Raw genomic sequence first — 1,153,433 nt, 5'->3', positions numbered from 1 at the left:
GGGCAGGAGTAATGTGGTCACTACTGGAAGGCTGAGGACGCCCACTACCGCGATTTGTCCATAGCTAGCCGGGGTACTCCATCACACAGCCCTGGGGATATAGGGGATGGTCGGCTGGTATAGGGACCAAGGTAAGGCCCGGTTTGCCAAGACCCAGCTCCCGATGGGTGCCAGGGGGAATCCCTGTATTGGGTGGCTCTGGCATGTTTATTTGGGTGTACAGGTGTTATGCTGGCCCAAGCTCCCTCTGTCTTAAGGGGGCAAGTGAGTTCGCCTTGTAGAAGACAACTTATGGAGAGACCAGCAGGGTGTTGTCCTGGGTCCAAGTCAGTTAGGTCAATTGAATCAGTCCGCACCACCAAGGGCCTGGGGGGTGGTCAATCATGACTCCTTAATTTGATATTAAATTTAATGTAGTCATGTATTAGCTATTGAGTGTATTTGACAGGAGATTTATGTATTAGATACACTCATGTGAACACTATGCTGTACTATCCTTATTGTGTTATTTTTTGTGAAAAACAAAACATTTTGGGGGTTATTCTAACTTTGGAGGAGTGTTAATCCGTCCCAAAAGTGACGGTAAAGTGACAGATATACCACCAGCCGTATTACGAGTTCCATAGGATATAATGAACTCGTAATACGGCTGGTGGTAAATCCGTCACTTTTCTGTCACTTTTGGGACGGATTAACACCTCCTCCAAAGTTAGAATAACCCCCTTTGTCTTGTTTATGAATTGTAATAAATATGGCCGGAGAATGTGATATTCTCTAACACAAGAAGCTGGCTCGCATTGGGTCATTCTGGTATAATTTGCTATATATGTTTGGTGGAGATATGACCGGTTTCGCTACGGTCCCCCACCTGTAAAAAAAAGGCAGTTTTAGAATTTTTGCAGTAATCCATTGGCACCAAATGGTGGTGTCCTGAAACGTTCCCTGGTCTTATGGTAAAGCGCTGACCCTGTGCTAGAAAAAAACAAAAAGAAAAAACATTTGATAAATTACAAAACCTTAAATGCAAACTGGTACACGAATGTCTAAGACAAATATAAAATAATGGAAAAGCTATAGAAAAAATGTGCAAACATTCATCTAAGACTATGTGTACATATTTACAAAGGGAGAAGTACGTTTGTAAAATTTTGCAGAAGTACATCTACCACTGTGTGTAGTTTTCCAAATATACAATATTCACAGAAATCAAATGTATACAGATGTCTAGGTTTAGACATAGATGGAATTTTCCTTTGCAACTATGTAAAGCAGCGGTATTGTATACATATGCCAGTAACCACGACCATGAGTCAAATTTGTCCTGTGCCTAGCATTATGTAGGAAGACCTATGTTCTCGCTTTGCTGTTTTGTAGTCTGAATGTGGGTAGCAATAAATCAGCCGCAATCAGAAACCAGGCAGCAGTAACAATCTGAAGCAAATAAATACAACCAACAGCCAGTTTCCTGCTCTCTTCCCTTTGTGCAGTGTGTTGATTTTGAGTACTAATGCAATTAGGATGCAGACTATCACATTAAATAGGGGGATACAGTTCAGTGAAGAGGAGGCAGAGTTTGTGGTCAGTTTTGTAGTTCTGAAGTATACAGTTTTGAAGTTCATCACTTTAGTGAACTGCGAGGTCCGTCACCACAGATGAGCAGAGAAGTGGGCAGCATGGGTGGACCACAATGACAGAATTAATACATTTGGGTTGAAACTACACACGCCTAGGGTGATGTGAAAAAGGAACGTGTGGAGGACAAGCTTTCCAAGATAGTGATGGCAGCTGTAGTAGTAAATTCTACAAAGAAATACCAAATGCATATGGTCACAATTTGCTTTATTTTTTCCAGAGTGTACAGTCACAGTTATAAGGACCAATATCAGTGGTCACCTTCATTGTGGCGAGGGCACACATAGGACAGACACAACACCCCACCTATTGCACCCAGCGAGTTATGTACCAGAGCAATGTCTGTTACACCCACACACCCTGTGCCACACTGTGGCGTAACAAAACTTGAGGGAACCCCCTGCAAAGTACATGTTGGAGCCCCCTCCAAACTCACTCAGAAGCTCTCAGTCCAGGGTACTTTGCTGAGGGGGCCCTCTAGAGCTCGGGACCCCTCCCCCCGCACCGCAGGGACTGAGGGGCCTTTGTTACACCACTGGCGCCACAGGGTGTGGTCACTGGCGCTATTAACTCAAAACAACCCAAGTCTGTCTGTGCACATCTTATACTGTCCCACTGTATGTATGTATATGGTACTTGTTTAGCACAAACCCACCCAAAAGACAGCAGAGCCGCCTTGTACATGGTCAAAAACAATCATATAGTCAAGGGGTGATAGGAGCTGTAGCTAGGTTGTGGATGATTAATGCATTGTGAAGTTGTAAAAAGGTGTGTCTTAAACTCTTTCCTAAATTGAAGCAGCGATGGGGCAGTCCTAGTGGGTACCACAATATTCTTCAAAATCCTTGGTATATAGATGGAAAGGCCTGCTACCTTGTTTTTCTTTTTCACACTTCTTAATTTGCAATCTGATTGTGTCCTGGCTGCTAGTCTGCTGATAAACACCAGAGATGGTGAGCTTGTCTAGAAGAGAAGAAGATGTGCTGGTCATGATGGGTTTGTAAGTGATGCAGCTGTCTTTAAAGTTGGCACAGGTCAGGAACGGGAGCCAATGGATTTCCATCAGGGTGGGGGTGATGTAACAATATTACTTCAAACCTTGACGAGCCGTGCTGCAGTGTGCCTTTTAGGGATGCCGGTGTGGGGTCTGGGAGGCCATGGAGCAAGACATTGCCACCATTCAGAAGCAAGGATACAAAGGCTTAAACAGCAGTCCAAAAGTCCCTTTATGAAATAAATTGTTTCAATTATTTTAAGAAGAGAGAGCAGGAAGAGGCCAAGTGTTTGTTTTTTTGCACTGTATTTTTTGATGGTGGGTTTGGTGTCCAAGGTGAATCCAGGTGACTTGGGTGAAAATTTGAATTCAAAGCTGTCAAGGTCAGCGGTCGAAGTGCATTAAAAAAAAGTACTGTAATGCTGCATGCAGTGGGGGCGGAGTCAGTGACCACAGGGGCGGGGTCAAAGTTGTGGCTAAAAAAATTAAGTATTCTGTAAGTGTTTTTGGTCTTTCACTGTCAGGTAGCTACATATAAAATAACATGCAGCTCAAATGAAAAATAAATAAGAAAAGTTGATATTCATTGGGAAATGCACTATAGTACATTATGAAACCTCTGTTAGTTAATGCACTGCAGAGGTCTGTGTGTAACCAGAAAGCCAAAGGATTAAGTCTTGGTTGTTGCAGTGGTGAAAAGTGACTTTTGTTTTTTTTGTGTTACGAGGTCACAGCCTGTGACAGGAAGCTCTGTGAATATGAAATTCATTATTTTAAACTTGCATTACACAGAGTATAAGATAGACTGCTACATAATGTGCAAAATGTTTCAGATAAAATGGTTCTACCAAAATATAGATTTAAGTAACACCGAGCATGTACGGAATGCATTTTTTTACATTACTGTCCCTTCAACCCCTACTGGTGTAGTAAGCATGATATAAACACATTTAAAAAGCATGCACTTTTTAAGTATGTGTTCTACCACTCAAAAATAAATCGTTGTCATCACAAAGCTTGGAGTGATTAGTTAAATTAAAGCCAGTACGGGCTCTAAAACATCCTTTACATTTGCAGATTAACTCGCAGCTCACATTTGCATTTTTTTCAGGCAAGCAGGCACCCTGGCAGGGAATCTTCTTTAGCTGTCTGCCCGGCTTCAGTTTCACCACACAGGAGACTCACTGAATGACACTTCAGTTGAGGCATTTAAACTGTTGGTTGCCTTTTTACAAAAACTAGGGGAACGGTGTTTCAGAAATCATAAATGTATCGGCACGTCGTGCCCCTCCGATCCCACCCACTTCTACCAGTGGTCAAGGTTCGTGCCATTGATCCAGGTTTGGACGATTTCCTGTTTGTTGTTCTTGGCAAATAACGGGAATTCTGTATGAGTTGGATTGAGCTTGAGGAAGGCCATTGGAATATCTGACAAAACATAAAGATATACTCTCTGTCTTTGTTACCATTGTAGAGCCTATGCTGCCTACTCCTCAGCCACCTACCACCACCTCCAATGCACACTTTGATGGAACAGTAGCTTATGCAATTCATGCCTCGTATAGCAGTGTTGTGTGTGCAAAAAGCCCTAACGGGCTTCAAGTCTACATTGCCCACATACAACACGCACCATTGTCATAGCAGTCACTAGTGTCACCTACCACATGGTATGCAAGCAACAAATATGGTTGTAACTTACAACATTGATATCGAGAGTTATGTTGTTACGTACGGCCAGCAATTTCTTAAGCTCCTGACACGCACTGTGGACTGTGCAGCTGTGTAGCTATCATGGCATGTGATTTCACTGTATATGCTGTTAAAACCCTGATAGTGTCACCTAATATACCACTGTAAAATGCCAACTCCACCGAAGTAAGCAAATGGCCTCAAAGTGGCAGTGTCAGGCAGACAGGACACTGCATGGAGAAGGAACAAGTCTAACTCCACATACAAGCTGTTATTTCATCTTTAAGACATTAACTCATTTTATCACATATTTACCTCAATATACAATTGGTCACTGAGATAGTCACGCAACGTCTTCAGATCAGAACATTATGATTCAAATATAACCTTTTGTCGAGGGACGCTCAGCACAAGCTGTTGTTCATTCATCAACCAGGCACACCAGCAACCCTTTTCCTCAATAGCACTGTGCTATTATTTATGGCAATGCCAAATGACAACTAACACATTTATGTAAAGCAACACGGGGTGTAGATGCAAGTTGTGGAGCAGCACTTGAGGAACAATACATCCATGCATCAGGACCAACGTCCTCAAAATTGGGTCTGATATGCCATATTTGAAAAGTTGGCCCGTAGTATCTTTTTCTACATCTCTATGACAGTTGCTTCTTCCAAGTGTACATACCCCAACCCACCTTGTGCTCCGACAGAGTGGATCTGACATCACATGGTCTGTCCAGACAAAAAACATTTTTGGCACTGGCAGGTACGACATGACCCTGCAAAAAGACACTAGACCCAGGCATTGATGGCCCCGTGAAGCCAACAAATCGGGTAGTCATGTATGTCGGGATCACATTATTCATCCTCACCAATGGGCCAACAAGTGCCTCTCTTAAATCATAGCAGCTTGCAAATAGCCTGTGGATGGTGTTCATCCTGGAGTGGAGACCTGCATGCAATTCCTAGAGAGAACTTGCTCTTGCAGGCCGCCATCATGGCACCACACATTATTGATGGGGATGCTATTGATGTCCCTGCCAGGCATAAGTCTCCCTCGTAGGACAGTCCTCCAGAGAGCAACATCTGCAAATGTCATTCCAGCACAAACCGCCATCTCACCGCTAGAATGGTCGCAGGTTAGTATAGCGCCAGCATTTTATTTATAGGAAGGCATGGCCACCATCTGGAACCTGCTGATTTTCCTTGTGGCCACCAGAGCACTATCAATGCCATCTTGCTTAGCCCTCTCTAGTGACCTTCCTCAAAAATGTTTTTAGTGATGTATAAATGGACACAATTGAACAAATAACTATTTACAAATGAAAATAAGAGTCGCTATACCCCAAAGAACTGCTATTCGAAAATAGAATCCTTTTGTATTAAATGCTTCATTAATGCCTTTCTTGGCGTGATGGAAAATGATTCTACCCCTACCCCGGAGAATGTGGTGAAGGGTTCCTGAGTCTCCCTTACCTCATAGATACTCATTGTATTTTTTTGGGGTGGGTAGGGCCCTCGTGAAGGGTAGTGACCACCCGCCCGGCTGCAGCACTCTGGGTACTACAGAGCCTCAAAAGCAAATACCAGAAACGCCATTTCTCAGGCAATTGCGCAATGACAGTAATTTATCTTGCCACTAGGTATTTTGCTTCGAGACTCCATTACATCCACGAGTTTGAGACGGAAGGAGAATGTGAAGCATGACTGAGGAGAAGCTTCCTTTTTTATGAACATTAAGGTCCATTGGAAATGTTGCTGTATAAGCAGAGCCTCTGAAAAAATGCGATTCCGCGCATTTGGTGTTTTCCGCATCATTATGGATTCACCGTATTTGCCACTTAATCCATCATCTGCTGCACAGTCAGCAAATTTAAAGAAAATATGTGTTCCTATCTTTATGAGATCAAGCGTTGCTGAAAATGTGGTGACTCGTATTTCGTCTCAGTGGAAGGCCCTCTGCAAAGGCTGACTTGGCATCCTTCCGTAGTTTGTTACTGTATTTGTTTCTTGAACTGGCACTTTTGACGTGAACTCTTGCCTATACAGTGTTACCATGTGTAAATAAAAAACCTGGCGAACCAGTACTATCACAAATTGTGCTTCATTACGCGGTATAATTTGCCTTTTCTTGCTGCATATTTTTGTCAACTATGCAGCATATTTTGTTTCTCCCATGCAGCCTAATTTTGGTTGCCCTGCCTGTAAGAATTCAAATAAATAATTAGCTAACACTCGGGATAGCCTTAATGGATTAATTTGTCTTGTTTAGCACACAACTTCACGTTGAATACGGGACCTAACCCCCGGAAGTGACAACATTTGTCTAGAGTTACAGAATTACAGCGAGGACGCTGTAACTCAATTCTAGGTCTCGTGTGCCCAAAATGGTTAAACTAGCAACTACATCTACCCTCATTCGTGGTACTTACATTACTGACCTAGGAAAGCGAGGCCACTTGGGTGACTGAGATGTTTTGAACCCAGACAGACTGGTTTCATGATGGTTTCCAGTTGTAACAGGTGTATTAGGCCATTTAACTTTCTTACTGTCTTTAGTTTGTAGAGTGTTGTCATTCATAATATATATTCTTCTTGGATGTTTCAGCGTTAATATGCCTGGATTAATTTTGTGCTGGGAGCTGCAGCATGACTAGGTTTACGTTTCCTTAATCTATGCATGAATAGCTAATGAATCCAGGTTTTTTATTTGCATTCTGGTCATTTAAGACCACAAATTATAATGGGATGAAAAAGCTATAAGAAGAACCATGTTACAGGTGAATTGGAAAATATAAATAGTAGAGAGGGATAAAGTTAAAAGCTACAAAGGTTCCCAGTGTGGAACTTTCACCCAGACAGAAGTAAGGTGTTTATTGTCTCTTACTTGCAGCAGAGGACATCATTCTAGGCCCTTCGCACCTTGAGAAAGAGGCCTCAATGTGGGTCCAAAGGGACTAATGGAAGTGACATCACACACCCTTTAACATCAGAGATTGCAGGAAGTGATATCAGTTGTTGAGAAGATGGAGAGGGAAGGTAACAGGTTTGAGTGCAGATATTTTGGGGGCATTTTCATATCCCAAACATCTACCATTATTCTTAACTATCAGGGCCTACTCCCTCTCTCCCAGATCCACTCTGGATTTCTAAATCTTTCCATCTTATGATGCTTTCCTCCTTTTCCTTCTATATCTTTTGCTTTCCAGCCTCCACTTTGATGCCAAGCCACTAAAATGACTATGTTTAGCTACCCACAAAGAACTACTGCCTCCATCCGGTGAGATGCTAGTACTTAGGCAAAGGCTACTCCATCCACAGGGCTCCTTCCTCGTGCTGTCTCTCTTGTTACCTCCATCAGTGCTTAATTTGTAAATATAAACATGGCAGTGCCCAAAGCTCTCCTTTGAAACACTCGCCTGCTGCATTTGAATGTGCAAGCACTGAATGCTGAGGCAGCGTAATCCTCAAAACATCTCGGGCTTCTTTAATCCATTTACCGCCACTCCCTTCCCCTTCAGCTCACTCTTGCAGCTTTCTGCTTTTTTCCTTTGTGACGCCTTTGAGTTTTTCTCTAACTCCGCCTTTTCAATATATGCCTTTTGCTCACAGTATACAGAAAACTAAGTGCCAGTCCTCAAAAATAAGTGCTGGAGCTCCGCACCGGAAACCACCGGCTCAAATTAAGCACTGCTTCACATGTTTCTGGTTCCTCCACAGTATGTTTATTGTACCCCTTCAGCTCCACGAGGCAGACATAATGCAGAATTAGGGTCAGACTGGAATCAAAAATAGACCCAGGCACCCCCCAAAAAGTGGCCCCCATTCACCAGTCGCATCCTTTCGCAAACATTTGTTGGTCCGTGTCACAGGGTTAAATGAGGAAGATGTATAGGGTAAATGAATAGCCTGCCAATAATCGGTTTGATCAGATGACCAACATTCATCTCACTGAGCTATCTCTTGGGCCTACTGACAGATAGTTTGATGGCTGATAAGTGTGCAGCATGATAGAGCTCAAAATATTTTCTATAATTTTTGTAATAAGGCCATTGCCCATGAGCTACTGATCTAAATGGGATGAAAAACATGAATGGGGTCTCTACAATGGTTGCGGCCAAAGAAACGTTAGTAGGAATCTTTTATAAGAGACGTGTTAATGTAACTATGGTCTATAGCAAGAGCTCAAATCCTGTGCTTTCTGGGCATGCCACCTGATCAGTATTTGAATGCTTCTGCTGTTAGGGAGTCCAAATACACCAAGAAGGAACACATAAACCAAGTCAGGCTATTTGAATTTACCAGTGCTTGTTACCACTGTTTTTTATTCAATATATATAAAATGAGTATTCTTCCCTTCACATCGGTTTTCTCTGTAGTTTCCATCTCTGTGTTAGTTGCTTACTTCTTCCTTCTGACGTCTATTCCTATCTGCATGTCTCACACTTCACTTTCTGCCCTTTCTTTTCACTTTCTCCTTCTGGATACTATCTTTTGCCACCTTCACTTCCCCATCCCCTCTCTTACACACACATAAACAGAAATTGTAATTATTTTTGACGTATATACAGCTATTGCTCTGTGCTCTCAACAGAGAGGCCAAGAATTGGTTGAGTTTTACACCTCTATGACCTACTGAGAAGCACTGCGAAAAACACGCACCACCTTCAGACTAATCTCTGCAGCAGTGAATCACGCACTGTCTTGAACTCCCACCAACAACCTGAATTCACACAGTTGACAGAATGTTGATAGAATGTGCTATGAAGAGTCATAGGCATGGCCGTCAGAATAAGTGACAGGGAAGGACCAAACTACGTGACAGGGAACACTAAACTATGTGGCTAGAGAAAACAAATTATGTAGCATAATGCAGAGCATTTTGAAGCAGTGAGGCTTCAGTTTTTTGCAATGTTACAAATCAAAACTAGTAGACATGCGGTCTCTAGTTAGCAGTGGTTTGTACCTTGTCCAAGCAGGGACCCTCACTCTAGTAAGGGTAAGGGAGCCACACAGCTACGATAACCCCTGCTCACCCCCTTGGTAGCTTGGCTCAAGCAGTCAAGCTTATCTCAGAGGCAATTTGTAAAGTATTTGTACACACACACACAGTAACTCAGCGAAAACACTATAAAAAGGCTCCACACCAGTTTAGAAAAATAACCAATATTTATCTGAATAAAACAAGACCAAAATGACCAAAATCCAACATAAATCTTAGTATAGCGCTTAGAAGCATGATAGCTCTACTTGGGACTATTACGACATCTTGACGAAGTCGTCTCCAACAGTAGCTTGGAAAAGAATGGGGAAACAAAGATGCTGCATGGAGTCGGGGAGGTAATGCGTTGCTGGAGCCAGTGCGGTGTCAGTTCCTTATTGCTATAGGGGAGGTGAGGCATCGGTTCCTTACTGCTAGGCAGGAGAGGTGAGGCATCGGTTCCTTGTGGTTGCAGGGGAGGTGATGCGGCATCGGTGGCAAGGCGTTGGTTCCTTACGACAAGGCGGTGTCAATTAATTCAGCAGTTAAGACACCAGGGACCATATTCATATGCAAAAACGATTGTATTTTGCAAGTTTGCGCTGTTTTTGCGTCAAAAAATGACGCAAATGCAGCGCTAAAAAAGTATAAATATGGGCCTAGGTGCGACTTTGCGGTGTTGCGATCACACCACGGGGGCATAGGTGCTGCGTGGAGTCGGAGCCGGGTGCCACGGACGTTGGTGATACAGTGCTCTGGACTCACTCTGTGGTGGGACTTCGAAGGCGTTGCAGCATCGGGGCTGCGGCATCGGTCGCAGTTATTTCACTCAGTGGGGACCACGGCTCCAGCGGCACGGAGTCAGGCAGCAGCTCCTGTTTCGAAGCCATTCTGGAGTCGATGTACTTGGTTTCTTCTTGGTTGCACCAGAACTCACTTCCAAGGGCCCAGGAACTGGATTTGTCCCCACTTAGTAAGTCAGGGCTAACGGCAAGAGAGCCCAGGTGCTAGCAGATGAAGTCTTTAATGTCCCTGGTACTTCTTAACAGGAGGCAAGCTCAGTCCACGCCTTTGGAGAACCTTTGAAAGTAGGATGTTGAAAGCAAAGTCCAGTCCTTTCACTCCCAGGACAGAAGCAGCAAGGAGCAGGCCAGCACAGTGAAGCAGCAGGCAGAATGGCAGTCCCACCTATAGCATTCAGCTCTTTCTCCTGGCAGAATGTCCTCAGCCCAGAAGGATTTTAACTTTTTGGTGTCAGAGGTCCAGTAGATATACCAATTTCTGACTTTGAAGTAGGCCAACTTCAAAGAAAAGTCTTTGTAGTGCGCAAAACTCTGCCTTTCCTACCTTGGCCCCAAACAGGGGGTTGGAGACTGCTTTGTGTAAGGATATGCACAGTCCCATTTAGGTGCAAGTGCCAGCTCCTCCCACCACTCTAGCCCAGGTAGACCCATAAGGATATGCAGTGCACATCTCAGCTCCCTTTGTGTGACGGTCTAGAGTGAATTTACAAATAGCCCAACTGTCATTGTGACCCAGACGTGTATTCCTCAGACAGCAGAGGCACAGAATGGTTAAGCAAGAAAACGCCCACTTTCTAAAAGTGGCATTTTCAAACTTACAAATTAAAAACCAACTTCACTAAAATATGTATTTTTAAATTGAGAGTTCAGAGACCTCAAACTCTGTATCTCTATCTGCTCCAAAAGGGTAATTACTCTTAAAAGATCTTTCGAGGCAATCCCCATATTACCCTATGGGAGAGAGAGTCCTTGCAATAGTGAAAAACGAATTTAACAGTACTGCACCCTGCCATGGCAATACCTTGGCCTACCATAGGTGTGACTTACATGTAATAAAAGGGAAGGTTTGGGCCTGGCAAGTGGGTGCACTTGCCAGGTCGAAATGGCAGTTTAAAACTGCACACAAAGACACTGCAGTGGCAGGTCTGAGACATGTTTACAAGGCTACTCATATGGGTGGCACAATCAGTGCTGCAGGCCCACTAGTAGCATTTGATTTACAGGACCTGGGCACACATGGTGCACTATACTAGGGACTTACTAGTAAATCTAATATGCCAATCATGGATAAACCAATCACCCATACCATTTAGACAGCGAGCACTTGCACTTTAGCACTGGTCAGCAGTGGTAAAATTCCCAGAGTCCTAAAGCCAGCAAAAATGAAATTCAGCTCAGGATCAAAAACAGGAAGTAGGTAGCAAAAAGACAAGGGAAACTATGCCAAAAGCTGTCAGGTCTAACAGAAACACTGTATGATCCAAGGGCACCACCTAAATACGTCTATTAGCAACAGAAAGATGACCAGCCTCTACACGACAGAAGGCTTGCCATTGCGCTTGAACACATGTTATAGTGTATTTAGTAACTTTTTATCTGTTTGAGCTAGAGACAATTTAGTTTGGTTAAAATCTGCAAATTTCACAGGAGATGATAAACTATGTGAAAAGTGTGGCAAATTATTAATTACGAGGAAAAGAGTGCAGAATCACTTAACTGAAGGGGCCTGGTTGCTTGAAAAACCAAACTACAGAATTGCACCTGGAAAAACAGGAACTAGGTTTTTGTACAAATAAAAAGTGTGAGATGTAATATGGTCTACATCAGTGGCCTTGACTACTATGGGTTCTTGCATGTCGAGCAAGAGATCAGTGATTTGAAATGTCTGAACTCTCTTCAGTGTGGGTTAATTTTCAGCCTGGTCTCGTGGTCCGCCCTAGTACAAAGAAGGAAGTAGGGACAAAATTTGACCACATCGCCTAGCGTGTCCACTAATGAGCCAGCCCAGCAGGGGGGAGAAGTGAAAAGGGCCCACCTGGTCTCTGCTTTTGGTCTCTGGAGAGGTTGTTCAGCCGTCCCAAGCCCCACCTGTGCTCAGTGTGCCCACCTGGCTGGTAGAGGAAGGACACAAACCACAAGCAGCTCATTTTTCCCACAGGAGGACCCATTAACCCCTGACCATCCCTTTAGTACAAGCATCTAGGCCAACCCATATGCTTCAGTGTGCCCGAGGCCTCTGTATGGACCTTTGGTGAAGGCGCACAGTGCAAACTGAACAACAATTCACCACCACACCACACAAAAAACTGGCCCACAATTGCTTCTCGTGTACTGGCCCATCGTCCCATGCCAGACTTCCAGTCTTCCCAATCCGAGCCTGGGTGGAATAAAACACTATGGTCCTTATTATGACATCGGCGGTCTATTTCTTAGACTTCCGAAGTCGCGCCCGCCACATGAGCGCCAGTGTTGCCGGTCATCAGACCGCCATATTATGGCTGCTCACCGCCACTATTTGGCGGGCAAGTCGCCAGCAGCCATACTGGCGGTCGGCGGTCTAGTGGAGCTTGCTCCTTCACCACCACCACATCATCACAACACCGCCTGCCATATTACTACATTGTAGATGGCGTAGCAATGTTGTTTTGGCGAGGTGCTGGAGGCGGAGCAAGTGCCTTGGACCTCGTTCCCTCCTGTACGACCACCAGGTAAGGTGATCGACCGACAGGGGAAGGGGGGTGTTGACTGTTGTGTGCGTGAAATGGTGTGTGTGTGTGAATGGAGGGGGTGGGGGGTGTTGTGTGTTTTTGTGTGTGTGTGCAAGTGTCTGTGTGCTTGTGTGAATGCGTGCATGTGGCGGGTGGGGGAGTATGTTTGCGTGTATGCGGGGTGGGAGTGTTGTGGCCGTGTGTGCATGTGTGTGTGAATGAGCAAGTGTAGATGTGTGCTTGCATGTATGCACGTATGGTGTGTGCGTGCATGGATGAAGGGGGGCATTGCTGCTTGGTGGGTGGGGGGTTTCTGAGGGTCTGGGGGTTGGGGGTCCTACATGGACGCAGGTGTTCGGGAGTCCTGCAGTGGCAACAGAAGTGAATACTCCTGTCACCAGTATCCTTACCACCAGAGATTTTGTGGCGGGGCTGCCACGACAGAATCATTGGTAGTAAGGATACTCAAAATACCGCAGGCGGTGTTAGGTGGACCGCCGGGTCGAAGGTGGTCAACCTTCGGCCAGGTGGTCCCACCCCCCTGGCGGGACAAGTGGTGAACTGGCTGCGAGGTACCCAGTTCACTTGCGAGGTCATAATTTGTGGTCCTGCACCACCGCGCTGTTGGCGGTCTGGCCGCCACCGCCGGCGTGGCGAGGTAGGACCGACAGGGTCATAATGACCCACAATATGAACAACCCACACAGTGTACTTATTAGTATTAGGAACAACTTTGTATTTATTTAGTGCCACTTCCTCATAGTAGGATGAATTCTTATCAGCAAAATAAAAAAGACGACCATGAAATGTTGTGACTCTAGAAAGGGCATCACTTCTTGTTCCACTACATAGCTTCTCTTTATACCATATCTTAATATCTTAATAACTTGAATCAGCAGACTGGCCAAGGGGCAGCTTTTTTTGGAATTCCTTAGGCAGAACAAGAGGCCACCTAGGTACAACGTAGTTGGTGAATTAAATCCCATTTTCCTTTTAGAGAAGATACATTGAGCTTTTTTTAGTTGTTCAGCAATTGTTGCACTTTTAAGCTGAACTAGTTAATCAGTCTTCTTATTATTAAAGCTTCTTTCTATAGTATATTGGCTCTTGTATGTTGAAACAAAGGCCTATTTGAGGATTTATTTGAATCTTTGGTCAGTTTTTAAGTGGGACTCCATGAAAGCTTACCTAAGGTGAATTTGCAGCTGTAATCTATGAACATTATGCATGAGCTCATGCATCAAGTATTTTTTTTCTTTTTGACAATGTTGTTTAGCCAAAGGATCGACTAATGCCTTTCAAAGGTGAACCCAATGGCTTTGTCAATGTTTGTTCTGACTTCTCACTTCTTGCATAACTTCAGTTTTGCTGACTTCTAACCTTATTTCTCTGTTTTTTTTCTGATCCCTTTCTTCCTGGCTCTCTACAGTTTTTCTGATCTCTGAATTGCTTGTTTTCACTGTTTTTTCTTTATGTTTGGCTCCCTACCTTCCATGGCCCCTAAAGATCAGCTGAGATCAGGGTGACTGACTGAATGGCAACCATATTGAGTTTTTTAAATGTGTCTGCTGTTATCATTGTTCTGTGTTAGACCTGTCAGCCTTAGTTTGCGCATGTTAGACCTGCCAGCTTAAGGATGGTCTTCCCCCAAACTTTTTGCCTTCACCCCTCTTTTTTTTGCTGAATTCGTTTTGTTGGTCTTAGGACTCTGTGCACTTTACCACCACTAACCAGTGCTAAGTTGCATGTGCTCTCTCCTTTAAACATGGTAACATGTTGTTACACCTGATTGGCATATTTAATCTATGTATAAGTCCCTTGTAGAGTGGGGTACCATAAACCCAAGGCATGTTAATTAAATGCTACTGGTGGGCCTGCAGTACTTATTGTGCCACCCAGTTAGGTAACCCCTAGAAACATGTCCCAGTCCGGCCATTGCAGCCTGAATGCAATTTTAAACTGCCAATTCATCTTGGCAATGTATCCCCTTGCCAAGCCTTAAGCTCCCCTTTTATTGCATATAGGCCATCTCTAAGGGAGGCCTTAGGTAGCCCATAGGGCAGGGTGCATTGTAAATAAATGGTTGGACATGTACTTTTAAGTTTTATATGCCCTGCTAGTGAAAACTCCTAAATTCGATATTCACTACTGTGAGGCATACCTGTCCCATAGGATAAGATTGAGTTGCTTTATTACATTTAATAAATGCAAACATTTGATTGAGAACCAGTAGGCATTTCATGTTTGGTGTCTGAGAAATTGTAATTAAAAATCCTCTTCATTGGTAAAGTTGGGTTTTAAGTTACAATTTTAAAAATGCCACTTTTAGAAGTGCTCTAATCTATTTGGTGCCTGCAGCATCTCCTGGGTCACATGGCTGGGTGAAGTTGGCAGTTGGACTTTGTATATTCCTCCTAACGACCTTACATTAGAGGGATTAGGTATGCCTAAACGGGCCATCAACCATCATGATGAGGGGAAGCTGGGCACAGCCTCACTTGCAACTGAATAGTCTGTGGTCTGCCTTGACACAAATGACTTGTCACCCCTGCATTGATCATGCAGCCAGCTTACAGCCAGGGCAGGGGAGTCAGGAAACTCCAAGCACTTCAAAGAGAATTCTCTAGAAATGTCTCCTACATCAAAGAAGGCACCATATATAAAAGGGGGATCCTCAGACTCATTCTTTAGTTCTCTTTCTGGACCAGTGGAAGGACTCTCAGAGGACTGCCTGCTGCTGTGTGCTCCACAAGACTGTTTTGCTTCACCTGGAAGGTCTGCTTTGCTGCCTGGAGCCCACCTTTAACCCTCAGAGGCCTGCCCTGCTGCTTGAACACTGCTTCATCACTTGAACAAAGGACTACCAGAGAGATGCCAAGGGCTAGTTTGCTGGCCTCCTGATCAGAGTCTCAGAGGCATAAAAAGCTCCCACGATTTTGAACTGGCACCTGAATTCAGTCTGAGCGAGTCCCAACCCACAAGCGGTACCCCTCTAATCTTGGACCTTTGGTAGTGGTGCTAACGGTGTCCAGATAGCCAAAATACAAAATTTGGGACCAACATGCTTGTCTATCTTCCCAAGGTGCATCACCTAGTGGTCTCATTTTGCGTCAGCTCCTGCTGCATTCTTCTCCATAGCAGCAAATCCTATTCAGCGTCCTCTCGTGTAAGGGGGATCCAACCTCCTGAAACTCTCATCAGCTACAGTCTCCAGCTTTGTCCCTCTGAGGATTTTCGACTTCCATAAGAGAGACTAGAGTGAGTTTGGAGGTTGGACCACCAGACTGCCATGTTGGTGGTCCTAAAAAGACCACCATGTTGGCAGTCTCTCAGACCGCCGTATTATGAGTCAAACAGGAAGGACCACTGACCACCAATCAAAAAAGGCAGTGGTGCGGAGTCCCAGAACAGACGGTCCAACCTCCAGCCCCGAAAGCACAGTGACCAACAACTGACCGTATTACAAGGCCAAAGTCATAGTGCTATGGCGGTCAGCCAATGGCAGTCCAAAACACGGCGGTTCACGGTCAGCAAAGTAATACAGAACAGCACATTGGATGGACTTGAAAACAACACAGCTGACACACATTGTCACACTGGACACACCTGCAAAGGACACTTTTAAACACACCCGTCACATATCACAAACCTCTGCATTTACAGCCAGAGTCAATAATTCAACAGGGCAGCACACATACTGAGTACCACTTTTTTCTCACCATTCCTTTGCACATCCAGCACACACTTTTGTCCAGTCACATCCTTTTGTACTTCCCCTCTCTAGTAAGTCACTGTCACTTTTTTTCAAATTCTACCACGCCTTTTTCTAAAAATTCATGTTTTTCTGAGGATGATTTGAGAGTCATGGTGGATGAAATCATAAGAGTAGGGCACAATTGCTTGGAGCACAAGACCAGCACACTCCTCTCAGTAGGAAAATGGAAATGTGGGACAGGATAGTCAACAGAGTCAATGCTGTAGTCACCACCCTGTACAAAAGGGAGGACAATAGGAAGCGGTGGAACGACTTCAGAGGCAAGGTCCATTCCCTGGTCTTCAGGCACCAGCTGCAGGCCAAGAAGACTGGCAGTGGCCCTCCCAGTGCCCCATTACATCTCTTTCCATGGGAGGAGAAGGTCTTGGCCACCCTGCATCCAGATGGCTTAACAGGAATTCCTATCGGAGTGGAGTCTGGTAAGTCACAACACTAAGAATGTTACCAAAATGCAATGTCATGCATGCTCATAGGTCACCCTTTACCACTTTTACTGTCACTCCACTCACCAGCCCAGTGTTCACCTGTCCAAAGACCTGTGTTTGGCAACTCTCTATTGAAGTGTACTCACTTTGAAGGATCACATTTGTGTAGTGTGTGTACTAAAGAGAGTGATATGACTGCAACTCCCGGCAGGTGGCAGGTGGCAAGATGGCATTCTCCAAAAAACGATCTGCACATTTCATCGGCTGCTTGACTTAAATGAAATTGGCATGCTTCACAAATGTCAGGTCTATACAACCAACAGCATGGGTACCTGTCACAATAGGATAACCTGCAAGTCAACTAAGTACAAGGGCTTTGTGAAATGTCACTGTAAACTTTTGGATGTAGATGTCACAATACAACTAGTAACATTTTATGTTTCACATCAACAGGTCGAGCTGCCACTGGCCACACAGATCCCCCATAAGAGACTGCCACTACCCCCATGGACAAAGTTCTTGGTGATGATGATACTCCTGGACAACAGGATGTGGAGGACAGTTCTGGTCCATCTGGAAAACCTGGTCAGATCTCAACAGTGAGCCTCACTGTGGCCACTACATCACCTCCCAGCCTTTACATCACAGGCAGCCCTTCGCCCCCCAACCTGCGTTCCTAGGACAGTGGTAACCATCTAGTGCCACCAGTGCAAGATCCTGAGTCACAGTACAACACCTCTGACAATGATGGTCCAGGAACCAGTGGGAGGGGCAACCCTGTGGCAAGGGCAAAGGGCCGTGGGGGTAGGGTGCATGGGAGGGATGCCGTGGGCCAGCGGGGTGAGGCCACTGGAGATACTCCTGGCCAGGGCACCATAAGCCACGTTTGGGGGTCCCAAGCCATGATGGGCCATTTACTTGCTGAATTCCAGGAAATGAAGCAGCTGCAGAGGGACTTCCATTGGTAAATGTGTGAACAGTGGGAGGCTCACAATACCAACATGGTCTCCCTAACGGGGGTGCTGAGGGACATTAACACCACCCTGAGCAGAGATCGACAACAATACACTACCCCTTGTTTTGGTGCATCTACAACAGGCCCTTAATCGGTGCCAGCCCTGTCAGGTGAAGAACCTGCCCCAGACACCCCTGCCTGTGTAGCAGCAGATCCCCCACCACCACACATGTGGTGACCACCAGCAAAGACTCCAGGAGATGTGAATGGCAAGGCACCCACCACTGCCAGCAAGTGACCTCTTCCAAAATGACTTCATTTGTGTGTCACATATTCACTCTGTGCACTGTTCTTCAACCACCTTTCATTTCCAATGCGAGGCGTATAGTGGACTTTGGACTTCCAATGGTGTGGCATCTACTCCAATGATTTAATCCACCTTGACTGAACCCTTCACTTTTCTTTTCCATCATGCCCCAATTTTGTTTTATGCACAGATTCTCAATAAATCTACTTATCACAAAGTCATTGTTTGCTTGCTTCTGTTCCACATTTTGCTACGTAGAAATGTAAGACCATGTGAAGCAAATGAGGAAGATGCAAGATACTAATGCAAGAAGGGATATGTTACAGGTACAGTGTCCTGCTGAAGATTACTACCAACACACACAAACACATTGCTTCAAGTGTCTGGTCAGACCAAACATTTTATTCCAGTGTACAAGCTGTTGAACTGTCTGGGCTGTCCTAGCCAAGAATAGCTGACTCATATTGTGTCAAGGTACACATACCAAGGTACAGCCCTCCACCCCCACAGACCACAGAAGGGAGGGCATTGACAGACATTCTCCTGTTAAATGGGCAAACAGTAAAGTACCACCAGCCTGAGCCTTTATCACATACCAAACCAAAGAAATCCAACATCACATAAACCAAAGTACAGACAGGGGGCAGTACAACAGTCCCTGATCACAGGCCCATCATAATCCAATGGCCATGCATCTGTTGGTATGACACAAACATATGTCAGTGTTGTGGCACAGGCACTATGGCCTGCAATGATGAAACACATCTACAGCAACATATAGGTCATACTAAAATAGAGGTTATCCTATGTGAAGAGTGATTGCCTTGCATGCAATTGATGACCACATATTTCATGCCCACATGATCACACATATGATGCAATCATCCTAACATAGCACAATAAACAAGTACAATATGCACCTCTGACCTTCCACCCAAAAACTGAAAAACTGCCTTGGCACAGGTCTCATACACCCCAAAACTGTGACCTACATTACCTGGAGCAATCCATGTCCACTTCATATGTCAGAACTGCATCAGATACCTGCGAATGTCACAACTCTGAAATGGCCACATGAGGATGTTATGGTGAAGTACCTGTACAAAGACAAAACGAGGAGTATAGGCTTGAAAACATACCTATTACACAAACCATATAGCAAGCATCCGGAAAGGAAATTACATTGCAATGAGACCGACATAAACAAACTAGCTACATCAAGGTCAGAATATGTTAAAGGCTAACTCTTCAAGCACACTTTGGCTGAATATTGCAGAGTATCAGCCCCTTAGCTGTTGCTAAAACATTAAATTCTACACATTCTCACAACTACAGTTCTTTGTACAGTCACAGTCATCACATCACATGACATACTTACACTCATGAAAAGAAGCTATTGATGAGGTCTTCCCGCAAGTCCGCTCCTTCCTCTTCACCACTGTCATCCTCACTAGGTATTTCATGAGTCTCATCCAGTGGCACTGCAGGCTCCCCCTCCTCTGGGATGTACAGGATATTCCTCCGCAGGGAGATGTTGTGGTGCATGCAGAATGCCACAGTGATCTGATACACATTCCCAGGTGAGTAGAGGAGGGCTTTACCTGTCCGGTCCAGACACCTAAATCTGACCTTTAGGAGACCAAAAGCCCGCTCCACCACCAGCCTTGACCCCTGGCATAGTCAGATTCCTTACTGGCATCAACAACCAAGTACAGTTTGGATATGCAGAGTCGCCTGTTAAGGAATAGGACATCTGTCCAACAATGAGTCTCTCACTTCATGATTGTAGCACCTAACATTGCACACACACAAATAGGACAGATGTGACTTACTAACAAGCCAGGCCCTCTCTGGGTACAGTTGTGACATCAGCTGTGGTATGGTGCTGTTCTGCGTAATGAATGAATCACGGGCTGAACCCGGATAACAGGCAGAGACCTGTGAAATATATAGATCCACCAAACAGACAAGTATAGTTGCGCTATACTTGTTCATTTGCATTTAGTAGGACCAAGCTAACATGTGTGGCATCAATGGCCCCACCACATGTGGGAGGCATGCAAAACCATAAAAGTCAGCCTTCACTTGGGCTAAATCTTGAAGTCGGGGAAACTGGATGTAGATGTCCAGGTGTTTCAACACTGCTGAGAGGACCTCCTTCAATATCAGACTGAACATAGGTTGGGACATGCCAGCCGATAAGGCCACTGTATGTTGGAAGAACCTTGTGGTTAGAAAGTGCAATACTGAATAAACTTTTACAATGGGTGGTATGCTGATTGCATAATTAATAGCTGGCATCAGATCTGGTTCCAACTAACAACATTAGTCCACTATTGTTTGCCGATGCAGACGGTAAAGAAGGATTATGTAGTGTTCTTCCATTGTCTGAAGGTCTGTCAGTGGACAGTAGACAGGAGGTTGTCACATCCTTCCTCTCCCTGGATACCTATATGTGACAAGAAATGATTTCTAACATTAATCATTGTGTTCACAGCAACATACATGATGGATGTCAATGATATCATGTGACAAGGCATTTCAGAAGGGATAGACATGACAACCAATACACATCACAACTGCAAATAACACAAGGGTCACATGTGACCCCTATGGTTTTCCATACATGTGTACACAAGTATCTGGACCAAACTCAAACATGTGCAACACAATTACCCCTCAATATTCCTAAGTCGGCAGGGGAGGACTGTGCCCCAATGTCAAGGACGGCGTTAGCGCTGGTGGCACCCTGTGTGAGACTGGTTGTTGGCACCCCCCAATGACCACCTACACCACAGATTCACTCACTGCCAACTTTTACTGGTGCCCCTCAAGTCTCCATAACTACTCTCTCTCTCAGATGATTTTAATTAGTTTTGTAGCGCCACTCATTTCAGTGTAGGGTGTCAGAGCACTTTACTTCACACGCACATTACACAGAGACAATCAGTCATAAGTTTGCACATCAGTCTTTAAGAAATGTTACATAAGACAGAACACTTAAAGATGTAGGAGTCACATGCCATCCATACTGGTAGGTTGTATAGTTTAGGAGTGCTTAGTCTGGAGAATCACAAACTCAGAATTTTAAATGCAACACCATGGTTGGGGGTTCTTTTTAATAAGAACAATTGATTTAAACCCAAATGAACTCTTTTTGCAACATCAGGATAATGAAAGACTGGGGAAAAAAAGAATGATGCTTTAATCTATACTTTGAGGAATACATGGAGTTCTTTGGCGATTGTTATCAGCTTTCTGTTCTATATTAGGATTTTAACTCATAAACTATAAATAACAAAATGACCTCACTGACAAAAGCAGTAACCCACTGACCCATTTGCGTCACATGCTCTTTGTAATCTAAATGGTACATGTTCTTGGCAGGAGGCATATTAACCTACTGTGCTACCCTATAACTTACACTAGAGAATACCCCGAACTTTCTCCAGGAAGAACATTAACCTTCAGTTATCTTGACATTTTTATTGTTGCCTGAAAATTCCTGGAGGCGAGGAACTCTGCAGTTGGGACTTTTAAAACTATAATATGGTTGCAGACACAGTGACCTCTCCCAAAGTCAGCACCCGGTTGCACCGCCCTAGACCTGCCCTCCCCATTGTTAAATGCCATCTGTGCCCTGCAACATACTACAGGGGTGTTTGATTAGTAGGGCCTACATGAAAAGACAGGATAAGCATGTATCTAAGCCCAAAACAACATTTTCGGAGGTGTGATGCAGTTTGTGAAGCCTATTATAGCATTTCAGGCATACAAAATGGCAGCTGCCTGACCTACTCCACTGGGAATTAGGAACCGCCTGCGATCACCAGCGAAAGTTGTCATGGTGGTAGGCAGTCGCAACTGTGGCGGACACAGCCATAGGCTTACACTGTTGCCAGTGCCGGACCAATGGCTGTGTCCGCCAGTGGTGACAACTGGGTACGTGGGGGACATGACTGCCACGTTCTGTAGATTCACTTGATTCCTGACACTGCTACCAGCAAGACCTCCACTATATGAGCTGCTGTGTACCGCCTCTGGGAGCAATCATGCCATGTCCAGCAGGTGATAGGGTCACTGACTTCTCTCCAGAGGAGCTGGAGAGGCTAGTGGATGAGGTCCTACCTGTGTACGGTGCACCAGAGGAGCAGGTAAGTACCTCATGTCCACAGTTGTCTCTGTACTTCACCCTCCTTTCCCTACTCACAGGATGGAATGTGGCCATGTGTGCCAGGCTGACTACTCATGTGTCTGTTGCTGCAGTCTGTGTGGAATTAATGGGATGTACAATGTGCAGATATTTGTGGCCAGTGCCATATGTAAAGTTCAGTCACATTGTGTTGTGTGAGTGTTTTGGGTTCCTAGATCCTCAGTGTGTTGGGTGCACATAACTAGATGAGGAGACACTACTGCCATCCACTGACGTGTTTCCTCATGATTGTTGTAAATGTCAGACAGCATGACAGCATGAGCAGAGTACGCATGTTGTATGAGTCAGCTGAGGGTAATGTGAGCAATGTTTATGGTGCCACAGAGATTTCTTAACATATCTGCCCTTGCTAAACTGTTGTTCGGAAGGCATATCATGACTCACTCTGTCCTTCAGGCTGCCACACACAACACATGCCAATTTGCTGTTGGCTACATGATGTACTGTCATGCATGGAAGTGATGGACATGGAGTGTCATGTAGGTTCTGTCAGCTCAGCCCGCAGAGACCAGGGTCTGTCAAATGTATCTCCCAGTAAGGCTCCTAATCTAGGCTGGGGGAGAGTCACTGTTGCTATGCAACTGTGGCACTATGCACACTCCTTATACCCTATCAGATCATGTCAAATGGCCAATATGAGGCTCTGGGGGCAATTCCTGCAGAGAATTACTAATTACTTTGATTAGATTAGGAATGGGTACAGAGGTAAATTATTAATCTAAGCCATATGTGCACTTAGCATCATTATTAATGTGTGCCTTTGACTCATGACAGGTCCCTTACTCCTACAGTCCTGTTGTCACCTTCCTATGGGTCATATTTGTCCTATACAGTGCAGTGTGTTGATCCCAGGGAGGCCATGATATGGGACTGAGTTGCTTGGTCACATAGCAGAAACTGTACAACGCATGCCTTTGTTTGTTGAATGCCATCTCTGTAGGATGGACACATATGTCTAAAGGAGTGTTCTGTGGTACAGGTACATAGCACAGAACCCCACCCCCTGAAGTGGCATGAGTCTGCATTGTTATGGCACATGTCCATACATGGACAGGGAAGACACATTCTGTACCCACCATGTCAGTCCCTTCATTGGTACTCGTGTAATGTTTGAGTTTATACTCTGGCAGTTGCCTGTAGGAACTGCATGCAGAGAGCCATTCTCACAGAGTGTGAATGTGTTGGTCCACTCATTCCTAAAGACTTTACCCTTCAGAAGCCATATAGGTGTGATGTGTTTCATATTGACTCACGTCATAGTCAGGTTGCTAGAGCATGGGCTACATGATGTCAATAAGCTTGCTAAGTCATTGTAGGGCCTGAGCAGGGTAGTGTGTTAGTCTGCAGATGGAGACATTTATGCCTGTAGTCATGTCCCTGTACTTATTGGCTTGAATGTTTCACATTTGGGGAGTACTGAAAAATAGGAAAGTCCTAGCTTGATGTTACTGACATGTACGTGACTCAACTATTTGTGATGAAACTTGTGATCATGATCTCATGATTTCTCTTTTACATTCATGCAGGTCAATGGCTATCAAAGAAAGGGATTTTAGAGAGCCATTGCCAAGATGGTGTGGACAGTGGGGGTACACAGTCGGCAGAGTGCCTACTGACAGAAAAGGCGGGATGACCTGAGATGCTTGGCTTGGAAGATCACAGAGGCCCCGCTGGGGATTTCCTCCCAGCGTGGGCGGGGTGCCTGTCGGACCATGACCCCCCTAATGGTCTGCATTCTGGGTTTTGCCTATCCGGAGCTTGATGGGCATTTGAGAGCAGCACAGCAGCCACAAGGGGGTGAGTACAGGGCATATTTCTGCCTGTCACATTGCCAGGTGAATGTGGACGATTAGGGATGTGCCATGTGCAACACAGTAGATGAGTGATTGTTTGTGTAGACATGTCATGTGGTGCATTCTGATGTGCCTTGCATATTGGCCCAGGGACCTAGGACACAACTGGGTAGAATCCACAAACCACTTGCTCTGCAGGGACGACATATGGCTGGGTACATTGATCAAACAACTACTGTTTGTTGTTGTGTGTGTAATTTCTATGCAGCAGACCACTACTCCTAACTGTTACAGGTTAAAGGTAAGTAGATGATGGATCACTGTCCTCAGCCATGTGTCTGGCCCAGAGGCTAGTTGTCTTCAGCGAATGATGGGTGCTGCTGCCTCACTGCAGTATGTAATGTGAAGATGTATAACATACAAGTGACAGAGCTTACATTGTTCTTTAGATGGAGCTATAGGTCAATACTTTCCCTTGGTAAGTGGGGAATGTCCATTGACATGATTTATGTGCCATCAGTGTTGCCAACATTCCTTGTGCCTACATGTGAACATGAGTCCCTTTCTCTTTTGAAAATGGTCTATCTATGTTGATGGGATGATGTCTGTATTTCCTCACATATAACTGCATAGCAAACTGTTTGTGAAATAGTACATTTATGATAGGGGTACATTTCATGTTGTGCCGCAGACAGGAGGGTGTCACCATTGTTTATTGGCTGACATATACCCTCACCCGTCATAGCATGTCATTTGACATGTACAACTGCAGTAGCAATGAGGGATATGACAGGTAGGTCTATAGTTTAGATTCACAGTGTAAACATATCTGACCTTGATGTGGCATCAAGTGGAAAAGTGCATTGCACATGTGTAATGGGTAAGGTTTGTGCCCTGACAGTTGAACAGCATCATGGAGTGACTTGCAGTTATGTTGAAATCACATGTGTTTGGCTACAAGTATTCAACCACAGACAGGCATCTGGGACTGCATGACCATAATGTAGACAATAATGTATCTTCCAATTGGGCAACATGGTGAGGGCTTTCAACAAGTACATGCAAATCTCAGGGCCTCTACAACATCCATGGGACTAATGCCATCTACTAATGCACTCAGAGTATGCCACTGTAAGGGGTGTGAGACATTAGTGGTGATTAGCCCGTGGCTTGTTGATTCATTGTGTTGTGTATTTTGGGGACATTTCTCCCTGACATATTGCACATGATGACTAAAGTGTCCATTTAAATGCCACATGTGTGGCATATGTGAACAACATTTATACTATCTCCATGACCCTGTTGGGACAAATATCACTTGGTGAAGTGTGCATTGTTGATATGTTTTTAGAGTGACATGGGTATTTCCATATCACCTTCTCCAGGCTATTGTACTTTTGTCATCAATATGGCAGGATTTTGTATCATCATTTTTTAGTGTTTGGTCATTATGTATGTGACAAATAGATGTGTGCATGACTTTGTGTGGGATCTGTGAAAATGCATTTGGCATTGGCCTACTAGTGTATTCCAACAGGCACCTGAGGTCTGCACCATGGGGCAAAGGTTTGATGATGATGGTGTCTCCTACTTGTTGAATTGTTATTGTGATTCCACAACTTCAGCCATGGAAATGTAGTTGTCTGAGATCCTGATTTTTCTGTGGGCAACTGTTGATAGTTCAGATGGCATGCATGCATATTGTATGGCACATGTATGGGCCAATTAGGTGGAGTTTGTTGCTGGGGCCTACTTGATATCCTGGTAATGTCTGCTGATCACAACTGTTGTTCAAATGTGATCATGGCCATGCGATGACCCTATTTCTCATTGTATTTGCAGAATCAGTACCGGCAAGCAAAGGAGATGGGGCACGGTCGAGTGGGGAAGCATCTGACCACAGGACCTCGGGGCAAGACACCACTGACACAGAGGGCCCCAGTGGCCTGGAGGGTGAGGGGAGTGCCACGGGAGAGACTAGAACATCCTTCTCATCATCATCAGATTTTTCATCCAGTGGACCTCTTCCAAGTTGTGGCAGACCCATCGGGGCATCCCCCTGTACCATCTTTGTCCTCCACCCACCTTTCTATTGTTGCCCTCCCTGTTGCTCTCCACCCAGTTGGCTGTGCCCGATCACCCAAGAGGGCTGGCTTTTCCCTTGCCGCAGGCACCTCCGCCCCAGCCTCTGTCACCCCTGCTGCCCTCAGTGAGGAGACTATTGACCTCCTGAGAAGTATCTTTGAGGGTCAAGCATTGCGAGTGCCATCCAGTGATTGGCAACTCAGCTACAACAGACACATGCATTCCTGGAAGGCCTTCATGGTGCAATGGATGGCCTACAGAGATCTTTTCAGGATCATCAATACAGAGCAGTGAGCTGAATAGACCACTGCACCTCCCCTTTGTCCGAATGTGTCATACTGTCATGCTCCCAACCAAAGCACCTACTTCTCCAAAGGTGCAACCAAAAGATGTCAAAAGTCCATATACTACAATTGGAGGACCACCAACAACAGTTTCATAAAAGTTGAATCATCCAAGCAGGTCTCTTTCAACACAGCCTTTATTTTCTTCTTACATCCAAAAGCACCCTGAGCATTTCGTTCACCACAAGTGAACTTCCTCAGAGCTGTAAAACAGATATATATACAATGTACGTATTCCTCATTAATAACATAATACAACATCATAGCCTAAACATATGATAAAACAACTGTGACACTACATTTGACTGTTCAAGGATAGGAGTGAAAAATAATACCCTAAACACCCAAATACCACGTTGAAAAACATTAAAAAAAGACATAAAACACCATAGTGCATAATAAATATTAAGAATTAAAAAACAAATATCCACATAAGACTCATAACAATGAAGAATAAACAGTTTTTTTTTTACCACGGGTCCACTTCATAATTCTAATTGAACGATCGGAGTTCCTCCAAAACCTGGGTGTACAAATATTTCCTACATCATTGCATTATTACATTCATACATTAGGTGTATGCTCTCATACTACTGTTTGATCGGGATATATTACCCCTAATGACAGCAACCATATTCCCTTACTACTATAATCCAATTTGAAGTCATTGTAATGAAAAAAAGGGCTTAAATGGAAAGGGCTGTCAGACATATTATGAGTCGCCAAAAGATACAGCAAAGAGATACATATAAAAATATGATGTAGCTAAACCCTGCTAAACATTATTTCATTTGCAAAGTCTTATCCCTAAATCATGTCTAAAGTGAATTCAATAAGCATATACCACCCCTAGATGTGACACAAGTAGACTATTTACATACCAATGTTGATTTTTAATAGTGAGGAATGTTGCAACCTTCACATATATCTGCTCCATAAATTTCGGCTGAGTAAATTCAGTCACAATGTCCATTTGTAACACATATAATACCTCCTAAAAACATTGCAAAACATCATATGAGATATGGCCCCAATTCGTCATCCCTCACGAGACATTCAACATGAGATAGATACAGTTGCAAGCCTAAACATTACTGATTCTACATTGAAATGTACGTGCAAATTGGACTAGTTTGTTCATAACTGCTTAACCATCTAGATATTACAACAACATGACAATGCTTTCCTGACTTTAATAACCAGTCCTTTAGAGCAGATTAGTATGCTGCCAGGAATCTCAAATGTAGTGACATGTCTTGCCAAAGTGTAATATAACATCACAAATTCTTTGTTAATCAGACGGTGTTTAAACCAACAAGTTCAAACCAATTTTATTTGCATGAACTAACACATAATAGATTGCCTGTTGCTGCCTAATAGCAAATTATGTCCAAATCAGTAATGTGACTTTTAAGCATGAAATAACATTGTCCATAAATCTATCCACAATGGAAAGTTCTGGGTCAGACAACACTCAATATTATCTTGTAAATTAATACTGCTTTATGTTCCAGTCAAAACAAAAGTAGGCTTTTTATTTTAAAAAGATTTCCCCAGTTCAATGTTAGGACGCTAACAAATACTTTCCAGCAAGTATAAAACATGAATTATAGAAAATAAGGACAGAAGGACTGTTTACGTCCCGACTCACCACTTTTAAAGCAACTCCAATCTAGATCGCCATGATAAGCCCCCTCAAGCCTTCTTTCTAGTCATCTAGTAAAACGCCATGGTAAATTACTTTGTCTGCCCAAATCAACTCCTATTTAATTCTTCAATGGTAGTCACATGAATGAACCTTTTAAACTGAAATCCATGAACCGTTGCAAATCAGCATTTTTTTAATATTAAACCTGCTAATCAGACTCCCCCAAAAGCAATTCGACTAACATTCAGTTAAATTCGTTCATACACTTAAAAATATAGTGACAAAAAAACTATTACTCGGTAGGCCCTCATGGGGCCAATAGGTCATGTCATATTGAAATCACCTAAAGACCATTCTAATGATAGACCTGGCCAGTGATCAATATAAGAAGATCCGCCCGTTATAAATATTCAAAAGTCACTTTAGCTACTCAAAATTATTTTAGAAAGACAAATTAAAAAAATCCATTATTAGGAACCAATAGATTAGACTGGATTCAAACCCTGCATTGTTCTTGCACATTTAAACAGAACACAGGGTGCAGTACCCACTACACCTCAGAGTTCCTACTCTGCATCACTCCCACATGTTCAGATAGAGTTGATATGTCATTACCCATATTTACATCCAACCACTAAAGAACAAGAGTAATCTTGGGCCAAAACCTCAAAACCTTCCTAGCTCAAAACAGATGTATTCTCCACCACGTTAAAAATAGCCGCAAACAATTCCAATAGTAAACATCATGGGTTTGTTTGCATAGTCCAGACTGAGGTAATAGAACATGTCATTCAGAACAATAAAGGGATTTCAAAGTTGAATATTCATACCATACAAAAGAGATATCATATAAAAGGGATGTTAAAGACAATAGTGACACCCATTCTCAAAGTTGTGTCTCATCTCAACACAACAAAGACGGCGGATCCAACCTGCTTCATTGCGTCTCAACATCAGTTCCCTATTACCCTAACATTCAGGGGAACATGGTCAGTTCTGTGAATCCACACATCAGCCATACATGCATGTTCTTCAGCCATATACAAAGACATAGGATACCTATTGTCTTTGCTGCGTATAGCATGTATATGTTCTTGTATGTGTGTCTTGAGGGATCTCATAGTGCTACCAACATATTTTAGCCCACATCCACAGCCAATAACATGCCACAAACTTAGTTTTGCAGTTAATATAGTGGCGTATACTGTATTTGCATTCTGAATTGTAACAAAATTCCTTAATCTTGTTTTTGCCATACCCACACGTTACATTTACTACATGTGTAAAATCCCTGTGATTCACACAACCAAGTGTTAGATACTCTAATGTCTGCTACATAGCTTGGGCATAACCAATCTCTTCTTGTTCTGCCTCTACAGTATATTACCTTAGGTTTAGAGGTAATATTTTCTTTGATCCCCGGTACATCCAACAGTAAGTGTGAATGTTCCAAAGGATTTTATATACATCGTTACTCATTCCAGTATACTGGGTGATAAATGCCAAATTATGATCCGGATTCTTAATGTTCCTCTGACTATTACCCAGGGTACTGGCTTTAGACACCTGATGACTTCTGTCCTCTGCCTTTTGTAAACTCCCGTACCCATAACCTCTTGCTAAAAATCATTGTTTAGCCCCTTGTATGTGTTCGTCAAATGTTTCCATTTCACTGCCATTGCGTTGAACACGCACCATTTCCCCATATAGAATATTATTTATCATTGCAAAAGCAAGGTACTGCGATGGGTTCCAGGTTTGCTCCCTCGTACACTGGCCTTTTTATGGGCTGGTGGGAGAGGGAGCATGCCTGTGGCACAGGTGCCTCCAGATGGACGGATTACCTCATCCTCTGGGGGGGGCGATACATCAACTATACTATGGTACTTTGGAGAGGGACAACTGATCAACTGATGAGTTATTTGGAATATTTTAATGACAATCCTTACAATGTTAGACTGACTATGGCATGCAGCAGAGATAAGATTGACTTTCTGAACCTTGAGTTTTACATCAAAGATGGCAGAGTTCATAGTACCCTGTTTAGAAAAGTGACTGCCTACAATAGTGTTCTTCATATGTCTAGTGCCCATCCTAGGTCAACAATGAATAATATTCCATATGGGGAAATGATGTGTGTTTGAAACAATTGCAGTGAAATGGAAAAATGTGATAAACACATTCAAGCGGTTAAACAACTATTTTTAGCGAGAGGTTATGGGTACAGGAGGTTACAAAAAGCTGAGGACAGAATTTATCGGGTGTCTATGGCCAGTACACTGGGTAATAGAGAAACATTAAGAATACGGATCATAATTTGGCATTTATCACCCAGTATACTGGTATGAGTAATGATGTATATAAAATCCTTTGGAAACATTGGCACTTACTATTGGATGTACCGGGGATCAAAGAAAATATTACCTCTAAACCTAAGGTAATATACCGTAGAGGCAGAACAATAAGAGATTGGGTATACCCAAGCTATGTAACAGACATTACAGCATCTAACACATCGTTGTGTGAATCAAACAAGGGATTTTACACATGTAGTGAATGTAACATGTGTGGGTATGGCAAAAACAAGATTAAGAAATGTTGTTACAATTCAGAATGCAAATACAGTATAGGGCACTATATTAACTGCAAAACTAAGTTTGTGACATGTTATTGGCTGTGGATGTGGTCTAATATATGTTGGTAGCACTCTGAGATCACTCAAGACATGCACACAAGAACATATATATGTGATATATGCAGTGAAGACAATAGGTATCCTATGACTTTGCATATGACTGAAGAACATGGGGGTATGGCTGATGTGTGGTTTCACGGAATTGACCATGTTCCCCTGAATGTCAGGGGTGGTAATAGGAAACTGATGTTGAGATGCAATGAAGCAGGTTGGATCAGCCGTCTTCGTTGTGTTGAGATGGGACACAATGCTGAGAATGAGTTTCACTATTTTCTTTAACAGCCCTTTTATATGATATCTCTTTTATATGATATGAATATTCAACTTTGAAATCCCTTTACTGTTCTGAATGACATGTTCTATTACCTCAGTCTGGACCATGCGAACAAACGCATGATGTTTACCATTAGAATTGTTCGCGGCTATTTTTAACATTGTGGAGAATACGGTTGTTTTGAGCTAGGAAGGTTTTGAGGTTCTGACCCAGGATTACTCTTGTTTTTTAGTGGTTAGATGTAAATATGGGTAATAACATAGCAACTCTATCTGAACATGCGGAAGTGATGCAGAGGAGGAACTCTGTGGAGTAGTGGGTAATACACACTATGTTCTATTTGAATGTGCATGACTGATCTGATGCAGGGTTCGAATCTGGTCTATTCTATGATTAGCTTCTAATTATGGACTTTTTTGATTCGTCTTTCTAAAGTAATTTTTAGTAGCTAAAGTGACTTTTGAATATTTATAACGGGCGGATCTTTTATTGATCACGGCCAGGTCTATCATTAGAATGGTCTTTAGGTGATTTCAATAAGACATGACCTATTGGCCCCATGAGGGAGGGCCTCCAGAGTAATAGTTTTTTGTCACTATATTTTTAAGTGTATGAACGAATTTAACTGAATGTTAGTCTAAATGTTTTTGGTGGAGTCTGATTAGCAGGTTTTTTATATAAAAAATGCCGATTTGCAAGGGTACCTGCATTTCACTTTAAAAGGTTCAATCATCTGACCACCATTGAAGGCTTAAATAGGAGTTGATTTGGGCGGGCAAGGTAATTTACCATGACATTCTACTAAGTGACCAGAAGGAAGGCTTACAAGGGAGCTTATTGTGGTGATCTAGATTAGAGTTGCTTTGAAAGTGGGGAGTCGGGACGTAAACAGCTCTTCAGTCCTCAGTTTCTGTAATTCATGTTTTATACTTGCTGGAAAGTATTTGTTAGCGTCCTAACATTGAACTGGGGAAATCTTTTTAAAATAAAAAGCCTGCTTTTGTTTTGACTGGAACATAAGGCAGTATTCATTTAGGACATAATATTAAGTGTTGGGTGACCCAGATTGTGTGACCTTTCCTTTGTGGACAAGGTTATTTTATGCTTAAAAGTCATGTTACTGATTTTGACATAATTAGCTATTAGGCAGAGACAGGCCGTCTATTGTGTGTTAGTTCATGGAAATAAAATTGGTTTGAACTTGTTGGTTTAAACAGTGTCTGATTAACAAAGAATTTGTGATGTTATATTACACTTTGGCAAGACATGTCACTACATTTGAGATTCCTGGCAGCTTAATAATCTGCACTATAGGATTGGTTATTAAAGTCAGGGAAGCACTGTCATTTTGTTGTAATATTTAGATTGTTAAGCAGTTAGGAACAAACCAGTCCAATTTGCACGTACATTTCAATGTAGAATCGGTAATGTTTAGGTTTGCCACTGTATGTATCTCATGTCGAATGGCTCTTGGGGGATGACGAATGGGGGGCCATATCTCATGTGATGTTTTGCAATGTTTTTAGGAGTTATTACACGTGTTACAAAGGGACACTGTGACTGAATTTACTCAGCTGAAATTTATGAAGAAGATATATGTGAAGATTGCAACAATCCTTACTATTACAAACCAACGTTGGTATGTAACCAGTCTCCATGTGTCACATCTAGGGGTGGTATATGCTTATTGAATTCACCTTAGACATGATGTAGTGATAAGACTTTGCAAATAAAATAATGTTTAGCGTGGCGTATCAAAATAATATTTTTATATGTATTCCTTTGCTGTATCTTATGGTGGCTCATAATATGTCTAACAGCCCTTTCCATTTAAGCCCCATTTTCATTACAATGACTTCAAATTGGATTTTAGTAGTAAGAGAATATGGTTGCTCTCATTAGGGGTAATATATCCAGATCAAACAGCAGTATGAGAGTATACACCTAATTAATGAATGTAATAATGCAATGATGTAGGAATATTCGTACATCCAGGTTTTGGGGGAACTCCGATCGTTCAATTAGAATTATGAAGTGGACCCATGGTCAAAAAAATAGTTTATTCTTCATTGTTATGGGTCTTACGTGGATATTTGTTTTTTAATTCTTAATATTTAAGATGCACTGTGGTGTTTTATGTCTTTTTAAATGTTTTTCAAAGTGGTATTGAGGTGTTTAGAGTATTATATTTCATTCCTATCCTTGAACAGTCAAATATAGTGTCACAGTTGTTTTATCATGTGTTTTGGCTATGATGTTGTGTTATGTTATTAATGAGGAATACGTACATTGTGTTTATGTCTGTTTTACATCCCTGAGGAAGATCACTTGTGGTGAACGAAACGCGTTGGCTGCTTTTTGTTGTAAGAAGAAAATAAATGCTGTGTTGGAAGAAACCTGCTTGGATGATTCAACTTTTTGAATTGTTGTTGGTGCTCCTCCAATTGTATTATAGAGATCTTTTCAGGCTCTGGCTTCCTCCCTGACAGCAGCCAGTCTCCCCCCACCTTTAATCAATCAATCAATCAATCAGTTTTTGTAAAGCGTGGCTACTCACCTGTGAGGGTCTCAAGACCCTGGGTGGGACCTCATCTCATCTGAAGAGCCACATCCAGCTCTTTGCTGCGATGTAGGTGAAGGATCGTTCTCCGGCGGTGGTTTTCCGAATGCGAGGGATGGTGGCCAGGGCTAGCTGAGCAGAGAGGAGGGATCTGGCGGGGTGTGGAAGGAGGCACGGTGGTTCAGGTAGGCTGGTCCTGCGTTGTGTATGGCTTTGTATGTGAGGGTGGAATGTCTTGGAGGTGATTTGTTTCTCGACCCGGTGCCAGTGGAGGGTCCTCAGGTGTTGGGAGATACGCTCGGCATGGGAGGTTCAGGAGGAGTCTGGCGGCGGTGTTCTGGATGAGTTGTAGCTTCTTGATGTTTCTCGTCAAGGTACCGGCGTACAAGGCGTTACCATAGTCGTGCCTGCTTGTGACTAGGGCGTGGGTGACTGTTGCTGAAGTCTCCTGGGATCCATCTGAAGATTTTCCAAAGTTTGTGGAGTGTGTGCCAGCAGGAGCAGGCAACTGAGTTTACCTGGTGGGTCATTGATAGGGTTGAGTCAAGGTTGATGCCTAGGTTACGGGCATGTTCAGTCGGTGTGGGAGGGTGCCGAGGGATGTGGGCTGCTGAGAGGTCGAGGAGTATGAGCGCTGTGTTGTGGCCACGGTCTAGGAGCGATCGGATGTCATCGGTATCTTCCATAAGGGCTGTGGTTGCTGCAGAAGCCGGACTGGAAGCTGTCCAGGGAGTTGTTGGCCTCAATGAAATTCCGTAGCTGAGTTTTGATTGCTTTCTCCAGTATCTTGGTTGGGCAGGTCCCCCCTCCACCTCCCTCTTCCCAATCCAAATCCACCCTTCTCCTACCTACCCAAAGCACACAGACAGATCTGCATGCATCCATATCAACACACAAGAGCAGCACACACAAACACAAGTACCACAAAACACACTGGCATGCAAGCAAACAACAGACACCCACAGACACAACAATAGTCACCACCTCTCCAGACACCCCCACCACCCCAAGCATTACACACACACAACATACAGCACACCCACAGGCACCACATCAACAGTCAGTGACACACCCACCACACCCAACATACCCACAGACACCACCCAAACAGACCCCAGACATCTACTACAAGCACCATACCCACAGACACAAGACACACATACATCTACCACATACAACATACCTGCAGTCACCACCTCAACAGACACACTCACATCCATCACTCCATCCCCAGCACCTCCCAGCCCCGCAAGACAGACAAATGCACTCACTCACCCACCCAACAGACACCCACCAAACAAGCATACCTCCCAGAAGCACGTTCCCACAATATCCACAGCAACACATCAGACAACCACTCCCTCAACCTCCAAATCCTGACCCCCTCTGCTGACGATCCCTAAGAAAGTTCTTTTGTTTAACCTTAACCATCCCCCTGTTCCCTCCACCCCGTCCAAACCAAGATGCCCCCACCCACCTCCCAGACCATCCTTTCCACCTCCTTGGGGTGCCTGCCTTCCCAATTGATGCCTCTTCCTGTGGAGGTTCCATGGCAGTTAGAAGTCAAGCGTAATTTATGGACTGGCCAATGGCCTTCAATTATTTTAATTTGGATGTTTGAATAACCCAAATAGTTGTCTTTTTTCAGGTACACATTTGTCCTGCAATTCCCTTTCTACTGTTATGTTGTTCCTGAGTAACTTATGTTGTCTGCCTACAGTTATGTGTGTCTCAGCCTGCCTGCTGTTCCTATTGTTTGTTTGCAGTATCTGACTTTGTGGGCAGTGCTGTTGTCTCCCAAGACAAGGGTATATGTTGACTGTATGGATATGTGGGTATAAATGCAATTGTGGTGTCATGGCATTGTGTACTGTTTGGTATGATACGTATTTCATCTTGGGTTGTTCATTGTGAGCATGTATGGTGTTAGACTTGTCCCCCTGATATGGATCACGTATTCATCTGTGTGTCAGCTTGAGATTTGTTTCTGCAGACATGGAGTGTTTTCAGTTGTGCTACATTTGTTTGCAGTTGACTGTGCATGTGTCCATTTAGCGGTGTGTACCTTGCAACTAGTTCCTGTAGATGTATGTCCCAAGCAGTTGGAGTTATATGTGCTTTGTCGACTTGCACTTCCAAGTTGTGCAGATAGGCATATCATTTGGGTCTAGTATTGTTTGTCCCTGAGATACAAGTCCAAAGGTAAGCGCTGAATGGACCAAATCCACTTTCTGTATCCAACCTGCTCTCTATCATGATCCTCTATTTTTCGACTTTGATCCCGTCTCTCACGATTTGATGTCCACAGCAGGCGCTTTCATCTTTTAGGTGCTAGATTTTACAAAAAACTCTAAACATTCATAACTCAGATTCTAATGATAAGATTATTGTTGTTTGGCTATCAAATAATTTATTAACATTTACTCTATTTTTCTAAATTGATGTGGGATATTTCTTGTGTTGTGTTGTGTTTCCTTTATTACTACTTGTGTGCAGCATAAATACTTTACATATCGCCTCTAAGTTAGGCCTGACTACTTTTGTGCCAAGCTACCACATAGTCAAGCACAGGTTAATTTAGGACTTCTTGTGATTCACCCTGATGGGGGCTATGACTATTGCTTCAATAGGGGTCAGCCCCCCTTCAACCAATAATCTAATTTCACACTCTGTATAACATTACGTTATTTGCGGCATTGTGCTACTGCACACTTCTCTTGTGTAATAATTTAGATCTACTTAATGATACATGTATTAATTGTTCATATTTTTTCTGTGGCATAGCATAATGTGTATAAGTGCTACTCTTAAAACGTTTACTGCCCCATGGCCAAACGAGCTGGGGAATCATGGATAAGAAAGCACGTCTAACTCACATGCATGATTACACCTGCAGAAGTGCACGCCAGCCGCCTGTGCTGGCAGAGACATGCCGCACTTTCCCGATAGGTGGCACTGCTGCACCCATGTATATCAATCCCCTACCCTGTCCCTGTGTGTTAAGGGCCTCTCTGGGCAGAACAGAGAACAGCCACCACTTCCTGGCTTGCCACGATGAAGGATAAAGCCTCGGCGCTGACCTTCACATCTACTCTGCTGCGCGCCCTAGGAGGTGTTTGGAGAGCTCTCTGGGGACTTGGATTGACTGTAATTCACTTGCCCAAAAAATCATCTGCTACTTACCAGATTCCTTTATCGCCCTGTGCGTGAAAATTGGAAAAAATTAGTTATGGAGCAATTACAAAACGTGTAAAAACGTATAACCAGACACGTGTATTTCCCCCATCACGGTTTGCGTATTATAGTCTGGTTTCCTTGAAAATATATATTGTGTGTATCTGACATTCTCTCTAAAATACTATTGTGAATTTGATCACTTATGTTGTGTAGACCAAAAAGAAATGGTAGGATGAATGGCAGAACCCGCTCTAACACCCCCCCCCCCCCCCCTTCGCTGGCATTCAGGCCTACCGATCGCAAACGAGTCTCTGTAACAGGCACTGAACCCACTGAGATATTTTATCAGCTGAGTCTGACTTCCTCGCGGGGTTGTTTAGTGGTGGGCTGCCAATGCCAGAGCTGGTTGAGACTCTCCTTCATTTATGACTTTGAATCCACTGGCTGTCGGGATATGGCGCACATTAGAAGCTGGGCTAGAATGACTTCCTAGGGAGAAAGAGGTATCTTTGAGCTGTAAAACCTACGAATATGTATTTTCTGTTTTAAATCATGGGTTTTCATTTCGTACAGCCTTTGCTCGCTCTGTTGCTGGAACATACATTCGCATGTGTATTAAAAGATGTATTGTTCACCTTAACGCCCCTTCTTAGGTCAGGTAACAGCAAAAGTAGAACGTGTATTTGTTATGTGGCATTTCTATAGCACACAGTTTGACACTAGCGAGACATTGCAGTGCATATATCTTTCATCCTGAAAAATAAAAAGTGGCATTCGATCGAGGCTTAGGTAGATTACTGTGTATCTGTTACTACACAATTATAGACTAAACAACAAGCCATGCTTCTCTGCTTATCCGAGTGGGTTGCTGGGGTGGGTGTTGTGGTTTTGCTGACCAAGTCTGCAGGTGTCAGTATCCTGCCATTGACTTGGGATTGCTGGCCTACAGAGACCCAGTGGGACAGAAAATAGTGGCGGGCACCAACTTAAAAGTTGCTTACATTAGTGAATCACTTAGCTAAAAAAAAGTGTCCCACGTTTGGAAATCAGGGGAGTTTTGAGCTGTAAAGACAAGCTGTACAGGTATTTTTCAAGGTATGGGAGACTACATGCATTTTGGCTTAGTAAAGGCAATGTCTGTGGCAATATCAAAGAAACCAACAATAATAACTGTCTCACTAAACCATAAAACAGGTCAACAAACAGCCAAAAAACAGCCAGTGCACTAACCTGTCAGACCAGTACTGCCCGATTGCCCAATAATCCAGCCCGACCCTGCCAGCCAATATTTCTAAACGGATGATGCCACTTCATTTAGAGCAGAGGTCTTCAAACTGGGGGGGGGGGGCCCTTGGGGGGCCTCAAGTGATCCCAGGGGGGGCGCCAAACTCTGGCCAAAAGAAATATTAAACAGATAACATGCTTTTGTTTTAAGCAGAAGCATGTTATTGCAGTTTTTAAAAGGTAACAGTACTTAACTGCAATGTTTAAATAGGTATGGACCTATTTAAACATTGCCATATTTCTAAAATAATTGTGAAAAATTCTGAGGGGGGCCCAATGCTTTTTTTTTTTTCAACTGGGGGGGCGCGGCATTAAAAAGTTTGAAGACCACTGAAGAGGCATGCACTTAAGAAAAATACTCTTGTTCATGTGTAAAGTTGTGGAACAGGTCCCAGAATATGAAGAGTTTCAAAACGGGGGTGATAGAGCCTCTCTGTGGTGATCTGCTTGGAGGCTCAGGGAGCGTAGGAATAGCCATGGACATTCCATGTTATACTTTGGAATGTATGGCTGTTGTAACAGGCAGTTCACGCCTGGTGCTGTTAAGGTTTAAACATGGAATACATATCTTCCCGAATCTACACGACAGTGTCTCTACATTACTACCATATAAGCCTCCATAATTTGGTGATGAGTGACAAGAAAGAACCCACATTTCGGTGCATCTGCACCACTGGCTATTATTGCTATCAGAACAACCTGACGCAGTGTTGTGAGTAGATAGCATATTCCCAAGATGGTTAGAGGAAAAGCTGTGGCAGACTCAAAAATATTTCTGCGAGGCATGGTCTTGATGTGTTCGATCAGCATTGTGAGTGCACATTGTGTGGCCAGTTTAACAGACTAAATGCAACCAGGTTAATGTTTAGCTGTTGAGGTAGGTAGCAGAAACATTACGAGCCAACTGGTGGTAGAGTTTGCTTGTGCTTGCGCAACTGGTGGATCGCTAATTGGTGTATTGTTTATTCGGAAAAATGAAATGGTCAGTTTTTCCCTCACCAGGGCATATAAAACATCTTTTATAATGCACCTGTTTATAGTTACATGGCACCCCACCCCTGGGGCATCTAGGTGAGTCCTTAGGGGTGACATATGTAAAAATAAGATTATCGCTTTGGAAGTACCTTTAATTCCAAAGTCAAATTTGCACACATTTTACTTTTAAAAGACAGTCTGCAAGGTAGGGCTGCCTTTAAAAATGACAGGCGGCAACATAGCAGTGCACACTCCAGTGTAGGAAATCTACTGGGCCTCTAAACCTCCCTGCTCTATTACATACTAGGGACTTGCAGCAGTCTGTCATTGCCAATTGTAATTGTACTAAATTCCCATTTACCTTTTGATCAGAGCACTGGCTCTGTGCCTGGTTAGCAGAGCCCAGGACACAGTCAGGGTCAATTACCCCCAGTATCAGTCAGAAAAAAAGGGGGCAAACATGCTAAAAGGATGGCTTTCTCACAATAAGTAACCCATAAAAATTCACTATTGGCAAACTACAATACAACAAAATGATAATCAATTTCAGATGCATCAAAACCTGAACAATGATCAGTTCAATGAAGACTGGTAGTCACAGTCACTCATATATCCTGTAACTTTTTGGACATGACTGAACTTTCCTAATTGCCTTTATCCTTGGATAGAACACTGAATATTATATAGCACACTTTCCGACATTACATTACATGCTATACCCAAAAGTATAGTCTGACTTAACAGTATAGTCTGACTGGCCCTCATTTAACATCAGCGGTACATACTGCCTACAGCTGCGGTGATGGCTGCCAACATACCGCCACTGCGGCTACCATCCGTCCGCCACATTATGAGCACTGCCTGACTTCATCTACAATAAGGGTGGAAATCCGTCAGTGCTTATGGTGGTGGGCGGTGGTAAGTTCATGCTGCTACCACCAGCACGGCAACGGCAGTAGAACGCCGCCAGCCGTATTATGACCAGTAATACGGCTTGGCGGTGTTCTGCTGGCAGGGCGCTGCTGTCGGTAGCAGTGCCCCTTCCTGTTCCCTGCCGGAAGACCTTGTTCCCCAAGGTAAGTCGGGCTTCTGACAGGGGAGGGGGGTGGGAGGATGGGGAGTGTTGTGTGTCTGAGTGTGTGCATGAATGTCTGAGTGTGTGTGTGAATGTGCCTGTGTGTGTTGTTTGCATGGGTGTATGCGTGTGAGTAAATGCGTGTAAGAATGGTGAAGTGAGTGCGTGTCTGAGTGATTGTGTGTAGAAATGTGTTTGAGTATGTCTGGAAGTATGCATGAATGAATGCGTATATGTCAGTGTGTGAATGAATGCATGTATGTCTAAGTGAATGGGTGTATGTCTGGTGCATGAGGGTGTATGTGTGCGTTTATGCGGGGAGGGGCTTGTGGTGTGAGGGGCGCTGTGACTGTAGTGGGGTGGGGGAGAGGGTGTGATGTGTGCATGCGTGGGTGTGGTGGGTTGGGTCAGTTGTGTGGTGTGTGCGTGTATGGGGGTGAGTGGATCGGAGGGGGTGGAGGGTGAGTCTGGATGGACGGGGTGGGAGGCGTCAGGTGAGTGTTGGGGGGGTAGGGGAGCCGCCTACCGGTGACAGGGCAGGAATTCCCTGTCACTGTAGGACCTACCGCCATAGTATTCATGGCGTGGCTAACGCCAAGAAAATCATGGTGGTAGGCCGGCTCATAATAAGCGGTACTATGTCGGCCGCCGGTGGCTCATACCACCTTGGCAGTATAAGCGGAGAAGTGGCAGGTTGGCTGCTCCTTTATTTTCATTTGTGATGTTTTTGCCTTTTTACGAATTTCATTTTTCCCCATTGAAGATACCTAGCTCTGTAGGAGGCTGGACTGGCTTGTAGTGAGTACCAAGGGGTACTTACACCTTGCACCAGGCCCAGGTATCCCTTATTAGTGTATAGGGTGTCTAGCAGCTTAGGCTGATAGATAATGGTAGCTTAGCAGAGCAGCTTAGGCTGAACTAGGAGACGAGTGAAGCTCCTACAGTACCACTAGTGTCATATGCACAATATCATAAGAAAACACAATACACAGATATACTAAAAATAAAGGTACTTTATTTTTATGACAATATGCCAAAAGTATCTCAGTGAGTACCCTCAGTATGAGGATAGCAAATATACACAAAATATATGTACACAATACCAAAAATATGCAGTATAGTATTAGAAAACAATGCAAACAATGTATAGTTACAATAGGATGCAATGGAGACACATAGGGATAGGGCAACACAAACCATATACTCCAAAAGTGGAATGCGAACCACGAATGGACCCCAAACCTATGTGACCTTGTAGAGGGTCACTGGGACTGTACGAAAACAGTTAGGGTTAGAAAAATAGCCCACCCCAAGACCCTGAAAAGTGAGTGCAAAGTGCACTAAAGTTCCCCAAAGGACATAGAAGTCGTGATAGGGGAATTCTGCAGGAAAGACACAAATCAGCAATGCAACAACGATGGATTTCCAAACGAGGGTACCTGTGGAACAAGGGGACTGAGTCCAAAAGTCACAAGCAAGTCGGAGATGGGCAGATGCCCAGGAAATGCCAGCTGTGGGTGCAAAGAAGCTGCTACTGGACAGTAGAAGCTGAACAATCTGCAGGAACGACAAGGGCTAGGAACTTCCCCTTTGGAGGACGGATCCCTCACGCCGTGGAGAGTCGTGCAGAAGTGCTTTCCTGAAGAAAGACCGCAAACAAGCCTTGCTAGATGCAAGTCGTGCGGTTAGGGTTTTTGGATGCTGCTGTGGCCCAGGAGAGACCCGGATGTCGCCAATTGCGTCTGGGGACAGAGGGGGTGTCGAGCAAGACAAGGAGCCCTCTCAGAAGCAGGCAGCACCCGCAGAAGTGCCGGAACAGGCACTACGAAGTGGAGTGAAACGTGCTCACCCGAAGTCGCACAAAGGAGTCCCACGTCGCCGGAGGACAACTTAGGAGGTCGTGCAACGCAGGTTAGAGTGCCGTGGACCCAGGCTGGACTGTGCACAAAGGATTTCCGAAGGAAGTGCACGGAGGCCGGAGTAGCTGCAAAAGTAGTGGTTCCCAGCAATGCAGTCTGGCGTGGGGAGGCAAGGACTTACCTCCTCCAAACTTTGACTGAAGAGTCACTGGACTGTGGGAGTCACTTGGACAGAGTTGCTGGATTCAAGGGACCTCGCTCGTCGTGCTGAGAGGAGACCCAGGGTACCGGTGATGCAGTTCTTTGGTGCCTGCGGTTGCAGGGGGACGATTCCGTCGACCCACGGGATATTTCTTCGGAGCTTCTAGTGCAGAGAGGAGGCAGACTACCCCCACAGCATGCACCACCAGGAAAGCAGTCGAGAAGGCGGCAGGATCAGCGTTACAGAGTTGCAGTAGTCGTCTTTGCTACTTTGTTGCAGTTTTGCAGGCTTCCAGCGCGGTCAGCAGTCGATTCCTTGGCAGAAGGTGAAGAGAGAGATGCAGAGGAACTCGGATGAGCTCTTGCATTCGTTATCTAAGGAAATCCCCAAAGCAGAGACCCTAAATAGCCAGAAAAGAGGGTTTGGCTACTTAGGAGAGAAGATAGGCTAGCAACACCTGAAGGAGCCTATCAGAAGGAGTCTCTGACGTCACCTGCTGGCACTGGCCACTCAGAGCAGTCCAGTGTGCCAGCAGCACCTCTGTTTCCAAGATGGCAGAGGTCTGGAGCACACTGGAGGAGCTCTGGGCACCTCCCAGGGGAGGTGCAGGTCAGGGGAGTGGTCACTCCCCTTTCCTTTGTCCAGTTTCGCGCCAGAGCAGGGCTGAGGGGTCCCTGAACCGGTGTAGACTGGCTTATGCAGAAATGGGCACCATGTGTGCCCATGAAAGCATTTCCAGAGGCTGGGGGAGGCTACTCCTCCCCTGCCTTAACATCATTTTCCAAAGGGAGAGGGTGTAACACCCTCTCTCTGAGGAAGTCCTTTGTTCTGCCTTCCTGGGCCAGGCCTGGCTGGACCCCAGGGGGGCAGACACCTGTCTGAGGGGTTGGCAGCAGCAGCAGCTGCAGTGAAACCCCGGGAAAGGCAGTTTGGCAGTACCCAGGTCTGAGCTACAGACCTGTGGGATCATGGGATTGTGCCAACTATGCCAGGATGGCATAGAGGGGGCAATTCCATAATCATAGACATGTTACATGGCCATATTCGGAGTTACCATTGTGAAGCTACATATAGGTAGTGACCTATATGTAGTGCACACGTGTAATGGTGTCCCCGCACTCACAAAGTCCGGGGAATTGGCCCTGAACAATGTGGGGGCACCTTGGCTAGTGCCAGGGTGCCCACACACTAAGTAACTTAGCACCCAACCTTTACCAGGTAAAGGTTTGACATATAGGTGACTTATAAGTTACTTAAGTGCAGTGTAAAATGGCTGTGAAATAACGTGGACGTTATTTAACTCAGGCTGCAGTGGCAGGCCTGTGTAAGAATTGTCAGAGCTCCCTATGGGTGGCAAAAGAAATGCTGCAGCCCATAGGGATCTCCTGGAACCCCAATACCCTGGGTACTTCAGTACCATATACTAGGGAATTATAAGGGTGTTCCAGTATGCCAATGTAAATTGGTAAAATTGGTCACTAGCCTGTTAGTGACAATTTGAAAGAAATGAGAGAGCATAACCACTGAGGTTCTGGTTAGCAGAGCCTCAGTGAGACAGTTAGGCATCACACAGGGAACACATACCTATAGGTCACAAACTTATGAGCACTGGGGTCCTGACTAGCAGGGTCCCAGTGACACATAACAAACATACTGAAAACATAGGGTTTTCACTATGAGCACCGGGCCCTGGCTAGCAGGATCCCAGTGAGACAGTGAAAACACCCTGACATACACTCACAAACAGGCCAAAAGTGGGGGTAACAAGGCTAGAAAGAGGCTACTTTCTCACACAACCCCCTCCCAAACGAAGGACAATAAGGCTAACCTTGGCCAGTTGAGACTTTATTGTCTAAGTGGTGATAAGTAGAGAGTAGTTCTGCAATAGACTGGTTACTCCCTTTATCATCCACTATATGGTTACTTCCCTGTGGGGATGTAAACCACCCTGTTTGAAGTTTTTTAGCTAAGCAACAATGTGAAGATGTATTTTCAGAGTTTCTATCAGTAAGTTTTAGTTTAGAGCAGTGGGAATTGTCCACTGAACCTATTTGTAGTGATGGAAATGCCAGACAGGGATGCTGTCTCAGAAAAGCCATAGCTGGGCAAAAACTTTGTCCAAATGGCTGGAAGAGAGAACAGGGATGCTGTTTCTCTTGGGTTGGAGCAGGGCAGGGATGCTGTCCTATCAGCTCCACACTAGGGCAGGGATGCTGTCCTAAGTGTTGTGAGGCAGTGCAGAGTTTCTGCACTAAAGTTTCTCTGGGAGGGTTGGAGGGATGCTCCATGTTAACTAAAATGGTGCTCTTTTTCTCACCAATGTTAGTTATCCCACAGAGAGGTACTTCTACCTCAGGGAGTACAGCTTTGCCAGCTGATGATTCCCTTGGAACAGGTGCCACCCCAGGAGAGGTTTCTCCTACCACAGGAATTATATCCTGATTGGCAGGGTGGTTAGGGGATACTGTGATACCCTTTTTACATGTTGTTGGAGAGGGATCCTGAGTTTTCAGGCCTTCTCTCCTTTGCTTTTTCATTTCAGTAGAAATGAGAGGGAACAATTCCTCTGGGATGCCCAGCATGGCTGCATGGGCATAAAACTCTACATCAGCCCAACCTGAGGCCTCTAGGTCATTACCTAAGAGACAGTCTACAGGTAAGCTAGGTGATACCACCACCTGCTTAGGGCCAGTAACTCCACCCCAACTAAACTGAATTATAGCTAAGGGAAGAAACTTAGTGGAGTTATGGACATCAATAATTTTATACTGTTGTCCAATGATGTGTTGTTCAGGAGTCACTAGGTTTTCAGTCACCAAAGTGATACTGGCACCTGTGTCCCTATAGGCTAAGGCCTCAACACCATTTATTGAAACTGTCTGCCTGTACTTATCCATTGTAAGGGGACAAGCAGCCAGTGTGGCAAGGCCAATGCCACTAGGTGTGACAGAAACTGTCTTGGGACTGACTACCCCAGTTTCTATTATGGACCCATAAGTGAACCCAACTACACCATTAACTTGACTGTTGCCAGCAGTCCCACCACTAGTACCACTACTGCTAGGGGCACTAGAGCTTGATGTATTAGTGGTGGTAGGCTCAGGGGGTTTACCTGGACAGGACTTATCCCCTGGCCTATGGCCTCTGTTTTTACACACAAAGCACCAAGGCTTTTTAAAGTGTGTGGGTTGAGAAGAAGAGGAAGAATTTGTTTTATCCCCACCCTCTGAAGAGTGTTTAAGATTTGAAGTGGGATCTTTGGTTTTACCCTTATCCCCATGCTTATCTTGAGATTTTTCACCATCTTTCTTCTTGCCATCCTTGTCACCACCTGTATGAACTTTTCTGTTCACTCTTGAACTGACCCATTTGTCTGCCTTCTTTCCCAATTCTTGGGGAGAGGTCAGATCAGAGTCCACCAGGTACTGGTGCAACAAATCAGACACACAGTTATTAAGTATATGCTCTCTCAGGATCAAGTTATACAGGCTTTCATAATCAGTTACTTTACTGCCATGTAACCACCCCTCCAAGGCCTTCACTGAATGGTCAACAAAATCAACCCAGTCTTGTGAAGACTCCTTTATGGTCTCTCTGAACTTCATCCTGTACTGTTCAGTGGTTAAGCCATAACCATCCAGGAGTGCATTCTTAAGAACTGCAAAATTATTGGCATCACTTTCTTTTACAGTAAGGAGCCTATCCCTACCCTTTCCACTAAATGATAGCCATAGGATAGCAGCCCACTGCCTTTGAGGGACATCCTGTACAACACAGGCCCTCTCAAGTGCAGCAAACCACTTGTTAATGTCATCCCCCTCCTTATAAGGGGGAACTATCTTGTGCAGATTCCTGGAATCATGCTCTTTTGCAGGATGACTATGGGGAATACTGCTGCTGCCACCATGGGTTTCTAAACCCAACTTCTGTCTTTCTTTCTCTAGTTCTAAGGACTGTCTATCCAAATCCAGCTGTTGCTTCTTGAGCTTCAGTCTGGTTTGTTCCACTCTCAATTTATTGAGCTCCCTTTCTAACACTCTGTCATCAGGGTGGGTGGGTGGGACATTTCTTGAAACAGAAGTATGGTGAGAATGTACAGAAGGAGAACCATCCCTTACAGAGGGCATCCTAACAGCTTGGTTAACAGAAACATCACTTCTACTATGATGTGAAGGAATACTCTTGTTAAGATGTGAGACAACACTATCAGTATGGTGTGACTCTACATCAGTACCAACTATGCTAGGCTGTCTTGTAATGGGCAGGCTAGGAAGTTTCTTTCCTGACTCTTTTTCTAGGGGTGTCCCTGGATCAGATTGTGAACCATTAGCTACTTTTTCAACAGATGGGGCACCTCTAGCCTTATCCTGTTCTATAAGCATGTTAACCAATAGTTCTCTGGGGGGATTCTTCCCTACACTTAAACCTCTTTCTATGCAGAGACTCCTTGCTCTGCTCCTTTCCAGCTAAGGTGATCATAAGCAAGTTTGGACAGATCAACAGTTTGGCCTGTGCCAGACATTTTAGAAAGTGTTTTAGTGACAGAAAAAGGAAAAAAAGTTTGTCAGAACTTTTAGAAAGATAGGGAAAAAAACTTTTTAAGAACTTTTTGAAGGTTTAGAAGTACTTTTCAGCACTTTAGAAAAGAAGTGAGAAAAGAAATGCAAAACCTTTTGGTTAGGTGTACATACACTGAACTTGTTTTGTATATTATTCTCTTATGAAAAGTACAATGACAAAAGTGGTAAGTAGTTACAGAGCACTTATCCCACCACTGCACAACCAATGTAGGAGGCTGGACTGGCTTGTAGTGAGTACCAAAGGGTACTTACACCTTGCACCAGGCCCAGGTATCCCTTATTAGTGTATAGGGTGTCTAGCAGCTTAGGCTGATAGATAATGGTAGCTTAGCAGAGCAGCTTAGGCTGAACTAGGAGACGAGTGAAGCTCCTACAGTACCACTAGTGTCATATGCACAATATCATAAGAAAACACAATACACAGATATACTAAAAATAAAGGTACTTTATTGTTATGACAATATGCCAAAAGTATCTCAGTGAGTACCCTCAGTATGAGGATAGCAAATATACACAAGATATATGTACACAATACCAAAAATATGCAGTATAGTATTAGAAAACAGTGCAAACAATGTATAGTTACAATAGGATGCAATGGGGACACATAGTGATAGGGGCAACACAAACCAAATACTCCAAAAGTGGAATGCGAACCACGAATGGACCCCAAACCTATGTGACCTTGTAGAGGGTCGCTGGGACTGTAAGAAAACAGTTAGGGTTAGAAAAATAGCCCACCCCAAGACCCTGAAAAGTGAGTGCAAAGTGCACTAAAGTTCCCCAAAGGACATAGAAGTCGTGATAGGGGAATTCTGCAGGAAAGACACAAATCAGCAATGCAACAACGATGGATTTCCAAACGAGAGTACCTGTGGAGCAAGGGGACCGAGTCCAAAAGTCACAAGCAAGTCGGAGATGGGCAGATGCCCAGGAAATGCCAGCTGTGGGTGCAAAGAAGCTGCTACTGGACAGTAGAAGCTGAAGATTCTGCAGGAACGACAAGGGCTACGAACTTCCCCTTTGGAGGACGGATTCCTCATGCCGTGGAGAGTCGTGCAGAAGTGATTTCCTGAAGAAAGACTGCAAACAAGCCTTGCTAGCTGCAAGTCGTGCGGTTAGGGTTTTTGGATGCTGCTGTGGCCCAGGAGGGACCAGGATGTCGCCAATTGCGTCTGGGGACAGAGGGGGCGTCGAGTAAGACAAGGAGCCCTCTCAGAAGCAGGCAGCACCCGCAGAAGTGCCGGAACAGGCACTACGAAGTGGAGTGAAACGGTGCTCACCCGAAGTCGTACAAAGGAGTCCCACGTCGCCGGAGGACAACTTAGGAGGTCGTGCAATGCAGGTTAGAGTGCCGTGGACCTAGGCTGGACTGTGCACAAAGGATTTCCGCCGGAAGTGCACGGAGGCCGGAGTAGCTGCAAAAGTCGCGGTTCCCAGCAATGCAGTCTGGCGTGGGGAGGCAAGGACTTACCTCCACCAACCTTGGACTGAAGAGTCACTGGACTGTGGGAGTCACTTGGACAGAGTTGCTGGATTCAAGGGACCTCGCTCGTCGTGCTGAGAGGAGACCCAGGGTACCGGTGATGCAGTTCTTTGGTGCCTGCGGTTGCAGGGGGACGATTCCGTCGACCCACGGGAGATTTCTTCTGAGCTTCTAGTGCAGAGAGGAGGCAGACTACCCCCACAGCATGCACCACCAGGAAAGCAGTCGAGAAGGCGGCGGGATCAGCGTTACAGAGTTGCAGTAGTCGTCTTTGCTACTTTGTTGCAGTTTTGCAGGCTTCCAGCGCGGTCAGCAGTCGATTCCTTGGCAGAAGGTGAAGAGAGAGATGCAGAGGAACTCGGATGAGCTCTTGCATTCGTTATCTAAGGAAATCCCCAAAGCAGAGACCCCAAATAGCCAGAAAAGAGGGTTTGGCTACTTAGGAGAGAAGATAGGCTAGCAACACCTGAAGGAGCCTATCAGAAGGAGTCTCTGACGTCACCTGCTGGCACTGGCCACTCAGAGCAGTCCAGTGTGCCAGCAGCACCTCTGTTTCCAAGATGGCAGAGGTCTGGAGCACACTGGAGGAGCTCTGGGCACCTCCCAGGGGACGTGCAGGTCAGGGGAGTGGTCACTCCCCTTTCCTTTGTCCAGTTTCGCGCCAGAGCAGGGCTGAGGGGTCCCTGAACCGGTGTAGACTGGCTTATGCAGAAATGGGCACCATGTGTGCCCATGAAAGCATTTCCAGAGGCTGGGGGAGGCTACTCCTCCCCTGCCTTAACATCATTTTCCAAAGGGAGAGGGTGTAACACCCTCTCTCTGAGGAAGTCCTTTGTTCTGCCTTCCTGGGCCAGGCCTGGCTGGACCCCAGGGGGGCAGAAACCTGTCTGAGGGGTTGGCAGCAGCAGCAGCTGCAGTGAAACCCCGGGAAAGGCAGTTTGTCAGTACCCAGGTCTGAGCTACAGACCTGTGGGATCATGGGATTGTGCCAACTATGCCAGGATGGCATAGAGGGGGCAATTCCATGATCATAGACATGTTACATGGCCATATTCGGAGTTACCATTGTGAAGCTACATATAGGTAGTGACCTATATGTAGTGCACGCGTGTAATGGTGTCCCCGCACTCACAAAGTCCGGGGAATTGGCCCTGAACAATGTGGGGGCACCTTGGCTAGTGCCAGGGTGCCCACACACTAAGTAACTTAGCACCCAACCTTTACCAGGTAAAGGTTAGACATATAGGTGACTTATAAGTTACTTAAGTGCAGTGTAAAATGGCTGTGAAATAACGTGGACGTTATTTCACTCAGGCTGCAGTGGCAGGCCTGTGTAAGAATTGTCAGAGCTCCCTATGGGTGGCAAAAGAAATGCTGCAGCCCATAGGGATCTCCTGGAACCCCAATACCCTGGGTACTTCAGTACCATATACTAGGGAATTATAAGGGTGTTCCAGTATGCCAATGTAAATTGGTAAAATTGGTCACTAGCCTGTTAGTGACAATTTGAAAGAAATGAGAGAGCATAACCACTGAGGTTCTGGTTAGCAGAGCCTCAGTGAGACAGTTAGGCATCACACAGGGAACACATACCTATAGGTCACAAACTTATGAGCACTGGGGTCCTGACTAGCAGGGTCCAAGTGACACATAACAAACATACTGAAAACATAGGGTTTTCACTATGAGCACCGGGCCCTGGCTAGCAGGATCCCAGTGAGACAGTGAAAACACCCTGACATACACTCACAAACAGGCCAAAAGTGGGGGTAACAAGGCTAGAAAGAGGCTACTTTCTCACAAGCTCCATAGGCTAACATTGGAATATTTCATATATGCATAAATATTGCTGGGAAGGAGCTAAATGAGTCGAAATGACTCAATAATCCAACAACTTGCCACTATTGAATTTATCATAACTAATAAAGAAAATAAGCTATAGGACTTTCTCTTCTATAAGCCAGAATCCAGCCTAATAGTGGTCTCTCCTGATTGCTCAACCTTAACATGATTAGCCAGGCTGCTTTGATGAGGTGATATGTGGCCTGCATTGAGCAGAGGTTATCTGATGGGGGAGTTCTGCAGCTGCAGAGGCCAGGCCAGGAAGGAAACTGGGTAAATCAAACGGCTTTAAAGAGAACAGGGCAGAAAGGAATGCCAGCCAAGCCTACACACTCATCCTGTACCCCACAGACAGCAGTCCCAGGAATGGAATTTGCAGATGGTTTGGAAGAGGGGTGTTAATGGAAATGAGCCAGGCCAGTAGGTTGGTTTAGCCAGGTCTTGCTCCTCTGGAGAGAAATTGTCCATCTTGGATTTGTGTGACAAGAAAATGCCACACTTTAGAGGAAGCTGTCATGCTTTTGGGTGGCACTCTGCATCTCATTGGATAAGGGTGCCCCCTTGCTTGTCCCCCAAGATGATTGAATAAATATCTAGGAGCTGCATTGAAACTCAGATCAACTGCCTGAAACCACAAGATGAAGAATGACTGCCCTGCTGGAACCCTGGTTTGCAACTCAAAGGACTGCACTCTGAAGGACTGTGCCTGTTGCACACTGCAACAACCGCCCTAAGGACTTTGACTTGCTTCAAAAGGGGCTAAGGAGTGGACTACCTGAAAGCAGCATGTTAACAAAGCTTGCCTGCACCAACTGTCACAAAAGTCCCCAGCCTAGAGTGCATCCAGTGGACTTTTAAGGATTTGGCCAGGTACATTGTGGGAATTGTAGTCCAAAGCTTCTAAGAACCATCTTAGAACTTCTAGGCCCTTGGATTTGTGTTTGGGACACGTTGAACCCTCAAGAGAAACTTCAGGAAGAAGTTCCAGAACTTGAAACATTTGGAGAAGCTTGGAGAACCGTTTTGAAAACGTTCCAAAAGGTGACTGACCCGTCAACGAGAGTAAAGCCGCCACCAACGAACCGTGTCCCGACCCGAACTTCAGTTTCGTACCGCTGAAGCTCTGGGGCTTTTCCCCTTCGACAAGACTTCCAGGAGTTGAATGGGGCTTCGCAGAAACTCAAGCTGATTACATCGCATTGGATCCTGGTCTGACAAAGAGCATCACGGATGACAAGACAAAAAGCTCCAGTATTGTTGCATTTAAATGCTTTACGTATCTGTCTCCTAAGTTAAACATGCCTGCTCGCTGCCGAGATACCTGGGGTTGAGCCAGGGGCTGATGTTTTGAGAACTTGACTGGACTCTGCATTGGATTGGTGGCCTTTCTGCTAGTGGTAGGTGTGTACTTACAGCTACTAATAATCCACCTTCCAACACTTATAATATTTGAGGGGGAAGATGTTTTGGGGCTCTACCTGTGGGCTCCGGGAGAAATGTTCATAGACATTCCATGTTCTAGTTTGAAATATATGACTGTTGTAACAGGCAGTTGACGCCTGGTACTTTTAAGGTTAAACATGGTATAAATATCTCCCTGAATCTACATGACGGTGGCTCTACATTATTAGCGTATAAGCATCCACACCCTCTTTGATCTACGAGTGTTGATGCTGGTTAGAAAAAATCTCTTCTTCCAAAGCTCAGAAAGGTGAAGGCCTTGGCACACCATATCCAGTGTAGAAAAGCCCAGTGCCAGTTCTAGAGTATGACATTACTAGGCACCAGCTCCGTGCGCTGCCAGCATGGGGTGCTGGTTACTCCAAGAAACTTGAAATGTGGCCCAATTGTGATTGCACGGGAAACAAAATGTCACTTTGTGTAGGATGGAAAAAACTTGTCTCAGCACTGGTGCCCACCACCAGCTCTTTCCAGTGGGTCGGCGCGAGGAGGTTACTTAAAAACTCTCAGTATGTATTACTGCACCATCTTCCCTGTGATGGTACTCCCACGTCAACTCTGAAAATCATTCTCCAACACCCGACATAGGAAACTTCGTAAAAAGTCACTAGAATAGCCGGGAACAGAAGGCGCACTGTTCACAACAAAAACCTGGCAAACGTTACTGGAGGACATTTCCCAGTAATTAAGGGTGCATTCTCACTTTGATGCGGAAAGTACTAAAATCCAAATGCAATTCTCTATTTCAAAGGGGGGAAAACAAAACAAGTACATCAACTTATCGCACCTGGTAAATTCCGAACCTCAAGGCATTAGATTTTACTGGCTGCAATAAATATTAACTCCTAAACTCCCAATACATGCCACTTGTTTTGAGACCCTGGAGTGCCAAACACTATTGCAGTGTGACACCCACTTGGAGTCACAGACCCCTCAATAGCCCCGCACTGCTGTGGATCCCCTTGATCTCCGAAGCCTGCCTCAATTCCTTGTCACGTTTTATGCAATCCTTGCCCTCTTCTGTGATCCGTCCCCCTCTCAAGGGGGCCGCCCTGGGACTCAATTACTGTGGACGTCCGCCGCATATTTCCCCCCTCTCTGTATTGATTTCTAGTTAGCGTAACTACTCAGTGCTCCTTACTCATTAGCCATAATTTACCTGTCACCGAAGCAGTGTCGCTCTGGTCTTTTCTGCTGAAGAGACCTTAATAGGAATCGACCGCAGATAGAGTCTCGCCAGGATCCTTGGGAGTCTGCGAAGGTATCCGTTTGCTTAAGAATTGATGCACATTAATGCCCGTAAGCTCTTCTTTGGGACAGCTGAACTACATTATAGACCTTAGGGCCCGAACACTATTTGCACGATAATTTCTGTCAAATTTACGATGAAATTTACAGATGGAGCAGCAAAAACAAATCCACCTTCGTTATAGTAAACATATCCACACTTCATGTTCATTGTGCTTGTGTCTCAATGCAAATTTTTAAATATAATGTTTCGCAATCCGCTGTATCTGTAACCGCAGAATGTTTTCTCTGATAAGCTCGTTAACTTGATCCACGAAGGGATGCTTCAGAGTCATGGCTGAGTCTCCAGACGTGGTCTATGTTAGGTCTTTTCTGTGGCTCCTTGGGCAGCAGACTTAACACGCTCCTACCCCTGAAATGTCTCCTGCAGGTGTGCAGTCCTCTTGTGCAGCCCAAATCTTCAGGTGGCTTCTGGTACCCAGGGCTGTAAATAGAGCTTAAGAAGCTCACTTTGTCAAAGAGACCTCCGATTGGGCTTCGGTCAGCTGGCCCTAGCTGTTTGTCTTCTGTCCAAGGTCCAGCACCTCTCCAAACACTATACACACATACTGCTATTTCTGCAGGACAAGGCAAAACACATCACTTCGCTCAGATACCTAGATTTGTCCCAAACCTTGAAGAAAATACAATTTCCAGAGTCCTGTCCCTGATCAGACATCACGTTTATCTCATGCAACTGAACTTCTCCTAAGGTTCAGACTGATACAGCACATTGCATCATTTATCAAAACCTGGGTCATGGGCAGGAAGCCAGGTCCAATCTGGATACCAGATCCAAACATCATAATTCCAGCCAAAGTATACACCGTCTTTGTGAGCTTCAAGTTTCATCTGTTATTTTACAATGGAGGGAAAAGGCAGGAACTGAGTGGACAAGAAATTATGGATTCTCCAGCGACAGGACAGGCTCCCTGAGTGTGGTCTCTAGAATGTTCAGACAGTCCTTAGCAAAGAACGGGGGATGGGCCAATAGTCAAAGCAAGTGCATTAGGCTCCACACCTGCAGTGGAGGGAGTCAGCTTATCCCAAGGCTGAACAGAAACTTATTACAGATCTTCCAAAGTTTCAGAACCAGTATTGGTCAGTCTAATATGTTAAGGGAGATCTCTGGGCTGACTATATATTGCAGGCCTTCCAAAGACCTTCCAAAGTTTCAGAACCAGTATTGGTCAGTCTAATATGTTACGGGAGATCTCTGGACTGACTATATATTGCAGGCCTTCCAAAGTTTCAGAACCAGTATTGGTTAGTCTTATTTGTTAAAGGAGATCTGCGAGCTAAATGTATATTGCAGGCAGTAACTTTTACATTATGTTTTGGGACATACAGACTCTGGGTGTATCCAGGGGTCTGAAAACTGGTATGGCCTTAACCTGTGCAAGAAAACTACCATTTTCCACTGCTTGCCATTAGGTCTGGCCAAACACATCCATCAAACCACACCTGAAGACAGATTTTTCAAGTCTTTGTGCTGTTTAAAGGTATGTAAGGTAATCGGGTCAAAAACTATTTGACACTGGAAAGTTGCCCTTTTCCCAATGCAAATATCACTTTATGCTGCTTTGCACTACATTGTGCCAAGGGGGCTTTAAATGGGTGTAACTTGGATATTTTAGCACATGCATATGTGTTTTTTGATGCAAAGCCTAATCTTCTAGTATTACCATGCTGGGCTTTGTATCAAATAATATTGTCACCTGGAGGCAGGTCAAAGCTGGAGAAATCTTTTTATTTCTCCTAACACTTTGCATGTGCGCTGCAGTGTATATTACACATCCGACTGTGAAATGTTTTAAAGTTTGTTTAGGCTTAGGATTCTATTCTGGAAAGTTATATTTCCAGTGCAATTCCTAAACTACTTTGGGCCATATTTAGTAAATCTGCTCCCTGGCCTCCAACCAAATTAAGACACCTTAAAATTCGTATTGGGTTCAGTCTGGAGAGCGAATTTCACTGTAAATTAGCTTAAAATACTCAATTAAAAGCATGGATGTGGGGTAGCTGTATATTTTGTGATGCTCTAACAGGCAGCAGAAGTGTGCTGGTGGCACGTCACTAAGTAGAAAGCCTGGACCTAAGCTCATCTTGTAACAAACCTTCTGAGTTTCTAGGAAGAGATGGCGATCTGCCTGTTTTACTAAACAGACGAACATTATCCACAGCCACTGAGGAACTTGACCCTTAGAAATGGTGCTGTTTATCAAGTTGTTGCAACCTGCATTTCTCCATTAGATGAAACCCCCTGAGATTCCTTAGGGTATCATGACAGCATTATATGTTTGCACTGGCTTCGCCTTGAATCTTTTTTTTTGCATTATGCTCCTGCTAAGCTAAAATAAACTACAGGACCCCACCCCTTCTCAAAGAGAATCAGTGTTGAATTAAGGTTAATATAGCCAGCTGCCTTGCTGCACCTCTTAGATGGTCTTGGGCCATTTTGAGACAAGTAGCTTCAAAAACGGCAGTATTGATAGCAGTGCTCAAAAATGTAATTTGATTTGTGGCAGAAAAAATCGTCATGTAAATGTTTCCGCTTCCAGAAGTGCATAAAGGTCTGATGCGAACTTTTTGCGAACCTCAGTTTTCTCATTGGACTCCTCGTCCTCAGGCCAATTGCCCTCTATTCTTAATTGTTAGTCCGGGTGTTGCTTAAAAAGGCACCAGTGCGTGCGGAAGAGGCGGCGCACATTTTCTCTTTCAACATATGCCTGACCTGGAATTAGGCAGATTCTGCATCTCAGATCTCCTGCTTTGATACTTTTGCTTCTTTTATTTTTACTGTTTGCCTTGAAAGTCTCCTCTTTGAATGTGATCCTCTGGATATAAAAGCAAAGGTAGAGAGAAGGAGTAATGCAGGGTATGCAATGTATGCATGTAGCATAGGCCTTGTGGGCCTGATCCATGCCAGTCTTCCAAGATATCCCCAGCAAACTTACATGCAATGGATCTAGATGGAATTATTTACATGATCTGCGGCTATCCGGAAAATCTGGGAAGGATACATCCCTCCTGGGCCTACACTGGACACCAAAGGAGTAGGCAGAAAATTAAAACATCGCCCACTTTGAAGCAAAGCTCTAATGGAACCATGCATGCACAGTAAAACATTGTGATGCACCCAGAAGAACGTGCTTGTCTCTTCCATCCAAGCATCTATCCATTCACCCTTCCATCCACCCTCTGATATTCACCACTTTTTACAGTCTGTCATTGATTCAATCTTTCTTCCATAAATCTGTCACCATTTCGTCAGCCCATCCATATCCAAACCCATCCATATTGAATTGTATCCATCCTTTCAATCATCCAACTACTCTTTCACTCCTCCATCCACCCTTTCAGTCAGCCATCCATCCTTTCACTCATCTGTCCACCCTTTCACTCTTCCACCCATCCATCCACCCTTTTTCTCAGACTTCCATCCTCTCACTCATCCACCCATCCATGTATGCTCTCAATCATCTATACATCCTTTCACTCACTCATCCATCCACCCTTTCACTCATCTGTCCATCCATTCACCCTTTCACTCATCCGTCCACCCACTCTTTCAGCCATCCATCTACCCTTCCCTTCACTCATCCATCCATTCTTTAACTCATCCATCCATCCTTTTGCTCATCCACCTGCCGTTTCACTCCATCCATTAATTCATTCCATCCATCCGTCCATTCATTCCATCCTTTCATCTATCCACTCACCCATCCACCATTCATTCCATCCATCCATCATCCTTTCACTCTCCCTCTCACCCTTTGACGTTAATTATGATGAACCTTTGTCTGCCGAGCTGTGGACAAAAGAGGCCCATGAAGAACCCCACCCGCGGAGTAGCTTCTAAAGCGCGTTGACGCCAGCCCTGCTGGACACCTCTTTGCTAAATGTAAACCACTTGAAGTATTCCCTTTTTAAAAATGCGCTTGCAGGATTTACATTCTAAAAAAATGATATCATCTTTAATTTCCATGTTGCCTATCTTTTCAAATATAGCAAGGAGTTTCAAAGCCAATAGGTTTTACCTTTGAAACCTATTGGCATGCCAAGGCCTTTTGGCGAAGATGTGGTGCATGTCCAAAAGGCAAAACAAACGCAAGAATACGGCGTGATGTGAAAGCTGCAGAAGCCACGTAATTTTGTAGACATGCCAGGCGTCATTAAGTATGCATACTTGCAAAATAATTAATGTGTCGTTTTTTTTTTTTTTTTTTTAAATGTACTACTCCAAGATGGATGCGCAAGTAAATAAAATAAACAGAAGTGGTGCCAAAGCGCTTTTTTAAGGCAGAAGGACAAGCAGCAATCTGGCCCCACATGGTCCAGCCCCCAAAAATTATAAAAATAAACTTTTTTTTAAATACCGCTGTGGTGGGGGGAGGCAATGGAGGAATGGGTGTGGGAAACAATGGGGATTCGGTGGGGGATTGAAAAAGCAGCGCGCAAACGGGGAGCAGAGAGTACATGAGGGAGAAAGCACCACGGAGCGCGTTGAGGATGGAGTTTGGTTGGAGAAGAAGCAAATGAGAGAGAGAGCTTTTTACACGAGGGAGACAGCAACATGAACTATGGAGGGTGAATATTGGAGAAGAGCAGCAGGGAGAAGCAGCGGTGGCAGTCGCAAATCTCAAAGAGAGGGACGTGGGGATAAAAAAATAAAATTAATAAAACGTATCTGTTCCAGTCGCCTGCCGCGTTGCTCCTCTGCTCTTGAGCAGGGGCGCGCATCAAGTCATAGTGCGCCCCCAGGACAGGTGTGGGCTGGATCGGACCGGTTCCGGGCGGCATCCCAGCAGTGCCCACTGCGTAAAATTTGAAAATCACGCTCACCCTGAGGGATGAGCCGGTTGATTGAAGGGGATGTGGTGGGAGCTCCTGAGGTGACCAGCAGGGGCAGCCAGAACTGTCCTAAAAGGGGGCTCAAGTCCCTCGAGGGTCAGGTTGTTTACTGGACCCTGGCTGCCCCGGACGATCGGTGCACACCTCCAGAGGACTGGAGGAATTTTTCCCGCCCACCCATCCCCAAAGAATAGCAGGAGTAGGAATACCTTAGGAGGGAAGGAGTCAAGTTTGGGCACAAAGCAGGTGGATAACCTTGGCATCAAGAATACTAGTGCAGGTGAACTCAAGACGGTATCAGAAGCTTTTTGGCTCAAACCAGGGTGGCGATACTGTGGGTGTAGGAAAGGGGCTCGGGACGACCACTACCGCGAATGTCCATAGCTCCCCCCACGGTACTTCATTACATGGCCCTGGAATTTTCAGATTTGGGGGGATGGAGACTGCGCCAGGGGACCAAGATATGGCCCGGTTGCCCAGGCCCATCCCCATCGGGTGCCAGGGGGATCCCTTGTTTAGGGTTGGCTCTGGCAAGGTTGGATTGGGGGACAGTTTTCATGCTGGCCCGCATCCCCTCTATCTTGAGGGGGCAGGCGAGTCTCGCCTTGTGAAGCGTAATTGGTTTTGGGGGGAACATGGCCCCCAGTCTACAGTCAATGCCACAGGTGCCTGGTGGGTGGACAACCATGACTCCTTTTAAAGAACTTAAACTATGACTTGAGATGCATATTGTAAATAAATATTGAAATTTAAGGATGAAAGAAAACACAGTAAATGTGATGATGTTTTTTATGTTGTGTTTATGTGGTTGTGAATAAATACGGCCTGAGAATTGTTATATTCTCTATCGCAGGAAGGTTTCAGTCTACTTTGTTTACTGTAAAAATTAAGTATGCTCCTCCAAGGAGAGAATCATAGATGGGAACTAGTGTGAACTGTTTGGCTACTTGGTTGGGGGTATCGATATGTTCCCCCACCTGTCTTCTGTTGTCCCAGCAATCCCTGGGACAGCAGCACAGGCACCTCAGCAATTCTGGTTCTGCTCTCATGCTAAACCTAGCATGAAAGATAGGTTTGTCTGAGCGGCTTGGACTGCCGCTCAGACACTGCCCTGGGGTCTGTGCAGTTTCTCCAGCACACAGCTGGGTTGGAGAAACCTAAGTGTGCATGTGTGTTTGGCCGGACTGAGTCAGCCAGCCAAACACACATCCACACTTAATGCACAGATTCAACTCCCATGGCCAAGCCCTGGCCCTCCCTGCACCAGCCGGTGGCTGAACCAGCAGCTGAAAGATAAAACAATAATGACATATCATTTTATCTTTCAGCTTCTGGCTTAGCTGGGGGTGGGGGCTTGGAGAGGGGGTGAGGCTCCTTCACCCTTGCGAGGGAGCTGCCCCTGGGGAGAAGTACACAAGGGAAAGAGCTTGAAAAGTCGTACTGTCATGTAGTGCTTAAGCACAAAGAAAAAGGTAGTTAAAAGTGGGCAGTGAAAAGATACAAGTTAGCCAAGCCAAAAGATGGTAGAGAAGGGACAAAGACAAGGTGAACAAGGAAAGTCACCAAATAAGGAAGCAAATGAGAGAGAATATAATGCCAACCAGTGATGCGCAATGGGCAAGCTATAAGCCCACTGTAAATTCTTGGTAAGCTTACAATAGGACTTTTCCAACCAGATGCATGCTATCTGCTAGACTCGACCTAAAAATAGCTGCAATACAGATATACATTTCAAAAAATTTTCAAGTCAATGCTGTGCTAGGAGTAAATAGGCAATATAACATACTTCATCAACTACAATAATATAGGGTGATGAATAAATGCCTGGATATATTTTAATGTGTTACGTTTTGCCCACTTTGACAAACTTTGTTCTCACTAAACTTTGTGAAGTTAGTCAATTTTTCAAAACTTTACTTGCCAAAACAAATGCCTGCAAAAACATAGAATTTTCTAAACAATTATTCTGAATAAGAACACATTTTCGTCAAACTTTACATACTTAGCAGAGGATAACTTTGAAACTTCACACAGGCACGCAATTGTTTTTTTTAGGAAAAGGCACAGCATATGCTCATTGGATCTACGTGAGATGCACACAACTAAATTACATGGCACTTCACATAATTTAAATGTAACATTTATGAAATTTCTCCAAAAAAGTGACCTGAGTTCTCACAGCCAGTTCTGAAGACTGAAGAGAGGAGAGTGGATATGGTGCTGTGTGCTTCGATCGTAGACAACTTTGACAAGCTGATGATGAACAGACGTGGCAGGGCATATTCAAAGCCTAAATATAGTGCTGCATCTTACACTTGGCTGCCTCGGCTATTTTGTGCAAGCGTTTACATTGACAGAGTTACATCTGTTCCTGAAACATGCTGTGATAACTCCATTTCTCGTTTATCGCATTTATACATTTTGTGTTCACAGAGACCAGAAGTAACAGAGCATGCATCATATTCTTCAGCATGCCATAACTTGGGGCAATCCTCAGCGGTGTGGCCACATTCACTCTTTTACAATAGGCCACTGTTTCTCTACTAGGGTCTATGTGTGGGACACTGACCTCGAGTTCAAACCCCCTTTTCCTACCAAACAAAGAAGCCCTTCAAGTTATCATTCTTGCCTCTCCTCAAGATGGCGCTAGGATCGTGTCGTGAGATGACAAGTTGTGGATATCATGATGCCTGACTTAATCCCTTTCCTCCCTATTCTAGCAGTGGTTCCCAACCAGTGGTCCGGGGACCCCTGGGGGGTCCACGAAGCCTCCTCCGGAGGTCCGCGACTGCTTGAAAAATGAAATAATATTAACAGATTAGCTCGACAACTTTCAGTAATGACTCAGTGAGGGTTCCCTGGATTCCAATAAATTCAGTGGGGATCCCCGGGCTCTAGTAATGATAACGTTGGGGTCCACAGAAGTCAAAAGGTGGGGAACCACTAATCTAGCCCACTGAGTCAGTAGGGAACAGCTAGGCAGGTTAAGCAGTGACTGATGGTGTGCTGGTCGATAAGGGGAGACTGAATGAGAGGAACCCTACGGCTGGAAGCAAATGTGGATTTGTTCAGCCATCCTGTAGGTACATGGGTGATGCAGGAGTATCTCAGCTGATCCTGACTGATATAAAGACATTGAGGGCCCAATCCATAAACATTTTTGTGCATTTAAATGGCAGTTTCATGCACTCCTCGCCAAAACCGAATCATCTTCCGGTTTGTGATGGAAGAATTTGGAAAGTTATACCTCAGACTACTGAAAGGCACTTCATACTAAAAAACGGTTGAAAATATGGCCTTGCATATTTCTGCCAAGCGTATTCTAGTGGATTGTACACTATGAGCAATGATCCCTGGAACACACACAGTGGACCCTGAGTACACCTGGACGTCTATGATGCAAGTACATTTCTAGGCATACCATCATGGGATCCGTGAACTCCCAAAATGTGTACAACGATGTAAATCATGGGCGTGAGTCTACTGGGCCAGAATCTGAACATCTTCTGTGGACTGGTCCATTTTGAACATGGGACCCCCACGTTTTAACAACAATCACTGATAAATTGTATTTTTCAAATGCAATGATAACAAAATTGTGATATTAAATAAATTAATTACTTTAGGAATCCACTAGACATTAATTATCAAAACTAAGCCCTTGCAAACTTGTTTTGTGCTAGGCTGTGCAGTAGGTGAGGGTAAGGAAGTGGCCTTTGGAAAATAAGTGCTGACCAAGCAATGTTCTGGTTCAGCCATAAGGCACAATGAATGATGATGCCTCCAAATCAAATGTAATGTTTCCTTGCGTTTTATTTCAAGTTTAGCAGCGACTTGAAAAATGTGAGTTCTGCATTTTCATTCTTTTAAAACGTGGGGAAATCCCTCATCCCTGTTTTTCATTAGAAAAACCCTTATAAATGTATGGTGCAGTCCTTTGCTGTTATTTCCGAGTACAGATGACATTTACCTAAAATCTTAGCCTTTAGCCTGTTGTTTTATGAACCCGTTACTTGATCTTATAGCACCATAACATGTGGTTATTGCTTATGCATTTTTTCATTATTTTCTGTAATAATATAAATCTATAATAGTTTTAGGATTAGTTTTCTATTCCTTTCAATTTTCACTCGCTCGTCGTCAGGCATCTGATTTTTTTTTTTAAATCCAATCCATGTACCTGCATCTTCTTTTTTATGCATTTTTTATTGTATTGTAATATATTTTATTGAACGTGCTTCGGGTGAGAATGGATTGACAATGACAAAGCTGCACACGCTTCCAATGATCTCAGATATATTGTTTCGGAGTGTTTTTCACTTTTGTGGAGACCATATGCATATGAAAGGTCAGGTGTCCCTTGGAATCTATCTTCCTGGGTAGCAGTCCTCGCCAGAGGGCCTTCTGTGTCTTCTGATGCCTCACTGGCGTGTTATGCTTTAAGGTGTATGGCTAGAACTGAGCCTGGGAAATCAAATTTGCATTTAATGCAAATGGTATGTAAATCAGCTAAGCCAAAGTCACTTCACAGTTTTGAACAGGTCGTGAGGAATAGACCTACAGGCACCAGAGTCTTGCACTCAATGGATTTTGATATTCATCAGTTTTTTTCTCATGCTTTGTGTGGTGTAGAACGGAACATCATTAGGTGGTTTGGGACTTGTAACTGGTAAGAAAGTGCTATATAAATCACAATACAAGCTATAGAAGGCAGTATGGGGCATATTTTGGGAAAGTGGTATATATTCATTGTGTCTGTAAAGCATGCCGAGCACCCGAGACCCACCTGAGAGCACTATGGGCATTAAAGGGAGGTGGTTGCCTGGGCAGGAGTAGCCCTTCGGAAGAACAGTTTAGCTTACTGCGCAGGTGCATGTTGACAATTCTTCTTACGAACACATGATATGGCGGAAACGTCTTAGGAAGGGCCAAAGAGGTCTGACGCCATCCGGCATGTTACTGAGCGGTGGACTTGGTCTCACGCATCAGACCAGTCTTAGTGCATAAATGTTCCAGATGCACATACTGGTGAGACCACGACATTGGTTAGAAGTATGCCAGGGTTTTCAGGTTTCTACAGAAATTCAGTAAGCCTTTCTGGAATCTTGGGGAGCATGGATTTTATTCAATAGCAAACGTTTCTATATTTGAATGGGTCTACAGGTGAAGGATTTATAACTGACAGGCCCATGGTGGGTAGGTGTTGAGAAGCTCACTTCAGGTTTGTGATGGTTGTTAGGGGAGAGAGATCTCAGCTAGTTGTCACTTAGGTATCCAGGGGTCTGGGAGAGCAGTGTGTCGTGGACCAGCAACTGTGTTCTGAAATATGATCTTTCATTGGAAGGGATCTAGTATAGTGCTTTGAGGACAGGAGTGATGTGATCCCAGCCCGAATATGAACTGAGGTATGTGTTTTCTCTTCGGAACATGGTGCGAAGTTCATTTTTGGGAGGCCCCTTTAAGATTAAGAAGGCATTGAATTCAGCGGCCTGAGAAGGAGCAGTCGCCTGTTTTTGGTATGAACAGCAGAAGACGGAGATATTTTTGTGTTGGCTTAGGAGACAGGACACATTCTTGGTCACTGCATTTACTTGGTGTTGAGACCGAAATGTAACTTTCCAAAAACACTCCAGCTGGAACCGGAACCAAAATTCACATATATCTCTGATAATAATTACCACTGAAAATCAGGATTGCACCCTATTGAGCTACAAACGAGTTATAACCAGCTTGAAAAAAAGCTTGAACTCGTGCAGAGAGCGGTAAACAAGGTATCAGAGGGACACTGGGTGTACCCAGAAGGCCACGCAAAGCTAGACGCAGAAATTATGCAGCAGAAGGAATTCCATGCAGTATTCATCGGTGATGCGTGAATGTCTTGGTTATGTTAAGGTGTTTATTTGGGAGAAGGCTGAAGAGCGTCATCAGGACAATGGGAGGAAATGTCACAGAGAAATATATCAAGGTGAAAGAACGCCCTGAACCGCTTCAGAGAGTTGTAATAATGAAACCTGCTCACTGCCCAACCAAAACTCTGTACGTGAAAAAACGAACTCTGCAGGAACATGTTTCTGCAGAACTGAACATCCGCTGGATGTCAACAGTTGAACTACTTCCCGAGTGAAGATAAACAGTTTGGAAAGTTCCCGAAAGGTTGTAATCAAAAACGTGATGTTGAAAGGTCAGAACCGTAAAATAAAGCAGATGTTTGTGTACTGATTCCAGAGACATAGTTAAACTGAGCAGGCTGGAGAGATTGCAAGCTCGCGCTGGAGGAAGAGAGGAAAAGGGATGGAGGTGCCATTTAGTGGGCACTGGTTGTCTCCTCCAGACTGGTTCGGACGTGCTTGGGATGAAGTTTCTTGCTTGAGGGCAAAGCATGGCATAATACATTTTATTTCAAACTACTTAAAGCTAATTGCAAATACATCAACCCACATCTGTGACAGCAAAACTATAAATAAGGTCACTTGAAACTGATTCAACTCATCCTGATTTTCATACACCAATACTATATTTAAGGTCTTATACAAAATAACTTGAGTAAGTTTCTACGGTTTGTTGGCGCTGTTTACTGCCGTCTACTTGCTACAGGACCCCACTTTCATTGTAAGAGTACCACACACTTCTGTATACCGGAGGCTGGATACTACGTGTGGGTATCCACTGACTTCTTCCAAAAACATAAAGCAATTTTTTCCAGATTCCTGTTGGCCATGATCCATGCTAACCAACCTTTTTCTGAAGATCCACAATGGATGACTTACCAATAAGTGACCAGAAGGTCATTATTTCGCTGTTTGAACCTGTTGAATGAGGGAAAAGGACTTCTGTCTTTCATGTGAACCAAGTTAATAGAGGCGTTTTAGTCAAGCAGGAGGACGCTCACATATAAAAATTAGCACAGCCACTTGGACCAGGCCTGCATCACCAGAGTCATTTTTCATGGTACAGTGTGACTAAAAACGCATAACGGTGCAATCACTGATCCCTACTGTTTGCAGTAACGTTTCACATGCTTCCTCATCCCTCTTATAAATAATCTGAATCTATATTCTGGCAGAAAGTAACCCGTGCAGGTGCTACTGTGCATCGGCTCGAGAAGTTCTAAAGTGTAATGTGCACTACTTTGTACAGTAAAGTGCCTCAAAGTGGTTGCAATTACATATGCTCTTTCGAAAGCACAGAAGTGATGGATGGAAATGCTAGAACCAGTCTGAACAACTGGTATTTGTTCTGGGCACAATCCATCGCACTGTTTTGAACTCGCCTGTGTCCTAATAGACAAGAACCAACCATTTGGAAAATAACCTCATAGGTACAGTTGAGCACAAACTGCTGTGCACGTTGGGGCGCTGTCCTCGGTCATTAATTCTGCATGTTTTTTGCAATGGTGCCAAACTTAGAAGGTGGGTGGTTGGTGTGACAAGAGGGAGGGATTGACGTGAGGTTGACAAAACTGAGGGAAATCGAGGGCGCCAACCAGCCTGCCATCCGACAATGCAGCTCCGTAGAGACCCAGTCCTTGTACTGGTGCCAGAAAGCAACGTGCCAGATAGTCCACACCCCAGAACATTACTTATTCCTATTTCTTTGCTTCACTGCCTCTTTTATAAGGGCCTTGGAACATGGTTGTCATTTATTGTGCAATGTTCCTTTGCCAATGGCAGTCTCCTTTTACAAGATTGCTTACAGTTCAGAAGAGAAGCACGACATAGATATGTCAGCAGGTTTGGGTACCTACCGGTGTTAAGCCAGTGTATTTTTACCATCATTGTGAGAATTAATAAAGCACTGATAAGCGTAAGGGCATGCGAACCAGCAATATCTCGGTGCTTACTAACTTTACGGTACTTGACCCTGGAGCGGCAAAGTGAAGCCAGTGGCGTAACCAAACTCGAGCCCCGCCCCCTGCAGAGTGCAGAGTGGAGGCCCCTCCAGCCACACGCAGGAGCTCCCAGGCCAGGGCACTGCGGTGAGTGGTCCCCCTAGAGCTGGCTGCCCCCGCACCGCGGGGACTGCGGGGCAGTGGCGGCCGTCCTTTGGGGCAGAGGGGCCGCAACCCCCCACCTTTTGCCCCTCATGAAGAGTGTCTGTCAGGCTGAACAAAGGCCAGCCGGCAGACACTCTTCATGTTCAGCTCAGACAGCCAGGAGTGATCCATGCACGATTTGCACACACTCCTGGCTGCCTGAGCTGAACTTTGCTGGGCTGCGGTCACAGCTCCTATGGGCATGACCTCCTCGGCTCAGCAAAGGTGCCTCGAGGCCCTCCCCTGGGTGACGAGGAAAGCGTCACCCATTGACATTCGCCCTGGGCGCTTCAGGTTTAGGCCCTGAAGCGCCCAGGGCGTGTGTCAATCAGTGACACTTCGTCACAGAGTGGGGTGGGGTCAGCCATCTTACTGACCCCATCCCACTCTGTGACGAGGCTGGGACTGCTGCCTTCCCTCATTGGCTGATCTCAGGTCAGCCAATAAGGGAAGACAGCAGTCCCAACCCTCCTGGGACCTGGAGGCTGAAGGTAAGTGTGTGTGTGATGTTTTAAATTGAATATTTGGTGCGCTCGTGCATGTTTGAGTGCTATGAGCGTTGTTAATGGATGTGCGTGAGTGTGTGAAAGAATGAGTGTGTGCGATCTTTTGAAATTAATGTTTGGTGCACGCGTGCATATTTGAATGGTATGAATGTTGCTAATGGATGTGCGTGCGTGGGTGTGTGAAAGAATGAGTGTGTGTGATGTTTTAAAATTAATGTTTGGTGCGTGCATGTTTGAATGGTATGAGTGTTGTTAATGAATATGCGGGCGTGCGTGTCTGTGTGTGAAAGAATGAGTGTGTGTGTGTGTGCCCCGCTCGCCCCCCTCCCTCCTAAAGTTGCCGCCCGCCACTGCTGCGGGGCCTTTGTTACGCCACCGAGTGAAGCTTGAACGAATTTTAGAGAAGGGTGCAGGCCAATAATGCCCCCTCACAAAGGCACAGAGAGTATTTGGCAGTGATTCATAGAAAACAAAAAAGTGCTGCCAGAAGGAAACCCGATTGTTCATTATCCACCTAAACAATTTCAAGTTTTATGGGCGTGCTGCAGCACCTCCCGCAACCCTAGGTCCACTGCTGGGGTCCTACTTGCTTAAGAACTTAACTACAAGTTGCTCCAGATGTATTAGACATATTAGCGCTCATTAGGATTCGTGAATATTTTATTCTTTCTCCGGTATTTCACCCCCTAGAATTCATCTTTTGCAGTAAAATCCTGGGAGCACTTTTCTGTCCTGCTAAACTTATAATTTATTCCACTTCCTAATTGCCCTCTTGCAAGCCGAATACTCTTTTCGAACACTCCAAATCCTTTAACAGAATAGCAAATACATTTATGAAGAGTTTGACATGCCTGTTTGTTGGCTTAAAAACAGGGGCTTCAAAGTAACTCCCAGAAGACCATCTCACAAAGACACCATTCTAAAAAACCTTGACTGAAGTACGCCCTTGCGTCTGAAACGTGATGATGAAAGCGTCAAAATCCAAGTTGCTGACACACAGGTTCCATTGGTGTTTTGTTTGGTTGCACCTGAACAGATCGTGCACAGATCCAGGTAATCGTCTACGCCAAGTCGCTGTCCGCTGCACAGATGGGCATCTCAGCATTTGGGGTTTATTAAATCTCTACGAGCTCACCCCCTCCTCCCAAAGGTGAGTCGTTCCCGCTTTCAACCTCTTCCCGCACCCAAGTGTGTGGTAATAGGCAGGTGAGAGGCTCTCCGAATTGCTGGAGTTTAATTAGCTCTACATATGTCAGGAGAAGAACAGAAAGTCCCACGGCTGTACATTCTGGAATGCTGAGCCCACACTTTTGCTCTAGTTAACTTCGGCTTTTTTCCGTAGCTCTTCTGATGCAGATTAGAATAGCAATATCACCGGGGCAAGACCGTCCCGTTTACACCACCAAGGGTGCTTGCATCCAAGCAATACCTGGGGGCCCGCCTGGTTCTTGGAGGTCTCAATGTTGTGAGCGCCCATTCAGCACCCAATAGGTATGGTACTGAAATAGCATGGTCAGTATATCATCTGACGTAAGCAGACCTGCCAACCCGCAAGGCACCACTGTGTGTCACGCAATATCGGCTTCCTTCAGACGGACACCAGGTGAGCAGTCAATATCACAAAGTGGCTGAGAAAAGCTGGAAACCACTGCAAACAGTGGATTTCCAGCTTGTCTTCCGAGGCTTTTAACAACCGATGTCGATTAAGGGGTGTAAAAACACCCCAGGTAATTGTCATTAGCCTCAGCAAGTTTTTTGTTTTTGAGGACATACCTGCTCCTCACACGGTGATTTTTTTTGTCGATTTGGCAGGCCTGCATTAATATCATGGCCAAAGAACTGTTTACAAACATATTACCCTATTGGTGTTAAAAACAGAAAATATACACAAAAAAAGACTATGGACATCTTTCTCAGTTGATATTTCTGTCCACAATTTTAGCATGTACAACCACCTAAAGGCCTGCCTTTGAGCACTGTGCCACTATGCCACCAGCAACCTAAAGTGTGCATGCATCATCGGAGGTTCATAAGACACTCACCTTCACCAGAGAGACCTCAAGACACAAACTCAGGCTTAGAAACCTAATGGGTTGTTAGGCAGACTTGATGAGGTTGCTCAGTATGGCCTGACCAATTAGTAATAAAAAATCATAGGCGACTTACTGACGTAAGTAAGCAGAGGTCTCAGAGAGAGCTTTGGATTAAAAATATACACCATAAATTTATGGAAAGTGTGAGATCCAGCCAGCAAGGGGCCAGTAGAGGTTGGGGAATAAGTAACAGAAATTACATAGCAGATAGCCAGAGAGATGGGTGATAGAAGGAACAATCAACAGAAAGACATGCAAGTGCACAGATGGCTAGATATACAGCCAGATGGATCAAGAAATAACACAACTTATAGATAGATAGATAGATAGATAAGACAGGATACAGACAGACTGATTGATTCAGGGATCAAACTAGTTCTAGACAATCTGTCAGGGACACTAGTTGATCTCAGGACAAGGTAATGCAGTGGGGGTGCTTGCTCTGCTCAGGGACGCGTGATTTTCAGAGAAAAGATAAAATATAAACCAGAGAATACCTGAAGGCTTGGAGGGAAGCAGGACAAAAGCAGGTTGGAACAGGCAGTGAATAGGGAGCCGTAAATCTGCAGGGTAAACTATGAAGATAACACAAGAACAACAACAGGAAGGATAAAGCAGGGAAACGAAAGACAAACTAACATAAATAATAATTGTCTGCTTCTTGGAAGTAATTTCTCTGTGAGGTAAAAAGATCTTATAAGAAGGCAAGGAGCAGAATAATCTGTCAGGGAGATGCCCAGCAGCTTCTAGGGAGAAGGAGTGCTGGGTAGTTCTCTGTGCCAAATGCACAGGCTCTGGATTATAACCAGCACCCTTAGAAGCAAAGAAATCAGGATAACAATATAAACACCCAAAAAGACAAATGAGAACAGTATAAGGTACACAGAAACATGGACTGGGCTCAGGGAAAATCTGGACTGAGATAAGGGACAGGCACAGAACTGGAATACACAAAGCTGAAAATACTGGAAACCTCAACACTAACTGAGACAGGGCAATACAAGAAGTCTACATATACAAGACAGATCTAGATGCAGGCAGTCAGAAATAGAGTCAAAGCAAACAGGGGAATTAAGAGTCAGGATAAACAAGAGACCGGCAACAGAGACAAATAACTCATCTGAACAGGAACATAGCATCAACAACAATGAAAACTGAAGTCAACAGAAGTCCTGGAATATAGCTGCACGATCAAAAGAGAGCACAGCGACACTGCAGCAGCAAAGTCGGTTGTTGCAAGCCTCTGCACTCTAGGCTCATCAGGCAGAAATAGCAGGAGGCTCAGAGGAGAAGCGTTAGTGCAGGGAGAAACCCCAGTGCAAGGAATCAACCAGGTGCAAGGAGTCAGTGAACCTTCAATGAAGGGAAGGCAGAACTCGGATTTGGAAAGGGACAGACCGGGAAACCAGCAGACACAAGACAGGATCTGGGAAATCAAGGAATGGAGGATGGGTCAGAGCCAAGACAGTGACAAGTTCAGAAGGCTGGTGTAAGTAGGTCAGAAAGGGCGTGGGATCCAGGAATCATGTCAGAGAATAAAATACCAACATGAGGGCGTGATTGGGGTAGGGTTCGGAGATAGAAAGGACTACAGGGACCATGATGGATCAGGACAATAGTGTGGACTGGAATTGGAAGTGTATCTTGCAATGCAAGGTTTAGAAGTGTATACTATCATGTTTAGGGATAAAGGCAAGACTCCAGAGGGCCTTCGTGGACACCACCTAGTGGCCGGATGGTAAAATTCTATCTGATTGATGTGTGGAAAGAAACTTTGCTAAACAGACACATGGCTAGATGCAACAAATACAACCGCAGCAGGGGTGTTATCACCACAAGCAGATAATTCTGTGAGAATGCTACGCAACGTCGGATACTGCCTTGCCCTCTGGGTTTTAAAATGAACACCTAGAAGACCTTGAACATGTAATACTTCTAAGGTTGTTCAATTACCTAGGTCACTGGTAAACCATGTTTTCAGTCGTAGGCATTTCTTTTACAGGTCAGTACAATTTTAAATACATATTTTTGATTGCATTAAATTGCACAATGAAAGCCTGGGACTGGGACACATTGCCCAGGCTAACATAAAGTTCCAAACATTATATAGTTGCCTCTCTTATTATAAAATTCCTTTGCGGAAAGCAGCAGCTCTCTTTGTAGTAAGTCTGCTGCCCTGTCATGCATCGAAGAAAGTAGGGGGGTGGGTATCATGGCAAGATGAAAGAAAATCTAAGGGTCCGGTTGTGGCTTGGATTAGTCTGGGATTCTACTCTGTTACGTTAAACAATAGAAAGTCAGTAATGATGGAGTAACTAGGAGTGGTGGGATATCATTGGGGTTTGGACAGCTGAGATAGCTGTAGAGTGCCCCTTGGTTCTCCTCCAAGCTCTTTATTGGCTGCAGGACTTAAGCCTTTAGCCCCGCCTTTAGATGACTTTGGATGGTAATGTTTTCTTTCCTACTGTAGCCTAGTCATTTCTAAACTAAAATAAACACAGAACATCAGCAGAGTGCAAAATGCTATGTCTTTAATCATGTGCTTCATGTCTTCAACAAGTTCTCCTAGTCCTCAAACCACATGGTGTTGTTGACAACACCCCTTGCTATGGGTTTTGGGGCACCTGTATTATCATCCACTCTGGGCTCCCAAAGAAATTCATTGGCGGCTATAAAGGCTTCAAAAGCAGACTGTGCCGGAACCAGGAACAACGACCACATTACACGCGCCAGCAGCACTGCACAATCATTTCACCCTGGTGAACGCTGTTCACCTGCAGGGTGTACTTTACAAGGTGCACAGTCGTGAGCGAGTTTGAGGCTTCATTGGCTCCAGGGGCTTCAAGCACACTACAGAAAAAGGAGTGCAAATCTCCCTTATGAGAAAAACGGTAAAATAGTTATTATTTACTTTTAAGACTGCACTCTCCTAAGGCCTGAGTAATAAAGGAAAGAAAGTTGGGTTCGAGTCTGAGTGAGTTCCTTGTTCTGCAATCGAAAGTTCTACTCCATCAGGTTTTTAGTAGAATGAACTGTTGTTGCTGCCAATACATTGGCAATTTCCCCACACTTTTCTGTATATTTGTCACTTCTTGCTATGCATTTTAGCAGTCAGTACTGGTCTTTATCATGTGCAAGGTGGGCCTACACCCAGGGTGCCGAGCTCCAGAGGGGCGCTGGAGCTCCCTGCGGCAGTCTCACTACATCGTAGCTCCAAAGAAAAGCGTTTTGAAACACTTTTCCTAAAGAGAGATTTTCTTGTCTGCTTTTTGATTTTTTCTGTTTTGTTTTTCTTTTCATAGTGCTCCTTTATGATGCCTATCTCAGATTCTCCCGACTCCTCACACATTTTCAATACATAGACAATTTAAAAGGACGAATAGGAGGGGGCACAAAATGTGGTTTTGTCAAGGGTGCTCTCTGAGTAAAGGCCACCCCTGATAGCAGGGCTGGCTTTAGCGCAGGTGGCGCCCAGCGTGACAGTCTTTTTTGGTGCCTTCCCCCAATGACTTCCTCGGATTCCCTCCCTACCACCCAGCAAAATTGTCCCTCTTCTGTCCATAGCCGCTTTCTCACATACATGTAATTTGCTGTAAAGTTCTGGTAAATGCTGGCTTTACTCATCCACTGAGCTATCCACATAAAATTTAGATCTGTTTTCTGCAGCCGGCTTCTAAACCCTATGTGCTAGTTTATGGAGAGTCAAAACCTGCACAAGACATCTCTCTCTCTCTAGCAAGAACATTTAATCACAATAGTTATCTTGACATTTTAATTTCTGCCTAAAAGATGGACGGACAAGGAACTCTGCAGCAGGTGCTTTTAACTCCTAGGTTATTGCTAAACACAGCGCCACTTGAGGTTAGAGCCCCCCCCTCCCGGTCAGCGCACTGCCCTAAAGCCGGCCCTGTCTGATAGCAGTCTCTATAGTTCCCCCTATCCTGCTCTTCATACGCCCAAAGGGCCGGGTATGAATAGGCTGGTATTCCCTCCCAATCCTGGTGTTACTAATGCGCGTATCCCCAGAGGGAGGGGGCGGACGGAATAGTCCAGGATCACAAGCTGGTCCCAGAGGGTCCACTGAGAAATAGAGAATGTCTGTGAGTTGAGAAGACCGCAACTCATTCTCCCTGTAATTCCCCACTTCCACCCAGCATTTCACCTCCATATGTCACCTGCTTTCTAACTTGTGGTGTTATTTGTGACTTGTAAATTGATCGTGTTTAGATCCTGTCTAGTTTAACTAGTCTTCATAATGAGAGCCAAAGGCCTGCACTGTCCCCTGGTCCAGTGGAGTGTGGTTGTGAATCAGCTGTCTTCTACAATTGTAATTCCTCCCTCATCCAGTCCATTGTTTCCGACAAGGCTCATGGAAGGTGCCTAGCAGTGACATGCAGGGTTTTACAACAAATCCTAAATAATCTTTGTCTCAGTTCTTAAATTAGGGCTCAAGGCCCAGAAGCCTTCATTTTATCCTCAGTCCCTTTTCTGGAAGAATGACGGTCTGCAGAACAAAAACCTCTTTTTTGGCAAAGGCCTTTTGAAAGACCCATGCTGCGTTTAAAAATAAAACAAACAAAAAACCGAACTCCCTTGGGCTAGATATATAAAGAATGCTTCGATGTCGAAATTGTACAAAAAATAGCAGCCACACACAGAATCAATTTTTTCATTTTTATTGCTTGTTAATTTGCCCTGTAGGGATGGTTTATTTTTAAACTTTGTTTTCAATGTGTTTATATGCTGTTGTGTTCTGCTTGTTACAGAGTACCAATGGTAGTAGGGCCTGATCCTCCTATTTTCTCTCAGATCCGCAAACAATAGACGATGCAGACTTTCCGCAGATCACCGGGAGGAATTCTTACACATTCTTTGTATTTGCCCCGCTCTATTACCCTGGAGAAAGCTGGATCTGAAAAACGTTTTTAACACCAATGGTATCAGAACATGCTGGCAGGCTATCCTGTTTAGTCTGAAAGGATTGACTCCACAACACATCCCCTGTTTTGCAAAATGTATTTTAAAAACAGAACATTCCTTTAAACATGCCACAAAAAAAAACATGAGAAAACAAGCCCTTAACTGGCATAGAAAATTAACACTAGCAGCCCCTGGGCTTAACTGGACTAAAAATCACAAAGAAAGCAAGAATGTATTAATTGTTTTATATTGTTCCTCAACGTCTCCGCTTGTACGATTGCAATGATTTTAAGTAATTACGCAATAAAGCATAAATCTAAATCTCCTCTTTTCTCTAATTTTTCGTGTTTGTGTCTAAAAGCTTTCAGCTTTGAACATGCAATTACTTTTTCCAAAATAAGAAGACGTGTCCAATTGTTCAACATAAATTTATATAACCTCAGAAGTCAAAGATGCTCATGGTTTTTAGCTGTACAGCAGTTGCTTCAAAAGTATTGTACCATGTACCCTTTATATTAAAAGGGTGAGGCCACCCCTTAGGACAAGGTATTTGTAGGTATGGTTAAAGAAACAAAGTACTGTAATTATGATCGGCAGCAAGTTCTTACACTAGTTTTCATCTTCGTTTCTACAAGTTACTTATTGTTCTCAGCCAAAGCGTTCCATTCTTTGAGCACCTGCTCTGACAGCTATGGACTGGAAAACCTACAACCTTGCTCAGTGATGGCACCAAACATCTGGCTTAGGCCTCGATTACATGTGCTGTAGTAAAATGAGACTTGGAGGTGTCCACTCCACTCTGAGTTTTCCCCAAGTAAATATTGGAAGATCAAATTTGTGCATAGCTGCTGGCGGAAAAAGCCCATTAAATACAAGAGCATCCAGATTTAGTGTTAAATGCGCCGAAATTGCATGTTATTCCCATTCCAATGGGGAAACTTGTAGTAGGCGCTATTAAACGCACAAGTTAAATTCCAACCCCAGGGGTAAGGGCATTTAAAGGGTTCGATAAAAAGCACCTGGCACTCAGGATCAGGACCTTAAAGTAACAAACACAGGCTCTCCCGACAAAGATGCCCGCCACCAAACATTAAGAGTAATTACGAAGGAAATGAACTGCAGCTTCAAATAAATAAAAAAATGGAGCAATGAATTGACGTCCTGAAAGGCATAATGTTAAGATCACTATTTGAATGGATTTGGAGCAGGCACATGTACACTGCCATATTTTCTGCTCAGGGCACTCTGTATATTTTCAAACTATTTTGGGGAAACCACAACGTTTTAATTAACTTTAAATGTAACAAATTTCAATGACAGACTGTGAGATCAGAGGTCAGGGAGTAGAAGACCTATGTAGTGGTTTACCCATTTGACTATAGGTGCAGAGCAGCTGCAGCAGGGGTCGAGTTCTTGATGGGGGCTCTTCTGTCTGAAACTCAGTAGACAAAAGCTCATGGGGAATACGAGCAAGGAAAACGACAACTGGGTAAATAGAAAAGAGAAACGAAAGAACGAGAGAAGGAAGGAATATTGGAAGGAAGGATGAGAAGAAGGAAGTATGGCTGAATTCTGTGTCTCTGCCTGCTTGTGTATTCCACGCCTGGGTCAGACTGACAGTTGGGCTAATGTGAATATTCTATAGCCACTGACACAATGGGACCTGGGATGTAGCCTGCATATCCTGATGAGTCTCCTGGGCTAGCATGGGGAGGGAGGAGCTGACACTTACACTTGAAAGGGCTGTGCCTGTCCTCACACAGTGCAGTCTCCAATCCCCTGGTGTGTGGCCGGGGCCAGGCCTGTGCAAGGCATGATCTTGTGAACAACAGAGACTTTTGTTTGAACTTTGCCTACTTCAAAGGCAGAACTGGTTATAAGTAGTGGACCCAAAAACCTAGATTTTCTGATTACTTCCGGATCAAAAGGAACTTCTGCCAAGGAGAAGAGATTGATGCTTGAGGAGGACCTGCCACTCTGCCTGTTGCTTTGCTGTGCTGGCCTGCTGCTGCTGCTTCTACCTTAAGAGGTAAAGGACTGGACTTTGCTTTTTGAAATCCAGCTTGTGAAGTTTCTCCAAGAGCTGGGACTGAGCTTGCCTCTAGTTAAGAAGTCTCAGGGACATCAAAGACTTCACCTGCCAGCACCTGGGTACTCCTGCTGAGGACCCTGACTTGCCACGTGGTGCCAATCTAGTTCCTGGGCCCTTGGAAGTGAGTTCTGGTGAGAAAATAAGAAGATCCAGACACAGCGACTCCGGACGACTCCAAAACCAGCGGAGCTGCACGACCACGTGCAGCTGCCTGGAACCCGAAGCCGTGGTCCTCGCTGAAGTGCGACGACCCTGACCGACGCCTCAGGCCCGACCCCGCTTTCGCCTCGCCACAGTTCTGCAACTCTGTGGGTCCCCGATGTCTGTGATATCCGATTCTGCAGTGGAGACAGCAGCCCCATAGCATGACCGCGACCCCGTGAGGTCATCCAATGCATCTTGACCCACTGGATTCATCTACCCCACCAGATCGTCAGGGACCGACGCTTCGCACCAAATCCAGCAACGCCTCTCCTCCCTGACTCCGTGCGCAGGCTTCTTTCTTCGTTGCCAAAGGTACTGTACCTGGGGATCCATGTGACTCTGTGACTGGCACCATTGTCATCAGATTGCTGAGAACGACTCAGTCATGATGCCGCGATAACTCTAAATTGAAGCATTTGTGTTTCTAAGCACTATACTCAAGTTTAATCTTTAAAAATTCATAACTTTGCTTGTGTGTGTTGGATTTTTGTTGTTTTGGTCTTGTTTGATTTAGATAAATATTGGCTATTTTGCTAACCTGAGTTGAGTCCTTTGGGGGTGTTTTCACTGCGTTACCGTGTGTGTTCGTACAAATACTTTGCACTTTGCCTCTGAGGTAAGCCTGACTGCTCATGCCAAGCTACAAAGGGGGTGAACAAGGGTTATCTGAGCTGTGCATCTCCCTTACCCTGACTAGAGTGAGGGTCCCTGCTTGGACAGAGTACAAACTGACTGCCAACCAGAGACCCCAGGAAAAAGGGAAGGTTTAGGCCTGGCAAGTTGGTACACTTGCCAAGTCGAATTTGCAGTTTAAAACTGCACACCCAGACACTGCAGTGGCAGGTCTGAGCCATGTTTACAGGGCTACTAATGTGGGTGGCACAACCAGTGCTGCAAGCCCACTAGTAGCATTTGATTTATAAGCCAGGGGCACCTCTAGTGCACTTTACTTGGGACTTACCAGTAAATCAAATGTGCCAATCATGTATAATCAATCACCAATACAATTTAGACAGAGAGCACTTGCACTTTAGCACTGGTTAGCAGTAGTAAAGTGCCAAGAGTAGCAAAACCAGTCAAAACAAATTGCAGCACAGGGTCTAAAAACAGGAGGTCAGAAGCAAAAACTACAGGGAAACCATGCAAACAGCTGCATGTCTAACATCACGAAAAGCATTGACAGACTACACATGAATTCTGCTGGTGTCATGTAACTGTGATATTGATGTGGTAGCTCTGAGGCCGAAGTCCCTTAAATTATGGCACACGGACAGCGTTCAAGCTAATTGGCAATAGTGCATGGGACAGACGTTATTTTCCATTCTTCTGACGTGTTAAAGAAACAACCCTCGAATCACAACAGAAATTAAACACCTTCCCCCGTTGAAACTGATGTGCGCAGAGTCTTAAAGCCAACAAAAACTGCTCAGAAAAATTAAGAGGAAGGAGGCAAAAAGACTGGGGATGATCCTGCAAAAAGGGCGAGGCGCAACAGTTACCTGGGCCAAAAAATCTCCTGTGGGTCAATACTATGGAAGAGCGCCCCCCCAACATGGGGGGAGCGCGGCCCCTTAGGGATCGGGGGCGCTGGGGCCGAGCCTCGCACTAGTTGTGCGCAGGCTGGCCATGGGCTTCCGCTCGCGCGTCTCGCGAGACGCGCGGGCGGAAGTTCGACGCTGAGAGAGCGTCGGTGGTCGGGGCAGCGCTGGACCGGTTTGGGCCGCCGCGCACTGGTGGGGGGGCATAAAAGCGCCCCCCCCAGAAGGCTTGGCCTTCTTACTTCGTGCGCGGCGGCCCAGGGACAGGCAGACCCATCGGCGATTGAGGACGGACCTGCGAGAAGAGGAGCAGGATTACCAGAGTTCTTCGGGTGCAGCAAATCGGCGTAATTACAGGCGCAGGGGAGCGACCTCGTCAGTTTCGCGTGGACAATAAAAGGAAAGCGAGGTGAGTGAGCGCACGGAGGCTAACTCCGTTGTTAGGAGGTTGTTCTGTGCGCGCTCTCACCTGCTAGGGGTTTCACCCCAGGGTAGTTAGTTAAAGGGTTTCTCCCTATAATTTTAATTTTGTGTCCACCCCAGGTCAGTGAGTTAAAGGGTTTCTCCCTACTTTTAAGGGTTGAAAAATTTTGTGTGGCACGTGGGAGAGGGCTGTGGCGCTGGGGCAAAGAAGTGTTTGTGCCAACAGATATTTGTTCTCCTCCCATTTCACTTCAGCAGTGTGGTAAAGCGAAAGGGGGTCATATAGTCAATTGTGGAAGGTGCTTATTTAATTGTGATATAATTTTGTCATTAATTTGATTGTGTTTGTTTGCGCATTGCGTGACAGTGTCCTAGGACTGATATCCACTGTACTGTGCAAAAGCGTTGGTGGCATTGGGCTAACAGATTATTCCTTTTAGGTTAATAACTTAGATAGTTGCCTTACCACTGCTTACAACTTGTTTACCTAATATTGGCATTATGGCAGCTAATAGGGTGAGAGGAGGTAAGAGGAAGGGCACAGATCCGGATCTTGCCCAGCTATTAAAATTGGTCTTAGCTAAGTTAGGGGGCGGGGATTCAGAAGGTGACGCTGCTCCTTCAGATGGAGATGACGGTGAAGTAAGGGCTTCCCGCCCGCGCCGCGCGAACGTAGCACCACCCGCAGCTTTTCCCCCAGTTAAGCGTAGGAATAAAAAACAGACTGGGGAGACAGTAGTTCAACAGCCTACGCCTCAGGCAGTTCTGACCCCTCCCCCACCCCCTGTGATTGAGTTAGTCACAGTGGTGACCCCCAGTATTGCAGCGGCTGCGCCTTCTGAAGAAATTGCTGGGCATCACGCAGGGGTAAGGTCATCTAGCACGGGTGTGGCGGGAGGTGTGGAAGCTATGCTGGCGGATATACGGCGTTCTGTAGCAGCATTAGCAGCACCAGCCAGTGATGTACCCACACAAGCATTACCCATTGCGCAGGGAGTGGCACCAGGAGCTAGCGCAGCCACAGAACAGGGGCAGGCGGCTAGGGCCCATCCAGGGGCATCCCAGGACCTGACAACCCAAACATTGGCGTCAGTATCACAGATGTTGGCCAACCTCACTGTGCCAGTGCCAACACCACTCCCCACGACCCCATGGGCTAGAGACCCATTGCAGAACTCGGTACTTGAACTTAAGCGCCAGGTGGAGGCATTGGTAGCAGCGCGTAATGTTCCTTCATTGCAGGTGGCGACCTCAGGCCCCAGTGTCAGCCAGGCACCGGGCCCGCTGTCACAGACTCCTCCAGGTGGAAAAGAACATGGTAAGGTGATAGAACAGGGTGGTAACACCGTAGTAACACCAGCTGAAGTCACGGGTGCAGACACATTGCTATCTAGGCCGGGGAAGTTAGCTGCACATGTGGCTTCTGAAATCAAGGAAAGAATTTGGAAAGGGGATTTTGTGGACATTTTTAGCCTGGTAAGGGCTAAGAGAAGGGAAGTAGAATCAAAGGATAAAGATACTAAAGCTTCATCATATACAGATAAAAAACCAAAGATAGAAGAGAATATTACAAATTGGTTATTCGGTTTTAATGTGTTTATGTCAGTCATGCTGGAAAAGAAACCTGACATTGGTCTGTCAATGATATTTTATGCAAACAAAATTTTAAAAGCTCACCATATGTACGGTGGGAACGCTTGGCTGGAGTATGACCGTGATTTCAGGTGGGCAAAGTTAGAGGATCCAGCAATTGGTTGGGACCAGACTGAAGTAAATGTTTGGCTGGAGTGCGTGAACAACAAATTACCCAGCAAGCAGCCCTTTCGAGCACAGTATACAGGCGACAAAAAAGGGTCCTGCTGGGCGTTTAACAAGAAAGTATGTTCACGCCCCCCTGGGACGTGCAAATTCAGGCACTCCTGTGCATTTTGTGGACACCCCTCTCACCCCGAATTTAAATGCCTTAAAAAAGCAAAGGACAGAGCTAAGGAAGGGAGTAAATCCAGTACCTAGTTCTTCCTTGCCTTCTCCCATTCACTTAGAGTTTTTGTTGCCTTGGCTGAAGGTTTACCCAGTCAAGGCTTCAGCGGAACTACTAATTAAAGGTTTTTCACAGGGTTTTAGAATTCCAGCATCCCAGGTCCCCCCCTTAGGTCACTGCAGAAATCTTATGTCTGCCATAAAAAACCCCGGCGTGGTGGCTAGAAAAATTGCAAAAGAATGCGCCCTAGGGAGACTGGCTGGCCCCTTCACTTCCCCACCCACAGCTAATTTTGTCTGTTCCCCATTAGGAGTAGTACCCAAAAAAGAGCCGGGACAGTTCAGACTGATTCATAATCTATCAGCGCCACGCGGCGCATCAGTGAATGAGGCAATAGACCCGACTTTATGTTCAGTGCGTTATGCTACCGTAGACCAGGCACTAGTGTTGCTGAGGGGTCTGGGGCGGGGTGCGCTCCTAGCAAAAACAGATATCGAAGCAGCTTTCCGGCTTTTGCCAGTTCACCCTGCAGATTACCATTTTTTGGGATTCCAATTTGATGGGGAGTATTTTTATGACAAATGTATTCCCATGGGATGCAGTGTGTCCTGCAGTTATTTCGAGCAGTTCAGTTCTGCTTTGCAATGGATTTTCACCAGGCGTACAAGTCATGCAAATGTTATACATTATTTGGATGATTTCCTAGTGTTGGGCCCTCCTGAGTCAAACAAATGCCTTTGGGCTCTGCAGTCTCTGACAACCATGTTCAGGGAATTCGGGGTCCCAATAGCCCAAGAAAAAACAGAAGGCCCCTCCACTTGCATCACTTTCCTGGGCATAGAAATTGACACCGTAGCGGGGGAGTGTCGCCTTCCTCTGGACAAGCTTCAAGTTTTTAAGGGGTCCATCAGAACTGTCTTATCCCATTCCAAGGTCACCCTGCACCAATTGCAAGTCCTGGTGGGTCAATTAAATTTCGCCCTGAGGATCATTCCCATGGCCCGCCCCTTTTCCAGATCCATAGCTAGGTCTATGGCAGGGTTGACCGAGAAACACCATCACACCAGACTATCTGCGGAAGTAAGGGATGATTTGAGAGTGTGGGAAGCATTCCTTCAAGACTTTAACGGGGCGGTGATCTGGCCTCTTCCCCCTGCCGACAGCCCTTCTCTTGGCCTATTTACAGACGCGGCAGGCAGTGTGGGCTTTGGGGCTATACTTGGTCCTGCATGGTGCCGAGCGGATTGGCCAACTGGTTGGGTAGAGTTGGGGCTCACCAAAAATATTGCATTCTTGGAATTATTTCCCATCATTGTAGCGGTTTCTGTTTGGGAGGACACTTTGAGAAACAAGACAGTAGTATTTTGGTCAGATAACATGGCAGTCGTGGAGTCAATCAATAGACAAAAAGCTAGCTGCAGATGGGTGCTGAGACTACTTAAGTATCTGGTGCTGCAATGTTTGAAACTCAACATCACCTTCCGGGCGAAACATGTTCCTGGGGTAAATAACAATGCAGCTGATGCCTTGTCTCGATCATTAATGCAGGATTTTCAGAGGTTCCACCCACAGGCGTCGGAGAGGATGACAGAGTTTCCAACATCACTGTGGAAGATTGGTGTCCCGCGCTGTCAGCCCTAGTAGGGGCTTCTTTGGCGACACGAACAAAGGGGGCATATGAAAGGGCCTTCTTGAATTATAGACTGTTTTTGAAATCAGTGAACTCCTCAGATTGGTTTTCATCCGAAGCAATCTGTGCCTTTTTGCAACATTTAAAAAACAAGGGAAAGCCGGTCTCGTGCGCCAAGGCCAACTTGGCAGCCATCCGTTTTTTCGCCAAACTAGGAGGGCAAGATGCGAAACTCAATGCCTTTATTATTAAGCAGGCTCTGGTGGGGTGGTCAAGAGCGGAGGGCCCCAAAGTAGACTCCAGGCGACCTATAACCCCCCAGGTATTAGAGAAATTGCTGGGTGCAGTTGCTGTAGTTTCTTCCTCCCCTTTTGAGACTGCCTTATTCACATCAGCTTTTTCAGTGGCCTTCTATGGGGCCTTCCGTATTGGGGAAATGTTAGGTACTTCCAAGAACGACCATGCAGGGGGTCTCCAATGGCTAGATGTAATAATCAATAATAACTCCGCCACCATACTACTGCGCAAATCAAAGACTGATCAATTAGGAAAAGGGGCGAGGATTGCTCTTCGGGCAGCGCAGGGGTCTCTTATCTGTCCGGTTGCCAACCTGGACGCTTACCTAAAGGTGCGCCCTTTAGAAAAATCAACGGCGCTATTCATACACGCAAATGGGGACTGTTTGTCGCGCTACCAATTTACAGAGGTAATGAAAATATCATTAAAGGCAGCAGGCATAGAGCCTTTAGGTTACTCTCCTCACTCGTTCAGGATTGGCGCGGCTACGTTAGCTGCGGGGGCAGGCTTGCCCATCTCTGAAGTCAAGGCCATTGGCAGATGGTCATCTAACTGTTATAAGCGTTACGTTAGGCCAGAGCTGGTCTAATTTGGAGTGTTTGTGTATCTTAACATTCTGTATCATTCCTCACACAATTTTCCCTTTATTGCAGTAGATGGCTCCGCGTGTGGTTTGGGTATTGGGGCATTCATTCGTTCGTCGGGCGGCGTACCGGTTGCAGCAGCTCCGTAAACCGAATCCGGCGACAAACTTAGACGTGGCCTTCAGGTGGTGCGGGGTTGGCGGCAAAGGAATTAAACAGCTACAGCAGCTGGTTGATTTGGCTCGCGGATGTGCAGGGCTCCAATCCCCGGACCTCATCATCATTCACCTTGGGGGCAATGACCTGGTACATCTGGGGCGAAAAGCCCTCAGAGAGGCAATATTCCTAGAAATAACAAAGCTTGCTAAACAATTTCCTATTGCAGCCATCGCCTGGTCTCACATGGTGCCACGGAAAAGATGGGGCCCAGGAATCAAACCAAGAACAATCAATGTGTCAGTCAGGCGGCTTAACGCGGAGATGGCAAAGCTTTGCCCGGGTCCAGGCCGTTTGTGGAACATCCCACATAGACAATTGAAAGGACCTGAAATGTTCCATAGGGATTTGGTTCATTTATCTGATGCAGGTACTGACCAATTCATGGCAGACATGTGGTTTTTCGCTAAGTGTTTGTTTTCTGGTGGGGAGGGCGTAGGACCCTGGGGCCCTGGTCGCCCTCGTGGCGCAGAAAGAGAGAATAAAGTAACCGGAAGCAACAGAGGGGACCCCAAGGGTGGGGCCCCGGTATAACAACAGAGATAGGATCCTGAAGTCCTGGACCAACCTGCGGATGGACACACCTGTTTGGGGGTAGGGAGCCCAGATCACTGGGGTGGTCACGGGGCTCATGCCCTGGGCCGCCCTGGTACACCCCTTGGTTGAGTGGTGTTTGGAGAGGGGGCGGAACCCTGAACAAGGGGTCAAGGAACAGAGGAAGCAGGGATACCGCCCCCCCTAAGGATACAGGTGACGATCAGTCCCTGTGTGGTCCAAAGGAGGTTCAGGACAGGAAGGGATCCTGTCAAAATCTATGGTTACAAAGTAGCGTCTATAACAGTTTATATATATATTAAAGTTTGCAGTGAAATGTTTTTAGTTGAGTAAAGTGCATATGATGACTTCCATAAATTGTGTTTAGGAATGTTTATAAAAGTATATTTGAAAATAAATACTTCTTCCAACAAACAAAACTGTCTTGTCGGTTGGTGTATGACCGGTGTTGGGGTGAGGCCCCTATGGCGGCCTCCGAGTCCTGTGTGATGGAACGTAATTAGGGAGAGGGTGAGTTTGAGGAGCCTACTACACATGTGAAATAAAACTGGGATGGGTATGCTAAATGCGTGAAATTCAAGAATCAGGATTTACTGTGAGATTTCCCTCACGCTCCAAAAATGTAGTGTTAGCCTAGATAGGGTGCATGTGGTATTTGTCAAGTGCAGTGGTGTTTGTTGTTTAGCGTTTCGGTTGATCTCAGTAGTAGTTTCCCTTGATTTGTTGCCGCGCTTTTTTGAGTTTTTAAATTACAGATACACTTTTTGGAGGTTTGCATACTGTTTCCTAACACCGGTATTTCCAGTACTGGCAAGTGGGGGAGGTTTCGGCGACTTTAAAACTTTAAAAACAGCAGCGGATTTGCGTGTGGGGGAAGAATGTGCGGGATTCGTTTATCACCTCGCGTGTTCTTCAGGGATTCCACGCTCGATGTTAGTAAGTGGACCAGCTGATGCCTGCCTTAAAGAGGCTGTTGAAGAAAAACCTGAGACATACCTCACTCTAGGAATACCGATTACCCGCGCGTGCTCATGCATACTGCAAGCAGCGTTATCCCTTTGTGAGGCGCGAGTCTCAATGAAACGTAAACATGAGGGATGAATATAGTATTCATTAACATGGGTGCCTTCCGTTACCGCTAAAGTACTCCCAGGTGGCTCCATGCGCATCAATCATAGCATTTCCATTTTGCCCTCATTATGTTATGACTCCTTGGGGGACTTCGTGGTGCAGTGCAATTTTGTGCTGTGCTCTTCAGTCTCTTTTAATATATAGTGAATATGTAGTCAATAAATACTATGTTTTGTGTTACATTGCACCACGCGAGTACCCGAACAAAAGTTAATATATGTATCTCCTTTTTTGGCTTTTAGGTTAGGTGCATTTCAGCTAAAGAGGGCCTTGGCAATCCGCGCCTGTGCAAAATATAAGCTCAGCCTGCCCTTAAGGATAAAACTGATCTGACAAGATTTGCTCAGTGCATGAGGAATCAGCTCTAGATCTCCTTGAAGTTATAAATATTATTTTCATATGATGCTGCGATGAACATGCCTTCCAGCCATGACTCCTAAGTTACTGAATTAATTATTTAGGCATTCAATGCAAAGGTCAGAAAGCTGGCATTGAGATAATACTGGAAGCGACTCCACCTATCAAACAAGAAAACCAGCTAAGGCAAGGTAACAAACATTCCCCTAATAGAAGTGAAAAGTTCTGTACACTCTGTAGAAGGACAAGTGGTATGCATATTCAGTTGGTCATGTTGTCACCAGAGAAAGACAAAATGGACATATGATGGAGAATTCGTCCAAGACATGGGTGCTCGGTGTATGTCTGTGAGATCTGGATCCATTACACATTTTTCAGGATGTCATACCTATTTTGGGGTGAGGGGGTGCAGCGGGGTTCATGGGGCTAGCAGGAGCTTCTGGGCCTCAGCTGTCGGACTGGGATCATTTGACTATAATGCCCTTGAGTTCATCCTACTATGGCTCTATGGATTTTTCAGCACATTGCTTGTTTTTTAAAGAGAGTAAATTCAAATACTTAAAGAACTCAGTACATACTACAAAATGCAGTTAAGAATAATCACTGGTGCAGGGCCACTGTACACAGAGTTCAAGGTTCCCCTTGCTCCCCCAACCTTCCTCTATCATAACAGGAGGGGTGTGTAGTAGTTTTCATGCACAGAGGCAGTGCTACCCCTTTTATGCAGAATATCTTGTACCCTTCTCACCAATGCATGTCCTTCCTGCTGTTGGTGGTCACGCCTGCGACGTGCATCAGTTCCAATCTTCCTTCCCTAGGAGGAAGACCTGCCGACTGTGGGTGCATTGGCACTCCGGTCTCTGGCCTCTTGCAGCCGATGCAGGGGCCGCTCTTTGGAAGCTTGCTGACAGCAAGCTCTGGTTGGTGTGGCTAGTGGTATCCAGTACTTTGCAGGCTTCACACTGGTAGCAGGGTGAGCCAGTGGGGTCAGAGGTCATGGGCCAACCACAAGATCTTCTCAGGTGGTGGCCTAGGTAGTGGAGATGCACCTCTCACACCACACACACTATACTGGGTCAATGGCTTGGGTTCCAAAGATCCCACAGTTCCACACTGTGCACTTGAACCAGCTCAGTCAGCTCTAAGTCACAGTAGTTCAGGTCATAGGAGCGCAGTTTGCTTGGGAAAACCTTAAGTCATTGCCACAGGCTATTCATGGTCATAGACACAGCAGGGCAATACACTCCAGCAGCCTTGAGCACAGTGCCACAGGTTAGCTGCTTTATTGAGAGAGGCAAGATTCAGGTCCAGGAGCACACTGCTCTCTCTCTTGAGTCTTTGGTGGACTGACCCTTGGCTCTAAGGTTAGCTGCTCTCGTTCACCCTGATAGTCCGATCCTGCAGCAGAGTTGGCTCACTGGTTCCCTTTTCTTTTCAGGCAGGTCGGTTTGCAGGTGATGCAAGACAAGAAGACAGCTTTTTCTTGTCTAGGTCAGACTCCAGGTGATGTCCTATAACCTCTGGAAAGCTGCCTGTCAACAGACACAACTGTAGTTGTACAGCAGTCCTCTGAGTACTCCCAGGCGCATAGGTTCAGGGGGGTGTTAAGGGTGTTACCCCCCCCCCCCCAATAAATGTATTTTCCAATAAACAGTTGGGAACAAGTGCTTTCAGTTGGGCATGGTGAGGTGTCTGTCCGATTTCTCCAGGGATTTTTTGAAATGTACACGGACAAAAACGCGCACACACACGGTCTCCCTCTCTGTTATGAAAGGCTTCAGAAATGTTATTTATTTTTCAAGATATTGTGTTTTCTCTAGCATAGTACCACTACCAATGCACATTCCTCTCCTTGTATACTGCCCCATAAGCTCCTCTCTTGTGCAATGCTTGTCATATAAGGTATTTTGGGATTATATGTCAGTGTAATTGTTGGAAAACCAGAAGCTCACCCCCACCCGCAATCTTACTGACCAAGCTCTGCCCCTGAGTACTTTGCAGAGCACCCCTTTCCTTTGTCAAAGAGAACTTAGAACTAGAACCACAAGTGAGTCAACAGCTCCCACTTTCTTACAGGTGCAGCAGAAAGAAAATGTGTTTTCAGTGTCTGCACTTTTAGAACTACTTGGTTCTTCTTTTATGTGTTGTTTCTAGGTTTTCAAGCTGACACTGACTCTGTATAGAGTAATGCCCCTCACAGAAGGGATGTCTTCAGTTTGGAGCACCCACAACGGAGGCCTAAAGAAGTGTGAGTCTTTTGCACCTGGCTACCAACATTCACATTTAACATTGAACAGAAGAGAGATAAAATGCATGCCTTTGCTAAAGGGTATTTCACACTCTGAACAATAGAGACTGCAGTCCCACCCATCAAACCACCATCTATCAAATGACAATGTTCAGGCACACTTATCAGCAGCTCCTTGCAGCAAAAGGACCTAATTGAATTTCAAAACGAAGCTCTATCTCCTCTTTCTCACTATAATGTCTATGGGTCTGATTTAGAATTCAGCAGATGGGATACTCCATCACAAACATGACGGATATGCCATCCACTGTAAAACAAATGCATTTTATCCTATTGCACTCATAATACCGTGCACAGGATATTCGTCACATTATTGATGGAGTATATTGTCTGCCAACCTCTAAATCGGGTCCTGCGTCTCCATCCTCCAGTTTCAGGAGTGTCAGCCATGCACTCCTCTGTCTGGGGCTTCCAAAATGGAACTCTTAGGCCTCAGTTACGCTGGTTCACTCATATTTGCTATTTAAAGGCCACTCAGGTCATACACATACATACATGCAATCATGCAATTGGATGTTTCTGCTTGGACCTGGGCTAGCATGTAGAAGTGAAATTTTATACAAGTGGGAGAACAGGCCTCAACTATGGCGACCTAGATAAAAAAGGTCTGGTTACAACCACTGAGTCACAAAACACAGTATACTGCCACCATTCCTCTACATGTTAAAACCACGACTGGGACGGTAATACAGTCAAACAAATCAAGGCACACTTTGTGCACCCCTTTAGGTCCAGCACAGGTCCAGGACCACACTCATGTCAAGGGACAGGCCTAGGCCTTCAATGCATGTGGTAGATTAGCCTCAGGCTGGGGCTCAAATAAAAAAACAGGATACCAGAAACTCACAGTTTGGCACTTAGTGTAGGAGAATACAATTGTACACCATGCAAGGGACATTTTCATTCCAAAACAGGGCGATCCTGTTATATGCAGTTGACATCAATTTCTGGTAATTGTATGTATATTTTTATTATATGGATAGCCTAAAAATTTAGCGCAGGTCATTCCCTTCTGGACTTAGGCAGTCATTATGAACATGGCGGTAATGATCGCCACACTAGCGGTGATGGTCATTGCCGCCAACTGCATGGTGGTCCAGACCGCCATATTCTGAACACAGTAGTACGCTGGCTGCAAAGTAGCCTGTTCACTACCACCTACCACCAGGCCAGAAACGACTGTCGAGCCGACAGTAGGCACATTCGACCCGGCGGTGGGATTATGATCGCATTTCCACCAGGGATTTCCTGGCGGGATACCCAGCCAGGTAATCCCTGGCAGAAAGCATACAGGTGACAGGAATTCTAATTCCTGTCACCTGTATGTGACACGCCTGCCACTCCCGCCACGTCCCCCACCCACCCCCTCAAGCCCCTAGAACCGCCCCTACCCCCGTACCCTGAAAACCGACCCCTCAACCCTACTCCCCCAAATCTCCATGTAGGCCTCCCAGCTGCCCCACACTCAGACACACATCCCCCCCTTTACAAACACTCACGCACACCCCCATGCACTTACACACACACACACCTCCCCGCCCTTCCCTTCCCTCTCGGGCAGCACTTACCTGTTCAGTTGCGCTGCTCTGGGAGGGAACGGGCTCCTTGGATGCTGCTCCACCGGCATCACCGCATCTTATACACCGCCACACCTATAACTGAATCATTATAGGCGTGGCGGTGTCTGGACTGACGTGGCGGTGAGAGTGGAGCAGCATCCACTCCTGCCACCAACCGCCAGCATGGCGGGCCTCACCTCCATCAATGGCGGTGAGGTTCCATGCGTCAGAATATGTCGGGATGCCTACCGCCGCCACTGTCGACCGTCAGCATGGTTGGCGGCGGGCAATCCTGCCATGTTCAAAATGACCACCTTAGTCTGATCTAATACCCAAATATTAGTGTGCCAATGAGTTGTGAGGTCCCCTATTTTAACCTTTAGTCCTTAATCTCGGTCCCACTCCCTAGTATTCTGGAATGCTTTGGCTGGCAGAATTGTTGGCCATAGGGTGCCTCTGCGTTCAGGTGGGCAGACAATACAAAAGGAGAACAGGCCTTATTGATAAGAGTCTATTTTATATTACTAGCCTTCTCTCATCTTGCACTTCCCCCTTCTCTCTTCACATTTTCCATTACCTGACTAACCTAACACAATCTTCATTTAATTAATTTCACTGATATTTGTAATATTCACAACATTTTATTCTCAAATGTTCCATCCATGGAATTCTATGTAAAATTAAAAGAAAGTGTGTGCTCACCTACAAAGTGTCCTAACTAATAGCCTTCATGATGCTGCCTGTGCTTCTTGCACATGGACCTATTGTGCGGCACACATTGGTGTCTGTGACACAAGATCACCTCAGCTGGGCCCACTACAGTCCTTCACTCTAGTTCTTCTCCTGTTCATTCTTGCTCTCCAGTTTGGTGGACGTGAGACAAGGTGACTTTCCACTTGAGAGCCCATCTTTGGCTTGGACCTTTGAATGAGACCTTGTATCCTCCAAAACTCACCAATACATTTGTGTCTATTTAGTCTTCGTTTGTTTGCGGCCATGGTAGATCAGTTCGAGATGTGCATTAGGGCTGCAGCCAGTGCTTGAGGTGATTTAGGATTCTGGCATTCAGCGTTAAAAAGACTTCAACCTACCTAACGGCAGAAAATGTGCTCTCTAGATGTTAGGACTAAGCTCGGGCTCAATTATTTTGTGCTAACTAGCAAAATCTAGAAATGTTGCGTTATGCAAAATTTGAAAAAAATCTTAAAATTTACATGTTTATTTAATTTTGTGCAATGCTCATTCACGAGAGACTAATTCCAGCAGAAAACGTCTCACAGGAACAGTAGAGCGGCGGTCACAAGTATACATTGTACCCCCGAAGCAGTCCCCTGCTGATATCTAGCGAGACTTTGAACACGTGCTAGGTCCTCACGTTACATTTTCTTGCTAGCTACTTGCCATGAAAATGACGCTTATAGCATATAATTTTACATAATGTTCAAGAAATTTCACAAAATAACGAACTGTAATTTCACTCACCCCTAGTTAAGAACAGACAACGGCGGAACTCCTTGAACAACAGGGCCTACATTTTGGTGCAGTGGGTTGTTGCACCTACCGTTCTAGTCTACTAGGAAGCAAGCCGAGGGCGGGCGTGACGGGGGACGTAGGGAAGGGTGATAGGTTGTCAGTGATTGCACTGACAGGAGAGTAGGGCTGCGTCCCAACTGTGTCAGAATTTTGTAAGTAAGCTTGCGATTGATGAGCCTGGCAAAGCATTTCCAATTAGCTTCTACTTACTGAGACACGCCGTGATTAACTGTAGCTGTCACGCAGAATTTGTACTGTGCTAACGCATGGTATGGTGTATTTATTTAGAACACACAATTTAGGTCCTGCAAGTCTACTGGTAAATAGTTTGAATAATTAAACAGTAATGAATGCTATGATTGACGCCTAAACATACGTTTTTTCCATGGCAACAAATCGACTGATCAGAAGTCGCCAAAAGTCTCCAGCACTGCTGCACAAAAACAATAAGCGTAATAATTGAGTAAGCTATCTTTTGTTTGGTAACCACAACATATTGTCCTGAACTGAGATATTGTTATGAGTTTGGAAAGCTGGTTTTTCAACATGCGTGACTAGTGGTTAATCTCAGCAATTCACGCTATTGTTTGGGAATTTTTTTACAACGTCGCAATGACAAAATTACCACAGGGCCTGTGCTACAAAAACCTCAGGTATCATCACTAAACCCTGCCTTCCCTGCTTCTGTTTGTGGCTTACCCTACTAAAATGTGCAAGGAATGGGACATGCAACAAATCTGGTTGCTCCTCATCTTGTTAGCGATTAAATTCTACCCCTGCTCTCTCCTTTCTCTCGCTGTCTTAGCCTTACAATGTTTCAAAGTTGGTAAACTTGAGACCCAACACACTGAGATACTAGAAACACCTGGCCCTGGCAATGCTTCGAGACATCAAAAGTGCAGAAGCAAGCATTCTTTCAAAAATGACCATTATCGCTTTATATTTCTCATATCCCCTCCTTCATGGCTTGGTTGCCAACGAACAGCATCTGTACCTTGGTTGACATATACTGTGACAATTTAATTTCTTCTGGCTATTTTTACCTCAGACTGGTGTTAAAAAGCAACATCCAGCAAATGATGCCCCAACTCAAGCCAATATTATCAAACAATGGAACAGTCTGGAATGGATGAAGAGAGCAGAATTTTACTTCTCTGAATGACCCTGTTAAGCTATTTTGCTCTGTACTAGCTAATCTTTGAATTTTGTAAATATATCTAGATGTCCATCCATCCACTTATGCATCAGACCAACCACCATACTGTCCATACAGCAAGCACCCTGGCTATCTATTTATATTTTTCCTGTTATGATCATCCAACGACTTGAGATGAAGGCCTAGATTTACAAAAAATACACACAACGCAGCACCGAAAAGCTGCTGTGCTGCGTGAAAGGGAGAGAGCAAAACATCAATTTATCTACTAAGATATGGCACCGTTTTCCTCTCTTTCTGTGCTGGCTCACTTTAGGCTGTCATGCACCAATGCACATGCCCTTGCGCCATAGTGTAAGGGTGTGTTTGTTCTATAAGGAATAATATTTGTACTGCAAGTGGTCCCTTCAGTAAAAACTATCCTTTATCACTTTCTTCATTTTTTTTATGAGTGATGTACAATGCAGCATGAATGCAAAGCAGTAAAAATAAGTTGTCACACGTGCCTCAACGAGGAATAAGATTTTGGCGTAAATTCCAGTCTTCAAATGTTTGTAGATAGGGATTTGTGTCAAACGCCATGGATGGCTGCATGGGGACACCCATGTTCCACACATTAAATGTCCCCTTGAAGCAAAGCAGCACACAGCACAACTTTGCATTACTTTGGGAAATGATGCATCACATATTCTGACTTGCATTGGATAGTACATCCTAGCATAACAACTTGCGTTCCGTTTGCTTTACAAAAGTAATGCAAACTCTGTGCAAAGGGTTAGTAAATCTGGAAAGGAGACTGCGTATACATTGGACATTGACGTTTTCAATATTATCATCACTGATGAACAAAATGCACCAAATCAGCATTATAACACACAAAATGTTCTTGGAGGAATGATTTAAACATCAATACATCAAAATGGATATACACACTTGGGCCCTCATTATGAACACAGCGGTAAACACTGCACCGCCAGCAGTGGTGGTAACAACCGCCAACAGACGTGCGGTCCGAACCACCAAATAATGAACCAACTGAAACACAGGCATCCTGAAAACCACTCACCGCCAGCAGAGGAGTGCCGACAACGACGGCAGAGCCCGCCCACAGGTCGACAGAAAGGCCATACCCGCCCATCAAATAATGAAGCACTAGACCGCCATCAGTTCCGGGGCGGGAACCACCGCCACGCAAAGCCAGGCAGAAACAAACCAAATATAAGGAAACACTCACAGGAGGCTCACACAACACGCCTAAGCAGACAGGGAGAGAGAGTTGCAGATCATGCCAGCCCTGCTCCTTGCCATATACCTCCAAGAGATCACGTCCTGGGCTGCAGCATCAATCCTGAGGCCTCCCCCCTGGGCCACTGATGCCCTCCCACTGGGCCTAGCCCCCTGTGCCTGTGTCCTCTGCACGGGTCTGGCGGTACCACTTGTACTGGGGCCATTCCTGCCTGTTGGTAGGGGGTGACTGTGGCCCTTTGTCCATGTGTTCCACCAGTCTGAGGCCTGGATACACAGGTGTGGAGAGGGTTGCCCTGGGCTGATATTGTTGGCTGGGTGGTAGGGGTGTCAGTGGTGTCCTGGGCGGGGCTGTTGGATGATGATAGTCCAGGACTGGGTGAGGGTCCAGGGTGATCGTCAATGTCCAGGGTTCCATCCCCTGTGTCCTGGGAGGTGCGTCTGTCTCCCTGTGGGGCACTGCCACTCCTTGTCTTGTCCATCAGGGTGGCATGGGTGGTGGTGCCTGTTGGGGGGAATGAACATGTCTGTGACAATTACATGATCGGAAGGGGTGCACAGGACTGGGCAGTTTTGTGCAGGTTTTCACACTTTGGGGCAAGGCAGGGTGCTTTTGTGAGGATTGCATTGCATTTTGCTTTGGATGTGGAAGTGCATTGTGGGTGCTGTAGGCCATTGTGATTCCTTGCAGGGGTAGGTGGCTGTGCACAGAGGGAGGGATGTGGGCTTGTTAGTGGGTTTGTGGCCATGCAGGGGGACTGGATGTAGTGATTGTGGCCTGGGTGGGGTAGTGGTCCTGGTGGGTGTTGGAGGGATGGGGTGGTGCATGCATTACAGGTGTGATGGATATGGGGTAAATGTAGACGGCTTACCTGAGTCCATACCTCCAGTTAGTCCAGTGAGTCCCTCAGGGTGCAGGATAGCCAGTACCTTTTCCTCCCAGTCAGTGTAGTTGAGTGGTGTTGGTCGAGGTCCTCCCCCAGTCTTCTGGACTGCAATGTGGTGTCTGGATGCCATGGACCTGACCTTCCCACGCAGGTCGTTCCATCTCTTGCGGATGTCGTCCCTGATGCGTGGATGGTGTTCCACTGCATTGATATTGTTGACTATTGTCTGCCATAGCTCCATCATCCTAGCGATGGGTGTGTGCTGGACCTGTGCCCTGAATAATTATGGCTCGACCTTCAGTATCTCGTCCACCGTGGTCCTTAGCTCCCTTTCTGTGAAGCGTGTGTGTTTGGGGGGTGCCATGGTGTGTGTTGTGAATGGTGTCTTGTCTGGATCTAGGTGAGAGTGCTCTTGTGTGGCTGGGTGTGCGAGTCGTGTGATGTGGCGTTCAGTGTCTGCCTGTAGTGTTGTCCGTCTGGCTTCTCCTATTGGCGATGCAAAGTATTGTGGGGTGTGTCTGTGAGTGTTTTATAGTGTTGTGGATGTGCGTCAGGTGTGTGGGTTTCAAACTTGCCAAGGTATGCATTTCTTACTGTTGGGTCCACTTGCCGCCCGTGGCGGTCTGTACCGCCAATGGTCGTTCGGCTTCCACTGACCGCCGCAGTGGTTTGTGCTTCATTATTTGGAGGGCGGGGTGTTTGTGTGCTCGGCGGTGGTGGGGTGGAAGGTCCAGCATTTCCGCCGACATGGTCCTGGCGGTGACTGGTTGCAGGGAGATTTTTGTCTGTTTCTGATTTTTCCATCATTATATGGCAGGTTTCTGTTCACCGCCAATGGCGGTCTTCTGTTTGCCGTCGCTACGGCAGTCGACGGTGTTTTCCGCCGTGTTCATAATGAGGGCCTTAATGTTATAATCAACCATGGCTACCATATAGGAATAATTCAGCATACAGCATGTTGTTTTGAAAAAAATCACTTATTTTATATAGTTACATATTTACTTCAATTAACAAAGCAACAACCATTCTAACATAATTTTCCATACATCAGCACTGTTAACCACTCTGGCCCCACTTCCTCTACATCTAGGGGACACTCCAAGGGCACCAATCCCCCCAACCCTCCAAAAAGAAGATATTTTTGTCAGTCCTCTATGATGCTAATGAGGCAGTATATCCATTTTTGATGTATTGATGTTTGAATGATTCCTCCAAGAACATTTTGTGTGTTATAATCTAGATTACCCAGATCAGCAAGATTACCAAATCAGCAAAAGGCATTGACTAAAGCCTAGTGCTACATGCCTGCCTAATCTTATATGTTTTTGTTCAGCTACGTTTTTTGAAGAATACCTGTATGGAGAAAGGCTCATGCAAACTTGTACTTTTGACCCAACCCCCTCGCTCATAACTTTGTCATGCCTATACCATTCTGCTACAGTTTTGACATACTCAGCAATCTGCTACTATTGTACTTATTTTATTATTGTTGGATATTTGTTTAGTGCAGACAGGATCAAAGAGCTCCTGGGAGGTTAAAGCAAAAGCGTTTATACCAGGGATTCAAGTCTTTCAAAAACTCAAAAGGCTAGAATTTTATGAACTTCTAAAATTATTTTATTATATAGTTGGGCAACAGCTACTGTCAACATTTTTCCACCCCACTTTTTCAGTTTCAATCTCGAGATTGCTGTGTACCAGAATTGTGGTGAAGGTTCATCATTTTGGACAGATATCTTCATGAGGATTGTGGGTCTTACACCATAGAATGCTCGATCTACTATACAGGCTGCTTTGAACTGGACTCTTTTCTGACCAGCAACCAATGAAATGATCAGAAAAATTATCCAATTTGTTCAGGCTAAGCAGGAGTCAGTCTGCAGAATTCTGAATGTGGTATAATTTGGAAAAGCTACGGGCAACCGTCCCTAGGAAGATTGTATCGCCTTAACCCAGTGTGGAATGGACAAAGGTACTTGTGGTAGTTATTCCCTGTGAACAACTGAGGAATGATAAGATCCTTCGAAAGACACAGATGGAAGAAGCATATTTCAGTCATCCTTGCAGCATGTGCTTGTAATTTAAATTGAGAATCTAGTGTTATATCGAGTATACGAATGTCCTTGCTGGCCTGTGACATGGCCCCATATTTTTTTTAGGGCATTTAATATTTGAACGTTGCTTTGCCTCCAAGTCTGAATTTCACTTAATGTTTGAACTAAATGTATTTGATTCTTCTGGCACAAGCAAAATGTTAACATAATCTGCCTTTCATCTGCAAATAGGCGAGGGATAATGTTGAACTCCTGGTGTATTCTAGCCAACCAACTGACATTGAGATTAAATAACAAAATGGATAAAAGTTACCCCTGCCATGCTCACCATTCTGCTGGGCAGAATTTAGATCAAGAATTCCCTATTTGGACAGCTTTAGTTGTACATGTAAGGAAGGGCATTATCAATTTTAACACATTTTCTGTGGAATTAAAGTGTTTAATATAAATCAAAAATAAAGTGTGGTCAATGGTCTTGAATGCATCATTGAGGTATAATAGTGGTACAGCCATTCTACCCTCATTCGTAGCTTATAAACTGCTTACATGATGGATTTATTGTCATTTTGATGCCTGAATCCTCCGTGGGCTTGTTCTAATAAAGAAATCCTCTATTACACATTGTAATTGCTGTTTTACAACTTTCTCTGTGAGTTTGGAAAATTATAGGATTAAAGATATTGTTCTGAAATTCGTTGGGTAACTAGAGTATGTATTAGTTTTTTTCAATAGTGGGTGTGTTATGATCGTTTTAAATGTGTCAAGTGATGTTCTAGTACAAAACGTGAAATTAAAAAATATCTATCACTATTGGGAAATGGGATTTCTGGTCTCTTTGATGATTGTGTTTGGGCAAATGTCTAATGGAGCAAGTTTTACTATATTGCATGTGTCCAGCAACCTCTTTCATAAAACAAGCACTGGATAGTACTAAATGTGGCTGAGGTGTTGATATGGCTCTTTATGCGACATTTTGGTGTGGATTGTTTAGATTCTTACTGATTCTTTTTTAAAAAAATAAGAGATTCTCTACCAATTCTGATACTCGTTTATCACGTTTTGACTTGCTGCTGGACTGTGCAGAATGTTAACATTTAAAAAACATTAATGGTATCATTGCCTACAGACTGAATCTTGAAGGAGAAGTTTTGGCAGCCCTAATCCTGTAGATATTTTCCGCTCTTGCCAGGTGTACAGATGTTTGTCTTCCCCCTAGAATGTTTCATCCAATTGACTTATTAGGACCTTGAGATTTTCCCTTGCAAAAAACTGAAGAGCACTTGACCTTAATAGAGAGAAGCTTTCTGGACAGATCCCTTTAGTACCCTATATGGCTTCCCGGACAGGCCTAAGGAGGCCTACGTTTCAGATATTATATGACCCATGATGGACATATAGGACTCCGTCACAAGGACTACGCAAATAGCACACCTTCTGCACCACTCTTTAGTAATCCCGACCTTACTCCAGCCCTAGAAAAGACATGTTTTGCAGCCTGGAAGGCAAGAGATTGCACCATGCTCTAAGACTTATTTTGAAACGGAACAATCAAAATATTCCTTTTGTGTATATCAGACTATAAGCTAATTTAGGGTGACCGACTTGGCTACTTCCAGCACAGACACTGAGTAATGAGGCCAGGTAATAGAGAGACGGCCATAAGGGACCTTACACCCTTCAAAAACTGTTTCCCACTTTTGAGTAAACAAGGGGACTTTTATCTGCCCTATACAACATAACTTCACACAGAATAAACCTAAATGGCACTAAATGCAGAAGTGGGAGAAACAGCAATAATAGAAGCAGAATAAGTGAAACTATGGAGAGACATTCCAAAAAATGGTCCGCAGTATGGAGAGGAGAGAGACTTGCTACAAATTAATGTTTGATTGGCATTTGACTTCCTACAAACTGTAACACCTTTACCCTGATGGAAATTGTTGGAAGTGCTGCCACATAGAGGGGACAATGATGCATATTTGTTGGTCCTGCCTGATACTGGCTGTGTTCTCGAAGGAAGTGCTCACTCACGTAAAAAGGGGCTGGGCTTACCTATCCCCGAGGATCCAGCAGTGACTTTCCTGGGACTTCACCCAAGCAACCAGAGTTGTTTGAGGGGAGTAGACTGGATGCTCTTAACACACATGCTAACAGTGGTAAAGCAAGGAACTGCTGCAAAATGGAAGAATCATGATCTTCCTGATGCATCATCCTAGTTGTGCAGGTTACGGTGTTTGTTATGGATAGAGACACTGACATACGAGATCCAAGACAAAAGCAGAAAAGTTGATGGATTATACCAGACACTAATACATTTCCTACAAGGAGAGTCTTTTGGCCCGATCAGGCTGAGAGCCCTGAGATAAGTAGATGCGGGTGAATAGTTCCTCTCTGCTGGCAGAGTTCACAAAGTTTTGCCCACTCCATGCTCTGCTTGGAGCATGGAGTTCCATCAAAGCTCCACCAACCGCTGTGTGGTGGAGTTATTTCTTGCGTGCGGCTCGTCACAGTTAAGTTGGTGAGCATGAGCAAGAATTTGCATCCACTAGTGCAATTTTTGGGCACTAAAACACCTCCTGGTGAGATTTCTTAACGCAGACAGATACTGCAGGTGGCGACCATTCGCACTGAGAAAGCTAACGCTGGAGTAGAATATCTACTCAAGTGGCAGAAAGGAGCAGTAGTCTCTGGTGCACCGTGTGGTGCCATTCGCACTGATTTTACAGTGTCAAATAACCTCCTGGTGCTAAAAATTTGCACGATGTGCCCAAATTCCGCCCGTCACTGAATTCCGCGGAATCTCGTGAGTTTTTATGTAACTCCATGGATTTCCACATAGTGAAACTCCGCGAGGTCCGCCCAGGCCTATAGGGTAGATGGCCATTAAGGTGGAGAAAAGGGAAATAACTTGGCACCAGGAATAACTTGCATGTTTATCCTTGTGAACTGAATAAAGGCAAGTAGTTACAAAGAACTTCAGGGTTGGCAAAGATGGGTGGGTAGGCAGGAAGAAGGAGGTTAATTTTTTCATATGTACTGTTTCTTTTCTTTTCTTCTTTTCGTTTTTATTAGTAATCGTGTCTCTTTTTTATGGCCTCCTTTGAATTAAGGAAGACATGTACTAGTGTTTACACGCTTTGAACTATGTACTGCTAAATTAATTGAAGATCAGTCAAGGAGATGAAATGTTATCATTAAACTAATGTGGTCTTTTTTACATAAAATCTTGTTTGAGCCTCAATCACTGGGGTGTGAATGTTGCCTCTGTTACATTTTAACAGCTGCGAAACCAATTTCAGCTCCTGGTTCCAAGAAAGCTACTAGATGATAGTGCTGTGTCAGATCCTGTGCATTGACACTAACAATAGTTTTTAGTGACTCAGATCAACAGTGTGGGAGAGTATGGCATAAACAGCTGTTTTACTGCCAAAAACAGGCAGCCATGAATCTCGATGGGACACTGAAAACAGTATATAGTATTCTATTTAAGGATGTGGAGTTATGGCTATAGCTGCCGACTTTGGAACTGGAGAACCAGGTTTGAGTCTTAGCGTCCTGTGGTTCTGGAAAGCTAACTATAACTTGCGTCCCTGCCATGCACTGCATTTGAGATATCACTAGTGATGTCATAAATTATGTCATAGAACATGTCATGAGTGATGTATAGGTCATAAGCAATGCACAGTAATATTTCATTACCAAACATAAAGCCAATCTCCCGCTGAGCACTGCCAGGTTAGGCACAGGGCCCGATTTTTTTTAAAGGGGAGAAGTCCACATAACCCCCTACCAGGGGCTAATAAAGCCCATCAGGACCAAGAGACCCCAAGTTCCCATGTTTTTTAAAGTGGAGGGGGGCCAACCAGACCCTGCTTCCGAGCCCTATTAGGCCCTGAGAACCTCATCCCCCAGGGCCTTCTTTTACGAAATAGGAGGGGGGGACGTGTGGCCCCCTCCCCGAGCCTTGTTAGGCCCTGGGGCCACCATCCGTCAAGACCACTTTTTCAAACAAAAGGGAGGGGGACGGCGCAGCACCATCCATAAGCCTTGTTGGGCCTTGGGGACCCAATCTCCCCGGGCCATTCACTTTAAGTAAAGGGAAGGGGCCGCACACCCCCCCCAACCCAAGCCTACTTAAGCTATGGGGACCCCCTCCCTCCAGCCATACATATTTGTTAAAAGGGGAGGGGCTGCACAGCCCCCCCGAGGCTCTTTAGGCCCTGGGGATCTCATCTACCAGGGCTGTACATATATGTTAAAAGGGAAGGGGGCTGCACTCAACCCTGTGATCGGCCTTGGGGACCTATCCCACAGTGCTCACATCGTTAAAGATGAGTGCCCTTGTGCCTATTGAGGGTACCCACCATATGCTTGTTGAAGGCCGCAGGGAGAGCTCCAAGGCCCTTGCAGCCCCTGCTGAATCCCCGCAAGCAGCTGACATTGCTCCCGCCCACAGGGAGCAGCAACTAATGCTGCTCCCTCTAGGTGCGAGCATTATTTTGATCTGTTTCCCTGCCTGTGTAATCAGGCAGGGAAACAGATCTAAAATCCACTCCTAGTGGATGGAAGTGTTTTTTAATGTTCCAGCCTGCTGGGAACGGACTCCCCAGCCACCCCTCTAAGCCGATTTCTGGCCCCAGAGACATCTTCCCCAGGAGACCACCCATATCAAGAAGGGGGAGGGAGGAATGCACCCCCCTCTCCCCAGACCAATACTGGCCCTGCAGACCCCATCCCCTGGGGCCTGTACTATTAATAATTGGGGAGGGAGGCCAAGCGTTCCCCCTCCTCGGGCTCATTTTGGTCCCAGGGACCCCATCTCCTGGGGCCTGGCCACATTATTATGTAGGAGGAGGATACACAGACCCATCCCTGGGCCAACACTGACCCCGGGGAGCCCATCTCCTGGTCGAAATCATTGAAGCGGGAAGGGAGCCACAAGGGCCCCCCCCGAGCCAAATATGGCCCAGGAGACCCTATCCACCCAGGCCCAACTATTTGATGGTTGGTGCCCTGGCCCTACCCAGGGCACCCGTTGTGTTTTTGTTGGAGGCTGTGGGGTGCTCTAATGCTCCTGCAGCCCTCACCCAGCTCCCCACCTCCAGAGGGAGCGGGTATTACTCCCACATGCAAAAAGTTTGTTTCCTGCATGCTGGAGTGATTTATTCATCTATTTCGCTGCCCGTCTCACAGCATTTTTTATGCTCCTGCCCGAGGAGAGCGGACTTACTGTTTGCTCTCGCTTGGTGGGAGCTTTAAAATAGCTCTCACCAAACGAGAGCGAACAGCTATGTTCTGATTGTGGGCACCCTGGCAGGTAGCAGGATCAGGCCCTGGGGGGTGGTGGTCCCCAAGTCCATTAAAGGCTCTAAGATGGGGGCCGCGCAGCCCACCCTTTCTTTTAAAGTGCACAGCCGTGCCCCAGGGAGGTGCCAAAAACAGCCTGAGAGGGGCGGGGCTTGCGGCCCCCTCCCCATTTTAGTTTTCAGCCAGGCCCTAGGAGGTGGGATCCTCTGGTGCCAAAATAAGCCTCGGAAGGGGGCTGCACATGCCCTCTTCTCTAGTCATATAAATATATACTGCCCCTGCAACCTGGCCCACCCTGGTGGGCCAATAAAAAGCAAGCACAGGAGACTATGCTTGTTTTTTTTGTGGATTTGCAGATCCTCTGCAAATTCAATGCAAAATGTTTTTTTGTAAAAAAAATGTTGCCCTGGCACCATTCCTGTGGGATCCCACTACCAGGGGGTCAGGGTATTCCGACGTTGCCCCCCCCCTTTTTTTTTTTAACCTTTTTTTATGGACTCGGTTGAGTCAGAATCCCAAGTGGCTGCCAACACTTCCTGGTTGAAGTGTTGGGAGCCAGTCAGATTTCACTATGAGATCTGTTGGATCGGTGGACCCTTTGCGTCCCTAGGTATCTACATTTCTTTTTTTTTAAATAACTCCAAAACTACTGAACGGATTTACACCAGATTATAAAAAAGGCTCTTTCTGGACCAAGATGTATCTTTCTGCCAAATCTGGTATAATCCCACCCTGCAGTTTGGACTGCAGTCATGTCTAAAATCCCTATGGAAATTGCATAGAGAAAACGTGTTTTGAGACCCTCTCCCTTTTTTTCCAGCCCCCACTTGACGAGTCACTTCAAAGCTGTCAAGACTGCAGCTGAAGTGAGTGCCAAACTAGTTTTTGATATTATGTAATGAATCCTCAAATGGCACCAAAGTTAATTGCAGAACAAAAAAACGCTTCATCTATAGAAACTAGGTCCGACCTATAACTACATACTGGCGACCGCTAGTAGATAATATATACACACACACACACACAAACACACACTCATAAATTCCTTTTCAATCCCATGAAATGTCAGAGGTTCACAATAGCTGGGTACTGTTTGGCGTAGAAGGCGGCTAACTAAAGCGAACTGCACAAAGGAAGGAATCTGACTCACATGCCAGCATTGTATGCATGCATGTACGACAGCCACAATCTCACTGTGCTGTGGAGTAAGAGATAACAAGCGAGCCATATCCTCCCCAGCCGACTCTCGACCCCAAACTAGAGACATTGACTCCTGGCAGTCCCTTCTGTAAATGGCTCAGGTCTCCCTTGCCCTCTCCAACTTTTCCTCGGCGCCCCCCTCCTTCATTCCAGGCTTCCAGTGCCAGTTGTTCGGCCAGGAAGTGTGCCAGGGCAGAAAATAGCCGGATGTGAAAAATAATACCTTCGAAGTCACTTGTTATGGATGGCAGCCGGCCGTGTTCCTGACCTTGGGGGTCTGAGTTGGATGATAAATGATATTGTGTGATTTCACGCAATGTTTCCCTGATATTGATGACACCCGCCCCCTGCAGCCCCGCTTTCATATAAAAAATAATCCAGCTCTTGAAAATGCGCCTATTGTTCCTTCTACTGCTCTTGGATGCTTTTAGTGCGTGTTTACACCAAGATCTCACTCAAAACCCGATGTTAGCCAAATGACGCAGCTAGCAGAAGGAGAGGAATACAGAGGCTTGAGCCTGTGTACAAGAACATATTTATTCATATCAAACTTTTTAATACTTCATACTACAACAAGAATTGTCAATTGCTCTTTAAATATGGGCATCAATGTTCGAAGTGAAAGGAAGAGCCAGGCCTCTCTGGACACAAATGCTCACCCTGCACGTCAACCACAAATCACTGCAGCAGGCCTCAAACCCAACCCAATGAGCTAGGCGACTAGCCGTGGCTCTGTCATCTGTCTGTAAGGTCCACTAGCTGTTAGTATATTTTAATGTGTAAGGCTGCAGACACACCACTTCAAAGACAGAAATCTCTACACCGTGGATTGCCTCTTCCCCTATCGCTGCCCCTCCACACTGTGAAAATACGCTCTTTTTGTATTCTTCATTCCTTTGCTCCATTTCCTCTGTCTAAGTTTGCACTACATATATACCACATACATATATGCATTACATTCTACATAGTTAGCATGAACGCCAATTCACCAAACAGCCAGGGGTAGCGGAATTGGCATGCCACACCATTTGACCTTTACATTCACTCACACACACACAATCACACATACTCTCTTTCTCACAAACATGAACGCACTCCCAACCACAAGCATTCAGACAATATACACTTAGAAGCATGTTTACTTACCCCAGCTACAAGGGAGGGTAATATCCCAGCTAATTGTACTTCATTTTTTAAAACTCTAATAGTGAATATTATAATTTTATTCACCATTAATCTAATAGAAAAATGACAAAAAACAAAGAAAGTGGAGCCCAACCAACATCCACAAGGGTGAGCTGCCACTGTGTTCTTGGCGTTGATTTTGCCACATCTGAGGCCTGGGCTCACAAATGCAGTGCTAGGGGCCACAAGGAATAAGGAATAAGCGGGGGGTTGCAGCTGTGGCATTTGGCAATCCCCTAAATGACGTCCATGATGTTTAGCAACAGCCATTGGGGTAAAGTAAATAGCACATTGTTGGTAAAACTTAGCCCGCTGTCAGAAAGTGGCAATCACTCAGCACAGTGTGCAGACCCATGGGGCAACAGAATTAGTCACCTCTAGTGGCCATATCATGGCAGTAGCTAAGGTTCTGTCGTCAGCAGATACTGCAAAAGTGACACCTAGTGGTCAGTCACAGTATGGCACTGAGTAAACATGAAGGAAGGAAGACGCAAGGACTTAGCCCGGGTGGCTAAACAGAGCTTCAGATTAAATGTGTACTTCTTTCCATGTGGCAAAAAAATAGTACCTCCTGCAAGCCTACAAACAAAATTCACTAAGAAATGGTGAAGGAAGGGGACTGAGTCTAGTGATACTCCTTTAAATCTGGGGGCTATTCACAAAGGCTTTTTGGATTACGTAAAGTAGTACTCTTTTAGATACTCTTACCTGCCTTTGTGAATGGGTCCCAAAACATTTAAAATGAGAATAAAATTGGACTACTCATTTACAGTTAGAACAAATAGAAAAGACTGTGCACTCTTTGCACCTCTAGTAAAAGTGGGTTTAACGTTTCGGGACAATTCACAAAGGTATGTAAGAGTACAAGAAACAGTTTTCCTGTAGCGTTACTTTCTGTTTCAAAAATTATTTTGTGGTGTACCAAAGAGGATTCCTGATAAAATACTGCACTATTTGTCACAGGTGGGTTATAAGTGATCAGTTCTTGCTGGGAACGTGACAATAAATGAAAATTGTTGCAGTAACCACATGCTTTGTTCGATTAGATTGCAATGGGGTGTCCCTGCCAGTCCACTGCCCCGGAGATACTTTTGTCTCTCTTTGCTTTGGATCCCTTTTTCATCCTTACCTTCTGCCTGCTGCTCCTGGCGTTTGCTCCTAGAGGCAGTTCAGCAGATTTTTGTGCAGAACATCATATTCTCTCCTTGCTACTGTATTCTAATCTCCTCTTTCCAGTGTCTTGATTCCCACTTGTATACCGTCTTTACAACTGTTCCCTCTTTCTTCGCCCTTGTTCCCTCCTTTCTTCACTTTCCTTTACCTTCCAACTGTTTCTTAATTTCTTTTCTTTTCTCTATGTTTACTTTCCTCCTGCAAGCTTCTTCTCATCCACGTTCCTTCCCTCTCTCCTGCACCCCTATCCTTTCCCATGTTCCTTCTGACTGTCACCTTCTCCCTTTCCCTCCACCCTTCTTTCTGGTTCACTTCCCTTCTCCTCTATCTATCTTTTGTTTCCCACACTCCTCTTCTTGACTCCTACTCGGTGCTTTGAAGCTGTTTTATGGCATCCGAGGCACTATATACCACTGAAGCACTTTCATTGTGGTTTAAGCAACTATGTGATTGTGAAATGATGTTTGCTCTCCTTTCACTAATTCTCTTCTAGTCCAACATGGAGGGTGCTTGTGGTTCAGTGGCACAGTGTTTTATGCAAATGTGTTATGTGGGCCTGACACCCAAAATGTTGTGTGTTAGCCTCTGCAACCCAGTATGAAATTGGGATGATCCCATCGCCTTGCTTTTTGCAGTGATGAACAGCTTCCGTACAGGAGTAAAAGGGTGTTGCTGTTTGCTTTATTGGGTGGGGTGTCTGACAACTGGATACAGTGCTGGGTGGTGGATTACCTCGCAGCCTGTAGCGTCTGAGGAGAAGTAGTTGTTGAGGGTGTCTTCCATTGTAGAGAAAGACAGTACTTGAAAAATAGAAGTGACGGTTCTCTATATGAGAGTGCCTACTTGCTTCTGAGAAATGCAGGTACTACTCTTCAATTAAACGTATTGCACCCCTGCTCAGAAGTGCAGGTACTCTCCGTCTCAAAATTAAAACATGCAGGTACTCAGTACCTGACAGTACCGGCCCATTTAAAGCACTGTAAAAGGTTTAAATTACACCCCCTTATTTTTCTGCAGGATTAATGGTGTGAAGTGGATAAATTATAACAGCTTTGGCAAAGCCAGTCGGTTTAATCTCTGTCAATGTATTTTTAGACATGTTGCACAGCAGCACGACCTGCTGTGCAACAAGGCTTAAAGCTAAAATGGAGCTATGTTAAAGAATACCAATAATAATCTGTGTAGCGGTATTCCAGACTCTTACACCGTCAAAATCAAGGCCAATTCAATTAATGACTTATAGATTTTGAAACATGGTATTGTTGACCCTAAAACAATGTTTTACGATCTCTTTGGGAATTTAAGCTTGATGCACAGCCATCCAGATTATGTAAAATTAAGCAGTACCTTGCTGTTCTTGCAATAGCTCCTTTCATCATAACTGGAATATCATAACTCATGTTGTGACGGGATTGCATCTTTTACCACAAGCACATTAGGTAAATGCCATAATTACATTGGCACTCGGTGTAGCTTCAGAAACTTATTAATAGGGCATTATAATAGATGATCTTTTTTACAAATTCAGTAATGTGTTTCTCTTCCATTTTATATTTATGTGCTCCTCATGATTCTCATTTCCAGACCTTTATTGAAATAATTTTTAAACGCAATGAGGGCAAGGAGTGTGTTATAGCGCTTTTTTCTTATAACAAATGTTGCACAACAGCACAGGGGACAGGGTAGTTAAGCAACACGAGGGCAACATGCCTAAATCCTTTAAAAAGCACTATGATGTGTCGTAGTGATTTTTGCTTTATTTTGTGCCATGTTGCCATCATGTTGCTTCGCCACCCCCTTCTCTGTTTTTACTCATTTTTCATAGCAGCATGAGCTGCGATGCAATATGTTTCAAAAGAAAAAAAAGCACTATGACTCATCATAACAACAATGGCAACACAAAGGTTGGGGACTAAAACGACGGGGTTTTGGGTGAAAACAGATGGCAGGGGGAATAGACAGCAGAGGTGGGTGGGGGTTAAAACAGGCAGCATGAGTAAAAAGCTGGTGGGGAAAGGGGTGGAGGTGTGGGGAATACAAATGGCAGGGAGACAAAAGGGGGGTGGTGGGTGGGAAGACCTTACAATGCCATGTGCTGTGATAAAGTGCATGTCCAAAAAATGTTTAAAAGCACCTTCAGGAGAGTGTGGCCAGTAGAAGGACACTAGACACAAACAGGAAGCTGTGATAGGTCCGTGTTCCACGTCAGGGACAGAAGAATGCATGAAGAGGTGAGCAGCTGGTAGGAAGCGGGACGCGTGACCAGTAAGAGGCAAGGAAACGAGTGAAGTGGAGGCCATCCAATGGTAAGTATTGGTAAACAATGGATGTGCGCTAAGTCTATTTTTTTAGGTCGAGGATTCTGGCCTCTTGTAATCTATCTTTGGGCTTTTAACCACGCCCACCACACGCCCATCACTATCACTCATTTGTGGGCTTTCCTTTAAAAAATCTTTTATCATTGCTAAATGCTTTACATTTGTCCCTCCTTGGGGCAGTTTTGGTTCCACTTTGGCCATCGACCCTGTTACAAGGATAATTGCATTCTTGAAGATACGTTTAACTGCAAGCAAACTTCTTTTTCCTTTTGTGTCTCTCCTCCATGCTCATGGCTGCCATAGCACTTTGAATCGGCTCACTCATTTCAACTCTTTAACTTTTCATTTTCAATTTATGTGGCAAGAAAAGTCCAGTTAGGAATATTCACAGCTAATAGCTCTAACTCAAGCAAACGCATTGCAAATGCTTGTTAAGCTTTTCTAACAATAACTTTCACTGACAGCTTATGTGCGCTGTAGGCAAAACCATAAAATGTACAGTCCAATATTCTGCGAGGTGCTAAACAATTTCCCCAAGTCCTACTTACTCCCTTCTCATCGGATTTCCGAATTCTTTTTTTTTTTCTTCGGTCTAGTGGCACTTGGCGGGGTAGAAATAAACTATTTTAAAACATGAGGTGAGGCGGTGCTCCTATTGTGGTCCCTTTTCTGTGTCTAGGTCATTTGAGGATAGTAACAAGAGATTAATATGGGGCCTGCAATACAGGGGAACGTTCTATTTGACCCTCACATTCCCCATTAGGGCTAGCTGCTGAAACTTCATGAAGCCCCAGCAGGAGGGGTGTGAGGGGGGTGTGGTGCCTGTTTTGTGTGCTTTACCGAAGTTGGAGCAAACTTTATTAGCACATAATAAAACGAATGGGCTCGTGTTCGCTTGTTAGCACTTCTGCCGCCTTCACGGGGAAATCCAGTCTCCGCTGCAGTCAATCCCCGCTCCTTCCATACAATACTACACTCATATGTGAACTATATGCGCATTCGAAAAGAGAGGCGAGTCCCCAATTAACATTTCACAGTTCAACATTTTTTCACATAAAAAATGGATGTCGAATTTAAAAAAAAAGGTCACCTGTAATTTAAATTTCTCAGAAAAAAAACCTCCTTGGCTTTTTGCATGTTGTCTGTTGTCCACCTGTGGGCCGTGAGTCACTCGTCGGGCCTGCGCTACGTTGCGCAGCGTGCGCTGAGAGGCGATACTCGAGGCGGGCGGCTCCTGGAGCGCTGTGCTGTGGCAGTTACCGTCGGTAATTACAGTATAGCAGGCACTCCGGGATTGATTCAGAAATAAAAATACTTGTGCGTGGGCGGCCTGTGATTTCGTCTTGGAGAACCTAATGTGGGAGTGTGTTTTTTTACTGCGCCTAGCGAATGCCCGATTCGAAGAACAGCGCCATTTGGCTGACGCAGGGAATGTTGCAAAACAAGACAAAATGGCCGGCCGACGAGACGAGGCTTCTTGAACTGCTGAGGTCGCACCCAGGTGTTGGATTCTGTTCATTTGTTGTGTTGTTTTGGATGGTGCACCGCATGGTTTGATAGTGACCACACCTCGCCAGTGAGAGTATACGGGAGGCACTCCTCAGTACTCTCTTGATATGCCTTTGAGAAAGGTTTTCATGTGTAATAGCATTACCACAACAATAGATAATAGATATGTGGCTCTGACTGCATCTATTTTTCCTATGTCTAAGAAGGCCTCGATTTCAAAATGGTTGGTGCTGCTTGCAGACACGTTTTCAGTATGTGGGCATCTTTTGATTTTGTTTCACACTGCCTGCAGACTATCCATGCACAAGCAACTTTGTAAATGCGAATTTGAGATGTATTGTCATTTTCCCAGAAACAGAATGATGTTCCTTTCTTAACAGTTCTGTAGCACAATGTTCCACAGAGAGTTAATCTTCTCAAGCCCTCACCTTTCGGGGGTCACTGTAGCTTCTAATGAGAACCTGTCTTTGTACAATAAGTAGCAATATTTGTACTGACTATTTTGATGTCTGGACGTCAACTGGAATGGAACTAAATTATGTGAATCTGTGGGAAGTGCTGAATAAAGTGATGTAAAAAAAAAAGTCTAGTTCTTTCTTTAACGTGGTTGGTTCAAAATGTTTAACCAGTATTCAATCATATAATAAATCCATTCCTGAAGTTGTGGGCTCACTCTCCCCTGAGCTTTAGGAAGCAACATTATGTCTATCAGACCTCTGATTTATGACTTATTTTAATTTAGCTGATTATACTTTGGTTTGTCTTTCCATTGCTTGCGTTTTTCCTGAGGCATGCTTTTATTTGGTTTAAACGGTTAACCTACTGACTCATAACCATATATTTTGTTTTCTTTAATACCTTAAATCCTTCAATAAGCCTTCATACATTTATTATAATACTTGTCGGTCTTCATTGTAAATTCTTGTGTGTTACATTTAATTTTGAAATGTTAATGAATATCAAATTACATTGTTGATCAGATTCAATTAGAAGTAACAAAATCCTTAGGGGGTTACCACTGCTTCCGACTCATCAGCAGCGCATTTATTTGACAGAAGGAGAAAAATCACTATCACATTTTCGCAACTAAACCTCACTAAAAGTAAATGTTTGTTCTTTGAGTCCATCCTCTTCCACAAGTCGCTGTCACATTGACTAGTATGCCCGTTCCTCACTTCCTCATTTTACCTCTTGCTGCAGCCTCTAAGTGATTTCGATCCCATCTTTGTTCTTTTCCTGCTCAGTTTCTATGTTGCACAGTCCTGCTTTTTGCACCTCTGCTGCCACTGTAACATCTGGCCTCTGCGCTTTTCACACCCCATGATTCTAGGTTTGTCTCCAATTCATTCTGTTTTTGGATTACTGCTCTTCTGTCATTCTTGGACTCTTGGCTCACTTGTGTCCTCTCTTCCAATCCATCTTTAGTGCCTCGATGAGACGTCGTGTTTCTTTTATTTCCACTGCCTCTCCTTCTGCATCTCTTGCCTCATCAGGCTTATTTTCCAGCAGAGTATTTTCTTCCACTTTGAGTCGTTATCTTGTGTGTCTTGGTTCACTTTATGTTCCTACTCACACTCCACTTTTCTCATCCCGGGTCCCGTTTACTACCTTTGCCTTCCCCAAGCTCGGTCAGGTTGCTGTCATTCTCTCTTCTTGCTTCCAAATATTGGGATATTATGTGAGGTTATTTTCATTTGTATACCATTAACTACTGTTGCTATGGCATCGTGCTGCAATCTTTTTTTGGTCCTCCTTTTATCCAGAACTGCCGATCTGGGAAACCTATCAATTAAACTGGAGGAACCATTGTTTGAAAGTGTATAATGATATTTGGTTGTATATGGGTAGTGGAGTTTGTTAAGAGTAAAGTTTGAAATGGTTTGTGTGAGTTAATGCTAAAGTAAAATGAAGGCTATCTAGGGAAATCTTTGTTGTGTTGTGTTTAGTAATGGTTCTACCAAAGGACTTTCCGTTTTCTCTCCATTAAATTGGAACAATTATCAATTGCTTGTCTAGAGGCCAGTATTTATTATGTATAAAATCAAGGTTTTTGTCTTATAAGGTGAGGCTGAATATGAGAGCTTGTTATCTTTATGCTAGTTTTTTATCTAAATGTTTGTGAGGTATATGCTAGTGTGATGTGCATGTTGTTGATTTAGCCACACTTTGCCAAGCACTTGGGTTTTGTTCAGTGTTGTGAAATGATGGAGGGGGTGTTCTTTTTAGCATCTGTTATCTGTGTATCACTGTTTGTTGATGGCATTGGAAAACTGGAGTATATACTATTATTACTGGCTAGAATGCTTCTGGATGTATAACTAAATATGGGATGTATGAGAAGTGTCTCGATTACCATTGACAAGAGGTGTGTACAGCTTAATGATTGCGGGGTTGTGTTTTTTTTTTCTTCCTTATTGACAGTCATTTTAGTAGGTGAAACAAGCATTGACAAAGGCAACAGCTTTGGTGTTGACTGTCAGTCTTTTGGCTTTGTTAATGATTGTTTTGTCATGTTTTTTGTAATAAAACACAAAAGGAGAGTGCTGGGAGTGCTTCTATCCCACACCAGCTCCCAAGAACAATCTATATAACCACTAAAGGTGTGGGATAGTTGGGGTTGAGGGTGAAGTCAGACCAGTGTTCCCTCAATTGTCAGTACCGGTTAGGTCGCGTTTCGTGAGAAGAGGAGCATATGTGGAGAGTGTCTCTGGAACGAAAGGCTGTGTTGAGTAAGGTGGGAAGGGGGAGTCCCCTTACGGACTAGGTGGTCTCACACACTTAATAGTGTCTTGCTTCATCATTTGACCACCCAACCCCACCCAAGTAAGATGGTACTACTTGGGCGGACTCAACCTCTTAGTTAAAAGAACAAGAGGGAGTGCTGAAATTAAACTGGCTGGATAAATGACAGGGATCCAGATAGGGTGAAAATAAAATTACGATACATGTCACCTATATCAGTTAGTTAAACTTTAATGGAGGTGCATGTTGGTAAGGTTAAGATCGGGGAAGGAGGCTCACTAATGTTTTTTGTTACACTTTATTGTAGTGGGGGCATCCGTGCCTTTGCAAAAAAACTGCTTACCATAAGGCTAAAAGTTTTTTTAATCTAAAAAAGCATACATTTCTATTGTAATCCCTGACCATGAAGGAAACTACTTTGTCTGCAGAAGTGCCGCTTGCAAATGAGTAGAATGCATTCACTTACATTAAACAAAGAGAGAAGTTAGCCAATGGCTAAAGTGGCCTGACACCTAAACCCATGATTCATGCTGTTGTGTTGGAAGAAAAATATGAACAACATAACAATAAACGAGTTAATGAAGAGGGCTGGCTGAAAGCCCTCAGTAGAAAGTATATTATATATGCATATCATTTTAGTAAAATCCAAAGGTCTTGGCTGTTGCCTGACCTAAAAATGGGAGTCTCCTGTCCAACCTACCTTTGCTGTATTTTGATTGGGAGTAGGATGGGTAGCATAGCAAAGAGTGACCTGGACTCAGGCGCAAACAATAACAATGGGCCAACCTGTCTGCTGTTTGTGTAGTAAGCTACAGCCAAAATGGGGGTACGGTGGGCCCTGGTACTTTTGCCATTGCTCCCGATTCAGGATTGATTGCTGCAACCCTGGTATCGCTGTTGTCTGATACCTGTTGGAGAGATTTGTGTGAAATCTTGAGGCGACAGCCCAGAATCCTAGCTCGGCAGACTCAGTTAGTCAAAATGTTCACATTGACAGATTGAGTTCCGTAAGTCAAAAAATAATTGCCCTTTCATTTGAAGTATTAATATGTACAAACAGGTAAATAAGGTACCTTTTACATACAAAGGGGTAAATGTGAAAAATAAACTTATTACTCAGATGTGCTCATCTAAGCCATAAAAGCAGTGCTTTACTTTGACAGCCATCAAAGCATGAAGGTGTCCAGAAGTGTCTGCTGCTGTTAGTGCCTTGCTATAAAAATGGCTCCTTTATGAAGAACATTATTTTCTAGGAATGTCACCATATCCCAAGTCTGGGCTTCATGCCAGTTGGTTGTCCCTGCACATTTAGGAGCAGTGCTGCTCCTCTGCCTTTCACTTCATTTACCACTGATTTCCTGACAGATAAGTAATCAGTGTTCATCATCTGTAGCCAGAAGAAAATGGCATTTTAACTGTATTAATCCCTTGCACACCCACACAGCCCTCTCCAAAAAACATAAAAAAACGACTGAGTGAAACATCTCGAGGCCCGCAACGGAAGCGACTGTGGAGGTGCTAACTAGGCCTGGGCCAAATTTTAGTTATGCTTGCTTAATTCACACAATTTTGGGATTTCATGTAACGTGTGCTGCAGAACATTCTCGAAAGTACGCCACCATTCCCGATATGTAATTGCATTGTCGTTCGTTGCAAAAATATAGCGCAGGAACAATGCAACGAATCAGCTGTTTGGGTGGTTGTGCTTTTTGCAACAAAAAAAATCGCCCAAAACGTGCTGTTGCTTCAGGCATAGACACAAGGACTACATGTTGTGCAAAAATATAGTGCTAAATGGCAGACTTCACAATTACACATAATTTTGGGTAAGTGACCCGAAATTTCTCATAATTATGCAAGCGTAATCTTGCAAATGCCCCCAGACCCCTAGTGTTGACAATGCATAGCTACAAAACTGACATGAGGAACATTAGATAAGGTCACCTTTTGAAACAGCTCTAGCACACAGCTCCAGGTTATGAATAATTGTATAAAAAAACGTTATTATGTTACCTCATATCATGAATCATTGAACAAGGGGCACACTGACTACTGGTAAGTTTTAAAAATCATAGAATTTCGCACTCCATGAAGAAACAGGAATTTACGCGAATTTTCTTCAGAATGGCATTGTCACCCATTCACCCATGCCATCAGCCATATTTCCTCTCCCAGCACTGACACTTCAGGCTTCAGACATCTGTGTTTCCCCCCTGTCACTTGAGTAGTTAGCAGGGAAAACAAAATGGAAAAAACTCGCCCATTTCATCTCCCAAACCAGCTCCCATAAGCACTGCCCTGGGGCATCCTGGACTAGTAAAGCAGAAGAAGTCATGTGCTGTCATGATGCTATTCGACCTTTTTGGCAGCTGAAATATGGCCCTGTTTCTCACCTTATTTTAAAGGTGACAAACTTTTCTTTGTCACAAAAGTGTGAGGTTGCTACCTGTTAGGGGTCTCAGCTCTCACAGCCCTAACATTGATTTGCCAGGCCCGAGTTGGCCGAGGTGATAAATGCCTCCTTCCTGCATACTTTGTCGTGACAGCTCTCAAATATCTCAACTACTACTTCTTAAAAAAATAATCAGATCCAAATGTCCTGCCCAATCATCACCCAACATTCAACTCCCGTTCCTGAGTAAGCTCTTAGAGGTGTGGCGTTCGCTCCAAGGTGCTCAAATAAAACTTTTCATGACTGCCAGTCAGAATTTAGACTCAAAGGGTACTGTATCTCACCAGAGATGATCCCCTTTCCTCCCTTCACACAAGTACGTCTGAATTACTGTGATCTTGGTGGCTGACCAGTCTGGATCATGACAACCTTCCTCGATCAACTGGAAAAATGAGCTGGTATCTCAAGAACAGCATCAGTACGGCTTTGATCCTTCCTTTTAGACTCCTGCATAAGGTCCTAATGGGTCCTTTCACTTCACAAGATTATGTCCTTGTCTAAATGTATCTGGACAACATGCAGATCCACATCTGTGTGAAATTTTCTTGGAGACTCTGGGCAGTCATAGGTTACTGGACTCAGATTGTATCAATCAGAGCAGTTTACCACTGGTGTCCAGATGTGTATCCTTACTATTAGACGAAAATGTGATCACTAAGTACACTCCTTTCAGCACCGGACCTTCTAAGGTAGCGCAGGGTTAGAATTCCTGGACTAAATAGGCCACAAATACATGTCAGTAATGGAATGTCCAGCCAGTGTATGGTCTTTCAAAAAGGAGTACTTTGATATAAATCACATAAAGCACAAACTATGAATAAAGGGTTTCAGAAGCAACACATTAGTACGGGGTTATCATCACTCCTAAATGATACTGTCCACAGTGAAAGTGGCCTTTACCACCCTTGTGGGAGACACATTTTGCAAGGTGCTTTAACCTTACAGTCTCTGGGATTCCCTTTGGTCAAGCAGGGTAGCTCAGTAAGCTGTTCTAGTATTTCTGGAATCACACTCAATTCTCTGTTACCAGGAGGGTTGGCCCTCACACTGTCAATGCCCTTATCTGGTTTCCCTGTAGTTCACCATACATTCAATGTTGCCTGAAATTCCAACATAGGTCATGCCTGTGTTGTGTTCCTCGCTGCTCAAAAGGTATGTGGGTCATGGCCCCCAATGCAGATAGATAAGTCCTTTCAACAGCTCAACAACTGGTATGCAGTGTTGTAGGAAGTTGGCTCTGTATATACTATTTTAAAGTAAGAAATAGTGTGCACAGAGTCAAAGGGTTCACCTTAAAGGTAAGATAGTGGCAAAATTAGATAATTCTAATGCTATATTTTGTGGTACTGTGGTCAAGCAGTAGGCTTATCAGAGGGTAGTGTTAAGCATTTGTTGTACACAAACAGGCAATAAATGAGGATCACACACTCAGAGACTTACTCCTGGCAAATAGGTTTTTATATTGAAAAATATATTTTCTTAGTTTATTTTAAGAACCACAGCTTCAAGATTTACATGAAACACTTTAAATGTAAGGTACTTCACTTAGATACTTTAGGAACTTTGAATGAAAACAATATCATGTACAGTCTTTGTAAAAATGGCAATAAGCTATTTTCAAAGTGGACACAATGCAAAAATCAACAGTTCCTGGGGGAGGTAAGTAAAGGTTAGACAAGGAGGTAAGTAAAACACTTATAAGTCTCAGTCCTGGGGCATAGGCAGCCCACCGTTGGGGGTTCAAGGCAACCCCAAAGTTACCACACCAGCAGCTCTGGGCCGGTCAGGTGCAGAGGTCAAAGAGGTGCCCAAAACACATAGGCACCTATGGAGAACAGGGGTGCTCCAGTTCCAGTCTGCCAACAGGTAAGTACCTGCGTCCTCGGGGAGGTGACCAGGGGGGTTTTGTTGAGCTCTGGGGGGGGTGGGGCACAAGTAGACACACAAAACTCACCCTCAGCGGCACAGAGGGGCCAGGTGCAGTGTGCAAAGCAGACGTCGGGTTTCAGGTAGGAAACAATGGAGGGCGGTGCAGGCAGGCACAGGGGGGGCTTCTCGGGCCAGCCACCTCCTGGGCAAGGCAGAGGGTCGCCTGGGGGTCACTCCTGCGCTGAGGTTCGGTTCCTTCAGGTCCTGGGGGCTGCTGGTGCAGTGTTAGTTCCAGGCATCGGGTCCCTTGTTACAGGCAGTCGCGGTCAGGGGGAGCATCTGGATTCTCTCTGCAGGTGTCGCTGTGGGGGGTCAGGGGGGTCGTCTCTGGTTACTCACGTGCTCGCAGTCACCAGGGAGTCCTCCCTGTCGTGTTGGTTTTCTGCAGAGTGTAGAGTCTCACGCTTCCGACGGGAAACATGAAGTCTTTGGAAGTTGCTTCTTTGTTGCAAAGAAGTTGCTGGTTTTAAACAGGGCCGCTGTTCACAGGAGTTTCTTGGTCCTTTAGTCCAGGGCAGTTCTCTGAGGCGTCAGAGGTCGCTGGTCCCTGTCTGATGCGTCGCTGGTGCAGGTTTTCGAAGTTGGAGACAGGCCGGTAGGGCTGGGGCCAAAACAGTTGTCGTCTTCCTCCTTCTCTGCAGGCTTGTAGGTCAGCAGTCCTTCTTGTTTCTTCAGGTTGCAGGGATCTGATTTCCTGGTTTCTGGTGTGCTCCTAAATACTAAATTTAGGGGGGTGTTTAGATCTGGGAGGGCAGTAGCCAATGGCTACTGTCCTGTAGGGTGGCTACACCCTCTTTGTGCCTCCTCCCTGAGGGGAGGGGAGCACATCCCAATTCCTATTGGGGGAATCCTCCAAAATCAAGATGGAGGATTTCTAAAGGCAGGGGTCACCTCAGCTCACGACACCGTAGGGGCTGTCCTGGCTGGTGGGTGACTCCTCCTTGTTTTTCTCAGTATCTCCTCTGGACCTGCCGCCAAAAGTGGGGGCTCTGTCCAGAGGGGTTGGCATCTCCACTAGCTGGAGTGCCCTGGGGCATTGTAACACGAAGCCTGAGCCTTTGAGGCTCACTGCTAGGTGTTACAGTTCCTGCAGGGGGAGGTGTTAAGCACCTCCACCCAGTACAGGCTTTGTTTCTGTCCTCAGAGAGCACAAAAGCTCTCAACCCAGGGGGGCAGAAACTCATCTCAGTGGCAGGCTGGCACTGACCAGTCAGTCCTGCAATGAAGGATTGGGTAAATTACAGGGGGCATCTTTTTAGATGCCCTCTGTGTGCATTTTGTGATAAATCCAACACTGGCATCAGTGTGGGTTTATTATTCTGAGAAGTTTGATACCAAACTTCCCAGTATCCAGTGTAGCCATTATGGCACTGTGGAGTTCGTTTTTGACAAACTCCCAGACCATATACTTCATATGGCCATACTGTACTTACAATGTCTAAGAATTGGCTTAGACTCTGCAGGGCATATTGCTCATGCAGCTATGCCCTCACCTGTGGTATAATGCACCCTGTCTTAGGGCTGTAAGGCCTGCTAGAGGGGTGAATTACCTATGCAACAGGCAGTATTTTTTAGGAATGGCACCCTGAGGGGGATGCCATGTCGACTTTGCCTTTTTCTCCCCACCAACACACACAATCTGCAATGGCAGTGTGCATGTGTTAGGTGAGGGGTCCCTTAGGGTGGCACAACATATGCTGCAGCCCTTAGGGACCTTCTCTGGTCACAGGGCCCTTGGTGCCACCGGTACCTTTTACAAGGGACTTATCTGTGTGCCCAGGGTGTGCCAATTGTGGAAACAATGGTACATTTTGAGTGAAAGAACACTGGTGCTGGTGCCTGGTTAGCAGGGTCCCAGCACACTTCTCAGTCAAGTCAGCATCAATATCAGGCAAAAAGTGGGGGGTAACTGCAACAGGGAGCCATTTTCCTACAAGTGTGATCTGTGTTCCTGTCCAAATCAAGGCTGAGCGGCGGCAGTGTCAGCATCAGTCAGAGAGGCATTGTGGTGGTCACTGAGCTCAGGTTTTAATGGATCTGACGGTTGAAATTTCTTCCTGCGGACCAGGGACATACACACCCATCAAACGGCTAAGTGTCCACTCCTAGGCAACCTCTTGGTTGCTTGCACTGATCTCTCCTTTATAGTAACTTGGCTTCTTCATGATGTCGGCTTCGGACAGTCATCCAGCTGTTGTAGGGCATCAAGGCCTCGCAGCCCCAAACCTGGTAAGCACTGGTGGCCTTGGAAAACCTAACCTAGCTCAACAAGCTTCTTAATCCCAATGGTGTGGTGACCCTAGTTGCAGAAAATAAATAATACCGTAGTTTCCAGCACATCTTTAGAGTTGAAGGCAGACTTTGTGTATTGCAGCAGTTCAGTTCTGTGACTAGTTCTGGGCAGTTTTGTACTTTTGCTATTTCCATACAATCTGGTCAAGCCATGGTGTTTTATCCAGAGTGAGAGGTCAGGAAGGTGGGTGGAACAGGGAAGGCAAAGCTGGGCGTCTTCAAGAGACTAAAACGTACTATCACGTATCCAGATCACATAACTTGACACAAGTATAACATTAGTCAAAAATTATACTTATTATTCCAAATCCCATACCAAAATAATTAGAGCCGAGAAATTAAGTTAATGAACACTGTTAGAAAGTAATAGACACTGTACCAATACCATTGATCCACATGTGAAAAGTAATGAGAATAACTGCATATATTAGCACAATTAACCTGAAAACGTTCTTCAAATATTTAAATGCCATCAAAAAGATGGTGGTTATACTTGGACACGTGCAGTCTGGGAGAGGGGAAATGTGGCCAGGGACATGGAAACAAAAACAGTCGGGACGCCTATTACTTGTTGCTGTTTAGACCTCATTTCCTCTGTATTTTCAGATTAATTTCCTTTTACATCCGACAGCGCACGTACTCTGGTGACTTCTATTGTGAGTATGACTGAGGTTTTCGTTATGCAAGACAAATAAGGAAATAGCCACTCGGGAAACTTGCAGTCGTACAGCCTCCGTGAACGGTGGGAAGCATCCAAGGATTGTTCAAAAGCTAGGTGCAGATTTGGTCAGAATTCCACAGTTATTTTACAGTTATCGCCCGATGTATGATCCGTTTTATTCACGCAAGTCAAACTAGCATGAAGTAAGAGTGGGATCTCCACTCATGAATCCCTCACCGTAATTGCATGCTTCTAAAAATGTAGGAAACGTCTACAAAATTCCCCATTTTCCTAGTGTGTGTGGCGGAGGAAAGATTTTGCGTGGTAAATAAATTTCCATTAAAATATAAACCCCCCTGCATTGCATATCTCTATTTTCCCCGCCTACGCAAAAGGATTAGCAATTTAGAGATACTTAAACATCTAATATTTGCTACCTTTTCAATTAAAATTATTTTGTGGGACGACTTCTCCTTTCTCTAATTCCTGTGATGAAAGAAGCGAAACCTGGTGCACTTTCTCACGTGGATTACGCCGCTGAAACGCGGGCCGTTCTGGTGCGAACTGAACAAGGTAGTGTACGAGCATGCGCAAAAGCACAACTGTACATTCCAGGAAAGGGCGGGGAACTGGAACCAAAGGAAAAATGTTTAGCACTTGGTGGAAACAAAGGTAAGAAGACATTTGCGACTATCCCGGCTGACAGTTGAGGAATTCCCAGAGTGCGTTGCTAGCGTTAATGACTCGGGTGTATATGCGACTAGATGACGTGTGCAAATGTAAACTCTGCGTCGAGTCCTTTCTGCATCAGATTATGGGTTATAAATCTCGTGGTGAGTAGATGTGAACTATTGACACCAGGACTGGTGTTTTCGTGTCAGGCCCGTTGCTTTTTAAACCACTGATTTTGCTGCGGAATCGATGAACCCGTTTAAGGCCGTTGGTATGCCAGTATATACCAAGGTGGCTAGGTCAGCCCCTGGTGGCTGCACAGCAGTATGTATAACATATGGAAATCGGGTCCCTTTTAAAGCAGATATCACATCAGACCTAGAGAGAACACTGTGAAGTAGCTAACACGTAATAGAATAACATGACTCATTTAAAAAAAGTTGTACTACTGAATACCGAGCCCCATAATATCGACCTACACGAATATCAGAATATCGAAGGGCAAAATACTGAAAGGAAACTGCATAGAGGGAAGTAAAACTTTCCTGTTTATAACCCCACATCTATGTACCTTGAAAATATATAGCTCACCAAGGTACATATGCGTGCAGCTAGTTATAGAAAATGTATACTTGTCAATATTTCGGTTTCAGCATTTTGCCCTGGATATTCAGTGGCATCAGTATTTCGGTTTCGATAGTCAGTGTGCACATCCTTTGCAAAGGGAGGGGAATGTGCGAGTAGGAAAATGGGTGGATGCTGCACACTTAGACTTTGGAAAACATTTCAATCAACAACCTATGGCCAATTAAAAAAATGAAATGCATTTTGGGGTACATTCGAGGGGATTCTGCCGACCATTGTATTAATGTGAAGCAGAACGTCTTGTTATCTGCCGCACAATATGAAAGATATTGGAAGATGTAAAGAAGTTGAAACACAACAGTCATTTCCATGTAACCAAGTGTGTGCTTGGGATATGAAAAGCAACAAACAATTTGTGGAAAAGGAAAAAAAAATTGACTGTACCTTAGCATCACTCGGCTTCACAGCCAACAATCAATAATTTAGGACTACTCACTCAATAGAAGCTAATTAAAACAGTGACTATTTACAAAGAGCACACACCAAACTAAATTCTCTCCACTCTTAAATGGCAGTTATCACCACTACAAAGCCAACAAGCATTTGCAATGCAATGGGACTCGCATTTGCTTGAGAGAGAGCTATTGGCGTAGAAAGTTCATAACTGGACATTTCTTGCCACATAAATTGGTCAACCCTCCCTCATAATTTGATCTTTTCCTGCCACATAATTCCAGTGGCCCTGCATATAACTAAAGCATTTCCATTTTCCTTCGTCCTCTGTCTGCCGCAAAACATTAAAATATTGCCATTTAGCATCCCAATTTAAATCTGCAACGCCAATTCCAACAGAATACCACTTTTACCAGCCCACCATCAGAGTTGCTGGCTGGCTAATACAATTCATAAAAAAAGACACAAGACAGCCACTGAGGAGTAATAAGAGAAATAAACTAGAAGGGTCACCCAAACACATCAAGAGTATTTCAACAGTCTGTGTAATAAAGATGTTAAGTTGCCCTGGATCATGGTCATAACTGCAATAAAGAGCAATCAATAAAACATATACAATCATTATGTAAGCCCAATAAAACCTTTAGCAGAAATAAACTTTTGGCATTAGACTAATGCTCAAAATAGCCTCTAGATGGCACCAGAACAAAAATATAATTTGGAAGAAACATGGTCTTGTAACCATACAGTCAGCCCCTAGAGGGCATAACCACATGGAAAGAGAATGGCAGAAAGTAATGCAGTGCAACCATATATTTAACCCCCTCAGGACGTAGTACATTACACAACTTCAGGGCTTAAAAAGACACTGAATGGTGGGAGGGTTATTATTTTGGGGTCCTCACGAACCTAGTGTAGGGGCCCAGAGATGATGTAGACAGAAAGAGCAAAATTGTGGTGAACGTTATGAAGGGGGTCCCATTGTCCTAGGACCACCACGGGCTGAGTTATGGGCAAAAATGTTTTGTAAAAGTAATGCCCGCAAAGTATTATGGGGCAAGTTTCCCTAAAGAGTATTGTAGTTTCGGCTTGCTGTGTCAGGATCGCCGCTTTTAGGATTTCAGTTTTTTTAACATAAAGCATTTACCAATTACAAGTGTTTTATTTTCATCCATGGAGCTCGACGGGGAGAGCCAAAAGCAAAATTGAAATGACTCTGATTAGGTAACTGTGTGAACAATATGATCAAGCTTGCGCTGTGGGCGCGCCAAAGCTCGAAGAGGAGAGAGAAAATAAAGAAGTAGTTTGCCCACACTAAAGTATATCAGCAATCGTGCAGTAATCCATGTAACAGGGTCAGTCTACAAGGCATAACAAAACAACCTCATGGTGGGACAAACGTAAAGCATTTTTCAATGACATCAAGGGGTTTTTGAAAGGCAAGCCCAGGAACGAATGAAAGTGATCGGGTGAGGAGGGCATGGTTAAAGCCCACAGCATAGATTACAACAGGTTGAAAAGCAGCACTTGCGCGCTGCTATGCTCAGCCTGAAAACAGCACTTGCCCTTTGCGGCATGCAAAACTATTTTAATTATTGTAAAGTATTTGCTAGCCTTTGTGCTCAGACTACATGCTAGTTGGTTGATTCCCTAACGCAACGCCCCTTTCTCACATCCGTAATTAGGCAGTCCCAGTGCTGAGGCCAACTGGGTAAGCCAATGCTTGTTTAGGTCTGGCCAAGAGACAGCTTTAACAATCTCGACAGCTTTATGTTTTCTAAAACATCCATACTAAATATACATAATATAATTTTGCATACATTCGGTTTCCGTAGCCCAGTTCACCCTTTGGTCTGTTCAACATCTTGCTTTTGCCCACCACAGTATAAGCATGTTGTAATTGGTCAACTGACATCCTTTGGATGTGTTTGTAACAGACCGTGTTTCACCTGATTAAACGTGCGAAGATGTCTGAATAGGAGTGCTCTTCCTTACCTTGGCTGCTCGACATACTACGTGTGAATGTAAACAAATAAATGTTTTGTTTTCTGATTGCCTTGTTATTTGCTAACTGTCCTTGAATGCTGCAAAAAACGTGGAATCCTACACAGGGAAAGAAGCATTTGCAAAACATCAGTGACTATGAGCACGTTAGAACTTCCTTTGCAGGCGGGTGCCATGTATTTCGCTAGAACTTTTCTGCCACATGTAAACACAATAACTTGGTAATGTTTACATTTTTATAGAAGTGTAATTCTGCAACATCGTTCTGATGCAGTTTATGAAGCAACACTAAGGAGTGAGACTTTTGGACGTCGTTCTGTGCAGATCCTACCCACGTTTACTACAGATGGTTCTGTATGTCCAATGAGTATTAATGGCAATAGGGTGAAAAAGAGAAGTTTAGATATAGGGCATAGGCAGCTGCCCTTGGGAACAACCCATTTACACCCACACAACTCACCACAGCAACAAAATCTCTCCCACAAAGGAGCTCCCTTTGAGATCTGTACAGAGTCCCTAAGCTAAAGTGCACAAAATACCCATTGGTACTAGCCCTAGGTCTCACCACGCCCACCTCGCAGGCAGTGATACCAGATATCATGCAGTCTTTAAAATTACAGGTATTGCGTGCTAGCACTGCTGGGCAACAGAAAAGTAAAACTTTTTTAAAACTCAAACACACCACCACAGGGGATTTTGTGAGCAACCCAGAGCTTTCGCCGCGAAACAGTAGGTGGACACGTTCTGGAACAGGAGACACGCTTCCAACTTACCTCATATCATCTGCTCCTATAAAATGGAGGTGGGCGAGCCATGCAGAACGAAAGAAAGGCGTAGCCGCCATATGTAAACATAAAGCACGGAGTGCCGCGCTGCAATAATTAAAGGAACTGGAATGCCTCATGTGCTCCACGAGAAGCTGGTACAAAAAGAAGAAGGTGTGGCGCAACGACTAGAGCTGCTGACTTTGAAATCAAGGACCTGAGTTCAAGTCACAGCATCAGTTCAGCATCATTTAATCTCCCTGTGCCTCCAAAAAAATGAATATGTCCTTCTGTAATGTAGCTGGTACTCATGTAAAGCTTCCAATACCTTTGCAAAGTTAAAACAAGTAACTAACTCAACAAGTAATTAAGTAAACAAGCAATCCTCAGAGCCAAGGAAGGTCGGGAGCCAAAGACCAAATGTGACCAAGAGAACACCCTGATTTATAGCCTTGTTTACAGCTAAGCTAAACTCAGAGCAAGAATGCTCTGCAAATGAAAAGGAAAGCTTCCCTGGACACAAGCAGGAAACAAAGTAAAAGGAAAAGTCCCCCACGGACCAGATAAGCAGTACAAAGTGTAATTATACAGTACTTGGTCCCTGCTCCCGCACAGAAGAAGGAGGGGCAAAGAGGCATGACTGACCACGAGCAAGAATGATTTTTAAATGACACTGAAACTAACAAATGAAATAACTGGAAGCCCACAGAAGAAGTATACTTGAAAGTATAGAAGAGGTCGTACGCTGACACTCTACCTAAAAAGGAGTACTTTTATTGACATTGGATTGTTAATAGACTGAGTCGCCCCTGCAGGAGGGCAACCAGAGGCTTTTAGGGTGCAACGTGTTGCCTTCAACCCTACTCCTGCGATCCATATTATTTCAACACTTGCTTGTTTCTTGAGGTCTTGGAACAAACCTCCAGGAAAATGCACCCTTTTTTACATCTGGCTTGAATGAAGTAACTGATGGCAAAACACATTGTTGTTAGTCATTCTTTCAAAAATAAGTAGAGTGGACCTTAGCTCCATCCAGAGGATTATACTTTCTTTCACCTCATGCTGTTGGGTATTTAAATTATCATTCCTCCTCCCTGGAACTCCTTTAATTGGAATGCAAGGGGGGTTAGTTTACATCTTAAAAGTGTACTCAGTCAGTTTGGTGTGTGTCACATCCAGTTCTTTATCTCCCCCTACATGCATTGTATAAAGAAAGTAATCTTTTTTGCTACTTTTTTCTCTAAAATTGGCAAAGCAAATAGGGCAGGCCATAATGAGATAAGTGCATGCTATCCATGTAGACAGCGTTTTCGAATCCCTGTGTTTACAATGTTGGCACATTAAATTAAATCCTGATGAATTTGCTTTGCCACTGCTTGTTTTTATTTCACTCCTTTCCAGAGGCAGGTAAAGGAGACATGGTGCCATTTTGTAGTCGGTGCAGCAGGTTTTACTTGTTTGTCAAGTGTCGCCTCCCCCATACTGGAGATAATCTGGCAGAACTACAGGGGGTCCCCATTGCAAGACACAAACAACCTCAAACACCACTAAAACACAAAATGAGCGAGATAAGGGTGTTGGAAACATCTGTGTTTGAAACGTGCTACGATTAGGAGAGCGGGAATCTGAGCTCACTAGGAGGGGGCAAACTTATGTGCGCCTTCTGGGAGAAGGCACCTTTGTTCTGTTCTAGGACGGCTCCCAAGTGTGCAGCCACATTCCTAGCCCTTCTCTTCCTTCTGAGATCATAATCTAAGAGGTGTCCAACGGGGGACCAAGAAGCTGGAGCGAAAGACTATGTTAATCATTTCGATTCATTGTATAAATATTTACCCTAGGTAGATAACCAGATGATCTAGAAAGGCTCTGGCCCTCCTGGGCCGACGTTGACCTCCCCTGAATTAGACAATAATAGAGTTGAAACCGGCACATCTAATGCTTCCCTGAAACCAGGGGTGGTGCAAGGATGTTCAGCACCTAGGGTCGCATATTGCTGCTGCAGTGGGAAAAAGTGGATTTTTCAGGCCACTCATTTTTATTTGGCACCCTGTAGCAGTGGCATCCCGAGACGTCAGCATGACCAGGGATGTGACGCAGGCGGCCACTGCAGCTCCTGCGGAGCAGAGGGGCTCCGCCTCTCCCATTGGTCCCCCAATCAGCATCAGGACTATGAACATCTGTGATGTATGGGACTCTTAGGAGCCCCTCAACATATTCCTCCCAGGGTACGTGGGATCATTTTGCATTGCTCAACTGAGCATGACCTCGCGTCATGTGAGTCTGAGTCCTGCCTGCTCCAATTCTTCTGTTGTTTTTCCAGTTCTCCAGGAGGGCTGCTGTGGTGAGTTTCTGAAAGTAAGGTGGGACATGTGTAGCCGATTTGAAGTACCCTCCTCACTTATTGAGTGTTTGAACAAGAGTGGCCTATTTTTACGGGTATTGCATCATCATCTTAATCGTAACCAACCCCTGTACACCCAGATGCATTCTCCATCATTTAAGGAAGAAGTCACAACTAAATAAAGCCTTGGCCTCCAAGGTCAAGGCATATTGTTTGGTGTCAAGGACAACAAGTTTACATGTTTATATTTGACTGCTGGACAAGCAGGCCCAACCTCCTGCAACATGAAACCTTTGTCAGTTTGCTTCACCCCAAGATGAATTTATTAATGAGGATTGAGCATTAATGCTAGGCTTGTATTGTTCTTAAATTATCGGACTTGCATGACTCTGACCCCTGTAAGGAGATCTGTGAAAAGTTAGAAGAACCAAGACTTTGCTTGAATCCAAATCTTTATATAATATGAGTCCTAACATGTTCAGAGAGCCTACTATAATGACTGTTATAATTTGTCTCCTGACTGCACGGCACCAGATGGCACAAGTAATTTTTTTAAAGGACGAGGAGACTACGGAAGCTACCAGTCCATTGGGAATGATGACTTTATTTCTTTATTAATAAAATACGTTTACTGGGGCTCTGCTAATTTGACTTACTTTGCTATGTTGCTGTTTGAGTAAACTGGTAGGGTACTGTCTTAATTTGCGGGAATTTTCAGGGCCCGACCCCAGCGGCGGCTGCTGCAAATATCAGGGGGAGGGGCGGAGTGACAGTGATGAGGTGGGGAATAAATTGTTATAAAAAAAAGACTTACAGTTCATCTCTGCCGCTGTCCTCTCCTGCCACCTTGTTCATCCTCCTTTCCTGTTCTTGTGTCCCAGCATTTTCCGGGACACCAGAAGAGACTCCCCAGCAATTCTGGTGCTGCTTTCATGCTCAAGCTAGCATGAAAGCAGTGTCAGGATTGGTCTGAGTGGCTTGGAATGCTGCTCAGACACAACCCTGGTGCCTGTGCAGTTTCTCCAGTCCGGCTGTGTACACAGCCGGGCTGGAGAAATCAAAGTGCGCATGTGTGTTTTGACGACTGTCTTAGGCCGTCCAAAAACACATGCGCACTTACTGCAAACAATTCCTCATCCCCGCTTCCACCTCCTGTGGCCCAGCCCCACCCCCCCATCACTTGCTGGCTGAGCCATCAGCAGAAAAGTAAAACGATATTCAAGTATTGTTTTATTTTTCTGCTGCTGGCTCGTAGCCAGTGGGGCGACGCTCCTCCGCCATTTCGGAGGAGCTGCCCCTGCCAGACCCCATTCTCATAATACTCTGCTTTATTACCTAACCTCCGATGTTCACAATCTGCCCCAAAACCTTCACTAACTTGCTATGTCGACAAATGTAATTGTTTTGGGTTTGGTTTACTGTCTCATCTTCCATGTGCTGTCTCGCTACCAAGGGTCTCCCTGTATTCAACCAACACTCTCTCCATTTCAGCACCAGACCCTTAAAGTCACTGCAATAATTGTTTCAGGGTCTGAACCACAGACTTAAGGTTTTCTCTTCTTTGCTCATATGTTAGGGTCTACCCACATTTTAAGAACGTGCTGTACTATGTCCCAGGACCCCGAACCTCAATCTCAAAGTTTGCTGTTGTTGCTTGAGTGCATTCTTAGCACACTTTTGGTTTGCTGTCCCAGTGGGTCTGAGCCAGAAGCTTTGCTTTGCCACCTTCACAGGTCATGTTGGTTGGTAGCCTTGCAGGGGCATGCCTTGGCTAGGAGCCACCAGGGGGATGAGGTCTCTGGTAATGCCTGCCTCTCCAGCGCTGTCAACATACTCCCCCTCCTGCCAGTGCTTGATTTGTAAATAAAAACATGCCAGTGCCCAAAGCCCTCCTCTTAAACACGTGGCTGCTGCAATTAAATCACAGAATACTGAGGCAGTAAACCTGAAGCCATCTCGGGCCTCTTCAATCTATTTGCAGGGACTCCTTGCCCCTTCAGCTCACTCATGCAGCTTTCTGCCTTCTCCTTTTGCGACGCTTTTTCTTTTTTCTCTTCCTCCGTCTTTCCCATTTGTGTTTTTTGCTCGCAGCAAATGCTTGAGGCAGAAGAATAAGTGCCGGACCTCAAAAAGGGCTCAGCACCGGAAACAACAAGCACAAATTAAGCACTGCCTCCTGCCCTCATCCACTCACACTGTCAGGGACAGAGGGTGGTCCGAAGGTCTGGGCAAACCGGGCTGGGGGAACGGAGACCTCCGAACTCATCCGGAGCAAGTCACTACAGCTGCTCAATCTTCTTTATTTATATCAGGCTAGAAGCGACGTCAGGACTACTCGAACACCAGTCCACATTAAACACTACGTCACTGAATCCTTTCTTCTTGCGACCCTGCAGTTGGAGGGTGGGCACGAGAGGTTCGTGAAGATATCGGTCTTTAAAAATTGTTTTATTTATTTATTTTTATTTACTAAGCCACGTTATAAGGCGACATTCTAGTTAGCTACTAGCACAACGAACCGAGTGGCGTCTGACTCGCCCACCCACAAAGCTTTGGTGCCTCTCCAGAGCTATGAGGCACTATTTAAATTCTCATAACAGTTGAAGTATGTGACCAGTTTTTATAACCCCTAGTTCTTGGCTGGGTTGTGAAGCCCCGTGATGTGAGAATGTGCAGCACACGTCAGCCAAGGTTCAAACGTGCCTCGGTTCCACAGTGTGAATGTGTGACCACATGCGATTGAGGGTGACCTTTGGAAGCGCTCTGACTGCGAGCCCAAGTCCATGGCAACAGCTCCCATCCTTTACTTGGTAGGCCCACACTCCCCCCACCCCACAGCATAGAGATAACCCCGCCAACAGCCCATAGCCGTACCCTTTCTGCATGTTTTTAATATCTGTGTATGTTTTTAGAATGACATTGGAAAGTGTATAGTAAAACTGTACTGGGCATAAAGTCATGGTAAAATGAAGTCACAAGTAGCAAACGTTTAACTTAGTTTCTAAACTGTTATGATTTAGAAGTAAATAAATATTTTAACGTGACATGTTTATTTTGATTTTTTTTATATTAAAATTATTTTTTGGTAATGAACGAGGATAATTGTTAAGGTACAGCAGGCAGAGGAACAAAATTGAACATTCTTACCACTTCCTCTTTGCAATTCACATTGAACTACACTTAAACATTGCTATTTTTTACTGAAGTGTTTTACATCTTGAGTTTTGATTTTTCTACTCTCAACTCACTGGAAATGCTTATGTTTGTAACTCACCCAGCCCCCAAAATTATGTGGCCTGGTACCGCCGAGGCCTTCCGCAAAATTCTCACTCCACCCTCCAAATACTCGTCACATAGACTTACTTTGCCCTGTACAGAAACACACTCATGTGGGTTTAGGGGTCGGGGACCCACGGCTATATTTTTATTGACAAAAACACATAAATCAATCAACAATCATCAAATTGTATGCAGTAACCCCCCCATCATATTTACATTGTATTCACAACTTTTCAGATGCCTAGGCTTTACAGAGCACGCTGATATATCTGATTTTCCTATCACTAACTAAATCAGTTTGTTCCTGCATATCCCAATGTTGGTGCCCGTGAATGAGATCATGACTGATTGCTAAGACACCCAGTCCCTGTCCCACCCCGGGAGTCACTGATAGCCTTAACTGACAGACTGCCCCTCCACTGCAGACGGGGGATCATGTTTGACCAGGCAAGCCCCGCCTGTGGAAAGTTCTTGGCTAACCAACTGAACTCTGAAATCACCAACTCATTTAGCTGCCGATGACTCATGGGAACCAAGTCATTGCCCTCAAGATGCAAAATGATGATGGTTGGTAGTGGGCCCCCTAGAGGAAGCATTGGGTCCAGCACCAGCCTCAGATGAGTGAGGCACAGTAAAAAGCAGTATCCAGCCTGTGAAGCGTGTGACGCAAAGGCACTCCTTACATACAGATCACCTGCCGTTTGGACATGAGAGTTGCCAATGACCCATACTTCAGTGACCCCTGCAGCTCCTGCATGAACCGGAACCCTTTGGACCCTCAAAAGACTGTCTCGACCAATTAAGGAGAAGACACAAGGTGTAAGAGACTCACACCATGTGCAATCTCACATACCTCTTGTTGCAATCAGAGGACCGCTTGCCAATCCTCCTAACTGCTGCACCTGAAAACCCTATCACCACTGCCACCATGGTTGTCCTGATCCTAAAGGAGCGAGTACTGAATTCAGAAGTGTCAAAATCCACAGAGGACAGAGCACGCTTGAGTACTTGTGAAAACAGGTACCTGGTCAGTGGCAGGCAGTCAGAATAGACCAAGACCGTACCATTTGATCCCAGGGGGTGCTGTGCTAAGAAGACCTCTAAATTATAGACCAGACAACACATATTACGAAGAGCTCTTCACAAAAGAATGTGATCACCCCTCCCCTCCTGGCCTGTTTTAGAACGAGATATGTTGATCACCAAGGACCCTGACCCTTCCAGGCCAATGAGTATCAAGCAACTGCAGCCCCCCTGTTATGTCCTTCTCGTTTCTCGCCACCAATTCACCCAGTCTGAGGGCCCTATAAAAAGCCAAGGTAAAGGCCACCCTAAATAAGGCGACCTCCCAAGGAGAGGTACAGATACGCTCCAGAGGCCAAAGATGGATCCCAGCTTTACCGCGTCAAGGGGGCACCTAGAATCAGGTTAGGTACCCTGGTGCCGCTGCCTTCCCTGGAGGGCCCGTCTTACCAGGAAGGATTTTGTTCCGTCAGGCACCCCCACAGTTGTGCAAAGAAAGAAATGGCAGCAGTGTGGTTCCTAGCACATGTAACAGACCTCCCTTCCTCTTGCAGAGTCTCCAAAAACAACAAGACTGATGATGTGTGAAGCCAAGAAAACAACCCTGCCCAGCCAAGGAAATTAGTACAGACCGTAAAATCCCCTTCACAAGCCTTTTTTGTCCTGGATGCTAGATTGGCTGCCATGAGGTCTGGTAGTCTTTGGCACCAATCTGCCACAGATGTTCCGGGAAGGGCGTTGGGAACTCCTCTACTTTCGGGTAGTAGAACCTGAAAACCTGCATCTTAAAATGGGACAGGGCATTAACAGTGTTATTCAAGACACCAGGCACATGCTTTGCTCTAAAAATTACCTTCAACCTCAGATGCAGCAACACAATCTCCTTCAGTAATCTCAGGATCATCTTGCACCTAGCAGTCTGCTGGTTAATGTATTCCACCACTGACATTTTATCAAACCAGAAGATCACAGACTGGTTGCAATATCTCTCAGACCAGATTGACAACGCCACAAGAATCAGAAATAGTTCCAATAAACCAATATTAGTTACTAGCCCATATTGGACCCATTCCATGTGTCACCTCTGGGCACACCAAGCCGTACCAAATATAGCACCAAAACCCTCACTGCCATCCATAAAGAGGCTTAGCTCCTCATTGGATCTAGGCGGACTCGGCCACACGACTGTCCCATTAAAGTCACACAGAAAAGTCTCCCAAATCCCCATATCCTGTTTGACCTCACTAGAGAGCCTGATGAGGTCCACCTTCAACCCTGACATTACCTGAGAAATGGACCGAGAAAAGGGCACCCCATGGTGATCATTTGCAGAGCGAAATTGAGCTCCTTAACCAAACATTGCAACTGGTGGAGAGTGACCTTCATCGCCCTCAAGCTCGCCTGTAAGGCTTGAGAGAAGGCGACTATTTTGTCCCTCAGAAGCTTGGACACCCTGCCACAGAATCCAATTCAATCCCCAAGAATTCAGTCGTGGTGTAGGGCCCCACCATCTTGCCAGGCGCAAGTGGAACCCTGAATTCACCCATGAGATTCTGAAAGACTCCCAATGCACCGGAACACTGAGTGGACCCGGAGGACCAGGAATGAGGAAATCATCCAAGTAGTGGAGTACCATTGATGTTGTGATTTGTGTCTAAAAACACACTCCAAGAATGTGCTAAATTTCTCAAAATAGGAACAAGATACGGAGCAGCCCATTGGCATACACTTATCAAAGTAGTACTTCCACTCCAACTGGAAACCCAGGAGATGGAAGTCGTCCAGATTGTCCGGTAGCAGCCTAAAGGCGGATTTAATGTTTGACTTCGCCATAAGAGCTCTAGGCCTCAACTCCCGCAGCATCTGAAATGCTTGATCCGAAGACACATACCTAACAGAACATAGAGTCCCATCAATAGCTTCATTCACACATTAACGCATTGCCACACATAGGTTATGTATTAGTCTGAACTCCCCAGGCTCTTTCTTAGGGACCACTCCTGGGGGAGAACAGACAAAACCCAGCATGGGAACTTCATCAAAAGGACCCGCTACCTGCCCTAACTTCAGCTCCTAGAAAATCTTAGCCCTATCCACTTCGGGGTTGATCCTCAAAGCCAGCTGGTTTTTATAATGGGGTGAGCCTACAGAGCCTTGAGCCGGGATCCTAAACCGTCCCTAAAGCCCTTATACAGTACCTGCGCGGCTGTATGGTTGGTGTAGGAATTAAACTAAGGGACCATAGCCAATAAAATAACAGGGGATGAAGCCTTAACGAAAACCGAAATACCATGCACAGTTCCTGCCGAATCATCAATCTTGCTTCTTGCTACCTTTATCTTGTGATTTTTCGAAGCATTTAAATTTGGGGTGGGAGGCCTGGTCACAGAAAGAACAGCAGTGTGTGAGACGTCAGGACCCGGGGATCGTGAGCACATGGGCCGGTTTAAATCCCAGCAGGCCCCTCTCTTGGCTAAACCCCCGCCTGAGGGAGTTCCTGACACCGCCCAAAAGGGCTGACCTTCTACCCCCTGTGGTCGATTTGTGTACTGCAGCCATGTGATTGTATGGATCTGATCCCATCCTAGGGTAGGCTTACTGGCCTTGACCCTTCTAAACTCCTTATCGTAATCTTTCCATGCAGTACCACCATACTCATCATGTGCCACCACAATCTAGTTCTAATAACAGGCTAACTGGGCTCCCAAGTCATTAAAATGCTCTGCTAAAATGGCCTCATAAATAGAGAAAGCTCTCACCCAGTTAGTCAGTGACTCCTCAACCTTCTTCCTCTGAAGCCGTGCGTGAGTGTTTTGCACCTCTCTGTGCGCTAACTGCTGTGCTGTAGAGAAACCAAGAAATCCACTATAGATATGGGCAACTACACTGATGGGGCCAGGACATGCCACCCAGCCCACTGAGAACCTGAAAACTACACACAGAATGCACACCCAACTATCCAAGATGCACGCGATCAAAAACCAAATCCCAACATACACCAAAGGCACCATGGTGAAACCCATTACTCCTGGGAATACCCAGTGATAAAAGGAATCACCTCCCTGAAATCACATTGAAAATAAGCCCAAACTGACCAGAGATAGGCTAAACACCTTGCCAATATGCCCCACTGAGCCCCAGACGTCCCAACAAATTGCACAATAAAGCTTTCAAATATGCCTCACTTGCCAAAGATATGGCCAAAGAGGCCCCTTACCTATAGCACCAGGGTCCCCACCGGAGCCGCCACTGAGAAAACTCAAGTTGGATGCTATAGCTTGAACCCGTAGGGCTCCCAGTGAGGCACGCTGGGCTGCTTGTCAACACAGCTGGCAGAAAGAATCACAAGCTTGCACGGAGCGTCCTTTGTGGCGGTATCTGCACCTAAGAAACAAAAACAACAACAGGCCCAGGAGTCTGAAGTACCCAGTTGGACAGTGATGCACCGTCTCTGGTCATGGTCAGCGGGTGGCAGCAAGAGACCTGCTCGCTGACCACGACCCTTTTAAGGTGGGCCTGGTGCGTCATCACAATGTGCAGCCTGAAAGCACAAGAAGTGCTTCCGGGACTGCGCCAACACCGCCCTCCAATGCCCGGAGCCCTTGTTGAGAGGTCAGGGCGCATGTCTCCTCCCCCTCACATTCCAGGCCCTGCAATATCGCCATACGCGGGGCCCTCACGAAGGGCACTTTGTTCCATCTATAGGAAGACAGGCTGTAGTTTTGGCCACTGTCAAGACATGCTTTCTGAAAAAGGTGGCCCTCAAAGCTAACCTCAAGAGCAGAAATTAATTGTTTTTTTGTCAAGTTGGGGGGCGGGCTTCTCTAAGTAACCTGTAATTGGAAAGGTAGAGCTCTTGAGGGACACTTCTCTGTTCCTACTAAGCAAGTGCAGGAGATGTTGCTGACTATGATTTAACCCCCAATAAAACTGATGCAGGGTAGCCATCTGCAGTATTGGTGTGAATAAAACTGTGGCCAGTAACTTCCAAATTATGCAGCGTACAGTGTTTCAATTATGAGTGGGAGTGGCCGTGTGCACAATTTATAACATTGACTTGCAAGAATATTGACTTGTCCTTATGAACTAATTACATTGTGACAGTAAATGCTGCTTGTGTGCTCTGGGACGGCAGAGCCCTTCCTTGCACCAAATTCGCTGAGTGGTCGCTGCCCCAAGCAGTGTTACCAGCTAAACCTATGCCCATTTCTAGGCTTCCATAAGAGCCTAATGCCTCCTCGGAGCAGTAGAGATGATTCCCTTCAATGTGACAACTTTTCATTGCAGCGCTGCTCAGAAAATATTGGCAAGCAGTACTGAGCTGGTCCTGACCAGGTGAACCATCAGGGTTCCTGCCCTTTTATTGCCCTAAAGGGTGCATTCTGGGAGCTGTAGTTCTGGTGGGCCTCATTTGAATTGACCGACTTTCCCCTTGAGAGTGGCAACATGGTGAGTGGGCTGTGTGGACGCTGCTTCGATAACAACCAATAGCTGAATGCCTTATTTAAGGGACCTTATTTACGTGCTTTCACTCACAGCTCATTCATGGCTTCCAGGCACTCATAGTAATTGAACATGGGTAACTCATTATTTCCAAGAAGCCTCCTGTTATGGAGCATATGCGAGCTGCTCTCTGTAACCCCAGACACTTCTGTCCCCAGACTATCTTTCCCGCTGTAGTGTCACACGTACATAGGCTACCTCACGTGGTGGTCCTGCGTAGGGGAAAATACCCGACCCCCTTTTGGAACATGTATATTGGTCGGACCGACGTGGCGGCAGCCAGCAAAGTATATAAAGCCCGTGATGTAGATAGGCGGGCAAGTGACAAAGAGAATAAAGCGTATGTGCCACACTAGCGCTGACTGTCCTTTTTATCACCGCAGCACGCACAGCACTGGCGATGAGGAGGGCCTCACTGCCGCCCTCGTCCACCTCCTCACACGGCACTTGGCTTGCGCCACATCGATAATGCTCCTCCCGGTGGTGCTAGCGGCCACAATGCAAGCCCGCAGCAGATCGCGGATCTGTCCAGAGCGGCCTATCGTGTGCCGCTGAACCACTCAGTGTATGTCCGCGCTTGTGGCCTGCCTGCAGCCTGAATCCTCCCCAGCGCACACACCACGCCCTGCTGGACGCCGCTCCCCGCAGCCACACCCATGTTCCTCAGCCCAGTGATTTCCAACTGCTCTGGTGGATCATACCACGCGCTCATGCCACTGCCTGCTGAGCACTCTGCAGCCTTGTTAACGTACAGTGCTTGCCCCATGTGAACTTAACTACTAGCCCCTGGTTCAGTCCGGTCTCTGGCTCACTTGCACACCCACCTGACCAGGTGCCACTGCATTCAAAGAGGGCGAGTTTCTACATACTACAGGGAGGAAGACACCACCTCACGACGAGCAGCCACACAAGACACAGGACTGGCTGTGCGACTCAGCCTTTATTTCCCCATTGCAGAGTGGGCAGAACTAGTGTGAACAGAGCCACCTCACACGCACGAAGTCCAACATTCCAGCTCTCGAGCCATTCACCATTACTGCCCCCCCTCCACCACGAAGGCAGCACGATGGAAGGCCTGGCTTGAGTGCCTTGAGACCTATTTCGAAGCCCTGGAGGTGAAGGATGAAAGACGATGGCCTTTCCTCTTACACCTAGGCGGAGCTGAGATTCACAAAATTTCCAAGACAGTGGAACTCACCTCTGCAAGGCCATGTCACTGGCACAGCAGACACACTTTAGCCAGTAGGAGTTACACACTTGGTGCTAGCGGCACACGGCTTTGGATCACTACCTCGGGCATTCACAAAGAAGCTAATAAAGGTGTTCAAAGAGTCCCGGGTGCCACCCTTGGATATAGGAATGTGGTATTTTACCTGACAGGACACAGACACCAGACAGAGAAGACCCCGGCAAGGACAGAGACAGGGGTGAACAGGCACAAGCAGGGATAGGGGGCACACGGGCACAAGCAGGGGCAGGGGTCCACAGATAGGGGTAAGGGTACACGTGCACCGTCAGGATAGGGGTACACAGTGCCTAATTTGTGCGTGTTGTTTCCGGTGCTGAGCACAGGCACTTATTTTTTAGGGCCAGCACGTACTCTTCCGCCTCAAGTATTTGCTGCAAGCAAAAGACAAATATGGAAAAGACAGAGGAAGGGAAAAACGAAAAGGCATCACAAAGGGAGAAAGCAGAAACCTGCAAGAGTGAGTTGAAGGGGCAGGAAGTGGGTGTAAATGCATTAAAGGGTCGGAGATGGTTTCAGGATTACGCTGCCTCAGTATTCCTTGTTCCTGCATTTAATTGCAGCAGCCGCGTGTTTAAGAGGAGGGCTTTGGGCACCGGCATGTTTTTATTTACAAATTAGGCACTGGGGGTACACAGGCACCAGAATGGATAGGGGTACACGGGCCCCACAGGGGTACACAGGTAGGGGCAGGGGTACATGGGCACCAGCAGGGATAGGGGAACACGGACACCAGCAGGGTTATACAGGCAGGGCCAGGGGCAAACAGGCACTGACAAGATAGGGGTACAGAGGTACCAGCAGGGTCAGGGGTACACAGGCACCAGCAGGACGGGGTATACAGGCACCAGCAGGGAAAGGATTACACGAGCACCAGCAGGGGCACATAGGCACCAGCAAGGATAGAGACACACAGTCACCAACAGTTATAAGGGAACACGAGCATCAAAAGCTACAGGGCACCCACGAAAAGAGGACAAAGCCGAAACACTACCCTGGGCTGCCCTACCACGGTATAGGTTTGTTAAACGTCTCATTTGAACAGCTTCAGCTCAGCTCCCTAGATGTGAGCTGGCGCCCTGTGAGGCTCCGATCTGCATGACAGTCATCTCAGTTGTGCAGGTGGGTGGGTGAGTGTGTGTGTGGGTTTAAATTGGTCTGCAGCACAATAGAGAGTAGACTCTTTAGAAGTGCAGTCATCAAAGGAATGCAATTCTCCTTTCCTCATTGAAGAAGGCGCCCCCTGCTTCCAGTTTCGCAGTGCCTGATAGGCCAGCACAGGCTGCAGAACAGGTTTTAGTTGCTGGGTAAATAGAGGGTTGCGAAATTTGCCTAATTTGTATTCGCATAATTAGTGAAGTTTCGGGAAAATTACCCGAAATTCTGGATAATCACGCAAAATGAAAAGCCAGAATTGCTGCTATATTTTGGAACAAAATGCTTCCGTTTCAGACACGAGGGTCGCATTCCACGGTAAAAAAAACATAGTGCAAAAACACATGAAGTTCACGCAGGAGGAACTCAAATTGTGGCTGTTTGCGTTGGTTCTGTGCGCTTGCGCATTTTTTTTGCCATGAATGTCATGTAATCGTGGGATATGATGTGGTGGAGTAATTTTAGAAATATTGCATAACAATTTTAAAACGAAATGAGCGATATTATGCAATATCATGTCAGCATAATGGAAATGTTGCCGGGGTCTGGTAAATCCTAAAAAACATACGATTCTGACTATTGAACTGCACACAAGGTTGGGGATCTGTAAATCTGCAAAATATTAGACATTTCATTTTTTTTTTTTATCTTCACTAGCTTTCTGAAATTGGCAAAGTTTAAATTAGAGAGGCGGAAAAGGGGTCTTCTGCTGGAGCGAGAACGATCCCTCTGACGCTTTTTAACAGACCTAAGACCCTTGCCTTTCCCAACTGACAGAGGCCTCAGTCTGGACTTCCCAGCAATGAGGAAAGGGAAGCCTGAGCAACTGCGTTTCCCGCTGCCCCAGAGCGGCAGAGCAGCCTTGAGTAACATTGGAAAACACTTGTCCTTGCAATCTGATATTCATTCATGTTTGGTGGGACGTTTGGTACAGGGAAAGAGGCCACGTAACTGAGATTATGCCCCAGGCTGTCAGGGAACTTCAACAAATCCAGGCAAAAAATTTCATTCTGCTCACAGAATTGGCCGAATTTGGGCGACTCCGTGTTACTGTTGTAATGTGGAGTTCCCGCCAAATTCTAGGGGTGGGTGGTGAACTCCGCTCCGCTCGCTGATTTTGCAGAGTTTTTCCCACTCCGTGGTCCGCTTAGAGTGCAGAATTCCGAAAAACTCACCGTAGCTGATTTTATTTCCAGGTTCGCGCTCCCCAACGTTAAATTGGTGAGCGGGGAAAATCTCAGGCCACCTCCAGGCGAGATTTCTTAATACGGGCGGTTGCAGATGGTCACTGCCGCTCAAGTTGAGAAACCACCTGCTTGCGTTGACGAATTTGCCGCTCAAGTAGACAATCTACTTGAGTGGCAGAAAAGAAACAGCACCCTCTTACACTGCACGGGTGCCATTCATGCTGATTTAATAGCACAGGACAAACATCCGGTGCTAAAAATCAGCGCGAACGACTTGACCTAAATGCATTCCACCGCTTGCAGAACTCCGCATAGCGCGGCATAGGTTTTTGGCCACTTTGCGGAGGTGCACTACGCAAAACTCTGCATGCTCCACCAAGGCCTACCAATTTCCAACAATCGCCACATGGCGGAATTTTTACTCCCATGAGGTTCCAGAAATGCAAGTTGCGGAGCGAGCGAAAGTGAAATTTGGCACTCCCTAGCACAATTTCTGGTCGGTAGGAGGAATTCTGCAAGATTTTCTAAACCTCACACTTCTTTGGGACGTGCCACGTCAACCAGACTCTGTGAATATAGGGCTACAATTCATACAATTCTAGTAACAACTCATATTCACCACACTTAACTGGTTTAACACAGTGCAGATGGCTAATAGCCTGAAGTCATTATCATCTTATACACAACATGGTTCAGTCTTTTCTGCGGGCCTGATTCACAAGGTTTTTTTGTGTGCATGTATGTGTCTTAATCGTGGAAAGTCGGGAGTAATACACATGTACACAAAGAAGAGGCGTAAATCAGGACCTTTTAAATTTATTCCTTTGTCCTTGCTGTTTACCATGCTTAACTTTTGTGTACTATGCAACTCTGATGCGGGGCCAGATACTGCATCAATAGTTGTTAAACCAGCTTTGAAGTCCCGTTCTAATGTGCCTGTGTGCATCATGTGTATGCATTTCTCTCTAGCTGCATATGTATTTATATGTTATTTCTAAAGTGCAAACATAGCCCACAAGGAAGCACATAACTTTGCCGCCTTCTTATTCCCGTCATTTGGTGTGGACCAGAATCTTCTCTTTTTGCACACAGAGTGGCAGATTTAATAAAAGTAGCGCTGCACTACGTGCAGCACTACTTTCCTTGTGCACCTTAGCGCCCCCCTACCGCCAACTTGTGTGCGCCATATTTAAAATACGACACACCATTGCAAAGGCTAGGGGGCAAAAGCTTCTTTTTTTTTTTTTTACGCTATTGATGTACTCTGCAGGAATGGCACCAAAATTTTGGCGCTACGTCTCCAGAGTCCATAGGGGCCCATTACAAATACTATTATGCCCCCTTTTAACACCTGCTCTGAGCAGGCATTAAACTGCCAAAAAAAATGGCACAAGGAAATCTCTTAGACTATGATGGCGCTAGGGGCTATTAAAACTGCCCCAGAGTCTTCCTATGTTGGTTCACAGATGCTATTTTCTTACTTATGTTTTATATGTTGTCTCATCCACTTTCCTGAACTCGGGTGGCTTCTGCTCTTGCTGTCTCACTAATCATAAGCAGCTGGCAGGAGCGGCTCGTGGTGGTAACAGGGGGCGGGGCGGCGCACACCAGGGGAGGGTGAAATAAATAAAAAAAAAAAAAAAAAAAAAGAAACTTACCTTAATCGTCGCCGCTGCTGCCGTCAGGACCACGCTGCTCCTCTCCTATCTCTGCCAATAGCCTGCATGCACAGGCTCGCAGCCTGCCCTTTGGCCAACCCTGACACTGCTCTAAGCTGCATCAGGATTGGCTGGGCACTCCCAGGCAGACTGGGAGCCTGTGCATGCTGTCTCCAGCCCAGGAACTGTGTTTCTGTGCTGGACAGAGCCTACTGCGCATGCATGTTTGGCCAGCCTGAGACAGCCGGCCAAACATACATGCGAAGTGAGGGGGAGTACTGTGCACTCCCCCTCAGAGCTCATAACAGCCTGTGGCCCCTTTTACTAAAAACTTAGTAAAAGGTTGCAGCAGCTGCTGCTGGTGGGTGGGCGACGCTCCTCTGCCATAGTGGAGGAGCCACCCCTGGCAGCAGGTAACCCACATAACCTCTGCATCTTTCTTTAACAGAGCAGTTGGTGACTGTTTTCTCTGTATTGCAATCTCTCGAAGTGCCAGGTTTGCACACAGGTTAAGGGTGCCTCCCATCCTGCTGATGATGTTGCGTTTCATCTTGCGGGGAATCAGGAAGTGAGAACTGTGTCTTGAGCACTAGGCTTGAATCAGAAAACTGTTTGAGCCGGAGACATAGCTGAGGCTCTACCCCCTGTGGCCTGGAGGTTGCGTGACTAGTCCTAATCTAGCCAGTAGGCCTGGTTTGGCCTCACTTGCTGATAGTGAATCATCTTCTATGTGCTTCAGTAGGAAAATCAGAACGAGCGATGATCTCTTACTTCTGATGGATAATTTTAACCTCAGATTACTCACCTTTAGAACATCCACAGGCGTCAGACATGACCTGTAAAGTTGTACACATCATTACCCCTGTGTGCTGCTAGATGGTGCGTGTGGCTCTGCATTGACTTTGTTCTGTGTGGAAGTGATGAACTGAGACACATATAAGCATTACCCTTGCGCGCTGTCACTTCCTTTCTTACTGTGTCTTTGAACACAGATCTTTAACTCCCTCCCTCTTTTCCTCATCAGTTTGACAAGGTTTTTTTCCCTCAAAAAATCTCCAAGCAGTGAGCAAGGGATCTATGTCCCATCATAAAAGTACATGATTAAAACCTTGCCTGGACTATCACAAACATATGTCTTTGACAGATTTGCATAAAGGATGTGTTTGGCATTTGGGCACAGAACATGGCTTGAAGTCATGTGAAAATGCACCCTCATGAATCTGAAGGTGACATGGGAACCTTAAGAGAAGCTGTACGTCGTTGAACCCCACACAAGTCCTGCTATTAAGTCATTCCTGTAACAGGACATTCTCACGGTCAGAGTCTTCTGGTAAGTCAAAGTCAAAGATTAAGCACAAGAAACCAAACTGGACCTGTCCCCATGCTGCCACTCTCTCTCTATAAAAGTCTCATAGGCATCAATGTGCCACTCAGTCTCACTCCCAATCCACTGAGGATCTACTTCCACAACTGGTCCTGGTACACTCAGAGTTCCCTGGCTCATCGGCAATGTCACAACATATAGAGGCAATTGGGATGTCATGTTGCACATCTTTGGCACTCTTCTGGGTCCTTCTGGCATGTGTTCAGGCCATTGTCGATCCGCAAGGGCCTCCACTTGAGTTACAGCTAGCAGATCCATCCTCAATGCCATCTGTGTCTCTGAAAGATACATTCACAGTATTTGGGCAGGTTCTGCACCCGGGCCTGCAAATTGTACACCTCCATGCATGGAGATTGAGCAGCAGCAGTTGTCTTTCTTTTGAGGTTTTTGAGGTACAGATGTTATCCGTGCTGGATGGCATCCTTCAACTAAGTCCATTTATACCAGGCACTGGGACAGATATGTAGCCTGGTATGGTGTCTGCACTATAGACCTGTTACAGGCCAATCTGTCAGATGTCTTATTGTTTGATTTGTCTTTGGTCCAGCAAGGACTTGCAGTGAGCAGCATTTAACGTTCTTTTCAGCCCTTTGAACCTTTTTTGAATTTGCCAGACCAGCTCTCCTTGTTTAAATCACCTGCTGTGATAAGGTTTCTGTAAGGTTTACCATGTATGTTTCCTCCTAAGCCTTTTGTGATGCCAAAGTGAGATCTCAGTTTAGCCCTGATGTTCCTCATGTGTACTCCTTTCTAGCCAATGCACAGCTACTCATGGTCTTATGAATCAAAACACGGTGCTCTTTTTATTGTGATTTCTTCCGCTTGTCTTGTGAGTAAAACTCAGGCTCCCTTGGTGCAGCAGCCTCACAATACCTTTTCACAGTCAAGCTGGTGTTGAGGACCAAGGCAGCCTTTTGCCAAAAGTTGTGACTCCTTTTCTTGTTGGGCAATCAATGACTCTTACAATGTTCCTTGCTGCTACTCACTTCCCAAAGGTCTCTCAACTCAATCAGCTGGACCTCAAGAGAGCCATGAGCTTTTAGATCTATCAACACGCAGACAATTGGGTACGGACAATCAGCTTTCAAAGGGTTTTATGGAGAAACGAAAGGCAAGGTGGTGCAGAAAAGGGCTTTGTCAAGCGGAATATATCTGCTATGTATTGGCCAAGAAGACGACTTTGGAAGGGCTGAGGACTCATTCTATCAGAGTAAACGGCGCTACAACTGTGTTGGCACGTGGAGCGCCTGTTTTTTTCATTTGTTAGGCTGCGATGTGGCATCTATACACACGTTCATTAAGCACTGCTGCCTTGAAAGCCTGATCAAACAGGAAGGACATCTTACTCTTTCTGTCCCAGAAGACATTTTAGTCTAAGCCCCTTCCACAGACCCTTCAGTGCGGGAAGTACTGCTTATGTATCTGTTCTAAAAGTGAGGACTCTGTGGTTAGAAGTATCCATCATGAGAAAAAGTTACTTACCTTTGGTAACGCTCTTTCTGGTGGATACTCTAACTGCAGACTCCTGACTGCCCTCCCACCTTCCTGCTCTGTGGAATGGTTCCTTTTTCCATCTAAATAGGTCCCAAGCTAGAGCTTTGCACACTGGAACTCTGATTGGCTTTTGGGCTCTATGTCTAAGGGCTTGGATAGAGTCTAGAAAGAAACTTGAGTAGGCACCCAGGGATGGTGCCTATATGTGACTCTGTTCATTACTTCTGGATGGAACAAAGTCAACAGAGGGTTGGACAGCACCAACTAGTGGCACGCAGGAGTACTGCTCTGTAAAAATTTCCAGATCATGTCTGGCAGCTGGGGATATTATAAAGGTGAGGAATTTGAAGTTACATATGAAACTTATTTACCAAAGGTAAGTAACTTGTTCATGTGGCCTTCTCCCACCCAGATATATTGGTTTAAGGATTCTAACACTGATCCTGATGTTGATACTAGTATGGAGGAGGGACTGCCCTCCACCTATCAGTACCATGTGGTGCTGGATATGTCATGAAAGTTCTGTGCATTGAGTTTCTATTGTCACTAATGGTAAATGAGGACATCTATGCACTGATGGCTACTATGCCACCAATGGCACTTATGGTCATTGAGCTCTGTGTCTTTAGGAAGGAAGGCATCACAGACCCATGCTCTGATTACAGAGATGTTTTGAAGGCATCAGCAAATTGAGCAATAGCTCAGGGCACCACCTTCCAACGGAGCCCCTCGAAAAGTGAACTATTAGTTTTTTTTTAGCCATATCTATTGTTTTAAATCTACCTAAACTTCCCTTCCTCTATGTCAGCCTCACATTTTACTCCCTCTACGCAGTCTTTTCTTGAAGATTTTTTCACACAGACATATTTCACCTCTTTTTGTGTGAGCCTTTTTCTGAAAATGTATCATATAATTTAGGTTTATTTGGCATCCTGCCGGTTTAAACTAGCAAGAAATGGGAAATATAATTCAAGGTTGTTTCATTATAGCTGCCACCCGAAATGTCTTGCACGGGGCCCTAAAATCTTCAAGTTGACACTGAGTAGGGTATGTCAAATTCCTCAGACAGTAAGTATTGGGATCCCAAGGGAAATCTAAACTTTGTCTCTGAAAACCCTTTACCTCAGCCTGTTTTGATGATGGCGGCTTCCCTCAGTGACAAAGATTCTTCCTTCCGCATGGGCAAACAGGTAAAAGTGCGCAAATCAATGAAATAGGCTAAAACCAATCCTGCCATAGTGAGGTATTGGCTACATTAGTGGAAGGATTTACCTCTTTGCCAAAAGACTAACCCTTGAAGACCAGTGTTTTATGCACCCACAGACATGGCTGAAGCCTTTGCGCCTCAAGCTGGAGGCGTGAGAAAGTCATAGCCCTCTCGTTTGTTGAAAAGGACCTCCTTCAGCCCTGCATCAATGCTTCCCTTCCACGGTGCATCACAAGAATGGTCAAAACTAAAAGTACAAAGTGCCGTCCAGTATAACCAGCCAGACAACAAACCTTTCTCCAGCCGAGGAAGGCTTTTCAGCTTTTCAGTTTTTGAAGCCCTTTTATACCTTCTTTTCCTCTAAGCATCTTATAAAGCTGTGGTGTCTTCCTAAGGCTGTAGTCCTCAGTCCAAGAGGAGATGCTTTACGGAAACAGTTTCACTCACTTCCCCAGCCCAAGCCCAAAAAAGCCACAGATGCTTCCTTGGGGATCCACCACCCCCTGTGCACCATCTGGGGAAATCTGCTCCACTCCTCGTGGCAGTATTTACATTTCCTACTGCATTACTGATCCCAGGCAACGACTCATGCATGGATTTCCTCACCACTACACATTGGCTATGCTTGATAGGTTCCTGAGTTGCGTACATCCAGGCCACTGCAACCTCAGTTGGTGTTGCAAAATATTCTGCAGGAAGCCGAGAGGCTCCACTTTTTTGTAGAAATAGGGGTTGCTCTGTCCTCAGAAAGAGAACACGGATACGTCCCCTGTTGTTTCCTTGTAATAAGAAAGGATTGAGTTCTCCACTCCATTCTAGAGTTATATGATCTGAACCAGGCCCGAGATTCTTATTTTGGCTGAGTCCTAAAGAATGGCCTCAACAAATACCTGCTGTGTCCAGAAGACGTGCTGGAGACGGGTTTCCACACACACGTCTATAGTACGCAAGGTTTTTACAAAGAAAGGTGTGACACAAACACTATTAGCATAGGAAGTTATTGTGCTGCCAACGGTCATCTCCAAGCTGCTGGCCCCCACATCTGTTTGTTTGTAGCAACAGAAGGTCCACTGTAACTCCTGCCAAGACGACGCTCTAACTAGAGCTTCATCAAGTGAGACAGTAGACACTAGTTTAGCCCTAACTCTCAGGACAGTATTCAAACTTGGGTTATACAGGAACTTCACAAAATTCTCTTGTTTTGATAAAAAAGAACACAGTTCATATGAGTGATGCTGGACTCCAGTTACATATGGGTTTTGCGCATCAGTCGTTCTATGGGCTACTTAGTGAACCACAAGACTTTTTTGGTTGGTGGTACCAGTAACTTGCGGCATTAAAGGCCACCTGCACATGGGTGGCTTTTGCATTCAAGCTTAACAAGTGTTTTGTGCAATTACAACTTGCAGAACAGTGGGATAAGTTGCTGCCCAGCCAGTTTAAGCCTATTTCTGTGTGTCTATCACAGACCTCTAGGCTAGTCAACTCAGAGGCAGCAAGTGATGTGGGGGCATTTTTCAACTGCTGTAGACAAAGCACCTCCACCTTCTCCAGAGGGGTTGACACATTATTTCAGATTAATTAGACTTTGCCCACTTTGTGCCTTCACAGCGCGCCTAAGTTTTAAAGCTAAGAACATACATTCCAAGTATTTGTGATGCCAGCACAGTATGGAGCAGGGGTGAGCATGACAAAGAAGGAACCGTGGTCTAATGAGAAAGTAAACATCAAGATGGCAAAGTGCAATTAAATTGTATAATCAGATGAATGTCTGTTCCATTGAGATTACCAGTTCCAGAGCGAGTTCCCAGATAAAGACACAAACCAGGCCAAGAAAGACAGGATGCTATGCGATGGATATATCTCTGGTTGAGCATGCCAAGGGAAGACACAGCAAATCTCATGTGGACCAGCGCAGGTGAGCAGATCCCTAGTTCTCCCCCTGTGTCACCTAGGGCATTATGCCAGCCAGTTGAGCCAACAGGCGCTGGATAAAGCGCTACTGTGCAGAAGATACACTCTTGCTAGAGCTCACCAAGAGACAGACAAAGCATCTCTCATGAGGACCCGCTCAGGAGAGAAAATCCCTAATCCTCTCCTGGCTTAGCAACATGGGCATCATGTAGGCTCGTTGCTGATGGTGCGTGCACACAACCCATGTCTGAATTCCTCTGGGGTCTCTGACTCGCGCTCCATTAGGACAGTGACTCAGTGGAGTGCCCAAATTAGCCTTAGCTTAGTGAGCTGTTAAGAAAAGTTTGCTAGCTAAACATTATAGATCCTAAACTCTTTCTGCTGTCTGTGGTAGGGGATGTGGAACAACGGTGTTGTACCAGAATAGCTTAGCTTGAATATTATCTGGCAGAAATATAGTACATTAGATATTATTTACAGAAATATCCCCCGCTAGAGTTTATCATTCAGAACCTGTATCCGAAAGAGTTATATTTTTGTAAATGAAATACACAGGGTAGCTTTAGATTTAAGTTTAGCCCAACGAAGTCCAACATTGTTGATTAACTGGTGTGTGTAATTGGCTAACGGGGTAAATTCTGAGGAAGATTAACTGTGGGCACATGAAAGCTAACAACATCTGTTTCTGGCACACCAACCTTCAATTTATAAGAGATACTTTTAGTAATATACGATACATGACCCCATATTGCTATGCTTCCTTGAACAGTTTCAGTTACTTTTTGTTATACTGCCCAATAATGTCATGCAGACACTTGGAGAATTTTAATTCTATTCTGGTCCTCTTGGATTTGTTGTTTTGTATGATTTCTGTCACACCTCATGCTCCTAAGGAGGCTGCGATTCCACTCCCATGTTGTAACTCCTTCAAGCATTGATGCTCCCTCTCTCTAAGAGCTGGTGTTTGAAGTTCTATCTGTGTTCTATGTTTTATAAAAATTCAAAGTATGTAAAGTTGTGTGAAATACGCTCCTTTGGGGTAAGCATTGTAAATTCTATAAAGATTGTTCTTCAAGGTTTTGTACACCTTGTTGTCCAAAGTTCTAAAACAGTTGCCAGAAGCTCTGTAGTCTTTGGGGTTGTACATTCCACTATCGTTGCTAGTGGAAGTGAATCAAACGGCTACACCTGCCTGTTACCTGTTTTTGGCATGTCTTGGTGGCATCTAATCTAAAGGACCACCTTGTCATGACTTCAGTGCTTCCCAACAGGGCCCTGGGCTCCTGCTTAGAATGGGGTGGGGGCACCAAAAGAACCCTGCAAATCATCCTTGGCCCATTATTAAGAAGATGTTGACTGGTGGCAGAAGATATGTGGGTAGATATGTAAAGTTTGGTGACTTTTCTGGTAATAAGCACCCATTGGCACCACCTGAGAGAAGTGCGGTGTATATGGTAGGTAGGGAGGGGATGTTGATGGGGTAAATGAACTACTCCCATATCTTATGCACATCTTGGAGCTGAGGGAGGATGTCAGAACCTCAATGGTGGAGATATTTGATTTAAGCCAGGTTATGTCAGTGGGCAGGGCCGAAGCAGCTAGTAGTTTAAGTGTGATGAAGGACAATTGTTTTGACGTGGTGAGTCCTGAGTTCTTTTCTGAACGGTGGGAGATAAAACAAGCTTTATGAAGCAGTGGATTGTTTTTTTCCTCAATTTCTTAGCGTGTAGAATTGGAAGACATACTTTGTTTTCCTTTTTTTGCTGCTAGCAGTGTAAATTCTGGAAGCATTGCCAGAGTTTAAGAAAATCAATACTTCTAGAACTGTAAAACCAAATATCACAAACATCATACAGAATGTAGATCAGGAACTCTTCTAGAATGTCCTATGTGTATAGGGAATGGCCGCTCCCACGTTCCACCATCGGTAGCGTTCTTGTGTAGGGGTTCGCTCAAAGTCGTGTATTTTGTTCTTGATGGATTTTGTGAGGGTATGTTTAGAGGAGAGTCTAAGACGCAAAGCGACTCATTCCAGTGGGATCTCAGCAGCGTCACCTTGTTATGCCATATGCATGGAATGTTGTGATTTTGGCAGGCTACAGTTTGGTGTTTGTTTTTTCCAAAATCTGTGTTTGCAGCGCAGGCTTTCACATGTTTGGGTTTAACTGTTAAAACATGGAAAGCATTGTCCCTTCACAGGATCTGGAAGACGACTTGATAAGGTGGTCTGCCTTCCCACTCCTTTGTAGCTGAAATGTAATTTGTAAGGCAAAAAATAATACAAATTGGGACATTGACTGTGACAGCGCACCGTTGAAATAAATATGGTTGCTACTACTTGGCTGCTTGCCACGAAATGTGCTGAATGAGTTTAGTACAAAAAATAATGTTTTGATGAATGACTAAAAGGCGATCATGTGAAAATATTAGGGTTCTTAGATTTTTGGCCTGATTGGACAAGCTACCCTATTGACTACACACAGCTACCATACTGGTAACTGCTCTGTCCTCTGAGCTGGCAACAAGCAGGCAGTGATGTAACGCAAAATGATGGAACCTCATTGCTGACTGCGGAGAGGGGAATCTGAGACTCCTATGTCTCTCAGATTCTCGGAGGACTTGAGCTGGCTGGGCTCCTCTGAAAGGTAGTGGTCCCCCTGCACTGCTACTGATGCAAGTCCTGTATTATGCTCTTACGAGCAGGCATTACACCACTAATCCTTGGCTGCCCTTTCTGGATCAGTGCTCTGCTAACTGACTTGATGACAAATGGGAGACTCCTTTCCTATAGCCCCCTGTGCATCACCATACATTCAAGGCCGTGTGCTTTCGTTCAATCCCACCCGCCTGGCATAATCTTGGTGTTTCTGAGAAATATGCAGTGGTTTTGGGAAGTGTAAAAAAATGTTTTCAACAGTGGATCTTTACACATTTAATCATTGTTGGTTTGAAATAAAATATTTAAAGAGCCATCATCATCTTTTCTATGAAAAAGTTTTAAACTTGAATGTGCAACCCCACAAGAGGAAAATGGCAAGCCAGTAAAGTTATTTGGTGTAAGGGGCTGGAAAGGGGCAGGCCTTGATGCATATTGATGATCCAAGGCCTGGAGGCACCGGGTTCCACTGGGATACTGCTGCAGCAGAGAATGTCTGTAACAGACCCAGGTCCCCAACACACAGGCAATTAACGGCTACCTCTGTAAGGGGGGGGGGCTAAATATCAGTTCACTTATAAAATACTTGAACGGAAGGGCTGTTACTCAAGATTTTGTTTCGTTTTTCCAAACTATGATTTACGTTTTAGGCGCTGCTTGTGGAGCACCGATCCTAGGCCGAACCATCTGTAATCTGGTCATAGTCAAGGTGTCAAAGAAAGTAAGACACCAAGTTAACATGAAAAGGATTAACGAAACGAGGAAGGTGTCAAAGGAAAAAATCATGCCTGCTTGGTGGAGGTGGGAGAAGCGAGGCAATACTTGCATTCCCTCACACTGGGGACTCTATGTTGTTTTCTTGGCTGAGGTCTAGAGGGTGTGCTGTAACATTGTGGTTACTTACCACATACCTTCAAACAGGCCACTGCAAACCTTGTCAGGGATGAATTTTCCTCCCAGTTTCTTTTTGGAACAAACTCATTTCATTTTTTACAACTAATCAGATTTGCTGTCCTCCCAGTCATGTTTTGCAAGTACCATCAGAACTATCTAGCCGTCCATCGCACTAAGGATTATTAAATGCGGGTTGAACTGTACTGGCCAAGGTACATTTTGCCGCTGGATCACTGGATTTATTCAAACTAAGATTAGAAAGGGTTCTGATGTAGAGGGAAGAATGTGATTTCCTAGGAAAAAATCTCATACAAATGCTCGTTTGTTGTTTGCCTTAGAATGCTTAAGAAGCTCTTTGGTAACAAATACATCGTTTTCACTCTCCACTGCCTAACACTGTCCCCGGATGCATGCCTTTGTACCTCGCCCACTGTACAAATGGTTGTCATTACAGTACATTTCTACGTTTCCAATTCAACACGTTGTTCAGCCGCAACAGATTCAATTTAGGGAAAAAAGCAGCGCAGTAAAGTGCAGGTTCCTTGGTTGCCGGTAATGTATGTGCAGAAATAAAGTGTGTGAGCGCCATTTACTGAGCTCATCAGAGGCTAATCGGTGTGGGGAATGAGACTGCTTCACGCACAAAGGAACGTCGATAGCAACGACACAACCAGCCAGTGGCGTAACAGAGGCCGGGGGGGGGGGGGGGGGGGGGGAATCCTGAGCTTCAGAGGCCCCCACTCAGCCAGTACCCTGGCCTGAGAGCTCCTGAGTGAGTCCGAAGGGGGATCCCTCCATGTACTTTGAAGGCGGCCCCTCAAGTTTCGTCACGCCAGTGCAACCAGCATTAGAATTTAGCGCAGATCAAGACATTACTGTGGGCTCGAAGGCGCGTGCTGGTGCCAAGATCGCTGGCACGATGCTCATATTACACAGGGCGAAAAGGAGAGAGCGTCAGTGAAGTTCATTTAACGGGCTTCACAGGTTTACTTAAAGCTTCTCCCCAGCCTGCCAAGACAGCCCAGTGGATCGAGAGGCGTCTGGCTTGCAAGACACTGTTGTTAACAAAAAGGGCTTGGGGCCCGCTTGTTGCATACCATATTGTGGCTTGCGTGGCACTCGTTCCTCTCTGTGGAGCAGGGACCAAGTACTGATTGATTCAACTCAATCAGTGTCCGTCTGCTGCTCTGTATGTGATTGAGGTAGTATTTTGCTCTTTTTAACTTTTAGCGCCATTCAAACAGCAGGCGTGTGACTGGCAAAAATGTGTCCAGCAGGACAAACAAAGTTGCAAAGATTAATTTTCTATAGTTAACTTTCTTTCATCTTGCCAAGTCTTTGTTCTCACTTTGCACTCAGGTTTTCTTTTGTTTTTGCTCTTGGGCACTGTTTTCAAAAGATTACATCATGTTGTTCTAAATATTCCATAGTTACATTGTTTACTTTTTATGAGTAATTTCTGAAGTGGTGCTTTAACACATAACCGTGCAATACACCCCAATCCACTGCACTCTAATCCTCCCCACGCCAATTCACCCCATCTACCCCACATCAATTCACCCTGCTCAAACCAATCCACCCCAGACCAGTCCAATCCACCCCACTCATCCCAATCCAAGCCACATTAATCCAAAACACTTCAATCTTCCCACCCCACCCCACCCCAATCTTCCTCACAGCAGTCTGCTCTACTCCAATCCAAAACAATCTGCTGCACTCCAAAATAATGTGCCCCATTCCAAACTTCCCCACTCCAATCCAAAACAATCTGCCCCACTCGAATCTACCCCACTCCAATACAAAACAATCTGAACCACTCCAATCTGTCCATCCAAATCCACCCCACTCCGATACAAAATAATCTGTCCCACTCTAATCCGTTCACTCCATTCTGCCCCACTCCAATCCAAACAAATCTTCCCACTCCAGTCTGCCCCAATCCATTCCAAAACAATCAACCCTACTTCAGTCCATCCCACTCCAATCTTCCCTACTCCAATGCAAAACAATCTGCCCCAATTCAATCTGTCCCACTCCAATCTGCATCACTCCAGTCCAAAACAATCTGGCCCATGCTAAGCCGTCCCACTCCCATCCACCCACTTCCAATCCAGTCCACCTACGCCATCCAAATCTACCCCATTTCAATCCACCACAATGCACCCCACTCTAATCCAATCCACCCCACACCAATCCAATCCACCCCACTCCCTCTCCTATCCAACCCACCACAATACACCCCACTCTAATCCAAAACAATCTGCTCCACTCCAATCTGCCCCACACCTCCCACTGACCATACCCGCTGAGTTGCAAATGTGGCCTGTGGGCATCAGCACTGTGTGTTTCATAGTGCAGGTTGTGATTACAATGACTCCTCCTGGGAAACATGCTGCATATTGACAACCCCGCCAATAGCTTGTTGTGGGCCTGCCACTTCACCCCTTCCCCTCTGAGGCTGGTGAAGAAGCCCTAAGAATCAAGGGTTGTATCACAATATTTGATGTGAGATACCTATATTCCTGAGAAAGACACCTGACCCACAGGGGCAATTTTCAAACACCAAAACAAGTTGATGGAAAAGAGAAGTGTCCGTTGCTTGCCCTCCTGTTCCTAATCTTGTGGTAGGGAGAGGCCTGTAAAAACATTTTGCTTAGACCAACTTAGAATTTTAATATAGATCTAACAGCTTAACAAAGGACACAAATAAATGTTGACACAAATGACATAACCTCAATCAAACTAGGGAACCCATAGACTAGGAGACGATACTGCAAGTGGAAAGTAGCACTCTTGACTGTGTCCCAGCGCAAGACAAAGAACCCACTGATTAAGCATATTACAGGATGCAGGTGAGGGTTCACCCTATTGGAGTACATGAGGGTTACCAATTTCTTGCAAGAGTTTTGTACTTCCTGTATGTTTATGAAATTATACAACAACCCTCTAATGCCTTTCACTCTTAAGTTCATTGGCTATCTGTGTTGTACCCGTCCTACATATTGAGAGAATTATGTGACATGTTATTTCTACTGCTGCCACCTGTCCTGAACGTGTTATTTGTGTTAAAGAAGGTTGCCTTGCAGCTGTCCATTCTGTACCTTTACTGTGAAGCTTGGAAAAAACCTTCTACTCCACATAAGAAAATAATTATCCACATTGCCAGTACTTGTTTTAATGCATGATATGAGTAAAGGAGTGAACACTCACAAAATATGTGAGCCGAGTTAACGTTTGTTTTATGTGTGAAACAAGAATTTTTTTAATGGAGTAGGTGACTGTCAAATTTTTTTAAGTTAGCTGAAAAGTGGCTTCTCGTCATATTTAACACCTCCAGCCAATTTCGGCATTTTGGCAAACAGCACTTTGCTTGCCTGGGATTTGATCCCATAATGAAACTGTTAAAAGCAACACTACAAAGCCCACAGTGGAACCTGCTGTTGGCTGAATTTACCTTATGTTGTAGTGCCAAAGTGCTGAGTTGTAAAGTGCATGCTTCATTAGTTCAGGCTTTCTGCCTTTTTGCCTGTAGGCAGTCAGTGGTTAAACTTCCCAGAGGGTGAGACGGCAGAGATGGCCTTTCCATGCAAATGGCCACAACTCGCCGATTCCAGCTGCCGCGCAAACCACAAGGCCAAGCACCTTTGGAGGGCGCTTAAGTAGCCCCCCAGCTGGAGCACGGCGGCTGAAAACGGCTCAGGGAACGCTGCACCTACGTTTACCCCCTACCTAGCTTCCGCCCCCACACCTCGTGAAGCGTGAGGGTGGAAGTGCATGGGCCAGCCCGACGCACAGCTGTGCGACGGGTTCGGGCCTCGGCAGCCCCAAATCCTAAGGGGCCACGCTCCCCCCCATCTTGGGGGTGGCACTTTTCCCAAAGCAACAGTACAAAGCCCACAGCGGAACCTGCTGTTGGCTGAATTTACCTTATGTTGTAGTGCCAAAGTGGTGAGTTGTAAAGTGCATGCTTCGTTAGTTCAGGCTTTCTGCCTTTTTGCCTGTAGGCAGTCAGTGGTTAAACTTCCCAGAGGGTGAGACGGCAGAGATGGCCTTTCCATGCAAATGGCCACATCTCCGGTTAATGGGATAACATTAATACCTCTTGCCTCACGGATCTGTTTACAAGAAAAATGCCAACATCGGCAAGTTGGAGTGTCTAGATACAGAGAAAAGAAAAATCATGCAATTTCATCCCTCTCCTCCAGCCCATACTCGGGTTTTTTGTGAAGGTTCGGTGGCATGCTCACAACATCGCGGTGAATGTGATGCGCCCTGCCTCAAACTAGCGTAGCACAGACAGCGTACACACAGCATCGCACCGGCAAGAGCTCCAGTGACATAAACCAGAAGCGCACATTGTAGCCACGGTCCATGCCAAAGAGACACGAAAGGAGGAAACAGCTGCGGGGGAGCTGCGCCAGGGGTGTGCTGTCAAGGCTCACGGTGGTTTATTTGGTAAAGCTTTTTTTTTATTCCAGAAGCCTTAGCTACTGCCAAAATTCAAACTCCTAACTATGAAAACTGTTTTTATTCGCCTCGGTTCTCCTGCAGGAAGCGAATCGTCATACAGACCTGGAAACGTGGAATCACGGAGAGGAAAATGCGGACTGTATAAATATTTTTGTAATGTGATGTGAAAATAGCGGTCAGGTAAGTCATCTGACCGAGAAATGCTTTTTCAGTCTGGCTTAGAGGCCACGTTGGTTGTTCACCGGCCTCGTGTTTTTTCACACGATCCTAATAGGAATGCGTAGATGGGTTTGGTCACCTGTCTTCTCTGACTGATCGGGTTTACAGTCGTCCACATTGTGCTTCTCCCACCACAAGGTCCGTGTGCCAGTGGGCCAGCCCCCTCGTCCATTGGCTCTTCTGCACTGCGAGCGATGGCATTCTGCCTCATTGCACCAGAAAAGGAGTCCAGTTCATTCTGGGGCTCGCCTGCCTGGGTACTGGGACACTTCTTCAATTCTGTATGTTTGCCAGTAGTCTGCATATCTTTACAAAATAAATAAAACAATGTGTGCCTGCCAAGGTCAGATCTGTTGGCTTTGGCTAGGCTGCTTCAAGGTAGAGGCTGTCCTGCTTTTTCCTGCAACAGAAACCACTGGGTGGAGGCCCCTGTACTTAAATGGGCAGCTTCTCAAAACCTGTCTCCTCGACATATATAGCAGTGTCTTATTTTGTTCAGTTACCGGGACAGTGGGTTCCAAAAGTGGCCGAGGTACAAATGAATCAATATATGCATAATAAATGCAGTAATCTTCAATGTATACAACACATTGCATCAGTTATATGCACAGAATGTCCCAATTACGCTGCAGTTTCAAAGAGGCTTTGTAAATGAGTAGTGATTTTCAAGTGTGCACCTGCCCAGGCGCTGGTACAGGAGCAGCCTGCAGCGGGTAGCCTGGGGTAGTGCACAAGTGGTGCCAGCTAGTGATTCATTTGTTTAAAATACAAAATCATTAATTAGTACAGTGCCACCGTTTTATTTAGGATCTTCAGATACCAAGTGCCGGGCTTGCCGAAGACCAAGGCTGACTAGTTTTGATTCCATATCAGGCTCTTTCTTCCACCACACTACACTGACTGTTCCTTTATCTCACTCTTACAGGTTTTATCATCTTTGCTTTTTCCCTGTGTCACTATTTTACTATCTTTTTCTCTTCCTCCACCTATTTGTGCCTTTCTCTCGCTTGCTCTTGTTCATAGGACTCGGAGGCCGCCAATGGGCCCTTACCCCAACACCGGTCATACACCAACCGACAAGACAATTTTAGTTTGATGGAAGAAGTATTTATTTTTATATATACTTTCATTAAAATTCATAGAAACAATTTATGCAAGTCATCATATGCACATTACTCAAATAAAACATTTCACTGCAAACTTAATATATATTGTTATAGACGATACTTTATCATTTGTAACCATAAATTATTTTGACAGGATCCCTTCCTGTCCTGAAACTCCTTTGGACCACACAGGGACTGGTCGTCACCTGTATCATTAGGGGGGGCGGTATCCCTGCTTCCTCTGTTCCTTGCCCCCATGCTCAGTGTTCCGCCCCCTCTCCAAACACCAATCAACCAAGGGGTGTACCAGGGCGGCCCAGGGCATGAGCCCCGTGACCACCCCAGTGATCTCGGCTCCCTACCCCAAACAGGTGTGTCCATCCGCAGGTTGGTCCAGGACTTCAGGATCCTATCTCTGTTGTTATACCGGGGCCCCACCCTTGGGGTCCCCTCTGTTGCTTCCGGTTACTTTATTCTCTCTTTCTGCGCCACGAGGGCGACCAGGGCCCCAGGGTCCTTCGCCCTCCCCACCAGAAAACAAACACTTAGCGAAGAACCACTTGTCTGCCATGAATTGGTCAGTACCTGCATCGGATAAATGAACCAAATCTCTATGAAACATTTCAGGTCCTTTCAATTGTCTATGAGGGATGTTCCACAAACGGCCTGGACCAGGACAAAGCTTTGACATCTCCGCATTAAGTCGCCTAATTGACACATTGATTGTTCTTGGTTTTATTCCTGGGCCCCATCTTTTCCGCGGCACCATGTGAGACCAGGCGATGGCTGCATTAGGGAATTGCTTAGCAAGCTTTGTTATTTCTAAGAATATTGCCTCTCTGAGGGCTTTACGACCTAAATGTACCAGGTCGTTGCCCCCAAGGCGAATGATGATGAGGTCCGGGGATTGGAGCCCTGCACATCCGCGAGCCAAATCATTGGAGCCCTGCACATCCGCGAGCCAAATCAACCAGCTGCTGCAGCTGTTTAATTCCTTTCCCGCCAACCCCACACCACCTGAAGGCCACGTCTAAGCTTGTCGCCCGTTTCGGTTTACAGAGCTGCTGCAACCGGTACGCCGCCCGACGAACGAATGAATGCCCCAGTACCCAAACCACACGTGGAGCCATCTACTGCAATAAAGGGAAAATTGTGTGAGAAATTATACAGATTTTTTAGATAACACACATGACCACAGATTAGACCAGCTCCGGCCTAACGTAACGCTTATAACAGTTAGATGACCATCTGTCAATGGCCTTAACCTCAGAGATGGGCAAGCCTGCCCCCGCTGCTAACGTAGCCGCGCAAATCCTGAACGAGTGAGGGGAGTAACCCAGAGGTTCTATGCCCTCTGCCTTTAGTGATATTTTCATTACCTCTGTAAATTGGTAGCGCGACAGACAGTCCCCATTTGAGTGTATGAATAACGCAGTTGATTTTTCTAAAGGGCGCACCTTTAAGTATGCATCTAGGTTGGCTACAGGACAGATAAGAGACCCCTGCGCTGCCCGAAGAGCAATCCTCACCCCTTTTCCTAACTGATTAGTCTTTGATTTGTGCAGCAGTATGGTGGCAGAGTTATTATTGATTATTACATCTGGCTACTGGAGACCCCCCGCATGGTCATTCTTGGATGTACCTAACATTTCCCCAATACGGAAGGCCCCATAGAAGGCCACAGAAAAGGCTGATGTGAATAAGGCAGTCTCAAACGGGGATGAAGTAACCACAGTAACTGCGCCCAGCAATTTTTCTAGTAATTGGGGGGTTATAGGCCGCCTGGAGTCTACCCTGGGGCCCTCTGCTCTTGACCACCCCACCAGCGCCTGCTTAATAATAAAGGCATTGAGTTTAGAGTCTTGCCCTCTTAGCTTGTGGAAAAAACAGATGGCTGACAAGTTGGCCTTGGCACACGACACAGGTTTACCATTGCTCTTTAAATGTTGCAAAAAGGCACTGATTGCTACGGATGAAAACCAATCTGAAGAGTTCACTGATTTCAATAACAGTCTATAATGCAAGAAGGCCCTTTCGTATGCCCCCTTCGTTTGTGTCGCCAAAGAAGGCTGACAGTGCGGGACACCAATCCTCCACAGTGATGTTGGAAACTCTGTCATCCTCTCCGACGCCTGTTGGTGGAACCTCTGAAAATCCTGCATTAATGATCGAGACAAGGCATCAGCCGCATTGTTATTTACCCCAGGAACATGTTTTGCCCGGAATGTAATGTTGAGTTTCAAACATTGCAGCACCAGATACTTAAGTAGTCTCAGCACCCATCTGCAGCTAGCTTTTTGTCTATTGATCGACTCAACGACTGCCATGTTGTCTGACCAAATATACTACTGTCTTGTTTCTCAATGTGTCCTCCCAGACAGATACCGCTACAATGATGGGAAATAACTCTAAGCTATGGATCTGGAAAAAGGACGGGCCATGGGAATGATCCTCAGGGCGAAATTCAGTTGACCCACCAGGACTTGCAATTGGTGCAGGGTGACCTTGGTACGGGATAAGACAGTTCTGATGGACCCCTTAAAAACCTGAAGCTTGTCCAGAGGAAGGCGGCACTCCCCCACTACGGTGTCAATTTCGATGCCCAGAAAAGTGATACATGTGGAGGGGCCTTCTGTTTTTTCTTGGGTTATTGGGACACCGAATTCCTTGAACATGGTTGTCAGAGACTGCAGGGCCCAAAGGCATTTTTTAGACTCTGGGGGGCCCAAAACTAGGAAATCATCCAAATAATGTTTTACATTCTCATGACCTGTACGCCTGGTGAAAATCCGCTGTAAAGCAGAACTGAACTGTTTGAAATAACTGCAGGACACACTGCACCCCATGGGCATACACTTGTCATAAAAATAGTCCCCATTAAATTGGAATCCCAAAAGATGGTAATCTTCAGGGTGAACTGGCAAAAGCCAGAAAGCTGCCTCTATATCTGTTTTTGCTAAGAGCGCACCCCGCCCCAGACCCCTCAGCAACACTAGTGCCTGGTCTACGGTAGCATAACGCACTGAACATAGAGTCGGGTCTATCGCCTCATTTACTGACGCGCCACGGGGAGCTGATAGATTATGGATCAATCTGAACTGCCCCGGCTCTTTTTTGGGTACTACTCCTAATGGGGAACAAACAAAATTAGCTGTGGGGGGAGAAGGGAAGGGGCCAGCCAGTCTCCCTAGTGTGCATTCTTTAGCAATTTTTCTAGCCACCACGCTCACGGCAGACAGAAGATTTCTGCAATGACCTAAGGGGGGGACCTGGGATGCTGGAATTCTAAAACCCTGTGAAAAACCTTTAATCAGTAGTTCAGCTGAAGCCTTAACTGGGTAAACCTTCAACCAAGGCAACAAAACCTCTAAATGAATGGGAGAAGGCAAGGAGGAACTAGGTACTGGACGTACTCCCTTCCTTAGCTTTGTCCTTCGGTTTTTTAAGGCATTTAAATTCTGGGTGAGAGGGATGCCCACAGAATGCACAGGAGTGCCTGAATTTGCACATCCCAGGGGGGCATGAACATACTTTCCTGTTAAACGCCCAGCAAAACCCTTTTTTGTCATTTGAATACTGTGCTCGAAAGGGCTGCTTGCTGGGTAATTTGTTGTTCACGCATTCCAACCAAACATTTACTTCAGTCTGGTCCCAACCAATTGCTGGATCCTCTACCTTTGCCCACCTGAAATCACGGTCATACTCCAGCCAAGCGTTCCCACCGTACATATGGTGAACTTTTAAAATTTTGTTCGCATAAAATATCATTGACATACCAATTTCAGGCTTCTTTTCCAGCATGACCGACATAAACACATTAAAACCGAATAACCAATTCGTAATATTCTCTTCTATCTTTGGTTTTTTATCTGTATATGATGAAGCTTTAGCATCTTTATCCTTTGATTCTATTTCCCTTCTGTTAGCCCTTACCAGGCTAAAAATGTCAACAAAATCCCCTTTCCATATTTTCTCTTTGATTTCAGAAGCCACATGTGCAGCTAACTTCCCTGGCCTAGATAGCAATGTGTCTGAACCCGTGCCCTCAGCTGACGCCGGTGTTTTTATGATGTTAACACCCTGTTCCTTGACCTTACCATGTTCTTTTTCAACTGGAGGAGTCTGAGACTGCGAGCCCGGTGCCTGGCTGACACAGGGGCCTGAGGTCGTCACCTGCAATGAAGGAACATTACGCGCTGCTACCAATGCCTCCACCTGGCGCTTAAGTTCAAGTACCGTATTCTGCAATGGGTCACTAGCCCATGGGGTTGTGGGGGGTGGTGTTGGCGTTGGCACAGTGCCACCACGCACGAAAGAAGAAGGCAGAACCTTCTGGGGGGGGGTGCTTTTATGCCCCCCCACCGGTGCAGGGCGGCCCAAACCAGTCCGGCACTGCTGCCGACCACCGACGTTCCTAATGTGTCGGACTTCCGCCCACGCGTCTCGCGAGACGCGCGAGCGGAAGCCCATAGGCCAGCCCGCGCACAACTAGTGCGAGGGCCAGGCCCCGGCGTCCCCGACCCCTAAGAGTCTGCGCTACCCCCATGTTGGGGGGGCGCTTTTCCAAAGTCTGATGATGAAAAGTAAGCGCTGGTCCACAGAAACCAGTGCTGGTGGTCCGCAACCTGAACAAATGAAGCACTGGTGATCTCCCTCATCAAATTCTACGTCTTTTGGTTTGGGCGATCAGAGCTCTTTCCCTGCTGTGTCTCCAAACTGTTTACCTCCTGAGTGCTATGATTGTAAGGCAGAAGTGCAAACAATTAGGACCTCATTTATGAGGCCCTTGCACCACCATAGCGCCATTTTATTTTGTGCTACGGCAGTGCAGAACAGTCCCCCACCCTGCACCAAATTTACAAACTGGTGCAATAGGACCATTGCGCAAGTTAATAAAACCTTGTGCCACATTATGCCTGTGCCAGGTATAATGTATGTAAAGGAGGCGTTGTCCCATGAGTAGGCCCTTAGGAATGGCACAGTGAAATCTACAAGATTTAACTACATCATTCTAGCTTCATTTTTAACGCATGTTCAGGACAGGCGTTAAAGTGATGCTGTGCCTTGTTCTATGGGCCTCCCCAAGCTTTGCTAGACTAGAGGCAACATTTTTTACGCTAGTCCAGCAAAGCGCCACAACAGCATCTGAAATTCTGATGCAGCTGTGCTAACAAGCACAATGGTGTGCTGTATTTTCAATACGGGGCTACCATGGTGCCCTTAGACGGCGCAGGGCTGTAGTGACTCTGAAGGTCGCCACGTAGGAGCTTTTAGACATTGACCACCCACTACAATTCAGTAGCCCTGCCTGTACTTTCTTTCTTGTGTGAAGAGAGGGCAGGGATGTGGGAGCGCCTACTCAATTACTCACCGCTGTGTATGGAATGTGGGGGACCTTACAGCCGTGGACCCACATCAAAACCTAGTTCTCTTAGGGCAGAAACTGTCTTCTACATGCACAACGGTTAAGACTTTCCATGGAGCCACTTGCCCCTAAATGAGGCAGCTCTCTGGTGATATTTTCTAAAATGAGGAACATTTCCCTTTCACGGCTCTCTGTACCTCATCTTCCTGACCCTCCATTCTTCACCTCTATCTTCTCCTGTCCCTTCCTCTTATCCATCAAGGCTTCTTCATCTCCTTCTCTATCCATTCATGATTCACAGGCACTATCTCGCCCATTCCCCCAGTCCACATCCCTTCTCTTCTCACTGTCCATCCATCCGTCACTGGCTCTACTCTCCTTGATCTTTTCCATGCATCCATCAGGTCTCTTTGCTTTCTGTTTCCCACATCTTCCAAATACTCTTCGGACCCCTCTCACCCTGCCCATCCACCAATCACAGCTCTGTTGGGGCTTCTCTTCCTTGCCCTGTCATAGTGCCACCATACGTGCGATGTTGTGGGTCCTACCATTAAAAGCATAAATTATGAAAGAAGCAGACTTGACACGTTTATTATATTCAGCGGTAGAATGGGTGTAGCTTAGATTCACTTCCCAACATAAAATTAAATATACAACTTACAAATAGGGATGTGCGAAATTTGTGTAATTTTCTTTTGCAATTTTTACGTAACTTTTGCAGTTACGGCAAAGTTATGTGAAATTATGCATAATTATTATGCAAAATGCTAAATGTAATGTGTCCTCACAAACATTTTTGGTGCAGGATGCATTTAAACAAAACCACCACAAACAAAAGCCATTTGTGTTCTGCAGTTCCTGTGCATTTGTGGTAAATTTTACTACAAATTTTGCATAATTATGTTAGATGATGTAATGGCGTAATTTTAGGAATTTCATGTTACACGTCCACTTCAAAAATTCCTGAAATTACTTGAATTTCCCCAGTGAAATATATGTTTTTCCCAGTGAAAACAGTTTGAAAATACAGATAACAAATAACACAACTTACATATCTTGTCATCACACATAAAATGGGCATAAAATGTCACACATGTACAATAGTTATATCCGTCATAGGTCCTGCAGCCAAGAAATCTTTGCATAAGTGATACTCCAGCAAGCACATGACCACCACTGGAACAAAGAGTTGCGCTATTCCTGACAGACCATTGGCAAAAATAAAGATCTAAGTGGGTGGGTGTTTGCACTGTCAATGGAGCCACTGCTCTAAAGAAAAAGGACAAACCTCTTTTTTATTGTTTTCTCATAGGGGTTGCCGCTTGTTTTTGAACCCTTCACCCTGCACCCCATGTGCAACAAACCCCAACAGAAGTGACTGCACCCAACATACAACTGACCCCAAATCAAACTACATTGCAATCTAGGGAGAGGAAGTAAGTGCCCCTTCCTCACAAGTCCCTTTCCCTGCCTGGAACACAACTAATGGTGCCCTTCTGTGAGATGCGGGTGGCATTTGCCATCACATTTGATGTCCCTCTCACCCCCACACTCTCCTCTTTGCAGGCTCTGTCTTCCCTTCTCTTCAGGTTCTCTATCTGTTATAGATTCTGTCTTCCCTAGACCAGCCACCAATCCTAGCTTGTCTCTCTGATCCTCTCCCTTTCCTCCACCCATCAAATGCTTTTCATTGCCTTCTCACCCTGCCCACCCTCCTATCACATGCTGTCTCCCCAATTCATCACAGGTTGTAGCTCACCCACTCCACCTCTCCCCGTCCATCACAGGCTCTGCCGCTTCTTCTCAACCCATCCCGCTATTCACCATAGACTTTTCCTCTCTCATTGTGCCTACATTTACCACAGACTCTCTGTTTCTCTTCCTTTGCCACATCCCTCACAGGCACTTTGTCCCTCTTCTTCTGTAATCATCTCCACATCCATCACAGGCTCTGTTTCTCCACCTCACCCTGCATTTTCACCCATCAAAGGCTTGATTTCTCCTTCTCACTAGGCCTCGGTGAAATGTAAATCGGGCTACTCTAGTTATACGAAATTCCCAAAACGAAACAATTAGACCACTTTGCTTAATTTTTTGCGGTAAAAATGTACTGCAAAGCACACCATTTGTGGTAAAAAGTTACAGCGAACATATGGGAGCAACAGAGCTCAAGTGGCTGTTATACACCGGTGCTTCCATTATAATGCGTCCTCACATGAAAAACTGAAGCAAGAACATGTTTCTCATTAATATGGAGTCCAAAAATAAGGTTTTGCATAATTGCATGTAATTTCACATAACTTTGCCGAAATTTCTCATAAGTACACAAAAACTAATTGTGAACATTTCGCAAACCCCTGCTTCTCATGATGGATTTCTTCCACCACATGTACTGTTTGTCCTATTCTTAGGGTGACCAGAATTTTAAAGCCAAAAACCGGGACATTTCACAAAAATAGAAGAACAACAACAAGTTTTCTTCAACCGAGCGCCGAGAATGACAGCGCTTATCACCACAGAATTACAGAAGAGGCACTAAGAACACATATCAAATGCCATTTTTAAAGCAGTATAATGCCTGTTAATTAAATGGCTTTCTAATAACACCTGCTTTGTATTTCTGCTTTAAAAAACAAACAAAAAATCACTTCTTACAGTTTTCAGGCGACTCTCTTTAAAAACCGGGACATGAGCTAAATTTCCCGAAATCTGCGGGGACAGCTGGTGAAAAACCAGGACTGTCCTGGCAAATCCGGGACGCCTGGTCACCCTACCTCTTCTTCCCACCATTCTTCCTTCAGGAAGATGCCGAGACTGCCTCTTTTCAGGCTGTCATAAACCACAAACTCGGCCCCCTCATCCTCTCTGCAGAACCATCAAGCAGAGGCCCTCTCTATTCGCTGTCTCTCCATACATCAAGAAATCCTTTTCTGTTTCCTCTCCTTCCATCACACCCTCGAACTCACCTCTCCATGCCTTGCGGCTCTCTCCTACCCTGACCCTGCATCTTTCACTGACTCTGAGTCACCTGACTGATACCCATCCGACATACTGCAAGTTCCATAGGCTATAATGCAGTTGTAGTAGATGTCCCCTTTATGACGGAGTAAGCCCCTTCACCAAACTCTAAACAGGCCCTCTGCCCGTCCTTCCTCCCGTCACTGCTATCACACACTGTCTCTCCACAACCTCTCTTTTCATCTGTCACAGTCGCCGTCTTTCCTTCTCTCCGCGCGCCTCCATTTATCACCCTCATGCGCTACCAGCCTCCCCGCCCCCGACATGCTCGCTCTCTGCCCTCCTCTTTCCGTGCACGGTCTCTGCCTCCCCCGGTTGTGTACCGCTCTTCCTCTGTCACAAACCCCGTCTCTGCCTCTCAGCCTACCCATCACTTAATGACGGCCTGCCCCTCCTCTCACCCTGTTCCTTTATCTATCGCAGCCCCCCGCCTCTCTGCCTGCCCCTCCACCCATCCGAGGCTCGGTCTGTCCCTCTACCGCCCCTCCCCATCTACAGTCTGTTTCTCCCCCCCCCCCCACCCCGTCCATCCACCGTGACAGGCTCTGTCCGTCCCTTCACCTATCGCAGGCCTTCTTTTACCCCTATAGTGATGTTGTTACCTCAATGCCGCCGGGGCCTGCGTGCTTGTATAAATATTTAGATCATAGAACAGCCCACAGTCAGATGTTAATTACTGCTTTGTTTTATTGAGTACATTTAGAACACGTTTCCGGCAGTCCTGGGCGCCTCCGGGCACAGTGCACATTAAAGATCCGAAGCCGTGATGGATTACCTGATGATCAAAGTCACTCAAGGCGGGACCTGGCACGAGGTACACGCGCCACCTGACAAAGCCACACTAACCCCATAACCCGAGAGAGCGTGAATTACATCCTTGGGCTGAACCCGATAGTGCGGCAGGTCTAGTGACACCGATCCAGAGGCCTGAGGGGTCCGCTGCTCTGCAGACCGATCAGAGCTGTTTTCATACCAAGGTAAAGGATGGATACCCACTTTACTTGCTTGAATTGGAAACCACAGGTACTCTTGCTACGATTTTGAAGTAGATTTAAGGGCTGAGCCTGAAATTTGGAGTTTGTTTAGATTGCAGGCCATGCGACTTCGTTCTCCAAAATTCACACAACTTTCATATGTGGCTATACATAGTGTTTTATTATCCACATGTAAAATTAAAAATTATGTACAGAAACTGAAAATTAAAATTCAAGGCTGCCACTACCATTTCTATAAAACGTGAACAATTAAACATTCACAGATTAAATAACAGTGTGTGGAAGATCTTTTCAGTTATTCCATGCCTGTTGATTTGGTGATCGCTGGTTTATTGGCTGCTATAGTTACCGGTAGAGGAAAAGCTCAGTAGCGGATATGTCATTAGAGTCTAAGGGCCAGATGTACGAAGCTTTTTGCATGGCGCAAACAGCGAATTTAGCTGTTTGCGACATGCATAAAGCACATCGCGATGCTCATTCCCATTTTGCGAGTCAGCAACCTGGTTACCGACTCGCAAATAGGATGGGGTGTTCCCCTTCCTATTTGCAATTCGCATCGCGATGCAGAATTGCTTTGTGACCGCAAACGCAATTTGCAGTTACCACCAGTGTCACACTGGTGGTTACCCATTCACAAAAAGGAAGGGGTCCCTATGGGACCCCTTCCTCTTTGTGAATGGCCCTGCAAACATTTTTTCAGAGCAGGCAGTGGTCTTATGGACCACTGCCTGCTCTGAAAAAATGAAACAAAAACGTTTCATTTTTTCGTTTGTATTGCAACTCATTTTCCTTTAAGGGAAACGGGCTGCAATACAAAAAAAAAACCTGCTTTATTAAAAAGCAGTCACAGGCATGGTGGTCTGCTGTCTCCAGCAGGCCACCATACCTGTGAGTGCTGCGACACGCAAAGGGGTCGCAAATTGCGACCCACCTCATTAATATTAATGAGGTTGGTCTTTGCGACCCCCTTGCGCTTCGCAGATGGTGTCAGGGACACCATCCTGCATCCGGGTTTGCGATTTGCAAATTGTGAGTCGCTCAGACTCACAATTTGCGAGTCAAAAACTTAGAAGTTGCTACATCTGGCCCTGAGAGTGGTAAATTAGAGTTTGATGCTGACTGCTGAGTGTTGTAGTCTTAGTATTAGTGATTGGTAGAACTTTTAATATTAGTCTTAGTGTGGATCAGAAATCTTATATATCTATTGACATAACTAAATAATACCCAGGCAATCCATATGTCTGCCCTTCTTATCTTACCTGCATATAGAATGAAGTTTGTTGGCTGGGTTGTTCCCTATCTGTAGGTTGTAAGGTGAAGATTGAACTTGAAGGTATGATTGTCTTTCTAGGTTCTGTCCCATCATTATGGGATGACAAAGTTATCTTGGAATATGGCATGTTTTCAACTGTCTTTGGAAGTATGTATGTTCCTGGATGCTTCAAAGGTTGGCTTATAGTGACTTATACTGCGAAAACAGTGCCTCCTATGGATTTCTCATGGTAAGGTGGTATGATGATGAATGCTGCAAGACTGGAGCACAGTATCCTGTTTTGTTTATATTGCTTCAGTGTAACGTGTAGGTACAGTTGTCCTTTTCCTTGTGAGGCTCTGTGGACAATGCACAGTGCCTGGAGCTATACGTAGCCAGTAGAGTGTGTCATAGATTCTCTTGGGTAAATGCACAGAAGGAGTGTTGCACCAGTTTTTTTGGATGAGTTGTATTTTGCATCTGATAAACCTGGGTGGGCCAAGGTATAGACTGTTGACATAGTCATGCGTGGAGATGACAAGGGTGAGGATAACTTGCAGTTTCTGTTAGTATCCAAGGTATGGGAAGATGTGTGCAGTGCTTTAATTGTTTAGAAGGCACCCTTTGTGACATTGTTAAAGTGTGGTATTAAGGGCAGTTCTGAATCCATGCTTAGCCCTAGGTTTCTGACAGCACTTGGTGATGTTATTTTATGTTCTTTCGACCATATAGCAGTACGTTGGTATTTTTGCCACTGTCCCAAGTCTGGATCTTTGTTTTTGTGGTGCTGAGCTTTAGATTGTTATCATCATCCGTGTGTTTATGGCACAAAGGCATTCATTGAGTTTTGAGTTGTAGGCGTCTTCGGGGCTATCCATTTTTAGAATGATTTGGGTATCATCTGTGTAGTTGTAAGAGGTGAGGTTTGAGTATTGTATTAGGTTTGGTAAGGGGTTAGGTAGATGTTGAATAATTGAATCTGGAAGAACACCAGTGTTGGGTATGAGGCACCAATGTGAAAGGTGGCAAATAAACTAAACGTTTTCTCTTTTGGAGATAAGAAGCAATCCATTTTAGAGCATTTCTGATGATGGAATCCATAATAGCATGTGGTAGTGGATAGACTGAAATGCAGCCGAGAAATCCACAATCAATAGGGCAGTGACTCCTTTCTTGTCCAATATGAGGTTTATATCATTCTAAATGGATATAATGGCTGACTAGTCTGAAGCCGGACTTCTGTCTTGAAATTAACTCATTATCTTCTTTAGGATTTTAAAGTTGGATAAATATTGCTCTTTCAAATATTTTTCCTAAGAATAGTTCATTTGATACAGGCCTGTCGTTTGCTTTGTTGGATGAGGATTTTGTTTTTGAGAAGTGGGCTAACGTAGGACGTTTTCAGCTCGGGTGGGAATGAACCTAGTTATAAGGACTCGTTGAGTAAGCATCTACCTACCTACCCTCTACAGGTTGTGTGAAGAATATCTTTAAAGATTTTTGGAGGTGTCAATTCTGAAGGTGTCCTGATAGTCTGCTTGCCATGATAATGGCAAGGCAATATTTTTCTGACAGGTTATTGGAAGTATGTTGTGAAAGAAGCATTTGTCTCTTTCTGTATTGGTTGGGTTATGTGTTTTGTTTGTGTTACCCTTAAGGCAATGTTCTATCATTTTACTTTTTGAGATCAAATCCATGGCGATTTTGTCACACAAGTCTTGCAATTGTGGTGTTTCTGTCGTTTGCCTCCGTGGATTGTGGAATTCTGCTACATGGACTGTGGAATTCTTCTAGAATCTTGTAGAGTGTATTAGACTGGTAATCAGCTCCAGGAATGAACGTGGAGTAGTGTTGCTTTTTTTTGTAGCTCTGGTGGCTCTTCTGTAGGCTCTGCTATGGTGGCAGTGTCTTTTTGTCTGTTTTATTTCTTGATTTTCTCAACTTGCTTTGCACTGTGTTGAGTTGTGTTTTCATTCACATATAAACAAGAGAAAATACAACTGAAAATAAACTCAAATTACCACTGCAGTCACTTACATCTTCAGGGCCGCTAGGAGCTCACAGATTCTGAAAGCACCACAGGTCCATACAGATGGCAGTAAGGGGCTATAGAAATGCACATAGATTACATCCATTACTAAAGCTGCACAGTTTGAACCAGACTGAAACCTGGAGAGGTGTAGTGAAAAAAAACATTTCAACCCAAATCACAGAAATGATCATACCACTGAAAATTCACACTAGTCAGCACGGTTCCTCACAAACTTTGTTGAATGTTCATTCACCTAATGAAAGGATTGTCACTCTGGCAGCCTTGTGTCATTGGTGTACTGCAGAGGAAGAGACTACTGGAAGGAGCTGCCCACCCCTGTGTACTGGTGCTAACACAGACACAAGCCTGGCCAGTCTTGGTGCAGTTTTCAATGTGTCAGAGTTCTAACACTGGGCATGCTAGTTCCACACACAGGTATGGGGCACATTGTTTTTTATGAATTCTTTTTAAGGTGAGAAGGGGACAGTTTTTCTTCTGGTTAGTTGGTGACCACTCCATAAACCCTAGTACACCCTGTGACTATTCAAGTACCGCCCTACTCTGATTCAGTAGCGCTTGGGTCCATAAGGTAGCTGTGCAGATTCTTATAGACCGGGTTACAAAACTTTCCTCTATTAATAGGTGTGACGTACTCCTGGAATATTTAGGAGTACGTCAGGACAGGAGTAAACCAAATGTAAGCCACACCTAATACAGACAGATCTTTGTGAAATGAGCTCTCTGTGCCCAGGGTCACAGAGTGGAACAGATGATTATCAAGCTTTAGGCTGGGGACATACCAGGGCAGCCCACTGGGTTCAGCCATATTGTTCACAGTCTGCAGCCCATCTCACACCTAGAGAGGTCAATGGGTGGCAAAAAGCAGGGGAGGGAAAAACAGGGCATGTAAAAGGCAATTAATAAATACATTCAATTTTAATTGTGTAAACACAAGAAGAGGATAAACAAAGTATGATAATGATGAACAGAATTTGTAAAGCACAACAAATACTCCATTGGTATGTCCAGGTGCTAACTAACTGAAAACACGTTTTTAAAGTATTTGAAAGAGCCAAATCTTTAAATTCCTCCAACATTTCCAATAGTTTGTTTCGGCTCTCAAAGGCAGTGGAAGGTATTCAACACATTAAGAGTTCAAAAGGAAAGGGATCTACCACCCTTCTTCCAACATTTGATTTATGGCGATATAAGGAGAAAAGCTTCTCAATCAATCAATCAATCACATTTATAAAGCGCGCTACTCACCCATAAGGGTCTCAAGGCGCTGGGGGGGAGGGGGTCAGTGCTCGAAGAGCCAGGTCTTGAGCTGCCTTCTGAAGGGGAGGTGTTCGGGTATGGCGCGAAGGTGACTGGGCAGGGAGTTCCAGGTCTTTGCTGCCAGAAAAGAGAAGGATTTTCCTCCGGCGGTGGTTTTGCGGATGCGGGGAACGGCTGCCAAGGCCTGACCGGTGGAGCGCAGAGTGCGCGGAGGGGTGTAGAAGGAGACGCGGGAGTTGATGAGTTTGGGTCCGAGGTTGTAGAGGGCTTTGTGTGCGTGGGTGAGGAGTCTGAAGGTGATCCTCTTGTTGACCGGGAGCCAATGGAGTTTTCTCAGGTGTCCGGAGATGTGGTGGTGGCGAGGTATGTCCAGGATGAGTCGTGCTGCGGTGTTCTGGATCCGTTGAAGTTTCCTCTGCAGCTTGGTGGTGATGCCGGCGTACAGAGTGTTCCCGTAGTCCAGGCGGCTGGTGACGAGGGCGTGGGTGACGGTCTTCCTGGTGTCGATGGGGATCCAGCGGAAGATCTTGCGGAGCATGCGGAGGGTGTTGAAGCACGCTGAGGATCCAGATCGTAAAGGTCTGTTTGGTATATATACTCTAGGATTCTCTGAAATACAAACTGGTCCAGTTCTATAAAAGTCTGTGTGAGCAAGATAGGCCCATTTAAACAATACTATAAATGTCATGATTAAAATCATTAAAACATTACAATTATTACGCTCCTGCCAATAACAATCTAGAGGTATGTATCAATTGCAATACAAAAATTAACAAAACATCCCCCTAAAATCTTACTAGGAGGCGATTTCAATCCCTATCGGGATGGAATCACAGATATGATTTCTAACTGTTCCTTTAAATCAGACAAATCACACACACAAATGTTAAATCTGTGTCCCGCACACAAACTAAAGGACATATGGAGATTAGGCATCCCACCTTGCAGGGATAGCATGTTCTATTCACACCCATTCCACACTGTATGAAGAATCAGCTATATTCTAGTTGATGAATTTTACGTATATAAAGTCACTGAAGCAGCTGTCAAACCAATATCAGTCTCAGATCAAGCATGCATCACTAGTTTAAACAATATATTGCCTGCTGCTCCCAACCAGAAACTATGGAGAATGAATGATCTTCTAATTGAAGAGGAAACACACTCAAAATGCAAATCAAAGGATATCTACTACATAGCACTCCTTCATGCCATAACGCTCAAATGCTATTGGATACACTTAAAGCCATGATAAGAGGCCCAATGATTAACCAGATGGCAGTGGAAAATAAGTAAGATAAGTTAGAACTAGAAACTCGAAAAAGACATTAGAACATTCGAAAAAAATCACCAATCATAATAAACACATAATGATAAAATTGAAAAAACTAAAATATAAATATAACAAAATCTTCTTGAAAAAAGCTAATTTTGTTTTTGCCAAATATAAAGGGCTAAATGTCTGTAGTCTCAACAAAGCAGGTAGACGATTGGCAGCCTACCTTAACACTATTAATCATACTTGAAAATTACCTCTATTAAAATCTCATAAGGACTTCTATCCACAAACAAGAATGATAGATTATCAAAACGTGAAGCATTCTATCATAACCTATTCTCCAAACATACTTTTTCTACAGATGACAAAAATTCCCAGTTTCACAAAAATATCTCCATACCATCTACAAACCATCGACATAGGAAAACCCTCAATGTTCCCATAAATGTGCAAGAAATTGAAAAAACATCTCTATAAAACTATGAAAAACTCCACGTCCCCGTAGCTTCTCAGGCTCCTCTTTCTGCTGATACAAATCCATTTCACAGCCTTTAGAAACTCTTTTTCTTCATTATTCAGACATGTGTGAATTTTCTTGCACCACATCACATGCAACAACCATAGTATTTCCACAGGAAGGCGAAGATCCACAGGAACTTAGGGCCAGATGTAGCAAGATCAGAATTTGCAATTCTGAAATTGTGAGTTGGTGCAACTCGCAATTTCAGAATCGCAAATCCTGATGCAGAACGGTGTCTCAGACACCGTCTGTGACTCGCTATGGGGGTCGCAAAGACCCACCTCATAAATATTAATGAGGTGGATCGCATTTTGCGACCCCATAGCGAGTCCCTGCACTCACAGGGATGGTGGCCTGCTGAAGTCAGCAGACCTCCATGTCTGTGACTGCTTTTTCAATAAAGCAGTTTTTTAAATTTATTTTGCAGCCCGTTTTCCTTAAAGGAAAACGAGTTACAAAATAAAAAAAATAACGAAACCATTTGGTTTCGTTTTTTTAGAATAGGCAGTGGTCCATTGGGGACCCCTTCCCTTTTGCGAATGAGTTACCACCAGTGTGACACTGGTGGTAACTGCGAATTGCTTTGCGACCGCATTCGCGGTCACAAAGCAATTCTGCATTGCGATGCGAGTCGCAAATAGGAAGGGGACACCCCTTCCTATTTGCGAGTCGCATTCAAAATTTGCGAGTCGGTACCGACTGGCAAATTGTGAATGTGCATCGCAGAAGGCTGTTTGCATGGCGCAAACTGCGATTTTCGCAGCTTGCACCATGCAAACGGCTACCTACATCTGGCCCTTAAACACTACTGCCTCGTTTCCCTAATTAGCATACAATTTTGAACATACTCTAGAATCATAGTCCATCAATTGGAACCCCTTCTCAAACTATCATCCACCTTTCGAAAACATTTATAAAGGTAGCCATTCGGCTTCTAAAATATGTTCTACTCATGCCCTCCCATACTGGGCAGGTAAATTCATTCCAATCCAAATGGAAACTTTTACTCACTAACTTAAACTCACGTAACACATCTCACTAAACTGGGAAGAAATTGGGCATAGAATCCCATAAAATAATATTACCCCTTCTCCCGTGCAATGTAGACTATGGTGAACACACATGGCCCACTGGCCTCGCTTTTAAACCATTCAAACTAGGACTCATTAAATCAGACTATTGTTGGTCATGCAGGGTTGATTAAGGATCCCTTAAACACATGTTACTTGACTGTCCTTTTATCAAAACCTTTTAAAATGACATTAGCCACTACATAAACCATATCTTTAACACAGGCTGGTGTCCCAATCTAGCCTCTTTAACTCTTGTGTACTTCCTACATTACTGTTTTAAACAAAACAGACATAGGCCCTCATTACAACTTTGACGGGCGGCGGAGGCCGCCCGCCAAAGTTGCGCCGCAGGAATACCGCACCGCGGTCTGAAGACCGCGGCCGGCATTCTCAGTTTCCCGCTGGGCGGGCGGGCGGCCGCCTTAAGGCCGCCCGCCAGCCCAGCGGGAAACAACCTTCCCACGAGGACGCCGGCTCGGAATCGATCCGGCGGAGTGGGAAGGTGCGACGGGTGCAGTGGCACCCGTCGCGTATTTCACTGTCTGCAATGCAGACAGTGAAATACAAAGTGGGGCCCTCTTACGGGGGCCCCTGCAGTGCCCATGCCATTGGCATGGGCACTGCAGGGGCCCCCAGGGGCCCCACGACAAGCCATACCGCCATCCTGTTCCTGGCGGCCGAACCGCCAGGAACAGGATGGCGGTATGGCTTGTCAGAATCCCCTCGGCGGCGCAGCAAGCTGCGCCGCCTTGGAGGATTCAAACGGGCCACGCGAAACTGGCGGGAGACCGCCAGTTTTCCTGTTCTGACCGCGGCGTTACCGCCGCGGTCAGAATGCCCTGCGGGGCACCGCCAGCCTGTCGGCGGTGCTCCCGCGTGCCGCGGCCCTGGCGGTTCTATACCGCCAGGGTCGTAATGAGGGCCATAATCTTTCTGCGCCTATTATTAACTATAGAAGTCCAATCCATTCTTTCAGAGTAAAAGGTCTTTTTACAACTTTCCATCCATACACGATGGGCATGTATGCAATTTGAAAGTGGTGCAGACAATACTCAAACACCCTCCTATCTCAAACTAGTCCCAAATACTACATTTGGGCCAAATTCGACATATGCAGAAGGAACTAAGTTACCTAAAAAATCCAGAACCGCCACCCAACATTGAAAACGGACAATAGCAATTAAATTGACCAGTCACCAGTGCATTCCTATCCGAGTGGTTGCCCTCTTCTCGCCATCTCCTCCTCCACTGCCACCCTCCCCTGCTCTTTTTACCACCATCCCTCCTGTTGCATCTCTTCTTCCAGTCTTTCCCTTTCATCGCTGCTCATAAACTCAGCGTGTAACTTCTCCTCCTCTACTGAATGATCATACAATTTGAATTCCCAAATTATTTGTCTTGGTGTCCCCATGTCTTACTATTACAAGGAATTAAAGACTCCTCTTTCAGTGAACAATGTTCTAATATGCACCATTCTTACTCATTTCATACTACTCCATGTATCATTTAACTTTTCTGTTTTTGTCTATGTTTATGCAAAACTTATATAAATACATCTTTTTGCAATACAAACATTCTATTTCATAGCTAACTGATGTAGTTCTCTTAGAGCTGATGAATCTGTTTCGTACTTTTTTCTTCTTGTGAACAAATTGCGTGCAACAAGGGACATTTTTAGCAACATTTGACTACTCTACCACTGGCACCACTAACCCAGTGTCATCGTGTGTGACAAGGGAGACAGTCCAAAATTCCAAATTACAGCAACCAGGGAATAAATGTAAAGTTTAAATAAAGTTAGACTCAAGATGGAACCTTGGGGTGCTCCACGTGCCAGTATTGTGGTTTTGGAGGAAAACTAGGTCTTCTTTAGCGTATGAGTGTGGTTTGGGAGTCTATGGCTCTACCTTGTATTTCTAAAGCTTTTGATCTCAGGGTTACAATAGAATGGGAAAATGTGTCAAAAGCCACGCTAGGGGCACAGAGTACTAATGCAGCGCTCTGACGCCTGCCTAAAACAAGTCCAATGGCATCTACCAGCATGGTTGTTTCCCACAAGGCTAATGTCCTAAAACTCATTTGAGCTTTATCAATTATATTATTCACTTCCATATGATGTTTAAGTTGATGATGTATTTCCTTCTCCAGTGTTATTACTGGAAAGGGCACTCTTCAGATAGCTCTATAATTAGACAGTTGTTACGGATCTGCTCAGTTTTTTTTCAAAATAGAACTTATCTGTGCATCTTTCCAAGAAGGACAGGAACCGAGTGGTCATTATTTATGTATCAGTGTGTTTGAAAGGCTTTTTGAAAGGCTTATCCAGACACACTGTTGCTATTCAGTGACGGAACGACACTTGAGCTCCCCTCTGTCCCCATGCAAAGTGCAAGGAGGGCCCCCCTCGGCGCCTCGGGGTTTGCGGGGGCCTTTGTTATGTCACTGATCTTTTACTTGTATTCTCCTGATCCCTGGCGGGCAGGGTTAGCACGTGTGACCTTCAGGTTTACAAGGGTGGTGGAAATAGAGGCGACTGGCCTAAGGATAATTGTGAGATTTGCAGGTAGGCCGATACCTCTGAAGGATTGAGGACTCGCTCCTCACCAGGCCTAATGGCCTTTCAGGGACACTGAACCCCAGCCCTACTAACCACTCCGAGGCGCTCGTTTAGTATGTCAATGGCACTTTCCAAGCCAAGCTTGCCTTTTAGGGTCCCTGGCCTGGCAAATGACTACCCCTTAACTCCTGAAGGCTTTTCAGTACCAGTTGCCACCCTTGTGAGGGAGACTTCCTCAGTCATTATGGCCCTCATGAGCACAGATCCGACGCGTGACTGACTGTTCCCCAGAGCTACTGGCCTTTAAGCAGCAACTGTCTGGTATGCGTGACTGCTCCAGGCTGCTACCCTTTCCTGGGCACTTGGTATGATAAAAGACTGACTTCGCCAATCCTAAGAGTCTTCTATGTGCAGTGCCCAACACGTGACAGATTCTTCCCAATTCAGCTGCCCTGGACCATGACTGACCGCACTTCAGGTCTGTACTGCTTTCAGAAACACCTGTCTGGCACGTGACTGACTGCTCCCCACCTACTGACGTTTCAGAGGAACGGGTATGTGGGGGTATCCGGATTTCCCTACTATGCCAATCTGCTGCTGCCTGTAATGGCTGCATTGATGACTGACCACCTCCCCAAGGCCCCCCCACACACCCACTATGAAGGGCTTGTAGCCCGCCTACCGCTGACCATTTGTTAACTTGCATTGCACTCTTCTTTACAGCCTCGTAATTCTTCACTGCAGTGATTGATTCAATTTAATCAGTGCCCATCCGCTCCTCCCAATGTGATTGAAGTACTATTTTGTTTTTTTGAATTTCTAGTGCCCTGCAAACAGAAGGCTTGTGACTGGCAAAAAGGTGCCAAGCAGCACAAACAAAATTACAAAGTTTTAGTTTTTAATCTTAACTTTCTTTTATTTTGCCAAGTCCTCTTTTCTCAATTTGCACTCATGTTTTCTTTTGTTTTTGGTTGTAATCGTGGTACTCAAAAAATTACATTATCTTGTTCCAAATATTGCACAGCAACGTTGTTTCTTAATTGTGTGTAATTTCTGAAATGATGCTTTAACACACACATAATAGTGCAGTACACCCCTATCCACCCCACTACAATCCATCCCAATCCACCCCACTCCAAACCACTCACCCTAATCCAATCCATTTCAACCCACCCCATCCCTCCCAACGCACCCCAATTTAATCTGCCCCACTCCAGTCCAAAACACTCTGCACCACTCCAAAACAAACTGCCCTACTCCAGTCCAAAACAATCTGCCCTACTCCAATCCAAACAATATGACCAACTCCAACCAAACACAATATGCCCCACTCCCAACTACCCCACTGCAATCTACCCCACTTTAATCCAAAACAATCTTCCCCACTTCAATCAAAAACAATATGCCCCACTCTAAATTGCTGCACTGCAATCTGCTGCACTCCAATCTCAAAAAATCTGCCTCACTGCAATCCAAAGGAATCTGCCCCACTCCAATTCAAAACAATCTGGCCCTCTCCAATCCGCCCCACTCCAATCTGTCACACTCCAATCCAAAACAATCTGACCCACTCAAAAACACCCCACTCCAATCTGTCTCACTCCAGTCCAAAACAATCTGCCCCACTCCAGTCTGCCCCACTCCCATCCAAAACAATCTCTCTCAATTCAAGCCGCCACACTACAAACTGCCCACTCCAATCCAAAACAATACGCTTAACTACAATCCAAACCCCTTTATCCTAATCCAGTCTATCCCACTCCATCCCAATTCTTCCCACTCCAATGTCCCCACTTCCATCCAATTCACCCCACACCAACTCACTCCACCCCAACTCACTCCACCCCACTCCAATCCACTCCACCCCAGTCCAATCCACCCTAATACAATCTGCCCCACTCCAATCCAAAGCAATCTGTCCCACTCCAATATGCTCCACTCCAGTCGGCCAAACTCCCATTCAATACAATCTGCCCCACGCTAATCTATAACAACCTGCCCTTCTCAAATCTACCCCACTCCAATCCAAACCTGTCTGGCCCTCTTCAATCCAAAACAATCTGCCCCAATCAACTGCATTTCAGTCTGCCCCACTGCAACCTGTCCCACTCCAATTTGCCCCACTGCAGTCTGCCCCACCACTCCAGTTCATTTCATTTTGCCTCACTCCAACCTGCCCCATTCCTCTTAGCCCCAATCCAATCCCAAACAGCCCACTTGAATCCAAAACATCTGCTCCACTCCAATGCGCCCCACTCCAATCCGAACCACCTCACCCCATTTCAATCCACCACAATCCATCCCATTTTTTCCCACTCCAATCGCTCACGATCCACCCCACTAAATTCCAGTCCACCCCACACCAATCCAGTCCACCCCATTCCAATCCAATACACCCCAATCCAGCCTAATCCACCCCACCCCAATCCACCTCACCCCAATCCAATCCACCCACTCCAGTCCAAACCACCCCAGTCCAATCCATCTGCTCCAGTCCAATCCACCCCACTACATTCTGATCCACCCCAATCCAACCCAGTCCAACCCACCCCATTCCAATCTACCCACCCCACTCAATCCATCCCACTCTAATCAAATCCACCCACTCCAATCAAGCCCAATCCACTTCTGTCCAATCCAATCCACCCACACTACCCGAATCCACCCCACTCCAACATAATCCACTTTAATCCACCCCACTCCAGCCCAATCCTGTCCACATTAAACCTCAATACTCCAGTCCACCCCACCCCACTCCAAACCACCTTAATCTACCCCACACCAATCCAGTCCATGCCTCTCCAATAAATTTACCCCACACCAATCTATTTCACCCCACACCAATCCATTCCACCCCACTCCAATTCACTCCACTCCAATCCAACCCAATCCAATCCAACCAACTCCAAATCAATGCACCCCACTCCAGTGCAATCTACCCACCCCACTCCAATCCACCCCAGCCCACTTTAGTCCAACCATCCCAGTCCAATCCACCCACCCCATCCAATTCCCCCAATCCAATCTACCATACTCAATCCAATTCACCCACCCCACCCCAATCCACCCCACTCAATCCAATCCACCCCACTCAGTCCAATCCACCTCATTTCAATCCACTTCTCTCCAGTTCGATCCACCCTAATCTGATCCACTCCAATCCGATCCACCTCACTTCAGTCCACCTCACTCCAATCCAGTTCACCCCATGCCAGTCCAATCCACCTCACCTGTGCAATCCACCCCACTCCAATCTACCCCAATCCAACCCACTCTGCCCCAATCCACCACACCCCACTCCAATCCACCCCCTCAGTCCATCCCAGCCCAATCTACCCCACCCCATTTCAGTCCACTCCAGCCCAATCCAATCCACCCCAATACAAACCACCCTAGGCCAATCCACCCCACCCCATCCCAGTTCAGTCCACTCCACTCCAATCTATCCTACTCCACACCAACCCTCTCCAGTCCACCTCACTTTAATTAAATCCACCCCACTCCAGTCCACCCCACCTTAAAGAAATCCACCCCACTCCAGTCCACCCCAGCTTAATTAAATCCACCCCACTCCAGTCCACCCCACTACAATCCACCCCAATCCAGTTCACCCCAATCATTCCATCCCACAGCACCCCACCACATCCCACTCCAATACAATCCACCCCATTTCATTACACCCCACTCCAATCCAATTCAACCCAATCCACTCCACCCAACTCACTCCAATCCACCACACTCTTCTTCAATCTACTCCATTCTATCCAATCCACCCCTCCACAGCACCAGTTCATTCTACCGTACTCCAGTCCAATCCATCCAGCCTACCTACTCCAATCCACCCACTCCAATCCAATCCAATCCGCCCCATTCCAATCCAAATCAGTCCAATCCACCCACTCCAGTCCATTCCACCCCACTCTAAACCAGTGAGTCCAATCCACCCCACTCCAATCCAATCCACCCCACTCCAGTACAGTCGACTCCACCCCACTCTAGCCCACCACAATCCAATCCAACCCACCCCAGGCATATCACTCCAATCCAAATCACCCACCCCAATCCAATCTAATCCACCCCACTCAAAACCACCCTAGTCCACCCCACTCCAATCCAGTCAACCCCACACAAATCCACCCCACTTTACTCCAATCCAGCCAGCCCCACTATCTCAATCCACTACAACCCCCTCCACCCTATTCCACACAACTGCGTTCCACTCTGCCACTCTCTGCCACTGATCCACTGAACTCTACACCCGCTACTCAACTCTACGACACACTATTTCCCCTACTCCACTCTAAGACAATGCAACAAATCCACTCTACGACACTCTACTACCCCACTCTACTCTAACACTCCACCCACTAACTTTTAGCCATGCTGAACAGCAGCGTGTAGAACATGGTAAAACACATTGCCAAAGCCAATACCTCTTCTACAGGCAAGAACTATTGGTTTGTGCCTATGCTTGTTTAGTTTATTTGTGTATCTGGTTTGATAACTCAAAACATACTGGAGTCTTTTGTGCAAACTGTATTCCCAGTTCCTTTGTCCTGAATGAAGATATACATGTTCATCAACTTCACAGTCCATTTATGTTCACAGCTGGAATTATCTCATTGCAGAATTGACTTAATAATGCCATCTCCTTTGCTTCTCGTCCTATTCGGTGGCGGACCCAATTGCACTCATCGCTGACTGGACCAATGCCAGATTTTCAAGTTATACATGAGATTCCTTTTTTCTAAATCAAAAATGGAATCATTACATCACATTGTTGCGAGAGCTGCCAGGTCCTCACTGATATTAGAACAAAGATCAGAAACAAGAAAAAATATTTTTTGATCTCAAAAAGCGCACTTTGTCATAGTAGTTCCTGAAGGAATCTGCTTTGTGAAAGGGCAGAAGGCGAGCCTGTAGCTGAAATGTTGAGAGAGCCAACAGCAGCCAAATGGAAGAGGAGGGCTGGCTGAAAGTCGTTATAAGTATGTCTTTTAGATATCATTCCTACCGACCACTATCAACACTCATAAACCCTGTTCATCCCCTTTCACATGCCACACACACACACACTCTCCTCTAACATACATCACCACACTTTTTCCCCTTCTACATCCACTTCCAACCACTACTTTAGATTCAAAGCCTATACACAAATTCATTACACCAATATCACATCAAATTATTCCAAAAAACAAAACATAACACACACAAGCACATCAAATCTCACTCACACACAATTTACTACGACATTCTGTCACAACATACAAAAGCACACCCACTCTGACCCTCATGCCTACAGAGATAATGCACATCATAAACCAACTTTACTCCACAATTTTCAATCAATACCAACACCAACCACAAACTCATCTAATACACAACACTCACTCACCCACCTTTCATTTATTGCATAATTTAGAGCCTTTAAACATGACACGCATGCAACACCATCATCCAAACCCATACACCTTTCACTGTCAACATAAACAAGCAACATAAACAACACACCACTCTTCACAAATTTGAATCTCTTTGTCTATTGCAAAACAAGACTACAATACAAAAACAACTACACAGGCCACCACCTCACTCTCAACAATCCCTACCACTTGCACACCCAACAAAATGCCTTCTAAGCTTGTTGGGTGAGGATAACGATATACACAAACAACACTATTGATGTCTAATATTGTAAACACCATCACCAATAGTACACCTACTACAAGTTCAAAGGGCACTACTCACTCTTGTGGAAAACAAATGGACACCACCACAAAAACACAATCTTTAAACTGCCTACTTATTAATGCTTGGTCCCTTTCTAAAACAAGTACCACATCTCTGAACTACTCATAAACACACAGCCAGACTTACTATTCATAACTGAATCATGGCTGAAGGATGGCATGGCTCCAGTACTGCATAAAGCTGTTTCTTCAGGTTATCAAACTGTCACACAAAATTGCTTAGACAAAAGACGAGGTGGACTAGTTTTTTATCTTTAAGGAAACACACAAAAGGTAATGGCACGATACTTGGAATAGGTCTAACCACTGCCAGTCACTCGGGTAGCTTTCCAACCCATCTCTCCTTGGTCCACCATGGCACCTCAGATTAGACCCAGCTATATGTAAATCAGTCTTGCCTTTGCTTTAAAAAGTGAACTCTAGCCCAAACTGCAAGGCCAGATCCTGCCTGAACCAGAACACAAGTCACCCAAGAACGGTTTTGCGCCCACTGGGGCTCTTCAGTCAGGTGTACCTTAGTTCCGGTGCCACAGTAAGCCAGGGACCCACATCTGGGAATACCCTTGGCCACTTAGGGGGTTACATCAAACAGACAAATGGTGATGGGAGGATGCTTACAGTCAGTCTAACCACTGGCAATCACTTGGGGTAGCATTCCAACCCATTCTTATTACGCCCACCATGCCACTTCAGATTAGACCCAACTACATGCATATCAATCTTGAACCTGCTCCAATAGGAACAGTCCAGCCCGAACTGCCAATCCAGGTCTTCTGTGAAGCAGAACACCTGCAACCCAAGACCTGTCCATCCTGATTAAGGTTCAAAACCCTCTGGGTCATTAAGGGGTTCCAAATATTTGCTCAATAATTCCTTGACCTCTCTGAAGAGCACAAAGAGTAATGGTTAGATGTGCCAATTGTAATTGTGACTTATACAAAAGTGTATGAAGGAGGTACACAGCTCGCAAAATATTGACCAGGCGGAAGTTTAAGGAAATGCAATGCATACAGGTGAGTACACTGTGTATATATTGGGGGATTGGTGAAGGAGATGCAAGGAAGTGTGTGCATAACAAAGTAAAACAAAGGTGCTGAAGAGGCAACAGATGGGGTGTGAATTACACGGGAAACATCGTTTACAACGATGCATTTACTACAAAATCCATTTACAACTATGCCATTACTACAAATATGCCTTTACCATGCATGTCTTTACCACACATGCCTTTACTACAAATATACCTTAACCATGCATGCCTTTACAGCAAATTTCGCTCTAAAGGCATGAATGGTAAAAGTGCATCCGTGGTAAAGGTTTTTTAGGTAAGTACAGTTAAGTATTAAGTGGTTTAAATATATGGAGGGTTTATAGGTTTTAGGGAGGGTATGGGTTTTGGGGTAGTAAGGTCATTTTTATGTTTTAGGTTGGGTATGGCTTTTGGGGTGGTAAAGGCATCTTTACGTTTAGGGTGGGTATGGGTTTTGGGGTGGAAAGAGCATTTTAAGGTTTTAGGGTGAATATAGGTTTTGGAGTGGTTAGGGTGGTAAGGGATTTTTTTAGGATTCAGGTTGGGTATGGGTTTTGGGGTGGTAAGGGCATTTTTAGGTTTTAGAGTGGGTATGGGTTTTGGGGTGGTAAGGGCATTTTTTGGTTTTAGGCTGGGTATGGGTTTTGGGGTGGTAAGCGCATTTTAGGTTTTAGGGTGGGTATGGGTTTTGGGGTGGTATGGGTATTTTTAGGTTTTAGGATGGGAATGGGTTTTGGGGTGGTAAGAAAATTATTGGGGTTTAGGGTGAGTGAGGTTTGTGGGTGGCAAAGTGTATATATATATATATATATATATATATATATATATATATATATATATACAATATATATATAATATATGTGTAGACATATCCACAAATATATACATATATATATATACATATATATATATATATATATATATATATATATATATATATATATATATATATATATATGGGTTATACTTACCATTTTATTTTCTACTAAGGATATTTCTGTACCAACCATGCCTCTACCACGAAATATTTGTGGTAAAGGCATTTTCGTGGTAAAAAAACTTTCGTTGTAAGCGCATTCGTTGTAATGACGAATGCGTTGTAATTACCACGTTGTAAAGGCAATCATGGTAATTGCATTTGTTGTTCTGTCATACAACCAAATGCACAGGTTAAAGGGCATATTTATGACTGGGGTTGCGTCACTCTTGCACCATGCATTGTGGTGCATGTGTGACGCAAGGCCAAAATGCAATTTATCAAGCCATGTAAGGCCACCTTGCGTGGCCCTGAGTGGCTTGATAAATCTGAAGTAAAGCAATACAGTGTAAATAGCTGCATCAGGTTGTTTTGTTCCAGGAAGGTATTCCATAGGTGTTGCGTGGGTGTTACCTTGGAACACCCATCGATTTTGACAGCATTACCAAATTTACCAGAAGTGATAGACCTAGTAATGCACCAAAATACTACGCCATCCCAGGTGAGGCTTAGCAAGAGGAAATATCTTTATTTTTCCTTGCTTCTTCCTTTTTCAATGTGTGCTGCATTTTGCACCACACATAGAAAGCCAGTGATTGCCAGTGGATAAACCTACAGCTGTAGACTTGCCCAGTGGACCCTATCCTCCTACAGCCTGTCCCAGCAATGTCCTGGGAACCCCATCTCCCGGGACACTGCGGTTCCCTGGCTGGGAGAGTGCAGGCATGGCCTGCCCGCACTCTCCTGGACTGGGAAAACAACTTTTCTCCCGCCTGAGCAACAGCAAAAAAAAAACCTCCTCCAGCCTGGGCAGGAGCAAAGTAATGGAGCCTTCACTCGCCAGCACACAGTATGGTGCTGTCCATGGAGCCGGGTGGTCCCTGGGGCCCTGGGCCTCCCATATAGCCCCCAATGAAGGAGACATTGTGGGTGTCCTGAGTGGGCACTAGGGCACCCACCAATAAAGTAAGTGGACAGCTTTTGCCAGGGGAGATTGCAGGGGCTGTGGGGCTACTGGGGATTCCTGTGGCAAAGTATATCAAATTGTGGGTGCCCATGGTGGGACCAGGGCACCCATTGCTAAAAAACATAATGCTGGTTCCCATGTTGTGTGCCGGCTAGGCGCTGGCAGGGGTTGTCGGGGCCTTGTGGCTCCACCCCATATCCCCCATCTCAGACTATAACAGATGTTGGTGCTTCGGGTGGGCACAGAGGCACCCAAAAATATATATAAAAAAGAATAACTTGAATAATAAATGAGCGTGGGAGTCACTAATTTCTTATTCACTGCTCTAGAGAAGGAGCGCCCCATAATGCCCTGAAAGGGCTTTTTACTTAGATTTTGTTTATCCTGGTGGTGCCACAAAAGGGGCAGGGACACCACCAACCATTTTTTTTTATGTTATAGGGGGGTGCAGAGAGTGCAGCAGCCCCTATCAACATTTTTTAAATCAGTGAGCCCAGGAGAACTTACTGTATTTTTTTAAAGCACTCTGTACCGGAGCTGTATGCTCTTCAGCTGGAGTGAAGGGTCCCCTTGAGGTGGGTTCTATGGTTGCAGTTTGTGACCTGAAAAATGATATAAGAAAAACTCAAAGACATGTTGATTTTATTTTTTTGATAAACTCTAATAAAAACATATAATCACAATCAATTTTGTCAAGTATTTTAATGGGTGAATTTATGAAATGTACATTTGATTACAATTATTGGTCACTTTTCTATAAAAACAACAGATCTGCTTTGTATATGTTGAAGTGCTGACCCCTTGATAAGGCCAAAACATCTACTTTTTATATTTTGTTGTTCTGCCCCTTTCACAAAGTTAGCGGGCCTGTCTTACTTAAAATTATACTCTTCATACTATTAAATCACCTGGTGTGCTTGCCTATGGGGATTATGGGACAGCAGCTGGCCACAGGTGAGTCATATTCACGTCAAATATTCAGGACAACTACTAACAAATTAAGTGAGTGTAAACTGAATTTGTTAGGTCTTAGGGTGACGTACTAACATTAGTGTTTGTTATTATCAGGTAGCGAATCTTTGCAAATTGGTAATCGCAAACACTAATGTATGAAAGCGTGTTCAACACTTTTTGTGATTCCCAACTGGGTCGCAAATAGACCTACCTCATGAATATCAGTGAGGTAGGTCTGAGTTTGCTGCCCATTGGAAATCACAAAAATCACAGGAATGGTGGCCCGATGGGGTCAGCAGACCACCATGTCTATGACTGCTTTTAAATAAAACAATTGTTTTTTTAAAGAGCAGTCTGTTTTTGTAAAGGAAAACAGGATGCGTTTCAAAGAAAAACTGAAAACAATTCTTTTAATTTTTTCAAGAATAATCAGTGGTCCATGGGACCACTGCCTGCTTGAAAAAAATATTTTTACAACCATTCTAAAAGAGGAGGGGGTCTCTTGGAGACCCCTTCATATCTGTGGTAAAATGTAGAATGTTTTGCGGTTGGGAAACATTTGATCATACCAATGCAAATTGGTTTTAGGAAAGGATGCCCTTAACATGTGTAACAATTAGTCCTAAACACAGCAACAGCTATGCCAAACTCCAGCCTGGGGAATAGAATCCCCCTTACATTCTACATTCCAAAAGTGATGTAATACATCGCATATCCCACACACCTTCCTCCCAATACATTGGAACATTTGGAAATAATTAACTTGAAATACAAAATAAAATACCATAAGACAGAACAAAAAATATGAAGAAAACCTTCGTAAAGAGGAAAAAACGAAAATTAAGAAGACAATTTCATGAAACTCTTTTTGATATCACAACACGATCGAGGTTCCATAGCCTCCCATCCTTAATTTTGACAGCATTTCTGAAAAGTTAAATGACTTCGAATGGATCCAGGAACTTACTTCTACTCTTACATAAAGAAGGCTTCTTCACCAAAATGTCATCCCCCACCCTTATACCAACATTTAATACACTCTTCTTTTCATCATAATATTCTTTCCTTCTTTCCACACATTTTCTCTCACATTAGTTTTCCCCTTTCATCCCGAACCAGGAAACACTGTCATTTTTACCCCATGATACCCAACCAGGAGCCAACTGAGTGTAACCCTTGCAACTTCCAACTGTAAACATTCTTTCAACCATTTATTGAATCTCTCAACAGTACTATTTCCCACAAGATGATACAAGAACATGCTTTGTGCCCAATGCTCCTGCACTTTAGAAATTCCTTCATCTCAAAAGAAACAAATTGTGGAGCATTATCAGTCACAATTGTATTAGGCAAACCTTCACAACTGAAAATCTAATTAAGAAACTTGATAACTCTCCTCGTCTCAATATTGCCGACAATGCCTATTTCAGCCCACCTAGAAAATTGATCTATCAAAACCAAAAGATAGTTAGACCCTCCTCTTCCATGTATCAGTCCAACAGTGTCGACCTCCACTACATCCCATGGCTTGCTAGAAAATTCTCTAACACACATCGGAGGTACTCTAGTTTTGTATACTTTGTCACTGTTGCAACAATCCGGACATTCTCTGCCCATCCTTTCAATCATCAGGTCCATGCCTGGCCACCAATAATTGAGAAGAATTCTGGCTTTCGTCTTACTCATCCCTTGATGTCCCACATGTCCCAACTCCATAATTTTGTTAATCAACTCCGATGGAACAACTAATCTCAACCCACGCAAAAGGAAGCCATCTGCTACTGACAATTTATGCTTTACTCTCCAATATCCTCCTAAAACTTCATCACACTTCACATTCGAACTTCACGCACTCTTTAGTGCCTCCCAAACTTGCTGTAAAACAGAATCTTCCACTACAGCTTTCAACCGTTCCGCTTGTTCCACTATCCCTTCCATAACACTGCACACTCTGATTACATCCTCCTCATCTTCCTCACAGCAGATTTCAGAGCTGAGTCTTGACAAATACTCAGCAATTTTGTTGTTTGGTCCAGGAACATAGAAAATTTAAAAACAAAAATCTTGAAGACCAACAATCCATCTGCTAATCCTATCAGAGATCATGTCTAGTCCCTTCCTCGTAAAAACCTCCACAAGTGGCTTCTGATCTGTGAAAATAGAAAATTATCTTCCCCACACAAAATTCTTGAACTTGTTAATTGCCCAAAAAACACTCAGAGTCTCCCTTTCAACCGTGGAATAATTCATCTCCGCTCCTCGCAAAGTCCTAGAACTATACACCAAAGGCCTGAGATCATCACCACTTCCAAAATCCTACAACTCTACCACGCCCAGACCTTTCATACTGGCATCTGTCATAATTACACATCTTTTCCCAGGATCAAAGGAATTCAAACAATGGGCAGCAAACTCATTCAATGCCTTTCTTAAGCAGTCTCCACATGTGTACTGTTTTGGAGGCTAAATTAGGCAAAAACTTAGCATGAAATTCTACCATCCCAAGAAAAGACAACAACTCATCCTTTCCTTCAGGATTATGCAACTGTAAAATGTTTGCAACTAGATCATCCTTTGGATATAGACCCTTGAAAGGGGGTTTTGTGACTTAAATTTTGAATCTCTGTTTTATTGAAAGAACTTTTTTTCAGTTTTGGAGTCAAACCATGATCCCTCAATATGGTTAAAACTCTTTTCACCCTCACTTCATGCTCCATTTCAGTTTGCCCATGAATCAATATGTCATCTTGAAAATATTTAACCCCTGGTTCTGATCCTAATAAACTATACAACATGCGCTGGAAAACAGCAGCAGCTGATACTAATCCAAACGGCATCCTTATGAACCAAAATGGCCCAAAAGGGGTGATAAATGTGGTATAATGTCTTCAGTCAGAATGCAACATGACTTGATGATATGCAGAGGTCAAATCTAGGGTACTGAAAAACTGTGATCCATGTAGAAGCGAGACCATCTCAGTTATGTTGGTAAGGGGAAATTGATCACTGAATACACATTTATTGAGACCCCTCAAATCAATGCATAACCTGATGTCGCCAGATTGTTTACGTGCAATGACAATTGGCGAAATCCACTCAGAAGATTCTACTGGCTCAATCACTCCATCTTTGCATAGCCTTTTAATTTCATTTTCAACATCGTCTTTCATAGATCTAGGAATAGGACGTACCTTAGCAACAACAGGAATAGCCCCTTTCTTGATTCTTATGCGATGTGCCTACCCCTTTAAAAATCCTAATTTGTCACTAAATACTTCCTTAAACTCGTTAACAAATTCAGATATTGATGCATACTTCTCACTTTGTACCGAAGGTTCATGCACATCATTTACCCGTAACATCTTAACAAACTCACTTTTAATCATAACGGGTGTAGGAGAATTTGGGTCTAGAATTATATTGAACTCCCTTTGGTGTGGCCAACTTAGAACACTATCCCCTTTCACAGGAACATATACCTTTCCAGAAATGGTGTTAGAGTTAAAAGAAATATCAGATACAAAATATCCTCTAAGTTCAAAAACCTGCCCACCATAAGCAATGGGAATCACATCTGGTTCCCTCAAACTCACTTTGTGACTTAATTGTTTATCAAACAAATCAATAGATATCAAAGTCAACCACACTCAAGAGTCAAACAAAACTTCACTCTCAACACCCAATATAGTAACTATATTTCTTGGGTGTTTCTTTTGTTCAGGTTGCACAATCACTGATAAAATAAAATCTTCAATCACCATTACTGGTGCTAGACTGGTGCATTTGCTCGACTTACAACATTTGCCAAAATGACCCTTTTTGTTACATATTTTGCAAATTATATTGAGAGCTGGACCCTTCTTATACGAAGCGTAATGGCCAACATTACCACATCTAAAACATTTGGTATCTCTGAGTTTAACCAACTGGCCATGAATGATTTTCCCTTCATCTTTATCTCCATCTTTACATTTACTTTGTTCAGTCTTTGGACAAATTGTATCCACTGCCGTAATTTTGTTTTTTTTCCGATTCTTCAACACACCCCAAAGTATGATCCACACTTTTGGCCAAAGGGATTACTTCATGTAGAGAAGGATCATCTTTACCGCATAGTTTCTGCCTTATTTTCTCACTGCTGCATCTTAACATGAATTGATCTCTTGTACGCTCTTCTAATGCAGACCCAAATCTGCATGATAAAGCTAATTTCCTCAGAGCTGTTACATACTCTTCTATACTTTCATTGGGTTTTTGTTCTTCCATACCAAAGTGATAACGTTCCAAGATTGTACTAATTTTAGTTAAGTAATGTAGGTCTCATTTTTTTAAACATATTTCAAACTCATTTAAATCAGTGCCTTCATCACCTGGATCAGGTAATGTTTCAAAAACATCCTCACCTTCACTCCCCAAGCAGTGCATAAGTAAAGATGCTTTCATTGGATAAATTGGTACCATATACTCTAGAATAATGAAGGAAAGATTTGTTTCCACTTAGACCAAATTATAGGTGGATCACTAGGCATAGTCAAAAAGAAGGGTGGAGGTGGAATACTTTGCATAGTCACTGTGGGTTGGATAGATAGCAAATGCAAAAAAAAACACAATTTTACATTAAAAGAGAATTACTTAGCACATTTTAACTGTAATTCTACACATAATTTCTGGATTGTAACACAATTTTTCTTAAATATGATTTCACAATACCATAATGTGTAACTTAGAATTGACTTGCTGGTGAGTATTCTTGTATTACTCCTTGGCAGACATACTAAAAACTTCAAACAGCGTGCACACCGTTGACGAGTTTAATAGGGTGTGAATCGCTGCAGTGTATTTCCGGGTGCCTATGGAAATAAACAAGTATAGAAAGACAAAGAGGATGATTTCTAAGGGAAATCCTCCTGTTTTGTGATGTGCAACGTCATACGTGAGAAGATGTTTTCCTGACATCCAACATTGCTTTCTATGGGAAATCCTCTTGTTTTGTGATGTACAACGTCATAAGTCAGAAGAAGTTGTTTTCCTTGACGTCCAACGTCATACACGAAAGTAGCAGAAAGCTGGGTAAAATCACCAGCACAGCGAGCAGAAAGCATTGCGTTCTTTGAATAAAACTTTCCTTAATGTTTGGAGTCACGAGGAAACAAACGGTGAGTTGATTTTTAAACTTTCAAGTCTTGCACGTTGATAAATATCTGAGATATCATTGCAAAATTATTTTTTTAAACAGATTGGCTCATCACTTCAGCTCAAGTTCCAGAGAGTTTGGAAATGCTGTATTTACAAATTATAAATCCAGCGCTTCAAATAACCAGTTCCTAATCGCGCTTCCCCTGGAACAGAAACTCTGTTAGTTTCCAATGTGAAGATTCACTGTATACAATCCTTAGGTAGATCCACAGTAGGAAACAAACTTAAAAGTCGTTATTGGTTTCCAAGGTCACAAACTAGAATGTTGGTTTCCCAGATGCAAGGTGTTGGGATACTCCAAGAGTTTTCCTCAACTCTTCTACAGTGTAACAATTAGTCCAAGATACAGCAGGGTATATGTTGGTTCTTTATTCTGAGTATCCCATCCACTCTCACATAGCAACAGCTGTGCCAAACTCCAGTCTGGGGAATAGAATCCCCCTTACATTCCACATTTGAAAAGTGATATAATACATCTTATATACCTCGACATGCACATACCGATTCACAATTCCAAATTGCAATTCGGTAACAGGTTACCGAATCGCAATTTGGGCTTGGTACATATAAAAATGCCTTTTTATATTTGCAAAAGGCCTGATTCTGCGAATTGGGCCATTTGCAAAGGCAAAGCAAGATTTATAAATCTGGCTCAAAGTCACAAAAGAGTTGAGAATCTGCACCACAACCATAGTTGCAGGGTGCAGAATTCAAACTTTATGGAGTTCACAAATGTTGTGCAGGTTACATCTGGAAACCTGAAGCAATCTTTAGTTTCATGAATGCTGCTAGACAATGTTTGTGAATTCCATTTTCTAGACAATATTAATGTCTGCTTCATTCCTCTCGTTCATCTTAGATTTACATATTTGTGTGTGTACATCTTTTTATAAGGGTAAAACCAACTTTTCTGAATTTGAAAAGTGGTTTTGGTCTTGTAAATAATGCTATTTTCTCAGAAAAATCTTATTTACACACACAAATAGCTTTGAGAATCCTAATACACAGGATCAGGTTGCGGCGCAGAAAAGGGATGAGGTGGTGCTCTGCTTGGCGGGGTGGGGGAAAAGAGAAAAAATTAACATTTAAAAAAAAACCACATACCTGATTTCGTGCCGCCGCACCGCTCTTGAGCCTCAACTGCAGGCACAGGCTCCCAGCCTGCCCTGCAGCCAATCCGAACGCTGCTGTCATGCTACTGGCAGCATGAAAGCAGCATTTGGATTGGCCGAAATGCCCTGGCTTGGCACTCCTACGCAAGCTGGGAGCCTCTGCCTCCTCTCCTCAACCTGGCAAGACAGTGCCGGGTGGTAGAGAGTCCAGTGTGCATGTGTGTTTGGCCAGCCCGCGATCCCATTCCTGCCCCCATGGCTCTGCCCCTTTAACAATAAAATTATATTAAACATGCTTTATTATGGTTTTATTGTTAGAGGTTTGTAGCTGCTGGTGACAGGGGATGCGACGCTCCTCCGCCATAGCGGAGGACCCGCGCCTGCTAATGCATGTAAATTTACCATATATGGTTATTCTGACAACCTGGCCTGGATTTCGTCCTCCTAGACCAAACTTCGACAGGCCTTCTAGTACCAACCATCAGGGTGTCTGACAGTCTTTAAGGGAAGTCTCTGACTTCTTACTTCTAATGTCTTGTTCGTTGGCCTCCATGAAACGCAATTCTCATGGCACCTACTATGCTAGAAATAAAACCTGGACCACAAGCTTTATGGAAAACAATAAAAACTTATTGTCCAGTACATTTCCTCAGGCACACTGAATTAATTTCTTTCTTTTGAAAATACATCTTTATCTCATCTCTATTAAACCAGCCTTGCTTGACCCATTGCCAGCCCTGAACCATCCTGCAAAACAAATTGGTAAGATAATGCTGTCACCGTGTAAGTGATAATTTTGCTCCACTATTTTACTCTCGCCAAAACAATACTCTCACATTTATTTCAAACTTCCGGTAGATCATGTGATATAATTTGTGAGGTAATGAGCAGTGCAGGTTGTGGGTGGATGATATGTTTGTACAGCTCACCTTCACAAGGGAATTATTTTTGCTTTTGGATCTTAACATACTGTCTGTTGAGCTGCAGCTTCTCAACCTTTTATAACGTTTGTTAGTGATTTTAGTTATTGTGTGGCTAAGGTTATATAAAGATATACCCTACCAAATTACTTTATTTTGACTATGCATCTGCCCATAGTGTATGTGGAGCACTGGCTGTGGTTATGCCCTGCAATCACTGGGCAAATTGCAAACCCATACCCTGAGCTCGGAGCATGGCTTCCACTGGTGCAGCAGGTGCAGTGGCACCGGAGCACAGGGACCTGAGGTGCCACTGAACCCTGATTGTTGCTGTATTTTACAATTCAAACAGCAAACACTAATCCATTTCCTTTCTTACACTAGGGTCCAGAACATTTATGGCAACACCACTGCCAAAAGCCCAGCACTGCTGCACCCCTTACCTGCTGGGTCACACCTTGTTCCTAATATATCATTACAACCTAGATCTGGAGCTATGCCAAGCATGTCCTGGGTACTGGCAGCAGCAGCTCCTCCGCTATAGCGGAGGAGGGTCACTCCCCCATGCCTCCCCCGCCAACAACAGCAGCTGCAAACATTTTACTTTAAAACCAAAATAAACTATGTTTATCATCGTTTTATTGTCAAAAGGGTGTGGCCATAGGGCGTGACAGTGTTGAAGGGGGAGTGCACAACACTCCCCTCAGTGCGCATGTAAGTTTGGTTGGCCATCTCGGGCCACCCAAAAACACATGCGCACTGGGCTCTCCCCAACCCGGCACTGTATTGCCGGGTTGGAGACAGCAGGCAAAGGCTCCCACTCTGCCTCTGAGCACCAAGCAGTGGCACTGGGGCCAATCCTAATGCTGCTTTCATGCTGCCAGCAGCATGAAAGCAGCGTTCGGATTGGCCGCAGGGCAAGCTGAGAGCCTGTGCCTGCTGTGAGGACCGAAGAGCAGCGCAGCAGAGGTGGCGAAGAAGATAAGTTTTGTCTTTTTTATTACTATTTTTTTTGTTCGTCCTCCCCTGCCACGCGCCACCCCCGCCCCCCACAAGCTGCAACTGGTACTAAGCATGGCAGTGTTGTCTCCTGTAGTTAGGTCCCTGGTGCCCACTGGTTAAGGCTTGCAACCATTCCAGTGGACACTGTGGCCACGCCCCCTACCCTTACCATCCTATGACCTTACTTTTATTTATTTATTTTTTCCCGTCCAGTATTGTTTTTGCTGTCCTAATTGTAAGGACTTACAACCGTTTGTTTAGCGATTGACATGAATTAGTTGAATCATTTTACAAACGGGGCTAAGCGGTCCATGGACCTCCCATCCTGAATTTGATAATTTTTCTTTCAGGAAGAACACGTCTTTGACTCGGCCCACGGAGTGCACCATGCTCTGCAGCGGGGGTGGGGTGTGCTACTCATAACTCGATAACACCGAAGCAAAATACGTGTTCACATTGAGGTCTGTAATGTGGGCCTCGCCTACAGGAAGCTGCAATAGAGCTAAAATGATCGGTTCTTCGGCCAGTCCGACCCAAATCATATTTCAGTTTCCTAGATCTGTTCACGAGTCGAACTGTCAAGATATAAAATCAACATTCTGTGATCAATATTTCAAAGCCTGCTGCCAAATACACATAAAATTACAAAAAAGGCACAATAGATGATGAATGTTCTCGGGCAGCATGCATGCAAACCTTTGTACAGATGTGTCAACCGTTTTTGTATTATCTTTTGACAAAACTCTTAAAGAAACTGAATACTGAACACATATTTTGGGGCTCTTTTTATTTTGTGAACATTAGTCAAACACCACCAAATTAGCAGCTTTTAAAAAAGCACTAAGTGCATCTCAGCCATAGGTACAGGGTAACCACAGCCAGCTTTCTAATGTCAAGTGATTTAAATTCCTGGAGTCAAGTCATACCTGCTGCAGTAGAGAATAAGAGTAAGTGGTCAAAAATAATGCCTTATCGTGATCCACAAATGAGATTTTTTGATATTCAAGCATGATAAAAGATGTCATATTTTGTTTTTTTAGCCAGGGTCCTTTCAACCATCGAAGCTGTTATGCTACCGAAGATGAAAGCATTGAAAGAGAAGGAAGAGATTTTACTCTACGCCCTCGGTTCTTTTCATTCAACAAATTTAAAGTCCTTCCTTTTATTCTATTTATCCTTTATTATTTTAATCGCCAACTCTTTTCATATGTTTTATTTATCTAATTTGTTATATGTTTTGGTAATGTGCTGTATTTAGGTCTGGCCTAAAGACAGCCTTAGTTGTTTCGCTTAGTTCAGGTAATCAAAGAAAGTCAGAAATAATTTAAAAAGAACAAATGCCTATGTACATAAATAAGCTTTTGGGTTATTCCGCTTCATCTATTGGTGTATTTACATCATTCACATTTTGCATCTGCTCTAGGGGTGGGTGAAAAATTCCACTCCGCCAGCAGAGTTCATGGAGCTTTGCTCACTCCACCTTCCGCTTGGAGCGCAGAGTTCGGGTAAAACTCCGCCAACCGCCACACGGCAGTTTTTTCTCACATACGGCTTTGCAACATTAGGTTGTCGAGCATGAGCATGAAATTGTGTTCCTTTGTGCGATTTTTGGGTGCTAGAATGCCTCCAGGTGGGATTATTTATCGCTGGTGGTCAGAGCAGGTCACGGCCATTCACCTTGAGAAAGCTGCCGCTCCCAGTGCTATACATCAGCGTGAGCAGCGCAGTGTGACCGGATCCCGCCCACTCGCTGAACTCCCGCAGAATCTCTCAGAGTTTTTATGTAACTGCAGAATTCCGCAGAGTGAAACTCTGCGAGTCCTGCACTATGAAGCATGGGGCGGTAGGTCAGCCCACTTCAACCAATGATTTTCTTGCACATTGCTATTTCTCCCACTCACTGTGCACATCTGCCTAAATACTTCAGTGCTTGGACTGGTTGGCGAATACTTTGCAGGGGATTTTTTTTCTTTCTATTCTGTACAATAATTCAGAGTTATAAGGCCTTTCATTTGCACCTAAAGCAATTATAAAATTCTGTAGTGTACAGTACAACTACAAATGGTGTACATACCTGTTCTAGGTACACCTGCCTGCTAGGAAGCACCAGACCTCCCAAATCACACGGTCTCCCGGTGTCAGTATCATTTGTGCACCAGGTGGGCTGATGATCTCTGCACATAGAGGGTTCCAGTTCATGTGTGGAGACTTTGCACTGCCGAAATTCATCAGGGGTTTTGCTACCTACCTAGGACATCGGAGGCAACCTCAGAAGCTTTTGTTGGTGTGTTTTGGCAGGATTAGGAAGGTGCCTTCAAACCACACCAGGCTCTAAGCCCATATCCTACACGGCCTGGTACCTTCCAAAGTCCCTCCATGACTGATGGGAAGTGGTGAGCTCAATTACCATCCCATAACCTGCCCCCTTCAATGCCCCTCCTCTTCATCTCATACCGTAAAATATTTTCACGTTTGCAAGTCTGAAGCACCAATACTGTTAAAATCCTATTCAAATGGTTTTATTTGTATTACAAGCAAATGGCTGAGGGCTGTAGACAACAGTACATTTCATTTTTTCTTTTATTTTTGTGGCACTTCCTTGCAAATAAAACAAATAAGAATCATGCCCCCTGCCAAGGGCAGACCTATTGGCTTTGTTTCGGCTCGTTTTAACGTGTTTGCAAGAGCGGCTCACACAGAAAGTGTATTAATAAAATCCCATCAGGTCTCCGATGCCTTTCCATACTGCTTTGCGCACGCAGGAGTGAGGCTGGCTGACAGCCCCCGCCTGTCAGTATGTGGGTGTTGTTTGCAGGGCGCACACATCTGTGATCGAGTTGTTTTCGCGGTGCCCTCTCAGCCTTGTAAGAGGAAACACCAGCGCTGTCTACATTCATCAGCCAAGATTTTTAGGAGGGGACAGGGTGTATTTCTCCAGTTTTTAGGTTCCCCGTCTTACCATATGCCAACAGCGGCCTAATTTACCTGCTGTCTAGGTCTACGTGCATTCTACCCTGGGGCCGACTCAGCGTTTAATCCTCCGGAGTATAAAATGGTGTAGCGCCTTGAGACCCTCACGGGTGAGTAGTGCGCTTTACAAATTCCTGATTGGTTGAAAGATTGATATCCATGATATAAAACCATTGGTTCAAAACAAGAGAAGAGTTGCATGATCCCACTTTGCTCCAGTGTACCCTTTCTTTACAATAACCGGGCTATGCCCTTGATGAGCAGAGTGCATGTGCTGGAAAGAGAGGGAAATCAAGTCATCAGTCCTTATTTATCTTCGTGTGCCTGTCCCCTCGCCCAGAACACTTAACTTGGGGGCCTGGAAAGGCCCTACATGAATGGCACAAGTCCGGGACTGATCCCTGGCATTTGGGAGCTTTCTGGGTCCCAGACAGTGACATGGGTGCAAGGTCTGCCTGTAGGGACACTGACAAAATTGGAAACAAAGGTTCTGTGGGTCTGGTTCAGTCAAAATAGCAACACATTCATTGAATGAAAGCACAGAAGGCCTCTCTGGATGCACAAAGTATATTATTGTCATTTCCTTTTGGTTTATAACATACTTTTTAAAGCAGTGCAGATGGTGCAGTGCCCATAGGTAAGTGCAGTTAATATGAATAATAAGATATGATACTCATTTGTACCCGACCGGGATGTCTCCAGTTTATCAGAACTGTGTAGTTCAATCCAAATATCTTTCCTTGTGACAAGTTAATTCTTGTTAAGGAGAACCCCATGGTTGATGGTGACTTGTAGGCCCAAAATATTAATTCACTGGGTCTCCCCAGGGTGGCATATGCAGCCTGGCACAACCTATGGTTAAAAATGGAAAAAAAGGCATTTCAGAAACATTCTAAAAGCAAATGTTCCACCAGCCAGCACCTGTTCACCTGTGTTCCACATACCTCAATACTGCAAAGCACAACTTTGCTTGCTGGGTTCGCCCAACCCCGGGATCGGCTCCTCGCAAAATACGCTGTAATTGAGAAATTTCAAATAAGTGTCACTTCGGTGCTATGGTGTCACTGTAAGTAACACCGCCTCCACAATGAGGAGGTATTGCAAACGATTCAATGTTCATTTATCCTATGCAGACAGTGGACATCCTCAACACAGGCTGTTCGTCTCCTGTGTAGATGGTGAACAGGGCAAACCGCCTCGTGCTCTCCTACGGATACATAGGTTATTTAGAGAAACGAATAAAGCTGTTCCCTACAGTGTATCGCCAGTCATTTCAGTGTATGTCTTGATAGTATAGTTTGACTACTCCTATGGAATCTTTGTTTCCAAACTTGTATGCTATACCCTAGTTCCGGTTGAGGCTTAAAGGGTGTTTCCCCTGTTTGTGGTTCTCTGTCTCTCTGCAGACGCTGACAGGAGGGCCAGGTTGGCCTTTCATTTTGTCGGGCATTTGTAGGATAGGGGGCGGGACCACTAGAGGCCGGCTTTGAAGATTTGAAAAGACCCTTTCCGCTGTGTCCAGCTCCCTGAGGTTTATGCCAGCAAGGACGAAGGGAGGAGAGAGAATGAATGAAGTAATTAATGTGAATGAATAGAAAGAGTGGAAGGCAGCCGGGCTGGCTGAAACAGTGTGCCAGTGCCGCCGCCCAGCCCTGACTGACAGCCCCTCACCTGCGCACCGGTCGCTGTCTCCGGGGTGTCCAGTGTGTGACTGCGCGCCCCGTGGGTGGCCCCGAGCCACCGCCCAGATGGCGCCTAGTTTGCTTGTTCCGCGAGGGTGAGTTTGCCCACGTGCTTGTGCAGGTGAAGGTGCGCAGGCGCAGAGGCGAAGGGGTTTGCATTTGTATGCAGCCAGCCACTGAAACCGAGGTCGTTGGCCTTTGCGCTGCGCGAGCGCTGAATTTGCATCTCAGCATTTCAGCACGAGGAATATTCATTCAGCCGTGCTGCTGCTTGAAGAGAGGCAGCTCTGCAGCTCTACCTACACGTTGGCGGGCCCGACCCTTGCTTGATGAGTAACATCCCTTGTGTGTAAATTGAATGTGTAACCACGGAATACTGAGGCACCTAATCCTGAAGCAATCCATTTAAAGCCACTCACAGCCCCTTCAGCTCACTCTTGTAGTATTCTGTTTCTCCCATTGTGACGCTTTTTCGTGTTTTCCTTCCTCCGTCTTTCCATATGTCTTTTGCTCGCAGTCAATGCTTGAGGCAGAATAATAAGTGCCGGCTCTCAAAAATAAGTGCCGGTGCTCTGCACCGGAAATAACAAGCACAAATTAAGCACTGGTTCAGAGAGCAGTGCCAAAAGTGCTAAGAACAGGCTTTCATGCATTTATAGGGGTAGGTATAAACCACAGAACACTGCAGTCATTGCAGTTCTTGGGGTAGGAGGGTAGGGTGAGGCCCTTTAGGGGTCCCACTTCAGCCCACAGCCAACAAATATCTGTGAGATATGGGAATGTACCAGCATCCTGCTTCACATTTTGTAGGGGAGGCCCATAATTTTGCATTATAACACTGCAAAGGAGCTAAAGCTTTTTATTTAAAAAAAAGTGACAGGCCCACTCGGCTTGTCATCCTTAACATGTCGATGATATATTCTGTCGAGAAATAAAAATAACTGTTACAGAGACTGGCAATAGCAAGCTTGCTGCAGTTCGTACATGCAGACTATGTTATAAGCAGCTTGCTGTTCATGGTAGGGTACCCAACAAAATTACAACCCCAAAATAAGGCTATAGACATTCCGCAAGAAATGGCTCACATCGGAGAGGCTACTGGCCTCTTTACCTCAGTGATAAAAGTGCACTGCACAATCTCTGGTGCAGCCCCTGTGAGTAGCAAGTACAGTGCATAATGTCAATAACTTGTTATTAGTACTCAGTGATACTTGTTTCATGGCTCTTGGGAAGATAAAAGGCTGAGTCAGCTCTGAGAGGATTCAAACCTGTGACAATAGCTGTATACAAAAGTCGGTTTCAATATTTGCAGCAGAAAAATCTCTGCTGCATGGTTCAAGTTTATTTCCTTACTTCCCAATATTATATATTTTATTCTCGATACATTTGTTGCGTAAATTCAGTCAACCAAATCAATACACATATTTTTTTAATTTGATAACAATGTCAACATGTTTCATGGTTTTCACAATTGCACCTTGTTAGAAATGGGGTATCTAGTTGCCAGTCGGTTTGCACCCTGTCCAAGTAGGGACCCTCACTCAGTCAGGATAAGGGAGATACCAGCTCAGATAACCGCTGCTCACACCCTTGGTAGCTTGGCACGAGCAGTCAGGCTTATCTCAGAAGCAATGTGTAAAGCATTTGCACATAACACATAGTAATAGGTGAAAACACTACAAAAGGACACCACACCAGTTTTAGAAAAATAGCCAATATTTAACTGTGTAAAACAAGACCAAAACAATAAAAATCCAACATACAGTGTTAAAGATACGAATTTTGCAAGATTTACTCAAAAATACACTTCCTTTAAGTCAATAGCTCCACCTGGGGCTATCACGGCGTTGTGACCAACAAAACCAACAGTTCAGGCTGGCCGTGGCATCGCGGGCCATCTACGGTGTCTGGAAGACCCGCAAACAGTACCTTTGGAATTGCAGGGAGTCGTGATCCTCGCAGTGAGCTCTGGAGAGTCGTGTCGCTGGCGTTGCGGTGTCGGTTCCGGAGGTTGGTGCGGGGGTCGTCGGGTCCTTGAAGTCACACGCGGTGCGGATCAAACTCCGGGCTGATGAAGTCAGGAGCGCTGGCGTGGATAACGTCAGGGCTGCGGTGCGAAGCAGGACGATGCGATGTCCAGTGCCCACAGGTCACGGCGCAGGCAGTGGCTCGGTGACTGCATCCAGCGGTGTCAGTGAGAGCAGGGCTGCGGTGTGAAGCTGAGTGGTGCGACGTGCGGTGTCACCAGGTCACGGTGCCGGTGGTGCAGGATGGGACTGTGCTTAGTGACCCTCACAAGCAGTGCCCACTGGCCACATTGTAGGCAGGGATGCCTGGTGATGACACTGGAGTCGATGGTACTGGTGTCAGTGGATCGGGGCTGGGGTGCGGGACGGGACGGTGCTTCGTGTACCTCATGAGCGGTGTCCACAGGCCACGGTGCAGGCAGCGGCACTGGTGTCTGCAGGAACGTCATCGTCAGGGATGCCCAGGCAGCGGTGTGAGCAGGCAATGCCAGAGTGCAGAGCCCACTGGTCTCGGTGCAAGCAGCCACTCGATGAAGTCACCTGATGACGGTGTCGGTGAGACCAGGGTCGCGGTGCAAAGCGGGCAGTGCGGCTCCGTGCAGCATCGGCAGGTCACGGTGCAGGCCAGCGGCATCGTTGGCGCCGTCACACTGGTTTCTCCTCTTGAACAGCACAAATCACACAGTTCCCAGTGCTGCAGGTCGAGGAAACTGAAGTCTTTGGTGTCCCTGAGACTTCCAACAGAAGGCAAGCTCTACTCCAAGCCCTTGGAGAGCTCTCTCAAGCAGTACACACAGCAAAGCTCACCCTTTGCACTCTTTTCAGCAGAAGCAGCAACTGCAGGCCAGTCCAGCAAAGCAACACAGCAAAGGGACAGTACTCCTTCTCCAGCTCTTCAGCACTTCTCCTGGGCACAGGTTCCTCTTGATTCCAGAAAGATTCTAAAAGTCTGGGGTTTTGGGTCGTCTTCTTATACCCCTTTCTGCCTTTGAAGTTGGCAAACTTCAAAGCAAAGTCTCACTTGTTTGTAAGATCTTTCTTTGTCCAGGCCAGGCCCCAGACATACACCAGGGGGTTGGAGACTCATTATGTGATAGCAGGCACAGCCCTTTCAGGTGTGAGTGACCACTACTCCCCTTCCTCTCAGCACAGATGGCTCATCAGGATATGCAGGCTACACCCCAGCTCCCTTTGTGTCATTGTCTAGAGGAGAGGTATAAACAGCCCAACTGTCAAACTGACCCAGACGGGGAATCCACAAACAGGCAGAGTCACAGAATGGTTTAAGCAAGAAAATGCCTAATTTCTAAAAGAGACATTTTCAAACTCACAATCCGAAACCCAACTTCACAAAAAGATGTATTTTCAAATTGTGAGTTCGGAGACCCTAAACTCCTTATTTATATCTGCCCTCAAAAGGAATCTGCACTTTAAAGTTACTTAAAGTCAGCCCCCATGTTAACCTATGAGGGAGATAGGCCTTGCAACAGTGAAAACAGAATTTGGCAGTATTTCACTGTTAGGACATGTAAAACACACCAGTACATGTCCTACCTTATAAATGCACTGCACCCTCCCCATGGGGCTACCTAGGACCTACTTTAGGGGTGCCTTACATGTAGTAAAAGGAAAGGTTTAGGCCTGGCAATTGGGTACACTTGCCAAGTCGAATCAGCAGTTTAAAACTGCACACACAGACACTGCAATGGCAGGTCTGAGCCATGTTTACAGGGCTACTTATGTGGGAGGCACAATCAGTGCTGCAGACCCACTAGTAGCATTTGATTTATAGGCCCTGGGCACGTCTGGTGCACTTTACTAGGGACTTACCAGTAAATCAAATATGCCAATCATGGGTAAACCAATCAACAGTACAATTTACCTAGGGAGCACTTGCACTTGAGCACTGATCAGCAGTGGTAGTGCGCAGAGACATTAAACCAGCAGAAATAGGCCTGAAAAAATAAGAGGAACAAGTCAAAATGTTTAGGGATAACCCTGCAAAAAGGGCCATTTACAACACATCTTCAAGCCATTTGACAAAATAAAGATATCCATATTGTACATGAGTCTGCATGTTCGGATATGAAGTTGGTAATGCGCTTGCGAATATTAGAGTTTTGAATACCTATTGCTAATGACGTTTTTAACGTATTATATCAGTTTCTTCTATGTGACATTGGAGGTGGGGTTGTTACCATGCAGCCCATGCACAAACCTGCCTTAAGGCCTAATATATATAATAGATGACATCTTTTTAAAGGCACTAAGTATGCACTTCCCAATAACCTGTTAAAAGGCGTTAGTGCTGCATAATACGCATCATCTTTGTATATTATATACACATAAGATGCACCTATGAATGTGTCATATAGCTTTTCGAATTGTGAACACATTTCGCATGAGAAATATATAATATTTTTTCCTGTTTGTAAGTCACACTTATACAAATTGAAACATTTTAATCAACTTGATTGTGTTTACAAAAGAGATCATTTTAGTTGTCTCTGCAATAATCAAAGGCTATGGTAGTGGCCGTATAGGTTTTTGGTTAAGTTTGCTGGTTTTTAAGGCTAATAAGTCTGAGCTTTAAACCTGGCTTCTCCATTTGACCACATTTTGTGATATTATACAGCGGATAGTTTTCTGAGATCTCAGCAGCATAATATAAAATCACAAGCAATCTTTCTTTCGGAAGAGACTTTTTTGACAGCTTAGAGTTTGAGTTTTTCTCTATAAAAGATTCAATTGATTTTTGTTACACATTTTAGGATAAATCCGTCAGGAGGGGTGAAAATACATTAATCATCTTGCACAATACAGTTACAATTCTCTTTTCCTAGGGGCATAGCTTGGCCAGTAAGATTGAGGGGTGTGAGCCTCAGATTTCCCAGTAATCATGCTGGCATTTATCATGTTAATAAACATTATCTGAGAAGCAGGACATGAGGAGAACTTAAAGGGAAATGGAAAGGGACAGCAGTGCGGATTGTTTTTTGTTTTTTTTAGAGTTATTTTTATTGAAAGTATGCTCGTCATACAACATGTCTAGGAAAAGATTATACAATCGTATTTCGCAAACAGAATAATTATGTAATACAGTTGCAGAGTAAGTGTCAACAGAAAGGCAAGAATGGCGCTTTTACCACCCGTCATGACACTGATTTAAGTCACTGCTCTCAAATACTAAGGAGCAATATATGTTCCCCTCATACAAATCATCCCTCCTCAGAAACCCCTATTCTTGTTCCAGGCAGTGCAGATTGTTAGTCAAAATATTTTGTTAAAAAATATATATATAAGAACTTCATGATAGAGATTTATTAGGGGATAGTGACACCCCAAACACCCCCCTGAAGCTACGTCCCTGTCTTTTCGCTCTAAAGTCTCTCACTCAGAACCATTAATAATAGCATCCATTTCCAGCACAAACACACCACAAACTGGACTGTGTCAAGAGCATAACTCATAGGTGCTATTTTGTCAACTTCAGAAGGATGTAAGGCTATATTAGCCTGTTTGAGATTTATCCTGTGATTTGGAGGTCTTTAGGCATATACCCAGCCCAGTGATCAATAGCTTTTGCAGCCTTTCCTCACTTACCACAGTCTTGCAACTTCAAAGGATGAATGCGTCTTAAACCTAAAATATAACATCTCAGTAGTGGGTGGATGAACCTTCTTGAATCTGGCAATGGAGGTACAGAATCCACAGTCTCTGCACCTCAAGTTAATATCAGTTTATTTTGGATACAAGATTCATAAAACATTAAAACAGTACTCAAGTTAATATCATGTGCCTGATGGTTTTTATTTTCTTTGAGGCAGGCGTAAAGGTTAATTGTTTCTATCTGTAAATATTTTGATTGTGTTGATGGTTTCTGGGAAACTAATGCACAACTAAGTGGGTATTATATTAGAGAAAACAAATTGATGAGCTACCCTATTCAACTACTGATGAGCAGAATCTGACAAGACCTAAGCAAATCAACGGTAATTATAAAATGGATAGTACAACTAAAGATTCACCGAAATTTTGCTCTCTTACATATAAAATTCCAAAAGTTGTGTTATTTAGGGCTACTGGAATTATACAGTTCTGCAGCCACCGCATTTTCTGCATGCCTATGAATTTGCCACATTTGTCACAGAATCCACTATCTGCTGCATAATCTGTAGATTTTAACAAAACCTTTGTTTGTAACTCAAATGAACCAAGGGTTATTAAAGATGCAGTGACTTATTGTCTGTGCAGTGGAAAACTCTTTGTAGTGGTTGATTAGTCACCTCTCAGTTGCTTATTGTTGTACATTGTGTTAACCTGGTGCTGGGGTGACACATTTGCGCAAATAATGTATACAAATAGCAAAATAATAGAATATAACTATCAAAAGTGTGCCACATTTTGCCGCATAATCTGCCTTTTCTTGCTGCACAATTTAGTCCAGCTGCCAAAAATGTGATCCTCCGCTGCTGCATATTTCCAGTGATCCTATATTTAAATTAAATCTCAAAGTAGGTTGAGGGGATCTTGTTTAAATGTGGGTCTTATAAAAGATATTACAGACAAAGTGAAGGAAAAAGAAGTAGACTTCATCACTTTACTGAAAAGGCTTTTTCTAAGTTTTAGAGTTCATCCTTGGGTCCTAAGACTGTGACTCAGAGTCAGGGAGGCCTTTCTTTATCTGTTTCCAGTATTAAAGAAGGGGCTAGTGAACGGCACAGCTGGTAGATCTTGTATTTGTGATGTTAGCGTGACCACACTGGTGTCAAACTCAAGGTAAGAAAATTAACTCCCCAATAAATCCAACTGACTCAGATGTGTTTTAGGCAGGCAAAAGTCTGATAACATTAAAAGTAAATTTGAATCAAGAAGCTCAGCAGAAAACAACTGTCTGTAAAGAAAAAGGCATTTAATCAGGTTGATTGGTAATCCATTTTTCTAAAGACTAAGGTTAGATTCACCGAAATGCATCACCGCTATATGAGGTTGTGAAATTTGGATAAAATGAAATAAATGATTTGATGGATGAAGACTCCGAATCCACCTTTGTTGAGAAATATTTCTAACATTTATCAGCAAAATCAAGTTTGTTAAGTGGATAGTGTTGGTGTTGAAGATCTTTCAGTGCATATTATAAAGAAACAAAAATCTAAGGTTCTGAGTAGGGCGAATCAGGATATGTTCTTTCACTAAAGTGAAAAGTTGTGCTGTATTCCTGAGGGTCACAAACATCAGGAATAGTGAAGGTGTAGATGTTTTGAGAAATGGAGAACAGTTTTGAAAATGGCATTCTTTGATGATGATGGTCTATTGATGATGAAAGATATAGAGACTTCTTTACCAGGAATAACGACTGCACTGAAGCAGTTTTGGATGGCATTAGTGCTCAAGATAAACTGTCAAAAGGTTGACATATTGCAGAGACTATGGAAAAACACCAATGTATTTCATGGTCCTACGCATTAATTAAATATACAGAAAATCAAGTTTTCCATATGTGAGATACCAAACCTGACGTAATGAGGTCTATGGTAATGGCAATGCAGCTCTCTCCATATTGCTATGAACATTGCATGGCCATCAAAAATCTCGGACAGGTCCTTAAAATGTGTTAAGCAGATACTGTTTCCTAGACTATTGGACTCTTTTCAAGTATCCTCAGAATCAAACTTAAAGAAATGCTACGGCAAATTTGCAACTGTGGAACAACAACTTGTTTTTGTATCAAAAGATCCCTAAGATTTTGAGAAAGATCTGGTACAGATGGAAACATCATGCAGCACACCTGCAGCCCTAGCAATCAGTATCACCAGGCATTGCAAAATGATGCTCTGTTTGATGATGTCTGCTTGGGTTTGGAACCTATTGTAACATCATTGCCCAGATGATCTTTTTAAAGTCAAATTCCCTTTGAATGGCCCAGTAGTGGATAAGAAATAAGGAGACTTTAACCTTGCACACATTGATGTTTCAGTTACAGTCTTAATATGAGCCAAATAAAAACACACAACAAAATACAATAGTCTTCTTGACACTACGAAAGTGCAATGCTTCTTCTCGTATTGCTGACCTTCCTTTCAGATTAGTCTGGAACCTGAACCTTACCCAAAACATGAGACTCAGACCTTTTACTGTGAGTGCAGTTATTCGGTATTATGGATTCCTTCATGTGTTAGACATAGCTTAATGGTGATGACATTCCACTACCATCATTTCTCATATCATTCTCAGTTACGATTATTAAAAAGTAGAGATTCTGCATTAGCGGTCCATTTTGGACATTACAGGGAGCGCAGAATTATTAGGCAAATGAGTATTTTGACCACATCATCCTCTTTATGCATGTTGTCTTACTCCAAGCTGTATAGGCTCGAAAGCCTACTACCAATTAAGCATATTAGGTGATGTGCATCTCTGTAATGAGAAGGGGTGTGGTCTAATGACATCAACACCCCATATCAGGTGTGCATAATTATTAGGCAACTTCCTTTCCTTTGGCAAAATGGGTCAAAAGAAGGACTTGACAGGCTCAGAAAAGTCAAAAATAGTGAGATATCTTGCAGAGGGATGCAGCACTCTTAAAATTGCAAAGCTTCTGAAGCGTGATCATCGAACAATCAAGCGTTTCATTCAAAATAATCAACAGGGTCGCAAGAAGCGTGTGGGAAAACCAAGGCGCAAAATAACTGCCCATGAACTGAGAAAAGTCAAGCGTGCAGCTGCCACGATGCCACTTGCCACCAGTTTGGCCATATTTCAGAGCTGCAACATCACTGGAGTGCCCAAAAGCACAAGGTGTGCAATACTCAGAGACATGGCCAAGGTAAGAAAGGCTGAAAGACGACCACCACTGAACAAGACACACAAGCTGAAACGTCAAGACTGGGCCAAGAAATATCTCAAGACTGATTTTTCTAAGGTTTTATGGACTGATGAAATGAGAGTGAGTCTTGATGGGCCAGATGGATGGGCCCGTGGCTGGATTGGTAAAGGGCAGAGAGCTCCAGTCCGACTCAGACGCCAGCAAGGTGGAGGTGGAGTACTGGTTTGGGCTGGTATCATCAAAGATGAGCTTGTGGGGCCTTTTCGGGTTGAGGATGGAGTCAAGCTCAACTCCCAGTCCTACTGCCAGTTCCTGGAAGACACCTTCTTCAAGCAGTGGTACAGGAAGAAGTCTGCATCCTCCAAGAAAAACATGATTTTCATGCAGGACAATGCTCCATCACACGCGTCCAAGTACTCCACAGCGTGGCTGGCAAGAAAGGGTATAAAAGAAGGAAATCTAATGACATGGCCTCCTTGTTCACCTGATCTGAACCCCATTGAGAACCTGTGGTCCATCATCAAATGTGAGATTTACAAGGAGGGAAAACAGTACACCTCTCTGAACAGTGTCTGGGAGGCTGTGGTTGCTGCTGCACGCAATGTTGATGGTGAACAGATCAAAACACTGACAGAATCCATGGATGGCAGGCTTTTGAGTGTCCTTGCAAAGAAAGGTGGCTATATTGGTCACTGATTTGTTTTTGTTTTGTTTTTGAATGTCAGAAATGTATATTTGTGAATGTTGAGATGTTATATTGGTTTCACTGGTAATAATAAATAATTGAAATGGGTATATATTTTTTTTTGTTAAGTTGCCTAATAATTATGCACAGTAATAGTCACCTGCACACACAGATATCCCCCTAACATAGCTAAAACTAAAAACAAACTGAAAACTACTTCCAAAAATATTCAGCTTTGATATTGATGAGTTTTTTGGGTTCATTGAGAACATGGTTGTTGTTCAATAATAAAATTAATCCTCAAAAATACAACTTGCCTAATAATTCTGCACTCCCTGTAGGTAGATGAAGTGGGAATTTTGAAATGCATTTGATCCAATATTTACAACATTTTTACACATGGATTATATTAATACCAAATATCCTTAGATGAAAGCTCTCCAGAGGGAATTAAAAACCTAGAGCTAAGATTGTATTATAGTTAGTTTAAGACAATTTTTATACAGCCTGTAGGGCTGCCTCAAGGACAATTCTCATTGCCCTTATTGGTTTGTGGCTAGGACAGTACTTTTCTCAATGTGTGCCAAGGTTAAGTGAGTTTGAATACAAGATATTTTGAGGGTGGTGCCATTTGTATTCAGGTCAACCCTATGATGGAAGGAGGATGTGGGTGGAGCTGCCCTAATTGCAAGGGTTTTGGAAGGACATTCCTGCTTACAAGTTAGCATGGTTTCAAACTCGGCTGCCCCCAATGCTACAGGAAAGCTCTCAGGTTGTACATGTCAAGTTTAAGAAGTTTCTCTTGTTCTGATACTCTCTATTACTTTAAAGTTTGAATTTTGGCACTCTAAATAGAGGTCCACTAGTACCCCAAAAAACAGGACTGAACGAACTACTCGGACCTGACATGAGGCAACTTGAGATCTTTGCCCTACGCAGGCGTATTTTGTGGTTTACTAGGAGAAGCCACTGTTGTCCTATTTAACCCGATCTTTATTTCAGTGCTTGCATTAATATCAAAAGTGCTTGCTTGCCCTCTTTTGTGAACCTATGATTGCATCGTCACCCATTTAAAGAGAATCCCCTTTTGTCAGTTTCAGAAAGGTGAAAGATCACATGCACCACATACACATATTTTATGTTTTTAAATAAATTGCCTTACTCAACGCCTTTATCCTTACAACTTCGCAGGCACCAAATGTTTTTAACAGTTCGGTGCATTGTGGGAGTTGTAGTCTTCCCTCGATTCATCTGAACCAAGTGGACCGACACACCTGATAACGGTGGTTTGTAAAAGGAAAGCCAGCGCTGGATACCTGGTGTTCGGCAGACATTGCGGACCCAGCGATGCTGTTCATAAGTTGCGAGCTTCTGTATACAACTCTTGGGAGATCTCGCACAAGCCCGGGCTCGAAGGAGTTTCCCTCTCTATTAAAATTCAAGTTATTAATCCGCGTCTTCCCCGGGGTGGTGCGGTGACACATAGTCAACATTCAAGGCTGATCCGAGGTAATTTTGGGGGCAAAGACGCTGGTTTTCTGATCAGGCTTGCTGGAAGAGGAGGAGGGGAGAACAGGCAGCCGGAGGAGAGGCGCGCAGAGGGAGGGAGGCAGGCAGGCAGCGGGAGAGAAATATCGCGCATGAAGTGGAGGAGGGCTGGCTGTGTGCAGCTCCGGCTGCCGATCTGGGCTCCCACCGCTGCCTCCTTTCCTGCCGGACAGGTCCGCCTCCCTCCCAGCAGACTAGGAGCCCTCCACCGCAGGACCCTCAGCCGCCCTACCCAAGAAGGGTCGAAAGACAGAGGGGGCTGCGACGGCTGTCCTGTCCCCCGCCGGACGGGTCAACCTCCCTCCCAGCAGAGCGGGAGACCCCCGAACCCGGGACAACAACCTCCCGGCCAAGAAGGACCAGGAGACGGAAGGGGGCAGAGAGGAATCTCCCCCAGCAATAATACACCCTCCCCATCCTTTTCCGGACTCTGAATTATTCCCTTCCTGCAATAAGAAAAGCCATTTGTTTGTGAGTGCTCTTGTTTTTTTTATTGATAGATTTCACCCCCTCTTCTGCTTGATTTCACCCTCCTTCATTTGCATTAGCAATAATTTAAGCCTTTTGTGAGGGGGTGCCTCGGCCCCTACCCTCCTAGCCTTGGCACCGGGCAATGACTTGGAGCGGGGACCCGCAGGGCGCGTCCTCGCTGCAGTCCCCCGGGGGCGGCTGCCCCACCTGCCGGGGCTGCTTTGGCCCCCGACGCGCCCGGACCCTCACTGTTGCCTTCTTCGAGGACCCCTTCGTGCCGGCGTCTGTTTTTTCGGACCCTCCCTGCAGACTTGCATTTCTTTAACACTGTGACCTCGTCCTAACTTTGGTGGCACGTGCCTCCACTTAGCATATTTTTTATTAGAGCTGTTTAAGGAATATATAGAAATATAGTTTATATTTTTTTCTTCTGGCGTTGTCTATCGCTTAAAGAGTTATCGCTTATTTTTGCGGACCTTTGTCGGTTTTTTTGAGTGGCCTTTTATCTATTTTTTGCCTGTTCTTTGGAAAGTTTGCACTATGATGGAACCCCCAGCACCACCGCCATGCTGCAAGAAGAGCCTTTCCCTCTCACTACCCGTGCCCCGGGAGGGCCAGGCCACACTCAAGCCCCCCCAACACTTGTGGAGGCAGCCCCGGACACCCATCAAGATCAAGCACCGGGGGTACTCGGACACTGACCGGCACCCTCACCGGCAGATGGAGCGCGCCGACGCCATGGACACGTCAGACCGGCCAGGCCTCAAGAAGTCGCGCATGTCCTGGCCTTCCTCGTTTCACGGGACCACCAGCAACAGCCACCACCACACCACCACCAAGCGGTAGGCTGGGGGACTGTGGCATTGGGGGTGGGGGGCTGCTGCCGTCACTAGTGGCGTGCCAACATGCATGTCAGGTTGGACTGGGCTTCTGCCATGCATGCTGCTTCTGGGTCAGTTGAGTGGGCACAAGGATCGATATTTTTAAAACGTATTATGCAACTAAAACTATGCAACACTGCATTGGTATCTCGTGAGAGCCCTTAATGCACTTCACTTTTTGTTAAATGATTGTGGAGTATTCACTTGAAGTCTGTCCCCAGGAGTGACTGAGGCTCATTCTGCTATAAGAAAAATGTCTGGCTCATTATGTCGCCTGATCAGGCTCCAGTGCAATTTGTGTCCTGCACAAACTTCAGTGTATTCTGTCGCAGGCATACATTGCAATACATTACGTCTGTTGCAGCAATTCAGGTGCATTCTGCCCCTTGCACATATTCTGGTGCATTCGGAATCCTGCACAGATTTCAGTGCATTCTATCACAGGCACAGATTGCGGTGCATTCTGCGCCGTGCTCTGATTGTAGCCCATGCTGCCCTGGCAGACAGTTCAGTGCATCCTGTCCCAGGCACAGATGGCAATACATTACTTCCACTGCAGCGCTTCAGGTGCATTCTGCCCCTTGCACATATTCTGGTGCATTCTGAATCCTGCACAGATTTCAGTGCATTCTATCAAAGGCACAGATTGCAGTGTATTCTGAGCATGCTCTGATTGTAGCCCATGCTGATCCGGCAGACAGTTCAGTGTCCCAGGCACAGATTGCAATACTTTACTTCCACTGCAGCGCTTCAGGTGCATTCTGCCCCTTGCACATATTCTGGTGCATTCTGAATCCTGCACAGATTTCAGTGCATTCTATCAAAGGCACAGATTGCAGTGTATTCTGAGCATGCTCTGATTGTAGCCCATGCTGATCCGACAGACAGTTCAGTGCATCCTTTCCAGGCACAGATTGCAATACTTTACTTGCACCGCAGCGCTTCAAGTCCATTCTGCCCTCTAGACATATTCTGGTGCATTTGGAATTCTACACAGATTTCAGTGCATTCTATCACAGGCACAGATTGTGGTGCATTCTGAGTCCTGCTCTGGTTGTAGTGCATGCTGATACCAACAGATACTGCAGTGCATTCTGCCCCATGCACATATTCTGGTGCATTTGGAATCCTGCACAGATTTCAGTGCATTCTATCAAAGGCACAGATTTCAGTGCATTCTATCAAAGGCACAGATTGCAGTGCATTCTGAGCGTGCTCTGATTGTAGCCCATGCTGATCCGGCAGACAGTTCAGTGCATCCTTTCCAGGCACAGATTGCAATACATTACTTGCACCGCAGCGCTTCAAGTGCATTCTGCCCTCTAGACATATTCTGGTGTATTCGGAATCCTGCACAGATTTCAGTGCATTCTATCAAAGGCACAGATTGTGGTGCATTTTGAGCCGTGCTCTGATTGTAGCCCAGGCAGATCCGGCAAACAGTTCAGTGCATCCTGTCCCAGGCACAGATTGCAATACATTACTTCTGCAGCAGTACTTAAGGTGCATTCTTCCCCCTGCACATATTCTGGTGCATTCGGAATCCTGCACAGATTTCAGTGCATTCTATCACAGGCACAGATTGCGGTGCATTCTGAGCCGTGCTCTGATTGTAGCCCATGCTGATCCGGCAGACAGTCCAGTGCATCCTGTCCCAGGCACAGATTGCAATACTTTACTTCCGCTGCAGCGCTTCAGGTACATTCTGCCCCTGCACATATTCTGGTGCATTCGTAATCCTGCACAGATTTCAGTGCATTCTATCAAAGGCACAGATTGCGGTGCATTCTGTGCCATTCTCTGATTGTAGCCCATGCTGATCCGGCAGACAGTTCAGTGTCCCAGGCACAGATTGCAATACATTACTTGCACCGCAGCGCTTCAAGTGCATTCTGCCCCTGCACATATTCTGGTGCATTCGGAATCCTGCACAGATTTCAGTGCATTCTATCAAAGGCACAGATTGCTCTGGTTGTAGTTCATGCTGATCCCAACAGACACTGCAGTGCAGTGTGTACGCTGCACACACTGAGGTCTGTCGTGTCCCCTGACTACACATTCTTGTGAATGTTATCTCTAGCACACATTTTAGGGGGCTCTTTACCAGCACAATGTCGGTTCGCTTTGTCCGCTGAACACATTTTGTTTTGCATTCTGTCCCTACCACAGGTTATTGTGCAAGCCGTGGTGTTTGTGTGGTGCTCACAGATTCCAGTATATACCCTTCCCCGCCTCCCTCCAGATTCCATGCATTCTGTCCGCAGCCTAAATCCATGTACACCATGCAGTGCCTTCTGGCTCCAGCGTGGGTTCTAGGCACTTTACCCTCAGCACACATCACGGTGTCTTCTGACCCCAGCAGACTGTGGTGTATGCTGCCCTCTGCATCTGTCCTGATGCATTTAATTCGCTGTGCAGTCTTTCTTCACGTTTGTGTCCTTTGCATATTGAGTTGTTTTATTGAGCTTGATCATGACAAGAGTCGTTTGCATTGTATCACTGTTTATTCATGGTGCAGATGTTGTTGCCATTAATTTCTGATGCATATTCGGTTGCATTTCACTTTCAGCTCAGTCAGTGTACTTGTGTCCTATGTAATATCAGCTGTGCTTTGTTCTCTATGTTCTCTAGTGCACTTTCAGTTGAATTTTACTCTTAAATAAGGATTCAGGTACATTTTATTCCCAGCACAAATATAGTTTTTTTACCCCCTAATACAGTTTCTGATACATTTTACCCCCGGCACAGATTCAGTTGCACTTTACTACCAGTGAAAATTAAAAAGCTTTTTATTTGCATGATATTACTGGCTGGTGTTCGGTTGTGTTTTGGTCTTGCTGTAGACTCAGTTGCATTATATTCCCAGGGAATGCATTGCATTTTCAGCGCAGACCCCGATGCATTTTTTTCCAAGGTGAGGTTTCAACCTGTTTTAGCACTGTTGCAGATTCAGGTGCCTTATCATCCATGAGGAGGCTTTAGTTGCCTTTCGTTCCCGGTGCCAATAATTATATGCGCACTTTGATTCGGCGCTTTTTTCCAAAGTCTTCCGAGACACGCCACAGCTCCCAGCGCCGAAAAGCTGCATTTCTTTGTCAGGTAGCCGCCGAGATGCAGCTCTTTCGAGGTGTAGCGATTCCTGGGTTGGGTCCGGAGGGGGGGGGGGTCTGCAAATCTGACGCGGGATAATCGTTTCTCGGACGTGTGCATAGACGTTCATTCACCAAAATGCCAGGGGCAGCGGAAGTTGCATCACACACCCTTTGACCTCCACTTTCACTCACACACATACACACACATTCACAATTACACGCACACTGTCACATAAGCACACACGCAACATTAAGCACGCACACAACATACATTCCAGCTAATTGTAGCCCATTTTTATTACCCCAATATTGAATAATAACACATTATTCACCTTTAGGGCATTAACATTGACAGACAACAAAGAGTGGAGTTCCAACTGACGTTCACGAGGACGAGCTGCACCTGTGTTTCTGGCGCTGAATTTGCCACCTCTGTGGCCAGGGGTCGCGAAGGCAGTGCCAGGGGTCGCAAAGGGCAAACCACGGGTCGCAGCTGCGACCCCTGGTGACCCCTAACTTACGTCTATTGACGTGTGGGTGAGGGGCGTGTGGGTCGGGCAGGGACATTTTGCACCCAGTACACTTTGAACCAGTGAAAGAGCATCTTCGGATGAAGAGTCCCGGAAGTGGGGGGGGGGGGGGCGTGGGCGCGTGCATGCACATCCTGCACGGGACGAAGTTTTTGCTAATGATTGGGCTCTGTTGTGACGCACGTGCCCCCTGTAGCATAGTTTTGAAACAGTGTGATTATTTATTCTGCTCTGAACTCGTGGTTTAAGACGTTGTGACTTTATGCTGTGATGTTTAGCTGTGAAGCCTTGAAACGCCGTGACTGGCGTTTTCTATGTGACTATGTTTTCAGCATCAGACATAACTGTGAATGTTTGTTTTACAGCCGGGTTATATTATATTGAATGTTCTGTTAAATAAAATAGCGCAGGAGCGAGGCTGTGCTCCAGGGACGGCTGATCCAGACAAGAACACGCACGTAGACTTACACAGACACTGCTCCTGTGCGTGAGGCTCCTATGCTTCCTCATATGGTGTGTAATGCAAGCATGCAATGTGTGACACTGTGCTCCCAGGTGTGAAACCCAAGCAGAATGAGTGAGGCTGTTCTCCGGGGTCTGGCGGACACATCTGATGAGTGACACAATGTTCCAAGGTGTGAGACTGTGCTTCTTGGTTTGACACACAGGCACCTAAAGAGTGACACCGTGCTTCGAGGTATGGGACTCATAATGAATGAATGTGACGACCCTCACGGGTGTGTGACAGACACATGCAATAAATAAGGCGGCCCACCAAGGTGTTAAGACTCACACTGAATGAGTGAAGTAGTGAGTGACACTGTGTTCCAAGGTGTGAAACCCAAGCAGAATGAGTGAGGCTGTGCTCCGGGGTCTGGCGGACACATCTGATGAGTGACACAATGTTCCAAGGTGTGAGACTGTGCTTCTTGGTTTGACACACAGGCACCTAAAGAGTGACACCGTGCTTCGAGGTATGGGACTCATACTGAATGAATGTGACGACCCTCACGGGTGTGTGACAGACACATGCAATAAATAAGGCGGCCCACCAAGGTGTTAAGACTCACACTGAATGAGTGAAGTAGTGAGTGACACTGTGTTCCAAGGTGTGAAACCCAAGCAGAATGAGTGAGGCTGTGCTCCGGGGTCTGGCGGACACATCAAATGAGTGACACAATGTTCCAAGGTGTGAGACTGTGCTTCTTGGTTTGGCACACAGGCACCTAAAGAGTGACACCGTGCTTCGAGGTATGGGACTCATACTGAATGAATGTGACGACCCTCACTGGTGTGTGACAGACACATGCAATAAATAAGGCGGCGCACCAAGGTGTTAAGACTCACACTGAATGAGTGAAGTAGTGAGTGACACTGTGTTCCAAGGTGTGAAACCCAAGCAGAATGAGTGAGGCTGTTCTCCGGGGTCTGGCGGACACATCTAATGAGTGACACAATGTTCTAAGGTGTGAGACTGTGCTTCTTGGTTTGACACACAGGCACCTAAAGAGTGACACCGTGCTTCGAGATATGGGACTCATACTGAATGATTGTGACGATCCTCACGGGTGTGTGACAAACACTTGCAATAAATAAGGCGGCCCACCAAGGTGTTAAGACTCATTGAATTAGTAAAGTAGTGAGTGACACTGTGTTCCAAGGTGTGAGACTCAGATTTAAAAAGTGGGGCTGTGATGTAGGTTGTGACACAGACACACACACTTATCTAATGACGGACACTGTGTTCCAAGAAGTGAGACTCACACAACTGAGTAAAGCTGTGCTCCAAATTATGACAACACAGGAGTGATACTGGGCGGCAAGGTGTGCGACTCACAGTGAATGAGTGATCCAGGGCAAGCCTCAGAGTGAATACTGTGCTCCAGAGTGTAATATTCACACTCGGTAAGGAACACCACATTCGCAGATGTGAGCCACGTCTTCTGAGTAAGTTTGTGCTCCAGGGTGTGAGAATGAAAGTCAGCAGGTGTCACTGAGATAAGCTAAGTGTGGGGGTTTTCTCCCGAGTGTGAGATCCCACTTTAGTTAAGAGGAGGTCACAGAGTATTGGGTTATACGTCATGTTTTGAGACTCCATCCATGGTACTAGGGGCCTCTGGAAGTGGCTTGAAGTAAAACTGCGCTACAAGTGTCCATCGGGCATATGAGACTGCCCAAGGGTGAGACCCCCAAGGGTGAGACTGCTCAAAAGTGGGAGATGTCATGGAATTCAACATTGGGCTTTGAAAACGAGTGGAGCAATAGTGTGCTTAGAAGTCGGAGCCCTAGCCAAGGACAAAGCTCACTGAGTGTTGCTAGGCCTCTGAGAGCACCCGTGTGAGATGGTGCTACAATACGTGGACTTGCACCAGAGAGGACGTGAGCTTCCAGAACATCAACTGTCAGACTGTTGCGAAACTCCTACTCCCGAGTTGACTCGAGTTGCTGAAACTCGCATCCCAGCTGTTGGGACCCGACTGAGTGAACGCTGGTGCAATAGTCCTTGCCTCAGAGGCGCTAGAGGGCAGTAACGCATGCAGGAATGGATCTGAACAGCTGTACGCTATGCCTAGTTGAATGTGGAAGGCGTCACTGCATGCATCAGGAGTTGCACGTGTGTAGTGCGGCCGCAAATAAAGCTAGATGGCTGCAGTGCATGCCGTAATACCCGTGGCGTAACAAAGGCCCCCGCAGCCCCAGCGCTGCGGGATAGGAGGAGGGGCGAGCTCCAGGGAGCCCGCTCAGCACAGTACACAGGCCTGAGACCTGTCGAATGAGTTCGGAGAGGGACCCCTTCATGTACTGTGAGGCGGGCCCCCTCAAGTTTCGTTACGCCACTGTGCATTACATTGTAATTACTTTTATATAGCGCTTAGTACCCACGACGAAGCCTTGCAGCGCTTTATATGCTGTTGCATTTTTGGTTGTTCTGTTCGGCTGTCTATAGTATTGACTCAGTCATTAGTCAGAACATGATTGAGATTGTTTGACTTTGTACACGTTTTTTTTTAATTTAGTTATTTATTATGAGCTACTTAGCTCTGCGGGATGTCCGGAGAGCGAGCCCTTTGGTTTGCTTGGTAAGATTCGGAGAAGTGGACAGTCTCTGGGATTGGCACTGATCACTCTGTAGCGTATTTGAGATAGATGGATAGAAGGGAGTTGTGTTTGAACTGTAAGGCAGCCGTATATTCCTCAAAGGTGCTGTTGTACATCCCTACATGGACCTAGAGAACAGCAGGGATTGTCCAGACGAGCTGGGGAGCATTAGTGCAAGCCCCGGTGGCAGTGGTGTAGGAGTCCCTGAAGCCACAGGGCCGAACTGCATGCCCGACTGGAGCCGGAAGCGCGTGCGCACTGAAGGCGGAGGGCCATAGTGCATGTCACAGAGGAGCCAAGGGCAGTGGCACGTGCCTCACCAGAGCGGCAGTGCACGCCCTCGGAGGATGTGGAGCACACTGGAGCATCCTTCATCGAAGCTGATCAGCATGAGCTGCATCCCAGACTCTGGGGCGGCGCTGTATGTCGCAAAGAAGCTGGGAGGGGCCGATGTAGATTCCTTCGCAACAGAGGATGAGGCATCGGGTGCGTTCTTTGCAGTGAATGGAGCAGCTAGGAGCAGTAGTAACACTAGTACGCGCAGAAGCATCCCTACCACTAGCATCAGCATTTGCAGCAATAGTGATGTCTGTACTGGGAACCTTTATAGCGATAGCTCAAGTGGTACCAGTACTAGGAGCCGTGATAACAATGGCACCGCTAGCAGCACAAGCAGCAGTACTTACATCTCTAGCAGTGGCACCCGAATGTATTCTATGATTGCTGTTACTTTTACTTCCACTGTCGGTGATACCGTTACTAATACTCATATTAATCGTAGTGCTACTAGCAGGCCCACACCTACACCTAGCAGCACCAACAGTGTAGCAGTAAAGTTATCACTTACAAACAATATTAGTAAAATGAATATACCTCCGGTATATGTTATTTCTGCAAAGTTTAGCAACTCAACAGCAATAATATTAACACTCTGCGTAGTACTGTAAGAGTATGAGCTTGGTGTCACTCCTCATTGTAGAGGCAATTCTTGTAACCGTAGCAGTGATAATAGCATGAGTAGCCGCACTAAAACCAGTTGTACTCTGAGTACTGATAAGGGTATTAGATCCAGTAGTTCTACTACTGCTAGCATGTGTAGCATCAGTATTACTACGGCTAGCAGTAGTAACAATCACATTCATAGTAGAACCATGAAAAGTGCAGTGATACTACTGGGGTTTTATTATTGCCCCGTTATTTGCTGCGGTAATACTACACCCGGTAATTGACAAGACCATGAAGTGCAGTATTCTTTGTCCGGCATTACTGCATCATGCTGGGGTCCGCACCTCAGATCGGGGACTGACGGTGTACTACTGATGTGCATGGTTTCTCCTCTTCCAAGCTGCAGAACTCAGACTGGCCAGGCTTTTTCCCCAGGCAAACACTACCAGGTTGTACCTGGGAAAATTTGCACGGGGGAAAAGGGCGGTATTTCATCACTATTCGTAATTGCGATTTGGACCACCGTGCAAATTATCACGGGCTCTGGATGAGACCCTCAGCCGCAGAAGCCTCTTCGGTATTTGCCGTGGGGTAGTAAACCACCCTGTACTAAAAAGCATTCTGATTTCCAGGCTCTCCTGAATGAAAATGAATGCGGGGGTTTAGAGGCAATTGACTTTCAAACCCACTCGTAATCTCGAGTTCTGATTATTGGAAATAATTTAGCGATCAGACACACCTGTTTAAGAAAATATCAAAGAAAGTGCGCCCTGTGCCACGAAAACACGCTGTTTGCGGACATCTCTGCATAACATGGATGCTTTTCATATCTGTAGTCAGGGGTGTCTAGACTGGATCCAAGATCCATGTCATAGCTTCAATATGTTCACATAAGGTACATTTGCATGCAATGAATCTAAAGGGAATTCATTAATAGTGGTTAGTCTGAAAATCTGGCACGGATCCGGCCCTCACTGAGGTTGGCACTCTTGTTTAGTAGAAACAAAAAAACAACAACAATTAAGTGGCCATAATACATAGTTAACAGAAGGGCTCATCCATGTTAATTGATTGTATGTGAATGAATCTTCAGTGGATATCCTGAAAATCCGGCCTGGATCCGGCCCTCCACGGACCTCCACCGTGCATGCACCCCTGCGGCATGGTGCGTTCCCCGCAGACAGATCACCCCTTTCTGCCGCTTCCTGGGAGTGAGACTTCCGACGTAGAGCCGGGGTCCCAGGAAAAGCTATTTTTTCCCTTCGTCATTAAGCTCTTGTTTTACCCAAACAACATATGCTCTCAGGCAGTCGAAAAATACCCGTGCTGGATGCTTTTCAAACAATAGCGATCGCAGATAATTCCTGTTCGTCGACAGGAGGTGATTAAGCGCTCAGAAACAGCTGCTGCTGTCTTTATTTCTCTAAATGCCTGGTAACAGTTTTAAGAAGACAATTTTTTTTTTTTTATCCTAATGAGCTGAGGAAATTCCTTGTTTTGTTTTCGATTTTTTCCCGGTACGTACAGAGCTGTATAAACATAAGCCTTCCGGGTTACGAATCATTTCCTCCTTAAATATCTTGTGGGCTGGAGGCCTCGAAGTGTCTACTCTCGGGTTGGGCAATGTTTTAATTACGTATGCACAGCTGGAAAATTGAAGACATTTTGCAATGCGAAAACGTAGGACGTACTCCCGATTTGTCGGATGTTTGCCGAGTTAAATTACTCATTTCCTGCAGCAGAATGACCTACCCAACACGGACAGGATGTCAGGATTCGGGAATCTGTGTTTTCCCACTTTCACCTGAGTGGCAGCAGCGAAAGACTGTTTGGGGCTGTTTTATCTCCTTTCCTTGCTCCTGGAGGGAAGGCCTCACCCTGTTACTTCAGGCAGAGAGAACATGAGACAGTGTGAGGCCGCCTAGAAACGAGCATTGTGAAACCTATAGCTCTGCTGTTAGCTGCCAGCCTTTTTGGCTTTGTCAGTGCTTGTTTTTTTTGCCAAGGTTTTTGTAATTTTTTTTTGTTGGGCCCTCCCCAATATAAAAAAAAATGGGTAAAAGCAGACGCAGTTATTTGTTTCAAATAGCGTGCGTTCCATAGTGGTCTCTGACACTGAAGGGCACTATTATGGTTCTGGGGTACTTGTGAAAGAAGTGTGTACCGTCGCTCACAGTAACGTTTGACCAGTTAATGAAATGGGCTAACTAGTTGCCCCATGCGTACTGAGGTGGCGTTAGAAAAATCTGAATGACAGGACAATAGACCTACAAATGAAGAGGGCTGACAGAAAATGTCATCATTAATTATGGTATACATTACATTTTAGTACAATCTAAAGGTCTTGGCTACAACCAGACCTAACAAAGGTAAGTGACTGCCACTTCCAGCCCTGACTGGCAAAAGGAAAATTGCAGCTCCATTTCAGGACCATTTCTTCCAGCTTTATGTTTGTTAAAAAATCATTGTGAGCTTCCCACTTAGCAAAGCTGGCTACCGTTTTTCGAAAAGCTTTTGAGTTTGCAAGCTTCCATGCCTTACAGCTTTCCATAGATGTAAGATATCTTCTTGGTTTCAGAGTGAGGCAATAACTCTGAGCCTCCTGTATGGAGGCTAGCCTTAGGAGTGTTAGTATATTAAATTATTGCATGCCTTTGTGTATTATAGTTCAGCTTTCATAGAGTGCTTTAAGGCTCCCAACCATCTAAGGATGCTCAAAAGAGATTCTGTTCTTAGCTCCTGAAGTCCACGTGGTCTTTTTGGCAACTTCCTCAGGACCAATAGACCTGAATGTGAGCTCTGGCTTCCCCACTTCCATCACAAGTTGTGTGATTCTGAACTAACAGTTCCACTTCCCAGACCTTTGTGACTTTATTCACACTATGGTGGAAACAATGTGGTTGTACATCTTCAATTTACTCGAGCATCTGCATCCAGGACGTGGGGCCAGCGTGGATCCAGGGGCTAGTGTCTTTCCAAAGTCTAGATAAGTGAATAGTATTACTTTGATGGTGGACCTAAAGTATAAGCTTGGTGTGTAGGAGTTTTTTGATAAAGGAGAGGAGGCACCAACTTGGGATCTATTGGATGTCTTGGCTATTTTGGTTGTGGAGGAGAGGTCTCAGTCAACCATAAATCAAGGTAACCTTGAGCTGATAAAGAGCTGGGATGTGTATCCATTCACCTTTAATTCTTTCAGTCTTTCCTGGATCTGCCCTTGTTTTGACCGCAAAATGATTTTTGTGGGGTTTAGCTCCAAATTTGACTTCAAAGCATGGATAATGACCTGGTAATGTCATTGGAAGAACTACATCAATTTTCATGTACTTATGTATTTGTTTTTCTCGGCAACGATGAACAATGAAACATAGCGTCAATTCAAAGCTGGATTAAATAAATAATCTCTTTAGATCGCAAGTGTGTCTTTAACAGATTAAATCCACACTTTGTCTCACCACACATTTGTACTATGCGGTGTTCATGTTTTAATTGCACATGGTGGAAGGATGAATTATGGTAAATGTTACATGGTGACGTACAATCACGAGGGGTCTTAGTGCTATGATGAAGCGTTTCTGACAGATTTAGAACTGCATGTATGTGCACTTACAAAGTGCACCTCTCTTACTTATAGCTTTAAAGTGCTTTCTTTGCTCTGGTGTTTGCAGGTGGTGGGCCCCTGTACTCAAATCTGGGCACTGGGATCCATAGCAAGATAGCAAAAGTCAGAAAAGAGAGGAAAAGGGAGGAATAGGAAGAAAGGAAAACAGTGACAAAGGAAGAAAGAGGGTTCAACAATAACTTTGGGAGTGCTATAAAAAGGCAAGCAGAGGTAGCAGAAGAACAATCAAGAAGTGGAATCAAGACTGGACAGTCTTGGTAATTTGGCAATCTTGGATTCTCCTGCCCTGATGATGGTGTCCTAGGAAAAAGTCTGTTCCACTGCACATATTTTTTTTAAACATTAAGCTTGGAAGGAAGATTTAAAGAAGATTAAGGGTGAACAAAAGTGTAACGTACCTCCTTGCAACAGATCTGTTCATCACACAGCATCTAGGATGTGGGTGCGGGGGATCCCATTACCTGTGGGTAAGGTGTTCCTTGAAGATGTGGGTCTTGAATTCTTCTTCAGCTGAAGTTCTTCGCAAACCAAATATCCCTGTATTTGGATTAATGCCACACTAAATAAAAGTGTTTGGCTGCTTATGACATTTTAAGGTCTCATCTGTTGGATCTGTTGGTAAAGACACCTCTAGGTAGAGACTTAGAGGGGATTTGGGTTCAACACCTGCTCATGATTTGATGACTTTCTTGTCTATCTCAGTTGCTTGCTTCTGATTTAAAGGCTTTCCTTCCTAGTCATTTGTTTTTCCCACACATGGAACATTTTGGTCTCATAGTGTTTTGATTAGTTAAGTTGTATCTTTCCATGGCTGACATCAGGAGACTATTCTTTTATTTTGTTTACACCACTCCATGGGGATTGGGTATAGCATTGCTTTCCTTACTCTCTTACCCAGCGCTCTTGCTTCATTTTTTTATTTACATATTGTTTATTTTTTATTTTTGCAAGGGTCTTGCAGTTGCACACTGCTATGGGGCCACTCATGTTTGCCAATCTGCTCCCCATGCACTCCACCCTCTTAGGGATGGGTTTGTACAATGACTTCTACATGTGTGTGCATGGGCCCGGCAGCTGTATTCTAATGTGTTTTCTTGAAATGAAAGAAAACTCATTTAAAGATGGCCATCACATTTGCGCATGCACCTGTGGAGGCCATCTTGGCAGAAAAAAGGATTTGCACAGTCATCTGGTTTCACATGCAACACCTATTGGTTTTGCAAATACTTCTTCGTACTTGTTGTCACCCCATGCTTCCCAGTGCAGAAATCTACAGTGGGCTCCAGTTTATTTATTTGTATTTTTATATAGCACAAAGGAGGCCCAAAACTGCTTCAGAGTTATTTAAAAATCCAGTTACAAGTTGGCCAAATCATGCAGCAGGATTGACTAAAATATGTGGCAAGGAAATTAAAATTATACAGCATAATCCAGAAGATTCGATAGTAGTAGAAGTTTTCCACATTTTGCTAGTAATAGAGTATAAGCAAAAGTTCTACCTCATTAGTACCATTGTAACACCTGAATACACCAAACAGCAAAAGTTAAGGATGACCAGTGAGCTTCTGAAAAGTGTCTGCCACCACATGTGGCACTCTATCTTTCAACAAAAGTGACAGCAGCAGTTGATTAACAAGATATCACAATAGACAATGTGGAAGTGGATAAAATAATATATTAACTATTTAGAGAGTTGTTACATAAAGAGATATTAACTTATTATTTACATATTATTTATGTCACTTTTTTCAAATGAGTGTTATCTGTAGCATACTCTGAAGTTGATTTGCAACCAATATTATGGCAAGAGATACTATCTGTAATAGGGGCTTTCAGAGAGCCCTCTTCATCCATTGGTCTGTTAATGTCTCATTCACATTTTTCTTCAACTGACTACAGCATGAGGCAGTGGGTACCCCACTTCAGTCATTGGCTAGCTTCTCTGTGAGTGATGGCATTCACAAGGAGCACATCCATGCACAAAGTAGTTCCCTTCAATGTGACAAACAACCTGGACAATGTATCCTTTCCGTGTCCAAACAAAGACTTTCACTTCTGTGCATTTTTTTAGTTTGATGACCCCAGAAGCATCCCCAATAATAACATTTTGAAACAAGCATTTGCAATGCAATGGGTCTTGCATTTGCTTGACTTAGAGCCATTAGTGTTGTAAAGTCCTAACCGGACTTTTATTGCCACATAAAAGGAAAAGTAATACAGTTAACATAAGCGAGCTGATTTAAAGCACCATACCATGAGCGTGAAAAAGCACACAAAATGAAACATAAGTTCGCTCCCAAACGTATTGGCAAACGTGCAGCAAGAACGCGCTGCTTAGGAAATAAAAAGAACAAGCATTTGCAATGCAATGGGTCTCGTGTTTACTCAAGTTAAAGCTATTAGCATTGTAAACTCCTAATCGGACTTTTTTTGCCACATAAATTGATAAGTAAAACAGTTTCATAGAAGTGAGCTGACGGCTGCCATAAGCGCAAAATAAACACACAAAAGGAAACACAAGTTCGCTCGTAGTGAAACATATTGGCAAAAGTGCAATTATCCATGTAACCTGGCAAAAGTGCAATTATCCATGTAACGGGCAAAAGTGCAAATATCCATGTAGCAGGGTCGATGTCATGCAAAGTGGTCTACTACTGCCCAGCAAGATCATGCTGCCTACGAAATAAAGAAAAAATAGTGCAGAAACCATATGGAAAACATGGAGCCTCATATGTTTTCAGTAGTTGGCTGGTGTGCTCGAGGCGGGCTAAGCACCGGAAAAGGCATGACGTATGCATGCCTTTCACTAATTAAATCAAGCTAATTTTAAAAGGCAAGCCCACAAACCAACCAAACTGATGGGCTTGACATGGGCGTAGTAAAAAGCCCACAAAGAGATTACACCAGGGAGAAAACGCTTTGTGCTGGGCCCTAAAAAGTAGTCCAGAAACTATGCTGAAAACATTGAGCTTCATATGTTTTCAGTAGTTGGCTGGTGCGCTCGAGGAGGGCTAAAAACGGGAAAATGCATGACGAATGCATGCCTTTCACAAATAAAATCAAGCAATTTTTAAAAGGCAGGCCCAGGGACCAACAAAACTGATGGACATGGTTAAAGGCCCACAGAGAGATTAAAGCAGGCTAGAGCGCTTGCACGCTCGACCCTAAAGAACATGAGAAAACAAAATAGGAATTGGCCAAGCCAAAAGGCAGGCTGTCAAGGTCAGACCCACAGGCTTTGCTAGTGCTTTTTTGGTTAACGCACTGGGGTTTCTCACCACGCTGTGCTGCATCACTTGATTACAAAAACACAAGAAAAAAAATTGAATACTTCAGCTAGCTTATTAATGGTGGATTTCAGTATCTCAGCACTCTCAAGTTTTCCAGGCACATGTGTGAGTAGCACGTCCAGTCTAGGTGTTTTCGTCGCCTTCTGTGACTTATAGTCTGGATTTTATTATGGGGAGTGCAAGTAACACCCCGGAGTGGATAAGACAGGCATGCATAGACTTGGTAAACTTGACACCTCTGGTGTCTTGATTTCAACATGTCGCGATGGTCGAGGTAAGTAGGATTCAGACAGCCTGGACCTTGTTTGAAGTGACAGGTTTCCAGAACTTACCTCAGGCTGTGGAAAATTGTAGGATACTTTTTGCCAACTTCATGAAGCTCTGTGGAACACTTGCAGACTTCGGTAGTTTGACAGGGTTTTTGCTTTACCACTAAAGCAAGGCAAACCTCATGAAAAGACAGACTTGCAGAGAAAACATCTGCAATCATGCCATTGTGCCTAGGAAAGCTTCACAAAAGGCAGACTACTGGACGTTTCTGTATCATTCAATCAGAGTGAATATCTTTTTATTTTGTGCCAAAAATGATCTCACAAAGAAATCTTCCCTCGGACAAGACGAAGATAAAACATAGTTCATCCCTGTTTTTGTAAATACTAAAGACGCACAAAACTATAAAATAAATGAGTGCACCCCTACATATGTTGTATATGCACACTTTAGTATGTTTTGAAGCGCACAAATCGAACGTTGGACTTTGTTGAACAGACACGTGGGGCTGTTTTGAATGCTTTACTATGAAATCAGACCTTCTTGTACAAGAAGTCACAAGGAGTGTGGTTCTGACCAGTGGCGTAACAAAACTTGAGCGCCCCCCCTGCAAAGTAAATGGAGGGACCCCCCAAACTCACACATGAGCTCTTAGGCCAGGAGACCCTGGAGCTTGGGGCCCCTCTTGCACAGAGGGAGCTACAGGGGCCTTTGTTATACCACTGGTTCTGACGATCCTCATGGTCTGGTTTTCACACCAAGACGCGGATTGAGTTGAGACCCATACGTCGGGATCCTAGGTTATGCTGAACACCCAGTGCTACCTCTTGAGCAAGTTTCATACGCCTACCAGGGTTTTCTCTACACTGTTTTCATAAACTTTTCATTCTGCGTTCAAGTACTTTCTGTGGTGAGTATTGCTGTAAGATGCAAATATTTCTCACAAAACACAGGTCAACTGATGCTTAAAGTTTCAGAGCCAGCGGAGGGCTCTTCTCATGTATCCTGACAATCTGCTCATACCCCCAAACTGCTGCACATTGGGGCTGAAAATGTACCCCTGGTTTTGATGGAGATCATGTGTTGTGGTAGCACCACCCCTTCCAACACTACCTTCTGTCTCACCAACATTTCCTTTCACATGACTTCCTCTCCTGGCTTATCCTAGGTTTGTGATTTCCTACTCACCTGCCTACGCAAATTCAGGACCACTTCTGCCTTCTCCACATGTGAATGCATTATTGCCGCACACCTAGGATACATGTCCAGTGTCTTCAGATGACTTTCACCTTCAATATTTTCATTTCCGCTAACCGGGCAGAAAGTTATTTCTACCCAAAAACTTTTGTCGTCATCCATCTTCCACTTTGATGATGTGTTTGTTTCTGCATTTCCCCCATTTCCTCATGGTACTTCACTGACATTTTATTCATGAGCTGTGTTTCATGGTGCCTCCTTTCTACTTATACATGTGATTTTCCACTTCCATTATTGTTTACAGGCATGTGACAAACAGTGCCCTTCTTTTCCTGGAGCTCCATTTGAATCCTGTATAGCAAGGCCCAAGTTTCCCAGTGCTGCCACTATTGATATCAAACTCCTGGTAGATCTAAGGATCACCTTGAAGAAGCCAATGATCTTCTTACTAAAGTCCCAGAATCACATCTGTTCCCATGAAGAGTGTTTTTAATGCCACTACCTCACTGGTGAAAGGGCTCAGGAACTTTCACTGAATTCCACCCACCCTCAAAGATCTCCACTGGCTCCCGTACCACGATCTGCAAACATGTGAAAACGAGCATTCCACTATGTGTCAAAAGGAAAATTAGGTTCTCCGGTGGACAACTTAACACCCAATTCAGGGATCTCACCAGCAAGTCTCAAGTCTACGGTTCAGAAAAGCACTTCCAGCACCCTAGGTGTGAAGAGTACACATTTAGATGGTACCTACCCGTTTAGGTGGTCTCTCCGTCTGCCACTTCATCCCAAAGTAGGACAGTCTTGCCTTTGTGCTAAGGGTGCTGGAAACGCACCCCAGTTTCACAGGCACCGAAAACCTTTCTCTTTTCTTGAAGGGTTTTGTGAGGATAGTCTGCCCATTTGTGTCTCATGTTTTTTTCATTTATAGCCTCTATCTGGCCGTTCCTGATGTCTGGATCCTGCATGGTCCCCTTACGATTGTTTTGACTCGGACTAGTGCTGCAGATTTTCGCATGAAATATTAAATGTCTAGCTCAGTGGTTCCCAACCTATTGACTTCAGTGGACCCCTACTTTATCATTACTGGAACCCAGGGACCCCCACGGAATCATTATTGGAATCCAGGGACCCCCCACTCAGTCATTACTGAAAGCTGGGGACCTAATCTGTTAATATTATTTAATTTTCTAAGAAGTCACGAACCCTAGGGGTCCGCGGACAACAGGTTAGGAACCACTGGTCTAGCTCCATGATGTCTTTTAGGCAAAACGAAGCTCCAGTAATGAACAAATAGAATCGATTAGAAGGACACCAAAACCTGAAACTTTTGTTAAACCTGAAAGCACATGTGCATTAAATCCTCTCAAAATGTTTACTCTGGGTAGGTTCAGTGACCCGGTGTGCCTGGTGTACAAGCTGTCTGCTGGCAGCGCGTGAGAGCGCGTACCTGTTTGTCTCCCTGGCAGCGGGGAAGGTTTTCCATCCAGGCCCAGAGTCATTGTGTTTCAACAGGACAGGGATCCGCTAGATCCTGTTCACAGCAGCCTAGAGACTCCAGGATGCCTGTTTTTATCCTGTTTCGAAAGACATTAAAGCATCCCGCTCACAGTAGGAATAATGATACCTCTAACATTAATATTAATACATGAACGTAAGTGATGTTCTTCTGAAATGTAGGGGTCACCTGAAAATTGCGTCTGTGTACTTAAATAATAAGAGCAAATTGATGTGAGCTGCTTCCAAAATAGACAAAGACATTTTAATTTAATTTTCTAGTAAAAGCTATTTATAAGCCACCCACTCACCATACACTTCAGCTTCCTTAGAGGTGTTTTTTTGTATCAAGAGGATTAAGAACAAGTGCAGATAGTGGACTGTAAAACCGGCTTCCACGAGATCAGCCACATCACTGGAACCACAAAACTCACAAGTGAAATTGCTTTTGTTACTGGCACAGATCCTTACATGGTACTTTGCGTGTTAACTGCATACATGCTGAAGCTTAATGAAATGCCCTGGCATAGGCTTATAGGAGCAATGCTACCTAACCATGTACATTCTGTGCACCCACTAGGGACCCAGCACCAACCACAAGGTTACCATTTTAATTTTTCCCAAGATTGCGTACACAAGGGTTGTTTTTAATACGGTGCATCCTAAGGGGGGGTCAGAAGACCTGTAGGAAATTCCGGATCTGGATATATCGGAATGGTGGCACAAAGCCCTTGTGATTGAGCTATGGAGGGTCTCTGGGCATTCATCAGGGCGTTGGATCCCTGTTGCAAATGCTTATTGCGCGCTGCAGAATTAATCGCAATTAATCGCTAGTAGCCTCTGGTATCCTGGAGAGGGAGCGTCCCCTTATAGTCAGACTTGCATCAAAGGTGGGCGCTCTCTGTGCGCCTATACCGACCTCTCTGTCAGGCGGTCCTCCCTCTCCAAGATACCAGAGGCTACTAGCCTCTATTGTTAGGGTCCTCCCCAGGTATTCCCTTGGTTAAGGTAGGCCCTTCCTTCCCTTCCCCTTTTTCCTACTGCGATTCATTCTGCAGCGCGCAATAAGCATTTGCAACAGGGATCCAACGCCCTGATGAATGCCCAGAGACCCTCCATAGCTCAATCACAAGGGCAGAAACATGTCGGCTACTTTTTCTAGATAGGTTACCTTGTGAGTCATTGCTCTCACACTGGTTCCCCACTTCTTTTAATCACACCACACAGAACCTTCTATTAAACTCACCCTGGTATCTGAGTAGGTGTTTTTATTCCCATAGCACAGCTGGATCCCTTCTTTCCAGAAATCAAACTAATTTACGCACTCCCTCCTGTTCTTTTAACAGTGAGGTTGAGTCCGCCCAGGTGGTATTATCCTACCTGGGTGGGGCTAGGTGGTCATATGATGAAGCATGACACTATATAGTGTGTGAGACCACCTAGTCCGTAAAGGAAATCCCCCTCTACAGACCTCATACCACCCCACGTTGCATCCACATTTTACCTTTAGTCAAGGTACAAGATTGGTCTAGTGTTGCAACTGGCACACTATCAATCCATTTATAGTTAAAAAAACCCGTACTCTCTTTTGTGATTTAGTATTTTGTTTGGGGAGTCGAGTACGGTGTGTGTCCTTTCCCGCTCCCTCATACTCTCCCGTTGTGTATAACCTTTTAAAATGTAGCCACTAGGCCATGTTGCTACAGAAGGCATGACTTTTCTAAGCGTTTGGCCAAGAGCAACTTTGTCTGTTGGTTGTCTTACAATTGCCCCTAGTTGGTGGTATAGGTACAATGGTATGTCAGTTGTTGCAGAGCTGTGTAAGTTAGCAGTCATAATAGAACACAGCTACCACTCTGGCACTGTCCTACTTCCCACTGTAAAGTGCTTAGTGAAAACTCTGGCTGGCGTAGAGACCATCGCTGTACACTGCAGATATAAAATCTGGTCAACGTCATCATCAGAAATGGAATCACTTCTACTTTTGTGGGAGTATCAGAACTATGGGCCTGATTCTAACTTTGGAGGACGGTGTTAAACCGTCCCAAAAGTGGCGGATATACCACCTACCGTATTACGGGTTCCATAGGATATAATGGACTCGTAATACGGTAGGTGGTATATCCGCCACTTTTGGGACGGTTTAACACCGTCCTCCAAAGTTAGAATCAGGCCCTATGTGTCATATTAAAAACCCTTAGCATTAAAACAGTATTTGAAAAGTAATATGCCTGAAGGAAGGACCATACTAAACAAAAGTTCACCTTTTCTACAGAAGAAGCACAATCTCTCAAAGTCAACCTTAGGACCTCGTCTGACTCGACCATCTATTTCAGAGTGTCCAACATAGGTCCTGGAGGGCCAGGTCCATGGCAATCGTTTTTGGGATAACCACTATGTTTTTCCAAATTGGATCGATTTAATGTAACTTTATCATATGGGGATATTTAAAAAATGTTCCCCGGATCTGGTACTGGTGGTCATTGTTGGATGGACTTCCTCTGTCGAATGGCCGAAGTCTTCTGTTAGTCTATGCAAGTTTCCATACAAAAGTACACTCCTCCTCTTCCCAAAATATCACTCACTAGCCACACAGGTAGGACCTCTCACTTGACTTGAAACCCTATTTTCAGAGAACCGAGACTGATACCTGCTCAAACCTCCGTGGGTTAAGCAAGTGATGCTCAGAATGTCTCAGAAAATGGATGGAAGAACGTCTTTCTGCGACAGTGCGCCCCCTTGCACAAGCTTCCTATTAATTAAATCCTTTCCTATGTTCTGTAGTGTTTCTGTTATCTTGGCAGCGTTTAAACCCAGGGATAAATTGATGGCTTCCTTTGTTCTATGTAGAACACAATCCATCCAAGACATAATGGCCCTCATTCGGACCTTGGCGGGCGGCGGAGGCTGCCCGCCAAAGTCCCGCCGTCAGGTTACCGTTCCGCGGTCGAAAGACCGCGGCGGTAATTCTGACTTTCCCGCTGGGCTGGCGGGCGGCCGCCTTCAGGCCACCCGCCAGCCCAGCGGGAAAGAGGCTTCCATGATGAAGCCGGCTCGGAATCGAGCCGGCGGAGTGGAAGCTGTGCGACGGGTGCAGTTGCACCCGTCGCGTATTTCACTGTCTGCGCAGCAGACAGTGAAATACATTTAGGGGCCCTCTTACGGGGGCCCCGCGACCCCCCCTACCGCCATCCGGTTCCCGGCGGGAGAACCGCCGGGAACTGGATGGCGGTAGGGGGGGTCGGAATCCCCTCGGCGGCGCAGCTAGCTGCGCCGCCTTGGAGGATTCCAATGGGCGGCGGTACACTGGCGGGAGCCCGCCAGTGTTGCCGGTCCGACCGCGGCTTTACCGCCGCGGTCGGAATGCCCATTGGAGCACCGCCGGCCTGTCGGCGGTGCTCCCGCGGTCCTCCAACCCGGCGGTCATGGACCGCCAGGGTTGGAATGACCACCAATGTATTCTTCCACACACTGCATGTAGGCAGTGCGTGTTTGGTGGCCAGAGAGAAGATGGTTCCCTTCTCTGAACTAAAGTGAATCAGTCTTCCAATGAAGGGGCCTTTCAAGTTCAGGGTTGCGCTGGGTGGAGCTGATGGCTCAGGGTTCTTTTATTTGGAGAGTGCTTTATTATATAAGAGGTCTTGGGGTAGAGGGGAGGCTCCTGAAACTAGTGTGATGTTGATGATGCTTCTTGCTATTTAGGCAGCAGAAGTGACAGATGTGTTTGGAAGTTTGTGCCAGGCAGGTGTCTGACAGAAAGGCGAATGACCCTCCTTCCCTCACCAGCGCCTCAAACTATGCGTCTTAGCGCTATTTTAAGGAGGCCAGAGGCAGATTCTGTCTGTGCATTTTATCTTTTTTTGCTTATGGTCTTAGTAAGACGACTTTTTTCCATCTTGCCCGTAAGGTAGTTTTCAGGTTCTTTCTTTTGGATGAATTTGTTAGCAGTGCTGTAGCAGGAGGCTTGTCAGCAAAATACTCTCAAGAGCTAGGCACTGTGAAGGGTTTTTCACAGTCCTTCTTGATTGCCTGGGGAAAGAAAGGCTACTGACTAGCTGTGGTGCCACCCTGCACTGAATAGTACATGTGAAATGTGTTGAGGATCTCCTTTAGATAGTCCCCCCCCCTTGGCAGATCAAAGATCACGATAATGTAGAAATAGATCTACAAAGCATCAAGAAATCCTTGTTGCCAGAGAAGAGGAAAGTGTCATAGACATCCAGTAGACAATAAATAGCAAATTCAAGCTCAAAGGGTGAAAAACAGGGATAAAAAGAGTGGCATAAAAGTAGGCCTGGGTGGAGCTCATGGAGTTCTACTCCACAGAATTCTGCGGCTTTGGCTTAAAACTAAGTGGAATTCTGCAGAGTTCTGCGTGCTGCAGAGTGCCTCCTGCCCTACTGGCACCCTGGCCCGAATGCGCCTGATCTCAGAAGCGCTAAGCAAGGTCGGGCCTAGTTAGGTAGGCCCACCCTGCTTACCACGTCTGAGATCGGGTGCATTCAGGTCAGGGCCCTAGGCAGTAAAATCTGCCATTTCAGGCATCTTGTGCTGACACAGCCCATCGGTCTGGAGCCAGCTGCTCTCCACACCTGCACACTTTCCTTCACCAACCCCCTTCCTTCACAAACTTGCTATGGAGGGCCAAGCACACCCCCTGTCTTGCACCAGCCTTGCAATCTCTTCCTCTGCACTAACACACAGCCTCAGACTGCACTTTCTTTAGGGCCCAGAACTAGCAGCAGCAAACCAGCTTGACACCACCAGCAGCATGGTATTTTCACAAAGTGCCTAGTCTTGCATAACACTGGGCTCAAAGGCACTCTCTCATGCCACCCACATCTCTATCTTGCGGGGGCTGCCGGACTACCACTCACCTGATCTCCACCTCTCCCTGATGGCCTTAGCACCGTACCTCATAACACCACTTCCTTTCCCAGGACTCTTGGGAGACAGGTTCTTTTCAAGTGGAACTCTGACTGCAACTTTCCTTTTTTCCAAGCACAGAGCCCCTTCACCCCCCTATCTCCTCCTATGCAAATACTGTCCATGCCCAGAGCCGGCCCCCATGTGCACACAGAAGAGAAAGTGTAACAAGGATCTTAACGGGTCTGACTCCCCGGATCCCCGTTGACAGTGGCCTGGCTCTCTGCCTCCCTCTGTACCCTGGTCCCAGCCGGGCTGCTGAGGAAAGTGAAAGGAGGCAGGCCTGGATCCGGAGCTGGCGCCGGTGCAGCCCCGCAACTTGCAGCAGCTCCACGCCGCCGATGTCAGGCCGAGTGCGCACTGCACCCCAATTATGGGCTACACAGTGAAAGCACAGAATGTCTGCGTTGCGCTGTGTGGCCCATTACTGGGCCGCAGTGTGCACTCGGTGAGCTCCGCTGTTGGGGTCAGTGGAGTTTTTGGCTGAACTTTGTGTGGAACTTCAGGCAGAAATCTCTAGGCTGACCACTGTTGTAAAATGGCCCTCTCTGGAGGGTCACCACAAACTATTTTTGCCTTCTTTCACCTCCTTTTCTGACCTCATTTTTGTTGGCTTTAGGACTATGGGCACTTCAAAATTGCTCTCTCCCTAAAATATGGTAACATTGGCTCATACACAATTGGCATATTTAATTTACTTGCAAGTACCTAGTAAAGTGCACTCCATGTACCCAGGGCCTGTAAATTAAATGATAGTAGTGGGCCTGCAGCACTGATTGTGCCACCCACATAAGTAGTCGCTTAACCATATCTCAGGTGCATCATTCCAAGGCCTGTGTGTGGCAGTTTCACTGCTACTTCGACTTGGTATCTAAAACTACTTGCCAAGCCTTAAATTCTCCTTATATTACATATAAGTCACCCTGAGGTAGGCCCTTGGTAACCCAGAGGGTGGGGTGCTATGTAGTAAAAGGCATGACATGTAAAACTCTCAGTCGTTTTCCACTACTGTGAGGCCTGCTCCTCTCATAGGCCAGCATTAGAAATTCCCTTATATACTTTTAAGTTGTATTTTCTGATCTAAGATGAACATCCTCGTCACGTTTGGTATGGCTGGAATGGTAGTGAGAAATCCTACTTACTGATGAAGTTGGATTTTACTTTACTATTTTAGAAATGCCACTTTTAGAAAGTAGGTATTTTCCTGCATTTACTGCCATCTGTGCCTTGCAGCCTGTTACCAAACCACGTATGGTCTGTGCTGGTTGACAGCTGCCCTGGTGCATTCCACCCAGACAGCCATAAACACAGGACACTAAGCTGCATCTGCAGTCATCTATATTCAGATGGGTTTCCCTGAGCAGGAAGGGGGAAGGGTCTCTCTCTTACACTTCAAAGGCCAATGGCCTCGCACAAAGAACTGATAGCCCCCCCCACAGGGCTCCTGGCAGACAGGTCTGCGCTGAAAGGCGAACTTGTGCACTTCAAAATCACTCTTCAAAGTTTTCTCCACTTGAAACTCATGTTTGGGTATATATACTGGGTCTGTGACCCCACCAAATCAGACACTTGTAGACCTGCAACTGGACTCTGTCAGAGGGAATGCCTCGCTGCCCATAGGACCCACCTGGGCTGCTTTGCTGAAAAGGACTGCCAGTCTGTTGTTTCCTTGCTGCCTGCTGCTCCTGACCCTGCTGGAAGGACTCTGCCTTCCTCCACAAGTGCTCTACAAAGACTTGGATTGAGCTTGCCTCCTCTTCTGAAGTCTCAGGGCCAACAAAGACTTCACCAAAGAGAATAAAATCCCTGTGCATTGAAAAATCGGCGCAGCGACTGCATAAATCGATTCAGCGCCTGTCTCGCGGCTGGGAAATCGCTGCATTGCCTACCGGATCGACACAGCACTTGCTCTTTTCTACCAGCGCATTCTGGATTTTCAACGGATCGTCCCTGGGTGTCAACATTTTCCTGCATCGCAGTGAGGAACCAAGGCTGCGCTCCTGGAAATCGGCGCATCACCTTGCAGCGTGGAAAGAAACAACGCATCTTCTTTGCCACACCAGAAAATCCGATGCATGACCTTACTTTCTGACACATCTCCCCCTCTGCAGCCTCTCTGCGTCTTTCTTTTTGATGCATCCCAGGTACAGTGTGTTAAAAGGATACAACCACTAATATTTAAGGATTGAGATCCTCACAACTTTAGCCAGTCATATCTTGATTTATGTACATTGGATTTTTGTCTTTTTGGTCTTATTTAATTTAGATAAATATTATCCATTTTCCTAAACTGGTGTGGAGTACTTTTTGTGGTGTTTTCACCAGTCGAGGATCGCAGAGCACGGAAGGGGCAGGGTGGCAAACGGGTGGGAGAATAGACAATAAATTAATTTCATACAAAAAATACTTACCTGTGCCACCACCACCGTCACCACCGTGCTGCTCCTCTCCTGCAGACAGGCTGCGGGCACAGGCTCCCAGCCTGCCCTGCAGCCAATCCTGACGCTGTTCAGAGCAGCATCAGGATTGGCTGGAAGCGCCCAGCCAGTGCACTCCCAGGCTGACTGGGAACCTGTGCATGCTCTCGCCAGCCCACCAATGCAGTGCCGGGCTGGACACACATGCCAGCCAAGACGGCTGGCCAAACACACATGCGCTCTGAGGGGGAGTGCTGTGCACTCACCCTCACTGCTCATCACCCCCGTGGCCTTACAACTTTACAAGTAAATGATAATAAACACAGTTTATTATCATTTGCTTGTAAAGGTTTTGCAGCTGCCGCTGCTGGCAGTGGGGGAGCGATGCTCCTCTGCCCTAACGGAGGAGCCGCCCCTGGTTTCCACTGTGTTACTGTATGAGTTATTGCACAAATACTTTACACATTGCTTTCTAAGCTAAGCCTGCCTGCTCTGTGCCAAGCTACCACAGGGTGAGCACAGGAGCACAGGATATAAAGGGGAATTATAATGGGACTCTAAATGCATTTTCAACAGAAACAAAATTAGTTGGCAGCACTGGATTTTTTAAAAGTGTTGCCCCACTCTTTCCCTATCTTGCCCCCAGTGTGAAAAAATTATGTGTGGTGACTTACCCTGACTAGTATTGTGGTCGATGCTTGAGCAAAGGTGTATAACTCTGCCAACTAGAGACCCAATTTTTAACAACCGCCTTCTTGGCTGACCTCCTTCTTGGAAAGGAATATTCCTAATGTTTGATCACACCCTCTCTTCTAACACATACCAGTGACTAAACACATGAGGAAGAAGCTCAAGTTTGGCATATTTCCTTCCTTGTAGTACTTCCCAGCCTCACTGCCACCTTTCCACATGCTGCTCCTTACAGTTCATGTAGCATCTCTCAGGGTGATTGCATCAGTTGAAACACTAGTGTGGTCTAGGCAGCAAGGATGCCCAGTGACACACAAAGCATGGCATCCTGCAGAAAGCTTCCTGACAGCAGACTGAGCACGCTGTCCTCCTCCAAAGGCTGGCTGCTTATGGTACCCTCTTAGCGTGAAAGTAACATCTGTTTTGTTGCCAGTACCATCTGGATTGCAGAATACTATCAGAATTCTCTGTAGCTCTTTGATAGGACATCTTGCACTGGCGATGTGTGTGGAACGACAGTCTTTTGGTTTCTTAATGTATAATTTTTATATCCTTGTGTATATTTGGAGGTATGTTTGTCATTTTTATTTGATTTTTGTCCTTTGTCGTTGTAAAATAAATTATGTATTTAGTTTTCTTTCTGTGGTTTGTGCCTGTGGAAGTCTACATAGTTTGGGCCTAATCATTTGATCTTATATGCTTAAAATCACTTATGTCCAAGAATTGGGGGCACTGAAATGGAGGCTCAAGTATCCTGTATGGGCTGATGTTATACAGGGCACACTTTGCTGGGGATGGGTGGTCCTGTACATCATGGTTAAAGAGAGAGGTCAAGGTCACGGTCAATAATTAGGGATGGTAGGCAAGTGGGTGAATGATCAGGCCTGTGGAGACCCATACCCATGACTGGTGATGAGGTCCCCGAAGAGATAGATCTTAAGTTTACCCCTGCGCTACAAGGTCAGTGGGACAGCTTAAATATGCTGGGATCATTTATCGCACAGCATGGCCTCACAGTTGGAGAATGCTTGCCTCCTGCCTTTTGGCTTACTATCACAATTAATCACTAGGGAAAAACTGTAACATTTACGATGAAGATAGTTTTTGGGGAACCACATTTGCTTTTTTTTTTATCTTGTGATGACTCTTGCACCACTTCAGCAGAATAGATAGATTTGAAGTTGGCAGGGACAACTCTGTATTTTTCGAGGACTGATTTGCCGTTCTTGGAGCGTCAGTAATTTGCGTGGGATTTCACTTACATTGCTATTTATTTTGAATTGCAATCAATTTTCACTCTCAAGTCCCAAATTGCTCTGTCTATCCGGTGAGATCAATACTGATGCTTTCTTTCTTTCCCCGGGGTCCTAAAGCTGTCCATTGTAAGGGAGCACAACCTGTCAGATTGGTCTCAACTTGGCTCTGCTGAGAACACAGCTTACAGCATCAGATGCCAGCCTCCCTTGAATCATCTCACTGAGAGAAGGAGTCACACCTCGACTTTTACAATAAATTTAAAATTAAGAGGCTGGATCAGTGGCCGGGATTTCATGTGCAACTTTAGCGTATGTTTGTAAAATGATCATATAAAAGAGAATTATAATGGGACTTTAAATGCATTTTCAACAGAAACAAAATTAGTTGGCAGCACTGGATTTTTTCAAAGTTTTGCCCCACTCTTTCCCTATCTTGCCCCCAGTGTGAAAAAATTATGTGATCGGTAACATTCTACATTAGTATGAGCTGTTGTCTGTGAAAAGGGAGGTTTCTATTATAGAAACGTTCTGGATCATTTAGGCTCTGACAGATGATCCACTTGTCTGCTGGGGGCAGAGGTCATGACGTTCGGAACTCTGGCGGAAGAGCATCCTTCCTGTTTAGAGATCCTTGCCTGTCTGGTGCTGATCCTTGTCCTGCAAATGGAGTCACTTCCATGACGGCCCCAAGTACAGGACTGAAAGGCTGCTGTGTATGTTCCACGTTTTACTGATCGCAAACGCTTTTCTTCACCAAAAACAATCACCCAAAGCAGGAACTTCTCTTTCTAAACACAAATAAATGCCCCAGCTTGTAGGGATTCCTACCCAAACATTGAACCAGTCCTCCCACCCTGTCAAACTCCAAATGAGACTCAGTGTTCACAAAACAAATTTCTAGATACGGGGAAATAAAGGCTTGTTCTAGATTATGTGCAGGGAAATATTGAGAAGTCTAGGCTAAGCTTGAAGGAGGCAGCAACATTGTGATCAGGGGCGACTGGTGTTAATGGGCGTTGCCCTGCCACCCTCGGAGAGACAAGAACAGGGAAATAAACACAGAGCAGCTGAAAATAAACCACTGCTCGAGACACTGTGCTGAACCTGCACAAGCTACAGCAGTGACATCATCGAGGAGGGGGTGATGAATTAGCAAGCAATTGATCCTGTTGTTTTTAGGGCGCAAAAACAGTGGCCCTGGGAGGAGTTACAAAACGTCATCCACTTCAATGGCTGGGGGTGAGGCAGGCTGATGAGACAAGGAGGGAGTGGGTGGCAGCAATTTGTTGGTCATCACAAAATGCCAGGCTGTAGAAGGGGTGGGAGCTGCTCTCCTGGCAGTAACGTGTTTAGTACTGCATTTGGTTTCACTATGAAAATAAACATTATGGAGCTGAGCAGAACAGAGACTGAGTGCTCCTTATCTCCACCGTAGAAGCCCAAGAGAGGGAAGTAACCAGCTGCGGACAACTACTGCCCTAGTGAACTAATAGGTAAGTGCAGTTACGCTTCTGCCTGCATCCCTGGCATTGTCACCCCTGGCCTGCTGTAGCAGCTACAGTGGGATGGGGTTCTTGATGGGCCTCTTCTGTCTGCAGCTCAGCAGATAACTGGGTGAACGGATGGATGGAGTGAAAGCATGAATGGATGAGCGAAAGGTTGCATGTAAAGATGGATGGGTAAAACAGTGGATGGATGATTAAAAAGCATGGTATATGGATGTCTGGGTGAAAGGATGGATGGAAGGGTGACTGGATGAGTGTAATGGTGAATTGAGGGATGGATAAATCGATGGATGAGTGAGTTAAAGGATGGATGGCTGAGTGAAAGGGTAAGTGGAGGGATATATGTATGTATGGATGGATGGTTGACTGGATGGGATGAATCGTGGATGGATGGTTGACTGGATGGATGGCTGGGTGAAAGAGTGGATGGCTGGGTGAAAGGGTGGATTGATGGATGAGCCAAAGAGAGGAAGATGGATGGCGTGAAAGGATAGATAGATGGAATGAAAGGGTTGATGGTTGAGCAAAAGGATAGATGGATGACTGAATGGATGGATGAAAGGCGGATGGATAAGTGAAAGAATGGATGATTGAGTGGATCGATTGGTTTGATGGATAAGTGCCCCTGGACCATTATGGGCTCCATAGTTACACTATACCCTCTTTGTTTTGTGGTGTATTTTTATTGTATCGAGTGAATAATTATTCACTCTTGGTACAATGAAAATAAAATGCAGTCTGTACTCGGGTCCCGCAACAAACTGAGGCAGCTAGTGACATTGTTGGATTGCTGACACAGGTCCATGAAGGTGCCTGCGCCAGCCATCAGATATACTGTTCAGAGCTGGTGAAATCCCAGCACTGTCAGCATGTCTGAGTGACTATGCGTGTGAGTTAAAGAGAGAGAGAGTCAGTGACAGAATGAGTGAGAATGAGGGACAGTGAGTATGTGTGAGAATTAAAGTGAGCAAGTGAGGGGGAATGGCAGTGAGTGTTACTCTGTGTGAGACTGTCACATTAAGACTGAGTAATTCAGAGTGAGTGAGAATGAGTGGAACTGAGTGAGACAGAGTGAGCCAGAGTAGAATGAGTGAGACTGTGTGAGTCAGAGTGAGACAGTAAACTTAGTGGAAGAATGTGTGAAAGAACCCTTCAAGAAAAAGCTCTTTGGAATTAGCGCCAAGGATTATGCCCCACCACTTTTAAAGGTCACCTGCCGCCACTGCAACAAGGAGGGGGAGAGAAGTGGGATCCCAGATCTAATGCAGTCATCAAGTTGCAGCGGGTGTGCAGGGGTTGTAGGATAAATGAGGTCCGGCCTAACCAGTCACCTGAATCCTCGCAGGTGTCGTCGTTGTCCAGCAGAGTTGGGTTTATTCTGTCAAATATTTTAAGTGTGTACCTGCCCCATGTAGTGCTTGTAACAGCACCCCCTCGGGTCCTACAGTCCTGAGCTTTAGCGTCTGCCTCTGCGAGGGCCCACTTGAGCATCACTGTGAGCCAGCATTTCACCATTGACAGTTGAGGGGCTTTCCAAGACATGGCTATTAGCCTCTTACATAGGGTCAAAGCCAGGTCAACCAGCTCCAGATAGTACTTAGTGCCCTCACTTTGTTTTGTGACTCCCAGGAGACAGAGGAGAGGGTTGCAGGGTAGTTTGCCATCTATTATCACTGATAAATGCTCTAGTAACTGAGTCTAGGTGCGCATTAGAGGTGAGCACTCCCATACAATATGGAGGAATGTGGCATACGTGTGTTCACATCTAGGGCACATCGATGAGGTCGTAGGGAACATCTTATGTAGGAGATGTGGCGTAAGGTAGGTTTAGTGTAAAAAATTGAAGTGGGTGAATTTTAGGCTAGCATTTCGTGAGATCTTTTTCACTAGTTCTAATGTCATGGACCACTGTTTACGGTCAATTCCATGTTTAAGCTTGTGTCCCATTTTCTTTTGCTTCACCCCCCGCCCCACTGGAACGTTACCTGAAGAGGACTATGATCTGAGAGAGTCTTGCCCAGGTATTCAGAGGTCCGTATGAGAGGCCAACAGACCGCATTACTAAAAAAAGTAATCTGAGTATGCACTGGATGTCCTGGGGCGTAGTAAGAGTATTCGCCTCCCCTGGATGTCCCATACACCAAACATCAATCAAATCAGATTGTCTGAACCATTGCTGAAAGTGTTTTGTCGCATGAATGTCAGACCTCCCCAGGGGTGGGGGCAAAGATCTGTCAATGTGTGTGTCATGTATACAATTAAAGAAACCTCCCCATAGTCTAGGTGCCTGGGAATCTAAGTGCATAGTCGAGGAAAGAGTGTCTAGGAAGGCACCTTGTGCAGTGTTGGAAGCATACAATGACACTACGAAGAAGGGGCATCTGTTCAGTTTCCCCTCAAGAATAACATATTGACCGTCAGCAATCTGGAGGCTACCAAGGGCACATCAGAAACGATCCAAAAAAGCATCCCTCTAGCATAAGCTGAGTAGCCGGACAAATAGATTTCCCACTCCAACGTCTCTTTAGTTTGGCTAACTCACCCTTTGTAAGGTGTGTTCTTGAAGGCATGCTAGGTGTATGTATCTGAGTTGCTGATACACATATATCTTATGCTTTCTGGCAGGGGTCGCTATACCCGGGAAACATCCTTTTTTACGACTTTTTTATCACGAAAGTCGTGGTTAACGAAAGCGTAACAATGCTTTTTTTAACCACGACGTCGTATTTTTGTGCCTTAACTACGTATGTTCTGAACAACGAACATGCGTGGTTAAGGTACAAAGAAGGGAGTTGGCGAAGGTAAGTGGTGGGTGTAGGTTTTGGGGTGGGGGTGGGGAGTCAGGGGGTTTTAGGTTTTGGGGTGGGTTTGGGGGGGTGGGGCGTTTTTGGTTTTGGGGTGGGGTTGGGGGGTCAGGGGGTTTTAGGTTTTGGGGTGGGGTTGGGGGGGTGGGGCGTTTTTGGTTTTGGGGAGTGGGTGGGGGGTCAGGGGGTTTTAGGTTTTAGGGTGGGGTTGGGGGGGTGGGGCGTTTTTGGGGAGTGGGTCGGTGGTCAGGGGGTTTTAGGTTTTAGGGTGGGGTTGGGGGGTGGGGCGTTTTTGGTTTTGGGGAGTGGGTGGGGGGTCAGCGGGTTTTAGGTTTTGGAGTGGGGTTGGGGGGTGGGGTGAGGGATGTAGGGTGAATGGTGCCTATTGCTAATGATTTTATCAGGAATGCCTTTACAATGAAATATCGTTGTTAAGGCATTCGTGGTAAAATCATTAGTAGTAAGGACGAGGTCGGTGTTCCGACCTCGTTGTTAAGGTTAGTAGTTGTTTTTAATTCGGTGTTCCGTCATATAATCGCTATACCCCGCATATTTAAAGTTAATGCTGTGAAAGTAATGGTCATGGGCATCAGACTTCTAGTACCATGCTTTTGTAATTTCCGGTCCTCCTGTCATCTCCTCCACCATCCTTCCCATGTCCTCCCCACCAGCCAGCATAACAAGAAAAAAACATTCAAACAATTGTGTAACATAACTCCCTCATTCCTGGCCTGAACACCATCTGGTCTCATGCCACAACCCCATAAACAATGTAACTGGTATATAGTAATTGCCTGTAAAGTAAGAGTCAATGCGAAACAGGTGGTGGAGAGGGTGCCAAGTACAAATAGGTAACATAAGTAACTATTGAGTCGATCTCCAACTGTCAGCCAAGACTGTTTCAGCTATCAGGACATCCAGACCCTCTGCAAATGTACTGTGTTTCAAAGTGAATTGAAAACATAAAAAAAAAATGTAAACCCCTATAACTTGTACATGCATGCGATCTGATGCTATGTTACATCAGAAAGTAGCACTGTTAACATAGTACATGATTTCCCAGATCTGGCCTTGTTCATAACGTCTTCCATCCTTCCGCCCGCCACCCCCCCCCAACAAAGCCCCAGGGTGATCACATAGTGTATAAGGCGGAGCGTGTCCACATTGCCGCCCCAGGGTGTGCAGCGAAGTGAAATAATTAACATGTGGGAAGGCCCAAGAGTGTATCTTCCGCTCCCCTGTCTGTCTAGCTAATGTTCCCGCTTACCATCAGGTTGTATGAGGGCATCAATGTGTCAGTGGATGAAGTATCTTTTATGAATTACTGCAGAGTGTTTCGTGAGTCATCTGCAGTTCTTGGTGTGATTTGCGGGCCTTGAAGGGTAACTGTCTGTGAATGCATTGTTTCACCAGTGTTTGGCTCGAAGCTAATGGGTCACTTGTATGTAGGAGCGCAAAGGAATTCACACCATTTTGGGAGACTTCTGTGACAGTTTGCGCTTGTTCTGCCACCATCAGGTCCCGGGGTGGCTTTGAGGGGACAGGTCGATGTCTGCGCCTCCGGGGCTTGGGTACCATCCAGGTTTCTGTAACAACCTCTGTCTCTGGGGTGGGTGTGGAACCCTTGGTATACAGCCAGGTCCAAGCATCTTCAGGGTACAGAAATATATGGGACTTGTCTCCATCGATAACCCTGAGTTTGGCAGGGAACAATAGGGCATATTTAAGATTCAGTTCCCGCAGATGTTGCTTAATTTTCTGATAGGAGTTCCTTTGGCTTTGCACCTCCATGGTAAAGTCAGGGTAGGCCGTGATGGGTACATTATTGAATTGCCAGGGACCCTTGGTGTGGAACCAGCTCCTTGTCCTGATAATTGAGCCGTCACGCCACAATAGGTCAAGGGCGGGCTCCCGGAGGTGGTGGCTTCCCAGGTGTTCAGTGCTCTCTTTCTAGGGAGAAGAATTTCAGTACCTTGTCTGCCAGCACTTTCTTCATCAGCCAGCCTTCCAGAAACAGCTCTACACTAGTGCCTTCCGAACGTTCAGCAAACCCTATTAGTTGAATATTATTCCATCAGGAACACCCTTCTGAGTCTTCTGCTCACTTTAATTTTCCATAGTTGCTCCTGAAACCCCTGCTCTGTGGTGTTCAAGGTAGCCACCATAGATTCTGCTTTGTCTACCCTTTCTGATAATTTGCGATGGTCAGCCCTTAATAGGTTCATGTCAAGGGATACTGCCTCTATTCGGGCTTCTAATGATGCTTTGGTGTCAGAGATGGCTTGCAGAATTTTATCAAATTGAGCAGAGTGAGTGTGCAAGGTGGCGTCTAAATGGCGCAAAGTGCCCAGGGTGTAGTCCATGGGTGCGGGAGTCGAGGCAAACGGTTCTCCACCAGTTTGCGTGAGCAATTTATTAGTTTTGGGTTTCACCAAGGCGATTGCCCCACTACATGCCCTCAGCCCCTCAATGCAAGGCTCACAAGTCTCTGAAAGATTGGGTTCAAAACCCCGGACAGAGCCTCAATTGGGGTCACCTAGATTGTAGGTCATTGAAATGCAGGCAATGAGTCCTCAGCTATGAAGCTACACAATCTGCTCACCTGAGGGCCAGAGTCAGCAGCCAAGCCAGCCTGTCATGATGTGGGGACCTCCTTCAGTGGGGCCCTGGCGTGGATGACGATGGCACCAAATAACAGCCTGGGTGTCCTTTATTGGTATATGAGGCATGCAACCCCCTGGGGTCGCCAAGCAGAGGGGGTTACTTGTCCCAGGGCTGATGGCCAACGCATCGTGCAGTGAATGGGCAGAGGGGTCCCCGTGTCACACTGTATAATCAAAAGTCAGCAAGGGGGGAAGGTCCCAACGATACCCACGGCCCAGCACATACAATGATTGGGGTGTTGTCTGGGGGAAGAAGCAATAAAGGGCGGTAGAATTGTAGGCCTCAGTCTCCCGGATTAGGCAGTTCAAAGCATGGAAATGTTACTGGGCCAGGAGGGTGATCCCCATGAGTCTTCAGGGCCTGCTATATCCATGACTGGCGTTGGGCAAGACCCGTGGTTCCCCCCTCTGCCCTATCTTCACAACTGGCTGGGGAAGCAGTCAAGTGGAGCGGCAGGCAGTAGGCCCAGTTGACGTCACAGGAATCTATTCTGCACCCCCAGCGTTCACAAGTCCCCAGGGCCCCATCCCAGGCAGGTGCGGGCAGTCGTTGTGGGAGCGGGGGAGCTGATCGCCTTTCAGTATGGCTCGTACCTCATTAAGGTGGCTGGCCAGGGCGGCGGCAGCAGGCTGGGTCCCACTCCACATGCCTTCCTCCTCCTTGATGTTGTCCAGGGCCAGGTCGTTGCCTCAAAGGAGCCCCTCCGGGTGAGATCCTGTGGTGGTTTCTGCGGGAGGTAGGCAGCCTCGTCTCCCAATTATTTAATTGTTTTAATAATTTGAATATTATACTATGGTTTAGTTTTTTGTAAAATAAATAATTATATAGTGTTATTATTGGGATTTTTAAGAATGTGTATGTGTGTTAATTTCCATTCATTTAATTTATTTTTGTGATTGTGAGAATATTCAGGTAATTATGTTGAAAGTGTGTGCAATTTTTTTTTTATTTATATAATTTTTTAATAAAATGTTATGTTTAACTTTATTTGCTGACTTAATGTATTTATTTTTTATTATTTTGATAAATTATATAATGTTAAAAATATTTTTCTTTGTTTGTAGAAATATTATTTATGTTTCTTTATTTTATACTTATTTATTTGATTTTGTAATAATTTATGATTGTAAAAAGTAAATATGAGCTTTCCAAACTTTAGCATTTTCCCTACTGTTGCTTACACTGGAGTAAGGATAGTAGCTCTGCCCCTCCAAAATCCAACACTTCCTGTACGGATCCTTATGCTGATCTTGGAATAATGAATCTAACTCCACCAGAGTCCGACACATTTCCTACTGTTGCTTATGTTGCAGTGGGAATAGTAAACCTGACCTCCGCAAAGTCCAACACTTTCTCTTATGTTTCTTATGTTAGAGTTGTAATAGTAAATCTGACCTGTTGGACAAGTTGGAATGGAAGTGGGAAAACTGAACCCTTCAGGTGTAATAAAAAACAAAATCTAATATTATTTTAATATTTTTTGCTATGACTATAGTAATATGTTTTAATTTATTTCCTAATTGCAGTATTATTCATTAAAAATGTTGATGTCTTGTGTTTGTAATTATAATTATTGTTAGTATGTGTATTCTTTTTATTTTATTATTAGTCCAAAACATTTTATTTTTTTAAATGTTAGGTATTTTGTGATTAAATTAAAGTATATTTTGTTTATGTTTGTGATTTATACATTGTATATCATTTTGGTAATATACATTTTTTAAATGTATTTTTGTAAGATTAATATCATGTATAATCATTAATATTTTATATGCTTATCAATTGTATGATGATATTCTGGTCTTCTTTATTGGTGTTAATCCATATTTGTCTCTGCATATTAAATGGACAATATTTTTGTATTGGCGATATTTCATCATACAAATATGTTGTGTGAGTCTGAGTACTAAGGCTAGTGGAATCCCTTTTGGATGCCTCTGGTTTAGTTTGGCAAAGGAAGGAGAACTGAAGTATATTGCCTGCATTCTTTTAGCTAGGTGGTGGAGACCCAGATACTGAAGTGAGGAAGATGGAGACTGGAAGTGCTGAATTTGAGCCCAGGTGTTCAGGCGGGGCCCACCCACACCTAATTTTGGGAACGGTCTCTTATTTTTCCCTCCACAGAGTTTGATCCATAACATGACTGAGAAAAACACAAAAGAGGAAAGAAGAAGAAACAGAAATGCAGAAAAACATTGACAAAGACAAAATGCAGGGGAAAAGAAACCTTCAAGGGTGAGATAAAGAGACAGGGAGAAGGATTAAAGAGGCATGAGGTGGAATTAACACCCTACAGACTTGATATTCGGCACCCTGACCTTCAATAGCACTGACTGTGGGCTTCCCCAGCAAAACTTTGGGCCCCTGCACTTAATTTTTTGCATATTAGTTACTGGAGACAGAGCTACCTATAGAGCGAGGGGCTTCTGATTAGTTTATCCTGAGCACTGGCATTTGGTCGATGGGAGAGGTGGGGGCAGTACTGCATTTTTTGTTCAAGGATGTATGCTTCTCTGCACTCACACATGCTCCTACATGCACCTGCACATGTGTTAAATTATCCCCCATACACAAATCTTGGTGGATTTATGCTTCTACAGAGGTATACATGTGAATTTAAGCTCCTACATGAAGTCATGTGATTGTGAATTTGTTACTCTATGTATTCATTCATACATGAGTTTATCGTCCCATATGCAGTGACACACACCTTGATGTTTTGCTTCAAAACATGCCTTTATTAATGCTCCTATATGTACTCACACCTAATTTGATTTATGTTCCTATATGAAATCATCTGTATTTTGTACTTATATAGTGCTTACTACTCCAGACGAGGCGTTGGTGTGCTTTGCCACAAGTAGAACACAACACTGGAACCCAAGATTAGTGTTAAGTAGGTAGTAGATTAAAAATACTTGTTTTTTAAATAAAAAAAATCATTTTCTTTTTGTGGATTAGTTGTGTTAAATGTATGCTCTTGAGTTCTTGTGTGTTCAGTAGTGTTTTGAAGTGTGGATCTATGGTTCTAGACTTGATGTTCCTTCATGCATTCTCACAGGCATTGCCATGGTCACACCTAAATGGATCCATCATGCTCTTCTATAGATCCCAGCAGATACATGTCCGCAAGTGCATGCTGCAGCCTAGCCTCCCTCACTTCTTTGCATTGTGTCTGCTATTTTGAGTTGGAAAAATGACTTCTGAGGCCTTTGCAAGTGATCTAAGGAGTGCTTAGCAGGAGTCCTCTTCCACCCCCTGCCTCTGGCGAGCTAATCCACGGATATGTACCACGCGCGGATTGTTCGTCTCGCGGCAGGCTGCGGGCGATGGCGAGATTTCACACTCCAAGGAGGCGCGAGATATCAAAGCCTCGAGCTTCCTTTTCATGTCTCGCGTTTGAACAAAGTTCAGCCAGGATTACAGCGGAGAATCAAAGTGTGATTGGAACCGGAGCCGGGGGAATTAGGATGAAATCTCCTGCGATGTCCACTAGAAATTGCTCTCCTTTCTAATTTATTCCGTTTTTTCCCACCTTTGTGACACTTCTTTGATGCTTTATTTTCGCTGGTCCATGTGGATTCAGTTGGGAGCGAGGATATCGGATCACCTCTGACCCGCTCGTCTCTCAGTCTAAATTTATTTTTCCTCTCAGACAAAAAATATGTGTAAAAAAGCTGGCCGAAGAGTGGGCTAGAAACATTTTCCATGCGTTTACGAAATAACAGGACGTTCTGTGTCTATGCGATCCGTCGAATGATGCACACTCGAAGAAAGTGGGCAAAGTTCAGTCCATTGGTGAGAACTGAGCAGTTAAATCATTTTTGGGTGCAGTAATTCATTTTTGATGATTTTTGGGAACACTGGCACGTCACGGCGTTTGACCATGTAGCTTCATATGTCCACTTTGCCAACAAGTTAAACGTCCTGTAACGCAGAATAGTGCAACTACTTTGCTCTAAACGTCTACATACATTATTATCCTGTTTTTACACACCTGTCTGTACACATCATTGCTGACAGCTGTTATGTTGCAGGTCGGCTTCACCTCTTAAGGTATGTGCAAGGGATTTAGGGGCAGATTTATGAAATGTGGCACTCCATCTAGTGCAGTGCCACATTTCTTGCGCCCCTTATCGCCCCCCCCCAATGCCACGATGTGTGTGCCATATTTAATATACGGTGCACCATGGCGGTAGTTAGAGAACTAGCGTCAGAATGTTTGACGCTAGTTCAGCGCTTTGCAGGATTAATGTAAAAAAATCTGACGCAAATCCTGCAAAGCACTCAGAAGCCCATTTAAAACCAGTGGGAGGACCCTTTTAACGCCTGCTCCAAGCAGACGATAAAAGTGCCTAAACAAATGACGCAAAGAAATCACTTAGATTTATTTGCTTCACTTTTTCGGTCCCCCTATGTGGGAACCCCCCCTTTGCATACTTTATTCCTGATGCAGGCATAATGTAGCGCAGAGGGTCGAAAAGTTGTGCAGTGCATCCATTGCACCACTTTGTAAATTTGGCGTGGCAATTTTGGCCACATTAGCGTAAAAAATAATGATGCTAATGCGGAGCTCGGAGGTGCTATGGGCTCTTAAATCTGCCCCTTAGTCAGCAAACTTTTTGAAGTTTCCATCAAAATTTAAGGTCGGTTGCAGAGTTTATTTTGGAGAAAACACATCTTGTTGATGTCAAAGGAATAAATCTCGGCAAAAATGGACTTTCATTGTCAGAAGTGTCTGGCTAAAAAAAGAGGGAAAATTCTCCTGGGGATAAAAAACTTTTTGCAAGAATTTTCATCTGGCAGTTAAGTTTTTCAAAGTTGCTTTGAAACAGACTTTAAAAGCTTTGCAAAGTACAAAGTTGGTTAATTTTTCATGAAAATTTTAAATTTCATTCAGCATCCTCGATGGTCTAACAGCAGTATGTTATAAAATGCAAATGACCTTTGGTCTTGATACTGTACATTGCCTCATCTCTGTACACTGTCCCTGGATCCGTCAGCATATTTTAACATTTTTCAGTTGGGCTGTTTTGTAGGTAATTTATCACACCTTTACCGTCACAATTCCGGTAATTGAGGTTGCAAGTGCTTTGGGGCGCTCAGTACATTTTTTTTTTAGAACACTTGACTAATTCTCACAAGGCGCCATAAACACAGCGTTCAAACCGCCTTAATTGGACCTTTAATGCCCTTTCCAGGGCATAGTGGTGTTTCCCGCCTGTGCCACTCCAGCATCTTTAGGCTTTAAAAGTATGCAGCTCATTAGAAGGCAGCTCATTAGAAGGCACCATTGTGGAGGCATATTGTCAAAAATAGCTCCAGGGGTCACTTTTCGAAGAGCTAGCCCAATTTCCACCACAGTAATATGAATACTGCTTTCATTACATCTGTGAATAAAGTCTATTTAAAATATCAGATTCCGCAACTTGCTGAATATATGTCAATTTCACGCTAGGTGTGTAGTCAAAATTGAAGACTTAATTTATCCTGATAAAAAATACCTCTAGTAAACTCTTAAAAAACGGGGTGTTCGGTGTATGCACATGACAGCAGGATCCCTGACAGAGTTTTTGCTTATTCCGTAATTTATCTATTTTACTTCAATGTATGCAACTTTATCTTACATGGATACCCTGGAAATCCTGCATTGACCTACGTTGGACACCCCGCTTGATGTGGAGCCCTGAGGACATGGACTTCAAGACTCAGCTGAGTGACTGATCAGCATGCCAAGCTCTCCCAACTAAGCAGCAGAATGTCCCTCACGGTGACCTCAGACGGGTGGAAACATTGCTCACCAATTTCAGCCTGGATGGGAGTATTCTCCCTCCTTATGAATCCCAGCAAGGCTCAGTTCCTGCTCCTATTTTTAGGTTCAGCCAGCTTGGACAACCACTGACAAGTGTTGAGCAACGTCAAGAACCTGATGCAGCACCTGTTTTAGACAATAGCTTGATTGTCCATATATTGATGTTGCAAATTGTGCCTGCAGCCAGTAGTGTGGCCATGGAAGATAAGGCAACCCAAACAGCACACGCTAGTTGACACAATGAATGCTGAAGCAACATTCTTGGTGTTCCATCCTCTGCGTCAGCTCAGCTACCTTGGTGTCCCTGTTGACTGGTGACCTGTCTATAATATACAGGTTATTCTGACTAATGATGAAGCTTAGCATGAGTTTTGTTTGATGGACAATGAATCCCAACATCAATCTTGTGTCCTGATGAATTTGGCTCCCTTATAGTTCCGGATGACTTGGTTCAACACACAGAGTAGGAGTCACTAGATGTGATGATTCTTGCAATGGCAGAGTTGGGTGCAGATGGTCAAGAGCTTGTGCATGTCACCCAGCACATTGAGCTTAACCATGCGTTCTGCTGGGAGACAGTGCTGTCATTTCAAGGTAGATGTAGACTTAAGGCCTTGATGTTCCTAAGTGCAAGGTCGACCGGCTCCCGCAAGGGGGAAATCATTTCTTCTGCCTCAAGCAGCAGTAAGGTCACTATATTGATTAGGTGGGCCTGTGCGGCTGTCCGGGGGAGGAGAGCAATGAGGTGAGTACTTCCATTCCTTGGGGTCGTTTTTAAACCCTGCACCCCCCCTATGTCTCCAGAGCCTCCATCCTGCATGGTCAGTATCCTCTGCAGATTTTACAGCTGCTTTAGCTTTTTGAATGAAGCTCTTTGTACATTGTTGCAGTGTAGCCTAAGTTTCAACTCAGATCTTATGAGAGCCACACAATGAGCGAGTGTGGGAGCCGGTGCAACCTTCAGAGGATGTTTAGTGGCAGGGTTGATACCTTGGCCACTGTGTTTACCTCAATAATGAGCAAACCTTCCAGGTCCAATGTGACTAAGTGGACTCTTGATCTATATTTATAGCTGGTTCATCCCCTTTAAGTGGGGGCAGAGAGAAAATTAGTATGTTTATGCATAACCTTTGTATGAGACAAAGTACCCTGAGTACCTCTATTTCCAGGCCTCTATTTAATCCCTGGATAGCTCACGTATGGTCTGACTGCAGTCAGTTGCTGTTTCAAGGAAGCTCCACTAGCTCAAAGCAGAAGAGAGAATCTGTTTTTATGAACCTGAAGGGCATAAAGCCAATTCCTGTAAACCAATATTTATCCAAGTTAGTGCATTATTTTGGAAAGCAGAGCTCAGAAATAGAAAGAGGCAAATCTCGCTCACTGATTTTGAGCTGTACCTTCTGAAAATAAAGCTCTTACTCAGAGAATATTGAGGTAAATGAATTGGCTTTACACACTGCAGGCGCATAAAAACTAGGCCTGGGCAGAACTTCAATTATACCAGTGTAACTCTTGATGCAGAATTACCGATAATTATGCGATTGCTTCTCATTGAGTAATTTTATTAGAAAAAATCCGAACGCGAGAGCACATTTAACAAGCGTGAACGGGTGCTCGTTATTTGTGTTCTTCTGAATGTAGCACTGTTTCTTAGTGCAGAAGCAAGGGTGCATTTTGTGCCTTGAAAGTAGTGCCAAACATTGATAGTATGTTGGGGGAAAATCCAACCCCAAGAGCACGTTTAGCGAGCGTGAGCAGCCGGTCTCACTTCCTATTTGTGTTCTGTTACATTTAGTCCCATTTCTTAGCTCAAGAAATGCATCCTCGTGTCCATTTTAGACCTGAAGGGGCATTTTTACGTTGAGACATTCTACTAAATACAGAATTACTCTTCTTGCATAATTCAAGCGTAATTTTGCAGAATTTTGGGGTAATTCTACGTGATTACGCTACAGTCACTTAGGCGAGTTACGCCTACCTCTCATAAAAACAAGTGCTCGGCTGCGCGCTGAGGCAGCAGAGGCCTTCATGATACGGGCAAGGAGTGGAAGGGGTGGTGATGGATAGTGTGGTAGTGCTGACATCTTGGGTATCTATAATATGGTAAACAGTGTAAACATGCGCGTACTTTCTAAGAACTGTAGACAACTCACATGTAAAGTACATTTTTCACAGCAGCGTTTGCTGAAATTAATCTCTTGTAAAGTGAATTGATTTATGCATCGTACTCTTATCAGCGGCAAAGCAGAATGTGTTGCGAGCTTAAAATGTATCAATATGTCACACACAGTTGCGTTAAGAAAAATACGTTGCAGAAAGAGTGTTCTGTCTTTCTTTTGATAAAAACTTACAAAAGTCCTCTTTGCTCTGAAGGCCTTGAGTTTCATGACCATTCGGTGTACTTAAGTGACTACAGGACTGGATTACGAAGGAACCGGATTTAGGTCTGACGATACCTTGTGGCCAGAATTACTGTTTCTGGCTGTATCCACCCACCTAAATTTGGCTATTCCAAGGTATTCCTCCGAGAATGTGGAATAGCACGTGGACCGTATAATACCAGGCCAAAATCTGCATGTGTCTTCCCCTCCTGGGCTGAATAGTGTGTCCATGTTTGCGTCCATTTTTTCACTTGCTTGGAGCAGGCAGAAATTGGGCGAGGGGGCTGCCGAGAGGCTATTGGGGCGGCTTGGAGAGGGCAGGGGCAGTAGGTGGGGAAATGGGTGCAATGAGGGTGGACTAGGGCCAAGTTGGGTGATGCTTTGTCTCTTCCCTGCATGGGTGGAGGGGTGTGTGTAACATGGGCTTCTCTGCATGCCCTAGGGTGTTCCTGCTCATGGAGTGGAAGGTGGGCGGGGTAAATCACCTATCAGCCCTGTGCTCTGCCAACGTACATGGCTGCTGCTGCAGGGGATGTGTGATTCTGAGCTGTGCCCCCGCTTGAAATCCCTGACCTACCACCACGTGTCCTCTAGTATCTCCAGGTTCAGACTCTCACCCAGTGAAAGTGGCCCAAAATTACTGGTATGGAGTCTGAAGACTAGGTAATTATAGGTATGGAAACACCAGACGACATGTAGTATGGCAGAACAGTGTCCAACTAGCAGATACCATTCCACCGTAAACATAGTCAGGCCCTATGTAGCGCTGCTAGTGTTCTGGCATGGGTTTTGTACAGTTTTTGAATATTAGCAGGGTTGAAATAGCATGGAATGCACTCCCATTCCCCCCAAAAAGCAACTTTGTTAATTGCCCATGCTCTTTTTATTCCCATGTCTTTAATAGTTTCTAAATCTCGATCTATGCCTCTGCCTCTCAATTCTAACACAGTGGGCAACGATGTGTTATTGTGGGACATTACCAAGCTCCAGCAAGGAAGAGCTTGAGAAGTAGCTTTGCACAATTTTCCATTGGTAGTTCAGAGTCCCTGGTAGGCCGGAGATCCCTTCCTCACACTGCTCTAGTTAAAAAAAACTGTGCTTAAGGACTTGGAGGGCAATCAAAGATAAACAATTTGAGCTGCGATCTGACTGATACTTAATATAGTGCTCTAGTCTGTTTTCCAAATCTTCCTTTGTATTACAAGCGTTGTGTTTAGTGTTTCCACTCAATTTTAGTACCACTGAAGAGTGTTTTATTTCTGGACGGTGCATTTATAACTGTGCATTTTGTCAAACCTAATCTTCGGTTGGCAGAGCAAAAAGTAGGTTATACTGAATGCTGCAACGTCCCCATTTTTAATTTGGCCACCGAAGACGGCTGTTTATTGATAATTTCCTAAAGAAACTGCAGCGGCTTCCGATCAAAGGTCAATGGTGTCCTTTGTCATTGTAAGTGCCCTGAAGAGGTTTGAAGCCATATGTTTCTCTGTTGTGAATGGGATGGAGTTTCACATTATAGTGTTCCACTGAATATGTTCTGTTATTCAGTTCGGCCAAGTGGTTTACTTAAACCAGGAAGCTCTTTGGGACCATCACTTGGAGTGTAGAAGTGTGGCACAATGGTTAGAGAGGCAGACCCTGATGCAGAGATGTGGTCTGGGACCAGGGTTCAATTCCTGCCTCGGCGGTTCTTGGGCTCAATTTCTCTGGACAAGATATTTCTCGTCTTGGTGCCTCATCTAATTCATGGGTTGCACTCTGCAACTCTGGGCAATAGCTTGCTTAATCTCCACAACAGCGCTGGGATGCCTGGCTTCACCTTGGGGGTTGCCCAGGTGTAGGCACCTCACAGGGAAAAGCCAGGAGGGGTTCCACAGCGGTATGTGCTCAGCACCTTGATACCTTAGGGTCGGAGTGTGCTTTACAAGTGCAAATTTACATTATTTGAAGTTGAGTAGATAATCTGAATTACATGTTGTTGTGACCTGTAGAAACAGAGCTTTGTTTACAAGGAATACCGATGTGCTCTCCAGTTTGAGAAGGTCAGGCACCAGACAAGTGAGCCCATGAAGGGCAGTTTCATGTGAAAATATTTGGGTATGTGTAGATTAATAGTTTTTCTCGTCATACTTAACACAAACACTACTGTTGCAGTCAGCGCCAGAAGCACAGTAGTCGGCTGTATGGGCAATATGGGCTAGACCCCATGGTTACTCCTCCATGGAAGGTCCCCCATGCCCCTCTGCCACTGGCCTACTGTGCTCCCTGTGTTGAGCTACTTGATCTTTAGTCAACTCTGGTTCTGTAACCTATACATGTTGCAACACAGTCTTTTTCCTTTCTAAACTACACCACTGCCCCTCAAAGCAAGGTATGCACTGTAGAAATGCCGTCAATAATTATATTAGAATTATGAAAAGTATCCCTTTCTTATAATCGTTCTTCCATCTCCCCATCACTGCTTCGTTCGGTCACTGTTCAAGGATGTTCTTGCTCCCGGCCACAGGCTCCTTCGACTCCCCATCTCTAATCCTGCCTGCCACACTTTCTGCTTCCTGTTCTCTGCTCCGCCTTGCTTTCCATCAATGTCTGTGCTTTGCAGTACCTCCCTATTATTGTTGTGATTCCACCCCCATGCTTTGCTACCTCAAAGAGTTGATCCTTTACACTGTAAGTACCACTCAATGCCACCCCATCTCTGTACTGGATCCTGTTAATGCAGATCAGAATGCGCGAGCTGTAGTCGTGTTTCTAGTGTCGGATTTAGGCCCTGATTTATACTTTTTTTGCGCAGTATTAGCGTAATTTTTTGATGCAAAAGAGGCATAAACTTACAAAATACTATTGTATTTTGTAAGTTTGCTCCGCTTTTGCGTCAAACCATGACGTTAATACGGTGCAAAAAAAAGTATAAATCAGGGCCTTAGTGTGGGCAGGGAATCCGCAGCATCCCTTTAGCCTTTTGAGGTGGCAGTATCCTGCCCCACATCCTTTTCTTTCTTGTCCCTAATATAAGCCCATCTCGTGAACCAAGCATAGCACCTCCAATCATGTCATCAACATGTCATATCTCCTACGAGTCTTCCATGCCCTATCAAAGAGGTCATTGGCAGGGAGCCAGAGCACGCTTGGCGGAACTATCAAAAAATGAAGGCTTAAAAATGATCTTGTACAAGCTGTAGGAGTTTAATAGAATGCTGCTTATCTGGAATGAACTGTACTTGGGAATTGCCTCTCACCTGGCTTCTGAATGAATTAGAAAAAATACCATTACGTTTTTTTTTTTTGCATGATGACTTTTTAATTTTGTCTGATTGGTGTTCCTGGGCGCCTTGGAATTCCTGCAGGTAATTAAATGATTCCTCGCCCACTCACAGATGCAGCATCCTACTCCCAGGAGCTGTTTCGTGCATTTCTTATGATTGGTGTTGTCGTGTCCCCATTTAAAGGCAGCGGTTGACGTTTTCCGCTGATAGGCAAGACGTTAATTTCTAAGCATAATACAGCACAGTTTCGCTTATGAGGCCGGTGGGACTAAAATGGGGAGAATATCCCGCTTACACTGAAAAGAGAAATCACCTGTGCATTTGAAATATTGTCTATTCATTTGTAGGCAAGATGGCAGCTTGCGGGTTCCATTCTTCATACGACTCGGTGTTTGTGATTGGTTGGGTCTTCAGTATGGGTCTGCCCTTGCTCGCACCTGGAGCTGCGGGGTTGTCCTCCTCAAAATCCTCATTGTCTTACTAAGAATTGCAGTTCTCCATGCATGGTAGTTGAGTTTGCCCCCAACAATACTTACTTCATCAAGTGTCTTTTTAGGTTGAGCATAGCAGCGCGCAAGCGCTGCTTTTCCGACCTGTTGGTATGTATCTGGGCTTTTAAAAACGCCCACATCACGCCCATCACTACCACTGGTTTGTGGGCTTGCCCTTCAAAAATCTTTTGATGACATTGGTAAATGGCTTACATTTGTCTCTCTTTGGGATTTTTTTGTTGCCATCTTGGCCATCGCCCCTGTTACATGGCTAATTGCCCTTTTGCCGATAAGTTTGAGTGTGGGCGAACTTCTTTTTCCTTTTGTGTGTATCTTAACGCTGATGCTCATGGCGGCCGTGGTGATCGGCCCGCTTATGTGAAACTTTTACTTTTAATTTTCAATTTATGTTGCAAGAAAAGTCCAGGTAGGAGTTTACAACGCTAATAGCTCTAACCCGAGCAAATGCAAGACCTGTTGCATTGCAAATGCTTGTTTTGTCCGCCTACTGTTTTGCTTGATTCCTCTTCCTTTCTCGTGTGATAAATCTATCCTTAGAAAGAGAGAGTGTGTCTTCCCCTCCGCAAGTAAACCAGGCACATATGAAATAAGAAAATCTGTCACTTGATAGGATTTGAATAATTCAGGTTTGTGGCTCCTTCGGCTCACGGAGTGTTATTAACTTCCTGAGCCTCGAAGCGCACTTGTGCGAGACCTTCTGACTCTACTGCCTGAATAATCGCCACGATTGCTGGGTGGAAACCATCTTTTAAGGTTTTTTATTTTCTTTTTCTCCTGTTCCTTGCAGTTTTTATCTACTGACACACATTGTCATGGGCTTAATTGACAGAACGGAAAATGAAATACCTTCTTGGCAGACTGACAAGCTGGACCATGACAAGAATTATCTGTAATGACAGGCATCTAAAGTTGGGCGCAAACTATAAAAAAATACATTCTTGTAGAAAATAGGATCCATGCTGCTGCCTTCATGCTCGTATTTGTGATTTATTCCGAAGAATGTGCAAATAGTAGGAAAGGTTTGGGGGAGGTTTAACCCCATGTCGGCTCACATTTTTTGTTAAACTCGTTTGTTGCATTGGTACAGATTAACTTGTCTGAAATACACTTCCACACCCATTAATAAGACTCCACCTGAAGAAACAACATCCACCCACTTGGTGTGTACAAGCCTCCATCTGAGGGCACAGTGTCCATCCTCATCATGCACAGAAAGCTCCATGTGAAAGTAGGACAGACCAACATCACAATGTCTACAACACTCAATGAGAAAACAACCTTGATGCTATGCAGTCCACAAACCATCTCCTCTCAAATTACTTGTTGGATGTATCTTTGCCGTTAACCCTCTACAGTGCTCTGTTACCCTTTGAATAGGTGCACACTGTACAGATACTACATACATACATTTAACAATATCCATAGAATGTTGTACATGCTCTAGACAAGGTCACACCATAAACACAGGGAGCGGGAGATGAAACAGCTTACTTAAAGCAAACATTGTCTCTTCCCGCCTCTGAAGTTATGAGAAATAGTGGTCCGTAGTCCAGTGGCCCAAGATGAATGGCCTTTGTTAGGGAAAGCTTCCTTCCAAGATGCTTTTATCACCAGATCGAGCCCATCTGTATTTGCAATGTACTCTAAAGTAATTTTATAGCAATGACTGTCAATGAGCAACCTCACAGATATTTCCACCGATGCCTGTTAATGTACGACATCATATACATTTCCTCCAGTTCCTTTCAAAGTAAGGATCTACCTGATTCCTGGCAACACATGTCAATGTGAGATCTTCGTCATGCTCCCTCCCCATGTGTCAATGTAAGAGGTCCCTATTATTTGCTGAAACATGTCAATGAGTAATCTACCTCATATTTCTGCATATAAATGTTAAATCTCCCTCATGTTCTTTAATCAACTGTAATTGCAAGATCTTGCAGATAATCCTTTCGGTACCTGTGAATGCGAGATTGCATGCAAATGTGATCTAACTCATGTCAGGGTGAGATCTCTCTCATATTGTTTCCAACATCTCTGTGAGATCTCACAGATATTTCCTCTTACGTCAGTGCAAAATCGACCTCATTTCATTCCTTGCCTTTTAATGCGAGATATCCCAGATATCCCTTTCAAGGTCGGTCTATGCAAGGTCTCACAGATATTTCCTCTAAAACATGTCGAAGAGAGATCTACCTGTACACAAGGTGCCTCTCAGTGTGTGATTTTTCCCATTAAAATCAAGGTAATTGGAGGTCTGAAATTTTGTGAATATAAATATTGGATGATTTTATTCTTTAATAGATGTTTGGGTCTGACTTTCATTTCCCCATAGCCTTTACCTAAAATGGAACATTTTCAGCTGTGTCCCTCCAAAAGAGGCCTTATCTAATGCACTTTGCATGGTTAATTCCGCTAAACTTTCACAAGACATATGGAAGGCATTGTGGCACACGGTTACTGTGGAAAACCCTGCACCAGCTGTTGTGGTATGTGGTAAGCCTTAATCATGAGGCTGATGTTTTAGCACTATTTATGGCATGTGGCAGTTCTAGTGGCAAGTGGTTGTTCTTGTAGTACAGTGTTGTTAAAAAAAGAAAAACATTGTTTCAGCCTTTGTTTTCCATGTTGCCTGAGGCACTTCTTCAGCTTGTTTGCCGCATTGTAAATCAATGGATGAGCTATAAATCCAGTACAATGTCTTAGCGCCTCCTGGCGATGAGCCAGTATCTACCTCATTTCCAGTAAATGTGAGATCAGCTCAGATAATTGGGTCCTTCAAGGCATCACCAGACCAAGCAGCCTCATTCCACTGGTCACTATTCTTCCAGGCACCTCTCATCCAGTGCTTAATTTGTAAATAAAAACATGCCGGTACCCAAAGCCCTCCTCCTAAACTCACGGCTGGTGCAATTAAATGTGGGAACACAGAATACTGAGGCAGCGTAATTCTGAAGACATCTCTGGCCACTTCATTCCATTTAAAGCCACTCCCTGCCCCTTCAGCTCAATCTAGCAGCTTTCTACGTTCTCCCTCTGTGACGCTTTTTCATTTTTTCCCCTTCTTCCGTCTTTCCCATATGTGTCTTTTGCTCGCAGTAAATGCTTGAGGCAGAAGAATAAGCGCCGGCCCTCAAAAATAAGTGCTGGTGCTCAAAAACAAGCACAAATTAAGCACTGCTCTCATCCCATTACAACACACTTGCGGTCCCATATGCAAATAATGAGTGGCACCCAGAGGGGGTTACTTAGAGTTTTGTAGATAGAAGAACCACCTTAAGCTGATAGATGTACAGCCTCAATAAACTTGCCCCCCCCCCCCCTCATCTCTTATAGAAGTGGGGGAAACCGCAGATATGCTGCTGGTGTGACCACCACTCTCTCTACTGATGGCCATTCAGTGGCAGGAACCCATCTACCACAGCATTGCTTTTATTATTTTGGGAGTTTTGCTTTACTTGGGGTGCATGGTGTCCCTAGGCAGCGAAAGCAAACAGTGGCCTCCACGTGCAGGGAAAAAAAACCTGCACCATTGTATTTTAGATTTTCAGAAATCAAATCCTGATTTGGGTTTCTGAGTTAGAAGAAAGAATGCTAAGATGGCTAATAAACGTGGCTGAAAATCGGCATTAATCTCTGCTGAAAGTGCAGTTCCCACCAGTTGATGCACTTTTGGCAAATAGATCCCTGCCAGGCTCTGCCAGGGGGTGAAGGCGGGGGGGGGGGGGGGGGGGAGGGGAGGAGGGAACAGGTGAGGACCTCCACCTACCTGGTGGGTTAGGAGGCGGCCACTTACTATTGTCAAATGTTTTTAACGACTCTAACTCAAGGTAAGTCTGTACTTGTTGAAATATGATGTGGTCATGTGGTTACAATGAAGACATAAGAATGAGGAATCCTGGGTTCCATGACTGTCTCCCCGACATGAAAAAAAGTGGTTTCCAACTTTATGTCCAAATGTTTTAGTTTCCCCTGATTGACACAATCTGGTGGCCCTACAGGCCCACTCGTTTATCTCCACGTGCCAGAGTTTAAAATAGTTAGAAATTGACAAATTTTTGCATTGAGCACAATTTCGAGAGGCGACTCTCCGTTTCTTTTCGGTACTCTCTGATGGAGTCCCGCCTTCCTAATGTCCACCGTGCCCGGCTCGTTCTCTGTGAGGAATACATCACAGCTGCTCAGCATCGGAGAGCAGGATTTTTGCAGAAACATTTACATATGACTTTCTTGGGTTCCCGCTAACAAACTGTCTTCATTATAGCTAACACTATGGGTGATTTAATCTTTTGTTTCTCGTTATTAATTCCGGGCCACGCCGGTTGAGAGCTAACGTGCCGCTGGGCGCCATTTTCTCTCTCTCTCTCTTGACTTTTCAGCTGTCTGGGGATGAATACGGCGCACGCGGGTCTCCCCTGTGCAATAATGAGAAACATGAAAGCTTGCCTTCTTCGGTTTTACAATTGTATATTTGGAAAGGGCAGCAAAACAAAAGTGGCATCTAATCTCTCAAACGGCTCATTTTTTTTTTTTAGACGCATAAATATCGACTCCTAAAGCTGTTGGGAGGCACAGCGGGGCGCCTGAAATAGCAGGTGAATACTGCGCGGAAAGCCTAGTATATTTGTCCGAGTTGTTGCAATTGTATTGGATTTTTTCCACAAATATAAGCGTGCTTCACAAATGCAAGGACTGTGTTAACCACTGATTCGAGTAGGACTCCTGTGACTGTTGTTTTCTTGCTTCGTACCGACTGGCGCGTGGCAATGCGGACTGACTACTTGACCAGTCTCACATAAAGGGCAGGACACTGTAACAAACCGAGATACGTGCTTCACTGAAGGAAGCTGACGAACCACCAGCTGATAAAAAAAAAAGCAACTGACACCCACACACAAAACTTTCTAAAAAGAACCTCTAGGAGAAAATCAACCCAGAAGGGCTACTGGCAATCCCAAAACAACTGAGAATGCAACCTGAACAGACATCATGCAGACCGGTTGCACAAATAACCTTATCGGCATCCGTCAAGTCCTGAAGAAGTCTTCTCAGTATCAGTAGGCGGACCAAACAATTGTAGGCATCGCCGTTCAAAGACGCTCTTAAGTGGTGTTGCTTGCAGTGTATTTTAATGATGAGAAACCTGCTGGCCACAGTGATCCACACTTCATCATATTTTCCCAGTCATGTCACGTTGTTTTGCCATTAAGGTTGCAGGTCAGAGGAGAAGCTTGATTTTAATAGTTTGTTTAGGACTAGTCTGATGTTCTGTATAGGTGGGCGTGTTGCTGAAAGCTCGAGGCAAGCGCGCGCCCATAACTAGACAAGTTTTCTTGTGGCTTCTGGCTGCCTCCCTGGCTCTACCTTCTTGCACAAAGAGGTAAAACAAAGCATTAACATTTGAGGTAAAAAGGAGAGAGAAATAGATACGCATGTAGTAGCTGATGTGTTCAAAGGAAAATCAGAAAAGAGAAATCATTGTTTAATTGCTGCTTCTTCTCTTAACCAAATTGTGTGATCTTAGGCAAACCTCTTATGTTACACATCCTCTTTTTTCTTCACAGTGGCACATGAAAGCAGCTTCGTGTACGTGAGTTTAGAATACCATACAAAAAACATATTGTGTTTGAGTTAATAGACTATAATATTGCCCAATCGCCCTAGTTATAAAACTTTTGGACACACACAGGGTTCAGATGACAAATTCCTGGCGCCTTAGCTCACGTACGGCACTGCCGCCAGGGTGGGGAAGGAACAGCTCTAAGTTCATGTTCAAAACTATTAATGTCAAAGCTTCTACTCATTAAAGAAATGCACTTTTGTAATTTCGAAGCAACTTTATCATATTTTACGTGATGATTGTTGTATAATTTACATCACAAACGTTTTCAGGGCTTGGCTTTTGCATAGGCTTGAACAGCCAAGCCAGACCTTTGGCTCGACTCTGGCCCGGCTTTCGCTGTTAATTTATTGACTCACCCATCTCTAATATTCAGGCCAGAATGCTAAATCAAGGTAAGTGTACTCTGATGTTTACTTTACTAAAAGATGCCTGTGAGCCTTCACGTGAGCACACACCGCCTGACATCCACCTAGAGAACCTTCAAAATGACATGTATGAAATAAAATCTACACAGAAACTGTTTCTGACACGTCAGTGCTCCAAAATGAACCGATAATGTGAACTTGAGAACTAATATTACAGGACAAAAAAAGCTACAGGCATTTGTCACATTCTAAAGAACTCCTCTGACCATCAGGGATCTGGCCAAAACTATTGCCAACATGACCATTAAAAGACTCTACCTTGTATGCCAGTAGTGTCCACAGGGAGCTCATCCCCACAAGAAATAAGGGAGTCTTCACACTGAATTCACAATTTTGAGTATTTATATTGAGAAGCATCTATTTGCGCATGTCTGATACCATAAAAACACATTTTTACCCACATTTGCCTTTACAGTTATGATAAAGTAGCAAAATATTTTTAGTAGCAAAATATTTTTAAGACTCCAGATGTAAACCGGCTTTGTTGCATTACTTTAGTATTACCACACACCCCCTCAATAAAATCCCTTCTGAAAGCATTTTTTATACAATTTATTTTTACGTTGATTCGGTATCTGCCAAACCTTTATACAGTTACTTATTGTGTAACAGATGTAATAAGATATATGTCACCAAAGTAAGTGGATGTGGAGTTACGAACAGAAGAGGTATTCAAATTTACCTTTTGATATTTTGTCCCTTGATAGTTTGGTCATGATATTGTGACCTGTCGATTTTTCGGATATAATATTTCGAGCCTATACCATTCTGTACTCATGTGAGTACCCCAAGGTCATCAGAAAAAGTGCTCCCCTTACTAGGCGGCATATAGAGGACATTTTCATTTAGAGGTGCAGCACTCCGGATAGTCTCATTCTAAACCAAATGGAAATTGACTGACTTCCTCCCCTAGAAAGAGTGGGTTTTTGGTGTGGTTCAAGGCACCTTTTCCATCAATAAGAACTGACCTCTGTGGTATGGTGTTCTGTGACACTTTACACTTAGCTGGTTCAGTGTGCTACGTAAATGCTAATTGCAGTCTGTTCTAATGTCTCATATATGACTTTGATGGCACTGTTCTGGTTGGCATTCTACATGTGCATACTTCTGTGACTGTCCCATTTGAACTGCTTTGCTGAACCATGCAGTTATCCCTCCCTTTACCTGTCATTTGTGAGAGGTGTAGTGCTGTTGGGTGCCTTTCCTCATGAGTGGGTAGAGGTGTGCTGGCCACAGAAAGCTCGAGCCAAGTTCGAGCCTAAAGCCTGGCTGTGCTCGAGGTCCTGTTGGAACCTCAAGCCCATAACGAGCTGAGCTTGCAGATGGATTCTGCCTGCCACACCACCTCTACGAAGAAGGTGACATTACGGCTGGAGCTGCCGGCTTTGGAACTAGGGTACGAGGTTCAGTCTCAACGTCATCTCAGCGTACTGTGATTCTGAGGAAATCACTTAATATGCCTGTGCGATACAAAAATAAATGTGATCTGGTGTAAGATAACTGGTGCTCATGTAAAGAGCTCCAATATCTTTGGTGTGAGTTTACCCTATATAAATACTGCAAAAATGCAGAAAGAGTTAGAAACAAAGAATTTATATAAAAAAGGATATGCAAATAGGTACCTATTAAGTGGCTGATTTGCGCAAAGTGAAACCAGAAAACCTGGATAAATTGTGGCTTTCAGCTTGAATTGTGTTACCTTAGGCAAATATTTTATTTAAGCCAAACTCTTTTTTTCTTCATTATTGCTTAATAAAGCACTTTCAAATATGTAAGTTCGAAATGCCAACTGTAATGTTGCTCTATAAAAATCTGGGCCATGTACAGTGTTTACATGACAACTGTCTTGCCTCTTAGTTCAATAATGGTTCATCTTTTAAAATGATTACTTTTAATAAGTAGTTCTCAGCCCAGTGCTATAATGTGATGCATTATTGTCAAAGCTTCAACATGTCAAATACTTTTTTTTAATTTTAAAGAGGGCTTGTTACATTTTGCGTGATGCATGGTTGTGATTTGTATATGATTTACACAGCAAACATTTGCAAGGCTCGGCTTGTGAACCTGTAGACCTTTGGCTCGGCTCAGTTCTCCATGTTATTTTGAAGGTTTACCCATCTCTAAGAGTGGACAGCGTGCACCAAAAACTTCATGTTTGATAGACTCTCACCTCCACCTGATTCCTTCATCCCTGTGGTGTTCTCATCAGCATTTTTGGGCCTGGACTCCGGCCTTTGCCCTGCCTCATATTCAGTGTACTACTAGGGTACCTACTGCTGTGGGCATGTGCAGTTCCAGGGTATGCCTGACGTTAACTCTCTGTTGCATCCTTTTGTGAATTCTTGCAAATCAAGCTAGTGGGTTTAGTCACTAACAGGTACACACAAATATTTAGGGGCAGATTTAAGAGGCCCTAGCACCACCTTAGCTCTGCCATAGCGTCTTTTTTTACACTAATGCGACACTAAAGAGGCATTTTCCCAGTGCCACGTTTATAAAGTGGAGCAATGCATGAATTGCACCACTTTGTAAACCCTTGCGCTACATTATGCCTGTGCCAGTTAGAGAGCGGTGAAAAAATGTGGCAAGAAAATCCAAGAGATTTCCGTGCGCCATTTGTTTTGGCACTTTTAACGCATGCTTAGAGCAGGCATTAAAATGGGGCATACCATTATTTATAACGGGCCCCTATGCACTCTGTAGGAGTAGTGACAACATTTTGGCACTAGTCCTGCAAAGTACATTAATAGCGTAAAATAAAATTACGCTATTGCCACCTACCCTGCGCCATGGTGCGCCATATTTTAAATACGGCGCACACATGGTGGCTGTAAGGGGGCTCTAAGGGACACAAGGAAAGTGGTGCTGCACTAGGTGCAGCGCCAATTTTCTTAAATCTGCCCCATAGTGTCTGTGCATGTGTGTGTAAAATTTACAAATTGGTCTCTAGTCATGAGTTTGTAATGCAGGCAGAGACTGTCAATCCCGCAAGTCTGAAACACATCATAGTTGTGGAAAAGGAAGGACCTTACTAGCTGACAAGGGTGAAAATGGGATTTCTGGCAGAAACTTGAGTTTACTGCTTGGTGTTGTATGGCTCGAACTGTGCCAGATGAACCACAACTCACATGAACACTGAGACGTCTGTGCCCCACAATTTCACAGTCTGCTTTCTAATGCTAGCAGGGAACCCCTCAGACATTACCAATTTTGTGGAGTAGCCTCAGACTTTTCCGCCAACCGGTCACACCTCTGCATTCCTGCTGTGAGTGAAAAAGGTTCAGTTCTTATGGTTTACATCCAAACATACAGCAGGTCCTTAAAAGTGGCAGGAGAACTCCAGGAACGATGTCTCAAAGACCTTGGGCTACTGAACAACTTCGCCAACATTGAGCATTAAGTAAAGCCACAGCTGGCTAAGATGTATGCTCGAGTAGCAAGATGACTTAAACTGCTACTGTTTCAACGTCAACATGATGAGCAGCCCTTAAATCTGTCACTCAAAGCCTGCTCTATCAACCTGATGACCTTAACTTTATGTTTTAAATTCCTTTTTAGGCCTGGCATAATCCAAGGCCAAGAATAATTAGGGTGATGAGGCTATGCGCACCTGCTCCACTCGCTCCACCAGATGCATTAACATGAAGAATTAGCACTGGTACATGAACTGTGTTTAGGTCTGGCATTAGTCAAGACCTTTTGATTTTTTTTTTACAATTATAGCTATAATACTAGTAATATGGGCTGTCAGGCAGCATTCTCTATCAATTGGGCTGTAAATGTGTCATTGATATTTTTGTTCCGCCTACCACCGCATACATCATAGGCCATAGGATCAACCCACTCAAGCCATTTGCTTACATCTCTGTGAGGGTCAGCATTCTGCTTTTACACACGAGGTGTAGCGTAGGGGGTGTGTGGGGTGCTGCGCTCCCCTAATAAATGAATTTTCTAATAAATAGTTTAATACAGATGCTTTCAGTTTCAGATGTCTGCAGGATTTTACCAGGTATTTTTGCATACATTCAGACAAAAACGCACACACTCTCTCCCTCTCAGTTTTTGAAGTAGTCGCAAATATTGGTAACTTTACAAAATATTGGCCCAGATTTAAGAGGTCCTAGCGCCATGCTAACAACACATTACATTAGTGTCACTCTTTGATGCTAATGTGGCGTTAGATAGCCAAAAACACCACACCATATTTACAAAGTGGCGCAATGCTTGCATTGTGCCACTTTGTAGTCATTTGCACCACATTATGCCTGCACTGGGCATAATGCATGCAAGGGGGGTGTTCCCCTGCTCTAAAAACGAGACCCATGAGAATAACCAAACTGTTTTATGAAACTTTTTTTTGGCAGTGATCCCAATCTGACCCTACCCACTGTGCTAACAGAGCCACAAGCGGGGATGCCCTGGAGATCAGTGCTTTTCACATGAAAGGCTGCAAAAACAAAAAATAGGGCTTGTCATACCTTTGGCGGGGCTTGAACCTTTTTCGTTTCCTTCTAGGCAATTACTGCCCACTGCCAGCTCCATGAGCGCTGCACAAGGAATATCAAGTGATGCGTCCCGCCCATGCCCTTGCTTCTCCTTCACGCCATTCATTCAAAGATACCATTAAGAGAGGAAGGGGCGTGTCAGCATGCAGTACTACCACCCTCTAACATGCTGAACACTTGTTTTGTAACAACATACAGGCGTGCAAGATCACAATTACTACTGGCCACCCGCAAAAGCTTTTAGCAACTGAAAGTATGCATTTCAACCAATTCTTAAATGTTCCCATGTTGCTTCGGGTAAGGCTGGAGGCAAGCAACACCTGTCTTCAGGCAGAGATTTTGCAGAAAAAAAGACTTTTGTCCATTCTTTCCCATCAGGCAGCATTTTTAACACCAACTCTCCACCCATGAAAACTTCAGATAACTTACATTTTGCTATTTACCTAACTTATTGGTGTGCGTAAGTGTCAATCAGGTGTTTCTTGGCTCTTTGGCGATGAAAGAAGCGATTTGATGGGAGGATTGGAGGAGGACGCCCTCCGACCCACAAGGCCACTGCCATGTGGAAATCTATAGAAAAAGGCTACATGGGTTTGCAATTTTCTTTCGGCGGCACACACATAATTTTTGATTGTTTCACAGTTAACACTGATTTAGCAAAAACATGTATAAAATCATCAGGATTTGTATATGAAATGTGCCATCTTTCTGCAGAGAATGAGGCCCATTTTGCAGCTCTCTGTGAAAATTTGCTCTGGCATTGAATATCATTTAGCCTTATATATTGAGAGTGAGTATTTCTCTACGTTGGCAGCCGGTCGCAGTCCTTTGTAGAGGTCGTCGAGACAACAAATTAACAGGGAGAGTCGAGTCTGGAGTCTGGCTTGTCTCTAGGAGCCCAGGAACAAACCAAGATGAGCTTTGAAAATAATGTGGCATGTAAACCACGCAGAAACATCATATAAAATATGATAGAGTTTCTTCAAAATTTAAAAAAGGGTATTTCTTTCACGTCAAAGCATTTCACCTAAGTGTTTCAGATTGTGTCACACCATTGAGAGGCAGTTATTGAAAGTGGCAGTTCTTAAACATGAGTTTAGGGGCATTCCTGTCCCCTCCCTACCTTGATGACAATGCAAGTTTGTGGTCATGTGTACCCTATATGTGTCATGAATTGTTATATATGGAGGAACATTACAAATCTATTAAATCAAACATAGTAGATTTTTGCACATCCTGAACTCACAAGTTTGAAGGTGCTCTCATAAGTGATAATGAAGGTCACACAGTTTGGTCAAGCAGATGAGCTCTGATTGATCACATATTTTCAGATTTGACGTCGTGCAATTCAGTCAATAGATGGATATTTTTTTCTCTCCTTTGTGGCAAACAAAAGCCACATTAAGGCTCAGCTAAGTTTGGGTTGAAGGCACAAGAGGACATTGAATGAGCATCTGCTTGAACCTAGCTTAAGCTTTCAGTGGCTCGCCCACCTCCATCTATTCTCATTAGGTCTGGCTTGTCAACACAGCTGTATTGATGATGTATTGTTACCATTTTTAGGTCTCGTCTGAGACAGAACATGTGCTGTCGCTTACAATGTCTTTTGTTACCCAAAAAAAAGAGCTTAGAGACAGCCCATTACTTACCATTGGTTGGTTTCATCGTCATTCTTATTTACTTGCTTCTTGCTGGTCAGTGTGTCCCAGTTTCACATTCCATTTGTGTGTTTCTCAATTTGATGAAGCATGAACCAAGTACTGAAAAATTACTTTATCAGCATCCTTCTGCTGCTCACGTGCGAATGCAGGTACTTTTTTTTTTACTTTTCGTTCAGCGCTTTATCAGAGTGTATCTGTTTGCAGGTCATTTCCATGCTCAGCATCATTGCTTGACCGATTCCCCTCCCGATCTATCTCCATGGTGTTTCTTGCCTCCCTCCCGGCCTCCTCCCACTGACTGTTGTGCTGCTGCCCCCTCTCACTGTCCGTTGTCTTGCTGCCCCTCCCGCTGGCCGCTTGCCCTCTCCAGCCTTCCACCCGCTCTCTATGATTTTGGCCCATCCCCACCCGCCATCCCCCAAAAAAAGCACTGTGATGTGGCCAGCGCTGGCTTCATCATAGAGCTTTGTTTTGGAGCAGGCATTGAATTTCTTGTAGTCATATAGGTCTCCAGACCCTTCCCAGGAGTGTCCAAGAGATTGAAGCCATGAAGTTTAAACGTGCTATTGTGATGATGGTGGGCAGGCCTGTGACATGTTTAACACAGAGTCCTGCATCTTCAATGGCAGCCCATGAGAATTTTGTCACATGGCCACCGTATAAGCAGCCTCTATGTTATCTGTGTTCCTATTTATTTCTATGCGTCATGCATCCAGGGAGAAATCTGACAAGATTATGGAATTATTGCTCATGTGGTAATTTTGGTGAACTTCTGAAAGTGTTAGACCACTGTCCCAAAAATGTACATTTCGTATTATCTGTAGCAATGCTTAGCTGCAACTAAGAGATCACATTCAAACCTACAACAAGAGGAGGATGAGCCTGTAGCAACTGCAAGGATTCAAGACAAGCCACTTCTTCTCTAGCACCGGCAGATTTGAATAAAGCTGGTCACTTGCTGGATATGTGACTGACTCTCCCTAGCCTTACTGGCCTTTCAGTTGCAGGAGCTGTCAGAAAAATTCCAGACCAGACTTTTACTAGCTTACTACACTCGATCACAAGATAACACAGGATTTGGGTAGCCCTCGTCGTGGGCATGCCTTCTTGTTCCATGCAAGATACCTCCTTCCAAGGTTAAGTTCAGTGTGTTTCTGCTCTCTTCTGTTCTAGTACTAGACTCCTACACATCTCTTTCCCAAATGGTTTCAGTAATGTAATGCAAGACCACAGCTCCCAGAATGCATTGTGGTGACCATTTAAAGGCAGACGATTGGAGTGTGGTGACCTTAAGTTGAAGGAATCTGAACGCATTGCTGTCATTACAACTAAGAGCTGGACTGCAGTACCTCGTGCAGCCCCTCCAACCCATCCTTCTGTCCTGGCATCTGCAGTCGATCCTGTCAGCACTCCCAGCCTTGAATTCTAGCACGACTGCAATAGGAGTGTGCCCTCTCTGATCCATCATGATCTTTGGCCTACCGCACCCCATGCTATGTCAGGGCTTGAGGCTAGACCAGGATTCTGCCAAATCACCTAATCAAAAATTCTGTTAATTGGCTCTTCCAATGCCACTCGTTCCCAACTTGCACCACCTAAACTAAAGATCGGAAACCTCAACCCATGCACCCCTGCCAATGCATCTCAGCCCCAGGGCACTTCTCAAGGATGGGAAACTGCCCACTGTCAACTCTCTTGATAAACCCCAGCCCTGGAAGTGCACCTCATTCAGCCTCGATCTTCAGAACATCTCTCAGGGGGCGGGGGACTACAAAGCTCATACAGTCACGTTTCTTGATCAAGAGAATCCCACAGAGCTCTGCCAGTGCACATTAGCACTGGCCTTCAAGACACTTAAAAAAGTTGAGCAATTGCCCATCTCTCACAGCCAGCTTTCCTGAACAGAACACTCCACAGGGCTAGTTGGCTTTCTCAATGTGTTTTTTAGCCAGGCTACATAGCAGCACAGCTGCTGGGCAATATGCCTGGAAGTAAAAAAAAAAGAGCTATGACACAGTCAGCACTGACCATAGCATAGTGCTTTTAGTTATTACTTACATCCTTGCTACTGTACAACATGACTAAAAAATCATTAGCTAATCCAATAGATGACACACAGGCTCGACCTACTGGCTTTGCCAATGCTTGTTTCAAAATATAGATAGAGTGGGCTTTGGCTCCACCCAGAAGACTATTACCTCATACTTTTAACTATTTGTTGTAGAATTCTGTTCTATAGAAAGTGTTTCCATTGGAATGCACTGGGAACGTTGCACATTGAAATCTTTATCTCTTATATGTCTTGTACTTTTTCCTGTTCTGGCAAAGGCTATAGGGTGGGCGTTAATGTAAAAAACAGCATTTCTGCATGCATCATATGTGAACAAATGTGCATTTGTGAATGCAAATGTTTCCATGTGTTAGCACAGTGACGCCAATCCTATTGGTTTTGCCAGTGGTTGTTTTTTGACAGTTTTCTATTATCAGGGCACAGTGTGAAACATAGCTCCAAAATGTTTTTATTAATTCCTTGTTCAAAAGCTCTTCTAATTCCTCCTTTGGTTGTTCATGTGTTACTGAACAGGGATGTGGAATTCCTTCCCGGTTTGGGGTCAAGGGCAACAAGTTTTTATGTTTACTTTGTCCTTGGGGCAAGTAGGCCCAACCCTCTGCAGCACAAACCTTTTGGCTGTCTGTTTACAGAGAGTGGAACTCTCTGCAGTTGAGGTAATGTGTTTCCAAAAGATAATGCTGTTCGAACTTGTATTTATGGTTCATTATTTGAAATCCTTCATTATTAGGGTGAGTGCTGTAAATAAATGTTTTAAGGTCACACTTCACTACTGATGTTGGTTCCAGTACAAAAAAGAAAAACGTGTATACACGTTTGAAAAGTTTAGGCTATGAGGCTAAGTATAATGCTCCCAGAATGCTCTCTGATTAGATGCAAATGAAGTGTCATTTAGTAAAATGTGTTGGTGCATGCTAGTATTTCCCAAAAATATTTCTAATGGAAAATCAGTGTAACCATTTTCAACACGATTATGGCAAGCATGAAAATAAACAAACACTGACAAAGCCAACTGATCTGACATATTTTTATAAGTCTTTTAGTTTCATCAATGCGTGTCTTGTTTTGACATGGCTTTTGTAACACTTTATTGTTGTGGGAGCTATCAGGCCCTCAACACTGTAACAAACACTGGCAAAAACAACAACAAAAAAACGTTTTTGAACTCTAAAAGCACACATTGCCACCAGTGGCATAACAAAGGCCCCGCAGCCGCCCTCCTGGGGGCCCCTTCAGCACAGCACCTGGCCTGAGTGAGTCTGGAGACGGGGCTCCTCCATGTTCTTTGCAAATGGGGACCCTCCAGTTTCGTTACGTCAATGATTGCCACTGTAGTTCCTGACACTGAACAAAACTACTTTGTGTGCCAATTTCCTCCTTGTGGAAGAGCAGAATACGATCGCTCACAGTAAAGCCAGCCGAAAGAGAGAGAAATAGAAGTTTAATAAAAACAAAATGTTTTGTTAACACCAGACCTAATTAGGGACCAAGACCCACATGTAGGTAGCTTTTTGCATGTCGCAAACAGCGACTTTCGCTGTTTGCGGCGTGCAAAAAGCACATTGCGATGCACAAACCCAGTTTTGCCATTCGGTAACCTGGTTACCGAATCGCAAAACGGGTTTGCGACTCACAATTAGGAAGGGGTGTTCCCTTCCTAATTGCGACTCGCAGTGCAATGTAGGATTGTTTTGTGACCGCGAACACGGGCGCAAACCAATCGCAGTTTTCACCCATTTCAAATGGGTGCTAACACTTTCGCTAAAGGGAAGGGTTCCCCATGGGACCCCTTCCCCATTGTGAATGTCACTGTAAAAAAATTTTCAGAGCAGGCAGTGGTCCTGCGGAACACTGCCTGCTCTGAAAAAATGAAACGAAAACGTTTCATTTTTCGTTTTTGTAATGCATCTCGTTTTCCTTTAAGGAAAACGGACTGCATTACAAAAAAAACAGCTTTATTAAAAAGCAGTCACAGACATGGTGGTCTGCTGTCTCCAGCAGGCCACCATCCCTGTGAGGGCCGCCATTCGCAAGGGGGTCGCAAATTGCGACCCACCTCATGATTATTCATGAGGTGGGCATTTGCGAAGCCCTTGCGAATCACAGATGGTGCCATCCTACATTCGGATTTGCGACTCGCAAATTGCGAGTCTCTCTGACTCGTAATTTGCGGGTCGCAAATCTGAACCTACTGACATGTGGCCCCAAATTCTTAAAGAAAGTCACAAAAGTGCACCCATGGTATATGTCGTACCCCTATAAAATATTTGTGAACTGTATTTTAGCATGGGTAAATACGATGTGTAGATTTGCTTATGTGAAAATCTATTGAGCATTTGCAAGTTCATTTTCCCTCCAGCCACTTTCTTCCCAACCCTGGAAGAAGTTCTAATTCTGCCATTGTCAGGAGTAAATGTCCAACCTTTCTTATTATGGGAAAATATTAGAGAGAAGCTGGTGAAAATCTTTAAAACATGCAGGTTAGTAGGTTTGCAGACTCAAAGGCATTTCAGCCCTGGAACTATTGCTTACTGCTTCCTCCAGCCCCAGTATGCAGATCTGCAGAAAGGTGGAAAAATAAGGAAATTGCTACAGTAGGGATTGAAACTGCAAGTATTCAAGCCCTACTAAGGTAGTAGCCCTGGCATAATCAGAGAGGCTATTATCAGAGCTCTTACATAATGAGATTGCTGCCATAATTTGTCGCCACACTACATGGCACCAAAGGGACAAGTAGATCTTTTTACAGGACAAGTAGATTTGAGAAGCAACCTGTCCCCTGGACAAGTAGATATTTTAATAAATTCCACACCCCTGCTGAACATTTATGACTTTCTTTAAAAACTGGGCCCAGTGTTTATTGTATGACTGGCCGTGAAAGGAAGAGTTGGCCCTGCTAGATTTCAAACCTGTGACCTCCAATTTACAAACAAATCTGTTAAGGTAATACTCAATGAGTACTTAAAGCTCTGTTCCAAGCGTATCCAAAAAAGTCAGTTTTCTATTGATCGATCAACATAATCCGAAGAGATAACACGAGCTCACACTACAGTCTGAAATATCTTTCTGGATTTTTAGGTCAATCCTGAAACAACGCATGCGCTGAATGCGCTCTCACCTGCAAGACATCTTGTTTATAATAGAGGGCTTGGAGCCCACCTATTGCTTGCCATTTGTTAATTTCAGTGTCACTCTTCTTTGCTGACTCCAAATTAGCCAGAGCGGGCCAAGCGTCAGTTCTGTTCCTTTTTGTGGAGCATGTACCAAGTACAGTCTGATTCAAATTAATTAGCGCCCTTCCGCTGCTCACACGGTGACTGAGCTACTATTTCATCTTTCTCCTCCCACCCCTCTCTTCTCTGTGTTGCTGCCCCGGTCTGGAGCTCCCTCTCCCCTCCACTGTACCATACCTCCTCATGTGGCTTTTCCCCTCTACCATTGTTGCTGCTCCCCCCCTCCTCCTCTTCTCCCCTGAGCCTCTCTCGTGTGCTTCCCCCCTGCTTTTTTTTTTAACATACTGCACAGAGGCGTGGGCTGCTGTGCAACATGTTTAATTAAAACATTGACAAAGCCAATAGATCTGGAATAGGCAAAACCTTTTGGCTTTACCAGTGCTTGCTAAATTTGTGTACTAGATTTTAGAATGAAGAAAGCAATTTGCGGATGTTCTTTTCCATCACCCAAGCAGCAGTGTCTGCATTTCATGTATTCAGAGGCTTACTGAGAATCGCAGACCATCGAAGACAAAAAAAGACCTTCTTGCGTTTTTTTTCTTGGAAATTAAATACCCGATAATGACAATACCCTGAAATAGAAACATTCTCCCCAGGGACTGTTTTACATGAAGAAGGAATAATAGCCTGGATTGTCTGTCACACAAGATGCTGAGAAAGGGCAGAGTTTGCATCTCAAAGGAAAGTCATCTCAGTTGGTGCTGAAACACGCTGAGCTTGTGGGCGAAGAGTGACGTATACATTGCCGACAATCTCTTTTAAAGCCAGTTTCCTTAGAATTCCTTAGGATGAATTTATGTTCTTCCAATGTGCTGTGGTGAATAAACTTATTTATTAATAACATTTTTGAATCAATGTAAATTGATCGAATCCTGCAAAAGTTAATCTTTTTTTAATAATCACATGCAAATGGCTTAGAAATGGGATGTAAACTCCTTTCCAGAGTAGGAAAGGGAATGGATCACCTCCAAATTTGGTAGGGTTGAACTAAAGGGGTTTCTCCTAGGGTAAAATATTTTCCCCTTAAAGAAAAAAATGTACGTTTGCACAGTAGGAAACCTATTATCCCTTGTGGAATTATGTGTCGTGGAGAACTCAGTACCAGGCGCAGCTCCTCTGCTATGGCGAAGCAGTGCCCCGCACCCGCCAGTAGCAGGAGCTGCAAAATGAAAAATAAAAATAATAATAAAGTGTTTATTATTGTTTGTATTTTTCAGTGGGGCGGGGCCAAGGGCGATGAACGAGACAGAGGGGAAGTGCACAGCCCACCCCTCAGTACGCATGTATGTTTTTGCTGACCGTCTCGGGCTGGCCAAACATACATGCACATTGGGCTCTGTCCAACTCGGCTCTGTGTTGCAAGGTTGGAGAGAGCAGGCAGAGGCTCCCACTCTGCCTCAGAGCGCCAAGCCAGGGTGCTCTGACCAATCCTAAGGCAGCTCTCATCGGGAGAGCAGTGTTAGGATTGGTCGCAGGTGGAGCAGGAGCCTGAGGAGCAGCAAGGCAGCGGCGGCGGCAGAGGTAAGTTTCTTTTTTTTAATTTCTTTATGTTGTTGTTCCCTGGCCCCACCCCTTTGTCCCTATAGGAGCCGCCTCTGCTCTTCCCATTAGTATGCCTAGAAACCTGCAGCTGTCTCAGCTTTCCATGTTCCGGGTGAATGTTTGTGCACAAGAAAAAGTAATAAATCATTAGCTGCACTTAGAATCTGCGGCTTTCGATTGACTATTTTCCTGTGAAGAGGCCACCATACTGCCTCATTCTGAGAAGCCCAGAAACTGGAGGTGGAGATAACATGACGAGATTAACAATTCCGGTCGGTATCCCCACTCCTGGTTCCGGGGGTCGCCAGTTTTCGGCCCTACGTGGGTAGCAGCATGTCGGACCTGGAGTAACCACGTCTCATTTCCGCGGAGGAGCAGGCGCAGCTCAGACAGCCACAGGCCAAGCGTCCTTCCGGTTACAACACATGCAGCAGGACAAGCTTCCCTTGTGCACAGCAAAGTAAAGTTGGGTGCCACGTGTGACTTTCAGCTCCCTTGAAAGCTTGGTATTTTGTTTCTAAAGGTAGTCCTTTTAGGCTGGGTGTGTGTTTTCATTATTAAGCTTACAGAACCAACATATTCAGCCATTCAGGATGGGGTTAGCAATGAAACCTGCGGAAGACGTATACCTCTCTTGCAGGGACAAGGTTCTATGCTTTTAAGTATTAATGAAGCTTGGATGCACCCCCCCCCCCCACCAATCATTGTGATTTGGATTTTCAAGTCATTAAGCCTTAGATGTTTTTATATAGTCACTGTGACATCCCCCCTGCGTTTAAGCTTCTCAAAAGATGAGAGGTTCTGCTGGAGCCGGAATTAATCAGGCTGTCTTTGTGATATGAGTTTTTGGGGGTTGGTTTATGGAGTGTGAATGCCCATGATGGAGAATGAATATAATATCTGTCGCTGTTCCCGCAGCATGGGTCCTCGAAGGCTGCCTGTTCCCCCCCCCCCCCAGCGGATTGTCTAAGACACTCACTTTCATTTATTTTCCTGGAGACATTATGAATAAATGAACTGCATTTAAAATAAAACTGTATGCTCAAAGATGACACAACGCCGAGGGAGGCTTGCGATCAGTCTTTTGCAGACAGGGAAGAAAAACACATATGCTCCAGAAATTAACAACTTGTTTGAGCGGTGCCAGAAGGTCAGTCTATTGTCGCAAAGGAGCACACATGCCAGACCCAGTGGAAGGATAACACACTGTACATTAACAGTCATTCGTTCGTGTGAGATTTGTGCTGGCCCTCGATCAGTAGCCCCTGAGATATAATGCTTGTTGAAGCTCAGGAACCAGTTTGAGAAGAATGTATGAGATGGAGGCTTGATACTGAGCATGGGCACTGGGTTAAAGCTGGAGAGGGCTTTGTGTTGTGTTTTATGAGGATTTAGAAACAAGGTAAGCCTGGAAGGCAATGGATTCATTGTCATTTGCTATCAAACTCTAAGTTAATAAAAATTGAAATTTTTATTGTTTGGTTCTTTCAGAGTGCTGCAAGATCTTACTGATATACAGCTCTAATTTCCAATAGGAAATAGGTTTTTGGTAAGTATTGTGCCTATGCGATAGCAGGGCCACTGGAACCACGCAATCCCACATGTGTGGCGTTTCCACATAGATATGGATTTTTTGAATTTGCCTCATAATGCACCATTGACTGTATGATTTGCAGGTGGCAATACAAAAATTAAATCAAAATGGTCAAAAGTTAGTAAAAAAAACACAAAATCGTTTTTCCTCACAGTGGCACTCTTTTGTAAAGGAAAATTGATGACCTTTCAGTTGCTGATCTCTGCATTCAAGTGTTAAACTAAACTAATGAGGCACAACTTTGCCCAGACAGGATTAATATATGTTGAAACAACTAAATAATGCTGTCAGAGATCTTGTCACATTATGGACCACAATTTTCCTTTTCATGCTGCACAATTTTGCTGCACAATTCAGTCTTCCATTGTAGCATTATTCCAGGGGCCCTGCCTATATCTCACTTTTGATGTCTTGTCTTTGGACGTCCCTGCTGCTAAGCCTTCAGAACCAAGGCCTGATATAACCAAATGCACTGGCACAGCCCAAAAGGCCTGAGTTTAATGGGCTAATGCATGCAGCATTAGCACATTAGAGCTAGACACACAGGAGGGAGCCCAAAGAAGCAGACAAAGAGGCTATAATTGTAAAAAAAAGTCCCTCATGCAGTTCAACGCAAGGGCGTGAGTGGGGGCAAAAGGATACATACAAAGAGCCAATAAAGTAAGGTGAGAGGTGTATACTGCACTGGGCTGAACCATAGCGTGACTGATGAAGTCTCAAGCCAATTAATTAAAGAGGCTAGTCTAGGAAAAACAATGGTTGGAAGTGGGTTGTCCTAGAGACCACTCTTGTATATGTTTAGTGTGTACACGTTATCCTAGGCCTAAGAGCAGTTTGTGAATGACGTATAGTGTGCTACTTGTACCTTCAATGGGCCCTCTACCCTTCAGAAATGTGGTGCTTTCTGCTCATGGCCAAGCACGGATTTTTCTCGTGCTAGACAAAGCGACATATTGGCATGTCCTTCTTCACAGCTACAAAGGTCAACATTTAAAAACAGGAGGGCAATCTATGGTCCCCCAGGGGTGTCACCCCTGAGGCTGGCTAACATTATCTCTGAAAGGAGCAGTACGTTTTGTTGAAGTTAAACCTATCAGGTGGAAGTCATTCAAAACGATTTAATTACATATTGGCCATTGAGACCATAGATACAGATATTTCAAAGGAAAGCAGAATCAATTTCTTCTGTCACTCACAAAGATTGCACTGTGTTGCTGGCTAGATACATCACAGAGTTTAAAATAAATCAATTGTATTTTGCAGGTCAATTGGTGGAGTCGGAGGTGTGGTGACCGTGAAATTACTTGACCTGTGGGTCTAGTTGCAATTTTCAGATGTTTGAGCATTTGTAACTTTATCGCAAGAATCTTAGTTCATCGGTATCATTGTCCGTCCATCCGAATGTGCCTTTTTTTAGATCCAGTATAATTTCGATCTGATTCTTAACTTTCAAAAGATTGTTGTGAGCCCGAAGAAATGGAGAAAAGACAGTGATTTTGAAAGTGCACACAAAAGAGTGTACTATTACAATCACTTATTTGTGTTAGATAATAGGCCATATTGTGCATAGCTGTTAAAAATCACTGTAAATAACTCTTATGGTTACCCAATTAATGTACTCAGTTTACTGACCCCGAAAGAAAAGCGGTTAAGTCCACCTTTTCAGGTTTCAAATTTGTGCCATCCAACAGCAGATATCAGTGACGAGTGTTTAAGTCACTGAGGCATCTTATTGGCTAAATGTATACATTGAAAGCTTGTTTTTAATTCTTATATCCTCTCTTAATGTCTGAATGCGAAGGAGTTTAAGTCTGATTAGCTTTCTGGATTTGGTTTTGGGATGGCAATGTTTGATCCAGCCCTGAGATGTTATGGTGTTGTGTTACAAATTACTCGTGTCGTCAAACACCCATAGTTTCTTGGCATGTTCTTTGTGTTTGAAATCTGATCCCTTGCATGCAGTCTGTTTTTCTGGCTTGTGCTTTATAAAAATAAATGGTGTCCACGTGTCCTTTGAAATGACAGTGGCAAGAGTAATACACATTGCCTCATGGGGAATTGCCAGTTGTATCCTGGGATCAATACTGGATTAGTAAACAGTGTCTGTAGGGATATTAGGCCAGTAATTGGAAACTACTTAAATGGTCAATTATTCGGAAGACTGGTGTGTAATAAGATAAATTAACAAGCAGCCCACCAGGGTCAATCTCATTGCAGTTTCTCTGTATTGGTTTAGTAAAAAAATGCAATTGTTTAGTCTTCATGACATATTTAACGTAAGTTATAGTTTCCAGTCTCAAAAATATAACCCCTTTTAATGTATAGTGAGATTAACGGCTTCTCAGTCATACAGTGATTTTTTTATGATAACTTTTACTCTGTGTCAATCAAGGTGGAGTAATCTACAAGCCAGAAGCCAGGCACTGCTGCTTGGCCGTGCACAGCATGAGAGTAGGCTGAATATGATAAAAAAACACACCAGAAATTCTTAGAAAAAAATAAAGGTTAATGTGACGTTATAGTTTGGTGCGGTAATAAGATATTACCTTACATTAAAAAAAAAAAAATCACTGAAAATAACAATGGTTACAGGAGCGGTATAATTAAGTAGGGTAAGACTTTACTATGTTAAAAAATATATATATATATTTAAAAACAAGGTTAAAGTGTTATTATAGTTAGGTATGGAAATTAGATCATAGCTTTCATTTAAAAACCCTAGAAATGTACTTAAAAAAAGGTTAAAGTGTTGTTATAGTTAGGTATTAAAAGAGATAAAAATTAACATCTATAAAGCACATAAAAAACTGAAAATCACCAGTTGTAGTTTACTGAGCTGACTATAACTTGTACTCCAACAAAGCAGTGCTTATGACTTCACATATTACATCATTCGTGACATTTTAAATGATATCACTGATGACATAACACAGTCATTGTAAGATCATCCTATAAGATCTATGGACTTGAAGTGATTCCACGTTCTACACTAGTGACCAATTTTCTATTCACCTTAATGGGATTACCCCCCTAAAGACTTCTGCCAGTCCCTGTGGACAACCTTCTGTAGTTTAGTAAAATACATTACACATTCCTGAGATGGGCACAATGGCATATTGCCTTAGAACTATGGGTTCAACACCGGCGTGAGATACACCAACTCTAAGCGGGACACCCCTACATTATACATTAGTCAACAATCTGCAGTGCATCAAAATCTTCACTGAAGTTATGAAAATAAACATCAATACCTTACAAACATACTTGTAACACAGAATTTGTCTATATCATGGTAATACAACTATTTAACACAGGAATGTGCACAGATATCCATTTGGGGATAATCTATTATTAACAAAAGTTTAGACTTGTCTCACAGATTTTTTGCAACAGGTTTTGGTTTTGAGCAATAACCTAATTTGGAACATACCTCTGCAAACCACATCAGGTGTGCTCGGCCTTTACCTTCTTCTTTAACATGGAATATTACTAGAGTACTACTTGCACCCCAAGCATTAGTCATTTATAAATGATGCATCGTACAACTTTCAACATGCATGATCCCCCTTTCCTCCAAGACTTATGCTATTTTCATGTTGTGGACCCCCACGTGCACACTCAGCAGCTCTGTGCTATAAATATAACTATAATATTATCAATGATGTCGTCAGTTATGTTATCAGTGATGTAATTTGAGATTTCATCTGTAATGTCATCAATTATGCCATGTAAGAGGTCATGAGTGATGTAATATGTGAGGTCATAAGCAGTGCATGCACTGGGGTGCAAGTTATAAAAACATAAAAGGATGATGAACGGAGTGCTGAAACTTTTCAAACACTTACACCCTGTAACAGATCTAGGTTTAATCCACCTTCTTTTGCTTACCTTGCAACCCAAGTTTGGACCCAGCCATACGCAAATCAGCCTGGACCCTGCTCCCCATGGGAATAGTCCATCCCGAACTGCCAGGTCCTTCCTTGGTGGTGCAAGTTATAGTCAGCTTAATAAACTATAAATGGTGAATTTCATTTTTTTTATTTTTATCTTATTTCAACACATAATTATAGTATCACTTTAACCTATGAATTTTTCATTGAATTTCAATTTTTTTTAACACAACCTAAGCTATTATTACCATACCTAACTGTAACGTCATTCCAACTTTTATTTTTCAGTGTAATTTTGTTTTGTTTTTTAAGCAAGGTAACTACAGTGATTTGTCACATAACTGTATTGTAACAGGGTATATATTTCAGTGTACAATCAAACATGTCTCTTATAGAAGAGAAATGAATACTCGTATACCAAAAGGTCCAGCTGTTTCAGTTCACATAGATTTATGCTCCTTATATTTTTCTAAAATTGTCTTCCCAGTGCTTCAGTGATACTTGAACCCCGGGATTCAAATCAAAGGTGAATTATATTTTAAAATTTGGAAATTCAAAACTCATTCAGGAGCTGTCCCAAGTTCCGTGTGCTTTGTCTTTATTCCATTTCACCACTCAAGAGTCATTCTGAGTTATTTTCTTAACTTGTGTTCATTTCCACTTGACAATCTATCACATGTTTTTTAGGCCCTGCTGATTGGCTGTCTTGTATTTATTATCCTTCTATACATGCTTGCTTTGTCTGGGAATCTGTTGTCGTGTTGGCTCACCCAATCTCCTTATACCCACTCTTTGCTGAGCTATTTGTTATGAGTCTACAACTCTACACTGCTCTATTTCAGATTCCTTAATATTGCACCCCTCTAAATGGTTTGAAACATCCCTCCTTTTCACCTTTTTTTGTGCAGATACTTTGAGGTCATCTTCATTTTGGAATTCCCATAGTTCTCTGTGCTTTGATTGTCTCTTTTCCATATTCAAGAACTTTTGGTGTGGGATAGCCAAAGAGCTTTTCTACTTATGACCTGTATTGTTGTTAGTAAGCTAACAACAATACAGGTCATAAGTTGAAGCTTCCTTAGATCAGAAAATGGACCGGGGAGAACATAGCGGCACAGAGATTGTTCAATACCAATTTTGTTTGTGTGCTGTTTTTATATTATTGCACTTCATCCTTTGTGTGTGCCATAAATTGTGGCTTCGGACCCTAAATCAGGTGATGATTATTGATAAGCATTTCTGACTGCCTTCAAAGTCAATTAAGTTATAGTATTTTTTCCAACTTGCAAACTTACGTTTTCTGGGCTTTTCTTTTCTTTGGGTGTCATTTTACAATGATAACGATAACTTTGTATTTAATCCGTCACTTGTGCTCATAGTCTTGTGGGTCTGTTGTTGCTGTTTCCCAACTTGATGATCCTCATTTCTTTAACCCCTGAAAGAGAAAAGGGTTGAGTCAACCTAGTTGTCATGTAAATGTGTTATCTGCACTTGCACAGGGATTTCTGATGTTTTTATGTGAATTCACTCTTATCTGTTTTGCGTTAAATATAAAACACCCATTCCAGAGTGATTTGTTCAATCTTAGATTAGTGAAACACTCCAAGAAAACTACACATTACTTGTAAAAGCTGTACATTGATCTTGCAGTGTTTTGGTTAATGACGGTTCCTGTGTAACTTTTCTTGCTATGTGTTAATGCAGCCTGGGAAAAGTCAACAATGTTGGAGAATATATATTCCAACTCGCCCTATCAGTCATGTTTTTACACCATGCCCTTTTCATAAACCCTTCCAATTACTGAGATCTCAAACTCAAATTATTGAAGCTCTAAACTCATCCAATTTGCCTGTCTCCAGATAATGGTTGGGTCAGTGCCCCGCCTCCTTTTTTACAGGATCTATGAAAAATAGCTCATGTAAGGGAAATAAGACCCCAATGCTTATGTAGGGTAGGCATTGATGCAGATACATAAAGTCTGACCATGTTCTTCAATGGGAGCATCGTTGCTGGTTTATGGCTCTTGATCTCTTTCTTAATGTTTGAAATAACAGAAATATCCTCTGAGAAGGGTTCAGAGTACTTGATTAATGCAGAGTGATAGAGTCCAATTTACGGTATGCAAAAGCAAAAACAGCATAGGTTAAGCTGTAGGTCTCAACATATCTGAGCACTTTTCAATATATAATAGACAAATGACAGAAACTTAATAATATTCGTGATGAATACTCAGCTTTTACTGTTTTAGTCTTTTTCACTACTCAAACATTCTATTGCTATCCATGCTGCTGTTTGTAACACTCCATCTGTAATACTCCTTCTGTAATATCTTCTTAAGTGTTATATTGCTGCTGTATACTGCATTCCTGCATAAAGGTCTAGTGAATTTCAATAAAAACAGACCTGCATCAAAACATGTTAAAGCCAAATTTAATTTGTAAAAATGTTTTGACTGAAGGTTATATGTCCAGCGGTCTTCTTTGGGTCTTTTATTCAACAAGGACACTCAACAAATAGAAGCTATTCTTTTTAGTTCCTGCTATTGCCATATTCTTGTTTTATAGACAATAGTGTTAGACATTCTTATACATTTCTGGATCACCTCAGTTTTTTTCTTTGATACTACTGTTGAAATTAAGACACATAGTTTTCCTCTGTTTTTAAAGTACATATCTGTTTCTTGTTTAAATCATAAAGGACTCAATGTCTTCTTAAAGGGAATAGCGAAAAAGAATAAAAAACAAGTTTTAGATCTCATTTCAGGACAACAGACTGTGGTTTTGCTGAGTTATCACCAATCACTGAAAAACTATGTTTGGTTCTATATTCAGTTGCCCTCGCAGCAGATATTTTTTCTTAATGAAAACTGGAAGCTGGAGTTGGAACGCATCTGTGAGCAAATCAATAGGTGGCGTGGAGCTGATGCATTTCTCCTATGGGGGAAAAAACATTTTTTAACAGCGCTCCTCAATCTGTAATAGTCTTACGGCAAAAGCATTTTTTTTTGCCTGAGGGATATTATTCGCATGAGTGTTCAAGGTAGGAGGCTCATGGTCGGAAGCTAAAATAAGACAGTAATTTAAAGCAAGATTGTAGATTGCTTTACGGATCCCCAAGCTTTTCATGGGGAGCAACCAAGATCACTTTGGATATGTTGTTTGTTGGGTCCCTCACACTCTCCTTTTTGTTTTCCACCTTCTTCGTTTTCATACCTCAGAACTGCCTCCGGTGGCCTCCTTATGGTAAAGATGCTCAAGCTGTTAGATTTGCCACCCACGTGTTTAACTTCTGTGATTCTGGGGAAATCACTTTGTGTTCTCTAGTGTTGATTTAGAGTTGGGTGGTAAATTCTGTGTCAGTAATCTAATTAATTAAGATTATTATCACATTAAGGAAATGCATTATTGTTTAATGGTGTAGAGTCCTATTGGAAAAAATAAAACAAAAACAAAACTGACTTGCACTGCTGTAATTGCGTATCCCCTGTACAGCATACTTGGATCCACCAGTTTAAATCTCTTCCTCTTTAAAATGGCACATTCTTAAGTAGGACTCTGGTTCCCGGGTGATATACATTCTGCATATGGGATGTGTAGGCTGGTCTCTCTGTAAATGGGGGAGGAGTTAAAGGTGCATAGGGGCCCTAAGGTAACTATAACGTGCACCTTCGCCATGCACAGCTAATTACTCCATGCATTCTATGCATCTTTCATACTCTCAATGCAACATTTGCAGTAAACTTATTGATGAAACAACTGTGCATTGCAAGGGCGCAAGTTATAGTTACCTTAGGGCATGAGTTATAGTTGCTTGAAGGAACTCTAACTCTAACTCTAACTTCTGAATTTCTATAGTTTTGTACAAGTAAATTCAATACCTAACTATAACGTCCCTGTAACCTTTGGTTTAAAAAAAAATTATATATATATATACACACACACACAGACATAAACACGTATACACATATATACATATATATCTTTTTATATATATATATACACACACACACACATATATATATATATATGACCATACACAATACATACGTTTGGTAAGCAGAATTAAAGACTATCTATGTATTTTTAAACCCACAGGTAGTGTATATATATTTGAACAAAGAGATGTACGTACATGTCTAAATACATAAATATAATAAAAATATAAACGTTTACACACACAGACATATGCTGAACATTTGTGCTTGAGTACGGTGGAAAGAGACAACTCTTGAATAGTCTTCTGAAGGTAAGATAGTTATCGGTGGGTCTTATGTTTGGAACTAATGTATTCCAAAGTTTGGCTGATTGAACAGAGAAAAATGCACCACCCACTGTGTTTTTTTGTATGCTGAGGTTTTGAGGCGAGCTGCCAATCTGGAGCAGAGGGTCCTTTGTTATGTGTATTTGGTGACTTTATTCCTGATGCAAAATGGTCCTGTTCCAGGTTTTGCTTTGAGGGTGATACAGAGCCGCTTGAAGGTGGATGATCTGGCAACCGGTAACACATGTATGTAAATGTACGGCATCAAGTCATAATCAAAACTATTTCTAGGACTTGCTTCTACAAATTACTACGTACATTTGGTACTTGCTTTGTATTACATTATTTGTTTTAGTTTGTTTTGTGTCTGGAGGGATTGTGGGGGCTTCCCATAAAGAAAGTTGGTGGTCAGTGCTTAATAGTGCGTGGAATGGGAGTTCCACCACCTACCCATCAAAGTGTTACTATGTCTGCCCCCCCCCCCCCCCCCCAAGCCGGAGAGTGGCGAGGCCTGCAAGCAGCTCCCGGGTGAGAGCATGTGTTGGCACCGCCCAGGCGCCCTCTGGCACGGAGAGGCAAGTTATCCCAGGCGCTGTGTTGTGAATTAGGTATGCAGGAAGCACGCTGTCACGCTGTCTGCTGCTTAACAGCCGATGCCAGGCTCCTGCGGCGGCCCTGCCGGGCGCACAAGGCAGGGGTGCTCCTGGGTCACAGTTTGCCAAGACTAGGCCCCGCCTCGGCATGGCTTGCCCCCGTCTCCACACAAACTGGCTGCAAAGCCAAGACGCCTCAGAGCAGACCCCTGCTCCTCCCTGCGCTCCCAGACTGCCCCTCACACACACTGCGTTCCCCTGGCTGCTGCCTCCACCGTCTCCCTCCCTCCTTTCCTCTTTCTTACGCCGGCCGTCGGCATCGCCTCCTCCTGCATGCTGCCGTCGAAGCCACCTGACAGCCTCCTCATTTCTTCATTGCTCCCTTATTTCGCCCCTTCTTTTCTCACGTGCTCCTTTGTTGTTCTGCTTCCTACGTTCGTATCCCTTCCCTTTCTTTTCCTTCTTTCCCTCTCCTTGATCCCCCTTCCTTCTCTCCTGTCTTCTGTGCTTCTCTCTTTCGTCCCTTCCTCTGCTGCCTTCCTCCATTCGTTTCCTCCTTTCTTTTACTCCATTTTTTTTACCTTCCCTCCCACTTTCCCTCTCCTTTTCTTCCCACCTCTCCCCGTCCCTTTCTCCCCATTCCCTCCTTTCCTTCATCTTCTCTCCTCCCTCTATTTCTTCCTCCCTGCCCGTGCCTTCTTTTCCTCCCGCGTCCCTCTTTCTCTCCTGCGTTTCTTCACACCTTTCCTCTCCTTTCCCCTTTTCCCTGCCTTCGTACCTCCTTTCTCCTGCCCCTTTCCTTCCTCTTCCTCCTTCTGTTCCCTCTCCTCGCTTCTCTCCTCCCTTCCTTCCCCTCCTTCCCTATGTTTCCTAGCTCACTCAGTTTTCTGCTCACTACCTTCCCTCCCCCTCTTTAAGTTGGCATCCCCGGTGCCCTGGTCCGCTCTTTCCTCTCTGCCAGTGCAGACCTTCCTTCCTTCCCAGCAGCCGCCCTCATTCATTTATCCTCAGCTAAGGGTGTGATTATAATGGCCGCTGACTGTAATGGTTATTAATGCCCGGGCTCCTGCGGCAGTAAATGGATTACACGGAATCGCCTGCCTGCAGGATGCGCACTGAAACAGGCCTCTCCCGGCGGCAGCAGACGCACCGTTTAATTCTCACTCTTGCCCCCTCCTTCCACAGGTGTGTGCTGGGTGTCCGATGTGAAGGTGAACATGGGATTCAAGGTCACGGGTGCGGTGGCCCCGTTTGGTGCTGCTCGAACATCCTAGCATCACAGTGATACCTGACACTGAGGACATTTGTGCAAAAGGCTGCTTAGCCATCCTAACTCTAGTCCAAAACCTCACCCACCCCTTAAGGCACTAAGGGCCAGATGTATGATTCTGGCCCATTGCGATTCGGTAATTGCGAATTAAAAAAAATCGCAATTACCGACTTGCAAAGGACCATGGGCCAGATGTAGCAAAGGATTTGCGCGTCGCAAATGGCGAAAATCGCCGTTTGCGAGGCGCAAATGCCTCTTTGCTATGCAGAAATGCATACTGCGAGTCGGGACCGACTCGCAATATGCATTTCAGAATCGCAAATAGGAAGGGGTGTTCCCTTCCTATTTGCGATTCGGAGTGGCATGCAATACCATTTGCGACCGCATATGCGGTCGCAAATGGTGTCGCAGTTACCATCCACTTCAAGTGGATGGTAACCCACTCGCAAATTGGAAGGGGTCCCCATGGGACCCCTTCCACTTTGTGAATGGACCCAAAACAATTTTTTCAGGGCAGGTAGTGGTCCAAGGGACCACTGCCTGCCCTGAAAAAATACCGAAACTAAAGGTTTCGTTTTTTTTTTTTAAGTGCAGCTCGTTTTCCTTTAAGGAAAACGGGCTACACTTAAAAAAAAAAAAACTGCTTTATTTAAAAGCAGTCACGAACATGGAGGTCTGCTGACGACAGCAGGCCTCCATGTTTGCGAGTGTCTAGACTCGCTATGGGGCCGCAATTTGCGACCCACCTCATGAATATTAATGAGGTGGGTCATTGCGACCCCATAGCGAGTCGCAGACGGTGTCTGAGACACCGTTCTGCATTGGAAATTGCGACTTGCAATTTGCGAGTCGCTCCGACTCGCAAATTGCAAGTCGCAATTTCCAACTTTGCTACATCTGGCCCCATGTATCACATTTGCGATTCGGTAATTGCGATTTCTTAAAAATCGCAAATGCAATTGCCGAATCGCAAATTGCGATACTGGCCCCATTCACAGCTATGGGCCTGCTGGCCCATAGCTGCAAATTTTTTGCATTTCCTAAATTGCGATTTCTGAACCAGAAATCGCAATTTGGGAAATGCAAAAGGCCAGGGTGCTGGGGGCCTAAGTCCCCCTCTCCTGCACCCCATTTTTTTTTTTTTACCATGTAAAGTACACACATGCCAAAAGGGCATGTGTGCTTTACAGATTAAATTTAAAAATGCAGTTTTACTGCATTTTTAAATTTTGCACCAGGTTACCACCTGGTTGCAGACAATGGTATTTTGCATGTGCAAAATACCATTCTGCGAAAAATCGCAATTTGCTCTTTTTTGCAGAATTGCCTTGCGGCCTGGATTTTGCAAATCGCAAATTGCGATTCGCAAAATCCAGGTCGCAACGCAGAAAATCGCAATTTTTGCGATTTTCATTTTGTGGTCTGCAAATGCCTTTGATGCATTGCAGACCACGATTTTGCACTGGCAAACGGCCGATTTCGCCGTTTGCGAGTGCAAAATATTTTGATACATCTGGCCCTAACTCCTCCTCCTCCCTCTATCAGTGAAACACTCTAAACCGATCCAAACCCCGGCATCCTATTCATAATTACCAAATCTCCCCCGACGTCTTGTTCTGCCTGCCTACTCTATTCTTTGCCTCTGCATTCTCATCTTAATCTGAGCTCTCTTGTAGTCATCAGAAAAACGTCCCCCCTGAGTGTTCTTTCTGTCCACCACCCCCCCCCCCCAAAGGCACATAGTCCCTTCCAAATTTCGCACCACTCTTCCAGCAGTTGCATGGCCTTTATTATATAAATTCTCTTCTCCAGCGAAGACAGATGACCCCCATCATGCCAAAATAGACTGGGTCACTTGCATCCTAACTCAAAATGCCTCACATCCATCCCCTGGGCCTTGCAAAAACCCAATTCTCTCTATTTAAATCCTTGCTAGCCCTGTTAATAGGTGCCGGCTACTGAGCACCACTTTATATCCTCCTGGACAAGAGCTGAATCCAATAAACCTCCATATTTTCCCATTTATGCTCTGTCTCTTTTCATCATCTTTAAAAGCTCCAAACCTGATGATTGCACCAAATCGTTTCCACCCAAGTGGATGAAAAAGTGCAGTCATCTTCTCCCTTCTCCCAGTTCTCATAACACAGCCAACAACTGGCCCCAACTCCCCAACACTCGATTTCAAGACCTCGCCACCATCCTGACCACCCATTCTAAATATGTAATAACAATCTCAATTCTCAAACATTGTTAATGCAACAAAGCATCTCATAGGCATGGCCTTGTAAGAAAATGTCTGATTGTTAAATTCTATCCCCAACAAGGGAAAGGTGTCAGGGTATACTGGTAGTTAACTCTGGCTTTCTCTATCTCAGCTCCTGAGCACATCTGCATACCATCTGAAATGAATCCTCAGTGCTGACGTACGACACTGAGCCTTCTCCTTGACTGAGGTAGACGTTCAACAAATCATGGTGGTGTATCGTGTGGCATTCTCCCTCTGCCTTCTTGGGTACAGTGCTCTGTGGTGGTATTACCAGCTCCCACAGTGGAATGCCTTCAAAGAGTTCCGCCATCCTTCCTGCCTCAACCTCTTTTGTTAATTCGTTTCGTACTATTTGTCCTGTTTCTCACTGATGCAAGTTCTTACCCCGGGGCTGCACCTCAGACCATTATAAGGTATCCTAAATCCAAACTGAACACTGTCTGTCAATATCATTGCAGCGGTTCTGTCCGGGTACACTTAGAAGCACACATTACAGGTTCCACCTTACCTGGAGTACTGGGTCTTTCCCAGCTCCCATTTCCTGCTACCTCTACCTCAACAATACCTCAGGCCCACTTACCTCTGAAGCAAGGAACAAGCACACACTTTGTATATGCAAGGAACTTACACGTTCATATGCAATGATTTCAAGCAAAAGACCAGCGTTAAAGGCACCACCATTATAAAAGTCGCTTTGCCAGTCACAGGGGGATGTCTCACAAGGAGGGCCCCGTGCGGAGGGAAGGGAACTGCTCTGTCCATGTTGGGCCCTCTTTGTGAGTAGTCCCTCTGTGACTGGCAAAATGCTCATTAAAAGTCAATGCTGTTTTGATCTTTTTCTTGAAATCATTAAACATAAAAGTGTAATTTGATAACCCTGAATATTCACATTGAATGCATGTTCCTAAATTCTGGGGTAAAATTCCTCAATAAAAAGTCTCCCGGGAACCATGTGCTACATAGTCATTAGCAGTAATGATTGTTCACTGCTGCTGCTTGCTAGCATTACATTTAGAAATGCAGTTCTTTGTGAGCAGTACGATTTTGCAAATGCATTTTGACAGCGTATTCCAATCAAGAGTTCAGCGAAATAGTCAAATTGTCTTATTTTTCATCCCAAGACGGATGAAGATACCGTCATACGACGGTCTGAGTAAGGGAGCTTAATTGCAAATTCTCCCAAGTGGATCGAACACACAACAAATGGTGGATGGGTCGCCAGGCTATGGGTTTCCGTTGGTGAAGCTGTTCCCGTTGGTGAAGCTGTTCCCCTTACTCTTAATGAGGATCAGCAATGGTGGAGCAGAAATGAATCCCAAAGTCTACACCTACACAACTTGAGTGCTGGCACTGCTTCACAGAGAAGTACTAAAATGCTCTTTGTTCTGCATTAGGCTGCAATAAGCGAATAAGTCAAGGTCTTAGAACCTGGACTGACTCTTCTCGAGGAAGACCTTTCCCATCCATAGTGGTTTTTCTCTGGGTAAAGCACCCTGGTAGCTTTTCTATTACAAGGCCAGTGCTTAAATTGTAAAAGAAGATAAACATTAAGTGTAGGGGCACAAAGTTTTTCCTAGAAGTTACCGCCTGTGTCAACAAATGCCAAGAGTTGCTGAACACCAAGGCTGCCTAGTTTTGATTCTACCTCATGTCTCTTTCACAATTTAACACCGTCTGTCTCCTTATCCCACTTTTGCATTTTCTTTCATGCCTTCTTACCCCTTTTTGCCATTTTCCCATCTTTCTCTGTCTCCCTTTCTCCATTTTCCGCCTTTCTTTCTTATGCTGGGGTCAAAGCCTAAATCAGAGTCCCCAAAAATGAGAACCTGTGCCCACCAACTGCAATCCATATTACAAAAATCAAGCAGACCAACAAAGCACATTCTCCAAGACAAAAAATGCATCATTTCATGGTAGGTGTTTGTGGCCAGGTGAGGAAATGTGGTGGTAACTGAAGAATAGCTGGAATGTTGGAGAGAGCCTAGAAGACTGACTGTTGTTTTGAGGGACCTACAATCATGTACTAAGTGATCAGTGCTCTGTCGAGACAGATCTGAAACATTGCAAGAACTGGAAATGGGATCTTGAGGCCCGTCTTTAAACTAAGCCACTGAACTAGAAATTGGTGGCATCTCACTCACGAAACACATCAGATTAGCTGATTCAGACCTCCAGTCCACTGATTCAGACCTTAAAATTCCGCCACCCAGTCTATGACAATTCAAGCCTCCTGCTTGAACCCCTGTCCTCAAAGACCAGCACCCGAGTCCATGACCTCTGCCACTGATTTGACCTCACACCTTGCAACGGCTCTCAAGTTCTTCACCCCTGGAAACTTGACTCTGGACACAGCATAGGTTGTTTGGTAAAACTACCAAGTGCATCGTGGGTTCACCATTCAAGGAGACAGATTTTTCTAATCTACAATAAGATATGGCAAAGGTGCTGATGATGGGTCTCTACAAGGACAGGATTTCTTATGGTACGGGTGTGGGACATCCAAACAGCTAGAGAAGCCTACTTTAACCTGAGAGTTTTGGAACTCTTACAAGGGCTTCACCTTGAGAAGGTCCTGGAAAGGGTGGTGATTTAATACACTTTTGAGTCAAGACTTAAGAATAAGAAGTAGATGTTGGAGAGAACCAGAGTCTCGGGCAAAGGTTTAGGAGCCTTGGTTCCTGGTTTTCTCAAATGTGTACCACACTTAAAGCTGTTTGGTTCAGTCTCTGAATTATATGTTACTGTGGAGAGATTGGTGAATATTTTGAAAATTTGGGGCCATTGAAAGCAGGCGAAGTTGTCCATCTTATAGTGCGTGATACATAAAAACACTTTACAGCTAGAGATGTGTAAATACACGCAGTTTGTTTCCTCATCAGATTGCGTGAAATTTCATGAAAATGTCAAAAAACTAAACTTTCATGGTGAAATGCTATTGGCCGGTATCTCACATCATTTTTTTTTTTACCTGAGCAGACACCTAAAATAATCTGCCTCGATAATAGCAGGAGAGTAGGTTGTGAGACATTTTCTATGTGAACCAATCTCCTGCTGATATTTCATGAGACATATTTACCTGGGGATCCGGTAAAAAAATGATGTGATATTGCATAATGGAAAATTACAAACATTTTAGATAATGCAAAATTTGAGAATGCCAGTGGCGTAATAAAGATTTCGCAAAAGCCTTCTTTCAACACAGAGGTTCAGCACATTGCCATAGGTCCAAATACTGACATATTGACCTACACTCTGACGTCCAAGTCTTCAATTAAGAAAATATTTTCATTGCAGCCCAAACAAGATGGCTGTCCTTTGTCATCGGTATATTATCCACATCTCCCTGAAGTCGCCTTTTCATGCATCTTCCGCTTTACCTCTCTCGTACATTGTGTCACAGATAGTTTACATCAAAGAGAGAGAAATGAAAGCATCTCACATACGACCACCTCGCTCTGTGCCGACGGGTGACTTCAATAGAGTCTTTCGCTTAAAAGCTTTTAAAGAAAGAGGTTCTCAGCTAAAGCACAATGTGAAAAAGCCTCACAGAAGGAATGTGAGTTTTGAAATGGGGACATTCGAGCGAGGCCCTGTGATAACATTGAGCCAAGTCCTCCAGGGATGTAGGCCATCCCATTGAGGCAGGCTTTTGTGCACTTGTGCTGTTTGAAAGAGGAGATGGGGCAAGTCAGCAGAAACCCTTGCATGGTCTACGTCTGGCACGTCCTCATGCACAACACTGGTTTTGTATTTTATTCCGAGCTCTCACGTTTACCCATTTTGTTCATGAGTAGCCCATTAGGTCTAGGTTTTTTCTTTGCATTTCGGTGCTTGTGGCTCTGTCCATCCTATTAAAATTTCAGTTTCAGAACTACCAGCCCCAGAAAGCAAAGAAAAAACCCTAACTGGAAGAGCTATTTGTGCATTAAATTGAGAAAGTGGATTTTAATCTGAATTATTATGGTACATTAGCTTTTGAGGCCGGAGGGACGTCCGAAGCATTCACATTGTACTGCATTGGCATACTATCTTCACTTAAAAAAATATGTTCAGTAGATCTTGGAATGTTTGACTGCAATTTGTTTACGTGCATTGAATGCGTATCTTACATCTGTGTAACTTGTTACAATATATTCAGACACAGCGTTAGTTTAACATCTCATTATATGCCTCTACCGTTTGTAGAAGTTTGAATTTGCACCTCTGTAATTACATTGAAAACATTTTTTCCAACTCTAGGTATGAAATAATTGGGTTGTTTAAAAAACAAGAACTCTGAGAAGTTAAAAAAACACAGGGAGAGAAAAATCCCGCGAATGTTAGGTGTAATGGGAAACTATCCTAAACCACCCTTTTGTTGAAGAATCCCACCAAAAATAGTTTTATGGGAAATTCAATGTAGGAGAATTTGAGAAGGTGACAAATTTAATGAAATGTGGAGTTTGTCACCTTCCTCAAAATGATTTTGTCAGGTAATTCGAGTCAAGGAGAAGTTTTTAGAAGGTAACAAACTTCACAATTTAGTGAAATTTGCACATTTTTTCACTGTGGCAAAACCTTATTACGATTTTAGTATAGCATTTTTTACGGTCAAACATCGTTGTATTCACTTTTTTTTAGCAGCACTTACTCACTACAAAGGTCTGTTTATTACTGTAGATTCCAAGTATTCAGAGTGGTCTTTTCAAGGGTTTGTGTCTCTGAGAATGGTATTTGTAGACATGCTCTCTATCTAGTACAATGTTCCTCCCAGGTAGTATCAGAATATAAGTTTAATTTAATTCCCCTGTGTCCATGATGCTTTCTCGCCTAGAGACCTTTGTGATGTGTGACTGTGGATTTCATTCCCTTGCCTTTGCCATGGTGTCATCAGGATGGTTGTTAGTTACAGTGGACTGACTTTCACATTAGGCATGTCCTTGGTTGTGAAGTGCTGGCAAAGTTTAAACTACTGCTTTATAATAACTGCGGGCCAAGGTTGGCTACCTGCACCTTCTTATACTGGAGTCAGCGCACCAGTGGCTTTGCCTTGATGCCATTTGGCCAAGTTGTCTGACACTACAAAGGTGATCTGTGGTACTTGGAAGAGGAGTCACTCTTCAGCTCTTCCCTCCATCATGCCTGGTCTCCTCTAATATTTGTTCTCTCTTGCTCTAGCATGTTTGAGTTTCAGATGAAGTGGCTAATTTTTGAGGCCCTAATTTCTCTGCTATTTGATTTTGTACTAGTTGCCCATGGCAAAGAGGTTTGGCCTAAAACCATTTCCAGAGACAAACAGATATTTTTTCAGGTGAGGCTGAGAGTTCCTCAGAAATAAAGTGCAACCTTATTGCTTAAGGTGGATATTTTGATTTCTTCGATGCCTGTCTCGTGAAGCATCCACTGCTCCTTGATGTTCGTTGTTACTAAGACACTGAAACCAAAAAACATTTACTAAATACACATTTTCACCAAAGTAAATAGATTTTGGCTTGTTCGATATCCCCAACACGTTTTGTTCATCAAGTGCCGAGAAGCAGCTCTAATGGTGTTGGTGTTTTATAAGTCACCATCACATAACAGCTCAGCTGCTTTTTCTTGGCTAAATTATGTCCCCTTTTCTCTAAAAGCCACTTGACGGGTCCTCCTTTAGTTAGATGTCACAAGCATATGTGAATTGCACCAACAGGCCAAGCTTTAGCACTGTTGTATGCCCTGAATTCATAGGATATAGACAGATGTCCTTTGGGCAGTGCTTAATTTGAGCCAGTGGTGTCCGGTGCTGAGCACCTGCACCTTCTTGTCAGCACCGACACCTATGACAGTCTGCCACATGGTGGCGCTGTTTCTCTCATTCAGAGATAAGCACAACAGCTATATTATTATAATATGCATTAAAATGGCTTATAGCTGCCATCCAAGATCTTGTTACGGCACTGGGTGGCCTGGAAGAGTCTGAATTGTAACACTTGTAGAAGTGTGATGGTTAAAGTCGTGTTGATACTGCCATTGGTAGCGCTGACAGGGGCAGTGGGTAGCGCAAGCTGTGGTGGATTCCTGATAAGGGTCCTGGCCTTTTCTTCCCACAAAGTATGCCTCTGGGTGACCTCCAATCAAAGCACCTCATCTTCTGTTCCACTGTGGCTCAGCATGTGCATCATTGTGAGAGGGCAAGAGAGATGAGTATGTCCCTAAATATCTAAACCCTCCCAGTAAAATCTCAAATTGACGACATCTCTTCACTGTTGACTGCCCTGTAATGTATTGAAAATGCTTCTTCCTGCAAAAACACTAACTTCCGAAAAAACGCTGTCCCTGCAATTTGCGTTGGATACTAAATTGAGCATTTCACCAGACATGATTGCCCATAGATTGCTTTACAAAGTCTTTCTAGAAGGCCTCACGCTGCAACTTTTATTTCCCTCCTTATTGACGCTGCCAAAATTGCACTATGTGCTGTAAGCATGCTGTGTGTAAGATGAAAAGGAAAAATGGCTTGCAAGACCTTTAGCATCGTTCTTTATTCAACTGATTGCGTCGACCAACCCCTTTTGTTGTTTTTAATCTCTACTCTAGGATAGCATGTCTATTTTTCCCCTTTCCAGGGCCATATCCCAGTGATTATCTGTGCTAAATCTTCTTTAATCATTTCTGTGAGAATAGGGATTAGTTGGAAAGGTTGTTTTTTGATTTTTTTTGCTTCTCCCACATCTGTGTGACAATCATGACTTTTGGAACAATTTATGTAGCACTTATCCTTATTCAGCACTAACAATTGGCTCCTGTGTGATGCCATTGTGCGAACAAATGCTTTATAAAGGAAAGAATTGCACAAAAAAGTTCTGCATACATTTTCCAGCTCAGTGGGTTTTGATTAGAAAGAAAAATATCTCGTCTATGCGATGAAAAGCATTTGAAAGAAGTTCAATAGTTAATTAGCTTTGCATGACCGGAGGTGGATGTAAACTGGGAAACTGCAGCTTTACAGAGGGCAAAAACTGAGAACTTTGGAAAACCTTGCTGGCAAAAAAAAACTTTGCAATCCCTTTCTTGTGGCTAGGCTACCTTCTGTGAACCCAGGAGATGTGGATTCGAGTCCTTGTTTCCTCAGTTGACCAGACTCTTTTGTATGGAGAAAATTCCTTCAGCTCCCTTTGCCTCTTTTTCACATCCCTACCAAAGCCAAAATGTAGAGCTGCATCATGCCAGATATTCAAGATACCCACACAAGATAATGATAGATACAATGAAACTAAATGAGAGAAATGCGCATTCTCAGTAGTGTTTTTTAAATGTTCTTTATTGAGATTTTAACAAATATAGGAAGACATACGTTCAGGTCATACAGTTCTTTGTTGTAATTCATTTACATTTAGACATTGATACAGTGGGAGAGTGGAGAGAGAAGTGAACTGAAACCGCAAACTGCAGAGTTCCATGTGGCATGAACGTCCAATGGCGCCGTCTGAGGTCATGCCTTGAGAAAGAGGAAGTCGGGGGTCAGATAGACCTCCTTCTGAATTTTCTGGTGTTGCCGGAGAGGATCATGTGGTGTACCAGAGGCCTTGTCTAGATGACATTTGGCCAAGTTGTCCTACTGAGCCTGACTCTACCAAAATAATTTGTGGTACTTGGGAGTGGAGATGCTCTCCAGCTCCTTCATCCATCAGTTTTGGCGTTCTGCCTCGCGTTAGGATGTTTGAGTTTCAGATGTAGTGGCTCATCTACTGAGGCCAAAATTTCTCTGACATTTGGGAATATATATTCACTGCTTCTGACAAAGAGGTTTTAAAACCATTGTCAGAGACAAACAGACTTTAGTCCGACCAGGCCCACAGGTCCTCAGGAACAAACCTCAACCATATCACTTAAGGTTGACATTCTGGTTGCTTTGATGCCTGTCTCATGAAGAATCCACTCCTCCTTGATGCTCTTTGTTACTCTGATCCATATACCTCTGGTACTGATACAATAGAACTAGTGGTCAGTGGTTACCTGAAAACCTGCTGTAGCAGAATCCCTTAATCACAGAATTGCAATTGCTTGGACTATGACCCTCGGTTTATCAACTCAACTTGAGTTTTGCTTCTGGAGTTTAATCTGTCAGGCCTTGTGCCTTATTGTGAAAACAGGTGTATTATCTAAAAAATATATCTCTTTGTAAAGTACTTACAGTTTTCCTTGAATCACAAGCAAATTTTACCGCTCTGTGCTACGATACATGTAATGGCGTGACATTATAGAGAGGATGTGTCATATGTTCAAGCAATGACCATTCCCGGTGACTACTGTCAAAGATATTCACTGCTAGGAACTGGCAGGGCCAGCTCTAGGATGGTGTGACCAGTGCAGCAATATCTGGCACTGACCCAGGGGGAGGTGAGGGAGGGAGGGAGGTACATGTTTAGAACTAACAGAGGGTTTAAAAGCACCTGCTGCAGAGTTCCCTGTGTGTCCAGCACTTTTAGGCAACAATAAAAATGTCAAAATAACTCTGGTGATTATTGTTCCTGCTGGAGAGCAGAGGTTTGTTGCTTTGTCTAGCGGCAGTGTCCGCTCATGATAATGTAGAGCAGAGAGTTAATATGCCTGCTGCAAAGAACATGTACCACGCAAATCACCAAACTGTATTTTGTGTTGACCACTCAGTAGGTTACTGTTTGGTCACAGAGATCCTTTTGTTACTTGCAGTTCGTGAGTTACTAACCTAATATAGCACATTGACCTATGAACTGTTATCAAAGAGCTGCTTGCAAACTGCATGGTAAAGGTTACAACATTATGTTTTTCCCAGTCTTTCATTATCCTAGCATTGCTAAAAAGGGTTAATTTTTGTAGAAATACATTGTTATCAGTAAAGCCAACCCAAGAACGGTGGTAGGCTTTAAACCCTGAGTTTGTGCTTCTCCAGACCAAACACTTAAAATATACTGCCTACTAGTATAGGTGCCGTGACCCCTACACCTTGCAATCCTCATTATTTTATGTAACATTTCCTATAGAGTAACTTACACACATATGATTCATTCACTTCAATTAATGAGTGTGTGATGCATAGTGTTCTGGCGCCCTGCACTGGTATGAGTAGTGCTATAAAACAAATGAAATGTATGTGAGAAAGGGGTTATGGAGAGATGAGGGGCACTGGTGGAGAGTGGTAGTGAGAGACTTTGTGGAGAAGGAGGTTTTTGGGGTGGAACACCAACAAAGATTGTCGATCTGGGTGCAACCAGCGCTAAAACCGGCCCTTTGAAAGGGGTTGGGGTATTCAATAACTACTCTTCAGTCGTAGTATTGCTACTACGTGGCTTCTGTCATAAGTCTGTCATAAGCCTCCACTTTTCAAAATGTTCATACAAATTTATACATGAGAGGCGTGTCAAGATCCGGTTTGACATCCCGAATTCAATCATAATTGAAGAATTTCTGACAAGGTTTAGGAATGTGGCTTTTCAAGCTTTGTGCATATCAGGAGGGTCACGTAGTAAGTATCTCAAAGCCAAACTAAATAGATCTCTGATGCTTTATTTTCAAATTAAGATAATTCCAAATGAAATGAGAAACACGGACAGAGAACTTGGTGAGTTGCATTCTCGGGATTTAGTGGAAGAGGCCTGGAAGAAGCTACAACACACAAACTTGGTCAGACCATTTACACACATTTGTGTACCGCCAGATATACTAATACTTGGTGTTAGATGAGCGAGTGTAGATATTAAAATCTGGTGACTTGATGTATGAATATACTTTTAAATAAGCACATCATTTGACTATTAATAGGGTGTTTTGATGGAATATGACAACAGTCCATGGAAAGAGAGATGGTGCTAGTGAACTGTGGCACTGTCCAGTACAAACCTTTTGATACTGGTCATCTAGTATGTTCACTAGGGCTGGTGTACTTGACTTGAGGAAACATTTTAGATTAGTCAACATTGTGATGTTGGTCCCAAAAGGACTACTCTTGGTACTGGGTGGCTACTCTTGTTGATACGTGACACCTTCAGCCCTTTGCTTTAAGTGAAAAAGAGTTTGCCTACTGGGACTTGCAGTTCCATACTTCTAATGGGAAAAGCCAAACAGTTGTGCCCAAATGGCAGCTACTTAACAGCGTTCAACAGCGGTGTGTGTTCAAGGTCAGCATGGTTTTCTGCGCACAGCTCTACTCGTTTCTTCTCCTCTCCACAGGACACGTCCTTCCTGCCACTCGTTTTTAAATGCATACTCTGGTTACACGATAAATAAATGCCCAGCGTGGGGAAAATTGAATTTGCAGCATTAGCATCTGTACACCGAGCCACCTCTTGCCTTCCGCAGAGAACGCGAGAAATGAATTATCGACAATAAACAGCCTGACAAATATGAAATTATCTGTTGGTAAACCAATAATGCTGATTATGTTTGTGTGTATGCAGGTAATGTGTTTATATCGCTGCTCAAGGGAATGCCTGACGCAGACTAGACATCTTCCAATACGCAACACTTTGTTCCAGCCCCTCCTTCCTTTGCGCACTCCGCATGCTGGAATCTGTGGAGGAGAACCAGAGGGTAACAGGGTCTGAAGAGAGAGCTCAGTTCCAATGTCCAATGCTGGGTAAGAGGACATCAACTTTAAGAAAGGCAAGTCCAGGAACAAAACCTCAGATAATAATGAGAAGCGCCACAAACATAGCACTGCAGATAATGAGCATAAGGCCCTTGGCCCTGGCAGCAAAGTGTCAAAACATCAAAAACAACAAACAACATAGCTGATGCAGAGCTCTAATATTTCCTTGATGCAGGCCATCCTGTAGGGAAAGCACGTGCGCAATTAACACTTACTGGGGTTATGTTGGAAGGCTTCAAGGTATGTCCCCAATGACCTCAGGGGAAACCCTCACTCCACAAACCACATCAACAGGGCCGGACTAAACCAAAATCAGCCCTGGCAAAAATGCATAAACCAGCCCCATTCTCTTCGTCTCCTCACGGTCTCCTTCCATCCATTCATTCTCTTGCCTTCTCTCCTCCTTCTTCTCCCTCCGTAATTTATTCCTCATCTCATCTCTCCCTTGAAGCCCCCTGTGCCTGCTGCAATTAATCAAGTGGAGCTGGGAGAGGGACAGAGGCACCAGCAGCGACATTGGGCTTTGGAGACCAGCGTCCAATGGCCCCACCTCACAGGGAAACTACACAGTGGTCCTGTCCTGAACATCACTACACACAAGCCAGAGGGTGTTTTTTCAACCCGCTACCTCAATGGAGACTCTCCATCAAGCGAGATCACATTTACAACCAACTGTCTGGCCAGCAAAAGAAAAAGCCATGTAGGTTAAAGATTTGGGAAAGGCTACACAAGAGACTCCTCAAGCAGCTATGGAATGGTGAGACAGCGTGGATGGTTTAGCGGCTACTGTTGAAGCTTAGGTGTGACCTGATAGGTTTGACTCAGTATTTCATCTTCCTGGGGTGAATAAAGACAGACCTGAGTTGGATAGATTTTTTTTTTAATTGAGCATTTAGTGACAGTGTTTTCTTGTGCGGTATATGGGCAAATCAGAGCCAGAGCTGTAGGGAGGGACTCAGTGGTGGGTAAAGTGTCCCTTTTAGTTAGACATTGAGAAAATATTTTAAAAAATCACAGCCTGGTCTTTGGTGTCATTCCACAATATGTCTACAAGTCATGTGGATATCCTTACCTAAATGTTATTTGTTTTAAAGATCGGAGTGGATTCTAGGCATGTGAAATTTTATGGCGCAGACTTATTTACAAAGTCACTTAGGGCAGTACACTAGTAGATCGAGGATGCAATGGGAAAGAGAGTAGGTGAACAAAGAGCTGAACCGGAATAAGTAGAGGGCAATGGGGAGGGCAAACGGGATGAAAGTGATCCAGTGTACCCAGGTACTACAGAACCCTTCTGGCATGTCACAGAGTTGGGAGGTTACCCAGTGGTTTAGTTGTTGTTACTTGAAGAGTTGGGTGCTGAATTTCTTTCTGAAGTGGAGAGAAGGTTCTTGGTGGATTTTGCCATGGATAAAGTTGCACATGCCTGGTGTGAGAAGACCTGGTGTCTTGTCTGATCTTTTCTTCTGTTTTGCTTTTACTAATGACCAAGCAGACAAAAATCTCTGGAATGCACTTCTCGGTTCAAAGAAGACATTTATTATTATTTCATCACGAGGTTCCTAAAAAATGAAGGAGATTAGTAGCTTGAAAGCACACGTTTAAAAATAGACACAGCAATGAAAGGAAAATATATCAAAAATGATTCTCAACTGCAATGTACACAGCAAATATATGTGGTTATATTATAGAATAATTGCAAAGCAAAGAATAAAGTAAATATTCATCACAGTAGGGCCTGCCAAGCTCTTCATCTTTCTCATGCCAGCAAGAAGGTGACCCCGTTCAACTGCAAGAAAGAGATAACCGCCCTCACGGGACAAGTGTGTGTGTCAGGCATTCGACGTCTAATCCTGACCGAGGTCTTGGGAATTCCCTCGTTACTGAGCAGGGCCACCTTTTTTATACCTTAAAGAACCGAAAGGGCTTTCTGGAAAAAAAAACTCCCATGATAGAGAAATATTCAAACATGCTGGCTACTGTAGGTCAGAGTTGGAAGAAAAATGTGAAAACTGGCCAGATTCTCAAGGCTATCCTCCCAAGGCCGCACCGTTCTCTACACTGTACTTTCTTATCATGTTGACTGACTAACTGTTCGGTCAGAAAGAAATACGAAAAACAAGCTCAGTTTACCATGTGGAAAAACACAGATCAACTGCAATATCTAACACCTCGATAAAGTCAATAGGCAGCTAAACTGAATACAAAATATAATCTGCAATTGGTGAACACTGAACAACTAATATGCAAAGTGGTGCAACACAAAGTCAGTGGTCAAGCATACATATTTTCATTACACCTTCATTGTTTGACCTCAAGTCTAGCAATGCTACTGTTCCATGTCTTGCAAAATCCTCCAAACGTTTTCAAGTGGATATCTCAGAACACCTGCTTCTCTTTTCGGTTAACCAGAAACAAGAGCTTTGTCTCCTTAACTTCCTTACATCACTCTTAAAATGTAAGCTCCATAAGTGTGTACATTTTGGGGGAAGGGGGATCAGTACATGGAGGGAGGAATCTGTGCCTCTCATCAATCTGAACTAGCTACAAACTGAAGAAACTACAATCAGTATCTTCTTCAGTGCACATCACCTATAAATGCTTAAAGAGTTCTCTTGATTACCCATATCTAAGAGAGCTTACTTGAAATGACCCTGGCTAACAAATTGAGCTTTGTGGAAATCAGGCCTAATCTACTTCATGGCAAAAACCACATGACAGAGCAGCACCGCAGCTAAGATCCAGGGACTTTGCAAGAGTTAATTCTCTAGTACACAAACGCCTGGGACAGACAAGTCACCCAGGCACCAATAAGCAAGACTTTGGAACACACGTCATCCTGCCATTCACCATATACTGAAATACCTGCAGCTCTTGAACAAAGGCTTGTCCAAGAACTTACTGGTAAAAATATAACAGATACTTGGTCTACATTCTTCTCCCACTTCTGCAACCTTGTTCCCTCATTTCCCCATCCTCCTTTAACAATGTTTAACTGTTCTGTGGTCCACTGCACCCTTTCCCTCTTCCACCAGTGGCTATTGTGATGTATGGTACTAATTTATTCAAGAATATAAATATACTCTGTACCTCTAGTAGGGACTTGGGAATCAGCAAATATATAGCCTCCTGGAGTGAGGTTGCTCACTTTTTGTTGACCAGTAGCATTGCAGTGAGTAAGGTCGTGGCCTGTTGACCAGTGTTTAGACCGTCACATACTAAGACGGTTAGTGATTATGAGCTGTAACCATCATCTCGGTGATGTTTATAAATTGGGCATAGATGTAATCTAGTGATGACGTATATTGCATTATGTTGTTGCTGAAGACCTTGTCCATGTGCGTAGCACACTAACCATGTGAGTACTTGGTTGGAATTGTGTGTCTTCGCTTTGATCCTGTATGGGAAGGTTTTCCAAGTCAGGCATGGTGACCAACAAAGTGCAGTTACTCTGTTACAGGATGCAGGAATTTGTAGTGTGATGGATGAGCAAGTGTGAAAGACAGGCACATGTTTTTATATTTGTATTAAGCTAGCAGGTCGGATTAGCTTGCAGGTCCCTTTATTGTGTTGGTGGTTTAGCTCGTATGTTCTATCTGATTTTTTTAAGCTTTCTCAGGGGTAGTCCTCTCTATGATCTTACGGATCTGTAAGTGGCAACTGATGTGACAAAGAGTGATGGATATTCAGGGATCTGCATGGATAGACTGCCAACCAGGTCCTTTTTTATATGATTGTGATTATGTGATGTCAGTGGAAGAGATTTGCTAAGACTGGCTATATTATCGTTATCTTTTTTTACCATTATAAGACATTAGTGCTCAGGACATGTGACTATTAGGGATCTCCAGGGTAGACTATTTTAGAATCGTCTGTGACCAGCAATTTGTGGCGGCTATCTGTGGTTTGGGCAGGTTTCTCTAGTTAGTATTGAGTGATGATGTAGCATGCTAGTATGGCCTGCATCTGTGCCATCCAGTTGCTAACAAGGTTGCACGTGCCCTTTCTTACATTATATGCCTGTCATCAGTTCGTGCCAAGTTTCCCCACTTCACTCACATGGTATGACTTGGGGAAAATTCCTGATTTGTACATTACCTCGCCCTCCTTTTTCTCGGGAGCTGTTTGAAGCAGGTTAACAATAGTTTTATGCATCACATAAAAACAGGAGTGAACACTAATTCCTGCGCAAACTATCAAATATTTTCCCCGTCAATTGGCATCTTACGTTCCTTTTTTCTCCCACCATAAAGAAAGATAATAGTGCAATTGGGTACCATAAATGTGCCAAGTGCGCAACAGAAATAGAAGCTGGCTGATGCATTAACTCCCACAAATTGTCGTTGGCGCAATTACAAGGCAAACTGCTAACCTCTCGTGCTCGGCGCGGGCTGCCGGCAATGATAGTAATTTGTCGCGAGCCTTCCTATTCATGGTGGCGGTTATTATAGCTGCCGTCACTCACTGCCACTTGGCCAGCTGCCCGCCTCCACATCTGCAGGGTTCACCGGGGCGGGTCTGTCGCAGAAGGCCCCCGCGACCTGCAGATCAGGGGTGCGCGCTTCGCAGTGATGAGCGTGTTCACTCCTTTGTAAAGTGCCTTATCCTGGAGTGTAGCCTCTTTGTAAGGATTGGCAAAGTTGGCGGGTAAAGGAGTCGGGGTGCAGGATGACGCAGAAAGGGGCCCAGGGCCCCACAGTTCGGTCACATTTAGAAGCAGGGATGCAAACTCCAGTTTGCTAGGTACGTAGCAAAAACACTAGCCTGTACCCCCGAAACTTTTTAGGCAGCAGATATTCTAATTAAATTAAATATAGATTTATGAGCGTGAAGCATATCAATAAAATTGCGTTGCGCCATTTTTATTTCTTGCTCAAAAATGTACAATTAAATTAGTTTTGTTTCTCGGTCGTGCTACAAATTTCTTTTGCTGTACTTGAAACAAATACATTGTTTCTTAAATTTGCTAATATTATGAATTGAAAAGAAGGAAACTCTTTGGATTAGTTCTTTTTTCCTTGCTTGAAATAGGGAGCAACATTTTTGCTCTGTTCATTCAACTGGTGCTAAATTAATTTGTCCCATGTGTCCCAGTAAAATTCAGCATAAAATATGGTTGACAAATCTTGTTGCCTATTGGAGTTCCCAGGTGGTTCGATGGAATGCTGTTGGTCGGTATCATTACTAGACAGATCCGTTTGTCATCGTCAAACTAACTGGGTTACATTTAGTGAGCTTTTTTTTGTTAACCCTGCCAAATTTCCCTATGAACTTATCTGCTACTTACTCTTGAACCATAAGAAAAGCTTGAAACAAGTCTCTCACAGTAACATGAAATAAAGGTAAACAATCACATTAGAGCCGAGGGCCGCCGAGCTGGATTCAAGTACCCACTTTGTCTTCAGTTCAGCATTGAGAGATGAGTCCATCCTTCACCATCTCGTGGCAGCCTGCAATGGCCAGGACTCATTTTACCTCTGGTGCGTAGCCGTGGGCTTCTCTGATGAGCTTGAGAAAAGCAAACAAAACAAAGGTGTCTGGACCCAACATCTAATCACATTTTTTAACAAAAAAGTGCACAGAAATTTTCGAAAATTTAAATATCCAGATGAAACTAAAAATATTAACAAAGTAAGCGCTATTAAGCTTGGCTTCACTAACTAGGAGATATAACAAGTGGGAAGATTAGCTAGCTTGACCAGACTGCATTAGGACAGCAATGACTGTGCTTTTCTAAAAAGCAAAAGCTGACAGTAATATATGTATGTGTGTGTGTGTGTGTGTTACGCAGTGGCAGTCATCACTGTAGCTATGGTTCAGCCGCACTTCCCATTCAAAAGGTATTTTTTGTTTTGCCTACAACTTATGTCCCCACTAATGGATCGGGGTCAAATGTAGTATTTTCATTCAGAGGAACATTTTTTCCCCCATTTTAGCTCCTATTGGAAATTTCGCTTGCAGCTAACCCCGGGACTTCCGGGTTTGGCTCCATTTCTTCTCCCGCGGCCGCGTCTCCCTTGTGATTACGGGAGCGCGACCCGGGGTAGGTGCAAGTACCGTCTGCCAGTCCTCACCATGTAAGTGTTCCGTGAGCCTATCTACACAAATGTTTGGCTGTGGAATAGATTTCCGAGTATCGGCTGTTACGAGGGGCCGCGCTTTTTTTCACACTCGGCTGAATGAGCATTACTTGGATTGCCGCATATTAACTTTGACCTTTGCTAACAACGAGGCAACTTTTGGTAGCGATTGTGATTGCACAAGATAATGAATTCACCGACTAGACAGTTCCGTTTCTTTCTCTTTTTTTTGTCTCCTCTAATTAGGTGGATGTTTAACTTGACTATTAGGGACACAACTACCATTAATAGACCTGTATTATTTATGTTTATGACAATTGCTCTGTAGTCTGTTATTGCCTGTTTCAATTGAGACACTCACAACATAATGATGAGAGAGCACGCAACAAAGTGGGGCGACTCTCTTTTTGATTGTTTACCTTTATATGTTGGGAATCTGACTTATTTTTACCCGTTCTAGGGTGTTGAAGTGTGTGTTTTTCTGACTCTCATATTTGTTCTTTTATTATCTGTTTTTTCCATATGACAAGTAGTGTGTTAAATGGACCAGGCGTATGGTCCGCGTGATCCCATGAAGCCCTGTCTCAAAGTGGGAGGGTAAGCACAATTTGTTTGTTTTACTGGCATGGGTGTATTACCTCTATCACGATCACCGTGTGCCACACAACTTAATGTACATTTAATTAAATCGAATTCTATTTACATTGACCGGAGCATTAACCAATGTTGTGATTTTCATACATTTTCAGGGCGACGAATAGGAACGACATACTGGGTCATAATGGACTCATGTAAGTGACTGACAACACTAAACCCCCTTTTTTTTGATTGTCAGTTGTTATAGGCAAGAGCCATTTGAGTTTGTATTTGGAGAAGCGTTATTTCATTAGGTCCTGAAGAAGCGCCATTGGATCCTTTTGGACCGTATAGACGCAAAACATGTCGACCCGATTTTGAGGTGGGTCTTGTAGTTTCTTGACCACCCTGCTATGTGCGATACAGTTTGAGAGTGGTCGAACATTACTTCGAGTTCACCCTCCTGGTAATTGTTTTAATCATGGCCTGTACCCCGCACTAATAAAGATAGCTCTTAGCGAGGGTCTTTGAGCCAATTTTATTCTTCGTTTGCTTTTTGCTCTCTCCTCTCTCCCTCTCTCCCTACTTACATGCGGGAAAGTGTGGCATCATCAAAAAGAACTCCTGCAAAGAGCCCCCCGAAAGGGTGGTGCCCGTCAGACATTGCAGCGCCAGTCTGACGAGGAGCTGGTCCGATGATGAAGCATGACACCTATTTGGGTGTGTGAGGACTCTTGCTCCTACTAAATAGGACCCCCTAGTACTCACCCTGTTTTCTTCTTGCTCTTTAGGAACAGTGTATTACATTATTAGTAACTGTTATTGGAGGCTATACACTGGACCTCTAAATCCTCTGAATCCCCTTATTTTTTGATGTGTTCAGCACAGCACAGCAGTTTTGCTGCAGGATTATTTATTAGTCTATTGTTAGACTCCCCCGATATGGATAATTTCCAGGGGCTAAGCTTCGACGATGACATTGTTTCTGCGATCCTACAGACTCCATCCATTCTGGTAAATGATGGTGCTGGGCCTTCGGGCCCCACCAAAGCAGAATGGGATAAACTATCCGCACTAAAACGAGATTTGGTAAAAACAGTCCTTAATGGGACAATTATGACGGAATATTTGAGAGCCAACATAGCCCCCAATGGACTACTCGTGTCAAACATGCCGAGGATTTTCCTACAAGACTTAGGGGGTGATTCAGACCTTGGCGGACGGCGGACGCCGTCCGCCAAGGTTCCGCCGCCGAATGACCGCACCGCGGTCAAAAGACCGCGGCGGCCATTCAGACATTTCCGCTCGGCCGGCGGGCGCTCTCCAAAAGAGCGCCCGCCGGCCCAGCAGAAATGCCCCTGCAACGAGGACGCCGGCTCAGAATTGAGCCGGCGTAGTTGCAGGGGTGCGACGGGTGCAGTTGCACCCATCGCGTATTTCAGTGTCTGCAAAGCAGACACTGAAATACTTTGCAGGGCCCTCTTACGGGGGCCCCTGCAGTGCCCATGCCATTGGCATGGGCACTGCAGGGGCCCCCAGGGGCCCCGCGGCACCCCCTACCGCCATCCTGTTCATGGCGGGTTTCCCGCCATGAACAGGATGGCGGTAGGGGGTGTCTGAATCCCCATGGCGGCGGAGCGCGCTCCGCCGCCATGGAGGATTCATTGGGGCAGCGGTAAACCGGCGGGAGACTGCCGGTTTACCCTTTCTGACCGCGACTGAACCGCCGCGGTCAGAATGCCCTCGGGAGCACCGCCAGCCTGTTGGCGGTGCTCCCGTGGTCGGTGACCCTGGCGGTCACCGGCCGCCAGGGTCAGAATGACCCCCTTGGTCTTTAGGAAAGACTGGGCTCAAATTGCCTGGAAATGCACCCGTGATTGGTTGGTATTGATCATCAATACCTCCAAACGGATAGCAGAATCCATGGCCGTACAGATTACCTTCATGGAAAACACATTGAAAACTACAGTTTCCATCACAGCATTTAAGAATCGATTAGCTGAGAACAATTCTGATCTAAACCAGTCAAAATAATTTTTAACTCAACAAAAAATTACGAAATTACAAAAAGACATTAGCAGACTTAGTCGAGAAAAAGTCTACCCCTATATTAAGGAAGACTATTTAGCCGATTTACAATCTGTTTCATCTGATGATTCTTCTACGTCATTCAGGAAACCTCGCAAATATAGCCATAGCTCTTCATCCGATGGGTGGAGTACAGACGATGAGAGACCACAACCATACTTCAATTTTCCACAATTTCATCCTAACCAACCAATTGGATGGCAGCAACCCTTCCCGTTCTACCAAACCCGTCCCATGCTTCCATATGTGCCTTTTTTAGGCAACGGAAGGGGCAGGGGAAGAGGCAGAAGGCGAGGAAGAGGCAGAAGGGTCCACTGGGCACAGAAGGAGCCCCAGATGGTCACACGGAGCCATGGCAAAAACCAACCACCAAGGACTTAGTCATCAACCTTTCTGCTAGACCCCTCTCCCCTGAAGAATCGACCGTTCTCAATAAGGGTCTGGGGTTTGTACCTACTCCCACAGAAGACTTTTTCCGCATGCAAAGTGAACTAACACAGTTCTTCAGGAAGATTCGATTACAGGCTTTCTTTAGTGACAGACCTCTCGATACGGCACCCACAGATTCAGGCCTCAAAAAACCATCCAAATTCATGCCCCCCACAGCTGCTACACCCTGCGAGATCCTGGCATTTGAAAAAGCAGTCAATACTGACCTCAATAAACTACGACCAAAACATAGCTTTGTTAATATACCTAAAGTAGAGAGTGACGCTCTTAAGAGGTTGGCAGCTGATAACAACATCACTATCAAGCCAGCAGACAAGGGCGGCGCCATAGTTGTTTTGAATTCATCAGACTATAGATAAGAATGTCTTCGCCTCTTGAGTGACTCAACTTACTACACACAAATTGATCACGATCCAACAGCTAGAATACAAACGGAGATTAGAGGAATGATTAATGAGGCCATTAGCAATTCTTGGATTTCGCAAAAAGAAGCGGATTTTCTAGATACTGCTAATCCTAGAATACCATACTTTTATTGTCTGCCCAAAATTCACAAAGGGAAGATTCCACCTCCGGGTCGCCCAATCGTGTCAGGGATAGGATCTATCCTTGAGCCGTTGTCCACATTCTGTGACCACTTTTTGCAACCCCTTGTGCAGCAGTCCTCTACATATCTACGGGACACTAAAGATGTCCTTAACCTCATTGAATCTATTAATTCTGAAGGTGATGTCCAGGCATTGATCACCTTGGATGTTGAAGCATTATAAACCAACATCCCTCAACAAGCTACTTTGACAGTAGTAGAATCAGCTCTTCTATCGACCACACTTGATTTAACTACTGCGGTGCATTTCATTATGCATTGTGCAAATTTAGCGATGAAATATTTTTTTTTTCAGTTCGAAGACTTGTTGTTCCACCAGATTCGAGGTACATCAATGGGCAGCACTTTTGCTCCTAGCCTAGCATGTCTCTACATGTATGATTTCGAGAAACGATTCATACTACCTAACTCTAATCCATATTTTGGTAACATCAAATTGTGGCGTCTATATATTGACGACATTTTGGTAATCTGGCAGGGTCCCACTGAGGAGGTGACAGCCTTTACGACGTGGGTTAACAATCTTGATCCTTTTTTTAATTTAACCTCCTCGGTCTCTACCACCACGATCACCTTCTTGGATCTGGTGATCAGTATTGATAGAGGCACACTAATGACCTGCACACACCAAAAAATTACAGACCGTAATAGTTTATTACTCTACGACAGTTATCACCCAAAAGCACTCAGAGATAACCTCCCTTTTGGCCAATTTTTACGGTTACGCCGTAATTGTAGTAACATTCACTCTTTTGATACACAAGCTACAGAATTGAAACATAAACTATATGACCATCACTATCCCACAAGAGTGGTCAATATCGCCTATAAACGAGCTAAATATAGTGACAGGGACCTATTACTACAAACGGTGCCTAGGCGTTCAGATAATAAACTAACCTGTGTCACGACTTTTACACCACTGTCTAACACAGTCAAGAAAATCATCAACAAAAGATGGGAGATCCTTCTTAGTGGGGGTGAGAACATCCCCAAACCACTGTTTGCCTTTAGAAGGACCACTAATTTGAGAGACATACTGATCCATACAAGACCGAGACCCCGGGTGACGTCCAGCAGACAAGGCACCTTGTGGGAGTTACCACCAGTTATGGGACATTTTCCATGTGGAAATTGTAACGTGTGCTCCCTAACTAAACGAACAGATTCATTGGAGCTACATTCGATTGGGCACTGGCGACTACTTAGACATACCAACTGCAACACCCGAAACTGCGTATATTTGATAACGTGCCCGTGTGGCTTACAATATGTGGGGATGACCACAAGAGCGGTCAAATTAAGAATCAATGAACACCGCAGTAATATTCGTTGTGGTCGAACTTCGACTAAACTAAGTATTCACTACATCGAAGTACAGCATAGTCCGGATGACACGTGGTGGGTTGTACTACAGACATGCCCATAGAGAGGCGTCGAGTCTCTCTTTGAGTTAGAACAACGTTGGGTATTTAAACTTGGGACCCACCGTAAGGGTTTAAATGATGACATCCCATGGATTAATTTTTCCCCTTGATTTAACACTAGTATTGAGAAATCAACATGGTAGTTTTTCACACATAAGAGTAGTGATGCCACCATTTGTCCTCACACTCTCTGAAAATATATTGGATATTTACTAACTGTTTTCTGATATCCAGTGTTATCCCGGGCCCCTAGATGACTTGACCCCATCTTTACCCGACAACAGAATGATTGTACACAAATCAAATTGTGCTGATGGCGAACACCCATTGACTTAAATGTAGGAATATCCAAGACTTATGACTGGATCTGCCAGCTCTATTTCATTATACCGTGTTGATAGATTTTTTGAAAACTGGCATTTTACTTTAATTGGACGCGTTTTTTCCACCCATCAGTTCATTTGTATTAGTTATAACTCAAATGTAGACGCTCCATCATGGCCGCCGTGTTGCTTACCGGCATTACGAATGTAGTCCGTCTTTCATCTGTAATTGACGATGAGCGCATTTCCTGAGACTCGCACCCGTTGCTTAGCAACGCGCGAGTAAGCCGACTTCCGGGTTTGGCTCCATTTCTTCTCCCACGGCCGCGTCTCCCTTGTCATTACGGGAGCGCGACCCGGGGTAGGTGCAAGTACCGTCTGCCAGTCCTCACCATGTAAGTGTTCCGTGAGCCTATCTACACAAATGTTTGACTGTGGAATATATTTCTGAGTATCGGCTGTTACGAGGGGCCGCGCTTTTTTTCACACTCGGCTGAATGAGCATTACTTGGACTGCCGCATATTAACTTTGACCTTTGCTAACAACGAGGCAACTTTTGGTAGCGATTGTGATTGCACAAGATAATGAATTCACCGACTAGACAGTTCTGTTTCTTTCTCTTTTTTTTGTCTCCTCTAATTAGGTGGATGTTTAACTTGACTATTAGGGACACAACTACCATTAATAGACCTGTATTATTTATGTTTATGACAATTGCCCTGTAGTCTGTTATTGCCTGTTTCAATTGAGACACTCACAACATAATGATGAGAGAGCACGCAACAGAGTGGGGCGACTCTCTTTTTGATTGTTTACCTTTATATGTTGGGATCTGACTTATTTTTACCCGTTCTAGGGTGTTGAAGTGTGTGTTTTTCTGACTCTCATATTTGTTCTTTTATTATCTGTTTTTTCCATATGACAAGTAGTGTGTTATATGGACCAGGCCTATGGTCCGCGTGATCCCATGAAGCCCTGTCTCAAAGTGGGAGGGTAAGCACAATTTGTTTGTTTTACTGGCATGGGTGTATTACCTCTATCACGATCACCGTGTGCCACACAACTTAATGTACATTTAATTAAATCGAATTCTATCTACATTGACCGGAGCATTAACCAATGTTGTGATTTTCATACATTTTCAGGGCGACGAATAGGAACGACATACTGGGTCATAATGGACTCATGTAAGTGACTGACGACACTAAACCCCCTTTTTTTGATTGTCAGTTGTTATAGGCAAGAGCCATTTGAGTTTCTATTTGGAGAAGCGTTATTTCATTAGGTCCTGAAGAAGCGTCATTGGATCCTTTTGGACCGTATAGACGCGAAACATGTCGACCCGATTTTGAGGTGGGTCTTGTAGTTTCTTGACCACCCTGCTATGTGCGATACAGTTTGAGAGTGGTCGAACATTACTTCGAGTTCACTCTCCTGGTAATTGTTTTAATCATGGCCTGTACCCCGCAGTAATAAAGATAGCTCTTAGCGAGGGTCTTTGAGCCAATTTTATTCTTCGTTTGCTTTTTGCTCTCTCCTCTCTCCCTCTCTCCCTACTTACCTGCGGGAAAGTGTGGCATCATCAAAAAGAACTCCTGCAAAGAGCCCCCCGAAAGGGTGGTGCCCGTCAGACATTGCAGCGCCAGTCTGACGAGGAGCTGGTCCGATGATGAAGCATGACACCCATTTGGGTGTGTGAGGACTCTTGCTCCTACTAAATAGGACCCCCTAATACTCACCCTGTTTTCTTCTTGCTCTTTAGGAACAGTGTATTACATTATTAGTAACTGTTATTGGAGGGTATACACTGGACCTCTAAATCCTCTGAATCCCCTTATTTTTTGATGTGTTCAGCACAGCAGTTTTGCTGCAGGATTATTTATTAGTCTATTGTTAGACTCCCCCGATATGGATAATTTCCAGGGGCTAAGGTTCGACGATGACATCGTTTCTGCGATCCTACAGACTCCATCCATTTTGGTAAATGATGGTGCTGGGCCTTCGGGCCCCACCAAAGCAGAATGGGATAAACTATCCGCACTAAAACGAGATTTGGTAAAAACAGTCCTTAATGGGACAATTATGATGGAATATTTGAGAGCCAACATAGCCCCCAATGGACTACTCGTGTCAAACATGCCGAGGATTTTCCTACAAGACTTGGTCTTTAGGAAAGACTGGGCTCAAATTGCCTGGAAATGCACCCGTGATTGGTTGGTATTGATCATCAATACCTCCAAACGGATAGCAGAATCCATGGCCGTACAGATTACCTTCATGGAAAACACATTGAAAACTACAGTTTCCATCACAGCATTTAAGAATCGATTAGCTGAGATCAATTCTGATCTAAACCAGTCAAAATAATTTTTAACTCAACAAAAAATTACGAAATTACAAAAAGACATTAGCAGATTTAGTCGAGAAAAAGTCTACCCCTATATTAAGGAAGACTATTTAGCCGATTTACAATCTGTTTCATCTGATGATTCTTCTACGTCATTCAGGAAACCTCACAAATATAGCCATAGCTCTTCATCCGATGGGTGGAGTACAGACGATGAGAGACCACAACCATACTTCAATTTTCCACAATTTCATCCTAACCAACCAATTGGATGGCAGCAACCCTTCCCGTTCTACCAACCCCGTCCCATGCTTCCATATGTGCCTTTTTTAGGGAACGGCATGGGCAGGGGAAGAGGCAGAAGGCGAGGAAGAGGCAGAAGGGTCCACTGGGCACAGGAGGAGCCCCAGATGGTCACACGGAGCCAGGGCAAAAACCAACCACCAAGGACTTAGTCATCAACCTTTCTGCTAGACCCCTCTCCCCTGAAGAATCGACCGTTCTCAATAAGGGTCTGGGGTTTGTACCTACTCCCAGAGAAGACTTTTTCCGCCTGCAAAGTGAACTAACACAGTTCTTCAGGAAGATTCGATTACAGGCTTTCTTTAGTGACAGACCTCTCGATACGGCACCCACAGATTCAGGCCTCAAAAAACCATCCAAATTCATGCCCCCCACAGCTGCTACACCCTGCGAGATCCTGGCATTTGAAAAAGCAGTCAATACTGACCTCAATAAACTACGACCAAAACATAGCTTTGTTAATATACCTAAAGTAGAGAGTGACGCTCTTAAGAGGTTGGCAGCTGATAACAACATCACTATCAAGCCAGCAGACAAGGGCGGCGCCATAGTTGTTTTGAATTCATCAGACTATAGATAAGAATGTCTTCGCCTCTTGAGTGACTCAACTTACTACACACGAATTGATCACGATCCAACAGCTAGAATACAAACGGAGATTAGAGGAATGATTAATGAGGCCATTAGCAATTCTTGGATTTCGCAAAAAGAAGCGGATTTTCTAGATACTGCTAATCCTAGAATACCATACTTTTATTGTCTGCCCAAAATTCACAAAGGGAAGATTCCACCTCCGGGTCGCCCAATCGTGTCAGGGATAGGATCTATCCTTGAGCCGTTGTCCACATTCTGTGACCACTTTTTGCAAGTCCTTAACCTCATTGAATCTATTAATTCTGAAGGTGATGTCCAGGCATTGATCACCTTGGATGTTGAAGCATTATATACCAACATCCCTCAACAAGCTACTTTGACAGTAGTAGAATCAGCTCTTCTATCGACCACACTTGATTTAACTACTCCGGTGCATTTCATTATGCATTGTGCAAATTTAGCGATGAAAGAATTTTTTTTTTTTCAGTTCGAAGACTTGTTGTTCCACCAGATTCGAGGTACATCAATGGGCAGCACTTTTGCTCCTAGCCTAGCATGTCTCTACATGTATGATTTCAAGAAACGATTCATACTACCTACCTCTAATCCATATTTTGGTAACATCAAATTGTGGCGTCGATATATTGATGACATTTTGGTCATCTGGCAGGGTCCCACTGAGGAGGTGACAGCCTTTACGACGTGGGTTAACAATCTTGATCCTTTTTTGAATTTTACCTCCTCGGTCTCTACCACCACGATCACCTTCTTAGATCTGGTGATCAGTATTGATAGAGGCACACTAATGACCTGCACACACCAAAAAATTACAGACCGTAATAGGTTATTACTCTACGACAGTTATCACCCAAAAGCACTCAGAGATAACCTGCCTTTTGGCCAATTTTTACGGTTACGCCGTAATTCTAGTAACATTCACTCTTTTGATACACAAGCTACAGAATTGAAACATAAACTATATGACCGTCACTATCCCACAAGAGTGGTCAATATCGCCTATAAACGAGCTAAATATAGTGACAGGGACCTATTACTACAAACGGTGCCTGGGCGTTCAGATAATAAACTAACCTGTGTCACGATTTTTACACCACTGTCTAACACAGTCAAGAAAATCAGCAACAAAAGATGGGAGATCCTTCTTAGTGGGGGTGAGAACATCCCCAAACCACTGTTTGCCTTTAGAAGGACCACTAATTTGAGAGACATACTGATCCATACAAGACCCAGACCCCGGGTGACGTCCAGCAGACAAGGCACCTTGTGGGAGTTACCACCAGTTATGGGACATTTCCCATGTGGAAATTGTAACGTGTGCTCCCTAACTAAACGAACAGATTCATTGGAGCTAGATCCGATTGGGCACTGGCGACTACTTAGACATACCAACTGCAACACCCGAAACTGCGTATATTTGATAACCTGCCCGTGTGGCTTACAATATGTGGGGATGACCACAAGAGCGGTCAAATTAAGAATCAATGAACACCGCAGTAATATTCGTTGTGGTCGAACTTCGACTAAACTAAGTATTCACTACATCGAAGTACAGCATAGTCCGGATGACATGTGGTGGGTTGTACTACAGACATGCCCACAGAGAGGCGTCGAGTCTCTCTTTGAGTTAGAACAACGTTGGGTCTTTAAACTTGGGACCCACCGTAAGGGTTTAAATGATGACATCCCATGGATGAATTTTTCCCCTTGATTTAACACTAGTATTGAGAAATCAACATGGTAGTTTTTCACACATAAGAGTAGTGATGCCACCATTTGTCCTCACATTCTCTGAAAATATATTGGATATTTACTAACTGTTTTCTGATATCCAGTGTTATCCCGGGCCCCTAGATGACTTGACCCCATCTTTACCCGACAACAGAATGATTGTACGCAAATCAAATTGTGCTGATGGCGAACACCCATTGACTTAAATGTAGGAATATCCAAGACTTATGACTGGATCTGCCAGCTCTATTTCACTATACCGTGTTGATAGATTTTTTTAAAACTGGCATTTTACTTTAATTGGACGCTTTTTTTCCACCCATCAGTTCATTTGTATTAGTTATAACTCAAATGTAGACGCTCCACCATGGCCGCCATGTTGCTTACCGGGATTACGAATGTAGTCCGTCGTTCATCTGTAATTGACGATGAGCGCATTTCCTAAGACTCGCACCCGTTGCTTAGCAACGCGCGAGTAAGCCGACTTCCGGGTTTGGCTCCATTTCTTCTCCCACGTCATTACGGGAGCGCGACCCGGGGTAGGTGCAAGTACCGTCTGCCAGTCCTCACCATGTAAGTGTTCCGTGAGCCTATCTACACAAATGTTTGACTGTGGAATAGATTTCCGAGTATCGGCTGTTACGAGGGGCCGCGCTTTTTTTCACACTCGGCTGAATGAGCATTACTTGGACTGCCGCATATTAACTTTGACCTTTGCTAACAACGAGGCAACTTTTGGTAGCGATTGTGATTGCACAAGATAATGAATTCACCGACTAGACAGTTCAGTTTCTTTCTCTTTTTTTTGTCTCCTCTAATTAGGTGGATGTTTAACTTGACTATTAGGGACACAACTACCATTAATAGACCTGTATTATTTATGTTTATGACAATTGCTCTGTAGTCTGTTATTGCCTGTTTCAATTGAGACACTCACAACATAATGACGAGAGAGCACGCAACAAAGTGGGGCGACTCTCTTTTTGATTGTTTACCTTTATATGTTGGGAATCTGACTTAGTTTTACCCGTTCTAGGGTGTTGAAGTGTGTGTTTTTCTGACTCTCATATTTGTTCTTTTATTATGTGTTTTTTCCATATGACAAGTAGTGTGTTATATGGACCAGGCCTATGGTCCGCGTGATCCCATGAAGCCCTTTCTCAAAGTGGGAGGGTAAGCACAATTTGTTTGTTTTACTGGCATGGGTGTGTTACCTCTATCACGATCACCGTGTGCCACACAACTTAATGTACATTTAATTAAATCAAATTCTATCTACATTGACCGGAGCATTAACCAATGTTGTGATTTTCATACGTTTTCAGGACGACGAATAGGAACGACATACTGGGTCATAATGGACTCATGTAAGTGACTGACGACACTAAACCCCCTTTTTTTTGATTGTCAGTTGTTATAGGCAAGAGCCATTTGAGTTTGTATTTGGAGAAGCGTTATTTCATTAGGTCCTGAAGAAGCGTCATTGGATCCTTTTGGACCGTATACACGCGAAACATGTCGACCCGATTTTTAGGTGGGTCTTGTAGTTTCTTGACCACCCTGCTATGTGCGATACAGTTTGAGAGTGGTCGAACATTACTTCGAGTTCACTCTCCTGGTAATTGTTTTAATCTTGGCCTGTACCCCGCAGTAATAAAGATAGCTCTTAGCGAGGGTCTTTGAGCCAATTTTATTCTTCGTTTGCTTTTTGCTCTCTCCTCTCTCCCTCTCTCCCTACTTACCTGCGGGAAAGTGTGGCATCATCAAAAAGAACTCCGGCAAAGAGCCCCCCGAAAGAGTGGTGCCCGTCAGACATTGCAGCGCCAGTGTGACGAGAAGCTGGTCCGATGATGAAGCATGACACCCATTTGGGTGTGTGAGGACTCTTGCTCCTACTAAATAGGACCCCGTAGTACTCACCCTGTTTTCTTCTTGCTCTTTAGAAACAGTGTATTACATTATTAGTAGCTAAAGCAAAAACCCCAGAATAAATGTACGCCACACTTGGCATGAAAGTAGACCGTTACTCAGAATGTTTGCTTTTCTTGGGTTGCCATATATCCCTTCAATAGTTTTTGAGTTATACGCAATGAAAAAAGGAGCCTTGTTGGCTTGAAAAGGTTAGCAGTTTTGTAAATTTTTCTGAAAAGCCACTTGCTGATTTGCTTATAATGCTTGTGGTGAATATGCGTGAGATTTGGCAGACAGTATTTTGAAAGTACTCTGTGTGTTTTTAAAATAATGTTGATCCAGCAAAGGGGTGGGGCGTTCCACATAAAAATGGGAGAGACAAAAACGTATGCGTTTGGTAATAACTATGTCACTGTGGAAGGAATCTTCACAAAATGTAACAGACCCATGAATTCGTTTTATATTGATTTGTAAAATTTTGTATGAATCTATCAATGGAGAGGCAAAGAAAATGGGGAGCAGTATTGTTTTCGTTTCTTTAGAACTTTATTGCTGTTTGATGAATCTGTGTCAAATATGCCAGACAGTTAGCAAGTTACTCCTAAAGAAGCTATATTATGTATTTCCTGTAGATCCAATGAGGGCAAAGTTATGGTGAGGTCAAAAGAATTTTGATTTACTAATATATTTGGGCACATTTCATGGATCTGCACACATTTTTACAGAGACTTAGTATGTTTAACATGTTTAGCCTACTTTTGGCTTTCTCAGTTTCATGAAGGTCCATCAAGGGTGGGACAGATTTAAAAGGGAGCGTTAAACAAATGTTCAGCTTGTAATGAATCTGACGCAGTTAGATGGCTCTGCATGATATTTGGCAGACCTATAACTGGCCATGTCTTTGTTAGTTACATCAAGTTTTGAGGTGATCTGTCAAGTTGGTGGTAAAACACAAATAGGGGTAATGGTAAACGGGGGCAATAAAACTTAAGTCATTAATAACTTTGCACTTTTTGTCAAATATGCATGAAAGTAGGCAAAAAAATTCGCATGTTGGGATCGCGTCTTGTATTTTCCAATTTGTACAGATCCATCCAGGCACTAGCAGGAATGGACTGGGACACAAAATAGGCCAGGGTATGTATGTGTGTATCTATCTATATATAAATATATATATATATATATATATATATATATATATATATATATATATATATATATATACACACATATATATATATATATATATATATATACACATATATATATAGATACACACATATATTCACAAAAAAAAACCAAAGGTCCCAGGGACGTTATAGTTAGGTTCTGAATTTGTACTCGTACGAAAATGCATAGAACTTCAGCAGTTACAGTTATAGTTATTTCAAGTAACTATAACTCATGCCCTGAGGTAACTATAACTAGCTCCCCCACCATGCACAGTTTTTTCTTCAATATTTTAACTGCCAATGCTTCATTTATATTAAAATAACGTTATTGAAGTGTAGTGAGTACTGTAATATCTGAGGTAATTAGCAGTGCATGGCAAGGGCGCAAGTTATAGTCAGTCACGGCTGGCGACTTCAAAAAGTGGTGTGGGCCGGGGAAGTAAAATAAAAAAAATAAAAAAATGTAAAAAAAACTTACCTGGATGTTTCCTCCGCTCTCCACTGCACTGCAGGCTCCCAGCCTGCTCTGTGGCTAATCATGACGCTCATCAAAGCAGCGGTATGATTGGCTGGAGCGCCATGGCTGGGTGCTCCAACGCAGACTGGGAGCCTGGGCTGGCTCTTTCCAACTTAGCAACACAGCGCTGAGTTGGAGAGAGCCTTTTTGCGCATGTGTGTTTGGCTGGCCCAAGACGGCCAGCTAAACATACATGCACACTGAGGGGAGTGCTCTGTGCACTCCCTTCACTCTCGTCACCCCCATGGCTCTGCCCCCTTTAAAAATAAAACGATAATAAAAGTAGTTTATTATCGTTTTATTTTCAAAGGTTTTGCAGCTCCTGCTGCTGGTGGAGGGAGAGGGGGGCGGAAGGGTGATGCTCTTCCACCCTAACGGAGGAGCCGCCCCTGGTTATAGTTACCAGGCACTGCAGCCATGCCACTAAAGCACCTAACCCTGCACCTTGCACAGCATTCTGCTATGCGCGGCAAGAGTTGGTGAGAGAGCCACGCTACCCCTATAACCACCCAACGCCGCCAGTCAGCTGCCCAATGCAGAGTGGGGGGAGCAGGTGTCACGAAGAGCAGTGAGGCCTCATTGGCTGGCACTGCAGATGCAATCAGGGCAACATCGCGGCCGTCATCTTGCTTGCAACCGCGCTAAGCCACTCTTCCCAGAAACTCTGCAGCAGCCAGGTCACCCACTGTAAAAATTGCCTCCTCCTTCTGCCGCTATGGTGAGGGAGCAGCCCTGAACATTGTGATGAGGCAGGGAGCCCTTAAGAGAGCCGGGGCTGCCACTGCCAGTGTTCTCAGCTGCAGAGCTCCGTGAAGGCATGTCCTACATGGGTGCCATGTTGGACACGCTCCCCAGGTATTACAGTTTTGATTACATCAAGATGACATCAGGCGTGCCTCACTTTTGTAATAAGTATAGAATGTTAGCAATCTAGTTGTTCATTACAATACTGTTAGGAGGCAGATGTCAGGGGCACAGACTTGAATAACTGAGGGCACAGAGGAGGGTGCAGAGGCAACAAGTTGACCACACTGGCCAGGCGGGAGGGGCAGTGGCAGCACAATGCACAATGGAGGGCAGGGTAAGGGGGGTGCAGGGGCAACAAACCAACCAGACAGGACAGGCAGGAGGGGCTGAGGCAAAATAACAGACCATTGGGGGGAGAAGGAAGAGGTTGTGGCAGTACAACCATACATGCCAAAGGACCCTATACAGGCAGGAGACTCCCAATGTTTTTAAGTCCAAAAGAGACTTATTTTATCTGTCTCCTGCCTAAAATCTCCACTTTTTGAATGTAAGTCAATGGGGAAAATCAATTCCCCAGTTTTTTTTTAAGAATATCTCCCTCTTACCAAATTCAAAATGTTGGCAATTATGGTACATTGGATCACAAAGGCAGGTGGAATTGGGTAGGGACATGGACTCGGATAACAGAGAGCAAGAGGAATATTGACAGGGGCACCAAACCGACCTTACAGGGCAGGTGTCAGGGGTTGCAGCAGCACAATACAACACATAAGGCAAGCGGAATGGTAGTGCAGCACAACGGACTTTAGAAAGCAATAGAGAGGCGACAGGGCTATGCACATAGACAACAGAGAGTAGAGGGGAAAGAGGCAAGGGCAGCAAACTGACCATACCTGCAGACAGGAGGGACAGTTGCAGCATAACAGACCATGAATGGCAGAAGGGAGGGGGCAGGGGCCCGACAACGGACCAGACAAGGCAGGAGAGAGAGGACAGGGGCCTGCATATGGAAAACGGAGGGCTGGAGACAAGGAGGTAGGGCAGTAGCAGTAAGCTGACCATGGAGGGCAGGTGGGATGGGCACTGGAAGCACAACACACCATGGTGGGCAATAGTGAGGCTATATGGCATACCCACAGACAATAGTGGGAAGGGGGTCAGGGGCAGCACGCTGATCATACAGGGCAGGTGGGAGGGGCTGTGGCTGCACAGAAGGCCATGCATGGCAAGTGGGAGGGTTAGTGTCAGCACAACGGCCATTAAGGGCAAGAGGAAAGGGGTAGGGGCATGCACAAAGGACCATGGAGGAGAGAAGAGATGGGTAGGGGCTGGACACAGACAAGAGAGGGCAGGGGAAGGGGCTTCACAACAGACCATGCGGGGTAGGCAGGAAGAGCCGATGCAACACAACGGAGAGCAGAAGGCATTGGCAGATAAATGGACGGCGGAGGACAGGAGGGAGGGGAAAGGTGCATGGAACTCAGACAAGCAGGGTGGAGGTGGCAGGGACAGGCAGCAGTCTTAAACTAAATGGAGGGAAGCACATCAGGCCATGCTGGGCTGGAGGGAGGGGGCTGGTGCATGGACTCAGACAACAGAGGGTAGGGAGGAGCTGGATGGAGCAGCAAGCTAACTGCTCAGGGCAGGTGGGAAGTGCAGCATCAGAACAACAGCCACACAGTGCTGTAATGAGGGAGCCGGGGCATGGTCCTGGACAGTGGATGGCAAAAACGAGGGGGACAAGGTCAGCGAGCTTGGGTGGGGGCAGCACAATGCCAGGCCAGGCCCTGCGTCCCACAACCCTCCCCCACGTGCATTGCAATGGGCATTTTATTTAACATTTAAAAACCCTAGACATTCACTGAAAAAAACAAAGGTTACAGGGACATTATAGTTAGGAAATGGAATTTTTTAAAAACCTGAGAAATTCACAAAAAACCCAAAGGTTATGGGGATGCTATAGTTAACTCTAGATTTTACACACACAAAACCATAGAAATTCAGCTGCTATAGTTAGAGTTTTTTTAAGTAATTATAACTTGTGTCGTATGGTAACTCTAACTTGTGCCCCTGCCATGCACTGCTAATTACCCCAGATATTACATCACTCATAGTGTCCTCTATGACATCATTGATAATATCACTGTAACATTTGCAGTAAAAGTATTGATGAGAAAAGTGTGCATGGTTAGGGCACTAGTAATAGCTGAATTTCTATGGTTTTGTGTGTGTGAAATCTGAACCTAACTATAACGTCCTTGTAACCTGTGTTTTTTTAGTAATATATAAGGTCTGGCACCAATATATATATATATTGAGTGCCATGGACGGGGAGGGCAGTATAGGCCAAGTGACATTTACAGATACAAGGTTGAACGAATAGGCAGTGTGTGTTAAAAGGCATTAACAAAGAAATCAGCTTCTTAAAACCTTAAACTCTGCCTCAGGTTTCTGTCTCCTATATGGATGCAAGCCCATACTTCTTTCATATTGGAGGAGGGAAAGTGAAAACAGTATATGGAAATATCAGATTGTTTTTTCTTATTCACCCTAAAACAGATAATCACAGATGGGATCATGCATAGCCCTGACAACAACGCCTCCCTCACACATTTTTAAACAATAAGGATTCCAGATTTGAAATGCTGGTTGATAGTTGGCATGTGGGTGTGATTTAAAGATGTCTGCTGCCAGAGCAGACCTTTAAAGCTCTACTGTTTGCCAAATTAACGTAACTCAGATACCCAACTTTACACACATGCCAGAAAGTGGTGACTCAACCATTAGACCTTCAGCCAACCATGTTATCGGTACCACTTGGGAGGATGGGTTCTAGTATGATTTATTGGCAAGGTATGGACACCTAGAGATGGAAACTATGCAATAGCACGTCATAATTATTTGCCTTTTGCGAGTTACCACTCCATACCCAAGATACCTTGATGTAAATGGAAATCTTTTCATAATTATTATTATTGTGAATGTTATTACTAAAAATTAAAATTACAGTAAATGTGATTATATAACTTGATGATAATTGTGATAGTAATTATGATGATGTTAAGGACACCAAGTAAAATATATACATTTTTTAATTAACTTCTTTTTCCAGAGCTGGTGGTGAATGACCGAGCAGCAAGAAGACAGAAACAAGCACACCCTATCCCTCTGATACCCAGTGTATAATTCATTTATGGTCAAATGTCCAACATAGAGCTACTCTGACAAGCCCACAGGACTACTCACCATGGAAAACTTTGATAGAGGCAGCTCAAGTAAGGAGTCATATTCCACTGTTAGACATTGATAGAAATGTGGAAAGCAACACGATTCTCCAGGTATTTTCCCACAGGAAGTGCAGGATCCTGTTTACTATGAAGAGAGATTCACAGACTATTAAGAGAAAAGCTCAAGCAAGTGTCAGTTATGTTGCTGAAACAAGTGCATGCACGAGTAAACGCTTAAGCAGAAGAACATCATTAAAGTCAAACATGTATGCTGAAGAATGTATATTTTGTGGAAAGATAAAATGCTACAAGTGAATATCAACGCATGAGAAATTAATTGAGGCTACGGAACTTGGAGTTGACAAAAGGCTTTGAGAGCGTGCAACCATTAATTGTGATTCAAATATCTTAGCAGTTTGTAGTAGGGCCATGGTGGCTGCAGAAGCCCATTATCATGCATCTTGTTATAGGAATCATACAAGGGTTAAAGCAAAGGAGGAAGATCATGCATCAGGCATTCAACCAGATGATTACAACAAAACTATGAAAGATGAAGCATATGATGAACTATTTCAATACATTAGAACTGGATTATTCCTAACTGGGAGGTAATACATGTGACGACTCTCACTGAAAGGCTTGACACCCTCATGACACCCAGAGGAATATAGGGAATAGAAGAATCAACCAATAAGCATATTAGAAGAAAATTGGACTCCGAGTTCAGTGACAGCCTCCACATATTCCTAGACAACCAAGGAAATTTATTGGCCTAACCTGATAGTTTCATGCAACAGGAAGTTGTAAGAGAAAACCAAAGTTTTTAAAAGAGAATTATCAGTTTGAAAGGTTAAGGCAACAGACATGAACAAGATCATTGGCCAGACATCATTGCACATAAGGACAATGATTAAAACAAACTTGACATCAACACCACGGGCGTATCATCCATCAGATGTTGATAAAGATTCACTTACAGTGCCTGATTAACATAAACGGTTCCTACTGCACTTCTGACTGGAGAGCCAGAAAACACAAAGCTGTCCAAAAGGGTCTCTGTACTTATGCAGTCATTCAGAAAGGACATTGTACATGCAGTCACAAATGGCCAGCAGAAACCCCCAAGCAATTGTTGCTCCCATTCACTGTAAAAACACTGACAGGCAATTTTGAAATAATTTGCACTCTAAACAGACTTGGTCATTGAATTTCATACTCACATCTGAAAGAAAATGTTACTGCCTTGTGTCTTCAGAAACTTGCTGCTACCTTAAATGAGCAAATTGTTCTTCCAGCCGACATTCAGCCTCATGTCTTCACTAACTTACTATGGGATAGCATTGATAGGCTCTTACTGGTAAGAAGACAACTAATTGACAGTATAGCTGTGCAGCACAAGTTGTTTGGTCCACAACCTTTTAAAGCTCCTCTCCCAAGAACTGAGAAACAAAAGCAAAGAACATTGACAACCACAAATACTGAAGAATTGTTCATTTATGTTTCTCGTGAACAAGTTGGACCTCAGCCATTGATGACAAGTACCGATGTCATGCCAGAATGTGTTGTCCAATTGAAGCTTGCACAAAATAAGGACATGATCTGGGTTGTTACAAGACCAGAATAGATAACACCAAGTTGGACAGGATTTAACATCAGTACTAGAGACCTAGTTAGTGTATCACAGGATTCGATTGGCCACTTGCCCACCATTAATACCCCTGCAACTAAGTTGACAACTGTTTCTGAAATTTTGAAAAAGTCAGAGCTGATAAGGAAATCACTGCATTTGGCAAAAATTGTAGTAGTCGTGGATCAAGCTCTCTACGCAAAAGCAACTGAGATTGTATTGAAGCATAAAGCAACGTACAACAGAATCATTCTTCAAATGGGCACCTTTTACACCATTTGCAATGTCATGTCCATCCTTGGAAAATGCTCTAGACGCTGGTCTTTGCAACCTTTATATTGAAGCAGACATGATAGCAGAAGGATCAATATCATCAGTACTAGAAGGTCGTAACTACAGTCGTGCAGTTTGAGTACTCAAGTGCATGTATGAAGCTATGTTGAGACTGGCTTGGTTGGAATTTATCCCCTGGGTGGAGAAGAATTGCGAAGATTGAGGATGTTAATGACTTTGCAAAAGACCTATGCAACAGATATTGGACGACCCTTGCAGAATGCTGCCTTTGCTGAATTAAAACAGCTTCGGGATGTATTCCGATAATATCTTCGTCATGACAATTGCGATCTCTCTGTGTTTTGGATGTGATATGTGGATATTGTTGAAAATGTCTTGCTGGCTCTACTGCGTGCTGCTCAAGAAGGAAGTTGACATCTACATCTTACTGCCATACGCTCTATGATCCCATTGTGTTTTGCGTATGACAGGACGAACTACATTAGATATCTTCCTGTATACTATGCCAAAAGGACATTACTTGCAATGAAACATCCATGGATACGCCACAACTTCATCAAAGGATGTTTTTCTGTTCATCTGTCAGATGTTAATCCATTAGGACGAATCCTGGTTGATCAAGCAATAGAAGTAACAGTCAACAAAGACACACAGACTCCGGGTGTTACAACGTGGTTCAACCTCAAGGAGGGTGTTGTGAAAAGATATTATATGACAGCTGAACAAGGAAGCGCCTTTTTGGGTCAGACAAGGGAAATGGTTTGTAACAACAGATCAGATCTTACTCACACAGACTTACATAAGTCACAAATTGAAAAAGACGAAGATACTGTTACGAGAGCTGTTAGTCTGGTTCAAAGCTGGACAAACCCATTTGTTGGGCCACATGATCTCATTAGTCTCTCAATGGCAAAAAAGGCATCTCAAGACATAGGGTCAGATTACAACCTTGACGGAGGGGCTTACTCCTTCCCAAATGTGACGGATATCCCATCCACCGTGTTACAAGTTCCATGGGATATAATGAAACTTGTAATACGGCAGGCGGGATATCTGTCACATTAGGGACGGAGTAATCCCCTCTGCCAAGGTCGTAATCAGGCCCATAGTATCCGACATAATGAAGGTGCATGAAATGGGTGAACAGTGCTATACAGACTTCATCCTCGAGCGACTTGAGAATAATCCACCTATTAAAAAGTTTTATGACCCAATGAAAATGAACAAACTAAAAACCTTCACTAAAATGTCCAAGAAGAAGGCAATGAGCAGCAATGGCAGGACAGGCATCATGAAAGCAGAGAAAGCACTTCAGCCATGCTGATTGATGGTATGGTACTTGCTCAGAAAATAAAAGGAGAGGAATCAAACTTTGGTGAGGTGGCTATTTCTGTCTTGCCCATGGCTTTGCGGGAAGGAAAAAGGAGTCAAAGAATAAATGTTGTGTTTGATTCATACAATGAGACGTCTATTACAGAGCATCTCACTTTCCCAGATTGTCAGACAGTGGAGGTGATTCCTAAGCCATGTAAGGAATAAAACAACTCTCATCGCATTTCTTGTTAACAAATGGAGGAAACCAGACTATTTGGTAAAACTTGAGAATAAAACACTGTTCGCAAACTGTGAAGATACATGCTACAAAATCACATCTGAAGGGAACCACGCAGGGCCCGATCTCAACAGCACACAAAGAAGCAGATGGTTGTTTGTTGATATGATAGGTCTCCATACGTTTACCGGATGTGACACAGTAAGCGCATGTGTGGGAAAAGGAAAAGTAACTGCATTCAGAATCCTGTCTGCCAACAGACATACACAGGAAACATTTTTGCAGCTCTGAGACAAATGGGATCTCTCTGAAGAGCTAATGGACAAATTGGAGCAATTCTCGTGCTTGATGTATGCAACAAAATATTCAGTTCATCATGTGAATGACTTGAGATATCACCTATTCTGCGCAAAGAAGGGTGAGATGGTCATCAACTTTCACCTTGTATGGACTGTCTAAAGAAACATGCCAAACATGCAAATGATGAAGCCGCTATAAGCAAAAGATATCTTCTGAATGATCCACAGACACCTAGTTCAATTGGGAGAGGGTGGAATTTGGAAAAACTCAAGGGAGCAGGGCAACTGGTAGTGGGCTGGATGGAGGGGCAGCTAGCACCTAAGGCTCTGTTAGGTCTAGTAGCTTGAAACTGCATTAGGAACTGTAAACCGCCAACATGTGTCTGCTGTCTAAATTACCTCAAGTGCATTGACGTGCAGACTTCCCGCCTGTGAAAATCAAAGAGACGATGAGAATGATCACACCTGTTTAGAAGATGAAGATGATGACGAGGAATATGAATGATAAAATTGTGTTTATCTTCACTCATGACATACATTCCCTATGTAAGATGTGACAACTATTATTATTTGAAATCATAAGTGAAAATTATGCATATAGTTTATATCAATACATGATGAATACAAATAAGTTTTATTGTTATTATTTTAAGGACCATATTGTTATGATTGAAGTTAATAATCATAATTATTTTTTAATTATATTGAAGTTAACCAATCTGGTGGAATTTGATTTATTTTTCTACATAGTATGACGAATTTGTATGCAATTTATGAAAAATATGAAAACCATTACTTCTTTCGGCTATGGTTGTTAATCCAATATATATTGGACTAAAGGCAAAGAGTGATGACTTGCTAGCACATATTTTCCATCACTAGGCATCCATACCTTGCAAAAAGATCATGTTAAAACCCATCCCCGAGTTTTACCAATGGCCTAAATTTGGGGTCCTGGCCCATCAATGGTATCCTTTATACTGTATAAAGTTATTGTTAAAGTCACAGCTCTCCTTGCTTAAAAATGAGTTTTATTCCAATGTCTTTTGTCTCCGGTTGTCAGTGTGAGACTCGTGTTGTGCATCATTTTCTTTTCTTAGCAAGTAGATTTTATGGGATCTGTGCCTTTGCCTCCTCATCTATCCTACGGAAATAGGTAAACTCTTCACCCTATGTCATTTTGAAAACTTGAATTTATAGTTTGCAAACAAGTGGTGGGCTTCTGGATCTAAAGCTGGAAAATCTCTATATCCACAGAGCTGACACTATACGCTGTACAGGTAGCCTCTATGCAGATAATGCCCCTGAGACTGTGAAAAGGCACCTTTATTGGGAGCAAGTTTGCCTCACATAACATATCTTATGGCTGAGCTGCACACACTCACATGCCCTACTCAAAGCTCTAACAAACCAATAATACTCTGTTTTCCCACCCTCCAAACAATTCCCACCCTGTTCTGCTTAAACAATATACCTATTAAAAATATTTGTCAACTTTAGCTCTGCTTCTCCGTCTAGGGTCTTTTCCTTTTCTCCATCCAGTTCAGTATGTTGTCCATCCTGCCCACCCCTGGACCAGACTTACTTTTGGTTGTAACTTTTCTTTTCTCTTATTCTCTTCATTCCATTACTAGCTCCAATTCTTGTTCTTTGAGTCATAACTCTCCCACAAGAAACCCCCCCCCCCCATAGGTGTCCTTTCTGCCCCCTGCCCCACTTTAGTGCTAATTCTCTAGCACCTCTTTCAATTTTTCTAACAAACACCTGTTCCTCAGGAGAAAAAGGTCAACTCTGTTTTGCTGCAATAGCACTGAGTATTCAAAAACTATATCCTTATGACCAGTAATTATTATTCCTTTGGCTTGCAGAACCCTGAAACTTCCATGTCCACCTCCTTCCTTGCCCTATTAATGGCTGCTGGCTTTCTTGCTCCCCTCCACACCCTTCTGGGAAGGAGCTGTGTCCAAAACACTTTTGTTGTCACCCATCTCTGCCCTACTTCTGACATTGTGCCAAATCTATCTCACCAAAAATAGATTTGGCCTTTCCCCCTTTTTCATCATTTCCCACAGGAAAGGCTTCAGTTGTCCCTTTCTCATAGCGCCTATAGAAAGACCACTTCCCCAAATGGCATTTCTAAGTGTGCCCCATAAAATTGTCTCCCTGTGTGTTCCCCTGCCCAATTCATGATGGGTGGCAATATATTCTTAGCACCGTCTTCCTAATCCTTCATCTACCCGGTCTGCAAAATAAACGTTTGGATAGCCTCACTTCTCAATGCCCTTTACCTGGCCTCAAATAGCCCCACACACTGTTGGTCCTCCATCTCTTAAGGCTCTTCACTTTGTCCTCACTGAATCCCAGCATGTGAGCCTTTGTTGCTGCCCCTGTCTTGAATAAGTATGTCGCAAACCCTGCCCCAATCCCTCACTCTTCAGGCACAGTCCCAGTACCCCCAGTAGCTGCCTATTAGTTATTGTTCTTCCATTCTCAAGCACAAACAACTTCCCATTACCTGCCCTTCTCATATGTGGAAATACACCTCATGGACCTCACAGGCATATCTCCACCACTCCCAAAGCTTCCAGTCATACCTTGCAATCATTTTCTTGCAAACGTTTTGCAGCTGCTGGCGGGGGTCAGGGAAGCTTGGGGGTGAACTCTCCTCTGCCATAGCAGAGGAGCCACCCCTGCCGCCTCCCTGCCTATTAAGAATTTTTTTAGCCAGGGCGGTACTTGCTCAGACCTCGTCACTCATCTTACAACCCATCCTAGAAAGGCGCTTCATGTTTCAAAACTTGTTCAGACTATTGAGCACCCCATGGACATGGCATTGTCAACAAAAAATGGATCCTCAAACTGGATACCCAAACGCTGGAAATCGCCTGCATGTACCGGTAGCATATGAAATGCAGGTTTCAGGTCCCATTTCTGCTCTTACCCCCAACACACTCATTATTGCAATTGCTCAGTCAGTATTGGCATATTTAACTGTGCAGTCATCATGGTCAGTGTAGTTGCTCACAGAGCCTCATTTCGGCTACAATGTATGGTGATTTAGCTGGAACTCTCCTTCTGCCTTTTAGGCGGTATGTCCAGTGGTGATATTAGTGACACCTTCATTATTATTTTTTTATGTGCTATTTCTGTCTGTCCTTTGCATGATTTTACGTTCTCTGCCCAATGCCCCACCCCCTGGGCTCCTGTAGGGAATTTTAAGTCTGTATGTAAACTTTTCACGTAAGAGCCTCACCACACCCCTTTCAGAGTACTGACACAGCCACCCTTCATCTTGTCAACCTTAACTGGAGTTATTGCCCTTTTCCAATGTTCCTTGTCCTCCACCTCACCGTTTTCCCTCGTTGCCAGCCCCCTTACCCACACATTTGGAACATTATTGTCAAATGTTCATGCAAGCTTCCATGAGGCCTAGTCTGTATGTTCCTCCCGCTATCTCCGGGGTGGGTCGCATCACTTGCTGTGTGCTTCGCCTGTGTGAGCTTAGTTGATGTCATGTACTGCAGGTATGATTCATCACTCCAATCACCCATGTTTTCACTGGCTTAGCATTTCTCCTTGATTGAAACTCCTCATCGTGCCTAAGCCATGCCACCAAACCTAATGCTAACTATCCTTATTTCATCCATGTACTTGAATGAAGCCACGCTACTATAAGGAGCCTTTTCAGAAATTATGCTGGAGTAAATAGTGAATTGTGCCGTCCATGTGCCTATATAAGTCTATAAGTCAAGAGACTCTACGTTTCCAACTCCCTCTCTTCTGCTTTGGATTGTTCCTTGTGCCTGCTCTCCCTATGGGGCAGTTTTAATATGTCCAAGTATTAATGTGGCCATATCTTATATTTGATAGCAAATAGAAAGTGTCTCAATTAATGGGCCTGCTTCCCCTGTGTATTGCATTTTCACATAATTCTCTGCTTCCTTTTCCATCCCTTTGTCTGCATCATGTTATTCACTCTCCTTTACTCCCCTTTGTCCTCGATGCGATTGTCACTGCTAGTCTTGCTGGGCTCTCCTTGGCTGACTGTCCAGCTCCTACCACTTGCGTCATGACTTCAGTCCTTTGTCAACCCCACTCAACCTTTGTGCCTCCTTGATCACCTTCTGTCTTCTCTATCTCTTCTCCCGAAACATGCCCCATGAGTCCCACCATTCTCTCCAGAACCTTTCAAACTCCACACTTTGAACTTGCTCCTCCGCTTGTATGTCTGCTTTAGTCTATTGCTCCCCATATGCCCTCCCTTCCTCATTGCCTCGTTCCAAGCCACCCACCAACCTTCCCTGTACTCCGACTGGGCTTCCTGATCATCCATCGTCATACCTTCGCTGTCTGCCCTCCTTGGCCTCTTATAATTGGCCCTGTATTCTATCCTCCAAGAACGGTCTTGTTTTCAGGTTTGGTTCCTTCCAGTGCTGACACTGGGGACCCTCCTTGGCCTCCTGGTCCTCCTTTTGCTGCTGGATCCAGATTCCGATGATGGTTCCATTATTCCCTGTCTCTTCATACTCCGGTCACTTTCTCCCCAGTCCTAGCTCTCCTGCTACTCCCGCTCTTGACGGACTCTTCTTTCTCTGACTGGTTGATTCCTCATCCACTATCTCCCCACCTTCCTGCTCGTCTCCATCACACATCTCTTCTGGTACCATAGAGGCCCTCTACCATCTCCAGGCACCATGGCCCCTACTCCTAGCTGTGTACCATCACCACCATGGATCTGAGGTGATGGCTCCACCCCAATGTTGACACATTGCCTGACAATGGCCCCCCTATGTCTTGTCTGTCTTATCTTTGCACCGACTGTTTTCTTGAGGCGGGGGCTGTCGCATTTCCTTCCACCTTCTTTTCAGTTGCGCAGTCAACTGCCCTCTGATAACCATCTGTTTTCATCATATAGGGGTCACCCTTTGGGATTAGGATCCATAACCAGACGCCTTCCACTCCCATTCTGGAAGATGTTCCTTGCTCTTCTGCTCGCTCCCTTTCACTGACTGACGTCCCGGTTCCCCCGCTACAATGCTGCACCTTGTTTCTCCCCTCCGGTGCGACTCTCCTCCTGGCACATTTCCTTGTAGTCTGGGTCCAGCTTCTGCTGTGTATGTCGGTGCTTGTGTCTCCTGCCCTCCTTACACCTTCTTCTGCCTCCTTTCCGTACCATGCTCCTGGGCCACCTCAGTAGCCTTCCTCGGACCTCTGCTGCACCTCCGTGTCTGGTCACCAACCTTGCTCCCTTCTGTGTCCCGCCCGGGGCCCCTTCAGTACTCTTCTGTCTCTCCCTGCCCCTTGTTTGCCTTTCATGGCTCCTCTGCTGAACCATTGCTCTTCCCTCTCCTTAAGGTGGTGCTGCCCCAGCAGTAGTGGCCCGTGAGGGATCCCTGCTATCTAGTGCCCTTTTTGTTGTTGCCTTTGGGGTTGATGCCAGTTCTGAAGTGCCTAAACTGCCCGTCCCCTGCCGTCGGTGGAGCAGCATGCCGGTATTGCTCCCTGGACCCCAGCAGGTGCTCCCTACCTGCCTCAACTTACATTTTCAAGGGGATCCCAGCAACTGGTGCAGCAGCCTGCTAGCCTCCCATAGCAGCGCAAAGGCTGCTGTACCCGGGTTGCTCTGAAGATCCACCATCCGTCCGGGCCCCACAGTGACAACCCGGCTGCACAATTCTGGCTTTACTGTTTCAGGTCAGCTGTGAAAGGATGTATTTTTATGGATTCCACTAACACATTGAATTATTGCTCATCTTCCACGATGAACTGGATGTAATGTGCAGTACAAAAATATTGATGAAGAAATTCCGGTCCATCTCTTGAAAGACTCATAGTGACTTATTTCCTTTATCCCTAAAGTTTCCACAACCCTGCGCTTGTCCATCTATTTCCTCCCTGACAGTGTAATTTCCTCTCTTTCTGCTACGAGCGTTATACGTTCATCTTACATGCATCGCCGCCATCACGCCTTGCATCCTCCCTCGGTTTTTGAAAGATACGTTCTCTGAACCCAATCCCTTGGGCCAGAATTCTCATTAATTGTATAATTCGATGGAAAGAAATCTGTTACAACAGTCCCCTCATTGGCCTTCTGGTGTGTTCCTATATGCTCCAGCGAGAAAGGTGGACATGACCTGCGTTTATTAAGGAGGGCCCAGCACTTCTCAGTTGGACCGATGTACTTTTCATGGGTTTAACCTGCATCTAGCACTTGCATTAAGGAAGACCCAGCACTTCTGAGCAGGGCTGCTGTACTTTTCATGGGTTTAACCTGCATCTAGCACTTGCATTAAGGAAGACCCAGCACTTCTGAGCAGGGCTGCTGTACTTTTCATGGGTTTAACCTGCATCTAGCACTTGCATTAAGGAAGACCCAGCACTTCTGAGCAAGGCTGCTGCACTTTTCATGGGTTTAACCTGCATCTGGCACTGCAGCCTGACTTGCATTAAGACAGAACAAGTACTTCTCAGCAGGGCTGCTGTACTTTAAATGGGTTTAACCTGCATCTGGCACTGCAGCCTGACTTGCATTAAGATAGAACAAATACTTCTCAGTTGGACCGCCACACTTTTCATGGGCTGAACCTGCATCTGGCACTGCAGCCTGACTTGCATTAAGAAAAACATAGCACTTCTCAGCAGGGCTGCTATATTTTTAATGTGTTTAACCTGCATCTAGCACTGCAGCCTGACCTGCATAAAGGAAGACCCATCACTTCTCCACAGGGCTGCTATACTTTTAATAAGTATATCCTGCATCTAGCACTGCAGCCTGATTTGCATTAAGATAGACAAATACTTCGCGGCTGGGATGTTGTACTTTCAATGGGTTTAACCTGCATCTAGCACTGCAGCCTGAGTTGCACTAAGACAGAACAAGCCCTTCTCAGCAGGGCTGCTGTACTTTTAATGGGTTTAACCTGCATCTAGCACTGCAGCCTGACGTGCGCTAAGGACGACCTAGCACTTCTCAGCAGGGCTGCTATACTTCCAGTGGGTTTAACCTGCATCTAGCACTGCAGCCTGACGTGCGCTAAGGACGACCTAGCACTTCTCCGCAGGGCTGCTATACTTTCAATGGGTTTAACCTGCATCTAGCACTGCAGCCTGACATGCATTATGGAAGACCCAGCTCTTCTCCGCAGGGCTGCTATACTTTCAATGGGTTTAACCTGCATCTAGCACTGCATCCTGACCTGCACCTAGGAAGACCTAGCACTTCCCCGCAGGGCTGCTTTAGTTTTAATGGTTTTAACCTGCATCTAGCACTGCAGCCTGACTTGCATTAAGGTAGACCTAGCACTTCTCAGCAGGGCTGCTACTACTTTCAATGGGTTTAACCTGCATCTAGCACTGCAGCCTGACTTGCACCAAGGAAGACATAGCACTTCTCTACGGGGCTGCTTTAGTTTTAATGGGTTTAACCTGCATCTAGCACTGCAGCCTGACTTGCACCAAGGAAGACATAGCACTTCTCTGCGGGGCTGCTTTAGTTTTAATGGGTTTAACCTGCATCGAGCACTGCAGCCTGACTTGCATTAAGGTAGACCTAGCACTTCTCCGCAGGGCTGCTATACTTTCAGTGGGTTTAACCTGCATCTGGCACTGCAGCCTGACTTGCACTAAGACAGAACAAGCACTTCTCCGCAGGGCTGCTATACTTTCAGTGGGTTTAACCTGCATCTGGCACTGCAGCCTGACTTGCACTAAGACAGAACAAGCACTTCTCAGCAGGGCTGCTGTACTTTTAATGGGTTTAACCTGCAGCCTGAACTGCTTTAAGGAAGACCCAGCACTTCTCCATAGGGCTGCTATACTGTCAATGGGTTTAACCTGCATCTAGCAATGCAGCCTGACGTGCGCTAAGGACGACCTAGCACTTCTCAGCAGGGCTGCTGTACTTTTAATGGGTTTAACCTGCAGCCTGAACTGCTTTAAGGAAGACCCAGCACTTCTCCATAGGGCTGCTATACTGTCAATGGGTTTAACCTGCATCTAGCAATGCAGCCTGACGTGCGCTAAGGACGACCTAGCACTTCTCCGCAGGGCTGCTATACTTTCAATGGGTTTAACCTGCATCTAGCACTGCATCCTGACCTGCACCTAGGAAGACCTAGCACTTCCCCGCAGGGCTGCTTTAGTTTTAATGGGTTTAACCTGCATCTAGCACTGCAGCCTGACCTGCATTAAGGAAGACCCAGCACGTCTCCACAGGACTGCTATACTTTTAATGGGTTTAACCTGCATCTGGCACTGCAGCCTGAGTTGCACTAAGACAGAACAAGCACTTCTCAGCAGGGCTGCTGTTCTTTTCATGGGTTTACCCTGCATCTAGCACTGCAGCCTGACGTGCGCTAAGGACGACCCATCACTTCTCAGCAGGGCTGCTATACTTTTACATTTGACATGGCCACATCTTCTTTCAGGCCTGTGGTGAGATGTTGAGTTTAATGTGGCAGGCTGAGCATTCTTAATAGGACAGATATACATTTGGCAAAGATGCCATACTTTTAAAAGGACATTTATTTTAAATGGGACCGTGCCATCCTTTTCTGCAGGAGTGAGTTTCATTCTAACAGGCCAGTAACAACACTTCTCATCGAAGATGCTTTGCCCTAAGAAGGGCAGTACTTTCATTTCTGGGCTACACTGTTTTACATTTAATGGAACAATGCAAACCCTTCTCAGCAGGCCAACTGTGCTTTCCATGGGAAACCTTCCTTAGTGAAGATGCTACATCGTTTTTTGACATTACATGAAGTTTTTAGGAGCAATGCTGTATTTTTAATCGGGTAGCACCAGTGATTTTATGTGCAAGGTAATAAGGACAGTGTCAGCACTTTTCAGAAGAGTTGCTATATGTTTAATGAGAACGTTCCAGTACTTATCAAGAGGGCCCATGTGAATATGCCAGGACAGTGTTCACATTCTCCAACATGCGTAATAAACTTCATAACGGACAGTGTCGGTGCTTCTCAGCAGGTCTGCAGCACATTTTTAGGAATTGGTAATACTTGTATGGAGGTAAGGCACAGAGTATCCGGAAACTTCTTTTTATGACTTTTATTAGCTAATTAAATATTGCTATTAAACTGGGAAGGTAATAGTGAACAGACCTAGATGATAGACGTTCCTCTAATATGAGACCTTCTAATATCCATAGAGCTCTGAGATTTTGCCCACTCTCAATATGTGGTCAATTATTCACAGTAATAACCCGAAGGCTGAGATAATGTAATGAAATACTAAAGTAAGAAATATGTCCCACATAAATGTGAAGATACCTCCTCATCAAGTTATTCATGTAGCCTGTGAATCCTTTTTTTTAATTTAACCATGATATCTTTTTATGTAGAATTATTACTAAATGTTTGTGTTTTTAGAGTGGAAAAGTAATAGAATAGTTTTCTCTACCGTGAAAGAGAGAGCCAGGATATTTGATTACCCAGACATTTGCTTTGATAAACCATTTACAATAAAATTGCATTACCTCAGTGAAAACAAAAAGTATTGAGAGCGACACACTGAGCGCCGGTGCATTTCACTCTTCTGACAGGCGCAGTTCCTCCGTTAGGGCGGAGGAGCGTCACCCCCGCCACCAGCAGCCGCTGCAAATCACCATTAACAAACAAATTGATAATAAACCATGTTTATTATTGTTCATTTTGGTAAAGGGGCGGGGCATTGGGGTTGACAATGATGAGGGGAATGCACTGTGCACTCCCCTCACTGCGCATGTGTGTTTGGCTGGCCGTCTGGGCCGGCCAAACATACACCAGCAGTAGGCTCTCTCCAGCCCAGCAACACAGTTGCCGTGTAGGAGAGAGCATGCACAGGCTGCCGGCCTGCCTGGGAGCACCCTGGGTAGGCGCTCCCAGCCAATCCTAATGCTGCTTTGAGCAACATCAAGATTGACCGCAGGGCAGGCTGGGAGCCTGTGTCTGCAGTGCAGCGGAGGAGCAGGGCGGCAGCGGCGAAGAAGCAAGTAAGTGATTTTTTAAAATTAATTTGCCCCTGACCCCCCTGCGCTGCCCCTCCCCCCACCAAAGCCCCACGAGCCACACCTATCTTCTGGTGGAGTCTGACCTTACGGAAGAAGGAGAAGGCAAAGCAGCTGCTGCTCCCGGTCTGGATACCAGCGAGACAACTTGTCATCCTATCATATCTATGTTTTTTTTTAATTTGTTGTCTTCTATTTATGTTTCTCCACATATGATATGGGGGAGAGCAAGAAAAGGTTAAGGTTATTATAGGAGTAGAACTTAAGACGTCTATTTGCAGATAGATAATTTACATCACTGTGTAAGAAAGGGGACAAGCAAGTGATCCTGGGAGATAATGGATGTTTTTGCTCAGTTTGTGTCAGGGAACTAGCTAGGTGAGTTAGGGACAAACCTGGATAAGAGGGGGTATGTGAAGGAAAAGGGATTTCAGGGAAGAGAAACAGGGAAACATATACCAATAAAAACTGGAAAAGAAGAAAGGACAAAAGCTGAGGACTGGAGCAGGTTGCGATCAGGAAACTGAAAGTCTGGAAAGGGAACTACAACATAATACAAGTGCTACAACAAAGGTTTACAATGGAAATTATAAAAGAAACAATCATGAATGATAGTTTGTGTGCTCCTTGGATAGTGATCTCTCTGTGAAGTGAAAAGATATTGAAAGAAAGCATGGAGCAGATTAATCCCACAGAGACCTGGGAGACACCCAGTAGTTCTTATGTAGAAAGAGTGCTGAGCTGTTCTTAGCACTGGCAATCACTATTAGAATATAAACAAATAAGAAGATAAAGAGGAGCTGTGGAGGGAACACAGGCACTGGGCTCAGGGGAAAGCAGGACTGGAATCAAGGTCAGGTGCAGAACTGGAATAAACAAAACCTAAGGCAAAGAGTTGACATGTAATAGATCAGGAAGAGTGCAGACATGACTGGGAACAATGACTGCCATAGAAAGAAAAGAGGCAAGATAACAATAAATAGATACAGAATCAAAAGGCAGGCATGGAAACACAGCAGCAGGGATGCAACAGAGCACAAGCAGACTCAACACCAAGTCAGTTTCTAGCTGCTGCATTCTGGGCTCATGTGGCTGAAGGAGCCTGAAGATCAGGGGAGGAGCAAGGGGGAGGGCATGGTCGAGGTACAAGGAATAAACCAGGTGCACGGAATCAGGAACTCCCAATGAAGGGAATCCTGAAATTGGGCTTGTAAATTGGAAGACTAGGAAAACCATGAGACACAAAGCAGGGAATAGGACAGCCAGGAATGGAGTGTGGATCAGAGCCAGGGGATAGAACAGTCCACAATGAAGATATAAAAGCATCAGAATAATCGTAGGATCAGGAACCAAGCTAGTGAACAGAGAACATCTACCAGGACATGATCTAGGAAAGGTCTGAAAACAGCGGAACCTATAAGGACCATAATACATCAAGAAGTGGAACAAAACCTGGACTGAAAGGTGAAGAGAAACTAAGAATGCTAAGCACAGATCTGTCTGTAATCCCTTATGGATGTAAAGTTTGGGTGCCAAAGGACTTTCAGGAGTGACACCTAGAGGCAGGAATCTTGACACTGTTTACTTGGGGTATTGTTGAGCTTGTTTGGTACTTGCCTAAACTACTTAAAGGAATGGGGTTTGTTGCAATACAGGGCTGTGCATATATGCCTCAACTTACAGGGGTCTGTTCGGGTACATATGCATATATATAAGAACTACTTATTCTTCCAGAGTTTCTTCTGTTGTAGCATGAGGATGGTTACTATTATGACACTGATCAGATATATAAGATGCATTTTGAGAGTGAGAAATAAGCGGACTCCACTATTTAATATTAAAGATGATGTGCACTTAAAAAAGGAACACACTTTTTTACGTCTGCTGGCTTTGCAACTCAAGATTCATTATTATTTAAACCATTTCTGTTTTTTCATGAACATTCTCTTACATAATGCAAAAAGTCATCAACTGGGTATGTGTAACCTGCTGTTGAACCAACAAAGTGGACAAAAATTACAAGTTCTTCATAGTTAAACAATGTGATGTACTAATTCAATAACTTATATCTTAAATAAACAGGGGATTAAGAGAACATAATTTGAAGAATACAATGGCATTTACAATATCATACAGTTTCCTCAATGAATCTCAAAACGTTTCATTTTTTAATACACAAACACAATAATGGCAAAAGTTCTCCTTTTTGGTTTCCTAAAGGTAAATAGCTGTACCAAAAATCCTTAAAACAAAGATTATCACAAAAAATAATATAGGCTTTCATATATGTCTGTTGTTGAAAACCTATTGTCTCCAATACATGGCAGATATTGGGCTTTAGGTAAGCCATTTGCTCAATGTTGGATGGCTTTTTTATCTCAATTCTTTTTGCCTTATTTGATGACTTTCTCCATTTTTGTATCTGTCTAGCTTTTGGAGCGTTGCTGCTTTGCATTGATTCTGACTGATGAATGGTATCCTTTCACAGAGGATTCATTTTTTATGTGTTGCCTACTAACAGTGCATGCACTGTGTGCTATGAGACATATTGTGGGCTTACCAAAGACATATAGGGGCTTAGAGCCCGCCCACTGCTTACCATTGGTTGGCTTTCCTGTCACTCTAATTTGCCTGCTTCTTATTTGTGTTCCAGCGTATTCATCTTGTGTTTGTCCCTCCTATAGAGCATTTCCTCTTTATTTTCACTTTTGAGTGTTTCCAATGCTTGCATTTCAATCACTATTCTTTTCGATTAAGCAATGAGAGTGCACATTTTTCTGGCTGTCTCGCTTGCCTGTTTTCTTACCCCTGCACTTGGTGATGTTCTCTGTCATCCGTATGCTTTTCCCATCCCCTCTTCATTTTGATCTTAGCCTTGTGTCCTTCCCTTATAGGTTTCTCACCCATGTGCTTTGCCCGTGCACTGCACGTTGGTCTCTTGCCAGGGTCAGACTAGGATAAAAAATAGGCCCAGACACAAAAAGAAAAGTGGTCCTGATCAGCAAACCAGATAAGCTAAACAAGCATTTACAATGCAATGGGTCTCGTGTTAGAGCTCTTAGCACTGTAATTTCCTAACTGGACTTTTCTTGCCACATAAATTGAAAAGTAAAAGTAAAACAGTTGACACAGTGCTTAATTTGAAAATAAAAACATGCCGGTGCCCAAAGCCCTCCTCTTAAACATGCGGCTCTGCAATTAAATGTGCAAACATGGAATACTGAGGCAACGTAATCCTAGAGCCATCTTGGACAGCTCTAATCCATTTACAGCCACTTCCTGCCCATTCAGATCACGCCTGCAGCTTTCCGCTTTCTCCCATTGTGTCACTTTTTCGGCCCCTTGCTTCTCCTCTCCACACCAGAACCTCCATTTTGCTCACCCCACATGCACCCTCCTCTCTTAACCATTTCTTCTTCTCCCAATCCCCTTACTCCCCCATTTCCGGATTGCCTGTGTGCCTCTCCTTGCCCATTACACGTTGCTCTTGCATTTGTTGCTTGTCATCCCATCACCCATACCTTCTATGCTTCTTTCGTTCCCCCATTGCTTCTCCACCTTTATTTTTATGTTTTATTTAATTTTTTTTATCTTTTGTGTGTTTTTCTTCATCTCGTTACCAATCTAACTTGGATCGATAACTAAGCAGAAAAAAACATCTAAATCATTTTCTGGGTATCTACAAATTAACGTGAGTGGACGAGTCAAAGGTTTTTATTTTTAATCTTTAACAATACTGCACAAGGATGCTGTGCCAATAAGTCTCAAAAGTGAGACCTATTGGCTTCGCCAATGCTTCTGTATTTTTCTTTCAGCAGTCCATGGCAGCCCTTTTCTTCTTTCTTTCTTGTCTTTCTATTTGCTTCTTCTCCCACCATCTCGAGCCCCCCTCTTTCTTTCGGTTTCCACTCCACTCCAGTCCATTGTTCCCCAGTTCCACTTCCTGTTTTTTAAAATATTTTTTAAATTTTTTTGTATGACTGTACCAAGAAAGTGCTATCTGGCTGCTTGCTTCTTTTTTCGTGCTGCAACTCTTTAAGTTTAACTTTTAATATAGAAAATGGGCTTTGGCTAAGTTGGAGTGGTAAATGTAAATTAGAAATATTAAAAAACCCTGGACACACCACAAATAGGGGTGGGCAGTAAACTCCGCTGCACTGGTGGAATTTTGACCACTCTGCATTACGCACATGGAGTTCCAGCCAAACTCCACCGACCACCGCATGACGGGGTTTTATCTTGAGGGCAGTTCGCCAATGTCAAGTTGGCAAGTGTGAACAAGAATTGCCGTCCTCAGTGCGATTTTAGAACACTAGCAGGACACCCCAGCGAGATTTTCCCAAAGCGGGCAGTTGCGGGCGGTTGCAACCATTTGCATTGGGAAGGCCCTCTGGCATACTGCGGGGTGTCATTCGTGCTGATTTCTCAGCATGAAGCACGCTCCTGGAGCTAAAAATCAGCGTGACTTACTGATTTCCACCCAATCGCAGAACTCCACGGAATCTTGCAGAGTTTTTATGTAAGTCTGCGGAATTCCAAGGAGTAAAACTCAGAAAGTTCTGCCACCCCAGTCTCAAAGCTACCTCCGCCTGCGCTTTTGTTCAGTTCTAAATAAAACACAGAAAGACCCAGCAGGAACACACAATGAAACAAAAAACATGTAAAAGTACAAGTGACTTACATGTCTCAGTGAATGTAGTGGCTCGAAGCCAGAAGTCGTCTTGCTTATAATTCCAGTTACCAAAGCAGGCTTCTCATGGATTGCCCTCATCACTATTATGTGCATTTCATAAAGAACCACATTTGTCATTTCTTGGCCTTCTGGTGCTTTACCTTCTCACAGAATGATTGCTTTCTGTAGTTGTGGGTTCTTTCGAAAAAGGATGGCTAACTCTCTTCTCCTAACCTATGTAACTGTGGGTGATGTAGCCTGCACAACAAGGAGTTTCCCTACTTTCCCAAGTGGGAGCAAAATCTCACGAAACTGCATGTGTTGATGAGAGTTATGAAGCCCTCCACCTACTCCATGTCAACAGCAGCAGAGCCATGTAGGGGTGGGGATTTTTATGTCCACAAAGGATCTAAGTACGTGTGCGTCTGAGCCTTTGAAGTGCAGTTTGTAACTCTTATCTGTTACTTGTATGGGATGTATTGTTCCTGAACGAGATTCTAAAAGACACTCAGGGGCATATTTATAAGCCCGTAGCACCACCTTACGCCACATTAACGTAATTATTTTTTACGTTAGTGGGGCCCAACGAGGCCGAAATCCCCACGCCCCTCTGTAACCCCTTTGCGCTACATTATACCTGCATCAGACATAATGTATGCAAAGGGGGCATTTCCCCCTTAGGGGAGCTGGAAAAATGGCGTAAGGAAATCTAGATTTCCTTGTGCCATTTTTTACGGGACTTTTAACACCTGCTCAAGAGCAGGCATTAAAAGGAGCCTTCCATTCTTTAGAATGGGGCCCTATGTACTCTGCAGGAGCAGTGCCAATATTTTGGTGCTACTCCTGCAGAGTACATCAATAGCGTCACAAGAAATGACGCTATTGCCCCCTATTCTGTGACATGGTGCGCCGTATTTTAAATACGGCACACACATAATGGCGGTAGGGGAAGTGCTAAGGGGCGCAGGGAAAGTGGTGCTGCTCAGTGCAGCACCACGTTCCATAAATCTGCCCGTCAGTCTTCCTGAGTTCTCTACATGGTTCTCCACTGCCTGGGCGCTCGTCTCACAAAGGCCATTGAACGTCAAATGGAGACACTGAGGGGCATATTTATACTCTGTTTGCGCCGGAATTGTGTCGTTTTTTTTTACGCAATTCCGACGCAAAACTAACTCCATATTTATACTTTGGCGTTAGACGCGTCTAGCGCCAAAGTCCATGGAGTTTGCGTCATTTTTTAGCGTGGACACCTACTTTGCGTTAATGATATGCAAGGTAGGCGTTCCCGTCTAAAAGATTGACTCCGAGGCATGTGCGCCGTAAAATCACGCCCGGGAGTGGGCGGGTCAAAAAAAATGACATCCAGACGCTTTTGCGTGGTTTTTTAGCGCCTGGTCAGGGCAGGCGTTAAGGGACCTGTGGGCTCGGAAGGAGCCCAGAGGTGCCATCCCATGCCCCCAGAGACCCCCCCTGTCACCCTTGCCCACCCCAGGAGGACGCCTAAGGATGGAGGGACCCATCCCAGGGAACATAAGGTAAGTTCAGGTAAGTAATTTTTTTATTTTTTTTGTGGTATAGGGGGGCCTGATTTGTGCCCCCCTACATGCCACTATGCCCAATGACCATGCCCAGAGGACAGACGTCCCCTGGGCATGGCCATTGGTCAAAGGGGCATGACTCCTGTCTTTGCTAAGACAGGAGTCATTTCAATGGGGGTTGGGAGTTGAAAAAAATGGCGCAAATCGGGTTGAGGCGATATTTTTGCCTCAGCCTGACTTGCCCCATTTTTTGGCGCCCAAGCTCCATGTTCCCCTACGCCGGCGCTGCCTGGTGTACGTCATTTTTTTTTATGCACACCAGGCAGTGCCGCCGGCTAACGCCGGTTAACGTCATTGAATAAATACGGCGCCCGCATGGCGCTTCAGAATGGCGCTTCAGAATGGCGTTAGCCGGCGTTAGATTTTTTGACGCACAACTGCGTTGGCGCAGTTGTGCGTCGAAAAGTATAAATATGGCCCTGAAGCTATTGATGGCATTTCATTGGCTGCGTCATCTGAAAGAGTCTACGCCTTGGAGGGTGTGGCGCGAGGCAAGCAGGCTTCTTTGTGCTTCTCCAAATTGCATGATCCTGGGCAAATCGCGTAATTTTCTTGTATCTTAGTTAGTTTACATGCTAAAAAGTGTAGCTTGCGGTCGCCAGCTAGCACCAGTGGGAAGCATTTTATAAAAAATATTCTACATTCTGCTTCAAACAGAAGGTAATCCACAGTGTTAGATTTGCTGTGTAACAGTGGTTTTCAACACCTCCTACACGTTCCGCGTCAACAACACAAAACAATCTGTTTTTGTTGTCTTTCGGATGGCAGGGTAAACCCAAAACAGACACATTTACTTATAAATAAGGACTTCTCAGGATAGATGCTCTGGCTGTATGTTAAGCTGGTGTTCCTGAAGGCCTGTAAAAGAGGGATGTATGATGGAAAAACGCATGTGTATATCAACAACGACTGCGTCTTTACCACGCATGCCTTTACAACAAATTTTGTTGTAAAAACATATAGGGCCAGATGTAGGTACAGACCAATTTGCGACTTGCAAATTGCGAGTCCTTCCGACTCGAAATTTGCAACTCGCACACTGGTATGCAGAAAGGTGTCTCAGACACCTTATGTGACTCGCTATGGGGTCGCAAAGACCCACCTCATAAATATTTATGAGGTGGGTCGCAGTTTGCGACCCCATAGCGAGTCTAGGCACTCACGGGGATGGTGGCCTGCTGGAGACAGCAGACCACCATGTCCGTGACTGCTTTTAAATAAAGCAGTTTTTTTTTTTCTCTTTGCTGCCCGTTTTCCTTAAAGGAAAACGAGCTGCAAATAGAAAAAAATACCGAAACCTTTTTGTTTCGGTTTTTTTCAGAGTAGGCAGTGGTCCATAGGACCACTGCCTGCTATGAAAAAATATTTTTGTGAGCATTCACAAATGAGCGTTTGCAAATGAGTTACCATCCACTTCAAGTGGATGGTAACTGCGAGTTGATTTGCGACCGCTTTCGCGGTCACAAATCAACTCTACATTACGATGCGGTCGCAAATAGGAAGGGAACACCCCTTCCTATTTGCGAGTCGGAAACACATTTTGCGAGTCGGTACCAACTCGCAAAATGTGTTTCTGCATCGCGTGAGGCCTGTTGCGCCTCGCAAACTGCGTTTTTTGCCGTTTGCGAGGCGCAAAAGGCTACCTACATCTGGCCCTTAATTCGTAAAGGAACATGTGTGGTAAATTCTCCCCCACCATGACCTTTTACACCTGATATCATACTCCACCCCGCCCAAGCCCTTAAAACTGCCCATTCCACCCCCTGCCCTGAGCCTAAAAACTACGCTGATCCCCCACCCTGAGCCCTAAAACCTACCCTGTCCTGTCCTAAGCACAACCCCAACCCCACCCCCACCCTCACCCTGAACCCTAAAACCTACTCCACCCTCTCCTAAAAACTACCCCGATCCACCCACCCTCACCCTGAACCCTAAAACCTACCCCACCATGTCCTACAAATCACCCTCCACCCCCACCCTGAACCCTAAAACCTACCCCTCACTGTCCTAAAAACTACACAACCCCTGCCCTGCAGCCTAAAACCTATCCCGCACTGTCCTAAAAACAGCCTGACCCTCCTATCCTGCCTTGTACCCTAAAACCTACCCCCCACTGTCCTAAAAACTACCCCCACCCTGCATCCTAAAACCTACCCCACCCTGTCCTAAAAACTACCCCCATTCCCGTCCTGTACCCCAAAACCTACCCTGCACTGTAGCCTAAAACCTATCCCGCACTGTCCTAAAGCTAACCTGACCCTCCGCCCTGCCCTGTACCCTAAAACCTACCCCACACTGTCCTAAAAACTACCCCCACCCTGCATCCTAAAACCTAACCCACCCTGTCCTAAAAACTACCCCATTCCTGTCCTGTACCCTAAAACCTACCCTGCACTGTCCTAAAAACTACCCCAACCCCCGCCCTGAACCCTAAAACCTACCCTGCACTGTCCTAAAAACTACTCGACCCCCGTCCCCCGCCTCCTACCCTAAAACCTACCCTGCACTGTCCTAAAAACGACCCCAACCCCCAACCTGAACCCTAAAACCTACCCCGCCCTAAAAACTACCCTGACCCCCTGCCCTCAGCCCTAAAACCTGCCATGTTCTGATCTAAAAACTACCCTGACCCCTCGTCCCTACCCTGAACCATACCCCGCACTGTCTTAAAAACTATCCAACCCTTCCACCACCCACCCGAACCCTAAAACCTACCCCACCCTGTCCTAAAAACGACCTCAACCCCCTGTCCCGCCCTAAACCCTAAATCCTACCCCACCCTGTCTTAAAAACTACCCCTACCCCACCCTGAACCCTAAAACCTATCCACCCTGTTGTAAAAACTATCCCCTACCCCTGCCCCAACCCTGAACACTAAACCTACCACCACCCTGTCCTAAAAACTACGCCAACCCTCCCACCTCCACCCTGATCCCTAAAACCTGGCACTGTCCTGAAATTGACCCCAACCCCCCCACCCCTGCCCTGAACCCTAAAATCTATCCACCCTGTCCTAAAAACTACCTCACCCCCCCACCCTGAACTCTGAGACCTACCCCGTCCTAAAAACTACCCGACCTCCCCACCTCCTTGCCGTGTCTTATAAACTACTCTAACCCCTCCGCCCCGCTCTGTACCCTAATACCTACCCCTCCCTGTCCTAAAAACTACCCAGACCCCCCCATCCTGTCCTAAAAACTACCCCAACCACCCCAACCTAGCCCAACTTACCTCTCTCTTCTCTGCTCCTTCCTGTTCTGCCCGGACTCCTAGACCGCTTTGTCTTCCGTTTCCACACATATGCGTAGTAAACACATGCATGGTAAACACATGCATGGTAAACACATGCGTAGTAAACGCTTTTGCGTGGTCAATGGATAGCGTTGCATTGACCGCGTTGTAAGTGATGTTTCCCTGAAAGACTAGTGCGTGACAACAGTGTTATTCGCATGCCAAAACATTTATGACAATTTAAAAAATAATTTATGGTAATAGAATACCTTTTAATCACTGTCTGTGTCACAACACTGGTGTAACATTAGCCCCCTCAGTCACTGCTGTGCGGGGGACTCTGAAGCTTCAGGGGGGCCCCCTCAGCACAGTACACTGTGCACGTGCCCTTCGCCTTAGAACTACTGGCTGGGTTCGGGGTGGGGGCTTTTATGTACTTTGCAAGGGGGCCCCCTCAAGTTTTGTTACACCCCTGTGCCACCTGCATCACGAGCCGATAGCTGAGTTCACTTTGTAGACTCTATATCTATTTTGTTGCCAAAGTGCTGTACAGAATTAAATACAAGAGTCTGAAATTTCTAATTTAAAGTTTCAAAGTTCATTCTTCGATTTCATAATCAAAGTGTGCAAAACAGCACGCATAAATACATCACAAAAACAGTAATTAATTGCAAGTAAAAAGATTTTAAGAATACACTGCATATACAGATAAAAAGCTAAAATTGTAAAAAACAAAAATCAACAGATGTTCCCCATACACATCAGCTAGCTAATATTTTTGCTGTCAGTTTTTGTCCCCGGCAGACCACGAGCCTATAGGAATTTGGAAACCACTACCATGGGCGAGGAGTCACTTACAAATTCTATTGGCATGGATATGATTTGTCATGCATAGACTTCGGCAAAGAGGAATCATCCACCTGCATCTAGGGTTGGCATATCTAGGACAAAAACACATGAAATGTTCCTCTATTCCCTCAAGAGAAGTACAAAAACTACAATACAGGCTTAGAGGAAACCCATTTTGCAGTATGTACGGCAGTTAGTAAAGTCCCATAGATAAATTGCCGGAACAGTGAGCGTGTGCACAACAGGTGAATATAATCAAGGTATTCCTCTGCCTTGGGCATGAGTTTATGTATTAGGAAACACCTAGTAAGCCTGCCCCTTTAATTAGATAGTTTGGTTTGGGCAGCAAAGCTCCCCCAGTATCTTTATTTAAGCATTGGACCTGCATTGGCCCAGATGGACAAAAACGCTTCCCAAAAGTTAGCTAGGCCCAACTCCAGCCATGCTTTTTTCATGTAATCCAGCCACTTAATCTTGTTGGAAGATTGGAGTTTAATAATTTCAAAAAGTCCCACTCTATAGTCATGGAGATCACTAGTAGCCCAAATACGTAGCCAGTAGAGCAGTGGTCTCCAGACCATCAGGTCAGTTACGGGGTTATTGTCAAGGTCAAATGATAATGGCACCAAGGGAGTTCCCCTCCCTACCCCAGTGAGGGCTCTGATACAGTTATTTCCTTTAGTACCCAAGGTACCCAAATTGCAATGGCCCCATAATTGAGCCCCATACAGTTGTGCACTCCGCGCTTGCATCTTGTAAATTTACGTTACAGAGAGAATTGGGAACCAAGAAGCCTTCTTGCAAGCCTAAGGGTTGCCCTTGCTCTATGGGTTCCCAAATGTGAGCTTTTGTTAATCTGTGGTGCCCAGGAGCTGACGCCGGCCAAGTGGATCCCTAAATAATCAAGTGCTCTGGTTTTTTACAGTACTTCACTTCCCAGGTTTACAATGCCCTTCACCCCTTTCTTCCTGGAGTAGATCATCAGCTTAGTTTTAGATGCGCTAACTTCGAGGCCATAATCTGAATAGAACAGACTGAAGTTGTCTACAATATTTTGGGACCCACCTTTGTTGTGGCCTATATGAGGGTGTCATCAGCAAAGAAGAAAGCTGGACCTTTCTGGCCTGCAGGGGTAGGGGAGACGTTAGCACAATTAGTAAATAACATAAAACAGTTGTTGATATAGAGAAAGAAAAGGGTGGGAGAAAGGACACATTTATCGCTGTGATTTGGCTCAGTAAGCAGTCCTTTCGTGCCACATCAAACCCTGGCAAAATAGTTATGGTCTTTAACAAGTCACACGGGAACCCAGCCTCACATAAGACCTCCCATAATTTCTTCCTCTGTACCAGGTACCAGGTCCAAAGCGGCAGGGAGATCAACAAAAGCCACAAAACGTTCACCCCAACCTATAGCTGCCGTTTTCCACTTAATCAAGAGGAAATGGAGGTCCTGATCAATTGAGCTGGGTTTGAATCTAGAGCCTGCTTGTAAATTAGATAGAATATGGTTGTCATGAATCCACTCCAGTAGACACTCCAGGACTTTCTGAAGGTTGTTCAGGAAGGCTAATTTAGCAGTAGTTAGAAGGGACACTGGGACTCTCCTCCTTGACTACTGGGACAATCTCTGCCCCTCTCCTTGTGGGCGGCATTTCTGTCCCGCTGCAAATTGCATTTTTGACAGTGTTAATATGGGGAACCCAAATATTGGTGTCAGATTTGAAAGGTCAGCTGGGATCTGGTCTAATCCTGGTGCCTTTGCTTATTTCAATGATTGCATTGCAAAAGCATTATCTGCTAGAGAGAACACTACAGGGTTGGAAGGCAAGTTCAGATTAAATACGCCTTCAAATCCAGTAAGGGCCTGATCGATGCTAGTCACACATAAAAAAAGGTTTCCAAAGTGGGTGACCCACTCACAGGGCAATATATATGACTCAGGTAGAGTACTTGAGTTCCCACCACTTACTAACCCTAAACACCAGAATGTCTTCAGTTTGTTGGCAGACAATACTTCTAGGAGATCAAACTAAGTTTTACACTCCCAGGCAACTTTTTGCTTGCATTATATCAAACCATTACTGCACTCCGCATGCTCTTATTTTTAGGCTAGGTCCCTTTTTGATTCCCTTAAAGAGAGTACTCATAGCCTCTCTACAGGGTTGAGCAAACCACTCATTCATGGTGCCCGCCACCAAAGATTTAGATGACCTCCAAGGAAAGAATCTTTATGCCTGTCAAAAAGTTTAATGCGCTCAGCAATGATCACTTTGCCATTCCCCCATTCATTGTACATAACCTCCATCTGTGCACCTAGAGCTAAGTACGTGCTTAATAGAGCATTAGAAGAACAGCGCACTGCCTCCCACTTCACTTTCTTGTGATTAATAGTGACCTTCAACTGTTGCTCAAACATTTTAGTGGCGAAGGGAGGAACAAAATACATCAGCTGCCTCATGTTTAACACTAGGAAAAGTGATCACTCTCATCCCATTCTATTACTGCCATGTCTTCCATTTGCCTCCATAGCCTAAAGCCTAAAATAATGTAATCAATAAAGCTTACATATGGACATCTTTTGAATGTGGGAGCAGGTGTGGCATCAGAGAGCGCGTGGCCATTACATGCTTGCAACCCATAGGCTTAGGCAAGATCCACAACTTGGAGGGCAGCCCTTGAAAGATTTCTCCTTAGGTGGAGATGTTTACTCCGGAATTCCCCACATGCAATCCTCATCATAAGATAATTCCTGGAATATAGTATTAGGCTCATAAGTGAGGTTTAGATCACCTGCCACAATAACATTGTGGGAACCTGAGTGCTGGCCAGGATCCTGGCCAGCAAGTGAAGAGTTGGTGATTCACAACATTTCCCAAGACTTCAGTTGCATATATTGATTAACAAAAGAGACATACCCTTTGAGAAGGAAAAAATTAGCCCTTCGATGTCCTGGGTTTCCGTATGGAGTTCAACTACAGAGAATGAGAGGAGTGTGCTCACCCAGATGAGCAACCCACCCGATGGATTCCCAGCTGAGGACCTACTTACTGGATTACAAAAACTCCTAAATCCACTTCTAAATGTGGGGTTGATTGCCCAGGATTCCTGAAAGAGACAGATTGCGTCTTTTTCGATAAACTGTCCCCATGTGGGATTGTCACGCTTAAGCTTGATTCCTGCAATGTTCCAGCTAATAATAGCTGTAGAATTATGTAACGGAGTGGCAGACGGAGCACTACTACTCAGGGCAGGCGGTAGTTGTTGGTGGCTAGGAGACGTGGTCAGAGCACATTCACCAATAGGCGGTTGAGTTACAACAGCTAGAGGACAGAAAATGCCAATCTTAGGATTGGCAACACAATCAAAAGGTATCATGGGTGGCAAGAGCTATGACCTACAAGAAGACAAAGGTGGGTTTGAGAGAGCTGGTGTTGTTGAACCTAGGGTTGGAACAGTTGTTCTATGTGCAAGGGCCAGAGTATCTAAAGAACTATCGTGAATCAGACATAAATCTAACTCTCTAAGGGTAGAAGAGGCCTGGATATGGGCAGGTGGTGCCTGGTGAGAATTGACTCTATCCTCAGCAGAGGCCATCACACTTGGTGGATGGGACTCAAGAACAGTCTTAGGTTCTAAAGTGTGTTACTCCAGAGATAACAAGTGTTGGCAAAGCTAATAAACCTGGCCTTGGAAAAAAGGGCAATGCTCATTATCTTATATTTTTCCGTACATATGCAATATAAAACCAAATCTAGCAAAAATATAAATAAGTAAAAATAAAGAAGTGGCCCAGCAGCCTATGCACACCAGAATGGAGTGCTTTTCAAGCAGCTGTGCATATCAGACCAGGCAAAATGCTAGAGCACACAGTGTAAGACAACCAGTGGCTGAAGTGGGCAAACCAATTCCCGTTGCTGGGAGGGCAGAAACAAACTGTGAATGGCACTTTAACAGAGCAAATGGAATGAGAGGGCGCCCCAAAGCCCCTGTATGTTTGTAGATATGTATGCATTTTTATTATATATTTTTTTAGGCTGTCGAGACGCTATTGCTGTTTCTTGGATAATTTAGAAAAGACTAGCTTTGACATATTGAAAAAAAGGGGATGATAAAGGGAAGGTATAGAAATTACAAAGCACAGTGGTAAGTGGAAAATTACAAATTCCAGTGTTTAGAAGTGAGAAAAGGGCATGCAGGAACCAGTGACTGACCACAGAAAGGGCAGTGGTGGGAAGAAGATCTGAAAGGAGGAAAAAAAGGTTGAATATGTACATTTTAAGAGACAATAGGAAAGATACGATGAAGTGAGGCCCGGAGTGCATTTGATGATCAAGACCATATTTTACAGTCATTGTAGGATTGTACATGGCACATGTGTGCAATGCTGGAAATAGGCAGAAAAATAACAGAAGGACTAAAGGTGCTGCTGAGATTGTGTACGTATGGAAAATCAGGAGAGAGGTGGGGGTAAAGGAATACATATCAGTGAAGACAAGAAGATGGGGAGGGTGAAAGAAACAAATACAAATTTAATTTAAGAGCGGTGGAGTGAAGGGATATAGAGAGATGGACTGGAGAGAGCTAGTCAGTAATAGGAGACCCAAGTAATGCGGCCTAATAATTGAAGAAATGACCATCAGAGTCATCCACATAGACGTAACAAGAGAGTCCAAAAGGATTTAAAGACTGATGAGAAGGACAAGGAGTGGTGTGTGCAGGGAAAAAGATCCCATAGACTCTGTAGAAGAAAGGGAAAGCTTGAAAGAGTTGCCTCCCTCAAACCACAGTGAAGAGGCATCAGGAACCAAGAGTAACTACAGCCAGAGATATCAAGGGTGGAGAGAGTAGACAAAAGCTGCTGCCAGTTCAATGGAAAAAAGAGAGAATTGTTCTCTGTGGCTGGATGAAGTGAGTGGGTTAACACCTATAAGGAGAGCAGCTACAAAGACATTCACAGAGCATAATCCAGAGTAAAAGGAGACAAGTGGGAGTATGATTGAAAAAAAGAGAGTTGGTGAAGGGCATCTTGTTCGAGAAGTTTATAAAGAGAGCAGGTGGTGGTTAGAAGAAAGAAATGGACCAGGAGCAGTTTTTAGGATAGGTACTGGCAGGGTTAAATGAAGTACAGAAAACCCTAGCGGCAAAAGGCAAGTTGAAAAAAGAGACCCGAAATAAGGGGCATTGGGATAGATATTCAACGCACGAGAGAGAGTGGGTTAAAGTGCTCAGGGCATTGCCTAGTCTTCAGGATTCACAAATATCTGCAGCAAAGAGGATAGTGAAGAAGACAAAGGAAAAGAGGAATTGCAAAATCTGTGGTAACTCCACAGACCCGCTCTATTTCACCTTTGGCTCTTGAAAGGAGCTAAGCTATCTATCTGAAACTCCGGTGAGAAATGAGGAATTACTGGAGGAATCAGGTGAGGCATTCCAAATTTCCCTGGTAGTTTCTCATTTTTGAAGGAACTCATGCAGTACATCTCATAAAACTCAGAAATCCTCAGTCACAAAGTTACTAATGTTGGCAAATCCAAGAGGGGAAAAACAGGCTCCTACCAGTGCATGCATAATGAGACCATAGGAGTAGGGATCGAAGTAGGATCCGGAGGGTGAGGAGTAAAACTTGAAGCAACAAACAGAAGTGTTTGAGAGGGTGGGGAGAGAAAAAAGTTAATCTAATTTCAATAATGGTGGCTCTTGAAGGCCACCAGTGCAGGTCATAACTGAGGTCAAGATACACCTTTTATGCTGAGTCTCAGAGATGACGCTGGTTGTAGAGTGGCAAATCAGAGCCATGCTTAGGGAGATTTGTGGTAGGAAGTGAAAAGGCGCATTTTAATTTTTAACTGATAAGGATATTAAATTGACAGGCAGCAGCCCTCCATGGAGGAATGTGCAATGGTTATTCTTCTTTTGTGGTAGGAAGATGACAGACACATTTGATCACATATGCTCAAGAAACATTTTCATGTTTCCATTTAGGTCGGGTGTGTGGTTTGCACTTTTTAAATTCTGTACAGATTCCCTTTTTGGGTTTTGTCAAGATACAACATTAGCTGTTTCACGAACTTCTTGTAATGAAACAAACCACAGATAAAAAATACATACACACACACACACATAGATGGGCTTTGGGTCAGACCCCTTTATCTGTTGGTCTGCTCAGCTATCATTCACACTTTGCTTCCACCAACATATTGAAATACAAAATACAAAACAATGTTGTATATGACAAAAAAATAGACAAAATAGGGTGGCTATTAATAGAGCCTTTTAGGTAAACATATTTATATTTGTTTGTCAAGTCAACTTTTTATATTTGCAATGAAAATATGCTTTCCATAGGTTAAAATATATACACCATCACGATGATACAGTGCTTCATTACCAAATTTTATATTTAAGTGAAAAAGTGAAGACATTTTATGATCACGAAAAAATGCTGACATTGCATTGTTCACATGTCATAAAGTCTTTTCAAACTTAGCAGCATTTTCAGTTTTGTCCGGACAAATATTTAAGAACACAAAATATGTGGTTGGAAACATTGATATTAAGATAGAAAAAGTCTCGTTCATCTCTATTTCTAGTCTACCTCCAATTAAGTTTCCTATAGCATTGCCACCAGAGTGGATAACCATAAAGTGGGGATAGTCACATCTATGAATAGAAGTAAGTAGAAAGAGTGACTGCATCCACTTCAAACCTCTTACCCCAAACTGTGCTAGTTCAACTCCTTTCAAACATAAATCATTTTCAAACCCTATTCTCTTAGCATGCTGTCTGCCTAAAAAAATGAAATTGCGCCCAACAAACCCAACTCTAACCATCTTGCACATACTTTCACATGCAAGAATAAGGAACACACAGGCAGACAAAGAAATATCTAAAGTGGTAGATGACTGGCTATCAGGAAACTATATCATACCAATAACCTAATTTTGAAAGGAGGACAATTATTGACTTAAATGCAATTTGGGCTATTAATATTGCACAATGCTACCAAAAGCAAAAGTGAGGTGAGAAAATCAACTTCTGTGCAGCAATGATATTCAACAAGTATTAGAAGAGCATTTTAAATGCACATTTTTGGTCACAAGCCAATGAAAATGAATAGAAAACTAGATAAGAAATAAAATTAAGAAGTCAATCATTATGTGATCAGTTAATAACACAAAGTGGGCTGTACATGCAGCCCAATACTACTAAATACCAACAACAACCACAGATACTCTGGTGAATGTTGGAAAGCAATAGAACTCTATTTCAATTGAACACAATGCCTAAAAAACAATATCTTCAGAAGCACAAAAGGAAAGTATGCTTCAGAGAAAGGAAACAAAATTAACAGAAAGAAGGAGGACGCCCAAAGACAAACATAAGTACTGCTAACACTACAATAAATTGTTTTGTTTCTATACACCCTAACCTTAGTAGTAAAAGGATTAATAACAAGCAATTTAGAAAGTTGACACCTTTATCAGTTAGCTATTCCAACAAACAAAATGCTGCCTCTTCAAGAAAAATATACATTAGGAGTATAACTACAAAGCATTATAAAAAAAGCCGTCCTGAACAATCTTCTTTAAAAACTTCCTTTCATAAGGAAAGACAAGGAATCTGAAACAGAAACAATATGCTTAACATATTGTTGACAAAACATTTCATGTCAAAATAAAACTCTTCATTTTTTTCAATGAACCATGTCAAAAGCCTTAACTATTTAATTTCAACCTATAAAACACATTAACTGGGGAATATACAACTAACAAGACTCCCCTCCTCTAAAATGTTTCAGGGGACTTAGACGCATCGGTTAAACACTGAGCCATACTTTAATGAAGAGAGTTACTATCAACAGAAATATTATGTGCTTTCATTCACACATAAAGACCGGTGTTATGAAGTCTTACATGGAAATGTAGTAGAGGAAGACAAAAGAAACAGATCAAACTAAAAATATCTAGTGAAGATGTATGGGAAGGAAAAAAATTGAACCCTGTTTATGAATTGAAATGCATTCCCATTTGTAATATCAGAGACACATCACATCTGAATGTATGGACATTTCTAATGACATATAAAATGACATCACTACCTAAAACAATCAAACTTCTCCAACACTTAGACGACTGCCCATTTTGGACGATTACTAACCACCAAAGACGTTCTTTAGGTTGTTTGAGAAAACACTTGTGTGACAGCACATTCCATAATATCAGAATGATTTCGACATATCTTTCAACAATAAGAAAACTGGTGCAGACATTATACTGTGTCAAAACACCATCGTTACAATTGAAAGCACTAAATTATGCTCTATTTCACTCTAATCCAGGTCAAGTTAACAGACTATATCCAATCTAACTACTTTCATCTGCTCTCTGAGAACAATATTTCTCTAGACGTTGCCTTTACTCAGAATGAGTCAGAAAATCCATGAATGGACTTAGCGAATTACAAAAGTGATACTCTCTAATTCTAGGAAACAATTTCTGAAATCCCTAATCAGGTTTGCATTTGTTGCCGAAGAACACATTATTACAAGCAAGTAAAATAATTGATTCCCTTGAAAAAAAAACTGAAAATGCGGATAACATTCAGTGGAGAATTTTAAAACATAAAAAGTAAAACAATTAAGGATTTGCTTTGTGTTATGTTACAAACACATTTTAATACAAAAGACATTCAAATTCAATGGACAAAGGTTTAAACATAGTTATAGTTAGGCAAACTTAATTTATTAGTTCTATACAAAACCTACTTAAACTACACAAACGTAAGAAATTATAATGCTATAGTTATAAGTTAAAGTTATAATTTACACTCCGGCCAAATTAACTATAACTTGCTCCTTCATATTAGATCACTTATATCTTGTGATATATTAGTGTTATACCCACACTCATAACATTTCAAATAACATTATATATAAGAACAGTGTGCATGTTAGAGGGCCAAATTATAGTTAATATGGTCTGGCTAGTGACTTGACAGCACTGTGTATAAAGGTGCATGAGTTATAGTATTTTTTGGCTGGGGCGTAAAAGATAACTAAGTTATAACTATAACTTTATCATTTCTAAGGATTTCAAGTTGGAGGTGGCAAAATGAAATATGGATTGAGAGACAAGAAAAAAAAGTTTATTGAAATATCTAATATGTTTTCTATGTCTTCTCTGTTGACACTTGAGCATGTTCCCTTTAAATGCTGTTGTTTGAAAATGGCAGCCATCCGTGAACAAGGCTCATGGAAATTAGCTGAAATGTGCTGGGTCCATGATGTCTTTTTATAATGGATTGAAATAAAGCACTAATTACACCAGTATCAGGCCTGTGGTTAAAACTCTTGCTTCATATATATATATATATATGTTCGATGGCATGTGTAGCTGCAGATACACATGCTGTGCACATCCCGCCATCTGGTGTTGGGCTCGGAGTGTTACAAGTTGTTTTTCTTCGAAGAAGTCTTTTCGAGTCACGAGACCGAGGGACTCCTCCCATTTCAGCTCCATTGCGCATGGGCGTCGACTCCATCTTAGATTGTTTTTTTTCCGCCATCGGGTTCGGACGTGTTCCTTTTCGCTCCGTGTTTCGGGTCGGAAAGTTAGTTAGAATCTCTGAAAAATCGTCGGTATTGTTTGCGTTCGGTATCGGGTTAGTTACAACAGATCGACACCGACTTTTGAAGAGCTCCGGTGGCCCTTTGGGGTTTTTTCGATCCCCCGTCGGGGCCTGGTCGACCCGGCCACGTGTCTCTTCAAGGCTGATGGAACGGACCCCATTCCGCTTCTGCCCAAAATGCCATAACAAGTATCCATATACAGATCAGCATCTGGTCTGTAACTTGTGTTTGTCGCCGGAACACAAGGAAGATACTTGTGAAGCCTGTCGAGCGTTTCGGTCCAGGAAGACACTAAGAGACCGAAGAGCAAGAAGACTGCAAATGGCGTCGGCGCCGACAGGACAAGAGCGTTTCAAGGAGGAGGAAGAAACATTCTCTATCCATGAATCGGACTTGGATGAGATCGATCCCAAAGAAACGCCGAAAACCGTGAGTAAGACGTCCAAACACAAAACTCACGAAAAACCACTAAAGCCCAGGGGACGCCACCGCCAACAGGCCATGGCTTAACCCGAAAAATAGGTGACCGATCATCGGCACCGAAAAAGGGCACGCTGGGGGCGAAGTCATCCGACTCCGGTCGAGATACCGTCACACAGCAATCTCGGGCTCGAGATAGTGGCTCCGAGCAGGTTCGGCACCGAGATAGCGGCACCGAAATGGGTCGCACCGAGAGACCACGACGCCGAAAGTAAAGAAGGTTTCGTCCGAACAGAAAAAAGCAACCGAAAGGGTTTCGATACCGAAACATCCGGCCTCGGAACCGAAAACAAGTTCCTACACTGAGGAACAAGGACTGTCCACACAAATGAAGACACATAGATTTGGACAGGAATGGGAAACAATAGAGCCAGACTATACACAAAGAAGGCTCCATATCCAAAAAGAAACAGGGAAGATCAGTACTCTCCCTCCGATTAAAATGAAACGTAAACTTGCCTTTCAGGAAAAAGACAAGCAGCCACAAGCAAAGGTGGCTAAACAAGTAACCCTGCCACCATCTCCACAATGCTCTCCGCAACCATCATCGGTAGCCACTCCACCAATGATGCAATCCCCAACTCATACAGGAATGAGTCAAGATGACCCTGACGCATGGGACCTTTATGACGCACCAGTGTCAGATAATAGTCCTGAATGTTATCCAGCTAGACCGTCGCCACCAGAGGATAGTACAGCCTACGCACAGGTGGTGTCGAGAGCAGCAATATTTCATAATGTCAGCCTGCATGCTGAGCCCATTGAAGACGACTTTCTTTTTAACACACTGTCGTCCACACACAGCCAGTATCAAAGTCTTCCTATGCTACCCGGAATGCTAAAACACTCCAAACAAGTGTTTGAAGAGCCTGTAAAATGAAGGGCCATTACTCCAAGAGTGGAGAAAAAATATAAACCGCCACCAACAGACCCTGTGTACATCACACAACAGCTAACACCGGACTCAGTTGTAGTAGGGGCTGCGCGCAAAAGAGCGAACTCACATACTTCAGGAGATGCACCACCTCCAGATAAAGAAAGTAGAAAATTCGACGCAGCAGGCAAAAGGGTGGCGGCACAGGCAGCAAACCAGTGGCGTATTGCCAATTCACAGGCTTTGTTGGCCAGATACGATAGGGCCCATTGGGACGAAATGCAACACTTTATAGAACATTTGCCCAAGGAGTTCCAAAAGAGAGCGCAGCAAGTAGTAGAAGAAGGACAGAGTATCTCCAACAATCAGATACGGTCAGCAATGGATGCTGCAGACACAGCTGCTAGAACTGTCAACACAGCAGTAACAATAAGGAGACATGCATGGCTGCGTACATCAGGATTTAAACCAGAAATACAGCAAGCTGTGCTGAATATGCCATTCAACGGACAGCAGTTGTTTGGGCCGGAGGTGGACACTGCGATCGAAAAACTTAAAAAAGACACTGACACGGCCAAAGCCATGGGCGCACTCTACTCCCCACAGGGCAGAGGCACATTTCGAAAAACACAGTTTAGAGGGGGGTTTCGAGGACAAAGCACAGAACCCACAACCTCACAGACAAGACCCACTTACCAGAGCCAGTATCAGCGGGGAAGTTTTCGGGGACAATACAGAGGGGGTCAATTCCAAAAGAATAGAGGAAAGTTCCAAAGTCCCAAAACTCCTCAAAACAAACAGTGACTTCCAAGTCACACATCCCCAACACATAACATCTGTGGGGGGGAGACTAACCCAATTTTACAAACATTGGGAGGAAATAACAACAGACACTTGGGTCCTAGCAATTATCCAGCATGGTTATTGCATAGAATTTCTCAAATTCCCTCCAAACGTCCCACCGAAAACACACAATATGTCAAAACAACATATAGATCTTCTAGGACTAGAGGTTCAGGCATTGCTACTAAAAGAAGCAATATAATTAGTTCCAAAACACCAGAAAGGAACAGGAGTTTACTCTCTGTACTTTCTCATACCCAAAAAAGACAAGAGTCTGAGACCTATATTAGATCTCCGAACATTAAATACCTACATCAAATCAGATCACTTTCACATGGTGACATTACAAGACGTAATTCCACTACTCACACAACAAGACTACATGACAACACTAGACCTAAAGGATGCATATTTCCATATACCGATACATCCTTCACACAGAAAGTACTTAAGGTTTGTATTCCAAGGGATACATTACCAATTCAAGGTGTTGCCATTCGGAATAACAACTGCGCCAAGAGTTTTTACAAAGTGCCTAGCAGTCGTAGCTGCACATATCAGAAGGCAGCAAATACATGTGTTCCCGTACCTAGACGATTGGTTAATCAAAACCAACACGCTAGAAAAATGTTCACAACACACAAAGTATGTCATGGAAACCCTCCACAAACTAGGTTTCTCAATCAACTACACAAAGTCACACCTTATACTGTGTCAAACACAGCAATACTAAGGGGCGACAATCAACACAGCAAAAGGGATTGCCACTCCATGTCCACAAAGGGTTCAGGCATTTCACAATGTAATACAGGCCATGTATCCAAAACAAAAAATACAAGTCAAAATGGTGATGAAACTCCTAGGCATGATGTCCTCATGCATAGCCATTGTCCCAAACGCAAGGTTGCACATGCGGCCCTTACAACAGTGCCTAGCATCACAGTGGTCACAGGCACAGGGTCAACTTCTAGATCTGGTGTTGGTAGACCGCCAAACATACACCTCGCTTCAATGGTGGAACAGTATAAATTTAAACAAAGGGCGGCCTTTCCAAGACCCAGTGCCACAATATGTAATAACCACAGATGCCTCCATGATAGGGTGGGGAGCACACCTCAATCGATACAGCATCCAAGGACAATGGGACACTCACCAAAAACAGTTTCACATAAATCACTTAGAACTATTGGCAGTATTTCTAGCACTGAAAGCATTTCAACCCATAATAAGCCACAAACACATTCCTGTCAAAACAGACAACATGACAACGATGTATTACCTAAACAAACAGGGAGGGACACACTCAACACAGTTGTGTCTCCTGGCACAAAAAATATGGAATTGGGCGATTCACAACCACATTCGCCTAATAGCACAATTTATTCCAGGAATTCAGAATCAGTTAGCAGACAATCTCTCTTGGGATCACCAACAGATCCACGAATGGGAGATTCACCCCCAAATACTGAATACTTACTTCCAGAGTTGGGGAACACCACAAATAGATCTATTTGCAACAAAGGAAAACGCAAAATGCCAAAACTTCGCATCCAGGTACCCACAAGATCAGTTTCAGGGCAATGCGTTATGGATGAGTTGGTCAGGGATATTTGATTACGCTTTTCCCCCTCTCTCACTCCTTCCATATCTAGTAAACAAGTTGAGTCAAAACAAACTCAAACTCATACTAATAGCACCAACATGGGCAAGACAACCTTGGTACACAACAATACTAGACCTTTCAGTAGTGCCCCATGTCAAACTACCAAACATACCAGATCTGTTAACGCAACACAAACAACAGATCAGACACCCAAATCCAGCATCGCTGAATCTAGCAATCTGGCTCCTGAAGTCCTAGAGTTCGGACACTTAGACCTTACACATGAATGTATGGAGGTCATAAAACAAGCTAGGAAACCTACCACTAGACATTGCTATGCAAATAAGTGGAAAAGATTTGTTTATTACTGCCATAATAATCAAATTCAACCCTTACACGCATCTGCCAAAGACATCGTAGGATACTTACTACATTTGCAAAAGTCAAAGCTAGCTTTTTCTTCCATTAAGATACATCTTACAGCAATTTCAGCTTACCTGCAAATTATGCACTCAACTTCTCTATTTAGGATACCAGTCATAAAAGCATTTATGGAAGGTTTAAAGAGAATTATACCACCAAGAACACCACCAGTTCCTTCATGGAACCTCAACATTGTCTTAACACGACTCATGGGTCCACCTTTTGAGCCCATGCACTCTTGTGAAATGCAATACTTAACATGGAAAGTTGCATTTTTAATTGCCATCACATCTTTAAGAAGAGTAAGTGAGATTCAAGCATTTACCATACAAGAACCATTTATTCAAATACACAAGCATAAAGTAGTTCTACGGACAAATCCTAAATTTTTACCAAAAGTCATATCACCGTTCCACTTAAATCAAACAGTAGAATTACCAGTGTTCTTCCCACAGCCAGACTCTGTAGCTGAAAGAGCACTACATACATTAGACATCAAAAGAGCGTTAATGTACTACATTGACAGAACAAAACTAATTCGAAAAACAAAACAATTATTTATTGCTTTCCAAAAACCTCATACAGGAAATCCAATTTCTAAACAAGGCATTGCTAGGTGGATAGTTAAGTGCATTCAAACCTGTTATCTTAAAGCAAAAAGAGATCTGCCTATTATACCAAAGGCACACTCAACTAGAAAGAAAGGTGCTACCATGGCCTTTCTAGGAAATATTCCAATGACCGAAATATGTAAGGCAGCTACATGGTCTACGCCTCATACATTTACCAAACACTACTGTGTAGATGTGCTAACGGCACAACAAGCCGCAGTAGGCCAAGCAGTACTACGAACATTGTTTCAAACAACTTCAACTCCTACAGGCTGAACCACCGCTTTTGGGTAGATAACTGCTTACTAGTCTATGCACAGCATGTGTATCTGCAGCTACACATGCCATCGAACGGAAAATGTCACTTACCCAGTGTACATCTGTTCGTGGCATTAGTCGCTGCAGATTCACATGCGCCCACCCGCCTCCCCGGGAGCCTGTAGCCGTTTAGAAGTTGATCTTAAACATCTGTATATTTGTAAATATATTACTTTAAACTACATTATGTACATTACTCCATTGCATGGGCACTATTACTAGCATACACAACTCCTACCTCACCCTCTGCGGGGGAAAACAATCTAAGATGGAGTCGACGCCCATGCGCAATGGAGCCGAAATGGGAGGAGTCCCTCGATCTCGTGACTCGAAAAGACTTCTTCGAAGAAAAACAACTTGTAACACTCCGAGCCCAACACCAGATGGCGGGATGTGAACAGCATGTGAATCTGCAGTGACTAATGCCACGAACAGATGTAAACTGGGTAAGTGACATTTTCCATATATATATATATATATATATTTACACTTAGTTATATTTATAGTACATGGGAGCCTGCAATCCTGTATAAAAGCCCGTTTCCAGTACCGGCAACTTGTAGCATGTCTAGTCACCTACAGTAAAGATATAACAGCTGCTTAACTGTAATAATACTTCAGAATACCTCCTGACAGAGCCAGCTGCCAGGGTGAAAGGCAGGTCACAGAGGGTAAGTAAAGTTGAAGTTTAAACAACAAAATCGAAACTTGCCTTTTCTCTCCTTTGATATATTTTTGTAGAAATAAAAAATGATCAGCGGAAAGGAGATATTTATGACAACACGTTGTTTTCCCTTTTTGGCTAATTACTGGAAAGAGAGAATCTCTACACATGGTTCAACATATTCTCAGCTAGAACGTTTTTCAAATGTGAACTACATTAAACTGATTCTAATATCGCGTTGCCACAAATCTCTAAATACGTGTGTGTTTAACTTAGAAGTACAGATTCTTCCTGTCTGCAAACATCCTGTGTTTCTCATATGAAAGAGAAACACACTAAGGATTTAAGCAGTTTGTGAGAAGGTTGATGGTGTAGCCATGTAATATTAAGAATAAAGTACCCCGCAATACATTATAAGGAGATTGCAAGTCACCTCGGAATTCCATGGCCTTTAAAGGGAACCTCGTTCCTCTATATGGCCAGGGAACTCCTTGGTGACTTATAATATCCTTATAAGGTATGACAAACGGTTACTTTAGCTCAAATATAGTTCATATATTTTAAGTTATGAATCAACGAAAGAATTCTAGACATAAATCAGTTATTTGCCATCTATTATGAAAATGTGGCAAGAATCCCAACCTCCTGAACCTACCTTGGACACCCATCTCCTAAGACACCACTCCTCGTGAAAAATGGCCACCGACTGTTTGTTGACTTTGTGAGCAATAGCAACTGAGGCAGGGCCGAATGATCAATTCTCCACACAACAGTGACAGGAGCGGTGGCGGGAAGGCTACTTCAACCTGGAAACAGATGAGATAAATCCTGAATGTTCATGTTCTGCGACGCAGGCCATCCATTTCTGTAACGTAACTGCCAGCTTAGACACACTCTTAAAGCCACTCAGCCTATGAATTCCATTACCCAAGCAGTGAGCGATGCTATTAAAGGCAGTGCAGTGAATAACTTACCTTGCCATTCTGCTTCCACCAGCAACTGAGCATTCCCTTAGCGTGCGACTTGTGTTGCAAAGCCTTAGTACCCTGGTCCTTAAACGTTCGATAGCGGTAACACAGTGTAAGAGCCCTCGCAAAGATCTGTGCAGCCCGCAATCCATAGATTCAATTTTTGCTTAGGTACTCACCCTCTCATTGTCCTGAAGTTTTGAATACTGGATTTGCTGTACACAACATTTAATTTGATTATAACAAACCTGGATTCTGGTACTTCGTTTTTAATGTGTTTCTCCCTTATTATAGTTTTATGTATCATCAAATGTTTTTATGGATAGCTACTAGAAATAAAGCAAAAATAAAGCAGATTGGGGGACTATTGCTAGGAGTAGGAATAGTGACATAGAATGCCTAATATCCGAAAAGATAGTACAATTTGTGGTGTGCACTTCATCAATATTATATTAAAATGGTATGCTAAGAAAATATCTTTAAACTTAAAAAAAAAAATAGCAAATGTATGTTTTTCGATAGCTCTTGCTAACATACCATTGTGATTGTTGACGCTGTATCAGTCATTATAGTTTAAATTATTGCTGATATATATTATAAGTCTAGTAACCAGGGCCCACAAGGAAAATCTTCTTTCAGAAAGCACTCTTGTACATCTCAAATCAGAGAAGCAAGTAGTCATTTTGTCATTCATCCGTACAGTGAGTCATTGATGCAACTTTACATTATATAAAATCGTCGTTCATGCAAAAACAGACTGCTCAGCATTGGTTGAAAATCTTTCGAATTGCGTACGGTGTCATTTGTTGTGGAAATTTGCACATACTTTATTCTGACGTTCCCATCCCCGTATGTCAGTCGGTCCATCCATCAGTCTGTTGTTCAGACAAAGATTCAGCCTAACCAGAGTTAGTCTATAAATGTGTTGGTCCACCCGTTAGTAAGCCCTTTCTGTAGACAATATATCTTGCAGTCAGTCATGTTTACAGTCAGGCTGTTAATGGATCAGTCCTTCCTGTAGTCAGTCTATTTATCTGTCAATCCTGTCTGCAGTCCGTCCATCTCTTGGTCAGTCCTTCATTCATTCAGTCCAACCGTCGAAAGTCCTTATTCCAATCCGTCTATTTGTATTTCAGTCCTTCCTGTAATCATTCTACCCATCAGCCAATCCTTGACCATCTGTCGGTCAGTCAGTCACCCAGCTGCTTAGCCTTCATCACTGCATGGAAAGTGAGACCACTGCCTCGGCCATTCTAACCAGCCATGAACTGGTTGATAGTTTCGCTGCCTTACCCCTGCGTCATCCTCCGCCTTGCTGCTCGCGCACTTCAGTGGTTGTCGACATACTGAAGCAACGCATCCGCCAAGAGCCGACTGGGCCATTCCAATTTCATGTCCAAGCCCTTCTCCTCAAGCTGTATCTCTCTTCCTCTTCCAAACCTTGACTTCTGGCATGAAAACTGGTTCTCGTTGCTGGTTCCGCTGATTGAACCCTGAGGCGGGGGAGGGGGCAGAGGGGATGTAGGGAGGCAAAGGGGAGAGGCTTTGGACAGCTTGTCTCTCCTCACTGGGACGTATTGCTTTAGTTGCACTTTACTACCAACCTCCATTACAGCAACACTACCTGCCATGACCTCGACCGGGCATGACCTTGCCCTGTATGTCCTAAACCTGACACAACTTTGACCTGGCAGATATACTATTCTAATTCCAGTCATCACACTTTGGGCACTTTCACTGGACATAGTTTACACTATGAATGAACGCACAAGCACTCAACAGGGACAAGCTCATGGATCACTGAGGAAATGTTTATTTGGGTCTTAGGTCAATGTGAAAACTTTCCCAGGCCTCTAACTCACAGATGAAATCTCCTCCCAGGGGCCTAAGGTCACTGGGGAAAACTTAGTCTAGTCCTTAGGTTACAGGATAAAGCTAGCTTTTGACTCTAGTTCACTGGAGAAATCTCCCTTTGGGCATAGGTCAGTGATGAAAATCTGCAGGAGCTAAGATCATTTGGCAGAACTCTCTCAGGTCAAATGTCCTTAGTGAAACTCCTACAAAAAATATTGACTACTCTCTCAAGGCCCTGTATCGCTGGGGAAAACTGTCTCAGCAAATCTGGTTACTTGTAAAACCCTCTCCATGCTACACGTGATTACTGGAAAAAAAAATCCCTCCAGTTCATTGTAACTGGAGAAGACCCACTCTGGACAGCGGGTTGCTGTAGGAAAGGTCCTTGGGGCCTTCCATCACTTGCCCAATACACCCTTGGACAATTCTTGACTAGATGCATATATTTCACTATAGCAATACAGTGAGTTTATGACTCGCTTTGGAAAACCTCTTCGGACCCTGTGTTGGCACCAGAATACTCTGTGGGGAAAATAGATCAATTTAGATGATAGTAACATGGCCCATGATGGGCAGAAAGGCTGCCTGACTTAAGGTTCAAATAAAGATGTGTGGATGCATGTCAGTGGGGTGCAGTACAGAGTTTGGGGACAGGGTCAGCTGGAAGGGGAACTCTCATCTATAAATCATGGAAAGGGGGAATGACATATTCCCATTCTTCGGGTAGCACTTGTGTTGTAACATCATATTAAAATGAAACACAGTGCTTGTGATGGCCTACATTTGCTGACTAGGCCTGTACACTGAAAGGGGGCTTTTAATAACTGGTATAGCCCTCAGCAGCAGACTGTAATGCTAAGAAAGCCTGCGCATTGGGGTTTTTAAAGCAGGACAGTCAAGAAGATTGTTCAGAGCGCAGTCTGTAAATACCAACACAGACCATCAGGAGCAGCTCTCTCCAGTGACTTTGAATACAGCTGGCACATCCATGTGCAAATAGCATGAATGACCTTGAAATAAGTCAAGAACGCTAGTTATTGCTGGTTTGTGGTCCTGGCTCAGCCTTTTCATATCTCATCATTGTTGTTTCCAGTTGTACAGATAAGTATACTTTTATACATAAAAGGTCCCTCATGTTTATCCTCCCTCCACCCCGCCCCCGCCGGGCAAGATGCAGACACTAAGAGCATGGGCGGCCAGTGCCTCGTCCCATGCATGGGTTGGCATCTTCTTGACAAGTCAGGCCTTCCAGGCACCGCGCACATCCGTCCCGACTCCCTTCTGTTCAACTGATGCACATAAATGTATATAAGTATAAATATGGATACACCGCGCATCTCCACGAGTGGCGTGCTGTGACGTCAATGGGCTCGGCCACAATGTCCCTTTAAGGTGAAATGGAAATCGAGGTAGATAGTTCCAGAGCAGGTCCAGGAGTGCTGGATCAATACCGCTGTTTCAGGCTAACCATAGACTATGCAAACGAGTTTTAGTGACATAAATGTTATGTACATTTATCTTATGTCAAAATCCTAAATCTCCGGCACACAGACTCCATGATTAATTATAAGGCACTCGCCTCCTAGCTGTGTAAATTTGATGCCACTTTTACCTCAGTGGAACCCCAATGTGGTGCACGTGTTCTTGAATCACATTCCTTTTGCGGAGACAGCACACTGGTCTGGCAATGGGCTCGAAGCTTGCTAGCTGTGACAAGGGACAGAGGGCAATCCTTCAGGTGAGGGGGGAGAGCCCTTACTCAGAATAAGATGGGGTCAAGGGTGAATTCATGGGATGAGAATTGGTAGGGTCCAATGTGGGCATCCAGAAATGGTGCACGGATAGAGTTTTTACAAGGTGACGAGTCAATTTAGAACCAGCTGGCTTTCTCGCCATTTTTTACTTTAGGCTGGGCAAGTTGCAAAATTGTAAGTCTGAAATAATTTATATGTATATTTAGGGTGGTCATTTTCAGTATTAGTAAGTTTAGGTTGGCCTTGGTCAACATTTGTAAGTTTAGGTTGGACAAGTTTAGAATTTGTAGGTTTAGGCTGGGTGAGTACAGTATTTACAAGATTAGGCTGGGCGAGGTCAATATTTGTAAGCTTCATGTTCTCAGTTCATTATTTGTAAATTAAGCTTGGCTAGGTTCAGATTTTATATTTTTAGTCTCACTGAGTTCGATATTTGTAAGTTTAGGCTGGGGAATTCAGTATTTGCAAGATTAGGCTGAGTGAGGTCAGTATTTGTAGGTTTAGACTGCTGAGTTCATTATTTGGAGGTTTAGGTTAACTAAGTTCAGTTTTTGTACGTTTAGGCTGACTGAATTCAATATTTGTCATTTTAGGGTGGATGAGTTAGGCATTCATATGTTTAGGCTGGGCGAGTTCCTGGGTGGACAAAGTATTGGTGGACACATTTTAAGCAGGAATATTAGTTTTGTTTTGCGAGGAATGTGAGCAATATTATGCTCATGATATTGGGGCACAGAGAGCCATGTCTGTTTGCTTTCTCACAACAAGTTTAAAGTGAATTGCTTTTTTACCTAGTTTACTATTATGTGACAGGTTTGGCGGAAGGTTGACTTAATGCATCCTGCATCCTTTTCCAGCTCTTCAGTCTTTCAGCAATATTTGTTGTACCAGTACCAGATTGTAGAGCAATCCTTTTCCAACACAAAAGGATGATGGACGGAGTGCTGAACAAAGCAAACACTCACCCCCAGTCACAAATCTGGGTTTAATCCATCTTTCTTTTGCCCACCATGCCACACAGTTTGGACCTAGCCATATGCAAATCAGTCTTGACCCTGTTCCTCATGGGAACAGTCCAGCCCGAACTTCCAGGCCAGGTCCTCCCCGGACTGGAAACAAGCAACCTGGGACTGGTTTCAGGGTATCACCCTTCATAAGTCAGGCTAGCTTGAATCCAGTGGCACAGTGGCATATGGCTGGGTCCAAACTGGGGTGGCGTGGTGAGCAAAAAAAACGATGGATTAAACCCAGATCTTTGTAACTGGGGGTGAATGTTTGCACTGTTCAGCATTATGTCCATCATCTGTTCTTTGAGCAATCCTTTTTACCATAAAATGAATTGGGCTTGAGGCATCTTTATAGATGCATTTCTACGAATTACTCATAACAGATCAGCAACTAACACGTTTCGCCAGTGCCGACTTTATCTGAAGCCTACATCACATACAAAGTTTGAACGTTTGAGATCTGCAACTACTTCTCAATGAGATTCTATACGAATTGTTTTTCAAACTGTTTACAATTATGTATTTATATGGGATTATATATTTATGAATGAGAATATTTATAAGCAATTGTGGTTTTTATATTATGAGTGTTTATATTTATAGCACATTTGTAAATAGAACCAGTAAAGATAAATAGAACTTTAAAAGTATACATTCTTATGGCTATGTATTGACTTATCTCTTTCATTTATTTCCTTTTGTGTATGTGTACTTTATGTGGTCATAACAAGCACTGCTCCACAGTTTGATGTTAAATAATTGAGTGATGGTATGCTCCACTATCTCTTTGTTTTCAGGCTTTATCAAGGCTCATGCTTTCACACAAAAGTGAGGAAGCTCATTAGCTAAGGAACTGGTGTGGAATGCAACAGATGCATATATCAATAAGCGTGCAACTTCTTCAGGTTCTTTGCTTCGGATGTGTCCTATCGCCTTTTTAAGCATTTGTACTTATTAATGACGGCTTGTTGAGTAATACTTCTCATGGCCTACATCTGAGGGCATTCGAAATGTTGTTGCAAATTGCAAAGGTATATGTAATGGTTCACTTACATTTTTGTCCCTAACATCATATAAAGTCACATAACATAAAGTGGAAGTAGTTTTCTTTTGGCAGTGCCTTGCTGTTTGCGTATTTGTGAGCGGCCGAAGGGGGTTAAGGACAATTGTGTAGTGCAAAGAGAGGGACGTTAAGGCTCTACATCCCAAAGCTAGAGAACTTCTTCTGGCAGCTGAATTTTATTCACTCTGATAGACTTATTGCAACAGCGACCATTGTAAAGCATATTCTAGATATCTTATAAAGGTAAATACCATTAGGTCAACTAACAACACAGGCAACAGTAATGTAGCAAATAACATAGAGTGTTTGAAGCACCCTACACTACTTGCTGTGTTGAAAGCTATAGGATACAATTTGATATCTTTTCTCTTTTCCAAGTTTCTTTACACACAGAGTTTGCTCCAAAAATAGAGTTGGAGTGAAAAAAATAGATGACAACGTTTTTTTACACCAGTGAGGGCTAGATTAGCTGTGCCCAGCTATCCTATTTGATGCCCTCTTTCCTGGTGTGGTTGTGGTTTATGGGTTGCTGCTCATAGGCTCGTGCATGTCCTGTACTAAGCAAAATGTACCCCTTTGTGAATCAGAAGTGTGTTACTTACATTTGTCGAAGAAAGTGCTAAAATTCTTTCTGAATGAGTCCGAAAATCTTTACTTACAGCCTTTATTCCAGGATCAAAACTGGAGGACAGATTACACCTGCCATGAGTAGTTGACATGTTTCAGCATTTGTTTGGACTTCTTCAGGATTAATTGTTGCCAAACTTGTTGCAGTCAAGAGAACAAAGCAGTGGACAGCTAATCGCATGGAATGTGTGTGTTTTATTCTCACGTCTGCAGCAGTGTGCTGATTGAATAAACAGATATATTCTATTGGGCAATGTGGTTTTATGAATTGACCACTGAAGGAAATTGACGCTTATAGAGTCTACCTGACTGGTAGGAAATCAAAGGAACTATTTATAACGAAATCACGGGTAAACCGACATATCCTCGAATTATCCGTTTGTGGAAACCACCGCGTTGGGCCCACAAGCAATAGTGGAACATGTGAGGTAGAAGGAATACAGCTCCCATTGCCCCCTCCCCCACCGGGGTACTCTTTCGGGTTGGGATTTGGCCGTACACCAAATGGGTATTTGCCGATTACCCCCTTCCTCCCTCTAGTAAGGCCCGCTCCCCTGTGCCGTGTATTGCCCACCTGCAGGCGCTGCTGTGTTTGGCACAAGCCCGCCCCCTTTGCCAGCGATGCCCTGCCTTAACTGTCCTCGTGCCCTGCTTTCAGCCAGCTGATGCGTTTAGCACAGACCTGCCCCTCTGGCCGGCGAGTCCCTCCCCCGTACACAGCTGCCCTCGTGTCCTTGCTTTACCCATCTGCAGAGGCCCTGGCAGCGGGGCGAGAGCGTGCGCTCAGCGGTACCCAGACGCTCATCCCGACGCTGTGAAGATCATCTGGCAGACTGGTTCCTGGGGCTCCCCTCCGGTCCTGCTGAGGTCTTATTAATGTACAATCAGTTTTTGCATCTGTTTCTCACCTCGTATGGGGCTGGGGGGAGGGCACTCGGCCCGGTTTTGTCGGACGCAGGGGGTGCACACACCAGCGGGAACACCTGATATGTTGGCGTAGCCAGGGCTGTGCTTCTTGACTCGTAGGCCCGTAAGGTCGTTAGGTGAGCTGATGCGCCCACTGCAGAAATCTTCTTGCCAGCTGCAGTTTCCGGATTCTGTTCTGGAGGATCACGACAGCCACTTTCTTCCGAGCTGCTGTCAGTGATGACAAGAGCTTTGGGCTAGAAAATTACAGCCTGATTACACTTTTGTGTAAGTTAACTTTCGTTTTGGAATTCACAAACACTGATTTAATGGTAACTTTCCTACTGTGGAGACTCCGCACATAAAATAGTGATAGACATGACATTCATTTAAGTGGGGAGTTTTCTTCCCCCTCTGCGTAGACTCCGCAGTCCTAAACATAGTATTAACTCTGTGTTTGTGAATACCAAAGCAAACTTAAACACACACAAAAGTGTAAGTTTCCCTTTGTTAAATAGGCCTCCGTTTTCCATTCGAAGGCAGGACTGGGTCAGCCATTCTTCTTTCCGAGGTCCCTGAGTTTGCCAAAGCCAAGACCTCCTGCTTACAAGAGAGGCCCGTATTTATACTTTTTTTAGCGCCGCATTTGCGCCGCTTTTTGACGCAAAACGGCGCAAACCTACAAAATACAATGGTATTTTGCAAGTTTGCGCCGTTTTTGCGTCAAAAAACGACGCAAATGCGGCGCAAAAAAAGTGTAAATACGGGTATGTATGCGCCAAGTGATGAGGCGGCAGCGCTTAGAACTAAAAGAACTGGTTTCGAAGCCTGGCTTCCTCACTTCAAAAAGTTGTGTGAACTTGGGCAAATAAGTTCATTTCCTCACTGCCTTGTTTGTCTTACCTAGCACAAAATCTGAAGGCCTACATGTGGTTCAGTATGAAGTTCTGTACACCCACATTGCTCTGAAGTTGCACTACTGAGTGCAAGCATTGTAAACAAACATGTTTTCATTTTCTGTTCTTCTCTCCACTGTCACTAGACTCTCAGTCTGAGCATTTCAGTTTGCCTTTTGGGCCAGTCCTTGTAAAGAGGAATGTCTATACCATTTGTCGTGCCCTTTAACCCCAGAACTAGATGAGTCCCTTGCTCCTAAAGTGTCTCCATCATCAGTGTTCCAACTAGGCAGCGTTGTTTTTTCTTTCAAGAGACCTCCTGTTCTAAACTGGGCAGGGAGCTGTCATGACTTTCTTTGTAAAGCTATTGCAGTTATGAAACTATATGGAAACCAATTTTATTTACATGGAGGATTTGGCTGAGAAAAATATGCAAAGAGAAGTGAGGGTCGGTACAGTGCCGCCAGAATCTGCTTCCCCACTGAACATCAGATGAGGGCATCACATGACTGCTGAGACAATTTTGTAATTGTAATTGTATTTATGTAGCACTTGCTACCCCTGATGAGGCCTTGAAGTGCTTGTCGGTGAGTACCACGCTACTCAGGAACCCAAAATGGATTAGTGGTGGATAAGTATCAGGAAATGTATGTTGTTAGTTCGAGCAATGGCCACATGAGTCTGTTAGTTGGATTTAAGAGGAAAAATGAGGGATAGAGGAGGGAGTAATTTAGGAAGTGTTACTTGGGAGATGATAGTAGTAAAATGAAATTTGGGATGAGTCAACAGAGGGATAGAGGAGGGAAGAGTCTAGAAAGAGTTAAAGGATGATAATAGTAAAATCAGGTTTCAGAAGAGTCAAAGAAGGGATAGAGGAGGGAAAAGCCTAGAAAGTACTATTTGGGGGATCATAGTAGTAAAAGGAGTCTTGGGATGATTCAAAGGCGGGATAGAGAAGGGAAGAGTCTAGATAGAGTTATTGGGAGATAATAGTAGTAAAATGATGTTTGGGGTGAGTCAAAGAGTGGAGGAAGAGGATATACTGACAGAGATATAGGATGAGACATAGAGTAGTGCAACAGAGAGAGTTTCTTTTATTCTACTGTAGGAGTAATATAATATATAGATACATAACTACATAGAAAGGTATACGTGTATTTGGAAAATAATAAAGAGATATAACTATACCTAAAAATATTTTATTGTGTATTTGTGTATTTGTATAAATTGTTTATACACTTATAGATACAATTGTTATGATCATATTTACACATTGTAATGAATTAAAATAAATAAAGCAACAACCCATAAGTATATAATCAAATAACATATGTATTGTATGCAGTGATGTATATACATATTAAGCATAAACGATGTATATATACATAAATATATATTCTAAGCATACGTAATATATACATATGCCAAGCAAGTCTATAAGAATACATATATATATATATGTATTTATATATATATTAGGACAAAGAAACAGACTTACCAAAACACATACATATAACCAACTTATACATGTTTAACGTACACTGACATATATTGTACATTTGTATTTTGAGTATGTTGGTCAAGTAGGAAAGAGACAACTCTTGAGTAGTCTTCTTGAAGATGAGATAGTTATCTGTGGATCTTATGTTTTAGGGTAATGAATTCCATAATTTGGCTGCTGGAACAGAGAAAGATGTACCACCCATGGTATCATTCTTGTATGCTGGGGTTTTGAGGCGAGGTGCCAATCTGGAGTGGAGATTCCTGTATTGTATTATTTGGTTATTTTATTCCTAATAAAAAGTGGTCCTCTTCCATGTATTGCATTGGGGGTGATACAAAGCAGCTTGAAGGTGGATCTTCAGGCAACTGGTAGCCAATGCAGGGACATCAAGGCTGGGAGATGTGGACTTGTGGGTTTACATGTAGGAGTAGTCTAGCAACAGGGTTCTGAATTTGTTGTAGTCCTTTCATAGTTGATAAAGATGATCTGTGTAGAGGCCATTAGCACAATCAGGTTTAGACAGTTCAAGAGAGTTAGTAGCCTGGACCTTGTATGGAAATACCAGGTGCGGAAAGAAGCGTGGCAGAGTTTTCATATTAATGTAGCTTGTCTTGCTAACTTATCCACTTGGGCATTCATTGATGGCTTGGAGTCCATACTAATTCCAAGGTTTTTACTTCCTCTGATACTTTAGGAGGTAGTCCAAGATCCTCAGGCCAGGGCAGAGTGGGTAATAGTTTTTCCAATCACCACGTGTGAGTACTTCAGTTTTGGACGCATTCAATTTGAGATGGCTCCGTGCCATCCACTGATCAACCTCTCTGAGGCAACTATAGATTTGTGAGTTTCTCATGTCTTTGGGGCTTTCTGGTTGAAGAGTTATTTGTGGGTCATCTGTATATTTATGGCATGTGAGCTGAAATTCGATGATCATTGCTGGTAATGACGCTATGTAGATGTTGAAAAGCATGGGTGGGATGATAGAGCCTTGAGGGACCCCTGCTTTTGTGAAAAATGGTTTGAATGAGAAAGGGTAAGTGTGGATGACATTGGTTCTGTTTTGAAGATAGAATGAGATCCGATCAAGACCAGTCCCCTCTATCCCAGCTTCCTGGATTCTTTGGATTAGAGTGTCATAGTCAACTGTGTTGTAGGCAGCTGAACGGTCCAAGAGAAGTAGTGCAGCGACCCTGTTCCATTCTACTGTGCTTTTTAGGCCATCCCAGATGGCGATGAGAGCAGATTCTGTGCCTCTTCCTAAACAGAAACCTGTCTGGAAGTCGGAAAGTATGGAGTTATCTTCAATGAACTGTGACATCCGGATGAATGCCTCTCTTTTTATCAGTTTGCTAAGGAAAGTCCATTTGTAATCGGTCTGTAGTGTGGGTAAGGCAGATACAGATTTGTTATCTTTAATAATGGGCATATCTATTCCATTTTTGAGTCTTCTGAAAATACTCTTGTATTAAAAGACTTGTTAATGATTGTTCTGACTGGTGTGGCAGCAGAGGTAGTTAAAAGAATGTTCTTGAAAATGTGTGGTGGACAGTAGTCAAAAGGGCAGCGGGCTGGCCTGTTTGCTTCAACAGGATCCATGTATTCAGTTTCAGGAATGTAGAGGCTAGGGTTGCTTACCCATGGAGGGGATTGTTGGAAATGGGTTGGTACTGGTGGTTTTCTTTTTTGTAAATAGGAGCCCAACGTGTCTGGTTGTGTTATGATTTGCCAGTTTGTCAGTAAGTTCTTGAGAAATAGGATAGGTTCCTTATGTGCACTTAGGTATATGAAATTCAGTGAGAATTTTATAAAAACTCTTTATTTGCACATTTAGCATTTTGGATTCTGTTTGAATAGTACTTTTTTAGGTTTTGTGATTGTTGACATGTATGTTCTGTTAAGTTTTTGTAAGTGAAATTTGTCATGATTGCTATTTGTTTTGAGCCAGATGCATTGCAGCTTTGCAATTTATTTTATATTTTTAAGTTCTGTATTCATACAAGCTGCTTGTTTTCTATTGTCCTATTTATAGATTGTGAATTGGGTAATTTTTTAGGGTTCAGGCATAGCAGGCAGCTCTGTTCTGCCCTTCCTTTAAACATAATAAAAAAGAATTATACTGTCCTCTAATGATACTATGCATTTATAGTGTTCATAGCAAAAAGCGAAGCTTGTCTTTATATGATATTATTTCCACAATTTACAGTGCTGATTTTTTTGGACATGTGGATGAAAGACTAGGCAGCAGGTTGTACATAGATCGATGCAGTGAAGTGTGTTTTGAGGTACCCAGCACAAACAACTCCTCCATGCTTTTACCAGGAAAATTTGAACTTTTTGGGGGTGAAATTTTATTCAGAAAAACAAAGATCCCAGGCTACCAAAACACACAAATGGTAGGTTTAGTTACAAAGGTTTAAGAGTGAAGTGCACATAACTTAATCACAAGTGATTCCAGTAAATCCACAGTTTGGAGGCAGATACAGGAGATTTCTCAGTTATCTTAGTTACAGAGGCTTTTTGAACAGAGACCAACCTTTCCTTTGTATCCACTTGTAAAACGCCAAATAATTGGTGAGCAAAGCAATAATTCACCTTCATGACCCCAGCAGGTTTTTTGTGCTTTTATTTAGCTTGAAATGTCTTGAAATTGGTCTGAATGCATTAGCGGTCTTACAAGAGAATCAGATAAGGTGCACATTTTTAGGGGCAGGGAAATTAATAGGGGTGTGTGAAATATGCATAATTTGCTCTCCTGTAGTTACTCAAAATTTCAGCAAAATTATACAAAATGACGTCATTATGCAAATTTCAAATCCTTCATTTAGCAGTGTATTTTAGCATGAATCCTCTCCTCAGTTGTAGACGTAAGAGTGAAAAAACAAAAGCAGTGCAAATCACAGGCACTTGCTTACTGTTGTTTCGGTGTGTATGTGGTATGTATTTCTGCAAATGTCACAAAGTGAAATCATTTTAGGAATTTCGTGTAACAGGTGTGATACAAAATTCACAAAATTGCACCACCCTAATTTAAATATCACCCAGGACTAGAAATTCTGAATTACAGGTTTTTGAGGTGAGTCAAAGATTCCGTCCCCAGGTTTCAAGTTTGCTTTTCCAGCCTCTACGCCACATCTCCTCCCTGAACTCTATAACTGAGGCCTAAAGGTCCCAGCACATTACACAAAGATTGCTTTTCTTTGAAGCTAATGTGTACCTTCATTGAATGGGCCCTGTTTCAGATATTGGGATGATCACCCAATTCATATGGTGTCGATGACCAGGACAGTTCTGTAAAGTGGCCAGGGTTTCCTCCATACTCCCCTTCCACCCACTCCCCCTTGGCCCCATATGATTCTCAGAATGAGGGGAACCGCCTAATGACATTTGTAATATTGGAATCAGCCACTCTGCGTCATCAGGAATTGCACATCACCCGGAGTGGAGGAGAAATTACATAGAAGAGGGACTAGCCCGGAAGACCAAGCATTTACTTGTATGTGACACTAAGGATGGCATGACTTGTCAACCTGATTATGTATCCGTCCCCTTCTTTCCCGTTTTTGGCTTTTGTTAACTTTAACACAGGCATGTAGAGCAGGTGCCCATATGCTTCTGTTTCATGACTGCAAGGAGGAGTGAAAGATGCCAATACTTGGCATTGGAGCAGGGAGGAGAGACGATGCTACTGCTTGTCAAGCATTTGCTTTTTAGTGGCAAAAAAATGCAGAATAAATACGTCACAACTGGCTGAATCACTAGTACTTTGAAATCCAAACAATACAATTTGAATATTTCAAAGCCAGCTTTATCAGTGTGCGTTTGATCTGCCAATTCGCACAGGGGTGGATTGCCCAAAGTGGGAAATGTAATAGGCACAGAAGCCTCAGAAGAACTTTCATCTGTGGATTATCTGAAGATAAATTGAGTTTAAACTCATTTGGGGTGCCTCATTTCAGTCTAGTTTCTCAAGCTGCAAACCATTGCAACCTAGAACTTTAGTCCACTTGATTCAATCGAGATACATCTGAACTACAACTCCAAATATGCAGCAATTTGCTGAAAAAAAAGTCCAACGATGGGTTGTGGGTCCCTGATGACATGGAGTTCTCTGAGAGTCCTCATTATAGCCACTTAGTGGGTGGTGTCTGGGTGTAGGTTAGGAATAGGTATTTCACCAAGTTTGTGGAGAAGGGTATTCTGTTCTTTTAGCCCTCCAATCAATGTTTTCTGACACTCAACAGAGTAGAATTTGGTGTGATAGTAACAGGATTCTCTGATGTTAAGGTAGGCTTTTCTGGTACGACTGTTGGAGTATGTTTTTTGGTGCCCGAGTCTTACCAGTAGGATGTTTTTATATCAGAGTTCAAGGGATAGTGTTTCATGCTATCAGGCTTTAGGAGCAGAATTTTCCTATACCTGAACATTTAGACAAAGTATTTTCTGAGGTCAGAGTATTTGGGGTAACATTTGGATTTTCCCCTCCAAACTACAGGAAACATTTTATCTCTTGTTAGCTGCAAAAGAAATCCTTTCTTAAGTGAAATTTATGGAAGAAGGATTTTCTGATGTCATAAGATTTTTTAATGTTAGAGGTATTTAAAGAGCATTTTCTGATGTTGGAGCGTTAGGGTTACGATTTCCCCTGGTAAGATACAAGAACTAAATTTTCTCTGGTTCGTTACAAAAGCAAGACTGTTTTTAGCCAGAGTTCGACGGGTAGGATTTTCTGATTTCAAAGGTATGGGTCTAGAATATTTTTGTTGATAGACGTTTTTGGAGTAGGATATGATGTCTGAGTTTTAGGTGGAGAATTTTCTTCTGTTGGAGCTTTAAAGGACGGATGTTTATTGTTAGGGGTATTTGGAATCACATTTTCTGATGTCTGAGTTTTAAGGGTAAGATTTTTTTATATCAGGCTTTTAGGATTAGGAATTTCGCTTTAAACCACAGAAACAGAACTTTCTATTATGGGCTACAAATGCTGAACGTTATTATTTGAGTATAGGGGTAATGTTTTCTGATTTCAGAGATACAGATTAGGTTTACATCATCTAGGAGGTATAGGAGAATGGATACTGGTAGCAGTTCAAGCAATGTTCTTTTTGAGGTGTAGCAGTATGAAGACTTTGCCACCACCGAGAGGTGAACAGCGTTCACGTGTACATAGAAGCAGGCATGTCTCAGGATAGCTTCCAAGACAGACCAGCCAGTAAGTACCTGAATATAAAGTTTTCTCATTATGTTCTTTAGCAAAGAAAAGTTATTCATTGGGCGGGATGGACACACCCCAGAGAACATTGTATACAGTATGTGTGTCAAAGAGACTGCTTTAATGAGAACAGTATACATTACATCACCAACTTCAATCTCTTGGCACATTGTATACGTACTAACATTAGCGTCTCACTGTACATAATTAAAACCCACCCTCCGATGTAACCAACTGGAAATGCATCTCCTTCTGCTTAAGCCCTGCATAACTCAGCTTATTAACTAAATTTTTTAATACACAAAGGCCTTCTGCCTCTTGACCTATGAACTCTGAACTCTCCCACTTGCCCCCCTACCTCCCCAGCTGATTTGCCCGACCAACAGAATAAGCAACTTAGGCTATGCCCTAAAACGTACTGCTCTTCCGAGGTGCCGCGTTTACTGAAAAGAGTACCCTAAAAACCCGACCTTCACCTGTCAGCCCCCTAAACCTGCCCCTCAAGCCCCTTGCCTACTGCCAGCCCCAGCATCACTGGACTGCGCCACCAGCCCTTCAAGGTCACCTGTCCCAAGTCCCCAGTGTGACAGCTGAAAGACTTTGCTAGGGCCAGGCACAGGCGGAAAAGGGATGGAAGGCGGGCATCGGTGTTTATCGCAGAATCTCTGTGTGCCCGAAAGGATTCAATTAAATAGGTTCACATGTAGCAGCGATGGAAATCAGGAACTCCATTTAGCTGGAAGAGTCGGGGCCCCAAGGGCCAGCCCTCGCAGTACACAACGGATGATAAAATCAATAGACATGTCTCATCCAATTTTGTCAGCTTCAAGCCGCGCGCCAAACAAAGACTGCGAGAAGGTAGGGCGTGCGTTTGACTTCAGGGATTCTCGTGCATTGGAAGATGTTGAGAAGAACGCGGTGACTGGGAATTGTCAACAAATTTCTAGCAGAGCGGTTTCCATTTTCCTTGCTTTTTAAGGGGAACAACCGTGTTCTTCACAGATAAAATGTTATTAACAGCTATTATTTTAATTCCAACCTGGTGTATAAATCAAACACTTTCAATTCATTTTCTTGACGAAAGGACCTGTTATAGTTGCAGGAAAGGAAGAGGAAACGCAGCCTTGAATGTTGCTACTGCATGGCCACGATGTACTTCTCGTGCTTGCTCTGATTTTACTTCCTATGTCAGGGTTTGAAGCAAGCTCCCAAGATGGCTGACAGCCCAAAGAAGAAGCATTCGCATAAAAGCTGAAGACATGGTAGATGGGTGTAAATACGTTTTTACTGGCGTTTTTTCAATGCCATTATTTGTCTGCCCAATTGAGAGACACTGATGTAAAGCTTCAGTGTAATAATATATGTCTTGGGGTCTTTTTGTTTAGCACTAGATGTACTTCAATAAAAGATTATGAAAGGCTTTTTTTAAACTAAAAATTGCCTTTTGCCAACTGGCACAACTGCACATAATACAAGGGCAACGAATGGAGCCTGGAGGATTTGTAAATGAGTTTTGCTGTTTGCCACCAGTAAGATACAGTGAGGACTGAAACTCACAGGGGTATCCGGAAACTTGGATATATGTATTTAGTTGTGCAGATTTCTATAGCTAGACCTACTAGCTGTATGGTACTCAAAACATTTGAAAAGACAGAGAGGGTTGGGGCAAGGTCAGCGACAAACCACCTGGACCAGAACATCTGAAAGACTTTTAAAGGAAAATGAAGCATCTTTTACCTAAGACCTGACAAGTGACCAACTTTGTCCCATACCCACGAACCCTTAGAGGCTCTGGCCCCCATGACATGTGATCGACTCTGCCCTTGATCTCTAGTCCTGGCCTATTGGATAAAAAGGCTTGTTCGTAAATCTCACACCTTACCTATTGGCCAATATTTCTATCCTTTCCTTATATGTCCACTTTATGCAAGAGGAATTGCAAACTTTTAGACCTGGCATCTTTAGAGTGGTCTACTGCAGACATTTTGCCTTTATCTCCTGTTTTGTTGCTGTGGCTTTGTGTTGGCCTTAGGTTTCTGAGCACTTTACCACTGCTAACCAGTGTTAAAGTGCATGTGTTTCTCCCCTAAAACATAGTAACATTGGTGTATCCATGATTGGTATATTTATTTACCTGTAAGGCCCCTCTAGAGTGGTATACCATATACTCAGGGCCTGTAAATGAAATACTGCTAGTATGCCTACAGCACTGTTTGTGCCACCCACTTAAGTAGCTCTGTAAACATATCTCTGGCCTGCCCCCACAGAGCCTGGGTGTGCAGCCTTGCTGCCACCCCGACTTGGCATCTAAAACCTCTTAATGAGCTCAGAACTCCCCTTTTCTTACATATACCTCACCCCCTAAGTTAGGCCCTAGGTAGCCCATAGGGCAGGGGGCCATTTAAGCAAAAGGCAAGACAACTCCTAAAGTCATTTTTCATTGATGGTGAGGCCTGCCTCTCTCATAGACCAGCTTTGGGAACCCCTTATAAAAAGTCTTCAAGCTGTAATCCCTGATCTGAGAGGAGTAGCTGCACCATGTTTAGTACCATTGGAATGGTAATAATAAATCCTCTTTACTGGTAAAGTCTGATTTACTAGTAGTATTTTAGAAATGCCACTTTTAGAAAGTGGATATTCCTCTGCTCTTTCTGCCCTGTGTGCCTACAGCCTAGCTCCAGTACATGTCTGGTTTGGGCTAGGTAACAGCTACACTTGTGCATTCCCTTCAGTCACCCACAACCCAGGATACTCGGCTACATCTGCATTCATCTGCTTACCAATGGGTCTTCCTGGGGAGGAGGTTGGGAAGGGCTCACACTTATATTTCAAGGGGTAGTGACGGGAGTCCACATAAAGGGGCTGATCACCTCACACTGGCAGACTGCAGCCGAGACGGACCTGAAAGCCCAACCTGTGCACTTCACAAGAACTCTTTTGTACTCACCCCCACATCAAAGGCACTTGTCGGTATAAGTACTGGGTCTCTTGACCCACTCAGTAGTACATTACCAGACTAAGAAGAAACTCTGCTGGAGTAAAGGCTGCCACACTAAGAAGATTGCCACTCAGCTGTGACTGACAGTTCCCAGGGACTGCTGCCCTTCCATGCTGTGTTGCCCTGCTGACCTCTGCCCTGCAACCAGAAACCTAAAGTCTCCTCCAGAGTGACTACAAGGACTTTCTTGTTTGCCCTAGGCATCATCTACTTGGGTCAGCAACGACTTTGTAAGCAGCTTGTGGTTTGACCTTCTGTGCACCCCGAGGCTAGGGTGTCCAGGACCTCATCATCAGATCTTTTCCACAGACATTCACACCACCAGAGCCCCCTCTATAGGAAAATTGTCCAGCGCCCGATTTGCCGACAGCATCCTCCCTGTGTTCATTTTGCAGAGCCTGAACTGTGAATTGGTGCTTTGCTTCCTGAGCAGTCCTGACGGAGAGGAACGTGCTCTGTGCTCGGAATGAGCCTGACCCCGCAGGATTGTATGCGTAAACCACGGCTTCTGCATCTTGCCTTCATAAGCGAGGAGCAGTACACTGCGACACGGCTTAGCCCAGCCCCGCCTTCATGCACCATCACGTAAAGACAGCGCAACTCACCGATCGGCGGCAGCCGTCTACAGAATAGGTACTGTGGTTACAGGGGTCCTATGGTCGCACCCACTGCCCCTGTGGCATCGCAGATAGCTGGGTGGTTTACTGGGCGGCATTTCAACCTTCTCAAAACAAGGGACGAGCTGGGTTCCAAAGTAACTTTGCTATTACAACACACTTGCCCTATAGAAATTATTGCAAAGGTTCTAGATGGTAGCACAGTTGATCTAAAGTAAAGCACTGATCATATTTGATACAGATAAATATTCAATATTTTTTTTTGTGAAAACTGGTGTGAAGTCTTTTTCTTGTGGTGTCATCATTGGGTTACTATACTGGAAGTGTTGCACAAATACTTTACACATGGCCTCTTACGTTGGGCCTGTCTGCTCTGCTCCAAGCTACCAGAGGGTGAGCACAGGTTAATTTAGGGTGTACCTGACTTACTCTGACTACAGTGGCGGTCCCTACTTGGACAGGGTGCAAACCTCTGCCAACTAGAGACCCCATTTCTAACACAAAACAGTTAGAGAATTAATAATGCATTGGTGTATAGTACAGATGGTATTCCAGAAAGCCTCTGGAAGGGATAGCAAGGTGAGTAGGTCACTTGGAATAACTCATGCAGGAGGTCTGAGTGATGTCATGGTACATAGGATCTCTTGAAATAGATCTTGAGCACTCTTGTGGGCAAAGGAATAGCGCAGAGATCATTTGAAATATGTTATGCAGGAAGTCTTGTGCTCTCTTCTGAGCAAAGGTATGGCTTGAGGGTCACTTGCAGAATTTTGCGAAGAGATTTTAAGCATTACCCTGCGTTGAGAATCTCTTGAAGAGATCTTGAGCACTCCTCATTGTGAAGGCATGACTTGGGGAGACCTGGAGAATCTTATGAACAGATCTTGAACACTCCCCTTTGTGGAGTCTTGGCTCAGGGGTCACTTGGAGAATCTCATTAGAAGGTCTAGAGTGCGCTTGAGAGTACAGGCGTGACACAAGGGCTGCCTGGAGTACCCCATGCGGGGATGTTGAGCTCTCTTCTGTGGAGGTCACGTTTTCGTTTGGCTGTGAAGTGCTTAGACAGAAATGGACCATGAGTGATGCATGAAATGGCTCCCAGCCGCAAACAATGCAATCAGCTTCAAGCAAGTAAGGCAAAGTTCTGCCTTGGGTGTCTACAGTCGTAGTGGCCACTGCCCTATTTAGCGATTTACGGAGCCCTCCTCTACTGGCGAGTATGACGTTTCTACATCTGTCTCTTACCCTATCAATCTTCCACAGTAGTACACACCATGTCCACTTTGCAAACTCTGGCAAGCATATGAGGTATCTGATTGCTCTGAGAACTAGGGTTTCTGATTAGGATTATTATGATTTCTGATTATTTCTGATTCAGAAATACTAACAATTTTGGCCCATTATGAAGCACAAGCTACGGAAACTGAAATCTTTCTTGGTACCGAAATACATGGTGTTGTTATTACTCAACTTAATTGGGTTCATTTTTCTTCCATATGATGTTGAAAGGAGGAATCAGCCTAGTGAAATTCATTGCCTTGATCTCCTGCCTACACAGAAGTTTCTAAAATTGTTGCTCAGCGGACCGAGCTGCCCTCTTTACCTTACTCGCTATATTACTAGGTACGTTTACTGTTATGTATTTCTTATATTCACTCTAGTTTTTTCACCTAATTTTCTAATGTAATTCAGCAAAAAATATATACTTGTATTTCTTTTATTGAACTTTACATCCACGTCAGTCACCTTACTCCCTTTATGCGCCTGACTGCTTTATGTGATAAAAAAAAAAAAAAATGACCTTAAAGGGAAGTTTTTTAACAGACAACCAATCTTTACATTTTCTCCACTAATACGGATATTTTGAAAATGAACCCTTGTTCTGGTCTTATGTGTACAAATTATTCATTGTGAAGGATTCGAAATAAAGCAGCTTCATGACTGGGAATATGGACATAGTCCCAGGTGCAGTGTAGGTATTCCTAAAGGGGGGTTGCAGCACAGCTGGTTCTTTCTATGCAAGACTCCTTACGTAAATGGCAACCCTGGAAATGTTATAGAGTTCATACAAGTAAAAGAATAAAAAGTAAGTAAAAAGTAAAAGAAGTAAAAGAATCTTCTTCCTTAGCAATTATCTGACTAACGCTGCCTAATAGCTTATTTACGTAACACTATGTTATGGAATCGCGGGCGATGACTGGATGCCATACACAGAATGGGATTTTGAAACTAAGTATTTCATATGAAGGTTGAACATCTTACAGTGACTTTAATCTAGAAAACGGATCTGTATATATTACAGTGGACATATTTATATTACATACCAGCATCAGTTCTCTGGACGTCTGTGACCTGTGTGCTTTCGGTGTAATCAGGGAACTAAGATACCAACTAAACAGCAAATTAGGGTTGGCATCTTCATGTATGAAAAACATACCTATATATGCCAGTGAACTCGATTCCATCAGCAACACTTCAGAATGCTAGTAAATCATCAATAGAAAGTTGCATCACATGGAAGAAATTACATCCCACAATATGATGATACGTGTTGCTGGAATATGCTCCAAGACTGTAGTAAGTGATCCTTGAAGGAGGTAGGGCTCAACATGTTTCGATCATTTTTAGCTAGCTCTGACAGATATCTTTAGGACTTCAACTGCTTGGATTACGCTCATCCTTGCGAAGAATACCTGGGCTACACCCTGAATGTGCCTTGTGTGCTTATTGAACACCATGTTCGTTTATAGTCAAAATAATACGGGTGAACCAGATCTCTGCACGTGGAACTTGCACCCTGGTTAATGTGAAGCTTGGCTGCACAGACCTGTGTGCTCCTGATGTCACGTTTGCCTGTCACAAATATTTACCACCTCACGCCCTGAATTGTCCTAGTTTGCTGAAAACATGTTTCCAAATATCTGAAGTGGCTCCGGCTGCCAATGGGCGGCAATATACCATCCACCTACTTTTCTTAACTTAACTGAGGAGTGGTGACTTCGACGAGGCCATTGTTCAACCCATCATCCCATAGCTCCGACATGGATGTTTCCAAAACAGTGCGCCTAGAGCTCACTTTGCCCTTCTTAAGGCGGGCTGACAATGACTGAACTGAACTTCCAGTCCACTTCATTGCGTGCCACCCAAAAATATTGTTCCCGCCCGAAACAACCTTCTTATATTCTGCCCCTGTTAGTTTTCTTGATCCGATAGAGAGACCTACATTAAAATAGCAAGAACATTATACCCGGCTACTTGGCCGACCCTGCTGGATGCACGGGTGATTGTGACATTAATGGAAAATGACTTTAGACAAAAAGAAGCATTGATCTGGGTCTATTACCACTTCAGCCATCACAGACTTTTACAATAGTTTTGACGCGGAAACCTGGACAGTCCAAAGATTCATTAAGGCATGGACAACCTGGGCAGTTACTCGGACGCCCGCCTTCCTGTGGGTCTCGGGGGGAAGTGGTGCATTCTTTCAGTCTCTCTTTCTCATATTCAGTCACACACTCAACTCGGCCTCTCTCTACCTCTTTGGCTCTATCTGCCCAACTCGATCGCTACCTACCTTGAGTCGACACTGCTTCTCAATCTGCCCGTTTCTTTATCTATTGCTGCGTCATCATTTCTATCCCTTCGTCTCTCACCCCTTTACCTCCCTCTGCTTCTTTGCCTTCATCCTTCTGACTAATCCTTTCCTGCCGTCTCCCCTGTCTCACTCTTGTATGTTCCTCTCTTTCTGCTTCACATTTTGTAGTCCATCTCTTTCTTCTTCCTCACTATCTTGTTGCGTCTCATCTCTCGCCAGCCACTAAATCTCCTCTCTTCTCAATATATCATTTGTCTTTCTGATTACCTCCGTCATGTACTTTCTTTCCTGGGACTCTCCTTACTTCACCTCACCGACCTCACTCACCTCTGTACCTACGCTGCTCTCCATCCGTCCCACGCCCCTCTCCACCACTCTCCTTCACCATCCCCACATCACTGCCTCCTGCCCTTGTACACACAGTGCTTAATCTGTAAATAAAAACGTGCTGGTGCCCAAAGCCCTCCTTTTAAACACGTGGATGCTGCATTTAAATGTGCGAGCATGGAATACTGAGGCAGCGTAATCCTGAAGCCATCTCGGGCCTCCTCAATCCATTTGCAGCCACTCCCTACCCCTTCAGCTCACTCTAGCAGCTTTCTACTTCCGTCTTTTGTGACGCCTTTTCCTTTTTCCCTTCCTGCGTCTTTCCCATATGTGTCTTTTCTTGCAGCAAATGCTTGAGGCACAAGAATAAGCCCCGGCCCTCAAAAATAAGTGCCGGTGCTCAGCACCGGAAACAACAAGCACAAATTAAGCACTTTGTACACATGAGGAAACCCCAGATAGCGGCATCTGCATCCACCAGCGGGGTCATTCCGGGCCTTGGATTCCACTCAGCACCAACAGAGCACCCTCCCCATGGCTGCTATGCAAATAGAAAGCTCAGGCAGAAACTGTCTCAAAAATATTGAAATTCCACTCATTCCATTAGCATTTCAATCTAAGGACGTATTGTTTATTTGTGTTTTTTAATTATAGCTGTCTGCGGAGTTTAACACGCTCATGTTCTGTGTTTCTGTTAAATGTCGGAAACAGGAGCAATGAAACCAGGGCTTTTTGTAATGTCATCAGCTGGAAACATAATATGAAACTAATGTGTTTAATGGAAGTGCTTTTTCCCATCGGTCGCCACGTCGGACAGCCTATAATTTCTCTTTAGATGATGTCCTCTGGTACCGGCGAGAAAAGTTCCCAGCGTCTCGCTGCCGCCCTAGAAGAGCCAACTGATAGAGTGGTTTCTCCCAAATTATGGAGTAAAAGGTGGCAGTCCCAGGCATATTTGACCAAGCAATCTCTTTGGTAGATTGGGTTTGCCTTCTTGCAGGTGATCAACCTTTCAAGGGCAACCGGTCATTGTCCGTAACACACCGGGTGTCTTACACAGCACCTGCTAATTTAGTTGGCTTCCCCATGGATAATTATTTAGCTAGGTATTTGTAGAATGGGGTACACTGCAATGGACATACCAGAGGTTGTGCACAATACAAATATTCTGCTGGTTACAGTGACTAGCTTAGCCTAGTGAAAGACAACTTCAGCTAATTCACTTTACATTTAAAATGTTTATTTTGTACTTCCACATCGCTAAGACCACCTTTCCGTGTTACTAGTTCTCGCTGGAGTTCGAAATTCATCCAGCTCTATAGCGCATGCGGGATCTGTCTTTAACCTTGAAAACCCCACCACTGCTTCTTCCTTTCTAAGCTGTAAGCATCCTCTTCACATGCAGGTAGAGTGACAGTAGCTACCACCAAGTGGCCAGAAAAGGTAGTGGCAGCCAGATCTTCACATACCACGTGTCTCCCCTTCAAGTGTCAGCCATTTTAGATGTATCCTTGACATAACTACAAAGCTAACACAGATAATCACACGTTTTATGGGAGGAAACAGTGTCTCTTTTTAGAAGAGACTGTTTCATGCTATTAATGAAACTGTAAGAAACTGGGTTACTGGTTGGGGGGAGTGAAACCCATCTCAAGCAGCAACCACACTTCTTTTCAGGGTGAAGCAACAAGCAAACTCTAAATTAACCTGTGCCCACTCCTCAGGTAGCTTGGCACAGAGCAGTCAGGCTTAACTCAGAGGCAAGGTGTAAAGTGTTTGTGCAACACTTCAAACGGTAACAGAGTGAACAAACCACAAAAGGATCCCTCACAAGTTTAGAACAATACATTAATTTTTAATAAATTGAACCGAAATGACACGTATTCAATCAGTAGAACCAGAGATATACCCTTCTAAATATTTTTTATGAAAATAGCGCCAAAAAGCACAGTGTGGCAATTGTAGATATCTGGTTGTGCTGGTCTAGGACAAAGTCAGAAGTTCAGGCCCACCGTGATGGGGATCAGGCCAGCTACAGGGACCCGGTTAGGTTCGCTGAACAGATTACTTGAAATTTTGGTTTGCAGAGCGAAGATGCATCGGTTCCAAGATGGGGCGAGGCTGTGATGGGAAGTCCTGCATCGTTATAGAGGAGCTCATCAATGGGGCTTGTGCTGTGAAGCCCAGTGTCAGAGATGCACTGTGAATTTGGCACAATAAGTCGGTTCTAAAAACCTGTGAAGTGGGTTCTTGCGACAGGCCTAATCCACGCAGCAGCAGTGATGCATCTGTTCTGCTTGGAGTAGCGCAACACAGCATTGGAGATTTTATGGTTTTGCTGGATCCACAGAGGCTGGCAGGCAACTTAGGCCCATGTCCAAGGGTCAAGGACTGGGTTTGCACCACTTGACAGGGCAGACTCACAGATGGCAGAGTCCAGGTGCTAGGTCAAGGTTGTTGGAACCTTCTGTCCCTGAGGATGTAGTCAAGAGGCCAGACAATTAGCCCTTGAAGTCCATCTGGGGTGTTGGGTTCAACAGATGGAGGTCCAGTGCTTCTCACCCAGGCAAGAGGGCAGTAGGCCGCAGGACAGTAGAGCAAGGCATTAGTCCAGCAGAGCACTAGTCCTGCAGAGTGGCAGTCCTTTCAGCAGCACAGCAGTCCTTCTTTCTGGCAGAGTATCCATAGGTCCAGAAGTGTACTGAAGATTTGGTGCCTGAGGTCTAGTATTTATCCCCAGTTGTGCCTTTGAAGTAGGGGAGACGTTTCTAGAGGTTTTCCTTCGAAGTCCCCAGGCATCCAGCCCTCCCTGTCCTGTCTTCAGACTAAATACGGGGGGGGTAGGCAGACATTTGTGTGGAGGCAGGCCACAGCCTATTCAAGTGTAAGTAGTCCTGGGCCCTGCTTCGTCCTCCTACGCTGCCAGTGATGGCCGATCCAGGCACACCTTATCTCTCTATTGTGTGTGGCTGCCTGGAGAAATACACAAAGCCCAACTGTCAGCTACACCCAGTGATGTGTCCCAGGGGAAGGCTGCAGGCACTAAATGGCTAAGACAGGAAAATGCCAACTTTCTAAAAGTGGCATTTTCAAAATTGCAATTTTAATTACCATGAGAGAGAATGTTTCATTGCAATTTCAAAAACACAAAACATAATCTAGTTACCAGCTTTCATTCAGAAATTACAGCTTATTAAACGTAATAACTTTTTCATGCTATTAATGAAACTGTAAGAAACTGGGTTACTGGTTGGGGGGAGTGAAACCCATCTCAAGCAGCAACCACACTTCTTTTCAGGGTGAAGCAACAAGCAAACCCTAAATTAACCTGTGCCCACTCCTCAGGTAGCTTGGCACAGAGCAGTCAGGCTTAACTCAGAGGCAAGGTGTAAAGTGTTTGTGCAACACTTCAAACGGTAACAGAGTGAACAAACCACAAAAGGATCCCTCACAAGTTTAGAACAATACATAAATTTTTAATAAATTGAACCGAAATGACACGTATTCAATCAGTAGAACCAGAGATATACCCTTCTAAATATTTTTTATGAAAATAGCGCCAAAAAGCACAGTGTGGCAATTGTAGATATCTGGTTGTGCTGGTCTAGGACAAAGTCACAAGTTCAGGTCCACCGTGATGGGGATCAGGCCAGCTACAGGGACCCGGTTAGGTTCGCTGAACAGATTACTTGAAATTTTGGTTTGCAGAGCGAAGATGCATTGGTTCCAAGATGGGGCGAGGCTGTGAAGGGAAGTCCTGCATCGTTATAGAGGAGCTCATCAATGGGGCTTGTGCTGTGAAGCCCAGTGTCAGAGATGCACTGTGAATTTGGCACAATAAGTCGGTTCTAAAAACCTGTGAAGTGGGTTCTTGCGACAGGCCTAATCCACGCAGCAGCAGTGATGCATCTGTTCTGCTTGGAGTAGCGCAACACAGCATTGGAGATTTTATGGTTTTGCTGGATCCACAGAGGCTGGCAGGCAACTTAGGCCCATGTCCAAGGGTCAAGGACTGGGTTTGCACCACTTGACAGGGCAGACTCACAGATGGCAGAGTCCAGGTGCTAGGTCAAGGTTGTTGGAACCTTCTGTCCCTGAGGATGTAGTCAAGAGGCCAGACAATTAGCCCTTGAAGTCCATCTGGGGTGTTGGGTTCAACAGATGGAGGTCCAGTCCTTCTCTCCCAGGCAAGAGGGCAGTAGGCCGCAGGACAGTAGAGCAAGGCAGTTGTCCAGCAAGGCATTAGTCCAGCAGAGCACTAGTCCTGCAGAGTGGCAGTCCTTTCAGCAGCACAGCAGTCCTTCTTTCTGGCAGAATATCCATAGGTCCAGAAGTGTACTGAAGATTTGGTGCCTGAGGTCTAGTATTTATCCCCAGTTGTGCCTTTGAAGTAGGGGAGACGTTTCTAGAGGTTTTCCTTCGAAGTCCCCAGGCATCCAGCCTTCCCTGTCCTGTCTTCAGACTAAATACAGGGGGGGGGTAGGCAGACGTTTGTGTGGAGGCAGGCCACAGCCTATTCAAGTGTAAGTAGTCCTGGGCCCTGCTTTGTCCTCCTACGCTGCCAGTGATGGCCGATCCAGGCACACCTTATCTCTCTATTGTGTGTGGCTGCCTGGAGAAATACACAAAGCCCAACTGTCAGCTACACCCAGTGATGTGTCCCAGGGGAAGGCTGCAGGCACTAAATGGCTAAGACAGGAAAATGCCAACTTTCTAAAAGTGGCATTTTCAAAATTGCAATTTTAATTACCATGAGAGAGAATGTTTCATTGCAATTTCAAAAACACAAAACATAATCTAGTTACCAGCTTCCATTCAGAAATTACAGCTTATTAAACGTAATAAGGTAACTTCAATGTTATCCCCCAGGAGAGGCAGGTCTTGAAGTAGTGAAAAGACATTGAGTTTGTCACTACCAGGACATATTCAACTTAAAAGTATATGCTCTTCTTTTTACATACATTGCACCCTGCCCTCTGGGATGGGCAGAGCCGATCCTAGGAGCGACTGATATTTCCTAAAAAGTAAGGTTTGGGCCTGGCAACAGGTTTGTTTTGCAGGGTCAAAATGGCAGTTAATGCTGCACACATTGGCTGCAATGGCAGGACTGACACATGCTTAAAGGGCTGCTTTTGCGGGTGCCACAATAAGTGCTGCAGGCCCACTTGTTCCATATAATTTACTGGCCCTGGTTACATGTAGTACCACTTCACTAGCCAATTATCAGTAAATTAAATATGCCAATTGGTGATTATCCAATGTTACCATGTTTTGAGGAAAGAGCACATGGACATTAACACTGGTTAGCAGTGGTAAAGTGTGCAAAGTGCTAAGGCCAGCAAAACCAAAATCAGCAAAAAATGCAGAAGAAAGACAAACAGTTTGCGGAAAAACCATCCTAAGGCTGACAGGTCCTACAGAAACAATCAAATAATTAATAATTCAGACCACTTGTAACGCACACACTGCCCAAACATGGGTCCGCCATAGTTACCTTTGAATGGGTAGACTTTTACTGCTTCATAAAGAATATTAGGATGACGAGTGTCTAAGTTAGAGGTGGGCGGGACTTGCGGAGTTTCACTCCATTGAGTTATTTAAAAACTGAGCAAGATACTGTGTAGTTCTGCCAATTGGTGCAAACATGCATGTCGCACTGCTTGCACTGCAATTAAGCACCAGTAGCGCAAACATCTCTGAAAAATCAGCACAAATGCCAAATTGTATGCCAGAGTGCGCTGCCATTCGAGTTGATTTTGTGGCGCTTATGTAAAAAATCTACTAGAGCAGCAGCAAATCTACTCAAAGAGCAGCCCTTTGACCGCAACCAACCGAGTTAGAAAGTGGCGCTAGAAGAAGCCAAATCTCACTTGAACCTGCTCGTAATTCTAGAGCCTTGCAGGTCTGTGATTGGTGGAATTTGACCGAAACTCCATGTTACAAGAGTAATGCAGAGTCTCCAAATACTGCCAATTCCGGGGATGGAACGAAACATTCCACCCACTCCTAGTCTGTGTGTGTCTGGTAGGGTATTGCAGAAGACCATAACACCGGAAGTGCTCTTTGTTTTTAGATATTAGCTTGACTCGAGGAACACAGTCAGTAATCTCTTATTTTAGCTTCAGATGTCTCATGCACAGATAGATTATGATTCTGCGCAACAGATTTGGAGGGTCTCAAATCAAGATTGTTAGTGTGCTTAAATATCCACCAGCCAAGTTTGCCACTAATCTTATCCAGGACCCATTTTCACAAAATTCTGTTGATTGCTATCACTGCATTTTTTAATTTGATGCACAGATATCGACAAGGTGCTTATACAGTGACCATAAGGCAAGAGCACTCCATACCCTCTGCTTGAAATGCATGGCCCTTTGTCTGGCAGCAGTTGTTAGGCTCATCCATTTTATCTCCATTCCCTCCCCCTTCTGAAATGTATTATTAAAGTCCTGATAAACAAGCTGGGACATGATTATAAAGGAATCCAAATCATTGCCTCAATTATATGCTTTCAATCGCCTGTTTAATTCTGGCGGTGAGTAATGCATTTTTAATTTGGCGCTGTTTGGTGGCGCGTGAAGGACATATTGAAGAGCCCTTTGGCTTTCTCAAGAGTCGTCCACCTGTCTGCTGCGCAGGCCCCTTCTGTGGGTTTGCTCAGAGATTTCCGTTTGACCCCTCGCTGACGACCAATCGGCATCGCTAAATGAAGTGATGTATACCTTAAGAGACGTGGTGACGTCGCCACAACCGCTGTCTAGTTAAATCTCCATCCAGTGGCTTCTTATTTGGACGTCCCCTCGAGTAATGCGTGGTTTGTAATGTATTTATTAATTCATCTGTCTGTTAATCTACGAGACCCCAAAGGGCACTTCAGCACTTTGCAACATGTAAATCACAGATTCATTTAAGAGAAGACGTCAAACATTGTTTACGCTTGGCGCTTGTTAAAATGCATGGCCTAAAAGACGTCATCAGGGTACGTCATCAAATGTGTAACACAGTCGAAAGGAACTCTGGGATTTCCCCCACTTAGGTGGAGAGCATTGGCAATAAAAGACACCAGCAATACACCACAGACACTCTGAAATGACTGCTGGAATGTCTGTGATTCAGCAATTTCTGACACGTGTTTCACTCCTGTTCAGGCTCTTCCCAGGAAGACAGCGAATCGTTAATTCTTGCTCAGAGGAAAAAGTGTGCATCTTGTGAGGCCCTGATATCTAGGGTCATCTGTGAGGTGGAGATGAGGCACACCCCCGCCCCAAGCTGCTGCTTGTGTTTTGCCCACCTTCGGCCTTTTCTCAGATCTGTGCAGTTTAATGTACCACCCACAGTATCAAAGGTGAGCTGTGTTCCGTACTTGAAGGGCTGTTAGAAACTTGATTTGAGCTGAGATTGCGGCCTCTGCATCCTCCTCCTTGCTCGGTTATATCCAAGGCAAGCAGTGAAGCCCCAGCTCTTACAAGGTGATGTTGAGGGTAAGTCTAGTCCAACCCTCTATGTAACACCGAGTATCATTTTAGTAATGCTTTCAATACATATTCATAGTAAAAAAGTGAACCGAATACTCTTAAAATGAGACCATCTGATACACAAGCAAACAGTGTTAAGTGTAAATACAGATACCCAAGTTCTGATCATTGATTATTACGCTTCATCAGGATTCTCCTGCTAAAGAATTATCACCCCCTCAGACCTGTTCACAATCATTACTTGAACACTGTCCTTAAGAAAATTACAAGGAAAATGCAGTACAATAAATGCCAGCGTTTGGGAACCCCAACATGACGCTAAAGTGTTACTGTGACAGTTCGCCATGTCCATGGTCCAGTTTTATTCCCTTGGGACCCTGCTTCGAATCCTGGGTTAGAGTTTTCACAGTGCCCTACCTTAAATGTAGGAAACCTCCAAACCCGCCGGTGCTAGGGACGCTGAGTCCCAGTGAGGAAAGTTGTTGGTACTGATGGAAGTCCGACATAGGAAAGTAAGATTGTCAGGACCCGAAGGTAACGGGCACAAGAATATCCAGGGCCTGGGCCGAGGGAGTGTGTGCTCACCAGGCTAGTTACCACTTGGCTGACCTGCACTTGTACATAGATCTAGGGTCGCTCTTGTTCCATCTCTGGTGAAGGGCCAGAGAAGGTTTCTTGGCACTCTGGATCAGTGTCTCCAGAATCCTGCGAGCAGCTGGGGATTTCCATCCCGACAAAGTCAGAGGCAGCAGGGATGTCCCGAAGGGATTCGGCTAGAGACCCGAATTATTCATAGTTTTGAGGCAATGGGCAGTACTCGGGAAGCACTATAGCAAGGTACGCATAGATCTTTGTTGGCATGGCTCTTCAAGATGCTGGAGCAAGGCTCCAACTTATATCCATGATCATTGGCAGAAGGGGTGGGCACATTCCTTTTCTTTAAATCTGTGGTACGTGGATGCAAACCTTCGGGCAACTCCACCCGTTAGAGCTAGTACCTCGTCACCTGCCCAAATGGAAAAAAAAGTGAAATGCAGGAAGAATGTCCTGCAGCACAAGAATTTCTTGTTTCACTCATGAAGGAATATATATAATGAGGAATTCTTGTCTGTCCAGCACTGCGAGGGGCTGATAATATTATTACCTTAATGGTAATTGCACAAAGTTAATTACACTTTCCAGCCTCTGACAGTGCAGCAAATCAAGTTACCAAACCCGTGAGCATGTGTGTGGCACCTGTCGCTAGAGCGCCAGGAGGACCCTGCAGACGGGCGCTGCACACAGGCTTCCATGCTGGGGAAGTAGCTTTCAAAATCACTGTCAGGTTTCTGAATAATGTATCTACCTTAATGGAATTAGCATTAAGGTAAACACACCTGCTCCTAAAAGCAACTGAATGATGCTTTCTGGTTTCTTTTCTGTCCGTGTAGTGGAGCAGCCCTAATTCTACTTCACATATGGAAAAAACTAAATTTTGCTGGTTTTAAAATTGGTTCAGATATATCACCCACCCCAATTGACAGCCCGCTGCCAATCACAAGCAGTGCATGTTAAAAGTTTGAGGGGCCCACCCCTCAGCTAGGTTCTGAGATTCCAATTTCTGTACAAGTCAAGCTTACACTGTTGCCGGCATAAACTGCAAATTGTGCAACTATCTTTTACCATACAGAGGGCTCGCCCCTACTCAGGGGGCTGCTGTGAAAGGAAACCTTACATAGCCTAGCAAGACAGTCCCTGGGGGTGACGAAGTGAGGGATGGCATATCCTGGTAGCTTCTGTGGGCAGCCTCCATCTTGCGTACACCACAGGACAAAAAAGATATTTGTGATCAGATGTGGGTGACACTCATGTCTTCCATGGGTTGTGATCGTTATTACATTTCTAATTACACAATGACTGTGAAAATTGACATTCGTTAAAAATAAGAATAAGCACAAAGGTGCCTTGATCATTCAACTGTACTTCCATGGGAGCTAATACCTTCCTTCGTGGTCGCAGCTACTTCTTCACAAACCATAAAATGGCTGCCAACAACCGGCACTTGAGCAAAGAGTGCGCGATGCCACCTGAGACTGTTGGGTCTGTAGCTAGTTTATGACTGTAATCTGGGAACGACCCGGGACAACTCAAACAGCTAAAAAGGGAAAATACAAGTGGGCTCTAGTAAGTAATGAAAAAACTGGCAATGGAACAAATGGTAACGTTGATAGGGGTTTGTCTTCACTTCTCCTCACTCTTAGTGGCCCCATCTTGTGCTTGGATGATTCACACCTCAGCCGGCTTCTGGTCATGCTCATCTCAGTGAGGTATCTGCAAACATCTGTTGCCTTCCAACAACCAAACAACTTCCATCGCAGACTGCCATGCACCATGGCTTCTCCTGCATCCGCAGAGTTTTCAGGTGCTGCTGCTGCTGGTTCTTGGTTGTGGTAGTCATGTATATGCAGAGGAAATGTGGGTGGAAATTTCAGTTGATTCTACACATGATTCCTACTGGATGGCATTGCAGGAATATGAGCCATTGGACTTCTACTGAACATCTACGGAAAAAATGCCTGCTGATTCAAGCTTCACCATCTAACTGGATATTGATATCTAATAATGCCAATTTGTTTCTATTCAGAGTTTTATTTACCAGTGGAAATATCTTTGCTTTTTCATTTCAACACAATATTCTGACACCCTTATGCTGATCTTGAATGCATATAGAACTATTGTTAACTGGCCCAGTGAAAATTACACCTCATGGTATAGTAAAAATTTACAAAATAGCAAAAAGAAACCTGAAAATCATCACACCTTAATTGAAAATTTTGGATGGATTTACCTTTTTTTGATGTAAGGAATGGGCATTTTTTAGGAATATGAAGGGACTAAAAAATACTTAAAGAAGCCAGAAGGGGCTGAGATTATCACAAGAGTTGAATAGAAGAGTGGGGCCCACTGAGTGGAGGAGAAATGTGTTTGGGTTTGATGGCGAGATCTTTGAAAACATCAATGGGTATTCCTTTGGTCTTCCTCCAGAAGGCTGACTGTAGACAGCGGTTTGAGATTACCTCTTTGTCACCGCATTGATTTCTTTTGTGCAGTTTCCAATCTGATCAGTGTCTGTTTCCCGCTCCCTGTCACATCTGACAGTGGGTTACAAATCTATTTGCTTTCCTTGGTCTCAGCTCAGCTTTTACGTTGAAGCATGCCTGGGTAAAGGATTCCCTTCTCCGACCTCTTGCTTCTGCTTCCGATGGGGGCTTTGCTGGGCAGGGCGAGACGCAGCAAGTGAGAAGTGTCTCTCTTTATTAGAAAAGCCCACTAAAACCTATCAAAGAGCGATGCAAAGTGCCATGCTCGCTGACTTCATGCATGCCGTCGTCTTCAGTCAGCCATCTTGTTTCTGGTGTTGAAGGTCTTGATACATTTTCACAGGTATGCATTTATTTTAACAGATCTGTTGAGTGTGGACCGAGTTAATTCAGGTGTCAACTCACTGTACAAGATCTGTAGACCGACATAATAAAATGTGCCATTTTACATTACCTGTCATAATTACAGCCCTGTTCATTGTCTCAATTAATTTACCCTCTAACTGATCCATTTGTTATTGATTTTTGTATTTGCCTGCTGTTGGCATTGTTCTGAATAATGCTATGTGAATTGCTACAGTAAACAACTGTGGCTGTATCCTATGCCCCCCTAGATATCCGTGGTCTAAGAATGTGTTACATTTGCATGCTCGGTGTCATTGCTCCCTCTCTGAAAAAAATCTATAATATTGCAGAGTGCAAATCATGTAAATCAAATGTTGCCCTCTCCAGGATTCATTCACTTAAGATAAATTATTGTTAAGTTTTCCCCACATCACGACTTGAATTCCACTTTTTAAAGGGAAAGCTACACACGAATCAACTCATCGGTGTACAGTATTTTTTCGGTGGCGATCTTTGAATAGAAGTACTAAGGCCCAGTAGGCTGTTGTATTCAAGCTTTTGATAAGTGATTATATGCGTGACAGGTGGAAATAGTCAGACATTTTATTGTCAGATATTTGTGAACACTCGAGGTTACCTACATAGGCATTTGGTATATAGTGCTAATGTGCAGAATTACAATGGACATTTAAAGATGCAACTAGATACTATATTGAGACATTGAAAACACTTCCAGGAATTTGTACTTAACTCTGTGGGTGCCGGGGCCTATTTTAACATGCTTGCGGGTACGTTGGTGCATTGAAATGGTAGGGCACACAACAGATTCCCACCTCCTCAGATGTTTTGGAAGGCCATTGCTATTACTCTATTTGGCATCACTGCGCCGTGACATTTTTTTCCTTACCGTAGGCGCTGCCTGGGTCACAGAGGATTTCAGCCGGAACGCCACTCTGGGGTGCCCAGGGAAACCCTTCTATCTCTGACGTCTCCACAAACAAAATGTATTGACATTGCTTGGTTATCTGGCAGGAGGCACTCGGAATTAGGCACATCTTTTTATCCCCAGGTAACCAGAGTTTCATTGCTGATCACACAGATAGGGTGAGATAGGCTGGTAGTTTTTTTAGGGGTTAGATTCAGTGAGCTTCCTTTGTCTGAGCGGAATGCTCTCTAGCGCACTGCATATCCGCGCTCGGCCAAGCACTCTTATTTTCCGTGGGTGAGAGAATTGATTGCTTTTCAAAGAGGATATTTTTTCCTGCCCTTGCCGCGACCTCCTGGGTTACCCTTTTGTAGGATGTTTAGTTCTTGGCTTCTGCTTTGCCCGCCAGGTCGCAGGCTGAAAGCGACATTGCCAAGAATGAGGCCATGGATGACATCACAGAGGTTGAGCCTGCAGGCTGACAGTGACGTCACAGAAGATACCGCCAATGGGCAGTGTGACGTCACAAAGGATCCGGTTGGATGCCGAATGTGACTTTACAGAAGAGGAAGCGCCTGGCTGATTGCGACATCGCAGAAGATGCGGCCATTGGCCGTCACAGAGGATCATGGCGCAAGCTGAGCGTGACACTACTGAGAGCGAGGCAACAGGCCCAGTGTAGCATCGCAAGGGACAAACCCGCAGGGTCAGTCTGACTTCACAGAAAATAAGTCTGGGCACAGAGTCTTACATCACAGAGGGTGCCACTAAGAACTAAATATTAGGCCTGGGCGAAATTTTCACTATACCGGAGTAATTTGAGTAATTTCAGTAATTACGCAATACCCTTGTGATGCTAAATTACTTACGTTATGTCATTACCCCAGCTTGAGTAATTAGGGGTGAAAGTCCTACCGCAGGAGCACAGGAAAGAGCCCCTGCTAAATAATACATTATAGAGGGCACAGCCTCTGTTTATATGTGACATCACCGAGGATGCTACTCCGAATTTAGGGCAGATGAACTAAGATTCAATTTGCAAAAGGCAGTCGCAAATGGTGCTCCATTTTTGCAAATTAAATAATATTTTGTGAATCAATTTTTGAACTAATATGTCGGATTGCAAAATCCGTTCCCTTGGAGACCCTTTCTGCTTTGCGAATAGGTAACCACCTTCTCAGAGGCGCGAGTAACCTAACAATCGCTTGCTACTGAAACTGTGGTCACAAACCATGGGTAAATGTATCTTCCAAATTCAGATTTGTAACGCATTTTTGCACTCATTTTGCAATTTGTTAACCTGTAACCGAATTGCAAAATGGGTTTTGCACATTTGTACAAGCAATTTAGTGATCACAAAACTTGTGATTTCGTGAACTGCATACTTTGTGACTACTAAGGCCCGTATTTATACTTTTTTTAGCGCCGCATTTGCGCCGCTTTTTGACGCAAAACGGCGCAAACCTACAAAATACAATGGTATTTTGCAAGTTTGCGCAGTTTTTGCGTCTAAAAACGACGCAAATTCGGCGCAAAAAAAGTATAAATACGGGCCTAAATGTCTTTGTACATCTGACTCAAAGGGTTATATCACAGAGAACGAGACCTTAGACAGCGTGTGGCTTCACAAACGCTGGCCAGCAGGCTGTTTCTGACGTCACATAGAACAAGACAACTGGCCGAGTATGATGTCACGGATGATGAGGCCGTAGACTGAGCGTGGCCCAAGCTCTTACTCATAGTTGAAGCTATCAGTATGTGATCGGTTTTCAAGGAGACCCTTCTCTCCTCTCTAGACTACAGAATTGTGATGTCAAAGGGAGAGCAATACCGAATAGCATCTCTTTCTCCGGTCAGAGCAGACTTCGCATCTGTCGTTATGGGTTTTAAAAATACCACAAATTGCCAGTCTCTTTGGTGTGACAGTTCTGCCCAATTTGGCCCTTCCGGGACTTCTCTCGTGCAAGTAGCAAGCCTCTATTGGATCTTTCCAGAATTTGCGCAAACGGGAGCAAATGTAATTTATGCACTCCCACGCCCCCCTGGCTGTACTGGCATCCGGCTGCAGCTCCCATCTCGCCCACGGTCCCCACCCCGACTCCCGAGTCCATGGCTGATAATGGCCTCCTCGTGAAAACACTTCCAGTGGCGCCGGCAGATGACAGATACCCCGGGATATCCTCCGCCTCCCTGCTCAGATGTACAAAGGAGTCGGCGGATAAACGCTGCCACTTGGCCAAGAGAGGAAATTACATTTTGTGCGCAGAATAGACCGCAGCTCTTTATCAGCTCTTTGGGTCCAAATGGACCTGTCGCAGGAGACGGGCCTCCTCCAAACACCTTCAGAGCTACTTCTTTTTTTCTAATTGTCAAATTTTACTCGAGAGCGCACATTTCGAGCGATAAACCCTTGAAGTGATACTTGGCCTGGATGGTTTAGTGGAACATGTATAAGGACTTTATTTAAAGTCAATGATGAGAAAAGGGATTTATGCGGTTATAACTCTCATTTAGCTTTGCATTGTGTTCAAGCACTGTAGGAGCCATCATGCAGGTTGACTATTCTGAAAGTGGATTTTTTTTTTAAATATTGGTTATCCAGGCCTTTTGAATCAAATTTCAAAGTTACGGTCTGTCCATAAAAATACATTTAAAGAGGCAGGGCCTGGTTTGTTTGCACGTTCCCACTGTGATGGTTCCTGGTGAGATGTTTGCCCAGAGTCCAGGTTATTCACTTGAGGTTTGAGAAAGGTCAGAGGGGCTTCACACTGGATGGTATGTCAGAATATCAGGGTGAAAAATATCGGTTTAGACAAATATCGAATTCCACTATATTGTCATGGTTCATATGGTGCATAGGGAGGTGTAGATTTACTACCCTTAACTACTGTGTGTGTGTGTGTGTCTGTATATATATCGATGTATAGACATATCTTAAAGGTAAGGAGGTCTACAGCTACACTTCCTTATATATACTTGCATGCATCATCAAGCTAAAGAGAACTGGTGTAAGAATAGTAAATGTGTACTTCCCTTAAACTTCCATTGACATTATAGGCCCATTTCTAAGTCAGGTGGAGCAAAATTACCACAATTTTGCTCCTCCCAATTAGGAGTATGCAGAGTTTTCTCCACTTTTGTTACCCAGGCGTGAGAGCACCATACTGAATTTTCTGGGTGGAAAAAATACAAGAGGATTTGGCTGCTATAGTCCCCAGGTATCATTCCTGGTTCTTTTTGTTTGGGGGGGAGGGAGGAGCATGCACACTGGTGTAACAATTTCCCCTGCAGTGTGTGGGGGGTCCCCCTTGCTCCAGGGGTCTGCACTGTGCACAGGGCCTAAGAGCTCCTGACTGGGTTCAGAGTGTGGTCCCCCCTCCATGTATTTTGCGGGGGGGGCCTTCACGTTTCCCTACGACACTGAGCATACAGTTCTCTCCCTGCCAGAATAAAACGTAACCTTCACTTCCCTACTCCGCTCACCTTTCTTCCTTGACCCCCATCATACATTTATCACATACTTGGAGAAGGTGGTAAATGTATATGTTACACCCCATAGAATTGAGACTTCAGTGTGGTGTTAAGACTGGAAAAATTGGTCAAACGCGTTAATTCCCCATTCACTGGGATTGATTAGTAATTGCCCAGTACTGGTATGGATTATTTGCATGCACTTGCGTGGATTTACTTCATAGACACAATCAATTTTATCATTACCGCCGTGCAACTTCTAATTAGACCCATAATGGTAAATGACCTTGTGGAGTCAAAAATGTTATACTTCAGTTCTAAAATCTGAAATTTTTTGTACCACAATCTTAGATAAATCATAAAGTTAGCATAATCTTTAAACCTGGATTTCACTTCACACCTCTTACATAAATTCACAGGCCTAGGTTAAGACAGCAAGTACGATAACATCCACTAGGGTAGCATCTAAAATATGCTTTAGCATTTTTAAACCTATTTTGTTCAATGTAGACCCACATTCTAAACATGAGACAGGTAATGAATTAGTTCAAATGATGTGCAAAGTGTGTACCTCCTAAATCCTAACACTAACCACCGCCATCTGAAATGGGACAATCACAACTGATTTTTCCACCGGCTTAGTCTTTTGATTGAACAAGCCCTATGATTGGTCTATCATAGGGGTGGTGTAACAGAATATCCTTGTCACAATATTCTTCGACAGAATTATTGGGGTTATAAATATCATTTACAAAATGTATCACCTCATTAGAGTTAATAACAGATTGCAGAATAGGTATGCAAAAATATTAATAAACAATGAAATAAACAAAATACTTTCTATAAATATTGTCCCATTGCACGTAGGAGCAATTAGTCAATATTTTTTTTATTTTTATAAATTATGTGTAAAACACAATATTAAAGTCAGACAATATTTCTACATGTGATATTCTGACATAGAACTGCAGTGGAAGGTAATCTTTGCGAGATCTGAAGCTCAGTGTTTTCACACAGCCAAAAATGCAAACAAAGTGATATTCGCCGCCCAGAGATTGAGGTCAGCGGATTGTAAATTTTGGTTTTACTTTGAATATCTTGATAACATGTACCAGCCCCCTTTGACCACCACATAACCTGTGTCTTTAAGGGGCTTTGCTTGTATGTAGATCTGTATGTCTCGGCAGCTGACTGGTCCTGATGTGGGGAGCTGCCAAGTGCTCGGTGTGGAGATGCAGCTTTTCCCGTAGCTCTGAAGATGCTGCAGACATTTCCCCTGCAGTCTCCTCGGCCCTGCAGTGTGCAGTCCTTGTGCTGAACCAGTGCCAGCGATGGTTGAATAATTAAGCATGGGAATCTAGCCATTATCTGATTACCTTCTTCTGTCAGAAAGTACATTTAGGCATTCATTTCCATGACAGCAGTTGAAATTAGAAATGCAATCACATACAAAGGACAAACGGATCAGGGTTTCTTCAACTCTCCATTGTATTTATTTATTTATATGTATTGATGTAACGCGAACCATATCACACATGGGTGCCAGAGTGCTGTACACCAGATTGGAAGCAATAAGAGTGCAATGGATTGCTGCGAGACAAGAGAAGGTCTATAATGTCAGCAATGTTATCAGTGATTAAAATAACCCATGGTCGTTTAACAACATAAACGTATAGATAATATAGGTCCTAGAGACATATGTAGACTCAGACTAAGAGTAGTAGTATGTTAGGTGATGGAGGACCTAGTTAAGGGACTTAATTCTCCTTTAGTGCAAGATGTTCCACTGTGGGGTCCAGTTATATCCATTTTCAGTGTAACTAGATGGGCTTTCGCTTGTAACTGGATCGGCCATTGAGACAAGCCTATACCAATTCAGCCTTTTGTCATTCACCCGAATGCCCCAGTCCAGGTGATTCAAACACCTTGTTATAGGTAATCTTTGGAATAATGCTACCCATTGTTTTTCAGTAGTTTGATTCTCTATATCCTTACGTCGGGACACAAGTGTGGTTGAGTTAACATGATATTACTGCTCGGAGCGACAACAATTCCAGTTTCTGATATCAGTAGTCGACTTTCATAAGAAAGCTTACTCCACTCACCAGAATAGACTCTTGCCACCTATTTAGCGATCTAAATCAACTTAATCACGACTATCAGAATTCAACCACACTAACCCATCCAAACAACCATCTAGGAACTATAGGGCCCTATATACAAAGCTATTCGGCGGTCGGAGTTCAGAGCCTTTTCGACTGCAAACTAGCTTTTGGGTACATCTTGAATCAGAAATTGAAAGGGGCGCATTTACAATGTCACGTCCAATTTGCAATTCTCAAGTTACGCATCAATGGATGCGACCACAATTGCGGCCGCAAACCATTGACAGGGTACAGACAGGAGGTGGTAACCAATTAACAATTTGGAAGGGGTCCACAAGGAAATCCCTTCCCCTTTATGAATATTGACAAAAACATTTTTTAGGAGTAAGTAGTGGTGTTTGGGACTCCCAAAAATTGTTTTGAAACTCATTTTTTTCAAATGCATCCCATTTTCCTTTATCGAAAATGGGCTGCATTTAAAACATTTTTGCTTTATATTAAAGCAGTCCCAAATATGGTTGGGTACTGATCCCAGCAGGTCGTCATCCTTGTGACTGCAGTGAATCATGGTGGATCACAATTTGCAACATACCACTGTAATATTCATGAGATAGGTCGAATTATGACCCACTCACTACAGTATTTTGGAAACTGAATGAATAGTACATAGGTTGGTTTACCAATTTCCAATGCATTCGGTAAAAGTCGGTGTGCAAATTGCGACCCCTTTTACCAAACGGAATCTTTGTACCAGGTCCAATTGCAACTAACCGGTAAAATAGACCTCAAACTAAGGAACCAGGGAACACAGCAATTAACCTGCACAACACATCTCAAACTAACAAACTAGACAACACAGCTATCAGTAGTTTAGATGACGGTTCAGTAAATCCCCACTGCGATGATTTTCACAGGGCATCCCTGAAAAACCTTGTACCTTCTAGGTTTGGTTACGAGGCCACAAGGCTCGCACCTCCTTTGAAACCTAGGTTATAGTCCTTAATAAAATATCCCCTGGTGGCAAACCCTTAGCCATAGACATGTACAGTTGCTTCCAAGAGCTTTAAGGGACCAGGTAATTGGCAAGCATTTGCTTTATAAAAATTGTGTGACCTAAGCATTAATTTAAGTTCCAGACTTTTGTTGGTCAGACAATCAAACACCTAAGATCTGAACCTACCATTTCTAGTGCTGCTTAAATCTATTATGCTATCTAAAATATTGATTTAAAATCTATTTTGTTACAAAATAGTTAATGAATATCTCATATTATTTCTGCTCTAGCGGTCAATCTGTGTTTGTGTGTTTTTTTTTTTCAAAAGTAGTTAAGAACTAAGGGTTGGGATATGCAGGAAATGATGTCCTCGTAGATTTTGCTCAAAGGATATTCGGAGGACTGAGATACAAAGGGTGTCAGCAAGTAGTCGACATTTGCTTTTGCATGATTTTGCAAAATTTCAGCTAAATTATGAGTAATTATGTGAAGTGCAAATCCATCATTTACTGTTATATTTTAGAGTGAAAAGGGACAAAAGTTGCTGCGAGGAGGCATTTCAGGATTTTTAAAAAAGTGCAAAAAAACAACAGCACTGACAACAACCACTTGTGTTCTGTTGTTCACATGCATTCAAGGTAAATTAAAGTGAATGGCACGTCCACTGTGAACTTTTACTGTGAATGGTATGTGATTACGCAAAGGGGCATAATGTCGTTATTTTGTTAATTTTAACTAGCATATTGCAAAATTCTCAAAATTGTGCAAATTAAACCCGGGGTCATTTAAGTTTTGCCCAGGCCTACAAATGACGTCACAGCAGATGGTACTTTGCAACAACATGCAACATAGTATTCATTCTGCATGGTCTGCACATGCTGCCTGCTGTTAGCTTAGGGTGCCACGCTGCTGGGCAGATGTTGAATTCACAAGGAACACCAGTGACCGCTCCAGAGACAGGAGAACCTTAAGGACTGTCATACAGAAGTTTTTCAGTGACATTTCTTCGTACCTTCACTAATTCTCTGTGAAAAAGCTGAATTGTTGAGCATCAGTGCTGACATAATTGCCATTGCAAAACTCCAGTTCACCTAACATGGCATGAAGGACTATGCAAAGGCTAGCATTCTTGTTCTCTTTGCTCTTACAAAGATGTGCCCTTCATTTGGCTTGTGTGGGGAACATTGTTGGATTTGTAAAAGAGTGAGTACCGGCCCAAGATGTTGCTTAGAAGCCCATGGCTGGTGCCGCTGAGTGCCAGAGGTGCCAAATAGCAAAGCTGCGGAGTTTTGATCCCACCTCCTGCTTCCTTCATCCACCTCAAGACACCGCTTGCCCTTTCAGCACACTGTTGCTGATTCTTTTTCTTTCCTGCTTTCTCTAACTATTTTGCTGTCTTTCTCTTCCTACTTCTTTCCCCTTTTGTCTTTTTCTCTCTCTTGCTTTAGGTCATTGTCTAATTTTGAAAAATAAGTGCTGGCCCCAGAAAAGGAGTGCTGGTGTGCCCTTCTGCAACCACAAGTTCAGCACTGATGGTGAATCAGGGCAGGAAGTGAGCAGGAACCTCCATCTTGAACAGAAACAGTTCTGCTGATTTGCTGAAGCACACACTGAAAGTGAATGTGGTGTGAATGAACCCACAGTAGCACACTCCCACTGAAGTGTTCTCCTTCGGTCTTAATTATGCCTTGGAAATGTTTTGTAGAAATTGTAAAGCTCTAAAAACAGCAGTTGATAAATATGTGATGTCACAGAATGTGAATGTCTAGTAGACAAACCAAAAGGCGACCCCTTGAAGGGGTAGAAGAGGTAAGTGCTGTGAATCACAGAAAACACTAGCTGGATCAAATCATTAGCAGAGAAGTTTAAAAGCCAAAGACGGCTGTGCTTTTTACACATTGATGGCATTATCCCTGGTTTCTCTAGATTACCAGTGGGAACAGCGGGAAAGTGAAATGAGTCAGAAGGTGATATGTCAGAATATAATTTCAGTAATATTTTGATACTAGAATAGTGTGGGAAAATTAACTTGAGTTTTCTAAAAGTTTGTAAAAGTTCTTGCAGTTCAGAGGCTGGAACACACTGGAGTGGCTGTATTTCCATCGCACCGGGTGGCAATCTCCATGTCATGTTCTGCTCTCTGTTAATTAGGAATATTTTGCTCCGAGATGACTCCAGAGGAGAGTTGTTCTACACTCTATGCATTTTGAGTGGATGGTATGGAAATTGGCCCTTCCGGGAGCGTTTCCCTTCCTGCACAATGAGAAGACCTGTGCCAATCAAAAGGCTGTGTTAAGTAAACCTTCCATATTTGCAGTAGATTGAGAGGTGTTTGTTCATAATTCATCAGCGTGCCTGGAAGCCCGTCAAGTCGTGCTGTTGGATTAGAACTGGTATCTTCTCCGGTACAAAGTTCGCTCTCTTAGGAGGGCTTGAATACATAGGTATGTGTAGCCTTGGCTAGAGGATCTTGAGAAGGCAATAGCTCTACCTGTGAGCCATTTTCAGTGAAAAATAAATTTTTGCTAGAGTCAATGTTTGTGCAGAAACAACTTCGGATGATGAAGTGATTTCATCCGAATTAGCACAAAACGGATCCGGAGTTGGCTTGACATCAAACAAATATTCAAATGTAGACAGATCAGAATTCGGCATGCAGAAGACTTCCCTGTGCCTTAGACCTGCAACAAATTCATCAGGGCTTGCAGTGCTCAGTCATTTTAGTTTCTGTTTATTAAGCACTGCATGTAACCAACCAAGAGACAAAATATTGCACCAAAAGAAGTTGGAGAGGGTGGCAAAGGTTTCCCTCAAACATGGGACTGTTTTCAGCCTGGCAGGGAAGAGTTTGTAGAGTTTGTAGTGTTGATCCTCAAGAAACTTCCCCCGGAAACCATTGCAAGTCGGATGCCCACTTGGGTACGTCCCTTTACTCGTTTTTTTCCACAAAATCTGAAGTGTGGGGATGGAACGACACACAATGTGTTGTGGTGGTGTAGCTGGACCTGGGAGCCAGGATTTTCTTTGGCTCCAGTTATGCACCAGACAAATTATCATAGTTTTAGGGTGACATTCAGCGGCGCGGTCTTTACTCCCCTCTAGTCTTTGTTTCCGTCGTCGCCCGCATCTGCTCCTCACCGGGGGCGCCTTTTGAAAGCAGATGCGGGGGGCATCTCGTTGTTGAACCTGTGATTATCGGGACAGTTTTGCGATTCTGAGCAGCAATCAGCTTACATCAGAGCCTCTGCAGCTGAGCCCATAATGAAGATTTGTCTATTTTTTCTCTGACAAGTGTTTTGGAATCTGTTTTTACCCTCTCTAAGTTTAATTGTCTTTTTCTGTGGGTTTCTTGGAAAATGGAAAGCGTGAGGAACAATTTTTTTTAATTTCATCAGTGATACTATATGAATCACTGATAGTTTTTTTTTTCACATGCCTATTTTCTTCACGATCCTACATCAATTTATATGTTCTATGACGCTCTTCTTGTTGAGAGTTTTTTCTCCTGTGATTTTCGCTATTCGCTTTGTACTTGCGCAGCTCACTTTTCACACCTCTCTCGTTTCGTCCAGTCATAATATGATCTTGCGTCTGCTGTAAGCAGCAGTCTTATGTTGATTGGATTGATGAAATGTGGTGTCTGTCCTCGGCGCTAAGTGACAACCCATCAGCACCGCGTCGATTCAGATGAGACCAAACCACTGGGAGTTAAACTTACAATGAGTTAATTTACACCAGCTGCCGATAAACCAAAAAAAAATAGGACTCAATTAACTGACCATGGTGGACAAATCCAGATGAAAGATGTGGCTGTTATATGGCACTGAAAGACAATATTGCCAGTTGCATGCCAGGCGCAATTTGAGATTTTCCAATGAAGGCATGATAGTGACAGAAGGATGTTCGAGGCTGATTGTTCTCTTTTTTAGAAGATCCTCAGATGATGCTTTGTAATTGAATTCTGTGGTTGTGGACATTTGGACCAGGCTAGATTAGGAAGGCTTTTCAGAGTAGGTCATCTGTAGATTGTTTAGGTGGCCATCTTATAGCAGTGTTCTAATCTTTATGGATCTTCTCTTGTGTCTATAGTTTGTTTTTAAGTGGTTTGAGAAAAACAAGGCTCTTTCGAGCAGAGCAGTGTCTGCCTGCAATCACAGACAATGGTTTATATGTGTCTCCAAATTTTGTTCTGAATATTAAAGGTCCCTCTGAGCGGCAGTGTATGGCTTGGCCTGGTCGACTTCATTTGGACCCTATTATCTGTGCTGCATCGCTGATCAGAGATGTTTAATCAAGCTCATGCATGCTGATTCATGTTTGAACAATAAGATTAAATCTGGTTATTTCAGTGCAAAAAGGCATGTCACTTTGTTGTTTCTGCACTTCATAGGTTGCCAAATTCAGGCACCTACTTGCCAAAAATCAAGGAGCAGTCTTTCCTCAGCCTTACTCAGAAGTCATTTTTTGGGGCGATACTGCTTTATGTCTCGGAAATGCTTCATGATCCCATGTGGCACCAGGACTTTTTGATCCAGTGCCGTATATTGCTTAGATACTCCCAAAGGCCACCTGAAACAATCCAGGTACTGCATTCTGGTGGTTGGAGATGCTTGCTTCATGGATCATTCAGAAATGATTGGTACTTGGCGGCCATTTCACAAACGGTTGACATTTTTGGCTTTCAGTTCTGAATACCTTATTATTACCCTACAGGTAATATGTCTGCACACTAAAAAAAAGAAGCCCAGGAAGCATGTGTAGCACTTAATTTCTCTTAACCAATTCCATGAGCATGCAAAGTTCAGAACTGCTTCAAGATGCTGCTTTGCCATTGTGCCTTTAATATAATGAGGCAATGTTGGGGGCGCTTTCATACATATACTTTGAATCTTTATATTGGTGTTCAACAGGATCTCTCACAGATTCCTTTAAGTTTGGGAATATTGCAAAGCTGTTGAAAAGTCAAATGTGAGAGACAAAACCGTTGTACTTTCTCTAGTAAGAAAGCTTACATCTCATAGGTGGAATATTTTTGCAACTGACAAAGTTACTTTGTGTTAAGTGGGTATTTCCTGAGAATGGAAGTGAAGCTGCCAGGGTACATCTAGTGAGGCACTGCTTATGCCAAGAGCACTCACAGAAGCCACAGCTTTGAGGGCATTCACAAAACTACAACCATGTATTGATTGGGTTCATTGGCGCATGTAAGTTGCACCCAAATTAAATAGACGTAACTGAGAGACATAACCGATGCAGATAAATTAGTGCAAGATTTGGAGGACAGCTGTTGGAAGGGTTGTATGACAGAACCACGCATGCCAGAACAACGCATGCCAGAACAACGCATGCCTTAACAACGCGGTCAGAACCACAACTGCGTCTTTTCCACGCATGCCTTAACAACGCGGTCAGAACCACAACTGCGTCTTTTCCACGCATGCCTTTACCACGCATGCCTTTACAGCAAATTTTGTTGTAAAAGCATGCTTAGTAAAGGCATATGTGGAAATGGCATGTGTGCTTCTGTCATACAATCCCCCTCTTCACTACCCACCCTGAGGCCCAATACTATCCCCTCCCCTAATAAGTAAGCTACCCAGACACCCCCCACCCACCCTGAGCCCTAAAACCTTACCCCACCCCTAATAACTAAACTACCCCGACCCCCACCCACCCTAAGCCCTAAAAAAAATGACCCGACCACCCTTGCTTTTAAAAACGAAACTACCCGACCCCCCCACCTGCCCAGAGCCCTTAAAAAAAATCCTGACACCCACCCCTAAAACAAAACCACCCCGACCGCCCACCCACCCTGAGCCCTAAAAAATAAACTTCCCTGACCCCCTATCCCTGCCCCGAAAAAGTAAACTACCCTGACACCACCAACTACCCTGAGCCCTAACACCTTCCACCTCCCCTAAGATCTAAACTATAACCCTAAGCCATAAAAAAATTACCCTGACCCCAACCCCTGCCCCTAAAAACTAAACTACCTTGACATCCCCCACCCGCTCTGAGCCCTAAAACCTTCCCTCACCCCTAATAACTAAACTACCCAGATCCCCCAACCCACCCTAAGCCCTAAAAAAAACTATCCCGACCTCACCATCCCATCTCTAAAAACGAAACTACCCCGACCCACCCATCCTGAGCCCTAAAAAATACTACCAGGACCCACACCTCGCCCCTAAAAACGAAACTACCCTGACACCCCACCTGCTTTGAGCCCTAAAACCTTCGCCCTAATAAGTAGTCTACCCGGATCCCTCTCCTACCCTAAGCCCTAAATTCACCCCATCACTAAAAACTACCCTCCAGACCCTGCCCCAACCCCACTTACCTCACCGCATCCTCTCCCGATTTTTCCTTCTTTTCTCTCCTCCCTCCTTTCTTTAAACCGTCCCCACCCAGAAAAAATAAACTACCCGACCCCCTACCCACCCTAAGCACCAAATCCAACCATACTTATCTCAGCGTGCCCTCTCCCGATTTTTCCTTCTTTTCTCTCCTCCCTCCTTTCTTTAAACCGTCCCCACCCAGAAAAAATAAACCACCCCGACCGCCCACCCACCCTGAGCCCTAAAAAATAAACTTCCCTGACCCCCTATCCCTGCCCCGAAAAAGTAAACTACCCTGACACCACCAACTACCCTGAGCCCTAACACCTTCCACCTCCCCTAAGATCTAAACTATAACCCTAAGCCCTAAAAAAATTACCCTGACCCCAACCCCTGCCCCTAAAAACTAAACTACCTTGACTTCCCCCACCCGCTCTGAGCCCTAAAACCTTCCCTCACCCCTAATAACTAAACTACCCAGATCCCCCAACCCACCCTAAGCCCTAAAAAAAAACTATCCCGACCTCACCATCCCATCTCTAAAATCTAAACTACCCTGACCCACCCATCCTGAGCCCTAAAAAATACTACCAGGACCCACACCTCGCCCCTAAAAATGAAACTACCCTGACACCCCACCTGCTTTGAGCCCTAAAACCTTCGCCCTAATAAGTAGTCTACCCGGATCCCTCTCCTACCCGAAGTCCTAAATTCACCCCATCACTAAAAACTACCCTCCAGACCCTGCCCCAACCCCACTTACCTCACCGCATCCTCTCCCGATTTTTCCTTCTTTTCTCTCCTCCCTCCTTTCTTTAAACCGTCCCCACCCAGAAAAAATAAACTACCCGACCCCCCACCCACCCTAAGCACCAAATCCAACCATACTTATCTCAGCGTTCCCTCTCCCGATCCTTCCTCCTCTCCTCCCGCCCTTCCTTAAACCTTCCCCTACCCCTAAAAAAAAACTACCCTGCCCCCACCCTAAGCCCTAAAAAAATACCCCAACCCCTAAAAAATAAACTACTCTGCCCCCCACCCAAAGCCCTAAAAAAATACCCCAACCCCCACCCCTAAAAAATAAACCACTCAGTCCCCCCACCCACCTAAGCCCTAAAAAGTAAACTTCCCAAACCCTCCCACCCCAAGCCCTTACTCCACCCCCACTGCTAAAAACCACCCCTTAACCCTGCCCCAGCCCCACTTACCTCACCGCGGCCTCTACCGATCAACTCTGCCTTTTTCTGTGCTTTAACCACGCATATGCGTAGTTTGGCACATGCGTGCTTAAGGCACAAAAAAAAGGCCTTGTTCCGGCAAACGTTGTTTCCCGCTGCAAGGGATGGCACATGTATTTCTTAAAATATTTTGGGAGAAAGAGACATGAAACAAATAGTAAATATGTCATTTTCCTAACCCTAAAAGGAAATATAACGTGGAAAATCAGACAGTGCACGAATCCAGGTTCTGAAAGCAAGCTAATGTAGCTATGTTGGAATATTTCCGCATTATTTCAGGAGTGTAATTTGCTTTTGCGTATTAAGAAAAATTATGCAAAATGCAAATCTGATATTTGGTGCTATATTTTAACATGAAATACATTTTCCCCTCATCTATACTGGACTTGCTAAAAGAAAGCACAAAAACTACAAATGCAGTGATCAAGGCCTGCTCTTGTTTACCCACACAGACTTAAAATGATGTGCTGTGTGGTAATTGGTAGGTCCAGGAATTCTGCATAACAAGAGCAATGTGAAATGCCAGCAATTAAGCAAGTGTACCCTGGCATAACAAAAATGTTGCTGTGTCTACATCATACTCATAAATGTGACATATGTAATGTATTCAAACATCTGGCAGAAAAGTCTCAAACTACCCAAACTGTATATATGTAGGCATACTCTCTGCTTGTACTAACTGCTAGAGCTGGTGAAAAATCAGCCTTTGTCAAAAGGTTAGAAAATGGCACTTAAAAAAATGACAGAAAAGTGCTTGAGAAAATGTGTTATCCGCGTGTGGGGGTCAGGATAGGCGGAAGCAGAGGTCTAGCCCCCTCTGCCCGCCTTACGCTACAGACAGAGTTTAGAAATAGAAACAGCTGGTGGGACGGCGAGGACGCTAACGTCACTGCGCGCGCCTGCATCCCGCAGCGGGAGCCGGTATTGAAAAGCTATCTGTCAGGCACACATTACTGTAATTGCATTAAACCCACCGCTGTGTGATATAGTTTCAATATCTGGCATTAGGGCACTTCTCGTGGCCTATTCTTAGCCAAGATCGGAATACTGAAGAGGCCACCTAGGGGCTTCCGAGGCACTGAAGTACCACAAGGGCAAAAACACAACTTCTATTTTTATCAACAGACTGATCCCAGGAGGTCCTGTTTGAGCCTGGACGTAAACAGCCGTCATTAAATCCGAGTTCTCCGGTATAAAAACCATTAATATGAAAGTGTATTCATCATCCTTTTTATCTGAAATCAATGCCGGCGGGGGCCTTACCTTGCCATCAGCGGCCTATCATTGCAAAGTCGCGTGAAGCCAGGAGTTCTGGGTTTCAATACAAGGCAGGTTTTATTCGCTGTCTTTCTTCTGTAGGCGTGGCTATGTCAGTGACGTTGTTATCTAAATCGGGTGTTAATAAGACAAACTGTGGCTTTTAGGGCTAAATACTTCATAAAAAAATGCATGGACTCCTGGCATTACCTCAGAAAAAATTACTCCAGTTTCAATATTCAATTTTATTCAATCGATATATCACTCTAATGCATACATGCCTGTATCTTCTTCCTCTGTGTTGCATGTTTACCCTGCACACTCTGGATACATTAACCAGGTGTCTTATATTTGTACATGATCTTGTACAATGCCTATAGATCTCGCCCATGTAAGAGCTATTGGCTTTGCTAATGCTTTTTAGCTATGTTGTACATCAGTGTGGCTGCTGTTCAGCCTGGCTAATGGTGGTGTGGTATAGAGTGGAGTGACGTAGAGTGGCATTCGAGTGGAGTAAGGTAGAGTAGTGCAGAGTGGAGAGATATAGAATGGAGTGGCATAGAGTGGAGTGGTGTACAGTAGAGTGGCATACAGTAGAGTGGACTAGAGTGAGGTAGAGTGAAATGGAGTAGCGTAGGTTAGAGTGGCCAACAATGGAATGAAGTGGCATAGAGTAGAGTGGCGTAGGGTGACATTGTGTGGAGTGGATTGGCATACAGTGCCACAGACTGGAGTGGAGTGGCTTAGAGTAGTGTTTTGTAGAGTAGGGGTTTGTAGACTAGAGTGGAGTGATGTAGAGTGGAGTGGTGCAGAGTAGAGTGGCGTAGAGTGGCATAGAGTAGGGTGGTGTGGAGTGGCATAGACTGGCATTGTGTGAAAAGAATGAGCATAGATTAGATTGGCATACAGTTGAGCGGAGTGGTGTATAGTGGGGTGGCAAAGAGTGGGGTGGAGCAGAGTGGCATGGAGGAGAGTAACGTAGAGTGGCGTGGTGTAGAGTAGAGTTGGGTGGCGTAGAGTAGCATGGAGTAGAGTAGCATAGCCTGTGTAGGGTGGCATTGTGTAGAGTGCCATAGAGTAGAGCAGATTGGCATACAGTTGAGTGGAGTGACATAGAGTGGAATGGAATGGCATAAAGTAGAGTGAAGTGCCATATAGTGGAGTTGCATACAGTGGCATAGACTAAAGTAAAGTGGCATAGAGTAGACTGGTCTAGAGTAGAGTAGGGTGGGATGGATCTGAGCGGTCTGGAGTAGAGTGGCATGGAGCATAGACTGGTTGGGCGTACCACTGAGTGGTGTAGAGTCACATAGAGGAAGTAGAGTGGCGTGGAGAGGTGTAGAGTGGTGTAGGGTGGTATAAAGTGCTGTAGAATGGCATTGTGTGGAGTCGAGTGGCATATAATAGAATACATTGAGTAGAGTGGCGCAGAGTGTATTGGCGTGGAGAGACAAACAGTGGCATTGTGTTAAATAGAGTGCCGTGGAGTGGCATAGCATAGAGTGGTAGACAAAAGAGTGGCATAGAGTAGAGTGGCGGGGGTGATGTGCAGCAAAGTGGAATAGTGTGAAGTAGAGTCTGGCGGCAAAGAACAGGGTGAATTGCAGTGGCATATGTAGTCTTTTGCATGATTTAGAATGGAACCTTTCTGGTTCCTTGAGGGGTATATCAGTGTGATGGAATCACTAGAATAGAATGTAATGAAAACTTGGTTTAAAATGTTGGAGTTCACAGATACTCGCAGAGTAATAGAGACGTGTGATTCACAGCTGTGGGCGGATTGTAAACCCATAGAAATATAAAAAATACATCTTGCAACACAGCATATTAGCTGTGTAGACGTGACCTTAAAAAAGGATATATCATTTTTCTTAAACTGCTATCCATTCATAACACAATTTCTCACAAACTGTTCAGTGGTCATTTCTGTGAGTTTGGAGACTAGTAAATGAAAACGTTTAAAGTTCTTTCTCCAGCAAGCCCTTGTTTTGTCATCTCTTTTGTAACTGGTGGTGGGAGATCATTCAGAGCTCAGATTGTCTACCAGACACCCATGCAAAGTGGCCATCCATTTAAGATGAACTCATCGAAGGTGCCCCTTTTGGTTAGCTAACCATCACTGAATGGAAATAGGACACTTTCCTCTTTTCTGAAATTAACACTGTTGGCAGCTGCAACTTAAAGATAATTTGTTGCTTTCTGTTGATGGGTTTTGCTGCAAGCAGAAAAGAGTGAAAGACTAACACAAGTAAGACCAAGAAAAGGCCAAGTATTTAGTGCGCCAAGCATCCACGTGTAGAACTATATCAATAGACCTGCATAGCCAAGGCCACTGGAATTATGAGGCAATCGGTCTGAATGATATAGCAGTGTTGACTAAATTATGCGCGATCATGCAGCACATTCCGTAGCAGAAGTGCTTCATTGTTTCAGCACACATTAATGCAATCAGGTCAAAGGTTTGTCACCTGGATGCAGCATTCCGCAAGTGAGGAAAAAGACAAGTTACCTTTTGATCCATTTGAGCTACAAACATTTTTTGTTTAGGTTTGCAAATATTACACCGCAGATTGTGGTTTGTATGGCAAGCCTGGCAAGCCCACAATTAGGCAGAAAATGCTGCGAATGCAGAATTGCTTAAGTCTGGTGGCCCTGGATATAGCAAACATTTTTTTTCTTTTGCAAGTACATTCGACCATTTCTTCATAGATAGATTATTTCACACCCAGAATCAGATTTTGCCATCCATGCAGTTAGTATGGACTTCGTGTTCGGACTTACCAGGGGTCAAAGTTGCAACCTTTGACTTGTCTCTTGTAACCCCATCGCATTACTTTGCGACCACTTGGCCTCAGAGGTGGCAAACTAAGCACCAAGAACATATGGTCGGCTCATCCTTATGAAGGTTTGATGCTCCATCCTCCTTGTTTTTTGGCCATTTTTAGTGTATTGACAAGAAATCAGGTTTTATTACTCACTACTAGTGAAATACAAAATGGAAAACTAGGAGCTGGAATGTCACCTTAGTGGGCAAATCAGGTAAATAAAAATAAAAAATATTTTTAAAATATGTTGTGTGCATGTATGCAGGTGAGAGTGTGTGTGTGAGGGGCCAGTGAACCGTGAATATATGTGTCAAAATGTGCGAGCATATGTGTGTGACTGAAAGTGTGTATGACTGAATGATAGGTATTGAGTGAGAATAAGTGAGATCGAATGTTAGTAAGTAAGCAAGAGTGCATGAGTGAAAATGAGTGACTGCGAGAAGATGAGAAATAGTGAATAGAAATGAGTGGGAGTGAGTGACAGTAAATGAGTGTAACTGAGTGAAAATGATTCAGTTAGAGTGAGTGAAAATGACTGACTCAGAGTGTGTGAGAATAAATGCAACTGTGTGAGAAAGCATGAGTGAAAGTGAGATTGAATGCAGTTAAGTGTGAGTGAATGTATGAATGAGTGAAAACAAGTGCGAAAGAATGAGTAAGTTTAAGATTACATGCAGGAGGATAATAGAGACTGTAAGAATGAATGAGATCAAATGAGTGATAATGATTAAGTAAGTGTGGGTAGAGAAGAATGAGAGTGAGTGGGTCAATGTAAGTGAGAGTGAGTGGAAATTGGTGTTATGCCTGCAAATCTGCCATTAGCCCTGGCATTCTGATTGTAATTCTTAGCTGATAGAGGCACCCATCACAAATACTTGTGGTGGCATATTGTAAGCAGTTCTTAGCATGACACACACTTATGACAAAGTAATGGTACTAGCATACTATGGGAAATACTTGGCACTAGCAAAGACTAGCATGCTAGATGGAATGCCTGGCACTGGCATACTTGAGGTTATACTTGGCATATGAGATGCCCATAGAAAAATGCTGACACTGTAGCTGGAGGTACGTCTTGTCCTGGGGCATCCCTGGAAAAAAGCTGGCACTGGTATACTTGAGAAATTCTTGGCATAGGGTACACAATTACAAAATGATAGTGCTGGCACTTGGAGGAAATTATTGACACAAGGAAGAACAACTCTGGCATATGAGAGGGGGGGGGGGGCAACCATGACAAAACGCTGGCCCTGACATACTAGTGGTAATTTTTGACATAACAATTATCTATGGCAGTGGTCTCCAACCTGTGGCCTGGGGACCCCTGGGAGTTCGCGAAGCATCCTCAGGGGGTTTTCGTTTGCTTAGAAAATTAAATATTATTAACAAATTAGATCCCCAGCTTTCAGTAATGACTCAGTAGGGGGTCCCCGGATTCCAATAATGATTCAATGGGGGTCTCCGGGTTCCAGTAATGATGCAGTGGGGGTCCACAGAAGTCAAAAGGTTGGGAACCACTGATCTATGGCATGTGGACAGCATGAATGGCAACATACTAGCACTAATGTATGTAATTTTATGGCCTATGGGGGCACCCATGGCAGTGTGCTCACCCTGGCACAAAGGAGGTCATTTCTGACATATGGTGGTACCATTTGAAAAAAAAACTGGGTTCATTCCTTGGGATTATTGGGCTCCCTTGGCTTGGCATGACATGAAAAGACTTGCATACATAATGAGAGCCCTTTCAGAGTCTGTGGCTTTTGAGTACATTTGTCTGAATATTGTCAATTAAAATGCACTATGCGATCCCAAGATTTCCAGTTTTTCTTTGGAAGTGAATCCACTTGAGCCCTCTCCAAAAGAGGTTTGGGGTCACTCGCTTCGCATGGTCACTGCGTTTCAGGACACGTCTTAGGTGCCATCATTTTCAAAGCTCGTCTGCTGCCAGTGAAAGAAGAGTAGATAAGCAATGTCTTGAGGAGCACTGGCTGCCTTCTGCTGCTGCACTGGGGCTTTGACTTAGCACTCATCTAATCAAATCAATAATGAACTACAAAGCAAACACATTTTGAGAAAGTTATTGCTATATTACATTGTTGCAAAAACATGAAAAACGATGTGGTTCAGCAAAAACTAGACCTTTGTGCTTCACACGAGTGATAGCGCCTTGCAAATCACGATGATTCAAAATGTAGGAAAAAAGATAAATAAAACAGTAATAGATATGTCCACATGTATTAGTTTATATTCAATATATATTGGATATGAAGTATCTTATGGGCTTAAATGTCCCTGTGATTTATCATTATGGCATGCTTGAGGGGAGCTATTAAATCATGACAGTGTGTGGCGTAAATCATTTAGGTTTGCAGTGCAGTTTTGTGTTTTGTCACTCTGTCCTCATCAGACACACACATAATTGCTATGTAATTGAAAGAGAAAAGGGTCATGTTCCCTGGCATACCATGTCAGCTCACTAATGTAAGTGGAATCTACAATAAACATTTGTCTATGTTGTGTTATAGAAATCATGATGTTATTATGGAACTTCAGCCATGCCAATTAATGTGTTGCCTTCAGTGTTATGGTCACGTTTTTTGGGGAGAGATTCAGAATCAAATGTCACAAAATGTAACTTCCTGTGGTATCATTAAGGTCAAAGGGGTTTGTGACTCACTTCCACTACCTATAGCATTTTTCATGAATCAATGTCCATGGCACTTAAGTAATGAATGTGTGACATTTAAAATAAAAAAGGAACTGTTTAAACATCTTTTCACTGGTCTAACGTTCTGGGGGCTCATTTGATCAAAAAAGGCGTTTCTAGCTAGGGATGTCAAACCCTTCCTCATACTGTATGTCAATTGTGCATGTACATCACACAATTTTCAGTTTCTACTACCTAATACTCTGCTGCGATCGAAGCATTGTAAGCTGTGTCACAGGTGCTGGGCAGCCTTGAGTTTATAATATCCTTCTTATCAGTCTAGTTATGGATATGAACTGCTGTTCCACCATAAAACGCATTTGGTTAGGAGTAAATAGTCAATTTTTATTGCATTTGCTGTGATAGGAGCGTGATCTGAAATCAATAGTTTGTAATCTCTGGGCAGCCAAGTAACTGTGTGATATGCAGCCTGGATTTCAAAATACGAGTCCTTATGTGTGCATCTATGCAGTGCTTAATTTGTGCCGATAGTTGCAGGCGGGGACATCTACATTCACTTTTGGGGACCTGGACTTACTGTTTATCATCAGACATTGAGCCAGAGCGTGAAAGAGATAAAAATAGAAAAGGAGGAGGGTGAGAAAGGTAGGAAAACAGTGATGGGGAAATCAAGGATGTAAAAGAACCTGCAAGGGTAAATTAAAAAAACAGGAAGTGGAGAGTGGTGAAAGAAAGGGGCAAGAGGTGGAATCAAGACTAAGGGTCTGATTTCATGAGATTTAGATTTTGGCAGAAGTAATATCTATCACTGTTGTGAATGAGTAACCCATCCTCCGAGTTCTAAATAAGGGCCTAAGTCATCTTGAAAAGATGGAATCCTAGCATTTGGGAATGCAAGCAGTTCACTCCTAAGAAAACTTTGAGGACTTTCCCTGAGGAAAGTGAGGCTGGGGGGGTTAATTTGTGGTCTACCAGAGCTTTAAAGATTCAGCTACAACAAGGATGAGCAGGGCATGCAAGATTTAAAGAGAAGAAAGAGTTTGTGGGGACAGGAGAACACTTATGTGAGCACAGTGGTGTAAGACAAAGCGAACAGCCTTGTTGGGATTTCCAGGTCCATGCGTGTTGTGGTGCTCCATGCCAGGTTTTTTCCTTGAACTCAGTGACTTGTAGTCATGTGTATTCCATTATAAAAACAGGGCTACAATTCCAAGCATTAGAAGAAAAAAAAACGGTATTGTAGCAGCACATCAAGCATGGGTCTTGCAAAACTTGGCAGCTAGGACTGATGGGGCCCTGCAGAATGTGGTGAGGCGCCCTGGGTCTCCTATGTCTCACAGATATTCATGATCTTTAGGGTGAATGGGGCCTCCCTGAGTGCCTTTCTTTTGGCACATCTCACGGCCACTCGTCATTTCAAAACCACTCCCCCAAGCACCCTCCCTAAAAGACCTGTTTTTCTTCAAATACTTTGATCCATGGGAGTGTCAGGGAAATTTGGCAAAACCTACTTGTTTGAGAATAATTATCCCACCATAACATTTTGTGGGAAACCTACCCTGCAAAATCTTTGTTTTGCAGCCACGTTTACCCAAAGACTGGCGTTTCTGTTGATGGGTGTTGGAAAATGGCCTTCTCTGAAGGGTCACCCAAAACTTTTTTCCTTTCCGCCTCTTTTGTGGACCTTGTTTTTGTTGGTTTTAGGGCTCTGAGCACTTTACCACTGCTAACCAGTGCTAAAGTGCATGTGCTCTCTTCTTAAGGCATGGTAACATTGCCTCATACCCAATTGGCCTATTTAATTTACTCGTAAATACCTAAAAAAGTACACTACATGTGTCTATGACCTGTAAATTAAATGTTACTAGTGGGCCTCCAGCACTGATTGTGCCACCCACATAAGTAGCCCCTTAACCATGTCTCAGGCCTGCCATTGCAAGGCCTGTGTGTGCAGTTTCACTGCAACTTTGATTTGGCATTGAAAACTTCTTGCCAAGCCTTAAACTCACCTTTTTTTAACATATAGGTCACCCCTAAGATAGGCCCTACGTAAGCCTACCCAGGTAGGTATTGGTCATAGGGCAGGGTGCTACATAAGTAAAAAGCAGGACATGTACTGGTAAGCTTTACATGTCCTGGGAGTGAAAAACATCCAAAGTCATTTTTCACTATTGTGAACCTGCTCTTTGCATAGGCCAGTATTAGAAGTTCCCTTACATACTTTTAAGTGGTCATTTCTGATCTGAAAGGAGTAGCATTGCCATGTTTGGTATGGTTGGATGGTAGTGTGAAATCCTGCTTACTGGTGAAGTTGGATTTAACATTGCTATTTTACAAATGCCACCTTTAGAAAGTAGGCCTTTCTCTGCACTTACTGCTGTCTGTGCCTTGCAGCCCATCTTCAGTCCACATCTGGTCTGTACTGGTTGACAGCTCGCCTTGTCCATTCCACCCAAACAGCCATAAACATAGGGCACTCATCTGCACCTGCATTCATCTGCATACGGATGGGTCTTCCTGGGCAGGAAGGATGGAGGGGCTCCCATTCACACGTCAAAGGCTAGTGGCCTGTCCTCACACAAAGGACTGATAACCTCTGCAGATCTCCTGGCACACAGGACTGGGTTAAAAGGGTAAATGGTGCACTTCAAACCCGTTCTTTTAAGTTTCCTCCACTTCAGAGGCACATTTGGGTACATATACTGGGTCTGTGATCCCCCCCAAATCAGACACTTCAGGACCTACAACTGGACTCTGTCAACGGGACTGCTGTGCTGCCCAAAGCACTCATCTGGATAGCTCTTCTGGAAGGACTGCTCTCTGCTTGTTGCCCTGCTACCTGCTGCTCCCTGACTCTGCTGGAAGGACTCTGTCTTCCTGAACAAGTGATCTCCCAAGGATTTGACTGAGCTTGCCTCAGTTTAAGAAGTATCAAGGCCATCAAAGACTTCACCAGAGAAAGTCCACTGCATCGGAAGATCGACGCAACGTCTTCAAAATTTTACGCAGCGCCTGTCTTGTAGCTGAAAAATCACGGCATTGGCTACCGGATTGATGCAGCACCTGCTTCATCCTCCCAGCGTGTTTTGGGTTTTCAATGCATTGTCCCTGGGCAGAAAAATATCCCTGCACCGAAGTAAGGAGCCAAGGCTATGCACCCAGAAATCGATGCATCACCTTGCCCGTGAAGAAAGAATCGATGCATCACCTCCGCCAAGCGAGAAAAATCGACGCCTCACTTTACTTTCCGATGCATCACCTCCTCTGCAGCCCTCTGTGTCATTATGTTTTAGACATCCCAGGTATTGTGTGTTAAAAGGATACAACCACTCATTCTTATGGATTAAGACCCTTTTAAATCTTTAAAAAGTGATATCTTGACTTGTACATGTTGATTTTTTGTCGTTTTATTCAGATAAATATTATCTATTTTCCTAAACTGATGTGGAGTACTTTTTGTGGTGTTTTCACTGTTACTGTATGAGTTATTGCACAAATACTTTACACATTGTCTTCTACGTTAAGCCTGCCTGCTCTGTGCCAAGCTACCAGAGGGTTAGCACGGGACAGCTTAGGTTGTGTTGTGACTTACCCTGACTAGGATTGTGGGCCCTACTTGGATAGGGTGCATACCTCTGCCAACCAGAGACCCAATTTTTAACAATGGGTTTCCCTGCGAGCAGAAAAGAGAGAAAAGGTAACACAAATACAACCAAAAAAAGACCAGGTATTTAGTGTGCCAAAAAATCCATGTGTAGAAATATATCACATTACCAGGCCTGCATAGCCAGGGACACTTTGAATTATGAGTCAATCGGTTCGAATTATGAGAGAAGTGTTGACTAAATTATGCAGAATCATGCAGCACATTCTGAAGCAGAACTGTTTCATTACTTTGCGACCCCCTGACCACAGAGGTGGCAAAATCAGCACCAAGCACACAGGGTTGACTCATCCTAATGAAGGTTTGGGGCTCCATCCTTCTTGTGTTTTGACCATTTTTAGTATACTGACAAGGAATAAAGTTTTATTACTGACTATTAGTGAAATACGAAATAAAAAACCAGGAGCTGGAATGCCACCTTACTGGGCAAATGTGGTAAGTAAAAACATTTTTTTTTACTTTTATGTTGTGTGCATGTATGCAGGTGTGAGTGTGTGTGTGAAAGGGGCCAAGGGGCCGTGTAACAATGAACATATGTTTCAAAATGTGCGAGCATATGTGTGTGCCTGAAAGTGTATAAGACTGAATGATAGCTAGATGCAACGAGCTATCTATCTTCTCTCAGGCAACGGTTTGAATTTCTATGACTCATTATCAGATAACCTTGCCCAACCCTCTCATCAGATACTTATTTATGCGCTGCCTGCTGTTTCAACGCATCTGGTAGCTATTCCAGAAGTCGATGAGGAGGAGATCCTTGAAGCCACGAGGAAGGATAAATCAGTCCCCGCTCCCACCCCCTCCTAGACCCTGGTCCTCCACAAATTCTGGAACAAGACCTACAAGTACTACTCCCAACCATAGTGGAAATTTTCGGTACCTCGCTGGAAGCAGGGGAAGTCCCTAAAAAATGAAAGCATGCTATTATCAGGCTCTCCTGAAGGAACCTCACTTAGACCCATTAGTTCTGGACAACTACTGGCCAATCTCATTCTTACCTGTGATGGGAAAGATTTTAGAGAAGCATGGCAATCAAATTTTGTCTAACTATCTTGAAGAAAATCAGCTCCTTCACCCCATGCAAATTGGCTTCCATGTGCAACATAGCACAGACTCGGCTCTCTTGGCAGGTACGGGAGAGCTCAAATGCATTTTAGACCAGGGAGGTGCTGCTGCAATCATTCTACTAGACATAGTGCAGCATTTGACACTGTAGATCACCAGACTGAGAGGCTAAAGGAAATAATAGTTCAAGGCAAGGCATTGGATTGGATGTCCTCCTTTGTAAAGAACCGAACTTTCCAAATTATGGAAAAGCCATGCCTCTCGATATTATACCCTCCCAGTGTGGGGTACCGGAGGGTCAGCCCTTAGCCCCACTTTTTTTTTAACATTTGTATGAGGCCATTGGCAAACCTCGTACAGGAGCACAGTATGTCTATAGTTTCACATGCAGATGATACACAACTAGAGGTAACCTTGGCGAAGGGTCAGAACCTGGAACAGCAACAATTGGCCCTTGGTTGGAAAAAGTCACCAGTTGGATGACAAATTGTTGCCTAAAACTAAAAGAAGATAAAAAAGAGAGAATGTTCTTGAGCAATTACATTATCCCAATGATAGAGAAAAGCTGGCTAGACTGTCGGGCGAATCCTCCCGCCCCAAGTCCCCTATAGAAAAACCTGTGAAGTGGCTAGACAAAGCTTGAACTATGGATTCTCAGGCAATAAAAGTGGCTGACACCTGTTTCGGCTTATTAAGGACTATCTGTAAAATTCTGGATCTTATCCCATAGCACGCCAGACGAACAGTGGTTCAACCCCTTGTGATTTCTCATTTGGACTATGGTCACTCCCTTTACCAGGGCTTGCCAAAATGTAACTAAAAAACTGCAGGTAGTGCAAAATGCAGCGGCAAGAATGCTACTGAAAATACCCAGATCAGAACCAGTGAAAGAAGCCTTAAGAATGTTGTACTGACTGCCCATTGAGTCAGGAATTAAATTCAAAACGCTATGCCTGGGACACAAAGTACTCAATTGAAAGGGCCCCCTGAAGTTGAGAGGATTGTTTTCACCATATTTCCCATACAGACCCCTTAGATCTTCACAGGGCTGCCTATTGAAGATCCCAAGTATACAGAGAGCCAGGTTGGGGGGCAGGATGGGCATTGGGGGGGAAACAGATCATTTAACTATTCGGTCCCCAAGCTATGGAATGTGTTGCCCTTTGAGTTAAGGCACTTGGAAGAGGAGCCTGGGTTTAGGAAGTTGCTTAAAGCTGGTCTTTTCCCACAATAATCCTGACATACTAAATCTGTAACATTAATCCAACATTGCATTGATGCTCCACATACTCCACGCATTCTACCACCTAGCGCTGGGAAGCCAGGGTAGCCATCCTCTTTATAAATGTGTAAACATAAACATAGGCATTTAATGAGGGTCACTGAGATTGAATGTTGGAAAGTGAGCAAGAGCGCATCAGTAAAAACGAGTGGCTGAGAGAAGATGAGAAATAATGAATATGTTATTACTTTCAGATATATTAAACAGCAATATTCATTGCACCTAAAATAAGCCAGTCCTATTGGCCTTGTCAACGGTTGTTAGCTACATAAAAAAATGAGTAACGAGTTTGTTGTAAATAATATTACACATGCTTCCATTCTGAAATTATGAGATTGTGAAGAAACTCCCTTAGGGACGTTAAATCAAACTCTTTCTAAAATATTTATTTTATTTATTGTGAACTTAAAAAATATCTCGAAGCTGTTAAGATTTGGCAGCAACAGCCCATTCCATGGCTTCAGACCTGTTACGTTTAGAATCTGAGCGCTGCCTTCACCCCTCCTGCCCCCCTGGTAGGCGCTTCTAGGATTCTCTTTGATGGTTCATCAAATGCCTGTGATGGGTGGTGCTGCCGCCCGATTGAAGATTTTGTTTTCTCGCCGAGGACAGGGCAAAATAGAGAGCCCGATAGGGACCTGTCTCGCCACCCGGATTATGCTGGGACCGAGGACCGACAGGACCCGGCTCACTTAAAGCCATGTAATATATCTTTATTTTCCTTTTTTTACCACTCACTGCCTGTCCCTAACTCTCTGCATCTTTTTTCTCTCTGTTTCTGTCTTCACCTTGTCTCTCTCATCTGTTTATCCATCCCTCCCCTTCTCCTAGCAACCCTCACCACTTTTCCCCATGCATCTTTTCCTTCTATTACATTCTGTCTTTCTCTTTATGCTCTATCACGGGCCATCTTTCTCTCATCCCTTTGCGCATTCTTTCACTTTTTACTTGTCCCTGTTTCTCCCTTTCTCGCGTGTACTTTTTCCTTTTTCTTATTCCCGCTTCCTTCTCCTTTTCCCTTCTTTTTCTCTCGTTTCTCCACTCTCACGCACTCGTTCTTTCCCTTACTCTCCACCTTCTCATTCTGTCTCCCTTTCTCCATAACCAACTCCCTGTCCCAACACCCTCAATACCTCTCTCTCGCTAGCTTTCGCCCCGCCTCTCTTATTTTCCTAGCATTTCTCCTGTGTCCCTCTCATTGTCACTCTGTCCGTCCCTTTCTCTCCCCTATGCCCCCCTCATCTCGTTCACCCTTCTCTTTCTCTTCAAGTCCTCTTTTTTGTTTATTCTCTCTCTTTCCTCCTCTCTTAACTCTGTTCGCTTCTCCCCCAGGCCTGGGAAAGTCTCCAGCTGCGGTCCATGGATGGCACCGCCACCATGCCCGAGGCTGGCAGCAGCTTGAATAGCCGTGTTTCCCTCCTTGCTGCCCCGTGTACCCACGGTCCTGGTGCACAAAGCCCCCCTATGTGGACAGACGCCATGTTAATGTTGGTTTCCGAGGCGCAGGTGACCCCCCCTCTGCAATCATCTGATTCACGCGCCAAGAACTTCTTTTCTCGAGAGGACCCCTTCCCCCATTCCCTCTCAAGCTGCAGGTGTCAGATGCCGCCTGACAGCCCTGATAAGCCAGGGAGGCAAGGAGAACACGGGGGCGAGACCCTGGAGAAGAGGTTAATCAAAAACGGACACAGCAATTATTACCCGAGGCCCTCAAAGCGAAATAAGGGTTATTTATAAACGCATCCTCACCAGTCTCTGCAGGCGCTTTGTAGGGTTTTAGCCAGCTTGCCACACAGACCTGAGGCTTTTATTCCTGCCTGAGCCCTCGGTGAGTCATCGCGCCTTTCCAGTTTCCCGCGTAAACGCTCCGGGCCTTCGGGAGCAGAGGGGTCCGATGGGGAAGGCAGCGTTGAGGCGAACAGCCGGCTGTCAACATGGCTGCGAAAAACACGGCCCCTTCGGAGCTTCCTTCCAAGCCTTACGTCCAAAACCTCAATGTGTCAGGGCTCAGCCGAAGGGCCATCCCAAAAACGGGGGCTTACTCTTCCCTCAAGAAGCAGAAGATTTGCCTGGGGTGGGGGGTATTCCGGCGTGAGACTCCCTGTTTTTTGAAGTAAAAAACGTCGGATGTGTAGGTGATTTGCCTGATTTTTAACAGCTGTCCTGGTAGTTTTCAGCAAATTTTGCTCGTGTCCTGGTTTTCAGAGAGGGTCGACTTCATTTCAGCAGTCTCCACATTAAATTGCCTTAAATTTCCTCTCCGTCAATAAAAAGTGAGTAGGGTGAATACGTTCTTGCGATTTCTATTTTAAAATCTCCCACTTTTCTGTTCAGAAATGTTAGCATGTATGCTCTTCACTGGTGTTGGGGCTCAAATCCTGATGTGGGAACTTATGGCTAGACAGAAGCCCCAAATCTGTAAAAATGAGCCGCAGTAATGAGTGAATCACCCATATGTTGTGACTTTACTGCTATACTTTGAATGTAAGTTCCTGCGATTTTCTAGATCCAGGTGGCATATAGGGACCAGCGAAATTGACTCCTCGTCTTAAGCAACCCGTGGGGTGGGCAGCACTGTGGCAGCAGGCCACCACAAAATCGAGCCTGGCTAGGCTCAGCAGCAGGTCGGGTCTCAAAACTAAAAACGTTAGTTGATTACTTCAAGAGAATCTTAATATCTGTGTATAATACTGACCTGGACATAGGTGGGCATAGCACTCTGTGCCACTGAACTCTATTCCACTCTGAACCATTCCACTCTATGCCACTGCACTCTATGCCTCTTCACGCTACACCTCTCTACTCTACATCATTCTACTCTCTATCACTCTACTCTTTATTACTGCACTCTGTGACTCTCCATGTGACACCACTCCAGTCCACACCAATCTACTCTGCACAACACCACTCTATGCCACTTTGCAACACTGCACTCTACACCACTGCACTTTATGGCAATACACTCTACGCCAATGCACTTTACTCTGTAAATCTCAACTATGTCCCTGCACTCTATGCAATCCACTGTACATTACTGTAATCTACTCTGCACTTCTGCACTCTATTCCACTGCCCTCTATACCACTTTACTCTGTGCCATTACATTCTATGTCACTTCATGCAACTGAACTCTACCCTGCACCACTCCACTCTACACCACTTCATGCTACTCTGAAACAATCTACTCTATGTTGCTGCACTCTACACCACTACACTCTACACCACTACTTCACCCTACCCCACTCCACTCTATGCCAATGCACTCTACACAACTGCACTGTACCCTACTGCAGTCTACTCTGCACTACTGTACTCTCTTCTACTGTTCTCTATGCCTCTCTACACCAATGCACGCTATGACACTCTACTCTGCAAAACTGCACTCTCTCCGCCACTGAATTGTACGCTACTCTGCTCTGTACTACTGCATTCTACGGCAATACACTATATGCCACTGCACTCTATGCCACTCTACATCAATCCACTCTACACTACAGCACTCTGCAGCACTATACTCTATTCTGCACTGCATCGCTCTATGCTACTCTACACCACTCTATGCCATTGCAATATATGCCACTTGACTCTATTCTGCGCTCCATGCCACTGCACTCTACACCACTCTATGCCACTGCACTCTAAGCCACTCTACTCTGCACCATTCAACTCTGTACCACTGCACCCTACTATGCACCACTGTAATTTATGCCTGAGCATTCTACGGCACTGCATTGTACGCCGCTGAATTCTATGCCCCGCAATCTATGGCACTGCACTCTACTGCACTATATTCTGCAGCACTGCGCCAATGCACTTTACACAGGTCCACTCAACTCTATGCCACTCCAGTGTGTGCCACCCTACACATCTCCCCACTATGTCACTCCTAAACACAACACTCTCTGACACTCTTCGCCATTCCTCTCTATGTCACTGTGCGCCACTCTCCTCTGTGGCACTAACTTTTAGCCATGCTGAACAGCAGTCACTCTGGTGTACAACATGGCTAAAGGCAATAGCTCTTGCATGGACAAGACCTATTGGCTTTGCTAATGTTTGTTAGTACTATGAGGTCCTGAGGACCCTTAACCACTTCGCTGCCAGGCCTTTTCCCCCTCCTGTGCCAGGCCTTTTTTTGCCTATTTGGGGCAGTTCGCGCTTAGGCCCTCATAACTTTTTGTCCACATAAGCTAACCAAGCCAAATTTGCGTCCTTTTTTTCCAACATCCTAGCGATTCTAAAGGTACCCAGACTTTGTGGGTTCCCCTGAAGGAGGCCAAGAAATTGGCCAAAATACAGTGAAAATTTCGTTTTTTTCAAAAAAATTGGAAAAAGGGGCTGCAGAAGAAGGCTTGTGGTTTTTCCCCTGAAAATGGCATCAACAAAGGGTTTGCGGTGCTAAACTCAGCAGCTTCCCAGCTTTCAGGAACAGGCAGACTTGAATCCGAAAACCCAATTTTTCAACACAATTTTGGCATTTTACTGGGGCATACCCCATTTGTGCAATTTTTTGTGCTTTCAGCCTCCTTCCAGTCAGTGACCGGAATGGTCATGAAACCAATGCTGGATCCCAGAAACCTAAACATTTCTGAAAAGTAGACAAAATTCTGAATTCAGCAAGGGGTCATTTGTGTAGATCCTACAAGGGTTTCCTACAGAAAATAACAGCTGAAAAAGAAAAATATTGAAATTGAGGTGAAAAAAACATCAATTTTTCTCTACTTTTTACTCTGTAACTTTTCCCTGCAATGTCAGATTATCGAAAGCAATATACCGTTACGTCTGCTGGACTCCTCTGGTTGCGGGGATATATAGGGTTTGTAGGTTCATCAAGAACCCGAGGAACCCAGAGCCAATAAATGAGCTGCACCCTGCAGTGCGTTTTCATTCTATACCGGGTATACAGTAATTCATTTGCTGAAATATAAGGAGTAGAAAAATAGCTATCAAGAAAACCTTTGCATTTCCAAAAAGGGCACAAGATAAGGTGTTGAGGAGCAGTGGTTATTTGCACATCTCTGAATTCCGGGGTGACCATAGTAGCACGTGAATTACATGGAATTTCTCAAATAGATGTCTTTTTTACACACACCCCTATATTTGGAAGGAATAAATGTAGAGAAAGACAAGGGGCAATAACACTTGTTTTGCTATTCTATGTTCCCCCAAGTCTCCCGATAAAAATGATACCTCCCTTGTTTGGGTAGGCCTAGCGCCCGCGACAGGATATGCCCCAAAACACAACGTGGACACATCACAGAAAACAGAGCTGTTTTTAGCAAAGTGACTACCTGTAGATTTTGGCCTCTAGCTCAGCCGGCACCTAGGGAAACCTACCAAACCTGTGCATTTCTGAAAACTAGAGACCTAGGGGAATCCAAGGAGGGGTGACTTGTGTGGCTCGGACCAGGTTCTGTTACCCAGAATCCTTTGCAAACCTCAAAATTTGGCTAAAAAAACACATGTTCCTCACATTTCTGTGGCAGAAAGTTCTGGAATCTGAGAGGAGCGACAAATTTCCTTCCACCCAGCATTCCCCCACGTCTCCCGATAAAAATGATACCTCACTTGTGTGGGTAGGCCTAGCGCCCGCGACAGGATATGCCCCAAAACACAACCTGGACACATCACAGAAAACAGAGCTGTTTTTAGCATAGTGACTACCTGTAGATTTTGGCCTCTAGCTCAGCCGCCACCTAGGGAAACCTACCAAACCTGTGCATTTCTGAAAACTAGAGACCTAGGGGAATCCAAGGAGGGGTGACTTGTGTGGCTCGGACCAGGTTCGGTTACCCAGAATCCTTTGCAAACCTCAAAATTTGGCTAAAAAAACACATGTTCCTCACATTTCTGTGGCAGAAAGTTCTGGAATCTGAGAGGAGCCACAAATTTCCTTCCACCTAGCGTTCCCCCACGTATCCCGATAAAAATGATACCTCACTTGTGTGGGTAGGCCTAGCGCCCGCGACAGGATATGCCCCAAAACACAACGTGGACAAATCACAGAAAACAGAGCTGTTTTTAGCAAAGTGACTACCTGTAGATTTTGGCCTCTAGCTCAGCCGCCACCTAGGGAAACCTACCAAACCTGTGCATTTCTGAAAACTAGAGACCTAGGGGGATCCAAGGAGGGGTGACTTGCGGGGCTCGGACCAGGTTCTGTTACCCAGAATCCTTTGCAAACCTCAAAATTTGGCTAAAAAAACACATGTTCCTCACATTTCTGTGGCAGAAAGTTCTGGAATCTGAGAGGAGCCACAAATTTCCTTCCACCCAGCGTTCCCCCACGTCTCCCGATAAAAATGATACCTCACTTGTGTGGGTAGGCCTAGCGCCCGCGACAGGATATGCCCCAAAACACAACGTGGACATATCACAGAAAACAGAGCTGTTTTTAGCAAAGTGACTACCTGTAGATTTTGGCCTCTAGCTCAGCCGCCACCTAGGGAAACCTACCAAACCTATGCATTTCTGAAAACTAGAGACCTAGGGGAATCCAAGGAGGGGTGACTTGTGTGGCTCGGACGAGGTTCTGTTACCCAGAATCCTTTGCAAACCTCAAAATTTGGCTAAAAAAACACATGTTCCTCACATTTCTGTGGCAGAAAGTTCTGGAATCTGAGAGGAGCTACAAATTTCCTTCCACCCAGTGTTCCCCCAAGTCTCCCGATAAAAATGATACCTCACTTGCGTGGGTAGGCCTAGCGCCGGCGACAGGAAACACCCCAAAGCGCAACGTGGACACATCCTAAATTTTGGAAAAAAACAGAGGTGTTTTTTGCGAAGTGCCTACCTGTAGATTTTGGCCTCTAGCTCAGCCGGCACCTAGGGAAACCTACCAAACCTGTGCATTTCTGAAAACTAGAGACCTAGGGGAATCCAAGGAGGGGTGACTTGCGGGGCTCGGACCAGGTTCTGTTACCCAGAATCCTTTGCAAACCTCAAAATTTGGCTAAAAAAACACATGTTCCTCACATTTCTGTGGCAGAAAGTTCTGGAATCTGAGAGGAGCTACAAATTTCCTTCCACCCAGTGTTCCCCCAAGTCTCCCGATAAAAATGATACCTCACTTGCGTGGGTAGGCCTAGCGCCGGCGACAGGAAACACCCCAAAGCGCAACGTGGACACATACTAAATTTTGGAAAAAAACAGAGGTGTTTTTTGCGAAGTGCCTACCTGTAGATTTTGGCCTCTAGCTCAGCCGGCACCTAGGGAAACCTACCACACCTGTGCATTTCTGAAAACTAGAGACCTAGGGGAATCCAAGGAGGGGTGACTTGCGGGGCTCGGACCAGGTTCTGTTACCCAGAATCCTTTGCAAACCTCAAAATTTGGCTAAAAAAACACATGTTCCTCACATTTCTGTGGCAGAAAGTTCTGGAATCTGAGAGGAGCTACAAATTTCCTTCCACCCAGCGTTCCCCCACGTCTCCCGATAAAAATGATACCTCACTTGTGTGGGTAGGCCTAGCGCCCGCAACAGGATATGCCCCAAAACACAACGTGGACATATCACAGAAAACAGAGCTGTTTTTAGCAAAGTGACTACCTGTAGATTTTGGCCTCTAGCTCATCCGCCACCTAGGGAAACCTACCAAACCTGTGCATTTCTGAAAACTAGAGACCTAGGGGAATCCAAGGAGGGGTGACTTGCGGGGCTCGGACCAGGTTCTGTTACCCAGAATCCTTTGCAAACCTCAAAATTTGGCTAAAATAACACATGTTCCTCACATTTCTGTGGCAGAAAGTTCTGGAATCTGAGAGGAGCTACAAATTTCCTTCCACCCAGCGTTCCCCCACGTCTCCCGATAAAAATGATACCTCACTTGTGTGGGTAGGCCTAGCGCCCGCGACAGGATATGCCCCAAAACACAACGTGGACATATCACAGAAAACAGAGCTGTTTTTAGCAAAGTGACTACCTGTAGATTTTGGCCTCTAGCTCAGCCGCCACCTAGGGAAACCTACCAAACCTGTGCATTTCTGAAAACTAGAGACCTAGGGGGATCCAAGGAGGGGTGACTTGCGGGGCTCGGACCAGGTTCTGTTACCCAGAATCCTTTGCAAACCTCAAAATTTGGCTAAAAAAACACATGTTCCTCACATTTCTGTGGCAGAAAGTTCTGGAATCTGAGAGGAGCTACAAATTTCCTTCCACCCAGCGTTCCCCCAAGTCTCCCGATAAAAATGATACCTCACTTGCGTGGGTAGGCCTAGCGCCTGCGACAGGAAACACCCCAAAGCGCAACGTGGACACATCCACAATTTTGGGAGAAAACAGTGCCTACCTGCGGATTTTGGCCTGTAGCTCACCCGGCGCCTAGGGAAACCTACCAAACCAGTGCATTTCTGAAAACTAGAGACCTAGGGGAATCCAAGGAGGGGTGACTTGCGGGGCTCGGACCAGGTTCTGTTACCCAGAATCCTTTGCAAACCTCAAAATTTGGCTAAAAAAACACATGTTCCTCACATTTCTGTGGCAGAAAGTTCTGGAATCTGATAGGAGCCACAAATTTCCTTCCACCCAGCGTTCCCCCAAGTCTCCCGATAAAAATGATACCTCACTTGTATGGGTGGCCCAGGTGCCTGCAACATAATAAGGCCCAAAACCTGAAGGGATAGAAGGGATAGCACAGCAAGTTTATAAGGGCATATTCTTTTATACATCTTTAGACGGACTCTGCATTGGGGACCCACATAAGTGAGGTGTCATTTTACTTGGGAGACTGAGGGGAAAACTGGGGAGTAGGAATTTTGTGCTGGAGCGGTGATCCTACTAAGAAAAATCAGGAAAATATGCTTTTTTATGCAAATTGTGAGGTTTACAGAGGAGTCTGGGTAAGAAAATGTTGGGGGAGCCACACAAGCCACACCTCCCTAGACTCCTTGGGGTGCCTAGTTTTAAAAAGTTTCTGGGTTTTGTAGGTTTCCCTACATGACGGCCGCACCCAGGACCAAAAACATAGGTGGGCCCTCCCCCCCAAACACAGGTATTTTTGGAATATATCACTTTGATGTGTGCACATACGTCCGTGATGTGCCAAACACTAAAATTGTGAAAAGAAACACACTTAGGTTATGTGAAGAAGACCCCTCACCCACCAACCAAGTTGGTGGCATGCTTCATCATCGGGGTCCCACCTGAGGCACCTAGCGTGTCTCAAGTGTGCTGCGACGCCTGATTACAGCAGAGCAGGTTTTGTCATTTGTACCACACATACTGGTTGGATTTGGCACGAGGGTGAGTGATGGTTCAGTAGATCAAATTTTATTAACAAGAGATTTCACAAAAGTGAAATGCACTGGTAATAACTGAAAGGCCAAAAAACTGAACCAATGACTCACAGCTCGTGAGCTGTAAAGCCACGACAAGGCACCAACCGCTTTACAGTCCATTCACACACCTTTCATACATGACATGCACTAGACCATTCACGCCGCCAGCCACGGGCCCAGCACATTACAAGACTCGCATCCACAGACAGCGCCAGTCAAGGGCCCATCACTTTCATACGCCCACATGCCTGATACAGCAATCACACCAGCTGATGAGTGTGTGGACTGGCGTTTGGCCGGCACTGCCAGCCAAGCGCCACCCCACCCACACCACCAGCCAAGCGCCACCCCACACACACCGCCAGCCCAGCGCCACCCCACACACACCGCCAGCCCAGCGCCACCCCACACACACCGCCAGCCAAGCGCCACCCCACACACACCGCCAGCCAAGCGCCACCCCACACACACCGCCAGCCAAGCGCCACCACACCCACGCCGCCAGCCAAGCGCCACTCTACACATGCCATCCCCTTTTTTTTGTTTTTAAACAACAAAGAAACCACTAATCATAAATTAGTACAAAACTACAAACACAAAAGCTCTAACTGAATACATGACTAATGCCAACCGTGAAACCGAACATATAAAAATATAAAACACCAGTTTACGCTCACGGAATTTCCCAATAATTCTTCTGTGTGTGGTAGCTCCTGAAACAGCCACCCACACACAGCCCAGGCTTTGAAGGACAATCAGGGCAGTACATCCTAGTCTCCTTCCTGATACCTCTTCGAGCACAGACTCTACATCTCTTAGCAGGAAAGTTTTTTTTGGCCGTGGGAGGAATGTGCTCAGCAAAGTCTTTCAATCTAGCCACATCCTCCACCACTGCTTCTCTAGGAACTCTTGCCTGTTCCAGCACAACAAGGCTAGCTATGATAGACTCCTGAAATTTCACAAATGTCATCCTTGACTCTGGAGAACTATCCTTAAACACAACAAAAGCATTAAAAGTTGCCAAGTGGAACAAGTGAAGCGCTAATTTCTTATACCACACATAAGACTTACGAGCAGCAGTGTAAGGTTCTAACCTCTGATCTACTCTATCAACACCACCCATGTGCTTATTATAGTCTAAGATGCACACAGGTTTGCGCACTTCGGCAACCTGACCCCAAACAGCCACAGGTGAAGTACTCTCATCATGGATGGTGCTTAGCATGTATACATCCCTCTTGTCTACAAATTTCAGAGCTAGCAGCTCATCATTCCGCAAGGCACTGCACTGTCCCTTCTCAAGTTTTTTACAGACAAGCTCTTTTGGATAGCCTTTCCGATTAGAGCGGATTGTGCCACAAGCAACAGTGTCCACTCTGAACAACTCCTTGAACAACCGAACTCCAGTGTAGAAGTTATCTACATATAAATGGTGACCTTTGTTAAACAGTCGTCTACCAAGTTCCCACACAATTTTCTCACTAACTCCAAAAGTGGGAGGACAACCAGGGGGGTCAATATTGGAATCCCTACCAGTGTAGACCCGGAAATTATAAACATATCCTGTACTACTTTCTGACAGCATATACAATTTAATTCCATACCGTGCCCTCTTGCTAGGAATGTACTGCCTAAAAACCAAACGACCCTTGAACAGGACCAAAGACTCATCTACAGATATTTCTTTCCCTGGAACATAGATCTCTGAAAACCGATCTACCAAATGATCAAGGACAGGTCTAATCTTAAAAAGACGGTCAGAATCAGGATGATCTCGTGGCAAGGCTAAAGCATTATCTACAAAATGCAACATCCGAAGAAGAAGCTCATACCGGTTACGACTCATGATGGCAGGAAATATAGCAGTTGCCATCAAGGGACTAGTAGACCAATATGAAGACAGCGACGGCTTCCTTATCAGCCCCATCAAAAAAGTTAAACCCAAGAACTTTTTCAACTCTTCCAGATTTGTGGGAATCCACCGGCTAGCTCTAGAGTGTGGCCTAAGTCTGGCAGCGTTGTCCCTCAAAAACTGCTCTTCCAAAAATATATCGTCCATAAACAACTCAAAAAAGTTGACGGGCAAAAAGTTTTCCGTATTAACTCGACACCCTGGAAAACCAGTAAATGCAGGCAACTGTGGCTGCTCCATGTTTGGTGCAACCCATGCGTCAGGTCTTCCAATGGGAAGCCTTTCAGCCGCTGGCTCCTGCACCATTGGCACATCACTGTCCTCCTCTAAAACAGGCCCTTCATCAGCACTGAGAGTGGCTTCATCATCAGATGATTCATCTCTGACAGAAAATTCACTTCCAGAATCCTGCACTTCCTCCTCTGCCTCAGATGCAGAGTCAGTCTCATATTCATGGTCAGAAGATGACTCAAAAAGCACACTAACAACCTGCTGAGCGGTCATCCTACGGCTGGCCATGATCCTTCCTACTAAAATTAACTGGACAAATACACCACCAACAACCAGCACTGTGTAAGATAAGTAACAAAGTATAGGTTTATCACTAAGAATTATAAACTCAAAAACTATACTGCTCACTTGCCTGAAAAAGCTTGACTCACCAGCAACTACTCTGCACAGCCACAGCAATCACCAACGATATCCCACTAAAAAGAGAAAAAAAAAAGCAAATTAGACATAAGACAACACAATAATCATTGTGCATAACTCTAAGGACAATTTCACACACAATCCTGCATTCAGTACACCACCTACAAACATGTCATTCATGCATTGCAACAATACTCACTTGGAGTAAATTTATTTACTTACCTAAAACATGCAACTACGCAAACCGCAGGACAACTACTGCCAAAACTGCAACAAGCCACAGCAAAGTCAGCAAAAGCTTTGAACTAAAACAAAAAGGAGAAAAACTGTTATTATCATAAAAGTAAATACTTCGCCAGTTGACAAACACTCCGCCACTAACCATTTTTTCATTTTCCCGTGTCTAGTCTTCTCTGCTTGGGGGAAGATGGGCCTAAAAAAAAAATAGGCCAATCTACCCCCAAGGGGAGGGGGCAGAAATCACCCAGATTACATTGCACCCTTTGGGGGGGGGGCGACCCTTGTCCAAGGTGCCACACCCCCACACAAAGCACACACACACATACATAGTATCCCTGGCGCTATGGGGATTCTGCCCCCCTTGGGGACAGAAAGGCCTAAAAAATAGGCATATCTGCCCCCTAGGGGGGCAGAACTGCCCAAAAATACATGTGGGCCCCTGGGGGCGACCCTTGCCCAAGGGGCCACCCCCCAACACAAAAAATAAAAATCAACAATAAAATCCCTGGTGTCTAGTGGCTTTCTGCCCCCCTTGGGGGCAGATCGGGCCTAAAAATAGGGCCAATCTGCCCCCAAGGGGGGCAGAAACGACAATAAATACATTGTGCCCCTGGGGGGAGCGACCCTTGCCCAAGGGGCCACCCCCCAACACAAAGCACACATACATACATACTATTTCTGGCGCTATTGGGATTCTGCCCCCCTTGGGGGCAGAAAGGCCTAAAAAAAATAGGCCTCTCTGCCCCCAAGGGGGGCAGAACTGCCCAAAAATACATGAGGGCCCCTGGGGGCGACCCTTGCCCAAGGGGCCGCCCCCCAACACAAAAAATACACATCAACAATAAAATCCCTGGTGTCTAGTGGCTTTCTGCCCCCCTTGGGGGCAGATCGGCCTAAAAATAGGGCCAATCTGCCCCCAAGGGGGGCAGAAACGACAATAAATACATTGCGCCCCTGGGGGGAGCGACCCTTGCCCAAGGGGCCACCCCCCAACACAAAGCACACATACATACATACTATTTCTGGCGCTATTGGGATTCTGCCCCCCTTGGGGCAGAAAGGCCTAAAAAAAATAGGCCTCTCTGCCCCCAAGGGGGGCAGAACTGCCCAAAAATACATGAGGGCCCCTGGGGGCGACCCTTGCCCAAGGGGCCGCCCCCCAACACAAAAAATACACATCAACAATAAAATCCCTGGTGTCTAGTGGCTTTCTGCCCCCCTTGGGGGCAGATCGGCCTAAAAATAGGGCCAATCTGCCCCCAGGGGGGGCAGAAACGACGTAAAATACATTTGCCCCCAAAGGGGAGCGACCCTTGCCCAAGGGGCCGCCCCCCAACACAAAAAATACAAATCAACAATAAAATCCCTGGTGTCTAGTGGCTTTCTGCCCCCCTTGGGGGCAGATCGGCCTAAAAATAGGGCCAATCTGCCCCCAGGGGGGGCAGAAACGACGTAAAATACATGTGCCCCCAAAGGGGAGCGACCCTTGCCCAAGGGGCCGCCCCCCAACACAAAAAATACACAGCAACAATAAAATCCCTGGTGTCTAGTGGCTTTCTGCCCCCCTTGGGGGCAGATCGGCCTAAAAATAGGGCCAATCTGCCCCCAGGGGGGGCAGAAACGACGTAAAAAGCATGTGCCCCCAAAGGGGAGCGACCCTTGCCCAAGGGGTCGCATCCCTACACTAATATTCACTCACACACACACACATACAGAAATCCCTGGTGTCTAGTGGGCATTCCTGCTGCCCGATCGCATCGCGATCGGGCAGCAGGAATGCTCAAAGAGACATCGAGGGAAAGGAAAACCCTTTCCTTTCCCTCGATGCCTCTCTGAGAGCACCCCCACCCCGCACGAAGGTGAAATACTCACCTTCTCCCTTGACGCGCTGGAAGCAAATGGCTTCCAGCGCGTCATTCCCCGTTTCCATGAAATCAGCGCGCGATCGCGCGCTGACGTCATGGGGGGGGGCGGGGGGGGGTGGGCGTGAAAGGGGAAGGGATTCCCCTTTCAGCCCTGGCCTGGGGGTGTTGGGGGGCGGCCCTCGGGGGAAGCGCTAGCGCTTCCCCCGACTGCCAGTCCCTGGACGTAATGGTTACGTCCATGGCGCCACACGGGCGCTGCCATGGACGTAACCATTACGTCCGTGGCGGGGAAGGGGTTAAAGCACTGTGGATGTGGAAGTCATCATTTTAAACATGCATTACACACAGCATAATATAGACTGCCACAACATTTAGGTTAAAGATAAAAAGTATAGCTTTCAATAACATACAGTTTATCCATAGTGCAAACATTTTTTTATAACTGTCCAGTAAAAGCACACACTCCACAGCCCAGCTTGTCTTTGCCACCAGAAGGCTTCAAGTGAATCTATCAAATAAGCCAATGCAGGTTTCTAACCAGTTTACATTTGCAGATTTACCAGTTGCGCACATTTGCATTTCTTTCCCAAAGCCGGCACCCTGGCAAGAAGGCCTGTTTCTTATCTGTCTGCCTCTGTCTGGATCAGGAACATGAGACTCTCTGCCTTTCATTCCAGCTGGAGAAACGTGAATTGTCCAAAATACTTTTGTCTTTAGCTGAAAGGCTAAAATTACGGACAAATGTCTCCGTTAATGCAAGTATCACGGACAATGTACAGTGGGGCTAAATTACGGACCGTCTGTGAAAATGAGGGTGGTCACCCTATTGGTGAGAGAATTCTCGTGGCATGGAGTGCTGTATACTGTAGTGGAAAGGTGGAGTGCAGTGGTGTGGAGTGGTGTAGAGTGGAGTGGCATAGAATGGAATATGCTTCGTGTGGTACCACACTGCCTTTACAGACTACACGTTTTTCATTGAAATTACCATTACATTTGCACAGACATACAGTTTTACTAACAAAACTGTACAGTGCACAGAGTTTGATGTGTTGAAATTTCATCACCTAGTATTTGTTTCCAACACAGTTTCGAATTAACAGAATTGTGGTTCATTTGTGTTTCTAATTCTGATACATTCTGAAATACTTGTACAGTTCATTTAAATGTTGTTGTGTCATAGAAAAAACATATCTTACCTGCCCCCAGTACCCAGCAAGATTGTCACATAAATCCTCTCACTTTGACGTCTGAGAAAGAAAAGTGAACACCAAGCTCCTACCAAAGACAAAGCCTGGCACCTGACTTGTTCTTTGAATACACAGCAAATAAGATGAGATAAGAACAAGATTTACAGGCCTGTTTACAGAACGGGAGCACTCAGAAGCATACTGTAAATAAGATTTGGGCAAGTGTAGTGACGAACTCCTGCTGGACAGCATCAAAAAATAAAACCAGCAAATCAAAAGCAAGGAAATGTGAGTTACAAACCGCAAAGTGAATGGCAAGGAATAGGTGGAATGCATTTGTGTGGAAGCTCTCTGAAAGTACTTAAAGAGGCAGCCGCGGGATACTTTGTGGGGATAGGCCAGTATTTTAGTCCAGTCCATATCTTGAAGAGATTTGGTCACATCAGTCTCCCAGATAGTATGGAGAGAAGCCCTGGAGTGGTCTTCATTTTGCAGGAAAGATCAGTACACCTATCTTATCAGTTTGCCACCAGTCTCTATGGTGTAGAGCTTCTGACACACCTAATGTGGGGTTAGTGCTAGGTGGCGGACATGATATTGGGCATTTAATGGTAGATTAAGGTGTTTGTAAGTAAGGAGTTGATCCAGGGGAAGATTTTAGTCTGCTATAGTGGTATGGAAATCTTGTAGCTCAACGTCCACAAACAAATCCCCAAATTTTAAGACCCCGCAGCATGCAAATGATTGAGTTGCCTTGAGTGCAGCTGTCCTGTGTAAGTGCGAAGGCACAGGCAAAGGTAGTGCAGGAGTTTAGGGTTTCTTTGTGTTGGTGAGTTTACACGTTCTAGACAGGCAAGAGAAAACTGTGCAGGATGACCTGGATGGCGTTCTGTAGAATGGTCAGTAGGAAACAATGAGTAGTGCAGTAAACCCTCCTTAAAGTCTTTACAGATAAGCCTCATCTCATGCAGGGGGCAGCGAGACAGCTAGCAAGCCACCCATTTGAGCTGTGCAGGTTGATAACAGTATTCTAAGTCCGGAAGGGCTAATCCACCTTCAGTCACAGGTAGCTTTAGAGTCAAAAGAGCTACCCAACAACGCCTCCGTGACCCAATCAGATGTGGGGCATGTCTGAAGAAGGAATGAGGGATGAGCAGGGTAGGTTTGCAAAATAATACAATAACCAGGGTAACACAACATCTTCACTAGTGCTACATGCCCCATTACAGAAAGCGGAAGAGAAGACCAAAAAGCAAACTGGGCTCAGAGGGATCATGTTGTTTTTTCCAGATTTCCATTTGTGCAGATCAGTGGGGAAATGGTAGATATTAATCCTTAGGTATTAAAATGTAACTGGTTCCCACACAATCTCAGGTGTAATTGCATATAAAGGGAAAAACACTACCATTTGTTAGAGAAAAAACAATTGCATTTAAAATCTTTCTCATGTTCTTACATTTTGTTTGTGCAGTTTACATCCCAAATATTTTGAAGATTCTATGTGTACTTTGACACTTAGGGATAATCCAGATCATAGGTTTGGCCTTGGCTCAATTACAAGACCATTTTAAGACATGGACAGAGTGGGCACTTACCCAGCACAACCTTACAAGGGGTCTGGCCCCTTCTCACCCTTCACAAGCATGAACAGCTTTTGTCAGGGTGCTTGTTCAACCACTTGACAGTGCCTCTTCTGTTTCTCTCTTGTCTGCTGAGACAACTTCCCAGGTACGCAATACTTTCTGTTACTCTTGGTGGACACATCTTGTCTGATTTTAGGAATTGTCTCACCTTGTTCTTCTCCTTATGTATTCATTTCTCAGCAACAACCCTTTGAATACGTTGCTGTGGATCTCCCATCTGATCTAGATTTCATCCTCCTCTTCAATTATCTTTGTTTGGTAGTCCAGGATCCAAGCTCTGAAATAAATGTAGAGTCCCAGACATACACTCTAGTGCTGTGAGACTACTGACAAGTTGTGGGTACCACACATTAGGTATGAGACTGTCGCCCACATCATCTGCTCTGCCTCACTTTGTTTTTTAGGTTTAATGTCCACTGGAGGTTAAAGTGAGCCAGATGTTATTGTTCAACTTTGTTCAACTTGTTTAAGCTAGCATAAAGTTCCTTACTTTAATGTCTCCCAAATGGTTTGCCATAGGATTTGAAATGTTTAGAAACGTAATCAGTACGTTGTTGTTGCTTATTCTCCAAGGAAGATTGGGTTGATTTGGGTAGGTGTGATGGTGTTAACCTCGTGCTCAAGGGCATCAATTTAATACCGAACAAGAATGTAATGTGCCACATCAATGTTGCATACCAGGAGGAAATCACAAAAAGACCACAGTGAATAAATAGTGCTATGAGGAAATAGTGAATAAATCCACTGATAACGTAGTGAGATATAGCCTCTCCATGGAGTGTCTGTGAAACTGACGTTTGTTTTTTAATTTTTGTCTGAATTTTGATCCTTCAGCTTGATTTTGTGTCCTGAATTTTGATCCTTTGTCTTGGTTTTCCTACGGCCTGTCCAGAATTTGTCTCAATGCCAGGTGGTCACCTTACTCACCAATCATGACTTACCAATTCCCAAAGAGTTGCACACTTAACATTCCCTGCTGCTGGGACTCCCAGAGGGGGATCTCTGCTAGCAGGAAATAGGAAGTACACATGCTCTTGAGTGACAGCTATTGTGTTTGCCCATTGTGACGCAGAGCTGCAGCTTTGATTGACAGCATGAAAAATTATTCCCTTTAGCTCGTGTTCATCAGCAGAACTTAAGTCGGCATAAACTACGACATAGGTAGGCACATTCACTTCCAGAGGACGTGAAAAGCTATGCTTGTCTTTGTGGATGATGAACTTTCCCGACTAAGATAGATTACGCGGGCAACATTTTTAATTTGTATATTTCTAGTTACTTTCCATTCCCTAGTCAATATTGTGGTATAAACATATTAAGAGCATGTCTAGATAATTCCTGCTGTCTTGCAAATATTTGTGTTGGAGTTATTTTTGTTGAATAGCTTATGTTGTGAAACTGTGATTTAGGCAAAGGTAGGAAACTGTACTTTTTCTTCTTATAGTCAGAGACCTTAAGTATCTTACCACAGCTCAGATTTCATATGTCAAACATGTTCATTGCTTGAAAGTTCTCCATGTGCTCTCTGCCTTCTAACTGCTAACTCCTGGTGGTGGGTTATTGCTTTGGTACTTTCTATGTTGGTGTCGGTGTTGTGCTGTACCACCAACGGTGTGAATATGCGGACTTGGGGGGAGCTACTTGTGATTCTGGCTTATTATTGGGATGTGATATGTCTCATCAATTTCTTCATGTACCTTTATAGTAGCCCACTGATGTTGACTGGGGTTGATGTTGGGTGCCTATGTAGTCATTCATCGTTTGGCAGTGGACGGTCCCTCCATGATCACAGATTGGCACAGATCCATGTACAAGAATCGGGTATGCCTTGTGAGCTTTTCCATCCACTGGGTAAAGTCTTCTCTTTACCTTAGTAAAGCTAATTAGCCATTTCAACCTAGTGTCCAACTAAGTTGCATCAAATCTTAGTGGGTGCGAGAAGCGAACGTTTGACAGTTCTATTCACTTGGGTGAGTTCCGGTGGCAGGCCTTCCAACTTTGTGTAGGCCAAAAAGCCCTCTCAGGCAGCATAAGCTGTATTTTCAGTATCGTTATGTGCCCTTAATATGAACCTCGATTTCGGTATTGCTATCTTCGATAATGCAGGGGTGCTTTATACCTTCAGGGAGCAGGCCGATACCATGGGCAACTCAGCTGGAGAAATTATTTATCACCAAATTATACCATAACATTGCAAGCTCCCATAGCTCACATACAAGAAGATGAGATGTTTAAGCGCTACATCGTGCAGTTTAGCTGGGGTCTATGTGCTTACCTGAGTGTATGTGCACCCCTCCAGAACTCACTTTAAATAAACCCTATTAAGTTTTTACTGCACCTATTCCTCAATCATGCTCTTTGAAGTATGATATCTATAGCCCAAAGCGTTGACCCACTTCTTAGAGGAAGCGAGAATGGTTTTTGTTGATTAAACTAAAAAAATAACCCTCTTTTATTAAATTTCATGCTTCAAATGATCAAAGTGAATATTGTTCTACTTTAAGTTGACAGCTAATTCACGTTTAGACACTCGTTTGAAATGTAGGGTGAGGTTTACACGCTTTGTCTTTGCAATAAGGTAACAGGTGGCTCTCCACGAAACTGACATCATAATCATGCAAATAAATGCATTCCCCTCGTGTTCCCACGTCATTTCTTGTTTCGAAAGCGTAAAGTGGTTCACAAAATAGAAAGGTAAATGCTAGATTGAAAAAACAGTAGCATTTAAAATATGACTGTAGGAACTGATATTTCATTTCTAGAAAAAAATATATCAGTAAGCTCAGAGTTCATACTCTCATTTTGCTTGTATTGGGTGGCCTTTGCACACAATCCTCCATGTCCCAAATGCCAGATTTGGCTTTGCCTGCGAAAACTGGTTGGTATTCTCATCTCTCCCCCTCCAATCTTTTATGTCATGTTAGCTCTATACATAGACTGGGTCGGTCTGGGACATAAAATAGGCCCCAAAATAAGAGTGCTCTCCATTAGTGAATGAGATAGCTAAAAAAGTGGCCCAAGTTTGCAAATTGGGGCAGTTTTGAACTTGTAGGGATACGCTGTAAAAGTGATTTGTCAGGTATGAAATACTGCATGGATTTTAGGGTGAAATCAGAGGAGTTAACATTAAAACCGGCGCACCAGACCATAAAACAGTCCTGCACATAGCCAAAAAACTTCCACACCCTGACCTTTCAGACCAGCCCGTCAAGCGCTGCATGATTGCCCTATAGACCGAACCTGATTCTATGTAAAACACAGAAGACCTGATGTAGTGTTTTGCTTTCAAGTTACTCCATCACAAACATGATGGATATCCTGTCAGCCCGATTACAATTGGCATAGGATAAAATGCACTTGTCACAAGGCAAAAGGAAAGGGGTACTTGACACATTTGTGACTGAGTGACCCTTCCACAAATTATAAATCAGGCCCAGAGTCTAGTGCCGTGGTGTTGTGCAAGGGGTACCAGGGACTCTGTCTAGGGTATTTGCAGAACAGACACATCTCTGTGGAGTTCCTAAAGTCAAAATGGTGGTTTGGACTTCTGACACTGATGGGCTGTTGGTTCCGCAGCATGGTTGCAGTGACAGAGAAGGCTCAGCCACCTGCTTGAGTTTTGGCATGACAGGGTACTCCGAAACGTTGCTTATGTTGAGTTTTGGTATATGCTAACGTGTCTGCATTGGCAGGGGTGCTTTTGTGGTTAATGCAGATAGAGTTGAACTCCAATGTCTTTAATCTCTGGGAGGTAGGCTAGAGTGCCTGAGTTTAGGCATATGTGGCTAATCTTCCAGGGGGACAACAACAGGCTGGCCACATAATCTTTGGTATTGGTGCAGGAAGGCCTAGGAGTGGGCAGAGCAGTTTCTAGATAAGACCTGGTCTTAGGGCCCATAGCATTGACCATACACTGTGTCTTCTGACCTTTGAACCTTGAGGGGCTTAAAGCAGAGATGTTCGCCTGAAACACCTCCCTCTGCATTCATGCTCCTGTAACCTTTATATGGATCTTAATAAGAGGACAGGCTTCCCCTGAGTGGTCAAGTCTGACACACAAGGAGAATGCAGCACAGAGAAATTCACAGATTTGCCCAGGATCGTGCAGTTTGTTCAAGTGGAGAGGAGTTGTTAGAGAATCTCAAGCACCACACAGCCAAAGGCTTCTCCATCAGACAATGTCCCCTGAGCCACAAACACTGGCCATCCCACCTTAGCCCAACAATTGCCTTTATATGCTATCACTAAAATATTTTCTTTCCTTGCCACTGTTGCCCACCTCTTCTTTTCAGGATTGCCGCTAAAGCGTCCAACAGCAGTAAATTGTGAGTTCTGTATTGTTCAAAGGAAGAGAGCGTGGAAGGGGACTCGACATGTAGTCCTTGTGTTGTGTGAGCTCCCTTGCTTTCCCGCTCTGCCCCCACACACTCCGCTCTGAATCGCCCCCTTTCGCCCATTGTGTGTTCGCTCTGGGCATCCTCCAGTGAAGGGGTGGCTTCCTCTCCCTTTATCCTTCTATTTTTAACCTCCTATGTTGGTGGAATTTGAAAGTCTTTATTCAGTAAAACAACAGTGCTTTGTTAGCATGCCCACATGAATGTAATGTTGCAGCACAGATGCACACTGGATTGGAATTCAGATAATATGAATATTATAATTTATCCTAAAGAGAAGGTAGAACGTTATCCGTTCTTTAAGGCATGTGTACAAGTTCTAGTTTTCTTTAGGATATTTTGCAGTGTCTTTAAGACCACTGGTGACAGTTGCCTTAGTGTCACACCACAAGTTGCCTCAAGATGGAGCCAAATTGTAACAGATCACTTAAAAAGCCTTGTTTCTAGGGCATATGGAGCAACTGAGCAGCAAAATGTTTTTACCTTGTGTTATTTGTATGCTGGCTGTTTCATGATCTTTAACATTCACTGCTCAATTTGTGCCAGAGGTTGCAGGCAGTGGACATTGGCACCGAACTTTGGGGTCTGGTACTTGTCTTCCATTTTGAGATTTTGATGCTGAGCAAGAAGGAGCAAGGGAAAGAAGGGAGAGAGGAGATGAAGAGAAGCGGTAAAGGGAGAAAGTAGGGATAAGAAAGAACTTGCAGGAGTGAGTTAACGAGGCAGGAAATGTAGGAGGAGGAAAAAGAGGATTGTGGTGGAATATGGAATAGCCAGGCAAGTTTTTTTTGGGCAAACCCTGCTTTTAACAGTGCAAGAACAACTTGGAGCTTCTGCACGATTGATTGATTGTTTGTTTACGGATGTATGTATGTATGTACAAATTAAGCACTACTAATATCTCATCGGTTTGGGGTGCGATGTGCAATATTGTTCAGCGTGTGCACACTGTGGATATAAAGTTTCCTTTCTGATGTTCACACTCCCGGGTTTGAACCTGAAACCAGACACAGTGCAGGTGGCGAGGGAAGAAAAGCCGGAAGACGCGCAGGGAAGCAACAGGAAGGCTTTTCGCCCTGAAAGCGTAGACATTCTCGGCTTCTAAAGGGCGAGAAGTGCGTCCGAGAGAAAATGTGCTAAATATGGTTCCAGGGGGCACAGCAGGGTCAGAGCGACATCGCTCAGCCACAAAAAAAACCTGCTAGAAAGAAGTGTTAATTTGTAAGAGCATTAGCGCAGCTCGGTGGCTCTGAAGCTCCGCTCTACGGCGATGAAACAGTCCAGTGGCTTTAGAGCTGATTCCGGTCTACCTGCAGGTGCCAGGTTCGACGGCTGACACGTCAGACCCAAGACGCTCATATGGTTTGTAAATGAGTTTCATTAATTTGGTTAAGAATAATTCATACATTTAAGCACACTAAGATGGAGTGTTCTTTTGACCTTCAGTTATGATCACAGATCATATATATTTGCATGTTAAACGAAAATTACATTTTCGACGACATAAATGTGGGTGCTACTGGAGGTATCTATCTATCTATCTATCTATCTATCTATCTATCTATCTATCTATCTATCTATCTATCTATCTATCTATCTATCTATCTATCCACCCACCTTCTTTACTGCTACGGTATTTTTGTTCCCCCTTATTTTATTTTTATTTTTTGTAATTCTTTCTTCTGTTGCCCTTTTTCTTTATCATCCATACACCATATTTCGTTGTATTCCATTCTTTTGGCCTTAACGTTCCTGCTTTTTTCTGGAGAAGGGGCTGGAATAGACTGAAAATATACTGAAACTTGTTTTGTCTCAGAGAAGTTATGTACTGGAAATACGTCAGTGCCAGTGGGTCTCTAAGTTCACGCGACCTGTAGGTGATAGCTTTTAGGGGATTGCGTCTCTCCAGGTAGGCCGAAGTTGGCCAATAGATGTGTGTAGATACTCCAATGGTGGCAGAGTGGGGGAACTGAAATGTTTCTCACTCACTTACCTCCTGGGTATTCCACAGTATCGGTCATCCTAGACCAGTGTTTCCCAACCCTTTGACTTCTGTGGACCCCCACTTTATGATTACTGAAAGCCAGGGACCCCCACTGACTCATTATTGGAGTGCATCTTAACCTAATCTGTTAACAATTGCGGACCCCCTGAGGAGGCTTCGCGGACGCCCAGCGGTCCCTGGACCACAGGTTGGGAACCACTGTCCTAGACCCCTGTAGAGCTGCCAGAGGTTGCAGCAGGGTTATTTTATATGCCCCCCTCCCCCACTGTGACTCTGAGACATCATGAAACACTACAATGTAGTATCTACAAATTCTTATTATACTCTGCCCTGTAGAGAATATGATATGCAACTACTACAATGATTATTAGAGCACTAGCAGAGATGGATAATATAAAAGAAAATGGGAAAAAGTATCTAACAGATAATAACATGAGTCCGGCAGAAATCCTGTATTTTTCCTGTCTCTGCGATAGAAGTGTAGCCATCTCCACTTACCCCTCCTCTGATGTCTGCTGCCCGCTCAGCCCTCGCATTTGTTCCGAGTCCATGGGCTGAGCGCCCGTCCTTCAGAGTGCCTTCCAGCACAGCAATTCTCCTGTTTCGCTTCGAGCTAAGAGCTGTGCTTTTTAGATTATATTCCACTGAATAAAATGTGCAGGAGACTGACTCTCTTCCCAAAGTGCCCAGGACACTCTGACTTGGGCATGTACACATGTAAGGTACAATTTAGGCAGAGAGTATTCTCTTTCCCACACGGCCTCTGCACACTTACTAAACAAATCATCAACAATAATGCACACATTTATACAAGCACACTGAAAACATCAGAAAATTGGAGGCTTTCATTGCATAAAGAAATTTTACATTAAAAGCTATGGGAGCAGCAGCCAAAGACGATAGGCCCCAACCCCTGAGTTAAATATGAAGCTGCAACCTCAGCTCGTGCCCTACTCAAGGCTCTTGTGTCGTGCATGTTGCAGAGCATGTGTGATGGCAGGTCTTCGGTTGTGTGTGTGACACACAGGACACACTTGCAAGGCATGACCAGCTCAGGTCGTTTCCGTGGTGTATATGTGAGTGTCCTGTCACCTGCTATGGGAATATGAAAATTATTCAGCATCTTAAGAAAGATATTCTTCGGAACAGCAATGTGGTTTCAATGCCGGGCACCCACTTACAAGTCCATCACTGATTAAAGGTTCATCATCACCAATAAAACTGTATTTCATGTTGTTTAAAACCCCATTGAATAAAGATACATTTTCTTCTGAGGTTAACATTGCTATTTCTGTATAAACTACACAGAATATCTTCAATTACAGCTTCACTTTTTTACATAGCTTATGAACACAATCAGACTTTATGCGAATGTAATGTAATGTAAATGTAAATTAGCACTTGTATAGCGCACTACTTACCCGTTAGGGTCTCAAGGCGCTGTACTCATACCGCTTTGGAACCCCTCCTGGCTTTTCCCTGTGAGGCGCCCACTCCTGAGCACCCCCAGGGTGAAGCCAGGCATCCAAGCGCTGTTGGGGCCATTGTGGAGATTAAGCAAGCTATTGCCCAGAGTTGCAGAGAGGGACCCATGAATTAGATTAGGCACTGAGGCAAGAATTATCTGGTCAAGGGGCATTGAGCCCATAGACCTGCCGAAGCGGGACTTGAACCCTGGTCTTGAGCCAGATCTCTGCTTCAGGGTCTGCCGCTCTAACCATTGAGCCACACTTCTCCACATCGAAGCATAATAGAAAACATAAAAGACAACAAATTGTAAACAGAACAGAACAAAAGTGGATTAGGAGTATCATGTGCTACAGTCTCCCTTGTCGGTACCTACTTTCTGCTTGTCATATCAATTTGAATTTGGCATCTCTGCCAGCAGTGTCAGAGCACATTTCACGTAAATGTCTATACCTGCCTTGATTCCCAGCTCAAATTGGGGGTAATGGCATTTCCTCCAGCGGTTCTGCACACACCTGGAATATTGCTGCTCCTGTGGCCACGCCCTCTATTGTCCAGTTTGCGGAGTCTCACCTTCTAGCCCTGCCCATATAAGCACTTCACGTCTGCAGCGGTCTGCAGCTGGTGCTCTGGTCGGCTTCCATATCTGCATAATATTCCTTTTTGGGAGTAGTAAAACGAGGTCAATACATTCACTGTCCTCCCTCCTAGAGTGTGGTTCTTTCTTCCTTTCAGAGGGTGGCATCAGGAGGATCAACAGACACATTTCAACCTTGAGCAAACGCTTCCCTTCCGTTACTTTGCTAGAGTATTGGCCACATATGTCTAGAAGTCTGCGATCACCAGGTATTTCCATGGCACATGGTAGAAATAAGACAGAGAGCCATCCCACCATGGCCAATCTGGCCAATCTGCACTCGGGGGTGGAAATATTTTATTTAATGAATAGGGGGTGTGGTTATGTAGGTCATGTGCAATACATTAAACTGTAAACTACACACTCCTGGAACCTTTAGGGATGTGCCAATTCTAGGAAACATTCGGGATGTGCCCATCAATCAGTTTCCAGTCAATCTCGTCCAGCTGTTTTCACAGATTCCCAGGCTATTTCTTCCTGAAATATTATCTTCAAGATTGTTGTATCCAAGAGTGCCTGATACAATAATATCACTTTTTCCTTTCTCCTGTCATGACCAATGCTTGTAGCACCTTATTCATTTGCACTTCCAGTCCTTCCCTGTTCCATTTCTGTGTTCCAATGACTTTTGTGTGTTAGAAACTGTCAACAAGAGATGTTTTTTTTAATCAAGTGAGTGCATATGTACCTTCCCACTTCTTAAAATCTAATATTCGTCTATCCCTCCTTCAAAGTTTGCATGGCCATGTGGGTCATGTCAACCTAGGAAGCCTTAGTATCTGGGCCTTCAGTCCTAAGCTGTCTTTGTTTGATCTTTTTAAACATCGTTCCCAGCAGTTTGTAGCAGCGTTCTGTATTCGGGATAATCTGGATGCAAGTGTCTTGGGGTCACCAAAGAAACTATTCAGTTGACCCTCATGCAGACCTATGGATACAATCTTGGTTACTAGAGTTTTGGCTCGGAAACCACCCACTTACCCATTGACGCTGTTCTGTGCGGTAATAAAGCTTTTACTCCAGGGACCCTACCCCACCATCGAGTGGTGGCAATCAAAGCTTCTCTAGTTCTACTAATATCAAATCAATTTCTTTAAATATGTGTGCCAGGTAAGGTAATATAATAAGTGTGGTAGAATCAACATTTCCACCAGTTCTATTCCTCCTACTACAGATAGTAAAAGTGTTTTCCAAAACTCCACAATACTCCTGAGGGACGCAACTGTTTTTGCAATACTACCCATTATGATGTCTTAATCAGCACTATACACTTGGATCTCCAGGTATTTAAAGGTTGTGGGTGTCCTCCTCATCGACCTTGATACCCCCAATAGTTCATTAGTAGTGACCCCAATGTTTATCGGGAATATGCATTTATTTTCTCTATTAGCTTTCAATTCTGATGCTTTCCCCAAATCGTTTATATATATTAATGCTATTTTCAGCCTATCAGACATATCCCTCTGGTATAGCAAAAGGTTGTCTGTGTACAATAATATTGTGTAAGTTGTGCCATTTATGTCTCTAGTATGTTGAGTCTAATAATGTTGGCAACTGTTGCATGGCCAGTGCAATAATCAAGGGTAACAGCTGGCAGCCCCTGCTCAATACATCTTTCCGTTCTGCGGAGGCCTGATATTTCCCATCCCATATGGATCCTCACAATACAATTCATGTAAAACAGTGGCATCTACGTACATTATTCCTGTCCCATTTCCATTTTCTTCACTATTGTCATCAAATATCTCCAGATTACATTATCAAATAAATTGTTTCGAGATCCGTGATCTGCAACAAAGATATTTTGATCAGGGTTTATGGGAAGAGGTAAATAAAGTAATATGTGGCTTGCTATTACTTTACACAATATCTTATGTTTAGCATCGACATGGTGCAGAAAATGTTTGCGTTTGTCGCATGTTGATGGAAATAATCAATATTGCATTAGCCGTTAGTGGCAGGGATCCCTGATGATTAACTGTTGGATATAAGTCTACCAGTTAGGGCTGCTAAAGGTCTCCATATGCCTTATAGGATTCTGTGGGAAAACATTGGACCCAGTTCACTTGCCATTAGCCAGTCCCAACATTACATCTTTTATTTCTTAGACACCTAAGGGTGCATAAAACATGTCTCTAAGTATCAGATAAAGGTTTCTTTATGTTAACTATCTCTTATAATAGAGATAGTAGTGAAAAAAATCTTGCTTTATCTTCTACTGAGTGTAAACTGTGTTCCCATTTCTATTTTCAATGCTCGTTATCGGGGCACTGTTAGCCAATTTGATTGATCATGCTGGAAGTCAATCAGCATAATCTCTTTCTTTGTTCTTTCATGTAATCACTAAAGTCATAAGATAGCCATCTCTCCATAACGCGTGCCTTTTCCTATTGCCAGGTGTCACCTTCTCTATTCACTGTAATTTCTATTTAAGGGCTCTGATCTCCCTGGTTAGCTCTTTCCATACAACATGGGAGGTTCTATTACAGTATCTCCTTCTAAACACCTTGAAAGCCTCGGACTGTAAAAGGGGGTCGCTGGCCGTCTCCACATTCTCCTCAAGATGAAGTAGAATCCACTTGTCTATGGAATCCGCGTAAAACAGATCCTGCGTTGTGATATTGTGGCTTTGTGTGTTCCCCAGTGATATGTCTAGAATAAGCTGATATGGTCAAATACAGTTCTGACAAGGTTCTCCATGTGCATTATGCGTAAGTAGCAATGGGGTGCAAAGTAGCTTATTAAGTCTAACATGGAAGGCATGTACATTTGACTAGTACAAATACTCACATATGATTGGATAGCATTTTCTCCAAGGTTCAGATAGATTCTGTTTCCATGAGCTTTCTTCAAGTGCCTTCATCATTGTAACAAGAAGTGACGCGGGCAGAGGCAGTGGAATCTGTCCAGGACAATATCACTTACACAGTAAGTATGATGTTGGGAAGATAAGAGACCACCATGCTAATAGTTCAGGTAGAGTTGTCAAAAAATGAGCTTGATCATTATTAGGGGCTTACAAGCTAGACAGGGGCACTTCCATATTATCTAGCTTGCCCCTATTTAAGGCAGACCGGTCCTTCCTACCCACTGCTAACCTTTTGGCCTTAATTGACACACCGGATTTTATCAATTTAAGGCACCTCTGGCGTATATCATGAAGTCTTGAAAATCATCTGGCCATCCCTACTTCATTTCTCAGTTCATGTGAGATTTTTGTAAGAAGACTACCTAGGCACCTCTTCTTCCAGGATAAATGAGCACTTTTTTATCTGTTGGTGGTGCTGTTCATGCCTTCATTGTTCCTTGTCTGGAACGTAAACTCTAGTGATTGCATCATGCCTATTTTTTGGTACAAAATGGCACTCTGTAGCAGACTTTACGTGGGCAGAACCTCCTGAGTTTTCTAATTACTTTGGCACCATTGACATGAATATTGTGGATATGTCACCCAGAGTGAAACCAACAAGATAGATTCCACACCAAATTCCCTTCCCAGAGGAGAGAAGAAACGGCCTCCGGCACAAAAAAACAATCAGCATTACAAAAGAACGCTCTTCACTCACAGTGGCATAACGCAAAATGAAGGAGGTACCCTGCAGAATGTTATGAGGGCCCCCCAGATTCTCCCATACCTCACATATACCCATTGGTCTTTGGCTGAATAGGGTCCCTTGAAGAATGTTAGGACCCGTGAAAGGTTGAGGGCCCACCTGTTCTGCAGTGGCCTAGGTTACATCCCTGATCACTCACTATAGTGAGATAGAGGTCAGTGGAGGATGACTATTACACTATGGTCTCCCCATTGGACACACTTAATAATGTATCCAAGCAGTGCCAATTATGTCCCTCCAGCAGTTAAAAGATACTGTGGATGCCCTCCAGCTATCTCTCGGGTCACCTTTGACCAGGTTGTGTAGCCCATGAGGGAGTAGATCATCTGGTGCCTCAGGGCGAAATCTGGCAGAACACCTTGATCCACCAGGGTAAAACAAGTGTCTAAGTAAGAGTCAGCTGACCACAGTGTCATTTCTCTATCACCATTTGCAGGATCCTCTATTGTGGCATGCTTCTACAACACTTGCAGCGTCTCTAGAAGCTTACATCTAAACCCTGCGGGGTTAGCATGCTGGCACTCAGTGCTCTCTCCCAGTGGCATAGAACCTTAAGGGCCCCTGTGGTACCACCTGCTACGCAAGCCATGTTTCCAGGCTGCCTGCTGTGTTTGCCACTTCTTACACCTCAGACAGTCCACTCACTCCTGTGCTGTTCCACTGGGAACAGCCTCAGTCTTCAACTCGCGTGCCCTGGATTCTCACCCTCTCAGTGTGTTCATTAACATTTTCCTTCAGAAAGTTTGTGCTCGCGTGCAATTCCTAGAGAATGTTTCAATTCTTCCGAAAGTGGTCAGACATTTTTTGTTGTCGCCTCTTGGCAGATCCACGCTGGTTCCCCGGTGTCTCTCTAATGCTTCTCTTGTGGCTGTTACTACATATTGTCTTGTTTTTGTTTATCTAGTTGAGCTTCTTCTGCTTTCTTATTTCCTTTAGGATTTCTGCCTTTGGACCCTGTCTTTTTTGTGGCAAACCTTGAGCCCACACTTGATCCGTGTCTCCCGTAGGTTTGCCATGATTCCTCTACAATGATTACTCACACTTTATAAGCGTGGCTGTAGTCCTTAAGTGCCCTAGAGACCCAGGGCCTCCCTTCTTGTCTCAAAATGTCAGCATGTCAGCAGCTTCATTTATTTTCATGCCTTTGACTTGGAAGCTATAATTAGCTCATCCAATCAAACAGCTATACATACTTTTTTCAAATATTCTTTGCAGTTGGCCCTTATATGTTTCCTTGACTGTTTTGCTGCAAGAAAGATACCTGGGCTTTAATTAAACATGCAGGAATCTAATCCAATAATTGAATACTCTTGTAAAGTGAGCCATGAGCTAAAAATTTGTCAAGAAGGTACACATATTTGAAAGTGCTTTGTATTTTGCTATAAAATGGCCTTTAATTTGAGATTCATTTGTAGTTTTTTTTATTTTTGTTCTGATTGAATTAAAAAAAGCTCCTGGTGAAGTATTGTACTCTTAAATACCGAGTACAGGAATATTGTGGCACACTAATATCATGGACAGAATATTGAACGGTAAGTACATAGAGGGAAGTATAGATTTACTATTCCTCACTCCACATTTCGGAACCTTTATGATTCACATATCGCCAAGGTCTGGGGTTGAGCTTCAGTGTGGGTGTTTGAGGTGGTACATCCCCCTAATAAATGTATGGTCTGAAGTATAGTTGGGTACAGGTGCTTTCAGTAGGGTAGGGTGAGGTGCATGTCAGTTTTCACCTGGGATTTTTGCAGACACATACTGACAAAAACATACACACAGTCTTTGTCATCTAAAAATGTTGATTATTTTACAAAATATTGTGTTTCTCTCACTTAATACTCCTAGCAATCCACATACCTCCTCCTTTTCACTGCCTCTTAAGCCCCTCTCATGCGCCCTGCATGTCTTATAATGCATTTCAAGATTATATGCCAGCGTGACTGTCAGGAAATCTGAGGCTCACACCCCCTAATCTTACTGACTAAGCTGCGCCCCTGGCCAAGTTACATAAATGTGGAGTTAAGTGCAGATAATCTACACATACTTTTGCTATTTTGTCCCTCGATATTTTATCCATGGGATTAGTGGCCCATGAGATGCTGTCCTGGATCTTCCGGAGCCACACCTAGTGAAGCACTAACACATGAAATGAACAGTCAACTCTCTATCGAAGTGCAGGGGAAATTTACTTTGCAAAGTAACTCATAAGGAGAGAAGAATAAATAAAATAATATATTTAAGAGGATTGGTATTACGAAACAACTGTAAGACTGAATCTAAAGTAATTTAATATGCAGCATCAGTCAAATAATAATTATACTGAATTAGAAATAGGAATAGGGCTTAACTCGCAGATAGTTTTTAAGCAATTAGGACCAATGAGTGCACAACAGAATCGGGTATGGACTTCTGCTGACTAATAATCTGAATACCCTCTAGTCATTTCACATTCAAGACTCTTTGATCTTTGTGAAACGACCCTTAGGTTTCAACACATTCTCACATTATTCACCTGTGCTCACTAAAAAAATAATGGTAAATACCACTCACTAGCACCCTTCGCAGAAGTACTGAGGGGCAGATTTAAGAGCCCCTAGCGCCTCCTTATGCTACATTAGCGTCATTTTTTTATGCTAATGTAGCCCAACAAGGCCAAAATCGCTGTGCCAAATTTACAAAATGGTGCAATGCTTGCATTGCGCCACTCCTAACCCATTGCGCTACATTATGCCTGCCTTAGGCATAATATATGCAAAGAGGGCAATTCTCCCTTAGGGGGATGAAAATATTTCATTTTTTTCAGCACTTTTAACACCTGCTCAGAGCAGATGTTAAAAGGAGGCACACCATTGTTTACAATGGGCCTCAATGGATTAGCGTCAACATTTTTTACTCTAATCCCGCAAAGCCCTGAAATTTTGACGTTAATTCCCTAACTTCCGCCATGGTGCGCATATCTCAGATACGGCGCACACCTGGTGGCATTAGTGGGGCGCTAAGGGGTGCAAGAAAAGTGGAGCTGCACTGGTTGCAGCGCCACTTTTCTTAAATCTGGCCCTAAGAATCTAAGGTAGAGTCTGAGGGGCCTCCCATGTTAGGATCCCCTTGGTATGATAGAGCCGCCTTCCCTGGGAGATGACCAGGAGACTGACCTGCCTGCTGTCTACTCCCGCCTTGCTTTGAACACTCTTCTTTTAGGACTCTAGATTACAACCTGGCACTCAATTTGCATAGCCTTAAAAGGAAATGAAATTGCATTACGCTGAAAAAAGAAACATGCATTACATTAAAAAAGACAAGCTGTCATTTGTCAATTTTTCTGCATGCGCATACTTTAAGCTGCTCGCTGCTTGCCGACCTCCTCAAAAGAGGGTTCATTTTTCCGTGTTCACTTTGCTTCACTCAGTCAGAGGCCCATGTAATGCCCATTTCTAGGATTATTTGAGGTGTCAACATCTCTTTTAGATACATAGGTGTCCCTGCGGGCTTAAATTTAGCCTAAAATATACGCAGGTGGTATAGTGTTAAGAGACCACCTTTGTCTGACCAAGACCATTAGTTATCAAAAGACATTTTCCCATAGAAATTCACTTGAAGCTGCCAATTCTTAGTTTTGTGCTTTCAGACGCACGATTCTGTTTATAAGTCCCTTAATTCCTCTTCGCTCTGCAATTCATGAATCAGACCTGAATGAGATGCACATTCCATGAGTTTCATTTTTTTAATTAAGTATTTTTAATTCATCCAAAAGATATTTTCGTTTCTGCAGTGTAGAAGAAAGAGTGTAGGTTGCTTTCTTTTTTCGAGGTCTCACCTACACCCAGCTTGTAGCAGTTTGCTTGTGAAATACCTTTTGTGGACCACAGCAAAAACTCACAGGGGTATAAAGCCTGCCCATTGTCTACCATTGGTTGGCTCTGCTGTCACTCTCATTTGTTTGCTTTTTGTTCAGTGTCTAGACCAAAAAAATGCACTGATTTGCAGAGGGGAAACATCTTTACAACTTCGAACAACTCCTATCAGACAATTCGTTAAATTAACAGACCCAATTTTAACCAGATTTGTAATGCGCTGAACTAGTGTGATACTGGTCCTTCACAGAAATAATATGCAAAACGGTACCGTCATTTTAGAGAAAAACTAACAAAGTTAGTTGAACAATGTCCCTCATTAGTTTTGAGAGCCCAAAGTGGAATATGGGTCAAAACCAGAACACCTGGGTTGCTAGCTGACCTTATATTTTCATACCATGTTAAAGGATCGAAAGAACAAATATGAAGAATGAGGCTGAATACCCATTATTTGGCCTAACAAAATAGATTTTTTTTTTTACAATCTGTTGTGATAAATACTAGAATAGTTCACAAAAGTGTCTGTTTGAATTATGTCCGTCCATTTACTAAGGCCAATGTTTTTCAAAATATGAACGTTTTTAAATGCTAAAAAACAATTACCACTCACTGTTACGTTGCCACGTGTAGGTGGCGTGGTACACATGACTTGATGCACATATTGGTTGCACAATTACTAACATACATCAGTCATTAGATCTGATCCACATACACATATCTTGCCACAGCACCATCGCCCCTCATATGCAATATGCCAGCACCACATCCCATATGGAACACTGTCCTGAGTGTAGGAAACTAACAAATCCCAAGAAGACAGAGGAATGAATATTCAACGAAGCTGCAGGAAATAAAGAAACTTATTTGAAAGAAACGAATTAAGGTAAGAATTCTTCCACTTACAACACGCATCCTACCACAGAAAACAAATGAATTTCATTGAGATCACCACAATGAACACTTTGTAAAGTCAGGCAGCTACTCCACCTGAACGTAACATAGTAAATCTTGTATAACATTAGTGAACTCATTGATGAAACACTGCCTCTTTCTCACGTTCAACAATTACCTAAACCAGATACACGTTGAGATCAACTAGGACTACAGCTGCACCGCGTCTACCTACTGGACTCTCCAATGCTAATTTTAACATTCTCTTGCTGCCCACCTGACTGATGTATCCTTGGTGTGGCGAGTGCTTCTTCTATGTCTCTGAAGTTAGCGACTTTAAAGAAGGCATGAAAGAGATACTTTGCGGCATCTATCAAGACTTCACCAGCTACACAACCAAAGAGGTGTATTGTGGTTTCCTAATATTCAGAATCATTCTTTTGGCACAGAAGTGGTGCTGTTCAGGGCATGGCAAAGGAGTATTTATCCATCAAACTCTGCTACAAATGGATGAACCGGGTACTGGTTTCTGCCAATATATTTTTACTGTTGCCTAGAGACAGTTTTCGGTTTCTGAGCAGGCTAATGTAGTAATAAAAAAAAATCACAAATAAAAAACGTAATAGATATCTACGTATAGAGACTGTGTGTAAGCCCTCGCCCTCCTTTGCATGTAGCAATTAGTCAGACCACTCCAGCCACCGGCTCAGTTGCATAGTAATTGACTGCATCGTGCATGATCATGTGAGCCGATCACACTTTAGTGTCAGGGTTGGTGTCTCAAATCTTAACTTTGTCATTTTTTTATTTTTCAAACTTTGTCTTGAGGTTACAGTAATTTAAAGGCAACGGTACCTCTTATTTTCACATATAAGCTTTGTATTTTCCTGTGATTTGAATTAAAACTAAAGAGTTTCTGTGCCTGTTCTAATTACACATGCCTTTCTAGGAAGCACCTACATTGTTCTATTAAAATTGTATGAAAAATGAAAATGCTTATTTTTCAATTATATTTTTTGCAAGCATGTGGCCACCATGTCTAGGCACAGTGAATGTTCCTTTTTTTCTTTTTGTGGCATATGCTTGAAATAAACCTCAAAAAAGTGAAATCATCGCACCAGCTTGCCAAGGCCAGACTTACTTGCTTTGCTAATGTATATATATAATTGATTCTTATGAAATGCCACACCCTTCCTAGGGAGCCTCGGGAAACTCTAGACTGTGGCTCGGTAATGCGAAAACACACCGGGAGATAAACTGACATCCCTATAAAATAATTACACAACATAACAGACCTAATAACTCAAATGATAAAATGGAAAAACAAAACAAACTGATTTTCAGTGTTGTCCTAGGGCAGCATGCAACGAAAGTAATACACTGGTGATTTAGGCAGCTTGTGACAACGATCTCTGTCACCAGTTGCTACCCACACCCTTTGAATCTTAGAAGGTGAACTCTGCCAACGGCTAAAGATGTCTTGAACACATGGTGAGTCCATAGAATTAGATGTCTCTGCGATTAACTTTGTTTTTTTAGCTGTGTGAAAGGTTTTGAGGATTGTCGTGGTATGCTTACGGCTGTTGAGAACACTTCTGCAGTGTCTTGGGTGGACATTGTCAGTGAACTTAATATTTTGAGTTGTGGCAAGTCTGGTTTTAAGGAAGGGTGCTTTGATGAGCATTTCGACCAAATGATTCATCTCTGGGTGATTTGTTGGATGTCGATGGGAAAGTTATTTGCATGTTAGTGAGGGAGAGGTTGTTCTTGCCAAGTCACTGATGGTGGCAGTTATAATGGTTACCAGGTGGGTGAGAGATTTACATATCTTCTTAAGCCTTAATGTGGATCAGCCGCTGGACATTGGGAGAGTATTGGACAAAAAGGAGGTGGTGAGATTCTGAGGTGAGCGGCTGTTACAAATTGACTGATGTGATATCAGCCCCCACAAGGCAATAAGTGACTATTTTATAGAGTAGATTTTGATGAGAATGTCAGGTAAAGACAGGATAGGGGTCAATAGTTCCCCTCTCTGTAACACCATGCAAAACCACGGCACCAATGTGTTGAACGTTGCACACAGTATGTTGACGACTATGCTTGTTAACAGTTGAAGTCCTCAATAAGTGCTTCACATATTATTTAACATTTGAAGCTTTGTGTTGACGCCATGTTTATGTCGATACAGCCCTATCACAGAGGTCCTTTTCAATACGTAAGGTATTTTGATTGAGGTTTGCAGTTGTCTCAGATGATGGTGGGTGGAATTTGAAGTCACTTGTTGAGGAGTCCTGCATGTGGGTAGGATCTCCTATGGTGCAAGGGTTCTGTTTCCTCCTTAGAAAGCTGTACTGTGTGTATCTTTAGAAAGCTTGGCTTGTGAATATCAATGTCTTTTCTTCCCACTCCCCTGCGCTCGCCTGTCTCTACATTCCAAATTTAGCGTCGCTGACGCATTTTGCATGCACACGGGGTCCTCAGAGAATACTCTGGAACTTTTTTGACAGTTAACACGCTTTTGCCTGCAGACAGGCGGTGCTAGCTCTAGAAACGGAGACTCTTCTTCTCCGAGGGGAAGAGATTTGGCAAACAAATGCAAATACTGTCATAAAAAAATGCATCTGTCAAATGTCATCTGCGATCCAGGGGTCTGCGGGATCCATAATCAAGGAGTGTGAAAAACAGGCTGTGTTGTCATCGGCACAAAAACAAATGCAACATGGAGGGACTAGATGGAGAGGATAGGTTAATGGTACCAAACCCCATGGGACAGCCCTGTTGAGTGTCGATCACTCAGAAGCACATGACCTGCCCGCCACAGGCTCTATTCCCGTAGGACCTTCCCAGCCTTCCATTCGCTTGGAGGTCGATGAAACTTGTACCATTGAGTTGAATGACATTTGGTGTTTACAGCAGTTGGAAGGTCGTGACCTGCATTTGGTGCTCGTATAAATATTTGAAAACCCTATAATTTGCGCTTAAATTTTTCCAAAACAAAGTTAGATGGCCTGCAGGTTTTGCTTATATAACCAAGAAATAAACCATTACATTTAGATAGTACATTGTCAGTTAATTAGGTTTTTTCCATCTAAGATGTACAAGTCACAACAAATACAGGCTAGGCCCCACCAATGTGTCAACATGTTAGGTACTAGACTGCACCTTCAGTGAAGAATTGTTCACAAAATCTCAAGTTACTATCCTAACCACATCCAATCATCATTCCACCACCTCTCTGTCCTGTCTCCCAGAGTAGGTGCCAATGTTTAAAGCATATGTGCTCACTGTACACCCTATGGGTGGGCTGTTGCCCGATGCTTCTTGTTTCTTGCATCCCAAACTCGGAATAGGCATCTCGGCTCTGGCAATTTTTTGGGTAACTTTTTTGTACCACCTCTTTGTCTGACTCCGTCTATCTTCTGACTAAAATAATTGGGAACTTCGCTTATTAAACGCCACAGCACAAGAGAGCTGTACATTTATACGGTATGTAGTGTGGATTGGGGGGTAAGAAAGAAAGACTGTTGCATGAAGGCACCCATATCGTCCTAAACCCCCACCCCCAAAGCCCGAGTGGTCCGCTTCAGCAGTGCCCGTATTTGAGGGGTTTGCATCCCTCTTCGCCATTACTCTTTCAACAGTGAACGACGAGTTCAGACAGGACAGAGGGTGGACTACAAATGTCGATTCATGTCAAACTAAGTTGTGCAGTCTATGTTCAGATTCCTTGTAGTCTCCACTGTCCAAACCCAGTGACATCCCCCAGTGCTCAGAGGCAAAGAATCAACCAGGCATCGTACTCATTAAGGTGTTCCTATGTACACGCTAAACCTGACCTCGTTGGTAACATATCCCTCTGGTAGGGCCAGATGTATGTCTCCAGCCTGCCTCAACCTCGTGGTAGTGGAATGCCAGGAGTACAAGAGCAGTCCAGTAGCATTGAAGGCAGTTCACCTCTGTGAAACCATGAGCCACCGCCCCAGATGGAAGACATGCTTCTTTGGCCTGACTCCCCAGCTGTACTAGTAAAGGATGATGTTTTGTGATCTTCTAGAATGGCTTCCTTGAAATCTTCCCTTTCCCCATTCTCAGTGATAACCAGGAGCTCCGTGACCAATATCTTGGGTAGTCATTGTGCCAGTGTCTTCTTGAACTGCATATCAGGCCCAATTCATTGTGATTTCTCTGCAGTGACTCGGTCATCAGTTATTTCTTTCCAAACAAGTCACTTTTAGCCAGGGCTGGGGCAGCGCCCTGGGTGAAAAGGAAATTTGGTGTTTGTTGTGGGGGGGTCGTTGCAGTGTAACTGCAGGAGGTGTGAGGAAGATGGGAGAGGGGCAGGGGGGTTTATGGGGTACTGAAGTACATTAAGGACAGAGTACAACGTCTTTAACCGGACCGGATTGAGACCAAATGGGATGGGCGAGCTGCTGTTTGCTTGGCATTAAGTCAGACAGCTCCCAGCTGCACCAATCGGAATATTGGTGCCCAAGGCCTGGGCCCAGCTCGCCCATGCCGGCCCTGTTTTTAGGCTCCATTTGTAAGCTTTCTACCATACATAGTGTTAACCATCAGGGCTAAAACCCTTATGGTGTAAGCGCTTCCCCAGAATTATCATCCCTAGCAGATATTGGGTGGGAAGGGAATGAGGACGTGGCACTCTTTGAAGAATGACCCTTCCCTGTAAAACTAGGAGAGGCATTGGACAAACACTGTATTCTTTGTGAAAGCAATTTACAGAGAGGTTAATGGCCCCAGAGGCCTCATTGTATTTTAATTTAATGATGAAGTGTTACCGACCACAGAGCTGGCCAATAATTCGGTTTATTGGCCCTCTCCTGCTTTATGTACTGAGGCTGTATGCAAAGGTGCAAAGGGAGCAGTAACTGATGTTATTGAGAGTCTCTGACTTTTAAATACTGCAAGAATCTATATGTAGGTAGCACAGCCTTCCCATCCTTGCCCCGCCCGCCTCTCTCCTTCGAGCAGTTCTCCCTCTGCTCATTGTCCGAGCTTTAACTGACCTGTGTTGTGCGCGAGATTCCAGAGGGTCTATTACTAGCAGATATTGAATGCATTCTCAGGAATATGATTGGCCAGTCTCAGCATTCCACTGTGTGTGTGTGTAGATTACAAGCCGAACCAGCAGCAGTTTGATTTCAGTTTTCCTGCTGCTGCTTGGTCTTCCCATCACTCCCAGAATCGTAGGAATGCGCGGCTAGCGCACAGAAAGATGGACGCCAGAATTCTGTGCAGCGCATGGAGAACCTTCTCCATGGCCAGAAACGATATTTTAGCCCCCCCGCGAGGAATATCTTTACCATTAGTCAAACTCCTCTTTCACCAGCTATGAATGTTAATGGGAATGAAGAGTCCTCGGTTTCTGAAAGGCAAAGAGGTTTTTTTTTTCATCGGTTTCTAAAATTAACGGCGGTGACTCACTCCTCGCCGCCAAGGCAGCTATCCTTGGATGGGTATGAAGAATTGAAGCGCAGCGCAGGAACCCTGCCAGCTTTGACAGCATTTAAAGCGGGATCTTCTTGTCAATTTCACTCTTATGTTATATTTAAGTCTGCGCTAATGGTGATGATTACGTTCCAGCAAACATCGCCACTTCATATGCAATTTGCGATGAGCAGCATGAACATGCTGCAGAGGGCTTCGTCATTTACTGCAACTCCCATCTGAGATAATTTGGTCAAAGATGTCTGGTTTAACTCTGCAACGATCAAGGTATCTAAGAATTTTCTCCAAACTGTGTCAACCTGAGGGATGGAAATATCCATCAGTGGCAGAAATATATAGTCCTTATGCTTTACGAGTTAATGAAGCTATGGCATGTGTGAAGAGATGCTGTTCTTCATATAAGTATCAATTAGATGCTGTGAGAGCAATGGCCTGGTGTGAGAAATACTGATTAGTCGCAAAGACTGTGAGTCCTTCACAAGCAATAGGTCCACAATTGTGTCTTTATGGGGAACAGGTACCGCATTGTATCACTGACTTTCTCAGGGTAGCAATGCAGAGCAGACCGATGCTTACTTAGAGGAGGTGGTGTGGGATAGTAAACTCCATTTTCTGGCATGTAACACCAATACTCGATAAATTATTGTCCAGTGTTTTTCCTTTTAAAAAGGAAAAGTACAATTATTACTCACACACCACTAAATACACCTTAAATTACAAATAGATACCTAAGATAGAATGAAGTACCTTTAGTTACACCCTTATACCACATCTCATTGTTATTGGGTCCTGAACCCCATAATCATAAAGTCTCCAACCTATAACAAATGCAACATAAAAATATAAGGGAGTATCTTTTTATGTACAACAGACCTATTGGCTTTGTCAAGGTGTCACCACATTACTAAAAACAGTAATCACATATTAGGATTCACCGTTAAAACTAACACACTCAAAAATCATAATTAAATGCTTTCAAAAACATTGTACTTTTTCATCAATAATCACTGTCAGTGAAATATTTTCAATAAAGCATGGCAAATCACAATAACATTAGCCTCTCTTTCATAGTTCTCATGACATATAATGCAGCCACAGGACCAATGGCAAGGGGTCCACTCACTCGAGACCCAGCTCCCAGAGAGTAGGAAATCAAAGCAAACCTCTCTTGTGGTCATGTCTATAAGGCTCCAAGAGATTCAAGGTTTAACATTGTAAAATATTGCTGGGGGCTGCTGCTCATGTTAAAAACTCAATGGTGGGACTTCCAAAAGGAGGACAAATTTTCAAATTAGCACTCGCAGGGCATTATTGGGCTATCCCTAAACTGGAAACGTGAATATCAAAGTAGTGGGTTTCCCTGCTACTGTCAGCTACACGGCCTTGTGGCACGTGTTGGTTTTCACAATTTGTGTTTTTCTTTAATTGAGGGTACCAGACTCACCTGGGACATCCACAGTCTTTAGTTTTAGGAGCCCGCTCCCGCGCTGTCTACCTAGCTCTCTGGGCTTCCCCCTACCTGCTCTCCTGATCCCGTGGGCAGGAGACCACGTTCTTTCTCTTCACCCGCCTAAGTGGAGCACCGGTGGGGAGCAGGTGCCCTGACCTTCTGACTACCTCAGGCATGAAGGTGGAGGAGGTGTCCTCCATTGCTCCAGGAGCTCTGGCTCCCCTGGGAACTGACTAAGTGCGGCCACGCTCAAAGTTGTTCCCTGGTTTTTCTTCTGTGTTCCATGGGGTGGCGTCCTGGGACACTGATTTATACTGGGACTGGCAGGGCTGCTTCTCTTCTTGTTACGCGGGTCCCTGGAAAGTAGTGGCTCCGGGGGGCATAAAGCAGTACGTGCAAATGGTATCAAATGCATGTTGCACCAATCCCAGACTCTGGTCCATCCTGGCGGGTAATATCCTGGCGGGTAATATCTTGAAATTGCAGTGAGGGCCACATACTTAGCTTCTAGTTTGGCATATTAAAATGAAAAAATCATTCAAAGAGCATATCTAAGGCCTTGTGGGGCGGATTTTGTCCAGTTTGGGATCATTTTGCTCCTGGTGATTAGCTAGAGCAGATAGGAGTATTTCCAATAATGTTCCTTGCCTCTGAAAGTGTACACTTTGTTGATTGCTCGGTTTTCTGGCTCCCTGCGCCACCCATCTCCTCTGCTGGTCTCCTGATGTTCTTCTCTTTTTGGTGGGGCACCTTCCATAGGCGCTTCGTGTCTAGCCACCAGAACACCTGACTACCTGGACTCCTAAACCCTATAGCTTCCTGGCTGTCTTGAAGAGCACCTGTGGTGGCAATGGATTCCAGGTCGTTGCACAGTAGGTCCTTAGAGGGAATAAAAAGACCAGAGCCACCGGCCCTGGAGAGACCAGTCCTAGTCCTGTGTTCAGTTGGAGTCAAACTCCTTAGTCCATCTTTGCAGGGCATCAGGTGGCTTCTCTTTCCAGCAGCACATTCTTCCCCTGTTGTTGCCTCCCAGGTCCCGAATCTTCTTCCCCCTCTCCTTTCTGCAGGGGATCTTAAGGGGTGTGTGTGGAAAGTTTTGGATACCAGGAAGCCCTGGTCAGTCCTAGATGCCACATCATCCCCCATTCCTGTCCCAACCACCCTGCTTGCTTGTCATGCATGTTTTACTCCAGTTTGACATGTTGCTGGACTGTGTAGGCCTTAGTAGTGCGAAACTGCACTTTAAGTTACTTTTCACCTGTATGTATAGTAAAGTACTACAGATTTTCCAGTACACCCTACTGACCTGTCTTTGGACGTCCACTAATATTATAAGGCCTATCCAGAGTCAGCACCTACCTTTGTTTTTGACTCAACATTTCAATTTTGAATGATGACTGATCTTGAATTCATGGTTATGATCTACATACTCTTAACTGAAGTGCTACTAGTAGTTCTTTAATGGCGACCCCTCCCTCCACCCTGTGCTACATTTTTCATCACCCAGTCCTCAGACAATATTGCAGAGAACTTATTTCAACCCCTGTAAATCTAATACTGCAAAGGTTCATTTCCTCATAGGAAGTTACATTAGCTGGGAAACAAAACATCTAATTTACTAAACCTGTTTCAGGTTTATTTGTGGGAGAAAATAATATAATTTAAAATGCCTTCTTCCCGATTTTTCAAATCCATTTGCTTGGCAAAACTGAAACATGCATATTTTGCTGGTGATGTTCTGTGTGTGAGGGATGCTTGCACTGCTGCTGTCTTTGCTGTATTTCTCTGTGAGTGAAGGAAGCTTGCACTGCTGCTGTCTTTGCTGTACTGCTCTGTGTGTGAAGGATGCTTTCACTGCTGCTCTCCTTGCTGTATTTCTCTGTGTGTGAAGGAAGCTTGCACTGCTGCTCTCCTTGCTGTACTTCTCTGTGTGTGAAGGAAGCTTGCACTGCTGCTCTCCTTGCTGTATTTCTCTGTGATTGAAGGAAGCTTGCACTGCTGCTGTCTTTGCTGTACTGCTCTGTGTGTGAAGGAAGCTTGCACTGCTGCTTTCTTTGCAGTACTCTTCTGTGTGTGAAGGAAGCTTGCACTGCTGCTCTCCTTGCTGTACTTCTCTGTGTGTGAAGGAAGCTTGCACTGATGTTGCTCTCCTTGCTGTATTTCTTTGTGAGTGAAGGAAGCTTGCACTGTTGCTGTCTTTGCTGTACTGCTCTGTGTGTGAAGGAAGCTTGCACTGCTGCTCTCCTTGCCATATTTCTCTGGGTTTGAAGGAAGCTTGCCTCTGTGTGAAGGAAGCTTGCACTGCTGCTCTCCTTGCTGTACTTCTCTGTGTGTGAAGGAAGCTTGCACTGCTGCTCTCCTTGCTGTATTTCTCTGTGATTGAAGGAAGCTTGCACTGCTGCTTTCTTTGCTGTAGTGCTCTGTGTGTGAAGGAAGCTTTCACTGCTGCTTTCTTTGCAGTACTCCTCTGTGTATGAAGGAAGCTTGCTGTGCTGCTCTCTTTGTAGTACTGTTCTGTGTGTGAAGGAAGCTGGCACTGCTGCTGCCCTAGCTAAACTGTTATATGTTTGATGATTCTGCTGTCTGCCCAGCTCCTCTTCTGTGATTGTGTTATGGAATATCAAGCATAGGAATATCATGATATCAGAATATTGTGGACAGAACATTGAGGGCCATAATATTGAAGGTAAATGGAAGAGGAATTATATGGATGTATTATTCTTAATTCCACATCTATGCAGCTTGTAGATATATATAGTGGCAAAGGTACATACAAAGGTAGTAGTAGTAGGTATAGAAAACCTCTACTTACTTTAGAATATTTCAGACTCAATATTCTGGTCACGATATGTGGTGCTATCTCCAAATTCCGGGGACACACTCTGTTCTGCTAAGGGGAGATCCTTGACGTCTAGAAGGTTGGAATATACCTGCTTTGACAGTGCCTAGGAAACTTGCAATTCTCTTGCCTGTGCTGCATAATACTATTTTTTGCCAAACAGTACATGTCAAAAGTGCTCATGGTTTTGTACCTAATCTGTAAAATGCCTAAAAGGTATGCTCCCACGTGCACCTTTAAACTATAATGTGGGCTTTTAGGTTCCCACTCACATTTCTTTTTTATATCACCCAGGCATGGTGCATGTACAACACCCACACAATACTTCAGCTGGTAATTACCATCTGAAGGCCACACTGTCACTAAAACAGACAGCTACTGCCACACATTGCCCCTCAGATGTATTGTGGAAGTATTTGTATAGCGCTTTCTCCTCTTTGAGGAGGCACTAAATCTCTCTGCAGACAGGTAGTACTATACCCATCCATGGGATACTAGCTTCTCTTCCTCGCCTGTTGAGTCTCTGACTCAGGGAAGCAAAGGAACATTTCGGACTCCAGTGCTTTCTATCTGGTTACCCTTTGGAGCACCAACTGTAATCTTCAAACTCTTCCAAGCATCCAGACGGGACTTCACTTTGCATTGTTGGCCATAAAGGAAAACTCACTCACACACTGAGCACAGTAGCATGACATAAAATGATGGAACCTCGCGGCAGAATGTGATGAGGGGTCCCGAGTATCTCACATCTCACAGATATACATTAGCTTTGGGATGATTGGGGCACCCCATAACGTTTGGAGTCCACTTCAAGAATTGGGCCTTTTCCCTGCACCACAGGGGCATGCGTTACGCACCTGATTGCCTTCGTAGTACATGTCTTTAGTACAATCATGACAGAGGGCCTATTGCACCCAGAGGCATATGTGCACTACGCTGCAGTGATACACACCATGAACGTGAACACAGGCATGCAACAAAAGATCTGAATGGCTGAAGGATCCCTAAGTGACTGCCAAACACAGAGTTGTGTCCACCAAACACAGGAGACACCGGACAAGTTCAGAAGGCCTGTTTGGTAAAGACATTAATGATGTCATCAGTTCATCAGTGATGTAATTTGAGATGTCATCAGTATTTGCCATGTGAACTTTTTATGAGGAATGCAGGGCAGTCGGGAGTTACTTCTTGGAACAGAGCACCCCTCCAGCAACGTCTGGTTGGTAAATTGCAGCACCTTTCACAGAGAGAGAGAGCATTGAGTGGCAGCTCATGTCAGATGATGCCGGGGAGACACTGATCTAGCACCAGGCAGATTGTTTTCTGCCCTTGTAGAGAATTCGACCAATTAGAGCTCGAATATGAGTTGTAACATTGATGACTCTGTCATTAGTGCATGCACTCACTCTATCTCGCTTAATATGTCGGTATCTCTTTTACCTCTCTTTTTCTACTCCCCTCTCTGTATTTCTGCCCTTCTCTCTTACTCTTGTTCACTCCTATACTGCTTTCAGTGATTGACGGTTGTATTTTTCCTATACCCCTTTACCTACTTTAGACTGCACAGGATGATTATCTCTGCTCTTTGATTTTAGACTATTTTTTGCGTAAATAAAGGATATTTGCTGAATTGGACAAGAGCTCCAGCTTATTGTTTGATGAGATTCTGACCACACAGTTTCTGTACAGATCTAGGTGAGATAGGACTTTGCCTTTCAAAAAAAGAGGGTTTGCCATGAATCTTTCTGAGGCAAAATATTGGAGAACACAGAGCAGGCTTTTCAGGGTCAGCTCCTCCGCTATGGTGGAAGAGCGTCGCCCCACCACCAGCATTAACAGCTGCAAATCTTTTTCAATGAAATTATAATAAACTATGTTTATTATTGTTTTATTGTAAAAGGGGCAGGGCTATGGGCGATGACTGGGATGGACGGGGAGTATACAGCACCCCCCTCAGTGCACATGTGGGTTTGGCCTGCCGTCTCGGGCTGGCCAAACACACATGAGCACTGAGCTCTCTCCAACCACTGTGTTGCCGGGTTGGAAAAAGCAGGCACAGGCTCCCAGTTTGCAGCCTTAGGATTGGCTGCAGGGCAGGCTGGGAGCCTGTGCCTGCCTGCATTGGAGCAGAAGAGCAGCGTGGTGGTGATTTAGGTAAGTTTTTATTTATTTTAATTTTTAAATTTGATGTTAGTTTTTTGTTGTTGTAACCACTCCACCCCCTGCTGCCGCCGCTCTGCCCTTTACCCCACAGCGAGCCATGACTGCGGCTTTTGGCATGGGCGCGCTGTGCCTAGGCCCAGGGTGCCAATCTTCCGAAGAGCAAAGAGACCTGCCTGCCTTAAGGTCACGCACACAGCAGTGGCCTTCTCACTTGGCACCAAAGGTTCGGTTTAAAGTGCGGTGCTTTTATTCATCGTTAAGCTTGTTGCTTGTGCCCCCTCGTATCACTGTCAGCCCCTTTCCCTATTGGCTGGCTCTCAGCCCCTGAAACAGTGCTGCCACACAGCAATGCCCTCCCTCTTTGCACCAGCCACAGAGTTTGGTTGTGAGTGTAAAGAGTGAGTAGGGCGAGCTGTGAAGGGTTTGTGTTCAGAGGGACGTCACTGCTCTGACGTAATCGGCCAGGGACTGGCCTGTATGCCGCCTTACTTTGTTCACCAGCAGCCCGCAAGAGAGAAACTCCTTCCCGCCCAGAGCTCTGGCGGAGTGGCTCTGAGAGAACACAAAGAGGGTTAGAAAGGTGCCGAGGGCAGACAGGAGTTGGTGCACGGCTCGTGGACAGTGAAAGGCTGAACACTCTTGCAGCACCTTGGACAGCAGCTGACAAAGCCGTGGCAACAAGTACTGGCAAAGTCAATGTGCTAAGCTTGCATTGTGAGCCCTGGTTAAAGCATTTTAATAATTATGCTCTCCATACAATGCATTTATGAGAGAAATAATTTAATGTGTCATGTTTCCGCGTACATTTGAGATGTAAAATAGTCCCTCGTGCAAGACAAGCATTACATGAGGGAGAATCTTAAACCAAAAGCCAAGAGTATTAAGGGAGTACCTCTGGACGGAACTAAACCCTTCTATGTTGTAAATGTAAAGAATTGTTGACAACGGCTCCTGTGGGCAGACAGTGTCCCAGCGCCACATTTAGCAGCAGAAACAATATCAAACACTGTGTTTACCCACTGAAGAGCAGCAGTCACTACAATGGCAAAACTCCGTGGCCAACAGCGCACTCTTTCAGCACCATGAACAGCGGTAAACAGCACAATATCCAAGCTGCGTCAACAGTAAGAAAACTATTTCAGCACCATGGTCATAATGGGCAGCGATGTGCTCAGTCACCATAAACAGCAACAGGCAGGGCTTTAGCATGGGTGAGCTGGGCCCAGGGCGCCAATATTATGAGGGGCGCGTGGAGCTGTGTGCGTTAAGGTTATGCCAACTGCAGCACTCTTTTCATCTTGCTCCAGCCTTGTCCTTGTCCCTGCCTGTTCATTTCTGTCTGATTTGCCAGTTTAAAGTGGTTTTAGTCCTTCATTATCATACCACGGCATTGTTTTTGTTTTTAGCCCACTTCCTTGCTCTCCCTTCACCCTCTGACCCTTGATGTCACACATCAACAAAACCATCATCTGCATGAGGCAGCTGAGCTGTTGTTGATTTAGGTGAGCTGGGGGAGCTCTGGGGATGTTTGTGTTCAGGGGCCAGTCACTGCTCATCCAGGTACTGATAAATTAACATAAAAGGAGCCCCTTCTGCCTCATTTAATTCACTACCATTAGCAAGGGCGCAAAATTTCTAACGCCACTATCTTAGCAAAGGCCGGCTCTGGCAACAGGTAATGTTTCAGCACTACAGACAGTGAAAAAATACTCTCAGCATCATAAACAGCCACAGGACGTGCAATTTTTCCGCAGTCTGGCCTGCAACAAAGTGTTACAGCACCAGATGCACCAAGAAAATAAGGCTGTGTTTCTAAACAATGGACAGCAACAGGCAATACTGTAAAAGCTCCAAAAGCAGCACCATTACCGTACTACTCAAAAATGGGTTTCTCTGGCCTTTTCCACTTGTAGATTTGAGCAAAAATGTCTTGGCTGATGGTGTGAAATACCTCTGCCAGTCCTAAACCGACCGAGTGCTGACACCATCTGTGTCCACAAACATCCTCAGATTATCAACAGCACTTGTTTAGAGCCACCGACTCCCCTTACCAGGCCTACACCCTACCTGGGCTGGAAGGAGCCGCCATTAGTTTCAAGATGAGATCAAGCAGTGCAGAAGGTAAAGCAGTTCGGAAATTGTCCGACAGTTTCTTAGTTCTAACAGATGGAGATTTTCATTAAAAGTGGAGTAATAAATAGCCCTCTTCTGCTGCACTGTTACAGGATCCTGCTCAAGAGAGTTGTTGACTAATCAACGCACTTAGTGCATCATCTCTACTGTGGAGTTGTTTAAACATGTCTTCTGGAGCAGGTCTGATGGCGGATGCAAGATTTTATTAACTTTTAAATGCTGGAGGGCCTGGGCCCCATTTCGATGATCAACCGAGGCGACATGGGTCCATGCACTGTTGAATAGTCACTGGCACCTAAACTAAACATGGATATACTAGTAATTAACGTATATTTACACATTTTTGCCATTTTGGAACATATGTCTAATTGTTATTGTGAAGCATATAGGTTGTGGTCTCCTCATGGCTTAAGAGATTGATCAAGTTCCTGGATCAAGGCCTTTCAACTGTGGACATCACCAATCAGGAAGCATATGCCCTTCTAAAGATTGGTGGCTATATGTATTCTGTTCACTTAACAGTCATGGTCAACTGCTTGGATTAGATTGTTATACTTGTGCTGATGTTGTTTCTAGTATAAAGACCTGTCCACTCTCTAGTCTGACAGCTACTTAAGTTCAGGGCATTTTCTTTTCTGACATAGGTTTTTTAGAGTGCCCTTAAGGTATTCAGTGTGTTTGGCAGGAGCTTGGGGGGAGGGGGGAGCGTGAAGCTTAACCCTATTTCTTCCCTCTTTTTTCAGGTATGAGTGGTTTTAAGGTGTAAAGGATTTCAGATGTGAAAGAGCAAAGAAGTTCTTCACAAACAGATACTATGGCATTGACGGGTCCACTGTAGCTTGTTAGCTTTAGAGGGAAGTTCTTCCAAGATTCTTCAATGGACTTTATCCACCACTGCTTGAAAGTTGGGTGTTGTAAAGTGGTCTGCAATAGTCAAAGAGGACAAAGTAAGAGCATCCACCAGCCTTAATCTGATCTCTTCTGTATTAAGACACAATACTAACGGTAGAGACAGGGTGCAGTGATTTTCTGGGAGAGTAAAGACACACATTGTATCTGTGCTTTTAAAATTCACTTTTAACGTTGTTGTCTTTTTATTTTTTATTTGACGCTTATCTATTTTTATATGCTCCCTGTTTTGGAAGATAAGTCAAAAACAAGTTGCTCAGATCCCAAAGTGTGGGTAAAAGTGGTAGTCGGGATTAAACCTCAGGTATCTCTATTGTGTTTCGACAGGTTATATAACAGGCCCCACCTGCTTTTCGAACATGGCAGAGTTTAGGGTTTCTTTTCAACATTTACGGTTGCGAAGCTTGTGTAGTAAAGAATAAAAAAACATTTTACAACACACCAAAATGCGAAAAAACAAAATGAACAGACACTTAGGGAAAATAAAACAGGAGCGTTTGCAGATGCGAATTCGAAGATAAGAGAATGAAAAAAGTAATTCGAGGCTCTTAGTTGGCGGGTTAATCAGACACAGATTCTTCGCCCCAATGACCCTCCGCTCAGAGGAGTATTGGTGTGCACCACCCACCACACTGGTAGGATAACTCCCTTGCAAACACAGCAAAATGGACACCCACCTTCATGAATCCCCAATTAACTGCATAATTCTGATTGATGGAGACATTTCTTTTTTTTTCAGGTCTTTATTCTGCCACTAACTTTGTAGAAAGTTTGCACTGAAGCAACCATGACGATGCAACCTGATGAGTGTAAGGTTCCGTTTGTATTGTTACACCGTCCCCCACCCCCACAAAGGAAGCACACAATAGCAACGACCAGTCAATGTCAACACAACAGGGATCTTACACCAAAATGTACCCCTTTCCGAAGTGTCTACTCCTTGCGTGACCTTATTGTTGATGAATGAAAACCTAATTACATATTATTTATTTGTACGAAAGTTAAAAAAACAAAAATGGAAAATGATGCTTATTGTCAATCTGATCCCATTTTAAATACTCTGGGTGAATTCAATTTTTAGTTTTAGACTTGCCCTGAAAGGTACAGCTCCGTCTGTCCTAAGTTATGATCCCTTTGTCCAGCAGCACAAAACGTTCCAGCCTCACTGAGTCACATGCATGTGAGTTAGCATAAAACACTCTGGTGCAGTGAACTTTGTACTGGGCTCACTGAGACAATACAAAAGTGATGGATGCAAATGTTTGAATGAACTTAAAGCAGTGGTAACTAATCCAGTAAATACAAGGCTTGGTTTGGCCCGGTTGCAGATCTCAAATAGGGCCTCATTAGGAGTTTGGCAGTCCCACCACGGGACTACCAAACTCGTGGGGTGGAACGCCACCACCATGGTGGTGCTGTCCCCCTGAGCATATTACATTGTTACCGCTGGGCTGACCAGTGGGAACAATGCTACGGTATTGGCCTTGGCTCCTTTAAGGGAGCTGAGGCCAGTATCGTAGCATGGAGCACCCTTGGAATGCGCACTGTCTGATGGTGCTGGGCAGTAGAGGGGTCCCCCTGTGGCCCCCAGCACTGGCTTACCACCAGCCTTTCCATGGCAGTACAAACGCCATGGAAAGGCTGGTGGTAAGTGGGGTTGTAATCAGTCAGGCGACGCTGAGTTCAGCGCCACCCTGGCTGAGTACAACCCCGACCGCCATCACCACATCTGGAACAATGTTCCTGGCGGGGACGGCGGTCCTTAGGTGGGTCCGCCCCCTGGGTTGTAATGTGGCGGTTGGGCAGTCCGACGATCACTGTGAGGACCGCCAGCCTTGTAATAAGGCCCTTACTGCCCAATAAGGATTTGAGCTGTGTCTCACTGATTAGGAAATAATTTTATAGATATCACACTCCATCTCACAAGGGATCTCTTCACATGTTTTACAAATCTAGGTAACGTGATCTCAACAACGAGCCTCTGTCACAAACTTGACGGATATCCCATCCGCTGTATTACGATCCCATTACATCCTATGGAGGTCGTAATACAGAGGACAGATTATCCGTCACATCTGTGATGGACTAAACAGGTCCTGAATGTTTTACCTCACTGTTACACACATTATAAATAGTCCATGAGAGCACCAAGTGTAGGTGTTACTCCAGTCTTTTTTCTACTTAGAGGAGCAACAGCCCCAGTGCAATAGTTATCCTATGGAGCAATGGCACAATTCACTGAGCATTTCCAAGCTTTCCAGAGTGCACTTATTGCCCTCTTTGTTTTTATTGCGCCCTTAGAGTGGTTTAACTTTACCCTGAAGATGGGACTGAGGGTAGGAGCCCGAAACCTTGACCTGTGGCATGGTAGAAACTATTATTCTCACTCCCTCAAACTTTTCCACTTCATAATTTTGGGAATTGGTATATATATAATCTTTTGGTTGTGAGGTGAAATAATCAGCACCTGACGTTGGCCTATAAATCCGCTTGAACTCTAACGGATCCTTCAGTATTCCAGATGAATGATGAATACCATTGTATTTTAAATGATTAAGCTTCTCCCTTATAAATATTATTTATTAATCAGGAAACTTCACACTCAGAGCCTTATAAGGGAAAATCCAATGACCTAACTGGAGTTGAACGACTAGTGAGAAGCCTGGATTTTGCGCCTGGAGCTTTGCTCTGATGAGGAAACCCCGCTAACCCAGTGGCCCCGCAACGGGCCGTGTCCACTGCGCATGCGCACTGCTCCATCGCCAGTGTTTTGTGCGCCGGGTCGAGGATACCGGACCGAAGGCTGAAACAATGTTCCAGACGGCATTGAAGTCCCCCAAGGCGGGCGAAAGGGCGCGGCGGGGAGCCACTGCAGGGTCGGAGCCATCTGTCTTGCCGGGCCTGTTCTTTGTGTTCAGCCAAGAAACGCTGTTGGGTCATAGCAAGGTGACCGAATGCCCTCGGTGGCTGCATTATGTGGCAGCGCAACTGGGAAGTTCCAGAAATGCGTCCGTCTTCTTTCAACCTTAAGAAGAATCGATGACCGGGCCAGCCACATCCAGGCCCTGCAGAATCGATGAGCGGTTCTTTGTTTTCGAACGGTTGTCACCAACTGTGACTTATTTTCCAGAGAAATGCTCTCAGTTTCTCTCCAAACTCGATAACATCAAGTTTATGGACATGAAGCAGTGACCCGAAGCTGAAGTTTTTTCGCGTGATTATTTCCAGCTCCATGCATCTTAAGGAAAGCACGAAGAACCCGAAGCCCACATTTGATGTCCTTTAAGAAAACGGTCACAGGACTCGAGAGCGTGTTTCGCCCGAGTATGCTTACAAAAATGTGCACTAGATTTTACTGAAATCGAGTTTAGGAAAGTAACACGATTTTCACTGCTATATATGAGACATTGCTTTAAAATTAAAAATGGTAAAGTACTTTAAAAACCAGAACAGTCTTACGGTACATGTCTATTTTAAAAATTGTTGTTTAAAAACGTAGGCCTGGATTTAAAGTATGAATGACAGGTACTCTGCCACAAACATAACAGAGTACCCCCTCCATCAAACTTGTTGTCCATCAGCTTTCCGTCAGCGAGGCCCTCATTGGCTCCATCGACGGAAAGCTTGTGCCAACAGCCAATCAGAGTGCTAGCCGTCCGAGTGAGGGGTGCCCATTTTTCTCTTTATCACTGCCAAGGAAAATCTGGCGATGACTAACAGACAAATAAAAATAACCCTCACACCCAGGGAAAACTCTCAGGATGTAGGGATCATTAGTTATCTATTTTTCAGAAACAAACTCCCAATTTGCCAGTTTGTGTTTAAAAACAAAAAGGTTAATGGGCGGCTGTCAAAACTGGCTGCAGCTGTCCATCTTCCACTGAAAGCAGAGCCCGCCGCTGTGCAGATGGTGATCTCTGATTCTGGAGGGCGGCAGTCTGTCAGGGTGAGAGACGTAACGTCCTCCACCGCCCTGTTGGATGAAGGGCCACTGCTCAAATCCTAAATCAGGCGCTTAATGATGAAGGTATTTTGTTGAATACATTATTTGATATATAATAAATGGGATTCTCTAATACCTGTATGAACGCCAGTCTCTAATTTCTTTATAATCAGCGACTTGTAATGCACCAGGGCACCAATTAATAAGAAAAGACGTGTCCTGACGTCACTATGCCTGCTGCTAGAGCCAGCAGCCGAGGTGAAAACAGGTCGGGTCACAGCATAATTGAAACAGCTGTTTAAAGCAACGAAAACTGAAGGTTGCTTTTCTTTCTTTTTGGCTTACAACGACAAGCAGAGAGAACATGTTTATTTTTTGCAGTCCTTCGATAGGTAAGGAAAATCTAGAATCTTTCTGCATATTTCTTCACATTCTGAATTTTAAAAAGACTGACTTGTATTGAGCTGTTTCTAATATCTATGGCCACAAATAACTAACAGGTTTCTGACGTGTTTAATTTTGCGCTAGAGTTTTTTTGTATTCTTCATGTTTGCAAGCATGCTTGCTCTTTCGAATGAAAGAGCTATGCACTAAAGTTTTAAGTAGTTTGTGGGAAAGGTGACGATTGGACTATGAATTATATGGGATAAGGTACCCCCTTGCGTACATGAAAAGGACATTGCAAGTCACCTCAGAGGTCCATAACCTTATAATGGAACTCAGCCTTCAGCCTTGTTCCTCTATATAGTTATCAAACTCCTCAGTGATTTGCAATATCCTTCTACTCTAAAGCAGGGGTGACTTTATCCCTTATGTACCTGTCTCTGCCCCAGACTAAATAGCCTTGAGATGCATTGCCTAGCAAAAAGTGTTCCATTTACAGAAGATATAATAGAGCCAAATATGCATTTCATTAGAACACAGGACTTTCAGTTTTATATGCCGAGACCCTCCTTTGAGAAAACAGTTTTGTCGGATGACTCTAAATGAAGGAGGGCATAGAATTTATATATATTAACATTTCAAAATGTCAAGCATCACAGGTCACAACAAATATTGTAGAAAAGGTGGATGGCATATCACCTAAAATATATAAAAATTGATGTTAACGGACAGCTTTTAATGTCTAACATTAAATATATTATATGTTAATCATTGACAGTGCTCAAGTCAGAACTATCTCGCAGGAGTTAGCAGATATCCTTGAAGAAGGGTGATTGGTGGCACTCATCACTTTTTCACAATAAATGTGAGAAATATAAAACATTGCGAGTGAGCATAGTAAGCATGCTAAAATCTTTTAAGGGGGTGTCCTAGGAATGGGGGAGGGAAACGAGGCACATTGGTGAAATAAATCCTTGTCAAAGCCAACAGGTCTTGCAGCTATAATGTGAGTGACAAGCTATTGACATTTCCAGTTCTTGATTGTAAAGCAGTGTGTACAAAACGTTTTTAACATTAAAAAATACTAGCAACACATATCTTAAGCTTTCCCAAAACTGAACATTGAATCCAATATTTTTAAACTTCATAAACAGTGCAGTTTATTTTTCAAATGCTTTTTGCATTGGACATCTCTGAAAAGAGCTTAAAAGGCCTAATGCATGTAGTCCAACTTAAAAATAACACTGAAGTGTAGTTGCAGTTACTTAAAAAAGCATAACAACTGTTTGGGGTCTTGAATAAAGAGGTGTCTGAATGTAAAAGAAAATGCTTGCCAAGGTCTTATTTACTTTCCATACAACTCCAAACTGGAAATATGCTCAGGCCATTGAGCGCAGAAGCGCATGGAGCAGAAGATAAGCCAATGCCAGAGGAGATATTGCCGGCAGAGGTGAGTACAGCTGCCCACTTTGGCACCCCTGCGCGAGGAAAGAGGGCACCTTTGCGCACTAGGGCCTGGGATCCATTCAATATTTCAAAAGCAGCAGATGAAACAAAATGAACCTGTTGAAGTCTGGTCTTTAGTCAAAATCTACTCGAAATATATATGTTGCTGTGCTTCTATAGCGGAGCTAGGAGAGCAGTGGAAAGCAACACATGGAGTGAGGGGCAGGAGAGGGAACGGGAAGCAGCACACTTGGAAGACAGCAACAAAACACATGCACTCCCTTATAGTGCTCAAAGGAAAAGACAAAACGAGTTCCCTGATGTGAGCAGTAGAAGGATACAAGTCATCAAATGGAAAGGCTGGTAAAGAAGCTATGCTCCACAGGAGGGAGAAATGCAAGGTTTGGAAGGAAGGCTTTAGAATAAGCCCCAAGGAAGTGAGATTAACAAGCAAGCCTGGAATGGGGTGCCCAAAATCTCCCTTTAAGTATTGGTACTCTACCCACTAGCTCTTTGACAACAGCCAGCTTTAAGCTGTTGGTGAGGCCTAACAAAGGTTCAAGGGAAGCTAAGCTGACAGTCTTGCTGATCTGCATGAGCAGTTTGTACATCACTGGGCAGAGTTAGGTTGATGTCAAGATCCCTGCGTACTAAGGAAGTCTGTTTCTGTCAGTCGAGTTCTTTGAAAGGTTCATAATGGGTGTCCTCAGAAGAGATGTATCAGTCTTCTTTGTTATAGACTAATTCTGTCAAAGCTTCTTTACAGCACTTACAACCAGCAATGGCTGATCACTTATAACTGAAATTTAGATTACGTAATACTCTTCTGAATCATCATATTCCTGTAATTTTGTCTTGAGTGCTCGCATGCCCCTGTGAATTAACACCACACTAAATTTAATTGTAGAGCCAAGAATAACAAGGAGGAAGCCCAACTTTGAACCATAGTGACATTGTAAGTCTGCCAATGTATAAAATATTGATTGTTCCTGCCTGGTTCTCTGACCCTCTGGGAATCCCCCCACCCACCTTTCTGCACTGAGCTGGTGCTTAATATTAAGATAGGCTCATAAATGCCTTCTCAAGCTACTTGGCCATGGAACCCTGTAAAAAAAGCCAGAAGTAATGTTACTGAACAAAGCCACTCCCATGATCAGTTCACCAACTCGAAGATAATTGTCTGACGGCGCCAACACAATAAATTTTTTTTAAAAAAAACATTTTTTTCTCAGTAATAATTTCCTTGTGCATTGCTACTTGATGCCTAAAAGAATCAAGTCCTACCTAAACCAACCATTGGCAAATCCAGTAGGTTTGGAATCGGGTGCCTGCCTCTTGATTTTGTCAGTGCTTCTTTTAGTTTTAATGGCTTTTATACAGCGTTGTTGTTGAAGGAGGTGCCATGTCTTCACCAATATAAAAAAAATTGTAAAAGCTGAAAATATATTTAAAAAAAAAATGGTTTCACAAAACCTGCTTTGCCACAATACAAATTGGTGTGAGGTTGTGCTCCCTGTGAAAGAGGGGAATGCTGTCAATCACAGCTAAGTCAGCCAGTGGCTGAAGTGGGCTGAACCATTGACCCACCCTCTATGCTGTAGTGGGTAGGATAAAAATGTTAATGACACAGCCAATGAATGAATGAAAAGGGCTGGTTGAAAGCCCTATAGGTATAATCTACATATGATTTTAGTTAAATCTAATTGCCTTGACTAACCCCAAACCTAAAAATCGAAAAACTCTACGCATACAGATATGTGGCATGCAGTTAGGTGTGAATAATCTGGAGAGTTTGCTACGCTAAAGGGTCAAAATTACGGGTGCTGTGAAGGGCAAAAAGAAGTGCGCTCCCATCTGTGGTGGCGTTTTGATTAATGCAGCTGTTTTGTACCTCATTTCCATCCCGGGCCCTGCGTGGCGCCGATGACTCACTAGCACAGAAGGGCTGTCACTTCAGTTTGCAAATGATTCCCTGCTACTCAGTCAAGCTGGAAGCGCCATGACGCGCCGCTCCGCGCCCACATTGGACTAGCGGAGCGGTTAATTAATGAGGAACGAATTTGATGAGTGACAGGCGGGAAGGGGGCATCAGCAGCCCATTTGCCCCTCAGATGTCAGTGGGGTGGGATCAGAAATATAAATGTCTATTTTTATGTTGGTCATGCTGTCGTGTTCGGGTGTTGTTCATGGCGGAGTGTAGCATACTCTCCTGGAGTAAAGTGGGGACGAGAGGAGTACTCAGTCAAGTGCTTTGTGGGTTGCTGGGGCTTGCGCCGCTTATTATGAACTTCAGTGGAAAGAATCGACACAGAGAAAAATAAAAACACAAACCAAATTAACGTTTAAAAGAAATACAGACCGCTGGGGAGGTAAATAACTAATTGTAGCACACTGGCACTCCTTACTATCAAACGTTTTGATTTTTTACGCCTTGTGATGCGGAAAATTGTGTGGTAAAGAGAACAGCGGAAGATGCAGAGATGCTCGGGTCGGCGTTTGCAGTCTCGGGGTCCAGAGCTGACTCTGTCGTGGGCAGCTCCTCCCTTGTTCCAGAGTTTTTGTTTTGGTAATCACGTAATTTAGAACAACTTCCATATGGGGGTTACATTGCGGAAAATCGTATTTGGGGTCCCCGTGGTCAATACGTATTAAACTTAAAAGGTTCGCAATAAATTAACAAAAACATCCTGTAGATTAGTCAAACAATGGCAGAGGTATTAGAGAAAGAAACAACATTTTTCCCTACTCATTGCTTAATATCACAATATCTCTCTGGTTTATATTTTATCTCTTCTCTGGAAATCCTTCATCCCTGTGGAGAGCAAGCACCCCCACCGTGTTACCTTGTCCTGAGATCAACTGGTGGCCCTGACAGATTGTCCAGAACTAGTTAGAACTAGTTAGTCTATCTATCTATCAATCTATCAGTCTCCTGTCTTATCTGTTTATCTACTAGTCTTTAAGTCTTGTTATCTCTTGATCCTTCCATCTGTCTATCTATCCATCAGTGGCGTATCATTGTATCCTCACATCTGTATGTGCATGAGAACCACAGCTCCACAGGTATTGTGGCCTGTGAAATAAAGATAATAAATATTAGCAAAACAAAGTAGGGTTTCCTACGAATATAGACATCTCAACCACACCCAGAGGGGGCTGCCACTCTCTATAACCGACCTGCCAACTTGAACATAACATTTGCCGTATGAAAGGGGGCGTGACCTTCCAGGGGCAAGGCTTTATGTAGGGAGCTACCTTTTGAGGCACGTCTGCCACCATGGCCCCCATCGACCTCCTCCCCCCTCCCATAAAACAAAAAATAACAAGTTGCTCGGGCTGCAGCCAATGTTATGGGGTGTTTTCACACCTCTTAATAGACATTGGCTGCTGGCAGGTGCCAAAGAGGAGCTGGAAATTCACACTTTTCAGTAATTTCCAGCTCCTTTTGCCTGCCACCGTGTGATTTTGACTCCTCACTGGGAGATTTTGTGAAGAGAGCCGAGATCATGTGACAGATGGTTGCACTGTGAGAGTTGGCAGGGCTGCTATAATACATGTGTGTACATTGATGTATATAGACTTGCTCCTTCATTCTGTCTCTCTCTCATTGTTAACATGCATGTACCCTGTCGACTAGTGGTGGGGCAGAAAACTGTTGCCGAAGCTGTGCAAAGAGAGGCTTATGGATCAGTTATCGCATGGGTGGTCGTGCGTCACTTACAGCCATGCCCCCTTGTCCGCAGATATCCATCAGCTGCGTTTTTTCTACCCATCGGTGTGGATCAGAATCTGCTTCTCTGGTTCTCAACAGTTTCTGCATCGACCTTGTTCACAATTTTTTCTTCTAAATTTAGACTATTTTACTCTAAATGTTCCTCTTGTTTTAGGTTGGGCAGAGGGTTCAGCAGTGCTACAAGTGCAGCCATGTGCGTTGAGTCTGGAATGTTTGTAGCTGCTGACTTAGCAAATCTCTGCTGTGTGTGTAACTGTCCTCTGAAGAGTGCCTGGGCCATGGGTTCTTAGAGGTTTCCTTGCAGCTATCCAGCGCACATTATCTCTCTTCAAGGGATCCTTCGCTCTCCCCTGTGTGGAGGTCGTCCTCACTGGCCATATGCAGGACGTGTGAGGAAGGAGGTGTGAGGAACCCTGGGGAAAATAACATCGGACCGGCCTATCTGAATTATCGCATCTCCTTCCATAATCCCACCAGACCCCTCAGATCTGCCCAGCAGGCACTAGCCACCATTCTACGCATCCGGAAAACCACCACAGGAGGAAGATCTTACACCTTCCTCGCAGTCAAGAGCTGGAACAACCTACCCACACACCTCAGACAAAGCCCATTACTCACCATCTTCAAGAAGAACCTTAAGACATGGCTCTTCAAATGAGGCCCAGACCCAGCACCAGTGCCTTGAGACCTTTACGAGTGAGTAGTTGCGCTTTATAAAAACTGATTGATTGATTGATATGCATACTCCCCACCATCTATTCCCTCAGCCACATTATTATCCTTTCTGAAGGGGGGTGGAGGAATTACTTCAGGGCATGAAACTGAGTACTTTCTTTGAACAGGAAGCTCAACAAAACAGAACAAATTAGTGGAAATTGTGTCACAACTCCCAAATATAGTCAGGATACAAATGGAGGCCCTGTGATCATTGCTAAATGACTTTAAGCAGCAACAGATGAGATATGGGTTAATGCGAAAAAGAATAGATCTGGGGGAAGATTGGTAAATCCAATACATTTTTGTGGTAATTTGAAATCATTTTCAATGTTATCCTCCGCACAAACACCATAGACCTTCTCGTTTTTAACACTGCATAAGAGAGACACCAATTAAAGAAATAATGCCTATTTGAAGGCAGTTTTAACCTCTCTGGTCTCATTGGAAGCTAGGAAGAAGAATCAAAAGAGTACCTCTTACTGTACACAGCCCACTGAGGAGACAAGCTACGCTACAAAGACCTCTGAAAGGGGGAGCCCACCCCAGACTCAGCTCACATCTCGGCTGAGGAGTGAAAACGCTGTGATGAAGCATGCCAGAATAGTGGGTGAGGGTTTCATGTCCTTTTAACATACGCACACACTATAGAGTGACAGTTAGACAAAAGTGGCAATGCAGCTCTTCTTAGGAACCACAACTGGCCAGTTTCACTTTGTTCTATACAAATTATATAGGGGTGGGAGGGTGGTGGACAGGACTGAACCGTTTCCCTCTCAACACTTCCTTTCTGAAAGGTTAGGGAGATTGTACCCTCATTCAGTGCTGCTACTTCAGAACAGCTTCCAGAAGAGTTGGGTTTTGTTAAAAAATACTGGGCAGGGTTTTATGACTTCTGTAGGTTGCAGGAATACATGAACTAAACTCTTTTAAGAGTGTTAAGATTGCTATGAACTCTTGTAAGAATGATAACATTGCTACAGAGCTCTTGTAAGATTGCTATAAAACTCTGGCAAGAGTGATAAGATTGCTATAAAATTCTTGTAAGAGTGGTAAGAATACTACAGAACTCTTTCTTTTAAGAGTTATAAGATTGCTATAAAACTCCTGTAAGTTGGGTAAGATTACTATAAAACTCTAGCAAGATTGATAAGATTGCTATAAAAGTCTTGTAAGAATGGTAAGATTGCTATAAAACTCTTGTAAGAGTAGTAAGGTTGCTATAAAACTCCTGTAAGAGTGGTAAGATGGCTCTAAAACTCCTGTAAGTGATACGATTGCTATGAAACTCTTGTAAGAGTGGTAAGATTGCTCTAAAACTCCTGTAAGATTGCTCTAAAACTCTTGTAAGAGTGGTAAGATTGCTCTAAAACTCCTGTAAGAGTGATACGGTTGTTCTAAAACTCCTGTAAGAGTGGTAAGGTTGCTCTAAAACTCTTATAAGAGTGATACGATTGCTACAAAACTCTTGTAAGAGTGATAAGATTGCTCTGTAACTCCTGTAAGAGTGGTAAGATTGCTCTAAAACTCCTGTAAGAGTGATATGATTGCTCTAAAACTCCTGTAAGAGTGGTACGATTGCTATAAAGCTCTTGTAAGAGTGGTAAGATTGCTAAGTGGGGTGGCCATCTTTTACAAAGATCGATGTATATGTTAAAGATTTACGTGTTTGAAGCCTCACGGACCTCTCACTCTGCCTTCATCACTTTCAGATGAATGAAATGAGGAGCACTAAGTTGGGTAAAACCACATCTGGTATTTTAGCACCAAGGAATATTTAATTTTCCGGTGGCTTTGCATCACTTGCCGCCTAACTGAGCAAAACCATTTTGAATCCTTTTTTTTCATAAAGAACAGTATTGAAAAGAAAATTACATACATTTAGCAATGTTTTCTTTGTGGTCCCAAAAAGCCCGCATTTGCAATCCCTCCTCGCGACAACATCTTAATTAAAATAGCAAAATGAATGTGATTAGTGTTTCTTTTCGAAGTGTCTGCAGATGGAAAACATTATTTGTCTGAATTTTGTACACAGTAATTTCTTGCTCATCTGTTTTGAATGGGTGAGGAGTCTCTCTCACCAAGTGTAGCTCCTCCAAGGTGTGGTGAGTTGTGTTTATGCTTAGTGTAGGAGTACAGGTGACTCTATGCCACCAGATTCACCCCAGTCTGATTATAAATTGTGCTGTTTCCTTTTAAGAAGTGCACACTGGAAGAAAATAAAGAATACAACTCCCAGAATGCACTGGGCTCTTCTACAACCCTGCTGTGATGGAGCACTGAGTCCCTGTAGTCACTGCTTCATCTAGGAACCCACAAAGAAGGAAGAGCTGCATGAGGCAGATCCTTAAATGGAGGGCAGACTTCGATCCCAGACACTGGTGTTCACCCAGCATGTCATCCTTCCTTAGTTGGTCAAATGAGTGCCGGTTTCATTGTAGAGTAACACCCTTGGATGACGTTCACGGTACATAAACCTACAAAAAAAAGTAAGACGCTTTCAATCCTAAAATAGCCACACCCAGGGTCTGCTTCTGGTCCCAAACTTCGCGGCTCCTCCATAGGTGTTGAGAATTTGGCCCTCAGAAGGAAGCTTTTGTGTCGCTCTGTACCTCATCAATGCTTCTCCCTAGGGGTTCATGATCATAGTCCCCATCTGAGGAGGGTACATTTTCAAAAAGTTCCCATTACAAGAAGCACGCAGAAGGTGGTGCGGTTGCTGCATTCCCAGGCCGGCATGAAGTTCCTGGAACTCATTGGATGAGGTAAGTTTGTACTTCACTCATGTCTACCTCTGGGCTCTACTAGAGCGATCCTGGTGGACATCTGCTCCTGTCTCAAATACAGTAAACTTAGGACTCCAGCACGCTTTGGAGCCACCAAAGGTGATTGTTCAACATGTTTATTGGAGCTACACCTTTTAGGAAGCTGTTGTATGGAGCTGGGAGTGTAATTTGGTATGCTACTTGGTTGTATCACGCTGTAAGGGAACCGTGGTGCTGAGGCACAAGCTGAACAAGATATGAGAATCTGATAGTGTATTAGATTGACTACAGGGAAGTTTTCACATGTTCCCTGAAGAGAGGTGATGTTGAGATGATTAAAGGGGGAGAGTTCCACAGCAGCAGTCCCAAACTGGAGACGGAGTGGCTTCTTCTCAGGACTGACATGGAGCAAATGGCCCACCTAATGCTGAAGAGGTCCAGGAGGCCTGATCCAGTGGAACCTCCCTGTCAACAGATGGTTCTCCAAACCCACCTCTTCAGCTTCCCATTCAGAGAAGCCACCGAAAGCAGGACATGTTCTCTGTCTGCTACCTTTACCTACCCAAGCTTCTTCTCGAGTGGACCTTTGTTCCTCGTGCGCATCATGCGCTACTGGCTCCAGTGGTGTTGCTAATGTACCTCAGTGAGCTCATTAATGGCACCGTCCAGGCTGCGCCAGTCCTGCTCTTTACACGCACCATCGTGGAAGGCGGGAACGGACCATCAGGCATCCTGCGGAGCACGGAGAAGCAACAGGATAAATGAGGGGTGCTGCGGGACACAGGCGAGCAGTGACAAATCTGCGAGGCCTCGCAGACAGCGACAAGGACACATCTGTCAGTTAGCATGCTGCTGTTCATCTGAAACACGGGCCTGCCCCTGGCACCTGTCACTGTGTGTATGAGCACTGCTGTTCCCCAGTCCTTGCTGAAGGGACATGGAGAGAATCCTGTGTGTGTGTGTGTGTGTGTGTGTGTGTGTGTGTGTGTGCACGCGCGCATGCGTGCGTACGTGTGCATGCATACGCGCATCTGTGTGTAAGGGAAAGATGGTGTGTGAGTACGTCAGTGACAGGGTGTATCTGAGTGAGGGTGGGACTGCCTGAGTGTGCATGCCTGGTTGTTTGTGTGATTAAATGCATTTGTATGTGCACCTGTGTGTGTTTGTGTGTGCGCGCGCAGGCAATGCTTCTGAATTGTGCTATGTGCATATGTAGCGCCGTGAACCGTGTTGAAAAAGACCCATACAAATTGAAATGTGATATGCATTATCAAGACAGGTACTTATTTCCACACACACATTGCATATGCAAGCTTCCTGCACACTATAAGGTACAGCAGACAGAAGCAGTGTAGGCTGCCCTCTCATGCACAGAAGTAGGTGCAACATGGTAAACACTAACCCAGGCTTCCCCAAGGAACAACAGGTACAGCATAGGCAGCTTCATAGTAGTCCATCTCACACATATACCCACTCTTCTCACACAACACGAGCAGCAGCAGGGCAATCTTCCTTCATGCCCAGGACATCTACAGCATGAGCAGTGGTATTGGTATATTCTGAACATACTTTTGTGTTCTGCCTTTTCAGTCCAGCCGGTTGAATAGCCAAGTTCATCTTACCAATCACTTGCATGTCCATAAACCACTGAAGGTAAAAAAAAACATAACAGTCGCAATCCACCAAGGGCCTCTGCTGTGGGCCTCCACATGACTCAGTGCACCACCGTGGTTAAACAAGCATTTGCAATGCAACCGGTCTCGCATTTGCTTGAGCTGGAGCAATTGCATTGTAAACTCCTAACTGGACTTTTCTTGCCACATAAATTGAAAATGAAAATAAAACAGTTTCACATAACTAACTGGACTTTTCTTGCCATATAAACAGAAACGTAAAAGTTTCACATAAGCGAGCTGAAGGCCACAATCAGAGCAAAGCAGACACTCAAACGGAAATAAAAGTTCACTTGCAGTGAAACCTATCAGCAAAAGTGCAATTATCCTGTAATCGGCAAAAGTGCAATTATCTACATAACAGGCAAAAGTGCAATTAACTATGTAGCAGGGTCGATTTCATGCAAAGCGCTCGACTTCTGCCCAGCGAGATCATGCTGCGAAAAAAGAGAAAAAGTAGCGCAGAAACCGGACGGAAAACAGCGAGCCTCGTACGTTTTCAGTACTTGGTTGCTGCGCTCGAGGAGGGCTAAAGACTGGTAAAGGCATGACTTACTCATGCCTTTCAATAATGAAAGCAAGCAGATTTTAAAAGGCAAGCCCATGAACCAATAAAAGACACTGACATGACATGGGCGTGGTTTGAAGCCCAAAGAGAGATTACAACATGGGACGGGGCGCTTTGCGCTTGCCCCTAAAAAGGGCTGAGAAGCAATGCAGAATACTGAGGCAGCGTAATCCTGAAGCCATCTCGGGCCTCTTCAATCCATATAAAGCCACTCTCTGCCCCTTCAGCTCACTCTTGCAGCTTTCTACTTTCTCCCTCTGAGACGCTTTTTCCTTTTTCTCTTCCTCCGTCTTTCCCAAATGTGTCTTTAGCTCACAGCAAATGCTTGAGGCAGAAGAATAAGCCCCGGCCTTCAAAAATAAGTGCCGGTGCTCAGCACCGGAAACAACAAGCACAAATTAAGCACTGGGGGCAGCACATGAATACCCAAAGCTGAGCATCACCAGAAAACAGTGAGGTGGAAATAAAAATTGAAGCTAAGAGCAAGAGCAGAAGTGTCCTATATAAGTGAGATCTGGGCAAAATTTAAATTACACATTAAATCACAGACATTGTCATTCACTTTGCATAATTATGAGCAGTTAACTGTATACATTTACTGTAAAAGTAGCAGAACATGAGCAGATGTTGTTTGCAGTGCTTCTGCCTTTTTCACAACGTTTTTGCCGTGAAATGCAGTTGCATCAAAAATTGATGTGACAAATTTCACTTTACAATTGGCACGAAATGACGGGTGTGCATTGTGCGTAATTTTACATACTTTTGTACAGTTTTGCCAAAGGTTAATGAAATCACACACAAATAAATTACACCCATTTTTCTCACCTCTGTAGGAGTGATATCAAATGCTTCATAGATCATTACTGTTAGAATTAGGGGGGAGGGAGTAATTACATAGGATGTTATAGAGAGCAAAGGAAATTGTATTACACTATAACATTAAGATGTTTTTCAGAGAGCCTGTAGTTATGAACTAGAAGAGATTAAGAAGTTGTGTAAGCATTGTCAGAGAACGATCACCACCAGAGAGGGAATTTCATCGGGAAATGAGGGATGGGGAGAGTTCTTTGCTTTTGGACTGCAGGTTGCTCTAACAGACTCTATAGTTGAGGCAGCAGTTCTCGTAGTGCGTTTGGCCTCAATAGAGAGCCTTTTAAGGAAAGCAAGATCTAGTCTTAAATATTCACAGTTTTTGAGTTAGAAACCTTTCCCATGAAGGACAATACTAAATGGACCCAGTTTGTTTTTCGGAAGCCAGTAAGGAAGGTAGAACCATAGTTGAAACAGAAAATTACTAAAGGTTCAACTGCTAATTTCAAGTTTAGTACAGATAATATCTCCTATTCTGTTTTTTTTCTGTGTTTGAAATCCTGGGCTTGAAATGCTCCTTGAGGTGAAGATTTTCATCCAAAAGGAATTGGAGCAATTTGGCGGCAGCAGCAAGTTTCAGAGTAAGGAGAGCATTATTAGTGGTTTCAATCCAGATACTCTGATATTACATTTAGGCCCATATTTGTACTTTTTTTAGCGCTGCATTTGCGCCGCTTTTTAACGCAAAAGTGGCGCAAACTTACAAAAGACAATTGTATTTTGTAAATTTGTGCCGCTTTTGCGTCACAAAATGACGCAAATGCGGCGCTAAAAAAGTATAAATACGGGCCTTAGTATTGAGAGACAGTAACAGAAATTCACTCAAAGTTACATTTTAAATATTTTGCTTGAAGCAGTTATGCATGTCTTGCAGTATCAGCATGAACGTGGATAGGGATTAGGGAGATGCCATCTTAAGATAAATGTTGGTGCCATCTCCGTTCCACCAACCCATACTGTGTTTGAAGGTGCCTAAGAGGGGTTAGCTTTCCACGGTGTCGTACGATCCGGGAGCATGAGAAGATATTGGTGGCCTTCAACCAAAGTACAGATAATATCATCCATTACCATGAGTGTTGCTGATTCTGTTCTGTCACCAGCCCTGAATCTTGATTGGAGCATACTGAAAAATTAATTATCCTGAGTGCGTTTGACTAATCGAGAAGCAACCACATTTTCAATTATCTTAGAGGCGAAGGCGAGCCTGGAGATGGTGTATTGAGCATTATAGGAATAATTTGAATCATGTCATCTTTAAACTTGTTCCATACAGTGAGATCTCATTCTTCTACCCTTCCAAATCTGAGCCTTTAATTTATAAATGGTTGATTTATTTGTCTTCTTTAACTGTAGCATTGATGCATCCAACAAAAAGAAATACCAAAAGCAACCTGCAGACTGCGACCATATGTTGTGTCGAATACCCATAAACTGGTACAGCAATGCTTTTAATGTTCATTTTACCTTCCAAATCACACATTTTCACAAGTTGGCCAGTGTTGTTTTTTTTATTTATCTTAGTTTGACATCTGGTTTAATTTTCTGTTGATTTCCAAAACACAAGGAATTCTTAGGAATTCTACTGTGTGCATTGAGTGCAAATTTGCCAAATAAAAGATACACATCTTTTTCAACATGTCTTAGCCCTCTTCATGATCGCAGACTAAAGAAATATATTTTGCAAATTGCAAAATACAAATTGCAAAAATCTACATTAATATTTTTCTACAAACTTTTCTGCTGTCTTTTCCTTACGGACTCCCTCTGCGTTCCCCCTTCCCTGCTGAGGATTCACATTGAAGGAGGACTGTGGCAGAGGGATGCTGGGTTGCACCCCTCATTTAATTACAAAAAAAGTGAGATATGGAAGCACAAACTACTAAAAAATAAACAAGCAAAAAATGGATTGGAGGTGGGCCACTGAAGCCCAACACTTCTGTGTTTCTGGGTTGCAGCTCCTTCTCATAAATACTGTCAGCCACTCATCCCACGAATAAGAGTAAAGGTCCAGGAAAGGGTGGTATTTTGGGAGAGAGAGAGGTTACAGCAGGCAGTAGAGGAAGGAAAAAGCCCTGTAGATATACATACAGACGTGGACTTGACTTTGGGGAACTCATCTGCAGGCCAAGTGTTTCTGTGAGTTCCTGTTGCAGAAAGAGTCTTAGCATCTTTTGGAATCTATATTTGTGGAAAATGTGTTTTTTCACTCTATTTTTCAGAAGTGGCTGCTGTTAGCGAAAAGTGGTGGGGCAGCACGAGGGACAGTAACAAAAAAAAAAAAAAGATAACTTATCTGCCTCCCGCTGCCTCTGTGCTCTTTTTCTCCTCTGCTGCTGGTAAACAGATTCCCAGACTCCCCTGTGCCAATCCAGACACTGCTCTCATGCTGGTAATGCTATTACCCAGAAGCACCAAGATTGGTCTGAGCAGCTTGGTTTTGTGCTTCCACAGGGACTGGGAATTCTGTGCCTGCTGTTCTCCACCTGGCTGTGCAACACATCATGGGTTGGAGAAATCTTAGTGTGCTTCTTGGTTTGGTCATCCTAAGACATCCGGCTAAACCAACATGCGCACTTGCAGAGCCCACCATTCCTTCTCCATGCTTGCTGCTGTTGTCAGGCTGGCCCCGTCCACAAGACTTGGCTCCATGATGAAAAATAAAATGATAATAAAATTGTTTTATTATCATTTTATTTTTAATGTTGGCATCTGCTGGCTCTCATCAGTGGGGCGATGCGCCTGCTCCCGAAAAAGGAGCTGCTGCTGCTATTTTTACATGCCACCCTCATCTACTAGTGATATATGCTCAGACAAATTTTGGTTTTAGGTGCTGATTTAGCAATCCAACACAAAATAGGGGAACTAAGGGCTTGATTTATAGTTTGGAGGTATTTACTCTGTAGATCAGAGTGCAGCGGGACATTACATCTGGCAGCCTGATGGACTGAGGGGCTGCCATATTTGTGGTCACCCTCAGCCCTGCAGTGATCTTTCTACCTTTACTGAAATGCCAATTCCTTTGAAGGTAGTTAAAGTTTGTTGAACAGCTGCTGTTGGTTTTGACAGCTGTCCACCAATTTTTTTTTTCTTTCAAAAACAAATTCTCAAGTAATAGTAAAAAAAACAAAAAACTAATAGACCTCAAACCTAGGGAGTTTTTTCCGTGAGGATCATCATTTTTTATTTTTCTCTTCCTCACCACCAGGTGATGGAGAGGAAAAAAAGAAAAAGCACATTCGGGTGACCAGATGTCCCGGATTTCCCTGGACAGTCTCAGTTTTTAGAGGACTGTCCCGGAGTACCAACGCTTTTGTTCATTTTAAAGATATGTCCCGGTTTTTGAGACACAGGTCAGGTTGACCTGTAAACCTTTTGTTAATTTTAAATAAATGTCCCGGTTTTTGGGACAAAGGTCAGGTCAACGTGCGAGTCACAAGTAAAAGGTATGCACTCCTTTCATGTGCAACGCTAGAGTGTTAAATAATTGAAGAAGTGGTTTATGGGCTTCTGCCCGTCTGCTGCTGCCTGCGCGGGAGCGCGCGTCTCACGCACATTTACAGAAAAGGCCAGATATAAAAGTGAGACTAAATGCTTTAGTCCTACTTTTATGTCTGACCTGTCCCGGTTTTTGTTTTCCTTAAAAATCTGGTCACCCTTGTTTGCGCGGGTCTGAATATTCTACAGGACAAGGGTAGGTCGTGTGCTGCCGTGCGTGCAGTGCTACTGAAGGAGTGAATTGCGCGTGTCCGCGCGAGTTGCACCGGAGCAGATGAGTGTAGACGGCCGCATTAATAATTCAATTCGGAGAATCCTGGGCTGGCCCTCTCTTTTCATTAGCGCGCTTCTTTCCAATCTCTCCCTGTCTAACGGCCCAAGGGGACCAGTGATGCAGGATAATTTACTGTTCCTTCACGACCTGTTGTGCAAAAAGGTTTTCTTTTGTATGATAATAGTAGCTATTACGTCGCAGGAGAAGAACCAGTGTAGCTACGTAGTTCTGTTGCAATTGCTTCTGGTTCAATAATATAAGAAACAATGACCTGCTGTGGTCATTTTTTATCGAGATGGTGCGCCCTTTTGCACAGGAAGCCCGTGATTAATGGCCAAGGTCGCTTGTGGGTTAGTCTAGCGGCTTGAGGCCTGCTCCATAGACAGCCCGCAAGTCACAGTTGCAAATGTGTCTGCGCAATAATATCTCATTTTCATGCACAACCTAGTGAAGGCTGTGTGCAGTGTACACGGTCAATGACACCTTCGCTTTGTACTTGCTAGCGTCGGGAGTCACTGTGCCTTAAATAGAAAAATATGGAAGTAAATCTCGAACAGTACGTCTGAAGTCTCATAGGTTACATTTTTTATTACAGTGTTAAAAAAGTGCCCTACTCCTCTTCGAATTACACAGAGAGGTTTGTTCTTTGTAGAGAGAGGAAATACAGGGATTTCTGGACTGACGTCGCAGTTGGTTTCGTTCAGTGATGTCATTGCCTAGCGCCAGGTTTTTGCAGTGATCTCAACTGCTGGTGTCAGGTTCTTGGAGGGAATATCAATAGCTTTCAGTGATGCAAGTGGCTATTATCATTTTCTTGCTGTGATGTCCAACTCTATCCTTAGGCGCAGTGCTTTAAATGGGCCGGTACTGTCCGGTACTGGGTACCGGCACATTTTTATTTTGAGAGGGAGAGTACCGGCACATCTCAAGAAAAACGTAATACTTTCAATTGGAGAGTACCGGCACTTCTCGGAAACAAGCAGGTACTCTGGCACAGAGTACCTGCACTTTAATTTTTCCATTTCAAGCACTGCCTTAGGGTAATGCAATAACGCCACTGGCTGACGTCAGGTGCTGGGAATGAGATCACATATGTCAAGGTCTTCAGGTCACGTCTCTGTCTGATGTAACATTTTCTGAAGTGATGTCACAGTCTGGATTCAGTCTCCGAAAGTGACTTTAATTCGAGTCAGGTTCTGTATTGCTGTCGACCTTTTCGTAGGTTTCTGGTGCGATATAAGTGCTTGGAATTTGGGTTCCTGAAGTAACTTCACTTTCTGTTGTCACAGCCCTGGATGGACACCACTAACTACCTCAGGGTTCATGAGGCAATGCCGTAGTCCGTTTCCTGAGCAATGCAAAAAGAGTCTGTGACATCACTCCATGATCCTGGCAACAGACCCGTAAAGACATATCTCGCATCATGTTCATGTTTACTGTTCCCTGCCGTGACCCTCTCACCCCTCTGTGGTGCCCTGTTCCTATTACTGCGCTGTGGTGCCAGTAGTCCCCTGAACCCATCACCCTCTGTGTGTACCACCGGTACTTCAGAACATTTTCCACACGTTGGTGCCTGTTGTGCCCTGCCTCTATTACTGCCCTGTGATGCCCTGATCCAGTCACCCCCTCTGGGTTGCCAGTGGTGCCCCCCCCTTCCCATCCTATGTGTTACCAGAGTTGCTTGGAGCTATACCTCTTCTGGGGTGCCAGTGGTGCCCCCCCGTGCCATCCCTTTGAGCTATACCTCCTCTGTGGTGCCAGTGGTGCTCTGATCCCAATACTCTCTGGTGCAGGGTGAGCGCTGACTCTACCAGTCTACCACCACCCACGCCATGGAGACCGCCAGCCCTCGCATGCTGCAGTGGTGCCAGGCCGCGCACCAGTCTGCGGCTGGTAATTCAGCAATGTTGACCTCAAATGGAAGTCAATACTGGGAGACCATTTACAACCCCCTTGGTACGTGCCACACGATAGAGGTGTGTGCACGCCTACTACAGAGGAAGATCAATATGAATCCCGCGCTATCGATCACCACCACAGCCAGAAGGATGGGTTGGCTGAAGAGCATTTTTCTTACAAACACGTGGGTTGTGACTTATGTCAGAAATGAAGAGGGCCTGGTGTCTGGAGGAGCCACTTGCCTGCCAGGGAAGAATGTTTGGGTTTTATGGAGAACCCATTGGGTACTTCACAGGGTTGAGCGCTCACAAGAGAGGTCTGCAGGTGAATGGCATAGCACAGCGTCTTCTTGAGAGGGCCAACTCATCCACTCACCCTTCTGAGATGGAGCAACATTAATACCCATGAAAATAAACCTGTGAACAACCATGCTGAGGGGAAACAGCTGTATAAGACACAGCTACACTACGGATGAATCAACACAAAATTTAATATAAGATGAATTGCGCATTCTAATGGAGAAGGAAGGGAACACCCATACAATCAGCAGAAAGAAGGTGAGACTAAAGGACTTCTGTTGTGGGATGATTCAAAATCTGAGTGACAATGCCTCAAACCGGTGGCTGCAGGTTTCAGAGCCAATTGCAGGGAGGGACTTAACAAAAGCCCCTTAGACTTCTGATAAAACACAGTAAGTTCACCTTGAATGGTGCAAGCGCACGTACATAGGATACCTATAGAAAGTGCTTACTCGTGTTTTGTAATGCACGTTTAGCATCATGCGAGAGAAAGGTCAGTGCATTGGCAACCACGTACACACCAGGTCCCCTCCCCTCTAGGGCAGTGTACAAGATGGACTCTTTCAGGCAATGGGCAAGCTGCCACAATTTCTCTTACCTATGATTCCGGAGTCAAAGGTCATCTGAACTTTTATTCCCCCTCAGATGTTGAACCTTTTTCTTACTCTGTCTTGTTATCCCCTTCCGCCTCTTCCTTGGGGCAGCTTGTGAGCTTGCTTTACACAGAGGTCTAGGCATATCCATCGTCCTGTGTACACTGTCGCACAACAGGATATTTGCAGCAACAACGGCTGTTTGCCTCCTCATATACTTCATAAACATTCAGAACCCGCCTTTATTCTGTTTTCCACATTTTTCATCGTCAATTGACACAACGTAAGTTCAGGCTTAATTCCTCCGTTGTTCACTTGAATGGATGAGGAAATTGCTCTGCTCTCTGCATGTAGGCTTGGAGGAGTTCTCTAACCCAATGACCAGCTGTTTGCTTGGTCCATTTTTACAGAGTCCATTTACACCGGAAATACTGCTTCCCAGACATCTACATTCCTAACAGATGGGGAGCTTCAACCATGTTGTACCCCTGACATACTAAAGATTAAGAGACACTTTAAATGTGCCCCAAACTTTTCATCAGAGGTTGTCGCTGGCTAACTACTGATGCCTTATTTTGAAGATCTGATCTCTATTCGATTTCTCGTGGCCTCTTAACACGAAACCATGATGTTCCCCTCCTAATTTCCTCATTGAAAGGCACAGCATGTACAGTGACCCAATTTGTCCAATGACAAGCCCAACGAACAGGAGAATTGCTACATTCCTGGCTTGCTGGCCCAGAGATGTTGACAGCCTCCTGAGAAAATTGATGCCACAGCATGCAACTTGAAAACGGTTCCAAGAGCACACGAGGATCCCATGTGTTGATAGGCGGAAGAAGATGAAGGAGAGCGAGCAGTCAATATGCCGTAATGACTGCAAATTACACTAAACTGCTGTTCTAGTTTTAAAAGATTGGAATTGTTGGTGTCTGTACAATGGACGGGTGCTTTGGATGTTTGTGGAGATTAGATACAGTGTGTAACGTATGGGAACTGAGCTTTAATGGATTTTTTTTCTGGCTTTTGCGTGAAGTGATCTGCCACTGACGACTTGAGATAGGTGTGTGGGCTAATGCACATCGGTACTCTAGAGGACAGACCAGATCTGGACTGGCAAGGGTGAGGGGTAAACCAATACGGTGCATGTGCTGCTTTTTTGAGGCCTGACTAAAACATTCAAAAAGCTTGATGCCGTTTAAAAACAAAAACGATTACTTTCTGCATACATTGCATCTATGAAACAGAGAGTGCAATGTGTAAACAATTCAGTGTCCTTTTGAGATGTAAAATAGTACCTTGTGCATTACAAAGCAACCTCCCCATAGAAAGTGGAATAATACACTTAGGAGCCAATAGAATGGGGTGAGATGGCAATGCTCCTCTGGGAAGAGCCAAAGTCCACTCTGCATATATTTTAAAAAAATGATAACAAAAGATCTTGTGGATCACAAACAAAACGTGACTGGGGCGACGTGTGGTGGGGCACCCAGAAGAACAGATGAGTTGGTAGAATGATGGCTTATGCCTGGGCCATATCTTTAAAGGCACAGAAGTGCTAAAATGATTGCATGGAATGTACCGAGAGTAATTATATGTGGAGTGAAGCATTTTCTTCCATATTGTTTGCAGTGCCATTAGATTTAGGGTGGAGCCAAGGAGCAAAGGCTCTATGCTGTGATACCCAGCAGTGAAAGCATCAGTACTGTCATACCGTGCAGTGCATATATTGCTCCTACGCTGCCATACCCTTCAGTAATGTGCTGTCTCTAGGCTTAGATGTCCTGCTCTACCATTATACCTGCATTCGTTAATGTTCTGCAATGTAGTGTTTGCCCTGCAACATGCTTCCGTGCAATGCTGTAAACCACTCAGAGCCATGATACACGGTAGTGCATTTGCATCGCTGTCCCAAACACAGTGCAGTAGTTATGGGGCCCTCCTCCCAGGACTCAGTCTCAGACAGAGGTCTGCTGGCCAAGTCTTCATCTTCATGAGTCACCCTATGCAATGCCCTTGACCTCTTCAGTTTGATGTAACTGTGAGACCTTGGGTACCAGTCACATTGCTCACTCTGGATTGACCCCAGAGCATGAGTGCTGCAAGGCGAAATTCCAAGGGTTTCTGCCAGGCTTTGCACGTGTGTAGGGGCAAAAAGTTGACATTTGATGGTCTTCTTAGCGCAGGTCACGTCATCATTGACCACAGTACACTACACATCATCACAGATAGGATTGTGCAATGTTGCATAGCTTTTTTTCACGTAACACCCGTAATTCTTGCAAAAATGACATAAATTGCACGTGGTGGACGATGCCGCCGCTGTCGAGTCAGTTGTGTAAAAAAGGTACTCAAGAGAAGAACTCGTACACGAAATTCTAGGCAGTTACCTGAAAAGGCTTGTGGTGAAAAAAAAGATGCAGCACACATCCGGTGTCTGAGTTCTGGGAGACGTCTCTGCCCCAAACTGACCAACTCTCACGAGAGAAATGTATCTGATGGGCGCAGGCGTAAGAAAGCCCCAGTAATGGGCAGCCCAATAATGGGATTACAATAGATTATACTTACTTAATAAATATTACTCACAGCCCTAATCCCAGCTTTGCTCGCACCTCTGTTGCCTCTCCGGTGCCATTATATACAACAAAAAGCAAATCTTTGTTTCCTTCTGACAATTTTTATCATTCGTTTCCTTTTTATGCATTTTCCTTTGATCATCTTTCAGCCATTTTTTAATAACTTTTTCCCTTTGCTTCATTCAATTTAAATATTTGTTTTGTAGATTTCATTAAGTCTGAATCAACTTTAGTTATTTGTAATACTGGGAGGGAATTTCTAAGGTTTTAAAACAATTATATTTCCTAAGTATAATCTGCCTGTAACCTTTGTTTTTTTCAGTGAATTTCTATGGTTTATTTAACGTATAGTAATTTCAATTACTGTACGTTAATCCAACCACCGCTGCGCACAGCCTTAGGCAGCGCATGGTGGAGGTTGGCCTCAGGGCCTGACGCCAACTCCCTATAAGCACCCAATCGTGCACGTCTTCACCCATGCACAAGGGAGGTTGCCCGCAAGACCTGGCCTGCAGCCAGACCCTGCAGACAACACCCCCAACAACCCAAACCCATGCTGTGTACAACCCTTTCGCTGTGCGTGGCGGGAGTTAGCCGTAGCTTCTCTGGGTGTGAGAATAGGTGTGAGAGGGTGCATCTGGGGGTGAGAGTGGCTCTCAGATTGTCTGTCTGGGTGTGAGAGTGTGTACATCAATGTTTTAGTGGGTGCATCAGTCTGTGCACAGGTCTGTGAGTGGCTGCATGAAGGTGTCAGCGGGTCTGTGAGTGGGTGCGTGGGTGTCTGAGTGAGTCTGTGAGTGGGTGCATGTGTGTCTGAGTGGGTCTGCGAGTGGGTGCGTAAGTGTCTCACTGCGTGAGTGGGAGAAATTGATTGAAAGAGATAGAAAGAGAGAAAGAAAGTGAGAGAGAAAGAGAGTGTTTTTAGGCTTTAATATCTCATATACTTAGAATGAGATATTTTTGTTCGATTTAGCAAAAAATGTATTTAATATATTTAAAGAAGTATAATTTTTTTATAAAAAAAAAAAGGTAATGAATCCAGCTGGACTCAAACCTGCATGGCTCAGTGTGAAAGTCTGCGACCTTCACATTAAACTATGGGATATTTCATTTTTTATATTTTTTTAGCCCTTTGTGGGATTTGTATCAAAAAAATTAAAAATTAAAAAAGTAGGGGTCACAGGGGGAGCCCTCAAGGGCTCTCCCACGGTCCCTACTTTTTAAATTTATTTATTTATGTTTTTTTTAATTTTTAATTGTTATTATAAAGCCCTTTACGGACCATGTGGGGCCATCAGGGAGCCCTTCCCTACTTTTTAAAATTATTAAAATATATTTTTTTAAATACAAATCCCTTACGGGCTACCTGGCACTGCGGGGGAAGCCTTAAGGTGTCCCCCGCAGTGCCAATGCTTCAGCATGCATGGAACTGCTTTGACAGCAGCTCCTTGCTTGCTAAAGCACTGAATCTCTGGCGGGCAGAGGACAGAGATGGAACTTTGGATTTTGACAGCAGGACCTGCTTTAAAAGTCCCACTGTCAAAACCCGAAGTGTTTGCTGTGGCTTGGCTGGCCACAGAAAACAGCTATGTCCTGGGGGTGGGCACTCCCGGGGCATAGCAGAAACCAGTCCTCGGGGTGGCGGTCTCCAGGACCATCAGAGGCTCCTCGAGGAGGCCCCTCTCCAACATTTACATAGCCCCAGGGAGGTGGTGGTCCCACAGGGACCCCTTTCTTTTTGTAAAAATTTTCCATGGGGGTGATGGTCCCCGGGACAGCAGGGGAGGGGGGCAGGAGCCCCCCCACACTTTCTTTTTTTTGTTAAAATCCGCCAGGACTTGGCCCACCCAGGGGCACTCGGTTAACGAAGCGTCTGAGCCTGCGCTTCTTTTTTTTTTTTTTTACGAGCAGATACACGGATTCACCACATCTTCGCTCAGGAAATTTGAAAAATATGTTTTTTTAGCCCTGGGGGGATCCCTTTGGGGCTGCACCACCAAAGCTAAAGGGTCAAGTTGTTCGTACCCTGGCCCCTTTTGTATTTTTTGTAAACTTTTTTTTGGGACTCAGTTGAAGCCGAGTCCTAAGATTGTTCACAACACTTCAACAGCTTCTGTTGTTGAAGTGTTATCAGCCAATCAGATCTCAGCAGGAGATTGTTAGGGGTTGCAAATCCTTCACGTCCCTAGATATATAAATTTGTTTTCTTCTTCAATTTCTCAAAAACTACTGAATGGAATTACACCAAACCAAAAAAAAAAACTTTTTCTAGACCAGGACCTACCTTACATCCATTATTTTTTGTGCTATCGCTGTTCAAAATCCCTATGGAAAAACTAATTGAGAAAACATGTTTTGGGACCCCCATTTTTACTTGGTCCCCCATGGACGGATCACCCCGTAACTTTCCAGGCAGCAGCTGAAGGTACTGGCAATTCTTTTTGGAAAGTTTTGTGAAGATTTGTCAAGAGGTGCCAAAGATATAGGCAAGTAAAAAAAAACCTTTTTGTATAGAAACGAGGTCCTACCTATAACTACTTAGAGGCGACCACCCGCCACTACTTAATATATATATATGTATATATATATATATATATATATATATATATATATATATATCAGTGCAACATTTTTGGGGGGAAATTGCGACAAGATTCATCAAACGGTGCCAAAGATAAAGGCAAGTCAAAGAACACTTTTCCAATAAAAAAATAATATATATATATATATATACATATATATATAAAACCTAGTGGCGGTCACCATAGGTAGTTATAGATAGGACCAGGTTTTCATTGGAAAAGTGTTTTTTGACTTGCCTATATCTGTGCCACTGTTTGACAAATCTTGTAGAAATTTTCCAAGAAAAAGTGTTGCAGTGATTCTTGTTGCGCATGGGAAGTTTTGGGGTGATCCGTTAAGCGGGGGCCGAGAAAAAGGGGGCTCAAGAAAGGTTGTGTTTCCCTTGTTAATGTCCATGTTAACATTCCATTTCAATACTGGTATGCAGATTACGCTTTTGCTTATTTGGTGTGAATCTGTTCAGTAGTTTTAAAAATATTTAAGGGAAAATAAATTTGTATATCTCTGGCCGCGAATAATGAGTGAAATTCACAATTTTTTGCGAATACTCATGCAAAAAGCAGCATTGCAATTGGCTGACCGCAACCTGGCTACAAAATTGCAGGCGCCATTTTATTTTATGGGACACGGTCCCCGGGAGTGAAAATCCAAACTGAAAGTGGCATAAGGGGTCAGGGTGAAGGGGTGTGATATAGGTGGGTTGTAGGTGCAAATTATGGGTTTAAAATAATTTTGCATCATCATGTGCGATATTCATGAAAATTCGCAAATTTTCACATATATGGAAAAATTTTAAAGAAAAACCACACACTTATTCATACACTAATTCATTCACTTATACATGCACTCAGAGACTCATGTGTCCACTCACTCACCCACTCAGACACTCATGCACCCCTCACCCCCACTCAGACTCACACACCCACTTTCAGACCCACTCAGTCTCACACACACACACTCACAGATCCATTGACAGAGACAGGCCCTGTTTTGGCCAACCTGCGCTGCCCACAGCCAAAAGACATGCGTGGTGTGGGATTGGGTGGTTATAAGGGCTTTGCTGCAGGCCAGGCCTTATGCCCAACCCCTGATAATGTATAGTAATTAAAATTGCTTTACATCAGTGGTTCCCAACCTGTGGTCCGGGGACCCCTGGAGGTCCGCGAAGCCTTCTCAGGGGGTCCGCGAGAGCCTAGAAAATTAAAAAATATTAACAAATATTGACAAATTAGGTCCCCAGCTTCCAGTAATGACTCAGATGGGGGTCCCCGGTTTCCCAAGATGATTCAGTGGGGGTCCCTGGGTTCCATTATTGTTAAAGTGGTGGTCCACAGGAATCAAAAGGTTGGGAACCACTGCTTTACATTACAAAACCATAGCAATTCACTGAAAAACCCAGAGGTTACAGGGACGTTATAGTTAGGTTCTAAATGTATTCATACATAACCATAGAAATTCAGCAGTTCTAGTTGAGTTTTTTTTAAATAACTATAACTTTCACCCTAAGGTAACTATAACTCTCGCCTTCCCTACACACAGATAATTACTCCACATATTATATAATTGATGAGATCTTGTATGACATCTTTGATATTATCATTGCAACATTTGCAATAAAATTATTGATAAGAAAACTGTGCTTGGCAAGAGTGCAAGCTATAGTTAGTTGAAAGAACTCTAATTAGAATTTTATATATATATATATATATATATATATATATATATATACTTTAAACAATGTCGTGGTTGTCTGGTTGTTCCTTAGCACATAAATAATTTTTTTTCCTCCTGACATTACTTTCATAATTCCCTTCATGTACCTGCTGAAAAAGGAGCTCTATATGCTAGTTGCCTACAGGCTAGACCAGAATCATTCGGTCAGGTAGGACCAAATTACACGCAGGGACATAGCTACCAGTGATGTGTAGCAACAGTGACACTAGGCCCTTTGAGTGTAAGGGGGCCAAGGTAGCCCAATTATGGCTCCTTTTTTATAACCGAATGAGGTGTAAGGGCCCAGTTTCCTTGTTTGCACTGGGGACCATGGCATCCTTGTTGTGGAGCTGGTTACCCAGCATGGTTAACTAAACAGTGCAGCAAGAAAGGACTAAATACTGGTGTAATGTAACACATTTTGTGGTGTTACTACACTGTTTTGTCATTTTTAACACACTAATACTGTAAAAGGTTTCCCCCCTCATTATGACCAATGTAACATCTGAATAGAACAATCATATGAAAGGTGACCAGTGTACCTTTGCAGAAGGTCTTCTACCACACACAACCTCTGTTTGAGTTACAAACAACATTGCATTTTGTAAAAATCTACAAATTACACAGCAAAGGATGGATTACGCAGCAAATCAATATGTGCGTGGAAAACGCCACAGTTGAAAAATTGCTTAAATTCATTGGCTGTGCATGTTGGCTGTGGTCGATGATCGATTACATGGAATTACTTTGGTACCAAGGAAAAATAGAGACATGTTTTATTGCGCCAGAATGCAAGATGATTTACGACTTGCCTAATTCTAACCAGGAAGTACCTCTTGCGTTTGGCAGTCGGACACCCTTTGTCATTTTATACCTCCCCTTGCCATGCTGGGCAGCTACCCAGGGCGGTATTGATGACTTGGGGCAGGTCTCCTATTCCAGCTGGAAAACAGTCAATCGTTTCAAAGTCTGAACAGAGAAAGCAGTTTTCTGCCACAATGTCGGTTTTGTTTTCTATCCTGGAGTCGACTGCATATTGACTCCAAAACAATAACTACCAACTCATCCCTAAAGTATGTAGATTTCGAGTTAAGAAAAGTCAATGTATTCTTCCCTAAACATGCTCACCTTCACAGAATGTTGGCAGTGGATGCTGAGGGATGGACCATCTGGAGGTCGATAGCATGGACCTCCATATTGTGAGACTTTTGTATTTGGAGATGTCAGTGCGTGGAACCACCTCAAATTAAGGGGGGTTTGACTTATAGTAGGGTTTGTTTATGAGGTGGTGAGCTTAGCTGAGAAAGTTCATCTGGCTTTTCCTAAACCCTGATCTTATAAGCAGCGCCTCCCATAAAGACCTTAAGACCACTTCCATGGCAGGAAACGCCACTGTACACAGGTCCAGTTTGATCGTTTAGGGTGTGCCGCTTTCCACTTACGGGTAATCCGATGTAATACATTAACAAGGTTCTTCCAAGCTGCGAGGAGGTGAATGGGCACGCGAGAGATCTGCGACCATACACCATGTATAATTAGGAGCCTTTACTGTTTCTGACTGATTACAGAAGTCTAGGAGACATAATTGTGCGTCCTAACGACACGGAATCGGAGGTAATTGGCTCGCATTTTCCAGGTCAGTGAGATGATAAATTTGCTGCTCGAGGCAGACAGGCCTTTAATTAACAGGGAATGCTGAGGCGGCATCTTAAACGTATTGATCTGTGAGGTCTTTGGGCTGGAAGTTGGAAGGAAACTGGCCCAATGGTGTGCAATCAGCCCCAATCTGTTCAATAAGGTCTTGGTGAGTATGGCTTGCACTGTGTGGTAGGTGTGGTCCAGTCATTAGCACCATGCATGTGGTACCTCCCAGTAAAAGGAAGTAAATACAATATGAACTATAATATGTGCACAAAAGTTACGAAGGGGTCTGCAATAAGGCTGAGGAAAGATTGTTATTTAATCGGAGGACACTGGTAAATAATGCAATAAGGCCGGGGGTGGGGTTTATATTCAATAAGAGGGGTGAGGCAATGGGATGGTAACCCATCAGAAAAGCAGACTGCAATCCTAAGCAGGTGTCAAATAGAGCTTTGGACCATGAAGCATATATTAATATATAGATGGGAATGCAGGGCCTAATGTGTGTGGTTTTATGTTGTGGTGGGATTGTTTTTACTGTTAATTTCCCTGATATTACCATAAACATTGCCTACAACAAAAGCAAATGCATGCAGTTTTCTACAACCTGCAAAATGCCTTGTACAAGTGGGTTTTACGAGTTCAAAACTACCCTGATTTGCAAACTTGGGCCACTTTTTTAGCTATCTGGTTCAGTAATGGGGGCCACTATTATTTTGGTGCCTGGAGCTATTTTCTATCCCCGCCTGACCCTGGGGATAGTGCACTGTCATATTCTACTGTGAGGACTTTGAAATACATCCAATATCTAAATGGGTGACATTGAACTACCTGAGGATTCTAAATATAAATCTACAAATCAAAGTGAGGTGGAGTGGACCCTGCTGAATGAATTCTACTCGACTTCTATCAATGACTATCAAACAGTGGAGAACAATTAATAATGACAAACCATAATGGAAGATTAAACATATATGAAAATCGTGCCGGGGGGAATACACACTGCCAAATCCAAAGGAGAAATCTAAATAAAGATACCAAGATAAACAACAGAGGTGAGAAGGCAACACTGACAATTTCTACTGCAGCAAAAGAAAAATCTAACTAGAGCAATGATTAATGGCAACATCAGGCAAGTTCTGCTGAAGGACAATGAGACTTGTCCTACTACAAACCTATAAAAGTATATAAAAGTCGCTCTTGGTTGGGGGGCATTCTATTGAGATGGATTCAGATTCTGTTGTGGTGGTGAAGTGGACATAATCAGGGTCTCCTCCCCTTGCAACCTACTCTCTTTTGTGTAGCGCCCCACAGTTTTCCCTCCTAGCCTTTAATTTGGATATTTAGGGTTGAATTATAGAAGTCATTTTCTGCACAACGTTCTGCATGCATCAGTTCTCTTTCTGACATACGTATTGTACAGCAGACTTCATCCACAAGCAGGTTCATCACGGGCTGTTCTCCTTTTTGCGTGGGTGCATTTCATATGCAGGAGAGGAAAGCCTGGCTTCTAAGGGCATAGTCCACAATACAGTTGATTTGCCATCAGCCACCACCCCCACTAAGGGGAATACTTGCAGGTACTCTTGGATGGTGAGCATGCAGTGTGCCTGAAAGGGACCTTGGCCGTGAGTCAGATGTAAAACATGCATCATCTGAACACACTCATGGGGAGAAGTCCTCTGTCAAATTCATCCAGCTGAGCTCCAGCACCTAGAAGTAGAATAGCAACTTTCTCCTCTTCTTCATGGATTTCCATCCGTTGGACGGACTGAGGACCCCAGAGAATGGGTACAGTCCTAGAGTGAGCACTTCTTCCTGGCACCTTAGGTCTTAACCTAAAACTAAGCGAGGGAAGTTACATTGGCAAATCAACAGAACGAAACTGGCATTTTGGCGAAACGAAAAACAGTTCTGATGCCGAATGCTTGGTAGTTACTTTATTAACAAACTCAACCTGCAGCTGTGCCCCAATTTCTGACCAAACATCCATCATAGTAGTAGAATTCACCTAAGCACACCCCGTCTGGCGGGTTTGCTGCATGGAGGAGCGGCTAGGGTGGCAAAAGGGAGAGGGTTCCCTTTTTGTCTGAGGTGGGCAGAGACTGCAAACCTGTGCTTCTGGTGAAAGTGGTCTGGACTGGGAGCACAGGGTCCAGAGGCAGCTTTGGGCATGCCCAGCTTGAACCTTTAAGGTGTCATGTGACCTCTTTCATCCTTGACCTAACTCCACCTCTGGCCTCTTGATCCTAGTTCCCGATAATCTTTTACCTACATCTTTTGGCAGGAACTTCTGTTTCCTCACTCCATGCTACTCCTGGCTTCTTGGCCTCTCAAGTGGCAGAGTTGAGTGTCGTCGGTTGCACATCGTTTGGTGGTTTGGATGCATTGTTGTTTCTAGTGCCAGAGTGCCTGGCTGCAGTTTTCAGCGTACATGACCCTCTGCAGGGATCGTCACCCAACTCTGCTATATTAGTTAGGTGAGGTGGTTGAAGGCTGCTTGGTGGGCAGGGACCTCACAGGTAGACATTGACAGCCTTTGGGGTAGTGAGGCTGCTCCTTGGGCTATGTGTGTGCATGCCCCTTCCACACAGACCCCTTAAAGGGCAGAGGGGCTCTCTTGTGGTCATTGAGTGGATGAATCAAAGGCCCTGAAGGACTGAGGCCGCTGTTTGTGTTTGGTTTTCAGGGTCTCCAGTTAAACTGAGGGTACTGCTTTGTGGCTGGTCTATTACCAAATGTCCAAACAATTTAATCACATATGACTTTCTGAGGGGAATAGGTTTTTACACGTAGATGCAGTGCACCTTTCACTAGGGGGTAATTTGTTTTGTGAGCCAATTTTTTTTTCTTGATCTACACTTAGGCCCTCATTATGACCTAAGATCTGACCTCCGTGCGGCCGCCAATGTGGCCGCACTCCCTCTGTGGTCATTATGAGATCCCCGCTGGGCCGGCAGGCGGAAACCTGGTTTCTGCCCACTGGCCCAGCGGGATCTCGGCCGCAACACAGGCGCCAGCTCCAAATGGAGCCGGCGGTGTTGCGGCCGTGCAACAGGTGCAGTTGCACCGGTCGCGCTTTTCACTGTCTGCATAGCAGACAGTGAAAAGCTGCATGGGGCCCTGTCAGGGGGCCCCTGCACTGCCCATGCCAGTGGCATGCACAGTGCAGGGGCCCCCAGGGGCCCCACAACTCCCCGTACCATGGTTTTCAAGGAAGAGGCTTCATCAGACATTGTGTACAATGTAAGTGAGAAACCAACAAACAACGTCTAAGTGTCCACTTCGTGGTGAAGGCTGTGTGCTGTCCAATGTAGGTGCAAAGTGCTTTAAATGAAAAAAAAGAATAAGTGAAGGTACTCATTAAATTGAAGTAAGATCGTAGCTCTTGGGTGGGGTTACAGGCGCCCGAGATATGATGATAAAAATACACTTCTATTGAGTATTCATTTTGCCCTTGCATTGCCCTTGAAAGTAGTCTCAAACTTCCCATATGTGCAGATTTACAGCTACATGTGCTAATAAAAAGTAATGTGAAGACCTGCTGGGAACAGGCCTGAGATCATAATGGAAGAAACTTTTGAATCATGAATGCAGCCAAGCCATCAACAGCACTATTAGCACCTTCAGGCTAATAACCAAGTTGCCCCAGGACAAAAAAGACTCTGGAATAGCAGCATTAATAATAAGTTCTACTCGTTACACAAACTGAAGGCCAAACACGATATGTTTACGTTTCCTTGTTTTGCAATATTTGCAGCTTCTTACTGTTGTACTGTTCCTACTTAATTGAATTTGGCACAATACTTACCTATTTTTGAGTGTGCACACATGCACACAAACAAGCAGACCTGCACTCACAGAGCATTCCACCAATTTCTTTGAAACTACCTCATTAGAGTGTCCCTATTCTCTTCCTTGCTGATCTCTCTTTCTCACATACAAGCATACACACAAGCAGGCAAACACAGAGACAGACAAATACTCACTTAAAAGGTTCACTTGGGATTATTCCTGCATTACTGCACACCAGCAGTGTGATTGTGACTGACAGAGCAGTGCATGAATGGGGCCCTACTCTATCAAACACAGCCAGACGGTGAAATTCCCAACACCCGGACATACCTTGCGTAATGCAAATGAGTGCTGGCTGTTAGGTGCTGTACAATCGGCTCCACTCTGACAGCCTCGAGCAGTACTAGCACAAATTAATTTACCTTTCATGAGTACCAGTACTCTACTTGGCAGTGGAGAAGCTTGGTAAAAATAGGAAGTGCCGGAACTCAGTACCCGTAAGTACCGGCCCATTTAAAGCACTGTAGGTCTAACTACTCAAGAACTGCAGGGGCTCCTATGCCTCGTGACTTTTCCAGGGCCCGCCCCTTTCAAGGCCCCTCCTCCAGCTCCCTTCGTATCTTAAAACATCGAAAATGGTAACAATGATGGCGGTTCCGGCGCCGCCACTGTGGTCTGCAGACCCTGTGTACCTGGCGGGCGCAGGACGCGGTCTGTCGATCATTCGTCACCTTGAAAGTATCATTGATTATGTTCTTATGACTTCTATAAGTGAAGCCGACGCTAGTGCAGCGCGGCCTGCCCACGGCCAACACATTCATCGTAGCTTGTTCCAGCCCACGCTAATATCCATATTTTATGCCCTATTTTCAGCATGGTGGCTTAAGGCGAGGGAAGCGTCAATATCGTTTTGGACAGAGCGCTGCGTCAAGAGTTCTAAGAGATCTCCCTTGTTGTGATTTTTTTCTTAAAATGCCTTTTAAATCTTGAGTACTACATTTATGACGGTTAAGTCCAGTGCATGCCCGGGCACCATATTTTCAGGATATCCACATAAGATAAATGTAAATAAAGTTAATTAAATGTCACTCTCTTCTATAGTCATTGGTTATTGAAACATGAAGGCTCAGCTTTTGCACATCCCTCAATAACACCGTTCTACCCCTTTTTCAAGTCTCCTCGTTTTATCAGATGTGAGAAACTGGATACAGTGAAGTGATTTGCCATGAATTACACAATGTGGTCACATGGGGAAGCCGTGATTAAACCCAGGCGTCCTGTAACCTTAACACTAATCCGCATTATCCACCTGTGTACCGGTGGATATAGGAGATTACATTGTTTTTAGCGGACATTCCATTTTTGCACGGGATAAACTAGTGCCTGGGACGTAAAAAGCACACTTAATTTTATGTAAAGTTTGCAAAAATCTGCATATTGTGCTTTGAAGTCTAGCTGCTCCCGTGACATGAATAGTCATTAGGCAGGCTGCGAGGGGCAGGGGTCAGTAACTCCCAAGTGGTCGTGTTTTGCAATCTTTATATAGAGCTTCTTATCGCTGGCAAGGCTGCAAAGCACTCTGATTGTCATTGAGTTCCGGGAGCTCTGTAGGAGCCCATGCACTCCCAAAGGGCTCCCAGATGGGAGACAAGCTCCCAACAGCACATACTCTTGAACTGGCACAGAAAAGGCTGAGTGTAGATGCAGACACTCCGCTGAGTTCATATCTTCTTTTTTAGACTCGGCCTGTCTCGTAAATATCATGGGTTTAGAAAGCCCGCTGTTAAATTCGAGGTGACTCGCAATTATTCTTATTCTCTAGGTTACTGCTTTCTACAGGTTCCTCATCTGGACGTAAACCATCTTGTGATGTTTTGATCCACAGGTACATGACACACAAAAGGTGATGGAAGGATGCTTGCAATAAGTCCAACCACTAGAAATCGCTCGGGCAGCATCCCAACCATTACTCTTTTTCTCACAATGCCACCACAGTTTGGACCCAGCCATATACAAATCAGTATTGATCCTGTTCAAATAAGAGCAGTCGAGCCTGAACTGCCAGGCCTGAACGGGAGCACAAACAACCCACGATCGAGTTTGCCCTGATTTGGGGCTTGTCGGTCAGATATAATTCTGTTCTAGAGGCAGAGTGAGCCCAAAGCCCACATCTGGACATAACAGCAGCACAACAAACACACAATATGTGATGAGAAGAATGCTTGCTATAAGTCCAGCCAACGGTAATCACTCGGGTAGCATTCTAACCCATCATCTTTTTGCCCACCATGCCACATCAGTTTAGACCCAGTCGTATGCAAATCAGTCTTGACCCCACTCCAGTAGGACTAGTCCATCTCAGACTGCCAGGCCAGGTCCTCCTTGAACCGGAACATAAGGAAGCCAAGACCAGTTTTGTCCTGGCATTCAGGATGGACTGTTTCTGCAAGGATCAGGGTCAGTACTAATTTGAATAAGGTGGGTTTTTGTCTAGAGTGACACAATGGGTCAAAAACAGTCGGTTTGAATACTATCTCGAGCAAATGATAGTAATTAGACTATTTGCACGCATTCCTCCCATGACCTTTTGTGTGACTGTTCCACAGGTAGCCAGTGTAAGGAATGGATGGCTGGTGAGAAATGATTCTAGCTGTGTCTGTTCAGAAGTTGTCATACTGCGTTCTGGAGCATTCTAAGTAGATAAAGGGGGTGACTAACTTAATTTTCAAATTATTGGGCTGGGCAGGAAAAACACTCTTGACGTACCTTTTGAAAAGTAAGCTTTGAGTTATTCTAAGGAATTGGAGAACACTAGGGAGGAATCAGAAGGGTAAAGGTGGCACTCAATCATTTCAAGTATGGAAATTCAATTGAAACCTTTGGAAGGTAGATAGATCATTTTGAAGAAAGAAAGTTCTTCAATCTTTTTTCCAATGTCATTGAGGTCATAAAATCTCAAATATTCAAAGTGAAGCCACACAGAAATCTGCTGCTGGAAGAGGAGCCCTGTGTGAGATTTCTTTCATTTTTCTAATTTTTGTTATGAATATTCTTAGGTAAGTGCGTATTTATTGTAGCACTTGCAGATATCCTAATTTATCCGGACTTTCCCCAGCTTGGTCATTAGCATTAACTATCAAAACTCACCAAGTAGGACATTTATCCACAAGTAACAGTAGAAGATAAATACATGTAGATTAAATACTGTTAAACTTTGACTTGCTAAAGCCTATGAAAATTAGCCTTTTTGGCGATTGTTTAATGACTAAGAAAAATTCAAGAAAGTGAAACAAAGTTGTATTACATGTGAGCATTCTATATTCATAATCATTGTGGAGATCATTTGGTCCCTCAGCATCCCTTCTTTACTAAATAGTACTCACGTTTGACTGCGAATAAGAGGTGGTGCTGGGAATCAGATGACAAATGTACCTTAGCTACAAAACTCAGAGAGAATAGGAGGAGTCTTACTAATACCTGTTAGAGCGTCACCTAGACCAGCAGTGCCAATGGAGCATCCCAACAACAAAGATTGGAATATTTTGTATCCTTTCAGAGCTGTAGCACCCAGGGTGCTGCGGTGCATAGATCCTCCCTGGATGGAAGACAACGTTTAATGAGTCCTGACACATGGATTAAAAGGACATAGTGGCTGAATCTTTGTGACACAAAAAAGTGCCAGAAAACAGACTGCTCATGCTTAATATCTGTGATGACTGAAGAAAATGCTGAAAACGAGCAGGAAGAAGTTAGACTAATGTAAGTTATTTCAGTGCACCTCATACAACCGATAAAAGAATTGAGGGTTTGGGCACATACATTAAAAAGTGAACAAAACATATGTTAAAGTGTAAATCTCAGTAAAACCACTAAGGGCAATCAGGGTTGTTGGAGAGTGACACTACTTCAAAATGTGAGATGAATACACAGTGAGTGAGAGTGCTTGAAGGAGTGACTTTCACTCCCAATGAGTGACTCTTCGGAGTGCGACACTCACATCAACAGGTGTGGCCTAACTTGACTAAGCTGCATGTTCCTCTGACGTGTACACCAGGGCACGCTCCATGTTACCACAACTGTCCGTTTAGTTGCAAATCAACCTATGAGCAATGCGTGAAAGCGGGGAACCCACCTCTGACAACCTCCCAAAATTGAATGACGTTTATACAGAAGGTGAGCAAAAATTAATTTTGCGTATTATTAATTTCCTAAAACTATGGTCGCGGAAGTCGAAGTTTTAGGAAGTTTAAGGGTGATTATGATATTTTATCCTACAAATAATATGCATAATTTGTCGCTAAATTATTATTTACTTTCTGTTTTTCATATAAAGTTTCCTTCCAGGTGAACCTTGAGACTTTTCTTCGGACAGTAAGTGGCATCAAATAAATTGTATTATCTATAGCGAAAATATCAATGCTTAATTTTTTGTCATTGATATATAATTTTCGAACATTTTATAACAATAATACAATTATTAAAAATAAAAATAAACGGTGTTACTGTTATTTTTATTGTTACTAATATGATCATTGTTGTTAATACTATCCTTAGTACTACTGTCACTGATAGTATTATGATAGTATTATGATTTTAGAATGTTATAAAAAAAAATAACTGTAATGCCGCTAATGATAATAAAAGCACGTGCTATAAAAATGATAACAACACACATTATTACTGCATTTGCCTTTTGTAATTATTAGCTCTCAAGTTATAGTATTCGTCAATGTGGAAAAAGAAGGATTTGTTTTGAAAACTCCACATTTTCAGGAATTTGATCAGTCACCAATAATGCAAATTGTACTAGAGGAAAACACCTTTGAACATATTTGATAGCTTCCCTCAAAATCTCCTATTCTCTAATTTGGCAGTGACAGCAAAATCCATTGCCTAGGGAAAGTTGCACATGCGCGCGGATTCACCGCGTCTTCAGCCGCAAGGGCCTTTAATACAAAATGGCAGCAGGACGTGGAAAGTGGCACAGCGACCTTTGCTGTCAGAGGAAGGTGAGCTGGTGCCGATGCACCCGTCTCTCTGGATTCACATCAGGCTGCATCTGCTAATGAACACTCTATTATTTAGTAGGGTTGGGGAGGTGAAGCGCTTCTAGCGCTGTGGTCCTCTCCGCTCAGTGTCCTATCCATCGCGCCCAGGTAAAGACATGAAGCTCAAGGGCGGAGAGGCACATTCAGTAGGGATCACGGCAAGTTGTAGAAAATCTTCACGCCTCTGTCTCAAACACCCATTATAGGTTGGTAATCAAAGTGGCAGTACACACCCTGTCATCCAAGAGGGCTCCCAATAAGGCGTTGTTATGGTCAAAGTATTGCAGAAGAAATATCGACCTACAACTATATTGATTCAACAATCTCGACCGCCACTATATCGTTTAGGTAGGAATACATAAGCAAGTGTAGATTTACTGTTCTAACTCCACATCTTACATGGATGATATAGAGCTTGTAGATATCACAGAGTTTATATATGTGCAGATTTGTATTAAACGATCCATATTTTGGTACCACACCCTTTAAAGAGACGGAGACCCGCCTCTGTTCTCACATGCGTTGCATTATTTCAGTATGGCTACAAAAGATACATTTGCATCAGTGTTTAATTTGTAAATAAAAAGGTGCCGGTACTCAAAGTACTCCACTTAAACTTGCGGCTGCTGCAATTAAATGTGCGAGCACAGAATACTAAAGCAGCGTAATCCTGAAGCCATCTAGGGCCACATTAATCCATTTATAGCCACTCCCTCCCCCTTCAGCTCACTCTTGCAGCTTCCTGCTTTTCAACTTTCTGACGCTTTTTCGTTTTTCTCTTCCTCCGTCTTTCCCATATGTGTCTTTTGCTCGCAGTAAATGCTTGAGGAAGAAAAATAAGTGCTGGCCCTCAAAAATAAGTGCCAGTGCTCCGCACCGGAAACAACAAACACAAATTAAGCACTGATTTGCATACAAAAAGTGGTAGTAATTTACATGCTTTGGAGCTAACCTGTCAACGTGACGTGATTCCGGCCTCCTGGGCAACACTTAGACACTGCTCTGGAGTTCAGGCCAGATGCTTAGTTTACAGTATAGGGCACATAATCTGACACATTTTCTGACTGTTCCTATTTATGTGTTTGTTCAGGTGTTTCATTGAGAAATGCTTGTTGCCTTTTGTTCATTTCAGAGCACTTCTTAGTCGGACCTTTGTGCCTGGCGCGTCCTACTCCATCAGCAGAGGGATGGGTGATTGGCTGGTGGACCCAGTGCAGCTGTTGCATAAGCGAGGGTTGCATGTGCCTCGCTTTTTCCCTTTATTGGTAGCGCTAAGAAGCAAGCTAGTGGAATATGATGATAGTCCACCATCATAAATCATCTTGAGGCGCTAGCTCCCTCAATAACATCCTCCATAGAAACCAGGCTTTTGGACCATTCCAGGAGCAAAAACAAGCAATGGCTCTCCTGTCTTAGTCTCCCTTCTTCCTGCCTCTGTAGGTAGAGCTGAGACTTCCCATGAGCCTCCGCCATGCTCCGTCAGTCTGACAAGGGGCGGGGTCTAAAGGTGGGCTCATGCAGTGCAGAGATTGGAGGAGTTTGACATAAGTCCAGGATGAGTTGCTTCATATCACGGTTCCAGGAGGACTACTGAAAATGTAAACGCATTTCATTTAAATTAATTTACGTAAATCTATCATGTGTGGATAGCCTTGCAATCCAACATGGATGCGGTGCTCTCCCTTATTGCCACCCTTTTTCTCATACTGGCCTGTTATCCTTTTCTCTGACAAAAATGCATTGATTATGTCTCTTCCTCCCTGTCTTCCCTGTCTGCTCCTCTCCTCGCCTGCTGCCCTTGCCCTCTTGAGTGTTGACCCAGAATTACTGATACTTACTCGATTGCTCCACCTCGTGTAATTTGGGGAGTAAAATCCTACAGTGAGAGCACATTTAGTGAGCTCAAGTGGCCACTCACACTTGCTTTTTGTGCCTTTCAGCATTTAGCACCATTTCCTAGTGCAAAAAAGCATCCTTACATGTATTTTGGGCGCAAGGGTGCATTTTGTGCTGCAAAAATAGTGCTAAATACGGGGAGTAAACTGGGGGAAAATTCTACCCAAAGAGCACATTTAGTGAGCGCAAGAGGCTGGTTGCGCTTGCTAGTCAGGTTCTATTGCATTTAGTGCCATTTCTTTCCGCAAAAAGCATCCTTGTTTCCATTTTGGATGCAAGTTGACATTTTTGCGCTAAGAAATAGCGGTAAATGCAGCAATATTCTTGCATACTTTAGCGGAATTCTTAGGTAATTCCCCGAGATTAGGCTGCACTGAATTACATGAGTTACGCTTACCCCCAATAATAACACACCTAACTATAAAGAAAATGTACCTTATTTTATGAGTTTAAGGGGTTTGATTGAATTTTGCATGCTGGACCCGACTTCTGATATTTTTCTGGTGGAAGGGTGAATTTTCTCTTCTGCTCTGTCTTGTGTAAATATAGTTTCCTGTGGGCACGCACTAGTAATATGTGATAAGTACATTTGGTTGTAATCAGGGGTGGGAGGAATTCATGGCATTTGACTCTGCAAATTCTGTGGAGTTACAAAAAAACTATACGAGATTCCACAGAGTTCTGGCAAGGGGCGGAAATAGGCACATGGGGTTGCTTGCACTGTGATTTAGTGCCGGGGGTACATTTTGCTCTGAAAAATCTGCAAGAACGGCACCAGACAGCATACCACAGTGCCAGCTACTTGAGTTGGTTTTGCTGCTCGAGTGCTTAAGCTGCAGCCTTCTAACAACAAAAGGTCACGACCGCCCGTGTTAGAAAAATCTCACCGGATGTCTTCCTAGCAACCGAAAATCGCACTAGGGGATGCCAAATTTCACTTGTGCTCGCCAATTTACGATTTTGGCACGCGTGTGAGAAAATAAATTCTGCTAGGGGTTTGGCAGACTTTAGCCGGAACTCCTCGTTACAAGATTAATGTGGTGTCACCAAAATTCCGCCGGCGGAACATAATATTTCACTCACCACTAATTGTAAGGTAATTGAGTAAAAAAATATGTAATGTGTGGGCTAATATAGGTTGCAAGACAGGCATAGAGGGCAATCTGTAGGTAGGGTGTAGGACGGTGGGAGCAATGAGTGATCACTAAACAAAGCTGGCAGGCAGACATGGAGTAGTTTCCATCTTCAATATGCCAACAAGGTGTGATCTCGTTTTGTTTCATTTGAATAGGTGCAAATTTTGCTGGTTTAACTTTGTCTTCGGATATGCTGAGTTTTAACTCTTCATTTCGAAATCGCTCTTGCTGCACTGCAAGAAAAATGTTCACCAAAACGAACATGACCAAGCTAAAAAATATATGCAAACGTTTCTCCATATGTTTACTTTTTGTTGAACTTTTCTATGCGCAGTGATATTGCAAAGGAACAGATTGCGGTGTGCATCATCGTATTTTTTAATGAACTATTCAAAAATACCCTCAACATTTTTCAAAATAAATGACACTTTTAGCCATGTAAAACACACGAAATTCTTCTTTGACAACCAATTATGATTTGCCAGCATTACACGTTACTTTTTCATGTGCATGCGGATTTTGCATTAAAAAAAACCTCTTAGTAGATACTGGCAGGAGACTCGTTTCAGCACAAAATGTTTCTCGCCAAAACACTGTCCGGCACTAATAAGTCTTCCACGTGCCCAAATGACACAAAAAGTGCATAATGTGAAATGTTTGAAATGTCAATAATTCCACATAACTTGAAATATGAGAATTGTGCAAATTGCACCTGCATTTTGGAAATTATCCAGGCCTAAAGCACATCAGCCACTAAATTTGGTAAATGTACCTTAGAACTATTTTGTTCACAAGAATGTATGAATCCACAAACGGGTAATTATGCAAATGGTAGTAGCTTCGCTAATTAAAAGTGTTGTCTCAACGATTTAAATCTCACGTTCTCATATCCTTTGAGTCGCCCTATGTGGGTAAATCCAAACATGTCACTTGCTCAGGGTGTCGGAGGACTAAAGCTGCGTCTCACTGATGAAGCCTGCCCGGAAATGACGAGCAGTGAAAGAGACAGTCGCAGACTGAGCAGATGACAGCCGTAGAGCGTTCTAGATAGAACATCATGTAGGGAAAATTCAAAGACCTGGTCTAGGTGATGGATGGTTGGATGGATGATGACGATGTCCTTCTGGCGGAAGTGGAGGATGTTCTCAGCCGTTCTGTGCTGTATGAAGATAGCTTGTCTGGCTCAGTCACCGCAGACATAGGCCAGAAGCAGGGCTGTCTGGCCTTAATACCACTTTGGTGTTTCCTCAACGGGTTACTGGCTGCGGGGCTGCTTTCGGGGTGACGGTGGTTATAAGGGAAAAATGTAAACACACAGATATCAGAAAGCGTCGCACATATGAACCAGAAAACCACCGCAAATAGAGGTAAAGATTCAGACCACACCATCACAGATTGCCAGACTGTCTCCAGACATCACTGATGTGAACTAGAAATCTACCCCGACATGACGTAGTTGCTGCTTGGAGGACCAGCACCGTGGGGAGGCGCAGGCGTCTGGCACTATGACTTACATTTCACCGGCGGTTAGGCGCTTTTAAAATTCAGACACTTGCCGCAGAGGCGAGCTGTGCACCAGCGGTGATGTCAGTGCTCCTTGCTACATTACTTGTGCCTCGTCCACAGGGAAAGTGGACCTCCGCCCACCTATAAACGGACAACAGACAGGAGAATAAAAATTTTTCTAGCTATCACGTCAAGATTTTTAGTTTCTATTAAGGACACGGAGGCGAGGATTATGCTTCTCTTAACTTTACTGACAAACATAGCAGCCAATAAAAACAACAATTTTAAACTACAAATCCCATGAGCCTTAGCCCACCAATCATGGCACGATACTGTCCATAAATAGCATGAACTCTATCTCTTTCTTTGCGAAAAGAGTTCAAACATGCGTTAACTTGCAGAACTTGATAACGAACTCTTTCCAGATCCCTGTAACAAACTCAAGACGCTGGAGGATGACCGCATTAACGATGATTCGTTGGAGGCTTTCATGAAGTCGTGTTGGATGTTCCTGAGTGAAACAAAACAATCAACTAATATCGGATATATCATGGGAGGGTACTTAATTCACGTTTTTAAATTATGACAATTAAGCATTACCATATTAATGACATAAAATGACAATCAAGCATTTACCACATTAATGACATAAATGTACATATTGGGTGGGATAATCCTCGCCTCCGTGTCCTTAATAGAATCTAAAATTCTTGACGCGATAGCTAGAATTTTTTTTATCCTATGTCAGGACCGGAGGCTTCGGATTATGCTAGTTCAAAGTCTATTTACTACTTCCAACACTACATCCACAATGGGTTTGTGATAGAAAACCTTAAAAGTGGAATCGTTTGACCAGTCAGCTGCAGCCATGATGTCTTCAAGTCTGGCTCCTGTCGCAAAGGCTTTGGAGGCCATGGCTCCTCTAACCGAATGAGCCCCAAACACACTTATGTCAATGCCGGATTCGGCTAGTAACCATTTGACCCATCGGGCTAAGGTTGCTGCAGTGACAGGATTGAACGGTTTTTGTAAGGAAATCAACAACTGCCCAGAAACATTCTGTCTGAATTCTCGTGTGACATCCTCATAACTCTTCAAACACTGAACAACACATAGGGGGTCATTCCGACCGCCAGGGCCGCGAATGACGGAAGCTCCGCCAACAGGCTGGCGGTGCTTCCATGCCCATTCTGACCGCGGCGGTAAAGCCGCGGTCAGAAAACCGGGGCCGGCGGTTTCCCGCCGGTTTAACCCCGGCTGGGCGAATCCGCCAGGGCAGCGCTGCAAGCAGCACTGCCTTGGGGATTCTGACCCCCTTCCCGCCAGCCTGTTTCTGGCGGTTTTCACCGCCAGGAAGAGGCTGGCGGGAACGGGTGTCCTGGGGCCCCTGCACTGTCCATGCCACTGGCATGGGCAGTGCAGGGGCCCCATAACAGGGCCCCAGCCTGCTTTTCACTGTCTGCCTAGCAGACAGTGAAAAGCGCGACGGGTGCAACTGAGCCGGCTTCAGTGTTGCAGGCCCCCTTCCCGCTGGGCCGGCGGGCGCTAACATGGTTAGCGCCCGCTGGCCCAGCGGGAAGGTCGGAATGCCGCCAGCTGTCTTTTGACCGTGTGGCGGCTGATTGGCGGTTCCCGCCTGGCGGCCGGTGACCGCCACCCGCCAGAGTTGGAATCAGGGCCATAGTTTCTTGTTATGTGGAAAAGATGGATATGAAATACATTTGGATGAAGTTTTCGTACGTCTAGAAATGGAAAAGGATACTCCATTAGGAGTGAATACTCTACCTGATAAATCCAGAGCTTTAACATCTGAGACTCTTCTGCAGGAGAGCAAACATAAAAGCATAGTCAATTTTGCAGATAGTTGTTTGCGAGATAGACCGTCATTATCCGGCCAGTTTCTAAGGAAACGTAAAATAATATTAACATCCCACAAGGAGGTATATTTCGGTTGTGGGGGTTTTACCATACGGATACCTCTAAGCAATTTGCAAATCAAGGGATGTTCTCCTACCGGTTTCCATTGGATGTGGGGATGACCTGCTGAAAGAGCTGAGCGACAATTGTTAATAGTCCTATAAGCCAAACCTTGGGAGGCCAACTCCGACAAAAAATTGGCTATGACATGAATCTCCGACCCCAGGGGATCCACACTCCTTGTATCGCACCAACGTATCCACTTCCTCCAGGCCTGTTCGTATCTTTTCTGAGTGGAGGGGGCCCAAGATTGGGATCAGAAAAACAATGCTGAGTCCGAAACTCCAGGCACTTGCCATCGTCGCCTGAAAGTCTCCAGGCCATCAGGGTTAACAGTCCCTGTAGAACCAGTGAGTGAAAACTGTTCGATGGATCTGAAAGAAGGTCCACCGACCACGGAATCCTCCCCGGAAAGTCGCATGACTGGTTCATTGCGGAAGGGAACCATGGCTGAGCACTCCACCAGGGGGTCACTAGAATGATTTCTGAGCGTTGGCGACGCACTTGTGCCAGGACGCGAGGAATCATCACAAAAGGAGGGAAGGCATAGAGAAGATCCTTCGGCCATAAGTGCGTGAATGCGTCCGTCCCCCTCGCTTGAGGATCCAGCCTCCAACTGAAGAAACAAGGGACCTGACTGTTCAATCGGGATGCAAATAAATCTATCTGACATGTCCCCCAACAAAGTTGGAGAGCTTGAAAAATGTTCCGCTTGAGCCTCCAATCGCTGCCATCCCGAAGGAAACGAGAGTTCCAATCTGCTGTCGTATCGGTAATGCCCGGAATGTATTCCGCTACTACCGAAATCTTCTGATTGAGGCAAAAGTGCCAGAATTCCTTCGCTATCTCCGCTAGGAGGCGAGATCTGGTTCCTCCTAGGCGATTGATGTATCTGACTGCGGAGACATTGTCCATTCGCAGGAGAATGCAGCAATGAGCCCGGCGGGGAGCCAAGGATTTGATGGCAAACGATCCTGCCAGGAGTTCCAGGCAGTTGATGTGGTAACTTAGTTCCCCTGGGGACCAACGGCCTCCTGTCTCCACAGGCCGCAACGTGCCCCCCAGCCCCAACGGCTGGCATCCGATTCGATCACTACATCCGTATTGGAAGGAAAAATCGCTCTGCCATTCCATGCATCCATGTGGTCTAGCCACCATGATATCTCTGTCTTGGCTTCCTCTGAAAGGGGGATTAACTCTGAATATTGAAGACCTTTTTGAAGGTGAAGAATGTTCAATCTCTGAAGGGCTCTGTAGTGCAGGGGTCCCGGGAAAATTGCCTGAATGGATGAGGCTAAAAGGCCGACGAGTCGGGCTAGTGTCTTCAACGATATAGTCGGAGAGGCAAGCGCTCTCCTCAATTCTTTCTTGATCAGATTCCGTTTGTTGATCGGGAGAATTAGTAAAGATGCTAGAGAGTCTATCTGAAACCCCAGAAAATCCATACTCTGTGAAGGGGTCAGGTTGGATTTCCCGGAGTTTAGGATAAACCCGAGGTCCTGGAGTAACTTTATTGTCCAATTGAGATGAGTCAGCACCAGATCTTTGTCCTGGGCCATGATGAGAATATCGTCCAGGTAAATAATTAGGCGCACTCCTCGTTCTCTTAAGTATTGCACCACTGGGCGAAGGAGTTTGGTGAAGCACCAGGGCACAGAGGAGAGGCCGAAGGGAAGCACCTTGAATTTGAACCACTGGGAGTCCCATTGGAATTGTAGGAAACGTCTGTGAGGTGCGAAAATTGGGACTGAGAGGTAAGCGTCTTTGAGGTCTAGCCGGACCATCAAGTCCTTGTCTCTTAAAAGGTCTCTGAGAAGGTGGATGCCCTCCATCTTGAAATGGCGATACACCATCCAGGAATTGAAATGTATTAGGTTTAGGACCAGTCTGGATCCGCCGCCCTTCTTTTGTACCAAGAAGATAGTGCTGGCAAAACCTCGAGGGTGAGGTGAGGATTCCACCACTGCCCCTTTTTGAATGAGAGAGAGAATCTCCTCTTTTATAAATTTGTGATCTGCGAGGGAAAAAAGGAGAGGCATAGGAGGACTCGTTTGTTTTGGGGGGGCGTAAAACTCTAGCTGAAAGCCCTGAACTGATTGAAGAACCCAAGGATCCTGAGTAATAGATTCCCAAGTCGGGAGAAACAGTTGAATCCTGCCCCCCAATATGACTTCTGAGGGAAGAATAATTCTCACCTGAGTTTGTGCTGTCCTGAATGGAGTTACCTTCACGATATCCTCTGGAGTTTCTACCTCGCCCCCTGTAGCGATTGGGGTAGAAGTTGCCTTGGTTTGAGTAGTTTCCTCTGTTACCCTGGGAGGCGTATCTGGGGGCCTGGTATCTTCGGCCTGGCGCTCGACCCCTGAAGCGCCGGCCCGTATAAAAAGAGCATTATTGAATACCTTTTTGATGTTATATTAGGCCTTATCAAGGGCTGTGAATGTAGCTACGTATTTGCTCAAATTGGAAATAAATTTATCTCCGAAGAGTATTCCGTTAGCCGCTGATCCGGCTTCGTTAGTGGCCAACTCAGCGAGCTTTGGGTCTAAACGAATGAGGAAAGATCGTCTGCGCTCCGTTGACATGGCGCAGTTTGCGTTGCCCAGGAGACAGATTGCTCTCTGGGTCCATTGAAGTATTGCCTCCGTATCCAAGGGGGTTTCGGTTTCTTTGGATTCTATGGCTAAATCCAGTATTTTAGTTAGCGGACCGGACATGTCCAATAATTTGTCCTGGCAACCTCTCCAGGCACGGTCTAGACCCTTTTTTGGGTCTTTGGCGAATTTCCGGAGAAAGGTCGCCATGCTAGGATCCAGTTCTGGCGTGTCTGCCACTTTGCCTAGGAGGGAGGGGCGGGGGCACTCTGATCTAAGAGTGTTGCGTACTTCTTTTTCAAAGCTTCTGCGCAGTCTGTCTTGGACGTAATTCACCACCTCTTGATGAGGAACCCACTCACTAGAGCGAGGGTGGATGATATCCTCTGGAGAGAATAAGAGGTTCTTGCCTTGAGGGATGTCATCCTTGGGTGCATTATGCTTCGCCTTGCGCTGCTTTTTGCGCGGTTGAGGATCAGCTTGTGAGTCATCCGAATCCGATTTTGAGGAAGAAGGATCGTGATAACTGGATTGAGAAGAAAATTGCAAAGGATTGGAAGGCGAAGTTTGAGGGGGCAGAAACCCTCCATACGTATGGTCACGCAACACAGAGGTTGCCATTTGCGACAACATTTCTGCAGAAGAGGTGCCACTTCAGCGTTGCAGTTTAAGACCCGACACTTCACCGGAATCCCCGGTTTGTAGGCGAGGTTGCTGGCTACCTTCGCCCAAAAAATCTCTTCTAGCGAAGTTAGATAGAGGTTGGGTAAATGGTTTGAGGGCCTGAATTAGCGCCTAATTCACTGAGTCTTGCACATGGTAACCAAGTGCTTCCACTAGTCTTTCCTCCATATGGTGTTCTGAGGGTGTCTCTTGCAGTTCGTCATACTGCTCTTCCTCATTGGCGTAGTACGCCATCTTAATATATATGTATGTATGTCTCTGGCAGGAGGAGTTGACAGGGGGGGGCAAAAAAACCCTGAGCAGGTGTATAAAATTTTGATTTTTCCGGTAAAAGAAGCCTTAAAGTGGAGGGAGCGACCTGCAAAAACTTCAGTTTTTTAATAGTACTTGTAAACCTCAAGTATGCCCCCTGAGCCAAGCTCTATAAGTATTATTTCGGCACCTACGGGCGCTCTGAGGCCGATTCAATGAAGAGTTGCCGCTCGCGTACACACGCCGCAAAGAAGCCGGTCGGAAGCCTCCGATCGGCTCAATGCGTGTGCGCACGCATGGGCATAGATAGAGGACTGCGTCCTCTGAACGAGCGAGCGCTCGCTCTTACGGCCTGCTCCCGCTCCACACCAGTGGGGTTTTAATGATGATGAGGGGCCACTAAATATGCTGAGCCGAAGCTCCGGATCCTAAAAACGATAAAAATCAAATTATTCCTTACACTCGCGCTAACAATTATTTACACATTTAACCAAATTCACACAAGGCATTAGAGCGGAGCTGAAGCTCCGGAACGTCAAGAAATAAAGAGCACGATATTATTGCTAAGCGCGCTAGTTTTTAATTCAATATACTATAAAAAACAAAGCATTCGAGCGTTTCACGCGTGACTTAACTGGCTGCTGGAGCAGCAAAGAAAGAGGAAGGACTATAGAATTCATGCTATTTATGGACAGTATCATGCCATGATTGGTGGGCTAAGGCTCATGGGATTTGTAGTTTAAAATTGTTGTTTTTATTGGCTGCTGTGTTTGTCAGTAAAGTTAAGAGAAGCATAATCCGAAGCCTCCGGTCCTGACATAGAATCAGGTACGGTTTAGGTTTGTGGTGTCTCCCAGTTGGCCCATGCAGCAGTCTTCTAACACCGAAGGTCGCGCATGCCCAGACCCAACCTTCCCTCCGAGGAAGAAACAGGGACGCAATTAGCGTGACGCGACCGCTCGATAACAGGTTTAAACTCCACGCTCCTGTGGCGAAGGGAGATGAGTGAGACATATGGGGAGAGAGAAATTAACATAACCCTGCAACAAGGCCACCCTTACACATGACTTCATAATGACACTCACAAGATACTGATGTTATTTCATCAAGCCCTTTCAAGTCCAAAATGTCAATCTCGATGCCCCAGAAATCCAGCAGGTGGCGAACTTCACTTGCTTTAAAGTATTCTACTCCCCTGGTGTTGCATCAAACACACAAACTGTTGAAAAGACATACAGCAAAGTGCAAGCTTTACAGTAGAGGTGGGCGAGCCAAGAAATTGACAGGGAGAGCCGAATCAGAGCCGAGCCAAGAGTCTGGTTCGGATCTTAGAGCCCCTTGCACAAGCCGAGTCCTGAAAATATTTGCTATATAACCCACACAACCAACATCACGTAAAATATGATAGTCATTTTAAAAAAAAGTGTATTTCTTTAACTTGTACCAGCTTTGATGATATACAGCACATTATAGCACGGCACCAAGAAGTACTTATTAAAAGTGATAGTTTTTAAACATGAGCTATCAGTAAATTTAAAGGCAAGGCAGTTGTCATGTAAACCTTGTGCGTGGGTCAGGTTATTATAGTGAAACATTATAGTCTATTAAAACAAACTTAATAGGTTTTCTAAAACTGGTACTCTGAACGCAGATATTTGAAAGCGCTTTCATATGCGAGAAAAAAAAAAAGGAGACATGGTAATGTAAAACACATGCACAGCATCGCATAATTTAAGTGGAAAAACTACAGTCTATGCATGTTTTCGGGCTTCGGAGCCAGCAACTGAGTATCTATTTGTCTTTCCGTATGTTAAGGCTTTGTATTTACCTTGCGTTTTTCTCATCTTCGAGTGCTTGACATGAGCACCAGTTACATTAGCGACGTCACATTCATAGTTTTAGGCACAGGGAGATTAAGTGATTTGCTCGGAATCACAGAATGTCAATCAATCAATCAATCAGTCCATTTATAGAGCACGCTACTCACCCGTGAGGGTCTCAAGGCACTGGAGGTGGGGGGGGGGTGTTACTGCTGCTCGAAGAGCCATATCTTGAGGTGTTTCCTGAAGGCAAGATGGTCCTGGGTTGTTCTTAGGTGTGCAGGGAGGGAGTTCCATGCTTTGGCTGCCAGGTAGGAGAATGATCTTCCTTCGGTGGTGGTTCTGCGGATCTGTGGGACAGTGGCGAGGGCGAGGCTGGCTGAGCGGAGCTGACGGGAATGTTGAGACTTAAACTTGGTTGCTCAGTTTCAAAGTCAGCAGAGCGGGCTGTAAAGCCACATCCTGGGTAGAGAGAGAGAGGCAGGCAGATGGCACATGAAAGCGTGGCTCGTTGTTGGCTCGAAGTTCCAACAGGATTTCGAGCTGAGCCAGAGCCAGGCTTCACGCTCAAGCCTGCATTGAGCGTTAAGTGGTTTGCCCACCTCTGCTTTATAGAGAATGATTATGTCCACAACTGACATTGCTTAGTATCAGCTACCTCTTTAGAGCATCAGAACTCTTAAACCTCCCTGACTACACCACACTGACAAGCCCCAAAATGGGGGAAAGTGTCTGCTGTTGCTGTTACATTATTCAAATTCATTTTTTAAAGCTTTTTAAAGCCAAAAATAAACACCATTTGCACAAAAATAACTTACAAAATAAAACAAGGCGCTGGAGATTGATTTTAATACCCACATAAATAAAGCTTTTCTTTAGCTAGACAGTTTGATATAAGTGATAAAAAGTTCAAAGATCCAGTGTAGAAATAATCCCTGAGGATTCAGTACCCACAAGCTCTGTGGAGGATGTTCTGCATTGCATTGTCAACAAAAATAAGATCTACTGTCACCTCTCATGGACTGCTACTCTTTGTAGGGAAAAAGAGAGTTCCTCTCTTCAAATGTTTTTTGCACAGGGTACAGAGTGGCACTGAGTGGAGTGGTGTGGCATGGCATATAGTAGAGTGGAGTGGCATAGAGTAGAGTGGCATCAAGTAGAGTACAGTGGCATGGCATTGAGTTTGGGTAATGTTGGCATATAATCCGTCATATGATGCATAATCTGCTGATTTTACCAAAAAATGTTTCTAGCTCAAACAGGTCAAATGTTACTAAACATGTTGCAAAATGTTCCCACACAGTGGACGGGCCTTCTCACAAGTTGACAGGTCATCTTTAAGTTGCATATTGGTGTATTTGGCTGTTAAACTGGTGCTACTGAGGTGAAATCTTTGGCCAAACATTGTTACCATGAGTAAAGATAACAAAATAAGTAATGCTGTCATAAACTGGTCTGCATTACATGGTATAATTTGCCTTTTCTTGCTGCATAATTTAGTCAACCCTGCTACATAATTTGGGCCTCTCTTGCTGCATAATTCCACTGGCCCTTGGTATGCGGCATAAAGGGAATGAATGGCTGAAAGGCAATGAAAATAGGCATGTGGGGGCAAGCATCATGAAGGTGTAAATGTTGTTAGTATGGCATTTAAACATTACAACAGCTTAATCCAATCCACAGAAAGTGTAATCTTATTTTAGTTGTATGAATAGGCCAAAAGATCTAGATACAGATGAACAATGTCCAAAAATGTGTTTATAAACTGAACAAGTGGAGAAAGCAGCATGAGAACTGGGTGCAGAGGAAGTTGCTGAAACCCATACATGTATGTTGATAAGCAATATAAAATTATGAAAAACAGTGTATTTAAAAAGTGCAGCAGTGAAAGAAATAGTACCTCAATCACAGCACGATCAGCGAATGGACACTAAGTAAGTTGAATCAATCTGCTTGGTCAATGCTCTACAGAAAGAAAAGGAAGAGTTACATGGTACACACTGACCAATAAGGAGAGAGCTTAGAAGAGTGACAATCAAGCCAACAAATGGTAAGCAATAGGCAGGCTCCAACCCCTTCATTGTAAACAATACCCCTCAGAAGCAAGAGGCGCATGTGCTGTTGCAGGCTTGACCTAAAAATGGGTTTCACTTCTTGCCGATCGCAGGCTTAGGATTCTGGGCGTGGAAGTGTGCAGCACCGTACCAAATTGCTACGTATTTGGAGCAATATGAATTCAGGATTGAACCATTATTTCAATGGCCACCTCTTGTGCAGAAAGGCAGTGTGGGTCCAACCAGAAGGAAAAGTATTTATAATCAAACCCATATGAAGCCAACATCATCAGTGGATCACTAAAGTAAGCTATTAAAACACTATAAAAAAGTCTTCCCTAAGAATCCATCTGGGAAATAGCTTTTAAACCAGGGGTGTGTTTTTTGTTTGGCATTCGCCCGGTTTTGTTAAAAAAAAAATGTAATTTCAGAGTTATGGAAACTATGTTTCTTTTCAGAATATGAAATTCTATAGGCTCACTGGATTGCCTTTTATGACTGACCCATGACATTCCGGGCAAGGTCTATTGATTTTAATTTTGTAGTCAAAATATTTTTTTTCAACCCTCTCTTCCGTGAAAAAGAAAGATTGCTTTTTTGGTCACTGTCCGCCAGGCATGTGAATGTATTTTCTGGTGTCTCCTGACTGGATATGGAAAGTAACAGCATCAAGGAAAAATATTTTTCCCTGAAAGAACTGGTGGGGACAAGTAATATGAATTTTACTAACGAGGCAGGTTTGACCCTGAGGTCGGAGCTGCCACTCACACTGTTAAAAGGCCTTCTGCCTTCCAGCGGTATACAGGCATTCTGATCAGGTATTCATAGAAGGCCCAGGGGAGTCCAGCCACCACTTCCACAGGTTAGTCAGTCTCTTTAATCAAGGCTGGAAGAATATATCCTTGGGCATTTCAGAGCCATCTTGTGCAAAGGTAGCATTAAAATCAACATCAAGGAATGTTTAATTAGAGCTGTTTATATCAACTATAGAAGACCATGAGAAGATAAACTTGGATGATGCGAATTTAGAAATATTTTTGCGGCATATTTCAGACGAAAGTATGTGGCCAAATCCCATTTAGTGACAACTACTATATTAAGATTTTCAATTTAAACACCTACAGCCCTACTCACGAATTGGAGAGTCATACTTTGGATTGCAACGTCACTCATTAGGTGTGAGTGTCACACTTCCGAGCACTGTGTCACTTATTGGGTGCGACTGTCACAGCTTGCAGCACAGTATCACTCACTGGGTGTGAATACCACACACTGGAGTACCATCTAATTGCTGTTTCTTTTCTCTGATTTATTTCAACTCCAAATGCCTCTCCTCATATCAAACATCTAATCCCTTTATAAATCTCATTTTTTTTCCTTTATTGCCTCATAATTTTCCTTTCATACACTCTCTGCTCTCTCAGCTCAGTGCACTGCCATCTCCCTCCTGCGTCAATATTTGCCCTCTATTGTTTTTGTCTGTCCTCTCTCTCTATGTTAATTTCTGCCACTGGTGCTTCGTGTCTCCTCCTCCTCCTCACCTTAATATTACTGGGTTACTATGGCCTGTCTTCCCCATGTCCCTTCTCTCAAATTCCTGGACAACCACAACCAGAGCCTGGGCAATGAACCTAGTTCCTTGGCATCTTTTGGGCAGCACTCATGCTTATTTGGCTGCATCCAGGATTCTCTTCGGCTTTGGATGGCTGTATGGCAGGATGGATAAGTGACTGCAACACTCACTGCTAGGAAATGCAGGATTCTGCAGGTCACAAGTATGAATGCTGGCAAGGCCAGCTCAGCCGCCCATCCACTGAATTTTGTAAACTGAGTGCCATTAAATTGGGTAAAGGCAACACCTGTTACTTACAGAGCGTAGAAGAGGCAGAAGAGCAGTATAAAGGGCTGTGTGAAGTTATTTATCATTTCAAGCGTGTAACTATAAAACGGCTGTCCCTGGGTCTCTGGGTGCAGTTGCCATGTGATGGGTGCACTTGCACATATGATGGCTGTAGCTGGGCGTACTCTATACATAACAAGCATTTGCAATGCAACGGGTCTCGCATTTGCTCGAGTGAGAGCTATTAGCATTGTAAACTCCTGCCCGGACCTTTCTTGCCACATAAATTGAAAATTAAAAGTAAAACAGTTTTATATAAGCGACCGGATTCACAGTGCCAAGGCTGCCATGAGCATCAGCGTTAAGAGACACACAAAAGGAAAAAGAAGTTCACTTGCAGTCAAACTTTTAGGCAAAAGTGCAATTATTCATGTAACATGGGCGATGGCCAGTCGGTAACAAAACCTCCCCAAGGAGGGACAAACTTAAGCCATTTACCAATGTCATCAAAGGATTTTTGAAGGGCAAGCCCACTAACGAGTGGTAGTGATGGGTGTGGTGTGGGCGTTGTTAAAAGCCCAGATACATACCAACAGGCCTGAAAAGCAGCGCTTGCGCGCTGCTATGTTCGAGCTAAAAAGGAGGAGGATGGCAGATCTAGATAAACCAAGGCTTATGCTTCGGGCACACTATGTGGTTTCTGGGTATTTGGTGGGTACACTTGAAATATTAAGCTGAATCTACAAATAATACTGAACCTGGGTAATAGAGATGGTACCTGGCAATACTCTGAGTGTTGCTTGGCACCCACAGGTGCACCAGGCACAAGATACCTGCAGCTGCGGTTATGTGGCAGCAATGGGGCATTTAACAGAAGCATGAAAGCATATAATGACAGGGCTCAGAAAACTGAGGGGCTGATTTAAGAAAAATGGTGCTGCACCCAGTGCAGCGCCACTTCCCTTGCGTCCCTTAGCCCCCCCTACCGCCACCATGTGTGCGCCGTATTTAAAATAAGGCACACCATGGTGCAGGGTAGGGGGCAATAGCATCAGAATTCCTGATACTATTGATGTACTCTGCAGGAGTAGCGCCAAAATGTTGGTGCTACTCCTGCAGAATACATAGGGGCCTATTATTTTCAACGGCACGCCCCCTTTTAACACCTGCTCTGAGCAGGCATTAAAAGTGCCAAAAAAATGGCGCAAGGAAACGCCCCCCTTTGCATATAGTATGCCTGGCACAAGGGTTTACCAAGTGGCGCAAAGCATGCATTGCGCCACTTTGTAAATATGGCGCATGGAAAAAGTCACTTTAGCACTGCCTTAATGTAAAAAGAAACAACGCTATGGCGGCGCTAAGATAGCGTTAGGGCCTCGTAAATCAGGTCCTGAGTGTGTTCCTGGCAAGAGTGCAGTCTGTAGGTTCTGCACTCTGCTTTTTGACATCTGCTGTGGAGACAATTCCACTACATCCCAGCTGTGTGCTGGACCTCTTCTTTGCTGCACCATGGTCTATTATTGTTTCAGTTTGTAATTATATCTAAAAGAAGACATTTCTTTTGTCCCTTTACAGTCCAATGACCACAAACACTACAACCATAACTGGACCTGGTAGAAATATTAATAACCTCACAGGACGTGGCAGCTAAAGCCATCCCTGGCTTCCCCATGTCCCTTCTCTCAAATTCCTGGACAGCCAAAGCCAGAGCCTAGACAATGAACTTACAATTGTATTTTGTAAGTTTGCGCCGCTTTTGCGTAAAAAAGCGGCGCAAATACAGCGCTAAAAAAGTATAAATATGGGTCCTAGTATTCAAACGCTCTATCCACGCTAGGACTTTGAGGGTTGGATTTGTAAAGTTGCATGGTTTTAGTTTTACAACGCAAACGAATGTTGATCCAGTGCTTTGTGAATATTGTATAATTTTTCACTTTAACCCATTCACCTGGAAATCGTGATCTTAACACAGATTTTGCTGTGTGCAACCTTTGTTAACAATAGTGAAATGAAGAAACCACCTGCAGCCTCTTCTGAGTCCGGCGGTGCATCCAAAGCCAGGTGCCAGTGGTGCCTGCATCCCAATTTAGATACTGTAGTGTGCAAAAACAATGCGGTCTAGGACTCTTCGTGACATACATTCCTTGCTTGTGTGGAAGTTGGATACAGTAAAAACACATGCATGTCTAAGCCCATACCAGTCTGTTATGAATCCGCTGGGACAATGATGCAAGATGCAAAGATGGTTTCTCCCTGTGCTGAGTTTACCACACAGTAAATGATGGCCAAGTGTTGGTCTTCGGCACAATGGCCTGTGCATATAGAAGCTCCACCAAAGATAAACTTGCAGAGAGAAAAGCTGCGTACGTTTTCCAGCTTGACTGGGCTTCTTTTCCAGCTTGACTGGGCATGATTTAAGAGAAAATGATCGTGCTTAATGGTGAAAAATATCTAGCTAAAGGGAATAGAAATTCAGATAATGCGAAACAATAGACCAGGAAACTGCACAGTGTGAAAATGTGGAATTTAGCAAAACTTTGCATATTCTTTCAAGCTTGTACTTCTAAAGGGGAAAGATGAAACTACAGCTCCCACAATGCAATATTCTTCTGAATAAAAAGTCAAAACTAGCTGAGGATACCACACATGAAATGGGACCATGTGGCGCCAATATATCTAGTTCAACTGGAGACCCGTCGGGAATCCTGTTTTGAACATGCCTGGATTGTGCGGTTGAGGTGAAAGGTTACAGCCTAGGAGCTTTCACCCCTCCACTAAAGGCCCGCATTAATGGCCGCACAGCTGCCTGAGCTGAGACTGGCACTTGTCCCAGGAGACAAAGCTTCTTCTCTGGCTAGTAACCGGTCCCTGGAGTATGAATACAGACCCCAGGCTAAATTCATTAAAATCACAGAAGCTGTTTAATATTTCAACATCTTGGCAAGTATGGAGGCTTCCTGGAGCTCTGCGAACATTTGCAGGCTGTGCCTGGGCAGGGATTATAGAATAACTGCGGGTGGATCCTACCTGGAAAGAATGCCGCATCAATAGTCAGGGCTTTTGCCAAATGTGTGTGGCTCATTAGCGTGACAACCCTCTGCTTCTTGAAGTGTGTGTAAGGCAGGATGGCAGCATCTGCTACATGCATCCAAGAACAACCATAGAGGAGGATAGCTCGGTGGCTTCACCACTTGCTGCAGAGATCTAGCTGCGCCTAACCTGCACGGAAAATAAATGTTTGACTTTCGGGTGCTGCGCTCCTCCTTTGATCCTTTAGTTAAAAAACATAGGCGTCCTTGACGTTGATTGGTAATTACACAATTTTGTTTGCAGCGCTTCTCTTTTTTTTTTAACGATGTGATTTTATGAGGATGTACTGTCATGAGTCGTCAACATAAACGGCCTAATTAAGAGTTTTGCGAATGGGAACTCCTGTCTGCCAAACTCCCAACAGGGTGGCCGCCACTGTAGTGACAAACTCCCCACTGGATGCAAAATGACGTTCCCCCTGGGATGATGGGTGGAAACCAAGATTTCCACCCGTCAGCCCAGCGGGAAAGTGGCGGCAGCACTGTCGCCAGCTCGTTATCAAGGGGGCGGCAATGCTGACGCCCACAAGGGACACCAGCACCTTCTGTCTGCACCGCATTACGATGGTGCTGGGCAGGGGGACCCTGTGGCCCTCAGCACCTGTTTTCCACCAGCCTTTTTATGGCTGTGAAACTGCCATGAAAAGGCTGGCGGAGGACCAGGTAATCAGCAGGGCGGCACTATGTGCTGCCCAACCCTGGCTGATTGCAACTTCCACGCGGGTCGTAATGTGGCAGTCAGACCACCACAGCAGCGGCGGTCCAGACTGCCACCGCGAGTCTGATTGTCTATGGCCACCAGACTCGTAATTAGGCCCAAAGTAACAAAGTGTCATGTGTCTGTTTCCACTGGCAAATTGTCAAACAGTAACAAAGAGAGAGAAAGACAGTGGTGAAATTTAAACTGTTAAATTTGTATTAACATATTCCTAAATTTGTTTTGGGAAAAAGTAAAATGGCTGGATGATTTTGAGATTTTGTATTGTGGGTCAATCATAAACAAAAAATTCCACTTTGAACTTTTGCTTAAAACTTGAGGCTGAAAATATTGCAAACAATTTGTAGCATTTTGAATGAATAGCATCACTTAATCGGGTCTCCTGTCAAGTAATATATATATATTATGAACTACTATATTTTAGTTTACATCCTATAGTGGGTATGAGCCACTTACAATATTATAGAGAAGTGTTTTTATATCCATTGTAACAGTAAGTACCATGTTTCTGAGTGCTTCCAATTTTGGCAGATAAGAGAGCAGGGAAATTGGGCTAAAGTAATTTTTCAGGAGTGACACACTTTTTATGTGGAAAATCAGAGATCAGTAAACCGATTTTTTTGGCTCTCCGCTTTGCAATATGGTACCCACACCACACACAAGAGAGGCAGGGTAATGTGAATATGCAGGAAAATAAGATCTCTTAGTGATGAAACAAGTAATAGTTACATTTGTTTGTATTTTCAGTAACACGATGACTAAATAAATATTTCCTACCATGTACATCATTACAAAAAATTTAGAGGCGTTTATAGAAATAGGAATTAAGATTGTGGTTGGAAGGGGTGTTAGGCATTTCTGCCATTTTGATAATTCTAATTCTTAATTATTGTTGATGCGATTTTCTTTAAAAAATAGCTCATTGCTATTGTATTTCATCATTTTAGATATAGTTCCACGAAAGTGAGCAGTCTCATCCTTGAAATGTAATATTACAACAGTGAGTTGTGATAATTTAATTCCAGCGTCTTTGTCTTTCCCAAGAAATTGCCATGAACCCAGCCTATCCTTCCTCTCAGTCTAATAAGTTCACCCTTCCCCTTATGTATTTATTATAACATTGCTGCAGGCAGAGCGATGGTATGCAAGGTCATCTTTTAAATACTGAAAGTCGAATGTCGAAAAATCGAACTCCGCCTCCCATCCCCATTGTCTAACCCTGCAAGTAACTTAAGGTTGTGCACCTTGACTGTCAGAGGGACATATAGGGTCACGAGGGGGGTCTACGATTTTTACGAGGATCAATTGCTCTGAAATATTTTTATAGACTTGTTCGATTTGGCAAACATTAAACCAACCCATCAAGGTTAGTGAAATACGATTGACAAAAATGTACAAAATGTATATAGTCCGAGGTGTAGTTATTATACAGTGTGAATAACACAATAGTTAAACTGGAGAGCCAAACTTTAGTTCACGGAACGATACGCCTGTCCTCTCCACTTTCATTTGAAAGATATCTGTCCCCATCCCACGTACGGCTACGGGATGCCTTTTATTCTGAACACCGCACAGTGCACATCTGAAATAGGGTTGAAAGGCTTCCATTGTGCCGGAAGGCAAAAGTGATCTGCCAAATGTTTGAGGACCCAAGGGCATCGTGGGCGCAGCATTTACTTTAAAAGGCAGTGAACTCAGCTCCTTGCTTTGCATGGCAGCGCACCTCGTAGCTCCACCCACTCTGTGCAACATAAGAAAGGGACCCGGGGAACGCAGGCAAGAGACAACACATTCACGAACTGGCACGAGACAGAATTCTTTGGTTATGGATAAACATCTCCGGCAGCCTTTAGTAATAAAAACGTAAGTTTGCAACAGGAAAGTTAACAGCTGACAAACAGCGATTTCACCAGTCAACCAGTTATAATTCATGACCATCATTAATGTTAGTCATATTTAGTGCTCTAGACATAATCACGCCAACAGTCCCATCCATCCCGATGCACAAGATGTTTTGAGGTCATGGTTTGACTCCTTACCAGGTCCGCAGCAGAGCCCCCACTTGCAGTATGAAGACCCACACAAATGTGATTCCTCAGCTCACACTAGAAAGAGGAGTGTGAGTCTAAAATAATCAGCTGAGGGACCCTCAGGCACCCTGAAAAGAGATGGGCTGGGGAGCCAGGTGAATTCCTTATCCCCTGGTGCACACCATATGCCTCATTACCCGAAAGGGACAAAAAAACGTTGGGGTGCCCAGCCAGAGGCAGGACCAGCCGTGGAAGCATCCATATCCATCCCGAACCCACAAAAAATATTGTTAAGCCTACCAGCGCCCCCGTTAGCGGTCAAGGTGAAAACAGCCAACCATACAGAATAATTTTTGATGCAGAATGCAAAGGAGCCCTAACATCTCACTCCCATCCATGAGCCTCCTCTGCTACCTAGATCATTCACCTACCGACTAGCCTTCCCCCCAAACAACTGCTCTGCAAAGGAAAACAAGGCATGAACAAACAACTCATTACCCTCCTGAGACACATGTACCCCACCTGGGTGAAAAAACATTCATACTTAAGGCTGGCATGTGACATGGACCTCAGATGTCCTGTGTTGAGTAACTGTAAGAATCTTCTGTTTAATCTCTTAACAGATTCATTGACAGAGGATCCCACTCTCAGATTCTCCTGGGGGTCACGTGGAACGATGCAGATACCACCCCTAGAAGCATTTGTATCAGCCAAGGCAATTAATAATAAATCAACCAACTCCTTTGGACCAGACTATGCCAAGTCATCAATGTATACAGTAACCCGCGTAGGCATCTGTAGCCCTCTTGCCACAATTTTATCTACCACTGGCCTCATCATCTGCAGACAAAGTTCCCCAACGTCAAACCGTCTCATCCTGAAGTCTGCGTCTAGTGTCTGAGTCCTAAAACCTCCATCATAAAATGCCCTATGAGCATGACGCACAAATGGGTTTCCAGTCACCAGAACCTCAGTGAGAGGCACGACACCTAAGGCACAATACATGGGAGGGAAAACAAATCCCAGCAACAGGTCTTGACAACAACAGAAACGACCAGACAACACCATAAATTATGTTTAAGCAGACAAAATGCTTATATCAATGAAATATTCCCTTACCAGTCCTCTGCACTAAAACTGCTACACATCACTGCTGTTGAGGTAGCAGCTCCAATCCTGAAGCAGTGCGAAGTAAAATGACCTAGGGTCAGGCGTTCAAGGTTTACATAATCTAACGCTCTCAAGCACTCCAGGAATATAACCCCTGAAACGGGAACTGCATTACGGTGAACAAATAAGGTCCTCGCCCCCTTCATGGGATGAAACTGGCTATACTCCTTCAAAGTCATCATAGGACAGCATAGAGGACCTGGGGAGCTGTTCAGTATTACGTGCTCACCCTTTCCAAATTGGCCATTTTTTGAGAATTGAGATGAAGACATCCTTTCCATACCGTTCAATGTAGTCAAGTAGGAACCCTCACCCAACGTCCACTTATGACTTTGCAACAATCTTGCAAACTCTAAAGGCTCCATAAAAAGCCAGACAGAAAGCTGCCCTAATCACCATCACCTCAACTAAGCTGATGACATTGCCTCCCACCTGAGGAAAGTGATAAACGCTACCCATGGCTCTTGGGAGAACACTTCTAAGCCTTCCACCCCTTCAAGACCCCGTGCTCCATCACAGACCTTCCTTGACCTTGGACCTATGCTTGTTGCCAAGAGTTCTGGGAGGGCACCAAACCAGTACTCTACAGATAAATTGAGAATAGCGAGGGTTCCTTATCGGCTTCTGGGAAGAAGTGCTTGAAGTCCTGGAACATAAATCGAGACAGAGCATCAGTGGAATTACTAAATACACAAGGAGCATTCTTAGCTTTAAAAAGAACATTGTTCCTTAGACACAATAAAACAATTTCCTTCAGCACCGCCAACACCGTTCTACAGCTGGTGCACTGATGGTTGATGGACTTGCCCACTGCCATATTATCAGACCAAAATACTACCGACTGCCCATGGAAGTGACCTACCAAATGGGCATGTAACCAGTATGATGAAGAGCTCAAGAAAAGTCACATTCTTCACCAGAAAAGACTGGGCACAATTACCAGACCACATCTGAGCACACCATTCATTCTCCCAAATTACACCAAACTCCATGCTTCCTGAGGCATCTGTGAACAAGGCCATCACCTGGCCAGACAGAACCAAACTGTCCATGAAAGAAGCCCAGGTCTTCGCTGAGAACACCTGGGCCGTGGTGTTTCTCTATTCAACTAGATATAGTTCAGGTAGTAGAATAGGAAAATGGACGGCCCTTTGCATTGTATGGATAGCAAACTTCAGCTGCCCAACCAGCACTGGAAGCTAGCACAGAGTTATTTTACGTACAGTCTGACAGACCTCAGTGGTCTCCTTGAAAGCAATAAGTGTGTCAGATGGCAGCTTGCACAGCCCTTTAACTTGTCCCTTGTCTTATCATTTGTCAAGAAAACTCACTATTAAGACAGAAATTCAGTGAAAGCTGATCAGGACTTTCGGATGGTTGTGTCCTTCCACACTCTCTGCCCTCGCCAACAAGGCCTCCATAACTGGCACCTTCTGCCGTAAGGTGCTCGGGATCAAAGAGTGCTGCAGCCAGCGTGGCCTCCATTACACACGGCATCCCACGCCAGAGACTCCCCCACCTAGCGACAGCACCCCGGAGGGGCGCCTTGTTGCATCATCACTGTGCCCTCGCGCTATGCCAAGTAGCGGGTGATGGCCCACATTCTCCAACAGGCCTCTGTGCTGCAGGCTCCTCACTGAGCCGCACAGTGGCATGCAATCACCGCTGAGCTCAGCGCAACACCACAGTAGGCCCTCCACATGGTTTAACGGCATGGCTGCACACTCTGCAGCAAAGTGGGTTTGGGGAGCGGGAGGAGCAGCCTAGAAGTGTCTCTTACTCAGTGGCAGCCGACAATTTTAGAAGGGAGGGGGGCGGGCAGGAAGCACACTCACACTCATTCATTCACACACACATGCATGCACATCCATTCACAACACTCAACATTCAAACACACATGCACGCACCAAGAAAAAAAATCACATTCACACTTACCTTCAGCTCGGAGGCCCCAGGAAAGTTGGGAACTGCTGCCTTCCCTCATTGGCTGACCTTAGGACAGACAATGAGGGAAGGCAGCACTCCCAGCTTCGTCACAGAGTGGGATGGGGTCAGTGAGACTACTGACCCCATCCTACTCTGTGACGAAGTGTCACTGATTGACACTTGCCCTGGGCGCTTCAGGGCTTGAACCTGAAGCGCCCAGGTCGGAGTCAATGGGTGACGCATCCCCTCGTCACCGAGGGGAAGGGCCTCGAGGCACCTTTGCTGAGCCGCGGAGGTCACGCCCATAGGAGCTGTGACCTCTTCAGCCTAGCAAGTTCAGCTCAGGCAGCTAGGAGTCTGCGCAAATCGCGCATGTCTGCTCCTGGCTGCCTGAGCTGAACATGAAGAGTGTCTGTCAGGCTGACCTTTGTTCAGCCTGACAGCCACTCTTCATGGAGAGGCAAAAGTTTGGGGTGCGTGGCCCCTCCGCCCTAAAGGGCGGGCTGTGCCTGCTCTTACTATTGGTGTGTATTTGTATGCTGGGGTTTGAATAAAGAATTTTACTTCTACTACTGCGATTCTTCCTAATATATGGCAAAAATGTGAAAGCAACACTGCCTAAGGTCGGGAAGATTAACCTCAGCATAGCGATACGAACAGGAGATCGGTTCGGAGAGCAAGTGAAGTTTACAAGGAAAAAAACTGTAACTGAGCATCAATTTTGAGTGACACTGTACGATGGCAGGCATCAGATCACAGCGATGGCACTTCCTTACCATATTCAGGCAAAGGAGGATGCGGTTTACTGATACATTGCATGCATTCTAGTGACATCAGAAAGCACACTGCCCATCATCACGTAATCACCCCAGCAACGCGTCTCATCTCACTGACTTGCACTTCAGTTCACTGATATACGGCACGTATTCCAGTGACATCAGAAAGCGCACTGCCTGTCATTGCATAATCCCCAGCAACGTGTCTCATCCCTTTGATGTGCACAGTCAGGCTGTACTCCCATTGACAGTTCAGAACACAACCTTTATTTTACGCCATGAGCCACCATTTTAAATACTTCATCCTGATCGCAATGGGTATTAACCTATTGAACCCTGTCATAGAAGGATGAAGGCTGAAGTAAACAGGTCCCGCATGCCATCAAAACTTATCAAGTGAGCATTTAAGTATATTACCCTCAACACTTTCAAATGACATTCATCCATTTGTCAAGACTACTTCTGCATTTAGCTTACTTTTTCATTTAATGTAAAGCAATACAAAAATAGTTAATTCAGACACAGAGGTTCACAGCAGCATAAGCATTGCACTATTTGACTCAGGATTATATATCAACTATTCTGACCTTTAGACACTGACACAAAGTGGCCATTTTTAAACAATAAAACAAATATATTTGCATTGAGTTCATTGAGTTTATCACCTCCATAAGTATCTTTACCAGCCAAGGGAGAACCGTCTAAGCAATGGCAGGACTGGAGAGAGTATTTTGCAATTACATTGACACATTTGAGGAGGAAGAATTTACAGCAGAAAAGAGAAGGAAAGTAGTGTGCGGCTGTGGACAGGTATAAATTCTTCCAACGTAAACAAGGGAAGATGCAGTGGTGGATGAGTATGTTGCAGCAATAATACATTTAGCCATTAACATGCAGATTTGGAACATTACAAGAGGAGTTGATATGTGATCAAATTATAATGCATGCCAGCAACGCAAACATACAGGATAAATTATGGGCAAATGGGGAGGCACCTTTGAAAGATGTTATAGCACTGGTGAAGAAATTGGAATTAAGAGGGGGATGCGCAAAGGCAGTGGTGGAGAAAGCACAAATAGAGAGCAGACTTGTTAATAAGGTAAAGACTGAAAAAAAGGTTAAGCATAGCAATTACTATACGAAAGGAATGAACCAGAGCACACCCTCAATCAGCAGAGGCGATGTAAAAAGAAGGTAGAGGAAAATATTAGACAATGCTATAGATGTGGTAGTGCAGAACACTTAGGCTATTGTAAAACAAATGCCTGCACAAAATCAAAAATGTTCAAATTGAGGTATAATGGAGCACTATGCATGGGTGTGTAAGAGGAAAAAAATGATAAAGTCAAATTCATCCATGAAGAAGATAATTCAGAGTCAGATGCCCAAGAAGTCAAATCTGATGTGAAATGTGTGTTTTGCATTGAGTATGATGTACTCAGGGTGTAACATATTGTCAGAAAGAAGCCTATGTATGAAATGCTATTTGATGGAGTAACCAAAAAGGCAGTAGCGGATTCAGGTTCACCATTTACAAATATTAACAAACATCAGTGGAATGATTTGTTCGGAGATATACACACACTAGAAAACCCTGATGTAAAAGCCAGAACATATACAGGCAAGAATATTGACTTAATAGGTAGAAATTCAGACTTTATTTTTAAAGGAAGGAAAGCCAGATGCAAATTGTATATTTCAGAAAAAGGCCCATCTGTACTAGGGTGGTATGATCAGGGTGTACTAGGGATAATTCTAGATCCCAATAACGTCAACCGGTTCTCACAGTTCAGAAGGAACAGGAAAATGGTAAAACTGTTTAAGAGGAATTCCCAAGCATATTTGCAGAAAAGTTAGGATTGTTAAAGGATTTTAGTCACAAAATCGTGTTAAAGCCATCAGCCACACCTACTATACACAGAGTGAGATATATTCCTTTCTCCATCAGAGAAGAAGTGGTTAAAGAGTTGAAAGACCTGGTTGAGAAGGGCATTACAAAATAAGTTGAATCAGCCAAATGGATGTCACCTTTGGTAGTTGTCAGGAAATCAAATGGCAAGGTCAGGTTATGTGATGACCTTAGAGAACTAAATAAAAGCATTCTGGTAGATCTTCGGTATTCACAAACATTTTCCCAGGGGCCGCACTGTTTGGTTTGTGATGTGACAGAGGGCCGCATTGATGCCAGCAGGGTGGGAAGGGGTAGTGGTAAAGTGGTTGTAGGGGAAATGAAGCATATACATTTAGTATCTGAATTGTGTAATGTGAAACCAGAAACTTGGGAATAAATCCAAGCTTCTCCACTTAACCAAATTGTGTGATCCTAGGCAAATGTTTTATTTCATTTTACCTCCTTTTTCTTCATCATCACATATAAGAACCTTGATATATGTCTTCAGGATGTATGCTGTATAAAACCTTCCGGGTCTGATTTAAGAAACTATAATATTGTTCATGTATGATAGAAACCCATCCCTCCCAAAGAGTTCACATAACAACTGACTTGCCACTTAGTTCATTTCACATTGTTGTCAGGGTGTGGAGAGAGGATGAAATTTGTAAATTTCTGTTTGAAAATATCACTTTAAAAATACTTCTCAATGCAGTGAAATAATTGATCTGTTCTGCAGATTAATGAAATGCACTTTTTGAATTTCAAACAGATCATACTTTTATATTTTTGCTGCAAGATGTCTTTAATAATGAAGGTGTTTCTAAAGTTGAGTTTTAGGACACCCTAGTTACTCCCTTTTGAATTAGCCTCCAAATAAATACTTGCCTGTTTATTTAAAACATTATAATTCTAGTGCCAAGTCAAATAAACAGCAGCACAGCACAGTGCTGCTGATGACCTGGGGGCTGCATGTAAATGTCAGGAGGGCCGCATGCAGTCCCGGGCTGTGCTTTGAGTATCACTGTGGTAGATCAATACCCCTTGCCCAGAATTAATGAAATGTTGGCAAACACTAAAGGTGCAGACTGGTTTCCAGTGTTCGGTATGAAATCTGCTTATCACCATGTGCAATTACATCCAGAATGCAAAACATTCACAACCTTTATTACACTACCAAACTAGCAGAAAGGAGTCCTGAGAATGTTAAAAAAAAAATTACACTTGCTAAGCAAGTTCACAAAGAGAATCACGACAAATGGAGTAAAACTTGTTCCAGTAAGAACTGGTGATTGGGTTAAAGTAAGAAAAGAAAGGTAAGTACAAACAGGAGAGAGTAGATTTTCTGAATCCCTTAGAGTCAAGGAACAGTTTGCTGACCCTGCATTATGAAGTGATGGGAAATTATGGCATTTAAGTAGATTGGCTAAGTGCAAGAATGCAAGCATAATTATGATTGGATGGATGAAGTTGACGTCATTAAGAGCAGTGTGGAGAATGATGGTGTTTTGGAAAATGATAGAAGAACTGTAATCCACGAGAAAGAAGGAATAAATTCTAACCATCAAGAAAATAATATCAAATTGTGCAATCAACAAGGGAGATGTAAAAGAATGATTTTCAAACCAAATAAATATGAATATTTTATTTGCACTTACATTTATTTAATGCAATAACCTTTAGAATATGTGTTCAATAGAAATGACAAAATTCTTACTTCACAGATTACATTTCAAGGATTTAGAATGTTCTTTATTTTGAGTCAAAATTGTTGCAGTTATATGGGGGGGGTTTGTTTCCCTAATAGTTATCGCACATTTTACGTATTTTGTGGTGTTTTAAAAAACAAAAGGTGGGAAGATGTGAGGTGATGAAGACCGTGATGTAGAATTTGGAAACTTAGGAGAGTGAGAAGTGGGATGGAATGTAGGAGGGTGGCTGTTGAGGGAGGTTTGTGGAGCAGGAGGAGCACCCTTAAAGTGCTTCTCACTGCTCCTGTACATTTCTATGCTGGGGTTTGAATAAAGGTGTTAACCTCTACGACTGCGATTCATCCTTATACGCACTATGCGTCACTGCCACTGGCGGGCTCTTCTGCACACTCCATTTCTGGTCCCTCACATTAACACAGCTGGCTCGCCTCTCGGCACTACTGTTGGCTCGCTTCTCAGCACTACCGTCCACACTGTGCCGCAATAACACTGCTGATATCTCTGCTGCACGCTTTATTTCTAGCCACAAAATGCCCAGAGGGATCTTCAAATGTGCATATGCGCAGAGGGATCTTCTCTGCACATTCCCTGCTGGACTCTACTGTACAGTATTGCACTGGACTACATAACCAGTTCTGTGTTCTGATGCACACTAGTGCCTCTGGCCTCCCTCCTTGCCGCGATCAAATTGCCCCCATCCCCCCCACCACGCAATATTTGTCTTATGAGGCAGTCTTTCAAGTTCCCTTACATTTGATCGACAGACCCTAAGATGAAGGCCCGCCTACCTAGCCTTAGTTCTTTCTTGTACCTGTAATATTATTCCTTACATTAACATAGTGTTTTTTCAGCCCAGCAGGCACTACGAGCAACAAAGAAGCCATCAATAACAGCTGGCGGGTCGTTTCCGGTGTACCGGGCAATGCAGAGGCCTTAACTTCCTATTTCTGAAGTAATTGGCCTCACCTTGTGAGCCTGCTCAGATCACTCCACCCACTTCTCGGAAGTCCCACATTCTTTGCTTCTCCTCATCCCTCATGTAAGACGTGCTCGAAAACTGGAAGATTTCCTCTAATGGTTCGAGCTGGCCAGGCCTGAAAATGCTGCAGCCACGCAGGTCAGGAAGTACAGTGTATTTAAGTGCCTTCTGCAGCAATCTATGGATACCCGCATGTTTAAGACTCGTATCCCAGTCGATAGAATAGACGATTTATCATTCTAGGGTTGATAAAACAGTCCCAAGTCTGCTAGGGGGCATCATTTCTGTTACAACCAAAAAGATGCTTCCAAAATGGTACTGTATTAGCAAACCAGCCAGTCCTGCAACGTGTCACCACATACCTTACAAACTGTCATCGATTATTACAGAGGGAGACTCCGGGTTCCCAGAAACTCAATATCTCCTGCACAGGTCCTTCGGGGGCCATCCCGCTGCTCATCGTGTTATATCTCAGCTCAGAAAAACATTCAGCACCAAAACAAGTCGTGTCTCTCGCTGCACACAACCAGGGAGCGCGAGCCACACCGGCCGCCACCCAGCGTGTCCCTCGCTGTACACAACCAGGGAGCGTGGGCCACACCGGCCGCCACCCAGCGTGTCCCTCGCTGCACACAACCAGGGAGCGCAGGCCACGCCGGCCGCCACCCAGCGTGTCCCTCTCTGCACACAACCAGGGAGCGCAGGCCACGCCGGCCGCCACCCAGCGTGTCTCTCGCTGCACACAACCAGGGAACGCAGGCCACGCCGGCCGCCACCCAGCGTGTCACCCAGCGTGTCTCTCGCTGCACACAACCAGGGAACGCGGGCCACCGCGGCCGCCACCCAGCGTGTCACCCAGCGTGTCTCTCGCTGCACACAACCAGGGAACGCGGGCCACCCCGGCCGCCACCCAGCGTGTCCCTCGCTGCACACAACCAGGGAGCGCGGGCCACGCCGGCCGCCACCCAGCGTGTCCCTCGCTGCACACAACCAGGGAGCGCGGGCCACGCCGGCGGCCACCCAGCGTGTCTCTCGCTGGAGCGCGGGCCACGCCGGCCGCCACCCAGCGTGTCCCTCGCTGTACACAACCAGGGAGCGCAGGCCATGCCGGCCGCCACCCAGCGTGTCTCTCGCTGCACAAGACCAGGGAGCGTGGGCCACGCCGGCCGCCACCCAGCGTGTCCCTCGCTGCACACAACCAGGAAACGCGGGCCACGCCGGCCGCCACCCAGCGTGTCACCCAGCGTGTCTCTCGCTGCACACAACCAGGGAACGTGGGCCACGCCGGCCGCCACCCAGCGTGTCACCCAGCGTGTCTCTCGCTGCACACAACCAGGGAACGCGGGCCACCCCGGCCGCCACCCAGCGTGTCACCCAGCGTGTCTCTCGCTGCACACATCCAGGGAACGTGGGCCACGCCGGCCGCCACCCAGCGTGTCACCCAGCGTGTCCCTCGCTGTACACAACCAGGGAGCGTGGGCCACACCGGCCGCCACCCAGCGTGTCCCTCGCTGCACACAACCAGGGAGCGCAGGCCACGCCGGCCGCCACCCAGCGTGTCCCTCTCTGCACACAACCAGGGAGCGCAGGCCACGCCTGCCGCCACCCAGCGTGTCTCTCGCTGCACACAACCAGGGAACGCAGGCCACGCCGGTCGCCACCCAGCGTGTCACCCAGTGTGTCTCTCGCTGCACACAACCAGGGAACGCGGGCCACCCCGGCCGCCACCCAGCGTGTCCCTCGCTGCACACAACCAGGGAGCGCGGGCCACGCCGGCCGCCACCCAGCGTGTCCCTCGCTGCACACAACCAGGGAGCGCGGGCCACGCCGGCGGCCACCCAGCGTGTCCCTCGCTGGAGCGTGGGCCACGCCGGCCGCCAACCAGCGTGTCCCTCGCTGTACACAACCAGGGAGCGCAGGCCATGCCGGCCGCCACCCAGCGTGTCTCTCGCTGCACAAGACCAGGGAGCGCGGAACACGCCGGCCGCCACCCAGCGTGTCCCTCGCTGCACACAACCAGGGAACGCGGGCCACGCCGGCCGCCACCCAGCGTGTCACCCAGCGTGTCTCTCGCTGCACACAACCAGGGAACGCGGGCCACGCCGGCCGCCACCCAGCGTGTCACCCAGCGTGTCTCTCGCTGCACACAACCAGGGAACGCGGGCCACCCCGGCCGCCACCCAGCGTGTCACCCAGCGTGTCTCTCGCTGCACACAACCAGGGAACGTGGGCCACGCCGGCCGCCACCCAGCGTGTCACCCAGCGTGTCTCTCGCTGCACACAACCAGGGAACGCGGGCCACCCCGGCCGCCACCCAGCGTGTCTCTCGCTGCACACAACCAGGGAGCGCGGGCCACGCCGGCCGCCACCCAGCGTGTCCCTCACTGCACAAAACCAGGGAGCGCGGGCCACGCCGGCCGCCACCCAGCGTGTCCCTCGCTGCACACAACCAGGGAGCGCGGGCCACGCCGGCCGCCACCCAGCGTGTCCCTCGCTGCACACAACCAGGGAACGCGGGCCACGCCGGCCGCCACCCAGCGTGTCACCCAGCGTGTCTCTCGCTGCACACAACCAGGGAACGCGGGCCACCCCGGCCGCCACCCAGCGTGTCTCTCGCTGCACACAACCAGGGAACGCGGGCCACCCCGGCCGCCACCCAGCGTGTCACGCAGCGTGTCTCTCGCTGCACACAACCAGGGAGCGCGGGCCACGCCGGCTGCAGTCATTGCAACCTGCCTCTTCCCGCGCTGCACTGTCGGATGCCCCCTCTTTGTTCAGTGCTCTATTGCTTGTGACTAGGCTTGTGCTCTATAAATAAACCACTTACATTCCTGCACACACTGGGCAAATGGAAACCCCTCTGGCAAGAAAGGTCCCTTGCCCGGGGAACCACAATCTGTTGCGATTAAAAACCTTATGGGGAAGCCAGTTTTAGCGGCGGTGGCCCTGGGTAACAGGCAGGAATAGTATAGTTCGGAAGGGGCGGACAGCAAAGGCAGTCGAGCTGAAGAGGAACAGTGCCTAGTGCTAAGAGGAGGAAGGAAGTCTGGTATAGCGCAGCCTAAGATGCTACCAGTGTTAAACAGAATAAGCATCCCTCTGTTCCTTTCATTCTGTCCCTCTACGGGTGGGGGCTGGCACTGGGCGGGTCTCCGAGGAGGCCGAACCATGCTTCTTGTCCACCTGAACTTGCTTCGAGTGCACAGATCTGAAAGTTAGGGCCCACCCCCTGCGCTGTCCTCTTAACTGTGTGGTGGTAGGAACACTTCCCAACACGCCCATCGCTTATTGGTCTTTTCTGGTGTTTTAAGAAGGCATTTTTTGGGCTATGGGTGGAAACCAGATGGTATTAGTCCCTGCTTACTTTCATGTGAATTCTGGCAGCACTCTGGGCAGGGCTACGCTCCTTTCGATGAGCAGTAACAACGCAGCTCAGCAGCTTTTATTTGGTAGAACCAGAGCTTCTCGGCAAGGGGTGCCTTGCTTTCATTGGGCAGTAACAGTACTTCTGTGCAGGGAACCCCCGCCCCCCTTTCACAAGGCAGTGCCCGTACTTGTCAGCAGAGCTTCTGTAATAGAACTATAACAATTTCCCATAAGTACTGTAACAGTAGCAATTGGACTGCACCAACTTTTCCCGTTCAGGCTGCTGTACTTTGGAACTGAACTATGCCGGAGAGCCTAGCACTACACCTTCAATAGACCAGCACCAGTGTTTTCTCGTTATAGTCGCTGAACTAGTAATTGAGAGATGCTGCCAGCAGGACCATTTGGTAGGTACCGTGAGTCTCCTGCGCTCTGTTATTCTCCATTTCAGATCCTTTCTTAAGTTATCACTTTAGCTAGCTGTTTTATTTTTGACAGGTTTGATAAATTGTGCCATTTTACCAGTAGACCCTCTCATTCTCTAATGATCTACCTTCGTGCCTGCAGAAGTTCCTCATCTCCAGCGATATGTCACGTTAGCTCTGACTGGCCTTCCTCCTTCAGAACATTAGTTTCCAACAGTGTACCTTCTTCCCAAAGACCTTGTTTTTCAGTGGTGTACCCTCTCCCTGAAGAACATATTATTCTGCAATGGTCTGTCGTTACTACAGAAGTTCTAACTCTCCAATATCTCAAGGAAGTCTTAGTATTGACTTCTTGGATGAGCCAAGGTGCATCTGGTCTGGTAGTGTTCTTCAAGGAGATGTGCTTGAGTAGAGCAGGGTCATTGAACGAGTGGTTAAAGTTGTGGAGAAGGATCTTGACGTTGGTATTGGTGCCCAATATGTGTAGTACGGTCACATGGCTATTATGGAGATCATGTTTCGGGAAATTCGTCAAGGACGTTTGTACTCGTCTTTGATGGCTATGGCTGGCCTCAGCAGGTTGGAGGTATGTGTAGCACATCAGAGATAGCAGTGAGATTGGCCAAGTCTGTGTGTTGACATGGGGGCAGGAGAGGATGGCCTTGGTGTACAAACTAAATTTATGATGTTCCCATTAGCATGGGTAGGGAGCTGACTGACATTGGTGGTGGCTAGCCAGATGAAGAGGGCATTCTTCATAGCCTTGCTGGATGCATCACTTGGTACACAAAAGTCTCTAAGGAAGATGTTGGTTGTCTGGCTGGTTATGGTGGCAGTAATGTATATCTTACATTTAAGACTGTATTGGTGTTTAGTATATAGTAGATGATTGGTTGTTGTCATTTTTAAGCACCCTGTGCCAAAGAATGCCACTGCTCCAGCATCACCAATGATATTACAGCCGACGTACATCATCATTTACACCGATGTGTGTGCAAAGGGGGAAGAGCTTGCTGCCTTCTTATTAGCGTGGTAGCAATAGTTGAGAAGGTGGAATGTAATGGCCTTTGTAACAGAGAGAGGAAAGATTATTAAAAAGGCCCTATAGTTTCACAGCCAACATCGTCTAAACACTCGTGAGGGAATCCATAGAAATGCATTTCCTGTGAGTGTTCCTCCATAAGAGGTCTGCTTGCCACTCCAAAAAGCCCAATTGGTGCTCTCACAGCATCCTGAAGGATCGAAAGTGCACATCTACTGTCGTGAATGAAACTTTGAGAGATATAAATATGAGTAGAGAAAAAACACGTGAACCTTGAATTCGATCCAACTTATGAATTGCTTCATGCCATAATGAAAATCACTGTTGATCTATTCTTCTTTACAATCCGAACGATGTGGGTTGAACTGTACAAATTCCTCATCTGAGAAAGTATAAGCAATTCTTGGAAATTAAAAGCTATAGACAACTTTACATTGACATTGCAAACATCGCTCTTGTGCTCGTTCAGCTTTACATTCAATGTACGCTTAGTCTAGCCAATGCAACCAAGCCCATGGGGCACTTGAGAATGTATATATAGCACCTTGAGTCATATGTGTCACGGTGTTCGGATACAAGAATGTGCCAGGCAAGAAGCCTGAAGGTGGGGGCTGCTGAAGTGGGCACAGTCATGATGATCGGTGGGCAACCACAATGCCGCCTGCTGTGTGGTTTGGCCTGTTGAGTTCCGGAAAGCTGTAGGCGTCCAGGACTGTGGTGCATCATTTGTGCATGGTGGTTGACAGGCACCGCATGCCTTGAAGAAAGGGGTGTTAGCATTGGTTGCAAGGGTAATCAGATGTGCAGGCTGCATCATGCATTCTTTCCTGCTACCCGTACTGTGCTTTGATGTGTGTGATGGAAGCTTGCACTGCTGCTCTACTTTAGTATGTGAGCATGTATGCACTGCCTACCAGTGGTGTAACACAACGTGAAGACCCACCCCCACACGATATGCTGAAGGGGCCACCCACACTCACATCAGTAGGGGCTGAGAGGGCTCCCTCCAGTATGGGCAAGGCTTGGGGTCCCCAGCACCGCAGGGGCTGTGAAAGCTTTTGTTACGTCCCTGGCTAACAGCCTATCTGCACGTGTACTATTCGCTGGATGGCGGTTTACACTGCTACTACTGGTGTCGTACTGATTATGTGTTTTGTGGATGCAAATCATGCTGCTGCCTATGCTCTAAATCCTGTGTTGAAACGCACATCCTAAATCTTATCTCTACACTAAACAGTAACTTTACTCATTCTATTATCTCATATCCTGACCATCTTTCCGCACCACAAATGGCCCATGTAGATAAAATGAACATATGCTCAAGTTCAGCCTGAGTGTGAGGTGAAGGAGGGAAGAGGGGGAGGGAGGAGAAGCTGAGAGAAGGAGCAGCTATGCTCGCATACCACCCAGGGTTCGACATCTCCAAGGCTGCATCCCAGGCGGCCCCCTGCGATGCACGTGAATGTTTAATGGTGCAGAGATGCTCACATGCATAATCCGCAGGCGTGGAGCGGAAGCCACCTGCCCACACCACATGCTGCGTTGCGCTGCCCCCAACCAGTGGAAGGTGCAAGGATGTGCTTTAATGGCACAGGAGGTCTCAGGTGCATTCTTCCTTCGCTGATGCTTCCCTGGAAGGGCACACACGCCTCTTCCCTAATTTTTGACAAGCAATTATCGAGGTAGTGAATTGGATGATTGCGCAGAGGAGCCCCTGTGGCTCACCCAGCTAGGGCTGTCAGACTACGCCAAGAGGCTTGGATCTGAGTGAATGAATAAGGGACCGCCACAGAAGCTCTTCTTCATCCCTTGCAAGGCAATTAAATCAAGCATTGGCAAAGTCAGTTGGTCTGGCTTTTCATAAAGCTACAGTATCTTAAGTAATTATGCAATGTCCCTCTCAAGGCAGAAGCAACTGCTTAACAAGTCTATCACAAAGCTTGAGTAACTCAAGTTGGTACTGTATGTCCCTCTCGAGTCAGATGCAACTTTACATCTCCCTCAAATGTTCTATCTATCTATGAGATTCCAGCGCATAGAGCGTTGCCATAGACATCAGGTGGCTGACGATGAGGGCTTCAGTGACGGTTCGTCTGGTGGAGACTGGGATATATATATTCATATATATATAAAACCTAGTGGCACTTATAGTTAGGACCATGTTTCCATAGAAAAAGCCTTTTTGGCTTGCCTATATCTTTGGCACCATTTGGCAAATATTCACAAAATTTTCCCCCAAAAAGTGCCCTGGTGATTCTTGTTGTGCGCGGAAGGTTTTGGGATGATATGTCAAGCTGGGGGTCTAGAAAAAAGGGGGAGGGTCAAAGAAGTTATGTTTCCCATGAAATTCCCGTAGGATATTTGAACATGACTACAGCAGGAACCACTGGATGGAATTACACCAAATGTGACAGAAAGCTAGCTTTCGGTACATAGATTACACCTTTGCTTACTTGGTGTAAATCCATTCAGTCGTTTTTGAGAAATTAAAGAGAGAATATATTTGTAAATCTCTGACCGCAACAACTTCACGAATAATGATGAGCTTGTGCATGGAATTGCACAGTTCTGATGGGCTGCCAACACAAGAAGTGTTGGCAGCCAAAATAAAAAAGACACGGGGCCAGGGTAGAGTCCTCCTGACGCCTTAGCTCAGGTGCTGGGGTCCCAGAAAGACACCCCAGGGCTAAAGATACATTTTTAAAAGAAAAAAACATTTGCCAAAATTTCACGACAGCATCGTAAATTTGCAGAATGTTTAAAAAAAAAAAAAACAAGAGCAGGCTCCCACGCTTGTTTTTTACAAGTCCCCAGGTGGACTTCGTCCTGAGGCCATTCATATTTTGGAACTGGGGGGGAGGCACCCAGCCCCCCCACAACCCCAGGGACCACCACCTCCTCGGGGCTTTCATCTAAAATGCATGCAAGGTGCCACCTGGCCACCCGCAGCCCAGGGACGGCCAGCTCCCTGGGGCACTTGTTGAAATGGATACGGGGAGGCACCCAGCCCCCCACAGCCCTAGAAACTGCCACCTCCCCGGGGCACTTGCAAATTCAGTGTGGGGGGTCGCACGGCCTCTCCTCGAGCCCTGGGGACCACCACCTCCCCGGTGCTATCTGTGTGTTGGAGTGCACCATGTGGCCACCCTCAAGGAGCTAATGATGGCTCTGGGGACCACCCCCCCCAGGGCCGGCTCCTGCTATGTCTCGGGTTGGTCACCCATGGGACATAGCTGTTGGGTGTGGCTTGGCTGCAGCTTTGACAGCTGCCACCAAGTCACAGCAAACCCTCTGCTTGTAGCATGGGAGAGCTGTCAAACAGTGACGGAGAGCTGTCTTTTGACCCCGGATGGGGTCTCTCTGGATCAGGCCTCCATAGGGCCTAGGGGATTGGGTATCCCTACCCTACCCTCTTATATAATTATTTGTATTTACCTCAGAACAGGGGACTCAGTCCACACGTCCTGTAATGCCTGCCAGCAACATTTTTCTCATGATGCTGGCAGCCAATCAAAGCGCACACTCCCGCGGGAGTTTGACTCCTGCAGAAGCGAGATAGTCTAACGAGGAAAAAGCACCCTGGGCCAATCAAAATGCTCTATTTTAAAAATGGCATTCTAGCGAGCCACTTGCGGACCCAACCGTCCAGATACACACATTTTTTTTAAACTTAATTTCTCAAAAACTACTGAATGGACTTACACCAAGTCACAAAAGGCACAATCTGCGGACCAAGATCTATCTTCCCCTCAAGTTTTATGTTATTTCGTTCAGTAGTTTTTGCTGTAGCCGTGTGAAGAATCCTATGGGAAATACATGGGGATTTTGCGTTTTAGGACCTCCCTTTTTACTCAGCCCCCACTTGATGGATTACCCGGATCTTCACTGCTGTACTGTTATACTTGTGTCAGGAAACTATATCTTGTTGCCTAAAGTTGCTTTCCGGCACGAGATATAGTTTCTTCAGGTAAGTATAATTATAAATATAACTTCTACATTTCTATGGTTTTGTATGGGTAAAACGTCAACCTAACTATAGTGTCCCTGTACGTTTGTTTTTTTCAGTGAATTTCTATGGTTTTTGTAATGCACATGTGTTAATATTTCTGTCAGGTTGTGGCCAGCCATTCAGGGGCCTGCTTTTTCCCTGGATTCAAGGAGGATCTGCAGAAGATTCGAGGAAGATTCAAGGATCCGTGAATCGCCAACAAAAAAAATCAATTTTTTGCTCATGAGGAGTCCCATAGGGACCCCCTCATGTGTTCTATGGGGTCAGGATACCTTTATATGTTTTTACACTTTATTTCCCACCCCCCAGGCAAAGCAGCAATGCGGTAAACAAAATGGCGGGGGCAACTTTTCTGTCAGGTTGCCGACAATTAATCAGGGCATTGTTTTTTCTCCGAATCAGCAGAGGATCTGATGAGTATCCACGTCCCTAAATATACAAATTTGGTTTTCAGTTAATAACTAGAAAACTACTGAACAGATTTACATCATATCACAAAAAGAGTGCTTTCTGGACCAAGAGCTAGCTTTCTGCCAAAGTTGGTGGAAATCCGTCCAGCAGTTTGGGCTGTAGTAAGCCCCTGTTTGACAGATCATCCTGAAACTTTCAAGACAGCAGCTGAAGTGAGCGTCAAATGTTTTTGGAAAATTTTGTGAAGATTCATCAACCGGCGCCAAAGATACAGCCAAGTCAAAAAACACTTTTTTTAATTGAAACTAGGTTCTAACTATACCTACTTTTGACCGCAAGTAGGTTATATGTATGTATATAACCCCTACCTCTTGAGTCTGGTCCCTCTCAAGTCAGATGCAAAAACATTGAAATTATTTAATGAATCTGCGATTCCAGAAGTTCATAAGTTATTGCTATACTAGAGGCCCCTCTCAAGTCACATACAAGTGCTTGAAATGTCAATTACAAACCTGAGGGGGGGGGGTGGCTTCAACCTGGCAAATTTCATTTACACTACTAGCTACTCTAATGATGTGTGCTCATTTTTTGTAGGATAAATAAATATACCATATCTGGTTTATAGTGAAGAGTCAAGATTGCAACTTACAACAAATGTCTTGACTGCTATAGAAATAGTCGATGACACTCTAGTATACATAAGATCTAGCAGTCACTAGGAAGTGCAAGTGTCTAAAAAGACCTCTTCTTGGCGGGCACTATTTCTTTAGGTGTATGTATACACGCACAAAGATAAAAATGCAGTCAATGTGAAATCATCTAATGGCTGTAGTGGACTGATCTGTTGATCTATACTTTGTGCTGTGGTAGAAGGGAGTCTAACCTGAGTAACATTTGAACTGACCAATGGTGGGTGTGTTAATTATGAGCCCCTGTGTATGTATGATTTTGTGTGATATTTTATTGATAAACATGAGACTGGCAAGGTAGCAAAACCTGTCTTTAGGCCAGACTTTAAAAAAACACACACAAGCTTCCTGGATGAAAAGCAAATGACCTCAGAAGGCCAAAGCACCACAAGAAGTCACAAGGCAGGAAACAAAGTGCATGAATGAGTGACAGCAGTTTGGCTCTAATCCATCATCCTCAAGACAGTAACAACAAGCACACCATTTTACCTGGCTGAAAAGCTTACAACATCATGAAGCCAAATTAACACAAGTAGACAATAGGCTTGGATTAGATCGAATCAATAAGTAGCCACGCCTTATTTCTTGTGCAGCCCTATTAAGGCAGTACCAACTAGTTCTCCAGTCTACCTAGCTGAACAAACTAACCACAGCAGGAGGCCAAGACACCAAAAGAAATCAGGAGGCATCAGTAACAGTGAATGAGTTACTGGTGGCTGCAGGCTTTGTGGCATCACCTGCACATGGATACAAACTAACCAAACCAAGAGCCTGAAAAAATGAGTAATAGACTTCAGATACCAAAGCCTTATATTAACTTTGTAGCCTACTTACTAGGGATCTAAAGGTCCATACAATGCATTTCCTGAGTTGTATTCTGAAGCCACAGGCAAGAGCACCTAAAGAGGACCTTTAAACTGCTATAGCCCAAGGGTAGTAGGGCTGTCAATCTTTTAGAACATTCTACTCAATGAGTACTGTATGTTTTAAATTAAACAGGAAGAAACAGTAAGACAAACATTGTAATGGTGGAGTCAAAGGTCTGTACCAGCCATTATTTGCCCTCTGCTATTCCGTCGTCTCGAGAGGAATTCTTAACAGTCGAGTCTTCAAACATAGCATTATGGTCTCTGGTAAAGGGCCTCTGCCTGAGTTATATGCCGGAGCCCCAACCAATAAAGGTGAAAGAGGGTATATCATGACTGGAATTGCCAGATGCATGAGGCCTATAATACCCATTAGAATGCTCCACACACTGAGATTAGAATGTTTTAAATTAAAATGACTAAAACAGAACAAAAAACATCAGAATGAAGGAGCAAAAGGTCTATACCCGCCATATTGACTCTCTTTCACTCCATTATCTTCAGTAGCGCTCCCAACATTTCAGTGTTCTAATATACCTTACTTACCCCACTACAATCAAAATCAATATTGTGCGAAAACCTTCTAACTCAAGTTCAATCTATGTAATTAAAATAAAAATAATCTTTATTTGAAAAATAGCTAGACGCCCTCAAATTCAAGAAAGATGGCCACGTAGTAAATCAAACAGACAACCAAATCACAATAAGCAGTTTAATCCTCTCTGAATGTCTCTGGCTGAGAAGAGAATGTGGGAGCTTTGCTTATGTGCACTTGCAGCCAGAGTATAGTGCGAAAACAAGGTGTCGTAATTTATGGACAAATATTCCTTGGATCTGGCATTGTTATACGAGTGGAATAGGGTTTGAGGTCTACGTTCCTGTGCCATTCTGAGTTCCGATATGCACCAGCCTTTTTCCATCGAAACATTTTTAGGGGACATATTTATTCTCCAGATTTAGTACTTCACTAGAGCCACTCATGGCATCTAAAAAACAGCACTAACACAAACGGTCGCTCGAGGAACTAGAGTATCAACAAATTACAAAAAATATAGTCTTATTGCTTGGAAATTGGAAGTATATGAACGGCAAAATGAAATTTTGCCTGAAACTCACAAAATTCTTGTTGAAGAGCTGCCCATTTCTTCCACCGGAAATTAGTTCACCAATCTTTTGGTGTTCCTGCAATGAAGGGGTGAGTCTTGGTCAAGGATCCTGTAGTTGGGTAACTCCACCACCCTTAAGGCCACTTGCTCGCACCCAGTAGCTCTGGACAAAGTAGTGTTCCAATGAGTGAAGGGATTGGTGTCCCCCAGTGATGTCTTGCCTAGCCCCCTGTAGTGATTCTCTGGGTCAGGCTGGGGTGCTAATGTGTAACTTTTTAGATGTTGTGGATGCCTTGAAGTTTTGTGGGGCCAAAATGTGGGTGAAGCCGTAAACCATCAGGTGCTGCGTTTGGAAGGACGCCATCGACGGCTTTACGAGGCCCAGTAACTCATTCTTTTCACAGAAGTTCTTTTCCGGGCCCTGTTCGCGCAGCCTGTCGCTATAACTGAAAAATTGCAAGTGGCCCGATTTAGAAAACCGTCTGTCTTCATAATGCGCCTGACTTGGTGGTCTAGTTTATTTTTTTGTGGTGTATTCTGTTCTGTCGCACATCTAAGCCTTGACGCTGCGAGAAAGCCTCCTCGCCCCGGAGGGAGCGCAATTTCTCAGGCAGACAGCTCCATTCTTTTTCGGCAGGGGGGCTATTCTGGAGGCCGCCGACAGAACCCAATGTTCCTGTAAGATAGACAGACGCCTTGCCTTCACGTCTTGTCCCCCTGCGCTCTCAGTGCGCGAGCGGCCAACACGCCGAGCACAAACTGCCAGGGAGTTGCTAACAAAGGAGTTTCTGGAGCTGTGACTCATACCCGCAGACAATGCTGAGGGGGAGTGGGCAGCGTCGGAGTGTTCACACCCTTGCCTCCAGACAGGCCCCTGAATTCTCTCGATTCAGGTGCTTGCTCCCAGAACTAGATCTGAGGATTGGTGTGGGTAGGGAATATTGTTAGACCTTCTTAATATCGTAGCCAAAATGCTGACGACGGAAGTATTGACAGGTAAGTTTGTCTAGGCTTTCTATATAGACTTTCTATAATTCTGTATATGACAATATATGTCTTTTCAAGTTACGTAAATGTGGGACAAAGAATAGTAAATCTATATTCCCTATCTGCACTTACTATTTGGTATTTTGGTTCTCTATATTTTGGCTACTTATTAAGGTCTCACAATATTCCCTACTCAGTATTCCAGACTGCAACATTGGAAATTCAAAATGTTCCTGACAACAATCAATCCTTTCCGCCCCTGAAACCGATTTAAGAACAAAGTGCAAGTCTTGGCCTTCTCACATCAGGATGCTGTAGCAATATCTTGCTTCCCTGCATCTCCCTCTCTTTAAGGATCACTTCAAGACCTGTGAGTAACTCACTCCCAGGCCTCAAACTTGGAACTCACAGTATTCTTGATAAATGTATCACAAACTATTTCTAGATATCGAAGTCAAAGAATGATTAATGCCAATGGGCTTCTCTCCAATGGTCAAGCCCATCATTTCCAAAAGACACTGCACCCTTGGCCCCCAACTGCGCCAAGAGGCCAAACAATTGGCTATCAGTGTACACAACAGCACTTGTCACTTTCCAGTCACATTCTTAGTTAACCTTTTTCATTCATAACACGCTAGCCAGAAGCCTTGATGCTATCATGCGCAGACGTCAGTGCCAAAGCCATATAGTGGGCAGAGTGCTGCTGAGTCAACATCCGCATCCCCGCGCCACACCAATATACAACTCAGAAGCATTCACACAAAGCTAACTTGAAGGGACCACACTAACATGTGCACAGCATTGCATCCTAACTATTTACGTGGCCAGCGATGTTGTGCAGAAACCATTCTGCTGAAGCAGAGAAACAGATAACCATCAAAAAAGTTGTTCTGCTCACCCATCCATATGCATCACACTCTTCAAAGACCTTGAGCAGGATGGGACTCAACTTTAACATTAACCAACACAAACTTTTACTACATAGACGCTTAACACATAAATACTAACCATATACACAACTGATGGATGAAAATTCCAGAAACGTACGAAACGATTGTCCTCATTAGGGAAGCATTTAGGTACCATTCTAATGGTAGAAGGTGCCATTCAAATTCTGCCAACATAACAAACACCAACTGCATAAAACAGCATAAAGATTTGACATCTACTGTGATCTGAGGTTTTTTTGCTAGCTGACTACTGTTAGGTTAGCTAGTAGGAAGCAGTGGCATAATGAAACTTGATGGGGCCCCCTGTGAAGTCCTTGGAGGGGCCTCTCCCACCTGACCTAGTCAGGGGCCTGCCACCCATGCACAGTGTACTGTGCTGAGGGGTCTTCCTGGAGCTCGCTGTCCCCTCCGCACCACGGGGGCTGCAGGGGCCTTTGTTACGCCACTGGTAGGAACAGCAGTCATTCACAGCACTTAGAATCAGCCAAAGTGTGGGAAGTACTTTATAAACTATTATCATTAACTTGTCCGTGCTAGATCCTGTGCAGGGAAGGGAGATGTATTTCCAAAAGATGATAGACACTCTGGAGACCACTTATCCCAAAGTTTAGGATTCTTAGGAGCATGGGACTGTCCGTTTTTCTGCCACTAGTTACATCTGAATGCCAAGGGGACTTTAGTGACCAGGACTTTTGTTGTCGTGCAGTTTACTGGTATTATTAACATTTGTCACCTAGCAATGAAAGTCACAGCTGCTCATTGCTGCATATTTTGTTAATATCACATCTGTAGACCTTTAGTACTCGTTTACAGAACAGGATGTGCATGATTTCTGCTGATTGGAGCCCCCCACCCTCACCCAGTGTTACTTTGGATGCAACTTTTACTGTCCTAGATTGTTACTGGCTTGACAACAATATAGATTTTAAGCTTCAGAGCAGACTTTCTGACTAAATGTATCAGACAGTAGAACACAAAGACCAGACATCTGGAATTTCCCACACCAAAGATGGGACAACACGAGATCTCTGCCACTCCTTGCTCATTGCACAAAGTTTTTGTTGTAAAGGGTATCTAGATATTTTTGATTGGCCCCCCTATCACTTCCCACCAACCTCTCTTATGTTGACCTGCCACTGCAGGTACTAATATCTGTATGTGAGAATACCGAGTATAGAAATTTTGTGATTCTAAGTATTTATAAATAACTATGCGTAATGTTCTTTCCTGAACATCAACGTACTTTGAAAATAGATAGACAGACAAGCAAGCAGGTAGATAGATAGATAGATAGATAGATAGATAGATAGATAGATAGATAGATAGATAGATAGATAGATAGATAGATCGATAGATCGATCGATCTGTGGAGTTAAAAATAGTCAATCCATACTTAAGTATACACATCTTTGTAGCATGGTATTTAAAACCCGATATTGTGGTTTAATGCCGTACCTGTGGCCATGAGCGACCAGGCAGATTCCAATCTCAGGACCACAATACATTCTGTCCACACAATGGAAAAAGGTGGGGCTGTTCTGCTCTACTGCCTGCCAGGCTGCATCCTCACCTAGGGTCAGGGCTACTTTATCTGCTCAGCTCACAGTGGTGTCTGCTTGCACTGCTAGTAATGATGTCAGACACCTACCGCCTTTCCACATATTCCCTAGCCATCGCTGCCAGCATACCAACACTGCAACACTAATTCCTGTCACAACGTTTGGTGATAGGGCCAGAGGTCAAGCAACATTTACAACCGTACTGATATTTTTAAATGACATCATGCATTTTGCAATCAAACATAGTAAAGTTTTCTGCTCAAGACACATGAAAATTGTGCCCGGCCCAGAAACGCAAACTTTCTAATAAAGTCCTAAAGCCGGGACGGTTCCAACTTCACTGGGTTTCAAAGCGTGCATCATAGCCCCTAGGCCACATGTCCATCCACATTAGGCCACCTGGCAGCGCTTGTGACACACAAGGGATCTTGTGGAACCTGGAGGGTTTGCGCCATGTCGAGGTTCCTTTAGTAACTGGGTTTTGGTGGCATGTGGTAAGTCATGTTGCAAACAGCAGTTCACGTGGCGTGTTACAGTTCACCTTGCAAGTGGCAGTTCTTGTTTGGGGTCTTGTGGGACGCGGGGTTTATATTGTGGATCTTTCTATAACATTTGGAAGTCCTTGTGGCACACAGCTTATTGATGGGCATGGAGTTTGTGGCAGGTGGTTTGTGTTGTGCTCTGTGTTCCATTTGGGCCGGTTTCTTGGCATGCTGGAGTGCTTGTGGGACATGGTGGCTCAGGTGGCAAGTAGAGGTTTTTTTTAATGGGGTGATCTTTTGAATGCAGACATTCCTGTGACTTGCAAACATTCATATGACTGTCAGGGGTCCGTGTAGCACTACACTGCTTTGTAAGCACGGAGAAGGTTTTTGTGGCACTTGTGGGACGTTTGTGGTAGCGTAGCTTTATGTGGCAGTGTCGGAACAAAGGCCCCCGAGATGGGGGGAGGGGACCCCTCGGCACAGAACACTGCACGGTCGGAAGGCCCCTGACTCAGTCCAGGGGTGAGGAGGGCCCCTTCAGCTACATTGCGGAGGGGGGTGAGGGGCTCAAGTTTCGTTACGCTACTGTCAGGTGGTGGTGGTTCATGTGGCGCTAGAACAGTTTTCAGAGTGTGGGAGATAGCCAATACCACTCGTTTTCTAAAGTCACAGGTGATATTTGACACCGTGTCTTCGAAACCACAACAAATGCTTCCAGAGTAAGTACATTCGGAGCGTCCTTTTTTTCATTTTCTAAACTCGTTCAAGTTTTATGTGAGTGATGCTGTATCTCCCCGGCTCCTAGTTGCAGCGCCTCTAGCCCTCTCTAGCGTGTGGCATTTCTAGTGCCATGTGACCATTTTCATGGCACTGGACAGTAGGGAATTCATACCCACCACTTCCAGTGAGGCAACGAAAGAACTCTGTTTACATTTTCTAGTTTCGCTCCTTGCGCTTACCCTGTAAACCCAACAGCAGATTGGAGGTAGCTGAGACCCATGGACAGGACAAGCGAACAGGCCTGTGGTGTCATCAGTGCCCCAGGGGTGCGAGATACCCCTCCTGCTGTACCTGGGTTTTGGAGCATTAAGAACCAATCACCTGCAGTACTCAGTGGTACTTCAGGAGTTAGGAGCAACTCCTCCGCCTCGCAACGAGTCCCCTGTGGCGCCCCAAGATGGCGCAGTGGAGGCCGGAGCAGCAGTGTGGAACAATCTGTGTGCTATATTGGAGTAACAAAGGTCCCCGCAGCTCCCGCGGTGCAGGGGGGAGGGGTGGGCCGAGGTTCAGGGGGCCACCTCACCACAGTACGTGGCACAGGCGGCGGGCACCTGGCCTGGGAGCTCCTGACTGGCTCTTCGACTGAACCGCCCATCCAGCGCTTCCCCTAACCCGCGGGATGTCCCCCACCACCACCAGCGCCTTGAGACCAAAACGTGTGATTAGCCGCGCTTCATGTACTTTGAAAGGAGGCCCCTCTCAAGTTTCGTTATGCCACTGGCCTGCTATGGTTGTTTTTCCCACACTAAACTGTTTTTATAGATTGAAAACAACATTTTTTTAATAGATTGAGACATGTTGAAGTCATTATTGAGTCGTGAAAGGGCATGTGTCGTTTCTACACTAGCACCCAGGAGAGTCGGCGGACCCGGAGCCTGAGAGCAGAGTGCCCTCGTGTCAGGACACGACCTCCTGTTAATGCTCCAGTGTAACATTACTGACTGGCCTATGTCCAGAGAGCGGACTATGTGCAGGCACGAGATTGTAGCAGGGCTGCAGAGCGGTAATGACGACTTTACCACTGCTTATACGCCATAGAGGTACCGCACAGGCACTGGAGAGCTTTGGACGCATTAGTTCTAGGCAGCCCAAGACTGCGCTTCCTGGAATGGGGTGCTTGGATCTACCCTCTACATCCTCCTGTTGCTGAAACGCCCAGCGACCCTAAAGTGGGGCCTGACGGAGAGAAGGGAAGACGTACAGTTTTGGTTTTTTTTTGCCAAAAAACATACTGGACAGAGCATTCGTTGTCTCTTCCTGAGAAAATTATACATCACCAGCTGGCTTGAAAACCGATGTTCCACTGTTTGGGGAGGGGGGCTTCATCTCTGGCGTCAGCTCAGCCGGGTGCTACGCTCCCTCCACCAAACGCCCACAGATGGTAGCAGTTCCTCCATCCCATCCTCACTGTGAGCATCAGCCATAGTCTTAAAGTTAGTAATGTGAATCACGGGCATAGGAAATGTGGTGGACTGTTAGGTGGGTGAGCCAGAAATTTATCAGCCAGAGCCAAGCCAAAGGCCTGGCTTGGCTCTTAGAGCCTGTGAACGAGCCAAGCCTTGAAAATGTTCGCTATGTCATTAATACAACAAACATCACGTACAATGTGATAAAGTCTCTTCAAAATTGAAAAAAAATGTAGCTCTTAAAGGTGTAAGTTTTGACTTTAAAACGTTACATTATAGTACTGCGCTGAGAAGTGCTTATTAGAAGTGATAATTTTTTAAATATGAACCATTAGTGAACTAAGTTGACAGGTAAACCCTGTAATGGCCCAGACCATTACAGAGCAGCACTATAGTTTATTAAATCAAATATAATACATTTTTGTAGAATTCGTATTCTGAACTCACATATTTGGAAGTGGTAGTAAAGAAAAAAGAGATTTGGTAAAATTTAATATTTGCCTCAGATCACTCAGTTTACGCAAGGAAGCTGCTATTTATCCAGGTTTTCTAGTTTCACTTTGTAAAAATCAGTCACTAAGTGGGTATCTATTTGTCTTTTCTTTAATATGTCAACACATTGTTTTTGCCTCTTTGTGCATTTGTCTGCAGTTTTTGTATATTGCAAACTTGACAAAAGTTATTAGGGCATTTTACATGAGCACCTGTTACATTACACAAGGTCACGATTATTGTTTTTGGCAGGGGGAGATTAAATGATTTGCCCAGAATCATAGGATTTTGAGCTGATGCTGAGACTCAAACCTGGTCCTCTAGTTCCAAAGTTGGCAGCACCAGCCCCAACGGCACATCTTGGGTAGAGGGATGGTGGCAGGCAGATACCACCAGAAAGCTCAGCTCACTTTGGGTTCAAGGTTTCATCAGGACTTTGAGTTGAGCCAGAGCGAGATTTCAAGCTTGAGACTGGCTTGAGCCTTCAAGTAGCTCACTCACATCTACCCGCTACATCTCAGGACCCTGCCTACTTACCCAAGCAGATTAAGGAAACTAGATGTGTGGCCAATAGGATAGAGTGCCAGTGGCTAGATTGACTGAGAAAATTCCACCATTCAAAGCAGACATTTCTGGAATTACAGCTGGAAGTCTCCACCCAAAGAGTTTCCTTCCCAGGCAGGGAAAATGTATTGCCGCCATATGGTGGAGAGAATAATCATTCAGCCAATCAGGTGCATTTGTATAGTGCTCAGCTACCTCAGAAGCAGCGTCCCAGCCCTCAAAGCAGTGACTGAGAATGTACCAGACTATCAGGTCTAATCTTGGTTAAAGAGACAGATTTCTAGCTCTTTATTGAAGCAGTGCTCTGATAGGGCAATGCAAGTTTCAGTGGTAAAGTGTTCTAGAGCTTTGCCATCAGTACAATGAATGACACTGAACTTTAGCAAATCTGGAACCACACATAAGCTGGAGGTTGTTAGATCTCAAGGATCTCTCTGTTGGTACAGGCTAAGTTTGTTTCTCAAATAGAGAGTACCTTTGCCCTTAAAGGCTCTGAAAGCCAGAGTGAGAGCCTTAAATTTGATACTTTTCACCACCAGAAGCCTGGCTGATGCATTCTGAATGATCTGGAATTTATGGGTCAAATAAGCGTGTAGATCCAGATTGAGGTTCTTGGCATAGTCAAGATGCGATGTCACAAGTGCATGTACCACAATTTTTGGGTCCCCCTGGTACCAGCTATAGCACCTTCCTAACAGATCTACGCTTCACAAAACAGACCGAAGAGATATGTTTGATTTGGTTCCAGAAAGAAAGATCGGAGTCAAACAGAAAACCCAAATTCCTCGCCCCAAAAAAAGGTGATGGGGGTGTTAAGTTCTACAGTTTGCAGGGTGTGGTGGTTTCTGGCTGAAAGAGAACCTTTGTTTTATCCGCAGTTTGGCTCCATCCAATTAGCTACTCTTTTTTAATCATATGCAGAAGAATTCTTAAATTCAACCTACTATCCTCACAATCAGATTATCAGTTTGTAGCTCCACCTTTGTTCTCACATTGCACTTTACCTCTATGTCCGCATATTAGACCTGGCAGCTTCTGGCGTGGCCCCCCCTGTACTTTTTGCTTCTGACTCCCTGTTTTTGGACCCTGTGTTGTAATTTGTTTTAGCTGGATTTCGATACTCTGGGCACTTTACCACTGCTAACCAATTTTAAAGTGCAAGTGCTGTCTGTCTAAATTGTATTGGTTATTCATAATTGGCATATCTGATTTACTATTAAGTATCTAGTAAAGTGCACTAGAGGTGGCCAGGGCCTGTAAATCAAATGCTACTGGTGGGTCTGAAGCACTGATTGTGCCACCTACATGAGTAGCCTTGTAAATATGTCTCAGACCTGTCACTGCAGTGTCTGTGTGTGCAGTTTTAAACTGCCAAACCTGTCACTCTGCCTGTTCATTTTTTGTGCTGGACTGCTGCTGCTGCTTCTGCCTGAAGAGGGAAAGAACTGGACTTTGCCTACTGAAATCTGCTTGTGAGGTTTCTCTAAGGGCTTGGACTAAGCTTGTCCCCTGTTCTGAAGTCTCAGGGACATCAAAGACTTCATCTACCAGTGCCTGTGCCCTTCTGCTGGGTGCCAAATCCAGTCCCTGGGACCTTAGAAGTGGAAGCTGGTAACCTGTGGGGCAAACTTCAAGCACAGCTGTGTGCGCATCAGAAAAATCGACGCACGGTCCATCTCGCAGCTGAAAATTTGATGCAGCACCTGCCTCGCAGCTGGAGAAACACTGCAGTGCCTGTTCTCACCACTGACTCTACGCACAGTGCGTCAGAAATTTCAATGCACAGATCCTGGGCGTCAAAGTCTTCAACATCCCCGCACGGACACGAGGCTCTGCACCTGGAATCAATGCATGACCTCCCTTGCAAGCAAAGAATCGATGCATCGATGCACGGCCTCCAGTGCAAGTAAAGAATCGACGCATGGCCTCACTTGCAAGTAAGGAATCAACACATTGCTTGCTTTTCTGATGCTCCATCGCACTTGCAGCTTTATTTTTGATGCATACCAGGTACTTTGTGCTAAAACAACGCATCCATTGATCTCTATGGATTAAGAATCTTTTTATTTAAAAATAAATCATACCTTTGCTTATGTTTGTTGGATTTTTGTCATTTTGGTCTTATTTAATTTACACAAATATTGGCTATATTTCTAAACTGGTGTGGAGTCTTGTCATGATTTCACTGTGTTACTGTGTGTGTTTTGTACAAATACTTCACACATTGCCTCTGAGATAGGCATGACTGCTTGTGCCAAGCTACCAAGGGGGTGAGCAGGGGTTACCTTACCCTGACTAGAGTGAGGGTCCCTGCTTAGGCAGAGAGCAAACTGACTGGCAACCAGAGACCCCATTTCTAACACCGCCTTTTTCTGATTCCATGCCAGGTTATGCCTCTGCAGCTCCTCTTGTTAGGGGTGGTTTCATGCATTTTCAACCCTCAGTTGGAAAAGGCAAGTTTCTCTGTTGCACCCCCAACCTCCTATTCCACCATGTTTTAGTTTTGGACCCAAATTTCTACTCAAATAAATTCACATTCTGTATTGATTTTATTAATACTGGTATATGAATATATGTAAAGCCTCTCCTCCATGTCACAGCAGTTTACTACGACTGCGTTTAGGTGTCCCTGCATATCTCCTGTGCCCTTCCCCTTTTACACCTCTCATGTATTGACGTATACCATCATTTTCTCCTAAACCTCATTTGTTTCCTTTATGTTTTTGAATGTCTCTCACACCTCACCTCTCGCTGTCGCATATTTATGTATGATGCATGAAAATAGCTCTCTTGTGTGCCTCTCTCATTACGCGGGTGCACTTACACCCACCTTAGAGCAGTAAATTTTAAATTTTTTAGCAAGAAAACATTTAGGGAAATGAGCAGTCTGTTAGAAAATTGTATTTGCCGGACTCTCCTGAACATAAAACAATATTGAAATAAAAAAAATGGAATGTGGGGTGGTGGGGGAACAACAGAGAAGTGGGTGTGAGCATGTCAATGCCATTGAGGAGCTGAGGTGAACAGGGAGGGAGAATTTGGAGGAGCAGGAGGTGGGTAATGAAACAAAGTTGAGCGAGACAGGTAGTGGAAGCAATAGATGAGTGGGGATAACAGAGAAACACAGGGTTAGTGGGCAAGGAGGTGAAAGGGAAAGTAACACACAATAGGAATAGAGGAAAGAGCAAGAAAATACATGACCTCTCGTGGAGTGTTGAAAGCAAAATGAAAAAAAAGTGGGTTCATGAATAAAAACAGTGGAAGGATAAGGGTCATCCAGATAAAAGGACGGTGAAGAAGAAAGGCTCAATGCAAATGGCAAACACAGGAAGAGGAAGGAAAGCCATCAAGTAAGCAAGCAAGCGAATGAGATTGACAATAAAGAGAACCGACTATACGCAGTTGAATGACCCAGTGATCACTGTATGTATTGGACTTGGACCCATTAGCCTCATCTAAAGCTGTCTGGAGGCCTGACTTAAAAACTCACTCAGTTGAAAAGTTGTACCTTCTGATCTTTTTCGTGGAATGTGCTTAGAGGCAGTGTTATTTACAGAGAGGTGGTGCAGAAGGTGGTTGCCCTGCTGCTTCTCCCTTGCGGCAGACGGTTAGATGCTCTAACGTGAAGACTGAGTCATCTTCTCTTCTGGCCATTTAGTGATGGGGTGCATTGGCTGGTAGGATATCTTGCTCTTATTAAGTCACAAGGGCCTTAAGACTTTGCTTTGCACCCCGTTTGCCCTAGCATCCCACAAACCCAACCGGTTCATATCCATAGAGATGCGCACAAGCATAATCTTCAGCCCAGAAAAGGATGGGATCCACAGATATTCTTTAACCCATTATCTTTTTTCGGGGAGATATCTTATTCACCGCACTGACTGCATAAGCAGCGCCCTGCCTTAGAAAGATTAAGGGGGTAAGTGAAGCTAACCATCAGGAGAAAATGTACAGCTGTCATTGGCACCTCAGCAGTCACAAAGTTGGTAAGGTAGTGCAGAGGGTTGAGTGGGCGCTGCAGAGCTCTTGGTACGGATAATTCAGCTTTGTGTCCTCCCAACATCAAGAAGGTGAGGCTCTTGAGGTAGGGAGAAATAATACCTGTTATGGATGAGAGGCAGTTTATTTTACTATAAATGATTAACCTTTAAAAATTATATTATTTATAACGTTTTTATCTATCATTTACAACTTTTGATCAGCTTTCATTATAGACAAAATCAACCTTTTTTGTAAATCTGCAAACATCTGGTTTTGTTGTGCAACAATTTCCGAATGAGGGAGTTTGCTTGTATTGTGATTAGAAATATCAAAAACGTCGAATGCTATTTCTGAGACTTTTCATAGTAATGTGATCTGTTTTGTCAAGCCTACTTGGCTGATTCAGTCCTGTTCTCCTGTTCTTTACGTTTTGTATCTGATCCTATGGCCACAAATTAATTTTTATAGAAAAGGCCTTAGTGGAACACAGGGTGAGCACCAGCTCGCTGGGTGAATGACATCTTCCAGGGGCAGTAGATGCTGAGAAGTAATGATTTAATAATTACTTAAACGCTGTCCCAGCGGTGAATGTATTGACCACAAGATCTACCTACCACCGGGGTTAATGAATGTGAATGTTCTCCTGTGCTTTTTCAAACAATGTCATCAATAGCTGCTGATTAATAAACCATGAATGTTGGCCTGATAATTCCAGAGAGAGGTTTTGCTCCGTGCTGTGCAATCTGTTTTTTCAGCAGCGGCTGCCTCCAAAGCTTCTGGTATCCACTGAAAAGGATGCGCACTGCCTGTGGGTCAATTGTAGGGTATATTGAAATTAATCCAGTAACTGATTCAGGTTTAGTCTAGGAGAGTTTGAATGACATCAGGTCAGTGCCAGGCCATCAAAAGCAAGAGTGCAGGTGTGGGGAAGACCGTGGCTTGAATGCATGATGCAATTACTAGCGAGTGACGCCTAGGGGAGGCTTCTTTGTAGAATACTAATGCCAAATAAGGAATTAAATATAGCCACGTGTACATTGCATATTAAAAAAAACCTATGACAACAGTAGGACACAGACAGATTTTGTCATTACTAAAGAAAACAATGGGGAATGAGGGACAAGAGTTGTTCAATACTGATGGATAAAGCTGTTACTGTCGTACCCTATTTAATCTGGCACGAGACTGACTCTTCCTCAGTGCCATCTTTACGGGATGTCACAGTCTGTGCTAACTTTGCAATACTAATGTCATAGCTTGTCCAATAGATCTATAGCTACTTCAGTGCATTTTAAAATAAAAGTTAATGAATTGATCTCTGTGTTAAATTCACTGGGTATAACCTCTCAGCCTTCTTTGGAGGCTGCCATCAATCAATCACATTTACAGTTTTGAAAGTTTTATTAGTGGGGTAGATTTGCTATTGTGAGGGAATAAACAAATAGTGAAGGAGGGAATGCTGAATCGATATGAGCACTCAGTAATTAGAGGGAGCAGACTTCAACTCTATTTTATTTTTTCTCTTCCTGCTATTACTGACAACATGCATACCATTCTGGGCCATGCCACTAAAGGGGATAGTCTGCCTAATCTGCAAGGTTGTAATCAAGTAACACAAAAGGATGAGGGAACTTTTCAAACACTCACCCCCTGTCACAGATCTGGGTAAAATACATCGTTCTTCTGCTCACCATGCCACCCCAGTTTGGACCCAGCCATATGCAAATCATTCCTGACCCTGCTCCCCATGGGAACAGTTCAGGCCAACTGCCAGGCCGGGACCACCCTGGACCGGACACAAGCATCCAGGGTCCGGTTTTGGGACTCACACTCCTGCAATCTTTCAATAGCTTGGTGGTGATTGGTTTCTCCAGCACAGTAAATCCAGATCAAAGTGTGCTTTATTTTGTGCCAACTGGATTTGGAAGCACTTATTTTGGCCCTCTCACCCAAAGCAATTTTTTTCAACCATATGATGCTTGGTAACAAGCAGATCACTAATCTATTCATTCTCTTTCTATTACTGCGCTCTTTACCTTTCTCTAGACTGACATCAAAAATGCATAATCGTGTACAATATAATAAGTGGTGTAATGTGAGAAACAAAGAGAATTATACATTCATTTAATAAATCAAAGTTTGAGACTTTGTTGAGGGATTCTAAAGCACAGCAGCAAATGCAGGTTTTAATCCCGAAAGGAATAGTTGTCATTAATTTACCTTCCTTGTATTGGTTTATTTGATAACCAACCCTCGAATGTTGAGCCTTAGCTTAGTTGTCGATCCCAAACCGCCGAAGCTCAATGATCAAATGCTTCCGGGAAGCGAGGCCCGGTGCCGCAGCAGAGCTAAGCTGAAGCGAGCAGATAAAGCGTTTAACGCAGACAAACACAGAAACAAATACTCAAGGTTGAGTGAGGGGCGCTTATTGTCATGCACGTGCCACCAAGCTTCTTTAATCCTTCAAACTGTCCCTTGGCACCCAGGGAAATGCAGTGAGAGTCACTCTGTTGTTGTTTTTTTAATGTTGGATTAAATCCACAAAAGCGCATTAAGGATTATTTATCCTTTTGCCCCAGGTGCATTGGCGTTCGAAATGCATATTGAACGGAGGCTTTTATTTAAAGGGGCAGTACGCTTTTTATGAAATACGTGGTGTTTCTTATTATTATTTTGTAACGTCTGCCAGATCAGGGTAGGACTGGGGCCGAAAATTGGGCCAAGCACCAAAATAACAAGCATGGCCAAAGCCAATAGGTCTCGCCCACAGGACAGCTCTTGGCTTTGTAACCATCTTTTAGCCAAGGTGTGCAGTACCGGTCATGCTGTGCAGCAAGGTGGAAAGCTAGGGAAGATGCACTTTGACAAGACCAGCACTGTGCATGCACTTAAGAGAAACAAATATGTAAATTATGTGTCCTAGTTAATCCATTATATTAAAATGATGGCCGATGTGCTGAAAGCTAGAAGTTTAATATGAAAGGTGTGAGGATTTGGGGTGTACTATATGTTTGGCTGGTAGCTCTACCGGCAGTAGACTTGCAAATACCATCTTGGGTCCACTCAGGTACATTTACTTAACCTTAAGTCAAACCATGAGTAGCTGTGGCTGCGAGCAGTAAGGCTTAGCAAAGGAGCAATGTGTAAATTATTTAAAAACACCAAACAACAGAATAATAAAGTCACACAACAAAAAAAAACAAGACATCAGGTTAGAAACACAGATTAGATTTGTATGAATCTTTAGAGAACTTGATCATCCAAATCCACCAGAGGGTTCAAGAGATATATATTTTTAAAGGAATAAATAACTTTAGCATCAACCATGAACAAGCATTGGTCAACAAAAACTTTAGAAACATTTGAGAAGTTTGGAAAAGTTAGATCGGCAACACTGGCCCAAGTTTGATGACCTAGTCTGGCAAGTCAGAGATCCAAGGAGTCTGAGAGGATGCTTTGGACCATTAACTGGCCACCAGAACATTTTAAGAGCAAGATCCAACCTTTAGAGGATGACTGCCATTGACAATAATGGAGTGCTCCTGATGCTGAGGGATGTAGGCTCAAGGATGCTCCAGATGTTGTGCAGTCCAAGGGAGTGAAGTCCGGTAAAGTCCTCGGTCCACAGGTGTCTGGGGGTCACTCTGTCCATGAATTTCAGGGTCCCACAAAGTCCTCTTTGCAGGTTTTCAAGGGCTGCCAATGCAGACCTTGCATTTTTGCAACACAGTGGTCACATTGCAAATCTTTGGTGGAGGCTGGTGTCCCTCTCAAATGAAGAATCCAGTCACAACCAACACTCATGGTCCAGTAGACAAGGGTGCACCTTTTGGCTATCTCTGAATTGTCCTTGAGGGTGCCGGGCATCCGGTAGTGGCAAGACTTCTACAGTGGCTACCAGAGACGTGACTCAGGTTCCTTTAGCGTTAATGTCCCCACTGCTGTTCTGGGGGGCCAGCCAATTGACTTTTGTAGTCTCTGCTTTGGACTGGGGATCAGCATTTCCCCAAGCTAGGCACGCAGAACAGGGTCCAAACTCCCTACCCCAAAGTGCTACAGGTGTAGTCTCCCTGGCATTGCAGCTTCACTTTGTGCACTTCCAACGGGCGCAGAGTGGTCTTCTTCTCGTCCTCTTTGCAGGTCCAGTGAGTACTGAGGGTCAATGTGCCAGGGGTGCCATATTTATCCCAGGAAAATGCCCTGAGGGGACCAAGTGGCCACTAGCCAATCCGCTACTGGGTCCCCTTCTAATCAGTGACGAAGTTCCTATGATGTGTGGCATCTGACTGTCCCAGAATGCCACATCCTTGCCCCCTTCAAAATGGCACGACCCTTCTTTGGTCATGAAAAGCAAGGTAGCACACCCTAGAGGTGTGGCTACCTGGGTCGAACATGGTAAAACTAGTTTGGGGGCAAGTTTCCCCTCTCTGGACCTATACCCACCCTGCCTACTGGGACAAAAGGCATCCTGCCCAGGAGTGTTGGGCCAGGCAGCCAATCAAAGGTGTTCCCTTTAAAGCACACCTCCAGGCTAATCCCCGAGTGGCCATCTTGGCAGAGCAGATGACACCTTGTTGCTGCAGCACTGCCTTTTTCATTGAGCCTGGGAGTCATTCACATGTCTTCCCAGGCAGTCAAAAAGCTGTCTATGTGTGTGTTCCTTTTTAAGGCCGCTGGGCAAGAAGAGCACAGAGTGGTCACTTTACTGAAAGCGGCCACCCATTAATAGTGACATTAATTTTGACCTGAGCATCAGTTCACATTTAATGTGACAATTAATGATACCTCACATGGCCAGTTTGGTAGTCCCAGTCAAAAGTTAGCTGGGTGGGGATGTGACCCGGTAACCCTGTTAGCCAATGGGGCTAGCAACTTCACCCACAGCAAAACGGCAATTTGGAAGCAGTGTTGTCGAGACATATCAAAGTATGTATGTCTCACTTAACAAAATACTGCTTCCTGCCATAGGGCTCCATAGGGCTTCCTTAGGGCAGACTTAAATATAATGTAAAGGGGTAAGGGTGACTTTGCCATTGGTACAAATAGCAAAGTCCAACTGACAGTGTAAACACCATCCTTCCAGTCTGCAGTGGCAGGCTGGGAGCCATTTTGTGTCGTGTCACACAAAGGGTAGCACAGACAGTACTGCAGCCCTGAGTGGGCACTCTGCCTTACATGCCCTGGGTACCATTTACTAGGGACTTATAAGTAAGTTAGGCCTTGCCAATTGGGTGTATCCAACTAGACATAAACTTTGCATGGGGTCAGAACACTGGCACAGAGGTCTGCTTAGCAGGCCTCAGTGCACTCTCAGAGTCAAAAAACCTGCAGCATCAGTCCAAAAATGAGTGGGCGAACATGCAAAAAGAGACATTTCCTAACCAATGTTATTTCCAATTGCAAAAATAACGGATATGCTCCAGGTAAACCAACACAATGTGTTTTTTACAGACAGTTTATTCATTTGGACGAGGCTGAAGAATGCTGTCAAAAAATACTCAATACTGTTTAATGATGGCATTCAAACTGGCATACAATCTTTAACATGAAGGATTGAACATTATCAATTACTTCAGAAGGCATGGCAGATAAGTCAGCTCATAGCACTAGTATCCATATCATTTTTAGGCAGAATATTTTACAGACACATTTTGAGGAAAAAAAAATCCTCTTTGACACAAAGGGACTGTGTAACCTTTCTAAATCCTGCATGGCTTTTTCAGGCAATATACCTCAGCCGTTCAATAAAATGCACTTCCTGTGCATTTTACATGTTCAGCATCTGTAATGTGAAACAAGAAGAAAGCAGGGCAATGGAAAGATTTGTCATTTTCTAGTGGAGAGTTGGTCTGAACGGGTGTTAATTCTTCATCCACAACGCCCAAGGAAGATTAGATTCAGCAGCAGCCACTGCAGTTCCTAATTGCACCAGAAACTTGGTATGAAGATGCCAGTAAAGCAGATTGGGTCTTTAGCAAAATGTATGCAACGACCAATTAAAATCTACTTTCAATTTAGTTGCTAAACACAACTTGCTTACTAAACATGGAAAAAACAAAGTTTTTGAAGTAAAGCTTTGTAAACAAAGGGGGCAATCCATACCACTTACCTCAAATGAGTAGTCTAAAACATAGGACTATGTTAACACTATGTATTACCCTATTCCTATATCTTTTAGTAATTGAACTCAACACAGACCCACAGAACGTGGCTTCACATTTTAAGTCAGTGCTTAGGTTTGCATTTAAAGTTAGATGTTGCATGGTAGTCCATTTAAATAAAGTAAAAAAAAGCACACCAAACACCTAAACCACAATGCTGGATGAAATTGCAACAGCTTGAATCACCATAAATACATTTCCAGAAACCCATATAAAGCAACGTTCGAATGTGAGGGAGATCTGGATGGGGTGGGTGCGAGGGGGAAGAGAAAACAGGAGATGGAGGTTTGAGCGAGTGAAAACATGCACACTTGTGAGGAGTGATCAAACACAAAGTCAAAAGTAGCTCCTAAAATGGGAGCAATAGATGGATACAAGCACTTTCCATGATCTGGGGAAGGCTAAACCCAAGAGTAGTCATGACATATGCAAGCCATGGACAAACGAGGGCAATGGATATGAGAGCGATGATGGAGTGAGCAACTGGTAAGCCTATGGGTCGGCTGAAGCCCACAGATTGAAAGCAACATGCCTCTTCGAGACAACACATGCGCTGTCTAGCTGAGACCTAAAAATGCCCCCCATTAATGAATTGGAAAGCTAAAAAATGTGCCCATGTTTGCAAATCAGGTCAGTTTCAAACTAGTCAAGACACTCTGGTGGTCATTACAACCTCAGCGGTCTTTTTACAAGACCGCCGAGGGATCGCCGTGCTGAAGACCGCCAGTGCAGGTGGTTTTCCGCTCGGCACATTATGACCGCTGGCAGCCCTCCGTCCTTTTCCGGACGGAGAGCCACCAGCAGCCATACTGGCGGACGGCGGGGAAGTGGAGGTAGCTCCACCTCCACCACCCATCAACAGAACACCACCCACGAATCACGTCCTGTGATTCGGTGTGGCGGTGTTCTGTTGACGGGATTCTGGCGGCGGAGCTGCCCCCATGGATCCCGTCCCCTCCTGGATCAACGGACCAGGTAAGTTGATCGTCCGTTAGAGGAGGGGGGTGGGAGGGTGTTGTGTGATGTGTGGGTGCATGGGGGTGTGCATGTGTGTATGTAGAGGGGGTGTGTGAGTGCGTGTATGCATGCAGGGGTGTTGTGTGTTTGGCAATGAGTGCGTGTCTGTCTGTATGTATGTCTATATGGATGTGTGCGTGTATGTCTGAATGTGGGTGTGTGCGTATGACTGTGTGTGTGGCTGTTGTCATGTATGTTGGTGTGTGTGCGGGTATGTGTGTTGGTGGTGCCTGTGTGCGTGTCGGGTGTGAATGTGTAACGTAATGTTGGGGGTAAGGGTGGGGAGGGGGGGTCCTGCCACCTTTGGGGGTGACAGGGGTGGTGGGGGGTGTAGGGGAAGGACTCGGGTGGGGGAGACCCCTATCAGTGCCAGGGAAGGAATTCCCTGGCACTGATAGTGCTCACTGCCATGGATTTCATGGCGGTTCCTAACCCCTTGAAATCCATGGCGGTCAGCCAGGTCATGATACCTCCAGCGGTATTGTGATGACCGCCGGGCTGGAGACCCTGGTCTCCAGCCCAGCGGTCGTCTCCGCCCTTGCGGTCGGATCGGAGAAGTGGCGGATGACCATGGCGGTAACGGCCATTGTCATAATTCCAGGGTTGTAATGAGGGCCTCTGTATGTTTTGCAATTTATGGAAGATTGCATGGATGTGTGCTTTCTGCAGGCAAGGTTTGCTTAAATATACAGGATCTCAATGGAAGAAGAAGTAGCATAATGGCCAACGCTGCTGACTTTGGAACTGGGGAACTAGGTTTGAGTTTCGGCGTTGTCGCATCATCCAGTGATTCTGGGCAAATCACTTAATCTCTCTGTGACTAAACAAAAATGAATGTGTCCCTGTGTAATTTAACTGGTACTCACGTAAAATGCTCCGATACCTTCGGGTTTAGTTTGTGCTATATAAAACCCCAAAAACACAAAAATGACAAAAGCTAGCAGACCTTAAAAGAGGCCGACAAACAGCCAAATAAGCTGCCCACACACTGATCTGTCAGACCAGCCCACTGGCCACTGTCAGATTGCCCTATAGACCTGTCTGCCCTGCTTTCCAGCTACCTATATAGTCATACACTGTGTGATTTTCATTCACCCTTTGAAACAAGATATGACTTTTGCTATTGTAATGTATCTACGGATTACACACTCACTCATCCATCCTATGGTGTCACTTTCTGTTTCAGAAATTGCAGGCAGTTTACAAAATAGACTAGGGAAGAAAATGGCTTACAAAAAGTTTAAAATAAACAGTGGAAAAAAGCTGATTTGTGAAAGGCAGGGCAAATCAAACATTTGTATAGAACAACATTTTTTTGTAACCACAGTATTCCCACTGTAACAAAAAAACTTTAATTTGGATTTTTCTTTTGCATTTTTATAACATTTAGGCTACTAGGTTTTCTCATCACAATGGGGTTCTTTGTTTACCGCTGGACTTAGAAACAAACCAAATTTTCTCTTTTTTTACCATTTTGTCAAATTCCAGGCGTAGCAGCCACTATTGTCTGAGTTACTTAACCATTTTGTAGAGTCAAACCCTTGCAAAATCACATGATTTTCAACCTTATAATGGTGTTTGACCATGCACTAAACCACATATTAGTCAGAAAGGCTTTTCAGACTCACAGGAGGGTTTTGTTATTGGAAGGGGTGCCCCTCATAATTGAGACTCGGAATGGCACGTATACATGATTTGTGACCATATTTACAGCCGCAAATCATTGCTAAGTTACTGACATCTCAAGGAGGTCGTAACTGATTTGCAAAAATGAAGCGGTCCCCTCTTGACAGCTTCCTCTTTGGGAATAGATTAGATCCCAGCTTTCAGTAATGGCTCAGTGGGGGGTCCCCGGATTCCAATAAAGAGTCAGTGGGGGTCCCCAGGCTCCAGTAATGATAAAGTGGGGGTCCACAGAAGTCAAAAGGTTGGGAACCACTGCACTAGATAATTCTCTGCTCCCCTTATGACCTCCCAAACAGGAAACATTTTTACAGCTACACCTGTTATTTTAAGGAGCACAGGTAGCTCACCAGCTTTGCACGCTCTTTGATGCATTGCACTTGCATGATTGTAGCATGGTGCCCCAGAACCTAACACAAACATATGATGTCACAGAAGAGCTCCTGCTTCTTTAATTACCAATTTTATTTATTTAGACACTTGTTGAATGAAACCCTAGCTTGAGGGTGACAGGATGCCTTATAAAAAACAAAGTAATAACCATGAGAAGATCAATAAATATCAGTATAAATAAATGGCAAAAAAGGAAAGTATGATTTCAAATTAAAATAAAACAGGAAAAAAGTCAGAATGATACTTTCAAAGATAATTCAGCAGAAGAAGGCAAAATGCAACAAGCATTTGCAATGCAACGGGTCTCGCGTTTGCTCGTGTTAGAGCTAATAGCATTGTAAGCTCCTAACTGGACTTTTCTTGCGACATAAACCATGTACGTAACTGGAAAAAGTGCAATTAACTGTGTAACAGGGTCGATAATATGCAAAGCACTCGACTTCTGCCAAGCGAGATCACGTTGCGAAAATAGAGAAAAAGTAGTCCCCAAACTAAATTGAAAACAGCGAGCCTCGCATGCTTTCTGTACTTGGTCGATGCGCTCGAGGAGAGCTAACCACGGAAAAAGTCATGACGTATGTGTGCCTTCCACTAATTAAATCAAGCAGATTCTAACAGGCAAGCCCACGAACCAATGAAAGACACTGACATCACGTGGACGGGGCTCTGAGCCCTTATTAATCCCTAAAGCGTCACGCTAGCGAAACGCATGCGCAAGCGCATGTGATGCAGGCTCAACCCTAAAAAGGGCCATATTTAGAGTTTGCCTGATGAGGTACATAATCACAAATGTGGCGGTTGTCTTGTCCCCCATATTACAGGTGTATTATAGCCTGTGGCACATATAATACGGGGGGATGGGATAACCGCTATATTTTGACTAAGTACCACATCCACCAGACTCCTAATAAGTCCTCAGAATTCAAATCAGAGCTAATGACATAATCCAAACTGTAAAGCTATCCCTCATAATAGGTCACCTTCCCACCTGAGCAACAACAAATTACTAGATTCATAAGCGTGTTCCATTCTGTTTGGTGCTTAAAACGCCAAAACCTCTGCCAAGAGATCCTCAAAGACAGAAAGAAATCCAAAATCCTACAACAGTCTGTGACCTCTCAACATAAAGCCTCGATAATCTTATGGAAATGTGGGGAGAATTTGAACATGTTTCCTAGATAAGTTGAAAATAATAGATTCTGAACAAGTTTCGTAGCCCTCCTACCACCTGAAAGAAATTCCCTAGAAAGTCCATGTAAGGAGCTTTTGTATTGCGCCAATCAAATAAAACTTTTTAAAAACGAGAAAATTTCAGGCAAAAGCCAGCCAAGATGTACCTCTTTCGCTAGTCGAAACACTACTAGTCCACCTTCCTCCACTTCTTTCTCCTAACTACATCATATGCTTCTTATGAAAAAGATCACACTAGACCAATACATGTTACAACTTGTAAAACCACATTTCTCTTACCTCATTTTTGAGTGCAAATACTGCATAAAGCAGTTGCTACACTATTTTGTATGTAAGGATGGCTCTCATATTCCTGGGCATAGCCCGGTCAGTTATAGACTACACAGTGGAACAGAAGCAGAAGTTCTCTAGCAATTGACAAGGACCATTTCCTGTCAGAGAGGCTCCCATATTGGTGCTAGTAAACTAGTTTGCAATGTTCTGCACCAGGGATGGACTGGCCATTCTACTACTCTGGCATTTCTCCAGTAGACTACAGGCCAAGAGATTGGGTTCATAGAAGGATGGTGCACCATGAACCAACCATATATCCAGGAGCCTATTCTAGTCACAGCCTCCTGCTGTGTGGTGCTGATGCGACCCTTCTTGCCAGGGCTGATTGTGGTTTCCAGTCTGGCTCTGCTTTGCACTATAGACCTGCCTGCACCTGAATACTCTCATGAGTGACAAGACAAGCTCTACAAAGCTACTGATTGATTGACCGTGGAGTGATCACACACCACTAAAGGAGTGGATGGCCATGTAAGCTACAGACTTCAAGGCTTTACTCCAGTGTAAGCAACAGAAAAAGACACCCCCTAAGCCCAACATTGTCCAGTAAGGCGTCTCCCATGGGTCAGCCATTCATTCCTCAACCTATTAATGGTAACTTACTTGACCAACAACTTCCCCATACCTCAGTAAAACCTAACTGAACCTCGCAATCAACATCCACCACACATTTAAGTGTACCCTTTAGTGAAGATGAGCGCACACGTCATTAAGGTGAAGCAGCATTAACCAAAGTTCCTATAGACTGATGGGCTACTTCCTGTCTAAATCTACAAGAATGCCACAATACTCCACAGTATCCTCCATTGCCCACCCCTTGGGGTCAAGAGACCAAGGCACTTGACCGCCATTTGCATATCTTCTGCATTTGCACAAACATGGCATTGCACCCGGGTCCATCAGTTGCCGGATTTTCTGTTGACAGAATGCTTAAGGATTTCCACCTTTTCAGTTCCTGCCGCTCTGATACAACCAGCATCCCTCTCAAGGCTGGGCTACAGAAAGACTTCTTTTGCTTCAGTTGAGTACTTGCCTCCCTATGATCATGGGGTCTTTGGGGCAGACCGAAGCATTCCTGTACAACAGAGAACTCTCATATCAGCGCTGGATGTGGTACGCTCTATGTGAAGATTTCAGTCCAACAGGACAGACATAGTGATGCCGTTGATGGACATTGATCACAACAATGCTAAGATAATTAAATTCCAAACAATTTGAGCAGTCAACATTTACATGCTCCACACTCCATTTCTCCTCAATATCAATATTTTCCTTAAATAAAAAGACTGAATTTGATCGAACTCTACTAATGTTTAGGAGCCACAGACATTAAGTTAACGTCTCGAATTCCTCTGTAGGCTTTCCTCCACTGGTACCATCTTCATGTCAGATGGATCAATTGGAAGAGTTGAGCCCATGTCTGTCTATAATTCTTGGTTTCCATCTGACCAGAATCTACCTCTGTCAGTTTATCATCCTAGCGGCTACAAAGGCACCTGGCAGCATCTTCTATTGCAAGACTTTCAGCAGCATCACTGCCTCCCCTGACATTTTTTGGGCATTGCAGAAACTCGGTCTGTTGTAAATGGAGAGCAAGTCATATGATCGAGATGCGAAAGGGTCAGTGCTTAATTTGTGCCATTGGTTGCATATGGTGGTCATTGAGGCTCATATTTGGAAACCAAGACTTATTTTTCATCGTTCAACTTTGATTCAGAGTTAGAAAAAGAAAAGCAGAAAAGAAAGAAAGAACAAGGTAAAATAGTAAAAAATAGAAAGAATGGAAAAATAGAAAAGTAGAAAAATAGCAAAAAGAAAAATAGATAAAAGAGGTAAAGCGGGGATGAAAAAGTGCATGTGCAAGTGAGATGAAGGGTCAGGAAGTGTTAAGTGGTGCAAGGAAGAAGAATGAGGTGGAATCCAAACTAAACAAGCTTTGTATTCAATAACCTCTGGCACTCAGTGGCCACCTCATAATTAAAACCTTGACCCATGCATTTATTTGCAAATTAAGCACAGTGGTGGGTAAAATCTTCACCTTGATTTGGTGCTGGTAAGTGAATTTTCTGAGCTCTAGGTACAGGTCAGCAGTTTGCCACTTCATCCACTCTTACCACTTCAGCCATCTAATGTAGACTGGGAGGTCAACAATACCCTTCCTTCATGATAATCTGTGTACCACACATAATTTTGCAGTTCTTCAATGAGGGATTTCACGTAAAACAAGCATTTGCAATGCAACGGGTCTCGCGTTTGCTCGTGTTAGAGCTAATAGAGTTGTAAACTCCTAACCGGACTTTTCACTCATAATGAAACCTATCGGCAAAACTGCAATTATGTACGTAACCGGAAAAAGTGCAATTAACTGTGTAACATGGTCGATATTATGCAAAGCGCTCGACTTCTGCCAGGCGAGATCGCGCTGCGAAAATAGAGAAAAAGTAGTCCACGAACCGGACGGAAAACAGCGAGCCTCGTATGTTTTCTGTACTTGGTCAATGCGCTCGAGGAGGTCTAACCACCGGAAAAGGCATGACGTACGCGTGCCTTCCACTAATGAAATCAAGCAGATTCTAACAGGCAAGCCCATGAACCAATGAAAGACATTGACGTGACATGGATGGGGTTCCAAGCCCTTTTTAATTCTTAAAGCGTCTCGCTTAGCGAAATACATGCGCAAGCGCATGTGACGGAGGCTCGACCCTAAAAATCAGGACTTAGCAAATGCCTTTGGCACACATGCACATTTCAATGAAGAGTTTGAAAAAATGATGCTAAGATATGTTTGTATGGTCTATGAGTTTTACGTGCGCTACGTAGGAGCTGACGACCACATAAAACCCAGGACATCTGCAGTATTTTTTCTTGTGAAATAATTTTCACTGTCTGTGCACACTTTTAAATTGCCTTGTGAAGGTTTTCTCTTATGATTGTTCTGTGTCCAACCAGTCATGATGGATAGATACATTTGGGAAGTACACACTTGGGTACCAACGTCTTATTAAATACCACCACCAAGCTAAATACTGCCAACAAGGAAAATACAGCCAGCAAGGTATGTCCATGCAGTGTATGTTAAGTGGTGCAGTGTACATTGCTAGAACAGTGAGGCCAATATTTATACTTTTTGAGCGCTGCATTTGCGCCGCTTTCTGACGTAAAAACGGCGCTAACTTACAAAATACAATTGTATTTTGCAAGTTTGCGCCGCTTTTGCATCAAAAATGATGCAAATTCTCTGCTAAAAAAGTCTAAATATAGGCCTGAATGTGGTGGCAGCACACATCTAGTTTCAAATATTCCACAAGTCGTTTCTGCTCAAACCAAGTTTTGCAGGAGAGAAAACTACTCAGCCAGAATAAGGATTTGGAAAACAGGAAATTTCCTGACCTAAGTTAGCTCAGTACTCAAGCCCGTGTGATTACGCATGCGTCATACAGAAAACCACCACAAGACTACTGAAAACCATTGGGATGAGGGAACGACGCTGTGGATTCGAACTCATGCCTTGGGGAAGTGGTCGGTTGGAGGGGGATGGAGTGGTGGTGGGTGGAGTGCTAATTGGGGATAGAAAGAGTGCAGACAAAAATCGACAAGACCAGTAATAATGGAGCCAGGGTCTACAGTCTGAAAACTCTGCCTGGGAGTTCCTTGTCAGTGCTTCTGTGATGCTAGTTAGAATTGTATGTTTGTTTGAATTGGTCAATTATTTGGGGTTTTCCTGAGGAGCACGTGGTTGGCTGTGCCTTCGGGAATCCATTGCAAGCACTTCAGAACTTGGGCCATATGCTTCACAGTCTGGCGCCTTGTACACCAAGGGCTCAGCCTGTGTTTCTCCAGCTTGAATGTGAGTTTTCGAACGGTCTTTATGTTGGCTTGACGGTGGTTTTCTAGTTGAGAAGCAGTGAAGTCTCAATGTCTATTGCCATTCAGGACCATTGGTTGCTTGTTAAGGCTTTTTCTTTTTCTATTTGAGAGCCAACCTGGCCGCCTGATTTTGAACTTATTGCATCCCGTCAAACAGCTTGTTGAAGAGGCCAGTTGTAGAGTCATTGGATGTGCTGAGATTCGCCATTAGCACCCTTACAATGACAAAAGATTGAAAGAAATGCAGCAAGGATCCAAATTTATGTCTTAGCCTGAGCATGCAGCTCCTTGATGCATAGCCATAACTCACTAAACTATCTGACAAGGGTTTTAACTTGTGACTAGCAGGTAATACTCTGCAACAAAAACCATAACCAACTGAGCTATCTATATAAACACAAATCTGTTGTATGCTGTGGTTTCCAACAAGCAGCTAGACCTTCAAAACAATTTTATAGTGAGTTGAACGTTTGATTAGAATTGACTCAGAACTTTCCAGCAAGTGCATTAACCACCTCCTGCATAATATTTCCACATTACACATCAGAAGGGCCTCTAGTGTGGGGGATGCATACACTGCCAGGATGTATCTTATCGGTTCTATAAACAGATGTCAAGAGATGGAAGGGTTTGTTGCCAGCTTAGAAGAATGAAGCAGGCCTGTGCCAGAAGCATTGCCTTGAAATGATTCCTCATTCACTATCCATAAGCCAAACCATGCACAGTTTTTATATTGAATAATTTGCCTGCTAATGTATCATTTATATTTTTAATCATATTATAGAAGTTGTCATGAATGCTGTAATATTTGGGGTAATTAGCAGGGCATGGCAACGGCTCGAGTTATAGTTCCCTTAGGGCACAAGTTATAGTTACTTGAAAGAACTCTAGCTATAACTGTTGAATTTCTGTAGTTTTGTACGAGTAAATTCAGAACCTCTCTATAACTTCCCTGTAACCTTTGTTTTTTTCAGTGCATTCCTAAGGTTTTTTAAAAATTCTATTTCCTAACTATAACATCCCTGTAACCTTTGGATTTTTCAGTGAATTTGTATGCATGTTTTTTTAATTTTTTTTTAACATAAAGTAATTTTCATTACTATACCTTACTCTGCCCAATTTCAGCCTCATTGAACCCATCCCTGGGGTCTGGCCTAAACATTTAATTTATCTCTGGAGGGTGGGAGGGGGGTTGCACAACCCCCCCTTCCCAGGCCATCCCCTGGGGCCCCCACTAAATATTAAAAATGTTTGGGGGGAGGGAGCCACACAGCCCTTCCTCCAAGGCTGATCTCAGCCCCAGGGATCCCATCCCCCGGGCCCAGCCTAAACCTTTACTTTTTGGGAGGGAGGGGGCCACGTTCCCCCACCCCCAGGCCGATCTTGACCCTGGGGACCCCATTCCCCAGGTCACGGCCTAATTATTTATTTTGGCGGGGGAGAGGGCCGCACAGCCCATATCCCAAGGTCGATTTCGGCCCAGGGGACCCCAACCCCCAGGGCGTGGCCTAATTAATATTTTTTTGGGGGGAGAGGGTGCTGCACAGCCCCTCTCCCCAGGCCGATATTGACCCCGGGGACCACATGCCCCAGGGCACAGCCACGTGACCTGGGAGCCCCCTAGGGCACCCAGTCACAATGTTGGGGACTGTGAGGGGGGATGCTGAAGGCTCCGTGATCCCAGCTGCCTCCCCACCTCCTGGGGGAGCCAGCATTGCTGTCAGAGATAGGAAGCTGCTAAAGCAGCTCCCTCTCTGTGAGAACAGTTTCCTCTGTCTGCCTGCCTGCATCTCCGCAGGCAGCCAGATAGAGGAAACTCCGCTCCGATGAAGGGAGAGCTGTTTGACAACTCTCCCTTTATCAGACCGATTTGTTTGCTGGGACTTGGTGGCTGCTGCCACCAAGCCACAGCAAACAGCTATGTCCAAGGGGTAGGCACCCTGGAACACAGCAGGAGCTGGCCCTGGGGGTGGCGGTCCCTGGTGCTACGGGGGAGGCCTCATGCCCCCCCCCTGCTTTCAATGTAATCAATACGCTGGAGGCTGCAAGGGGTCTGAAACAGACCCTTTATTTGTTTTTAAATTTGCCCTGGGGAGGTGGTGGGGGATGTGGGGGTGCCAGGCTGTTGCCCCCATTTCATTTCTTCAAAGCCCCAGTGAGGTGGCAGTCCCTGGGGCTGTGAAGGGGGGCCTGGCCGACCCATATATATAAATCAATGCCCCTGGGACCTGACCCACCTGGGGGCTCTTTAGAAAAGAAGCGCTTGTTTTTAAAAATTTTCTCTGGGTTCGCATATCCCCCACGAATCGCATCGACGTTAAAAAAAAAAAATCCTGTTTAAATCTGGGGGATCCTCTACGACCCCACCACCAAAGCTAAGGGATCAGGGTATCTCTACACTGGCCCCTTGTTTTTTTTTTTTTTTACTTTTTTTGTGGGACTCGGCTGAAGCTGAGTTCCAAGATGGCTGCCAATGCCTCCTGGTTTGAAGTGTTGGCAGCCAATCAGAGGTGTGCATTTCCCTGCACGAACTCATCTTTTTCACAGAATCGCCACGGCCAGAGATAAACAAATGTATTTTCCCTTCAATATCCCCAAAACTACTGGACAGATTTAACCAAATAAGCAAAAGCACAATCCGCGTACCACATGAGAAACACAACTGTTGTGACCCCCCCTCTTTTCCTCGCCCCCGCTCAATGGATCACCGCAAAACTTTCACTGCGCAACAGGAATCACTGGGGCACTTTATCTGGAAAATTTCCTGAAGATTCAGCAAACGGTGCCAAAGATACAGGAAAGTCAAAAAGCACTTTTTCTATGGAAACACGGTCCTAACTATAACTTCCTAGTGGAGCCTGCCACCAGGTTTTATATATATATATATAAAACCTGGTGGCAGGCTCCACTAGGAAGTTATATATATATATATATTTATATATATATATATATATATATATATATATATATACATACATATATATATTCACTCAAAAAAACCAAAGGTTTCAGGGACGTTAATGTTAAGAAATAGAATTTAAAAAAAACATAGAAATTCACTTAAAAAACAAAGGTCACAGGGACGTTATAGTTAGGCTCATATTTTAAACGTACAAAACCATAGAAATTCACCAGTTATAGTTACAGTTACCTCAAGTAACTATAACTCGTACCCTATGGTAACTATAACTCATGTCCCCGCCATGCACAGTTTTTTTGTCACAAATTTTACTGCAAATATTACATTGATATTATAAATGATACTATGAAAGATGGCATGAGTGCCGTAATTTGTGGGGTAATTAGCAGTGCATGGCGAGGGCACGAGTTACTGTTACCTTAGGCCACTAGTTATAGTTACACAGGCACCCTGCATAAATAGCATTGATCACCCTGCATATTATTACTTTAACGCCCTGGGAAGGTGGTGGTCCCCGAGGCAGCGGGGCAGGGAGCAAGCGGCCCCCGCATATTTAATCACAGCACTGGGAAGGTGGTTGTCCCCAGGGCAGCGGGGGCACGCAGCCCCCCTGCATATGAATCATAAGCCCCGGGGAGGTGGCGGTTCCCAGTGCAGTGGGAGGGGACTAGGGGCCTCCCCACCCCTTGCTTTTTTAAACAAATGCCCCTGGGACTTGGCCCACCCGGGGGCTTCAAAATAAGGAAGCCAGGAGCCCACACTTTAAAAAAATATATTATTTTATGGCAGACCCACGGACCCACTGACTCCGTTAAAAATTGTAAAAAACTGACAACACTTAAAGGGCTTCTGTTGTTGAAGTGTTATCAGACAATCTGATCTCAGCATGACATCGGGAAGGGTCGCAAATCCTTTGCGTCTCCAAATATACACATTTGGATTTTCTTTAATTTCTCTAAAACTACAGAACAGAATTACACCAAAATACAAAAAGCACTTTTTGCCATTACTGGCCACCTGAATAACCTTATATGAATCTTATATGTGGATCCTATAGCCTGAGTAAAGATTGGACTGTGCTTTTTCCCTTCCTTCTAAGTGACAAGAGGCACGTGCCAGGGATGCCCCCTATCCCCACTACTCTTTGCCTTGCCTTAGCTATGGAGCCGCTGGCTCACAAACTCCATCAGTAGGGCGCAGATTGGGCGATCCCATTGAAAGGAACCGTACACACCGCTTCATTATATGCCGATGATGTGCTGATTTATATCTGTGGTATAAGGAATGGTATAAGTGCCATAACTGAGATATTATTTGAATTCCGGGCAGCATCGGGTCTGGCGGTAAATTGGTCCAAGTGCTGCCTATTTCCTTTGCACCCACACTGTCCTTCACAGCACCTCCAAGTGGATTCCGGAGAAATACATTGGGAGCCCAATACCTTTCGCTATTTAGGTATAAACATTTGCTACACCATGCAAGATCTGCTGGATGGTAAGCTCACAGGAGATTTTAGAACTATACACTCTCATATGGCCTTCTGGAGCACCGTACCGCTCACAGTTCAAGGCAGAATCACATTATCTAAAATGGTTGTACTTCTGCACTTCTGGTATCATTTTCATAATCTCCCACTAATTATCCCCAGGAAGGTCTTCCATATGCTTCATGCTGTATTGGCTACCTTTCTTTGAAACAAGGGCAGACATCGGGTGGTGCAGCGTAAATTGCAACTTCCCATGGAGAGACGGGGTTTGGGATCCCATATTTTTTAATATTATTACTTGGCAATACAACTAGAGGTGCTGGCCTAGTGATTAGCGGGCCATCTGCTAGAAAAAGTGGGACAGCGCACCAGTAGGGATGCACAACACATGGTCCAGGAAACTTTTCTCCCGTCCACCTCACCACCTCCACTCTTTAGTGCACTATTAGCAGTACCCCACGCTAGCTACAAGCACAGTATCAAAATTATGCCCCCACTCCCGACATATTCCTCTGAAATTAGGCTAGCGACCTTTAAGCCTTTTCAGACACTGCTTGGCCGAGTGGGACTTCAGCAATGGGGCGCACTAGGGATCAGCACAGTGTGAGCTCTGTTCCCCAGTAAGGTGCTTGAGTCCTTTGACCACTTACACACTGAGGAGGGAACTCTAGGGGGACACTTCATAGTGCACACTACCCATACAGGCTGAGCAATGGCAAATAACGGACTCGGAACTGGATCCTCATCCTTTAGTACATGCCCTACACATCATGGGCAGTGGGAAGAGCTTAATCACTTGGTTTACCCGGGAACTGGCGCACACGACCCAAGACCTCCTACAAGCGATACGTGGGAACTGGGAACTGGATGTGGGTAAGGAAATTCAGGATAAAAAATTAGACAAGGTATTGATATAGTGTTGAGAAATGCTAAGTTTCAATATATACAGTACAATATAGTGCAAAGTGCCTATCATACACCAGATACATTAAATAAAATGTTTGAATCCTCATCAGAATGCCCCCGCTGTTATGATCCAGTTGTCATTATGATACATATGCTCTGGTCGGGTCTGGATTCGACTCTTACAGAATTGACTCAGTGTACAGACATACATACGGCAGAAGACGCCCTATTGGAACTTTTTCACCACCCTAAGTGGGTGGTTGTAACTAACTGCTTTATTGACCTAGCGCTAATTATAGGCAGGTGAGCTGTCGCTATGAGCTGAAGTCACCCACACTCCTGACACTTTCCCACTGGAGTGCTGCATTGTTGAAATAGGGTCAAGCTGAGACGATCACACTTAGGTGGGAAGAAGCCAGAGGGTTGCTTAAGGTCCCAATCACAAGTGGCTGGGACATGTTCATGCAGGAGTTGCATGACTATCGAGAACGATTGGTACCCTAATGGTTGCGCCATAGCAACAAACCTAAGTGGTATATAGCCTACCTTAACAAAGATCCTGGCCCCCAACGTTCTCATACCAGAGTTACATACCAATTTTCCATAGTAGGAAATATCGGTGGCAACTAGTCCACCATCACAGGTTGTCAGAAATAAGATGTCTGAGACACTGGTATGTAAATACATAGATATCTCACCAAATAATGACACAATGTTAATGCTGTGGACTGATGTACTTCACCTTTAATTAAGGGATGCAATGTGCTTGCCTGTAATCCTTTCTCCATATACTGGCGAGACACTTCCAGTTCTGTTTGATATTCGAGTTAAGTTTTGTTTAGAATTTGAAATGATTGAACCAGTATCTCCTGTCTTGCCACTGAAGCATAAGTATAATGTTGCCTCTTGGCCAATGTAATAATCTTTTGTATGATATGCACAGTAATAACATAGCTGACCTGTAAGTATAAATTGAAGAGCTAATAAAATTGGTTAATAAAAATTTAAAAAAACACTCTTTCTGGACGAGGACTTACCTTCCTGCCAAATTTGGTATAATTTCAGCCAGTAGTTTCGGCGCTATCGCTGTTCAAAATCCCCATGTAAAAATGAATGGGGAAAACATGTTTTGGGACCTCCCTTTTTTCTCGCCCCCCCCCGGATGGATCATCCCGAAACGTTCCAGACAGCAGCTGACGAGACTGGCAAATATTTTTGGAAAGTTTTGTTAATCAACGCCAAAGATATTGGTAAGTAAAAAAACACTTTTTATATAGAAACTAGGCCCGAGCTATAACTACCTAGTGTTGACCGCCACTAGATAATATATGTATATGTATAGATACATATGTATATATTTATACAGATAGATAGATATGTTGCATTTTAGGTCTTTTTTTCTTTGAGGTTGATCATAAAATTGGCAGAGGGCAGGCCTTTACATACAGGTACAAATGTTTAATATAAATTGCTAATGAGTGAAGATTTTTTGTCATTGAAAACAATGGGCATGCTAAAAAGCTGAACTGCCATGAAGAATGTGCCCCACACCTCGCCCATTAGGTTTTACAGTCACCTCTTAACCCACACTGTGAAAGATCAAATGGTAAGCCAAACACCCTGGCACCACACCTCTACTCGGACGACTTACAGAGTAAGTAGCACATGCAGACTGCTGTGTCCTGGTGACAAGAGCTGCTGTTCTGATGCTGTTGTGCCAGCTAAGCCCAGGCTTTCACTGTAAATCAGTGCAAAAAGTGTGAAAAGTACAGCTGAGGTACAAGATAACAAGAGGAGTACAACTCCTGTTGAGACCTGGCCCCTATGCCTGAGAAGTTCAGGTGATCAAGGGGAGAAAAGTAAAAATTCCCGGTACTGGTGAGTACCAGCCCATTTAAAGCACTGGTTATAGCATTCCTAAGATTTTCTGAGCTAGAGGATAATTGAGATAGGCTGTCAGTTCATAAGATCTTTGGGATTGGCAGTGGGTTTCTTGAGGAGGCGGAGCGATTGCATGATTTACAGGGTTCTAGGCTGTATACTACTCACAAGCCTTGCAAGGTGAAGAGTGAGGTCGGGTATGGTTATTTGATGCATGACATCGGGCATGGCTCTGCATGTAATTATGATTGCTTGATCTTGTGCTTCTCGTCCACCCTGGTGGATGTGTGGGAAGAGGACAGTGAATGTAGAAGGGGGCCTGTAGGATGGGTTTTAGGGATGATTCAGAGCCATGCAGTATACCTCACGGATTTTGAATATATTAAAATTGAATAATGTCTGGAAGCATTGATAATTTGCTTGAGTTGTGCAAGGGGACTTTTCTGGGACTTTCAACATATGGATGAATTGAGAAAAGGATGTAGATGGATGGAACTGAGCTGTAGGGTTGAGTGAGTGATGGATAGTCTGATGGATATAGATGCTAAGTGATGGATGGTTGCATGGTGTGATCTTATAGAGTGAGCCGATACATAGATGCATCGCTCAATAGACAACAAGATATAAAGTGAGTAATAGAATTCAGATGGGTGGATGTCTGGTGGCTAGCTGGATACGCAGGTGGATGGAAGATCGGATGGAAAGATATACACAAGATGATTGACAGGCAGTTAAACATAGGTAAGTAGATGGATGGATGGACGGACAGATAGATAGATACTCTTCTGGTTCAGATCAGGCAGCCAGGAGTTGGACATGCACTAAATGCGCAGACTCCTGGCTGCCTGAGTTGAACTTTGCTTGACTGAAGAAGTCACAGCCCTGTAGGCATGACCTCTTCAGCCTAGCAAAGGTGCCTCACGCCCCTCCCCCTCATGAAGGAGGGGTAACGTCACTGATTGCTTCGGACCTGGGCGCTTCAGTTTTAAGCATTGAAGCACCCAGAGTTGAGTGTCTATCACTGACACCTCGTCACAGAGTGGGGTGGGTCAGCAGTCTCACTGACCCATCCCACTCTGTGACGAGTTGGGACTGCCACCTTCCATCATTTGCTGACCTTAGGCCAGCCAATAGGGAAGTCAGCAGTCCTCAACCCTACTTGGGACTGCCAAGGCTTGGGACTGCCGCCTTCCGTAATTGGTTAACCTTAGGTTAGCCAATGAGGGAAGGCAGCAGTCCCAACCCTCCTTGCACCTCCGAGGCTTCCCTGTCTGAGCTGCTGAGGTAAGTTTTATTTTCGTGAATGTTTGGCGCGTGCATGTATGAATGTATGTGTACTGGTTAGTGGGTGTTGTGAATGGGTGTGAGTGAGGTGAATGTGTGGGTGTGTAACCTACCCTCTCTCCCGCTCCCCTCCCTCTTAAAATTACTGGCTGTCAGTGATAGATAGATAGATAGATAGATAGATAGATAGATAGATAGATAGATAGATAGATAGATAGGTAGATAGATAGATAGATACTACTATACAGAGCAGATGTGATGGAATATTTGCAGGGTTATTCGAGGATGTATATGCGTTAAGCTGACTGCCTGTCTTGCTGTGCCAGTTTCTGCCCCTTTTTTAACCCCACACTGCCTCACGGCACCCAGTAATCCTCCTCCTCACAGCATGCACTCGACCTAGTCCCCAACAGACTTGAAGTTTCTGGCAGCCTGCTTTGCCTCTGGATATCTTTGCTATTTTCTGTACATTTCGGCTGAGTAAAACATAAACCCCGCAGACAGCAGGCCCTGGAGATCACGACGAATGCGAACTTTGCTGCCATGGATTTGGATTGCCATCTTTAGGGCACTGTGCCATGCTCACAAGGCCACCTCAGCCAGGGGGTATGGAGATATTCTGGTTAAAAAATAAGCTTTTTCCAGATTCTGAAGCTTAGCGATGCATTGGCAACGTGCAGAAGCTGAAAACTTATGAATTGTAGGGAAGGATTTTGTGACCGCAAGTTTGCAATTTGCAAAATCACAGGCTTTGTGACCGCAAAAGCTACATTTGCAATGTAAAAAGGGTACATTATGAGTCGCAAATGTCATTGCGACTCAGCCAGTCACACATTGCGACTGCTTGCTGTATGGAAGAACCAGGACGTGTGGAAGGAGCCCTCCTTACGGATTGCAATGAAATGTATCAATGCTTTGCAACCCCAGCTGCCCTTGCAAACCATCAGTGGCTCCTGCTAAGTGCAGCTTCTGTCCCTTTAAGTGAGAGAGGCTGATATAAAAACAAACATCATTAAAGTCAATGCACCTGGCTTGCATTTTGGGCCCTGACTAAATAATGAAAAGCTTCCTATGTTGGAGAAACACATTAATAAGATTTAAAAAAATCATGTGTAATGATTCTATAATTTTGAGATGTAAATTGGGCCCTCATGCTCCACAGTGCAAACAATCAATAGGAGTCAGAATGATACATCAAACAGCCAAAAGCAGGAAGTGAGCAAAATATATTCCTCTGGTAGAGCCAAAGTGCACTGTATGTGTAGTTTAAAGAACAGTTAAAAATAGGTCTGGAGACAGCTATGTTCGGTGGCAGCCAGCAGCTTTAGGAGGGAGGAGGGCGGGCGGGAAGCACACACACACACACAATCACTCATTCTTTCACACACACACACGCACGCACGCACATCCATTAACAACACTCATACCATTCAAACATGCACGCACGCACCAAACATTCATTTTAAAACATCATACACACTCATTCTTTCACATACACACGCACACACATCCATTAACAACATTCATAACACTCAAACATGCACGCGTGCACCAAACATTAAATTGAAAACATCACACACACACTTACCTTCAGCTTCCTGGTCCCAGGAGGGTTGGGACTGCTGCCTTCCCTCATTGGCTGACCTTAGGCAGCAGTCCCAGCCTCGTCACAGAGTGGGATGGGGTCAGTGAGACTGCTGACCCCACCCCACTCTGTGACGAGGTGTCACTGATTGACACTCGCCCTGGGCGCTTCAGGGCTTAAACCTGAAGCGCCCAGGGCGAGTGTCAATGGGTGACGCTTTCCTCGTCACCCAGGGGAGGGCCTCGAGGCACCTTTGCTGAGCCGAGGAGGTCACGCCCATAGGAGCTGTGACCTCCTCAGCCCAGCAAAGTTCAGCTCAGGCAGCCAGGAGTCTGTCCAAATCGTGCATGTCTCACTCCTGGCTGTCTGAGCTGAAAATGAAGTGTGTCTGTCAGGCTGGCCTTTGTTCAGCCTGACAGACACTCTTCATGAGGGGCAAAAAGTGTGGGGGGGGGGTGTGGCCTCCCGCCCTAAAGGACGGGCCGCCACTGACTATGTTATTAAACCAGCACTAAAAACTGCATTTTGTGAATGTGAACGCTGGGTCGAGGGCCTGATTTCCCTCTTGGGTCACCATTGCTGCATTCCCAGCCTTTTAGGGGGGTATGTGAAATAATCCTGCTAATTGTTATTGGTGGGACAGGATTCTGTTAATCCTACCATTGGCCAGTTTGGGGTTTTTGCAGATCAGTATGTCTGTGGCAGTGCAAAAATATTTTAAGGCTTCAAAGCAGCTGCTGTAAAAAACTAGTGACTGCTTTACAGCCTGAGAGTGATTCATCGATTCTAGGAGGATTCGTGATTCACAATTAATAATACTGCTTTGGTTTTAATATAGTTATTTATGCAGCACATGTGCCAGTCTGAAGTGCTGTAACTAACTGGTGTAGCTGTTAGCCAGTTTAATGGTTCAATCTACTGACCTTGGGGGGATGGGAAGCTGAGCTGACAACACCAGATTTAAATTCGACATACGGGCTACAGCAGACATCATTGGCAGGTTTTTACCTTACTGAAGTATCAGAAAAGACTGTAGAGTTAAAAAAAAGTGTTGTATATTACCCTTCGGAAAGCAGCCCTGTTTGGATGGATTCATTGAGGGGCAAGATTACCAAATAGCATGTCACCAAAGACATGTTTAAATCATGTCTTTTTCACTGAAATGTCTAATGCATTCTGAGAGTTGTAGAACTTGTTCACTCTACATGATCTAACTGAACCATCACACCAGTAATTAAAGATTCGTGAAAGAAAAGCCAGATCTGTACTGCATCATTGGTGACATGGAGCTTATCTAGTGGAGACATTAGCAGGGCCAGACTGGGACCAAAAGCAACCCTGGCAAAAGAAAATAAAAAAATAAAAATAAAAAATAAAATAAATATATATATATATATATATATATATATATATATATATATATATATATATATATATATATATATATATATATAGTAATAGTAGTGGGGGGGTTTATTTTCACTAAGCATACTGTACAAGCAATGAAGTGTTAACGTTTACAGTGTGTGTGGGGGGATGCTTACATTAGGCGCTTAATATAGTAGATTGTTTACAGACTTTGTGCTTACACCTAGAAACACGTTCTGCCCATACAGGTAATCTGTATAAATGCTTAGCCAGACCCATTGTATTGTTTAAGTGATTTGAATTAATATTGTGGTAGTTTCCTAAGAACTTAACTGCTGTTTATGTGGTGCCCTGCACTGGCCACCACGAGTAACTGCAAGGGAGTGACTCCTCGTCCTAGTCACTGTTGGTTACTGTAACGTGATACTGGATACCTGTCCCCGCCACTATACTACATTATTGCAATGGAAGACTGGACCAATGCCTTGGCCACTTTTAGTTATTGTAACAACAAAGTAACTGGACAGCAGACCTGGTCACTATTGTTTGCTGGAAAAAAGGGCAGTGGACCTCAGTGCTGTTTATAATTGGTTATTGTAAAAGTGGAGAGTTGACCCCTGAATAACAAAGGACAGTGGTCCCCCCTACTGGCCATTTATTAGTCATCACAATATCCGGGCAGTTGATGCTTTTTCAGTCTATACTGGTTACTGCTGTGGGAAAGTGGGCCAGTGCTAGTTTTATTAGTGCTTAATTTGTAATTTGTAAAAAAAAGAAAACAGTGTCAGAATGTTTCTGTTCACCCACCTGTGTAAGAATGGCCGTGGCTAGCTTTCATTAGTATCTTCTTAATGTATGTTGAATTTGAAACACTCTTCTGATGCGTTCTGCTCACTCACTATAGGCAGACAGCACCACCATGTGGGTACAGCTTACAGCCTACACAGGCAGAAACAATTCCTCCTGTTGGAGTTGAATTACAGTTCACAGCCACTTTCTTCTGAGCTTACCCTTACAACCTCCCTAGAGGTTGGGATTAGCTGCTCCTGGGTGTAGCCCACAGCAGCTTTCCAGGTAGGATAGTCACTGCTAAGTATAGTCTGCTACGTCCTCTCTATAGGATAGACATTGCAGTTACCTTAGTAGTTAAAGAAAACATCTCCTGAGTACAGTGAAGAGATACTACCATGCTGGGAGGTGGGGACAGTCTCTTGGACAGAACCTACATCCACAGTGTGGGGCAGGATAGGTGCTCCTGGGGTTAGCCCGTACCCACTCTATCACATGTGATGGTCTTGGACATAACCCACAGACACTTTAGTAGATGAGGATAGTTATCCCTTGGCTTACCTTTCAGCAACTAGACAGGTAGCGACAGAATAGCCACCTCCAGGTTCTGCCGAACTTCGGTCCATAGGGTGAAGAGCAGGACCTGGGACTTATTCTCACTCACCCGTTTTGCAAACTGCAACACTATGGCTCCTTCAAAGACACAAAATCTGAAGAGCACCAAAAGCTTCCCACTGCCATACACAAAAGACAGACCAGTGCCCTAGAAAAAAAATCTGCCACACATCTAGAGGTGTGGTCAAGCATTTCTGGATTCGTACCCCATTCTGTCCTGAATTAATAATTCAACAGTCGGCGGTACACTGAAAACCAATACAGGCTGCAAAATACAACACATTTCCACATGGGTTTCTTATACCAAATATAGGCAGGTCCGTTACTGGCCTCACCTTTTCAGTCCATGGAATCTATCCACTCTAGCAATCATCTGGACAAGCATGCCTTTCCTTTCTGAGGAGATCTGCTACTCACTGCTGGGAACTGGATGACTTTAACATCGTCCACCCATAAAGGTCCCTTCTTCCGGTAAAAGCTTTTCATGATGTGCAAGTTTGGGGGACAAACTATTTCTAAGAATTAGTAATTTTGATGATGCATGTAGTCATAACAATGACCTAATGATGTTGCACTTGAAACAACGTGATTATATTATTTAGGAATATGATTACTAATGTAGTATAGTTATGCCACATTTTTGTGCAAGACTCCATTTATTAAAGATAGGTTACGTTTTTGATGTTCAGCTCTTCGTGCTCCTGTCATCGCCTCTCTCCCAATCAGTGATCTGCTGCAAGTCAATGTCTCGCCACAGTTTCAACAGAGCACAGAGCTCTATGACGCAAAACAGCTATTGTATTAGAAAGCGTGGATTGAGAATGAAACTTTCCATTGTGCACCTGATGTATTATTTTGAAGCATTTTCACTGGAAGTTCCCAAGCAGGCATATAGAGGAAAATAATTCTATGAGCTGTTGCTTGAGAAAGGTTTCTTATTATGTTGTACATTCCAGAGTGCAGTTGTTGAGGAAGCAAGCATAAGATTTTCTCTTACCTTAAGAAATGTGTTAGGATTTTTTAATAATTACTAGCCTGTTTTTGATTTGCCAATGGGACTTAACCATGATCATACCATGCTAAATCTCCAGTTCTATTAATTATTATGCATACATTGTGCATAAAAAATAAAAACCATTGGTTTGGAAGGTCTGGGGAGGGGGGTGCGACTTCTCATTTACGATCCGATTATTTTGATACTTTCTTTGCCTCTCTTAGGGATAGTGTCAGTACTCTACATTGAGTTTAACACTTAGAATATAGAGTAAAATGCGTACATAAGGGTTTTTGGTAAGATTTGTGATTCTGTGTTTGATATCTGAGCCTTTATGGCAAGCTATGCATTCCTCTGTATTGTTTTTATGAACAATTCTGTAACACATCTTTTAAACTCTATTTTGATTTAGAACTCATTTATTAAATAGTGCCAATTTCTATTCTAACTTTTTACTATTCCAAAATAAAGTTTAATTGATGGTGTGGGTAGTGTCTTGCCACTAGAACACGGAGCTGAACTGCCTAAGTTAAAAATACTGGTGCCCAAGATACTTGGGGTTCAGAAAATGATTGGGGATCGGCTCCCACACTAACCACAAATTATGCCAGCTCCTAAACATGATCTAATAACATTCACAAAAGGGTGCCCTTAATTCAGTCTGCGCTGGCAGAACTTGGGCTCTCTCTCCTTCCTCCAGTGAGCTCAGAATAGATTACTTTATGTGGTAACCATCAAAATGGATAGTAAGATACAAGAACATCATAAAAAGGAGCCTGCAGAGGCGATCAAGCATACTACTAACCATAAACTGTGTGTCTATTTCTCACACCACTTCATTCATCGTACCAGTCAGTGCTGTGTCTCCAAACATGATAATCACAGCCAGCGGTTATCATACACCGCATAGAAACACTTCATACACAGCTTCAAAAGAAGAAAAACACCCTTCCAACCACAAGAGCTAAGAAGCTGCCCATACGGCCAAGCACTTCAGTACCTGTCATGGTCTGTAACTTTTTTTAAGAGGGGTGTGGGGTCAAACATAGTGGCAGGAAGTGTTATGCAAATATTTCACTACAGTACACCTTGTACCACTGCTTAGTCTCTGCGCCAGCACTTATTTCTAAACACGGGCACCTATTTATGAGAGTACACCACAATGTGGTGTTCTCTGCTTATTTTTTAGCCATATACATCAGTGGAAACTTTAACCAACCAATATACTAAAGAACATATATAGAACTAGAGTTCCCAGGTTTTCCCCAAAGCATGGAGTATCGTAGAAGTCTTCAAAATTACACACTTGTATAAGTATGATGATTGGTAATTAATGATGTTGCTGGCATTCGGTAGCCGTGGCAGGATCTGAGAGTGGTGCCAGATTCAGTGGAAGACCTTGGGTGCTGGCATTTTTTTTTTTTAATTAAGAAGTGTCTATTACACCATTGGTCACTTTAACCTGGGGACAAAACTTGCCCGTTTGTAAATCATTTACTGAAATTAAAATGTCTGAGATGCTGAACGTGCCAGCCGTCGATTGTGAATAGGCCCAAACATGGCTTCTGTAATACCCAGCATCCTCTGCTCCCGTTCAAACCCCATGTGACTTGCTGTCGCTAAGCCATTCTTATGAAGATAATAACATGAAGACAGCCAAGGCTTGGAATAAAAGCAGAGACGCCCCAAAAGGCCACCTCCTAATCTCACTGAGCCGTATTCGGATGAGTTATCGCTGATTTTTAATTCGAGCAAATGAGCAGTGCTCCCATGAGGGAGGATAAGAAGGGAGCACTGGAAAAGCTGAAGAAATCAAACCCTGTTGGATTTCGAAAATCCTTTGCAAAACAGGCTCAGGTTAATGAAGAGACCTCAGACATACATGTGTATATTTCAGATGTTATATGGTACCAGTGTTGAATGTTGGAGAGTAGAGGCCTCCCAAAAAGAAAAAAATGTAGCAGGCTGGGCCCTAGGGGATGGGGTCCCTGGGGCCAATATTTTCCCATGGAAGGGGGGACATGGGGCCCTCCTCCTAAAAACAAAATGCATATATTAACACCGAGCCCCTGGGGATGAGGTCTCCAGGGCAGAAATAGGCCAGGGGAGGGGAGCCAAACGGTTCCCCTCTCCCACACCCACATTTTTTTTAGAAGGCTTGACTCTGGGGCATGGAGTCCCCAGAGCAGAAATTGGCAGGGGGAGGGGGCCACACTGGCCTTTGGCCAACTACCACTGTCCATGGCTAAAGGCCGTGCGTGGTGCAGGGTTGCCTGGTTATAGGGGTTGGCCACAGGGCCTGTCTTCAGCCAGGCCCTGCAGTGAACCCCCAATGCGCATGGCCGAAAGCTGTGCGCAGCACGGGGTTGGGTGGTTCTAAGGGTTGGCTGCAGTGCTTGGCCACAGGCCAGGCCCTGCAGGGCACCTCCGCTGCGCATGGCCACGGCACGTGGTTGGGTGGTTATAAGGTTTGGCCGAAGGCCACATGCAACAGTGGTTGGATTAATGTATAGTAATGAAAATTACTTTACGTTTAAAAAAAAATGAAATTCACTGTAAAAAACAAAGGTTACAGGGACTTTATAGTTAGAAAATAGATTTTAAAAACACCTTAGAAATTCACTGAAAAAAACAACTGTTACAGGAACGTTATAGTTAGGTTCTGAATTTACACGTACAAAATCATCGAAATTCAGCATTTATAGATAGAGTTCTTTCAAGGAGCTATAACTCGCAGCCTAAGGTATCTATGACTCGCGCCAATTCAGAGCAAACACTCCAGTTCCAGCAGGCGAGAGCTGTCAAGGTGCTCCCGGCCGCTGGAAGTAGAAGTTTCATCTCCTTCCCTGCCGGCTAAGATGCAGTCTGGCCAAGAGATTAAATGATTGCTCTTGCACAGAGGTAGCTGTATGTTTAGCAGGTATCTGTTTGCAATAGCAATGTTGGCTCTAGCGGGAGGCAGGGAGCTGGCTGGGACTGCAGGGGCCTTGAGGTTCGCCCTCTGTCCCATTGCACACTGAGTTCCCAGGAGGGCACCCAAGAGACATTGCAGGGCCCTGGGGGATGGGGTCCCTGAGGCAAAAATCGGCCCGGGGAGGCACGCGGCCCCCCTTCTCCATTTGTTTATGGACAGGCCCCTATGGATGAGTGCCCTGGGGCTGAGATAGGCCCAAGGAAGGGGGGGTCATGTGGCCCCCTCTTCTATTAAGTGTGTTTACTCAGTGATTCCATATTAAAAAACAATATAAAATCCTTTGTGGTGGTGAATGCATGATTGATCTATTGAAGCACAATCTGTGTGTGACTGTGACAAGTGGGTTCTTTCTTGTCCTCCCTTGGTGAGAGCAGAGTTCATGGTTCTCCCTTTAAATTGCTACAAGCATGCAAATGTAAAAAGTACCTGGAAGCTCTGCCCACTTAGCCCCACACCATCCACCTTATCAGTATCCAATGGTCTCCCTGCCTTTTACCAGGATGATTGACAGCTTACCAAAGAGCCCCCAGTACATTTGCCACTGATTTTGGTGGCACGTCCTTGATGCCGAGGGATATGAGGACATCTTCAAAATAAAAAAGAGCCACTTGTCAAATACAGATAAAAGGAAGGATCCTGGTCTGGTGGAAATGTAGGTCTTTGTAGTCTTGTTGGCCTCTCTTTAGGAGGATTAATTTTACCACATATTTCTAGATAAAGATGCACCAGAAACAATCATATTGCCAGAACGCACAAAAGGTCACTGTTGACATTGCCTTGTGCTCCGTTGAACATTTACCCAAAGAGGCAGAAACAACTCCACTTAGGTAGATATTTTGTGCAAAACTGTGGACTCTTGTAGGATAAAAGGGGAGGTGAAATTCCTTTGTGACTGCATCACTCATACAGCTACTGACACACCTACACCGACACTCACACACCCATTCACAGACACACTCAGACACTCACTCAGGCACTCATGCACCCATTCACAGACCTACTCAGACGTTCACGCACCCACTCACAGACCCACTCAGAGACTCATACACCCACTCCAGACCCACTCAGACACTCGCACACCCACCCACAGACCCACTAAGACACTCATGCACTCACTTAGAGATCCATTCAGACATTCATGCAGCCACTCACAGACTCTCTCAGACATTTATGCACCCACTCACAGACCCACTCAGGCTCATGCACTCGCTCAAAGACACACTCAGAGACTCATGTACCCACTCACAGACCTACTCAGACACTCACACACCCACTCAGACACTCACGCACCCACTCACACATCTACTCACAGACCAACTCAGAAACTCACGCACTCACTCACAGACTCACGGACCCACTTAGACACTCAGACACTCATGCACTCATTCACAGACCCACTCAGAGACTCACTCACTCACAGAGATATTCTCACACCCACTCTCACCCCCAGAGACACCCTCTCACGCCCAGGCACTCTCACACCCACTCTTACACCCACATAGACTCTCTCACATAGGGTGACCAGACATTCTGTATTTCCTCGGACAATCCTGGTTTTTCGTGGACTGTTCCAGTGTCCTGACAGTTTCAGAAAAAAACTGAAATATATCCCAGTTTCAGGGAAAGGGACGGGTAAGCCTGCACAGTACATTTCAAAGAGTGAAGGCTTGCATTCCCTGAGACCCTCTCATTGTTGAATCACTGTGGGTACAAAAAGTTAATCGTTTTATACTTTTAAAGACTCGCCTGCTGTGCTGCAGTTTCTTGCTGAAGCAGCACAGCAGGATGTAGAGGAGCGAAGTATCAACGATAAGACCCTCAGGTGATGCCCAAGCTCGTGGGCTTTCCCCTTAACTTTATCACAAGTGGGAGAGAAGAGGGTGTATTTAATTAAAACACTGCACTATGGGCCAAATGTAGCAAAGGGTTTGCGCCTCGCAAACTGCGAAAATCGCCGTTTGCGAGGCGCAAAAGCCTCTTTGCTATTCAGAAATGCATATTGCGAGTCGGGACCGACTCGCAATATGCATTTCAGAATCGCAAATAGGAAGGGGTGTTCCCTTCCTATTTGCGATTCGGAGTGGAATGCAATTCCATTTGCGACCGCATATGCGGTCGCAAATGGAGTCGCAGTTACCATCCACTTGAAGTGGATGGTAACCCACTCGCAAATTGGAAGGGGTCCCCATGTGACCCCTTCCACTTTGTGAATGGACCCACAAATATTTTTTCAGGGTAGGGAGTGGTCCAAGGGACCAAACTAAAGGTTTAGTTTTTTTTTTAAGTGCAGCTCGTTTTCCTTTAAGGAAAACGGGCTACACTTTAAAAAAAAAAAAATGCTTTATTTAAAGCAGTCACGAACATGGAGGTCTGCTGACGACAGCAGGCCTCCATGTTTGCGAGTGCCTAGACTCGCTATGGGGCCGCAATTAACGACCCACCTCATGAATATTAATGAGGTGGGTCATTGCGGCCCCATAGCGAGTCGCAGTCGGTGTCTGAGACACCGTACTGCATACCAATTTGCGAGTTGCAAATTGCGAGTCGCAGGGACTCGCAATTTGCAAGTCGCAAATTGGCGTTTTGCTACATCTGGCCCTATTTTCGTTAAAGTTGTGAAAGGTTGTCACATCTTCAATGCTAAGTCACTTTTCAAAAATTGGTCCTCTGTGTTTTATTTTCTGACCCATATTGTAGCAACAGCAAATACATTTTTATGGATCATTGTGCATCTCTCCACATTCTACCACGAACATTTCTCAGCAGGTTTCAGCATGTCCTAGTTTTCAGAGAGGGTAGACTCAGTACAGAGGGAGGCAAGTTTTTAGTTATTTTGTTGAAAAATCAATTCTTAGCCCTTATCTGAAAGCAACTTAGTTAGCACAGTTTATATTGTGAATAAAAGTTGCATTTAATTCACTATAGTGCTATACTGTCTGTCTCTTCTATGTGGGTCAGCTCTGTCAATTAAGTATTTCTGTGCCCCTCAACCAATGACAAATTATAGTCCTCCTTCTATGTTTGTGGACTATCCTGTTTTTTTGTTCACAAAATATGATCACCCTACTCTCACACCCACTCTCACACCTACTCTCACACCCAGATAGACAGTGTCACACCCACTCTCACACCTACTCTCACACCCAGACAGACAGTGTCACACCAACTCTCACACCTACTCTCACACCCAGAGAGACAGGTCCTGCGGCCAACCCCAGACACGCACAGCCTTTGGCCATGCACGGTGTAGAGTTGGGTGGCTATAGGTGTTTGGCTGCAGGGCGGGGGCAGGAGTTATAGTTACTTTAGGGCACAAGTTATAGTTACTTGAAATAACTGTAACTTTAACTGCTGAATTTTTATAGTTTTGTGCCAGTAAATTCAGAACTTAACTATAATGTCCCTGTAACTTTTGTTTTCTAAGTGAATATATTTATATTTATATATATATATATATGTGTGTGTGTGTGTGTGTGTGTGTTCATATCCACTTAATGTTGGATTATGAATGCTAATTCAGTAGTTTGCCTCTCACTAGAAAATTTTAAATTACAATATGATAATGGAAGACATCCATAACAACAGACTCCGCTCTGCATGTTTGCTCCACCACTGGTTCTCCTTGATTTTGATATAATCATATATATATGGAGTGCAGTTCAAATTTAGCTTATCAGCTCATGGCATTTCAGTTTACAAAACCACTAGTGTTAAGTGTGTTGCTTCAGTTGCATTAATTTGTTAAAGGAAAGTCTAACACTAACATCATTATGCCAAGAGTACATACAGCAGGCTGGACACATTTACCAGGTTTACATTTCTGTTAACTACAATTGGTGTTCACGATGTTGACAATTTCACTTATTTTCATGTCATTTTATTTTCCTGCTTTCAAATGAGATAAATATGATTTGGCATTAGGCAACAAATTGGATGAAAGAAAAAGAGAGCTTGCTTCTTTTTAATTCTTTCACTCCGTCATATGGACGACTCTCACGCTTTTGCACAGTAACCCGGTGCTGAACTTATGGAAGAGATGGTCCACATCGCAACGATTGTGCAGCTGTTGTACTTGAGAGTGCTTTATACCTTATGTGAACTTGGGAAAATGTGGAGATTCAAAATAAAAGTGGCTGATATGCAGAACGACTATTGCTAACAGATCTCACCCTTGACACTGGCTTCCCCAAGGCATGTTTATTTCCACATGGCTGCAGTGCATATGCTTGTATGGGCAGACAGTGGCCATGATGGAATGATTTTTCAGCTTAGTGGGGCAGTTGCAGGCTTGCGGAGGTAGATCGTGGTTGCAGAGTGAGATAGAGGCTGGATGGGTGGCGGCCAGTGGAGTCTGGCAGGGACAGAGGCAGGCTAAGCTGGGGTAGAGTCCAAGTGAGGAAACGGCAGTCCGGGGCAGTGGAATGCTTTGGCAGGCTGGGAATATTTTGTGCTCAGCAGGGCCCCCGGGATGGTATTCTCTTATTCCACTCGACCTAGAAGCGATCATAGGGATACCAGGCTTCAGGCTTCCCGAACTATCCCCTATTTCAAATTTTTTGCAGCAGAAGGGCAGTGCCCTCCAACCTTAGCAGCAGTAGGGCAATCTTATGTTGGCCATAATATGTCAAGCAGCAGTGTAAGCTTCCCCCACAAAGAGCCTGGCAGCAGTAGAACAATCTAATGTTGGCCATAATATGTCAAGCAGCAGTGTAAGCTTCCCCCACAAAGAGCCTGGCAGCAGTAGGGCAATCTTATGTTGACCATAATATGTCAAGCAGCAGTGTAAGCTTCCCCCACAAAGAGCCTGGCAGCAGTAGGACAATCATCCTTTGCAGCTAACACGATGATGAGCAGCAAGGAAAGCTGTCCTGACACATGAGATAACAAATGGTGAGACTAGGCTCTTTTCCATGGAGCAGGATGCCTGTTGGAGAGGCCTTTTCCCATAGCATGAGCAACAGCAAGGCAAGCAGCACCAACACACACTAGGAACACCCGCAGAGCAAGCTTCAAGCACACAAAGCCGGCCCGATGCAGGGCAGGCTCATAGCCATAAATAGCAATGCTGTGTGACGAGCTTTCTTTACACATGCCATAAGCAGCAGTAGAGCCAGCGACTTTCCCACAGCGTGGTCAGCAGTTGTACAAGCTGCCACCAAGCACTGCAGTTAAAGCATCAATGCTGGCTTTCTTCACGTAGGTCAGATTCATTCATAACAGATGCCAGCACAAAAAATACCCAGAAAAACAAAGTTAGGCGCTGACATGGGCCTTGTCAGAGAATGTGGGCACATGTAGTTACAGAGCCATTTCCCTCTCACTGTAAAAAGGCGCCCACCAGCCCCTGTGAAATGCAGCGTGCATGCTTACGCAGGGTCTGGGCACACACAATTCTTGTCACGGACCTTGGTGCTGAACCTTTTAAAACTGGTAAAGAGACGTTGCTCTGCTGTGCTAAAAAACTACTTTCCTTTAGTCTTTGTGTGCATTTCTTGACAGAAGGCTCAATGGAATAAATCCTGGTAATGGGACAAGATGTGTGAGGCGCTTATGTCACTCGGAATTTGACAGTTTGTTACCATCACAAGCATACCAGCAAACACGGCAACTGTCTCCTTTCAAAATCCTTTCTGAAAAGGGAGAAATTCACCATTAACAGTGACACAAAAGGTAACAGCACATGGCACGCATTTGTGGTGTAGTAGTTAAACTTCATCTCATAAGTTAATAAAGGAATGTGAAGTTCTATATTGGGTTCATTTTGCGGTCTGAAAGAATCCATGTTAATTTTTCCATGTTAAATGTTCTCCTATGGGGCACAGTAGTGAGAGGAACCTTACATGGCCATTGTTAAGAATCATTAGATACCCAAACCTGCCTCAAAGAAGCTCAGTGATGTTGTTATATATCAATAATATACATTAGAATCCCCTTAAAGCCACCTTGATAGGGGGGGGGCTTTCGCTCCTGTGTTGACAGTGGGAAGCCACCATGCGCAGAGCGGAATGTGATTTCCTCAACAGGCTGGTAGGACTGACAGAGTCATTCATAAATGGCAACGGCCCCTCTTCCCTGGCCCGGAATGCGTTGTCCTGTAGGCAGACCTCTAATCTTCTTTAAGGCAGGTCTCTTTCCCTCACGTATAATAAATCCACCCGCTCCTCTTCTACTCATTCTTCTCTGGCCTGAGCTGACCTCCAGGTCTTTCCAGTGAATCCCGATTTTTTATGACGTAATCAGATTCTCTCTCGGATCTTTACTGCTATTAGACAGCTTTGTGGGAGGAGTCCAGGCCACAAGGAACATCTTAGGAGGGCAGTTGCTAGTGGGTTCGCATGCCTGTCACAAGAGGTGAGGGTTATGGCAAGATTCAGCACAATGGTTTTTAACAACAAAAATGGCGGCTTATGAAGAGTTAAATAAGGTAAGAATGAACTCACTAAATTTACTCTGGCTTGCTGAAGTTGTTCTAAAACATGGGGGCTACTTGACTACATGTATCCAGTATACAGTGCACTTGGGCTTTGAGGATAAGCACTTGTGTCACCAGGGCTGACAGCTCCCCGCGACCGGCATTGAAGCTAGACTGTGTGGCATTATACAACTCTTGCCCTAACATTTGGTCTTTGCTTTGGTATTTTTAAACTGTCCCTGGACCCCATGATCTGTATCACTGATGTTTACCTGCTACCATTCTCTTTGTTTTTGCCTCTCAGCCCATTCCTTTTGCTGTAAGGCTCCCCAGTGCTGGGCACTTGTATCTCTTTTCCTAGAAGTTTACGTCAGACAGTTTTTTCTGCCATTAGTTGTTCATTTGCCTTCCTTTTCCACTTTTGAAGATTGTTTGTTCCACTTTTTCTTTTTTTATCCAATCCATGCATACTTGTCTCGTTGACTATCTATCCCCAGTCATCTTTTAATTCTCACAGATTCCTAATTTCTCAACCCCTCAACAATCTGAAATTCTTCTGCTTTAAACTTCTGATCCTCGCAGTCCTCCTCCTCACAGACCTCTTTTGAGTCTACTTATAATATTGATGCAAGCTTTGACCCCTCCCTTCCTTACCACTTATATTTCACACTCCTGCTGTTATTAAATTGTCAACTTTTTTATGTCTTTGCAAAACTCTTTTTGCAGTTCATCTCTCCTTTTCAGTGTTTTGCCGACAGTCATGCTAAAGTGACCGTCCGGCAATACGGTTGTGGTATGGACACACCACCTACATAGAAAATTTAAAAAACGTACAATTTTGTGGTATGTCTTCTCTTACACCTACCATTACTCTCAAGTCTTTCCTTTCACTCTGTCACTTAGGAATTTCACATGAAATTCCATCTCTCGTGTCTGGTATTCAGATTGCTTCAGGTTCAATCCACCCCACCTCCAATCCACCCCACTCCAATCCAGTCCACCTCACTCCAGTCCAATCCACCCGACTCCAATCTGCCTCACTCCAATCCAGTCCAATCCACTCCAGTCCACTCCAATTCAATCCACCCCACTCAAACCAATCCACTGCACTCCAATCCAATCCATCCTACTACAGTCCAATCCACTCCACTCCTGTTCGCTCCATCCTACTCCAATTGAATCCACCCCACTCCATTCCAATCCATCCAATCCAATTCCCTCCAATCCACTCCACCTCACTTCAATCCAATCCAGTCTACCTCACCCCAGTCCTATCCCTCCAATTCAATCCACCCACTCCATTCTAATCCAATCCACCCCACTCCAATCCAATCCAATCCATCCAGTCCACCCACTCCAATCCACCTGACTCCACTCAATCCACCCCACTCTACCACAATCCAATCCACCGCATCTCATTCACTCCAACCCACTTGACCCGATTCCCCCCGCTCCACCCCACCGCACGCTACTGCACTCTACAACACTTTCTGCCACTGAACCAGTGAACTCTACTCCCCTCTACTCCAGTGGATGGCACTCTCCTCCCCCTACTCCACTCTACGACATTCCAACAAATCCATCCTACAACACTCTACTACCCCACTCCACTCTACGACACTCCACGCCGCTAACTTTTAGCCATGCTGAACAGCAGCCACACTGGTGGACAACATGGCTAAAACACGTTGCCAAAGCCCATAGCTCATGTATAGGCACGATCTATTGCCTTTGAAAATGCTTGTTAAACATTGTAATGAATGTTCTCTTTTCGCAGGGTACCTCTTCAAAGCAGGAACTGATGAGGGAATAAAGTTTGGCTCAGCGGTGATGCGCGAGTCATACCCATTTCTACATGGCATTCAAAGTAAATAACAGCTTTGTACTGAATGTATTAAGAGGGCAAGGAAAACTCCCTTGCCACAAAGGAAAACATTTCTTTGGTGTTCGTTGTCTGAAACCTACTAAAAAGTCAAAGAAAACAGGAAAATTAAAGAGGACACGAGAAAAACATAGATAGAATTTGACCTCTGTTTAATGGTACGTTTTGAAAGGAGGATTTAAATTTGAAATTCCCAGGTCGGGCGTTGACTCTAATAATGTCTTAAAGGAGCATTATGTGGTTAAAATTCTTTTCACGCCTTTCTCTGGCGGGAATCGACTAGACCACAGAGTTCAGAAGCCGCTTGCATTTCTTGAAGACAGTTTTCTTCCTCGACACCAGTGTCAAAGCCCCTTCCAACTAATCTTCCTATCTTGGTCCCCCCGGAAAGAGAGCTTATCTGTCAAAGAGCAGTGCAACAAAGTCATTATAAGCCAAGAGAGTGCTTTCAGCCATTCGCAGCTGGCATCAAACAAAACACAGACAGCCATCTTGGTTACATGAGCGCTTCATAGGGCTTCTTAATGCCCAGGGACAAGCCGAGAACTGTGTCTTCTCCCTAATCCATCTTCCTTCTCAGGATGAACAACGATTACTTCGAAAGAGCCTTTTCATGTAATTTAGAAAAGCAACTTTTAATTATTTGCCAATTAAAATTGAATTAAATGTGTGCCAGGGCTACAAAGCAGAAGCTGCCAGGTCTCAGTCCTAGTGTTTATACAAATCTTATGGGGTCATGGAGAGTTTGGTGACCCTAGCAACACAAAGTGATGATGGACAGAGTGCTGAAACTTTTCACTCACCCCCTCAGTCACATATCTGGGTTTAGTCCATCGTTCTTTTGCTCATCATGCTACTCCAGTTTGGACCCAGCAATATGCAAATCATTCTTGACCATGGGAACATTCAAGTCCGAACTGCCAGGCCAGGTCCTGCCAGTGCAGGTGCTCCGATATCCATTGTAACAAGGGCTAGAAATTGAGTAAATGAACTCTAGGAAACGTCTAACTGGGTGTCAATGGACGGTGGCAGAAAGGGGATGGAGTTGTGAGGAAGGGAGTTATATGAAGAATATTTCTTGAGGAGCAGTCAGCATATACAGGGGCACCTGTGGGGAGAAGAGGGTGTGGGTGCTTGCCCGCTTTTCCCCGCATCCCGGATTTAGGTACAGTCTGGTGTGCAGGCTCACAGTGCAGGATAACACAACGGCTGCTGTAGTGCTAGGCTTCCTGCACTAGTACGTTCAAATTATGCCCCACCTCCTGAAAAAAATTCTGCAGATGCCCATAAGAAATTGCCACGAAGAACAAATGTTGCAGTAAAACTGTTCTGGCCTTCTTCATTGGTCACAGTCTGCCTTTTAGGACTACTTACAGGATGAATGCCCCTGCTGCAGATATCTCTGTATAACCTGCTAGTTGGAAGGTATCATAATGCTAAGATATCCCTGGTGTTAGTACAGTTGCTGTAGAGACGCTGTGCACTCAGATCACATTTTTTTAGGTAAGATAGCTTAGTGGGTTGATACATTTGTTGGAGACATCCTTGTGTTACCTGCAGATCACAAGTTGCACCACTGAAAATGTAATGTAGCTCATTTTGTTATGCACCAACATCAAAGATCTGCATGCCATTGCATGCAACTAGCAATACAGGAGTTTTGATGTTTGCAGTTTTTTTTCTGTCTTTCATTACTCTAAGGTTGTTAAACTGGTTCCTTTGGGTTGTAATCATCACTTATTAGCAAGTGACATATAATAATAATTACACATATTGGTAGGCGTGCCAAGCATTCTTACAGAGCATGCCCAGACCTACACATCTTAACATATTGTCTGAAAGCCAAAAGCCACTTACAAATGTCAGTATGTCTCTTAGCAACATGTGAAGTAAAGTCTGACTGACTTTTCTTAACCTGTATCTGCATCAAGGTGATATGCTCCAGCTGTGATCCAGTGCCCTCAGACCGGTCCAGGCCAGCATAAGACTTGTATGTGTCCATGAGGTAAACTGTATGACTTACAGGGGTGCCAGACCCATCTCAATCATAGCTGCTAGATGTGGACTGATGATGGATCCCCATCTATTCCAGCAGTGCCTGTACCAACAGACGAGGGTATATTTACCAACTCTTGACACCTGGTAATTTGAGTTGAAAACAACTGAAAAAAACGAAAGTGATGTGTAAATTCCTTGACTTTATCTGTGCTGCTGGTAATCACTCTAGAGAGATTCCACTGATTAGTGATTTTTGTACTTCTGACAATACAAATAGTTGCAAACTGTATGCAAGTCAGGCTTGGGTCTGCTCCAAATGGGGCGGCCAAGCTGGAATCTGTTTTCATACATTCTCTAAAAGGATCACAAGCAATTTGAGACACGAGTTAGTCTTGTTGGCCTCATTAGTGTGTCTTGACAACACTTTCATCTGCAGAACCGACGTCTTGTCATACCCGTCCTATTTGGTGTGAATGTATTCTCTCCTTTATCATGTTGTGTGAGCAAACTACCTCATTGAGAGACAAAAATGTGAAGTCCTGCAAATGGGCTACGGTGGTATCCTCTGCCCACTTAGCAAGCATGCACTGCCTGACATTTAGTAGCTTCCACAGTTTTGTTGCCAACTTTTAAAATGGATGATCAGGGGAAATTTACAAAGAGTAGGTGCATAATTTTATATTTTGAGTTGGGGGTATGCCCCTGATCACCAGGCATGATGAAGGGGTGCTGCCTGTCCTTTCCCACAGGGTCTGTGTATGACGCAGGATCTGAGAACAAAGGAGCACTAAGGGAGATGGGACAGCGCTGGATGCCGTACCCTTTATATTAACCGTATTTAGTTAGGCGATCAGTTAAAGAAATACAAAAGGTAACATCAAGGGTCAAATATAATTGAGATGCTAATAACAGAGTGGAAAAGAGAGATGCATTTTGTGTGGGGTCTATAAAACTGAAGTAGTAAAAGGAGAGTTGAGACAATCAACGGTACGCATGAGGTAAGGATAAACCCCCAATAGCACTGCCTAAGCAATCGATAACGCTAGTGATGCAGGGATAAAAGTGGGCATCACATCATAAGCTTCATTTGAGTAAAGAGTGAACAGTAGTAACTAGGGGTTGCTAAAGATGGAGACAATACACTCTGTGTAAGGTGTCAGTGGTACTCACATGTCGGTGGTACTCTGGGATCAAAGGTAAAACAGCGGGAGACGCATAGGCGTCACATGATAGATTGTGTTTGTTGACCAAGCTCCAAGTTGACTGCTGCGTTCTGCGGCCTGTGGAGCTCAGTAGTCTAAAATGTGAGTGTTATCTGGGGTTGTGCCCTTGTCAAGTCTGGTTGACTCATCGTAGAAAGTGTTGGATGAACTCCAAACAGAGCTGCTGCAGCCTTTAGAGCTTACAGGTTGCTAATTTAAGTCAGTCCCAATAGAGTTGATTGTTGTCATCTTTCTTTCTGTGAGAAAGCAGCTAGTGTGTTGGACAAGCTCTAAGTGGGACTCTGCATTCTACGGTTTCTGGAGCCTGCAGGTGTAAAATGTGGCTTGGTTCCAAAAGAGAGTTTGCCCTCCATCTCTCTTCATAGATGTTTTTGACACAGTTGTTCGCCTGCTCTAAGAGGGCTCCTGCATTCTGCAGCACTTGGAGCTCACAGGTATAAAATGTGACTTTCCCTCAAAGGGGGTTGTCCAAACTATCACTCAGGCTTTTGCACAGTTGTTTGCCAAGCTGTAAACGGAACTCCTGTATTTTGCAGCCATGTGACCTTACAGAAGTAAACTGAGAGTTAGTTAAAAAAGAGTGTTCCTTCCAACCCTCCTGGTAGACACTTTGGTACAGTTTAAGTGGGCTGTGCTATTTGCTGCTTTAGGAGCTCACACATGAAAAACAAGCATTGGCAAAGCTACTAGGCCACTCTTATGCAAACGCTATTGGCTTTGGCAATGTGTTTTAGCCATGATGTACACCAGTGTGGCTGCTATTCAGCAGGGTTAAAATTTAGTGGGGTGGGGTAGAATAGGGTAGGTTGGTGTGGGGTAGATTGAGGGAGAATGGAATAAGATGCTTTGGATAGGGTGGAGTGGGATAGATGGAAGGAAGGTAGAGTGGGTAGAATGTGGTAGATTGGGGTAGATTGGGTTAGAGTGGTGTAAGCTGGAGTGAGTTAGATTGGGGTAGACTGAAGTGGAATGGGGTAGATTGGAGTGGGGTGTGGTGGGGTGGGGTGGGGTAGAGTGGTTTAGATTGGATTGGGATAGATTGGAGTGGGGTAGATTGGAGTGGGGTGTGCAGGTAGAATGGCATGGTAGATTGGAGTAGGGTAGATCGGATTGACGTGGATTGGGGTAGATTTGGGTGGAGTGGGTATATTAGAGTGGAGTAGGGGATACAGGGGTAATACGGAGTGGAGTAGTGTAGATTGGTGTAGACTGGAGTAGTAAGGGGTGGGGTAGATTGGCGTAAAGTGGGGTACATTGGAGTAGAGTGGAATAGATTGGGGTAGACTGGAGTGAGTTTGGGTAGACTGGAGTGGGGTAGATTGGGGTAAAGTCGACTGGGGTATATTGGGATAGACTGGAGTGGAGTGGGATAGACTCGGAAGAGTGGGGTGGATTTGGGGTAGGTTGAAATGGAGTGGAGTAAATTGGAGTGGAGGGCATACATTGGAGTGGAGTGGGGTTGACTGAGAAGGAGTGGGTCAATTGAAGAGGACTGGGGTCGATTAGGGTGGAGTAGGGTATACTGGAGTATGTGGGAGTGGGGTAGATGAGTGGGGTAGGTAGGGGAGGGTGGATTGGAGTAGGGCAGATTGGAATGAAGCAGGGTAGATTGAGGTAGATTGGAATACAGTGGAGTGGGGTAGATTTGAGAGGAGTGGAGTAGATTGGAGGAATGGGTAAATTGGAGTAGAGTGGGGTAGATTGTGGTAGAGTGAGTTAGATTGAAGTGTAGTTGATTAGGTTGGGGTAGTTTGAGGTATGGTAGATTTGGGTAGAGTTGGGTGGGTAGAGTGGAGTGAGATGGGGTAGACTTGAGTATAGTGTGGTAGTTTGAAGTGGGGTAGATTAGAGTGCAGTGGGGTAAATTGGAGTGGGCTAGACTAGATTAGACCATAGTAAAGTTGGGTACATAGGGATGAAGTGGGGTAGATTGGAGCGGAGTGAGGATGACTCTAGTAGAGTGGAGTGTGGTAGATTGGGGTAGAGTGGGGTAGATTGGAGTCGACCAGTGTAGATTAGAGTTAAATGGGGTGGATTGGGATAAAGTGGAATAGAGTAGGTTAGATTGGAGTGGAGTGGGGTAGATTGGGATAGAGTGGAGTGGGGTAAATTGGAGTGAAGTGGGGCAGATTGCAGGGCAGTGGGGTAGATTAGGTGGAGTACATGGGGTAGATTGGAGTGAAGTGGGGTAGATTGGAGTGAATTGAGGTAGACTGGGGTAAACTAGAGTGGAGTGAGGTAAATGGTGTAGAGTGGAGTGGCATAGAGTGTTTTGGTATAGAGTGGCAGACAGTACAGGGACATAGAGCGGAGTGGCATGTCGTAGAGCGGAGTGGAGTGGTGTAGAATGGAGTGGCGTGCAGTAGAGTGGAAGGGCATAGAGTGGAGAGGAGTGTTGTGGGGTGGAGTGTGTCAGATTAGGCTGGGATAGGGGGTTAGCTTGGGGTAGCCTGAAGTGGAGTACAGAAGAGTGGAGGGACATAGAGTAGAGTAGAATGCTATAGAATGGAGTGGTATAACGTGGAGTGGCATAGTGTAGAGTATGCATGGTGTGGTAACGCACTACCTTTACAGATAACACATTTTCAATTGAAATGACCATCATATTTGCATAGACATACAGTTTTGCTGCAGAAATGATAATGTGTGGTAATATCATCTAGTGTACTGATGTGTTTTGATCGTATTCAAATATTTATTGCCACCCCAGTTCAGGATTACAAAAAATGGTGCTCATTCATACTTTCCTAATTCTGATATATTCTGAAATACTAGCACAGTTCATTTTTATTGTCTGTTAAAAAATAGCCTTTCGTTTCACAGCAATAAATTGCCTCACTTTGAAGTCAGAGAAAGAAAGGTATACACCAAGTTCCTTTGGAAGACAGAGGCTGACATTTGACCTCTATGTTTGAATGCACAGCAAACGTGACAAGAAAAGAACAAAATTTAAAGGACTGTTTAAGAAAACGAGTACTATGAAGGATACAGTAAACAAGGGATGCTCCACGGGAAGACGAACTCAAGCTGGACTGCCGTAATCAAACAAATAAAGGCATCAAATAGAAAACAAGCAACAGTGAATTGAAAAGTACAAAGCCATTGCCTCCTTGTACGTCTTCCTCGTCCAATCCTTATTGCATGAGCAGGCCTCTACTCCCATAGAAATTGATTTCCTTAACCAGCAAGAGAAGTACCCCTGATATGGCGACCCCTATCCCAGCATGCCATATAGCCAGAAACTCCACTGAACCACATCCTGTTTTGTTCTTTCTGTTACCTGGATTGATGCCTGGTACCAGACAGCCACTCTGAGTGTATTAGACGTGTTTCTTTCTTTGTTTTGACATATTAGTCATGTTTTTCTTTTCTCTTGCTGAAACTCTGCTGTAGCATTTTTTATTGGTGTAGGGAGTCTTTCCGACACGCGGAGTGCTCTGGACTCAGGTGTGAGGTATTGGATATGCTGGGCGGTCTGTATTTGGAAGAATGTGGAGGGCGGCAACCTGCGTGCTCTGTTGCTTGCAGGGCATGAGGCATGGCACACACTTTCTTGTTTCAAATCCCCTGGGCTTTTTTGGTGCATGCTTGCTCCATGGGGATCTTTTGCCCATAATTATGATGTCCGCCTTGGGTCTTCTCGAGAGTTTTATGGTGAGTTTTAGCAGCGTTGCTGGACAACAAAGCTGGTTTAAGGAAGTTGGGCAGCTGTGGGTGCTGCTACCAGTGTTAAGGAGTGAGAGATGGTTGACACTGCATGTGCTTTAGAGCAGGCTGGGCCCTCCTTAGCCTTGCCATCTATGGATTTGCTGCAGTCTATGATTTCTACAGTAGTGGAAGCTGCCTTGCTGGCCATGAGGCTGATCTTGTGCCTTGTAAGGTACCTCACTTGGACCCTGAGCTCTTGCCTGATGATGAGGAGAGTGTCAAAGGCCGATTTGTACAGGGTACAGGGTTGGTGGAGGTCCTGGCTCACATAAGTGATAATTTGGCATTTCCGGCTCCTGTGGAGACATTTTCTGAAGAGGATTTTCTGGTGCATTATCAATGTGCTTTTTCCTGAATCCTTTCCTTTGCACAGTTCAGTTAGGTGAGTGTTGACCAATGAGTGGAAGGATTTGTAGCACCAATCTTTTCCTCACTTTCTGATGAAAAGGTATCCTTTGGAAGGTTTTTTGGAGGAATTTCCCTCCAACGTAACAGTACACAGCATTATGGCCGGTCTTTCTACTCAAGGGTCGATTGTTTTAGAGAATGCGCTTCTTCTGAACCTGTTGACAAGAAGATTGAGATTGTTGTTAAGAGGTCTTATTCTGCTTATAACTTTTCAGTCAGGGCGAATGCCTATTCTGAGTATGCTGTGCAGTCCTTGTTGATGGATTTTCAGGTATTAGCTGAGAAAATGGCAGAAGGGGCAGATTGTTCTTCTCTTCTTGGGGCCATGGAACAAAAGGTCCGTTATCTGTCAGACATTTCTTTTGACAGTTTGTGTGTCTCCGCTGCTGCTTCTGCACTCAGGATTGATTATCTGGATGCGCTCATGGAAGGTGGATGCCTCTCAGAAGGTGGTGCTTTTGAAATTGGCCTTTTCTGTTTCAAAGGTTTTTGGCCAGGAACTGGAGGATCTTGTGAAAAAGACTGTTGAAAACAGGAAGCTGATCACCCCGCGTAGGGCTTTTGGTCAGGTAGCAGTTTGGGTTTTCATAGACCCTTAGGCCCGAGTGCGGCTAGGGGTTTCTCTTAGCTCTTTTGGGAGGCAGGGGTCGCAGCCGGGCGCCCCTGGTTTTCGATAAATCCGAGTTTCAACATCAGGCCAAACTCTCCTTTCAAAACCCCCACCTCCCCCTCCTAAAGCATGACTATGCCTCTGGCCTGCCGGTGGGCGGACGTCTCCAGGCCTTTAGTCCTGTTTGGCAGGTGACGGTTTTGGGTGCTTGGGTTCAAGAGGCCGTGTCCTGTGGCTACAGGATTCCCTTTGTGTCTCCTCCTTTTTCAGTGCCACTCTGGTTCAGCTGAACCCTATGAAGAGAGCCAGTCTGCTGGAAGGTGCTCAGTTGCTTCTGGACAAAGATGCTATATCTATGGTACCCCCAGGGGAGGAAGTCAGGGGGTTCTACTCAATCCTCTTTTTGATTCAGAAACCCTTGGGAGCTTTCTGTCCTGTGCAGGACCTGAAGAGGTAAACAAATTAATTCCACAACAGGCTTTCAAGATGGTGTCTCTGCAATCCATCATGCCTTTGATACAGCAAGGAGAAATTCTAAGTTCAATAAATTTTCAAGATGCCGACCTGCATGTCCCCGTCCATCCAAACTTCCGACAGTTCCTCCGGTTTGCAGAACATGACGCACACTACCAGTTCAAGGTCCTGTTATTGGGGTTGGCCTCCGCCCCCAGAGTTTTCACCAAGGCGGTTGCTTCTTTGTGGGTATTATTCATTGTGCTGGGGTTCGGGTTTTCCCATATTTAGACGATTGGCTTATTGCTTCTCCTTCTTCCTTTATGGCACAAACAGACATTCAGCACGTTTGTGCAGTCCTGGAGAAACAGGGGTTTCTTCTCAACTTGGAAAAGTCCCATTTTACCCCTTCCTAGCAGCTTCAGTTCCTTGGGGTGGTGTTTCATACAGATCTGGGACATATACTGTTATCAGACGACCGGAAAAGGAGGTTGATGTCTCATTTGGAAACTCTTCTAGCCCTAGACATGGTTCCTGTTAGAACTTGGTTGCGGAGTCAAGGGGTAATGGTGTCAACTCTGGCCATCAACCATTGGAGCTGTTCATATTTGTTTTCTCTGGTGCACCACTGCTGCAGTTTTGGGATCCACTGTCACAGGAATACGAGTTCCTGGTTCCAGTGACAGTGGAGATCAAGATGTCTCTTCAGTGGTGGTTGGTGCAGTTCCACCTGTCCCGGGGATTCCAGCTGACTCCAGTCCCTCTGTGCATTGTGACCATGGATGCAAGCAGTGTAGGCTGGGGTGCCATTCGTCCACCTCATTCAGCTCAAGGGAGGTGGTTGTCAAGTCAGGCCTCTCAGTCACCCAATTGGAAAGAACTAGCGGCTAGATGGACGGCCCTTTTCCATTTTGCCAGGGTGATAAGGCCGCAAGCAGTTTGAGTCCAAACCAACAACTAGGTTGTCCGTGTGTACATCAACAGACGGGGAGTATGGGGACCCAGAATCTGAATCTCCTGGCACAAAGGATTTGATGTTGAGTGGAGCACAATCTGCTAGCTCTGCCAGCAGTGTATCTTCCGGGGAGGGAAAATGGGCCTGCAGATCACTTGATCCGTCCTTTTCCATCATCGTTTTCCCTCTGTCAGTGCCCTTGTCTGTTTCTTCAGATCACGGTTAAGTTTGGAGCCCCATGGCTGAATCTGTTTGCGACAGAGTCCAACACTCTTCTCCCCTCCTTCTGTTCCCTGATTCCTTCTCAGAGGGCATGGGCAACGGATTCTCTGTCAGTCCAGTGGCCGGCAGGTCTCCTGTATTGTTTTCCTCCATCCAGCTGATTTCCAAGGTTCCCCTACTCATTCAGTTGTTTGTCTCTCCCATGTGGTAGTTCCCCTTTTTTCTGTCTCCACTATGTACCCCGCCTGTTGCTAGAGTCAGCGAGGAGACTAAGGTCTGGGTTTTGGCATTTGAAAGGGTCAGACTGATTTTGCAGGGTTGTTCTGCTGTGGTAGCTGAGCTAATTCAGCAGTCTAAGTGCCAATCTACATTGAAGTTGCATGGGCGTCATTGGAGGAATTTCAAGAAATGGTATGGAGTTAAGAAAGTGTTTCCCCATGTGTGTGATTCCTGTTTGATTTTGGAGTTCATGAGAGAAGGGTTTTTGTTGGGTCTGGCGGTTTCTACGATTTAAAGCCAGTGGGCTGCAATACATGCTATCAGGGGTCCTGATGTTTTGGCCATTTCATCTCTGGCCTCCTGTCTGTTAAGGAGTTTTTTTCATAAGCAGCCTGTCTTACATTTTCCAGTTCCTCCATGGGATCTTCCCCTGGTGTCATTGTCTTCAGGGTCCTCCCTGTGATACAGGATGTCTGAATTTGTTGTGTGCTGTATTGATTAAACTCTTGATATTGCACTTTGGGTTCATTGTGGTTTTTTTATTGGTAACTTGTTGAACCAAAATGGGTCTACTTGGATATTGGCTAATGCAGGAAGAACTGGATGAGAAACACGTATGAGGAGGTAATGCCCAGTCACTTACAGATAAACTTCATTACTCCAGGTACAGGTCTTCCTCATCTCTGTTGTAGATTCCCTTCCCCACCTGGTCCCATCCTGCTTTTTGGTTCTTTTGGGCTTGGATATGGCAGGATGTGGATCTGTGGGGATTCCCGTTATATGGCATACTGGGATAGAAGTGGCCATATTGGTGGTATTTTTCTGGATAGTTAGGGTAATCAACTTCTGTGGGAGCAGAGGCCTGCTCATGCAGTAAGGACTGAGATGAGGAAGACTGGTTTATTGGTAAGTAACCGGGCAATAGTAAGCAGTGACTGAAATGCATTCCCAGGGAGGTTTTCAGAATGCCCAAAAGAAGTTGTTAGCAAACCAGACAGCTGTGCTGTTGGGTAGGCTTCAACCTAATGAGAGCTAGGCCCAAAGGAAGTTTGTGCTCGCCATCTCACCTGGTTGACACTTAGGTAACCCAGCTGCTGCCTATTGCTGCCTGAGGAGGTCACTGATGCAAAATATGAGCTAAGCCCAAAGGTAATTTCTGTTCGCTTGCCCTCCTGTTTGACACCTTAGTATGGTCAAAGGGGCTGCTGCCTTCAGCTGCCTCAGTAGCTCACAGGTGCAAAATGAGAGTTAGGACCTAAAGGAGTTTGTGTTTGCAACCCTTTCTGGTTGACACCTTTGTATGGTCAAAATGGCTGCCTCTGGAGCTCACTGGTGCAAAATGTGAGGTAGGCCCGAAGGGAGTTTGGCCATGTCTGTTGCTCTGATGCATGAACCCTAAAGCCAAAAGACCAAAGGGCACATCTAGGTGGGGAAACAGCAATAGCAGGGCGCCCCGTTGGGCTTGTTCACAACAGCAAACTCTTAGCTTGCCTCAGGTCTCCCCGCCTCTTTGAGCCCAGCACGAGGTAATCTTATCGGGGTGGTTCCTTATGAGTTTATGATCTCTGCGCTTTCGCAAGCGCCTGCACCGAGTAGAGGAAGTCTGTCTCAAGCGGCCTTTTTTTCGTTTCTCTGTTTTTTTCTGCCACTGTACACGCCTCTTACGCCCAGGCTCGAGCTGTGACCAAGGCAGCTCTGCAGCAGTTGGCGAAGTGTTTTAGCTTCGGCAGAGAAGAACCTACCTCTGACCGCACCGCTGGTTTGACATTTGCTTACTAAGGCCCTGAAGGATGGGGACGCCGCAGCGGGTCCTAGTGTGAGTGGACGGTCCGGGGGGCCTCGCCTGTCAGAACCAAGTGCCCGGGCTCCGGTGGTCTTGTTCCACCCGCCCACGTGAGCTCGATCCTTAAAGTTTGCCACCAGCTCGAGACCCCCAGCTCGTTCCAGCAGCCATGGCCCCGCCATCCCGAAGCAGCACGTGCGTCCGTCGGTCCAGACCCTCTGTGCACAGCTGAGGTTCTCATCGCCGCAGACACGTCACAGAGGATTCCCGAGCGCGAGGGCGACGGTCGGAGTCCAGCATCCTGTCCCGTCGGACCCGCGTTCCCGCTGACCGCAGACCGAGACATGAGAACCTAGCAGATGCTCTTCCCTGCGTTTCTCAGCCCTTCGACGTTCCTCCCTTGAATGGGAGAGGGAAGAAGTAAAATATGTGGCACGTGGACAACCTTTACTCCTCGAACTCGAGGAGGAGGCCCTCAGTCAGAGGGTCTGCGGTGTCATTGAGTTTCAGCTGGTGATTTGGTGCAGGACGTGAGAGTGTAAGTGGGAAGTTGTGCCCGCGCGCCCCTTGCCTGCTGCCATTGGGCTACAGTCCACCATGGCTCATGAGAAGAAGATAAAGAGCATGCCCAGCCTCCCCAGCATTCCCGAGCTCGCCTCGCTGCACAGCCAGGAGGATGAGGCCTTCTTTCCCGTTTCACCCTTAACACGCAAGTCACGGGCACCCAAGATAGGGCAGCACCGCTCACCGACTTCCCCTGTCTTCTTCCCGTGCACTTCGCCGACATACCTGAAGAAGATGGTGGTGAACCGCAGCATCCAGGAGTACCACAAGAGGAAGTCCTTCTCGTGCTGGTAAGAAGGGAAGATATTAGTTCTTTCAGGGGTGGTGAGGCAAGACGGCGTAAGGCCTTACCTGGTTGGTGGCTAGAGAGGAATGTGCAAGGCTGCAGAAGAATAGGGTGGAAGGCCTCCCAGGCTGATAAAACAGATGGTCCTAAGGCTTTCTTAGGGTGGTATGAATAAAGAGTGTTATCACATCCCAGCAGGAGCAGGGTGCAACATCCTCAAAGAGTGGTAAGATAGGAGGGTGCAATTCACTGTGAGGGGTTTGCAGTTGTGTTACAAAAGAGGATGTTACTACACTCTGGTGCACATCTAATTGCTTTATTGTTGTTATTCCATTACAGAGGATGCTATTAATGCACTGTAGACTGGCTCTTACTGCATTTGGGGTGTATTTCCCCATATATGAGTCTTTTAATGGACAGGAACGGCTAGAGCTAATACGGATTTACACCCTGTCCAAGTAGGGACCCTCGCTCTAGTCAGGCTAAGGAAGTCAGACACCCAAGATAACCCCTGCTCACCCCCTTGGTAGCTTGGCACAAGCAGTCAGGCTTATCTCTGAGGCAATGAGTAAAGTATTTGCGTGCGTGCAGACACACACAAACACACACACACACTCTGAAAATACCACAAAAGTACTGACCATGAGTTTAGAAAAACAGGCAATATTTATGTGAGTAAAACAAAATCAAAACAACAAAAATACAACATACACAAATAAAGTTATCACTTTTTAAAGGTCTAAAAGAGTCTTAATCCTGAAAAATAGGTGGTTGTATCGTTATAACACACAGTACCTTGGACACGTCAAAAAGAAAGATGATATGGGATTGATGCATCGGAAAAACAAGTGATGTGTCAGTTATTTCCCTGCTGGATGGGCGATGTGTGGATTCTTTTCCTGTCTGGATTGCGATGCGTCAATTATTTCCCCCCTACACAGGCAATGTGTGAATTCTTTTCCAGCTGGGCTAGCGATGTGTTGAGTCCTTACTGCGGTGCAGCATTGATGATGAAAATGACATCCAGGGATGATGCTTGGAAAATACTGATGCACGGCAGCGATGGATCCATGCTGAAGCAGGCAATGCAATGATTTCACAGACGCGATACAGGCGCTGAGATGATGTTTCAGCTGCGTTGCAAGCGCTGCATCAATTTTTCTGCTGCAACGGCCTCAGTGCATGGAGTTTCACTCAGGTTACCAGCTTCCACTTCTAGGGGCCCAGGAACTGGATTCGGCACCACTTAGCAAGTCAGGACTCTCAGCAGAAGAGCCCAGGCACTGGCAGACAAAGTCTTTGATGTCCCTGAGACCTCACAACAGGAGGCAAGCTTCCTTTAAGTTCTTGGAGAACCTTGGAAATCAGGATGTAGAAAGGAAAGTCCAGTCCTTTCACTCCCATGACAGAAGCAGCTAGCAGCAGGCCAGCATAGCAAAGCAACAGCCAGAGTAGCAGTTGCTCCTACAGCATTCAGCTCTTCTTCCTGGCAGAATGTCCTCAGTCCAGAAGTGTTCTGAAGTTGTGGGGTCAGCAGTCCAATACTTAGACTCATTTCTTCCTTTGAAGTAGGCAAACATCAAAGGAAAGTCTTTGTAGTGCACAATACCCTGCCGCTCCCTATCCTGGCCCCGATACCTCTAGGGTGTTGGAGATTACTTCTGTGTGTGGACAGGAACAGCCCTATTCAGGTGAAAGTGTCAGCTTCTCCCTCTAGTCTAGCCCAGGAAGACTCATCAGGAAATGCAGGGCACACCTCTGCTCCCTTTGTGTGACAGTCCTGAGTGAATTCACAAACAGCCCAACTGTCACTCTGACCCAGACGTGTATTCCACAGCCAGGCAGAGGCACAGACGGGTTAAGCAAGAAAATGCCCACTTTCTAAAAGTGGCATTTTCAAACTTACAATATAAAAACCAACTCCACCAAAATATGTATTTTTAAATTGTGAGTTCAGAGACCCCCAAAATCCACATCTCTATCTTCTCCCAATGGAAAACTGCTCTTAAAAGATACTTCAAGGCAAACCCCAGGTTATCCTATGGGAGAGATAGGCCTTGCAATAGTGAAAACTACATTTAGCAGTATTTCAGGACATATAAAACACACCAGCACATGTCCTCCCTTTTAAATACACTGCACCCTGCCCATGGCGCTGCTTAGAGCTTACATTAGGGGTGACTTACATGCTGTAAAAGGGAAGAGCTGGGCTTGGCAAGTGAGTACACTTGCCAGGTTGAATTGGCAGTGTAAAACTGCTCACACAGACACTGCAGAGGAAGGTCTGAGACATGTTTGCAGGACTACTTATGGGGGTGGCACAATCAGTGCTGCAGGCCCACTAGTAGCGTTTGATTTACAGGCCCTGTGCACCTCTGGTGCAGTTTACTACAGACTTACCAGTAAATCAAATATTCCAATCATGGATAAACCAATCACCAATACAATTTAGACAGAGAGCACTTGCACTGTAGAACTGGTCAGCAGTGGTAAGGTGCCAAAGAGTCATAAAACCAACAAAAACAGGTCAGAACAAAATAGGAGGAAAGAGGCAAAAAGTTTGGGGATGGCCCTGCAAAAAGGGCCGTTTCCAACAATGTAGCAACAAGTATTACATAATCTTTGCATTCTTAATTGCTGAATGATAAACAGGTGAACTTGATTTGTTTCTGCTTGTATGTGTTTTCCTATTGACACTGAAGCATCTGGCCTTGGTTGTAAAATTCATACCCCGTCGCTCTGAGTGCTTGGGCTCTTTACGAGTACTGGTCAGTGTTACATTTTTGTAACTTCTTCTGTTGAATGGTGCAGAGTATTCCCTTCTGGGGTGGCCAGACTTACTCAATAACTGGTATCAAAATGAACGCCTATTAGTGAGTTTTGCTGATGTGCACGAGAACCCCTCTGCATTTTGCTAAAGTACGCTTCCATAGCCCCGTGTGGCTTAGTTATATGCAGGGCCACTGGAATTATGTGGCAGGAAGGGACCAAATTATGAGGCAGGGTTGACTAATTTATGTGGCAAGAAAATTCCAACTATGCATTTATAATGCCAATCGCTCTAACTCTTGCACATGCGAGACCTCTTGCATTGCAAATGTCTTCCATTCTACATCAAAGGATAATACTTTACATTTAGTTCTTGGTGCATGAGGTAAGCTTGTGGGTGCAGGAAGAAGTCACTTGAAAGCTGAACTCATTACGCGCTTGAGGGTCTAAGAGGACATTATGGTGAGCCAGAGCTTGAGCCTGCCTCAAGCTTTCAGGAGCTCGCTCACCTCTAGTTGCTACCATACTTCTTTCACACATACAGCACCCTACAACATACATTTTATGATGTACTCAAAGTAAATTCTTCTCTATATGAAAAAAAAGCCTGCATCAGCCATGCAGTAGTTGCAGACAGGTTTTTCATCCCTGAAACCTTAGAGTTTACACTCTACAGGGCATCAGTAATTGCTTACAATGCGGCATAAGTCAAATGAAGCAGATCAAAAACAAGCTACGTCAACAAGCTCACTAATGGAAGATTAGTAATCAATATATGATGCTGAAAAGGGCATGTTTACATATATCTACACTGTGTGTCCAACTTTACATATCTGAAAGTGGACAGAGGAATAATATAGAAGTTGAAATTTGTAAAAATGGTGGGCAGGATGTGTGGCTGGACTGATCCTAGTCTCGGGCAAGAATGAAGCACAGCTGGGAGGGTAATCAGCTATGGTAAATATCTAAAATAGAGAGAAGATTGATTAAATTGGTCCTTGAAAACATTTTTTCAGCTCTTTTTAAAGGAATGGTAAATATGTAGTAGTATACCTAGAAGGCAAAATAGATTTTCAAAATTTGGTAGCATAGTCAAAGAACTCTTGGAGTGCAGCCACAGAATGTCCAATTGCAAGTTGTTGAAGATGGGAATCTCAAGTAGGAGAGTGTTGAAGCCGCAGAGTTGTCGGGAGATCTTAAAGGTGCCATCCAGTGAAAAATGTCACATTGGGTTTTAAACCCACGGAAACATAATTAAACAAAGGCACACTCTAGAATTCCTACAATCAATAATGTTTTCAATCAGTCAGTCTTGGAGATAGGACAAACTGAAGCTTGAAAAGTAGCTTTAAAGGGGACCAAGATGAATTGTTGGACTCCCAAATACAATGGAATTACTTTAATCTAATCTTGGGAGGACCAGAGTTTGGATTGCTTCCTCTGCATTCCAGTAAATACTGTTGAAGCCAAAAAAAGAGTCTGAGTTGGTGATTGGCAAGTCGTGCCATTTTTGTTTTTAAGAGTAAATCCAAGCAGATTTCGATAACGGTCCACATTCAATAAAGAAAATTAGTTGAATCCAATTAGTTTTAAACTGGTGTCACTGAAGATTGCAGAGAAATGAGGGAAAACAGTTTTGTCAGGACCAAATTTGAAGTGATGAGCATTTATCCACAACTGTTATCTAGGTTCATATTCAGTATGGCAATGTCAGTTCAAGAAGGAGCCTTCAAATACAGTTGGCGATGTAATATTCCAGACTTTTTAAAGATTGAAGGTATGGTTGAAGAGTGCAGACGCCTCTGCAGATCCCTGAGGAACCTCTTGAAGTATAAGTACAGGGATTAGAGAAGACTCTGGGCCTGATTCTAATCTTGGCGGGCGGAGGGAGCCGCCCGCCAAGCGGGAACCGCCAGAAGACCGTCCCGCGGTCAAAAGACCGCAGCGGTCATTCTGGGTTTCCCACTGGGCTGGCGGGCGACCGCCAAAAGTCCGCCCGCCAGCCCAGTGGGAAACACCCTTCCCACGAGGAAGCCGGCTCCGAATGGAGCCGGCGGAGTGGGAAGGTGCGACGGGTGCAGTTGCACCCGTCACGAATTTCAGTGTCTGCAAAGCAGACACTGAAATTCTTTGTGGGGCCCTCTTACGGGGGCCCCTGCAGTGCCCATGCCATTGGCATGGGCACTGCAGGGGCCCCCAGGGGTCCCACGACACCCCATACCGCCATCCTGTTCCTGGCGGGCGACCCGCCAGGAACAGGATGGCGGTATGGGGTGTCAGAATCCACATGGCGGATTCCCATGGGCAGCGGAAAGTCGGCGGTACACCGCCGGCTTTCCGCTTCTGGCTGTACCGCCGCGGTCAGAATGCCCGGCGGAGCACCGCGGCTTTTCCGCTTCTGGCTGTACCGCCGCGGTCAGAATGCCCGGCGGAGCACCGCCAGCCTGTTGGCGGTGCTACCGCCAACCCCCGCCCTGGCGGTGAATACCGCCAGGGTCAGAATGACCCCCTTTGTCTGTTATGATGTTTTGTGAGCAGTTAGAAAGATAGGGCTTGAACTTTTAAAACACCTTGTCTTTGAAACCCATACGATCCTCTAAAGTATGGATGTAAATGTCATGGTCGACCATACCAAAGGCATCTGATAGATTGAGTGGTATCAAAAGTCAGTATTTGTCATTATCCAATAGGTGCAGCACATCATTGGTGATGTTCTGTATGGCTATTTCAGTGCTACATCCTGCTCTGAAGCCTCATTGCAGATAGTAAAGAATATTATCATTATAACAGACTTTTACTAAGAAGTTGGCTTTCCAATTTGATTATTTAAATATTTATATGTACTGTAGTGAGCATTTTTTTTTAAATACTTTTTTTGCCAAATGCAAAATGTGTTGCAGCCATTTGTATGTGGCTTGCACTGTCTCAAACTTCAAATAAAAATCAAGCTTTGACAATGCCAATTAGTCTAATTTACCTTTACATACCAGTAAGACCGATTGGCATTGCCAATGCTTGTTTATAGTATTGAGTCAAGACTGATGTTTTCTCTTCCACATTTCTTCTGGAATTTTTCTAGTGTGTGTTAGAAGGCACTGAGAGGCAACAAATTTGTTTTGTTTAAACATGGCTGTTCATGAAATGCTGCATACTGATCAGGAAGAGTGACAAATCTATTGTTAGAAAAATCTAAATGTCGAACAAAGAAAGGGAGGAAAGCAACAAATGGAAGGGAGATGCTGAGGCCCATATTTATACTTTTTTAGCGCCGCAATTGCGCCGCTTTTTGACGCAAAAGCGGCGCAAACTTGCAAAAACAATTGTATTTTGGAGGTTTGCGCCGCTTTTGCGTCAAAAAGCGGCGCAAATGCGGCACTAAAAAAGTATAAATATGGGCCTGAGATTGATATGAAAGCCACCCGATCTTGAATGATGATTGGCTCTGTGGAGTATGGTATAAAAGTGTGCTGCCTGTAGCGATACCTCACATTTTATCATCCAGATGATCATTTTCCTCTAGCAGCAAAACCATTTAAAACCATTTGTTGCCATTCACTGCTTTATTTTATGATCACATAGGTTAATTACCTGCAGTGGCTTGAATGTATCACTGGTCTAGGGACTAGGATTCACTCATCAAGTCAGTGGTCCTGCACATTGAGCTGGTGATGGGCAAGAGTCAGTGTTCTGCTGCAGCATCTTAATAAGTAATGTGTATGTTTCATCCCAGTGTTAGCTGTAACACTCTGTCGTTATCTCAAAATCCTGATAGCTGCCATAAAGACCAGAGCAATGGAAATGTTTCTTGAGCTTTGATCTGTGAAACATTCATGGGTGGGTTATTAGTGGTACACCTGTGTTATGGTAATGAGTACCTGCACACCAAATGCCTTGCCAGAGAAGCCACTACAGAGAAAAGTAGTTTCATAAAGTATCTCTAGAGAGAAACACCATATAAAAATGTGTTACAGAGAAATACATTCATAGAGAAGTCACTACTAAAACAATTGCTACAGGGGCTAACTGTACAAAGAAACCACTGCAGAGTAAGGTTGTCAATAAGAAATATCTTCACAGAGAAAACTTGTTTTTGAGAAATACCTTTTACAGAGACACCACAACAATTATTAAGAAAATAATTTACGGAGTAATCACTAAAGAGAAAAGTCAATCCAGAGAAATATTTATAGAGATAAACCACTGCAGAGATAATTCATTACGGAATAATACCTGTGGAGGGAAATCCCTAAAGAGAATGTTTGCTTCAAGAAAATGTATTTACAGAGAAAAAATGAGAATCATTGTCACAGGGAAATAGCTCTACAGAAGAAAACACTATACTGAGAAACAACTAAAGAGAAAAGATTTTACAGGAAAATAGTTATACAAATAAACACTGTTGAAACAGGCTGTTGCTTGACTCAGAGAGACCTCTCTCATCTGATCCACCTTCCCAGGGGCGTATCTTCAGGGTGATGTTTGGGGTGCTACCCCCCTAAAAATGTATTCTGTAGTAAATAATTGGTTACAAGTGCTTTCAATCAGGTAATGTGAAGTGTCTTTTGGATTACACCTGGGATTTTTACATGCTCCACTGAGAAAACATTTACACTCTCTCACCTCTGTGTTTTGAAGGCCTTAAAAGATGTTGATTAATTTGAAAAATATATGTACCCCAAAGAATCCGCACTCCTCTCTTTCCAATGCCCCTTAAGCCCCCTGATGTTCTGCTTCTCATATAATGTGTTTTAACAAGATGATTGTGGGGAAATCTGAAGCTCACCCCCACAATCATACTGACCAAGCTACGCCCCTGCACCTTATGTGCTACTTCAAACTTTCAGCCATGCTGCACTGCTGTGCAACACGGCTAAATGCTAGTTTATTGCCTAATAGGCCATCAATGGAGATTCCTGGCTCCCCCTAGAGAGGCACTACTTTAGCATACTTTTTCCTGTTTCATTTTCACACGTTTACATTCATTTCATTTTAGTACCTTGTTGTATTGTGCGGGAAGGGAGCTAGCTTGCCACAGTGTAGTGCTGGAAATTAGGGGGATCGTGCTGGATCCTGGTTCCAGAAGCTATTTATAGATCGAATCTGGGATCCGGCCAACCCAGGGAAATATGCTGAATTTGTCCTGCTGTCATTTTCTGACATCAGCCCACAATTTGGATGTGCACAGATCTTCTTTGCATTCTGTTCAGTGCAGTAACATGCAGGCAGGGAGGAAACTTTCTTGTTTTTATTTCCCTCTGGCCAACAAAGGCCTGATTTAAAGGGCCACCCCCCTTCTTTTGTTCAAGTATCATCCTGGCTGGGAGCCATTTAGAGGCTTATACCTAAATGCCAATCCAATTGAGGCACATTGCTTACAACTTCACAAGGAACTATGACTTGGAGGTAGGTTTTTGGCTTTGCTCAAACCCCTTATGTAAGAGATGTGCATGCAGTGTAAGAATGCAAGATTTATCTGTGTGTATGAGTAGTTATTCTCATAATGATTTAAATAACACCTAATAATTTAAGATGAATTTAGTTTCATAGTGCTACTCATCCCAGTATAGAGTATCAAAACGCTTAACATCACACACAGAGGTTCTATAAATGATACAATTGTGTACATCAATGTACAGTACTTAAGACAATGTGGTTTATAATAATTTGTAGGAATCACATATCATCCATACTTGTGGATATTTTATGATAAGGGTGACCAATCAGGAGAAACAAAAAGTCAGGGAATAAATTGTAACGCATTGTTTGGGGTTGTTTGTACTTACAAGACTTTATTAGTTCTCAGAGGAGCCCTTCTTTGCAATCTTAGAATAAAAACAGGTAGAGGGAAAAGGGATCTAAGCATGTGCCTTAGGATCTGATGCAGTTCCTTCATGCCAGTAAATAGATCACTGTACTATATTAGATGGATTCCAACTTATGAACAGGATAAAACAAAATTATCTCATTGTCAAAAGCAGTAGCCCACTTACCTATCTACCTAAGATACAGATCTGTGTGTTCCACAATGTGTTTTGCAGCAGGCACATTAACCCGTTATGCTTCTTTGAGTCAAAAATGTGATTGGAAAAAACACAGAACTTTCCCAGAACTACATTAACCACCAGTTATCTCCCTACTATTATAATCCCCTCCAAACTCCTGGGCACACAAAGATATGTGCAGCAGGTGTCTTAACCCTGTAAGATATTTTAAAATTCACCCTCTTTGTGACAAATTAAGGAAACTAGAACAGATTTGCTTTCATTTTTATCCTTGTTGCCAATTTCTTTGTAGTAGATTTTTTAAATGTATAAGTCGACTGTCAGACTCTGCTTTTCAAGCCCCGCTCTTCATGATTCCACCCTTTTCCTCTGCCACACCTTGACTCCCCAATTTGTTTCCTCCTGGAGCAAATTTTTTCCAATTCCAGCACTGATAGTGTGCGTCAGTCTGCATGAAAGCCACACACCCTTAATAGCTTACCATGTTAATAACACTTCCGCAAATCTGACACAGCTTGTCTGCCACAGAGAGACCTCCCTCATCTGAGCCACCTTACACACCACTTGCATCATGACTAGTGGTACTTGAAGTTCTTCTATGTCCCGCTTTTTTTTCCTTGTAGGTATTCACAGGAGGTGTCTGGTTCCACTTGAGTTAATTGACTGGGACTCTCCTGTGGTTTCCTTTATGTATTTTATTTTCACTGGTTTATTTTCATTTTATTTAGTACCTCGTAGAACCACACAGCTAGTGACCTTGCTGCACTGCAAGGGAGCTGCCTGGCTTCAGTTCATATTTTATTATTACCCTCGTATTTAGTATTACGCTCACTTCTGATAGTTCTAATGAATCAACTTGCAGGCCACGCCCATATCCTTGCGAGCCATTCAAATAGCGTTGTTCAAAAGCAAGCACTTCAGTGCAGGTCCGTGCATGGTCAGACTGCACCAAGTGCTGGAAACTCTGAGGTTTCAGACTTTCACACTAACCAATCTACAAATGTTAGCCAAAAGGGAAGCCTTTTTCCTGTAACTTTGTCTCCCCAACGCCACCCCCAACCCCGCACCCCGTGCCACACCCACTCCATACTCCCCCAAGCCCCCCTCCCAACCACCACCACCATAGCAGCTAGGTTACCGAGGCCCCTGCATGATGTACTGTTCCAGGCAATATTTTTTTCTTCGAATTCTGGGAATTGTAATCCTGTTTCATAATTGAATAAACAAGGAAACAAGTCCCAGAATTTTATTTAAAAAACCTGGACTGGAGCAGTACATCACGCATGGACCTGGTAAGCTTGGCACTGTTTAACTACAAGAACACTCAGACTTCATTTGTTCATGCTCCTTTTGGAATTCTGACCATCCCCTCTGATAACTTGCCCTCTCTCCCACTGGCAGGGCCAGAGGTTGTACACTGTCCTTACCTTTATGCTTGGTCCCTGCCTAGACATACGACAGATTTCTGGGCCCTAATTTCTTCTTCAGCCATGCATTCTCTTCATTGCTGTCTCCATCCACTGTCAAATCCTGTTCTTGTACTGGCAGTACCAGAAGGTTATACCATATTAAGTGTAGACAGGCTCTCTAAACTAGGGCAGTGGCTTAGGCATCATTTTTTGTTCCTCGCTTCAGTCCAATTTCATTACATCCAATTCCTTCCCTGGTTCGAGTATCTTATTTTTCAAATTGTCCAGTAAAACTACTGCTTCGTTCTGGGATGCTCTAGTTTACTGCTTTCCCGGGACTACATGATGGCTTTCACCCTAAACTCAAAGGGCTTTTGGCCCCTTTAATACTGAAAGCTCCCAATTTTACCACCATTGGTGATCCTAACTTCCACTTGGAAACCATAAAGAGAGGGGCTTCTCCACACTCACTGATGACTTACAGGCCTTAGCTTTAGCCCAATATGTATCAAAACCCACCCATCAAGCAAGCCATCTTCTGGGCCCCATCTTTTCCAATGTGGAGGAACACTGCCATATCTTGATCAGACCACTGCCTCATCTAATTTCATTGCCCATGAAAGTATGGCCTCTTCCTTCCACCTCTCCGGGTGCCTCATCCCCCTATCAGGCGTGGAAATCTATCTCACAGGGCTCCCCCTCAATGCGTTGTCACTTACCCCTTTTGTTTTCAGCTCTGATCTTAACTTGGCTGCCACCACAAAGGAATCTCGAAGCACTCCTCTTATCCCATTAACAGACATTAGGGGCCCTCCCTCAGGTGCTATCAGCAACAATTCAGAGCGGCATATCATGCTTCCTTCACTAACTCCAACTCTTCGAGCTCCAACTCTTTCCAAAAACTGTTTTCTGCAGTTAGAAACTTAGCCAAACCAAAGCTTTCAGCAGTGCAGCCCTACCTTCCCCTGAGCTTTGCTTTTCTATATCAAAACATTTTATCACAAAAGTAGGAAAGATGCTTGTCAACGTTGATTCATTGTCGTTCCTCAAACATAAGTCTTGCGTATACAATGGTGCCTCTCTACCCTGTTGCAGCCTTCTGATTTTGATTCTCCCTCTCTATTAAGTCTAGGTCACTGACTGACTCTTGCCCTTACCGCTTATCGAATTTAGGATTTAATATGTTAGGTCTCTTCTTAGGTCTCTCTGTGCGCCATCTCTGTCATATACTTGAGTCCTCCCTTTTGTGGAAGCATGCATCAGTGCTCGTCCTTCTCAAAAAGGCTCCTGCTGTTCCCAACATCATGACAACTTATTGCCCAATCTTTTTACTGCCTTTTCCCTCTAAACTGTTGAAAATAGTGGTGAACATGCAAATTTCACATTATTTAAAATTACATTTTCTCTTGGACGCATCTCATTTGCGCTTCCAAGCACCTCACAGCACAAAAACCATCCCTCCTAGCTGCTGCGGAGGATATCCATTGGATTCTTGTTCAGTACTGTGCCACACACCATTCTTAAATGCCTTCACAGTATGGGGCTCTGCCTTCGCGCCCTTGGATGCTTATTTGTTGGATAGGATCCAGTCTACACATATCCCCCCATATTGTTCAATCTCTTCTAAACTTATTAGAGATGTTCCAAAGGGATCATTCTCAAGTTCTACCGTGTTTAATGTCTACATGGCCCCTTCGGCCAAGACTGTTAAAACATATGGGTTTAATATCCTCTCATACGCAGACACACTGAAATTGTTGCCTTGATCTCAGACAACCTTTCTGAAACACAGGTAAAGTTTCATTTAGACATGGTAGACATTACCAGCTCGACCTCCTCAGACTATTTAAAGTTAAACAGTTTTGTTCAGCCACTCCATCAACATCTGTTCTTTCCTCTGGTGGCCAGAAAATATTGGGAGACACCCTTGTCCCTTCCAAAACCATCACAAATGTAGAAGTACTTCTTGAGCACAGGCTAGCCATATTACCACTCTAATAACTCCGGTCTCAGCTGTCTGTTTTACCACCCTTAAAATGTTACAGAAAGTCTCTGCCTGGCTCCCCTTGGCTGCTCAGAAGACTGTGATTCAGGCCTGGGTCACCTTCTGTTTTCACTATGGGAATGCCCTCTACCTGGGCACAGGCCGACATCTTAAGAATCAGTCGTCTTCATACAAAATACTGCTGCTCTGCTTGTACAGGATCTGCCAGCCCAATCTTTTATATCTGAACATAAGCGAAGTGTAGGTTTGTTCCCTATGAAAAAATGCACCATAGTTGAAACCCTTTGTTTCACTCACAAAACTTTATATAGGACTGGTCCTACCTATCTCATGAGGAAACTTTCCTTTCACCAACCCACCCATGCTCCCTCCCAACATTCCCCGTTTTCATTGCGCTAGAGCTGGTGGTCCGTCCTTCTCATTGCTGGCTGCAAAGTACTGGAACAAGCTTCCACTGTCAATACACCATCTAGCTGGTCTTCCCGCTTTCAAAAAAAAAAAAACAACTCAAAATCTGAATCTATCAGTCCTTAATACTAATACAAATAAAATGCCAGTACTGGTCACTAAACAGTGCACAAGTACTATCCTTATACAAAAAGATCTACACGATCCCTTTAAGTTCCTACCGCCACCTAAACCAATCACACATGAAAACATCCACCAAGGGAGGCAGATTATATTCACTTATGAATTGAGATGAAGTGAATATAATCTGCCTCCCTTGGAAGATTTTTTTTTATCAATATCTCTTTAGTTTGCTTCCTTGTGAGTTCTTGTTTATTCTCCGCACTAGGACACCCCTAGTTGGGTAACAGTTGCACTTCATAAATCCACATAATATTTTACAGGGTTAAAAAGCTTTGTAGAAAAACCACTGCTGAACTAGGTTCCTTGGGCCTCCAAGCTCGTCACTAGAGGAAGGAAGAGGACAGCAGAAGGAAACCGATATGTAACCAAAGATGCTTGAAAAGCAGGCACGTTGAGGCCTATCTTCTCACGGACATCAGACAGGCAGCAGCCAGGAACTGCACAGGAAATGCGTTTCACAGCTCAGCCTCCTGATTTGGCCCTGGTCACCTTCTTTAGTGAGAACACAAAAAAAACACATTTGTGTAGGAAAAAATGATTTTTTATGGCATCACAATGGGAAAGAGGAAAATGCCAAGGTTGGATCGCTTGTGTTAATCCCAGTCACTGGTACTACTGTGGGCTATTTTTTAATCACTAAGCCACTGCATCCAGAGAGCAAGCGCATACAGATCAGTCATGGTCCTGCAGCAACAGGGTCAGTCCAGGCCAAACTAGCTGACCACATCCCGAAAGCAGTTTCAGCCATGTTGTGGCTCATCAGTGATGTGCAGCTTGAATCCTATTGCACAGTGTGTGACAGAATCTACATCTGGGCCTACCCACGTCATTTGAGGCCTTACACTAAATAATAAAAAGAAGTAATGGAAGGAATGCTTGAATGAATCTCAGCCACTAGTTGTTGCTATGAGTCGACTTCATGTCCAATGCTGTTGTTGCTCTGCCACTCCAGAGAGCAATCATATGGAAATCAGCCTAGGCCCTGCTGCAGTAGAGACACTAATTCCAAATTCTCAGGTTACCTTTCCTCTGAAAGGGACTCAAGCAACCCCAAAGAGTTTTTAGCTTTTTGTTCCTAATAGGTGAGGTGCAGCCTAAATCCTTTAGCACATCTTGCATACTCATTACAAATTGGTATCACACTGAAACATAGAGTGAGTATCTGGCCTGCCGGTTCAGAATTCATTATTACTTATTCGGTGCCAAGTCGCATTTGCCTATGTATGGTCCTTATCTGTAATGGTACACGAGAGCTTAAAACAATTGACTGGGATGCAGCACAGACTAATTATCAGTGGTTAAGATGCATTCAAGTATCCACTCGTCACATTTTGTGCTGCCTTCATGGTTTTACAGCATTTATAGGATGCAAACAGCTGCACTGGTGATGGAAGTACTTTGGCAATCTAACATTGCCTGTAGCATTTCTATTCCTCCCAGATCTTAAAGACTTAATACCACTGGTGAGGCCTAAAACAGCTGCTAAACATATTTGTGGTTGTCAGCCATCTTATAGAAAGGGCTGACTTTAACTGGCAGGCTCTTGTCTAAAGGCAGACAACAAGGCTGTCATAATAATCAAACTCACATTAGGAAAGCTTATGTGAGCTTGGTAACCCCTAACCCCTACTCTTTATAAGTAAATGCCATGTCATATAATTTATGACATGGCATTTACTTATAATTGTGGTGTTTCCACATTTGTTAAATAACCCATCATTGGGTCCATAATTTGCAGAATTTGCAAATTTGTTTCTAGCGCAAAGAATCAAAAGTTAGTAAAAAATCAGTTGCAGGCACTTTGCAGAGGCTGATTTGTCACCTTTTCATTGCATATTATTGCATTTGGGATATAAACCCAGCAGTAATAAAGTGAAAACGTTGTCCAGACAGTCTTAAGTATAAAAATGTTAAAATAATGAATACTATCACAAAATGTTCCACATAATGTCTCATAATTTGGTCTTCCACTGCCGCATAAGTTGGTCTTCCCCTGCCACATAATTCAATCTTCCCCTGTCCCATAATTCAGTGGCTTTGTTCAACCTTCACAAGACAAATTTGAAAGTAAAAAAAAAAACACTAGGGGGCAGATGTATCAAAGGATTTTACAAATTCTGTATCTATGGGAAAATGTTTTCGTACATATGGCCCTAGATGTCCATTGTTGTTGGAACTGTGTGGTTCCCATCATCAACTTCCAACAGAGAGCTTCACCCTGATTGGATCATCCAGACCCTTACTCCGGATATCAAGAAGTCTCTGGCGGAAAGATGCTCAGTGTCAGAGGCTACAAGCAGAAGGCCAGCCACAGGCTGGCAACTCGACGCTCCTAGGTCGCTTGGAAAGACAGGGAAAAGGTTAAGTGTTCATGATGACAGTCAGCCAAATGGCGTGATAATTTTTAGGAAAATCAAAAAAATGGCCATAACTGGATCCATAATCTACATGCAGCGCACTTTTACTGTTTGCTTCACGGCGCACCTTTCAAAAGGTATGCTGGACACAAATAGGGGTTAATACGCCATATTACAAAGAATACACTGCCCCCTGGGCAGCCGTGAACTTGTGCCCCCCTCATAGCAGTGCATTCAGTGAAATACGAAGCAGCTGCTTCAAAGCCACTCTGAGTTCAACAGGGCAGGCAGCATGCCACCTGCACTTTGAAGAGGGATCCACTTGCAAGAGGGTGCAGTGAACGACTGCACCCACCTTCAGGGGGATGTCTAGGAGGGTCCATGAGACCCTCTTTTTCCCCTCCAGAGGGTTGCCTTTAGTGGGCACACTGAAAGTGCACCTCCTTTTTTAGATGCATTTTCAGTTCCTAAGGGCACGCTTGCCTCTGATCCCGCGTTCCCAATACATTTGCTGGCATAATGCGCAGGAGAAGACACAAAGTGATCCTTTCATTTGCATGGAAGGGAATGCCCACTCATAATAGCACAGACAATACCTTTAATTTGCGGTCTTGTTTTTCTCAACGGAGTACGCTATATTTGTGCCAACCTCAGCTTTCAAAGGGAGGCTAAAGAGAGCGGCCAATGGCAATGTGAGCAGACGTGCCAACGCTTTGGAGAGGTATTCTAGAGCAGTGGTTCCCAACCTTTTGATTCCTGTGGACCCCCACTTTAACATTAATGGAACCCAGGGACCCCCACTGAATCATCATGGGAATCCGGCGACCCCCTCCTGAGTCATTACTGGAAGCTGGGGACCTAATTTGTCAATATTTGTTAATATTTTTTAATTTTCTAGGCTCTCGCGGACCCCCTGAGAAGGCTTCGCAGACCCCCAGGGTCCCCGGACCACAGGTTGGGAACCACTGCTCTAGAACAAGTCGATAAATGGGTAAGGCTGCTACTTTTTACTTACCCTTGCTACCCCCGACCACCTAATTCGTCACACTGGCGGCAGGACCAGATGGTAAACAGAACTCAAAGATCCTCGATTAATATCTGCACTTTCCGCTAATTGCTCTTCCTGTATTGCTTCAGTAGCTTGTAGGAAGGTGCTTTGGTTCTAAAGGTGGGGGAAGAGGTCACATATTTGATGTAGGGGAACTCAAAGGGTGTGAAATGTCACTTGAGCTAGCCCTTGCATATTGGTGAGTTAACACACATACAGCCAATACCCTGTTGCTGGATGGCGTGTTATTTGAATGTCCTTATCGCTATATCATCTGGCATAAATAATTTCCAAATAGTGTTTACAAAACTAGCACCCCGTTGGAGTTCATCATAGAAAGCCTTCTCCTAATGATATTTTGTGTTGAAATTTAATGCAGAATATTTGTGACAGGCGATTGTTTGTGTCCACAATATTCTAACTTGCAGCCGATATGACATAGGTTGGTGTTAATTGGCCTTACAGATTTAAAAATTAAATTAGTGTATTCTGAAGATGTGCTGAGCAGAACTGGCTTGATTAGTCTTGCTTCAAAGGGACCCCCCCGACCCCCCCCCCCCCTGGAGCAAACCATGCAGAAATAGAGCACTCGCCCTCTCCCACAGAAACATTGACTGAATTTAAAAAATGCCTTTTTTGTTTCCGTAAATGAAGCATCGCCGCAGGACTCCCTTCCTCTCTGGGCCCACCACAGGTTCCCCAAAATGCTGACGTCCTCGTTATGTGGTGTAGCGTGTGTGGTTCCCATGGGTGTCGGGCTCTGTGTACAAACCTCTTGAAAACGAATTATTCTGTTTCCTGGCAGAGCCGTTCTTCATTTGGCCTCACTGACTTCCTTTTTATCCGGGTGAAGAGTAAATGTAATGTTTGCAGTTTATCCAGTTCTGTGGGTCAAATAAGGGAGCAGCTTCCATCATGGAGAAAGGAGCATTGAAAATGTTTGTTGTTAGATTTTGGTGAGAGGCTTCCTGTACCATTAGTCCTCCGCTTTACGACACGGCGTCTGTGAACGGGACAATGGCTCAGTGCTTTGTACCTCAGAATCCGCCATACACCCTCCTTAGGTCGGTAGGTTATTTATCATTAAATTAGGTTGGAGTAACATTCATTAAGAGAGTTTAGAGCAAAACTGCAACAGAAACCTCATATAAAAAGCAACTTATTTCTGGTGCCACAACCAACCATACGGCCTCTGGAACACGTCACCTCGGGCATTATTATTACAGATCAAGCTGCGTAAATTTGGCTGTTTGATTAGAAACCGTACAGAAGTTAGGGACAGTCTTTTTACAAAGCAGACCCGGTTCACAATTTATTTATTTTGGTTTTGTATGTGATTAGTGCATCCCGAGCACCCCCACAGGACCATCTGCACGCATTACATACAACAGCCGCTTATAAACAACTTAAAGATGTCAGGACAGGATGGAAGAGGAATAAAGTGAACATTCAGGTACCGTCTGAACAGGTGTGTTTTTAAGTATTTCTCGAGGGATAGCAAGGTAGTATTGAGTCTTTGAAGACTCTTACTGGTATATTGTCCTGGTCTTTTTCCTATATTTCTTGGCATTATTCTGGTGGACAGCTAAGCATGTCAGGTCTTCTGAAGAGATTCCTACAAGCATTATAGTTTGTAGAAAGAAGTAACCAACACAAAAATCCTTGCCTATAAAAGAATTCTGTGAGATTTTATCTAATAAAATACCTGTGTACAGGCTTTAACACACTGCAGAAACAATTCACCCTAAAGGCCTATTTAATTTAACATACGTGTTACATGGTAAATAAATTAGGTCTACTTCCTCTATTGTAACTTTTCATAATCAACAGATCAGGCCTATAGCATCTGATATATCTTTTCCTAATGAACCAATCAGAGCTATAGCCTTTGTTATTGGCTTGTCAACATAACCATCTCAGGCCTGCTGTACTGAGTGTAAGCTTTCCCACAAGGCAACCATCAGACATACTGCATACAATTACAAAAGCGCACACAATTACAGTTGACAAAGCAAGATATTATCTCTCCTAAGAGGATCTTGCAAGGATTCCCACAGTGCAAAACCCTTACACTTTCTAGCACAGTGAAATAGCAATCCATCCTTAAATGCCTATTGCCTTTATTACATGTTTTTTACACTACATAAGTTAAGAATACTTGCTTTGTCATAACTTTTCAGTGTTAACAGATCACACCTAGAGAATCTGACAAAACTTCTTACAGGGAACTATTGAGAGCTACAGCCTCTACCAGTTGCTTCAGAATGTATCCAATCTATTGAAATACATCTAAAATGGCAACGATTATACCTACAGTTACAAAAGTACAAATATGCACAAAAGTGCATTTGATGAAACAATATTCAACCTGTCTCAATATGTCCTAACAAGAATCATCACAGTGAATATCTTCTACTCCCAGGGTTTGCCAGAGTGGGTGACTAACACTAAAACTCTTACCTACTATGGTAATTTGTGGGATCTCATGTAGCAAGATACCCGTCTACACCTGTAACAGTCTGATACCAACCCACTGTTAAAGGCCTAGTGCCTTTAACAAATGTTTCCAATTACTTTTCATAATAAACTGATCAGATAGACAGCATCGGACATAATTTTACTCAGTGCACCAATCAGGCCTACTGTTTTGAGCGTAGTCTTGCAAGGTAAACTTGAGGCACACAGTCATAAAGTTGCAAAGGTATACAAAATTACAGTTGGCAAAGCAAAATTCTCTCTCTCCTAAGAGGGGCTAACTGAGATTTTTACAGTGCAAATCTTCTATACCCATAGATTTTCAGAAGGAGTAACCAACACAAAAACCTGTGCCTAATAGGGTACTCTGTGAGGTTCCATGTTATAAAATATCTACCTGTAGGTTTTAATTCACAGTAATAACCATCCTTTGAATTCCTTTTGACTTTAACATATGCCCTTCACAATAAATATGGCAGGCCTACCACCTCTATTATAACAATTCATAATAAACAAATCGGACCTACAGTCATGACCATTGGATTGCCACCTTAACCGTCAAAGCCCCTTTGTACTGACTACAAGCTTCACTACAGCCAACAAAAGTGCAATATAAGTACTTGTTTCAGCAGAAGACCACACCTTTGACCGAACATACCTTCAGCCCAATCAAATCTTGTATTCGGGGAGCCAACATGTGAATGGCGTTTGAGTTCCTGTCTGAAGCCAAACATTGAAATAGCATGATTTTTGCATTTAATGGGGAAGCTGCACTTAACCCATCATGGTGTGAAGCAGGAAGTAAACACCTAGGGACTGATTTAAGAAAAGAGGCGCTGCACCCAGTGCAGTGCCACTTTTCTTGCGCCCCTTAGCTCCCCCCTAACACCACCATGTGTGCACTGTATCTAAGATATAGCGCACTATTGCGGTAGTTAGGGGAACTAGCATCAACATGTTTTACGCTAGTTCAGAGTGTTGCAGGATTAGCCTAAAATTTTTTGACACTAATGCTACAAAGCCCATTAGAAATAATGACGTGCCTCCTTTTTTAACGCCTGCTCATAGCAGGTGTTAAAAGTGCCAAAAAAATGCACTTAGATTTCTTTGCGCCATTTTTTCGCTCCCCCTAACAGGGGAATGCCCCATTTGCATACATTATGCCTGGCACAGGCATAATGTGGCGCAAATGGTTACAAAGTGGCAAAATGCATGCCTTGCGCCACTTTGTAAATATGGAGCGGCGATTTTGACCTTGTTGGGTCACATTAGCATTAAAAAAATGACGCTAATTTGGTGCAAGGAGGGGCTAGGGGCTCTTAAATCAGCCCCCATATTTGCAACAACTAGGAAATTAGCTCTGAAGTTACCCTGTTATGAAACAGAAAACATGGTGAACAGAAAAAACAGTCACATGTTTGCACCTGCAGACGATTAATTACCTAGTGTTTCCTGATGCGGAACAGAAAAGCAGCACTATGTGTGTACCTTGAAGCATTTGGATCCTAGCCAACCCCGGTGACAATCATAAAGAAGCATCATTTTGGTCCAATTGCAAGAGCACCTACTCCTGCGCGTGCTCTGCTGGCAAAAAGGAACAACTTGAGGCAAGTCAGCTCCGAACGTGCCCAAATGTCAAGCAGGAAGCAAAGGCAACGCCATAAAGAAGAGGGTGAGCTCATAGCTGACTCTCATGCCAAACAGAAAAAAACTATATTTTCACGAATATTAGTTGTTTCTGTGCCACGAGGCAGTAGTAGCTGGTTTGAGCTACAGCTATTTGTTTCACTGGCCCCAAAGTGATTTTGTTTGGTATTCAGAAGTTTAACGAAGTACTTCAGCTGGTGCCGTGCCAGTACTTAGATCACGAGGTGGTGTTGCTCTAAATTCAGCACTGAGAGCTTTCTGTCCAGCCGTGTTCGGGCACGCATCCTGTTTACCGTGACCCAGAGCCAACAAAAAGTGTTTTCAACAGCGCTTGGCTCTGTAGAGTGTAAAACCACATCTTAGCCACACGAGGTCCCCCGCGTATCATAAACGCAGCACAAACCATTTATCTTTTCAGAAAGGTTGCAGAGTTTGGGCTGCTAGCCTTTCCGCCCCTTTCTATGGACCCTTTTAAAGATAAGCAGAAGCGGGGTGCGTCGCGTCTGATTAGCTGCTGCTTTAAATGAGGCCGTATTTGCACACCACATGCTACCTTCATTCAGGGCGCGCCTTGAAAACACATACATATCGCTCTTTTAAATATTCGTTTCTTCGGGAGATAAGCGGCTGCTGGCAAGGCAGATGAGTGGGAACAGAGATCGCTGCAGTTTTTTTTAATTGCAGCGGGTCCATGCGACCATTTCACCTTTCCAAGTTCAAAATAATGTAAATTATTGTGTGTGTGGTGGGGAGCACGGAGGGGGGGGGGGGGGGCGGTAAAAAGTAACAATTATTAGCACCTGATTCCGGGGCTCTTTTTATGTGCCTGCAAAAATACCTGTTCACTGAGATGTTATTTTACCACAAATACTTTGACCCCTTCTGCTCTGGTTTTACTGTCTTTATTGCCCCAACGTGCCGAAGGAGACTTCAAAGGCAAGGGACTTATCATTAGTGCAGCAGGTGCCCTGCACCGGTGCCCAACGTTATGAGGGGTCCAGCTAGATGCGGCCGTGTGTGATGGGGGTTGTAGCACTGGCCCTAGTGTCTGGGCCAGCCCACCCTGCATTGTTTGACAGGGATGTTCCCCTAGGATACCCCTCATGCGTGGGCCTAGTGCGAGTGCCCGAGCATGACGTATCCTAGGCTTTATAAGTCAAGCGCGAAGGCGCGAAGGCGCGAAGTTTCGTTTTTGTGACGGAGATACATACACCTGTGATTAATAAATCAATGTTTCAAGTCAGTCGGCGGCTCAGCGTGATTTTTGCCGCCGACCCTACAGGGGTTTACTTTCCCTTGCTCTGATTAAGGCCCTTGTCTACTTCTTACATTTCAGGTGTGGCGCTACATAAAGCGTCTAATAAATATTAACAATGTGCAGTTTAGTGTGATTAGATTTTCCTAAATTAGACCTTTCCCTGATTTGGGCATTAGATACCGCTTACAGTGCAGGCATTGTTTGTCCCTTCTGTGCCTTGCTGCCCCCTGAGGTAGGATTATGCTAAAACACCCCACTGTAATAATGTATTCCGCCCTTCTCGCCCCGCCCACTCTCACTCTGTTCTACCCTTTCTCCATCCCACTTAGGGTGACCACTCGTCTGTAATTTTCATGGACTGCCCGTAACTTTGCCCTGCCGTCGTTGTCCGTGATGAAAGGCTTAACGAACAGCATTTGTACGTACTTTTAGCCTTTCACCAAAAGGGCAATGGACAGCAGGGCGAAATTGAGGGCAGATCAGTTGCGTATTTTGTAGCAGCCTATATTATGATGTAATTGTATGTATATAGCACTTACTACCCCTGACGAGGTGCCAAATGCATGTTTAAAATAAGGACTTACAGATTCACAGTCCTTTCAGGGAGCTATGTACCGCATAGTACTAACGAACATCGGCAAAGCCAATAGGTCTCATCTATGCAAGAGTTACTGGCTTTGCCAATGTGTTTTAGCCATGTTATACACCAGAGTGGCTGCTGTTCATGGCTAAAAGTTAGTGGCATACTGGTGTGGAGTGGAGTAGAGTGGCATAGGAGCAGTGGCGGAGAGCCTAGTGGTGCAGAGTACAGTGGTACAAAGTACAGTGCAGTGGGGTATAGTGCAGTTGTTTCGAGTGCCTTTGTGTAGAATGCAGTGGTTTAGAGTGCAGTGGCATGGAGCGGCGTGGGGCAGAGTAGAGTGGCATAGATTGCAGTGGAATAGAGTGGCATACAATAGAGTGGCAGAGAGTGCAGTAGTGTAGTGTGGTGTAGTGGCATAGAGTGCAGAGTAGAATTGCGTGGCAGGGAGTGCAGTGGCGTAGAGTGGAGTAGTGTGGAGTGGTGTAGTGCAGAGTAGAGTATAGTGCTGTAGAGTGCAGTTGCGTAGAGTGGAGTGATGCAGAGTATAGTGACGTAGAGTGCAGTGGCATAGAATGCAGTAGTACAGAGTAGATTGGTGTACAGTACAGTGGCGGAGAGTGCAATGTTGCAGAGTAAAGTGTCAGTGCAGTGATGTAGAGTGGAGTGGCACAGAGAGCAGTGGCGTAGAGTACAGTGGTGCAGAGTAGAGGGCAGTGGTGTACAGTGCAATTGTTTAGAGTGCATTGGCGCAGAGTGCAGTGGCATGGGGTAGAGTAGCATAGAGTGCAGTGAAGAAGAGTGGCATACCATAGAGTGGCAGAGAGTGCAGTAATGCAGAGTGGTGCAGTGTCATAAAGTGCAGAGTAGACTCACGTGGAATAGAGTGCAGTGGCGTAGAGTGGTGCAGAGTGGAGTATTGTAGAGTGGTGCAGTGCAGAGTATAGTGTCTAGAGTGCAGTGTTGTAGAGTGCAGTGATGCACAGTGCAGTAGCATAGAGTGCAGTTGTACAGAGTAGAGTGGTATAGAGTGCAGTGTTGCAGAGTAGATTGTCAATGCGGTGGTGTAGAGTGGTTCAGAGAACAGTGGCATAGAGTTCAGTGGTGCAGAGTAAAGGGCAGTGGCATATAGTGCAGTTGTTTAGAGTGCACTGGTCTAGAGTGGCATGGGGCAGAGTAGAGTGGCATAGAGTGAAGTGGAATAGAGTGTAATAGAGTGTAATAGAGTGTATTGGTACAGAATGTAGTACTGCAGAGTAGAGTGGTGTTGCAGAGTAGAGTGTCAGTGTGCAGTGGCGTAGAGTGCATTGAACTACAGTGGAGTGGTCAGAGTGGCGTAGAGTGCAGTGGCGTTTAATAGATTGTTTCAGAGTAGAGTGCAATTGCATAGAGTGGAGAGGTGCAGGATAGAGTTCAGTGGCACAGAATGCAGTTGCACAGAGTGCAGTGGTGTAACGTACATTCTTTTACAGTAGAGTGAAGTGGCTTAGAGTGGAGAGGTGCAGGGTAGAGTGGAGTTGCATAGAGTGGCATAGAGTAAAGTGGTGTAGAGTGCCGTGGCGTAGAGTGCAGAGGTGCAGAGTAGATTAGAGTGACGTACAGTGTATTGATATAGAGTGCAGGGGCATAGAGTATATTAGCTTAGGGTGCGGTGGAGTACAGTGTAGTGTTGCAGAGTGGCATAGAGTGGAGTTGTGCGGACTAGATTGGTGTTGCCCAGACTGGAGTGGTATAGCGTGCAGAGGCGCAGAGGGCAGTGGTGTAGAGAGACGTAAAGTGCATTGCCACAGAGTAGAGTGGTACAGAGTAGAGTAGAGAGGCATAGTGTGAAGTAGCATAGAGTGCAGTTGCACAATGTGGAGTGGTTCAAAATGGAGTTGAGTGCAGTGCGGTGGCATGGAGTGGTGTAAAGTGGAGCGATGCAGAGTAGGGTGCAATGGTGTGGAATTGTGCAGAGCAGAGTGGATAATGCATGGTGTGGTAACACACTGCCATTACAGACAACACATTTATGGCTGTTACATTTGCATCGACATACATTTTTTAAAAATCAAACTAACCTGTGGACAGATGATGATGTGTGGAAATTGCATCACCTAATGCAATGATTTGTTTTATTCATATAAAGGTATTTGTTTCCAGCACACTTCAGAATTAACAAAAATGTTTCATTTGTACTCCTAATTATGATATATTTTGAAGTTTATTTAAATGTTGTCATGTGATAGAAAAAACTCTTTCTTAACCCCAGTATCCAGCAAGATTGTTGTATAAAACTTCTCACTTTAAAGTCAGAGAAAGAAAAGTAAACACTAAGGGCCAGATGTATCAAAGGGTTTTACCCATTCTGAGTCTATGGGAAAATGCATTGGTACATAGGGCCCTAAGTTCCCACCAAAGAGAGAGCCTGACATTTGACTTTGTTCTTGAATGCCTAGCAAATGTGATGAGGAAAGAACAAGATTTACAGGCTTGTTTACAGAAAGGGAGCACTCGGAAGGATACCGCAAATAAGGTTTGGGCAAGGGAAGGGACAAACTCAAGCTGCATAGTCTAAAACAAATAAAGCCAGCAAATTAAAAGTAACAAAATGTGATTTACAAACCACAAGGCCAATGGCAAGAAACGGGTGGAATGCATTCCCAAGGAAGCTCTATGAATGTACTTAAAGTGACAGCTGTGGGATACTTTTTGGAGAAAGTCCAGTATTTTAGTCCAGTCCGCATCTTGCAGAGGTTTGGCCACATCAATCACCCAGGTAGTATGACAAGATGCCCTGGAGTGGTTTCCATGTTGCAGGAAAGGTTGGTGCACCCATTCCATCAGTTTGCCACCAGTTCTTGTAATGTAGAGCTTCTGGCACACCTCTTGGTGGGTTAGTGCTAGGTGGCAGACATGAAATAGGGCATTTAATGATTATTTAAGGTGGTTGTAAGTAAGGAGTTGACCAGGGTGAAGATGATAGTCTGCCACAAGGGTTTGGAAATGTAGTAGCTTGCTGTCCAGAAATAGGCTTAGCAAAGATAGTGCAGGAGCACAGGGTTTCTTCGTGTCAGTGAGTTTATAGGTTCTAGCATGGCAAGAGAAAGCGGTGCATTATAACCCCAGATGGTGATCCGTAGAATGGTCAGTAGGAAACAATGAGCAGTGCAGTAAGCCCTCCTTAAAACCCCATCTCATGCAGGGGGGCAGGCAGAAAGCCCAGCGAGCCACCCATTGGACCTGTGCAGCTGATTAATAGCATTCTAAGTCCAGAAGGCCTAATCCACCTGCAGTCACGGGTAACTTTAGAGTGGAAAGAGCTACTTTGGTATCCAAGCGACCTAATCAGATGTCTGGCATGTCTGAAGAAGGAATGAAGGACGAGCAGGGGAAGGTTTGCAAAATAATACTATCATTGGAGTAGCACACCATCTTTACTACTGCCACGTAGCCAACTACAGAAAGCAGAAGAGAAGACCAAAAAGCAAATTGGGCTCGGAGGGACCAAGATGCTCTGCTGAGATTTCCATCCTGCAAATCAGTGGGAGAATGGTAGATATTAATCACTAGGGGCCTCATTTCAACCCTGGCGGTCGGAAGTGGCGTTCGTACCACCAACAGGCTGGCGGTACGAAATGCCATATTATGATCACGGCGGTACCTCAGCGGTCACACCACCTGGACCGGCGGTTTACCGCCATGGATGACCCAGCAGTCACAATCCGCCAGGGCAGCGCTGCTTGCAGACTCCCCTTACCGCCAGCCTGTCCATGGCGGTAGACACCACCATGGAAAGGCTAGCGGTAAGGGGACTCGCGGGTCTCCTGCACTGCCCATTCACTTGGCATGGGCAGTGCAGGGGCCCCCAGGCACAGCGCCATCGTGATTTCCAATGTCTGCGTGGCAGACAATAGAAAGCGTGATGGGTGCTGCTGCACCCGCCGCACCGCCACATTGCTGCGGCTCCATTAGATGCTGGCTGCAATGTTACGGCTCACATTATTGCTGGGCCGGGGGGCGGAAACTCTATTTCCGCCCGCCATCCCAGCGGGGATGTTGTAATGCGGCCGGTGGGTTTGCGGCTGCATATGCGGCCATTAGGCGGGTCAATCTTGGCAGGCGGCTTCCGAGCCTGCCAAGGTTGAAATGAGGGCCTAGGTATCAAAAGGTAACTGGTTCACAGTTCAGTCTGAGATCTGATTGCATATAGAGGGAAAAACAGTGCCATATGTTAAAGAAACACTAATTACATTTTTGTTTGTGCAATTTACATCCCAAATATTTTGAAAATTCTATATGTACTTGACACTTAGGGATAACCCAGATCACTAGTTTGGCTTTTGCTCAATTTCAAAACCATTTAAAGCCATTGACAAAGTGGGTAATTTCTTTGCACAACCTTGCAAAGGGTTGGGCCCCTGCTCACCCTCCACAAGGACGAACAGCGGACCATTGCACCAGAAGAGTTTGCCAAGGTGGATGGGTGTTGCTTGTTCAACCACTTGATAGTGCCTCTTTTGTTTCTCTCCTGTGTGCAGAGACAACTCTCCAGAAACCCAATACCTTCTGATAGTCTTGGTAGACCCATCTTGTCTGATTTTAGGAATTGTCCCACCTTGTTCTTCTCTTCCTTATTCATCCAGTTCTTAGCAACAACCCTTTGAATCACTTGCAGTGGATCTCCCATTTGATCTGGATTTCATCCTCCTCTTTTATTATCATTGATTGGTAGTCCGGACTCCCATTTCTAGAATAAATGTAGAGTCCCAGACATACAGTCTAGTGCTGTGAGACTACAGACAAGTTGTGGGTACCTCACATCCTGACATTAGGGTGAGACTGTCACCCACACCATCTGCCATGCCTCATTAAATATTTTTTAGGTTGAAAGTCAATGGGCCGTTGGGGTGAGCCAGATGTTTTTGGTCAATTTGTTTAAACTAACATAAGATTAATTACCTTAATGTTTCCCAAACTGTTTGCCAGGGGTTTTCAAATGTACCCACACCATAGTGAGACATGGCCTCTCTTGGGTGTGTCTGTAAAACTGACATTTATTCTTGAATTTTTGTCCTGAATTTTGACCCTTTGTCCTGAATTTTTGTCCTGAATTTTGACCCTTTGTTCTAAATTTTTTACAGTCCTGTCCATAATTTGCCTCAATGCCAGGTGGTCACCCTATCCCTCCACTCTTGCGTCCCGCAGGTGTGTGGGATTCAGTGGAGATGAAGGTGCACGTGGCCTCTGTGCCACATGACACATCATGTGCACCGGTGTCCCAGCCATTTCTGTCCCCTCTCCAGAAGTGCAAGGGGACTAAGACAAGGAGAGCTGTGGCATTAAATCTGTTCTTCGTTCCTTACTTGGTCACAAAGAGTAGTCTTTAATGGGAATAAGGAACCTGCTGCAGAGATCTTTGTAACCTACAATTTTAAGGAGATAATACAAATGGTTAGATACCCCTGGTGGTTATACACTCCCTGGAGAGTTTTGTGTTTCTTCTAGTCACAGTTTTGACTCATAGTAGTGCGGAGAGTTAATGTTCCTGCTGTAAATAACAGTGTGTACCATGCAGATCGCAAACTTATATTTTAAGTAGATAAGTACAAGGGTTTCTGCTTCTGATAGACCGCTCCTTTTGTTACTTGCAGGGCAGAAGTTGCAATCCGACTCATATAGCGCAGTGAGCTATGGACTAATGTAAAGGAGCTGCATGCAAACTGCAAAAAATTAGTTTAGAATTCAATTTTTTCTCAGTCAGTCGTTATTCTAATGTGGCTAAAAGTGTTCCCTTGGTAGTACTAACATCTTATTGGTACAAACAACCCCAATCACTGCATTAGATTTAAATTCTGACACTGATTTGGCACTTGTACAAAAGACAAATTGATATGGCATGGAAATCCTGTGCACCGCCTGGCATCGGGAGCCAGCTCCATGCTCTATTGCGGTGGGCAAAGGCAGAGGTGGCAGTTATGGCCACAATTAGAACATGTGGGGGTACTGATCAGAATGGACTATTGTGGGATATGTACATTAGAAACCTGGAGGTGAAGAGTGATGTACGCCCCCCTTGATCCTCATAAGGTTATTACAATGGAGATCTGCTAAAAATCACATTGTATGCCCAGTGCCCTCCCTGTGCAAATGAACGGGAGGCATCCCTACCCTCTGCCCCGATAATCAGATTCCATGATGCACTAATGTCACTAGTGATCCTATTGACCCTTGGTAGGGATGACGAGTATATAAATCACGAGACACTCCAACGGAGTGGCACTTTTATGTAGAGTCCCACAGAGAAAACAGTATAGGTTCTATTGCCCCTCTCTGTTGATGCATAGAGTGTAAACTAACTGTGTCTTAAGAGCCATTTCGTCAATGTCATGTATGTGCACCACGTTCAGGAATATGTTGTGCATGAAATGCCTTGGTGCTTGTAAATTGAATGGGATATTGTTTTCAACACTTTGCTGATACACTGCTCACATTATGTTACTCCTCCAACATGCATGCTTTGGTTGCAGGCAATGGCTCAAATGTTCTGTTTTTTTTTAACTTGATTTAACCTTAATAAAGAAATGTAAACAAAAAAAGGTTTTAAATCTTGTTTTGTCTTTCTCTCAACCATGCCCACTTAACATTGAGGGGCATATTTAAGAAAAGTGGTGTGGCACACCAGCAGCGCCACTTTTCATGTGCTCCTGAGCACCACCCTAATCCTACCATGTGTGCACCATATTCAAAATACGGCACACCATGGCAGTAGTTAAGGGACTAGTGTTAGATTTTTTATGCTAGTCTGGCGCTTAGCAGGATTTTTACGCAAATCATGCAAACCACCCAGAGGCCCATGGCAACCAATGGAAGTCCCCTTTTAACGACTGCTCTGAGCAGGCGTTAAAAGTGCAGAAAAAAATGATGCAACAAAATCTCTTAGATTTCTTTGCGCCACTTTGTTGGCCGTCCTAACGGGTGAACACCTCCTTTGCATACATTATGCCTGGTGTAGGCATAATGTAGCACAAAGGGTTACAAAGTGCCGCAATGCATGCATTGCGGCACTTTGTAAATATGGCACAGCAACTTTAGCCTTCCAACACCACATTAGCGTGAAAACAAGTGATGCTAATGTGGTGTTAGAATGGCACTAGGGGCTCTTAAGTATGCCCGAGTGCCTACAAGCATTTAGCCCTTATTGTCTTCTGTAACATTGTCAATACATCAGACTATGGTCTTCATTTAATATGTGTGTGTGCATGCAATGCAAAGTGCACTCGCGTCCTACATTAGGGGGACAATCGCTATTAAAGAATTACATAAGATAATTAGTAAGTGTTATTTATATTGTAATTTGTGTAATTACTCTTAAAAACACATCTGACATTTCATGGTGCAAGCACATCTCTTATATACAGTGGTTCAACAAAGTCAAAAACCTTCCTCCAAACCATAGTTTTTCTTACGTACTTGTGAATAACAAGCTTTGTGCCTTTGTTTTGGGCCCAGCTGGAAATGAAAATCAGAAAGACCGCTCACCAGCTGAAGGTCACAGCTCCAAATGGAAAGCAGACAACATGCATGTGGGCACTGCTGAATGTGTCTCGGTGTCTGGAAATCACACCGGAGAAATGTAGCATATCTCACTGTTCCCAGCCTGGATCCCTCAGTAATGGCTGCTTGATCCGGGACTCAAATAGATTTCCCTCCTTTACTGCACTGTTATATAAATAATTTTAGCAGTAGAAGTTGGGGCCCTGCAAAGAGCAGGGCTTAGGGTGAAGAGTCCTGTCACCCCAACTCCTGTTGTGATGGTCCAGCTAGCAAGGACCTTTCTCCAGAACTGTGGTATTCAGAGCACGGCCCGGGGGCCGCGTGCAGCCCCCATGCAGCCCTTATGACCTTTACATGCGACCCCCTGACCTTTACATGTGACCCCCTGGTCAAAAGTAGCATTTGGCTGCCCATTACTGGACTCAGTAATGACATTAGAAAGATTTTGAATAAACGGGCAAGCATGTATTTAAAGATTAATTGAAGATAAAGGAAGTCACTGGGGTCTAACTTTAGGAATACCTCCATTTTAAAGATATATTGCAGCAAAAGAGCAAAAATACAGTATGTTAGACTCTTCAAAATTAAAAACGTTTATTTTATTAGCATACAGTCACATCAGCTTATATAAGTGAATTGAAAAAGTATTTCTTTTTAAAAAGTGATAGTTTTGAAACATGAATTTAGAAACATTTGTGCTTCCCCCACCCTGGCAACAATGCCAGTATTGCACTAAGAGGCACGCCAGTTGTTATGTGCACCATTTGGGTGGCCTGGGTTGTTATTATACATGAACAACATTATCGTTTATTAAGTCAAACACAAGAGAAGGTTTTGCACAGCAGACATCTTGCAGTCATGTATTTTTTAGGTCCTCCTATATGTTATAATGAAGCAAAAGGAGGAAAAGTGAAATAAAGCAACTGCCCAGGATCACACAATTTGGACAACTGGGGAAGCTTGGATTGATCCAAGGGTTTTGGTTTCACATTGGGTAATTGAGTCACTAGATGTGCCTCTCTTTGCCAAAACCCACCTTATCACACTGCCCGCCTAACCACCCTGCTGGCATCACTGCGACTCTCTGTGACACCACAGATCAAACATTTTGGCATGCGGGAAAGTGTTTGGGAGTATCTATGCTCTAAAACATAGTGGGGCCTGATAAATTGTTATAACCACACCAATTTGTTGAATATATGGGGTAAAGTACATTTGAGACCGCTTTTGCAAGGTTGATGGGTAGCTATGTGTTCAAATATAAATCCATACGCATCTGTGTGAATACTTTAGGCAGACAGTGCTGAATATAATTGTAATTGTAACTGTATTGTAATTTTATATATATATATATATATATATATATATATATATATATATATATATATATATATAAATATATATATATTTATATACATATAGGTAGCGCGCTTACTATCCCTGACAAGGTGTTGAAGTGCTTTTCGATGAGTAGCACGCTACTCCAGAACCACTTTTTTTTCCACTTTGTAGAAGCAGGCAGCTCCACTGAAGTTATGCCATAGTATACTTTGCATAATTTTGGATTTGGAACATTTACCTCATAGGATCATCTGTCGCATAAACCAGTAATTCCCAACCTGTGGTCCGGGGACCCCTGGGGGTCCACAAAGCCACCTCAGGGGGTCCTCAGCTTCTTAGAAAATGAAATAACATTAACAGATTAGGTCCCCATCTTTCAATAATGACTCATTGGAGGGTCTCCGGATTCCAATAATGATTCAGTGGGGGTTCCAGTAATGATAAATTGGGGGTCCACAGAAGTCAAAAGGTTAGGAACCACTGGCTTAAACTATAGAAATCTTGTTTCTAGTCGAAAAAGTTCAAACAGTAGTAAGAATACTGCATTCTGAATGCAATGCACACCGTCACACATTAGCAACATGGGAAGTTGTTTTTTGTTTGCAAAGTTGGTAAATGTTGTTTGAATTATATTTTTATTATTATCATGCAAGCAAATTACACATATTTTGTACACCCCTAGTCTTGAGTAAAAAAACAAAAAAACTTCTGAAAAGGGTTGCTGCCATTTCCTCAGAAAGCTAAAGAAGGCTGGGGAAGAGTCACCATGCGACTGATGACAGTCTGGTTATTCAAACTATTAGAGGCACCTACAGTTGTTTAAACCTACTGATTAACGTCCCCAGTGGGTTTGCTGTGCCATTTGAATGTTGACACTGCAACAAACGCATTCAGTTTTTTTTCTAACTAACCCTGTGATTTGTTTGTGCTCTTTGTTTTAGGTAAGTACACAGACTGTATGTGAGAAGAGGGACGTGGGTGTTGCCGGTAAGGTCATTATAAATGCCACGAAGAATATATGAACTAACAAATAATTGTTCCTTCTCCAGTGACATGTTTAGACCCCTCCAACTCTCTCATTGCTGCTGACATGGACCTATACCACTTTTTTCATAACTACATTCTGCATTGAATTAAAAAAACACATATTGGATTTTATTATGCTTCGCATTGGTTTATTGATGATGGCGGAAAAAGTCAATGTAATTTATCAAGTTTTGACTCTACTCTTGTCAGCTGTGCCAGGGAAATGAACTTGGCAAATATTTATATAGATAGATAGGTAGATTACCTATTGGCGGTCACCAGAAGGTAGTTAACAGTTATGACCTAGTTTCCATAGGAAAAGTGTTTTTTGTTTTGCCAATAACTTTGGTGCTGTTTGACGAATCTTCTCGAAATTTTCAAACCTTATACGACACTTGGTTCAGCTGCTGCCTGGAAAGCGTTGGGGTGATCTGTCAAGCGGGCCGAGAATAAGAGGCATCCCAAAATGCGTTTTCCCCATGTATTTTCCCATAGGGTTTTGAGACACAACTACAGCCTGAATCGCCAAATTTGGCAGGAGGCTATATTACACCAAATTTGGCAGGAAGCTATATCTTGGTGCGTAGATCATGCTTCTTGTTATTTGGTGTAAATCCATTTGGTAGTTTTAGAGTTATTAAAGGGAAAAAAATATAGCTATTAAGGTGGAGCCTAAGCACAGATCTCATGTTGATATCTGATTGGCTGTCAGCACTTCAACCTGGAAGTGCTGACAGCCATCTTTGAACCAATATAGATGACAATACCCCATTGAAATGCATTGTAGTGAATGGCATGTTTTTAGGTTCACAAAAACATATAAAGGTTGATAACAGATTTTACTTACAATATAAACCATTTGTTGATGGTACCATACTAAATTTAGGAATTGTGGTATGTTCTAAGGTGATTTTACCCTGAGAATAAGCCTTTTGCTGGGATTTCATGAATCATGTAGAGAGAAAACTGTTTCCTCGTGCTTTTCCCATGGTGGTTATGGAAGGTGCTCCAGAAGCTAAAAAGAGAGCATGTTTTCTGTAAATTTACACTATCATTCTCAGCCAAAGGAGAATGAAGTCTGACATTCTCAATAAAACATGACCTTCCAACAGGAGCAGCCGGTCAGTTGATTCTGTTGTGTTCTACTGCAGCCTCCCAGAGTGTGCTGATCTACTAGAGCTCTGACCATCTTACTCATGTCAAAAATGTGGCACACCTAAGCCATCTTGATTGAATCAAACTGATGAAACTTAGAATATTTATTTTAGAAAAGAACAAAATGAGGGTGTTCAGTTTGTCATACAAATTATGGTTAGTGCTATAGAAAGAAAATTAAGGACATGTTTTAAGTGAGCTCTCAAATATCTTCCTATTCTATTTCATTAAAATATTCTGACATGCAGGCTGAAACAAGCACTTTCAACATCAGCGTCAGACTGACAGTTAACTCCCTGGTGATTGTCAGCTTTACTAAAATGTTCTAATGAGCAACTGGAGTGCTAACATTCTGAATTTAAGCCAAAAGTGTGGCACATCTGAACGCCATCTTGTGGAATCGAAGTGGAAAACTGAAAGCATTTACTACTGAAGATACTGCAATAAAAGAGGAAATTAGGGAGCTTCCTAACAAAAAATGTCTCCCAAGATGGCCACCAGAGAAAAAGAGCCCAAATGTAGCCCAAGTATAGCCCAATGACAGTGTGCAAAACACTTCATTGGTTTTTTTGTTGTTGCAGTTTTGTATAGTGCAGATTTGACCCAAAGGTATTGGAGTGCTGTACATGAGCATCAGTTACATTATGCAAGTGCACATTCATTTTTATTTTAGGCATGGAGAGATTAAGGGCCTCATTATGAGTTTGGCGGGACAGCAGTGGCCACCCGCCAAACTCTTTGGGCTGGATTTTCCACCGCTGGCCCTATTATGAGTTTCCCGCTGGGTAAGAGGGAAACTCACCACAACACTGACACTGGCTTGTAATCGAGACGGCGGCAATGTTGCGGTGCGTCAGGTGCGACCGCGCCCGTCACGCTTTTCACTGCCTGTAATTCAGGCATTGAAAGGCACAACGGGGCTGTTCATGGGGGAAGAAAATAACTCAGCAAGTCCTTAATCCCCGTCCCCTCTGCCTCAGCGACACACTTTGATGGACATTGCTCATGACAGTCTATTCTAATCTCGCAATCAATTGTCCCAGGCAGGCCTACTCCATACCACTCTACGACATCATGTTTTTGTGTCTTGATTAAAGGTATCATTCCTGCATCACACGCGTTTCAGTCAGCACACTCAGGACTTAATATTTACACCATGGTCCCCAGATGTTAGCAAACTTCCTGGGGCAGCCCCTAGCTTTATACGTGATCTGTTCTGCTACCATGTTTTGGTACATCCCCTTACACCATTCAGCCAAGGTGGGCGTCTCAGGGGCTCTTCATTGTTTTGCTGCTTCTCTTTTTGCCACAATCATTCCCAGGTTACTAAAGAAGAGTTTGGCCCTTGGGATGTCTAAATCCATATATTTGGTGTCTAATGGTATTGCTATGGTGAGGATCCTGCTTAGTTCTGCAGTGCTCTCCATGTAAATGTGGACATTCCCTGAGAGTATGATAGAACGACCCCTGTGTTTCCCACATGTCATACAATTTGGTGTCTCTGCCCTTCCAAAGTGATGTAGTTGGGCCTGGTCATAGTAGGCTCTATGAAGGATCTTATATTGGATCAATTGGAGCCTTGACTTGATCGCAATTTCCATTGGATTCATCAAAGTTGCTTACCAATCCATGTCATCTAGGTTGCCAGTCTGTGTCATCTAGGTTTTTCTCTTAGCTTCTTTAGTTTGTCTGGTATTATTATTAATGGTTTTGTAGGTGTATGAGACCACCTTCTCCTGTAACGTTTTAATAATTTATAATGGAAATGCTTTAAATATTACAGTTTTTATTACATCAACATGACTTCAGGCGTGCCACACTTCTGTAACAACTTTAGAATGTTAGCAATCTAGTTGTTCATTAGAATGAGGAGGCAGAGGTCAAGGGCATGGACTTAGATAAGGCTGGGATAAGGGTGCAGAGGCAACAAGTTGACCACGCTGGGCAGGTGGGAGAGGCAGTTGAATCACAACCGACCAAGGAGACAAGGGGGAACCGGGGGCTGGGGCAATGAACCAACCGTGCAGGACAGGAAAGGCAGGCTGTGGCCCATATAACAGACCACTGAGGACAGAAGGAAGAGGCAGTGACAGTACAACCATACATGCCAACAGACCCAATTCAGGAAGGAGACTCCCAATGTCTTTATGCCCGAAAGGTCTTTATTTTATCTAGCTCCTGCCTAAAATCTTCTTTTCAATGTAAGTCAGAGGGGAAAATCAATTCCACAGGGTTTTTTCAAATCGCCCTCTTACCAAGTTAAAAATCTTGGCTAGTATGGTACATTGGATAACGGAGGGCAGGAAAAATGTGGTAGGGACATGGACTCAAATAGCAGAGGCCAGGAGGGAGATGGGCAGAGGCACCAAACTGATCCTAGAGGGCAGGAATCAGAGGTTGCAGCAGCACAATACACCACACAGGGCAAGCCGGACAGCCGTGCAGAACAACGGACCATAGAAAGCAATAGGGAGGGTTCACAGCCATGCACATGAATGACAGAGAGCTGTGGGGAAAGAGGCAAGAGCAGCAAGCTGACAGGAGGGACGGTTGTAGCATAACAGACCATGAAGGGCAGGAGGGAAGGTGCAGAGCACGACAAAGCATCAGACAAGGCAGGAGAGAGGGGATAGGTGCCTGCACATGGAAATCGGACGGCAGGTGCTAAGGGGGCAGGAGCAGCAAACTGACCATGGAGGGCAAAAGTAAGACTATACATACACAGAGACAACAGAGGAAAGGTGGAAGGGGGCCAGGGGCAGCAAGCGGACCCCATAGGACAGGTAGGAGGGGCTGTGGCAGCACACAAGACCATGCATGGCAAGGGGAGGGTTAGTGGCAGCATAGCGGCTGTGGTGGGACAGAGGGAGGAGGCGGGAGCATGCACAAAGGACCATTGAGTACAGAAGGGAGGGGTAGGGGATGGACACAGAGATGATAGGGCAGGAGAAGGAGTTTCACTACAGACCATGCAGGGTAGGCAGGAGGGGCAGTTGCAGCACAACAGAGCACAGAGGGCAGAAGGGAGTGGCAGCAAAATAGACCATGGAGGACAGGAGGGAGAGGATAGGGGCATGGAACTCAGACAGGCTGGGTGGAGGTGGCAGGGACAGGCGACAGCCATCTGACCATGCTAGGCAGGAGGGAGGGGCAGTGGCAGGTCAGTGGAACATGGTGGGCAAAAAGGAGGGAGCAGGGGCATGCACACAGATATCGGAGGGCAGGGAAAGGAGGGTAGGAGCAGCAAGCTATGCACAGAGGCTAAGCAGGAGGGCAATGATGGGGCATATAATTGGGCCTTCGGAGGGCAGGAGGAGTAGACAGGGATATCAAGCTAAATGAAGGGCAGGGGCAGCCCATCAGACCATGCAGGGCAGGACGGTGAGGGCTGGTGCATGGACTCGGGCAACAGAGGGTAGGGAGGAGCTGGGTGGGCCAACAAGCTAACTGTTCAGGGCAGGCACATAGGGCAGTGGCAGACCAACAGTCACACAGGACTGTAATAAGGGACCGGGGACATGGACTTGAACAAAGGATGGCAAGGAGGAGTGGGACAGGAGCTGTAATCTTGGAGGGGGGCAGCACAAAACCTGGTCAGGCCCTACGTCCAACCCACCCCCTACTGTGCATTGCGATGGGCATCTTAACATTAAAAAAACTTTAGAAATTCACTTAAAAAAAACGAAGTTTACATGGACGATATAGTTAGGAAATAGAATTTTAAAAAACCTTGGAAATTCACTAAAAAAACAAAGGTTACAGGGACGTTATAGTTAGATTCAGATTTTACACGCACAAAACCATAGGAATTCAGATGATATTGTTAGAGTTACTTCAAGTAACTACAACTCGTGCCCTTAGGTAAAGATAACTTTCACCCTTGCCATGCACTGCTGATTCCCCCAGGTAATAGGTCACTCATGACATCTTATATGATATCATTCATAATATCACAGCAACATTTGTAGTCAAATTATTGATGAGAAAACTGGATGGCGAGGGTGCAAGTTATAATCTCTTTCGTGCACAAGCTGTAGTTACTATAAAATAACATAAATAATAGCTGAATCTCTATGTTTTTTTGCATGTAAAATCTGAACCTATCAATAAAGTTTGTTTCTTTAGTAAGATCATCTGTTTGAGTCACTTCTTTCTTGGATATTACATTTTCTTGTGGCTCTTTGTATCCTTTGGGATCCAGATTTTTGCCCTGGCTGGCTGTTGTTTTCTTGTGATCCTGCATCTTCCAGTGTATATATATATATATATATATATATATATATATATATATATATATATATATATATATATATATATATATATATATTTGATGAATCACCTAGTATTGCAGAATACCTTCTTTCTATGCAAGGACAATTTGGAAGAAAGGAACCGAACTTAAGCACAGGGATAACTCATTTGTTGATGCTCACACATTTGTGTCAAGTGAGTGTGGCATCATAAGAGACAAGAGGGGGCTAATTTAAAGGCTTAAAGTTTAGCATAGTGGGTAATCCATCATAAACTGGCTGTTCACCCTGCTCACCAAGCACACAGTTCTCATTGCCAATTTGGAGGTGGCAGAAGATCAGGGTTTCCAATGGCGGACCAGCATCTGGCTCCACTGGTGGAAACACTGTACCTGGCAGCCCAAACATTAGTAGGCCTCCAGCTCATCATGATAGTTTCCGCACCCCATTTGGAGCAAGGCAACCTCTCAAGATTTCCCTGTCCAATCCCCCCATGTGACATCCAGTCACAGAAATCAAATGATCCTACTACACAGGTTGAAAACTCCCTCCACGTCAAGGCCTTTTTTGGTATCAAATTCAACCCCCCACTTGGGGAGTTTGTTTTTGCAAACCAAAACATTCATGGCAGACTTTCAGACAAACCACTGTATTGATGCTCTTTTCAGAAGACAGTGAGATCCCTGCCAGGCAGGTGGGGGTCTCTTCATATTGCAGTGACCTGGTGAGCTGACACAGTGGCTGGTGGACCGACCACCAGGGACTAAACAAACATCACAGTCGCTTAATGGATTCAACCCGTGATGTAATGACTAAACAACATACGCATCTCAAGTGCCAGTCTGTCCCTCAGTCCCTTAGAGCAGATTGTGTCCTCTAAGTTATTGGATTTCCCAGCTCCATTTTTCTCTAACCTCTATAAACATGTAGATTAACCACATCCCCTAGCAGGGAGTTTGACACCATCAAATTTGTTACAAACATATAAGGCCCAAAAATCAGGGTATCTTCCAATATGTACCATCCTGGGTTATTGTGCCTTGATGGTTGCTATTGCAGTCTGATATTGCGAAATATGTTTCTTAATGTTTCGGAGGGGCTGGGGTTTGGCAGCTCCTATTTGACAGTACTTTGTGGGACAGGGCCAAGACTGCTTAGTGCCCATTTGTAAAAATACAGAAGAGCTAAAGACGATGGATTGGAAGCCACCCAAACGAATTTCCAGTGATTCATTTCCATTTAAGTAATTTCCGTTCGCTACTTTGTGCAGATTAGTGTGGAAGCATAGGAAAGGGAGCAGATCCTCTTCAAACTTGCAGGAGATGTAGGGGGGAAGGTTCTTCCACGTCAAATATATTTTTCCTGTGGAGAGAAAAAGAAAAGACAAATTAATGTGTAATTATACATAATGTTTCCATCCCTCAGTCCTTCATTTTATGCCATGTAAGATTATGCATTGGAGAACTGGTTGCCCCGGGAATATTTGATTTCACATTCCCATTAACATGCCTGAAAACTGGAGTTTGGTGCAGCTTCTAAGCTTAGAGCTGGAAATGTTTGTGAATTTCAGAAAATAGTAAACCTGCACTTTTCATAGGTTTAGTTCTATGGGTGCAGATTTGCTGCTTTTTTGTGAATTTCCCCTTCAGTAGTCAAGGACTGATGTTCTTTACGAATCAATGGGGGTTCTACATAACACCGTGACATAGCGTTGGCTTACTCTGGTCTTTGGCTCGTGCAAACCACGAAGCCTGTGACTAGGTAATAACTGTTAAGCTTCGGCCGTGAGTGACGTGACTCCTGCTCACTAGTTCCCCGGGGACACTCGTGCACACCTTAGCATGCCGTGTATTTTCGTGGTTTCAGTCTATTTCTGGAGCATGGCAGTGGCGACCTGCACCCTCCCTTGGAGCTCGTGCCCGGATGCAGTGTGCTGTGTCCCTACCATCCCTCATTAGCCCCGCTGGCTCATTATCGACCAGCCTTGCAGGAGTCGGTTTTACTTTGCGCCGTAACACTAGGCCAGACAGCGTCATCTGCTGAGAAGTCAGTCCCCCCTGCTGAGGAGGATGTCAATCGGGGGGCGAACGCGAGACGTCAGTGCTCATGGGTGTTACCAGTGGGCAAGGGGTGAAGGAGACACGGGCGGAAGTGATGTGCTTCTATCCACCCGGAGGTGTAGCGAGGCCAGGTCTGTCTCGAGATCCGCGTGGGACCTTAGCAGGAAGCGCGAGCTCGCGATGGCTTCTCCGCACGGGAACAAGGGGCTGCTCCTGTCCGCCCAATGGGGGGCCTTCAAAAGCAACTCGCTGAGGAGTGGTTCCCCGCGCGCCATGCACAGGCCCATTGACATCGTCCAGAGGCGCGGGTGAGTGTATGTACAGGGGACACATGTGGTGGACATTGTACCGCTCCCTCCCCTCGGCCGTAGGCAGAGGGGTTGTGCCCTCAAAAATACTGGGTTAGCACTTGTTAAGATGCAACCGTGTCTCAAAGGTGTTCTAGTTCAGAGCTTTTTGAATTTCGCCCAAAACCTGAAATGCCAATATGGGCCCATAACACTGGTGTGTGTGTGTTTTTAAATATTACCTAGCTTTCAGACATAAAATGTTGATTGGAAGCAGTACAACAGTGTAATGTTTTATATTTTAGTCTAATATGCCATTTTATAGGTTTAGAATGTCAACCAACAGTGAGTGACCTTTGCATAAACGATGGAAAGCTGGGGTTTATTCAAAGCCGTTAATTACGTTTCGATATCACTGCTCTTTCGGCAAAGGTGGGTGAGTTTTTTGAGCGCTAACGCTGTGCAAGTCCTTCAGCTAAAGTCAATAGAAAGAGTCCATACTTTTTATAGAAATGCATAGATTCACACTAGTACCCCGAAGACAAAATTATTTAAATATATTTCGTAGTTTTCAGTATTTGTACCGTTCAGATGAATCTATGTACAATTTACAGGTGTATACATATGTGTTAATGCCATGGCAATGAAACTACATATCACCCAATAATCCATGTTATTTAGAGCAACTTTACTAATAAACGCATTCACATATGGATTAGCACATAATAAAGCATACATTTGAGTTTATTACTACTCTACAGCAGATTTGCATTAGAAAAGTACAGTTTACCGCCTCACAGATTATATGTAGCAATCCCCTTACAAAGGTAAAGGACTCCTCAAGACTCATTCAGTGTGCTTTTACTTACTGCACAGATTTATTCCCTCGAATTGTGGCTTTGGTTAATTAATTTTGATAAAATAAATACACATAAAGGGGCATATTTATACTCCGTTTGCGCCGGAATTGCGTCGTTTTTTTTAACGCAATTTCGACGCAAAACTAACTCCATATTTATACTTTGGCTTTAGACGTGTCTAGCGCCAAAGTCCATGGAGTTAGCGTCATTTTTTAGCGTGGACACCTACTTTGCGTTAATTATATGCAAGGTAGGCGTTCCCGTCTAAAAAATCGACTCCGAGGCATGTGCGTCGGATTTATACTCCCAGGCAAAATTCACGCCCGGGAGTGGGCGGGTCAAAAAAATGACGTACGGCCGCTTTTGCGCCGTTTTTTAGCGCCTGCAAATGGCAGGCGTTAAGAGACCTGTGGGCTCTGAAGGAGCCCAGAGGTGCCCTCCCATGCCCCCAGGGACACCCCCTGTCACCCTTGCCCACCCCAGGAGGACACCCAAGGCTGGAGGGACCCATCCCAGGGACATTAAGGTAAGTTCAGGTAAGTGTTTTTTTTTTTTGGTGGCATAGGGGGGCCTGATTTGTGCCCCCCTACATGCTACTATGCCCAATGACCATGCCCAGGGGACAGAAGTCCCCTGGGCATGGCCATTGGGCAAGGGGGCATGATTCCTGTCTTTGCTAAGACAGGAGTCATTTCTATGGGGGTTGGGAGTGAAAAAAAATGGCGCAAATCGGGTTGAGGTGAAAAAATTGCCTCAACCTGACTTGCCCCATTTCTTGACGCCCAAGCCCCATATCCCCCTACGCCGGCGCTGCCTGGTGTACGTCGTTTTTTTTAACACACACCAGACGGCGCCGGCGGCTAACGCCGGCTAACGTCATTCAATAAATACGGCGCCCGCATGGCGCTTCAGAATGGCGTTAGCCGGTGCTAATTTTTTTGACGCAAAACTGCGTTAGCGCAGTTTAGCGTCAAAAAGTATAAATATGGGCCAAAATGCCATGGCAAACAACTCATGTGCACAGAGTAGAATATGCTATTTATCACCAATGTAGAAGGATGGGAGGGGCATCTTGACTCTCAAATGTAGTTTTAAAAAAATTATAAAATATATTACACTCTGCCCATCTGCATGTAAACCATTTATTACGCCCTAGCTGCCTCTTATTGCAGAAAATGCACTGGCATAAAAAAACCTTTTTTCACTGGAAACATAAGGAAACATGTCTTCATGGTTCCATGTGAAATGTGGAAAATATTTCACAGGTCTTCGTGAAATATGAGTTCCGTCATAATGAGCACACTGCAGAAATTTATCATTGCTCATTGTTATAATGAACGTTCTTCCAACTAACCTAATTCAATGTAGTGATTTTTTTACAGTCATAATGGGGTATTTAACAAACTAAATGGTGTTTTTCTAATTTTATTTTTTTTATTTTACTAACGACAACCAAACAGTATAGTTCAATATTTAACTTACTGCTTTCACAAAACATTTCCTTTTTTTCTTTATTGGACAACAACACTTCTTTCCAAGCTAACTGCCCTAAAATAAACATGAAAGATGAATAGAACACATAGCAGATAATATATAACATGGCCCTATATTAGTGTTTCAGGGTTCTGGTGACATCTGTGATTGCACTAAGCCCCTCAGTGGCAATATATGCCATAAAGAGCATTTTATATTTTTACCTGTTTTGTAGTCTCTCTCTCTCGATTGCACAGGGTTGTCATGGGTCAACACACACTCCATTGTATAGACAGTTTTTGATTTGCCTATAGCTTTTGACCCAGTTGACGGATTTACATGAAATTTGTCAACCTACTAGCTTAGTCAGCTAACCTTCGGTCTACCAAGTTTAGTGACGATCCATGCAGAAAAAAATGTTAAAGGCGGAAGAAGGATGAGTCAAAAAGAAGTGTTTCCCATTTAAGCTCCTGTAGGTAATTTTCCTCACGTCTGTAGCCCGAACCGCTAAACAGAGTTACATCAAACTGGGCATGAAAGAAGAACTTTCACTCAAAAAGCATGCCTTCATTAGTTTGGCGCAAATCCATCCAGTAGTTTTTCAGGTATAGTGTTTACATGGTTAACATTTTTCTTTAACTCGGACATCTGGAACTCACAAGTAATTTGTGTTTCTAGGTATTAAAAAAAAAAAAAAAATCATATTGGGTGTGTGAGCCTTTTCTCCCATCATGCCTGTCTGATCTGAGGTACCAGCGTTGGTACAGTGGATCGAGAGATATGATTGGCTGCCTTGAGAGTAAACAAGCATTGACAAAGGCAGTAGGTATGGCGCTGACCGCCAGCCTTTTAGCAATTCTTATTTTGTTCTCTCAGTGTTTTTGCAAAGTTTATTGTTATAGGGGCTGATGAGCCCTCACCAATCTTAAAAAATATATTGTGAAAGGGCAGCATGCTGTAACTCGCATTGAAGTTAGTCAGTGGCTAAAGTGGGCTGACCTATTGCCCCATAATATATGCGCTAGTTGGTGGAAGAAAAATGTGATTGACACAACTGCAGACTAATGGAGGAAGGCTGACTGAAAACCTTCATAAGTAACTGTGTTATACACATAATTTTAGTAAAATCAAAAGATCTTGGGTACCACTAGACCTAAAAAGCCAATCCGTCTGGTGTTGGCTGTCAGGCTCTTGTCTTTGCAGAAGCTTTTTTTGTAATATTTTTGTAAATATTTATTGCAGAGAGGCTTGCAAAGAAAGACAGATAGAGAGACTTGCAACGAAAGGCAGAGAGGCTTTCAAAACAGAGAGATAGATTTGCAAAACAGATATAGATTTGCAAAGAGATAGATAAGGATGAAAAAACAAATCAGAGATAGAGTTTGTAAGATAAATATAGATAGGGTTGCTAATGTAGACAGATAAATACAGACAATTAGACAGGGTTGCATAGATAGTTTTGATACATAGATAGAGTTGCAAAGATAGATATCAAGGCAGCTTGACCAATAGAATTACAAAATTGGCTAGATGGAAAGTTAGATAGATAGATAGATCGAAAGATAGATAGACAGATAGATATACTGGCCAACAGGTAGATAGACAGATAGGTAAACAGATCAGTTTGTTGCTAGACTTGTTGGTAGACATCTAGATAGATCGACAGACAGGTAGGTAGGTAGGTAGATAGATCCGACTGGTAGATAGATTGGTAGCTAGATAGACAGATAGGGTTGCAAAGCTAGACAGATATAATTAAATAGGGGTTCTAAGGTAGATATAGATAGGGTTGCCTAGATAGGTACAAAGACAGACAGGCAAACCAATAGAGCTGGGTAGGTAGGTTTACAGACAGACAGGTACATAGTTAGACTGGTAGGTAGACAGACCGACAAGTAGATGGATAGAAAGGTAGGTAAACAGGCAGACAGGTAGAGAGACAGGTCAATAGATAGACAGAAAGACAGATAAGACTGGTAGATTGACAGGGATTTAGAAAGACAGATAGGGTTGCCGCTCCCGCCCACATCAGCTGTCACAGACAGATCACAAAGGGGCGGTGCTGCTGCACAACAGATACGCCCAGCTAGCCCAAGAGAGAGCTGCCTGGCACTGAGCAGGAAATCTGCACCCCAACGCGCAAGTTGGGCCCAGAGGCCTCGCATACCTTCAAAAGGCACATTATACAACGGAGGATGCAGGCCCCATGTTTTGCCATATCACGGGGACTGTTTGCTGAAGCAAATAAAGAGGTCTCCCTCTTTCAACCTCTCTCCCCTTGAGATTACGTAATTTCTGGCTCGCCACACACAGCCTTAATGCAGACGCATTTCGAAACAAAACGTCCTTTAAATAAGAAATACTAACCAAACATAGGTTACCAACTCTCATACCTCTCCTTACACAAGCCAAACTAATACCTCTCTTTCACACTTAAGATGGGGATCACAGACCTAGTGCCTCACCACAAAAAACACTAAAGTAGGAAGGGTATGCCCAGACGTGGGTCCCATGCTCACTGCGCCACTGGATTCAAGCTAGCCTGGCTGATGAAGGGTGATACCCTGAAACCGGTCCCAGGGTGCTTGTTTCCAGTCCAGGAAGGACTTGGCTGCGCAGTTCGGGCTGGACTGTTCCCATGGGGAACAGGGTCAAGACTGATTTGCACATGGCTAGATCCAAACTGGGGTGGTATGGTGGGCAAAAAACAATGGATTAAACCCAGATCTTTGTGACTGGGAGTGAATGTTTGCATTGTTCAGTATTTCGTCCATCATCTGTTCTTTTTTGATTAAGTAACTTTAGGCCATGAGTTATAGTTTCTTAACAACATAAGTATACTTACAGGTACACCTATAACTGCTGTATTTACACAGTTTTGTGTGGGGAAAATGTCAACATAACTATAACGCCCCAATAACCTTTGTTTTTTTTAGTGAATATATATATATATATATATATATATATATATATATATATATATATATATATATATATATATATATTCACTAAAAAAAACAAAAGTTACAGGGACGGCATAGTTAGCCTCACAAACATACAAATTCACCTGTTATAGTTAGAGTTTTCTATTCTAAAGTAACTATAACTCGTGCCCTAAGGTAACTATGACTCGCGCCCCCCCATGCACGGTTATCTCATCAGTAATTTTACTACAGATGTTACAGTGACATTATTAAAGATGTCATGAGTGCTGTAATTTTTGGGTTAATTAGCAGTACATGGCAAGGGTGGGAGTTATAGTTACCTTAGGGCATGAGTTATAGTTACTTTAGATAACTCTAACAGGTGGATTTCTATAGTTTGGTATGCATAACATCCCTGTAACCTTTGGATTTTTTAAAGTGAATTTCTATGTTTTTAAAAAATTCTATTTCCTAACCATAATGCCCCCGTAACCTTTGTTTTTTCAGTGAATTTCTAGTTTTTTTTTTTAACGTAAAGTAATTTTCATTACTATACATTAATCTATCCACCTCTGCAGGCAGCCTTCAGCTGTGTATGGCGGCGGTTGGTGGCAGGGCCTGGGCTGCGGCCAGACACTGCAGCCAACACCCCTAACCACCCAACCCTATGCTGTACGCGGCCCTTTGGCCGTGCGCGGCGGGAGTTGGCCACGGCCTGTCTCTCTGGGTATGAGAATAGGTGTGAGAGGGTGTATTTGGGGATGAGAGTGGGTGTGAGAGTGTCTGTCTGGGTATGAGAGTGGGTGCATCAGTGTCTTAGTGGGTGTGTCAGTTTCTGTGTGGATCTGTAAGAGGGTGCATGAGGGTCTCTGAGTGGGTAGATCAGTGTCAGTGACTGAATGCATGAGTGTGTGACTAGGTCTGTTAGTGGGTATTTGAGTGAGTCTGTGAGTGGGTGCTTGACAATCTGAGTGGGTGTGTGTGTGTAGGTGCATAACATTCTGAGTGGGTCTCTGGGTGCATGAGTGTGTGACTGAGTCTGTGAGAGGATTTCAAGTGTCTGAGTGGATCTGTGAGTGTGTGTGTGTGTCTGGGTGCATCTATGAGTGGGTGTATGAGTGTCACAAGGTCTGTGAGTGGGTGCTTGAGGGTCTGAGTCAGTCTATGAGTGGGTGCTTAGGGGTCTGATTGGCTCTGTGAGCGGGTGCATGAGGGTCTCAGTTGGTCTCTGAATCGGTTTATAAGTGTAAGTGGGTCCGTAGCTGGGTGCATGAGTGTGTGACTGAGTCTGTGAGTGGGTCTGTGAGTGGGTGCTTGTGAGTATGAGTCGGTCTGTGAGTGGGTGCACAACAGTCTGGGAGGTCTGTGAGTGGGTTTATAAGTATCAGTGGGTCTGTGAGTGGGCGCTAGAGTGTGTGACTGGGTCTGTGAGTGGGTGTGTGAGTCTTGGATTGGGTCTACGAGTGGGTGTGTAGTGTCTGAGTGGGTTTGTGAGTGGGTGCATGAGTGTTTGGGTGTATAAGTCTCATTGAATCTGTGAGTGGTTGATTGAGGCTCTGAGTACGTCTGTGAGTGGGTGCAAAAGGGTGTGAGTGGGTCTGCGAGTAGATGCATGAGGGTATCAGTGGGTCTCTGAATGGATGTATAAGTGTCAGTGGGTCTGTGACTGGGTGCATGAGTGTGTGACTGGGTCTGTAAGTGGGTATCTAATTGGGGCTGCAACTGGGCATGTGAGTGTATGATTGAGACTGACAGTGGTTGGGTACATGTCTCAGTAGGTTTTTGAGTGGGTGTGTGACTGAGACTGAGAGTGGGTGTGCGAGTGACTGGGTCAGTGAGTGGGTGTGAGAGTGTCTGAGTGAGACTATGAGTGGCTGTGTCGGTGTCACAGTGTGTCTGTGAGTGGATGTGTGAGTGTCTGAGTGGGTCTGTGAATGGGTGTGTAGTGTCTGAGTGGGTCTGTGAGTGTGTCTATAAGTGTTAGTGGGTCTGTGAGTGGGAGCCTGTGGATCTGAGTGGGTCTGTTAGTGGGTGCATGATGTTCAGTGTGTGTCTGTGACAGATGAGTGAGTGTCTGAATGGCTGCCCCAGTGTGTGTAACAATGAGTTTGTGCATATATATATTTTTTCTTTTAACGTAAGGGTTTCCGACTCCGTTGCAACGTTACACAGGGGTCGTGCTGTGCGCCACGACGGAGTCGCAACTCCAAAATCATCTTAAAAAAAGGTCATTTTCACTTTTTAAACTTTTAATTAATCCTTCACCAACTTATTCATTCCACCTGTGGGGTCAGAGTACCTCTAATCTGATCCCTTGTATTAGTTTTTGATGAGAAATCCATCCCCAGGACCATTGCCGGTCGATAAAATGGTGGCGGCAACTTTCCGAGAACCTTGTGGCCATCCAATCACACTGCTCTGAGTGACTTGCGGTTCTGCAGCGCTCTGAGTAGGAGTCTCGACAGATCCACGTCCCTAGATATACAAATTTATTTTCTCAAAAACTGCAGATTAAATTTACACCAAAACAAAACAAGCATTTCCAATGCAATGGGTCTCATGTTTGCTCAAGTAAGAGCTATTTGCGTTGTAAATTCCGAACTGGACATTTCTTGCTACATAAACTGAAAATAAAAAGTAAAACAGAAGTTCGCTCGCAGTCAGACGTATTATCAGCACAAATGCAGTTATCCATGTAATAGGCCGATGTCATGGAAAGCGCTCGACTACTGCCCAGCGAGATTGCGCTGCGTAGGAAATAAGTAGAAAAAGTAGTGCAGAAACCATATGTAGAACACAGAGCCTCGTATGTTTTCAGTAGTTGGCCGGTGCGCTCGAGGAGGGCTAAACTTCCTTTTACTAATGAAATCAAGCGAATTTTAAAAGACAAGCCCACAAACCAACCAAACTCATGAGCATTCGGTGGCCGTGGTTAAACGCCCACAGAGAGTTTAGAACAGGGGCCTGAGCGCTTGTGTGCGCTCAACCTTAAATAGGTCGCTTTCTGGACCAGGACCGACCTTTCTGCCGAATTTGGTGTAATTCTGTCCAGTAGTTTCAGCGCTATTGCTGTTCAAAAACACTATGGAAAAATGAATAGGGGAAAAGTGTTTTGGGACCCCCAGTTTTTCTAGGTCCCCCCCTGGGCGGATCACCACGAAACTTTCCAGACAGCAGCTCAAGGGAGCGTTGTATTTTCTAGCAAATTTTGTGAAGATTCATCAAGTGGCATCTAAGTTATTAGCAAAACAAAAAACGCTCTTTCTATACACACACACACATATATTCATATACATATATGGGTATATTTGCACTGAAAAAAACATAGGTTAAATGACCTTATAGCTAGGTATTGAAGGGAGCTAAAACCTGATGTTTAAAAAATGAAAAAATACTGTAATTTGCCAGTTATTCTTTAGTAAACTAACTATAACTTGCACACCTGTCATGCACTGCTAATGACATCCCATATTACATCACTTATTATATGAGAGTATGGCAGTGGATAGTTGAGGTTGGCCACTGGGCTTGACCTGCAGACAGGCCATGTGTACAGTCCCCCAGGAGAGGCTGTAAGGTGTGGCCTGTGGTGAGGCTTCGCATCCAACCCCCTAAAAGACACAGGGGGTCATTCTGACCCTGGCGGTCATGGACCGCCAGGGCCAACGACCGCGGAAGCACCGCCAACAGGCTGGCTGTGCTTCTGGGGCCATTCTGACCGCGGCGGTACAGCCGCGGTCAGAAAAGGGAAACCGGCGGTTTCCCGCCGGTTTCCCGCGGCCCCAGGGAATCCTCCACGGCGGCGCTTCAAGCAGCGCCGCCATGGTGATTCCGACCCCCTTCCCGCCATCCTGTTTCTAGCGGTTTTCACTGCCAGAAACAGGATGGCGGGAACGGGTGTCGTGGGGCCCCTGCTGTGCCCATGCCACTGGCATGGGCACTGCAATGGCCCCCTAACAGGGCCCCCTTAAGATTTTCAGTGTCTGCTTGGCAGACACTGAAAATCGCGACGGGTGCAACTGCACCCGTCGCACACCAGCAACTCCGCCGGCTCCATTTGGAGCCAGCTTCCTCGTTGCTGGGGCTTTCCCGCTGGGCGGACGGCCTTTTGGCGGTCGCCCGCCAGCCCAGCGGGAAAGTCAGAATGACCGCCGCAGTCTTTTGACCACGGTACGCTCTTCTGGTGGTTCCCGCCAGGCGGGCGGCTTCCGCCGCCCGCGGGGGTCAGAATGACCCCCACAGTCTTCAGTAGCATGGAGAGGTGGATTGGCCATGTGCCAAACCTACTGCGGGCAGCCAACCTTCACTGCACACAGTTTATTTGACTTAAGGGAGTGTTCCCTTTGGGACCTCCTGACATGATCATAGGGTCATGGTTTGCCCACTGTGGCCCTATGTGGGCCTTTCATTTTGTTTTTCAGGACTCTGGGACTACGTCCTAGACTCCTGTAATGGCAGGCATAACATTATCTTCAGTGTTGTGGACAGCCAACCATATCATTCAGTGCTGCAATACCAGCACTTGTACTGTGGTACGTAAATGACCAATGGGAGAAAAAAAACTCTCTCTGCCAATCAGAATGGTCTATGTTTTTAATTTTCTTGGTACAGTAGGAGTCGTGTTTGACTTATACGGGATCAGCAGTCAAGATACACCTAACTTTTTCTGAGGGTTAACCACTTCATGCTCAACCTGAGCTCCTCTTTAAACGCAAATTTCTTGAAAATTGCTGAACTGAATGGATTTACACCAAATCACAAAAAGGATGCTTTCAGGGTGCAGCTCTAACTTTTTTTGCCGCATTTGGTGTAACTCTGTACAGTTGTTTTTCCTTGATCAGAAGGGTAGGGTTCCTATGGAACTTAAAGTGGGCAGTGGCACTTTTAGGATTTCTCCTTTTTTCTTGGCCCTCGCTTGATGGACCACCACTACATTTTCCATGAAGGAGCCAAGGTGGAATATCTTTTTTTTGTGAGGGACGTTTTGTGCAGATCCATCATATGCTGACAAATGTATTAAAGAAACATAAAATGCTATTCCTATGGAAACTCTGACCTAACTATAACTACACAGTGACTACTGCAACTGAGTAATATGTTCACTGAAAAAACACAAAGGTTAAAGTGATGTTATAGTTAGGTGTGGATATAACTCCTTAACTTACATTAACTCAAAACCTCAGGAAATTCACAAAAAAAAACAGAAAGGTTAAAGTGACATAGTTGTGAGATTGAGTCACAGAAGATATAGGGGACCATTACGACCCCAGCGGTCGGCGTTAATATGGTGGTAAGTACTGCCAACAGGCTGGTGGTACTTACTGCCAAATTATGACATTTGCGGGGTGGCTGAAGCCAACCCACCAATGTACCACTCCGACCGCTATGGTGGTAACAGCCGCCGGGCTGGAGATATCCTTCTCCAGCCTGTGGCCATCACTGTTCCGTCTGCGGGATTATGACCCCACCTACTGCAATGGTTTTCGTGGCTTTCTTAACGCCACGAAAACCATGGCGGTAGGCACTATCAGTGACAGGGAATTCCTTCCCTGTCAATGATAAGGGTCTCCCCCCTCTCCCTCTCCAGTTAGCCCCCCATCCCCTCTATATTCACGCCCTCTTCACACACACACACACACACACGCATACACAAACCCATTCCCACATACATCAATGCATGCATACATCCATTCACACATCCGCACACACTGTCATACATACACGCAGACACGTATTCTTTTAACACAACATACATGCACTCACACCTCCATACATGCACACACGCATTCAACACACAACACACACCCGCATCCACACACACACAAACATTCACACACACAAACACCCCACAACCGCCACCTCAGTTGGAGACTCCTGTGTTCAGGGGGTCCTCCGGCAGGAGACAGGACAGGGTGCTGCTGCCACCAGCAGCGCCCGCAAGCAGAACACCACCAGGCCGTATTATGGGTCATAATACGGCTGGTGGCGGTCTACTGGCATGGCGCTGATCTCACCATCTGTGATTGAGCCTCACAATAGCGCAGTGTTCCGGGCCTTTCTTAGCATTCCCTGAATCCTAGTTGGTTTACTCGTCTCACATCTTGCTACATACTGGGCCTGTTAGCAAACTTACTCCCTGTCAGAGGAACCTGGCTATCGCCACACAGTTTGTGTTTTTGATTGACATGTTCTCATGTAATGGTAAGTTCTGGGTCCATGCACAGTGAGGCTAAGACATCAGTATCCCCATGGAGCAAGTGTAGTATGTTCAGCTGCAGTCTCTGGGCTAATGTTTAGTTTATCGAGTGTACCAGTTACTCAAATGGTGTCCATGCTCTAGGTAAGTGTATATGGGTCAGACTGTAAAAACAATGTTTAATTTGAGCCAGTGGTTTCTGGTGCTGGTAACTGGCACTTACTCGGCAACATAGCACTCATGGAAGTCTGACACATGGTGGCGCCGTTTGTCTGATTTAGAGATGAGCACAACAGTTGTTTAATGATTCAATATACATTAAAATGGTTAAAACCTGCCACCAAAAGCATTCTTATAGCTTTGGGTGGCCTGGAATAGTCTGAGCTGTCACACTTGTATGGGTGTGATGGTTAATAGCTATGTTGGTACTTTCATTGGCAGCGCGGGCAGGAGCCATTGGTTCTGCTCGCTGCAGTGGCCTCCTGCCGAGGGCCCTCTTGTTTGCTTTCTCATATATTAAGCACTGTGTACAAGCCTGGCCCTTAAGGCTTTCCTAAAGTCAAGATGGCCCCAAGGAGGTCTCATGGGTGATGGTAGAAAAATTCACAGTTTACCTACCCACCAACACAAAAATAGAGTGGCCGCGTAATCTGGCTCTTTCAAAGCATGGAATAGTTATCAAGGTTGCTGTAGAGGCATGCAGTGATCTCTTAGGAACGTAAGACATACATTAATGCTGTGTTTAAGAGCTCTGGTTTATAAAAGGCCCAGTGAATTACTCACACAGCCTTTAACAAGGTGAGCTGGAGAAGTTGGAGTCAATATAATTGTGGCAAAATTGGGGACATCCTCACCGTATGTGTGACCAGATTTTGAAGGAATTGTTGTACATTTTGTTGAATCTTGGGTGAGCTTAGTTATAACAAATTGTACTAATCCAGATGAAAAAAACTGAAGGCCTGAAATGCGAGTTTTCAACACTGCAAAGGAAGAAACAGAAATATTCCTCAATACCTTTAAACAGTGATAGATGGAGGACAGCGTCTTATTACTATATGTGACAAAGCAAGATTGTTGTCAACAGTGATAATTACTGTGTGATAGCTGTGTCACAGTAACACAGAGCCACAACTGCAGCATTGGCTGACAACATAGATGTAGTGTGCACATATTCAGCCTCAGTAGTTGTTGGCACTTTTCCAGAGGCCTGTTTGATTTTGTTCAGCACTCCTTGCGATGGTTTATTTATTTGTCTAAAATGGTGTCAGTTTTTTTCTGAAAGGAATATTTTTTAGCAGTATGTTACGTTGCGCTGGGTTATACAGTAGTTAATAGTATTGTATGAGTTCGGGTGGCATGTTATATCATATTTTGTGTTCAGTGTGGGGATTTTATTTATGTCATGTTACTTTGCTGTATTGTTTCATGTCATGTTGTGTTATGTTATTTAATTCTTTTGCCCAGGATTGGCTCATCAACTTGCTGCCATTCTGCAGAATGCTCTTTGGTACGTGGCTCACCCTGAACACCTTCTCACGTACGAGGTCATACATTTGTACAATTTACAATGAAGGCTCCAAGGTTGAAAACTACAGGCACATTGTGTGGGCTTATGTGCTTCTACTGGAGGGTCCCAGGACCTTTTGTAGGGTCGGTGATGGTCTCACTGTGGTCTTGCGAGGGAAGCAAGGCTCCCTGAAGTGACTTCTCTTCGAGGCGCTTTTGAGAGTTGGCAGGCTGGGTTGGTTCATCAGATCTGTACTCAAACATTCAAGAGTAATGGATCCAGAACGTTTCGTCTACTTGCTTCTTCTACGTACATCTAGGCCAGCAGATCGAGTTTGGTTGAGAGAGTGGTGAGGTGGCAGATTAATGCCGTATGGGTGTTGAAATGCAAACTCTTTGAAGCAGTACATCGTGTTTTGGAAGTTCTTGTCTGTTCCACTATGAAAATATATATATATATATATATATATATATATATATATATATATATATATATATATATATATATATATTTACATATATATTTATCTCTCTCTCTCTCTCTCTCTCTCTCTCTCTCTCCCCTCCCCCCCCCCTCTCCCTCCCTCCCTCCCTGTGGCTCCCTCCCTCCCTGTGGCTCCCCTGGGGAAGTGGCTGGTGGAATAAACAGGCAATCTGCCCTGCTGTGTGATTGTTGGAGTTCTCAGGGAAAAGGTGGTTTATGGTGCTTTCTCAAACAGTTTGCATTGATTTTAGGGACTCTGTGTGAACCCTGATTGCTACACCAGGTTGTTATGTGAAATCTGATTCGCTTGTGGCTCCAGCTGAAGCTTGTTTGGTTCTGAGGTTCTGTGTGACGCTTCATTAGTTTTTGTTAGGGTCGAGGGCGAAGCGTCCCTCTTGTAATCCCTCTTTGGGCTTTTAACCACGCCCATGTCACACCCGTCACTTTCATCGGTTTGTGGGGTTGCCTTTTACAATTCACTTGATTTCATGAATGAAAGGCATGCATACATCATGCCTTTTCCAGTGTTTAGCCCTCCTCGAGCGCACCGGTCAACTATTGAAAACATGATGGGCTCCATGTTTTCCGTATGGTTTCTGGACTACTTTTTCTCTTTAGTTCGCAGGCACTGCGATTTCACTGTGCAATAGTCAAAATGTGCTTTGCATGACATCAACCCTGTTACATGGCTAATTGCACTTTTCCCAGTTACGTGGCTATTTGCACTTTTGCAGATACGTTTCACTGTAAGCAAACTTCTGTTTTCTTTTGTGCGTCACCGTCATGCTTTATGGAGGCTGTTGGCTCGCTTATGTGAAACTGTTTTACTTTTCAGTTTATGTGGCAAGAAAAGTCTGGCTAGGAGTTTAAAACGCGAATAGCTCTAACTCGAGCAACCGCAACACCCATTGCATTGCAAATGCTTGTGTTATTTGTGCAGTCTGCTTGGTTCGCATGTTCCGTGCTCAGCTTCACATTACCTGTAATTCGTAATATATATATATATATATATATATATATATATATGTGTGTGTGTATATATATATATATATTTATCTAAGATCCTACCTCCCGCCGAAGAAGGTTCGATGTGAAACCAGTTAAGGGTTTCAAAAGGATTGTTTCGGAGACCCCATAGAGTTCCCTGTCTTCGATTCAGTGATAATGAGACTGTAATAATTATATGGTGCCTACTGACCCTTGTGCGCCGCTCTTAAGATGGAAAATAGAGGGCGCAGTTCTTCAGTCGACTTTTTGGCAGTAGAGCAAAGCGTCAGCTGGACCGTAGGCGATGGCGTCCAATGGCTAGGGCCTCATAAATAGGGTGAACAATAAGGTAAAGTATGCCAAAAGAGAATTCCTCTCGCGAGGGCCTGTCTAGGTGGGATAACGTGCCTGCAGTTTTCTAGAAATCGGTATATTATCTTCCACCAGTAGATGTCGCTGCAGGACAAATAAAGAATAGCTTAAGGAAAGTTTGTGCTTTTTCCTTAAAGAGATTTAATTATTGAGCAGCTGTTGTCAGGGAGTTCTTTAAAAGATGGGGTAAGCCTTCTAGTGGAGACATATAAAGAGTTCCATAGTTTGGGGCTCATGGTATATGAAATATTTTAAAAAGGGCGCTAGTTTCTTCATTTGGATCCGTTGGCGATAGTTTACTTTGTGTATAACTGTGCGGGAGCCAGAGAAATGGGCAATTTCTGTCTGAAGTTTTTAGGACTGTTTAGGACTAGTGCTTTGAACATTGAACAGGAAGTTTTATAACTATCTTTCCTCACTTGGTAGGGTAACCATTAACATTTCTGCAGGACACTGACTAGTCCGGCTGCAGCAGCTCTTTCCTGTTCGAAAGTCCGCCTCGAAGGTCATTTTCAAAACGGATGAGAACAATGGTCGCACTGCAGTTTCTGGGTCTCCAGATGTAGAAAAAGTTTGCACTGACGAAGTCATTTGAAGTGGAAAAAACGTCCCTTTAGCCAGAATTGTTTAATTGAGCACAAAGCTAATTTTCTGCCCTGGAATTGACCGTCATTTAAAGCTGTAACCCTGTAGCTAAGACTACATTTTTTGCTTCTTTTTCATTTTTATTGCTGTCATGTTTTGTGAGTAGGAGAGATTCGGTTTTAGTTCCTTGACCTCAAAGTGTGCGGTTAAACTGAAGGCAAGACTGGATAGACATAATTTGATGTCATTTTATCATATAACTGGGCATCAACAGCATAAAGGTGATACAAAATCCCAAGGTCACGTATGGATCCAGAGTGTCCAACATATATACTGAGCAATAAGGGTGCCACTATTGGGCCCCCTGGTACACTGTAGGTTAGAGGGAAGTGTCTGTAGAGAATCTCAGTAATTGTTACACATTGATAGCTGCCAGGGAAGGATACAAACCAATCCATTCTAATACATTGTTATTAAGGCTGAGTCTTGCCTTTAGTGTATAGAGGTAGGATTTTATGGCCCACTGTTTCAAAGACTGCAGCGAAATTTAAAATAATTAGAAGGAAGTCATCATTTTCCCCAAGCTTTTTAGAGCATCAGCCAGCACAGCTCTCACATACCTGCCACTTTTCTTCCTTGTGCCTACCATGGAAGAGTTTTCCAAATAATACTTACGTGGAGATGCACCAGAACACCCCGTGATTTTTATGGGACAGTCAGTATATGTCAAGACAGATTGGGCTGTCTATTGGGTTTTTGGGTTTTTGAGCCGAGATTTGAAATACCCAGATTTTAAGAGGTGAGGAATAAAATGATATTTCAAGGACGGGATGATGATTGCAAGTCATTGTGGTATCAGACCATGACTGATCTGTTTGGAAGTACTAGGCCGGCCTTCATATACATGGAAGGTTTCTTACAGTTCTCTTTGAGTGAATCCTCAGTAACTTGTCTAAAATGCGCTTATTAATTATTTGATTTCTTAGAGGCAGCAATGTTGGAAATATGAAACTTGTAGGAGCTGAATTCCTCTCTGACCAGACTAATTTTATTGTATAAGAACTTTGCAAATCCATCACAGTTTTCTGTCCTAATTTCATGTTTAATCACTTGAGTACATGAAACTTTCACCATTTGAGACCACTGCTTGACCGTTTTGTTTTCGGTTTTGAAGTGTCTTTGTTGAAGGCAGAGGGGTGTTTCCCCTATTTTCTTTCTATGCTTGGATCAGTTATTCCTCATTAAGCTGAACTTCAACGTGTGTCACCATTAATTTCTGCAGATTCTTGCAGTATCTATGTTTGTCATCTCTTGAATAAAGCGAGTAGCAGCAGTGCAAGGTTCCCTATCTCACACACAGAAACAGTATCTTATGGGCACTGGGATGGCAGGCTTCCTTCACACATACTAAGCATGCACATCCCTCCTCACAGACTTCCCTCCCATGTATAACTGGCACAGACAGACCCTCCAGGATTTTGTGATTTGCAAGAAAATTGCAAAATCGGCACTTTCGTGAAAAGACTGCACTTTTTTACAAAAGTGGCCATGAAATCTGAAGGAATGCGGACCCTTCCTGGTATTTGTCCAGTGGCTCTCCACAGGGCCAAAAGAAGGAGGGTCTCACCGCAGGCAGGCTGTGTGATGTTTGTTTATTTACACATCATCTTACCTGCCTACTGTTCATTTCTTTGTCCCTGAGCCTCCAGCCCCGCATGACGAGACAAGCCTGCTGCACCTCACCCTCACACCCCCCTCACCTTCTGCCTCACTTTGGAGATCGGGTGGAGAATGGGGAGGGGGCCTAAGGGGACTGGTAGCATTTAAAAAAAAAATTTTGGGCCTGCTGCACTTGGAGCACGCTATGGGCATTGGGTGGATTTTTTTTTGTTTTTTTTTTGGGCCCGCAGCGTGCCCTGTGTGCAGCAGACCCAGGGTGGCACTTCATTTTTATTTTGTTTTGGGCCCACCGCACACAGGGTAGGTGGAGGGCTCAGGGTGACATTGTTATTATTTTTGTAATGTTTTGGCCCCGCCGCGTACCCCGTGTACTGCCAGGGAGGCAGTACATTCTTTTATTGTTATGGAACGGCCCGTGTGCAGGGTGGCATTCCTTTTTCTTTTGTTTTGGGCTTGCTGCACACTGGCCATGCTGTGGGCCCTAATCATTTAAAAAAATAAATGAGCCCTGGACCTTTTGAGTGCCCTGTGGATGGCGGACCTAATAATTGATAAAAATGAATGCCCCCTGGGCCCACCGCCCATGGGGCACCTGAGGGGTAATTCGTTTTTATCAAGTTGGGGCTCGCCGCCCACAGGGCACACTGTGGGACCAGGGGACATTTTTTTTTTTTTTAAATGATTAGGGCCGCCACCCAAGTGGCACGCTGCGGGCATAATCATTAAAAAAAATAATCAAATACTCCCTCGGCCTGCCATGTGCCCCGTGGGCGGAATTCTCAAAACTTGAAAAGATAATGCCTCCTGAGCCTGCCGCCCATGGTGCACCCAGGGGCATTAGTTTTTGTCAAGTTTTGGGCCCGCCACCCATGAGGTATGCGGCAAGACCAGGGAGCATGATTCTTTTTTTTATAAATTATTAGGGCCCGTTTCCCACGGGGCACTCGGCAGGCCCAGGGGGCATGCAATTTTAAAAAAATGATAAGGGCTATGCCCACGGGCCACAAGGCGGGCCCTGGGGGCATTTATTTTTTTAAACAATTAGGGCCAGCTCCCATTACATGGCATGCTAAGGGCCCTAATCATTTAGAAAAATAAATGCCCCCTGGGCCTGTCGTGTGCACCTTGGGTGGCGGGCCCAAAACCAGATACAAATGATTCCCCCTGATCCGGCCCCCCCACAGAGCACCTGGGAGGCATTCATTTTTATCAATTGGGATACGCTGTGGACCCAGGCGGCCTTCATATTTTATAAAGTATTAGGACCCGCGGCCCACAGTGCACGAGGCGGGCCCGGGGAGCATACATTTTAAAACAAGCATTTGCAATGCAATCGGTCTCGCATTTGGTCGAGTTAAAGCTACTAGCGTTATAAACTCCTAACCGGACTTTTCTTGCCACATAACTTGAAAATCAAAAGTAAAACAGTTTCACATAAGCGAGCCGATTCACAGTGCCACGGCCGCCATGAGCATCAGCGACAACGAAAGACACAGAAGGAAAAAGAAGTTCGCTCTCAGTCAAACTTATTGGCAAAAGTGCAATTAGCCATGTAACAGGGTCGATAGCCAAGGCGGTAACTAAACCGCATCAAGGAGGGACAAACAAACCCTTTACCAATGTCATCAAAGGATTTTTGAAGGGCAGGCCCACAAACGTGTTATAGTGATGGGCGTGAGGTGGGCGTTGTTAAAAGCCAGATGCATACCAACACGTCGGAAAAGCAGCGCATGCGCGCAGCTATGCACGACCTAAAAATAATTAGGGCCTGTCATCCACAGGGCATGCTGGCCCTAATCATTAAGAAAATGCCCCCTGTGCCCGCCATTTGCCCTCTGGGAGAATACCCCCAGAGCTGGATGCCCATGGGGCACCTGGGAGGCATTCGTTCTCATCAGGTTTTGGGGCCGCTGCCCACAGGGTATGCTGTAGGCCCAGGGGGCATACATTTTCTTTAAATGATTAGGGCCCCGATGCCCACAGGACATGCAGTGGGCCCTCGGTGCATTTAAAAAAAAAAAATTACGGCCCACCTCCCAGGGCGCACTATGCGGGCCGAGTGAGCATTTATTTTGTCAAAATGATAAGGGCCTACAGGGCACTTGGCAGGCCCTAGGGGCATTTATTTTTCAGCAAAATAAATTGCTGCAAAATTTGCATACTTGTGTCTCAAAATGTGCACATTTGTGCCGCAAAATTTGCTGATTCATGCCGTAATATCCTGGGGAGTCTGCACAGAAATGTAGCACCAGCATGGCAAACTTACCACTTGTCCACAGTAGGCAACAGCAGTTCAAGATTCCCTATCATACCGAGAAACAGTGACCTATGGACAGTGGCAGTGCAAGCTTCCATCACACATGCCATATAGGCACAGCACAGACAGAAGCATCCTAAATTTATCTTACGCTTAAAATGGTCACAGCAAGAGAGAAGCAGGGCAAGCTGCCTTTGCATTGAGTGGGAACACAATAGGCACCTATGGATCAAGCATCCTTTATACAAAGAAGTCGTAGAGGAAAGGCAATGCCTGCTTGGGACTTATGAAGAGCAGACACTGGCAGTGCAAGCTTCCCTCGCACATAGAAGAAATAAAACGCAGGCAACCAAAGTGTGAACGTCTATGCATGTGTGCTCAGCCGGATTCTCACTAGCAGTTAAGACCCACATTCAGAAAAACAGAGCTGGAGGTCACTCTTTCTTGTTCATCTCTTCCAAAGTATGTAAACACATCCCACATCACATCCGAGTCTCCTCATCACTTTTTGAGTTCCACAACAAGCTGAAGACCTGGCTCCTTGAATAATCTCTCATGGGAGGCAGCTGCAGACCTACCTTCCTTCAAGGGTGACGAGCAGGCTATACAAATAGACATAACATAACATATATGTCACTCATAGACTGCAGCAGCGCAAGCTGCACAGAAATAATAGAGACATCTTAGACAGCAGCTTTGTGAGTTTCCTAAACTCTGAGAACAGCTACAGCGTTGCCAGCAGAAGTGCAAGCTTCCCACACACCACCTTGCACACCTGTCTACAGTTTTCACACCACATGGACAGCAGCTGTTCAGAATCCCCCTCGCAGAATAGCACACCCTGGAAGGCAGCATGTCAATATTCCCTGGCATAGTGACCACATAGAGAACATGGGAGTTTTGTTTAGTGACATCTTTGACTCACCATATAGTAGTGTAGAGGGATAATATGCCTGCGGCAAAGAACAGAACTATATTTTATGCGGATAGCTGAGTGGATTAGTAAAGCCAAACTTTACAAGTGCTTTAAAACAAATTAATGTATGTGAAAGGGGGGGGCCTATGAAGAAATCGAGGGTGGGTGGTAGTCAGGGAATCCGAGAAGGTTGGTGTGGGTGCAAAAAAGACTTTCGCACAGGGTGCCACCAGCACTAAAGCTGGCCCTCCGTGCATACGTTACCTCTGTCCAATTGCCTCATCTTCAACCAAGACCCCTAAATAGTCATGCAAGCCTCTGAAAATTGTAGGACATTTGATAATCAGCAGAGCCGTCTATAGAGAAGCGCAGTTGTAAAAGAGGGGTCGGACCCCTGTCACTAAGCGTAATGTTGCGACTTGTGTACCCTTTGTCACAGGGACCAGGGCCCACACAGCTAGGGGTGTGCACCATACACAGTCAATTTTATGAAGTGCTAAATGTCCATCCACTTAGAATAAGGTGCTGCACTCCTATGATCAAAAAGGGTACACAAGTTTCTGGTGCACCAGGAACAATCGTATTTCACCCTTAGCGCACTTCCCTCTCATTCAATAAATGGGCCCTGTTTTTGTAGGTTGACAGCAACTGGTGTTGTCTTAAGCCAGCGGCCTTACCACCCTTTATGGAAGTGCCATCTTAGTTCCTGAAGGCATTGCCAAAATGTCACGTTTGGTGCATGTCAACAACCCCGCATACAAATGGAACTTACCACTGGTCATTAGCCCTTTTGTGAGCAGTCACAATTTTTGGCTAACATTGCCTGATGCACATGAAAATGTGGTCTCTACACAATTACACAGTGTTTCTAAATTCAAGAAGACCGGGTTTGAATTCAGGAGGGGTATGCCACTGAACCACCTCGGGAAGATTATTTCTCTAGACCCGTGAGCTAGCACACGAGTTGTCGCATTTCCCTTTTTTGTTTTTGTAGGCTAGCTTAGGTTAGCAAAGCCTTTTTAATTTTAATTAAAAAAATATACATATACAATTTACTTATTTATGGGGGTTCTTCGCCCATTGGTATGTTTCAGATCTGTTAACATTTTTCTTCCAAAATTTACAGCATGCAGCAGTGGGTCAGCCTGCTTTAGCCATTGATTAACATTACCGTGAGTGGTGGCATTCTGCCCTTTGACAAAGAGCCCATCAGCATAAAAAGTAGTATACTTAAGTGTCAGGGACTACAAAGACAATGTGTGCTTTTGGAAGCCAAAAAATATTTTTGCGTTGAGCCATTTGTTTCCGTATTGGTAAAGATCAGGCACCTCCCACAAAAAAATCAATGTTACCAAAATAAATGACAAAACAAACACTGACAAAGCCAAAATGTTGGCTACCAACCCAGACCTTTTGGCTTTGACACTGCGTGTTATTTGAATTCTCTCTTTCCAGAGAGCGTGAGAAACTAGAAAACTGAACTGCTCAGTTCCTCTTTGTATTTTGGTTTTGTATACTGCAGCCTTTTAGTGTCTGACTTGCTTCCGATAAGATATTTCCGTAGGGTAATACACCTCATGGGGAAATCTGAGTGCAGCTAGGAGGTCACAGGTCCCCAGTGGAGAACGACTCGTTCTCTTGTTCCTTGGAGCACCACAGAACTAATTTCAACCAGTGGAAAGTAGAAATAATAGCTCTCTCCAGGGCCATCTACTTGATCCCTTTTTTGAGTGGTTTGACTACCCACCCATGTACATGACCCACTCACACAAAGCACCTTGCTCGATGTGTGTAGCATGATAGCTGCAAAAGGCACAATAATGCCACATGCATCACAAAATACACAACACATAACCCACAACACAAAATATAACAAAAAAAGAGTTTGCAGTAACCACTATATAAAGTGGCTTGCGGTATTCTGGCACCATAGACTGCCTACGTTGCCCCCTCAACCTGCTACTGAGAGCTTTTGGAAATTAGTCTTCGGCCCACTTGGAGGCCCCGTACTTTCCACTTCCTATTTGACAAGTGGTCACCCACTTCCTCCCGAAATATCACAACATAGACTTACACAGTATGCTAGACTGTAATGTGGATGGGTGCCTTCTAATCATTTTCTTTCCCACACCACTTAACTTTTTAGATCTGGTTCCAGATCAGTCGGCGATTTAGAATGCTTATAAAAAGGCCTAATTCCGATATTGAGGTTAAAATTTAAAAAAAAAATGTGTGTTTTTAAGTGTGGTCTTCCTAGGGCAAGTTTGAACTAAGTTCATAAACATTGAACAATAAAGAATTAATCAAGGAAATGTGCAGATTTTGGTGGAAGATACCCAAATTTAGCAGTCATTTCTTTTAATTCTTGTGATATAAGTCCTCTCTGGTACATAACTGCATCATTTGATTTTGATCTGCCTGTCATATAGGGTTTAGAGGGAGTTTGTCGGGGGGGTCAGCTTATGGAGGAAAATGCAGGTATAAAACATTCAAGGGCATATTTATACTCTGTTTGCACCGAATGTGCATCAAAAATGTTGATGCACATTCGGTGCAAACCTTGCCCCATATTTATACTTTGATGCCCGACCCCGCGGAGGTCAAAAATCCTCTGTGTGCGTAATTTTTTGGATGTGGGAAACCGCCTTCCGTTAATGACATGCAAGGTAGGCGTTCCCGCACAAAAAATGACTTTAAGGCCTATGCGCCTTATTTATACTCCTGCGTCATTTTGATGCACGGAGGGGGCGGGCCTTAAAAAACGGCGCACAGCCTGATGTGCGCCGTGTTTTAACGCCTGGGTGAGGGCAGGCGTTAAGGGACCTGTGGGCTCACTGCCATGGTCTCTGGCGATGGAAGGACTCTAGAGGTGCCCTTCCCTGCCCCCAGGGACACCCCCTTCCACCCTCACCCACCCCTGGAGGACACCCATGGATGGGGGGACCCAGCCCAGGTAAGTACAGGTAAGTTGAGGTAAGCATTTTTTTTTTTTTTTTAATTAAGTGGCATAGGGGGCCCTAATTTGGGCCCCCATACATGCCTCTGTGCCCAATGACCATGCCAGGGGACAGAAGTTCCCTGGGCATGGCCATTGGGCAAGGGGGCATGACTCCTGTCTTTGCTAAGACTGGAGTCATTTCAATGGGGGTTGTGCGTCAAAAAATGGCGCAAGTCCGGTTTGAGGCATGATTTTTGCCTCAAACCTGACTTGCACCATTTTTTGACGCACAACCCCCATTTTCCCAGCTAACGTCATTCCTTAAATAAGGCGCCTGCATGGTGCGTAGGAATGGCGTTAGCCGGCGGTAAAAATTTTGAGGCAAACCAGCGCTGGCGTTGGTTTGTGTCAAAAAGTATAAATATGGGCCTCAGTTTGGGAGAAGAGAGGCAGGGATGTGACGACAGCAGAGCTTAATTTGTGTCCGTTGTTGCAGGTGGTGGGCACCAATACTCCTCTACAGGCACAGGCGCCTATATTTAATCATCAGGCTTTGGCCCAGAGCAAGAGAGGAAAATGAAAATGAGAGGAAGAGATTTTAGCTGGGGCACTTAAAAAAGCTGTGGGTTGGTGCTTCCACTGTAGAAAAACATCTCACTTTTTGGTTGCTTGCTTCTATTGCAGTGTGGATCGGATTTGCACCGTGCAGATCATTGGTGCAAACTAAAGTACAGGCTGCATTCTAGTAGATGGACCTTTAGTCCCAGAGTGAGGCGGGACATCAATAAACCAATAATCCATCAATGACAGTGGAACACATTAGGCTCACAATGATGACAGAGGGTAGTAGATTTGCAAAATATGAAGAATTATTAGTAGATTAGTAAAACTACAAAGTCAAATAACCTAATGTTGTCAAAACCGGCGGGCAGTATGTGAACAGCAATTAGTATAATGCAAATCAATTCAAAACAGCAAATACAAAGATAAATTACTTAACGTTGCCGCAAATCAAACTGAGCAAACTGCTTCCCATGAAGTTCGCTAAGAAGTTAAGCTAAAGGAAATCAAGAATGTCATGATAGAGGTTACGCCAAAGGTGTCAGCAAATAAAGCCTTTAATAGCCATAATCAAATGAAGATTCATTTAAGTAAGTGAGGATAGACTTACACAGGAGTCTAATTCTTTAAACAGGATCAGAGAAAATATATCTTTCAAAAAGAGCAGAAAGTGTATCGGAATTTAACAAATTCAGCAGTACACAATTAAAATACACACATATTCTGTGATCATTACCTCCCCATAGTTCTCATGAAGAGAACCAATCAGGAGTGAACATTCCTTGATACATTTTTGTCGGCCCTCTTTCCAGCCATCACACAATGAAAGTCTCTACTGCATGACGTTTAAGAGATATCTTGTAGCAAGATGATACATTGCGGGCAGCATGTTCTGTGTGCAGGTGTAACAATTCATTATTCAGTTCTCCCTGGAACACATACAGATAAACATTAATACAAACTTTAAGAAAGAAAATACATGTAATTAAAAGTTGGCAGTTATGGCTTGGCTCCTGGAATGAGATAAAGAGAAAAAGTGCACAACGACTAAAAAAGAATCTTTCATGTTAGTGTGAATCATTTAAAATGAGATCTACATCGACTGTAGTCAACTTTAACATGAAAATCACACTTGATATACTTGTGCTTGAAAAGCAGTTTAATGTAAATGTTGTTCAAAGAATATAATGGTGATAGGGCATCACCAATTCTGAGCTACCTTGCCTATAAAGTTAGTGGGTTTGTTGAATTATTTGATAGTTTCCTGTAAAATAACAAACAGATTACTGTTCTTTTGTTTCCTAGCTTGATTTTTCTTAAAGTCCAGACTTAAAGTACTATTTTAACTTGTATTAATCTCAATAGGGTTGCATTTTTATGTATAGAGTATGCCCATTGTTAGAAATGTTTTATTTTAGATGTTGTTGTCCCTTATTTTGTTTATGAATGTACAGCAGGAAGGTTTCTCTGGGTTTATACACCCCTTTGGAAAACTTTTATGTTAAATATTTATTTATTTTTAACTTTTCCAGTTGACTAGTCCACCTCTTTACTGCATATATATTCACATTTTAATTCAGAAATAATTATTACTCAGCTATCCTGTATATGGATCCTGTACAGACTTTTGTACCCCTAAGTTGAGCGAGTCAAAGTTTTAAGGTATGGCCGAACCAAGTGGTCAATGACAGGAGGAACAGATACATCTACATATCAAAGAAATAAGCCCTTTTATTTGGCATTCTGGCAGTAATGATATATTGCTTAGTGTGAACAAACACAGCAAGTGGGCACTTCACCACGCTAGTGAAAAGCAGTGTTCTGCCACACACCTCTTTTGTCCTTGCAGAGAGCATGAGTAATAGACTGCATGCAGCAGTGGCTTTGGACCAGCACTAAGATATGTGAAGTGTGAGCAAAATTAGGGTCCTAGGAAACAGGAAGTGGGCTACATATAGCCTTCAGTCCAAAGAGTGACTCGCGGTCAGCCACACATAATGGAGCTGATGCCGAGTCATTTATAAACTTATTAGTGGTGGGTACTGGCCCTGTTCTGTGACAAAGTCTGCTACCTTTATAAGTGTTCGCTATTTATGTAGTGCACATAGAGGAAGGAGTGTTGATGAGTAATGCATTTTATGTTTGCCCAAGTTCATCTTCTACATTTTATTGACCTCAGTGCACTTGAGCAATAAATTTGCTATCAGTGATTCTAATCTCCAGGTTACAGGACGATCTTTGCAGCGGGCACTAAGAACATTAAGCTGTCTCCACAGTTAATTCTCAGTTTATTACTTGGAGCAGAAGCAAGTTCATTCTAGGAGAGGGATGATGTTGAAGCAGACGTAGACCTCAGGAATCCTAAAGCATCCCTTCAAAATACCCTCTGTGGCTCTAGAAGGCACTTAGAAACATCCTGCTGGATAATGCCTACAAACGTCTCTTTATAGACAAGAGTTAATTACGGTTCTTTGGGCAAGACAGTTGGAGAGTTGAAGAAATAACTCTTGCTGTAGTTTAATTTTTCACTGAGCTACTTGTATGCCAAAGGGAACTTAAAAAGTGGTCTCTTCCAGTGTCCAGGGCATGGTTCTGCTTCATTACCCAGAGTCAATGCAGAGACAAATCTGATGCCTTGCTTAAACACCATCGTATTGGTTCAGCACCTAAGTGATATGCAACTTTCCCTGTAGCCTTGCCATGTTAATACAGAAAAATGTGTCAATCTTGCTTCCAAGCTACCGGAATCGTGCAAATGGTCTGTATGATAATGTCTCAGGAAATTGCTTATGTTTTAAGCAACTACACCTCTTAATCTCCAAACTGGACTCAGGTAATACCAAAATGATAGTGTTCCAAAATTATCCAAAATGGAGACTGTACCTCTCATTAGGGTGAGGAAAGAGGTCTGTGTCTGAGCTCTTTGAAAGTTTAGCTCCAAGGTGTTCAACATTGATCCACAACGGCTGGCACAATTTTCAGAATGACCACTAACTATGTAAAACACGTCCTTGTAGGTTTATTGTAAGTATATGTTTCTTTTAGATATCATTAAAATCCGGTATGTTAGCCAGCTCTTGAATTAGTGACTCAATGATTTTTTCTACTATATTCACAATAGGGTGCGCCTCTTCAGGCCTGGGCTCAGCAAGGTTGCATCTGAGTGCATGCCTCCAAGCCAGAGGAGAACTGGAGTAAATAGAATTGAAATTGGAAGATTTCTCAGAAGGTCTGTCTCTCCTTTCTGGGACCCCACCAGCCTGACAGGTGCTCAGCCACCACAGGCCTTTGAGAGGCTTTGGCCTAAAGGAAAACACACCAATTCACCAACTGACTAAAGTACAAAATGCAGATTTCCACGAATAATGAGTGCATAGACATGTGCTAAACACTTAGAAACTATTCCTTCAATGAGTTGGATGTACTGTATTTTATTGCAGCATTTATATAACACTTACTACCCCCTTGTGGGGCACTGAAGTGTTTACCTACATGGGCAGCAAGATATGCCATGTATGGTAGGTGGTTGGGAGGATGTTGTCTTTGTTAAATGCTCCTATATAGGAAGTGTTTTCATGTTATGAGTGAAAATCACCGAGGTGCAGTTATTGTGTGTAGCAGTGTAGTGGATGATGAGGTGTGCGAGACAGACATGCAATGTATGTTTTCTGAGATGGTTAAGTTCCTCTCAAACATCTGGCCACAGCTACAGAATGTGGAGAGGGGTGGTGTGGAACTGGAATCTGGTGGTGTGGAACTTGAATCACTTATCTGGGTTCTAACGCTGGCTTCCTGCTTGACCAAAATGTGTAATCTTGGTCAAAACCCGTAAAATACTTCTTTGAGGCTCCATTCAGTCCATATTGGAAGCAGGTGGAAGCAGGATAAATGGAGGGAGTAATTCCCTTCCACAATGAGGTAAAGTCAGGGTCACTGGAATTATGCAATTGCATAATTGTAGATTTGCTGCATTTGCCTAATAATCCGCCATCTGCCACATAATCTTCAGATGTTAACAAAAACATTTGTTTCTAGCTCAGACTGTTCAAAGGTTGGTAAAAATGCAGCGACTCATGTTGCTGCGCAGTGGAAGGTCTTTTGCAAAGTTTGGCTTGCCAGCTTTCTATAGCTCATTGCTATATTTGTATGTTAAACTGGTACTAATGAGGTGCAATTAATGCCCAGACAGTGTTACGTTTAAAAATGACTAAGTAATGAAGTGGTACTGTCACAAAATGTGCAGCATAATTTGCCTTTTGTTGCTGCATAATTTACTCAATCCTGCCGCATAATTTGACCGTCCCCTGCGGCATAATTCTAGTGGCCCTGGATATAGTGTTAAAACACAATTATTTATTGTGGTGCACTTCACAAAGAAGTCTGGGATAGTTGATTGATGTGTGTGTGTGTGTCTTGTGTTGCCTGTCCATATCCCAGATTTGTGAGGCTGTCCTTAAATTCCAAAGTGCCTGTTCAAGAGTCCGCCTCCTTCTAGCCCTTGGAAAAAAAGCGAGTTCCTTCAGAGATCTGGGCCTGTTCAACCCTCGGGCTGCCAATATATTTTTAGTTTGCTGCCTGGACGCATCATCTCTCTTTGGGACTAACCTGCTAAAAATAGACAAGAAAATCATTACATTTCTTGTCATAAGGTAGTGCCATTTCTTCTCTTACGGTTGGACGGGGTGTTAGGGATCTGTTGGAAACAGAACTCCAAACGGTCAATGAGGTAGCGGGAAAGTTCAGCCCATTTAGAAAAGTACACCATTAGATTGTCACATAAACCTCTGTCATTTGTAGTGCTTTGAAGATGTGATCCTTTGGCATATTATGTGCTATGTAGCACTTTACTACTACTTAGACCCGCTACATTTTATGAAGCCAATGGGGCAAGCTAAATTTCTCTGTTTCCTCCAGCTATCAGTAGTGCAGCAGGTGTAGTGCCACAAGGGACGGAGGAGTGAGGGGCCCACTTGACTCCAATTTTACTTGTTCTTTACTACCAGACTAAGGGTGATGGGCCTTTCAGGGGGCCGAGGCAAGTAGGAGTTACTGGGCCCAACCATATGTGTTTTGGCCTTCTGGTATCCACTAAGAATGCCCAACTCCTCTGTCTTCAGCGTGTGTGTTCCCCCGAAGAATGTCAGCATTATACATCTCCTGACGGTTGCATTTCTCACCCCTCTAGCCTCTGCAGGCCCTGGGATTCCAAAATGGAACCCACAGGATCCCCTGCTATGTACCACCATCCGCAGACATGCACCACAGTATGCACATGCAAGTATCATGCGCTGTCCGGCGATACACTCCATGCAGGCCTAGTAGGCCCCACTCCAGTGACACAGATAAAAAGTCTGCTCTCATTACAGATTGTTCTGAACAAACAAAATGTGTATGTCGCCACCACCTTTCTCGTGTAACTTAACTTCAGGTTAGGGCAGTAACCCTGTACCTTCTCAAGCGTAGTACTTGTTGCATCCCTTTAGGCAGACCGCATTACCATGAGACAGGCTAGGTTATGGCATACATGCATGATCCATGTTCGCTCATGACCAAAAATTAGTACCCGAGGTCCAGGTATCTATGCAACTAGAGTATTCAGGGCAGTGGTCCATGTCTGTCACCATGCAAGGGACTTATTAGCCGCAAGAGGTTCAAATTGGCATGCTTGTATTAAGACCCATGGGGCAGAGACTACAGTGCTGCAACACAGGGGAAGTGGTTGGGCCTTAGGGTAGGAAACTGCATTGCGGACTGTTCTAAGTATGTGATCCGATTAACAATTATGATCAAAGCAGGCCGACACCAGTGTCCCCTTTGTTCCTCATGACGCAAGACCTATGAATATCAGTGAGATATGGGAAGAACAGGGGCTCTATTCCCTTCCTCCAGGGGCAAGAGAGGAACAACATTTTGTGTTATGCCACTGTTGCCCAGGTTGAAGTATCTCCTGGGTCTTTGTGGCTTTCCCAGGCTGGAACGCCCCCTGGCCTATGGGATTGGACGGCATTGTCCTGGAGCAGTCAGTGCTCAATCTATGGCCACTGCCAGCCCCTTCCACCTCGCCACACAGGCTGCTTGGGACCGGCTTGGGGCATTCGGGTACAGGTTTGGGGTATCCATGGACGTGCCAATATGAATGAAGCCATCTCCACCTAATGCTGTGATAGGGGTAACCCCATGCCATCACAAACACTATTTCCAGTCATTTCCAGTTATCTGGCGGAGCACACAATTGTAAATGGAAAATGCCAGCCTCCAAGGAGACCTCCTGTCCTCGAATTTATGCACCCAGACCACTCTGGCAGGAGACTTCAGCCGTGCCGACCCATCACCCAACTTTGTGCACACTGGCAACCAGGCCTGCCCGCACATTACGCCAGGGTGTTCTATCAGCGGTAGATGAATGGCTGTGTCACATCTATGCATAGGCCTCAAAAGTGTTTCCCTCTAGTGAATGGCTGTGTCACATCTATGCATAGGCCTCAAAAGTGTTTCCCTCTAGTGACCCCCTGCTGAGCGTCAGTGTCAATCATAGGCTCACCGGACAGACTGCATCCACATCTGTGACAAAAAATGAGATTGGATTGCAAAAAATACAGCTATCCTAAGGCGCGAAAATAACTCGACACAACCCAGGGAAACCTGGCTTCGAGTGGAGGAGATGGCGTACTACCAGTGAAGTAATGAAAAGCCCCTTTTCGAGGGTAGAAGACGGTGTGCCACTACAGGAGAGGAGGCGCGTTTCTAGTGGAGAGGGGAGGGTGCTACCTGCGGAGGGAGGCGAGGAGAGTACTTCGGGACATAATAGTCGACACTCACTTATTAGTGTAAAAGGCCATTTATTAGGACAGGATTGCAAACATAACATAACATTGATATCCACTGTAACTTCAACTTATCGACCTTTCAACCTCCCCCTTTGAACTCTCCCCATTCTTCCTTTTTACTTCATTCCTCCAATCTTGCCTCCGTTCCAGCATCCACATGCATTCCCCCACAAATCCCTCTTTTCCTTCCGTCCCCTGCCTGTCTCGGGCATCCCCCACTCTGTCATCCTTCACCTGTTTCTTCTTCTCCCCGTGGAAGGGTGGCCAGGCCCGCATCTGGCTCTCCACCCTCCCCCATCTACTGCTACCACTGTGCAAACCTGCCCCAACTCTGGCATGCTCCCCCCTTTGCTCTTGCCCCATCACCCTAGCCCCCATTCACTTTACCTTATTCCCTATGTAGGGCGGGTGGGTGGCCAACTTCATGACAGCGCGGCAGGCTGTCGCGGAAGAGGCCGTCCCCCTAATCCCATTCCTCCTATATACTCCCACCATTAGACCCTCCCCCCACCTAGCCCCAGCCAATCCCTGTCCTGGTGTGTCACTTCCTGTCCCGAATGCCCCCGTGGAGAGACTAGACTGCGTCTGCTCTCCACGGGTCCCTACATCGGGACATAATAGTCGACACTCACTTATTAGTGTAAAAGGCCATTTATTAGGACAGGATTGCAAACATAACATAACATTGATATCCACTGTAACTTCAACTTATCGACCTTTCAACCTCCCCCTTTGAACTCTCCCCATTCTTCCTTTTTACTTCATTCCTCCAATCTTGCCTCCGTTCCAGCATCCACATGCATTCCCCCACAAATCCCTCTTTTCCTTCCGTCCCCTGCCTGTCTCGGGCATCCCCCACTCTGTCATCCTTCACCTGTTTCTTCTTCTCCCCGTGGAAGGGTGGCCAGGCCCGCATCTGGCTCTCCACCCTCCCCCATCTACTGCCACCCAGCAGAAACCCCTCTTGGGCGTTTTGCTGCCCCACCAGCGAACCCACAGCAACACTGCAACCTTAAGCCGTTCAGCTCATCATTTTCTTTTCTTTTTTTTTTTTTTTTTTTGATTTTGACACATTACCATAATGTAATATGCATTCCCCGTCTTCAGAAAAAATGCACCCGTCATCTGTGGAGTGCCCGCTTCCTTCACCATAAATGCCCTTGCATTCCATCACTCATGTAATGAATCCCAACCAAAAACCTTCATAGCCAGATTGATCTTCCTCCAAGCCCCTTTCGTGGGTATGTTTCATTGCCCCTCACCATCTTCTTTTGAGGACCGCTTAGTCCAGACAACACAAATTCCATGCCCATTCTGGGCAACATACGCTATGCCCCGTTGCATGTGTTGCCGTAGGGTGAGCCCCAGGGAGCCGTACCAGGCCATTATCCCCAGGTGTAACCAAATTGTCCATACAGCCCCCATGTTGGCCTAATAGGCATTCAAGAAATGCAAGCTTCCCCACTCCATGTTGCTCTTTCCTCCCACAAAAATGTTGTGATGGCCACCCCAAAGGTCCAGCAAACCTCTGTAAAGTTGCCCCTCTGCATATATCCCCTCTCGCACATGACTGATGATGCTCAATGCAATGGAACCACGTCCGCTTACCCGGGGCCACTTATGTATCCTGCAAAGAAAACATAGTTTAATGGTGGACTAATCTGCACAGAAGCACCATAGTTTAAAGGTAGACTATCACAAACCCCCCCCCTCTGCTTCCGCTACCATGCCCTTATACCTCTTGCCTTGACTCTCACTGCTCATGCCCCCCACCTGACGGACACTGCGTTTTACCACCACCCCAACCCACCAGAAGGAAAACCAGTGCCAACCTAAACTGTCTGCCACCGTGGCTGCTCCACATAAATGAAAAAACACGCAGACAATTGGCCTACTGCCTAACCCAGACAATGCCACCCTCAAGACCGCCATCAAATGGAAATGCATAATATATTTCCCCTTTTGCCCGACAAACAGCTTCCTTCCCTCACGTCACCCTGTGCGTCCCGAAACTGTCCCCCATTCACATACCAGCCATGCTGCTGCAACTCCCTCTGTGCTCCCCATGTCTGCTTCCCTGGCCCCCCATTTATTATTATATTATTATTATTATTATTTTTTTTTTAAATATATATATATATATATATATATATATATATATATATATATATATATATATATATATACCAAAAATACCAATTATCCCGCCAACCGCCACTCAACTAACCCCCCCCACACCTGCTAACCGACTTCCCTCCAATCGTCAACTCCTAAACTCCCATATGAGCCCCAAACCTATCTACCCTGCCGAAGCTGACCATGCCACTTCCAGTGCACCCAACCAGCATATTGGCAATACGTACAATTTCAAACCGGTGGACAAACGCAATAAACCTTGTTCACCGCTGTTCCCTACCCCAGGTCCTTTCTTTTTTTTTTTTTTTTAAACCCCATCAACCTTTCCACAATATCGTTCTCAACGGGATAGCATTGTAAACCAAAAATGCCCATGGAAAACACCTGTCCACTTGTCCACCCTTGTGACGTGCGGGAAACCCTTCCAACCCCAAGACAAAACCACGTAAACCCTCCCTTTCCAAGTACGGCTCAGCAGTCCCCAAATTGCCCCGTCACAAACCTACCAAATCTGAAAAACCAACCATGTCAAGCGGGAAACTTCTCTGCATGGGTGGGGCTAACGACCCTTCGGCCCGCTTAATGACCATCCACGCCCCTGTTCCCAAAAATTCCTCCAGAAACCTTGACCTGCCTTCGTTCTTGCTTGAGCCAGGCTTCCAAAATTATTGCCACCTCCAACGATCCAGTGCATCGGCAGCTAAACGCGCGCTGCCTTGAAACTTTTGTGGAGCAAAGCCCTGAAGCATGCAGAAAATTCCACCGCAGATGCAGCACCCTAAAGTCCCTTGCCCTCTGTCAGTTCAACAAAAAACACTACCTTCAGATTGCACACATGTGCTGATGGTTCGAGTGGCCAACCTCTCTCCCCATTCTGTCCAAACCACAAACAGTGAAAAAACTTCTAGAACACCATACTCCTGTCTTAACAAATTTGGTTCCAGCCGTATTGCCGTGCTGTACCGTACATCCCCAAAATTGGCCAACACCCAAGCAGCCCCTGTCGCATCAGGCAATATCCGCACCTGCCATACAGTACCTGTTTTCGCCAAAAACCCTGTATACCCTGTGTAAAACCATGCTAGAAACGTGTTCCACACCCGTATACCCTTCCTCCGGCCCCTTAGGAAATTAAAGTATGCACCCGGCATCTCAACAAATCCCACCCAGCTGCCACGTACCTTGTCCCCCCCATGCGCATATAATTTGATCGCAGTAATTCCTTACACCGCATAGTGCCCAGAAAAATCCCTGCCATGCCTCGTGGCATCTTGCCGTGAAGGCCACTGTGTCCAGTTTGATTCTCCATTGTCAGTACCCCCCCTGGTACCCTCTGTCTGCCATGGAGCCAACAGAAACACCACTCCCTTTTGCGAGCTGCTTGAAAACCTGCAAATCTCAAGCCCCCAACCCCAAAACCGTGTCCATCCCTCAAAGAGAAATCATTTCACCAGTGCAGCCCCGACCGGTGTCCACTCCCCTTGTGAAAGGAAACCAATCAGAAATGAACCAAAGGCTGCCGAGAAAGGACAGTGGATTACACATTCCATGAGCACTCCTGCCCCCTATATTGCCCCCCCCCAATAGCAATTCTCAGCACTGTAACAGTATCTCCCCATAAGTATTCAAATCGACAGTCGCTTCAACTGTCGCCTTCAGCCCATTCATCGCCTCTGCCACACCCCAAAATGAGCCGATTAGCCTCATCCGCTAGCGCATGTACCACCTGCGTCTCCACCCAGATGATGAAATCATTCACCAACGCCTTCCCCATCCATGACGGGTGTGTACAAATCTGAAGTACCACTTTTCGTGAGGGAAACCACACAACCCACTGCCTCACTTGCATGTTCCCAAGTTTTCCCTTTGACCTTTCTTTGTGCACTCCGTCATTTCCGAAACTGCCACTTCTGGTGCAGACCGCAATTTGTCAGCCCCAGCGTCAAAAACTCGGGCCCCAGTGACCCAAACTGAAATGATGTTGATGACCCCCATTCAGCTAGTGCGCCAGGACCATACCCATGCATCCATTTTTATATATATAATTTTTATTTTAATTGTTCAATGTAATTTAATGTTTTTTTTTTTTTTTTTTTTTTTGTTTCCTGGGAAGCAGCCCGCAACATCAACGCCTTCCTGTTTCCCCGCAACCTCATCTTTAGCTTACTCCACAAAATGAAAAACCAAAAACTTTGTCCAACCCCTGCACAAGAGCTTTAACCTGTGTCCCCTTCTCTGTCTCCTCACCTTCAGTCTCCCTTACCGATATCGTCTCTCCCTCCCCACTCGTAACTCTTTACTCTTGGGCCACTACCCCCTTCCTGGCGCTCCACCTGTGTTGCACCTATACCGAGGCACTCCGTGTATGGAGTAATCCCCCATCCCAATATGCCATGCAGTGCACCGTAGCTACCCAGCAAAGTATCACACTGGACCCCCAATTCACCATACCTGGCACCACTGTGCGCCTGCTCCAGTGTCCACCATTGCCTTGCAATCGCGATTCTCGTTGCGAAAAAATTCCTTATTTCCATCTTGGCATTCTGCAAAACATTAACTGACAAAAAAGGGGGGGGGGGGTCATGCCGCACCTGCGCCCCTTCCCCTTCCCGCTTCAAAGTCCCACGTACTCATGAATCTCCCTTTCCTCTCAACCTCTACACCACCTCAAAATGAATTGCCCCACATCATCGTCTTTCCCACACACGTGTCCCTAGCACCTTCAGAAAATACGTCAAGCACTCACTCCCCAGCTCCTTACCCCTGATGGCGTGTGCCATATGTGTGGTGTCCACGTTCCCACGTTGTAGAGAAGGCCGCCGGTGACCCCTCTAGTGCTTCGGGCCAACGTCCGAGGGCCGTGTTGCGCCCCGTTGGTTTCGCCACCTTTCTGCCAGCCTCCACAGCTGACTTCGACTCTCGTCGACTTGCATGGCCGTGTGCGCCATGCACTACCTGCGCGCTGCCTGCCCCCTTGGCCGCTCCAGCCATCTGCCCCTTCCTAAGATCCTCATGCGGCACCCCCTCCTACTACTCCGACTAATTCAGGCCCTCTTGACCAAGGCGCCAGCGTCCCCCCTTTCCTTGTCCTGTCCACTAGCCCCCTGCCGCCCCCGGCTACCCGAGCCCACCTCCCTACTGTCTCCGATGTCCCCTGCCAGCCACGCAGATCATTGCCTTCACCCTCCCGAGGGGGACGAGGGGTGGGGGTGGGGGGGGGGCCACCGCCACAGTTGCCGCTGTCCCCGCCACACCACTCCCCCCCGCCCGCTGTCATGCTCAACCAGAGGGGGGGGACCTGCACCGGGGTGCACCCCAAACCATCTCCTTTGGTACCCCCTGGGGGGGGGAAACACAAACCCCACTATGCCTCTCCTCTCTACCTTTACATGCCCTTACAGCCTGCGTATTAACGGGTAACCTCTCTCCCCAGTTCCCCAGCTTCCCACCTCCCCCCACCACCAATAAAAGTTGAGACTGGGCAGGGCCCTGCTAGTTCCCCCCCCCCCCCCACCCCGTCCGCTCCCAACCTCTGGGCCCTACTCCGCGTGAATGGGCTATCCCCGCCCTGCCGAAAAAACGCCCTGCCTGGCCGGCCTGCCTGGCCAGGAAAGAACAACATGCGGTGTGCAAATTTGTGAAAAAACAGGTGGGGGTGAATAGCCACACCCGCCCCACAGAAAACCGATTGTTCCCGCACCTGAGCCGCGGACGACGCGCTGTACAGCCGCCTCTCCGCCTTGCGCTGCGCCATGTTTCCAGCGCTCCTTGTCCCCCGAGGCCCGGCCCACAAAACAGGCCTGGGCAAATTTGCCTGGCTGGCCAGGCGACATCGCGGGGCACGGCCCGCGCAGCCCCCACTCACCGCGAGTTCCTCCAAGAACCTAGTAATCCACCCCCTACCTTTACAATATTGAACAAGAAAAAACCCCCACAGCCAACTTCATGACAGCGCGGCAGGCTGTCGCGGAAGAGGCCGTCCCCCTAATCCCATTCCTCCTATATACTCCCACCATTAGACCCTCCCCCCACCTAGCCCCAGCCAATCCCTGTCCTGGTGTGTCACTTCCTGTCCCGAATGCCCCCGTGGAGAGACTAGACTGCGTCTGCTCTCCACGGGTCCCTACATTCTCGTGGAGAAGGCGGGAAGGAGTGTCGCACCTCTTGTGGGACGATAGAAAGGGGGTCCGGGGGGACCGGGACCCCCCCCCCTTGGAGAAGCGGGACGGGTGCTTGTGGTGACGGGGAGCATCTAATAGAGGGTGGGGAGCGCTTTCTAGTGACCCGGAGCCTCCGGGCACGCACTTCTCGTGGAGGGAAGGGTCGCGGGTTCTGGTGAATGAGACGGGGGGACGCCTCCGGGGCAGGGTGTGCCGGTGAAGTGAGCGTGTTTCTGGTTTGGGGGAGGGGTGGGTGTTGCTGGCGGAGGAGAGGGTGTGAGACTAACGGGGGAGGCTCCTGCCAGCGGCTGAGGAGAGGGGCGTGTCCCTGGGCCTCCACGTGTGGAAGTTGTGGTGATTTTCTTGTCAGCAGTGCGGCTCATTGGGGCTGACAGCTGTGCACCCCCCCGGGGCGAGAGGAGAGGCTGCGTGCGTCACTAGAAAGGGGTGGGGCCGCCAGCACACGCCCAGACAGGCCTGTCGCACGTAAACCCCGGAGCCTGGAGCGCCCAGCGCCTGGACGGGGCCGGAGGAATGCAGCGCTTGTGAGGAGCGCCAGTAACTGTCCTGAAGCAGTGAGCGCTTGTTGATAAATGTGCGGCTGCCTCGCTAAAGCACTGCTCGGCCCTACTGCCTTCTTAACCCCTACCACAGGAGAACGTACTGCAGTGTTGGAGTTCAGCAGCCCCCTTGAGGAGGTCTGTTCTGCCCCATTAAAAGCACAGCACCCTAGAAAAGAGCCGTGGGCACTGCTCCGTTAAGGTATAGCCACACAAGTGCTCGCCCTGTCCTGTTTAACCTACGCCCACTCTCCGAGAACGGGTTCTGCCACATTAAATGTGAGCAGTCCTCATTACTAGTCTTTTTACACTGAAATTGAAAACCTGCATTGAGACGCTCCAGTCCGGTCCCATTACAGTATGTCGGCTTTTCTGAAAATGCTACCTTTATCTCATTACAAACTACAGTCACTCGTGAGAAAAGCAGGTGCTGCCCCAAAAAAATATAGAAGCGCTACGGAAACGTACCGCGTTATCTCATTAAATCAGCCGCCTTGTTGAGATGTTTCTTCCATTTAAGTAGGGTGGCCCCGCGAAGTGCCGGTACTGGCCAATTAAGGTAAAGTTCTGAAAAGTGCCCCTTTTATCACATTTAGAAGAAAAGCCATTCTGTCAAAAAAAAGTATTGTTACTGTCACATGCCAAGTACGGCGGCCCAGCTGAGAAGTATGGGCGCTCTCTGATTATAATGGCGCCGTAATGAGAAGTGTTTGTACTGTCACGTAAATGTACTGCTACACTCTTGAGAAGTGCTGGTACTGTCCCATTATTCAGAAGCACTTACACATGGCGCATCAATATAAAAATGTGTCAGTCAGCCCTGCTGGGAAGTGCTGGTGTAAAGCCATAAAGCAGCACTGCTGAGAATAGCAGGGTCTGGCTCCACGAATGATTTCCATGAATTGCATACCCGATTTAAAGTGGCAGCACATTTAATCCTTATTTTAGGACAGATAAGAACTGCTAGTACTGCCCACTCATGTAATATAACCCTTCTTAGAAGTGTGTGCACTCCCAAAATATGCACAGAAACCCTCCTTAGAAGGGTCCCCACTGTCCATTAAAGGTAGGTAGCCCAGTTGAAAATATATGGTATTGCCACATCAAAAGAATACGAGCCCTGCTGAGAAGTGCCACAACTGGCTCATAAATGTCAAAGGACGCTGTTGAAAAGTGGCAGCACTGAGACCCTGACGGGAACTGATCATTAAAGTGCTGCTTTCAAAGATATCTTTACCCCTCTCATGTACCATAACACATGAAGATCAGAAATTCTCCTTTTCTAATTCGAATGTTTCCTCTGAAGACACTTCACAGGTCCTGCTTAGAGCAGAGGAAGAGCTGGAGACCGTGTGGCAGTAAGTTTGATTCTGGCAGTTGTAACGCTGGTGACCTCTGTGATCTGTGTACTAATGAGCGCAAAGAATAACCCCGAATGTTTAAGTGGAGCCCATGGGACCTTTGTGTGCCAGCAGGGAGCAGCAGGGAGTCTGCCAAGGTAGATTTGGTAACCATGTAGGCAATGGAGTGTCCGGAGAGCTGGTGATATACACCTGGTAAAGCTAGAGACATCGCGGGGTTGTTTGTTCGTAAGCAGTCATTGTGGCTCTGCGGTTCAGAGAAAGGGGACAGAGCGGGCAGCGACACCGAATCAGTATTAATAGTGCAGGCGTGAGAGCTGGCGACCATGTAGCATTGGCTGGTCGAAGGGCAGTGACACGGAGAGAGCAGGGATAAACTGAATGGTCTGTGAGCTAGGGGGGCTGTTTTGCCTCCGTTCCCCAAAATGCAAGAACAGCGAGAAGGTTAAGGGTAGAGAAGGAGACCATTTAACTTCTGTGCATCAAAAGGAACAAGTAACAGGAGTGGCTGGTTAGTCGCATGGCCAAGGCTGGTGATTCTTGCATCAAAGGGCAACGGCACTAAGGGAGCGAGAATACAACTGAAGATAATGTAGCGGTTGCCCCCCAGCGGGCTGTCCTACTGATAAGGCAGTGTAATGAGTACAATAACCAACAAGACGCAAAATTAATATGCAAGGGGTTTGAACAAGGCTTCAAGATACCATCCACCCTGATACCCCATAACAGGAAACCAAAGAACTTACGCTCAGCAAGCGAGTACCCAGAAGTCATAAAAGAAAAAATTAAAAAAGAGATAGATTTAGGAAGAGTAGAGGGCCCGCTCCCCATCCCCACCCCGCGAGAACTAATTATCTCCCCCCTAGGAGTGGTCCCCAAAAAAGAGGCAGGTAAATTCAGACTCATCCACCACCTGTCATACCCGGAGGGTGAGTCTGTGAACGATGGCATAGACCCCGCGCACTGCGCGGTAGGATACGCATCAGTGGACGATGCAGTGGATTTACTGCGCGCCAAAGGGCGGGGCGCGTTAATGGCAAAAGCTGACATCGAAGCAGCCTTCAGGCTGCTCCCAGTACACCCCGAGAGCTATCACCTGTTAGGGTTCTCTTTCGAGGGCAAGACATACTTTGACAAAGCCCTGCCCATGGGATGCTCTATATCTTGCGCATACTTTGAGAAATTTAGCACATTCATGGAATGGGCACTACACAAGCAACACCCAAAGGGCAGCAAGCTGCACTACCTGGATGATTTTCTATTCATAGGCCAGCCTAGCGGGTCGGAATGGCAGGAGCTGCTAGACGCATTTCAATCTCTAGCCGCCTCACTGGGCGTACCACTGGCGGAAGACAAAACCACAGGCCCATCCACAAAACTAATATTCCTAGGGATTGAATTAGATTCAGAGGCAGGCATCCAGCATGCCGTTGGACAAACTCACAGACCTCCAAGGTATCATCAAACGGTTGTTGGGGAAGCAGAAGGCCACACTGGGAGAGCTCCAAGAGCTCATAGGCAAACTGAACTTCGCTGCTAGAGTGATCCCCGCAGGCCGAGTATTTTCCAGACGCCTCTCTCAGCTGACCAGGGGGCTAGAGAAGAAGCACCACCACGTACGATTGACAGCTGGGGCCAAACAGGACCTGCAAACATGGCAAGCATTTTTAGCAGATTTTAATGGGACCCTCATATGGAGAGAAGGCTGGGTGTCCACCAGGCAAATCGAGCTATACACAGACGCAGCAGGCAGCATAGGTTTCGGGGCAATACTGAAAAACAAGTGGTGCGCCATGAAATGGCCAGAAGATTGGATAACACAGGGCCTGAACAAAAACATCACACTAATGGAACTATTCCCCATTGCGGTGGCACTAGCAATCTGGCAGGAGCAGCTGAGAAACATGAAGCTCACATTATGGTCAGACAACCAGGCAGTAGTACACGCCATCAACAGAGGGTCTTCACAGTGCACGGCTATTCTAAGACTATTGAGATATGTGGTGCTCAGGCAGCTGGAAGGCAATTTAGAATTAAGAGCTAGACATGTGCATGGTATCGCAAACTCTAAAGCAGATTCCCTCTCTCGTTTCCAGATGGGGAAATTCAGGAGATTGGCCCCGGAAGCAGAGAAGGAGATGACCCCGTTTCCACGCAGCCTGTGGGGGCTGGTAGAGGGGACTTAACAGCATTAATAGCCCACGCCTTGGCCCCAAAAACAGGCAGGCGCTACACGGTATACGCAACCAGAGTACTGGCAGTGACAGGCTTAAAGTCTTGGCTTCACCACGAAGAATCACAAAAAGCGGTAGAACGCTTCATACAATGGGCATTTTAACAAAAGAAAACAAAATCATGGGCCCAGGCCCACCTAACAGCAGTAGCACACTTCAGTAAACTGGCAACAGGCAGGGACCCCACTAACTCTCATTACATAAAAACGGCTATGAAAGGGTGGCGCAGAATGGAAGGGCCAGCAGTTGACAAAAGGCACCCCATAGATTACAAGACGCTGAAGCAATTGTTAGGAACCCTAGGGGCCATATGCCGCAACAAGTTCGAACGTACCCTTTTTAAGACAGCCTTCTCACTAGCATTCTTCGGGGCGTTCAGGATAAGTGAGCTCGTGGCCCCATCAAAAGCGGCCACGAGAAGGCAGGAATTCAAAGAAATGACGTGCACATAGGCCAAAAGCAGATGCAAATCATACTAAGAAAATCCAAAACAGACCAACTGGGAAAAGGGGCAAAGATAGAACTGAAATGCATAGACGATCAGGAAGCATGCCCAGTCTGCAACACCCAGGAGCTACTACAGATCACCCCCGAAACGCATGGAGCACTCCTAACACACGAGAACGGGGAGTGCCTGAGCCTATTCCAATTCAAATCAATACTCAGGAGGGCAGTGGCCAAGGCGGGGCTCCACGCCCACAACTTTGGCACCCACTCATTCAGGATAGGGGCGGCCACCACAGCAGCCCGCCACGGCATGTCAGAGCCAGGCATCAAGGCAATCGGGAGATGGCAATCCAACGCCTACAAAAGATACATCAGGGAAAAGCCAAGGGGTACCTACCCCTGAATACACCAACAGTCACCCCACAATTTCCCCTTCCACCCACAGGTACACATAGAACGGCGTGGGTGGTCGGTCACTCCTTCATTCACAGAACAAAATCCTGGTGGGAATCCTCGGCCAGCACAGGCAGGCAACGCCCACGGTGGACAAACATAAAATGGTTCGGTTTCCCAGGCATGAAGTGGGAGCATTTCATGGACAGAATCAACGAGCTCTTGGCCTCCCAGCCCCCCGCCCCCGACGTACTGGTAATTCACCTGGGGGGGAACGAGCTGGCGCAGTTGGGGAGGAAAATCCTGATGGAATCCATAAGGTCAAATCTCACATCAGCAGCCAGACGCATGGGTGGGACCGCATTGATCTGGTCAGAAATCATCCCCAGGCAACAATGGAGGGGGGCCATATCAACAGGGGCACTGGACAGATCACGGAAGAAGCTAAATGTCGCAGCCAAAAAAATTTGCATCCAAAACGGCTGGGAGAGTGTCAGACACGGGCTAATCAACCTTCAAAGACCAGAATACTTTGCAGCAGACGGGGTACACCAATCCAGGCAGGGGACAGAGGTGTTTTGGGACAACCTGTGGGCCGCATTAAGGCTCGCCGGCTGCAGCTAACTCAAACGAAGGGGGAGCCGCTCTTGAGCGGTAACCCAAAGTGCGGCGTGGCGGAAAGAAAGTATAAAAGAACTACAAAGGCCACACCCAGCGCCGCGGGGTGGCAAGACTACTTACCTTGGGATGCCTCACGGCAGGGTAAGGCAGTCAGGGGAGGTACTCGGTAACACGGCACTCGCATCCCGGGTCCACTGGAGAGCGGGACACAAGGACCAAAACAAGGTAGCGAGCTAAGCCTAAAACCAAAATATGAGTACCCTCCTAGCTAAAGAATGACGGACAGCGTGGGAGAATGATTGAAAACAAAGAGCAAATGGCATGTCATAAGATAATTATCGTCTAATGAGAAAGTTGTTAAGGAAAGCAATTATAACACAAATGTATCAATGGTATAATGATTTATTGCCCTTAACAACTAAACCTATGATTGATTTATGACCCTCATAAAAGAAGGGCTGACATGCTGTAATTAATCCCTCAATAAACTGAGGCCAATATGTTTCCAACAAACTACGATCTGTGGTGTATCTTTGCGGTATTGGGCCGTCTGGAGGGGTTTAGGGCGAAGGCCCGCGACTACCGGGAGCTCAGAGTGGCCGGAGCGGAAACCCAACCGTGGCCCTGAGCATAATAATCGCGCCAAAACATGGCGCGCTAAACAAAGGGTTAAGGGAGGGCCGAAGCCTCCACCCCCCCCCCTCTCCTTCCGGCCCCATCGTAGGGGCAACGTCGGGCGGAAACGGAAAGGAGTGGGGGGACAACAAGGAGCAACCAACCAATTGAGGGAGCGCATCTTTTAAACACAAACGGCGAGGGGGGCCCACGGGGGTTCGCCAAGGGCGCTTAAAAGAGGGCTGCCCGGCACCTCGGTCAACGCAGGTGACCGGGCAGCCAAGAGGAGGGAAACACCCACCCACCCACACCAACAGATCAACAGGCACCCAGAGCGTCGCAGGCTGGGTTGTCGGACGAAAGCAGCGAGAAGAAGGCAGAAAGAAAGGATAAAAGAGCTACAAAGGCCACACCCAGCGCCGCGGGGTGGCAAGGCTACTTACCTTGGGATGCCTCACGGCAGGGTAAGGCAGTCAGGGGAGGTACTCGGTAACACGGCACTCGCATCCCGGGTCCACTGGAGAGCGGGACACAAGGACCAAAACAAGGTAGCGAGCTAAGCCTAAAACCAAAATATGAGTACCCTCCTAGCTAAAGAATGACGGACAGCGTGGGAGAATGATTGAAAACAAAGAGCAAACGGCATGTCATAAGATAATTATCGTCTAATGAGAAAGTTGTTAAGGAAAGCAATTATAACACAAATGTATCAATGGTATAATGATTTATTGCCCTTAACAACTAAACCTATGATTGATTTATGACCCTCATAAAAGAAGGGCTGACATGCTGTAATTAATCCCTCAATAAACTGAGGCCAATATGTTTCCAACAAACTACGATCTGTGGTGTATCTTTGCGGTATTGGGCCGTCTGGAGGGGTTTAGGGCGAAGGCCCGCGACTACCGGGAGCTCAGAGTGGCCGGAGCGGAAACCCAACCGTGGCCCTGAGCATAATAATCGCGCCAAAACATGGCGCGCTAAACAAAGGGTTAAGGGGGGGCCGAAGCCTCCACCCCCCCCCCCTCTCCTTCCGGCCCCATCGTAGGGGCAACGTCGGGCGGAAACGGAAAGGAGTGGGGGGACAACAAGGAGCAACCAACCAATTGAGGGAGCGCATCTTTTAAACACAAACGGCGAGGGGGGCCCACGGGGGTTCGCCAAGGGCGCTTAAAAGAGGGCTGCCCGGCACCTCGGTCAACGCAGGTGACCGGGCAGCCAAGAGGAGGGAAACACCCACCCACCCACACCAACAGATCAACAGGCACCCAGAGCGTCGCAGGCTGGGTTGTCGGACGAAAGCAGCGAGAAGAAGGCAGAAAGAAAGGATAAAAGAGCTACAAAGGCCACACCCAGCGCCGCGGGGTGGCAAGGCTACTTACCTTGGGATGCCTCACGGCAGGGTAAGGCAGTCAGGGGAGGTACTCGGTAACACGGCACTCGCAGCCCGGGTCCACTGGAGAGCGGGACACAAGGACCAAAACAAGGTAGCGAGCTAAGCCTAAAACCAAAATACAAGTACCCTCCTAGCTAAAGAATGACGGACAGCTTGGGAGAATGATTGAAAACAAAGAGCAAACGGCATGTCATAAGATAATTATCGTCTAATGAGAAAGTTGTTAAGGAAAGCAATTATAACACAAATGTATCAATGGTATAATGATTTATTGCCCTTAACAACTAAACCTATGATTGATTTATGACCCTCATAAAAGAAGGGCTGACATGCTGTAATTAATCCCTCAATAAACTGCGGCCAATATGTTTCCAACAAACTACGATCTGTGGTGTATCTTTGCGGTATTGGGCAGTCTGGAGGGGTTTACCAAGAAGCAAACGTGGCGTGTATTTTGCAATTGACATTGGTAAAAGCTAAGAGGGGTAGGGGGGGGTTCATTGGATCTTTTTATTTGGAGCCCACAGCCTTGAGGCATTAAGGGGGACACCCAGATGCCGCACATTATCCGTATAGAATAAGAAGTATTCAGAAAACGAGGGTAAATCTGGGAACCGTCTGTTTAATAAGGGCCTCTAGTAGTAAGAACTCAAACTGCGAAAAATCGTATCCAAAAGGGTAAAAAAAAATAATTAGTACTGCAAAGGTAGTATGTAAATCCGGAGACCACAAAGTAGTTTTCATCAGAGTGGAAGGATACAGTGGGAAAACATATAGAGTGCATGGACCAAGAGGTGCTAGGTCAGTTACACCTGGGATAAAACAGAAGCACTACTGGAAGTCAGGGGTAAAGTTGAGGGCCGTGTAGCATCTGTATTTCAAGCGGCAAAGTTAAGAGACCAAGCAGCTTTTGTGTAGAGGAGCACACTACTGAGAAAGCAGGGCTCTAGCTGGATACTGTATCTCCCCCGGTATCCAAATGGCCACTGATTACTGACTGCAGTTGTAGAGCTGAAGACCATGTAACAGATAGCCTTTCATTCAGAAGTACTGAGTAAGCAACTTTAAAATTGGAACCCATGTCACGTAGATAACCTGAAGAAAAGTTCAGAGGGAACTAGTGGAAACCTGGAGAGGCTGTGGCATTTGTTTGCTAAGAGGCAATTGTAATAAGCTGGCACGGGTCAGCTTACAGACTCTGTCAGAACTGTGTAACAAATTGCAGTAATAATAACCCATGTAGTGCGCTCAGGGTATGGCTTGTCTCCGGTGCCCAGGCCATTGGTAGTGCTTTTATAAAGCTGAGAAGTAAGGATGGATAAATGCGGCCGGCAGGATTGCAACTTCTGTCCTTATGTTTACATCTCTACAATGGATGCATTACTCCACTGAGCTCAATTAACAGTCTACGCAAACTGACTATGTAGCAACCATTAGTTTTTATCATGCAGGACAGGCGCTAGAAAGAACCCTGAAAGCCGGGGAAGAGTGCGGAGCAGCAGTTTGATACCGAGCAGCATGTGTAGCTGTTAGTTGCAAAGCTAGTGTAAATCTGGAGACCTCTGAGGGCGGGCGCTGCCAGGAACAGGCAGGGGAGCCCTGCGGTGAGACTGATCTTGCAAAGCCAGTGTAAATCTGGAGACCTCTGAGGGCGGGCGCTGCCAGCTGCAGACAGGGGAAAGGTGCAGGGAGGCTGATTTTGCAAAGCCAGTGTAAATCTGGAGACCTCTGAGGGCGGGCGCTGCCAGCTGCAGGCAGGGAAGCCGTGCGGTGAGACTGATCTTGCAAAGCCAGTGTAAATCTGGATACCTCTGAGGGCGGGCGCTGCCAGCTGCAGGCAGGGAAGCCGTGCGGTGAGACTGAACTCTTCCGCCCCCTGCCGCCGCCCGTCCCGCACCGCCACCTCCGTGTTTTGCATCGGACATCTGCAGCGAGCGCCGAGGGCTGTGCTGAAGCGGCCGGGCCGGCGGGGCTCCTGCTCGCCACAGCGCTGTCTGCAGTCGGGCCAGCGGGTCTCCTCGGCGCCTAGGGTGGGTCGCTCCTCTGCGGGTCCTCTGGAGACTCTCAGCCGGGTGCACAGCTAGTAACACTCTCCGCGCAGAGTTGTGTCGGTCCTGCGCCTCGTTCCTAGAGTTTGGCCAGTCTGGAGCAGGGCTGGTACTCCCCTTAGACTTCGGTTGACCTGGAGTCGGCTCAGTCCCTGGCTTGGTTGGTCTTCTGCAGAGCTGAGATGGTTCTGTCCTCAGATGAGGCATCTTGCCTGAGTCGGAAGTTTGCATCTACCTAAGTCGTCACTCACGTCGAGTTACTCTGCTCCAGATTTGAGGTGATCTTGACCTAAATGAGAACACTCCTGATCGGAGATGGGCACGTCCCGTTCACAGATGGGTCAACCTTGACCACAGTTCAGATGGGCTAGTCCGCAGTTGGATCAGTCTTGCTGCAGTTGCATTAGTATTGCCAAAGTTGGGTTGGTCTGGCATAGTCTGGTCTGCAGTTGGGTTGGTCTGGCGTAGTCTGGTATGCAGTTGGGTTGGTCTGGTTTGTAGTTGGTAAAGTCCTGTTCACAGTGGGGTTGGTCTTGTTCACAGTAGGGTTGGTCTTGACCACGGTTCGGTTGGTCTTGCTGCATTTCAGTTGTTCTTGCTGCTCTTGACCTGTTCTTCCTACATTTGAGCTGGCCTTGTCGCATTTGAGTTGCTCTTGTCTGCCCAGGGATTGGTCTTGCCCACATTTGGGTTAGTGTTATCCGCAGTTCGGTTATGCTTGTTTTCAGTTGGATTGATCAGGTATGGAGCTGGACCGCTCTTGTTTGTATTATCCCCATGTGGGAGGGTGGTGTTACCCCTTGTTAGGTTGCTGTTTTCCTCTGTTGCGTCAATCGTGTCCACAGATCGGTTGTTTTTAACGCAGGGTGTCAGTCTTGGTCTTTGCTGTGATAAGCTCAACTATAGTTGCGGTTGTCTTATCCATGGTTTTGTTGGCCTTATTCCCATCTGAGTCAGTCTTGGCTTTAGAAGTGTTAGTGGTCTGCACAGTAGGGTCAGTGAGTGGTCTAGTCCACAGTTGTGTTACTTTTGTTGGCAGTTGTGTAGATCTTGTGCCAAAGCTATCCGTCTGATGGTTCCCCTCTTCCACCGCACTTGGGTCGGTTGTGTCCATCTCTTTGGTGTTGGGTCTGGGTTGCCGTCCAAACGGTTTAGTTTCTGAGTTGCCGGCGGGGCCGCCTTCATGCCATCCAAGGACTTCGTCCGGCTCCTGGGACCCAGCGGGGCTGAGGTGGACATGCACTTCTCCTTCAGCGAAGAGGACATCCGGCGCCATCGGTTCTCCAAGTCGGTGAGGTGAGTAGGACATGATCAACAGGTTGATGAAGTGACTATGTACCGTTTGAGTAACTTAGGGGAGTAAGCATGAACAGGTTGTAAAAGTAACTGAGGGGAGTTTTTCCTTTCCCATGTTGGTGCAGCGGGTAGGCATGCGAATGCCACGCTAGAGAGATAAGCCCGGTCTCTCAACGGGCCGGCCGCTTTCTACTGTCCGGTCCCCGGTTATGGGGTTAGGGGGCCTGTTGCACAGAACTGTGATCAACCTCTGGGTTACAGGTTCGAGTCCTACTGCATTACAGACGTTCTGTAAAAGGAATGTGATGCGGTTATTAATAACACTTGTTAATCAAGCGCCAAGAGGTGGTTGCAGTGTGCGGTATGGACATTGTTAATTTCATATCATTAAGGAACTGAGTGTTGGGGTGCAAGTGGCAGTAGTGACCTTAACGCGACCCCACTATAACGCGATACATTTTTCTTCCGCCTCCCTGCCAGGTTGTTTTAAGTTTGTTGACGGAACTAAATCGCATTTCCTCCAGTGTGTGCCAGGCCTTTTTACCCACTTAAGTAAAAACTCTGATGTCACTGTGTGCGCATGCGCATTCCGATTGCCCTGCTTCGGGCCACGATTCTGGGCTGTAAAGTAGACTTAAGGGGCTACATGATAGGGTCAAGTCTACAGCACCCTGTGGAGGGGGCTCCTCATATCACCCGGATACCGCCACACAGGGCAATCTATAAAAAAAACCTGAGAGGAAGATTTACACCTCATAGGCATTTATGATTAGTGGAGGAGGTTTCAGAAGTAAGGAAGCTAAAACACAATTCTTTTTGCCTAAACATTTGGGTCTTTCCAGTCTGAATGATATGTATCCGTCAGCCTTCCCACCACTGTTTCCGCCGCCCCCTCTTTCTTCCTTCTCCCCAGCTCCCCCCCCCCCCCACCCTCTTCCCTTTCCTACTAAGACTGATAACTCGCGGCAGAGAGAGAGACAGATGTTTGGATAGACGAAAGTACCATACAGGACTCTTCCCTCAGTCCTTTGTTTATGTCTCCTATAGCAGTATAGCTCCTCTCTTCTATCCTGCAGTCGGCGCTTTGAGACAGTTTGCGCGGGTTCCAGCAAGGGTACGGGATAGATGCAGGGAGAGAGCCGCCACGACGCATGCTTGGCTCTCGGAGCGAGAAGTAAAGGCGGGATCCATCAGTTTTATTTAAAAGTTGAGTGTAAAGTTTAGTGGTGGTGTTGAAGAGCAGAAAAGTCTAATAAATATGGGAACTGGGGCACGGGGGTGGGGAGGGGTTGAAGCGACTAGCCCAGGGTCACACAGTTTGGTCATGAGGGAATTCGACTTAAGAACTCAGATCTGTGGTCCAGACCACATTTCCTTCAGTTATTTGAGTTATGCCTCAGAAGGTGTGAGTGGGGCGTGCTTGCAGTATACATACTGTGGGAAGCGGCCCGGTCCTCTTTTGAAAGGCAATGCTGGGCCTTCTCACCTAATGTTTTCTCTACTTTAAAGGAGAGCAGTCTTTTCAAACGTATAGCCCATAATTACAACTTTCAACCTAAGCAAGTGATCAGTTAGTGCTGTATCACCCCAGCTCAGAGGTACTCTTTTTAGGTCGAGCGTGCAAACGCTCTGGCCTGTTGTAATCTCTGTGGGCTTATAACCACGCACACCCATCACTATCACTCGTTCATGGGCTTGCCTTTTAAAAATCCTTTGTTATCATAGGTAAATGCTTTAAGTTTGTCCCTCCTTCGGGCAGTTTTGTTACCGCCTTGGCCAACAGCCCTGTTACATGGATATGTTTGACTGCGAGCGAACTTCTTTTTAGGGTCGAGCCTGCGTTGCATGCGCTCGCGCATGCGTATCGCAGCGAGACTCTTTTGTATTTAGAAAAGGGCTCGGAGCCCTGTCAACTTCACGTCAGTGTTTTTTATTGGTTTGTGGGCTTGCCTAATAAAATCTGCTTGCTTTCATTAGTCGAAGGCAGGCATAGCTCATTCCTTTTCCGGTGGCTAGCCCTCCTCGAGCGCAGCGTCCAAGTACAGAAAACATGCGAGGCTCGCTGTTTTCCATCGGGCTTGTGGACTTCTTTTTCTCTAATTTACCAGCGTGATCTCGTTTGCGAGAAGTCGAGCGCTTTACATAGTTAATTTCACTTTTACGGGTTATGTACATAAATGCACTTTTGCCCGATAAGAGAAAAGTCGGGTTAGGAGTTTACAACGCGATCAACTCTAACATGAGCAAACGTGAGACCCGTTGCATTGTAAATGCTTGTTCCTTTTGTGTCTCTCCTTCGCACTCATGCTCATGGTGGCTGTGGCGCTTTGGACCGTCTCGCTTATGTCAACTGTTTTACTTTTCATTTTCAATTTATGTGGCAAGAAAAGTCTAGTTAGGAATTTACAACGCTAATAGCTCTACCTCGAACAAATGCGAGACCCATTGCATTGCAAATGCGTTTTACTTTTTTTAATTTACCCTGGAAGGATGAAAGTCAGAGTTAGTTTTGCTCGCACTAGACCGCATGGCTTGTGGGTTATGCACATCTCTGCAGTAGATGCATTAATCAGCTGAGCTACATTGCCAATATTTAACATTGTCTGCAGTTTTAAATTCTGAATACCAAAGTTGGTGATGGAAGCGATGAGGTAGCGTTAGGTAAAAAATAACGTTTTTTACTGCCTTAAAGTTCTGCAAAGTAATCTTATTTTACCTGCTAACATCAACAAAGCAGCACAAGAGATTTGCATCAAGAAGGTTCACAAATTACCAGTATGCAATATTTTTAGGTGTTGAGGGCTTGATTGTTAATACAAAAAACACCTTTTCCAAGCTTGCTAAAGCTTTTAATTTTTTTTTTTTGTTATGCCTGATAATTCTGTGCATGTGAGTGTTGCAAATCTGTGGGTGCTGCAAATCATGCGTTTTTATTGTATTAGGCTTTTGTGGTTCAAACCAACTATTCATGTCTCTGCTGTTTATTACTTTTAGCTGTATTTCTCGAAGTGCTGTGAACAGGAAGTAAGGTAGTATAGAAGCAGATGCCCTGGTTGGGTTATCATGCTATCTAAAAATAAGCAAAATGGATAAACAACAATAAACTGATGTCCTGGAGAAGTCTATTGTCACTTTATACAGATGCAGAAATGTTAACTATGTTTTCATGAAACTGCATATGCTCATTCTTTTGTAAATGTTACAAGTTCACAACCTCAGATATGTTATTCAGTTCCGCGTGTACTGTCTGTAGGAGGAAATCACAAGTGGTGTAAATAAGTGAGTGTGGCTAAAAGAGTACCATCTGGATCAGAGGTCTGCTTGGTGAAGCTCACTGACACCCTCTTAATTTGAAAAGTAGTAGAAAACTGCAAGGTGAACCTCCGGGTCAGCGTCTGTTGCCGTCCACAGTGTAGTTCCTCCTGCTTTGGATGAACTGAGAGCCTGCCTGACTCTCAGTTTGAAGCCCACCTCCACCCCCAGGCTCCTGCCTGCACCTACTGGCCATTTGCAAATATCTTCTGACTCTCTTTACTACTTCCTTTTACTTCTGCCTTTACTTATGCTTCTCACTTGTTTCTTTTTCTGCCTCTTTTTCATTTTTCTCCCTCTTGTCTCTTCTCCCTCCTGTGTTTTTCCCCACACCACTGCTGCCCCTGTGGCCCTGCCCTGTGAATTGCTTTTCCCGCCCTCCCAGCTGACCGGACCCCCCGCCTCCCTCCCCTGCTTAATGGGGGCCGTGCATAGTGGGCGCTGCTGGCGCGCCAAAGGCAAGCACGTCTGCTCTCGTCTGTGCCTGGACCGTGCCCGGCATCACAGACCCTGGCTCTCGCCCCATCTGCCAGTTCGACGCTAGCACTCTACGCGCCCTCAACCCGGGAAGATCAACAGCCTGCCACCAAGCCGAGCCTAGAAACACCCATGGACCTTTTTCTGGTCACACCTGCTCTAGCACCCTCCAAGGACCATTCCATGATCCTGCACCAAGCACGTACAGCCACCTCAAGTGCATACTCCTCAACACATGCTCCCTCGTCAAGGTCGTAGTAGAAGTCTTGGACCTCCTTGACTCAACAGCCCTGGATGTCGCCTTCTTCATGAAGACTTGGATCACTCCCACCGCTACCACAGAAATCAGCACTACCATCAAGGACAACTACAAAATCATCCACAAGGACAGAGCCAGCCGGCCTGGAGGAGGCATTGCCATCATCTACAAGAACAATCTCCGCCTAACTACCACCATTGAGTCGCAGTCAACTCACAAGCACTTACATTTCCAGATCCAGACCAAACCAAACACCTCCCTTTGTGGCACCCTCATCTACAGGCCACCCGGACCCCGACCCCAGTCTGTGAAGAGATTCCCGACGTCGTCGCCCCCCCAAGCGCTCCCCTCCTCCAACTACATCCTACTCAGTGACCTCAACTTCCACCTTGGTACCCACAATGACCCCCAACACCTCAAATCTACTAGACAACCTCACAACTCTCGGCCTCAAACAACTTGCCAACGTCCCCACCCAAAGAGCCAGACACATTCTCGACCCCGTTTTCTTAGCAGGGGACAACATCACCATTTCCCACTCCTCCAAGCAGCATTGGACTGACCACAAGTGCATCCACTGTACCTACACAAAGAACACTGCATGCCACTACACCCTGTACCCCCGGCAGACGCCGGGCAACGTCACGGAAGCACAATTAACCCACGCTCTCAACCACTCCCTCCTCCCGGACGCAAATGAAACTTCAAGCAATCTACACCGCTGGCTCTCAAACTGCGCAGACAACGTAACCCCCCTAAGGAAAACAGCAGGGAATCGACAGAGCAAAACATCCAAGTGGTTTACGACAGATCTACAGGAATTCACAATCCCTGGGACAGATACCTCTTCCATCCCTCCCTCCCTCCCTAGACCTCTGCAATGAACTCACCACCTTTTTTCACTGTAAGATCCAGGGCATCTATGAAAGCTTCAGGAACCAAATCCCGCCAGCACCATTCACCACCACGGACCTAGCACCTCACCAGATAATGAACTCCTGGACCCTCATCACCATAGAGGACACCCAGAGACTGATAAACTCCATCCACACAGGAGCACACTCGGATCCATGCCCTCATCACATCCTCAACCTGGCCAGCGCCACCATATCACTGGTGCTCTGCTGAACCATCAACTGATCCTACGAGACTGCCACATTCCCCTCAAATTGGAAGCACGCCAAAATCAGCCCACTTCTCAAGAAACCCACCGCTGACCCTAGGGAGCTGAAGAACTACAGATCCACCTCTCTGCTCCCTTTCATAGCCAAAGTAACGAAGAAAGCCGTCAACCAGCAACTCACTGAATTCCTTGAGGCACACCGTATCCTAGACCCATCCCAGTCCAGATTCCGAAGCAACCACAGCACTGAAACCGCACTCTTAGCAGCCATTGACGACATATGCATCTTACTTGACCGGGGAGGAATGACCGCACTCATCCTCCTCGACCTCTCCTCCACATTTGACACTGTCTCCCACTCCACCCTCTGCGACAGACTGCACGATGCCGGCATCTGAGACACAATCCTGGATTGGATCAGATCTTTCCTCACTGGAAGAACACACAGGGTCAGACTACCGCCGTTCACGTCAGAAACTAAAGACACTTGCTGCGGAGTCCCCCAAAAACCTTCACTCAGCCAGACGCTTTTAAACATCCACATGACCTTGCTTGCCAAGATCACCTCTCCCTGTCCGATGACTCTGCTCAAGCCAAGATGAATTTTCACAATGGGATGAGAGCAGAGGCCAGCTGCCTCAAGCTCAACTCGGACAAGAGAGAGATCCTCGTGATCGGCTCCACCCCTTCTGCCTGGAATGACTCCTGGTGGCCCACCGCTCTGTGTAACGCCCCTGCCCCCACTGACCATGCGTGCAACCTGGGCATCATCCTGGACTCCTCTCTATCGAAGACCCGCCAAGTTAACTCAGTCTCTTCGTCATGCTTCCACACCCTCTGACTCCGGCAGAACATTTTCAAATGGATTCCCTGTGACTCACGGAAGACAGTCACCCACGCACTCATCACCAGCAAACTGGACTATGGCAACGCACTCTATGCTGGCATCCCCAAGAAACTTCAGTCGAGACTACAAAAGAGTCCAGAATGCAGCAGCCAGACTCATCCTGGACATCCCCTGACACAGACACATCTCCTCCCACCTCAGAGACCTACACTCGCTCCCAGTCAACAAGCTTATCACATACAAACTCCTGATCTACACATACAAGGCACTGCACAAAATAGGACCAGCTTACCTCAACCACCGCCTCACCTTCTACGTACCCAATAGGCATCTCCATTCCTCCCAGCTCGCCCTTGCATACAGCAGGAGGAAGATCCTTCTCCTCCCTAGCAGCCCGGACATGGAACATACTGCCTCTCAAGGTCATGCAGACCGCATCACTGAAGCAGTTCAGGAAGGACCTAAAGACCTGGCTCTTCGACTGAGCAGCACGCCCACATAGAGCGCCTTGAGGCCCTATGGGTGATTAGCCGCACTCTTGAAATCCTTGATTGATTGATTGGTTTTCCTTAAGGTAGAATGCAGGGACCTAGAAGGCAGGTGGATATTAAAAGAGACTCTGTGGCGTAGAATCTGCTGCGGTACGTGTCCATAAGCAGGCGGAATAGCTCTCCGGGGCAGTGCTCTGCCTAAAACCTTTGATTAAAACTCTGTTCGTTTTACTAGAACTCTGGAAATTCAAGAAATCTAACTTCAACGAGTGATTCACGCCAGGATTGATGTGCATTGAGTGAGCTGAGCCAGAGAGACCCACGGTTTAGAATATCAGGGGTGCAGTTTGACAGGAATGAGCTGCACTGGCACTGCGCGGGCACTGCAATAGCACGAGCACTGAGGGCCACTGACAGACCGCCATCCGCAGTAACGGGGCCACGCCAGGTCATACTGTGTGCGTGACCCCAGGACTGGCACGCCTCTGTGCAGCATGGATAAAGAATGCCAAGCTTAGACTGAGTGCGTGTATTTCTAAGGGAGCAGTGGCCGAGGTATTTGAGGACAGATGGCTCTTGGGGATGAGGAGGCTGAGGTGTTTTGTTCGAACTAGGCCTGTCCACTAGTGGCGTGTGGATTACAGAAGTTTGCCGTTGCTGTCTAGTAAACTCGAATATTGGTCGTATTAGGTGCAGTGTGTGTGCGCCATCGGCGACGGAAAGGAAGTCTGTCTTCAGTTTTCATTTTTTGTATTATTATTATTATTATTATTATTATTATTATTATTTCTAAACTGAAAATAACAGGTATCACTTTAACCCAATTCACTAACACCCCTTTAATCATGGATTTCAACAGCAGGCACACGGACCCATGAACAACCTTAGCAACAGTTTTCAATTTGACCCTTATTAACTGGGGGGGCTGCTTTCCTTGGGCCCTGATTGCCTGGAAGCGGTATGCAAAGGAAGAGGGCGCGGGTTCCCGCAGTGACGTGGCAAAGGCTCGGTGGTGCGGGGGAGCTCCAGGGGCCCCCTCAGCACAGTACACTGACCTCCCACCCCCCAGGTGAGTCCGGAGAGGGGGGCTCCTTCATGTACTTTGGAAGGGGAATGGGCTCAATTTTCGCTACGCTGTTGGGCTCCCGGGAAGGGGGGGCCTAAGGAACGGGGGTGGTCTCGCCCCTACCCTTCCGAGGAGGCCGCAGTGTTACTCGTGATTACGCGCAGTCAGTGCGGCTACGAGCAGTCACTCTCTGTTTGATGTGGAAGGCTGAGGGCTCATCCGAACTGGCACCGGGCCTTGTGTACGCCTGGGTGAGCACTGCATCTGGGGCAGGGAGGGGCCTGCGTCGCCCACTCTCTGCCCTCGCCCGGTGTTCTGACTCTTGGCGCTGGAATGTTTGCTTTGCTCACTTCTGTTGATGCTCACACGAGTGTGTGTATTTGGCCCCCTGCGGGGCTTTAAAAGACTTCATACCGGGTATTGTCTTCCTCCGCCGCACCCACCTCATAGGGGCGGCCCCTCCCCCTGCACCGCACCCAGGCCTCCTGTCCGCAGCCCTGCAGCGAGTGCACCCTGAAGCAGCTACAATCCTTTCTCTACAGACCATCCACTGCTTTAAATGGACCGGTGCTGGCGGGTACTGAGTACCTGCACTTCTTTCATTTGAAAGGAAAAAGTACCTTCACTTCGCAGCAGGGGGTCAGTACGTTTAATGGGAGAGTACTAGTACTTTTCATTGGTAAACAGCTACTCTGGGGTAGTGAGTACCACCATGTCTAGATGTTAACTTGAAGCACGGCCGTTCAGCACTTCTCAAAGCTGTGTTCGTCTAACTCTGCAGTGACATCCTCAAACCACCCCCCACATCTCAGCCTGACGTTCTGCACCGTGCAGTACCTTAACTGCACTCACCCCGCATCTTCAGCCCTACCACTTCTGCGCTGTGCCTTTCTCGTACAATGCACAGATGCATTGCATTACAGCATTTCTATAGCGCTTACTACTATCCTTGTGTGGGGCGCTGAAGTGGTTGCCTAAATGAGTATGATGCTACCCTATGTAGGGTGCGTGGTTGGAAGGATGCTATTTTTGTTTTGAGGCTGAATGGGAAGTGTTTCCCTGTCATGTGTGACGACCACCGAGGTGCGGTTATTGTGCTATGGGACGCAGCACTTCGTAGTGTGTTGGACGATGAGCTGTAAGATGCAGCCCCGTAGCACCTCTAACACTGACCCCCACACGTAACCTCCTCTCTGCACACTACAGGGCCACAGATAGCACTCTCCACTCATGCGCCTACCTGCTTCTCAGGCCTGTCGCTTCTCCTCAACACCACACCTTCCACACACCACCACCAAACACCAGGCCTACCTAAAACCTGCAGCCTGTGCACCGTGCATTAGCTTGGCGCATGCACCCCTCTGCACAGTAGTGTGACAAAGGCCCCCGCAGTGCAGCTCCAGGATGACCCCCTCAGCACATTACTCTGTGCACCGGCGGCAGGCCCCAACTGGGTCCATGGGGAAGGGGGCCCCCTACAGGTGCTTTGCAGGAAAGGGGAGGGGCTTCAATTTCGTTACGCCGCTGCCTCATGCCCCTTACACCTCTGCACCCACGGTAGCCCAAACACTGCACTCTACCCTCGGACTTCCATTGCATCTCATACCACTCACATCCTTGTTCTCCGGTACTTCCAACCCTGCACCCTCCGTATACATCTGTTGGAAGATTTTCAAAAAAGAAATTGAGGGAAATGTTATTCTATTGACTTATATGGAACGCAGAGATCATTTTAGTCTGGAGGCAGCTAAAATATGCAGTTTTTGGTTTAAAAATCGGGAAGCCTCTCGCCTGAATCTGGTCTATTGCAATGTACGTCAAAAGTGTGATGAGCTAAGACATGCCGTGTCGCATGTCAAGCTCGGCTGAGGAAAGGTAGCTTCTGTGCTGTCAGACGGACACCTACCGGCCTACCACTCATGTCTGACTGAAATGCTGGTTGGAGACGTAAACATGAGCAACATTTTTACTTATGGTGCTACCGGTCATCTGATTGCTCCCCCATAACAAGGACATGTATATTCTTCTGGGAAAAGTGTTGGGACAAGCAATAGCAAACTGAGACTGTATGGGTAAATCTGGGACTTCTGGTCACCTTAGGTTTTGTGACAGTGTTTTATTCATTGAGTCATGACATTAAAACTCTAGTTTGTGAGAGATGTGGCCAGAGAACTTTAGCTTTTGCTTGGAATGGTGGCTCAGGCTTCGTAGCCAAGAATCCAAGGGCTGGTGCCATTAAGCTGCACAGGGGTATCACTGCCTCACTGAAGTGGCTGGGGCGTTGGTTTGTGTGCCTCCAGCTCCCCTACACTTGTGGGGTGCGTTGTCCTCCTCAGAGTGCAAATTGTTTGCCCGCTGGCTGTGGGAATGGCACCATCTGTATGCACTGCATGGTTGAAGGGGCTTCTAGGGGCTAAAAGCCTGTGGGACTTGAGGTAGCAGTCTCACTTCCTGTCCCCCAGGATGCCTCCCAAAACCCACGTGTACCATTGTGTGAAGAATCTACCCACTAAGATTTTCAGGTTGCTGTTTAGGGGAAGAAGTTAGTGTAGAAATATACCAGTTAAGATGGGGTTGGTTTGGGGAGTTTATCTCAGTATTGTATTTGTTGCACCAGTTGTTCAGTAAGGTGCTTGGGGAACTTTAAATCTTGAAGTTTAGCAGGTTAAGGGCTTCAATTAACAACTTTGTTCCTGGCCAAATGCAGGTTAATACTTTTGGTGACCCAGGGCAATGGGACCGTGTCCCTGATCTCTGTGCCCGCAGCCCAGGAGATGAAGGGTAAAATGTAAGTATGGAGTCTGCAACAGGGTGTCTCATGGTGGTTGCCCAGATCAAACGCCAGAGTAATGGTGGTCGAAGGTAGTTTGGGCACATGAACACAAGAACGTTTTTTCTATCTTAGACATTCATTTTAAGGGTCCTTGAAATGAAATGGGGTTGAGGTCTGTCCAGTATTGGCTTAGCCAACTGCTTGTGTTCTGGGTTGGAGCATTTCTAGCCTCCAAAAGTTCAATATTGTTTCTCGTAGAAAGTTTATGATTGATGTAAATATTGTATTTGGGAGTTTTGTTTTGTTTCACCATTTTTTAGATTCCTGTGCTAGGGCGAAATAACTAATTTAATCAATGCGCATGATAAAATTGAAAGCATTTACTATTTCTTGTAAATTAATATCTCCCATAGTTTCCAAATATATACTTCATTTACGTGTGTGTGTTTTCCAGGTTGAGCAGGGGTCCCAGTCTTTCTTATGCTCAACCTGAGCCTTCTAGCAGCCGAGATATCAAGTGCAAGTGTTAAAAATATGTGGATGCTGTTCTGGCTATGTGGCATGTCTGAGCTATGTTGGAACGTGTGTGTGATGTTCTGTACAAGGTGTTCTTTTAGTTGTGATGCGAATGTCTCCTTAGTGGTTAGTGTTGTCAGGAGCATGTGGTTGCAATCATCAGGCGTTTGTCTGTGCTGTATTGAATAAGAAATTATTTTCTGTTTTGTTCTTTTTAGGACGATAATTGGTGGCTCTTAGAGTTGTACGTCATACATCTGTTTCTTATGCGAGATGTCATTGGGATTGTTGCCTGTGGTCAAGAGCTTGAGGGTTTTGTGTTTCTTCACCCCGTGCTCATGTTTTTCGAGCTCCATTGCTAGGGGCCCTGTGCAGCCTTCCTTGCAGGTGTCCTGGGGTTTTGTAACTGAGACTTGGCTGTTTCTGTGAGAGTGGTTGGTCATGCATTGCTTGTAGCTAAAGTCCAACTTGTGCAGCCCCTTTGAGACCAGAGTGTATTAAGGAAGGCATACAGCCTTTAGTCTGATATGTTAGTGCTTTCATTGTGAAAGGAGTCACGCGTTAGGGGATTTCTAGGATGTTAGGTTAGTGGGAGCGGGGCCGTTGTGTGTGTGGCAGGTGAAGTTAGTGTTTGGCGTCCTGCTCTGTGAATTCTTTCTCCCTGGCTTGCACGCGTATTCCCTAGGAGTGCAGGAAAAATATAAAGAGCGCTACTTACACGTGAGGGTCTCAAGGCGCTTAGGGGGGTGGGTGGGCAGGAGGGTCACTGTTCGAACAACCAGGTTTTGAGGTTCAAATGTCTGCATGAAGAGTTTTGTGGTTGAGGTGGATGGTATCCGATATACATCGCCTGATGCATTTCAGGAGCAGCGTTGTGGATTGCCTTGTGAGTTATGCGTAGGGCTTCGAAGGCAAGTATTCGGGCGCCGGGAAGCCACACAGCGCCTTTGGTGCAGGGAGATCTCAGCTTTTGTTTTGTTTTAGCGTAGAGGTGTGAAACTGTGTTTTGAATTCCGTGCGTCCAAAACACTGACAGGCTGACGCAGAAATCATTTGCACAGTGTTGTCTAGAGAATACTGTGACTAATATTGTGGGATCGCATTGGGTAAAATGTAAGAATAAGGATATTGTTTGAAAGCGGCAGAGCGAGGATTTGACTGCCTTGTTTATTGGAGTATCAGCAGGAAATTGACATTCGTGAAGGCCCTAAAATGTTTTCGTTCCTGGGGTGTCCAGTGTAGGTTCAAAAGGGCCAGATCTAAGCCAGAGTTTCAGGATAACCACTAAATATGCATATAGTTCCATTCCGATCCATTGTATTTAGAAGTATTTAATGTGGATATCCTGAAAATGTGTCATTGACCACCGCCCCTTTGCTGTATTGCTGCGCACTATGCCCGAATGCTAAAGGACCTAATTTAAAGGCCCTCGGGATTATCTAGGTCTCGTCACTGAGCTTGAATTGTGTTGAGAGCCCTAGCTGTTTCCAGCGCCCCACGTCCCTCCCTCAACACAAACACATTTTGCCTTTCATGACCCAACCTTTTCAGATGGGCCCTGGGGGCAGTCTCCTCCCAGGTCTCGGACCACTCCTCTGTGGCAGGAAGGTGTCTCTCTTCGGTCCCACATGTTGAAAGAACAATTTCTGGATTTCAAGGAACCGATTAAATTGAGACCACCATTTTTTTTGTTCCAGGAAGAGATTATTAGCTCGCCGCCCAGCTGTGTGATGTGAAAGATAAAAACACCTCCCCGCCTTTGATTCCGAAATACACTGCCTCCAACAGTTTTATTGCACATTTAATAGGAATTGGGGAGCAGATGTCCCCTTGTGAACGATTTGCCTGAAATCTGTTTGCTTCATTTTCGGAGCAAGAATTCCTCATATAGCTAGTCAAAGCTTTCCGAAAGTTGAGAGCCCCTTGATCCCTGTATCATCCCCTCCCCCCATCACACCCCCCCGCCCCCAAGACTCACACTGGCTATAGTGCCAACCTGGAGTTTTCCCGGTGAGCTGCATGCTGGGTGACTGTTTTCAGAACCAGTGTGCTGCCAGGCACAATAGGGAATTAGATGTAGGTGAAAGTTCAATAACGCGGGAGGAATTTCGGGAATTTAGCTTTACACTTGTTACCATTATGCCGCTTAATGTACTTATGTGCTGCTCGGGGTAAACATTTATCGCAAATGGCGTAATTTGCTGCAAACATTTACTGCAAACCCAAAGCAACAACCGATGTGAGCAGTTGTTTGTGGTGTTTAAAAATGCTCTCTTTCCAAAAATTGACACGAGGATGAATTTCGTTGTAAAATAAAGTGCTAGATGACGGATCTGCATTTTGCGTAATTTCGCTGTAATTATACAAAAGCAAATTACTCAAATTTCACACACCCAAGTCCCTAATGGCCCCGTTCTAGTCACGGCCTCCTGGAGAGTGGTCTGGTTTGAACATTTGTGCCAGGGCTCTATTTGGTTTACAGTCCGTGCCGCCCCCTTAACATGTGATGTGGCTCAATGAATGTCAAAATTGGTCACAGGGTGGTGTATTAGGGGATTAGGACGGTCGCAGGACCAGCGCCAGATCACCATGACTCCTTGCTTAGGCTATCAGTGTCGACGTCCCCCCCAACCCCCACCCTCCCGGGGCCCCTTCACACTGAGTGTGTTCAACATGGTCTCTGAAAAAGCACCAGGCCTGGGAGTTTGAAGCTTCCAACAGTTGGCACAGTAAGCGCCCACCATTAATCTTTAGTGAGCTGTACTCATACCTAAGTGAGGTGAGAACTTATGTTGAGCCTCTCATTTCAGTGAAATGTGACTGTTGTTGGAATGTCCATGGATTTACAGGACCTGCAGGTGTTTTTTGTTGTATCTTAAGAAACAAGCATTGCCGAAGGCAAGAGTTCTTAGCTCTGAAAGGCCAAGCCATTGCTTTTGATAGAGCGGTCCGTACTAATAATTTTACCTGTGTTCGGACGCTCTTTAGGCCGATGAATCTTTTGACTAAGTGGAACTCTCCGTACTCTTATATCGATCAATTGCATCAAATCAATAATTAATAACGAACATAAGCAATACCTTGATTAACATAACACTTGACAATTAATCCAGAATACATTTCGGCGAACCCTGACCTTTCAGTCAGGAATAACCACACCAGTTTATTAAAAGTTAGTGAATTTTATTTCCTATATTAACAAAGCTAGCACAATATAAATGTGTCTCAACACCAAATGATAAACATAAATGAACATTAATAGCTGTCCATAACGGCGAAACAAGTGCAATCTATGTAGCATTTGAATCACAAGGCATTCGATAATAGCAATGCAAATCGCTAATACGATAATCTGTAGTGAACTAATTGCATACATTTAGTCAGCATAACAAGATCTCAAATTGCATCGTGCGACATATGGAATCCTCGTCTAACCTCAAATTAGCATCGGCATGTGGGACTTCATGCAAAAACAATTTAGCAACATAAATTTAGAAAACTCCTAACTAGGGCTCTTATCAAAATCAGCAGTTGGTTACCTAAAAGAAACACAATGCAATTGTACAATTTCCTTTCATATTTACCAATTACGATCAGCATACAAGGAAGTCTTCGTCTCACAGGTACCGTTTCTCGATCAGCATGGGTACCGTTTCGATCAGCATGGGACGGGGCAAAGGGGCAGGGGTGGACGGGGCAATTGCCTCACGGCGGCAAGGTAAAACTACTACTTCATGCAAAGGGATCGAAGTTAAAGTCTCTAGGGCAAGAATCATTTAAATCTCTTTCTCTCGATTAGAGAAAGCATCAAAGTCTCTTTCAAAATGGCGTCGCAGCAAAGTGGGCCATAATAGCTACGAAGTCTGCAAAATGGCGGGTATTGAGCTGGTAATGGCTGATAATAGCTGCAATGGCTGTAATGTCGGGTAATAGCCCCCTTCTTCTTGTGCACCTGGTTTTTATAGACAACAGTTCAAATCCATTAGGGTCTTCCATTGGAGGGTTCATAGGTTAGCTTCAAATTGTCCAATCAAAAACGACAGTTCTCAAGCTTTTACTTAAGCATACATTATCCTTGGAGATGGGTACGCAAGTTGCAACATTTTATACCAATTAGCTCACTTTCAGAGCCTCCATTGTCCGCACCTGCAGATCGACCTTGGAGTAAAGAGAAAATATGCCAGGCTGGCACGAAACCTTAAGATAAGCATGTGAACGATCTCAGTGGAAAAGTACAGCTTCAAGCAGAAATACACGTTTAATAGCACATTGGAAAAATACGAGCATCTAAACCGTGAGACCAGGCCACTAGGCCAAAGCCTCCACTAAAGTAATGCTAAGCTAAAACATTTCAAACAAGCAAATCATAGCACACGTTTATGATTATGTCGGATTAGTGCAATTCTAATACATCACGTTATATAAAGCACGCTTATAAATGTTGGCAAACTACTCTAAGGGCACATTTTGTCCCCGTACAATCTTTATTAGTTCGGTTAAAGTCACACATGATTATTTCACACTACGTTTACGCGCTAATAAATGTAAAACCTTCATTTTCTGCTTCATCAATCCCTCCTCTGATGACTACTTGTCATCACACCAAACCATGCCCACAAATTTTATTCCATTAAAATTCTGTCAGTTCTCTTTTCCTTTTAGTTCCCCTAGTTTGCGCTTTGTATTCTTCTGCCATTCTCTTCATTATTTTCTCTTCCTTCCTTCTTTTAATTCTTTCCATAATCATTATTATTCCCCTTTTTATTCCCCAAATTCCAACTATGCAAATTAGTACTATTAATATTCCTTGTATTATTTTCAGTAATATTCCATTCCAAATTCCCCCAATCCAATGTCCCACTGAAGCAAGTCCTTTTCCAACCTTCTCCCACACTCCTGGTTCTTTCAGTTCCTTCAAATCTGCACTCTCTTTTGTTAGATTAGCAAGCATAGTTTTAATTTTCACACTATTGTCAGGAATATATGTACAACAGTGTCGTGCACCAAGCATTTTGCAAACGCCGCCATCCTTTGCTAAAAGAATGTCTAAAGCAAGCCTATTTTGAAGAGTCATAGCTCTTTCCGCTGCAAGTTCAGCATCTATCAGGATTATAGCACCTGAAAACTTTGTCAACATGTTATCCACTATAGTAGACAACTTTCTTATTTTGATGGAATTCAACACGACTCCCAATGAAGGAATCATGGCTCCAAATATATCTCCTACCACAGCAGCTGCGGTCTCTCTTTTCTGGATACGATGGGATCCAGATGTCTTTTGAATCATCGATAGGTCATCCAGTTGATAAACCTTTGGGAACACTATACCCAAATAACATCTCCCCCACCATCCCTTTGGAAGACGATAATAGGCATTATACCCACAAATGTAATATACACCTGGAATGACAGGGTCAAGTCCGTTCATCATGAATGTCCATTTGGCCTTAAAGATAAACGTATGTTTACACTCACTCGCTCCTACAAAAATGTTGTCATAATAAGATTCACCTCGATATATACAAAATTTCCCTACATGCCAAGCATCTAAAGCTATTTTCCCTTGTGTCTTTATTGCGGCAAAATCATGATTATCTACTGAAGTCCTCTTATGTAGCTCTTTTTCTAATTTCGCATTCATTTGTGCCCTTCTATCATCTGTGCGATCTAAAAAGCTTATTTCTATTGCAGAGAGCGAGCAGGTAACTTTTTCCCTATGAGCGTGAGCCGTTTCAAAAGGTTGCATTGGCTCGAAAAATTCCCTCATTATTTTAGCATCCCAATCTTTAGCAATCTGGCTTAGCTGCGCTATTATAGGAACATATGCAAAGGTAACATCATAATTTGAGTAGAAATACTGTATGTTAGTTTGACCATAAAATCTAGACATTACTATACTACATGTAATCCCGTATGTAAGAGGCATGTGGTGATAAGTCACCCCTTCCTTTACTGATGTCGGTATCTGTGTACACACATAACAATCTTTCGCATCCATAGTCTCAACATATTCTGTTAGCAAGCGATAGAAAACGTTATACGAAAGCTCTTTCTTATCATGCAAGAGTCTCTCATCTATCTCTAGTCTTTTCAATGCGGTTAGTTCAGTGACAGTAACAGGAGCAAAAGTAGAAGCATCAATTTTCTCATTCTCACCCTTTCCATGCATTGCAAGCACTATTGCCATTATTATTAGTACACATGCAATTACCAAGCCTATACACACATATTTACAATATTTCTTTCTACTGTTTTGCGTCATGATCTGTATAGAATCAGAGAGCTAGAAGCACCTATAAATGAAACTATTTAGAAATTCAGTTACAAAGCTGAACGAGCGCAATGTTCACACAGTTTTCTTCAAGAGGCCAGTCACTTATCGGTTAGCAGCATTTGTCTCAATTCGGCAATAACTCAGTCTTTATCGGTTTAGCAAATGTCTCAGCTGGTTTTATCACTTTATATTGTAGCAGGCAATGTCATTTATCACCCTTTCAATCAACACTGTCCATAAAACTTTTCTTTTCTATTGGTATCTCTTCTTCTTCGTTCTCGATGCTTAGAGATACAAACTCGTCAGTCCAATCGTCATTGACTGCATATGCCCATTCTGGACCGGAATATCTCCTGTTTGGTATCCTTTTCCTTTTCAATTTTGCTTCTCTTTTTGATTCTGCTTTGCTGGTACTTTCCTCTTTTGTCAAGTCTTTTTCTTCACTTGAGGTTGGTACCACGACAGACACTTCCTTTCTTTTCTCTTTCACTTTTGGCCTTTCTCCGTCGTTCAAACCTTCTCCAGTCCTTTGTTTTACTGGTGATATACTTAGTCTCCTCTTTGCACCATGTCCATTTGTTGGACCTGCGACCTTTTCTGTGGAAGCTTGAACTATTTCGTTCTGTCCTCCCTTGTCCCCTCTTTCTGGGGAATCGATCACGTTCTCCTTTTCCTTTTCTGTATCGTCTGCTTCTGGGAAAGCCCTCCTCTGATCAGGCTCTCCTGCCTTTTCACCTTTTTCGAGCCCTTCGTCACCGTTACTTTCGTCAGGCTCTGTATAACTTTCAGCTGCTTCAGGTTCTTTGTCACCTTCAGCTGCTTCAGGCTTTTTGCTACCCTCAGCTGCTTCAGGCTCTTTGTCACCTTCAGCTTCTTCGTCGCTGTCTGAACTTTCTCCTTGGTCTTCCCCAAGTGAGTTAGTCTCTTCGTCCTCCAATAATATCTCTCTCTCTCCTGCTTCTGCCTGTTCGCTTTCAATTCGGTTTTGTTCTGTCGCAGCACTGTTTTATCAGGCACTGGTAGTTTTAGCGCTTCAACTTCCTCATCTGTGGGACACAACACTTTCTTTGTGTGACTGGCGTGAATCCAGTTGGGAACCCCCGCACACTTCACAGCGGTAGTTGTCGTCAGGATCACTTGGAAAGGGCCTTTCCAACGGGGTTCCAGACACGACTTTCTCACGTGCTTCTTTACCACGACCCAGTCACCTGCTTTCAGTGCGTGTCCTGGACCTTGGATCGGTGGCAAGGTGGTCGCTTCCACCTGGTGAGAGAAAGAGCGAACCACGTCAGCCAGACCCTTGCAGTAGTCTAACACCATATCATCTGTAATATTCAAAAGCGCGTTTGCGGGAACTGCAGGAAGTCTCATAGCCCTGCCCATGAGAATTTCGTGCGGAGACAATCCAGTCTTTCTATCAGGGGTGTTTCTCATTGACATTAGCACTAAGGGCAATGCGTCAGGCCATTTCAAATTTGTCGATGCACATATTTTCGCCATTCTTGATTTCAGTGTACCATTCATTTGCTCCACCAGTCCTGAGGCTTCAGGGCGATAGCTACAATGCAGTTTTTGCTCAATGTTCAGCGCTTCGCAAAGTAACTTTATCACCTCGTTATTGAAGTGACTTCCCCTATCTGATTCTAAAGAGATCGGGAATCCGAAACGTGGTATTAACTCTCTCAACAATAGCTTTGCAACTGTAAGGCTGTCATTTCTACGTGTGGGGTATGCTTCAATCCAGTGACTAAAAATGCACACAATCACCAACACGTACTTCAGACCTCCATGCACAGGCATCTCAATGAAATCTATCTGCATACGACTAAAAGGCCCGCTTGCCCTACCAATGTGGCTCGCGTTCACAACTGTTCCCTTTCCTGGGTTCATCTGCTGGCAAGTGACACATCGATGGCAAACTGCTTCTGCAGCTTGACGAAATCTGGGGTTAAACCAATCAGTTTTGAACAATCTTATCATGGCATCTCTCCCTAGGTGAGCTTGCCCATGATAGAACCGCGCAAGCTGTGATAAGAGACTATTTGGCAAAACAAATTTTCCCCCATTTGAAACCCATAGCTCATCTGGTCTCTTTATACATTGTGATTTAATCCAGGAATCTCTCTCATCCTCCCTGACGTTATTCTGCAATGCTTTTAGTTCATCTATTGTATCTACGACCTTTAAGGCAAATGCTTCAGCTGGTTCGAGTTCTGGCTCACTTATCGAATTCCATTCATCCCTGAGTAATATACAGTTCAAGGCACAAAATCTTGCGACTTGATCCGCATATGCATTTCCCAGAGAAACATAATCTTGTCCTTTTGTATGAGCACTACACTTTACCACTGCAACTTCAGCTGGCATTTGAATGGCGTGTAACAATTCCCTTATTCTCTCCCCGTTTTTCACTGGGGATCCTGAAGAAGTCAGGAAACCTCTCTGTGACCATAGTTGTCCAAAGTCATGCACAATTCCGAACCCGTACTGACTATCAGTGTAAATGGTGACTTTCATCAATGCAGACAGTTGACATGCTCTGGTAAGGGCTACAAGTTCTGCTACTTGTGCAGAATAGACTCCTTGAAGCCATCCCGCTTCCAAGACACCTGTTACAGTACATACAGCATATCCTGCTTTCAAAATTCCCATCCCGTCTCTTAGACATGAACCATCAACAAAAAGAATTTGGTCATTTTCATCAAGCTTAGTATCCTTAATGTCCGGTCGAGGTTTTGTGCAAAATTCAGTCACCTGAAGGCAGTCATGCTCGACGTCTTCAGCGTTCTCAATTTCAGCATTTTCTCCAGGAAGCAAGGTTGCTGGATTCAACGTAGTGCACCTTTTCAGCTGCACATTCGGTGAGCCCAGAATTATCGTTTCATACCTTGTGAGTCTTGCTCCGGTCATGTGTTGCGTTCGGGAGCGGGTCAAAAGTATCTCAACTGAGTGAGGGACCATGACTGTTACTGGGCGTCCCATCACTATTCCTTCACTCTGAGTGAGGCTGATACCAACTGCTGCTACGGCGCGCAAACACCCTGGGAGTGCTGCTGCAACCGGATCCAAAGTAGCTGAAAAATACGCTACTGGTCTGTTTACGCCACCATGGGCTTGGGTCAAGACAGACAAAGAACATGCATCACGTTCATGACAAAACAATGTGAAAGGCTTTGTGTAATCAGGCATACCTAAAGCTGGAGCCCTGCACATGCACTCTTTCAATTCAACAAAAGCATCCATCTCATCTCCTTTCAGTTCAATTTGATCCAAGGCATCCTTCTGGGTCAGTTTCAGTAAAGGCTTTGCTAAAGTTGAGAAGTTGGGAATCCACTGGCGACAGTAGCCCACCATTCCCAAAAACTTCCTCACCTCCCTCCTTGTCTTGGGTGGACTCATTTGAAGTACACTTGTTATTCTTTCCTTCATTATTCTCCGTGACCCTTTCTCAATCTGGTGACCCAAGTATTTCACTTTCTTCTGACAGAACTGCAATTTGGAAGGAGACGCCTTATGTCCATTCCTTCCCAAATGATTCAACAGAGCACTTTCTGTCTTTGATGCAATCAGTAAGTCATCGATGTACTGTACTAGGGTTGACTCGAATGGCAATTCTAATGCTTCCAAATCTTTCTTTAAAATCTGATTGAAGATGGACGGTGACTCAGAGAACCCTTGAGGAATTCGACACCAACTGTACACCCTGTCTAAGAATTTGAAACAAAAGAGGAATTGGCTGTCCTCGTGAAGAGGCACAGAAAAGAATGCTTGTGACAAGTCGATGACTGAGAACCATTCGGCATCGCAAGGGACTTGAAACATTATCACAGCTGGATTTGGTACGACAGGGCAACACTTGACTATGATGTCATTTATTTTCCTCAAGTCCTGCACTAGTCGGACCTTTCCACTTGGCTTTATTAGTCCCATTATTGGTGAATTACATGGACTGCTTAACACTTCTTTCAGTACCCCCTGTTTTACAAATTCGTCAATGAGTTGGGCAACTTTCATGAGGGTGTCTTGTGCCATGTGGTATTGTGGGGTCTGGGGAAAGATTGCATTGGGCTTTACAGTCACTTTCACTGGTTCCACTCCTTTCATCAATCCCACCTCTTTCCCTGTCATATCCCACACTTCCTTTCCGACTGTTTCCCGTAATTCGGCTGGAATATCTTCTTCAGTTATCATCGGGAAAAGACAAATCAGAGGATAGTCTTCATCGACAGTTTCCATCTCATCCCCCTCTACACTGTCCTCTTCTTCCCCGTCACTGCTCATCTGGATTGTTATTCCTTCGTTCGAACACATGATCGAACAACCCAATTTGCACAATAGGTCTCTCCCTAATAGTGCTATCGGGCTTGAGTCACATACCACAAACTGATGCACCCCTTGATAGTTACCGATGCTGACTGGTACCGGATCTGTTATTGGGTTCGTCAGGTGCCTGTTTGCTACTCCCACCACTTGAACTGTCCTCCCTGAGAGTGGCAAATTTGGTACTTCACTGCTCTTAACAGTTGAACGTGTGGCTCCCGTGTCAACCAAGAACGAGACACGATGACCCATTACTCTTCCCTCTACGTACGGACCCTTTTGATCAACTTCCAAGGATGCTGCAAGCACACAATCTCCTTCTTCTTCTGAACTTTCACTCTCCCATACATTGTTTATTCCACTCTCACTGTGTAGTGGGAACTGTTGCACGGTGCCATTTGTACTCATTACCTGACCCGAGACCTGTGGAGGAACCATCACTTGCTGCTGACTCATTGGTGCCAAGGGTATTTGCATTTGCTGATTAGGTACCATGGGTAACTGCTGTTGCATTGGCTGCATTTGCGTCATCTGCATACGAGGCATCTGCATCTGCTGCAGCTGCATAGGTTGTAATCCCTGCAACTGATTTACGGTCTGAAAATTTGGGTTTGGACCTCTCATTTTCGGTCCCCTCATTGTCTGAAATGCATTGACATCATTGTTTTGCTGACCAACACCTGCACCTGCACCTTCCTGCACCACCATCGGACACTCGCGTTTCCAATGACCGACAATTCCGCACACGTGACACGGCATCACCTTCTTCATTGCCTGCACACCCGTCACAACAGTGTTCAAATCCGGACCATTATTCACAAAACCTCCTCTGCCTCTCGCCTGTGGCTGAAACACCATATTTCCCTGCAACTGCGGCTGCGGTTGCGGTACCTGCTGTTGGAACCCTTGCATCCCTTGCAAACCTTGCAGACCTGTCTGAGCTGCTTTAAGTTGCATCATCATCACCTTCTCTTTCAACCTTTTCTGTTTCACTTCAATTTCGTCGCTACAGTATTTCGCATAATTTAACACCTCATCAATAGGTTTCGACTGCCAACAAATCAAATGCGACTTTATCATCTGACTTATTTCTGGTCTCAGCCCTTCCACAAATCTAAATACAAAATGAAGCATGTCCTTCGCCTCTATTGTCTCCGTGCCACTGTAGTTCTTAAACGCCTTCAACAACCTCTCATAGTAACTATGAATCGACTCTTTAGCCTCTTGGGCCGTTCGATCGATCTTCTGCCAATCCACATTTTTCGCGGCAACCTTCGTCTTCAAATGCTCAATCACCTTATAGTACAAGCTCATCACCATAGGTGATGGTGCACCCGTCTCCCTGTCTCTCTCTGGTTCACTTGTCGGACAACCTACAGCTCTTTTGCAATCCTCCCACAAATCTGCTGGAACCACAATCTCAAAGAGGGTATTCAGGTCTTCCCAGAGACATTTTGCAAGCTTCACAAACCTATCAGTCTGTTGATACCATTCAATCGGCTTCTCTCTCAGTTTGGGAAAGTCATCCGTAAAAGACTGAATATCGCTTCTGTGCCATGGTACATGTATTAATTTTCCCCCTGCTGTCTCCCTCATTGGTAACATGGTTACTGTCTCGCTACTCTGTGGTCTTTTCTCATTGAGCTCTGTAGCACTGTCCCTCCTCTTTTCCTTCCTCTTTACCCATCTGCTTTCCCACTTGTCTAAGCACCTCCACACTTGTGCACTCTGCAGCAGTTCTCTAAGGTGCGCCTTCATGCCTGCTGACCTCATGTGTTCAAAATCTGTGGTCCCGAAATCCAACCTGTAGCTTCTGCTCAAGTGTTTTGTCTTGTCTATATCAACCCCATTTTTGTCAGCTATTTCCTGCAAGCTTTTGTGTACCTTGTTCACTTCTTTTGTTATCCTGGGACATAGATACCTCAGCTCTTCTTCCGAGTAGGACTCTAACCTATTCACACCCATAGTCCCTTCTACCAATTCTTGTGCTTCCATGTTCAACCTGACCCTATTCAGATAATCTTCTCCCTTCCCACTGGCTGAACTTTGTGTGGAATTTAGACTGTTGAACCATTGTGTCAGCTGTTGCGCATTTACCCCCATCAGTGTAGCGTTCACATCGACTGCCATTGATGGTTGCGGCAACTTTTCAGTGTTCGATGTTAGAGGTATTATCGGGGGGGGCTCGACCTCACCAGTGTTGACTGAGCACACATGGGACTAAACTCCATCAACGACCCAGATCCATTTGGCGGAGCCGCTATCGGAGTTATCCCTGGAGTGTTTTCTATGCACCTCCTTTCGGTCCCATTCTGCAGCATTGATCCCTGACCGCTCATACCTAAGTTAGGCTGACTATACAAAGGTACTGGTGGACCTACAGTAATGGGTAGTGATATCGCATCTGGGTTTTGTCCATTTCTCATGTTCTGAGGCATGTTCATTCCCACACCATGGGTCATCATTGCCGGCATGCCCATTTGACTCCCCGTCATTTGAGCATGTGCGTTTCCCCTCTGCATCTGCTTTTGGGGCATCAAAAACTGGGTTGATTCAGCTTGTGCCAATGTCTGGTTGTGACCATTCTGTACTCCCCTTACGGTTTGTTCTAGAATCATTCCTCCACTGTTGTCACTGCTGTAGTACTCTGGCATCTGCGGCTGATAATTTTCTGCTGGTTTCAACATGGGCACATCTGGATATATTCTCCTAACCTGCGGTATCTGCGGGGTGAACAGCAAACTCGGGTCCTTAGATCCCGATGATGCTCCTGAACTCTGGGTTTCACTGTTCCGTACCGGTGCCGGAGGGGCAGAACTGGTACTTGGACCTTGTCCATTCTCCGCATAAGGTGGTGGATGGTCGTTCAGCAATTGCATTATTAACTCCTCATCCTCTAACTCCTCTTCTCTTCTCAACTTTTCCTCGTCCTCTCTATCCTTGGAACACTTCCTGTCTGTCTTACAGGTAGCTTTCTTACCTGCCTCCCCTTCTTCCTTAGTAATTGCGGGAAACAATTTTATCCCCTGCAATACATCTGACCTCCACACCTTCTGTGCATTATCCCACCTAGCATCCGCTAGTGTCTTTTCTACCTTTCTCATCCTGGTCTCAAACTTCTTCTGCTGTTGCTGTCTGGCCATTAGTTCCCAAATCGCTAGAGCCTCAAACTGGGCTGGCCTTGGAGGCACCTTCATGTCGTACATCGTGAATCTCAAATTCTCTAGGATCCTTATATTGAATGTCCCATGTATCGGGAACGCTACACTCCCATGTTTCTCTGTCAGTTTGTGCCATTGCTTTAGCCAAAGGCACGGAGCTACCCCCTTCTCTTCCATTACAATGTAAGCTGGTGTGCCCTCGGGCGGCGTCTGCTCTCCTACGCTCGCTTTAATGTAAGACTCCCCCTTCATCGCACTCCTAAATGCTTTAAAGAATTTCATTTTTCGTTTTATTTTTTTTTATTTCACAAAGTTTGTAATCAATAGGTGACTTTAATTCCCGGAATACTCTTCGCTTGCAATCGAGTCCCACGGACTGCGTCCAATCCGTGCGCGACCCTTCTCTCCAACCAACCTATCCCAGCGCGGCTCCTAGTGACGTCACTCTCACACACACTGCGGCTGACAAAGCCTCGCGTCTAGTCCTCCTTCACTCAGCTCCTCTCGTAACAACTTCTTGCATGTATCGCGAGCTACCAAAAATAAAACAGATCTGTCGGTTTACTACAGGAAGGGTAACACAATCGCTTCAGGACCTTAGGGATTTTTCACTAGCCTCAGCAGTTATTCCATCTTTCTCGGTCCCCACGTCCGCAAGCAAATCTGACCCGCAGACCTACTCTCAACTTGTCAATGATCTGTTCTAGTGCACTTAGAATCTTGTCAAAGCCCGAAGTCGAAGTTCCTTTCACTCCCTTAACACACGTACCGACTCGTTGACCACGCCCGATCAACCTACTAAACCGCCCAGACCACAACATAGATCAACATACTCCGGAGTCTCTTGACCTCGCAGGGCCCGTCTCAACAACAACAACCACGTGGACCTTTTTATGCACAAAGCGCCACACGCACATGAAGTTCGACGACTTCCCTACTCTCACACTCGGAGTCGCACCTCCGCTATTTCTATGAAGTTCGACGACTTCTCTACTTCTACACTCGGAGTCGCACCTCCGCTATCCTCTAAAAGAAAAAAATTCCTCGCAACCTTTTCACCCAACCTGCGGCAATAAGCTGTGCAAGCGCAAAACCCTAACGATAATCTGTAGTGAACTAATTGCATACATTTAGTCAGCATAACAAGATCTCAAATTGCATCGTGCGACATATGGAATCCTCGTCTAACCTCAAATTAGCATCGGCATGTGGGACTTCATGCAAAAACAATTTAGCAACATAAATTTAGAAAACTCCTAACTAGGGCTCTTATCAAAATCAGCAGTTGGTTACCTAAAAGAAACACAATGCAATTGTACAATTTCCTTTCATATTTACCAATTACGATCAGCATACAAGGAAGTCTTCGTCTCACAGGTACCGTTTCTCGATCAGCATGGGTACCGTTTCGATCAGCATGGGACGGGGGCAAAGGGGCAGGGGTGGACGGGGCAATTGCCTCACGGCGGCAAGGTAAAACTACTACTTCATGCAAAGGGATCGAAGTTAAAGTCTCTAGGGCAAGAATCATTTAAATCTCTTTCTCTCGATTAGAGAAAGCATCAAAGTCTCTTTCAAAATGGCGTCGCAGCAAAGTGGGCCATAATAGCTACGAAGTCTGCAAAATGGCGGGTATCGAGCTGGTAATGGCTGATAATAGCTGCAATGGCTGTAATGTCGGGTAATAGCCCCCTTCTTCTCGTGCACCTGGTTTTTATAGACAACAGTTCAAATCCATTAGGGTCCTCCATTGGAGGGTTCATAGGTTAGCTTCAAATTGTCCAATCAAAAACGACAGTTCTCAAGCTTTTACTTAAGCATACATTATCCTTGGAGATGGGTACGCAAGTTGCAACATTTTATACCAATTAGCTCACTTTCAGAGCCTCCATTGTCCGCACCTGCAGATCGACCTTGGAGTAAAGAGAAAATATGCCAGGCTGGCACGAAACCTTAAGATAAGCATGTGAACGATCTCAGTGGAAAAGTACAGCTTCAAGCAGAAATACACGTTTAATAGCACATTGGAAAAATACGAGCATCTAAACCGTGAGACCAGGCCACTAGGCCAAAGCCTCCACTAAAGTAATGCTAAGCTAAAACATTTCAAACAAGCAAATCATAGCACACGTTTATGATTATGTCGGATTAGTGCAATTCTAATACATCACGTTATATAAAGCACGCTTATAAATGTTGGCAAAATACTCTAAGGGCACATTTTGTCCCCGTACAATCTTTATTAGTTCGGTTAAAGTCACACATGATTATTTCACACTACGTTTACGCGCTAATAAATGTAAAACCTTCATTTTCTGCTTCATCACTTTAAAAATGCTTTTTTGATAACTGTTTGCTTGCGAATGTATGGAACATTATGCGCATGCGTGCATTTATCACAACGCATAAGCACACGTGCATTGTGATACATGTGTTTGTTTCTTGAAGCTTGTGTGTGGGCCACGACTTATGCATCTACATGGGTTGCTATGGAAGATCATTATTTTACTTTTTTAATTTGACCTCTTAATGTGGCGGACGGCCATTCTATTTTATCGTTTGTATACGGCTTACTGCCCCTATGTGAAGTGTTCATAGCAAGCTACACGGTTTAGGGTGGAAGGGTGTTGGTTTTTTATTTAGCCCACTTGGGAGGTACTTTCATGAGGTGTGTGATGACCACGAGGTGTAAGTTATCGTTGTATGGGGCACAGCTTCTGGCAATGTGATTGGTGGGGATATGAGAGAGGCAGACGTGAAAAATTATAACTGGAATAATGACTAAACAGAATACAGCACAACAGCTGGATGTCATTGTGTGTAAACCAAAAAAAGGGAGGGACAGTAAGACAAGGCCCCGTATTGTATCTGGCAACATATAAGAACAGCAAACTAGAAGTTAGAAAAATAGTGAAAAATTGCACATTAGTGCAAAAAAGAAAGGGAGCCGACTGACATCAATTACACTGAAGTTTCTAATGCTCGTTTACAAATTAATTAAAAAAAATATTTTGAACACCAGAGCTGGAGTGAAAGCGGGATCAGGAGCATCAGAAGTAGTGTGATCGCCTCACTCCAGGCCCATGTGGACACCATTTTCCAATCTTGAATGCTTCTCCCTACAAATTATTGATTTCAGGTGAGTTAGGCGAATTTGTTAAATCTAAGCAAAACAAGACTACAACAGTATCTGTAATGACTCAGGGGATGATGGGCACCCTAATCCGCAGCATCAGAAAGAGACTTAAGAGAGCATGCACGGACAGCTATCAAGTAACTAGCGGGGAAGAGACCAAGAAAACATATGCACTCCCATAGAGTTCTGATCACAAAAGTAAAAAGGCCCTCGTCCAGTGCTTAATTTGTGAAAGAAAGTGCCGTTGCCTGAAAGTCAGGTCAGAAGCCGACAGCCAGTGCAATTACATGTAAGTGCACCAAGTATAACGACTGGTAGTCTTTAATCCCTTTCCAGACACTCCCTATCCTTTTTCTCACTCCTGCAGGTTTCTGCTTTCTCACTTTGAGATCGTTTTGCCTTCTTTTTCTTCCTCCGTCTTTCTGAACTGTGTGTTTTTCCCTTTCTTGCACTTGGCAAATATCTAAAGTGGAAAATCAGTGCCGGTACCCAAAAATAGGGGTCAGGAGCCTCCACCCGCAACCATCTGCTCAAATTAAGCACTGCCCCCCTCAACTGAGCAGTGAAAGGAAACAACTCATTAAATCAGTTCACTATAAAACCGAATTTCTCTGGGGGAAACAAACACAAGAAAACAGAAGAAAACCATCAAATTAAGAGCTGCCACCTATGATAGTCAACAAAACCTTCCATTCATGAGCAAGGGGATGACCCAAATCCTACTCTAAGCATGTATTTGTAGGGGCAAGCGCAAAGCGCTCCTTCCCCTGTTGTAATCTCCTTTGGGCTTCTAACCACGGCCATGTCACATCAGTCACTTTCATTGGTTCGTGGGCTTGCCTTTTAAAATCCGCTTGCTTTCATTAGTGAAAGGCATGCAGATGTCATGCCTTTTCTGGTGTTTAGCCCTCCTCAAGCACCTTGACCAACTAGTGAAAACATACAAGGCTCGATGTTTTCCATATGGTTTCTGGGCTACTTTTTCTCTTTTTTTCGCAGCACGATCTCGCTGGGCAGTAGTTGAGCACTTTGCATGACATTGATCCTGTTACATAGGTAATTGCACTGTTGCCGGTTACATAGATAATTACACTTTTGCCAGTTACATGGATAATTGCACTTTTAATAGGTTTCACTGCGAGCAAACGTATTTCCCTTTGTGTGTCGGCTTTGCGCTGATGGCGGCCGTCGGCTCGCTTATGTGAAACTTTTACTTTTCAGTTTATATGGCAAGAAAAGTCAGGTTAGTTATGTGAAACTGTTTAACTTTTCATTTTCAATTTTTGTGGCAAGAAAAGTCCGGTTAGGAGTTTACAGTGAGAATAGCTGTAACTCGAGCAAAAGCGAGACCCATTGCATTGCAAATGCTTGTTTTTTATTGGAAACAGTTGATGTGCCAGCAGCAAATTTACCAGAGTCTAGTGGAGAACTGTTGGCAGGAATCCCTGAAGGGAGCTACAACAGATTTACACCGGTAGGACTGATAGGAGTTGTTGATTTCTGGACTGTTGAGCAGCAAGCCTTAACACCTCTTCTGAACAGAGTCAGAACTGTGTGGAACAACAACAAAAAAACGAAGTCTTCATATATCCTGCTGTAGGGAAACTGGTTTATTCAGAAAAAATGTGTGAGTTGTCGAGATTTCAAGAGGAAATGACTCGAGGTGGAGTCGAACATTTACTGAAAGGTGTGTAGGAAGGATTCACATTATCAACATTAGAGCATCTACTGAAAGATGTTTTAGAGCGGGACTCATATTATCAGGGCAGGTTATAAACAGGAAAATATAGACATACCAAACGGCATATACACTGATGTCTAGGAGGCCTCTGGTGGCTAATTGTCCTTATGAGCTTGCAAAGAATGCCAGTCCTTCTGGTTGGTAAATTGTTGGAAAGATGATTAGCCTCAGAGACTGTGGCTCTAAGGTATTAGTTGTAGGAGAGTGGCATCTTTCTGGCATAGTTACCCTCACCTTTTGCCTGTTGTCAGGGTGTTTAGACTGTAGTACACTGAGATCCTGCTAACCAGGACCCCACTGCCAGTGCTCTCTCCCCTAAATTTAGTTGTAAGATTATTTTTACACCTCACAATTGGCATCCTGGGGCACCTATGTAAGTTCTTAGTATATGGTTCTTAGGTACCTAGGGCATTGGTACACCAGAGGTCCCTATGGGCTGCAGCATGCATTGTGCCACGCACAAGGGCCCATGCAAACTGTGGTTACAGACCTGCCATTGCAGCCTGTGTGAAATGGCGCCTGCACCTTTTGTTCCAGATATAAGGTTTGCCTTATATCATGGTCACTGCACTCTAACTCTGTAAGTCACCTATAAAGTAGGCCCTTTCGCCCAAGGGCAAGGTGCATGGTTCCAAGTGTCAGGGCATCCCTGCATGAGCAGAGGTGACCATACAAACCCCAGACTCAATTTCCTGGGCTTTGTAAGTGCAGGGAAGCCATCGTAAGGTATGTAGTGGACACTGGTCGACACAAGTTGTCCAACTACATAATGGCTTCACTGAACCTAGGCATTTTTGGTATCAAACATGTTGGAACCATGCAACTACACTGATTCCAGTGTTAGCTGCATGATACCATGTACTCTGGAGGTTCCCTGTGGGATCCCCCAATCTCTGTCTGTAGAGACTTGCAGGGTCTGCATGCCAGCCCATGCTGCTGCTGACTGGAGGCACTGTTATGCCCTGCTGCTGCTAAGCCTAACTCAGGCAGGGGAAGACAGAACAAAGGATTTCCTGTATTACAGAGGTGTGGCCACCTCTTTAGAAATAGGTGTCTCTCTGCCGGGGGAGGTGCCTCTGGGCACCACCAGACAGCTTTGAAGGGCACATTTGGTGTCCTCCTTGCATAAACAGGTTTGCAACAGTGCAGGAACCCCTGGTTCCCGCTCTGCCATGAAAACATGCAAAGGACAGGGGAGTGATCACACCCCTGTTCAGCTCCTCCTCTAGGGAGGTGCACAGAGCTTTGCCAGGTGGCCACATGCTTCTGCCATATTGGAAATAAGATGAGCAAGAACCGAGAATGGTGGGCATTGCCTCCCTGCAGTGCCTGGGCACCTCTGTTGGTCTGGCCTCTGTCCCCTCTCTCCTTAGGTCTTCTTCCTCCAGAATCCCCACTTGGGCTCCACCTACCTGGTTCACAGGTCACAGCAGAAGCTGAACAACGGAGATCCCCATTTACTTCAGCGGGAGGTTCCGAAACAACTTCACTCCTGTGCACCTGGGCTCCCTGGTATTGGTACTCCACTAATCTGGGTATCTATGGGCGGGGGAACTATACAACCTCCCTTGCCCCCATGGGTTTCCTCGTGGTCCTATGGGATGAGTCCTAAAATGCAAAAACTCCAAACCTGCCTTCCCCATGTTAGTTTATGGACACTGACCTGAGAGTTCTACTCTGCACACGTGCACTTGGGAAATCCTACCTACTTACCTTTGGGGTCTTAGTACTTCCCCAGTCTTAAGGGTCCTTGGGTGTTAGTGTGGGTTGGGAGTGCTTTTTGCATTCTATTTTTTTAATATATGGTTTGCTCCCTCCCCCCACCCCCAGAGGGGCCCATTGTATTTTATGCCTTTACTTACCTTCTGGTAAGCGCATTTTTGTGTGACCATATCTCGAGTTAGGAGCTATACAAAGTTAGTTCTAGAGAGTGTGTTGTAATAAATATTTTTTATATTTTCTAACACGGTGTGGTTCTTTCCTGTGTGTACTTCACTTACTGACCTGTGTAGTTTTGCAACCGCTTTACACCCTCCTGGATAAGCCTTGGCTATGCAAATCCTCGTATCTAAACAGGGTCCCTGAGCTAGATACAGAGAGTAACACACATGTTATTTATGTTTTCATATATGTATGTTTCATTTAGGTTAGGGGGTTGTATAATATTTTTTTCGGTTGATTCTATGTTGATTATATTATGTGTGAACTGAATGTTTAATTAGCTATAATAAATATCTAAATTGAAATATATTGTATGTTGTATATTTGAATTTAAGATTTCCATTCCTATGTTTGCTATGTTAATGGAGAGTAAACTACGTTATACTCATAGTAAGCCTTGGCGATGCTCCACAGCTACCCCCATGAGAGCTCTGGTTATATAGAGATGCCTACACCATCACTAAGGGTTGCCTGGACTTGGTACAGGGTGTCTCACCTTTAGGAATACACCATATACTGAGCCAGCCTCCTACATTAGTGACCCATTCAAGACCCTGTCAGGATGCAACTTAGGGAAACTGATCAGCTCCATGATAGAGGTACTGAGGCATCTGGATAGTATCCCTTGCATCTGTGTACCTATTGTGCCCAGGAAGACGAATAATATTTATGGGTACCTTAGATACCAGATTTTTGCATAATAATTGAAGCTTTTTCCAATAGATACAGAAGTTCCCAGGATGTGTAGTCTGACAGGAGGAGGTTACGTCAGCATCCAAGGAAATTGTGGCAGAGTGAAGGCATGCAGTAGATTAGCGAAAAGATTAAATGCTCCTCACGCACGACTTGTCCACCAAATTGGCCTAAAGCAGCCGCCTAAGCATCGGGGCCCAGCCTCCAGCTTAAGAAAAACGGTGCCTGACTCTTAATTTGGGAAGTGAAAAGATTTGTCGCAAAATCTCTATGGGTGCAGGGTAATGTGAAAGACCACTTCATGAAAAGATCCTGTTAAATTGTTCAATCTGCCACCTCATTCAGTGGACCTAAAATTCACTGCACCACTGAGGCACTTGGCAGGTCATGAAGCTGGTGTTATAATTTGGCACATTATAAACAAGGCTCCTATTTTCTGTTTTTACTGATTTTTACAGAGAAATACAGGCAGAAAACAGTGTGCTTCCTGTCTGAGTTTATTTCTGAATGTGTGACTACCAATAATATGGCTTGCTTTGAGTATCTTTCCATACTATCCTTCCTGTATTACAGGGCCATAGCTGTACTGATTGTCAGCATAGAGAGTTTAGAAACAGGATAAGATTTACTTATAGAACTCTCTATCTCAACATGTGTTTGTGATGGAATGCTCTTTTTTATGTGGGTGTACTGTTTTATTATATTTGTCCTCGCAATATGCTAAAACCCGACACACATCAAATTATGAGTATAAAGTTATGAGTTAAATAAATGTGAAACTATACAAATTACAGCTTTGTGTGCACAAAACTCAAAATAAATATTGATACATACAAATGGATAAATACAGACGAAAATGTTAAATACATAAATACCATAAAAGTAGGAAACCTAATTATAAACGGCTGCTACATGTTCTGAAATATCTACTACCATTTATAATCCCTGCCTTAAAAAATGAATGTCATCTCTGGGGTCATGAGCGGCCCCTAGCTGTGATGTGAATTAAGGTTGTGCAACTAATTTAAATGATGAATTTCACGCATGTTTGTTATGTGTCATGAACATTGAGTCACAACAACTCTTTTTCCTAGGATTGCATTTTCCGACTGATTCAAATGCAACCTAGAGGTAATCTGTCCAACATTTTTTTTCAGTGAAAAAAACTATACATAGTGTGTATATATGTGTCCTTGTTCACGCACAGTCCTTGGTGCTGGCTTCGGCCCCGCCAGGGTTTTCTGTACTTTGCAGACCAGCTTCAGTGCAAGGATTTTGAGACCCCGGGCTAAACGGCGCTTTGTCATTTGACTCTCCCTTAACAAGAAGGCTATTTTTGGGCACATTTTTTGCAATCATACGCCCTCTTGGGCCTCTTTCGGACCTCTGTAAGGCTTATTAGACGTAAGGTAGCACTACACCCTCCCTAACCTTGAAGAGGCGGAAGACCAAATTGTAAATTGTACGGTTGGGACAGGTCAGAGTGGGAGCGGCCACCTTGGCCCCTTCCGGCCAGCAGAAAGGGAGGGTGCCTTCAGTATACCTCGTGTTACCAACCTGCGGTAAAGCGGGTACCACTGAAGAGAGATAGCAGCTGCAGGATGCAGAGCAGTTCCCAGTTACCACTTCTGTGTTAGACAAGTACCGATAAAGCACGTAGGTCTGGCTTTGTGTTTATAGTGAAAAAGGTTTTGGGTGTCGAGCACGAAGGTACATTTCTGTGCAGCATAACTGTGTGAAGCAACTCTAACCAAAGAGAAGCATGTTTTTTAAGCTCTTGCGTATGTCTCTTGAGGAAAGACAACTTGCGGTGCGTTAGTTGTCATTTAAAATTCCTAACGATGATATGGATAGTAAAATAAAAAAAATAAAGAGAGAGATGGAGACGTGTGTGGCATGGACCTGAAATGACAGCCAGATTGAAACCCTTGCCCTCAATCAATGTGTGTGTAGCAGTGTATCACAATATGCACAAGCGACTGTATGTCTGTGTGTGTTGTGCAATATCACTAACAAATGTGCAAAGAAACCCTGGTAAATAGAAGCACCGAAGCAGGCTCATGCCTCCAGCTGCGATCTGTATTCATTTTTTTTTAAAGGGTGTTTCCATTAACAGCAGCTGCCAGCTGTATTGTTTTTAAATGCCTCTGTCTCTTCTGACGATCCTAAACAATGGCATGCTTTCATACCGAGGCGCAGTGCCACACAAGAAGGAGCGGCACAACCTCTGGAGCGGAATATTTCAACTACAATGCATCTTGCCTAGTCAGTTCCCTTTGTACAGTGGAACACAAACAAAAGGTCTCCAGAATCAGAGAGCCAAAGCTCGTCCAGGCATATTTAAAGATAAGTTATCGCTAGAGACAAACACAATAGCATGACAAAACCCACCACAGAAATGAGAACAAGAAGCAAGGGTGTGCTGTCACATTCTAAACTAACAAACATGCAGTGTCTTAAAGGCTGTCAGCTGTAGCTTTACCCACCCAGCCCTCAAAGAGCCCAGCCCTCTTGGCATGAACGGGGTTCAGTTCAGCCAGTGACCACTGTTAAGTATATGGAGCAGGCGGTTTTCATCCTTGTGAGATGCCAGATTGTAATACTCCTGCCTGAAGACCGCTCTAAAGCGCTTACAACATGTTACTGACACCACCCGCTGGGCGCTCGTATACACACTTATGATCGATCATTCGGCCTGTCAGGATGTCTGATTGGATGACATCTGTATGGGTATTAAGCAGGAGCATAGTCAGGTATTTTCAGATGCTCTTGTGGGGAGTTCCCTTTTCTGCCTGGTATATCAGTGGTGCAAAAACAAAAGATGATTGTCCGAATGCTGAGAAAATCAAACATTCACCCCCAGTCACAGATCTGGGTTTAATCCATCAGTTTTTGTTGCTTGCCTGTGGTGACGGGGATTGTGAATTTCCTTGATTGACCCCAATATAGTATCTATATAGTGCCTCGTAATATAGATACTCATTGACCTCACCATCATTATATGTGTATATGACCACCCAGCATGACGTACATTTGATATTGAATATACCAGCTATTGGGCTACCTGTGTTTTTTGTGATCTGTGATTAAGAATATGTGGCTGTTTCGCGTGTGGTCATTACTACCTTGCCCCTCTTGTGTCATGCCATGTGTAGCCTTGTGTCGTGGTATTTCTTCTGATGCATTGTTTTATTTGTTATATGTTCACTTTTACGTAATATTTTCTGTTTTGTCAATGTTGCGTTTTTATGTGTTTTTGCTGTGTTTAAGTTATGTGTTTTCGTTGTTATGTTTTATGTTAATGGTATGGTTTAGGTTGGTTCAGTGTTGTGTTCCCGTGCTCCAGGGCGTCTTGATGCAGTTCGTTTTCTCTTTTCCTACAAACTACTGTGCTTCACAATCCCGGTTAGCAGCAGCAGTGCGGAACTAGCGTGAATTGAACCCAAGCTGCGCAGGAGTCGGCTTTGAGAGACAGCCGGTGCGCAGGCGTGCAGCTCTCGTGCCAAAGGGACGCCGCGCCTTCGCGCATCAGCCTGTGGTTTGGGTGGCACACCAGTCTGACGTGGCTGCCCACTCCAGGATGTGGACAAGCCGGGGTATTGATTACGTCGCAGGCGACGTGATATTCGTACTAGAAGCCTTACAAGGCCTCTGACTCTCTGCAGTATGCACACTCTGCGCACGCGCATTTCTGACGTACCTTGTGTGCTTCCTCCCTTCTTTTGACGAGCATTTTGCTATGTTATGTTAAAGACATTTATAGTTAAAAATCAGGGACGACTCCTTGGCAATGCAAGAAGTGCCGCCCCATGGCTAAGAGCCAACAGCTGAACAATAAAACGATGTTTTGTGATCATTTTATTTTTCAGCTGCTGGCTCAGCCAGCAGGTGCCGGAAGGGGCGGGGCTGGTCTATGGGAGGGGGAACGAAGGGGAGTGGAATCAATGCACTAAGGCCCAGATTTATAAAAATCTGGTGCATTAGTACTGATGCACCAGATTTCTTGCACCCCCCCCACCTCCAGTGACACCATAGGCGCAATACGGCACACCATGGTGCACGTTAGGTCAATAGCGTCAACATTTTTGAAGCTATTGTGGCACTTTGCTGTACCAGCATCAAAAATGTTGATGCTAGTGCAGCAAAGTGCAAGGAGGCCCATTGATTTCAATGGGTGTGTCCTTTTAATGGTTGCTTTGAGCAGGAGTTAAAAATGACGCCAAAAATGGCACAATGAAACCTTGTAGATTTAATTGCGCCAATTTTGGGGTCTCCTAATGCCTGAACGCACCCTGCATATATTATGCCTGGTGCATGCATAATGTGGTGCAAGGGGCTGCAGATTGGCACAATGCATGCATTGCGCCACTTTGTAAATACAGCACAGCAATTTTTGCCTCAAGCCACATTAACGTAAAAAAAAATGACGCTAATGTGCCACATGGTGGAACTAGGGCCTTGAAAATCTGGCCCTAAGTGCGCATGTCAGTTTGGCTGGCCATCTTAGTCTCACCAAACTGATATGCGCACTTTGGTTTCTGCAACCCTGCTGTGGAGAGACTGCACAGACTCCCACACAGTGTCTGAGCGGCAGAACAAGCCGTTCAGACCAATCCTGGCACTGCTCTCATGCTAGGTGTACCACAAGAGCAGCGCCAGGATTGTGTGATGAGCCTGTGCTGATGTCGCAGGGACATCAAAAGAGGAGGGTGGTGGCCAGCGGCAGCAGGAAAAGGTAAGTTTATCTTTTTTAAAATTATTTTTGTTTATTTCTCCCATCTCTCTCCCATCCCCCGCCGCTCCCCTTGAGATTTGTGACGGCTGCCACTGTTTACACTCTGAATTAAACCTGCAGAGTGAGCTTTTACCAACCAGAGCTGATTATCCTTACGTGCAGCGCACGCCGCACCTACTACGTAAAGGATGCATTGCTCAGCCCTACACTGTAGCAAGAGCATTTTGCATTATACAACTGATTAATTGAAGGTTTGGGGGGGGTGTACGGTTATGTAGTGTGTACCTCTTTTCAGAGACCCTGCTCACACTTTGGTAGTTCCCCGATGTAGATCCACAGTATGGGGACTATTCCTGGGACCCTCAGCCAGTGCTTAATTTGAGCTAGTGGTTGCTAGTGGGGGTCATGTGCCCTTATTTTTGGGCACCAGCACTCATTGTTCCTTTTCAGCCATTCCTGAAAGCAGGAGAGGGAAAAACATACGATGCAGAAAGACAGAGGAAGAGAAAGACAGAAAATCCGCCAAAGAGGGAGAAAGGAGAAACATGTAAGAGTGGGATAATGGAGCAGGGAGCATCTGGCAGCTAATGAAGGAGGCCTGAAGTGGATTCAGGACTAAACACCCTTGGTATTCAGCATGCTGATATTTTATAGTGCTTTTGTCGGTGGCCTCGCTATGGCCTCGCAGCTCCAATTGGGCTCTGTACCCCATTGCACAGGCATAACGGAAGCCGCTACATCTCCTGCGGTGTGTTTCATTTTGTGGGTGGGTTGTTGATGGGGGAGGAATTTGACGCAATCCTTCGAGGGAACCTCCACCCTTCCGGGAGGGCCCATTCAGCCAAAAGCCTATGAAAATCTGTGAGATATGTGAGACACAGGGGCCTTCTCATGACATTTTGCAGGGGCAGAGGGGGGGTGCTATTGCAAGTATGATTGGTGGTTCTGGTGGGTAGATTATGGCTGTACCACCCGGTAACGAGCCAACCATGCATGTCTCACTCTAATTTGGATGAGGGCCCTTTCCCTCGGAGCTGTCCTGTCTAGCTAGATGTCTGGGCATCCATCAGCCCTGCCCTCGGGTTTTCTTCTTTGTAATCTAGTTTTGTTTCTTGATTTCTGAGGCTCTGGTCTGTGCTTTCTGTTGCCTTCTTCTGTCTCTAAAGACAGCCACCTGAGCTTTTTGGGGGTAAATACATGATATTTGCGTGCTGTTTTCCTCAGGGTTCTGAAGGCATGCATGTGTTTTTTTTGTCTAGAAAAAAACATTAGAAAAACATTAAGTGCTTGATGGTGCTTTAAAATAGCAAAACAAACAACCTGAAAGTAAAGCACAGCCAAAAAAAAACACAAAATACGAAAATAATTAAAGCAGTAAAAGCTCAACACGAATGTAAAAAATAACAAGCGCACCCAAAAAAAAAAAGATAATAGATTAAACAGAAAACCTTGTCAAACAGAACATCTGGCAAACATAACACTGCATCAAAAAACATGCCATAGGACGAGAGCACATAGCACAGACGTCATATAACATTACGTGTAACCAGGGCCACAGGAAATATGGGTCAAGAAAAGGCCAATTTATGCAGCTGGGGTTGAGTAAATTATGCGTCAAAAAAGCAAAATTACGCAACTTAATGTGGCACATTATATTATACTACTGCTTCATTTTTTTGTCATTGTTACACCTGTTAACACTGTCTGGTCACTGGTTGCACCTCAGTATTTCCAGATTAACATCCAAATATAGCAATAAGCAACAGAAAGGTCATCAAGGTCTTCTACTGCACAGCAACCAACGTCGCTGGGTTTCTAGTAACTTTTGAACCATTTGAGATAGAAACACAATTCAAGGTTCAAATGTATTAATGTTTAGACACCTGTCTTTAAAACACACAGTTACCCCCCCCCCCCCACTCCTCCCTCCATATTCCTTACACAGGGCAAAAACAAAATGCTCAATATTTATACACAAACACCCTTCTGCGCATGTGCCACGGCTCAAGATATCTGACAAACACTGTAGACCAACCCTCTTATGTCATTTATCCAAACATAATTTAAAAATGGTGCCAGTGCACATGCAACATCTAAACATTCCGTATTTAACAGAAGTGCAAGGGCCTCATCACGTTGATCTATATCATATCTTAAAAATAATGGTTTAAAATCAAATTGCGAAACCTACTAAAATAACGACAATTAATCAGCAAATGAACATTAAAATTCTGATAATGCAGACTGCATGTGCAATTATTCTCTGCATCTAAAAGAACTGCAAAGTTTCAGCCTTTATATATCTATAGTTCAAGGCTAGGCAGAATTTTAATAGTACTGATTTAGCTGGATGTCCGGGAGTGCCGATAAGTACGGAAATACCCTCCTTGTTCCCAGGAATCTACCATATACTTTGCTGATGGTCTTTTCCCAACATACTCCATATCAGTCAGTCTAGACTCTCTTCTACTGGCCATTTGTAGCTCAGCTTTCGAAAGATGGAAGGCCTCCGTTATCTTACATTCCTCCATTCATAGGGCCCAAACAATAACTGCTAGTCTTTTCCTCACCTGCACCCCCACCTTAACTCACTCCTTGCTATCTCAATGGCAGATAAGGCCGGTATCTTCTGGCCCTCCAAGGACCCCAGTTTGTCCTAAAATCACAGGGTTGCTTTATAGGCAATGAATTTCCACGCCTGCAGGTTCCCTTCCAGTCTTATTGCCTGGGTCATCACACTATTTGGGAGGGCTAACAATTTTTTCAGGCGCTTGTGCACTATTTGGGAGGGATAACCATTTTTTCAGGCGCTTGCTGTCATAGCTCTCCCAACCTCCCTCCTTACTTAAGGACAAAACTTCAGCCCCATAGAGACATTGAGTAGGGGTCATTGCATTGTAAGCTGTCAAGAGGGGAGACTGGGAGGGGCCACCAAAAATGTTCTTAACATGGACTAAGCCTCCAATTGTTTCTGACACCCATATCTCCATCAGTTCTTTATGTAGGGTCCAGCTTAGCTGAGGTATTTATAGGACAATACCACCTCAACCCTACTGTTCCCCAGCAGCCATTGATTTTTTTCCAAAAGGCAATTATTTTTGTTTTTTCCACGTTCACCTTTAATTTGTTAACCTCGCATTAATTATTGAATCCAATTAACTTTCTTTGTAAACCTACTTGAGTCAAATCCAAAATTGCAAAATCATCTGCATAGAGTAAAAGAAACACAATTCTTTTTGAGACAACCTGCAGCTTATGCAGCAGATGATGGGTTATGTGGTAAATGCGGCAAGTCTATAATTACATAAAAAACGCTATGGAAGCACTATCACATAATTTCAGTGGCCCTGCCTATACCAATATTTAACAACACTTAGCCACAAATACAATCATGCAGCAAAAAAAGATAACACAAGATGTAAAATCAGCAAGTCAGCTACTTAGTTGTAACATTGTGTCACCAAAGTTGTATTTGACTGTGAGCGATGTACTTTCTGAATGTATTCCCCCGTGGGGTAATATGTGAGCCTGCCCAACTTTCAGTGGGCAGCTTGGCTGCAGACATCGATTGTACTCTCAAGATTTGAGTTATCCTGGACCATATTATTGACTCTCAGGCTCACACACACATGAATACATAGGGGAAATGTGTTTACCAAGGGGACTAGACTGAGTTATACCAAGGGTTACAGAATAAAGCTTTATGCCAACTTTCATTTTAGCTGCCACCAACCAGATTGTCATCCATAATCGCTCAGTAAGGCTCCTCTCCAATGCCCAAAAGAACAGCACTTAAAATAATCTTCGTCAGGGAGAGTAAAACATTTTCTAGCATTTGCGACAAGATGGTGTTTTCTGTTTTGTGGGTTATTACCATAGTCTATTGGTGGACTGTTGAGGGGACGTGGTTCAAAGCCTCGTGGACAAATGTGGTTTGTTTACATGTTTTACTGTTTTTTGCTTGGCTGCTATTTGAAATAGTAAAGATGGAGAAAGCATAATTGTAGTCTCCGGTCCTGCCATAGAATGGACTCTGGCCGGGTGGCAGCTGGATAGGCACTGTAATTCAGAGGATAACCAAGATGATCAGATGAGTAAACCCACAATTTTCCTAGAAGCGCAAATTTGGTCATGCGGGGAGAGGAGGGCTGGGGGGAGGTAATTTTGGTGCTTTACAAGGCAGCCATGTTTTATTCTTACCAGCTGCCGTTTTTGTTCTTTACAGGGTGGCTATTTTGATTCCTCACAAGGTGGCCAATTTTGAGTAGCTGTTAAGCGTTGAGCAACAGGGACAGGTGCAAAAATCTTTGACGACTATGTGGTCTGGCAGCCCCTAAATTATGCCAGCCTAAATTATGAAGCCTAATTAGCATTGCCATACCATGGCACTGGTCTCCAAAACAGGCAAACCCGATTCAAGTATTGTTTGCGGTTTCACAGTTGTTATTGAATAGTTCTAAAGTACACAAGTACAGTGGGGCCTTTTGACCATATGTTAAAAAGGAAGCTCTTTTACACTGGTGTAAGACAGATTTTTAGCACTGTTCAAATTTGTAAGGATTTTGTTTTTAACGTGTTTTTTTATGGGACCATGCCTGCTGCATGAGTTATTTTTGGCAAGAATGGATAATGGATCTCCTGGACGAATACAATGATACTTAAAGCACTTTGTACCGCTGGCATGAACTATAAAGCAGGCACACATGAATAATCCAACACGAAAATGGTACATGACCACTTTTATTGCCTTTTACACTGCTCAGCCTGTTTTTCAGTGCAACGAATGTTGTCGGGTAAGTGAACCGAGACATAACCAGATACAGAGGTTTGTCTAAGATCAAACATCTTGGTCTGGTGGGAGAGCTGCTATTAGAGTTCAGGCCATCATTTTACATAGCTCACAAATTACCCATTAGACCTCCAGGGTCTGCGAGAAGAGTGAGACAGTATGGCTTTGGAGAACGATCTAATTGAAATCAATATAGATTATATTTATTTGAGAGCGAGGAAGGTTTTCAGGGCTGGTGATCCAACTGAAGCCAGTAGGCGTCATTTTGTTTGTTTGGGCGGGATGAAGGTGGGCTCCAGGAGGCTGACACCCTCGAAGTGTGGGCGAGTTTACAGGTATGCCTGGGGGAGAGCGAATGTATACCCAGTGCTCTAGATGGGGAGGTATTCTATAGAAGTTTTAAAATCTTTTTGAACCAGGACCCTCTTGCACCAGAGATATTGTGCATACGCCCTTTGCAGTCCTCACCTGCTGTCAGATACCACTGGAGTGGTGGGACTATAGGTTGTAACCTTCCTCTCTCGTTCTGTGGTACCCAGATCTGTTGAGCTCAGTACCTGTAGGAAATGGGCCTAAAGCCCCTACATTATGTTGGCCTTAGTGACCAGGTATGAATGTCAAGACTTCTGCTTATATTGCTCTGTCCCTAGCACAGGCCCTTGTGACACTGACATTAGAAGGGATGACTTTACCCATCTCACCAGTGCCTGGTTTGAAGTCCAGATGTCAGTGTCTTTCTCTGTACCAGGCCCATTTCCTGCTCTCAGCTGTGATACCCCACCAGTTCTAAGAGGAATGATCAGATTTTCAGAGTCTCTACCTAATAGATACTACGTGCCCCTGTCCACCTGGTGTAATGCTCAGAGACCGCAAGCCATTCTACTCCTTTGTGTATCTACTGTACTTCTGCTGGGTAACCAGTCCCTTAACCAGGAAGTGGCGTCAACCAGGAAGTTGTCAGTCTCTCCCAGAAGCGGTAGAGTTTACATATGAACGGGTGCGCCCTGGTGTCTTGCAAAGTGACTTTCGGCAAGGTAGCAAAAGGAAAATACTTTGAAAAGTCTTTAGTATAAAGGATACCAACAAAAAATGTTAATATAGAGCTGGCTCTATGTGGATGATTTCGGTATCTCATTGAGTCTTGAGTGGTAGTCTCTCGCCGTTAAATCCTCGTCATTTCTGCTTTTCTTCTTGCTCTGGCCTCTTTGAAAGCTCTTGCGCTGCAGAGTGAACTAGCACAAGCGCGGTTCTAGACTTGACGCTAAAATCTGTTGGTAGCACTTTACCCTTAAAATTGCAACTCTTTTGCAAAATTTGGAGATGCAGTCCGACCCAAGAATGTGGCTGGCAGTTGGTATGTCATTTCCTTATCCTCTCTGCCTTTTCCCCTCATTTATACTTGTTCATCTTTTCATTCATTCACTGATCGATGTTTTTTTAAATACATGGAACACGCAACTTCCGAGCGCTGGTTGAGGTGGCGGTGAAGCGGTTAGCTTAAGGTTCCTGTAGGCAGGAATTGGCAATATCTGTCTCTATCTTACTGTAGGCATTGTGGGGTGGGTTGTGGCCCTGGATTTGGGAACGCCTCTCGAAAAATGGTTCTACCTTTCCTTCTTAATTTTAGCTTATTTTTCTACTGGCATTGTGTGTTTTTCCTGTATCTATACTTGTCAGGGACAAAGCTCTGTATATATTGTGTTCCACTAGAGCAACATTTGTACTTTGGGCCTTGTGGAGGTCTGCATGTGTTTGTGGTCCTGTGAATCTTTGGGGAGGCATGTGAGGCTTTGTATATATTTCTTGCCTCGTGAAGCTCCGTGAGTTTGGTTTCATGAAGCTCTGTGTTTCTGGGGCCCCGTTATTTTTTGGGGGCTATGAAGCTCATTATGTATTTGGGCCCCCTGAATCCCTGAATCTGTTTGGGACCTAGTAAAGCTCCTTAGGAAACGGGCCCCAGAAGCTTTGGATTCATTTGTGGCCCGCAAAACTCTGGGTGTGTTTAGGGCCCTCTTTAAGGCCTGTGTGTACTTTGAGTTCCATAAAGCTATGTGTATTTGGGACCCCTTGAAGCTCTGTGTATATCTGGGGCCTGCTGTAGCCATTTGTTTACTTGGGCGTCCATGAAGTGCTTGGGGGCGTGGGGGGCATGACACACTGGGTCTACTTGGGCCCCCATGATCCTCCATGTTTGTTTGGAGTCCACTAATTTTATCTATATTTGCGGTCCTTTGGAGCCTTGTATGTATAGGGCATTACACTCAGTGGACGTGGCCTTGTTTCCTTCTCCCAGGGTTTGTTTAGAGGGTTTCAAGGCTGCCCTGATTAGATGTCCCAAAGGCAGACCCTTTCTTGGTTTAACTGCACCGTCTGCAGGCTGTGCTTTATTTTTAAAAGGCTTTCTTTGAAGGTTCTGAGTTTGGGTGTTGCAATAGTCTAGACTGAACTGTCAAAGAGAATAATTCATTTAAGAGGAACTGAAAAAATGTTACCATTGGAAAGTGCGGAGCCTTAACCAAGTCTGTTCTGCCTGAAGCAGCTGCTGTCACCATGCAATCGGCAACCCCCTTTCCTTCCTACATTCTCCAGTGCTGCTGACGGTAGGGCTTTTAAGAAAGGTAGGGGGACAGAGTCCATGCTTGCTGCAGAACTGGATGACATAAAGGGTTTCCTTGTTGGCCAGCGGGTCCTCAGTCCTTGTTAGGTCACAGCTTACCAGACAGCTCAGCTGTCTGGTTTGCTAAACACATCTTGATGATTTTAAGAAAGTTGACCTAGAAAAGTATTCCACTCATTGATTACCATTGGCCTTGTGGTTTGTAACTCATGCTTTCTGGCTTTCCATTTGCTGGTTTTATTGCTTTAGGCTCCCCACGGTCAGTTTGTCCCTCCCAGTGCCTAAACTGTGTTGTCTGTATCCTTCTACAAACTCGCTTTCTGTTAACAGGCTTTTAAATCTTGTCACATTGACTGTGCTTTCAAAGACTGAGGTCAAATGTCAGGCGCAGACTTCTGAGGGCTTGTTTACATTTCTTTCACTGACTTCAAAGTGACAGGATTTATGTGACCATCTTGTTGGATACTGGAGGTAGGAAAGATTTTTTTCCACCACATGACAATGTTTAAGTGAACTGTATACATATTTCAGAATATATCAGAATTATGAACGCATAAATGAAGCACATTTTTTGTTATTTATGAAGTGTGTTGGAAACAAATTATTTAGTCTGGTCGAAAACAAATCATTAAACTAGGTGATGAAATTCCCACCCTTTTGCGTCGATGCACTGTATATTTTTATTAGTAAAGCTGTATGTCTGCAAATGTAATGGTAGTTTCAATTGAAAATGTGTTGTCTATGATGGCAGCGTGCTACCACACCATGCATACTCCACTCTATGCTACTCAACTCTTCTCTGCACCACTCCACACCACTGCACTCTACTCTGCACCACTCCATTTTACACCACTCCATGCCACTGCACTTTGTACCACTCCAATCTACGCCACTGCACTCTACACCATTTTACGCTACACCTCTCTACTGTACCCTGTACCACTATACTCTATGCCAGTGCTCTCTTCAGCACTCTACACCACTGCACTCTACACCACTCCAGTCTAGGTCACACCAATCTACTCTGCACAACTCGCCTCTACGCCACTCTGCAATAATGCACTCTGCACCACTGCACTTTACTCTGTAACTCTCAACTCTATGGCCCTGCACTCTACGCCAGTCCACTGTACGCCACTCTAATCTACTTTGTGCCACTGCACTCATCACCACCTTAATCTACGCGATTCCACTCTATTCTACTCTTCGCAACTGCACTCTACCCTGCACCACTCCCTCCTACTCCCCTTCAGTCTACTCTGAAATAATCTACTCTATGCCACTGCACTCTACTCTACTCTGTGCCACTTCACTCTACGCCACTCTACTCTTAACCATTGCACTGTCCGCCAATACACTCTCCACAGCTGCATGGTCCCTGCACTCTATGCCACTGCACTCAACTCTGCATCACTGTATTCTACGCCACTGCTCTCTACACCAATCTAGTCCACTCTACACCACTGGACTCTGACACTCAACTCTGCAACACTGCACTCTCTGCCACTGAACTGTACACCACTCTACTCTGTACTGCTCCCCTCTACATCACTGCACTTTATGCCTCTGCACTATACTCTATTCAGCACCTCTCTACTCCACTGCACTCTATGCCACTCAAATTTACTCTGCACCACTTTACTCTATGCCTCTCGACCTTACTCTTCACCACTGCCTTCTGCGTCACTCTGCACTATTCTACGCCAGTCTGTCACTGCACTCTATTCCAGTGCATCCTATGCAACTCTACTCTGCATCAGTCTACTCTAGCCACTCCACTCTGCACAACTCCACGCTAGTATTCACCACTCTAATCTATGCCACTGCATTCTATGATGGTGCATTGTACGGCGCTGAATTCAGTGCCACTGCACTCAGTTCCACTGAAGTCTACGTCACTATACTTCTTAACACTCTAAGCCAATGCATGGTACACTAGTCCACTGTACTTTATGCCACTCTATTGTATGCCACTCTACGTGACTCCACACTATGCCACTCCAATACACAACAGTCTCTGCCACTCCCCTCTACAACACGACTCCACGCTTCGCCATTCCACTCTTTGACACGCTGTGACACTCTCCTCTATGTCACTAACTTTTAGACATGCTAAACAGCAGCCAGGCTGGTGAACAATATGGCTAAAACACGTTGACAAAGCCAATAGGTCTTGCATAGGCGAGAACTAATGGCTTTGCCAGTGCCTATACTTCTGAATGCATCTGCTGTTTTTGACACAGTGGACCACTAAATTCTTGTCAAGAAATGCTCCATTAGGACTGACCACAGTACTACTCTCCAGAGGATTCCTTTTTTCCTTGCAGGCCCAGGCATTTTCTGTTTTACCCTCTTTTTCACCTTTCATGTTCTTCTCCCATGTGGCGTTTCTCAGGGCTCACCTCCTTCTCCAGCTCTATATAATGCTACTATTGCACCTCTAGAGTGTTTTTCGTTTGGTGATTTGAGCTCTTTGGCGCAGTGGCTCACCCGTTGCATGCCAGAAAGGGCGGTGCTTCCATAAGGAGAAGTAAAGTATTAGCCTTAAGGCTCCACCTAGTGGTGCATCCAAGTGACAGCACAAGGCCTGCTAAACTGCCTTATTTCAGTGTCTGGGGGCTAGTAGGGCTCCAACATCGGTTTTGCCAGGAGTAGTGCTAATCTTCGCAGCGTTGTCAGCTGAACACAGGACTACGGGAGGCCCGCCATCTGTTTGGATGCCCAATAGTCATCATCCGTCTATGAGCCATCGCTTTCCACCACAGGATCCAATCTGAGATTTAACCTTGATCAAGATCTTTCACCACCCAGGTTGACTCGGTGGTCACACCACGTTTTGGTTCTCTGTGAGCTTTTTTTAAGGTTGTTTCCTACGCTCGGAAGACATTTAAAAAACAATGGTCGACAAAGTGGTCTCTTCCCATATGGACTACTGAATAGCTCACCACAAATAAGCTGCCTCTTGGTCCTCAAATGATACATGTTCTCTGTCAACTCATTTGTAATCCTTTTATTGACAAGAGAAGGATGAAAGGCTTAGCACGTCCTGCCAGGATTGAAACCCATGAACAGCTGTTTATACGCTGATTTCTGCAGTGGGCGCACTTACCCTTTTAGCTATTTCACCAACATTTGAACTGATGACCTGCAGGTTACAGACACATTTCTTTAATGGATGCATTAACCAAACGCATTAGTTTGCAAAATTTCAGCTTGTGGCCTGCAAGTTCCACACTGATTTCTTTAGTGGAGGCGTTCACTTAGTGAGCTTTTTTTTTAATCAAGATTTAGCCTTGTGACCTCATAAACATATACCTCTAGAGCAGAGGTCTTCAGCGTTTTTGCTCTGAGCCCTTCAGAGCTAAATGTTTTGAAGTTGGGCCCCCCTTTCCAAAAATTTATGGCAAGGATTGGAGGGGCAGGGCTGAGAGCTGGGGACTGGGCTGTTGACATCTTTTCAGGGATACGTTTCCTGTAGTTCATAACGCATTTGTGACTTATAACAGAGTAAATGCGTCAAAAACAGAAATTGATCAACTAACACTGCTCACCATAATTGGGGTGTTGTGAGCCTCTTATAGTCTTGGGCACCAATGCAATAGCACCTTTTGCATAATTGATAGCTGGGGCCATGAGTAGCAGTCTGCCTCATGTGCCCCTTTCACTCATTCTCCCCCATGCCTGGCCATCACTCCGATCTTGAAACAGGCTCTATGTCCCTTTAAAAAAAATACCTCCCACAATTGCTCCCATCTGCAACAAGGATGCCCTCGGCTCTACTGCTAGGAACGAGAGCAAGGAATATGAACCCTGATGCCCTTTTTGTAAAATAAGACAGTCATAATTGTGGTGCTGTGCGCCTCTCACAAACCTGGGCCCCAGTGCCACTGCACCTGCATCACTTATTATAGATACTAGCTACTTGTTCCAAGCAGGATGTCTTCTATGCCCTATGTTAGAGGGCTCCATCTGGTCCTTCCCTGTCCTGCTGTTTCTTTGAGGCCCAAGTTAAGTTTTCTCCTCTGCATCAGTATTCCTCTCCCTCGAGCCATAGTTCTGAGGCCCAATACAACAGGGGAACTGCAAGGGTGCACTGGGCTCTAAAGCAAGGGAGGAACAATACAAAAAAGCCATAATTTGGGTTTAGTTGAACCTTCACACCCCTAGGCTCTGGTACCACTGCATTTGCAACACCAGTGATACCTAAAGGTTGTCTCTTCTGCTCATTCCACTGGGTCATCACACCTTAAAAAACGGGAGAGCGTGGCACATCTCGCCCCTCTTTTGCTTGGGCCCTGCACAGCAAGGGTGACGTGGGCACTTATGTTCGAAGGAAAATCTGCATGTAAGCAGAGGTGGAAGCAGGCGGGACCTGTGGAGAACCTTGTGCACATTTTTTTTTACTTTACCAAACCATAGTTTTTGTAGAAAAAACAACCCTAAATGGTTAATGCTGGCTTTGAGGTGCCTCTTGAGGAAAGAGAAAGGGGGCAGGTCTCCCGTGCTGTGAAGTCTATGGAGGAACAGAGAGCTTAGGGCGAATCAGGCTTTCTCACCAGGGGGCCTGCTAACTGAAATAATGTAAATGTGTGTAATTGGTTAATGACTTTAATTGATGGAGTCTCTTGAGGCTTTATGGTGACAAAGATGCATTCTTTCTGAGAGATAATGTAAGAGTGCTATCAGCTGAGTTCTCTATTGCTTCCTTTTAAAAGATGCTAAAAATATTGGCGCTAAGTACAGTCTGATTGTGTATACAATTTAATACGTATTTCTAAAATATATACTTTGAAAACACGTTTTATCTTAAACACCCAGACTTAGATTTACCAAAAAAATCACCCAGTGCAGCAAGTGAATTTGCTGAACTACTCTGCACGAATGGGAGAGTGCAGAACAGTGACACCTTTAAGATGTGGCGTTGTTCTGCTCTTTCCCTGCGCCTGCACACCTATGTCTGCCTTGTGCTATTGCAGATAACATTACACCATAGTGCAAGTGTGTTTGCATTGTTGGCAGCATAGTTTTGTACAGGAAGGGGTCTCTTCCAGTATAAAAAATTATGCTTTAAGAAATTTTCTGCTTTGCATGTGTGCTGTAGAATGGGGGAAAAAAGAAGAAATGAAAACATTTTTCCTTGTTACACCTCTTTCAAGGAGGCTCAGGATTTTGGCACCAATCATCGTCCATAACTCTTTGTAGGTGGGGATTTGCGTCAAAACCCATCATGGTTGCATGGCAAGACCCATGCACTACCCTTAGAACTCCCCATTGATGCAAGTAACGTAAGGCTGCACTTAGCACAACTTTGCATTACTTTAGGAAAATATTCAAAGCAAATCATGATTTGCTTTGGATATTAAATCCACTTTGTGTTGGGTTTACATTATCAAAGTAACACAAGTCTATCACAAGGCGTTAGTAAATGTGGGCCATAGAACGGCGCAGTGCAGCCGTGCATTACATTTGGTTGCAATCTAATGCAAGTCGCAATTTGAGGTGGATTGTAAATAACCAACAAAACCCTTTGCGTCATGTTTGCCTTTAAAAAGTAAAACTAACCTTAAGCAAAGTCTTTGTAAATGTGGACCTCAATTATTTTGCTGAACCCTGTGTTATGCTGTATGTAATGCAATTTTAAAATAATGACACATTCACAGGGCTTTCTGTCACAGACTAGGACCTTATAGCATTATAAATACAAAAGTCCCTATTCCCCACTGCACCATCTAAGATTCAGTTCTGTGACTCTCTCGCCACACACATAGACATCTATAGTGATTGTATTATCCAACTGAGGTTTCATGAGGTAAGAGTGCTTTTCCCGCTAATTCATTTGTATTTATTTTTCATCTAAAGATTGCCCCTTATTTTATATGCAGTTAGCCAGAGACGAAAAACAACAAAACAGCAACATATTATTTTATGCAGGCCAATGACCCTGCCACTACACTGACTGGCCAGTGACACTTAGGATCGTATTCCTCAGACCTTTAAATGCAATTTAATGGCTGCATGTAAATGAAGACAGCCTAAAAACTGCCAAAAAAACAAAGATGCAATTCCAAGCCATCTTCATTTACAAGAATTTACTGAGGCATTTGCTCCCAACCTCCTTTCCGGAGAATGTAGCCAAGGACCCCCCCAAGGGTCTCACCCTACAGTTTGAAGACCTCTGCTCTAGGGTCTAGTGGGTGAATTAACCAAGTCACCAATCTTACCAAGAATCAATTTTGTGGCTTAGTTTTACAGGTACATTTTGATAAAGGATGCAAACGGCCACTGACCTGTTTCATACTTGTGACATACGGTTACAGGCAGATTTCAGTAGTGATTTCACTAACTAATGGAACAATCTTGTAAATATTCTATCCCTTGCTGTGTTGGATCCACACTGATATTCACAGTAGGTGCATGAACTTGTTGATCTATCTTAAAAGGTTAAGGTTTTGTGACCGGATCTTTGCAAATAGATTTCTGGAGTGGGTACAAAAACCCAGTAAACTCAGGGGCCTAGTTCCGTGGGGTTGTTTGAGGTGTTACACACCCCTCCCCATATTAATGTATTCCATAGTAAACAGTTGACTACAGGTGCTTTGTTGGGTATTATGAGGTGTTTTTTGGATTTCTCTTGGGTTTTTTCCATTTATACACAGACAAAAACACATACACACATGTCTCTGTTTTAAAGGTCTTAACATTTGTTTTTTATAAAATATTTATAAAAAATTGATTTTTAGGTAACATAATCCACACTCCTCTCCCTTTCTACTGCTCCTTAAGCCCCCCTCATGCCCTGCTTCTCATATAAAGTATTTTAACCAACGCAATTGTTGGAAAATCTGTTGGTCACCGCCCCAAGCTTATTGCCCAAGTTACGCCCTTGACCAAACTATCACATTGCAAACAGATTTCTGTAGTGAATACATTAATAAGGGGCATAGCTATCATTAGCGCAGATGATTCAGCTGTATCGGTGGAAAGGAGTATGAGGTTCCCATTGTGCCCCCGTTATGACTCCCTTTTACTACCAAACTGTTGTAAAGGGTGGTATTCCTGGGCAGCGGTGTAACGTAAAATTATGCCCCCACCCTTGTAGAATGTGATGAGGGGCCCTTCAGTCTCACATATCTCATGGATTTTCATTGGCTTTGAGCTAGTTGTGGGTCCGTGTGCACCACAGGGGCTGCGGAGGTTTGCGTTACGCCCCTGGCTTTAGGGCACATGGCACCATTGCGACTCCACTTGCATTAACCATGGACGTCAATTCACCAAAATGACAGAGGTAGCAGAAGTGACATCAGACGCCCTTTGACCTTCAGTTTCACTCACACTCACATACTTACACATACACACACATACACACGCTCTCCCTCTCACATATATACACACACACTCACCTGCAAGCATGTACACAACAAATATTTAAAGGCATTTTTTTTTACTTACTTCAGCTGCCAAGGAAGGTCATATTCCAGCTAATTGTACTCAATTTTGTATGACACTAATAGTTAATAATGAACATTATTCACTATTAGTGTAATAAAACATTGAGAGAAAACAAAGAGAGTGAAGCCCCAGCCACATCCAAAATGCGTTCCTGGGACTGATTTTACCACCTCTGAGGCCAGGGGTCGCGTAGGCAGTGCCAGGGGTGCAGGTGAGACCTGCCAGGGGGTGCAGCTGAAACCTCTGGCGACCCCTAAATGACGTCCATCGCATTAACCCATAGAGATACCAGGGTACAGATGTTTCTCTAGTTCGTGCCTTTGACCAGCTCGAGCTATCGAGTTAAAGACGCAGTTTTGCATATGTACATTAACCCAATTGGTTATCAGTTCACAGACCGATTTCTGTAGTGGGTACACCAAGCCACTGAGTTGTCAGGTTAAGAATGTTTTTATGTAGTGGGTCCTTTACCCCATTTACAGCTCAAAACATACTTTGTATTGGTATGGGTCACGTTCATAGGCCACACATAAGGAACCAGCAGAACTGTATACTTGTAACGTTCAACATGCCTTCAAAGCGACTCAGATTTAAAGGTGATCTGAGGGGCTTGTGTGCCTAGGGGGAGGCAGCTGAAGGGACGGTACCTCCGGCTGCTTCAGATTCAACTACTGCTAGCTGCCTCGGATGCTACTCCCTGTGCCCAAAGGAGGAGCCTGCACCCCCTTCATGTGGAGAAGAACAGGCCTGGGGGCACTGAGGGTGGAAATGCAGTCCGATTTCACAGTCTTGCCTATATGTTACAGACATTTGTATAGCTTATATTGTGCTATTGCTATTGCTTTTAAGTGCTTGTGGCTGTCTGACGACTTTTCACAGAAAACCAGTGTTACCGTAGCAGACCAGAGTCTGATTCAGATGGTCATGTTGTGTTACTGGTGTGGTTGTTTTGGTCGTATTTCTGGTTAAATTGCAGAGGCTTTATCAGTGAGCTATGGCTGTATGTTTCTGGTTCTTAATGCTTTAGACTGGAGGCCTTTGCCAATTTCTGTGTCAACCTCTCGGTCCACAGACATACCCTTTGCCTAGTGGATGAAGGCAGGGAAAGGGGGTGTGTATGTGTTGTTTCTTGGTGGTGACTGCTGTCGGCGACTATAGGGCTTGTTTAACAAATCCTGAAAATGTTTTGAACTGCTTACCTTTAGATTTATTATGGCTAAATGTTAAGAGCAGTAAGTGAAAAATATCATTAAAAAGCATTACAGTTTCCTTAAGCCACAGTCAAGGGGTGAGAGATTTACCATCCAAAACCTAAAGGCCACTGGAATTTGTCAATTATATTGAACTAGGCCATCAGAGCTCTCCTCCTGTACCCAGCTTGTGACCTTCCATATGATATGCTTCATATATGACCTCTTTGGTGACATCAGGTATCACATGACCTTAAAAATCAACACCACTGTAACTCTACTTGCACAAGTTAAGTACTTGTGCCCTTGTCAAGAATATGCAGAGAAGAAAGTCTGCTTCAGGTACCCTCACCAGTGACACTTCTGCTGAAACAGAGCCCCAACATGGCCTCTAGGAGTTCTAGGGACATACGTTACCCAGGTACAATAATACACACATTACCATGATGTCTTTTCTGTATATTTGTGTTCATTTAATTGTACTTAACGGATTACTTGACTATACTAATCTCTGTTGGGTGTATGAACTTATAACTTTCTCAATAATGTTTAATGCAGGCCACACTTCCCAAACGTTGTCTGTGGGTGGAAATTTGTACTAAAAGTGGGGTTTTGAGGGGTTTGTTTCCCACAAAACTGCCTGCAAGGGTGTGGAATTGCTGTTGCCTAAAGCCCAATGCACATTGTTTGGGTTCCATGACAAAAGTGTTCACGTTTATTTTTTCCACTGGCAAGTGAGCCCAACCTCCTGTTGCACAAACCCTTTGGCTGACAGTTTGCAGTCTCGCAGTACGGATTTGTGAAAGAGATTGCCTGCCACTAAGACAAGTTTTGCATACATATGCACATTTTGTTTCAACTTGTGTATATGTTTCATTAATTCAAAGCCTTTACTATTAAGGGGAACGTTATAAAGATGTGCTGGAAGCATTAACAACAACGGCTCCAGTATAAAAAATGTGCACCTGAACTTGTAAAAATGAACTTTTTGAGGCTTTTAAGATGCTCTAGGTCTAGGATGCTGCCTGAGTATGTGAAAATGAATGTGTAAGCCTGAAAGCCAGATTGGACATTGTATTATTTGCTTGCAAAATAAAATGTACACAAAATATGTGTAACTTGAAAAAATATTTTGTTACACTCTTGTGCAAATTTAAATACCGTACCTCTGAGTCATCATTTAGTAAAACGTATTTGATGGATGCCAATATATGTACTTAAAAAAAAAAAAAAAGAGAATTAGTGGGAAGCCATTATGGGTAAGTTGCAAATAAATAAGGAGCCAGGGGCCAGATGTAGCAAAGGTTTTTACCCATTCTGTGTCTATGGGAAAAAGTGTTTGTACATATGGCCCCAGATTCTTAAAGAAAGTCGCAAAAGCGTACCATGGGCATGTGTTCTTGCGTTTGAGGAATTCACAGGAGTCTACAGAAATAGGCCTGTAACCTGTACTCCTAGCAAACGTTTGAGGATTCCACTTTCGAATGAGCAAATAAACACTAGTGCTGTGCATAGCTGTGCAGATTTATTTACATGGAGTACACTCATGAAACTCCAAGTACTATTTGTATTTCATGTACTGCAGAACTCTGTAGCTTGCAATATTTGTAGTTGCAAAGTTTGTCTGACTGATTGAGACATCATTGACCATCAGAATTTTAAATCTGGCAAGAAACATTTTGCAGGTACAGCACTTGTCGCATTTCCGCTATGCCACCAATATATATGCCACTAGTCACAGAAACAAATTACGTGACTGCATAAGTGCAAGTCTTGGAATAACTATGTTAACTATAAGTAAATTCTGCAAAGAGTTCTACGAGAAGTTATGCTTGTGTAATTAAAAACTAAGCACAGTCCGATTATGCACACACACTTTTGTTCATGCAAAAATCTGGTAAGCAGTTGCAAATTCACTTTCTCTGCACCTGTTTTTTTCTCACCCTGGAAAGGTTTACTTCTGCCCTTTGTCAGGAGAACAGTTCTCACATTTCACAGTGACGAAAATGACTGTAGATGAGTTGGTGAATACTCTTAAACATGCCAACCCTGGAGCGTCCTGCCTACTTCAAGCCCGTCTACACAGATTTGATGAAATGAAGCAAAATCAGGGCCTTACTAGAACCAGAACCGTTCTGTAATACGAGCCCAGGCATGCTCGGAAACGCCGTTATCAGAACTATAATGTAATTAGAATGCTGCCATAACGTGTCAAAATGGGGAAAAAAATATTACAGAACAAGTAGATTTCTCAAGCGTTACGCTAGAAACACCCTTGTCAACTACTTCTCTATGTTTCTACTACCACTTTTTTTTTTATCTGTGCAACCTTAAAAAAATGCACACATTTTTGAAGTTATGATTATGTTCTCCGCACACCAGAATCTTTGTTCTGTATTATTGCTTGGCGCCTGTGGATGACGATGTACGGCCTGACATCTTCTGTCTGTGCCAGGATTGCGCGATGAAATTCCTCAGTAAAGCGCAGCAAAGAAAGGGTGGGTGCCTGTTTAGCAAGGAAGACTGCAAAGAATGACTCTTTTAGACTTCACAGCGAAGAGTACTTTTCTTTGTGTGCTCTTTCTCTAACACTGAAGATCATGTTGTTGGCTAGCAGCAACCTTCATGACTGTCAAAGCATGCCAGGCAGGCGACTCTGGCACGACAGCTGGTCAACATCTGCTGGTAGCTGGTGAACGTCTGTGAGCGCTGTCTTACTTCGGATTAACTCTTTCAAAGTCCCAGCATCTTAAAACGTGAGATTTTGATTGCATAGTAGTCAACAAATGTGCACTCTTGAGCGCATATTGGTAAAGGTATGCCTAGCTATTGAACATAGGTTCTGTGGTAAGATTCACAGATGTTCATCCACGCCTAAATGTAACTTCGAGGTGTAAAACAAGCCACTTGCTAGTCTAGATTCAACATCCTGTGTCACATTATCAGGGTAATTTGAACTTTGAAATCAAAAGGTGCTTTTGTACTGGTGGAAAATTAATCGATTCTATCGAATTTCCACTTTTTTAATTTTAGTGTTGGAGAGGAGGAGTATTAAGGGGGCAGCTTGCAAAATACACACATTTGTGTTTGTGGATGTCCGCAAGCATTCTGCTCTGGTAACACTTGTAATATAAAAGCCCATCCTTTTTAGGACTAATGTTTCCAGGGCTGAAATGAGTAAGAAACAACCTTAAATTCCATGTAGCAGGAAGTGGGAGGAAGGATTTTAAACTCTGGGGAAATAAAAGAAAGTTAAATGTGCAAGGGCATATTTCCGCAGGACTTATTTGCCTGAGCAAAATTTGGCCCACCAGAGTCCTCCTGGAAATCTGTGAATATTTTAGTTTCCATGAGTGCCGCAGGTGAAGACGATGAACTCCCAAACAGATCTGGAAATTCACTCTACGTGTACAAGTACACCTATTGGTTTAGATGCCCTGCTCTTTTATTAGGGCTCAGTTATCACATTATTGTGATAATTAGATTGCATGTATCTAGGTTGTGTTTATATACGTTGCTATGTTAATGGGGATTTATTTATACTGCCCACTAGTTTTTTTCTACTGTTTTCTCACTTTAGTAAGCAGCCAAAACCTTGAAATCTTCTTTAGGAACCTGATGTCCATGCCATATGTACAGTAGGTGAGAAGAAGCATGCCTGAAACAGAAATAGCACAAATATTGTGTTGTGGGGACAGACCGGAACACTCTGGGGTTTCTTGGCGCAGCTCTTCAGGGCTGCATTGATAATCTTATCAAACTTGGCGCGCATTAAAGGACATACTGTCCCGACTCCCAAGTGGTGAGTTGATCATAGGATCTGCCGTCCTTGTGAAAAGGTACATCTAGCTAAAGCCAAGTGAGCACCTCCCAGGAGGACCACCCACCAAGTACCGCCTGAGATGCGACACTCTGCTTCCACCCTAAATCCTGCTCCAAAAGGGGTCCAAATGGAACTCCATTCCTGCCCTTTTGGTTTCATGTGCCTAGTAGAATGAGAGACCTGGCGGTGACACTAGCTCTAATCCTGATTTAAATATTCTCTCCTAATTAAATTGTGTTCTACTTGGTAGGGAAGTTCTTATTTTGTTTTTGTATGTCATTATTTGATACTATGCATAGAGTGCTATAAATAAACAGGTCAAACTTGAAGGAGGCTTTACTCCTGAGTAGGTCAAGTCAAGAGCAAACTCCAAAAGAACTTAATATGGATACCTCCGCATATGATGACTTGCATTGTGATTTTTTTTAAATCAAGGAAAATTTCACTACCGCCAAGTCGTATAAACCTGCCAATTTACTGCACTGCCAATCCGAACCAAGTTTCTTTCACAAATTTTGATTTGCGAATTGCAATTTGCTTATTTTTTCCTCAAGCAGGAATTTTAGTGTTGGTCACAAATCAGTTAGATTTCTTTGTTTTACATATTACTTTGGTAAAACCGCCAGTTAAATCTCAGAAAGAGGAACCTCTACTGACATTCCCGCGGTTCACTTTTGGGTGTTCGGGATGGGAATGTCCAGTTCTAATTCTGATAAACATCCCATCTCTCAGTACCCCAGCTTCCTCATTTTTTAGAGTTGGTAGAACGTAGGAACAGGCCCAAACCCTGCACCACACACTGAATAATATTTTTGACGTTTACTCAAATCTGACTCAATTGATTATAGACTTTTTTTTGGGAAGCCCTGGTGAGTTTTTGCCTGGTGACTTCTTTGTTTCTTTGAGGCAGGCCGGCAAACTACAGTGCGTAATTATCCACAGCTGAGGGAAGACACAGAGTTGTTTTAGGAGAGAAGCCAAGGAGCCTGAATTGCAGGTTTTTCACACTGCGTCTATCACCCCCATAGTCATCACGTTGCTCTTGCACGCACAGCAGAGACTAAGCCCAGGGCTGGCCAGGGTGACAGACACTGAATTACATGTGATGCGAGAGGAGTCTGCTGGTAAACTTGCCGTGCCATTTCAGAAGAGGAAGTCCAGCTTCCAAACACCAGAAGTTCTGCCCCTGGAACACAGGCTGATCCACTTCTGCCTTTTGAGGTCGAGTGTGCAAGCGTTTTGACCTTTTGTAAGTATTGTGGGCTTTTAACCACGCCCACAGCACGCCCATCACTGTAACTCGTTTGTGGGCTTGCCTTTCAAAAATCCTTTGTTATCATTGTTAAATGCTTCACGTTTGTCCCTCCCTGGGGCAGTTTTGTTACTGCCTAGGACCCCAACCCTGTTAAATGGATAATTGAACTTTTACTGATAAGTTTGACTGCAAGCAAACTTCTTTTTCCTTTTGTGTATTTCCTTCGCACTCACGCTCATGGCAGCCACAGCGCTTTGATTCAGCTCGCTTATGTCAACTGTTTTACTTTTCATTTCAGTTTATGTGGCAAGAAAAGTCCATTTAGGAATTTACAACGCTAATAGCTTTAACTTGAGCAAATGCGAGACCCATTGCATTGCAAATGCTTGTTATAAGAGGAGGTGGAACATCCTGATGGCTATAAAGGCATTCATTTTAGCAGAGGGGGTCATTAGCCCCCCATTTTAGCAGTTTGAGTGGGGGAATGAGTTTCATTGGATAATTCGGTGTAACATGAAACATTTAAGTTGCTTACGATTCCTTTGATTTTAAAAAAAGGTTCTGGTCTCCAAGAAGCTCATAAATATGATCTCTTGGAGTGTGAAGGAGGGAGTGATGGACAGGAGAAACAGAGAGAGGATGGATGTAGGAATGAAAAGATGGATGGAGTGATGGATGGAGGGAAGGATGGAGAGGATGGAGGATGGATAGATGAATGGATACTGATATAAGTGAGTGAGAGGATGATGAAGAAATGGATGGAGCAAAGGGTGGAAGGAACGAGGGAAGTATTATGAATGTATAGATGGAGATAAGGATAAAGGAATAGATGAAGAAAAGAGTGATGGAAACTTGGTTGGGTGGATGTCAAAAAAAAGAATGGGTGGATACGCAAGAAAAGAAAACACAAAGAAGGATAGAGGTAAGGAAGTAAGGATAAATAGAAAGCTAACAGCCGGAAGGATGGATAATTAGAGTACAGCATCTATGTATATTAGGCAGAAAAGCAACATGGAACTGGAAAAGATGAAGAGAAAGGAGGACACAGTTCTGAAAGAAGCATAGAGAGCTCGAAGTAAATTTTAAAATTTCAGAATTCCCTTAGGTGTGCAGTCTCCGAATGACTGAGGGGGTTGCTTGCCTCACCAGTTCGCTCAGACCTATTTGGGACATGGTTCAAATTGTAGGATATGTTATTTTTATTTCAGTGTGTTCGGATTGTACCTAAAATGCAAGCCCTTGGGTCTGAACGGATATTTCTTAATTGAACTGATGGTTGATATATTATAAAGTTGAATAGTGTAACATAACATATATATATATATATATATATATATACCAATTTTTGCTCAATTGTAGCTACCTACCACATTTTTAAAAAATTTGCCATTATGTGGCAAGTTATTTTGCAAACGTGGTAAGTCTATAATGGTGCAGAAAATGCTGCAGCTACAGAATCCCATACATCAACTGCTCATCATCTTTGTACAAGGTGTTATTAGTAACCTGTTTTCAAAAGGTAAACCAAGTATAAGCATTCTAATTCTAATCTGTTTCCATTGTTAGCTGCACTTTGGGGTAATTAGCTTATTTAATGGGTAATGTGTAAAATAGTCCTATAGAGATATCTCAGGGGGGCTTTAGCCACATTATTTATGACTAGAACCCATCTTTGGCAATACTGTACCATATTGCACAGTTACGATATATATATTGGGCTATTTTGGGTCCATGAGTGGTCCTTCTACGTGTCCTATGGGGTCAGGAAACCTGTATCTGCGGTTTTTCTACTGGTAAACTCAGAACCTTACTATAAGGTCCCTGTGCAGGTAGCTATAGTTAGAACCGAGTTTCCATAGGAAAAGCATTTTTGTTTTGCTAATAGCTTTGGCATGATTTGTTTAAAAAAATAGTGTGCACCTGAGTTCATCTGCTGTATGGAACGTTTTGGGAGAATCATCAAGCAGGGACTGAGAAAAGGGGAGGTCCCAAAAGGCATTTACCCCATGCAATTTCCCATAGGGATTTTAAACACTACTACAGCCCCAACTGCTGACGGAGTTTCAACACATTTGGTCGAAAGCTACCTCTTAGTCCACAAAGAGCCTTTATGTGATTGGTGTAAATCCATTCAGTAGTTTTGGAATTATTTAGGAAAAAAGAAATATAGATACCTAGGGACACGGATCCAAATCTTTTCTCCAAAGCAAGGCCCTGATTGGCTGGCCGCAACCTGAGAGAAAGTTGTGGCCGCCATTTTGTTTATCGGCCCGGTGTGGGAGGTAAAAAATAAAAGTGACATAAGGGGTCAGGATAGACGTATCCTGACCACATTGGACAGATGGAGGAGTCCCTCAATGCCAAAAATTTGCCCACGACCCTCAGTGTAAATTTGCGATGGTTCTGCAGAACCAGAGCCCAATGGAAAAAAAAATACGCCCATTCAAACACTCACCTACCGACCCAGCGTGGGTACATGTGGGGGGGTGGTTGCACAGCTTGGCCACAGGTCAGGCCCTACGGCCAACCACCTGCTGCGCACCGCCGAAGACCGTGCACAGCACGGGGTTGGATGCACATGCGGGGTTGGCCACAAGACCTGGCTTCAGGCCAGGCCCTTTGGCCAACTCCCACCATGCACAGGCTTCAGCAGTGCGTGACGGGGTTGGCTGCCCTTCGGCCAACCTCTTGCCACACACGGATGAAGCCGATGCACAGCATGGGGCTGGATGCAGGCAGGAGGGTTTGCCGCAGGGCATGACCGCAGGCTAGGCCCTGCGGCCAAGCCCCTGTGCTTTAGAAAAACCATAAAAATTCACTACAAAAAACAAAGGTTACAGGGATGTTATAGTTAGGAATTAGAATTTAAAAAACCTTAGAGATTCACTGAAAAATACAATGGTTACAGGGATGTTATAGTTAGGTTCAGAATTTACATGCACAAAACCATAGAAATTCAGTTACAGTTAATCAAAGTAACTATAACTTTGCCCTACTGTAGCTCTAACTCACGCCCTCGTCATGCACAGTTAATTACTCCAAATATTGCATCATTCATGACATTTTCTGTGGCATTAGTGATGTTATCGCTGCAACATTTGCAATAAAATTATTGATGAGAAAACTGTGCATGGCGGGGTGCGAGTTATAGTTACCATAGGGCACGAGTTATAGTTACTTGAAATAACTGCTACTATAGCAGCTGAATTTCTAAGGATATTTGCATGTAAATTCTGAACCTAATTATAAAGTCCCTGTAACCTCTGGTTTTTGCAGTGACTATACATACAGATATATATATATGATATATAAACAAAACGCATTGGCCGTTATTTTTATTTTGTTCGCACTTTGAAATAAATTCACTGGTGGATTCACCAGTATACTGATCTTGAGCGTTATTTTTTGGGCGTCATAAACATACCACAGATTGATCCATACCTGTGCCGCCATATCACGTGTTAGGGAGAAGGACTGCACGAGGGTGGCATTTGCTAGTAGTTAGCTATAATTAGGACCATGTTTCTATAGAGAATGCATTTTTTGACTTGCCTAGATCTCTGACGCTGTTTGACAAATCTTCATGAAATTTTCCAAAAGAAGTGTGGCAGTGATTCTTGTTGTGCAAGGAAAGTTTCAGGGTGATCCATCAAGTGGGAGCCGAGAGAAAGGGAGGGGTCAAAAAGTGTGTTTCCCATCTTAATTTGCATAGGAGTTTTGAACACAAACTACAGCCCGAACAGCTGGATGAATTTACACCATTTCTAGCAGAAAATTCGATTTTGTTCCACAGATTGTGCTTTTTGTTATTTAGTGTAAATCCGTTCAGTAGTTGTTGAGAAATTTAAGGAAATCCAAATCTATCTAGAGCCGCAGTTCCTTCTTGACGATTTTGTGAATATAACAAGTTCATGCACAGATTTGCAGAGCTCTGATTGTCTTTCAACACTTCAACGAAGTTGCAGCAAAAATTGAAAGAAAAAAAAAAAATGCGGTCTGCCCCCGCTTGTTTTAGTAAAGGCCCAGGTTGGTCCAGGACATGGGGGGGCATATAAAAAATAAAGGAGGGGAGCACACAGGTTTATTTATACCTCAGGGACCACCACCTCCCGGGGCTTAAATTAAATAGTATGCAGGGGCGCATGGGTTCCCGCTCACCTGGGACCACCACCTTCTGGGGCAAAGGTGTTAAACAGCTCCTGCTTGCTGGGAGCTGAGTTTTTTCTGTTTCCCTGCTCGCAGACATATTGGCAGGAAAACAGACTAAACGATTGCTCTCACAGACAGGGAGCTGCATGTTTAACAGCTCCCTGTCTGTGACAGCAATGCTGGTTCCCACAGGAGGCGGAGAGCCGGCTGGGACTGTGGGGGCATTCAGGGTCCCCCAGTGGTTACTGGGTGCCCTTGGGGGCACCCAGTGACCCCCTCTGCCACAGATTCCCTCACTACCACCCTTTAACAGTGCCCCTCATGTTTCCATAACCACTCTCTCTCGGCTGCATTCAATTATTTTTATAGTGCCACTCATACCAGAGTAGGATGTCAGAGCAGTTAACATCATACACACACTACAGAGAGACAATCATCATACATGTGTAGATCAGTGTATTGGAAATGTTACATAGGACAAAGGACTACAAGGTGTAGGTGTCATGTAATCCATACTGGTAGGCAGTATAGTTAAAGAGTGCTTGCTTGGTCTGGGGAAGCACAAACTCCATGTTTAAAACCTAACACCATGATTGGGGCAAGGGTGTGGAATTTATTAAAATATCTACTTGTCCATGGGACAGGTTGCTTCTTCAGTCTATTGTCCTGTAAAAATATCTACTTGTCCCTTTGGTGCCTTGTAGTGTGGTGACAAATTATGGGTAGCAATCTCATTATGTAAAAACTCTGATAATAGCCTCTTTGATTATGCCAGGGCTAATAACATAGTAGGGCTTGAATACTTGCAATTTCAATCACTACTGTAGCAATTTCCTTATTTTGCCACCTTTCCGCAGATCTACATACTGGGGCTGGAGGAAGCAGTAAGCAACAGTCCCAGGGCTGGCATGCCTTTGAGACTGCAAACCTAGTAACTTGCATGTTTGAAGGATTGTCACCAGCTTTTCTCCAATCTTTTTCCATAATAAGAAAGGTTGGAAATTTACTTCTGACAATGGCAGAAGTAGAACATATTTCAGGTTTGGGAAAAAAAGTGGTTGGGGGGAAAGTGAACTTGTAAACGCTCAATAGATTTTCACATGAGCAAATCTACACATGCATATTTGCCCATGCTAAAATACAGTTCACAAATATTTTATAGGAGTACGATTTTCTGGTACACATCTTGTGAATTCATGAAAGGCACTCATTCAGAGACATATACTATGGGTGCACTTTTGTGACTTTCTTTAGGAACTGGGTCCCTAATTAGGTCTGGCGTTAAACACATTTTGTTTTTATTAAACTTCAATTTCTCTCTCTGTCAGCTGGCTTTACTGTGATCACATTATGCTCTTCCACAAGAAGCATATTGGCACACAAAGTAGTTTTGTTCAGTGCCATGAACTAGAGTGGCAAGCATTAGCATAATGAAACTGAAGGGGGCCCCTTTGCAAAGAACATAGGGCCATATGTAGGAACACTTTTTCCCATAGGCACAGAATGGGTAAAAACCTTTGCTACATCTGGCCCATAGAGTGGCACCCTCTCCAGACTCACTCGGGAAAGGTGCTGTGCTGAAGGGGCCCCCTGGAGGGGGGCTGCGGGGCCTTTGTAATGCAACTGGTGGCAACGTGTGTTTTTAGAGATCAAATCTTTTTTTTTTGCCAGTGTTTGTTACAATGGTGAGGGCCTGGCAGCTCCCCCAACAATATAATGTTACAAAAGCCATGTCAAAACAGGACATACATTGATGAAACTAAAAGACTCACCAAAAAATGTCCGATCGGTTGGCTTAGTCAGTGCTTGTTTATTTTCATGCTTCCTATAATCTTGTTGAAAATTGTAACACTGATTTTCCATTAGGAATATTTTTTGGAAATACCAGGATGCATCAACACATTTTACTATATGACGCTTCAAAGAAACAGCACCTGAAATTTCATAGTAGCAAAACTTTTTTTTCCTAATTGCATTTCTTCTGAACATATTATTTTAAAAGCAAAGAATCCTCTCTTTTGGTTGCAAGCTTCTGCAAACATTTGCATCTAATCAGAGAGCATTCTGGGAGCATTATACTTAGCGTCATATTGTTAAACTTGTGTACACTTTTTTTTTCTTTTTTTTTTTACTGGACCCACTGTCAGTAGTGCAGTGTGACTTTAAAACATTTATTTACATCGCTCACCATAATAATGAAGGCTTTCAATTAATGAACCATAAATACAAATTTGAACAGCATTGACATATGGACACACATTACCTCAACTGCAGACAGTTCCCCTTTTCTGCAAACTGGCAGCTAAAGGGTTTTGTGCTGCAGAAGGTTGGGCCTACTTGTCCCAAGGACAAAATAAACATGACATCTTGTTGCCCTTAGCCCCAAACAAGATGTCCTGGGCGTCGGGCGATAGGAATTCCACATCCCTGTTGTGGGTTCTCTTTAATAATAAGTATGGATTTCTACTGAAATGAATCATTTTGCAACATTAAGTTAATGAACGACTGGGGGTAAAAAACACTCTAATGGATACCTTGAAGTTTGAATGCAGCCCTTTGATGACAGTTAATTGCTCACTTTTCTATACTAGGATTTTAACTTCTAACCCGCAAGCAGCAAAAAGATCTCTCTGACAAAAACAGTAACCCACTGACCTATTCCACTATATGCACTTTGCAATCTGCATGGTAGAAGTTCTTTGCAGCAGACATATTAACCCTCTGTGCTAGCGCTACCTTATGATGAGTCAAAGCTTCCAATAGACAAAACTCTAATCTCTCTTCAGGAAGAACTTTAATCACTGAGTTATCTTGAAATTTTCATTATTGCCTGAAAAGTGCTGGAGACAAGAAACGCGACAGCAGGTGCATTTGAAATCATAACAAAGTTGCTAACACAGCGCCCCCACCCAAAGTCAGCACCCATTGCAGTGGCACAGGTCGCACAGCCCTAGAGCCAGCCCTGAATGTGTATTAAGGCTGAGCCCAAAGGGATGGGGTCCCTTGGGTCAAAATTGGCCAGGAGAGGGGTACCGCGCAGCCCCTCCTCTCCCAAAAAGAAACCCCAGAGACACCCTCTCACACCCAGAGACACCCTCTCACACCTATTCTCACTCCTAGTGAGACAGGCCCTGTGGCCAACCCGCTCTGCACACAGTGCGGCAGTGGTTGGATTAAGGTATAGTAATTAAAATTACTTTACGTAAAAAAAAAAGAAAAAACATAGAAATTCACTGACAAAAAACAAAGGTTACAGGGACGTTAAAGTTAGGAAATAGAATTTAAAAAAACATAGAAATTCACTTAAAGAAACAAAGGTTACAGGGACGTTATATTCAGGTTCTGAATTTACTCGCACAAAACCATAGAAATTCAGCAGTTATTGTTAAAATTATTTCAAGTAACTATAACTCACGCCCTAAGGTAACTATAACTCACGCCCTCACCATGCACTGCTAATTACCCCAGATATTACATCACTCATGACAACTTCTATTTCATCATTTATAATATAAATGAGCCATTAGCAGTCAAATTATTGAAGAAGAAACTGTGCCTGGCGGGGATGCAAGTTATAGTTACCTTGGAGCGCTTGTTAAAGAGTCTTGATATAACTGTAACTATAACTGCTGAATTTCTATGTGTTTGTGCGAGTACATTCAGAACCTAACTATAACCTCCCTGTATCCTTTGGTTTTTTAAGTGAATTTCAGTTTTTTTCAAATTCTATTTCCTAACTATAATGTCCCTGTAACCTTTGTTTTTCAGTGTGTGTGTGTGTGTGTGTGTGTGTGTTTGTGTGTGTGTGTGTATATATCAGAAATAAAATCCTAGCTATCCTTTACCAGGAGAGCACCATCTGTTAAGTGCATCATCATTTCAAAGACTGGTACACAAACTGCCAATGTGCTAACATATTACCAGTATTTCCTTTTTCATGGCCTTTGCTGAACGCCCACAGGTTGGACTGCATAGGACAGAAACTCCTCGTTTTGAACTGAATAAGATGAAACTTTCACTAAGAGTTTCCAGCTAACTACCATTGATGCTCTAATTACACTGCCTCAATCGTAGTATGTGTTACCCGGGAATTTGCTTTAGAAAACTAAATCAAATACCTTATGTCAGTCCCCGACCACTCTGACACAAACATATATCTTACTCTTCTGACTTCCTGTAGTATGGGAGCTGCAGAACTGTGGAGTTCACTCCCACTCAGTTCATTACACTCTCCAAATTTATAGATTGCTTGGCCACTTCCAGTATTGTGTACACAACCGATTGCGTTTGAAATCAGGCGTTGGGGGTCTGAATACTGAATGTCATCTGCCCTGAGGAAGACAGCTGGAATATTATTACTCAGAGTTGAAACACGTGTAGGCTCGTCTGTGGCGAAAATTACAACATGGATTATCACGATTATGGTTCATGAATAAAGACTGCAAGAAGACTTTTCACAGAATAGTGGCATACTTATTTGAGCTAGAGTCCTTGACTTTCTTTTGTATTGACATTGCACTCCTTGAAGAAAATCTGGTGGCTTTCCTTCACCCTTGGGCACCCATTTGTTTATTTTGTATTATCTATACACTGTGCGTGTGTGTGCCAAATCTACCCAACCACCACTTTCTCTATATTGTGAATACATTAAGTCCGCAGGCTTTTGGGCATTTTGTTGTGCAGAGTTACAACCAGCAACATTTAGCAGGTGATGAGTAGGTATACTGCTATGATGCGTTAATGCTTCAGTTCGGTAGTTCAGTTGGTTGTGAGTATGTCTGGTAATAGACTGAAGGCGATGGGAGGAATGCTTGCAAGAGTCCACACCACTGGCAATCCCTCTGGGTAGCGCTCCACCCCATTGTTTTACACCAGCTGTACCATTCTAGTCAGATGCCTACCGTATATAAATCTGTACTGACTCAAATTCTCGTGGGAATAGTCTATCTCAAACTGCTAGCCAAGGCCACCACCAGACAAGAGCACAAGCACCCCCAGGCTGCTTTCATCCGTGTTGGGCCTCATGGTGAGGTGTAACTTGGATCCTGTGCACAACGAACAAAGGTCTCCTTTCTGGGTATACCCATGGCCACTTCTGGCATGCTGCTAGTGTCACAGGATCGTAGGCATTGTTCCATCGCCCTTTGGGAGCTTGAATCCTAAATAATGGCCTAAGTTATCTGGTAGTGGCTATTTTTTTAGCAACAAGTCCTGAAACAGTTTGTTGTGAGCCCAAAATGAATAATCATTATTATTAATACATCTACTCTTAAAGATTGGAAATATTGCATGCCTGAACAAGATCGAAGGCAAAAAAGAGGAAGTGATGTCCAGTTTTGGTATTTATTAGAGACAGAGGAGTCGCTGAAAGCTTGAGTCTGATGCCTGGCTCCGGCGCAATGTCCTCTTGGACACTGGAGCCCAAAGGGAGCACGTGGATTCTGCCTACAACCCACGCTCTAACTTCATGCGCCAATATTTAAAGGCAAATCTGTGACCGTTAATATTACACAGGGGAAAGAATTAGGTGCACATCCAGAGGCTGGATTGCACAATGTGGATCCAGAAAATCTGGGCTCAAGTCCAGCTTCCTTGCTTGACAAGTGGTGTAATCATAGTCAAATGTTTTTTTTTCACCAAACTTTTCCTTCGTTATCGCATCGCAGCACAAAACTCCTGCGTTTGTAATAGACTCTACTGCTGATCCATCTGTAAGAATTCCAGTCACATATATGGCACACTTGACAGCTAATTTGCCTGTTAGTTTACTAGTAGTGTTGTCATTGGGGGTAATATGGGCACGACCGGTTCAGAGGTGATAGAGCGTTCCGTCCTAATAAATTACCTGTATCTGGACGCTCTTGGGTCGATGAATCTTTTGACCAAGTGGGGCTCTCTTCACCCGAGAGTAATCAATTTAATCAAATCAATAATCAATAACGAACATAAGCAATGCCCTGATCAACATAACACTTCACAATTAATCCAGAAAACATTTCGGCGAACCATGACCTTTCGGCCATGAATAACCACACCAGTTTATTCAAAATTAATGAATTTATTTCCCTATATTAACAAAGCTAGCACGATATAAATGTGTCTCAACACCAAATGATATATGTAAATGAACATTAATAGCTGTCCATAACGGCGAAAAGATGCAATCTATGCAGCATTTGAATAACAATGCATTCGATGATAGCAACGCAAACCACTAAAATGATAATCTGTAATAGGCTAATTGCATACATTAGTCAGCATAACAAGGTCTCAAATTGCATCGTGCAACAAATGAATCCTCATCTAACATCAAATTAGCATCTGCATGTGGGACTTCATCCAAAAAAACAATTTAGCAACATTAATTTGGAAAAACTCCTAACTAGGGCTCATATCAAAAATCAGCAGTTGGTTACCTAAAAAGAAAACACAATGCAATTGTACATTTTATCCTTTCATATTTACCAAATTCAATCAGCATTCAAAGAAGTCTTCGTCTCACAGGTACCGGTTGATCAGCATGGGGCGGGGGTAAAGGGGCAGGGTGGACGGGGCAATTGCCTCACAGCGGCAAGATAAAAGGACAAAACTACTACTTTATGCAAAGGGACGAATCAAAGTTAAAGTCTCTAGGGTGAGAATTTCTTAAAGTCTCTTTCTCTCGATTAGAGAAAGCATCAAAGTCTCATTCAAAATGGCGTCGAACATCAATTGGCATCGTAGAAGATGGCAAAATGACGAGGTCGGCAAGATGGGCCATAATGTCTGCAATGTCTGCAATGTCTAGTGTCCTCAATGGGTGCAATGGGTAATGGCTGCTTTCTTCTTGTGCACCAGGTTTAAATAATCAACAGTTCAAATCCAGTAGGGTCTTCCATTGGAGGATTCATAGGTTGGCTTCAAATTGTCCAATCAAAAACAACAATTTACAAGCTTCTACCTAGGCCTACATTATCCTTGGAGTCGGGAACGTAAGTTGCAACATATTTTACCAATTAATTCACTTTCAGAGCTTCCATTGTCTGCACCTGCAGATTGACCTTGGAGCAAAGAAGAAGATGCCAGGCTGGCACGAAACCTTAAAGATAAGCATGTGAACCGATCTCACTGGAAAAGTACAGCTTCAAGCAAGAATACACGTTTTATTAGCACATTAGAAAAATACGAGCATCTAAACCGTGAGACAAGGCAACTAGGCCGAAGCCTCCACTAAAGTTATGCTAAGTTAAAACATTTCAAACAAGCAAATCATGGCACACGTTTACGGTTATGTCAGATTAGTACAATTCTAATACATCACGTTATATAAAGCACGCTTCTAAATGTTGGCGAACTACTCTGAGGGCACATTTGTCCCCGTACAATCTTTATTAGTTCGGTTAAAGTCACACTTGATTATTGCAGCACTACGTTTTATGCGCTAATAAATGTAAAACCTTTGTTTCTGCGTCATCAATCCCTCCTCTGATGACTATTTGTCATCACACAAAACCATTCCCACAAATTTTATTCCATTTAAAATTCTGTCAGTTCTCTTTGCCTTTTAGTTCCCCTTGTTCTTGCCTTGTATTCTTCTGCCATTCTTTTCATTATTTTCTCTTCCTTCCTTCTTTTAATTTTTTCCATGATCATTAGTATTCCCCTCTTTATTCCCCAAATCCCAAAGATGCAAATTAGTACTATTAGTATTCCCTGTATTATTTTTAGTAATATTCCATTCCAAATGCCACCAAGCCAATTTCCCACTGAAGCAACTCCCTTTCCAACCTTCTCCCAAACTCCTGGTTCTTTCAATTCCTTCAAGTCTGCACTCTCTTTTGTTAGATTTGCAAGCATTGTTTTAATCTTCACACTGTTGTCTGGTATATACGTGCAACAGTGACGCGCACCAAGCATTTTGCAAACACCGCCATCCTTTGCTAAAAGAATGTCTAGGGCAAGCCTGTTTTGAAGAGTCATAGCTCTTTCCGCTGCAAGTTCAGCATCCATCAGGATTATAGCACCTGAAAACTTTGTCAACATGTTATCCACTATAGTAGGCAACTTTCTTATTTTGATGGAATTCAACACAACTCCCAATGATGGAATTATGGCTCCAAATATATCTCCTACCACAGCAGCTGCGGTCTCTCTTTTCTGGATATGATGAGATCCAGACGTCTTTGGAATCACCGATAGGTCATCCAGTTGATAAACCTTTGGGAACATTATACCCAAATAACATCTCCCCCACCATCCCTTTGGAAGACGATAATAGGCATTATGCCCACAAATGTAATATACACCAGGTATGACAGGGTCAAGTCCGTTCAGCATGAATGTCCATTTGGCCTTAAAGATAAACGTATGTTTACATTCACTCGCTCCCACGAAAATGTTATCATAATAAGACTCACCACGATATATACAAAATTTCCCTACATGCCAAGCGTCTAAAGCTATTTTTCCTTGTGTTTTTATTGCGGCAAAAGCATAATTATCTACTGAAGTCCTCTTACTTAGCTCTTTTTCTAATTTCGCATTCATTTGTGCCCTTCTATCATCTGTGCGATCTAAAAAGCTTATTTCTACTGCAGAGAGCGAGCAGGTAAGGTTTTCCCTATGAGCGTGAGCTGTTTCAAAAGGTTGCATTGGCTCGAAAAATTCCCTCATTATTTTAGCATCCCAATCTTTAGCAATCTGGCTTAGTTGCGTTATTATAGGAACATATGCAAAGGTAACATCATAATTTGAATAAAAATACTGTATGTTAGTTTGACCATAAAATCTAGAAGTTACTAAACTACATGTAATCCCATATGTAAGAGGCATGTGGTGATAAGTCACCCCTTCCGTTACCGATGTCGGTATCTGTGTACACACATAACAATCTTTCGCATCCATAGTCTCAACATATTCTGTTAGTAGGCGATAGAAAACATTATACGAAAGTTCCTTCTTATCGTGCAAGTGTCTCTCATCTAATTCTAGTCTTTTCAATGCGGTTAGTTCAGTGACAGTAACAGGAGCAGAAGTAGAAGCATCAATTTTCTCATTCTCACCCTTACCACGCGTTGCAAGCACTATTGCCATTATTATTAGTACACATGCAGTTATCAAGCCTATACACGCATATTTACAATATTTCACTCTACTGTTTTGTGTAGCGTACTTAGTCATGATCTGTATAGAATCAGAGAGCTAGAAGCACCTATAAAAGAAACGATTTAGCAAATTGTTACGAAGCTGAACGAGCGCAATGTTCACACAGTTTTCTTCAGGAGCCCAGTCACTTATCGGTTAGCAGCATTTGTCTCAATTCGGCAATAACTCAGTCTTTTATCAGTTAGCAACGTTGTCTCAAATCGGGTTTAAGAGTCAATCAGGTTATCAAAGTCTGCTTCAAGTTAGCAAACGTCTCATCCGGTTTAGCAATGTCTCAGCTGGTTGTATCAAGTTAGATTATAGCAAGCAATGTCATTTATCACCTTTTCAATCAATAGTGTCCATAAAACTTTTCTTTTCTATTGGTATCTCTTCTTCTTCGTTCTCGAGGCTAAGAGATACAAATTCGTCGTTCCAATCGTCATTGACTACATATGCCCATTCTGGACCGGAATATCTCCTGTTGGTATCCTTTTCCTTTTCAATTTTGCATCTCTCTTTGATTCTGTCTCACTGGTACTTTCCTCTTTGGCCAAGTCTTTTCCTTCACTCGATTTTGGTACCACGACAGACACTTCCTTTTTTTTCTCTTTCACTCTTGGCCCTTCACTGTCGTTCAACGTTTCTCTAGTCCTTACTTTTACTGGTGATATACTTGGTCTTCTCTTTGCACTGTGTCCACTTGATGGACCTACGATCTCTTCTGAAGAAGTTTGAACAGTTTCGTTCTGTTCTGCCTTGTCCCCTCCTTCTGGGGAGTCAATCAGGTTTTCCTTTTCTTTTTCTGTACCGTCTGCTTCTGGGAAAGCCCTCCTCTGATCAGGCTCTCCTGCTTCTTCACCTCTTTCGAGCCCTTTGTCACAGTTACTTTCTTCAGGCTCTTTGTCACTTTCAGCTGCTTCGTCGCTGTCTGAGGCTCCTCCTTGGCCTTCCCCAAGTGAATCGGTTGCTTCGTCCTCAGAGAATATATCTCCCTCCTCTATTTCTGCCTGTTCGCTTCTAGTTCTGTTTTGCTCTGCCTCAGCCCTCGGCACTTTGTTATCAGGTACTGGCAGTTTCAGCGCTTCAACTTCCTCATCTGTGGGACACAACACTTTCTTTGTATGACTGGCGTGGATCCAGTTGGGAACTCCCGCACACTTCACAGCGGTAGTGGTCGTCAGGATCACTTGGAAAGGGCCTTTCCAACGGGGTTCCAGACACGACTTCCTCACGTGCTTCTTTATCACGACCCAGTCACCTGCTTTCAGTGTGTGTCCTGGACCTTGGATCGGTGGCAAGGTGGTTGCTTCCACCTGGTGAGAGAAAGAGCGAACCACGTCAGCCAGACCCTTGCAGTAGTCTAACACCATATCATCTGTAATATTCAAAAGCGCGTTTGCGGGAACTGCAGGAAGAATTTCGTGCGGGGACAATCCAGTCTTTCTGTCATGGGTGTTTCTCATTGACATTAACACCAAAGGCAATGCGTCAGGCCATTTCAAATTTGTCGATGCACATATTTTCGCCATTCTTGATTTCAGTGTACCATTCATTTGTTCCACCAGTCCTGAGGCTTCAGGGCGATAGCTACAATGCAGTTTTTGCTCAATGTTCAGCGCTGCGCAAAGTAACTTTATCACCTCGTTATTGAAGTGACTTCCCCTATCTGACTCTAAAGAGATCGGGAATCCGAAACGTGGTATCAACTCCCTCAACAATAGTTTTGCAACTGTAAGGCTGTCATTTCTACGTGTGGGGTATGCTTCAATCCAGTGACTAAAAATGCACACAATCACCAACATATACTTCAGACCTCCATGCACAGGCATCTCAATAAAGTCCATTTGCATTCTGCTGAACGGGCCACCCGCCCTGCCAATGTGGCTCACGTTCACAACCGTTCCCTTTCCTGGGTTCATCTGCTGACAAATGACACAACGATGGCAAACTGCTTCTGCAACTTGACGGAATCTGGGGTTAAACCAATCAGTTTTGAACAATCTTATCATGGCATCTCTCCCTAGGTGAGCCTGTCCATGATAGAACCGCGCTAGCTGCGATAAGAGACTATTTGGTAAAACAAATTTTCCTTCATTTGAAACCCATAACTCATCTGGTCTCCTTGTACATTGTGACTTAATCCAGGAAACTCTTTCATCCTCCCTGACGCTATTCTGTAATGCTTTTAGCTCATCCATTGTATCCACGACCTTCAAGGCAAATGCTTCAGCTGGTTCGAGCTCTGGCTCTCTTATCAAATTCCATTCATCCCTGAGCAATATACAGTTCAAGGCACAAAATCTTGCGACTTGATCCGCATATGCATTTCCCAGGGAAACATAGTCCTGTCCTTTTGTATGAGCACTACACTTTACCACTGCAATTTCGGCTGGCATCTGAATGGCGTGTAACAATTCCCTTATTCTCTCCCCGTTTTTCACTGGGGACCCTGAAGAGGTCAGGAAACCTCTCTGTGACCATAGTTGCCCAAAGTCGTGCACAATTCCAAACCCGTACTGACTGTCAGTGTAAATGGTAACCTTCATCAATGTAGACAGTTGGCATGCTCTTGTAAGGGCTACAAGCTCTGCTACTTGTGCGGAATAGACTCCTTGAAGCCAGAACGCTTCCAAGACACCTGTTACAGTACATACAGCATATCCTGCTTTCAAAATTCCCAACCCATCTCTTAGACATGAACCATCAACAAAAATAATATGGTCATTTTCATTAAGCTTAGCATCCCTAATATCAGGTCGGGGTTTTGTGCAAAATTCAGTCACCTGAAGGCAGTCGTGCTCGACGTCTTCAGCGTTCTCAATTTCAGCATTTTCACTGGGAAGCAAGGTTGCTGGATTCAACGTAGTGCACCTTTTCAGCTGCACATTCGGTGACCCCAGAATTATTGTTTCATACCTTGTGAGTCTTGCTCCAGTCATGTGTTGCGTTCGGGAGCGGGTCAAAAGTATCTCAACTGAGTGAGGGACCATGACTGTTAATGGGTGTCCCATCACTATTCCTTCACTCTAAGTGAGGCTGATACCAACTGCTGCTACGGCGCGCAAACACCCTGGCAGTGCTGCTGCAACCGGATCCAAAGTAGCTGAAAAATACGCTACTGGTCGGTTTATGCCACCATGGGCTTGGGTCAAGACAGACAAGGAACACGCATCACGTTCATGACAAAACAATGTGAAAGGCTTTGTATAATCAGGCATACCTAAAGCTGGAGCCCTGCACATGCATTCTTTCAATTCAATAAAAGCGTCCATCTCATCTCCTTTCAGCTCAATTTCATCCAATGCATCCTTCTGGGTCAGTTTCAGTAAAGGCTTTGCTAGAGTTGAGAAGTTGGGAATCCATTGGCGACAGTAGCTCACCATCCCCAAAAACTTCCTCACCTCCCTCCTCGTCTTTGGTGGACTCATTTGAAGTACACTTGTTATTCTTTCCTTCATTATTCTCCGTGACCCTTTCTCTATTTGATGACCCAAATATTTCACTTTCTTCTGACAGAACTGCAACTTTGAAGGAGACACCTTGTGTCCATTCCTTCCCAAATGGTTCAATAGGGCAATGGTGTCGGCTGTGCAGTCACTTTCTGTCTTAGATGCAATCAGTAAGTCATCAATGTACTGTACTAGGGTTGACTCGAATGGCAATTCTAACGCTTCCAAGTCTTTCTTTAGAATCTGATTGAAAATTGACGGTGACTCCGAAAACCCTTGAGGAATTCGACACCAACTGTAAACTCTGTCTAAGAATTTGAAACAAAAGAGAAATTGTCTGTCCTCATGAAGAGGCACCGAAAAGAATGCTTGTGACAAGTCGATGACTGAGAACCACTCGGCATCGCAAGGGACTTGAAACATTATCACAGCTGGATTCGGTACTACAGGGCAGCATTTAATTATGATGTCATTTATTTTCCTCAAGTCCTGCACAATTCGGACCTTTCCACTCGCCTTTATTAGTCCCATGATTGGTGAATTACATGGACTGCTTAACACTTCTTTCAGTACTCCCTGTTTTACAAACTCGTCAATGAGTTGGGCGACTTTCATGAGGGTGTCTTGTGCCATATGATATTGTGGGGTCTGGGGAAAGGTTACATTGGGTTTTATGGTCACTTTCACTGGTTCCACTCCTTTCACCAATCCCACCTCTTTTCCTGTCATATCCCACACTTCCTTTCCGACTGTTTCCCGTAATTCAGCTGGAATATCTGCTTCAGTTATCATCGGAAAAAGGGTAATCAGAGGATATTCTTCATCAACAGTTTCCATCTCATCCCCTTCTACACTGTCCCCTTCTTCCCCATCACTGCTCGTCTGAATTCTAATTCCATCGTTCGAACACATAATCGAACATCCCAATTTGCACAATAGGTCTCTCCCTAACAGTGATATCGGGCTTGAGTCACATACCACAAAATTATGTGACCCTTGATAGTTACCAATTCTGACTTGTACTGGATCTGTGATTGGGTTCGTCAGGTGCCTGTTTGCTACTCCCACTACTTGAACTGTTCTCCCTGAGAGTGGCAAATTTGGTACTTCAATGCTCCTAACAGTTGAGCGTGTGGCTCCTGTGTCAACCAAGAATGAAACACAATGACCCATAACTCTTCCCTCCACATACGGACCCTTTTGATCAACTTCCAAGGATGCTGCAAGCACACAATTTCCCTCCTCATCTGAACTTTCACTCTCCCATGCATTGTTTATTCCATTCTCACTGTGTAATGGGAACTGTTGTACTGTGCCATTTGTATTCATCATTTGACCCGAGACCTGTGGAGGAACCATCACTTGCTGCTGACTCATTGGTGCCAAAGGTATTTGCATTTGCTGATTAGGTACCATGGGAAACTGCTGTTGCATTGGCTGCATTTGCGTCATCTGCATACGGGGCATCTGCATCTGCTGCGGCTGCATGGGCTGTAATCCTTGCAGCTGATTTATGGTCTGGAAATTTGGGTTTGGACCTCTCATTTTCGGTCCCCTCATTGTCTGGAATGCATTGACATCATTGTTTTGCTGACCAACACCTGTACCTTCCTGCATCACCATCGGGCACTCGCGTTTCCAATGCCCGACGATTCCGCACACGTGACACGGCATCACCCTTTTCATTGCCTGCACACCATTCGGAATTGCAACAGTGTTCAAATCCGGACCATTACTCCCAAAGCCTCTTCTGCCTCTGCCTCTCGCCTGTGGCTGAAACACCATGTTTCCCTGCGGCTGCGGCATCTGCTGTTGGAACCCTTGCAACCCTTGCAAACCTGTCTGAGCTGCTTTAAGTTGCATCACCATCACTTTCTCTTTCAACCTTTTCTGTTTCACTTCAATTTCGTCGCTACAGTATTTCGCATAATTCAACACCTCATCAATCGGTTTCGACTGCCAACAAATCAAATGCGTCTTTATCATCTGACTTATCTCTGGTCTCAGCCCTTCCACAAATCTAAACACAAAATGGAGCATGTCCTTCGCCTCTATTGTTTCCGTGCCACTGTAGTTCTTGAACGCCTTCAACAACCTCTCATAGTAACCATGAATCGACTCTTTAGCCTCTTGGGCAGTCCGATCAATCTTCTGCCAATCCACATTTTTCGCGGCAACCTTCGTCTTCAAGTGCTCAATCACCTTATAGTACAAGCTCATTACCATAGGTGATGGTGCACCCGTATCCCTGTCTCTCTCTGGTTCACTTGTCGGCCAACCTACAGCCCTTTTGCAGTCTTCCCACAAATCTGCCGGAACCACAATCTCAAAGAGGGTGTTCAGGTCTTCCCAAAGACATTTTGCAAGCTTCACAAACCTATCAGTCTGTTGATACCATTCAATCGGTCTCTCTCTCAGTTTGGGAAAATCATCCGTAAAAGACTGAATGTCGCTCCTGTGCCACGGTACATGTATTAATTTTCCCCCTGCTGTCTCCCTCATTGGTAACATAGTTATTGCATCACTACTCTGTGGTCTTTTCTCCTTGTGCTCTGGGACACTGTCTTTCTTCTTTTCCTTTTTCCTTGCCCATCTGCTCTCCCATTTGTCTAAGCACCTCCACACTTGTGCACTCTGCAGCAATTCTCTAAGGTGCGTTTTCATGCCTGCTGGCCTCATGTGTTCAAAGTCTGTGGTCCCGAAATCCAATCTATAGCTCCTGCTCAAGTGTTTTGTCTTGTCTATCTCAACCCCGTTTTTGTCAGCTATTTCTTGCAACCTTCTATGTACCTTGTTCACTTCTCTCGTAATCCTGGGACATAGATACCTCAGCTCTTCTTCCGAGTAGGACTCTAACCTATTCAAACCCATAGCCCCTTCCACCAATTCTTCTGCTTCCATGTTCAACCTGACCTTATTCAGATAGTCTTCTCCCTTCCCACTGGCTGAGCTTTGTGTGGAATTCAGACTGTTGAACCACTGCGTCAGCTGTTGCGCATTCAACCCCATCAGTGTAGCATTCACATCGACTGCCTTTGATGGTTGCGGCAACTTTTCAGTGTTCGATGATAGCGGTATCATCAGTGGGGGACTCGACCTCACCACTGTTGACTGAGCACATATTGGACTAAACTCCATCAAGGACCCAGATCCAGTCGGCAGAGCCGCTATCGGAGTTGTCTCTGGAGTGTTTTCTATGCACCTCCTTTCCGTCCCACTCTGCACCATTGATCCTTGACCGCTCATACCTGAGTTAGGCTGAATGTACAAAGGTACCGGTGGACCTACAGTAATGGGTAGGGATATCGCATCTGGGTTCTGTCCATTCCCCAGGTTCTGAGGCATGTTCATTCCCACACTATGGGTCATCATTGCCGGCATGCCCGTCTGACTCCCCGTCATCTGAGCATGTGCGGTTCCCCCCTGCATCTGCTTTTGAGACATCAAAAGCTGGGTTGATTCAGCTTGTGCCAATGTTGGGTTGCGACCATTCTGTACTCCCATTACGGTTGGATCTAGAATCATTCCCGTACTGTTGTCACTGCTGTAGTACCTTGGGACCTGCGGCTGATAATTTTCTGCTGTTTTCAACATAGGCACATCTGGATATATTCTCCTAACCTGCGGTATCTGCGGGGTAAACAGTAAACTCGGGTCCTTAGATCCCGATGGCGTTTCTGAATTCGGAGTTTCATTATTCTGTACCGGTGCCGGAGGGGCAGAACTGGTACTTGGACCTTGTTCACTCTCTGCATAAGGTGGTGGACGGTCGTTCAGCAATTGCATGATGAACTCCTCATCCTCTGACTCGTCTTCTCTCCTTAACTTTTTCTCGTCCTCTCTATCTTTGGAACACCTCCTGTTTGTCTTACAGGTAGCTTTCTTGCCTGTCGCCTCTTCTTCCTTAGCAATTGCGGGAAACAATTTTATCCCCTGCAATATATCTGACCTCCACACTTTCTGTGCATTATCCCACCTAGCGTCCGCTAGTGTCTTTTCTACCTTTCTTATCCTGGTCTCGAACTTCTTTTGCTGTTGCTGTCTAGCCATTAGTTCCCAAATCGCTAGAGCCTCAAACTGTGCTGGCCTTGGAGGTACCTTCATGTCGTACATCGCGAATCTCAAATTCTCTAGGATCCTTATATTGAATGTCCCATGGATCGGGAACGCTACGCTCCCATGTCTCTCTGTCAGCTTGTGCCATTGCTTTAGCCAAAGGCACGGAGCTACCCCCCTTTCCTCCATTACAATGTAAGCTGGTGTACCTTCGGGTGGCGTCTCCTCTCCTACGCTCGCTTTAATGTAAGACTCCCCCTTCATCGCACTCTTTAATGCTTTAAAAAATTTCATTTTCTCGTCTTTTATTTCACAAAGTTTGTAATCAATAAGTGACTTTAATTCCCGGAATACTCTTCGCTTGCCTTTCCCCTTCCAATCGAGCCCCACGGACTGCGTCCAATCCGTGCGCGGCCCTTCTCTGCAACTAACCTATCCCAGCGCGGCTCCTAGTGACGTCACACTCACACACACTGCGGCTGACAAAGCCTCGCGGCTTGTCCTCCTTCACTCAGCTCCTCTCGTAACAACTTCTGGCATGTATCGCGAGCAACCAAATAATAATAAAACAGATCTGTCGGTTTACTACAGGAAGGGTAACACAATCGCTTCAGGACCTTAGGGATTTTTCACAAGCCTCGGCAGTTATTCCATCTTTCTCGGTCCCCACTTTCGCAAGCAAATCCTGACCCGCAGGCTCTGCTCTCAACTTGTCAATGATCTATTCTAGTGCACTTAGAATTTGTCAAAGCCCGAAGTCGAAGTTTTCTTTCACTCCCTTAACACACGTACCGACTCGTTGACCACGCCCGGTCAACCTATTAAACCGACCAGACCACAACATAAAACAAGTGTCTCATACACTTTTCAACATACTCCGGAGTCTCTTGACCTCGCAGGGCCCGTCTCAACATCAACAACCACGTGGACATTTTTCTGCACAAAGCGCCACATGCACATGAAGTTCGACGACTTCCCTACTCTCACACTCGGAGTCGCACCTCCGCTATTCTCTAAAATCCTTGCAACCTTTTCAAACAATCTGTGGCAATAAGCTGTGCAAGCGCAAAACCCTGACTTCACTCATACCGTCACTAGTACCGCCAATGCCGATTTCACACCTCCATTCCCTCCATTCGCAAGCTCCGAGATCCCGGGAAAGTCGCGGGGGACTTAGGGCATCATCATTCTCTCAATCTGTTTTACCCAAGAAAAATCTAATTCAACACCATATACCTCTCGAGTGAGGTCTCAAAGAGCGCAACCGTTACCTCTCGAGTGGGGTCCCAAAGGGCGAAACCGTCCTCTGCTGCCATCTACTGATAGAGCGTTCCGTCCTAATAAATTACCTGTATCTGGACGCTCTTGGGTCGATGAATCTTTTGACCAAGTGGGGCTCTCTTCACCCGAGAGTAATCAATTTAATCAAATCAATAATCAATAACGAACATAAGCATTGCCCTGATCAACATAACACTTCACAATTAATCCAGAAAACATTTCGGCGAACCATGACCTTTCGGCCATGAATAACCACACCAGTTTATTCAAAATTAATGAATTTATTTCCCTATATTAACAAAGCTAGCACGATATAAATGTGTCTCAACACCAAATGATATATGTAAATGAACATTAATAGCTGTCCATAACGGCGAAAAGATGCAATCTATGCAGCATTTGAATAACAATGCATTCGATGATAGCAACGCAAACCACTAAAATGATAATCTGTAATAGGCTAATTGCATACATTAGTCAGCATAACAAGGTCTCAAATTGCATCGTGCAACAAATGAATCCTCATCTAACATCAAATTAGCATCTGCATGTGGGACTTCATGCAAAAAAACAATTTAGCAACATTAATTTGGAAAAACTCCTAACTAGGGCTCATATCAAAATTCAGCAGTTGGTTACCTAAAAAGAAAACACAATGCAATTGTACATTTTATCCTTTCATATTTACCAAATTCAATCAGCATTCAAAGAAGTCTTCGTCTCACAGGTACCGGTTGATCAGCATGGGACGGGGGTAAAGGGGCAGGGTGGACGGGGCAATTGCCTCACAGCGGCAAGATAAAAGGACAAAACTACTACTTTATGCAAAGGGACGAATCAAAGTTAAAGTCTCTAGGGTGAGAATTTCTTAAAGTCTCTTTCTCTCGATTAGAGAAAGCATCAAAGTCTCATTCAAAATGGCGTCGAACATCAATTGGCATCGTAGAAGATGGCAAAATGACGAGGTCGGCAAGATGGGCCATAATGTCTGCAATGTCTAGTGTCCTCAATGGGTGCAATGGGTAATGGCTGCTTTCTTCTTGTGCACCAGGTTTAAATAATCAACAGTTCAAATCCAGTAGGGTCTTCCATTGGAGGGTTCATAGGTTGGCTTCAAATTGTCCAATCAAAAACAACAATTTACAAGCTTCTACCTAGGCCTACATTATCCTTGGAGTCGGGAACGTAAGTTGCAACATATTTTACCAATTAATTCACTTTCAGAGCTTCCATTGTCTGCACCTGCAGATTGACCTTGGAGCAAAGAAGAAGATGCCAGGCTGGCACGAAACCTTAAAGATAAGCATGTGAACCGATCTCACTGGAAAAGTACAGCTTCAAGCAAGAATACACGTTTTATTAGCACATTAGAAAAATACGAGCATCTAAACCGTGAGACAAGGCAACTAGGCCGAAGCCTCCACTAAAGTTATGCTAAGTTAAAACATTTCAAACAAGCAAATCATGGCACACGTTTACGGTTATGTCAGATTAGTACAATTCTAATACATCACGTTATATAAAGCACGCTTATAAATGTTGGCGAACTACTCTGAGGGCACATTTGTCCCCGTACAATCTTTATTAGTTCGGTTAAAGTCACACTTGATTATTGCAGCACTACGTTTTATGCGCTAATAAATGTAAAACCTTTGTTTCTGCGTCATCAGAGGTCACGTATAAAAATGATCACTTGTAAAAAGTGCTTCTGAAGAATGATATAATTCAGTTTACTAAGGTGAAACGCTCCCGCGTGTTAGGGAAATGACCTTTTTGAAACTTTGAAGAAATGTTATTATATTTGATTCATCATTTACCTGCGGAATATTTTCTTGGCTCGGCCCCTACTCTTAGAGCAAAGCCTGACCCTTAACCTCTCTCTCCCACTGTCACCTCTGGTCATTTCTACTTTGCAATGAGGTGTACGATGCAAATGGGCATCAAAGCACCGACCCTCTGGTTGCCAGTCGCGTTGTGGGCTGCTTGAGATTTATGCGGTCACATACATGAAGAAAAAGACGAGTGTGCGAAAACCCGCCCTTTGTCCTAAACAAGACACCCGGTGTTTACCAGACGAAGGAGAGCGGGAATAGTGCAGATGTTCTGGCAGGCTTAGGGGCCGGGCCCTCCCGGGAGACTTGGCCCCTGCCGAGGTCTGAGGCAGCGTGGCCAGAAGGAGGAGGTGCGGCCAGTGGACCTTGGAACCTGCAGGTCCCAACGCGAGTGCCGACTTCAGCACTTGAGCGACTAATTGTGTGATTCTGGACATGTCCCTTAAATATGGGAAACGTATGTGCACGATGCAGATATGTAAACCCCTCTTTGGGGTCTCTCAGCACTCCGTTGTTTACCAGCTCGGTTTACAGTTTGTAAATATCAACATTTGCTCTCCTTACAGTCGTGTGCCAACAGGGGCATAACATAGGCCCTTTAGCCCCCCCACCCTTATGAATATGAAACACTTCCAAGACTCCTCATTCCACTATTCCTCCTTAATCCTCTTCAGTCCAGCCAATGGGCTCACATGTCCACACCTCGCATTAACCAGTCGCGGCAGGCGAAGGGGCAAAGTGGCAGGGCGGGAGGAACAAAACAAAAGTAAAAAAAAATATTTTTAAAAACAAACCTTCACTGCTCCGCCACTCTCCGCTGCACTGCAGGCACAGGCTCCCAGCCTACCCTGCGGCCAATCCTGATGCTGCTCAGAGCAGCATTACGATTGGCTGGAGCGCCCTGGCTGGGCACCCTGAGGCAGAGTGGAAGTCTCTGCCTGCTCTCTCCACCCGGCAACACAGTTCCGGGTTGGAGAGAGCCTAGTGTGATGTATGTTTGGTCGGTCCAAGATGGCCGGCCAAACATACATGCGCACTGACGATAATGCTGTGCACTCCCCTCCATGGCTTTTATCCCCCCTGGCACCGACCCTTTAAAAATAAAACAACAATAAACAAGGTTTGCAGCGGAGTAGCTGCCCATGGAATTAACAATTTAAATGTCCCTATACTAATTCACCCTAATCCACTTTGGATTCCAGAGTAGTTTACAACTCGCCGAAAAGTGTTACAGTGCCTTTTTATGGATAGCAAGCGCTATATAAACACAATTTCAATATTTGTGAGATATTGGATACTCAAAAGCCCCTTATTACAATCTGAGAGGGAGAGGGGCCCTATCACTTTGCATTACGCCACTGGTGTGCAACAGAAACTAGGCTCAGTGGTGTAAAGAAAGCCCCTGCTGCTCCTGTGGGGGATCCCCCAAAACAATTCAGGGAGCCCCATTCCACCCAAGGCCAATGAATCTCTGTGAGATATGGGAGACTTAGGGGGCCCCTCTTCACATTCTGCAAAGGGAGCATTATTTGATGACAGACCACACACAGATTTCTCTCCAGTTTTTCAACTGATATATGAGTTTTTACAAACCCACTTTTTGAAAATCAAATTTGGTTACGTACTGAGCCGTAGAAACATAGAATAACGTTTACAGTGTTGATAACTATGTTTGCTGTTGTTGCCCTCACAATATGAGGTGCTGCTGCCATGTGACTTAGCAGTTGTCGACATCAGTAGCTGGAACAAGTTTAGAGCGTTTTTAAGTAACCCAGCCTGAGGCTTTTGGATTACATGGCTCTCTCCTGTAAATGCATTATCCAAAAGAACTGTCTGTTTGATTGTTGCAAAAAGCTTCCCCCAGATTATCCCTTTTAGGAGTCAGTATCTTTCGATTAAGGATAAGATCACCACTTTACTTCATTTTGTTTCTAATTTTACCGTGTGTATTTTAGTGGAGAACGGGGTGAGAGGGCTACTTTAACAAAATGAGAGTGCAAAACCGCGTACTTCTCAGCTTTCAAGCAGGGAGCACACGAAGCCCTGCAGATTATTCTGGGGGTGTCTCGGGTTTCATGTTGTTGCCCTCACTGGCATCCAGCAGCGTGCAAGCACTGGCTGCTGTGGCTGTTCCCAGAAGTCGACATGCGTTTCTTTTGTCTTATTCCAGGGACTGACAATGATATTTTTTGTGGAATGTATCTGTGGAAAAGGCAGCAGCACTGCAAGCTTCCCACTCACACAGAGTAATGTAAACTCCCTTACGGTAAATGTACAGTATGAACCGCAGTAAGTCAATCCACCCTCTAAGACACACTTTCCTCGTATGGCCTGGTACCAACTCTCTCTACTGAAGAAAGCGTGAAAAATAATCTACCACACGGTTGGAAGAACTCCATTAGCTGCCCTAGTCATCCCGCACCATCATAAAATCAAGCTTTAGCAATGCCAATAGGTCTGGCTTTAAAGGAATGTTCTGTGGTAATGTGAAGCATTGGAAGTATATAGCTTGGGAAGAGATATGTATTTGTGTGGTAGCAAAGAACTGTCCAGTAATATTGGTGTAGGTTAAAGGTCTGCTAACATTTGCACTGTTATGCCAGACCTCAAATTCCATGTAGGTTAATGACTACCATCCACCCAGCTGTGCTGCTGCAGGGGAAAAAGATAAATTGTCTAGTTATCTAAGAAACTGTAATAGCATTCCAGTGTGATGTGTGTGCCTGTGAATGTTCAAGTTTAGGCGGCTGGATAAATAAACAAAGCTAGGTAGAGGAAAGGCACTTATTTGTGGAAGTACACAAATTCTACCCAATGAAAACATCTACTCCTGGCTCCCAACATGTGGGTGGAGACAAAGCCCTCTTCTAGAGATACTTACTTAATGGTCTGTTGACAGCCGTGCTGTCGAACCAGACCACAACCAGCTTCATCATCTACAAAGCCATCATACCTGGTGCTCTCCTATCAGACATGCTCCCTGCCTCCGATGGCCTTCGGCACACCCTCAGCCAGGACACCATCAGACTGGAGACTTCTCCATTTAAGCACCCAGAGTCTGCAACAAAACCTGTAGCCATCAAACTTACTCCAACCTTTTTCCAATTCAAGAAAGAGCTGACAGCACACCTTAAAAAAACACTACATCACAAAAAATTAAGTTCAACTCCATTCTCAGAACTGCCCCTCTCTTCACTCAGGCATGATTAGGACCTTGGCAGAGGGGATTACTCAGTCCCAAACGTGACCAATATCCCGTCCACAGTGTTACAAGTTCCATAGGATATAATGAAACTATTAATATGGAGGGTGGGTTACCCGTCAAATGTGGGACGGAGTAATCCGCTCCGCGGAGGTCATAATCAGGCTGTCCGTCCTATTATATTTTCCTTTGGCCCTGTACAATGCACAGCTTCCTATTAGCTATGTTGGCGCTACACAAAGTCCATATAGATACATAAAGTATGTATTGCTCATGCAGTGGCAGGCAAGTTTCTATTGCATGCATTAAAGTAAAACAGCAACGAACAACATTCCATCATCCTATAATATTATAGCATGGCATAGAAACTTTAAGGAAGGGATCTTGGCCTCTGTGTTGAAGGTTTATCCACGTCTCAGAAAAATGACGCAACATGCTCCAGTATCTGTCCTGGAGAAAGCTTGTGGGCTGGGGCTTCCTAGCTGCCTATGCCATGGCGTAGCTGCAACTTGTGAGCATATGTTTGATAGTGCCTGGGTGAGTGTTAGTGGAAAAGGCATTGAGATGGGAACTAATACTGCAAAACATTATTACCAAAATGCCTTTGTGGTGTGCTTTGGCATTTACCTTGCAAAGACTTGTAATAGATCTTTAAGAAGTTTCATAAGGATCTTTGAACATGTAAGGTGTCCAGGTGAAAAACTTGGGATGCACAACATTACCCCAGATCCTATAATTCCAGTAGGTCAAATTTCTCCCCTCCGCCCACCCCCATTGGGCTTTAATGTTAACAAGTTAAAAGTAAATGCTTCGAGCTAATTGCACCTCAAACCAAAATTTAAAAACTATTCATCTGCTAGGCCAAAGGGATTGCATTCAGGAATCCCAATGATTTTAAACTCCAAAAGAATGCAGTAAAACCTTACCTGTTTCTACCTTTGGATCAAATTGTCTACCTTTAGAAAATGGCGAAACAATGTGTTTGCTTTTTAAAACATGAGATTGTTTGGTGGGGGCTCTTGTTTGTTAAGAATATCTTTCTTCTGAGGAGAAATATTTAGAAAACTAATGGTTTCCTGGGACTTTTGTTCCACAAATGTCATTTTGAATAAGTAGACATTTTTCCATGGGCTTAAGAAGCATAAATTCTGAAAACGCTGACAGTCATTAGCTTATTTAGCACCCACATGGGTCTTTCAAAGTAAATAACATATTTATGCGTTGCATATTATTTACGTAGTAAGGAGATAGTATTTTATACCCCTAGTTTCTGTCTTGCTAGTTTATCATAAAAACTTTACATCTGTACTCCTCCCATAACATGCAGTTTTATATATCAATCTTGTTTTTTTCTATATTCCTGATAGAGAGAATCAAAGTCTGGACCTTAAGGCTGGCCAGCGGAATTGTATGGCAGCTGTAGATATTTGTCTATAACCTGCTGGCTACAGCCTTAAATCCTTTTCAGCGTCTTTCCAGTAGGCCTTGGTGAAATTTTAATTACGCAGTTTGTGGTTTTGCATAATGTTTGTATACGTTGGGGGCTTGTCCGTGAAGAAAATATCTTGCCAAGTAGCATATTTTGCTTGTAGAAGTCTCCTGCTGCTGTTTCGTGAGACTCGATCTGCGCACGAAATAAGTTATGTGAGATAACCACAAACCACGTTGCGCTCTAAAACACAATGTATAAAAAATGTTGAGGAATAAAAAAAATATGGTGTTTTTACATGCTATTAGTTACTTATTTTTAGATCCTGATCCTTATGTCTGCCATTCATGGTTTCTGTTTCACGGCGAACTGCTGGTAGCTTTATCCTTTTTAGAGTAACTGTATTGCTTTCAGCACTTGTCTGTGATTTTCAGTACTATGGTCCCATCATCAGTGTTCTGCCTTTTCAAGTGGTATTTCCACCCACTAAGGGGTACCAATACCAGGGGTCCAGGAACTCTTGCAGAATTATCAGTCATTTAACGTTGAACCACGAAGTTCCTCTGAGAAATGAGCCATTACTGGGAGAATTGGTAATTCCTGGCCCATTTCCCAAGTTATTCCTCGTTTTGTGCCCTATCCCTTGGAGTTTTACCTGTAGATCTTAGCTGCTTTCACCATCCGGAGTCCCCAGGTGAAACACAATCGGTCTGCGATGCTCCTGTGGATTTTACTGGCTAATGTGCAGGAGGTGATCTCATTTCTAGCACCTCACCCCCACTCCACCGCAAAGAGCGTTCTAAACTGTGCAGCAAGTTAATAGCGCTATGTTTCTTGGACAATTAAATCTTGAGGTTCTGACAGAAGGAGGCGGAGTGGCTCCCAAGTCCTCAGACAGCAAGTGGAGCCTTCTTTCAACAGGGACACCTGCAGCTTCACACCCTTGGATATTTTCTTTTTTTTAGGGTCGAGCTCGTGCAATCGCTCTGGCCCCTGTGGTAATCTCTCTGTGGGCTTTAAGCCACGCCCATCACTTTGGTTGGTTCGTGGGCTTACCTTTTAAAATTTGCTTGATTTCATTAGTGAAAGGCATGCATACATCATGCTTTTTCCGGTGTTTAGCCCCCTTCAAGCGCACCAACCAACTACTGAAAACATATGAGGCTCCATGTTTTCCACATGGCTTCTTCACTATTTCTTCTTATTTCCTGTGCAGCACGATATCGCTGGGCAGTAGTCGAGCGCTTTACATGACATCGACCCTGTTACATGGATAATTGCACTTTTGCAGGTTAATGGATAATTGCACTTTTGCCGATATGTTTCACTGTGAGTGAACTTCTGTTTCCTTTTGTGTGTCTCCTTCACGCTCATGACGGCCATAGGCTTGCATATGTGAAACTGTTTTACTTTTCGTTATCAGTTTGTGTGCCAAGAAAAGTCCAGTTAGGAGTTTACAGCGCTAATAGCTCTAACGCGAGCAAATGCGAAACACATTGCATTGCAAATGCTTGTTTTTGCCCCCCCACCCCACTAGCAGCAGCTGCAAAACTTTAAAAATATAACGATAATAAACAATGTTTCTTATTTTTTTATTTTTAAAGGGACTGGGCCATGGGGGGATGACAGCCATAGAGGAGAGTAGTGTGCCCTCCCCTCGTGCGCATGTGTACTTGGTCGGCCGTCTCAGGACGGGCAAACACACATGCACACTGAGCTCTCTTCACTCGGCAACATGTTGCCGGGATGGAGAGAGCAGGCACAGGCACCCAGTCTGCCTGGTAGAGCAAAGCCCCATGCTCAGGCCAATCCTGATGCTGCTTCATGCTGCCAGAAGCATGAGGATAGCGGCAGGATTGGCCGCAGGGCAGGCTGGGAGCCTGTGCCTGTCTGCAGTGCAGCAGAGAGCAGAAGAGTGGCGATGTGGCGTGGTCAAGGTATTTTTTAAAATTATTATTTAGATATTTTTTTATTTTTTTTTGTCCCACCCTGCCAGTTTGTCCCGTCTCCAGCTGCGACTGAAAACAACATATAAGAAACATTAACCAGGAAATGGTCAGGTTGCCAACCTGTGATATGCATAAGCAACAGGCACAGCCCAGACACCAAAACCACAAACTCACAGGTCGCTGAATGAATGATAGCCGCCCGACGGAATAGAACACAGCACTCAGCCATATTATCCCAGCCTGATTCAAACCTAGGCCTTCTATGGAAACTAGTCATCGTGTGGAAGGCAGATCTGACCACCGGAAGCACCAGGGGTCATTTCAATGGTATAGATTACCTGTATATAAAGTCAGTTCCGTTTATGTTGTAGTCCCAGCCATCTTTGACACAGGTTTCTGGGCTTCACCTGGGTAACGTCCAACAGACGTCACTGCTGGAGTGATAACTCTGCATTCATTCAGGAACACTCTCTGAGCACAATGAAGGCAACATAAAAACACCTTTACTTTAAATATTTGAACAAATACTTAAAGGAAGAAATATGGCCTGAAGGTTCAAGCACTTTGGCGTGTACTGTTGTTGTTCACGGGACTGCAGCAATTGTTCCCTGTCGGAAGGGCGTTTCTTTAGGTTACACATGGAGCCGCCGTCTGTCACCACCAGGCAGGTCACTCCTTCATAGCGGGGTGCGAGGATGGAGAGTAACCTTTAAGTAATGTTTTTAGACTGACGGTGTAGTCGGTACTTTAGTGGCGGAACAAAGACCGGGCACTAGGAAAACACCTCTTACCAACCAGTGACTACATCTGACTCCCCCTCTGCATGGAGGGTGCTGCGGTGCTTTAAATGGGCAGGTGCTGGCCAGCGCTGATCACCTGCACTTCTTTCATTTGAAGTTTAGAGTGCGCCAGAAGCCAGGGAAGCGAACCATAAAGGCATATTACGAATGAAAAACAACGCCTTCACCGTCTGTACTACCAAATATCATACATTTTCTTTGTGAGTCATACCATGCGCACTTCTAACTTTAGTGAAACTTGGCCCAAAGTCTGGAGATCGGCTGCTGGGTGAACTTGTTTTCCAACCTACAAGATCGGTTCTGGAGAAACAACTTTCAATGGCAGGCAGAACATAATATAATTTCCCAACCCGTCCCTCCTACTGCATGCCAAGCCATAGGAGGGTGAAAGAGTTAAATTAAATCAGTCTTTGCTCTTTTTGAGTGGAATATTGGTGTATTTGCTAATAATGACACATGTTCTTCGAGTGCCTTTGCAATGTCTCCGTTTCCTGGCCTGTGTTTCGACCTTCCTTGAGTAAACTCTAGCAGTCCACATATCCCGGTCTGTGGATCTTTGCTGATGCTAATGGGCCACAACTGGAGCTCTGGTACAACTTCCAAGGACGTTGGATCAGCGACCAACAGGACCCTTGTCTACCAACCCTTATGCAGACAAGATCAAATAGGAGTTCAGGCATTTCTTTTGAGGAACGCATTGGTGCTGTTAATGTCAAGAATGCTGAGAAGATGTCACCTCTAGGCATAGGCATGTTTGTATGTGGTGGAAAAAGCACCTGTGGAGGGGTGCAATTTCCAAATCAGCCTGTGTACTTGCACTGCTGACAAAACAGGGGAAGTGGGTGCAGCATTGCATAAGACATCACAGGATGTGGTTTGCACTACTTTGTTGCACCAGTCATCCTGTAATGGATTATGCTGCTCGGCCCTCTCACCTTTCAGATATATTTGCACTCAAGTACTTGCCCCATCGTACTGAAGGTCGCTGGACATGCTTCCTGTTTTTGGCATTCTTCAGGGGAGAATATCCCCTTCAATTCTGCGTGCTCACATGTAAAGTTAGGTGTGGTGTGAACAAGAACATGACCAGGCTGATTCGGACAGTAGGAAGAGGATGCTGGAAGTGAGATAATATGTAAGACCCCCAGACTTCTGGGTGAGAAATTTAAAAAGACCTTCTCTTGCAAACATCCTCTAATTCTCACAATAATATCATTATTACCATAGTGCCCACATTTTCTGCTTGTGGGTTTTCTTGTAAAACGTTGGCATTTTGCTCCACTTCTAAGTTGTCTTGAGAAAACAAAGATCACCAACATCCATCCAGTTTCAAAGTCACCACGGAACCAGTTTTATAGATAACTAAAAAAAAAAAATATGTGTCCACTTTCCCCTTTCAGCAACTGCTAGCATATTTTATGAAACATTGCTGGTTTGTGTACATTGCCTAAGCCAGGCCCTGACATAAGAAAAGCAACAACTTGATAGCTCTGGCTAGGCCAATAATTGAGATGTATGCACGATTTTGCTTGCATAATAACATTTGCATCAGGCCTACTATAGGCCTGTCCGGTGCTCTGTAAGCCCCACCCAACCCCAGAATTTGCCTTTGATTGCTTGAGTACTTTTTAGCCAGAAACTCAGCAGTTATTTTGCTACATTCATACTGAAGCTTTCACCAGGTAGACATTGAAGGCCGCCCTAGTATTAAACTGCAGATGCTGCATTTTGCTTTGGGGGTCAGGAAGCGCACACGTTACTTGCATTTGCTGGATCAGAATCATTCTAGAGCTGGACATTTATCCAGAGAGTGGCTAAAACAGCAATTCGTTTGATATTGAAAATGGCGTATTGTCAAACACCATCGTGATCATTGTGATTTTATTAAGCAAGCAAAGTTTTGTGTGGGTCCCAATTATTGCCCTTCAAATAGTTTGTTGAGTTAACCAATTATTGGCTTTCACATAGTTTGTTGAGTTTGCCAACTATTGGCCTTTACATGCTTTGTTGAGTTTGCTAATTATTAGCCTTCACATAGTTTGTTGAGTTTGCCAACTATTGGCCTTCACATAGTTTGTTGAGTTTGCCAACTATTGGCCTTCACATAGTTTGTTGAGTTTGCCAGTTATTGACCTTCACATAGTTTGTTGAGTTTGCCAACTGTTGGCCTTCACATAGTTTGTTGAGTTTGCCAACTGTTGGCCTTCACATAGTTTGTTGAGTTTGCCAACTATTGGTCTTCACATAGTTTGTTGAGTTTGCCAGTTATTGGCCTTCACATAGTTTGTTGAGTTTGCCAACTGTTGGCCTTCACATAGTTGGATGAGTTTGCCAACTGTTGGCCTTCACATAGTTTGTTGAGTTTGCCTGCTATTGGTCTTCACAGTTTCCTCTTTTTCTTTTGCCTAGAGCCGAGTTCACTGCAAGTTTTTCTTTTATTCAAGTGCACACCTTGAATAGCGTTTCTTCTTGAATGACTCCACAGTTGTGAAGGAAAGGTACAGCAAATTGCACGCAAGTACAGAAGCATCGCAAAACTCCTGATTTTTGTACAAGAACTCAACTCACGAGAAAAAAATCTTTGCAACTTTGCACACAACTGGTATGACCACAGTTGGACAACACTCACTAAAGTTCTATTGCAACCCTAGGAATTTGTGGAAGTTCACAACCTTAAACTTTTTAAAGTTGTGAAATTGTGCATTTGCCCAATGGCACAGCCTCCTTTAAAACAGTGTAATGCTCTAGATATGCCCGATACTTCAATCAAACTGTTCTTTCTGTACAATGCTCTTTGCAGGGAATGACTTCATTTTCATCATGTTTTCAATTCGTCATTGTCACTTTTTAGCATAAATTAGTTTATTTTGTTTGGGATTAGTTAATATGCCATCATCATATCAGGATTGTCAGACCTTAAGTCCATGATTAAGGCTTCTGTGGCACCCCTCCTTGGTTACTTTCGTGCTCGGATATGCATTTATTTTTCTTGCAGAAATATTTTATATGGAATTTTGAGTCTAACCAGCCTGTTCCCTTCATTGTAGAAAAGACACGATAAAGTTGATCTAATAGACTACTACTTTCTTAAGGGATATGAAATTGTAGCTTTTATTGATGGGCAGTCAGACTCACAAATCCTCTTCCCAACTACCTTTCTGAAAGGCAAAACACTGCTCTGAGGATTTTAACCATTAATTGGGTGAAATCTGATAATTTTCTTCTTGATTCCCGCCCCTTGTCCCTCCTGTCATCTTTCTGTGGGTGAACTTCTCTGAATAGACATGGATAGTATAGAATTGGCATGAGCCAGGAGGAGAAGAGAGAGGTGAAGGTGAGGGAGAAGGGAGGCAGTGATGGAGGTGAGAGAGAGGGCTGCATGACATGCAGAGATATATAAGGTAAAGGTTAACATGTAAAGTAGGCAGACAATAATTGCAGAGGCAGAATGAGGCAGGAAAATCATAAGCAACAGAGATATGTAAGGTTTTAGCTTGAGTTAGAACAGGGAAAGGAAGAACCGGGTATGTGTGTAGTGAGAGGGGTGTGATGCAAAGAGGAGTGAGTACAGAGAAAGCCAATGTTGAAAGAGGTAAGCTGGTAGAGGGGGAGGGGTTAGGTGTGGGCAGGTACAGAGGTGACGTAGTGAGAGACGTACAGAGAGATGCAAGGAAGGGAACACGTGGTGAATTAGAGTGAGGGATAACATGAGAAGTGCGGTATAGAAGAACAGGGAAGGAAGAAAAAACGGTGGTGTGAGGGGTGAATGGAAGAAAGAAAGTTGAGTTGTACGGAGTGAAGAAGTGAAGTAGTGAGACAGAGGTGAGGTAGATAAAGACAAGTGAGTTTGATACAAGCGTAGAGAGTGAGACAGAGAAATTGTGGAAGTAGAGACCGAAAGGTGAGGTAGGGAGAGATAACGAAGACTGAGTTGCAGAGGAAGTGCTGGGAGGTAAAAGAGAAGAGGTAAGCAGAGAAGAGGTAAGCAGAGAAGAGGTAAGGAGAAAGTTACTAGTAGAGATGGAGAGAGAATAGAGGCAGAGGTGTGAGGTGGAGTGGTGAAGACATGTTTTAAGGCACGGGTAATTTGGGTTGCCCAGGTACATCCACTTATCAAGGGATCCCTGGCAAAAGTCATAGTTCTCTCCATTCCACCTCTGACTACTTATCCACCTCAAACTCTCTCCCGCTACCTACTTATACCGCTGGGTTGGTCTCACTTTACTGTAGAGAGTTGGGTGTCTGAATCAATGAGGCAGTGAGTGAGATGTGGGTTTTAGAAATGGGGAGGACAGGGGCGAGGAAGAGTGTGAAGTAGAGAAATTAGCAAGAGAAAGGTGAAGAAATGAGAACTGAGAGATGGAGAGAGGGCGACAGAGAGGTGATTTTAGGAGCAAACTGAAATTGAGAGGTGAAGTAGACAGAAGAGTGATGTAGGGAGGTGAGATGGAAACCTACCAGTGAGGCGTGGCAAAGAGAGGCGAGGAAGTAAGAGTAGAAATGTAGTGACCTGGGCACAGGGCCTGCTGTAAAGAGAATGGAGTTCATGAGAGAGAAAGAAAATGTGTAGTAATTGGAGATATATTTAAGAGAGCGGAGATAGAGAAATATGAGAGAAAAGGAATAGGTACAAAAATATGAAAAGAGAGCGAGGGCTGGAAAAAGATGAGGATAGAGAAATTAGCTGCAGATCAGAACAGGGGTATAGTTATTGATGAGGTAAAGAGAGGTGAAGTAAAGCATGAAGCAGAGAGAGGTGAGGTGAATACAGAAGAAAACGAGACTCAAGGTAGACAGAGGGAGGTGAAGATTAAGGTTGATGTTGGTGACCAAGAAGCACAGAGAGGTAAGAAGGAGCGAGGCCAGTTAAGGAGAGAGATGATGAGGCAGAGGTAGGTGAGGAGAGAGAGAGGTAGATAGAAAAGTTAGGGAGTGTTTCTTTAGGAGTAGGTAAAGAGAGGCAGAGTCAGAGGTAGAGATAGGCAGAGAGGAGAGAGGTTGAGGGAGCTAAGTTGAGGCAGAATTGTAGAAGTGAGCAGGAGAGAGAGAAAGATGACCTTCCCAGGTTGCCCTTTGGAAGGTGGAGCTCCTGCCACTTTGCCCATGTCTAAAAACATTTCTGTGTCAACGTCTGTCCTTGGTCATGCATTTATTGGCCAGCTGGGAGTCTTGTATTATGTTCTAATATGCCATACATATCCTTCTACTTAAATGTTTTTTTGGGCTATAAATGCGATTGTACGCCCTCATTGTACTAGGCATGCCTTGGGCTGAACGCTACCAGGTCCACCGAGGTCTAGATGCCTGTCTTCCCTCAAGTACCCACTGCTTCTCCAGCCTGTAGTGAATGAAGTCTGCCTATGCCCTACAGCCCTTAAGCTTCAGCCTGGAAGATTTACTAAGTGATCAGTAACTTGGGCTATCCTTGCATTCGGCTGACCCTCTTTACACCTCTGCCCCTATTCGTGCCTTTCAGGTATGTTGTCTTTCTCAGCTATGGGACTTCAGGCTGGTGTCGGACCTGCCACGGGATCTGTGCTCAGAATTTTAGGAGTTGTGTCTACATCCCTTAGACCGGGTGGTTTATTAATATCCATGGGCATTTCAGCTTTCACTTTATCTCTAATCCAGTTGGTCCATATCACAGGATTTGTGCACTGAGTAATCCTCATCCCCTTCGGTCTCTGTTATCTGGATGGTCCATATTAAGGAGTCAGAAGCTAAGTGATTCTCAGCTGCCTACCCATCCCTCTTCTGGACAGTTCTCACGATGGAGCAAATTAATGTTCCGCAGCCTCTGCATCTTTCATCTGAGTGGTCCTTGTTGAGGCATTTGTCATATGAGTAATTATTCCCTGCCTCCGCGTTTCTCACTTGGGTGGTTGTTAATATAGATGATTTGAAGCAGGAGTTATTCTTGGTCTTCTCAGTAGATATCATCTGGTTGGTCATTCACAGGTAATTTATGGACTAGGTAACAGTCAGCTGTCTCTTGGGTGATCCCAGTTGTAACATTTCTCATCCCAGTAGCTCTCATCTGTGTGACCTAACAATGGGTTTAGGGTGGGAGTAATTCTTAGCTACCTCCCGATTCACAACCAGGAGGGGGGCTGTCAAGCGCCTCGGTATCTCAGATCAATGTTAACTTATCATTACATCTATTCAGTAGTCATCTGGGTGGACATGATTAATATTGTGGGGTCTGAAAGTTCCTGTTGTACCTTTTTCTCATCTTGGCAGTCAGTGATTTGGAATATAAGCTATATTTTACTCCATTCATTAATTCCTCTGTTCATTCATTCATTTCTAATGTTCATGCCACAGCCGTATTAGTCTGTAAATGATGTGAGGTCTTGTGCTGCCCCTTCCCATTACTGGCCTTCCAAACTAGACCACACGAGGCCTTATTCGTTCTTTGAAGGGCACCAGGGCAAGTCTCTGCTGTGCTCCCATTGAATATGCCTAACATCTGCTTTGAATTCCCAGCTGTATGTTCAAATATCTGACCTCCAGGAGCTCTTTGAGGTATGTATGAAAGCATGGTCTTCTACTTCCCAGCTGCATCCCCGAAGGCTAACTTTAACCCTATGTACAACAGCCAGTGTTTCCTAAAATTTATACCATTCGACATTGGGCTACATTTCGTATGCTTTCTGCCTGGGGGAGTCTGGGTCAAATAGAAAGTCTTGCAGAGAGAGACATTTTCTCGTTGAATCAGCATCGTGCTTGTTTCTCCCTGTCATTTTTTGTGTAAGGTATACCCTCACAGAGAGAGTTGCTGAAGATACTGTTGAAATGCATTTAGCAAAATACTTGCAATTCTGTGAAAAATATGTGGATTTCAGAACAAATCATACATTTTGTGCACACTGGTGCCCATCTCACACAGCTGAGCACAACAGTCGTGGCCATAGCTTTAGATTTCACAAAATGTTTGGTTGGTCACATATCATGCGGAGGATCATGTAACTGCCTTAATTTATTTCCCTCTTGGTAGTTTAAACCTGCCCTATGTTGCTTCATTTGCCTCCTGTTTTGTGAACACGGCCCTTAAAGGTAAAGGGCAGCTTATTATCTTTCCACCTTGCCTGGTTATGCTTGAGTTGGCACCAGGGGTCTCTTTTCACTTAGCTCATTTGCTGTTGTGTTTGTTGGCATGATGTCAATAATTAATGGCCAACCATGGCGTCGTTTTGTGGTTGGATGGAAGCTGCATGCAGTTCCTGCCGATGACGATGGCTCCCGTATTCATGTCCTTCACTTTCCCTTGGGTTGTGGTCTCGGCCTTCCTGAGCATCGATCCAGTCTCTCCTTGTTGCCTGACTGTCGACGCGCTCGGTCCAGGGTGACATTGAAAGGGGGTTCAAATAGTGTGGACAACCATCCCGGATTTTGCAGATTTGTTGTGTAGTCATGGCTCCAATCCACCTGCCATCACAGAGGCACTGCGGGATGCTCACTGTGGTGCATATTGGTTCCACACCACTTTTAAGCCGCTCTAAGGCTTAAAAGTGACTCTTTTTTGGCACTTTATGAGCTGTGAAAGAGGTACCTATTGGTGGCTGGGGAGGGGGGTCTGTGCCACAGGAGGGGTCCTACACAATGTATTTTCAGGAACATGTTCATCTGTAAAGATGCAAATCCAACCACTTGCAGATAAACAGCCTTAATTTGTTAATGGATGCCTTGTGGGGACATGTCATGGGAGTATGACCTTGGTGTCTTTTTTCTTCTACAGAGCCTGTTTAAAACTGCTGACACTGACTGTTGGTCAGTGGACAGAGACACAGAGAGAGTATCGTTTGCTCAAGATCAAGCAGTTTGTGGAAGTAGTAGGGCCGAGACTGTAGCAGATTGCCACTTGCTGCAAGCTATAAACGTTCAACTGCATATTGCATTTTGGTGCATATACTATGAGGCTGGGCCCTTGTGCCCTGCCACAGATGCTATACAGACACTTACTAGCAACTTTTACATTGATTGAAATACTCCCTGATTGCCTAAGAATGTACCCTTTTGCCAATTGGAAGGCGGGGATTAAAAAAATATTTCCAACTAGTAGACTAGACCACAGCTCTGGTGGCAGAGATTCTGATGGCAATGCCAAGGGGCTATGCTTTCGTGGGAAATATAATTGTGTTGTAAGCCCTGCCCAGTTTTAAAAGCAGTGTTTATTTCTAGCATATTTAGGTGACCTGGTAGAGCTGGGATTCAGTGTCAAGTAACTCAATGCAAAGGCAGTGGCATACCCACTAGGCCTGGTCTTGTGGCAGTAGGTGGTTACTGAGCGGTGTGCATGGTAGAAACTGATATTTACCATCAACGCTATTTTATTGTAATAGCATTCCAGAGTTGCTCAGTTTCTAAAGCTGCCTCTTAAAATTGCAGTAGTGAGCAATAAAGGCTTACTACAGGAGCTGTTAAAGAGAGAGGACTCAGATACAGTAGAAATGGTAATTTCATTTGCTATGCTCAAACTCCAGCCGAGTTGTGTTTTGTAAGATGGCCTGATGGGGATTTAGAAGGATAACCCAAAATGAGCTATGCTACTCATAGCCCTCCGCGCTCCAACAAATTACTTCTGATGTCCCTGCACGCTCAGTATGTGTCTTTGTGTTCTAAGTGTCCTGCCAGTTAATTATGGAAAGCCACCCTAGGTTCGACATAGAACCAGGTAGTGGATGGCTGGGGAAGTGTCACAAGAATCCCAGGGGATAAGTTCTCAGCCTTGCTCCATGATAATGCAGGGAAGGAGCTACAGACACGGTGGCGCTCTTTCGTATCCAATGCGCTCCTTCCACATTGCTTTGGCCATGCATGGGTTTGTTGCCTGCATTGCCGGCCTCATTTCTAGGGAGATACGTATTTTATTTCTTTAAGGAGTTTTTAAAGTACCAAAAGTTGCCTTATGGACACTACAGAATGTGTGACAAGAAACCAGAAGATGGTTTGAGAATAGTCTCCTAAACTGATGATGATGTTTGACAGAGAAATTTCGTCCCGGTGCCAACTCGTACTGTATCAAATTATTTTTATAAAGGTTTCCATAAATGTAGATGCACCTTTATGTTCAGTGATTGAGACACTTTTTGCACAGGCCTGCTTTAGAATCTTTTTCCCCTAGTGTAAGCATGTTTACTCCTGTGAACTTAACAGAAAGTCAAACTTAAAGAAGAGGTAAGACACAAGTAATATCTTTGTGAATCTGGCCCTATTAGATAATGTTCTTTGCTCTTTGTCAGATATGATGAATTTGCCTGAGACCGCATGGTGTAGAAGAGGGTAGGCATCAAGCAGAGGTATACTCAGTTACCCAGGTCAATGGAACTATGTTTACTGCCCACGGAAGGATGAAATGTTGAGCTGGCGAGCTTGCCTTACAGGGATCCTAACTCATGACCTACAGGAGACTGCCAATTCCAGGAGCGAGCCTTTAACACGCAGACTTATCTTGCTTGCTATATATTTTATTTCTTATGTTATGTTTCTTTTGGAGGAATGGAAGCTGTAACCATGTTTTTATCAAAAGGGCAGAAAAGTTGCTGTTTGTGTGGCTTCCATGCCACTTGTTTGACTTATTTTTGGCCAGGCTTTGGAAGGTTTCGGTATTTCATAAAATTGGGGAATAATATACAGGGAAACCCCTTTTTAAGTCTCTCTCTAGATATCTGTCTGTTATCAAAGACCCGTTGTTGGCAGCGCCAATACATACATTTGGCTTTTGGTAAGCCCTTTGTTTACCTTTGGTTGGTTTTCTTATCAATCTCATTTGCCTGCATCTTATTCTCTCTTGTGTTTGGTCCTCCCTTGCACAGTGGCGTAACGAAGCTTGAGGGGACCCCCTGCAGAGTACTTGGAGGGGCCCCCTCCCCAACCAGACAGGAGCTGTCAGACCAGGAGCCCACCACCCGTGCACATTATACTGTGCTAAGGGGGGGGGCCCTGGAGCTCAGGGGCCCACATGCTCTGCGGGGGCTATTGTTAAACCAGTGCCCTTGGACTATAGTTTCTTTGCCATCCTCATGGTTGGATGACTCCTGTACTTCCACGTCAGGGAACTACTTGTTACTTTTGCGTGCAGCACTCCATGGAAGCGCATGTGAGTAACATGCTCCACTCACCCTGTTCCTCAGTTGCACCTCCTCACTTCTCCTGTCACTTATCAGCATTTAGTTTCCTCCCACACCTCCCTGCCCGCTCCACCATTGACCCCATCTTCTTTTCTTTTTAAATTTCCTTTTTTGAAAACACAGAAGCTGCATTGTGCTGCTTGGCCACTCCTTTCCTTCAAAAAATCGGGTTTTGGCACATTTTATTTATTTTATTAATTTAACACTCCAAGATGGGCATCCACCACTTAGGAATGGTAAATTATAACAAAAACAAAATGGCTTGCTGCATCATGACATGCGCGCACATGTTGGGTGATACATGCAGAGCATGGCACTTACCTGTGAATGTGTGATCATGACTGCATGCAAATTCATCATCAAGCTCTTTTGAGGGTGGATTTTTTATGCAGTTCTGCATCAGCACACAAGCATTTATTTTTCTTTGTTTTCCAGCACGGTGCAACATCAGTGAAAGTCATTGGCAAAGCCAAAAAGTCAGTAACACCATTGAAAAGCGTGCCCTTTGGAATAGACAGTGCTTCTTTTTTGTTGTTGGCATCATTCAACATAAATAAAACCATTTTCTGTTAAAGGTACTGTAGAACTGGGGTAAAGATCGATTTATACTTTGACAGGAGGAGTAATACCCGTTAGCCCGAAGGAGGGCTTAACGTCCACCAGGCCAAGACTACTCGCCTTTAATCAATTGGAACAAAAGTATTTTTCCTCACACCTTGGGGTTTGACAGTAATGCTGCAGAATTTGCAGTATCTGGTATTATGTAAATTGTGCCAGTTTGAGCCCAGTTCTGTCTGTTGGTTGTCTGTGAAAACTGCACTGTCGAAGACAATTGGTTTCACGTTTTTGACATATTGGCTTTGCCAATTTTTTTGCAGTGGCTGTGCACACGCCTGACGCGAGTACTGCTATTGTTTATTTACAGATCCAATATGGTGGGCACCTTTTGGACTGGAGAATGTGAAAAAAATTGTTGCTTGAAAACTAATTTTGCACAGTGGAGTGGCCAGGCAGAAAATGGCTTCAGTGGACTATCTAAAAGGAAATAAAATTAAAAATAAAATATGTAAAGGCTCGTGAAACGTTTGGAAGCAACAGAGGAGAGGGTGTGGAAGCAATGGAGTGGCAAGTATCAGGAAGTGCGTGAGTGCGAGGGAGCAGTTAAGCACTTGCCCCGGGAGAGGTAAAAATAATAATAAGTAAAAAAAAAAGTCAAGCAGTGTGGGGAACGTATTGGACGTAATGGATCAACTTGGAGGAAAGAATGAGTGAATAACCTAGAGTGTGTTGAGGGTTTTTGGGAGGAAACACATGCACTCTCATGGAGTGCTGAAAGAAAAAGAAAAAATGTATCTCTGTGACAGACAAGTGGAAGAATACTTATTCTTACAAAAGGGTGGTGAAAAGGCTGTGCTCTAGGGGAGGGCAGAACAGAAGAGGAAGGCAGGCCATTGAATAAGAAGCAGCAAATGAGAATGACAAAGCCAACCAATAGTTAACAATGAACGGACTGAAAGTCTGTGAGCCCTCTATAAAGTTTGGCTGTGGTCCACAGAAGGTCTTTCACAAGCAGGTTGCTAAAAGCTGTTGGGGGTGAGATGTAAATAGTCATGTCTTGGTGGCTTCTCATGCTGCTGCAGTCTGGAGCATTCAGTTGGCTCACAAAACAGAGATTTGTGTGTTGCCCCAGAGGTAAGCCGCAGTAATTAGCAAGCCAGATACATTTGAGAGAGCATTAATGCATGTTCGCAAGCACCAAACAAATAAGTACTTTCCTTAGTAGCAAGTAAAGTACCCCAGAGGCTATGTGCAAAAAGTAAAACAGCATTCACATTGGAAACTACCTTGAGCCCTCATATTTTGTGTTTTGACTAACACGTTAGATATATATATATATTCAGTAACTCTTTACTGACAAATGAAAGATGATGTTAGTTTAACATGGATTAACCATCCGCCAAACTCTAAATCAGGGACGAGGAGTCTTCCTTTAAGAATTGTAGAACATTTGTGTTTTGACAATTGCTGTTTGTTTTGCACAACCTCTGGAGCACGGACAAATATAAAAGTGCAGAGATAACTTTCAATGAATGGCCAAACTTTTGCATGTTTGTAGGTTGAAAGTTGAGAACCATGAGTTGCAGCGTCAGCGCTTCTGCTATGGCGTCGCCCTCTCACCAGCAGCAGCTGCTGCAAACCTTTAACAACGAAACGATAATAAACTATGTTTATTTTCGTTTTGTTGTTAAAGTGGTGGGGCCATGGGGAATGACGGGGACGAGGGGCAGTGCACTGTGCACTCCTCTCAATGCGCATGTGTGTTTGGCCGTCCGTTTTGGGCTGGCCAAACCCACATGCGCACTTTGCTCTCTCCAACCCGGCTGGAGTGAGCAAGCACAGATTCCCAGTCTGCCTGGGACCGCCCTGGCTGGGTGCTCCAGCCAATCCTAATGCTGCTTGTATGCAGCGTTAGGATTGGCTGCAGGGCAGGCCGGGAGCCTGTGCATGCTGAGGGGACGGAGAAGCGGCGAGGCAGGTACGTTTTTTATTTATTTATTTTTTAACTATTTTTATTATTATTAAGCCACGTGCCACCCCACCCCTTTTAACACCCTCGAGCCACGACTGATGAGTGGGCGATAGTGGTACATTGGGTGAGTTACTTGCAAGCAGATGGGAATCTCCCAGAACACACCTGGGGTGTCGAGCACCACAATTACAGCACTATGGCAGGGCGAGGTACCTGACTGGGGTCTGCCTTCTCCAGGTGAAACAGCACCAGCGGTCACCCAGGCTCGGCCAAAAGAGTTTCACAGGACCCCAGGCCACTGGTATTATCCTGTACCACCAGACCCTGGCCTAAAACCAACCGAGAGGCCACACCAGCAACAGTGTGAGCCCTGGCGCTCCCTCTCTTCTGTGGCCCTCTCACATGTTTCACCTCGGCATTCTCTGCCCCTGCCCTTGCTCTGATTGCTGCTTCTCTTCCACTCTCACGCTAGGCCCTCCCTTCTATCACTCCTCAGTACTCCGCCTCACAGACCATCTGCTGCACTCGCCCTCTACACTGGCCGATCTAATGAGGACAGTGCGTGTTTGTGCAGATTAAACCAGGGCACTTTCTCATTTTGCACAGACGCCACCTCTTCTGTTTACTTAAAAAGGAGGTTGAAGCTAGGTTATTTCTATGACCGCTATGACACCTGTTGCTAAAGAACACGCCTCCATTCTGTCCTCCTGTGAGCTTTCTGGTGTTTGTGTGTGTGCACTTATTTGTTCTATCTTTGTATGGGTGTGATTGTGTGTAGTGCCTCCTGTATGTGTTTGCTTGTGGTGTGCTTTATATTGCGCGAACACACCCAAAGGTATTGGAGCGCTTTACATAAACACCGGATACATTCATTTTTGTTGGCAAGGTAGATTCAGTGATTTGGCTGGAATCACAGGAAGTTGAGCCCACGCCGAGACTCAAACCTGGTTCCCCAGCTCCATAGCCAGCAGCTCTGGCAGTTACGCCACATTATGCTTGTGTTTTCTGTGTGTTTTTCTGCTGCTGTGTTGTAAGTTTACACGCTTGTGTTGTGTGTGTGTGTGTGCGCTGCTGTGGGGCTTTGTTCATTGCCCTCCGAGCTGTGGCGCAGTAGTGCCCTCTCCCTCACCTCGGCCTCCCAGTCCTTTCCCTCGCTGCTTCCAGGGCTTAATGTAATCTCCACCTTCTGGCAGCTGGTGCTGACAGGGGCTGCTCCGGGCCTGCGGGTGCCCAGAGTCAGTGTAAGGGAAGCCTCTAAGTCCCTCTGGGGAACCGCGAAAGCCTCTTAGGCGAGTGTCATGATGTGAGGGTCGGCGGCCCTTCTGACGCAGAGGGATGCCCCTGGTTGGTGCATGAACTGATCTGCGGTGATGCCTCGGACGCATGAGGGATGCCCCTGGTTGGTGCATGAACTGATCTGCGGTGATGCCTCGGACGCATGAGGGATGCCCCTGGTTGGTGCATGAACTGATCTGCGGTAATGCATCGGACGCATGAGGGGCGCCCCTGGTTGGGTCATAACGTAAGACGCGGCATTCCCGCTGATGCAAGTGGACATTGGGTAAGGCGCGATAGAGATAAATCTAGGTGACGCCGCTAGATTCCAGTGCGAGATAAGATGCTCAAAGTTGTCATACCACGTGCACACTAGCCCGCAGACTTATATCCTACCGGACTGTGTCTTGGTGCTCTTGACCTGTCAGGTTTCTTTCTTTTTTTCATACTTCTCTTATTGATTTGTATAACAGTTAAACTCACATCGACATTTAGAGTCCCACCCCCATCCCCCCACCCAAAAAGGAGCATGTTATGTTAGTTACAGTCATTACATTTCATCTAGTTCTTCAAGATATACCGGCTATATGGGCTTCTCTTTGCTTCAACAAGTAATCATTGTACACGCCTCCCTTTCCTTTCCCCGCTTGTCCAACCAAGCATCTGCCAGTTCCTGTACCTGCGCCTCTTCAGCTGCCTCCATTTCTCCCTATAGGCCACCTCCTCCATGTCCCATTCCCCAGTCCTCCATGGCTCAGACAGCTATATATTAGCCTATAGTGGGCCTCAGATCAGCCTGTGTCCATTCAGCAAATTCCCACATCCATTGTTTCTTGGCGGGTGTCGTGTTTGTCATCCACCCACCGCAGGGCCACACATTTTTCAGCCACTGCCAGCCCCGCTCTATTATTTTCAACATGCGTCCGGCATGTTGGGTTCGAGTTACCAGTACAAGCAAACACAGCTGGACCGTCAGTTGTTTATTCAGTCACTTCCCTCAGGGTGCTAACCACCTCCTTCCAGAAAGCGCCCACCACAGGGCACGTCCACCACATATATGTTCCCTCCACAACATTACATTTAGGGCTATTCTTCGGTTTGGATAGAACTAGCTTGTGTAACCACTGCAGAGTGGCATAGTCCCTTTGTATGCATTTATAGTGTATCAGGCGCACATTTCTTGTTACTTTCTTGCAGTTGCTTAGCATGGGCAACCACTCACGTTCCCCCCGTGCCATCGACTGGTCATTCTCCCATTGTGTCTTCAGCCCTTCCATTCGGGTAACTGTGCTCAGCAAAAGCAGCGTGTAGAGTTGTGTGATGCATTCACCACCTTCCCCCAGATCTGGGAGTGTTTGGTTTATGGTATGCGTATCTGGTTGTGGTGGAAAAACCCTCCCAGGCCTTGCAGATAGCTCCTGGAAGACCAGGAATCCGTTGCCTCCCACTCCACACGTAGCACAGAAATCTGCGTAGCTGACCAGCCTGCCATCATTGTATAGATCTCCCATATTCTGTTGTGTATTCCTCTCTTCTCTGGCTCTCAGCGGTAGCTCAGGGCTAATGCCCATGCGCCCTGGGATTAGGTTCTGCATATAAACATACTTATTACCTTCTCTTTTAGATACCCGTTCTCCAAGAGAGTTCTGATCTGTAGTGGCAAGGTAACCCTTTTCTTCCCGCATTTGCCCCTGTCTTAGCCACCCGATTTCCACCAGATTTAAGGTATCCATTCCCTCCAACAGTGCCCTTGAGGATCTGCCCAGTGGACGTGTCACAGGGCTCCAGCTGTACAGTTTTCTGTCCAGCACACAGTTGCAATCACCCATCCATAAACTGTTGTATTGTGCATATGGTCCCAATATGTGACTCGCCCCTTCATAGAAAGCTGATGTCTATGTTCGGTGCATAGGTGTTGAAAAGTACTGTGCATCGACCACCAAATGTACCCACTACTCCAGTGTAGTGCCCATTGCTGTCTCTAGGACCAGCTCTGCTTTGAATAGAATGCTAGCATCCACCCACAGTAGTACCCCTAGCTCTGAGGAGGTAAAGCTGGCATACCATAGTTGCCCCCCACTTAAACCACATATTTTCGGTAACATAACTACCTTTGCTTTTTGCTTAGATAGGACCATATTCTCTGTCGCTTCATTGGGTTCTGTATCCCTTTAATATTCCACAATATTATTTTAACCCCTATGTAGGGAATGTGTAATCTTTACTTGTCCGTGCCCTCCCTGTGTCATAAAGTAACTGCTTTGCTCAATGTGTGTGATTCCCTGCTCATACTTCCATCCCAGGAACTACTCTCCAATCCCCCACCTATGCTGCCCACCCCAACCTGGCCTCCACAATTGACACAATCAGTGTCAACCCAATTTCCCCCTGAAGAACAACAAACAAACTTCCCAAGCATAGTGCACTGCTCATGCGCACCCCAGTGGCGGTGCCGTCCTATCAGCTGTGCATGCACACATTGAGTTCTATATCTCATAGTTTTGGATCCAACAGAGCCGCACAGTGGGTAGCACTTTATATCCCAGACCCTGTTCCCAAAGTTTCTTTTTAACCTCCATAAAGGACTTTCATCTTTTTTGTGTCGCTATGCCATAGTCCAGGTAGAAGGAGACCCTATTTCAATTATATTCCAAGTTCCCATTGTGCGCACGCCACCGCTAGAACATTCATTTTGTCCTTATATCTCTGCATTCTAGCAATTAGCATGTGTGGCTCCACCTGGTTTTGGTTTACCCCCTGGATTCCTATGTGCTCTGTCCACTTACAGGCCCCCCTCGCACTCAAGGCTCGGCAGGACTGTCGGCAACCACAACTGCAGGAATTGCTCCACCGGCATAGACTCTGACCCTTCAGGTTTCCCCAATATGCAGATATTATTGCGTCGTGACCTGACTTTCAGATCCGCGAGTTTGGCCTCCTGCATTTGTAGGTGGTGTTGATGATCAGTCAGTTTACTGGTGTGTGCCCCCATGACCTCATCCACTCCATCTGCTCTGGTTCCCAAGTCTTTCACCCTTTCCCTTGTCCATATCCTGTCTCAGAAGTTTTAGTGTTGTGGCCACCCCATTTATCTTTTCAGTCATGGCCTTGTTGCCTTCCAGAATCACATTTTTCAGTTCAAGTATGGACGATGAACTAGTTTCCCCCATCTCTGGGTCCTCATCCAGACTCCTACTCAGCACCATCCTAGCCTGTCCCTCCTCAATTTTGTGCCGCATTTTAGAGGCCATGCCTGGACCCCCCTGGGTTTGGGCAGCATCTGTGCCCAGCCGCGGGTCCCCTAATGCCCTGTGGGGTCCCTAATGGTGTGGCTCGACCCACCTTCAATGTAGTACTTCAGCAGGGGCCAGTCCTCGTGTGCTCCGCCCTCTGCCCAGCAATGCACTAACATATATGTAGTAGTGAGCTTCTGACCGCTCCCCGAACCCTGACAGGACCTCCCTATCCGTTTGTTGGTAGGATGGGGGGCTGTTACAAGGGTCATTGAGGATCCCCAATTGTCTTTGCATCCTAATCAGTTTTCATATGCCCTTGGCGCGCAAGGAGGGTTCACAGGGGAGGGCACCATGTGTTTTCACATAATAGTGCTCCAAGCCTGTGTCCCTCTCGCACCCCCTGCCCTAGTCAGCATTCTCTGGGCTTACCTGCTGTTAGTCTGCACATAGAGGGCCTCCCTCCAGGTTCCCGTCATCAGTAGAGACCCACCCAGCCTCCAGCTCCTCAGCACAGGGGCGCCCCACTTGCTCCCAGTCAGATTCTGCTGCACAACACAGGACATAGGCCGCCACATTGCCCCAGAACACAGGACATGGGCAGCCACATTGCCCCAGCCTCCTTCGCTCCAGTTGTGTTTTCAGGCGCCGCCGGCCCGCCGCATCCTCCTCACTCGGCTCCGCTTGAGCCTACCACTGCCCGCAAGCCCCCTCTGCCTGCGGCCTGGCCCTGTGCCCTTTTCTACATTTCACGGGACCAGTGCCTCTCCTGCTGGTCCCGTATGCGGGGAAGCCATCTTCCTCTCTTCACTGCATTGTTGGAGCGGAGTTTGGGCCCGAGGGGGTGGTGGTCACAAACAGGTGATCCATTGGAGCTACAGACCGGCACATCCTCTCGGGTGGCCATATTGGCTCCTCCCCTCAAACCTGTTGGGTTTGTATTTGTAAATAGTCCATTCAGTGGGGCCAAGGTGCAAGAGAAAGAGTCGGGGTGTCGCCAATCTGAATACAGACCTTGCAGCCTGAGAACCAGTGACTGAAGAGAAGAAAGAAACAAGCAGAGAGGGGTGAAGCTGAGGACTAGAGAGTGCCCGGAAACAAACATTTCCAGGAGGTGGAGCTGAAAAGAGTACAAATTAGGGAAAATGGAAAGAAACAACAGTAGTGCTGGTTGGGGGGCGAGAGCGAGAAACTTGGTCGACAGAGAAATGCCAGAGACAACCAGGTCACGTTGCACGGAATCATGTTTCCATCTAGAAGTGGTCTCATAATGGTTCTTCCGGTCTTTCCCCAGAAGGTCTTGGAGGTATCCCAGAAGTGACACTTCTCCATACTTTGGGGTCAGCCATATTTGTGGTTCTTATCCCTATGATGTAGTGTTCACCTTCCCATTCTTTATAACCCCCAAGCTCTACCTATAGGAAGACCAGCTTTACTCATTGCCTATGGTTTCTGAGACAAAGAAATACTGTGTTGCAAGATTGTTGTGAAATGTCTGGCCCACTGTTTCAGTGATCTCGGCGTGTAAAATGGTCAACTTACTAGATCTCAGACACAGAGGATAAACCTCCAATAGATTTTTCAAAACTTTGCCTTGGCCGATAACTCAGCATCCTAAAGAGAAGGAAGGGATGGAGATTCTGCCACTCTCCCCGCCTGGTAGGTTTCATAGATAGGGTACTGAACATGTGACAAAGCAGGGCTCCTGCTCATCAATGACCGAGGACAGCCAGCTGCAGAAACTACCATTTCAGGCAGCCGATGGCACTCATAAGGTATATTTTGAGAGTACCTACACCGAACAAGACAATGCTCTAGAAAGGTTTTTCTTGTTAAAAAGGGTTTGTGGGGGACCAGCAGAGCAGGTTGGCATGTATATTCAAAACCACAAAGAGGACTTTCAGTACTAGAACTCAGTCAAATTTTTTTAGAATGGGCAATCCTTTAAAATATTATAGAGCTTGGGCGAGTCACTGAAAGCTCGAGCCAGACCCAAGCCTGAAGCTTGGCTCGGCTTGAAGTCCTGTTGGAACTTCGAGCCCGTGACGAGCCAAGCTTTCATGTAGCTTCTGTCTGCCTGCCTCCCTCTACCCAGGATGTGGCTTTACGGCCAGAACTGCTGAGTAGGTTCGACTCTTGGCATCAGCTCAATATTCTGTGTTTGGTGACAAATCACGTAATCTCAACCTGCCTATATACAATGAACGTGACCTTGTGTAATGTAATAAGCGCTCCAGTACATTCCGGTCCAGTTCATACTATATAAAACGCGCAGAAAATGCAGTAATAGTTAAATCAAAGCACAAAAGGAAAGACAAATAGATACACATTTCATGCCTGGTTTGTGCAAAGTGAAACATAGAAACCCTGGGTAAATTGTGACTCCCACTTAAATTTTGTGATCTTAGCAAATATTTTACTTTACACTTTTTTTCTTCGTGAATACATATGAAAGCATTTTCAAATATGAGTTCAGAATGCCAGTTTTACAAAAACCTATCGTGCTTGATTTGAAAGACTATAATGTTGCGCTATAATAATCTTGATTATTGACAGTGTTTACATGACTTTCTCGCCTCTTAATGCACTAATGGTTCTTATTTAAAAACTATAATTTTAAGTACTTCTCGGTGCACTGCTATTATGTGATTTATTAATGTCAAAACTTCACATTTAAGGAGCTATGGTTCCTGAATTTTGAAGAGTTTTTATCATATTTTACGCAATATTTTTTTGTGTGATTTTACATAGCAAACATTTTCAGGGCTAGGGTCGTAAACAGGCTCTAAGTCCAAAGCCAGGCCCTCGGCTCGGCCCTCCTCATAAATCCGCTGGCTTGCCCACCGCCAATTTTACAAAGCGAGAGGCCCTGTCCACGAGTGGATGCTGAACGTATGCTGGAGCCAGGAGCTTGTGTCGGTGGCTCGTTACACACTGGGGCTTAGGCCTTTCAGTGAGAGTAACTTCACCCGCCCCACTTATTCTTATCCCTTTAGGATTCCCCCTCTACAGATGACGCTTCGATAATCCTTAATGCAGAAACCACTCGCTGTGTCAGCCACCATTATGCTTAAGCGTTAGGGAATGCCACCGCCTCAGGGACGCAGAGAATGTCCACGCGCCTCACGAGATTCCCTGAGTTGGTATTCACTTCTATGTCTGGTGTGCGTTTGATCTCTTTCTATGTTTATAAATATGTGCAATTAAGTCTGACTTGATTGCACCAAATAGAGTGATCTAAAACCAATATTTGAGACCATGAAATGTGGAAATTATTTCATGGTTCCCTGTAAAATGTTTTTCATCCTGTGACAGCTCCAGAAACACTTTGCAGAGCTTTACCAGTGTCAGGGCTACTAGATTTATGTGGCGATGGCCACCACGTTATACACAAAGGTGTACGTGACACAAATGTAAATGATGCGTCATGTAGCGATGCAAGATGGCGTGTGCGTGCGTGTATGGAATGTGAGGGATGTTAGAGGGACTGTTGAAGATTCGTTAGAATCTACACCAGTCAGTGGCAGTTAGCATTTGTAAGAAGGATGCAGGACATGATATGTATGCCGAATAAAGAAACTTCAAGCTTATTGTGGACATCATGATTAACGCTAGGTGGGTCATTACACAGCATATTCTCTGGCAGCATTGTTTTTATCCATTTAAGATAGAAAAAACTTGTGAAATTTACAGATTATGTGGCAAATTATGTTGCAAATGTCATAAATCCATAATAACGCAAGACATGCTGCAACTACAGAATTGCATAAATCCATTAGCTATCACATTTGTAGATTGTTTTATTGGCAATTTATTAGTGAAAGGTAAACCAACACAAAACATTCCAATTCCAAACCATTAATATTGTTATCTGCACATTGAATAAAACAGCTTATTTAAGCGTATTACACCAAAGTACACATAATCTAAAAAATAGGTGAGTTACCTGTAATGTGGTTCCATATTGACATCTGTGGGGGCCATGAATAATGATGGCACCAGAACCCCTCTATGGCAATATTTCCCATACTGTACACAGTTGCCAGTTAAGTATTTTATATATATATAATATATATATATATTTGTGGTTGTGAAACTTCACCATGTAATAAAGGCACTATCCTATATCAGGTCCAGTTAGGTTTTCTTTAAAGCAAACCTTACCTAAGTCCAGCATAGAGCAGTCAGGCTTCAATAAGACACGTGACACAATACAAACCCCACACTCTAATTTATAAAAAAAAAAACAATAGTGTATATTTTTATCTTTAAATAGTCAGCAAACTAACAAAAAAATCTGATGAAGGGAACTGTAGTTGTGATTTTTGCAATGTTTTCTTCAATTACTGCTTTTCCCTCCAAAAAGTTTAAAAAAGTTTTTAAATCATTGTTTTCCACTCTTAGCGGTAGTTTATGCCCCTTGTCCAGGGCAAAGTCAAAGTTTCAGGTTCACCGCATTAGAAGTCTGGGTCAGTTGCGGGCACCTGTTTGGTCATGGTCAAGATTTTACCTTTGCACTTACAACTTTTTTTGGTTCTTTTTCTCGATGATGGTGTGGTAAGTGGGTTCTCTGCAACTTGAGTCCAATATTCGGCTCGACGTCATTGGACAGGTGAAGTCCAGCGGCCCGGTGGAGAGCCTTGGTTCTCAGCAGCTTTCATGGCTACCTACGAACTGACAATTGGCGGTAGTCTCTGAGCCTTTGTGCACAAAAAATATTATCTATTGCCTTTGCAGTTTTGTTGGTAGAAGAGTACCCTTCAGCAGCAGCCAGTGATACAGAACATGGGAGGCAACCCTTGGGGACTAGGAGCCGATATTACCGGTTACACCAGTGGAGTCCTGGGCAAGTCCATTGTGAACTAGTCAGCTGAGCCCTGTGCAGGTGCAGGCTTCTCTAGCCTTTCTATCGCTGAAGCTTAAAAACTGGCCCTTGGAGTCCGGTTACTGGTGCTGGGCACTAATGGGAGAAGGTGGGGTCTCTTGCCATGAGTTCAACAGCATGAGCAGCCCTTCTTTTTCTGAGGTCCTGTCTTGGTTCAGCAAGTGCATCAAGTGTAGTCTTCCATGGTGTTGCCTTTCTTACTGGGGTCCGCAGGTTCAGCAGGTGCAGTCCTCCTTGTGTTCTTTCCAAGTCCAGAAGTCTTCTGAGGCTGGTAGCCAGCGGTGGCACTTTTATGCCAATTTTGAGTTTGTGGGTGAGATGGACTCCATTACCAATGGGGGGCTAATTCCCACTAGGCAGCCCTACCCACTTTTAGATCATTTCCTGTGGGTCTGGCAGAAAACAATCCCACAGAGCATCTCTCTGCCCAAATACAAAAAGTCAGGACCCCTTTTCCCTGGGTCAGATCTATGGCACAACCCTGAGGTGTGTCCAAGATAATGAGCCACCCCTTGTTGAAAACCGTTTCCACAACATGTTTTTCCCCCTCTGTGAGAGATGCCTGCCTTCCAACACAAAGGAGCAGCAAGGTTACAGTTTGACTCTCATTTGCCTCTCAGTGGTGGTCGCCTCTTTGAAGCTTGGCCATTTGTGGCACAGCCCTTTAGCAGTTCTGCTGGAGGAGGTCTCGGAAGACAACTGTTGTAGTTAATTAGAAATGACCACTAGATATTTGGGGGTGAGAAAGTAGTACTTTCTAAAGTCACCTTAATATTAAAAGTTACCTTAAATTCATGTTCAGCAATAAATCAGGTTTAATATAACAATTCATTTGATACCTTGGAGTACTCTATTTGGTGGTCCCAAATGGAAGTTAGCACTTAGCGACTGGGCTAGTGAAACTCCATGTGAGCCAACGGGACTACCAACCTTTCTACAGTGAAAACAACAGTTGCGATTTTTCACTGTCGCAACATGTAAAATATAAAAGAAACATGTCCCTCTTGTTAATATTTAGCACACTGCCTTATTGGATGCTAAGGTACTAGGGTGACTCATAAACATTTAAAAGGAAGGTTTGGACTTATCAAAAGGGTTATTTTGCCATGTTGAGTTGCCAGTTTAAAAGTTAGCCACAAAAGCGGGTACCCCCACCTAACACTACTTGGAGTGCAAATGGTTAGTGGTTTCCACTCAAGGAGGATGTTTTTCTTTTATATAAAACCCTCACCCACTGTAGTAGTGGCATGCTTCTTCATCAGGTTCATTCTATTGCCTAAACGCCAGGGTGGGCTCAACCTGTATTCCAGGGAGCACCTTGAATATTTTAGTGACCGGGAACCTAAGTGAATAAAAATGTCTCATCTTTACCCAGGTATCCCTTTATTCAGGGGGTGGATGGGCATCGATTAAAAACTAAATCAAGGTGCAAAGCAGGATATTATTGGTTCTATGACCCTTACAACATCAACATGTTTCTGCTCTACACTTAATGGCCTAATAATAGGTACAAGCATTCACCAGCATGAGTACAATTAGTATCCCGCTCCCGATGACTACATGTGGAACCCTTTCCACAGCTGCATGCTATTCCTTTGGCATCCAAGGTGACAACTATACTCACCCAATCACAGTGTGGTACTCAAATCTCTAACAAGACGTTCCTGGAAGGAAGTTTAAAAGTTACTCCACTAGGCTGCAGTGGCAGACTTAGAGCCATGTTTTCACTTTGCTACTGTAGTCATGACACAATAAGTGCTTCAGTTCACTAGTGACATTTATCCTACTAGCCCTAAGTACATTTACTAGAGGCGTATAGATAAGTTTAATATGCCGATCAGGGATCAGCTAATTGTAGATACACTTTGAGGGGTCAGAACATATGCACTGGGTCAGAGTCAGCAGGGCCCAGGGCACTTCAGAGTCAAAACTCCAGCAGCATCAGTCCACAAAGTTGAGGAGTGATCACCAAAAAAGGGGTCAAAAAGGGGGCCTTTCTTGCATATATTCGCTGAACAACCCAACGGTTACAGTTAGGTGAAAATGTCAGTTATAAATACCATTTTAATCTGAACAAAAACACTGAATTCACTAGTTATAGTTTACTGAGCTAACTAAAACTTGAGCACCGGCCATGCGCTGCTTGTGACTTCAACATAAATTCCTCCTTTGTAAATACAGTGTCTGGGGAGGTACCTGCGTAGCTAAAGGTAGCCTAGCCATGGTGCCAAGCTGAATGCTTGACGAAAGTGGGAGATTTACACACCTTCTGCAAGTTTGGCTTCACTCATGTCAACACGGATGCTGGGTTTTCAGTATCTGTAAGCTATACAAAAGGGAGGACTGAGTGCTGATCTCCAGCACATATAAAGAGCCTTGTGGGGGGATCCTCCTTAGAAAGGCTCAGGAAAGAGAGTAAGAAGTGAAGAACCAATATGTTTTTCCAGCAAACTATTGAGTACCTACAGCGAGACCACTGTATACTTCCAGTAAACCCTCACAAAGACCATAGCAGGCCCTTGAGTAGATCCTGAGATATCCTTGCACAGCCCATAAATACCTTCCATAGCCTGTGCATGACCCTCACATTGCCATGAACAGACCATCATACGGCAGAACCTTAAATTTTCAGAAGCAACTCGTGTAACTGGTAAAACACCTTCCCTAAAACCAGGCAGCCCTTCATAGCCCTCTGCAGCCACTCACGAAGTCCAAAACAGACTCCTACGCCCTCCTGCAGGTCCTTATACAGGACACAACAGGCCCGCATGAGGCTGACATAGACCCATAGACCCTTACACTGACAAAACCAAACCACCATCAAGTCCTAAACAGACCCTCATTTTGATGCTAAATGTTCTTATGCTTTTGTGTGAGACTAATTCAGTGCCCATGACTTTTACACAACCTTTAGAAAATCTTTATGTAACCTTTGCTGACCCCACTTAGTTTTAATAGACCCTCACATAGTCTCTAAACGACCTTCACAGAAACAGAACCAAACTTTATATAGTACACAACAGCCACTAACCTGAATCCCCACTGCCATTACATTGTACCTGCAAGACCGTCACTTACCCCCAAAAGACCCTCACGTAGACCTTAAACATTCCGTACACAGCCCTAAGAGCCCTCTGTTATCAGTGCCCTTGGCATTTATTATCCTCTCTCTTTGTGCAAGGGCATTGTCATCTCACTATTCATGCAGCTGTTCTCTGTGCTTCCCCCTCTTCATGTGTTGATGCCTTCTGCAGGTCCATGTATTGTCAGTGTTGTCATTTCTGCATCAGTGTCCTCTCAGTGTCAATATCTTTTCTGTGCCTAGCATGTTTCTGTGTCCATTTTCCTGTCCTGTCCATCTTGATGTCTTCGCTGTGTCGAAGTCCTCTTTATTCTGGTGTCCTCCTCATCTTGATGTCCTTTACAGACCAGTCTCGGTGTCTGTATTCCGTGTGCCATGCTGTATCCTCTCCACATTGATGTTCTCTTATCTTTCATACCCATCCCGTGTCCATGTTATCCCTGTGTTCAAGTCTTCCAAGTACTATTTTCAGTGTTCTGTGTCAGCGTCTTCTCCAGAGGCAGGGCCATGCCGTCTCGACTTTGATACCCTTTTCACATTGAAGTCCCTTTTTGTTGATATCCTCTCTGTGTTGATGTTCTTTGTGTACTAATGTTCTCTTTGAAACTATGTTCTCCAGGCATCAGTATCCTCTCTGGCTCGGTGTCAGTTGCCTCACCATGCACCCTCCTTGTGGAGGTCTTCAGTGTCAGTGTTGTCACCGTGACCCACAGTGTCCTTGTTGATGTCTTCTCCGCATTAGCACCCATTCTGTATCAATAACTTCTTATCTAAGTTCACTCAGGATACACACCCTTTCTAGATTGAAATCCTCTTTCTGTTGATGTCCTTTCTGTTGACATCCCCTTTGTGCTGAAATCCACTCTGTGTCCTCTCCGCATCAATGTCTCTCCCATGTTGATACCCTCTTTGTGCCAATGTCCCTGTCTTCACTGATTTGATGCCCTGTTTTTGCTCATGTCATCTTAGTATCTGTGTTCTCTCATCGTGGATGCCCTTTCTGCATCATTGCTTTCCCTGCAGTGTCCTTTACACACCTGAGTCATGCGGTGCTCAGTTTTTTAATTAGTTAAGCAAATGCAAGACCAGTGTTTACATCAACATTTCTACGTAAGTGACAGGTAGACATGTATTCTATCACAATGGTCAGCAGTATTTATTGTTCCTTCTAAAATCCACATGCCAACTGTAGGAAGTTGGCTCTGTATGCACTATTTCAAAGTAAGGAATAGTATGCACAGAGTCCAAGGGTTCCCCTTAGAGGTAAGATAGTGGCAAAAAGAGATAATTCTAATGCTCTATTTTGTGGTAGTGTGGTCGAGCAGTAGGCTAATCAAAGGAGTAGTGTTAAGCATTTGTTGTACACACACAGGCAATAAATGAGGAACACACACTCAGAGACAATTCCAGGCCAATAGTATAGAAAAATATATTTTCTTAGTTAATTTTAAGAACCACAGGTTCAAGATTTACATGTAATACTTCAAATGAAAGGTATTGCAGGTAGGTATTTTAGGAACTTTGAATTAGCAAAATAGCATATACAGTTTTCACATAAATTACATATAGCTATTTTAAAACTAGACAGTGCAATTTTCAACAGTTCCTGGGGGAGGTAAGTGTTTGTTAGTTTTTGCAGGTAAGTAAACCACCTATGGGGTTCAGGTTTGGGTCCAAGGTAGCCCACCGTTGGGGGTTCAGAGCAACCCCAAAGTTACCACACCAGCAGCTCAGGGCCGGTCAGGTGCAGAGGTCAAAGTGGTGCCCAAAACGCATAGGCTTCAATGGAGAAGGGGGTGCCCCGGTTCCAGTCTGCCAGCAGGTAAGTACCCGCGTCTTCGGAGGGCAGACCAAGGGGGTTTTGTAGGGCACCGGGGGGGACACAAGTCCACACAGAAAGTACACCCTCAGCGGCACGGGGGCGGCCGGGTGCAGTGTGCAAAGAAGCGTTGGGTTTTCAATAGAAAGCAATGGGAGACCAAGGGGTCTCTTCAGCGATGCTGGCAGGCAAGGGGGGGGGGCTCCTCGGGGTAGCCACCACCTGGGCAAGGGAGAGGGCCACCTGGGGGTCGCTCCTGCACTGGAGGTCGGATCCTTCAGGTCCTGGGGGCTGCGGATGCAGTGCCTTTACCAGGTGTCTGGTCTTTGAAGCAGGCAGTCGCAGTCAGGGGGGAGCCTCGGGATTCCCTCTGCAGGCGTCGCTGTAGGGGTTCAGGGGGGTCAACTCTGGCTACTCACGGTCTCGCAGTCGCCGGGGAGTCCTCCCTGAAGTGATCGTTCTCCACAAGTGGAGCTGGGGGCGTCGGGTGCAGAGTGCCAAGTCTTACGCTTCCGGCGGGAAACGTGTGTTGTTTCAAAGTTGCTTCTTTGTTGCAAAGTTGCAGTCTTTGGTGAACAGAGCCGCTGTCCTCGGGAGTTCTTGGTCCTTCTAGATGCAGGGCAGTCCTCTGAGGCTTCAGAGGTCGCTGGTCCCTGTGGAAAGCGTCGCTGGAGCAGTGTCTTTAGAAGTGGGGAGACAGGCCGGTAGAGCTGGGGCTAAAGCAGTTAGTGTCTCCGTCTTCTCTGCAGGGCTTTTCAGCTTAGCAGTCCTCTTCTTCTTAGGTTGCAGGAATCTATCTTGCTGTGTTCTGGGAGCCCCTAAATACTCAATTTAGGGGGGTGTTTAGGTCTGGGAGGGCAGTAGCCAATGACTACTAGCCCTGAGGGTGGCTACACCCTCTTTGTGCCTCCTCCCTGAGGAGAGGGGGGCACATCCCTAATCCTATTGGGGGAATCCTCCATCTGCAAGATGGAGGATTTCTAAAAGTCAGAGTCACCTCAGCTCAGGACACCTTAGGGGCTGTCCTGACTGGCCAGTGACTCCTCCTTGTTTTTCTCATTATCTCTCCTGGACTTGCCGCCAAAAGTGGGGGCTGTGTCCAGGGGGCGGGCATCTCCACTAGCTGGAGTGCCCTGGGGCATTGTAACACGAAGCCTGAGCCTTTGAGGCTCACTACTAGGTGTTACAGTTCCTGCAGGGGGGAGGTGTGAAGCACCTCCACCCAGAGCAGGCTTTTGTTTCTGTCCTCAGAGAGCACAAAGGCCCTCACCACATGGGGTCAGAAACTCGTCTCACTGCAGCAGGCTGGCACAGACCAGTCAGTCCTGCACTGAACAATTGGGTAAAATACAGGGGGCATCTCTAAGATGCCCTCTGTGTGCATTTTTTAATAAATCCAACACTGGCATCAGTGTGGGTTTATTATTCTGAGAAGTTCGATACTAAACTTCCCAGTATTCAGTGTAGCCATTATGGAGCTGTGGAGTTCGTTTTTGACAGACTCCCAGACCATATACTCTTATGGCTACCCTGCACTTACAATGTCTAAGGTTTTGCTTAGACACTGTAGGGGCATAGTGCTCATGAACCTATGCCCTCACCTGTGGTATAGTGCACCCTGCCTTAGGGCTGTAAGGCCTGTTAGAGGGGTGACTTACCTATGCCATAGGCAGTGGGAGTGCCATGTCGACTTAGTCATTTTCTCCCCACCAGCACACACAAGCTGGCAAGCAGTGTCTGTGCTGAGTGAGGGGTCCCTAGGGTGGAATAAGACATGCTGCAGCCCTTAGAGACCTTCCCTGGCATCAGGGCCCTTGGTACCAGGGGTACCAGTTACAAGGGACTTACCTGGGTGCCAGGGTTGTGCCAATTGGGGAAACAATGGTACATTTTAGGTGAAAGAACACTGGTGCTGGGGCCTGGTTAGCAGGGTCCCAGCACACTTCTCAGTCAAGTCAGCATCAGTATCAGGCAAAAAGTGGGGGGTAATTGCAACAGGGAGCCATTTCCTTACACCAACCAATAAGCAGCTGTTGGGAGAAATTGCTTTCTTATAAAAAGATTTATTTAGCTCTTTGAGCCATGTCATATTAACATTTTCACCAAAACGGTGCTTCCCCTCATTGGTATATCATAGTAGGAATGGTGCTTAGGAGATGTCTTCATTTTGATTGAAAACTGATACCTCTGAAAGCGTGGATGGCGGATGCAGAGCATGGCTGGAGGCGTCCCAATCCTCTTGCCTTACAGAGACACTGATTAGCTAGGAAATCGTTACTGTTCCCCAGTAGGCAAGACCACCACTGTTGGCATTGGCCATGGTAATGAAAGTCCTGATTAGCCCCAGCACGTGGCCCTGGCATCAATTATCAGACACCCCTGGAAGGAGGAACCGCTGTGTACCTCACTCTTCAGCTGAAAATAGCAGTGCTGAAAAGGGCAGGCCATGACTGTGTATTTGTCAGCCCTTGGCTCTCAGCGTCATGGCGCTTTGCCCAGGAACAGCCCTCAGGAATGTCTTGTGCCTAGATGATGCCAACTCAACTTCCCAACTCCATGACTTTGGCTGACCTTCAAGCCTTTTTGCCTTGTATGTTTAATTTCAGCAACACCTTCACTCGTGTGTTACCCATTTTCGTTAGAATAACTATATATACTGGGTTCTTCGTAGCCAACTTCTCTTTGAGTTCCATAACCTCCTTGCCAATATCTAAAATTGTTTCTGATGGCGTGATAACATTGACAAGTTCTTTTAGCGTACAATAGATTTGAACTGACCTTTGGAGCTTAAATTGGCGCTAAGTAGAAAAAAAACTAATCAGAAATTTAGAACAATTAAAATAATGATTCCAATATGATGAATGCTTGAAGTAACTTTTCATAGAATATATTCTAGAACACACTTATTATAAAGACAACGTGGGAGGGAAGGGATGACACCCGCAATAACATGACTGAAAGGGATAAAATATAGACAGTACAAAATAGTCTTATCACTGTGCTGGTCTAAAAGAGGCCATAGGCTCTTCTCGCTTTTGTTAGTTATTGGCTGTATCTCAGTTAACCCGATTTACGAGTAGAACTCAAGAATCTTTAAAACATGCTCTCTTGTATTTTTTTCGAGAGCTAAATGTTTGTATTACAGAATTGAAAGAAATAGTTCTCCTGCTAGTTCTCCTGCTTCTTCCATATTGGAATTAAAGAAAGTGTAGTTGCTAGGCGGTGTTACTTGCTTTATAATCAATAACCTTCAACATTTTCTCCTCCACTTCCTGTTCTTATAACACAAAATGATTCTGATTGTGTGGGATATTTTATGGATTGTTCTTCAGCTTCTACCATGGGGTCCCGAGGGATCTGCCTTTTAATATCTAGCTGAGCTTGTGTTCTCTTTTTTTAACCATGTTATTTAATGTGATTTTCACCTCCTGTATTTCTAATAAATCTACGTTTTGGTGACTTCAGAATTTCAGTGATTTTGGGTTCTTGATCTCGAGACTTCTTTGAATGTAGATGTCTTCCGTCAGATTCCCCTCTATTCCTGCTATTTCATATTTTGAGAATCTCTGTCTTTCAGTCAAATTGTGATTGTCTGATTTTCTCTCATCGATAGACCGCAATCAATCAGTCTTCTAACTCAGGTCTCTTAATCTGGATTGAAGGCCCTTGGAGTATAAGAAAAGAGATGAAGAGATATGATAAGAGACATTTATACACTAATGGGTGGGAAAACAATGTAGTATGTTAAAAGTAGAAAAGCAGGGTGGTAAAGACTTATGCCTTGTATGTGACCTTGGAGGAGATAGATACATTAGAGTTATTTATACACTTCAGAGTATAAATATTCCAAAGAGGTGGGTATATCCCAGAAGCAGTGGTGGTCATAAAGGCAGCCTTGGGGCATTTGTAAATGGTGTAATAGTCATTTAAGAATGAAGACAGTGCTGGAGACTATGAAGAACCTTAAGTGTAAAAACGTTGTGTGTGTAAATGATTTTTATACATTTTTTGCTTCTTCATCTTTTTCTCTTTGTCCCAGTTCCCTCTATGCCCAGCCCTGGAAGTAGCTCACGGAATGTGTTTTTCTGTGTGACGCATTTATTACGTGTTCATTGAGTTTCACTAGCTCCAGGCTGTACATTGTCCCAGTCAAATGCAATGTCAAAATCTGAGCCCTTCTTTCTGACCAGCAGCGGGGTGGGAGCAGGGACTGAATCACTTATTGGTCGATAAGTCTCTGCTGACCTTATTCACGCGCCTCTCACATATATGCAGGCCGATGGGAGGCTGCTGAGCTGACATAGCTCATTGCTGGGAATGGTGTCTGCTGGACTCTTGATACGAGTACCCCCCTTCCTGTGGTATTGTGCTGACAGGGCCTTCATGCATGTGGAGTGGTGGTGGGAGGAACCATCTGCATGTGAAGGGGTGGCAGAAGGAACTATCTGAATTTGGAGGGATGCTGGCTACACCTTCCAGCAGGTGGAGAGAAGTTGGCTGAACCTCACTGTTTGGTGAATGCCATGTACATGACATATCTGTTTGTTGAAGGGTTCTAACATCTGAAAGACTTCTATATTAAACCTCTGCATGTTGTGTGGTGATAGTCATAACTCTCAGTGTCTTAAATGGTGCTGGTAGGACCTTCTGTGCTTATTTGGCGAGGGTACCTCTCTGTAGGCATATGGGTCGCCCTGGCAAGTACCTGTATGTGATGGGAGGATAGACGTGTCTCCCTGCTTATGGAGTGTTGTGGGTCATACCTGCCCTGACTGTTGAAGAGTTTTGCTTAGACCCCACATGCTTCTTGAGTGGTGGTAGCTAGATTTCTTTGCATGTTAAGGGGTTCCGGTAGTTGTGTTGTCATACACAAATGCTAAAGCATTTTGCACTCGCCACTTAATGGAAAACCAGCAACAAAGTTATAAATGCAGAGGACAGACACCTGGAAGAGCAGTGACAGACCTGGAGCTGATGAAGAGTCCGAAGTGTGCCGGTGGTGGAAATAGGTGGACTATACGGAAACCGTGACATTTTTCTGGTTTCAGTATATATCTATAAAGGGTGGTGACATCAGAGGGACGGACAGGGTCTACAGGATAAAATAGACCATGGCTTAGTTTTCTGTATAGGGTTGTGAGCTCAGACTATTTCCAAACAGGTAGAGAGCTACCTGGAATCGCCACCTGAGTTTCGCAGTTGAAAATCGCTGCTGCCCACGCCTTTGCGTAGCTTGCTGCCATGCTCATTCCAAACTAACTTGACACTGGTGAAACTGAAAGTTGAGACACAACATGGAGGCAGAAGCCATTGTGCAGCCTCACACCCACGTTTCCTGACACATTTGTCCTTGCTTACCTCCTGACGCAGGCAGATTGTAATTGGATTTATATAGTGCTTACTACCCCTGTTGAGGCATTGCAGTGCTTTACAACGAGTAGCATGCTACTCCGGAACCCAGGATTAGTGGTTATTCTAATGATTATTGTTGGTTAACGCGACTAGTAATGTGCTCTCAAGAAAAAATTGCATGCATTGCATTTGTGATATATTGAAACCAGGTAGGTGTGATTATTAGTGGAAGCTATGTGGTTTCAGGTGAATAGTTGGTGAGATTGACAGGCTGGCAGAGATTAGGTGATGTTAGATTGCAGGGGAAGTTTAAAGAGAAGAGGTTGTGATCGGTTGTGATCTATCAAATAATGTATCAGACAAAGTGCAGAATAAGGATATGATGCAGGCAGACATGAGACTGAGAGGAAGCTATGCTCAGGAAGATGCCGAGGGTGGAAAGTAAGAAGAAGGTCACTCTGAAGAAAGAAAGTACATCAAGGTAAGTTTTTCATGCAGTGTTTTAGGAGAACAGTGGGAGAAGGCTGTCTGAGATTGCAAGCAATCAGAGGATGTAATGTAAGGTGTTGAAAGCAACAGCATTATACATAGTGCCACAAACGGAGCAGACAGCTTAAACATGTGATTCTGAGTGTACACATCATTTAAATATTGAAGGACCTAGACTTTTGTGCACCAAGCCTAGGACAGCCTTAAAAAAACGGTGGCCCTCATTATGACCTTGGTGGGCGGCTTCAGCCGCCCGCCAAGATCTGACCGTCGGGCGGCCGCCAATGCGGCCGCACTCCCGCCGTGGTCATTATGAGATCCCCGCTGGGCCGGCGGGGATCTCGGCCGCAACACAGGAGCCGGCTCCAAATGGACCTGGCGGTGTTGCGGCCCTGCGACGGGTGCAGTTGCACCCGTCGCGCTTTTCACTGTCTGCATAGCAGTCAGTGAAAAGCTGCATGGGGCCCTGTCAGGGGGCCCCTGCACTGCCCATGCCAGTGGTATGGGCAGTGCAGGGGCCCCCAGGGGCCCCGTGACTCCCCGTACTGCCAGCCTTTTCAAACCGCCAGGAAAAGGCTGGCGGTCGGGGACTCGTAATCCCACCACGGGGCAATGCGATCACGGCGCTTCCGCCGCAGTCAAAATACCCAGGATTGCACCGCCAGCCTGTTGGCGGTGCACTCGCCAAAACAGCCCTGGCACTCTTTGACCGCCGGGGTTGTAATGACCCCCTAAGTCTGGAGTACTCCAACCTTGCTCAGGGTCAGTGCGCTGCACAAGGGGAGCTGACGCAGGTGAAGGAAAGGTTTTATTTAAAAGATCTTCCATCACTATTCTCTAAAATAACGTTTTTTTCACTCACTCACTAAATGGGGCCCTATTCCAGTTCCTGACTCCCCACTCCCACACACACCTTAATTTAATTTCCTCATGTGTGGCTACAATCACGTTGTGCTGCTCTCTGTCATTAGTGCTTTCTCAGCTTTTTCCATGACTTGGGTTCTTCCCACGATGCCTGCAGGTTTCCCAGTGACATATTTTTAGTGCTCTTGTCCTAGTTTCAGTTTAAGATTCCAGATGTCAGAAGATACTGCTCACAAGTTGACTTCAAAATTGTGAGTTTTTTTCCTATTGAAGATAGTGCTTTGTTAAATGGTCTCCCACAGGCGTTTTTCTAAACATCTGATTTTTGGCTCATAAGAAGGATCCCAGGAAGGTAGATTACTCTCTAGAGTCATTGCCTTCCCTTGGCCCCCTCCCTCTGTCACATCTGTTGTGCTGTGGAGCCAAGGACAATATGTCATGTTGCCCCTCAGAGACAGTAGAACACTTATGTCAGTATGTTTATGATGTGCAATAGTTTGCTAAAAGGACATCAGGGCTGTAGTATAAATAGGGCGCACTGGCCCTGTTTGCACCGTGGTGCACCTTCAGATCGGCATAGCATGCCCTGTTACTGAAAATGTGTGGCCCCGGGGCACACAAGGACTTGCGGTTGGCCTGGAGACAGCCGATTAGTGAAAGAGTATGCAGGGGGCACCCATTTGCCCTTGAAAGGAGGGACAGAGGTCCCCCTGTAAGCGGATGCAATGAGTCACTGCCCGCCACCAGCGGGGAATGACGGGGGTTGGGGAGGGTCCATGGGACCTCCTTCTCCTCTGCCAGAGGCATGCCTACAGGGGATGCACTGACTATAAGCCACTATTTTGTTGCACACCGTCATTGCACATTCTGAGGCCTCTTTGCCTCTGTGCCACATACATAATACAGCACAGGCGCAGAAGCAAAATGTTCCACTCATTTGCATGGGGCTGCATCTACCTGCAAGTAAGGGAGCTCCCCTTTAAGAATGTCTCCCGTGCTGTAAATGCACCAGTGCTATCTGTATTACACCTGGGTTAGAATGTGACCTGCCTCATGCATATTATTGAGGTAGGTTGCAAATATGTATATTATATTATATTATATTATATTGTATTATATTATATTATATTATATTATATTATATTATATTATATTATAATAAGATAGTAATTGTAATAGTATTTATATAGCGCTTACTACCCCTGGCGAGGCGTCAAAGCGCTTTTCGGCGAGTAGCACGCTACTCCGGAACCCAACAAGAATTAGTGATGGATTAGTATGGGGAAATATGAGTACAGTTTTAGTATTATTATGAGTTAATTTGAGCCGTGGATATGAGAGTTTGTTAGTTAGATTGACTGGAGTAATGGAGGGGTGGAGGAGGAAAGAAATCCATAAGTGTTAATTGGGAGTATATCCCTCATTTACTCATCCCAACGGCTTGGGATGAGTAAAGGGGGATGGCGGAGGGAAGAGTCTGTGGAAGGGTTAGGGAGATCATAGTAGCAGGGTGAGATAAATGAGGGCGAATTTAGTAGGGTTGTTTGGGAGGTCATGGTAGTAGAGTGAGGTTTGGTGAGTTAGATGTGGAAGTAGGGGGAAGAGCTTTGGCAGAGTTATTTAGGAGATGAAAGTAGTAGAATGGATTTGGGATGAGTCAGAGTGGAAATGGAGGATAGATTGATAGAGACATGAGATATGATGATGGGTAGATAAGTGTGATAAGATGAGAGCAGGGATTCATAGATATCTAGTATATAACAACCCACCCAGCGTGCAATGACCCACGAACATACCAAGCACAGAACAACATACACACATACATATATATATATATATATATATATATATATATATATATATTTATATATATATATATATATATATACATACACACATACACACACACATGAATACACACACATATGCACACATATATGTACATACAATACATAATTAGAACCATGGGTAAATATACTTAGTCAAACAGGTTTAAAGAGTATGTGTGTATTTTATTGTTATGACATAGTAGCAATACATATTTTCTAAAGAACTATACATAACTAGAACTAGACACATAATCAGAAAAAATATTTATCAACATAGGCATATGCAGTCCATAGTTGTTTTAATATGGTGGTTATGAAGGAAAGAGCCAACTCTTGAGTAGTTTTCTGAAGACAAGAAAGTTATCTGTGGCTCTTATAGTTGGGGGTAATGAATTCCATAGTTTGGCTGCTTGAACGTAGAAGGATGTACCACCTATAGTCTTTTTCTTGTATGGTGGTGTTCTAAGGCGGGGTGCCAATCTTGAGCGGAGGTTTCTTTTTTGGGATGTATTTGGTTATTTAGTTTCTGATAAAAAGTGGTCCTGTTCCATGTATAGCTTTGTGGGTGATACAAAGCAGCTTGAAAGTGCATCTTCTGGCAACGGGTAACCAGTGTAGTGCTCTCAAGGCAGGGGAGATGTGGGCTTGCGGCTTTACATGTAATAGTAGCCTGGCTGCGGAGTTCTGAATACGTTGTAGTTTTTTCATAATAGATAGAGATGATCCATGGTAGAGGCCATTGGCATAATCTAGTTTGGATAGTACAGGCGAGATAGTAGCTTGCACCTTGTGTGGAAATCCGAGGTGGGGGAAGATGCGTCGTAGAGTCTTCAAGGTGATGAAGCTTGTTCGTGCTAATTTGTCCACTTGGGCATTTATAGTTAGCTTGGAATCCATGGTGATTCCAAGGTTTTTAACTTCCTTGGCTAATTGAGGAGGTGGTCCGAGATCGTCAGGCCAGACGCACAGAGGGTCATAATTTTTCCAGTCACCACATATGAGTATTTCTGTTTTGGAGGTATTTAGTTTGAGATGGCTCTAGGTCATCCACTGATCAACGGCTCTGAGGCAACTGAAGATTTCTGAGTTTTCAATGTTTTTGGGGCATTCTAATTTAAGTAGTATTTGTGTGTCATCTGCATAATTGTAGCATGTGAGATGGAAATAATTTATCAGTTCTGGTAATGATATCATGTAGATGTTGAAAAGCAAAGGTGAGATGATTGATCCTTGGGGGACCCCTGCTTTTGTGAGGTAGGGTTTGGACGAGAAGGGGGGTGAGTAGATGATATTGGATCTTTTTTAAAGATAGGAAGTAATCCAGTCGGGAGTAGTCCCTTGTATGCCGGCTTCGTGGAGTCTTTGAATTAGGATGTCATGGTCAACCGTATCAACGGCAGCCGAGAGGTCCAAGAGAAGTAGTGCAACAACTTCATTGTGGTCGACTGTGTTTTTAAGATCATCCCGGATTGCTATGAGTGCCGATTCAGTGCCTCTTCCTGGGCGGAATCCAGTTTGGAAGTCTGAAAGTATAGAATTGTCTTCAATGAATTGTGACATCTCGGCGAATGCTGCTCTTTCTATTAATTTGCCCAGGAAAGGTCCATTGGTGATTGGTCTGTAGTTGTTGAGGACTTGCGGGTCTAGGTTTGTTTTCTTTAATAACAGTCATATGTATGCCTTTTTCAGGTCTACAGGAAAAGTTCCTGTAGTTAAAGAGTTGTTGATGATTCTTCTTACAGGTGTGGCAGCAGAAGTAGATAGAAGAATACTCTTTAAGATTTGTGGTGGACAAGGGTCAGAAGGGCAACCGGAAGGCCTGCTTGCTTTGACCAAATCCATAAATTCACCTTGGGATATTTGTTGGAAGGACTGTAGAGGCTGGGTTGGTTTATTCTTAGAGGGTATTTTAGGAAAGGGGCTGGTGCTGATGGTTTTCGTCTGTTTTAAATAGGAGTCCAATGTGTCTGCCTTGGTTGTGTAGTGAGTTGCCAATTTGTTTGTGAAATCTTGAGTAGTGGGATGACTTCCTTCCATGCATGTAGGTTTTCGAAATTCATTGAGATTTTTATAAAATTCCTTGGTTGTAGATTTAGCATTTTGAATTCTGTCTGAGTAGTACCTTTTTTTTTAGCTTTTTTGATTGATGATTTGTATAGTCTGTTAAGTTTGTGTAGCTGCAGTTAGTCTTGACTTTTGTTGTTTTGAGCCAGGTCCGCTGCAACTTTCTGATTTGTTGCTTTATCTTTTTAAGTTCTGTGTTTCTCCAAGGTGTTGGTTTTCTTTTGTCGTGTTTAGTTTTTCTGAGTGGTATTAGGATATCAAAAGCTTCCTGTAGCCACTCATAAATGTTTGGCACATAATTAATTGTATCTAGATCTGTGTTGGCTGTTAGTTGTGTTTCTAAGTCATCATAATTGAGTTTGCTCCATGGTCGTTAGGTGCATGTATGTAAGTAGTTGTGGGGTGTGTTGATTTGTTCAGTTTTATGTCGGAAATTTATCAAATGGTGGTCTGACCAAGTGATTGGCGTGATGCTATGAACAGTAACTAGTTCAGGCTAGGCAAAAATGACATCTAGGATGTGTCCAGCGATGTGTGTGGGATTGTGTACAATCTGATGTACGTTCAATGCGACTAGGCCAGTGGTGATAGCTTTTGGAATGGGCATATTGGGTTTGTCAAACCAAATGTTTAGATCCCCAAGAATGCATAGGTTGGAATATAGTGTAATAAGGTTTGAGACTGTATCTAGAAAAGAATCCGGGAATGTGGAGTTGTTAGGTGGAGGTCTGTAAAGGGGGAGAAAGTTACAGGAGGAAGTTGGAGTAGGGTGACATCTCGTGAGGAGGGCTTCACAACCTTGTATGGAAATGTTGTCTGTTTTCCAGAGGTTTATTGCCTGTTCGAATATAATAGCTAGTTCACCTCATCTCTTGCCGATACGATTTTGTGTGATGGTTTGATAGCCTGGGGGAAGGGCTTCGTGCAACACTGGGGCCATGTCATCTCCCAACCAGGATTCCGTTATGAATAGTAAGTCAGGTTGTGTATCTGTGAGCAGGTCGTAGATATGGTGCTTGGTTTTTTAGAGTGATTGAGAATTTATGAGCTGGCAGTTTAGAAAATGTGTGTTAGTGGTAGTGTTGTTTTGTTTAGGAGAAGAGTAAGTAGTATAATATGAGCTTGAAGCAGGAGTGTTGTTAGTTGTGATAACTGTGTGAGGCTCACCATAGTCTTGCTTTTCAATATAGTGTTCCTCTTCCAGAAGGTACAGAAACTTTTGTATGGTGTTATATGGCCTGTCATTGTATAGTATGATATGGTATGTCTTGTCACTGTATGGTGTGGTATGGCATGATATGGCATGGTATAGTATGGTACGATATGACTGGTCATTGTATTGTATAGTATTTTATGATATGGCCTGTCATTGTATAGTATAGTATCTCATGGCCTTTGTTGTTTTGTATGTTATGCCATTGCTTGTCATTGTATGGGATGGGCGGTGATTGTGCAGTATGGTATAGGCTGTGATTGTATAGTATGGTATGGCCTGGTAGTGTATTGTATGGTATGGTCATTTTTGTTACAATGTACAAACTAAGCTAAAGGCGGAAGCACATTAGGAGGAGCCCAACAAACAAAAAATTGCATTACAATATGTTATTTTTATACTGGAATGTTCTAGCCAACCAATAATCGTGCACACATAAACCAATTTAAAACATACCCTATTTTTTGCATAAAACATTTAGATCATACATCCTTTAAATCATGAAACATGTACCAAAAAAGCACTTGGTTACATACTAAATGAGTGACTACCTAATAGCAATGGAGCAAACCCCTTGATGCATTTTGAAATCATTGTTAAAAGTGATGCCAACAACCTGTGGCGTGCTGAGGGTGTTATGCTGCACCAAAGAGTAGAAGGGGAGAGGATAAATAGTAAAATGGAACAAACAGGAACATTAGAAATGTGCTGTGAAAACAACAGCAAAATCAGGAGCAACATAACCTAAAAACATATGCACTCTGCAAGTAGAACAAAAAAAGTACCTCAACTCAAGTGAGAAGCGGAAGGATACTTATCAAAAATAACAATCAGTGCTTGGGCCATGCTCCACAGAACCAGAGAAACAAAAAGCACTGACTAATCAGAACCCACGAAACATGAATGGCAATGAAGCCAAGGAATATTAAGTAATGGGCCAGCTTCAAGCCCATTTTTAGTTAACAAAATGTCTTGCAAGTGATAGAGCATTTGCTGTCTAAGGCGTGACCTAATAATTTTGCTTTTACATTTTGTCTGCTGCTTCAAAATTGTGGTATCTTTTATGTCTGAAAAACACCAAGCAAGCCATACAAAAATAATGTCTTAAAAAAAGCCAAAAACTTACATTTGATTTTGCAGTGGCGATATCCATTAAGAGTGGTTTAAATAAGCGCAATATTAGCAAGCATTGGCGAAGCCAGTAGGTCTCTCCTTGCTAATCTATTGTCTTTGCCTGTGCTTTTTGCAGATACTGTGCAGCATATGGAAAAAGCGAAATGCTGCACACTAGCATAATGACGCCATTTTGTTTTACTTACTAATCCAAAATGGTGGACACCAATTCTTAGATCAATAATTCAAAGAATGAAGAATTCTTAGCCAGAGGCCATTCTTTATCGTGGTGTAGCCAGGCAGCGAATTGCCTGCACAGACCCCTCACAAAATAAATGATAAAAACTAAGAAAAATGCACATAAGACTGACGACAAAGCCAAATAATGGTAAGCACCATTATTTCTAACATTAAAAGAGGAAGAAGTGAGTTTTTTGTTTCTCTTGGAGTGGGATGCGATAAATGTGTTGATGTGAATTTGTTGAGGCTCTTTTAAAAACTTTGACAATATTTTAGTTTAGGAAACTATACCTCGCCACACCCCTCCCCGAATTCATTATTAGCCTGGTGGCAATGATTCTTCTCTAGCACTTGGATGCCCATTAGTTAGATACCATGGCAATAGTGGTGATAATCCAACATCCCATTGAGGAACTACTGAAGATCTTGTTGCCATTAGGAAAGTTCATATAGAATGCCCAGTGACGTAATTGAATATTGTAAATACTGTGCATCCCCTAATCTATTTTTTTTTTTAAAGTGTAGACAGGTCTTTATTCTATTACAATAATAACTGTGGCCTTGGTTTAAAGCGTGGAATCACACTGATCTATATATATAAATAAACAATAAGAATGATGTAGTCACAGCGAACCCTTCTCATACAAGTTTATTGGGGCTTTAGCAGACATGCCTGCTAGTGCCTAATTTATGTATACCACTGTATCTGGCATCATCCACAATCCTTGCCAGGTCTGTAAAATTCTGGTACCAACGATGCCACGTTCACACTCCTACAAATGTGACAATTAGGACTCTTCCAGGTCACCCAAAGCTGTAGGCATGGCCTGGGTGCACTGGTAATATCTTTTTTTATGTATATTGAATTGCTGAAAACTCTGTTGATGAGTTCTGTTTGAAAATGGACTGACGTGGTGGTGAACTTATCAAAATATGTGCCAGTGTTAAGAAATCACTGCCAGTGCTGAGCACTGGCAAACACTAATACAATTTGAGCACTGCTGCCAGTGTAGAAAACAATTTCACCATGTGAGAGGAGGGCGGATGCTCTCAGCAGCTTTCTGCTGAAAGTGGCCTTGAGCAGCAACAGAAAGGGCGCTGAACTGGGGAGGGTGCAAAACCCTTATTGGTCTTTAAGGATGCATAGCCTCCAACACATGAGCTGGAAAGGCGATGCCCTCCGTAGGGATTTATAGCTCACTATGTAATACCAACTCTTTACGGGCTGCCCTTGTGAAGGCAGCAGATGTTCTGTGCCACATGGTGGCGCATTAAGAGTTGGCAGATCTGGCTTAAGCTCCACCCACACATGTTCATTAGTACGTAAGGTCTCCCCATATCCAGTGATAAATGAGAACTCTGGGAGATTACTGGGGGATGCTCGCTTGGGATGCTGGGTTCTGATTGGTCTATCTCTTTCACTTAAAATTAAATCAGTAGTTGGCTGATGGTAATAGTGTTAACAAGTTCTAAACTAAGAAATGTTCCACTAATGGCAGTAGAAAAATATAGAAAAACTGTAGTTATGCTATGCAAGTGATTATAAATCATTATCAATTTTTACAGATTAACTTTATTGTGATTAACACTTTGTGCTCATATGGAAATTACACCCTAACCCTTATGGTCCTGGAGTATATCAGATGCATTTTTGTACATTTCATTGATTGTTTTAGCAAAGTACCTTTTCTCGTTTGCGCGCAGTTAAATAGTAAACTTAATTCGAGCTTGACGCTCTTGGGCCTGTGATTTCCACCATGTAGAATGCGTGGCTTAATTTCTCATGTCTGTCCTCTTTTGAATTTCTCTTAAATATGTGCATATCCCCTATTTACAATAAAGGCCCTATTTAGAGTTGGGTGTACAAGGTACTGAACCACAAACGTGACCGAGTACGCTGTTTGCCAACCAAATAGTCCCCTATTTAGGGTCATGAGGACTGCCAGCTTTCAGTCCACGGAGCCACTACCAAACAATTCGTAACTTGACGGGAACGCCATGATGTCAATTCCTATCAAGGCCCAGGGATTGCCGCTTAGCCAGAGATGGTAAATTTGTCAGACAATGGTCCATCATGGTTCCAGAAGTAATGTCCTCCACACCCTGATGGACTCTACTCCGTCAGCCAACCCTTTAACTTGCCCTTCATTACTTACTTTTAGACCGTGTAATGTATTCGTTATTTTTGATGGTCATAACTTAATTGCAGGCTACAGATATCAATGCAATTTGAGATATAGATGTACAAATGTTAATATATCCGTTTAAGAAAAATAAATGTGGAACTGGACGTATTATTCAATAAGCTATTGAAAGATGAAAAAAACAAATTTCTGAATAGTTTAAAACATTTATCCATTCACTTCAGTATATTAAGCGCTCTGCTTCAACTGTTAGTGCTGTCTAAATATCTTACACATATTTAAAGTGTGGGGCATTCTTCTGTATGTCGGAAAACATGCAATTTGTCCATTGCCGATTTTGCATGAAATGCCCCGTACTACTGCACCATTCACGAATTGTAATGCGAGAACAAGGTATGTAACTTTCCTACGTAAATATTTAAAGTATAGAGTAACACATGGAAAACGTAGACACGTATATGTATTTTAATATACATTTACTGTCTCCAAAATCTAGCTGTAACCTAGAGCTTTGGAAATCTGGGACTCAAAATTATGACATTAGCCCATTGGCTCCTGAACTTCACACTCGCAATACGTATGACGTTTGGTATACATTATTTTAAAATCTCATACTACAAACATTTTTAAGTTGATGTAGTAATTTTCCATCAATGGCAAAAAAAAGTCTGCCAGACAACATTCTCATTGTTGGCAATACCCCTGTTGCTGATTGTCTTTAAGTCTTTTCCACTTGTGAATAAGTGCCATGTGCGCTGTGTTTTGTTTGACGGGGGCAATGCACTGAGCCCTTCTACCATTACCCAGTCATACAGTCATCTTTTTATCCATGCTTGTCATTTGCACACTTCTTTCATCACTGATACTCCCGTTTCTTTCTGCTCATTGTGTAAGGAGATCGGTGGGCTAATGAAGAAATTAGATGCTTTTTTAAGCATTTGCACATTTCGAAGACCAGTAGGTCTGCCTGAGAGAAGGTTGCATTTCAGGGCAGGCAGGCCAGCACTTTAGGAAGGCCAACATGGGTGCATCAGATGTATTCACATTTCAAGCTTATGTTCACCTACAGAGAACAATCATTTTGACGTATAGCTCTGCTGTTTCTTGATTCCTTTATGGCAGTGGTTCCCAGACTTTTTTTTGACCCACAGCTCCCTTGGCCATGACCCCCCATTATGTTAGTTTTTTGGCAGATGGGGGATATAAGTCAGGCCTTGGAAGTACTTCCATTTTTCTCCCTGAAAATAATTGGGATGAAGCTCATGAAGGTATTATAATCATAAAGCCATAGCAATGATATTATCTGGATGAAACAAGCCTATATTTGCATGTTTAACTTTTAGTTTTACTAAACACTGAGAGTTTGAAAATAATGACTTTGGTGCTGCAATTACACGAGAGTTTTGGTTCAAGATCCTTTTGCTAGAGAATAACACTCTTAGAGGAATGCACTCGGGCACCTGATTGGATTGCATGTCTGCTGCAGTGATGTGTGTACTGTCTCTGGGTGGGGCCAGCTCTGCTCTCCCTCGCACTGAAGTCGCTACCGTGAGTACCAACGAGGCGCTTAATGATACACGATCATGTTAAAGCTGCAAGGGAAGACACCTGGAGGGCTGTAAACAAACATAGTATGTGCAGAAATAGAAAAACACGTGGTGAAAAAGGGCATAGAGAGTCTGCGCTAGGAAACCCCAGAACATTAAGGCTTTGGGGGGCTGCCTAGGCGGTAGTTTGTAACCTGCGAGTTAGCTCCTGTGCATGGTTTTCAAATATTTGAACATCCCCGTCCATTAGGTGGACGTGTTTCAGATTGTGTAAACGCTACACATCTGCGATGTACACAAGAAGAAGAATAGTTTCACAATGGAATTGCTAACAATATTAACCCTCCCTAGGTTACTCCACTGTTGTAGAGCTTGGTTTGGTGGACCCTGCACATTTGAGGGCACATTTAAAAGTCAGTGGCAGGCCCGTGCCTGGACAAACCAGGATCTGGGATGTTGACTCTTCCCTTTACCCTCCCTTTCTTCTCAGTTCACAAAGTCATGCAAACGTTACACATTGATCTGTGTGAGTTCAGTGGCGTTAAGTGGCCAGCGAATTGGACAACACTGGTCGTTCAAAGAAAGAAAATATTCAGTCAACATATGTGTAGATTTTTGCAAGTTATTTCCTGTGTTTTTTTTTTTAATGTCTTTGTGTTACTTTCCTCTCGCGCTCTGATGCAGATTTCTTGCACAGAACATTCCAGGAACGTGCAGGTGATAAATATAGCAGTCCCTCCTTGTTCACTAATGCCCCCTTTGTTAAATATTGTTTCAACGAAATTCATCACTTGTAGGAGAACCTGCCAATCCTATTAAGTCGCAAGGCATAGGCCGTGAAACACCACCAAGATGGCATGCTAACTTTGGCAGGCAGTCGTATGTGTGTGTGTGTGGGGGGGGGGGGGGTGCTGTGCTGATATGCAGCAGGGCACAAGCGTCCATCCAGTGGCTCTCAAACTGTGTGCTTGGTGCACTATGCCCCTGGCTAGTTTTGATGGTGCCCCAGGGTGACGACGCGCACCAACTGGAAACCACTGCTTTAATATTTAATGCTGCAATGTTAACATGAATGTCAATCATTTTTGTATAAAAAATAACTTTTGTGTATTCTGCCTTGTTGATTGGGAGTGGGGACGCAATCCTGACTCTGCTAACTATGAACCCCCATTTCAGGCACTGTGATCCACTAACCAGGTTTTCTCTCTTTGCAGCTTTGATCTTGAAAATGGCCCCTCACCCGGTCGAAGCCCCATCGACTCACAGGCAAGTCCAGGGTTGGTGCTCCATCCGAGCTTCCCTCAGAGCCAGCGGCGGGAGTCCTTCCTGTACCGCTCGGACAGTGACTACGACATGTCACCCAAGACCATGTCACGGAACTCCTCCATCACCAGCGATGTGTAAGTGTGCTTTTTCTTCCCTGCAAGGTTCTACTGCATGTTTATGTAGGGGGCTGCTGGACAATAATTGGGAGATTGCATATACCTCGTAACCCTGTAATTTAAAAGTCTGAGGGGCTGGGGCAGGAAGTTTACTGAGTGTAGTAAGGCCCTTTCCAGGAGTGGTTTGAAAATGTACAGCAAATCTTTGTATTTTGTTCTCTTCTTTTTAAAAGAAGGAATTGCCATCTCCGTAAAACTGCTAGCCCTGATTCCTTGAAACAGAACGTTCAGGCATTGTGAAAACAGAAAGTTGAATCTATGAATATAGTAACTTAAAATGACTTTAACCCCTTCGCTGCCAGGCCTTTTCCCCCTCCTGTGCCGAGCCTTTTTTTGGCTATTTGGAGAAGTTCGCGCTTAGGCCCTCATAACTTTTTGTTCACATAAGCTACCCATGCCAAATTTGCGTCCTTTTTTTCCAACATCCTAGGGATTCTAGAGGTACCCAGACTTTGTGGGTTCCCCAGAAGGAGGCCAAGAAATTAGCCAAAAAACAGTGAAAATTTCATTTTTTTAAAAAAATTTGGAAAAATGGGCTGCAGAAGAAGGCTCGTGGTTTTTTCCCTGAAAAGGGCATCAACAAAGGGTTTGCGGTGATAAAATCACCAGCTTCCCAGCTTTCAGGAACAGGCAGACTTGAATCAGAAAACCCAATTTTTCAACCCAATTTTGGCATTTTACTGGGACATACCCCATTTTTACGATTTTTTGTGCTTTCAGCCTCCTTCCAGTCAGTGACAGAAATGGGCATGAAACCAACGCTGGATCCCATAAACCGCAACATTTCTGAAAAGTAGACAAAATTCTGAATTCAGCAAGGGGTAATTTGTGTAGATCCTACAAGGGTTTCCTACAGAAAATAGCAACTGAAAAAGAAAAATATTGAAATTGAGGTGAAAAAAACATCAATTTTTCTCTAAGTTTTACTCTGTAACTTTTTCCTGCAATGTCAGATTTTCGAAAGCAATATACCGTTACGTCTGCTGGACTCTTCTGGTTGCGGGGATATATAGGGCTTGTAGGTTCATCAAGAACTCTAGGTACCCAGAGCCAATAAATGACCTGCACCCTGCAGTGGGTTTTCATTCTATGCCGGGTATACAGCAATTCATTTGCTGAAATATAAAGAGTAAAAAATAGCTATCAAGAAAACCTTTGTATTTCCAAAATGGGCACAAGATAAGGTGTTGAGAAGCAGTGGTTATTTGCACATCTCTGAATTCCGGGCTGCCCATACTAGCATGTGAATTACCGGGCATTTCTCAAATAGACGTCTTTTTTACACACTGTCTTACATTTGGAAGGGAAAAATGTAGAGAAAGACAAGGGGCAATAACACTTGTTTTGCTATTCTATGTTCCCCCAAGTCTCCCGATAAAAATGATACCTCACTTGTGTGGGTAGGCCTAGCGCCCGCGACAGGAAACGCACCAAAGCGCAACGTGGACACATCACAGAAAACAGACCTGTTTTTAGCAAAGTGCCTACCTGTAGATTTTGGCCTCTAGCTCAGCCGCCACCTAGGGAAACCTACCAAACCTGTGCATTTCTGAAAACTAGAGACCTAGGGGAATCCAAGATGGGGTGATTTGTGTGGCTCGGACCAGGTTCTGTTACCCAGAATCCTTTGCAAACCTCAAAATTTGGCTAAAAAAACACATGTTCCTCACATTTCTGTGGCAGAAAGTTCTGGAATCTGAGAGGAGCCACAAATTTCCTTCCACCCAGCGTTCCCCCACGTCTCCCGATAAAAATGATACCTCACTTGTGTGGGTAGGCCTAGCGCCCGCGACAGGAAACACCCCAAAGCGCAATGTGGACACATCACAGAAAACAGACCTGTTTTTAGCAAAGTGCCTACCTGTAGATTTTGGCCTCTAGCTCAGCCGCCACCTAGGGAAACCTACCAAACCTGTGCATTTCTGAAAACTAGAGACCTAGGGGAATCCAAGATGGGGTGATTTGTGTGGCTCGGACCAGGTTCTGTTACCCAGAATCCTTTGCAAAGCTCAAAAATTGGCTAAAAAAACACATGTTCCTCACATTTCTGTGGCAGAAAGTGCTGGAATCTGAGAGGAGCCACAAATGTCCTTCCACCCAGCGTTCCCCCACGTCTCCCGATAAAAATGATACCTCACATGTGTGGGTAGGCCTAGCGCCCGCGACAGGAAACGCCCCAAAGCGCAACGTGGACACATCACAGAAAACAGACCTGTTTTTAGCAAAGTGCCTACCTGTAGATTTTGGCCTCTAGCTCAGCCGCCACCTAGGGAAACCTACCAAACCTGTGCATTTCTGAAAACTAGATACCTAGGGGAATCCAAGATGGGGTGATTTGTGTGGCTCGGACCAGGTTCTGTTACCCAGAATCCTTTGCAAAGCTAAAAAATTGGCTAAAAAAACACATGTTCCTCACATTTCTGTGGCAGAAAGTTCTGGAATCTGAGAGGAGCCACAAATTTCCTTCCACCCAGCGTTCCCCCACGTCTCCCGATAAAAATGATACCTCACTTGTGTGGGTAGGCCTAGCGCCCGCGACAGGAAACGCCCCAAAGCGCAACGTGGGCACATCACAGAAAACAGACCTGTTTTTAGCAAAGTGCCTACCTGTAGATTTTGGCCTCTAGCTCAGCCGCCACCTAGGGAAACCTACCAAACCTGTGCATTTCTGAAAACTAGAGACCTAGGGGAATCCAAGGAGGGGTGACTGGCGGGGCTCGGACCAGGTTCTGTTACCCAGAATCCTTTGCAAACCTCATATTTTGGCTAAAAAAACGCATTTTCCTCACATTTGAGTGACAGAAAGTTCTGGAATCTGAGAGGAGCCACAAATTTCCTTCCACCCAGCGTTCCCCCAAGTCTCCCGATAAAAATGATACCTCACTTGCGTGGGTAGGCCTAGCGCCCGCGACAGGAAACGCCCCAAAGCGCAACGTGGACACCACCAAAATTTTGGAAGAAAACAGAGGTGTTTTTTGCGAAGTGACTACCTGCAGATTTTGGCCTCTAGCTCAGCCGGCACCTAGGGAAACCTACCAAACCTGTACATTTCTGAAAACTAGAGACCTAGGGGAATCCAAGGAGGGGTGACTGGCGGGGCTCGGACCAGGTTCTGTTACCCAGAATCCTTAGCAAAGCTCAAAAATTGGCTAAAAAAACACATGTTCCTCACATTTCTGTGGCAGAAAGTTCTGGAATCTGAGAGGAGCCACAAATTTCCTTCCACCCAGCGTTCCCCCACGTCTCCCGATAAAAATGATACCTCACTTGTGTGGGTAGGCCTAGCGCCCGCGACAGGAAACGCCCCAAAGCGCAACGTGGACACATCACAGAAAACAGACCTGTTTTTAGCAAAGTGCCTACCTGTAGATTTTGGCCTGTAGCTCAGCCGCCACCTAGGGAAACCTACCAAACCTGTGCATTTCTGAAAACTAGAGACCTAGGGGAATCCAAGGAGGGGTGACTGGCGGGGCTCGGACCAGGTTCTGTTACCCAGAATCCTTTGCAAAGCTCAAAAATTGGCTAAAAAAACACATGTTCCTCACATTTCTGTGGCAGAAAGTTCTGGAATCTGGGAGGAGCCACAAATTTCCTTCCACCCAGCGTTCCCCCAAGTCTCCCGATAAAAATGATACCTCACTTGCGTGGGTAGGCCTAGCGCCCGCGACAGGAAACGCCCCAAAGCGCAACGTGGACACCACCAAAATTTTGGAAGAAAACAGACCTGTTTTTAGCGAAGTGCCTACCTGTAGATTTTGGCCTGTAGCTCAGCCGCCACCTAGGGAAACCTACCAAACCTGTGCATTTCTGAAAACTAGAGACCTAGGGGAATCCATGGAGGGGTGACTGGCGGGGCTCGGACCAGGTTCTGTTACCCAGAATCCTTTGCAAAGCTCAAAAATTGGCTAAAAAAACACATGTTCCTCACATTTCTGTGGCAGAAAGTTCTGGAATCTGAGAGGAGCCACAAATTTCCTTCCACCCAGCGTTCCCCCACGTCTCCCGATAAAAATGATACCTCACTTGTGTGGGTAGGCCTAGCGCCCGCGACAGGAAACGCCCCAAAGCGCAACGTGGACACATCACAGAAAACAGACCTGTTTTTAGCAAAGTGCCTACCTGTAGATTTTGGCCTCTAGCTCAGCCGCCACCTAGGGAAACCTACCAAACCTGTGCATTTCTGAAAACTAGAGACCTAGGGGAATCCAAGGAGGGGTGACTGGCGGGGCTCGGACCAGGTTCTGTTACCCAGAATCCTTTGCAAAGCTCAAAAATTGGCTAAAAAAACACATGTTCCTCACATTTCTGTGGCAGAAAGTTCTGGAATCTGGGAGGAGCCACAAATTTCCTTCCACCCAGCGTTCCCCCAAGTCTCCCGATAAAAATGATACCTCACTTGCGTGGGTAGGCCTAGCGCCCGCGACAGGAAACGCCCCAAAGCGCAACGTGGACACCACCAAAATTTTGGAAGAAAACAGACCTGTTTTTAGCGAAGTGCCTACCTGTAGATTTTGGCCTGTAGCTCAGCCGCCACCTAGGGAAACCTACCAAACCTGTGCATTTCTGAAAACTAGAGACCTAGGGGAATCCAAGGAGGGGTGACTGGCGGGGCTCGGACCAGGTTCTGTTACCCAGAATCCTTTGCAAAGCTCAAAAATTGGCTAAAAAAACACATGTTCCTCACATTTCTGTGGCAGAAAGTTCTGGAATCTGAGAGGAGCCACAAATTTGATTCCACCCAGCGTTCCCCCACGTCTCCCGATAAAAATGATACCTCACTTGTGTGGGTAGGCCTAGCGCCCGCGACAGGAAACGCCCCAAAGCGCAACGTGGACACATCACATTTTTTCATTGAAAACAGTGCCTACCTGTAGTTTTTGGCCTGTAGCTCAGCCAGCACCTAGGGAAACCTACCAAACCTGTGCATTTCTGAAAACTAGAGACCTAGGGGAATCCAAGATGGGGTGACTTGAGGGGCTCTGACCAGGTTCTGTTACCCAGAATCCTTTCCAAACCTCAAATATTGGCTAAAAAAACGCATTTTTCACACATTTCGGTGACAGAAAGTTCTGGAATCTGAGTGGAGCCACAAATTTCCTTCCACCCAGCGTTCCCCCAAGTCTCCCGATAAAAATGATACCTCAGTTGTGTGGGTGGGCCAGGTGCCTCCAACAGAATAAGGCCCAAAACTTGTAGAGATACAGGGGATAGTACTGCGAGTTTATAAGGACATATTCTTTTATACATCTTTAGACTGACTCTGCTTTGGGGACCCACATACGTGAGGTGTCATTTTATTTGGGAGACTGAGGGGAACACTGGGGAGTAGGAATTTTGTGCTGGAGTGGTGATCGTACGAAGAAAAGTCAGGAAAATATGTTTTTTTTAAGCACATTTTGAGGTTTACAGAGGAGTCTGGGTAAGAAAATGTTGGGGGATCCACGCAAGCCACTCCTCCCTAGACTCCTTGGGTTGTCTAGTTTTAAAAAATGTCTGGGTTTGGTAGGTTTCCCTAGATGAAGGCCGCACACAGGACCAAAAACATAGGTGCCCTCTCCCCCCCCAAACACAGGTAGTTTTGTAATATATCGTTTTGATGTGCCCACATACGTCCGTGATGTGCCAAACACTAAAATTTTGAAAAGAAACACACTTAGGTTATGTGAAAAAGACCCCTCACCCACCAACCAAGTTGGTGGCATGCTTCATCATCGGGGTCCCACCTGAGGCACCTAGCGTGTCATAGGTGTGCTGCGACGCCTGATTACAGCGGAGCAGGTTTGGTCATTTTTACCACACATACTGGTTGGATTTGGCACGAGGGTGAGTGATGGTTCAGTGGATCAAATTTTACTAACAAGAGCTTTCACAAAAATGAAAAGCACTGTTAGTAACTGAAAGGCAAAAAACTGAACCAATGACTCACAGCTCGTGAGCTGTAAAGCCGCGACAAGGCACCAACCGCTTTACAGTCCATTCACACAACTTTCATACATGACACACACAAGGCCATTCACACCGCCAGCCACGGGCCCAGCACATTACAACACTCACATCGACAGACAGCGCCACTCAAGGGCCCATCACTTACATACGCCCACATGCCTGATACAACAATCACACCAGCTGATGGGAGTGTGTGGACTGGTGTTTGGCTTGCAGTGTGTTGCAGTAGCCAACATCAAGTCAATATGTACAGTCTCAGCCAAGCCCCACTCCACACACAATGGCATCATATTTTTTTTTTTTTTAACAGAGGAACCCCTAACTAAGTAGAAAGAATTACAAAACAACAAACACAAAAGCTCTAACTAACAACATGACAGAAATGCTAACCATGAAACTAAACACATGAAAATACAAAACAGACATGAGTTTACACTCATGGTTGTTCCCAGAAATTCTTCTGGGTGTGGTAATTCTTAAAACAAGCACCGACACACAGCCCAGGCTTTGAAGGACAATCTGGGCAGTACATTCGAGACTCCCTCCGGATACCTCTTCGAAAACACACTCTACATTTCTTAGCTGGAAAGTCTTTTTTGGGTGTGGGAGGAATGTGCTCAGCAAAGTGGCGATCTTTCAATCTAGCCACATCCTCCACCACTGCTTCTCTAGGAACTCTGGCCTGTTCCACCACAATAAGGCTCTCTATCACTGACTCCTGAAATTTCACAAATGTCATCTTTGAGTCTGGAGACCTATCCCTAAACACAATAAAAGCATTGAAGGTTGCTAAGTGGAAGAGGTGAAGTGCTAACTTCTTATACCAAACATAAGACTTACGAATAGCAGTATAAGGTTCCAACCTCTGGTCAACTCTATCTACACCTCCCATGTGCTTATTATAATCTAAAATGCACACAGGTTTGCGCACTTCAGCAACCTGGCCCCAAACAGTCACAGGGGAAGTACTCTCATCATGGATGGTACTTAGCATGTAGACATCCCTCTTGTCTGAAAATTTCAAAGCTAGCAGCTCCTCGTTCCGCAAGGCACAGCACTGTCCCCTCTCAAGTTTTTTACAGACAAGCTCCCTTGGATAGCCTTTCCGGTTAGAACGGATTGTGCCACAAGCAACTGTGTCCACTCTAAACAATTCCTTGAACAACTGCACACCAGTGTAGAAGTTATCTACATACAAATGGTGACCTTTGTTGAACAGTCGTCTACCAAGATCCCACACTATTTTCTCAGTAACTCCAAAAGTGGGAGGACAACCAGGGGGGTCAATATTGGAATCCCTACCAGTGTACACACGGAAACTATACACATATCCTGTCCTACTTTCAGACAGCATATACAATTTAATTCCATATCGTGCCCTTTTGCTAGGAATATACTGCCTAAAAACCAAACGACCCTTGAAGAGGACCAAAGACTCGTCCACACTTATCTCTTTGCCTGGAACATAGACCTCCGAAAACCGATCTACAAAATGATCAAGGACAGGCCTAATCTTAAAAAGACGGTCAGAATCTGGGTGATCTCGTGGCAAGGCTAATGCATTGTCAACAAAATGCAGCATCCTAAGAAGAAGCAAATACCGATTACGACTCATGGTAGCTGGAAATATAGCTGTTGCCATCAAGGGACTAGTAGACCAATAAGAAGCCAGTGACGGCTTCCTTATCAACCCCATCAAAAAAGTCAAACCCAAAAACTTTTTTAGCTCCTCCAAATTTGTGGGAATCCACTGGGCAGCTCTAGAGTGTGGCCTAAGTCTAGCAGCGTTGTCCCTCAAATGCTGCTCCGCATACAAATTAGTCTGCTCAACAATCTCTTCCAAAAACACATCATCCATGAATAACTCAAAGAAATTGATAGGCATAAAGTTCTCTGTATTGGCGTTACACCCCGGGAGACCAGTAAAGGCAGGCAACTCTGGCTGCTCCATGTTTGGGGCAACCCAGACATCGGGTCTTCTAACGGGAAACCTTTCAGCCCCAGGTTGCTGCACTATTGGCACATCAATGTCCTCCTCTAAAACAGAACCTTCATCTGCACTGAGTGTGGCTTCATCATCAGAAGATTCCCCTCCAACAGAAACATCACTGCCAGAATCTCTGACTTCCTCCTCTGCCTCAGATGCAGAGTCCGTCTCATAGTCATGATCAGACTGTGACTCAAAAAGCATACCAACCACCTGCTGAGCGGTCATCCTGCGGCTAGCCATGATCTCTCCTGCTAAAATTAACTGGACAAATTCACCACCAACAACCAGCACTGTGTAAGACAAGTAACAAAGTGTAGCTTTGTTAGTAAGAGTTACAAACTCAAAAACTATACCGCTCACTTGCCTGAAAAAGCTTGATTCACCAGCAACTACACAGCAATCACCAATGATATCCCACTAAAAAGAAAGAAAGAAAGGCAAGTTAGAAATAAGACACAACAAATATCATTGTGCACAAACCTAAGGACAATTTCACACACAATCCTGCATTTAGTACACCCCCTACAAACATGTCATTCATGCATGGCAACAATACTCCTTTGGAGTAAATTGTTTTTACTTACCTAAAACATGCAACTGTGCAAACTGCAGGTCAACCACCGCCAAAACCGCAAGAAGCCACAGCAAATAAAGCAAAAGCTTTGAACTAGAACAAAAAGGAGGAATTTTTTTTTTATCACAAATGCAAAGACTTCTTCAGTTGACAAACACCCCACCATCAAACATTTTAGAAATTGGTGCCTAAGTGGATTCTGTCATAGGGGCAGATGGGCCTACTAAAAAAATAGGCCTGTCTGCCCCAAGGAAGCCAGAAAATACCTTTAGTACTGTGTCCCCATGGAGAGCGACCCTTGCCAAAGGGGACAGCCCTCAAACAAAAAAAAACAAAAAAAACACACACAACACTATCCCTGGTGCCTAAGTGGCTTCTGCCCCCTTGGGGGCAGGTGGGCCTAAGAAAATAGGCCCATCTGCCCCCAGGGGGTGTAGAAATGGCCAACAGGTCAATGCCCCCCTTGGGGGGGCGCCCCGTGACCAAGGGGACGCCCCCCCACAAAAATAAACACATAAAAAAAAATCCCTGGCGTTCTAGTGGTTTCTGCCCCCCTTGGGGGCAGATCAGCCTAAAAATAATAGGCTGATCTGTCTCCAAGGGGTGCAGAAATGGCCTGGGTACATGTGCCCCCAAAGTGGGGGGCGACCCTTGCCCAAGCCCCCCCCCATCCACTAACACACACACACACACACACTATCCCTGGTGTCTACGTGGCTTCTGCCCCCCTTGGGGGCAGGTGGGTCTAGAAAAATAGGCCCATCTGCCCCCAGGGGGGGCAGAAATGGCCAACAGGTCAATGCCCCCCTTGGGGGGGCGCCCCGTGCCCGAGGGGACGCCCCCCCACAAAAATAAACACATAAAAAAAAATCCCTGGCGTTCTAGTGGTTTCTGCCCCCCTTGGGGGCAGATCAGCCTAAAAATAATAGGCTGATCTGTCTCCAAGGGGTGCAGAAATGGCCTGGGTACATGTGCCCCCAAAGTGGGGGGCGACCCTTGCCCAAACCCCCCCCCATCCACTAACACACACACACACACACTATCCCTGGTGTCTACGTGGCTTCTGCCCCCCTTGGGGGCAGGTGGGTCTAGAAAAATAGGCCCATCTGCCCCCAGGGGGGGCAGAAATGGCCAACAGGTCAATGCCCCCCTTGGGGGGGCGCCCCGTGCCCGAGGGGACGCCCCCCCACAAAAATAAACACATAAAAAAAAATCCCTGGCGTTCTAGTGGTTTCTGCCCCCCTTGGGGGCAGATCAGCCTAAAAATAATAGGCTGATCTGTCTCCAAGGGGTGCAGAAATGGCCTGGGTACATGTGCCCCCAAAGTGGGGGGCGACCCTTGCCCAAGCCCCCCCCCATCCACTAACACACACACACACACACACTATCCCTGGTGTCTACGTGGCTTCTGCCCCCCTTGGGGGCAGGTGGGTCTAGAAAAATAGGCCCATCTGCCCCCAGGGGGGGCAGAAATGGCCAACAGGTCAATGCCCCCCTTGGGGGGGCGCCCCGTGCCCGAGGGGACGCCCCCCCACAAAAATAAACACATAAAAAAAAATCCCTGGCGTTCTAGTGGTTTCTGCCCCCCTTGGGGGCAGATCAGCCTAAAAATAATAGGCTGATCTGTCTCCAAGGGGTGCAGAAATGGCCTGGGTACATGTGCCCCCAAAGTGGGGGGCGACCCTTGCCCAAGCCCCCCCCCATCCACTAACACACACACACACACACACTATCCCTGGTGTCTACGTGGCTTCTGCCCCCCCTGGGGGCAGGTGGGTCTAGAAAAATAGGCCCATCTGCCCCCAGGGGGGGCAGAAATGGCCAACAGGTCAATGCCCCCCTTGGGGGGGCGCCCCGTGCCCAAGGGGACGCCCCCCCACAAAAATAAACACATAAAAAAAAAACCCTGGCGTTCTAGTGGTTTCTGCCCCCCTTGGGGGCAGATCAGCCTAAAAATAATAGGCTGATCTGTCTCCAAGGGGTGCAGAAATGGCCTGGGTACATGTGCCCCCAAAGTGGGGGGCGACCCTTGCCCAAGCCCCCCCCCATCCACTAACACACACACACACACTATCCCTGGTGTCTAAGTGGCTTCTGCCCCCCTTGGGGGCAGGTGGGTCTAGAAAAATAGGCCCATCTGCCCCCAGGGGGGGCAGAAATGGCCAACAGGTCAATGCCCCCCTTGGGGGGGCGCCCCGTGCCCGAGCGGACGCTCCCCCACAAAAATAAACACATAAAAAAAAATCCCTGGCGTTCTAGTGGTTTCTGCCCCCCTTGGGGGCAGATCAGCCTAAAAATAATAGGCTGATCTGTCTCCAAGGGGTGCAGAAATGGCCTGGGTACATGTGCCCCCAAAGTGGGGGGCGACCCTTGCCCAAGCCCCCCCCCATCCACTAACACACACACACACACACACACTATCCCTGGTGTCTACGTGGCTTCTGCCCCCCTTGGGGGCAGGTGGGTCTAGAAAAATAGGCCCATCTGCCCCCAGGGGGGGCAGAAATGGCCAACAGGTCAATGCCCCCCTTGGGGGGGCGCCCCGTGCCCAAGGGGACGCCCCCCCACAAAAATAAACACATAAAAAAAAAACCCTGGCGTTCTAGTGGTTTCTGCCCCCCTTGGGGGCAGATCAGCCTAAAAATAATAGGCTGATCTGTCTCCAAGGGGTGCAGAAATGGCCTGGGTACATGTGCCCCCAAAGTGGGGGGCGACCCTTGCCCAAGCCCCCCCCCATCCACTAACACACACACACACACACACACTATCCCTGGTGTCTACGTGGCTTCTGCCCCCCTTGGGGGCAGGTGGGTCTAGAAAAATAGGCCCATCTGCCCCCAGGGGGGGCAGAAATGGCCAACAGGTCAATGCCCCCCTTGGGGGGGCGCCCCGTGCCCAAGGGGACACCCCCCCACAAAAATAAACACATAAAAAAAAATCCCTGGCGTTCTAGTGGTTTCTGCCCCCCTTGGGGGCAGATCAGCCTAAAAATAATAGGCTGATCTGTCTCCAAGGGGTGCAGAAATGGCCTGGGTACATGTGCCCCCAAAGTGGGGGGCGACCCTTGCCCAAGCCCCCCCCCATCCACTAACACACACACACACACACACACTATCCCTGGTGTCTACGTGGCTTCTGCCCCCCTTGGGGGCAGGTGGGTCTAGAAAAATAGGCCCATCTGCCCCCAGGGGGGGCAGAAATGGCCAACAGGTCAATGCCCCCCTTGGGGGGGCACCCCGTGCCCAAGGGGACACCCCCCCACAAAAATAAACACATAAAAAAAAATCCCTGGCGTTCTAGTGGTTTCTGCCCCCCTTGGGGGCAGATCAGCCTAAAAATAATAGGCTGATCTGTCTCCAAGGGGTGCAGAAATGGCCTGGGTACATGTGCCCCCAAAGTGGGGGGCGACCCTTGCCCAAGCCCCCCCCCATCCACTAACACACACACACACACACTATCCCTGGTGTCTACGTGGCTTCTGCCCCCCTTGGGGGCAGGTGGGTCTAGAAAAATAGGCCCATCTGCCCCCAGGGGGGGCAGAAATGGCCAACAGGTCAATGCCCCCCTTGGGGGGGCGCCCCGTGCCCATGGGGACGCCCCCCCACAAAAATAAACACATAAAAAAACATCCCTGGCGTTCTAGTGGTTTCTGCCCCCCTTGGGGCAGATCAACCTAAAAATAATAGGCTGATCTGCCCTCAAGGGGGGCAGAAATGGCCCTAAAAGACATGCCCCCCAAAGGGGAGCGACCCTTGCCCAAGGGGGCGCCCCCCCATCCACTACACACACAATCCCTGGTGCCTAAGTGGCTTCTGCCCCCCTTGGGGGCAGATGGACCTAAAAAAAATAGGCTGATCTGCCCCCAAGGGGGGCAGAAATGGCCAACAGTTCTCTGCCCCCTTGGGGGGGGCGCCCCTTGCCCAAGGGGGCACCCCCTCCCAACATACCTGCACAGAAAATATAATTCCCTGGTGATCCAGTGGTTTCTGCCCCCCTTGGGGGCAGATCCGCCTAAAAAGTAGGCCAATCTGCCCCCAAGGGGGGCAGAAATGGCCGTAACTAATTGCCCCCACAAGGGGAGCGACCCTTGCCCAAGGGGCCGCTCCCCGCCAGCAAGAAACACGAGCAAACAACAAAAAAAAAAAATCCCTGGTGTCTAGTGGGCATTCCTGCTGCCCGATCGCAATGCGATCGGGCAGCAGGAATGCTCAAAGAGACACCGGGGGAAAGGAAAAGCCTTTCCTTTCCCCCGGTGCCTCTTTAGCCCAAACCCCCCACCCACCGGGAAGAGGAACTCACCTCTTTCCTCGTCGCCGCACAGGAAGCAAATGGCTTCCTGTGCGGCGAAATCCCCATAATGAAGTCAGCGCGCGATCGCGCGCTGACGTCATTATGGGGGGGTGGGGGGGTCGGGGGTGGAAGGGGAAGGGCTTCCCCTTCCATCCCTGACTTTGGGGGGGTGGGGGGAAGCACACAGAGGGAGCGAGAGCGCTCCCTCTGGGCTGTGTGCCGAGGACGTAGTGGTTACGTCCTCGGCACAGCAGCACTGTGCCGCGGGACGTAACCACTACGTCCGCGGCACAGAAGGGGTTAAACTTCCACTGAACTGAAAGCCCAGAGGCAGGCTGCGGTCCAGATGGTGACATATAGTATCATCCTGGATGTGATATATGCTCCTCACAAAGATGGAATTCTTTCTTGCTAAACTAAACCCTGCTGTCCACCTGCCTGCTGACACAGGAGAGTAAGCTGTCAACACAGGGATGGCAAGTGGCCCAATGACCTCTGATAACTTGAGCCAGTCCTGGCTCTTTACCACCACCTTTTTGCATGCTGGGAAATGTAAGCCACATGTGTAAAGAAAGAAAGACCACTACAAGTCCCAGAATGTCGTGGTCTACATGTTGTCCAGAGACACTGGGACTGACTAAAGGTGTTATACTTGACATGGGTGCACCTGATTGCCATGTTAACTTCCTTAAATTATATACTGTTGCGAGGTTCATGATATGTATTATTTAGACATTTCAAATTGTGAGTAGCCACATTTAATGTACACTCATTTTATCTGTGTTTATCCATACTGTTGTGTCTCATGTATGAAGCTGCAACTTGTGCATTTCCTTGTTTGTTTAACTAACTGAAGTAGGCTCGCACTTGGGCACTTGATGGATTTTAGTGCTTTAAGAAGCCACATACAAAACTTCACTCACATATAGCACAGGAGCATAAAGACAGTAGCAGTGTAGTACAAACACATGCACATCCGCAGCTGTGTAAACCTTCATTAGAAATCCCCTCTATAGCTGCAGAGCCATTTGTCTGGCTGTCATGATGGTGTACCGCATTCAAAATCACACATAATACCACCTTTTAGCCATTTTCTTAAATACAAAAGGAGAAGTAGATGGTTTGGGTCTATATTCATCTGCTCAAATGGAAACCTTGGGGCCTTATATGCCAGTGTTTTCGGTTTCAGAGCTAGTGAAGCAGTTGAATGTTACGTGCAAGTCAGTGCTCCTTAGGCTCTTGCAACTAGAAAGTGAGCTTACAATGTGTGGGTGTCTCATTTTGTAGCTGTGACTCGCCACAATAAGGTGTGGCAGGCTTATTTCTGACTTCACTTTCTGTTTTATAAAAACTCCAAAGTTTTACCTCTCCCTTTTCTTACTTTCTCTATCCACGCCCAGACTGACGAGCTTAATGAGTGATGTATTCCTCAACTACAACTTCTACCTCAACATCGAAACCACACAACCTCAATCTTTGTTTTGCTTTTTTCCTTGGTTAAGCTTCTGCCTAAATGTACTTTGTGGGCTAGTGGAATAATCTCAGTCTGCAAGGATTTTCGTGAGCCACTTGTTCACTTCCCTGCAAACCCCACTTATCACAGATAATTCATCCCTAAAAAGACAGGCCCTATTTATGTTTACATTTTTTTATTGGCATTTTGACAACAATCTTCATAGGATGTACAAGATACAATGCTAAATCTGTTCATTAAGCGGCACATACCAGCATGTGTACATTGACAATATTCATGAGTACATCTTACAACAATATAGAGGAGGCAGTGGGTGTCGGAAACAGATTACAGGATGATGACCCAGAGCAGCATAGTGCACCCTAGAGGAGTGGGCAACATGTGCAACATGAAATAAAGTAAACCAGTAACTCTTGAAACCCTCAGGCTGGCGTTGCTAAGTGCAGCTAACCGTGATTGTGGAAACGTAAGTGGCTGGAGCATACCACACACATGGAGGATATGTACATATGTAAGTGGACATTCTAGGGGGAGGAAGGGTGGAGGGGCTGAACTTCACAAAGTTCACTCTGGTGGGTGCAGGGTCTCTTTCTGATATGTGGGTACTAAGTGTGCATGAATGAGTGGTTAGCCCAATGGTATAATCAGGTCAGCCTAGGGGGGGAGCGGATTCAGGCTGTCGAACAATTTTAGAACATAGGTATCCCACATTGTAGGAGGCTGGCCTGGTTTGTAGTGGGTACCTTGGATTCTTACACCTTATACCAGGTCCAGTTACCCCTTATTAGTGAAATGTAGTAGTGTTCTAGCAGCTTAGGCTGACAGAGGTAGCTGTAGCAGAGCAGCTTAGGCTGAACTAGGGGACATGCAAAGCTCCTTCAATACCACTATAGTTACACAGTACTTATACACAATAAAAGACAATACTCAGTGTTAACAAAAATAAAGGTGCTTTATTTTAGTGACACAAGGCCAAAAATATCTTAGAGCAATACTCCTTCTGGAGGTAAGTATTATACCCAATATATACACTAGACACCAACAAAAGGTAAGTAAATAGTCATAGGATAGTGCAAACAATAGGAAATACTATAGAATGCAATAGGAGAAAATAGGTCTTGGGAAAACACAAACCATATACTAAGGAAGTGGAATGTGAATCACGAAGTCCCCCCTAAACAAGTGTAGTGTGTAGAGAATTGCTGGGAGTATAAGAAAACCACAAAGGTGAGTAAAATACCCCACCTCATCATCCAGGAAAGTATGAGTAAAGTAGTGCAAGTTTCCTTAGGACCCACTACAAGTCGTGATTAGAGTTATTGCAAGAACCAAGCAAGACTGCAAACAACAAATGGTGAATTCCTGGGCCCGAAGAAGATTCCAGGAAGGACAGGAGCCCCTGCCAACCTAGAAGATGGTGCAAAAGAGGATTCTCCAGTTGGAAGAAGTCTGCAGAAGAGCACCAAAGAAGGTAGCTGCGGGTTCCTGCGTGATGCAAAGGATGTCCCATGTGGAGATGTTGGATGCAGGCGAGTTGCCGTGCTGGATTCATCCAACAAGCCTTGGTTCAAGCAGTGTCGTGGATTGCATCAAAATGGCACTGCCTGGATCCAGGAGGGACCTGGGGGTCTCAACTCGGACTGAGGAGGCAGAGGGGGCTCCCAACACTGGAGGGAACCCACAGATGACCAGGCAGCACCCACAGAGGTCCCAGGACACCGGACAAAGAAGAAGCAAATTGCGGTTGCTGCAGCACTACAAAAGAAGGTCCCACGCCGCCGGAGAGCAACTCAGCGAGTTGAGCATCGCAGGTTAGAGTGCTGGGGTCTGTGCCTGGCTGTGTACGAAGGATTCTTGCAAATAGTGCACAGAGGCCTCAGGAGGTGAAGGTGACGCAGTGCCCAGGGGTAGTGTCGCAAACGGAGAAGGCAAGCTCTTACCTCCTCCAAATTTGGACAGCTGGACCTTAGGACAGTCCGTGTCGAAGGGGTCCACCACCTGTGTTCCAAGTAGCACGCCCGTCTCCAGGAGAGTAGTCCAAGAGAACCAGTTGTCGTCTTAGAAGGTGCCTGTTGGAGCACGGAAGTGACTCCGTCACTCCACTGGAGATTTCTTCGGTCCTTCTGGTGTAGGGTGAAGACAGGGAGTCCCCAGAGCGTACATACTGTGGAAACTGTTGCAGTTGCTGGCTGGAGCTGAAGTTGCAGAATCGAAGTAGCCCTTCTGGATATTTTGTTGCAGTTACAGTGGTTCCTGGAGCAGTCTGCGGTCAATCCGAGGTCAGAGAATGAAGTAGTAGTTGCAGAGGATTCCTAAAGGAAACTTGCAAGTAGAATCTGAAGAGGAACCCACAGGAGAGACCCTAAATAGCCCTGAGAGGGGGATTGGCTACCTAACCAGGTATGCACCTATCAGGAGGGGTCTCTGACATCACCTGCTGGCACTGTCCACTCAGAGGTCTCCAGAGTGTCCCCACACCTTGGAAAACAAGATGGTTGAAGTCTGGTACACACTGGAGGAGCTCTGGGCAACACCCCTGAGGTGGTGATGGACAGGGGAGTGGTCACTCCCCTTTCCTTTGTCCAGTTTCGCACCAGAGCAGGGACTGAACCAGTGTAGACTGGCTTATGCAAGGAGGGCACCATCTGTGCCCTTCAAAGCATTTACAGAGGCACTGGGAGGCTACCCCTCCCAAGCCTGTAATACCTATTTCCAAAGAGAGAGGGTTTAACACCCTCCTCCCAAAGGAAATGCTTTGTTCTGCCTTCCTGGGACTGGGCTGCCCAGACCCCAGGAGGGCAGAACCCTGTCTGTGAGGTGGTAGCAGCTGTAGCTGCAGTGGAAGCCTCAGAGAGCTGGTTCGGCAGTACTGGGGGTCCATGGTGGAGCCCCCAGGATGCATGGAAGTGGCTCTCCAATACCAGATTTGGAATGGGGGGACAGTGCCATGATCTTAGACACCTCACATGTCCATATTCGGAGTTACCATTGTGAAGCTACATATAGGTATTGACCTATATGTAGTGCACACGTGTAATGGCGTCCCCGCACTCACAAAGTCTGAGGATTTGGCCCTGGACAGCATGGGGCACCTTTGCTAGTACAAGGGTGCCCTCACACTTAGAAACTTTGCACCTGGCCTTCAGTAAATGAAGGTTAGACCTATAGGTGAATGATAAGTTACTTAAGTGCAGTGAAAATGGCTGTGAAATAGTTTGTGTACTATTTCACGCAGGCTGCAATGACAGTCCTGTGAAAAGGTTTGTCTGAGCTCCTTATGGGTGGCAAAAGAAATGCTGCAGCCCATAAGGATCTCCTGGGACCCCATTTCCCTGGGTACCTAGGTACCATGTACTAGGGACTTATTGTGGGGGGTCAGGGGGTTCCAGTGTGCCAATTGGAATTGATAAATGAAGTCACAAGCCTGTAGTGACTAATTTGGAAGCAGAGAGAGCATAAGCACTGAGGTTCTGGTTAGCAGAGCCTCAGTATCACAGTTAAGCACTACTGACAACCCACACATTATGCCATTAACTATGAGCACTGGGGTCCTGGCTAGCCGGATCCCAATGAATGAGACAGGCAAAACACACTGACAAATAGGGTTTTATCTATGAGCACTGGGGTCCTGGCTAGCAGGATCCCAGTGACACAGTAAAAACACACTGACACACACTCACAAACAGGCCAACAGTGGGGGGTAACCATGCTAGAAAGAGGCTACTTTCTCGCACAAATTGTTGCCTCTCCACCCCCTCTCAATCTGCAATCATGTAGCATGGTGTCTGCCTCTAATAAGGCCCATTTGTGAGTCGCCTGAAGCCAGCACTTGATCGTGGGTGGGTGAGGAGCCTTCCAGGCAATGACGAGAAAGTGCTCAAAAAGTGCTAATGCTAGATCAACAAGCTTTAGTTAGTGTATAATGTGTTTGGTGCATTTTGTGATCCCTAAGAAACAAAGGAGTGGGTCCGAGAGTAACTGGACATCAATCACTTTCGATATATGTTCCATTACCTCAATCCATGTGCTCATCAGTGGTGGGCATTCCCATACCATGTGCATAAACGTGGTGTCTGTGTGGCCACATCTCGGGCATTCCAGAGATATCCCTGGAAACATTTTGTGTAGACGGTGTGGTGTGAGGTAAGTTTGATGCAAGCAGTTAAATTGCTTGAATTTTAGACGGCATTGCACAAAGCTCGCTTTACCCACTCTAAGGCCATGGTCCACTTTTTAGTGGTCAATTATGTGCCTAGGCAGTCATCCCATTTGGCTTGCTCTGGGTTAAAAAGTCTTTGCATCCCTCATGTAATGCTGCATATAGCACCAAAATCGCCCGTCAGCCTCGTCCGTGTGTTAAGAGACACTGCAGGCCTACGTGGAGTGGTGGTTCGGCTTGTCATGGTGCCCAGATGTCCCCTATCGCTGCCACAATTGCATTGTAAGCAAGAAAAAAGCCTGCTCCAAGCTTGTTGAGTTCCTGCAGCACCTGAAAAGAGAGCAGAGCACCATCACTGTATGGGTCACCCAGTTGGATGAGCCCGTCTTCTCGCCATTGTGAAAAACCATGGACTCTACGTAGTTTTTCATGGCCTGTATGTTGCAAAGGGGCAGCTGTGGCGCATACTGAGTCTGTGCGTGTCTGGTTGCATATAACAATGCCACACGAGTTTGGCCACTCTCATGAATCTACTAAGTCCCTTGGTTGGCCATCCCTGGGAAAGCAGCCATTCCAGCACGACTGTGCTCTTCAGGTCTGCCCGAATCACTCTACCCTCAGCTGTCCCATCTCCCGTCAACCATTGCATGGACCACTGCAGTTGAGCTGCTGCAGAATACAGCTCCAGGTCCGGGACACAGAGTCCCCTATCAAGCATGGGTCGCTGAAGCATCAAGATGGAAACCCGTTTCTGCGCGGGACCCGACACAAGCTCAGACTCTAGGCTTTTCAAAGTCCTAAAAAAGGATCTGGATGGTATTGCTGGCAGAACAGCTAAGAAATATTAGCGCCTCGGAAGAACAAGCATCTTGGCTACCGCTGCCCAGTGGCGTAGCGTGGGGGGTTCAGGGGGGGCCGGCCGCACCGGGCGCAACATCTTGGAAGAGACTCGAGTGCTAAAATCCACGGGTTAGGGTGCGCAAATTACTTGCCTTGCCCCGGGTGCTGACAACCCACGCTATGCCACTGCCGCTGCCCTGCCCCTGGGTGAAAGGAGAAGTCAAGTCCAGAAGTGCGTGTATTGATGGATCAAAGCCAGGACATTACCATGATTACCATTTAACAAGTCCCTATGTTTGTGGTAAATGTTCATGCGGCGATAGCGAAAGGTTTCAAAGCATCAGAGGAGGCGCCCCTTGTCCAGCACTTCCCGATGATCCAGCTCAATCCAGCACAAAGGGAAGATATAGGACCTACGTTGAGGTCAGTTATCTCACCAAATCAACTGAGTAGATCATAGAGGGCTGGCAGTCAGCAGGCGTGGTCTCTCAGTTATATCTACAAATCATCCGCATATGAGGATACAGTTTGCCAGTCCATACCTACACCCCAGATTGGGCCTTGGTTTGCAGCATGGCGGTAAGCGGCTCTATAGTTAGCGCAGAAAGTACTAGAGACAAGGAGCTCCCTTGACGGATCCCCCTACTTATGGAAAAAAAACAAGCTCTGACAGCCAATGCGGACTCTCTGACGTGGGGCAGTGTATAAAAGCTTGTGCAGGCAAGGACGTTAGGACCCATCCCAAGGGCTTCTGATGCCTGTAACAAGTAGGACCAACTTGGCATGTCAAACGCTTTTTCAAAATCCAGGGAGACTGCCACCGGGAGGTCGGCCTCTCCTGACGTCCCATCCATACCATGGCACAGGCTCTGAAGTTTGAGTGCATCGCCCTTTGGGGCACAAACCCACACTGGTCTGAATGAACAAGGGTCTAAGTATCAGAAGCAGCCAATTAGCAAGGACCTTACGTAAGATTTTCTAGTCAGTTTTCAACATTGACAGTGGCCGATAAAAGCTCACTTCAAGGGGGTCTCTGCCCGGTTTCTAAAGCATCACTAAGAAGGCCTCATGTAGAGATCTCGGCAAAATGTCCTGGTGATGCACTTCTCAGTAGATTTCCAGCAAGTGAGGATAAAGGGTGGCCCTAACAGCTGCATAATATTCCACAGGAAACCCGTCCATGCCTGGGGTCTTAGCATGTGCCATCTAGTGAATCACCAGGTTTATCTCCTCTATCTGGAGTCGTTGCTGCATATCTAACAAATGTAGTGGGGTCAAGCTGGGGAGTGTTACTGCTCGTAGGTAGTCCTTCACTTGCGCTAAGGAAGGGAGCTGGGGGGAAGAGTATAACTGTTTATAATACTGCACAAACAAATAATGTCCGTCTAAGTATTCCTTATGCGGCTTATGCTATCACATATGGTGCCCGTTAGATTTCTAGGGGTGTCTCTCCGTAGCAACCACGCCAATGTTCGTCCCGGCTTATCGCCATCCGCATGCTGGTAGGCAAGATAGGACTTATAACCAGGATTGCAGAGACGCTTCATTTCCTCCTGATATTGGTGACGCAAGGCCATTAAACTGGGGCAAGCATAAGGTATCGACACCGCCTCCAGCTCTGTGGCCCTCAGGCAGGACTCTAAAGTCATCACACTACGGGTAAGAGTCGACTTAACTCCCTATGTCGAGGCAATGCAGTGCCCCCTCATGACCACCTTCAAGGCGTCCCACTCAAGTCCTCGGGAGTCCACGGACCTCGCATTCTCCTCGAAATAATAGGAAATATGTATGGCTATTTGTCTCTTTATATTGTGTCCTGTAAGGCCTCCATCCGATGCCGCCATAAGGGAATAGGGGCCCTTGGGGCCCTTGTTCTCCCCTCCCATTAAAAAGTGACTTAGAGTGGATCGTGATCCGAGATGGTCCTTACTAGGTACACAGAACTATGCAAAAGGGGCCAGCAGTCCGAGTTGCAAAAAAGGTAATCTAGCCGAGTGTGAACTTGATGTCTCGTACATAATAAAAGTACTCTGCCTCCCACGGGTGCCTCAAGCACCAGACATCATGCAAATTGGAAAATCTTGACCATCGCTGGAAATGTTTTGTTTCCAGGAGTCCTGGAGTGCCTGGAAGTGGGGGGTATCGATCAGTCTAAGTCACTGTTATATATGCAATTAAAGTGCTCTCCACATAATCCCCGAGCATGGTGATCTAGCAACATGGTTGGGGAGAGACTATTAAAGAATGCGCCCAGTGAGGTGTTGTGTGCATAGAGGGACACAACGGAGGAGGGGTGCCCATCCAGGTTACCTTTCCAGAACCACATAGGGTCCCTCTCTATCTTCCAGGACTCTTCTCTTGACAAACGGAACCTCTGGAGAGACCCAGATAAGGACTCCCCTTGCATAGGCCAAATATCCGGAACCTATCCACTACACTGCCTAGCATTTTTGTTAAGCTCCCCTGTGGTCAAGTGGGTCTCCTGTAGACAGGCAAAATGAATATGCCTTTGTCAAAGGTAGGCATATACACTGTGCCTCCTGGCAGGGGTCGCTATACCACGGATGTTCCGAGTTAAAGCATTAAAGTTAACAGTTATAATACAAATCGTGTATCTCGAGATCCCCATGATCAATGCTCCCCCACAGTCCTCCCATCATCTAGGCCACTTGTCCCACCAACCAGGAAATAAACAACAAACAAATTTGAAAAACAACTCCCCTAACCCAGGCCTGGGTGCCTGCCGGCTCCGTGCCACAACCCCTTAAACAGTGCAACTGGCACATAACAGATGCCTGCAACATAATCATGTCCATGTGGAATACTGAGTTAGGAACGGGCCAAGTGAGGCTGTGTAGAGTGCGGAAGTTCAATGTTCAATGTGTCCGTGGTTGAGCCCAGGTCGGATGTTGTGCCATGCAGCCCTCCTAGTTCATGCTGCTTACCTTCGGGGGGTAACCAGCCCAAGAAAGAACCAACCTTGCCAGGACATCCACCTGGTAGCTAGGAGGATCTACCTCACAAGTCATCTGCGATTGTGGGATGACTTTCGGGTCCCAATAGACCCCAGCAGAAGACGAGACCAGGCACCAGAGTCTGATCCTGACTCTGATAGGTGCTCAGGGTGAATAAAAGTGAAAGATTTAATGCTGTGGTAGGGTGGCCTCTGACACTGCTGGGGCTTGCTCCACCACCACTTGATCCTTGGTTGGTGTCGCTCTGGGGGATCTACGTTTGTGTCATCTTGATTTGGGAATCAGCCAGTCTCCTGCACTCAAGTATTCAGGCAATGGACGTACAAGATCCTTGGTATGGAGTCAGGTCCATACATCTTCTAGCGAGTGGAATATGTGGGTCATATCACCCTCAATCACTCTGAGTTTTGCCAGATACAGAAGAGCATATTTAAATTACAGTTCACGGAGACGCTGCTTAACTTAAGAGTAAGAATACCGGCGACACTGTACCTCCATTGTAAAGTAAGGATACGCCGTTATTGTTGCATTTTCATATCGCCAATGGCCCTTGGTGCGGAACTGTTGCAGCTGCAAATCGCAGTCTCTATAATTGGGGAGACAAACTATAATGAGCTGGGCTGGACACCAGGGTTGGGGGACAGCCCAGCGTCCAATGTGCTCATTCAGTAGAAAAGAGTTTTGGCGCCTTATTTTCAAGGACCGTTGTCATCAGTCATTCTTGGGGGAACAAATCCACATTCGGACCCTCTGAGTGTTCGGGGAAGCCCAGCAAACATGTTATTACGTCTAGACCATCCGTCTATGTCCTTCCCTGGGTGATGCAGGTGATCAACCTCTTATACAAGTCAAGGTGGTGGAGACTGTTGAGGATCCTGTCGGCAGGTGCAGAGAGTGTCATTGCTTCCCTAGAGGCAGTGAGCAGTGATTTAGTGGCCTTGGGCTTCCCATTATCAAAGACCAGTCCTGGTGCTTCCAAGGGCGGCCAAGGAGTAACAAGTGCAGCAGACATTGGGAAGGCTCAGCAATGACCCCCAGGCTCAAGCCCACTTTATAGGGTGTGTAGAGGTACAGCGCAATATAAAGTGGGCATGCCCCTTCAGAAGAGATCAAAATCAAATCAGGGCATGTAGTCCACCTCCAAGAGAGTATTCTTGTGGTCTCATGTAGGTGATGTAGGACACACAGCAGGAGGTAGGACGCCCAGTGTTAGGATCAATCCAGGTGTGCCCCAAAATCATCTAAAGCAGTAGAACCTGGGCAGGTTGCAGGCCTGTATGTTATGGAGGTCTGAGGCAGAGAGGTGTGTGTCCTTCAAATCTAATTGAACGGTATGCACAAGCGCCAGGGTCACAGAAAAGTACATATAATTCATACAGAGTCACCCACCTGCCAGCCCCCCTGGAGCGACATAAGGGGAGGCGGTCGAATGGTAGGTAACTGAGTGATTTAAGGCCTGGGAGGCATGCAGCTGGGCAGGCGTGCGTTCTGTAGGCAGTTGACAGAATTTGTTTTGCTGAAATGGCAGGTTCGGGGCACACAATAGTAATAAACACCCTCTGCTCACAATATCCCTGGGCCCCACTGCATTGTGTGTAATCCTTGTTGGCTGATGGTGGTTGCTTTGGGTTCAAGAAGGGGGAATGTTGCTCTTTCGTGAGTGTCACAAGCCGCAGATGGACCTTGCTGCAGGCGGTGTGCCTAAACAGACTGCCACTTGTTTCCCACGTGGTCCTGGCGAGGTGGGGCTCCACAGCCAGGAACAGAGGTCCCACAGGTGGGAGATGCAGGAGGCGAGTCTCTGGCTCTTTTTGTCCCCCCCAAAGTGGCTCAGTCTTGTAGACTGTAGGAGGTGCAACGCGGTCCTAGGCCGAGGCAATACTGGGAACAGCATGGGTACAAGTGGGCGGCTCTCTCCCAGGCGCCTCAAAAGTGGTGGTGAATGTCAATTGTATGTCTCTCATAATTGCCCTGCACTGTTGGCGCCAGCCGCTCAGGCGCTCAGACTTCATGTGGCAACCAGTGTTCATGGATAGCGGCTGATTTAGCAGGGGGTCGCCGGCATTATTTGGTGCTGAGACCTCCGGCTATGCCTGCGATCAGCAAGATGCGGAGGGCGCTGGCCTGCAGGAGAAATAAGCGCCTTTTCTTCTCTCCACCCTGGGGCTGGCTATCTTATAGCAGTTCTCCGTGTTACATGGTGGCCCCAAAGAGGTGCAATGACACTAGGGAGGGGCCGCGTATGTAATCCAGGACATGGGTGCCTTCTAAATGTGCAGGAGGCCTGCTCTGCTGCCTGTGCCCCTGCGCTCTCACCCCTTCATCTCCCCTCTGCTCCCCGACACCCGAGTGCAGGGCCGGCTTTAGGACTGGTGGCACCCTGTGCGACAGTTTATTGTGGCGCCCCCCACCCCACGACCTCCTCCTCGGTTTCACTCACTACCACCCAGCAAATGTGCCCCTCATCTCTCCATCACTCCCCTTTCACATACGTTCATGTGTTTTAAAGCACTTGTAAACGTTGGCTCTATTAATCCACTCAGCTAGCCACATAAAATATAGGGGCATATTTAAGAGCCCCTAGCGCCATTCTAACACCACATTAACGTAATTGTTTTTACGCTAATGTGACATTAGAAGGGAAAAAACGCAATGCCTTGTTTACAAAGTGGCGCAATGCATGCACTGTGCTAGTTTGTATCCCTTTGTGCTACATTATGCCTGCACCAGGCATATTGTATGCAAAGGTGCACTCCCCCGTTAGGAAGGGCCAAAAAAATGGCTCAAAGAAATCTGACAGATTTCTTTGCGCAATTTTTTTCTGGCAATTTTAACACCTGCTCGTAGCAGGTGTTAAAAGGGGGCGTCTATTGGTTAAAATGGGCCTCTGGGTGCTTTGCAGGATTAGCATCAACATTTTTAATGCTAATCCTGCAAAGCGCTGGTCTAGCGTAAAAAATTCTGACACTAGTCCCCTAACTACTGCCATGTTGTGCCATATTTTAAATACAGCGCACACATGGTGGCGTTCGGGGAGTGCTAAAGGGGTGCAAGAAAAGTGGTGCAGCACTGTGTGCAGCACCACTTTTTTCAAATATGCCCCATAGGGGCATATTTAAGAGCCCCTAGTGCCATTCTAACACCACATTAGTGTAATTTTTTTAAAGCTAATGTGGTATTAGAAGGCCTAAAACACTGCACCATATTTACAAGGTGGCGCAATGCATGCATTGCGCCACTTTGTAACCTTTTGCGCTACATTATGCCTGCGCCAGGCATAATGTATGCAAACGGGGCATCCCCCCGTTAGGGGCGGCAAACAAATGGTGCAAAGAAATCTGACAGTGTGCAGCGCCACTTTTTTCAAATATGCCCCATAGGGCAGTGCTTAATTTGTAAATCAAAAAGTGCCGGTGGCCAGAGTGCTCCTCTTAAACATGCGATTAAATGTGTGACCATGGAATACAGAGGCAGTGTAATCCTGAGCCATCTCGGGCTTCCTCAATCCATTTACAGGCACTCCCTGTGCTTTCAGCTCATTCTTGCAGATTTCTGCTTTTTCCCATTGTGACGCTTTTTTGTTTTTCTCTTCCTCCGTCTTTCCCATGTGTGTCTTTTTCTCACAGTAAATGCTTGAGGCAGAAAAATAAGCGCCTGCCCTCAAAAATAAGTGCCAGTGCTTTGCACCGGAAACAACAAGCACAAATTAAGCACTGCCATAGGGGTATATTTAAGAGCCCCTAGTGCCATTCTAACACCACATTTGTGTCATTTTTTTACACTAATGGGGCATCAGAAGGCCAAAAACACTGCGCCATATATACAAAGAGGGGCAATGCATGCGGAGCCCTTTGCACTACATTATGCCTGCACCAGGCATAATGTATGCAAAGGGGCACCCCCCATTTAGGGGGGCCAATATATGACACAAGGAAATCTGTTAGATTTCTTTGCGTCGTTTTTTTCTGGCACTTTTAATGCCTGCTTAGAGCAGGCATTAAAAGGAGGCTTCCATTGGTTACAATGGGCCTCTGGGTGCTTTGCAAGATTACCGTCAAACTTTTTGATGCTAATCCTGCAAAGCGCCGGTCTAGTGCAAAATTTCTGATGCAAGTCCCCTAACTACCGCCATGGTGCACCGTATTTAAAATATGACGCACACATGGCAGCGTTAGGAAGGTGCTAAGGGATGCATGAAAAGTGGCACTGCACACAGTGCAGCGCCACTTATCTTAAATATGCCCCAAAGTTCTGGTTTTTGCAGCAGGCATATTAATCCTCTTTGCTACTTTATGTTGAGTTAAAGCTGCCACTAGGCAAAACTCCCATCTCTCTCTCTATCAGGAATATTAATCACTAGAGGCATCTTGACATTTTAATTGTTTCTTGACGGCTAAACGCACAAGGAAATTTTCAGCAGGTGCTTTTAAATTGCACGTTTCGGAAGTTATTGATGAACACAGCCCCCCCCCTCAGGTCAGCGCCCGGTGCGGCCGCACCGCCCAAAAGCCGGCCCTGCCCGAGTGTACAGCATCTCAGATGACCACTCTCCGCTGCAAGCAGGGCGCTCGCTCCGCAGCGACAGAGAAAGCTTCTCTGTGTACCTTCAGCCAGACGGAGTGGGGAGGTGCCCAATCCGAGCAGGTCACTGCTGGAGGCCCAGGTCGGGATCCCTCGTGGCAGCCGCGCGGCTCTCAGCATTCCAGGATGTTGCATGGGCCAAGTACAGAGCACTCTAAAACGCATCAGTTGCGGCCACGTCCCCCAGGCCCTATGTATCTGACCTCCAGCATTGCTCTATCTGTGTGACCTCCAGCATTGCTCTATCTATGTGACCTCCAGCATTGCTTTGACCGGAGGCTACTTTCTTGCTGTGCGTGTGTCATCTGTCATGCACTCATGCAGCCACCACAGTTCTATCCAGAGCTGCAACCAGCTCCTCTTTGATGTTCTTTTTTTCCTCTTACTCGTTTAAACTGGCAGCTGGCAATGGTGAAAACAATGTACCATTACTTGTTCCTTTCCAGGAACATAAACCATTATAAAATTGAATTCCTTTAAATCTGCAAACCACAAGCAAAGAGTATTGTGGTAAATAAATTAAGTGTTAATGCTTTGATCTCATGCTGAGTGGAAAACTTCAAATAAAGAAGTAATGAAATAAATCTTTGCGAAATCCTACCATGCGACATTACTTCTCTATTGCGAACATAATATTTTCATGTAGTCTCTCTTATGACATGCAAGCCATGTAACATCTCTTCTTGAAATTGACTTAGAAATACACCAAACGCCATTTTTCACTGGCGTTGGGAAAGTTGTGGCTCCCAAAGCAAAGTTTCATAGATAGCTCAGTTCTTGATCATGCTTCCAGTTACTCACTAATATATAACATTATGTCATGCAGAAGATGCAAGAGACCGATAGTCCAACAAACACTTTAACGTTATTCTCTGTGGGCTAGCCTTAACGGTATATGCCTAAAGGTGTGTATCCCAACGGGGGTAACAAATGAAGACAAGTGCCACGACTCCCAGTACAAGTCTTGTTGATGGTAGGTAGAAAGAGATCCAAATTATTTCAAGTGACCTTTCATGCTGAGCTATTTGCAATATTTGGCAGCTGGTGAATGTCTGCCTAGATGCTCTTGTTCATGCACATTTAGAAGCTCCCAAACAACTTTGCAGTCAACCACTATTGGAGCCAACCTCATAATTACTGTGACAACTTCTGACTACAAATGTTACTATTCAGATTGCATTATTTTGATATTTGAATACTCTGAGTTGTGCACGACTGGCGATACTGTTTGTTTCAGATATCCTCTTCCACCCCCCACCTTCCATGTTTGTTTATGGACCCCTGTGGGAACAATTCTCTATATTGTCTCCTCAGACGTCCTCTCCGCTCTATCCACCTTCAGATTACACTCAGGGTGGCAAACCCTGGACCTAAGAACATTCTGGTGACCCCTGCTGTCTCCAACTTCACAAAAAGTACTTTTATTTGCATGATTGCTACAGGCCATTTAGGCCAATCATTTCTTGCATCGACCCTGGCCCATGTGTCTCTAGTCCAGGCTGTGTTTTGTCTTCTCATTGTCGACTAACTACGAGTGTTTCATCCCCTGCTTGCGGTAGTGCCAGGGCAAGACCTCTTTGTGAAGGGCGAAGTTTCCTGACCGCGCGGTCGAAGGCTTTCACTTCAGAATGCTTTAGTCTGTTTTTGGAAGCTCACTAATCAAACGAAGGCGACTCAGTTTTATGGGGAAAAAACTCCTTGCTTTTCTTAGGAGCATTACGGAAAATACTATAGTTCCCTTTGCTGTCATCGTAAGCAGTACTCACTGCTAAATCTTGTTTTACTGGGAGCAATTGCCCATATCAGCCAGCAGGTGGCAGTTTAGGCTAAATAACGGTCGAATTCTTGGTTCAGGGCCGCATCATAGCTATAAAGCAACTGTGAACCACAATTCCTAACTTGTCCACAAAATACGCATGTACTAGAAGGCCGGAAGAATTGTTCTGTAGTATGCAGCAGCAAAAACAAAAAAGTCTCTAGCCATGTGGCTCCGCTTGGCAAGACCTCAATAAGCTGCGTGATCTTTGGCCCTGGGCTGGTTTCCACGTGTCAGGCACACACTTGTTGGTCAACGCCAACCAAGCTACTATAGCCCATATTGATAGATTTTGCTGCAAAACTGCGCTAACGCATGTTTGCAGCAAAATCCATAGCGCCTGCTAGCTCCATTCCATAGTGCCAGCTGGGCACCATATTTATGGAATGGCACACGGTGGCGCATAGGACAGGTTAGCGTCTAAAGAAAAGACGCTAGCCGGGGCGGATGGGGAGAGGGGAAAAGGCGTTAGTGGATCAGGAATGACGCTAGGCTGGTTGGCGGCTATAAATATTCTGCTAACCAGCCTAGCGTCATTTTCTGACGCACTACTACCAAAACATGACTCCTGTCTTTGTAAAGACACGAGTAATGCCCACCACCCCAATTGCCAGCCCAGGAGACCAGTGTCCCCTGGGCAAGGCCATAACACTTAGTTTCAGTGAGGGGGCCCGATGTAAGGGGCCCCCAATGGCACAGAAAAAAAATAATACTTACCTATACTTACCCAGGATGGGGTCCCCCATCCTGTGGCGTCGCTCTGGTGTGGATGGGGGTGTTCCTGGGGCTTAGGGTGGGCATCTGTGGGCCCATTCCATGGTGTTTAGCCATGGAAATGGGTCCACAGGTGCCCTAACGTCTGGTCTGACCCAGGTGTTAAATAATGGTGCTAACTAGTACCATTATTTGGATCCGCCTATTCCGTGTGTGCCATTTGTACGCTGGAGTATAAATATGTGGGTAGGGGGTTAGCGTCATGTTGTGGACAGGAACGCCTACCTCGCATCTAATTAGCACAAGGTAGTTTGCTGCATCCACAACATGACGCTAACTCCTATATTTTGATGCTAAATGGGTCTAGTTTGCGCCGTTTTAGTGTAAACAAAAATTAAGCTAAAATGGCGCAAACCAAGTATAAATATGCCTCTATGTTTGTTCAGTACACTCCATGCAAGAGACACCCCTGTTCACGCACTTGAGCCTGATAAGCAATCTTGCAACCTGCTCGTGGACTAGCAACTAGGCCGCGCACCTGCAAAACCTCATTCTGGTAACAGAAACAGGAGAGATTTCTAGTAATGGCGGAGTGCGATGCAACTGGGGCAAGGACCCAAAACATGATTCAAATCCAGACGTCAGTCGCCTTCAACCAGGCGTGCACTGTTATCCTGGTGTTGGCTACTGGGCAATTGAGTAGAATGCATCTGACCCAATTTCCATTGGTGTAGCGCAGGCCCCTGCACTTAGCTGCCAAGGTTTCAGGTTGCTATGTGTGACTCTTTCAGAGCTTCAGTGTGATTATGAGCAACACTTCAAGGCCTATGTGTGACACTTTCCTTTGAGCCAAATCAAGCAATGAGGATGAGGGGAACATCCAAGGTGGTGCTGATTAAAGGCTAAGGTGGAGAGACTGGGCCTGGCCAGCCAGCGCTGGCTTCAGCAGTGCTCTAATAGTTGCTGCAGCAGACAGCTAGTGCTCTAGCTTGCTGCAAACTATTAACTGTGCAACTCTCTCTTAGGTTTCTTCACTCATCACCCTATAACTGTACATTGGGGTTTCTCATGCACAACAGGGAAAGACTTCCCCACACAGGATGAAAAGAAAGGTGACACCTTTTCAACCACTCACCCTCAGTCGTGAGGTATTCTGCCCGTGGTGGTAAGAGCTTCAAGGCCCAGGAGCGGCTTGTGGGGCTTTGTTGGGGCAGGGTGGCGCGGCGGGTGCAGTGCGGGGGGCACAAGGAAAGGTGAGTGCAAATTAATAATAAATAAAAAAACGTACCTGCTTCGCTGCCACTGCGCTGCTCTTCTGCTGCACCGCGGGCACAGGGTCCCCCTGCGGCCAATCCTGACGCTGCTCAGAGAAGCGTCAGGATTGGCTGAGCACTTCCTGGCAGACTTGGAGCCTGTGCAGTCTCACTCCAGCCGGCAACTGTGTTGCTGGGCTTTAGAGAGCCTTCTGCTCATGTACGTTTGGCCGGCCCGAGACGGCCTGCCAAACATACATGTGCAGTGAGGGGAGTGCACAATGCACTCCCCTCATCATTGTCATTCCCAAAGCTCCACCCTTTAAACAAACAAAACGATAATAAACATGGTTTATTATAGTTTCGTTTGTTAAAGGTGATTTGCAACGGCTGTCGCTGGTTGGGGCGGGGGTTCTTCTCCGCCCTAACTGAGGAGCTGCACCTCTCAAGGCCCCACATAGGTCTAGTAAGTGCTATTAGTAAGTGCTGTATAAATGTTGCAGTACAACAGCAAACCATTTACTGTAAATATTGTTTTAGCCACGTTTATGATCACAAACCTACATGCACCTGACCCACTGAAATCAGTTTCACAGTTCCCATACACCAAAGAGACTAATTGTATTTTGGAATCTCTGCAATATAAGCTGCTACAGAAACATTTACCTAAAGCTCACATAAAATGACGCCACATTCATTTGTCCCCCCTTCCAAACAGAGGCAAAGAGATCTCAAGAACCCGTGCAAGATCCGGCCCAATACCTACTACAGTCTGCGGTGACCAGTGGCGTGACGAAAGTGTCACACAGCGGCCTTTTTGCAAGCAAGGAAAACCAAGTGCCTTTGACTGTGGGTGGCATGTTAGTGCAACAAAAGCACTTTCAGACCTAAACAAACACATGTATAAGTGTTCAGAGCTGGGTTGGGTCTCGGGGTTTCGGCCGGGCTGGAGAGGGGGGCGATGGGCTGCAGAGGGCACGGAGTCCAAGGCAGCCCTTCTTTCCTCGCTATACAGCGTGTTACTCTGACTGGCCAGTGGCAGTTGAGGCTTTCAGTGCTTACAGGCTTGCCCTCCTGCAAGTATGCAAGAGGCAGAAATCTGCTTTCACTACTGCATACGCGCCTGGCAAAGTAAGAACTGCCGCTCATACGCTCAGAATTTAGCTGCCCTGCCTGCGCCAGACCGTCAGTGAGGCCGGCGGGGCCACTGGAGGGAGTACAATTTGACTTTGCTGGGTAACCATAACAATGAGTTCCCAGGTCTCCTGACAGGCTAGATTGCTTTACGGGCAGTGTGGCAACGTGACGATTAAGTGCTGTGCCCAAGACTGCTTTTTAGAGTGCATTGTGATCACAAAAGGTGTCAGAGAGCCCGGTAGCATGACTAAGCATTTTAGTGTGGTGATGTGCACACCAACACACAATTGCATTAGTCTAACGCCTGATGCATGGTACTTGACAGTGCTGCCTGCGGTGCAGAGAGGCCCACACCCTTCCAGGGGGCCCATTTATCTAAAGTTAATGAATATTTGGGAGTTAGGAGAAGACTTGGGGGCTTCTCCCCACATTCTACGGGGGGAGGGGGTTGAGGAAAAGGGCATTATTTTGCATTACTCCATTGCCAATTCCTTTTTTGCACCACTTGAGCTGACCACCCTTCATGACCATGTACCATAACCCTCACATACCCCCTCCTGGAGATCAGTGCACCTCTACTCTTCCTATGCGGCTTGTATACTAACACTTAATACTAATCTTGAGGCCGCTGCCGAGGCGTCAAGATGGCGGTCACACTTTAGAAGTGCTCTAGACCACTCCGTCATCTGCCTTTGCTAGCGCCCTTTTTGCCCCGCAGTCTGGAACCAGACAAATCCAGGGTACTCCGTGCATGCCGGAGCAGTGACTGGCAGAAAAAAATGAGCAAGTGATGTATCGTGAGGCGCCGATACCCGGAGGAGTAGGCAAGCCCACAAAATGGCAGCAACTGCCGAGCGCGACTAAGGAATCGCTCGCCCTACGGTGGTGAATAAAATCTGGTGAGGACTACCGAGAGTGAGGGCGGCAAGGGCCTTTCCAGCCACCGCATGGATCACCTGGAGGAACAGCATTGATGCACAGCCTGTCTGAGTAGCTGGGGCATGAGCAGACCTGAGGACCTGGTAGACCCCGGGTACTGGTGAGACCTGGGACCAGGCCAAATACAGGTACTGCTAGGGAGCCTGGCCGGAGGAGGCACGCGGCCGCCCCGGGTGACGCGGATTGGCCTCTGCAGCTGGAGGGCTCTGGCCCAAAGAGAAGGTGAGGGGCGGGCATGAGGCTGAGCAATTGGCCTTGGGTGTAGGCCCCTTGGGGCGGGCCTCCGGCCCAGGGTCCATCTCTCTCCTGTGGTGCTCGGTGAGACGCAGTGTCCCCGCCCCTCCCTACAGGAACGTACATGAGCCATGGAGGGGGCCATGGAAGTGGCCCAGTGCCTGCCCCGCCTTCTTAATGGTCTACATTGGAGACGGGATATAACTAGCAACAGGGGAGGCACCTAGAGTCAGCGACACTCTCGGCATACCATCACTCAAATAAACAGTGTTGCGGTCAAGATCTGAGCCACAACTACTGTGGATGATTTGAGTAGGGGAGAGATGCTGCCTACGGACATTAGGTGCAGAATATGTGTCAATCACAACCCGGCAGAAGGGCGAGGAAATACAAGAGGCACAAATGAAGAACGGGTGGGCCCTTCTTTAAAGACAGTGCGGTCGCCCTGCTCCCCAGATGGGAGTGTCCAAAACTCTTGCACAAATTGACTGCGTCATCCAACGGGTGAGCCTACACGTACTTGGCCCGAGTCCTTCTTCCTGCCGTCATGGACCGCCGAACATCAGGGAGTGTTGCAGTAGGCAACATAAACCTGCCTGGTCTACCTCAGCGCAAACACGCATGGACCAGTTCACCAAGGGCCCAGGTTTGACTTCTACAGGGGACTTGGGGCCAGGTGGTAAACCCCTGCCTTCAGGAGACTTGGCTACCAATCTCCAGGCTATTCATGCCTCTCAAATAGCAGTAGAGACAAAAATTGGGGAGGTCAGAGTTGATGTGGCGCTGGTGCGCCAAGACCGCCGCAACGCAACGGCAAGGATCACGGAGTGTGAATCCAGAAACCAATGTGGAAGATGAAGTGAACGCCCTTAAATCTCAAGTATCTAAGCTGTTGGTTCGGATGTCTGAGCTGCACCGAGGGCTGAGGACGCTGAAAATCGCCCAAGACGCAATAACATCCGAATAATAGGCATCCCCGAAAATACAGAAGCTTCATCCATGGCCTCTTTTTTGGAGGACTGGTTTAAAACCTGGGTCCCGCTAGTCCGCCTTGGTTTGCAATAGAGCAAGCTCACAGGGCTCTATAGGCTAAGCCTCCCCTGGATCACTGCCAAGATCGGTGATACTACGGTTCTTCAGTTGAAAAGACAGAGACGCAGTGCTGCAGGAGGCTCGTTCTCGGGGCTGAGCTGTAGTGGAGCAAAAGTTCTCATGTTCCCAGATTACACCAGAGAAGTCTAGCAACAGCGCAGGTCCTACGCAGAAGTTGAGCAGAAGTTGAGGGCAATAGAGGTGCCTTATTGTTTTCTCTTTCCGGCTAGACTTAGAGTGGTTCATGACAATAAAACCCATTTTTTTTAGACACCCACGGCGGACTGGACATGGCTAACAGAGGAGATCCTGCTGGCCTCCTCTGGCCGCGGCTCCCCATGAGGCCATAGGGTACCAAACTTAGACAACCAGCTAATACAGTCCAAAAATCAACGGCAGTGTACGTGTTCTAGGAGGCACAGAACGTGGCGCAGGCCTGAGTCCAGCTATCCCACGGCCCTCCCTCTGGGGTGGGAGGCACCCGCCCTACACCACTTGTACAGCCTGCACTGAACAACACCCACACTGTTGTAGTGGAGCCGCTGGTGGGGGAATCAACACCTGATTAAGTGGGTGCCCCCAGCGACTCTGACCTGTAGCAAAGTCCGGCACTATGACATTTCTGCTACGAGAAAGTTAGGGAAAGGGTGAGTTAAATTAACACCTGTTTATCTGTTGTTATTTAACTGCTTACTGAAATTTGATCTTTCTAATCCTGTTTTATGGAAGTGTCCACCACTGCTAACTAGATAGGGTGAAGCGTATAAAGACTTAAAGATTTAAATGTTTTATAAGGGTGACAAATGCTTCTGGGGGGAAGTATGGGGTGGGGCAGGAGTTCGGGGGTATAGGGTTATGCACTATGTTGTGCAGCACCTGTTGTTGTTGGGGATCAGTGTAAGTTTGTTAATTTTTTCAAATGCACAGGGACTTAGGCACACACCTCAATTGATTAGGTGCTATGGCGGACACCAGGGCAATAGACCCATTCATCTGATCCAAGATCGGGGTGCCGAGAAAGACCCTCATCATGGCATTACATTGGTTGGCAGACACAGACATGATGGGTCCATTACAAGTTATTTCAAGAAACGTTAATGGTCTTCTGGATAAGATCAAAGGTACAGCTGTACTTGCATATGTCCACCGCCACGACCCAATATGCTTCTGCTACAAGAAACCCACTGTCTTGGGGACCAATGTCCCTTCCTGGCATGCAGAGGCTTTGAAAGGGTCTATCATGCGGGGTTTGTTCGTGGAGCGAGGGGGGTAGCTATAATGCTTCACCACTCCTTCCCTATGGTAGTCACTCAGGTACAGCGAGATCAACAAAGGCAGTTTTTGATCCTGACGGGGCGAGTCAAAGGACTCAATATTAATGCTGTAAGTGATTTAATGGGGGTTGGGCCGACCTGGTATATCAACTTGAATTAACCTCGCTTAGCTTCCTAGAAATTTTAGATCTCCTCTATGGCTCTCTGCTCCCCATGAATTGGATCCAGTGACCAGAGTGGTTTTCCTTGCCTGGTGTGCTGCCCAACGTCATACACGTTAGGACAATGTCATCACCCAGCAGGCCCACTTATGGCAGGGCACGTGGCTGAAGGAATCAGCTACCTCAGGAAATGGGACTTGCTGGGCATTTCGCAGTTGGGAGGTGTGTTGAGGGAGGGATCTATGCGGTACGTTAAGGACCTACAGAATGCTCATCAACTCTTCCATGCACAATATTTTAAATACCTCCAGCTTCGTCATACCCTTAGTGTACACCTATCTCACACTGACACGTTACCTGAATATAGTCCACTGGAGGCCAAGTTGCTCATGGGGGCTTTGTGGAAAAAGAGGGTGTCCCAAATTTATAAAATGTTAATCATGCTCCGGGTGACCTAGATCATCTCAGAACTAGGTGGTAGGGATGGCTGGGCCCTCTTGAAGAAACAGACTGGCAGGATGCACTGTTGGCGCCAAGACTAATAGCTATATCGTCTAGACTGCGATTGATACAAATGTATTTTCTGTATGGGTCATGCCTCTCTCCTGTCTGGCTGTATCAAGCGGGACTCCATTCCACTTCTTGCTGCCTTATGTGCTCAGAAGACTCTGCTGACTTTTTTCACACGGTTTGGAGATGCCCCTGCATTGTAAAATACTGGAGAAAGATATTTAATGAGCTTAATACTGTGATGGGGTGGGGGCAACAGATATCTCCAGCGATGGTCCTAATGGGTCTAATGGAAGGAGCAGAGGGTTTGATAACTGACCGAACATTAATGGGAACTGCTCTGATGGTGGCGAAATGAGACATTGCAACTAAGTGGAATTCCTCGACGGCACCTTCCCCCCTCGTGAAATGGAGGCGTGGGGTCGACTGGTGTGCAAGACAGGAAAAACCAGCTTATGATGCAAGGGGATGCCCTCACAAATATTCAAAGGTATGGGGGAAATGGGTGGGTCTCCTCCCATGAACGATCGGGGATGTAGAATATTTGATGTATAACAATAGCAGGTCATAAGTGAGTTTGGGAGTTGTACTGAGAATTTCCCAGCTGCCTATGTGTTGTTAATTTTCTGCTGATGAATGGTGTATCTTTCTCTGTGTTTTCTTTCCCTTACAAAAACCAATAAAAATGTTTTTATAAAAAAAAAAATACTAATCTTTCTGGCTCATGTGTAAAATATAATCTAGTGTTGGACCTTTATTTAAGTGCGCCTAAATTCTCTCACTTGTCACCACAAATGTAGTGAGTATGACACACAAGGGTAGTGCCAACATCTTTATTGGTTAAAAGGAAGAAAACTTAAATTGCTCCCAGGTTTGGGGTGTGCAGCTTGGCCATCGTTCACCAGCTAGCAATCTTGCAATTTCTTTTTCTTTTTTGCTTTACCAGCTTTATGAAGTTCAATGCCGGGAAGGTTTAAAAAACATTTGTTTTAAAAAGGGAAAAAGGGACCCTCAGCAGTAGAGGGAAAGTTCCCACTTTCACTCTTTCAATACTGCTTGGTGCTGTTTCCACTCCTTTCATTCACCTTAACGTGAACTCAAAAAACGCAGCCCTTCTTCAGGAAGTGTGCGGCTATCCCGCTTCTCTAGCCTTTGTGGCTGAACGGTTTCTCTTCATCCACAGACACTTGAAACAACTGCAAACCGAGCTCCAGCTTTCAGAGTCATGGACTGTAAAAAGAGATTCTCCCATAACTTTCTGCAAGATCTTACCTCCCAGTTCAACTTTGCAATGTGGTTTCGTGGTAGGGTGACCAGATTTTGAATCCCAAACACTGGGACATTTCACAAAAATAAAAGAAGGACTACAATTTTACAGTATCTGAGTGGCACAGAATGATGGCCATCATCAACTTTGAATCACGGAAGAAGCACTAAGAAAATAAAAAAAATTCATGTAGTATGCAGTGTAATTAAATTGCTTTCTTGTAATAGCAGCTAACTAGCCCTTCTTTGTAACACCAACAAATATGCCTCCCTCTGTCTTCATTCAACTTTATCCAAAAAGCGGGATACAAGCCAAATTTGCCTAAATCTGTTGGGACAGCTGGTGAAACACTGGGACTGTCCTGGCAAATCTTAGACCCCTGGTCCTCCTACCTCATGGTGCTTGGCCTACACTTGAGTTGAGGTGTTTTCCTTGTCTCACACCAGGCTCCAGCGTGCAGTGCTTCAGGAGATCCATTTTTGGACGTTTGTAAGTCCAGAAAAAGGCAAAATTCCTGATACTGAAGACTTCTATCAATTTTTTTGTATTGCGAGTGCACTTATACAGTGTTTCCTGCACCTTACATGGAACATTGTGTTTAAATAAAGACTGCGCAGTATTCTCATTCTGGGAAGCTTGGATACGGGGTAGGTCACACTGACTACAGCGCTTCTGGGACAAATTATCTTCATAGAGGAGCGGCCAGCATCCATGTGATCCCCAAGTGGCCTGTACACCTGATCTAGAAGGGTCATCGCAATGAGAAGTATACAACTCAGTATTAGATTTTAATGATTTCTTACACAATAATTAATTGCAGAGTATTTTTGCTCTCTTAGTAAGGGTTAGTCACAACAATAGGTCCTGATGAATCACCACTAGATCCGTGAGACTTCTTTAGGTGAGAAACACGTTGACCATGTCCAGTAGTTCTGTGGTGTAGGAACTGCTCGCACATAGCTCCCTAATACCTACACCTTTAAATGAAGGAGTAGACACACACACACCTTTTTTGTTTTAGAAGCTAACCAGATTATTGTACTCTGGGCTTTCCGGCTGTCTGTTTTTAATCTTGGCATAGGTGTCAGGTTACAGTAAAGTTGGTTATCTTGGGCACCTGTAGCCAATTTCAACGGTTTTTGTTCCACCCCCCCCCCCCCCCCCCCCACTCACATTCACTCACTACCCTCATTTTCCTTATAAAGATCTCTGGCAAAGAGACCTCTAGTAGGGCCCGTCAAGCATTGGAGTGCCTGACGGGCCCTACTAGCATGTCACCTGATTCTGAGTGAGGGCTATTGTTCTTGCAAGGCTAACAGGTGTGGGGACTTAGAGAACCTCTACCCCAGTTGATGGGATGAAGTCTATTCTGTTGGAACGGTGCATCCCTACTTAATTATAGTATTCTTACATTTTCACTTGTCTGTTTTTTCCCTCTTGACGGTTCCCTTAGTCCGTCCATCCACTCCCCTTGTCCAGATTGGGATTTATACATATCCTCCAAGTTGATCACAGAATTAAAACAACCATTGGCTAATTCAGCGTGTCTTACTTTCCTATACTAGTGAATCATATATGCCATTAGGGCTGATTCAGGTGGGAGAAGCCCGAATATCTTAAGCCGAAATTGTGTTTTATTTTGGCTGTCTCCCACACAAAATTGCATCTTGTTCACTATAAGTCAAAAGGAGAAATACATTCTCCCGATTATTATTTTTTTATCTCCCGCTTTGCTCTTGTAAAATTTTGGCATGCATGTAGTGAATGTAAACACAAGCATTCACAAGTGCCGCTTACATACTCTGCATAAATAAATGCTCTTCATCACATTAACACCCGCCCTATTGGCTTTGTCTATACTGGTAGAAAGTGTCAAACAAAAATAGCTTTTTTTATAGAATGCATATAGGAAATAAAGAACATGACAGACAGCATGATGATTGAATTTACTTTTCAGTTGCTAAAATCTCTCAGGCATACCAAAGAAGGTGGAATGATGTACCAGTAGCATGAGATGAGAGAGTGATTCTCCTCTGGGTGGAGCCAAAGCCCACTGTATGTGAGTTGGAAACAGTAGCTAGACCTAAACACTTAAGTCAGAAAGATTCCTGCTAGCTATTCAACCAACTTTTTTGCTTTCATTCCCAGAAATACAGGGTTTCCTCTAAAAAACATTGTCAGAATTGCTGCCTATGTTAGGTGCTGGAGGCTGGTCAGTCACATCTGCTATTTTTCAGCCCTGTTGTGGGGCAGTTCTTCGGCAATCTTCTTTTATCTTCAGGTGGGCTGTGAGCTTTGTAAAAGCAATGTGGGAGCAAAATAGTCAAGTTGAACTGCTGCAGTGCTTTTTTTTAACTTGGGCTTTGGGTCCTAATTGTAACTAAATATCCTATGGGATTTACACAGAGGGCAGAGGGTGAAGTCTGCCTAACCTTAGTCCCCTGTATGTCTGAAAGCATTAAAGGGAGAAAGTTGTACGGTGACATAATTGATTATCTTTGCACACTCTCCAATGGGGAGTGGTGCCTGTGGCACCTTCTTCATCCCTGCCAAGGAGAATCTAAGGTGGTATCATAGGTAGGCCTGGGCGGAGCTTGCAGAGTTCTGCATTACCAAGAAACTCCACCACGCTACGTGGAGTTCTGCAAACGGCGGAGTGTGTTAGGTTGTGCCATTCGCGCTGATTTTTAGCACCAAGTGTTTGTCCCGCACTGAAAAAATAGCGCAAATGGTACCACGGTCAGTGCAAGACAGAGCTGCTGCTTTTCTGCCGCTCGAGTAGATTTTCCACTTGAGCAGCAGCTTCTACAAAGCAATGGACATTTTTCTCAACACAAGCAGTAGCGACCAGCCGTGACCTCTGGCTTTGAGAAGTCTTGCTGGGAGGTGGTCTGGAGTAAGATTTTCCTCGCTCACGCTCGTCAACTTAATGTTAGCGAACAAGGAAAAAAAACTCTGTGAGCTGAGCGGAGTTCACTGCCCACCCCTAATCATAGATTGGCGTCTTATCTTATGACAATATCTGGAATTTGGTAGGGTGTCCTGGATGCACACTTGCCAACATTTTGTGGCCAAATGATATCACATTTTGTACATTTTGTACCAGACAATGACATCATAAGAAATCATACCAATTGACATGGCACTCCGGTCAGACGAAATCAGTGAACCTTTTACCCCAAACAACATTTGAGAAATAAATTGCATAAATCAGTTTTTCACTTCACAAGTTTGTATTTCTTGTCGGGTTTCACATTTACTCAGTGCAAACAGTTATGCACTTTATATTTTTGGGCACTTCATAATAATATGAAGACAGTTGTACTTATCATTTGAAATACTAGCTTTACAAGAATTTGTCCTGTGTTATATCACATTATGTCAGATTATGTTTGTCTTGTGTGTATACCGCATTTGATGCTTAAAATCACTGTAAAAATGTTATGCTGTAGTTTCTATCGCTTGTAGATGAGTTGTTGCCTATTAGGGGGATTAGAACAAACTGTGTTTCCAATACAATATTTGTAACTTTTTAACTTTTACTTTTTTATGAATGTTGTGATTATTTTTTAATATTAAAATATGTCTGTTAAATGATTCTGCTATGTGTAAACAACATTTCAAACGTCTATTCATAGGAGTGGCGTTTGAGCACTGTATTTAGCCTTAACCCCACTAGCACAGTACATCACTGACAAACATACCAGTGCAGTAGAGCGTGCTGGGTTAGTACCACCAGCAGATGGGAAACACACACTTCAAGATACTGCATGGCTATCAGGGAGATGTTGGTCATTCTCCTTACCCTCAGGGAGATGGATGTCACTTCGTACAGGTTCAATTCACAACTTCTTCAACAGCACTAAGATGGCTCAAATAAATATGCTCAAAAAGCAATAGCCAACATCCAGAACCAGCATGATTGGCAAGTGTAGACGAAGTTTAGAGAGACTACTTCTGCTGTCCTAGAGGAGACGAACAGGGTCCTCATTTATGAAGCCCACAGGGATTCCGCAACGTGAAGGAGCTTTTGGATGGCATTGAGAGATGAACATGCCTTGTGCAAATATGACTGTTGTCTAGAGACCCCCTGACATCTGTGTGTGGAAGAGGACAGTGCACCCAAATCAGGTCTAGTATCAAAGCTGTGCAATGAGATGGTGAGTTGAGTGAGATAAGGTTTACAAAGAACAACTGGAACCCCATAGAGCTTTCCTAGTGCAGAGTGTGTGGGATGAGGAGAGATGAAAGCTGTGGGATGGTCTTTGCGGTGGTGTGGGGGAGATGGTCCAAAGAGGAGGAGTTGTTAATTTAGGCCACCTCTTAAGTTTGGTAAATGTATTTCAAGGCAAAGAACAGAAGTGTCTACCTATTTTGCACACTGCATTCAGCCCATAGTGCATTTTACATTGATGATATTTTCATATATTTCTGGGCAATTTGGGAATAATGTTGGTCTGTTCATTGAGACTTGGGATATTTGTCTCCATATCACAGAATTGTGTGGTCTACGTCAGCATAAGGAAGAGTGTCACACACATTGGGAGACTTCTTAGAATTCAAGGATACTTCAACCAGGGTGAAAATTAAGCAATACGGGCGTATTTCACTGTGGTTTGGTCAATTATGTTTGATACATTTGTTACTTTTTAATGTGATCTTTTATTTTCTCCACCTATATCCTTATGCGCCAGGTTCATAAATGCAAGTGTCTAGATTTTTTTACAAAGTTCCCAGATTTGGGAGTTTTACAGTTTCTAAAACCAACACGTTTTTGCAGCCAAAAAATATTTAGGGACAGGATCACATTTTTGGATGAACGGAGAAGCAAAGTTTAGCATTTTGGACTTCTCATTCCACAGTCAAGACTTTAACAACTAGTCTTGGCCAAAACCCCTGCTGAAATTAAGAAAATCTGGTAGGGAATGGGTTCTATGTAGGCAACTGCATGTTTAGATCCTTGTAACAAGCAGGTGCCCAGTAGCCATTTTGGGACTATTCAAAATTACAATGTGAGGAAAATATCCAGTTCTAAAATCTGATCACCTCCTTTCTTTTTCCATTTCTCGTCTAGGCATACCGAAGACTTGATAGTAACTCCGTTTGCTCAGGTACGAGTTAGTTGCTTGAATTTGAATGTATTCCACTGTAAACGTTATTTATAGCTAATTGATTATCATGCTGATGAGGCTAAATTTACAGATGGGCAAAGATGTTTCCTTTAATTTCAGAAAATTGCCTTGAGATGCATTCTCTAATTTGATAACCCCAATGACCCCTGCCCACAACTGCCTTCATAAATCTTTGCATTAGCCCCTGTTCATGCACATTTATTGTTTAAGGCTTTCTCCAGGCAAGTTAACCCCTATCTTGGCACCAACTTTTTCAGTTCAATAGAACAATTTCAGCTTGACCTTAAAGTCCTTTTTGTTTTTTTTGTGCTTTTTTTTTAAACAAAAAAAAGGAGCAAATGAAAAGAAAAAGCTTGAATACTAACATTATTTGTTAATCAAAAAAATGAGATTATTAATTCAGTTGTTCAAAGTGTATGCAGAAGCCTTTATATGTACTGTTGATGGAAAGTTGCTTCAGATCTTTTATAAATGGTGAGCATGGTCTTTGATAAAAGTTAATCATTTTAAAGTAATTGGATTACTAACTTATTTAAACAAGTGTTCCGTTTGTTATCCTTGATTACCACTACTTAAGATACATTTTTAAGTATTTTTGGGGCAAATAAATCTCTTGTCCTCAAATTTTTCTTTCTGCAATTTTCAATCTTTTTGAAACATCGCTATTGGTTTTGTTCCAGTGGCAATCTTACGGCCTCATTATGACTTTGGTAGACAGTGCTCATTCTGAAGATGCTGGGCAGGACGGCCCCTGCACTGCCCATGCCATGGACCTGGGCAGTGCAGGGGCCCGCCTTTGGCCCATGCCATTGGCATTGGCTTTCCGCCAGCCTTGCCATGGTGGGGTAACTACCACGGAAAGGCTGGCAGGAAGCTAAGTTGTGATCAGCATGGCAGCACTGAGTTCAGCGCCGCCGTGGCTGAGCACAACTCAGACCGCCATCAGTCCATCTGGAGCAATTTTCCTGATGGGGACGGAGGTCTTTAGGCGGTCCCGTCAGCCCACCAAAGTTGCATGTGGTGGTGGGACTACCAGGAGTGCGGCAGTCCCACTGCCACCACAAGTGTGACGGTCTGAAGACTGCTACATTCGTAATGAGGCCCTTAGTTTCCATATTCCTGGTTTTTTTTGTGTATTTTCAACAAGGAGGTACCATCCTGCCTTCCCTTTTCCTTCACTTTCCTGCTTTTATTGCCTATTCCACATCCATCCCCTTGTGTCCAATTTTAATGGCCTTGTATTATTTCCAACGTTTAATGGGTTCTTCCCCTGTGATGACATGTCCATCCATAAAGTCTGCCTTTTGTTAAGGTTGCTGTTAAAAGTGTACTATTAAAAAACATTTAAACAAAAAAGTACCTAAAAACTACTCAGATGTTGGTTAAAACAGTTGTAATTGACAATGGAAAGTTTTAAAAGGTTAAACATTAAAAAATGAGACTACAAAATGTGAAAACAGTGTATTGTTTTTACGAAAAGTGGGGCATGGTGGATTTATAGCAGCAATGAATGTATACTTGGTCTGATCAACAGTACTGTTTGGGACAATAATATCTGCAAACTTCATTATTAGTACAAATTGGGTTAAATGTGTCTCTCTAAAGAAAAGGGGAGGCAATTTGCCAAATTTAGCCCACAACAGACTGATGTGTTCCCCATGAAAGGGTTAAACAATCTAATATTAAATGAAGCATGAAAATGTAAATTCCTCCTGAAATGTCGACTCAAAGAAAATTGCATTTTCTATTCTCCTCTATGGATGCTGACTGCATTCCATAGTTGATTAATCTAGCAAACTTTTTTATGAATCATTTGCTTCAAAAAGGAGAGCTGCTGCTGTGTGGAACAGGCTGAATCACTGCCTGACCTTCACATCTCTAAGTGTATTTTATGCTCTCTAAGTCTTCCCATCTAACACATTTTTCACAACCCTCAAAAGAAAATTATCCATATGGGGTCCCAATTTAGGCAACAATGACAGCCCTTGGGATGTTAATAGTGATGTGCAATGAATTTTGATTAAGGAAATTGTTCTCTGCTTAAAAGAGCTACAATTGCAGAAACCTTTTCTTTACCGACACACTTTTAAATTGCTACATTTATTGTGATTGAATTTGTGCTTTGTGTCTAACATTTACCGATGGGGAAATGCTAACTGGTCTATATATTTGAAATATTGAAGTTAAAAATTAGTCTTTGTGATGGAAATTGTGCGCTGCGCCTAAGATCTTGAATTAAGGAAACCCTTGCTTTTAACAGTATTTTTTATTCTGCTTTTGCCAGGTGCTTGCAAGTCTGCGGAGTGTAAGAAGTAACTTTTCAATCCTGGCAAACGTAACTACTCCGACAAACAAGTAAGTACTCCAACACCTGCCACTGGGGTAAAAGAGATCAAAAATGCCCATGCAAAGCCAGACTCTAGATTGTTCTTTTTACTGTTTTTAAAGTGGCTCAGTACACCTTTACCTGTGAAGTAAGGTTCCAATACCCCAGGGGTACAAAGTTAAGTCCTTCCTATCCTGCAGCCAATCCTAACACTGCTTTCGTGCTGCTGGCAGCATGAAAGCAGCATTAGGATTGGACGGAGCACCCAGGCATTGTGCTCCAATGCAGAGTGGAATTCTCTGCCTTTTGTCCCCAACCCGGCAACACAGTGTCGGATTAGAGACAGCCTAGTGCGCATGTGTGTTTGGCTGGCCTGAGATGGCCAGCCAAACATACATGCACACTGAGGGGAGTGCTGTGCACTCCCTCTAGGTCCCTGTCATGTCCCATGGTCCTGCCCCTTTTAGAACAAAATCATACTAAACCCAGTTTATTATGGTTTTGTTGTTTTGCAGCTGCCATGGCTGACAGGGGCGACGCCCCTCCGCCAGAGAGGAGGAGCTCCCCCTGCTAAATAGGCAGTAAAGAGGCACCCATTTGATTTAATTCTGCTGCTATCACTGTGAAGAGTAGGAAAGGTTCACAGTTGGTCCTCAGTGCTTGTATGAGGTTATTCCATAGATTTTGCTTTCTCCACAAAAAAAGAAAAACGTCCTTGTGTTCGAGTCGCAGCTCATTCTTCGTAAAATGCGTATCAGGGGCCGGGCAATGGTGGCAACTCAAGGACAGCATCCTCTTTCTGTTTGTGCCCTGACATGAGCTGTGCGAGGGATTGCCCTGCTCGAAGAAAACGGCACCCTAGAGCTGCTGCCGTAGCTCATTTGGAATATGACAATATAGAAGCTGAAAGCTGCTCCTTGTATCCCTCTCAGAGGGCAGGAACACGGATGCTCATTTTATTTACTTATTTATTTATTTCATTACTGTATAACAAACACCCTAGCTTGTGAATTTGAATCTTGACTGTAGATCTTCACCAGGCTGGGGGATTCAAGGCTGAAGTCTCAAGCAGATGGTGGTTACTCAGTTTAGAGATGTTGTTAATTCCATTGACTTGAGAAGATCCTAGGGTTGGGGCCAAGCCATTTAGAGAGTGTAGCTTAAAGATTGTGGCTTGGAGTGTAGGTTTTCACCTGTTACCACATATTTATCTCCCATTTCAGTGGTTAGGACTGCACTTGTGACACATCTCTGAAAGATCCCCCCACTCCTGGATCTCCTTCTAGAGGTAGAAGGGTAGCTGGATCCCAGACCTGGGTTCAGGGGTCTGTAAAAACTTCTATGATTATGTCTTGGTGTGTGCTAGATGCTAGAGTAGGATTTCCTGCTGGCAGAGCGCTGGTGTTGGCACTTAGATGCTGCTTGTTGGTCCTGCGAAGAGTAGGCCAGCAGGCCTAGGTGCCCGTGGGCCACCTGCCATCAGTGGTAAGGCCACAGTCTGCCTTCATGTACCTTGAAAACAAGGTCACCCGCATTATAAGACAGGGAGTGTTTACTTTAAGAGTGAAACTATTTTGTGTCCCATCTAGAGTTGTGTGTGGCCTCGTCCTATCTTGGACACCCATGCTATATGTTCAGCTTTTATCATAGCATCTGCAGTGGTGTTTAGTCACCTTGCTCGGGACTCCACAGAATAGCTGTGTAGGTGGTGGGTCCTGCCACTCCACAACCTCCACCCCCTCCCACAGTACCCAACACCCAGTGATTTCTCTCCCCACGGGATTCTGCATCCCTTCTCCCGCCAAATATTTAAAAATATATATCTGCCGTTCTGCCACCCTCTACCACCACATTTGGCAAACCCCTTGCTCACCCTGTCCAGATATTATTTTAATACCCAGCAGCCCCGTCTAGTTTCCCAGTTCCATGTGTGATGTGCTGCTCCAGTCCTGTTTTTTTTCTCTGAATTATGGGATTTATAGCCTTGTTTATTCCAATATAAATCAGGACTACGAGCTCCAGAATGCCTGGAAAAAACCTGGACTGAAGCAGCACATCACATATGACTCTGGGAAACTTTGCAGCTGTGGCCCAGTAGCTGCCACCTTCCCCACTACACTGAGGCTCCTCTCCCCCCCCCCCCCCCCCCCCACAATCAGCGGCCGTGCTCCCCAATCTCAGGCAGAGGGCGGAGAGGCTGCGCCGTTGTGCCTGCACCCCATCAGCACAGATTGAAATCTTCTGTCACCAGGGGCCTGATTGACAGGTGAACCCTGTTAGGCGCATGAGCTCCACCCTCCCTCCCCTGCCTCCTACAGGCCCGCAAAGAGTGGGTGGAGTATTCTCCTCCATTCCAGGCTGGGGCAGAATGGGAGTGCACTCACCCCCCTTTTGCTGCTGCCACGTAATAGCAGAGAATAACTGGATTTCACATCTGGCAAAGCAAACTCAACAGCTGCCGATATAGTGCTTAATTTTGACGCATAGCCTATTCCTATGCAATCTCGCCGACAAATGAAAGGAGTTTGAAGGAAACAAAGTGGTTTTCCAGGATCGCGCAGCGTGGTCAAGGAGGGGGAGCCAAGATTAGATGCCTGGTCTCTAAAGAACAGAAGTATCTGATGGTGAAATGTGTGTTTATTAAACATCGACTTCATCAGTGAGCCTATAGAATATTCTTTAAAAGAAAGAAACTCAAGTCCTGGCTTTTTGGCAGTGACACAGCACTTTTAGCGCCCAGATACTCCTGGGGGTGACAGAGCTGCGCTATACAAATGCTATTTGAAATATAATGTGCACTGGCAAATTGTTTTTTATATAGGTGATTTTAATGATTGTGTATATATTCAGTGTTATAAGGAGAAGTCTTGTCTCCTAGTCAGTGGCGTAACAAAGGCCCCCACGGTGAGGGAAGCCTGAGCTCCAGGGGGTCACCCTCAGCACAGTGCAGTGTGCATGGGCGGCAGGCCCATGACTGGGTCCAGGGGCTCCTTCCAGGTAATTTGCAGGGGTCCCTATCAAGTTTCGTTACGCCACTGCCACAGCAGGCAACTTACATGAGGCATGGCCAGTGCTTTATATGGGCCGGTACTGCCCGGTACTGAGTACCTGCACTTATTTAATTTGAAAGGGAGAGTACCTGTACTTCTCAGCACTGCTGTAACATATTTAAGGGGAGGGCACCGGCACTTCTCGGCAGCAAACAGGTACTCTGAATAAGGAGTGCCTGCACTTCTATATTTCGAATTAAAGCACTAGGCATGACATATAAAACAGACCACTTTTGCGATTTTTATAAAGCTACTCCCCGAAGGATATAAAGGGTCGGGGGATTAAGGTGCAAATGTACTTTATCTTTTGCTTCCTACGAGGGGAATATTGTTTCACGCGAACAAAAGCCTTCCTCAACATCTCTTGGAAATATAGTGGTATTTTGTTGTTTTCCACAACCAATTTGACACTGTTGTCACAAACGTTGAGTGCGCCAATTGGACACTATAACACAATCTTAACTTTGCCAATTAATTTCCCTTCGACATTTGATTTGTGGTCAATGTGGCATTTTGCAGTTTTTCATAGTGCCCTGACATGCAGGAATGTACAAGGGTCGCTGTTGCACATCCATGCCGCGCCGTGCTCCGAAGCCTGCTTATCTGCTTTCTCCTTTCAAAGAAGATTAAAACCTGTTCCTTTGTTTGTCCACAGGAGGTCGCCGGTCGTCACCCAGCAGACTGTCTGCAAGGCCACCCTCTCAGGTACTGCTCTCTCTAACATCTGGCGCCTTGCACTGCATGACGAGGAGCTGCAACAGCTGAGGCGCAGCCCTTCTAGGCCAGAGCTTGGCATTGTTGCTGTCTTTGATCTGCCAGACAGACAGACAGAGGTGTGCCTATCAGTAGTGCAGCAGGCATATTGCCACAAGGACCCAGGAGTCTAGGGGCCTATTGCTCTCTAATTTTGGCTGTTTTTACTATCTACTCAACAAACGGAGGGGTGTGGGGAGTGGGGGGGAGCTTTTTTCACTGCTTGCATTAGCCATGGCACCCTTATTACCCCAGAGCCTGCCCATTGTGCACACTGCTTTAATATTAAGCACACACTACTCCCACGGGTCAATTGGCGCATGAAGGAATGGGAGATACCCTGAGATGGTGGTATCCCTATAGAGCGGGTGGGGCTGGGAAAGGGTCAGTCGCATGTCAGGAAATTCAAGGAAATCAACATGAGGGCACTCTCACGGTAACCTAGCCAGCCATATCCCCTTTGTTCCTGCTTCCTTTTGTTTTGATGTACAGCAACTTTCTTTTCACACACACGGTATAACCAGGGCCTATTTTAATGTGCCCACTGGCACCTTTGTATAATGAGATTTTATTTTACCACGTGATATTCTTTCCCTGTTCAGAAATGTGTTTTTCAGTGGTCCGTCAACGGGACTGTGTGTGACATCGCCATATGTAGAGATTAATTCAATAAATTAGGCCCTAATTGTACTACTGACCAGTTTAGTACTTTGCAGAATCTATATTAATGCCTTTACTTTGGAAGCTGCGACTAGCAAGTAAAGTTAGGACATCCCGTGGGGTGAGGAAGGTTTTCTTATGGAAAAATGAATAAGGTGCTACTGGTTGTTCTAAGGTGGTCGTTATACCTACCTCTTTAAACACAATACTTCCCTCATCAGGCTCATTTTGTCACTAAAGGCTCTTTTGCGACCTATATAAAATATTTCCATTCATCAGTTGTCAATCTAAGAGTATTGATCTGCATTGAACTCATTGTTAGTCTCTAGTCGTTCAAAACCACTGTATCTCACCCTTCTAAGAGACTGAAAAATAGTGTCGTGTGAAGTTGAAAGTTTTTGCCTCCACAAACATTTCACTTTAAAACAAACAAAAAAAACTGCACTGCTTAGGGCTTGCCTACAGTTGAGAAATGTAAATTTTGTGGGAAAAAAATCCTGCACAGATAGATTTTGCAGAGACAATAGCTCTGAAAAAAATGTAAGAAGTTTTGTGACGTCTACAATACTTCAAAAAGTTCACAAATTGCAAAGTTTGCAAAGTTTAGAGGTCCCAGACCCACGAGTAAACATCCTAGCCATAAACTTGATTACTCCATAGAAAAGTTTCAATTAATCAGGCAAAACTATTGCTCAGAACTGAGACTGTGAATCATGATAAAATAACACACAAAGATAATCAAACACGACTTTCAATTAAGTGAAGGAGGTATTTCTTTATAGGGGGTACTCTATTGTGTATGAAACTTTTGGGTTCCTGCACATCATTACCACCCCTCCTTGAGGAGGAACGCTACATATGTTTTTAAGTTCCCCTCAGCATATATTTTCCCCCCACCCAACCTATCTCCCCTCCCACAATCCCACTGACCATACCAATAAACCGATAATTAAAGGTGTATTTTATGCATTCTTTAAATCAATTCATCAGCATTTTGGGATTTCAGTTTTTTGCCTTTTGAAAGACCGGGTGACGCATTTGTATTAGGTTAGTTCAACTTCATGGTTCTCCTGCAAATAGGATTCTATGTGAAAACACCGATTGGAAAAACATAGATCAGCAAATAACTGAATGTTAGACCTGATAACCTTGGTGTAGTATTCCTCCTGTCTTTCTGCCTTCATCACTCTTGTTTTGCTGAATTAGTTTGTGTTGGCCTTAGGACTCTGCACACTTTACCACTGCTAACCAACGTTAAACTGTGCTCTCTCCTTCAAACACCATAAAATTGGATTACTAATTGTCACATTACGTTTCCTTATAAGACCTTGGTAAATGGTATTACATGTACCCAGGATCTGTAAATTAAATGCTACCAGTGGGCCTGCAGACTGATTGTGTCACGCAGTAAAGTAACACTTATGTCTCAGGCCTGTCAATGCTGCGTACAGTGCAGTTTTAAACTGCCAGCTCGACGTGGCAAAATGAACATTTAACACATTAGTCACAAACCCCAAGCAGAGCCTAGTTAGATTTTACTTAAATTTGAGTGAATTAAACTGAAATCCAGGATACAATAAATATTTTGCCAGGCCTAAACCTTCCTTTTAATTCTTGTACTTATAAGTCATTGGTAAGGTAGGACCTAAATGCTTATAGGAAAAGGTGGATTGTATTTAAAAAGTGGGACAAGTGTACTTAAGTTCTACATACCCTAGCAGTAAAAAAACTTCTAAAGTCATTTTTCATTTTTGTAAGGCTTATCTCCCCCATTGACTAACATTGGGCTACCTTATTAAATGTAATAAGTGCTAACTTTGGATTGGGAGCAGATAAAGAAATGCTGTTTACACTCCAGTTGTAATTTAACAACCATCTCTTTAATGGTAAAGCCAGATTTTATGTCACAATTCTGAAAATGCATCTTTTAGAAAGTTGGCATGTTCTTGTTCCAACCATATGTGCCTCCTGTCAGTGACCTGGGTCATATGTTTGTGAATGATCCCACAGTTGCGGGTTTGTATATTGCTTCCAGACAGTGACACAATAGGGGCACAGGTGTAGACAGGATGGGTCATCCTGACAGAATGACTGAGGAGGGGCTGTACCCAGCCCCACTCACACTCCAAAGGGCTTTGCTTCCTGCATACACAAAGGGCACTTGACACCAGACCTCGCCTCCCTTTAGTCACCCCTAGATTGTGTGAGCCTTGACCATGAAAGGGGAAGAACTTTCCAAAACCAGATGCGGGGTAGGACAGGGAGTCCTCCCACACAAAGGCTGGCACCAGGTTATAGATATTGGACACCCCTGTACATGTGTATGTTGTAGAAGAAGGACTGCCTGACTGCCAGAGGAGTGCTCTGCTGCCAGAGGAGTGCCCTGCCGCTTGGAGGACTGCCTTGCTGCCTGAGAATGCAAATTGGACCTGCTGTTTCATCCCAGGCTACCCAATAACCAGAGTGACCCCAACCACAAGTTGGCTGGTCTCCTGTGTGAGTTACAGGGACACAGCAATCTTCAGAGGTCTCCCTGCAGATGCCCAACTGACCTACCGCAACTGGACCTGCCTGGATCTGTAACCGGTCCTGCCTGAGCCCTGCTTCTGGCCTCTGCTGTAGAGAATCCTTATTCCCAAGAGGTGCCCCTCCCTCCTCCCCTCCCCCACAGGTCTTGGACTCTATGTTGACATCAGAGGGCACTTCTCCCGCATGAAAAGGTGAAAATCTTGAAGTTTGGACTCCTCACAACAGCAAATGGGACTGTTTATGCCAAGAATCTGCCACCTGTGACGACCACTAAATGCAATGCTCCAGTAAAACCTGTTCTTTGTGCCACCAATGAGTGTCTGTGGCGATGGATAATGTGAGACATGAATTTTGCGTTAAAGCAATGACAGCCTGCAAAGACTGCCAGTACAAAGATACAGCAACAACCATCTGCAATGCCCGACCGACTCTCCGTGCTACAGCTATGACCATCCCTAACTTCATACCAGTTTTTCGTACTACAGCAACGACCATCTAATATGCTCAGCCTCCTCCTTGCGGTCTCTTGCAAAATAAACTGAAATCTTCAGCCAGACTTAGAAAGGTAACTTTTCAGCTGGACTAATCTGGTGCCTGTATCCAGCCCACAATACATTACGGCAATCCGGAATATGTGAATTTCCACAGGTCTAGCGGGATCAGATGACCGGGAGTGGCGCATTGTGCATTTAGGTGGTAGTTTTGTCTAAGTCTTTAAAATTGAATACCTCTGGTTCTACTGATTGGAATTTTGATGTTCTACTGTAATCTTATTTATTACAATGTTCTCTATTTTTCTGAATTGATTTAGGATGCTTCTTTTGTCGTGTTTTCACTTTATCACTTTTTTTGTGCTGCATAAATACTTTACACATTGTCTGTAAGTTAAATTTGACTGATTTTGTGCCTAGGTACAAGAGGGTTAAGCACAGGTTTATTTAGTGACTTTTGTGGTTCACCCAGACAAGTGTTGTGGTTTTTGCCTGTTTTGGGCTCCCCATGCTCAAACTGTTACCCAGTTTCTTAAACTGATTATTATTCAGTATTGCTGAGTTAACATTGAGATTTGTTTTAAATGCCTAAACACTTCCAAACGCTGTTCCCATCTGGAGTATGATCAGGTTAATTTATTCCCCTAACTCCATTCCTGGCATATTTTTTGAGTGCTTGATAGGCGGTTAAAGTGTGGATCTAAATTTTTGAATGATAATACTTACATACGTAGCTATATTGGCAGCATATGTTTTAGGGGGGCTGTGTTTTTGCCAGTTTTTTTTTTTTTCATTTTATGTTTTCACGTTCTACCAAGCCACGGTGTCTGAATGTTGTGTGGAGCCTTAACAACACTATAACAACTGTAGGAGCCTTGGACGGAATTGACTGTAATGAAGGGTGTTTTCATTGGTTTTGGAACTATTGGCAAGGTCAACACACTAAGATGCCGACATTAGCCCAAGTCTTTGAATACACTTTTATCTGATTAACTGCCCCCTAAACGGTGGGAACCATGTAGCTGTGCCTGGGCTTCAGCAATGTCAATGTTTGTGGCACAGGGAAGTTTGTAGAGCGGGATGACCATAGAAGGTTCTGTACTTTCTGAAGTTGTATTTAATTCTTAGAAACTGCATCTTTGGGTCTCATCAGATCTTTAGCTGCATACTTTCATTTTACAATGAAGATTTGTTGTTCACAGAAGACGGTCTAAAGATGATGGTGTAAATCCACAGGGCCCTTGTTATTATCCAGCATATTTGTCCGCTTTTTAAGTGGTATTCAATCTTATCAGAGACTACAACTAATGCATGAGAAACGTGAATTTGACAAAGGTTATGCTGAATCTGAAATACCAACTGGAGTTGGCCCACATGGAGCACATGTTTCTGAGCAACATGGCTTCCAGCAGAACTCTGGAGCTGTTGGACAGCCAGGTGTAGGCTTCCTCCAAATATTGACCACTCATAACTGTCTGATGTGGTCCATCCTCATTTGAACGTGCCCTCAGTGGCTCCCTTTGAGTGATGCATGCAGACCAGACTTCTACCTCCACAGGTATTCAGTGGCGAGTGTAGGATGGCTTTTTATCTCCCCTCCATTGACGGAGTCACATTCCACCACGCCCTCATCCATAGGGGCATGCTTAGGATGCAATGACAAGGAATGTCAGCTGGCTTGGTGTGTCGTGGTGACCTCCAGGCTCCTCCAGATTATTCCCTGTATGGCGACAAAATGTTCATGTTGCAATCCTAATGTGCAGTTCAAAAGCATGTTGATGCTCAAATTGCGTATGGCTTCTAATCCAGAGTTGAAAATTATTCAAGAAAAAAAACCATAATCTTGATCTGAAGCCAAACGGTGATGTCATCCACCTTTTCCCTCCGGAGTCTTGTATGCCGAACGCACATTTTTCCATCTGAGACAGAGTAAACATCTGTATATGTATCTCAACTAGTGAAATGTGATGACCCCTATGTTCTGTAAGAACACACTTATTGCAGAAGAGATGCTTGATGCTTTCAAAAGCAGCCTTTAGATTGATTTCTGTATGAGTACAAGAAATCTACAACGGAAGACCTTGGTGGTGTCCTATAACAGAATGTACCCAATTTCAAACCCAGCGTTTATTGCATAAAAGCTTTTCTGCAAGGGTCCAACGCCTCTCAAGAAAGGCGTTCTCCACCTGGGACGATCTGTTCTTTGAATTTGTTCTTGTGAACGAGATAGTCCTTGAAGAGACCCCTTTGAGTCCTATATCATTTTTCAGACTGGGTTTGTGTTTCTGGGAATGTGATGTTGGCACGTGCCGGAGTTGTCTCAGGACACTATTAGCTCATAAAACCATCAGAAAAATAATGGAAAATAAGACAAAATCCACAGTGAAGAACATGTTCATTGCAGGTTGTATTCGCCCACACTATGGTTATGTACGTTTGTAGTAGCCAACTAAACCGCTTACTGCTGCTTTATTAAATATCACCCACACACCACTTAGTATACTCACACACAATTGCTGGTAGGAATGCCATATTCGAACCCTACTTATCCTTCCCCACTCCACTCACACATCCTACACCCTAGCCACAGTGGATGGAAAATTCAGAAGCACGTATTCTGTTCATGCAATAAGAAACGTTAACTGCATTCTTCTACATGTAAGTGTATCAGTAGTGCTGAGTTGGATTGATGCAAGTTTGGTGGATTTGAACTTGTTTGAGGTTGTTTTTCTTGATTTTGGGTTCTTTGGATTTGCTGTGCTTTGTTGAACTGGGTTGGGCTCAATTAAGTTCCTTTTAATTTATGTAAAATGTTTTTTTTTATTTGGTATTATGTGGATTGGGTTGGGTTCACTTAAATCGCTTTATTGAGTTACATTCAGTTAACTTGAATTGAGTTGGGTTTCTTTGCCTTATGATGTGATTACAAGGTGTGTTAAATTGAGTTAGTCCATTCTGTATTGCTTTGGTAGAGATTGTGTTGTTTTATATCGCAGTGGGTTGGGAAACAATTATCTGTTCAGTTCCATCAGTTAGTGTGAGTTTATTGGTCGGTTTACTCAGAGTTGCTTTTAGTTGAATTGGATTGCATTGTGTTCGTTTCAGACGGCTTGGGCTGAGGTGATATCCTTTAGACGGGGTAGTTTATATGGAATGAATAGCGTTGCAGTGTGTTGAGTTTGTTTTTGTTTCGGTTGCCGTTAGATGAGTTGGTTTAGTTTGGATGTTTTGTTTAGGTTAGTATAGTTTTCTTTACATCAAATTGGTTTCACAGTGCCACGTCTGCAGATAAGTGTCATTAGAATCACGTCACATTGTCGACCTTTCTCAACTCTTCTCGTCTAAGGCTTGAAAACGTTGTCCCATGATATAACCATGGTAAAAATAGCATGGTTAACATGACAGATCACACTTTTACTTGACTCATCACATGGTTTACTTTCCTAGACTTAATATCTGCCAAAGGCCTCGAACTAAGACTGAGAGAAAAGCAACAGCAGTCGATAGCTTGTCGATCACTTACAAAAAAATTATCCCTAGAGCAGCACTGATAGTCGGTGAAACTGTCAAAACTGCAGTTGTGGCGTTTCAGATGGAGGTCAGTGAAATTTCAACCTCACCCAAACAGTTTACAAACTTAGCAACGCTTCCAAAGGTTTGTAAATGTTGCGAAATTCTTGAAATAAAAATATCGGTTGCTGACAGATTTTCCCGCAAAAAGTGAGTTTATTCACCCACTAAGAGGCGTTTTTGCCGAGATTTTTTCATTCAGAACTAACTTTTATAGGATTTAATTCTTGCTATTGTATTTTCATAGTTTGCCATGTTGATGAACTTTTGAAAAACCATCACAAACTTTGCGGATGAAAATCTTTGCAAGCCCTCAGTCCCCACATTTCTATAGTTTCATTGCTTGCACAGGTGGCATGGGCCTCCCACTCTGCCTAGGAGTTGTAGGCGAAGAAGAGGGCAGTCTTATTACTCATACCATTGTATGTCCTGCGATGTGTGTTGCCTCAGTGATGCATCAGTGCGGTTTGGGTCGTTGACTTTCTGGAATGAGAGGATGAATTATCAGTGTAATTCTGCAAAGTCTTAAGTGAACGCCAAACCTTTTTTAGTCTTTCAAAATTTGAGGAGAACATGTGATTTAAAACTAAGCAGAGTACGTCTTCCAGGTGCCCCTTAGTTTTGGTACTATTGTCAAGTTATTGTGGAGTCTGGGGATATGAAAGGCATGCCATTTCTACACACTCGCTGACTCCTCTCATCTCATTTGAAAACCAAGGGTTTCATTTGGAGTTTAGCAAAATGATTTAGCATTGCTTTACTAAAGGTTTTTGTGGATTTTTATTTTTTATTTTGGGGATTGATTTGTTAGGCTAGCAGTCATAATCATCTCCTGCCATTGCAAAATCATTATTTTGTTGTCACTATAACTACTTTTAGACATTACAGTAAAGGGGTTTTGACCTACAGAAATGTGACTCTCTCCAAACTAGGTCCTCTGGAAGCAGTGGTCTTTCCGAGATACAAGTGACTGACTTCACCATAGACACACTGGACTTCTAGAGCCATTGTTTTTTTCCCACATGTAAAATTTTTCCTGGGGGTTTAGAAAATTAACTTTCACAGTGATTAAACTCTTCAGTTATAACATCCAAGTTGGAATTCCTACGAAACAGAGTCTACAAAATATTACATTAAAATTGCAAAATTCACTGACAAGAACTAAAAAAAAACAATGTACCACAGTACGTGCAATACAGAAGGACCTGGTACTGTACTGTCTCGTCTTAGTTTACATAAGATTAGATGGAAGCTCATTTTGTCTTTGCTAGAAAACTTCATGATTTAAATTCTTACTAAAGCTTGCAAACTATCTCTGTATAAATTTGTCCGGATTAAGTTTTTGTGTGCATTGCACGATGATGCACGATGATGTCATTTTCACTGTAATAATAAAACAAGCCAAACTGGAAGAATATAAATAGATTTTTTTCTTTAAGTTTACCTTTTGATAAGTTTTTCTCTGCACAATGGCAAATGCATGTATATTTGTAACTGTAATATTACTTGTCACAGACCTTTTCTAAACATTAGCATTATGAAATGCAAGGATACTATTTTTCACAAAATGTATCTTGTGCAGAACAATTTGGTTTGTGTTAAGGGATGTATGCGGGATAAATTGTCACAAGTCAATGATTTCTGCACATGTAGACACATTCAAATTTGTCAGCTTTTAGCTAATTTGTCTTAAACTGTAAAATTAAAACGACTTGGCTATTAATAAAAATGAATGCAAAGGACGGGAAGTTATCAAAACCAATATTTGAAATAGAATCAAATATGATTGACTTCCAGTTTGCTTTGGCTATATTAAGCTCTAAGCAAACAGAGCTGTGTGGCACACTGTGAAAACAAGCATTGGCAATGCCAATTAGTCTTGGTTACCTTTACATACAAATGAGACTGCTTGTTTATAGTAGCCTATCAGTATTGTGTTGTATCTTCCACTTCTCTGCTGCAATTTGTCTAGTTACCACTAGGCGGCACTGATAGGGAGCAAAATGGAGTTCTTTAAACGTGGCTCTGTTTGAAATGTTATGCTAGGAACAGAAAGAGTGACAAATCTACTGACGGTAAAGCAAAAAGATACTGTGGGAGGTCAAACGCGGGAAGGGAGAAAAGCAGCAATTAAGAACAAGGCACCCAAGCCTGACGCGAAAGGCAACCAATATTGAGCAAGGATTGGTTCTATTAGGTATGGTATACATTGCTGTCTCATAACAGGCAGCTGGAGCTGTCCATATGGTGACTGGCAAAAATCAACCATGCTGTTGTTAGTTAATCATTTTATGCATTGGTGCTCAATAAAGCTTGTTAGACCTACCTCTCTGAGCTTCGTCCAGGGACGGGTAAAGCCAAGCGGGAAGATGTATTATTGACTTTCGTCCTGTAAAGTGGTTCGCATGCTTTTGGCAAGTTTTGCATTTTTTATATACATACATCCATAAGAGACCTGAACATTAATAATGCCTTGCCTACAATCATGATCTTTGGTAAATCATTTTGTCTCTGTATTCCTGTACCCTTCTTTGTCCAGAAAAGTAGGGGTGCTTGGAAGCAGTTTAACTCCCACTATTAAACACCCTATAAAGAACAGCTCACTTAAATGCATTTTTTGGCTAAGGATTATGGTGTGAAAGTCGTGCCAGGGCTTGTGAAACTGTGTGCTGTATCCGGTATTCCACAACCGCACCAGTTGGGCACTTCAGAAGAGGAGACAGTACTCTGGAAAGAGGGTTCGAAGTGGAGTATTAAATCTGTGGTCCCCCTGGCAGATATGTGTGAGAGGGAGCTGGAAAAACCCTTCGAGTGGGCAGACCTGGAATGGGTTGCTCTGGAAACATTTGTGGGACCATGGATGGATAAATGTAAGAGGTGGCCTCAGGACGTGCGCGTGCCCCTGGCCCCAGCTGCGGAGGGAGGTGCTCAGTGAAAGCTTCTCATCCTTTCTCCTGTTGGGCTGTGCGGCACCACAGTTTAGTCTAACGCTTTCTTAGAGTGGAAGGGCAGTGACACAGATGCACAAGGTAATAAGTACAGGAGGCCTGGCGCTGACCCCCACAAGGTCACCGGGGATGTAGCCAGCGCAGAGCTGCAGCGCCACCAGGCCGCGCTTTCAAAGCTGCTTCCTGCGCATGGGACGAGAGGGCACATTGAAGTCCCCCGGGCCGGCTTGGGTTTTTGCAGTTTGTCTTTTTCTCTTTCCTGTTGCAATGATTGCATCGCAGCCTGCTGTCGGCTCAGTGGCAGCTCTGACGTCAGTCAGGGCATCCGCGAGGACGGCCTGGCTGGGGAGAGCGCGCGCTATCGTATCACTGGCTCCAATGCCCGGGGCCCATTAGTGTAGCCGGATGGAAAGGAGAGCATTAAAGGGAGGCTGGGGGCGGGGCTAAACACGGTGGACCGAGACTGCACACGTGCAAGAGTGCGGCGCAGCGAGGAGAATTAGGCGAGAGGGTAGAGAGAAACGCAACGATGGCGGAAATGCACACGTACCAAAAGAGCGAATGTGGCGGGAGGGTGAAGTGCACGAGGAGAGAAATGCAGAGGGAGTGAGAGAGACACATCACGAGAGGAGTGCAGCGCGGAGGATGAGAAGGGAGGGTCAGGCGCTGCATACTTCTCATGACATTTAGCGTAGAGACAGACAAGAGAGATGTAGTAAACCTATATGAGACACCTGAGTGAAAGAGGGAAGTGGCAGTACAAGCCAGGGGAGAGGGGCAGAGAGAGAAACAAAGGACATACGAGGCAGACAGATTGAGACAGAGTGTGGGAGAGGCGCAGCCATGGACAGTCGCATGCATTGCGGGCCCAGTGAAACAGATGGGACGAATCGCAAAACCAACCCCAGTGAGTTCTGTTGGAAAACGTGAAGGTGAGAAATAGGTCAAGGAGAAGGATGCGTGGCAGGACTGGGGGTTGAACAAAAGAGAGTCAAAGGACAATACATGAAGTATCATGGTACACTTTTAAATCAGACCTGCCCTAATAAAAAAAGCTGAAACAGAATCCACTTTCTAGTATCAAAAAGGGTCATGGTCGGTGAATTCTCCTCTAAACGCATTTTCCACTTAAGGGGGGAGATATTTTTATGCTCAATGCTTTACTCAAAATCAACAACACCAATGACATTCTCACAGCTGCCTTGAATACTTCTGAATTGCACATCAGCCCATGAAAAGCTCCCAGAAAATGTTAAATGTGAAATGACCCCCTGTAACGATTCCATCAGCACGTAAGTTGCTCCAGCTAGGAGCGTAACACAGGCCTCTGCAGGAGGTGAAGGGGGACCCTACAGGCGACCCCAGTCATCCATGTCCCTCATCACATTCTGCAGTGAGGTCCAGTCATTTTGTATTACAGCATTTGCTGATTGTGTACCCTTGAAAAACCCATAATACATTGCCTCATAAAATAGCTTCAGTGCATTGAATTCCCCATGTTCCTCTTATTGTAGAATTCTCACAGGTCTCCAGCTCATGAAAGAACCCCTGCTATGAATCTCGTAAATGAATTTCCACCAGCTCATGAAATACGTCAGTGCCATCGTCTCATGAAATATCATCAGTTCCTGAAAAGTCCCCAGTGCAAGCATCGCTTACAATTCTCTGACTGCAGAAGTTCATTATTAAGCCAAAGTGTCACCAGCTCATGAAATGTTCTCTGTGCCTTCAGCTCACAGAATGACTTCTGCGCTGTCAGTTGATGAAATGCTGATGCAGCCCTCAGCTTATGAAGTACCCCAGAGATGTCTCATTTCACAATCTACCCTTGTGCCGTCAGCTTATTAAATGCTACCAGCTCATTAAATACCTAAAGTGCAATCAGCTTCTGAAACACTTCAAATACCACCAGCTCATGAAATGCCTGAATTGTCCTCTGCCCATGAAATACTCCCCGTGCATTGTGTTTATAGAATAGGCCGAATGCCACTGTGTCATGGACTATCCTTCTGCCATCAGCTAGTGATAAGCATCCTGTGTCAAAGTTCCATGAAATGCAAAACGTGCACCGGGCACACGGAATTCCCCAGTATTATCAGCCCATGAAAATCTGCTAGTGCCTTCAGCTCATGAAATACTCCAGTGACGCCCTTTGAATGTACTAAAGTCTCATTTCACAGTCCATCAGCTCATGAAACACCACTAGCTTGCTAAATACTCAAGGTGGCATCAGCTTCTAAAATACTTCTGATGCCACCAGTGTGTAAAAATGCCCGAAGTGCCCTCTGGTCATGAAATGTGTCTGAATGGGCAGTGTATTGTCATGGACTATCGTTGTGCCATCAGCTAGCGATAAGCATCCTGTGCCATCATTTAAAAAAAAGGCAAAATGTGTACCAGGAACATAAAACTCCACCAGTGCAATCAGATCATGAAATGCACATAGCACTATTAATACATGAAATTCATCCCGTACTATAAGTGCAGGAGATTTTCCTATCATTCAATTCACTGGAAAATTCCCCACTGTTTTTATCTCTTGAATTGCGCTGCCTTGATTATGTGCCTCAGTGACTTCAGCTCATGAAGTAACATGTGTTCCATTTAACAAACTTCCAACATCTCATGACATGGCATTACCTTAGGCAGAAAACTGCCCACACACGAATTTCCATACAGTTGAGCCATACAGTTCAGTTGTCTGAGGGTGGAGCATGTAGAAACTTAGTATTCCACTTATGAGATCTGGTTTGCTTTTGGGGAATTCCTGTGTGAGGTGCAAATCTATAAGCTCTGTCACCCTGGAGGTAGCTGAGCTTTTTGAAGCCGGAGCTTATAACATTGGTGTAAGCTGTGGTATAGTTTTGATTTCTTAGAGGTTGTGTAAACTGTGCCATCTGTTGGGCATCTCTGCTGTCAGTGGTTTGAGCCTGCACCATCCCAGTAACCTATGTATTAGTTGAGGTGTCTGATGGTGATGTATAGAAGTTGTATGTAACCTGAAGGATTTCCTTATTTTCTGAGGCCTAAACCTGTAATATTGGTGTAACCTGTGGGATAGCTGTGGAATTTGAGAGTTTAGCTGTAAGTACTGTGTAACTTAATAAACAGCTGAGCTGTTTGAGGATTGAGCCTGTAAGATCTGTGTAACCTTAGGGGTAGCTGTGCTGACTTATTTCTGAGTAGCAAGCCTGAATACTTTTACTCACCATACTAGAAAGTGACAGTTGTCCTGCCCCCTTGTAAATGATGTCACATCTTTTACCGGGGTCACGTGGGTTGTGACTTCATGGGGTCACGTGTTGGTCATGTGCCTGTGTCCTAGCCCCTGTGTCTAGGTCTATGGTCAGTGTAAAATGAGGGCCATGCTGGTGTGCACCCTGTTTCTGCACCCAAGAGTACAAGTCTGGACATGTCAGACGTTCAGGACCAAGTGACTGCTTTGGGGTCTCCTCACAGGGTGGAGCATTGGGAATGTAAGGCCAAACCTCCACGCTGCTAGCTAATCCAAAAAGAGGAGCGGGGCAAATGTTGGAAAGGTCATGACACATGGTTAGCATTACGTGTAACCCCTCAACGTGTCATAGCCATCAAGGAGAGCATGTAACCGCTATGTGATGTAGAGGAGTACGCCCTTTTTGAGCCATTGAATACATATAAGGAGCCGGCTAGAGCCGGGTGACAAACCGTGAACCATAGCTAAAATAGGTTGTCAAGGCATTATGAAGAGAAGCAATCCTCTCATCAGAAAAGCAGCCTCCTCAGGGGACACTATCAATAGATATTGTTGTACCCTAACACCTTCAGTGCTGGATAAGAATGCACAGCCGGTGGTCCCTAAAGATGAGGGTTCCGACATTACCGGATTTCAAGAGGAACTTTGCCATCAGCTTGAAAAACTCAGCCTTCAGGATTTGCCGCAGCTGATATCCTCTATTAAGGTGGACAGAAGTGGCAGCGATGCATCGAAAGACTAATTAAGTGATGGAATAAACTTCATTGACAGCGAAGATGATAAAGAAGGTATAGCACCACCAATTTGCCAATCTATGAAGATATGGGTTTTCAGGAGTCCCCTGATCCTGAAGCAGTCGTTGTACAGCCGTCAAGTGTAAACTCCAAAGCTGCTTATACCCCAATGGACAAATGCGACTCGCAAGATTTCAGAGCAGCTGCAGAGTGTAGCGAAAATGAGGTTAGTTAAAAAAAAATTGTACACACTTATCGTGTATACACTAGTATCATACTTTTAACTAATAGTTTCTCTTTTTTCTTTCTGTTTGATTCATAGAAAACATCCACAAAAAGAGATGCTTTAGAGGGGTCTATGCCAAAGGTTAACAACGTGAATTTTTACTGCTTATGCTGTTCAAGACATAAGAAATGTGTTTGCACCTACAATAGCACTGATTTTGAAAAGGAAACTCCGGGCTTACCCTATGACGCCATATGGCCTGTTAAAGGTTTTGCGGCGACTGTTGTGAATACATGTGTTAAACGTGACTACTATAACCTCTCTTATGGGCATAAAATTTACGAACCCCAGCAGGAGGCTCACAAGTGTCTATACGAGTTGTACACAGCAAGAACAATTCGACACATATGTTTCTGAGCCATCAACTATGGGACTGTGCGACATTCCTGAATGTATAAACAGATGGTGTATCAACGTGTGGATGCCTACAGCAGATAAATACTGGAGCGTGTACAAAGGGTGTATGCACGGTTTAGGACTTTTGCCGATGACCGCTTTACGCATTGCTTTGGAGCTTCTGACTGATGATTATTTCACAGATTAGGGTTTTGTATTGTCAGGCCTAGAACTGTATGAGCTTATGAATGCTGTCAGTATCCTGAGTGTACAAAGTTATAGGCGGGGTGAGAGGGAAATTGTGTCTAGAGCTAGCAAGTGTATATCTATATAAATAGCAAAACTGGTGACGCTGAGACCTGAGTATCGGTGGGGTCCTAGTAATTTATGTAACGTGTCATACTATTTACGCCTAGTGAAAAGTCACCATATTGCACGGCAATGCCTCTCATAAGACCAATAGCTAGAAACTGTAAAGTATGTTGTGTTTATGCTGTGCTAATATTCTTTATTTTTAATAAAATGGCCTCACACAAAGCAGTTGTCTTTCATTTTAAGGATTCTAACAGCTGATAACATGTTCAGTGACGGGGGGTAAGGAAGCTTTATTGATACAAGGGGTGTTGGTAGCTTCGGGGGTACTGAAGCACTGTTTAGAAGGGCTCTAGTTGAAAATGAGCCGGTAAACAGAGCCCAGGTGACGACGTGGTTATCAGGGGAAGAAGCGTATTCACTCCATTAACCTGCCCGGAAACGGTTTAAGAGAAGACCTACAATCGTTAACGCTCAAGTAGATTATCAATGTCAGACGGACATAATCAGTCTTCAAGATTTAGCAAAACACAATAACGGTGCTCGATATATATTAGCGGTCATCGATGTCTTGTCTAAGTATGCATACGCAGAAGCCTTCTTCGATAAAAGTGGGAGCAGTGTGACCAATGCCTTTAACGCCATCTTCAGGAAAGGACGAACACCTCAGAAACTACAAACAGATGCTGGCAAAGAGTTTTGAAACCGAACATTTTCAGAAATTACTAAAAGAGCACTATGTTAAACATTTTGTAACGCACATTGAGGTAAAAGCGGCTGTTATAGAACATTTTAACAGAACCTTAAAGTCAAAGATATGGAGATATTTCACGGCCTATAACACTTACCGATATGTGGATGTTCTACAGTCTTTTGTAGATGTTTATAACGCCACTTACCACAGAACCATCAAAATGGCACCCGTAAATGTAACATCAGATAACTCGTTAAAGGTGTGGAGAACGGTGTATGGGAACCAGATCACCGCCGGTGTAAAGAAGCAGCTTTTAAAAGAAGTCGACCATGTTAGGGTTTCAAAATTAAAAGGGGTCTTTTCGAAGTGTTACCAACAGACTTTTAGTGACGAGATACTTATAGTGGAAAGTGTGGAGCTTAAACAGGATGTATATATTTACAGGCTAATGTATTATAATGGGGAAAAGGTGTTGGGTGTCTTTTACATGGAGGAGCTACAGAAGGTACCTAATGACCCGCACAGGGTGTACAGGGTTGAAAAGGTTCTGAAAAGGAAAGGTAGCAGTGCTAACCGACAGGTTTTTGTCAAATGGCGGGGTGGCCTGAGAAATTTAACAGTTGGGTACTGGCCAGTTCCGTGCAGGTTGTGTGAGTACCACAGGGTCATTGTAGACACGGAGATGGGTACAATGCCATTTTATATCACGCTGCCGTCCAATGCCTCAAAGGACATGTTCTCTGACAATAGAATTTCTGATTATACAGTGAAATTGGCTAAACCCATAGACCTGAAAGGTGATTGAGATGTAGCCCTAATAGAAATCCAATACCCCAGAACGTGGAATACGTTTTCAATGTACGACCTCGTATTTAATATAAAACTTTCTCAGGAAGCTTTGACCATCTATTTGGGGTTTTCTCACGGCTATTACCCATCTGTGGCATCGGTGGTCACAGCCATCAACAAAACCATAGCCAACATTGAGGCGTGTGCGAATATGCAGTTAGCGTTAGATATCATTGGACAGAAGGTGTTTTTTGAAGCTCCAAATAGCGAGGCTGTGTTTAACTGCTTGGGTAAATTAAAAAGGGTTTTAGGAGCAGTGCAACATATCAGAAGTGATGTAGAACTGGACCATTCATGCCCCAATATTAATGGTTGTTTCGATACACTCTATGTGTATAGCGATATCATAGAGTCCCAGAGGATAGTTATTCACCATTGCTGAGATGGGTCCAGGTAAAAGGTGAAAATAACACAGTGGTTAATATCCAATACAACAAACCAGACTACGTATCAGTTTCTAAAAAACATTTTGACGCCATAACGATCGTGATCTACGACAATCAGGTTGAGCCGGTGTCCTTTAAATAGGGGAAAGTTATTGTTAAGCTTCATTTAAGACCGCAACGCGAGAGCGACTATTAACAAGTGATCATGGTGATTATGAAAACATACGTTGACCCCTCTATGTATAGGGATTATTACAGAAACCAGGCTGGATATGGAGCCCCACCGCTGTACTTTCAAGGAGCACCGGTTATGTGCGGGGCAGGGTTTGGGGGTTTCTGCCGTTCTTTAGAAGAGGCTATGAAATTGCAAAACCACACATCAAAACGGCTGCTACGAACATTGCGCAGGACGTTGTGGGTTCCGTGACGTCTGCAGTTGTTGAGCATATGAATAATCAACCCCAAGAAGGAGTGGGGTTGGTTTACAAGTCATGCACACGTGTTAAAAGGAAGCTCTGTGTTTCAAAACGCCAGGGCCTGCCTGCCCCCTATAAAAAAAGACGCCGATCTTCAAAGACGCTCAAAAACGAAGATTCGTAAGCTGGAAGAGAGCTATGAATAAGAGGTAGATAAGGGGTGCTAACGTAAATATATTTTTTTTAAAAACTGAACACACTGCAAACATGACCTTCGTACATTGTGCATCTGGTGAATGTGCTAAATCGGAGTTAGACCTGTTTTCTCTAAAACCCACGCAGACTAGCATTGAAAACATTTTTTTCATAGAGGTATCGCCGCTAGCCACTTTAACGCCTTTGGCACCGATAGAGTTTTATGTGTCAGGGTCCACGGATATGTATCTGGATCTCAACAATACGCCGCTACACCTCATCTGTGAAATTGTAAAAGCGGATGGTTCCAACATAGCGAACAACGCTAAAGTGGCAACGATCGCTTATCCTATAGCAACCATTTTTAATCAGGTGGACATCACCCTCGGGGATCGACTTATCACGCAGAGTGATAACATGTACAGCTATATGGAATACGTTGAGAGTATTCTGAATTACAGCCGTGGTGTCCTGGACACTCAGCTTTTCAGCAGGACTCTTCTACAAAGATACTTATGGTAATTTCGAAGCTATGGCGTTGCATGGGCACAATCAGGGTGTTGTAAAAAGAGCAAACTTTGCCAACGGCAGTAGTCAGTTTGACCTCCTAGAACACACACCTTCAGACTTCTTCTACCAAGATAAGCTACTAGTTAATGGTATCAATCTTTAGATCAAACTAACCCGCAACAAGGACTCATTCTGGTTCATCAGTGGGGATGCAGAACAGTATAATTTGTTATACTGTCCGCCAGTTTATTTGTAAAGAGAGTGAAAGTGTCACCAAGCTTCAGACTGGCTCATGCAGAGGCCCTACAGCTATTAAATGCCAAGTACGCCATGGAAAGAGTTGCTCTGAAGATATTCAGCATACCCACAGGTACCCGCTTAACCCAACAGCAAAATTTATTTCTGGGTCAACTACCGAAACTTATTTTCTTAGGGTTTGTGACAACACAGCTTTTAGTGGGCTGTATACCTCAAACCCATTCATTTTCAAGCACTACAACATCAACTACATGGCAGTGGTACATGAGGATGCTGTGATTCCTGCAAAGCTGTACATGCTGAGTTTTGGAACATCTACTTTTATTAGGGAATATCAAGGCCTGGTGTCGATAACAGGAAAACATCTGAGGGACTCGTCAAGAGAAGGGTATGGGGCCGGTTACACCCTTTTCACTTTTGATCTGATGCCCGACATGGAAGACGGGGATCACTATAATCTGATAAAAAACGGAAATCTAAAAGCCGAAATCCGTTTAGTCAACCCCTGGCTACCAATGTGAACATGGTTGTATTTGCGATGTTTGACGGCGTCATTCAAGTCAACCACACCCGGCAGATTATGTTTGACCATCTTTAAAGCATTGTACATTGGACACTGTACAGATACGTGAGTTCTTAAGCAGACATAAACATGCGAAGAAATACTTTTTAGATGTTTTCCCAATCGATGGGCCACCCAGGGAAATGGGCATAGAAAAACCTTGATCGCTAGTCTTTAACACAGATCCACTTTACAAGGGTGGAACACACTGGGTGGGAATGTTTTTGTATAACGACAAGCTTACAGTGTTTGACAGTTCAGCAGCTTTCCTGGAGCATAGCATATCTTCAAAACATGTATTTAAGTATCTGAAGAAAGCTGCTGTTAGGGTTGAGTATAACAAGATGTGGGTGCAGAATCCTCTAGTCATCACATGTGGGGAGCACTGTATATATTTTATTAGTAAAATATCCGAGGGTATGACGTTTAGAAATTTTCTAAATTTGTATTCAAATGATCTAGCAAACAATGATAGTATTGTTGTGAAATATGTAAAAGAAAACGTGCGGGCTACGCCGCACTCTATTCAAACAGAATACACCTTTTGCCAAAAGTGTAAGGCCTTGTAATGCATATGTACGTGCAACGTTAAATGTGTACAATAAAAGAATTTAAGCTCAATAACGGCCTATACATTTTTATTCAGCCGCCAATACACATGTTAACAAAAAAAAGTTCAAATATGACATAAGAGCGATGAAACGGTTAAAAACTGTTTATTACACATAATTTTACTACACGTAATAAGAGTCCAAACATACAAATGAAAATAAATGTTGAAAGAAAAGCAATAAATATATTAACGTTTTTAAAACTATATACACAGACCTTGTAAAACAAAATGCAGAGGATCACAAGTATCACACCTGTAACCACGATTTTTTTTTTTTAATGACGATTTTTTATCTGGCAATAGTAGGGGTGCAGTGCTCCGTGAGGGGGTTAGTTGTGGGATAGACGTTGGTTTCAAAACAAGCGCTGATGGTGTACTTTGGGGGCTGTAAGTAGGATATTTCAAACTTTCAAGCAGCCTACGGTGTTCGGTATTACCAACAAGTGTAGAAGGAAAGTTGAGTTCTGCAGCGGCCTATAGAAACTGGTCCCAACCTCTAGGCACTTTCTTGAGCGGTAGGGCTATGGGGTGTGTGAAACCTTTGATGAGGTCATACATGTGAGACCAAACAACTGCTTGCCCTTTGTCGAGGAATTCACCCCGTTCATCCCAAGAGGTTCGATCTTTAGAAGCAGCCATGGTGCTTAGTAACATTTGCGCTTCACCTATGTACCTCTGACTTACATTTTTTAAAAGTTGTTCAACAAAGATGTCTGTGGGCGGTGGTGACAGGACCAACGGCTGTGGGGGCTGTTGGGGCTGTTGAGCCTGAGGAGTGGCGAGGGCTGGTGGTGTCGGATCAGAGTCAGGGTTATATAGAGTCAGCGTGTTTTTTTTTCGGACTGCCATTGCGTGTATTAATGTAGAACGTTTTGAAGAACTCTGGAGTAAAGATTGGCTTTGTCGTGAGGTTTTAAATCAGTCTGGTTTAAAATGTTTTTAATTTCTGCATCTAGGCGCGTGTTTCATTTTTATGTTTATCCCAAGTGTCGCTCGTAGAAGGGCCCAACTGCTCCAGTTGTTGGCACAGTACCAAGTACATCTTTTGGGCGTGATCCATCAGTACCCGGTTAGGTAGTTTGTAATAAAAGGAATCGCTATGCCCAGACGCGCTCCTATAAAGCCGCCCAACTGTTTTACAAGTTTTTTCTTAGAAACGAGGGAGGCCCTTTTATTACTAAGCGTTTTGATAAGGTTACGCTTCTTCTTCAGCACACGGAACTGGCTCTCTGATATAGAGACATTCCCTTTTAGGATGTTTAGGGCAATTTCTGAAGTAACAGTTACTAAGTCGTCCGTAGCTGAGCAAATGATAGCCTTTCTTTGTTGGGGGCTAGCTGTGACCAGCATTTTAAGGAGTGCTAAATTACGGCGTACATGTGCAGACATGTTCAGCACCTTATATTATAAGGTTTAGAAAGTAAATGTTACAAAAGTCTTTTAAGCGATTCTTTTTGTACGCCTTGGGTCTGGTTTTAGGGGTGTGAGCTACAGGGAGATCTGGTGGGAAAATATCAGCACGTAGTCTGTAGTCTTCTAGAGTCTTGGGTTTTAAGTCTACCAACAGGTAGCCATGAGGTTTAGCGGTTGGGTCGTTCAAGGCTTCTAAGAAAAACTGCATGTTTCCAGGGTACATCTGCTTAGCGATGATCACTATTTGTTGTTTGTCTCTGGGGTTTTTAAATAAAACAAGGTATGATGCATTCAGACTTATAGAACGACTGCTCTTACCCGTGTAAAACAAGTTCTGCACATATGTAACATATGCTCAAGTTACGATGGTGTGGATATTGGGTAAACACTTTTTCTATTCCCACTCTCACGCATGAGATCGTCTACGGTCTCCATGTTTGCGAGGTGTGTAGGTAACAGTGCATCATCGTTGAGATTACCAGGTATGCCTACTATAAATTTGGTGTGCGGAAATCTTAGGGATAGTTCTGTATAAAGATCTTGCCAGCATGAATAAAGCCATACAATATTGTTTGGGTTTTGGAATAGAACATGGGGGGCATTTTCTAACAACTTTGTTATAAAATAACTTTTACTGCATTTTGAAGGGCCTGCTAGAACGCAGGAGAACGGATGTTGTAAACAGGTATCCATAGTCGTGGGGATTCTAGAGTCTAATGTCCTTTTAATAACCATGCAGTAGTGTTTTGTAGTCCTTAGTCGGGACCCATTTAACAAACACTATACATAAGGTTTCATGTAAAGGCTGGGTGTTGTGATTTCCCACCGTTTTTATGGACCACACTATGCTTGGCTGCTGTACAACAATTGTTTTATTATTTTCACGGGTGTTGGACATAGCGTATTCGTTTACTAGGTCCTTAAGACTCTCAAAATTGATTTTAACTGTGTTATTAACATTTAAGGTGATACCTTTCACTTTCATACACACTGCGTTATTTGCGTAGGAATAGGTCTTGGGGCCAGATGAAGTGTATTCTACTATGTAGTCATCCTTATCTAATCCGCTGGTCAAATCTCCTAGATAATCACCTAGGGGTGGGTCTTCATCACCATCCTTACTCACAAAAATAACAGAGTCTGTATCATGATACAGACACCTGTCCTGCAGTTTATTTAATACTCTGTAAAGCTATAAATGGGCATGAGCGGTTGTAAAACATGCTATGAAGATGTTTATATTGTTACTTAAACAGCTCATCAGGATCTGTTATTATGGACGTGTTTGACATGTTTGTATGCTGTGCGAATTTCCCCCATAATGAGTTAAGGCATAGTTTGGCTAACTGGGGGCAGGCAGGGTTGACCTCAATCAATTCGGGTCTCAAGCGTATACCCTTGTGAGTGTAGTAGTCATCTATGTACTTCTGTTTAGAGGCATCATCAACACACCACTTTGGAAACCCCAAAGCCTCCTATTTATCTCTTAGAAACAGGTTGATATAGTTAGAAAAGAGCCATGTTGTCCTTTCAAAGTGCCATATTTCCACTCTAGAGCCTTTTGTACCTCAATGCTACATAACGACCCGGTCAGCATCCTTTGCTCTTCACTGTGACTACACATGCTAGTCTCTTTACTTTCAGCGCATGTACGGCATAGTGGGAACATCAGCTTACCGTCGACTCTGCACTGTAGTACTGGGAAGTAAAGAAGACGGGGTGGGTAGATTTGGCATTTATGAGCTCAAAGTATTCCCTGTATATGATGGTTGGGTGACCTACAGGATATAACTTCTGCTTGTTCCCAAACAGATACAGACTTGTGAAGTCATAATAGTGTATTTTCTCACCATCGCCCAGCGCCCTGTACAGCTCTATAGCGTTTGCACGCCCCCCAAATAAGGCGTTGCGGGGTTCCATAGGCTCTGGTAACTGGCCACTCTTAATGAAAGACACAAGCTCAACATTTGTTGTTAACATATCTAACCATTCATGCTCCCAAAGGGTTCTTATGCCAAAGCTGCAGTTTTTAACAAATTGCGCCTTCACCAGAGTGCGACAGTGTAGATTCTCAAACTTAGTGCCCAACAGCCTGTTAAACTTGTGAGGTTTGTAACAACGAGGGCAACCATGGTAAAAACACCTGTTGTATTCAAAGGCGGTTGGCACACCATTAATTATGGTATAAGTGTCAAGACAATAAGGCCCCAAGCGGTATTCACCACCCTGTAATGCGTGTGGAATGGCTATGTTTTCGATGTCCGAGATATACATGAGCCACTGGATCGAGGGGGTTGAATAGCGCTTCTGTTTACCATGATACAGGTCTGGCGGTATTGGGGCGATGCTGTACGGTTTCAAAAACATGTGTTTGTAGATAGACAGACACATGGAAGCCAGAGTTATATTTTGGAAGGGGTCTATGCATTCTACAGTCTTTGTCATCTGTGGTGTGTCGGGCTTCAAACCCTTCACCTTTTTGGTCATCTCTACCACTACATCTCTGAAAACGTTGCAGGCTTTTCGCAGGATCATTACATCGGCCTGACAGTACGCTTTCAACTCGGTTTGAAAATGAAAGTTATTTTCACGCTTTTCACCGTACCATTGTAGAAAGCTCTCTTTCTCAGCAGGCATCATATACTTGACACCGTAGCTGGAGGGTGGAGGCATGGGACCCTCATAATGCCGGTTGGCCCATGTGTTGAAAAAGTGGGGTGAATAACCTTTACAATGTGTGAAACCAAACGCTTTGGGTGATTTACCTAATTTCATGGGTAGAAAATGTAAGGTATCGATAAACCTTTTTTGAAAAGGGACCGCCATTAACAGCATCAATTTGGAGCCCTGGGATATGAATTCTACAGCCATCTTTTCACCAATCATGGTCTGTAGCATAAAGAAGGAGTCATACGCTTTAGAATTATGAGCCGGCATGGAATACCCTTTGAATTTAGGCTGCATGAAAGTGGTGAGCAAGTCACTCACACACTTGCACCCTTTAAACTCCCAGTTCTCATCTGAAGTTAGATGATGAGCATAAATATAATTAGGCTGGTGTACACCTGTCTCCTGTGTACATTCTAAATCAAACACAATGTAGTCTTCAATTTTGGTCTGAGGGAGCCTTTTAACCATGTAACACTTGTGTGCTGTCCCCGCCTAAAAAATACACCTTACACCGGGGACATTTCATGCCTTCACATTTATCCTCATAGGGGGTGTAACATCCGCAAGCCCTACATCCGCAAGCCCTATAATCTGTTTTAGGTAAGCAACGTGCTAGTCTGGTATGTATGCTCAAGCAGTTTTGCGAGCGACAAAACAGACTGCACGTGCAATACTGGACCTTCTGCTCAGCGACATCAATACCACCATCCCTCTGACACATTTTACAGTGCATTTCACACTGATGAGTTGTCTGTGTGTTGTAGACATGGTCGCAGTGGGGGCATACGTACTGGCTCCTAGAAAATCCCTCAGGTTCAAAATACCATAAAAGTGTTTTTCATGATGGAGAACATAAACAGTCTTGTTTTTCGCATGCTCCCCTGTTGTGAAGTACTTCCAGGAACTGCTGTGGTAAAGAACTTTCACCGTAACAGCAAAATAGTTCTCAAAAGCTCTAGGCCCCTGAAACCGACCAGTCTGTCATGTGGTATTTCAAAAGCCCTATGTGCTTCAACAGCTCCTGACATAATATGAGCATCGGCCGTAGTTCGGTCCAACAGTAACCCCGCTATGCTTTCTGCCAGACAGGTGTTGGTTGCTCCTGTGTTAAAATTGAGCAACCATTGTTGTTTCGTACCAATGATCTGGCTATACAAGATACTCTTTAAAGGTCTGGAAACACCAACCTCGCGGCCCCTGACAATGAGGGCTATAACTCTAAAGTTACCATATGCTACTATTTCTTCCTTACTCTGCAACAGTTTACAGAGATTCTCTAGAAATTCCACAGCGTCAAACACATCCCTGGGCGTTCTACGCGTGAACAAAGGACTGTCAATACCCTGCCCCTGGAAACAGAGTTGGAAGTAATCATTAGGACCCACATTGTGTAACATACTTTATATTAGTGTTTGTACAGCTAGGTGGATGGATAAAACACCATGATCAGAGGAATTTATACAGTCTAGGTTAACAAACCGGAATTCCTCATAGTGTTCTGTAGCGCTAAACCGTTCTATAGTAAGACTGTACCTTCTAACACTTTCTAAAAACACAGGTTTTAAATCCTCAGCTTTAGGATCACTACTAGCAGGTCTGTCATCTTGAGTGTCATTCTGGGGTAGCGGACTAAGGGCCAGATGTAGCAAAGGGTTTTTCCCATTCTGTGTCAATGGGGAAATGTGTTCATACATATGGCCCTAAGGCTCTATGCTGGAGTGTTTTTAAGCCTCCTTGTAACACATAGTTTGGCGTTCTTTAATTTCCTTACTAGACACCTACGCTGTCTAGCACTGCTAGCACACTTCTGCTTATTACAAGACCAGTTGTTTATAGGTAAGCATCCATAGCCTATTTGAACAGCAGTTGTTGTATTTATGGTCTGTGTGCCAGCACCCTTCCCTACGGCAACCATTGCTAAGGACCCATCAGGGTGCAGGGGTACTACCGGGCTCTGAACACCAGCCCTTGAGGTTTAAAACAACCTGTTCACTCCGGACTTTGTCTTGAGGCCTAGCAAGGATCATCTTATATGTCAAGGTATTAGACTTAAAGGCTTTTAAGGATTTGTTGGAGGGTTCCACCGACCTTTTGCTTTTGAGTGCACGTAAGAGCCATAGAGCCTTAGTGAGTATGTCTAGGGTTTTGTTTTTATAATTAGACCTATGGACACCCTTATTACAAAAAGCTGATCTTACAGTCCTTAGGGGGACACGGTTCCCTAGTCACGCCGATATATTGTCTATGTCGGCCGTGACTGATTCACAAGCTATGACCACCTCCCTTCTACACCTTGGGAACCGCAGGATTAACTCTCTCTGGGATGGTCTGGAGGACCCAGGATCGACCGCCATCTTACCCAGTTTTGAGGTCTTGAGGTTCAGTCGTGATTTTAGTTTCCTAACGGCCTGTTTTATTTCTTTCAGATATGATTCGAAAAGCCTGTTGGGGGTCAGTGCGCCACACTTTGTTCTGCTATGTGTGTCATTAGCAGTTAGGGCAGGGCTTGGGGGGTCCCTGCCCACTCAAGGTTACGGTCCCTAGGCCTGCATTACAGATGTACAGTTAGGGCAATGGTTGGGGTCCCTACCATAACAATACTTTTGTAATGGTGGCCTGGGGACCAGGGACCGCATGCGGCCTGGATTCCCCGGCCTGCATTACAGATGAACAGATAGGGCAGGGGTCCCTGCCCTAACAATACTTTTGTAATGTAGGCCGGGGGACCCGGGCTGCACGCTGCCCTGGTCCCCATGACAGTTAGGGCATGGTACTTGGACATATGCTGAACACCTTTGAATCCTGGCCTGGGAATACTTAGGGCTACATCTGTTTTAGGTTTGCAGTGCTTGTCTTCTGTCTATTTCAAAACTTTTTTTAAATTGCCTGGTCACTTTATACTTTGACATATGCTGAAAACCTTTGAACTCATGCCTGGGAACTCTTAGGGCTACATCTGTTTTAGGTTTCCAATGCTTGTCTTCTGTCTATTTCAAAACATTTTTAAATTGCCTGGTCACTTTACACTTTGACATATGCTGATCACCTTTAAGTCCTATTCCTGGGAATTATGGAGCAAGCATCAGTTTTAGGTTTACATTTCTAAATTGATTGGCTGGCTCTAGCAAAAGCAACATTTGCCCCATTTTTGGATTAGCCAGCAGTGTGGAGGTTTGGCCTTACATTCCTAATGCTCCGCCCTGTGAGGAGAACCCCAAACAGTCACTTGGTCCTGAATGTCTGACATGTCCAGACTTGTACTCTTGGGTACAGAAACAGGGTGAACACCAGCTTTGCCCTCATTTTACACAGCCCATACACCTAGACACAGGGGTTAGGACCCTGGCACATGACTAACATGTGACCTCATGATGTCACAACCCACGTGACACCCCTACACCTACGTCAGTTCCGGGGCGGGCTCTCAGGGGCACCGGAAGTCCCGGTAACGGATGTGATGTAATTTCCAAGGGGGTGGGACAACTGTCACTTTCTGGTATGATGAGGAAAGGTATCCTGGCTTACTACTTTTCTGAACCTGTAAGATTGTAATTGTAATTGTACTTACATATCGCTTACCACCCTTGACTAGGCGTCAAAGAGCTATTTTGCAAGTAGCAAACTACTCCAGAACCCAAAACAATGAGTGGTGGATTAGTATAGGGAAATATTAGTTAATTTGAGCAGCGGGCATGTGTGTCAGTTAGCTGGATTGAATAGAATAATGGAAGGATAGAAGAGGGAAGAATCTAGAAACTGATAATTGGGAGATCATAGTAGTAAGATGAGGTTTGGGAAGAGTAAAAGAGATGGGGGAGGGAAGAGTCTGTAGAAAGGCATTAAGGAGATCATAGTAGTAAAATAAGGCTTGGGATGAGTCAAAGGACAGATACATGAGAAAATAATTTAGTAGGGTTGTTTGGGAAATCTGTGAAATTAGTTGGTAAGTTAGCTGTCTAAGGCCCAATGTCGTAAGATGAGTAGCCAAAGGTTTAGCACTGCCGCCCGAACTCAGTGTCTGTAAGATCACTCTCACATGTGAGGTTGTTCCTCTGTAAAGGGCCAGGTCATCTGAGAACTCTGTAACCAGTGCTGTAGGGCAGCAGTCTGAAGCTTCGAACCTATAGCCTGCAATGAGCTTTGTACTGCTGAGATCTGGTACTTCAGCAATATCCGTGAGCCTGTAAGATCTGCATAGCTTGAGTGGTGTGTTGCTGTCTGCATGTCATTCTGTCTAACCAAATGGACTGCTCTGCTGTCTGATCTGTTATGTTCTATGTAACTCCAGGGATGACTTTACTGTTGTTGTCGAAGACCTTTAGTGACGGAGCCATCAAAAAGTACAATGGGCTGGCATCTTGTTAAGGGGACTCAATTGATAATCCACATTAGCCTGAGAAGACAGTGCCTCTGAGAGGCCAGATGGGTTGTAGCAGAGTCAGTGAAAGGTCAGGGTCATTTAGGGGATGCTTTGTGTTCCTGATACATATTATGAAAGGCAAAAGGGAGGAAGCACCATGTAAAACAAGCATTGGCAAAACCAGTAGACCTCACCTATGTGAGAGCTAATGTCTTTGTTAATGTCTTTTAGCCATGTTGTACATTAGCATGACCAAAATTTAGTGGCATGGTGTAGAGTGGAGTGGAGTGGCATGGAGTATAAGGGAGTTGCGTAGATTGGCTAATTTTCAGCTCCAGCCGGTGGTGCAGTGCCGATTATTATGCAATGAAGGTTTAAAAGGGGAATGCTGATGGGTATGATGCATGTGCCTAAAGAATTCTGGCACACTTTAAGGATGCACAAAAAGGCTTCCACGATGTTGGTGCCGCTCTATGGGGAAGAAAGGGCAACATGGCCAAAAGTGTATAGCAAAGTGCCAAGAGTGCGCATCATGAAAGCATCAGAGGGGCCCCTAGTGCGCATAGGCTAAATTGACCATACACTCAGGCCCTGTGTCCAGAAACACAAGTGACTCCCCGGGAAGGATCTGGCTAAATCATGGCGAGAGGATGGTGGCAAGAAAAAGGCTGATTCTGAGGAGTGACCCGCTTGGTCACAAAGATGGCTTGTAGTAAGCCCTTGGATGCCTAATAGTAGGTGAGCTGCAAAGAAAAGTTTGAAGGGACCCGAAAGCCAACAGAGCACCCAAAGCCACACTCAAGCATATGTATTGAGTTAAGCCTACCTTTTGTAGAAGATTACCCAAAAACTATTATACATCCAAGGACTTTAACAGTATCAAAGATGTGACTGTGGTTTCACTGGAAAGTCAAAAGCAAATGGAGGCACATCTCTAGCCTGAGTTTTTTTAATGATTCAGACAAACATAATAACCTGTACTCCATAGTTAACCCAGCCTCTTTTTATATACATATGACGCTTAATAAATTAAAACTGTTCCATTAATTCAGGTTTGATAAAGTAAACTGCTTTCCGCTCACCCATGAGAGATGGCCCCTATAAATGATTTGAAGAGTCACAGCTATTTAACATCTACGCGGGAATGTAGTAACAGATAGGACACTGCTTCTCCGAACAGAGAAACCAAGACTTACAGGCAACAATTCTTTTCATTGCAAAATATGGCATATTTAGTCTTTTTCACTCTTGTTGTTATCTCAAATGTGCCTCAATAGAAAAATTAATGTCTCCCATTTTTTTCTGTATCACCTTTTTTGGTCTTCTCAAATGTTGGCATGTACGGACTGCAACAGTACAGACTTCCATACAAACAAACCAATTCAAGCAGTCACACTTTGTTTCTTCAAAAGCAAACAAGAAACAAGCATTTGCAATGCAATGGATCTTGCATTTGCTTGAGTTAGAGCTATTGGCATTGTAAATTCATAACTGGATTTTTCTTGGCACATATATTGGTCAACCCTGCCTCATAATTCGGTCTTTTCCTGCAATGTAATTCCAGTCGCCCTGCATATAACTAAAGCACTTCCATTTATCTTCTTCCTCTATCAGCAGCCAAAGATGAAAATGTTGCTATTTAGCATCCTAATTTAAATCTGCCATGCTAATTCCAATTGAATACCACTTTTACCACCCCACCATCGGAGTTGCTGGCTAGCTAACACAATTCCCAAAGCAAGACAGCCACGGAGGAGTAACAAGAGATATAAACTAGAAGGGTCACCCAAACCTACCAAGAGTGTTCAGTCCTAGTTTAATAAGGATGTTAAGTTGGCCTGAATAATGGTCATAATTGCAATAAGGATATATTAATAAAACATATATAATTATCATATAAACCCAATAAAGACCTCTATCAGAAATAAACGTTTGGCATTAGACTATACTGCTCAGAACGTGCCCTAGAGGACACCACAATGAAAATAGCTTTTGTAAGACACATGGTCATGTTGCCATATAGTTAGCCCCTAGAGGGCATAACCACATGAAAAGAAAATAACTGAAAGTATTGCAGTGTAACCATATATTTAGCTCCTAGAGGGTGTAGTGCATCACACATTTTCAGGGCTAGCAGACCTACTGCAATGATATTACAAACAAGACCCTTAACACGCAAACTACTTACAGCTGTAAAACAAAATTGCCAGACATGAGAGAGATTAAAAAGACACTGAATGGAGGGAGGGGTTATTATTTTGGGTTCCCCAATAACCTGGTGTGGGGACCCAGAGATGATCGAGACAGAAAGAGCAGGTTGTGGTGAACTTTTTGAAGGAAGTCCCATTGTCCTAGGACCACCACAGGCTGAGTTATGAGCAAAAATGTTTTGTAAAAGAATGCCCTGGAAAGCATTATGGGATGATGAGTGCCGCAAATATTGTAGTATATTGGCTGTAATGCTCAGAACAGCCCCTAGAGGACACCACAACAAAAATATTATTTGTAAGAAACATGGTCATGTAACTACAAGAAAATAGAATGGCTCAAAATAATGTAGTGCAACCATATATTTAGCCCCTAGAGAGTTGTAGTGCCTTACACATTTACAGGCCTACCAGGCCTATTGCAAAACTAAGGCTCTTAGAACACCAACTATGCCAAGCTGTAAACCAAAAGTTCCAGCCATAAGGGAACTTAAAAAGGGACTGAATGGTGGGAGGGGCTATTATTTTGTGGTTCCCCACTAACCTATTGTGGGTACCCAGAGATGACCTAAACAGAAAGAGTGTGTTATGTTTAACGTATTGGTGGTGGTTCCATTATCCTAGGACTACCACAGGGTGAGTTATGGGCAAAAAAATTATGAGAAAAGAATGCTTTCAAAGCATTATGGGGTGACTTTTCCCAAGTGCAGTGACTAATGTAGTATCGGCTCTCATGCTGTGTCGGGAGAGACCTGCAATGCAAATTTCTGTGTTTATTTTTTGTAAAGCATTTATCGATTATAAGTGCCAATACCATGATGGAGTTTGTTCTGATGACGTTGTTCGCGCTGTGAGGGTCATTGCTGCCCTGGAGCACGAAGGAAAGAAACAAAAATAGAAACTAGTTCACCCACGATGAAGTATATTGGCAATCGTGCAATATCCATGTAAAAGGGTCAGTCTTCAAGGCGGTAACAAAACCGCCCTCAGGCAGGACAAACGTAAAGCAGTTAACAATGACATCAAGGGATTTTTTAAAGTCAAGCCCACGAATGAGTGAAAGTGATGAGTGTGAGGTGGGTGTGGTTAACAGCCCACAATACTTGCAACAGGTCGAAGCGCTTGCGCACTCAACCTAAAAAAGCACTATGGAGGGTGCAGGAGGCAGGGAGAGCGGGAGGGGTTAAGAAGTGACACCTCAATCACATTGGGAGCAACATACAGGCACTGATGAACTTGAATCAATCTGTGCGTGTTCTGTTTTCCGCAAAAGGATCAGAAGTGACTTTTGGCCAGCACTGGCCAATTAAGAAGGCTGCAAGGAAGAAGGATACGCAGTCCAGCAAATGTTAAGCAATTGGCGGGCTTCAAGCCCTTGTAAACAATAGTATCTCACAAGTGAGAGTGCATATGCTATTGCATGCTCTCACAGCCTCAAAAAATGTTTATTTGATTTGGGGTCACTGGACCGCAAGGGCCTTTAGGACATTGACCACGTGAGGAGGAAAGCACACCCCTCAAAACTACGCCATGCAGTCAGTTTCATAGAACTCAGGAGAGAGGAGAAAAGGAGAGCCCAGGAAACCCCAAGAGCAGTTTGGATTGAATGCTGAATCCCCAGCAGCATTCTACATTTTTATCATAGCATACAACCTAAAAGTCAGAAATGTAACATGCTGTAATCATGTACGTTGTGAGTAACTGCATTTCTTTTACACGTTCTCTTTATGTGATGGATAATCCGTGTAGAAGTCTTTTCGTATGTCTGCAGACCACCAAACAAAAAGTGACAATATGCATGTAAATCACAATGCCTCAAATTCATTAACAAAAATAATCTTGAAAAATAGGATGGATGACTGCCCTGTTAAAGGCTGCGATCTTTAGGAATGAAAGTATGAGGTCCGATTCACAAATAAAATTGCTAAGCCAGGAGATTTACACCTCTGCTTGAAGATCTTTTTGCACTTGCAGTGCTTAACCAAGCGAGAAAGCAGGAACCTGCAAGAGACTGATGAAGGGGCAGGGTGTGGCTGGTAGTGGATTAAAGAGGCATAAGGTGAATTGAGACTATGCATTCAGCACACAGACAGTTAATAGCGCCGGCTGCAGGGCTCTGAGCAGAGCTTTGGGCACAGGCACTCATTCTTTTGTAAATTGAGTCCTGAACACTTATCCCCAATTCACAAATCTTTCCGGGAGTGCTCCTGGAAAGCTGTGCTAGTCACAGCTTTCTTGACCTACTTTGGACAAAAAGTCTTGTTGCTTTTTCAGGTGTTAGCACTTTCCCGATACAAAATAGTACGCGCTGTACAACTCAGTATTTGGAAATGAGAGCGGCAGATAGTAACTACGCTCTTCTCTTTCTGTTTTTTCTCTGCAGAGAGACCCCTTCTCCTACACTTCCAGCAAGTAAGAGAGAGTTCAGTTCTTACTCCTACGTAGGAAGCAGATTTGCAGGAGCAAATCTTCAAACAAGGGGTGGGAGAGCAGAGTGCCAATGCCCACAATCCGTTGTATTTGTGAGTGTTGACAAACACACATAGCAAACCATGCTTAACTATGCCCACTCTGTGCTCCTTGTGTAGGATACACATATGTACAATTGTCCACGGTTGTGATATTCAATTATAAATGTGCAAAATGATTTACACCTGTTATGATTTGTTTTTGTGAATACCTTTCAAGAGTTAATATAGTTAATTTCAGTCATACAGTTATAAGTCTAGCCTTTGCTATTGTATGGGAGCAACAATTTGTCAGATACCACATATTGAATTCACTATAATAAAATACGTTGTGATTAGCCAACTTAAAATACTTATTTGACCGACCTTAAGGGAGAGAAATGTCATTCACCCCTTGTGAGATTTTAAACTGACGACCTGCAGTCAACAAAGAGCGCTCGTTCCACAGGTTTTCTTGACAGCTACAAGGTAAGCTGGACAAGTTCCAGGAGGTCTCTTTATGGAAGTTCCAGCCCTATTCCTTTGTAAGACTATTTTTGTTAACATAATTTCTGGATCACAGGGCCCTTCTTTTAGTTGTTTATTAGATAATGAAACCTGATCTTGTTGTTTAGGTCTTGCTTGGCACAGCTGTCTGCCTAGCAAATGTTAGTACTTTTATAAAATACTCATTAAGGGGAGATTTGGTTCCAACCAGAATAATTTGACTCTCTCACCTCATGCGGTTGACTGTGTGGTGTATCATTTCTTCTCTTAGGAGGTGCTACTATTGGAATACATGAAGGACTATTTTACATGTCAAAAGTACACTTAGGGCCTCATTACGACTTTGGCGGAGGGGATTACTCCATCCCAAATGTGACAGATATCCTGCCCGCCGAATTACGAGTCCATTATATCCTGTGGAACTCGTAATACGATGGGCGGGATATCTGTCACATTTGGGACGGAGTAATACCCTCCGCCGAAGTCGTAATCAGGCCCCTAGTCATCAAACTGTTGTTACATTTAATTATTATTTTCCTACATGCATTCTATACAGAAGGCAATAATTTTTTGCTTCTTTTCCCCAGAATTGGCAAAGCCACTAAGGATAGCTCCAATGTGATAACCAGGATTTGTGATTGTCCGTGTTGACATTTGGTGGAACATTAGAGTCAGACCTATTGATTTTGCGAGTGCTTGTGCCCAAAAACATGCATCCACTCATCCTTGCAAGATTACTTGTTATTTTCCCTCTTATTTTTAAGACTGTATTTTCCATTTGCTCAAAGAGTATTTCCTTAACTACATATTATTATGTGAGGTTGGTAAGCTATGTGCGTGCTTATCACAGGCATGATGTGATTACGATCTTGTGATATATACATTTTTCTTATTTCTATTCTGTGATGTACAGTGATAAGAGATGGAGGAGTGGGTGCAGTGAAAGTGTCCTGGCAGTTCGGTCTGGACTGTTCTGAGCAGAGTCAAGAATGATTTGCATATGGCTGGGTCCAAACTCAGGTGGCGGGGTGGGTAAAAGAACGATGGGTTGGATTGCTATCCCAAACAATTGCATGTGGTTAGACCAATTGCAAGCATTCCTTCCATCACCTTTTGTGGGTTTGATGTACTCCCCCAGTGACAAGGGCATGTCTAAACATGGGCCCCATGCTCACTGTACCACTGGAACCAAGTTGCACCTGACCGAAGTACCCCTATCGGGGCAAAACCAATCTTTATTTCCTTTTGTTCTGGTTCTGGGAGGACCTGGCCTGGCAGTTCAGGATGGTGTGTTCATTTTGGAACAGGGCTAATATGATTTGCATGTGGCTGTGTCCAAACTGAGGTGGCATGGTGGGAAAATAATGATGGGTTGGAATGTTACTCGAGCGATTGCCAGATGTTAGACAAATTGCAAACATTCCTCCCGTCACCTTTTGTGTGTTTGATATACTGCCCTAATTGGCAAGGGTTGGCCCTAGATATGGGTTGCATGCTCACTGTGCCACTGAAACCAAGTTACACCTGACTGAAGAGCCCCAGTCAGATCAAAACCAGTTTTGGGTTGCTTGTGATCTGGTTCAGGGAGGGCCTGGCCAGGTAGTTTGAGCTGAACTCGTCCTAGTGGAGCAGGGTCAAGCCAAATTTCCAGATGGATAAGTCCAAACTGAGGTGGCATTGTAGGCAACAGAATGATGGTTTGGAGTGCTGCCCTGAGCAATTGTCAGTGGTTAAATTAATTACAGGTATTTCTCCTATCACCTTTATTATGTTTGATGTATGCCCTAAATAGCAAGGGTATGCCCCAGACATGGGCCCATGCTTACTGGGCCACTGGAACCAAGTTGTACCTGACTGAACCACCCCAGTTAGGGCAAAACTGGTCTTGAGTTGCTTGTGTTTTGGTCAGGGAGGACCTGGCCTGGCAGCTTGGTCTGGACTATTCCTACTTAAGCAGGGTAAATACTGATTTGCATATGGCTAGGTCTAAACTGAGGTGGCATGATCAGTAAAAAAAAAAAAAAAAATGATGGGTTGGAATGTTGCCCGAGTGATTGCCAGTTGTTAAACAGATTGCAAGCATTCCCCCAATACCTTTTGTGTGTGTGGTGCACCACCATAAGTGCAAGGGGATGCCCAGATGTGGGCCCCCAGGCTCACTTTGCCATGGAACCCAAGCTACATCTGAATGAGGAACCCCAATCAGGGCAAAACTGGCTTTGTTTCACTTGTGTTCCGGTTCAAAGAGGTCCTGGCCTGGTAATGGGGGCTGGACTGCTCCTATTGGAGCAGGGTCAAGACTGACTTGCATATGGCTGGATCCAAATTGAGGTGGCATGGTGAGCAAAGGAATGATGGGTTAGAAGGCTACCAAGAGTGCTTATCATTGGTTAGACAAATTACAAGCATTACTCCCATCATCTTTTGTGTGTTTAATGCTGTGAAAGTACACCTGTTGTCTCTAGGGGTTGCCGATTGCCATGATACCACCAAATGATTTTACAGGCTCCCTATTTGTTATTGTTCTGTGATACTACCCCAGCAGGAATGATTATTGATAGCATATATATATAAAATTGTGTCCCTCTGCAATGTCGATTGAGGTCACTTATTAATGCCAAAGATGACCCTAGTTTACAGGCCGTACTCGATGTTTGTTTACTTTCATTGAAATAAATCGAAGTAAAACTGGCTGTTTTGCATATATTTATGGAAAACATGTAATTGCCCTCATTTAGCGACTCTTTTGTATCATTACAAGAAATGCCAGCCAACACTGTACACAAGGAAGTAGTTTGGTAATGACATCCGGCACACGTTACTCAACCACAAGATATAGAGTATTGTCAATGTAGTCGGTTGTTATTGACACTAAAAATGGTGACTGTTCAAAAAAGGCAGGTGAAGAATATGCAGGAGACATCTGCTACAGGAGATTGACATTAAACCACGAGTGAAATAGTGAAATATTATTTTTGTCCTGTACAATGTATCACGTCTACATATATGATGTGTTGTTCAGCTTCTTTTGTCTGTTGCATGAAACAAGAAAAATTGGTACACTTATGGGCTGTGTTTTGTCCAATTGCTTGTTTTTCTTTGTTATTCTACCCTTCACCACTGAATTTCTTTCAGTAACTTATCTATTCACACACTCATTAGCTGAGTTGGAATTAGTCAGTTGCTCCTCTTCATAAAGGTAAAAAAGGGAATTGCCACACAGGGATGTGGAATTCCTATCTCCCGACGCCCGGGACATCTTGTTTGGGGTCAAGGGCAACAAGTTTTTATGTTTACTTTGTCCTTGGGACAAGTAGGCCCAACCCCCTGCAGCACAAACCCTTTGGCTGCCTGTTTACAGAGAGTGGAACTCTCTGCAGTTGAGGTAATGTGTTTCCAAAAGATGATTCTGTTCGAACTTGTATTTATGGTTCATTATTTGAAAGCCTTCATTATTAGGGTGCGTGCTGTAAATAAATGTTTTAAGGTCACACTTCACTACTGACGTTGGTTCCAATACAAAAAAAAAAAAAACGTGTACACACATGTTTGAAAAGTTTAGGCTAAGAGGCTAAGTATAATGCTCCCAGAATGCTCTCTGATTATATGCAAATGAAGTGTCATTTAGTAAAATGTGTTGATGCATGCTAGTATTTCCCAAAAATATTTCTAATGGAAAATCAGTGTAACCATTTTCAACACGATTATGGGAAGCATGAAAATAAACAAACACTGACAAAGCCAACTGATCTGACATATTTTTATAAGTCTTTTAGTTTCATCAATGCGTGTCTTGTTTTGACATGGCTTTTGTAACACTTTATTGTTGTGGGAGCTACCAGGCCCTCAACATTGTAACAAACATTGGCAAAACCCCCCCAAAAAGTTTTTGAACTCTTAAAGCACACGTTGCCACCAGCGGCATAACAAAGGCCCCGCAGCCGCCCTCCAGGAGGCCCCTTCAGCACAGCACCTGCCCTGAGTGAGTCTGGAGAGGGGGCTCCTCCATGTTCTTTGCAAAGGGGCACCCTCCAGTTTCGTTACGTCACTGACTGCCACTGTAGTTCCTGACACTGAACAAAACTACTTTGTGTGGCAATATGCTCCTTGTGGAAGAGCAGAATGCGATCACTCACAGTAAAGCCAGCCGAAAGAGAGAGAAATAAAAGTTTAATAAAAACAAAATGTCTTTGTTAACACCAGACCTAATTAGGGACCAAGACCCACATGTAGGTAGCTTTTTGCATGTCTCAAACAGCGACTTTCGCTGTTTGCGACGTGCAAAAAGCACATTGTGATGCACATACCCAGTTTTGCGATTCAGTAACCTGGTTACCGAATCACAAAACGGGTTTGCGACTCGCAATTAGTAAGGGGTGTTCCCTTCCTAATTGCAACTCGCAGTGCAATGTAGGATTGTTTTGTGACCGCGAACGCGGGCGCAAACCAATCGCAGTTTGCACCCATTTCAAATGGGTGCTAACACTTTTGCAAAAGGGAAGGGATCCCCATGGGACCCCTTCCCCCATTGTGAATGTCACTGTAAACATTTTTTCAGAGCAGGCAGTGGTCCTGTGGACCACTGCCTGCTCTGAAAAAATGAAACGAAAACGTTTCATTTTTCGTTTTTGTTATGCATCTCGTTTTCCTTTAAGGAAAACGGGCTGCATTACAAAAAAACCCCAAAAAAACTGCTTTATTGAAAAGCAGTCACAGACATGGTGGTCTGCTGTCTCCAGCAGGCCACCATTCACGAGGGGGTCGCAAATTGCGACCCACCTCATGATTATTCATGATGTGGGCATTTGCGAAGCCCTTGCGAATCACAGATGGTGTCAAGGACACCATCCTACATTCGGATTTGCGACTCGCAATTTGCAGGTCACAAATCTGAACCTACCTACTTGTGGCCCCAAATTCTTAAAGAAAGTCACAAAAGTCCACCCATGGTATATGTCGTACCCCTATAAAATATTTGTGAACTCTATTTTAGCATGGGTAAATACGATGTGTAGATTTGCTCATGTGAAAATCTATTGAGCATTTGCAAGTTAATTTTCCCTCCAGCCACTTTCTTCCCAACCCTGGAAGAAGTTCTAATTCTGCCATTGTCAGGAGTAAACGTCCAACCTTTCTTATTATGGGAAAATATTAGAGAGAAGCTGGTAAAAATCTTTAAAACATGCAGGTTAGTAGGTTTGCAGACTCAAAGGCATTCCTGCCCTGGAACTATTGCTTACTGCTTCCTCCAGCCCCAGTATGCAGATCTGCAGAAAGGTGGCAAAATAGGGAAATTGCTACAGTAGGGATTGAAACTCCAAGTATTCAAACCCTACTATGGTAGTAGCCCTGGCATAATCAGAGAGGCTATTAATTGCTGCCATACTTTGTCGCCACACTACATGGCACCAAAGGGACAAGTAGATCTTTTTACAGGACAAGTAGATTTGAGAAGCAACCTGTCCCCTGGACAAGTAGATATTTTAATAAATTCCACACCCCTGGCCACAGGTTCCAACTAGGCACTTCTTTGGTGTTGATTGTCAAACTAACAGCATCTCTCAGAACTTACATTTCATAATCTGTGTCCCTGACAAGAGGAATGGCCATTTTTGGCTCTGTGTGTTGAAATCTAATATCTAAACCAGGAACTTGTGGTCAAATTCTTCATGCAGGCCTCCGCTTCGTAGACCTCTGGGCACTCATCCTTATATTCTGTCTCTTCCAGAGGAAACCTATCAGCAATTGGCCAAAGAAACCTTAGAAGAACTGGACTGGTGTCTAGACCAACTGGAAACCATTCAGACATACCGGTCAGTTAGTGATATGGCTTCCACCAAGGTAAGATATCTCCAATGCTGTATCTTTTTATCACTGGATGCTTGTTACTCTATGTAGGTGAACTGTTTGTGTTTGGGAAGCTTTGCACCAAAAGTAATTAACTTGAGAGCCCGGGTGGCGGTGGGGTCGTTGTTATCCGCATTGCTGTCACTGCTGCTGCCTTGTATATTGTTGGTGTTGGAAGGGTGTTTACATTGCTAGTAGGCTCTCTCAGTTTGGTCTTCCACATTGAAGTTGTTGATGCTTATCTGTCAAAGGCCTGATGTGTTGAGAACATGTGTGGTTTGCCAGAAATACGGCTATATTCAATGAATTTATGTACAAAGAGAGCAAATAATATGGATGATTTTGTAATTGTAAGATCAACTTTGGCATAGCTTATGGGCCATTCTAGACATTCCAAGATGGTGCTGATATTTGCACACTTGGGCTAGTTGGGTGACCTGATAGTCCTTCTTTTATTTTTTGTCCTTATGTGTATGCTGGGTGTCATATATAGTGGGTTTGTGAGACACTCTCAATTTTTACGTGATCAAGGCTACGGCTGAAACGCGTTGTTCTGGGAGAAAGCATTGGTGAATAAAAGTTTTTGGGACCTCCATTTGGTGTCCGGGAACTCTCTGCATGTAACAGGAGGATTGTTGGCAATAATTTGTGGATGGCTAGGTCCACGCCTGGACCTGAATTAGCAGCCTCGGATGTCTGGCAACATTGGTGTTTTATATATATATATATATGTATATGTATATATATATATATATATATATATATATATATAAATATATCCAAAGACAAGTCCCGAAATACTGAGGCTCAAAAAAGTGGCGGTCCGACCATGGTTTCGGGAATAACCATCAATTGAATCAAACAAATTCTTGTAGCCACAAGAAAGGTCAGGACACTTCCAGTGGGTGTAAAAAGTTTTACTATTACACAGATTCTTCCTCCCAACGCTAAGAATCTGTGTGATAGTAAAACTTTTTACACCCACTGGAAGTGTCCTGACCTTTCTTGTGGCTACAAGAATTTGTTTGATATATATATATATATGTATATATATATATATATATAACGTAACTTTATCCTTTGGGTTTTTCAGTTATAGTATATTAATATTAAAAGAATGTATTATAAGATTGGAAACAGTCTATAGCCACATTGGTTAAATACTGACATCTTTATATACGTTTATACTAAAAAATAATCAAAAAGAATAGAAGTACAAGTTAACCTCAAGCAGTGGATATCAGACGTTAAAGCACTAACTAACTGAAATGTATAAAAAAAATAAGGAATTTGCTTCAAAGATTCAACTTAAAATAATACACTCGCTATCCCAATGATATAGTGAAACAGATCCTTCAAGGTCATCTAAAAATCCATTGGGGGATAACAGTATTTGAAAAACTTAAAACCAGGAATTATTAATCCCACAATGCATTGTAATAGTAATAAACATGTAATTATGAACAGGGGCCTTCCTGCTTTGATATGTAAACTGGAAAGACAAAAAGGACTCCCAATTGCCAGGACCAAAACTATTCATACTTCCACAAGTGCTACGATCCTTATGAATGAATTTGCTGCTGATTTGTTGGGTCTGCATCCCTGACAAACACCAACAAAAGGTTTAGTACTGGAGGGGGATCACATCACAGCTATCTTTGTATGTATAAATGCTTGTTGAGTTTTCAGATTTAGTCTTGCTCAGTTTCCCTGTTCACCACTTGGTACAAGGAAAGCATTATTGCATTTTTATGTTTTTTTATTAGTATCCTTATGTGCCGCACTGTTACGTTAGTGTGTTGCCAGCCAGCCCCCATGAGTCCTGTAGCTTGCATTGGGCCTAATTTCTTATAACTTTTTGATTTCCCCACCGATTCTGTGTATATAATCAATATTTGTTTTAATGGTATAAACCATTTCAAATGCCCGCCAAACTTCTCTGCCCTGTGTGGCCAATGTGATTTTATGTGAGAGGTAAACTTGCACATCTGCTGTTCGTGCTATAATGTGTGTGTGTGTGTGTGTGTCCGGCAGTGCTGCTTCCGTAGTGTACATGTTATGTTTGGGGTGTAAAGCCTCCTTTGCTACAGCCTGCTCTCTGCCAGTAGAAGTAAGCAAGCACTGATTCTCCTTCTGCTGTGTGAGAACAAGGCTTGCAGTGCTGCAGCTCTCCCTGTACCAGTTCTGTGTGTAAAACATGCCTTTGCTGTTGCCATTATACTTGTATGTGAGAGGGAGGCATACACATGCACTGCTGCCTGTACTGTACCTGTTCTGTGTGCATGGGAAAGTTGTGTTGTTGTCTTCTCTTCACCTGTTCTGCTTGTGAGGGAAGGGCGCACTGCTGCTGCCTCTGTTTGCCTGTTCTGAATGTGAGGGAAGCTTGAACTGCACCTGCCTTTGCCATACCAGATTTTTGTGTGAAAAGCTTCTTATGCTGCTGATTACTGCTCGTCATCTGCATGTGAGGGACTGCCTTTCGTGCATTCATCCTCATCCCCCAGCTCCACTTTCCTTTCTGTCCTTGTACCCTCTACACTGCCTTATGTTCTCATTCCCCTACCTATAGCTCCTTCTGTGCTTTGATTCCCACTCTGTTCACTCCTCCATGTCAGAATATCATTTTGCTGCTGAGGACTGCCTGTACTGCCCTGTTATAGATATCACAACTCTCTTAGAGGTGTTGATGCCCTCCCTTTCAAATGAAAGAAGTGCAGGTGCTCACCATTACAGTGTCTGGCCATTTATAGCGCAGTCCTGTATCTACCCCCTCTATATCCCCACTTTCCATCTCTTTGCTCCTCTTTCCCGGTTCCACTTTTGCTCCTTTGTCCCTATTCCCCTGCATTTGCTTCTCTGTGTCCTTATTCCCTCTGTTTCCTCTACTCTTCCTATTCTCTTTCACCACTCTCTACCCTCCTCTACATCCTCATACTCAATCTCATCTCATAAGTTGTGATTCTCTTCTTCTGCACTGTGTTGTCCTTATTCCTCCATTTCTACCCTCCTCTGCCCTCTTTCCCCTTTCCCTAGGCCTCATGGTGTGCCACTTTCCCTCGCTCTGTGCTCTTCTGTGCCCTCGCTACAGCGACTGCGTTCCTCTGCTGGTGTTAGTTTTGATTATGGCTCCCAGTTTTATGGTATTTCTTTTTTTGACATTGCTGTCTGTATTTATCCTTATTTATTTTTTGCTAATTTGATCTATATTTATCCATATTTATTTTGAGTTTTGTGAAAAAATGAAGCTGAAACTGGTATATTTCCCCAATAAATATGCACTTTTACTTGAATGCCTACCAGGTTTTAATGATATGACCACCTACAAAAGATAAATCAATGCACTTATATGAAAATACCCACATTTCAGTATCAACATTTTGCAGTATCACTGAAAAAGCAATCAAATTTCCTTTTTTTATCTACAATTAAAAATAAATACAGACAAGAAAATAAATGGTTTTCTGTCTGTATTTATCTGTAAAAATGAGTAAAAATGGAAAACAGGGAGCCTTAGTTTTAATCTAATTAATGTGTCTTTATATCCACCATGTGCTCCCTTATGCCGTCATCCCCATTCTCTGTACTCCCATGTGTTCCCTACCTCTATGTAACTGTCCCTCCTATGCCCTTATACATGATAACTTTGCTCCTCTGTCGTTTCTCCTATCCTCCTCTATGTACTTATTTCTTCTATTATCTGCGTTATTTACTCACTTCCCGTCTCGGCCTTCCTCTTCATTCCCTATTTATTTGCTTCTCTGTGTCTATATTCCCCTCGCCTTGCCTTATTCAATGCCCTCACTCCCTAGATATTCTCTCCTTTGTGCCCTCTCTCCCTTCTCTAACCTTCTCTAAATCCTGATTCCCTATTTCTTCCCTTCTCTATCTCCTCTTGTTCCCTATTTCTTCCCTTCTCTATCTCCTCTTGTCACTCCTCTATGCCCTTATTCTCTATCACTTTACTCCTGTGTCTTCATTTCCTATAGTTTTGCTCCCCTGTCCTCATTCCCTTAGCTCCACATCCTCTATGTCCTTGTTTCATATTTCTTCATCCTTTTGTGTCCTCATTCTCCCTCTCCACCTCTTTGTGTCCTCATTCCGTAGTTCTTCGTTCCTGTCATTATTTCCTGTCACTTGATTCTTGTCTTGATTTCCCTATCTCTTCACACCTGTGTACTCATACCTTATTTCGTCACTGATTTGTGCCCTCATTCTCAATCTCTTCTCTTCTATATCCTGTTTCTTGTAATCTATGTGATTTTGTCTCAATTTCCCTTTTTCTACCATCTCTATGTGCCTAGACGACCACCCCTCTCTGCGCTTTCATGTCACCTATATCTCTGCGGCTCCCTAGCACTATCACGCCCTATGGTTTCATTCCCCTATCTCAATGCTCCTGTGTGCCCCCTTACTGCTGTGTATTCCTCTGCAGGATTCTGGTTTGTTTTGGCCCTCTGCTTCCTCCTGAAGGGGTCTTCTTACACACACACCTCCTCATCTTCACCGTGCTCCACCCCCTCCCTGCACTCTATCAGTAACCACCTGACATCACTTCCTAGCCTAGCATTGCTGCAGTAGGAGAGAGACAGAGGGAGAGAGAGACGGAGCGAGAGAGAGAGGCTCTCGCAGAGGGACTCAGCCTCCAACGGCAAAGATGAATGTGTCTCTGCAGCCCCGGCACCGCAGCACCGGCCGGGCGCTTTAACGGGATTACAGCGAGCGGCGACGCGGAAGGTGACACCTCCCTCCTTGCGTCGTCATCAAGTCGTCCCTGGCAGCTGAAGGATGCTCTGAGTGGCTGGTACCCAAGGAGCCGCGGCCCAGTCGGGGAGGACGACAGCATCCCAGGGATGCTGACCGCCAGGCCGCGGCAGCTGCTTCTCTGAGCGTCTGTTGCCCTCAGAAGGACGGCCGCATGCACAAGGTGCGGGTGTCCGTTCTCCGGCAAAGGATCCCTTGAGCGCCCGGTACCCAGGGAGGACGGCTGTATCCAAGGATGCTAACAGCCAGGCCGCGCCAAAGGATTCTCTCAGCGTCTGGTTTCCAGGGAGGACCACTGCATCCCAAAGATGCGCGCAGCGCCTGGTACCCAAGGAAGACCTCTGCATTCCCAAGAGGGTCTCATATTATCTGCAAAAAAGGATGCTTTAATTGTCTGCTGTTCGAATTGAGCGATTGTCCAGTACCAAAAGCGGACGGCTTAAATTTGAAGATGCTCGTATCAGGGATCCGGCATATGTAACTCTGGGAGTCTGATACCCACGGCGGCTGCGGCACGGCCAGGGGGGGTCCGCCGCGTCCCAAAGATGTTTTTATTCCGTTGATGCTTTGACTGTCTGGTATCCACGGAGGGCTATCCAGAGAGGACGCTACATCCCAAAGATGGTCGCATCCAGATCCCTTTAGAAGATGCTCTAAGCCCTGGTACCCTAGAAGCCTTGGCCCGGTCAGGAGGCCAGCGGATTCATAACTGCTCTCACCAGGCATTGGACAGCGGATGCTCTGAGTGTCTGGTTCCCAAGTAGAACTGCTTCATCCCAAGAATGTTCACAGACAGGCCCTAGCAGAGGATGCTGTGGACGTCTGGTACCCAAGCTGAACCTCTGTATCCCAAAGATGCTCACATCTAGGCACCAGCTGAGGATGATGCCCTGAACGCCCGGTACCCAGGAGGTCATATTGTCTGGTACTCGGGGACGCCCGCTGCATCTCAAAGATGCTGACAGCCATGTCCCGGCAGAGGATGCTTTTTCAGGCATAGTCACCCACGTAGAGCAGTCGGCCCTTCGCCCCTCCCTTTCCCTGGCTAGTTTACGAGGCCGGGGACTAAAAAACAGAAATGTTAAGGGCATTGAAAATGTAACTAGGACAGAAAAGTGCGGGACCGGGGGTGCCCTTCCTGGTACCGGGGATATACCACCTTCGCTCGTCAGCTGCTGGTGATCATTACCTTGAGCGTAGAAGCCCGGGCTTGGGGCCTACTTTGTATTTCTTTTCCTTTTTGGGTCTGGGAAGGTCAGGAGAGATAATTAAGTGGGCTCATTGTTTTTTCCCCAAGGGGTTCCCCCTTCCCTCCCCGCTAAAATATCGACCATGATTTGGGAGGGAGGTGGAGGGGGGTGAATAGCATAGCGTTCCGTCATAAAATGGGAACGTAAAAAAGGGGGGAAGAACAACCGGGCTGGACATTTCTTGAGAGGGGCGGGTGGGAGAGTGTGGTGGATCCCTGCAGCTTGCCGGGTCACCATGGCATGGCAGCTGTCCAAGGGAGCCGTGTTCGCCGATCTGGCACCTTGACACTCCCTTCCCCTAGAAAAGCCGTAGGCAGGGAAGGGGTGACATTTGTAGGGGGGTAGAGACCTCAGCGTTGCCTACGAAGTGGAGGAGCTGCTGCCTAGAATTACAACAACCAAGCGGAGGGGCTTTTTTACAACCGTCCCAGCCACGGGTATCGACAAAGACGGATCAGACGAGGAGGATTTCGGGTTCCGGTGAGGACTAATCCAGACACCTGGGACCCCAGAGTATTCCAGGAGGCTCTCCTGTGAGGACGGAAGATGCCATTGGTGGACTTCTTCTGTGAAACCTGCTCGAAACCATGGCTGGTCGGCTGGTGGGACCAGGTGAGCGACACCTCATGCTGTTGATATGTGTGACCTTGTGCAACAGTAATGTTGTGATGTACGTAGGCTTGGGAAGACCGAGGCTTGAAAATGCTACATAAAGAGGTAGAGATGAGGGTTGATGGTCTGTTGATGGGGGAGGGGGATGCAGTTTAGGATAACATGCATTCTAACTGCTAGATTAGGTGCTTGGCATTCCTGCCAATCATAAAGGGGCGAGCTGCAGCTCAGGGTAAACTACTCGGAGAGGACTGTGGTATGGAATATTGAAGCCAGAATATTGATGGGTCACAAAGTTGTAACCAGAATAGTGAGGGGCATAATATTGAAGAAGGAAGTAAGTGCACAGAGGACGGTATGGGTTTATTATTCCTAACTCTACATTATGGTAGCTTGAAGCTACAAATGTCACCAAGATCTAAATATGCAGAGTTAGGTATAAAAAATCTATACAAACTTAACTTGCGATAATTTGTCACTCAATATTCTGGTCATTATATTGTGATTCATCGATATTCAGGATTCTGTATTCACAGACCTAACCTTCAAAGAGGAGAAAGGAAGGACCTTCAGCTGAGAATAACAGATTCTACTCCTGTAAAAGATCAGAGGCACCTGTAGCTTGGGCTTGCGTGCCCTACTGCGCTTTGAAAACAAAATTAGGGATCTCATGTTGAGGGTAGCCGGATCTACCATGGTGGAAGGAGAGAGTAGAGACCTGTCACTTTTGCAAGTAATAGTAGGAGCCTTTCTTTCTGGGTATCCGGTCCTATCGCTCTAGGAGAAAAGAGTAAGAACATGCAGCTGAGTGTAACATTTCCTAGATTTTAAATAGGAAAGACCTGCAGTTGAGGGTAACAGGTTCTAATATTTACAGAGAAAAAAGTTCATAACTGCAGCCAAAGTATTAGAGATCCTGCATTTCAGGGCTGTGGTTCCTTTTGCATTTGACGTAAAGAGCCCTCCAAGATGGCAGCTACAATTGTGCTTTCCAGCTCCCTTCATTGGCTGATATTTTTGCAGACTTCTTAGTCAAAGAGCAGGTGATCTGGTCGAGTGAAAAACTAGCTCTCCATACAATGGCTTTTCGCTTAGTCATTCCCAAATTTGTAATGCTTTGTCAGGGAGGTCTCCTTCCTCACTGTCACTGCTGATTAGTAACTCACTGTGAACTCTGGTTCCTTTAATCACCACTGCCCAATTTCCCGGTTATTCCCCGTCCTTCCTTTTATCACCTCCCTCTGATTTCTACCTCATTCTCAGTTGTACCTCTCATTCCCTCTCTTTGATTTTCACTTTATTGTCAAGACCTTGTTATTTTCACTTCCTCTCTGATATCGAAATTAGTTCTAGGTCTTGAATTCTTTTGACTTTGTGTGGCAAATGCATTTATTTTGTGCTTTCTACCCCTTACGAGGCTTTGAAGTGGTTTTCTCCTTTTCTTTTTAATTCACTGCTACCCTGTTGTATCTAACTCGCTGCAAGCTACTGATTTCATTCTCACAGACACCCCACACTGATTACTAACTCACTGTCAACTACTTTTTTCTCATTGTCACAACTGATTTCTAGCTCACCTCTGGATGTCACTCCCTGCTTTAGCACCTCATCAGGGCCTGTTTCTTCTCACTGTCACCCACTGATTTAAACTCAGTACTTGGTTTAGCTACTTCGGTGTTACAGCTCACTAATGAGCTGCATTCACAATACACCTACCAGACCTTTTTTGATCAGTGGTTTCTTTTGAGTGTTTTTTTTGTTGGTATCACTTGAGAGTTTTGAATTCTACACTTTGTATTGATGTGTGTTTGGTGCATATTTGCCAGGGGGCTTGGAATAGTACTGTACAATCTTTGAGGAAGTTGTCTGCCACATGATGAAGCCACTTAGAGAACAGAGGACTCGGAGATCTCCCTTGAGCAATGTTACTTGGTCCAAGTGCCTTCCGGCAGGACACTGGGTCCCCAGGGATGCCTGATGCACCCTAGATTTCAGCACCACCATCCTCCAGTAGAGACCAGCTTCCAGATTTAATTTTATTAATGGATGTCTACATGTTGTTATTGCTATTAATTTATTGCCCTCCTATTTGTGAAAGAACAGCCACAGGACATCAAAAAACCCATTCTTCGTTCAAAGGAACATCTCTGTCATATTGGTCACTGGCTTTACCTAGTTTAGCTGGTTTCCTTCCCGTCTCCTAATTTTAGTGGCCAGATTGTTTTCCCATCTCTTTTAGTTCCCTGAATGTCCTGAGTAGTTTATTTTCCTACTTTTAACCGCCATTAAGTTTCTTCTATCTAGTCGAGATTGTTTGCTTTGCCTGGCCTGAATGACGCCCTCTTTTCTTTCAGTGTTTGTTATTTACCGAAGGTTCTGCTGTTTTCACTGGCCCTTTCTTAACTGAAAAATCCTCAGTTTGTTTTCCATGCTCCCTTTCTTACCAAATATCTTGTCTAATTTACTTTACCTGTTCATTTTCTCATTATGTAGACCCCCTTCTGTTTTTCTGCTCCCTTTTTCTATGGTGATCCTACCAACTACTATGTTCATAAACTTGTTGAAGCTATTCTGTTTTTTCTGTCCCTTTTCATATTTGAATATCTTGTTTCTTGCCATGCTCATTTCATTACCTAATGCTATTGTTCACATTTCCCCTGCTACTTTCTTACTTGAAAATTCTACTCAGTTCTGCTCTTTTCTCACCTGAAGGCCATATGGTTTGTTTTCCTTTATCATAGTATTACTTGAAAATTCTGACAAGTTCTTTCCCTACCCCTTCTTTTGTCTAAAAATCCGGATAATTTATGACACCTGCCCTTTCTTCCAGGGTTGTCTTGATCTTGGTTTCTGCGTGCCTTTCCTTATCTGAAGATAGTTTGCTTTCCATTTCCACACTCCTTTTGTAATGCTAAACCTTTTATTGTTTTCATTGCTCCCAACAATTCTGAACCATCAGTTTTCCCACTCATATCCTTGTCTGAAGATGTTTGTGTTACCTGCGTCTTTTCTTATTGGAGATGCTACTTCAGTTTATTTGCCATCTCCTTGCCTTACCTGAAGATGGTATTTGTTTCTCAGCTTCCTTCCCTGCTGCTTTTCTTATTTGATGGTGGTGTTCGTTTTTCCCTGCTCCATTTCTTACCCAAAGTGTTTAAGTGTTTTCTGTTAATTTCCCTAACCGAATATTGATCTAGTTTTTTCACCTGGACCATTTCTTACCTAAACATCTTACCTCTTTTCTTTCACAAATAAGTTAATATTTGTGTACTTCTCCCTTAATTACATAAAGTTCATTTCCAGTATTCATTATTCGTTTTCCGTACTTTAAGTCCTGCCAGGCTTTTTGACCGGCCCATTTCTTACCTAATCTCTTTGTTTTTGTCCCAGAATTCTAAATCCTTTTGTATTTTTTCATGCCTCAATATTCTTGCAGCTTGTTTTCCTTGCTCTTTTCGCTGCCATATTATGTCCAGTTTGGCTTTTGGACACATCCTTCACTTGAAGATCTTATTTGTCTTGCCTTACTCATCTTGTTTCTTGAATAACTAAAGATTATTTTTCCTACTGCATTTTCTGCTCAAAGATTCTGTCCAGTTTGTTTTTCCAGCTCATTTGCCTTCCTGAAATATATGTCCCGTATGTTTTGCCCATCCCTGTACATTTCTAAAGTCCCTGTTCAACTTGTTATCCAACTTATTTTGATAGAAGAATCCTGTGTTTATTTCACATTCTCTTTTTGCTACCTGATTACACAATGGGCTGTTTGTGTATTTTAGTGAACTCGAATATACTTCTGATTGTTTTCTCATTTTTTTCGCATGAAGCTCCTGCTAAGCCTGTTTTCCTGTCTCTTTCATTTCCCTGAGATCTTATCCTTCTTATTTTCATTCTATATTGTCTTCAACAGAGTTCGTTTTGTTTAATTTATTCTTTTCTTGAATGATTATCCTACCGTGTTTGTTTTTCATTTTCATTTTGTTACCCAAAGATCCCATTGTTAGTTTTGCTATTTCTTTATTTTACCTGTAGATTCTGTGCTGTTTATTTTCCCTTGGCATTGTATTAGCTGAAAGTTCTTTTAACCTATTCTCTCTTTTTTACCTGAAGTATTTTCATGTTTGTTTTTCCTTTTCATTTTAGTAGCAGAATATCTTGGTGTTTGTTGTCTTTTCTCCTTTCCATTCTTAGCAGTTTTTTTTCTTGAAGACCCTTCTCTGTTTGTTTTTCAGCTCTTAATTTCCTACCAATTCAGCCAGTTTTCTTTCCTATCTGTACCTTCTCCTTTACCCAGATGGGTTTGCTCCTCCTGCTCATTTTCACACATGAAGATCATGAATTGTTGTATTGTCTTCCTTTTACCCCCCTCTTCTTCCTACACTTCCAGGTTCTACGGTTTAGGTTTTCATACCCTTTTATTCATTTGAGTCGTTTTTTTTTTTGAATGCCCCCTTTTGGCTCAATGTATTACCAATGTTTCCTTTCTCCTTTTCAGCTCTGGCTTGTTAGTCATGCTGTTGTTATACCTTATGTGATCAAGAGAAAACAAGCACTACTGGAGAGGGCTTTGGATCTTCCAGTATGTTAATTCTCTTAACTACAGCATTTGATTGGTCAGAAGTTGTGTGCTCCACTGAAAAACAGAGCTTATATTACACCCTGTCTTGTTAAAATGCTCAATAAGTAGGCATAAAGGCATTTGTCAGATGATATAGGCCTTGTCTATTAATGATGAAAGGTTATGTCAGAGGCAGTAGGTCTCACTTTTTTGTGAAAAAGCATATGTTACGGTCAGTACGCTCTAATGGTGAACTGTTAACACACTGTAGTAATGCATATACACAACTATTTTGTTACAGGAAATCTCACAGGTTACCATAATAGGGTCAGGTTTTTGTGTTAAATACTTTATTTGATTTGAACTATTAGAATCCCTGATGTACATACTTAGGAGGGGTTTATATAGCTGTATCGACAACTGTAATTTTGTACATTATTGTATTTTTTTGACTGTATGCAAAGGGTTACTTTGCGGGAATGCCTATGTTGAGTACAGTAGGCTTGAACCAGCAATACGCCAAATAAGCCATTTATCATATGCCCTATGTCTCATCTGTTATTATGGAATGTTACGATGAGGACAGTAGGCCCAATTATTTATTTTTTGGTGAAAGCATTTGTTAAAGTCAATAGACCTTTAAAGGTCAATTGCTGTAACACAGGTGTAAAACCTGTAGACAGGCATTTTGTTACACAGAATCTCACACAGACTACTTTAGTAGTAGTAGGTAGAATTTGGTCTTGGTTACCTTCTCTGACAAACCGTGGTTGACTCATTTATTAGCGTGTGTGTATTGTTTTAATTGTTTTGTGAACTCTAATTTTGCACTTATTTGTCACTGTATGTTTTTATGCCGTGGTGGCTTTGTTGAAAAGCCTAGGTTCAATGAAGTAGGTCTGAGTTGGTTATAGTGATACGCTACAATTAAAGGCTACAAAACTTTTTGGAGTTTTTGGAAAGGTTTAGTCCGAAGTAATGAGTCTGATTTGTTTAGTATGAAAATTTACCTTAAAGGCAATAAAGTTGACTTACTTATTGTGAAAAGCATATGTTAAAGTCAATAGGCCGCAAAAGGGTGGATTAGTATTGTATAGTGTAAAAATATGGTATACATGTATTTTGTTACATCGAATCTCAAGAGGGCAAGGAATTTGCTTTTGGTTGCACTCTTTAACAAACCCTTGGGATACACAATTTGCGATGTGAAATCCATGTTAGGCCCATATAGAATGGTGTTTATTGTTTTGCCAACTCTAAATTTGTTCAGATTTTTTATTTTATGACTGAATGCAGATAGTTTCTCTATGGAAAGCCTAGGTTAAATGCAGCAGGCCGAGTGGTTATGGCGACAAGACAAAGGTAAAAGCCATAGGTCTGATTGTTTCATTGGGAAAAGTTAAGTTCAGATGTTGTTTGTTGCCCTGCTTTGTCCTGCTTGTTATGAAACGTTGTAACTAAGGCAAAAGGCCTGACTTATTTATAGTTAAGAACACTTGTAAAGTCAAAAGGCTTTTAAGGGCAGGTTGTTATTGGGCTGTGTTAAAGCCCGTAGGTATGTATTTCGCTAAACACAACACAATTTCACAGATTACCGTAGTATTGGTGTCAGTTGCTCCCTCTGACAAACCCTGAGGATAGAAGATATACATTGTAATAATCATTCTTAGACCGTCTTAAGGGGGTCTTTTATATTCTTTGGCCAGCTGTTAGTTGTGTAAATTTGGTAATTTGATGCCTGTTGCTTTGTGTGAAAACTTATGCTCAGTATAGTGTGTCCATGCTGGGTATTTTGAGAAGCCAATGGTAAAAGATGGTTTGTTGGGAAACGTCATGCCTGCTTGCATAGGTCTCACCTGTTTATAATGAAAGGTACCAACAAAGGAAGTAAGCCCAACTTATTTTTTTTGGTGAAAACATGTTTTAAAGCCAACAGGCCTTTAACAGTGAATTGTTTTTATACTGTGGTAAATCCTGTACACAGGCATTGTGTTAAATGTAATCTCACCGAATACCATGGGGGCAAGAATTTAAGTTACCCCCTCTGACAAACCCTCAAAGTAGATTTGCACTGTGAAAATCCTTGTTAAGGGTTGCATATTGTTTGTGAAGTGTACATTTTTTTTTACATATTTGTCATTGTATGCATGTGTGTCTAGTGGTTACCTTGTGGCAAAGCTTATGCGCAGTACACTAGGCCAGCATTGCTTATGGTAACAAGTCAGCAATAAAGCCTTAAGCCATGATTGGCTAATTGTAAAAAAGTATGATAAATGCCTTATGTCTTCTCTTTATTAGAAAAAGCTATGACAAACTCAGCAGGACTGATTTATTTATAGTGAAAAACATGTGTACATTTGTTAACAACAGTTAGCCTTTCATGGTAGATTCTTATTTGACTGTTAAAACCCGCAGGCATGAATTTTGCTACATGGAATTTGACAGATGCTTGTAATAGTCAAGAGTTTTGGTGTTAGTTATTCCCCTCAGACAATTGATACTGAAATTTGCATCTGAGAATCATTGTTAAACCTCTTAGGAGGGGGTTCCATACTGTTTCGACACCTGTAATTATATACATGTTTATCATTTTATGCAGGAAATGTAACCTTGTGTATATTAAAGTATTTTTTTAGATCCATCCTGATAGCTTTAGCTGTCTGCCAGGCTCTTGTAATAAAAAAATCATAAACATACATGTAGGGACTTTGGGTGAGTCCTTTCCAGCCACTGGTCTATTTGAGTGTCATTCGCATTCTGGCTCTGTCCTTGTCTGCATATAGCACTGGGCAGTGTGTCAGCCCATTTCAGCCATTAGCTCTATTGCCACTGAGTGATGGAATTTTCCCTGTTGACATGTGTGCGTGTACTTGAAATTGAGCACACTACAGTGCCAGTGCTGGTGTGCCAGATCTGGTGCGCCAGTGACTGCAGTTTTGTATTTTCTCCTTTTATAGGTCTTTTTTTTTTTTAGGCTGAAGCCTCCCACAAAGCTCAGATGTCTGAATTGCTAATCACTTTTGTGGGCCTTCAGAAGTTTCCCTGGGAATGCATTTCGCCCATTGCTTACTATTGTCTTTGTGGTTCGTAATTCACAGTTGCTTGCTTTCTATTTGCTGGCTTTATTTGTTTTAGGCTGTCCAGCTTGAGTTCCTCCCTCCCTTGGAGTATGGCCTATTTACTGTATTCTTCCACTAACTCACTTCCTGTAAACATGCCTTTAAATCTTGTTCTTATCTTTTCACATTTGCAGTGCATTGATAGACAGAGGTCAAATGTCAGACTCTGTTTTCTGAGGAGGCTTGGGCCCATATGTACGAATCTGATTTTGCGATTCCCAAATAGTGAAGCTGTAGAAATAGCTGCGATTTCTGAATAGCAATTCCTATGGAATTGTGTTCATAATAGGAAATTGCAAGTTAGGAAATCGGTAAATTGCGATTTCCTCATAGGAAATCGTAATACTTACACATATAGGCCTAGATGCCGTGTGTCAACAACAGCATAAACAAACAGCATATTCTATTTTCTAACTACATACATTGGTTACATACAGAAGGTGTAGGGTTGTTGTTTATTTATATATAACACCAGACCCTCCCTTCAAGTCCTGTGGTGATTTCTAGTTACACCAGAGCTCTTTCACTGAAAGATGCTGCCTTGCAATAGGAATACAAATGCCCCTCTGATGTCCCTCCAGATCTTCAGTGTACACATATTTGAGTCACTAAACGTCCTTGAAAATTGTTTAGAACTATGCATCTTTTTTTAGGCCTAGCCCAGAATTGCATCCAGTCTGTCTACCTCCTTCTTGAAAAGTGTATCCAGTCTGGACACAACACACTAGGTTGAAGCCTCTTGGTGTAGCACATAGCTGTAACACAGGTTTCTTTGTCAAAGTGCTACATGTCTAGCTGTGTATAATTAATGACATTTAATTATACACAGCTAGACATATAGCTTGAATGAAGGCCCTGCATGTCTAGTGGGCCGAAATGTTAAGAGTTCAGGGCCCAGAAGCCATTCAGGGGACTCTCCTATGGTTAGGGGGGCAGTCGATAAGTTAAAGGGCGTGCGTGCCTAAGCAAGCTCATTCAGTGGTAGAAATTGACTATACACAATACATAAGGAAAGGAAGTTTCTGCTTGTCGCCTCTAAATATCTTTTTGTTTCACTGTATGTCACACGTAAGGTATATGAGCAATCAGCAAGGTGGTGCAATTGCCCAATCAAAAGAGCGAATGAGGAGGCCTTCTACTACCCTGCGTTGTGACATGCCAAATGGCAGTGGCAATGGAAGAAAAACCCCAGACCCTGGCCCTTTGGCTCATAAACGGCACTCAAAGCCCATGCACCGCGGGTGAGCAAGAGAAGGCCTGCAGGACTCCATGGCCGTTCCAGTTACGTTCTTGGTAAATTAACTAAGCCAGAAAGATTGAAGACTAGCTTCTGAAAGTGACATGTGCCATAAAGATAGTTCGAAACTGCTTAGCCAATTTGAGATCCTAAAATGTTATAACCTGGCATGATTGTGGATGTTGGGTGCATTTTTTTATGTGTGCACCTGGTTATCACCAGTTCAGAATCAGTGGTAGTAGCATTTCCTAAATGCCCATTTTTCAATTAGGAAAAACATTGAAGAAGGGTGCTATGGCCTGGGACCCCCAGTGTGTTACGCTGCATATGATTCCTGTGAATAGATGGAGTTTTGAGAAGAAAAGTGGTGTGACCCTGCTGTGCGCTGCCTTATCTTGCACAGATGGAAGGGGTTGGTGAGGGGAAGGAGACGGCGTTTTTGCAGGACCCTGTACTCTGTGATGCACATTGGAAAGTCTGTATGATATCCAGGACTTTCCTGTAAACAGATGCACATACTTCCTATCTGTTATGGTCGCCCAAGAGTAATCTGCTTTACTTGTTCTTTTCTGATTGCAGTGGGTATTTGTGAGTGCTGGCTGGTTAAGGTTTTGGCTTTAAATCCTCACCATATGAACTGTGTTCGTGACTTGGAGAGAAAGAGAGCATCCTTGAAGTGGCCATTTTGAAATGATTTCTGTCAATCTGTCAATTCTCTCGTGCTATCTCACTGTTTTTCTTTGTTTGTCTTTTTTTCTCTACATCTCTCTCTCTTTGTTTCCCTTTCTCTAAATCTGTATTTCTGATGCATTTTCTTTTTTTTTGTCTTTCTTTCTTTTTCAACTTGTATCCTTCAGTTTATCCTTACTTCTCTCTCTACCTATCCGTTTTTTCTCCATTTATCAATCGTAATTTGCCCTTCTCCCTGTCTTTTTATGTGCCCATTTAGTACCAATAGCCTTTACTTATTCATTTATAATTACCTCTAAAGAGTAGAAATCTTATATTTGGAAATAACAACATTGCAGGGAAATGGTAGACTGAAGCCTGGGACCTGCCACCCCTCTCCCACAATTATTGTTGCATTGGTTATAACATCTTAATTTATGTTTAAAAAAAACCTCTGACATTCACTTAAAACAGTTGAAGTAACTTTATGGTTACTAAACAACCCCGAAAAGCTACTTACATTTGCGTTATGGTTAGCTTTGTAATCCATATCTTGCACAATAAACATGCAAACCATAACCTAGACAACAAATGCAATGCCCATAGCTCATCTTTGTTGTGGCAGATCTTATTACAAATATAATAAATCACCTTACAAGTCAGATTACATATCACATTACCATTGACACGATCAATGTGATGACTTTGAATATATTAATATGCACTGGCTGCGATATCTGTTATTTAATGATGATGTGTTGTTGCATTTTGGTATAAATATTGTGAGGACATAAGCTTACAACCCAGGTCTTTAACCTGCATGCAGTCACCCTGAAGGTATGGGGTGTGTGTGTGTGTATATGTGTATATATCTTTTTTTATTGTTTTCATTTATTTATTTATTTTCACTTAAAAAAAACAAAGGCCACAGGGACGTTATAGTTAGGCTCACATTTTAAACGTGCCAAACCATATAAATTCACCAGTTATAGTTGGAGTTCTCAAGTAACTATAATTTATGTCCTAAGGTATAACTCGCGCCCCTGCCATGCACAGTTTTTCATAGAAAATCGTACTGAAAATATTGCATTTATATTATCAATGATGTTATCAAAGATGTCATGAGAGCCGCAATTTGTGGAGTAATTAGCAGTGCATTGCAAGGGCGCGAGTTATAGTTACCTTAGGGCACGAAGCCTCAAGGCCTCCCCCGCGGTCACACCCGATGTATGTTTTTTTAATTTTTCGCACTTTAGGGCTATCTGGCACCGGGGAGGGAGTCTCAAGACCTCCCCCGCTGTCCCAGCCGGCTCCTGCTGGAGCAATGTTTTAATCTGTCTTTAATGCACCCATATCTGAGTGCAGGGAAGACAGAAGAAAACTCTGCTTTCATACAGCAGGACCTGTTTGACAGGTGGGTACCCTGGGGCATAGTAGGACCGTCCCTGGGAGGTGGCGGTCCCCAGGACCATCAATGGCTCCACTAGGGGGGCTGCGTGGTCCCCCTCCAACGTGCACATCCCTGGGGAGTTGGTGATACCCAGGGCTTCAGGGTTCTGAAATGGCCCCCCTTTCTTTTTCTTAGGATTTGCCCTGGGGAGGTGATGGTCCTCAGGGCTGCGGGAGGTGTACAGCCCTCCCCCTTCAAATATATTCAATGGCCCAGGAGGTGGCAGTCCCCAGGGCAGTGGGAGGGGGCCAAGTGGCCCTCCCTGCATTAAAAGATAAATGCCCCCGGGACCTGGCCCACCTTTGGGCTTCTCAATAACGACACGCAGGAGCACAGCTGCTTCTTAAGTGCCTATGAATACATTGGAAAAGCAATGCAGTAGGGTATTACCTTGTCAAAGAAACTGTCCTAACAACTAGCAAATACAGATTATGAATTTGTTCAAAACTAGTCCTGGCTTCCTCACTTATCCACACGTTGAGATACTGGACAAATCTCTTTCTCTGTCATGTGTTGAAATGGGGTGGCATGTATAGCCAATCAGATGAACAGGTGTGTTCTTGTTGAACAGGAAGGCCCACCCCACGACTTTGTGTGAACTCTTTACCCTCACAATTTGTGCATGTATATAAAAATACAATTTGAGTTTAGGTGAATTGTGTAGTTCCTAAACCACAAAAGCTAACAGGCCTGGGCTCTTCAGATATTGAGTTTGACAATGAAATGTATTATCGGATGGGAGGCGAAACAAGAACGATGTGTTTGGTGATTTAATTTGGTTCCAGGTATGAATCCTATTCCATTTTGCGAGGTCATCTAGATCTGAGAACAACTTTTTACAGTCATTTTCTGTCTGGAAAGTTGTTGTTATGATTTGCATCTGATCACAGCTTAAGTTAAACCTATCAGATTTGACGGGCGTTGGAAGGTGTAAAGGTGGTTCCAGCTTGGACTTCCAACTAGTGTGACACTCCGCTTGTGAGTGATATGTGAATTTGTTGATTTCCTTTTGTGAATGTCCAGTTATTGACAAAGCAGAACTGAGTTTTTCTTCACAGATTTTTGGGGAAAAAACTAGAATGAGGCATGGTAAGATAACGTTTCACCAAAAGTTCAGATAGTTTCCATGTGAAAATATATAATCAAAAAATATTGACTCACAAAATAAAAACAAAACTTGTAGCCAAAACAAATTATCTAAGGCTCAAAAAAGTCGACTTCAAACAAAAAGGGCATTAAAATAATATTTTTTTTTACAAAGTTGTGAGCTGTTAAATATTCTCACATCCAGCCAAACTCAATTGCCACCGATTGTAGGTTTGAGCTTAAGTGGTCCTCTAAATCAGATCCAAGTGTAGTTGGGGCAGCTGCTTGATGGTTAGGTTATGTCTGGTGCTGGTTGAATTATTGTAGATAGTTTTGTATAGACTTGTGTCAAGTAGAGAAGATGACCTGTTGGTTAGTTTTGCGTTTGTAATTTGTGGAGGGGGTGGCAAAATCGTCATATTACAGCAGACAGTATTCCATCCTGTTGCAACTGTAATGCTCGTGTTTTACCTCCTTGATGGCAAGAGTGCAATCTAGATGTGGTGTTAAGCAATAAAATTTGCAGTCGCACATGTGCACTTTGCAGCTTTGGGGAAGGAGTTCTGACTGACTGGTATGCCTAAGGGAGATATATCACATCTTGTTCATTTCCTGGCTTGGAAGACTAGTCCGTTCCTTATGACTCCAATGCATAGTCTGTGCAGTGTCTTTTAAGAAGTGATGCCCATCTCGAATTCAGTTTGAAAGCTCACTATTTACTGGTGCACAGCCCTTTTACCAGCTCAAGGTGACTAACATGCAAGCTGCCAAGTTCTGCACTAGCTGAAGTTTCTTCCACAAAGCACTTAGAAATACAGTCGTGAAACCAAGCCCTGACTTCAGCTGAATCTACAGTTACCTCATTGTTGAGGCTCTGGTGATGAAAAGCGCAGGTAAATTTGACAAGAAGAGTGATCCTAGCTACCCATTTAATTTGGCTTTAGCCTTCCCTTTGTGCTTCCAATTCTCTCTATGACCCATGAAAGAGGAAATTGGTTTCCTCAGAGGTAAAACTCTACAGTTCACGCCTATTCATCCAACCTCTTCAGATGAGTGTTCGTAGAGGGCGATGACAACTGACTAATTGACGTCACTCGGAGAGACGTACATACTTGTATTATTAGTATCCTCTCCCGCCTATGGATGCGGACATCTCGAGAGAGAAATTTAGAGGAAGACAAACAAATCCTTGTGAAGAGCAGCAATCAGACTTGCACATAACACGCTACTCAGAACCCTGTACGGCCCAGCTGTTATAATGCCTACATAGTATTTTAGTAGCTATTTGGTAGGTGAATCTAATAATGTAAAGTAACTTGATAATTTCCACACACTACACATCTGCATGTGGCCTGCTTATGGGTTGATATCCATTTGCCAGAAGATACTGTGGGGGTAGGAAGTGATGCCCAATGTGGCATGTTAAATGTGGCAGGTTTTTTTTTTGTTTTGTTTTTTAATTGGTTGGTAGTTTCTCTGAAAATATATATTTTAAAACTAGACCCTAGTATTTTTAAGTATGCTGTCAAACATTGAGAAGACCATGCTGCTGTACATTGTGTTGTATTGGAGCATTTGTATACTACTTCATACCATCCCAAGGCTCCGCTTGTTGTGCCTAGATGGTAGAGTATGGGTTGATGGAGTGACCTTTATGGGAAGAATTGAGTGCCTTGTCTGAAATTCGAAGGGGGAATTGTTTCCTGTTGGGACGAATTTGTGTTGCCCTTAAACAGGTCTTGAAGCAAAGTCATCTAAGCCAGAGTCACGATTGCAGATATGCGCCATCTTTTTTGCTGGTGGGGATAAAGCTACTCCGAGGATGTGCTTGCTTGGTAGATTCTGAGCTGGTAGTCTGGTCTGTGTGGGAAGCATTGGGTGTGCAGCGTGAAGTCTGGAGAGATGGGTGACACTGCAATCATGCTGCTGCACTTATGTATCACATGCAGCAGTAAAGTGTAAGATTCGTAGAGAAGTGAATTCAGATAAGTAACAAAATCTGGACTGAGCATAGCTGGGCTTGGAGCAGCCAGGTCTCCTGAATTCAAGACAAGAGTGGATGAAATGTTTTTTTGCTGTGAGTGAACTGAAGAGCTTAGCTGTCATGGTTCCCCCCTAAATACAAATGGTCATTTTTGACGCCTCTACAAGTATTACTAAGTATTACAGACCAACATTTCCAGTTACTTTATTTGCACCTCTTGTATTACTTCCAGGGAGGTAGAACGTCTATGTGGATGCCAGGAGAGGTACCAGAACTACCGTTGCCAGGTGGGCACCCCCTGTCAGAATGGAGTAGTACAAAATATAATTATTGGCCACTTGTAAAGTATGTGACAGAAATTTACCACTGTTTTGCAGCTCGGTGATTCTCATTCAATCGACTTCTAGAGAACGAACAAAAGTTGGCTTGTGCATTAGACACACATTGCTCGGTTACTGAGCCTTAATATGGATACTCAGTGTGTCTTTCATGTGTGGTTTTGTGAACCGATATCCTAAGATATAAGGCTCGATCAGATCCACCTGCAAAATGCAGGTGCAAATGTTGCACCTTCTAATTAGCTTTGGCGCAGTGCACACCTTGCATGTGATTCTGAGTTTGACACCGGGAACGTGGAATAATGATCACATAATGCAAATTCTTATGTTTGCAAATTGACATTTTGGTCTGTGGGCTCCTGTAATTTGTAGCAAGTATTAACTGCCTCACTTTACAATGGACAAATTGTTGTATTTGTAATTAGCTGAGTGCAAAATCATATACGTTTTGTTTAGCGAAACTTCACACATTTCCATTAAAACATTGCTAAATTATTTTTTTTAAATGTGAAATGTGGTTTCTGGGTATTTCGTTTCACTTTCTTCATTCGAGTGCGTCGTTCGTGCAAAAAGCTATTTTAAAATACCTTTAGGAAACTGGCGGAGCAGAACAGTATGAAAATTTTCTGAAAATTATGCAAAGTTTGCACATCACAAAGTTCACGAATTATGTGCAGTTTGCACTGTAATTAAATATATGCCCAGGTCTATTTGTAATCATGTTTGGACGCAGAGTGCATTTGCACCCAAAATGCGATTTGAGTCCTCAATGTGATTGGGCCAACGGTCCCATAAATCCGAGGCCCCATCAGTGGCGCGGATTTATGCGCTATAGGATTAGGGAACACACTGCAGAGACGCGAGGTGCTGGGCGACCTCTCCGGGCCTTACCCCAGACCTGCTAACTCACACGGAGCCTATTTTAGAAAACCTAGTGAGGAAGTAAATGGTCATCCTGTTCGTGGGTGCGTGTTGGACCCACGTGGAAGCTGTTGTGTCTGCTTCTCGGCGGAGGTGAGAAGCGCCACAGGAGCTTCTGCTCAGCCCACGCAGAGCTTTCGGCTCCAGAATTAACTTTTCACACCTGTTTCTTGAGCAGACTGCGTCCTGGGCGCGGGCCGCACCCGCCGCGAGCCTGCTGTGCCGACGCGTGCGCTAATGAGCGGGGGTGACTGCGCGAGCGGCCCCGCTACCTAGATGCTCGGAAGTAGCGCCTTCTGTTAAATCACAATTATCTTCCGAGTCCATTCCGGTTGTAATTTGGTCTCGCTTAACTTGCCGTTTTCGGTGGGATAGCTGGGTGGCATCCTACCCTGGCCTCAAGTATGTGAATCTAACTGGGAGACCGCGGTATACAACCTGGTCTAGCCTTAGTTTGTTTTTCTTTCTTCTTGGATGTTTTCGAACTATGCCAGAGTTTGTCCTTGTAGTAAAACCCTTCTGTACCAATGCAATTCCCGGTAGACACAGAATGGGTAACAGCCTTTGACACACCCAGCTCTAAGTAACTACTAAATTACTTCCCAAACCTAAATCAGGCTCTTGTTTTTCAGCCTTTCTTGAAATCCGGGATATAAAGTCCCAGCAGATGGTCCCTCTGTTAGTCAGCTGTTTCTCCAGGCCAGCGTAGAGCACGTATGCCAACTATACCAGCAAGTAAAGATCACGGGCGTTGAATGCCACCGGCGCATTTAATTCCAGTTTTCATGGGGGAGCAGGGATGGTTGATGAGGAGAGGTGTGATTTGAAGAGAAGTAGTTGTGCTAGAAATTGATCAAGATGAACAACGAGTTTTAATTAAGCCAGGGTGAAATTTAAATTACGCCAGCAAAATTTCAGGAATTTCGCATTGTACTTGTCTTGTGAAATTCGTAATAGTACACCAATAAGCCACGTTTTGTAATTACACCACAGTTCGTGGCCAAATTAAAGCACAGAATAATGCGAACAACCTTACGTAAGCGTTTGTGGCCAGTGCTTGTGTTATTTCTGCTATTTTTGTAGCACAAAGTGCATCTCTGGATCTGAACTTTGCATTTTGGTCTAAAAGCACTAGGGGCCAGATGCAGGAAACGATTTGCGAGTCGCAAACGGCAAAAATTGCCGTTTGCGACTCGCAAATCGCATTTTACTATGCAGAAATGCATATTGCGAGTCGGGACCGACTCGCAATATGCATTTCAGAATCGCAAATAGGAAGGGGTGTTCCCTTCCTATTTGCGATTCGGAGTGGCACGCAATACCATTTGCGACCGCATATGCGGCCGCAAATGGTGTCGCAGTTACCATCCACTTCAAGTGGATGGTAACCCACTCGCAAATTGGAAGGGGTCCCCATGGGACCCCTTCCACTTTGTGAATGGACCCAAAACAATTTTTTCAGGGCAGGTAGTGGTCCAAGGGACCACTGCCTGCCCTGAAAAAATACCGAAACTAAAGGTTTCGTTTTTTTTTTTAAGTGCAGCTCGTTTTCCTTTAAGGAAAACGGGCTACACTTAAAACAAAAACCTGCTTTATTTAAAAGCAGTCACGGACACGGAGGCCTCCATGTTTGCGAGTGCCTATAGGCGGTATGGGGCCGCAATTTGCGACCCACCTCATTAATATTAATGAGGTGGGTCATTGCGACCCCATAGCGACTCGCAGACGGTGTCTGAGACACCGTTCTGCATTGGAAATTGCGACTTGCAATTTGCGAGTCGCTCCGACTCGCAAAGTGCAAGTCGCAATTTCCAACTTTGCTACATCTGGCCCTAGATGTCAAGTTCACATTCCATGTAATTGCGCCTTATTTTCCCAAAATATTGCATAATTACGTGAAAGCAAATTAGGAAAAAAGTATTACTCTCCTGTTTTTAAAGGATGACAAGAAGAGTACCAGAAAGGGTGGTCCCTGTCAGCTGAAGTATGCCCTGTGGGTGACAGGGGCAGCATTAAGGGACTGTTTCATCATTAGAAATAATATGTTTTTAAATGTTTTTCTGCAGCGGAGTGCAGACCCACCATAGCAATATTGGCATGCTTAGCCACTGCTGCTATTCCAACCTACAGTACTTTTCAATCTAGGATTTTTCTGTTAACCCCATTCTTTTGAAGGTAAAAGTGGAATTTGAAGTCCAGGAATGCAAAGTACTCTCGACAGAAAAGACTACTGACTAAAGGTGTTCCACATAAGCTAGACCGCGGTGGTTGTCATCCGCTATAGTCACCAGAGCCGCTGATTGATGCAGACTACGTGCTGCCAGGACCCTGTTGCTGTTCATTTTGCCTGGACTTGTTTGTCTTTCCCTGATTCATGAGGGAAGCTCCCTATTGTCCAATAGGGAAATGCATAAGCCCAGGCGACATATTCATTACGCCGCCATGTTCTCATATATCTTCAAGAAGTTGACGCTATGCTTGTGATGTGAAATTGCGCAACTGTGCCACGTGGCTTATTTATGCAACTTTCACAGCAACATTTTGGAGCAGGACCATGGGAACAACAAGAGGACCCATAACATGAGTGTCTGTTGTTTGCAGCACTTGTATTTTTTGCACTTTTTTTTTTTAGCACAAATTGTGCCCTGTGAAAAATTGATGAGGGTGGATTTCGTGGTAAAATATGGTGCAAAATGCTGCTTTTGCGTTTTGTGTATTTTAATGTTATTGTTGCAGAATGTCCTGTAAATACGTGAAAGCAAATTATGTCAATTTTGCACCCCCCTAATAATTTGGTGCTGGGTTTCAGACCTATTAATTTGTTAGTGAGAGTGCGCAGTATAATTTTCTCAAGCCACTTTGTCTCAATGAATGGCTGCCATTAATGGCCCATGTTCTTGTCAAGAGTAGCTTTTCAGCTAACAGCACTTTGCATTCTGGAACTTGCAATTTTCCATTTACCATTGTAAATATATGCACACAAATACCAGCATACGGAATGCTGTCGTCTGAAAAGCCAGAATTGGCTAAAGGCATCACACGTCGTGGGACCCACTTGGCCACAATGTCAGCTGGCTCTTAGCAATTCAACAAATGCTCTAGAAGCAGCTACCCAGGTCTGGTGAGAAACATGCAGGTTTGCTGAGCATGGGCACTCTGGGAGCTAGAGTTCAGAGTTTATAATTTGAAAAGTGATACTGCAAGCTCCATAGTACAAAGTGACTCGAAGTAAAAAGTAAGGACTGGCAAAACACCTAACATGGGAACACTCGAGATCCATGTAGAAGCATGCTGGTCTGCCTTACTTATCAAAAAGAACACCGACCCCTCCCAGCTTTTCTCTCAATTTACTTTATATCTCTCTGTTCCTTGTCTTCCATTCTGTATTTATCACTCCTTTTTTCTCCACTCTTTCCTTTTCCCATTACGTCATTTCCTATGCATTGATTTTTAACAGCTCACTTTTATTTCCAGGGGTGTATTCTTTCACATTTTCACTCCTTGTTCATTTGTCGTCTCTCATCATCATCCCAGTTAGGGCAGAACTGTTCTGTGATAGTCATACATCTTTGAGAGCGAGCTACATTGGCTCAGTAAGTCTCTTTTAAAGTGGCTGGCACATAATTACATTATCTCGAGTTTTTGTTGTTTGGAATCAATGAAGCTAAAAAAAGAAAGTTATTTTCTTGTAAAATTGCTCATAACCAATGACCACTCTTATCAACTGTAGTTTGCACTTGAAATCTAGGGTAAAATCTCTTAACAAATGGTTGTCATGGCAGGGAGGATCAGCAGCTGCTATGGTGCACAAGTCTTGCTGTGGTTGCAACCAGTAAACCCAATATGTTTCAAGCCACAATTAGCGAGATTCCCAGTTCCGTATGTGAGTAGCACAACTAGTCCAGCTTTTCGTTCTGTGCATTGTGGGAATTGTATTCTTGTTGCTCTCATTATCAAATCAATTGTGAAAGTCTGAGTGTTGGAAATGGCCTTTCTGCAGGGTCATCCTCAAACTTTTTGCCTTCCTCCTTCTCTTTTTCTGACCTTATTTTTGCTGGCTTTAGGACTCTGCACACTTTACCACTGCTAATCAGTGCTAAAGTGCATATGATCTCTCCCTAAAACATGGTAACATTGGCTTATACCCAATTGGCATATTTAATTTACTTGTAAGTCCCTGGCAAAGTGCACTTCATGTGCCCAGAGTCTGTAAATTAACTACTACTAGTGGGCCTGCAGCACTGGTTGGGCCACCCACATAAGTAGTCCTTAACCATGTCTCAGGCCTGCCACTGCAAGGTCTGTGTGTGCAGTTTCACTGCCACTCTGACTTGGCATTTAAAAGTAATTGCCAAGCCTTAAACACCCCTTTTTGTACATATACGTCACACCTAAGGTAGGCCCTAGATAGCCAATGTGGCAGGGTGCTATGTGGGTAAAAAGCAGGACATGAAACATGTGTGTTCTATATGTCGTGGTAGTGTAAAACTCATAAATTCATTTTACACTGCTGTGAGGCCTGCTCCTTTCATAGGATAGCATTAGGGTTACCCTCATATACTGTTTGAGTGGTAGATTCTCATCTGAAATGAGTAACCAGGTCATATTTAGTATGGCCAGAATGGGAATAGAAAATCCTGCTTATTGGTGAAGTTGGATTTAATATTATTACAACCCCAAACACAGGACGGTCAGTCACACCTGCACACATCTGCATACTGAATGGGTCTTCCTGGACTGGGAGGGTGGAGGGCCTGACACTTACATTTGAAAAGACAGTGGCCTGCCCTCACACAGTGGACTGCCAAACCCCCTACTGGGACCCTGGCAGACAGGATGGAACTGAAAGGGGACCTTGTGCACTTCCAAGCCACTCTTTGAAGTCTTCCCCACTTCAAATGCATATTTTGGTATTTAAACCGGGTCTCTGACCCTACCAACTCAGACACTTCTTGACAAGATACCTACTGGGAAAGGAACTCTGAACCAGAACCCGCAACCTGCTAAGAGAAGCTGCCTGGCTTCCCAAAGGACTCACCTGACTGCTTTGCTGAAAAGGACTGCTGCCTTGCTGTTGCCCTGCTGCCTTGCTGCCCTCTGGCTCTGCTGAGAAGTGCTCTCCAAGGGCTTGGATTGAGCTTGCCTCCTGTTTCTTGAAGTCTAAGGGCCAAAAAGACTTAGGGGGCCATGACCGCAGAGGGACCGCCGTGCGGAAGACCGCCAGTGGTGGCGGTTTGCCGCTCGGCCTATTATGACCGTTGGCAGCTCTCCGTCCTTTTACGGACGGAGAGCTGCCAACAGCCATACTGGCGGGCGGCGGGGAAGTGGAGTTTGCTCCACCTCCACCGCCACGCCAACAGAACACCGCCCAGCGAATCAAGTCCTGTGATTCGGCGTGGCGGTGTTCTGTTGACGCTGTGGTGTCGGCGGAGCAGACCCATGTCTCCCGTCCCCTCCCGGAGGATCGTCGGACCAGGTAAGTCGACCATCCGTGAGGGGAGGGAGGTGGGGGGGTGTTGTGTGTTGTGTGCGTGCATGGGGGTGTGCGTGTGTGTATGTAGAGGGGGTGTGTGAGTGCGTGTATGCTTGCGGGGGTGTTGTGTGTTTGGGAATGAGTGCGTGTATGTCTGTAGGTATGTTTGTATGGATGTGTGCGTGTATGTTTGAATGTGGGTGTGCGTGTCTGACTGTGTGTGTGGATGTTGGCATGTATGTCGGTGTGTGTGCGTGTATGTGTGTTGGAGGTGCCTGCGTGCGTGTCGTGTGTGCATGAGTGCTGTGATGTTGGGGGTCGGGGTGGGGAGGGGGGTCCTGCCACCTTTGGGGGGTGGCAGGGGTGGTGGGGGGTGTAGGGGAGGGAGTCGGGGTGGGGGTGATGGAGACCCCTATCAGTGCCAGGGAAGGAATTCCCTGGCACTGATAGTGCTTACCGCCATGGATTTCATGGCGGTTTCAAACCGCATGAAATCCATGGCGGTCAGCCGGGTCCAAATACCGCCGGCGGTATAGTGACGGCCGCCGGGCTGGAGACCCTGGTCTCCAGCCCGGCGGTCGTCTCCGCCCTGGCGGGCGGAACGGAGAACCGGCGGATGACCATGGCGGTAACCGCCATGGTCATAATACAAAAAAAAAGACCGCCAGCCTGTTGGCGGTCTTACCGCCGCTTCTCCGCCTTCTGCCAGGGTCATAATGACCCCCTTAATCTCTGCAAAGAACTCCTTGTGCGGTGAAAATGGACGCACAGCCTGCCCTGAGGTAAGAAAATAACCGCAGCACCAAACTGGAACGACGCAGCCCGGCTCCCTGAGTGGAGATCGACACAGCGCCAGCATTGCGACCAGAACTTCCCGGGGACGTCCAAATACCCTGCAACCTGAACAGGATCCAAGTCTATGCACTGGAAATTTACGCAAAACCCTTGCTGCATGGAAAAGCAAGTCTGTGTGCACCCGGAGAAACCGACGCACACCTCCCCGTTTTCCACGCATCTCCTCCTCTGTGGTCCCGTGCGGGTAATTTAGACGCAAACCATGTAGTTTGTGCTTGCAAGAGACACTTGTTGCTTTTACAAATAATTCTCCTTTTATCATGTTCTAAAGTGATATTTCAACGTATACTTTTCAAATCTTGATCGTTTTGACCTTATTCTACTCAAATAAATATTCTGTATTTTTTCTAAACCTGTGTTGTGTATTTTTGTGGTGTTTATATTGTGTTTATTGCATGATCTATTGCACAAATACTTTACACATTGCCTTGTAAGTTAAGCCTGACTGCTCAATGCCAAGCTACCATAGGGTGGGCACAGGATAATTTGGATTGTGTGAGACTTACCCTGACTAGAGTGAGGGTCCTTGCTTGGATAGGGGGTAACCTGACTGCCAACCAAAGACCCCATTTCTAACACTGAGCAAAATAAAAATCTTGAATGGATGAGTTACTGCATGGACCTAGAAACAGTGAGAGCTCTGTTTGGGCACGTGCCTGTTTCCTTGCATGTAGCATCTCAGGATATATTATACAATGCTCCCTGTCAGCGCAGCAGTCAAGTACACTCGATTTGTGCTTCCTGCGCAGTTTAGCGTTGAAAGGGGGCTAAAGATGCTTGTGTGGTCCCTTCAACAGGAGACTCACGCAAGCACACATTTTACACTGACATGGTTCCATGCATATAAGGAACTCCTTTGCCTTTGTTCACACCATATTACAGACAGGACAGCAACGAGGCCTTCAAGAGGTGCACTGACTATGCCCCACATAGAGGTTGTGCACAGTCAGTTCTGCCCTCAAGGGTGCCCCTTATGTGGGAGGTGCGCTTGTCACAGAGAATCCCCAGATATTTTCCTGCAGGTGGGTGCCGTCCCTCATTGCACCCGCCTGAAGTTGATCACTAATCCCCTTATAAATGTGACGCTAGGTCTGCGACCTCAGTGGAAAGTGGGCTTACTGCATCAGAGAGCCTGTCTTTCATTAATGTTCTGTTCCCTCTGCAGCTGCAAGTTTGCACTTGTATTGGGTTTAAGGCATTGAGGCTCACATTTACTATTCTTTGACGCAAAGGAACACAGGTTAAGAGCTGCCTCTCTCAGTTTTTTTTTCCACTTTGCATGTGTGCTGCACAATGCAGCACACCTGCAAAGCTGGAAAAAACAAGACATTAAAACTTTTCACTAGTTATGTCTGCCTCGAAGAGGAGTAAGATGCTGCGCATAACCCTGTCTATCAGTGTTTCTAGATAGGGATTTGCTCAAATCCCAGGAGTGGTTGCATGCGAACGGCCATGAACCACCATTAGAATGCCCCCTTGACGCTAAGTAATATAAAGCAGCGCATAGCGCAACTTTGCATTATCTTGGGGTACTATCCAAAGAAAATCCTGATTTGTGCTGGATAGTAAATCCCATCCTAACACTTTGTGCCTGGTTTGTGTCGCAAATGTGGTGCAAAGCTTTCGGAAATCTGGGCGTGACTGTGATAAGGCACAATGTCCTTGTCTATGCCCTGAGCACTCAGTTAAAAATGCCCCATCAGCTAGTTGCTCTGGAAGTATCAGCCACTGGAAGTGCTGCAGCACTCCATAAATCCCTGTAGTTCAGATGGAGAGTTAGCAACAAAGAAGCCTTTATTTAATAGTCCAGAAGCATTTAGGGGGTCATTCTGACCCCCGCGGGCAGCGGGCGCCGCCCGCCTGGAGGGAGCCGCCATATGGCTGCTCCGCGGTCGAAAGACCGCGGAGGCCATTCTGGCTTTCCCGCTTGGCTGGCGGGCGACCGCCAGAAGGCCGCCCGCCAGCCCAGCGGGAAACCCCTCCCCACGAGGAAGCCGGCTCCGAATGGAGCCGGCGGAGTGGGTATGTGCGACGGGTGCAGTGGCACCCGTCGCGTATTTCAGTGTCTGCAAAGCAGACACTGAAATACAAAGTGGGGCCCTCTTACGGGGGCCCCACAACACCCCATACCGCCATCCTGTTCCTGGCGGATGGCGGTATGGGGTGTCAGAATCCCCATGGCGGCGCAGCAAGCTGCGCCGCCATGGAGGATTCTGCAGGACAGCGGAAAACCGGCGGGAGACCGCCGGTTTTCCTGTTCTGACCGTGGCTGAACCGCCGCGGTCAGAATGTCCTGAGGAGCACCGCCAGCCTGTTGGCGGTGCTCCCGCATCCCCGGCCCCGGCGGAATGACCCCCTTAGTGTGTGTTCAAGTATAACTGTCTTCTGACAGGCAACTTTATTTGACAAAGTCCTGCTAAATCTTTGAAGAAGGAAAACCATGTTTCCTTTTTTTTCCTTCCTGTAAGTTTAGTATATTTATCATTTTAACTAGTTGTGATTCAATTATACTCTTACTGGGATACAGGTGAAAGAAGAAGACCACAGAATTGAAGAGGTTTTCTAACACAAAGTAATACTTGCTTTGTAAAGTAAAGTACAATATCTCAAAATATGCATCCACAACATGGAAAGTACAATCAAGGCACTTAAATGAAGGGATGTCGATGGCCAGAACCTCCACTCTAAAAATTATTCCAGCACCACAAGCTGTAGCGCAGAGTGAGACAGCGTGCTCTGTTTGTAATACAGCCCCTTGGGGCACATTACAGTGGTGCACTGCCCCACTTGGCACTAGGGTGCACAATTAAATATGTGTACTGGGCACAGAATGGGACAGTATGGTATATTACAGCAAAAATGTTGTTCTCAGCTGAACCCTTGCCGGTCTGCCATTAGATGCCCAGGTCATAACTGGTTTGCCTTTCAAAGGGTGGCAAAGATCCCACTGCAGGCGGGTGCAGTGACTACACTTACGAACAGATGCCCAGATGGAGCCTTATGACCATCTTTCCCACCTTCCAAGAGGCGCCAGTGGGGGTGTCACTGTCTGTGTGCCACACCTATGGTGGGCAGACAGTGCTTCGCCTGCCAACCTCTGCTCCCATTCTGCTAGATGGCGCAGCCCAAAGGATTGTGGCTGCAAGATGTTTGCCTCATTAGTTGGATAGGCCCGATCAATCCATTAATTTTGACATTAAGCCCAGTGCACATTAGAAGTCAATGCTATTTTATGAAATTCTCTGAAAATGAGGGGAGGGGGTAACAATAAATCTTACCAGTATTAAAATATCAATATTAATAAACAAAGTTAAGCTTTTTCAAGGAAATATTTGCATATGTCATTTTATAGTCCATTTCTAGTTTATAAGAATCTAAAAGCAGACGAAAAACGTCTACAGAAAGATACGTTGCATTTTCCATGCCAAGTCTCTAGTGACTTTGGAACATTCTGGGTAGAGTAACTTGTTATCGCATCAAAGAAAGAGATGAGTGGTCAACATAGGTCCCGTTTCCATCCTGGAATTTGCAGTTCTCAATATCATCCCACCTTCACCAGTCTTTTCCAGCGTTTATTTCACTTTCTGAAGAGGAGCTCAAACCACATTGAAGATTACTCCCTGTGCCTCCATTGTAGAGTTTTTGTTTAATTTGGAGAACAGAGATGCCCTGGGAGTAAGATGGACATACATGATGTTGCTTTAAGACAGGAGTGTCTTCTTATATGCTCCAAAATCTCTCCTTTGCGAAAGGTCATATTCTAGAATTTATCAGTCCTTGTCCAATTCTCATCCCCTTAAATATTTTTGGTGACCCTCAGTGAGTATTGGGTAATTTGTTCCATATGAATTCAAGGAAAAAAGTTAACAATTCGACATCCAGTATGTGCATTTGGAAAGTTTGTTTATATTTAAAAATATTTTTATTGATGCTTTTTAAATATTTCCGTGTGTTCATCACCACTGAACAACTGTGGGGTAGGAAAACACACACAGTAAAAGAGGATTACAATCAACAATTCATCAGGGATATATAGCCATAACATCAGCAGAGCAGTTAATGCTTGATATTAAACAATACAAAAAAAGGGGTGGGGGTACAGATATACATAGTACATATGTGCTGGATATAAAAACGACTGAAGCAAATGCGTATAACGCCCAGCTGTTTATACCACACAGGGCCCTTGCCTGGTTTCAAAATAACCACAGCCTTAAAGTGCTATGTGCATGTATTTGCCTGAATTCTAAAGTGCTTAAGAAGACACGCAACAAGTAGTAAATCATATTCAACAGTTCAAACAAAAATAATTCAGTGCCTGCACTCCAGAGAGACATTATAGATATAATAGCACAAACACATAATTCTTAGCTTAATAGACGTAAAACTGCAGAGACATATACATCCATTGCCAGAAAGTGCAATACCCATTTTATTGAAAAACAATATCCAAGTCTACAAATGTCTCAAAATACTATAAAAATGTGTTTTTTGGAGATGTAGAGTGCTTTAAGCGTGCAGGTATCTGTTTGCATAAGCCTTCCATCAATATCATAAGAGGGCACAATCAGCTATTAAACAAACCTCCAGCCTGCTAGTGGGACATTATCCATTCTGAAAGGGGCCCCCAGGTTTCCTTCCCCTTCCGCCTGGCCTTCCGTCCCTTACACTGATAGAGCACAGGCTCCAAAAATTGAAAGGAAGCACCTCAGCCATTGTTGGAAGGAGGTGGATTGAGGGTCAAGCCATGCGGAGGCAATGCAAAGATGACATACTGCTATAGCAATGAATAGTAAAGACTCCCCACGTAGAGAGTCTGCTGCGCCCTGCACCTCCAATAGCATTATTTGAGGAATCAATGCAAAATTCATGTTTAGAACATCTCATACAAATTTGAAGATCTCTGATCTAAGTGAGTCTAGCCGTGGACATATACAAAACATGTGGACCAAATCCACTTCAAAGGCTCAACAGCATGGACACCATATTCTCTCTGTACCCTCCTGCCCCCATTTAGTGATCTTTCCAGGAGTAAAGTAAAAATCAAAAAGTGTTTTAGTGCTGGGCCTGAAGTCCCGAAGAGCAGAGTACAGTGTGACAGAGCTCCAGAGACTTATAGAAGCTGAGATCACTCGAGCCAGGTCTCTGCTACCACTTCTTACTATGTTTCTCAAGGTAATCCACTATACTAGTGCACACGTTTGCATAAATCGAGCTCATCATGCCCTCTTCAGACCCTAACAACAAATCCAGGAGTGATACCCTAGAAAACCCGGCGAGACCCCTGGTTTTCTTTGGCATAAAATCATGAATTTGCAAATATAAAAAAAAAAATCCCCGTGATCCAGGTCAAATTTAGCCCGGAGCTCCTCAAATGATGCTAGACTCTGTCTTTGGATGAAATCACCCAATTTTAAAAGCCCCTGCCTCTCCCACCTCAGCAAACAAGTATCCTGAAATGTGTCTGGCAATAGCGGATCCCTCTGTACTAGAGTATACCAATACAATCTCCCTAAGCCTGCCTTTTTCTGGAAGGCAGCCCAATTCTTAAACGCAGCCCCTAACACTGTGAACCAAACTTTTTTTTATAGTAGCTGGGTTCCACTAGCCTTCGCAAGCATCCCTTTGCATCTGGTTGAGTTAGTAACTCAAAAATTGAGGGTGCATGCTCTATGGGTCCATGCGCCCCATCATTGCTTACCATGAGAGGCCTCATATACTGCAATGCATCGGCCAGCTGGTGCAATTTAAGGTTCGGGAAAGCCCATTCCCCCCTCCTTAGGTAAAGTCGAATACCTGATCGCCCACCTTGTTTTAGACTGTGGACGTATAAATCTGGTAACCAAAGCGTCCATTGCTTAAAACCACAAGTTTTCAAACTCTAACGGAATAGCACAAAAGAAATATAGAACCTTCGGCAAGAATAGCATTTTCACAATATTACACTGCCCCACCCTGGATAGATGAACATTATTCGTCTCCAAAAGTCAAGCTTTGCTTTCCCAATTTTTGGAGCAATATTAGTTTTAACCTACTGATCAAATTTCACACTGCTACTAAGATCTAAATATACTGCCTGCCTTACCACCCACAGATCCTGAATAGTAACTCGCCTGTTCACCACCAATTACGCCTTGTTGCTATTCAATGAGTATACTGAAAACTCACCAAAATTGGTGGCTTCCTCCTCCACTATAAATAGGGCTGCATCTGGATTTCCAGTTACAACTGCAATATCATCAGCGTAGGCTAAGATTTTCGTCTCCCAGCCATAACGTCCTACTGGTGTTATAGCTGTATTAGCCTCAAGCCTGCAGACAAAGGGATCGATACATAGTGCGAATAGCAGGGGATAGCCGGGGCACCACTGCCTCATTTCTTTCCCAATATAAATTTGCCCAGATTGGCCATCCATCATTTGTAACCAGGCCACAGGTTTGTAGTAAATTCCCTGCACTGCCTTAATATACTGCATTCCTAATCCAAACGAGTCTGTGAGTTTCAATAGATAGTCCCAAGTGACCCTGTCGAATTCTTTTCAGCATCCAACAGGGCCACTGCCATGGGCTTGTTTGCAACAGCTGCGTCAAAGAGTGCTAGCACCCGACGAATATGATCAGTGGTATAACTCCTGGGGATAAAGCCATGCTGGTTGGCAGAAACCAGTTTGGCTATGAAGTGGTCCAGCCGAGCAGCTAAGAATTTAGAGCATACCTTTGTGTCACTATTTATTAAGGTTATTGGACGATATGATCCTGGCTCACATGGGGCATTTCTTTTCTTTAGGAAGACAATGATGTTGATGGTAGACCAAGAATCAGGAGCCTTCTGACCCTTCTGTACTTGAAAAAAGGCAGGGCACTTCCTCAGTTCAAACTTATGAACTCAGGGATCCATGCATTCATATGTGCGATATAAGTCGGATCTGACAGAAGGCCCTCTCTCAAAGGATCAGCTCCGGGTGCTCCTAGTAAGTCCTTCCAAAGTGAGTTCCATAACCAGAAGGTTGGGGTTAGACATCAGTCGGGGTGTAGCTCTATTTGAGCCCCCTTCAATAAGCCAGGTGTCAAGAAGAAGTAATCCAGCTGAGCAAGACTGCAGTGAGGAGGTGAATAATACATAAAACCTGGATCTGGCGCTCTGATTTTAATCCACGCATCAACCAGGCCAATTTTTTTTTCTCGGCTGCAAAGAGTTTTAAACACGCGCAGTTTGGGACCTGTATAGGTCCCGGTTGCATCTCGAAAGGCACCCTCCCGATCCAATGAAGTTAAAATCCCAACATAAAATCTAGGGGGCAGGCCATAAAGATAATTCCACACTAAAAAAGTCCAAGATACCTGGATCATCTAGAACTGAGCCATACAATCAGCATAAGGTGAAAGACCCCATATTATACCGGCATTCTATTATTACCCATCTTTCGTGTCTAACAGACTACGGCTGAAATCACATAGCTGACTTCGTGCAATAATGGTCTAGTCTAGTCTTCATGTCCTGGGTGTTGCTTGGTTCCAATTTTAAACCTAATTTTGCCAGCAGTCTCGTAATAGCTCTATCAATGTGCGTTTCCTGGAGATAACCAATATTCGCCCTCAGGACTTTCAAATCCTCGGTTACCCTTCTTCTTTTGGTCCTATCATTGAGGCCACAAATGTTTACAGTTGAAATACGTAATTTAGACATGATATTGGATCCTGACTGACCCACCGCTGAAAACCACCCCATAGTACCCTTGATACTGCCTCATAAGCACCAGGAAATAGCACATGCCATTGAGGCAGCCTCTCAACAATCTTCTGCATGTCATTTCATCTTCTCTATTGTACTGATCTTCTCTATTGCACTGATTCATCTTCTCTATTGGACCCCCCTACCTTCACTGTGACCACATCCGTGACCCTACTTTATCTGCTCCTCCAGCTGCTACAACCTGTCCAGACCCCTCCATGACCCATTCGCCCAGCCTAACCCTCCCGTGACCCACCCTCTGTCCCCCACCCATCTCTTCCCCGACCCCTCACCACCCTTCCCTCACCAACCAAATTGGTCAATCAGGCCCCCCATGGCCTGAGTGATGGCTTTTGTGGCCGTCGCTGCAGGCTACCCCCAGCTCCCGGTGTTTAAACCCAAGCCTGTCTGTCGATCAGAGGAGCTAAAAAAAGAACAGTAAATTCTCAGGGGGAGAGCGAGAGAGCATGGACCATTACAAATAATGCACAAAGTAACAGCTATTACACCACCGAACATAAAGGCACAAGAGCAAACATTGTCCAATACCTAAGACAAACATATCCTAATCGGCATATCGAAGTAGCTGCATAATCAAATAAGGAAGAAAATTACCCTCCCCACTTTGTACATAAGGGCTAAAAACCACATTCATCCAGTCAAAGTCCAATTAGAAACTCTGGAGAATCTAAAATGAGTGTTGTGGAGCAAGGCTGGTCAGATACTCCTTAGCCTGAGTCTCGAAGGTAAAGGTTCTAGTGTTGCCCTTAAAGTTGGATTTCAAGCAAGCGGGGCTAGTAAAAAACCTTCTGCCCTAGCCTCTTGGAAGGGCTAAATCAGCTGCCTTAATCCTTACCTACGTTCCACAGTAACATGGCAGAAATCAGGACATCAAAAAATTAGAGACCTTTAAAGCATCGCTGGGCATCAGGGCAGGCCTTCTCAAAAATAGTTTGCCCGAGAAGGAAATTCCTAAAGTAGACAAGAACTGCTCTAGGACGACTCATTTGGACCATCAAGGTGGGCCTCCTTTTTGTGCATAAGAGGAAATCTGTACACTCTCTGCACCTCTGTCTCCCAGTCCCAGGACGCAAGCACTGGGAAGGCACTTTTGAGAAGATCTAACATAAATGTTCTAATGATATGCCTTTGACCCCCTCTTTTATCCAGAGGAACACTAAGTTGTTCTGCCTTTAACGATTCTTAAAGTCTTCGATCTTCCACATGATATCAGACAGCTGCCCTTCCTGGGTTTCAACCTGTCCCATAAGGACTACCACATTAATTTACTACTACCGTTGTTCTTTCCTCTATGGTGTTGAGTTTTTCACCAAACTGCACAAGATTTAGACACCTTCTTCAAAGCACCCTTCAGTTGCTTAGTGACTAGCCGGGCTCTCCCGCTGTTGGCCCGGGTTTCTGCTTGGTGTTCTTTGATCATGCCATAGGTAAGTTTTAATGTAGGTTCACCTGATTTGTCACTGATGTCAGTGTGAGTACTGTCCTTAGAGACAAATGAGCTCTCATTCCCACAATCCCACAGCAGACGAGTATCTGAATAGTCCCATTTTAAAGCAGCTGCCATCTGGGGATCTTTGTTTGTCCTTACTACTGATGCAGCAGGTTTCCCCTTTGACCACTTCTGCTGTTTTCGCTGCTTGACAGGGGCTCCCGGTGCCGTGGGGAAGCTGCTTTCACTTGCCTCATTCAGGGAAGCTCTAGCTCCATCCTTGCTCGATCTAGGGCTGAGGTCGGTAGACTCTGACTCGTCAGTGAGGGAGTAAAACTTGTCCGCTCCATCCCGATAAAAGTCCAGGTTTTGGGTATTTCTAGTGTGGTGCGTTCTAGGGTCGTTCTCATCTGAACCCTCTACTTCTGAGAGCGTTGATCCCTTCTCCCTGCTGGCAATTGAGCTTCCCCTGTCCAACTTATCCTGAGGTAGCATAATGGGCCCAATACCTTCTTCCGTCAATTGGCTTTGACCCTCTTTGCTTTGAAGGCTCAGGGTACTGGGACCAGTCATGCCTAAAGACAGCTCAGATCCTTCACCGCTTCTGCACCAGCTTGTCCTGTTACAGGCTCTTCATTAGCAAAGATCTCCTCAAAGCCCTTTCTGCAGGCTTTTCAATCTGCCACAAGGCCGGTAGCAGCAGGCTCCAACATTACAATAAAGGCAGGTATGATGCATGTGGACAATTGTGTCCCCCTACGCCCAAGCTGCCATATCCATGAGCCCTATGGATGCTGGAGGGCTTGAGTTACACACCTGGGTGGCAGCAGTAGCCTGAAGGAACTTGGTTATAACCGGCTGCAGAGCCTAGCATTGTAGAGGTACAGCAGTATCTGGGGTGCTTAAATTCTTCTCCATTTCCCCAGGTGGCTCGAATGCATTCTTCGCGAGGCTGGGGTCAGCTCGTGGTGGCCCAGCTGTCCCAATCCTGGCTTGGTCTGCCAGGTGCCAATGCTGCACGGGTTCCTTGCACTGCATTCTCCATTCTATCACAGACGGCTCTGGCGTTCTTCGGCACCATGTTCCAGGTCCTTCCAAATCTGACAGCACCCAGCCAAACTCTGCAAGTCCTCTGAGTGCAGGATCTGACACTTGTCCGGATTGTGGCCTTGTCAATTAGGCACACCGTCCGAATCTCCACTTCAAACTAAACCAGGTGAATGAGTTTAATGCCAGAGAGCAAGCTCCCTCGCATACCCCCAAACTTTGGAAGAGCCCCAGCCCCGTCTCACGGCTCCTCAAACTACCACCCATACGGAGCTCAGGGAGAAGCCGGCCGGCCTGCATCAGCGTTACGCATTCGCCATCTTGCCCTCAGTCCAGTGGCCGCATTTGGAAACTTAATGTCAAATTCTGTAAAAAACTAAAAATGTTCTCAACACAAAATAGAGTAGCAATGGTAAAAGTTGTCAGTTTCGAATCTTGATCCCACTATCACAATGAAGCCAAACACCGCTCAGCATAAAGGTATCATTCTTCTTTCCTGGATCACCCCAAAGCCTCTTGTTTATGAGTTAGTTCTTCTGGCTGTAGCTTCAGTCGGCATGCAGCACCATTCTGCTGCTGACATTAGTCAGCCTTTGTTTTTGGTCTGCACTTGATGTCAGTTGTCACTGTGATCAGATTTGGAGTGTTCTTCACATCACTATGCCCTCAATATCGGTCTGCCCTTGATGAAGGTCAGCCACGGCATCATTGTCTTCTCCATGGAGCCTAGTTCACTGTCCATCCACCTGTTGCTCAATGCAGAGCGTGAACAACTATATATTAGTTTTCTTCAGTACAATGCATTTTGCATTACTATGAATTTCTATGGCAAAATATTTTTCCATCTTTCTAAGCTGTTTGTTGTTGAATTAATATGTCAGGTTCTTTCAGGTTGTATGGTATATGTTTTATCCTTAAACTCAATAATTCTCGTTTTGAGCTAGAGAGAGAAAGCTCCTCCATTCAATACATTTAAGCCTGTTACATATAAGAATCAAATATTTGATATGTTAAGTTATGTTTATGGAATTTGTAAAGTGGAGACAGTCACCCCTAATTGAGGTACCTGGCACTCAAACTTCATAACATAAATAAAAGCATGCCACTTAAAAATAGAAGAAAAAACAGATAGCACGATTACCATATGTTGGGCTGGTAGCCATGTCTTGACTTCTCAATCATTTTTGTGTTCGTTATCCTCACACTGTGTTTAAAAGTGTGAGAAATATCTCCTCCTGTGATTCTATTTCATGTATCGGTGACATCTCCTTCTGTTATGTCTCATGCAAGCTATGGGCCTGGCCATATTAGCGTTACGAATAAAATGGAAATTATGGATACAGTATAGGGAAATACAGGCAAATTTGGCTTATAAGTGGAAAAAGACATGCTAGTAAATTAATTAAGGCAGAGATGTGGCTGGTGTGTGAGTCAACACAATACGCAAGGTGTGGTGGGGGTTGTACAAAAAGTGTGCTCCAAAATCCAAAATAACAGTAGTGTGAGTGGTGGCATGAGAACGGAGGTGTGGGTTTATTTGTAGTTAGATTGCAGGAGATGGCTTAAGGATTTTGTAGGTGATGCGATGGAACTAAGGAGTGGTAGACTGGCAAACTGAATGATGCGAACTGCAGAAATTAGAAACCATAGTAGTTACTAGTATTCTCTAGATCCTACAAAAATATATTGTGAAACCTTACAACATAGACTGAAGAACGTTCACTATAACACAATATTTGGTTGTTTAGTAGTTTACTTAAATAATCCCAAAATTATTCAGAGCATTTTTGGAATTGCTTATTTTCTCATTTAGCTAAAGAATCTACAATTATCTGCCTCCGGGTCCCACTTTTTTCAGAGTCTCTCACGCACATTTTTGCGTTTTGTTATATAGACCAGCATGAACTCAAATGACAGATTGGTTTAAAATGTAGAAAATGTATTGGATTTCATATAATTTTACAAAGGTTTTGCGGATGCTGGTGCATTAAAGATGTGTACAATGTAAGGAAAGACATAGTTATGTTTCTAGTACAACTTAACTTCATGGACTAATAAAGTAGTTATTAAATGCTTGACCTAGGTGATTTGCCAAGATAGTTATAGTATCAGACAGCAATCAATGCAAAGCATTCATTCTCTGAGGAGTTACCATTTTAATTGCAGACGCTGGGTATAATACTGTCAGCTAAATGAAAAATGCATCATGTGCTCATTCTCATACCTTTCCAGTACATCAGGCTTCACTATGTTTCATGCGACAGTAAGTGTACAGTGTACAGACCTTCATCAGGACAAATATACATAAATGTAACTGAAACAAACATTCATATGATAAGCATGCTGATTGCACAATTGAATCCAAGGCAATCCGATTGTTGGCCTTGGAAACTCATTATACGTTCTTTTCAGGGAGATAACATTTAGCTTGCAGTTTTTAATATTCTTTAAGTATTTGATAAGATTAGAAACTGACTGTGTGCCACAAGGCAAAAGTAGCAGTAACTAAATTTCTCTAACCAAAGTGAAATGTGACAAAGGCTAGCCTAGGAGTTTCTCCCGTATACACAAGAAGCCTGGGTGGAGAAATATGTGCCATCTCTGTGATCAAGAACTTGGGACTGGTGGCTGGAGGACAGTGGAGTCAAAGTTGTAGACACACTGCCAAAAATGGGGACAGGTCAAAAGGTGATGTTCAAGTACTTTAAACATACTAGAAGCATGTAGGGGCACCAGGTCAATGAGACAAACTTTTTGTTTGTCACACATACGTGGTGACAGTAGCTGGAATGTGGTGCGGAATGTGGAAGTGAGAATGTGGTGCGGAATGTGGAAGTGAGATTGGAGGCGGAGTTGATGTTGCCTGCATAAGAGGTGGGAGTTAACATTTAATGGGACGATGCCGAGATCTTCATAGACAAGAGTGTGCACAAGGAGAAAGATAGAGGTCAGAGTTTTGCTCCCAGTGCACTTCCGCAAAGAGTGACTGAGGGCTACGGAAATGGACTGGGAAATACTTGAAATTTGTCCCTGAAGCAATGGTTTTTACTAGTGGAGCAGACATAGGGCCTGATTCTAACTTTGGAGGACGGTGTTAAACCGTCCCAAAAGTGGCGGATATACCACCTACCGTATTACGACTCCATTATATCCTATGGAACTCGTAATACGGTAGGTGGTATATCCGCCACTTTTGGGACGGTTTAACACCGTCCTCCAAAGTTAGAATCAGGCCCATAGTATGGAGCATTGTTCTGAACAGAGTAGAGACATTTCAGAAGATGAATAGCAGAATTGAACTCTGGTGATGACAAATAACCAACTTGTTACTTATAACCATGATCATATAGGAAGATGGCAAGCTACCATTTTCAGCACTGTTGTAGGCATAGTGTACTACATAAAAAATGCTTAGTTTTAGGAACACCCTCCCCCACATTGGTTTCCTTGCCATACTCGCTCGGTTGTGTGACTATATAGTGCAGGAGAACACTTAACCATCCCATATAAGAGAAACTTGTTGGTGAGTTAACTAGCAAATTTTCTTCCAGCACAGCTACTTAGGGCTCACCTTCATTGAACAAAAGCAGTTGGATGTCTGCCCGCCTTCCCAGAGGAAACACAAACAGTAATCAGTGTCTCAGCCATATAATATGTAACATCCATCTTAACTTACCCGAAAAATCATTATGTTACAATTGAAAAAGCAATAATATCTGCTAAATGTTATGTTTACAACACGTAGAACTTGGATTTTTACCAAAAAGCAGCAGCCAAGATATATGAATCATAAAACACTACTACTTAGCAGTAACAGGGTCAACCAAATTTTCCCTGTATCTCATAGGATTTGTGACACCATATGTGGTCAAAATATCTGCTTGTAGACATATTGTGATCAATACAAGACTACCAAAATATTGCCAATCTAAGGGTAGATTTACTATTATTAGATCTTCCTTGATAATATTTTGGGGTCAATAGTATTGTCACACTATATCAGCAGGCCAATATTTTGTCTGCATTTTCATGAATATTACCCCTTGTTATTCCCTTCTTGGTCGCCTTTATTGACTATGTCAATGATGTTGAATGAAGGTTCTGGACTTTAACATTCATGCTGATTTTCAGTATAACTATTGGCTGAATAATTAAATTAACACTCAATATATGTAAATTTATCTCATGAATGTAAAGAAATGGCTCCCTGTTGCAGTTACCCCCCACTTTTTGCCTGATACTGATGCTGACTTGACTGAGAAGTGTGCTGGGACCCTGCTAACCAGGCCCCAGCACCAATGTTCCTTCACCTAAAAGGTACCATTGTATCCACAATTGGCACACCCTGGCATTCAGATAAGTCCCTTGTAACTGGTACTTCTAGTACCAAGGGCCCTGATGCCAAGAAAGGTCTCTAAGGGCTGCAGCATGTCTTATGCCACCCTAGAGACCCCTCACTCAGCACAGACACACTGCTTACAAGCCTGTGTGTGCTAGTGAGAACAAAATGAGTAAGTCGACATGGCACTCCCCTCAGGGTGCCATGCCAGCCTCTCACTGCCTATGCAGTATAGGTAAGACACCCCTCTAGCAGGCCTTACAGCCCTAAGGCAGGGTGCACTATACCATAGGTGAGGGTACCAGTGCATGAGCACTGTGCCCCTACAGTGTCTAAACAAAACCTTAGACATTGTAAGTGCAGGGTAGCCATAAGAGTATATGGTCTGGGAGTCTGTTTTACACGAACTCCAGCACCATAATGGCTACACTGAAAACTGGGAAGTTTGGTATCAAACTTTTCAGCACAATAAATGCACACTGATGCCAGTGTACATTTTATTGTAGAATACACCACAGAAGGCACCTTAGAGGTGCCCCCTGAAACTTAACCAACTATCTGTGTAGGCTGACTGGTTCCAGCAGCCTGCCACACTAGAGACATGTTGCTGGCCCCATGGGGAGAGTGCCTTTGTCACTCTGAGGCCAGTAACAAAGCCTGCACTGGGTGGAGATGCTAACACCTCCCCCAGGCAGGAGCTGTGACACCTGGCGGTGAGCCTCAAAGGCTCACCCCTTTGTCACAGCCCAGCAGGGCACTCCAGCTTAGTGGAGTTGCCCGCCCCCTCCGGCCACGGCCCCCACTTTTGGCGGCAAGGCTGGAGGGAACAAAGAAAGCAACAAGGAGGAGTCACTGACCAGTCAGGACAGCCCCTAAGGTATCCTGAGCTGAAGTGACTCTAACTTTTAGAAATCCTCCATCTTGCAGATGGAGGATTCCCCCAATAGGGTTAGGATTGTGACCCCCTCCCCTTGGGAGGAGGCACAAAGAGGGTGTACCCACCCTCAGGGCTAGTAGCCGTTGGCTACTAACCCCCCAGACCTAAACACGCCCTTAAATTTAGTATTTAAGGGCTACCCTGAACCCTAGAAAATTAGATTCCTGCAACTACAAGAAGAAGGACTGCCTAGCTGAAAACCCCTGCAGCGGAAGACCAGAAGACGACAACTGCCTTGGCTCCAGAAACTCACCGGCCTGTCTCCTGCCTTCCAAAGATCCTGCTCCAGCGACGCCTTCCAAAGGGACCAGCGACCTCGACATCCTCTGAGGACTGCCCCTGCTTCGAAAAGACAAGAAACTCCCGAGGACAGCGGACCTGCTCCAAGAAAAGCTGCAACTTTGTTTCCAGCAGCGTTAAAGATCCCTGCAAGCTCCCCGCAAGAAGCGTGAGACTTGCAACACTGCACCCGGCGACCCCGACTCGGCTGGTGGCGATTCAACACCTCAGGAGGGACCCCAGGACTACTCTAAGACTGTGAGTACAAAAACCTGTCCCCCCTGAGCCCCCACAGTGCCGCCTGCAGAGGGAATCCCGAGGCTTCCCCTGACCGCGACTCTTTGAATCCTAAGTCCCGACACCTGGGAGAGACCCTGCACCCGCAGCCCCCAGGACCTGAAGGACCGGACTTTCACTGGAGGAGTGACCCCCAGGAGTCCCTCTCCCTTGATCAAGTGGAGGTTTCCCCGAGGAACCCCCCCCCTTGCCTGCCTGCAGCGCTGAAGAGATCCCGAGATCTCTCATAGACTAACACTGCGAACCCGACGCTTGTTTCTACACTGCACCCGGCCGCCCCCGCGCCGCTGAGGGTGAAATTTCTGTGTGGGCTTGTGTCCCCCCCGGTGCCCTACAAAACCCCCCTGGTCTGCCCTCCCAAGACGCGGGTACTTACCTGCAAGCAGACCGGAACCGGGGCACCCCCTTCTCTCCATTCTAGCCTATGTGTTTTGGGCACCACTTTGAACTCTGCACCTGACCGGCCCTGAGCTGCTGGTGTGGTGACTTTGGGGTTGCTCTGAACCCCCAACGGTGGGCTACCTTGGACCAAGAACTAAGCCCTGTAAGTGTCTTACTTACCTGGTTAACCTAACAAATACTTACCTCCCCTAGGAACTGTGAAAATTGCACTAAGGGTCCACTTTTAAAACAGCTATTTGTGAATAACTTGAAAAGTATACATGCAATTTTGATGATTTGAAGTTCCTAAAGTACTTACCTGCAATACCTTTCGAATGAGATATTACATGTAGAATTTGAACCTGTGGTTCTTAAAATAAACTAAGGAAAGATATTTTTCTATATAAAAACCTATTGGCTGGATTTGTCTCTGAGTGTGTGTACTTCATTTATTGTCTATGTGTATGTACAACAAATGCTTAACACTACTCCTTGGATAAGCCTACTGCTCGACCACACTACCACAAAATAGAGCATTAGTATTATCTATTTTTACCACTATTTTACCTCTAAGGGGAACCCTTGGACTCTGTGCATGCTATTCCTTACTTTGAAATAGCACATACAGAGCCAACTTCCTACATTGGTGGATCAGCGGTGGGGTACAAGACTTTGCATTTGCTGGACTACTCGGCCAATACCTGATCACACGACAAATTCCAAAATTGTCATTAGAAATTCATTTTTGCAATTTGAAATTTTTCTAAATTCTTAAAAGTCCTGCTAGGGCCTTGTGTGTTAAGTCCCTGTTTAGCATTGTCTTTTTAGAGTTTAAAAGTTTGTTAAAAGTTTGAATTAGATTCTAGAAACAGTTTTAGATTCTTAAAAAAGTATTCCAACTCTTAGCAGAATAATGTCTGATACAGAGATGCAGGTGGTGGAACTCGACACCACACCTTACCTCCATCTTAAGATGAGGGAGCTAAGGTCTCTCTGTAATATAAAGAAAATAACCATTGGCTCCAGACCTACCAAAATTCAGCTCCAGGAGCTGTTGGCAGAGTTTGAAAAAGCCAACCCCTCTGAGGATGACTTCACAGAGGAAGAAATTAGTGACTTGGAGGGCAATTCCCCCCTCCCAGTCCTAAATAGGGAGACCAGGGCCTCTCAAGCCCTGTCTCCAAAAATGATAGTCAGAAATGTTGCTTCCCTCACAGGAGGGTCCAGCATTTCTGAAATCACTGAGGATGCTCTCAGTGAAGATGACCCCCTGTTAGCCAGGATGGTCAAAAGATTGGCTTTGGAAAAGCAGCTCCTAGCCATAGAAAGGGAAAGAAAAGAGATGGGCCTAGGACCCATCAATGGTGGCAGCAACTTAAATAGGGTCAGAGATTCTCCTGACATCCTAAAAATCCCCAAAGGGATTGTAACAAAATATGAAGATGGTGATGACATCACCAAATGGTTCACAGCTTTTGAGAGGGCTTGTGTAACCAGAAAAGTGAACAGATCTCACTGGGGTGCTCTCCTTTGGGAAATGTTCACTGGAAAGTGTAGGGATAGACTCCTCACACTCTCTGGAAAAGATGCAGAATCTTATGACCTCATGACGGGTACCCTGATTGAGGGCTTTGGATTCTCCACTGAGGAGTATAGAATTAGATTCAGGGGGGCTCAAAAATCCTCGAGCCAGACCTGGGTTGATTTTGTAGACTACTCAGTAAAAACACTGGATGGTTGGTTAACTGGAAATGAAGTGTGTGACTATGTTGGGCTTTATAATTTGTTTATGAAAGAACACATTTTAAGTAACTGCTTCAATGAAAAGTTGCATCAGTATCTGGTAGACCTAGGTCCAATTTCTCCCCAAGAATTGGGAAAGAAGGCAGACCACTGGGTCAAGACTAGGGTAACCAAAACTTCCACTGGGGGTGACCAAAAGAAAGGGGTTACAAAAACTCCCCAGGAGAAAGTGGGTGACACTAGAAACAAAGAAAAAGAGTCCTCTGTAGGCCCCCAAAAACCAGAACAGGTGGGTGGGCCCCAAGACACAACCCAAAACAAAGGTGGGTACCAGGGTAAGAACTGGGATGCCACTAAGGCATGGTGCCACAACTGTAAACAGTCTGGGCACCACACCAAGGACACTTCTTGTCCCAAAAACAAACCCCAGAACAAAATTCCAGGGGTAACCAGTGTAGCCATGGGAGATGACTCCTCAGATGAGGAGGTCTTCATAGCCTTCAACTGGAAACAGGGCCCAACAGGTGAGTTGGAGATTCCAGAGGGAAATAGACACTTCCACCACCTACTGGTGAATGGAATCCCAACCACTGCCCTGAGAGACACTTGTGCCAGTCACACTATTGTGCATGACAGGCTGGTGCTCTCAAACCAGTACATCCCAGGTGAGACTGCCAGGGTAAGAGTTAGCCTAGACAGGGTCACTAAGAGGCCTGTGGCTTTAGTGCCCATAGAAGTGGGTGGCACTCTTAGCTGGAGAAGGGTAGTAGTCAGTACAGACCTCCCCCTTGATTGTCTCCTTGGAAATGACTACCCAGAGGTTAGTCAGAGCCCAAGAGAGGAACTGGTCCAGTGCCAGTCCTCTCCCAAGGATTCTGGAAGTCCTGCCTCTGCAGTAAATGCAAGCAGGCCCCAGAAGAAGAAGAAAAGAAAACAGAGTAGGAAGGGTGGACAACCTTTAGCCAAGGTTACAGCAAGCCAAGGAGATTCTGCTCCAGTAGGGGAGAACTCCAAAAATGGCCCTGATAAAGTCCAACCTGACCCACAAGAAGTCCTGGCTAGTCAGGCAACTGTTAAACCTGAGTGGGTGGCTCCTCAGCTAACAGAAGAAAGAGTGGAAGAAGGGTGTTTACTACAAGATGTGGTAACCCCCCACTCTAATACAGCAGACAGGCAACCTGAACCCAAAGAGGCCTGTAACTTAGCCCCTTCCCTTTTAGGTGAAGAGCTAAAGGTGTGGTTCTGGGCACTGACAGCTGTCAGTGGCCTCTGCTGGGTGTTAGCCTTTATGGCTGCACTATCCTTAGCATGGTGGTCTGACCCCATGCCAAATAGCAAGTTAGGCCCCCTGACCCTATTGGTCATGGTGGGGTTACTCCAGCTCTGGGTAACCTCTCTGGGTAAGCTAGGGGTGACCCTGGCCAAGATAAGGTTAGCAGAGGTGGACACCTCTAAGACCAAAATAGAAACAATGGGTGGAGACATTGAAGAGGCAGACAAGAGGCAATTCAGACTAGGTCCTATCACTGTGGAAGTGGGTCAGTTCCCCAAAGGGAATGACCTGAACAGAAGGATGTAAGGCAGAGTAGGCCCTGCAACTAACCAGCCTATTTCTCCTACTCTTCCTCGCCTGACAGACTAGGAAGACTCTCCCAGCTTGGGCTGAGTCTCCTGGCCTGTGGGCTGGGGGGGGCTTGTGTAAAGAAATGGCTCCCTGTTGCAGTTACCCCCCACTTTTTGCCTGATACTGATGCTGACTTGACTGAGAAGTGTGCTGGGACCCTGCTAACCAGGCCCCAGCACCAATGTTCCTTCACCTAAAAGGTACCATTGTATCCACAATTGGCACACCCTGGCATTCAGATAAGTCCCTTGTAACTGGTACTTCTAGTACCAAGGGCCCTGATGCCAAGAAAGGTCTCTAAGGGCTGCAGCATGTCTTATGCCACCCTAGAGACCCCTCACTCAGCACAGACACACTGCTTACAAGCCTGTGTGTGCTAGTGAGAACAAAATGAGTAAGTCGACATGGCACTCCCCTCAGGGTGCCATGCCAGCCTCTCACTGCCTATGCAGTATAGGTAAGACACCCCTCTAGCAGGCCTTACAGCCCTAAGGCAGGGTGCACTATACCATAGGTGAGGGTACCAGTGCATGAGCACTGTGCCCCTACAGTGTCTAAACAAAACCTTAGACATTGTAAGTGCAGGGTAGCCATAAGAGTATATGGTCTGGGAGTCTGTTTTACACGAACTCCACAGCACCATAATGGCTACACTGAAAACTGGGAAGTTTGGTATCAAACTTTTCAGCACAATAAATGCACACTGATGCCAGTGTACATTTTATTGTAGAATACACCACAGAGGGCACCTTAGAGGTGCCCCCTGAAACTTAACCAACTATCTGTGTAGGCTGACTGGTTCCAGCAGCCTGCCACACTAGAGACATGTTGCTGGCCCCATGGGGAGAGTGCCTTTGTCACTCTGAGGCCAGTAACAAAGCCTGCACTGGGTGGAGATGCTAACACCTCCCCCAGGCAGGAGCTGTGACACCTGGCGGTGAGCCTCAAAGGCTCACCCCTTTGTCACAGCCCAGCAGGGCACTCCAGCTTAGTGGAGTTGCCCGCCCCCTCCGGCCACGGCCCCCACTTTTGGCGGCAAGGCTGGAGGGAACAAAGAAAGCAACAAGGAGGAGTCACTGACCAGTCAGGACAGCCCCTAAGGTATCCTGAGCTGAAGTGACTCTAACTTTTAGAAATCCTCCATCTTGCAGATGGAGGATTCCCCCAATAGGGTTAGGATTGTGACCCCCTCCCCTTGGGAGGAGGCACAAAGAGGGTGTACCCACCCTCAGGGCTAGTAGCCGTTGGCTACTAACCCCCCAGACCTAAACACGCCCTTAAATTTAGTATTTAAGGGCTACCCTGAACCCTAGAAAATTAGATTCCTGCAACTACAAGAAGAAGGACTGCCTAGCTGAAAACCCCTGCAGCGGAAGACCAGAAGACGACAACTGCCTTGGCTCCAGAAACTCACCGGCCTGTCTCCTGCCTTCCAAAGATCCTGCTCCAGCGACGCCTTCCAAAGGGACCAGCGACCTCGACATCCTCTGAGGACTGCCCCTGCTTCGAAAAGACAAGAAACTCCCGAGGACAGCGGACCTGCTCCAAGAAAAGCTGCAACTTTGTTTCCAGCAGCGTTAAAGATCCCTGCAAGCTCCCCGCAAGAAGCGTGAGACTTGCAACACTGCACCCGGCGACCCCGACTCGGCTGGTGGCGATCCAACACCTCAGGAGGGACCCCAGGACTACTCTAAGACTGTGAGTACAAAAACCTGTCCCCCCTGAGCCCCCACAGTGCCGCCTGCAGAGGGAATCCCGAGGCTTCCCCTGACCGCGACTCTTTGAATCCTAAGTCCCGACACCTGGGAGAGACCCTGCACCCGCAGCCCCCAGGACCTGAAGGACCGGACTTTCACTGGAGGAGTGACCCCCAGGAGTCCCTCTCCCTTGATCAAGTGGAGGTTTCCCCGAGGAACCCCCCCCCTTGCCTGCCTGCAGCGCTGAAGAGATCCCGAGATCTCTCATAGACTAACACTGCGAACCCGACGCTTGTTTCTACACTGCACCCGGCCGCCCCCGCGCCGCTGAGGGTGAAATTTCTGTGTGGGCTTGTGTCCCCCCCGGTGCCCTACAAAACCCCCCTGGTCTGCCCTCCGAAGACGCGGGTACTTACCTGCAAGCAGACCGGAACCGGGGCACCCCCTTCTCTCCATTCTAGCCTATGTGTTTTGGGCACCACTTTGAACTCTGCACCTGACCGGCCCTGAGCTGCTGGTGTGGTGACTTTGGGGTTGCTCTGAACCCCCAACGGTGGGCTACCTTGGACCAAGAACTAAGCCCTGTAAGTGTCTTACTTACCTGGTTAACCTAACAAATACTTACCTCCCCTAGGAACTGTGAAAATTGCACTAAGGGTCCACTTTTATAACAGCTATTTGTGAATAACTTGAAAAGTATACATGCAATTTTGATGATTTGAAGTTCCTAAAGTACTTACCTGCAATACCTTTCGAATGAGATATTACATGTAGAATTTGAACCTGTGGTTCTTAAAATAAACTAAGGAAAGATATTTTTCTATATAAAAACCTATTGGCTGGATTTGTCTCTGAGTGTGTGTACTTCATTTATTGTCTATGTGTATGTACAACAAATGCTTAACACTACTCCTTGGATAAGCCTACTGCTCGACCACACTACCACAAAATAGAGCATTAGTATTATCTATTTTTACCACTATTTTACCTCTAAGGGGAACCCTTGGACTCTGTGCATGCTATTCCTTACTTTGAAATAGCACATACAGAGCCAACTTCCTACAATGAAGATATCCTGAAAATCTGCTGTAGACTTGGCACCCCTTGGTCTGTATTTTGGAGACTCCATGGATACAAGCAATGCTCTCTGTCAGTCATACAATACCGTGGGGCAGAGACTCTCCCCACACCCTTCCTAAAATTATAGAGGAAGCATTGGGGTTTATCACACTGGCTTGAAAGAGAGACAAGGTAGATAAATACTTTTTTTGACCATTCTACCGCTAACCCCCTTTAATACAACTACCCTAAGCAGAAAATCCTTCAGCACCTTTGGTCATTATTGTGTAGCTCATTTCTGTTGCCCGGTTTCCAGAAATTAAAGACATGACCTTCTTCTCACCTGACCCCAAGAAAATCTACTATTCTGAACTGATGTCCTGTTTGATATACTTAGGTACCTATCTAGTTTCAAGAATAGCAGCAATTTTAATGTACAAGGAATTATATCAAAAGTAATTTATCCAAGGCCAATTTACACGCTTCTGCTATATGGTCATGTCTTTATCTGAAATATGGACTCGAAGTGTTTTGGATACTAAGATCTGGTTTAGGGAGTGAAACCTCAGGACTGAATTGATGTAAGAGTATTCGGCACAGCCTGAAAGAGGAGACGCCAGTCTGAAGACATTCGGAGTGCTTGGGGTGTAATAGTGCCTCATCTTCTGGGTCGATGGGTGGTGGCTGTTTCCTCCACTGTATTCTTAAGATTCTCAGTTTTACACATAGCACGCAACAGACTCTCCTCATATCACTGGCCATGGCACTATGTCACCATGGGAAATTAGCTAGAAGTGATGACCTACGCCTCTCTTTCAGGTAGTCAAACCAGGCCAGACTGTGTGATGCTACCGCTCTGACCTTGGGACTTAAGACATGTCCCACGTTCTATTCTTTTATAGCAAATGTAAAAAAAATTAGCAAGTAAAATAGGTAAAGAGGTGAGCATCTTCTGCAGCTATCTGAGTCTAATCTACAGGTCACCGGTTCACATCCTAATTCCTGGAGCCACCTCTTGTTTCAACAGATTACGTATTGTTGAGCCTTCCTGCATTCTGTGGAGTCACCACATCACGGAGAACTATGTATCCTTCGTTTGATGCCTCGAAGATATCCCACAAATGCAGTTACTGCATGGGGCCCTCCTCCATCTGTGCAACAAGTACCATGAGGCAATTACGTCTACAATATGAACTTTATTTAAGGTTTCTGATCATTTTTTGAACACCTTCATCCTCATTATTAGCTTCAAAATGTTCTCCTGACATTTTCCGGTTAAAATGTCCTGCTTCCTCCTGCTGGGAACATTATCCTTGTACGTCTTGGCTTACGAATAAGGCTCATTTCCCTTGTTTTCCGTGTGCCGAAACCAAACTCAACTTGGAGACACTAACCCTGTGAGAAACCATGTCTTTGAGAATGGTGCACAAGCAGTCGCGACTTTCAAGAGGGAGAAGGGGCGGGGCAGCCGAGGGGGGCATGAGGCAGCGATGTGGTAGCACGAAAAACAACCATTTGCAATGCAACGGGTCTCGCATCTCTCCGAGTTAGAGCTATTAGCAGATATAAACTCACAACCGGACTTTTCTTGCCACATTACAGTTCACTCGTTGTGAAACCTATCAGCAAAAGTGCAATTATCTACGTAACCGGCAAAAATGCAATTAACTATGTAACAGGGTCGATGTCATGCAAAGCGCTTGACTTCTGCCAAGCAAGATTGCGCTGCGAAAAAAGATAAAAAGTAGTCCACAAACAGGACGGAAAACAGCGAGCCTCGTATGTTTTCAGTACTTGGTCACTGCGCTCGAGGAGGGCTAACCACCGGAAAAAGCATGACGTATGGATGTCTTCCACTAATGGAAGCAAGCAGATTTTAAAAGGCAAGCCCACGAACCAATGAAAGACACTGACATGACATGGACGGGTCTCCGAGCCCTTTTCTAACTACTAAAGCGTCTCGCAAGCGATACAAATGCGCAAGCGCATGCTAGCGCAGATTTGACCCTAAAAAAATGAATGAAAAGAAAATGTACCTGTTTTACCACGCCACGCCACCTCCGAACCGCTCCACATCTACAGGGACAGGCTCAGGGTCCCAGCCTGCCCTATGTCCAATCCTACTACTGCTTTCATTTTACGTTTTTACTGCAAAAGTTTTGCAGCTGCTGCAGCTGGCGGGTGTCTACGCTCCGCCCCTGTTCAAGGGGGAACAGCAACAGTCCTGCTGTAATGCGCCTACTGCAAAGATTTGTGTCCGCTTTACAGGTTTGTCTCACAGAGATGGGAAGAAGAATGGTTGGTTCGTCTGCGGCCAGTAAGATGAGCGGCGTTGGGCTGTTTGTACGTTGCTGCACAGCTTCACGATCATTGCAGCGAATTACGTGTAAAAGTTGTGACTACTACGGCAGCACTTTGAGTTAAGTGCTCCGAGCCCCACGAGCACAATCACGCTGCACTTGCAGTTTGGTACAATATGATAGTGTGCCTGCACCCATCACGATATGACATTGATTAAAGCTAAGAAGGGCAAACTGTAAAACGGCAGTGTTGCAGAAAGTGTGATTTGCCCCTAGTGTAGCCAACATAAAAAATGTATTGTGCTTAGGTTATGAGCAGTTGAGAAATCCAGTTTTGAACAGTTTCGAAAACTATAATGGCTGCCTCATTTTTTCATTCCTGCAAGATGGATTTAATAATTAGGTTGTATAGAGCAATAATATTTTAAACAGCATTTCAGATTGTGATAGACTCTATATCTGTTGATTGTTCAATTTGATATGAACGAAACACTGAACATGGTGAGCGATCAGGTAAGGAATGATATATAGAGAGAAGAATTAAATTCCAATTCAAAAGTAACAGTTAATAATGTTGTTTGAAGATATAAAAGAAAAAAAAACGGGTAACTGTGAACAGTGGCGTAGCGTGGGTTGTCAGCACCCGGGGCAAGGCAAGTAATTTGCACCCCCTAACCCGGGGCAAGGCAAGTAATTTGAGCCCCTAACCCGTGGATTTAGTCTCTTCCAAGATGTTGCGCCCGGTGCGGCCGCCCCCCCCCTGCACCCACCACGCTACGCCACTGTGAATTAAGGCCCATTAATGCCACAGAAATGCCCTCGCACGTCGGGTGTTTTTCAAACTAGCTGGTCAGCCTCTGCTTTCATTTATGTGCAACCGTGATAACCCCGAAAGGGCATGTTACTAACAACCACACCACAATATCTCAATTAACCAATGAGCTTGTGAGATGAATGTGTGAGTGACTGTGCGCTCCACTAAGGAGACGGTGCCATACTATTTGGGTTAAGGTATGGCTCTGTCACCGTTGATACTATATTCCCTTTCAGGTTTTACTTCTACAAACCAGTATAATTTGGAACTCCCAGAATGCATTTTGAATGAAGGCTCATTGTGTTCCTGGAGGCATGGAGTCATTTCCAACCTTGCGAGTTGTAATAAAAGTCGGCTTTCTTTGAAGCAAAGCAGGGACCACAAGTCCCGGCATCCTTTGTGGTGCCTTGGTGCTAGGGCATTTTCTGGTAGAGTGGCCGGTGTGCCTTCCTTGCTCGTTCTTTCGTTGCCATTTCTCTAGCGTCGTCTTCAGACTTCCAGACGACCAAGTGTGTAATGCAGGCGTTACAAATCACTTTAAAAAAATGACAGCTCTGCAAGTCATTCTAGGGGAAGGTTTTCGGTATCCCTCACCATGGCGCGAGCATCCTTGCAGCTCTCGGACCCAAGGGCAGCGCTGGGAGGCAGTTGCTAAGAAGATTCTTGTTGCTATGGAGACTTGTTTCAGACAGCCGATTCGCCGAGCCCCGGCAACGAGTCCTCACGCTGTTTCGTCTCTATCTCCCCCACCTCAGCTGCATTTTCAGCTATAATTTCTTACAGCTTCGATGCACTTTCTAGGAAAACGGTGCAAGAGTCCTCCTATTGCATTACTTGATCTTCTATAGACCCACGCGCAGTACTGGAACCCCAGAACCCAATGCAACTGCAGTACTGGTTGCCCCACAGAGTGCAGCATCCGGTTTTGCTGCAGTAGCAGGTGCGCCGCACTGTACAGCACTCTTCTTGCTGTTGTAGTACGAGATCTCTTATAAAAAAGAATCATTTCTACAAGAGCTCCTTGCAGAATAGAACCATGTGCAATCGCAGCACAGAGACGCCAACAGCAACTATTCTAGTACTGGAACTCCCCATATACCTGCACCGTCTACTACTGCAGTACTGGAATTACACATAGTACAGCACCCCGTGCTATTACTGTACTGGAACCACAAACAGTATTGTGCCCGCCCTCCTTTAATGTGTCTCCTACCCCTCCCCCCTCCTTTTTCATTTTAGCACACCTCGCTATTGTATTAATGGATTACCCACGCCACACAGCACCCTCACTGATGTAGTAACCGGACATCAGCACGCTATCGCAGCACTGAAAACCCACACCCCCCCTTCTGCTATACTGCTGGAGAAACCACAGAGTACAGTATCCCTGCTGTTGGAGAATTTGGGTCATAACACGACACAGCACCTTTGCTGTCATAGTATTGAAATCCACTTCTTAAATTTGAGAGGGCGTGCACATCTCAGCTTGGCATCAGTACTTTTAACATGTTTAGTTTTATTTTTCCTTTTCAAGCACTGCACGCAGCATTGTGTCCCCTGCTGCTGCAGTACTGCAGTGCACCGCCACCATTTATTGAAGCACTGGAATCCCCAAGCAGCACTGAAGCGCTACCAGTGCAGTTGTGGAAGACCATCAGGGCACAGTATCTCCTGCTAACGCAGTACTGAAAGCCCCTTACAGCACAGTATCCGCGGTTGTTGCAGTATTGGAACCCCCTACAGTATAGCACCCCAGGTTGTTGCAGTATTGGAACCCCCCCTACAGTATAGCACCCCAGGTTGTTGCAGTATTGGAACCCCCCTACAGTATAGCACCCCAGGTTGTTGCAGTATTGGAACCCCCCTACAGTATAGCACCCCAGGCTGTTGCAGTATTGGAACCTCACGCAGCATAACAGTCTGTTCTGTTGCAGTACCATTACCCCACATATTAAGGTGCAGTAACGGAATACCCATATATCGCAGCACCCCTGTTATTGCAGTGCTGGAACACTCACAGTGACTCACCACAGCACCATCTGCTATTGCAGTATTGACACCGCCTATTAGCATAACCGCTATTGCAGTACTGGAGCCCGTAGGCAGTACAGCACGGACATCCCTTCTCTTGCTGTACAGGCGACCCCAACAAAGTGCAGTATCTTTTTCATTTTAAAAATGGGGACCTCAGACAACACAAGACCTCTGCTGTTGTAGTACTGAAGTTCCTTTACAGTGCATTGGTCCTTGCAGTCGAAGTTCTTGAAGTCGGCCCGGTACCGCCACCCGCTGTTGAATAGGAACCCTGTACAGAAAGTAGCTCTGCTGTGGCTGGCAGTAGTAAGAGAGCCCCATGGTACAGCACCCAATGCAGTGCAGTACAGAAGACGCCACAGAGTACAGCCCTCTGCTGTTACAGTACCAGAAACCCACACAGTACAGCATCCTTGATATTGCAGTACTGGAGACCCTCACAACACAGTTGCTTTTCTATTGCTTTTCTTGGTATCCCCTTACTGTGCCCCCTGAAAATGTAGTACTTCAACTGCCAAACCCACACAGTACCCCGTTATTATAGTACTGGAAAACCTACAGAGTACAGCACCCTCTGGTATTGTGCTACTGCAACCCCACAATGTACTGTTGCAGTAGTGAAACCACACACAGCTCAAGAACCCATACTATTGTAGTGCAACTCCCCCTACTATTGTAGTACTGGAATTCCACAAAATACATCTCTCTCTGCTTTTACAGTCCCCGCTCACCACACATTACAGCAGCCATGCTGGTGCAGGGTTGGAGCACGCGTGCTGCAGGGCCTTTGTTGTTGCAGTACCAGACCCCTTTTTAGTACAGCACCCCCTGCTATTACAGTACTGGAGCCCCACACAACACACAGGATATGCTTTTGTAGTACTAATACCGTATTACAGTGTTTTACCCCTTGGCTGTGGTATTAGTGGAAGCCCTACAAAGTGAAGCACCCCCGTTACTGCAGTAGTGGAACCCAGACAGTACACCATCCAGCTGTTTCAGTACTGGACCCCCACAAGTATACCACACTATACGCTATTGCTGTACGGGAACACCAGTGAAGTTCAACAGCCAGTAACATGGCACTGCTGGCACTCATACCCTGTACAATACCCACTGATACTGCAGTACTCGCACCTCACACAGTAAATCACCTCTGCTGTTGCTGTACTAAAACCGTGCACAGCACCTGTGAAACAGGTGTACTGGGGCTACCACACAATGCAGTATGTATGTTCACTATGGCAGTACTGGGCACCCCGCAGAGTGCCACACCACACTGCTAACATTCCAATTTATAGATCTCTCATGTAGCACAGTACCTCCGCTATTCCAGTACTGAAACACATGCAGCAGAGGACCTGGTTCATTATGTTATTAACACCACTAAAGAGCACCACAGCTCTACTGGTTTAGTACTGGAAGCCACACACAGCTCCTTCATGATCTGCACTATTGCTGCTATTCCAGTCAGCGCCTCTGCTATTGTGCTACTGACAGGACAACATCTTTGCTAGTCCAGTACTGGAACCACACACAGCACAGCAACTAACTGTTTTGTTGGTGTACTAGAACAGCCATTTCAGTACTTGTGTCCAGATGCAGCTCATTGCTGTCGTTTGGCACTCCTGCTTCTCTAGTACTGGGACCCACACACAGGTCTGCCAGTGCACCTTATTCCTAGCCTGTGGCGTCAACTCTTACTTCAGTACTGAAATCCCACACAGCACACCACCTCTTCTATTCCACTTGAACATTGCAGTAGTGGGGCCTAAACGCAGGTCATTGCAGCCTTGCATGTAAAGCTGGGGACCCACACACAGTGCTAGCAATCCACATCTGTCTACCTCTGTGGCATTCTCTGCTATTCCAGAACTGAACCCCACACAGCACTCACCCTGTTCTTCTATGCCAGACCCACCAACAGCTCTAACAATGTTTCTCAACTTGATCACAAGCACCCTGCTACTCTAGTGTAGTTTAGCATTCTCTAGATTAAACAAACGTCATTCAACACTCCACTGGCCAAAAGAGAAAAGTGGCTCATACCTGACTACTCCTGTTAATCCTCGAGAGAGGCCTCTCACCGGCTATACAATCATATGTCGCACTAAGTTGTTGTAATCAACTTCCCAGCAGACATATTATTCTATTTCCTACCATAATACATTAGTCTCCTCCTTCTCACTGTCCCTAACGTACTCTCCTGGCCTAGTGACATTACAAGTGAAATGTAAGGGCTCTAGTCATTATTCCAGCCTCACCGATGAACAGCGCACTGGTCTTGACTTGCTGACTAAAATTGCCCACCTGAAGTGGGTGGAAGCCTTTTAAGCACTGGGAGTGTGCTAGAGAATTCTTCTAAATGTTTGTACCATCCACATGCTGTGAGATATGATGAGCGTACAAACATCACTTGACTATGGCACATGGTATTGAGTCAATGCATGGATAATACATACATGTGTAGGTGTTCTTACCATACATATGCAGTGAGCTATGGTGAAAATAGCTGCAATGGCTGATTTTGCCAATGCTCAAACAGTATATAGCCATGTATAAATAGTCTGACCATCTGCTCACAGTCATCAGGGGTAAACATGGTACAGGTCGATGTCCATGACAGATGGTTTTGAGGCAAATGCTCATATAGGTCATAATGGTGAATAAGAACTGTAATGATCTCCATGCTATCAGCTCTTTTGAACGTGCAAAGGCGACAGGTCAATGCTCTTGATGTTTGAGCACTAGCAGACTATTACTGTATGCATATGTTTCAACTACCCACAAGCAGCCAGTTCTGTTGAATGGGCAAGGCAGACATTGGCACGTAATGTAATTGGAGCCAGTGCACCAACAGCATATACCCATGGTTAAAGGTTCTAACAACTAGCATGCTGTCAACTCTATTAGTCGGTAATAACGAACACTTCCTTGTCCCAACAACACGCATGTACAGTATGCTGTCAGAGTTAGTGCACAACCATGTGCAAGGGTTCTTACCATTCCCATACAAGTGATTTATTGTGAAGGACACTGACATTTTTCGGTCTGGCTTGACAGTGCAGCTGTCTGCAAGAACTGTTGTTACCAATTCTTTAACACATACATCGAGCAGACTTAGTTTCCTCCCCAAAGGAGTATTACCCTCTTGCCTCATATTTGCTCTTTGTTGTATCATTTCAGTTCCTATTTAGTGCTTTCATTACAATGAATAGGAGACTAATTGCATCTCAAAAGTACACTGAATCATCCTACATTAATTTATTTACCTTACAGATGCATACAGAAGAGAATCTGCTTTTTTTTTACTGTAGCAAGCTTGTTTAAAAATGTATTCAAGACTCAAAATGCAAGCCGTAAGTATTGATTTTCCAATGCTTGTGTGTAGTATTTTAGCCATTGCACTAAAAACATATATGCAAGTGTAAGTCTTCTAACCATGTGCATGCCATCAGAACATTGCAATGGTGAATGCCCCTGGATCCAAAACACAAACAGCATACAACCATTTGTAATGGTGCTTACTGTGCCAATGTAGTCAGCTACCTTCAAGAGCCAAGAACGGCCCTGCAATGACATGCAGACCTGCCAACTCACATGGTGCCACTGTGTGTTACACAATAATGGCTCTCTTCATGCTGTCACCCAGTGAGGAGCCGATACCGACACCTTTTAGGCAAGCTGGAAGCACTACTGAGAAAGGATTTCCAGCATTTGTGGCGTGGAGGCTCTGAACAGCCGAAGTCTTATCCTTTTTTATTTTATTTTTTAGTGGGGAGAAGGGTCTATGTGTTTTTAAGCAGTACTAACCAAAAGGACCCGCCGCCTTGAAAGCCCTAGCCCCTCCTCGACAGAAGATATTTTTGAGAAGTTGGCTAGTATATAATGATGTACAAATGTTCTGAACATCCCTGCTGTGGAGCACACATAAGTATGACACAGCCAAGGCAGGTGTTTTTATAGCTAATCCACAAGGAGTACATAAGATGCATAAGTCTTCCTATCAAGCACATGCTGGCATCTCTGGTGAATGTGCAAGGAGACGGCCTCTACTCATGTTATTTGAGTCTATGCACAAGTAAAATGTAACTGTGTTTACATGATCTGCTCACATCCTTGCATTGTAGCCAGTGCATAAACAGTTCATACCCCTTTATTAGTATGATTACCCCACCCACTTGCTATCAGTAAATGGTGACTGTGCAAGAAGGACTGAGTGTATTACAGACCTTCCAACTTACTTGGAGCCATCGTCCCAGACAATATAGCTCCCTTCACACAACTACCTCATAGTGGCAGGGAAACAGGCTGGAAACCACTGCATAGAGGGTATTTCCAGCTTGTTCTTGAATGCTTTGAACAGCCAGTGTCCATTGAAGGGTGTGAAAATGCCCCAGACATCGTCCCCAGGTCACCAAGCTTTTTTGGAGGACATTTGTTAGAGGGGAGGGGGAAAAAGTGGCTTTCATTAGGTCAAGCACGCAAGCGCTTTGACCTGTTGTAAGAATTGCGGGCTTTTAACCATGCCCATCACTTTCATTCGTTCCTGGACTTGCCTTTCAAAAATCACTTGATGTCATTGGTAAATGCTTTACATTTGCCCCGCCTTGAAGCTGTTTTTGTCACGTCTTGCAGACTGCCCCTGTTACATGGATTATTGCACGGTTGCCAATATACTTCAGCATGGGTGAACTATTTTTTTCTTTTGTCTCTCCCCTTCGTGCTGCATGGTGACTATGGCGCAACAGCGTGAACTCGATCGGCGGTTTTGGAGCGCTGGTCACATTGCTCACAGTTACCTAATCAAAGTCATTTCTTGTGGCTCTCTCCTTAAAGAACTTGAAATTGGTAAATGCTTTAAGTAAAACAGAAATACTCAAAGGGAAAGCGACTCTCCAACCACAGTGGGAGAAGCGATACTACAATATTCACTGCACTCTGGAAACTCACCCCATGATGATTCGCAGGCAATCAATTTGCAAAAAAAATGTTTGCTCATAATTCAGTCCATGGTGGTCCTAGGATAAATGGACCACCACCAAAACGTTCAGCAGGACACACTCTTTCTGTTTAGGTCATTTCTGGGTCCCCACACTAGGTTAGTGGAGACCCCAAAATAATAACCACTCACACCATTCAGTGTCTTTTTAAGCACTCTCATTGTTGTAACTTTTTGTTTACAGCAGGGAATAGTTTGTGTTTTAAGGACCTTGTTTGTAAAATCATTGCTATAGGCCTGCTACCCCTGAAAATATGTAAAGCACTATGCTCTCTAGGGACTAAATATATGATTATATTGCATTATTTATTGCCATTTTCATTTTGTGTGGTTATGCTGTCTAGGGGCTAACTATAGAGTTACATGACCATGTTTCTTATAAATGCTATTTTCATTGTGGTGTCCTCTAGGGGCTGTTCTAAGCATTATAGTCATATCAACATACTAAAATATTTGTGGCTCAAAATGCTTTGTAGGGCATTACTTCTACAAAACATTTTTGCTCATAACTCAGCCTGTGGTGGGCCTAGGACAATGGGACAACCTTCAAAACATTGACCGCAATGTGCTCTTTTTGTCTAGATCATCTCTGGGTCCCCACACTATGTTAGTGGGAACTCCAAAATAGTAACCCTTACCAGTATTCATTATCTTTTTAAGCTTTTTCTTGGCTGGAGCTTTCGTTTTACAACTGGGAGAGGTTATGTTCTATAGGCTTCGTTTGTAATTTTGTCGCAATAGGCCAGCTAGCCTTGAAAATGTGTAATGTAATACGCTCTCTAGGAGCTACATACACGGTTACACTGCATTATTGTTTCCCATTCTTTTTGTGTGGTTATGCTGTCTAGGGGCTAACTATATAGTTACATGACCATGTTTCTTATTAAATCTATTTTCATTGTGGTGTTCTCTAGGGACTGTTCCAAGCCTTACAGTCATATCAACATACTAAAATATTTGTGGCTCATAATGCTTTGTAGGGTGTTACTTCTACAAAACATTTTTGCTCATAACTCAGCCTGTGGTGGTCCTAGGACAATGGGACCACCTTCAAAACATTGGCCACAGTGTGCCCTTTCTGTCTAGATCATCTCTGGGTCCCCACACCATGTTAATATTAACCCTTACCACTATTCATTATCTTTTTTAGCATTTTCCTGGCTGGAACTTTTGTTTTACAGCTGGGAGAGGTTATGTTTTATAGGTCTTGTTTGTAATATTGTCGCAATAGGCCTGAAAATGGGTAATGTAATATGCTCTCTAGGTGCTACATATATGGTTACACTGCATTATTTTTTCCCATTCTTTTTTCATGTGGTCATGCTGTCTAAGGGATGACTGTATGATTACATGACCATGTTTCTTATAAATGCTATTTTCATTGTGGTGTCCTCTGGGGACTGTTCTAAGCCTTACACTCATATCAACATACTAAAATATTTGTGGCTCATAATGCTTTGTAGGGCATTACTTCTACAAAACATGTTTGCTTATAACTCTGCCTGTAGTGGTCCTAGGACAATTGGACCACCTTCAAAATATTGACCGCAGTGTACCCTTTCTGTCTAGATCATCTCTGGGTCCCCACACTATGTTAGTGGGAGCTCCAAAATAATAACCCTTACCACTATTGCTTATCTTTTTAAGCTTTTTCTTGGCTGGAACTTTTGTTTTACAGCTGGGAGAGGTTATGTTTTATAGGCCTTGTTTGTAATATTGTCGCAATAGGCCAGCTAGCCTTGAAAATGTGTAATGTAATATGCTCTCTAGGTGCTACATATATGGTTACAGTGCATTTATTTTCCCTTATTTTTCATGTGGTTATGCTGTCTAAGGGATGACTGTATGATTACATGACCATGTTTTTTCCAAGTGTTATTTTTATTGTGGTGTTCTTTAGGGCAGTAGTTCCCAACCTGTGGGTCCACAAAAACTCCTCAGGAGGTCCGTAAATCCTTAAAAAATTCAATAAGATTGACAGATTACGTCCCCAGCTTTCAGTACTGACTCGGTGTGGGTCCCCGGATTCCAGTAATGATTCAGTAGGGATCCCCGGGATCTGTTAATAACGTGGGGTCCATAGAAATTAAAAGGTTGGGAATCAATGCTCTAGGGGCTGTTCAGAGCATTGCAGTCAGCATACTAAGATATATGCTGCATAAAAACTCACCCCATAATGCTTTGCAGGGCACTACTTTTACAAAACATTTTTGCTCATAACTCCTGCCTGTGGTGGTCATAGGGCAATGGGACCACCTTCAAAATGCTCTTTCTGTCTACATAATCTCTGGGTCCCCACACTAGGTTAGTGGCAGACACCAAAACAATAATCTCTCCTACAATTCAGGGTCTTTTAAGGTTTCTTATGGCTAGAACTTTTGTTTTACAGCTGGGAGAAGTTGTGTTTTGAAGGCCTTGTTTGTTATATCATTGCAGTATGCCTGCTAGCACTAAAAATGCTATGTAGGGACTAAGTATTTGGTTACACTGCATTACTTTCGCCTGTTTTTTTCATGGGGTTGTGCCCCATAGGGGCTAAAAATATGGTCACATGATCGGTTTCTTATAAATGATATCTGAAAGAGACTTCTAGTTGCAGATTCCTTACCTTAGAATTTTCCAGCAGGCGTCAGACTGGATCCGGAGATTTTTTCTTCAAGCAATAATACCCTTGTGCATCGGTAGGTGGCGTCGGTCGACTCTGCAGACGTCATTGGCGTCGTAGTTGCCGTGATGACATCGAGAGTAGTACGTAGATGGAGCTTCAGCGTAGTGACGTCAGTTCTTTTCTTTCTGCACCACACACTGATCCGGAGAGAGCTACCCTTGGCCGCTTTTTGACCGACTACGACTCTTTTGTCGACTTTTTGGTGAGTTTTTGCTGCGTCAAGGGATGTCCCCGAAGACCGGCTTCAAACCGTGCAAGGACTGTCACTGCATGAGGTCGTTGACAAATCCGCATCAGGTCTGTTTGTGGTGTCTGGAGCGCGAACATGACCCAAAGTCGTGCTCCAAGTGCTGGGCCATACACCCGAAGGTCTTGAGGGAGCAGTCCCTCAAGCGTATGGCAGCCTGGCGCTTGACTCTGAGTCACTCGAGAGGAAGGTCTCAAGACCGGTAGTGGAGCCACCACCATTCTTCTTCTTCGAAGTCCTCAGGTAAGGTAAGAAGAAGAAGTCGAAGAGATTCCGTCATCCTTCAACTTCACCCCGTCGCTTAGCTGATGCGATATGGGAGGAGCGTCGCGCTCGAGGCCTCCATCTTCGGAGCCTGCTTCTGGGTCTGCTCAGGGCTTCCCTGAGTTTCTGGGAGCCGGGGCGACCGCCGCCAATTACAGGAGTTTTATGAGGCCATGCGCCTCATTTTTGGGCAGACCGCCTCCGATGCTGTGCATTCGGTCCCAAGGGGTTAGATCGGGGGGCCTTCAAGTTCTGCCGCTCCGGGCCACTGATATCCCCTCCAGATCTGCTCTCGGATCTGCATTGGAGCCGGTTGTACCTTTGAGACCTTGGCCCGGCGCCAGTTTGATTGTCGACACTCACGATGTCGGTGGTGCCCACCATCGACCTGATCCTCATCCCGGACTACTCGGAGTCAGACCGGCATTGGCTGACGCCGCCTCCTTCTTCGATGGGGCTTTTTCACCCTTGGTTGTATTCTGACCCTTTTTCTTATGGGTACGAATTTGGGGAAGGATTGGAGTGGTCTCTGGACCCTTATAAATACCAGGATGACCCTAACTGGCATATGCAGGCTTTGCAGTGGGACTTGAAGTTACAGTGGGTGCAGCATCAGGGAAATCTCTCCGACATGGTCCAGATCTCAGAGGGTGCTGCGAAAGACCTGCAGTGGTGGCTTTTGAATCTACATTGGGTCAACGGCAGATTCCTCTCCCTTCACCCGCCAGATCTATCTATAGTGACGGATGCGTGACTTCTGGGATGAGGTGGCCACATGGGAGAGGCGGAGATCAGAGGCCTCTGGTCTCCAGCGGAGTCTGGGCTCCATATCAGTCTTCTGGAGCTCTGGGTGTTCAGGCTTGCGTTGAACGGATTTCTTCCCTCTCTCAAAGGGAAAGTAGTGCAAGTGTTCATGGACAACACTACCGCCATGTGGTACTGCAACAAACAGGGCGGAGTAGGGTCCTGGACCCTTTGTCAGGAGGCACTGCTCCTCTGGACAAGGCTGGTACATCAGGACATAACACTGGTGGTTCAACATCTGGTAGGCTGTCTGAACGCCAGAGCAGACGCACTCAGCCATTGATGCATAGCCGATCACAAATGGCGTCTCCATCTGGAGGAGGCGTAAGGTCTCTTTTAGCAGTGAGGAGACCCTTGGTTAGATCTGTTTGCCTCTGCAGAGAACGCACAATGTCAGCTGTTTTGCACGTTGGAGTTTCCAAGACGGCACTCGCTCTGAGACACTTTTCATCTCGAGTGGAACTCCGGCCTCCTTTCTGCCTTTCCGCCTATACCACTTCTGCCCAGAGTTCTCAAGAAGATCAGGAACGACCGGGCCAAAGTTACCTTGGTGGCTCCGGACCGGACACAGAGAGTATGGTATCCAGAGCTATTGAGCATGGCCACCGAACCTTCACTCAGACTGCCTCTTCGGCAGCAGGGGACGGTTCTCCACCCAAACCTGTCCAGTCTCTGCCTTCATGCGTGGAGGTTGAGCGGCGGCAGTTGACAGCTTTTGACCTTCCACTCAAAGTTTGTGATGTTATCTTGGCAGCCAGGCCTCCCTCCAACAAAAAGGTATACGCCTTTTGTTGGCATAAATTTGTGGCATGGTGTACCAACAAATCTGTTGACCCCCTCTCTGCTCCTCTTTCTGAGGTTCTTTTGTTCATTCTTTCTTTAGCCCAGTAGGGCTCTGCTTTGGGCACCCTTAAAGGGTATTTATCGGCTATTTTGGTCTTTCTTAGGCAGCCTGATCAGCCTTCACTCTTTAAGTCTCCTATTGTCAGTCGATTCCTTAAGGGTCTCACCCATTTGTTTCCTCCCACTCCATTTATCATGCCTCCGTGGGACCTCAATCAGGTACTTACTTTCTTAATGTGTACTCCCTTTGAGCCGATGGACAGTTGTCCATTATGGCTCCTTACTTTCAAGACTGTTTTTCTTGTTGCCATCACTTCTGCTCGCAGAGTGAGTGAGCTTTAGGCTCTTTCTTCAAAGCCCTCATACTTGTCTGTACACCCTGACAAAGTGGTGTTACGCACTAAGGCTTTCTTCCTTCCCAAGCTCGTTGCACCTTTTCATGTAGGCCAGTCCATCACCTTGCCTTCTTTTTATGCACCTCCACATCCTTCTCATGAGGAGGAGAGACTCCACCGTCTGGACCCAAGAAGAGCATTGGCGTTCTATCTCAATCCTACTAAAAATGTACGGGTGGACAATCAAATCTTTGTTAGATATGTGGGTGCGAAGAAAGGGAAGGTGGTGCAAAAATGTACCATCTCTCAACGGGTACTTCTTTGCATCAAGATGCGCCAAGAAGCAAACCCCTGAGGGCTTGCGCGCTTATTCCACCAGAGCGACTGCCGCTGTGTTAGTACACGTAGTTCCTGTCCTGGATATCTGCCAGGCAGCTACATGGGCATCCTGCACACATTTACTAAACATTCCTGCCTGGACAGTCAGGTCCGTTGGCACGGCTACTTTCGTTGGTCGCTCCTGCAGGACTTTCTAGTATGATCTTGGTTTGCAGCCCACCACCGAGGATGGCATTGCTTGGTTATCTATTCTAAGGTAAGGAATCTGCAAATAGAAGTCTATATCAGATGTACAAGTTACTTACCTTTGGTAACGATATATCTGGTAGAGACATATTCTAGATGCAGATTCCTTACCGACCCAACCATCCTCCGCTTGCGAACTGATTTCTAAGGACAGAGCTTCCCCATTCAGGGCCTTAGCTCTGGCGCACCAGTCTCAGTGTTCTTCGCAGCTCTTGGCTTTGGCGTGGAAAGTCGTGAAAAGAAACTGATGTCACTGCGCTGAGACGGCATCTATGTACTACTCCCAATGTCATTACGGTGACTACAACGCCAGCGACGCCCGCAGAGTCGACTGATGCTACCTACTGGTGCACAAGGGTATTGCTCCAAGAAAAGATCTCCGGATCCAGTCTGATGCCTGGGGGAAAATTCTAAGGTAATGAATCTGCAACTAAAATATGTCTCTACCATATATATCGTTACCGAAGGTAAGTAAATTGTACATTATTGTTATAGTGCCCTCTAGGGGCCATTTTGAGTATTACAGTCTAAAGACAAAAGTTTGTTTCAGAAGAAGGTTTATATGATAACTGTATATGTTTTAATAATCTCCCCTTATTACAATTATGACCATGATTCAGGCCAACATCCTTATTACACTATGACTGTTTGAACACTCTTATTATGTTAGGGTGACCATTCTAGTTTATTTCTCCTATGTGGCTGTCTTGTGTCTTTTTTGGGGGGGATTTTGCTAGCCAGCCAGCAACTCTGATGGTGGGGTGGCAAAACTGGTATTCTATTGGAATTAGCATGGCAGATTTAAATTAGGATGCTAAATGGCAACATTTTTATATTGTTGCTGCAGATAGAGGAAGAAGGTAAATAGAAGTGCTTTAGTTATATGCAGGGACACTGGAATTATATGACAGGAAAAGACGAAATTATGATGCAGGGTTGACCAATTTATGTGGCAAGAAAAGTCCAGTTATGAATTTACAATTCCGATAGCTCTAACCCAAGCAAATGTGAGACCTTTTGCATTGTAAATGCTTGTTTATGTTGGCAGGTCTGGTATTATAGAAGACATCACACAAAATATATAACACTGCAGTGCAGCCGTGGGCTCTGGTGAACGTGCAACGAATACAAGCACGGCACTGTACATAAATGTGCATATTTTATCTTCGCATCCCTGTGGCCTTTATTGAACATGCAAAGATGGCTGCTAACCTTGAAGTGCTCCACTTGCTCTGCATAGCCTGTCTCCTCGTGTTTTGGGGGGTTTCTGTTTATAGGCCTTAGGAGTCTGCCCGTCGATTCCTGGCTTCAGCTTCCCGCCCTGTTTCACCTCGACGTGGGAAACCAGGCCACAGGCGTCCTCTTTCTCACGTGACGTCAGGACGAGTTCTTCCCAGAGAGCTGGCCTTGACATGACTCCCCTTTACCTCTCTGCAAATAGTATGGAAAGTTACAACCCTCACTGCCACGATTACTCATGGTCGACACAAAGCGTGGAGGGCAAGGAAGTGCCTGAGATTTGTAAACAAGTTCCAAAATGGAGCTGAGTCAAAAACGGAGAACAGCATGCCCCTGGCGTCCCTCGACGGTTACTCAGTGCAACATTTCACCGGAGAATTAAAGCAGGGAACCCTTCTCGTTCAGAAAGAGCATTGTATTTTAACTTTAAGGTCTGAAAGTGAAAACTCATGATATTGTCACAATTTAAAGTCCGTGTCACTTTTAAATGTGGCCTTGTCGACCAGAGATACAATGTTTTCAAAAAGGTTCAGCAGTCACAGACATGTTTCGATCTTTATGGACAGAAACACTGATCGATTTCTCAGCAGTGGCTGCAAAAATCCCTAAAGTATGCCATGTCAGTGATGCCATCCATGTTTCATTTCACGTTTTACTTCAGCTTGCGTTTCCTAAGGGTATTTGCTTTCCCCCCAAGATATTGTGTTTCTATACTCTTGCTTTTTTTTTGCTGTTTTATACAGCAAACTCGACCCCAAGGTTTTGGAGCCCTTTACCTGAGCACCAGTTGTATTACACATGGACACATTAATTTTTGGTAGGCGCAGGCAAATTTAGGCCCACATTTAAGAAAAGTTGTGCTTCATTACTTGAAGCGTGACTTTTTTTGCACCCCCATTGCCCCCCCCCCTCCAATGCCACCATGTGCACGCAGTATTAATGATATGGCGCAACATGGCGCACTTTAGGAACAATAGCATCATAATTTCTTATGCTATTATGGTACTTTGCAGGATTAGTGCCAACAATTTTGGCGCTAATCCTGCAAAGTACATAGAGGTCCAGTATAAACAATGGTGTTCCTCAATTTAACGCCTGCACTGAGCAGGCATTAAAAATTACAAGAAAAAATGGCGCAGTGGAATCTCGGAGATTCCACTGCACCATTTGTTTGGGCCTCCTAACGGAGGAATGCCCCCCTCTCCCCTGCATACATTATGCCTGGCGCAGCCATAATGTGGCGCAAGGGTTTACAAAGTGGTGCAATACTTGCATTGCACCACTTTGTAAATTTGGCACACTGTTTTTGCCAACCTAACGCCACATTAGAGTACAAAAATGATGCTAATGTGGCGCTAGGCCCTTCTTAAATTGGGCCTGAGGGCTTTGCTCAGAATCACAGGATGTTGAGCCGACGCCGAGACTCGAACCTGGTTCCCCAGCTCCAGACTCAGCAGCTCTGGCCAATAGGCCACATCCTCTCCATTGTTTGGACCGAGTCGTCTCCAGGTCTCTGATTCAGTTGGTAGCTGGCTGTTTATGGTGGTGTACAATTGAGAACTCTAAAGTTGTGGCAGAAGGCAACATTAGTTTCTCACAGTGTCTGTCAGTGGATCATAGAGATGCCTAGACTACATGCACAACAAGTCTTCAGCCTTACGGCAGAGCACACAGACCGATAGTCGCATGTATGCCAATAGTGATTGTGGCGAAGGATGATCCATGCAACTGGAGGGGTTCAGAAAGATGTTGGTAGAAAAAAGGCTAAGGGCCTGATTCTAACTTTGGAGGACGGTGTTAAACCGTCCCAAAAGTGGCGGATATACCACCTACCGTATTATGAGTTCCATAGGATATAATGGACTCGTAATACGGTAGGTGGTATATCCGCCACTTTTGGGACGGTTTAACACCGTCCTCCAAAGTTAGAATCAGGCCCTAAGTGTTTAAGAATGGGAGACTGCAGAAGAAAGTGTTTTTAAGGGGCTGGACAATGCCTTCCTGACAGCAGAGCATGCCCCGTCCTTGCCGTGTGCTGGCACTCACGCGCTCTTCGTGCATCAATTGACTGAAATTTAGCGGTGGGGAAGTCAACAAATTAACGGGAAGAGCCGAACCAGACCCGAGCAAAAGGTCTAGCTCGGATCTTTAGGCATGTGCACGAGCCGAGTCCTGATAATATTTGGCATGTAAATCATTCGAAAATATAATAGTCTTTAAAATGTTTTTGAAAGTGTATTTATTTAGCAGGTGGAAGCGTTTCACATTGGAATATCAGAATTTATCACATCATTGAGAGTATTAAACATGAGTTTAAAAGCATATCTGCACCCACCTGCCCTGATGAAAATGATGATAAACGTAAACTTTGCACTTGTATAGCGCACTACTCACCCTTTAGGGTCTCAAGGCGCTGTATGCATACAGCTGTGGAACCCCTCCTGGTTTTTCTCTGTGAGGCTACCACTCCTGGGCAACCCCCAGTATGAAGCCAGGCATCCAAGCACTGTCAGGGCCGTTGTGGAGATTAAGCAAGCTATTGCCCAGAGTTACAGAGTGGGACCCATTAATTAGATTAGGCACCAAGGCGAGAATTATCTGGTCCAAGGGAATTGAGCTCAAGACCCACTGAGGCAGGATTTGAACCCTGGTCCCAGGCCAGATCTCTGCATCAGGGTCTGCCACTCTAACCATTGTGCCACACTTCTCCACAATAGTGACATAAGAGACAAGTCCACTATCATGCGCACCCCATATGTGGACTACATTCTTATTATGGATGGAGCAACGTTAGAGTATATAAAATCAAACACAAAGGAAGTTTTTGTACCACGCATATTCTGATCTCCTGCATTTGAAGGTGCTTGAGTATGTGATAATGAAGAAAAAGAGGCTCTGTGATCATACTGTTTGGTCAAGCAAGGAAGCCCGGTTTGACCCCTGGTTTTCTGGTTTCACTAGATGGGTATCTCTTTCTTCAGTCAAAGGATAAAGCTTTTTATTTAATTCTTGATTTAGGATTTTAGAGCATGGGTGGCAGAAAGTCTTTTTTTTTTTTTTACAGTTTTTCATACCACAAACCTGTGGCAAGGACATAATGCTTCTCAACAGACTAGCTATACATTTGTTTTGGTATAGGGAGAATAAACAATTTGCCCAGATTCAAACCCAGTCCTCTATTTTCAAAGGTTGCCAGCTCTAGCCACTGAGCCACAGCTCCTCCTATGAAAGTTTGGCTAATTTTGGGCTTGAGATTTTAAGAGGACCTCGAGCTGAGCCAGGCACGTGATTCAGTTTTCAGTGACTTATCCAAATTATGCCCATCAAAAGTATGTTCCTTATTGTGGGCCACAGACTGCTTGCATCTGCGGGGGATGCAGAGCTTATAGGGACAGAAAGAAATTTAGACCTGGGAGAGATGGTACTAATTACTCACATAAGAAGACTGGGAAAGATTGTATGTCAAAATATTGAGGACATATATAATATTGTATCCACATTGTCAGTTATCAAAATACCGGTAAGAGCAGTTTAAACAACTAAATTTAGATTGATCACTAACTTAACGTCTCAGTAACTTGAATATTTATATATTGTCTAAATACAATGAGTGAAGTTAAGTATAGTAAACCTATGCTTACCTATATTTACTTAAATTGATGATACTTTGCTAGTCAGTATTTTTGGTACAATACCTTTGTAGCCAATTTCTTTACACAATAGTCTTATACTACACCCCTAGAAGCCAAGAGGCCCTAAAGAAAAAATGGGTCCCATAAAAACTCATTGCACAAAAATGTGCATTTAAAAAGTAGTTTGCTTAAAATTTATTTTTTTTATTGTATTTTTTACATATTTTAATTAGATTTTTTAAATTTCTGGAAATAGTCTGTCACGAAGATCTTGGCAGAAGATAATTTCACCATTGTAACTACAGCAGAGCGAAGGCGGACTCGAGCCTTAATCATGTGGACCTATGATCCAGGCACTGTGCAGGCACTGCAACCTCAAAGAAGAGGACCTCATTCATTTGGTTTGCATGTGTCCACCACGCCTGCACGTGTTGTGGTCTACTGTACTTAAAGAGCAATTTCAATGTTGGAAATATTCGAACTTGTAGGGAAGCCATACTTGCATGCTTTAACCCCAGTGATCGACAATAATTTGCAAATTTGCTAAATTTCTGGAAATACCCTGTTGTGAAGATCTTGGTGAATGATAATTTCACCAGTGTATCCACAGCAGATCGAAGGCAGACTCATGCCATAGTCCTGTGGACCCACGATCTCACCTGGGGAAAGCACCAAACTATGCCATTGATCACCTGCCACCATATAAATTATTAATGCATTTCTACTTTACCTAGAGAAAGTGCAAAACGCCCCCTGATCATTTGAAATCGCAAAGACCACACACATTCCCAATCTATTCTAAAGATCATTTTTATTATTTTTTGGTGATTAGAAGGACAACAAAATATTGTGCCCCAGAATAGGAAATGCATAATATATTCGCCACATAAACTGATTGTTGGTAGGTTGGATAAATCACAATGTTTGTCTATTTGTAGAAATACGTGATGGACTGCAGTGATCACCGTGTTCAAAACGTGAACTGAGTGTGCATCAAGTCACTCCTGTCTCCTTTTGTATATCTTGTAACATCAGTAAGCCGAAAGATTAGATGGAAGAGGCTGGTAGCTTCCATGATTATAATACTTGCTTATTTTGTACAAATATGGGATAAATCTTCGGACCCATTACATCGGTTGTTTCTCTCTCTCTCTCTCCTGACTTGGCAAAAGTTTTATCCCTGCTTTTTCGTATTTATGTTTTAAAATAATCTTCCTTACCGCAAGAATAAGTGGCATGATTGGTGAAAGCTTTTTAGACTTATTTTTAACAATATTAATTAATACATTGTAATGGAATGGAATGTATAAACGGTATTCTATAAAAATGTTATGGTTTTAATAAACTAAAGTAATAGAATTGACTTGACTTGAATTAAAACGTACATTTTTTATTTGAAAATGCATTACATAATAAAATATGTTTATTAAAAAATAAGTGAATTATAAACTAATTAAAATGGCTTATTGTCAAGGGAGGCGCTCAAAAGTATTAGGAAAAGAAATTATATGGTTAGTTTAAGAGATGGGTTATAGTAGGAATGGTAGGTGTTGAGCTGGAGTTCGCGGTTAGGGTTTAGATAAGAGATGAAGTAGGTTAAGGTTATTGTTAAATGCTAGGGTAACGTTCAAAGTAATGGGACAATATTAGCATAAGGTATAGATTAGGTTAAGGGTGGGGTTTTAGTTAGGTTTAGTGTTAGGTTTGCATTTAGTGATGACAGTAGTTACAGACAGCCAAAGGGTTGGAGCAAAGGGCTGGGGTTAAAGTTGTGCGTTAGGATAAGGATTGAAGGATTGGGAAATAGGTCAAAGGAGTTGTTATAGGTTCGGTTAAGGGCTACATTTTGTCAAAAGGATATAACATAGTAAATGTGATTTTCTTTTTTTTTTTTTTTTTTTTTTTTGGTCACAACCATTTTTGTAGTACACAAATGTATATGTTTGCCACCAGTGTCAGTGAATGTCAAAAGTTTCTCATATATCAATTATCTTAGTGCTAATTACCTGTTTTCCATTCAAAGTCAAAGCTGTGCACTAGAGCAGTGTTTCCCAATGTGTGGTCTGGGGACCCCGGGGGGGGAGGGGTCCGCAAAGCCTAACAGATTAGGTTCCCAGCTTTGAGTAATAACTCAGTGGGGGGTCCCCACATTCGAATAATGATTCAGTGGGGGTCCCCGAGTTCCAGTATTGATATACTGGGGGTCCACAGAAGTCAAAAGGTTAGGAACCACTGCCCTAGAGTCTCTGCTTGCTGTGATCCATTACTTGCCACCCGACCGGCACTCTCTCTACTTCAGCTTTGGAAAAGTCATATGGCGCTCCAAGTGGTGTGACACTCGGGTACCACTCAGGCTTCTCCACCTCCTGGGCCTCTACCAGACCCTTAATGTTTTTACCCTTTTGGTGTCATTGCAATGGGTTCATGGGCCCTAAAGCAAGCAAGGAAAATAGGCCAACTGCTTAAGCCATAACAGTGGTGAAGGGACCCCTCACACTTCTCTGGGCGCCACTGCACCTGCTGCACTGGTGGCCGCTGCGTTCCCGACCCTTTTCCTTCTCCAGTTCTCTCATAGGAGTGCCTCTTTTGCTGAACGACAACCAAATTATGACGAAAAGAATACTTGGAAAAATCTTTCCAATATGAGAGACGTTTAGTCATTCCTACGTGTCTCTTTCTAGTTCTTCATTTTCCAGACTGGGCTGCTGGTAAAGGTTTTTGCCTTCGGCGGTGGGGAAACTTTTCACAAGAAAGCCGCTATAGGTGAAGCGGTATCACGGTCTGCCAGTTCTTTCACCTCCTGTGAGTTTTTAAACTGCCCCTGGTCACCACGTTCAGTCACCACACAGCCTAGGAGCAGGCTGTTGGAGCTGGAGGCTCGAGTCGAGACATTGGGGGCATTTACTATGAAGCATGGCCAAAATTAGGGCTGTGCTATTATTTATGTTTTCACCAATCAAATTCCTGATTTTCATTCTTGGCAAAGGTTGCAAGATTCCCTGGTTGCTGTTGCTTGTGCAAATTCATTTTTCTGTCTTTTGAGTAATAAGGGTCGTGGCAGTAGAGTAGCCAGTGTGTCACGGCCCCTAGAGCGAGGTAGGAAATGCCACAGCAGCTGTTGAATAATAAAATACAACAATAATCAGGGTTCAGTGGGCCCCTCAGACCTCTGTCCCTCCGAGCCATTGCACCTGCTTCACCAATGGAGCTACGCCCCTGGCCTGTGGAAGGGGTAGTGGACTTCTGAGTGTCATTCCAGAAATATGAGGCGGAGAATCAAACATTGCAAAGGTCTGCGGAGGGGCTAGTGACCTTCATTCTCTCTGAAATACTCTTGTTTTCCTCTTCTCACCACTTTCTTCTGCAACCTCCCATTCCGTTAAACTCTTTTTCTCCCCACATCTTCCTAAAATCATCTATTTGAATATCTGACAGTTTGCGGTCATTACTAATGGCACATATGTGACCATGCATCTGTGCGCTCAGCAGAGAGGCCAAGAATTGGGTGTGCGAGTAGTCGGCATACGTATATGACCCACTGAGAAACTTGCAGTGCCTTCAACCTCATCTCCTGAGACCTCATTCAAGCCCCATCATGAACATCCACCCACAACTTGAACATACGTAAACACCTATTGGGTGACTCCGTTGACACTATACATGAGTCATATGTTCCATGACAAAAAAAAAAACTACAGAAACACAATAGCTTCGAAAAGGCAAACACTTTTAGGGAATGCAAGATGAAGTAAAACATGAATTGTAAACCAGAATTGTATCACTGACACGAAGTACCTTAAGGGTTTTTCACAGTCATTTTTGAGAAAGACATCATTGTCTTTCCAGTAAGATTATGGGCATGAATATAGAGCCCAATAGAGATTCGTTTAAAAGTCGGGTTTTAATTACTATCCACCCAGGACCCAGCCCACTTAAAAGCATGACCCTCCGTGACTTTACCTATCACAGAGCTTAAAAATAAAGAAAGGCATTTTTTTTACAAAATGTTTGCAAGCTTAATTTTTCATAGTTTCCCAGGTTCTCTGCATAATGTGCTGCTCCAGTTCAGGCTTTTTTTCCTTTTAATTCTATGACGTATAGCCCTGTTTCATAAGGGAATATACAACAAAAAGCTGGACTGGAGCAGCACGTCATGCATGGCACTGGGAAACTTCATCCTTCACAAAGCTACAAAGGTTTCCAAAAAACTGCAAAAACGTTAGAGGGGTGAGGTGGGTAGTGGCCAACTTTGCTCTAAAATCACGAAATTGCTTGCGCACTGAACGGCAGAATAAAGTCAGAGTAAGATGTGGCTTATTGGCTAGACCTGCTGACGTTCAAACATGGGGCACCGGGTTTGAATCTCGGCTTTTCCTCGACACTGGGTGGCTCTGGGTAAATTATGAATCTCCCTGTGCATAAAAAGGGATAAAAAGTTATTTCGTCTGATTTTGCTGGTAAGCTCTCTAATGCCACTTGGCCGTCATTGTATTATAAAAGACTCAAAAAAAGGCGTCTTAGCCGAACTCAAGATAAGCCCCCCTAAAAGCAAGTTGTATTTCCGCTCCTCGATCTTTAATACCATATGCTGACAGTTCAGAGCATCACTCTGGGCGTCGACTATGACATCGCCCTTTGATGCATGTTACACAAAAGTTGGAACCCCTACATGTGAAAACGCCGGTGCAAATAAGTAACAAGGCGCGCATAAAGGAGGCTGTTCCACACCCTTTAGTCTGTGCGGTTTTTAAGGCACAGGCCTTCATCACTCTGGAACAGGATTTATTTTAAACCACTCAGTCACCCATTCAGTCATTCCTTCCACAATGAACTCATCTTCGCCATCAGAAGCATGCAGGACTCATCCGGCCTCCAGGTATTCCATGGGTATTCTCAAACATTTTCCCAGTGGCCATAAACTATGGTTTGTGGTTTGCCTGGGGGCCGTATTGATGCCAGCAAGGTGGGGGTAGGACTTTGAAGGCCGGGGTGGGAGGTAAGGTGGGCTTTGGGAAAGTAAAGCATTTACATGGCATAGTAAGTGAGTCATAAAGTTATTTTCAGGGTTTCATTCCATACTGCCTTCTGATTTAATACCCTAGTCTCTAGAAGAGTCATATATGTGACAATACTAAGTTGTGCACTGTCTGGATCCCTCTCCCTCTACCACCCTTCTCTGCTTGCTATCAATATCTCGATAGAGTCAAGTGTAAAAACAAAACGTTACTTCATTACTGAATCGTAATGACATTGAATTGCACAATGTAAAACCAAAATATCTATGATCAATCCCAGCTTCCGTACTTGCCCAAATTGTGTGACGCTAGGCAATTGTTCTGTTTCACTTTGCCTCCCTTTATTAATTTCCCTGTATGAGCACCTTGATATATTCAGCACATGTCTGGTACAAAACATTATGTTGTGTTTAATCTAATAAACAATAATGTCCATTTATAATAAGAACCCAGGCGATCCAAAGTTTTCATGTTACAACTGACTTGCCCCTTAGTTCACTATTGGCATTGTTGTCACAGCCATGTGAAGGTCAGGAGGAACGCAGAGGATCACTGATGTATACTGACCCTTGCAGTGGTCGGAAAGCACTTGAGTGATATTTTAGTTCATTCTATTTCTATACTTATATACTTTCTGTTGTGTACAGACTTTGCTTTTGTACCTTTATTGTGGTAAGCCTTTTTCTGGTCAGTGGAGTTTTTCAGATCCACAACTGCCACACTTTCCAGACTTTGCAAAAATTCCTAGCATGTTTGGAATGGCCATATCTGGCATCAGGCATTTCTCCGGGAGGCTTAAAGGGTGGGGGAGGTCCCTTTTGTGACTGGGGGTCAGTTGTGTAGCAGTGCAGCAGTTTTAAAAGCACTGCAGAGTTCCTTGTATATAAAACAGTTTTCAGGAAACAACAAAGGTGCCAAGGTAACTCTGGTGATTAATGTACCTTCCAGAGATCGGAGTTTTGTCTAGTGGCAATTTTGACTCATCTAAAGTAGGGCAGAGACCTGATGCAAAGATTGTGTACTCTGCAGATCACAGAACAGTATTTTATGTGCATAGCCCAGTGGGATACTGCTTTTGTCACAGAGATCCTTTTGTTGCTGTGCAGTTCATAAGTTACAAACATAACCTAGCACAGCGAGCTCAGAACTGCCATGAAAGAGCTGAACCCAAACTGCATGCTCCAGGTTAGAAAGTTGCGTTTTTCCCAGTCTTTTATTATCCTAATTCTGCTAAAACATGTTTGTTTTGGTAGACATGAATTGTTATGCCCTGCCCATCATAATGGGGCTTTGGGGGTTCTAGTGCTTAATTTGTAAATAAAAACGTGCCGGTGCCCAAAGCCCTCCTCTTAAACACGCGACTGCTGCAATTAAATGTGCGAACATGGAATACTGAGGCTGTGTAATCCTGAAGCCATCTCGGGCCTCTTCAATCCATATAAAGCCACTCCCAGCGCTTCAGCTCACTCCAGCAGCTTTCTCCCTTTGCGACTGTTTTTGTTTTTCTCTTCCTATGTCTTTCCCATATGTGTCTTTTACTCGCGGCAAATTCTTGAGGCAGAAGAATAAGCCCCAGCCCTCAAAAATAAGTGCCGCTACTCAGCACCAGAGACAACAAGCACAAATGAAGCACTGGGGGAGTTCTCCCGCTCAAGAAAATTAGGGAAAATTGCATAAACTGTGCATTCTTCAACACATTTTTCATTATATATTCCATTGTATTAGTTTTTAAAGCATAGTAAGTGATGACTTTACAGTGCACCAGGATACAGCAATCTCTGTTGGGGCTCTTTAATGATTCCATCAGCATCACCCTCTAACAGTGCCTCTCATCTCTCCATTGCCCCTCTCATGTACATTTCATTTATTTTATAGCACCTCTCTTACCAGCGTAGGGTGTTGGAGCACTTTGCTTCACATACAGAGACAATGAAACATGTGTAAATCAGTGTATGTAAAATGTTATATAGGACAAAGGGGACTACCAGGTGCAGGATTCTCGCTCGCTACGCACCCTATTGGGGCTGGTCTGACAAAATTTGCCAGGGCTGCTTTGGGTTCCCACTTCAGCTCTGATTCCTAGTTTAAGCTCAACTGTGCAATGTTTCTGCCCATTGGAAGATTATTTTCACTCTAATTAAAGCCAGCCTGGGAGAAAATGTGACCCAGTGTTTCCCCGCAAGTTTACCCTATGCCTCAGTGACACTTGTATGCAACATTGTTGCCCACTTTTCCCCTTCAAGATTACATTGTGCACATCTTTTCTATGCGCGATGGCAGTATGCAGAATGTTTCTCTTCAAGCTTACCTTTGGGTACATAAACTGTGGCCACGTCACAGTTTTACACACACGTCACAACGTGGTGGTGTTTTCCATATAACTTCTTGAACGTTTCACGCTTCGTTCGTGATGCCTAGGGCTGCTTTGTTACCTAGGGTCGGTCGTGTCGTATGAGCCTACCCCCAACGTCACCCACTCGTCTGCCACCCAGGGGACGCCAGGGGAGAGAAACCCAGCGAGGGCGGGCTGGCCTGCATGCAGTGCTTAATTAGTGCTTGTTGTTTCCGGTGCTGAGCACCGGCACTTATTTGTGAGGGCCGGGGCTTATTCTTATGCCTCAAGCATTTGCTGCGAGCAAAAGACACATATGGGAAAGACGGAAGAAGGAAAAACTAAAAAGCGTCATAAAGGGAGAAAGTAGAAAGTTGCAGGATAAGCTGAAGGGGCAGGGGTGGCCGTAAATTGATTGACGAGACCCGAGATGGCTCACTATTCAGTGCTGGCAGATTTAATTACAGCAGCCTCGTGTTTAAGAGAAGGGCTTTGAGCACCGGCCCCTCTTTATTTACAAATTAAGCACTGCCTGCATGCGAGAAGTGGAGGTGGCCCAGGACTGCTGCTAACCCGGACAGTTTTACACTGACACGTAACTCCCGCATACCCCAATTTAATCGATTTATCTTGTCGTCATTTGTTCCTCCGAGTTTACCAAACCTGATGAAATATATCGACGCAAGGTCTTGCAGTTGCACACCCCGTTGAAACCCGAAGGGGATAGAGAGGAGAAAGAAATATCCAATTGGATCAGTATGTTTTTACATAATTACATCAAACGTGTACCCTGTGTAAATCCATTAGGCAGGTATACAGTTTGAGGCAATGAAATACAAGATTGTTTGCCTAGGATCACACAAGGCAGTACCTCCCCCTCACCCACACCAGCTGAGCCAGATCTGTGTGAAGATTTTTGGGGTGCAGCCCAATCTTATATTAGTGAACGGACTGTTTTTTACACCCTGCAGTTCATGGGTTTTTTTTTCTCTGAGGATTAAAGAAGGCTCGAGTTATGCTATATGTGTGTTAAGGTCGCCTACCATCCTGATGCAAATATAGGAGCGTTTTCTGACTCCGGCGGGACTATGAACGCTATACAGCTGATACAATACAGTATATACTTCTGAACCTAGAGTACACCGTTCTGTTCCCACCTTTTCTCACATAGTGTGATCCACGGGAAATCGCTTTATCTCCGTATGCTTCGGTTACATTATCTCTTCAAATTTGTGAACGTCTATGATGGAATCTACTACAAAGAATCCAACATTAATCCGCTTCACCGCACGTAGGTATGGGGGGATGGCAATAGCAGTAGTTAATGTGAGCTCGTTTTGAGGCGGGGTTTTGGGGGTGGGGGTGGGAGGGGGGCGGGGGGACACCGGCAATTATTTTTCGGTGCCGGCACTTATGTTTTTTGCATCAGGTATTGGCTGCGACCAAAAGACACTAATGGAAAATATGGGGAACGAGAAAGGCGAAAACACGTCACAAAGGGAGAACACCGAAAGCTGCAAGGGTGAGCTGAAGGGGCAGGGAGTGGCTGTAAATGGATTAAACAGGCCTGGGATGGTTTAGAGCAGTCGCAACATTCAGAGGAAAGCTCCGAGCACCGGCAGGTTTTCATTTACAAATTAACCACCGGACAATATAAGTGTAAAAGAATGTACTGAAGAGCTTTAGAAGTGGTGGAAAGTGAACATAGAAACTTAAGAGGGAAAGAAGCAGAAGAAAGTGGGGGAGGGGAGGGTGAAGACGTGGGAACGGCTAGGAACAGTAGGGCGTGAGAAGTCCACATAGTCACGGATGCCGTTTTAGGCATACTGCTCACTGGACGCAGGAAGGCTGTGTGGTGGCATGCCTCAGAGGCCACTCGTGGTGAGTGGCTACCGTGCAGTGATTGCACCCTGGACGCGGTTATCTACGCTGCACTTTTGGGTCGGACATAAAAAAAACAGCAAAAAGGCCTGTGGTCCTGACGTGAAGAAATTTGACGCGCTAGTCGCCTGGACAAGTTGCTAGTGGCTTCGACGTCGTGTGGACCTGCGGGACACTGGTGACCCTGACATCTTATGAGCTGTGAAATGCTAGTGCCTGGGCCCCATACTACCAAGTTTCAAAAGTCTAGTGGTCCTGTCATTGCTATCTGTGCTACCCTAGTGCCCCGGACATCAGGCACCGAGAAACGCTCCTTACGGGTACGGACATCACGCAAACATGGAGTCTAAGGCGTAGCAGTGGAACCGCGGATATTGCGCTCCACTTTAACAGCGCATCACGCTTCATCCACAACACAGCAACCGCATCGCAGTTTAGCATTAGGCCGCAACTGCAGCGTCGTGGACTTTGTGTAGCCAATGGCATCCGGACTTTACGCTCACTGCTGCTGTGATGGCGTCCAGACTTTCCTCGCACGGTCGCACCACACCAATAGAACCCGGACTCTTCGCAGCGCACGACTGCGTCTGAGCATTTCCCACACTACGCCGACATGTGGGCTTTTCCCAAACTAGAGTGCTAGCATGCCGACTTTCCCCCACTCCACACCTATTGTACTTTTCCTTTTCACACTCCACAACAACAGCGTGCGGACTTTCCCCGCTCCAGAGTGGTAGCATCCGGTCTGAGCCCCCCTCCTTCCAGTCCCTCGCCCTTCTTTCTGGGGTGTCTCTTGGGCGGCCGAACACGGTTCAGTGATTAACGCAGTTTCATGGGTGCGGGCGTCGCGGCTCGGAAGCCTGGGCCGTTCACCATGCCTGAGACACACTACCTGCGCTCCGTTTGCTGGGGGTACATTAAGGTAAGTCAGCAAAAGGGGAGGGGGTCTCATTGTGAATCAAGGGCTGCCGAACCAGGACATGGGGGGAATCGTCAAAAGACCATCTCAGAAGTGTGTGAGTGTGATATGAGCTGCAGGAACTGTGTGTGAGGCAGAAGTGCACCAAGGTGGCGGGGAGCAACGTAAGAGACAGAGATCTGAGGGTAGAGAAAGAAGTGAGTAAAATGAATAGATATACATTGCACAATGGTGCAAGGGTGATATTGGTCTATGGCTGCACTATAGTTAAGGTCACCGTGAACAACACAGAGTGCTGCAAAATGTTGTTGTGGTAACAACACGCCTTCTAAATACTGATGCCACAGAGTGCAGTATGTACCAGGTGGAGTCTTTCCACATTATTCCAAGTTCCACATCTTAAAATGAAGGGTATCAATGTAGTGTTTTTTCATATGCAAATTCCGCCTCGACTCCACCCGGTTGTACCTGGTGAAAAAAATGTGGGCAAAATCCTTGCCTGGTCCGGTGATGTCTTCAGATCTCGGAGTCCCGATGCGGGCACAAACACTTTCGCACCTCACTTGGGATTCTAAAGTTCTTTGAACGAGGGGAACAGTTTTCAATGTGAGTTAACTTTACTTGGGTCCAAGCTACAACAGGCTAAAAAGTTCTTGTCTGCACAAGTGGAGGTACAACACAACAGCGCTACAAGAAAACCTGACGGAACTTAGCAGAAAAAAGTGTATGGTATTTATGTCCCACCCAGATTTTGGTGCATTAAGCACCGCAATATGCGTGTTACCCCCCCAAAAAAACTCATAATAGGTTCTATTTATCACACCCAAATAATAACATGCCATGTCAAGTGTGGCTCTGCGGTATGTTGGTGAATAGGGATGGGATAATTTGTCCCTCAGTGATGGCTGGACTCTGATAATCATTCAGAATAATGACACCCTCCTTCAAAATCAGTAATAAATAGCATATTATGCTCTGCACATCTGCATGTATAGTAAACTCCATGGCATATTTTCCATGTACATTTATTTTAACAAAGCTGTCTCACCAAAACCAGGATTCAAGCAGGTACATTTGTGTAGGTAAGAAAAGTCACAGTAAGGAGGCCTCCTGGCTGTTCGGAGAGTGAGTTCCCAGTGTAAAGTAATTGTTACATGCACTCTTCGAGGCAGTAAACAGTGTTAATCTCATGTCAAGTTTGATGCACTTTGATAATATGCTCAAATTTGACCTTTGCATTGTAGTAATACTTGTACGAATGAGGGTTTATTAGTAGAGTTGCACCACATATCGCCTAACTGAGCAACATTTATTGACAGTGTTAAGGCATAAACATGTCTATCACGTGTTTTGGGGTCTTTTATGTACAAAATGCAGTGATATAAGAATCCATATTTCACAGTGAACTGTGAAATATTGAAAATATTTCAATGTTACTTGTGAAATATGGATGGTAACATATTGAACATGTCTAAATCACTCTGCAATGTGTTATCATTGTCAGCTCTATTAGGATTATGTGGAATGAGGAACCTCATTTTGTTGCGACAAATAGAATAAATTATGCTTCACAATCGGTGGCAGTGTTATTTTATCCTTCTGAGACAGACACTATTTTTATGTAAAATATGCAAATTATGTGATGAATACTGAAAAGTACATAATTATTCATTGAGTACTGAAGCCAGATAATTGCATAAATACACTGGCTCTAACCACTATCCATTTTTACATTAAAACTTTGTTAATGAAAACAAAACCTAAATATTTCAATTCCGATAAGAGTTGTTACTTGCACTTTGTTTTATGCTAACTACCCCAAGTTATCATGTAATATAAAAATACAAATTGCAATCTCAGATTTCTGGTATCTTTGACGAACCACCCAGCATTAGGACTTGTGGTGTATGATGTCACTAGAACCCCTTCAGTGGCAATATTGGACCACATTAAATGGTTACACATGATGTGTCCTCTCTCTCCCTCTCTGTCTGGCTGCTCTTTCACTCTCTTACAGGCTGTCTGTCTTTCTTAATACGTTTGGCAGTGTTTGATAAATCTGCATAAAACTTCCACTACTACTACCCACATAACTTTCATTCGATTTGGGTTTACCATGGCAGGTTTTAACCACATCCACTAAGGGGTTGTGAGGAAAGTGCAAAAAGAGGGTGCCAAGAAAGTGACTTATTCCCATTTTAAGTCCCAATGATTCTTTACACTATAGAAAAATGGTGAACAGGGAAAATTCAGCTTGGCTTATAAGATGTTTTTACTCAAGAAAGTGGTTTTGTTTGATTTAGTGTAAACTTTTTTAGTAGTTTTTTAGAAATTAGATTTTAAAAATGTTTTGGGCCACTGAGTGGCCTGCAAAGCTGGATTTGCAGACTATCTGTCGACCCTAATTAACAAAGAAATAACACTAAATAATCCTATTAGAGTTAGAGTAGGGACCTTTTTTAACGATTGTCCATTTTAGGGTACATGGATCAAAAGTAGGGCCCTCAGACTTGGATCTCTCTGAATGACTGGCCAAGACTTTGAGAAACATGTTGCAGTCATCATAAAATGGCTCGGGGACTTGATCCTCAAGTCTTGACAAAAAATGAAAGGAGCCATGATGGGGAAGGGAAGCATTCACAGATCCCCTGGCTCATGAGGGGTGGGCTCAAAGGGAACCCTTGCCCTTATGTCAAGACAAAAATGATTAAAAATATATCACGTGGTTCGTGGACCTCAGCTTTTTTTGAAGGTCTGCAAAACCTGTCATGAGGTGCCTCGGTCCCGGCAAATGCCTGTGGAACTGTGTTTGGTTCCCTTTCGGGTCTACAAAACCTACCTCAGGATCTGTGGACCTACACAAAGTTGTAGGCCCTTGTTGGACTTACTGCAATGTTTGTGGACCCAGGGGAGGTCCAACATGGGCCCATAGATCTGTATGAGTTTGTGAACCCAAAGTGGAATCTAAATAGCCAAATAAAAATAGGTGAGTACCCCTGTCCTGCTCCAGAATATGAAAATAGTTGAAAAGAAAGTCTTTTAGAACCTGCACTCAGGTGGTATTGCCTCCCCCCCCCCCCCCCCCCCCCACACCCCCTGCCTCCCCACCACCACCACTTATGGTGCCAGCACCAAAACATGAAGTTTGGCTTCCATCAAATTTCATACTCTACAGCCGGTGTAAGACTAAGGGCCTGATTAAGATATTGGCTTTAATTTATATAGGATATAATGGGATTAAGATTTCGGCAGACGTGATATCCGTCACCGTTGTGACGGAGTAACTTGTCCACCAATATGTCAATCAGGCCCTAAAATTCATACCTCTTCCCTCTCTTGCAAATTTCAGTGGTGTTTTTTGACTTGCAATTATAACCATAACTGCACTGTACCTGTGTAATTTTAAGTGAATTGTAAGGCGTTCAAAGCATACTTTCAGTGATTATAAACCAGAACTAACCATAACTTCACTTTGTTGTTATCAGTGATTATTTTCCTGATCATATGTCACATCAGCAGTTCCCTGCAGTCAACACATCTTGTGAGGCCCACATCTAGCTCTGGTGTTTGGCTTTTGGCCAAGCCCTACTCTTAAAACTCAGTTGATGGCTAACTCCTGCTGCACATAGCCTTCTTTAGTGGGGTTTGGCCTATGGACAGACACTGTTTCTTTTCTTTTTTTTCATTGAGTTTCTTAAGGATTCGCTGAGCCTGTCTTCAGTTTTTTTGGCCCTTACAAACCTGTGTTCTTGATGGATCTCCAGCCAGGTTTGTGAACTAAGTGCCGGGTCCAAAAATTCCACAGAATGTCCAACAAGGGCTCAGGGCTCCCTGGGGATCGCAAACCTTTGAGTTGGTTTGCAAACTTTGAGGCAGCAGTGAACACTGCAGACCTAGGTCCATCAATCAACAGGAAAATTTAAAAACAATTTAAAAGCAAGGTGGGCCCCCATTGCCCCTTATTGCTCCTTCTTTTTATTTTATTCACCACGTCCTGTAAAAATTACTTCAACATTTCTTTATTTCCTGTAGCAGACAACTAATCAGAAAGCTTCAGGCTCATGGACCAGGGTTGAGTTCATGGACCTGAAGTGAATGACAAAAGTAAAAATCTCACTTTCCCAATTGATTTGAGGTTTTTTTTAAAACTGAGTTCTCAGGCGGCCTGCATACCCGAGGTGTCGGACCTTCTGAGTAACAATTCAGATATCGCCATAATCATTTTTAGTGAAGCCTACAAAAACACATTGCTACCACTAATTCCCCAAACTACTGCACTGATTTGTACCAAGCAAAGGTACTTCCTTGAGTAAGTTCTACTTTCATACCAACTTTGGTGTAATTACGTTCTTCTTTTCTTTCTGCATTGGAGAGCAAATAATCCTATGGTAATTACATTGGCAAGTGTCACTTTTTTGGCACTCCTTTTTTTGCATGCCCCTGTTGGAAAGATCTCCATTAAACTTGCCATGCAGACTGAAATTAACCAAACGTCTTTTGTAGGATGTTTGTGCAGAGTCGCCCAGTGGGGCCAAAGTTACTAAAATATGTCTTTTCAGTGGAAATTGAGACCAAACCATATGGCAGAGGAACTTTTGGTGCCTCAGTAATCCATTCATATATCTTATCTGTCTCCCTATTTCAAGGACAAACCTTATTCATTGTTTGTGAGTGGTTTCAAGGCTGATATCTCATATAAAAGAGGCCTTACTGTAAATTATATCCCGTAATTCGAAGTACTGATTTAAGTGGCATAATATTTAGCTTCTTTAAGCAAATAAACACATTAAACTCCACATTTCAGGTCTTTCTTTCATCGCCTCTCTTTGATATAAGCAAAGCAACTACCAATGAATCCTACCCAGTGTGTGAAAATAAACACTGTAAAAGCAGAACCCGGTCAACAAAATTTTACACTTTATTTTTTTGTTTAACCTACTTTATAGTTTCAATGTATTTTAAAAGAATCACATATTTTTCAGAATGCATGTTTTTACTCTCCTTATAATGTACTTTACATTTAATATTTGATTTATATTAATAAACATTATTTCATAAAACACATTTTAAATATTAGCACATTATCCCCTGCAAAAACACACACTTCTCAAAACATTGACAGGCATATCTGCATTCTCAGGCAAACATTGACTACTAAATAGATGGTGCTCAAATGCTCTAAATCATTCTAGATCAAAAAACAAATTAATCTTTAAAATTAATTAATAAATAAATAATGTATTATAAAAAATCCACAACATGTATAGTGTAATATGGGCTTATATTGCCATCTCAGAGTTAAGGAGACATTTATAAACCACTCGGCCTTCGGGCTTATGGTTTCTAAATTTCACCTAATCACCTTAATGGCAATATTGGCCCATATTTCACAGTTACCTGTTATGTATAATATATCACACAGTGGCAGTCATCACTGTAAAATAAGGTAGACAAGAGTTTCCATTAGAGAGGCATGTTTTGTTTTACTAATAACTTTGGTGCTTTGACAAATATGCATAAAACTTTCCCCCCCCAAAAAAAGTTCATCCACTTTGGTTACATTATAGAAAGTGTCATGCCGATTTATTAAGAGGGAACCCAGGAAAAAAGGTGGGGTGTGGTCCCAAAACTTGAATTTCCCATGTTAATTCTCATAGGGAACTGCTGCAAATTTGGCAAAAAGTTAGAACTTTAATAAGAAAGCATACTTTTTTATAAATTTGTATAAATCCACTTAGCTGTTTTTGTGGAACTAACATTTAAAGAAGGGCTTGGGTTAGGTATGAATGGGGTTAACCCTCAACTCAAAAAAAGTTAGATATCTATAGACAGATGTTCCTCCAGGGCTCCATCCTTACAAAACAATTGGACAGAAACAGACTGTTCGGATTGGCTGTTGGAGCTTTTTCTCCTAATGGTCATTCTGCACCACAGTATGTGAGCTAGCACCACAGTAACAACTGTTCTAGTTGGCTGTCAGAAACACTATAGAAAATGTTGCAACCACTGTTACACGACTCTAAAACCTGGGCCTCAAGCCCTGGAAAACGTTTCCAAATGCCACATAATCGCGGTTCGTGTGCAGGCCTTGACCCCCAAGGCCACGTGGGTGGTTGGGTGGGGTCCCCAAGGACTCCCCCACTTCATTTAATTAAAAAAACAAATAGGTTGTGTCTCTTGTAGCGCAGTACAAGCATTTGACAATAAAACATTTAAAACAAAATGACAAGGTGCTGGGCATAAAGCATACCCTATGGCCAACTGCCATTGAGCAGGCCATAAGCTGTGCACAGGGTGGGGTGAGTCGCCCCTTGGTGTGGCTTGGGTGCAGAGCAATCCACAGTAGGGACTCAGCGCTGGGCAGAAGGATGTGTGCAGTTGGCATATTGGCCGCAGGAGGCTCGATGTAATTAGGCATGTGCTCTCTTTGAATAGGATACAAAATCCCAGAAATTCACTGAAAAGACAATAGTTGATGTGATTTTTTATCTAGGTTTAGTAATTAAATCTTAGCTTATGTTTAAGAAAAAACATCTTCCGTTTTCTTGTGGTCAACTTTATTTTTTTCGCCTTTTGCTGGGCCCTATATTTTTGTTGGCATTGGAACTCTATGCTCTTTACCCCAGTTCAACAGTGGTAAAGTACATTTGCCCCCCTTTTTAACATGGTAAAATTGGCATACTCTTAATTGGTATAAATAATTTACCTTTATGTCCCTAATATATGGTACAAGGTATACCCAAGTTAGATGCTACCAACGGACTGCAGCACCCTTTGTGCCATCTATGGCTTCATGCCTACCCATTGTAGCTTCACTGTAGCAGTGTAAAAACTGCAATTTGACCTGTTAAAATAAACCCTTTTACAGTCTTAAACCTCAATGTTAAATCTTAGTAAGTCACACACATGTGGCTTTCTCAGCCACAAGGCAGGGTGCATGGCATTCAAAAGTAGGACATGTAGAATTGTAATGTTAATATGTTCTAACAGAGCCTAGCCCCCAAAAGCTATTTTTCACTATGGGAGGCCTATCTATCCTATGCAGAAAACCAGAGTACAGATTAAAAAGCCAAATTCTGTATCTCAGTAATGGGACTAGCTAGAAAAATACCTAAACATTTTTTAAATAGTAATTAAACATCTAATTCAATTATGAAGTCAAATTTGTAATAACTATTGAAGAAAAATAGTTTTTAGAAAGTTATCTTTTCCCTGCATGAAGTTCCTATCTTGAGGTTTATAAGTGCTTTAGAAGTGTACTCCTGTGGCAGATTAGGACTGATGGGACTAAAGTCAGAAGGTTAGATCTTTGACCAGGATGAACCTGGTTGGTGTGTCCAATCCATGCTTCATCACAGTAAGCAATCCATTATGCCTTTATCCCAGAATACTGCGGCCATTGATTGCCATTGTCACTTTGTGCTATTCCTATTTAAAGCTTTAAAAATTCATATCTCTGGTAGGGGTGGGTGTAACTTGGGAAATTCTGTATAGTGTAATCATATGGAATTACCCATAAATTCCATGAGATTACACAGAATTACGCAAGAAGAGTAATTCTACACTTAGCGCAAAAATGCTCACTCATGTCCAAAATGGGGAATTTTGTGCTAAGGAATATCGCTAAATGGAACAGAACATGAACAGCTAACGCAAGCAGCCACTCATGCTACTAAATGTGCACTTGGATTTTCTCCGAACTTACTCCCAGCATTTTACGCTAGTTTCTCAGCACAAAATGCACCCTTGCATGCAAAATATACGCAGGAATGCATTTTGTACTAAACAAATGGGTTAATTTGCAACTGGAGATACGCAGCAGCTCTCCCAGATTACTCTTAGTTATGCAAGTGGGCATAATTGCATTATTATTGGTAATTCTGTGTCAAAGAGTGACACAGAATCAGTGAAATTACTCAGATCACTCCAGAGTAATTGAACATCTGCCCAGGCCTAATCTCTGGTTCCTCTTAATGAATTTTTGTCACTTTTATGTCATTTTGTTCCTTAGATTGTATTCTATGTTTAGTCTAAAGTGGTTTGGGATTTTTTCTGCTTTGCATTTAGACTTTATTAGTGTATTGCCTAAATACTTTACACACTGCCCTAAATTAAGCCCGTCCCCTCTGTGCCGTAGCTACCTGGGGGGTGAGCTGAGATTTATTTAGTGACATTGAGGGTTCACTGTGACAAGGGTTATGATTATTCCGTGAGGCGGACAGTCCCCCACCCCAGGTAATAACATAATTTATTTTTTTGACAGTCTCATTGGGTGTTGAAATTAGATAAGAAATGACATATAAATGTCGGAAAAAAACACAGAAAATCACCAGTTTAATTTAGTGTACTGAGTATAACTTGCGCCCCAACATGCAGTTTTATGGCTTCATATATTACATCACTCATGACATGTTAAATGACATCTCAAATGACATAATTGAGGCCATCACTGATGAAATCAAGTCATTGATCCAGCGTCCTATGCGGTTTATGAACATGAAGTAATTTGTTACACTGTACCTGTGCCCATCTGTCTATCACCAATCAAAAGTTAATGGCATTAATATTTGGCCACATGCTGGACAAATAGCATATCTGGCATGTCACTCACATCTGGTGGATGTTACACTCTTTTTACTGATATTCACCCACCTAACAAACAAAATGCATCCATAGATTTTAATGAGGTCACCCTCTTTTTAAACCTTGAACAGCCTCCAAAAGAAGTTGTACTGTATTCACCTTAACAGGATCATCATCTTAAAGACTTCACATGACCTCTAATTTTAAGTCAAAAGGTTGACAGGTATGCATTTGTCACAGTTAAGACACCTTCTGTCAAACCTTATGGACATCCCTCCATAGATTACTAAAATACACAACACCCCTGAGATGAGCAGAATGGCATACCACTTAGAGCTATGCTTACAACCCCAGTGTGAGGTATATGACTTCTTAGTGGATTATCTCTGCAGTAATCAACAATCTGCTCTACATCAGAATCTTCAGCGAAGTTCTGGAAATAAACACCCACACATTCTAAACATCCTTGTTACATAGAATTTGTCTATAGCACTGTGTTACAACTATTTTACATGGGCACATGCCCTTACATCTAATGGCATATAATCTATTGTCAACAGATAATTTATTGTCAACAGATGACTTCCTCATAGATTTTTTTGTAACCGACTTTGGCTTTACTTCACAGCCCACTTTGAAACAAGCATCTGTACCGCCATGATTTTGCTCAGCATTTACCTTGTTTAAGATGGATTACTACTTGCACCCTAAACATATCTGGTTTGTAAATAGTGCACCACAAAGCTTCCAACATGCACAACACACTTGCATGCAGGGCTTTTACTATTTCCATTTTGTGCTCCCACACATATATATACAGTACCTCTGTGCTTTCTATATTATAGGCGATTTACTAACAACTTTCTTTTTCAAAAATGCTGTGAGGATTTTTTGAAGTAATGGGAATAGCAGTTTAAAGGATGATCCTATCAATGATATCATGTGAGATGTCATTAGTGATGTCATTTAACGTGCCCTGATTGATGTAATATGTGTGGTCGTAAGCACTGCATTACGGGGTGCAAGTTATAATGGTTATTTTACTAAACTATAACCAGTGAATTTCAGTGTTTTTTCAATTTGTAAACATGAGTTATTATTTCATTTCAGCACCTAAATATGACTTCACTTCGACCTTTATTTTTTTCAACACACACACCACTCCCTTAATCCCCACCCTCGTCCCCCTCCCTCGCACTCCAGGTCTTATTTTCAGCATCAGGTATTGACCTTGAAGGAGAAAGACAGGGAAAGGAGGATGAGAAAGATAGGAAAAGTGTGACAAGGGGCGAATACAGGGAGGAAAAAGAAACTGCAACAGTGAGATAGAGAGACAGGAAATTTAGGTTGGTGGAATTAAAATTCCCCAGCACTCAAATTTGTGCCCATGCATCTTTTTTTATTTTTTAAATAAATTAAGCACTGGTGCCAGCCACAAGCATTGCAAAGGCAGATAAGAAAATGTCCTGGACTTTTGCAAGTGAAAGGCATGTTACACCCCTCCCCCTACTACTCCTACACCACTGCAGGAACCAATTTCACTGAACTACCTTGAGCCTCAGTTGCACAGATTATGGTGTTACATTAGACTACAGCCTCACAATCCTATGCGTGTATTGACTGTAATGTGAAACTTAGACAGTGGTAACCTCAAAAACCTAACCCCTTTGCAAAATATCCTCTTGAGGTGATTGTAAGTCGCTTCATGCTGCCCGAGAATGACGCAAAACACTGAAGTGCTGAGAAAACCAACCTCCTCGATTTATACTGCTTTGTGTTGTGCCCTCAGAAGATAATTAGATATTATATTTGGATCATCTCTCATCCACCTTAAGCGTGTGTCCTTTCGGGCTTCCTTTGTTGTGCTCTGCTGTAATATAGCCTTATAGCCCATGGCTAATAGCTATATCCATTGTTAAAAGTCCCCTGCCCTAGTTATAGGCCCAAACCACATGCAAGCCTGAGGAAGAGAGGCTATAAGGCTATTAAACGTCGCACAAACTGGTTATAGAATGTTCCAAATCAAATAGCCAGGGACAAAAAAAAAAAACATTGGCATACTGAAGTAAAAGGTTTATAGTGGCAATTTTGGTCCTTTGCCACTCAGTTATCTTCAGTGGAGTTCCCAGATTTCTGAAGTTCAGATACTTGTTGCAGAATTCCATTGATAAGAATGCTGAGGTCACAACATTCACACTAGATGCATGTTACTCTCCCTAGAAACAATCTCTTTGTGGTCCGTCGTGAGCATTAATTGAATAAGTTTAGAAGCTACCTGCATCACGGATAAAGTAGAACTTATCCAGAGTACCAGACAGTAAGGAGAAACAATAATAATTGTACCAGACAGTATGGAGAAAAAATAATACCAACCAGTGATAATGGTTCCAAAGAAAAGATGTAACACCTATGATGATAGCAATATTTGTCTTGATATAATGCTAGGCATACCAATATGCGGGGCATCAATGCAAATACCAATGAAAAAAAATAGTGAAACTATTCTGTGAAATGACGTGAGACTACACACGATAAAATGAGACCAAATGCGACACAAATTGACAGGGAAAAAATTAAGAGGAACAAAAGGGTGAACAATGACATGTAAGAGAATAAAAACAAAAAAAGCTATGTTGCATGTCTCAAGGTGATGCAGTGGAGAATACCGAGAATTTTACAGTGAAAGTGATGAAGAAGAAACAACATGGTTATATGTAGGAATAACATATATAGAAATAACAACTGTCATAAATATTGCATCTTAAATATCATTTACAAAAGTATTGTCCTATTGCGTTTAGATTTCCTATTATCAACTCCAGTGATGCGTTTGTTTTGTAAACAATATTTATGGCATGACATTTATGATAGACAATTTTGTGACAATATTTTGATTCCACACCCATAGCATTAGGAAGGGAGTAGATTTATTATGGATTGGCAAAGCCAGTTCGAGGTTCACCTATTTCAGATTGTTCATGAGGGTAGGAGGCGATGACTACGGAGGGAGGAATGGAGTGAGAGTGAGCTATAAAATGAACACGGGCTCATGTCCACGGCCTGAAAAGCCTTACTACAGGCCAAATTGAGTATGACGAAATATCATCACTAAACAGATTAAAATAAATACATATAAATAAATGCACGCCCAGCTCCACAGCGGATGGTGTTTGCAAGAGTACAGGTATGGCCCCTTTTCCAGCGAGACGTGTACCATCTGCTTTTCCTGGAAGGCAAGGAATGAGTGTTAGGTACCGCTGTGCACCTAGGAGCCTGGAAACAACTGCAAGCGCGCAACCCTTGATGTGTCTTATCTACGTGACAGGAACACCAGGAGACCTTAATGAATTGCTCTTCTTTTTTGCAGGATACAAGTTTCAGAGAGTGCAGGAGCTCTTCTGTAGAGCTATAATGTTTTCATGTTCTTCTTTTTCTTAGTCTTCTTATCACAACTGGGTTCAGCCATTTTGGATTGTCTTGCCCAATCTAAGATTTGAAACCAGAACTCAAAGTACATGTCACAGAGGTGTCCACTTTGACATTAAGAGAGCCCAGTCGGAACATTGACCATAGAGTGTGCACTGTGACTTCACATCTGCACATTGTGACATCATGTGACCCCATTGAATACCGATCGCTTAATCAGCCCTACTAGGTCTTATGGTAGACCTTCCCATCTATGACCTTGGCGGGTAGGCAGTTTTCATTAAGTGGTATTAAGGGAATGTCTTGCTTTTTATTAGCATCAACAAAATCCTTTAGGTTGAATCTCTGTTCCTCCTTCCCATGCTTGTGTGTATTCACTGAAAGAAACAAAGGTTACTGGGACGTTATAGTTAGGATCAGAATTTGCAAGCACAAAAACATAGAAATTCAGCTGTTATAGTTAGAGTTTTTTCAAGTAACTGTAACTCATGCCCTGAGGTAACTATAACTTGCCCCCCCCCGCCATGCAGTTTTCAGAGCAATAATTCTGATACTCACTATAACGTCTCTGTAACCTTAGCAAGGAGAAAGCAGTGAAAACTAGGAAAAAGCAAAGAGAGGGCACACAAAATCTGGGGTAAAGCAAGGAGAAAGCAGTGAAAACGAGGGAAGAGCAAGGAGTGGGCACACAAGAAATGGGGGGAGCAAGGAGAAAGTGAAAACAAGGGAAAAGCAAGGAAAGGGCACACAAAAAAGAGTGAAAAAGCAAGGTGACAGCAGCGAGAAGGAGGGAAAAGGAAGGTTAAGTCATAAAAAAGGGGGAAAAAGCAAGGAGAAAGCAGTGAGAGCGAGGGAAAGCATGGAAATGGCACACAAAAACAGGGGTAAAAGGAAGGAGAAAGCAGAGGGAATGAAGGAAAAGCAGAAAGAAGGCACACAAAAAATGAGGGGAAAAGCAAGGAGAAAGCAGTGAAAACAATGGAAAAGCAAGGAGAATGCACTCAAAAAGCAGAGGAAAAATCAAGGAGAAAGCAGTGAAAACAAAAGAAAAGCAAGGAGAAGGCACACAAATGAGGGGAAAAAAACAAGGCGAAAGCATTGAGAATGAGGGGAAAGGAAGGAGCAGGCACACAATGAACAGGGGGAAAGCAAGGAGAAAGCAGTGAAAATGAAGGGAAAGCAAACAAAAGACACACAAAAAAGGGAGGAAAGAAGGAGAAAACAGTGAGAATGAGGGAAAAGCAAGAAGAAGTCACTCAAAAAATGGGAAAAGCAAAGAGAAAGCAGTAAACTTGAGGAAAAAGCAGGGAGCGACCGCACCAAAAATGGGGGAAAAACAAGAGAAAACAGTGAACATGAGGGAAAAGCAAGGAAAGGACACACAAAAATAGGTGAAAAAGCAAGGTGAAAGCAATGAGAATGAGGGAAAAGTAAGAAGACACAAAAAACGGGGCAAAAAGGAAGAAGACAGGAGCAAGAGTGATGCAGCAGCAGGGGGAAGGCTGGACCTTTAAAAAAAAATTGCAGCAGATTTGTGTATCCACCACAATTTTGCAGCATTTAAAATAAATAAATAAGCGTTTTTGGTTCCTGTGGGACACCACCGCCAGGCCTAGGGGGTCAAGGTATTCCTATCCTGCCCCCTTCTGTATTTTTCCTTCTTTTTACTTATTTCTTGGGACTCAGCTGAGTCCGAGACCCAAGATGGCTGCTGGCACTTCCTTGCCAATCAGATCTCAGCATGAGATCTGGAGGATTTGGTATTTCTTTTTCCATTAATAAGTCCAAAACTACTGAACGGATTTGCACCAAATTACAAAAAACACACTTTCTGGACGCATATCTGGTTTTCTGCCAAATTTTGTGTAATTCTGTCTTATAGTTTGGACTGTAGTTGTGTCTAAAAACCCCATGGTAAATTGCATGGGGAAAATGTGTTATGGGACCCCTCCCCTTTTTCTTGGCCCCCGCTTGACGAATCACCAACACATTTTCAAGACAGCAGCTAGAGTGTGTTGAAAACTAGTTTTGAAAAGTTTGTGAAGATTTGTCAAACACACCAAAGTTATTGGCAAAACAAAAAGCAGTTTTGCTATGGAAACTAGGTCCTAAAATTCTTGACTTGGGTCAAATGAATAAACAAGACTACACCAATAGTTCTACAAATGCTGGAACTTGAAATACACAACACCGCTTTGGTCACTGTCAGACTGTGGGGGAGAAAGTATGCTGACACAGGGAAAATGAACACTTAGTCCCTCAGTGGCAGTCGGACCGCCGCCCGTGCGGTGGTCCAGCCTCGACATTATGACTGTGGCAAACGCGGTGCTGGCGGTCTTAATCCGCCAGACCAGCGCTGCCCTGTGGATTACGAGTCCCCTCTCCGCCAGCTTTTACATGGCGGTTGCAAGGCCATGTAAAAGCTGGCGTAGACGGGGGGCCCATCGAGGCCCCTGCACTGCCAATGCACTTGGCATGGGCAGTGCAGGGGTCCCCATGGACATCCCAGTCGTGCTTTTCACAGTCTGCTTAGCAGACCGTGAAAAGCGCAACAGGTGCTGTTGCACCTGTTGCATTGATTCCGGCCAGTGTCATGGTCTGTTTACCGCTAGCCCAGCGGGAAACTCGTAATAGGGGCTGCAGGAGGGCTGCCGCATAGGTGGTAACCCAACCGCAGGAGTTTCGCGGGTGGGCTTTTCCACCCACCAAACTCATAATCAGGGCCTTATAGACTTTAGGACACAAACTTCACCAAAAACGGGGCTGCAAAGAAATGGCTACCTGGTAGTATGGTCAAACTGTCACAAGGGATACATAAATACAGGAATAGAAAGAGAGTCTACCTACACTGAAAATACACATACCCATCACATGGCGAGAGAACACACTGAACTGAAATAGCTAATATTCTGGCTGTGGGACAGAGATATACCCATAGCCATTATAGCAGAGCCACCTACCCTGTGACAGGCTTATCCTGACACCCAGTCAGGATACATTAACACTGGGCCAATGAATGATACTTGGACTGTCAATGCATTAACCCTGACACAGACAGACACAAAGGCAGAGCTACATACCCTGGGACAAGGGGGCCTATAGAGGAGCAGATAATGCTGCAGACCGGCAGCCAGAGGAATTGTGTCAACAGTGGGACTATAAAAGCCTGGTACACGGGCAACACTGGGACTAGGACAGGCTGAATGTAATAGAGGGACATTACCTTACCCTGGCACAGCGAGATCCTTAGAAGAAAAGTAGATATGCTCACTAGCACATGAAGATGCTGATAGATGCATAGCCACAGATACCAGCGACACACTTACTTGTGAACACCGTCTGTGTCAGGGAGGCATGAACATTGGGCATGAAGACCATGTTAGGTGCCCGCAAGAGGAGAGACCCAGGCTTAAATGTTGAGACAGGGTGACATTGGCACTCTCAGAGGACACAGGGACACTGACTGGGACAGGATGCCATATTCACTCGTAAAGGGCAACCCTTACACGTGCATTGGGGCACAGAGACATGGACTCACATTTAGGAACCAAGAGAAGTGGCAACCTCGGCCCTTCTTAGCTTGAGTATCTTCTGTGGCTCAAGGCATATCTTTGTCCCTACCAAGGCCTTAAATTCAATTTCTGCCCAACAGTGGGAGTTGCTCAAGGCAATGTGGTTTGCAGTGTGCACAATCTGTACTGTGCGAGTACATGTTGCAAGGACTCTGAAGATGTTGTTTACCACTTGCACCCTGTTCTGTTCATTCCCACCCCATCTCGTCCAGTACCCTGAAACTGTACACACAGCCTGTCTTAAATCTCCTCCTTCTGTGCGAATCTTGTCCTATTTCCCTTCCCTCTTCCACGCCACAATTTAGTATCCCATGCTTAAAATAGTACATATGTCCTGTACCCAGGGTCATATGCATCTTGCTGAGGGCTGAGGCCAAGAGCAAGGGATGGGAGGGGAAGGAAAGGGAAGCAGTCGGACTTTCCACCAGAATGACCAACTGTGAATCGCCAAGTTGCATTGTGGCTCTGTTGGAGGTGATGTTAAAAAGAACCTCCCTTTATATTCACCTCAACAATAAAACACAGGTCAACTCAGCAACATATTTAATTTGCATGCTTACCTTTTCTTTTGAGTCGTTTTAGGTGTGTGCCCATCATTATCTCCATCACCACCAGTCCAAAGCTATACAAAAGTGTTGTCCAGTGTAGGTCAATGCCAGATTTTTAGGATACACACTTACTGTTCCAATAGCCCAATCTAGATTTTTTGTATGCACATTTATCCTATTTAGCTAACCAGAAAACCCCTGGCTCTAGACTGGATCCCAAATGAAGCAAATGACTTAAGTGGAACCCCCTACACGCAAGTTATCCTGGAAGAACTCACAGCAGCTAGGCGCATCTGTGATTTTGCAATGCCATTTAACTGTTTCTTTTCAAGTATTCTATGAGTGACCCATAATTATGCCAGCTCCTGAGTAGTGTTAGGCTTGTAGCTCCTGAGCCCCGCTGAAGTCGCACCACAGTGTGAGGATGAGCATATGTGCTTTGTGTGAGTGCTTGTTGTGTGCTTACATTGTGGCTTTGTTATGTTGGAGGATCCAGAATGAACTAGATAAGATTTACCTCACGTCTAACTCTACAAATACTTACACTGTCAAAGCTCACATTTAATAACAATGGCCTCTACCATCTGAGAACCCATAAAACAAGGAATGAGTGGTCTTTTTCTGTTGTAGCTTCTAGTTGGTAAATAAAGAATAGCCTTCGATCATTTGGCCACCGATGTAATACCATCAAAAGAAGTTTTCACTAGATGCGACCTTGTTTAGAATCACCAGAACGGTGTTCCGCTACTGAACCACTAGTGATTGAACAAGAAACTGTCTTCTAATATGCGATCTACCATTTATTAAGTCTAGTGCAGTTTCCCACAGTTTCAGTAGCAAGAAATAGCCTTCCACTGTGTGGACTACTATTTATTAAGTCTATAGCACATTCTTCCACTGTTTGAACTGTTTATTAAGACTAAAACAATCTCGCACAATGGCCACTACTAATCATTAACTGTAGAGCAGTCTTCTGCTGTTTGAACTACTTATTCATTAACAAGAAACACTCTTCTACTGTGTTAACTAATATTCCTTCAACAAGTCTTCCACTATGTGAACTGATTTTTATTATTGGTAAGACAATCTTCCATTACGTGTCCAGCTGCTTATTGATGCTAGAACAGTCTTCCAATATGTGCACTACTATCTAAATAACACGAAGGTCGTCCTCTATGTCAACTAATAATTATTTACAATAAACAGTCTTCTACTTTATAATTTTCTACTTGTTAACGTGAGAACAATTTTCAAAGATATGAACTACTATTTATTTACAATATTCTTCTACATTATGAACTACTGTTAAATGTATTAATACTAGAGCAATTGTTCACGAGGTGAACTTCTATTTATCAACTTTAAGATGTTTTACTGTGCAAATTAGTATTTATTAACACTACAAACAGCGTTTCTCTACACAGACTATTTATTAACATTCTTTTACTTTCTGAACTATTATTTATGAACAAAATCTCCTTCTCCCGTTATGTCCCTCACTATTTATTAGCAGTAGAACAGTCTTCTTCTTTGTGAACTATTTGGTAACGTTAGACCAACTATCCTGTGTGACGTTATTTCTTAAAAATAAAGTCTTCCACTATGTATAAATACTCTTTCTTAATAGTATAACAGACTGTTAATAAAGAGATGTAAAGTACTACATATAAACATTAAAACAGCCTTTCAGTAAATACAAAGCACAATCCCCCACTATTTCATGCCCCTTGTTTAATAACAAAACACTCTAAATTCGTTCTTATTTCACAACACTTGTCTCCTTTTTGCACCTACTAATGTTTCCTTTCAAAATGGTCTCCGTGTGTCAAGATTTTAGTTCTAACATAAAGACAGTTTTAGTTGTTTCGCCAACATTCATACAAATATCTATGCAGGTGCTTTCGGTCTGCCCATTTCATCCATTGGTCTGTTCATAAGTCATTCATAGTTTGTTTCCGCCAACCACAGCTTACAGCATCGGGAAATAGATCACTCCTTTACAGTTATTGTCTCTTTCGTTACGAGTAATAGCATTTTGCACATGCACATCTCCGTAAAGTATAGTTTACTTATGTGTCAGAGATAGTATTGCCAGTCTCCCCTTTATTACATGTTTATTTTTATTTTTGGGAATGGGTCATATTTTACTTTTTTTCTCCAAACATATTTAGGTGTGGTATTTTTACTTGTTATTACTTTTAGGCTTAAAATATCTAATTTCAAAGTTTGAAAAAAAATGTGAGAACTCGCAGGCCTGCCTATGCTAGACCTGTTGTTGCTGCCAATTTAGAACAATCATCACTGCTCCTTCATTTACCATAGCAGATGAAAATGAACAAACTGAAACAAAAATTCCAGTTTTGGTTAAGTGAGGTATGCGGAGTCTTGCACCACCACAACTGGGCATCTACTTTCTCTATTTTTCCTTGAGGTCTCGCAGGAATGTGGACAGCTTTGAAACATGGGGGGTCTGATATGGTAGTGAAGTGTCCCGGTCAGATGGGTTTGGTGAGATATGTCCCTTTAGTGTCCATTAGGTACCTGTGCCAGCTGGACATTGCCATGCTTCACTTCTATCAGTGGCCTGGCACTTACCTTTGTTTTCTTAATTCCTTTCCTCTGCAGTTCAAGAGAATGCTGAACCGTGAACTAACTCACCTCTCGGAAATGAGCCGCTCTGGGAACCAGGTCTCTGAATATATTTCCAACACGTTTCTAGGTAAGTGTATGTAAACGCAGAGGCCCATTTCAGAGGCCCGTACTCCTCTGCCTTAGTTACAAGTGTATGTCATGTTACATGTTTTTTTTTTAATAATGCTCTGTTCGTCACTTCCTGGGCCTATTGGTGCTTTACGTTCTTGGGGAGAGACTGTTATCTGTGGTAGTGAACTTACCCAACAAAAGCTCCCCGTGGAAGGGGCGATTGTCAGTCTTTCCCTGGTAAGAGTTAGTTCTTGTGATGTGGTTTGTAGGGTGAGGTTTTTCCTCTCGCTCAGTGTTTCAATTAATGTGGTGGACCTGGCAATGCTCCGTCTTCTCAGTTAAGGAAATATACTCATTCTCAACAAAAATATCAACCCTCAGGAGAATGGAAAGTGTTGCAAGTCAGGTTAGTTAGGTTAAAGTGTGTGGCGGCCATTTTGGGTGTTGAAGGACGGCTGGTGGAAGGAAGGCTGATGGAACATCATCAGACACTCAGGAGTAACCAGTGCTAACAAGGCCAAAGGTGTTTGAGGTTACTTCTGTCTTTGCCCTTTGGGCTGCTACCCAGACCAAGACTAGATTTGCATTTTTCCTGGTCCTTTTCTCAAATGGCATGTGGAGTGAGAAATGATTCAATGGAATGATGTTTGCTGGACTAATTTACATAGAGATCAAGGCACTAACTATCACACTTTTCACCATAGTAAGTATACGTTTTGAGAGAAATTAAGAAAAGATGCACGGGTCTGGAAGATCAGTCATCTTAACCTTCTCTACAGGACAAAGTCCTTAATGACATCTATAACACAGATGACCCCACACTCAAATGATCACAGAGTTATATGGGCCAGATATACGGAAATCGTACAATATGTTCGAGATTGATTGGAACAAAATCACATAATGTGAAGGCTCGTCTGGGTGATTTAAAAATAATTTCCTTTAGTTATAATCTTCTTTAAAAACGTCTTTTCACTGTAGCCAGATGCAAAGCTCCCCCGCCCCCAAAAGGACTTCTTCAGGGATAAAAAAACATGTACAAAATATGCAAATTTAAAAATCATTCATTAATTAAAACAAACAATAGTTTTCTTGCAGAAATATCCTTATTTTCAAAGTCCACTGCAGGAAACATGTCGATTTATCATGTACATAGTTCTTTAAGTATTATATGCCATTTAATATAGCATGCCATCTCATACCTCATAATATCCATAGCATCAATTGTGCGCAACTAAGACCAGTCCTACATGGGACCTACAACTTACATGGAGCCACAAGTTACATGGACCTATAAACTACATGGACTTAAATGCATACAGGTTTCTACTATGTGTTGTACTGAAGGAAACTATTATTAATTTAAGGCCAGTGAAGGATCTAAGGGGGCCCCTGCTGCGTATTTAGTAAACAGACTGCACCTCAAGTGTAATAAAAAATAAATATACCTGATTCTTCGATCTTTATGTATATATTATGATACAAAGTTGTCTTTCTCCCTTAGAACTTGAGAGATGTGGTACACAGTGATTTTTCTTTTCTTGAGCTTCCTCAGATTTTGAGTTTATAGTTCTTTCATTCTGTGAGGGATGAGACCTTTTATGGTCCTAGAAGCAAACAAAAAACAAACATATAATACCCACTCTTTACTTTTAACTCAATATTCACATTCAACAATATGTATTCCCTCAAGAAATATAATATTATAAAGTGATGAGTGCCCCTCAAAACCACATAATCTCAGACAAGACATCAGTGGACATAATCTTGAGTAAAGCGCACCTGGATGCAAACATGCTTATATCCTCAAACCATTGTCATTCCAGACAGCACATCTTATGGGCTGCATGTATCCACCTTTCTCTTAATTAATCCAGCTAAAACTGTACAACCAGATGCAATTACACCTGCCCATTATCTGGGGGATATGTCAGATTAGACATCCCCATTCTTATATCACTGAACTCACAGTGAGTCTTCATGTTTTTACATGTAAGTAATCCATTGCGTTCAAGGGCAAATGGTATAATCATATATTTTGAGCCACTCCTCCTGATGACATCATGAGTGACTCAAGCAAACCATATTCGGAAACATCAGCTGGCAATCATTGGTGGATGCAATCATATGTTCTAAGCTGTTATTAGTATGAACAAATAATTTTAAACAAGAGTGGTCATGCCTTATTAAGCCGTTCCACAATTTCAGGAGCCGAGACTCCAATAAAGCCGTACTAAAAGGTGCCTGCCGACAGCCGTGAGCGGCCGCTGTCATATATTTTAAGTCACACCCGCAGTTGTAACATCTAAGACAATTCCCGTTTTTATTTATAAAAATCAACTGCAGAAGTCAATACATTAAGATGAGGAAAAGAGGTCTGAGTGACAAGATGGCACTCACCAGTAAACATTGCAACTGTTCATTTCATTGGTGCTGGATAAAAATGCAGAACACAACATCAAACAACCTATATGTACTGCCACCCCATCCACACCAATCAGGTTTGTGTTACAAAACACATGTCCATGAAGTGGCAAGCAACACATAAATGCTGCCATCCCACCCGTACTAATCCTGTTTGTAACAAAAAATAAACCTGTCAACCAGCCACGTTTTAAAGTAACAATTTTGGTTGAACAAAGCAGAACTTGAGCTTGGTTTTTAATTAGACCCAGAGGGACCGCTCCTTACAAGTGAGTTTGTGTCTCTCACGTGCAGTGTTTTGTGCAGCGTCCACCAGAGCATGAAATACCACGCCACTTTCAAAGGCATTTAAATAATACTGGTAATTTCCAACACCTAGTCTAACCGGATTCACATTCACCACTCTCTTTCCGAAACACAGTTGCCATCTTGTAATTCTAAAAAGATATATCGAATTGATCAAGGCACTTTTTTTTATCACACTTCTCACTTGAATTCATAGGATTTCAACAGGTGTGTATTAAACTGCCCTTGTGCCATGTCCGAATATCGTAACGCAAATATATCTATTGTATATTCAAATTTTTATACACAATAAATTCAATCATGGTCGCCATTTTGTAATTCAAAGCCCACATCTAATAAAACAAAACATAATTTACTCACACTTATCAAATAGACGCATGTGGTTGCCACGTAACGGACTGATGTTAAGCCATCATTGATGTAATGTCTCAAATCTTGATTAACATAACGTGACCACATGTACACTAAACTCTATCGGGTGACATTATAGGTTAGATGCCATACCTCAAATACATATTTATTACATTTCTGTGCACAGCAATCTAAATATATCAGCTCTATAATAGAGTATATCTTTGAGTTCCCTCATACATGCTCAAATTCAAACTTCGACGTCGGAGTTGCCTTTGCATCGACGACGATTCCAAGGACGTCGATATGCTCCTTGACGTCTTGTGCCGTGGAGTCCTCGCCGTCATGCGGTGTCTTGATGTCGAGCGGCGACATTTGTGCGACGTCGAGCCAGACTTCGACGGCAAGCATGTCGGCGCCGTATCTCCTCTTGACGTCAATCTCCTCGACGTCGACCAGGACAAAAAGCGTTTTCTTGCAGAAAAAGCCTCTCAGACCTTCCACGACAACTGGAGGCTGAGAGAAGAGCGCTGGTGGAAGACTGACCTTCCCCTTGCTCAGAGGTCCCACTGGCTTCTTGGCATCATCTCTCTGCTCTTCCTTAAAGGCAAATCTTCTCCCTGTCCCGCAGGAAAATGACTTGCAGTTGTTAAAGGAGGCAGGAATGTGTGAAGACAGCAGGCAGATGATACAGACATCATGAGAGTCTGTTTTGGCCTAATTCCAGTCAGAAAAAGGCACAAATCAAGATAGAAAGTTAAAAGACATCGAGCGAAACAGTTTTCACTGAGATTTTCACTGAATTTTTGAAGAAAAAACCTAAAAGGTCGAGCTCAATGCTCCAGGGTCCTCTCAGCAGGAGCCTGAAAAAAGAACTGAGGTAACTGCTTTTTTCTAGGCATGATGGGATACTGGAGGACTGGCTGTTCTTAAAGTCACAGTCTCCTTTTTCTTCATTGATAATGCCAGCCTATGTGCTACACTGCCCTGCACTCCTCCATCATTGATTTACAATATAAAAAGGTTTGTGAAGGATTTTTTTCTCCTAAATTTTCAACTCATTCATGCATTTGAATACATGCTTTGTCCTTTTTAAAGAAAACTGGATAAATAATTGTGGACACTGTAGCCTTTCCTCTAGGCTGCATATGGACATTCTTAAGTGACTTTGCAGGCCTTCATGAAGTAAGGCGAATATGAACACTTAAGAAGTTATATTGGAAAAAGTGCTCCGGGGTCCCCGCAGGCGGTCGGAACTATTCAACGCTTATAACTATCATGGAAATACCCCTATGAGAGGACTTCTTCATATTATAACCAGATATTGTAGTCCTAATGACACATACTGCACCCACCACATGTGTAAAACCCATTGGGTTTGTTCAGGACCCACGTTGTAGTGGTGCAGTTCATTACGAGTTCTTCACATAACTGGGACAGAGAGATCTTTTTAAAGTCACCCCCCTACGATTGACCTCAACGGATTTATGGGATACAATTCCCTTAGGCAAGGTGGGGGACTTCAATATATGCCAGTTCTTTCTCAATACATCAAAGATATGATTACTGTATGCATTGGATTGTTTGATTAAAAAAGAACCCCCTCTTTCATTTTGTCTTTTTTAGCACAACTATGGGTCAGTGTTTGTTTTCAGCCCAATTTGTTGGCTCTATCGTATGCATTTGTGAGCACCTGTGACTGAAACCTCGATGTCTGAAATCACGTTTTATCAACTTCAGTCTTGTTAGAAACTTTGTTTTCACTACAATTACTTCTCGCTCTCATCATTTCACCATAGGGGATAGTCTCTATAGTTGATTTGGGATGGGAGCTGGTGGAATGTAAAATCCTACTGCTGGCAGTTTGTTTTTTAAAGATATCATTATTGATGACATTCTGATATACTATAATCGTAAGTCAAGGAAATCGGTCTCTCGTTTATGAAATTTGAGTGTTGGTCACACCTTAAATCTGTTGTTATTGAGAAAAACATAATAGGCCTGAAGATCTCTGTCTCATTCCACATAATCAAAACGTCATCTATGTATCTACAGTAGAAGATGATATTATTAGTCCAACTCTGGGCCCCAGGCATGCTCCCCCTCAAACAACCCCGTTAATAGGTTTACATAAGAGGGAGCAAATCTGGAGCCCATAGCTGTACCCTGCTTTTGGAGGGAAAAAAAAAAACAGATGCCGTCATGGAGGAAGACATTCTTGGTTAAACTAATTCTGGACATTTCAAGTTGCATCTGGGTGTGGTCAGAGTGACTAGCACTACCCTTATAAAAGTGAAATCTCAGGGCCTCCAGTCCGCATTCCAGGTATACAGCTCACCACGTCCATAGTTATGAACATAAGTTCATCCCTGTCCCACTGGAAACCCTCCAATTTACATAATACATCCTTGCAATCTTGTATGTACGAGGGCAAATTCCCAAAAAAAAGGTTGTAAGAACCTGTCCTTGTACTGTGCTAAACGTTCAGTAAGGGACCTATTTTCATAAATGATCAGCCTACCTAGTGGGAAGGCACCAGTTTTGTGCATTGTTGGTAATATATAAATACATGGAGATTTAGGACAGTCACTCTGATGATATCTTTATTCAGAGTCAGTCAACAAACATGATTCATGCCAATCCGTTAATCTTGTGTTGTTATGCTTCTCGGTAACATTTATCTTTTAGCCTTTCATACCATGAGGTATCCTGTAATTGCCTATTAATCTTGTTCATTAACATGTGTAATCTGTGATAAAGGGATTGAACATCAATAATTAATTTCACCCTTTTTTTGAGACATAATCCTGAGAAGTCATGAATCATTGTTGAAGGGGTATGCCATTTAATGGTTTCATTCATTGTTGTCTATTGCATGGTAGAATGAGATCCACTGACAGAATAAATATTGGATTAATACCAAAAAGAGCAATATATAAAACTGACTTTAAAGATCAGATATATCTCCTGTATAATGGAGACTTGTGATTCTCTCCTTGCCTTTTCTTTACTGTGTTTGTGGCTGACACCATATGGTTTATTCTTGGTTTGTGAATATTATAGTGTGGGTAATTTATCACACAATATAGTGCATACAGTCATCATATCTTTTATGTATTGACAAAGAACTGGCATATATTGAATCCACCACCTTGCCAATAGGGCATTGTATCGGGTATATCCAATGTATTCATTTACAATTCTTTTGATAAATACTGATTTAAGATAGGTGTAATGAACTTTTTAATGTACAGATTGTGCCATATTTTTGTGACTCTGTGATTGTATGCTCACATTAACCGGAAGTTGACCCTGCTGTGTAGATTGGGAAATTAAAATAGGGGAAGACGTCCACTGATATAGTTGGTTGAGAATTACAGGAAATGTGTATAAAATAATCCCATATTGTGTGAGTAGAAATGTGATCATGTATAAGGGGGCTCTTTGAGATATACTTTATTATTGAACTGATATATATTTGTATTGCAGCGCACATAAATTCAATGAATATGTATATGAGGGATGGCATCTAACCTTTAGTGTCACTCGTTAGAGTTTAGTGAACATGTGGTCATGTTGTGTTTATCAAGATTTGAGACATGGCATCAATGATAGCATAACATCAATCCGTTAAATGGAAACCACATCCGCCTAAATAATGTTTTGTTTTATTAGACGTGGGCTTCGAATTACAAGATGGCAACCATGATCGAATTCATTGTGTTCATTGAAAGAAATTTGAATATAGAATAGATATATTTGAATTAAGATATTTAAGTATGGCACAAGGATAGTTTAATGCACAACTGTTGTGTTTAAATCTTACAGATTTGAGTGATAAGTGTGATAAAATAGTGCATTGATCTAATAGGTATAGGTTTTTGGACTTGCAAGATGGTGGCTGTGTTTCGGATAGGGAGTGATGGTTGTGACTCCCGTTAGGCCAGGTGTTGAAAATGACCAGAACTATTTAAATGCCTTTGAACACGGCGCAGCATTTCACATTCCGGTGGACGCTGCCTGAAACGCTGCATATGAGAGACACAAGCTCACGGATAAGGATTGGTCCCTCTTGGTCTAATTAAAAACAGTGGTGAAGTGTTGGTTTGTTCACCCAATGTTATTTTAAACATGGGCGATTGCCACATTTTTTTTAATGTAAACAGGATTAGTGCTGGTGGGATTGCAGCTTTCATGAGTTTCTTGTTACTTTATGGATATGTGTTTTGTAACACAAACAGGATTATGGCACATGTAGGTTAGATGCCGTTGTATGGCCGTGTCTGGATTTTTGTTCTGTGCAAACAGAACCAACAGTTGCAGTGTTTATTGACAAGTGACATCTTGTCACTCCGGACCTCTTTTCCTTACCTTAATGTGTTGACATCTGCAGTTGATTTTATTTTTATAAATACAAAGAAATGTCTTAGATGTTACAACTAGGGTTGTGACTTGAAATATATGATCAGGACTGTTCAAGGCTGTTGGCAGATGCCTTTTAGTACAGCTTTATTGGACTCTCAGTTGCTGAAATCTAGTGGATGGTTTGATGAGGAGTGATCACTCCTCTTTAAAACGGTTATTTGTTCATACTAATAACAGCGTAGAACATATGATTGTATCCGTCCATGGTTGCCAGCTGATGTTTTCGAATATGGTTTGCTTGAGTCACTCTTGTTGTAATCACGAGAGGTGACTCAAAATGTATGATGATGCCATTTGTACTTGAATACAATGGATTGATTAACACACATGTAGCCATGAAGACTCACTGTGAGTTCTGCGATATAAGAACTGGGCAGTCTAATCCAGCATATCCCCAGATAAGGGCCAAGTGTGATCGCATCTGGTTATACAGTTTTAGATGGACTGGTTAAGAGCATGGTGGATGCATGTGATCCATACAATGTGCTGTCGGAAATGACAATGGTTTGAGGATATAAGCATGTTTCCATCCTGTTGTGCTTTACTCCAGATTGATATTTGGTTTTAGATTATGTGATGGCATTGAGGAACGCTCATTGCTTATAATATCATATTCCTTGAGGGAATACATATTGTTGGAATATGAATATTTACTTAAAAGTAAAGAGTTGGGTATTATATGTTTGGTTCTTTTGTCTCTGGAATCATGAAAGGTCTCATCCCACACAGGATGAAAAAACTATTAACTCGGAGGAGATTCAAGTAAAAAAAAATCACTGTGTACCACATCTCTCAATTTCTGAGCGAGAAAGACAACTTTGTACCACAACATATACATAAATTCAAAAGAATCAGGTATATTTATTTTAATTACAGTTGAGGTGGAGTCTTTCTACTAAAAACTTAGGCTCCCTTTAGATCCTGTCCTGGCCTAAATGGAATAATATTTTCCTCCAGTACAACATGTGCTAGAAATCTGTATACATTTGAGTTCATGTAGTTTGTAGGTCCGTGTAATTTGTGGGTCCATGTAATTTGTAGGTCCCACATAGGACTGGTCTTAGTTGTGGATAATTGATGCTATGGATATTATGAGGTAAGAGATGGTATGTTATTATAAATGCTGCATAATGCTTAAAGAACTGTGGACATGATAAATTGACCGGCAGAGGCCTTTTTAAATAGGGATGTTTCTGCAAGAAAAGTCTTATTTGTTTTGTTTTAAATGTATGATGATTTTAAAATGTGTATATATTTTGTGCGATGTGTTTTATAGCCCTGAAGAAGTCCGTTTGATTGGTGTGGGGGGTGAAACATGTTGGTTGTGGCGACAGAGCAAAAAAGTTTTTAAAGAAGAGGAAAATAATTTTTAAATCAACCCGATGATCTTTCGTATTATGTGGTTTTGTTCAAATTAATTCTAAATTTATTGTATGATTTACGTATATATGGGGCCGATATGACTCTGTGATAATTTGAGAGCAGGGTCATCTGTGTTATTGATGTTTGCAGGACTTCTCAATGCTTAAGAAGCCTTGGGTCTTACCTTGTCTGAGCCTCAGTTACAAGAAACAGAAGTGGTGACCCCCTTCACACCACGTCTTTACCGACATTGTTTCCAGTTTATTGCTAATAATTGGTATCGGGCACCGTAGTCGAATGAATTGCATGGATTCGCAACAAAACTGCTATTCCCAGAATGAACCAGGGTGTCACACAAAAGTCCAAGACTGGAAACAATGTCCTTAACGACGTTGAGTGGGGGTCGGTGGCTGACTGTGGTAGTATTAGAGAGAAACATGAACTCGTTCTGGTTGTAAATGAATTTCAGGTCAGAATTTTGCTTTTGAACTGTTTTAGGGCGCTTTGTACCCATAGGTTGCGGCACCTGCCGTTTACCAGGCTAACAGGTAAGTCCAGCGAATCACATTATGCCCATGCCTTGACACGCCACCAGTTGGAGAAGGCCAGTTACAGGACAAGCACTCATTTTCAATTCTGGGCACTCTATTATACTTGTACATCAAGCCATCCACACTAAAAAAAAATATGTCAGTTATGAAGTTGTGGAAATTAAAGCAATGTACACTAAGCATATAAAATGTCAGCAGGCTGACAGCATTATGAGTCACAAGATTGTATACGTCATGTGACATCACAATAGTGCTTGGTGACAACACATTGGCATTTTATGACAGCGTAATAGGTCTTTGGTGATATCACACTGGGGCTCGCTTCCATTACTGCAGGTTCCATTTCCATTACATACGCACGTGGTGACATCACAATACAACTCGGTACCATCAAAATAGAGTGTCATAATATCACACAAGGGCTTGCTTACATTGTCACGTGGCTTGTTGGCATTTCAGAAGGGAGTTGTTACATCAGAGATCACAAAACCCTGTCCTAGTATCAAAGGGAGGATGGTTGTCCGGCAGTGTGGCTCTGTAATCACTGTAGGTCTTAGGGCATCATCTTTGGCCTCCACGATATCCCAGTAGAATCTACTGACGTCACGATAGGGCTTGCTAGCATCTCAGTAAGACTTTGTTTCTGTCAGTATAAAAAGATGAGAGCTCAGTGCATCAATTTAATCCCTCGGGTGCGATCGCTCGCTGACCTCATCGGATTGGAGGAAAAAAGCAAAAGCATTTCTCCTCCGATCACGTGGAGGGGGCGAGAGAGGCATGAAAGAGGAAAGGCCTTTCCTCTCCTTTCATGTCTCTCTCAGCATTTCTGCTGCCTGATCGCAACAGAAATGCCACTAGATACCAGGGATTATTATTATTTTTTATTTTTTTTTATCATATGGGGAGCACTGCTTGGGCAAGGGCCGCTCCCCAGGGGGGCAATTTATTTTTAGCCCGTTTCTGCCCCCCCCTTGGGGGCAGATCGGCCTATTATAATTAGGCCGATCTGCCCCCGGTGGCGGGGGGCAGAAACCGCTAGACACCAGGGATTATTTTTTGTTTTTGTTTTTTGTTTTATGCATGTGGGGAACGACCCCTTAGGCAAGGGTCACTCCCTTTGGGACAAATGTACTTTTAGGCCATTTCTGCCCCCCTTGGGGGCAGATCGGCCTATGTTAATTAGGCCAGTATGTCCCCAGGGGGGCAGACACCACTAGACACCAGGGAATTTGTTTTGTTTTTGTATATGTCATAAGGGCCGCCCCTAGACACAAAAGATTTTTTTTTTGTTTTATGTATGATGGGAAGCGACCCCTTAGGTAAGGGTCACTCCCTTGGGGCAAATTTACTTTTAGTCCATTTCTCAGCCTATTTTTATTAGGCCAGTCGGCCCCCAAGGGGGGCAGAAACCACTAGACACCAGGGAGTTTTATTTTGTATTTATGTTTATACATAAGGAGAGCGGCTCCTTGGGCAAGGGCTGCTCCCCAGAGGGGCAAAATAGCAAAATACTTTTAGGCCTTTTCGGCCTATTACAATTAGTCCGATATGAAGGGGCTGGGGGGCAGAAACCCCTAGACACCAGGGACATATATTTTTTTATGTTTACTTTTTTTTATATATGGGGAGCAACCCCTTAGGCAAGGGTCACTCCCCTAAGGGGCAAATTGTATTTAGGCCGTTTCTGCCTCCCTTGGGGGCAGATCGGCCTATTTTTATTAGGCCAATCTGTTCCCAAGGGGGGCAGAAACCACTAGACACCAGGGATTTTTTTTTGCCAGTTTCACGTGAGGGGAGCGACCCGTTAGGCAAGGGCCGCTCCCCTGTGGGGGCAAATTTGTTGTAGGCCAGTTGTCTTTAGGCTGTTTTTTCCCCCCTTGGGGGAAGATGGGCCTATTTTTGTTAGGCAACCACTAGACACCAGGGATTTTTATTTTTTTGTGTCAATTTCACACAAGGAGGGCGACCCCTTAGGCAAGGGTCATTCCCCTGGGGGGGCAAATTTATTTTAGGCCATTTCTGCCCCCCTTGGGGACAGATCGGCCTATTTTCACTAGGCCGATCTGCCTCCAAGGGAGGCAGAAACCACTAGGCACCAGGGATTTTTTTGCGCCTATTTCACGCAAGGGAACTGACCCCTTAGGCAGGGTTCGCTCCCCTGGGGGGGGCAAATTTATTTTAGGCCACTTCTGCTCACCTTGGGGGCAGATTGGCCTATTTCTATTAGGCCAATCTGCCCCAGGGGGGCAGAAACCACTTAGGCACCAGGGATTGGTGTGTGTGTGTGTATGTGTGTGTTTTGTTTGAGGGCAGCCCCTTGGGCAAGGGTCCCTCCCCATGGGGGGCACATTGCTGTTGGCCATATAGATCTGCCTATTTTTAAAAGGCCCATCTGCCCCCAAGGAGGGCAGAAAGCCCTCCAGAGACCAGGGAAGATTTTTTTCTCCAAAATCTGAGGGTGGAGGTATGGCCATAACCCCACCCCAAATAAATGGGGCCAAAGTTGTTCAGCCCACCGGTGGGCAGATAAGGCAATTACCCTGGATCCACTCCCCGGGAGGCAGAAAGCATACTAGATGCCAGGGAATTAAAAAACAATATAAAATTGTGGGGTGGTGGCTACCAACCAGTATGGGCCTGGTTATGAACTGAAGGGGGCAACAGTCATTCAGCTCTCCCCCCGCACAGTAAAACATCTTAGCACACGGCAAGCAAGAAGACATTTGATTATTTTGGGTTTTGGTTTTACATTTGGGCCATGAGAGCTTGGCTAACTCTCAAAATCATCTTACTTGAAATGGTGAGGGCTGCACTTTTTGGACTTTGGGACGCTGCCATGTAGAACAATTCACAAGACCTAGACACATCTGAAAACTAAACATCTGGGTGATTCCAGGGTGGTGTGCTTCACATGCATCCTGCACCATTTTCTTACCCACAATGCTCTGCAAACCCCCAACTTTGCTGGAAATCACACATTTTCCCCACATTTTTGTGATGGAACCTTCTGTAATTTGCAGGTATCCACAAAATTCCTACCACCCAGCATTTTCTCATCTATACCGATAAAAATTCTGCTGCATTTGTTAGCCAAAAAAGGTTTTTTTCCAAACTGCCCTTTTCGATCTGCTTTGGTTCCCCCTCGATTTCGACATGTTTTTGGCTCTTCCCTGTCACAGGCACTTGGCCCACCTACACAAGTGATGTATCATTTTTACCGGGAGACTAAGGGGAACGTTGGGTGGTAGGAAAGTTGTCCTGGTGCGGTGATCCCACACAGAAATGTGGGAAAAATTTGTTTTTTTGCTAAATGTGAGGTTTGCTGAGGATTCTGGGTAAGAAAACATTGGGGGATCCACGCCAGTCACACCTCCCTGGACTTCCTCGGTTGTCTAGTTTTTCAGAAATGTCTGGGTTTGGTAGGTTTCCCTAGATGGCTGCTGAGCCCAGGACCAAAAACGCAGGTCAACCCCCTCCCCCCCCAGCAAAAATAGGTAGTTTTGTATTTGATAATTTTGATGTATCCAGATAGTGTTTTGGGGCATTTCCTTTTGCGGACAGTAGGCCTACCCACATACCCACACAAGTGAGGTTCCATTTTTATCGGAATACTTGGGGAATGCTGGGTGGAATGAAATGTGTGGCTCCTCTCAGATTCCAGAACTTTGTGTCACCAAAATGTGAGGAAATGTGTTTTTTTAGCCACATTTTGAGGTTTGCAAAGGATTCTGGGTAACAGAACCTGGTGAGAGCCCCACAAGTCACCCCATCTTGGATTCCCCTAGGTGTCTTGTTTTCAAATATGCACAGGTTTGGTAGGTTTTCCCTAGGTGCCGGCTGAGCTAGAGGCCAAAATCCACAACTATGCACTTTGCAAAAAACAGGTCTGTTTTCTTTGGGATAATGTGATGTGTCCACGTTGTGTTTTGGGGCATTTTCTTTTGCGGGCACAAGGCCTACCCACACAAGTGAGGTACCATTTTTATCGGGAGACTTGGGGGAACGCTCCTCTCAGATTCCAGAACTTTGTGTCACCGAAATGTGAGGAAAAAGTGTTTTCTTTAGCCAAATGTCAAGGTTTGCAAAGGATTCTGGGTAACAGAACCTGGTGAAAGCCCCACAAGTCACCCCATCGTGGATTCCGCTAGGTGTCTAGTTTTCAAATATGCGCAGGTTTGGTAGGTATCCCTAGGTGCCAGCTGAGTTAGATGCCATAATCCACAGCTAGGCACTTTAAAAAAAACAGCTCTGTTTTCTTTGTGAAAATGTGATGTGTCCATGTTGTGTTTTGGGGCATTTCCTGTTGCGGGCACTAGGCCTATCCACACAAGTGAGGTACCATTTTATTCGGGAGACTTGGTGGAACGCTGGGTAGAAGGAAGTTTGTGGCTCCTCTCAGATTTCAGAACTTTCTGTCACCAAAATGTGAGGAAAAAGTGTTTTTGGGGCAAATTTTGAGGTTTGCAAAGGATTCTGGGTAACAGACCCTGGTGAGAGCCCCACAAGTCAACCCATCTTGGATTCCCCTAGGTGTCTACTTTTCAGAAATGCGCAGGTTTGGTAGGTTTCCCTAGGTGCTGGCTGAGCTAGAGGCCAAAATCTACAGCTAGGCATTTTGCAAAAAACACGTCAGATTTCAGTGTAAAAATGTGATGTGTCCATGTTGTGTTTCCTGTCGCGAGCATTAGGCCTACCCATGTAAGTGAGGTACCATTTTTATTAGGAGACTTGGGGGGAACACAGAATAGCAAAACAAGTGTTGTTGCCCCTTGTCTTTCTCTACATTTTTACCTTTCAAATGTAAGACATTTTGTAAAAAAGAAGTCTATTTGAGAAATGCCCTATAATTCACATGCTAGTATGGGCATCCCGGAGTTCAGAGATGTGCAAGTAACCACTGCTTCTCAACACCTTATCTTGCCCCTATTTTGGAAATATGAAGGTTTTCTTGATACCTATTTTTCACTCTTTATATTTCAGCAAATTATTTGCTGTATACCCGGTATAGAATGAAAACTCATTGCAAGGTGCAGCTCATTTATTGCCTCTGGGTACCTAGGGTTCTTGATGAACCTACAAGCTCTATATATCCCCACAACCAGAAGACTCCAGCAGATGTAACGGTATATTGCTTTAAAAAATCTGATATTGCAGGAAAAGGTTACAGAGTAAAACGTTGAGAAAAATGGCTGGTTTTTTTACTTCAATTTCAATATTTTTTTATTTCAGCTGTTATTTTCTGTTGGAAAACCTTGTAGGATCTACACAAATTACCCCTTGCTGATTTCAGAATTTTATCCACTTTTCAGAAATGTTTAGTTTTCTGGGATCCAGCATTCGTTTCACACCCATTTCTGTCACTAACTGGAAAGAGGCTGAAAGCACAAAAAATACTAAAAATGGGGTATGTGCCAGTAAAATGCCAAAATTGTGTTGAAAAATTGGGTTTTCTGATTCAAGTCTGTCTGTTCCTGAAACCTGGGAAGCTGGTGATTTTAGAACTGCAAACCCTTTGCTGATGCCATTTTCAAGGAAAAAAACACAAACCTTCTTCTGCAGCCCTTTTTTCCCATTTTTTTAAAAAAAAACGAAATTTTCACTGTATTTTGGCTAATTTCTTGGTCTCCTTCAGGGGAAACCACAAGGTCTGGGTACCTCCAGAATCCCTACGATGTTGGGAAAAAAGGACGCAGATTTGGTGTGGGTAACTTATGTGGACAAAAAGTTGGGAGGGCCTAAGTGCGAACTGCCCCAAAAGCCAAAAAAAAAAGGCCTGGCACCTGAGGGGAAAAGGCCTGGTCGTGAAGGGGTTAAAGGTCAGTGACAGCGTACGCAGTGCGAGTATACCTATTTGAGGCACGCTTTGTGGTCCATTGAGTCACATGCCTCTCTTGGACAGCAATTTTGCTAATGTTCTCTTTTTTGAGTGTGTGTCGATTTTTCACTGACAGCCAAGAAAGAACCCTTGAATCGTAAAAAAGCAAATCATGTGGATTGAAACCTGTGCCTAGCACTCAAGAAAAACATAGGAATATACCGAACTTGGCAGCGCAAGGCGAATGTGTGACTGAGCACAGGATGTGCGCTTCCAACGCGCGCGCGCTCTCTCTGTGGGGAATACCGGAATCCTGGCCCCGTGGGCACTCCGCGGTCCTGTTTGACGTCAGAAGGAAGAGAAACGTGGGCCAAAAAACGACAGCAGTTCAGAGAGTGGGGGATAACTTCTGTCACCCAGGCCTGCTTTCTCAGGCACTCAGATCTGCTCTCACAAGATTTCGAGCCTTCCCTTTTAAGAACCAGTGCCCAGGGCCACTTGAATTATGCGGCAGGTATGGACTAAATTATGCTGCGTAATTTTACGCGTCAGGAAAAGGCAATTTAGGCAGCATATTTCGGCACATTGTATCATAGTATTAGTTTACTATGTTATTTTTACTCATGTTAGTACTCTGTGGCCAAAGCTTTCACCAAATTACTACCACTTTAACACCCAAACTCACCAATACGTAACTAAAAGGTGCCAAGTCAACATTTGTGAAGGGTCTTCCACTGCGCGGCAATAGGAGCTGCTGCTTTATTAGTAACTTTTGATGCATTTGACTTAGAAACATTTTTTGGTATTAAATCTGCAGATTAGGTAGCAAGCAATAGATTATGTGGAAACTGCGCCAAATCCTCACATGACGCCGCAACATAGCATAATTCCAGTGGTCCTGCCAATACCTTCTTATTTAACACTCGGGCCTGTTGAGTCAAGTTCCGAGCTGTGCTCTCAGTCTTTAAGGCCTGGTCTCTTCAAGCACTGATCCGCTCACTGAAGCCTACTCTTCTAAACACCCTGGCATGCCATGCTCTGCTCTCTAAAGCGCCCCGGTCTGCCCTCACAATCGTTGACTTTAAAGCACCCCAGCCTTCTCCTTGTATAATCAAACATGTCCTCTAGGACACCGGTATTTGCTCTCAAGAGCTCAAATCTGTTCTCTCGAGCACTCCCACCGGCTCTCGCAGGCACTTGGGTTTTTCTTTTCGACACCACTGCTTTCATATTGAGTGCTCAAGCTTATTCTCGCACGTTCACCGGCGCACTGAGGCGTGCAGGCCTGCTCTCTCAAGTACCGAGGTCCGTTCTTTCGAGCTCTCAGATCAGCTCTCTCAAGACCTCAGGCCTGCTGTCCCAAGCACGCGGATCTGCACTCAAAAACTCCGATCAGCCCTCCCGAAAGCTAATATATGCTCTCTCAAGTCTGCTCTCTTATGCACCCACTCCTGCTCTCCGCAGCACCCAGACCTGATTTGCTGTTTCAGAAACTCACATAAACTATCAAATGCTCAGACTTGCTCTCAAACCAGAGGCCTCTCCACTCGCGTGCTTTCTCCAGCACTGAGATAAGTACTGTCCACCCAGAATCCGCACACCTCTGGTGCAGGGATTGCTAAAACGGGGGAAATATTTGCTGTCCTTGACCGCCACCTAGTGCAGTTTCGTACAGATTGTCTTTTCATTTGCCTTCCGGTGCTGAACCTTCAATCCCGCTAGACGTGCATGCATTTATTCAGCTCTCGCAAACCCTATGTGGGCCACTAAAGCGCGTATCTGTATAGGCAGCACGCTACACCGCGTGTCGTTGGAAGGGTGTTGTCTTTGTTTTTTAATCTCATGTTAAACCTGTTTCCGTGCCGTTGATGAGGGCCGCCGAGGTGGGCTCGTGTCTATGGGACTCGGTGTTTGGCAGTGCGATGGATGAGGGAGTGTGGAGACGAGCGCACAGTTTATGGTTTTCAGTAAACTGGCTCTGTGGGTCGCTTTATGGTATTTCCTCAGATCACAGTTCAGTAAGCTGTTTGCTGCATGTTGCGATTTATGTCTATTGTGATCCCGGGCAGGCGTAGGTTGGAGGGAGAGACTGAATGGCGGGGAGATCTGCGGGGATGGGCTTTATTGCACTCTCTCCATATATGATTGTCGGTGCAGGAGAAGTAAAGGAGTGGTCTTAGTTTGCGATTATTTGGGACGTGCACTAAATTAGAGTCATCCGGTGGCTTTGAGCGTGTGGGAGATCTCTTCATTTATTCCCTGCCTATTCATTTGGTTCAAGGCTGGTTATTGCTGTGGACTGGTACAGTACTGGTTATTAGATGTAACCTGTATCAACTCTGTGAGCGCTAGGGCCAAGCAGCCTAGATCAATTATTATGCAGCCTGTTTGAACTATAATCTGCCACGTGATTGCTGAATGTTATGGTATTAGTAAGGGCCAACATTTTTATGCATGAATTTACATCACTAGATAATTCCAGGCTAGACACAGGTCAGCCCTTGATAACTTACCTAGACATAGAAAGTTGTGATTGTCCAGCTGTTCAATATATGTGGGCGGTAGATTGTACTCGTGAGTGATTACTGCCCAGACCATATCTCAGGGGTGTGGGATGGTATTGTTATCTTGTTAACAGCCATGTGTTTCTGTATCTCATGAACTCTAAGTGCGTTTAGATTCTTCCAATGTTGGCTAATGTGTGTTTCAGTGTTTGGACTTGTGCTGAGAAAGTGGTATCTCCTATGGATTTCTTGTAGTAAGGCGTTATGACAACCTTTGCTGCAAGTCTAAAAGTGCAGTGCCCTGTTTTGTTTGCAGCTCTGGAATTTAATTTGTAGGTATAGTGATCCTTGACCCTAAGAGGCTCTGTGGACAGTGCAAAGTGCCTTGAACAGCACTTCTCTTGCCAGCGCTGGCTTTAGGACAGTGTAACCAGCGCCACTGCACCTGGTGCTGAGCCTGGGGGCTGCTGCATGCAGAAACAACATATGTGTTTAAAAGCACATGTAACAGAGTTCCTTGAGTGTAGAGTAATTTTTATGCAACTTTAAAAATGTGAGGATAATGCAGGTCATTAATGTTCCTGCTGGAGGAGAGTTTTGTCTAGTGGCAGTTTTGGCTTGTCACAAGGTAGGGCAGAGGGTTAACATGCCTGCTGCACGGAACGTGCAACATGCAGATCACAAATTTGTATTTTATGTGTATAGCACAGTGGGTCACTGCTATTGTGTCAGAGATGCTTTTGTTACTTGCAGTTCATATGTTACAATTATAATATAAATAGCACAGTGAACTTTGAACTGTCTTCATAGAGCTGCATGCAAACGGCATGGTATAAGTTAGAATGTTATGGTTTTTCACAGTCTTTCATTATCCTAATGGTTCTACAAATGGTTCATTGGAGTAGAAATACATTCATATTAGGAAACCCAACCCCATCCACTGTGGTATGCTTTAAATCCTGTGTTTTTGTTTCTCCATCCCAAATACTCTTAATATATATGGCTTACTAGTGTGACTGACATGACTCCTACACTTTGTAACCCTTATCACCTTATGTATAATTTCCTATGGACTGGATTTACACACGTGTGATTCTTTGTCTCCGTGTAATGTATATGTGATGTAAAGTTCTCTGACACCCTACACTGGTATGAGTAGTTCTATAAAACAAATAAAATGCATGTGAGGGAGGGGCTAAGGAGAGATGAGGGGCACTATTGGAGGATGGCAGCGAGGGAATCAGTAGAGAAGGAAATCACTGGGGGGCACCAAAATATTTTCTCGCACTGAGCGCCGCCAGCACTAAAGCTGGCCCTGTGTCTAGCTACAGGAAGCCAGGGGAGGGCTAACAGGAGGTGTTATATGGGTTGGACGTGTTTGGCAGCAAAACCATATGGCACATGTTTCTTGCAAAACAATGTGATAAGTGCAAAATGATTGAATTGGCCCGAAGCTTAGATTCTCTTCCACAAGCAGCAAGACCTTACCTCTCAGTTAAGAAATCAGCTTTTTAGACCTCCCAAACCTGGTATTAACAATTCACTGTTTGGCCTAAATAAAAACCCATTTGCTCCACAGAGTGATCCAAGTCGGCAATTTTCTTCAGACTCATTTCGCCTTTTCATGCATGGTAGAATTTCCTCAACCCAGGTGGCCACAAGGCACACACGATCTGCTTGCCTTTTGCTCATTGTTTAAGATGAGTGTAAACATGTTCCCTACACAATCAAGCGCTTGGGTGGCAGAATGAAAATTCTGACCAAGGCGTACAAAGATGTGAACTCCATAGGAGCGTCAATAAATCACGAACTACTAATTGATCTAGTAGTGGACAGAGGAATACAAATGTGCAAAGCTGCAAACGTTTCACATAAATTCTTCATTACGTTTCCTTCAACCTTCAAAACTTCTTAGATGTTTAAATAAAAAAACAAAAACTCAAAAGTATGTTTTCCAACGTACATCTCAGTAAAAGTTCATTTTTAATTGAGGAACTCATTAGCAAAAATAGTTTCTACAAGAAAATGTAAGCACAACCAAAGGTTTGCAGTTTATAATAAATGCCATTCCACGGCTAAGTGCAAAGTTTAAAAACTTTGCATGACGTTGCAGGCAAAAATACAATTTCACCAACTTTTAACAAGAATTGACTTTTGTATTTTCTCCAGTTGTTATATGGGAATTGTATAAAATATAAAATGAGTTAAATATATTTACTTTTCAGCAACTTAGTAGCCGCAGAAAGTTTGCACACTAACATTAGAAAAATACAAAAGTCTGATCCAAAAATGGTAAAGACATCAAAGTCTACATATTCTCATTGTGAAAGATGTGAATTTAAGACTAGCCTCAGAAAACTCAAACCTGATACCAGACGAGCTGGAATTGAAACAGAATTGCGAACTCACTCCACTAACAAAATACAAACAGAATAGACAAAGCGTTCCATTATCTAATTTTGTTAAGTACATTGAGATACCGTATCTTAGACAAAACTACTTAACAAGGAATAGAAAATATAGAATTGCAAATTAATGTGGTTCAGCGATCAAATTTGACAAGTGTACAGTTTCACATTTTTAGTTGCTTAAAAAATGTAACTTTCAGCATGTAGCAGAAAAATAGGGATTTTGTTGAGTGACAAATAAAATCTACAAAAAAAGAAGTCCGTGACCCTAAAATCGAAACCTACCAGAGCCTAGATTTTCCAACCCATCGACAAAGATCACAATTTATTAATCTAGTTTCATGCCCATGGGCAGCCTTGTATTTCTTGCAGGACCATTGAATTTTACATTTTTTAACCACAAAGTAACACAGTTGACTAGTAGAAATTGACACGAGTTTAAAAACTTTGGCTGTTGGATGAGTTTTTTACAGTCGGATTCCTGAGTTTATGACGTACTTGCACAGTTTCTTGCTCAACCACATGGTTGGATCTTTGACACGCATTGACTTGTTTCAACCAATATATTGGTATTTTGTTGTTGCCTAACTTGCTTCCATTAACTTTCTATTTATGCCCTGCTTATTCCCGAATCAGACAAGCAGAACGATGTGGAGATCCCCTCGCCTACTCAGAAGGAACGAGAGTGCAAGAAGAAAAAACAGATGCAACAACAGCAACAACAGCAGCAACAGCAACCTATGTGCCAGATAAGCGGGGTCAAGAAACTAATGCACAGTTCAAGCCTAACAAACTGCAGCATCCCCAGGTTTGGAGTCAAGACAGACCAGGAGGAGGCTCTAGGAAAGGTACGCTGTTTGTCATCACTATTGTGATCCTCGCTGGTTGCCAATATGATCACGCATCATAGGAACCTCTTCCACGGCAACCAGCCTGCAATTTGAGGAGGGATTAGAGATCACTTTCCGGGCTGGTGGAGTGACAGACTGCATCCGCCTGCAAGGGGATGTCTGGGTGGTTGATGGGACCCCTTTCCCCATCTAGAGAGCTGCTATCAGAGGGCACACTGTCAGTGCGCCTCCTGACAGCTTCTTTGCCTTTGCGCCCACGTTCGTAGCACAGCGTGGATGCAGAGACAAAGAAATGTCCTCATTTGGATGGGGCCATGCTCCCATGCAAATGAGGGGACGCCTTCTTGAGGTAGCACTGTCACCACATGTGTGCTAGTGCTATCAGTATTACAGGAGGGGCCACACAAGTGTCCGCAGCAACTTCTGTAATACCAAAGGGCCCAGGAGTGCACAAAGAGGGTCACATGCCTGTTGCACCCCCAGGGCACTCTGTAATATGGACCCTGGTCTGCTCCAAATACATTTGCTCTTTCTCTGAACAATTCAGAAAGGTGATGTGAACTACATTGCAGTCTCATTGATGCTTCCATATGTGACTAGTGCTGTCATCAGAACTGGACTTGTAAACCAGAGCAGTTTTACAGTATTCAAAATCCAAATCCCATTTCCTAACTTTATATTGACTTATTGTTACACCTTTCAAGGTTTTCAGGTTTTGCCCTCGTGCTTTTTATTTATTAATTCATAAATCACTAGTTTAGTTCCTAAAATTTTCAAAATCATGCTCAAAGGTTGCAAGAAGAAAACAAGCGAGTAGCAGTGATTTGACTCCAAGTTCATTCCTACAACACCTTTTAAAGGATAGATACCTATGTAACTATTTGCTCGTAGTCAGTTTTTCAAAACGGAGGCTGCAGTTCTCTCCTTTTGCCACACTCCGTCCTTACCATGTGCATGGACCATCTTAATATTATCACATTGAAGCGTTCACCAGAGACTATTAGCAATGTGTGCTTTTTAACAGACGAACTGTGTCAGTTGTTCCCACTAGTATCCCCACTGTTGGTACTAAGGTGGTAAAAGACCGGAATTGTATAGAAGATCGGATTGAGTGCCTCATTTCTCCATCTCCCATTTCCCAGCTCCACTCAGGTAGCCCCCTTTTCTCTGCCAGTTCTCCCTGGCCTATACCCTCAAAGGCAGGAATGACCCCTTTTCCTGGGATTCTGAAGCCTCACAATTACAGCGAGTTCACAACCACGTACTCCTTAACAGTATATAGATAGAGAGAGCATCAGATTCTTTTATGATTTTGGAAACAGAGTTAATCTTTGAACAGAAGGTTGCTAATTCTTAGGTGCATAGCTCCATAAAAGTCAATTTGGACATTAAAATTTGTCAGGAGTGAGGCCATCTTACTCTTTGTGTCACACGCTATCGCTTCGTATAAATATCAATCTTTCTCTCCACTGGTCTCCACTCCGTGTCAGAGTCTTTGCTATGCTGTCCTCGAGTTGCAGAACTCGCTTTCCCTCCATCTCTGAACCGCTCCAGGCAGGCAACCATTTAAGAAATGCTTAAAAACATGGGTGTTTCATAAATATAGAACGTGGCATCGCATTTGGGTGGTGTTATTTCACAACAATAAGCCTTACATTCCACCCTGCGAAAATAGTGTATCCAGAAAATCGACTACCAAAATATCTGTGAAGTTAAATATATTTAGGTATGTATGCATTCGCTATTCGTAACTCCACGGCCGTCTGCCTTGCCTGTATACATGTTTATATACATTTCTTCATTGTATGTGAACATGGAGTTTTGACTCGTAAATCTGTACTTATGCATGCATACCTATCGTATTAGTAGTATGGGACCAATATTCTGGATTTGATATAATTGCAGGAGGATATTTTGACACTCGATTTTCTGACATTCTTCTCTACGCTCCAGTATAAAAGCCTCTGACTAAATTAGCGAGCCCTCAAGAGTTTGGGTGCTCTCTGGAAACGAAGAGGGTCCTGAGTACTATCGTCTGGTCTGGAGAAATGTGAGTGCAGTACTTTTCCATTAACAAAGTACTTTTCTCAGGGCCTCAGTCCCGTCATGTAGACTCCTAAAACGAAGAATAGATAAGTCATCAAACAAAACTATTCTAGACTGCACAGATGTCATTCACAGCAGCTCCTTGTTTCCCCCCATGACCTAACCAACAGTGTTTATCATATAGATAGATTGGCAGCTAACAGTAATTTAACATCACCCGCTTGTGCTCATTTAGAAGAAGTGAGAGCATTTAAAATGATTTAATCTATTTTTTTTTTCTATCACTTATTCCAAATTTTCATTATTGGACATGGGACCTCAGGATGGGGTCCTTGAAAGGCCAGGTAGAACCTCATAAACATCAGATGTCAAGCACCACCAGCAATATGGCCTAGTAGCAGGGGCAAGAGTCTGTCAGCATGTCAGGCCGATACCTATGTCATGTGTCACACAGTGAGCAAGGCTTGGATGTTTAAGCAACAACACTTTCAGTGATGGGACTTTTAGATCTTTTATGTACACAAGTAGGGCCCTTGACAGAGTCATTTTAGGAAACCAACTTGTATAGTAACCAGTGGTTAATGGCACTGGCAGCCGCTGTCAGGGACGTCCGGAGGGGCAGCACCCGGATCAGTGGGTGCCCGGGGTGGGAAGTGGAGGAGGAGGGGACAGGAAGGGATAATGAATTAAAATAAAAACACTTACCTGCGAAGCCGGATGCCACCTAGGTTCTCCCGCCGCCTCGGTGCTTCTCTGCTCCCCTCCCTACCCAATTCAGGCGCTTCTCTCATGCATTTGGACAGCATGAGAGAAGCACCAGGATTGGTGTGAGCGGGCTGAAATGCCACTCAGGGAGGGAGTAGGAGCCTGCGGTTGGTCTCCACCTGGCGGTAAAATACAGCTCGGTGGAGAATTCTATGTGCGCGTGTGAGTTTGGCCAGCCTCGGACGGATAGCAAAACTGACATGCTCACTTATAGCGCACCACCACTGCTCCTCCCTGGTGACGTAGGGGTTGATGGCCCCGCCCGGCCCTCCGTAATTGGAAATATAAAATTATAACTAAGCACTTTATTATCATTTTATTTTTCTGCCTTTCAGAAGTGGTGCAGCGCTCTTCCGCCATAGTGGAGGGGACGCCCCTGGTTAATGGTTGGTATCAAATGACTTGAAGCTATAGTTCAATAAATGAGTATTGAAGCAAACATAAACGGAACAATCTGTACATAAAAATGGCGGAATCTGCGTGGAACATCATATGTGAGAAATTTAATACAATAAACAGTTTTTTTAAAATAATAAATTACTTATTGTAATCCTATATAAATATATAGAGTCAAAATAAAAGCACTCACTGTCAGTAGCCACAACAGTATTTGCAGGAGTAAATCGAGGAATAAGTGGCCTTAGTCAGTAAAATAACCACTTGACCAATGAATCTCATTCAGCAGTCTTTATATTCCCTGTGAGGGATGCAGGATGTAGCGGTATCGTGGCCAGAGTGGAAGATTCCTCGACGGTTCAGTATCCTTAGTGAGCAGTACGTCAGACGATCCTCAAAAATAAGTGTCAAAGTGCAAAAATGGCCGACCCCATTGAACCAAATAAGTAAATAGGAAATGGGATACTTATTTGCAATAACATAAGGATCAATTACGATCCTCACTTACTCCAAACAGGATTAAACTTTACTAAATGAACAAATCTGAAGAACTACAGAGAACAAACACTTTGGGACACACATTGCAGCGTTTGAGTCACACTGACTAGAATTACTCCTTCAGGAGCCCTTCTTAAACGCTTAAAGGTTCATACCCAGTCTCCTGGGGGATTATTGGATTGCCCTCTTCTGTGTTTAATTGGAAATGTAACTTCAACACTCATAATGGGAATTGCAAAACTACAGGTCTCAGAAATAAAAGTGCTGTTGGTTACATGGTCACATGACATATTGTCTCTGGCAATCTCATGGAGTCCCTTTTGACACCCCATTTCTGTTTCAGAACTTTTAGATTTTTTGGCAAAGCAAATACTTTTATAGATGTATTTTGTGCCTGTCTAACGTATCTCTCTCTTTTTCAGGAACTCGACAATTTGAACAAGTGGGGCCTTAACATATTCCGAGTGGCTGAATATACGAATAACCGGCCGCTGAGCTGCATCATGTACAGCATTTTCCAGGTACAAAGATTTGTTATGATACAGATGTTCCAGAGTGTTTTGCCTCTTGATAGGCAAAATGGCTGCTATGGAGCCTTACAATCTAACAAGAATCGACAAAACCAATACGTTTTGCCTTTGGGACCTATTAGCTTTGCCAATGGTTTTTATCTGTCTATACCAAGTCCACAGTGGCACATGGTTAAAGAGAAAACCAAAAAAAAAGGTGCAATGACATGTCCTGCCACCTCAAGCCTACAAAATGATGTGTGATTTTTTTTCTTTCCCAATTCAAGTTAGATTGGGAGATAAAATATATAGTTTGAGGTGCAGGTGGGGGGAAACAACACAGGGCATGTGTTGGGAAGGAAGCAATATATGGGGACAGAAAACACGGAGGGTGGGAAGGGTGGAAGCAACACAGAGGGTGTGGGTTTGTGAGACATCACAGTGCGGAGGGGGAAGCAACGCGGACGAAAGAGGAATGCTGAGATGTTGGGTGAAAGAAACGGGTGAAAACGCAGTGTGAGGGAAGAAGCACATGAAGATGAACACAAGACGGACGTGATGTGAGAGAAGCCCACAGATGAGAGAAAGGAGTAAGGAGCACGGCAGAGTGGAGTAAGAGAAATAGTTGGAAAACACATGAAGGTTTGTGGAGTGCTTCAACAAAAAAAAAAAGTAATGCTTCAAAAGTGAGCGTGGAATGAACCAAGTAATGCATCCATGTTTCAGAAGATGAACACACATACAAAAAAAGAAAATAAAACCCAAACAAACTGACAAAAAGTAAGCAAATGAGAGTGAAAATAAAGCCAATCTATGCTACGCAAAATGACGGGATCTACTTTAACCTGATAGTATTTGTTTTTTCCGACAGACAGCTTGCACTGTCTGGTAGGCAAGATATAAAAATGATTCTTTGTAAACAGGTCACAACAATCACACATACCTTGGAAAGATGAGACCGGGAGGGGCACTGCCTCCGACTGGGAGGCAGTGCCCCACATTGTTTAGAGTGCAAATTCCCTTTTAACAAGATACATGCAAATTAATGTGAAAGGATGGCTATTATTAAGTTATTTAATTGTGCCTCTGTCCCGTGTAAAGGGACAGTTGCAAGGAAAAGTGCACTGAAAACTGCAGGCTTTTAAAGGCTTTCAGTGAATGGTGACGGTTTCGATTCAGAAGACTTCTTAATTCCCATACACCCCTTGAGTCATGCGCCATGTTAGAGTTAAACAGAATGCCATTCGATTAAATAAAACCTGGTTACCATGGTCACCCTGTTTCCAGTCCTGAGTTTGACTTTTACAAACCATTGTAATTTAGTACTTGTAGTCCTATAGGTTCAATAGAGAAACTACAGTACAAAACTCAGAATTAATTTTTGGGACAAATGAAATCCTGGTCTGGAAACAAGGTGTCCAGGAGACATGGAGCCACAGGGTTACCCCATCAGTAATGCCACCGTTGTATGAAATGTATGTGTGTCTGATGGGCAAAGCCAGTGGGGGTATTGCTGGTCAGTTCACGGCAAGGAATTCAACTTTTATGAACGTCATCTTAAGGTCAGGCAGACCAGTCCGGATTTATCTGTGGTGAACGGGAGGAGGGCACTAGCTTTGGCATGGTAAAGGTCAGGCATGCAACCTATTTATCATTGCTCACACTGAACCACTCACCTTTTCTGCATTACCCAGCTCACTCCATTAAGATGATAGTTTCACTTTCCAAATGGTTAACAGCTACTAACATAGTTCACTGAGTGAATGAGCCTAGTGGAGAAATGTAATAACAATAATGGCAATAATTATAATAATAATATCAATAATAGTAATTATTAGTAGTGCTGTTTTTGCTATTGCTATTTGTTTTGCTAGGAGATTATTATTAAGATGTAGTATTACTAATATTCATTGCAATGGTCATTGTTATTATTTTATCACCGTGTTATGTTTATGGATATTATTAATAATATTTTTATAAGTAGATCCGAGGATCACAGGTTTGAATTCCAGTAGTTCTCACTCAGTTTTTCATCCTTTCAAGCTCAATACAAATCGTTCCAAACAATTAGATAATAGTAACACTTACTATGATGCAATATACAATTCTGTGAAGTTACCCGGACCATGTTAGCAAATTCTGTACAAAACACAAGGGGAATGTCAGATGAACACGTCATTCGGGCTCTGTCTGTACATAGTATCCTCTGCCAGTGATAAACTTTCAGAAGTTGGGGCGAAGGATGAGTCAGCGAGTCCGTCTAAATTTCCCACTCTAGAGTTTATTCATCAGCCTGGGTTCTGGGGAGCTTGATGCATATGAGAAATTTCTGAGATCCTGATGTTTCTGATCTTTCTTCTCTAGGAACGAGAGCTATTGAAAACCTTCAAGATCCCTGTGGACACTTTGATCACGTACATCATGACACTAGAGGACCACTACCATGCTGACGTTGCCTACCATAACAGCCTGCATGCGGCCGACGTCACGCAGTCAACGCATGCGCTGTTGTCCACACCAGCGTTAGATGTAAGTGCAGTCTTTCCCTGTTAAGAATCAGGCCGCCAAAGATGTATGTGTTTCACAATTGTACACTGTTAGTTCTAAGAGTCGATGGCCCTTGTTTTGTCAAAAATACCCTAAAAGTATTTAGACAACATTTAAGTCTTAATGTAGGAGCAGCTTATTTAGATTTGTATAGACTTTTTTGACACAGGCTTTATGTCAGCGAATGTTTAGAAGCCACCTATATTGCCCATTCAACCATAAATGTCCTCCCAAGTGGACGGTCAGGATTCCAAAAACAAAATAATGCCTTTGTATGTTCACTGCAAATGCCACATTGAACAGACTCAGAGTTCAAGTGATTGACCAGGTGTCAACCCAAAGCTTTTTAGGTATTTCACTTCTAGCATGGTGGTTTTTGTGGCTAAAATGCACAACAGTTGCTAAGAATTCATGATTCACGGCATGTTAGGCAGCAAGTGGCTTTGGGTATTGCTCTCAAGAGGGAACCCAACGCTACGTATGGGATGCACCTACTGACTCTCTTTGGCATATAATAGAGATTCTAGGCCTGTTAGGGGCCTAGTGGATGAGGAGATATGGTGATAAGCCCCAGGGAGGAGATAGGTATCTGGCTCATAAGCTTGCAGATGTATAATTCTTTCTTTGAATCCATCCTCATTAAATCAGGCTTTTAAAACCTGCTAGTTTAGCAGTACAAAAAGCCCTGCTGGTGGCAGACCGGTATTGTAGCTACCGAGAAGTCTTCAACATCTTATATGAAATTTCTGAAAGGGAGAAGCTCGCTTAGTAATTCGCCCACCTACTAACCCCAGATGTATGCTAGAATGTTTTTTTGTTTTGACTGGGACTTTCTCCCTTCTTACATCTGACAGGCATGAGGCAGAGTATATCTATGTTTAGTTATATAGGCTCTCTAAGGATGGGAGTGCTGGGCTCACTGGTCTTTTGGACATTTTAGGACTTGAGCCTTTGGAAAGTCACATACATGGATTGTTCTATTGTGACCACCGGAGAGGTAGTATTGACTACTATACATCATTTAAGCAACTGTGCAAAATGGCATTAGCTGAAGCATACTGGAAGTATTATGTTGGTTGCCTGCTTGCTCTAGACAGGGGCTAATGACAGGGCATTACGTTAGATGAGATGGTTCTGAAGTCTGGTTTGAATAATGTGACAATTGTTACTGTGACGTTTTATTGTAAAACTATTTATTTCTATGTCTTTTATTTTTTGTACTATGTGTATTTTATATTGTTCGTTTAAAAAGCTTAACTTTAAAGAATACAACTGACAGCATGATTTGATGGATGGAAATGCTTTTCCCAGTCTGAAGATCTAGAAATTTCTCTAGGTTGCTGGGGTTGATCATGTTCCTGCTGGACTTCATGGGGTTTTCGGCCAGGTCCACTGAGGTGGATAGGGTGGAGTCAAGAATGATGTGCAGATGATTGGCCACACATTTGTGGCATAGGTGAACTAAACAACAATAGATTGTGACCAGTCTTTGATAGAGACATTTTCATCCTAGCGCTATGGGTAATCTGAGACGTGGATCCCGAGTCCAGTCTACCATAGGGTCTCAAGCAGCACCTGGAATATAAGCCACTCCTGGCCTAACCGGTTTGTGGGTGTCGCTTATGTTCCCACTCAGAGGAGAACTGGTTTTGTTCACAGCTCGAATATGACTGTCCTCTCTTGGGCGTGGCCAAGCCTGGTTTGCACATGGTTCGTTCCTGTATTTTAATTACATATGTGACATACAAAATTATGGAATTTAATGCACTCCGAGCAATTGGTAGTGGTTGAGATTGATTCAAGCATTCCATCCATCACTAGCCTCTTGATATCAAGCACATGCCTTGTTCCATTGACATTAGGTGGCACGGAGTACACAAGAGGTTGGTGCAAGCAGCATAAAGGAAAAAGGTCTTTAGAAATGTTTGCAGCTTTGATTACTATTTAGTCACAGAGTTCATCATAAAATGCAAATCCTACACCTGTAAAGAAAGTACCAGGCTGAGGTTTTAAAGCTGCAAAGCAGGCTCATCAAAAGGCCATGGGTAAAAAAAAAAAAATTGTTTAAAAGAAAAAAATGACTACTTAAAACAGTTGTAAGATAATGAAGACTTATAATAGATTTTTACGATTTGGGTCCTTTATTATTCATTGTGTTATTTTTTTTAAATAAGATAAGAAATGTCACTCTGTTCTGGAGTACTTACTGAGTGACCGGCAGGTTATCTGTTAATGTCAGGAGTTAAGCCCTGGAGGTAGCAGCAGTAAACGGTAGAAGAGAGAGGGCTTTAGCGTGCTGACCCAAGATGAGCAGGCTTTATATCACAGAGGCAGGAGAGGAGACTGCGATGTGAAACGTTAAAGCTCTTTCTATCAGACCCTGGCAGGCCCTTGTAGTTCCTGGCAGCAGACCTTTGAGGACCTCCTCAATGATTCCAGTATAAACAACTGATGAAGACAACCATCACACACCACATGTAGCCTTGCTTCTCACAGGATGAGTGTCAAACCCTTCAAATCAAATCAGGGTTTATAGAGCGCAGCTACACACCCGTAAGGGTCTAAAGGCGCTGACGGGTTTGTCCTCTGAGCTTCAGTTGAAGAGCCAGGTTTTAAGGCCCTTTGTGAATTGAGGTAGTGATGGTGACCGCCTGACGTGCAGGGGCAGGATGTTCCAGCTCTTTGTCCCAAAGTAGGCGAAGGATCTTCCACCAGCCGAGGTCTTCGGTATGCGGGGTAACTCCTTCTGATGTTCAGTAGAGTGCAAGGTATGGCATCAAATGCACCCACAAGATGGTCACATTAAAGATCTATAAGCATGCAGAAGCTGCCATGATGCTGCCCCCCACCATTGCACATCCTCCCCTAACCAAAGTGGAGGAATACTGCCAGCATGCATCGCACCAGCAGCAAAGAAAGCACAAGCTGTAGGGGGCCGAGCTGACAGGCCCAGGAAGTGAGTCCCCAGATCCTTAGGTATATATGAATTCACTACCTCCAAACCTATGGTTGGATACCCCTTGGACAGGTAGGACTCACCATGTCTTTAAAGCTGAGGTAAGGGCCGTGGTGGTTAATAAATCAAACCTTTTGAAGGGAGAAACAAGTGCAGCATCTGCTTTGTGAACTTTTACTGTTACAGAACAGAGATGTCAGGATGCAGGAGACTGTAGAAACTATGTAAACAGCTCCACATTACTGCCAACAAATCAATTAAGCAGGCCTGAGACCAACAGCATGCTTCTTTTCAGAACCCTCCTGGTAAGCCTGCGCTGTTACCCTTTCACTTGTAACACTTGCCACTCCATATGTCTGATTTCAGCTGATGCATGGTGGGATAAAAGAAATGTATTATCTGTAGTACTCATCTGTTTGCCAAAAAAAAATAAACATTTGAAAATTGAATCAGTTGGCAGTGCTAAAAATTGAAACAGTTCAATTCACTTTATTCAGTCAAATTAAAATAGACCATAAACGTTCAGTACAATTACATACAGCGGGCATAATAAAACAATAAAAAATCATCTAAAATCCGTGGATAAAAAAAATGCAAAGTGCATATAAAACACTATCACCGAATACAATGCATAAAATAACATCAGTTAAAAAGCCTGCCAATGGACTTCTTTAACAATTGGACGGGCCAGAGGAGAATAATCAAAAATAATTTGTATGTGTCACAGTGTAAGTATGATCTTCGCTAAAATCAGATTTTATCTTTGTATTAAATTTACTATTAGTCTGTGCTTCACAATACTATCAAGATATCTGGCCATCATACATGACATGTTAAATCAGGGCATACAAAAAAGGTGCAGCTACATTAAAAAAAACTATCCAAGCAATATCCTTGCCCTTAACACAAACTTCAAGAAGATGTATACAGGGATCACAATGTCCTCTGAGCCATCTGATTGAAAAAAGTGCAATGCTTCTGTGCAATCGGGCAAGGAGTACTTATTCATTAGGGACTTCAAAACAGAAGACCTATTGTGGGAATGAAAAGTACTGAAAAGCATTACATGTGAAGTGCTCTGTGTAGATTTCTGATCACATAGGCACGGTGACAAGTCTTGTGACCAATCGTTACATCATGGAAAAGTGACTAATCTACAGAAAAGACGTACCTGGAACCTGAGCATAATAAAATGCTGATAGTGAGGTGTGTCATGCTGCAGAAATGACTAGATGTCCCTAGATGGATTAAGTTGCATATATGAGACCACAGTAGAAATTCTGATACCCTTGTCCACATCTCTTCCTCCAAGTGAGCATAACACATGTACCTAAGTGTGTTTTTTCTGTAGCGTAGGCAAGGGTCATAAAAGGTCTTCAAACAAACCCCGCCTTCCCAGAGCCACGGCCAAGCCCCTAATTCCCCTCAACCACGGAATCTTTAGTCCTCTGGAAAGGGTCAAACAGACCTCGATTAACATTCTATTAATAGCGATGGTTTCATTGACCCAGACCCTTCACCATAACATCATCGGTTGAGTTCTAAGGACATCCTCAATGTGCTGAAGCTCTAGTTCCCTAAGAGTGAGAAAAGAGGCAGTGGCAATGAGCCAGTAGGCAGCGTGTAAATTCGTTTTCCGTAACTTGTAGTGGGGATGCCGCTACCCCATATGTTGCTATGCCAACACATTTTGCACAATATATGGCCAGCACATGGGTAAGTGATCTTTTGCCTATTTTAGCAGCAAAGGAGACAACAGTGTTAATGCTCCTTGGTAACTGACTGTTCCTGTGTTCCTAACTGTGGCTGCCAAGATCCCCTGCAGTTAAATGTTACCCCTAGATAACTAAAATTATTCATGTGTTTGACCGGAGTAGCGTGGAGCAATAAAAATGTAATCAATTTGTATTTTGAAAATATTATTGAACAAAGCATCAATATTTCATTTAGAATCACAAGGAATGTTGAACAGTGCATTCTTTATCAAGTATAGATATACTACAGGCAAACCTGCTGACATCATCAAACCTAACATTAGAGGTAGTATATGCAGGATTTCTGCTTGCTGTCTTTGGCATAGGCAGAACCGAGCATATCTGGTGGCATAGGCCGTCAAATAAAACTTGACAGCAGATTGGAGCATACGCTGCCTTACATGCATGTATTTAAATCATGCTTATAATATTACGGCTGGATTAGCAACCTGTAAGAATGCTGCTGAGTAGATGCAAACCTGTGAAAATTGAACCCAACTACAGATACATTTGTCAGTGGCCACTGTTATCACAAGGAGAGTGTTTCTGTGGTACTACTGAGCCCTGGGGATAGTAATCCCATCATGCTGAGTTGCTGAGGTCCCACAGCAGCAGCACAGGATTCTGTTAGAGTTGGTAAGAATCTGTGCAAACTCCAAGGATTTTAAGTTAGGCTGTTAAGGACTCGCAGATATCCCTCGCATTTCCTGTTGTATTGTAAAGAGCCATTGGTGAAAGCATGATAATCTTGTTAAGTAGGTAAATTCTCCTTGGAATCTCTATTGAATTTCAATCTAGCTGTTAAGAGTCAATGAAACTGTCAATGTGTAGCAAAGAAGATGCCTCCCATTTTGTTGTGTAGAGAACAGCACACAGTGGTGTTGTATATGGCCTCTACAGGTAGCCTTTGTCATGAATACCCGGATGGAAATTTGGCTATTTACTTCATTAACATTGAAACAAGTGTTAACCAAAGTAGTTACCCACTGTTGACGTGTCTCCCAGAGAAGCTCTCAATAGCCATTTGTCTGCTGCCTCCAAAGACCCAAGCAGGATGGGAGAATGGTGGTTGGCTGTCTCGACTTCTTCTATGTCTCCCAGGTCTCAACACATCTGACGAAGGCAGGAGAAATGGGCAACACTGTGACTGAGCCATCCACCTTTTTCCTTATCAGCATGAGTTTGCAGACTTATGTTGAGAGATAAATTCAAGTTGTGCTGACAGCTGTCAGCATGGTGTCAGCTCTCCACTCTTATTGTTGGAAGGGGGAGATCAGCTTTGAACTGGGAGGGTATGTGATTTTACAAAGGTTGATGGTGGTGGGTAGAAGGAACCAGGTTATTTATTCAGTTTGGGCAGGGTAGGGTCTTTTCAGAGCGTGTGAGGAGGGGTTGGCAGGTGCCTAGGGACTTTATTGGTCCAGTTTGTTTGGGGGATGCAGAAGGATAATCAAAGGGTGGTTGGAGTGGGTGTCAGTAAACTAGGCCTTGCTCTTGGTGTCTAGTTGATGCCACTCAGAATCCTTTGGTGAAAAGCATCTGTTATTCAGTCACTCTTTTATAATTCTATATATTATCATTTTTTTCAGTAGTTAACATTGTTTGAGGAATCTAATGCATTTCTTAGCCCGACACATGACATCTGTCATATGACAACAGACATTGCCTCGAATATAGGAAGTTGAGCAAGTCAATACAAATATACATATTAAGGGCCTGACATTGGATTTGGCTGATGGAAAACTCGGTCCACCAAACTTCCGGCAGGCTGGCCGCTGCCTACGCAGTGACCTCCCCACCAGAGTTGTTAAGGTTTTCCTGCTAGGTCAGCAGGCAGAAAACTGAGTTTCCGCCCGCTGGCCAGCGGGAAACAGGCACACCATTGTCTCTGGCTTTTACTCAAGTCGGTGGCAATGCTGTAGCCTGCAGGGTGCACCAATACCCTAGCAATGTTCACTGTCTGCTAGGCAGACACTGTGCCCATTGTCATGGTGCTGGCCATAGGAGCCCTGCACTGCCTATGCCAAGTGCATGGGCAGAGCTCCCATTCTCCACCACTCTTTTGATGGTGGTGCTACCGCCTTGAAAAGGCTGGTGGAGAACAAGGTTGTAATCTGCAGCGCAGCTTGCTGCTCTGATGGATTAGGACCGCCACCTACCACCAGACTACTGGGATCCCTGATCCTGGCGGAGCTAGCAGTCCCCTGGTGGCCCAACCGCCAGAGTTGTAATATGGCACTCGGACCGCCATCTGCAAATCCGGTAATCTAGTGACTGCCAAGTTTGTAATGAGGCCCTAAGTATTGACCAGCCATTTTGTGAAGGAGCGAACAGTAGTTGTTCATAATATTTTTGTTTCTATTTAAATAAGATTTAGGAAATATAGGGGCTGTAATCATAGGATCAGGAAGTTACTTGTAAGCATAGCTCTTTTATCTGAACCTGACAGATACCTGCATGTCCGACACATATCGTTGAGGTTGGGAGCTCAAAGTCAACTAGAGAGATATGCAGGGTGTTGCTCTAATTAGTGGAGAGCTTTCTGGAGGATGGCTCTTTAATAACTCAGAAACACACATCATAAACATTCATTGTTAATGCCTAGATTTAAATTGTGATATCAAAAGAGTGATGATGGGTGATTCAAAAAAGTTTAGAGCCTTTAAAGATCAATAGATTGTACCATGCTGATAACATAGATAATACTTGAATCCCTACCACAGCAAAACTATTACTAAATGTTAATTTGCCCTTTTGTGTGTGTGCTGCCTTCCAACCACTTGCTGGCTATATTTCCAGGGGATCCCCACTCAACCTCCTACCTTTTAGGATCTGCAAAGAAATGCTATGCATGTATGTGTTTTAAGCCTGCTTAGAATATTCACATATTGGATGCATCTATAACTGCTCCTTTACAAACCATTTCTAACTCTCATTATCTACAGGCATGGTACCTTCTGAATGGAAAGGTCCCTTGCTGATCCCTTCAATCTCAGTAACTTTTGACCATTATCTCTTTTTTTGTTCCCAGTAAAGATCCTAGAAAAACATGTTCATACATTCCTATTGGACTATCTGAAGCAGAATCTTGACCCAGCCCAATCAAGGTTTTGCCTTTCACATGTTACTTAATCTGCATTTGTTTCTTTTCTGGCCAACCTTCGAATGGTGGTTGATAAGAGCCACTGTGGCCATAGTGTTATTTAATATTTCCGCCATATTTGATATGGGCTCTCATAAAATCTTGATTTCCATAATGCCAAAAGTCAGCATTAGGGGCTCTGCTTGTTGATGGTGTATCTTCTTTCTTGAGAACAGTCAAGCTGTGCATCCCCTGTCCGTTTAAGTCCGATTTTAGAAACGCTGCTTACAAGGGCTACGGCAGAGCTCTTCACTGAACTCCACCTTGTTTTATGTCTATCCTAGACCGCTTGTCCAGCTGATCCGTATTCATGAAGTAAAGTTCAGTGAATTACGCTAATGACACTCAGCTCCTCATATCAGTTGACCAATTTTCACCATCATCTCTTGATGCCTTCCACATTTGTATGCTTAATATCACTGCGTGGCTTACCCAGAATTCTCTTAAGTACAATTGAGATAAAACAGATTCTTTGCTGCTCCATAAGTAAGACCTCATCCACTCCCTCTTGATTTCTGGACTTTGCCAGGTAAAGCTTTTGCTGTAGCTTACTTGTCTTTAAGATATCTGGAGTTTCATTTCGATGAGAATCTCTCCCTAACCTGTCAGGCTAAAAAACTGTCTTTCATTTGTTTTTTCTTAATGAAGACTTTACATAAAATTCAAAATGTCTTCCTGTTCACATGAAACCACTGGTGGTTTAAGCCGTCATTTTGAGCAGGCTGTATTATGGGAACTTTCGATTTTTCGGTTCCCCTGACTGTTTTCTCAGACAAATGTAATGGATGCAGACTGCCACAGCTAGACTAGCATTGGCTGCTCCCCTCCATTATTCTGCCTCAGAAGCCTTGGACAAACTACACCGGCTCACCTTGCCTAGAAAGATCATCTTTAAATCCCTTTTCATTGTATATAAGGAAGCTCACTAAGCTGGCCCCTTTTATCTTCAAAATAAATCCTTTTTGGTACTACCCTAAATGCTTGGTATGTTCCTCTGACGCCAACTTGCTAATTCTTCCTACGTTTAATCAAATTTGTTCTGGGGGAAGATATTTTTCGGTCAGAGCTTGCAGTCTCCCGGAATAATCTTTCTCACTCCCACCACACCTTTGAGGAACTTCTGCCATTTAGGGAATCCTTACAGACTTTGCTTTATACTCTCTAATCTGCTTTTTGGAAGGTTTAGCACAGTATATGCTGTTGTGAGCACAGAACACCTTTCTAGGTATCAGTTGCTGTCTAGAAATGCACAAATAAATAAACAAACCACAGCATACATGTCTCTTTGAGTCTACCCCAAATTTCTGTAAAGCTCCAGCATCTATATTGTCTTTTGCATCTGTTAGTAAGGGTTCAGGGAGAAGCGCCTAGTATACATTCTTCTTTGAACTTTGCTTAGCATGGCCAAACCTTTATGATTTCAGATCAAGTGCATGGGAGACAGCTTATTGCCAAGTATGTGGCCTAAAGGCTAATAGTTTTTGTTGCTTGTTGTTGTATTTTTTGCAATTCTATAGATGTTTTTGTGACATGCGATGATTTACTATAAAGTATAACATTTTTGTATTTGGTTTATGGATTCCTTACCTCCAATTGAAGTTACTGATGGATATGAATATAGGAAACACACCTGTGGTCCAAAATGGTGCTCACTCACTGTTTTTTTTTATCTTTCTTTCAGGCGGTGTTCACAGACTTGGAGATTCTGGCTGCGTTATTTGCAGCCTCCATCCATGATGTGGATCACCCCGGAGTGTCAAACCAGTTTCTCATCAACACAAGTAAGTAAAGATCATCACCCACAGAAAATCATTCTTGATCTTACTCTGAGAAAGTCAGCATTAAAAATGGTGGTATATGAACATGCTTGACAAATACTGCTTACCACAAAACCTGTCCAAATAACAATTCAGCACAAAATCTGAGGTTGATGAGTCTTGAGTTTGTGTGTGTGTGTCTTTTTAAGGATATTATTTGATTTATCATTTTGTCCACTGACTGAGGGATAGTTCCAAGTCACCGGTGAAAAGTGACACCTTTTGTGACCGCAGTCATTTCATTTAAGTCGAGAAGCTTATGGGTTGTTCAATTGGACTCAAGAAAACATACATCATTTGTGTGCAAGCCTGGTTTGTATATAGAACGTCCCACAGGCTAGACATGGAATCCAATTTGGCCCACAAAATGTAGTTTGATGGATGTGCATTCTCCTACCTTTTTCATGTCTATGAAAGACCAGACTGTATCTCAGCTGCACGATACAAGGATTGCTTGTGGGAAGGAGGGTGAGGCAGGTGATAAAGGGGACACAATATTCTTCTATTTGATTTCATATAGAATATGATTGAGGCTAGGTAGCTGCAGTTTTTCATACAGCTCTTAACCTTGATGCGGTGTTGTGGCCACATTTATGTTACTTGACTTTTAAATATAGTTGTGGTTCAGTGAACACAAAATCAAAAAAGCAGAGAAATTCACATGCAATGCACAATGCACACAATAACTCACAGCCCTGTGATGTTTTAGTCTTTGTAGATGGCCTTTTATATTTATGTCATTGTCTAAGGGGTGTACCGAGCACATCAGAGGCCTGAGACTTGGTGTGGATTGTACAATGCACACTACAACTGGCAAATTTCAGGGCTTTTTTTAGTTGTGTAAACCATAACGCTAAACCATAACTAACTTATTGGTAGGACCTAAAAAGCCCGCAGGGCAGGATGCAGTGTATTTAAAAAGGTGGACATGTACTTTTAGGTTTTACATATCCTGGAATAAAAAAAAACTTCTAAATTCCTTTTTTCTTTACTGTAGGCCTACTTCCCCATACAATAACAATGGGCTGCCTTATTACATTTATTAAGTGCTAGCCTTTGATTGCGAACAGGTAAACATTTCGTGTTTGGTGTCTGAGAATTCGTAATTAAGAATCCTTGTTAATGATAAAGTTAGATTTTATGTTACAGTTTTGAAAATGTTACTTTTAGAAAGTTGGCATTTTCTGCCCTGAGGATTTGGTGCCTGCAGCCTGTTCCTAGGTCACAAGACTGGGTGTAGTTGGCAGTTCGACTTAGTTTATTCTTCCAAGACCACCACACAATAGAGAGATTAGGTGTGTCTAGATGGGCGATCAGCTTGCAGGATTTGGGGGAGGGGCAGAGTTGGGCACAGCCCCTCATCAAACTTAGTAGACTGTGCCCTTCCTTCACATAAAAAACTTGTCACCTCTGCAATGTTCGTGCAGCCTGCGTGAAGCCAGGGCAGAGGAGGCAAGAAAATTCAAGAACTTCAAAGGTAATGCTCTAGAAACGTCCCCTACTTCAAAGAAGTCACCAGGTATAAAAATAGGACCTTCAGACCCTCTCATCAGTACACTCCTGAACCTGTGGATACTAAAGAAGAAGGACTGCTGTGCTGCCTGCTACCCTGCTTGCTGAGAAGGAAGTCTGGACCTGTACCCTTCAGCCCAGGCTGAAGTGACTCCAAGGGTCAGCGGACTGAGGTCAGTGGCCTATGGCTGGCGTCAGAGGGAGCTCCTCTTAGCCTAACTGAAGGTTCCACGAAATATAAAGCAACGCAAAATCTCGCTGCATGGCTGGCAGTTTCACCGGATCCAACTCCAGGCGACGCAAAGCCCTGCAAAGACTTGCTGCACTGCTCCTTAGAACCAACGCAGATCTACGCAAAGCCTAGCAGCTTCATCTGAACTGACGTCGGACGACACAATACCTCACAAAGCAACATCACACAGACCACGCACCAAGGACATAAGGTACAAACCTTAATGGGCTGTCCTGTGCCCGGCCTGCACTCAGTCGCTGTCAGCCTGAACTTGTGATTTTGTCACAGTCCAATGCAACCAGGTGCCTTCAGTTGGCTCTTTGCACCTTTTGACACCATTTAACATAAATCTTTACAATTGTCTATCTCCAGTTCTACTGATTGGATTTCTATTGTTTTGGTCTCAGTTTTTTTAATTTGACTCTATTTTTCTAAATTGGCATGGGATTTTTCTTGTGTTGTATTTTCACTTTATTACTGTTTGAAGTGCTGCATAAACACTTTACACATTGCCTCTAAATTAAACCTGACTGCTTTTGTGCCAGGCTACCAGAGGATTGAACACAGGTTAATTTGGCGTTTGCTTGTGTTTCGCTCCAACAATAATTGTGGTTGCTGCTTAAGTAGGGTTGCACCCCACTTAACCAGTAAATCAATTTCCTACACAATCTTTCAAAGTCTCTACCAAATGTTGTGCAGCTTCACCATAAAGTGCCAAAGGTATCATCAAATTAACACTTTCGAGGGCCCTTTGATGGACCTGTACAAAAGTGATACTATCAAGAATTATCACAGCATACTAAATGATTGCCTAATATTATGCATATTCAACTTGAAGTGCAAAAACTATAAGGAAATCTACAAATAGGTTTTCAACTGACGATATCCGCAAAAGCCCACAGGCAAACTATAGAAACAGATTCATATCAAACCACAAAAAGCACACTTTCTGAGTAAAGTTATTTTGTCATGCCAAGTTTGGCGTAAAATCTGTTGTACAGTTTTTGTTGTAGTTATGAGCTAAGTTTTCTGTGTGCTAATATAAGAAAACACATTTTTTGGACCTTCTCCTATTCACTTTTTTACCCATGCACAAAACTGCACAAAAATTGGCTTGCTGGACATTTGCCTGCAGGCACATGAAAAAATGCCTTTTCAATGAGAAAGTGCATCTGTACCATAAATACACAGTGGTGACTGCCACTGTGTAATATATATATATATATATATATATATATATAAAAATACACACACACACACATTTATTTAATTATTTATGTATTTATTTATTTTTCCTGGTGAGGAGGAGGAGTGTGGTTTAAGGAACGCTATAGCTATGTGATAATGTCAATCAGATTTAATCTTTAAACCTAAAAAAGCCACTGAAATTCTCCAGTTATATTTCATTGAGCTAACAATTACTTACTTCCCTACCACGTACTGCTATGACCGCACATATTATATCATTTATGACATATTCAGTGACATCATTGGTGGCATCCCCTAAACCAGTGGTTCCCAACCTGTGGTCCGGGGACCCCTGGGGGTCCCCGAAGCCTCTTCAGGGGGTCCGCGATTGCTTGGAAAAATAAATAATATTAATAAATTAGGTCCCCAACTTTCAGTAATGACTCAGTTGGGGGGGGGTCCCCAGATTCCAATCATGGTTGAGTGGGGGTCCCCGGGCTCCAGTAATGATAAAGTGGGGGTCCACAGAAGCCAAAAGGTTGGGAACCACTGCTCTAAACTATGGCTCTAAAACTTATAATATAAACCAGTAAAGCATTTCACATATGTAAATAAGTACTAAATGGTGCAGAATCACGTAAAGCATAAATTACATAGACATATATATATGTATAAAATTATTATAGGTTTAAAACGTAACACTGTGACTGACTTTGTCTCTTAACTATAATGTCCCTTTAACCTTTTTGTTTATTCAGTGAATTTCTATTGTGCCTTTGTATACTGCCTTAATTTAAATTGGGGCCCCCATAACCCTATTCACTTCCTGCACTGTGTGCGAGTGATGTAATTTATGTTGTTGTGCTCCCACCCAAGAGAAGGTTTTATTCTTTATAAGTGTGCGTGCCCTGGTCCCACCTGGGGCACCAACTGCCTTAATTTATGATTTATATTGGGGGGGTGCAACGGCTCCCTGCACTCCACAATGTTCTGTTCCTGTCTGGTGGGAGCAGTTTCTTTTCTGCTCCTTCCTGCAGCATGGGCAGGGAGGGAATGAACCTGTGACCACATCCCTTCTTCCCAGACAGGGGCAGAGGGGCAGACAGTGCACTCAGCCAGTATTTTTTTCTTCAGTCCCAGGGAACTGGGGCTCCCTGAGGGCAATGGGTGACAGTGCGCTAAGACGCTAAGTTTTCTTTGGTTTTACTTCATGCTGATCATTGGGGAGATGGTGGCCCCTGGCACTTTGGGGAGTGGGCCCCACACATGCTCACTCCCCTCAATAAATAAAAAAAAATATGTGCCGACCACCAGTCCCTGGCCCACCCTCAGAGGATAAAAAAAAAAGACAGTGTCCCACATTTTTTTTCTGTGGGTCCCTGTGGAGTACTGCAACATCACAAAGGGCTGTGCGAAGTTTCACAGTACCCTTGTGGGATCTCGACATGGGGAGAACATTTTATTTTTATTTTAACCTCGGTGGGGGAGCTCCCCTGAGTACCGCCCTAACAAGGGTTTAGGGTTAGGGTATCCCTGAGCTCAATCCCTATATGTTTTTTATTAAATATGGGGACATGGGGGCCAAGTTCTAAAGTCCTACAATGGCTGTTTAACATCTCTTTTGATGTTGACGACAGCCAATCACATCATTATAGTTTGATCTGTCGGTCTTGTGGAAGTCCAGCGGCGCTAGATATCTATATTTTTTTAACCTTAATTCTCCAAAACTATTGAACGAATTTCCATCAAATCCTAAAAAGCACATTTTCTGGTTAAAGATCCAGCTTTCTGTTAAATTTGGTATAATATCTTTCAGCCTTTTTGTCTGTTGGTTCCCTAGGGAAATCATATGGAGAAAAAGTATTTTAGGACCCCTCTTTTTCTCAGCCTCCAGCCAGCAGATCACCCTAAAACTTTCTAAGAAGCAACTGCGACGGATGAACCTAAAACTACACTTTCCAAAATATATATATTATCTAGTGGCAGTCTTCACTGGGTAGTTATAGTTAAGTGAGCTGTTCCATAGGAAAAACATTTTTTGTGTTAATAACTTTGGCCCTGTTTGAGAAATCTCCAAGAAACTTTCCAAAACTAAGCTACTTTTTGACTAGTTTGTGCGTGAAAAGTTTTGGAGTGATCCATCAAGCAGGGCCCGTCAAAAAAAGGGAGTCCCAAACTGCAAAATCTCCATGCATTTCCCATAAACTTTTTTAAGAAGGGCTACAGCAAAAACTTCTGAATGGAATTACACCAAATTTGGCAGGAAGCTTGATCTTGGTCGGTAGATTGTATTTTTTGTTGGTGTAAATCCGGTCAGTGGTTTTTGAGAAATTAAGATTAAAAAATAATTGTTTATCTGCCCGTGGATCCATGATAGGCTTGAGAGACACTCATGGGAGCGCCAGTTTATAAATTGAGCATTCTGATTGGCCCAGGGAACTTTTTTCCAACGGGCCAGTTTGCTCCCACTGGAGTCTGACTCCCGTGTGAGTGAGCGCTCTGTTTCACTGCAGCAACATGAGACAAATGTTGCTGGCAGCCATTACAGGACTTAGGGCCTGATTTTGAATTTGGCGAATGGGTTACTCTGTCACAAACACGATGGATATCCTGTCAGCCATATTATGATGTCCGTAGGATATAATGGAATCGTAATACAACAGACAGGATATCCATCAGGATATCAGTCACGTTTGTGACAGGGTAACCTAATACTCCAAACTCTAATTCAGGGACTTGATCCCTGGCCCTGAATTAATAATAAAAAAAAAAACATAACATAAGGGGGCAGGGTGCAAAATCAAAAAAGAAAATCTGTAGCTTCTTCCACTATCCTGTGGGACTCCGTGGTATTGTAAAAAACAAAAATGGCAGCCAGGGCTGCTTTCTTTCATTATTGGGAGGGATGTGCAATCCCTCCTCCCCTCCCTCCCCAGCCATTACTGGCTCATTTTTTTGCTTCCCGTGCCATTCCAGTTACTGAGGAGTCTTCTGAAATAAGGCCCATATTGGAAGTAATGGATGCTAAACAGTGAAAGATCCATATACAGAAGGACACAGGAAGAATCATAGTTTCTCTTCCTCCAATAATCAAAAGAAAATTAACTTTTCAAGAGTCTTTAGAAACTGGGCCTCCACCTGCTGAAATATTTAAACAAAAAGTGATACCAAAGGCTCCACAACAGCCTTCACCTCCACATTCTCCTTTACACCCTGCCTCTCCACCACCAGATACTCCACCACAACCACCTTTACCTACACAATTTTCTCCATAATTTCTTATCTCAACACATGGGGATGATTTATATGGCACTCAACAGGATATACATCCATGGGACTTATATGATTCAGATCCCTTCCCTTCTAATTATCCTGATTTATAGCTCACAAGACCATCTCCACCTGAAGATACCACTGCTTACAATCAGGTTATAGCTAGGGCAGCTGCGCACCATAAGGTACAATTACATACAGATCCCATTGAGGATGATTTTTATTTGATACACTAACATCTACAAGGAGTATCAGTGTCTTCCTATGCTCCCAGGCGTGCTTAAACATGCAGAGGACATTTTCAAGGAACTGGTAAAATCTAGAACTATTACACCAAGGGTGTATCAAAACCTGCACCCTCTGATCCATTTTTTATTAGAGCTCAATTTCCACCTGACTCTATAGTCGTCAGCGCTGCGAGGAAAAGAGGAAATAGCCAGTCTATAGGGGATGCTCCTCCTCCAGACAAGAAAAGTCGTAAATTTGACACAGCTGAAAAGAGAGTAGCAACTCAAGCTGCTAACCATTGGAGGATGGCGAACTCTCAACCACTGTTGGCAAGATATGATAGAGCTCACTGGGACGAAATGGACGTTTTGTTACAGAACCTTCCACCAGAACAGGGCACAACAGATAGCAGCAGAAGGGCAGGCCATTTCTAATAATCAAATTAGATCTGCAATAGATGCAGCAGATACAGCAGCAAGGGGTATTAACACCAGTTTCATCATTAGAAGGCACACATGGTTAAGGACTGTAGGGTTTAAACCAGAAATACAACAGGCAGTGTTAAATATGCCCTTTGATAAGTAACACCTTTTTGGGCCAGAGGTTGATACCACCATAGAAAAGCTGAAAAAAGACTGATACAGCTAAAGCTATGGGTGCCCTTTACACTACACCTACTCAGGGAACTTTTTGCAGGCCGCATTTAGATCCTTCAGAGGCTCTTACAGAGGAATTAATTATAGAGGGAAAGGTATATCAACCACCCCAAGAGGTTCCTCCATCTCAACCAAACAGTGACTTTTTACAGATCTCCACTCCGCATACAACCCCTGTGGGAGGAAGACTGGAATATTTCTACCCACAGTGGCACAACATTACTACAGATCAATGGGTTCTATCAATTATCCAACTTGGTTATTGCCTAAAACTTATCTCTACTCCACCAAACATTCCCCCTTGCTCGCACAAACTTACTCTAAAACATCTCAATCTATTAAAACAGGAGGTATAATCACTTCTACTCACAGGTGCCAAAGAGATGGTACTTATATCCCAACAAGGGTTGAGCGTGTATTCACTATACTTCGTCATGCCAAAGAAAGATGGTACTCTCAGGCCAATCTTAGATATCAGACCCCTCAATCAGTACATTGTCAGAACACTTTCACATGGTCACTCCACAGGACATCATTCCCCTGCTACAAAAACAAGATTACATGACAACATTTGATTTAAAAGATGCTTATTTCCACATTCACATACATCCAGCACATCAGAAATTTCTAAGATTTGTTATAGCAGGGAAGCACTACCAATTCAAAGTACTACCTTTCAGAGTAACAACAGCACCAAGGGTATTCATCAAATGCCTGGCAAAAAGTTGCAGCATTCCTCAGAAGAAAACACATACATGTCTTTCCATATCTGGACAACTGGCTCATAAAAGCCAGTACAATTCAAACCTGTCAACAGCACACATAGTATACAGTGGACACCCTACACAACCTAGGATTCTCAATCAACTATCAAAAAAACTCACCTGCAGCCAGCACAAATACAACCATATCTAGGAGCAATTCTGAACACTCATTCAGCATTAGCATACCCAAACCCAGTGAGAATTCAAGTTTTCCACAATCTCAAATCTCAACTGCAATACAACCACACTTACACAGTGAAGTTGATCATGAAGCTATTGGGAATGATGGCATAATGCATAGCAATAGTACCCAATGCACGCCTAAACATGAGATCGCTACAGCAGCATCTCTCTCAAAAATGGTCTCAGGCACAGGGTCACATTCAGGATCTATTGTTGTTGGACCACCAGACGTATCACTCTCTGCAATGGTGGAGTCACACCAGCTTTTTAAAAGGGCAGCCCTTTCAGGACCCTGTGCCACGGACCATAATCACAACCGATGCATCAATGACAGGTTGGGGAGCCCATCTCAACAACTTCACCATACAAGGGGAATGGAACTCAATTCAACAAACTTGTCACATAAACCATTTGGAATTACTAGCATTGTTCCTAGCACTCAAAGCTTTTCAAACACAAATCACACACAAGACAGTGTTAATAAAGTCAGACAACATGACTACAATATATTATCTGTAAAAACAGGGGGGGGCACACTCATCTCAATTGTCCTTTTTACCACAGACAATTTGGAAAAGGGCAATTCACAATCACATTCAACTACTAGCAGAGTATATCCCAGGGATACACAATCAACCAGTGAACCTCTTAAGCAGGACGCAGAAACAAGTACACGAATGGGAGATTCACCCACAAGTAATTCAACAATACTTCCAAATGTGGGTAACCCCAGACATAGACCTCTTCGCCACAAGCTAAAACTCAAAATGTGCAAACTTCGCATCCAGGTACCCACACCTTAAATCCAAGGACAATGCTCTATGGATGAGTTGGTCAGGGATATTTGCTTACGGTTTTCCGCCTCTTCCACTAACTCCATTTCTGGTCAACAAGATCCGTCACACCTCCCTCACTATGATACTCATAGCAACCACGTTGGCACGTCAACACTGGTACACAACACTATTGGATCTGTCTATAGTACCACATCACAAGCTTCCAAACAGACCAGACCTATTGACTCAGAACAAAGGTGAAATCAGACATCCAAATCCCAGTATGCTCAACCTGGCGATTTGGCTCCTGAGGCCATAGAATTTGGCTATCTACAGCTTCCATCTGAATGTATGGATATTCTAAAAGAAGCACACAAACCTACAACTAGACAGTGTTATGCAGCTAAATGAAAACGTTTTGTATATTACTGTCAACCCAAAACATTAACCCACTTAAAGCATCAGTACAAGATATTGTCTATTTACTTCATTTACAAAAAGCAAATCTTGCATATTCATCTATTAAAATCCATTTAACAGCAATAGCTGCTTACCTCCAAAACAGACAGCATACTTCTCTGTTCATGATTCCTGTTATAAAAGCTTTAATGGAAGGCCTTAAAAGAATTATTCCACCTAGAGCTCCGCCAGCTCCTGCCTGGAATCTTAACGTCGTGCTTTCAAGCCTTATGGGTTCACCATTTGCACCACATGCATTCTTGCACTTTTCAGTTTTTGTCATGGAAGGTTGCTTTCTTAGTAGCATTTACTTCCTTAAGAAGAGTTATTGAAATTCAAGCATTCACTTTGGAAGAACCTTTCATACAAATTCACAAAATTAAATAGTCCTTAGGACAAACCCACATTTTTTACCAAAAGTAGTTTCACCATTTCATATCAATTAATCAGTGAAATTACCAGTCTTCTTTCCACAGCCAGATTCAGTTGCTGAAAGAGCTCTTCATTCCCTTGATGTTAAAAGGGCTCTCATGTATTATATAGCTAGACCAAAAAATGTCAGAAAGTCTATACTCTTTGTGGCTTTTCAACAACCTCTCAAGGGTAATCTTATTTCAAAACAAGTTTTAGCCAGATGGATAGTAAAGTTTTACTAGTAACTCCTAAAGCACATTCTACTAGAAAGAAAGGAGCTTCAATGGCATTCTTAGGAACTATACCAATGGTAGATATATGTAAAGCAGCCTCATGGTCTGCCTCGTGCTTTTGGCTCTTTTGGAACTGGACTGGTGTGCTACCTCCATCTGGCTGTGCCACCGACTGATGCTGGCACTGGACTGCCCAAGACTGCACAGGACTGGATGGAGAACAAGAATTCCCTGGCCTCAGCCTCGCCCAGCTGTGTTTTCTAATATTTCAAAATGGTCATTGAAACAAGTCCCTTTCCAGCCCTATATTCATGTCCTTAACCTCAAAGTTTTAAACATTCTACGCTCAGAAATCGTACACTGTTTTTGCCAGTAAAGACTTCACTAGAAACAACACTGCACAATTTATGAACAAATAAAGTTAAAAACGTTAAGGTAATCCTTAATGTTTTATTTCCCATCATTTATAGTTCCTGTGTTTACGTAATCTTGCATTCCTTAAGAGTTTTATATTTAAAAGTTAATGTGTTTCTGTAATTGTTTCTTTGTTGGATATTACTCTCATATAATGCATACTTTTAACTAAATTGCCTCCAGTGTTTATGAGGGTGCCCCTACGAATGAGAATGGTTTTGTTTTGGGCGTCACAATATCACATTTTCATAGTGCATACTTCAATCTGAATAGCCTCCCGGTGTTCATAACAGGCTAGGAATCAGAGCTCTGACTGTGCCTGCCACTGGGTCAAAAAAGTCATAATACATGCCATCCAATCCTTGGCGCCTCTGCAGAGCATGCAGACCAATGGTTATGTATTCTAGTTGCAATTGTGATTCATTGCAAATGTGTGTGAAAGAATTTGTCAAAATATTAGCACGGCTAAAGTAAAAGAAACTACAGCTCCAGGTGAGCGGGTGTGTTGGGTGTTTGGGGTGAAGTGAAGTAGATGAGAGGAATGCATTAAGGATAGGGTGAAAACGTGGTGCTGAAGTGGAAAGAGACATGCTGTAACATATGCAGATAGACGAGATGAAAAAGTGACTAATAGTCTGACATAGAGGGAACATAATAAGTGTGACTAAAACACTCTGCAGACCGATACTCCCTCCACAGGCTTCAGTACTTTTTAATTCACAGTCTCACAATTTCAGAATTCTAACGTTTTTAATAATAATTATTTTCAACAAAATCATTACTGTTACTCATTTACCGTCAACACCTTACAACCACTGGCAAAGCCATTTGCTCTGGCTGGTTTTAGGTGCATTTCATTTGTTGTGTTATATATCTTGATGCATCAACAAAAAGTGCAGCCAGAAAGCATCTATGCACACTATGGGAATCTTTAATTTACATGTTTAAGCCACAACTCCTTTTTGAGCCCCCAACCCCTCCTCTTTTCATCCCCTCTGAAGCCCAGTCTGCACATATTTCTGTATGACTTTTTGCAGCCCGCATCTAAGCCTGTTTGAGGCATTTTCTTCCAAAGTCACTTTGGCATGCAGTGCAAGACACTGGACAAGCACATATATTAAAGATCTTGAAGTTGTCACACTGTATAATATGTACACTATAGTAGCTGTTGAACATATTTAATGCAATAAGATAGGGGACAGTATTCAATGTGTTTAAATATTTCAAGGCTATACGTCCACAATTGCTTTATAAACCACCTTGCTTTGTATCTAAATTCTTTATTAAAAATTACTTTAAAATGCACTATTTGGTGCTACTCTTTTTTCAAACTTCTTCGCTCACTACTTTATACTCACCCAGCCGCCACTGGTGGTCAATTTCCGAGCTTGCCTTCAAATGATCTCAGTAGTGTCTCTTTCTTCGGCCTCAGTCTGTCTTTTGTGTCTCCTAGATTCAGAGCTGGCCCTGATGTACAACGATGAGTCTGTGCTGGAGAATCACCACCTTGCCGTAGGCTTTAAGCTGCTCCAAGAGGAGAACTGTGACATTTTTGTGAACCTCACCAAACGCCAGCGGCAAACCATGAGGAAAATGGTCATTGATATGGTAAACTTCAGGGTTTATTTTTGGTTTTAAGTGATCAGAATCTTGCTGTTGCAGTATGTTTAAAAGAGGTCCAAACTCCCTAGTAGCTCTGTATCCTAAGAGCCATGTTTAATGCTGACTTATCTTTAAAATCTCAATTGAATGCTGCCACCAAATGGGTCGATGCCCTGCCAAGCAGTTCTGTGGCCTAACTGCCACGTGGAAGCTTAGATATAAATATATTTCAGACGTCAAGTGAATGCTGTCACCAAAACAGGTCCATAACATGCAAAAAAAGTCTGTAACCTAAAAGGCATATTTAATGCAGACATACCTTTCCACTCACACGTGAATGTTATGAGCAAAACAGGTCCATAAACCATAAAGTAGGACTGTAAAATAAGAGCCATATTTAACACAGACACATTCTTCGAACTTCGAAGTGAATGCAGTCACCAAAACAAGTCCATAACCCGGCAAATAGGTGTGTGGCATAAGATTATGTGTAATGCAGACATACCCTTTGAATCTCAAGCAAAGTCCGTCACCAAGAGTACTTTCACCAATGCACCTCCTGCTCCCACTTGCCACCTCTGGAGCACCTTGCTCATACATTGGCACTGGTACTCTTTATTTGTAGTCTCATCTGTGGTACCACAAAACACCCTACCATGTGCTACTCCTCCAAGATTCTTACCCGCCTTATTAGCAAGAGCAAAATATGCCACCGGTCTCCTCTTTGGGACAAGAGGAAGTGACTGCATCACCTCATCTTTGAAGTCAGCCTACTGATTTGTCAAGTTAAGTGATATCTTCATAGCACTTTGTCTTTTATATATGGCTCTTCAGCACAGTCTCAGGCTCTTGGGTTACATCTTCTGGGTGACTTTCCCAATAAAAGCCCACTGAATATCGTAGGCCACATTTCACTACATTCTACCTTGAAAAAAATTACAACCCTTCACTATTAGATTAATTCACAATCTGAGTTCTTAGTGTTGGAACCTCCTACCCCTGCATCTTTGCCAGGAAACCACCTTCTCCATATTCCACAGAGAAGTGTCAACTCGGCTCTTTTGAAAGGGCATGGGCATGACCGTCCTAACCCAAACCTAGTTCTATTAACAATTTTGAGTATTCTCTTTTCTTTCCACTCCACAGGTACAACATATCGACACGGCCATGAGGCTGCATAGAAAGCTGTACTAAATAAATACTTTTTGGGGTTCAAATGAATTTTCATTAAAAAAAATAACACGTATATAAATAATTAGAAGAAAGATATTCTGAACAGACACAACATTGTAAATCTATTGTGCAAACTATGAATTTATGCTGTAAACACAAAATCTATATATTATCCTAAGGGTAAAACGAATTTTCCTTAAGATATGGTTTATTTCTCAAGAGCTATAACTATTAGAAATACTAAATGTTATAACTTAATGAAATTGCAAATGGATCAATTTTGAAGGAGCAGTTTCATTTTAGTTTAAATGAGAGTTGGTGGCTAAAGTGGAGCAACCAGTTTTGAGCTTCCAAGTTGAGATTTGTAACCTCCTGGAAGGGCAAGATTTGTGAGTTCTATTGATGATTGGCTGTGTAGGCTGGTCGCCATTGATCAAAGTGTGGCCTGCAGACCCCCACTTTGGCCCTCACTACACATGTCTGGGAAAATGAGCTGGATGTTCCCCACCCTCGGAGTTACCAATACTGTGGGCCTCAGTAACTCTGGGGATGGGATATTATGGCCCATTATAGTGTGGAACCTAGGAATCCACTAAGAAATTAGAAATTACAGAGGGATCAGCTTTTCTACGTCTTATTCAACCAGTCATTCTTTATGATTTCCCAGACTTTCACACAGAGATTTTTGCTGTTTTCAGCAGCTGCAATCTTGTTATGAAAATAAAGCTACTTAGAACTTAAAAGGCGCTGGTAACTTTCATCCTAATTAAGAGGCCAATCTTAATAAAGGCCTAACACTCTTTCTTTGCTTGTGCTACTCAGGTACTTGCTACGGACATGTCTAAGCATATGAGCTTGCTGGCAGACCTCAAGACCATGGTGGAGACAAAGAAGGTGACCAGCTCTGGTGTGTTACTCCTGGATAACTACACAGATAGGATACAGGTGGGTGGCAACTGGTTCCCCATTTCCAAGGATATATGTATAGTAAGTGGCCAGAGCTGTGCCCTATAGTTCTACAATGAAAGTTCAAAGAAGGATTTAAACCCTTTGCAGAAGAGCAGAGCTTATCTGTTTTCGAGCTTGAATTGCTTCATAAGTGCATCCCTTTTTTGCTCAAAGTCATTATACAGGATGTTAACCAAGCTGCGATGTAGCAGACATTTTGACCCTCCAAATGACTTTGTTTACAGTGGTCACAGGATTTAATTTTCATCACTCAAGATGGCCCCTATAGCTCTTGGGTCAAGTCCATAAATTATGTCACTTATTGCCTACCTGTACCTTCATCGGTTGGACTTTATCACTCCTGGGTAGATTATACACCGTATGCTACGTCTGAATTTTATTGAGGAAGTACAACTAGGCATTTCCCAAGCTAAGAATGCAAATCAAAATGGCACCTGAGCACCACCTACCCAAACACCATATGAGGTCACAACAGAAAGCTCCACTCACAAGTGTTTCAAGACAGGTACAAGAATGAGGTCTGTTTAAAGATGTCACAAAATGCAAAAATAGTGTACTATTACGATTGATTGGAATTAGTTCAGGCCATAGACTAGAACTATCCTTCACTTATTGTCCCTGACTCTTTCCTCCACCCTCCAGAATGGACCCATAACCCTCAAGCTGTGGCAACCTGCCTAGCCACTAGCCGCCTTCAACTCCCCTAAGCCTATCTCACTCCTTCTATAAGGATGTGCAACTAATGTATGAAGAGACCGGTCACTACCACTATGTCTGGGTAGTTAAAGCACTATAAACTCTTGCTATATAGACTTTGATATTGTCAATCTTTGCAGGTACCTCACCAGTCCCTCAAGTTGACGCTTGAAACTATTGTAAAGTCTCTGATTTAAAAAATATATATATATGCCTTGCATCGGGGGGACTTAATCAAGATTATCCCATCGGATCGAAGTCCTCTCTTACCTTTTTGCTTAGCCACATAACTTCCTCCCACATGCATTCACACTGCTCTGCTGCCAACATCGGTCCCTAACCAAATAATTTAATATCCCTGTTAACCCAATGAGACACCACCATAACGTCTTAATCTTTTAAATTATCTCAGGAAATTCTACAGTACCTCCAGGGTTTGATTTGTCAGTCCCCCTGGGTGGATTCCGCTTGTTAGGTGCACAGGTTTGATCAGCCTCCCACTGCCCTTCTTTCCTACAAACCCACTGCAATTCCACGGGCCGCATTTATTGAAGAATCGTTGATGCATCACGGGCTCCTAGTGGTATAAAAGTGCTTATCTAAAAGGAACTCGCTGGTCACTCCTTAGTAGATTCATCATAATAATCATTGGTGGTTTTACAGTGCCCGGTTAGTTGCACATCTGTTACCCCTAGGTAGACTCCATTTAATACTCTGTGGCGGATTAACAGTGTTGAATAGTTAACTCATCTATTTCTCCTGGGTAGGTTCCACTTAATACTCTTGATGCATATCCAAAATAAAATAAGCACCAGCGTCTAGCTGGGTCTATTCTCACACTTTTCTGCAGCACCCTAGCAAATGCACAATAACACTCGAATGTGCTGTGCATTCGCGATACAGTCAAACCTCATACACCACAATCAGCATATCTGATACGGGTGAATCCCAAGCCAACACTCTTTCAACCATGCACTATGAAGGGCGCCCAGGAACCCAGTGAAAACTACAGCGATTCACAACCTCACCAGGGCCATGAAGCTCTCCATAAACAATACAGTATCATCAGCCATAATAACACTTTAGGCCTCACCAGAGGTCTGAAACCACTAATAGAAATATCCATAACATGGCAGTCGTCTGCTAATACTGAGCAGCTTAGCAAGGCTGCATGCTTGGTATGTCACAGATTGCTTAGCAATATCAGACACTGTTCTGAAACTGAATGCCAATTTGTATGACCTACATGGGTTTTTAAGCAGGATGTTCATGGAATCCTCATGTATCATATGAAAAGCTCCACACTCATGCCAGGTTGTGAGGTTTAAATGCCTCACCTTTTCACATGCCTGTTGGAAACACTCAAAGAAGTCTCCCAATGAGAAAGCGGTCTCCGAGACCACACAGTCCTGACTGCTACTTCTTGCTATACGTCTGCAGGTTCTCCGGAACATGGTGCACTGTGCGGATCTCAGCAACCCAACAAAGCCCCTGGAGCTGTACCGGCAGTGGACGGATCGCATCATGGATGAGTTCTTCCACCAGGGGGACAAGGAGCGAGAGCGGGGGATGGAGATCAGTCCCATGTGCGACAAGCACACCGCCTCTGTGGAGAAGTCACAGGTCACTATTTTTATAGTTCTTAATGGTATTAGCATGTGTCTGGAATGAGTGATGCAGCGCTGCCACCCGTCCATATGTCACAAGTGTGCAGGTTTCCTCACTCTGGGCCTAATGTGCTAAGATGTCTATTAGGAAATCATAAGTTGCACCAAATAACGATTTGCAGTTTGCAATTTCTTATTCGGAATCCTTTAAAATTGATTCAGTAGAAGTATGTGCAGTTTGCACATGGACCTCTACTGAAAGCATTGGTATTTTGTGAACCATACTATACATTAATAGGATGGTTCACAAATTACTGATTCGTAGTGTGTTGCAGTTTGACCTAGTTTGACCTACCTCATTATTCTGTATAAGGTAGATCACAGATTGAGACATAGTATGATTGGTTAGAGTCACAGGCATGGTGGTCTGCTAGGTAAGCAGATCACCATGCCTGTCTTTGCTTCTAAATAAAGCAATCTTTTTTTCTTTAAATGCAGCCTCTTTTCCTAATAGGAAATTAAATACATTTATAGACATTTTTGTGGATGACGACACCAATATTGGTTTGGTGGTAAAATATTAATGTTTTGCAATCCGATTTCGGTCGTGCAACAGCCGGTATTTGGGAGGCAAGCCCCTTATATGCACCTTCCAAATACCAATTCTGTATTTATTCCAAAACCCAAATAGCAATTCAGTAACATGTCACTGAATCACAGTTTTGGCTTTGTATGTTTAAATAGGTTTTTGTGGTCGCAAAGCTCAAATTTGATCTTGTGACTGTAAAATCGATTATCACCATTTTACTTTTTGGCCACTTATGGTGGGAGATACTTAAAGCTGGGGACCACAGCCCGTACTTCAAGAAACAAATAGGAACAATCACTCTAACGGTGCCTTTTGGGTTATTTGCCAACCAGAAAAAGCACCTTCTGGTTGTAAGGAAAACCTAAAACCTGCCGTTTGGGACCTCCAAGTCTCCTCTATTTTCATCAAGTCAGTAAAAGAAAGCTCTTGCACATACTAGGCTCGAGCTCAGAGTTAGATCTAAGCCAAGAGGCTGGATCTACTTGCAGTTCACTAAAGCCTTTGATGAAGTTTATCACGACCCACTAAAAAGTCAATAATTTGGATGGGAGCTGTCATTGAGCTGGGGAGGAATTGAAAACTGCAGCACAAGGTTTGGTGGAGTCCGTGCACTGGTGTCACAATGATGAGTCCTTGGTCCGATACTCTTTAACGAACTGGCAGAGTAGGTTGACTAGGTACAGTAAGTTGATTTAAAGCTCATATGGTGACTTGTCATACACTTGCCCATAATTTGCTAAGAACTAAATAATTAGTTGGATAGATGACTACTAGGTCCAAAGGGACCAGGTAAAATAAATATTTTAGCCACAGAAATCCTGAGTCTGCCTGTGATATTTTTACTAGGAGTAAATAAAGTTGGAAAGACTTTGCTCCACAAACTTTATTTTTCTAAACTTCACAGGCTTCATTAACTTCAGCTTATGTTTGGGAAATGAGGTGTGAGAAAACATCCCACAACAGTCACTTATAGTGCCTGAACCTTCCTCACAAAGGTTTTTACAGAGATTTTTGTCCGTTGGCAAGGCTGAGATTCTACACTTGTCAAAAGATTGTCAGCTAAATAGGTATTTAATATATCCATCACTAGAATTGAAAGAGTTAAACTGGGAGAGAACTCAAGGGCAGCATTAGAAAATATGTTCACAGGAAGGCTGTTTAAAGTATTTAATATCTGTCCAGGAGAAGTGGTAGTGAAGCAAATGCATTTAAAAAGGTCTGGAAGGATGGTAACTGGTAATTTTTGTTTCTCCTTTCCAGGTGGGATTTATTGATTACATTGTCCATCCTCTGTGGGAGACCTGGGCGGACTTGGTTCACCCTGATGCACAAGACATTCTGGACACCTTGGAAGATAACCGGGATTGGTACCAGAGCATGATACCGCAAAGCCCATCACCACCACCTGATGACCCTGACAAGGATGAGGAAGCTTGCATAGAAAAGTTTCAGTTCGAACTGACCCTTGAGGAAGAGGGCGAGGAGTCAGACCAGTCTGATAAAGACCAACACAGCCCCGGTGAAGAGAACAGCTTTCACACAGCGGAGGACAGGCGCTTGTGCACGCAAGAGTGCTCCGACGAGGACGATGAGCAACCAGGGACCATCTTGATAATAGAGGATGCGCTCAGCGGATCGGAGCAGGTTGCCTCCTGTGACACTTTAATGGGGGAGTCTTAAACCCCTTCTGTAAGGACCCACAAAAAACAACAAATTATAAATGTACTTTTCATTTCTCCCTCGTTTTTTTAAAATATATATTTTTTAAAAAAATAAGTGAACCTAACACAAATCTGTAGATCCAGGCCTGCTTGGAGCATAGGAAGCCTTCGCCATACAAATATGTTTCAGCTCTGGAACTTGTTTCTTCTTTTCTTTCAACGGATGCAACAAGAAAAACAAAGTCTTTGGAGTATTTTTTATCATTTTTTTCCAGGAGATTTTTTTTTGTTTTCTGTTTTAAATGTGCGGCGATGAAAAGCCATTTTCAAAAGAGGAAAAAGAAGAAAACTAATGGTTCTCCAAAGGAATGGGGATTTTACAATAAAGCAGGTAGAAGGGGTGGGAGTGTTGGGTGGGGGAGATATAAAGTAGTAAGTATTATTTTGTTATATATATATTTTTATTTTTCAGTGAAGAATGTTTTAAATGCATTTTTGGCAAGAGGGAGATGATTTTCTATTTGCCATTGCACTATGTGCTCGTCTGGCTTTGCTGCCAGCATGGTAATGGAGAAAGAAATGCAGGATAAACGAACAAATGAAGTGTTGACCGCAAAGAACCCTGAAACAAGAAGAGTGGCATGCCTTCTGTCACCTGCCAGCGCTAATATTTGCACCGAGCTATGGCACCGGTAGTAGCGAGACATGTTCAGGGTTTTGCTTTTTTTATGTTATATATATTTTTTGATTGGGGTATTTTATATATATTTTTTAGATGTTAATTTATTGTTTTCTGGGCTCCACTTGAGACCCGCATTCATGCCATATTCTTGGAAAATGGAGAAAATTTGCCAGCGGAGGCAGGGTTGGAAAGGATTTAACCTTTCAAAGAAAAGACAGAAACACTAGGAGATTGACAGCCTGTCTTCCTCTGTTTGTTTTCTTTTGCACAAAATGGCAATACACGCGAATCTATTGTGGAAAGCGTATCAAGAGAAAGGATAGTCACTTGTTCTGGGCACTCGTTGCCAGGACAGTGGTGGGGCATCCAGATGCTGAATCACGTACCCCACCCCCAACCCACTGTTGAGCAGTTTTTCTGTTTTGTTTCATTTTTTATTGTTGTTGCTTACAATTCCATGTTTATACGCAAGGTACATAGTTCTCGGTTAGCCCCAGGACAATGAATTTCCATCTGATTTGAAGTTAAACAAAAACATTTGAGATCCATTCCAGCAAATATTTATATTTTCTTGCCACTTGATGATTCATGTTTGATGGTAAATCATTTTTCCCCTGGTCAAGCCATGGTGGCAGCATACTTGCAAAGTTCATTCTTCTCCCAGAATAATGGATATAAACAGATCAGACCTCTTTGTGTGGTCCCCTGTGACTGACTAACAAAATATATCCAGCAAACTTCTGGTCTTTGAAATATGCATGTCCAGTTCTAAATGCCTGTTTCTTAGTTGATGAAAACCTGAGATATCTGCAACAACATTAAGTGCGCTCAGCTGTAGAAAGAAATCCTCAATTTTGTTTTTCTTTGTGGCATGTCCACTCCATATTCAAGAAGTGTGGGGGCCAGGAGGGGGGTTGTCATTTTCATAGGGCGAAAAATCCTACCCGTATGGTTTAGTTCTCAAAAATAAGAGATGGGATTCCGCGGTATGCTACATTTTGTTTCTTAGAGATTTTGCAGAGTTTCTGGCAGATATATGTAAGAGATATAGCGTATTCGTGGTGACTAGATTTGCTTTCCTAATCCTCCCAGGAGCAAAGTATAAGCTTGAGGTTCGCCTCTTCTCACATAATGCTCTACTTCTCCAGTAAACTCTGATCACTTTGCCTGCACCCAACAATGTTGACATCCCTGCACTCTGCACTACGCGCGCAACTGGCAACTCCTAACTTCAACCAAAAATATTACCACTCCTCAAACCTTCTCAGAATGTAATCAACTTTCTATGATACATCGTATGATTGAGGATTTATATTTGTGTGTTGTCCGACTAACAAAAATACAAACGCGGCAGTTTGCATTATGTATGACGTCTGGTCAAACGGACCTGTCCTATGCCACAGCATTGAGTCTACAACACATTTTTGTGTTCTATCGATTTTGTGAACAGCCTTGCCAATTTCCAGGTCCCTAAACACGATCTTTTAGAAACGCTTAATAAATTAACTGTTTATCATACTCTTGCCCTTTTCCAAGGGTTAAAGATTTATTTTAGCACAACAGAAATCTTAAACATCCTAATGGAAAGATACATGAAATCAAATCCATGTCCTTGATGAAACCACATTAGTTATAGAAATAGCCCCATGTGACCCGAGGGCTAAGCGGCCATGGAAACCTATATTCCAGCATTTGGGAGCAGGAATTCTACCAAAAAAGCCGTGGCAAATGAACATTTTATTTTGTTTTAAAATATTTTTTAAATATGAGACAATGGCCTTCTTTTACTAACTGCTTATATACATGGAATTGTGCAACTTTTTGAGACTTTCAATTTTTGCCTTAACAAAATTTGCCATGAAACAGGTTTGTGTGTGTGTGTTTGCGTGTATATGTAAGGGTGTGTGTGTATGGTTGTGTATGTGTATGTGTTGGTATGTCAGGGAGTACTAGTGTGAAGAGAATTTGAAGGGCTCGTCTAGGGAAGGGAAGACGAGAAAAATAAAAGGAGTCACATATTTGGGGGTAAGCCTTTTTCTGTGCTGTGTGCAGTTACTTCGTAAGGTTATAGAAGCACTAATTTAGGGAGGTACAGTCATTGCACAGGATTGGGCACTTTAATAAACTTCTCATTATTACCACACGAGAAAGTGGTCTTGAGTTACAGTATTTAGATTGATGGTTCGAGGGCTTAGAATATCATTCTGTACAAAAGTCAAAACATATTCATTGTTAACAGAGGAAATTAATATTGCACGTTTTTACTGACCTCCATCCTGTCTGTGCTACTGTGCTTCGCCAAGGCTGAAAATGGTCTCAGGCCTTTCTATTACTGGCCCAATGCACCCATGGTCCATTGGAACTCCTTTTGGACGGATTCCAAAATAAATCTGCCCTATGCTGTATGACCCAAGTGTTGTCATATCTTTTTACTGCAAATAATTCCCATTATTCGTTAGGCCTAACAAGGTCTAAAGTGGGTACCCATTCATCATCTGAAAGAGCCAGATTTTCAGAACCATCAGGGATTATGGAGATTCGATTTGGTGTGTTAATTTATCTCCTCTTGATACACTTAAAATATGGCAAGATTCTGGCTCTCCTGGCCCCACCTTGACCACCCCTTTCAGAATTGTATGCCTCACTTAAGAATGCTAAAACAGGTGAAGCAAGGCGGTTTCATCTGCCTGACTGCACAAGAGGCTACAAAGTTTGCAGCACTTGCAGAACAGGTTTATAAGAAATTTAGAAGGTATAGACATTTGATATAAAAAAGAGATAACATCCAAACCATGGTATGCCCATAGTACCAAACCAGCTAGTTTTAAAATATAGGCGTAGTGTATTATCGGCCAGCTTTTGTACATACCTGGTGCTTATGCTATATGCAAGCCCTTCATTATTTGAAGAAATGAAGCTCAGAGAGAGTGATTTTCCTGGGGGTGACATACTTTGGTCAAGGGGGAAACTAGTATTATTACACATATTGCCTAGTTCCGTGTGATCATGTGTGCTGTTCCACTCCTTGGTTATGTGGTATGGACCAGTATGCAGGTTTTCAGGGGATAATATTGTGGCCTGGAGTAGGAGGTAAACTTCAGAACTGTTCATTTTTGCAGGGTAGCCTGTAGCACCTCAATCTAGAAATGTGGGTCATCCGTGCTGTTCACCCACCAGATACCTGGTGGTACACCAAGCCACTGTCCTCACTGAATAGTAATGCCAGCAGTAATCGGAGGAAGGAAAGTAAGAGGTTAACTGACAGATTGACCACAGATATATTTGAGAGAAAATTAAAAACATTGTGATGACGAATAAGATTGTGCAGGCGATCGGAGACGCCTTTCTGTTTTTTAAAAGTAGGAATGTGGAAGGTTTTCCATTTACTCTGTCGTAGGAAATCCAAAATGGGTGTTGTGCACATCATGCTCATTTGAGAAAAGGCGTAATATAGCTAGGAGGGTACGCAGTCCCGCCTGCATACTGTCTGCACCCAATATACACATAGTTGACACAGTGCCCACTAAAGAAACAACTAAAATAATGATTATATTGTTTTTGTGTGTGTATCCACATGCAGACAAAGGCAGACAACAAACACTAAACAGTCATATTCATTATCTCCCACATATGTAGAGTAAAGGCTACCGACCTTAGACATTATTATAAAATGTCACTTCCTAGGGGCAACTTAGTTGCATAATTAGAACTGTCACTTCTCATGGGGGAGAATGGTTGCATCATGTTAATGTGGCGCACACAAGGTAGAATACCTACAAAGTTAATGCAGTCACTTGCGAAGAGCAACATGCTTACATAGTTTAGTAAATCACAAGGGGACAGCATAGTTACATAATACGTATCAGCACCTTACCATAAACAACATAGTTACAGAGTTTATGCAATTACTTACAGAGTATATTGCACTGTTACATAGTTACAGTTGTATACCGCCATGTGAAGCATTGTTAAAGTTGTAACAGTCACTTACTATTGACATAGTTAAACCTGTTATTTGCCATGGCAGCAAAGTTAGTTATCGCATTTGCAAACTACATATAACACAGGATCAAAAGGCACTTACAAGAGACTGCATAGTTGCGTATTTTAAGCAACTGTTCCTCATCCAGACCCTCTCCCTGTTTTACATTTTAATCAGTCACTTACTGGGATAGCTCTGTGACGGTAGTTAAATAAATATAGCACTCACTCACTGGGACAGCATAGTTACGTAGCGTCAGTCACTCACTATAGACGACATGTGTACACAGATACTTTGCCACTAAAGCGATCAGCTCTTTGCACCAATGGACGTACTGACAAACAACCAACGAAAGGAACAGACTTGCAAACAACATGTCTTAATGTTGTCATAAAAATGTAAGACTAAAGACAATTCAGACCATTTGAGCCGAATTTATGAGGCTTAAGGAATAGATTTAGAGTTTGGCAGGCTGGTTACTCCATCACAAACATGGAGGATATACAGTCCTACTTATTACAATCACAATATATCCTATGGCACTTATAATATAGCCTTATAGCCCGCTGCAGAGGACTCTACTGGTTGTTAAAGGCCCTGAACTTGAGTTACAGGTCCAAACCACAGGCAAGTGCCCATAATGAGGTAGTGGGACTTTAACAACCAGTATTGCCCGAGGCAGAAGGGCAATAGGGCTAATAGAACATTTCACCCACTGAGGGTAGAATGTTCTAAGTTAAAAAGGTACACAAAAACACGTTAGCGCAGAAGGTTTGTAGCAGCCATTATTAGCCCTGAGAGACTCCATTGTATCCAATGGAGCTCTCAACTTTCCAATTTTCTTTTAAGACAGACGGGGTATCTGTCACATTTGTGATGGAATACATGTCCGTCAGACACCAAGTCATGATTTATTTGTACTCTGTGCCTGTGGATGGTTGTTGTAAATATACATGCAAAAGGCTCCCCAAGTTCTTTCCAGCACGAAGGCCTCACCAGTAGTGACAAGGTCTTAGTATAACCCCCAACTCCACTGTTGGGCGCATTTACAACTCATAATTTTAAGTGAGTCATACTGTGCACATGCCGTCAGAATCATGAAGACCCAGTCGTAACTTTCAAAGCTATACTTTTGCTTTTGAAAAGTTCTCACTGATAAATGTCCAAGAGTAAGACACATAGGCATAAATTAATCGTATTTCTAATTCCAAGTGAGCAATCAGAATTTGAAGTGGAGTGAAGCTTACGAAATTGAAACAATCAAATTTAAAATTACATTTTCCTATTCTATGTCTTTGAAACGCTGAGTGATTTTCAGGATCAACCATCCTTCAGCACTTCTGCGATTGACAGTTGTGAATTGCAAAGCAATATTTATGGGGTTAGTAGAAACTATGGAAGAGAAACTAGATGAGAAAAGATTTAGGAGGTATTGAATACTTACGCCCAGATTTAAGAGGGCCTAGTGCCATTCTAATGATTCATTTGTTTTACGCAAATGTGGCGTTAGGTGGCCGAAACCTCTGGGCCACATTTACATAGTGGTGTAATGCATGCATTGGGCCACTTTGTAATCCTTTGCGCTACATTATGCCTGCGTTAAGGGAGCTGAAAAAAGGTGCAAACAAATCTAAGAGATTTCTTCGCGTACTTTTTTCCAGAACTTTTAACGCCTGTTTTAAGCAGGCGTTAAAAGGAGGCTCCTGTTGGTTACAATGGGCCTCTGGGTGCTTTGTAGGATTAGCGTCAAACTTTTTGATGCTAATCCTGCAAAGTGCTGAACTACCGTCAAAAATCCTGATGCTAGTTCCCTAACTACCACCATGGTGCGCTGTATATTAAATAAATATGCCCCTTAGTTGGCTGGTTCACCAGGATGTCAGAAGCAGTACCCCAATCATATCAGCAACGCCCTGTGCACCAAATCTATTGCTTCTGGTAAGGACACTAGTTATTGCCAAAGTGCTCAGCCAAGAAGACCAGTGCACTTTTGGCAAAAAAGCATTGTGTAGTGGTCGTGAATAAGAATATTCAGTATTGGAAGTCCTGTCTGACATAGGGTGGGCGTTCCAATGCCAGAAACTTGGTGGTCCAGCAGAGGCTTAGTTTGCCTCAGCAGAACAGGTAGAAGGCTCTGCTATCAGAAACAAAATAGTTACGTCACCTCCAGATGAGGCAGGGGAACTGAGACATGGGCCTACAGGGATTTCTCTGATTCTTGGCAGATGCCACATCACCACCAGCCTCTGAATAGATCTCTTAGTTTGTTGCACTGATGCCTCCAAAACACCACTGCAGCCTACGCAGGATATCGATGTACTCTAGTACTTGCAGATGACCCAACTTCTAATCCGAACTCTTACTAAAATTCTGTGATCATAACTGATATTAATGTGTAGTATCTCCATGTGCCTTGGACCCATTAATTGCAAACATTGTGTTTCTCAAAACACGTGACAAATCCAGGGGTTTCTGTAAATATCTAGAATGTTCAGATAAGGCCTCTAACTACAAACGCTATGGTAAGCATCTTTGTTTTCTCCTCCATTATGTGTGCATTTAAATCGACTCCACCTCTGCGAAAGTGTTATCTTCAAAAACAATCACGGTGACATTTTCACTGCGAATCTCTAGGTGTTCGGCACTTCCCAACAGTCATCACAAGTTTACGACAAGCATTTTGCATAGCACTGCATTGAATGGAAATATATTTTTCAATAATGTACCATGGTAAAGTTGGACGTAGTTCGCTGAGGAGGGTGACCTTTTGGACATGCATGTACAAATATGTAAGGGTCAGTCGATGCCGAGGAGGTACCTGCACACAGCACACTAGCATTTGCTCCCTACTTTCACTTAAAAGGCAACCTGCCCCTGGCTTCAAGAAGTGAGTGATTGGTGGTTTGTGGCAAATGTGTTCCTTAGAATTCTACAGGCACCTCCTGGAAGCAATACATAATGCAAACAAGCTTATTTTTAATGCTGAACCTACATTTCTGTTGGTACCAGAGTATGTCGGCGATAAAAAGGAGGCCATACTTCTGCCTCTATGAGCATAGCCACTTCTTATGACAATCGTCTATGAGGTGGATTGGAGGACAGAGCTGCAAGGCGTATATTTGCATAGCCTTGAAACTGGATTAAAATGAACATTTGTAATTGTGGAGCCCTTTGTTGAATAGTCATGACTGGAGATTCTTGCAAAACACACGCCTGGCCATTCATCAACACATTTTTCATCTTGGATGATAAAGAAAGCCTTGCCTAGTCAGTGGAAGGAGACCATCGCTAAAGATCTGCTTGGACCCTGTTAACCGACTGAATTAACATTGTCCGCCGGAAAATAACCACAGTACTGTCAAGCCAATCTAGCTTGAACCTCTTTTCCAGAACGTAAATGCTATTTTTAAAGACTCCACCTGAGGAAGATTTTTGTTTTATATGTGTAGCTGCCTGAATCATCACATTGCCATATATAATCTAAATGGCCGCATTTGTATTTGCCTCTTAGGCTTGCCACTTTGGTATATTTTTCCACTTCTGGGAGGCTTAGGGCATCTACTGGGGTTGTGATGACCACAGGGATTATTTTTGTGTCTTACAACTGCTCAAGGGACACTAGCATGGTATAGTGTATTAGAATGTATACCTTTTTAGCCAGAGATTCAACTTGTGAGTTGATGTGTATGACTGCTATGTTCTCCCATTCTGTTATGAGAGGACATCAGAGCCTTCCTTAAGGGACATAGCTGACGTGTCTTCAGGAGCAGCGCAGTCTTGGATGAGAACTTTTAGCTGCTTTGGCATCCTTGAGAAAAATGAACAAAGAGTGGGGCTTCTTTTCACTGTATTGTGATTATACTTTTATCCCTTTAACTTTTTACTACATGACGATGAGTCTAGAAGGCTGATACCCTCTCAGTATAAAGATGGAATACACACCATTTCAATTAAGAAGTGTCTATTTTTTATTTCGTTGCTTTGAAGTGAAGGGGTAACTAAATACAAGAGACTATGTCCCAGACTGGAGAAATATCTTGTTAAGGAGGGGACTTTAAGAAAAAAGAGGAAGAACAAGCCAAGATATCTAAAATTTAAGACGGTTTTGTTACTGGAATTTACACACTATTACGATTGCTTCCTGGAGGTGCCTGCAACTCCTACTCTGATCTATTTTATAAAGCAAAGACTGTGTCTCTGCTAACTTGTCTACAAAAAAGACACTATCTTCTCCACTGGGGAAGAGAGTGAGATTGAACGAGAGAGAAACAGAAACAGAAACAGCAAAGTGAAAAACTTTTGTTTTCTGCACACAGTTTCACCGGGAAATCAAAAGTTGTGTTTAATAAAGAAAAACAAAAACAAAAAAATACAAGCAATGTCTTGTGACTTGCCTCAAAGAAAATTGAATTTTCATATAGTTGTGCGCCTTTCGTCCATTTTGTTAGTATGTACTGTTTCGTCCGTTCCTCCTCACTCAGAATGTAATCAGAAAAGCAGCATTGGCTCAATCTAAAGCCATTGGGCCCAGCAAAGTTCCCAAGAGATAGCATCATACCCCATGCATGTCATCATTGGCCGTTCCTTCAGGAACCTCCACAAATCATAAAATAGCTTCCGAACCAAAGCAGTCTCCTCGCTGCAAGGAACGTTTTTGTCCTCGTGCCTGAGGATTGGATAGGATGCGAAGAAAAGTGAGCATGTAAAACATATATGTGGAGAGGGAAAGAGAGAAAACATCACATCACATGGGGAAGCACATGCCAAACTCTTGTGTTCAAGGCTGCTTCCTACTCAATAGCAACTGTTGGCCAACGATTAAGGTCTATTTCTGCTTTGAGTGTACGGGGTATTCTCAACATGGTGTGTATAAGAAATTATAAATGTGCATTTCCACATTGTGGTGTGGTACAGAAACTCCTACTAGTGCACACACCATGCCTGTTATTAACTCACTGCGTCAAAGATTGTCCTTCATCACGGGGGTAGTTATTTTTGGGCAGTCATGGAAAGGCACTCTGAAACTGGTATCCTATGCATTGCTGTTTAACAGCCATGCCAGACAGTGTTGTATTCTATATTGCTAGAGGTCTTGTTTTATATTACATTTTTGGCTATTGAAGAAGTCAGTGGTTTCAAGCACCTTTCATAGCAATGACCCCATGCTTGTGTATTACCAGTTGCTGTGTGTAGCGCTGTTCCTGTGAATCACAGGTTTCATCCAGTTAGAAGCTCAATGCACTTTGCCCCCACTCATAAAAGCTGCAGCCAAGGCAAAGGGTGTCCTCCCACTAGATTGCAAATAAAGTGCTGCCTTCTTTCTGGGTGGTGTCTGGTCGCCGCAATTTCTGGGTGGCTTGCCACCTGGTCCCATCTGGAGTCTCAGGGTAATGTTTGGTCTGTTAGCAGGCTCTTAATGGTCTGATGGTCCTGTGTACTCTTTCAGGTTGTGTATGCTTTGCTGAGGAACTCTACTGCACCATATGAGTTCTGAATGTTATGCGTACACAAACCACTTCTATATTGTAGTATAAATACTCATATGAAATATAGCCCTGTACAGCTTGGCTGCCCATGCACAATTCTTTCTCTCTTTCTCGCTCTATTTATAAATTTCAACATGCACATTTTCCAAAGGTGAGTGCAATGGGGACACCGTTTCTGATCAACTTGTTTTAAGTTGGAGGTATCGCTTCACGCCTAGTAAAACCCGCCAAATGTTTTATGTACTGACCTTTAAGAAATGTCAGATTTTGTGTTGCTGATGGGGCTGAATATGGAGGCACTGCGTACAAAGATGGAGACTGCAAAGTTTGTGTCCTACAGACTCTGCCTCGGCCTGCCTCTTCCAGAGAGACTTTTCTGTAAGTTTTAGACACAGTAATCTAGAGTCAGCACAGCTTATGGCAAGGAATACAGTCCTAGTGTCAGTTTGCTGCAGTTGGTTATGAGGAAATGTTGTGCTGAAAGTCATCCATAGGGTGCTACATATGGTTTATGAAGAGTTGCCTCAACTAGTTATTGTAAAGTGGTCACTTTTTCTGTCACCGACTCCCGTGACTGATACATTTATTGTGCCTAATTTTCCCTGTGCAGTCAAAAGTGAGTTACAAAAAGAATAACATACAGGGGACATTATTGGTAATTTCTTAAAAGATCCCCATTCCTTGTTCAGTATCCCCCAGTATTCCTATTATGGGACACCCATTTCTTCAAAGCATCAATGTTAGTTGAACCTCAAAACATAAAGCCCAACTCCCAAAGGGGGCCTCATTCCACATACTTTCACCGTGCTTTCAGAGATATCTTTCAAATGTCAACACTGAAGGACAGCCTCTTAAACAAGGATATACTGGTGCAACCTAAATGACAAACTCCTCAAGTTATGATGTCATTACTGTGCGACTCTAATAGATTTGCCCATGGTTGAGGTTCTGTGACACAATTCACGTTCAGCTTCAATTAAAAATTCCAAAAAGAGAAAGCAGAGTGAATATCTGCGACAATAGATCCATATGATATCTCTATTATTACGCGGCTGTCCTCATAGTAAACCGCCTTGACTGCCGAAGTCTTCATTTCCTTCTTTTAGGATGGAGGGATGTTTAAAGTCATCACCATAGCAGAAAGCTTGGTAGATTGGGTCAAGTTTTTAAGGAGGAACAGATACTGCTGTGAAATGTGGGTACAATGCACAATTTTTCATTTGATTGGTCTGTTTTCTATTGCGGCAGAGAAAGTACATCTTCCCAAGGTTGGTGTTCAGTGTTCGATCCCTGGGTGTATTTAGGGCTTTTGGGGCACTTTAATACTGTAGAATATTTGTGGCTGTTGGCAGGTAAAGCAGTCTTCAACTGTGTACCCAGTGCCTCCTCGTGATAAAGATTCAAAAAATGAAATGTTCTTTATTTTGGTAGGCAAAGAAAACTAAAAAATAATAAAAATAAAAAAAATCTAACAAAGAAAAAAAAAACATTAAAAATGCCATTTCTGTACACGGTACTGTAGCAATGATTTATACTTCTGCTGTCCTCTCAAAAGCCTCAATGAAACCCTTTAGATTTGCCATTGTACAGTTTTTATTTTTTTAAAATATTCTGTTCTTGCGCGTTTGTTTGTTTGAAGAAAAAGAAAAACGAAAAAACGAGTCTTTCGGTTTCTTTTTTGTACATATTGTAATGTTTGACTGTAAAAATAAGCAAAGACAAAAAAACTATTGTAAACGAAGACTGCCACCTGGTTTGACAGGGGGCGACACTGACAGTGCTCCTGGTGAGACCTTGAACAGCTGCATTCTCTCTGTATATTTATATTGTGTAATATAGAAAACAAAAATGGGAAATTGTAGAATTATTGTTCTGAATGTTATTATGACTGAGATGTTGTATCGGCATTACGCTGTGCTCTGTACTTTACCAAATCATGAACCGTCGCGTCCACAGGCCCTAACAATGGCGATGCACTTTATTCTCTGTGGCCCAGACTGGTTATTTTCATATTGTGGCTTTCTTGCTTGCGTTCTGTATTTTAGTTCTAAGGGGGGAAAGTTGCAGGGCTGGCCTCTAAGCAACAGGCATGTCGACCGAATGAACTTTCGAATTATCAAAGTTGTATAACAAATGACACGGTTTGCACTGGCGGCGATGGTTACTGTTTTCCCCTTAATTTTTGTTACAATAATTCATAGACAGGCACGGTTTATTTTCTTCCTCCATTTTCTAAAAGAATCTCTTTTCTATATTACATTACTCTGAAATAGGAGACCTTGAAAAGGGGTGAGCGAAATAATGTGCCGAAAAGCAGAGACTGTGAAATATGCCCAGTTTCACTCGGTCTGTAAAGTGGATGTTATTTAAAAAAAATCCAAACTACACTCCGCAGAAGGACTAAAATAAAGGGGTGGGTTCTGTGCCTGATCAAGTAAACCACTTAAGTTTGGTTTGCCTGCAGAATAGTCCAGGAGGAACAGGCTGCCCAAGACTATTCCAATAGGCAGCTCTGTTGTAATTGTTTGAAGGACAGCTAATTGGAATTGCGGAAACAGCAGGTAGTTTCAGCAGTTCAAATATGCTGCCTTTCAAGGAAACTTAAATGGCCTCTTTGCTTAGAGCAGTCTCATTGGTTGCTGAGTAGCCACTCATAAAGACTCTGCCAACACCCTAAGCATAGACTGTCAAAATTGGAGAGGGCGGGGTCAGCAACCTGCCGCTGCAAGATATAGCTCACCTCACCACAATTTTTCCTGTTCTCCGATTCTGCGAACCACAAAGAGAAAACACCATTTTGCACACCCCTAGTCATTGGCCCATCTCAAGTTGGCCACTTATGAAGGTGTGCCATGAGTTAGGGAAGCCTGTTCATTTGTCTTTTCATTGAATACTTGTGATAAACCTAAGAAGTCTGCCTATTGAGGACTATTTGAAACACGTTGTTTGCTCATCTATGAACTTAATCAAGCTCGCCTCCAAATAACATTTTGCTTACGTTTTCTGTTTTCTATCTCCAGACATGTCGCAAATGCATTTGTTCTGAGGTCTTTTTACTGTTACACATTACCACATTTTTCCATACATGTTAGTGGTTAGATTTTAGAGGGCTTTATGGGTGCCTACTTGAAGTGCTTAATGAATCGACAAAGCTTACATTTGACTGGTGTATTCCAGAGGGTGCCATCTCAAACTCTAATGTCACCTGTATGATGACTGTTGGGAACATCGTGCACAGCAGGTCCATGGTTTGTTTGTTGGCTGGTGTCCCTCAGGGTGCTACATGGGCTCGCCTGGCATTTTCTTATTGGTCCTTTGTTTTCTGTAAGGGGATAGGAAGAAATTCTGTCACACACTTTTTACCTATTGTTTAACTACATCACAGCACATACTATGCCCCCTCTTTTACTCTGGAGTTTAGTGTCCGTTTTATAGGGTGATGGCCATTTATGATCTTGGGCATTTTCCTAAACTTCATCTGATCTCATACAGCATGCACACATGCATCGAATTAAGACTGCTTCGGGGGAACAGCTCCATATATCTGGACCAAGGATGAGAAAACATTAATTAATTTTTCTTCTTGCTTTAAAAAAACATGGGTGCTCAGTCTCAGTCCCAGATGGCCCAGATCCATGTCAGATGTTCACGATGAACAGCAACCAAATACATATAGTTTTTTGTATCCTATAACTGAATCCCAGGTCAATATCCTGAAAGTCGGGCATGCATTAGGAAAATGCATCCACAGTGATAATATTCAATGCAAATAGGCACGTCATCAGAGTGATTTTGTTCCATAATCCAGGAACAGGCAAAAACTCTGCGTACAGAAGTTTGGAATTACTAGTTTTAGTAATTTCAAGCAACATCAGTGGCCTAATAGTTTGCCCCAGAAAGTATATATTTTTTTCTACAGCTCTTTAATATAGATCTTTGCCTGTTACTCTCTCTTTAAATGGGGCTGTCATTACCCTGAGTGAGTTGAGACTAAAATGAAATTGCTTATACTTCACGGGTAGTTGACTTATGTAAGAATAGTGGTGTTACTGTGTCTGATCATATAAAGAGTGATCCAACAGCCATATGTGGCCGCATGTCTTGAACAATCTGCCAGTCATGTTGACTAACTACCAGTAGCAATGTCAAGTGTTGAATGTATGTGGATTTTGGAATTCCCTTTTCTGAAGAGGTGATGTGCTCACTAATGCGCATTATGACGGGTGCAGAAATAGACCTTTGGCCCATAGTTGAGGATATTGGTTTCCTGGCCTCTCAGTTCAGGCACTTTCTTCACCAGCATTGTTCCAGTCCCAGAGTGAGCAAGAAAGTAGGTGTCCAAGACATTTTGGCATTAGGTCAACCAATCCCCCAGCAGGGGACGCCATTGAGCCCCTGTCTCAGTTTAAATGGATAAGGAAAGCTGGTCAAAATGCCTCTTATCTCATCTTGCCAAAGAAATTGGATTAGTACTAGCAGTCCTGCGTGGGTTCTCAATGGTGCCAGACGTCTAAGTAGATCACATGCACTCTGACATATTTATACTTTTTGATGCAAAACTGCACTAACGCAGTTTTGCATCAAAAAGTTTAGCAGCAGCTTGTGCCATTCCTGAGCGCCAGCCGGGCACCGTATTTATGGAATGGCAAAGGGTGGGCTAGCATAAAAAAATGACGTTAGCCGGGTCGGGGTGGCAGTATAGGAGAAGGGGGTTTTGCACCAAAAAAAATGACGTTAGGCTGGTTAGAGGCAAAAAAAAATGACTCTAACCAGCCTAGTGTCATTTTCTGACACAAAACCATCCATACCACATGACTCCTGTCTTAAGAAAGACAGGAGACATGCCCACCACCCCATTGGCCAGCACAGGGGACCAGTGTCCCCTGGGCATGGCTGTTGCACCCTGTGCCATGCAGGGGGCCCCAAGTTGGGCCCTCAATGGCACTTTAATTAAAAAATAAATATTTACCTCTCCTTACCCTACTTACCTGGGATGGGGTCCCCTATCCTGCGGTGTCCCTCTGGTGTGGGTGTTCCTGGGCTTTGAGGACACCTCTGGACCCTTTCCATCATGTTTCACCATGGAAATGGGTCCACAGGTCCCCTAACCCCTGGTCTGACCCAGGCGTTAAATAATGGTGCAAAGCAAACTTTGCACCATTATTTAGCCCCTCCTCCCACCCGTGCATTATTTTAGCACGGGGATAATATGGGGTTATGGAGTTAACATCATTTTTTAGATGGGAACACCTACCTTGCATCTCATTGACGCTAGGTAAGTTCACACATCTAAAAAATGGTGCAAACTCCAATATTTTGACGTTAGACTGGTCTAAAGTCAAAATATAAATATGGAGTTAGTTTTGCGCTGAATTTGCATTAAAAAAATGACTCTAATTCGACGCAACGCAGGTATGAATATGGGCCCCAGTGTCATATGGAAAGAAGAACTCTTGCATTGCAGGTATTTCCTTTGTATAGTGCAGGAGCTTGCAGCAGTATGTGGGGTGTTTAAATCATTTTGTAGGTGTCGTACTCAGTTTCAACTCTGGATTTAATATCTCCTTTTTATAACAAAGGGACACCCCTCTGTAACTGGAGACAAAGGAATGGACAAGACCCTTCCCAAACCCATCCTTTATGTGACCAAGTTCTGTGGCTACTTTTAGGAATTCTCATTAAAGGATCCAAATTAGACTCTTTTAACAGCACAAAGGAGCAAAGCGGAGGGGAGAAAATTATTGAAGGAGGCAGAGAGGAAAATCTTTTACACTAAATAATTTGCAGGGAAGAGTTAAAAAATGATCTGAACATTTTCTGTTTCTTAAACAATAGTGAGTTGGGGTGCATGTTCCATTTTAAGGGTTCCTACAGGTGTTCTCCCATCATGCGTAACAGAGTATAATTCAGAAATAGTTCTTGGTGTTATTTCCCTCTCCCTCCTGAATAGTGCTACAATATTAATGGAAATTTAGAAATGATTATGAATAACAAGATTGTTAGTAATGTTTATAATTATATATTTAAAATGGTGTACAATGAAAATATAATTCATATTGGATCCTAGTAAGTAAATATAAATGTAATTATGAATAATGGCGTATGTCTAAAAAATAACAATGAATAAATAGTAATACTACTTAATAGGTTTATTAGTTCTCTGGTAAGAGGCACAAAAGCATTACCTTTTCCTACATTTTCCTTTGTGCTGAAAATAATCTACAGGAAATACCTCTATAAAATATAACAGAAGGAAATAGCGTAGAGCAAACGGAACTATAGCAAACACTGTGAAAGTTCAGCATTGTACATTTTGAAATTATACCAGAGTAAGAAACTCTGACATGATAGTTTACACAAATTTCCAACCCATATGTCAGAGATTTGAAGGGTGCAGCGTACAGAAGAACAGAGTAATGAGATCATATGACCAATGTGGGTGTTGGAAGAATAAACTGAGGTTATGTCCAGTGCTTACATTGTTAAATAAAAAATGCAGGCCCTACATTTTATTTAGGGGCCAGCCGCTGGCACTTCTGAAGGGCAGGTTTGCCAAATCCCACAGCCACTAAGCCTTGATTCCACCTTATGCTTTTATCTTTCAGCACACCTCCATGCCAGCCTGTTTTTGCTCACCATTGACAGGTCTTTTTTACCGTCTTTACGTTGACTAGTTTCCTATCTTTCTTTCTTTTCATTTTCTGCCTTTCTCTTTCTTGATCAGAGACAAAGTCTGAATGTGACTCCCCAAATTATTAATTTCGTAGGAGTTTGCCAACCAACCCAATATGGCACTATCTTGCTAAGTTACGCACAGTTCACTGAGAACTTCATGAGCACCAGGATTTTTCCTGAGGAATACCTGCCAGGTTCAAGGATTACAAAGCAGCATTAAAGTCAAGAAAACAATACAACACATTTCCCAAACCAATTTAGAAAACCCTGAAGAGTGCAATCGCAGATTGACAAAATGGTTACAACAGAATTAAGGAAACTGAAGATATGAATTTGAGTCAAGAAATGCCTATAGCAACAATGGCATTGTAAAAGTCAGTTTTAGTCTGTGTACATTACCATACCTGGGCACTGGAGACCACTTTTGCAGCAAATGAAAAACAACTGTACTGCCTTGCAGAGCCCTTGGGGGTGGAAGGTTAGGTGCAGAGTCAATTACCTTTCAGTCTTGTACCCTCAAATGATTTCACTCTTCGTGGTGCTCTTCTGTGTGACTCCAATGACAGCTTCAAGTGTGAGACAAACGTCTCTGCTGTCCTAATTTCTTAATATCCCACAGCTCATAGACTTCCGATGAGACCTTTTAGGCGCGAAGGCCAATATTTATACTTTATCTGATAGAGACTTCTGGTTGCAGATTCCTTAGCTTAGAATTTTCCCCCAGGCGTCAGACTGGATCCGGAGATTTTTTCTTCGAGCAATACCCTTGCGCGTCAGTAGGTGGCGTCGGTCGACTCCCCAGGCGTCGTGGTCGCCGCGATGACGTCGGGAGTAGTACATAGATGCCGCCCTCGTGCAGTGACGTCAGTTCTTTTCTTTCTGCGCCACGAGCTGATCCAAGAGAGAGCTACCCTCGGCTATTTTTTGGCTGAATTCGACCGTTTTGATGACTTTTTTGGTGCGTCGAGGATGTCCCCGAAGACCGGGTTCAAGCACTGCGAGGACTGTCACCGCATGATGTCGGTGACGGACCCTCATCGTGTCTGTCTGTGGTGCCTCGAGCGCAACCACAACACAAAGTCGTGCTCCGAGTGCTGGGCGATGCATCCAAAGGCTTTGAGGGAGCGGTCCCTAAAGCTGATGGCGGCCCGGCACTCGACTCCACGTAAGTCCCAATCTCGCTCGAGAGGAAGGTTTCGAGATCGGTCGCGGAGCCACCACCACTCGTCGTCATCAAAATCGTCGGGTCATTGTAAGAAAAAGAAGAAGTCCCATCGCTCTCTGACTTCACCCCGTCGCTCGGCCGACGCGACACGGGACGAGCGTCAACGAAGTAGGCCTCTGACCTCGGAGCCTATGCCTGGGTCGGCTCCGCGCTTCCCCGAGTATCCCGGAGCCGGAGCGACCCCCGCCCAACTCAAAGAGTTTTACGAGGCCATCTTTGGGCGTGCCGACCCCGATACGGCGCCTTCGGGCCCAAGGGGCTTGGCCGAGGGGCCTTTAGGGTCTGCGCCCGCGGCTTCGGCCCCAGCCACCTAGGTCACCTCTGGATCCGTGCACAGATCTGCCCCGACGCCGGTCGCACAGTTGAGACCGTCCCCGGCGCTGGGTCATTTAGCGACGCTCTCGACCTCGGTAGTGAACAAGACGATCGCTCGCCGCCATCGGCCTGCGCCGAACGACCCGAAGTTCCTGTCCCAACATCCTATGCCTGAGAGTTTTGTTATCCAGGCGTCCTCTTCTTCTGGCGCGTTCCCTTCCGCACCCCTGGATAGGGAATCCAAAAGGCTGGAACAGTTTGGTAAGAAGTTGTTTTCTTCCTCCAGCCTTGCGCTGGGGTCTGTGAACACCGCATTCCTTTTGGGCCGTTATTCCCACTCCCTGTGGGATACGGTTGTACAAGTCCTGCTGCAGATACCCGAGGAGACCCGTGCTATCGTCTCCCAAGTAGTCAAAGACGGGAGGGATGCGGCAAAGTTCACCATCCGTTGTGGGCTGGATACGACCGACTCTCTGGGCAAATCGGTTGCTACGACAGTGGCCTTGAGGCACCATGCCTGGTTACGTACTTCTGGTTTTTCAGGGGATGTCCAACAGTCACTCATGGACATGCTCTTTGATGGCACCCGTCTCTTCGGAGCCAAAGCGGACTCAGCCTTGGAGAGGTTCAAGGAGTCCAGGGCTACGGCTCGGTCCCTTGGCCTTTCTGCCGCCACACGCCCCCCCAGTCCGCTTTTCGTCCCTTTCGTGGCCACGGAAGGGGCGCCCTGTCGTGTCCTCAACCCAGCCACCGGGCCATGCACGCTGGACAGCCTATGCGTGGCTGGGGGCGCGGAATCCCACGTGGTTGTGGGACAGGGAACCAGAGGTCTGTCCAGTCCACCCCTGCCCCCGCAGCAGCCTCCAAACCTTCCTAGTCCGTCCCCTCACTCCCGCCCAGTAGGAGGCAGAATCCGCCATCACCTGCCCTACTGGGAACATATCACCACGGACGGGTGGGTTTTGCAAATAATTCGGATGTACTGCTCCTTCCCTTTCGAATCCGCACCACCACACATGCTACCATACTTCCATCCCCTTTCGGAGGATCATTTGGGCCTTCTCCACCAGGAAGTCACGGCTCTCTTGGCCAAGGGAGCTATAGAAAGGGTCCCCGTGGCAGAAGTAGGTCGTTATTGTTATTCCCACTACTTCCTGATACCAAAGAAGGACGAAGGCTTGCGCCCTATCCTAGATCTTCGGGACTTGAACTACTTCCTCAAGAAGGAGAACTTCAAAATGCTCACCCTGGCTCAGGTTCTGTCTGCCTTAGACCCAGAAGACTGGATGGTAGCGTTGGACTTGCAGGACGCTTATTTCATTATCCCATCCTGCCTGCCCACAGATGTTACCTACGATTCGTGGCAGGTCACGAGCACTTTCAGTTTCTGTGCTCCCTTTCGCCTTACCAGTGCCCCTCAGGTGTTCACGAAAGTGATGGCGGTGGTTGTAGCTCATTTGCGCAGGTTAGGGGTCTCAGTCTTCCCCTACGTAGACGACTGGCTGTTGAAGGCGCCTTCACCCAAGACAGTGGTCTCACACCTCCAGACTATGGCGAACCTCCTGCACCAGCTGGGGTTCACTATCAACGTGCCGAAGTCACACCTGACTCCCTCTCAGACGCTCCCTTTCATCGGGGCAGTTCTGGACACAGTGCGGTTTCAGGCTTATCCTCCCCAAAAGCGAGTCCAAGGCATTCAGGCTATGATTCCAATCTTTCAGCCTTGGTCTTGGGTTTCGGTGAGACAGACTCTGAGGCTGCTGGGCCTCTTGGCCTCCTGCATCCTGCTAGTAACACATGCCAGGTGGCATATGCGGGCTCTGCAGTGAGACGTGAAGTTCCAGTGGGCTCAGCATCAGGGGAATCTCTCTGACATGGTCCAGATCTCGGAGGGGACTGCGAAAGACCTGCAGTGGTGGCTTTCGAATCCCAATTGGGTCAATGGCAGATCCCTCTCCCTTCCCCAACCAGATCCCTCAATAGTGACAGATGCGTCGCTTCTGGGTTGGGGCGGCCACATGGGAGAGGCAGAGATCAGAGGCCTCTGGTCTCCGGCGGAGTTGGGACTCCATATAAACATGCTGGAGCTCCGAGCGATCAGACTTGCATTGAAAGCATTCCTTCCCTCTCTCAAAGAGAAAGTGGTGCAGGTGTTCACGGACAACACTACCGCCATGTGGTACTCCAACAAACAAGGCGGGGTAGGGTCCTGAACCCTATGTCAGGAGGCACTGCGTCTCTGGACATGGCTGGAACATCAGGGCATTACCCGGATGGTTCAGCATCTGGCGGGCTCTCTCAACGCCAGAGCAGACGAACTCAGCCACCGACGCACTGTCGATCATGAATGGCGTCTCCGTCTGGAGGTGCCGCAAGGTCTCTTTCTCAAGTGGGGAGAGCCTTAGTTAGATCTGTTCGCCCCCGCAGACAACGCACAATGTCAGCTATTTTGCGCTTCGGAGTTTCCAAGGCGGCACTCGCTCAGAGATGCTTTTCGTCTCGAGTGGAACTCCGGCCTCCTTTACGCCTTCCTGCCTATCCCTCTTCTGCCCAGAGTTCTCAAGGAGATCAAGAGCGACCGGGCCCAAGCTATCTTGGTGGCTCCGGACTGGGCTCGAAGAGTGTGGTATCCCGAGCTACTGAGCATGTCCATCGATCCTCCACTCAGACTGCCTCTTCGGGCGGATCTTCTGTCACAGCAGCAGGGGACTGTCCTCCACCCGAACCTGTCCAACCTCCGCCTTCATGCGTGGAGATTGAGCGGCAACAGTTGACGGCATTTGCCCTTCCACCCGAAGTCTGCAATGTTATCTTGGCAGCCAGACGTCCCTCGACTAAAACTGTATACGCCTGTCGTTGGAATAGATTTGTGGCATGGTGCACCAACAAATCTGTTGACCCCCTGTCTGCCCCCCTTGCAGAGGTTCTTCTATTCATTCTTTTCTTGGCCCAGCAGGGCTCTGCATTGGGCACCCTTAAGTGGTATCTGTCTGCCATTTCCGCCTTTCTTAGGCTTCCTGAACAGCCCTCACTCTTTAAATCTCCTCTTGTGAGTAGATTCTTAAAGGGGCTCACCCACTTATTTCCTCCCACTCCCTTCATCATGCCTCAGTGGGATCTTAATCTTGTGCTTACTTTCTTAATGTGTACTCCCTTTGAGCCTATGCATAATTGTCCCTTACGGCTCCTCACATTCAAAACTGTCTTTCTCATCACCATCACCTCTGCTCGCAGGGTGAGTGAGCTTCAGGCCCTTTCTTCAAAACCTCCGTACTTGTCCGTACACCCCGAAAAAGTGGTGTTACGCACTAGAGCTTCCTTCCTTCCTAAGGTGGTTACACCGTTTTATGTTGGCCAGTCCATCACTTTGCCTACCTTCTACGCACCCCCACATCCTTCCCATGAGGAGGAGAGACTCCACCATCTGGACCCAAAAAGAGCGTTGGCGTTCTATCTCAATCGTACTAAAGACTTCTGGGTCCACGATCAACTCTTTGTTGGCTATGTGGGTGCGAAGAAAGGGGAGGCGGTGCAGAAACATACCATCTCTCGATGGGTGTTTCTGCATCAGAATGTGCTATGCTTTGGCGAAAAAGCAACCTCCTGAAGGCTTGTGGGCTCATTCTACCAGGGCCACTGATGCATCCACTGCGTTAGCACGAGGAGTTCCTGTCCTGGATATCTATTAGGCAGCTACGTGGGCATCCCTGCACATGTGTGCTAAACATTACTTCCTGGACAGTCAGGTCTGTCGGGACAGCTACTTTGGTCGTTCGGTCCTGCAGGACTTTCTAGTATGATCTTAGTTCGCAGTCCACCACCGAGGATGGGATTGCTTGGGTATCTATTTTAAGGTAAGGAATCTGCAACTAGAAGTCTCTATCAGATGTACAAGTTACTTACCTTCGGTAACAAAATATCTGGTAGAGACATTTTCTAGTTGCAGATTCCTTACCGCCCACCCATCCTCCCGCTTGGGAACTGATTTCTAGAGACAGGGATTCCCCCTTTCAGGTCCTTAGCTCTGGCGCACCAATATCAGTGTTCTTAGTGGCTCTGCGCTCTGGCGTGGAAAGTCGTTAAAAGAAACTGACGTCACTGCGCGAGGGCGGCGTCTATGTATTACTCCTGACATTATCACGGCGACCATGACGCCTATGACGCCTGCGGAGTCGTCCGACGCCACCTACCAACGCGCAAGGGTATTGCTCGAAGAAAAAATCTGCGGATCCAGTCTGACACCTGGGGGAAAATTCTAAGGTAAGGAATCTGCAACTAGAATATGTCTCTACCAGATATTTCGTTACCGAAGGTAAGTAACCTGTACTTTAGCGCCGCGTTTGCACAATTTTTTGAAGCAAACGTACAAAATATTGGCCCATGTTTATACTTTTTTTAGCGCCGCATTTCCACCATTTTTTGACGCAAAAGCGGCACAAACTTACAAAATACAATTGTATTTTGTAAGTTTGCACCGCTTTTGTGTCAAAAAGCGGCGCAAATGTGGTGCTAAAAAAGTATAAATATGGGCCATAGTCTTTCCCAGTCAGAGCTCCCACACGGTCCAGTGCATCCCACTTTCCAGTGATCCGCTGGTTCTCCCCCACAAGATGGGGCCCTTATTCAGTCTTTTATGCCCCCAACACAATGCCAGAGGCCAGGCTACTGGCCCAAGGCTATTATTTCCAGTCATCCCTGGGTCTGAGTGGACAGCAGGATGCTCCTCGGGCTTCTTCACTAGTAGGTCCAATCTGGATTCGCCCTTCTTAACACTGTCCAGGATTGCTCTGATGAGCTGGTGAAGTAGTGCCACTTTTAACCAGTGTACTCGCCATGGTTCATGGGCTGATCTCTGCTGAATTCCTACCAACAGCCATCCCACTTTTGCAGCAAACCCTACCTTGGTTGCCTGCAAACTGTCCCAGAGCCCTTTTTCCAAAATGGCAATAAACAGGTTCTTATCTCAAGATCTCCTGGTCCCCTCCCCTCGCCTCCCCTCCCAGGCCCAGCAATATTAAATGAGGACACCCCCCCTTTCTGTTCTGGGAAAAGGTTTCTTACTTACGGGGTGACGAATTTCTGAGAGGGCTTCATGATGAAAGGCATGTGCCAACTAAGACTTTTTTGCCATAGCCATGATAATAAGCTACCCTTAGCCTGGGCCCTCTGATTGGCCACTGGTCCAGTCCACTCAAAACTGCCCACTTTCGGGCTCATTGGCTAGTAATTACTATTCCCGATCCTTGCTGTTTCCTGAAGCAGTTCTTTTGTTGCATTGGCAGAAGATGTTTTCACACACCATTAAGGCTTAATCACTGCTGTGGGGGAACCGCAGGAGAAATTAATGGTGAGGCATTCGGGCCGACAAGTTTTCAGAATTTTCCTGGTTTAAAGGGTAAATTGTTTTTATTTTTTTTACACATAGCAGAACACTCTTCTCTGAGGTGCTGTTACAGTGTTTCAGGCTGAGGCCAGCCCAGGCCATAATGGTAAACCTGGAGCCACGTATTTTCACCCCTACATGTGGATGGTGCAAATGTACACTGCAAGCCACGTGTGCCATTTAGCTTCCATGACATTGATGCACTCCTGTGACTACTTGCTTTGACCAGTTGGATGGCAAATCACCGTATGAGGACGGATCACAGGCATTGTTATACTGTGTGTGATGTTCGTGGTAGAGAGAGCCATAATGCCAGCAATGACCAGTTCCCAAAGTTGAAAAAACACAGGGAGACCATGAAGGAAGATAGAATTGTTAGCATTGACGATGAAAAACAAGTCCTTATGAAGAGTGCCTGCAGCTTGCAACCAACTGCACATATTAATTGGTAAATGGGGACTCTGTGTCAAAGGTCTGTCCCACTTTGGTTTTTAATACACTTTGAAAAGTCATAGGACCTCATCTACTAATATGTTTCTCAGGCTTAAGACAACTCTGAGTCTTATTTTATTATTTTGATTGTCTTTTATATTGCAGTGTTACCTATTTGTCATGTGTATTCGGTTTTTTTACTATTTGTTTTTTATTGTTCTTTTGTTCGCTTACGTTTGCTGCGTCTTTAAACTGGGATCCTGGCTTTGCTGCGTATTTCAAATAATACACCTAAGAAAGATGGCCCCGATTTACAAATTTGTTATCCCCGATGCAAGACAGTCGTAAAGCTATCTTGAGTGGATAAACCTTTATTAATCAGGCATGATATTCACAGGACAGTATCAAATCAGAAAATGCAATTTTAAGAGTTTCTTGAGCTAAGACAGAACCATCTCAAACATGGTCGTCATTCCTAGCTTAAGGGTTTCAGCTATGAAAAACTGAAAGTAAATTATTCCCACTAGGCCTTGATGTCACAGTGTCTAGTAGGGGGTTCACTTTTGGTGTTAACACTGAAAATATAACACGTGTGGGAGGCTACCTCCCTGAAAGTAGAGGTAGAATCCGATGGGCTACTAATGGGCTACTAACCCGTTCATGATTCCCAGGACAATACCACGAGTAGCATGGAGCTAGTTATTTGTAACAACTGACTACTAAAAAACTGCATAGAACTTGGGCTGGCTTTCAATCACACTACAGGCTATGAATCTGGCACCAGCTCTACACTTCCACCACCCAACCACCCCCCCAACCTTGTGGTTGCATCCAGCTTTGGCACATATCCCAACAGTAGAGACTTACAATCCATTTTTCCAGGGAGACACCCATTTTTCCAGCTGGGGCACAGTAGTCATGCACTACCTAAAATGTGAGACTTAAAATGAACCACATAAGCTCAAATGTTATGCCTATTTGTGTAGCATATCAATCACCCGTAAGGATATCCAGGCACTGTGCAGGTGGGTAGGGTGCAGTACCGCAAGGAGAAATGATTCGAAAAGTCAGGTCTTAAGCTCCTCGCGTAATTCAAGAAGCGAGGAGGAGGCGCTGACATCCCCGTGGGAGGTCGTTCAATGCTTTGGGGGAGATGTAGGAGATCTGGTCTTCATAGTCAACGTTGAACACCTCTCAGCTACAGGTTCGGACCTCTTTCAAATCAGGCTTGAACCCGGTGCGATCTTAGAGAAAGGATTGTTCTGAGGCATAACCAGGACATCTTGATTCGAGTGCAATCCTTCGAGTGACTAAATACCAGCATCTGCCATGCCACAGGGCCTACAACCTTAAAGGATTGACTACTCCGCACAATTGGAGCAGTCACAAGAATTCCTAACTTCACACAGGGTTCAAGTCTTACGTCATTTAACTTCCAGGCAGGGTCAACTTGCCTTTTCATTTTTCTGCGATCGATTAAATGCGGACCCCTGAGTTTGGTAATAATCGTGCCCAATACAGTGCATCAATTTCCTAGGCATACATGTAATGCAATCCTGCCATCTGCTGGCTTGAAGAAAGATAGCAATCCATGTGGAATATTTCCTCTGAAAATCAACTTCGCAAGTTGCTAGTTACACCTGCTTTGAGAAAATGTCAAAAAGAAGGAATTTAAAAGGAATAAACCAACACCCTTTATATTATTTATAGTCCTGCTTTTACTTTTAACTAGCAAACCTGTTTGATAGCTTCCTCCCTGGAGCGAGACCCGAAAGAAGCCCTACTGACAAGCTTTCCTTTGGCTAATCTGGTCTGGGCAAACTGTAAGGGCCTTATTTATACTTTTTGGTGCAAAACTGCACTAAGGCAGTTTTGCCCCAAAAAGTTTTGCACCGGCTTGCACCATTTTTTAGCACCAGCTGGGCACCATATTTAAGGAATGGTGCAAGCCGGTGCAAAGGGTAGGCTAGCTTAAAAAAAAATGACGTTAGGCAGTTTTGAGTCAAAATAAATGATTCTGACCAGATTAGCATCATTTTTTTGACGCTAAGGGGCATATTTATACTCTGTCTGCACTGAATTAGCGTAATTTTTTTTTTACTCTAATTCAGTGCAAAACTAACTCCTTATTTATACTTTGGTGCTAGACCCATCTAGCACCAAATTTATGGAGTTAAGGTCATTTTTTAGAAGTGGAAACCTACCTTGCCTTAATGAGATGCAAGGTAGGCGTTCCCGTGCAAAAAAAATGACTCTATGGCCTTAACACCATATTTATACTCCCATGTAAAAATGGTGCAAGGGAGGGAGGAGGGGTCAAAAAATGGGGCAAAGCTTGCTTTGCCCCATTTTTTAAGACCAGGGTCAGGGCAGGCGTTAGGGGACCTGTGGCCCTATTTCCATGGTGGAACACCATGGAATAAGCCCAGAGGTGCCCTCCCTAGGCCCTAGGGGCACCCCAACCCACACTAGAGGGACTTTCGAGGATGGGGGACCCCATCCCAGGTAAGTACAGGTAAGTGCATTTTATTTTTGAAAGTGCCATAGGGGGCCATGAAATGGGCCCCCATACATGGCACAGGGTGCAATGGCCATGCCCAGGGGACCCCTGTCCTCTGTGCTGGCCACTGGGGTGGTGGGCATGACTCCTGCCTTTTCTAAGGCAGGAGTAATGTGGCATGGAAGGTTTAGCACCATAAAATGACACTAATCTGGTTAGAGTCATTTTTTTTTACTCTAACCTGTCTAAAGCCATTTTTTGGTGCTAAACCCTCTTCTTCTATACTGCCAGCCCCACCCGACTAAAGTCATTTTTTAAAACTCTAGCCTACCCTTTGCACCGGCTTGCACCATTCCATAAATATGGTGCCCGGCTGGTGCACAGAAATGGTGCAAGCCGGTGCTAAACATTTTGGTGCAAAACTGAGTTAGTGCAGTTTTGCAGCAAAAAGTATAAATAAGGGCCAATATTTTGTAAGTTTGCGCCACTTTTGCATCATAAAATGACGTTAATGCGGTGCAAAAAAAGTTTAAATCAGGGCCTTGGTGCTAGATGGGTCTAGCACCAAAGTATAAATATGGAGTTAGTTTTGCACCGAATTAGAGTAAAAAAAAATGACACTAATTCGGTGCAAACAGAGTATAAATATGCCGCAGAGTATAAATATGCCCCTAAATATGGCGTTAAGGCCATAGAGTCATTTTTTGCACGGGAACGCCTACCTTGCATCTCATTAAGGCAAAGTAGGTTTCCACTTTCAAAAAATGACTTTAACTCCATAAATTTGGTGCTAGAGGGGTCTAGCACCAAAGTATAAATATGGAGTTAGTTTTGCACCGAATTAGAGTAAAAAAAAATGACACTAATTCGGTGCAAACAGAGTATAAATATGCCCCCAAGAGTCTATCACCGCGCACAATTAACTTAATTCTAATTATGCATTTACTTTTATAGCACGGACTTCACTGACGAATACATGGGAATGGTTTAAAATAAGGTAGTAATGATGAATTAAAAATGTGACTAATTTTACGATTTGTAACCAAGGTCCAAAATCGTAGAATTCCCTAAATTGAAAAAATCCCTGAGTCTTAAAAACAACACCTAACAATTCCTGCATGTTCTAAAACTATCACCATCAAAGCAACGACTGGCCGACCTCCTTGAAGCATTTGTTGCTATAAACTGAAGTACTATGGAGGAACTAAGAGCCAGATGTGAGGAACTCAGGGTCAGATGTACTAAACATTTTAACGGTCGCAAACACGGTGGTTAAAGTGTTAAAATGTTTTTTTCTTATATAGTAATCCCATTAAACAAGCCAGAATTTTTTTCTGATTCATAAAATGGGATTCCGAATGGATGCCGTTATGGTACCTCTAATGAATGTTTTGAAGGCATCCCTTCAAAATACCAAATTGGTGTCTTACGTATCAAAGTTGTGTGGTCGCAAAACACTGATATTTTACAGACGCATCTAAAGAGATGGTAATTGTAGGAACGTGCCCTTTTTGGCATGGTTACCCCCCCACCACCACACTTTTTGCCTGATATTGATGCTGACTTGACTGAGAGTGTGCTGGGATCCTAATCACCAGGCCCCAGCACCAGTGTTCTTTCTCAAAACTGTACCATTGTTTCCACAACTGGCACACCCCCGGCACACAGTTAAGTCCCTTTGAAAAAAAAAAAGGTACCCATGGTACCAAGGGCCCTGTGGCCAGGGAAGGTCCCCAAGCATGTATTATGCCACCCTGGAAGACCCCTCACCAAGCACAGGCACACTGCCATTAGAGTTTGTGCTTGTTGGTGGGGAGAAAAAGACAAACTCAACATGGCATCCCTCTCAGGGTGCCATGCCCACAAACCACTGCCTGTGGTATAGGTAATTCACCCCTCTTACAGCCCTAAGGCAGGGTGCACTATATCATAGGTGAGGGCATAGTTGCTTGAGCAATATGCCCCTACAGTGTCTATGTCCATTCTTAGGCATTGTAAGTGCAGTGTGGCCACACTGAGTATATTGGCTGGGAGTTTGTCATCACAAACTCCACAGCTCCATTATGGCTTAACTGAAGTCTGGGAAGTTTGGTATCAAACTTCTCAGCACAATAAACCCACACTGGTACCAGTGTTGGATTTATTGAAAAATGCACCCAGACGGTATCCTATAGATGCCCCCTGTATTTTAGCCAAACCTCTAGTGCAGGACTGACCAGTCTGTGCCAGCCAGCCACTTCCAGACACATTTCTGAGCACATGGGGTGAGAGCCTTTGTGCTTTCTGTGGCTAGAAACAAAGCCTGCATTGAGTGGAGGTGCTTCACGCCTCCCCCCTACAGGAACTCTAACACCTGGCAGTGAGCCTCCGAGGCTCAGGCCTCTTGTTACAGTGCCCCAGGGCACTCCAGCTAGTTGAGATGCCCCCCCCCCCAAGACAAAGCCCCACTTTTGGTGGCAAGTCGGCGGGAAAGTTAGGAAAAACAAGGAGGAGTGACCACTTCAGGTAGGGCCACCCTTAAGGTGTCCAAAGCTGAAGTGACCCCCTCCTTGCAAATTCCTCCATCTTGGTTTGTAGGACAGGGACCAATAGGTTTAGGTCTGTGTCGCCCTCCCCAAAGGGAGTGGACACCGGAAAGGGTGTAGTCACCCTCATGGATAGTAGCCATTGACTACTGCCCTCTGAGCCCTATAACACCCCTAAATCCAGGATTTAAGGGCTCCCATGAATCTACCTCGTCAGATTCCTGGCAACCTCAAGAAGATGACAAGAAGGACTGCTAAGCTGACCCCAGCAGAGAAGACTCAAGAAACAACTGACTTGGCCCCGTCCCCACAGGCCTGTCTTCAGCTTCTGAAGCCTTACTACAAAAAGGCGACACATCCTGTAGGATCAACAACCTCTTAAAAGTCTCAAGAGGACTGCCTACACCCCAGAGGACCAAGATTTCACGTGTACAGTGGCCTTGTCCAGAAAGAAACTCCAGCAAAGGACTCCAGAATCGCCTTGAATCCTCGAGTCCTGCCCACTCTCCACCCGACGCTCGTGGCCCCACTGAATAGAGTTGGTTCCCAGGCGATTCTTACCTAGTGTCCACCCTGGGTTGGCCCCTCCTGTCCAACACAAAAGGACCCCCCTGACCAAGAGAGAACCGAATGAATACCCCTGCAGCCCCCTGACCTTGGGGAATCCTACCACCGGTCCACCAATGTTCAGCAGGCAGCCCTCCTCCTTGTCCAGCCTGTGGTTTCCTGGAACCGACCCCTGGACCTAGCCTGCAGCATCTTTGTGACTCCTGGGGCCCCCCTATTGGAAAGCATTGGGAGCCCGATGCTAAGTTTGCACCCTGCACCAGGCTGCTCTTGTGCCACTGAAGTTGTGTGTTTGGTGCCAACCTGTGGCCCTCCTGGTGCTTACCTAAACTCCCAGGTCTGCCCTCCGAAGACGGGGGAACTTACCTGCAAGCAGACCTGATTCCAAATGCCCCCAGTCTCCATAGGACTCCATTTTAAATCCTGCATCATCTTTGACCTATGCTGTCCCCGTGTTGCTGGTGGTGGGTATTAACTTGAACCCCAACCTATGGACATCGTAACTCCTGTAAACTGGAACTGCAAGTCTAATACTTACCTCCAAAAACTGTAGTAACTTTTCTTCCCCCCAGAGTTGTCTTTGAAAATTGCACTGTCAACTTTTAAAACAGATATTTGCTATTTTCTCAAAAAACTTATAACTTGCCAAATTGAAACAAAGTTGTATTGATACATATGTATGATACTTACTCACAAATGTATTTAGCTGCAAACTGAATCTTGTGGTTCTAGAAATCAAGTAACAAAACATATTTTTGCTATAAAAAAACAATTGGGCTGGAGTTAGTCAGTGAGTGTGTGCTTTATTTATTGCCTGTGTGTGTACAACAAGTGCTTTGCACTACCCTCTGACAAGCCTAACTGCTCGACCACACTACCACAAAAGAGAGTGTTAGTTTTATCTGCTTTAGCGTCTGTTGAACCTCTGGGTGGGGGGTCCCTGGACTTTGTGCACACTATATCTCATTGTGAAATAGTGTATACAGAGCCAGCTTCCTCTAGTAATGAATTCACAAGAGGAAAGAGATAACATTGGGACCCCTACCACTTTGTGAATATAATTTTTTGTTTATTGAAGAGTAAACAGTAGTCCAGGGGACTACTGCCAACTCTTAAACAAACAAGAAAGCTAAACTTTTCTTTTTAATCCCAGTTCTGTTTCCTTCAAAAAAGTAATTTCAGGCATGGTGGTCTGCTGACCCCAGAAGGCCACCATCCATGTGATGGCCTCCAATTGCAGTGAGACACAATTTATAACTTACCTCATTAATATTCATAAGGTAGGTTACAAATTCTGACCCACTTCGATTCAGAATTTTACCAACTGATTAATGCATAGGTCAGTTCTTAAAATTCATTACTCGTCTCAAAAATACTAGTCACGAATTTTGGTCAGTGAATACTACATCTGGACATAAATGCTTTCACAAAGCAATAATTTTCTGTTTCATGGCAGTAATCTGTTGGGCTGATGCTTCCACAAAGCAAGATAAGACAGCCCCCTTAGGCCTCCACCACTAGGTAGTGCCAAACTATAAGACTGAAACTTGAATTTTCTTCATAAGTGGAGCACTCCAAAGTCTCACAATGCTCCTGCCCGATAGACAATTCCACTGAAGGAGCTTCCAAACTCGAAGATATGCTGCCAATCATCTGATGGACTTTATTCCTCGTGGTCAGACTCCTTCTGAGATATATTATCCAGTCAGATATAGAAAGCCACACAGGCAAAACATAAACATAAGTGTCCACAATGGACAAATATTCAATATGCTGTTTGGAGAAAAGTCTTCTCCATTCCTGTGTTCCAAAAGATTGTGCTTACTTCCCAATTGTCACTGCCTCTCTGGCATGTCTGTACAAAGTCTCATCATGCATTGGGTTTTTGCCATGACTTAACGCCATAAAAATTGTACATTATATTCAGCATACAAAGTGTCCATCAATCATCCTGCACTTGTTTAAGTTGCTCGCCCCAGTGCAAAGCCTTCTCAAAACTATAGTGCCCGAGGTGTAAAATTAGCCACTGTCAATTCATTTGATGATAGAGCAAGAAAGGTTTACAGGACCAAATACTAAAGGTATTCAAAAATGTTTGGAACTGAATGACATTTGGATATTTGTGTGGTTCACAGTGATATTTTCATGCCCTGATGAAGATAAAGAGTTTGTGCCCACCATCACCTTCACACAAAAATATTTCCCTACTTGGTAACCCTAACAAGAATGAAACCTGTTTAATGAAATCAGATACTAAATATAGGATGTATCTTTCATTATTTTAAATACTCTGCTGCCACATATTGGCACCATGGGGCCTATTCATAAAATGAATGGAATGACCGGTGTCCATTCGGTATGGATCTGGGGTCGTTTGCAAGGCTTGATAACTGGACTGTAGGCCATTGAAGAGTTCTCCAGCGGGTTTATTACTGTGCAATAAGTAACACTGACCAGGAGTCAGATTTCCCCCTTCATGATCAATGGACTGACACTGCCTCATGACCAATGGACCGACACCACCTCACGACTGATGGATGACACCACCTCATGACTGGTGGACTGACAACGCCTCACAACCGGTGGACTGACAACGCGTCTCAGTACAGGCCTCTGTGAGCAACACCGAAGTAATGTTTTGTTTAAACTTACAAAGTGATGTGTAAAAGAAAAGCATGCACACTGTGATTAAACATGTGATTGTTAACATACATGCTGGCCTTTATCCATTCCCAGAGACGCATGTTATAAAAAGGATTTTCTGCAATTATGCTTGCACCTTCCTAGACATCATAGTTTGATAGTTGAAAGTTACTCCACTTGGCCACATCTAGTTTTGTCTGCCCACCGCAGAAGTGAAAGCCGCAAACACAGCGCCAAATTGAAAGGCAGCAAAAAGAACAGTGATTATGAGGCCACTGTATGGTAAGTAGGCCCCTTTTTACAGAATGTGTTTATTCCAGTGCACTAGGTCACCAAGCAATAGAAATCACCTGTGCAAGAAATGGCTCCGCAGACCCAGTCAAAGGATTGGATGAGCATGTATTCTGAACTCATGTATAACCCAGTGATGCTAATTCAGGCTTGTTTTGACCATAAAACCACAAACAGAGAAGTTATGCAGTATAATTGTAATCAGCCATTGCTGCTCTGATTCTCTGACCTTTTTATTGGAGGAAATCTACTTCAGTGCAGGCAGCAGGCATGCTGTGCAGCCATACCACGCATCCATATGCAAGGGTGCAATTCATAATTTAAAGCTGCAAGGAGGTAACCGCCATCAGGCACAGAACCAGTTCTTTGAAGCCTGTCTCATGCTGGGCACATGTGACCCGGTGTTAAAGAGTGCCCTAAAAGCCTGCTCAGGTTTTATGGGTCCTGCTGAGGATTTCTAACGTGACACTAATAAAAACTATTTTCTTCAGTAACTGTTAATCTCAACATGTGTTTGTGCTATTATGCAAATGTATTCACGTGTGCTTATTATTTATTACATTTGGCCACCAACTATGCTAAAACTGGACAGGCATCAACGTATGATTGCACATTTGTTTGCTAAATAAACGTGGACATATATGTTTGACTGTTTCAGTTACACACAAATCACAAAATAAATATGGATAACTACTGATAAGATGACTAAAAAATAAATATGGCTAAACGCAGACGGAAAAGTAAAAAAAAATACCACAAAACTGGGAACCCTAATTATGGTTATGCCAACAGCAGCACCCTTCTCATCTTGCTCCAGCCTTGTCCCTGCCTGTCCACTTCTGTCTGATTTGCAACCTGATTTGCAGAGCTCCCCATGGCCTGAAATCAACTGGGACTGTCCCAGCAAATCCTGCATATGCAAATTGCTGATTTACGAGTGCAGGGTAGTCACAAAAGCTGACCTTCCAATGTTAAATCTATTCATACTAATTTCACCGCAGGAACGTTTGCGCTCTAAATGGTGTTAGTTGTTGATGAAGTCTAGACGAGAAACTTTCAAACATTTACCAACAGCTCCTCTAAGGTGGGAGCCTGTGAATAATTACACAGTCCCACATAATTGTCTCTGAGTTTTAAGAGCCATCATATTTTTGTATGTCATCTTCTATATTTAATACAAGAATACTTCTTTAAGTTGCTTGACTTGTATTCTAGCCTCTAGGACTAAACCAGATTCCTAGGTTCACTCTGGACTGGCTCTCTTTGATTTGTGTGAGCCTCCCTACTCAGCTCCGGACCACCACCTAACTTCCAGAGTTCCAAATGGCCCTCAAGACCTGGCTGTTCAAATGACACTCCAGGACCTGTAAGCGCCTAGATACCCTCTGGGATGATTACCTGTGCTCTACAAATCCAGATCGCTTGAACTGGAGAGGGTTTGGACAGAAAGAATGAGAAGGGCATGAGATTGCTCACTTAGAAGAAATGGATCAACTGCAGTTCACTTGGAAAAAAGAATATGGTGTTTACACCCTTGAGGGGGTTATTGTGCTTACAACAGTCTGGAAATGGTAGTTCCCACAATGTAAATGGTAATGGCAGCACACACTTCAAAATGGCCCCCCTATAAACATTGCTAACCAGCGGGTACAAAGCATCCTCCTGCCCTCTGTTAATAAATGGAGTATTCCTCCTACAGATCTAGAGCTAATGTTACTTTGGATTACAGCTTCCTCACCCGTTAGCAAGTAAAAGTCCATATACATACAGTCCAACTTCAAAGGCCATTACCAGAAGTGGTCCCCTGTAGGGCATTATGGGGTTTCTTAGGAACTCTGCCTTCCTGTGAAGGCTAGCTTTACCAAGAAATCACAGAAAGGTAGGCACGTGACTGTAGGACAGGATGCTTGAATTACACCCAACATCAGATTCCATCCACCGTTTACAAAGATTGGACACCAGCCTGCTCTCAGATAGTGCTACATTCTTATTACAACAGGGTAACAAAACTGTACATTGCTTGTAAAATCATTCATGCAGCTTTGCCCTTACAAAACACTGTTGTCTCCTAGGGCGGTCTGGCACACTCCAGAGCACACTAATCTAAAAGGAGAAACTGGACAAGGGAAGGAGCAACGTTAAGGAGGGGGAGATGGGAGACACCGGCAAACGAGAACTGTTGAGAGTATAGAGTGGAAAAGGGAATGGGGAAAACCAGAAAAAAGCAGCACAGGGGAGATCTGATAAAGTCACGCAGAGTAGGGTAACTGAAAGGCAAGAAGTAACCCGCCTGAGGAGTTAGACTAGAGATCCCACATGCAGTGCAAGGGGTTGGAGGGGCAAGCCAGGGTTCACTGGTAGCCCCTAGATGACGTCCACGCTTTTGCACTGGTTCAAATAAATCAAAGCCATTGCACTTGTTTTCCTGTCTGTGTAACCAGAAATAAGGGAATTTGCTTTTGCAAACTGAGTGCACACTTTTTTTTGGGGGGGACAGCAAAAATATGTACTTCATTCTGGGCAACTTCATTAAAAAACACAAAAGAACACATGAGGCCACTTACTGAAGGGACAGAAGGATCACTAATTGAAGTAAGGTCACAGCAGTGTTTCACTTTACTGCACCTTACCCTTTTAAGTGATGGCTGTAGGCTGCTGGCAGAGAAGTTGGTGAAGTGCTGGCTTCAGGCGGCAGACTTCAGGTGAAAAACGGGTGATGGGCGAAAAATGGACAGCGAAGGTGGCAGGAAGCTTACAAAAAGGCCCCGTAAAAGTTAGCTGTGAGCGCTGACTTTTAAGGGTACTTTGTTTCCCGCCAGGGGCCAGGCGCATGACGTCACCAGTAAACATAGAAGAGGGCCGCTAGAGCCAGAACATGCGCAGTGAAGTCGCTATTGCGCATGCTCCAGTAGCCCACTTTTGTGTTTATGGGCCCTCTTGTACCATAGCCCGGCAAGCAGACCGCATGGTCCGTGGGTCGTCAAGGGAGGTCAGCCAGGCTGCTGGCGGCCCGTACTGTGAGTACCATGGTAATAGAGTCTACCACTCTGGATTTGTGAGGGGCTCCAGGGTAGCCCTACTTCCCCACAAATCCCTTCCCATGACAGCAACCAACTGCATTAATGACACTCTGGGCCACTTTGCAGGGATAAAGAGGCTATTAGAAGGGAAACATTATAAACACCTCAGTGTGTATGTGCCACAATGTGACCTCAGCTGCCCACCATGACCTGGAAACGGTTCCCCTTGCCGTCCATATTGGTACAACCATCATTTGAGGGAACTTTAATGCACCTCCAGGCCCTGACAAGGATGTGTCAAACCCCCACAAGTGATCCCGCCAACACCAAGCAGCATAACTTAAGTCCTAGATGGATTTAAAATGGTTCTACGATATTTGGAGGTTTAGGCACCCTGAAGAGGCAGGCTATACCCATACATCAGCAGCCCATAAAAACCACTATGGCACTGACTTGCTCTTACTCCCTACAGAGGGCTCCCTGCAGGTTGTAGCCGCTGACACTCTCCCCTGTGGCATTTCTGACCACTCACTCTCCGATATGGCTTACCATGCATGGGCCCCCGACCTGTATGGCATCTAAACACATGGCACCTCGCAGTCTCTCAGGGGGCGGACCTCCTGGTCAGAGGGATCACTGGTTATTCTGACATTAACCAGGGCTTTGTGGACTCTCCCGCTATATTCTGGGAAGTGGGTAAGACCACCATACAAGGATTGGTGAAATGCTACGCCAGATGTGTGAAAATGCAAAAAAATGGGCAACTACGGAGCTAGAGGGCCAAATTCTCCACATGGAGAGAGAGGCCTTGTCTGAGGAATCAGCCAACTCTTGTCGCAAACTAGAACATGCTAGAGCTTCCTTACAATAACTTACCCTGGAAGAGGCCCACCTTGGAGGTTAAAGACACAGAAGGTTTATGAATCTGGTGACAAGAAAGGTAAACTACTCTACTTGCTGGCCGCCAGAGACTAGGTGACCAGGTGGCTCCCACATTGCAAGTCTCCGAAGGTAGATTGGTCCATACCAGAACAGAGATAAAGGGCACATTCATGTCCTTTTACAAAGACTTCTGTGCCCACTGCCCCCTTCCCCCGAATTAATTACACACCCTGCTGGTTGCGAAAATCCCTCTCCCCTCACTATCTGTGACATCGAGAACAGCCCTCGAGGCTGCCATTCCTACTGAAAAAGTAAAGGAAATTATATCAGCCCTGAATACTGCATAGACTCCGGGACCAGGCAGGATGCCTTCTGAATACTATCAGAAATATTGGGACATGTTGGCCCTACATTTTCTGGCAGTATATCAAGAGGCATGAAGTACTGGGGCCTTCCCTGAAGAGACAGACTCACTACCATTGTGGTCATCCCAAAATCTACTAACCCTAACCCCAGATGTGAGGCCTTCAGCCTCATCGCCTTGTTAAATACAGGAGATAAAATATTTGAAAAGCTCCTTGCCCTCACACTCACTCAAGTTCTGGACACACTCTTGCACCCTGACCAATGTGATTTTATGCCGGGTCGAAGTACCTGACAATGTATTACATGGGCACATATAGCACTGGCCAAAGCCCGGGAGCTCCAAGGCTCATGCACTCCTGTCTGAATTATTTCCAAGCCAACAAGGAACCCACTAGGGTCGCCTGCTCTCCCTACTGCTTTTCACCTTTACCATTGAATCACTAGCTTGACTGATCTACTGTGATGCACAGGTCATGTGCTGCGACTGGGGAGAGATTTTTGTACATGAGATATGCCAATGATGTCCTGCTGTATCTAACAAATCCCCATCATTCGGGACCCTGCTTCCTGCGACTATTAGCCCTTTATGAAGAGGCATCAGGAATCCGACTCAAAAAAGCAAACTCACTCCTCATCTCAGTATGCAGCAACACAGCCTCATATTTCTGGCAGAATCACAAACCAATGCAACGGCTCAGCTTTAAATATTTGGGGGTTATGATGGCTTTTGAACCTGAGCTCACTTGAAGCCTGAATCGCAGCCCCTTAGTCACCAAAATGAAAACTGACCTCACACGCTGGGCCTCTCTACTGTGCAATATCCTAGGACAGGTCACCTTATTTAAAATGATGATCGCCCCCTGTTTCCTATACTCCCTCCAAAACGTACCCCTAAAAATCACCAACACCTGGTTTATGAATCTTGACTACAGACATCTGTTCATTTCCAGTCCCCCAATGTCCATGGCCAAATTCCAACTCCTAACATACGACAGTGGGGTGGGAATGGCTGACATACAGTTGCACTACCGAGCTGCCCACCTACTAGTGATTAATGACTAGATGTGCTTGGGCTGGAGCCATCCAGTATACCGCTCAGAACTCTCCATTCTGCGACTGGATAGGGTGATCAGACTGCTGTATGTGGATCCAGTCTCCCAGACCCTCCCTGACATGATACAATTGGGGGCATATTTATACTCCGTCTGTGCCGAATGTGCGTCAAAACGTTTGACGCACGTTCGGCGTAAACCTTGCCCCATATTTAAACTTTGATGCCCGAGCCCGCGGATGTCAAAATCCCGCCATGAGCGCCATTTTCTGGATGCCGGAAACCGCCTTGCGTTAATGAAATGAAAGGTAGGCGTTCCCGTCCAAAAAATGACTTACACGCCAGTGCGTCGTATTTATGCTACCGGGCAAAAAATCCCACACGGCCGGGAGGCGGAGTCGGAAAATGACACACAGCCCGATTTGCATCAAAACTTAACGCCTGGGTCAGGGCTGGCGTTACAATGGGGCAAACACACCTGTATTTAATCAGAACACACAGAAGCAAAAGCAGAGCAGCAAAAGGAAGACATGGAGGTGCTTCTCATCCAGCGTGCACGCAGATGCAGGGCACAGCAACAACAACAGCAGCTTCCACAACACCTGCAGGGACCCCAAAGGCAAAGTAGAAGGCAGGAGAGGATATTCCGCACCAGCACAACACTTCATGGCCTCAGGGAACATGACATGATCCAGAGGTACAGGTTGAACTGGCAAGCCATTCAGCAGCTGCTGCGCAACATTGAGCCACAGTTGGCACCCAGCTTGCTGACACCCTGCACCATCCCAACAGAAACCAAGCTGCTACCTGTACTTCATATGTTGGCAAGTGGCTCCTTTCAAACCACTGGCGCCCTGGTTGCTGGGATCTCACAGCCATCATTCTCTGCCTTCCTGCCCAAGGTACTGGATGCCATCATCAGACTCACACCCCGCCACATCTGCTTCCCAAACACACAGCAGAAGCAGCAGAAGACAAAACAGGGGTTTTACCTCATTAATGGATTCCCACACGTCCTTGGTGCCATTGACTGCACACATGTACGCCTTGTGCCACCTGCTGCAACTGAACATCTATACCGCAACAGGAAGCACACACACTCCATCAATGTGCAGGCCATTGTCGATCACCAAGGATTGATCACCAACATCGTGGCAAAGTATCCTGGGAGTGTACATGACTCATTCATCTTCCGTCATTGTACCATCAATCAACACTTCCAGGATGGACGATATGGCAATCGCCTACTTGTTGGTAAGTACAGAAACCTACTTATATACGCACTGCACAACAACCCTCTAGGACAAACAACACATACAGCACGCCAGCAACATGTGAACAGGAACACACTGAGGTCATGACACCGCTAGGCATGTTTGTTAGGTCTGCAGTGAACCTGTCACACATCTGAAATTAGGGTACAGCCAAATGTTAAGACGTCAATGATCTTAACGTATGGAGAGGTTTGGCTAATTGTCACCTTGCAAAATGTAACCGTCTCACTGATGTTTAAATTAATCCATTGCATATGTCTAAAAGTATGAGATGTCCAGGGTACATAGATGCTAACGTGTTACCACCACTGTCAAATTGAATTTGTGTATGGAACTATCATCTCACCCCCAGTGAAGACACAGGAACACCTGTATCACAAGTCACAATGCTAGGGAGTACGTACTGTACTGCAAATCCCAAAACACACTGCTGACAACCGGTCAGCAGGCAAACACTTGTTCAGCCAAGGAAACAACCCAATGCAGATGGTACATCCTAGAAGCCCAGGAATCAACACAATAACACAAAAGAGTCACAGACAACACAAGACAACTACTGCCATGCAAGGTGATATTAATGGGGAAGCTACATCAACATGATCTCAATCGTTTTCTCTTTCAGCTGATCAGGGGTATTGGATCCAGCAATGGATTATGACACCATTTGGCAACCCAAGCACTGCAGCAGAGCATGCCTACAATGAGGCACATAGGAGGACACGCACCGTAGTCGAGAGGACCTTTGGCATCCTCAAGTTGAGATTCAGGTGCCTCGACATCACTGGAGGCAGCCTCCTATACTCACCAGAAATGGTCTGCAAGATCATTTTAACATGTGCCATCCTGCACAACATTTGTGTACAAAGGAACATTTCCCTATTAGAACCAGAGCCACAAATGCCTGAAGAGGAGGAAGAGGAGGATGCTGGCCTGCAACATGAGGAGGACCAACCAAACACAGCTGCTGGATTGCGTAGGCGCCAACATATTGTGAACAATTTCTTTTGAAACAACTCACCATCACCACTGTATCAACATATGTAAATAAACACCTATAATAATCACCATATCATGGTCTGGGTAATAATTTTTGCTCACCTTTATCTCTAACTATCAGAATAAGAGTGTAGCCTCATGGGGCATTGCTGACATACCGATCAGGACACATACATTTCCAAAGCAATTGTGATGTGTATTATACAACAGTCACATTTACACACACTGTAAATGACATATATCCTGTACATTTCACCTTTGAAGGGCAATAGCAGAGGACCACACCGATTTCACACATACATGTTGGCAACATGGTTCATCGCAGCATATGGCACACAAGTAAGACACCATCAGTCAATAAGGGAAAATAAAGCCTCCTACATGAGGCAGTGGATGTGCTATTGCATTGGTAGCAGGAATGTATGACCAGACCCTTGTCAGCAGTAAGTCGTACAGCACCTTTCTTTGCAAGGACTATCTGTGACTAGAATTCCATCTAAGCAGAACATAGACAGCACAAGTGCCACACCTATGACAAGCATTGCGCACACAATGACATTTCCATGTACATGTCAGCCCATGTTCTAAGTCCTGACACACCCAATCTCCTGGTCTCACCCCACCTGTCATAAGAGGTCCCTGGAATGGTAATATGTGTACCCAGATATTCCCTCCTCTACACACACATAGACTAACAATAGTAATCCAGTGTGCTTCACCCTTTAATATGGTATGCCATAGTCATTGTACATCTGTCTGCATGGACGTCAGGTTAAATTATGCACTGGCTTGTAGTCTCTAAGCCCTGTTCTCACCTGTAGTTTGCTTCCCATGTGAAAGGTACTGTTGGCCATTTGAACTAGAATCTCACCTACAGGACTTGTGAGAAACTGATGTAGCACACACCTGTGAGCACCTCCATGCAGACCAGCCATTTGAACATGCACTGCCCTTGCAGATGCTTGGAACGGCATAGAAGCTGCCATTTTGTCGATTACACTGTTATGCATTGCTAGAAAAATAAGCTGTGTAACACAGCCCTTGGGTTTATGTGTCACCTTCCAAAACACAGGGCAAACACAGTTTTCCATGTCAACTGTCTTGTTCTTCCTTCGACCAGTCTTAATCATACCACTAAGTATGTACCTTGTGAAATTGCTGTATCCTGATTGACCCTGCATTCTGTCAGCCTGACTGGCACCTGTCTGTGCATTACCCTAAAGGTTCCTTGTGGCTACATATGTATCATACTTGCTTTTCTAACCCTCACATTCCTACGGGGGTATTTTGTCAGGTGGTTCTTCAATGCATACTCAAATACATTGTATAGCATAACCTGCTTATTTATCGTACCATAATTGGGAACTTGTCTCCAAATACACAAATCATGGCCTATCCCTTGTCTGGGTCTCATGTATGCAAGAGCGACAAAGTGTGACAGTGTACCATGGCCGTATGCAGGGATTGGGTATGGTGCCTCCAGCAGAACCAGCAACGTCAGATAATGTGCATGTAAAGTCCACACATGTTAGGACCCTGACAGTTCACGCGCTGAATCACATTGCTCACAACATATTGATGGGCTGTGCGTGCTGAATAGCTGCAAGATTAATCAACACAGAGGCTATGATGTTCCCAGATGCAGTGGGAACTTTACAGGCCAACCTGTGTACAAATGTTGTAATGACACCTGCTGGAACAAGACTCCTGAGATATGATTTCACTCAGCACACCAAGGTTGCCCCGTCTGCAGTGACAGGGTGGGACCATCCCCATGTAGGTTCTTATATCCTCATTGGCTTTACTTCCATTGATCTCTGAAGGATACTCAGTAGATACAGGAATAGCCGCCACTGACTCATGATGAGACCTGGACGTAACTGTGACAACATAGACCCCTAAAAATATACAGGATCAACATTGGACCACACACATGAACCATACATCTGTGTGCAATTGATCACTGGAAATATGTGGCCATGTGCTGCTTCGTCTGCTGGTCCACCACTGCCACAGGAGAGTTGTGGCTCAGTCATCTGACCACAACTGTGGCGTGATATTACATTTGTGGTTCACCTTTGGCTTTCCGTGTCAATAACATGGTACCCACTTAGTCTGTACATGTGCCTGACTCATGGTGGGTTCACCAACAAGTGCCTAGGAAGCAGTATCCAAATTTCTAGGACATGTGATGGGCAAGTTTTGGACCATTGATATGAACAAGCGTCTGCTATCTATCCGGTGCATGCTTTGTCATTTGTGGTGTTTACGTTATCCAAAAACTAGGAAGTGCACACAACAGATGTTGCTACATGTATGAGTAACACATGTCCTCTCTCATTTCCACACTGACTTGCATCTGAGGGTTGGACACATTGACTTCACATTCATACAAGCATATTTGCAATGAGGCATCTTGTGATACTCACAGAGTGGGTCAACAACGACATTAGTAGCCAATGCACACACATTGAGCCATAGGCATTGAGGTATAGTACTTATGTGCATCACCTTGCTATCCTCTCCTGACACCAAACATGCCCAATTTGTGCAATACAGATATGTAGGCTGCACGTTTGGCCATCTAGTGCGTCAGTCAAGAGTGAAAATCCTGTACATGAAGTAGCTGATCATGGTCCGCTGTAGTATGATGTCTCACATGTGCCCATACACCGTCATGACCAAAGTGGGTGCAATCAGCCTATCTCAGTTTTGTCACAAATGTAATATAACATTAAAATGGTAAAATGACCCAAACCCAGTTAATGCCTGAAAATGTGACGCAAACGCGTCCAAAAATGACGCACAAGCATAAAAAATTACGCTTATGCCCGAAAAACGACGCATAATGCCCTGAAATAACCATTGCCCCTGAGCTGAATCTTCCACACTGTACCTCAGAAAACTGGTTAAGTGTAAAACTATTTCCAAACATATGGATGTGGGCTCAATTCTACTCCTGTGCGTCGAAAAAAATGACGCACAGACTGTATGCGTCAAAATATTTTGACGCATAACGATAAAACGCCCGCCATTTTAGGCAGGAAGTGATGTAATAGGATATCCTGTTTACAGATTATGGACAGTGGATGTACTTTCACTTTCACTTTGCAGTCTGTGATACTTCCTGACTGTGTGGCTGTGTTGAGAGTTTTGTCTGGTCAAATTGTGCTTTTGTCTCCTGTGTGGTCTATTTATTGTCTTTTTGTGAATAAAAACTTGTTATATCCTGTCTGAGTGTTTTTTGTGTACATTTGTGTAGTAAAGTATTGTCTTTGTTTTGTTGGGAGTTTGTTGTGGGTAGTGTTAGTTTGGGTATAGTTGGGCTGTGTTAGTTGTTTAGTTTAAGTAGTTCCTGTTATACTTTCCCCCTATTTCTCTGTTGCTGCAAAGATGTTTGGTAGGCCTTGTCTTGGCAAGATGGGTGAGGAGGAGCTGGGTGGATGTATATTGCTGGTGTACCATTTCCTACCCCTGATGATTGAGGCAGGAGGGTGGGTGATACAGAGGTATCACACTGAGGCACGGAGGCTCAGATGGGCAAAGGTGTTGCATCATCTGCAACGGATTTATTGGACACCAAGGAACGACCACCAGCTGAAGCACCGCTGGGCTGACCTTATCTCCATGGAGCAAGATCTGCTGGACCACCTGGGGATTGTGATTGGTGGCCCTGTTGGTGAGTATAAATCATGTAAATGTGCACGTTTAAATGCTCTGTAGTGACATCAGATGATTTTTACAATATCTGCCGGCAATGTTGTTGTGTGTGTGCAATGCTACTTTTATCATACAGGGTCATATATCTACTTTGTTAAGGTTCACAATTGCTAGCTGTTATGAAGCAAGAGCTCCGCAAACTTACTAAATACTTTTGCATTATGTAAGTTAGTGTCGCCTTTGTGTCAAACAGCAACACAAATCAGGAGCCAATTATGTATAGATATAGGCCACAGTTGCCTGTGAGGTATAGAAATTTCCAAATAATTACCAACATTTGTTGACGCAACAGCTAGACTGACTTTTGAAACACTACATGAGGCTGAAAATGAGTGCAGGCTTCACGTCAATTGATGATAGCAATGTGTCCCGAACATATGTCTCATATGTGTCTGGTGAGTGTGTAAGTAAACCGATCACGGAAAATCCAAAAATCTTAGGGATTATTGTGCCCCTCCTCCATTTCGGATACATGTCTGATCTGGATTTGGACACATAGGGAACAAATTCTAGCTGCGCTCAGCTAACATCATAGACTGGTATTTGGAGTTTGTAGTGCCACATTTCGTTTAGGGATGGCTGGCCAAAGGTATGCACATGGGTTCATATCTCTATGGTTGGTGCAACTCATCATAGCTGGGCCACATCAAATGAAGACACTGTAACAACATGAGGGCTAACAACTGTCCCTGGCCCTCTGTACATTGTACCTGTGTGTCATAAATTTGTCATGGTCACAATGGCTGGTTGACTGGTAATACAGTCCTCGCGGAAAGTCGCTTTGGATGTCTCTCTTGGATACACATGATGAGACGAATATACTTCATTATTATGGCGGTCATTCTGACCGCGGCGGTCGCCGCCCGCCAAGCGGTTCCCGCCGAAAGACCGCACCGCGGTCAAAAGACCGCGGCGGCCATTCCGGCTTTCCCGCTGGGCCGGCGGGCGACCGCCAGAAGACCGCCGGCCGGCCCAGCGGGACAGCCCCTTCAACAATGAAGCCGGCTCGGAATGGAGCCGGCAGAGTTGAAGGGGTGCGACGGGTGCAGTGGCACCCGTCGCGATTTTCACTGTCTGCTAAGCAAACAGTGAAAATCTTTGTGGGGCCCTGTTAGGGGGCCCCTGCACTGCCCATCCCAGTGGCATGGGCAGTGCAGGGGCCCCACGGCACCCGTTCCCGCCATCCTGGTTCCGGCGGTGGACACCACCAGAAACAGGCTGGCAGGAAGGGGGTCGGAATCCCCATGGCGGTGCTGCAAGCAGCACCGCCATGGCGGGTTCCCTGGGCCAGTGAGAAACCGGCGGGAAACCACCGGCTCCCCTTTTCCGACCGCGGCTTTACCGCCACGGTCAGAATCGCCCAGGAAGCACCGCCAGCCTGTTGGCGGTGCTTCCGCCGCACTCCGCCATGGCGGTCATTGACCGCCAAGGTCAGAATGACCCCCTATGTGTGCTCACTATTGAAGAAGCATGTTTGCCACCACATGATAGTTAGGGCCACTGCATGTGTGCAGATATGTGTGTAACACTCACTGGAGACCCATGGTATGTACATGTTAGCCTGTGCTATATCGGATGCAGTATCATCATGTCTGAGAGGCTTTATTTTCTTATGTAATCTTACACATAGTATTTGTCTTTGGAATTCTTGTACAGTGCACAGATATTGAGCACATTTCTCCCTTCCATGCCTTACAGGTGGGCCGGCTACGCTGTTGGCGGAGGTGGCTCGATTTGAGGACCCAGACAACTCCAGTAAGTGTTGATATGTCTGTTATGTGTTGTGTTTGCTGGTGATGTGTGATGGACTCCAATCTTTTGTTTTGTTCCATGAGTGGAATATCATTTTATCACCATCTTTGAGTTGGCCAATCCTTATCCTATTGTCTTATTTAGGGATTCTAGGTCAGTCCTGTAGGCCCCGCGCGCTACATGTTTTTATGTTTACTTTGTCCTTGGGACAAGTAGGCCCAACCCTCTGCAGCACAAACCCTCTGGCTGCCTGTTTACAGAGAGTGGAACTCTCTGCAGTTGAGGTAATGTGTTTCCAAAAGACAATGCTGTTCGAACTTGTATTTATGGTTCATTATTTGAAAACCTTCATTATTAGGGTGAGTGCTGTAAATAAATGTTTTAAGGTCACACTTCACTACTGACGTTGGTTCCAGTACAAAAAAAACAAAACCTGTATACACATGTTTGAAAAGTTTAGGCTATGAGGCTAAGTATAATGCTCCCAGAATGCTCTCTGATTAGATGCAAATGAAGTGTCATTTAGTAAAATGTTTTGATGCATGCTAGTATTTCCTAAAAATATTTCTAATGGAAAATCAGTGTAACCATTTTCAACACGATTATGGGAAACATGAAAATAAACAAACACTGACAAAGCCAACTGATCTGACATATTTTTATAAGTCTTTTAGTTTCATCAATGCGTGTCTTGTTTTGACATGGCTTTTGTAACACTTTATTGTTGTGGGAGCTACCAGGCCCTCAACATTGTAACAAACACTGGCAAAAAAAAACCAAAACGTTTTTGAACTCTAAAAGCACACGTTGCCACCAGTGGCATAACAAAGGCCCCGCAGCAGCCCTCCAGGGGGCCCCTTCAGCACAGCACCTGCCCTGAGTGAGTCTGGATAGGGGGCTCCTCCATGTTCTTTGCAAAGGGGCACCCTCCAGTTTTGTTACGTCACTGATTGCCACTGTAGTTCCTGACACTGAACAAAACTACTCCTTGTGGAAGGGCAGAATGCAATTACTCACAGCAAAGCCAGCCGAAAGAGAGAGAAATAGAAGTTTAATAAAAACAAAATGTCTTTGTTAACACCAGACCTAATTAGGGGCCAAGACCCACATGTAGGCAGCTTTTTGCATGTCTTTCGCTGTGTGCGACGTGCAAAAAGCACATTGCGATGCACAAACCCAGTTTTGCGATTTGGTAGCCTGGTTACCGAATCGCAAAACGGGTTTGCGACTCGCAATTAGGAAGGGGTGTTCCCTTCCTAATTGCGACTCGCAGTGCAATGTAGGATTGTTCTGCGAACGTGGGCGCAAACCAATCGCAGTTTGCACCCTTTTCAAATGGGTGCTAACACTTTCGCAAAAGGGAAGGGGTCCCTATGGGACCCCTTCCCCATTGTGAATGTCACTGTAAACATTTTTTCAGAGCAGGCAGTGGTCTTACGGACCACTGCCTGCTCTCAAAAAATGAAACGAAACGTTTCATTTTTCATTTTTGTAATGCATCTCGTTTTCCTTTAAGGAAAACGGGCTGCATTACAAAAAAAAAAAAAACTGCTTTATTGAAAAGCAGTCACAGACATGGTGGTCTGCTGTCTCCAGCAGGCCACCATCCCTGTGAGGGCCGCCATTCGCAAGGGGGTCGCAAATTGCGACCCACCTCATGATTATTCATGAGGTGGGCATTTGCGAAGCCCTTGCGAATCACAGATGGTGTCAGGGACACCATCCTACATTCGGATTTGCGACTCGCAAATTGCGACTCGCTCTGACTCGCAATTTGCGGGTCGCAAATCTGAACCTACCTACATGTGGCCCCAGATTCTTAAAGAAAGTCACAAAAGTGCACCTATGGTATATGTCGTACCCCTATAAAATATTTGTGAACTGTATTTTAGCATGGGTAAATACGCATGTGTAGATTTGCTCATGTGAAAATCTATTGAGCATTTGCAAGTTCATTTTCCCTCCAGCCACTTTCTTCCCAACCCTGGAAGAAGTTCTAATTCTGCCATTGTAAGGAGTAAATGTCCAACCTTTCTTATTATGGGAAAATATTAGAGAGAAGCTGGTGAAAATCTTTAAAACATGCAGGTTAGTAGGTTTGCAGACTCAAAGGCATTCCAGCCCTGGAACTATTGCTTACTGCTTCCTCCAGCCCCAGTATGCAGATCTGCAGAAAGGTGGCAAAATAAGGAAATTGCTACAGTAGGGATTGAAACTTCAAGTATTCAAGCCCTACTATGGTAGTAGCCCTGGCATATCAGAGATGTTATTATCAGAGCTCTTACATAATGAGATTGCTGCCATAATTTGGCGTCACACTACATGGCACCAAAGGGACAAGTAGATCATTTTACAGGACAAGTAGATTTGAGAAGCAACCTGTCCCCTGGACAAGTAGATATTTTAATAAATTCCACACCCCTGTTTATTCAGCAAGTCAGACCCAAATTCTCCCAGAATGGGGCTGCCAAATGCTTACCCACAGACTTCTGCTTCCCAATTCACTAATGTACTTATTAAACTGTAGGTTGAACTTCCTAGCAGCATGTAGCTCCACATGTAGTGCTACGAGTATGTGGCACTTGAGTGCAATGGCCTGGCCTAGGTGTGCATGCAATTCATGGCCAGGGGTGTTCTTGCATCTCTGTGTTTGTTGTAAGTCATGGCTTACTGGTAGTAAATGATGTGGACAAAGGTCTGCATTTCCAAACATGAGTGGCGCTGGGATTGGTCAAGGGTTTGCTGTCTCCTATTTGGAGATCCTCCTTACCTGTGGTGTGGGTGTTGAGCCAAACACTTGTCCAGCTTTCCTAAGCTTCCTGGGTGTCCTTGTTGTTTGAAATTGTTAGTTGTTAGTCCACCCCCCATCCTCAAACACAGGCATATGTTTGTGAATAGTGTACCTAGGACTGATGATACAAGTTTGGTACACAGACATGTAAATCAGTGAATCTTTTGTCTGAACCTAGTATACACACTCATGTTTCGCACATGAGTACTATACTAGCAAGTCCATTTACAACTTGCAGATCATGTGGTCCTAGATTTCCATCCCGTACAATGACATTTGTAGCCCTGGCAGTGGTGGAGGATGTGCAGCATGATAGATAGCTGACAACTGGCAGAACATAGATGTCAAAATCATTCCAGTTGTTACCCATCTTGTAGGGTTTGGATGTGCTATGTGTGATAGGACCTTTGTAGGCTGGCTTGCCATGTACTTCCTCAGGGACAATCTATGATCTGTATGATGATATGAGCTGTTACAAGTACAATAGATGTATTGTCTGATTTACTTCTTGTGCAATTTTACACAATGGAGTACCTAATGTTAGATTTTCTATTTGTCTTTACAGCTGCAAATATGACACCCATCCAGGTCAGGGAGTTTCAACGGCGGGCAATGAAGTATCAACACATACTTCAAGTCGAGTCTGGGTACCCAAAAATGGCCCGCAGATATCGGCATGAACGGGCCTCCGGAGCCTTGAGGGCATTTCCACATGGCGGCCCTTCTTTGCTCACCACAACACCACCAGCACCACCACCACTACCACCCAAGTGGCACCACCAGCAGCTGGGACCGTTGCAGGAACATCCTCAGCAAGTGCTCCAGGCCCAAGCACAGCACCACCTGCAGGGCAGCCCACAGCTATGGACACTACATGCCCCCACACTTCGTCGGCTGGCATCCAGACCACCCCAGCTGCAGCCATTGACCCTGCTGCTTTTGGACACATGCAGCGTAAATTGGACTGTGTCCTGCGGAAGATGAGTCGACTGCGGCAGGAGGTGCGACATGTCAGCCGGCGGGTGCAGTCAATCAAGAGGACCCTCCGGAGGGCCAACCTGTAGCAGATTAGACAGACATTATTCCCCCACTCCCTCCTCTTTCCTGGTTCTTATACTTTGTGGGTTTAGGGGGCTTATTGTTAGGTTAGTATAGGATGTTACTTTAGTTAGTGTTAGTGGGTGGGGGGTCCTGAATATTTCTACTCTTTATTTTTAAGTGTGTGGGTCAATGTTGGGGTTCTTGTGTGTTTAAAATTTTTTTTTTTTAAATTAAAACCCAAAAAATATATACATATATATTTGTTTAGTATAGGATAGTATGTGTTTAGGTTAGTATCTGTTGTCCTCCATGTGTCCCGTCTCATAAGGGGGGTGGGGGGTTAATGTTTAGAATGTTTCGTTAAATGTGATAAGTAAGTTTAGCTTAGGTTAGTTAGGGACAGTTGTGGGTAATGAGTAGTTACAGTAGATTAGGGTAGGTAAGGCTTTTCCCCGAGTTTACACTTCTGTTTTTACTGTTTAATAAATATGTAGGTAACCCTTTACAGTATGTGTGACATGCTTGTAGATCAGGGCCTTGGCATGAGTGTACAGTGTTTCTTTTGTATTACATTTTGTGTCCTATGCTGCTAACAAATCCCAACTGAGCTGTAACATTGGCAGCTACCCCAATGCTACCTTGCAAAGATTAGGCCATTCATTGCAACCACCAATCACAGTTACTATGGATCCCAAAGTGTTTTTTTTTCATAATGTATGTTTTCAATGTCACATACAGTGCTTCCAGATTTAGGATTGGGGACACTGTGTTATGTCTGACTGCAGTCTCATGTCCAAGGAAACCATTATAAGGTGAGTGGTAGTAAGCTCTCTTGTAGTATAGTGTACATAACTCACATAGATCATTTGTTACACTGTTCAGCATGATTACTTATTGGATGTAAACTCATACACCTCCATTCATGCAGTTTGGTGACTGTTCGCTTATATTTGTGGGCAATGTTACATGTGTTAGTTTTGCATTGAAGCAACATTTTGTAGGCACCATTTTATGGTATAGATATCCCTTGCGGAAGGGTTGATCTGTCCAACACAGCATTATGGTGTATAGTTTATCTTTTCCTCAGATATTACCCTCAGGAAGGGCAGAGTATGGTAGAATCCAGGCCACTGTGCATAGTTATCAGCCTACATTATTTCAGGACAGTTGTATTGACAAGCAATGATATTTGACAGGAGGCAAAATTCAGTGATCTACCGCACAGTTGATGTGTTACATTACACAGAGACAAAGTGGTTGTGTAAGTTTTATCTATTGAAAAGTGCTGTAGTGCTATATGTACATTGTCCATGATTGTGAGTCCATTATAGTGACATCTTCCATTGTGATCCTACACAAGTGCAAAAGTACATTTCATTGGACATGCTGGGGTGGAGTGTCAGACAGTGCAGAGGGACAGGATTTGCCAATGAGTTAGTGAGAGACAATCAAAAGGCAGGCTGACAAGACAGACAGTGATTTGCAGAACAGTGCTTGAGTACAGTTGTTGCAAGACTGGCATGTTACGAAGCGCAGGACCTTGGTAACAGATGGCCATGTGGCAGGGACTAGTGCTTCCGGTTACTTATACGTGTGAAGGTGATCTGTTCCTGGTCTTCATCTTCTGATGTGTGTGTTGCCTCCTCTGCCCTTGTTGGTGGTGGTTGTGAAGGAGCAACACACACCTCAGTGTGTGTAGATGTGGAGTCAGACATCCCGCTAGCTGCTACCTGTGGGGGTCTTAAGGGCAGTACTGCTGCAAGGAGGATCTTCTGGTTCTTAAGAATAGCAGCCACATCACGATGGTAGGCAGCCAGGTCGGCCCTGAGGGAGTCATGATTGCATATGTGCATGCAGGGTAAGGTTTGGGGTGCGAGGTGTTGTGGCAACTCCTTTACTGCAGTGGTGATTTCCTTTACAGTTTGTTGTAGTCCTTGCAGGATGGATGTTAGCGCTTGCATGGTTGCTGCCTGATCTGCAGATTACATCATGCACGAACACATCCCCTCAAGGCTGGCTGCCATATTTTGCATCCCCACCCGCACCTCCTTGGCTAGCTCCCGCTGTACTCCCACTACAGCTCTCTCAAAGCTGGTGCCTGTGTCGTCAGAGTCCTCAGCTGTATTGGAGCTGGCAGGTTGCACAATTGGGGTGGTGGGTGGATCCTCTGCGATGGCTGCTTGTTCTGTGCTCCTCCTTATGACTGAAGGTGGGGTCTGGAGGGTTCCAAGGACATCTTGGAGGGTCTGCTGACTGATGTTTGTCAGCTCGTCATCCATGTCATCAGGGTAGTCCTGGACCGGCATATCCGCAGGAGATCCATCGTCCTCTGCAATGAAATAGGGTACAATTAGTGTGTCTGTGTTGTGGCATTTGTGATGTGACATGCTTGCCTTGTGATGATTTCACATTGTGATCTTGGTTCCTGTTCATTGCTCCAGTCTTTCAGATGGGCATTCTCCCAGGCCTATGCCCCACCTGCATGTCACATGTACTGTGGTCAGTTAGTGGACCTGTCAGCATCACACCCTAGGTGTTGGTTTTGGCCAAATAGTGAATTGCCACCTTCTTGTCCTACTCAACCCTCCCCCTACTTCCATTCTCATGGTGAGACCTGTCACTGGCTATGGGTGCTCTGATGGCACTAGCAACACACTTAACAATCTGGACCTGCCCCAGTCTCTGATCTTTCACATCCACCTATATGTAGTTGAAATGTAGCGTATACTATGCATAGCATTGTTATGGCACGATATGGATGTCAGCATTGGTAATGTGTACAGCTGATGTTGGGGAATGTGTGGTACATTGGATTGCCCTGATTGTCGTAGCAGTATCCTATTTCCTCCTCTGACTGTGCAGGTGTATTTCAGTGACCAGTTACATGTGTCCTCCCCCTCAATGCTGTTGTCTGAGCAGTATGACATTTGGGATGTTGCATTGTGATCCAGGCACAGGGTGGACCCTGACATATGCAGCATGGGTATGACATTAGTGCTGTGTACCTCCTAATGTTGATGACATTGGCTGATGTTTGCGGCAACTATGGGCATTCACATTTGACAGGACTGGAACATGTGTCTTCTTTCAGGGGATTGTTAACGTTGTCATCCTAAACCCTCTAATTTAGGTGTGTATGATCCATGGGGAGGTTACTGCCATTGGCTACTTGACCAGCACACACAGCGGAGGTGGTAGCGGCAACTTTTGTCAATGTTACATTCCAGTTGTCGGTATGGCTAGAGGTTGTTAATTGAGACCTAGTTAATGTAGGGGGTATAGTGGCTGACGTGTGACGGGATGTCAGTTTGACGTTGTGCCCTTCCCTCCTGGCGTGGCTTTACCTTTGCAACATCGTTGGCATGGCAGCATACCCCCATGAAAAGGCTGTTGGTGTTGTGTTATGATGTGCCCCAGCTTTTCTCTGAACGGGCCATGCCCCCGTGCCTTACCCCTTTACCCATGCCACTCCATGTATATGATGACTTACATGCATTGTGTAGTAGGTATTCCCCCTCCCCCCCGGTTGCAGCTACCATTAGTGCATTTTAGTTTCCCATGCGACTTACCCTGCATGTGCGTTGTCTCTTGGTAGTCTCCGCTGTCCTGTCCTTGAATCCCTGTGACGATCTCCTCAGGGATGACGGCTGCGACCATCTCCTCCATGTGGTCCAGGGGCTCCTGGTGTGCTGGACTCCCACCTCCAGTCTGCAGTGCTGCCTTCCTGTTCCTGGCCATCTTTTCCTTGGTCCTGCGCTTGCAGTCATACCAGCGTTTCTTGCACTCGATGACTGTTCTGCGTACTTCTGCCACACTGTTAATCTTGTGAACAATTTATTGCCATATTGCCTCTATCCTACTGATTGGCAACTTTGAGGTGACAAACAGTTGGTGCTGGTGTTCCGTCACCTCTTTAACCAGAATTTCCTGCTCCTCTGCACTGAAGCAACACTTTCTTTTCTTCTTCTCCCTGTCCTGGGTCTTGTGTGGGTCCTCCTGGCTGGTTCCTGGTCTGTTGTCATCTTGCTGGGGTCTGTACAGGCATCTGGGATCCATTTTGGCTCTTCTCTGCTGAAATGGCTGTGTTTGCGGCAATTTTTGACGCTATTGCATCAAAAAACACTGCATATCCGGTTTGCGGTGTCGTAAATCGGCTCACAGTCATTTCCGCTGCGTTAAAGGCGTTTTCCTTTACGACGTGACGCTGCGGTGTGCGTAAAAAAAAATGACTCACACACAGTATTGCGTCAAAAAGTATAAATATGGCCCTTGGTGTTTCTAACTATGGGATGGCTAGGTAGACTGACCCTCCCAGACTCACCTGTGCCATTGCAGGTGTTCACCAAATGGAACAGAATCAGGATTTTCACTCTTGGGGCCAGTTTCACGTCTCTAAAACCCAATTTCATAAATACCTCTAGCTCCATAGTGGGCTAAAAGAATACAAAACGGAGTTGGTGGACTCGCCTGAACACAGTCCCATGGAGACCAAACTCTTTACGGGGACTCTTGGAGGGGACGGGTTTCTCAAATATACCGAATCAGGGCTCGAAAAATCCACTTGACCACTAGCATTGGAGAGTCTTATTTGATCAGGTCCAGCTATTTTTAATACTTACTTGTCCCTTCTGGCAAGTTGACACTGAACAGGTGTTCTGTTCGGTTGACAAGTGGAGGGGCAATAAAAGATGCCTTTAAATCTTGTTCTTATGTCACATTTGCTCTGTGTTATCAGACAGAGGTCAAAGGTCAGTTTTTCTTACAATTCATTTTCCTTCTGACTGCAGAGTTCCAGGACTTTGTAAGGTGAACTGTGTGACCTGCTGCTCAGAATGTAAAATAAAATGATATAGGGTGTTGGGTTTTTCCTTACACACATTTAAATCACTAAGTCAACTGTGCAAACATTTCAAAATATATTTCAGTAGTTGTGAATGCCCTTTTTTATATTTCTGTGTGATGAAAAAATATTTTAATAGGATGAAAACAAATCAGAATACTTTACATGTTGATGCGCAAAGGATATGTTTTCTGAAACCCAATTTTCACAGATTGTTAATACACTATATAGTTTTATCAGTAAAGCTGCAAGTTACTGGAGAGGTTTTTGGACATTTCTTGTAAAGTAACTGTGTGTAGAAGATAATATGTTACCACATCATGGTTTAGTAATATATTTATTAAAATTGAGTGTTTAAACAAACTGAAAAACACTCCTGCCCAGATGGCAATGTTGTTACTAAACTAAAAGAAGTCCTAGGTTATGTGGGCTATCTCATGGGTATGTGGACTAGATTCTTGTGACGCATGCAGCAAACTCTAGTTTACTTAATCAAACAAAAGGGTTTTTGTTTGTACATCAGAAATGCTGAGCTCACAAATTTGAAGGTGCAATCATATGTGAGAATTAAGAAAAAGGCGATTCTGTAAATGATTTGCCTAGGATCACACAATTTAAGACCCGTTTACGGGTCAAGTACATTACAGTTAGGTCGAGTAGATTATTTAAGTTACTTGACCTGCAAGTCTAGTAACATTTTTATGATCTTTCGAGCCCTGTTAATGCTCCTGAGCCTCCTTAAATGCAAGTAGGAGAGTTGAGTGGGCTCTCTCAAAGTCATTGATTGGTGCAAGGCATGCAAGGTCCTTCGCAAATTAGCAATTTCTCTCCAATGATCCAAGTTATAATTTCCTTCACACTACATACCTTACACCTCAATGCCTCTGGCTAGCAGGGTCGGACAACAACTTTAGGCTGCCCAGGCTACCACCAAGCCGACGCAGATTTCTGCACATGACATGGCTGTGTCCCCTTATTATGAATTACTGGAACAGGGTTGATGGTATTTTATTCTGTATACCAGACTACAAACTTACACCAAAAAGTGCTTTAGTGGGAACCCTGGATGACCTGGGTGACACTAGAGGGGACCAAACGATGGTGAGAGTGGCCACCTCGGTGTCAAAAAGTGATATAGCCTGATTAGGGAACTTCCCATTTCCACCCCTACGAGCTATGTGGCACAAGGGGGTGGACTGGTGAGCTCTTACATTGGGGCCCCCTGCCTGGCACTGGCTGTTATGGACGTGCCCTGGGGACACTGGTCCCCTGTGCTGGCCATTGGGGTGGTGGGCATGACTCCTGTATTCACTAAGACAGGAGTCCTTTTTGGGTGCTAGTGCGTCAGAAAATGTCACTAGGCTAGTTAGTGGCATATTTATTGCCGCTAACCAGCCTAGCGTAATTTCTAACCCACTAGCGCCTTTGTCCCTACCGCCATCTCCCCAGGCAAGTGTCTTTTTATTAGACGCTAGCCCATCCTTAGTGCTGGTGTGCGCCATTCCATAGATATGGCGCATGGCTCCCGCCATGGAATGGTGCTATCCCTCGCTAAGGATTTTGACACAAAACTGCACTAGTGCAGTTTTGCATTTAAAATCATAACTATGCCCCTCAATTCATAAATTTCCATTGTAGTTTCTATATGGAGTTCTCTGTTGTTAATCTAGTTTTAAGATTTGTAAGTCTATATTTAGGTATACATTTACCCAAGAAATGGTGAGTTCCATTAATGAGGAGATGTACACCTAGGTTTAGATGTAGATCTAAATGAAGATCTACACATGCACACTTACGTTTGTGAATAGGACTCCATGTTGGTAAACTAGGTTTTGGCTGATGGCTCATGGTAGGATGCAAAGATGTTCAATGTTGTCTGTATCAAAAATGCTTGCTTGTCCTTATGGCCATTTTGTGAATGCACTGAAGTGAAGGTGTATCCGAGAATTAAGCAAAGAGAATGTAAAAACTGCTGATGGGTGGAGAAGGCAGATCGCATTACTGTTGGCCACCGTTGTCATCATAAGCTAAATATCATGGAAAGGGTTGTGTTTACAGGGGAGGTAACATAGCTCTAATTGTGCCTTTGGGTCTATCAGCGTAGTTGTGCAATGTCTCTGTTCTTTCCTTGTGCAGCAATCAAAGGTCTGTGAGAAGTGACCATATTGACTTTGCCACTTTCATGAACTTCTATGGAAACATTTACGAATTTTATGAAGCTTGAGGCATTTGTTTTATTTTATGGAGAACATTTTTCAAAAATAGTTCGTGCAGGTGGAAACATTCACACATTTAGATGTTTTAAGCTTTATTTTGGAGGAAAAAAGTGAAACCTTTTAAACAACCTTTTTACTTCGGTTGCTAAAAAATGAAATGCAAGTAGAAGTTTCATGAAAGAAATGTAGCATAAAAATGAGAGGATTTAGCAGGAAAATAATTGGGTAATATGTACACCCGGCAAGAATAGAGTAAGAAAACCAAAGCAGGGACAAGAACTAAACCTCTGTTTTTGATGTACCTGGCTGAAAGAAAAGGAGCTTCCATGTGGTTTGAGTGTAACGAATGTGTGACGGCATTGAAGAACTGTAAAGCTTTCATGGGCTTTGCGTCTTTGGAGGCATCTTATCTGCCTTCATTTCAAATATGGTTCTTGCGAGGTCGGGACAAGGAATAGCATCTTAACTATGCATGTATTTATTATGTATTCTTTTTGTATAGCTCATCATACAGTCCAAGCGTAGTCTCTTGGCACTAAACATACAAAACTCAATGGAAGAAGGCAGCTGTGAAATGAATTAAGGAACAGACACATTTTTTAGGCGTTTCTGAATTTGATCAAGGTAGTATTAAGGCAGATTATTCAAGGGAATTTGGTTCCAGTGATTAGTGCCCTGGACCCAGAACACTCGTCAACTCCACCTACCATATTTTGCATGTGGGATAACAAAGGTGGCTTTGGGTGCTGAGCGAATGATGAGTGAGGGAATATACTTGGTGAATTTCTTCCTTTAAAAGGAGAGCCCAGTTTCTTTATATATTTTATGTACAATGAAGAAAGTGTTAAAATGTTTCTCTTCTCAACTGGGAGCCAGTACGACTTCTGAAGCTGTTCAGAAACGGAGTCAATCTTTTTCACTTTGCAAATAGCCCTGACTAAAGACTTTTGTACCTTTTGGAGGCGAGAGATTTTTTTATTGGAAACCTAAATAGGCAGTTCAAGTGGTATGTACGTCAGTGTGCAAAGGCACTGGCTACCATTCTCCTATGGCTAAAAGAGAGGAAAGGAAAGATCCCTGAGTGCTCAAACAAAAGCAGTATTTAGTGATGAATGGAATGTGTTTGCCTAGACTTAAGTCAGCATCCAATATTAGGGAAGGATCACAAACTGCAGAAACTGGAGAAGGGCATTTGTCCAGCGAGGTCGGCCATGAGGAAAGAGCTCAATGATTGGTTTTATTGGACAAAGGAAGTATTTTAGTCTTGAAAAGATTAAGGGGCTGGTTTGTATCTTGGCAGACGGGTTACACCATCACAACGGTGACGGATATGCCGTCCGCCGAAATCTAAATCCTATAGGAAACAATGGGATTTAGATTTTGGACGATGGGATATCCTCCCTCCACCAAGATCTAAATCAGGCCCTAAGCTTCAGAAAATATCCTTTCATACAAGAAAAGGTTAGTAGTGAGTATGGCCAAGAGACCAGTGTTGGAGGTTTTAATGATTGTGGTTAAGGTAATGATGAACTGAGTGTCATCAGTTTACAAGCAGTTTTTGAAATTAAGATGCCTACCTAAAGTGGTCAGTGGTAAAATATAGAGGTTGAAAAGCAGGGATGGAAGGGCTGAGTCCTGTGAGATGCAGCACGGTAAGGGTACGGCCTTTGAAGAGAAAGGGTCGAGCTGTACCTGTAGTGCTCTTTCCATCAGTAAAGATTCTAAACACTGCAGAGTGGTGTCTTTAATATTAAGTTTTGTTACCTGATGAAGTATAATGGGATGATCTATAGTGTTGAATGCTGCAGGCAGGTCCAATAGAATTATTAGTCCTGAATGTAACATCTGCAATTATTCAAAGGTCATCTGAAGCAGAGGTAAAGACATATTCAGTTCCTAAACCAAGTCTGAAACCTGGCTGAGTATCATTTAAAACAATATTATTTTCTAAAACGAATTGTAGCATAACCACCTGCTCAAGACTTTTTGCTAGATAAGGAAGGGAAATAGGGCTGTATTTTGTGAGCTCCTGTGAGTCATGTGTGGGTTTTATAAAGATAGTTTTTCTTATACCTTTGTAAGGCTGGAAGGCACCTCGTCCGAACGGAATCTGGAGTTAATTATTTGGGTTACTGTCTTTAAAATGATCTGTCTTTTATCTTTTAGGAATTGGGCTGGGCTCGGATCAAGTGGAGAAGCATTCGGTTTACCATTTGTCATTAGCTCAAAACGTGCCTCCACTGAGATAGAATGGAAGGTGGAGAATCTAGTTGCATGACATGGATGCAAAATCTTTAAGCAACTGGATGTGTTTAAAGGGGAATCTGTGAAGGTTTAAATCTTCTCTGGTCTTTTGTACCTTGTCATGGAAGAAGTTAAAGAGGTGGCTAGTTCTTGGATGAGGTAATAATGCGATATGTGGCGTCTGGTTTGTGTATGTTTTAAAGAGGGCTAGAGATTATTTTTCTATGTTTATGATTTTTCTGTTGCCATAGAACAGCCTTTTAGATTTCCTGGTCCAATGATTATTATAAGTATGCATACGTACAAGGTAGCTGAAACTAATCTTCAGAAATGTAGGTTTTCAGGAAGATATTCTCCAGATGTTTCAATTTCTTTTTTCAGCCTTATGTGTGAGGTTGAACCAAGGACATGAAGAATATTTAAGTTTGATTAATTTAAGATTCCGGAGGCGCTATAGAATCTAGTGGGATAGTTAGGTATTAATCTTTCAAACAAGCTGTTTACAGTTCTTTGGTCTCCGACAGTTAGGCTGCGCTTAGTGGTTTCAAACTGATTTTTAAAAGTAAGTAAAGTGACTTTTTTCAGTCTCTGCAGGTATTGGGGGCGTTGGATGGCTTGTACTCTTTTTTTAAACTTTATTAATTAAAAAGGTAATAAGTAAGTGATCAATACAGAGATGTTCATGAATGTGACACAATTAAACTCTAGTTGAATTGGTAAAGATCACATCCGAAGTGTGGTCTAATTTGTGAGTAGCCACTTTCGCCATTTGTGCTAGACCCAAAGAATGAAAGATCTCAGGGCCTTGATGCAATTAATGACACCGAGGGCCTAATTTACAAGGCTCTATTGGCACAATGTGCATCCGGAGCGCCATTTATTTTGACGCTTCTGTGGCACAGGGTGTCAGCCCGTATTTACAAGGTCACGCAAAGGCACCTTGTGTGGTTTTTCATGAGCTTGTAAAGATGGATCCCTTTCACACATAACACTGGGTGAAAGAGGTGTTCGAAGGAATCTGACACATTCCAATATTTACAAGCCTGGGAATGTGTCAGATTTCTACGCCACTTCAGGGGTGGCGTAATCGCGATGCAACAGAGAGAAATTTCCTTATTTCTCCCTGTTTTTTCCTCCCATAACATTTTGTTTATCTTATACATCCAGTCCATTCTACTACCAAAGGACAACTACAAATTTTCGTTGATCGCAAAATTACATCTTTTCACTAAACTATTACTCCTAGCATGGTTCAACGAAGTAGTTGTATATTTTATAACTAATTATTTTAAAAACATATCAAATTCATTTGAAACAAATTGTGGTGTTGTTGAACATGGTCCTTTTCACAGGGTCACCCCTAAACTTTTTGCCTTCCTCCTCCTATTTTCTTCTGACCTCTTGTTGTAGGCTCTAGGACTCTGAACACTTTATCACTGCTGATCAGTGCTCTACCTTCTAAAGTTGGTATGATTGGCTTACACCTAATTGGCATATTTAATTTACCTGTAACTCCCTTGTACAGTGGTATCCCTATACCCAGGGCCTGTAAATTAAATGCTACTAGTGGGCCTGCAGCGCTGCTTGCGCCACCCACAGAAGTAGCTTTTCAAATCTGTCTCAGGCCTGCTAGCGAAGGGCCTGCATGCGCAGTTTACTGCCACGGGGACTTGGCATCTAAATTTACTTGCTAGGCCTGGAACTCTCCTTTTACTAAATATAAGTCACCTATAACGTAGGCCCTAGTTAGCCCTATGGGCAGGGTGCATGTATGTAAAATGCAGGACACTTGCCTGGTTGTGTGGCCTGTCCTGGTAGTGACAAACAGCCTATTTGTTTTCTCACTGCTGTGAGTGTTGCCTTGCTCATAGGATTGCATGATAAATGCCCTACCTTATATCTAGTTGGTATTGTCTGATCCATGAGGTGTAGGATAGGCATGTTTGGTATGGTTGTAATGGTAGTGAGAAATACTGCTTACTGGTGTAGGTGGACTTTTTATTAATGTTGGACCTGGCCCTTTTTTGCATCCCCAATCTTTTTGCCTCCTTCTTTTTTCTGACCTGTTTTTGTTGGCTTTAGGACTCTGGGCACTTTACCACTGCTAACCAGTGCTAAACTGCACATGCTCTCTATAAATTGTATTGTTGATTGGTTTATCCATGATTTGCATATTTTATTTCCTAGTATGTCCCTAGTAAAGTGCACTAGAGGTGCCTAGGGCCTGTAAATCAAATGCTACTAGTGGGCCTACAACACTGGTTGTGCCACCCACATGAGTACCCCTGTAAACCTGTCTCAGACCTGCCACTGCAGTGTCTGTGTGTGCAGTCTTGCACTGCCAATTCGACTTGACAAGTGTACCCAATTGCCAGGCCTAAACCTTTCCTTTTCCCTTTTCATACATGTAAGGCACCCCTAAGGTACTAAGGTAGGACCTAGGTAGCCCCAGGGGCAGGGTGCAGTGTATGTTAAAGGTGGGAGAGGTACTGATGTGTGTTACATGTCCTAACAGTGAAATACTGCTAAATTCAGTCTTCACTATTGCAAGGCATATCTCTCTCATAGGTTAACATGGGGGTCGCCTTTAAATATTATTAAACTGCAGATTCCCTTTGAGAGCAGATAGAAATGTGGAGTTTGGGGTATATGAACTCACAATTTAAAAATTCATCTTTTGGTAAAGTTGGTTTTTAAATTGACAGTTTGAAAATGCCACTTTTAGAAAGTAGGCATTTTCTTGCTTAAACCATTCTGTGACTCTGCCTGTCTGTCGATTCCCTGTCTGGGTCAGTTTGTTAGTTGGGCTGTTTGTGAATCCCCTTGAGACAGTGAGTCAAAGGGAGTTGGGGTGTAGCCTGCATATCCTGAAGAGCCATGTGTGCTAGAGTGGAGGGAGGAGTGGTCACTTATATTTGAATGGGCTGTGCCTGCCCTCTCACAATGTAGTCTCAAATCCCATGGTGTGTGTCTAGGGCCTGGCCTGGGCAAGGCAGGATCCTGTAAACAAGAGAAACTTCCCTTTGAAGTTTACCAACTTCAAAGGCAGAAAAGGGTACAAGTAGTGTACCCAAAACCCCAGACTCTAGATTTCTTCAAGATCACTTCTGGAACCTCTGCTAAGGAGAAGAGCTGAGGAGGAGTGCTGCCCCTGCCTGTGATTGTGCTTTGTTGGGCTATCCTGCAGTTGCTGCATCTACCTGTGAAATGTGACAAATACTGGACTTTCAAGGATTTCCTCTGCCAGCACATGGACTCTCTACTGAGACTCCTGCCCTGCCAAGTGGTGCCCTATCCAGTCCCTGGGCCCTTGAAAGGTGAAGTTGGCAAAACAAGAGCTGAAAATCCACGTACAGAATGCTGTGCGGGGACATTTTCGACACACCATCTGCAAAGTTGCTGATGAACGACTCCACGCCAGTTTTGCGGCTAAAATTGACGCTCCACCCACTTGCGGCTGCTGATAATGACGCAAACCCGATGCAGCACTGTTTTCTAACACCGTACGACTGGACTTTCCATGCATCGTCCCTGGGGGCCAAAGTCAAGCTGACTCTGAGCGGATCAGAGTGCCCGTTCCGGAAACTGATGCATCGTTCTCTTACGAGGAGAAAAACGACGCATCGCCGACCCGACCAGCGATTAAACGATGCACGGTCTCGCTTGGGAGGAAGGAATTGATGCATCGCTGCCTTTTCCGATGCACGCTCGCCCGTGTGGCTTTATTTTGTACGCTAACCAGGTACTTTGTTCAGAATCACGGTTTCCAGTTTTTTCTATGGAGTAAGACTCTTATACTTTTGAGAATTCATATTTTAACTTGTGTATGTTGGATTTTTGTTGTTTTGGTCTTATTTGATTTAGATAAATATTGCCTATGTTTCTAAACTGGTGTGGTGTCCCTTTTGTAGTGTTTTCACTGTATTACTGTGGGTGTTGGTACAAATACTTTACACATTGCTTCTGAGTTAAGCCTACCTGCTCGTGCCAAGCTAACAAAGGGGTGAGTGGGGGTTACCCAGGTGTGTGTTTTCCTTTGCCCTGACTAGAGTTAGGGTCCTTGCTTGGACAGGGGGTAACCTGGCTGCCAACCAAAGACCCCATTTCCAATAATTACCATTATAGAAATGCCACTTTTAGAAAGCAGGCATTTCTCTGTCCTTATGACTCTGGTGTTTTGCAGCTTGACTCCAGTCCACGTCTGGGGCAGAGAGACAGCTGGGCTTTGTGCATACTTTTCAGACAGCATGTACACAGGGAGGGTGGAGGTGTCACAGGGGTGCATCTGCATATTGAAAGGTCTTCCTGGGCTGAGGGAAGGAGAGGTGGGGCACACCTGAATTTGTAAAGGCTGTGCCCTGACCTCACACAAAGGGCTTGTTTACCCCCCACTGATGTCTGGAGCCTGTACTGGAGGAAAGAGGGGACACTCCTCAAACCAGTTGGGACTGGTTGGAACCTCTTCTTCCCCTCTTTTGTAAAAGTTGTGCAAATCTGAGTACAAGTACAGGGTTTTTTTCCCCATGGTAGTAGAGACACTAATGGACTACAGAACTGGACACAGGATGCTGCTGGAGGGACTTCCAGGAACCAAATTTGGACTGCTGCTGTTGTGCTGACCTGTGACCTGCTTGGTCGCTCGGATGAACTGCCACTGACAGCAACCCTTTGTGCTGGTCTGCTTGCTTGGGCCCTACTGCCCTGTGCCCCATTTTGCTGTCTCCAGAGGCTGAGTCGTGTGCCCCCCTGTTTCCCTGCAGCTTTTCTTGTTCCCTAGCGTTAGAGAGCACTGCAGCTGATTATTGCCAAAGTGCAGAAAAAGCGCTCTGCCCTGTTATTTACTCAGAGCAAGGAGAGCGATTTAACTGCTGTGCCCTTTCAGCACATGAAGAGCACTTTATGCTTCAGTATTGAAGGATACAGGACGCAGGACGAGCGCTCAGCTGTGGCTGCTTGTTTCCCCTTTCGGGGGAGACAAATCCGTGACCCCTGATGTACGATCAGCGCCGCAACCCAGGCGGGTTGTGAGGAGCCGCCAGTCGAGGTGTACTCGCCGAGGTGCCCCCGGGGCACAGGAGCACTTGGAACAGTGCTTTCGGGGCTCCAGCAGGAACTGCTCTCTGGAAGAGCCACCGCTGCAACCCGGGCGGGTCTGGAGCGACTGCAGAAGTTTTGCATAGGCCGGGGAGAAAGTAATTTCAGCTGCCGACAGGGCAAGACAGAGGGCCTTCCCGCCGGTGAAGCAGGAGAGCTGATCCACATGCCCTGGGTTGGGAACCTCGCTCGGAAGAGGCGCAGAGCCCGGTGGTTCAGCAAAGTCGGCAGGAGCCTCCCCGCTTCTTGGACAGGTCAGCAAGGTGAGGTGGGGGAGGCCCGGGTGTGCTTCCTCTTTGAGGCGACTCAGCACGCTGCTAGAGTAGCTTAGTAGCCGCTCCGCATGGACACGGGCGGATGGTAGTGGTTTGTGCCGGGCACTTAGCTCTATACAGGGGACCCCGAGAGGTCTCCCCTTTGCTAGTGGAGCCGCGTGTGCCAAAGTTTCCCCTTCTCCTTTTCTTTCGGTAGGAGCGTGGAAGCTCCTTGTTCCTGCAAGTACACATTGGAGGACCACATTCCCCCTAATCGGGGCGCAGGAGCTCCTAGGTTAGGACATGAACCAGCTCGGTCACCCTCACCTTACATGATTTGCCAGCGGGGGTGTTTCAGGGCTATATGAATTTTCCCAGTGTGTGGCCTATTCCGTTTAGGGAATGGGTTTTCATGAGGAGGTCATGACCTCCATGCTAATGTAATTACATTGCCAGGAGCATTTCTAGTAAGGTTTCATTGTACGTACCTTCAGGATGATGTCTTGGCATTTATGATGATATGTTTATTATGGTATGTGCATTTTAGTAACAATGACAACCTGACTACTGCCTATGATGCAGGATAACCAGTAACCTATGTGTTTTAGGTGACTATTGCTGGCTTTGGCAGAGAACTAATAACTGAGTAATGTTCTGACAACTGCTTGTGTAGCAGGGTTTTACTGACATGTGTTTGGTCTAATGATGCGTTGTGCAATACATTTAACTTTATATAACTTGGTGTTGTGTTTCCTTTGTGGTGTATTTATTGCATCACATGTGTTGTGTGTGTGTGTTGTGCAATCACATTACACATTGCTCTGGGATAAGCCTGACTGCTTGTGCCAGGCTACCAAGGGGGTGAGCAGGTGTTATCTTGGGTGTGTTACTCCCTCACCCTGCCTACAGTGTGTGGGTTCTGCCTGGCTTAGGTGCAGACCTTAGCCAACCAGAAACCTCATTTCTAACTACCTCATACAGTATCCCTTCCCGGAATAATAAGTTGTCCAATGCTTACTTCACCATGCTAGAATTCATGAAAGCCAATTCAGTCCATCTAGGATAATAATTATGCCTATCCCATACTTAGCTTGACTTCCCAAATTAAGGGGGCCAAGAATATCACAGGGGTGTGGAATTTGTATAGCCTGGCACCCAGGACATATTGTTTAGGATCAAGGATAACAAATGTTCATACTTATTTTGTCCTTGGAGCAGGTAGGCCCAATCCCCTGCAGTACAAACACTTAGTCAGTTTATAGGAAAGGGGAACTGTCTGCAGTTGAGGCAATATTTGTGTTTCTATGTTAATGCTGTCCGAGCTTTCATTTATGGTTCATTAAAGCAAAGCCTTTATTATTGGGATAAGCACTATAAATAAATGGGGTAAGCTCGGACTGCACAACTGACAGAGGTTCCAGTAAAAAAAATTGTACACACACGTTTGAAATGTTTAACAATATGTGGCTACATATAGGGGGTTATTCCAACTTTGGAGGAAGTGGTAATCCTTCCCAAAAGTGACGGTAAAGTGACGGATATACCACCAGCCGTATTACAAGTCCATTATATCCTATGGAACTCGTAAGACGGCTGGTGGTAAATCCGTCACATTTGGGACGGATTACCACCTCCTCCAAAGTTGGAATAACCCCCATAATGTTCCCAGAATGCTCTCTGATTAGATGCAAAGGTTTGCAGAAGCTTATAAGCAGGAGTGATTCTTTGCTTTCAAAATAAAATGTTCACAGGAACAATGAAACTAGGAAAAAAAGTTTTGCTAAATTACTGTGAAATTTAAAGTACCATTCCTTTGAAGCATCATTTAGTAAAATATGTTGATCCATGCTAGTAGTTCCAAAAAACATTCATAATAAAAAAATCAGTGAAAGCAGTTTCAACAACTTTATGGGAAACATGAAAATAAACAAGCATTAGCACAGCCAATTGATCCAAAATTGGTGGTCAGTCTTTTGATTTTGTCAGCACGTGTCTTGTTTTGTTATGGCTTTTGTAAAACGTTATTGTTGTGGGAGCTGCAAGGCGATTATCACTGTAACAAACATTGGCAAAAAACTAAATTAATTTTTGGTCTCAAAAAGCACACATTGCCACAGTAGTTTCTGGCACTGAACAAAACTACTTTGTGTGCCAATATGCTCCTCATGAAAGGGCAGAATGCTATAACTTACAATAAGGCCATCCAATAGATGGCTAGAGAGAGAAACAGAATTTTAATAAAAGCAAAAGGTCTTGGTTAACGCCAGACCTAATTACCGGCCCAATTTTTAACGTAACAAAAGTGCACCTGTGGTATATGTCTTTGATTTAATTCAGGATTATGACTTTCATGAATTCACAAGAATTTACAGAAGTAGACCAGGAATTCATACTCTTAAAAAATATTTCTGAACTGTATTTTAGCACTAGTAAATATGCATGTGTAGGTTTGCTGAAATAAAAATCTATTGAGCCTTTACAAGTGCCCTGTTCTTCCAACCACGTTTTCCCAACCCTGGAAGAACTTCTACTTCTTCCTTTGTCATCAGTAAGTTTCCAACCTAAATCAGTATGGGAAAAGATTAGAGAAGGGCTGGTGAAATTCCTTAAAACATACACGTTGGTAGGTTTGCACAGACTCAAAGGCATTCCAGCCCTCAAATTATTGCTTACTGCTTCCTCAAGCCGCATTAGGTAGATCTGCGGAAAGAATAGGTAAATAAGGAAATTGCTAATATTCAAGCCCTAGCATAATCATAGAGGCTATTATCAGAGCTTCTATATAATGGCATTTCTGCCATAATTTGTCGCCGCACTACACTGCACCAAGGGGACAAGTAGATTTTTCTGCAGGACAAATAGACTTATGAAGCAACCTGTCCCATGGAAAAGTAGAATAAATTCCACACCTCTGATATCTATAGCAAGTTTAGACCAAACCTCATCAGGCACTGGCACCAGGCTTATGGGACACAGTACACTAACTTGACACTAACAAGTACCCATAAAAAATCTATACTGCCTTACATAGTGTTCCATAGCTCTGTCCATGCCTGGCCACCAGAAAAAGTCTTGCATTTTCCTTTTCATGGCTCAGATCCCAATATACCTCTCATGGGCTAAATCCATCACTTTTGTTCTCATACAATCGGGTATCACTAACTGTCTCCATGGAACTGCAATCCATGTATCACTGATAATTCTGAGGGAATTTGCCAAAAAGCATCCACACACACATCTACAATTCTGGGCTTAGGTCAACTGTTGCATACATATTAAATGACTACCTTCAAAACCATATCCTGCATTTTGTTCCCAGAAAATTCCTGTTCCAAAATTGTACCCTTGGTAATGACAGAAATTTTGCTTACCACCATTTTGTCATTCTCAACCGCTTCATCTTGCTCATGGAAACTCAATGATAATCTAGAAAGACAATCAGCCATTATGTTCTTGACTTCTGGTATATGCTCAATGTGATAAAATTCCTGGATTCTAAATTGCCATTTTGCTATTCTAGGTGTAGCTTTATCTGCCCCCTCGGAAGGTACAAAGTCAACCAACCGCATATGGTCCACACAAACCAAAAACAGCGATTCCCCAGAAGTAGTGACAAAAATGCCCCAGCAACACACCAAAGCTTTATCCTCCACGACCAAATATGAAGTTGGCACCTCTGAAACTAAGGCACAACTTCCTCTTTATTATTCCTTCTTTATAACAACACTGCACCTAAACAGTACTGACTTGCATCCATCACTACAATACTAGAGTCTCTGGTTTCAAAAGTCTTAAAGGGTATAGCTCTGGCAGTGCAATTTTTAATTGCACTGAACTCCTGTATACATTATTCTTGCCAAACTAATGTTACTCTCTTTTTGATTATCTTTGTATTAAATTACTTTTTGAGCACACATGGGAATGAACCTGGAATAAAATTTCATTAGACCCATGATGACCGTAACTGATCCATATTCTCTGAAACCGGTACATCCACAATAGCCTTCACCAAGATTTATTTCGGTTCAACACCTCGTTCAGACAGTTTGTGACTCAAATATTCTACACTTGACACTACAAATTCACACTTCTCCACCTTCTACGTAATGCCTATGTCCTCAAATGTAGCCAATACAAATGCCAATTTTCTAACCTGAAAACCTCTGTCTTCATCATAAATTAACAAATCACCTTGAAAACAAATCACTCCTTCTGTGTCTCTGACCATCATATCCATCAATTGTTGAACACTGCAGATGACAAAGTAAGGCAAAGGCATTCTTTTGTAATGAAAAGCTCCTTCAGGAGTAACACAAGAAGGCAACTATTATCATGTAACACAATCTGATGACATGTTACCGCTATAGCGAAAATAGAAAAAATCTTTGCCCCTTGAAATTGGTCAATATTTCTGTGATGTGAGGTAACGGATGTTTGTCTACCCAAATACTTGAGTTGAGCTACCTGAGATCTACATACTTCCTAAAACTACCATTCGCCTTGCCACAAGCACAGCAGGAGACAAATTTTTGGAAATCTCAATAAGCTCGATGATATACTGGACAAATAACTTGTGAAGGGAACTCTCCTTAGCTTGTGTACAACTGGCTGTGCTCCGGCTTTAAATTGTATCCTGTGCTTGGAACCCCACAACTTTCCATCCACATCAGTGAACACTTTAGAATATCTAATTTCCCATTCCAATGCTTGTAACGTCCATACACTCATACACTCCTTTGTGAGAAGAAGTTGTTCAGGATCGTTGGGATCTAAAATATGTCTAGATTCCTTTATTCCGACCATCCCAATAATGATGACCCATACACCACTACATATACACTGGCAGATGTGAGACTACCTTTGAAAGATACCTCTGCATCAAACTCCCACAAAACATCTATGAGTTCCCCCACATAAGCCACTAGTTTCACATTACAATTCCTTGACTTTATATTTTTGAAGTTCTTCCAATCATTAGTTCCTGTCACAGTGAATGGTGAACTTGTATCTGCCATCACATTTGCAGAAACCTCTCCAATTTCCACTTGACAATATGATCATCTAAAATAAATGCCACCCAACTGCATTACTTGATCCTCCTTACACTCAACATCATAAGGAGTTAAATCCACTCACAACACCACACTTTCATCACTGGACTCTGAAGTTTAATTACAATGTAATTTTTGCTCACTACATTGACAAACATGGGCTGTTAGCTCTTGCTATA

General features: G+C 44.4%; 1 protein-coding gene across 5 annotated transcripts; it reads left to right on the top strand.

Moving 5' to 3' along the window:
- The first annotated feature begins 208,177 nt into the window (after nt 1-208,177).
- PDE4A (phosphodiesterase 4A) lies at nt 208,178-1,087,046 on the top strand. Of its 5 annotated transcripts, none has more exons than XM_069231820.1 (15): nt 208,178-208,578; nt 839,508-839,693; nt 882,036-882,072; nt 884,378-884,448; nt 888,125-888,174; nt 927,139-927,251; nt 1,027,823-1,027,916; nt 1,048,683-1,048,894; nt 1,053,025-1,053,123; nt 1,055,476-1,055,640; nt 1,065,192-1,065,291; nt 1,077,113-1,077,267; nt 1,079,257-1,079,379; nt 1,081,540-1,081,722; nt 1,083,556-1,084,154. In XM_069231820.1, the coding sequence occupies exons 1-15, from the start codon at nt 208,277-208,279 to the stop codon at nt 1,083,973-1,083,975; spliced, it is 2,310 nt and encodes a 769-aa protein (XP_069087921.1). In that variant the 5' UTR covers nt 208,178-208,276; the 3' UTR covers nt 1,083,976-1,084,154. The 5 variants fall into 5 exon arrangements, with proteins under 5 accessions (XP_069087921.1, XP_069087919.1, XP_069087920.1 ...); XM_069231818.1 differs by lacking the exon at nt 208,178-208,578 and adding an exon at nt 616,609-617,598; XM_069231819.1 differs by lacking the exon at nt 208,178-208,578 and adding an exon at nt 703,745-705,223 and having other exon boundaries at nt 1,083,556-1,087,046.
- The last annotated feature ends 66,387 nt before the right edge of the window (nt 1,087,047-1,153,433 follow it).

This window comes from Pleurodeles waltl, chromosome 4_2, assembly GCF_031143425.1.
Source record: "Pleurodeles waltl isolate 20211129_DDA chromosome 4_2, aPleWal1.hap1.20221129, whole genome shotgun sequence".
Classification (NCBI taxonomy): Eukaryota; Metazoa; Chordata; class Amphibia; order Caudata; family Salamandridae; genus Pleurodeles; species Pleurodeles waltl.
This window is presented reverse-complemented; position numbering and strand designations above follow the sequence as displayed.

Bases quoted from the DNA above. Each gene is read 5' to 3' on its own strand.
- PDE4A (XM_069231820.1), top strand. From the start codon at position 208,277: ATGATGGAACCCCCAGCACCACCGCCATGCTGCAAGAAGAGCCTTTCC. The intron at 208,579-839,507 runs GTAGGCTGGGGG...CTCTCTTTGCAG, and splicing joins CACCACACCACCACCAAGCG to CTTTGATCTTGAAAATGGCC. The intron at 882,073-884,377 runs GTACGAGTTAGT...TGCTTTTGCCAG, and splicing joins TAGTAACTCCGTTTGCTCAG to GTGCTTGCAAGTCTGCGGAG.